The 1126660-nt window shown below is 43.1% G+C and overlaps 3 protein-coding genes and 2 non-coding genes across 7 annotated transcripts; 2 read left to right on the plus strand and 3 right to left on the minus strand.

Moving 5' to 3' along the window:
* Positions 1 to 55316: 55316 nt before the first annotated feature.
* On the minus strand, positions 55317 to 92676 carry LOC126176306 (COP9 signalosome complex subunit 5). Its single transcript, XM_049923460.1, has 4 exons — positions 92342 to 92676; positions 66826 to 67060; positions 66476 to 66670; positions 55317 to 56121 (listed from the first exon to the last, which is right to left on the minus strand). Exons 1-4 carry the CDS (start codon positions 92497 to 92499, stop codon positions 55678 to 55680), a joined length of 1032 nt encoding a protein of 343 aa, XP_049779417.1. The 5' UTR covers positions 92500 to 92676; the 3' UTR covers positions 55317 to 55677.
* A 48-nt stretch (positions 92677 to 92724) lies between these two features.
* LOC126176316 (transmembrane protein 65) lies at positions 92725 to 659332 on the plus strand. 3 transcript variants are annotated; one of them, XM_049923470.1, is made up of 6 exons: positions 92725 to 93248; positions 276355 to 276480; positions 518305 to 518346; positions 594110 to 594177; positions 631354 to 631557; positions 655605 to 659332. In XM_049923470.1, the coding sequence occupies exons 1-6, from the start codon at positions 92792 to 92794 to the stop codon at positions 655716 to 655718; spliced, it is 1011 nt and encodes a 336-aa protein (XP_049779427.1). In that variant the 5' UTR covers positions 92725 to 92791; the 3' UTR covers positions 655719 to 659332. The 3 variants fall into 3 exon arrangements, with proteins under 3 accessions (XP_049779427.1, XP_049779434.1, XP_049779442.1); XM_049923477.1 differs by lacking the exon at positions 276355 to 276480; XM_049923485.1 differs by lacking the exon at positions 276355 to 276480 and having other exon boundaries at positions 518314 to 518346.
* A 117318-nt stretch (positions 659333 to 776650) lies between these two features.
* Positions 776651 to 776725, minus strand: Trnas-cga (transfer RNA serine (anticodon CGA)). The gene has a single exon. It is a non-coding gene; the product is annotated as a tRNA-Ser (tRNA).
* A 521-nt stretch (positions 776726 to 777246) lies between these two features.
* Positions 777247 to 777321, minus strand: Trnas-cga (transfer RNA serine (anticodon CGA)). Its single transcript has one exon. It is a non-coding gene; the product is annotated as a tRNA-Ser (tRNA).
* A 308034-nt stretch (positions 777322 to 1085355) lies between these two features.
* Positions 1085356 to 1089493, plus strand: LOC126176389 (uncharacterized). Its single transcript, XM_049923549.1, has 2 exons — positions 1085356 to 1085686; positions 1089214 to 1089493. Exons 1-2 carry the CDS (start codon positions 1085356 to 1085358, stop codon positions 1089378 to 1089380), a joined length of 498 nt encoding a protein of 165 aa, XP_049779506.1. The 3' UTR covers positions 1089381 to 1089493.
* The last annotated feature ends 37167 nt before the right edge of the window (positions 1089494 to 1126660 follow it).

Below are 1126660 nucleotides of genomic sequence, written 5' to 3' on the forward strand. Positions count from 1 at the left end.
CACAAACAAACACAAACATACACACAAAATTCTAGCTTTCGCAACCAACGGTTGCCTCGTCAGGAAAGAGGGAAGGAGAAGGAAAGACAAAAGGATATGGGTTTTAAGGGAGAGGGTAAGGAGTCATTCCAATCCCGGGAGCGGAAAGACTTACCTTAGGGGGAAAAAAGGACAGGTATACACTTGCACACACACACACACACATATCCATCCACACATACACAGACACAAGCAGACATTTGTAAAGGCAAAGAGTTTGGGCAGAGATCTCTGCTACTGCAAACTCTTTGCTTTCCGTATTTTGGGGGATGGTATTCATTAAAACAAGAAAAAAAGTCCAGTAACCATGGGCTCAAAAAAATTTACTTTCTGCTTGCATATGACACATGAAAGCAGGTAAACATAGACCTGTTCAGTCCAAAGTGAGTAACATCGTAAGCATGCTCATGTCACAGATGCTTCTCATTTTATTAAAATAGACTTTCGTCATAATGTTATCACAGTAGAGTGAAACTGATTTGTATTAGTACAGTGCATAATTTAATAGTATTTTCAATTAGTGTATTGAACCCAAGAGCATACATCACAGAGAAATAATCCACAATACATGTTCTCTCATAAGCAATGCCAAACATTCGGAGATCTAACAGGAACGAACATATGAAGCAAAAAAGTCTAGTAATCATTGGCTCTAAAATGCATACCTCAGGAGCTATGAGCAATTCTGTATCTTCGATATTGCGATACAAGTCTCTTCTACTGCAAACTCTTTGCTTTCCGTATTTTGGGGGATGGTATTCATTAAAACAAGAAAAAAAGTCCAGTAACCATGGGCTCAAGTGCAGACCTTAAGAGCTATGAGCAGTTATTCAACTTCGCTAATGTGGAACACATCTCTACTACCGAACAGTGCTCTTAGCTCTTAAGATATGCAATATGCATTTTAGAGCCTATGTTTACTGGACTCTTTTGCTTGGGATGATCGTTCCTCTTATATCCCTGAACATTGAGCATTTCTTTCTGGGACACTCTGTATATTCTATATATATATATATATATATATATATATATATATATATATTGTGGAGACATGGCTTAGCCACAGCCTGGGGGATGTTTCCAGAATGAGATTTTCACTCTGCAGCGGAGTGTGCGCTGATATGAAACTTCCTGGCAGATTAAAACTGTGTGCCGGACTGAGACTCGAACTCGGGACCTTTGCTTTCATGGGCAGGTGCTCTACCAACTTTTTTTTTTTTTTTAAATCTCATTTTGTTCGCTTTTGTTCGTTGCATGTGTTCGAGGCGGACGTCGTAAGACATCCGTTTAAGTTCGTTGTTGATCGATGAACTCAGTTTTTTTATTACAGAGGACAGCTAACCCTCTGACTGAACGTGCCGAGCTACCGTGCCGGCTACCCAAGCACAACTCATGCCCCATCCTCACAGCTTTACTTCCGCCAGTACCTCGTCTCCTACCTTCCAAACTTTACAGAAGCTCTCCTGCAGAACTAGCACTCCTGAAGGAAAGGATATTGTGGAGACCTGGCTTAGCCACAGTCTAGCGGATGTTTCCAGAATGAGATTCGCAGGAGAGCTTCTGTAAAGTTTGGAAGGTAGGAGACGAGGTACTGGCAGAAGTAAAGCTGTGAGGACGGGGTGTGAGTCGCGCTTGGGTAGCTCAGTTGGTAGAGCACCTGCCCATAAAGGCAAAGGTCCCGAGTTCGAGTCTCGGTCCGGCACACAGTTTTAATCTGCCAGTAAGTTTCATATTCTGTGTTGTTGCCAAGATTCAGTTATTCTACTAGCAGGAAGAATACCAGCCAATGACTTCCTTTAGCGGGTTAGGAAATGATTACACCTTATCATACACAACAGATAGCTGTCAAGGGCCGGATACCCTAACTGTATGTCAATTAGTCCTACTTGCACCTCTGTAACTATGGTTGGGGACTAGACTATTGTTACTAGTAACACTCAGAAAGTCCAACTGCATAATAAACGTAATCAGTAACTGTCATAGTTATTTGTATTTTTCCATCTTACGTGTACTGAAAACTAGAAAGCTCATTCACCAGATGGGATTCACATTTTTGGAGCATTCCAGAGATTATAATGGAAACATTAGAAGTAGGCCACAAGTCCTTTGATCATTATAGACTTTGAAAATATTTTTCTTAAGTATTGTTGTCGTTGGCACTATTGGAACGCAATGAGTAGATAACAACACAGCACTGATTGCAAAACGTGAACATCCACAGGGAGATATCGTAAGCTACAGATAACAAAGTTCAATATCAAGAAAGTTTACTGTGTACGGAAACCCATACACCATGATCAAAAACGCAGGCTCAGAAAGGAGTGGAGGAAGTCAAACCAGCTACCATGATAGGAGAAGCAGCTATAACCTGAACTTGGCACGAGAAATACAGAATACCGACAGTATTGTCTAGAATAACTCATGTATAAGCAAAATTGTCCTTCTGTACATATAAACTGAAAGTATCACAAGAATCATCACTTGTACTGATTGCAGTAGTACCAGTTCTGATGCTTAGTCAGTAAAAGCGAAAAGCATCATGTTGAATAGCTTTTGAACTTGCAGTATGCATAAGATAGACAGAACCAAGCTGAGCATGGTGATAATTTTCTACACAGCATTTGACAGCTGGCTCAGATCGTTATTTCGTCCCTGATGTGTTCATATGAACGATGCCGCTAAGCTAACACAAAATTCGCAGGAGAATTATTGTGGTGTAGTGCGACGGTTTTGATAGTAGGTGGTTCACTCTCACGAACCAGTGGGAGTAGAATTATGCTAGGGTGTGGTGACCCTGTCCGCATATACACAGACACAAGCAGACGCGGATGGATATGTGTGTGTGTGCGAGTGTATACCTGTCCTTTTTTCCCCCTAAGGTAAGTCTTTCTGTTCCCAGGATTGGAATGACTCCTTACCCTCTCCCTTAAAACCCAAATCCTTTTGTCTTTCCCTCTCCTTCCCTCTTTCCTGACGAGGCAACCGTTGGTTGCGAAAGCTAGAATTTTGTTGTATGTTTGTGTTTGTTTGTGTGTCTATCGACCGGCCAGCGCTTTTGTTTGGTAAGTCTCATTATCTTTCTTTTTAGATATATTTTTCCCACGTGGAATGTTTCCCTCTATTATATTTATATATTTATTTAGTCCTATTTAACCATGAACCGTGGACCTTGCCATTGGTGGGGAGGCTTGCGTGCCTCAATGATACAGATGGCCGTACAGTAGGTGCAACCACAATGGAGGGGTATCTGTTGAGAGGCCAGACAAATGTGTGGTTCCTGAAGAGGGGCAGCAGCCTTTTCAGTAGTTGCAGGGGCAACAGTCTGGATGATTGACTGATCTGGCCACGTAACACAAACCAAAACAGCCTTGCTGTGCTGGTACTGCGAACGGCTGAAAGCAAGGGGAAACTACAGCTGTAATTTTTCCCAAGGGCATGCAGCTTTACTGTATGGTTAAATGATGATGGCGTCCTCTTGGGTAAAATATTCTGGAGGTAAAATAGTCCCCCATTCGGATCTCCAGGCGGGGACTACTCAGAAGGACGTTGTTATCAGGAGAAAGAAAACTGATGTTCTACGGATCGGAGCGTGGAATGTCAGATCCCTTAATCGGGCAGTTAGGTTAGAAAATTTAGAAAGAGAAATGGATAGGTTAAAGTTAGATATAGTGGGAATTAGTGAAGTTCGGTGGCAGGAGGAACAAGACTTTTGGTCAGGTGAATACAGGGTTATAAATAGAAAATCAAATAGGGGTAATGCAGGAATAGGTTTAATAATGAATAAAAAAATAGGAGTGCGGGTAAGCTACTACATATGGCATAGTGAACACATTATTGTGGCCAAGATAGACACGAAGCCCACGCCTACTACAGTAGTACAAGTTTATATGCCAACTAGCTCTGCAGATGATGGAGAAATTGATGAAATGTATGATGAGATAAAATAAATTATACAGGTAGTGAAGGGAGACGAAAATTTAATAGTCATGGGTGACTGGAATTCGAGAGTAGGAAAAGGGAGAGGAGGAAACATGGTAGGTGAATATGGATTGGGGCTAAGAAATGAAAGAGGAAGCCGCCTGGTAGAGTTTTGCACAGAGTATAACTTAATCATAGCTAACACTTAGTTCAAGAATCATGAAAGAAGGCTGTATACATGGAAGAATCCTGGAGATACTAGAAGGTATCAGATAGATTGTATAATGGTAAGAGCGAGATTTAGGAACCAGATTTTAAATTGTAAGACATTTCCAGGGGCAGATGTGGACTCTGACCACAATCTATTGGTTATGAGCTCTAGATTAAAACTGAAGAAACTGCAAAAAGGTGGGAATTTAAGGAGATGGGACCTGGATAAACTGACTAAACCAAAGGTTGTACAGAGTTTCAGGGAGAGCATAAGGGAACAACTGGCAGGAATGGGGGAAAGAGGCACAGTAGAAGAAGAATGGGTAGCTCTGAGGGATGAAGTAGTGAAGGCATCAGAGGATCAAGTAGGTAAAAAGACGAGGGCTAGTAGAAATCCTTGGGTAACAGAAGAAATATTGAATTTAATTGATGAAAGGAGACAATATAAAAATGCAGTAAATGAAGCAGGCAAAAAGGAATACAAACGTCTCAAAAATGATATCGACAGGAAGTGCAAAATGGCTAAGCAGGGATGGCTAGAGGACAAATGTAAGGATGTAGAGGCTTATCTCACTAGGGGTAAGATAGATACTGCCTTCAGGAAAATTAAAGAGACCTCTGGAGAAAAGAGAACCACTTGTATGAATATCAAGAGCTCAGATGGAAACCTAGTTCTAAGCAAAGAAGGGAAAGCAGAAAGGTGGAAGGAGTTTATAGAGGGTCTATACAAGGGTGATGTACTTGAGGACAATATTATGGAAATGTAGGGGGATGTAGATGAAGATGAAATGGGAGACACGATGCTGCGTGAAGAGTTTGACAGAGCACTGAAAGACCTGAGTCGAAAAGGGAGTAGACAACATTCCATTAGAACTACTGACAGCCTTGGGAGAGCCAGCCATGACAAAACTCTACCATCTGGTGAGCAAGATGTACGAGACAGGCGAAATACCCTCAGACTTCAAGAAGAATATAATAATTCCTATCCCAAAGAAAGCAGGTGTTGACAGATGTGAAAATTACCGAAGTATCAGTTTTAAGTCACAGCTGCAAAATACTTACACGAATTATTTACAGAAGAATGGAAAAACTGGTAGAAGCCGACCTCGGGGAAGATCAGTTTGGATTCCGTAGAAATGTTGGAACACGTGAGGCAATACTGACCCTACGACTTATCTTAGAAGAAAGATTAAGGAAAGGCAAACCTACGTTTCTAGCATTTGTAGACTTAGAGAAAGCTTTTGACAATGTTGACTGGAATACTCTCTTTCAAATTCTAAAGGTGGCAGGGGCAAAATACAGGGAGCGAAAGGCTATTTATAATTTGTACAGAAAGCAGATGGCAGTTATAAGAATCGAGGGGTATGAAAGGGAAGCAGTGGTTGGGAAGGGAGTGAGACAGGGTTGTAGCCTCTCCCCGATGTTATTCAATCTGTATATTGAGCAAGCAGTAAAGGAAGCAAAAGAAAAATTCGGAATAGGTATTAAAATCCATGGAGAAGATATAAAAACTTTGAGGTTCGCCGATGACATTGTAATTCTATCAGAGACAGCAAAGGACTTGGAGGAGCAGTTGAACGGAATGGACAGTGCCTTGAAAGGAGGATATAAGATGAACATCAACAAAAGCAAAACGAGTATAATGGAATGTAGTCAAACTACATCGGATGATGCTGCAGGAATTATATTAAAAAATGAGACGCTTAAAGTAGTAAAGGAGTTTAGCTATTTGGGGAGCAAAATAACTGATGATGGTCGAAGTAGAGAGGATATAAAATGTAGACTGGCAGTAGCAAGGAAAACGTTTCTGAAGAAGAGAAATTTGTTAACACCGAGTATAGATTTAAGTGTCAGGATGTCGTTTCTGAAAGTATTTGTATGGAGTGTAGCCATGTTATGGAAGTGAAACATGGACGATAAATAATTTGGACAAGAAGAGAATAGAAGCTTTCGAAATGTGGTGCTACAGAAGAATGCTAAAGATTAGATGGGTAGATCACATAACTAATGGTGAAGTACTGAACAGAATTGGGGAGAAGAGGAGTTTGTGGCACAACTTGACAAAAAGAAGGGACCGGTTAGTAGTACGTGCTCTGAGGCATCAAGGGATCACAAATTTAGCGTTGGAGGGCAGCGTGGAGGGTAACAATCGTAGAGGGAGACCAGGAGATGAATACACTAAGCAGATTCAGAAGGATGTAGGTTGCAGTAAGTACTGGGATATGAAGAAGCTTGCACAGGATAGAGTAGCACGGAGAGCTGCATCAAACCAGTCTCAGGACTGAAGACCAAAACAACAAACAATTCAAGAATTCATCTATGGTATAGAAGGAGTTGTCAAGGAGATATGATTTCACTTTATTTATGAAGCTATTACTGCTGTCTGTCAGACATTTTATTTCATCTGGTAATTTGTCAACAATTTTTATAGCAGCATATTTTACCCCTTTCTGTGCCAAAGATAGGTTGATTAAAAGATAATGTAAGTCTTTCTTTTTTCTGGTATTATAATCATGAATGTCACTTTGTTTTTAAACTGGTCCATGTAGTTGACAACAAATTTCATTAGTGACTAAATTTACTGTGAGGCTGTTGTAAGAATTCCCAATCTTTTAAAAAGATGGCTACAAGATGTGCGACTATGTACTCCACACATTATTCTGACCACATTCTTTTGAGCATTGAATACTTTTTGTCTAAATGTTAAGTTACCCCAAAATATTATTCCGTGTGACATCAGTGAGTGAAAGTATGCAAATTATGTTCGCTTACTAATTTCTGTATTCTCAAAATTGGCAATTATTCTGATTGCAAAAGTTGCTGTACATAGTTGCTTTAGAAGATCCAAAATATTAAATACTGAAAAACTCGTATTCAATTACACTGCTCTCCCACTGAGAACAGGAGCTTGAATATTATAGTGCGAAAGCGATCTTCAACCCAGCAATATATCATCACGTACTGTGTCGATGTAGTAAACATACAATTCGTATCCTGCACCATACAAAATCAGCCCTTTTACAACAGACAACACCGTATACACTCCTCGCAGTACTAGATATTTCCCTGCGAGGTCAGAGGCCACCACCCCTGACAGGTGACCAGAGCGCCCTCAGTGGACCGAAGTCACTCTCACAACTCTTCTAGAAATTCGGGCTCATTCCCCCTCGGCACAAACGTGTTACTGTTTCTGGTCTGAACCTTCTTCCTTGCTTGCTTTCCTGCACCCACCTCCAGACTCTGGGATTAAAAGAACACATGTATTTTCTCTCGGTGTGCCATAATATTATAACATTTTCGAAGTACTTTCTGATATCAAACACACAGCAGTATCGTACCAATCTCTCGCGCAACATAATTCCGAAGATATAGGCTAGAAATTATTTCTCTACAAACCCCAAACTTAAGCGAGGTGAAGCGTGCTCTGTACCACTGAGTAACTAGAAACTTATCCCGTCTGCAAAGACCTTTACGTGAAAAAAATTCGAAAAAAAAACAAACAGAGAAAACTGATATTTCCACTCACGAATACTGATGTCTGTTATGTAGCAGATTCCAAATCATCCCTATAACTTACAAGCTCAACTAAGGTGTTTCTCATATCTAGAGAACCAGCAAACGTGTCTTCCACATGCTAGATGCACACACTACAATCGATCTTCTCTCAACTAAATAAAGGCGCGAAATGTGCAGAAGCAGTCAACCGAACAATTTACACGGGAGGGAATAACAGTACAGAGCAAACACACTTCCATATTCAATTTTCTCTAATTTTCACGCGATCACGAAAGCTATCCAACACATACTAAGTATTAGTTCGCTATTCGGACGTTTAGAGGACAACATGGTTAATTCATCTACATTCCTACACTCTAACAGGCCTCTCCATTCGGACAGCCCCTACCGTTTACAGGAAACGTGAATCATCCCCACACAGCTCACCTGCGCTGCATACCAAGCATGCACAGGTAAATTCATCATCCTAAGAAATCGGTCACATATATATTTTATCCCTGTATTTACAACTGTGTGTTCCGCACTCCCTACTACTAAGTATAATACTTCGTCAATAACTGGTCGCTGGTGATACAAAATAATACTGACAGACAATCTACGATGGGTGGACATATCTCATAAGTTTTTCTTGCGAGTGCTACTACCATGTCTTAGAAAGAGAGGTTTAATCGTCTTACAAACCGCCAGATGTTAAAAAACCCGATCCCAACTACTACTGTATGTTACTGTAACAAGCGGTGTTGGTTCTACATGTGCACACAAGTATCCATGTTAAAAGCTATATCGGCTTTATAAATCCACGTATGGCATTACCTATGAATCACGTGGTTTTTCCAGATAAATAGCGAGACAGTGATCGCTGGAGTGTATATTATCAAACCAGCAGTCCAGTTACACATAGCCCACGATGCAACCTCGTCATAAAATCACTGAATTTTCAAAGTGATTTGGCTAAGGAATGTGGTATGAAACCGCTATTTGCAACCACCTCACGCTGCTGCCACTAGATATTTCTCCAGTATTTGTAACATATTCTGTCTTGATACCATGTCAGAGGTTCTGTGATATATCCACTGAGTTATAGGCGATGACTGACTGAGAAGGATCACAAACAGTAGCAGATGGTGTGTTGATTGAAGTCATCAGAAATGTACACTAGCTTTTCAGACCTCTAGTGTTACGCTATCTGCTAGAAATGATGTCTATGATTTGGAATCAAGTCTTTGCGTTCAACCACATACCTGAGTTGGATCCTATGGAGAAGTCCTCTAATGATTACAGTCCCTAGTGAATCATGTTTCTGGCACTCTCATATCTCGAAACGAGCCATCTTTCTCGAACCTATCCGCTACAGCAAAATTCCAACATGGTTTTAGGTAGCCTCTATGTATCTTGCAACTACCCCTCAGACTCTGCAGTACCGTCCCTGTAGCTTTGCGCATGTGATTGTTCCAATGTAACTCGGAACTGAGTACAAGTCAGAGAAAGCTATATCTACCACCTTCTGCAACCCATGTAGAAACAGGCGATGCTGAGTTACTGTGACAGAATGGTTAAACCATTCAACGGAAACGAAGCCTGCTGCTGCAACATGATTTAGTATAAAAGACAGTACAGGAACTGAGGAAGGACATGGATTTTGCTACTGCATTGTGGTGCTTCTCCAAACTACAAGTGGGTACTACAGATCCACATTCCTCAGGACCCATTCACGTCTATCACCCCAACATTGTATCATCATTGTTCTGTTCCATCCACCAGAGAAAAATTACGAACTCTAAAAGCTCCAATAACTTCATCTGAAAGAGAACTCGATAAGATTTTTACCACACCTCTCTCCTCCCATATATACAAAACAAATACTGCATGCATGTAGCACATGTGACGATAGTATTAAATATACAGGTGTTGATCCGCTGCAGAGACCAGTTTAAAGTTTCATCACCTATACTGTAGGAGGATGACCGTATCCCACAGACTATACTGTAAGTCGAAAGAGACACTCCCTGTGACACTGTGTCATTGTTTGAAACATTGTTTTTTTCTGCTGTAACACGCTTTATACACTGCCATACATTTCGTTTTTCCGCCACGACTCTGAGGTCTGTGTTAGGTTCTAAACTGACAACACGTTCAGATCCATTGCCTCTCACAAAAAACTAGATGTCACACGGTGTAAATCATGTTGTTACTGCGCCTACCAAATACACGCCGCACACTCTGGATGATTTTAAAGACATTTATAACATAAGGAAACTAAAAGAGTTTGGCGGCTTTATGGAGAGTTTTCAAACTGCTGTGCAAAAGTGATTAACGACTTCTACATTTAAACTCATCTGTCACAGTGATGGGATAGCTGATGGCTCTGCGTTCTGTTACGACTCCTTCCTCATATTGCAGTCATGTATGTGATCACTGTTTTGGTGCTATCCGCCCCCAGAAGGTGTTGTCCCTCCACCAAAACTCTTTCTCCAACTCAAATAAGCGATGTCAGTCAGTCACTATATGGTAACCATCAGCGTAACAGTGGACGGATGGGATGGGATAGACACCCCCATTATACTGAAATAATGGACATTACAGTTGATTGTGTGAACAATTTTACCAATATTACAGTAATTTCAACACTGACCAATGATGTGCCAACATGTTTCCCAATTTCGGTATCATAGCTAAACCACTCCCTCACCCGCTTTGCCAGGGAGGGGACTGCGTCCTGGGAGCCATTCGTGACACATGTATATACACAGATATACAGAAAATAGAGCAAACGCTCTCCAGTGTGGAGGTGACTGCACACAATCGAGTACAGTGCTATACTACACCTCCCAATCAGTGCAACTGGGCGAGGTGTTGGCAGCTGTGCTACATTTACAAGCAATTTTAGAATATAGAATGAAAGGTTATGTCATGATCACATGGCTAGATCTGACATAAAATCGATAGAATTGCGAAAAATGACAGGAGAGTAGGTATAAATTGACTGAATGTACACTGAAATGCAGGCAAATTGAGGAAGTACTTGCGTATCTTCTGGTTCATGTAGGACGATTTTTACATGGGAACAAGTATGCAGCAGAAGAGGAATCTGAGAAAATGTCGACATGGAAGTGAAGGGAATCAGGGAAGCAGTCAATTTTTCTCCGTCAAGGCAGCATTATACTGTATGTCTCTTGAGGTACTAGTGACACACGCGAGTATCTGACACTTTTCAGGAAGACAGAGAACCATCCACTCTAAACTTACATACATCTACATTAAAAGATGACAGAGAGTGGACGGGGTGGTCGATTGAGATGGAGCATTCTAGCGAGGGAGAAGTTTCTGCAGGTCAATTTTTCCACTGTTCTGTCAGGATGCATCAGTCACATGATGTACCCTGCATTCTACTCGTATACAGTCATGTATTCTGTATGTGGTTTAAAGCACTGTCTACTTGCGATCGTTAACAGTAAACGTGTCAGTCATCAGAGGACAGTAATGTGTTCTAGGTCCAGACCTTGTGGTGACCCCACCGTTTCCCACCATTTCCCCCCACCATCTTGGATTACGTCACAGAATGGAATGGACGACAGTGCACTCTGGTGGTGGTACTGTGCACTAGGTCAGTTGGATTCTGGACCTCGTGGTGAATTCACAAATTGCTTAAATAAGGACTGGTGCATGATTTCGAGAGTTGACAATTAGCAAGCATGTTTGCAGAGTGTTTTAGATGGATTATTGCCCGCATCTCGTGGTCGTGCGGTAGCGTTCTCGCTTCCCACGCCCGGGTTCCCGGGTTCGATTCCCGGCGGGGTCAGGGATTTTCTCTGCCTTGTGATGGCTGGGTGTTGTGTGCTGTCCTTAGGTTAGTTAGGTTTAAGTAGTTCTAAGTTCTAGGGGACTTATGACCACAGCACTTGAGTCCCATAGTGCTCCGAGCCATTTTAGATGGATTATTATTTTGAGGATTTATAAGCTGATTTTGTGTCAGCACATCAGTGTACTGCATTATTTAGAAGTAGTTTACAGGTCTGTATGCTGTGTATTACATTATTTTGAGGATTTACAGGTTATCTGTGTGTCTGTTGCTTTATTTAGGGGTAGTTTGCATGTCTGTAAACTGGGTATTGCGACTCCAAGCACGTCAGAGAATGTGTTTTGTATCAGTGTAATAAATATATTATCTCTCAAAATCCACCCCTAAATAAATTGTTCCAAAATAAATAAAGTACACTCCTTCCTCTCTCCAATAACCCAATGCAGGCTGAGTCATTTTCCCACCAATCCCTAGGAAGAGGTGGCGGTCGGATAACTTAGGTTTGTGGAGGTAGCGCAAGCGACTTATTTCCCACCATTTTCTTAAGTTAGTAGAGATGTGTTGCATTGTCCTGATGGAATTTTAATTTCTCGCTATTTTCTGGGGGAGGGGGATTAGGTTAAGGAAGTAGCCCAATTGATGTACATTCACGCCAAAATCCGCCATCTCGAATGACGTCACGACCGCCATCTTGGATGACATCATGTGTTGTTGCCAAGTCTTCACGGCGCCATCTTGGATGACATCATGTGTGTTGCCAAGTCTTCACGCTGCCATCTTGGATGACGTCATCGCCGTCATCTTGGATACATCTGGCAACAACGCAGAGTTGCACAGAACGAACGTACTCTCGTATAGAACAGAGTCGTCACTCTTTGAGAAGAAACTACTCACACTGTTTTGTGAAAGGTAGCCACCTACTATCACAATCTTCATGCTATACCTTGATAATTCTCATGTGAATATTGTGGTCATATAGAAGCGACCTTCCGCCTCTTATAAACCCATATTGGACCAGCATAAGACCATATGGTCCGAACTTTACCTGAACAAAATGTCAAACTTTATAACAAGGTATAAATATAATAGGGTATATGGTTTTTCGTACGCAGTAGACTTTCTTCATATGGAACTCTATGATTTTTGTAGCTTCTGATGCATCTCTGTTGACATTTTGCAATCAATGCTGTGGTGTTATCTATTCGTTTGTGATCCTATGTTTTGGAACAGTGTCAATAAAAGTGGTCTTAAGAAAAATGTTTTTGAAGTCTCTAATGGTCGAAAGACATGTGGCCTAATCGTAATATTAACAGTGTTAACACTGGTTGGCTCCAGAAAACGTAACTCCTGTCTGATGAATGAGCTTTTTAGTTTTTAGTATTCTGTAATGGCACTACCATTCGGGATAGGAAAAGTCACTTTTGGTGCAATATTTCTGAGTGCACAAGTTACAGCCAGGTGCGAGCCTGTTTACAGTGAGTTACGTTCACCACCATTTGCGAAGTAAAATAGAGACCACAGAGGTGTAGTACCGCTGGAAAATGTACATGCAGCGGTTTGCATGGTGCAAGTCACAGGCAGAAGGGGCCCACTGGCTGACCTAGGTGTTCTGAGTATGTGATGTGGAGCGGCGCATTTAGCTAAACAGAGGCGCACAGCCACATATAAATAGGTGCCGGTTCACTAACAAAGCATTCAAGTGTGGCAGCCCTCGTGGATTGTGGGGCGTGTCACACCACTGGCTACACACGGCACCAGAGGAGGCTCTCCGTGTTCCAGTCCACGGCAGGTCACTGGTTCGACCCTCTGAGGCCGACGTGGGGTCTGTAGCTAGCCAGCGGTGGGCCGCTCCATGGCTTGCTACTGCAGGCAGTCGCCATGGCTTCCAACACACACCGGAGACATCCTGAGGCGGGGGCCACACATTCAGCTGCTGGATCACTGGTGCTTGTTGTTGTGATGATCTTAACCACGCCGGTGAGGAAGCAAGCTGCAAGCACCTTGCCGCTCCCCAGCATGCAGCGCTAAGGCAAGCGAGGACAGAGGCCGCTGAGTTGGCTGCCGGTGCAACCTAACGTCGCTACAACCCCACGGCCGTACAAGGCCGACATGCAGCTGTGCATTTCATGGGTCTCTGAGGCAGCCATTCTGTGACAAGCTGTTTTGCAGACAGCAAAGTGGTGTCCTCAGCATTGCGGGACTGGGTGACGCAGACCGAGGGGAACGCGGCACCGTAGTTGGAAACAATAAATCACTTGGAAAGCTCAGACAAGTATTAATATGGTGCCTTTTACCTCTTCCCACTACATTTGGTGTTCCTGTTACATTCGGTGTCAGAAGTTGCGACTACATTTGGTGTCAGAATAGCGGACATCGTCTGTCCAGTATGACGTTCGAGCCCACCCCCTGCATTACAGTCACAAGATGTGGTGAGTTTTTACCAGTTTTCTTTTGAGTATTGGACGTTTTCTTTCTTTTTGTCTTTTTGGGTATGGCTTGTGGCAGGCCATTATAGATGTTTTGCATGGGCATAGTATCTTTTGTTGTCAGAGTAAGTGTTAGTGTATTTGGGGCTGTAAGGTTTTTTTTTTTTTTTGTGGCACTTTTGTATTGGTTTCAGTATGATGTTACCTAGTATGATGATACTGAGGTTTAGGAAGTTGGGTTATTTTTGTACTTAATTGTTTTGTTTCAGGATTAACAGGAAAGAAAGCAACAATGTCAGAGTCGGAATCAGAAGCGAATGCAAGGTGGGTTGGAACCAGAGGCGTATGGATTTTGTTGGAAAAGGTAGCACAGTTGACAGTGGACACTATGCAGTTGAGGAGTGAATTGACATCTAGAAGTGAGTGGGAAACCGTATCGGATCAATTGTTGTTGCCTAGGATACCGCAGCATGAGATTGATTCAGCTGCCGTAAGTTTGATTATTCCGTTTTCTGGCAAGGCATCTGAGGATGTGCGTTTGTTTCTGGAGGACTTGGAAACTTCTACTTTGATGTATGGTTGGTCGGATGAACAGTTGTTATATGTAGCCAAGATTAGATTAACGAGTGAAGCGAAGACACATGTAAGGTGTTCTGATGCCTTTAGGAAGGCAGGACAGTTTAAGCAGTTTTATTTATTTATTTCGAGTCAAAAACATTACAACAATATTTACAATATATACAATATAACAAATCAGGTCAAATCATAAAAGAACAAACTAAACGGTATTAGCCCAAAATTGTGCAACGGCAGCAGCATTGTCTGAAACATCAACAAGCTCTTGTGTGGAACATGATACAGGACATCTAGGACAGTTAATTAAATGTTTGGTTGTCTGTTCTTCTCCGCAGTCACACAAGGTGGAAGATTCCTTCATGAAGCCCCATTTAAACAGATTGTCCTTAGTTCGTCCGACGCCACTCCTGAGCCGATTTAGAGACTTCCACACTGTCCAGACTTGATTTCCACCAGGAGGAAGGGTCTCAGAAGGAGTCATCCAATCATTACTGTCAGATTTTGCTGTCCACTGAGATAGTCTGGCTGCTCCAGTCCGACCGGTGAGGGGTGTAGTAGTTCTCATGAAGCTCCTCCTAGATTTGAGTCTACTAATTGGTGGCTGGTATCCATGTAGCAGGTGATCGGTGTTATGATCTGCTTTATGTCTCTCAAGTTTGGCTGCGACTTCACGCCTTATGTCTGGAGGAGCAATACCTGCTAGTTTATGGAGTTTATCAATAGGTGTAGCTTTGAGGCATCCCGTTACTGTCCTGCAGGTTTCGTTCAGGGCCACATCAACCTGCTTTGCATGAGATGACTTGTACCATACAGGACATGCGTATTCAGCTGCGGAATAGCACAAGGCCAAGGCTGATGTTCTTAGTAGTTTGGGATCTGCACCCCAAACGCTGCCAGTGAGCTTCCGCAGGATGTTGTTACGAGCAGCAACTTTCTGCTTAGTGTTAGTGCAGTGTTTTCTGTAGGTCAACGTTCGATCTAAGGTGACACCCAGATATTTGGGGTAGAAACAATGTTCAAGCTCTTGATCTTCCCAAACCACTGTAAGTTTTCTATAGGCCTCTCGATTGCGTAGGTGGAAAGCACAAACTTGAGTTTTAGCAGGGTTCGGTCTTAAGTTATTGACTCTGTAGTACTCAGATAGGTCCTTGAGAGCAACAGTAAGCTGGTTTTCTACTGTGTCAAAATCTCTGGCTTGTGTGACTAAGGCAAGATCATCTGCATAGATGAAACTCTTTGTAAGAGAAGGTTGAGGCTGGTCATTTGTAAATATGTTGAACAATATGGGGGAAAGGACACTACCCTGGGGCAAGCCATTCCTTTGACTTCTCCATCTACTCTTTCTTCCTTGGAACTCCACATAGAATCGCCGGTTTTCCAAAAGTGTCTGCACAGTTCTGGTGAAATTAATGTCTCTAGTGATGTAGTAGACTTTGTGCAATAATTGTCGATGTTGAATGGTGTCATATGCTGCTGTGAGATCCACGAAGACAGCCCCGGAAATGTATCCTTTTTCATATCCCTCTTCAATATGTTCAGTCAGATTAAGGACTTGTGCTGTACAATTCTTTCCAGGTCGGAAACCTGCTTGTTGAGGTATGAGTTGTTTTTCAACAATGGGAGTGAGTCTATTTAGCAACATTCTTTCATAGATTTTATACAAATGGCAAAGGAGCGAAATCGGTCGGTAGTTCTTGGGATCAGCTGCACCCTTTCCAGGTTTTAGTAAGGGAATAACTTTAGTTTTCCTCCAGATGGCAGGGATCTGTTTCCGCTTCAGACAACCATTATAGAATTGCAGAAGCCATCTTTCCGTGATGGGACCAAAATGTTTAATTTGCTCAATCATTAGGTCGTCTAGACCAGGCGCTTTACCATTTTTGCATTTCTGAATTGCGGTTCTGAGTTCTTGTAAGATGAAGTCATTTGATAGATGGTTGTTTTCACGTTCAGGTTCTCTTTTGAGTTTTGTTCTATCTTTAGAACAATTGACCCTTCCATTCTGAACTAGATGATGAGCAATTTGATCTGGTGCAATGTTTGCATGGCCATGATTGTGGACAGGGTCGTTGTTCAGGCGTCGCAGCAACTGCCAGGCTTTCTGACTGCTTTTAGACATATCAAGGTTCTCGAGTAACTCTATCCATCGTTCTTTTTTGGATTTGGCTAAGGCTGAGGATAAATTTTGGCCAGCAGTTAAGGTTTCAATGCTGTAAGGATTATCATTGAAAAGTTGGATATAGTTATGTAGATGCTTCACGGATTCTTCTGTCAAGCCAGGTATGTAGTTAACTCGACAGCCTCTGGGAGTTGAGAGTCTTGAGCATCTTTTCACGGCTTCTACAAACTCATCATAGTTGGAAACTGAGGGTTCTATGCGTGGAACTTCTGAGTCAAGGAGGTCAGCAAACTTCTGCCAGTCTGCTTTCTTGAAATTGTATCGCCTTCGGAATGATGTGATTCTAGGAGTAATGGCTGCAAACACTTGGCAGCCTATGGGGCGGTGTTGAGTATTTGGTATCGGATTTAGAACAGTTTTTCTGCATTGGTGAGCTATGTTCTCGCTAACAAAAATTAAGTCGGGGTTATACCCACGTTTCCAACGCCCACTGTTAAAAGATGGTGGGAGTTTATTATCATGGACAAGATTAAGATGGTTGGTATCAGCCCAAGTCAAAACTGCTTCACCATTACTGTCGTCCTCAACATAACCCCAAACACTGCTATGACTATTGAAATCTCCAACAATAAAGTGAGCTTGTTGATTGGTGTAGTTGTCTGTAGGTGAAAATTGGAAATCTGCTCCTGGGGGTTTGTAAATTGACGACACAATACAACCATTCAGTTCTACAGACAGTATTTCAATATTGTTGAATTCTGTAAGTGAGGTAGAGAGAACAGCTATATCGTTCCTCACAAAGATAGCACTGCCATATTGTCTATGGGGTCGCTCAACTGCCAGTTTCATCCCAAGGATTTTTGGTCTTCTCATGGTGTCATCTCGATGGGTTTCTTGTTTAAGCAGTTGAAGGAAGGGTTTTACAGAGGTACAAGTAACTTCTTGGAGAGGTTGAGTACAATGACGAAAAGGCAGGGGGAGATGGTAAAGAAATTTGTGGACAGGATAAGAGAAATTAACGAGTATTCTTACGAGTTGGGTCAGAGCAATGAAGCGAATGGTGTTCTGTTGCAGGAGGCTGAGCAAAGGGCACCTGATGTACTTTTGAGGGGGTTACCGGCGCATATGTCGGGAAAGTGCATGAAAGGGCTCCAAAAGATTTGTATTCGGCCATTCAGCTGGCAATTGAATGTGAGGAAATACACATGGCAATGGGGGTACATGATAGACAAGCAGTGTTTACAGCAGGTATAAAATGTTATAAGTGTGGTCGTACGGGTCACGTGCAGAGGCAATGTACCCAGTCTCCAAGGAATAGAGGAAGGGGTGGAAATCAGTAGCATGAAGGATGGAGAAGTGGAGTTAGAGAGGTGAACAATCGTTAAATGGCAGAGGGGGCCCAAGACTCACCTAAAGGAGCTCCCGTTTAATTTCAATGCTACAAATACGTATTCATAGGTGGAATGTTCACTGGTAGGACCCACAGGAACTAAAACGTTTCAGATTTTGTTGGACACAGGGGCGAAAGTGTCAGTAATTAGGCATTGTATTTTCGACTATAGCCTGCTGCAGACAGCAGTTGTTTGGAAGAGGGAGGAAGGGTGATGGTGATCCCTGTCCTCAGGTCACTGAAGAGGGGAGTGTTGGCGGTACGCCGAGATGACAAGGGAGGAATTACGGAGCTACCATAGAGGGAAGGTAACGGTGTGTCCAGCCAGGGTGATAAGCACCAATCCGGACACATGCACGGTTCAACTATTTTTGCCAGGACAGAAGAAACAGACTGTCCAAGGGACATTGTGGAGCCAAAATTGAGCTTGGAACAGGTCGGGATGCATTGGATCTTCTCCACGTACGAGAATTTGGTAGTAGTAACAAGTTGTTTTGAGTGGGGGGTATTTGCAGAAGCGAAACATATAGAGCTCGAGGGGAGCGGAATTTTAATCAGTGGAACTGTTTGTAAGATAATAGGACCAACCTTACACCTGCGAGCATCAATTTCATGAGTCACACAATTGAATGTTACGTAGCCACAGATGTACTGGCCAGAAGCCACTTTAGAGATTTTGCCAAGGCAGAAGCTGACCTTGTTAAATCAAACTATAGAGTCAGGTCCGTTGAAATCTGTAAACCAATTATTTTAGAGCAAGAGGGGCGCATATAAGCCGAACAGCTTGTGCAGCAAGTCGCTCAGTTTAGGGAAAGGCGACGCAAATAACGATCATTTTGAGCACCTCTGTGCCAAGTGTCTTCGCAGCCTTAACTTTGTTATGTGTTTTTTCATTCTGATCGGGCGGAGAGCCAATTCCAAGAGGGAACCAAGGATAATCCAAGCCCCAGTGGATTTGATACCAAGGGTATGAGGCGAGTAGGTAAGCAGTTGATCGAGCAGTGGTCGTCCAGTCAGGAATTTTTACGTTTTGTTTCGTGTCATGTATTTTAAGAGGCACTAGACCACATTTAAGTTTTCTAAAAGTAAGGAAGTATGTCACAGGTGCTGACCCAAACAGGTTGAGAGTTAGTTAAAGGTCGACCCGGAGACCAGCTCTTTCTGAAGGGGGCAATAATGTAGCGGCACTACCGTTTGGGATAGGAAAAATCAGTTTTGGTGCATTATTTTTGAGTGTGCAAGTTACAGCCGGGTGCGGGCTTGTTTACAGTGAGTTACGCTCACCAGCAGTTGCGAAGTAAAATAGAGGCCACAGGGGCATAGAACTGCCGAAAAATGTACACACAGCAGTTTCCTTATTGCAAGTCACAGGCAGAATGGGCCCACTGGCCAACTTAAGTGTTATGAGTACGAGAGGCGGAGTGTTGTATTTAGCAAAACAGAGGCGCACAGCCGCATATAAATAGGTGCCAGTTCACTAACAAAGCATTCAAATGTAGCAGCTCTCCTGGACAGCGGGGCATGTCACACCACCGGCTACACACAGCAGCAGATGGGGCGCCAGCGTTCCAGTCCACGGCGGGTCACTGGTTTGACCCTCTGTGGCTGACGTGGGGTCCGTAGCCAGCCAGCAGCGGGCCACTCCACGGCTCACTACTGTGGGTAGTCGTCGTGGCTCCCAACACACACTGGAGACATCCTGAGGCGAGAGCCGCAGATTCAGCTGCCGGAACCCACGCACTTGTTGTCGCCGCGATCTTAGCCATGCTGGCGAGGAAGACAACGCGGGCGCCTCATGGCTCCCTGGTGCGTGGCACTGAGGCAAGTGGGGACGGAGGGCACTGAGTTGGCTGCTGGCACATACTAACGTCACCACGACTCCACAGCCATACAGGGCTGACACACAGCTGTGCGTTGCACTGGTCTCTGAGGCACCAATTCTGCGCCAAGCCGTTTCGCACACAGCGAAGTGGTAGCCTCAGCATTGTAGGACCCGGTGACGCAGACCTAGGGGAACGCGGCACTCTAATTGGAAACAATAAATCACTTGGAAAGCTTGGATGAGTATTAATATGGTGCCTTCTACCTCTTCCTGCTACATTTGGTGTTACTGTTACATTCAGTGTCAGAAGTTACCACTTGAACTCTTTATATACAAAACACAAATATTGTGACAGTTATTCATTTACAATGTTTTTTATGCAGTCATTTATGCGATTATTATTAGTAAAATGTTCTAGTTCCTAAATTAATTACAGAAATGTGAGTAAGACTAATTGATGTACACTTTGGTTAATTCGGGCTTCGACAGCTGCGTCTTTGAGACATAAGGTGTAGTCACTTCCTAGCCCACTCAAGGAAAACATCGGCTGGTATTCCTCCTGCTAAAGGTATAACTACCTTGGCAACAATGGAGAATATGTTTAGCAACTCTGTGACCAACGAGTTACTTCCCGTTAGCATAGAATTATCCTGCTAAATTCACTTGATTTTTCCATTACATTTCCATTGAATAGTCAGTGATTTGCATTTAAGATTTGACATTTATTACTAGGGAGTCCATAAAAGTGATTCCAAGCAGAAATTGCAGTTCATCTCGTCTTTTACATTGCCACAACTGTAACAATTCAGAGCCGGCCTTAGCTGGTGTGGGTTTGTTTGCAGAACTTTTCAGCGGGACACTTTCATAACTGTCATCTACTCCCTTCTGGACAACCCGCACCATGGATGGTACACTTTGGCCAGATTCATTTAAAAGAATTGTAAGTTTCATCATTAACTTACCACCAAGATATCAAAAACTGTTATTACTGTAGACGTACTGTTGTGATAGGAAAGTAATTCATCAGAGAAAGAATTTTAATAGGTAGGCTAATTAATAAAATTTTAATAATAAAAACTAATTTGCCTTTAGGAATCCTTCAAATTAAATGAAATTCAAATAACGTTCATCGATATTGTTTAGAATACACTCTTAAATGTATTCACCACCTCACTGTGCCCTGTATTTGCATGAAATTAAATGGTTTGTAAGCATGGACATGAAAGATTTTCTGCTTTTCACATGCCTTTTCCTTGCTTTTTGACCAGCATATTCATCAACATAATCAAAATTCAGTTCTGAAACTATTCGTGTTCTACAGACAACATGGCAAGAGAAGAAAGGCGTTCTTACGAGATGTGACCCCTGAAGTAATTCTTCATCAGCTTCAAAAGTGAAGAGCTCCTTTCACCAGATTCGATGGTCACTAGCATTGTTAACAAAATTCTGTAGGCATTAAAAATGTTGAGAAATGGATTTCCAATTTCATTTAAATACTTCAGTGACAGATACAGAAAAACCTCAAGGAGGGGACATTAAAGGTTTCTTGAGCTACCTTTACTTTTACTGTAATAAAAAATAATAAAGTTACATGCAAAGTTTAAGTAAGTTTTATTTAAACTGATTATACACATATAAAAGACAATGCCATCTTATGACATAAAGAAGTTACAATTGTGGTTCTCTTCCTTAAATGATGAATTCTATGTGCCTGGTGGCGCAGGGGGCAATGGGGGTGGCCCCGCAAGGAGCGGGTGGCATATGTATCCGCCACTGGTATTAGCACTGGAGTTTTCATATCCTTGGGCACCATTTCTCTGAACACTTCGATTTCTGTTAAAAGTTCTGATGCAATGCTAACTTCCGAAAAACCTTAAAATATCTTGAGAAAATAAAAAGCCATATATTTCAAAATACTTAGCTTGTTCCCCAAACATTTTTTCAAACATTTCAATACTGTGTCAATGACTAATTATATGCTAAGCTAAGTACCTTAGGGAGAGTGTCATTCTCTTTGGAAACTGACGCCAATGTTCCTTCTTTTTTTCTAGTTGTTCACTGTTAATTCGATCAATACCACTTTCTTGTTTCAACCATATCTCACATTCTATCCATTTTTAGTACCCTGTATGTGGTTAAATGAGTGTTAATGCACTTGAAGCCAATTTCCTGAATCAGGGTTGCCATAAGTTTCCCCAAGTGAAATTCCCTGATATTTCCATGATTTCCTGACAAGTTTTAGCATTTTTCCCTGATAAATTTTTTGATCTCAAGGGTACTGGTAAGTAAAGACATAAGCTGACAAAAAAATTTGAGAACTTATGTATTTCTCCCCCACGTGAGCAAAAATCTTAAGTACTAATATCAACATCCTTTAGATGGAGAAAGCAAGTCAAATGGTATGTGTGTTTCATTAAGACTACTGTTGTTATTTTATTTCAATAAAACAAAACACATTTGATGACAGAAATACGCATTTCTTTGGAGTCACAAGACAGATTTAAAATACCTTCACTGATTTCAGAAATAACCTCAGAAAAATGTAGATGTCTTGGAAGAAGTGTATAAGGTGGGGAAGAGTTATGTAAACTAACACCATAGGTGACCACCAAGAAAATGTTGGTTCTACTTTGTTCGTTATTGTCAGTTATTACCCACTGTGTTATGTTTATTATTTTACAGGTATTGTGTGATTTTTCTTTCAAGAAATATGAGTACATTGCATACAAACCTCCAGCGACTGCCACAATTTTCTTCTTCTTATCATCTGTACTTTCTAATATATTAACTTGCACATTAGTGGGAAATGATGGGCTTCAGATTGGAAGAAATGGCCTGCCATTTTGGCCCGATGTGGAAATCCACTCATGTGGCCAGCTATTCACATGTCACAGACACCATGCTGTTGAAATAAGACCACAGTGATTAATCCATGCAACAGATAACTTGCACAATTACTCTGAAAATCAATACTAATGAGGACAGGTAGCAACTCACTATAAAGATTATCACCGAGCCACTTATTTTGAGCAGTGTTGGTCAAAAGTCCAGCTAACATGGGTTCTAAAGTGCAAATCTTAAGACTTATTACCAGTCATTCATCTTCGCTACTGCGGAACACATATGAGCTCATAGCTCTTAAGATATGCGTCATTCACTGATTCCATGCATATAGAAACCTACTGGTGCTGAGTTAAAGATGTCATTAAGCCAAGTTTGAATGACATTTTCCCCCAGAAAGAAATATCCTTGGTAGTTGTTCAATGAGGAGCGGGAACAGTAAACATTTGAGGGCCATAGACAAGAAGAAAAGGTTGTGAGGCATTACTTGCTTCCCAATCAGCTCATGGATCAGCAGGGTGTGTTACAGTGTAGTAGCAACATGTGATGCAGCTTTGTTCGTCATTTTTCTTACACTGCAGTCCAAAGGTGTCTCAGTTGTAGGCAATATACACCAGCTGCAATGGACACACCCATGGGGAAGAGTTTGCAGAGAACAACACTCATTTTGAGCCACTGGTTGAAAAATATTATGCTGATACTGACCTTTGCTGGATTGTGTGTGTGTTTTGTTAGGGTTCAGTCATTAACTTCTTCTTATTAAGTTAACTTAAATGCATCAATAACAATACTTCAAAGGAATGCTCAATCAGTGAAGTGATTATGTTCAAGAAAATAACTAAATGGGTGCATATTACACCCATTTAGTTTTGTTACTTTGCATTAGAGCATGCTGTACTCCTAAACCCGACTTCTGAAGCTTATCTACTGAATGCAAATATTGCACAATGGTTAAATGGTTGCAGCCCATCACACATGTCAGTCAGTTACTGAGACTTCCTGAATGCTGAAAATCATTTGTGCCAGAATAATTTTTCTTAAAACAAGAATATCCTTTTATTGAAGTGTTTTGCCTGAAAACGCTTGCTGCACATACAATACAAAGGACTGGAGCTGGCCCGATTCCTTCCCAAACTGAACAATATGTCACAAATGTTACACTTTTTTGAACTGCAACTCTATTTTACAGTGCTTACATAATGTCCATGAATTTCATGTATGTGAAATCCAATATGTAACTGTTAGATAAGTACTAGAAACTCAAACAAGAAAATGACAGTTGATAGAATATGCACTGATAGATCTGCACCACAGTCACTTGGTTAATGGCATGTGGCCGATGAATCAGGGTGAGGGAACACTTGAGCATGTACTGTTCTGAACTGACGCAGCCATTAACTTTTTGCAGAATTGTTTCTGGTAGTTTTTGCTTTTGCTGGTGGATTAGAAAGTGAAGCAAATTGTCTTTGAGTTTCCATCAGACTGATAACTTTAGCAGACAGCTGAAAGGCAGTTTGAAAAATAAGGGTGTGTGTGGACTAGAACTCACAACTTCGTTTCTACATTTCATGACATTTACAGCTAGACCATAAGTTCGTACAGCACAGTAATAGCTTGAGAAGGCGACAACACTTCTGCAGTCTACAATATTGCCAAATAGCACAGAGAGGCAGACTTAGAGTTTTATTGGCTGCCTTAAGTGAATGACTCAGACTTAGTCTCTGAGGCAGCTATGATGAGTGTCAGAGGTGCAAGATACATACTTCTAAGAGGAACCATCAGACATGTATTGCATTGACAAGTTGCAGACTTAAGGTATTGGAACTTACCTGTTCCGGGAAGTTATTTGTGTTCAGTTATACTAGAGTTTTGTGGTCAGTTTCAGTTCTTATAAATGCAGTTATTATTTTTATTTATTTATTTATTTTTGTTTGGACGTCTCCAACACTACACTGGTGGAGTGGAGCTGAGGTGATAGGCACATTACAACAAGTAAAATGGCAAACAGATTTAGAGTGTTGTTTAAAGTAACAGCAGACGACATAAAAGCTGTTGATGGAAATGTTCTTGCCTGCACAGTTCTGCACAAATTTTTGAGAAAGAAAAGCCCTACTTAGATTCGTTGTGCTTTTGACTACAATAATCCAGAAACTAGAAACCTGACTGAAAATAAACCTTGCAGTCAGGTAGTCAGAAAATTACACAACTGAATGCACATGACAAACCATCAAAGTGGTAGCAAAGGAAAATAAAAACAATATTTAAATGATCTCATTGTATTAGAGTTGCAAGAAACTTACATTAATTAAATTTATTTCTACATAGTGCATACCATATTTAATAAGGTAGATGAGGTATACCAGATAAATAAAAACAGTAACATATTCACAACATCAGTATTAAAATCCTGGGTATTTGTGAGGATATCCAACATTGTGCTTCTTCTTCATTCAGTGCAAAGTTCAGAAGATCTTAGCATCAGATCATTGATTCTCGTTGCTGGTTTAGCATCCTGGATCCTCCTGAATTGACACTGAAATGAATTTTAACTGCAGAAAGTTATTTCTCTATTCGATTTCCTAAGAACTTGGTGTACTTTGTTCCTCACATTCCTGTTTGAATGGTATTTCAATTTTGCATCCCATAAACATGGTTGTTCTCTGTTCATGTATAAAAGATACCCACAATTCATTACTTGCTTGAACAACATTGTCAAAAAAGTGATGTTCAGAATTAGAGTGAGAGCAAAGAACAAAAGACCCAGCATATAAACTGCATGTATTCACAGGTAGAGATCTGGCTAAGCAGAAAGTGGTCTGTTGGTGGAACAACTGGACCCAGGTGGCAAACCTGCAATGAACCTGTCCACACACATGCATATGAATGAGACTGTGGACTGATCTGCCTGCAAACGGATAGTTTCTTGAATGACAGACAAAAGAAGTACAGCTGACCATATGGCCACATAAATATGGTAATTGTAAGTTCTTGATGGAATACAAATAATGTAAGTAGTAAAGGTTGCAACTCATGGGATAGTTGAGGCATTAAGCTGTCAACAAACACACAAACAGGACTGAGAATACTGCTAGCTTTGAGCTGAATCATTCTTCACAGCTAATAGAAAATGTATACATGTATATACCTGCAGAACTGTGTGTCCTAACTGACAACCTCTTGCTGGCAATGTAGGTTAACTGTGGTAAAGGGTTGTGTCAAGCGGAGGATGTGAAGGAAGAAAGTAGGAGGGGTGTGTGGCAAAGGGTTTGGGGAAGAGTGGTTGACTTCTAGGTGCAAATGGCAGAATGTGCTCTTTCTGGTGCACAATCACATAGATGAGTGGGTTTGAAGGTGAAATATAGATGGGAGAAGAGGAAGACTGCAGAGAGTAGGATGTGAGAGCAAGATGAGAGAATTTAGCACTGTGGGGCAGCAGTGAAGATTAGGGGAGGAGGGAGGGACATGTGGAATAATAGGGAATGAGGCCAGAATGGTTATAGGATTAAGGATCAAAGGATGCACTGCAAAGAAAATACCCATCTGTGTCTTTCAGAAAAGCTGGTATGAGGGGAAGTAACCAGACGGGATGTATTGTGAAGCAGCCACTGAAATCAAGCTGGTTGTTCTCACACTCAAACCTCCACATGTCAGATACTCACATTGGTACCAAACAATGTATGTCGAAAGAGCATCAACCAAAACACTGATTTAGTTCATTCTATGTGCTGTCAACCAGTAGAATATGGATTAACAGCAATTTAAAGTAATACCGGAACTACAGAGCACAGGAAAACTGAATATGTCAGTAATTGTTGTGTAGAGCTCACATGGGTGAGTTGGTGGAGCATGCGATGATCGCACTGAAAGCCCCAAATTGAAATCCCACAGGTGATATTTTTTTTAACTGTTTACATGTGAAACTGTTATATGGGAACACATTTTCCTGACATGCAGAAGAACTTTTCAGAGTTTGTAGCAATGTTATTTCGGCAGCCTGCTTTCATTTCATTAGTTGATTGTTATGTACTTATCACTGACCTTATCTTTTTTTTTTGGTTACTACTACTACTACTACTACTACTATTCTTCTTCTTCTTCTTCTTATTATTATTATTTTTATTACTTCCACATGTGTGATGCAACTGTTTCTTTATTTTTGTCTTCTGAATGTATATTCTGTGAACCTACAAATGGACTCTATAGATTTACTATTGCATATAACACTTCATCATTGAGGTTTGAACCCAGGACCTTCTGTGTGGGGATCCAATGCTCTACCAACTTCCCCACACAACACATACACATTAGTTACTTACAGTTATGCTTTTCTATGCCCAGTAAATCTGGTGTTACTTTTAATTTATGTTTACGCTCATTCTGCTGGATGACAGCACATAGTATGAACTAAATCAGAGTTTTGTTGATACTCTGTCGACATACAATGTTTGGTATTGATCTGAGTGTCTGACATCTGGAGATTTCGGTGTCAGCAGTGGGTTCTACCACTGGGAGGTCAATTCTTCTCTTCATCACATATTGACAGTGGGTAGACAGCTGATTAATGGACATGGCTCACATAAAATGCAGCACACCAGTACAGCAGTTCTGGTTTCTATTACTGCTTTTACAGGTGACTCGGTCCCTGATACCCTTGTCTTGACCCCCATCCCACTCCCCACCTCCTTTCTCCACTCATCCTCCCATTTATATGTGTGCCACCCCTCCTTACACAGTGATCTTGAAATCTTCAGATTCAGTCAGTTCCTCTTCCTTCAAAGCTTAATACTACTGAAACAAATTTCCATATCAGAGGACTCTGACACAGCTCAATTTCCTCTGTGAGATACTGTTATACACAGGGCTATTACAAATGATTGAAGCGATTTCATAAATTCACTGTAGCTCCATTCATTGACATATAGTCACGACACACTACAGATACATAGAAAAACTCATAAAGTTTTGTTTGGCTGAAGTCGCACTTCAGGTTTCTGCTGCCATAGCGCTCGAGAGCGCAGTGAGACAAAATGGCGACAGGAGCCGAGAAAGCGTATGTCGTGCTTGAAATGCACTCACATCAGTCAGTCATAACAGTGCAACGACACTTCAGGACGAAGTTCAACAAAGATTCACCAACTGCTAACTCCATTCGGCGATGGTATGTGCAGTTTAAAGCTTCTGGATGCCTCTGTAAGGGGAAATCAACGGGTCGGCCTGCAGTGAGCGAAGAAACGGTTGAACGCGTGCGGGCAAGTTTCACGCGTAGCCTACGGAAGTCGACGAATAAAGCAAGCAGGGAGCTAAACGTACCACAGCCGACGGTTTGGAAAATCTTACAGAAAAAGCTAAAGCAGAAGCCTTACCGTTTACAATTGCTACAAGTCCTGACACCCGATGACAAAGTCAAACGCTTTGAATTTTCGGCGCGGTTGCAACAGCTCATGGAAGAGGATGCGTTCAGTGCGAAACTTGTTTTCAGTGATGAAGCAACATTTTTTCTGAATGGTGAAGTGAACAGACACAATGTGCAAATCTGGGCGGTAGAGAATCCTCACGCATTCGTGCAGCAAATTTGCAATTCACTAAAAGTTAACATGTTTTGTGCAATCTCACGGTTTAAAGTTTACGGCCCCTTTTTCTTCTGCAAAAAAAACGTTACTGGACATGTGTATCTGGACATGCTGGAAAATTGGCTCACACCACACCTGGAGACTGACAGCGCCAACTTCATCTTTCAACAGGATGATGCTCCACCGCACTTCCATCATGATGTTCGGCATTTCTTAAACAGGAGATTGGAAAACCGATGGATCGGTCATGGTGGAGATCATGATCAGAAATTCATGTCATGGCCTCCACGCTCTCCCGACTTAACCCCATGCAATTTCTTTCTGTGGGGTTATGTGAAAGATTCAGTGTTTAAACCTCCTCTACCAAGAAACGTGCCAGAACTGCAAGCTCGCATCAACGATGCTTTCGAACTCATTGATGGGGACATGCTGCGCCGAGTGTGGGAGGAACTTGATTATCGGCTTGATGTCTGCCGAATCACTAAAGGGGCACATATCGAACATTTGTGAATACCTAAAAAATTTTTTTGAGTTTTTGTATGTGTGTACAAATCATTGTGAAAATATCTCAAATAATAAAGTTATTGTAGAGCTGTAAAATTGCTTCAATCATTTGTAATAACCCTGTACAACCCCAACTACCTACATCCTTTCTCCTAAATTGAAACCATTGTCCCGCAACATATAGGAGAGAACTCCAACACCACCGTCATCATAATGTATCAGTCTGATGATGGCCTACTCCCACCTTAAGAGTACCACTGCCCAACAATAACTATTCTAACCCCCTCCCCCCATCCCCTATCCCCTCCCCAATGAATCCAACCGTCAACACCACAGCTCCCGCATCCTCCTTTGCTGTGCTTATTCCCCTGACATGTCCCATGATGTTCTCTCCCAGTATCCCACAAACCCCAGAATCCAAACAAATCAAAAACTTAGTTTTCAACCTGTCTACCAAAAGCCTCAGTCCTACAGAAGTTTCAGTCCTATCCTATCCCAAGTTCAAGTATGCTGGCCTTGTCATAGATCTACTCTCCCCTTCTCCTGATCCCAACAGTGAAAACTCTATTTTGCCACCAACTCCTTCAACAAAAATCCAACAATGAACATAGCCTCTCCCAGTTTGTACCTTCGGCCAACCATGAACCTGCACTAATCCCATCTAGCTACTCCCTGTTACCTTACAGAAATTCTTTACTTCAAACTTGGCCACTTCCTCCCCTCTTATGGCCCTTTTTAATCAAAGAGACCTTTCAAAGGGGAAAAGAACAGCCATCCACAACCTCAAGCCAGGCCCTCAGTTAACCATTCTATCTGCATACAAAGGCTTCGCCAATGCAATGATAAATTATAGCGATCATCTTACTGAAGGAATCCTCTGCCTCTCAGACTCTTTAACCAACAAACCTTACACAAATTCTGACTCACACCCCAGCAGAACCAGCCCCTCTTCCCACCCCTGACCAAATCCATCTCCCTTGTCCCCACAGCTAGTCCATGCACACCGATTTTCTACAGTTTCCAAGATCCATAAACCTAGCCATCCTGCATACTTCATTGCAGCTGGTTGCAGTACTCCTGGCTACAGTACTCCCATGGATAAAATCTCGGCCCTTGTTGACCAACATCTCCAACTTATTGCCTGCAGCCTAGCTTTCTATATTAGAGACACAAAGCACTTCCTTCAACATCTTTAAACCACCTGCACCCCTTCTTTCACTGTTGACACCACTGTCCTATGTACCAACATCCCTATGTCAATTTCATTGACTCAATTGAATCTCACTTCTCGCAACATCCAAATGACTACCCACCACTCAATTCTTATACACCTGACAGACTACATTCTTATGCATAACTATTTCTCCTTTGAGGTGAAGATACACAAAAAAATCTGTAGCACAACCATGGACACTTGCCTGGCGTCCTTCTATGCCAACTTTATGGGCCATCAAGAGGAAACCTTCCTAACTAAGAAAATTCCAGATCCCTTGTCTATGAACAATACCTGCATTTAAATAGCTGCCAGACCTTACATACTAAAAAGTCTTTACTGTATTGTCCGGGCACCTGTCAGCCAAGGGCATCTGTAGTGACAAGCAAGCTGTTGTCCAGTATGTAGATGGTCTTACTAAGACGTTCACAAACAGACATTACCCGCAAAACATACACTCCTGGAAATTGAAATAAGAACACCGTGAATTCATTGTCCCAGGAAGGGGAAACTTTATTGACACATTCCTGGGGTCAGATACATCACATGATCACACTGACAGAACCACAGGCACATAGACACAGGCAACAGAGCATGCACAATGTCGGCACTAGTACAGTGTATATCCACCTTTCGCAGCAATGCAGGCTGCTATTCTCCCATGGAGACGATCGTAGAAATGCTGGATGTAGTCCTGTGGAACGGCTTGCCATGCCATTTCCACCTGGCGCCTCAGTTGGACCAGCGTTCGTGCTGGACGTGCAGACCGCGTGAGACGACGCTTCATCCAGTCCCAAACATGCTCAATGTGGGACAGATCCGGAGATCTTGCTGGCCAGGGTAGTTGACTTACACCTTCTAGAGCACGTTGGGTGGCACGGGATACATGCGGACGTGCATTGTCCTGTTGGAACAGCAAGTTCCCTTGCCGGTCTAGGAATGGTAGAACGATGGGATCGATGACGGTTTGGATGTACCGTGCACTATTCAGTGTCCCCTCGACGATCACCAGTGGTGTACGGCCAGTGTAGGAGATCGCTCCCCACACCATGATGCCAGGTGTTGGCCCTGTGTGCCTCGGTCATATGCAGTCCTGATTGTGGCGCTCACCTGCACGGCGCCAAACATGCATACGACCATCATTGGCACCAAGGCAGAAGCGACTCTCATCGCTGAAGACGACACGTCTCCATTCGTCCCTCCATTCACGCCTGTCGTTACACCACTGGAGGTGGGCTGCACGATGTTGGGGCGTGAGTGGAAGACGGCCTAACGGTGTGCGGGACCGTAGCCCAGCTTCATGGAGACGGTTGCGAATGGTCCTCGCTGATACCCCAGGAGCAACAGTGTCCCTAATTTGCTGGGAAGTGGCGGTGCGGTCCCCTACGGCACTGCGTAGGATCCTACGGTCTTGGCGTGCATCCGTGCATCGCTGCGGTCCGGTCCCAGGTCGACGGGCACGTGCACCTTCCGCCGACCACTGGCGACAACATCGATGTACTGTGGAGACCTCACGCCCCACGTGTTGAGCAATTCGGCGGTACGTCCACCCGGCCTCCTGCATGCCCACTATACGCCCTCGCTCAAAGTCCGTCAACTGCACATACGGTTCACGTCCACGCTGTCGCGGCATGCTACCAGTGTTAAAGACTGCGATGGAGCTCCGTATGCCACGGCAAACTGGCTGACACTGACGGCGGCGGTGCACAAATGCTGCGCAGCTAGTGCCATTCGACGGCCAACACCGCGGTTCCTGGTGTGTCCGCTGTGCCGTGCGTGTGATCATTGCTTGTACAGCCCTCTCGCAGTGTCCGGAGCAAGTATGGTGGGTCTGACACACCGGTGTCAATGTGTTCTTTTTTCCATTTCCAGGAGTGTAGTTTGCCAAAAGATTTCCTTTGCCATATCTACACATGACCCTAATCCTCCAAGCACTCCAAACCAGCACCTCCATCCACTTTGTCATGGCTTCGACTACTTATCATTATATCCACAAATGAGGATCATACTAACCACAATCCTTCCCAATGCTCCCAAAGTGATAATATGCTGCCTCTTCCAATGTACAAAAAAAGCTATTCCATCCTGATGGCACACCTACTCCCAACCCCTTGCCCCGTATTCCTGTGGAATACCTAGGTGCAAAACTTATTCAACACCACTACCTAGCACATCCTACTCTAGTCCTGTCACAGGCATATCCTATTCTACCAGAGGCCGGGTCACCTGGTCAAAGAAGTCATGTCAGGTACACCAGCTCTCCTGTAACTCCTACACAGACTGTTACGTGGTCTCAACCATGCCAAGTTTCTATCCAGTGTGCCTGTTCTCTCTCTCTCTTCTAGCCATCAGTTCCTCCACCCCCTACCCCAATTACTCTTCTCACCCATTCCACCCCACTTTTCAGTCAAATGTAGTCAGTCTCAGGACAATGTAGCCATATTGCTGTGTCTGTAGTCTAGCAAAGATTTGTCCTGAACCAAGTAAGTTTCTCAGTCTTTTTGCTTGGCTGTGTATGATTCAATGCCTCAGCTATACGGTGTATTGTTGACTTTAATTCATACATATAGTATTGGAGGTATGAAAACGGAAACACTAGGTAATTCTGTAAAATGTCTTAACTGCTACTGAATCACACTCTATTAGTACTGTACCTGCATCATTCGTCTCCCTCAATTGCTAATTCAGTTGATAACAGCAGCTTTGAAACTAGTATACCCAGTAGCTGAATACTGCGCCCCAGTATGGCAACTCAGTGCTCACGCAAAGAAATTAGATATCCATCTGCATGAATCAATGAGAATTACACCAATCCCTTAGCTGTACAACCCCTGAATTTTGACGCAAAGCAGCAACAAGTCCCCAAGACCTTCCAATTCTGCATCTATACTCTGCAAGCCACCATGAGGTGCAGGGCAGAGAGTATGTCCCACTGTACCAATTATTAAGGTTTCTTCCAGTTCCATTCACATACGGAGCACAGGAAGAACAATTGTCTGAATGCCTCTGTGCATGCAGTAATTATTCTAATCTTATCTTCACAATCCCCATGTAAGCGATACAAAAGGGGGTTATAGTATATCCCTAGAATAATTATTTAAAGCCAGTCCTTGAAACTTTGATAATAGACTTCCTCAGGATAGTTTACTTCTGTCTTCAGGAGTCTGCCGCCCTTCTCTGTATACATTCAATATACCTGGTTATTCCTATCTGGTATGGGTTCCACACACTTCAGCAGTGTTCTAGAACCAGTCAAACAAGTGATTTGCAAGCAATCTCTTTTACAGACCGATTGCACTTCGCCAGTATTCTACCTATAAACCAAAGTATACCACCTGATTTACTCACAACTGCACCTTTGTGATCATTCCATTTCAAATCCATACAAAGCATTACACCCAGGTATTTGTATGGGTTGGCTGATTCCAACAGTGACTCACTGATATTATGTTCATAGGATACTACTTTTCTTTCATTTTGTGGAGTGCAAAATTTTACATTTCTGAACATTTGGAACAAGTTGCCAATCTCAGCACCACATTGAAATCTTATAAAGATCTGACTGAATATTTATGCAGCTTCTCTCAGATAGTACTTCATTATAGATAACTGCATCATCTGCAAAAAGCACGATTTTACTGTTAATATTGTCTGCTGGGTCATTAATATATGGCATGAACAGCAAGGGTCCCAACACACTTCCCTGGGGCACACCCGAAGTTACTTTCATATCTGACGATGACTCTCCATACAAGATAACATGCTGTGTCCTCCCTATCAAAAAGTCCTCAATCCAGTCATAAATTTCACTTGATACCCCCATACGATTGTACTTTAGACAATAACAGTTGGTGTGATTCTGAGTCAAATGCTTCTTAGAAATCAAGAAACACTGCTTCTACCTGGTTGCCTTGATCCAAAGCATTCAGTATGTCACGTAAGAAAAGTGCGAGTTGGGTTTCACATGATCGACATTTTCAAAATCCAGGCTGGTTGGCACTGATGTCATCTACATCTACATTTACATCTACATCTACATCTACATCTACATTTATACTCCGCAAGCCACCCAACAGTGTGTGGCGGAGGGCACTTTACGTGCCACTGTCATTACCTCCCTTTTCTGTTCCAGTCGCGTATGGTTCGCTGGAAGAACGACTGTCTGAAAGCCTCCGTGCACGCTCGAATCTCTCTAATTTTACATTCGTGATCTCCTCGGGAGGTATAAGAGGGGAAAGCAATATATTCAATACCTCATCCAGAAACGCACCCTCTCGAAACCTGGACAGCAAGCTACACCGGGATGCAGAGCGCCTCTCCTGCAGAGTCTGCCACTTGAGTTTGCTAAACATCTCCGTAACGCTATCATGGTTACCAAATAACCCTGTGACGAAACACACCGCTCTTCTTTGGATCTTCTCTATCTCCTCCGTCAACCCGATCTGGTACGGATCCCACACTGATGAGCAATACTCAAGTATAGGTCGAACGAGTGTTTTGTAAGCCACCTCCTTTGTTGATGGACTACATTTTCTAAGGACTCTCCCAATGAATCTCAACCTGGTACCCGCCTTACCAACAATTAATTTTATATGATCATTCCACTTCAAATCGTTCCGCACGCATACTCCCAGATATTTTACAGAAGTAACTGCTACCAGTGTTTGTTCTGCTATCATATAATCATACAATAAAGGATCCTTCTTTCTATGTATTCGCAATACATTACATTTGTCTATGTTAAGGGTTAGTTGCCACTCCCTGCACCAAGTACCTATCCGCTGCAGATCTTCCTGCATTTCGCTACAATTTTCTAATGCTGCAACTTCTCTGTATACTACAGAATCATCCGCAAAAAGCCGCATGGAACTTCTGACACTATCTACTAGGTCATTTATATATATTGTGAAAAGCAATGGTCCCATAACACTCCCCTGTGGCATGCCAGAGGTAACTTCAACGTCTGTAGACGTCTCTCCATTGATAACAACATGCTGTGTTCTGTTTGCTAAAAACTCTTCAATCCAGCCACACAGCTGGTCTGATATTCCGTAGGCTCTTACTTTGTTTATCAGGCGACAGTGCAGAACTGTATCGAACGCCTTCCAGAAGTCAAGGAAAATAGCATCAACCTGGGAGCCTGTATCTAATATTCGCTGTTTCCGGAATCAATGTTGATTCCTACAGAGTAGATTCTGGGTTTCCAAAAACGACATGATACTCGAGCAAAAAACATGTTCTAAAATTCTGCAACAGATCGACGTCAGAGATATAGGTCTATAGTTTTGCGCATCTGCTCGACGACCCTTCTTGAAGACTGGGGCTACCTGTGCTCTTTTCCAATCATTTGGAACCTTCCATTCCTCTAGAGAATTGCGGTACACGGCTGTTAGAGGGGGGGCAAGTTCTTTCGCGTACTCTGTGTAGAATCGAATTGGTATCCCGTCAGGTCCAGTGGACTTTCCTCTGTTGAGTGATTACAGTTGCTTTTCTATTCCTTGGACACTTATTTCGATGTCAGCCATTTTTTCGTTTGTGCAAGGATTTAGAGAAGGAACTGCAGTGCGGTCTTCCTCTGTGAAACAGCTTTGGAAAAAGGTGTTTAGTATTTCAGCTTTACGCGTGTCATCCTCTGTTTCAATTCCATCATCATCCCGGAGTGTCTGGATAAGCTGTTTTGAGCCACTTACTGATTTAACATAAGACCAGAACTTCCTAGGATTTTCTGTCAAGTCGGTACATAAAATTTTACTTTCGAATTCACTGAACGCTTCACGCATAGCCCTCCTTACGCTAACTTTGACATCGTTTAGCTTCTGTTTGTCTAAGAGGTTTTGGCTACGTTTAAACTTGGAGTGAAGCTCTCTTTGCTTTCGCAGTAGTTTCCTAACTTAGTTGTTGAACCACGGTGGGTTTTTCCCATCCCTCACAGTTTTACTTGGCACGTACCTGTCTAAAACGCATTTTACGATTGCCTTGAACTTTTTCCACAAACACTCAACGTTGTCAGTGTCGGAACAGAAATTTTCGTTTTGATCTGTTAGGTAGTCTGAAATCTGCCTTCTTTTACTCTTGCTAAACAGATAAACCTTCCTCCCTGTTGTGAATTGGCAGGAGCCAATTCACGGAGTTTGGAGGAAGCCGAAAGGCACGCGTTTAAGCTCACACAGGCTGGCGTGAGGTCTGGAAAATGACAAGGAATTATAGTAGCCAAAATTAGTACATAGCTTATAGAATATTTAACTTTAATCCATAATTGGAGAACATCGCTCTTGATGATACATTAATAACAATCTCAACATAAACTGGTAATGGCGCCTTGCTAGGTGGTAGCAAATGACGTAGCTGAAGGCTATGCTAACTATCGTCTCGGCAAATGAGAGCGTATTTGTCAGTGTAGCTTCGCTAGCAAAGTCAGCTGTACAACTGGGGCGAGTGCTAGGACGTCTCTCTAGACCTGCCGTGTGGCGGCGCTCGGTCTGCAATCACTGACAGTGGCGACACGCGGGTGCGACGTATACTAACGGACCGCGGCCGATTTAAAGGCTACCACCTAGCAAGTGTGGTGTCTGGCGGTGACACCACACTCCCTTTTTTTATATTCCTATTAACTTCCATATTCAGGGATGCTGCAACGGCCTTATGATCACTGATTCCGTGTTCTGCACTTACAGAGTCGAAAAGTTCGGGTCTGTTTGTTATCAGTAGGTCCAAGATGTTATCTCCATGAGTCAGTTCTCTGTTTAATTGCTCGAGGTAATTTTCGGATAGTGCACTCAGTATAATGTCACTCGATGCTCTGTCCCTACCACCCGTCCTAAACATCTGAGTGTCCCAGTCTATATCTGGTAAATTGAAATCTCCACCTAAGACTATAACATGCTGAGAAAATTCGTTCAAGGCACCTCATTATGTTTCAGCTCAGAATATGTTCTAAGATTCTACAACAAATCGATGTTAAGGATATTGGACGGTAAATTTGTGGATCACTTCTACACAGGATGTGTAATGCACAAGGGAAAAAAATTCCAGGATTTTTCCCGGATCTCCCGGTTAAAAATACACTTTCTCCCAGGGGAAAATACACTTTTTCCGTGTTAAGTGACACTATACTTTTCCTAGGGATTGTAAAACTTATCTATCATCTGAATGGGTATGGTTTTATACAGTGGCTTAGAATTTCCCGGCACTTTAGAAAACGAAACTCGGGGAAAAAACACATTTTGGAAAGTTCTTTGATGTGCAGCAACAAGTACGCTTTATATTTTCGTATTACGAAAGTATAAATTCGAATTCCACTGAACACCGCATGGTGTGTACTAAACCGGGGACCTAGAAACGATGGAGAGGCTTCGTCCTGCCGTAGTCCTCTGTAGTTCACAACCCCACAACAGGCCTCAGCAGTCCACCCAGCTCACCGCCGCCCCACATCGAACCCAGGTTATTGTGTGGTTTGGCCTCCTGGTGTATTCGTGCCTTGGACCGGCACGCCTTCCTGCTCGGAAAGCTGCACGTAGACCGTGTGGCTAGCCAGGTGGACAACACCGCATGTTACTTTCCGAAGCACTGAAATCGAGATTGCGATGCGCTTTTGTGAGCCAGTCATAGGTCATGTCATGTGCTCTCGCCAACCGATGACAGCGGATGTTCAGAGCACAGGATACATGATGTAGTCAGCCAATAGCAACATCACTGTTAAGTAGCGCAAACCCACAAACAGGAAAAGTTAATGGTTTAAATTAATATACAGTATCGCTAAAAGAAAAGCAAGGCTTTCGTATGTAATATTTGTCTCGAATCTTAGTAAGCTACAACAGAAGCTAAGTTTTCACATATAATGTTGATCTTTTTTGTGCATTGTACATTTTAAGATACATCACACAAATGTGCCAGTAAAATGTTTAATATCGACATAAATCTCTGATCTTCTGGGCTCCAAATTCTTCTAAATGGCTTGTTATCAAAGAGTTGATTTGTAAATGAGAGTCAGACGCTCTAAACTTTAAGAAATTCATCGTACATTCTCATGCACAGTTCATCTTGCGTAAAAGGAAATTTACTTTGAAAATGACGCTTTTCAAACCACAATTAGAAATATTTTCCCACGATCTGTTAGAAATCTATTTGTTCCAGCAGTTGCCAGAGAGCGCCAGATAAGAGGCATCACCGCGCTTGCGCAGCTACGATGACATAGAAAGCCCCCATGTTCGTATGTGTAAAACATTGAAAGATCTTACATTACGTCATAAAAGAAACAAGACATCAGAGGATACTCCAAGAGCGTCGGAATTTCGTGAACCATATTGAAATGAATAATTCGACTTAAAGTGCACATTCGTATGTCCAGATTCCCAGCGAAGCAGGCCTCGACCTGATATTAAGCTTTTTGGGATGTAAATTGTCTTGGAGTACCAGTACTGTATTATTTCATGTTTGTTTCTTTATTATGGCATAATTCCATACGTGCTAGAACATTGCCGGCCGCTGTGGTCGAGCGGTTTCAAGGCACTTCACTCTGGAACCACGTGGCTGCTAAGGTCGCAGGTTCGAGTCTTGCTTCGGGCAAAGATGGGTGTGATGTCCTTAGGTTGGTTAGTTCTAAGTCTAGGGGACTGATGACCTCAGGTGTTGAGTCCCAAAGTGCTTAGAGCCTTTTTTTTTTACTTTGCTAGAAGATGAAATCGTGCACTTGAAATGCAGCGAACACTTGAAACTAGCCAATAGTGTGGAATTAAACACTTCGTTTCAAATAAATTGACTGCCTCGGCGGACAAAATAAATAAAATCCGAATTTCTCTAGCAAAGCGACAAAAATAATTTCATTGTTCTGCAAGGCGATTAATGCTTGACTGTCAGAAAGGTGGAAATGAAATAAAATAAAAACTGAAATTAATAACATTTTAGCCTTCCGTAATAATGTGAATGTATTTTAATTCACTCGATAGCTCCCAGCCAGCCACAGAAGTCACTTTTTTTTCATTTGACCTGAGAACAGTAAACGAATAGGAAAGCAGAATCATTAAATGTAAACATGGATCACGTGGAGACTACCCCTCCTCCCCCCCCCCCTATAACTCAGACTGCTCTGTACATCAGTCCCGGATCTACGATGCTTCAAAGCAGGGCAATACTAGATGGTGGCGCCCTCCTCCGCATCCCTCCTTCGAGCGTTTGAGATAGGATGTCAAAAATTAAAAAAAAAATACTTTTCAAAAATAAGTTCATTTTGTAGCACACATCTTTCTGAAGAGTCTGATGCATAAAACATATACCGTATTTACTCGAATCTAAGCCGCACTTTTTTTCCGGTTTTCGTAATCCAAAAAACCGCCTGCGGCTTAGAATCGAGTGCAAAGCAAGCGGAAGTTATGAAAAATGTTGGTACGTGCCGCCGCAACTAACTTCTGCCGTCGAATATATGCATTATGTAGCGCTACGCATGCATGCTTTGTAGGCACAAAGATAAATACTGGCGCCAAAACCTCTGCGTCAGTAAATAAATTTAAAAAAAAAGTGGAAGACGAGCTTTTTTTCTCCGCCGCGAGTTTCGATCACTGCATTTTCATACATTATCCAACGAAGTAAATACAAATTCCGTATTGTTCATCTTCGAATGTAGCACAATTTCAGTGTACTACGAAAATCTGACTGGCAAGACTGTTTGGGATGTTTGTCAATATGGCCAACTCTACGTTCTGAATTTTTTCCTATCTGTGAGAAGAGATGGTTGCTAATAGGAACCTGATGAAATTTGAATCACATACAGTATTATCTTCACCGTAAGAATAATACGAATATAAACATTTTGCCATGTATTCTTTCGTGTTTGCTGCTATCTCATTTAAATCCTGCCTGCCTAATAAACTACGAAACTAGAGTGAGACAACAGCAAACGCGGAAGAATGTATCGTGTCATGTTTATATTCGTATTATTTTATGCCTAATAGTGATACAGTCAGAAATGAAGCACGGCAAGTGACTAGATTTTTAAATCTAAGATGACACTAATTTCTGTGCGGAATTTGATGTAATAAAGAAGCAGCCGCAAAGATTTTCAAACGGAGAAAAATTTTCGCCTAACTCTCGTTCAGAACTTGCTCTATCATACGCAGTCTATTATTTTATTCTTGTTGATCATTATCAAAGAAAGCAGCAGTGTAAGTAACAACAAATAGCAGTCTCTTGCCATTGTTTCGCTAATGAGACGATTCCTCTCTCTTTTTTTTAATTGTACGCGGCGGTAGCGCGCACAAAAGCAAGCCATGCCGCGAGCCGCGACAGGCCGTAAACAAACACGCACTATCAGAATGCGACAAACAATGCATGACACAGTGCAGTAATGCATTTTCAGCTTAAGAGTGACGCAAACACCTATAACAAAGAAAACGGCACTTATCAGATCAAATCAAAATAAGCAATCGATTCAAACCAAACGAAGCACGTGAAATGGGAAGAGTACCCGTATAAATACGGACGGAGCGCCTGACGCTTAGCAGTGGCTACGTGGTAAAGCTTAACTGCTAAGCTTACGACTCGAACCAAACTACTGTAGCTGTATTGTCATTCATTCGACCTAAATTGTGTCTCATATTACAATGGACCAACTTTGTTTCGATTTAGAGGTGCGGCCTAAAACTTTTCTCTACCCTTGAATTTCGAGTCTCAAATTTCAGGTGCGGCTTAGATTCGGGAATTTTTTTTTTTCCTTATTTCGAGTCTCATTTTCCATGTGCGGCTTAGATTCGAGTGCGGCTTAGATTCGAGTAAATACGGTAACTTCGAGGAAATGTAAGACGTGTTATTTGGTCTTAAGTGTGCCAAAGTGCAGTGCCACGCCTATTCGTACAGCATTCTTCTACCGCACGTCACTGTATTTCGCACCGTGCAACTCAAATGTGTATTATTTTGTAATGGATGCCATCAAACTATATTCAGGAAAGCGGAAATTAAAATGTTATGTGGTGCCTCTCCTGCTCCCAGTCGGCCAGTTTGACATCCTGCCCCTCTTTTTAACCCTTCGTTGCTACTATGTTTGTTTGTACCACTGTTACTACGAGGGGTCTCACAGTCCCGACTTGTGTACCAGTCTGATTTGTTAAGGATACGGAGCACAAAAGGGCTTCACATTCAAGTATGTTGTCTAGATGAAGTAAACAAACACGTTTTGCTTTGGGTTTGAGGAAATTGTTGTCCTTTATTATTACGTAAGCAAATTAGACAGTGATTCTAACATTTAGAAGCATCACAGGACAAAAATAGTTACACAATGTGATGTGTCATAGCACACAAAGTAGAACAATGGAAGCTACGAAAACAAAACTCAGGTATGAACAGATGACTAGAAAACGTTGTAAGTAAATGGAGAGTCTCCACAACGTCTTTTGAACGTACTGTGTCCACATGTCGTTTTACCTCACCAGGTCACTACATGCAGTCTTTACAAATTAAACAGTGTTTTTTGAGACACACAAACTTAGAGTATTTGTAACAAATGTATTTCGTGTTGCTATCTTCACACTCATAGCACCATCCTCTCTTAGGCAGCGTACTCTGGTTCACACTCACATCGCCTTGCTTTTCGACCCCTGCCAGTCTGTTGACAGATCTTTTGTGAGGTCTGTTGTTATGCTTATTGCCAGCCCTGTGTAGTAATTGGCCTCTGACAAGAACCTTCCCAAGCGATTTCAGAAAGTCTCTCCTCGCGGTCTCTCCCTGGTTGTTAGCTATGAAGATGACGAGATTATTTATGTCTGCTACATTCAGTTCTGCTAGATCTTCTTACTACACCATAGATGTCACACAACTGATCTACTGAATCTACCCCACCCTTAGTAGCATTATACAGAGTTATCTCCAGCTTCATTTCTTCTGCAGTTGTTGCATCTATTTTGTTGTCATGGTGCAAAGTACTCATTAGAAATAGGCACCTGTTTTTCTTTGGTACATAACTCACTAATGTGCACGTCTTCTGAAAGCCAAAGATACTTGCAAAAGCATTTCTGCCTCTTGTGTTCACGAATTCTGGGGGATGTCCGTCTTGTTCTTCCTTACTGTTCCCAAAAGTGTTAATTTATGGTCTTTCAGAAGTGGCAGGGCCAGTTCATAGCTCGTAAACCAGTTATCCATCGTTATGTTCCTTAATGTTCTGGAAATACGATTACGCAACCTTTTGACATCAGCTGCAGGATTACTCAACTTATACGGTCCATCTGGCTGCTCACCTAAATAAACTTCCAAATTTGACGTGTACACCGTTCTTGAATTTGCTAGATTGAACATTTTTATTAAATTTTGCCAGGTTTGGAAAGAATGTACATTCGAAAACTACATCTTCCTCAAAATTTGATAAGCATTTCATCTACAGTGACATATTCTCCGAGAGAATAGTGTGCTACGCAATTTTTGGTGAACAAATAAAATATATTTCATATAGGAGCCAATTTATCCTCTTTTCGCCTGTCGGAGCTTATTGACTTATCGCCAAATCTCAGACACTGTACCAGAAATCTCAATCTCTGTAGGGTCATTGCAGAGTAGAATAATTTCAATCCTGTTCCATCTGTGTCCCAGAGTTCTTCTAAATTAACCCTACCAACCTTGTAGATTCCACCAAAATACAACAGACCAAGAAATGTTTCAATTTCACCTTTGTCTGTCTCATGAATGAAGGTCTCAGACGAAGAGGATCTCTACTTCGCGGATTCGATACATTGGTTAGTAAGTATCGCTACTTCATCCATTATTTCATCCGCGAAAAACAGCCGCTATATTTCTATATCTGTCTTATTATTCTTTGCCATTCCCCTCACACCAGGAATATGTGACACAATATTATGTGACCTCGTTCTGATACGAGGAGAAGGCATGTCTTTCATCCATTTAGTACGATTGTCCTTACCAACAAAATATTTCTTATTGTTCTGATACCTATCACTGTCATCTCCACTTTCGTCACTTTCCGTATCATGTTCACCATATAGTTCGACGTCTATGCCTCCACCTTCGTCGCCTGATTCATCAGTAACGATTTAGATCTTCTGTTACATCCATTATAGCCGTCGTATGAAGTAAATAGGCTGATTCAACTTTTTGAATGTGTGCTACAAACGTATTTGTGTTGGGACAAATGATATCATCATTACTACTCTGGGTCCTATAGCCCCAACAAATACATCTCAACTTCCCATGGTCGGTCTGGCAGACCTAGGCAAGCTATAAGCACTCCTAGGACAGTGGACTTCCACCATCACCTGACGAGCAAATGGCACAGCTGTGTAAGGTGGAAGCTACACGGAACGCAGCTCGTGTGCAGTGTTGTGAACCCAACGAAAAGGAATCGCTCACACAAGTCAGGGTCCGGGAGACCCACCAGTAGCAAAGCAGGGTTAAAAAAATTTAAAAAAACCTTCGCAAATAATACTGATGGGATTATTTGTAAACGGAATAACAAGAACTCTTCAGAAAATTTGGACTCTTCATTGCCTATTAGCTAATAATTTGCTGTTCTGGGTGACATAAAATTAAATATAGTTTACATAAAACCAGTACAGACAAGAGACAAGCAAGACAGTACACATTTCTTCAATCCTTAGGTCCTAGCGTTTTTTTCCTCTCTAATCTTGCTACAGCTTTACATGGCGTGCTTTCCTTTGTGCGAAAGAATCTATTACCTCGTCAAACGTTTTGCTACATAAAAAATCGAAATGTTGTCTATAGCCCGGTACACACGCAACGATCTGTCTGCGCAGACTTCTGTACATGCAAAAGATCGCTGCAAATGTGATGTGTTCACACGACACAAACCCCAATCTACTACTCGCCCGCCATCTGTCGGTGTAGAAAATAAATACCAGTGGCAAGCGACTATGGTGTTCCGCGGCCACTACGCTCCCAGTAAACGTCAAAAATTTAATTCAGTTATACTGAAATATAGAAATGGAGCAAGTTCAGTTGTGGTCTGTGTTCGCAACTTGTGTTGCAAAAAACATTCAGACCAACTGCAGGAAACAGAGAAAGCGGTAAAAATGGTGTAGACAGTGGCTGCTAAAGCGAAAGCAGTTTTCTCACGTAAATTTACTGCGAGAGGTGCAGAGCGAACCTAAGCCAAGCAGATCAAAATATCATAACGTTGGCTGGTATACTTGATCGAACTCCTACACCAGATCTTCTAGATTTCTGAACTTTGAGTAACTCTTTTCGGTAAACAGTTCGCAACGAATTTTTTTTTAAATTACTGTTTCTCTGTTTGCCGAGGCGTCAACTGCCCGCAGTTTTTCAATTAGAGCATTTTATGCTGCTGTCTTTTTGTCTCGGTCACTATATTCTTTTCTTTTAATCTTCCACAAACATGGGTGGTTTTTATATACTTCAATGAATTCACTTACAAACTCTTGAGAACACTGAGGAGTATCAGCCATTTTAATGCCCTGTGCGCACAAATACAAGCACTAGACTGAGCAAACAGCTGTTTCGCGCCAGATTTGCGGCGATCTCCTGTCCACACGCTCCAACTTGTCTGCGCAGATGTGGTTTGAACCCACAGATTTGAGAGGTTTCGCTCAACCCTCCAACTCCAACTTCCAGGTTTGCACACAAACCTCAGGTTGGTGCAAATCTGTCCACACGCAACGATCTGTCTGCGCAGATGTGTTGTGCGCAGACAGAGCGTTGCGTGTGGACGGGCCTTAATACTGAAGAAGCCGTTAATACAGGTAGTACCCGAGACTGGTGTGTTTTCTCGATCTGATTACGTCTATTTCGTCACTGTCTGCTACATAAAAGAAAATAGGCCTTTCTAATATTGCAACAACCGTAATACACACAAGATAAAGCGAGACTGTTTTGGTAATAATGGTCATTTTTATAATACGACAGAATATTATGAGATCGAAAAGCAGTAGTACGAAATTTTTGTATAAATTTGGAATCGCCATATTCTTCCATAATTAGTGTTATGTCTCCGTTTCTTCTCCTTCCTGGTTCTAACAAACGATCTTCTCATCACTAATTCTGTAACTGTTCCCACCATTGTCAAAACTTATTTTCCGGTTAGGTTCACTAATCCTCCCAGAATCACCGGTTTAGTTATCCCGCATTTATTCTCTGGTTAGGCACTATTACCTGTTCGTACAACGCGTTTTCCGCACTACTCTCAGAATAGAACTTAAGAGGCTGCTAGCCGGGGACTGTACAACTTGACCTTTCTAATGTAGTGATGTGGGCAAAAATTTTCTGTCAATATTTCATTTTCTTGGATACACCGTGAAGATAATACGTAATCTTTCTTACCTGTTATTCCTGTTAGCAGTTTGTTTCCACTTGGGTAGTCTGAATCTATGGATTTCGCTAGTAATTATAACAACGCCGATCATTCGCATACCAAATAAATCACATAAACAGACAGCAGTTGCCATCCACCCGTTCGGATTTATTCCGCTCAGATCGTATAGCCCCGTCCCCTTTTGCCTGCAAGAAAATTTATTTCTAGATGCGACGAGGATTCCCCTGGCAGACGCATCACGCAAAGACTAAGTTCAGCAACATATGCATTGCGCATTGTTTCTTCTTATAGAAATATGGAAACCATGAAGTCAGCGTATTATGGTTACTTTCATGCAATTATGGCATTTGGAATTATATTTTGGGGAAATCGGCCACTGGCTAAAAAAGTGCTGTGTGTACAAAAAAGAGCCATAAGGATCATGTGTGGAGTCCATCCTAGAGCCACATGCAGGAATCTTTTTAAGAAGCTTGAAATACTTACATCCACTGCGCAATATATATTCTCATTGATGTGCTTCATAAGGAAAGAAAAATCCATCTTTAAGCTGAATAGTGCATATCACAGTCACAATACTAGAAGGAAACATGATATCCACTATGAACACCCAAATCTAAGTATGGTGCAGAAATGAGTCCATTTCAGTGGCTGTAAGATTTTTAATGCCCTCCCTTCAAGAATTAAGTGTTTGGTAGATGATGATCTCCTGTTTAAAAAAACCTTAAGGCAGTTCCTATTGCAAGGATCATTTTATACATTAGAAGAGTTCCTGAACTACAGTGTTTAACATCTCTTGTATTGTAAATTGCAAATGTATGCCCAAATTTGTATTTGAAATACCGAATATTTTTATTGTAAACATATATTTTGCAATATTTATTTCTCTGTAACACTTGTTATTTTGTAATCTTTATCTCTCTCTAAAATGTATTTTTGTAGTGGGACCTAAGTTACTGTTTTTGTTTTGTTTTATGTATTACCATAATTCTGGCCAAAAGCTTGTAAAATTGACACGTTCCATATCCTGTGATACTGTCACAACATGGATCACTGGAACAAGAGATAAATATATAAATAAATAAAAATTTCGGGTAGCCCGTGGCTGCTTGCTGCTTACACAGCCAACAGCGACATTTCTGTAGCCTGAAGCAGGAGAAAACTACTCGTACGCGACTCAACAGCGCATGCGCGTGAACCCGCTCGTAAATGCTTAAATGTCCATCCCGTGAGCTGAGTGGTATGCCGGCACGGTAACTCAGTGTGTTCGGTCGGGGTCCTCTGTAATACAAAAAACTGAGTAAAGGAATCAACGATCAACTTGAACAGATGTCATCTGACGTCTGCCCAGACCACCCGCAACGAACAGCACCGAACGAATTGGGAAAAAAAAAGTAAAAAAAAAAAAAAGTCGGCGGGACGAACTGTCTTGCCAAGGGGCCCAGGTTTGATTCCCGGCTGGGTCCGCGGATTTTCTCCGCTCATCCGCTTAGGGTCTGGGTGTTGTGTTAACAATATCATCATCATCATCTCATTCCATTCCCACTGACACGTAAGTCGCGAAGTGGCGTCACCTAAAAAGACTTGCAGCAGGTGACCGGTCTACCCAACAGGAGATCCTAGCCACACGACAATTCATTTCACTGCTGAAACAAATCTAATGTAAACAGTTGTGATGTCATGCTTATCGGTGGTAATTTGTTGTTACGAAGCAATGCATACTCTTCCTAAGGCCTTTGACACATTTTGCTGTTGGCACACACTTGTATGAGCACTGCGTGTTTTTTTTTTTTTTTTAATGGTGCATTTCCTTTGCAATTTAAGTTTTATTCTTACGTTTGTGTTTTGTTGTTGCAGTATTGTTCTGTAGTAGCAGAATAGTTCTTACCAGTCAAAATTACAAAAAAATAACTAAAAACTAAAACAATGAAAAATTCCCAGAATTCTAAAAAAATTCCTTTGTTTTTCCAGATTTTCTCCCGGATGAAAAAATTCCCAGGTCGTATACATCCTGTACTACTCCTCTTGCAAATGGGTGTAGCCCCTGCCTGTCTTACATGACCCTCCTCCAGACTGCTTGATATCATGCATACCTCTATGGAATAATGTAAGAAACAAGTAGTTTGACATTAAAGAAGTGTGGTCCATGAGATGGAATGCTGAAACATTAAAACATCACTGAATGTTCAAGATCCATCTGCCAACCTAACACGATTTGATCTAAAGAGAACTGAGTGGATAATACTGAACAGGATAAGAACTAGTCACATCAGGTGCAATGTTATAATGTACAAGCAGGGACTCCGAAGCTTTCCAGCCTGCAATTGTGAAGCCCAAGACCAAACTGTTCAATGTTTTGTCAGAGATTGCCCTCTGAGAAAATATCCGGGACCATTCAGAGACTATATTAATGCTGCTCTCTCTGCTATGAATTGGCTTCATCCACTAGATGTTGAACTCTGAATAAGTGTATCTATTTTAATTAACAGTCCTAATTTTACAGTTTCAATGTTTTCATTTCAGAATTTAATATTTGCTGTAGTCATCAAATGATAAATAAACAGATGGAAAGTTCAGTAAACATTTATTCATCACATGCCAAACCTATACAGTCTCATGTTCTGGTTTGGGTCAAGCTGTCTGTTAGCTGCACTGCTGACTTGTTAGAGCTTATGGGTGCTCAATGGTGAGGTTATCAGTGAGCACCACATAACCACTGCTAAAGTAATGATTATTTTTCATGTGTTAATTGAAATTAATATCACACTAGACTAATTTAGGTTGGGCACATAAAATTCCACTTAAAAAAAATTTTGGCTTGTAATGACAAGCAAACCCGTTTTCTGCTGACTCTGGGAACTGCCTGAAACAAATGATGAGGATTATTTGTGCTGGTGGACTCCATTAACTTACTGCAAGAACTATCAAGGCAAATGTCATGGAGGAAAGATTTAGTCAAGAACATATTCAAGCAGGAGAGCTACAAAACTACTGAGAAGGAAAGTATTATGCTGATTACTGTAATGGGGTGCTATGAGATGTTCTAATCTATTTCTCCACAGTACTCAGATATTGTGAGGGAAAGAAAGTTTTGTTTACATCAGTAGGAGTTCATAACTGACAGAGCACAAACTTAGATAGGAAAGGATGGAGAATGAAATCTGCTGTGTTGTTCTTTTGCCTAAAGATATTTACATAAATCATGGAATAATCAAATCTGGATGGCCTCATTGGGGATTTGAACAGCCATCCTCCTGGATACAAGTCCAATGCGATAAAAACCACCTCACTTGGTCTGAAAACTACATTTCTGTGCTTACAGATATAAGTGGTAAGTGGAATTCAGCATGCATTAACTGAGATGACTAATCAAATACCAGTTCTTAGAATTTCATTACTGTGTTAAAAAAGCACAGTTCCAATATTTTAAGCTGTGAAGCTACGTGTTACCCAGAGCTGAATAGTTCTTCATTGATGTCCCTGAAAATTATTCTATTGTGTGCCAAGATTAAATTCCGTGTGTGTATGGTTACAAGGTCATTTGTTGCAAGATCAACTGAAACTGTCCACAGAAGTTGCTTGGGCATATGAGGGGCCATTATTCATCACTGTCATTTAGGACGAGCTGAACTGTGTACTTCCTTGATCACTATTTTGAAGAATATCCTCAGCTATTTGCATAAACTCAATAATATTTTCATAGTGCTGTGATAAATAAGTACATACTCACCAACATGACATACATTTCAGAAGAATTTTTCATTTCATCAGCAGATTGGAATTTCACTGCCACGTCACATGGCAAAAATGCTGTGGATAGTATTAATGCATAATGAAAAAGATCTGTTTGGAATTAACTCCCACATACACACAGCTGATAATGGCCAAAAGCTTGGAATGTGCTACAAAACTACAGATTTCTGACAGTTACAAATTAGATCCGTGAACGTGTTGCTTTGATTGAAAAGAAGGCTGCAGAGTTCACTCCATTCCCAAAACACAAAACTGACATAATTTTTCTTCTAAAGGAATGTTATTAATTCTTCACTTCCACTAAGGATAGCAATGTTACCAGTGAATCTTTTCATTGATGTCCTTTGCCCTCAGTTTTAATCCCAGACTTGAGCCTTTTCTTTATTTCCATCTTTAGTTCTTCAGTGTGTAGTTTAAGCAGTAGGGGGAAAAGACTGTATCACTGTCTTACACCGTTTTTAATCTGAGCACTTCTTGGTCTTCCATTCCTATTTTACCTCCTTGTTTCTTGTACATATCGTATATTACTTATTTTCCTTGTGGCTTACTCCTTCTTTTGTCAGAATTTAAAACACCTTACAACATTTTATATTACTGAGCACTGTTTCTAGGCTGACAAAGACCAGGAACAAATCATGAATTTTTAAGTCTAGCTTCCTGTATTAAGTGCTTTGTCAGAGCCACCTCTCTGGTACGTAACCTTTCCAAATTCAAAACTATCCTCATCTGACAGATCCTCATTTTCCCCCCATTCCTCTGTTCATTATTCTTGTCAGAAGCTGGGCTACATGAGCTGTTAAGCTGATTGTGCAGTAGTTCTTGCACTTACTTGTCCTTGCTATCTTTCGGACTGTGTGGTAGATATATTTGCAGAAGTCTGATGGTAAGCCTCCTGTCTCATATATTCTGAACACCAACTTGAATAGTCATTTGGTTACCACTTCCCCCAATGATTTAAGAAATTCTGAAGAGATATTATCTGTATGCTGAATAGATCCTTCCGATGGCCATTTCTTTTTTTATTTCTTCACATTTTCCTGTAGCCATTTTGCCTTGGCTTCCATGCTCATCCTTCCTCTCTTCTCCTGCATCCCTTTCCTCCCCCTCTTTCACCCTATTTCCTAACTGGCTTACAATCCTGTAGTACTCAATAAACTTACAGCAAATATTTATCAAAGAAAAGTATGTGTCATGGGTTGGATCACTACTATCAGGGAAAGTCCTAGATTTCATAGATTGTGACTGTGTGCTGCAGATCATACATTCTGTAATTTCAGGGCAGCTTCATTGACCGTAGTTAGATGTTTAATGTATAACATTATTTATTATGGTGTGCAGGAATCTAGGTGTAAGTAGATGAATAATAAATATTGCAGAAGAAGAAAACATGCGCCTGCCCACACAAATCTCAATTCATTGACAGGCAACTTGTGGAGGACGTGCCATGCTGAAATGTATCACAATTAACCAAACACATAAGACCTAATCTTGCATGTCTTTAGCCTTATTAGGAACTACCTACAAAGAGAGAGATGGCATCTAGTCCAACCAATGTTGATACTGCATTTTATGTCGTAAGTAAAGCAAATTGTGACTCTCAAAAACAAATTAACAGAAACATTGTGGATTTTGGTTTGGTTTATCATTCTGCGGAGCTTTTGTTAATAAATGGAAATTTGTCCAAAGTATTTATCATTTTCGGTATCAAACTTCCTTATGAGTGCCCTGTCTCCAATGAACTCATCTATGAATTTCGGCCATATCCAATTATTTTCACTTTTAGCCATTGGGAAAATGTGATTTTTTTTTTCCATATCCTCAATTTGTGCCACATGTGATCAGAAAAGTGTAGACCTTTTCCAAATTATATGCAGAAGAAAGTCTACAAAATCTCTCACTCCTACTGCTCTCCTCTCTTACTTACATGACTATGGTGTTTTGTGTTTGGAGATCTGCAGCTATCAAGAGTTTACAGTGGGTTGCAATTCTGAATGTGCTGTGGTACCAACAAAAGAAAGGCATAAGTAATAAGGAATAGCAGAAATGAGATTATCGACAAACTTGATCTCCACAAAGTAGATGAAGTTACAGAATTCTGTAACTCTGGATGTGAAATAATGCATGGCAGATGAAGCAAGTAGGGCATCACAAGCAGGCTTATATGGCCAAGGAGGACATTCCTGCCTAAATGACGTCTTCCAGCGTCATACACAGGCCTTAATTGATGGAAGAAATTTCTGAATATGTACAGCTGGAGCAGAGTATTGGATTGTGGTGAACCATTGACAGTGGGAAAACTAGAAAAGAAGAGAAATGAAGTGTACAAAATGTGGTGCTATAGAAGGATGTTAAAAATTAGGTGAACTAATAGAATAAGGTACGAAAAAAGTCCATCGCACATTCAGCAAAGAAAGGAACATGTTGAAAACAGTGACGAGAAGAAGGGAGAGAATGATAGGACACATACAACACCAGGAAATTACTTCCATAGTTTTAGGAGCAGCTGTAGAGGGTAAAAGCTTTTGGGAGAGAGAGATCCACGAAATTATTAAGGATGTAGGTTGTAAGTGATGCTCTGAGGTGGAAAGGTTGGCACAAGAGAGAAATTTGTGGCGGGCTGCATCAAACAGGTTGAAGAAAAAAAAAAAAAGTGTAACACATCCAAGAAGCTGCTCACTTACTCATTAGGAAGATTGTCAAGCATTTGTGGAAGGCTTTAAAAAGAAACATCTCAATTTTTACTGATGGCATAGCACAATACGTCACGCTAAATCATAACTGATACAGTTTCTGGAGGTAACTCATGAATTTTAGACATCAGTTTAGTTATGTATCACACCTAGACTAAACGAAATCCTGTAGTACATTATCATTTTCACTCTGATGTTTACATTATTTGACAACTGTGTGCTGTTCCATGGTAAGCTATAATTGCTATAAAGGGTGTGTGTGTGTGTGTGTACGAGCACACGCTTGAGGTGGGGAGTGTGTGTATAATTAATTCATTCGTACTAGTAGTTAAGTGTGAGTGAAACTAAACAAGAGTCCTATCACTATTCAACACAATCTGTCAATTTTTGTTTCCACCAGACAGTTCCTCAGCTTTTCACTTTGTATTTGGATTACCGTAATTGTTGATGTTCTGTGTTATTGTGCATAATGATCTTGCTTTGACATAACCCAGCCGGTTGTTCTACTGATCACCCACGGCCAGGATTGTAGTTAGACTGCTACACTACCTTTTATATGAGTCTCACTTTCAAGTGGTGATAGAAATACAGCATAAGTTCAATGAAGCTGATTTGAGTCTGGGATCTGTTTTAACAAATCAAGAAGTTTCATTACAGTGTACACATTGCTGCAGAGTGAAATATTTATTCTGAGATTAACATAACTGCTCCCATAAAGATCTCTAACAAGATAATAACTACTGTGAGATATAGTTTAAATTCTATGCACACTGTCCAATTAGTGATAACACTTTGGCAACCAAGCCCACAAACAACTTTGGCCACTACACTGCAGTCAAAAGAATGGAATGTTTCACTACACTTGAGCCATCTGTCACTCAATACTTGGTTTAATTTTGTACAAGCACAATGTAAGGATATCTCACTACCTGTTCCTTGACAGGTAGTCCCCTCTGTTGTCAATTTATAGATTTACTTCGATAGATGCAGTAGGGAAACGTTAGAGCTACTGTCAAGACTGATGGAGCCATTTTGTGCTTGCATTGTTATGAGATTTGTGCATTTAGTCATCAGATTTTGATGTTCTGCAACAAATAGTCACACTGGTTGAGCGAATAAGAAATTATGGAACTCTAGAGGAAGAACTAAATGATTCTGGACTGGAGAGAGAATTATCTGAGTGCAAATAGTCTGAAGAACCTGGAGAAAAACTCTTCCAGAAAGGCACAACAATGGCTCTTGAAACTGTTACTAGTGCAACTATCAGCATCAGGCTTATAGGACGACACTTTCCAGACAAAATTCCTGCAACTGAGGTGAAGCAGCATCCCCAAGAGGGGTTTGCAGGATTTTTTTTTTTTTTTGTAGTAGACTAAACAATCTACAGGCAAAGCAAACAGAAAATAAACAAGCACTTTTGTCATCATTAGTTTCAATATGACAGAACTCAAATAAAGATGAAAAATAGATCTTGCAGCTTGATATTTATAGTGTGTATTGCTCTTCAAGATATCTGGGACCAATATTTTTCTAATTGGCTAGACTTCAAAGTGTTACCAGAAACTTTACAAGTGAGATGTGGCAGGGAATAGTGGGTACCAAGACAAACAGTGACACTGACAAAGATAACTGAGTTATGATTAAAACTAATTAATTAATCTCCTCAATACTTCATCAAATGCCACAAAAATTTCACTGTATCAAAAAATACACTTCACAAAGATAATTTACCAATTACTGTTCACAGAAGATGAATATAAATTTTAAAAAATATACAAGAGTGCAGCACTGTATTTCACAATGAATGCAGTGTGCTGCATGGTGGGTTTACATTTACTCTCTGAGTTACACACATTACATCCAAGTTATGTGGGCATCTGGCTTCCTAGCAGATTATCTATAAAAGCTGCACTGCACCACACAGCCACCAGAGGGAGGGAGGGAGGTTACATTTAATGCCCCATCGACATCAAGGTCATTAGAGTCAGAGCACAAGCTTGGACGGTGTCAAGGATGGGGAAGGAAATCGGCCATGCTCCTTCAAAGGAACCATCCCGGTATTTGCCATGAACAACTTAGGGAAATTACAGTAAACAATGGCCAGAGGCAGGTTTGAACCGTCATTCTTCTGAATGCGAGCCCAGAGAGCTAACTATTGTGCCACTTCACTTGGTGCCACCAGACGGCAACCTAAGTGCTGGCCCCACAGACATTTTACTTATACTGGCCACACGACAGGAAGTAAGACAAGCTATATCCTAATGCTCGGTGCTGTATTTAGACCAGTGCTTGGGCCCTGAGCAGTTTGTTTATTCCTAGTGGGCTTTCTGGGCCAGATGCCATCACATTTTATCCATCAGAAACTCGCTCTAGAGCCAGTGCTACACTGCCACCACTGCCTGTGCCAGTCTTCACATCCCGTAACCTCCGGCATGGCGTTTCCTGAAGATGATGATGTTCCCATGTAGTGACGTGGCAGACATGCAATAATTCTGTGTTCATCCTTATAATTGGCTTCACCGAACTTAGTATCTTTATCATTGGGAACTCTGACTTTGACAGGCCCCTTCAGGACTTTCTTTGGCACCTAGGTTGCAAAGACTTCTGTTTAGAATACTTTATTTATTCACCATTAATTGGGCTTCTGCTTCCAGTACTGTCTGTGTTATAACAGGAACATTTATTTTCTTTGTGATCATTTTCAAACAGACATCAACAAAAGAAAATTTTGTTATCTTGACTAAAACAAAGTTGGAATTCATTGTATACCTGGGCTTCCTTTTCTTGACCACAGGGTGGATACTTCATGGTGCTTTTACCATCCAGAAGCCATGTTATGAATGTCTTCTCTTGTAACGAAGTTGAATAACTTACAAACTGAAATTGTATTTATAGTAATAAAGGTCCTGAAACAAGAGCTATGGCTTCTTCTTGTGAAGATAAAAAGAGAAAAAGAATAAAGCCCATAAAGCATTTCCATTTCTTTTGTAAGGTGTAATGTTGAACTGGTGCAAAAGATGAAGCACAGAGGCAGCCAAGGCTCATTAAGTGAAATGTGCCATCATTAATTTGGAACAGTTTATGGAAATCATATGAAGCCAACGCCAAAATGGTTACACCATGCTTTGGATACTGTTCCTTGGAATTGGAAGTGAAAATGAGGATGTTTCAAGCCACCTTATTTCACCATAATACTTATTCCTTTCTCTTCTCTTTTAGTTTCATCGGCAGGTAATTTTACTGCTTGCCTTTAATGGTTCTTTAGTGATTTTGTGCACTTTTTTTATTTTACATGTAGATTCACTTTTAGTAGGTGAGCACTTTTAAATTTATTGTTATGTTACACAACATGCAGTTGAATGCCTAATGTCTGAAACTGATACTTTTTAACTCAAATGTATTTCTCAAAAAGAAAATTATTTCTTGTAGTTTTAGTTTTACCACAAGGGAATGATTCTATTTCAAAAATTGAATAAATTCAATGAACCATCTAGCATGTAGTAAAAATAATAATGGCAACACTTGAGAAGTGTATGACAGATGTTTGAGCTTTGTTTCACATACCACATTTCACTGTGTTAAGCACTGTAAAGTCTACATAAAGACTTGTACATGAACTACATGAAAAGAAATAATGGTGCATTTACAGGAAGTGAATAAATAATATTTTATTTTTAAAAGCCTGAATAACATGATCATAATTTGGAAGAGTTTAGATGTTGAAAGTGGCTAACTTGTTGCAAAGTTACCTGCTCAGCTGTAATTAGTACTTGAAGTTTTAACCTCAATGAGACAAGGAACACAAAAACATTTCTCTGGCAAAATTAAACTGTGTAACATTATGTACTCTCCTGGATGCACAATCAGCATATAACTGTGCAAGTCTGAGATCACATACAAACATGAAATTAAACTAGTTCAATCAGTTCTCTGAGTCACAAGGTACAATCATTTCCAGTCACAAGGGCCCTTGAGAACCTATTCACAGAAAAATTTATATAAACTTAAGTCATTTTAAATGTCACATTTGGGTTTTATGTGATTGAACAAGCGGTCCTTTATCATCTGTGCCATCAAGCCATGAATTATCTCAATGGTAGTTTTGCAGCTGTCCTTTGTTGCTTTCATTAATTTGTCCTCTGTACGCTTTTCATGTGGATCAGCACCTGATAACATAAATCCTCCACGACCCAGAGCAGCTTCTGATTGTTCAAGTTTGTCAGATAAATCAAAAATCTGCCCAGTAGTATAGTCAGCATTGGTAAGGAGGCTCGAAGAGCTCAGGGTGTTGACCCAATACTTGTTCCACAGTGAATCAAGAAGACGTCTATCCAAAGTTGATTTAAAATATGTCACTTCTAATGAATAGTACTGCTTGCAGTGTACACCAAAGTCCTCTATTTTATTCAGAGGAATTGTCTGGTATTCTGATGGTTCTTCATTAGCTGGTTTGTACCCCTGTTAAGATAAAGACAAACATTTATTTATATATATACCTACTAAAAAATTGGTATCAAGTTGTGTTACTATTAAATTATTATTCATATTGGTACATAAGTGACAATGAACAAAGACAGCACAACAGCCCAAGTTTATATCCAACACCTGAGAAAACGATGTAACTAGAAAAAGTCTGCAGCCATACCAATATGATAATTACACATGTGTAGATATTTGACATGAAGAAACTACATGTGTAATTCCATGCAGGAATCAATATACTACAGAGTCATCAAGCACTAGAAAGAAAAAGGTTTTTAGAATTGAGCAGCAGCTCTATAAATAAAGTTGTTGTTGTTATTGTTATTGTTGAAATGCCACGTGAAATAATATAAATTTTGATCTCAAAAGTTTATGTCATGGAAAATGAAGTGATAAATAAAATTTTACAGACCTACTTCTATGTCACTATCTATTCATGAAGATACCTGAGGAAGAGACCACAGAAACTTTTATCTGAACAAATTCCATGAATAACAACACAACCCCATTATGTCACTATATCTTCTTACCACAGTGAATGCCATTAAAGGGCATAAGGTTCACTAACATGTTACCTATGATAAATGGATATGAAAGACATTTGTATAAGATATTTTGGTAAACAAGCACTACAAAAATGGTTCAAATGGCTCTGAGCACTATGGGACTCAACTGCTGTGGTCATAAGTCCCCTAGAACTTAGAACTACTTAAACCTAACTAACCTAAGGACAGCACACAACACCCAGCCATCACGAGGCAGAGAAAATCCCTGACCCCGCCGGGAATCGAACCCAGGCGTGGGAAGCGAGAACGCTACCGCACGACCACGAGATGCGGGCAAACAAGCACTATACTTGACTGCCTTTTGTACTAAATATTTAGATTGGTAGATGTATGACACTTTATTCATAATAAGACAGGACAGTAATTAGATACTAAGTATGAAGGAAGCATTTCAGTGTAAGCTCATCGGACAAAAAAGTAGTTACCCCAGTGAACATGCACAGATGAACTGTTAAGCCTATACATATGGTGCACCGATTGGGTCATGTGCTCAACCATGTGTGCTCTGGATCTATGTGAGCATGAGACAGTAGTGATCAGTGAGGCATTTATGTTTCGTGCAGACACTGTATGTGAACATGGGCAAATGTAACAACTGGAGTGACAAAAAGGGGCAATCATGTTTGACCGTGCCCATGGCCATATGGTGTGTGAAGTTGCAGGATTTGTTGGTGTTTTATAGCAGACTCTGTTCAATGTGTTACAAGCAGTGGTGTAACACACATGGCCATACAACATGATGTCACAATTGTGGTCACAAAAACAGACTAACAAAGTGGCCAGAGACGTGTTTCACAGCTTGTGGATCAAGATCACTTCCAAACTCAACAGAAACTGTTGCAGGTGGTGAATGAAGGTCCATCCTAACCCATTAATTAGAGAACATTGCAACAGGAACTGCATTCAACGAACACCTGGAGTCTGTCACCTCGCAACAGGTCACTAATACCCCTATTTTTCAAGATAACTATATTCACCAGGCTGGAAGAATACGTGACTGGTTTTCTGAACACTCCCACACCTAATTATCTTAACTGGCCTACAAAAACATCTGACTTGATCCCCCACAGAAAATCGTAGGACATGTTGAAACAGCGAGTAAAATGCAGGCATCAGCATCCCCGCAATTTGGTGGAATTGTGTGATCAAATCCCCAGCAGGTGGCCTTAACCTGGAAGCGATATAACTGCACAATCTTGTGGGCTCACCTCTTAACTGAATCCAGTGGTTACCCAGCCTGGGGGAGGGAAAAAGAGGGGGGGGGGGGAATTACACAGTATTACATGATGTCTGTAATGATTTCTCTATGAGTGCCTAATTTTTTGTCCAGTGAGCATAACATGTGATGCCAAATGATGAAATGACTATATGCAGCAATATAGTCTTCAACTACAGAGGTCGGACTATGATTTGGTGTACAAACCTGATGATGATGATGATAAGGAATGAAAACAATTTTGGAGTAAAGGTAACAACTTGCCGAATATTAGAGGCAAGCACATAAATGAGCACATAAATGAGACTGAAAACTTTGCTAGCTTCCCATTAATGAGATAAAAAAATGAAATTTATAAACAAACTCACCAGCATGGTTTTTAATCCTTCTATCCTCATAACAATGAACAAATAGCGAAACACTGCAGACAATATATACTAAAATATTCACAAGGGCTCTAATGCCATCACACGAAATGACATACATGGTACACTGAAAGAATGTGTCAAATGTGCAATGGTGAAAGTAGATGGTATTGTGGGGGTCCTATAAAAGTCTACAAATGGCAGAGATTAATAAGTGGGTTGTACAGTAAATGTTAATCCTGGATTTTTCCCAGATTTCCTGGTTAAAAACATGCTTTTTGCTGGGTGAAAATACACTTTTCCATGTTAAGTAACAGTATCCTTGCCCTCAGAACTGTAAAACTTATCAATCATTTGAACGGTTAAGCTTTTATACACTGGTGTAGAACTTCCCACCACTTTAGAAACTGAAACCCAGAAAAAAAAGAGTTTTGGAAAGACCATCGATGTGCAACAGCATCTATGGTGCACATTTTCTTATTATGACATGCTGCACATTTTCTTATTACAAAAGTATATATTTAAATTCCAGCAAACACAGCATGTTAGTTTCCAAATTGAAATTACGATGTACTCAAGTCAGGTTATCTCACCAGCCAATGATACCAGATATTTAGAGCATAGGACATGTGACATAGTCAGCCAGTAGCAACATCACTGTTAAGTAGCACGAATGCACAAACACGGAAAGTTAATGGTTTAAATTAATATACACAGTGTGGCTAGAAGAAAAGCTAAGCTTCCACTTATAATACTGGTCTTTTTTGTATGTGTAACACTTTAAGAAACATCAATCAAATATGCCAGTAAAATTTTAAATAACGACATAAATGTCTTGTCTTCTGGGTTTGACATTCTTGAAAGTCATTGGCTCTCAAAGTATTAACTTTAAACGGGAGTCAAACAATCTGTCATTTAAGAAATTTATAGCACATTCTCACACGTAACATAATTCATCATGCATAAAATGAAATTTATTTAGGAAATAATGCTTTTCAAACCACCATTCTCAATATTTTCTCACAACCCGTTAGAATTTGTTTAAGCAGTTGTTGGAGAGCACCAGAAAAGAGGCATTACTGTGCGTGCATAGCTACGATTACTTAGCAAGCCCATACATTCATACATATATAACATTAAGAGATCTTACATTATGTCATAAAAGAAACAGGACACTGGAGGATAATCCAAGAGCATCAGAATTTCATAAACCATACTGAAATGTATAATTTGGATTAAAGTGCACATTCATTTATCCTGATTCACAAGGAAGTAGGCCGATGTTAAACTTTTCAGTGTGGTTTTTGGGCTGCAAATTTTCTTGGAGTACCAGTACTGTATTATCTCATGTTCGACTCTTTATTACAGCATGATGCCATACATGCCAAAAGATGTATATGTGTACTTGAAGTTCAGCAAACAGTTGAAATTAGCTAATAATGTGGAATGAAAGACTTCATTTCAAATAAATTGACTGCCTCTGAGGAAAAGATTAATAAAAGCCTCATTTCTTTAGCAAATTAACAAAAATAACTTCATCCTTCAGTAAGACAATTAACATTTGACAGCCAAAAATGCAGAAATAAAATAAAATCAGAAAACTGAAACTAATAACATATTTTATATTTGAATTCATTGATACGTCCTGGCCAAAGAAATCCGTTTTCTTTCCATTTAACATGAGAGCTGTACATGAAGAGGAAACAGCAAAATCACTAAATGTAAAAACGGGTCTCATGAAGACTATCCCCTTTCCTCACTACAAATTTGACTGTTCTGTGCCTGCATGAATCCGGCAGCTTGTCAGAAAAATTTTTCTTGGTAGCACCTGGCTGCTTGTTGTTACTACTGATACAGCCTACAGCTACACTTCAAATAGTCAGATGGCACTGCTCATATGCGACTCAACAGTGCACTCACGTGAGCCTGCTGGTGACTGCTCAAATGAACCCAATCTAAACAGTTGTGACATCATGCTTGTTGGAAGCAGTTTGTTGTTATGAAGTATTGCATAATCTTCGTCCTAAAGCCTTTGACACATTTTGCTGTTGACAGACACTTGTGTGTGTGCTGTGTTTTGTTGTTGTAAATGGTGCATGTCCTTTGCAATTTAAGTTTTATTTTATTTTATTTCTTCATTGTTTATGTTTTACTGCTGCAGTACTGCTCTGCAGCAGCGGGATACAATAAAATTCTTTGTTAGTGTATCAATCCTTACCAGTCGAAATTACAAAAATTTAACTGAAAACTAAAACAATGAAAAATTCTTGGAATTCTAAAACATTCCCAGGTTTTTCCCCATTTTCTCTGGGATGAAAAAATTCCCAGTTGAACCAGGGCATATACACACTGGTTAAATGCATCTGCCGAAGTGATGTACCATTCCCAACAATTCTACTTTCATTGATCAAATAATGAACTTTTTCTCTTTTAAAATAATAACCAGTGTAGCATATAGCATCCAGTTAACTTTACATTCACAGCTTTCTTTCAAGCATACCTATTTCTCATTTCTCAGAAGTTTAGCCAGAAAAGAGGAGGCCCTTGTACAAATGTCAGAACAAGGTTCACATTAACTGGTGCCTATCGAGGTAAGTAAACAGACCAAACATCAATTTACTCTAACTAACATTCAAAATCAAAATTATATTACATAACCTTTCCAAAACAGTTTCAGCCAGTGCCAATCACTAAAGTTGACCAAGTATATTCTACCAACAGAAAGTAGTTTGTCATGTACGATGCCGTCTAAGTCTGGAGGACGTTACCAGCACATTATAAGTGACAATATACTCTGTATCAGTAGAAAGCACGAAGTTGAATCTGATATGATCATTGCCTGGAACTATTTATTTATAAAAGTTATGCAGTGTGACTATGATCTTGACTGTGAATTATAATAAAGTGCTACTAAAAATGGCAGGTTGAAGATACCCATTTAGTAAAACATCACGTCCTTCTGCGTGAAGAAGTCTTTAACAGTCTGCTACACATCCTCTTAAACAGGAATCGTCAACCCTTAAAGGACTTTTTTAAGAGACCAAAGGCATGATAATGACATGGGGAGAGATCAGGACTATAAAGCAGGTGCTCACGTGTCGCCCACTTGCACTGGTGTAGGTTCTGCATTACAACATTTGCGATATGGCGACATGCGTTAACATGAAGTTGCAGCACCCAGCACAGAACTTGGTGTACCATTCCACAATGGTGATTTTTGAGACATGCTGCCCCAGACACATTCTACATTCTCTGATGGACATCTACCAGTGTTTATCCTTAAGCAGCCAAGAAAAGAATAACATCTTGGTCCTCTTTGGACGCATTTGGTAATAATGTTGTCATAGTTCACACTTCCACATTTACCGCAAGCACATCTGAAAAGACACAAATGCCACATTAATCCCTTGGTTACCTGTTGGTGCTTATACACCTGTATCATCTTCGTGCCATGTGCACCTACACTACTGCTACACCCTGAAACGGAAACTTTTTGATCACCCTTCATACACAGAAAAGGAAGAGATTTTGAATGGAGAAGGTTAAAAAGGGAGGGCAGGTCATTTAGGTCCCAAGATGAGAGAGACCCACCCTTACTGAGGACGAGAGTAGGCCATGCTAATCACTTCTCCACCCTGAAGGTAAGTACTGGCCAGCAATTCTGCCTCATAGTGTGTTAATTTCCTCAACAGAATTTTCCTTTGATACTATTAAAGTCCATTAATAGGGTCACCATGGCCAAGGGGTAGCGACAAAATACTGATTGAAAGGTCTTTGGTTCAGAATTTGATCCCAGCCACTGATTTGAATAAAAATCACCAGCGTGGCAAGCAAAGACTTCTGGTGAGAAGGCAGAGGAGCAGATACAAATTCAAGGCAACTTCTTGCCCTAGGGGATGGAAACTACTGCTAAAGGGAAATCCATAATAATCAATGGCATGGTCCTGTAAAATGTTCTGGATCAGAACCCCACTTGGATATCTGAGAGGTGACTGCCAAGAGGGAAGTGACCAAGAAAAAAAAGAGATTGAAAAAGTGGCAAAAGAGTAACATTCAGCTAGTAATAAGCAAATACACTGTTCAAGAGTAACAAGATAATACATGAAAAAGGGCAACATACACTATCTGGATTATATAGTGAACAGACAAGATACTCCAAAATCACATACTGGATTGCAAGGCATACCCAGGAGCAGTGTGATAATGAATGCCACAGTTGGAATTTCAGTGGGGAGGAATGGACATCCCCAAAAAGGACAATCACAGATGATTGTAGACAAACACAGGTAGATTGTACACAAACACAGGTACAAGGAAGATAACTGTAAAGAAACCTCAAGTACTACAGCTGATTGACAAAAGGAAAAAAATATATATATATATATAAAAATGTCCAGAAAAAGAAAGGTGTACAACAATCAAATCAATAGGAATTGCAGGAAAGCTATCGTAAAATGACAGCATGAACATGAAATGAAATTGAATGGGGGAAAGGGTTATCTGAAGAGCAGAACAGCATACTGAAAATTCAAAATGAATTTTTAAGAAATTGAACACAAAGGTATCAACTGCATACAGAATTCCACTGTTTAATGTGCAAGAGATAGTAAATAGGTGGTCAGAGAACAATGAGAAAGATGTGATATGACATCACATAACATGACAGAAGAAGAAATAGATGTCAGGTTGGAAGACAGGAGATCCACTGTTACAGTCTGAGCCTGACAGAGTTCTGGAAGACTTGCAGCAAAAAGCAGATGTTACTATCATCCCTCTGGCCTTTCTAAAATCATTGATGGAAGTGGAAACAAAATGATTATTCAGGTTAGTGTCTAGAATCTACGAGAGTGGAGACATATTGTCTGGCTTTCACTCGGATATCATCCATATAATCACAAAGATCGGACAGATACATAAATGCAAGAACTATCAACACAATCAGCTTAACAACTCATGCAACCAAGTTATTAACAAGAATAATATACATAATAATGGAGAAGAAACTTGTGGCTCTATTAGATGAAGATTGGTTTGTCTTTAGAAAAAGTAAAGCCAACAGGTAGGTAGTTCTGATACTACACCTGTTAACGGAGGTAAGATAGGTCGGTTGGTTGAAAGTTCCTGGACCGAGTCTCGAACTCGGGACCTTTGCCTTTTGCAGGCAAGTGCTCTACCATTTGAGCTACCCAAACATGACTCACGGCCCATCCTCACAGCTTCAATTCCACCAGTACTTTGTCTCCTACATTCCAAACTCTGCCTATCACACACAGTTTTAATCTGCCAGGAATTTTCACATCAGCACACACTCCATTGCAGAGTGAAAATTTCATTCTGGGAACATTCCCCAGGCTGTGGCTAACCCATGTCTCCGCAATATCCTTTCTTCCAGGAGTGCTATTTGTGCAAGGTCTGCAGGAGAGCTTCTATGAAGTTTGGAAGGTAGAAGATGAGGTACTGGAGGAATTGAAGCGGTGAGGAGGGGTCGTGAGTCGTGCTTCGATAGCTGAGGTAGTAGAGCAGTTGCCTGCTAAAGTCGAAGGTCCTGAATTCGAGTCTTGGTCCGGCACACAGTTTTAATCTGCCAGTAAGTTTCATATCAGCGCTCACTCTGCTGAAGAGTGAAAATTTCATTCTGGGTGGTTGGCTAATTTGGTGGAGGGAACCAAACAGTGAGGTCATTGGTCCCATCAGATTAGGGAAGAATGGGAAAGAGGGACAGCCATGTCATTTCAAAAGAACCATCCCAGCATTTGCTGAAGCATCTAAATCAGGGTGGCTGGATGCGGGTTGAATCGTCATCCTGAATGCGAGTCCAGTGCTAACCACTGCGCCAGCTCATTTGCTAATGATAATAAGACTTCAGAAAAATACAGACATTTTTGTGGGATTTTTTGACCTAGAAAAAGAATTTTGCAATGTAAAATGGTGCAAGACGTTCAAAATTGTGATAAAAATAGGAGTACAAGCAAGTACTGACAGTGAAAAATATGGTAGGGATGCTGTCTTTCTCCTCTGCTGTTCAAGAAGCAATGAAGGAATTAAAAGATGGATTTAGAAGTGGGATTAAAATTCAGGGTTAAAAGATGTCAATAAAGGATTTGCTGACAAAACTGCTATACAATGAGAAAGAATTACAGCACCAACCGAAAGGAATGAAATGTCAGATGAACACAGAATAGGGACTGAGAGTAAACCAAAGAAAGTTCTGAGGACTAGCAGAAAAGAAATTAAGGGACCACACAGAACATTGGGAGAAGGAATTCTGCTACAAATGAAGTAAGATAACACACAAGAGCTGAGGAAATGAGGACATACAAAGCAGAACAGCACAGACAAAGAGAGCAACCCTTGCTGAAAGAAGTCTACTAATATCAAACATAGGCCTTAATTTGAGGAAAAAATTTCTGACAATGTACAGCTGGAGGACAATAGTGGCAGAAAAAAAAGAGTATCCAAGCCATTCTGATTTAGTACTCAGGAGGAGGTTGAAAATAAATGGACTGATAAGATGAGACACAAGGAGGTCCTCCGTAGAACTTTTGAGGAAAGAAATATTTGGAAAAACCCACTAGGAGGAGGAGCAGAATGACAGGCCATGTGTTAAGATGCTAGGGAATAACTTCCACAGTACTAGATGGAGCCAGAGAAGCGAAAACTGTATATGAAAAGATAAAGACAGGAATGTATTCAACCAATAATTGAGGAAATTGAATGTAAATGCTATTCTGAGATGAAGTTGGCACAGGAGAGGAAGTCGTTGCAGGTCGTATCAAAGCAACCGAAACAGTGATGATAAATTTTGGAGGATGTACTGAATTTTACCTGCTTTGTTGAGAAGATCATGGGTGGAAAATGTATTGGAGAAATTGTAACTTTTTGTGATATAGCTGTAATTTCTTTTATACTTTAACATCTTATACAAGTCGCTGAGCTTAATTCAGATATAGGGAACATTGAAGCAAAATGGTCATGGTAACCACTTCCCAATACGTCACATACTTGTTTCATTATACAGGGTGTTTATAAATGAATATCGGGGTTTTAACGCTTTGTAATATTTATTACATTAAACTTGCAGTTATAAATGATATGTCAAATGAAAGAGCAACTCAAACAGTTTTACCAAGAACCTTATAAATGATCAATGTGAGCACCATTTGTCACTCGGCACACATCAAGTCTATAGCCAAGTTCTTCCCAAACATTGATAAGTTTGCTTTGCATGGCCTCCACATTCACCCAATATAACGCCATGCAATTTTTTCCTTTGGGGCTTCATCAAGGATCGTGTGTACGTGCCTCCGCTACCAGCAGACCTCCCTGAATTAAGAAACTGGATTGAAGCAGCTGTTGTTACAATCACTGAAGACACACTTGTCAACATTTGGGAAGAACTCGGCTATAGACTTTATGTGTGCCATGTGACAAATGGTGCTTACATTGAACATTGAACATGTAAGTTTAATATAATAAATATTATAAAGCATGAAAACCCTGATGTTCATTTATAAACACCCTGTATATTGCCACCTAATAATAACGAAAGTACTAAAAATACACTGTGCAGGTCTCAAAGTGGTATGAATCTTTTTTCATGGGAATGGGTATACTGAAATTAAATACTACTTCTCACACCCATCCACATTCTTTGATTATCCTGACATTAATAAGTAGTAGTATCAGTGTGTTGATACTGTTGGGTGATCCAGGTCCACAGCAGAAACTGTACTTAAGCTTTTGATGGGGAATAAGCAGTGTGGCACAAAAAAATTACAGTGCTCCTAAAGTGCACACACTTATTGCAGAAGCATTCCATTGCTGGCTCCCAGTGTGTTATCCAGAGTATGATACACACCAACTCCAAATGATAGAACACTGTAACTGTATCATAATGGCAGTTAGTCCTTTGTGTATGGGAAAACAACCAGAGAAATAGGATATTATGTTTAATTATAACCCAGGAAATCATTCTGGTGGCTTACACAGGAGGCTGTTAAGCCACACTACATATTATGTCACTGGGAAATGTAGGCAAGAAGAATATCAGTACAATGTGGCACAGAAGCTGAGTTCATGTGTTACAAAGTTCTGAATGCTAGAGATGCAACTACATTTATTCCCACCATAGCCAGCTGCACTTAAAAGCAAGTTAGCACAGACCATAATAACAACAAACCAACCTTGGGATATGTTCTAAATGCCCCCAGGCATACTTTTCCAGCTGAAATTGTTCTAACAGGATCAATAACAATAGCAACAAATGGTTCTTGAAAATTTTGGTTCAGCATCTGAGTAGATACATCAATTCCAGACAACCAACATCCATATCCTGGGTGACTATGGTACCAGCCTATTGCATTTTCCATGCGTCCAACCTGAAAGATAATAACTGATTATATGTCACATGAGAATATGGAAATTTTATGCTATGCTAAAAACCAACATTATTATTACTAAATACATACAATTTCAAATCTTAAATAAACCCTGAAATATTCATCTCAAAATTAATACTAGAAAAAGTACCCACCTGTTTTGCAGCTTCTATGTAAGCTGTCATGTACTCATAAGCCTGTGCTTGAGCATTGACTCTTGTTTCCGTGCCCTCAACTGGAAGTGCAAATGAGTCCATCACTATCATTGTGTTAGCATCCACTTTCCCCAAAAGCAGTCCCATAACTTCAAGTGTTCCACCTGACCTTGCATGCATCACCATTTTTAAAAGTGCAAGGGCAGATATCTTGATGTCTTTGAAAAAGTGGGGACTGTTAAAATAATATTACTCATTATTTTTGTCCTAGAATGTTTCCATATCATACAGAGTTTTTTTTTAAACGTAAAAAAGCACATATTTGGTCTATAAAAAAATGTCATCTCAGTAGGATACAACTGTGGGCAACAAACAGAAATGGCACAACTTTGAAGAACAGAATTCATTCCTGCCCCCCCCCCCCCCCCTCTCTCTGCAAAGTTTTGGTTCCGTAAAGGTATGGTATGGATACAAATGAAATGTTACTTTTGTTTGTGCATACTGTGCTACAATTTAAATATCAACCTGATCTGCAGAATAGTTTTGCTTATAAGGCATTTTAATTAGCTGTGTTGTTTGTGTTTCATTTATACCAGTATGGCAAGACTGGTATACTATGTTATATGAAAATATTAGTTTTGAATAGTTTACCACCAATGGAAATATATTTGAAGTTGGTGAAAGTTTATAAACAGTATGTACATTCATTCTACGTGTTAAGAAATGGGATACTGAAGACGACTGTGACCATACTCTTTCCTAAAGATGAACCGCTTGAAATTTGTCCCAAAAAGCATTTGTTGGATACTGACCAAAAGAAAATTAATTTCTCAGCAATACAATGATGGCATTAAAAAGAATCTAATAAATTTCATGTATAGATTTTTTTTTACTGTGGATGAGATATTAGTTAAGCACTATACACCAGAAATGAAGCTGCAATGAAACTTGAGGCAGGAGCCAGTGACTAAGCATAAATCATTTTGGCATGGAAAATGAATTTTTCTGATTTACTATCTTGCAATAATTGTAAACTGTAATATTTTCAGTACCATGCACCTGTCCCCTGACATGCTTTACCAATAGAAAAACAGGGGGAACTGAGCTACAATTTGCAGAAGATCTAGTCTAGTTACCATTCTCTTGTAGACAACTCTTTAAAGAGTTGAGCATACAGGCAACAGCTTCGTAGCACATGAACTGTCTTATGAAGTTAGTTCACAACAGCTAATCACAGTTCAAAACAACAAAAAATGTTCATATAATAATACTACATAGGGGAAATAAATTACTCTAGCCATCACTCGGCTACAGTGTTGCACAGAAAGAAGTGACTAATTCAGTCATACGAATCTGTGATGTGAAGCATGTAATCGTTACTTTTATTAACTTAAAAAACAAACTGAAACTGCACCTATTTGCCGCTCTTCCTACTTCACAAAAGAATTTATGAACATCTTTCAGTATGTGTGTGTGTTTTTTTGTATAATTCAGAAGAAGCCCTTTTGGCTGAAAGTTTACTAGCCTAGCTATCTTTCTGTTGTGCCTGTCTGTGATTCAACATCTTCACAATATGGCAAGTAGCATCCAATCATTTTCATAATATTGTCATTATTCCATCTTGGATTTTCCATTGTTTGAAATACTACACAAAATAATCTGTAACTTCCACATAAATAAGAAATTTGTGGGTGTAAAATGTTTCAAGTCTACGTAAAAGGTTATGGTAGCCATTAATGGGCAATCTGCAAGCCTTCCAGACTAACACTTCAAAGATGGGATCTATTGACTGGAGAACCATTGGACAAAGTTCACTGAATTAAAAGGGAACTAACTGGAAAAATAAGTAACTTTTGCCCTAAAGCACACCACATCACTGTCATAGTGACAAATTTCCAACTTGTAAATTTGTGGTAAGGTTCTATGTGACCAGAATGCTGAGGTCATCGGTCTCTAGTCTTACACACTACTTAAATCTAACTTAGGCTAACGACAACACACACACCAATGCCTGAGGGAGGACTCTAATCTCTGACGGGGGGATTTTCAACTTGCCCCCAAGTCTATCTCACATGTATTATATAACAACAAAAATAATCAATTACTGACCATAAAATGTAAATGAAAACAATTAATAATTGATAAAATTATTTAACTGGATAGATAAAAATCTATTCACTACGCAGCGGCAGAACACGCACATAAAACTGTTGTGATAGGCAAGCTTTCGGAGCCAGTGGCTCCTTCTTCAGGCAGAAGGGTTGAAGGGGAAGGAAAAAGGGTGAAGGAGAAGGACTGGAGAGGTCTAGGAAAAGGGACAGATTTTGGGAAAGTCACCCAGAACTGTGGGGACTTACTGTAGGGGACCAGAAGGAAAGATCTCTCCAGTCCTTTACCTTCACCCTTCTTCCTTCCTCTTCAACCCTTCTGCCTGAAGGAGCAACCACTGGCTCTGAAAGCTTGCCTGTCACAATAGTCTTTTAATTGTGTGTTCTGCCGCCACTTGGTGAAAAGATTTTTTTATCTATCCAATTAAATAATAAAACTTAAATGGATAAATAAAAAAACCTACTCACCAAATGGTGGCAGAAAAACACACAAAAAGGTTTAACTTTTATAAGCTTTCAGAGCCAGTGGTTCTTTCTTCTGGAAGAAGAGTTGAAGGGGAAGGAAGAGGGGTGAAGGAAAAGAACTGGAGAGGTTTAGGAAAAGGGGTACGGTTCAGGAAAGGCACTCAGATCTCAGGGTCAGGGGAGACTTACTGGACAGGATGAGAAGGAAAGACTGATTGTTGGGAACTGCACTGAATAATATTTGATAACATGAGAGCTTAAAGGCGGAAGATGGGGTAAAATGCAAGGCAGAGACTGCTAATAAAACATTGTGCATGAGTTAATAAGAGTAACGGGGGCACGACAAAAAATAGACAAGTCAGAAAATGACAGATGTAGAAAACTAAAATGGAGTGAAAAAAGGATTACTTTCTGTGAAGAAATGCTGAGACAGAAGGAATTAACGTAAATTAAGACCAGATGGATGTCAAGAACCAAGGACATGTTGTAGCAGTAGTTTCCACCAGTGGAGTTCTGAGAAACTGGTGTCTGAGGGAAGAATCCAACTGCACATGAGGTGAAATAGGCACTGAGGTCATGACTGACCTGTTGCAGAGCATGCTGGTGTAAAAGGCTGAATAAAGTTTAAATAAAAGTTGGTATACAGCACGTGTCGTTTCACAGGTGGCTCTCTCTTTGATAGTATATGTTTTGTCAGATACATGACTGGAATAGGTGGTGGTAGAAGAGTGCTTAGGGCAAGTCTTGCAGCAGGGATAGTCACAGGGGTAGGAGTCATAGAGTAGGAAGTTGGGTGCAGAAGGAGCATCGGGTCAAGGATATTGTGGAGATCAGGAGGGTGAAAAAAGGCTATTCTAGGTGTGGTGGGCAAAATCTCGTACAGAATGGATCTCATTTCTGTGCATGATTTTATGAAGCCATGGACTTGTTGAAGCAGCTGATTAATATGTATTCAAGACCAGGAAAAAACTGAATGACAAGTGTTGCGCTCTGGAGTTGTTTTTTTGGAGGGATCAGCAGTATCAGGCTTGAATGTGATGCCCAGGAAATCCACTTTTGAACTAGGCTGTTGGGGTAGTTATGTCCAGTGAAGGCTGAGGTGGGCGTGGTGGTGTATTGTTATAAAGAGTCCGCATCCAAATAAATGTGTTTGCCTCGAATGCAAACACTGTATGGGAAGGACCGTTTGACATGGGAAAGATGGCAACTGTCAATATTTAAATGCTGTTATTTATTAGTGGGTTTAATGTGGACTGAACTGTGTAGTTTTGCCTTCTGTGAGGTTGAGATCAACATCAAGGAAAGTCGCATGGGATTCAGAATAGGACCATGTGAAATTCAATTGAGAGAAGGTATTTAGAGATTTTAATAGGTCAGCCTCACCAGGAGCCCAGAAGGCAAAGATGTCATCAACGTGTATCTTAACCAAACCATGGGATACTCTCCAAGCCACCCATGAAAAGGTTGGCACAGCAAGGAGCCACTCTGGTTCCCATGGCCATACGCCTGATTTGTTTGTATGTCTGTCCCTCAAAGGTGAAGTAATTGTAGGTAAGTATAAAGACGATTAAGGTGAGCAAGAAGGATGTCATAGGTTTGCAATCACATAGGTGTTGACTGAGGAAATGTTCAGCAGCAGACAGACCTTGTATCTGGGGGATGTTGGTACAGAGTGAGATGGTGTCAAGATGTAGAGGCAAAGTGTTGATTAATCTGAGTGGTACAGTTAAATAAATGATTGGACTACTAGCACAAAAGGTAGAAAACAGACAACAGCTTGAACAAGACAGACGACAACAAAGACTGACAAGAGGATTTCATAAGAAGGAATGATGGCCACATGGGCTAATATAACAACGGAAATATTCAATTATTGACAATATAATGTAAATAGATAGATAAAAAGTCTACTCACCAAGTGGTGGCAGGAGAACACACACAAAAAGTTTAAACTTTTACAAGCTTCCGAAGCCAGTGGCTCTTTATTCTTGCAGAAGAGTAGAAGGGGAAGTAAGAGGGGTGAAGGGAAAGGACTGGAGAGGTTTAGGAAAAGGGGTACAGTTCAGAAAAGTCACCCAGAACCCTGGGTCAGGTGAGACTTACCAGAGGGGATGAGAAGGATAGACTGATTGTTGGGGACTACACCAGATGAGCTTCGAAGACCTGAGAGCTTAAATACTGAAGACAGGGTTATATGCAAGACAGAGATTATTACTAAAGCATTGTGCATGAGTTACTAAAAGTCAAAAGCTAAGTGCATTGTATGTAACAGCTGTAGGAGGGAAGGGGATGAGGAGGGGGGGGGCGGCAAAAAATAGACATGCCAGAAATGAAAGATGTAGAAAACTAAAATGGAGTGGGAAAAGGAGTAATTACTGTAAAGAAATGCTGAGTTACTTCAACAAGGCCATTGTTGTTGTTGTGGTCTTCAGTCGTGAGACAGGTTTGATGCAGCTCTCCATGCTACTCTATCCTGTGCAAGCTTCTTCATCTCCCAGTACCTACTGCAACCTACATCCATCTGAATCTGCTTAGTGTATTCATCTCTTGGTCTCCCCCTACGATTTTTACCCTCCACGCTGCCCTCCAATACTAAATTGGTGATCCCTTGATGCCTCAGAACATGTCCAACCAACCGATCCCTTCTTCTGTTCAAGTTGTGCCACAAACTTCTCTTCTCCCCAATCCTATTAAATACTTCCTCATTAGTTATGTGATCTACCCATCTAATCCTCAGCATTCTTCTGTAGCACCACATTTCAAAAGCTTCTATTCTCTTCTTGTCCAAACTATTTACCGTCCATGTTTCACTTCCATACATGGCTACACTCCATACAAATACTTTCAGAAATGACTTCCTGACACTTAAATCTATACTCGATGTTAACAAATTTCTCTTCTTCAGAAACGCTTTCCTTGCCATTGCCAGTCTACATTTTATATCCTCTCTACTTCGACCGTCATCAGTTATTTTGCTCCCCAAATAGCAAAACTCCTTTACTACTTTAAGTGTCTCATTTCCTAATCTAATTCCCTCAGCATCACCCGACTTAATTCGACTACATTCCATTATCCTCGTTTTGCTTTTGTTGATGTTCATCTTATATCCTCCCTTCAAGACACCATCCATTCCGTTCAACTGCTCTTCCAAGTCCTTTGCTGTCTCTGACAGAATTACAATGTCATCGGCGAACCTCAAAGTTTTTATTTCTTCTCCATGGATTTTAATACCTACTCCGAATTTTTCTTTTGTTTCCTTTACTGCTTGCTCAATATACAGATTGAATAACGTCGGGGAGAGGCTACAACCCTGTCTTACTCCCTTCCCAACCACTGCTTCCCTTTCATGTCCCTCGACTCTTATAACTGCCATCTGGTTTCTGTACAAATTGTAAATAGCCTTTCGCTCCCTGTATTTTACCCCTGCCACCTTCAGAATTTGAAAGAGAGTATTCCAGTCAACATTGTCATAAGCTTTCTCTAAGTCTACAAATGCTAGAAACGTAGGTTTGCCTTTCCTTAATCTTTCTTCTAAGATAAGTCGTAAGGTCAGTATTGCCTCACGTGTTCCAGTATTTCTACGGATTCCAACCTGATCTTCCCCGAGGTCGGCTTCTACTAGTTTTTCCATTCGTCTGTAAAGAATTCGTGTTAGTATTTTGCAGCTGTGGCTTATTAAACTGATTGTTCGGTAATTTTCACATCTGTCAACACCTGCTTTCTTTGGGATTGGAATTATTATAGTCTTCTTGAAGTCTGAGGGTATTTCGCCCGTTTCATACATCTTGCTCACCAGATGGTAGAGTTTTGTCAGGACTGGCTCTCCCAAGGCCGTCAGTAGTTCCAATGGAATGTTGTCTACTCCAGGGGCCTTGTTTCGACTCAGGTCTTTCAGTGCTCTGTCAAACTCTTCACGCAGTATCGTATCTCCCGTTTCATCTTCATCTACATCCTCTTCCATTTCCATAATATTGTCCTCAAGTGCATCGCCCTTGTATAGACCCTCTGTATACTCCTTCCACCTTTCTGCTTTCCCTTCTTTGCTTAGAACTGGGTTTCCATCTGAGCTCTTGATGTTCATACAAGTGGTTCTCTTTTCTCCAAAGGTCTCTTTAATTTTCCTGTAGGCAGTATCTATCTTACCCCTAGTGAGATACGCCTCTACATCCTTACATTTGTCCTCTAGCCATCCCTGCTTAGCCATTTTGCACTTCCTGTCGATCTCATTTTTGAGACGTTTGTATTCCTTTTTGCCTGCTTCATTTACTGCATTTTTATATCTTCTCCTTTCATCAATTAAATTCAATATTTCTTCTGTTACCCAAGGATTTCTACTAGCCCTCGTCTTTTTACCAACTTGATCCTCTGCTGCCTTCACTACTTCATCCCTCAAAGCTACCCATTCTTCTTCTACTGTATTTCTTTCCCCCATTCCTGTCAATTGTTCCCTTATGCTCTCCCTGAAACTCCGTACAACCTCTGGTTCTTTCAGTTTATCCAGGTCCCATCTCCTTCAGTTCCCACCTTTTTGCAGTTTCTTCAGTTTTAATCTACAGGTCATAACCAATAGATTGTGGTCAGAGTCAACATCTGCCCCTGGAAATGTATTACAATTTAAAACCTGGTTCCTAAATCTCTGTCTTACCATTATAAAAGGCCATGACTTCCTAAAATCATACCCTGAAATGGTATCCAATCTGTCTGAGATTTTGCCCACCACACCTAGAATAGCTTTTCGTCACCCTCCCAATTTCCGCAATATCCTTGTCAGACAGACCCTATGCTCCTTCTGCACCCATCTCCCTACCTCATGGCTCCTACCCCTGTGATCATCCCTGCTGCGAGACTTGCCCATGCACCCTCCTACCACCACCTATTCCAGCCTTGTAACTGCCAAAATATATACTAGGCCTATCTCAATGGGAGAGCCACCTGTGAAACAACACATGTCATCGACCAGCTGTTATGTTAACACTGTTCGGCCTTTGATGTCAGCATGACTACCATCCAGTTATCAGTCAGGATGAATAGACATAGGCAGAGGGAGTGTAGCGGCAACATACAATATCGTGTTGCAGAGCATATCTACCACATGACATTCATGACCTCGCTGCCTGTTTCACCACACGCACCATCTGGATTCTTCCCTCAGACACCAGTTTCTCAGGATGGAAACTATCGCTATAACATGTCCTTGGTTTTTGCCATCCATCTGGCCTTAATTTACATTTATTCCTTCTGTCTCAGCATTTCTTCACAACTACTACTCCTTTTTTCACGCCATTTTAGTTTTCTACCTCTGTCATTTCCTGCCTGTCTATTTTTTGTCATCTCCCCTCCCACCTTTGTTGCATACAATGGACTTAGCTTTTTGCTCTTATAAACTCGTGCACAATGCTTTTGCAGTAATTTCTGTCTTGCACATTATCCTGTCTTCCACCTTTAAGCTCTCAGGTTTTCAAGTCTCATCCAGTGCAGTCCCCAACAATCAGTTTTTCCTTCTCATCCCGTCCAGTACGTCTCTGCTGACCCTGGGTTCTGGGTGACTTTTCTGAACTTTACCCCTTTTCTTAAACCTCTCCTTTCCTTTTCCTTCACCCTTCTTCCTTCCCCTTCAACTCTTCTGCTAGTAGAAGGAGCCACTGGCTCCGAAAGCTTGTAATAGTTGAACCTTTTGTATGTGTGTTCTCCTGCCATTGCTTGGTGAGTAGATTTTTTTATCTATCCTTTCACTTAACATGTATTTTAATTGTATAACCATATCAATTCAGGCAGGCTACGAAAAAATCTTACCTTCACAGTCTCGGATGTTATTGAATTTAGCACATGTTACAACAAAGGACTAAGTAAGGAACACATATATTTTTATTTTCTAAAAAATCTGCTCCGAGATACAGCCCTCCAAAGATAACACTGCACATACCATTCTGAAGATTTGAATTTTGGAAAAAAGTTTAAAATGCTGTATATCTGGAACAGTTATAGATATTTTGTTGCTTTTTTATTTTGAAAGATAATTGCTTTATGATTACCAAGAAATCGTCCATTTGGACTTATCTATCGAAGTTCTTTTACCATAGCACTCTGAACTTTTTTTAATAATTTATGGTAAAAATTTGATTTAAAAAATGTCAGTCCAAAAGAATTTTGATTTTTTTTTTTGTTGATTAGTACCATACAGTTTTACATTCCCTGAAAAAGAGAGCTTCCACTTTTAGGTTGAACAGGTTTTATAAATAATTGAAATTTTTGCCATACATAAAACCTGTTTTATTACCACATTATCACATAACAGGCTCATAAAAATCAAAACCTACTCTTACTTAACATAATTTTAGTTTTGAAAGAGGACTCATTTTTCAAGCATTTTAAATGGTTCAAAAATGTATGTGAAAGGTCCAAACACATTAAGGTTTCGATTTATACAACTTCAGTGTGCTCTGTTTTGTAATGAAATAAGCCAGTCAATGAACTAAAAATGTGTTCCACTGCTTCAGTAGCTTCCTTTGATATAGAGTGATGCCTTCCAGTTAAACCAATAGGAACTGGATCACTTACAATCTTCAAAACATTGTGAACAGGAACTGAGCACGATGGCATTGTTGCTGTCCTTCAGCTGGAAACCTATATCCAGCAGCTGGTATATGTGGTAGCATAAAGTTCACTACAATTTCGTTTAACTCATAACTGGTGTCTATAATCTCTGCAATCCACCAGTCACAGTCAAACACACACACACACACACACACACACACACACACACACACACACACACACCTCCTTCTCTGGTTGTGAATCTGAATATTATCCTGCTGTTTCTGAGATGTTGGCCAAATGAATGAAATTTCTTCTTTCTTGCTCTTTAAAGTGCACGCAATATGAGTTTTCCCATCATTCTGGGTCCAAAAATGTGTCTTCTGAATTCCTTTCACAGGAGTAGTTTGTTTGGACCATTCTTCTTTTTTCTGCTAATGGAATTCTTCGATTTCCGCTTTGGACAAAAGAATGAGGACTGTGGATGTGTAAGATTTCACAACTCTCATAGTATCCTCAACATTTAGAATCACAGCTGTATCTGATCTGGAAAGATATGTTTTGTAGCATGGTGCTTCAGCAGGCCTCCTACACCATCACAAGGCTCCTTCCCATGACCAGTAGCACCGTACACCAGGTCAGTTGGCACAAGCAACTTACTCAATTCAAAAAGCTGGTAATGATTTTTAAATTGACTAGGAGTACCATCAGAAATGATGATGATCTTCTCTGCTCCTGTTTGCAGTTGAAGAATTTTGTGCATTGCTAACAAAGCATATGCTGAGTCATGTCCAGTGTCATTACTTACAACTGCAACACATGTGGTCCTGTTCTGAAAATATGTCACTCCTGTAAAAATTGAAACCTGGCCATTACTCCAATGATACCCTTGTACTTCTTGTGGGAGAATTACAGACCAGTTCTCAGCAAAATCACAGTGAATCACTAAACATAGTTCTTCAGCCTGTACACACCCTTTCACTTCTGCAAAGTGTTGCTGTTGCAATTTCTTCAGATGCTCGTATGTTACTGCTTTCACTGACCATTTACCAAGTTCATCAACAAAACTGTCAAAGGCAACAGTTTTCTTAGCTAGTTTATTTTCCTCCCATGTCGCATATGTAATTTCTGCAGAGTTATCTGCTACGTCTTCCAGGCCAAGTGTGTGTAAAGAGAGTCCTCCCTTTCCATGGCAGTCTCCACATTCTTGAAACAAACAAGTCTCTCACTTTACGTCACAGACTACTAATTACTTCACACGCCCTGGCAAGGTGTCATATGTCACATGCTCCAGTAAGTTCTCCAAAGTTACCACACAAAGTTCAAAATTTGCACAGTACACAAATAAACAGACATATCTAGGTGGGTGTGGAGCTACCCACTTAGGTCGTAGTGCATAAAATTTTGATCTTCCAATATGTGAAATTGTGTAGTTGTTCTTATAAATTGAAAAAGTTTCATTAATACTGTGAGTCATGTACCTCTTCACTTTCACAACTTTTTGACCTTCAACTGTTACAGTTATAATGTTGTATTTTTTTTGTTGGCACTCTGGCGAGAACAGTCCCATTTATCTTCCAGATAAAACGACTGTAGTATTTGAACTTGAGCTGCTTCTACAGGATGACCATAACAGGGATCTGGTCTTCCAAAGACTCCTTCTACAGACTTCATATTTCTTGATTTGTCTGCCATGTACTTTGTTACTGATGGAACGTGGTTCAAAATTGTTTTCTTTGAAAATGTCTCTCCAATAATAGTTAAAACTTGCAACTTTTCACTGTAGGATGCACAATATTCAACAGCTGAATTGATATTGTGAAAAATTCCTGGCAAGAGTGCTTTGGTTCATTTGCTTCTGAAGATGGAATTTCTACTTTAAAGAGTGTGGTCAGTTTTTCTATAGTATATTCATCCATAGCTGTAGTAATTTCTCTGCACTTTCTTGATGCCTAGAGCTTATGACTCTGGACTTCACTGACCATGGTTTCTTAACAGGGTTAACACCTTCCTCTGTAGTTGACTGATTCAGGGTATTTAAATCTTCCTCTATTGATGCATGAATCCCATCTGCACGGTGGGAGGCTTCACCTTGTCCAGATACTACCATTGTTGTTATTCTGCCAAAACATTTGCCCTAAAAAGTTATCACTGGAAACATCTCCACTTTGAAGCAGAGTCTTAAACGAGAACACTTATTCCCAACCTGAGCAAAGTCTGTTTTTTGTTTGTCTTATATATCACTCTTTTAGGATATGCAAATAGTCAGCACACTTCACTCTCCTCTGGTCCCAGTCAGACGACATTTCAAACAGTTCTTTTCACAAAACACACTGTAACTGTGTCAACTGGCAAATTCCTCACAAAAACACAGGACTCTCTGGATGGTCTCAGATTTCTTAGAAGCCTCTTCAGTAAACAGATTAGCACTGAACAACTACAATACAGAAACCTGCAATGAACAACCATGACAAAGAAACTGACAAGAAACTACAACAAACTGTAAGAAACATCTGCAACAGTGAAATTGAAAGGAAATAACTGCAACAAAGAAAGTGATAAGAACTAACTGCAACAAAGACAAAAGAAATAAACATCATAACAAAGAAATAGTAAGAGACAACTTCAGTGAAGACATACATTGCTCTTGAAAGTTAAAAAAAAAATGATTTTTTAAAATAAAAACTGTCCAACTTAAAAGTGGAAGCTCTCCTTTACAGAGAATATAGTACTACATGGTACTAATAAACAGCAATAAATCTAACTTTTCCGGATTGGCATTTTTGAAATTTTTTTCTGTAAATTATAAAAAAATTCAAAAGGCGACAGTAAAAGAACTTCGACACATATGTCCAAACAGGGGATACCACTGTAACATAAAGCAATTATCTTTCAAATAAAAAAAAAAAAAACTCTAACAAAATATCTAGAACTGTTACAGAGATACAACATTTTAAAATTTTTTCCGAAATTTGCACCTTAGAAATAGAGTTCGCAGTGTCACCTCTGGAGGCCTGTATCGCAGGGCAGGAAATACTTTGGAGAAAATAGAAAAGATGTGTGTTTCTTACTCACTCCTGAATTTTAACATATGCTAAATTCAATAACATCCGAGACTATTAAGGTAACCCCCTCTGAAGTGATACAGATTATGCCTTCTTCAAGCGGTAAGCACATGCAGTCGCTTGGAATCATCAACAACGCAGTCTCTGTCCATGCCTCAATATGCGCGAACTGTCATTGTTCATGAATTGGACTTTAGAATGGACAGCATGTACGGTGAATATTGATGAAAGTTCAAAGGGAAGAATCATGCACTGATTCACCTACAGCTAATAATCAAATGAAACTATATGGGTCCGGAGACTTTATATGGTCAAGAGTGGCATAGCGGTTAGCGCATCTGTCCAGTGAACAGGAGACCCTGGTTTGAGTTGTAGCCTTAGTACAAATTTTCATTCGTCACTTCAGTCTGCATATATCACAGATGTCTGAAACTTCAAAAGGTCTCTGGAACCATACAGTTTCATTTGATTAATGATTATGAATATAATGTCAATGAGTCACAGCTGGAATTGGCCATCCCGTACAAATACCTGGGTGTAACACTTCATAGGGATATGAAATTGAATGTTTACATAGGCTCTGTTGTGAGTAAAGGAGGTGGCAGACTTCGGTTTATTGTTGGAATACTGTGGAAGTGTAATCAGTCTACAAAGGATATTGCCTACAAATAACTGATGTGACCCTTTCTAGAATACTGCTCAAGTGTGTTGGACAAGTACCAAATAGGACTAACAGGGGCTATTGTATGTATACAGAGACGAGCAGCACGAATGGTCATAGGTACGCTTGACCTTTGGGACAGGGTTACAGTGATGGTGAAGGAACTGAACTGGCAGACTCTTGATGATGGATGTAAACTATCCCAAGCAAGTCTACTAACTGGCTTTAAATGACGACTCTAGGAGTATACTACCACACTCTACGTATTGCTCACATAGGGATCATGAGGAAAAGATTAGAATACTTAACATATCACACAGAGGCATTCAAGTACTCATTCTTCCCAGTTCCATACATAAATGGAACTGGAAGAAACCTTAATGATTAATACAATAGGATGTACAATCTGCCATGCACTTCATGGTGGTTTGTGGAGTATGGATGGAAATGCAGATGCAGATTATAGCACCTATATCTGGGTTTGAGTTAGGACCCCATTTCAATCAACGGTTGGTTTAAAGGGGAGGATAAAACTGCTAGGTCATCGGTCCCTTGTTCTGATTAAAATGATTACACAAGGGAAAAAAAAGTGAGATTGACAACACAAAACTGGGAGAAAGGAAAAAAACCATAAGAATGACTGACGGGCAACAACAGGGTGTATACGTGCACAAGGAAAAAAAATTCCCGGATTTTTCCCAGATTTCCCAGCTAAAAATACACTTTCTCCCGGGTGAAAATACACTTTTTCCCTGTTAAGTGACAGTATACTCTTCCTCAGCCCTGTAAAACTAATCAATCCTTTGAATGTTTATGGTTTTATATACTGACGTAGAATTTCCTGGCACCCTAGAAAACGAAACTCAGGGGGGAAATACACGTTTTGAAAGACCTTTGATGTGCAGCAGCAACATGTACGCTGCATATTTCTGTATTACGAAGGTATAAATCTGAATTCCACCAAACACCGCAAGTCACTTTTCGAAGCACTGAAATCGAGATTGCGATGCGCTTTTGTAAGCCAGTCATAGCTCATGTCACGTGATCTCGCCAGCTGATGACAGCATAGGGCACATGATGTAGCCAGCCAATAGCAAGATCACTCTTAAGTAATGCGAACACACAAATAAGAAAGTTAATGGTTTAAATTAACATACATAACATTCACATATAATATTGGTCTTGAAGATTAATAAGCTGGAAGAGAAGGTAAGCTTTCACATATAATGTTGATCTTTTTTGCGCATGTTACACTTTAAGATACACCACACAAATGTGCCAGTAAAATTTTTAATAGTGACATGAATGTCTGATCTACTGGGCTCAAAATTCTTCGAAATGGTCATCCTCAAAGACTTGATTTTTAAACGAGAGTCAAACGCTTTGTGATTTAAGAAATTCATCGTACATTCTCGCACACAGTTCATCTTTCGTAAAAGGAAATTTGGTTTGAATGTAACGCTTTTAAAACCACCGTTTGCAATATTTTCCTGCGACTTGTTAGAAATAGGTTCGTTTCAGCAGTTGGAAGAGAGCGCCAGATAATAGGCGCTTACGCAGCTACGATGACACAGCAAGCCCATAATTACATGTAAAACATTAAAAGATCTTACATTATGTCATAAAAGAAACAAGACATCAGAGGATACTTCAAGAGCAGAGGAATCTCGTGAGCCAATCGCATAATTCAGCTTAAAATGCACATTTGTATGTCCAGATTCGTATGTAAATTTTCTTGGAGTGCATTCTGCATTATCTCATGTTTGGTTCTTTATTATGGAATAATGCCATACGTGCACTTGAAATGCAGCGAACAGTTGAAACTAGCCAATAGTGTGAAATTAAACATTTCAAATAAAGCAGAAAAGATTAATGAAAGCCAAATCTCTTTAGCGAACCGACAAAAATAACTTCATTGTTCTGCAAGGCGATTAATTCTTGACTGTCAGGAAGGTGGAAATAAAATCTAAAACTAATAACATGTTTTAGCCTTCTGTAATTATGCGAACATATTTTAATTCATTTGATAACTCCCGGGCCGCAAAAATCCGTTTGTTATCATTTAATGTGAGAGCAATAAACGAAGAGGAAGCAACAAAATCACTGAACGTAAACACAGGTCACGTGGAGACGACCTATCTCCCCACCACAACTCAGACTACTCTGGGCATCAGCGCCAGATTTACTACATTTCCGAACCGGGGCAATATCAAGTAGTGGCGCCCAGCCATATTTCTGTAACCAGAAGCGATAGGAGGTACTACCCATACGCGACTCAACTGCGCATGCGCAAGAGCCCGCCCGCAACTGCTTAAACGAGTCTAATTTAAACAGTTGTCACGTCACGCTCATCGGAAGCAATTTGTTGTTATAGAGCATTGCGTAGTCTTCCTAAAGCCATTGACACACTTTGCTGTTGGCAGACGCTTGTATGAGCACTGTGATTTGTTGTTGTATACGGCGCATTTCCTTTGCAACTTAAGTTTTACTTTCCTTTTTTTCTCTCGTTCATGTTTTGTTGCCACAGTATTACTCTGCAATACCGGGATACCAGTCAAAATCACAAAAATTTAACTGAAAACTAAAACAATGAAAAATTCCCGGAATTCTAAACAATTCCCGGGTTTTTCCCGGTTTTCTCCCGGATGAAAAAATTCCTGAGTTTTTTCTGGATCTCCCGGTTGTCCCGGGTCTATACACCATGAACAAACACTAAGACAAGAAAAACACAGAGAGACGCCAGAAACAGGTAGAAGGAATTAAAACAAGAGAGCAGATGACCATGGCTGGCTGATCATGAGAATAAAGAGGGTGAGCCAGCCACTCTGTAAGACATTAAAACCTCCTGCCCAAAAGCATGGGCATGGAGGACGCAGAGGGACAAAGGACATGCGCTAATACCTACATAGAATTATAAAACCCACTCTCACAGATAAAACGTAAAACCAAATCAGCCGATGAGGCATTGTCTGCTAAAATTAACAGTAACTAGACTGGTAACTGAAGATTACGACGCAGGGCAGCCAAAGAAGGGCAGCAGAACAGTATATGGGCCACTGTCAACCGTGCGCCACACCAGCAGTGAGGTGGGTCATCACAGCGCAGGAGGTAGTCATGTGTCACCCATGTGTGGCCAATGTAGAGCTAGCAGAGAACCACGGAGTACCAGCGAGAGGCCGGCATGGAGGACTTCCACACACTCTTAGTCTCCTTAATGGCATGCAGTTTGTTGTGCGTACTGAGACAATGACATTCGCTCTTCCAAAGCAAAAAAAACCTGGTGGCATAATAACGAACGCAGGTCAGTGACACAGGTCAGTGACAGGGATGCCAACCTGCAGAAGCGGTTTCCGTGTAGCCTGTTTGGCCAGCCTGTTGGCAAGTTCATTTCCTGGGATTCCGATGTGACCCGGGGCATAGACACCACTGAACGACTAGACCGTTCCAGGGCATAGATGGACTTCTGGACGGTCGCTACCAAAGGATGGTGAGGGTAGCACAGGTCTATAGCTTGTAAGCTGCTCAGGAAGTCAGTAAAGAGATGAAATGACTCACCAGAGCATGAACAGATGTACACAAGTGCATGAGATATGGCCACCAGCTCTGCAGTGAATACACTGCAGCCATCGGGCAAGGAATGCTGGCCTCTGTGGACGTAGGCGAAGCCAACATGACCATTAGCCATCGAGCCATCAGTGTGAACCACTTCGAAGCCCCGGAACATGGCAAGAATCGAGAGGAAGTGATGGTGGAGAGCCGCAGGGTTAACTGAGTCCACAGGGCCATGCGTAAAGTCCAGGTGAAGCTTTGGCCTAGTTTTACACCATGGAGGTGTACGTGAATGGACCTTGAGTACAGGTGGTAAAGGGAAGGACTCCAGTTCAGACAGAAGGGATCAGACGTGAACCGCAATCTTAAGCCCTAACCTGGGTCACCGCTGTGGGAAATGAACTGTCATGGTTGGGAAAACAAGACAGTAGTTCTGATGCTCAGGAGAACTACGAATGTGTGCAATGTAACTGGCAAGCAGTTGCGCACTCCTAACTTTCATTGGAGGGACACCGGACTCTACCAGCACACTGATCACTGGACTTGTCCTAAATGCTTTCTCTGCTAGTTGAACGTGACAGCGGTGCACTGGGTTGAGTAAACACAATGCTGAGGGTGCTGCCCCAACCATAAACCAGACCCCCATAGTCAGGGCGGGATCGAACAAGGGCTCCGTAGAGCTGCAGCAATGTAGAGCGATCTGCATCCCAGTTCATGTTGCTCAAGCCGTGGAGGGCGTTGAGGTGCTGCCAGCTCCTCCGCTTAAGCTGACGAAGGTGAGGAAGCCAATTCAATTGGGCACTGGAAACCAGTCCTAAGAATCAATATGTCTCCACAATAGTGAGTGGATCGTCATTAACCCGTTCGGGACATGAGGCTTGTATACGTGGCCCGATTGTCACACCAGAAGGCATCAATGATTTGCCACTACACGGCAAATATGGGAGCCGATCACTACTGTGCATCTTACCATTTTGCCAGAAAATCCCTAAGACGGTGGGGGAAAATGTTCTTCTGGTTATTCAAGGTACGATATTCACTTTTCTAATAGGCCTTGGCCTAATTAGTAAATTTTTATTTTGACAAAAGGGTAATTGTTCTGGCTAATTTCAGGTGGGGATTGTCAATGCTTACTTGCTATATGTCATCATAGCAAAGAAAAGAGGAGAGACACCAAAGAGTCATTTGCAGTTTTGGAAGAGTCTCGTCAAGGAGCTTGTGGGTAACGTCAGGGCTCGACCAACCCCACATAGGAAGAGGCCACACACTGAGCATGGTGACCTACACAGGATGGACGGCCTGTACCAAGCTATCGCAAGAATGGACACTGGAAAACAGGGTGACTGTGTCGTTTGTAGTGATTGCTCCAAGCCAGGAGGGTAAAAATTGTCCCCATTTTTTTTTGTGAAACTTGTCCGTCCAACCCTTCTCTTCATGTGCCTGAGTGCTTCAACAGGTATCACAAAGTAGCAAAGTACCGAAAGGGCTTGTAAAATATGGTTGTCATCTAAAAATTGATATGCCAAAGACGTAAAGTTTGTTTTAAGCAAACTCCATGAAATTTTGTAGTTTATTAACATACATCAAATTTTTCATCCCTCAAGATGGACTTTTTATTTTTCTTCCCACGGACGCCCCATAAGAGAGAAAATTGTATTTTATGTGTCGTTTTAAAGCTAAAATCTTAAAGAATAAGATACAACTAATTTTAATATGCCCAATTCAATGCATCGCCTCTCAACTAAAAAAAATCAAATTTTTCATTTTTTTCTATTTTAACACCACCGCCAAGTCAAAAAGTGTGCGATATGGAATAATGAAAATAGTATGCCAGTAAAGAGCATGTTTTAAGCTTCATTTACAAAAAAGTTACACCAATAAGTAAAAAACTGTAGATTTTATAAGAGACGAAAGAAACCTAAGGGATATGGAACCCACACAACGCTGCCGAATTGCTCTGCTTTGGGGAAACGTGTTCTGCCCTGAAAGGGTTAAGGTAAAGTTCTCATTCCGGATTAACGGTATGATGCTGACAGAAGTGCATGACACACGATTTCACGGCTGAAAACTGGAAACTGTGGGCTAGAGCCCAGGACTGCGCCTTGTGGATGACTCCCTGTAGGTGCTGGTCAGCAACACCAGTACTGGAGGAGCAGTACGAAATGCAGAAGTCATCTGCATACAGAGAACGCGACACAGACAGACGGCCCTACAGCTGCTGTTAGACCATAATAAAATAATAAAAATAGAGATACACTCAATACAGAGCATGGTGAGACCCCATTCTCCTGGATAGGGTGGGGGGGACTAAGGGAGGCACCAACTTGGACACAGAAAGTACGGAGCGACAGGAAATTTTGAATAAAAATCGAAAGCGGGCCATGGAGACCCCACTCATATAATGTGGCAAGGGTATAATGTCACCAGGTCGTGTCATAAGCTTTTCGAAATGAAAAAAGACGGCAAGCAGATGTTGGCGTCTGGAAAAGGCGGTTCAAATGGCAGACTCGAGGGACACAAGACTATCAGTAGTAGAGTGACTCTGGTGGAAACTGCCCTAGCATGGAGGTAGTAGACCATGTGACTCCAGGACCCAACACAACTGCCGACTCACCATATGTTCTAGCAGCTTACAAAGAACGCTGGTGAGGCTGATAGCTATCCACATCAAGGGGGGTTTTACCAGTTTTGAGCACAGGAATGATGGTGCTCTCCTGCCATTGCAATGGAAAGACGCCATTGCACCAGATCCGGTTGAATATGATGAGGAGATGTCACTTGTAGTCAGACGAGAGATCTTTAATCATCTGACTGTGGATCCGATCTGGCCCAGGAGCTGTGTCGGGGGAATGTGCAAGGGTGTTGAGGAGCTCCTACTCTGTAAATGGGGCGTTACAGGGTTTACTGTGATGTGTAGTGAACAAGAGGACTTTCCCTTCCATATGCCATTTGAGGATGCAAAAGGCTGGGGTGTATTTCTTTGACATAGAAGTTTGAGCATAGTGCTCAGCAAAGTGATCGACAATTGCGTTTGCGTTGGTAGATAACACGCCATGGACACCTGTTGGAGTCTGGTAAAAAAAAAAAACATGTCTGATCTTTGTCCAGACTTGGGATGGTGAGGTATGGCAACCAATGGTCGAGACGTACTTCTCCGAACACTCCTGTTTCCGTCGTTTTATAAGCTGACGGATACAGGCATGGAGCTGTTTAAAAGCAAATAGGTGCTCTAGGGAAGGGTGCTGCTTATGTCGCTGTAAAGCTCACCAACAGTCTTTAATTGCCTCAGTGATTTTTGGCGAATAACAAGGGACAGACTTTCACTGGGGGCACCCTAAAGAACAACGGATCGCATTTTCCGCCATAGAAACAATCGTTCTACTGACCCGCTCAACCACAATATCAATGGAACCATGTGGGGGAGACTCAATGCTGACAGCAGAGGTGAAAGCTTCCCAGTCCGCCTTGTTTAAAGCCCATCTGGGTAGACATCCGGGGGATTGGCACGGAGGGAGTGAAAGGAAGATGCGAAAGTGGTCACTATCACACAAGTCATTGTGGGCTCTCCAGTGGACAGATGGGAGAAGTCCTGGGGTGCAGAGGGATAACTCAATGGTTGAGTAATTCCCATAATCCACACTGAAATGTGTGGGGGCCCCAGTATTTAAGAGGCAGAGGTCGAGTTGAGACAGTAAAGTTTCGACATCTCTACCTCGGCCAGTAAGCACTGTGCCACCCCACAAGGGGTTATGGGCATTAAAATCTCCCTAAAGTAGGAAAGATCTAGGGAGTTCATGAAATAATGCAGCTAATACATACAGGGGTTCTGCTCCATCTGGAGGAAGATATACGTTGCAGACAGTAATGTGCTGTGTCGTCCTTATCCGGACAACCACAGCTTTAAGAAGGGTTTGAAGGGGCACAGTTTCACTACACACTGCGTTCAGGACATTGACACAAATTCCACTTGACACATGGTTATAGTTGCTATCATTCTTATAATATCCCCTATAGCATCGGGGGGCAGGGGTCTGCATTGCTGGGAACCAGGTTTCTTGCATGGCAATGCAGAGAGCAGGTGTAAAGCTTAACAGTTGCCATAGCTCAGCGAGGCGGTCGAAAAAAATGCCGCAATTCCACTGGAGGATGAGGTGATCATGAAGCTGGGAAGGCATGAGTGCTCAAGGAGGCAGTTTACCCCTCAGGGTCACCTGCTGCCACCTATTTAGTTCCTGAGGAGTCTATATACATTGTGTCTGAGAGTCTGGCAAGATCTAGGTCCTCAGCAGACACCAGAATGTCCACCTCATCCTCAGATGCAGAGCTTGTAGGTAGCAGTGGTGTGGGTGCCACTGCAATTTCCTTATTGTTGGGGGTTTTCTTTTTGGATTTCTCTCACTGCTCCTTGAGTTTCTCTGGCTGGGAGGGCTTCACTGATTCAGTCTCTGGGACTGAGGAGGATCGTGAAGCTCTAAGACAAGCTGCTTTTGAGCTCTTCAGCCCCTGGGTGCCATCTTTCCTAGTAGTAGAAACCTGGGAAGGGAGGGACCCAAGGGACCCCGTCCTAGTGAGAGGAGCCGAAGAAGGCTTACGCTTCTCCAGCCGAGAAGTGGGAACTCATGTCCCTGATGGTTGGGGGGATAGTGTTCCTGAGGTAGGTGGTGCGGGAGCAACAGGGAGGGAAGTGCCCCCCACAATCAATGGGGCAGGTGTAGTCTTACGGCTCTGGGAGCCGACTGGAATTGGCGGAACTGATGAGGCCATAACTGTTTTTGTAGTGGCGGTGTAGGATGTTATAGGCACAGGTTGTAGGTGTTTAAATTTCCTCTTATCTTCAGTGTAGGTCAGTCAGTCCAGGGTCTTGCATTCCATGATTTTTCCATTCTTTCTGGAGCATCCAGCAGTCTGGTGAGCAAGGGGAATGGTGCTCTCTGCAGTTGACACAGATGGGAGGTGGGGCACATGTAAGTACTGAGATGTGATGGACATCCACAGTCGTGACATATGATGCTGGACATACAGCAGGAAGACATATGCCCGAACTTCCAGCACTTAAAGCACTGCGTCAGGGAAGAGATATTTGGCTTGACATCACACTGGTATACCATCACCCTGACCTTCTCGGTAATGTATCACCCTTGAAGGCCAATATGAAGGCACCGGTGACTACCTGATGAAAATGAATACCTCATTGCTCTAAGTTGGTGTGCTGCTCATCATTAGACTGCAAAAGAAGATCCCTGTGAAATATAATACCTTGGATCATATTTAAGCTCTTATGGGGTGTGATGGAAACACAAACATCGCCCAGCTTGTCACAGGTGAGTAGTGCCCGTGACTGGGCAGAGGATGCTGCTTTTATGAAGACTGACCCCGTTCGCATTTTGGACAATCCCTCCATTTTCCCAAACTTTTCCTCTAAGTGCTCCACAAAAAACTGAGGCTTCATTGACATGAAGGATACCCCATCAGCTCTCATACATATGAGGTACCAGGGAGAATGAGATTCGCTGCCATCCTTAGCCTCATGTTCGTCCCATGGTGTGGCCAGGGAAAGGAATGATTTGGGGTCACATTTTTTCACACTGTAGTTAGACCTCGACCGCTTACAGACTGCTGGTGTTGCGCCACCAGCAAGAGAAGACGTAATACGCTTCATGGCGTGTCATCTGCCCTGATGTCACCTACTGCGACCGGGGGCCATCCCCACATGCGCCATCCAGCCGCAGCAAAGGCCACCTGGCAGGATGGCCATTGCTGGGACTCCCACTGCCACAGGGTGGTGGGCATCTACTCCTTGGCATACGTGAGGAGTTAACAACGCAGACATCAGTAGAGCAATCCCTGTGTAGTCAGGGGGGTTACAACCAGCAGGGTACATGGTGGTCCCACCACCATGGACTGGCAGCCATGCTGGATATGAGGTGCAAAGAAGTCTATGGTCATCATCGGTGCAGAAAACAACACTGCATAGTGGATGGAGGAAAATGCACACAGGAAGGTGCTCCCGCCCAAGAGACGAAGAATGAGCAGATTTCATTTGATGCTGAGGTGCTGTTCCAATACAGTTGGAGAGCCTGGCAATGCTGTTCAAGTTTAGAGGGAATACCAAGTGCCGAGGCATGAATGGGAAATTGGATTAAGGAGGGAGGCATGCTAGGGTAGTCCGTGCAGTTGTGCAAAGACACTGTACCAGGGTGATGTAAGGGTTAGTGCATCTGCCTAGTGAGCAGTTCAGATATTTTCTGCAAAGCAATAACTGCCAACTTTGGAGACACAGAAATCAGTAAATTACTATGTTTCGCATATATTAATTTGCACTAGTGGGATAATATTTTGAAAAAAATTCTCACTTCGGCAAAATATAATCATTTCACAAAAGAAAGAAATTAAAATTAAGTGTAGGATTAACTTGCATATGTCATTTAGCAATCTATTCTGACAGTTAGGAATATTAGCAATATTCATTCAGTATATTTGTCCACTGTTGTAATTTATTACCAATACAACTGAATTTGAGATTCATAATGCCATTTGTCAAACACAACACAGAAGTAATCACTCTGTAATGAGGGGGATGAATAAGCATCATTTGCAAAGTGTATCTTTTATTTATAATGACGAAAGAAACACAATCCTGGAGTCCAAAACTCAAAATCTTCGTTAAACTTCCTCAGTGTCTGCACTTTGTTCTGATATTAGTGGTACATACTGTTATTATTACTACTTTTCAAATTAATGTCCGAGTAACGAGAACTCTGTTAAATCATGTTAATGTGAATGTCATCAAATTCCAAAGAACACGTCAGTTCATATAGTAAAATAATTATTATGAAATATTGGTTGTGGAGACCGAAAATGATTGAATTCAGTTTACTGGGAGAATACTAGGAAAATGCAGCTCATCTATAAAGGAGATCATTAACAGCATAATTTTACAACTCATTTTCTAGTACTGCTCGAATGTTTGGGATCCCCACTAGGTCATGTTAAAGGAACACACAGTAGTATTTCAGAAATGTGCTGCTAGTTCTGTCACCTGTATGTTCAATCAACTTACAAGGGTTATAGAATTGCTCCGTGAACTCAAATAGGAATTGCTAGAGTTAAGGTGATGTTCTTTTCATGAGATACTATTGTGAATGTTTAGAGAACCAGTATTTGTGACAGACTGCAGAATAATTCTATTGCCAACAACAAATATCTTGGGTAAACGAGATGAGAAACACTCACACAGAAGCATACAGAAAGCCGTTTTTTCCCCTTGTTCTATTTGTGAGTGGGGAACGCATTAAAACAGAGCACAAATATACTACTGTAGTTGTAACTGGTGTAGGGCGAATGACTTGGGTTCCTTATTATTTCACATGCACCTGTGATCAAACAGCTCTAACAATAATGTGTGCAGGAGCAATGTGGGGACACTAGACATTTTCGAATGCAGTGCCCTATTTTATTAAACTGTGTTCTGATTCACTGTATTACAAAAATAGATGAAACAGTTCTGGTTCATTGCATATCCTACCTATGACACTTTCTTGGAATAGAAAGCTTACTGTCCACATTGGCACTGGTTACTTGGTATGAAGCATAAGTGCAATGGATGTTATATGGTGGGTAAGTATTTGACTAGAGCTTGCTTCCTCCAGCCTACTATTATGGACCCAGATGATGTTCACAAACAATAGCTGAATTCTGAGTAGAATCCGTGTGCAATTCTTGTTAACATATCAGAGAGAAAATCAACCCCATCAAGTACTATAGTTAAGTCGGCATAAGTTAATCCCTGGCAGCCGCAGTGGGCTACGCGTGGCAGCTTCGTGGGCCTACATTAACCAATGGCATAACACGATTTTGTAAATGTCTTCTGGAAGTGCCTCAGCTTTGCCACAGTTCTCTAAATGGCTTCTGTTACCAACTCCTGCCATCAGTGCTTCACAGTTAAAAGCTGGCAACAGCACTGCAAGCTGTGAGGGATCTTCTTATACCATCAAGACTACAGATAACAGTTATTAGAATAAGGGTGGAGTAGTGCAAATGTAAAATCTGTAACAACAAATCAATTAATAATTATCAATTGTGAGAATAGAATTGTCATAAAACTACAAATCAAAAATGGTAAAGAATGAAAGCTTGATGTGGTGTCAAGTGGTGATACATATCAGTAATTATTATTACAATACAGCATTTACCTTTTATTACATTATGTTAATGCATTTGTCTTAATAATGATTAGGTACTAGTTTCGTTCAAATTTTGGACATCTTCGGGTCCAATGTAGTTGCAGACCGACCTGTCAATTTTATGGTGCTGTGTGAAGTGACTTGCATAAGCTATGCACCACACAAAGAACTGATTGGTTGCTCTGCAACTACACCTGATCTGAAGATGTTCAAAATCTAAAATGAAACTGGTAATCATTATTAAGCCAAATGTGACAATAGGCTGCAATAAAACAAAAATATTAGAATAATAAAGAACAACTTACTTTCTGGCATTTGAAGGTAAGAAATTTTGGTGCAAACAAATGACTACAATGGGGAAAGATAAGCGAGAAGAATTAAGAAAATCTACTGTAGAACACTAATTGATAAAGAAGGTTTAAAACAATTCCACTGAAAATGTAAATATAGAAATAACAGATCAAATCTACGGAAGGGGAAAAATATAACTAAAAGAAGAAATAAGGGATACACAACTAGACACAGCAGATTAATGTTTTACAACAGTATTAATGATAAACCTTGTGATGTGGAATGTGTTAATTTAAAAAAAAAATATTCCAAAGCAATTTAAAAAATCTGTGTGGCAATATGCTAGCCAATAAGATGTTCATAATGGACTAAGAAGTTAGGTTCAATACGAAGAATGAAAATAAAGGCAACAAGTCTAACGATACACCACAATCATTAATGTGACTCCATTCATTCTGCATGTTTAAATACGAATTAACAAGCTTATATTACTTGCGTAAGAAACAAATTTTTCTGGTTTAGGGTATCTAAATGTTGTTCCTTGACATAAAAAAATAAACTGAGCGATAAAACAACTTCAGCGTTGAAACAGACCGCGTGAACGTTGTGGTGGAGTATACAATATATCATGAACAGCAAATAAAACTTATCTACACTTACTCTTTCTCCCATGGTTTCGCAGCAAGTATGTCTTGTTGTTGCTTACGATCATATCTGTATATTTCATCCACTGAGCTAATTGTTTCTATGTTATTCGACATTTCCCATGTCTTCTGAGCGATTGCCGACTGTGTTTCGGACGACGATCCACTTGCCATGATAAATTCTAAAAATTGAGATTAAACGGAACGTTCCACAACCTACCGTTTTCGATAGTAACGTATGTCTCGTTTCACCTGGAAATCACTGTTCCTTAACAAATAATATTTATTTCCAACATACCTAACCACAAAGCTACTCCTCACCAGTATCGCACCTCAACTGTTGACAATACAACAGCGCAATTCTAAGAATTCCCGCCAGGGTTGACAGTAGCACCATGGCTTCGGATCGGGAGTCAGTATAGCAGCGTTCATCCGAAGTTCAACATCACGCGAGTGGTTGTTGACAATGAAGTCCCCGTTTTCGTTCAGTATTCTTCAAAAATTTTCCAATTTATTGCAGAGAGCTGAGAGCTGCCGCATCAATTCTTATCCCGGCTACTCATTAAGTACTCGCAATTCAAACAATATTACTCTTCAGTATTGCGGACTTCGGTTGTTTCACTCCACAAGAAAAGCGCCAAATTTAAGAAATGAAACTCATATGGCCAGATCAGCTGCTCGCAATAACATCCCAGTTTCGATATTCTCGCGATATTTTAAAAACTTACAGACTGTTCCAGGAATAAACTCGAAATTATTTAGTAATTCGTCATGCTTGCTAATCGTGGACAAGTCGGTGTCAGCGCCTTTGACCAAACGCCAGGCTCAAGATTTAATACTTCGACTAACCGGAGAAGAAAGGAACGCACTTCTCTGCGCACTGCAGGAATTTCAGTCGGAGAAAATGAAAGCCGAATATGAAGGTACGTAAATGCAAAGGAACTGCATTTCGCTTGTTGCTGAACTTTATGGCAAATATTTCAATAATTAGTTTTCAGATAACGACAGTAGTTTGAATAATTTGACTTTTAGCGCTACTGCAACCATAGAGGCATTGTTTTACTTTCTTTGCTTCGTATAACATTCTAAAATACCTGTAATTCTCATATTAATTTTCAGGTCGTGCCCTGCAGATAACAGGATAATTTCAATGTTTTTCGCTTTTTTGAAACTTCCTTGTTCCTTCATTATTTTCCTGCTTCCAGAAACCTGTTTCTTTACGTATATTGTTCATTAATTTCAGATCCATAACAACTACTAACTTGTTCCAGTTCGCATAGAATGCTAGTGACGAGCAAGTGTTTGAATTATAAACAAAGTTATACGAGTCTTCTTTCGCAACTAGTTTCACGATGTGTACAGAGTACAGTACGTGATTACAGTTATTATTTACCGTCAGGTCGAAAACAATGCTAGAATAATATGCCAGCAGTGATTTATTAGACAGCTAACGAGATTCAAAATGTGTGTCCTATCGTGAGCGAACTTGGCACATTATGACTTATTTGTCACGGGTACTAAATCGGCCTAGTCTGCGCACGTATTACAGTTGTTTTGGGAACAATTGAGAAAAGATTTATTAGAGATGTGCATTTAAACGATACTTTTTCAAACCAGTGAATAATCAATTGTTATTTTACTTGGGATAAGAATATTTCCTTAACAATAATGTTTTAAGATGAAGTCTAGCTTTTGATATCGGTATCACAGTCGCCCATTGACGCAACTAGGCCAGTGATTGTCGGAAGATGCGGTCTGACGAGCGAAGCCGGTGCTAAGACTCAAATTGTGCGCGACCTGTGCCTGTTTGGTCTGAATATTCGTACGTTGTCGGAAGATGCGGTCTGACGAGCGAAGCCGGTGCTAAGAATCAAATTGTGCGCGACCTGTGCCTGTTTGATCTGAATATTCGTACGACGGTCATTGTGGCAACGGAAACTTGGTGTCCTTAGACAACTTCTCGCGATAACAAATTCGGTACCACTTTCAAGTCACGAATTCGAAATTCGACTTCAGCTTTGTATAATTAGTTTTGTGTGTATCAGATAGTACTGTGATTGCGAATATTCAGCTATCTGTTTGGTACTTTTCATTCGCTTGATATAGTTGGCTGTTCGAGTAACCCATAATTGGGATCCAGCCAATGACCAGGCGAAATGACAGTGGGACAGAGGGAGTCCCAGATCCCACAGTTGCCTTACAATCTTGGAACCGAAAGTCTTGGTCAGAACTAGGGGATGGGGAATATTTTTAATTTAATTCAGGGGCGATATGCCCCACACAAAAATATATGAAAGTCTAGTATATGTGCAGGTATAATTGTTTACATGTATGAAGTGTAGATGATATGCTCGACGTGTGAAGTGTATCTGATTGTTGAACATGCATGTCACTATGATCCATTCAGCCGGAATGCAGGCGGAAGATATCTGTAATAATCGGACACTGTAATAATGGGACACTCAGATGTTTAGGACGGGTGGTAGGGACAGAGCATCGAGTGACATTATACTGAGTGCACTATCCGAAAATTACCTCGAGCAATTAAACAGAGAACCGACTCGTGGAGATAACATCTTGGACCTACTGATAACAAACAGACCCGAACTTTTCGACTCTGTAAGTGCAGAACAGGGAATCAGTGATCATAAGGCCGTTGCAGCATCCCTGAATATGGAAGTTAATAGGAATATAAAAAAAGGGAGGAAGGTTTATCTGTTTAGCAAGAGTAATAGAAGGCAGATTTCAGACTACCTAACAGATCAAAACGAAAATTTCTGTTCCGACACTGACAATGTTGAGTGTTTATGGAAAAAGTTCAAGGCAACCGTTAAATGCGTTTTAGACAGGTACGTGCCGAGCAAAACTGTGAGGGACGGGAAAAACCCACCGTGGTACAACAACAAAGTTAGGAAACTACTGCGAAAGCAAAGAGAGCTTCACTCCAAGTTTAAACGCAGCCAAAACCTCTCAGACAAACAGAAGCTAAACGATGTCAAAGTTAGCGTAAGGAGGGCTATGCGTGAAGCGTTCAGTGAATTCGAAAGTAAAATACTAGGTACCGACTTGACAGAAAATCCTAGGAAGTTCTGGTCTTACGTTAAATCAGTAAGTGGCTCGAAACATCATGTCCAGACACTCTGGGATGATGATGGCATTGAAACAGAGGATGACAAGCGTAAAGCTGAAATACTAAACACCTTTTTCCAAAGCTGTTTCACAGAGGAAGACCGCACTGCAGTTCCTTCTCTAAATCCTCGCACCAACGAAAAAATGGCTGACATTGAAATAAGTGTCCAAGGAATAGAAAAGCAACTGGAATCACTCAACAGAGGAAAGTCCACTGGACCTGACGGGATACCAATTCGATTCTACACAGAGTACGCGAAAGAACTTGCCCCCCTTCTAACAGCCGTGTACCGCAAGTCTCTAGAGGAATGGAAGGTTCCAAATGATTGGAAAAGAGCACAGGTAGTCCCAGTCTTCAAGAAGGGTCGTCGAGCAGATGCGCAAAACTATAGACCTATCTCTCTGACGTCGATCTGTTGTAGAATTTTAGAACATGTCTTTTGCTCGAGTATCATGTCGTTTTTGGAAACTCAGAATCTACTATGTAGGAATCAACATGGATTCCGGAAACAGCGATCGTGTGAAACCCAACTCGCATTATTTGTTCATGAAACCCAGAAAATATTAGATACAGGCTCCCAGGTAGATGCCATTTTCCTTGACTTCCGGAAGGCGTTCGATACAGTTCCGCACTGTCGTCTGATAAACAAAGTAAGAGCCTACGGAATATCAGACCAGCTGTGTGGCTGGATTGAAGAGTTTTTAGCAAACAGAACACAGCATGTTGTTCTCAATGGAGAGACATCTACAGACGTTAAAGTAACCTCTGGCGTGCCACAGGGGAGTGTTATGGGACCATTGCTTTTCACAATATATATAAATGACCTAGTAGATAGTGTCGGAAGTTCCATGCGGCTTTTCGCGGATGATGCTGTAGTATACAGAGAAGTTGCAGCATTAGAAAATTGTAGCGAAATGCAGGAAGATCTGCAGCGGATAGGCACTTGGTGCAGGGAGTGGCAACTGACCCTTAACATAGACAAATGTAATGTATTGCGAATACATAGAAAGAAGGATCCTTTATTGTATGATTATATGATAGCGGAACAAACACTGGTAGCAGTTACTTCTGTAAAATATCTGGGAGTATGCGTGCGGAACGATTTGAAGTGGAATGATCATATAAAATTAATTGTTGGTAAGGCGGGTACCAGGTTGAGATTCATTGGGAGAGTCCTTAGAAAATGTAGTCCATCAACAAAGGAGGTGGCTTACAAAACACTCGTTCGACCTATACTTGAGTATTGCTCATCAGTGTGGGATCCGTACCAGATCTGGTTGACGGAGGAGATAGAGAAGATCCAAAGAAGAGCGGCGCGTTTCGTCACAGGGTTATTTGGTAACCGTGATAGCGTTACGGAGATGTTTAACAAACTCAAGTGGCAGACTCTGCAAGAGAGGCGCTCTGCATCGCGGTGTAGCTTGCTCGCCAGGTTTCGAGAGGGTGCGTTTCTGGATGAGGTATCGAATATATTGCTTCCCCCTACTTATACCTCCCGAGGAGATCACGAATGTAAAATTAGAGAGATTAGAGCGCGCACAGAGGCTTTCAGACAGTCGTTCTTCCCGCGAACCATACGCGACTGGAACAGGAAAGGGAGATAATGACAGTGGCACGTAAAGTGCCCTCCGCCACACACCGTTGGGTGGCTTGCGGAGTATAAATGTAGATGTAGTAGATGTAGATGAAAAAAGGTTTACGATATGTCGACAAACAATTAGTTATACTTGCATTTTTTCTGCAGCGTTGGGCTCATAACTTTCATATTTAGTTGCCTCGTCCAATGGCGGCTCTTAAGTCTTCATATTGAACAGTCATGCTTTTGTTTCTTCAGCGCTGATCGGTTACTCTCATTTCGGTTACTCTCATTCCAATTATCCAGGTCAGGGACTCGTATTGTTAGCCAAACAACAGATTGTAATAATACTTGGAAAGTGTATTTTTTGTGCAAACTACGCTTTTTAAACCGAATGACAGCTGTTGAAATTAACAAACTAAAAGTAGGCTAAATTAGAATGTCAATGGTGTATGTTGCAGGATTCTAGTGGGAGTCGTTTACGAGATATCGTATTTTGAAAAGTTCGCACACCGACAATTGTACAATACCTGTTGTTGCATACACTAAGGAACAACAGAAGTGCATACACTAGTTATGTGGATTCTTACCAGTAACGAGACAATTGACCGCCACAGGTTGTGTTCAAAATGACCACCGGCAGCGGCAATACACGCTTCCAGTCTGTTATGGAACGACTGCTGCACACTCGCTAGCATTTCAGCGAGGTTGTCCGAGCAGGCTACAATAATTTGTCGTTGCATATTATCGCGTGTAGTTGATATCTTCTTGTAGACGGCGTCTTTCAGCTTTCCCCGCAGAATAAAAAGCGAGCATTCATGTGTTCTGTCTATGAAAAAAGGGCCTGTGGGCTGCTGGTTCACTATCGCACTCCACGCGGTTGGACACCTTAGATGCTGACTTTCCACCTGACGAAGCTAACGGTGATTGTCAACAGATAGAGTAGTAGATGTTGTGTGACTAGGGCCTCCCGTCGGGTAGACCGTTCGCCGGGTCTTTCGATTTGACATCACTTCGGCGACTTGCATGTCGATGGGGATGAAATGATGATGATCAGGACAACACAACACCCGGTCTTTGAGCAGAGAAAATCTCCGACCCAGTCGGGAATCGAACACGGGCCCTTAGGATTGACATTATGTCGCGCTGACCACTCAGCTACAATGTCAACAGATCAGTAGAGCATGTTTGGGCTGCTTACCTGGCCGTGATTGGTAAATGTGGCCTCATCACTCAACAAGATACATGATACATCTGGAGTATCCTGTCTTAATGCCCATGTACAGAAGTTAACACAATTTTCATAATCGTTTCCATGTTCTCTTGAAGGAGAGATATGTGATAGGAATGAAACCTGTGTCGATGGAGAATGCATAGAACGGGTGCCTGTCTCACACCACATCCTCGGGTGATTGCGTGGGAGCTAACGCGCGGATCAGCTGCAAGAGCATTAATGTCGCCCTCTTCCTTCATCACTTGTTTCCTTCTGATACGTTGTCTAGGAGTTATACGACGACTTTCATGTATCTGGCTGAAGAGGTGGTTGATAAATATTGCAAGATGGTTGACGTCTGTTGCCGGTTACACCGTGCAGGAACGAACTGCATTCTTCCTACACTCTCGACACACCATGAGCATACTGGCTGTTTCTACATTGGTAAATCCCATCGTCCACTCTCGACCTACTGCTTGGACTGTTACATACTGGCTGACTAGCAAGTCGCAGTGCACTCAAGGAACACACAAGCAAACTGTAAGCAAACATAACAACATCATACCTATCAACTACGCGGGCTGAATGGTACAAACGAGTGTCGATGTGGGCACTGTGTACAATACGATGTCTCGTAAACGACTCGCACTAGACTCCTGCAACAGACACCACTGATATTCTATTTTACCATACTTTTAGTTTGTTAATTTCAATAGGAATTATTCCATTTTAAAAAGTATGTTTGCCACTTTCTAAATATTATGGCAATCTGTTTATTGCCTTAAAATATGAGCCCCTGACTATTAATCCATTTTGTAAAAACTGCACGTCTATAGCTCATTTCATATCTGCAATATCTGCGGTGCAAGTTTTACATGATTCACCCTGTACATTACGTCTTCTCTCCAGCATACAGATTAATCTTGAGAGAGGTTGTTTCATACGTCACCTTGAAATTAAGCCAAAAGCGATGCAGACTGCGTGCTGTACTGAAGTGGAATGATTTCTTGTCTCACGGTGTACATTTATTCACAATCAGGTTTTGAGTGGGAAGCGGAATTGCACACGTAAATTTCTTTCCGATATGTATCCACATTGACGTCTGCTTACTCAAACTGTAATCTCAGGTGACATATGCAGAATGTATGATAACTAATAGCGTAAACTGACACAGGTGAAAAAATATGATAATAGAAGCAAAACCGTTCCAATAAATATAAGTCCGCAGACGAATCGTTCATGAGATAATTTACAATGTGTGGTTACAAGCTACTGACTTCTCCCCGACTTAAATCCCACTGAGCATGTGTGGGATGCGGCGGGAAGATGTATTGCAGCACGTCCACTTGAGCCAACGAGCCTCCAGTAATTGTCGACCGTGCTGGTGGAGGAATGGAACGCTCTACTACAAGAACTCCTTACCAACCTGCCAACATAGGAGCACGTTGCAGACCCTCCAGCAGAGCATAAATTGTTGTCCATGGTGATTACACATCGTATTAAGAACCTTGTACCGCCGTTTGTGATGTCCAGGGGAACATCTTAAATGGCAGTGACTTCAGTACAATTATTGTCTTTGAATAAAAATTTCATTTCTGTTCTTCTCATTGCTTATGATGGGCGTTTGAAAAGTCTGGTTCAAATGGATCTGAGCACTATGGGACTTAACTTCTAAGGTCATCAGTCCCCTAGAACTTAGAACTACTTAAACCTAAGGACACTACACACATCCATGCCCGAGGCAGGATTCGAACCTGCGACCGTAGCGGTCCTGTGGTTCCAGACTGTAGCGCCTAGAATCGCATGGCCAACCCGGCCGGCTGAAAAGTCTGTGCAAAAATAAAAACTACTTACGTGTTTGGGGTAAACCCTTTTTATTTTTAGACATAGTTTTCTTTTAGACTTACGCAGTTCATCCAACGCTGTTCTAATTGGTTGATCCCTTCCGAATAATAGGAGCTGTCCAAGTTTGCAAAATAGCTATTAGTTGCTGCAACCACCTCCTCGTTTGAATAAAATCTTTGTCCCGCCAGCCATTTCTTCAAATTGGGGAACAAATAGTAGTCCGAGGGAGCCAAGCTGGAGAAATGGGGAGATGTGAAACGAGTTGGAATCCGATTTCCATTAATTTTGCGACCACGACTACTGAGGTGTGTGCTGGTGCATTGTCGTGATGGGAAAGGACTTTTTTGCGGTCCAATCGCCGGCGCTTTTCTTGCAGCTCAGTTTTCAAACGGTCCAATAACGATGAATAATATGCACCTGTAATAGTTTTACCCTTTTCCAGATAGTCGATGAGGATTATCCCTTGCGAATCCCAAAAGACAGTCGCCATAACTTTTCCGGCCGAAGGAATGGTCTTCGCCTTTTTAGGTGCAGATTCTCCCTTGGTAACCCATTGTTTAAATTGTTGCTTGGTGTCAGGAGTGCAGTAATGTATCCATGTTTCATCCATGGTGACGAAACGACGGTTATAGTCCTGCTGATTCTTCCTGAACAGCTACAAACAATCCTTGCAACACTTCACATGATTCCGTTTTTGGTCAAGCGTGAGCAATCGCGGAACCCATCTTGCGGATAGCTTTGTCTTGTCCAAATGTTTATACAAAATATTATTTACCCGTTCATTCGAGATGCTCACACCACTAGCAACCTCCCGCACCTTAACTCTTCTGTCATCCATCGCCATATCATGGATTTTATCAATGATTTCTGGAGTCGTAACCTCCACAGGGCGTTCAGAACGTTCAGCATCACTTATGCCCATATGGCCATTCCGGAAATTTTGAAACCATTTATCAACTATTCTAATCGAAGGTGCAGAGTCACCGCAATGTATATCAAGCTTCTCTTTAGTCTCCTGAGGCGTTTCGCCTTTCATAAAGTAATGTTTAACCACCACACGAAATTATTTTTCGTCCATTTTTTGAAAATCACTTTACTTCCTTGATTCACACGAATGCCAAACACAAAGAAATTGACCAATATGGCTGAAACTTGGTGTGCGTTCTTTCCAAAGATGCTACTAACTAAACATGAACTCAATACGCGCCGGTGGTGCCATCTCTCGGGCTTTGCACAGACTTTTCAAACGCCTCTCGTATTTCATTCACTTAACTTCTGTACTACACTGTACCAGTTCTTTCTATGTATGGCCAAAGTTTCATCGGGCTGTGTTACGTGGCAGTGACACGTAATGCGAATCTTACTTTCATCTTTAAGTTTTGCACACCAGTGAATTACAACCGAAAGACTAAGTAAGCACTGTAGTTAATGTGAGGGGAGGGTTTCAAAGTTGACACCACATTAGATCAATATACCAGGCGCTTATAATTAAATCGGCAGTGTACCCAGTGCTGCACTGCAGGCTATATAAATCGCAGGACGTTAAAACATCGTAAGTATGTTAATTAATCAATGAGCTCAAGGAGTATGCTTATAAAACTGATTGTTACACTTTCTGACTCCAGGTGGAACTGTATCACTGTAAGCAATCAGAATGTGGTGTGGGTCGAGGAAAAGGAGAGGAAAGATCAAACACAGGATAACGCTGGTTCTGGAACGTTTATTTGAATTCTGTCACAAGTTACAGCACGTGTTCTGTAAGCTCTTCCGGCTCAGCAACATATTGCATCCGTAACACGACCTGGTCGACATTACTCGCGGCTTATCCAGAGGGACCAGAGTGATATGTACTTCAGGTTAGGAAGAGTCTGGATACATACCTGATAAACACAGTCTTTCAGATATCCCCACAACTAGAAGTCACATGGAGTTAAGTTGGGGGTCTAGAAGGTTACATGTCCTGAAATTGCATAGAGATGATACGGTCGTTACCAAAGGTTTTCCGAAGCAAACCTTTCATCTGGCAAGCGACATGCGATGTCGCTCTTTCTTACTTGAAAATAGTGGTTTGGTCACAGTTACATTCTTGCAAAGCTGGAATCACGTGTTGCGAAAGATGGTCCTTATATCTTGCAGATGTCACTGTATACCTAACACGTCCGCGACCTGTCACCTCCTCGAAGAAAAGCGGACCGAGAATGAAGGAACATGTGAAACCACACCACACAGTCACATAAGCTGCACGCAGTGGATGTTCCTGCACAACATGTGGTGGAGTAGAACCAAAAATGCAACAGTTCTGTGCACTCATGGCACTACGTAAAATAAGACGTGTCTTGTACATCCAAAGAATATTCCCCGGCCACAAGTCGTCCACTTTCATGCGTTCCAAACATCGAAGGGCAAAGTCAATTCGTTGTAGCCTTAGACTTTATTTGGTGGTCATTCTGAATCTTGTGGGCATACTAGTGTAAAATGCGCCGCAAAATCGTTTGAAGTTTTGACCAAGGGTGGGAAAATTACTGTGACAGTTCTAGCACTGGCTGCAGAATTTGAGGCATTTACTGCACGGTCGGCTGTAGCTACAGCAACTTAAGTAGCATTTGCCATGGGAATGCACCGCCTCCCTCTTCCTGTTGAATCACCTGATTCCCCTGTTTCTTCAAATGTCTTCAGCACGTTCTTTAGCCAATTTATTGACATGAGACCTCTTCGCCGCTGCTTTGTCAGCGATACTCCTGCGGTGCAGCGTTGCTATTGCTGCCATTTTCATAAAACAACTTAGCGGCAGTGCACTGTCTTTTTTTCTCAACAGCCATTGAATTTCGTACGGAAAGCTTCAACCTTCGTAACCCTTTACACCAACAATGAGTCCACAAAGCAAATCAACACGCATCACAAAGTGACTAACAGTATACTGACGTCAAAACAGGAAAGATATTCCGAGTGCTTATAGCGCCAAATTTTCACCTGGTGGCGGAAAGTGGAACTATTATTTTTTCATCATACTCCGCTAGCGCACCAATTAATGAAGATACCTACGACGTTTCAGCGCCCTATAATGTATTCAGCCCGCAATGCAGCATTCGGAACACCATCAGTTTATTTACAACCAACCGGTATTAAAAGCAGACAACAGACAACGGTAGTTGTGGGGTTGTGGACCACTCTCCGTCGTTTCTAGGGCCCCGGTGTATAAAGAGAAGCTGTAGACTCACAGCATGCTATTTTGCGAGTCAAGGTGGTGAGCCAGATCCGAATCGAAGGAAAGAAGATCAGAGCTAAACGTCTCGTTATCAGCGAGGTCATTAGAGAGGGAGTATAAGGTCGAATTATGAAAGCACGGGGAAGGAAATCGGCCGTGCCAGTTGTCAAAGGAACCATCTTGGCAGTTGCGTGGAGCGACTTAGGGAAATCATGGAAGACCTAAATCAAGATGGCCGGATGTTGATTTGAACCACCGTCCTCCCGGAAGCGAGTCCACTGTGCTAACCGCTACGCCTCCTCACTCGGTGACCCGGTTGAATCCGCGCGGCGGGTTAACAACTGCCGTAGAGTGGTTTCTAGGCGATTTCTAACCCTCGTTTAGACAAATGCTGGACGGATCCCTGGACTCTGTCACAGAGAATACAACAAACAATCAGTTAAAATGTTATACCACCCAGCAGAAAGTTTGCACGATCCACAGACAGCATGCGCGATCTTCCTCCCTTAGGTTATCTTTACGGTGGTGGCGTCAGGAAGGACATCTGTCCATTAGCCAAATCCTGCAAAATCCAACTCCTTAATAGATGGGGTAAACGCTATGAAAAAGAAAAAAGAAAGCCAGATTAACAACCTACACTAATACAACTTAGTAACGAAGTTATTAACTACTGTTACAAGTTACAGTTGCTCTTAAACGGCATACTATTTAGAAATTTTAGATTTATGTATTCTTTTTATTTCGCACCGCAGGTCGATTCCTTTAACTGGCTTCAAAGTAGCAAGAAAATAGACATCACGCCTTGACAGAAACGATATTATTCCACATGCATCGTTGCTTACTCAGATTCAATTGTAAATAGCGACAGAAATCATTTGTTGCAAACTAGCGTATATTTCCTTTTCGTTTAAATGGTTAACAAGTTAATCACCCTGTTTGTTTTCGCAGTGTCCGGATCTTAGCTGCATGGAAGTATGCTAGGCGTTACAGTCTGGAACCGATAGACCGCAACGGTCGCAGGTTCGAATCCTGCCTCGGGCATGGATGTGTGTGATGTCCCTAGGTTAGTTAGGTTTAATTAGTTCTAAGTTCTAGGCGACTGATGACCTCAGAAGTTAAGTCGCACAGTGCTCAGAGCCATTTGAATCATGTTTGGAAGTACGAAAAGAGTTCCTGCAGACGTATACTGCGCTGACGGGCAGGTCTGTCTGTAGATGGTTTAAAGGACATAAAATGAAATAAAAAAAATCTGAACGTCAATATATTACCTTCTCTTAATGTCTATTACGAGCGGCTTTCAATAAGCTGAAAGCAGGTTATGTTTATTCAGGATCCCAATACTTCATATTATTCTCCACTCTTTTGGCTACAAACCCCGATTTTTCAACATAATCTCCGTTCAATGCGACGGCCTTACGCCACCTTAATGGGAGGGCCTGTTTGCCAACGTGGTACTACTATACTGGTGACATTGGAGCCAACGCCTTGCTGCAACAAAATCTCCCTATCATCCATGTACTGCTTCCCGTGTAGTGCATACTTCGTTGGGCCAAACAGATGGAAGTCGGAAGGCGCAAGATCCAGGCTATGGGGTGGATGAGGGAGAACAGTTCAGTGAAGTTTTGTGAGCTTCTCTCGGATGTTTAAACTTGTATGAGACCTGGCGTTGTCATGGGGAAGGAAAAGTTTGTGGCGGCGAACACGCTGAAGTCATGTCTTCTATTTCCTGAGGGTAGTACAATACACTGTTGATCATTGCACCATGAGGGAGGACATCAAAGAGGATAACCCCTTTGACCGTCGTCTTTATTTTCCCAGCTGAGAACGCGGCTTTGAATTTTGTCTTAAGAAGAGAGGTAGTGAAGCGCCACTGCATGGATTGCAGTTCTGTTTCCGGCTCGAAGTGATGAACCCATGTTTCATCGTCTGTAACGATGTTCGGTAAAATTGTCACGATCAGCTTGGTAACGAGCACGCAATTCCGCACAGATAGTCCTTCGTTGCTCTATACGATCGTCTGTTAGTCGGCGAGGGACCCAGCGGGCACAAAGGCTTTGAGTACCTCAACTGGTGGACGAGTGTTTCAGCCCTACCAACCCAGACGTCTATTTGTGCAGCGAGGTGTTTGATTGTGATCCGTCGATCATCTCGAATGAGAGTGACCGCCCACATTCCAACATTCTGGAGTCATAGCAGTGTGCGGCCGGCCGGCACGCGGGACATCGGAGAGGTTATTATGACATTGTTGCGATGATGACAGACGCCTCGCCCAACGACCACCGTGCTGTTGTTCAGTGCCAGGTCTCCGTAGACATTCTGCAATTGCTTATGAATATCTGCGAAGCTCTAGCCTTCCGCCAAAACTCAGTGACAGTTCTCTGCTTGGAAGGCACCTCCTGTACAGACGCCATTTTGAAGGCTAGGTATAGCACCGCCACCGATCTTAACTTCCTGAAACTACAGGGGCTGAAACGGGAATATTCCATGATGTTTCGCAACAAATTCCATATTTTTTAACCGAAATTGAAGAGGAAAAAAGTTTTACTTTACTTATTGAATGTCCCTCGTACTTGTAAAAGTAGTAATAGATGATGTATGATCAGAACTTCCTGCAAGGGCTGTTGCAAAATATTAGGAGGCTTCATCATTAAACGAGGAAGCCTACTGGACGTCAAGACTTGTTTTTGTTGCTGTGGCCTTTTAGTCCGAAGACTCGTGTGACTTGATGGAACTCTCCAGGCTATATATCCTTCATCTCTACAAAATTGCCACAACCTATATCCATTTGCATTTGATTGCTGTTTTCGAGCTTTCGTCTCCCTCTACAATTTTAGCCCTCCTCTCCTCCCACTTCTCTCCACTACCAAATGGACAGTTCCGTGATGCATCATGATAATTCTTATCAACTAATTTTTCTTGTAGTCAGGTTTTTGTATCTGTTCCCAAAAGAACAGATACCATTGATGACCGTGCAGCTTCTCTAAAATGAAATGATAATTAAATCGACACCCTAGTTGCAAAAAGGCGTTGACATACATCATTGGGGACACGTTGAAAATGTGTGCCCCGACCGGGACTCGAACTCGGAATCTCCTGCTTACATGGCAGACGCTCTATCCCATCCAATTTTTTTTTTCGTTGCGTTTGGTCTGGATGGACGTCACAAGATATCCGTTCAAGTTGATCGTTGATTCCTTTACTCAGTTCTTTTATTACAAATGGCGAGCAGCCTAAAATTGTACAGTCCAGGTGAGTTTTTGATTATCCATCTGAGCCACCGAGTAATGAGTACGATGGGCAAACATCTATTAGGCGCACTACCAATGTAGCGGTGTGGACATGTTGGGAATGTGGGTCTCACGGGGAGCATGGAAGGGATAAGTCCCTGCACGCGCACTACCCTCTGTGCCCTCGGTGGTTCAGATGGATAGAGCGTCTGCATTGTTCGGAACTGTTTAGCCGGTCACTTCACGATTACGGTGAATTCTGCCACACTTTGACACATGTAGGACAGTCAAAGCCCGTGTCCACTAAGATGGCTATCAAACAGGAAGATCGCTGCCCTTCTTCAGTTCAGAATGCTCGACGCTCGCTAGGTCAATAGCCACCCTGGCCGCCCGCCAAGGAAATCGGTAGCTCTGGGCGCTAGCGGGCATCGTCGCGGAACACGGTGTGCTCTTTAATGCTTTATCTCAAATGTCTACCGAATATGAGAGAAAGGTTTGAAAAGCTGCTTGATTCCAGCACCATATACAGGATGTAAAAACTCTACATGTACAAAATTTTAGTGTATTTAGAGGATTTAAAAATAAACTCTTGTATATCTGACAAAAATATCATAGGTGCACCGTTTCGCTTCGAGGGGTCCATAAAGTTTTGGACGCTAGTGATCTTCTGAGACGGTGTTCAAACGGCAGTGTCATGAACATCGTTTTACAGATGTTGCTGAAAATGTCCTTTCAGATTAATGCACAACTGGCATCTGTGTGCTGATGATTCTGACACGTCTATCGGTGTCTTGTACATCAAGCGTTTCATCTCCCCCCCCCCCCCCCCACACAAAAAATCCAGATTATTGGGTTGGGCGAACGTGTTGGCTACGGTACTGGCCCATCTCTCCTAACGCAGTTGGGGACAACATTGTCTAAATGTTCTGACATCAACAGCAGAGAGTGTGGGGCTCCGTCCTGCTGGAAACATAGTCGTTGCCTGACTGCTAGAGGGACATTCTCCAGCATTTCTGGTAATTACATACTATTTTGTACAAAGGGTAGCCACATATAGAAAAAATACATTGTTAATATTTAAGAGTTTTCAAAACAGCTTTTACTCAAAAGAGGTCTTGTGAATTAATGGATTTCACAATGAATGAAGACTGTACAAGCCGCTGTAGCTCTTTTGTAATCCTTTATTACTAATGCTACATGTTTTGCACCTTTACAGGTGCGTCCTCAGGTGATGCAATTGTTAGCCTCCAAATAATTCGGAAGCTACGATGTCCTATAGTTTAGTTGTAAATAAAAAAAATGCTAATCCATTATAGGCTGTTGTTAGTAATGAAATTGGCATTAAGCACCAGTAGGTTAATGTCAGGCTGGTCATACGGGCTGATGGACCATTAATCAAATGTGAAAACGGCGACAGTTTGCTATGTCAATGCTACGGACTGGTAATGGGTGGCTTCTAGTCCAACACCACCAGTTACCACTTCTTAGCGTTGGCTTAACAAACTGTCACCGTTTTCACTTTTTCTTAATGGTCCTGCCACTCTGAGAGTCTTAGCCGAGCGGTCTAAGGCGCTGCAGTCACGGACAGTGCGGCTGATCCCGGCGGAGGTTCGAGTCCTCCCTCGGGCATGGGTGTGTGTGTTTGTCCTTAGGATAATTTAGGTTAAGTAGTGTGTAAGCTTAGGGACTGATGACCTTAGCAGTTAAGTCCCATAAGATTTCACACACATTTGAACATTTTTTGAACTCTGAGAGTCCTGTTTGACATTCACCTACCGATGCTTAATGCCAGTTATACTATTGACGACAACCTATTATGTATTAACATCTTCGATTTACAACTGAACTACGAACATCGTAGCTTCCCGATTGTTCGAGGGCTAATAATTGCATCAGCTGAGGACTCATCTGTAATGGTACAAATGGTGCGTTCCTAATACAGAACAGCGAAAGCGGCTGTAAGAGTCTTCATTCACTGTGAATCTCATTAATTCATAAGACCCATTACTTTTTAGTAAAGAACGGTTTTGAAGATTCTTAAATATTAACAATTTCTGGTGATACTTGACGGAGAAAGATATGATAGGTTCTTCTACCGAGTGTGTTAGAGAGAAGATACGAGACGACCCAATCAACAATAGTCGTCTACAGTGTTTTGTACCCCGCCTGGAAGGCGGCGCGTGGGTCTGCTTCTGAAAACTGACAAAGAGGCCGAATGAAAGGAAGCGAGTAGGAGCAGGTGAGGTAAAGCACGTCGGTACTGCAAGTAAAGTAAAAGAGATTTTTCACTGGTGTATGAACATCTCAAAATGAATACGTATCTTTGGTACAGGGGAGCACGTAGGTGTGCAGCCAGAGTGCAGATAAGAAAGTCTCAATAGCAAGCTAAGCTAAAGCAATGGTTCTCGGCCGTCTGCTCTTCATGAACTGGGCGAAAGTGGAGCGGCGCTCGTAGAGCTGCACAGCGTCGGCTAGAGGGCGCTGTCGTCTGCGAAGATCTTCCGCTCTCATAATGCCAACCTACGCTGTGGCATCGGAACTATCGATATCACACAGTGTCAGTTCAAAGATTTGTAGTAAATCTCCATTGATGGTGCAACACACGAATTGCCTTAAGATTTCCAAACTCGCAGACGTGGCTATTGCGGCTGTTCAATATTACTTCCCTTCCAATGAACAAAGCACATGTTTAGAAGTCAGGGATGTTTACAATTTGGTGTAGATATCATTGGCAGAATTCCACGCGGTGGAGAAAATAAGCAGCTGATGGTCTTGTACCTTCCGATACTGGAATGGATGCATGCCCGCCCGTGCAGGACGTTCCACACATTGGGGTTTGGAGGTATTGGCTGTGGATAGTCTGCTGGTGCTGAGCATGTTCTCATTTCGTTGTAATAGAGCTTCCTCAAACCGAATAGTCCGAGGTCTACCAATTTTCAGGCGCTCTGATCTAAGGAATGCTGTTTCACGAAGAGAGTCATAAGTCTTTCAAAAGTGACGCGATGTGGTAACCTCCTCCCTGGAAACAGTTCTGTATAATGAGGTCTTACTTCTGGATTGTTGCATCGTGTGCCGGCCGGTGTGGCCGAGCGGTTCTAGGTGCTACAGTCTGGAACCGCGCGATCGCTACGGTCGCAGGTTCGAATCCTGCCTCGGGCATGGGTGTGTGTGATGTCTTTAGGTTAGTTAGGTTTAAGTAGTTCTAAGTTCTATGGGACTGATGACCTCAGAAGTTAAGTCCCATAGTGCTCAGAGCCATTTGAACCATTTTTTTGTTGCATCGTGCATCCCCATAAATGAGATGCATGTCAGTTAACTAGATTGCAGTGAAATCAGCCATAAAGAACCTGTAAACATCAGTAGAAATTTTCATGTAAACACAACGTAACATAAACCTTAATAATTTACGAGGGGGTGTTGAAAACTAATGTCTCCGAATTTTTATGTGAAAACTCTTAAGGCGTTTTGAAATCAAACAAACATTACAACGTTCTACATGTTTATTATTCATGTCTACATACGAGTATTTGCAGCCCTCTTGCGCTAGAGAGATCCGAATTGTAGCGTGTAACATGGCAGTGTGTGACGTAACTATCGGTGCGTGAGAAACAGCGTGCTTTAATCGAGTTTCTATTTCGAAGAGTTCGTCTACACATGGGCACCGTCTCCTTCAGCCTCACAATGCCAGACCATAGACGAGCGCTGCGACATCTGCAAGAATCTGACGCCTTGAGTTTACTGTCATGAATCATCCTCCATGCAGTCCTGATTTGGCAGTACCTGATTTTCATCTGCTTCCAAAACGTAAAGAACAACTTCGAGGACTTCACGTTGATAGTGATGGAGCGGTGCAAGCAGAGGTGACATTGTGGTTCCGTCAACAGTCAAACATTCTAGTCACAGTGTCAACAAACTGGTGTCTCGTTCGGAGAAATGTGTTTGTCGCTAGCGTGACGGTGTTGAGAAATAAATATGTAGATATGAGGAATACAGCTGTAGAATGTTAATGACGTCTGTTTTATTTCAAAAGCTGTAAGAGTTTTCATATAAAAAATCTGAGGCATTTTTTCTGCACGCCCTCGTAAACCAGGGACGTATACACATCTAGCAGTAACGAAAACTTAACTTTCCTAGCAGTAAGACGCAATTGTTTTGCAAATCAGTCACTGTTGTGGAAATGATGCATACGAAGTAGTCAAAACAGCGGTAAACATTGGCCTAAGGAAGTACAGCGTCAAAAGCTTCAATGACTCTTGGTGGGGAAACGGTACACCTGTGACATTTGTGTTCAATAACGCAAATATTTCTTTTTATCTCCTCCAGTAAGTCTACAAATTTGTATACGTAGCTTTTTACACATTGCTTTCTTCGCAACTCACTGAGCAGTGCCGAGTTCATTTCAAAATGGAGCAATGGAAAAACGATTACTAACTTATGTACGTACCCTGATCTCTTCCATACTACCGCCTTCGCTTTACGCATAACGCAAACACGTACACGCTTTATCTCAAATGTTTCTGGATTCTTCTAATATATCGAAACAATAACTTACTAGAACGCAGCTGGGTAACGTCATAGACAACCACCAATATTTAGAAAGGTAAGCTCTCCGTCATTTTCAAGGCACAAATGAAACGAGAGATCGCTATGCATGACAGCTTAAACCAGCGGCGGGCGGGGCTATGTCAACCAGGAACCAAAAGAGGGCATATACAGAAAGCTAACACCACAGTCTAACATAATAATCGCGACACTCCGTCGTACGAAACAACTGCACAACGATTGGAATTCACGATATCCAGTTTTATGGCGTGTTACTACAAGTTCTTTGATTTGAAAAAAGCGTATGGGGCCTGAAAATAGCAAAATTAGTTACCGAAACTGGTTGCTTTCAGAATAAAATAAAATATCTTAAAGTGTACGGCTGTTTGTAAAGTTTATTAATTTGAAAAATACGTACCAACCGATGTCCCCTGGCCGTAATGGACCAACAGAGATAACTAAAAAATGACACGACATTTGTTATTGTTTAGTTTCCTAAGGACCCTGGAAGATACGAAGCAGGGCATTATAGGAATAATGCCGTTTCCTTTAATAATAAAAAATTGCTATTGAACATCAAAAGACCTGATCTTTTCTAGAGAGACGTTGTGTATTTAGCCAACGAAAGCAGAGTTCGCTACACGTGTAGCCAAGTCAGAGAATGTGGAACGTAGGTAACACACAAAGAATGTAGTAGGCCTACTTGCATTATTTAACGTATCAAGAAGCCATAACAACTGTAGCTTAAGGGAAAGCAGCAGAGACGTGATAATAAATCGTTAAAAAAACAATAAAATTGCTGCCCAACCCGGAAGAAACCAGTTCCACTGTTATTCCTAAATCTAAGCCACAAAACGCAATATTATTGAACAAATTCGCTTTGGAAGCAAAAGTAATTAATTTTACAAAAATATTCGTTTATTAGAAAGTCGTGTATTAGATTCGATAAAAATTTTTAAGTGTCAGGGAAAGTGCCTATGCTAATAACAGACAATAATAGAAATGTATGCGTACCGTGCGTGAAATATGTGTGTATATTCTCTTGCTTTCAGCGGAATAAGCGGCAATATTACACATACTCGCAAGTATTTCTTCATAAATAAATTGTAGCTTATATCACTGAATCAGCCTGATTCAGTTGTTTTACACATATTTCACGATAATTTGTCTCTTGGTAATTTGCTAATGCGTGGAACGCATATATATAACAACTATTTCGGTAATTAAGTAGAAACTAATTAAAACGAAACATTATCCTTACGACGAGTGTGACTGCTTTCTCACCACTTGGAGTGCTGTGTGTCGCTCGAGCTGTCAAACGGTAACAACTTTCGCATCAGAGTGTTGTGACTGTATGTATTACAGTGTGGCTAACGCACACCGAGAACACCGGCCGCCACCGCATAATAACTGAAGTCAGGCTTCATCATTAGTAAAATATTAATTAACAACGGATGAGCAGGTAGTGCTAACGCTGCCCCTCTGTTGTTTAACCAGGGACAGAGAAGAACTCCAGGCAGAACTGAAGCAAAAACCCTGTCTCTATTCATAACTCCGTCTTAGTCGCTTGTGCGGGCATCTTCTACTCTAATACTGGGTTGCCCTGCCGTCATACCGACGCAGACAGATTTTAAAACTGGAGTCTATGACTATTTGAGCCACTCATCAGCAGTTTTTTACGAAATTAATGGATCACGTCTTTGTCACGCTTCATTCGCCAGCGTAATGTAGACAGTATTCACTGAACAACATCTTGACTCGGAGCTATGTGTACACCTAGGACCTTTTAACATTGTTGCACCTGATGATGCGCCCTTAGGCCTCTAAACCGGTTGTGCATAAATAAAACAACAATTTCACTACCTGTCATCTGTTTATAAGGTCACCAGATAGTCTAATACCGATAACTTCTTTAGTGACACTACTCCGGTGTTGTTATATATACCATCGCTTGTCGGCACCAAGGCAGTGTACTGCAATCGCAGACTTGCTTGGCTCTTCGTAAACGTGTATGGCGCTTATGAGTAACTGTTACCGTTGCACACGCTTCAAACAGCTGAACAATTTGCGATTGCAATTAACGCTGCCTGCTCACTGTCGATAACGTCTGACGTTAATTGTCTTTGGTTGTGTGTGGGGCTAGTTGTGGAGATAAAAAAAGAAGGGAGACGACACTGTAGACGTATGCATACTTACGTTGTTTTGAAGCCAGAATGGGCGGGGCCTGTCGCCATCTTAAATAGTCGAAAATATTAGTAGACTACTGTTTACGATTGCTTCTTGTTCATTATTTCTGTCGTGTGCACGCAACAACTATCTTAAATATTAAAATTTACAACACTTACATGAATAAAATGGGAAGGCAATTTCGAACGTTTTTCTGTTCTGGAATGCGTATTTCCTCGAATAATATGACGCGTTTGGCCTTGTTAATGTAACTTGTTTTTTTTTTTTTAATATATTTCGAATAAACTAGAAGAGAAGGAAGTGACGTCAAAAGCATGCTCTCGAAATCCATTTAATTCTGTTTTTACTGTATTTGAACTGATAGCAAATGAAGCTGGAACACCGAAAACAATGCTTGTTTGCTTATAGGTACTGCTTATTGTTCGTTATATTTTCAGAGTTCAACTCGTATGCTTAACATTGTTAATGATCACGTTTGCAGGAAACGTGTTCTATGCTAGCCTATAAACGTGTCAAATGAGGAAAGAAGCAAGGAGTGCTACTGTATCTTGTGCACGTGAACAAAGTGAACGATTATTGAAATATCAAACACGCAGAACAGCGTACAGGTATACCTCTATGCGGAATAGAGTTCTTGTTTTATTAGATTGTCACTGCATTATTTTCACTGTAGTTCACATATCTTCTCACTCTGGAACTTATGCGTCATTCAGTGTGAGACCAATAATAGCAATTTGCAATGTAAAAAAACTATTATTTTTAAACATTTTCCGGCAATGCACCACGCGATAAAAGTTATAAAGCGTATGGTCACAAACGCTGTGTAAAATGGATATTTTGTTTTAACATGTATGTAAGTCATTTTTTAGTAAAGACAGCCAACTTATTTAACATATAAGCCTACTTCTCCAACAGAGCCCATTTGCTTCTTTCCTATGAATATTTCTCGCCAATTTTTCAGAAATAACCAAACTTGGCACAATTAGAATTACGTCTACTTTGATCATACGTTTGATTTTACTTTTGAATTTTTCAAAATGTGTAAGCATATACCATACCTTGTGATATACCAATAGTTAGTTTGATATTCCATGTAACATATCCTCCATAAATTGTAACGATGTGGAACAAATAATTTTATATTAACAAGTATTTTTTTTTTGTAAAATGCCTCCATGTTTGTCACTCATTAGCTTTCTTGTTTTTTAATTAATTCCTACCCCATCACCATTTACACGTTATAATAATTGATAGGCTTCTGCGGAATAGGAGGCTTTGTCAAAGGGAATCGTTTTCAGTTTAGTTTCAAACTTTACTTCGCTGTGTGTCACGCAGCTTACATCACTGGTTACGGGATCAAAACATTTGATTGCAGCATTCTGAACCCCTGTTTATGCTACAGACAACCTTAGTGTGACGTAATGACTGTCATTTTTTATCTTCTGGTATTTTAATTATGTACACCATTGTTCCTGTTGAAGTGCTTATTTTAATTATGTACTTCATTGTTCCTATTGAAGCGCAGTGAAGTATTTGAAACTGCACGGGAGAATATCTATACTGGGAAGCGCATAGATTACTAGTCACACGCCGAGCAGCAGACAAACACAACGAAAAGAGTGTTCACATACGATCATACACACAAAACACACACACTCTCTCTCTCTCTCTCTCTCTCTCTCTCTCTCTCTCCCTCTCCCTCCACACACACACACACACACACACACACACACACACACACACGACTACTGTCTCCAGCTGTTCTAGCCAGTAGGGAGGAAATGTGAAAGATGAACAATTATCGGCGGGAGGAATTGAGGGCATGAGATGCTGCACCAAGTACCAGGGCGTTCACGTAGCCGTGTGTTGTGCGGGGACAAGACCGTTCGCACACTGTGGCTCAGATGTTGAAGCATTTGCGGTTCGGAAGGCAATGAAAAACACAGGGAAGAATAAAAGTAAACAGCGTAACTATAATTCATGTATACCATAGAAAATAATGCCTGAACGGCTCCACTTACGAATGAAATGTTATTCCTTTAAACTTTGGATTACGATCGGATCGATTAATACACCCGTAAACGACGCAAGCTGGCGTTTTTATTGAAACAGCTACGTCTCTACACAATCAAATCACCGGATACTATTTGGGATACGATCACAAAAGTGGATAGATACCCGCAACGGTCGAAACTGTGAATGGACACGCCAGAGTGACATGACGGGGAAATAACACAACGGTGAACCATGGAGGTATAAATGCAGTGATAATGTTATGGGTTATGTAAAATGACAGATGTCGGCTTCAAGTTTGTGACGTAATGACAACTCCCTTCTTTTTTTGCCTCCATGACGGCGCTTGTTGTCTTTCTGGATATGCTGTGCTTTGGTTCTTGGTTGACGTAGCTACACGTGGCCCGGCTCACCTAGTGTTTAACTTGCCATGTACAGCGGTCTCCAGTTTCGTTGGTGCCTTGAAAATGACAGGTTCAAAATGGTTCAAATGGCTCTGAGCACTACGGGACATAACATCTGAGGTCATCAGTCCCCTAGACTTTAGAACTACTTAAACCTAACCAACCCAAGGACATCACACACATCCATGCCCGAGGCAAGATTCGAACCTGCGACCGTAACAGCAGCGCGGTTCCGGACTGAAGCGCCTAGGACCGCTCGGTCACAGAGGTCGGAAAATGACAGGGTTTCATCTGTCGAAATATCGGTGGTTGTCGAGGACATTACCGTTTGCATTAAGTTCAAAAATGGTTCAAATGGCTCTGAGCACTATGGGACATAACATCTGTGGTCATCAGTCCCCTAGAACTTAGAACTACTTAAACCTAACTAACCTAAGAACATCACACACATCCATGCCCGAGGCAGGATTCGAACCTGCGACCGTAGCAGTCGCGCGGTTCCGGACTGCGCGCCTAGATGCATTAAGTTATCTGAACGTTCAGTACATAGGGAGAAGCTGTTGTTTCGTATCAGAACAAAGTTTTCAGGTAATAGTTCACAACTGGGTATTTTTCTACGTGATCAGTGCTCGAAAATTTTTTTAAAGCAGAGGTACCGAGGAAATTGTAATGGAACGAGCTGAAGATCTGTTGCGTTTCCGACTGCAAATAGCATAGTACGTTGATATACCTCACTTAGATTATACACTGATCAGCCGAATATTCTGACCATCGACCTACTATCGATATAAACCCGTCCAGGCGATAGCAGCGTCACCTGGCCAGGACTGACTACTAGTCAGTCACACGCACGGTGCATGAGGTATCAGTGAGTGAAATGTCTGTATGCAGAATGAGATCTATTTGCCTGCAGCTGTACACATTTTTCGCAACGTTGACGCCATGTTTCCGTGGCCGCTGCCAACGCTTCTTTAGGAGTCTGGTTTGACCACTGGTAAATTGGTGACGCAACAGCAGCACGGCTAGTGAACGTGCGACCACGGAGAGTTTATTTCATTGCTGGAAACAGACAAAAGTCGCTAGGAGCCTGATCAGGTTAGTAGAAAGCACGAGAAATTACTTCAAAGGTGTTGTCACGAAGAAACTACAAGCGTGGCGGTTCAGGTGTCCTAAATGTATCTGGCCTCGGAAGCTTTGTCGACCGAGATGTCATCGCATACAGAACCTATCATGTTACTGAAAATGCTAATAAAGACTTTGGCAAATCTACCTATATGTCACCCTCGCCCTTTACTTTATATACACGTAGTAGACGTAAGTTATCAACTAATGAAACTGTATTTATTTGGATCAAAGGCAAAGGTACTTGTGAATATGTAAAATTTGTTGGTGATTGTACATTGTATTTCCATACGCAGTTTTTTCTCCAGCTGTTTCTCAGTCAATGCAGGAAGAAGCTTGTGCTTCAAAACATCTTGGTAGGATGCACTTGTCTCCGTAGTGCCCTTTGGAACACAGTGAGTAAGGATTCACCATCGTTGTCCCGGCCATTAATTTTAGGCAGTGGCACTTACCGGAATTTTTTTTGATGGTTTTGAGTATGTGTGCTGTCATTGAGCCGACGGTTACTTCATTTCTGGATTGAAAAAACAGCATCCATGCCTCATCCATTGTCACAATCGTTGAAAAGGATTCCAGTCATGCCGTACGCGTGAATGTTGCCTGGCAACACGCGATGTGTGCAGCCTTTTGGTCGTCCTTCAGCATTCGTGGTACACACCTGGAACACAGTTCTCGCATTTTCGGGTCCTGTGTGCACAGGTCCCACGGAATCTCTGGAGGCGATGTGTTTCACATTCATTCGATGATCCTCCTGAACAGCTTGCTCGATCATACCGTCTGTGTTGTCTTAGTTTATTGTGACGCGACGTTCTACTATCACACTCACGAGCGCATATTAGACAAATCCATGACACCATCACCATGTGTCTCACTCAACAGTCGGTGTCACACCACGCAAATGGAGAAACGAATGATTATACGCTATTCTTGTAATGAAAGCGTCGCCACTTCAGGTAACAGAAACCGTCCTCAGTCTCGCCGTTTCCGCTACAGTTCTGTGTGCCATACAGTGCTGCCATCTATATCACGCATTCACAACGAATGTACGCGTGTTTTAAAACAAACTCCATATTTCTGTTTCCAGTTCTGAAAAAAAAAGTCGGAGGTGTTATAAGTCGACTGCACCTTGTAGTTATTGTGTAGTCACGCTGCTCTATTCCGAAACGATTGGTAACGGAACTGTGTACGATGTCAATCCTGTTGCGCATGTGAGCTCGAACGGGATTACTGAAGATACATCCCGTCGGCTTTGACCAACGACGTCAGAAGTAACCACAGATTATGTATTGCACACATTGAACAGCAAAGACGCATGGTGAGAAACAAAGGAATGCAGAACAGAGAAAACAGATGTTAGGCATTCAAATATCACGTACATTCATATTTCGAACATAATGTTAACTGCATCGCTTCTTTGAGTCCTAGTACCCTATTCTTCCACCCCATGAACCATGGACCTTGTCGTTGGTGGAACAGTCTGGATGATTGGCTGATCTGGCCTTGTAACACTAACCAAAACGGCCTTGCTGTGCTGGTACTGCGAACGGCTGAAAGCAAGGGGAAACTACAGCCGTAATTTTTCCCGAGGGCATGCAGCTTTACTGTATGGTTAAATGATGATGGCGTCCTCTTGGGTATAATATTCCGGAGGTAAAATAGTCCCCCATTCGGATCTCCGGGCGGGGACTACTGAAGAGGACGTCGTTATCAGGAGAAAGAAAACTGGCGTTCTAAGGATCGGAGCGTGGAATGTCAGTCAGATCCCTTAATCGGGCAAGTAGGTTAGAAAATTTAAAAAGAGAAATGGATAGGTTAAAGCTAGATATAGTGGGAATTAGTGAAGTTCGGTGGCAGGAGGAGCAAGACTTTTGGTCAGGTGAATACAGGGTTATAAATACAAAATCAAATAAGGGTAATGCAGGAGTAGGTTTAATAATGATTAGGAAAATAGGAATGCGGGTAAGCTACTACAAACAGCATAGTGAACGCATTATTGTGGCGAAGATAGATACGAAGCCCATGCCTACCACAGTAGTACAAGTTTATATGCCAACTAGCTCTGCAGATGATGAAGAAATTAATGAAATGTATGATGAGATAAAAGAAATTATTCAGGTAGTGAAGGGAGGTGAAAATTTAATAGTCATGGGTGACTGGAATTCGAGAGTAGGAAAAGGGAGAGAGGGAAACGTAGTGGGTGAATGTGGATTGGGGGAGAGAAATGAAAGAGGAAGCCGTCTGGTAGAATTTTGCACAGAGCATAACTTAATCATAGCTAACACTTGGTTCAAGAATCATAAAACAAGGTTGTATACATGGAAGAATCCTGGAGATACTAAAAGGTATCAGATAGATTATATAGTGGTAAGGCAGAGATTTAGGAACCAGGTTTTCAGTTGTAAGACATTTCCAGGGGCAGATGCGGACTCTGACCACAATCTATTGGTTATGACCTGCAGATTAAAACTGAAGAAACTGCAAAAAGGTGGGAATTTAAGGAGATGGGACCTGGATAAACTGACAAGACCAGAGGTTGTACAGAGTTTCAGGGAGAGCATAAGGGAACAATTGACAGGAATGGGGGAAAGAAATACAGTAGAAGAAGAATGGGTAGCTCTGAGAGATGAAGTAGTGAAGGCAGCAGAGGATCAAGTAGGTAAAAAGACAAGGGCTAGTAGAAATACTTGGGTAACAGAAGAAATATTGAATTTAATTGATGAAAGGAGAAAATATAAAAATGCAGTAAATGAAGCAGGCAAAAAGGAATACAAACGTCTCAAAAATGAGATCGACAGGAAGTGCAAAATGGCTAATCAGGGATGGATAGAGGACAAATGTAAGGATGTAGAGGCTTATCTCACTAAGGGTAAGATAGATACTGCCTACAGGAAAATTAAAGAGACCTTTGGAGAAAAGAGAGCCACTTGTATGAATATCAAGAGCTCAGATGGAAACCCAGTTCTTAGCAAAGAAGGGAAAGCAGAAAGGTGGAAGGAGTATATAGAGGGTCTATACAAGGGCGATGTACTTCAGGGTAATATTATGGAAATGGAAGAGGATGTAGATGAAGATGAAATGGGAGATACGATATTGCGTGAAGAGTTTGACAGAGGACTGAAAGACCTGCGTCGAAACAAGGCCCCGGGAGTAGACAACATTCCATTGGAACTACTGACGGCCTTTGGAGACCCAGTCCTGACAAAACTCTATCATCTGGTGAGCAAGATGTATGAGACAGGTGAAATACCCTCAGACTTCAAGAAGAATATAATAATTCCAATCCCAAAGAAAGCAGGTGTTGACAGATGTGAAAATTACCGAACTATCAGTTTAATTAGTCACAGCTGCAAAATACTAACGCGAATTCTTTACAGACGAATGGAAAAACTGGTAGAAGCCGACCTCGGGGAAGATCAGTTTGGGTTCCGTAGAAATATTGGAACACGTGAGGCAATACTGACCCTACGAGTTATCTTAGAAAATAGATTAAGGCAAACCTACGTTTCTAGCATTTGTGGACTTAGAGAAAGCTTTTGACAATCTTGACTGGAATACTCTCTTTCAAATTCTGAAGGTGACAGGGGTAAAATACAGGGAGCGAAAGGATATTTACAATTTGTACAGAAACCAGATGGCAGTTATAAGAGTCGAGGGGCATGAAACGGAAGCAGCGGTTGGGAAGGGAGTGAGACAGGGTTGTAGCCCGTCCCCGATGTCATTCGATCTGTATATTGAGCAAGCAGTAAAGGAAACAAAAGAAAAATTCGGAGTAGGTATTAAAATCCATGGAGAAGAAATAAAAACTTTGCGGTTCGCCGATGACATTGTAATTCTGTCAGAGACAGCAAAGGACTTGGAAGAGCAGTTGAACGGAATGGAAAGTGTCTTGAAGGGAGGATATAAGATGAACATCAACAAAAGCAAAACGAGGATAATGGAATGTGGTCAAATTAAGTAGGGTGATGCAGAGGGAATTACATTAGGAAATGAGACAATTAAGGTAGTAAAGGAGTTTTGCTATTTGGGGAGCAAAATAACTGATGATGGTCGAAGTAGAGAGGATATTAAATGTAGACTAGCAAAGGCAAGGAAAGCATTTCTGAAGAAGAGAAATTTGTTAACATTGTGTATAGATTTAAGTGTCAGGAAGTCGTTCTGAAAGTATTTGTATGGAGTGTAGCCATGTATGAAGTGAAACTTGGACGATAAATAGTTTGGACAAGAGGAGAATAGAAGCGTTTGAAATGTGGTGCTACAGAAGAATGCTGAAGATTAGATGGGTAGATCACATAACTAATGAGGAGGTATTGAATAGGATTGGGGAGAAGAGGAGTTTGTGGCACAACTTGACAAGAAGAAGGGACCGATTGGTAGGACATGTTCAAAGGCATCAAAGGATCACAAATTTAGCATTGGAGGGCAGCGTGGAGAGTAAAAATCGTAGAGGGCGACGAAGAGATGAATACACTAAACAGATTCAGAAGGATGTAGGCTGCAGTAAGTACCAGGAGATGAAAAAGCTTGCATAGGATAGAGTAGCATGGAGAGCTGCATCAAACCAGTCTCAGGACTGAAGACCACAACAAGCCTGTTCTTCAGTTGTCCTATACAGCTCAACTGAAGAATGGGATACTAGTGAAGAAAAGAAAGAAAGATAAGGGACAGAAGTAACGTTAGCATGGGAGACCAGTTGACCTATGTAGGTCAACTGAAGAATAGGATACTAATGCTCGTGAAGACGAAAAAATCGACTTATGTAACGTTATCATCCTGTACCTCAGTTGAATTACCCGAAGGAGAAGAAAAGCGTCAAACATAAAATTTTTATGCCATATTTCAGTTGACTCTTACAGGTCAACTGAAGTAGTAATAGTAGTAGTATGGTATTCTGTCCTACGGAAGCCTCTTCCACTTTTGTCTGTCCATAGCCAGTCTTTCTACATCTGAATGTTTGTCCTTTGGTATTGTCCAGCATTTGATATCTTATTTTTCTTCTTCCCCTTTTTCCCTCCACCATTCCTTCTATTCTTCCTCAAACAACGTCCAATCCAGTAACTTTTTCTCTTTCTGATGACTTTCAGCCTGTTTCTTTATTCTCCATCTCCTCTTAATACCTCTTCATTCCTTACTCGGTACTCCCATTTCACTTTCAGCGTGTTTCTTTCTTCTCCAACTCTTCTTAATACTTCTTCATTCCCTACTTGGTCTTCCCATTTCACTTTTTCCATTCTTCTCCATATCCACATCTCTAGTGCCTCCAAATATTGGAGGATCCAAATATTTTTTTCACCTTCAATACAAATAGTATGGACTGAAAATTATCATAGCAGTACTAGCGACGGCGAAAAACCAACAACAGTAAAATTTGTATTTCGTACTTCGGTTGACCTATATAGACCAACTGAGGTACGGGACGCCAATGTTACGTATGTCACTTTTTATATCTTTGCTAGCACTGGTGTTCTATTCTTCAGTTTACCTATATACATCGACCGAAATCAGGGATGCAAATTTTTCGTAGGTTGGTCTTACGGCCTTCGATAGTACCAGTATCGACTGAAAAATATCGAAGTAATGCTGGTGCTGGCGAAGGCGAAAAAAAGGCGACAACTGTAAAATTTGCATTCCGTACTGCAATTGACGAACCCTGCTTCAAGTTTTCTGTATTCATAGGAATATATAAATACACAAATGGTTCAAATGGCTCTAAGCACTATGGGACTTAACTTCTGACGTCATCAGTCCCCTAGAACTTAGAACTACTAAAACCTCACTAACCTAAGGACATCACACACATCCACGCCCGAGGCAGGATTCGAACCTGCGACCGTAGCGGTCGCGCGGTTCCAGACTGTAGCGTCTAGAACCGATCGGCCACTCCGGCCGGCTGTAAATCCATACCCACAAACTAAAATCAAAAAGTAAATATTGTCCTGAACGAAAAGCAATTCTTTCGAAATATTTCAAACTTACGAAGAATGAAAATAACTTCCGAATGATTTGGAACGAACAAATGATTTAAATTAATACAAGTGACAAGAATCACACACAATGTCTAGCTCTATCTTTTAAAAACACATTCATTTATTTCAATTTACAATGATGATTCCTTACCACAGAAGATAATCGCTTTATTATCTATGGCTCGAAAATAAAGACATTAATATCTGTGTGTAAACTACGACGTCATTGGGCAAAGCGACGGGTTGCATCCCATTCTTCAGTTGACCCGAAAAATTATTAACTGCGTTATGTACTGTCGTATTTACAAGTGCGTTATATCAATGTAAACGTTAATTTTAAATTTCTAATATGTCAGAATGTATTTTGTTTTGCTTCTATTTCAGTAAATTAATCAGTTTTTAAATTCATACTTTTTCTTCTTTTCGATAAGGACGCGCCCCCCTCCCCTCTGCCCCCTTTAGTATTATTACGCCCCACTAGGAGGGCACGCCCCCACAGCTTGAGAATCGATGGCCTACAAGATGGGTGGCAGCTTTCACGGAAGCTGTGGACTCTAAAACATCTCCAAGATCGGGAGTGGGAAGGTTGTGAATCGCAGAGCTTGAGAAGCGATAAACGGCATTCGCTGTAAATGACTCGTCTCTCACTCGCGGATCTAAGAGAGGCTGGCGACCGCTGTTGACTTTGGTTTTAATAGTGTAGCGGTACAGAAAATTAATCGGGGTCCGCTAATTAACGTTTCGTCGTAAATCTCGGGGGCAATGCGTCGCGCAATTTGTCTGGCGCGCCGCAAGTCGCTAAGGGCGCGGCGCGTGGTTTCCGGTAGCTGTCGACAGTGATACTTCAAACGAAGCCTTTCTGAGGGTGTGACGAAAGGAACGTTATGACGCTATCACTATTTTCTTACAGTTTTTTTCGCGCTAACATCTCACTCTCTTGCTATAGTTGCAGCATTAGTGAAGCGGAAGTCACCAAATTCCTGGCTAGTGAACTCTCGTGGAAGGCACATACTTACGAACTTCTTTGAAGCTGAATGGAGCTCTCTTTACGGTTGAAGTACGGGTGTCCATAAATTATCTTCACAATTCAACTTTTGTAGTCCTGTCTTCCTCAGTTGCGTGTAATATTACGGTATATTGATAATTTTTACTTATGGACCGTCTGACAGCAACTGAATAAAACACAATTTTAGTGCCATACGTGTTTCGCCTTTATTTTCTGCAAGGCATCATTAGTGGCAGGTTGCGTGGACAATATCTTACATATTACGCTCCTGTTGCATTTTTGGTGTTGTTCTTCTTCTTATGAATGCCAATTTGCGTTTTTTCCCCACATTCCTCAGCACTATGAACTGAACGCTTGTTTGAATGCAACGCCTTGCAGAAAATAAAGGCGAAACGGGTATGGCACTAAAATTATGTTTTATTCAGTTGCTGTCAGACGGTCCATAAGTAAAAATTATCAATATACCGTAATCTTTGAAGTTGTAATAGATATTAACAAATAGTCCTGAACGTGTGATAAGGTAACTCATAAAATTTTGTTTCTTCATTCATTCACGTCAATGTTTGCATCCCTGGCACAGATAATGTCTTGTCGGAATTCCATTTCTCTCCACGTACGATTCAACATCAACGCGGTGAAATGTTCAACTGCATTGCGAATGCGTGCCTTCAAGTCCTGTAGCTCTCTAACCTTCATTCGGTACGCCAGTCCTTTACAAAACACCAGGAAGAAGTATAGTGGTGCGAGGTCAGGGGATCGTGGCGGTCATCGAATTGGATCATCTCGTCCAACCCACCTAAAAAAATGGTTCAAATGGCTCTGAGCACTATGGGACTTAACTCCTGAGGTCATCAGTCCCCTAGAAGTTAGAACTATTTAAACCTAACCATACTGAAGCGCCTAGAACCGCTCGGCCACTTCGGCCGGCCAACCCACCTACCTGGGCACTTATCATCTAGAAATTGACGGACATTTTTGGACCAGTGGGGTGGTGCCCCATCCTGCTGGAATCTCACATCAGGTTGCAGGTGTTCTGATTGTGACTCAGCAAACTCTTGCAACATGTCCAGGTAAACACCACCGTTGACGGCAGACTTTATGAAAAAAAAAAAAGACCAATGATGCAATTATGCATCAGTCCGTACCAAACATTGACCTTGGGGCTATCTCTTTCCATTTCACATGTAACATGAGGATACTGTGAACCTCATATACAAACATTATAACAATTCAGTATGCTGGATACATGAAATATTGCCTCATCGGAGGAACAAATCTTTTCCAAAATGTCATTGTTTGCGTCAGTCAAGCCTAGCATTTCCACTGCAAACTGTTCGCGCCGAGGTTGTCCATAGGGTTTAATTCCTGAAGCAGTTGCACCTTGTAGGGATACAGCCATAACCTTTCATGCAAGTCATGGTGCACTGCTGATGGTCTCAGTTCCAAATCTCTGGCACCCGTACTCACCGATTCTGTCGGAATCCTTGCAAAAGCATGCCGTACCCTGTCCACGTTGGCGTCTGGAACAGACGGGCGACCTGCCCCCATTTTATGGAGAACACTATCTGTTTCCATAAATGACGTACGCCAAACCTGAATAGTTGGTCGGGACGTTAGTTGCCGTCTTTACCGCGTTCGAAAGTTTCTTTGTAGTTGGATATCGGACATCGTCAGTGTGAACGAGGCCACACACTGAGCTTCCTCCTGTGGCCTCCACATTTTATCAGGTTTTTAAGTTCAATTTTGCGTCAAAATTGCATCTCCTGGAAGGTAAAAAAAAAAAGCTTAATCAGTTATCACAGATTGAAAACCATTTGTTCCAGTACAGTTTCAAAGTCATTGACGTCTTCAGTTGTACAGATAATTTACGGACACCCTTTACTGTCCACCGTGATACAGTGATATTTATTGCATAAATTTTCATTCCTCGATTTCCTGTAGGATAGTATTTTGGGTATATGATTCACTTATATGTCTAAGGATTTGGAGTCCTTAGATTTACATTGTGCATTACTGTTGTCAGTAAACACAAGAGAAAGACACAACCTTTTGTCGGGAGCACATCGCTAACTACTGTCCAAAGAAATGGCGCAGCGCCCGGGTTCCCGGGTTCTATTCACGGCGGGGTCAGGGATTTTCTCTGCCTCGTGATGACTGGGTGTTGTGTGATGTCCTTAGGTTAGTTAGGTTTAAGTAGTTCTAAGTTCTAGGGGACTGATGACCATAGATGTTAAGTCCCATAGTGCTCAGAGCCATTTTTGAAATGGCGCAGCTATCTGCACTGTACAGGGTGTCTGACTATTATAGGTACAAACGAAATGAGTGAGTAGATGACAATAAAATAAGAAAAATAATAACGATGAATATAGGTCCGGATATCATTGGTTTCTCTTGTACGACATATGCAGAACTACAGTCCTGCCAACGTTACAACATTGTCATTGTCTAAGACTTTGTTTATATCGAAACACCGCAAGTGATGCGTAAATTACAAGGTGATAAATTGACCTCGTCTGATTTTATCATCATTCGGGATACCTAAGAATGGTAAATAGCGTTTCAGCGAGAAGTTTATCGGTTGTGGCACGCCAAAACCGTGGCCTTCTAGATCCCTCGACTTGAACCCATTGTTTTTTTTTGTGGGGATATTTGTAAACTTTGATGTAGTCCAGCCCTGTTGATAGCTTCAGTGAAGTTTGGGAATGCATTGTGGATGGTTGTCAATGCATGCGGAACACGCCCTTGGATGTAAATTCATAAACTTAAATTGGAAAGAACACTTAGAAAATGTTGTGGGGAAGGCTAACCAAAGGCTGCGTTTTATTGGCAGGACACTTAGAAAATGTAACAGACCAACTAAGGAGACTGCCTACACTACGCTTGTCCGTCCTCTTTTAGAATACTGGTGCGCGGTGTGGGATCCTTACCAGGTAGGACTGACGGAGTACATCGAAAAACTTACAACAAAGGCAACACGTTTTGTATTATCGCGAAATATGGGAGAGAGTATCTCAGAAATGATACAGGATTTGGGCAGGAAATCATTAAAAGAAAGGCATTTTTCGTTGCGACGGAATCTTCTCACGAAATTCCAATCATCAACTTTCTCCTCCGAATGCGAAAATATTTTGTTGACACCGACCTACACAGGGCGGAACGATCACCACAATAAAATAAGGGAAATTAGAGCTCGTACGGAAAGATTTAGGTGTTCATTCTTTCCGCGCTCTATACGAGATTGGAAAATAGAGATTTGTGAAGGTGGTTCGATGAACCCTCTGCCAGGCACTTAAATGTGATTTGCAGAGTATCCATGTAGATGTAGATGTAGAAAACTACAACCTGTTACTTTTTTGAATAGTTTGGGTTTTCGATTCTTTTCAGGTTCATCTTCGGATGATTTTCTGGAAGTTACATGTCAATTTTTAGCATAATCCTGGGTGACAAGAAGATGGAACACGCTTTAACGTATCGCCATGAGTATCGTTTATCTGTCTATATGGATGCAAATTTTTAGTTTTGTACTTACTGCGACAGTATGGACGGTTTTTTCTGTTAGTGTCCATCTGTCTACTTCCATTTTGATGTCAACGCTTAGATGATGCCGTAAATGCACTAAAGAGAATGTCTGCACTACGCTTGTCCATTGTCTCCTGGAATATTACGGCCTGGTATAGGATCCTTACGAGAAAGGATTGACGTTGGGCATCGCAAAATTTCAAAGAAGGGCAGCTCATTTATCATTTTTTATTCACTCAAAACAGGGGGAGGGGGGAAAGAGTGTGATGGATTTGATACGGAAGTTGGGGTGGCAATCATTGAACCAAAGGCGGTTTTTGTTGCGACGAGATCTTTTCACGAAATTACAATCTTCAACTTTCTCCCCAGAATGTCAAAATATTCTGTTAATTCCCACCTTCTTAGGGAAAATTACCAAGGCGACAAAACAAGAGAAATGAGAGATTACAAGAAAGATTTAGGTGTTCATTTTTCCCGTATGTTGTTAGAGAGTGGAACAGCGGTTAAGTATGTGCGGAGGCTTTCCCTGCATATGTGTTGTTTCCAGGGCTCTCGGGTGTCCAGCCCGATGCGATCGTTGAAGTCCCACGATATTTCGGCGAATAACCTTTCCGCCATCATCAGGTGGTTCCGATGGATTCCATCATCAGGTGATTCTGATGATGGCGGAAAGGTTATTCGCCGAAATATCGTGGGACTTCAACGATCACATACGGCTGGACACCCGAGAGCCCTGGAAACAGCATAGTAGTAGTCTGAAAGTGGTTCCTGAACCTTCTGCATAACGGTTACGTGTGAATTACAAAGTAATCTAGATATACGAGTGCGTGCTGAAAAGTAATGCCTTCGAATGTGAATTGTCTTAAATCTTTTTAAATAAAACAAACGTTCTTATCATTGAACATTTTTATTCTTCAATTCGAGAAGTTTATTTCTCCCGAGAGACCAGTTTGTTGATACGGTCATTGTAGAATTTTAGATTTTGTTGAAGGAGCCACAACCCCTCTGCTTGCACCGTTTCAAAAGTGAAGCCCTCGAAGGTATTCTTTAAGTTTTGGAAACAGACGAAAATCTTACGGTGCCAAGTTGGAGTGACAGTGACAGTTAATCCAAGGCGCCAGATTGCAGCAGATGTCGCAGTTCTCGTGTGAGGTCTGACATTGTCATGCTGAAGGAGACGGTGCTCCATATGTGTACGGACTCTCGAATTCGAAACTCGTTTACAGCACCGATATAGTTACGTTACACATCGCCATGTTACAGGCTATAATTGTGAGCTATTTAGCGGCAGCGGGTTGCAAATATGTAGACATTAAGAATAAAATGTACAATGTAGAAATGTTTGCTTTATTTAAAAATCTCTTAGGGTTCTCACATTAAAAATTCGCAGGCATTACTTTTTAACACGCCTTTGTAGTTAATTATCTCACGGTACTCAGTTCTGGAATTTCCACTATTTGTATGACTTTGACCGTAAAAGTCTGTGGCATCCTATATCAAGCTATGGCTATTCCCAACAGCAAAAGTTTTTGCCTAACAATGTAGAATGCTTCCTTGGCAATTGTTAGGCGTCTCATACCAAATTTTACAGATCGAATTACTTGAAGCGGTTTGGCGCTATGTTGTATGATGTAATACGCGCTCTTGCGAGTATTTTTAAGTATTAATCCTATGAGTCACACTGACAGAAGAAAACGACAATGGCACTTTGAAGGCACAAGAATCATTGCCATGGTTGCGCGGCTTGAGAAACTACAGCTAGGAGGAGAATTCGTTGTTAAATGACGTTGTTGTATCACAGTTCGTAATCGTTCAGGTCGTACTTTTGGGAGACTGCGGTGTGATGAGCCAGAAAAGTTCGTTACAGCGGGGAGATTACCTATTAACCGCTGAATAAAAAACGGTGTCGCCTGTCATAATTGCATCTGTTGCTTGAAGAGTAGCGGGAAATTGCGTTAGAACCGTTGATCGAATTTTTCTGCTTTGTACGGTCCTATTGAAGGGACGCTTGTGTCCACGAGAGGGTCCTTTTGAATTGTGGATGAGTTGCGGCAGTAATTGGTACGCTAATGCCGATATTATACAGCCTACAAAAAAAACGAAGCCAAAAATCTTTGGCTTCCCTCTGATAACCATGCCTCCATCCTTGCTACCATCCCTATTTTCCTTTCCCTGTTGCTTCATAGCCTGGGTTGTGAGTAACTGAATCTCCTTTCCCTTCTTCCCTTTCTTTCCCCTCTCTCCTCCCTGATGAAGGAACATCTGTTCCGAAAGCTAGGAATGTAATTTTCGGTTCTGTTTTATGTGTATCTATCGGCTGTACTGAGCTGAGGTAAGTACTGGCCAGCCCCTCTATCTCTTTGTTAGTATTTGTTTCACATCTTTATATGAGATTTTCATTAATTATTTAGATAACCTAAGGACATCACACACATCCATGCCCGAGGCAGGATTCGAACTTGCGACCATAGTGGTCGCGCGGTTCCAGACTGTAGCGCCTAGAACCGCTCGGCCACTCCGGCCGGCCTAGAAGGGGAGGGGGAAATGAAATAAAACTTAAGTAGTCGAGAGGATATGAGACGTTTATGCAGTGACAAAACTCAAATTTACAGAGAACATGGTAGTATGAGCGCACTTATCAGTATGACATCGCGCCTCCTCTGCCTTGGATGGTGGCCCTGATCCGGTTGGGAAGGGTATCATAACGCTGTTGTATCCTTGCCTGAGGCCAGCTGGCCAACTGTTGTAACTGTTCTTGATATCCTGGATACTGGCACCGGGGCGGAGTTGAGTCCAATTTGGTTCCATGCATGTTCTATCGGGGACAGATCTGTGGCTCTCGCTGGCCACAGGGGTATCTCAACACACTGCTGACAGTTCAGAAAGACACGTGCCGTGTGTGGACGAGCACTGTCGTGTCGGAAAGTGGCACCACGATACTGTCACCTGAGGTTGCCGGCTATCCTTGACGTAATGCTGTGTCGTCAGGATTCCTTCACTGACTTCAGCTCACGGCTGGTCACTACCAGCCGTGACCTGAAGTCATATGTAATGGCTCCCCCCACACCATAAAGCCAGCAGTAACACAGTTGTGGCTCTACAAAATATTGGAAGAATCGGACCTCTTCCCAGGTCGCCGACGATGGTCATCATGGGTAATGCAGAACAGCTATTATCGCTGAACACAATGCGACGCAATTCGTCAGCAGTCCATGCTTCTCGGTCACGTAGACGTTTGTGTTGTGGTGTCAACGGCAGCCACACGTGGGACGGTAATTCCATAGTCTGGCTGCTGCTAGTATCCGACCAATGGTGCGGGATGACACAGAACGCTGCAGGAAGTTCATTACTCGTTCTCGGATCTAGGCTATCCTCCCTTCTGGTCGAGTGTCCGCAGCTCGTGGTCTAGTGGCTAGCGTCGTTGCTTCTGGATCACGGGGTCCCAGGTTCAATTCCCGGCCGGGTTGGGTATTTACTCTGCACGGGGACTGGGTGTTTGTGTTGTCCTCATCATTTCATGATCTCCTCATCATTCGTGACAGTGACTACATTCGACTGTGAAAAAAATGGACTGTGAAAAAATTGGGACTTTGTACGGGTGTTAATGACGGCGCAGCTGAGCACCCCCCAAACCAATCATCATCATCTTCCTTGTGGTCGACCAGAACTTTAGTCTGCCCTCACGTTTCCATGCAGTCGAATATCGAATCACTGTCATTATTGAATGTCCCACAAATCTGGATATTGCATGATTTGGTAAACGGAGATCCGTAGTCAAGCCCCTTTCAAACTCATTCAGCTGCTGATAACACTGTTTCACACGAGTACACAGCATCTCTGGTTTTTTTTTTTTTTTTTTTTTACAGTGATCACTCAACATCTGACGCTGTTCACGCCCATTAAATAGCCTACCAGACCTGGTGACAATAGAACAAAGGGACTCTGTTAGCTGTTCTACCTGTTAGTCGGAATTGTAACTCTGCTTACCTTATCAGTCCACCTAATTTTTAACATTCTTCTGTCGCAATATATCTCAAATCCTTCAATTATCTTCTTTTTTGGTTTTCCCACACCCCATGTTTCACTGCCATAAAATGCTGTGCTCGAAAAGTACATTCTCAGAAATTTCTTCCTCAAATTAAGGCCTATGTTGATACCAGCAGATTTCTCTTAGCCAGGAGTGCCCTTTTTGCCACTGCTAGTCTGCTTTTGATGTCCTCCTTGCTATGTCCATCATGGTTTATTTAGGTGCCGAGGTGGAAGAATTCTTGTCTTCTTTCTGTTTCACTCTACTGACTGCTGCTGTATTTAGATAGAACCTTACCACTTCCCTTGTCAGATTTTTAGCTTCCCTACCACGTTAAAATTTCTGACATTCCACGCCGCGACCCGTAGAACGTTGTCCTTTCGTTGGTTATTCCATCGTCACTTCTCCCTTCGCAGTCTCCTCTGGATGATCCGAATGTAGGACTAGTGCGGAATCTCACGCGAACGGAGAGATCAGTTTTCAGTTGCAGGCCATATTACCTGTGGATACACATCATGTGCCTCTAATGCAGTTGTTTCCATTGTCTTCTGCATCCTCGAGCCGTTAATCATTGCCGATCCTTCCGCCTTTAGGGCAAGAGGGTGTCCTGAACTTGTCCATGCTTCTCCGCCCTCTTTGACAAGGCCATTGGCTTAATGAGGGTGTTTTCTTTTGCTGGAAGACGTCGGCCGCCAATGCTGATGATTTTTACTCAAAATTTAAGCGGTGGCGGGAATAGAACCCGCAACAGATGCCGTTTTGATTACTAATCAAAGGCGCTATCACTGGACCACGGATGCGTTGTGTATCTAAACCAGAAATACATGAAATGCATTCGCAGCTGCGAATATGGACAACCATCAACTATGTAATGGAACGACGACAATGAAAATTTGTGCCCGACAGGGGCTCGAAGCCGGATTTCCCGCTTATCGCGAACTGTCGCGTTACTATTAGGCTGTCAGACCACGACTCAGGGCCAGACATAAACTTCCATATGTCGTCAACCATCTGCACTCGTACATTCATTATGTCTATTGGCATACTGGGGGTACGTTTTAATTGAGAATTGCTTTGCCCAGAGTCGGCGGATAAATACGATATTGCAGTGCCTGTGCGACTACAGCTATTATGAAATGCATGAAATGTATTCGCAGTAGTGAATACGACAACCATCAGCTGTGCCTGTGGCTGTTTCTTCAGACATGCAGGCATGCATGTAGGGGCGGTTAATGATCTTTGGAATGATGCTGGAATTGTCGTCCGATCATATCCTGGAATGGTTCAAAATGGTTCAAATGGCTCTGAGCACTATGGGACTTAACAGCTGTGGTCATCAGTCCCCTAGAACTTAGACCTACTTAAACCTAACTAACCTAAGGACATCACACACATCCATGCCCGAGGCAGGATTCGAACCTGCGACCGTAGCAGTCGCACGGTTCCGGACTGCGCGCCTAGAACCGCGAGACCACCGCGGCCGGCTATCCTGGAATGATGCTGGAGTTGTCGTCCGGTCATATTCCATATGTGCTCGATTGAAGACAGATCGATGATCGAGCAGGCCGAGGCAACATGTCGACACTCCCTAGAGTATATTGGGTTACAACAGCGGCATGTGGGCGAGCGTTATGCTGTTGGAAAAAAAAAACCTTGGGATGCTGTTCATGGCCGGCCGGAGTGGCCGAGCGGTTCTAGGCGCTTCAGTCTGGAACCCCGCGACCGCTACGATCGCAGGTTCGAATCCTGCCTCGGGCATGGATGTGTGTGATGTCCTTAGGTTAGTTAGGTTTAAGTAGTTCTACGTTCCTAGGGGACTGATGATCTCAGCTGTTAAGTTCCATAGTGCTCAGAGACATTTTAACCATTTTTGATGCTGTTCATGAATGGCAGCACAACAGATCGAATCATCAGATTTACGTACAAATTTGCAGTCTGCGTGCGTGCGATGACTACGAGATTGCTCCTGCACTACAGAGTGCCTAGCACGCAGACCAGTGTATTGCAAGCCCTCAGTTAGTCTCCTTCTAACCAGCACACAGCTATCACTGGCACCCAGGCAGAACAGAACCAGCTTTCAACATAAAACGCAACAGACCTCCACCCTACTGTCCAACGAGTTCTCGCTTGACACCACTGAAGACGCGAATGGCGGTGGTTTGGGGTCAGTGGAATGCACGCTACAGGGCGTTCTTGAAATAATCGATTTGTAGCAATTTATTGTGTCACTACGGTGCAAACTGCTGCTCAAGTTGCTGCTGCAGATGAAGTATGGTGCGCCACAGTCATACGCCGAACACGATGGTCTTTTTCTTTCGTTAGTGCCACGTGGCCGTCCGGAGCCCGGTCTTCTTGCGACTGTGGATTTTCGTGACCACCGGTGCCAGCAATCTTGCACTGTGGCTACATTCGTATCAAATCTTTCTGCAGTTTCGTAGAAGGAAGAAGCAGCTTCTCATAGCCCTATTACCCGACCCCATTCGAACTCAGTGAGTTGTTGATAATGGCATCTTTTTCTCCCTAAAGGAGACTGACTCAACTCACCACATCGAATCTGGAAGGCAACTAACTCTCCTTACAGCGTGTATTTAAACCAGGGCCGGCGGGAGTGGCCGAGCGGTTCTAGGCGCTACAGTCCGGAATCGCGCGACCGCTACGGTCGCAGGTTCGAATCCTGTCTCGGGCATGGATGTGTGTGTTGTCCTTAGATTAGTTAGGTTTAAGTAGTTCTAAGTCCCAGGGGGCTGATGACCACAGAAGTTAAGCCCCATAGTGCTCAGAGCCATCTGAACCATTTTTTTAAAACCAGGTTTGCATCCTCATAGGGCGCTCCTAGCGGCATTATTATGCGCGTTTATGTCGCACAGCTCCTTCTTGATTTTGCGATTTTTTTCCCGTCAGTGTATCATCTGCTGCAGTGCTCTCGGAATTACGTTACGTTCGGCGTAAAATAATGTATTCATTGGCTGGGCGAAATATCCTCATGAGAAAATGACGTAACACTAAACTTTATCCTCTTGCTTTGTTGAATAACCCTTCACCATCCTATATATAGTAAAATTTAGGCCTTTTACGGGCTTTAAAATGTTGCTGTCATCGATCATTACTAAGTGAAGCGTTTGTTCGTGTGTCTGTGCTAATAATTGAGGACTTAGTATGCAGTGCTACGCTGAGAAGAAAAGGTGGACGCATCAAACCAGTCAGAAGACTGATGACTTAAAAAAAATGAAAAAAGAACGGTGAAATGTTTTGTGAAATGATTTGTACAAAAATAAGATATAAAATAGGTGAGAGGAACATTTGACGCGCCTTTGAATGAAGTTCGAAATCATGAATAGCAAATCATGTGGCGATAGCTGTCGTACTTTTAAAAATTCTAAGTTAAACATCGAACTCTAAATTCTGAGTCGGCACCTCATTTGCTGTTCATGATTTCGAGCATCATTAAAAAACACATAAAATATTTCTCAAATATATTTTATTTCTTACTTTCAGACAAATCATTTCACAAAACATTTGACCTTTTTTCAATATTTTTGTTATTTTCTAGTTTTGTTGATTCTTAATAACCACGATTAATTTCAAGCAATTAAATTTCTTTTGCAAAGCTAGACCTCACGCTGGTCACTTTCGTAGCCCATTTGTCGATTACCCGATCTTCGTTGTCTACGAAAATTAGGACAAAAATCCATTGTGTAATATAAAGTTGTCTTGTTTTCGTTCGGCTCAAGCATTTGACCAAAAAATAATTAGAAGTTAATACGTCTACAGAATAAGCAAGTTTCGGCCACATGTACCATTTTCGAGTGAATTAGTCAGGGTCTATATGACCCGGGACAACTGGGAGATCCGGGAAAAACCCGGGAATTTTTTCATCCGGGAGAAAACGGGGAAAAACCTGGGAATTTTTTAGAGTTCCGGGAATGTTTCATTGTTTTAGTTTTCAGTTAAATTTTTGTGATCTTGACTGGTAAGAACCAATACTCCAACAAAGAATATTACTGTATCCCGCGTCTGCAGGATAATACTGCAGCAACAAAACATTAACAAGAGGAAGAAAAAACGAAAATAAAACTTGGGTCGCAAGGGAAATCCGCCATACAACAACAAAACATAGTGCTCATACAAGCGTCTGCCAACAGGAAAGTGTGTCAAAGGCTTTAGAAAGACTATGCAATAATTTATAACGACAAATTGCCTTCGATGAGCGTGACGTGACAGCTGTTGACATTAGATTCGTTTGAGCAGTTGCGGGCGGGCTCTTGTGCATGCGCCGTTGAGTAGCGTATGGGTAGTACCTTCTCTCGCTTCTGGCTACGGATGTGTGGCTGGGCGCCACTATCTAGTATTGCCCCGGTTCGGAAATAGCGTAGATCCGGGGCTGATGCACAGAGCAGTCTGAGTTGTGGTGGGGAGGTTGTTAGTCTCCACGTGACCTGTGTTTACGTTTAGTGATTTTGCTGTGTCCTCTTCATTTATTACTCTCACATCAAATGAAAACAAAATGGATTTCTGTGGTTGGGAGGTATCAAATGAATTAAAATATGTTCGCATAATTAAGGAAGGCTAAAATATGTTACTATTTTCAGGTTTTATTTCCACTTTTCTGACAGTCACCTTGCAGAACAATGAAGTTATTTTTGTCGCTTTGCTAAAGAGATTTGGCTTTTATTAATCTTTTGCACTGAGGCAGTCAATTTCTTTGAAACGAATTGTTTAATTTCACACTGTTGGCTAGTTTCAACTGTTCGCTGCATTTCAAGTGCACGTTTTCCATCTTCTACCTCGCATGGCATTATGCCATAATAAAGAACCAAACATGAGATAATACAGTACTGGTACTCAAGAAAATTTACATCCGAATCTGGACATACGAATGTGCACTTTAAGCCCAATTAGACATTTTAGTATGGTTCACGAAATTCCGATGTACTTGAAGTGTCCTCTGATGTCTTGTTTCTTTTGTGACATAGTGCAAGATCTTCTAATGTTTTACACGTACGAACATATGGGCTGCCTGTGTCATCGTAGCTGCGCAAGTGCGATGGCCCCTGTTATCTGGCGCTCTCTGGCAACTGCTGAAACGAATAAGTTTCTAACAGTTCACGGGAAAACATTGCGGATGGTTGTTTGAAAAGCGTTACTTTCAAAGTAAATTTCCTTTTACACAAGATGAACTATATGCGAGAATGTACGACGAATTTTTTAAATACAAAGCGTTTGACTCTCAATTAAAAATCAACTCTTTGAGGACGATCATCTAGAAGAATTTCGAGCCCAGAAGATCAGACACTTACGTCGGTATTAAAAATATTACTGGCACATTTGTGTGATATATCTTAAAGTGTAACAAGCACAAAAAGATCAACATTATACGTGGAAGCTTAGCTTCTCTTGCAGCTTATTAATCTTCGAGACTACGATTATATGTGAAACCTCTGTTTTTATTGTAGCAACACTATGTATATCAATTTAAATCATCAACTTTTCTTATTTGTATGTTCGCGCTACTTAAGAGTGCTCTTGCTATTGGCTGACTACATCACGTGTCCTATGCTGTCATCAGCTGGCGATATCACATGACATGAGCTATGACTGGCTTACAAATGCGCGTCGCAATCTCGATTTCAATACCTTGGAAAGTAACATGCGGTGTTTGGTGGAATACGAATTTATATCTTCGTAACACGAAAATATGCAGCGTACATGTTGCTGCTGCACATCAAAGATCTTTCCAAAACGTGCTTTTCCCCTCCTGAGTTTCGTTTTCCTAAAGTGCCGGGAAATTCTACGTCGGCGTATAAAACCATAAACATTCAAAAGACTGATAAGTTTTACAGCGCCGAGGAAAAGTATACTCTCACATAACACGGGGAAAAATGTATTTTCACCCGGGAGAAAGTGTATTTTCAACCGAGAAATCCGGGAAAAATCCTAGAATTTTTTTTCCTTGTCCATGTATACACCCTGTTAGTGCACTTCCTTACTCCATTGCTCACAGACAAATTGTCGCAAGGTAGTATTGATTTGGGAATGGGGGGGAGGGGGGCACATTATCCTACTTGTAGACTATAGAAAAATATGGTAAAGTGGTCTGAGCATCTTAGGTTTAATATTCGAGGTGACCATTGTCGCCGAAATTAGTTGATTCTTTAGGATGTGTAGACTTCAGTCCAGTTTTGTACAGTATGTGGAGTGCAGCTCCAAGAAATTATTAAAATCATAGATCACTAATTGATATCTCCCCACGGCCACATTGACGCTCGGAGTACCTTAATGAAGACTCTGCAGAGAAAGCTGTAACAGACAGAGTGGGCAGAGGCTGCCATTACCAGCCCCACCGCGAAAGATGCGATTAGCGACGAGGTAGCTCGTTAATGCGGGGAGTGGTAGCGCGCCTCCAGCCCACCGTTAACAAACAAGCTGCCTTAAATATTTCAGTATGCGCCCTCGAGCGGCGAGAAGACAACGCGAGAGAGCGCGGATGGTGGAATTCGCTCGTTACACACTCCTCTGTGGCGGCCCAGCGGTGGCAGAAGGCCCGTACAAACGGAGCCGGAGGAACGGCACGTAGTGCGCCAACGGTTAACCTGAAAGCACCCCCTTGATACATTAAGGCCGTTAAATAATACAAATTACTCACCTTACGCTACTGTGAGCGCGTGCGTTTGTGTAATGAGTACCAGAAAAGCACTCGTACGTGCGAGGCCTCGGGCAAAAGAAGACGGCAGTGGCGAGACGTGGCATTTTTTGTAGGGTAGGCTGAGAATTACGACTTTCGAAAAAAGAAAAAAAAATCTTAGAACAAAAACTTGTTAAATAGAAACACTGCAAAATTAACTTAATTACATATTTCTACTGGGATTGAAACCACTACAGAAATTGTTGTAAATAAATACATACAAATATTACACAGCTACATATTAATAAAAATATAACACATAGTAACTCACCGCTACATCTTTATGTAATTTAGGCTGTCCTCCTGCCCTTTTTTCTGGGCGTAAAAATCGATAACATGAGATATGAAGTCCTGCCGTTTGGTTAAAGATTTCACAATTCCCTTCTCTATAGCCAAAATCGCCAAGTTTGACAGTCTGTTATTTGTCACTGTGTTGCGAAGGTAGGTTTAATGTACTCATGCTTCTTTCGCAAGACGCAGTGGTTGCTGGAGCTGTAAGAGCTAACGGCAGTAATTTCTTACATTCAGAGACGATGTTTTTTAATCCATTATTTCTAATGGATTTAAGGAGGTCCTGAGGCGGTAGACGTTTATCCTCGCTGCTGTAAATAAAGCTAACTTCTCCTTTCAGTTCTTCAATGTCAAAGAAATGAAATATTTTAACTAGTTTTCAAAATGGTTCAAATGGCTCTGAGCGCCATGGGATTTAACATCTGAGGTCATCAGTCCCCTAGAACTTAGAACTACTTAAACCTAACTAACCTAAGGACACCACACACATCCATGCCCGCGGCAGGATTCGAACTTGCGACCGTAGCGGTCGCGCGGTTCCAGACTGAAACGTGTAGAACCGCTCGGTCACACCGGCCGGTAACTAGTTTTTCAACTTCACGTATCGGAAAATTGTTTGGTCTACTATAGCCTGAGAACTTTTTCTCATTTACATGTCCTGTAAAACCTGTTTCGCGAATGTCCTGGAATCTCGTTTCCACGTTTACTACCACTGTGTCAATTATTTCGAATGCTAGCCTTCTCAATTTCTGAACACTTTGTTTTTTTCGTTAAAATTTCAGATACTCTTCTTGAACTTACAAGGCTCTTAGCTTCGCTATGTATTTCAGAATAATTTGCTCACATCTTAGTCTTTCAACAGTCTTAATTCAGTTTTCAATTTCGAGCTTACAGCGTCTTATGTCCACAGTTTTACATTGTAAGATGTCAAACAAGATACCTGCATGCTGGAAAATCGAATTTTACAGCTGCAGTCGAAACAGAAAGTTTGATTATCCATTATGTTATGTAGCCCAGTTGCTTGATGTAAAGAATTATCATCCCACCCTTATTGTTTATCACATCATAAAATGCTGCTCTCATGTCTGTATAGTGAAGAACAATGGTTTGTACAGCGCGTGAAGGAAAATACCGTCTTGTTCTATGAGCACTTGGTAATTTAAATCGCCTTTCCCTCACAAGTTCGTATCTTTTACTGGAATAGCTATAAAATGCGTGAAATCCTGATGGATTTTCCACAAAAATTTTTACGTGTGTAATTTTTTTACAAGCATGGCGCATAGTCAAGTTAAACTGATTTGAATAGCAGTGGATAAAAGAGCATGAGGATATGCTTGTTTCACAGTAGAATGGTCACCATAATTTTCCCCTGCCATTGCACTGCAGCCGTTGTATATTTTGCGATACTAATTTCCTTTTATCAGCATAGCCTTTGAAACAAAACAATGGCTATGCCTTGTACACTCTGGTCTTTGGAGACGTCATAAAACCACACGAATCTGTCTTGTATTTATGCTGATACGTTATTTGCGAAACAAAAAATTACACATTTGAATTCTAGTTGAGGCATCCGTTATTTCGTCGGCTTGTGCTGATATAAAAGAACTATTTTTAGTTTCACTTGAAATTTTTACTTTAATACCATCCGTAATATAAGCTATTAATTCATTCTGTGTGTCAGAGGAAGTGTCTTTAATACTACATCCAGTCATGGACCGTGCGGCTGGTCTCGGCGGAGGTTCGAGTCCTCCCTCGGGCATGGGTGTGTGTGTTTGTCCTTAGGATGATTTAGGTTAAGTAGTGTGTAAGCTTAGGGACTGATGACCTTAGCAGTTAAGTCCCATACGATTTCACACAAATTTGAACACATTTTTTAAAGTATTCCATCGAATGCCAAATGATATTTCATGTATGGTTCTTCTTCTGCTAAGAAATCCAAAAGTTCTAAATAATTTCCTTTGTTTACTGACACCTCAGGTTTGCCGTGACCCTGAAGGACTAACTCTTGCTGTGCTAAAAACCAGATAGTCGAAATAAGTCTCATCATAACACTTCTGTTTCGATCAACCTCATTATGTTTCAAAGCGTCCAGGCCTGTTGCTTCTGAAAGAGCACGGTCAATTCTTACTCTTCCTAGCTGATCGTATTTAACGCTTGTGTGACATATGAAATGGAACATTCATGCTTTTTAGCTTTCGAAAGGAAATTTTGAAGACTCTTTTCCCCTACTCCCCATTTATGCCATTTAAAACCGTCATTCCAAATAGTACACAGTAATAACAAAAATATTTGTTCGTCAGTACGCTGCCACTTACCCACGATTTTGATTGTACCATTATGTTTGGAAACGTCTTACAAATTTTCAATAAGATTTTTTAATAGACAGACTCGGCGTCGGCTTTCGTTCTTTAACCAGGAGTTTATCTTCCACAGAAAGACGAGAGAAAAATTCAGGATTTTCTATTAAAAAAATTAGTGGATCTTGTGATGAAATAAACCCGTCCATGGCAATTTGAGATAGTCAGCAATACCATGCGTTACAAGACAATGATTTCAATGTTAGACAACTTACAGTTTTTCTATCGATAAAACAACGACAAGACAAATTGTCGATGACACCTCACATGTGACAGGGTACACCGAAATATAGTTCACAATCAATCACTGCCACTAATTACTACATTTTAACTACAGAATTCATGTTCCAGGTTTCACCATACGCATGACTAGTATTGGGGATATGAAAACCTACAGACACGTTACGGAACTTCCAACGTTTGAAATAAGTAAGGTTACTAAATTTTAAGCTGAGGAACAATGAAAATACATATTAAATTTCCTATCATCTTGTAACGACATCCAGTGATGCATTCACATTTATTTTCTATGAATTCCTTCTTGTTCTTTTTGTTTTAAGTAAACATTTAATTAAGAGTTAATGGTTTCTCATTCTGCCCGTCTTGATGGTAGCGTGCTAGACCATGCGAAGTAGCGCTATCTGTTAGGAAACTGCTGAATGTCTTCTCATTCCAAGGCGTGTATCTACCTGCTGGCCAGAAGTAGAAACAAATCAAACGCCAGCTTTTAAAAACCGTATCCACCTTGTAGAAACCCCAATTAGTCACATGCTCGTAAGAAGCACGGAATTCCGAGACGCTATTGGTTGCAAAGCTAGAAGAATGATGCTTTATAATACTGGTGGGTGCATATACGAAGATCAAACGTAAAATATTTGAAAAGTATTTACGAGGGTACGTGATCAGATCCAGTTAAATTCAGTTTGGACGAATTATTTTGGAATTTTTTGCCTAGGCTCAGCCTTAGAGCCTCAATGGACGCACCGCCACTGGAAGACGGAGGGAGCGGGAGGCAGAACGCAAAAGAGTGTGTGTGTGTGTGTGTGTGTGTGTGTGTGTGTGTGTGTGTGTGTGTGTGAAAAAGAGAGAGGAAGAGGCAGGGAGAGGAGAGGAGAAAGAGGGGTGCGGAGCGCGTTTGCTTCTCCGATCGCGGTTTCTATCGCGAATGGTGGGATCATTCATCTCCTTCGCGTTACTAGTATCAACTGCTTGCGAGATTCACGTTACCTTCTCTCCTGTGGAACTCCGTTTTTATATTCGCCTCCGCTGACCTGTTTCATTTATACACTTTCCGATTGCCTTGAGCTCCAACGTAACCAGAATTTAAAATCGCTGTCTTTCGTCAAGTTCTAGATACTATTTGAGCTTTCTGCGGACATTCAAAAACTGATCTAGTGTCACACAAGGTAGTACTCTACAAACACATAATCGATAAGCGTGAAATTTGCTCAGATTCAGCAATTAGAGGCCTGAAGAGCGCTGCCAGGTGTCAGCGATTTCCGTAAGCTGACTCGACTGTAGGTACGTCTTAATAGTAAAGAATAAACATGTTAAAACTTCATTCATGATGCGCCATTTTTTCGCGTATATCGGTGTTTATGACTCCATATCTCTTGAACTGTGATAGGTAGGTGGTTCCTATACCTACAACAAATGTTGCCGGACAGTAAAGGATATGTGGACCAAGTTTGGTTGAAATCGGTTTTGTGATTTAGGAGGAGATGTGAAACATATATACATACACAAATACATCCATCCATTTTTATAATGTGTACGGATTTCAGCCTCTGGTCTCACAAAGCTCGCTTTCTTCACGCACACCATCTTGCAAATAGCTGAAACAGGCAAACAGATTGGTACTCTCTCTTTCCACGTGTCAGAAAGGTAGTCACAGTGTACCACACTATCGACTGATAACGAATGTATGATTATACAGGATAATCAGAGACTTCGTTACGAATAGCTTTTTAATCGACAGAACGGAAAATGTTGAAAGGTACGTAAAATGTGTTCCCTATAGTGGTAGCAGAACCAGTAATGTTCTCAACATTCACAAACAGTCTGCCAGCAACTAGAGTTAAAAGGGTAGTCAGATCACTCGCTGACGATGCTGTCGTCCACAAGCAAGCACCACCGCTGGATTATTGCGGTGGAAAGAAAAGGGATGTAGACAGTATGATCATTGGCTTTATTATGCGGTTATTCTCTTTAATTGAAAATGAATGGAAAAAGATCACATAATTTCTGAAAAAACTCAGCACCAGATTATGACATTGGAGACAGATCACTGGAGAACATGATAGCCTTACAATATTTGGGGTTCACATTACGAAGCAATAGGAAGCAGATGAATGTGAAATCAGTAATCAGGAAGACATAGATTGTTGGGAAGATTCTGAACGACCTATAAGGCTCTCCAGTTCCTGATGAAACAAGGAGAAAGATTATAGTCTAACCATCGGTGTCGACTAGGCCGTCAGAGACAGAGCACAAGCTCTGACACCCTGGGATACGGAAGTAAACGGCCGTGCCCTTTAGAAGAATCCATTGTGGCATGCAGCGGAATCACGGAAATCCTAAATATGGACCGTCGAATAGGCCCGAATACTGTGCCACCTCTTTCGGTAACTCCTGCGGGTCTCGTCAAATCTGCCTCCCGAAAGATGTCGAAAAAATTCAGAAACGCGCTGCTAAGATGATAAAAGGGATCAGTGTAGCCCATAAGAAAATGACAGACACTCAGGGAAATTCTTTGGGAATCATGAGAATATTGGCGCGTTTGCTTGTTCCCGACATGAATATCGGACAGTTCTGCTGTTTGCAGTACACTGTGTTAATCACACAGCCTGCTACACACAATGAACACACGGCGCATGCTCATCGCCATCTACCGTGGCAACGATGCTTTCCGGAGACATGTTCATAGGACCATTTTTCACCCATATGCAGTGAGGAATCCGTGCCAGCATTTTGTCCGTTTTGTTAATGTTCGTCCTGTATTTCGTAAAGAGATCGGGAAAGTAAGACATTAGAACGCGTCCGCAGGCATACAGGCAGCCAGTTTTACAACGCGGAAGGACCAGAATTGGATAACATTCATAAGAAGTACCTTCCGCCATATATTGGGCAGTGGTTTGCAGTATGTACACAGACGCAGATGTTGGCTAGAGACCGTACGCCACACGTCGATCTTCGACGTGTCTGCTGAACGTGCACGCCACAGATGGAACGGTATCTGTTAGCGGAGCAGGGGCGGTTTGGCTATTTCGGGAAACTTGTGTTTGGGTGTCGTACATGCCCGCGCAGCTTAACGCACGGTGGGCTAGTCTAGGAGGCAAGGAGGTAAGCTGCACATGAATCAAATCCTTGTGTTGCATTAAGTAGCGGTCTTTTGTTTACTATCCCAGGCAACCACAGAGCGGTTTTTACGCGGTTTCGAACTCTGGTCAGAGCAAATGCCGTGCTAGTTTCCCACATTTCCTCCAAAAAAAGAACGAGTAAACAATTAATTCATAAATATGAACTATTTAATTTTTATTTGTTTGTTTATTGATCTATTTAACCTTTCAAGATTAGGGTCAATTCAAGCAGAAATGACGGACTAAATTAATCTCTCTGCTGACGGTGCATAATGTCAGGAAAGAACAATATCCGGCAGCTGTGGCCTAGCGTTTCTAGGCGCTTCAGTCCGGAACCGCGCTGCTGCTACGGTCGCAGGTTCGAATCTTGCCTCGGGTATGGATGTGTGTGATGTCCTTAGGTTAGTTAGGTTTAAGTAGTTCTAAGTTCTAGGGGACTGATGACCTCAGATGTTAAGTCCCCTAGTGCTTAAAGGCATTTGAACCATTTTGACCTTGGCGTTGACTGATAGAGTTGTTGTGTGTCCTTCTGGGGGGTATTGTGCCAAATTCTGTCCAATTGGCGCATTAGATCGCCAAAAGTCCCTAAATGGCTGGAAGGCCGTGTCTATAATGCTCCGATTTTCTCAACTGGCGAGAGATCCAGTGGTAGAGCACTTGCCCGCGAAAGGCAAAGGTCCCGAGTTGGAGTCTCGGTCCGGCACACAGTTTTAATCTGACAGGAAGTTTCATATCAGCACACACTCCGCTGCAGAGTGAAAATCTCATTCTGGATCCAACGGCTTTGCTGGCCAAGGTAGTGTTTGGCACCAGGAAGACAAGCAATAGAAACTCTCGCCGTGTGCAGGTGGTCATTATCTTGGTGAAACGTAAGCCCAAGATGGTTTGCCATGAAGGGTAGCAAAAGCGGGCGTAAATTGTCGTCGACCTACCGCTATGCTGTGGGCTGCCGCATATGACAACCAAAGGCGTCCTTCTATGAAATTAAATGACACCCCAGACTATCACTCCTGGTTGTTGGGCCGTACGGCGATCAACAATCATGTTGGTACCCCACTGCTGTCCGGGGCGTCTCTAGACACGTCTTCGCTGGTTCCTTGTGGTCACTGAAGCACCATTTGCACGTCGGATCGATAATAATGACAAATTCGGGGCCCTTCCTCTCTGGCGACTGCTCGGTCTCCACGTTCTGTCGTCTCTCAAGGTCGACCGCTTGTTTCTTGACTCTGTGTTCGGCCATGGTTCACCCATCCTTGCCGACATCGTCGAATAGTGGCATCGCTCGTATTCAAATGTCGAGCGATTCGCCGATTATTCCAGCCGGCTTCTTTTAGCCAAAATACACGTCCTCTCACAAATGCTGACATCTGCGTACACTGTTCGCGCACCTGACTGCGAGGCGTAGTTACTGTCCAACTGAGTACACTGAGTGAAATTCAGAAAAACTTCATGCCCTGGTATCGACATGTCCCCCGCTTGCTAGCATTGCCATCTGCGCGGTGGAATAGATGATGCTGACGTTTTGGTTTTGGTTTTGTGGGGCGCTCAACTGCGCTGTTATCAGCGCCCGTACAAATTCCCAACCTTTGCTCAGTCCAAACTCTCCACTTTCACGAATGATGATGAAATGATGAGGACAACACAAACTCCAGTGATCTCGACGCAGGTGAAAATCCCTGACCCCGCGAGGAATCGAACCTGGGACCTCGTGTTCGGGAAGCGAGAACGCGACCGCGGGTGAAATAGAGCTGCAGCGCACGCTTTCACTCATCGGCCGCCAAAGTTTATAGTTTCTCATTTTCCGCCGATAGCTGTATAACAGCAGTTTGTGACCAGTTTGCATCACTCTTTCGTGCTATGTCGTTTTTGTTTTTGTTTTGTCTTAGAGTGTATGTCTATAATGATCAGTTTCGGTTTAGATATTAACAGACGTAGATCATGGCCATACGAGTGGTCGCCGTTGTTGAGCTCGTCATATGTGGATTACGGTTAGTGCCGGCCGAAGTGGCCGTGCGGTTAAAGGCGCTGCAGTTTGGAACTGCAAGACCGCTACGGTCGCAGGTTCGAATCCTGCCTCGGGCATGGATGTTTGTGATGTCCTTAGGTTAGTTAGGTTTAACTAGTGCTAAGTTCTAGGGGACTAATGACCTCAGCAGTTGAGTCCCATAGTGCTCAGAGCCATTTTGATTACGGTTAGTGCTTCTGTGTCTCCAAGCAAAAGATCTTGCGACTTGCCACAGTGGTTAAAATACTGGATTCGCTTTCGGAAGAAGCGAGGATTAAATTCCAGTCGGGCCGTGTCGATAGGAAATTTTCCGTGGTTTCTCCAAACCACTTGAGGTAAATGTCACTGTGATTTTCTGGAAATGGACACGGTCAATTTTCTTTTCTCGACCTGACCAGTGCGAGCTTATGGCCCGTCTCTGACTGGCCTTGTGTTAGACTGGACCTTAAAACGAAACAGTCTTTCTCTTCCACAGAAAAAGGCCATGATGCGCTTGAAATGTGTGCCCTTATTAATAAACTGAAGGAATTGCACGATGAAAGTAGTGATAGTCCTGGCGTACGAACTCACCAACGGGTGAGAAAGTGCTGCAAAGCGCCGCTTCACAAATATTCAGTGTGCTATGAAACTCACACACATATCACAGAAACATTATACTAATTGCTAATGAGAAACTGATATAGGGAACTACGTGTAAGCCGAGGTCGAAAACTGTTGAGAGACGCTAACGAAATAAGGCCAGTGACTGCTGAACAGTGTAATGTCCCCAGGTGGCGAATTCTTTTCAATTAATAAACGTTTATCCGGTAATACTAAGCAAACACATGAGTGGATCAGCCTTCAGCTGCTATATTAATAAAACAGGTTTAGAAATTTCTAATTTTCCTCCTTTTGTAAGCAAACGAAGATTCTTATAGACATAAATCGCCCTGTGGCATTCTGGTTGTTTAGTAAACGGACTTATTTGTTATCCTAGCACTAGGCGGCATATTAACGTTGTTCAAATGCAGTTATCGGCCTTCAAATGAACAAGGTGATTGTACAGAAAAGTTTTATTGACAAAAAATACGACAGACCACAAGCTAAATTAATTTCTGTATTCCTTAAGTTTTAGTACCAGCACAGGTACGAGTCTGATCGGATGATCCCTGCCAGGAAGGAAGCGACGACAACTAGAGAAGAGGTAAAACATTAGTTTCTTCCAATTGCCGTCATACAAAATAGGAATCCAGAATACCACAGCAACGCCGTTCTCGAGAAAGTGAGTTCCTGTATCAATGCTGGGTATATGAAGGGGATGTTGCTTTCCCGTATCTTATTAGTGATGGTAATTCTTATGTCTGTTTGAATTTTGAAAAGTAGTTCTTGCTGTCGAGTCATTCAAACATACCAAAGACCACAAATATTCAGATAAATACAGCCTACGACGAAAATCATACCAGTGTTTTGAGACTAAAAAAGTTTACTGTGGGTGGATTTATGGAGACAGGAACATCAGTAACATCCGAAATATAATGTGAAACACTCTCGAAATCGAGACTTACTATTCGGATCCGTCGACTGTGAAGGCCCTGACATTTGGAACAGGCTTCAGTTCATGATGGTGCTTGCCCTCATGTTACTGGCGGCATTGTTTCCTTGTTTAAGTATATCAGATGGAAAAAATCGGTAGTTTCCCTTTCTGTGAATATCATCTCTTCCCACGCTACAAAAATGGCACATTTTACAACGTACTGCACTGACTGAACTCCAAGACGACGGAGTTCTGTGTTGAGGGTTTGAAAAGAAGTGCTTTATGAAGTTACTATATTCACAGTGTTTAAAAAAATTTCCCGTATTCCTACAGAAGATAGTACTGATCAAAAGTGGAAAAATGTCCTACAAACGTATGTCCGGAAACAAGTACTCCAAGTGCTGAGCGTTAATGGTGCGTGATACGGCTCTGAAGACTTGAAAACGGCACAACATCTAAATTGGCCAACAGTGGAACAACGAATTATTCAGTCATTTTGACGACTGTGTTGTCATTTAGACAATTCTTTATGAGTGGCTTACCTAAAAATAAGGAAATAATAGTTGTGTGGTATTTTCATTTTATTTTTAGTTTACATATCAGGTTCCTTAGAACCATGCAAGCTAAAGATACTTGGTCAAGGAACTAGTAAGTACATAGTTTACAGAATACTGATTGAAAATTTATGGACAAAAGAATTAAAAAGAAAGAAAACACGAAAAATTGTGAGAGCGTCTCCAAATAAACAACACATTCCAGAGAAAAATTATAGTTTGCTGGGAGGATCCGTTTTACAGAATAGAAAGAGCGTTCCACAAGGAAACCTTTCAACAGGGATTTGAATGCTTGGGATTTATCATCCAATTTTTTTTAGTTCTGTTAGATCTATTGGAAACGAAACCTGTTGAATAGTGCACTCCTTTCTGTACAATGTTTAAGAAAGCGTTATCCAAGTGCATACCGCTTTTTCCGTGTAGCGTTCATTGAATGAATGTTGCGGTTTCTTCTGGGTCGGTATTCTCAACAACAAATACCACAGTGGGATGCCAGAGTTAGAATTTCGAGATATCTGAAGAACAGCCTACACGAAGTTGGCGATCTGACACCACAGATCAGTCTGACCGCCCTTGTTTGGGCTAAGAATGTTTTACTCTGTGGATAGACTGTAATTACATTCGGCATGTCACTTTTATATTGTCAGTATAGGAGGAGGAGGAGGAGATTAGTGTTTAACGTCCAGTCGACGTCGAGGTCATTAGAGACAGAGCACAAGCTCGGATTAGGAAAGGTTGGAGAAGGAAATCGCCTATACTCTTTCATAGGAGCCATACCGGCATTTGCCTAAAGCGATCTAGGGAAATCACGGAAAACGTAAATCAGGATGGCCGGACGGGAGTTTGAACCATCGTCCTCCTGAATGTGAGTCCAGTGTGCTAACCACTGCAGCACCTCGTTCGGTGTTATGGCTATATTTTGCTTCCCTTTATGAGAACCATGGCAAACGGCCTGCCACCTTATCCGACAATCAGTGCATTATAGTTAGTAAATGTTCGCATGCAGAAAACAAGACGTAAATAATTCTCTGCCGCGCGGGAATAGCCGAGCGGTCTTATGCGCTGCAGCCATGGACTGTGCGGCTGGTCCCGGAGGAGGTTCGAGTCCTCCCTCGGGCATGGGTGTGTGTGTTTGTCCTTAGGATAATTTAGGTTAAGTAGTGTGTAAGCTTAGGGACTAATGACCTTAGCAGTTAAGTCCCATAAGATTTCACACACATTTTGTAAATAATTCTCTCAAAAGAATAGAGAGAGAGGCTTTATCATTTGAAACCAAACTGAACACAAAACTCAAAATAGTATGGAAGATATCTGGGCCATTAAAGTGTGCTATGAAACTCACACACATATCACAGAAACATTATACTAATTGCTAATGAGAAACTGATATAGGGAACTACGTGTAAGCCGAGGTCGAAAACTGTTGAGAGACGCTAACGAAATAAGGCCAGTGACTGCTGAACAGTGTAATGTCCCCAGGTGGCGAATTCTTTTCAATTAATAAACGTTTATCCGGTAATACTAATATCTGTTAGATATGATGTTGCAATGCCTTTGTTGTTCAGAATTACGATGAAATGTTCCTTCGAACGTGCATGTCAGTGTATGTGATCAGATCCAAAGATTTCTCGTCTTCTTCGAGTCCCTGTGTGACACAATTCAGCATATGTAACCAACAGATAGATCAGTCGCAAACATCCTTTTTACTCTCGTTCCTTCACAAAATTGGGAAATAACATGTTATTTTGCTGGATTGCAGGCTAGGTGTGAAACATGTGAAATGAATTGCAAGATGCTGAGAGAAAGTAAGTGGAATTATTGTTCCTTTATCGATTACACTAATTAGAAAGATGTTCACACGTCTTACCCAGTCAGCAGATATCGGCCGCAAGGGCCTTTTCTAGTGATCCTAAATTTGAATTATAGAAAACAGTGCACCCGTCCAGCTGGTTCCTTGTGTTTTTGTGGACAAAATATCAGTTGTCGCGTTCGCTTTTAACTGTTACGCAATCATACACTACGCTCATTTGTATAATTTTAATTTCTCTTGTAAATGGACGCACATCATATCTAATCATATCTAATACTTACAAGCATGGCCACGACGGAGACCGAACCTGCGATCACTACCAAGTGAAGCGGTGGTGCTAGCTCGAGAACAAAGAGGCATGTCGTTGTTGCTTGAAATTATTTAAAATATCCGTGTTGTCACTCTGCTCTCGACTGAGTTGTGTGTTAGTAGAGGTCGCAATTAACAGGTTGCGGAATATCAAGCTCACATGGCTTACGCTGCTGCGTAACTAGAATCTGAAAAAGTCTCGTCCTTTGGCGCAGGGCTACCTCTTCTGATGAGCGAATCCCACCATCGTGCTGGCATGAGGTGTACAGCTATCAGTGATACACATTTTGGTAGAATGCATCTTGTATGTCAAGGAGATGGAAGCCCGTAGTCTGCATGTTGATTTGCCCTATATTATTGGTACCGATATAGAAAAAGTGTCAAGACCCTTCTCAAGTTCCATGTGAGCTCCAAAATCGCACTAAAATTATTGGCCGGAAAATATTTTGTTTGACCAACAGCCTGACTATTCAAGAGATTTCTGAAAAAATTTCTCTTCTTAATCTCTCTGCATGCAGTAAGCTTCCCTCATGAGGCTTTTTGGATATACTGGGTGATCAAAAAGTCAGTATAAATTTGAAAACTGAATAAATCACGGAATAATGTAGACAGAGAGGTACAAATTGACACTCATGCTTGGAATGACATGGGGTTTTATTAGAACAAAAAAAAGACGAAAGTTCAAAAAATGTCCGACAGATGGCGCTTCATCTGATCAGAGTAGCAATAATTAGCATAACAAAGTAAGACAAAGCAAAGATGATGTTCTTTACAGTAAATGCTCAATATGTCCACCATCATTCCTCAACAATAGCTGTAGTCGAGGAGTAATGTTGTGAACAGCACTGTAAAGCATGTCCGGAGTTATGGTGAGGCATTGACGTTGGAGCCGGCCGGAGTGGCCGAGCGGTTCTAGGCACTTCAGTCGCAGGTTCGAATCCTGCCTCGGGCATGGATGTGTGTGATGTCCTTAGGTTAGTTAGGTTTAAGTAGTTCTAAGTTCTGATGCTCAGAGCCATTTGAATTGGCGTTGGATGTCTTTCAGCATCCCTAGAGATGTCGGTCGATCACGATACACTTGCGACTTCAGGTAATCCCAAAGCCAATAATCGCACGGACTGAGGTCTGGGGTCATGGGAGGCCAAGCATGAAGAAAGTGGCGTCTGAGCACACGATCATCACCAAACGACGCGCGCAAGAGATCTTTCACGCGTCTAGCAATACTTTTTTTTTGTTCTAATAAAACCTCATGTCATTCCAAGCATGTGTGTAAATTTTTACCTCTCTATCTACATTATTTCGTGGTTTATTAAGTTTTCAAATTTATACTGACTTTTTGATCGTACGGTATATCAAATAAGAGGATTTTTATAATTTTTAATCATAATTCTGCAAGCGTAATTTAAAATTCACGCAAAATTCCAAGCATATCACAGCTTGCACTCAGAATTTCAAAATTTACTCTTGAGACAACTTTTATTGATCTAAGTGTACAAAATTTCATAATTTTAGCCTTCGTGGATACATAAAATTTAAGAAACAAAATTTTCGGGAAATGCAATTTAAAGTTCAACCTGACGTTTTTTTATGTCACCTCTTCAGAAGGCCTCAGGTTTGTTCACAGGGTCCTCTTTAGCTTCAAGGCTTCTCTTCTGGTTTCTTGTTTTCTGCCTTCTTTCCTTTATCAAGTCTTCAACTGATTTTACAGCTACAGAAAGGCTCTGTAAATCAATTTTTCTCAAGATGTCTTGAGTGAAATTTCCTATCTTAATCCCCATTCTGTCTAATACCTTCATCTTTCGGACGTTCTCATCATTAAGGGCATCGTTTCCATACAGCTGGTTAGTTACTGTTTCTAAGAAACAGAACACAGTCACAGATGAGCTGTTATACCAAAGCGTGTATATCACAGCCTTCTAGATGTAGCCCATGCACATTTCTTTAAAAGTAACCACGGAATCCGTGTTCACCGAGCTAGTATTGAAGTATTGCTTCAAAGAGTGAGTGTGACAGAGAGGTCGCGTCCCACATTTAATTATTTTTCAGGCACTTTGGATGGGATTTCAGTGTTCAGACTTTGGCCACTTATTGTCCATGAGTTCTACTAATACTACAAAATAAATTGAAAGTTGACATTTCCAGTAAATCTCATGAACGTCCGCACTTAAGCGATTTGGAAAACCTAAATTAGAACAGTCGGATGGAAATTTTAACCACAGCCAGCGCGACCCCAATGTACGAACTAATGCGTCACCTCGCTCGGCGGTCAAACACATAAGGACATAACAGGAAGTGTTACTTCCTTATCAGATAAAGGCTCCATAGAGCGAACAGGATGCGTGTGACTCTTTGGAAAGAGAATTCTGGTTGGCACTTGAAATTATTCGGACCCTGTAGCTAGGGATGCAATGAGAATTAGGCAATGTGATAACAATTTCAATAGAGACAGCGGCTATGTAGTTACAAATACATGGAAAGATGCACTTGATAAAAGAAACGTCACAGACGAAGACTTCACACAGTTTATCGCCTTTTACGAGTGGCGACACTGCAAACGGCGCTGGGCAGCGATTACAAACGTAATCTGTGTGCGCAGAGGGCACCACCTAAGCACGCGTCACCTCCATGACGTAATCTAGCCGATGAAATGCCGTCCTCCGAGCATGAAAGTAGGATCTCATCGTTTCGCGGCAGTTAGACTTAGCCCCTGACGATGATGATGGAGACAGTCATCTACAACTTGCTATTTCATCCGAAACTGACGCGGAAAAATAGCCGAGAATCTCTTGTCCAAGGACTAGGTCACGAAAGACTTCGCAGCCAAGTCAGTAATTCGTTTAAGTCAGTGACTGAGTGATATCACGAATTTCCAAAATTTTTATGCATTTTTAGTTTGAACCAAATGGCACGGAACTTGCCCAAACCGGTTGTAATTCCTTGTTCACGACCGAAAGTAGATTTCTATCTAGAATAAACGTCGACCTTTAAGGTAATTCTGCAAGAGAATAATTACGTGCTCTGGGTAGGGAACGGATGAGGCTATAGCCTGCAAGCGTATGCAAGTAAGAAGAGAAGACCTTCGCAACTGTTAGTTATGTGAGAGGTCGTTATCGTTAGTTTTGGTGTAAGGCACACGTATGTTTCAATTCGCACTGGCTGTGGGAGAAAACGAGAGCCATTGAGTATAGTTTGTCTTGCAGAGACACTATATGTGGGTAATATTTCCCTCCTGGAATTTCACCAAATTTAAGGGATCTTAGTTACCTTGTCGTATGATTTGCTGTAGTTGGAGACTCAAATTATACGACGGTGCGTATTCAGGATGTTCGCATCTCTTGCTTATACACCAATTTACCTCCTCAATGGAACTGTCGTGATCACGTGCAAAAGAACATTGGACGCTATGTCTTACGAAAAAAAACCTCGAATGCCGCGCATAGTCCAAACTGTCCAGAAAGAGTACTCCGGATACCAAGCGGCCAAGATAGGATCGTTTAAGTTGTCCGATTGTACCGCCCGCCGTTCTGATCATGGGGTGAGGTCATGTCTAATATTTCGAGGCGCGAAATTCTCCGTTTCGTTCTCCAGAATACAGGAGAACTAAGAGTAGATGAACTACGAGTAGACAAAGGGAGACAACATGTTGCTGCCCAGCATATTAGTGTCTACATTCGTCACGTCGCTGCTGGCAAACGTGTAGCTTTACGAATATCCGTCGTTGCACAATGAAAGACATTAAGACAGCTGTCTCTGCAGACCACTGTTAATATATACGAAGACTGAAAGTGGACAACGTGCAGTTCCAAATATCACGTTTTTCAGGAGAATCAAAAACAGGGTATTTCTTTTTGTACATAACTATTTTGTATCCAAAAAACTGAGAAGGTATTCTAATACCACAGAATTACCATGGCAACTGCAAGACATAATGGGACAAATTAGAAAATGAATGGTTTATTAAGTTGGTTGTAAGTGACATACTAGTAAACTGACTGGTTCTAACCGTCGATAAGAAAGTTTTGTTCCAGGTGCCATTAATACAGAAGCACTATGTTTTATACGTGATAATTCGAATGTAGAATTCAGCAGTAATATTTTAATCAGTAGAATTGTAGACAGCAAAAACAATTTGTCATTTCTTTTACATCTTTTTCACAAGAGAATAGCAACATTAAATTCATGAAAAGAAAATCACAGTATTGTCTGATTCTTACACAAATCCATTTCTGGCCATTCTTGGGAAATGGGTCGATAGATTCAGTTGACCCAACAATGTGTTGTAAATCTTGCGGAACAACGACTTTAACGCACCGCTCTTGGACCCTATGAGGGAAACACTGCTCGACACAAAGACAGTGCGCCTTCCATTAAAGAATGTTCGGCAGATTTTCTCCGTGGTTTGACACTTGAAACAAGTATAGGAACGTGCACCGAGAACACAACAGCAATGAAAACGCGTTTTGTGAAAAGATGACACTTAGAACATTTTCCATTCCCACTCTTCATAACTTTTGTTCAGTAGCAGAGGTCCTTTTGTGTACAAAAATAGTGTTCGCTGTTTGCGATGACGCTGGCGATCATGTACACTGTGTAAATATTTAACTTACCACGGATCAATTTTTAGGGACTAGCATCCTCGAGAGGATCCAGAGTTGGGCCCTTCGTAGTTTGCTTGAGTTGTTACCGCAAAATACTTGCGTAATCAATTACTGGACACTGGGACGTGTTAAAAATTCTTTCTCTTGGTCTATTTGTCGTCTAAGGAATTCCCTGTCCACAGAAAAATTTAAAAAAAGACCCTAATAGAAAACCTATGTAATCCTTGGGGTCGATTTGAAATTCATAACACCACATCCTTTTAGTTGGATTGACTTTTACATATAGGGGAAGTGCCTAATGTAGCCGCTTGTCCCATTTTCTCTTCGGTCAGTGTGACTGCTGTGTTCTGGAACTACCACATTGTAATCTTGATGAACGTACGAGCAGACGAAACAGAACTTCTACCTATACTTTCTTTACAGAAGGGTAGTTCCGAATACCTTGTGAATGTTTAAGGAGGAAGTAAAGTACATGCACTGTAATACACCTGTTCTTTTCCGCCTTGTATTCTTTCTAAACAATAGCGCCATCCACTGAGACACCGATCACAGGCCTCGCTAAACTAACAAATCATCCTGCAGCTGTTTGGCTCCCTCCATACCTCATAAACCTCATAAATTGTATATTAGGCTCACCAACCCCCTTGAAGCAAGGCTGTCAACTTATTAGACATTTTTAGCCCCCCCTCCCCCCTCCCCCCTCCCCCCCCCCCGACTAATTCAATATCAAAAATCTGCTGCTCGTTTATTGGATCGGAAAAAAGCAGCGAGTTTGTCAATTGGCCAAACTCGGCCGCATTAAAACAGTAAGTGAACAAAGAGGACATATTATCTACATCGAAGGAAATAAATAAACGGAAATAGTACGACGAAATAACCTTTATTTATTTTAATACATCTGGATTCCGTGTCCACTTAGCAAAATTTATGTAAGTTTCCGCTTATCCAAGTTTTTGAAGCATCTCTTCTACAGCCTTTTACTTATTTTTAAAAGAAACCTCTTTCGTAGTGAAGATATATATGAGTCATCAATCCTCTCCTGTGCCAACCTTTTCTTCTAATAGTAGGACCTGCAACCTGCGTTCTCAATTGTGTGCTGGATGTATTCCAATCTCTGTCTTGCTCTTCATTTCTGAGAATCTACGTTTGGAGCACTGCAAAACCGGAAGAGAAGAGAATCGAATCAGTTGAGATGTGTGCTACAGAAGAATGTTGACAATTAGGTGGAGCGATAAAGTAAGGAATTTGGAGGTTCTCTACAGAATCAGCGAGGAAAGGTACATGTGGAAAACACTGACAAGAAGAAGGGGCAAGATGGTAGGATATCTGTTAAAACATCACGGAATAACTTCCATGGAGTTAGAGGTAGCTGTGGAGAGTAAAAATTGTTGAGGAAGGCAGTGGCTGTAGGGATGATTACTCTTACTCTTCCACCCCACCTTTTCCAGATAAGCTACTGTTAAACCACCGCGTGATGTCTTACGAATAACTGCGCCCTGTGACAATAGTCCTTGTCCCTTTGTTCGAATAACTTAGCACAGCACATTATCGCATCGACAGTTCCTTCACAAAATAAATCGCGTAACAGAATTCGCTGTGCGTCCCGAAACGCTGTTAACACTTCTTCAAAATGGTTCAAATGGCTCTGAGCACTGTGGAACTTAACATCAGAGGTCATCAGTCCCCTAGAACTTAGAACTACTTAAAGCTAACTAACCTAACGACATCACACACATCCATGCCCGAGGCAGGATTCGAACCTGCGACCGTAAAAGTCGCGCGGTTCCGGACTGAAGCGCCTAGAACCGCTCGGCCACCGCTGTCGGCAACACTTCTTCACTCGGGGTGTTTGATGCTTATGCTGTGTAGAGGCAGACTTTTACCTCTGATATTTAGTTGTGCGCCAGACTTTGGCCTCCCATAGCAACACATAAAAAAAGACATTTTCTTTATTCTGTTGGTTACGAATTTGATGATGTCGGTGCTGTGCGGGATCCAGGCTGCTGTTCGTGTGCCACACTTCACGTTCATTCTAACTTCATCGCTTCACCTTCTGCTTTCGCATCATTAGAAACTGTACCCTTCGATGTTGGTAGTCGCATATCGACGCCTGTGGACAAGAAGTAATCCGAAACAAAAGAGACAAATTTTTGCAACTGCTTTCGAAGTAATTTGCTTCCAGGGACGAGGTCGTGGTTATGCCTCGGTTGTCGGTATGGGTTCGTCACTCCGGGGGATGGAAATAGCTTTCATCGTGTGTAACGAGGTGACACCGCATATTTGGCGACCCCAGGGTGCATACTAAGTTCCAGAGCGAAACCTTGAAGTTCTCCGCAGTGTCTTACGTCAAGAGAGCATAGACACTGATGGTGATTAATTACGCGTCGGAAGTGTCCCTTGGAGCTTTCGACCAAAATAGGCCATATGCGTGTCTCTGATGGGCAAACCACAAACATGAGACCAGTCTTCACATGCACACTTTAAAGTATGCACGCAAGATGATTTTTAAATGATAGTGAATATGTTCTTTGTGTATTCGTTTACACAAACAATTTCGTGATTAAGGACTACCAATTAAGTTAAACCGACTGCAGTGAAACGAGGGGATTCAGTAAAGGCACCGCTACTGTTTTCTATTTTCTGGTGACACCATCATGGTTGTGAAGATGTTGTGTGCAGTACTGACACATTATCAAATAATGCCGTTCAAGACATAAGTTCATGGCTTGTAGGAAATAGATGCTAAATCACATTTTTTGTACGGTTTCCAACATAAGTTCAACAAAAACTGACATTTTGATAACGAAGAGTGAGACTGAAAAGTTCAATTTCCTAAGCATTCAGATAGATAGTAAGCTGTTGTTGAAAGCCCACATTCAGGATCTCATTCAAAAATTAAATGTTGCTTTACTTACCATTAGAATAGTATCTGAAATACGTGCTAGTTCAAACACCAAACTGGTATACTTTGCTTATTTTCATTCGCTTATGAGGTGCAGTATTATTTTTCCGGGTAACTCTGCTGAATCAAAAAAGGGTTTCTGGCTAAGAAAAGGGCGATTTGAGCAATATACGGTGTAAGTTCGCGAACCCCTTATCGACCCCTTTTCAGAAGTCTGGAAATTCTGACATTGGCCTCCAGTACATGTTTTCTTTAACGTCGTTTGTTGTGAACAGTACGAGCTTATTCCCAAGAGTTATCAGTTTTCACTCTATTAATACCAGCCAGAAATCCAATTTGCATTTTGAAAGCACCTCCTTGACTCTTGTGCAGAAAGGCGTGCGGTATTCTGCTGCACCCATTTTCAATAAACTGCCACAAAAATTCAAAAATCTTAGCAGTAATTCACATACGTGCTTTCAAGTCTAAACTGAAGAGTTTCCTCATGGTTCAATATTCCTATTCTGTCGGCGAACTCTAAGAAAACATTAAAAAATTAAGCGAATTTCTGTGTTACATTGTTGATTTTGTTTATTTAAAGCTACGGCTTGTCTTCTGTATAGGATCCCTACACGTTTCATTTTATCTGTTATTACTCCTGCGTTATAATTTCATTATTATTATAAGGATTATAAAGTGCGTGATAATACAAAGCGATGTCTTAAGGACAATATTACTTTATATCGGCTTATCACTACACAGCTGTTCAATGCAGTTGTGTGTGTGTGTGTGTGTGTGTGTGTGTGTGTGTGTGTGTGTGTGTGTGTGTGTGTGTTCGTGCGTGCGTGCGCGCGCCTCTGTATGAGTGCGACAGAGAGAAACCGAGAGCGAAAAGTAGAGCTGGTGCAGGGAGTTGGAACGCTACTAAAAAAAAATATTCAGACTAACTTCTTTAAATAGTACTTTTTTATATAAATGGCCAGATTTTGGTCATTTAAAACTGCTTTGGGCAAATTCCCGGGCAAATGGCCGTTTGTAAATGTCCTGCCCACTGGCCTTTTGCCCAACTCACATCCCGAGGTACAAGTATTCCAAGATACCCAGGAACATCAGAGGCACCCGGCAAGAGGATTCAGTAGATGGTCGCAAGTCTCCTATCACGCAGCAATCTGGCCAATCATCTCTTCAGTGTCTCCAGAATTACTTCAGAGGAATGTCGCGGTTGGATCTTCCTTTAGGCTGCGGCCGGGTGGTATCTCCATTCTTGATTAATTCAATCAGTGTTCTTCTGAAACTTTGGTGCATTATTTTAGAAGAGCAGAACAGTCGCTGGAATTTCGTAGATTCTCCTTTGTACGTGACTTGAAGAGTCGTGACTAGAGAAAAGGCGTTTCGTATTCAGGATAATATTCGCTACGAGCGGTTTTGTTCACTTGTGTCCCCCTGTTAGCCGTGCTTGATATGTTAAGTTACCTGTACCAATGAATCATGATTTCACGTTTGGGTCGTACATATTGATAGTTGTAAGTCTTCGTTGTCTACTGCCGCCGCTAGCGCAATGCTAATGGCACTGTCAGAGGCTTACTTGTTGGTACCACCCCTTTGTGTAGTGTCGTAGGTTATCGATACTGCCAGAGCCGACGAAAGGGGACCGATAGGAGCGTATTATAAGGAGCGGGCACCTGGGCACCGGTCTTCTAGAAGAAGATTACTTCCGTGTCGCTGGTTGGCGCCGAACGTTACATCGAGTTGTTGATAGTTAGCTCCACTGGCAAACAACAATGCTCTTGGAAGCATGCCCGTGTCGGGTCCCAGCTTATAGCTAGCCGGGATGCCACAAGTTGAGTACAATATATGTACTTTAAGTGCACTTGTGTCAACTAATCTTTTATTTACTTTTGAATACATTGTGGGAGCAATCAGTGATCAGTGTTATTATTAATATTTACTATCAAAAACAGTCTTGATCACAAATTATTTATTCCGGTGATCGGTTTCGACCACAACTGTGGTCATCTTCAGAGCAATGAGCAAGAACATCCTATCACTACTAGTGATTTACCCCCAGAAGAAGGTTTCGACCACATCCTGTCACTACTAGTGATTTACCCCCAGAAGGAGGTTTCGACCACAACTGTGGTCATCTTCAGAGCAATGAGCAAGAACATCCTATCACTACTAGAAGGCTCTTGCTCATTGGTCTGAAGATGAGCACAGTTGTGGTCGAAACCGGTCACCGAAATAAATAATTTGTGATCAAGACTGTTTTTGATATTAAAAAAACTAATCTTTTGCTTGCCTATCCAGATACCTATGGTGAGAAATCCCTTTGGCCACCTTCCACGCATTTATCATTAGCAAAGAAGACGTAACGTTTGGCTCCTCGCAATATAGCGGCTGTCGACTCGTATTACAACACTTTATGCACTGTGAACTACAAGGCACTGCAGTACATCGCGGAAAATGGCAGGAGGAAACTTTTTCTTTCATCTCATTACAGTAGTTGGAAGCTACCACATATAGAAGTTCGTACACAGAAACATTGTGGACAAACCAGTATAGCGTAACAGACGGAGCCTTCGAAACTTGTGTGGGGGATAACTGTGAAAGTACTTGGGTAGCTAATTTATTGTGAAATGGTAGCTAACGCAATAGTCAGGTATAAACAATACTAGGAGATGAAAATTGGGCTCACTGAAGCAATAGCCCCACACGAATTCAGTTTTTATCCATGTTATATGGACTGAGCATCGTATGTGATCATAATTACAGCAGTTTCAGTGTCCTGTACTATAACACTGCTAAGAGACGATGGTAGTGCTGACAGATGTCTCTTTGAGGGGTGGCCTTCAATACATCTTTAATTACTTTGTTGCCGGCCTCTTTAGCCGAGCAGTTCTAGGCGCTTCAGTCCGGAATCGCGCTGCTGCTACGGTCGCAGGTTCGAATCCTGCCTCGGGCATGGATGTGTGTGATGTCCTTAGGTTAGTTAGGTATAAGTAGCTCTCAGTCTAGGGGATTGATGACCTCAGATGTCCCATAGTCCATAGTCCCATAGTGCTTAGAGCCATTTGAATTATTTTGTTACTACCGACGACGAGACGTCGCTGTACGCGAGCTTTAACTTACTGAAATGGGAAATCTCAAGGACAGAGTAGGAACAGCAACTGAGTGGGTAAATTACGTTCTGTGCCTGTCATACAGTGCACTGTGTTTCCTCAACAAGCACGAGAGGCGAGCGGTCATTCTAGGTTACAACTTTAACATCGTCATAAAAATGGTTCAAATGGCTCTGAGCACTATGGGACTTAACTTCTAAGGTCATCAGTCCCCTAGAACTTAGAACTGCTTAAACCTAACTAACCTAAGGACATCACACACATCCATGCCCCAGGCAGGATTCGAACCCGCGACCGCAGCGGTCGCGCGGTTCCAGACTGTAGCTCCTAGAACCGCTCGGCCACCTCGGCCGGCTAACATCGTCATACCCGGGTATGAACGCGTATATACGATAGGCGTTCAACACATATTTTTTTCTGAAAGCAGGGCGGTTTTATTGAAGAATCTAATACACCATATTATTCTCCACTCTTTTGGCTACAGACCCCCTATTTTTGAACATAATCTCCGTTAAGTGCGACGGTCTTATGTCACCTTACTGGGAGAATCTGTACGCCTGCATGGTACCAGTCTACTGGTCGGCGGCGGAGTCAACGTTTTGCTGCCTCAGTAACCTCCCCATCATCGACGTACTGCTTGCAGCACAGTGCATCTTTCATTGGGCCAAACAGATGGAAGTGGGGAGGCTAGGAACCCAGCGGACACAGGCCTTTGAGTACCCCAACTGCTGGACGAGTGTGTCAGCGCTACCAACAGAGACGTCCAGCTGTGCAGCAAGTACTTGATTGTAGTTCGTCGTTCACCTCCAATGAGAGTGTCCGCATGTTCCAACACTGCAGGAGTCAGAAGTGTGTGCCGCCGGCCAGCACGCGGGAGGCGGACAGGTTTGCGCGACCTTGTCGCGATGACACACGCCTCGTCCGACGACTTTTTGTTCACTGCCAGGTCTCCGTAGATATTCTGCAAGCGCCTTTCAATATCTGCATTGCTCTGGTTTTCTGCCAAAAGAAACTTAATGACAGCTCTCTGTTTGGAACGCACTTCCGTTGCAGAAGCCGTTTTCTAGGCTATGTATAGCGCCGACACCTATCGGAATTTCATGATCCTATAGGGGCTGAAACGGGAATATTCCACGATGCACCACAACAAATTCCGCATTTTTTCAACTGAAATTGGCCGAGAAAAGGAACTGTGTTCCATTACTCGTTGACGGCCGCTCAGAGTTACCTGAGACACTGGTGAGTGCGTCTTCCCTGGTCGTAGTCTCATTCGCTTAAGACCAATACTGTTTCCAGAATGAGATTTCCACTCTGCAGCGGAGTGTGCGCTCATATGAAACTTCCTGGCAGATTAAAACTGTGTGCCGGACCGAGACTCGAACTCGGGACCTTTGCCTTTCGCGGGCAAGTGCTCTACCAACTGAGCTACCCAAGCACGACTCACGCCCCGTCCTCACAGCTTTACTTCTGCCAGTACCTCATCTCCTACCTTCCAAACTTTACAGAAGCTCTCCTGCGAACCTTGCAGAACTAACACTCCTGAAAGAAAGGATTTTGGGGAGACATGGCTTAGCCACAGCCCGGGGGATGTTTCCAGAATGAGATTTCTGCAAGGTTCGCAGGAGAGGTTCTGTAAAGTTTGGAAGGTAGGAGACGAGGTACTGGCAGAAGTAGAGCTGTGAGGACGGGGCGTGAGTCGTGCGTGGGTAGCTCAGTTGGTAGAGCACTTGCCCGCGAAAGGCAAAGGTCCTGAGTTCGAGTCTCGGTCCGGCACACAGTTTTAATCTGCCAGGAAGTTTCACTAATACTGTTGTTAAAGTAAAATCTGTCATCATTCCACACATTTTTGTGTTATTCATCCAACCAATTGCGACTCGTCGATGACAGTGTCATTAGACATGGAGCACAAGCTCGAAACGAGCAAAGATGGGGAAGGAAATATGTTATGTCCCATTGAAAGGGACCACCCCAGCATTCTCATTAATCTATTTAGGGAAATCAAAACCTTCAATCCTACGGACCAAGGTCGCGCAATTGTAAGCGTCTGTCCTTGCATTCGGGAAGCAGGTGGTTCAAATCACAGTCCCACCATCCAGGTGCAGTGTGGTTTCCCTAAATCGCTTACGGATAGTGCCGGGTTGTTACTCAGGGAAGATAATTGCTGATTTACTTCCACACAGTCCCGTTAACTGGGCTCGTGCAGTGTCACTAATAACATAGTCGACTGTATGTTAAATCCTAATCTTCCTTTGTTTCCCCGTCCTCCCTAATACGAATCTAGGTGTGGGAGCCACTGTGCCAACATCGTAGGGGGCTGCACAGTGATTTACCAGGGGACCCTCGACGTGCAGCACGGTTACTCGTAGCGCGGCTTGCTTGATGGTGCTAGCCGACACTCTGAATGTTACTTTGGTCCTAATTTGTGCTGCGGTCTCTGTGTGATTAACAGTGGCTGCTCGCCTGACGCCGTGCTCCCTGTGTGAATTCGCGTCGCTACCGCCCGAAACTAGGACAGCTAAAGTGTGTAGTAGAGTGGATCTTATTTTTTTCAAATTTTTCTTTCTGCTACCCTCCGCTTCGATTGAACTACAAGAATGAATGAGTTATGTGTCATTTGGATTCCATATGAAGAAGGGGGGAGGGTGACCCTAGGCCACAAAGTTTGAAAAAAAAAAAAAAAATAGCGAAAACCCTATAAAGATAACATTTACTTTTATTCACGAAACCAGTTCACTGTAGTAGCTGATCAGCTAATTGTTTTCAACTTCATCATTAAACTTGTTGTGTTAACTGTAATGACTCAATGTCTAACACTGCCAAGTACAATATTTGTGAGGCAAACACGAGAAAATCAAAGTTTCTGTAACAGATGTTTATTCTTTGACAAACTTCCTTGTTTGTGCCCTAGAAACTTAAAGGGTACTTGGATTACTGCTTCTGTTTCTTGCCTTTTTTCCTTTTTTAGTAAATACCTTACTGGAGTTCTACGTGGGATTGACGTCTCATTCTGACGGGTCATTTACAGCTTTCAGTTTATTGACTTGGTGTAGAGCGTTGATAAAAATCTTCATTTTCGAGCCACTGCAAATGATCTGCCTTAAGAGACTCGTGTCTTAATTCTGGTAGAAAATAATATTGTGTTATTAGAAACAAACTGTTCAGTCATATTAGTGATGATATGTGGGACTTAACCGATTTAATATTTTCGTCTGGTGGTTCTGTCTCAAGGTCCAATTCATTGATCATTTTCATTTTTGAATCAGAATACAAAATAGGTTCGAAGGACGCGAAGGTGACAGATTCAAGAAACAGGTACCACATAGTGTTTTCCAGTTTTATTTAAAGCCACACGAGAAATATCAGAATCAACATGAAATTTATAAAGCTTTGAAAGAATACTGAAATTCATATACGGTGCTTTGGCTGCAGTAGGGGCAGAGAACCACGTTTCAACTTACGTACTGACAAGGAAAATACAAATATCACAAACTGCATCTTCCTGTGGTGATATCTCAAATTAATCACGGAATAGATTTTTTTAAAGCAATAAATGTCTTTTGCTATCCAACTTACATGATGGTTAGTCCTCGGAGGACGGAAACATTCTCCACGAAATTGTGCTTCCCCAATAAAGATCCCAGCGAATACTAAAAATTCCCAGTAATCCTTTCTTAGTTGTTATCATAGTGTCTCGAACAGAATAGAGTATTCGAAACGCATCGGCTTGATCCAAGTGTCCCTTAACTTTTCCGTACCGAATTCCAGTTTTGAATTTATTAACATCAATTGCAGACCAAATGTTTTGAAACTTTTTGAAAAGTCTGTTGCAGCCTGCCCTGCACTTGTACAGCCCACCTTTTCCTCAAAAACAATTCTGAAAATTATTTCATTTATGTGGGCCCTTCAAGTAATACAACAGATTTTTCCAAAAAGTTTTCAATAAAAACTTACGCACCTTGAAAACAGCCTTTATTTGATGGTCTTGTGCCGAAAACTGAAGTATTAACGTAAGACTGCCCGTACGTAGTTGTAAACTGCTCTTTTCCAGTCGTGGATCGCAATGCATGCACTCCAAGAAGTTGCTTAGCACCACAGTTTGAAAGAATCGTATGAGGTCTTTCTACTATGTCCTTATCTGTTATTGCTGGTGGTAATAATTTACCTTCCCAATCGACTTAGCACTTTGCAGTTTCTTATTCTTAAATTGGTTCTAGAATTCTGTAGTCTTTCTTTTATCGTGGAGTTTCTCTCGGGACTTGTGAACATAATTCGGCTTAGCACTTTGCAATTTCTTATTCTTAAATTGGTTCTCGAATTCTGTAGTCTTTCTTTTATAGTGGAGTTTCTCTCGGGACTTGTGAACAGAATTCTGTTGACTGCAAAATGTTCGATATTTTGACCTATCAGGATGTCAACTGTTTCCCTGTGATTGACCCTGCATTTTTCAAAAGGCAGCAGCAAGCGTTGCAACCATTACTGCTTGGTGACCTTTCATGCGGTGCTTAATCAAAAATTGTCTTCTTCAGTATTAATGATATGTAAAGCACTGGCATGGGCTATGGCAAAAATGACAAAGCTTTTGAACAAATCTGTTTCATTATGAACGTCCGACGATCTTCCACCAGGAGTTGCCTCCATTGTTAATACAGAGCTTCTAATTTTGTATACAGTTTATCAGCTCCTGTCTCAAAACTGTTGCAGTTCCTCAATCACCACCTACCAAACAACTAGGGTGGCACTCTGACGCACAGTTAATTTCCACACGCACTAATTGTAGAAGAAAACCTTTAACTTTTCTTCCAGTTATTTCATGAGGGTAAAAACCGAGTACATAAATTTTCTCCCGTTAACGAACGGAAGACGAAGACATCGTACATGTCAATCTTGTCACCTTCCGTGGAAGCTGAAATACTACTGGGAGGATCGTGTTTGGGTGGAAAGGGAACGGCTCAGCTCTCGCTGCCGTTTCGCTAACTGTCTTGGGGTCACTGAACTGTCATGCGACCTTATCGCCTGAATTATTAAAACGTTTCGTTAAATTCAGTTTCAGGTCCTTTAAGATACTTGTTAACTTACGGACGCTGTTTACAACATCTGAAACGGAATGGTTGCTGAGCAACTACTGTTGATCTGAAGATGTTTTGTAATCGAACGAAAACTTCTATCATTGTGGAAAAAGTGCGATAATAGATTTAATAAAAGACCGTTTGAGAACTATTTTAATTATTTTTCATTACTGAGCTTCTATCGTAATTTTCAGCTCATGTTCATTTCTCATAATTAGTCATTATTTACTTCAACATTAATTGGTAATTAAGTGTCATTGTCTTTGTTAGGGCCGATGCCAAAGGATGGCTGATTCACGTGACGGTCTCTAGTACCCTATTTCACTGGTTAAAACACAGTTGAAGGAATTGTCTGTTTCAGACTAAAAATCTTTCGCGAGCAATATCTACATTTCCATCTACATATACACACACAAAAAAAGTTATGCATCACCTCGGTTCGGAGAGTTCCGGAACCTGTACAGAAAATTGGAATAGAGATCAATATAAACATCATTTCCGCCCTTTTTATTGCTCATGAAAACCACATATTGCATGTTGTACCACCATATAGCGAGACCTTCAGTGGTGGTGGTGGTCCAGATTGCTGGACACACCAGTACCTCTAATACACAGTAGCACGTCCTCTTGCATTGATGCATGCCTGTATTCGTCGTGGCGTACTATCCACAAGTTCATCAAAGCAGTGTTGGTCCAGATTGTCCCACTCCTCAACGGCGATTCGGCTTAGATCCCTCAGAGTGGTTGGTGGGTCACGTCGTCCACAACCAGCCCTTGTCAACCTATCCCAGGCATGTTCGACAAGGTTCATGCCTGGAGGACATGCTGGCCACTCGAGTCGAGCGATGTTGTTATCCTGAAGGAAGTCATCCACGAGATGCGCACGATGAATACACGAATTGTCGTCCATGAAGACAAATGCCCCGCCAATATGCTGACGATATGGTTGCACTATCGGTCGGAGGATGGCCTTCACGTATCGTACAGCCGTTACGGCGCCTTCCATGACCCTCAGCGGCCTACGACGGCTCCACATAATGCCACCCCAAAACATCAGGGAACTACCATCTTGCTGCACTCGCTGGACAATGTGTCTAAGGCGTTCAGCCTGGCCGGGTTGCTCCAAACACGTCTCTGATGATTGTCTGGTTGAAGGCCTATGCGGCACTCATCGGTAAAGAGAACGTGATGCCAAACCTGAGCTGTCCACTCGGCATGTTGTTGGGCCCATCTGTTCCGCACTGCATGATGTCTTGGTTGCAAAGATGGACCTCGCCATGGACGTCGGGAGTGAAGTTGCGCATCATGCAGCCTATTGCACACATTTTGAGTCATAACACGACGTCCTGTGGCTGCACGGAAAGCATTATTCAACATGGTGGCGTTGCTGACAGGGTTCCTCCGAGCCATAATCCTTAGGTAGCGGTCATCCACTGCAGTAGTAGTCCTTGGGCGGCCTGAGCGAGGCATGTCATCGACAGTTCCTGTCTCTCTGTATCTCCTCCATGTCCGAACAACATCGCTTTCGTTCACTTCGAGATGCCTGGACACTTCCCTTGTTGAGAGCCCTTCCTGGCACAGAGTAACAATGCGGACACGATGTAACCGAGGTATTGACCGTCTAGGCATGGCTGAACTACAGGCAACATGAGCTGTGTACCTCCTTCCTGGTGGAATGACTGGAACTGATCCGCTGTCGGACCCTCTCCGTCTAATAGGCGCTGCTCATACATGGTTGTTTACATCTTTGGGCGGGTTTAGGGACATCTCTGAACAGTCAAAGGGACTGTGTCTGTGTTACACTGTCCACAGCCAACGTCTATCTTCAGAAGTTCTGGGAACCAGTTGATGCAAAAATTTTTTTTGATGTGTGTATATAGGGGAGTGCTGTAGAACAGTTAGTGTTATGATTTATCGGGTTACATCAGGAGCTCCATGAGGCTGTTTGTTGCTGATGCTATTGTGCGTAGCGGAGTTGCAATAGTATAAAATCATAGCAAAATGCAGGGTGACTGACATAAGATCAGCACTGTGCAGTTTAGCCTCAAAATATTGCTTATAAACAGGCGAAAATCTCCGTTATTTTATGATTACATGATTGTAGAACAAACACTGTAAGCAGGCGTATCCATTAAATATCTGTGAATATACGTGCGGGCCGATTTTTTGGTACCACAGATCGATAACACCCTCACCAAAGTCTCAGTAGGCAGCGAAAATGCATGTTCCGGCAGATGTCGATGGCGGTCGCGCGGGGCGCAGCGGATCCAGTGATGCGCGCCCGCTGCGCCGCGGCTGCAGCATTTGCAACTAGGAGCGCCCTCTGCCACCGTGATGTAGGATGGCCTGCGGCAGCTACATGGCCCAGTCTCAGTTGCAATCTTCCACAGTCTTCAGATCTAGATAGCCTTTGACAGTTTCCTTCACTTGTGCATTAGTAACTGAAGCCTCACACTTGTACGATGCTGAACTTCATTGCTGTTCTCTCTGCTGTAAAGTTTCTTCGCAACGCTTGGAGAAGGAACAAGTTAAGTAAAACTTCTGTTTACTGTATTTACATGTTCGGAAATTTTTTCTGCTCATGTCCAGTTTCCTTACGACAACAGTTGCTGCGCCGCCCTGTGTCCCACTTCTCCTTACCGTTGTATACAGAGTAGTACACAACAGATTTAAAATAGAACGAACACATAAAACTGATCTTACGAAAGACAGATGTCAGACCCGGATTCATTGGAAGAATCCTCAGGAAGTGCAGTACACCTACGAAAGAGATAGCTTATAAAACTATCGTTCTATCAATAGTTGAGTATTGATCGTCACCCTGACACCCTTACCACGGATGAAATAGAGAAGATTTAAAGAAGAGTTAACTGTTTCATAACAGGGGTGTTTAGTAACTGTGAACACGTAACAGAGATGTCAGAAGAGAGACAGTGTGCATCACGGTGTGGTTTACTGTTAAAATTTCGAGCATACATTGCTAGAAGTGTCAACCAAAATGCAACTTTTCGCGAAAAGACTGTGATGGCTAAACTAGAGAAATTAGTACTCACACAGAAGCTTACCAACAATTGTTCTTCCCACGTACCACTCGCAGTTGGGCAGGAAAGGGGAGGGGCGACAATGGTACACAAAGTACCCTCGGCCACATACCATAAGGTGGCTTGCAAATGTAGATGTAGCCACGTCGTGCATAAATGTGACCTCTAAACGGATCTTGGAGTATCTATAGTGAACAATCAGTGAAATTCAAACCCAGGATGACGCGTCAAGATGATGTCACTGGTTCCACAAAGACGGAAATAAATTTCGTGGGAGACTGAACACCGTGCTCTCACACGATCTGCGTTATTGTATCGTTTAATACATTACTTCTATGCTTTTCTTTAATATAAGGGCCGATCAAAAAGGCTCCATTTGAGGCCTTTACTCCAGAGTAAGTGCAACAACATGGGAGATTCTGATGCATGTGTACATTGAGGTGACGAAAGTCATAGGATGCCTCCGAATATCGTGTCGGACCTCTTTTTACCAGATTTAGTGCAGCAGCTTGACGTGGCATCGACTCAACAATTCGTTGGAAGTCCCGTCTAGAAATACTGACCCATGCTGCCTCTAGAGTCGTCCATAATTGCGAAAGTGTTACCGGTGCACGATTTTGTACACGAACTGACCTGTCGATTATGCCCCCTAAGTGTTCGATGGGATCCATGTTGGGCGACCTCGGTTGCCAAATCATTTTCCCGAATTACTCGGAATATTCTGACATGGCGCATTATCATCCATAAAAATTCCACCGTTATTTAGGAACATGAACTCCATGAATGACCGCAAATGGTCTCCAAGTACCCGAACATAACGACTTAACAGACAATTATCGGTACATTTGTGCTAGAGGACCAAGTCCATTCCATGTAAACCCAGTCTACAGCATTATGGCGCCACGACCAACTTGCACAGTGCCATGATGACAACTTGGGTCCACGACTACGTGGGGCTGCACCACGGTCTTACCAATGGAAATCGGTACCAGGTCACGGCTTCCCAGTCACCTAGGCGATGTCGTGCTTTTAACACAGGTCAGTCTTCTGCTGCCATACCCCATTAACGCTAAATTTCGCGGCACTGTCCAAACGGATTCTTTCGTCATATGTCCCACATTGATTTCTGCAGTTGTCTCACTGAATGTTGCATGTCTATTAGCACTGACAACTCTGCGCAAGTGAGCGCCGTCGGCCGTTGCGTTGACCGTGGTGAGAGGTAATGCCTGAAATTTGGTATTCGGGGCACACTCTTGACCCTGTGGATGTCGGAATATTGAATTCCCTAACGATTTTCCTAACGATATGTCCCATGCGTCTATCAACTACCATAGCGCGTTCAAAGTCTGTTCATTTCCGTCGTGCAGCCATGGTCACGTCGGAAACCATTCACATGAATCACCTGAATACAAATGACAGTTCCGCTAAAGCACAGCCTTTTTTACCTTGTTTTGGGACAATACCGCCATCTGTCCTTTCTCACTTTGAGTAAGCACCAATGTATAGGCAGGGATTATTGTGGCATTCGTGTTTTTCTGAGATGCGTGCGGTACACGCGGTAACGTGAACTACTCGGCTGTCGAAGGACAAGCATCAGTATTCACCCTTCGGAGAATAAAAAATGCATATGGGGCAGCGGGGCTATCTAAAACCACCGTTGCGGAGTGGCGCGCTAAGGGGTGCTGCTGCTTCGTGATAAAGCGCGACCCCATAGCGCATACGACAAAAGCAGACTTTACGCCAACTCAAATGGGAAACACTGGAGCACTTGCCCTATAGCAGTGATTTATCCCACTGCCAGACAAGCAGGTTAATGGCTTCACGGAAAAATGTTTGCTGTCGCCTATGGACCGTTGATTGCAACCAGGCAGGCACATTTTCGTTCGAAACAAATCAACCGCCGCGAGTATTTTTCTTCAAGACTCCAAAAATATGGAAATCGCTTCGGGAGAGATCGAGACTTTATGGAGGATTACGCTGCGTAAGTTTCGCTGGGAAGGCCGTACACATACCCGACATCTCCCCACGCGATGTCGACGGGTTTGGGGCGCTGAAAAAGACATTCGTGGCCGTTGATTTCTTTCGGACGAAGAGCTGCTCGCCTGAGTACAATCATGGATCCGTAGGCGACAGCAAACGTTTTTCCATGACGGCACTGACCGTCTTATCTCACAGTTATGGTGAATACTTCTGAAATAAACAGTTTACTTACTTTTTCTGTCCGTCTCGTTTTCATTTGACTGACCTTTATGTTATCAAATGTCGCAAACTATCAAGAACTAGCTTTTGTAGCCTTGTAATTGTCGTATTATCCACGTAAACAACATCCATATCCATGCTAATACTATAAAAGCGAAACTAACTTTGTTACGCTTTCGCGATTAATTCTCGTGGTCGTGCGGTAGCGTTCTCGCTTCCCACGCCCGGGTTCCCGGGTTCGATTCCCGGCGGGGTCAGGGATTTTCTCTGCCTCGTGATGGCTGGGTGTTGTGTGCTGTCCTTAGGTTAGTTAGGTTTAAGTAGTTCTAAGTTATAGGGGACTGATGACCATAGATGTTAAGTCCCATAGTGCTCAGCCCCAGCATTCGCGATTAAGCTGCTGAACCGATTTCTATAAAATCTGGTATGGAGATAGCTTGAACGCTGAGAAAGAACAATGGCTACCTTAGAAAGTGTGTAGCACAACATATTTATTGATTTGAAGAATGTAACTGGAAATATGGAACAATAAATACTCTTTGAAAAAGTTATTTACTCTTCGACTTTTGAACTTCATAATATTTGTGATTCAGCTTTTGATATATTATACATAATATAGTGTTTTTTATACAATCCTCTATGTGTTTAATCCGTGTTTCCATACTATTATGAGTCACAACAGTCACAAGGCCGTCATATTTTTAGCTGGTGAGCGTCACGCGTTTCTCATAACTTCTTAGTTACGTTCTAATTTCCGTCAACAGCACGTAGTCATGGGGGTAGCATTGCTGCTCCTTGATCATGGGTTCTCGGGTTTGATTCCCGCCCGTGTCGCTCTTTTTTCTGCTCGCGTCTGGGTGTGTGCGTTGTCCTCATTATTACTTCATTGTCACCGACGTGCAAGTCACCGAAGTGGAGTTAAATAAAAAGGCTTGCATCAAGCTCCCGAACATCCCAACCGGGGTCTCCTGGCCAACAAATCCAGACGCATATTTCTTTTTACTGATGCGCGAGCCCAGCCGTGGATAACTGGTAGAATACAATGCTCATATAATCCTCAACGTGCTTAATGTTTGCCAATCCATACTTTCATACTAATTTCATAAATGTGAAAGTAACTCCGTTTTACGTTTAGACGGCTAAACCATTGCACCTATGTCCATGAAATTTGCCGTCATATAGCGTGAACCTTGATCGAGAGGATACTCTGCTTAACAAACTACGTAGTACAAGTTATTTTTTAACTTTATCATGTTTGTGAAAATGCTTTTATTGGTTGATATTTTCTACGTAATATGATTCAACGTAATCAGTTTCACCGTGTTTAATCCATTCTAATACCAGTGTTATTAACTGCGAAAGTAACTCACTCTGTTAGATTGTCAAGACTCTGCTGCCGGAACGAATGTTCAAAATGTGTGTGAATTTCTAAGCGACCAAACTGCTGAGGTCATCGGTCCCTAGGCTAACACACTACTTACACTAACCTTTACTAAGTACAACACACACACACAACACACACACACACACACACACACACACACACACACACACACACACATGCCCGAGGGAGGACTCGAACCTCCGACGGGAGCGGCCGCACAGTCACTGACATGGCGCCTCTAACCACGCGGCCACTCCGCACGCCTGCCGAAACGATTCCGACGGCATTCAGTGCTGTGCTGAGATAGCTTGAAGCCTGAGAAAGATCATAGTCTACTTTAGAAAGTTTTATCTTTTTGAGTATTACTAACATTTTTAAATATAGTACACCTGAGTGACATGCAGACGACGCTGTCGCGATGGTCCGCTACTCTTAGTGTCTGTAGACCACTCCGCGACAGTGCAGATCCAATGTTATTGTGCGCGCGGTTTATGATATTCAGTTCCTACACCATCTGGCATAGACCTAAGTCTGATACACTGCACAGTTCCAAGAGAGATCAATCTGCGAAAGTTACTCGATTCTTGCAAATCTCAGTGGAGTCTCACGTCCGCCAGAACTTGGATGCAGAACGTCAGGCGTCAGCCCTTTTGGCCGAGCGGTTCTAGGCGCTTCAGTCTGGAACCGCGCGACCGCTACGGTCGCAGGTTCGAATCCTGCCTCGGGCATGGATGTGTGTGATGTCCTTAGGTTAGTTAGGCTTAAGTAGTTCTAAGTTCTAGGGGACTGATGACCTCAGGTGTTAAGTCCCATAGTGCTCAGAACCCAGAACGTCAGGTGGCGTTAAGAGCTACAGAGACATTAGAACAGTCACAAGCCCATCGCATTTTAGACGCTGAGCGTCAAACGCGTCTTACAGCTTCCAAGACGCCTTAAGATTCACAACGACGGTGTAATTTAAAGGCTTTACTACAGAGAGTCGTTCATTTAAGTGTGGAATGTGGGAGGCTTTTGGTTGCATTTGATTATGGTCTATTAACTGATTATGTTTATCAAGATGGTTCAAATGGCTCTAAGCAGTATGGGACTTAATATCTGAGGTCATCAGTCCCCTAGACTTAGAACTACCTAAAGCTGACTAACCTAAGGACAACACGCACATCCATGCCCGAGGCAGGATTCGATCCTGCGACCGTAACAGCAACACGGTTCCGGACTGAAACGCCTAGAACCGCTCTGCCACAGCGGCCGCCTTATGTTTATCATAAATTAGTCATCATAGGGGGATGGATACAAAATGCAGGAGCCGCAATGCATTAAAATGGAAGGGAGAAACGGTTGGTATGTGTTGCTCTGGTGGCAAAATCTCATATCCAGTACTAGTTGACCGAGCGAGGTGGCGCAGTGGTTAGACACTGGACTCGCATTCGGGAGGACGACGGTTCAATCCCGCGTCCGGCCATCCTGATTTAGGTTTTTCGTGATTTCCCTAAATCGCTCCAGGCAAATGCCGGGATGGTTCCTTTCAAAGGGCGCGGCCGATTTCCTTCCCCATCCTTCCCTAATCCGATGAGACCGATTGGCCTCGATGTCTGGTCTCCTTCCCCAAAACAACCAACCATCCAACCAACCAGTACTAGTTGAGCCAGAGAAATCGCTAAAACTCTACTTCTGCACGAACGCATTTCAAAAATATAATTTTAAAATATAATGTAGCCTTTCCGATTCGACATACAACAAAATATCAGAACACATTTGTTATATACCTACATACAGGCACCGTGTGCATTTTATATATTTCTACACTACTGTGTTCACAGACATCTCGTAAAATTCCTGGCTTATTTACCCAACACCAGACATCTTCACTGAATTACTGATGTGTGAGCGAAGCAGCGGGTGACAGCTAGTAATACAATAATTTAGAGTTTTTTTGGATGGGACAGGGGGATTGACTCAACGTAACGCGCGAGGGAACATCTAGTACGGCGAAATTCGTATAGCCGGACCTGCCTGACAGAAGAGTTAATTCGTTGCGGTACTTTGTGGCGGCCAGCACGCCGCGTCGGTTCTCTTCTGTCTTATCTACTCGGACGCGGAGTAATCACTGATAACAGATTGCCGCTACCGTAGCGGGAGTGCTGCTACGCTTCCACCAGGGTGTGACGGCTTGCAGATGCGGGTCATTCGTTCTCCCTAGCGACACCATGGCGGCGTACATTTATAGGCTGATTACAGCCACTAACGCTGGTGCTTAGTGCTGAATGTGACGATATTTGTCCGGTGGAAGACACGTTGCAGTACGTAGGACGGGTGCGCGCGTGGGAGAGAACAGGCCGCTGAATGAATACATCAACATAAAACACTTCATTAGTGGAGGGTATCAGTGGCGTAACCATCATCATTATTTACACGTTTATTACAGTCCAGACGTGTTGCCTCGACGGGAGACTAGACCGCGAACTCCGTTTACAGTATTACGGGTTGTTATTCTTTAAGTAAAATTTAGCACCAGTAGTATATTTTCTACTTTTTAGGACTGAAATATCCTGGGCAAGCATGGTTACTGTTAGTACTTATACCATCAAGCAGTTGTTTTGACATGTACGAAATTCATCTTCGGTTGAAAGGAGAAAATAAACTGTAGATATGGCCATGTCTGACACCGCCACATCTTTGTTCTTTCTGCAGAGCAGCAATTTTGCACTTTAATCGGATGTTGGTATGAAGAAGCTTTGGCTCCTGCTGTCCAGATAATGTGTGCCATTACTCCAGACTGAAATGTTGTGACCCATTTGCATGTGTGCGCGTGGGCCATACAACACTGATCTACTCTTACACTTTACCACTTTACTTAAGCGTGTATCTGTGTGTGCAGACGACAGATCGAAGTATGTTTAAAGTCCTTAGTGTTTTCTTTATACTGCTACGGATGATTATGAAAGGGAAGCAACGCAGAGGACGATAGCTAAAGCTGGTATCAACAAGAGTTTCGCCAAGATCCTCGTCACCGTGATAGATATGGTAGTTGGGAATTTCATACCGCCAATGTGCTATAAACTGAATATGCTCCCTGTTAGCCCACTCTGTTGCAAATAGGGTGTATGCATAGCAGCTGCCAGCTATTAAATTGATGGAAAACTGTATTTAAATAACATACTAGTGAAGTAAAACCGAATCCATAACAGACTTGGTTGTCTTTTGATGCGTTCTTGTAATGCAGCTCACTGCAGAAATTTGTGAATGACTGTCTGTTACTACATTGTTCTGACATGGCCTATATGTGCTCCTTCTACAGTTGGCGATAGATCTTTTGCATTGGATGTCAACACTTTAACCGACTTGTAAAATAAAACCATATAGTAACTGCAAAGTCGATGCTGTGAAGGCAAACAGTGAAAAAAAAAATGACTGCTAAAACCTGGAAATGAAAATTAAACAAATTCCTGTTCATAAGGTAAATACACTCCTGGAAATGGAAAAAAGAACACATTGACACCGGTGTGTCAGACCCACCATACTTGCTCCGGACACTGCGAGAGGGCTGTACAAGCAATGATCACTTGCACGGCACAGCGGACACACCAGGAACCGCGGTGTTGGCCGTCGAATGGCGCTAGCTGCGCAGCATTTGTGCACCGCCGCCGTCAGTGCCAGCCAGTTTGCCGTGGCATACGGAGCTCCATCGCAGTCTTTAACACTGGTAGCATGCCGCGACAGCGTGGACGTGAACCGTATGTGCAGTTGACGGACTTTGAGCGAGAGCGTATAGTGGGCATGCGGGAGGCCGGGTGGACGTACCGCCGAATTGCTCAACACGTGGGGCGTGAGGTCTCCACAGTACATCGATGTTGTCGCCAGTGGTCGGCGGAAGGTGCACGTGCCCGTCGACCTGGGACCGGACCGCAGCGACGCACGGATGCACGCCAAGACCGTAGGATCCTACGCAGTGCCGTAGGGGACCGCACCGCCACTTCCCAGCAAATTAGGGACACTGTTGCTCCTGGGGTATCGGCGAGGACCATTCGCAACCGTCTCCATGAAGCTGGGCTACGGTCCCGCACACCGTTAGGCCGTCTTCCGCTCACGCCCCAACATCGTGCAGCCCGCCTCCAGTGGTGTCGCGACAGGCGTGAATGGAGGGACGAATGGAGACGTGTCGTCTTCAGCGATGAGAGTCGCTTCTGCCTTGGTGCCAATGATGGTCGTATGCGTGTTTGGCGCCGTGCAGGTGAGCGCCACAATCAGGACTGCATACGACCGAGGCACACAGGGCCAACACCCGGCATCATGGTGTGGGGAGCGATCTCCTACACTGGCCGTACACCACTGGTGATCGTCGACGGGACACTGAATAGTGCACGGTACATCCAAACCGTCATCGAACCCATCGTTCTACCATTCCTAGACCGGCAAGGGAACTTGCTGTTCCAACAGGACAATGCACGTCCGCATGTATCCCGTGCCACCCAACGTGCTCTAGAAGGTGTAAGTCAACTACCCTCGCCAGCAAGATCTCCGGATCTGTCCCCCATTGAGCATGTTTGGGACTGGATGAAGCGTCGTCTCACGCGGTCTGCACGTCCAGCACGAACGCTGGTCCAACTGAGGCGCCAGGTGGAAATGGCATGGCAAGCCGTTCCACAGGACTACATCCAGCATCTCTACGATCGTCTCCATGGGAGAATAGCAGCCTGCATTGCTGCGAAAGGTGGATATACACTGTACTAGTGCCGACATTGTGCATGCTCTGTTGCCTGTGTCTATGTGCCTGTGGTTCTGTCAGTGTGATCATGTGATGTATCTGACCCCAGGAATGTGTCAATAAAGTTTGCCCTTCCTGAGACAATGAATTCACGGTGTTCTTATTTCAATTTCCAGGAGTGTAAATTAACAGTAAAAAAAAGAAAAATCTAGCACAGTTTTACTGAATTTACGCCATCCATATATATTCATTCTTGTGTATTTGCGAACAGCGATGAGATTTATCTAAGTGGTTTCAAATTTCTCGAATCTGAAATTGCTTTCTTCTTAGGGCACTCTTAAAAGAAAAAATAAAGTTTCATGGTGACGTGTTATAATGTGCTGCGCCCATCTGAACTTGAACTGTTTCTCTTCGAAGCTGAGATTGCTAATGACCAATAAAATTATTCAAATATTTCGCCATTATGTGGTTCGCTCAGTCGAAGATGATGATGATGAGGTCCCATACACCGAGGAGCGTAGGGAACGACGCGGGAAACCCGCACCGCCGACTAAACAAGGTCCTAGCGGAGGTAGTTTGCCATTGCCTTCCTCCGACCATAATGGGGATGGATGATGATGATGATGAAGACGACACAACTGCCAGTCATCTCGAGGCAGGGTAAATCCCTGACCCCGTGCGCGGGAAGCGAGAACGCTACCTCAAGAGCACGAGCTGCACTGAGCAGCGTAGTCGGTAGCGTAACGGAATGTTGCTCGGTTGCTTAGTGGGTAAATATCAGACAATAAATTCAGAGGTTCGAAGTTTAATTCTCATTCGCTACCAGGATTTTTTCCTCCTGTATCGCTTTTTTTTTCTCCAGAAGCCATTTGTATTTGAGAAAAATGGAGAGTCTTACAGTAGTTTATAGTCCACATTAAACAGTAGTTCCCATCTTACAATTGGCTGGGTAAGTCAGGTCAAACACCGGAGCAGTGCAAGGGCATACATGCTCCAAGGAGACCATGTCTAGTAAAGCACTGCGTTGGTCAAGCCATCCAACACAGATTTGTCTTAGATGATGTACAATTGATATAAATCTCGCAAGTTTCAACAGTATCGGGGTGTTGAATCTTTACAAGTATCTTACGAATAATCTCTTTCGTAGACGAATTGCAGTTTACCAATATCACAGTAATAAATCGAAACCTTACCTGTGCATTACCTACGGCTGAGACTGTATGATAATACCATTTCATGCCCCTCCTCATTGCTTTTTGACAGTGGATGTTTTAGTACGATCCTGAGACAAAGCGGTAAAGCTAGGAACGGCACAATAGACATCTCACTGTCCGAAAAAATCTCGAACCCACAAATCAAAGATCAAAGCAATGCTGATTTGCTGTTTTGACAGTAGAGGTGCCGTGTATAAAAATTTGTTTCTGTAGGACAAAGTATCAACCAAGTGTTTTACAAAGATGTCCTCGAGAGGTTCAGGAAAAAGGTGAATCGAGTGAGACCGGACATTGCTGCCAAGCGGATGCTGCATATCACACGGCCCCATGTCACACGGCCACATCCAGCATGGAAATTTTGTTCTCAGAAAGCATTCCTGTTGTTCCACAGCCCCCTATTCATCTGATCTGAGTCATTGTGATTTTTTATTCTCCAGAAATGGAAAAAAATATCTTAAAAAGGACGTCGTTCTGGGTCCCTGAAGAACGTTGAAAAGAATGTGACCGACGTGTTAAAGGCTCTACCAGTTGATGCCTTTCATCGCTGCTACGAAGACTGGGAACGACGACTCCGCCGGTGTATAGCTACCGAAGGGAACTACTTTGAAGAGGGAAATACTATTGTTTGAAAAAAATAAAAACTTTGATAGATAAAAAAATCAGTCTCATTACTTTTCTCACACACTTCATATACTTGCGGCTACTGTACTAATTGCCAGAGAATGAAGTTTAATTAATATATTGGTCATAGTTTTAGCATGTTTGCGTAAAGGTGCAAGCTGAGTATATAACAGTTTTATTGCTTTTGACCTGCGCACTAAATTCAGACTCATATTTTCACCTCAGAATTCCACACGTGGAATTAATCAGTCTCTATTTACTCTCTTAACGGGGGTAGGACGTCAAAGGGGCCGACTTGGAGCAAGAGAGGCATCACAGGACATTTTAATTTCGTGTCTATAGTTTTAGAAATAAATTTATAAAATTTTGTCAGCATCACCAGGAAGGAGTCAGGATTCACACTCATTGCAGTGGATGTTCGAAAACATAACAAAATATTTTTTTTTACGTGCGAATTTTCATCATTTTTTCACTTACTAATGGCTGCATTTGTTGCTGTATGTACACTTTTCTTCATAAGTTAGAGAGTTTCTTCGATGAATTTTGCACAGCATACATACCACACTTATAGTAGTATAAACTCTAGAATGTATTTAATTCATGAAAAAACGAATGAGCTGTTATATTTTCCTAGTTAATTACCTCAATTTTTACCACAGTTGTTAATAGATTTGGAAAATTGTAGAGTTTCATCTACCTTTAAGTGTGGTTTCTATGCTGTGCAAAATTCATCGAAGAATCTCTATTACTTATGAAGAAAAGTGTACCTATAGCAACAAATACTGTCATTAGTAAATGAAAAAAATGATGAAATTTCACATGTAAAAAAAATCATTTCGTTATGTTTTAGAATTTCCACTGCTATGAGTGTGAATCCTGAATACTTCCTGGTCATGCTGAGAAAGTTTTATGAATTTATTTGTAAAAGGAGGGACAGTGGAAATTAAAATGTCCTGTGGTGCCTCTCCTGCTCAAAGTCGGTTCGTTTGCCGTCCTACCCCCCTTAAGTTCATTCAGTCTAACATAACGAGATTCTCTCACCATATTGATTACATGGTAACTTACATTATTTAAATACATTTAGCTCGATCATTCCCCTTGTAGTATACGCGGCTTTGCCATACAGGTTCTGAAACAGCGGAAGATGGTACTGGCGATGAACTTAAGACGAATCTGGAAATGTTGTGTCCGTCTGTGACGTCTTCCCGAGCAACGGGATCTCGTGTAGCGAGGCGACACTCGTTGATGACGGCAGCGGCGGCTGGCGGCACACACAAACTTTTACGATTCGTTATCAGTGGCGCCACAAACAAGGGTCACGCGGAAGAAGTCGTATTGGAGCGAGCAGCTGTCGCCCCCACCATGCCCCGGCGCACGGGCGGTCTGTGACACACGCGCGCGGCCTGCGTTGTGTGCGATCGCTATAAATAGCCGGCAGAGTGTGCGAAGTTTGGGCGCAAACCTGGAGCGGCACAGCCCGCTGGAGGCTGTCTGCGGGCTATTTATAGCAGTGCCGTATCGACGGCGCGACCGGAGCCGCCCTGTCGGACGCGACGGCCCTCCGTGCCCACTGGTCAAATCGCGTGGCAATTCTTCCACATTTGGGCGTAGCATCGGAAGGAACAGACGGAGGACAAAAATAATGGAAGCGCTTGAACTTGACACATAAGGATACGAATGAAAAATAAAGAAAACAAAGGTTAGGATTGACGACTGGTAGAGATCGTGGTTTGTTAAATGGTTCAAATTGCTCTGAGCACTATGGGACTCAACATCTCAGATCATCAGTCCCCTAGAACTTAGAACTACTTAAACCTAACTAACCTAACGACATCACACACAACCATGCCCGAGGCAGGATTCGAATCTGCGACCGAGCAATCGCGCTGTTCCAGACTGAAGGGCCTAGAACCGCTCGGTCACAGCGGCCGGTATGGTATGTTAAAAGACATCTTGTTAACAGAATGAATGTCAAATATTTGGCAGACCGTTATCCGGTCTTAGACCCATAGTCAGCGGCATACGATACAGAGGACAAAAACAGTCGTGTACATATCAATATCTACAACATAACATTTCTATACATAACGGTATCTGAGTTTACTTCCATGTTAAGTACCTCTATATCAATGGCGAGAGAGTCAATTGTAAATTCTCTGTGATATCAAAATCAGTGTTGATCTACAAAATATAGAACCCTGATGATATTTTAAAATCTAATTACGACCGTACCTATGTGATTACTATAAGATATAACATCTGTCCTGCCTTGCGGTACACTGGTTCAAATGGTTCAAATGGCTCTGAGCACTATGGGACTTAACATCTATGGTCATCAGTCCCCTAGAACTTAGAACTACTTAAACCTAACAACCCCAAGGACATCACACACATCCATGCCCGAGGCAGGATTCGAACCTGCGACCGTAGCAGTCGCGCGGCTCCGGACTGAGCGCCTAGAACCGCTCGGCCACCGCGGCCGGCACGGAATTTAAACATAAAACTTATAGATAGGACAAAGAGTCCGTATTAGACATATCTTGTTATCCCTGAGATCATATGCATTAAATACCGTGGTTGGACATTTAGTGCATAAGGGCACAATATACATGGTGCTTCAGCTCCCCCTACTGATAAATTTTATGCAACCCACAACACCTTCAAAAACCACGCGCGATATTTTCATATTCTCACTCGCTATGTGCAAATTATGTCTTACAGATGAAAATGAATAGGATCTTTCTGTAGGAAATTTGATATAGTTAAATTTTTTACTGGCATATGTTTTCGCTGGACATCATAAAGAATTTATGACACACGCGCCACCGATTCAGATACTTATCTAAGTAAGCTTACGTACTGTTATGTATACAAATATTACTGTGTAATGTAGTACATATCGATATGCTTGCAATTGTTTGCCCTCTGTATCAGATGTCACTGATGATGGGCCACATGCCCGAATACCGGTCTGGCAATTAAATATTTTATTTACAACTCCTGAGTTAACAGCTGCAGAGCTCTAAGAATATAAGATTTTCAGACGCGTTGGTGTTAGAGGAGGTGCACTAAATCCATTACAAAAATTTCATAATTGACGGCGCATCTCAACAAACAGTGATTTCCGTTGGTGCAATGAATGAGAAACACCGTCTCGATTATTATTTTTTATTAATTATGATCGGCTCCGATCTGAATAGCAGATAATCTTCAAGTCCAAGACGAGGAAACGAAAAATTTGGTTCCACAATATAAATAATATCGGCTTGGTACTGCAGATTACATAAAAACTGCATAAACTTACTCATATCCAGTACTGTAAGGTACAGTTTGCAAATAGCGGTGAAAATGTAACAAAAAACTACGTAAAAAGGTATGGAAGCTGCACTGGAGAAAGTTACATAGTACGTTAGGTGGTATGTGCACGGCCAATGGCCACTACGTTGATACTGTGTAAAGAAAAATCTTCTGTCATAAAATAAAGAAAATTATAAAAATAAAAAATGTGCTAATCATATATATTTCAGTATGGATGAATTGCTATACACTGAGGTGACAGAAGACGTGGGATAGCGATATGCACGTATACAAACGGCGGTAGTATCGCGTACACAGGCTATAAAAGGACAGTGTGTTGGCGGAGCTGTGATTTGTATTCAGACGATTCATGTGAAAAGGTTTCCGATGTGATGAGACCAAACTCCTGAGGTCATCGGTCCCTAAGCTTACACACTACTTAACCTAACTGACGCTAATGACAACACACAGACCCATGCCCGAGGGAGGACTCGAACCTCCGAGGAGGGGAGCCGAGCGAACCGCGGCAAGGCGCCTAGACCACGCGCGGCAGAGTCATTATCCTGCTTTTCGTAACGTAGTGTCTCAAACATCATATTCTAAGTCACATAACTGGTTTTCTATTGTATCCAAGGTTCTCGGGCGTCCAGCCGGATCCGATCGTCGAAGTTGCACGATATTTCGGCGAATAACCGTTCCGCCATCATCAGCACCTCCTGATGATGGCCGAACGGTTATTCGCCGAAATATCATGGAACTTCGACGATTGGATCCGGCTGGACACCCGAGAATCTTTGATACAGCACATTCGCCGTGAAAGCCTCAGATCACATGGTTTTCTATTCTTTCTTAATCTCCAGTTTCTCTCGTGTTCAGTTTGCCATATCTACATTTACATTTGTATCTGCATGACAACTCTGCAGTTCACATTTAAGTAACTGGCAGATGGTTCATCGAACCACTTTCACTCTTTCTCTACTGTTCCGTTCCCGATGTTTTCCATGCGAGTTCTGATTTCTCTGATTTTATTACACTGATCATTTCTCTTTAGGAGGGTGTCAACAAAATATTCTTGCGTTCGGAGGAGATCGTTGGAGATTTAAATTTCGTGGAAAGTTCTCGCCACAATGAAAAGCGCCTTTGTTTTAATGATGGACGCACCAACTCGCGTATCATATCCGTGACACTCTCTCCCCTATTTCCGATAATACAAAATGAGCTGCTCTTCTCTGAACTTCCTAACTGGTAATGCTAACATATCACACTGCAGTACTTCAGCAGAGGACGGACAAGTGTAATGTAGGCAGTCGGTTCCTTCTTCTAAGTGTTCTGCCAATAAATCGCAGTCTTTGGTTTGCCATCCACACAACGTTATCTATGTGATAGTTTCAATTTAAGCTGTTCGTAATTGTAGTTGCTGGATATTAAGTTGCGTTGGTAGCCTTTAAATTTGTGTCATCTACCATGTACCCGAAATTTAACAAATTCCCTTTTGTACTCAAGTGGATGACCTCACACTTTTCATTATTTAAGGTCAGTTGCCACTTTTTGCACCATACAGATCTCTAGTCTAAATCATTTTCCAAATTGTTTCGATCTTCTGATGACCTTACTAGACGGTAAATGACAGCATCATCCGCAAATAGTCTAAGATGGCAGCTCAGATTGTCTCCTAAATCATTTACATAGATTAGAAACAGGACAGAGCGTATAACACTTCCTTGGCGAACCCGTCAATAAAAACAGCACATATATCCAACATATCTGAAACTTTTCAATCCAGTGTACCTTCTGAAAGAACACTTGTTCGAAGTTATCCATGAAAATTTCAGATAGTAGAGGATTAAGAAGGGAAGCCATAACTAGGCCATCGGACTGACTATACGTGTTCTGAACCTGGAAATAATATTTCGTGTCTCATATTGTTATCATATTTTGCCCAGTGAATGTTAATTACGTAACTGTATTTTCTCGTGGCCACAGTTAAAACCTTGTGACTACCCCTCGTATTCTTAAGCGATATTAGTAATTATTAACTTGTATTTTTTTTCTCCTGAACTGAAATGTCTTGTGGCCTTTTTGTTTGAGCAGTGTATGAAGTGTGTTGTGGGAACTCACGTGTCTGCCCAGATTACACAGCACAAATGCCTTTAAGCCTTTGTTACCGGTATGTACTGATACACTTTAAGACAAATAAAAAATAAGTAAATAATAGAAACAAAATAAAAAGTCACACCACGAAGGAATTATTCATATAGAATGGAAATCGTAGATGTGATGTACATGTACAGAGAGACAGATCGTTACGGTTTCAGAAAAAAAATGGATGGATTTATTCTAGAGTTATGGCTTCACGAACTGAGCAAGTCAGCGATGCGCTGGTCTACCTCTGGGCGTTATGAAAGCATTTATTCGGCTTGGCATTCATTACAGGAGATGTTGGATATCCTCTTGAGGAGTGTCGTGCCAAATTCTGTCGAATTGGCGCATTAGATCGCCAAAATCCCGAGATGTTTGGAGGGCCCTGCCCACAATGCTCCAAAATATTCTCAGTTGTCGAGAGACCCGATGACCTCGCTGGCCAACGTAGGGTTTGGAAAACACAAAGACAATCAGTAGAGAGTAGCACCCCAGATCTTCAATTCTGGCGGGCGACAGTCGGGTTGGTATCCCAGCACTGTCCAGGGCGTCTCCAGAAACGTCTTCGGCCTCGGATCTCATTGAGAGTAGAATTGTCTTTAGTGATGAATTCCGCATCCAAGTGAGCACCGACGGCTGATGAAGACCTGTCTGGAGAGGCCGCGGACAGCGATGGGACCAACCTGACTGTCACCTGCCAAATGGCCCGATGACCAGGAGTGGTGGCCTGCGGTCTCTTTTCGTAGCTTCTTTTCGTAACAGGATCCCTTTGGTTGTCATTTGCGGCACCATTACAGCACAGCGGTAGTTCGACGATATTTTACGCCAGATTTTGTTGGCCTTCATGGCAAGTTACTGCCTGTATTGGCGTTTGCCAAACCCTACTTTGGCCAGCAAGGTCGCCGGACCTCTCTCCAGTTGAGAACGTTTGGAGCATTAAGGGCAGGGCCAGCCAACCATCTCGGGGTTTTTACCATATAAAGCGCCAATTAGACAGACTTCGGCACGATATGCCTCAGGAGGATATCCAACAACTCTGTCAATCAATGCCATGCTGAATAAGTGCTTCCATAAGAACCAGAGGTGGACAGACGGATCTGCTCAATTTGTGAGGCTCTCTCTCTTGCATCAGTCTTCCAATTTTTCTGAAGTTATAATCATTTGTTTGCCTGTACATGTGCATTACATCTACAAATTTTCGTCCTATTCTGATAATTTCTTCGTGATAAATTGTTCTTTTTTTTCTTAGAGTGTATATTCAGACCAAGTACGACTGCGTGGTGGTCAACATATGCACATTTTAGTTTTCTGTGGTTTCACTAAACCAGTTAAGACGGGATATTACCGTTAAAAAGAACGCAACCGACATCCTTCTGCATTACTATTCGGATTGGTCTCTGCCTGTAATGGTCTCGTCGTTTACGAAATTCCAAACGCTAATCTCTCTTCCCTCACTTTTGATTACATTCAGCCCGATATTCATGTCGCTAACCCCAGATTCATTCCCCTGCGGTTATTTTTTCCAAAGGCCGAAATGGAGGCACTAAATACGCGGAAGTTTATTTTCTTTTTATAGCTCTCCATCTGTCTAGTTTTTTTTCAGTCAGAGCTTGATGGGAAGGCCTCCAGTTTGCGAGTGTAAGGTTTCTAAAGAGTGGCCAGTCAGTGGAACAGAATTGCTCTCTCGCTTCACGGCACCTGCTAAGTAAAGTTTGACTTTCTCTCGCTTGCTGACGAGGGAACGCTCGGATAACTGCAGTACATTCTATATTAAAGCTCGCAGCAATACTGGGCTGCCTAATGGATTCAGTATTGATCAGTGAAGTTTATATATCCCCATCCATCATTTTTGTCTTCGGTTTCCATGCTGGGGAAAGGGGAGGGAGGTGTTCTCTCTTACCGTCCGCTGACGCCGGTGTCCCGTGAAACACGAAACAGCCACCAGCTAAACATGTAATGTGGCTCTTTATATTTAACGACCAGCAGAGATTCAATACGAATTAACAATGATCGCAAATTAAGAGTGAGATCTTTTCATATGCTTGGCTAGACGTAATGTGTAATCTCAGTAATTCTACTTCTAAATGTGTGTGCTGTACAGTGGGTGGCGCAAAAAAAAAAAAAAAAAAAAAAAAAAAGAAAAAAAATGCACCAGCGCCATGTTTTACTCCTTCCTAATTTATTCACGAAATGTCCTGCTTGTGAATGAACCATATAGGCTTGTCATTTCCTTCTTTTACAATTATGATCACTGTGTGAAAATATGTTAGAGGAAATAAGTTCCTTGTCTCGTTTTGAAATAAATCTCTTCATTTTCCTGGCCTTTATCCCACACTTTCACGGGTCGGCAGGTAAATTCATCGATTTGGCAATGGCGGTGGTAGAGGCCGGGATGCCCTTTCTTTGGCCGCCCCTCCCCTTCTGAACGGAATTTGTGTATCTCATCGATGTGCGCCTAGTATTGTCACATGTGAAAGTCTGTGAATGTTTTCTAAATGTTGGATCATATAAGTGAGATGGAACGTGGATACCAGCCCGGTATTCAATCAGTCGGATGTGAGAAACCGCCTAAACAAACCACATCCAGGCTGGTCGGCACAACGGCCTTTAATCTGCCTGGCAGATTCGATCCGGGGCCGGTGCGTCTCTCCGAATCCCTGAAGCTGCATGCTAACGCGCGCGGCTAACCGGGAGAACTCTGTTTTGAAACATACAGTCTCTGAATTTTAAGAGTGTTTGTCACTTGTAGCGTTTCCCACGGGATGTTATGGAGTGTTTTGTGACGCTAACGCGATAACTAAAAAAATAAATAGCGAATCTCGCAAATTCGTCTCCGAATGTTCTCTGCGTCTTCAGAAGGGTGGAATTGGCAGCGGAGGACAATCTCCAGGCCATTACAAATGTAGCGCTATCTTTAGGAGAAAATCGTCCCAGACCTTGTTGTAGGGACCAAACTGACATTCTCATGAAGGGATGTGTCGAATAGGAGAAAAATACAAATTACCACAACTCTGTGGTGAGACGAAAGTTAGTGGGGAGGGGGAGGGGGGAGCAGTCCAATCCAACTCTTACCAAAATCGAATCCGTCTTCATTTCTCTCATTAATCCAATGTGATAAGAATTCTGTCTGACGAGCAAGAATCAGTGGGACAAGGATTTTACGAAGCGGTCTCCCTTCCTCGAAGAAATTACACTACCTTAACACGCAAACAAGTGTTTTCTTTTTTAATTTTAGGGAATATTCCACAAGTTAGAAGGTCTGCCTAATTTATAAATGGGGCTGCCACCTCCTCCGTGATATTTTTGAGAACAATTAATATTTTCATTGTATAATAATCTACATAATTTATTTGATTCGTTTTTAATTTAAAAGTAGCCATTTTGTATGTAAAACTTCTTTAATTGCTCTGCAGTTGGAAATTGCTACTTCATAATCAGCCGTTTAATTGCAAATATATCAGTAACATCATCATTATCAAATATTCGACATCCGCTGCTGGATAGAGGTCATCTTTTATTGTGTTCAAGCGGAAGAGATGGTTCTATTACACCGCAGTGATTATCCATTAAAGATAACAAATTGTAATTCTAATCATTGCTGCGAAGTACAAAACTAGAGGCAACCATCCTCGCTCCAGAGCGCGAACTAGCAGCCCTTCTGTTATGATTTACTGGCACTAGCTAGGACAGATGGGCGGGTCGGATATGAAAAATTGCTTGGCTAGATAAAATGGCTAATCTATTTGAAGTAGGCTATGAGCCGTTTTGGGCGAAGTATTTTTTCTGATATGAAATATTGGTCATGGCACTAGGCATTAACTTGGGAGGAATTAAGAAGCGAAGTGTCGGCCGCGGTCGGTTTACCGGCAGTAGGAATAATCTCTGTTTGCAAGTGATGGATTTGCTTTTAGTCTAAAGCTACTTCAGACGACATTTGACTGATGGTGCAACAGCTTTATTTCGTTAATGATCCGCGAATTAGCTGTGATTAATGGTTAACACTTCAGAGTATAATTTGTTTTCTTTTTCAAAAGTGAAGCACAGGTGCCCGTTGAGTAATTTGTTAGCCACAGTTCCCGTTGATATCGTAGCTGTGTATATGGTACTCAAGAGGCCGTGATGAATTTACACTTTTGCGACGTCTTTAATGATGCGGGTAAACTTTGGAGCTTAATCAATTTAAGAGGCCGTGCTAAATTTACACTTTTGCCACGTCTTTAATGATGCGAGTAAATTTGGAAGCTTATTCATACGCTCATCCAGTTCTCAGAACGTCGAGTGCCCTATGGTCCGTTGAAATGGTCTCATGACTTCTCTTAATGAAATAGGCACTCATTTACATAGGTGTGCATGGTGTTTCAGCAATGATTTCGCTAATTGTAGTAAAATCAGTTCAGAGTTATTACACTTCTCTGATTTTCAGTAGGCTTGGAAGTTGTAACTGTTTTAATTTTATGCGAAAGGAAATCTGACAACTTGTTGGACCAGCTATTCGGTAAAAAAGCTTAATGCACAACGATTTAAATTTTGAAGTCCCACTACCGGCTTTAAAAAACCACCCCTCTGTGCAAGGTCACGTATACATGTTCTGAGGATTTTATGCCGTACGTTTATAAGGACAGAACTGTTCACAATGCTAGTGGCTAATTCGTGGCTCGTGTATTCTTTTAGTCTGCAGGCTTCACTTTTCGTCGAAAGCTAATGTAGTCAGTGCAGGCAACCTTTGTGGCGGTTGATCATGTTGATCATACTTGAACTTAGTTCATCAATGAACAGGATGAATGGAGTGAATTGATGATTAGCAGTGTATGACTTGCAAAATGCCGATGATTTGTAAAGACGCGTTGGTGACGAAAAGGATACGAACCGTGTTAACGTTAATGTTCGCGGAACTGAAATATTAATGTATGTCGAAATTTTTCATGTGCTTCTAGGACTACGTTCTGTTGTTTGCAGACTAACTATGCACGCGAAACGAAATATGTGGACTGAGAACTGTACCCATGTCAAGAAGTTTGTTGAAAATACTTACGTATCCGCCACTCTGTAGTTAGGAAACCACCTTACGGTATTCCGAACCACCAGCAGTATTTCTGTTACGAAACACGGAAATAAATTCCTGTTGACAAGTTGAGGAAGTTCAAAATGGTTCAAATGGCTCTGAACACTATGCGACTTAACTTCTGAGGTCATCAGTCGCCTAGAACTTAGAACTAATTAAACCTAACTAACCTAAGGACATCACACACATCCATGCCCGAGGCAAAATTCGAACCTGCGACCGTAGCGGTCGCTCGGCTCCAGACTGTAGCGCCTAGAACCGCACGGCCACTTCGGCCGGCAGTTGAGGAAGTGTAAGGATTTAGGGCATTCTCTTATATACGTAAATTTCCATGGACACGATATGCTTTAATATGTAGTTTTGTTCGCTTCACCCGAGTACTTGTCTGTTCCAGATGTGAATTACAGGCGTCCATTTGAGGCAGCTGCACGTCCACAAGCACTGAAAAATAGTCCATTTTTATGTATTTTTTAAACTCGAAATTGTCTGTAACACCGCATCTTAAAGTATATACCATTCCAGCTGAAGCATCCTGCGCAAACTTCGCAAGCCGCTGTTTGACAGAGAGTCCTTCGTATCGTCATTAGTAATTCCTTAGTTTTGCAGTGCACATGCGGAATAAGGAAGAAATATTTTTCCGTATGGCACCGTTCTTGTTTTCTTTCTTTTTCTTTCATTGTCATCAGTCTTCAAACTGGTTTGACGCGGCCCACCACGAATTTCTGCCACGTGTCAACCTCGTCTCCTCAGATTAGCGCTTGCACCCAACGTCACGAATTATCTGCTGCATATATTGACACGTGGCAGAAATTCGTGGTGGGCCGCGTCAAACCAGTTTGAAGACTGATGACAATGAAAGAAAAAGAAAGAAAACAAGAACGGTGCCATACGGAAAAATATTTCTTCCTTTACAGTTTCCCGTAATATCACTTATTTATTCCTTGATGTCTTAACATATGTTCTATCGTCCTGTCCCTTCTTTTTGTCAATATTTCCCACTTGTACACGCCAAATCACTCTTACCTAATCGGTAGAACGTTTCGCGGAATAGATGATCAAGCAACACTATTGCTTCACAGTTTGCTTGAAGTATGGTTTATTACAATTGCCCCATTTAAATTTAGTGCGTCATGACGTGGGCGTTTCCTTTCTGTCAATGTCGCTTAAAGTGCTCTGTAAGACTTACATAAGCAATAAACTAGCTAATGAGAAGTATGATACCGATTCCTAGAAGCTTTTCATTCATATCGTCTTTATAAAGATCCAAAGACTGTAATAGTATTCAAGAATAATCGTACCAGTGTTCTGATGCAGTCCTTACCACACGTGTATTGTACTTTCGCAGAAACTCACTGCAGCATTTTGAAAATTTTATTTCGTGTCGGGGCAACGTAGAGAGTCTTGAGGTAAAAATTTCATGTAAACATGTGCGCAAATTTCAGGCAGTTTGGAGATACAGCTTTTTGAAGTCGGCTTGTAGAGACCAAACGTAGGCGTATAAATCTGATGATGATGATAATAGTTGGTTTGTAGGGCGCTCAATTGCGCGGTTATCAGCGGCCGTACAAATTCCCAATCTTTACGGCAGTCCAGGCTCGCGACTTTCACAAATGATGGTGAAATGTGCGGACAACACAAACACCCAGTCCCCGAGCGGAGAAAGACCCCAACCCGGCCAGGAATCGAATCCGGGGTCCCGTGATCCAGAGGCAGCAACGTTAGCCATTAGACCACGAGCTGCGGACATATAAATCTGAGCCAGATGACTAAACACCATTAACCGACTGTTTATATGAAACCTCTGAATAAAATTTGCGTGTACCGTCCTGAATTAATTACCACCTCTCCTGAAATCGGAAAATGTCATGCATATGTCATGGTGTTGGCTTTAAATTTTGAGTTTTACTGCGATATTCTGATATGTTCCTTTTTATAACTTACCTGAGTAGAGTGATCGAAGCATTCGTAGGTCTTGTGGTAACTGTGTCGGCCTGCACTCAGAGAAGCGACAGTGCTTAGACTGATCTGTGAAAGTTTTCGCACTCTTTCGCTTTCCTGCGATGTGCATGATCGACACAGCAAGCGCCGTATTGGACTGCAGTAAAAGCGTCGTATTTCACAATTTTATGTCAGAAACTCGCGGCTCGTAAATCTGGATACCTTCTGATGCGCCGTCACATGCAAGAGCTTCGAAAAAACCGCTTTGGGAGGACCAGCCGATTCGGATAGGATCACAACATCCACTTAAACAGCTATTCCATTTTTAAAAACTTTCTTCCGTTAGATTGTATTAATTTTGTAATATTTAATTCGGATTACACAGTATCGAAAAAAGAAAAGAAACTGGGAAACGAGAATAGACTAACAAAGATCGCTTTGCACTTTTTCAGAAACGACTGTTTTCCTATTCGATCCGTCAGCCGTCATACTTTCGGCCGTTATTGTTCTACGCATAAAAAAATAAATTCGCTTTCCTGCATTGTGCACGATCGACACAGCAAGCGCCATATTGGACTGCAGTAAAAGCGTCATATTTCACAATTTTATGTCAGAAACTCGCGGCTCGTAAATCTGGATACCCTCTGATGCGCCGTCACATGCAAGAGCTTCGAAAAAGACACTTTGGGAGGACCAGCTGATTGGGATAGGATCACGACGTCAACTTAAAACAGCTATTGCATTTTTAAAAACATTTCTTCCGTTTGATTGTATTAATTATGTAATATTTAATTTGAATTACACAGTCAGCCGCTATACTTTCAGCCGTTCTACGCATAAAAAAAAATTCGTAGCGTACATGACTCTGGCTAGAACCGTGACATTGCACATACTGGTTACGTTCAACAGCAGAGTTCGACGGTTGGCGAGGTAGATCAAACCACAAATAAAGCAATAAAATTTAAAAAAAATTTAGTATTTTCAAAAACAGATTATTACCACATTATTTACTGCGTAGAAAATATTTATTCTAAGCATTTAGATATCACTTAACGAGTTGTTTTAAATGTTCTGCACGAGATACTTGGAGTTTAGTCTAGTCTTTTAAATTCGATTGTATTTAGTTATCTCAAACAGGGGTGGCTAAACATAGTCTGAGATCGTTATTTTTTTAAGTTTGGTTGCAGATGCCTCGAAAGAGCTGATTATCATTGGGCACAATATCGAAACCATGAACTCTTGGTGATCTTCCACTTTTCGAATTTTTGATTGTGCAGGCAGATCAACTACACTCATGCTCATAAATTAAGGATAATTGGAGAATGTGGTGCCACACAACGTGGCACTACATAAAACTGGCGCTAATAGCATAGGCACATAGGGAACACACACGACACAGATATGTAAGTCCACGGTATTGGTGATAAGTTGAGAAAATCGTCCCTAAACACATGTGCTACAAAACACAACTGTTTCCTGCGGATGTACCCCGACATCAATATGGGATATGATCGCCATGCACACGTACACAGGCCGCACAACGGGTAGGCATACTCTGGATCAGGTGGTCGAGCAAATATTGGGGTATAGCGTCCCATTCTTGCAGCAGTGCCTGTCGGAGCTCCTGAAATGTTCTAGGGGTTTGAAGACGTGCAGCGATACGTCGACGGAGAGCATCCCAGACGTGCTAGATGGGGTTTAGATCTGGAGTACAGGCAGGCCACTCCATTCGCCTGATGTCTTCTGTTTCAAGGTACTCTTCCACGACGGCAGCTCGGTGGGGCCGTGCGTTATCATCCATCAGGAGGAAGGTGGGACCCACTGCACACCTGAAAAGGCGGACATACTGGTGCAAAATGACGTCCCGATACACCTGACCTGTTACAGTTCCTCTGTCAAAGATATGCAGGGGTGTACGTGCACCAATCATAATCCCACCCCACACCATCAGACCACGACCTCCATAGAGGTTCCTTTCAAGGATGTGAAATGGTTGGTATCTGGTTCCTGGTTAACGCCAGATGAAAACCTGGCGAGAATCACTGTTCAGGGTATACTCGTCCGTGAACATAACCTGTGACCACTTTTCCAGTTACCATGTATTGTGTTCTTGACACCAGGCTTTACGGGCTCTCCTGTGACCAGGGGTCAGTGGAATGCACCTTGCAGGTCTCCGGGCGAATAAACCGCGTCTGTCCAGTCGTCTGTAGACTGTGTGTTTGGATACAACTGTTGCAGTGGCTGCGGTAAGGTCCCGAGTAAGGCTACCTGCGGTACTCTGTGGCCGTCTGCGGGCACTGATGGTGAGATATCGGTCTTCTTGTGGTGTTGTACACATTGGACGTCCCGTATTGTAGCACCTGGGCACGTTTCCTGTCTGCTAGAATCGTTGCCATAATCTTGAGATCACACTTTGTGGCACACGGAGGGCCCGTGCTACGACCTGCTGTATTTCACTAAACTCCAGTCGCCCTAGTATTCTACCCCTCATAACGTCATCAATATGTGTTCTTTGAGCCATTTTCACACACAGTCACCATTAGCACGTTTGAAAACGTCTGCACACTTACTCGCTGCACCGTACTCTGACATGCACCAACACACCTCTGCGTATGTGGACTGCTGCCAGCGCCACCATGCGACGACCGCAGGTCAAATGCAAAGATTTAAACCCGCAAACCACACACCAGAGCGTCGTTTCACCATGTATCAGCATTATCCTTAATTTATGAGCATGAGTATATATGTAGGGGGGCGTTTTCATGAAAGAGGTCAGTCTATGATAATTAGAACTATTCGATAGCTTGACACACATTCCTCCACTCAGTACAGTAGATCTACACTTCACAAGTAACCACCTGGGTGTCATCCTATCGCATTAAGAAAGTTGCGCTTTACACCTTTCAGGAGCATTTATACGTATAATCATTGTTACACGAAGCAACAGGTGATGCTGATCTGATGGAATTGCATTTTCCTGGAGAATATTCGGTCTCAACCATATATTCGAGAAGGATAGGAGCTGAAGTAATGAATTAAGATTTGTGCCGAAGATTAAGCTTAAACTTACCATTTACTGTGATATTTTCTGTACGACCTTGGCACAAATTTTAATTCGTTACGTCAGCTTCTCTCCTTAACGAAGACAAAATTTCTGTGTGTCTCCAGGAAAATGTAATACCATCGGATCAATAGATCACGTATGCATGAGGTGCAGGTAGGATTTTCCCATTATGTAAAAACCAGGTTGCTATTCTAATATCGGAGAACCTCGGCGATATGTACGATTTAAGAACGGGAAAATCAAGATGGAGTGAGGTGTAAATTGAAGTTTGTGCTTGGGACGGGGGGGGGGGGGGGAGGGGGGGGGGACGACGACACTGGATTAGGGTAGTCTAGGCAATTGTGTTACCACAATGTTAGGGTGCTGTTGGTCCAGATTGTCCCAATCCTCAACGGCGATTCGGCATAGATCCCTCAGAGTGGTTGGTGGGTCATGTCATCCTTAAACAGCCCTTTTCAATATATCCCTGGCATGTTCGATAGGGTTCATGTCTGGAGAACATGCTGGCGACTCTAGTCTAGTGATGTCGTTATCCTGAACGAAGTCATCCATGAGATGTTCACGATGAATACACGACTTGTCGTCCATGAAGTCGAATGCCTCGCCAATATGCTGCCGATATGGTTGCACTATCGGTCGGAGGATGACATTCACGTATCCTGCAGCTGTTACGGCGCCTTCCATGACCACCAGCGGCGTGCGTCGGCCCCACATAATGCCTCCCTAAAACAGCAGGGAACCTCCACCTTGGTGCACTTGCTGGACAGTGTGTCTAAGGCGTTCTAACTGACCGGGTTGCCTCCAAACAAGTCTTGACGATTGTCTGGGTGAAGGCATATGCGACACTTACCGGTGAAGAGAACGTGACGCCAATCCTGAGCGGTCCATTCGCCATGTTTTGGGCCCATCTGTACCGCGCTGAATAGTGTCATGTTTGCAAAGATGGACCTGGTTCAAATGGCTCTGAGCACTATGTGACTTAACATCTGAGGTCATCAGTCCCCCAGAACTTAGAACTACTTAAACCTAACTAACCTAAGGACATCACACACATCCATACCCGAGGCAGGATTCGAACCTGCGACCGTAGCAGTCGCGGGTTTCCGAACTGAAGCGCCTAGAACCGCACGGCCACCGCGGCCGGCGATACAATATCCACAATATCCATAGTCAACGTCTATCTTCAGCAGTTCTTTTTTTTATGTGCGTTAAACTTTTTTTGATGTGTGTTGAGAAATACGTCCGATTACATCAGAGGCGTGCTTACGACTCTCTCACTCTGCGGAAATACCAATATCCAAAGGGTTAACAAATTTTCTTAACAAACGAATGTCTGCTACATTCTGTACATTATTAATTTCGGTAATTATTTCATAAATAAAGCCAGAAATAAACATAGGAAACAGTATCGGATTGCGTAGTTAATAACAGAAATTTTGCCGATAATTCATTATTTGAAATTAATGATTTTTACTGTACATTCAGAACTAGTACTTATCGATTAGAACATCGAAATTAAAATATTTTGTAAAGTAATTCCTTTTTTTATAAATTTTAGATTGATATCTAACATACTGTGTATAAAATTACATGAAAGTTTTCAGAAGAGCAAGCGAGTTAATACTGACCTGAACAAAACTCGAAGTCCGCAGCTCGTGGTCGTGCGGTAGCGTTCTCGCTTCCCACGCCCAGGTTCCCGGGTTCGATTCCCGGCGGGGTCAGAGATTTTCTCTGCCTCGTGACGGAGTGTTGTGTGATGTCCTTAGGTTAGTTAGGTTTAAGTAGTTCTAAGTTCTAGGGGACTGATGACCATAGATGTTAAGTCCCATAGTGCTCAGAGCCATTTGAATCAAAATTCGAAAAATAGTACTGGTATCACAACTATTGTTGAGGAAAAGTAATGTTAGAGGATGTTCCGTTACAAGCTTCTATTTTTATCAAGAAATAGTAGACGGGTAAAATTATAGAAATTACAGGCGCGGTAGAGTAGTTCGGTATACGAAATAATCGTTGTCGTGACAGTGTTGTAAGTCGTTGTTACTGTGAATAGATGTTTACTTTGCGAATAACTCTCATCAAGGGACAAAATACTTTATACTAAGGTCTCAGAAAGAATAGCATGAAATATGTTGGGTACATTATGCGACGGTACCTAATGATTACTCTAAGCAGTTGCTCTTCTAAATAGCGTCCCATACGAGCAAACCAGTTGTGTCTTTTCCTGTGGTTACTCGTTCTTTAGGTATTGGGGCTGTGCACGGCTCTGCTTAAAAAGAACAGTTCGATGTAGTCATAGGGAGGAGCCGCGCACGTCTGTTTTCATTCCTCGCAGCTGATTCGCTAGAAATAATAATTACCTATAGCTGTGATGGTACAGTCAAATAGTATATGCACTGGCTAGAATTAAGAGTTGATGAAACACAAAAAAATGCAAAATAAAGTTAAATGAATAATTTAATAAAAAGGATCGTATCCTAAAGTCTGTAATTGATGTAGACGACAGTAAATTGTGTTGAATGATGTTTATTTAAGAAAGGACATCTCAGATAAATGGGAAGTGGGCCTACGATATTCAAATAAAATACTGACAAAAAATACTCTTAACAAATGTGGTAATGTTGGAAGCGTTACAAGACTTGTAGCAAAATCCTCAAACTAAATAGCCATAGAAGACACCTGAAAAGTAAGTCTATTTCGTGCTCACAATACACGAAATATTCACCAGCTAAAAACAGATCAGAGTTCAACATGATGATTCACAAATTAACACCGCAATATAAAGAATAGTAACTCATACACTGTGTGTCCTTAGTTCCGTAATACAAGCGGAGTAAGTTAGTCTCACGCTGGACATCACCACAAGTGGACCTCTCGAAATATAAAGTCTCCTCAAACGTTAGAGTACTGTAACGGCTATTCACCACCTGGAATCATTCACTGGTACGACTGAAACACACACGTTACCGAAGGCAGGTCTGCCTTCTGCCGGCACTCGACACAGTGTGTCCAGAATCGCTCCCTTGAGCTCTTCACTCGAGACGTCCCAGTCTCCATTTGACTCCCACACTGTTCCGCTGCTATCTGCTTTTAAATTGGCTGAAGGCCATCCTCCCTCCCCCACCGCCCCACAAAATAAATAAATATAATCGTTAAGCTTTACTGACATGATCTGAATCAAGTTGACCTCTTCCCAGAGTAAACTAACATTTACACCAATATTTAAATAAAGAAATGTCATAAACATTCAGTTACACTTAGATAATTTGCAATAAATGTAAGTAATAGCTGGCTCATAAATAAATAACGCAGCATTCTTGCGCAAGTGTGTTCACAATAAATGACAACAGATTGTTCTTAAGTAAACAGTGATGTATGCCTTCTTGAGAGAAGCGTATTTTGTTTCATGACAAGTATGTGGTAGAAAAGTGGCTACACTTGGATTAATATATGGCGTGTGTTGTTCACGTTGGCTTCAACAACCTTCCTTTGGTTGTCAGCGCTGTAGTTCGAGGGTGATATCTTTGCATATGGTCAGAATTAGCAAATTCATGAATGTCCCGGGTTTCTACATTACTGCTTCATGTCCGCTGCGTGAAGTCCAGTTTAATTGTTTTTGTTTGCTCCGACGCCGCGCCCTTCAGCAGCGCCAACAGATCAGACCGGAAGACAGAACAAAGCTGACTTCTACGTACAGTGCGAGTTTACCCTTTCATTGCGGAGTTACTGTTTTGTTGTAATGCTCGGCGTTTTCTGTTGCTAACTGGGGCATTTGACGCTGCCAAAATCAACATCCGATGTGTCCTTTAATTAAATGCTTTGATGTATCTTTTGCCTTCCGGTCGACGAGAACTGGCGCTAACCACACAGTTTTAGCTTGGGTAATTACATAGGGCAAACATTGGCTTGCATTGGCCTTTCCAAATGCTTTCCCATTCCATTTCGCCTTGGTTATGTACCCTGCTATACTGGATCTCGGCATGTACTAATCTTACAGTTGTTAACATACAGATCTAGCTGGATTTTGAAGCTCCCGCTTATATATCGTCGCTCCATTTATCAAGTAACATCAGCTCTACATATGTTGCAGCAAATAGCTTTCTTAGATGACTGCACATTGCTAAACACCAGTAACAAACTCTGCGCTCGCTGAGACGTCTGCAGCACAATATGGAGAAGGAAATCACATCCAAGCAGTGCGGTATTTCTTCCATAAAATACAGCATGACATTCAATGTTTATGTATTCTGTTCTTGAGTAGAAGATAGTTCTTCCAAGCAGTGATCAAGATTTCATTAACAAAAAAGTGATACGAATTTATCACCTGTGGTCATGTATTGAGAACATGTCTGCAGTTCGACGTCAGCGATTAGAATTTTGAATGAAGTTTTGCCTGCGTAGATGCTGTCCGCATCAACGGTACTTTATTTTCATTGCATTGTCTTGCACTTACAGGAAAATCATTTGTACTCTTTGCATGTCGTACTCGTAGACATTGGGGTAGAAGGTACACGTCGCCTTCAGCTTCTGCTGGAACAGTGTTGCTGTTCATAACCAAGTTAATTAAGCTGTTTCATTTTGAGGCAGAATTTTGAGAATTAGTGTTTTACGGAATAAGTCGATCCTTTTTTCTGTCATATGTTTGCCGAATTTGCCCTTGGAAAACTTAAGTCTTGTTGTGCGCCACACCCGTCTCGACGCATATACACAGTATTTAGTGGACGGTCTTTGCTAGTGACATGAAAGATTATTTGTCATATGTCGTTCTTATGACTCGAAGCTGGACATATTACATCTTCGGGTTAAGTACTTATTAATAGTAAGTTCTCATTCGTCTTTGGAGCTTACCTTCTTCCTCAGGCACAATATTGCGAATGTCCGTATATGCTTTAATATGTTCCGTCTGTACTCTGCAGGAATGGCAGCAAAAAACTGGAGACACTACCAACAGGACCCCGTAGTAACACTGTATAATCACAGTTTACTGCGGCTAGCTCAGTCAAATTTCAGGGAAAAATAGGAATAGCGACCGACGGAAGTTAAGTTTACGTCTCTGCGAGGCTGCTTGTAAAGAGCTTTCTCGGTTTCCAATCAGCAGAGTACTTGGTTAACGATTTTTAACAGCTGTTGTCAACGAACTCTTTTGAACTGATTAAGTTTGTAATACACACGTTTGTTCTGAACCTGCAGTTACAAACAATACGGATGAAATAAAAGTCTGTCTTCAGTTTTGTAAACGTAATTATATAACACGCATGCGAAAAGTTTTGTCGAATGACGGTGTGTAAATTTTCTGCATTGGTTTCTATCTTACTCATCATCGATAAGCTGTGAAGTTCGATGATTCAAATCGTCTTATAAGTCGTCGGGGGAAGTTCGGCAGCCGAGTTGCAAGTCTCATTTCAGATGACGCCACATTGAGCGACTTGCGTGCAGGTGATAATGAAATGGTGATGAGGATGAGGACAACACAACACCCAGTCCACAAGTGGAGAAACTCTCCAACGCGGCCGGGAATCGAACCCGGGCCCGCTGCATGGTAGACAAACACGTTACCACTCAGCTAAGCATGCAGATTCAGTGAAGTGATGCTACTCGACCATAACACTCGCACTCTTTCCACTACACTGACAAAAAAAAAAAAAACTGTACAGGAGTTGGGTTGGGAAGTCATTCGGCACCCACCTTATTCGCCTGTTCTTGCGCCCTCAGATTTTCACCTTCTCCTCTCTCTGGCAAACAAACTTCAAGAAACTTCTTTTTCGCATGAAAATGCGCTTCGAACATGGCTCGACGAGCTCTTTGCCTCAAAACCGCATGATTTGTAGAGTCGCAGAATCGAAAAGTTGCCGCGGCATTGGCAGACTGAATCTCCGTTATGTGTTTGTGTCGTGTTTATTAAACTTGCGGAAAAACGCTACGAACTTATGCTGCAGCCCAAAAGCGGTGTCGTAATTATGAGTCCAGCGGCAGTAGCGTTTAGAAACCTGGCGCACCGCAGGTGCTTGAGGTGGCTGCGCGAAGAGAAACTGATTTCCATCCTTTCTGTGACCGGTATATGGCAATTCTCATAGTTCCTCAGGCGGCCAATATGCGTAGCCAGCTGTCACGTGGCGTGGTTGACTCCGCTTGTGTCGGAGTCGCTTGACCTACGAAGCCCATGGTTTCGTCTGTCGATGGCAAAGATGTAAGAAGCCCCTGTACATTTTACCACCGCATTTTACTTTTAACTTAATACACCATCGAAATGTGTATTGCGTGACTAATTGGCCAATCTAACTCTTGTTCATTGGCTATAAAGCCCTTTGGACCTTAATCCACTAGATTAGTGTGTGTTGTTATTGATGAAAATTGAAGTCTGGATAGGTAAAGTAAGCACACGATAAAAATGACTCGTCCACTTTACAAAAGAGTGGTAGTCTCATAAAAGAACACCAGGAGTTCCTCAGAAGTGCTCCTCGCAGTGTTTGAGGAGAGAGCTAAAAAGAGTATTGTCGCCTCTGGTCGGTGCGTGAAAATTTAATTTAAACTGTTCTAAATTATTCGTCAGTTTTGTGTAAATAAAATGCTTAATATTTTTGTGGTATTGCCCATTTTGTATGATATACATGTAGTAGTTAACAATCAGAAGTTCAAATGGCTCTGAGCACTATGGGACTTAACTGCTGAGGTCATCAGTCCACTAGAACTTAGAACTACTTAAACCTAACTAACCTAAGGACATCACACACATCCATGCCCGAGGCAGGATTCGAACCTGCGACCGTAGCGGTCGCGCAGTTCCAGACTGAAGCGCCTAGAACCGCTCGGCCACTTTGGCCGGCCATTCAGAAGTCTCACATTTGCAGCCTTTTGTACATCTACTTATGTAACCGTAAGCTGACTTGCTGTGTGTGGTGGAGGGTACTTTGTGTAACATTCTCACTTCCCCCCTTTCGTGTTCCAGTCGCGAGTGGCTCGCGGGATGAACGATTGGCGGTAACTATTCGTGTGCGCTCGAATCTCCCTAATTTTATGTTCATGGGCTTATCACGAGATATACGGAGCAGGAAGCAATACATTGGTTGAATCTACTAGCAACGTACGCTCTTGGAAATTCAATAATAGATCACAACGTGACGCGTAACGCCTCTCTTGCAGCGTCTGCGACTGGCGCTGATTGATCATCTACGTGACGCTTTCGTGCTTACTAAATGAATCTGTAATGAAACACTCTGCTCTTCTTTGCATTTTTATTTCCTCTGTCAATCATATCTGCACAGATTCAATCAAAACTTCCTGTCTTTGTTGGCTTGGCTTTAAGTCTGCTATGACGAGCAGCCCCAACATCTCATGGTTTAGGGGTAGCATATTCCACTGGTAATGAAAAGTCCTCGGTCCCGCGTTCGAACTCCGTCACCGCTTAAATTTTGAATAAAAATCGCCAGTAACGGCGGGCGAAGGTTTCTGGCGTAAGAACTGACCCTCGTTCTCCCAACGGCCTTGTCAAAGGGGGCGGAGAAGCGGACAGAGGCTCACGCCACTCTCCTCGTCTCCTTCGGGTGGGAAACTGGACCTAACAGGTGGAAGAATCAGCAATGATGAGCGGCATGAGATTGCAGAAGACAGCGGATACCGCCGGATTAAAGACACGTAATGTTTATCCACAGGACATATGGCTGTAATTGAAAAGGTATCATGATGCTCTCTCCTTTGGCAAAAGATTCTGGAATAGTCTTCCTTTCGCGTCACCCAGATGGGACTGCCAAGGATGAGGCGACCGTGACAAAAAGATTGAAGGAAAACGATAAATGTTCTACTTGTCGGAGCATGAAATGTCAGAAGTTTGAATGTGTAAGGAAAGCTAGAAAATCTGAAAAGGGAAATGCAATGGCTCATTCTACATATATTGGAGGTCGGTGAAGTGAAAAGGAAAGAAGACAAGGATTCCTGGTCAGATGAGTACAGGGTAATATCCTAACCTAACTATTACGGAAGTAGGATTCGTTGTGAATAGGAAGGTAGGGCAGAGTGTGAGATACTGTGAACAGATCAGTGACGGGATTCTTCTCATCAGAATCGATAGCAAGCCAACACGGACAACAATATGCCGACGTCTTAAGCAGAAGATGAAGAGATAGAGGAAGTCTGTGAGGATATTGAACGCGTAAATCAATGCGCAAAGGGAGAGGGAAATCTAATAGTCATGAGGGACAGGAATGCGGTTGTAGCGGATGAAGTTGAAGAAAGGGTTAGGAAGAATGAGAGCTTGGTAGTAGGAGTCAGAGAGGTTCTTAGAGTTGTGCAATAAATTTCAGCTAGTAATAGTGAATAATCTATTCAAGATTCACAGGAGGAGGAGGTATACTTGGAAAAGGCCAGGGAGGCCAGGAGATACAGAAATGTTTCAGTTAGATTACATCATGGCTAGGTAGAGATTCCGAAATCAGATATTGGATTATGAGGCAGATCTAGACTCAGATCACAATTTAATAACGATGAAGAGTAGGCTGAAGTTTAAGAGACTAGTCAGGAAGAATCATTGCGCAAAAAAATGGGTTACAGAAGCGCTAAGGAATGAAGAGCTACGCTTGAAGTTCTCTGAGGCTATACATACTGCGATGACTGAGAGGAAACCATGTTGTAATAGAAGAAATACTTCAGCTACTCGAAGAAAGAAGGAAGTACAAAAATGTTGAGGAACATTCAATAATAGGGACGTACAAGTCACTTAGGAATGAAGTAAATAGGAAGTGCAGGGAAGCTAAGGCGAAATGGCTACATGAAAAATGTAAAAAAATGGAAAAAGAAATGGTTGTCAGAAGGACTGACTCACCATATAGAAAAGTCAAAGCAATCTTTGGCGAAAATCAACACAAGGGCGGCAACATTAAGATTGGATTGGGAACTCACTGTTAAATGCAGAGGAGAGAGCGGATAGGTGGAAAGACTGCATTGAGGGCCTCTCTGGGGGGGGGGACTTAAACTGACATGATGGAGGAAATAGGGGATCCAGTACTAGAATCAGAATTTATGAGAGCTTTAGAAGACTTAAAATCAAATAAGGCAGAAGGGATAGATAACATTCCGTTGGAATTTCTAAAATCATTACGGGAAGTGGCAACAAAACGACTATTCAAGTTTGTGTTTGTAGAATGTATGAGTCTGGCAATATACGATCTGACTTTCGGAAAAAAATATCATCCATACAATTCCGAAGACTGCAAGAGGCGACAGGTGCACCAATTTCCGCGCAGTCAGCTTAAGAGCTCATGCATTCAAGTTGCTGACAAGAATAATATACAAACGAAAGGTAAAGAAAATCGAAGATGTGTTAGATGACATACAGTTTGACTTCAGGAAAGATAAAGGCACCAAAGAGGTAGTTTTGACGTTGCGCTTGATCATGGAAGCAAGATTGAAGAAAAATCAAGACACGTTCATAGGATTTGTCGCCGTGAAAAAAGGCTTCGACAGTGTAAAATGACGGAAGATGTTCGAAATCCTGAGAACTATAGAGGTAAGCTGTAAGGAAAGACGGGCCATATACAATATATACAAAAACCAATAGGGAACAATAAGGGTGCAAGGGCTCGTATTAAAAAGGGTGTAAGGCAGGGATGTAGTCTTTCATCCCTATTGTTTAATCTACACATCGAAAAAGAAATGACGAAAATAAAAGAAAGATTCAATAGTGGGATTAAAATTCAGGATGAAAGGATACCAATGATAAGATCCGCTGATGACATTGCTGTCCTTAGTGAAACTGAAGAAGAATTACAGGATGCGTTGAATGCAAAAACGGTCTAATGAACTCAGCAAATGCAATGAGAATAAACCGAAGAAAGTAATGAGGAGCAGCATAAATGAGAACAGCGAGGAACTTAAGTCCAGAATTAAGGGTCAAGAAGAAGTTATGGAATTCTGCTTCCTAGGCAGCAAATTAATCCATGATGGACGGGGCAAGGAGAACATAAAAAGCTGACTAGCACTGGCAAAAATGGCGTTCCCGGCCGAGAGAAGTCCACTAGTATGAAGCATAGGCCTTAATTTGAGGGATAAATTTCTTAGAATATACGCTTGGAGCACAGCATTGTATTTTAGTAAAACATGGACCGTGGGAAAACCGGAACAGAGGAGAATCGATGCATTTGAGATGTAGTACTGTAGAATAATGTTGAAGATTAGGTGGACTGATGAGGTAAGGCATGCTGCAGAATCGACGAGCAACCGAATGCATCGAAAGCACTGAAACAAGAAGGAACAAGCTGATAGGACATCTGTTAAAACGTAAGGGATGATATCCATGCTACGAGAGGGAGCTGGAGAGGGCAAAAACTGTAGAGGAAGATAGATATCGCAGTACATCCAGGAAATAATTGAGGACGTAGGTTGTAAATGCTACTCTGAGATGAAATGGGTGGCACAGGAGAGAGATTCGTGGCGGGCCGCATAAAAGCAGTCGGAAGACTGATGACTCAAAAAACAACCAGCCTCCTGAAATATGTGACTTTCTTCCTTTAGTACCTTTCCCTGTTTATTAACTGAACGACGCGACGAATATCTGAGAATCGCTGTTCGAATTCAGTCCCAGCCACGCAGATCTATGTTTTCAGTCGCTTCCGTGACTCACATGGCGTACTGAGAAGATGGCAGTCGTGGGTCCCTTTACTGCGACAAGCTCTTCCCCTCCAATAATAGAACTGTCGGTCGCACGTCAGAGCTGGGAATGTACTCTCCAAGGTCTGAGCTACCTACAAGACCGGATTCACTGCGCAGATAAGAAGGAAACCGGAACAGTTCTACCGACAACACAGAAACACTGGAATTCATATAACTTCGGGCAGACTGGTGCTACTTCTACTGTCAGTTTCTCGATGGAATGTTGGAAACACAGCGGTGTTGAAGATAACGGACATTGACTTTGCTCACATTCCTTGCTGTGACTGGTACTGTACTTCTGTTATTCAGACTACGACAGAAATCATAGCAGAACTTTTTACATTACCTGCAAGAGTGTTTCAATATTTTTTTTCGTTTCTGCTCTGTTTTTTTTTCCTTTACAGTGCCTTCAAACACTAACGGTAGCTGCAGGTTTATTTACTCTCAAAATAATCGCTTTCGGTACATTTTACTTTGATTCTGGTGGTCAGAAATCTGACACCGACGTGATGTTAGAACTATATCAGTACGAGGGTAATATTGGAATACTTCTTGAGAAAACAGTACTGATTCTTGATATCCTGAAAATAAATGTTTACAATAATCCTTACCGCGAAAGTCCTTTATCAAAAGGAAAATAACTGCTTCCTGCGACTCAAAACGGGAAAATAACACGAATTTCTTCCCCTTTTGGAAAGAGGAAGACATCACAGAAATCTCACTGGGAGAAATCTCGACTGTACAGGACAAAGAATTATCTGATTTCCAGGGCCATTAAGAAAAGCCTTAGCATACTGAATAAGAGAAAAATTCAGGCCTGCTTCTAGCCGTTTCTCTGTCTTGCGTTGAACTAATTGAAAGCAAACCAACACTCCACTCTGTAGATATTGTACTTCCTCCATACCTGATTACATTGATATGTAGCTCTATGTAGTGAAGAAAGTATTCGCCAATCTAGTCACCACACTACTTGACTTCTTCACTTTTGTTGGGTGATTGTGGTAGGTCCAGAGGCATAACTGCCACCTTTTCTTTGTGTCAAATCCGTTTGGCCACTTTTGACAAATAGTGATTTAACTTGTTAGAATTAAACCAGTTTCCAGAACTCCAATACGTTACTCTCTGGTTATACGGAGTGATAACTATCGATTCAAAACCTTCCTGACATGACGTCTCTTATTTTTAAGTCTTCAGCATTTCGGGTGCTGTGACCAGAACAACTGGACACCCCCATGCAATGCGGAACTTACCAATAGACGTCGAGAGAGGCGGACCCTCCAGTATGAAAGGAGGCGGGGTGTATTGTGTTACCACTAGAGGAGCAGTAACAGCAGAATGGGTCGGTGAGGATAGCTCAGTGGCTTCGGATGTGAACTAGTCGTTGGATATCACCTAAACAACAAACACATCAGGGATATTCAAAAAGATTTCGGGCTTGCAGCCGGTCGTCGTTAGCTTCCATCCACGATATTTCGACTGGACAACTGCCAGCCATCCTCAGGTGAGCCATGGAAGACTGACGAAGACGCCCTCCGTTCCGCAATATATAGCGTGCAGCGAGTATTCCGCACATGCGTCAAAATCATATTGACAGCGAACCATACCGCCCGCCAGCAGCGCCCTCGCTGGTGGAACTGCAGAACTCAGCTGTCTTCGGCGTTGTCAATTGCCGCGGCCATCGGAGTACTCTGACGTCTTCGTCTGGAGCAGATCTTAGAGATGACGGGTTTCCACGCATTATCTAGCTAGCTGGCAGCCATTGTCACGGTTCATAAGATTGTCTGTCATGCGAATTTCCACCGATTCTTTTGTGACAGAGTCCCAAAAGGATGTTGCTGTGGCCAAAATTGTTGTCTTGTCATACTCCATTGAGTGTCCAGTGGAAATGCAATGCTCAGCAATTACAGACTTGCTAGGTTGCAAAAGACGAGTACAGCGTTGATGTTCAGTGCAACGTTCTTCTACTGTTCGCAATGTTTGTCCTATATATGACATGCCACACTGACAAGGTATTTTATAAATTCCCGCCTTCCGCTATACCAGATCGTCACCATCGAAGATTTCCGACCTGCTGGGATCAGTGAAAGACGATCTGGTATTGCGGAAGGCGGGAATATATAAAATACCTTGTCAGTGTGGCATGTCATTTATAGGACAAACATTGCGAACAGTAGAAGAACGTTGCACTGAACATCAACGCTGTACTCGTCTTTTGCAACCTAGCAAGTCTGTAATTGCTGAGCATTGCATTTCCACTGGACACTCAATGGAGTATGACAAGACAACAATTTTGGCCACAGCAACATCCTTTTGGGACTCTGTCACAAAAGAATCGGTGGAAATTCGCATGACAGACAATCTTATGAACCGTGACAATGGCTGCCAGCTAGCTAAATAATGCGTGGAAGCCCGTCATCTCTAAGATCTGCTCCAGACGAAGACGTCAGAGTACTCCGATGGCCACGGCAATTGACAACGCCGAAGACAGCTGAGTTCTGCAGTTCCACCAGCGAGGGCGCTGCTGGCGGGCGGTATGGTTCGTCTGTCAATTTGATTTTGACGCATGCGCGGAATACTCGCTGCACGCTATATATTGCGGAACGGAAGGCGTCTTCGTCAGTCTTCCATGGCTCACCTGAGGATGGCTGGCAGTTGTCCAGTCGAAATATCGTGGATGGAAGCCCGAAATCTTTTTGAATATTTAGTTCGCCGGGAAAATTTTAAATTTCACACGTCAGGGATATTTAAACCCTTCTAAAGCTGCCCAAATCGAGAGTTGTTGGTGTGATTGTGAAATAGAAACGAGAAGAAACAAGTACAGCTAAACCAAGACCAGGCAGACCCATGTAGCTGCAGTCCAGCTGGCACAGTGACTGTACGTTAGGAGTTAAAAATAATGGGGTAGAGTGGTCGTCAGCTCCTCACAAGCCACAGATTTTGTAGACAATGGTAAGCAACGCTTGATGTGGTGTAGAGAACGACACCATTGGGCAGTGTGTGTCTAGAAACGAGTGATCTGGAAAGATGAAATCACACTGTATCCAGTGGCTAGATATTACGATCTCTTGTCTTACGTCAATGGACTAGAACATAATCATTGTCAAAGCCTTCAGAATGACCATTGCTTTATCACACTATGTCGGCTCAAGGCCACTGCAGTGATGAAACACCTTCGTTTTTTTTTAGTCCTATAGTGGCTCTATGATCATATCAGCCTTGTTTGACCTAATATTCAACGGCTTAAATGGTACAGAGATACATTTAATTTTGTTTACCGTCAACTGCTGTCCTTGCACCTTTCCACTGTTGTCTGTTAGTCTGTGTATCCCATTACTGCCATAAAAATAAAATTAGATATGAAAATGACGTTCGTAAATTCGTTTGCCCATTTCCTGTTCACTTAATTCGCCGCTCGTATTTTCTCAATAGGACTTACGTCCCAGTCGCTGCGTATTGACGGAATTCCCACAGAGGGGTCACTGACATAGCTCAGGTTAGGAGTGAATGTAGGAAGTGCTATTTAGTGCCTGTCACTATTTTTGGGGCTTGCCATGTCTTTTATGATTCCTTGTACTTCATTTCGAAGAAAATTAGTTTCTTTTGTATGTACACATTTCAAAGGAGTTATGTGGAAAAGGTTCTGTGGTCCGTCCCTAGCGAAATCTGTCTATAGGCCTAAATTTTATTCCGATTTTTTAGATTATTTAGCTTTTAATTTACAAGAAAACGAAGTGAAATGTACGACAACATGTAATTACAAATCTCTTTCTCTTTCGACACCTTTTATCTACCTTTGAACAAGGCGCGATAAAAACATGGCTCTATTTCTCAATCATTCACACACGGTATTTAGCAGAGCCTAGCTGTTTGTAAAGCGACGACTCTTGTTAGATTTCTCTAGCCACCTGGACAAATTGCTGTGTTCTGCATGTTGGGGGCCGCAAGAATTGCCGTCCAAGTTTATTGCTATAGGCTACTGTTTCCTTGTCTCGCTACTCTGTTTGGTCAACATTTGCGGTACCTAGCAACCTTTGAGTGACCAATATTAATGGTGAAAATGGAACGCTTGCGATAGACTGCGTCAGCTCTTACCTGGCCGTCGATATAAATGATGCCATCGACGCGCAGTGGTTACGACAGGGCTCGCAGTCGGAAGATTGTGGTTCAGATCCCCGTCCAGACCTCCAGATTTAGGTTGTCCGTGCTTTCTCAAAACTGCTTAAGCGAAGTGCCGTAATCTCCGTTAGAGAGGGAGAGCTTGTGCGACGTCCCTGAAGACTTCGTTGTCGACGGAGCGTTAAATTCTGTTATTTACCCCATTTCCACTCCACTTTTGAGCGGCTAACAATGTTTTCTCTGCAGCTTAAAGCGAGGAACTACCCCAGCCTCCAACTGTGCTGATGTCCGTTGTATCATACTCATAAACATTTTAAAATTTTTTATGAATGTGAATTGCGGCTTCACTTTTATCACCCATGAATTTTGCCGGCCGCGGTGGCCATGCGGTTCTAGGCGCTCAGTCCGGAACCGCGCGACTGCTACGGTCGCAGGTTCGAATCCTGCCTCGGGCATGGATGTGTGTGATGTCCTTAGGTTAGTTAGGTTTAAGTAGTTCTAAGTTCTTGGGGACTGATGACCACAGATGTTAAGTCCCATAGTGCTCAGAGCCATTTGAACCATTTTGAACCCATGAATTTTATCCTTTCTCGCCTTTCGGCTATTTCAACATTACACAGCGGTGACAAAAATCATGAGACAGCGATATGCGCATATACAGATGGCGTCAGTGTCACGTATGCAAGGTATGAAAGGGCAGTGCATTGGCAGAGCTGTTAGTTGTACTCAGGCGACCCATGTGAAAAGGTTTCCGACGTGAGTCTGGCCGCACTACGGGAATTAAACGCGGAATAGTAGTTGGAGCTACATGCATGGGACATTCCATTTCGGAAACCGTTAGGCAATTCAGTATTCCGGGATCGGTTGTGTGAAGAGTCTCCCAAGAATACCAAATATCAGTTATTACCTCTCACCACGCTTAACGACCTAGGGAAGCGGCGTTTGGTAGAGTTGTCAGTGCTAAGAGACAAGCAAGACTGCGTAAAATAACCGCAGAAATCAACGTAGGACGTACGACGAACGTATCCGTTAGGACTGTGCGGCGAAATTGGCGTTAACGGACTATGGCAGCAGATGACCCACACGAATGCCCTTGCTAACAGCACCACATCGCCTGCAGCGCCTATCCAGGGCTCTTGACCATCTCGGTTGGAACAGACGACTGGAAAATCGTGCACTGGTTTGATGAGCCCCACTTCAGTTAGCAAGAGTTGATAGTAGGTTTGAGTGTGGCGTAAACCCCACAAAGCCATGACCCAGTTGTCAACAAGGCACTGTGCAAGCTGGCGGTGGCTCCATGCTCGTGTGGGCTATGGTTCCATAGAATGGACTGGGAACTGCGGTCCAGGTGAATCATCACTGACTGGAGATGGTTGTATTGGGCTACTTGGAGACCATTTGCAGCCATTCATGGAGTTCGTGTTCCCAAACAACGAAGAAACTTTATGGATGCAATACGCCATGTCCCCGGCCACAGTTGTCCATGACTGGTGTGAAGAACATTGTGAACAGTTCGAGCGAATGATTTGGCCACCCAGATCGCCCGACATGAATCCCATCGATCATGTATGGGCATAATCGAGAGGCCAATTCGTGCACAAAATCCTGTACCGGTAACGTTTCGGCAGTTATGGACGGCTATAGAGGCAGCATGGCCCAGTATTTCTGCAGGGGACTTCCAACGACTTGTTCAGTCCATGGCACGTCGAGTTGTCGAGTTGCTGCACCAGGCCGGGAAAAGGTGGTCAGACACGATATTAAGAGGTATCCCATAATTTTTGGCACCTCAGTGTAGTGGATCAATGTAATGTATCAATCTGGAACTTCGGTTAACAATGATTTTTTGCTCTTCGTTTGTTTGCCTCAACTTTACATGTAGAGTAAATAAATTGAGAGTTACAATGATGCCCGTGTGCGTAAAAATGATATGGCTTGATCCTAATTTTTGAAATTTAATTTCGCCATAGGTGGGCAGGCGTAGTTTTCCGGTTCGAGTTCAGCCTCGTGCATGGATCTGTATTTTGTATGTGTCGTTACTATATGTGTCCTAAACTGCTGATGGATGTGAAATAATATTCAGAAAATTGACCAAAATAAGCTGAAGAAACATTTGTAAATAAATATGATGTGCAAAGCACTGTTTTCAGAGCTGAACGGATGGCAATTGTGGATTAATGCAAGTAGCTACTGGGCTAGACAGCTACAGTACAGTGTTACAGTGTTGATGTCAGTAGTGCAAGCATAGTAGCCGTGAGAATAATGTTATTCGGAACGACTGTCTGTAAGAGATTACCTTCCCCATGCTCAGAAAACTTCAGCAAACTCTTTAAAGTTAGAAACATCTGAAGAACTTTCCCGAGCGCGTCTGGGAGCAGTTTAATCAATGTTCGTTAGACGCGGCAACTGCTTAATTTGTCATGATATTCCGGCACACGTCCAGCCTGCCAACAATTTTTCGCTGGTTTAATTTGTTCTGCAGACGAAATGCTGTATGATGATGTTATTGTGCTCTAAGAACATCACAGCATAAAAAGAGATTTTTTTTTTAAAAATTGAGCAGACACGAGAAGCGAGATACATGTGTTATACTGAAGAGAGGAGTGCGGTTTTTTCCTTTTTGTTTTGTTTTCTTAGTTTGATTATTTTGCTGTCGATTTCTTTGTAATTATTGTTGCTTTCTTGTCGATAACCCGCTTTCAAAATCTGTTCTTCCTGCAAGACGTACGTCTAATGAAGTGTAGGCGTCTCAGGAAGGGAAATGCTTATCTCATGTTAACTTCTGGTTACAGTCATCACATTTCATAATTATCATGATCATCCTTCTTGTTTTATTTCTTTTTCTTACACTCCCAAAGATAAGTAGACTTATCACATAAACCACTAAGTAAAACGTCTTGTGAGTACTGAAGTTTTTGCTTGTTGATACTATCTTCCAAAAGGTCTCACAACATTTCTTTTCGACGGCTGTTGGAAATGGCGAATTTTTTTACCTGTAAGTAATCCTAATGTTTGAGTGTGTAAAAGTTTATTTTAAGGATAGGGTGCTCGGCATCTCCTGTATGGGTGAGTATCTGACACAAAAATACCGTCTTAAAAAAATTATTTCCTTCACCCTCTATTTCGCTTTCTTGATTCCCTCGTTCGCAACCATTTGGAACGTTCACTACGACGACTGTTGTAAAAAGTCATCGGTGCATTTATCCAAAATTTTCGTAGTGACCCTTTGATAATTTAACACATATTATTAAAAATGTTCCGTCTACGATCGACATCTGCTTCTACCACGAGTTATTTTGTACACAATTGCTCCTTTATCAGATTTTAGTAGGCCACGGAAGGCTGCGCATGTAATTACGATTCATTTCTTCCGTTGCAATGAGAATGAATAAGGGTAATCACTGAATTCTACCGCCGAATGAAGCATATTGTGGAATGAGGTTACATTAAAATAGAATTACAACTACATTGCGACATGAATAAATTTACACTTTGCAGCGGAGTGTTCACTCCAAAAACAGTTCCGCAGGCTGTGTGTAAGCCATACCTTCGCAATATCCTTCCTTCCAGGAGTGCTAGACCTGCTAGTTTCGTAGGAGTACTTCTGTGAAGTTTGGAAGTTAGGAGATGAGATACTGGGGGAAGTAAAGCCGTGAGGATAGGTCGTGAGTTGTACTTGAGTAGCTCAGCTGGTAGAGCATTTACCAGCGAAAGCCAAAGGTCCTGTGTGGAGACCCGGCTGTGCACACAGTTTTAATCTGCCAGGAAGTTCTATATGGTGACATTCTGTTATACAGTGCGCGTTGAGACATCTAGTTTAGATATAGAACCTGTTCTTTTTTAATAGTCAGAGGGGTGTTGTTGGCTGCATCAGGACGCCATAAACAAGCTACATTTGTGGGAAAAATCTACTTACTTAAAACATGGCCACTTTCGAACATTTCTGCTCTTCTCAGAGACATTGTTGTTCAGTTTCGATGCTTCGTGACGATAAATCAAAACTGAATGTAAACCATTTGCATATGAGCTTAAACTGCCCAAAATAGGTCTTAGTTTACACAAATAACGTTTTTCCCATTAATGTAACTTATTGCTGTAATTTTAAAACAGTCAGTAGTGTAGTACAATGACGAAATTCCTCCACCTTCTACGAGCATTCTATTTTTAATTTGTTTCAATCCTTTATTGCTGTTTAATTTATGAGCAAATATGAATTAATCTGAGTCACCAGCATACAATTAAGCTCATAATATCTTTGTTTCGAGTTTAAATTGCAATTGTGAACCTGCATTCATGCAGTGCACTCCTACGCATATATTTATTTGTTGCGGATGGTCGAGAGACAATATGCGGGTCTGTGTCATTAGCAGCTGCATTTTTAATTAACTTTCCGAAAAATAGTAGATTAATTTTAGTCGTGCTGGTAGTATGCATCAGTTCAAACTTTTGCAACAGTCGTAACGGTAGTAGTTGTGGGCTGCACTGAAATTACACGCACAGGAGGCAGTAATCCAAATAGCAACTGAATTCAGTGATTCAGAATACATAATACAAATACAGTATATTAACCAGAACATTAACTGTGAAGCACTGAGGTACAGATCTAACCTTTGTTTTGCCACTTCGTCATCCTTTTCTGCGTCCTCGTATACTGTGCCGTCGCCCTATTCCGTAACGCGACCGCAATGTATTCCTCATCACAAACTTCTCCTAATTCACAAAAAAAAACAATGTTTTAATTCTACTTTCTATCATAAATTAGTTTCTTTTCCGCGTCATCAATAATGGACGATCGGACGCTTAAGACATGGTTACAGGAAGATGTCGACATCTGGGTGCATGCACTATCCTCTGTTTTCACCACATTCCCATTTATGATTATCGAGGAACGTATATTTCCAGCCATTCTTTCACATAGGCACGTCAGTTATAACGTTTTGATACAATTTTCTTCCTTTACAATAAAGAGAAATTTTTAATAAATCTGCTTAAGCATTCCAGCTTCATGTACGAATTGACCAATCCAGTCGTTTCTGCGTTTGTTCTCAAGAGTATCCTAAAAATAAAATAAAAAAAAAAAGAGAAACGAGTGACGCGGTGAGTTGCTGAAGTCTCGAAATCGACGTATTGGAGTGTAAGACCATTGTGACTGGTGACAGACGTACTGAAGTAACAAGAAATGCGAGAAGGTCTCCGATCCGGTTCCGTGTCGTATTGTATTCTTCGGACCGAGACCAGCAAGCCCGATTGTTTTATTGCAGTACAGGAGACTTTACGGTCTCGCTGCGAGCTTTCGTCGCTGCTTGTCCCACATCGCTTTTGCACTATTTACCCACCTTGTTTCTTCAAAGTTTTATGATGTTATAGGAAATTTAAAAGGGGACCTCGGGGATGTGTCCTTTGCAAGCTTACTGTTTCAAGTGAAATGCACTTTGAAATTTCTTTTCTTGTAAGCAATGCTTGGTGTCGTTATCACTGCCTTTGGTTTCGTCTCACATGATGACATATCAGTACCTTTGTGAAGTGCTTGTCAGACGTACAAGTCATTAATTCATCAACATATGCAAGTACATCATTATCCTACGAATCGCTGCACAATTTGTGACAGGACGTTCTTTTGTCAGCATCGAGACATTCACGGCCACTTCGTAACAGTATTTCTCTTGCGGACTATTTCGGGTTCTGAGATCAGCGGCTGCTTGATTAATATTGTGATGTTTCATCAGTATGGGTGGGTGACATTCTCAAAGAATTAACATCAATTTCTCGTGGTGAACTCGTGTTACTCCACATGTTCCGATTGATCTACCCAAGAAGATTGGAAAGAATAATTGCTTGCGTATGTACGATCATGCTATTATTAATGTAATTTTATCTTCAGTATCTCTACGGATGTGATGAAAAATAGGCGGAAATAAACAGATTTCGCCTTAAAAAGGAGTTGTTGGAATTTTCTGAGCGTGTATTGCGTGTCCTGCTTCGTATGTTCCTGCTTCGAGTGTGTCTGCCAACTGAAAATTGTTCAAAATATTTGTCACACTCTACCACGATTCACAGAACCTGACCATTCACGCAGTCCTTTCCTTTGTACATTCCATGTTCTCCGTTAATCTGACGTTGTATGGGATCCCATTGACTTGAACTGTATTTGAGCATGGGGCGCGCAAGTGTTTTATAAACAATCCATTTCGTTGAAAACCTGCAGTTTCCTAAGTATTCTGCCACTACATCAAAACCTGTCAATCGTAAAAATGAATCTACGTAATCAGTTCACTTCACATCTGCACAGATTATTACTCACAGAAATTTGCCTGACATGACACTAGCTGTGTTACATTAATCGTGCTAGTGAAAAGACTAGTACATTTTTCCGCTTCGCGAAGTAACGTTTCTCTACATTCGGAGCTAAAAACCACTTTTCGCACCAGTGTCGTCTGGCGGAAGGAATTACAACTTTAACCGGCTAATACTTCGTACAGTAAATAGTTTTATCTTAGACTGTAACTAATATCGTCCGAGAAGTCATTAATGTGCAACGCGAACGGTAACGACGCTGTTAGATTTCCCTGGGGTGCACCAGATATTACTTGTGTGCCTGGATGAGTCTCCAGCGAGGAGGCAGTCTGTAGAGGAATGTAAATTTTACATTTATACTAACATCATAAGGAAAACAATTTCAAAATTCGGTAATATCAGCCTACTATAATGCCGGTATTATTATAGGGATGTGAAGGAAATATAAATATTTGAAACGAAAATGTCACTGAATATATTTCGTCCCCTGATCGATGAGCATACCAGGTAGTGGAAGCTTGAAAAACAAAGAAATAAAGGCAGTTGTATATACACAATAACGACGTCAAAATGCTAAACCCTAATAGGGTGAGCTGGACTTATCACACAATAAAAACATCAAAGCACACACTGCATGATAATATGTTCTCTAGAAAAATAGATGGAACGCGAGGAAGAAGTCGCAGAAATATATGGAGTGACAATGTCCGGAATGACGCAGCACGGATAAATAGCAAAACCTAATTAACAGCCAACGAGTGCATCGCACAGCAAGAATCGGATGAGGCTCATAGAGCAGGTAAATGACCGGTAAACATTTTGCCATACAAAAGAAGAAAAAATAACGGATGTCCTCACTTCTTTAAACTTCTCTTTCGTAACTGAACGAACTCTCCCCTTATCGGTCCAGCAACCGAAGCCTGCGATGTGCATATAATTAATTAAAGCAACGTGTTTGAAATATAGATACCTGCTAAAACCTTTACATTTCAATTAATATTTCGCCTGATTATAGTCGAAGATTGTTATAGCTAAAGGACGACGCACCAGTACTCCATATGTGACAAACAAAAGGAAGACTGGGTTTCAAGGCAATGCCATTTACGAAGTCATTGTGTACGGAGCACTAAGTCAGATTCAACATCAGTTTTTATCTCTCTCAGCTGATACAAATCATTCACTTTACTGTGACAACGGAATGTGAGATATTTCGTTCTCTTCGGTCGGTAATACGGTTTACAATATGGGTCTAAGTGTAATGAATTAGTAAGAAAAAGCTGATACACATAAATAATACTGACCGGTGTTCCGTGAATAGATCTAAAATCATTATTTCTTTAATTTAAAAAGCAGTCTTGCTCGGCTAAACACGTTTTTTAAAATATGGTGGCCGGTACCAATATGTTTTAGATCAAGTGCAGTTGACATCCATGTCTCGTACATACCGTTCCTGTTCCGTTTTACCGTCTACGCCTGCCACCTTTGAAGTATTGTCTGACGATGGTCTAAAACAGATTGAAACTGGTAAACGTGTTTATGCTAACGAGACTACTTTTTAATTTTTCTTAACTATTTTTTATTAAATATTATTTGTAGATCGCTGCTTTTTCAATTATAATTGCAAAAATAATTTCTTTTCCTCAATACAGGTCACGTTAACAGTAACCACATTAAGTGTTAAGCTAGTGTCAGAAGTTTTATATTCATACGAATTTTTTGTCTCTGAGGTGAGACGGCGGCACAGCTAACAAAACCAATCGCGCAAGTTAATTGATCTCAAGCAGAAAAACCAACACGGCGAAAAAAGAAGAAACTAATAATGTCAGTCTTGAAGGACTCAAATACGTCGAAACAAAGGGAGCGCGGTGAGGGGGACATACCTTCTTTAAAAAGGAACCATCCCGACATTCTCCTCGAGCGATGCTTGGAGACTACAGAGAACCTAAATTTGGGCAGCCGGTCGGGATTTAAATCCTGCTCCTCCCAATGTGAGTCACGTGCCCTATCCAGTGACTAGTTACGTAATACGAGTAGCCTACGTTGCACTTCCGCATGCTTGTACTTGTTTTTAATGATCGTAACTACTGAAGTACTGTCGATACAACTCTAATTAATGAAATGCTTTTCTTTGATAGCGTCCCGTCCTGAGTAAGATTTCATTTCGTGATGATAATGAGATAATGTTTGATGCTATCTCAGTTAATTAGTGTTACACGTCTGCTTGCTGATATCGTTACTGCCTGGTAAGAAATCAGTAGCCTGTTTTTTTTTTTTTTTCCTGGCCTGCTGCCTCTTGTTCGTACGTTGTTTTCTGTTACACCGTACCAGTCATGCTAAGAAGCAGGCGAGTAAGCAGCACCGTGGAAAAAGGTTCATATGATGTATGCATTCGGAAGCAGAAAGATGAGAGCTTAATGTCCCTTCGGCATAAAGGCCATTAGACACGGACTAAAAGTTAACACAGGAAAAGTAGGAGGGAGAGAGGACGAGTGCATTTCAGGGAAATCGTCTCGGCTTCCGGCTTAATCGATTTTGTGAAACTTAAACCTGCATAGTTCATTCTTCTTTAATGTGAGTGCAGCACTTCGTTAACGGTCGTTACATCAAAGCACAGTAGGCGGAAGGCTTGCCTAGTTAAAAAGACATTGAAGTGGAACATTTTGAAGTTCAATTTTTCACTTGGGCTGAAGAAACCATGAAGTGAAACTTCCTGGCAGCCGTCCTCACAGCTTTACTTACGCCAATACCTCACCCCCTACCTTCCAAACTACACAGAATCTATCCTCCGAAATTTGCAGGACTAACACTTCTGGAAGGAAGGATATATCGGAGATATCACTTACCCACAGCCTGGTGGATGATTCCAGATAAAATTTTCGCTCTTCAGCGGAGTGCGCTGTATGAAACTTCCTGGCATATTAAAACTGTGTGTCGGACCGAGACTCGAACTCGGAACCTTTGCCTTTCGCAAGCAAGTGCTCTACCTACTTTTTTTTTTTGTTCATAATTGTTCGCTGGATATGTTCGGGGCGGACGTCCCATGACGCTTGTCAAACAAGGTTCATCGTTGATCCGGTCACTCAGTTTTCTATTACAGAGGGCAGCTAACCCTCTGACCGACTCTGAGCTATCGTGCCGGCGCCTACTGAGCTAACCAAGCACGACTCACGAATCGCCCTCACAACTTTATTCCCACTAATTTCCTACCTTCCAAACTCTCCTTCCGCAGGAGAACTATTAACAGTTGTGACTCGTCCGGCACACAGTTGTAATGTGCCAGAAAGTTTCAGATCAGCAGTCAATCCGCTACAGAGTGATAAGTTCGTTCTGGAACTACGACGTGCTTCATATGAAACAACGACTTGTGTGATTTAGAGATCTGACTGCTTTCTTTTAAGATTATGAGTAAATTAAAGTCCCTGGTACGGAATGCCATCTCCTAACCGAGCTATACGTGTAATCTGACACCTTTGATCTCATGACTTGCCAATGATTTTGATCAAATTTACTTCCTCTATGCTTTGGTAAGCCAGTCCATAAGTACAAGGCGGCAGCTGCTTAATTTTTCTTTGGGATTATTTCCCCTAGGTTGGTTGTCTTCGCCATGTTTAACAGCCGTCCTTAAGGCCGCCAAATCCGAAGTTTTCAGGCTCGTTATTGGATACTCATCTTCTGGTCTTAACCCATTGACCTGACTGCCTGCCAAACATCGCACTTAGAAACAGCCTTCGATCATATTGATAGAAAAATCTTATGAAACATATTAGACAAGAACGGATATTGTCAGCAGTAAGAAAGGTGACAGAAAGCCTTTATAGGGATATAAATGCTGTATCAAAAGACATACCAGCAAATCAGTGGGTCCCACAAGGGTGTAGCTTATAACCCACTCTTTTTAATATATGCATTGACGATATGGCTGAGACATGGAACTAACAAACTGATCCAGGCTTCAGATTTTCACATAACATATTTTTTAATACAGTGCTTTTCGCAGGTAAACTTGCAGTTATATAGGATGACGAAACTTCAGCACAAAGATCCTTCTGTGGACTGAAGCAGACTTCTAAGTAATGTAGTGTGAAAATACCCATTCCAAAAACAAAAGCAGTGGATTTCAAAGGTACAAAACCTCTGTGGTCAAAGATAATGAAACGAAACAAAACAATCGAACAAATTAGTCACTTCATTTACCTGGGAAACATTTTAAGCTACCAGAAAGAACTCGACATTGAAAACAAACTACAGAAACATCAAATGATGCGAACAATAAATAGGTCATTGAGAAATGAAGTTAAGAAAGAAGCAAAAATCAAGTTTTACAAGGTGTTGGCCATATCCATATTACTATTTGGAAGTGAAACTTGGAAAAATACTAAAAAGTAGACTCTAAGCGGCAGAAATGAAACTTCTAAGCGGAGTGAACAGTTGTACAAGATCATATAGATTAAGAAACGGATCCATAAGAGCAGAGCTTGGGATATATATGCTTTAAATGAGAGGATCAAGTCCAACCATCAAAGCTGGCTAAAACATCTACACATAATGCCACATTCGAGACTACCAAAACAGGCTGATTTTCTTCCATTAGAAATGGTCTGTGAGAGCCTGCGACTGTGTCTGGTCTGTTTATAAATAACTTTTCTGCTAGCAGTTACAATTTTCTTTTATTTATATTTCACATTATGCGTTTCAGGAAATGATTCCTATTTTCAAGTGCGCTTTTCTCTGTGTTCTATGCCATTTTTTCGTAACGTTTTTGATATGTGAAGCTCTGCATTTTTCTGTTGTCTTTACTGCAGTATATAAAAAGACGCAATTTTTAGTTGATTATCGATCTTTGTATGTAGTTACTGGCTAAATTTGGGAGAACTTGTTCTTTCAGTTTTCTTGTGGTCCATTTGTGTGGAGTCTCACACATATTAAACATCACAAACAAGTTTCTGTGTGCATTACAATTTTCTGTACATCGAAAATAACACACTTACAGAGACAAACAGTTACCAAAAAGTCCTTAGCTGTAGCCGATAGAGATAATGCTATAGGTCTTTCGCAGAGTATGATATACTTTTGTACAGAGGGTACTGACCTTAATAACAATCTGGATCATAATTTGCTTATATCTGTTTACTATGGTGCTTATTTCTGTGTGTTACTATTTTTATTTAAGTATACTGTCGAGGAAATTCTCTGATTTAATTTCAGGTTTATTGTCTAATATTTTATCTTAGTACTTTTTGTAATTTGAAGACATATCCAATCCTTCTAACACATCAAAAACATTAAGAAAAAATGGCATAGCACAGGTACACGGAGAAAAGGCACTTGAAACGGGAATGATATCCGGAAACACGTCGTGTAAAACAGAAACAAAAGAAGTTCGTGTCTGGTAGCAGAAAAGTTATTTATAAACAGACCAAACAAGCCTTAAATTTCCGATCTTTAGAAACAAGATCCGCAGGAAGACGAAGATGGCGGGATAGAAGACGAACAGGCGTATGATCAAAGAAGAAGAACAAGAAGAAGAGACTGCTATGATACAAATTATATTTTTTAAAGAACTACGATATAAGCACTGAATTTTAGCAGTACTCAGGGGAATTGAAGTTGGTTTAAATGGCATACATTTCCCAAAATTGTTGGCGGTTATGTAAATGGAAGAGGCCTTTGGAGTTTATGTACAAAATACCTATTGACGTTTATTCTTTGTGTTGTGACACTTCATCTACGGGTAACTGATGACGTCTTTGTGCGTGTGTGACTGATCATAGCACTACAGGATCAAGTCTTACTATTTTTGTTTCTTTTCTTTCACTCTGCCGTTTCCTCACCTGGATCAGAATAAAAAGAATCACTTTGTTGTTGCGCAGGAAAATATCTTGACAGACTATAAAATTAGGGCAAGGAAACTCCAACTCCGCCGGCCGCGGTGGTCTAGCGGTTCTGGCGCTGCAGTCCGGAACCGCGGGACTGCTACGGTCGCAGGTTCGAATCCTGCCTCGGGCATTCACAGCACTGGCCACCTTAGAATTCTCTATTGTCTTCAGTCCATAATCAATTACTACCATTCTGCTTTCCATTGCAAATTTTGTAGCGAAGCGATTCCTTTTGCCTACATCTTCCGTATAGATATTACTGCTCTTACACCGAGGGGGTCAAAATTACCTTTATTTTGAAGGACCTTTGTCTTATTTATACTTGGAGCGCTTAAAACCGTGACATCGTGGCAGTACCTAAGCTGGCTGTTCTTAATGCGAGAAAGCAAAGTCATGTAAAAACCCTTGTTGATTTGTCCTGAGGAAAGTGATTTAGAGAGATCCACTTTATTCTCAGTGGAAACTTTGATAATTGCTGTAAAAGTGTGTGAAAATCATTTAAACACAAATCCTACAGAGAGAAATAAGGATATCGTATAAAATACATCTACTATCAGGTTTAATAGTCGTTCGTCGGTATAGGCTTTCTAGAATGAATCCTGCTATTGATGGCAGACAGGGTCGAAAAGAAATGGGGACTAAGAAACGGCTACAAAAGAATAACGCGATCAGGAAATATATTTTACTAAAGTTCGCTTAATCAGTACATCGACGACATAGTGGTAATAATGAATATTTCAGTTCAAACCAAACAGCCTTTACAAATACAACTGATGTTAAAAATATAAGTATTTACACGAGCATCTTGTTCTAATAAATACCTTCCTATCATTAAAAAATAAATAAGACTTTCTATATTAGGGAGAGGATAAGAAGGATTCTTTGTTATTAAAAGTTAGGCTTATTACGTTTATAACGATGTCTATTACTAAAAAACCGTTTTTTGAAATAATATCTGTATTAAACATACGCGTTAAATAAGCGAAGCAGCCGGCCGGAGTGGCCGAGCGATTCTAGGCGCTACAGTCTGGAACCGCGCAACCGCTACGGTCGCAGGTTCGAATCCTGCCTCGGGCATGGATGTGTGTGATGTCCAGGGGACTGATGACCTCAGAAGTTAAGTCCCATAGTGCTCAGGGTATTTGAACCATTTTAAGCGAAGCAAGTCGGTGGAGGAAGCTAGTAGAATGAACCCAAGACGCATCGACTGAAATATTTGTGCATCGCAATGTCTGTATCCGGCTCTCAGAAATTGTAAGTCCTCGTTTCACACGCCGTCTAGGTAGTTCCTAGCGTTTGGATGGCCCGTTGAAATAAGAGGGATATGCCCAATCTTGTTTCGCTTCGTCTCTGGAATTTTGGAGACTTTCTCACATTCTCTGCTGCTGCATGGACATACAGCCTGGATGATCTGAGCGAGTTTTACGGGAAAGGGGGGAGGGACGTGGGGTATTGGTAGAGGTTCGTGAGAGGGAAGATGGGGAGGGGGGTCGGTGCGGTAGATGATTGGCTTGTTGCCTCTTTACATGCAGCAAGAATACCCACCTATCAGGAAACAATGCACGCAACATGAGAAAAGACTGGGTTTCGGAAAGCTGTTCCTCTTCTACATGGCCTAGGTATGTCCATCCTCCGTGTCTTCAAAAAATGTAATTCGAGATTGTGTAAGTTTTTATATAGCTGACCAAACTAAGAAAAGTACTAGAGCACTGAGGCCGGTTGTTTAGCTGTCCTCTACTTCATTCATGTTAATGAAGTTCATCAGTTTGCTATCATGAACGTCTGTGATTTACATCTTAGGCGTTTTATAACAGTTTGTCCAAGCACCATGTTGGTTGTGTTTTGTTACGAGACTGACGACAGGACCAGTGACACTTGACACTCTTGTAGAATACAGAAGACAATATGAATGTTCTGAAAAGTACTAGCGAAAGATATTAAAATATGTATAATTCAGTAGCAATTTCCGAATTTGTATAAGTATCTTATTAAAGAAGTAATTACGCTTTCAAACTCACTTAATAAAAAGTTATTTACAGCAGTTTTGTTGGGGGAATAGCTAACGCTGTTATTCAGGGTGGTCAGGAACAGTGTGGAAAGCTTGTAAGGGTGTTCCCTCCCGCCGGACGTTCGAATCCTCCCTCGGGCATGGGTGTGAGTGTTGTCCTTAGCGTTAGATTAGTGTAAGTAGGGACCGAAGACATGAGTAGTTTGGTCCCTTATGAATTCACACACATTTGAACATTTTGTAAGGATGTTGCAGGATATTTTACGCTGAGAAATGACTAAGAAAAAAGTTCGATGCGTTGCGCCGTTTCCGACTTACTTAGCAACGAAGTTAGACAATCAGGTCGTTGCGCACGCAAATTCAAGCGGCCCGACAGATGTAATTAGTGTTAGGTTTTCTCGTAGCGTAGATGATAGCACACGTGACTGCTCATTCCTTAGCTCGGGTTCGATCCATACTACCGTTTAATGTCTAATTTTTGTATAGCTAGCTTGCTCGGGTTTGGGAAACCAAACTATGAACACGTTTGGCGACGTCGTCTGTGGCGGGGCGCTTGGATTTGCGCGGGCAACGTTCTGATTACCTAACTTCGATGCTAATTAACTCGGAAACGACGCAACGTATCAAAATTTTTTCTTAACAGTTATTTCTCAGCACAGCCTATCCTTACAAGCTTTTCAGAGTGTTTGTGAGACTCTTTCGTGTTTTGAACGTGCTGTTACGAAGTTCATAAACCTATATTGCAGACAATTTCGAGAATGCACCACTGACGAAAGAGTTAGCGTGCACCGAATTACCGTGACAATGGGTATGCAGAAACAGCAGTACTCAAGGAGTGCTGTCGGAAGTACCGTCTCGGATATTTCTTCCGCAGATGTCTTCCATATCTTTCTCGTTGACATCGTTAGCGGGCGTTTATTTATGCAGCACCCAGTTTCCGCTTCCTCTGTGGAGACGTCTGTATACTTCTAGCACCAAATGACGTAGGTCTCTAATGTAAAACGTCAGTTTATTTTCCTTAACTATGTCTTACGGCTGCGGCCAAGACGACATTTTCACACTAGATCCTAAGTTACGAATTTATGGGATTTTCTCGTCTCGGATTTGTAGAAAATAAATTTCCTTAAGTACAATCAAATTTGTGCACAATATTTCCACAACTTGTCTAACCGTTTTCGTCGGGGGCTTCGAGCTACGGTCTTGCAAATCACGCTACCTGGGTACCAACCAAACGGTGAGTCACTCAGTCACTTGCATTCCTTCTTCCGTATTCGTGGGGCTTATCTCTTACGATCTTCCTGAATCTGTGTCTTCTTTAGTTTCTTGACTTAGGTGCCTAGCTGTTTCTTGCTTTACATTGACCCGTGTTCCAAATTTCTGATACAATGTAATTAAAAAGGGAGATTAGGATTATACATCGCTTTAATCACGAGGCATTTAGAGACAGAGAACGGTATAGTGTTGCCGAAGGTTATCGGCTGTACCCTTTTGAACAGAACCATCCAAGCATTTTCCTTACACTATTTAGGTAAACACAAGCAAATCATAACGTATATGACCGCACGGGGATTTGAACCGCATTTCTCCCGTGCATTGCTTCACCACTGCGTCACCTCGTCTTGTTGTAATTAGAAGTCTATCGAAATTTGGATGTCAGATTACTTAACAAAAAGGAACAAAAAAGGGGGATAAATTAGGATTTAACTTAGCAGCCGGAAATATCCGCTATTAGAGAGTTTGCTGAGGGGAACTTGCATAGATGCTTCAAGGATCGTAGTATCTACATTTATTCAGACAGCCAGCACTGCAGCGAGGTCAAAGATCATTGCAAAATCCCTCCTCGGAGACTAGAGGAAAGCAGCTGGATAAACGTGTTGTGCATCCGTGGTCACTCAGGAATTCGTGGCAATGAGCAAGCCGATGCACTGACCAGGACGGCGCCACGACTCCATTCACTGGACCGGGACCCGTCCCAACCATCAATAAAGCGATGGTAAAATCAAAACTACTAGCCGGATCAGGAGGCAGCACGTAGAATATTGGACAATGATCCAAAAAGAAATATATGGCGTGCTAAAGATGCGGAAGCCATTTTTCAGCAGGAGTTCTGTAACTGTGAACTTGTGCAGGAGACAGATTAAACTCATGCTAGGACTCTTGACTGGCCATTGAAACTTCAAGAAACACCTACACAGAATCGGTATCGTGGAAGGAGCCCATAAGTGTAGACTAGACGGTGAGGAGGATGAAATCGCGCCGCGTCTTATCTTCGAATACGAAGCTGTGGAGGGCAAAAGACACAGAATATTCGGGTCATTAGAGCCTGAAGAAATCGTGTCTAATAAGCAATAAGTAAACAGTCTCCTACTACTTCTTAAGGCTACCTCTAGGATTTACTAGAATCAAAGGCAATGAACCTCACAATAAACTCAGTTTCGGTGTGAGCTAAGACCACTGTTTTTTTTTTTTTTTGTCTCCTGGCATTAATAAAATCAAAATCAAATCAGGATATAAATTCCCGTTGACGATAAAAGTCGTTAGGGACGGTGAAACAAGAAATGTTTCGGTCTGAGGAATACTCGAGAACATGCAGTCAGTTTATGTAGTTCTTGCTGATCGTTTCAGCTCTAATCGTTCTGAAATGCAGAGAGAACGTGTGGCTCACAGATCGATAGTGCGTGCACCAAAAACAAATGCACCTGTTACAACTGTAAACGAAATAAACCCCTAATGTGGCTGGGAAATTTGTTTATTTAAATTCGCATGCTCTTAATCTACGAGTATTATAGTTCAATTCACTATTTGTAGCTCAGACGTTCAGGCGGTAAATTTCAATAGCTCGGCCTCAGATCTGCAATTGCGCTCAGTGACATAAAGTAAGTGCCGCATAAATTATAATTAATCAATATATATTACAAATACTGTTCACGTGGATGCTAATGATCTTAACTGTCGCACACACTCACAACAAACTACCATCACCATAAAAACTATTGCAATTATTGTCTCACTACAGATATTTAAACTATATGTTGTACTTTTAGTTCATTGGTCACATGAACGTCGTGGTCCTTCTGGAAGAATGTTAGAAATTAAGTTGGCAAATAAAGTACGAAACGAAAGAGATTATGAAAATAGGTCAAGGAAAGAAATATACTTAAGCCCTTTAACGAGAGAAGAGATTGGTTAGTTGGGCATCTTCTAACGTGTTCAAGATTAGTTAACACGAATCTGAATGGCGCAAAAAAAAAGGGAAAAGTTGTGGGGACAGAAAAGATTAGAATAAAGATGAAGTACAGCTTATTGAGGTCTTTCAGGGTATCTTGTACGAAGCGATGAAAACATTAACGCGATATGGGAAATAATAGACGCCACCAAACCAGAGTGTTATCTTCTAGAATAACTCCGCGAGATCGTCTTATCAGAAACTATTGCCACCTACGTGTGTGATGATGCATTTAGTTCCATGTTGAACCAGGAATCAAGCGCTCGTTCTTGATCCAAGTTTAGGTACGAAAATACTGTGTGTTTTTCGTATAAATGTCTGTATGCAGTTTGGCCATACATTCAGAAAAACAAACGAAGCCTCTCTCAGAAAGAACAAATCTAAACAGGCTCGTTTCGTATTTCTATGAATTCTAAAGACAATGGTATTGAGCTGAATTGGTGTCGAGTGATTTGTATCGCAGGCGATGGACGCAGTTTGCAATTAACGAATAGTGGAAGACTTCCTCAACCATTACGGCATTGCGGTATTAAGGTTAGTTAAGACGTTACAGTAATGGAGACTGATAGCACGAGAAAGTTCCGTCTGGTGACTCGGAGCTTGTTTGTCTAACACCAGCTGTAGCGCCTCAGGCTTCTTTCTCTAATTATAGGAAGACGCCTCGAGGTACACCGGGTCCAAATCAGTACTGCACACGAGCAAAAGAAAGAGACAGAGAGCTATAGAGGAGGTGAGCGGAGATGGGATGGGAATAATGGAATGGGACCAAGCAGAGAGAAAGGAAGAATGGAGATAGGTTGGAGGTTGTGCAGCCGTTACTGGCGAAATCCAGTTACCGCCGGCGGCAGCGCCGTAGGTATAGCAGCACGGTTGCTCGTTAGCCACTACGGTAGTTTTTCCCTCGCCTGCGAATAAAAACGTCTCTGGGGCCATGCGCTCTTTTATAGCGAGTAAGTCGGGGAATTCCCTTCACCCCCCCCCCCCCCCCACCCTTCCGAAGGCTCTTAACTCCACATCTGTATTAATGCTATGTGGCCTGCGAAGAAACTATGGACACGTAACGCCGTTATTTTCTACGCCGGTCTGCAATATCATAATGGAAGACTGAAACCTGCAAACAGTACCGTAACTCCTACTAACAAGGACGGTCTCAGAGTACTCGTGCCCAAAAGGGACCATAAAACTGTTGTGTGGAAACAAAATTACGTTCAAATATAATACCTACTTTTATTCTAATTGTGGGGATGGAATGTAACCATAGAGTCTGCACATAATATATATAACAAATTACTGCTTTGGACATCCACTCGATTCTGCAGTCAGATGAGAAGAAAAAAATGAATAGCAACTGGTAAATTTTTTCTCGTTTCTTCATCATTCGATTAGTTTAACACAAGTTCCATCTCCCCCTATTTCATGCTAATCGTTTCTCTGCTACATTCATGCTGAACAAAGGGTCCTCAATAATCTGTTTCGCATATTCCAGTGTGTCTGGCTCCGTAATTTACACATTTACTCATTTACTGCTCCTTCCAGGGCCAAAATAACTCTACATGGGTATCGTACTAGGGTCGCGTCAATCTGTCCCTCGTACTACTAATGACGTTCCATAGACTTCACGCCTATAATTTAATACCTTATTTATCAATTAATTTTTTAATATTCTTCGTTAGCTCTGCATTGCAAATTCTCTCTTTCCTGAATTTCGTACGGCTCATGTTCCATTTCTACATAATATACTCCCCAAACGTAAGCTGCTTCCTCAATTTCGTGTAAATTTTTGATGCCAATAAAACTTTCCACTTAAGTGGTCGTCTAACGGATAGAACACCAACTGCGGGAGGTCCCGGACTCAGTCTCAGATGGGGTGGAGATTTTTCGTTGTTAAGTCCCTCCAGGATGGCCCCAGATTCACTCAGTCTGCTGTCTATGAATACCGTGGGTTTTTCCTGGTTGTAAAAGGCAACTAGGGCAATGGCCCACCGTCCTAGTGCCGCAACGAAGAGAGGCCACAATCTGTCTGCAGTCAGGTCAGTAGCCGGCTCAGCACCGCCGACTAAACATCTGCCTTTTTGTGCGTATTCGTGTTGTGTTCTATAGGTGTTGCCGACCGCAGCGCCGTGTTCTGCCTGTTTACATATCTCTGCAGCGTATAAGTATTTCTTTAGAAGAACTAGTCACCTAGCATTAAGATTTGCCTTTGCATTACCAATACGATTAAAATTTACAGTTGGATTGCTGTTGGGTTTCTTCAAGTAATAACCCTCTCTTGATTCCTACTACTCTTGTAGCATGCTTCTTATTGTTAGCATTTTTATCCTCAACAAATAATCTGTGCAAAGCAGTCTGCATACGTTCAACAGGCCTTCTAAGTCTTTGATTGCATAATCTGACAAGTTGAAGTTTCGTATCTTGACCTTGCAAAAAAAATGGCTCTGAGCACTATGGGACTTAACATCTGTGGTCATCAGTCCCCTAGAACTTAGAACTACTTAAACCTAACTAACCTAAGGACATCACACACATCCATGCCCGAGGCAGGATTCGAACCTGCGACCGTAGCGGTCACGCGGTTCCAGACTGAAGCACCTAGAACCGCACGGCCACATCGGCCGGCTCTTGACCTTGCACTTTTATTCCACTTTTGAAATCTACTTTCCGTCCCTTCATTCCTTCTTCGACATGCAAGTATAATTAGCACACACGGTTTTAATCTTCCAGGAATTTCAAAGCAGCGCACTTCCTGCTGCGTGGTGAATGGTTCATCATGGAGACTACCTTTGGCTGCGCTCTACGACATCCTTTCTTCCAGCAAGATATATAGAGGAGAGTATGTGTACAGCTTTGAAAGTAGGAGAGAGTTACCAGCAGAATGAAATCTATAAGGGTCGATTGTGTATTATGCCTGCATAGCTCATTTGGTGGAGCTGTGCTTGCGACAGAAAGGTTCTGAGTTCGAATCACTGTCCGGTGTACAGTTTAAATCTGCCAGGATGTTTCATATAGTTTCTGGTGTTTGCATATCCTGTTATTTCTGTCACCATAATTATTACGCAGGTGCGTAAGTTCGTAGAGTTTTTGTTTTGCATGTTGGTATTCGGTTGCTGTGGCTTTACTTATCGATAGTAATTTTTATTTGTAGTTCACTGCTGCTTTTTCAGTTCACGTTTCGCCATTTTGTTATTTGGAGCCAGTGAGTGGAGCTGTGGACGCTAGAAAATTGAGTGCCAAGTGCAGAACTCGGAACATTTCCGACATGTGCTTCCGTCTGAGTTCAGTAGAATGGTGACAACAGCGGAGGTCGCCAGAAACATTTGCGCCGTGAGTGCGGCTAACGCCATTGGACAGAGCACGGCAAGAAAATGATTTCTCGTTTGAAGGAGAATTCTTTTGACATTAGAAACTCTTCACATTCAGAGGGAGCTTCGGGGTTTAATCACGATCGTTTAAACACATTAATCCACAATGATCCACGTCAGTGTAATCGAGAACTGGCATAAGTGATGAACTGTGATCATTCCACCAACTTGAGACATTTGCATGCAAAGAGGAAGGTACGAAAATCGGGTGTATGGGTACTTCCTTTCCGGATGAAACACATCTTGACGAGTTCTTCGGATCAAAACCACATGATTTTTAAAGGTGCGGAACCGAAAAGTTAACCCATCGTTAGCAGACTGTTGTAAATAGTGAAGGAGAATATTTTTTTTTATGACTTAGTCTCTGTTATGTGTATCTGTTGCGTTTATTGAACTTATGGAAAAACCGCTACGAACTTATGCACCACCCATTACCTTGGTACCTGGTTCAACAGGCATAATAACTTAAAACAAACCAGAAACTAATCAAGGTATTTTCGATGGGTCTAAAACTTATTTCGTTCTGCAACATATAATTTCATTAAAAAATCTGTTACTTAAGACCAAACTTAAAGCCCATAATGCGCTAATAGTGGAAGTGGTGTTTTTTGGAACAGAGACCTCAAGTACTACAATAAAAGCTGAAGAGAGGCTGTTGACCTTTGAATAGAAATTCAAGAGAAAGACATTTGGACCACTCCGCATAGAGAACTTCTAGAGACGCATAAAGAACCAATAAATTCACAACCGAACATCGTGCAGAAAATGAAATCGCGAGGACTAAGCTAGCAAGGGATATTACCAGAAGGTCAGACACTTGCCGGGCTAACGCTGTGCTTGCGGGAAATCTGGGTGTTATATGCCCAACTGAAAGGTCAACGAAGTGATTGGAGGGTGAACTGCAAAAAGACCTTCAGCAGCTGGGTGTCCAAGAGAAATGGATCAAGAGTGCACAAGGTATGTGGAGGTACATTGAAAGGTCGATGCGGGATCTTTACGGTCCGTGATCGTTGATGTGTACGTATGTATGCATACTTAATGATGAGTAAGAAGCATAGCAGTTGTTGGAACCGGGTACATTTTTGTGGTGCCCAACTAATGTAGTTAATCTTCGAATACGTCAACTATAAACATGAGTGAATGTAACGCTGTGGAGGTTCCTTCGCCAAACTACAACATTTTTTTAAAATAATTCCACGGTTTGTGGCCATATTGTGGTAACAGCTTTGAGAATAACTTCAGTGGAGCATTTGTTCCTTTGCAAATCACAGAACGTGCCACAAAAATGTTTTGACGGCAGTAAGGGCTCGAAAAAGAAAGAGATATGTAAGAAGAAGGTACTTGACCTTTGCTTCCTCTTAATCTGCTCGAACTATAATGCCCATTTGATACGTTTTAGCGAAAGTGGGCGGTCATCCAGACGAAGATAATGTATACCACTTCTCTCTGTGCTTGTGTTATACTGTGCAAACGATATCAGCAGTTCTCAACGACTTCAGTTTATCAACGGCTGCGACGTATTATAATTTCTCTTGATATCTTAGTTTCTATGATTGTATCCTGTTTTGCAGTTTGTCTCATAATCTCAAATTCGTACTTGCGGCACAGCTGATGCTGGCGCAGCTATCTTTACTTGTTCTGACTGCGCGGATAAGCACAATGTGTGAGAAAAAGAGAAGGCAAATGAGTCATATCTACACTTTGCTCCGTGAGCACTTTCTTCGGTTTGTGTGATCAATTTGAATAAAATATTTTTAAGTGAGTGTCCGTATCCCATTGTCAATGTGTATAGATCTGGTCGGGAAGGACCTTCATTAAAGGCCGTAACGTTAAGATGCCTTACACAATAACACAGATCCACATTCAGAACTAGTTATTTTCCTTTATTCTCTGCTACTGTGTAACAAGCATTTATCTCGTGCGCTATACAAAAAATGAGGTCACGAAAGTCATGGGATACCTCCTAATATCGTATCGAACCTCCTTTTTCCCGGCGAAGTGCAGCAACGGGGCGTGGCACGGACTCAAGAAGTCGTTGGAAGTCCCCAGCAGAAATATTGACCCACGTTGCCTCTATATCTTTGCACCATTACGGAAGTGTTGCCGATGCAATATTTTGTGCACGAAATGGCGCCTAGATTATTTCCCATTAATGTTCGATGGGATTGAAGTCGGGCTATCTGGGAGGCCAAATAATTTTTTCGAAATGTCCAGAATGTTCTTAAAACGAATCGCGATTAATTGTGGCCTGGTGACAACGCATATTGTTATCCATAAGAATTCTATCGTTGAATGGCTGCAAATGGTCTCTAAGTAGCAGAGCATAAACATGTTCAGTCATGATCAGTTCATTTGGACCAGGGGACCCAGTCCATTCCATGTAAATACCGCCTATACCATTATGCAGCCGCCAACAGCTTCCACCGTGCTTTGTTGAGAACTTGGGTCCATGGCTTCGTGGGGTCTGCACTACACTCGAATCCTACCGTCAGCTCTTACCAACTGTAACCGGGACTCATTTGACCTGACCACGGTTTTCCAGTCGTCTAGGGTCCAACTGCTATGGTCAAGAGCCCAGGAGAGGCACTGCAGACGATGTCGTGCTGTAAGCAAAGGCACTCGCGTCGGTCGTCTGTTGCCGTAACCTATTAACAGCAAATTTCATCGCACTATCGTAACGGATACGTTAGTCGTACGTTCCACATTGATTTCTGCTGTTATTTCACTCACTCTTGCTTGTCTGTTAGCAATAGAACTCTATGCAAACGCCGCTGCTCTCGGTCGTTAAGTGAGGGCCGTCGGCCACTGTGTTGTCCGTGGTGAGAGGTAACGCCCGATACTATGTATCTCGAAGTATTGAGTTCCCTAACGTTTTCCGAAATGGAATGTCCCATGTATCTAGCTTCAACTACCATTCCGCCCTCAAAGTCTGTTTATTCCGGTCGTGCGGCCACAACCATGTCGGAAACCTTTTCATTTGTATCAACCGAGTACAAATTACAGCTTCGCGAATGTACTGACCTTTTATACCTTGTTTATGCGATATTACCACCTCCTGTATATGTATACAGGGTGAGTCACCTAACATTACCGCTGGATATATTTCGTAAACCACATCAAATACTGACGGATCGATTCCACAGACCGAACGTGAGGAGAGGGGCTAGTGTAATTGTTTAATACAAACCATAAAAAATGCACGGAAGCATGTTTTTAACACAAACCTACGTTTTTTTAAATGGAACCCCGTTAGTTTTGTTAGCACATCTGAACATATAAACAAATACGTAATCAGTGCCGTTTGTTGTATTGTAAAATGTTAATTACATCCGGAGATATTGTAACCTAAAGTTGACGGTTGAGTACCACTCCTCCGCTGTTCGATCGTGTGTATCGGAGAGCACCGAATTACGTAGGGATCCAAAGGGAACGGTGATGGACCTTAGGTACAGAAGAGACTGGAACAGCACATTACGTCCACATGCTAACACCTTTTTATTGGTCTTTTTCACTGACGCACGTGTACATTACCATGAGGGGTGAGGTACACGTACACACGTGGTTTCCGTTTTCATTTACGGAGTAGAATAGTGTGTGTCCCGACATGTCAGGCCAATAGATGTTCAATGTGGTGGCCATCATTTGCTGCACACAATTGCAATCTCTGGCGTAATGAATGTCGTACACGCCGCAGTACATCTGGTGTAATATCGCCGCAGGCTGCCACAATACGTTGTTTCATATCCTCTGGGGTTGTAGGCACATCACGGAACATATTCTCCTTTAAAGTACCCCACAGAAAGAAGTCCAGAGCTGTAAGATCAGGAGAACGGGCTGGCCAATTTATGCGTCCTCCACGTCCTATGAAACACCCGTCGAACATCCTGTCAAGGGTCAGCCTAGTGTTAATTGCGGAATGCGCAGGTGCACCATCATGCTGATAACACATACGTCGACGCGTTTCCAGTGGGACATTTTCGAGCAACGTTGGAAAAACATTCTGTAGAAACGCGATGTATGAAGCAGTGCTCTCCGATACACACGATCGAACAGCGGAGGAGTGGTACTCGACCGTCAACTTTAGGTTACAATATCTCCGGATGTAATTAACATTTTACAATGCAACAAACGGCGCTGATTACGTATTTGTTTATATGTTCAGATGTGCTAACAAAACTAACTTGGTTACATTTAAAAAAAACGTAGGTTTGTGTTAAAAAAACATACTTCCGTGTATTTTTGTATGGTTTGTATTAAACAATTACACTAGCCCCTCTCCTCACGTTCGGTCTGTGGAATCGGTTCGTCAGTATTTGATGTGGTTTACGAAATATATCCAACGGTAACGTTAGGTGACTCACCCTGTATATCGCTAGAACATGATTTTTGTCACCTCAGCGTATGAAACAACGTAGCTCTCACGCGATCGAATTGAAACGTTTCCTACTGTGAGATGCACCGAAGGAGCAGAACGTTTAGCGAATAAGGGAAGCAGTGACATAACATGACAAAATTCCACTGTGACGTAATGTCTCAAGGTTAAAGTATATTTGCTATCTCCAGATAACATCACAGGGCTCAGGCCTTGTACAATGCACATACGATTGCGATTGCTGCTGTAGAGCAAAAGAGGTTCTCGGCATTTAGTCTGCCTGATAAGATGTTTATGTGAAAACCGTCACGCAGAGGTGAAAATCGATATTACGCTATTCATACAGGGTGTTTCAAAAATGACCGGTATATTTGAAACGGCAATAAAAACTAAACGAGCAGCGATAGAAATACACCGTTTGTTGCAATATGCTTGGGACAACAGTACATTTTCAGGCAGACAAACTTTCGAAATTACAGTAGTTACAATTTTCAACAACAGATGGCGCTGCGGTCTGGGAAACTCTATAGTACGATATTTTCCACATATCCACCATGCGTAGCAATAATATGGCGTAGTCTCTGAATGAAATTACCCGAAACCTTTGACAACGTGTCTGGCGGAATGGCTTCACATGCAGATGAGATGTACTGCTTCAGCTGTTCAATTGTTTCTGGATTCTGGCGGTACACCTGGTCTTTCAAGTGTCCCCACAGAAAGAAGTCACAGGGGTTCATGTCTGGCGAACAGGGAGGCCAATCCACGCCGCCTCCTGTATGTTTCGGATAGCCCAAAGCAATCACACGATCATCAAAATATTCATTCAGGAAATTAAAGACGTCGGCCGTGCGATGTGGCCGGGCACCATCTTGCATAAACCACGAGGTGTTCGCAGTGTCGTCTAAGGCAGTTTGTACCGCCACAAATTCACGAAGAATGTCCAGATAGCGTGATGCAGTAATCGTTTCGGATCTGAAAAATGGGCCAATGATTCCTTTGGAAGAAATGGCGGCCCAGACCAGTACTTTTTGAGGATGCAGGGACGATGGGACTGCAACATGGGGCTTTTCGGTTCCCCATATGCGCCAGTTCTGTTTATTGACGAAGCCGTCCAGGTAAAAATAAGCTTCGTCAGTAAACCAAATGCTGCCCACATGCATATCGCCATCAATCCTGTGCACTATATCGTTAGCGAATGTCTCTCGTGCAGCAATGGTAGCGGCGCTGAGGGGTTGCCGCGTTTGAATTTTGTATGGATAGAGGTGTAAACTCTGGCGCATGAGACGATACGTGGACGCTGGCGTCATTTGGACCGCAGCTGCAACACGGCGAACGGAAACCCGAGGCCGCTGTTGGATCACCTGCTGCACTAGCTGCGCGTTGCCCTCTGTGGTTGCCGTACGCGGTCGCCCTACCTTTCCAGCACGTTCATCCGTCACGTTCCCAGTCTGTTGAAATTTTTCAAACAGATCCTTTATTGTATCACTTTTCGGTCCTTTGGTTACATTAAACCTCCGTTGAAAACTTCGTCTTGTTGCAACAACACTGTGTTCTAGGCGGTGGAATTCCAACACCAGAAAAATCCTCTGTTCTAAGGAATAAACCATGTTGTCTACAGCACACTTGCACGTTGTGAACAGCACACGCTTACAGCAGAAAGACGACGTACAGAATGGCGCACCCACAGACTGCGTTGTCTTCTATATCTATCACATCACTTGCAGCGCCATCTGTTGTTGAAAATTGTAACTACTGTAATTTCGAAAGTTTGTCCGCCTGAAAATGTACTGTTGTACCAAGCATATTGCAACAAACGGTGTATTTCTATCGCTGCTCGTTTAGTTTTGATTGCCATTTCAAATACACCGGTCATTTTTGAAACACCCTGTATTTTTATACTGCAGATAGGCGGAAGACGAGAATGCAGTCTGTCTCTACTGCTTGTAAGTGATGAGAATCACCGTTATGCTGTCCTCAAATTTGTTAGGAAAATAGGAAAGGAGATAAGGGTTTAACGTCCCACCGACAACCCGATCATTAGAGACGGAGTACAAGCTCGGATTAGGGAAGAAAGGAAAATCGGCAATATTATTTTCAAAGGACCATCCTGGAAATTACGGAAGATCTAAATCTGGATGGCCGCACGCGATTTGTGCCACCTTTCTCCTCAGTACGAGTCCAGTGTCCTACCACTGCGCCACTTCATCCAGTGTGACTTCATAGGAAGTGTCACGCGTGTATTTGTATGGCTCGGAAGACTGCGACGAGTCCGTGTGCTGTGAAGTGCTCATGTTGTTGTGGAAACGTAAAACTAGCCTGCTAATTGAACTAACAACATGATTAAGATCCCCATCCGTCAGATGAATCATTATCAACAGTTTACCGCGCTTTCGCAACATACTATCAGATTTTGTATTTGATCCAGGACATTGCCAGAAAGTCTGCTGCTGAGGAATTTCACGTCACCGTCTTTTCTTTTCTCACCTGCCAAATACTGTCGACGTATTTTTCTTTCACCTCCAAGATTTCAATCGATTCGAGTGTGTATACACTATGACGTCTGAATGGGAGGTACGACTGTAAATGGTTACACCAAGTTAATTAAGAGATATGCGTTGTAAACATCTCAACTAACGGGCACTACTTAAGTAATCTAATGTTCGCTTACAGTACTTATATACTGATTGTACAGTTTTAACTTTCCAAGTACCGTGATAAATTAGAAAATAGGTGTTGCTGATCAACAAAATCGAAGCCAGAAAAATGACATTTGGCTTCACTTTTCCGTCCGTTGCATCGGGAGTCGATTTTTAAGTGGAGTATCTGTCTATTTTGTGATAACAAGAAAATACAACAAAAAAACCAGCGAAAATTTGCAGAGATGCAATGATAAGAGAAAAGCAATCTCAGAGATGTTTTTATATGGTCTTTGAAATCTGACATTCCAATACATCGTAGGTATTAAAAATATTGTGTACTGAGTAGAGCAGCGTTATACTTATGCTAAGCAAAAACTGTATGTCTTTTATTCGCAAAATTTATCAGTCGTGTTTCCGTTATTTTATGCATATTTACTGAAGAAGTTATTAGGAAAGAAAGATAGGCAAAGGAAGATCGACAGCAAAAGATGGCGATGAAGCAAAAAGAAGGTACTAGCGATAGTTATATTGACGACAATGTAAGAGAAGTCACTGTTAGGAGATGAATAAAGTAATATCGCTGCTTGGTGGACGAAATATCTAATGTAGTGCCTATGAAGCTACTTACGTAGCCAGTTACCTCAACACAGAACAGATGCCGAAATCCGATGGACAATGGTAACGTTGTCTTACCCAATTTAGAATAATAATATTTAGGGGAAAAGACATGGAGCAACATATACAGCGCGGATATCGAACCATTGCGGACGATTTTCGCACATCATCTGTGTGGTCAACAATGAGGTTGCCTTACTGTTTCAGAATAAAGGAAACTTGGATTTTACTTCTGTCTGTATGGTCTAGATGATATGGGTGAGTTGGATAATGATTAATGTAGCTTAAATGTCTTTTAAAGGAAGATGGTTCAGATGGCTCTGAGCACTATGGGACTTAACTTCTAAGGTCATCAGTCCCCTAGAACGTAGAACTACTTAAACCTAACTAACCTAAGGACATCACATACATCCATGCCCGAGGCAGGATTCGAACCTGCGACCGTAGCGGTCACGCGGTTCCAAACTGAAGCGCTTAGAACCGCACGGCCACACCGGCGGGCTTTAAAGGAAGAATATTCTAACACTGATGGCCTGTCTCTGATGAGCAAAGATTCACCAGAAACACATACGATGTTCTGAATAGAGGCGAGAAGAACACCAACATCTTAGAACTTAATTATGCTCTATAAAACGTAGAGCGTTGCCCGCTGAAGATAAGGGTCCGTATTCGAGTCCCGAATTGACACACGATTTAAGTTAATCTGGAAGTTTCATTAAGCGTGTACATCGTTGCAAAATAAAAGAGTTATTTAGGCGTAGAAGAAATTACATAATAACATGGACTTTCGTCAGACGGTTATGTCATATGAAAACATCAACAGGCAATAACATTCCACACACAATATAACCATAAGTAGCTTTCTATCGACTGGCCGTTCAAAACGGAAGCATGTGTTTCTGCAGGTTCTGCAGTGCAGATAAGGGAGAGTTCTAGGTTGCCGGAAAGCGAGCTGCTGCGGCGGTCAGCAACCGGGTTTGGGAAACGGATCGCTGCCGTCCAGCTGACCAAACACGCAAAACAAATATTTGTCGGTCAGTACACTCTCTCCGACACTACCGCCCACGCCCACCCAGAGGGAACGCTTCGCCGATCTAATGGCTTTGAACCCGTGTCGGTCCAAAGGGTAGCCCAATGTTTTCGTTCAGTCACGTTCCTCTCGGCGTACACCAGTCTGTTGGATATGCGACTGAGCTGTAATTGAGCAGTCCCTTGACGCGATGGTCTACAGTTGAATACGTGTGATAAATTCTAGGAGTACAGTACGCGACGTTATTACTACAGACATATTTCACTGAAGTTAATTGGCTGCTGATTTATGGGGCATATTTTGTGTTGTTTCGTAGTCATAAATCGTGTGAAACTTAACTCGCTTTGTAAACCACGTCTGTGCAGATCAATGGAGAAGTCTGCCGCTATTTGGTTATTACTAGGAAAAGTTTATTCAACGACCTAAATGACAATTATAACATTAATTAAACGGTTCCGATAGTCACAGTACACATATTCAGATCAAGTCACCGCCTAGGTAGTATGTTAACAAATTACTCCCAGTTCAGTTACATACGACTTCAAAACTAGACACACAAAATTCGTTTGGTGTTTCGAAATTCCATGTTGAAGTTACGTAAGTAACTATGAAAGCATATCAGTTTCTAGCGAGAGCCATTAAATTGCTAAATGACGTAGCAGATAGTGTCGGAAGTTCCATGCGGCTTTTCGCGGATGATGCTGTAGTATACAGAGAAGTTGCAGCATTAGAAAGTTGCAGTGAAATGCAGGGAAGATCTGCAGCGGATGGGCACTTGGTGCAGGGAGTGGCAACTGACCCTTAACATAGACAAATGTAATGTATTGCGAATAAATAGAAAGAAGGATCCTTTATTGTATGATTATATGATAGCGGAACAAACACTGGTAGCAGTTACTTCTGTAAAATATCTGGGAGTATGCGTGCGGAACGATTTGAAGTGGAATGATCATATAAAATTAATTGTTGGTAAGGCGGGTACCAGGTTGAGATTTATTGGGAGAGTCCTTAGAAAATGTAGTCCATCAAGAAAGGAGGTGGCTTACAAAACACTCGTTCGACCTATACTTGAGTATTGCTCATCAGTGTAGGATCCGCACCAAGTAGGGTTGACGGAGGAGATAGAGAAGATCTAAAGAAAAGCGGTGCGTTTCGTCACAGGGTTATTTGGTAAGCGTGATAGTGTTACGGAGATGTTTAGCAAACTCAAGTGGCAGACTCTTCAAGAGAGGCGCTCTGCATCGCGGTGTAGCTTGCTGTCCAGGTTTCGAGAGGGTGCGTTTCTGGATGAGGTATCGAATATATTGCTTCCCCGTACTTGTACCTTCCGAGGAGATCACGAATGTAAGATTAGAGAGATTCGAGCGCGCACGGAGGCTTTCCGGCAGTCGTTCTTCCCGCGAACCATACGCGACTGGAACAGGAAACGGAGATAATGACAGTGGCACGTTAAGTGCCCTCCGCCACACACCGTTGGGTGGCTTGCGGAATATAAATGTAGATGTAGATGTAGATTGTGCCGATTTAACGTGCTGCCTACAGTGATGTCCTTATACATTTCTCGTGCATAGTTCTGATAGCAAATTAAGAGTTACAGTCTGTTAATTAAGAGCCTGGTCGCCTTACTTGAAAGATATCGCCTTACTTGTTTCGAACCCAATAAAGGGAACGTTTGTTCTGAATACAATGTCCAAAATCTTATTTTAGGGTTTTTCTCCAAATTGGGTTTCGGCTATCTGACAATTTAAGTGCGCAGAAGATGCTACATATTTATCAAAGAGGTTTGATGCCGACCACCAAACGTTGGTTCATCGACAACAATGAAGACTGGATACTGCAGGAAGCCAATGACCCGAAGCACTGCAGCAGGCTTTGCAGCGACTGGAGGAGAGTGTGCAGGTACTAGACTGACCCTCACAGTCGCCTGATGCCAATACTATAGAAAATGTAGGGTCTTACATAGAAAAGAAGTTGCAAGGAAAAAAGATCTTCACTTCCAAACACTTATCAACGCAAATTCGGCGCATTTAGAGGCCTCTTCCCAAATAATAAGCGGAAAACGTCGTTTCAAAATGATTCAAATGGCTCTGAGCACTATGGGACTTAACTTCTGAGGTCATCAGTCCCCTAGAACTTAGAACTACTTAAACCTAACTAACCTAAGGACATCACACACATCCATGCCCGAGGCAGGATTCGAACCTGCGACCGTAGTTGTCGCACGGTTCCAGACTGTAGTGCCTAGAACCGCTCGGCCACACCGGCCGGTAAACATCGTTTCAAGCACGCCTCAGAGATGACAAGCAGTTATCGACGCTGAGGTTGACTGGTTTTATTATTAATTGTAATCGCATTTTTCTTTTGTTCATATATGATGCATGTATATGTTTCAGTTTGTTGTCAGATACATTTTACTACTTAACAGACCACGGTCTGGAATCCTCAACTATATTAGCTTTCTGCTGGAGTATTTGGAGAAAGATATGAGAAATATCAGCCGTGGTTCCCAAAATCCATTGAACCGAAGATCATGGCGAAGAGTACCCCAGTAATTTTCGTAAAATTTTGATGTTAATTTTTGATGCTACAGCCCTTGGTTACGTAGTATATGCGTTCTGAGCCATTTATTAAAACCTATATTTAAAAAAATTGTTTATTTTTCTAATGTAAAACAGTAGTTGGAATTCATTTCTACTAATCTGTGACAGATTTATTTAGTAACATAGAAGAAAACATCAACAGTGTATGATTTTGTATTGTTACACATGTTTTAGCTGGGTGCCTAAGTGGGTAACTGTCAGAGAACAAATCTACAAATTCTGTATTCAGTTCTCATTCGAAGCTAAAATTGTTTCCAATTATTCATCGCTTCTTTCGCCTCTGACAATGATTTGAGAATGTGGGGAATGCCAAGTTGGATCATGGCTTGGAATACACGTTAAACTGTAGGTGATGCTGTTAGTGGCTGATGCAAATCGTTTCAAAGGTGGGAAGAAGGCCTGGCATACCACCTCTAGTATGATCATGCCTGGAAAAGCACTGTGGCATTCCAACCAAACTGTGGGTTAAGGAGAGCATTTTGTATGTAACATCATTGGGTTAATATTAGTAGCTATATGAAAGATTCAATGTTTTATGTAACAAAAACATCAAGCGTAAATTTTACATATCTTTAATATTCTTAGTTCGAATAATCAACCAACTACTCGTTCCTTTAAAAGTGCTTCCAGTGAAAAACATGTATGTTTAACAAATGTATAAGTAATCAGTGTAGTATATGAAATAAAAGTGTCATTTTTTATAATTGAGGATAACTGTGCGGTAGCTTTCTCGCTTCCCACGCCCGGCTTCCCGGTTTCGATTCCCGGCGGGGTCAGGGATTTTCTCTGCCTTCTGATGACTGGGTGTTGTGTGATGTCCTTCGGTTAGTTAGTTTTAAGTAGTTCTAAGTTCTAGGAGACTGATGACCGTAGATGTTAAGTCCCATAGTGCTCAGAGCCATTTGAACCATTTGAGGATAACTAGTTGAAGTTAGGAGAACCGTGTTGGGTGCAGAACTCCACCACTTTCAGAAACTACTAATCTAGGAGTTTTGTACAATCTCTTATGATATTAAAAAAACTATTTGCGAATATCTTTCTACAGTAATCACCTGTAGCTGGGTAATGTCATTTGACTAATGGCAATTACATTCCTCATGAAAGAAAATTAAACATTTAATTTCAACAAACTCGAAATGTAGTTACTTTACTGACCAGATATAGAGTAAAAGACGCTCTTGTTTTCGCCGAAATGTTGAATTCAAAACAGAAGTATAATGCACAGTGCAGTGAATGCATTGTTCAAGCGAATGGCAAATTCTGCATTCGGTTCAACAAACATTAGCCTCGTTTTATGCCAATTTACGAGTGAAAGGGGGAAAAGAGGTCGCAGAAGCTGTTTGCATATTCAAAGCGAAAAGGGCCCATTGTGCTTCGAAACTGGATGAAAATAGAATGTCTGTGTGGTGTTATCATAGGATACGAAAAAATTCGTGATTATCGTAGAAGTTGTAGACGTTAATAATGTGTTCGGACCACCATATTCATATTCTGCAGGCAATCTTTGTAAACTGCTATTTTTTAGTTTATTCAAACTTGTAATTACTGCCGTAAGGATAACATCAAAGTTCTGCTATTCATTGGTGCGAATATTTTTGTGTAAGAGACTAACAGGAAAGAAACGCTCACACGTTGCACTATTAAATAAATGAAACGTACAGTCCCAAATTTGCTGAGTAAATTGTAAGTGGGTTTCCATACGTTACCAGAATATCTTATTAAGCCGCTTGTTTTTCGAATTAAGGTTTTCCGCAAGAGAAGAGCCGGTGCATTGTCCGCGATATTACAATGAAGGGAGACTTGGCCTTCCCAGGAGCCGGCAAACACCTTACATCTACATCTACATAGATACTCTGCAAGTCACGCTTAAGTGCATGGCACAATGTTCATCGAACCACTTCACAATAGTTCTCTATTATTCCAATCTCGAACAAATACCTATATCTTTCCGTGCGAGCTCTGATTTACCTTATTTTTTTACGATGATCGTTTCTCCCGATGTAGATAGGCGTCAAAAATATATTTTGGGATTCGGGAGACAAAGTTGGTGATTGGAATTTCGCGAGGACCTCCCGCCGCAACGAAAAACTCCTTTCTTTTAATGATGCCCACCCCAAATTCCGTATGATGTCCGTGACACTCTCTCCTCTATTTCGGGATAATATAAAACGTGATGCTTTTCTTTAAACTTTCTGGATGTAGTTTTTCGTTAATCCTATCTGGTAAAGAACCCAGACCGTACAGCAGAACTCCAAAAGAAGACGGACAAGCGTAGTGTAGGCAGTCTCTTTAGTAATCTGTTGCGTGTTCTGACAATAAAATGTAGTCTTTGTTTCGGCTTCCCCACAACATTTTCTATGTGCTCTTTCGAATTTAAGATGTTTATAATTTAAAGCCTAGGTATTTAGTGGAAATTCCGGGCTTTAGATTTGACTTATTTATCATGTAACGGAAGTTTAGCTGATTCCTTTTAGCACTCATGTGGATGACCTCACACGTTTAATTAATTAGGGGCAATTGCCAATTTGCGCACCATACAGGTGTCCGTTCTGAATCGTTTTGCAATTTTGTTTTGATCGTCTGATGACTTTACTAGACGATAGATGACAGCATCATCTGCAAACAACCTAAGACGGCTGCTGAGATTGTCCCCTACATCTTTTATAATGATAAGGAACAACAGAAGGCCTGTAACACTACCTTGCGGGATGCCAGAAATCGATTCATTTACTCAATGAATTTCTGTCAGTTACCACGAACGGCGACCTCTATGACAGGAAATCACGGATCCAGTCACATCCAGTCACTAACTGAGACGACATTCCATCAGCATGCAATTTCACTACAAGCCGCTTGTATGATACATTGTCAAAAGCCTTTTGGAAATCTAGAAATACGGAATCAATTTCAAATTTCTTGTCAAAAGCACTCAACGCTTCATGTGACTGCGTTACACACGAACGATGCTTTCTAAATCCGTTAAACTTGGGTTATACGATAAATCTGTCGATAGACCATTCTCTTCGAGGTAATTCATTATGTTCGAACACAATATGTGTTCCAAAATCTTGCTGCATATCGAAGTTAATGATATGGGCCTGCAATCTAGTGGATTCCTCCCACTGCCTTTCTGAAATAATGATATGACCTGTGCAACTTTCCAGTCTTCGGCTACGGATCTTGCGTCGAGCGAGTGGTTGTATATGATAGTAAAGTATGGAGCTACTGTATCAGCATACTCTGAAAAGAATATAATTGGTATACATTCTGGACCGGAAGACTTGCTTTCATTGATTTAAGTTGCTTCACTACTCCGAGGATATCTACTCCTAAGTTACTGATGGTGGCAGCTGTTCTTGATTCGAATTCTGGAATATTTACTTCGTCTTCTTTGGTGAAAGAATTTCGGAAGGCTGTGTGTAGTAACTCTGCTTTAGCAGCACTCTCATCGATAGTGCAGCAGTATTTCCTTGTGCAACCCACACTCTTGTTGGTTACCCTTACTTGCCGGATATTTATGAGCAGAGGGAGGTTTCGCTCAGACCCCCAGCTGTTAGAATACTGTTCCTTTTGTTAGTTCACCGTTCTTGACAGGGTGCTACGAGACAACGTTTAAAGCTATTCCTAGCGCTGACCGCTGAGAGACAAATAATTTAGTTCAGTACTCCTATTGCCACAAAAGCAGGGAAACGCCGTGGATGAATGGTTCTTGCTAACTCTTTACTTCTATTGGCCAACGGAAATTTCACGAACTGCTTTTCAAACAATTAAGATGTTTTGGACATTATTATTACGAATTTAGACGCTACAGGCATCGATCCATGAGGTCTGAGAACTCCTTGGTAACATCAAGAAGCATCAGATGATGGATGTTGGTGACCTCGAGCCAATAGACGTTGTCATTTATTTCAGAGCTGTATCTTCAGTACACGTATGTGAAAGTACTCCAAGGACTGGTTTCGAAATACAGGACTTGACATATACCCTAAGAAATCTTCAACGTTTACCGATATCGAAATGCGATTTCCGCTAAATGGTACTACATAGAGGGAGGTGTGGAGGCGAATATTTTGCGAAACAATCAACACACGAAATGTATTTAAGTACCGGGGTAAATACCTGTAAGTATTTTTTAAAACGAACCATGTAGCTCGTAACATAGGTAGGTGCAATATCATAGCAAACTTTATGTTCACAGCGAAAACTTTCTCACAAAAGGAAGCTGAAAAATGTGCTTACGGTTAAGCTGAAGTCTGCCGACACTGCGCTTTTTTTCTGCCATATTGCGCTTTATTTACAACGGAATGGAGCCGAAGAAGCATTGCCGTAGCAGACTTCGGGCTGACATTTAGCGCAGCTTCTAGATGTTTCTTTTGTGAAACTTTTCACTGTGAACTTCAGCATATGCTACATATAGTACTGAACAAAATTCAGCAGTAGCCTGCTGGTATGGCATACGCGCAGCGCGCTAGCTAACAAGACAGGGAGGTGAGCTAGCGTCACCGAATCCGCGCCGCGAATCAACGACCGTTGGTATGCTACGTGGTTTCTATACGGTTTTACTTGCTCGTTTAGGGACATCCTGGTCTACTCCCCGATTTCCATCTTAGAGAATACGCTGCACAAACAGTTAAAATACGATAACACACACAAAAGAGTTTACACAATTCACAGACCGACGGCGCACTCTACCACTCTCCCTTACAATAACTGGCGGCTGTGGACAGTCTACAGAGAGAAAAAAAAAGAAATAAATTTGTCAGATCATGAAAACAACGAACCACCTACGACGGGATAAATACTAAGGGTGAGTGGGAAGTTAATTAACTTCTGCAGCTAAAAGCATTTTAACAAGCGAACAGCTATAATCTAGTCTAAAATACGTCACGATAAGCCTTTACTTGAAGTGCTTCCCTACAAATGTAACAGAAATGTTACTTCTTTGTCCGGTTTTGCAATGCATAAAGTATTATCCCGAAACAATATTTCAAGGACCACAGGCTATTGTGAAAAAAAAAAATACTGAAACGGGGCGTGAGTCGTGCTTGGGGGGTAGCTCAGTTGGTAGAGCACTTGCCCGCGAAAGGCAAACGTCCTGAGTTCGAGTCTCGGTCCGGCACTCAGTTTTAATCTGCCAGGAAGTTTCATATCAGCGCACACTCCGTTGCAGAGTGGAAATCTCACTCTGAGAGAAAAAAAAAAAAAAAACTGTTTCAGTGCAAACCCATGCCCTTTTTGATTTTAGTTCCTGTTGGAGTTTCAAAACAATTTTTTTGCAAATGATTGTTGCTGGTATTGGGTAGCGCAGGGAAAGCTAGAAGTCACATATATTGTGATTTGGCACATTAAACAATAAACCGAAGAACTCAACTAAAAAAGAGTCCACATGCAGACTTCAAAAATCCCGTACCAGTTTTACACTACGGATGTTAGTTTACTGTGAATAATAATTTGTGGTAAAAAAAAGGTAACAGTTTTACACAAAATTGTTGCATTTGCAGTTCTTTCCAAATCACGCAGCCTCACACCGGCTATCAATATTCCGGTCCAGATGGTATACCAATCAGGTTCCTTTCGGAGTATGCAGACACAATAGCACAATAGCAATCATATACAACCACTCACTTGACGAAAGATCTGTTCCTAAAGACTGGAAAGTAGCACAGGTCACACCAATATTCAAGAAAGGAAATAGGAGTAACCCATTGAATTAAATACCCATATCACTGACCTCAATTTGCAGTAGGATTTTGGAGCATATACTGTACTCGAACATTATGAATCACCTTCAAGAAAATGACTTATTGATACATAACCAACACGGATTCAGAAAATTATCGTTCTTGTGCAACACAGCTATCTCTTTTTTCCCATGAAATAATGAGTGCTGTCGACAAGGGATCTCAGATCTATTCCATATTCCTAGATTTCCAGAAAGCTTTTGATACTGTTCCTCACAAGCGACTATTAATCAAATTACGTGCATATGGAGTATCGTCTCAGTTGTGTGACTGGATTCGTGATTTCCTTTGAGAGAGGTCACAGTTCGTAGTAGTAATAGACGGTAAATCATCGAGTAGATCAGAAGCGGGAGGTTCTGGCTGTAGAAAACCGTTAAGCGCTGTACTGGGCTGGCCAGGTGGGGTCACTGACAAGGTAACCGTACGAACTTCCTCTCACCGATTTGATTCATACTGACAGGGTGTGTAGAGCACGACTAGGATTTCAACATATATGAATAGCAAGACGCCACTCTCAACCGTTGTCGAGAAAAAGGGGTTTGAAAATTTTAAACGTGCATTTCATACTTCGTATGGTCACTAGTGATCAGGGATTCTGGCAGGTGAGTAAGCGCTTAGATTGATATGCTCGAGGTCCGTGGATCGAATATCGCTTCTGGCACTCTATCAATAGATATCCGTGGTACGCCGCGAAATTGTCTGACGACAGAGAACTGCTTACCCAAGTTTGTTTTGCAATAGACACATTGAAAAAACTACGCACATGCAAAGATTCGGTGTGCGTTATAAGTGCTGTATGTCGCAATAATTATTGTTTTCCATGTTTCTGTGATCAGTATCATCTTGATTTTGATAGTGTTCCATAGGTTACACATTATACTCACCACACTTGTAGATGAAATAATGTAATTAAAATGACTATTGATTTCATTGAAAGTCCTTGTTTATCCACTTTTTCCAATCTCATTGCGAAAATTTTTTCTCTTTTCTTCAGGATAAAAGTTATGAAAATAATAAATGAATCATTCAGCAACGACAGTTTTCAGTCATAATAATTATGTGAGAAGAAGAGGAAAAAAGAAAAAAAAGTGCAGGCGGGGGTATTCCATCCACGGACTTCGAGCTCCTGCAACTAGCCGCTGAACACTCTCGGCTGCGGACTTCTTCAATACTAGCGGCCATACAAAATGTTAAATTTTTAAACTCGATTTCCTCGAAAACAGTTGAGACTTCCTTTTTACATATACCGTAATCGTAGTCGTGTCCTACAAACACTGTCAATATGAAACAAATCTGTCAGCGGAAGTTCGCACGGTCCCCTTGTCAGCGAAAGAAGTAAGCATCCTCTTTTGTATCCCACCTGGAAGACGGCGCGTGGGTCTGCTCCTGAAAACTGAAGGGTAGGCCGAATGTACGATGCTAGGAGGAGCAGGTGAGGTAGAACACTTGTTACTGCAATTAAAAGTGGTTTTACTTAGCTTTGGCTGAGATGAGCACGTAGGTGCGAAGCTGTACATCAATCAAATCTAACAGTTACCAGTAGTTGGACAAACTATCATTGAAGTAACATAGTCTGTAATGGCTAGCCCTCTGTGAAGTAGAAACATTGTTGGTTGGACGTCTACTCTGAATCAAATGGGCTGAATCCGGAGCGGCGCTCGTAGAGCTGCACAGCGCCGGCTAGAGGGCGCTGTCGTCGGTGTCGGTGTCGTAGTGCAAACCTAGCAGAGCGCACCTACGTTGTGGCATCGTAGCTATCGATACCACATCCTCCTTGACATCTGTCAGCTGCGACATAACGATTGTAAAATATCATAATCATTTCAAAAAAAGGCATTGAGTTTAAACTGTGAGTACACAACAAGATCGTGTAAGTGGATTTTCAGGGTGTATACGACCCGGGATAACCGGGAGATTCGGGAATTTTTTTAGAATTCCGGGATATTTTTGTTTTGTTTTAGTTTTCAGTTAATTTTTTTGTAATTTTGACTGGTAAGAAATAATACAAAGGATATTGCTGCATCCTGCTACTGCAGAATATTGCTGCAGCAATAAAACATGAACGAGAGAAAAAAAAACTAAAATAAACTTAAGTTGCATAGGAAATGTGCCATGTACACAACAAAACACAGTGCTCATACAAGCGTCTGCAAGTAGAAAAATGTGTCAAAGGCTTTAGGAAGATTGCAATGCTTCATAACAACGAACTGCCTCCGATGAGCATGACGTCAAAACTGTTTACATTAGATTCGTCTGAGCAGTTGCGAGCGTACCCATGCGCATGCGCAGTTGAGTCGCACATGTACCTTCTCCCGCTTCTGGCTACAAAAGTGTGGCTGTTAGCTCTACACGCAAGCAGCAAGATGCTACCCGGAAAAATTTTACTGTCGCGCGCAAGCTGCCATATTCACTGGGAGCAAACCGGGGTTTGGGAGGCAATTTCGGTCAAGCATTAATCGCCTTGCAGAACAATAAGTTATTTTTGTCGGTTTGCTAAAGAAATATGGCTTTATTAATCTTTTCCGTTGAGGCAGTCAATGTATTTGAAACGAAGTGTTTAATTCCACACTATTGGCTAGTTTCAACTTATTGCTGTATTTCAAAAGAGCATGTTTTCAACTTATAGCACGTATGGAATTATGCCATAATAAAAGAAACAAAAAATGAGACAATTCAGTACTGCCAAGAAAATTTACAACCTAATCTGGACATACGAATGTGCACTTTACGCTGAATTATGCATTTTAGTATGGTTCACGGAATTCCTCGGATGCCTTGATTCTTTTATGACATAATGTAAGATCTTTTAATGTTTTACACGTACGAACATACGGGCTTCCTGCGTCATCGTAGCTGCGCAAGCGCGGTGACGCCTGTTATCTGGCGCTCTCTGGCAACTGCTGAAACGAACTTCTTTCTAACAGGTCCCGGGAAAATATTGCGAATGATTGATTGAAAAGCGTTCCTCTGAAAGTAAATTTCCTTTTACGTAAGATGAACAAAGTGCGAGAATGTGTGATGAATTTCTTAAATCACAGAGCGTTTGACTCTCATTTAAAAATCAAGTATTTGAGGACGACCAGACAGTAAAAATTTCGAGCCCAGAAGATCTGACATTTATGTCGGTATTAAAACTTTTACTGGAACATTTGTGTGATGTATCTTAAAGTGTAACACTCGGAAAAAAGATCAACATTATACGTGAAAGTTTACCTTTTCTTGTAGCTTATTAATCGTAGAGACCAATATTATATGTGAAAGCTCTGCTTTTCTTGTAGCAACACTATGCATATTAATGTACACCATTAACTTTTCCTATTTGTGTGCACGCGCTACTTAACAGCGATAGTGCTATTGGCCGACTACATCACGTGTCCTAAGCTCTGAATATCCGCTGTATCGGTTGGCGAAATCACGTGACATTAGCTATGACTGGCTTACAAAAGCCCATCGCAATCTTGCTTTCAATGCTTCGGAAAGTAACATGCGGTGTTTGGTGGAATTCAAATTTATACTTTCGCAATAAGAAAATATGCAGCGTAAATGGTCTCTTTTTCTGAGTTTCGTTTTCTAAAGGGCTCAGAAATTCTTCGCCAGTGTATAAAACCATAACCATTCAAAGGATTGATAAGTTTTACAGTTCCGAGGAATAGTATACTGTCATTTAACACATAAAAAGTGTATTTTCATCCGGGAGAAAGTGTGTTTTTAACTGGGAAATCCAGGACAAACCCGGTTTTTTTTTCCTTGTCCGCGTACACACCCTGTGTTTGTTTGTAAACATCGGTCACTATCATATTGCGTAACCACAGTTCTTTGTTTCTCTTAGACTGTACGTTGTTTCTCTGACCTAGTTTTGTTTGTATGCAGCTTTTGCAGAATGTTAAAATAACCTTATGGTGTCCTTTACGGTTAACTGTCAACTCATCCCTCTAAAAATTTCTTTTTCTTATTCATGGCCTAATTAGTGCAGTAAATATCTTTTTATTTTACTTCTAAGCTGCGCTTCTATGTATATGTATTTATTAGATTACAACTCGCAGTTACAGTTATTAACTTTGTTAGAAGCGATTATGATGTTTTACAGTCGATATGTCGCACTCGATAGACACCAAACAGGATGTTTACATAATATTTCTTTGGCTGAGCGACCCTAGCGGTCCGGGCCAGTGTTGCACTGCAGGTTTTTGCATGCCTACCTTGAACGTACTGCAGGGTGTGCTAATACCAGCCCCTGTTGACAAAGTGAAGCATTGTACTTGTCGTATTCCGAAATGTACCTTTCAACGTTTTATTGGTAGATAAAGCATTTTAAATCGTGGCACCGGCTCATTTCTTATCACAATTAGTAACGAAACCTGATGCGGATGAAAATGTACGAGGGAAAAGAAGGGAGGGGGTGGGTGCCAAATGATAATTCGCTTGTGTGGAAAAATATTCTAGAAGCGACCCTGGCTTGGTAAATATTCGCTGTAATAGTTTCACATCACATCACGTGCATATCTTACAAGGGGAGGCCAGGACGTTCGGGTCACGGATTTACTTCATACATTGTATAGTTTAGTAGTCCATTAAGACAACATAATGTGCAAGCAGTAAGGCGTACTGCTTAAGCGATTTCGAGAAAATTGTAAGAGATTTACGCGTGAATGACATACCGGTGCGTTGCGACCCTGTGCGCGAGATGACGGCGGTCATGCAGTTGGCGTTCAAGCCGCGTAATCGGTGAATCGCGGGATCGAGTCCCGCTCATATTTTACTTTGATTTATATTTTTTTCAAGACTAGTCATATTATTTCATACATGTTACATTTGGAATGTAGTACCATGAAAAGACACGTGTATCTGCATGAACTGTTATTGAATTTCCAATGCTATTTGATTATTTGCTAATTTTTATTACCACAACATTATAATTGTCGACAAGTAAACGTGGTTCCAAACGCATAAATTTTTCTTGAAAATGTGTGCCCGTGGGGATTTCCGAAATCTCTTACACCTACAATGGGGTAAGGTACCGAGAATCGCTTTGCACCTGGACGCTTCGATCTGCAGACAGAGGTTGCAAGGGCGAGGGACAGGCTTTGGAATCCCACGTCAAAAATCGGTAAACAGAGGTGTATACAACTTTACTCTTTTATAGAATGAGTTACGGTATGCAAGAATATGAGGGTAATGTAAGATTAATCATCGGATGTGCTTTCCACATTACAAATTGCACGATGATATTTTCCATACAGACATGGGGAATATAAATTAAAACGGCATCTACTACATCGAATGAATGCAGTTTTACTGTATTCGCAAGGAATCTTCAGAGTTTCTAAGGAAAAACGAAGCTCGATGACATTTTGAAAAATTTTAATCCTGCCAGCTATTTAGATGCAAGCGCATAACGCAACATTTTCATAAATATCGGCGCTGAAAATTTAGGATGTACGATTTAATGTATTTTAGTAACATTTTCAAATAACAATGGAACTTCAAGAAAAGTTCGTGCAAATACACGTATCTTTTCATCATATTACCTTTCAAATGTAACATGTATGAACTAATATGACTAGTCTTGAAAAATATATAAATTAAAGAAAAACATGAGCGTGACTCGATCCAGCGATACACCGAATACGGAGGTTGAACGTTAAGCGGGTGACAGTCGCCATCTCGTGGTCTTCGTTGTTGTTGTTTTTGTTGTTGTTGAGGTCTTCAGTCCTGAGACTGGTTTGATGCAGCTCTCCATGCTACTCTATCCTGTGCAAGCTTCTCCATCTCCCAGTACTTACTGCAACCTACATTCTTCTGAATCTGATTAATGTATTCATCTCTTGGTCTCCCTCTACGATTTTTACACTCCACGCTGCCCTCCAATGCTAAATTTGTGATCCCTTGATGCCTCAGAATATGTCGTACCAACTGGTCCCTTCTTCTTGTCAAGTTGTGCCACGAACTCCTCTTCTGCCCAATTCTATTCACTACCTCCTCATTAGTTACGTGATCTACCCATCTAATCTTAAGCATTCTTCTGTAGCACCACATTTCGAAAGCTTCTATTCTCTTCTTATCCAAACTATTTATCGTCCATGTTTCACTTCCATACATGGCTACACTCCATACAAACACTTTCAAATACGACTTCCTGACACTTAAATCTATACTCGATGTTAACAAACTTCTCTTCTTCAGAAACGCTTTCCTTGCCATTGCCAGTTTACATTTTATATCCTCTCTACTTCGACCACCATCAGTTATTTTGCTCCCCAAATAGCAAAACTCCTTTACTACTTTAAGTGTCTCATTTCCTAATGTAATTCCCTCAGCATCACCCGATTTAATTCGACTACATTCCATTATCCTCGTTTGCTTTTGTTGATGTTCATCTTATATCCTCCTTTCAAGACACTTTCCAAGTCCTTTGCTGTCTCTGACAGAATTACAATGTCAACGGCGAACCTCAAAGTTTTTATTTCTTCTCCGTGGATTTTAATACCTACTCCGAATTTTTCTTTTGTTTCCTTTACTGCTTGCTCAATATACAGATTGAATAACATCGGGGAGAGGCTACAACCCTATCTCACTCCCTTCCCAACCACTGCTTCCCTTTCATGCCCCTCGACTCTTACAACTGTCATCTGGTTTCTGTACAAATTGTAAATAGCCTTTCGCTCCCTGTATTTTACACCCGCCACCTTTAGAATTTGAAAGAGAGTATTCCAGTCGACATTGTCAAAAGCTTTCTCCAAGTCTACAAATGCTAGAAACGTAGGTTTGTCTTTCCTTAATCTTTCTTCTTAGATTGTATCGGACCGATACATCATTGATGCGTAAAACTTCTCTTGTGATTTTCTCGAAGTCGCCTGAATAGTACGCCTAACTACTTGCACATTAGGTTTTCCTAATGGACAGCTAAAAGTGTACAAAGTTTGAAGTAAATCCGTGATCCAGACGCGGTGGCGCCCCCTTGTTACTAGCTGTCTCGTTGGACTGCATATCACCTGATGATGTCCGTAAAGAATGAAACCTGTCGTAACTTTATAAACGCACTTAAAGTAACAGCTGCAGGTGTGGTAGCTGCGTTAACATCCACGGATGCCAGACACTGTCTGCTCGATAACGGCCCGTATGACTCTTTTCACGGGGAGGCGTGCCTCGCACCTGTGGCCAGCGCGGGGGGCCTGCCCGCCTCCCGGGCACATTAGCCAAGGCGGTCAAGTGCCAAATCACCACGTCCCTGCGCGCTGGCGCTGCGCCAGTTGGACAAGGCCGCAGGCAGGAAGCCGGCACTTGGACGCCCCTCGCGGCCTCCATCCACTGCACGCTGACAGGTCAGTGACGACTCTGTGACGTCACCGCTGCTCCCTCCAGCTACGTCACCCAAATGTCGTCGTATGCGGCCAGCTGGAGGACCGGGACACAGGATGACATAAGTTCGACATTTGCATTTTGCTGTTACTACGATGAAATTTCACACTCAACGGATAAGATTGTTCTTTCCAAGGACAGCTAATGGAGAATTAAATACAGTAATAGCGATAGAGTTCAACATCATCTATTGGCATTTCTTCTTCTACTAAAGCTATTTTATTCTTAAGTTAGTTAGTCTGCTGTTTCTTCACGGGTAGCTACTTACGGCCTTGTGGTCGTATTCAAATGATAGGCCAACATGTGACACATGCTTGAGTCAGTTTTGTAGCAGACCAAACCATCTTGTGATACATATTCAAACTTATGTATGCTTGCATACCGTGTACGACGTTAGCGGTTGCGAATGTATATTGGAGAAGTGAAAGTTAAGTGAAATTTTTTCACGTTTATCTCAAAGATGCAAGCGTCTGCTCACATTTATCGGTGTAGTTCCGCTTGCCTGTACAATGGCCTCCACTCTTTATTTCAATTGAAGGTCTGCAACAGATATTGATAACATTTTTTGGTAAAACATTTTCCGCAGCTACAATATATTTTTAGATATTCATGTTAACATATAAGATGCTTTTAGTGAATGAAAGTCTATTGACGTCTGCCGGCCGGAGTGGCCGTGCGATTCTAGGCGCTACAGTCTGGAGCCGAGCGACCGCTGCGGTCGCAGGTTCGAATCCTGCCTTGGGCGTGGATGTGTGTGATGTCCTTAGGTTACTTAGGTTTAATTAGTTCTAAGTTCTAGGCGACTGATGACCTCAGAAGTTAAGTCGCATAGTGCTCAGAGCAATTTGAACCATTTTTTTATTGATGTCTAGTTTCAGTAGGAGTAGAACATTAAAGTCTACGTAAAAAAAAACCATTATAGTAAAAAATGTTTGTAGGATGTTTTTATTACAATGTATTCTCACGTCGACCTGAAAAAGGCACTTCCTGTCTAAACTATAGTATCTTGGTAGTATGTTTCTGTTGTAATGTATTTTCAGGTCGACTTGAAAATGGTACTACCTACTGAAATTAGGGCGTAATTCAGTAAAAGTAGCTTGCAATGTTAACACGAATTTCCTGAAGGACATTCATTATACGATCTGGTCTGCTACAAAAATGACGTATATATGTTACAGGTATCACTTGCATACGTCCACAAGGTCGAAACTTACCAGTCGTGACGAAATACTAAATTACTCAAAAATAAATCAACGTAGCTTTAAGCAGAAATGTTCTTAAGAGGCTGTGGAACCCTGCGGAAAGAAACTCATTTGAATTCAAACGTGTAGAAGGATATGGTATATGATAATCACAGGCTGCAAAACTCTCCAGATCCCATGCGCTTATTTCAATAGGATATTGTATCAATGTCTCAGTAAAAGATGTGGACGACATTCCGAACAATTTTTGAGCGATTTTTGGTCAATACGTGTTAAATATTGAGTGGCACTACATCGGAACACGTAGTTTTTAGACATGCAGTTAGAGAAGTTGGAAATCACATCTCCACAAACAGTGTCATTTACGTAATTACGTGCAGTAGGACTCAGAACGTCATTTGGTTCAGTGTCAAATTATCATTTAAGATTTTCTGGATTTCGGTCTCGCGTAACGTAGTGAGTCTTCCTGACACTTGACGAGACTGTCATTTCCGATAATCGCTTACGTATAAGAAAAGTTACGGCGTACCGAGATTTCCACGCTAGCTTGCATATATTTTGAATCTCCGTCCCTATTCCGCGTGTTGAATGACGCAGTCGTGCGTGTGGAGTATCGGTGAGACTAGCAAATCTCTTCTCGATCTGAAAACAGCTTATCAGCAGCAATAGGGGCATTGTCTCATGCCTCTGCAAACTCGATTTTTCTAATTTCAATGTCCATGTATATAGGTTACACTTGTAGATTTACTTTCGTTCCGAGTAATGTGGAGAAGCATCATTAGTGATTAATTCTATTGGGCTCGTAGTAAGGTGGAATGCGATTTCCATCTCCCCCTGGCTATGTTGATCTACCGTGGTTTTTCTATATGTTGATCTACCGTGGATCTATTTCGATCGAACGGCGGGATATTCATGTATCTATGCCGCGGCCATTTACCTCTTTTTTCCTTTTACACTTGATGTATGAACTTAGCTACCTCATTGTGAATGAGACGTTAAACATTTGTCATTTTTCGTCAGGTATTCTGAAAAATAGAGCATATCTCGTCCTGTAAGTTTTCTTTCATCATGGAGATATCATATCCCTTTTTCTAAAGCTGTTGTACGAACAAGTTATACGAAACCAAAACGCGATGCCCAGTAATATTATTACTTTATTTTATGAGGATAATACAAGTATGTTCAGGAACATCGTATCTTCACTCAAACGAATTTCAGTTCGCTGCTGCAACGAAGACACTGGTTCCGCAGTTAGCAGTAGTTTGTACATGGCCAGACGGAGTTCAAGAAAGCTGGACATCTGACGTTCTAAGAGGATATATTCTTGCAGAAGTGAAAAATTATTGAAGACAGCCGATGTGTGGAGTGTTTTTGGAGCGACATTGCTCAATGCGTGATGGAGTGGTTTACAAGACTCGATCCGGCATAACAGATTGAGATTTCCCTAAGGATATCAAGACAGCGTGGACCACCATCCACATCCCTGCACTGTCCAGCTTATTCACCGCATCCTCGGAAATCGTCGTTGGGGGGACGTGAAACCTTGATGTTCCTTGATGGTAAGAAATTGCTGCTGGAACGGTCCTTCCGTCCTCTTTATTTGAATAATAACACTGGTTACAAGTTTGGCACAAGTTAAGTCTGACGCACAACACAAACTTCTGGCTAGCTGCGGAAATTCAAAGAATGAACACTTTGAAATCGTGCAAGTCCGTGAATAAAGTCCGTCTACTGCTATGAGAAAGGCAGCATGGGTCGTCAACAAAAGGGTAGCTGGTGCGTACGTTGCAAGTATGTACACTGGGTACAACAATGGCTTGTTGTCACTGTGCAACAGCTTTATCCCGCTTCGGAAATAACGGAATCGTGGCACGTGGCGTGACAAGACGGAGGAGGGCGGTGTGCTCGCTGTCTGCTGGCGTACTGGCAGCGCCAGTTGAGGTAGCGAATAAAGTCGCTGGCTACAGCAGTTATCAAAGGAGTGCGTTGGTGGATAAAAACCAGTTCGTAATTGTCGGGATTCCGTAAAAACTAAGAGAGTTGTTGGAAAGAACCACAGAGAACACGTAACGTAAGTATAGTAAGAATACTATCAGTGCGGCGAGCAATCTAGAACTAAAATCACAGTCGAGTGCAAGTTGCCCAAACTGAACATTCGTGGACGCCTGGCAATTTGTAAACCGCCACCAGTAACAACCCAAATGGTGTAAGACCGTGCAACACCGTCCAACTGTTATTGGAAAAGAAGACGGGCCAACGATGTTCTGGAGAGGCACAGATGGCATCGTGAAGTAGGGAGCTATCGGGTATGACTTAGGGCAAAGCTGACATGGTTGAGGGAACTCTGACGGCACAACAATACGTGACAGACATCTTGCGTCCTCAGATGTTACCTCTCATGCGATAGTTTAGTGTACCATTTTTCAACAGGGCAATGCTCGCCCATACGCGAGACGTGTCTCTATGAATTGTGTGCATAACGTTGAGATACTCCCGTGGCCACCAGGCTCTCCAGATCTGCCACAGATAGAATATGGTGGGATATGAGCTCCGTCCTAATGCCAGTATCCTGGATATCAAGGACTAGTTGCAACAGTTACGGGGCAGCTTGCCTCAGGAGAGGATAAAACTTTACTACCCCTTTCCCAACCGAATCAGTGAATGTATCCAGGCCAGCAGGGATGAAACGTAATGCTGGTGAATGTGCTGATACTGCCAAGTCTTTTGTAAATTTGATTCGATATTGTAATCATTGACATAACATGACATATCCATCTACTCGTAAAGTTCCAGTTGTTTCCTCCTCCCCTTCAGGGGATGCAGTGTAATTAGCATTTCAGCACAAAGCTGGCGGGGGTGGCCGAGCGGCTCTAGGCGCTACAGTCTGGAACCGCGCGACCGCTATGGTCGCAGGTTCGAATCCTGCCTCGGGCATGGATGTGTGTGATGTCCTTAGGTTAGTTAGGTTTAAGTAGTTCTAAGTTCTAGGGGACTGATGACCTTAGACGTTAAGCCCCATAGTGCTCAGAGCCATTTTAACCATTTTTTCAGCACAAAGGAACTGAGTAGGTGAGGATAATGACATAAGATTACGAGTATGTAAGGAAAGAGCCCGGAACAAGTTTATCATTGAGAAATAGTGTTGGAATTATGTTTGTTTAGGGGAAGGTCGTGTTATGCCTCTAGTAAAAAGGTAAAACGTCCACCAGTATGTGTCGGAACTCGACAGGTACAGGACAATAGTCTATCGAAAGTGCGGTTCGCCTTTCAACAATAGTGCTGCTTGCGCTGGTGGTATTTCATGACTCTCTTTGAGTATGCAGTCTTTGGGTTCAGCGAGAGTCATAACGACATGCATAACTCAACGAGCCAAAACGACTAGCCCCCCGTGAAGACAGACGTATTGTTCACATGAAAGTGCAGGATCGTACAATCACGTCACGTTCTTTGAGTCAGGAAAATGGCTTGTTAACATTAAGACAAGGATCCACTTGGGCATTGAGGCGGTGTCAGAAGCACCACGCACGGACAGTCAGCAAAGCGACCAGTGTTCCTTCTTTCCTTGGTGCAACAGCAGAGGGAAGGTGAGCCGACGGTGGTCCCTCGAACAACACTGGACATTGTCACCACGTCGTATGTTTAGACGAATACCGGAGATACTAGTGCGTACACCATCATTATGGGCATATGTGTGTGTGGAAGCTCCGGGGAGAAGTAACGTTGCCACAAGTATTCGTCATCGTCATAAGGGCCCAGATGGCTTGAGTACCATTGGCTAAACAACACGATGACGCCTGATTCAAATAGCCGGTAATTGTAACTGCAGCCATTACTTTTCTGGCGTGTTAAGGCCAGCGGCTATGTCGTTTCTTTGAGGTCTCTGTGACGCTATCTATCAACGAGATGTTGCAAGACCATATGTTACCCAAGCTGTCCTGACCTGCCTCAACACACTGCGTGTTCGACTGTCGTCGTGGCCAGTACATTCTTTAATCTCTTATCCACTGAAAACATATGCTCATTTGTTGACGAGACACTGGTACGCCACCATTCATTGGCCACTAAGGCTGTTGAGCTCTAGCATAGAGTCGAAGCAACATGAAATTTCGTGCCCGTAACTGTCGTCCCAGCTTTCGACTCAGTGTCCACCTCGGTTGGCGCCATTGTCGCTAACAGAGGTGGCAACTCTGTGTACTCAACTGCCAATCCTGTACAGTCCCAAACCAGCTGCAAGTTTAATCATGTATTTTTGCTACTATGTTATTTATACATACAACAAGTAAAATAACGTTTCTAGCTACCCTTCCTGGTGTTACAAAATCAGTGGCCTGCATGTATACGTGCTGTGACATACGGAGAGCAGTTTTACTAGTGTGGAGTAGTGGATTTCATACCTCGCAACGTCGAAACGCTTTCGAACTGGTATGTAATTTGTTGAACTGATTGTGGTCTTTCTACCTGCTGTTTCACCCCGAACGATACGCAAACTCAAATGCGTACCTGACGTCAGAGTTGAAGTGTCTCATACGTCGGACACCTGCAGTCTGACTGACGTCAAATTCTTTGATGCCTGTCTTGCTCGTTCTGTTATCTCCTGTGTCACCAGTAGTGTTACCTGAGAATGATGCATAACGCCCGTGGCATCGAACGTTACGTTGGGTAGCGGTTGAGGGTAAGTCGAGCTCAGGATGCCATGGAGCATCACTCCAGGACTTGGGTGGAATAGAAGCCTGGCGACTGGGTGTCTGTGTGACGCCAGTTGAGCGTTAGTAAGTCTGCAGTAAAGAACCAAACATTTACTTTTTATAAAAATAAACAGATGATATAATGGCGTCGCAGGCTGCTCTTGGCAGCCGTGTAGGAGCAGTGTACGACGTGCCTGGAATACGCTAGCACCAGAGAGTGACCTACGTTGACGCTGCTGTGATGACGTGATGGCAGGGGAGGTACAAGGCTTGTGAGGTAGCGACAAGACACGTACGTCAGCTATGCTACCGGCGGCAGCTACCGGCAGTCGATTCACGCTGGGTTCTCTGGGCAGCAGAGCGGCCAGCAGTAGTGGAGTCTGCTCATAGGATTCGGAGACGGGCAGCCGATATCGCACAACTCCACGATGTCGGAAGAGTGGCTTGCACGAACCTGGACGGGCACACACATTTCCTAGGGTGGAATGTGGCAGCAGTTGTAGTAATGCCCCAAAGAGGCTCGTTGATCGAAGGTGTCTTAAGTCCTCCTCATCGGACTCAGAATGAATGGGGACGCTGTGGCTGACAGACTGGCCGGATGCAGACTAACGTATCTCCACTGAAAAGTGAGCAATATTTACATGAGACTGGCCCAAGCTTGTTATGCTACTGTACCGGTTTCTTCGCCCTGTCTCATAACAGTGCTGCGGCCTGTACGTGGTGAAAATAGGCCAAGTCGTAGCTGCTGCATCGTTTTGCTGCGTCCGTAGCTTGGCCCCTTGGACTGCATTGCTCAGCTTAGGGAAGGTGTCTGAATTTTTACTTGGCTGCATCGGATACAGTGCCAAAAAAAAAAAAAAAAAAACTACAACTGGAGAGACGATGTCGATTTTAACCCGATGGTGGTATAGGCCATCTGGGAGATAGTAGATGTACTGATAATGGTTTCAACATCGTCTGCCAACAGACAGAGCGTCATCTATGTCTACCTTTTAATAGGCAATGATCACATCCAGAAGGCTCAGTCTGTGCAAACGTGTGAAGGAAGCAGGCAACCATGGCATGGGGACGCACACATACAGGGTTATTACAAATGATTGAAGCGATTTCACAGCTCTACAATAACTTTATTATTTGAGATATTTTCACAATGCTTTGCACACACATACAAAAACTCAAAAAGTTTTTTTAGGCACTCACAAATGTTCGATATGTGCCCCTTTAGTGATTCGGCAGACATCAAGCCGATAATCAAGTTCCTCCCACACTCGGCGCAGCATGTCCCCATCAATGAGTTCGAAAGCATCGTTGATGCGAGCTCGCAGTTCTGGCACGTTTCTTGGTAGAGGAGGTTTAAACACTGAATCTTTCACATAACCCCACAGAAAGAAATGGAATGGGATTAAGTCGGGAGAGCGTGGAGGCCATGACATGTATTGCTGATCATGATCTCCACCACGACCGATCCATCGGTTTTCCAATCTCCTGTTTAAGAAATGCCGAACATCATGATGGAAGTGCGGTGGAGCACTATCCTGTTGAAAGATGAAGTCGGCGCTGTCGGTCTCCAGTTGTGGCATGAGCCAATTTTCCAGCATGTCCAGATACACGTGTCCTGTAACGTTTTTTTCGCACAAGAAAAAGGGGCCGTAAACTTTAAACCGTGAGATTGCACAAAACACGTTAACTTTTGGTGAATTGCGAATTTGCTGCACGAATGCGTGAGGATTCTCTACCGCCCAGATTCGCACATTGTGTCTGTTCATTTCACCATTAAGAAAAAATGTTGCTTCATCACTGAAAACAAGTTTCGCACTGAACGCATCCTCTTCCATGAGCTGTTGCAACCGCGCCGAAAATGCAAAGCGTTTGACTTTGTCAACGGGTGTCAGGGCTTGTAGCAATTGTAAACGGTAAGGCTTCTGCTTTAGCCTTTTCTGTAAGATTTTCCAAACCGTCGGCTGTGGTACGTTTAGCTCCCTGCTTGCTTTATTCGTCGACTTCCGCGGGCTACGCGTGAAACTTGCCCGCACGCGTTCAACCGTTTCTTCGCTCACTGCAGGCCGACCCCTTGATTTCCCCTTACAGAGGCATCCAGGAGCTTTAAACTGCGCATACCATCGCCGAACGGAGTTAGCAGTTGGTGGATCTTTGTTGAACTTCGTCCTGAAGTGTCGTTGCACTGTTATGACTGACTGATGTGAGTGCATTTCAAGCACGACATACGCTTTCTCGGCTCCTGTCGCCATTTTGTCTCACTGCGCTCTCGAGCGCTCTGGCGGCAGAAACCTGAAGTGCGGCTTCAGCCGAACAAAACTTTATGAGTTTTTCTACGTATCTGTAGTGTGTCGTGACCATATGTCAATGAATGGAGCTATAGTGAATTTATGAAATCGCTTCAATCATTTGTAATAGCCCTGTATATCCCACAGCCAGCTGAGCGAGTTTGAAATGGGATACACTGTGGCCTTTAGAATGATGGGATGATCCATTTGGAGAATTGGCACACAAGTTGGTCGTGCTGCGTCAGTTGTGCAATCAGTGGTTACGTGAACATTCCCACACCTGTAGACGAGGTTCTGTACTTCGACGTAACACAGACGCCCTCCAGGATCTTCGTGTTGTAAGGAAAGCACTGGCAGATTGTACAGCATCCACAGCCCAGATAAGAGGGCTTGTGAGCACATCCGTGTCAACGCAAACCGTTGGTTCAAATGGCTCTGAGCACTATGGGACTTAACTGCTGTGGTCATCAGTCCCCTAGAACTTAGAACTACTTAAACCTAACTAACCTAAGGACATCACACACGTCCATGCCCGACGCAGGATTCGAACCTGCGACTGTAGCGGTCACGCGGTTCCACACTGGAGCACCTAGAACTTCGGCCGGCCGCAAAAGGTTGCAAACCAGTTATTAGCAGTGGGACTACAGGCACACGCACACACTCTAGCCCGTCTTCCAGTCATGCCACAGCATCGACGTGCATGGATCGACTGGTGCCGTCAAAGAACCACTTGGAAGATGGAATGGCGCGACGCGGCCTTCATTGATGAAATCAGATTCTGCCTGAACGCGAGCGATAGTCATCTGCGTGTGCGACAAAGAGCTGATGACCGCTGTCTCGTGGAGAGCAATCGTCCACTACACACTGGTCCCAACCCATCTAATCATTTAATGGACTCCATGGGCACTGTTGCAATAATAAAACTTGAGTGAACTGGAAACCTCTGAAAGAACGTACTAATTTTTTCTTCTGGCAGTGTACATCATTTTGCAGCACAATAGATAGATGGAACGAGTAGTTCAGAAGCATGTGAATGAAGTTCCAAGACGTAGTGTATCTACCCATATAACCTATTAGTGTGTGTGTTTTATTATTTAATTTAATTTAATTTATATTTTATTTTTATTTTTTAATTTAATTTTGGGTTTCACTGCAAACATATGCGAAGGCACGGATCGTTCTTAGATTTTACTGACACAAAAAGGAAGCGTGGCATCCTGTATAATTATTGAAATTACTTGCCCGAATCCATTCTCAAAAACAATTAATCATTATAGGCTAGATACGCATACAAAAAAAGTATTTCACCATTTTCAATATGTAAGGACCTGCGTGTGATTTAATTGCGTCTTAGTGCAGGCCAACTCTCTGTCCTTTTGCACGTAGCATAAATCGTCTTGTTGTTGTTGTTGGTGTGGTCTTCAGTCCTGAGACTGGTTTGATGCAGCTCTCCATGCTACTCTATCCTGCGCAAGCTTCTTCATCTCCCAGTACCTACTGCAACCTACATCCTTCTGAATCTGCTTAGTGTATTCGTCTCTTGGTCTCCCTCTACGATTTTTACACTCCACACTGCCCTCCAATACTAAACTGGCGATCCCTTGATGTCTCAGAACATGTCCTACCAACCGCTCCCTTCTTCTAGTCAAGTTGTGCCACAAACTTCTCTTCTCCCCATCCTATTCAACACTTCCTCATTAGTTATGTGATCTACCCATCTAATCTTCAGCATTCTTCTGTAGCACCGCATATCGAAAGATTCTATTGTATTCTTGTCCAAAATATTTATCGTCCATGTTTCACTTCCATACATGGCTACACTCCATACAAATACTTTCAGAAACGACTTCCTGACACTTAAATCTATATCGATGTTAACAAATTTCTCTTCTTCAGAAACGCTTTCCTTGCCATTGCCAGTCTACATTTTATATCCTCTCTACTTCGCCCATCAAAAGTTATTTTGCTCCCCAAATAGCAAACCTCCTTTACTACTTTAAGTGTCTCATTTCCTAATCTAATTCCCTCAGCATCACACGACTTAATTCGACTAGATTCCATTATCCTCGTTTTGCTTTTGTTGATGTTCATCTTATATCCTCCTTTCAAGACATTTTCCAAGTCCTTTGCTGTCTCTGACAGAATTACAATGTCATCGGCGAACGTCAAAGTTTTTATTTCTTCTCCATGGATTTTAATACCTACTCCGAATTTTTCTTTTGTTTCCTTCACTGCTTGCTCAATATACAGATTGAATAACATCGGGGAGAGGCTACAACCGTGTCTCACTCCCTTCCCAACCACTGCTTCCCTTTGATGTCCCTCGACTCTTATAACTGCCATCTGGTTTCTGTACAAATTGTAAATAGCTTTTCGTTCCCTGTATTTTACCCCTGCCACCTTTAGAATTTGAAAGAGAGTATTCCAGTCAACATTGTCAAAAGCTTTCTTTAAGTCTACAAATGCTAGAAATGTAGGTTTGCGTTTCCTTAATCTAGCTTCTACGATAAGTCGTAGGGTCAGTATTGCCTCACGTGTTCCGATATTTCTACGGAATCCAAACTGATCTTCCCTGAGGTCGGCTTCTACTAGTTTTTCCATTCGTCTGTAAAGAATTCGCGTTAGTATTTTGCAGCCGTGACTTATTAAACTGATAGTTTAGTAATTTTCACATCTGTCAATACCTGCTTTCTTTGGGGTTGGAATTATTATATTCTTCTTGTAGTCTGAGGGTATTTCGCCTGTCTCATACATCTTGCTCACCAAATGGTACTTTGAAAATATCAATTTCGTATAGATCATGGATGAAAGAAATTATATCGTCCATCCCTACGCGGCGCCTGTAGAAAGAACGGAATAATAATTACGATAATTTGAAAGTGGCGGTTAATGGCGGTCAGTTGTCGCCGTCACGCGATGTTCAGCTTGCTGGCGGCGCGGCTTCTGAAATTCTTTTAAAAATGATGGGCGAGCAAACGGTATATGTGGTGCAGGTTGCAGTTAAATTTAACAACATCAATATTTTGTACATCTATTGGAGCTCACTGCTCAAATAATGAAACATGTACACACCTTATTATGTAGATTGCGCACAATGGCGTCCTATCAGAACAGGAACAAGCAAGAGTGTGTCTGGCCATTTTTGTTTCACGCCGATACCAAAAAGAACAAAGATGATGATGATGATGATGATTATGACAATAATAATAATAATAATAATAATAATAATAATAATAATAATACTTACGTTACAGATAATAGTTTTTCTTTGTAATCGCATTATTCCTTAACTTTCAGTGGAGTTTCTTTTACTTATGGCAAATATAATCGTGGAAAAATATTTAAGAATTTATAGTTTGCCTAATCTGGGCCATGGGACGTCATAAAGATTAGCTATATACCTAATTCAGTCGCATATGAGTGTGTTTCAGTGAAATGCCAATGGCCATTGCATTGAAAAATTTCTTTCATTTAAACTATGGCTAGTTCCTGGCAGTTTACTAGCCTTCAAGGGACAATATTTTCCCTTTTGCGTGCTTTTGATGATGTAACATTTCGATAAAACACAATTGCAAAACAAAACCCAATCTTTTTAAAACTCTTCCTTAGTTATTTTTGTTTTCTTCATTATAACTTCCCATTTTCTGACTTTGTTTAATTAAGAAAATCATGAAGCTATCCCATTCAAACGCTCTAGTAAACGTGAATGAGTAAGTAAGTCCAGATTGTATTAAATATGTACGATGCCTTGCAGGATGGATTCCAAAAAATAATTACAATAATAGAAACTATTCAGTAATAGAAACACAGCCTACGCGTTTGTCACAAAGAACGGACAGAGGTAGATGTAGAGTACATTGGCTATTGGGAATACATAAATAAATTTACTTTTTGTTTCTTCATTCAAAACAGACATTTTTCAATAGTATTTAAATGGCGCCAGTGCGAAATATGTTTATTTTCCGGTAATTTCAGGTAGACAACAAAATGTCTTTATCACAGTTATTCTTCTATAGGCTAATGATGTGACAAAGTCCGATGAAATAATCAGGTAGCAGAAAAGTGTAGACAAACAATCCGATGTGCCCCGAATCATAGTGAACTCGCATGGGATGGCTCTGTCGCATTCCACAATCGGTCAGGTCGAAAAAGGCATGTGACCGACACACATATGAATTTCCCTTTTAACGTTTTGCATCCAGTTCGCCACAATTGCCTTTCATAAACATGCATTTCAGTTCTATCCATTCGCGCTGTACATCATATCGCCGGAATAATCCCCCCCCCCCCCCTTGCATGTGTCGTTCATTTACGTTATATTCAACCGCTCTTGTGAAATATCAGCTTTGTACTTCCTAGTATGACAATGTTCGCTGCGCCCTTTCTTTACTGTACTATAAAATGCAGATTGCAGCTTTTCTTGGGGACTTAAATATCTAGCATAAAAGTAATGACCCTGCATTATGAGGAATCCTAAGAATGTTATGCAGTTTTGGTAATTGTCGACCATTCTAGGGGCTGTATTACAGCTAACGACACATTCATTACATTTTTTTAAAAGGAGGTGGAGATTGCGTGTGCCATTAAAACAGCGGCGAGAGTGTGTAGAAAATTTGCATGCGATTTTCAGGGCGTTGCAGAAACGTTTATCGTATGGACATTTTCACATCAGTAGAGGGTTTCATATTTGGGAACTTTTCCATTCTTCTATCTGTATCGATAACATTTTGCTGATTATGATTTAGATTCGCTCTTTTACACTGCCGCTGCCTTGTTATCAGTGACACGTAATATTTACAGTTCCTGTCAGCAATCTATTAATGATGTTCTAATTCATGCACAACTTTCATAAAAAGAAAACAGTTCCAATGTAACAAGAAAATGTTAGAAGAAACTAATTCCATAGTCTCTAATATCAGTTTAAGAATGCATCTGGAATAGATGCAGGATTTTTTACGACTTGTTGTATTCATAATCTGACATTAGGAAATGGTTGATGAGACGGCGTCTACCTTCTACAACTATGACCATCTTTAAAGTCGGAAAAAAGTGGACGTATGTGTTGTTCTCTATTGTCATCAAAATTTTACACACAATTTTTCATCTGCATGCATAAGATGTATTCTCTGACAACATTTTTGGTTATTTTACATTTCATTGTCTTCTCTGATCAAGCGAGGGTCTTTAAGTCCTTCCTTACAACGGCCCAGACAGTACACGCGCCAGATTGTTGGAACAGTTACATTTCACTGCTTTTTCTTTTGGCTAAACACATTTATCTCGTACAGGAACGTCAAATGATTGTAATAATAATGTAATTTGTCCAATTTACAGCTTATAACTGTTTTAATTATGTGACGTGTCTGAAATGACACGAAAAAAGAAAACTAGAGGCGTATATTTACCAATCCTTCACTATAGTGAACCGTTCTTATATGAAAGAAATTTAGACACTGGATTTCTTTAATATACATGATTTGCATTTTACCACAGAATTTCTAGGTAGACTGTCATGCACTTCTTACTTAAAAATTACTTTTTAAATAAATATATTGATTGTAGTTGCAGTGATAATAGTAGGATTAATAAAAAATTGAATCATTTTCATGCAATGTGAAAGTGATTAAAATGAGTGAAGATGGGTACAACTGGAATAATAATGATGTTTTTGTTAATGTGAATAACTTTCAGTGCACGAATATGAGCACACGAAAGAGGGATGGCAGACAGAATGGAGTGCGGACTGCAATAAGATTTATGGAGAGAAGTGTCGTCGTGATATGTGATACGTCGCCAATCTTCTTTTGAAGCTGAAAGTATGTAAAAATTCTTTGATATCGTTCGACAGTACTTTTCAGGATCATATTCATGTAGAGAAGGTAGATTTTGAGATGGGGTCTCTGTTACTATGTATGAATGCAGGAACATTTACCGGCTAGAGACATTCTTCAATAGCCTTCAAACGAAACTGTTAAAAGCTCAAAGGTAGGGCTCCAAAAATTGACCCAATGATAGTATCCTCACTAGCCCTCATCTTTCTAAAATATCTGCACGTGGGACCTATTTTTGTTACAACGTACATTTTCTTTCGTATTTTTGCAAGCGATGACAGACAACTAGCTTTTGGAGCCGACAAGAAAAATGAAAAATATTGATTGATGGAGCATGCGTTTCCGTGTAACCCTGCCAGGCATCCTGTTTCGGCAGGAAGTCTAATGAAGCAAGCCGTGTGCTCTTTGATTCATTTGCTATTTTATTTCTAACGTTTTCTCGGCGTGACTGATAAGTGGTATACAAGTAGTGAGAAGACGCAAGAGCTTAATAGACGAGACTGGGGAAGACATCTGGGTCAATCATCGAAATATCGCGGTTTTAAAGTAGGGTCGAGAGGCGGCCAACCACAGAAAAGGATGGGTCCTTTATTTGAATGCGTTTCCTCCTGTATTAATTCACGGAAAGACTTTGCTGGTGTGATGTCATTGATGCGAGTTACTTGTGGCAGGTACCCTCCTCGTTTGCTTTCGTTTTTATATTAATAGTAGGTGATACCAGGTTCGTTTAGTTACTTTTTTTTTAGTTTGTTTCCTGAATGGAAGGAAGTGCAATTAATTATCGGTTTTGTTTACATTGTTATCTAATTTATTCAAAATATATTCCTATAAACTACATTTGGTGTTTTCCTTTCAGTTGCAAAAGCAAAGAAATTTTGTGGTATCTAACGCCAACACGCTATACACAGTTGTCCGCTCGAGAAAGATGATTTAATAGAAATTAACTCCGCAACATTAGAATGTTTACATTCGTGCTTCATTGATAGTGACACTGTACGCTAATCTTACTGGAAATTGGAACCTTCTAAAGCTAAATGGTACGTTGCATGAAACGAGTGAAATTTTTGGTATCAGTACTGACTCACCTTTTTCTTTTCCGATTAATGTTTCGCTTCTGTCATTGTTTTTAGTAGCTTTTTTACGAGGGGATACTGAGCGAATTCACGAAATGTGTTAGTAAGAATGCATTTTCGCCTTGGTTCATCATTGGATCAATGGTTGAAACATTTTTTCTTCACTTTTCTTCGCTGAGTTCTTATTTTTCAATTACGTTATTTTTGCTGAAATTGTTCGCCCACACAACTATTATGAGTTTTTCCTGCACGACTCATACGTTAAGAAGATTTCGCCGAAGTGCGGATTAATGCGATATGTTGTGTTTTAGAACATTCGAGAATATTCTGCTTAACAAATGCATTCATGCGAGAGAGACCGAAGATGTCCTGGTAATCACCACTTGCACCTCCACAACCACGACAGCTCTCACCGTACAATCACTACAGTGCACAACGGGCGAACCAAGACTACCAAGCATCAGAGATAAAAACGTTTGACTGGAGGCCGTTGGATTTGGAGATATCGTCAGTTTCATCCATGAACACTTTTATTTATATGTTGAAATTGCGTTACATTCTCTTTTTCATGAAACATTCGATCAGGCGAGCATCCGCGGCTGAGGGACATGTTTATGGAATAAAGTCATTTCATAATTTATTGCACATAGGAGGGGATCCTTGGCAGTGTAGTGGTTAGTATCTCCGCCTGTGCGCAATAAATTAAGAAAGTACTGTCAAATGAAGCTGATTTTTTATTCTATAAATCTTTTTCATAAACATAACATGTGTCCAGTTCATTAGTAATCCTGTTAAGTCGTGCACTACGTGTAGAGTTGCCAAGATTTTTGTGTATACCTCCCTTTGTTCTGCTTGTCTTATAATATGGGACGAACTTGACTTGCTTCCAAGCGTTGGAATTATTTAGATGCGGCCAGAATTTTGGTTGCGAGACCCTCATTCTATCCGGCGAGTGACCCAGTTTTCCTTGCCTGCGCTTGCAATGCGTAGTTACGAAACGCAGAGCTCTGAATCTTCGGATGCTGTAAGTCTCCGCTACGTCGACAGAAACTGCTGAAAGTTATTTTTCGGTTTCCACTTGTACTTCTGTTTTCCTTCTTACTCCTCCACTTCGAAAAGTTACATTGTCGTCTTACACACTTGTTGCTGCACATTTCGTCTCCTCGTGAATAGTCCTGTTCCACTTTAGCATTGATACCGAGTACTTACGTCAAGGAGTACTTATGACAAGGAGTGGCCGAGCGGTTCTAGGCGCTTCAGTCTGGAACCGCGCGACCGCTACGGTCGCAGGTTCGAATCCTGCCTCGGGCATGGATGTGTGTGATGTCCTTAGGTTAGTTAGGTTTAACTAGTTCTAAGTTCTAGGGGACTAATGAACTCAGAAGTTGAGTCCCATAGTGCTCAGAGCCATTTGAACTATTTTTGCGATTCTGATTATGTACAAAACAAACAAACGAAAAACAAAGAAGTCGTCGGCTCCCAGTTTCTCTCTGACATATTCATTCATGTCTTTGTCTACCAATGATGCCAATACTACAGGTTGTACTATCATTTGCTGCGTAATTTATGTACGGGAAGCAGCGTGTTAGATCGCACGGCTAGCCGGACGGGCGAGCTAAACATACATTAAGATGCATTGGAGCACGCGCACTCAAGCGTGCATAAGTGCATCACCTTTTTACGGCGTACAGGCCACTTTTACAGTTTTAAGGTTTTGTGAAGCGTTTGTCAAACGCAGAAAATGGCAATTTTATTGAACAGTCGCTTCTCTGACATGTTATTCGTTTGAGTGTCATACTTCTGAAAGCAAGCATTTCGGGATTCGTATTGATATAGACTTTCCTTCTTATTCTGACGCAGGACATCGGATCCCTTTGTATATCCCGCTATTACTGATACACCTACGTACAGAGTTTTTCAAACACTTAGGATAAAACTTGTACAGACAATAGAGGAACTTACTTTGAAATTAGCAACTAGTGATGGGAAATAAAAGTTTACGATTTGTTGATGAAAAACAATTTACAGCTTAAAGCAACAAAAAAATGGTTCTAATGGCTCTGAGCACTATGGGACTTAACATCTAAGGTCATTAGTCCCCTAGAACTTAGAACTACTTAAACCTAACTAACCTAAGGACATCACACACATCCATGCCCGAGGCAGGATTCGAACCTGCGATCGTAGCAGTCGCGCGGTTCCGGACTGAAGCGCCTAGAACCGCTAGGCCACACCGGCCGGCTTAAAGCAACAACTTAAGCTCGTAGCAGTTGGTCATATGATGACAGTCAACCGGTCGTTGTGCCCGAGTGGTTCTAGGCGCTTTAACCGGAACCGCGCTGCTGTTACGGTCGCAGGTTCGAATCCTGCCTCGGGCATGGATGTGTGTGCTGTCCTTAGGTTAGTTAGGTTTAAGTAGTTCTAAGTCTAGGGGTCTGATGATCTCAGATGTTAAGTCTCATAGTGCTCAGAGCCATTTGAACCATTTTTGATGACAGTCTGCTACTGGGTATGCACTATGACGCTGCATAAATTTTCGCCGCACTCTCTCAAATGCCCCTGTTGTCTTTGGTAGAATGAGACAGGAAGCTACGACCTTGCCAACCATTTCCTCTTCAGTTGGTACTGTATTATTCTTACTTCCATTTCTCAGTTAATTTCGTTATTTCAGTCCCAGTAAATAATTACTTTGACCACATAGCATCTCTCCCTACTCGTATTTTGATTAATAAAACACACGTTATTGTGGACCCTTTTTTACCTCGCACCAGTTCACTGTTACGCGACCATGGAAGGTAATTTCTCCATCACATTTGTGTTAATACTATTTCAGCATATGTCGGTGTTTCCACTGACCTGCATGTATTGACGACTTAAAGCTTGTGTACATCTGAGTAAGACTGATGGTGGACAAGAAAGCGAAAGCCCCTGATCTATTTCAATGGCGTACTAGACCTGAACTCGGTGCGCTTCGTCTGCTTTTTCGGAAGAGGGAGGCAAAGGTGTGCTGGGCTCTGATCAAGACACTGCGGAGCCCCTTAAGAGGCATCGGCTTACCAATATCGATTTCGACAGTCCAAAACATAGTTGAGCTGCCGCCAAGTTCTTCGTACTTCGCAGCGAAGCTTTGCCAAACTCAACCGGCTTGTCGTTCACCGCTGAGCGCACTTGTGACGCCGGAAATTTCCCTCCCACATCGGACATGCAACGCAAGCCGAGTGAAAATAAAATACCATTAACGTAGAACGCCCGATAGGAGGTTTATTAGATCAATAGTGCACATCGTCACCGCCATGAAGGCCACATATTGTAGTGTCCGAACTATTGGTGTGTTTTGCAAGAGAACGTAGTCACAAGAACGGGGAAATATTATTTAAAATGACACCAGGTACGGATCCTTGCACATATTTACGTAATATGTTTAGAACACTTGTTATCAATCAGGAACAGGAACACTGCTGGCAACGATAAATGTTACCGATTTGGTGAGATAACAATAAAAACCAATGAAAGTAATTTCCATAGAGCGTTTTCGAAGAATTTAGGGTGCTTTTCAGGGAAAAGTTTATTACCCTGTACAACTACTCCATTATCCTGATTTCCTATTCCTAACCTACCGTTTCCTGTACACTAACTATTCTTAATTGTTTTCAGGAAAGGTGAACTTCGTTGCCTGTGGCAGGCGCGGGAGCTGCTATTGCCCTCACTCTTGAGCTTTGTGGCATAGTGATGTACAATATCTTACTACTTTATTTTATTTGCTACAGCTTATAGTTTCAGGTATTGCGAGCGACAATTTGCGTCCAGCAGCACAGTGGAAGCGACAAACGAGCCACTGCCCACACAGTGCCCGTGAAAGCGGCCTGTTTGAGACTGCTCTGTTGATCTACGGTATAACTTCTCCATTTTACAGGTTTCCGGCAGTCTGCTGTGACGCACTGTTGGCGCGCGTTGGAACTCCTCGTTGCGCAGCGCGAGCCGTGGCGCTTGGAAGCAGCGGCTTTACAGAGCAGAAGCCGCACCGGGAATCTGAACTGATAGCTGCAAGCCCGCTTCTTGCGCCATTCAAGGGTTTCCAGTACACGACTGAATAATGTTAGACGATCGTGGTTTTTTCAAAACAAAATTCTGCATACTGTTTCAAGTGTGCATTGCAGTGATCGATGCGTAGACACTAATTCATACCAGAATCTCGTGAACAATGTTCAATGGTTTTCTTAGGGCGTACTATAATTCCTGGGTACCTGCACTGTGTGCTAGTACGGGAGGACCAAAGCCAATTCTGTGTTATGTTGCACACGTGTATGTAACGTAGAGCGTGGGGAAAGAAAGGAAAGGGACGAGAGAGAATTCGTGACTTCTGTCCGCAAAGGGCATTGTGGTAATGCAATGGCGAAAGTTGAAAATTTGCGCCTGGCAGGGACCCGGACCCGGATTTACCGCTTTTCATGAGCGGTTGCCTTAACCGCATCGGCCATCCCGGCGCGCTCCCTGACCGACTCAGATTTCCAGCTTGAAGCGCGCTGCACAGCAGAATGCACCAGCCGCGTCATCAGGAGTGGTGCCTGTTATGTCGCACATGTCCGCCAGTATGTGCATTTCTGTACCAGCGCGACGGCTCCCTGACCTCTGTTCCAGTGCGGATGAACTAATAATCGAGCGAATTCCTACGGGAACCAATAACTTGCGAGCAGGGTGGTTAACAGACGAGGGACGCAGCATTGCAGCATGCGTTGAGTTCGAAATTTGAGTCCGGGTAGCCGAAGCGGTTGAGAAAACGGCTCATAAGGAGCGGTAAATGTGGGTTCGAGTGCTGTTCCGTTGCATTTCCACTATGCCCTGTCCGACTGGAAGTCATAAATTCCCACCACTCCTTTCCATTACTTTCCTCATTCTCGACCTCGTATAAATTTTTTATTTTGATTCTGGACTAAAAGTTAGTTCAGTTGGTGAAGATAAATAGGACACCCTGTATACACGGTGTTACAAAAAGGTACGGCCAAACTTTCAGGAAACATTCCTCACACACAAATAAAGAAAAGATGTTTTGTGGACATCTGTGTGGAAACGCTTAATTTCCATGTTAGAGCTCATTTTAGTTTCGTCAGTATCTACTGTACTTCCTCGATTCACCACCAGTTGGCCCAGTTGAAGGAAGGTAATGTAGACTTCGGTGCTTGTGTTGATATGCGACTCATTGCTCTGCAGTTCTAGCATCAAGCACATCAGTACGTAGCATCAACACGAACCACGAACGTCGTTTTGCAGTCAGTGCAATGTTTACAAATGCGGAGTTGGCAGATGCCCATTTGATGTATGGATTAGCACGTGGCAATAGCCGTGGCGCGGTACGTTTGTATCGAGACAGATTTCCAGAACGAAAGTGTCCCGACAGGAAGACGTTCGAAGCAATTGATCGGCGTCTTAGGGAGCACGGAACATTCCAGCCTATGACTCGCCACTGGGGAAGACCTAGAACGAGGAGGACACCTGCAATGGACGAGGCAATTCTTCGTGCAGTTGACGATAACCCTAATGTCAGTGTCAGAGAAGTTGCTGCTGTACAAGGTAACGTTGACCACGTCACTGTATGGAGAGTGCTACGGGAGAACCAGTTGTTTCCGTACCATGTACAGCGTGTGCAGGCACTATCAGCAGCTGATTGGCCTCCACGGGTACACTTCTGCGAATGGTTCATCCAACAATGTGTCAATCCTCATTTCAATGCAAATGTTCTCTTTACGGATGAGGTTTCATTCCAACGTGATCAAATTGTAAATTTTCACTATCAACATGTGTGGGCTGACGAGAATCTGCACGCAATTGTGCAATCCCCTCATCAACACAGATTTTCTGTGAACATTTGGGCAGGCATTGTTGGTGATGTATTGATTGGGCCCCATGTTCTTCCACCTACGCTCAATGGAGCACGTTATCATGATTTCATACGGGATACTCTACCTGTGCTGCTAGAACATGTGCCTTTACAAGTGCGACACAACCATGTGGTTCATGCACGGTGGAGCTCCTGCACATTTCAGTCAAAGTGTTCGTACGCTTCTCAACAACAGCTTCGGTGCCGATGGATTGATAGAGGCGGACCAATTCCATGGCCTCCACGCTCTCCTGACCTGAACCCTCTTGACTTTCATTTATGGGGGCATTTGAAAGCTCTTGTCTACTCAACCCCGGTACGAAATGTAGAGACTCTTCGTGCTCGTATTGTGGGCGGCTGTGATACAATACCCCATTTTCCAGGGCTGCATCAGCGATTCCATGCGACGGAGAGTGGATGTATGTATCCTCGCTAACGGAGGACATTTTGAACATTTCCTGTAACAAAGTGTTTGAAGTCACGCTGGTACGTTCTGTTGCTGTGTGTTTCCATTCCATGATTAATGTGATTTGAAGAGAAGCAATAAAATGAGCTCTAACATGGAAAGTAAGCGTTTCCGCACACATTTCCACATTTCATATTTTCTTTCTTTGTGTGTGAGGAATGTTTCCTGAAAGTTTGGCCGTAGCTTTTTGTAGCACCCCGTATAATAAATAATTGAAGTTGTTGAGTGGAAGTATTGTAAGATGAAGAGATTGTCTCAGAAGAGGAAGTTGTAGTAAGTAGCATCAAACTCGTCAGAAGTCTGACGAAGAGAAAAATAATAAGCATACGGAAACCACCTCGCTTCACGTTCATCTTTTTCTTCAAAGAACTCAGACTAATTTCATACGCGGTACTGCAGTCAGTAAATCGTTGCTTCCAAACGAGACGGTGTGCTTGTACTTTTTTGTTCTACCCACAGACTGCAAGAAGGCGGACGAGAGGGCGTCGCGTTTGGCGAGCGCATCGTGTTCGCTTGTGGCCGACGGGTGGTGACTAAGTTGTGCTGGTTGAGCAGGACAGCTGGCCGGCAAGCGGCTGCGCTCGACGTTCGGCCGCCCCAGCAAGGTGCCGCGCCTGGGAGACGTGGACCCCACGGGCGCCTACTGCGCCGTGCCCGAGGAGTGGCTGCTCCGCAAGACCGGTACGCCGCCAATCCAGGCTTGCCCGCATCGCCCGCACGCAGCCCCCCACCCACAGGCGCAAGCGCACAGTGGCAGCAGGGACAGCACGTGCCGGAAGTTCGCACGTCTTCCCCACCTGAATATTGATGTCACGTCAGCTGCAGCGTAGCTACTGCTAGGGTCTCCCAAACTGAGCAGGTTCCGACAAACCTCGAACTACGTGTTTCCGTGTCCACAACGACCTAACTTATCCCATTCCTACATACTACGATGGTCGTGATCGAACTAACGTGCCTAACACTGAAAATGACTCAGACTGGCAAGTCTGTCGGTTCAAATGACCCTGAAAGTTATCCCCTATGTAGCCTAACAACTAGGAGGACATCCGATATGGACTGGTCCTTTAAACTGAATTAGACAACTACCGTACAGCACTGCAACACTCTTATTCCTCTTCTCTTATCCTTCAGTTTGCTTGTTCATAAAGTAAGCTTTGCGGCTGCCAGTCACATTTTTGTGTTGTACACTGAGGTGCAGTCGTTGAAAGTCCCATGCACAAATACTGACCCATGTTGCCTTTACAAGTGTTCGTAATTGCGAAAGTCTTGCCGATACAGGATTTTGTGCAGGAACTGACCTCTTGATTACCTCCCACAAATGTTCGTTGGGATTTATGTCGGGCGGTTTCGGTGGCGAAACCATTCACTCGAATTGTCCAGAATATTCTTCAAACCAATCAGGAACAATTGTGGCCCAGTGACATGATGCATTGTCATTCATAAAAATTCCATCCTTGTTTGGGATCATGACGTCCATTAATGGCTGCAAATGGCGTCCAAGCAGCCGAAAATCCAGCAGTCCATTCCATGTAAACACAGCCGACAACATTACATCAGCTAGCTGACAACTTGGGTTTATGGTTTCGTGGGCTCTACGCCACGCTCGAACACTAGCAGACAACATTGCGAGACGTTCCTCCTACAACCCGTCAGACCACAAAGTCACGTTTACTGACAAAGGCGTGGCCTAGGGACAGGCGTCGGCGCCTATACATCGGCAGTCTGTAGCATCGTTGACCGAGATTTTGCTGGAGTTCCTATCCCAGATTTGTTCCTCAAGACCTCTCTACAACCTCTCGAAGTTTGTCGCAACATTGACACACTCTGTGTATTTCAGTATAGGCAACACAATAATACAGAACCTCAACATCCTAAACATCCAGGATAAATGACATAATGCACGAAAAACTCACTTGAAAACGAAAAAATTCACGAAACGTTTCGTGCAATAAATAAAAACACACTTTACAAAATTGTAACGCCTCGGTTCCGAGAGTTCCGGAACCTGTACGGAAAATTGGAATATAGATCAACATAAACATCATTTCTGCCCTTTTTATTCCTCATGAAAACCACACACTGCATGTTGCACCACCATACAAAGAGACCTTCAGAGGTGGTGGTCCAGATTACTGTACACACTGGTACCTCTAATACCCAGCAGTACCTTCTCTTGCGTTGATGCATGCCTGTATTCGTCGTGGCATAATATTCACAAGTTCAAGGCACTGTTGGCCCAGATTGTCCCACTACCAACGGCGATTCGGCGTAGATCCCTCAAAGTGGTTGGTGGGACACGTCGTCCATAAACAGCTCTTTCCAATCCATCACGGGATTGTTCGATAGGGTTCATGTCTCAAGAACATGCTGGCCACGCTAGTCGAGCGATGTCGTTATCCCGAAGGAAGTCATTAAAAAAGATGTGCACGATGGGGGTGCCAATTGACGTCCACGAAGACGAATGCCTCGGCAATATGCTGCCGGTATGGTTGCACTATCGGTCGGAGGATGGAATTCACGTATCGTGCAGCCGTTGCGGCACCTACCATGACCACTAGCGGCGTACGTCGGCCCCACATAATGCCACCCCAAAACAGCAGGTAACGTCCACCTTGGTGCAGTATGACTAAGGTGTTCAGCTTGACCGGGTTGCCTCCAAACATGTCTCCGGCGACGGTCTGATTGAAGGTATATGCGACACTCATCAGTGATGAGAACATGATGCCAGTCCTGAGCGGTCCATTCGGAATGTTGTTGGGCCCATCTGTACCACGCTGTATGGTGTCGTGGCTGCAAAGATGGATCTCGCCATGGACATCGAGAGTGAAGTTGCGCATCATGCAACCTAATGCGCAGTTTGAGTCGTAACACGACGTCTTGTGGCTGCACGAAAAGCATTATTCAACATGGTGGCGTTGCTGTCAGGGTTCCTCCGAGCCATAATCCGTAGGAAGCGGTCATCCACTGCAGTAGTAGCCCTTGGATGACCTGAGCGAGGCATGTCATCGACAGCTCCTAGTTCTTTGTATCTCCTCCGTGTCCGAACATCATCTCTTTGGTTCACTCCGAGACGCCTGGACACTTCCCTTTTTGGGAGCCCTTCCTGGCACAAAGTAACAATGCGGACACGACCGGACTGCGATATTCACCGTCTAGGCATGGTTGAACTGTAGACAACACGAGCCGTGTACTGGAGAGCTGCTCATGCATAATTGTTTACATCTTTGGGTGGGTTTAGTGGCATCTTTGAACAGTCAAAGGGACTATGTCTGTGATACAATATCCACAGTCAACGTCTATCTTCAGGTGTTCTGGGAACCGGGGTGACGTAAAACTTTTTTTTGATGTGTGTAAATAGACAAAAGAAAAGCGTGACTGGCAGAAGCAAAAGTTATTTTATAAACATTCTCATTGCTTTTGAAAAACAAGTCTGTTGGAAAATAACACAACAGAACACCAGGACTGGCGCTCTTAAATATGGGAATTTACCCTAACCTGAGCGTTATTTTAATGGTTGCTTGGCTACCAAAAGCCTCTAAGGTGGAGAGGTTCAGTCACTTTAACCTGATGTAGTATATCCTACAATGTCTGGCCATTCACTTGTCTCTTATTCCATCCTTTCATAGTACTGACAGAGTTATCGAATTGAAATATCGGGACACTCCGAAGACTCCACACCGATAAACTAGAGAGTTTTCGTGACATTGATTGTTGTGCTGCCGGTAGAATAGCGACTGTTTTTACTTTCAGACTGAACAGATCCCTGTAAGCTAGGCTTCCGCGACCTTTGTCACAATCAATAAATTTCTTCATCTACATCTACATCTACATTTATACTCCGCAAGCCCAACGGTGTGTGGCGGAGAGCACTTTACGTGCCACTGTCATTACCTCCCTTTCCTGTTCCAGTCGCGTATGGTTCGCGGGAAGAACGACTGTCTGAAAGCCTCCGTGCACGCTCTAATCTCTCTAATTTTACATTCGTGATCTCCTCGGGAGGTATAAGTAGGGGGAAGCAATATTTTCGATACCTCATCCAGAAACGCACCCTCTCGAAACCTGGACAGCAAGCTACACCGCGATGCAGAGTGCCTCTCTTGCAGAGTCTGCCACTTGAGTTTGCTAAACATCTCCGTAACGCTATCACGCTTACCAAATAACCCTGTGACGAAACGCGCCGCTCTTCTTTGGATCTTCTCTATCTCCTCCGTCAACCCGATCTGATATGGATCCCACACTGATGAGCAATACTCAAGTATAGGTCGAACGAGTGTTTTGTAAGCCACCTCCTTTGTTGATGGACTACATTTTCTAAGGACTCTCCCAATGAATCTCAACCTGGTACCCGCCTTACCAACAATTAATTTTATATGATCATTCCATTTCAAATCGTTCCGCACGCATACTCCCAGATATTTTACAGAAGTAACTGCTACCAGTGTTTGTTCCGCTATCATATAATCATACAATAAAGGATCCTTCTTTCTATGTATTCGCAATACATTACATTTGTCTATGTTAAGGGTCAGTTGCCACTCCCTGCACCAAAAGTGCCTATCCGCTGCAGATCTTCCTGCATTTCGCTACAATTTTCTAATGCTGCAACTTCTCTGTATACTACAGCATCATCCGCGAAAAGCCGCATGGAACTTCCGACACTATCTACTAGGTCATTTATATATATTGTGAAAAGCAATGGTCCAATAACACTCCCCTGTGGCACGCCAGAGGTTACTTTAACGTCTGTAGACGTCTCTCCGTTGATAACAACATGCTGCGTTCTGTTTGCTAAAAACTCTTCAATCCAGCCACACAGCTGGTCTGATATTCCGTAGACTCTTACTTTGTTTATCAGGCGACAGTGCGGAACTGTATCGAACGCCTTCCGGAAGTCAAGAAAAATAGCATCTACCTGGGAGCCTGTATCTAATATTCTCTGGGTCTCATGAACAAATAAAGCGAGTTGGGTCTCACACGATCGCTGTTTCCGTAATCCATGTTGATTCCTACATAGGAGATTCTGGGTTTCCAAAAACGACATGATACTCGAGCAAAAAAACATGTTCTAAAATTCTACAACAGATCGACGTCAGAGATATAGGTCTATAGTTTTGCGCATCTGCTCGACGACCCTTCTTGAAGACTAGGACTACCTGTGCTCTTTTCCAATCATTTGGAACCTTCCGTTCCTCTAGAGACTTGCGGTACACGGCTGTTAGAAGGGGGGCAAGTTCTTTCGCGTACTCTGTGTAGAATCGAATTGGTATCCCGTCAGGTCCAGTGGACTTTCCTCTGTTGAGTGATTCCAGTTGCTTTTCTATTCCTTGGACACTTATTTCGATGTCAGCCATTTTTTCGTTTGTGCGAGGATTTAGAGAAGGAACTGCAGTGCGGTCTTCCTCTGTGAAACAGCTTTGGAAAAAGGTGTTTAGTATTTCAGCTTTACGCGTGTCATTCTTCAGGGTATATGATCGCATTGTCAATATGCATACTTCTCTGACGTTTCGGCTGGTGTTGCAAATGGCGAAATTGTCGGCGAATTTTGCGTGTTGGCAGTTCCGCTACATACCCTGAAAAATTTTGTTGGTAATGGACAGGTCATACTACACGAAGCAGAAAACGTGTGCCCCGTAACGGTATTTCCATGGCTGATCCCTTGTGTTTCGCCTTGCGGCTGCTATGAGCGATATAATTGTTCGAAAGTGACTAACAAGTAAGAGTTCACACCATCAAGTAATACTGCTGGTGCAATTAATATACTGGAAGAGTGTCCCAAGCTGCACGGCTCCTGCCGAATTAGTCACCCAATGTTTCAGTTACTGTGACTGAATGGAAACAAAGGGGCACGACGAAGGATTCGTAGCTATGGACTGCGAACATTGATTGTTGTGCTGCTAAGAAATATACCTAAAAGACTACTGAAGGTTCATACTGATAAGTCTGTGAGTTAACACGCATTACGAAATTGTGAGCATTACCTTATGCAGATAGGTCGCATCAGATGAACCAGATAAAGTGAGATCCACAATGTCCCAATATTCTTACGCCCCATCCTTTGTTCCTTAGCATTATGTACACTATGATCGATATGAGATACACCTATATGATACTGATAGACCGACTAGGTTACATAAAATTGGAAGTTATACTTGCAATAACTTTGCTAGTGTTAGGGTTTTCTTGTTGGATAGGTTCCATGAACTGACCGAGACTAGGTATGTTTCGCAATGAAGCGGGATAGGTAAAAGAGTGAGTTATATTTCTTAGGAGTGAAACGAAAGCAATAGCAACCACCACTGTACAGATACCCAACTGGTGATTTTAACAGAGGTTTAAGGATATTAACGAACTGGTGAAATATATCTAAGAGAAGGTACACGTGTAGTTCTGTGACTTAATAATAGAGAAATGGATCGGAAAGAGAGAGAAGTGCTTCTGAACTTCTGTGACTTTTTAATTGGTTGTAGTGAATACCCTCGTCCAAAATTAAGAGAGAAAGTAAACTCGAAGAAGAGATGAAGATACGGAAATAAACTAGTTCGACGCCGTAAGTTCTATGTTTAAGAAGCAATTATCGGACAACAACACATATTTAAGTCAAAATTTGGATTCGAATAAGTAGTAAGTTAAATTCAGAAGATCATACGAAAGGACCATATAGCAAGGAGACGAATACTAATAAGGAAAAAGAAGATGAAGCAATTCTCTGAGGCACTGTACATTGTTACAATTAAAAATGTTGAGTTTATTCTAGCAGATGAGAAGTAAATATAATACCCATCATGGATATACCAAAGATATTAGTAACTGAATGAATACCGTAGCTTATCGATGAAACAGGAAACGAAAAAAATGAGAGAGAGAGAGACAGAGAGAGAGAGACAGACAGAGAGAGAGAGAGAGAGAGAGAGAGAGAGAGAGAGAGAGATGGGCAAGCAACAATACAGGTCTCATTAAATTAAATTAACAAGAAGCGGGGAGCACCATAATTGGATTGCTTGAGAGATCACATCTGAAGAAAATCACGAAGGCTCAACGTAATTTCTAGGAAATGATAAGAAATGACGTTAAGCTGCAAAGTGAAAACAGGAAACTTTCGTTGATCACAAATAGGCGTAAGCGGTGCACCCTAAGGTGACAGAAGACAAGGAGGTTAAATTTGAAGAAGGTGCAGAGCACATAATGACTGAGCTCATATGCAAATGCAGTAGTCGATGACGCGTCTAAGAAATGAAGAAATCATTGTGAGGTCGAGAAACTACTTGATTATTTAATATGGTTTGCGGAATCTATGAAACGTGAGACTTAGCATCAAGTCTTCAGATTTGCATAATGACCACACAATTACAGAACGCATGAACACACAAACGTGATTACATCGGACGGATGAAACTTGTAAATGATGACTACAATAATATGTAACAGGACAGAAACAGAAATTGGAATATAGTTTAAGAATAGGTGCATAAGCTGGAGAAGAAACGCTGTCCTTGCGGTTGATAAAGGAAAGAAGAGAAGAAAGCAATCCGTACAGTCTCATGGCATTAGTGAACGTCAAAAATTCCTTCAACAATGTAAGAGGGAATGAGACGTTCGAAATCCTGAGGCGAGCGGAAATAAACTATAGAAAGGGATAAGTCACATTTAGTATCAACAAAAATCAGACGGTAACTGTCTTCGATAAAATAAGTTTGGAGATATCATAAATTGACATGAAAGAGAGGCTGGACTGCAGCAGTATTTAGATCGTGGAAATGTGTTGCTACATACCGGCATTAAAAATTGAGTGCTCATATTAAGTATGGAATGACGGGGTACTGTAAAATTAAATCGAGGTAATGAATGGAAGATAATTATGAAGAGAACCGAGATGCGACCGAGACGTTTGCTGAGCAGTTCAGAAATAATGAATTTGAAACAAAGTGTCCTTCTGGATAAAAAGTGCGTATATGTGGGCTACATATTTGGTTGCTGTCTTTATTAACTAAAATTTTGACATTCTACAACCAGTAACTTGTATGAACACAGAATCTCGCCATCTGATGATAAAATTCGTTGAAATTGGTGATTACACGAATAAATCTAATTTATTAATGCTTGATCTGTGGTTCTTTCTTCATTTTGCCCATAGGAAAAGTGCCTGTAACATGTTGGTTGGTCTGCAAACCGTTATTTGTTACCTTTGTATCCTATTAGAGTAGTTTCATGAAGTCACTGTTTAGTTTATTACGTCTTCTAAGCATTTATTACATTTATTCACAGCTAATTTGCGCTTAGTTACTGATGTCTGAAACGTTCTATGATTTCACATGTCGTCTCTAACGTTGTTCATTCTTTTTGTGTGTTCTTTGGTTTCCCGTAGCCAGTTAATCTTAACCTTCTTTAAAGTGGATCTCTTAAATTGATTTTTGTGGCGTCTTTTGTTGTCTATTATACAAAAATATCAATGAAATTTCAAACACCTCCAACGCATGGTGTAAATGAAGCTATCTAATAAGGATGTAAAGTTCCCCTGTTCTCCAATTTCTACACATTCCGTTTGATTCTATTGCCTGAGAGTACTCCGGCCTTGATTTTCTGTTTCTACAATAGGGCGAATCTTCCAATGTACAGGGTGATTCAAAAAGAATACCACAACTTTAAAAATGTGTATTTAATGAAAGAAACATAATATAACCTTCTGTTATACATCATTACAAAGAGTATTTAAAAAGGTTTTTTCACTCAAAAACAAGTTCAGAGATGTTCAATATGGCCCCATCCCTTCGACCATAAATATAATAGACTGGCCCTGACGTCATTTTCGTGGCTCCAACATCTCTGGGCTGAAGTCACGTGAATGTTGGCAAAACATGGTTGTTTCGTGTTGCGCTTATGGCTGTACTCAGCGTTTTGTCGGGGAAATGGCATTACATTTCACGTGTAAGTGTTTCTATGATAGTGCAGATGCGTTTATTGAAATCTGCTGAAGTAACTTTTATATGTTTTTTAAACTTGAAATAGAGTATCATGCAAATTAAAGTGTTGAAAGTGATGCCTGTTAAGTCAGACTCATATTACATTTTGGAAAGTATCTGTGATAATTCGGTTACAGAAGCAAGTATAATCGTTTCTCGTTCCTACTCATAGGTTCCGTAAGGATGAAAACCGAAGGCAGCTTTGGATACAGGCCCTGAAACGGAAAAACTTTAAGCCGTTTGCACATACGCGCCTTTGCTCGAAGCACTTTACAATGTATATCTATAATTTGTATTTGCAGTGTCTGTCATTTTTAAACCTAGGCTCCAAAATTATTTTCTGAAGCTGCGAAGTCTCACCTTTCATCTAAAGTATCATTTTTTTTAAACTGATAGTTTAAACTTTTGTAAAAATAGTGGGAACTGAACCTTTGAAGTGCACCTAAAGTTGATACTCTAAAATGGACCTGCTCCTAAAGTAAATAATTTTGACACCTATAGTTGACATAATTCCCATAGCCCATTTTCTTTTATAAGTGACTAGAGCTCGAAACGAGGCGAATACAATGTTTAAGGTTTTGACACGAGCCCACTCTTACTGTTTAAAAGAATTTTAACGACATTTTACTATAATTGATAGTTTATAGTAATTTCGTCCCGCTGCCCACCAGAGTGGCGTTCGATGTATTTCTTAGATTTTGTAAATGGTACTTTGAACAAATCCAGGTCAGATCTAGTTCTGGCATAATTTTTCACAAATAAAAAAGTAGTTTTTGTTGGAAGCGTTTGGCAGTCAATTGAGAAATGTGGGGAAAATCCGATACAAACATAGGATGGCAGACCGCTGATTTGAAATCCAGCCACGTTTTGCCAACAGTCACGTGGTTTATGTTGGAGCCACACCAGCCCTATAGCTTCTGCACAGCAAGGCCAGTCTACTAGTATCTATGGTCGAAGCCCCATCCAGACACTCGAGCAATATCAACCCGATACTCCAACTCGTTCCACACTCTCTGTAGCATATCAGGCGTAACAGTTTGGATAGCTGCTGTTATATCTCGTTTCAAATCATCGATGGTGGCTGGGAGAGGTGACCGAAACACCATATCCTTAACATACCCCCATAAGAAAAAATCGCAGGGGTAAGATCAGGGCTTCTTGGAGGCCAGTGATGAAGTGCTCTGTCACGGACTGCCTGGCGGCCGATCCATCACCTCGGGTAGTTGACGTTCAGGTAGTTTCGGACGTTTAATACACCACCTATCAGGAGGTTTAACACCATACTTCGTTCGAAATGCACGCTGAACAACTGTCGTCGATTCACTTCTGCCGTACTCAATAACACGAAAAGCTTTCTGTTGAGCGGTCGCCATCTTAGCATCAACTGACGCTGACGCCTAGTCAACAGCGCCTCAAGCGAACAAATGTACAACTAAATGAAACTTTATAGCTCCCTTAATTCGCCGACAGATAGTGCTTAGCTCTGCCTTTTGTCGTTGCAGAGTTTTAAATTCCTAAAGTTATGGTATTCTTTTTGAATCACCCTGTATATGCGGTGCAGTGTTTTCAGCGATACAAATGTCTAGTAATTTCGCAATTGCGGTCTGCAGGATATTAGATGATGTAGTAATTTCAGTCAAGTCTTCATTTCTTTCGAACACTCCCTATTATACATAATTACTTCAAGGAATATGAACGAAAATACTTCTCAAACCGTTCCGTGTTGTCACATATGATATCTAGAGGTCTTCCTTCGACGCTGTCATGTGGAGCCTTTTATGTGGTTCATGCAGTCGTAGACTGCTAAGTCATCAGCAGAGCCTAACCATTTCACGTCTCATATTACAAGCAGAATTTACCATATTTAGCGTCTGCTATCACTTTACCATTGTCAGGTAACTTTAGTGTAGAACCAAGTTAGACAGAGTGGTGGAAAGTCCCTTTCTCATGAAAAGGCTCAGAGGTCGAAGGTTATTCACTTCAATTATTGTTTTCCCAAGAGCTTTGCAGGTTAATTACGTGTACAGTCTTTTGAAATTTGGCATTTATTTGCCTTTAAGGTCACATTCCTAAGTCAAAATCTGCCTACTGTTGCAGCTGATCTTTCACAACTTCATCCACCCATAGTTTCTTTGAAACTTCCGATCACACCGGTTGGTTCGAGTACGTACATACATTGAGTCACATATTCTGCCAGTGGAAGTCTCCGCACCTTTTTCGTAGACTCCTTTAGATCTACACTTAATTTCATAACGTTCTGTTTTCCTTGTAAAGCATTCTTATTAGGTAGCTTCATTTACATCTTGCGCTGGAGGTGTTTGAACTTCCATTGATATTTTTGTATAACAGATAAAAAAGACTCAACAAAAACCAATTTACGGTAATCGATTTAAAGATGGTTAAGAATACTGTCGTATTGACCAAAGAATTTTTTCAAATTTTTCTATAAAAAAATTAAATTCGAACCGTCGCATAACGCTCATGATGTAAGGTATCGGTTACACAAAGCACCGCTGGAACTAATACTCTGCATAAATTTTTGTTTTGTGGACATAGTTCTCGCAAAGTGTGAAAGATTTTTACCCTGCTCACAGCACCACATATCCTTTTAAAGATCCGAAGATGCTAATTGAGAATTTAGGTCGACGATAGTATCACCTTTCACACCGAAGAGCCAAAGACACTAGTGCACATCCCTAATATCGTGCAGGGCTCCCTCGAACACGCAGAAGTGCCGCAACACGACGTGGCATGGACTCGACTAATGTTTGAAGTAGTGCTGGAGGGAACTCACACCGTGAATCGTGCAGGGCTGTCCATAAATCCTTAAGAGTAGATTGCAAGGCATTCCAGATATACCTAATAATGTTCATGTCTGGGGAGTTTGGTGGCCAGTGGAAATGTGTAAACTCCGAAGAGAGTTCCTGGAGCCACTCTGTAGCAGTTAAGAACGTGTGGGGTGTCGCACTGTCCTGTTGGAAGTGCCCAAGTCCGTCGTAATGCACACTGGACATGAATGGATGCAGATGATCAGACTGGATGCATACGTACATGTCATCTGCCAGAATCGTATCTAGACGTAACAGGGGTCTCGTATGACTCCAACTGCACATGTCCCACACCATTACAGAGCTTCCACCAGCTAGAACAGTCCTTTGCTGACATGAAGGGTCCATGGATTCATGAGGTTGTCACTATACCCGTATACGTCCATCCGCTCGATGCAACATGTTTCCAGCCGTCGGCAGTCCACAGTCGGTGTTGAGGGCCCAGGCGCGGCGTAAAGCTTTGTGTCGTGCAGTCATCAAGGGTACACGGATGGACCTTTGGCTCCGCAAGCCCTTATCAATGATGTTTCGTCGAGTAGTTCGCACGCTGACATTTGTTGATGGCCCAGCACTGAAATATCCAACAATTTGCGGAAGGGTTGCACTTCTGTCACGTTGAACGATTCTCTTCAGTTGACGTTGGCCCCGTTCTTGCAGGATTTTTTTCCGGCAGCAACGATTTCGGAGATTTGATGGTTTACTGAATTCCTGGCATTCACGGTACACTAGTGAAGTAGTCGTACGGGAAAATCCCCACTTCATCGCTGCCTCGGAGATGCTGTGTCCCATCGCTCGTGTGGCGACTATAACACCACGTTCAAACTCTTAAATCTTGATAATCCGCCCATGTAGCAGCAGTAACCGCTCTGACTGCACCAGATACTTGTCTTATATAGGCGTTGCCGACCGCAGCGCCGCATTCTACCTGTTTACATACCTCTGTATTTGAATACGCACGCCTATGCCAGTTTCTTCGGCGCTTCAGTGTGGTTTCGTAATTGTTCTGCTGGTGTTAGCCTGACCTGTTTGTTGTTCTAATTGGCTTAGGAAGAAAGAAAATGTACGTGTTTGGGAAAAAGAATACGGCACTGTATTTGATCGTATCCGTGTTATCGCCTTTCTTGTTTGGTGGGTGAATAATTTCGTCTTGCGTGATCGATAACTATGTCGTTCTGTTAAAAATGTATAGGCACTTCCATTATGATTCATCACTTTGTACAAATACGGTGTTTAGTGGAAAGTGTAGCGTGGACAAATTCTCGACGGGATTGCGTCTCGCTCTCTACTTTTGAGCGGTGCGAGAACGGAGACGCGGTCTGTTTGCACGTAGCTTTGAGGGGCAGCTAAATGGCCTTGCGGCCGCTGGAGACTCGCCATCAAAGGGACCGCAGGCAGCGGCACGGCCGTGTGGCTGCTAACTGGCTGCCGAGCCCTATAGGGCGCCCAGTCGGCGTTTTCTGCACAGTGGACTGCGAGCACAGCCCGCTTTTGCCTCGGTGCTCCCATCCATTGCTTGTTTGAGAAGCATTTTATCTTCCTCACAATACACTGACGTTTGTGAAAACCAGCAACGCCTTGAATGAAACTGTACACAGAGTATGTGCGGAAAACTATACCAACTGTAGGGAGACGACCTGCGTGTAGGCTCAGTACTGCTCTCTGTCACTGAAGAGTCCTCAAACGAAGTGAAAACACACGAAAAATTAACACACAAGTTTAAACAGCGTCGTGATTAACCGCCGAGAGGTGCTGATAAAATTACTGTATTGAACAGTCTGTTTCGGTCCACGAACCAACAGGTTGATAAAAGCGTTAACAACATCATACTAGACGATATAAAAGCAATAATTGATTTATAATATCATGTACAACAACGAGGAATTCATGGATTTTATTATCTGATGCGATTGATTTTGTTGTTGTTCTTGTTGTGGTCTTCAGTCCTGACACTGGTTTGATGCAGCTCTCCATGGTACTCTATCCTGTGCAAGCTTCTTCATCTCCCAGTACCTACTGCAACCTACAGCCTTCTGAATCTGCTTAGTGTATTCATCTCTTGGTCTCCCTCTATGATTTTTACCCTCTACGGTGCCCTCCAATATTAAACTGGTGATCCCTTGATGCCTCAGAACATGTCCCACCAACCGATCCCTTCTTCTAGTCAAGTTGTGCCACAAACTTCTGTTCTCCCCAATCCTATTCAAACTTCCTCATTAGTTACGTGATCTACCCATCTAATCTTCAGCATTTCGAAAGCTTCTATTCTCTTCTTGTCCAAACTATTTACCGTCCATGTTTCACTTCCATACATGGCTACACTCCATACAAATACTTTCAGAAACGACTTCCTGACACTTAAATCTATACTCTATGTTAACAAATTTCTCTTCTTCAGAAACGCTTTCCTTGCCATCGCTAGTCTACATTTTATATCCTCTCTACTTCGACCATCATCAGTTATTTTGCTCCCCAAATAGCAAAACTCCTTTACTACTTTAAGTGTTTCATTTCGTAATCTAATTCCCTCAGCATCACCTGACTTAATTCGACTACATTCCATTATCCTCGTTCGCTTTTATTGATGTTCATCTTATATCCTCCCTTCAAGACACTGTCAATTCCGTTCAACTGCTCTTCCAAGTTATTTGCTGTCTCTGACAGAATTACAATGTCATCGGCGAACCTCAAAGTTTTTATTTCTTCTCCATGGATTTTAATTCCTACTCCGAATTTTTCTTTTATTTCCTTCACTGCTTGCTCAATATACAGATTGAATAACATCGGGGAGAGGCTACTCCCTTCCCAACCACTGGTTCCCTTTCATGCCCCTCGACTCTCATAACTGCCATCTGCTTTCTGTACAAATTGTAAATAGCCTTTCGCTCCCTGTATTTTACCCCTGCCACCTTCAGAATTTGAAAGAGAGTATTCCAGTCACATTGTCAAAAGCTTTCTTTAAGTCTACAAATGCTAGAAATGTAGGTTTGCCTTTCCTTAATCTAGCTTCTAAGGTAAGCCGTAGGGTCAGTATTGCCTCACGTGTTCCAATATTTCTACGGAATCCAAACTGATCTTTCCCGAGGGCGGTTTCTACTAGTTTTTCCATCCGTCTGTAAAGAATTCGCGTTAGTATTTTGCAGCCGTGACTTATTAAACTGATAGTTCGGTAATGTTATTGATTTTATATATACTATATTGATTTTATATAAACTATTTATGAAGTCAACATCTCTTCTTCTCAAGAAATAGTAATCGTACAACAATAAATGAGGTGTCGGTAGAATGGTTTTTTAATCGGCTTCTGACATTGCGTACCAATTTTGCGCTAAAACTATTTGTAGAAAATTTTAACATAAGAGAGACTTAACCATCGTAGGCAAAAGGAAAGGGCATCATGGATGTCCAAGTTCATATCTACACTCCTGGAAATGGAAAAAAGAACACATTGACACCGGTGTGTCAGACCCACCATACTTGCTCCGGACACTGCGAGAGGGCTGTACAATCAATGATCACACGCACGGCACAGCGGACACACCAGGAACCGCGGTGTTGGCCGTCGAATGGCGCTAGCTGCGCAGCATTTGTGCACCGCCGCCGTCAGTGTCAGCCAGTTTGCCGTGGCATACGGAGCTCCATCGCAGTCTTTAACACTGGTAGCATGCCGCGACAGCGTGGACGTGATTCGTATGTGCAGTTGACGGATTTTGAGCGAGGGCGTATAGTGGGCATGCGGGAGGCCGGGTGGACGTACCGCCGAATTGCTCAACACGTGGGGCGTGAGGTCTCCACAGTACATCGATGTTGTCGCCAGTGGTCGGCGGAAGGTGCACGTGCCCGTCGACCTGGGACCGCACCGCAGCGACGCACGGATGCACGCCAAGACCGTAGGATCCTACGCAGTGCCGTAGGGGACCGCACCGCCACTTCCCAGCAAATTAGGGACACTGTTGCTCCTGGGGTATCGGCGAGGACCATTCGCAACCGTCTCCATGAAGCTGGGCTACGGTCCCGCACACCGTTAGGAAGTCTTCCGCTCACGCCCCAACATCGTGCAGCCCGCCTCCAGTGGTGTCGCGACAGGCGTGAATGGAGGGACGAATGGAGACGTGTCGTCTTCAGCGATGAGAGTCGCTTCTGCCTTGGTGCCAATGATGGTCGTATGCGTGTTTGGCGCCGTGCAGGTGAGCGCCACAATCAGGACTGCATACGACCGAGGCACACAGGGCCAACACCCGGCATCATGGTGTGGGGAGCGATCTCCTACACTGGCCGTACACCACTGGTGATCGTCGAGGGGATACTGAATAGTGCACGGTACATCCAAACCGTCATCGAACCCATCGTTCTACCATTCCTAGACCGGCAAGGGAACTTGCTGTTCCAACAGGACAATGCACGTCTGCATGTATCCCGTGCCACCCAACGTGCTCTAGAAGGTGTAAGTCAACTACCCTGGCCAGCAAGATCTCCGGATCTGTCCCCCATTGAGCATGTTTGGGACTGGATGAAGCGTCGTCTCACGCGGTCTGCACGTCCAGCACGAACGCTGGTCCAACTGAGGCGCCAGGTGGAAATGGCATGGCAAGCCGTTCCACAGGACTACATCCAGCATCTCTACGATCGTCTCCATGGGAGAATAGCAGCCTGCATTGCTGCGAAAGGTGGATATACACTGTACTAGTGCCGACATTGTGCATGCTCTGTTGCCTGTGTCTATGTGCCTGTGGTTCTGTCAGTGTGATCATGTGATGTATCTGACCCCAGGAATGTGTCAATAAAGTTTCCCCTTCCTGGGACAATGAATTCACGGTGTTCTTATTTCAATTTCCAGGAGTGTATGACCAGGTTCCAGACCCGGTAGACTCTTAAGTTAACCGATTCTGGTCGCAGAAACCTACACAATTACATGCGAAAGATTGCCTTTTGAGCTGTATCAGCAAGTGAGTGAGTTTGAAAGGAGCAGAATGATCGGTCTTCTTACTACGTTTCTGTCACGGTCTTGAAATTGAAGGGTGGATGTGGCAAAGGTCTTGTAATCTGGAAGAATCCTGCTCACACCCCTATCCCACCATTTTGATTTAGGTTTTCACAGGTTCCCTCAATTGCTTCAGCTGGATGTCGTTATGGTCCCTCCAATGAAGTAACGCCCTTCCGTCTTCCCCTATCTTTATCCAACTGGGTTAGTCCTGAAGTGGCGTTCAGCTTCCTCCATTCCGCATATCATGAATCATAATATTCAATTCGTAATACTTAAATGATACATTTTTTGTTGTAGAACAGATCATGTAGTGAACTTAACTTTCGTTCGTGGGTAGGTATACTCAAGGATAAAAGCTCAGGCATTGCCATCTGCACCTTTAATCGCTCATAAATACGGGTGCTCTGTAGATGTCACTGGCAAATCTATCAGAAACATGTTGACTGTTGTCTGGTGGCATTACATCGTTTCTCCAGTAACTTCGGTGTTGACACTTATTCGCATTCATAGATGACGAGATATACGTCACTTCACGACGTTCTCTTCTGTTAGAGCAGCACCAGTAGGAAGAGAGGCAAGGTAAGTCAACATTGCACGCCCTGCTCGTGCGCGAAGACCCGTTACCTGCTGCCCTGTGCTCTGTGCTGCGCTGCTGCGTCCTTGCATGAGATTTGTGGGGGCTGCGTGCGGGCTGGGACAACAGGTGGAGGGGCTGCATGACGTCACACCCTACGAGACGCCGCTACGTACTTCAGCGGACAGCGCTCTATGTTTGTGTGTGTGGTTGTCCCTTACTAACAACGCATGAAGGCACTCTTGTTAACTGTGTCCAATACTAACAACGCTTTCCTTTGTCTAAATTAACAGCATGTTTCCGTTTTCAAGTGTACTCCAACTGATTGGCATATTAAATTTATCGACGAGCTACGTGGTTTGTGTGTCAGTGGAATTTGGAGAAATCATAGTTGTACACATTTAGGTTTATCTAATGAAGAGTTTGTGTAAACGTATTTCATACCTGCGGACGAAAGTACAGTTGATAGTTGGCGAAAATCACGGAAGTTGTTGTTCAGATGTCTCAGAATTCTTTAGCTGCCGTTTGCCATTTTAGTACATCGATGGTAGGCAATGAAAATATCGTAAGCCCATTTTGTTAAATTTTGTAGTTGAAGCAAAAACGGTTTCTTTCCAAATAATATAATGTGTCACAGAAAATTGCTGCATGTATAACAGTATAGTTGAAGCCTAGTTAATCACGGATTAGGGAAATCCGTGCACTTTCAAATGCCTTTAATTATGGAGTTACTAGTTACTGGAATTACGAGATCTACAGACAGTTGAAATTACGTGTTTTCATTGCCTACCATCGACACGTGCTTGGTAATGGTATTTGTAATAATAAAATGGACTCATTTAAAGAGTGTCCATTGTTCACGATTTGCGCTTGAATAACACTTCAGTTTCCATTTTCAATAGCTCTCCACCCGAAATGTGAACGAAATAACGTTAGAGTCTCAAACTCTAGGTTGAAAAGCTTTTATTTGTTACAGTTTCAATGTTCCACATCCCTAATGGATAACTTTGTCTTAGTTATTCATTCGTTGAATTCTAAAACTCATATTAATGTACTCTGGCATACCGCTTGACTATCGTGCTGCTCTAATCAGTGTCGTGTGAACTACATGCTTAGTGACTCGTTCTACAGCTAAGAAGCTTTTCCTCAAGAACCTGTGATAATAAATAAAATAAAAATTACTGTCTAGAAGACGTCACACATATTCGATATTGGTGCAGAATGATTTATTTTGAAATTAATCCAGTAATCCTCAGAATGAAAAAAATAATGTGTGTATTTCTATAAATATTTTATATTTAGGCATACAACTGTTCTGTCACCTTAACTACCTTTTGGCGTTTATCTTATTTATGTATATCACATCATATCATCTCACAATTAAAAACAGTTGCCAGACGTTTGTCACTGGAGTAATCACTTGCGGCAACAGAAGAAACAGCCAGTTTCGTGTGATCTTAAATATAAAATTTGGATGAACGCTTAGACAGCGCAAGGGCGCTGTTTGTTAACTCCAGCTATTCACAAAAGCGCCTTAATTATTCTACAGTTAACTCTTCACATTATGGACAATTCTACAATATTGATCATTAACTCCTAATGCTCAGTTCGGTTTCTAGCTAAGTCCTTCATCTCCCCCTTCCTCGCAATTTCTCTTCAGTGAAGCAATTACATTTGTTTGTTCGACGCCTTTTCTGCTCGGGACTCCTCCATAACGCCACTGTTTTTTCTTCGAGTGCGTTGACTATATGTATTTTTGCATCTATATTCTTAAATATACTGGTCTTTACTCAGTAGAATCTCATAAGCGCAAGAAACAAAAGAAATGCAATTTATAATTATTCGAATAACTGCAGTTTTGTCCAGTATTCTGCCCTGTTTTAATCACTAATGCTTTTAGATTCAGATTAGACGTTCGATGTGGTTGAGAGGGATGAGAACACACGCGGAGGCCCGTCGTTACGAGTGGTCGGTCGACACCCCCGGGATAGCAGCGCCGCCCAGCAGTGTCAGTGACGTCACACTAAGCGGCCCGTAGCCGACGCAGCAGTCCACGGACACCTCCGTACAGACGCGCCTGATGCTAACGATCTTCTGTCCGTCATACAGAAAGGAGCGAACTATAATTCGAACCAAAGACCAAATTATATATAGTCTTGTAAACAACATAAAGGTTCATAACGAAATACCGATTACATATATGGGTAGGAATAGGTTGTAGAACTCCTCTGAAAAGTGTTTATCTTCAGTACCAGAATGAACATGAAATTGTCAGGTTTTCTAAATAGAAAAGCACTTTGTTAGTAACAGACAGCAATAATGAAACTTGCAGTTGGTGATTTCTACGTGGAAAAGGAAATAAGCTGTAGAGAGATTGAAAATGGTAAATAAAGAGAGCCTCAGCCTTTTGCTCACATTCTTACATGTAATGCACTTGGTTGTTTTTCATTTCCTTACCTTTCATAACATTTTTAATATTGTTTCAAGAAGTGTATCTTCAATAGCAGAGTGAACTTCAAATTGTCAGGCTTTTCTTAAAGGAAAGAGCAGTCTCTTAGTATCACAGTGCAAGACAGAATCTTGTGTTCAGTGATGTCTATGTTAAAAGGAGAATATTTGATATCTATCTTTTGTTTCCATTCTTTATTACTGGGGATACACTTGTAAAAATTCTTGAAAAGAGATGTCACCATGAACATACACTCCTGGAAATGGAAAAAAGAACACATTGACACCGGTGTGTCAGACCCACCATACTTGCTCCGGACACTGCGAGAGGGCTGTACAAGCAATGATCACACGCACGGCACAGCGGACACACCAGGAACCGCGGTGTTGGCCGTCGAATGGCGCTAGCTGCGCAGCATTTGTGCACCGCCGCCGTCAGTGTCAGCCAGTTTGCCGTGGCATACGGAGCTCCATCGCAGTCTTTAACACTGGTAGCATGCCGCGACAGCGTGGACGTGAACCGTATGTGCAGTTGACGGACTTTGAGCGAGGGCGTATAGTGTGCAAGCGGGAGGCCGGGTGGACGTACCGCCGAATTGCTCAACACGTGGGGCGTGAGGTCTCCACAGTACATCGATGTTGTCGCCAGTGGTCGGCGGAAGATGCACGTGCCCGTCGACCTGGGACCGGACCGCAGCGACGCACGGATGCACGCCAAGACCGTAGGATCCTACGCAGTGCCGTAGGGGACCGCACCGCCACTTCCCAGCACACTGTTGCTCCTGGTGTATCGGCGAGGACCATTCGCAACCGTCTCCATGAAGCTGGGCTACGGTCCCGCACACCGTTAGGCCGTCTTCCGCTCACGCCCCAACATCGTGCAGCCCGCCTCCAGTGGTGTCGCGACAGGCGTGAATGGAGGGACGAATGGAGACGTGTCGTCATCAGCGATGAGAGTCGCTTCTGCCTTGGTGCCAATGATGGTCGTATGCGTGTTTGGCGCCGTGCAGGTGAGCGCCACAATCAGGACTGCATACGACCGAGGCACACAGGGCCAACACCCGGCATCATGGTGTGGGGAGCGATCTCCTACACTGGCCGTACACCACTGGTGATCGTCGAGGGGACACTGAATAGTGCACGGTACATCCAAACCGTCATCGAACCCATCGTTCTACCATTCCTAGACCGGCAAGGGAACTTGCTGTTCCAACAGGACAATGCACGTCCGCATGTATCCCGTGCCACCCAACGTGCTCTAGAAGGTGTAAGTCAACTACCCTGGCCAGCAAGATCTCCGGATCTGTCCCCCATTGAGCATGTTTGGGACTGGATGAAGCGTCGTCTCACGCGGTCTGCACGTCCAGCACGAACGCTGGTCCAACTGAGGCGCCAGGTGGAAATGGCATGGCAAGCCGTTCCACAGGACTACATCGAGCATCTCTACGATCGACTCCATAGGAGAATAGCAGCCTGCATTGCTGCGAAAGGTGGATATACACTGTACTAGTGCCGACATTGTGCATGCTCTGTTGCCTGTGTCTATGTGCCTGTGGTTCTGTCAGTGTGATCATGTGATGTATCTGACCCCAGGAATGTGTCAATAAAGTTTCCCCTTCCTGGGACAATGAATTCACGGTGTTCTTATTTCAATTTCCAGGAGTGTATGAGTAAATTCACAGTAGTCATGTGTTTTATGAGATAAAGCGAACTCTTGTTACCTTATTGTAAACGAAAGTTGTGAGGTTTTTGCTGTGTATGACAGTGTTTAAGATAATTTACTTTGAGTGTAATAGCTTGAAAATGTTAAGTCCTGCTGTCAGTTGGCATTTGTCACCACCTGTATGCGAGTTTTAAAGCTAAACAGTGTTCTGACAATTATAAAATAGTGGCAAAGTTTCTCAATCGATTAAACTTATTCCTGCCCGTATATGTAATCGGTATTTCGTTATGAACCTTTATGCTGTTTACAAGAATATATATAATTTGGTCTTTGGTTCGAATTATAGTTCGCTCCTTTCTGTATGACGGACAGAAGATCGTTAGCATCAGGCGCGTCTGTACGGAGGTGTCCGTGGACTGCTGCGTCGGCTACGGGCCGCTTAGTGTGACGTCACTAACACTGCTGGGCGGCCCTGTTATCCCGGGGGCGTCGGCTGGGTGCGCTGTGCGTTCAGACACGCTTATACTCTACCCAGCATTAAAGTGTGATGTTAGTTCCGCCACTGTTCGCCGCCTGCCCTGTTTTACCAGTGGGCACAGCCTACGTCTATAATGTGAGGCTGGTCGCTCAATCCCACGACTTCTGGAAGTGGTTTCACCTTCGTTTCGCTACGTGTTGAAGACGCCCACCGCAGCACTCCTCGACAACTCGTGCAGTTTTCGAGGTGCTCGTGCCGAGCCTCCGGCCGTCGTAATCTGCCGTCAATCAAGCTCAAACATACCGCGCGCCTTCCACATTCTACACGAGGACAGCACGCTCACTGGTACTGCGTGGACTGTGCGTGTGTCTGAGTATCTGTCATTCCTCGCCAGGTAACGATGCTGTCGCCTGAACGGGTCTATATCGATAGTGGGTAGGTGGTCATAATGTTCTCGCTGATCAGTGTATATTATACTTGCTAAGGTTCGACATTAGAGTGCTGCAACGCTCTGTGTTTGACCGGTCACGGCTCGCCTGTTGACGTGGGGACCGAGCAGCTCGTGTCCGGCCCCACACGACTCGGCTCGGTCACGTACTCGCCCCATGTCTGATGTCCGGATTCCGGACACGCGGATAACCGAGCATGGCCGGTCACCGCTGACGTCTCACCTCGCCTAGCCCCGGCTCGCTGCTCTGTACTGTACTGTACAAATCCAACGCCTCTCTCTCTCTCTCTCTCTCTCTCTCTCTCTCTCTCTTTTAATACAAAAGTAACGTTTCCAAGAACGCGTACGTTACACAGCTAAATTCATAGAGCACTTTCTTTTATAATATTTACTCCCGTCTTCTTAACGTCCAGGAATTTTGTTGTAAATAAAACATTGATCACAAGAGACCAATCTGTGTTAATGTAATGAAATGTAAGCGTCAAATAGTGCACCTGATTATGCGAATCAGTCCACATATCAACTGTCGCAGCATATGTGTTATTAATAACTTCCGCAATAACAGAAGGCATTATACTGTTTCGTATTGCATCTGCTTGTTCTTTGACATGTCTGCTTATAGTAGAGGGATGTGGCATGGCATCTCCCACGTTTACTTTTCCATAATGCTCACCTAGATGTATTAATTCTTGGCCTAGTTCTCTGAAACCTTCACCGCAAACAGCATTAAAAGGTCTCATATCTTTAGCACACATTGCAACACACTTTGCTGTAATACTATTTTTTATTACTGCCGGTATTCCTGAAGGAGCTGTATCTTTGTGAGGTTTCTTGCAACTGTGTTTCTTTAAAAGAGTGGTTCGCGATTGGAAACACAATAATGTGGAGCAGTTTATGCACGATACGTACCCAGTAGACGCATTCTTTTCGTCTACAACCACCAAAAATATGCTCCGTACTTGGCTTTTTAGACATTCCCGTCTCTTCAATGTGTAAACATTGATTTCAATCTTACGTCTTACTGCACTGGTTTCCTCGCACTGCATGATTGCAGAGAGAGAGAGAGAGAGAGAGAGAGAGAGAGACCACAAATGAGAAGCCCGTACTGGCTGCAGTCTCACACGGATAATGACACGTATAATGTGTTTGAAGTTGCGTGCTACGTATTCGGTCGCGGCTTCTATGCTCGGTCACTAGAACTAGTGCGGCAGCCTATGCAGTTAGGGTGTGCTCGCCCCATCTCGTATTTTGTGCTCGCTTACTCGGTCATGCAGGACTCTATTCGACATTGCCATATCGTCTGATTATGCGCCTGTATCCGTTGAATTGCAGGTTTCGTTGGAAAAACAAAATCCGAAATTTGATCTTCAAACGAGAAATTTCTATATTCGTAGATGTGTTGCATAGATCGAAAAGCTACCCCCCCTGGATGGCCGTGGAAGAGACTTGATCACAGACGATACAGCAAATTGCTGTCGTCGTGTTCGTCCTCATATTCTTGTAGGGAGCTGAAGCCAAAGAAGGAACGTGCCATTTTGTGACATCTACTTGGAGGCTGCCCTTGGAGGGTAAGCTCTCTCAATTAGCAATGGTTCTTTACTGTACAATGCACGTGTATGATTGTCGGTCAACCGCATTATAGTCTTCTTCTCTCGAATTCAAAAATGACATCGATGACAGGTTCACATTTGCAATGGTATTAGTGTTTTAGAGGCATGTCTCTTCGTGTGAGCTGTGGTATGACATTGGAATCTAGTAGACGATGATAAAAGGGCTGATGAAGCGGGGAGTCAGGCTCACGACGTTAAGCTGGGTGTCGATTAGATTTACGTGACAGCTATTTAACTATTCTACAACACGTCTCAGCTACCTAGAACGCCAGTTCTAAATCGGGACATCTCAAAGTAACTGCGGGAGCTCCCTGTATGATTTAGCAAAATTTCTGAAGTACGTTGTTGTGGCTCTGAAGTTCGGTAGCTGTGTTTGGAAGGTGCTGTTTGTATGAGAGTACAGGGGCCAAAGTTATTTTCAGCCTCTTCAGTAACTTAGTGCTCCTCGGAATTTATTTCTGGTAAGGTGCATAGATTGTGCTGCCAGCCAATACGTTGTTTAGGAGGTGGTACGATTGGCATATGGAACGGATCTATTAGTGCCGAAATGGACAGTTTGATAAGGAAGCCTTGGCAAAATCTAAGCACGCCTATCTTAAGACTGCAACCGGTCACTCGTAGACTTTCGGATAACATGCAGTAAAAAATTGTGAATCCGCATCTAGCAATAAAGTAACTCATTCGGACGAGTTTCAAAGAAACACAAGACTGAAGATAAACAATATACAGCTGAGATGGAGCAATAAACGAGAATTATCTTGTGATTCTTCAAGCTTATCTTAATTGTCTAACAAGTTGCTGAATCGCTCAAGACGTTTATATCGAATATAATAAAAACGCATACTTGTAAGTAGACAACTTTGTTTGTGTGGCCATACTCCGCAGTAAGCATATAAATACTTGTTTTGTAAATAAAACTGCCTTTTCCTGCTGCTAGGCACTTTATTTATCCCATACGCGCTGTAGTGCGACCTCCAGACCAGATTTGAGGAAACGCAGATCAGCAAATCGTAAGTAATTACTTTTTTACAAAATAAAAAAAGCGCGAAGTGAACTGTTTAATAAACTAAAACTAACAAAACTGTATCGTTATAAATCCCACTGATGTTGCCTTAGAACAGTAGAAGGCGAAACGCGTATGGGATAAATAAAGTAACTAGCAGCAGGAAAAGGCACTTTTATTTACAAAACAAGTTTTGTTAGAAGACGCGGGGACTCTCGTGAGAGGAAATTTATTAGTTTTGCGAGTTGCAGCGTGAACAGCGGTCAGGACGGAAGCCCATCAGCAGCTGGCAAGGGCACTTCAAGTGTTCGAGATTTCCCATTACCGCAGAGCAAATTGCCGCTGCCGCTGCCGCGCCGCGCCGCGCCGGACGGTCGAGTGTAAAATTGTTTGTGGTCAGCGCGGGACCACTCGGCTCTGTGACAGAGGCGGCGTTTCGCCCGCGCGGAATTCCTGTCTCCGATAACGGGATAAATCTGTTGAGCGCTTACATCAACATCGAATTTGTCTTTTTCTGTAGAGTACTTTCTGCAGTACGCTAAAATGTCCCAGAATAAAGTACGTATAAACGCTTCGATAAATGTATAAAATGCATTTGTACATGGATTTTAAATGGAATAGCATCTGATGGTCAAGCATTGCATTTTATACGTTACTTGACGGCTGTTAATAATCACCTTCCAAAAATGCTTCGAAAAAAAACTGATACTATCTGAATACTGATATAAGAGAAGTACTTTGTTTCTTTTTTAACTTTCAAAATAACTATTACGTATGTATCGTACCCGTGACTACCGGTTTTGACTTACAGTGAAGAAAAAGAAGTAGTGTAACCAGACATAACTGTTCCTTCTACCCTCATTCAATTTTGGTTGTTATGCAAGTCTGTTTTTAAGGTAAGCTCTTCCATATACCGCCAGATGGTGGTACACATTTAAGCAGTCTAACAACAAAGTTTTATATCGTCACATCATGATTGGGCATAGTTTACGAAACACAGTGTTATTGATTGTGTTCTGCCAGAAACTAATCACACAATTTCAGGATAGATAACAACAGCAAACGCCATAGCTATAAATATTCCAGAAGCTGAATCAAGAATCAGAAAATTGCCAACGTGAGTAATTTGAAAATAAATACCCTCGGTGTGGTGAAGCGACCTTAGGTCAATTAAGGCAAGTCCTCCGGTTTAGAGACTGGAAATTTCCACATATTACACCAATACACAAGAAAGGAAATAGCTCACTGAATTGTGGCCCCAAATCTTCAGTCGGTTCGTAGCAACGCAACTATGTTCGAACATTATGAAAATACTTTGACGAAAACGACCTGTTGACACAAACAGCACAGGTTTAGAAAATATTGTTCTTGTGGGACACAAATGCAGTTATTTTTACACGACGTAATGGGTGAAATCGCGAGAGAACCTCATGTTGATTCTGTAGACTATTTCTAGATTTCCAGAAGGCTTATGACCGTTCCTCACAAGCAGCGTCTGTTCAGATTGCTTGCCTTTGGACTATCGCCTCAGCTATGCGACTGGACTAATGATCTCGTCAGAAAGATCACGCTCATGGTAACTTACACCGGCAGTCATTCAGTAAAACTAGATATACCTGGGATTCCCTAAGAGAGTGTTATAGGTGCTCTGCTGTTGTTAATCTATTTAGACAGTTTAGGAGACAGTTTGAGCATCCTTCCTAAATTATTGTAGATGATGCTTTCGTTTACCGTCTAGCAGTCAACAGACTGCAAAAATATTTAGAGAAGATATGTGTATGGTGCGAAAAGCGATAAATTAACCTAAACAATAAATACTGAGGTCCTCCGCACGACAACTAAAAAAATTCCCTTAAATTACGGTTACGTGTTGAGGAACATAAGTTTAAATGTCGTAGATTCAACTAAATACATAGGGATTGCAACTACAAACAATTAAAAATTCTATCCATCATACACAAAGTTTCGTGAGGAAGGCGAACCAAACACTGCATTTTATTAGGAGGGAGACATTGTAACGCATCTACTAGATCACCTACTCTACGCTTTTCCATCCCGTCCTGGAGTACTGCTATGCGGTGTGGGATTCTTACTAGATAGGATTGACGGAGGACACTGAAAAACTTCATTGAAGGCTTGTTTTGTATTATCGCGAAATAAGGGAAAACTGTTAACGGATATGATAAGGGAGTTGAGGTAGTAATCATTAAAACAAGTTGGGGTAGTAATTGTTACAACAAAGGCGTTTTCGATGTGATGAGATCTTTTCGTGAATTTTCAACTACCAACTTCCTCCTGCGAATGCCAAAAAGTTCTGTTGACTCCCATCTGCATGGTGAGAAAGGCTGTTGTTATGAAATAAGAGAAACCGGGGTTCCCACAGATATATGTGGTTTATTTTTCCTCATGTACTGTTCGAGAGTGGAACAGACGAGGAATCGTCTGAAATTAGTTACATCACTCCTCTGCCAAACACACTGAATTGCAGAGTAACCATGTAGACATAGGTATCGTCCACTGAAAGTTAGAGAGGGAGGAGACATAGTACTAACCAACGATGTACAGAAACGAAGCCCTAGAATGACCGTGATGGCTTCGACGCTATGGACGAGCAGAACCGATGAACGGATGGAATGTGCTGTTAGATGGCTGCAAGAAGTTGTGACAGCAGCAGCTCGATTATAATTGAATTGATGCGGGCGGCCGCAGCCCTAAACATTCACCGAGGTGGAGATATTTCTTGACTTGAAAATAATTAATTTTCCGGCACTATCACAATTATCTTCAATAAGAAATTATCAGTTTCAGCTGTCATTGACAATGTGATGTCCTCAATGAGTGGAGTTAACTATGGCATCTGTCTTATCGAATTACATTACTTTCTTTGCTGTGTTACTGCATTTTAACTTTCGTATAAACTGCCGAAAAAAATAGTACAGCCTACTTAGAGGTTTACAGTTCACTCAAGATCTATTGTTGCAGCGGTGCATATGGAGTACATGAAATGAATACTTTTACAGATTAGTAGCACAATTGGTTCTGAGGTACCAGGTATCGGCTCATTCTGAAACACCCATGTTAGTACGTGGCACAGCCTCCACGGGCAGCACTGCAGGAGCTGACTCCGGTATCCAGTCGATCGTAAAGACGGCGAATGCTGCCCTGCGACACGTTATGCCACTCATGTTTGAATAGTTCACGTAGTTCTGATAGAGTTGTTGCTTGACGAGTCAGTTCTCGCCCCATCACATGCCCGATTGGAGACAAGACCGGAAATCGTGATGGCGTGGGAAGTTGCTGCACGTCTTGGAGAGCTCGTTGACTTTCACAGTCAGTATGTAGGCGAGATTATCCTGTCGGAACGACCCACCACTTTCCTGTTGCAAGAAAGGCAAGAGAACGGGTCTGACAACATTCAACACGTACCGAGCGGTGGGTAGTGTCCTCTCCAGAAACATCAAAGGTGAACGAGAGTTGTAGCTTATCACACTCCAGACCATATGGCCTGGGGTGGGGCCACTGTGGTTTGGACGAATGCACTCTACGAGACAGCGCTCACTAGGTGTAAGCCGTACGCGCAAAGGACCATCATTCGTGTGCAGGCAGAATCAGGTTCCATCGCTGAAGACCACGACCCGCCATTCCTCTGACGGCACTAGTCGAATCGTGCATTTCGATGCTATGGCATGAGTGGAAAATGGACTAGAGGTGTGCATACCCATAGTCCCACTACTAATAACCGGTTCGCAGCAGTTCGTGTTGACATGTCTGGGCTCACTAGCACCCTTGTCTGTGCTGCACGATCTAGCACTGCTGCCCTTACAATACGACGACCCTGGCGGGGGTCTGTCCTGCTTAGACGTCTAGAAACTCGTCTAAGTGTCTGAGAATGCTCACGTGATCACCGATACCAGCATCGTTGCACAACGGACACAGCACGTCCAACTTGTATGACAGTTCTCCGAACGGACCATCCCACCATTCCAAAGGCCACAATTTGACTCCTTACAAACTCGCTCAGCTGACTGTAAGAAGCACGAGTGCGTCTTCATTGCATAGTTGCCTACTTCCTTCACACGTTTGCACCGCAATGAGCCCTCTGGCTGTGACCATTCCCTACTAAAAGGTTGACACAAGCGTACGTAGGCTGTTTAGGTTTTTATGTTGGTAACACCACGTAGCGCTCTCTGTTAAAGTCGCTGACTGCGCCGTGTGCAGTCTGTGGCTGGTTGGACTCGTTTATGAAACTTCCCCTTCGTATGTAAAGAATGACAATACTGGAAAAACTCTTACGTTATTTGATTTTTAAACAGCTGAGCAAAACTCAACGTACTCAAACAGTTTTCTCTTTACATATTCTGATCATCACTAAACTGACACAATATTTTAGCGCAACTCAATCTGACTTCAAATAATCCCTACAAAAGAATGGCCCTGACTAACAATAACTTATACCTTTCATGAGGTTAGCACAGGACAGGAATTCGTGGCGGGACGCATCAAACCAGTCAGACCTAAAAAAAGAAATGACTCATTACAAATAATGCAACAATAGATAGAATGCTGCTAATAGAATGAACCAAAGCGCTATCAATGGTGTAAGAGCTGCGACTAGTTGACGTCTGCATAGTGCCATGTAGTGAACAGGCTTCAAGTGCGAGTGGGCTGTGTGGCCGCCACCAGCCGTCCTATACTGTGGCGGCAGAGGGTGCTGATAGTCCAGAGCCGCTGGAGGTGTCGTTCAGTGGGTGTGCTGTAGTGGGTCCGCCAGATCGCATACGACCACTGTCGGCGGCTGACGGAAACTTGCAGTTCCATAGCCAACTTTAAAACGCCAGTAGGGTGGTATCGATACGTGATACCACAGTGCTCAGCGAAATCTGTAACGTGTGTTTGTCATTTCATTTGCAAATCGTCATGTTGTTTTGTCATTTCATTGCTACCCTGTGAGATCTCACCAAGATGTCGCCACTTCTTGTTACAGCCACCATGATAGCACTGAAAATGTGTATTATAGACTGTAGCACAATATCCAAAGAGAGTTCAAAACCACTTCTTTCCCACCCTTTCATGCGAAAGTAAAATGACAATAATAATTCATCTAGAGCAGTATAGCTCTATGACTGAAACTTCAACTGTAACAACTGACTTAAACCCTGTCCCTCGTAATTACAACTCCCACAGGCTGACGACTCGACTCAAGCAATGTCAACGAAAAATATGAATTGGTTATAGGGCCTAGTCAGTTACATTAGAGTTTTGTATTTATTTAAGTAAAGAATTTCTTAATATAACAAGTGTTTAAAACGGGCTTAATCGTATAAAATAACTGCTCCTAGCTCCATACTGATTCCTAAATGCATAGATACAGTTCTGAAAATTTGTGATTTTTTAATAGCTATGAAAATACTTGTGAGACTAGTAACGAAAAACGTGGGACTCATGCAATAGAGAAGTTAGAACGTGAAATATGAGACAGTCTGCAGTCGATATCAGCGATAATTTTCTTACGCGCGAGGTTTGCCCCGCCGATTGGCGGCTGGGTGGGGCTGCCTTTCGGCTAAGCTGCAGAAAAGGTGCTACTCTGCAGAGATTACGGCACTGTGACTTCACCTCAGCTTCACGAAGGGTGGAGAGCGATATTCGTGGAGTCGTTTGAGTTGTACTTAACAACACGATTGATTGTGGTCTACTTACATACTGATGGTATGCAAGTATCAGGTTTGTTGGAGCCAGGAACGTTTTGGTGGTTGCTGTTTGAATAGTCATTTTTAATTTTTAAGTTCAGAGTGTTTAAACTTGGTGGGCCTTTGCAGTTATTCTCTGAATACTTGCCATCTAAATCTAGTCTCCAGTTTGTACTATTGCGTAAATTTGATTTCTGTTGGCCGGCCGGAGTGGCCGTGCGGTTCTAGGCGCTACAGTCTGGAGCCGAGCGACCGCTACGGTCGCAGGTTCGAATCCTGCCTCGGGCATGGATGTGTGTGATGTCCTTAGGTTAGTTAGGTTTAATTAGTTCTAAGTTCTAGGCGACTGATGACCTCAGAAGTTAAGTCGCATAGTCCTCAGAACCATTTGAACCATTTTTTGATTTCTGTTGTATGATTATAAATAAAAAAATGGCTCTGAGCACTATGGGACTTAACTTCTGAAGTCATCAGTCCCGTAGAACTTAGAACTATTTAAACCTAACTAACCTAGACATCACACACATCCATGCCCAAGGCAGGATTCGAACCTGCGACCGTAGCGGTCGAGCGGTTCCAGACTGTAGCGCCTAGAACCACTCGGCCACCCCGGCCGGCGATAATAAATATGAAACGTGAATTGATTTAACTGAGCTTCCAGTGTCTAAGCTTGGTGGGCAGTTCTCAAGTGTTACCTAAATCTAATCTGCAGTTTGTGGTACTGCGTAAATTTGATTCCTGTTGCATCATCAAACAAATAAAACATTAATTGATTTTAGTATGAAGGCTTTGGGGAAAACTCTACGGGGAGCAATTCTCAAAATGAGCTGAAAAGTTTCATGGACCACGACCTTACATCCCGGAAGGTTTACCAGAAGATATTAATTGATTTAACTGGTCTCCCAGCTGTCTTTATTAACGTTTTAAAGTTTCTTTCTTTTTTTAAAAGTAAGTGTTAAAGTTACCTCGCGCATGCAGTGGGTTTGGTGTAAGTGTTTCATAATTGTCTGGGTATTAAAGTTCTGTTTATTCTGTTTTAGATAGTCAACTGGTTAGTGTATTCAAGGTTATTTGCGTCAGGGCGGTCGCTATTGACGTCATCTTAGCACTAGGGTATGTTGCGCCCGTTTATAAGAAAAGAAATATATGAATTTGAAATTTATTTCTTAAATGCATGCGAATGTGGACTGACTGTTAATTGTATTATAACTTTGTAACAAGGAGTGTAATTTGTTAAACTTTCGCCTCTGGGTTGTGATCCTGGCACCTATTTATTTGAATCATTTGTCCTTCTGTTTTCTTTTTTTTTTTTTAATTATTTACTCAAGTGTCTTTAAAATATTGAGCCGTTGTTACTTAATTTTAACTGTATGATCTAAGTTTTAAGGTTATGTTATTTGATTTCTCGGGAAACACAGCGAGGGAGGGGATCTCAAAGTATCCTTGCAGCAGTTATGTATTCCAAGCGCCACACGGTTTTTATTATAAATGTTACAAGTATTTTCATCGCCATTAAAAATTCTCAATCACACTTTCAGGGGTTAGGAAGCTGCATGGAGCTAGGAGAAATTACATCTTTCAGTCAGTTTTAAAAAGTGTTAAATTGAAGTTCTTTATTTAATTAATTATTACTGGTTTATAGTCCTGTCCGTGTGAATTTTTTCAGTGGATTATAAACATTTTGTTGGCATTATATGGTAGACATTCGCTATATTTAATTTCTTTGACTCTTACGTGACTATGAAATAGAACAGCTATATTGAAAGTTTCAAGTTTCTAGCTCATCGGGAAGTCAGTTTAAATCAGTTGCAAAATCTGTACCGAATACACAAACAGATAAAAAAGCGTCCTAATAAAAACGTGTTAAAATATTCGCATTTCCGGTTTTCGTATCGCATCAGATTTAGGTAAGAACATTTGCTTACGTCATTATCTTCAGAAGCAACTACGCCTGTTGTCACCGCTTGCACGGATGATCCAGCAGTTACTGGCACCAGCTGTCCTATCGTTATGGAGAAGAAAAGTCCTGTGCTATCAGAGGGTATTTCCGTGTCTGGGATAGAGTGGCGGTGGTAGCGTCATCGCAAGTCAATCCCTCCTGACAATAGCGATGAACGAAGCTGCCGAAACGAAGATTTCTTAATTCCGTGAGGCAATAGGAAAGAAAATACTTTACTCAGCTCTCATTCGGCGCCACAATTCGTCGCATGTGATCTATAGAAGGACCTGCTCGCAGGTCACGTGCATCTGTTCGTCAACAACAGCGGTACTCTCAACACAAAGCGCCACTCGGTCACACCCTGATTGTGGCAGAGTGGTTCGATGAACACTCCATAGGCACTACAGCACTCGCCGCCGCACCGAGGCCACCCGACCCCAATCATGTACAGCACACGTTATTAACTGTCGTGTGGGATCTGCGTGCCTGGCTCCGGTATATCACTTGGGAGGTGTCTATAATTAGGTTGAATCTCAGTATTTACTTAAATGCACTTTAGAGAACTTAACTTGCATACTTCTATTAATATTCTAACAGCTTAGTTAACGAAGCACTATGTTTGGAAGAGTGTTTTGCTGTGAAACTTTCTGAGTGTTCAAAATTTTGTCCCGGACTGAGAATCTTATCCGGACGTTTTCTTTGGCCGGCATTGTCCATATCGACTGAGCTATCAAGGCGCAACTCACAACCTATCTCCACAGTTTCAGCCCTTCCAGGATAACTCCCTTATTTTGCAAACTCCAGTAAAACTCTCCTGCATATCTTGCTACACTAGCAGACCTGGAGGCAAGGGTACCTCACTGCCTACGGGTCGTTTTCAAAACGAAACTGTGCAGAAGAGGCTGGGCTGTGGTTAAGCCATTTTCCCGCGATATCCTTCCTTCCAGCCATGTTTGTCGAGCAGGATAAACATAGGCGCTTTTGTGAAGTCTGGAGAGTGGGGCGCAAGTACTGGCAGAACTGAATCTGTGACGTCATTTCGTGAGTCGTTCCTGGATAGTTCAGCAGGTAAGAGGATTGTCCGCGAAAGGTGAGGGTATGGGTGAGAGGCCCCTTAAGGCAAACAATTGTAATCTGTTGATAAAATCTTCTGGGGTTGACAGCCGAGTCAATGTGTTGTTCTCCAGCAACGTTTCAGCATGTTTCTTACTTGCCATCTTCGCCTGAAGATGGCAAGTAATAAACTTGCTGAAACGTTGCTGGAGAACAACACATTGACTCGGCTGTCAACCCGAGAAGATTTTATCATCGAGATTCGCCGAGAAAGCCTGCATTCTTATATAATTGTAATCTGCTTCACAATAGCGCACTCTCTGTTGAAGAATAAAAAACTGCTTCTGAAAGTGCGTCTTCCGTCAGGTGACGTGTAGAACAGTAAAGGCAGAATCCTTACAAGCACTACCTGATCAAAAGTATACTGACATCTCTTAGTGAACGTTACCTGGGGAGTTTCCAATCGTTATGATGGCTTAAACTGTGCTAGAGACACTTTCATTGACATTTCTGAATGTCTGTGGAGGAAAAGCAACGCATTCCGCCTCAACAACCGAAACCACAGAAAATAGTGATGATGTAGGTTGGCACGTCTGGAACGAAATTCTAGTTCATCCCAAAAGTGCCCCATTGAGCTCAGTTCGAAACTGAAAAGGCCAGGGCATTTCAGGGATGTTCTTGTCCACAAACCAATGTCTCACAGACGCTGCTTTGTGACAGTGTGCATCGTCTTGCTGAAATGTTTCCTAGCTGTTCCTCTACTGCTTTATTATAGGATGCATTGTCATGCTGAACTGTTTTCGAACTGCTCTTCACTGTAAGCAGTATACAACGCTTTAAAATGATTTCAAATGAATGCGTATTTAGCGTTTTCTCAAGTCAGTAAGGGGACCACACCCCAACCACGAAAAAAAAAAAAAAACCAAATACATAGCAACACCTCCTCTGTACTCCACTGTTGACACTACTCATGACGGAAGGTAGCGTTCTTCAAGCATTATTCAAACCCAAACCCTTCCAACGAACTGCCATAGATAGTCGTTTCCAGTCATCCGACGTCCATTGTCGTCGCTTTTTACACATCACTTAGCACTGCCTAAAGAAAAGTGTGGCTTATGAGGAGCTGCTCGACTATTGTATCCCATTCTTTTTAACTTCCAACGCTTGGGAATTGTGCTAGCTGAACTGCTGGCAGCATCTTGAAATTCAAGTGTGATTCCTTCCGCTGTTTTCGGGCGATTTTTGCCAACCACCCTCCGCAATGCTCAACAGTTCCCGTCCGTCAGCACATGAGATCTGCGTGGCCTTGGTTTAGCTGTGGTTGTTCCTTCGCTTTCCCATTTCACAATCACATCCCCAACAGTCGACCTGACAGTAGGGGCGAAAGGCTACATCCTTGTCTTACACCTTTTTTTTAATCTGAGTACCTCATTCTTTGTCGTCCACTCTTATTCATGCCTCTTGGCTGTTGTACATATTGTATATGACCCTTCCCTCCCTGTAGTTTACCCTTACTATTTTCAGAATTTCGAACATTTTGCACCATTTTACATTGTCGAACGCTTTTTCCAGGTCGACATATCGTATGAAAGTGTCTTGATTTTTCTTTAGGCTTGCTTTCATTATTAACCGTAAAGTCAGAATTGCCTCTCTCGTGCCTTTACCTTTCCTAAAGCCAAAATGATCGTCATCTAGCGCGTCCTCAATTTTTTTTCCCATTCTTCTGTAGATTATTCTTGTAAGCAACTTGGATGAATGAGCTGTTAAGCTGATTATGCGATAATTCTCTCACTTGTCAGCTCTTGCCGTCTTCGGAATTGTGTGGATGAAGGTTTTCCGAGAATCAGATGGTTTGTCGCCAGACTGATACATTCTACACGTCAACGTGAATAATCGTTTTGTTGCCGCTTCCCCCAATGATTTTAGAAATTCTGACGGAATGTTACATATCCCTTTTGCCGTATTTGATCGTAAGTCCTCCAAAGCTCTTTTCAGTTCTAATACTGGATCCCCCACCTCTTCCAAATCGACTCCTGTTTCTTCTTCTATCACATCAGACAAATCTTCCCCCTCATAGAGGCTTTCAATGTATTCTTTTCACCTTTCGTCTCTCTCCTCTACATTTAACTGTGGAATTCCTATTGCATTCTTAATGTTATCACCCTTGCTTTTAATGTCACCGAAGGTTGTTTTGACTTTCGTGTGTGCTGAGTCTGTCCTTCCGACAATCATTTCTTTTTCGATGTCTTCACGTTTTTCCTGCAGCCAATGCATCTTAGCTTCCCTGAACTTCCTATTTATTTCATTCCTCAGCGACTTTTATTTCTGTATTCCTGAGTTTCCAGGAACATTTTCGTAATTCTTCCTTTCATCGATCAATTGAAGTATTTCTACTGTTACCCATGGTTTCTTCGCAGTTACCTTCTTTGTACCCATGTTTTCCTTCCCAACTTCTGTGATGACCCTTTTTAGAGATGTCCATTCCTCTTCAACTGTACTGCCTACTGAGCTATTCCTTGTTGCTGTATCTATAGCCTTAGAGAACTTCAACCGTATCTCTTCATTCCTTAGTACTTCCGTAGTCCACTTCTTTGCGTATTGATCCTTCCTGACCAGTGTCTTAAACTTCAGCCTACTCTTCATCACTACTATATTGTGATCTTAGTCTATATCTGCTCCTGGGTACACCTTACAATCCAGTATCTGATTTCGGAACGTCTGACGATGTTTTAATCTAACTGAAATCTTCCCGTATCACCCGGCCTTTTCCAAGTATACCTCCTCGTATCTTCGTGGAGCCCTGCTCCTGTGGCGCTGCTGGAGCGGTTGCTGGGCAGGCACCCTTAGAACGGTCGTCTTCTTGGCGACGGCCTTCTGTGATGGTGCAGGAGCGGTCGCTGGGGTTGACACCCCTGCGGCTGGACGGAGGTCTTGTTCGGGCACCGCGTGCAATTGTCTCAAGGCCTCCTCCTTTTCAGCAAGCAGGACAGCTGGGAATGCGGCCCTGCCCGCCGCTATGACGGATTAAAGGGCTGCTGTTACTTCTACTACGACAGCACGAAGGCCATCGCTCATCATCTTAGGGACGGGAGGTGCTTCGCGACTGAACGGTTTTCCCCGCTGCCGGGGGGGGATTTGCTTCCATGCTGTGCGTCTGCTGCGCTGGGCTGGTCTTCGCCCGTCGACTTCGTCGTCTTCTCCGCGTCTGCGTCGTTGCGGCCGCAGCCGCCGCGCCGCTGTCGGTCCGGCTCTGGCTTGAGAAAACTGGGCAGCCACGCCAGCTGGCAACGTGTTGTCTGCCATTACGAGCGCAGGTCTGAGAAACTTCTCTGCCGCAGTCGCAGTTGCGGCTGTCGCGCTCACCGGACCACTTTACATACCGCGCTGCATAGCGGCAGTATTTGGCCACGTGGCCGTCGCCCTGGCACTTGTAGCGCAGGGTCTGAGGGACCACGCCGGTCACCGGGAAGCCCAGCATCTTCCTCAGAGAGAAGACTTCGCTTGCGCCGTCTGTTGTTTGCACCGCTACGACAAGTAGCGGCCGTCTCGTGTTAGTCCGGTTGTGCAGCTTACAGCTGCATTAACGAATCCAGTAGGCAACAGCCCCAAAGCAGTCCGGTCGTCTTCTCTCTTCTTTGCAAAGTCGTCTTCTCTCGCGCCGGTGGCGCATCGACGATGTGGGCGGCTATAGCGCTCTTGATTGCACTGCCATGCTCGCTGCTTGGACGCAGGTGAGTCAACAGACTCCACTTCATGCCTAGAGCAGCTCGAAATCGTGTCGAACAGCGCTATGCACCGGATACCTCTGCACTGAATGTACAAAGAGGGGACAGGCTGAAACTCTTGCTCGTTCTTCTTGGGTTGACCGGCAGTCTCGGTGAGCTGCACGACCGATGGTTGCCTTCGTGGTGACGGCTTTCTTCTGCCCGACTTTTTTGCCCCTGCTGTGGCGTGGAGAGACACGACAGTGTGCTTCGTTGTGCTGACAACGCGACAACTAGCTGTATTCGCCATTACCGCAGCAGGACACTTCTTCGCGAGCTCTCTCCTTCGGCATTAGTAACGGCGCGCGGCAGCAGCAGACCGCACGCCAAACTGGCTCGGACCGACATTCCTACGACGACAGTTGCCACAACACTGTGTAGCGCACCTCTCCTTACCGTTATGTATGAATCTGTATGATGTGGATTACCAACACAAGTACAAGGATAGCGTACCAATAGGAACAAGAAAGGAGGCATGAAGGGCGCCAAAAACAGAAATAACAACCATCCATTTATTGCACCATTACACACGCACATCACGGTATATGAGACATTACAATTGGCATACTTAAGTCTATTATAACAAACAATATGTATCACGAAGGGTACACACAATGAAGTTCAAGAAATTACAATGGCACATCAACAACGATATGACAAACAGTGTGCATAATGAAGGTCGCACAATTTTACCAATGTAAGAAATTAAAATAATACTAGCATAAAATTAATTAAAATGCCTTGAAGGAAATGTTGATGAGAAGAACACGACGGGGCCTCTAGGGAGGAGGCAATCCAATACTTAACTCAGGTGCACCAAAACAAACAACGGACACCAGGCCGCGCCAACAACGGACACGTAAGGCACGCAACTACTCTCTCCGTTGCGGTTCCGCGCGTCCCACCCAAGTAATAGCTACCTGAAACATTTTAATACTTGGAACAGTACACCAGTGATCAGCACATTAAAAAACAATAACATGGCATAAAAATACAATAATTTAAAAAATCACATCATATGACTATGAGCTTAAGGTCTTTCGGAAATTAACAGATTACAAATTACGAAACAGATAAAGGGGCATGTGCCACTATTAAATCTTCTGTAATTACACTACTAAATTTCTCAGTGCCCAAGTTGCAATTAACGCAACAAGAATTAAATCATTTAAGTGATAATGTTACTTTAAAATAATAATAAAATCATGGTACTCCACTGCTCCGAGCACACAGCCCCATACAAAATGCAACACAACCACAGCGACCCGGCGTACTACCAGAACCACCAGGTAGTAAACTAAAATCGTACTGAGCCAAAACAAGGACCGACTTCTAAAATAACGACATCTAGCCCGGCCCGGACAACAGACCAAATGCCGGGAAATCCATAAGAAACCTCAGCCAACTTAATACCAAAACAACAATTTATGAACAATATGCAAAACACAAGACCTCTCAGTCCAAAGGCTTCCGTTTAGTCGCGAAGGTGGCTCCGACCCGCCTGCTGAGGTGCCAAGCGTCGTACGGAGTGCCCAATCAAGCTTAACCTTCGTTAACGGAGAGCGGAAGCACAAGACAAAATAAACTCCAATCTAAGTGCGCAAGGCAAACTCTAAGGAGTACCACTCGAAGACTATGCACTTGAAGATCAAACATAAAGCACCCAGATTAACGTGCTGCTGAACGACGCACTTCTATCACCAGCGTCTAGTAGAGTACGGAGAGCAGCGTACCTCATCGATATACATCCATGGGACGGTAAACGAGGATAGCAATCCCAGCGGCGGAGAGACAGGACGACGGAATGACATCCCGCCGCACATAGAAGGTATTTCAAACACAGGCTCGACAAACTACAACAGGCGAGATTTTGCTCCCCTTGCGAGTCAAGTTAAACGGCACACTACGCCGCTCTCCACACTATTAACCGTAAAATCACGGTCCGGTCTTCCGATCGGGCCCCACTCGGCGTCCAGACGCAAACAACCCCAGCCGAGCCGAACTTCTCCACGCCAAGGCAGCCACCTCTTACCTCCTCACACGCCTCCAGCTAAGCTGCGGCCAGCGATCACACACGGGAACAACCGCCTAACCCCAAAGCGCCGTCTCAGTGAAAACTCAGCACTAAGATCGATACGGACTTGGAAATAAGCGAGCACCGTAACATTGTACACAACTAGAAGAAGAACACTTTATGATTTCTTGGTGAAATATAGATATGTCGCCAGTTGATTGTGTAAGGACAAAATTGTATGGACAGGTCTCAGCGCAGTTGTTTAGTGTATAAAACACGATTACCAAGTGCGCATTTTAACAATAACCGGCTTTCTCACAACTTTGCCTTACTACCAACCAAAGAAACATGCATACGATGTTCGCTACCAGTCAGAGAAACATGTAAGCAATGTTCGTATATTGACAAAGTCAGTTTTTCGTTATAGCATAATTTCCAAGCATTTACGAAGTTTGTCAGTAGAACCTCAATAGTCGTTCATTAAACTGGAGATTTGTCACTAGATAACAGCATAATAATGCATAAGAGCCACACGATGTTACAAGGTATAACTACACTGGTGTGCAAAACTAAAGATGTTGTGTCATTGCCAAGTAACACAGCTCGATGAGACTTTGAAAGAACATTGAAAGAACTGCTGTAGTATAGTAGCCCTACATAATGTAATAAAGAAATACGCGAACAGAAATGACACTTTTATCGAAAACCAATAATTGCACTGAAATCACCGCGGTTTATGATGGTCCCCTGGACTTTGTGAAAGGCGTTACATGTTTCTTAAAAGCGTGTGTGATCACGGACGGCAGTGCATGGTCTGCAGTGCGCTCCTCTGCCGCCGTAAGGCCGGAAAGGAGTTCTTGTGGTAGAACTTCCCATTCCTCCACCTGCGCATTTGACTACCGCTCAACGGTCGTCTGTGCGTGAAGACGTTCTAAAATATGTTTCCCCAACGCATCCCGTACAAACTCGATCGGAATTAAATCGGAGGAACGGGCATGCCGGTTTGCTAAATATCCCCGCGTTCCAAGAGCTGCTCTACCTATGCTGTTCGCTGCGGTCACACGTTGTCATCCTTAAAAATGAAGTTAGGACCGAATGCCCCCTTTGAAAAGACACACATGTGGAAGAAGTACAGCGTCACAATAATCTTGACTGGTGATTGTACCGTCTTCAAAGAATGTGATGGTCGGCTACGACCATTCGGCTACGACCATAACAGCGGGGTCGCCAAAACTATCATGCTTGACATTGCTGGAGGTATCCTCATATGACGAGAGGAGGGAACGTGTAATGTACCCAGGAACACTGCCTAACATAACCGTTTTGGTAGCCCAGGTGCTATGGTGTGCGGAGACGAAATGTTGCATGGAGATACTGATACCAAATCTTTGAACACTGTGCACTCACCATCAACGTTATTGTGACACAGTGCTTCTTCCACATGTGTCTCTTTTCGAGTGTGCATTCGACCCTGACGTCATTCTTATGAGTAACGGTGCGCGATCGCGTCGAACTGCGCAGATGGAGGAGTTCTTGGAACGAAAATATATGCAGCAAACGGACTGCCCTGCCGTTCCCTGCGATTTATATCCCATCGACCACGTGTGAGATGTGTTGGGAGGATGTATTGCAGCAAGTCCACATGCGCCATCGACCATGCAGCAGTTGCCAACCGCGCTGGTGAAGGAATCGGACGGCCCACCACGTGAACTGCTCTACCTATGCTGTTCGCTGCGGTCACACTTTGCGGCCGGCAACAAAGAGCTTGCATTGCCGTCCGTGGTGATCAAACACCCTTCACCTGTTCTAATGTCCAGGGCACCGTCACGAATCGCGGTGGCTTCAGTGTAATTATTGTCTTTGAATAACAGTGTCATTTCTCTTCATCTCATTGCGTATTTCTGCGTCGCCAGTTACTGTAGTGGTTTTTTTCATTGTATGTTCCAAGTTTCATCGAGCTATGTTAGTTGACAGTGACGCGTCACGCGGAAGTTACTTTCGTTCTTAAATTTTTCACGTCAATGTAATTACAATAGTAAAATAATACTTGTGAAATTGCAAAACAATTTTTGTGTATTGTGTGGTGCTGTTACGAAGTCGGTGCTAAACGTAACCTGTGATTCCAAATCAGCAACACACAGGCACAAGGTAGTTATTTAGTTTTCCCAATCTTTGACATGAAAAAAGAAGAAAAAGCTTTTCTTTCTTAAAGAGATTGGAAATCAAGATAAGATACATGAGAACTTTCAATCAAATCAGTGTAGTAATTGTATTTATATTATTGCATCTACGTTTGTGACAAGTATAATGTGTAACCTATGCAGCAATACACGAATCAGGCTGATATTGATCGTAGAAACATGGAAAACAAAAGTTGTCGCCACATACGGCAGATGCAATGAACACCGAATTCTCCTGTGTATCTTGCAAAACAAACTTGCTTTACAACCATAAGCGATTCACAGTCGTCACACACTATCGAAGCATATCACCGAATATTGGTGCAAGTAGTTCACAAAAAGTATTAGTACTGGTAGCACTTATGAATCTAAGTGCTTCCTCGCTCGGCTGCTGACTCCCTGAACACGAGCTGCCCTACAGGGATCATAAACACACCTATAATTTTCAAACTCTATTTTCTCCAAAACTGTTAAGAATTGCGTCTTCCTGCATACATATGTCAAAGACCTAGTCGGGCCCTACACACACTGTCAATACGGATCAAGTCGGCGAGACGAAATTGTACCAGTGCCCTTGTTAGATATGGCCAAAGACGCTTGCGCTTTCGATTACATTTGGAAAGCAGAAAGAGGTAGTGCCAGGAGCAAAGCTACGTGGATAGTTCTGTCGGTATGAGCATTTCCTGTGAACGTTAAGGTTCCGGGTTTGAGTCACCGATCGGCACCTACTTCTAACCTGCGAACAAGTTTAGAAACAGCACAGAGTTCGCTGCAGAGTGAAAAATTCATTCTACAATACAAAATTAGAAAGTAGAAAAGGACAAAAACTGCCATTTCTAGATGTGCTGGTCACAAGGGATGGCTAAAACTTGGGACACAGCGTGTATGGAAGACCGACACACACACGGACCGATACCTGCACAAACTATTAAACAACCACCCGAGCCAGAAAAGAGGCATGATTAATACGCTCGTAACGCTAGCAGGACGATTATGTGAGCCGCAGCACTTCACACGCGAAATGCAAAATGTGGAAAGTGTTCTAAGGAGCAATGGGTGCTCCACAAATTATATTAGAAATTTAACAGAGCCAAACACTCGGCGAAGTAAGGAATCAGAAAAAGAAATGTCGGGTACGGCCTTTCTGCCATACATTCCCAGAGTGACGGACATAATCGGGCGTATATTGCGCAAACATGGCGTAAAGACGATTTTCAAACCGAAAAGGAAGGTCGAAGAGTGTCTTAGATCGGCGAAGGAGAAAAGGGACCCACTTGCAATGTCGGGAATATATCGTATACCATGCACATGTGGAAGCGTTTATGTCGGAATTACTAAACGATCAGTTAACACCAGGATCAAAGAACATAAGCGACATTGCAGATTGGGGAAGGTGGAGAAATCGGCCGTGGCAGAGCACGCACTGAGACCGACAACGTAATAAAATTCGCCGACACGGAAGTTGTAGCTTTAGAGAGGCATTATCACACGTGCTTGTTCGGAGAAGCTGTAGAAATACAAAAGCACGCGAACAGCTTCAACAAGAAAGAAGAAAGCCTTAAGGTAAACGGATCCTGGCTTCCCGTACTGCAGCGAACGACTGTCGCTGGTAGCAAGAGGAGAACCGCACCGGAAATGACCGCGGAGAAGCCCTCGGACGTTGGCGCGCCAGGTACATATAGCCTGCGGCCGCGAGCTCGGCTCCAGTTCACCACCGGCAATGGAGGGTGAAGCTTTGACAATGCCAGCCACTCGTGCTGGCGAAACGTCAGTAAAATCATTAGATGAGCGTCGGCCGAAGAACCCGAGACAGGAGCCAACAGGCAGTTTGTCATTCTGTAATCATACCAATTTGTTTACATTAGTGGTTAGCACAGTGGTTTTGCTATTTTTGGAGAATTAGGGGTGAAGAGGGAGTAGTCATGACAGCCGCTGCCCCATCCCACGCTGCGGATCCGCGCCTGGTCGCTGCGGTATTGCAAATCTGCGGGTGTGGGCGCGACGGCGGCCACGTGCTATCACACAGGTGCAAGTGGCGACTGGCTTGCTGAGTGATGATCGATAGCCTCTCGCCGCCGCCGCTGCCCGGATGGTCAGTGGGACGCGGCGAAAGGCTGCGAGCGCGTCGAGCCAGGTCAGTGCTGCGCCGCCGGCCGCTGGGGTCGCACGCGCAGCCAGCGGTGAGCTCGACCGCCATGCATCTGTGTTCCGCAAGATACCTCGCGGTATATGGCGGAGGGTACTACTGGTATCACTATCATTTATCCGCTAGCCTTGACAGCGGGGCTAGGCAAGAGAATAACAATAAAATGTTCCGTCAACACAGTGAGACATAATTGAAATCAACATTGGCCCAGAACACACAATCAGGCAACAACAATAATAACTGCAGTTATGGTTCTTATCCACAGACAAGGAAAGACAATAAATATAGCTTTTGCAACCATAAGACACTAAGACGACTCCCACACTTAATTTAGTCCACCCACATAGCACGCAGATAAGCATTGGTCTTTGAGAACTCCCATCACCAATTCAATTACTATAAACAACTAGCAACTATCTACAGGTCTACCTGAGCAAATATCTCAATACAATCTTCTATGCAATAAAACATGTAAATGAATCGCCGTCACGTATCGAGTAACGAACTAACTCTCTTCGTACAAATGGCTTAAACGAAACCAATTTGCTGGGATGGTTCCTTTGAAGGCGCACGGTCGATTTCCTTCCCCATCCTTCCCTAACCGCATGTACTCTGCACATACTGAATGACTTAACAACCAGGACGCAGCAGTTAGCTAATAAAGCACTTAGGTAGTGCTTCCCTTACTCTTTGTGCAGAAACGCATCCAGGGGGTCACAGTATCTTTCTTTTTTAACCCACCTTCCACGCCCCAAATATAATCTGCTGTCACTTACACATTAATGTACAAAGTTGTTTATTATTTAATAATAATAAAATGTATAAAATCTTTGAATATAGTGATAATAATATTTCACAGTAAAATTCAGTCGTCAGTTGCAAAAGTATTTTTATTTCACTTTACCGGTTCCGACAGATTCATTTGTCATCTTCAGATGCTTAGTATTAGTTCGGCATATGCCAGTGTCTTCTTTGTAGAACGATACTGCCGTGATATGTCGAAAATGTACGAACTATGTGTTTATTGTAAACAGACATTGACAGATTCATAACTTAGAGTAACTGAATCACATGTATATTCATGCAAATCGCATGTGTCAGCAGCAAGAAACACGTGTGTTGCTGAAAAATAACAGCTATGAATAAAACATTCGTAATAATTTAATTATATTAATGCTTAGTATATCACTTTAGGATGAATTTGAAGACTCATTCAAAATGTTGAGAACGAAGAACTGAGGGTGGAATTTGTCAAGAAAATATTTATCCCAAAGAAACAAACGAACCAGTACTGCACCAAAACAATAAAATGTGCAAAAGTCCATTGCCGTCAGGCTTAACAATAAGTACAAGGAATTAATGCCGTGCTACGCCGACTCTTGAAGAATTTATAACAACGTTCGTTAATGCAGACAATTTACTATCAAGAACCGGCCTCTCTGACCACGACTAGACTTTTACTCAACCTGGAAAAAATGGTGTAACGCGACAATTTCGTGAAGTAAACTGGCCGTACATAGTACCAACATTTAGAAAAAAAAATTCTAAAAAATGATAAAACGTACACAATAATGAGGATTGGAAACAGACGCCACCAGATTGCGCATAGAGCACGTAAACCCGAAAATATTAGAGCTGAATAAATATTTGCAAAAATCTAGAAGTAATAAATAAAAGAACCATAATATTGAAAAACCATAAGAAAGACAGCAAATGATGCCGATACCAGAACATAATTAGAATAACAAGTAGCCTAGGCAGTGATTTGTAGCTTTAATAATTATAGTAGAAACACAGCTAGAGCCAGACCGCACTGCCACGACGATGCAGAAGCCAATGAATCTTGGCAAGCTAAATAAATTCAGTTTAAGGTTCGTTTTATGCAGATACACCGGTCACTCACTGTGGAACACAGAACCACTGAAAACGTATATTTTAAGAGACTTCTTACTAGTTTGTCTTCAGTGTCTGATGGTGATTTAGCGAATGCCGCCAGCAGTTAGTTCCTTAGTCGCAGCTGGGCTCAGTCTGCCACCAGCGCGACGCCTCAGACTATAGCAAGTACTACACCGTGCACCGATTGCGTCTCCTCCAACTGGCTAGTGGGAGCGGCGCACTGCAGCGACTCGGCGTGCGCTCGTATACACTGGTCAGCGGCAGCACGGAGACTGCAGGCGGCCACTCAACGAGGAACATCGTAGGAGCGAGAGTGCCGGCAGCGCTCCTATATCGGGCAGTCGATGTCTGGCGCGCCCACTTGCGGGACGCTATGATGCTTGTTGCTAAGTTACAACATCAAAGATACGGTAGAGGGAAGACATCTATCGATACTAGCAGGTACGCGGCTGGATAATAACCTATACTAATACAGGGTGGCTTACGGACAACCGGCAGACTGCTCGGCAATTGCGCACGAAGTGTTGCCCGCCACGAGCAGATGCAACAACAAATAGATAAATATGTAATAATGACATAAAAATAGCAAATTTGCTAATGCAAAGGCCGGTATGTACTGAACTGATCTTGTCTTTTACATTATATTACATTAGGTGATGAAAATGACCTCGTTGTAATGCAGTGCACTTCAGTGCACTTTGGTGCGCGCCCTAACATGTTTGTATACACTTTACGCAACTCTGCCACATCAGTTCTCAAAATTTCATTGCGAATATTGTTCTTCTTCTAACGTTAATGGATTCCCTTTAGACTACCCCACAGAGAAAAGTAATAAGTGGGTAAGTCCGGCGGAAACGGCGGCCACAATCCTTGGCTTGCAGTAATTTTCTTCTGTGAATCTTAGATGAATTCGTGAGACTGACTCGCGTGAAGTTTTGACAGGTCGCCCCACTCTGCTAAAAGACATTGTAGGTACGTTCATGGAGGGGGGGGGGGGGGGGGGGGGGGACAGATGTGCGTAAAATTCTTCATAGATTCAAACATATACAGCACTGAAATTACAATGAAATGAATACCCCTAGCTGCATGCAGGCGTTGATATAAGTCAACGGTGACAGTTGAAAATGTGTGCCCCGACCGAGACTCGAACCCGGGATCTCCTGTTTACAGGGCAAACGCTCTATCCATCTTTTTTTTAGATCTCATTTTGTACTATATTGCTCGTTGGATTTGTTCAGGGTGGACGTCCGATGACACCCGTTCAGGTTCTTGGTTGATCCGTTCACTCAGTTTTTTATTACAGAGGGTAGCTAACCCTCTGACCGAGCACGCTCAGCTACCGTGCCGGCTGTCCTTCTGAGCCACCGAGGACACAGAGGATAATGCAACTGCAGGGAATTATCTCTGGCACGCCTCCTGTGAGACCCACATTCCCAACTTATTTTCCCGCACTATATTCATAGTGCCCCTGCCCATTATACTCATTACTCGCGGCTTTTTACCGATTCCCGTAAGAGTTCAAAAAAATGGTTCAAATGGCTCTGAGCACTATGGGACTTAACTTCTAAGGTCATCAGTCCCCTATAACTTAGAACTACTTAAACCTAACTAACCTAAGGACATCACACACATCCATGCCCGAGGCAGGATTCGAACCTGCGACCGTAGCGGTCACGCGGTTCCAGACTGTAGCGCCTTTAACCGCTTGGCCACACTGGCCGGCCGTAAGAGTTCGTGCACTGTTTGTGCATCCGCACTGAAGAAGATGGTCAAATGGCCGGTGAGCCTTAATATAGACCATCTTCTTCAGTTCGGATGCACAAACAGTACCCGAACTCTTACGGGAATCGGCAAAAAGCCGCGAGTAATGAGTATAATGGGCAGGGGCACTACGAATGTAGTGCGGGACAATAAGTTGGGAATGACCTCGTTGTGCTTCAGCGCACTTTCGTGCACGCTCTAACATGTTTATATACACTTTGCGTAACTCTGCCATATCAGTTCTCGTTTAAAAAAAAGGGGGGCGCACAATGTGGCTCGCTGACACAGCATACCACAGTCCGACTTTTTTTCACCGTGAAGAGGTTCCTCATTAATCGTGTAGGGAGTGTTTGTTGACCAGTATCTGGTGATCTGGGAATTGACATGTCCTGGCCGAAGGATACAGGCTCAATCACTCATGAAACAGAGCAACGGATCCATCATTCCACTCTCAATTGTTTGACATAGCCACGTTCAATAATTCACACGCTTTGCTTTCTCTTCCACCTTTAGTTCTTGGCCACATGTCATTTTGAAGGGCCTCAACCTGTTCAGTGTAAGACGTTCACTTGTTGCGACAATTTATGTTTCGTCTTCTTTGGACTCTGGATCATTCATGCTCGAACACATGCGATCACAGCAGGTGTGCGAACGAACGGGGATCGATTCTTTTTTGCGTTTTCAAGTGACCGTGTAGTTCGCCACTTTGTCACCAAATCCTATATACTTCTTTGAACAGGATTCATCTGGCTGAGATATTTACTTCACATGTCTTAAACAAGTCACAATAGCCTTCGTGCTGACACTACAAAACGTAGTCGCAACAGCTTCGAAACGATAGATGACTGATGGCGACGGACAAAGAGCAGTGTAGTACTCGGGGCCGTTTTTTCCTGCGCCGCAAAAGGGGCACTGTCACGACTAAACCGCTGTACCGATTCCGACGAAATTTGGTATGGAGATAGCTTGAACCCTGAGGAAGAACATAGGCTACTTTAGAAAAAAAAAGGAAAAAGACCCTTAAAAGGATAAAGTAGGGAACGTAACATCTTTTTTGTACATCGGTGAACATAAACTATGTTAACGATTGCTAAATGCCGGCCGCGGTGGTCTCGCGGTTCTAGGCGCTCAGTCCGGAACCGCGTGACTGCTACGGTCGCAGGTTCGAATCCTGCCTCGGGCATGGATGTGTGTGATGTCCTTAGGTTAGTTAGGTTTAAGTAGTTCTAAGTTCTAGGGGACTGATGACCACAGATGTTAAGTCCCATAGTGCTCAAAGCCATTTGAACCATTTGATTACTAAATTTGTTGCTTAACGTACACGTTATATAATGTTTCGCTACTTCAGTGCAGGATCCATGGTGGCGCGCTCCTGCCCACACCCTTCCACACGCACCGCTTGGTAGTGACAATGCTCATGCCACATCCTCATGCGTTGGTGCAATTGGGCGGGGGAGGGGGGTGGCGGGGGTGCAGGCAGATATGTGAGGACAACTGAGGTTATTGCACATACAAATATTATAGTATTCGCACTGTACGAAACTACAAATTAGTTATTCACTTCCATCGCCAGTTTAACTCCATTTCACAATTTTAGGAAGTCCACATTTTATTTCAGTAAACAACCTGATTTACTGTAACTGGCATCCATTTAGTAATAGATATTTTGTAAATACAAGCATTATGTCCCTGTGTACTGGCACTACATACTTTTATAAGTACATACATACATACCTACATCACTATATACCAGAGTATTTATAAATTACTAGGTTGGCTTACTCGGCATCATTCATCATAACAAAGCGCATATGCGAGCGCATTCGCGATTAACAGCTAGTATAAATGTAGAATCAAAGTGTGAATTGGCCATTATCAGTATTTCATTCAGCCCTACGATTGTGTACACACATCTGAAGACTAATGCTATGCGAGCATGTAAGTGGCTGTGAAGATGTTTCTTTCAGTTGTTACTGCTTACTGTCAAGAAAGTGTTTCTCTTTTTTCTATACTGGAGTGCCTTTCCTTTTCTGTCTTTCCTTACTCATCTTCCTGTGGTTCGCTGGATCTGTCCTGTTGACTAACAAACCGTGACGGATGTGTTGGTAGCAGCAGGCACAGTCAGCCTCATACAGTACACCTTTACCTGGCAGGAAAACTCTCTGCGGCTGGCCACTCCGCAAGCACATCTACATCTACATCCATACTCCGCAAGCCACCTGACGGCGTGTGGCGGAGGTTACCTTGAGTACCTCAATCGGTTCTCCCTTCTATTCCAGTCTCGTATTATTCGTGGAAAGAAAGATTGTCGATATGCCTCTGTGTGGGCTCTAATGTCTCTGATTTTATCCTCATGGACTCTTCGCGAGATATACGTCGGAGGGAGCGATATACTGCTTGACTCCATCGAGGTATGTTCTGGAAACAAAATCCCGTACCGAGCTACTGAGCGTCTCTCATGCAGAGTCTTCCACTGGAGTTTATCTATCATCTCCGTAACGCTTTCGCGATTACTAAATGATCCTGTAACGAAGCGCGCTGCTCTCTGTTGGATCTTCTCTATCTCTTCTATCAACCCTATCTGATACGGATCCCACACCGGTGAGCAGTACTCAAGCAGTGGGCGAACAAGTGCAGTGTAACCTACTTCCTTTGTTTTCGGTCTGCATTTCCTTAGGATTCTTCCAATGAATCTCAGTCTGGCATCTGCTTTACCGACGATTAATTTTATGTGGTCATTCCATTTTAAATCACTCCTAACGCCTACTCCCGGATAATTTTTTGAATTAACTGCTTCCAGTTGCCGACCTGTTATACAGAAACTAAATGATAAAGGATCTTTCTTTCTATGCATTCGCAGCACATTACACTTGTCTACATTGAGATTCAATTGCCCCACATCCATGTGGGGTAGTCCTCAAGTGAACAACTGAGAAGAATAACCACCTAGACGTGCAGGAAGAGAGTCAGTGAGGTTCTAGAAGATACCAACAGGGGCGCGAAGCCATGCCAACTCTAGAGCTGCAGCTAACTGTTCTAGATTTCTCGGTTGAAGATCCATGCTGCGAACAGCCCGATCAAGCTGGTCCCATAGGTCATAGATTCTCGATTGGGTTTAGATCTGGAGCGCTTGGTGGCCAGCGGAGTAGGGTAAACTCGTCGTGGCTCTCTTCGAACCATGGTCTACACTTCTAACTGTGTGACACTTGGCATTATCCTGCTGGAAGACATGCCGAGGAAAAAGAAAACTGCAGGTAGGTAGTAATGGACCTCAAGGGTAGATGCAGCTTGTTATGATCCATTGTGCCTACCAGAACCTCGAGATCTCTCAGGGTATGTCACGAAAAATTTCACAGACCATAACTCTCCAACGATTGCTGCAGGGTGTTTTCTTTCAGACGTTTCACACTGCGCGCGCCACCTGTCGTCACGCAGTGGACGTCCACTCGCGGTATTGGGGTCCAAATTCCAGCCTTCGTCGCCGATGAACGGCAGTGTGGTGCTGGGTGCTGGATGTATGAACCAGGCGTCTGCTGCGGAGGTCCATGAGCAGCAATGTTCAATGAACGGTCGTTGAGGAGACGTGTTGGCAGCAACTTTATTTAAATGCGCGGTCAATTGCTCAGTAGCTGCACTTCTACAAGCCTGTATACATCTCCGCAGCCACTATTCGTACCGAGCGAGGTGGCGCAGTGGTTAGCACAGTGGACTCGCATTCGGGTGGACGACGGTTCAGTCCCACGTGCAGCCATCCTATTTAGGTTTTCCGTGATTTCCCCAAATCGCTCCAGGCAAGTGCGGGGATGGTTCCTTTGAAAGGGCACGGCCGACTTCCTTCCCTAATCCGATGAGACTGATGACCTCGCTATTTAGTCTCTTCCCCCAAAACAACCCAACCCAACTAACTATTCAACCCTGTCGTCTATGGCCCGTGGTGCACAATAGTTGCCTCGGTGCCCATTTTGGACAGCGCCATTCTGCCTTGTGTGGTGTACGTTTAACCACGGCGGCATGCGAATAGTTTACCAACTTAGCCGTTCCAAAAAAAATGGTTCAAATGGCTCTGAGCACTATGGGACTTAACTTCTGAGGTCATCAGTCCCCTAGAACTTAGAACTACTTATACCTAACTAACCTAAGGACATCACACACATCCATGCCCGAGGCAGGATTCGAACCTGCGACCGTAGCGGTCACGCGGTTCCAGACTGTAGCGCCTAGAACCGCTCGGCCAGCCCGTCCGGCCTAGCCGTTTCGCAAATGCTATTACCTTTGGCTCGAAAGCCATGACCGTGCCGTTTTGGACGTCAGATCAGTACCTCCGTTTCCGGATTACAACAACGATGCAACGTTTTCGGTGTCCACCCAGCACGCTTTATTCCACTTTCAGTGCTGCCACCTGTCCCCTGTGAGTGGTAGTTGAACGCTGACGTCGAACATAGGGGGTGGTCATATTAATGTGAGTTGACCGTGTATAACCACGTTTATTAAATTCCCGATTTTTTGAAAAACTGCCCACTCCTACCTCTCTTGGATCTGCCCTTGAATTACTGATCGGTGCGTGGGAAGAAAAACTGACGATAAACATCCGTGTGAACTCCGGTTTCTCTGTGTTTCTCATTGTGGTTAATTTGAGATACTTATTTCAGAAGAAGCAATATGTTGCCTGACTCTTCTTGAGACGCAGGCGCTCGGAATTTCAACATGTAGCGTAGCTTGAGTGGATTGGGGTTCGGACTGGGGCTTATGCAGGCGTGAGATTGATTTTACAAATAATCTAACATAAAACTTGACAACAGAACAACAGCAATCAGTCATAACTTAATTTGCAGCCCAGTTCAGTTTTTGACAGCAGGGCTCAAAACAAGAGAGTAGCAATTAAAAATGCCTTCAACACAATGAAATAGAATTCAGTGAGACACAATCGAAATCAACTTTGTTCCGGCACACATAATCGGGCAACAAACATAATAATGACAGTATATGGGCCTCGGCCATAGACTGCAAAAGTCAATAAATATAGACAATAAGACAACTCCCACATTCAATTCATATCACCCACATAACACCCAGCTAAACAGTGGTCTACTGGCTACTCCCAGCACCAACTAGTCACTACTAGAAGTTACTTGCAACTATGTACAGGTATAGCTAGGCGTATATCTGAATAAAATCGCCCCGTATAAATGAATCACTCTCGCAAAGCAAATAACAAGGCAACTTTCTTTGTAAAAATGGCACAAACCAAACCAGTCACACTCACAGGATAATACGACAAGATCATCTTCTTCACAGTAAAACGTACAAATCAGTCATGCGCACAGCATACATAATTAACAAAACCAAAAAGGCCCCCTCCTTTAGAGATCGCATTCGCACTATAACACGTTACAATATAACCAATGATGTTCCGTGGGTAATAGTTCTTGTTACTCTATACACTCGGTGCAATGTTTGTGATTTGCACTGCTCACAATACTGTATCAGTAAACCACCAATACATAACCGTTGGCTACCAAAGCAGGTAGGTAGTAATACTCTTGAAATGCAGAAGCACCTTTCTTTGTCTCCATTGGAATTGCCGTCCTCTGACCCAGGAAAAAGACACCAACTGCTCCATCGGTTTGTTTCTACATCTACATCCATACTCCGCAAGCCACCTGACGGTGTGTGCCGGAGGGTACCTTGAGTACCTCTATCGGTTCTCCCTTCTATTCCAGTCTCGTATTGTTCGTGGAAAGAAGGATTGTCGGTATACCTCTGTGTGGGCTCTAATGTCTCTGATTTTATCCTCATGGTCTCTTCGCGAGATATACGTAGGAGGGAGCAATATACTGCTTGACTCTTCGGTGAAGGTATGTTCTCGAAACTTTGACAAAAGCCCGTACCGAGCTACTGAGCGTCTCTCCTGCAGAGTGTTCCACTGGAGTTTATCTATCATCTCCGTAACGCTTTCGCGATTACTAAATGATCCTGTAACGAAGCGCGCTGCTCTCCGTTGGATCTTCTCTATATCTTTTATCAACCCTATCTGGTACGGATCCCACACTGCTGAGCAGTATTCAAGCAGTGGGCGAACAAGCGTACTGTAACCTACTTCCTTTGTTTTCGGATTGCATTTCATTAGGATTCTTCCAATGAATCTCAGTCTGGCATCTGCTTTACCGACGATCAACATTATATGATCATTCCATTTTAAATCACTCCTAATGCGTACTCCCAGATAATTTATGGCATTAACTGCTTCCAGTTGCTGACCTGCTATTTTGTAGCTAAATGATAAAGGATCTATCTTTCTGTGTACTCGCAGCACATTACACTTGTCTACATTGAGATTCAATTGCCATTCCCTGCACCATGCGTCAATTCGCTGCAGATCCTCCTGCATTTCAGTACAATTTTCCATTGTTACAACCTCTCGATACACCACAGCATCATCTGCAAAAAGCCTCGGTGAACTTCCGATGTCATCCACCAGGTCATTTATGTATATTGTGAATAGCAACGGTCCTGTGACACTCCCCTGCGGCACACCTGAAATCACTCTTACTTCGGAAGTCTTCTCTCCATTGAGAATGACATGCTGCGTCCTGTTATCTAGGAACTCCTCAATCCAATCACACAATTGGTCTGATAGTCCATATGCTCTTACTTTGTTCATTAAACGACTGTGGGGAACTGTATCGAACGCCTTGCGGAAGTCAAGTAACACGGCATCTACCTGTGAACCCGTGTCTATGGCCCTCTGAGTCTAGTGGACGAATAGCGCGAGCTGGGTTTCAGATGGCCGTCTTTTTCGAAACCCATGCTGATTCCTACAGAGTAGATTTCTAGTCTCCAGAAAAGTCATTATACTCGAACACAATACGTGTTCCAAAATTCTACAACTGATCGACGTTAGAGATATAGGTCTATAGTTCTGCACATCTGTTCGACGTCCCTTCTTGAAAACGGGGATGACCTGTGCCCACGCTGTTCACACAGCGGCGACCTCTTCGTGTGATCGTTAGTGATGGCCCGTAGACAAGTCCTTGGCATACCAGCTTGGAGAAGGCTTCTCGTTCTTTGCTTTGCAGCAACTGGCTTCCATTCGTCCGTCCTTAATCCTACAGCAGCATTTGCGGCCACTGCAATAGCTTCGCCTTGCTGCGCTAATGTGAGACGAGTTTGGCCAGTGCCCCGACAATGGCCAGAAGCCTCGCCACAACTCATTAGCCGTAGGAACCAGGGCTTTCGGAGGAGGAAAGAAAGGCCTGTCTTGTCGCCGACTCTCTCGCTCTGCTATCCACACCAATAAGCGCAGCCCATTTCAGCGACATCGAACTCTGCCTGAGGTTCGGTTGCGCCCCATGCTAACAGTACACGTTAACGGCAGAATACCTCTTTCGTCTAGAGCCAGAGCCTGTTGCACCGTACTGGTGTGCTATCTTTGACTCTATGCAGCTAACACTATTCATTTTGGCATAGTTATCTGCTTGTGCTATGCGATTTTTTATCTGAGGTCATCAGTCCCCTAGACTTAGAACTACTTAAACCTAACTAACCTAAGGACATCACACACATCCATCTCCCTTGTAGGATTCGAACCTGCGACAGTAGCAGCAGCACGGTTCCGGACTGAAGCGCCTAGAACCGCTCGGCCACAGCGGCTGGCGATTTCGTGGCATTGAAGATTTATCACAAACACATCACTCTTATCGTTAAATGTCAGGTAACGACGCATCGACGATATAAGCGTTCGAGAGAAACTACAATAACAGAGATCATAGCCACATATATCACAACACAAGCCGTTTTTTGAAAGAAGGGGCGTAGGATAACAACAGCAACAATTAAAAAGAAAGGAAAAGAAATACTACGTGACAAGTTCTGTGACATTTTTAAAATTCTAATATCTATATCTGAAAATAGTTCAAGCAACACAGTTAATCAGTCTTGCAAGAAGTAGTTCAGATCAGTTCACGATGTGGATATTGTATTGTTTGTACAATTAACTTAAAAAACAATTGTTTGATTAATGTAACAATCTGAAGCGTGGTTTGATAGTGATTCAGCTTATCAGCTTTTGTATAACATTGTAATTCAGTGTGTTTTAGTGTACTAAAAACGATTTCAGGGAAAAAAAGCGTTATGGATAAGTTCATAGATTGTGGAGATAGAGGGCATAGATTCGCTTCCCGATGTGCAAATACTTTTTGCTTCTTCTTCGTCTTAGCGTTGTTAACACATTCTGAGACTTTCTTACTAATCTACACAAGACGTGTGTTATTCTATGTTATTTATATTTTTGTCTGATTACAAAACGAAGGACGAAATAAATATCTGGCGATTTCAAAGCTTGTTCAAGTGGTTCAAACGGCTCTGAGCACTATGGGACTCAACATCTGAGGTCATCAGTCCCCTAGAACTACTTAAACCTACCTAAACTAAGGACATCACCCACATCCATGCCCGAGGCAGGATTCGAACCTGCGACCGTAGCGGTCGCGCGGTTCCAGACTGTAGGTCCTAGAACCGCTGTGCCACCCCGGCCGGCCAAAGCTTGTTGTTAGTCAGGAACCTAAGAGGACAGCTTTAATTTCTGCGACTGAAAGGAGTAGCAATAAAATTGGTATTCATCCTAGTCACAAATATTTCGCAGTTTATTTCCAAATATGCTCCGATTTTCGACTCTGTGGTTATTAGGAAGCTAAGAGGACGGCTTAAATTGCTGCGAGTGAAACACGAAGCAATGACATTCGTATTCTTCCTTCTTACAAATATTTGGCTGTTTACAAGGAGATGTACAATCTGTGTAGTTCGGTGGCTGTTTATTTTCTAGCGTATGTAGAGCTCATGAAGAGACATACTTATATTTCACATGTTACAGTCAGTGTCAGGAATGGGGGAAAGAAATACAGTAGTAGAAGAATGGGTAGCTTTGAGGGATGAAGTAGTGAAGGCAGCAGAGGATCAAGTAGGTAAAAAGACGAGGGCTACTAGAAATCCTTGGGTAACAGAAGAAATATTGAACTTAATTGATGAAAGGAGAAAATATAAAAATGCAGTAAACGAAGCAGGCAAAAAGGAATACAAACGTCTCAAAAATGAGATCGACAGGAGGTGCAAAATGGCTAAGCAGGGATGGCTAGAGGGCACATGTAAGGATGTAGAGGCTTATCTCACTAGGGGTAATATAGATACTGCCTACAGGAAAATTAAAGAGACGTTTGGAGAAAAGAGAACTACTTGTGTGAATATCAAAAGCTCAGATGGAAACCCAGTTCTAAGCAAAGAAGGGAAAGCAGTATACAGGGTGTTACAAAAAGGTACGGCCAAACTTTCAGGAAACATTCCTCACACACAAAGAAAGAAAAGATGTTATGTGGACATGTGCCGGAAACGCTAACTTTCCATGTTAGAGCTCATTTTATTGCTTCTCTTCAAATCACATTAATCATGGAATGGAAACACACAGCAACAGAACGTACCAGCGTGACTTCAAACACTTTGTTACAGGAAATGTTCAAAATGTCCTCCGTTAGCGAGGATACATGCATCCACTCTCCGTCGCATGGAATCGCTGATGCAGCCCTGGAGAATGGGGTATTGTATCACAGCCGTCCACAATACGAGCACGAAGAGTCTCTACATTTCGTACCGGGGTTGAGTAGACAAGAGCTTTCAAATGCCCCCATAAATGAAAGTCAAGAGGGTTGAGGTTAGGAGAGCGTGGAGGCAATGGAATTGGTCCGCCTCTATCAATCCATCGGCACCGAATCTGTTGTTGAGAAGCGTACGAACACTTTGACTGAAATGTGCAGGAGCTCCATCGTGTATGAACCACATGGTTGTGTCGTACTTGTAAAGGCACATGTTCTAGCAGCACAGGTAGAGTATCCCGTATGAAATCATGATAACGTGCTCCATTGAGCGTAGGTGGAAGAACATGGGGCCCAATCAATACATCACCAACAATGCCTGCCCAAACGTTCACAGAAAATCTGTGTTGATGAGGGGATTGCACAATTGCGTGCAGATTCTCGTCAGCCCACACATGTTGATTGTGAAAATTTACAATTTGATCACGTTGGAATGAAGCCTCATCCGTAAAGAGAACATTTGCACTGAAATGGGGATTGACACATTGTTGGATGAACCATTCGCAGAAGTGTACCCGTGGAGGCCAATCGCTGATAGTGCCTGCACACGCTGTACATGGTACGGAAACAACTGGTTTTCCCGTAGCACTCTCCATACAGTGACGTGGTCAACGTTACCTTGTACAGCAGCAACTTCTCTGACGCTGACATTAGGGTTATCGTCAACTGCACGAAGAATTGCGTCGTCCATTGCAGGTGTCCTCCTCGTTCTAGGTCTTCCCCAGTGGCGAGTCATAGGCTGAAATGTTCCGTGCTCCCTAAGACGCCGATCAATTACTTCGAACGTCTTCCTGTCGGGACACTTTCGTTCTGGAAATCTGTCTCGATACAAACATACCGCGCCACGGTTATTGCCACGTGCTAATCCATACATCAAATGGGCATCTGCCAACTCCGCATTTGTAAACATTGCAGTGACTGCAAAACGACGTTCGTGGTTCGTGTTGAGGCTACGTACTGATGTGCTTGATGCTAGTATTGTAGAGCAATGAGTCGCATGTCAACACAAGCACAGAAGTCAACATTACCTTCCTTCAATTGGGCCAACTGGATGTGAATCGAGGAAGTACAGTACATACTGATGAAACTAAAATGAGCTCTAACATGGAAATTAAGCGTTTCCGGATACATGTCCACATAACATCTTTTCTTTATTTGTGTGTGAGGAATGTTTCCTGAAAGTTTGGCCGTACCTTTTTGTAACACCCTGTATAGAGGGCCTATACAAGGGCGATGTACTTGAGGACAATATTATGGAAATGGAAGAGGATGTAGATGAAGATGAAATGGGAGATATGATACTGTGTGAAGAGTTTGACAGAGCACTGAAAGACCAAAGTCGAAACAAGGCCCCGGGAGTAGATAACATTCTATTAGAACTACTGACAGCCTTGGGAGAGCCAGTCCTGACAAAACTCTACCATCTGGTGAGCAAGATATATGAGACAGGCGAAATACCCTCAGATTTCAAGAAGAATATAATAATTCCAATCCTAAAGAAAGCAGGTGTTGGCAGATGTGAAAATTACCGAACTATCAGTTTAATAAGTCACGGCTGCAAAATACTAACGCGAATTCTTTACAGACGAATGGAAAAACTAGTAGAAACCGACCTCGGGAAAGATCAGTTTGGATTCCGTAGAAATATTGGAACACATGAGGCAATACTGATCTTACGGCTTATCTTAGAAGCTAGATTACCGAAAGGCAAACCTACGTTACTAGCATTTGTAGACTTAGAGAAAGCTTTTTACAACGTTGACTGGCACACTCTCTTTCAAATTCTGAAGGTGGCAGGGGTAAAATACAGGGAGCGAAAGCCTATTTACAATTTGTACAAAAAACCAGATGGCAGTTATAAGAGTCGATGGGTATGAAAGGGAGGCAGTGGTTGGGAAGAGAGTGAGACACGGTTGTAGCCTCTCCCCGATGTTATTCAATCTGTATATTGAGCAAGCAGTAAAGGAAACAAAAGAAAAATTTGGAATAGGTATTAAAATCCATGGAGAAGAAATAAAAACTTTGAGGTTCGCCGATGACATTGTAATTCCGTCTGAGACAGCAAAGGACTTGGAAGAGCAGTTGAACGGAATGGATAGCGTCTTGAAAGGAGGATATAAGATGAACATCAACAAAAGCAAAACTTGGATAATGGAATGTAGTCGAATTAAGTCGGGTGATGCTGAGGGAATTAGGTTAGGAAATGAGACACTTAAAGTAGTAAAGGAGTTTTGCTATTTGGGGGGCAAAATAACTGATGATGGTCGAAGTAGAGAGGATATAAAATGTAGACTAGCAATGGCAAGGAAAGCGTTTCTGAAGAAGAGAAATTTGTCAACACCGAGTATAGATTTAAGTGTCAGGAAGTCGTTTCTGGAAGTATTTGTATGGAGTGAAGCCATGTATGGAAGTGAAACATGGACGATAAATAGTTTAGTCAAGAACAGAATAGAAGCTTTTGAAATGTGGTGCTACAGAAGAATGCTGAAGATTAGATGGGTAGATCACGTAACCAATGAGGAGGTATTGAATAGGATTGGAGAGAAGAGGAGTTTGTGGCATAACTTGACTAGAAGAAGGTTTCGGTTGGTAAGACATGTTCTGAGGCGTCAAGGGAGGTGCATTCAAGTTCTAAGACCTCCGATTTTTTTTCTAATTAACTACTCACCCGAAATCGATGAAACTGGCGTTACTTCTCGACGTAGTCGCCCTGCAGACGTACACATTTTTCACAACGCTGACGCCATGATTCCATGGCAGCGGCGAAGGCTTCTTTAGGAGTCTGTTTTGACCACTGGAAAATCGCTGAGGCAGTAGCAGCACGGCTGGTGAATGTGCGGCCACGGAGAGTGTCTGTCATTGTTGGAAAAAGCCAAAAGTCACTAGGAGCCAGGTCAGGTGAGTAGGGAGCATGAGGAATCACTTCTAAGTTGTTATCACGAAGAAACTCTAGCGTAACGTTAGCTCGATGTGCGGGTGCGTTGTCTTGGTGAAACAGCACACGCGCAGCCCTTCTCGGATGTTTTTGTTGCAGTGCAGGAAGGAATTTGTTCTTGAAAACATTTTAGTAGGATGCACCTGTTACTGTAGTGCCATTTGGAACGCAATGGGTAAGGATTACGCCCTCGCTGTCCCAGAACATGGACACCATCATTTTTTCAGCACCGGCGGTTACCCGAAATTTTTTTGGTGGCGGTGAATCTGTGTGCTTCCATTGAGCTGACTGGCGCTTTGTTTCTGGATTGAAAAATGGCATCCACGTCTCATCCATTGTCACAACCGACGAAAAGAAAGTCCCATTCATGCTGTCGTTGCGCGTCAACATTGCTTGGCAACATGCTACACGGGCAGCCATGTGGTCGTCCGTCAGCATTCGTGGCACCCACCTGGATGAAACTTTTCGCATTTTCAGGTCGTCATGCAGGATTGTGAGCACAGAACCCACAGAAATGCCAACTCTGGAGGCGATCTGTTCAACAGTCATTCGGCGATCCCCCAAAACAATTCTCTCCACTTTCTCGATCATGTCGTCAGACCGGCTTGTGCGAGCCCGAGGTTGTTTCGGTTTGTTGTCACACGATGTTCTGCCTTCATTAAACTGTCGCACCCACGAACGCACTTTCGACACATCCATAACTCCATCACCACATGTCTCCTTCAACTGTCGATGAATTTCAATTGGTTTCACACCACGCAAGTTCAGAAAACGAATGACTGCACGCTGTTCAAGTAAGGAAAACGTCGCCATTTTAAATATTTAAAACAGTTCTTATTCTCGGCGCTGGCGGTAAAATTCCATCTGTCGTACGGTGGTGCCATCTCTGGGACGTATTGACAATGAACGCGGCCTCATTTTAAAACAATGCGCATGTTTCTATCTCTTTCCAGTCCGGAGAAAAAAAATCGGAGGCCTTAGAACTTGAATGCACCTCGTAGTATTGGAGGGCAGCGTGGAAGGTAAAATTCATAGAGGGAGACTAAGAGACGAATCCACATAGCAGATTCAGAAGGACGTGGGTTGCAGTAGGTACTGGGAGATGAAGAAGCTGGCACAGGATAGAGTAGCATGGAGAACTGCATCAGACCAGTCTCATGACTGAGAACCAAAACAAAAACAACAACAGTCAGTGCCGCTTCCGGTTGGCATATTTCTGGCGCTAACATCATGTCATGCTGACCGCCGGTGGCGCCGCCGCACACGTTTCCGGGAGGTGTGCCCACGAGGGGCACGTGACAGTCCGTCCGTCTCGCTCGCTCCGTCCCATCGAAGCTGCGGCACGGGCCCCGCCGGAGACGCCCAGAAGTACTGACATGGCCGGCTGGGTGGGACACGAAGAAAGACATTACAAATCCACTGCACAAACAGTTAAACCTCTCCGTAGTACACTTGCCTGTCTTGTAGCGTCTGCTACTAGAGTTTGTTGAACATCTCCGTAACGTCTCAGGCTTACTAATCATTCTGTGATGAAACGTGCCGCTCTTCGTTGGATCTTTTCTGTTGATTCAACCTGGTAAGACCCGCACTGACGAGCAAAATGTAATAAATTGTCTTACTCGTTTTTGGAAAAGAACGACATTTTGTTTGCGGAGACGGTGGTTGACTTATTGTAAGATACTTTTTATTTTGACAAAGCGTGATTACTTGTTCATCAGATGCCGGCTATAGCACATGAAGATAGCCTTTGAACGTCGGAACGGTTACGGTTGTATCATGCAAAAGGTCTTACGAGTGTTGGAGTTTTTTTTTGTGAATGTATTACATTTCCTTACAATTTGTCCAATGTATCTCATCCTGGCGTGTGCTTTTCCTACATCTACATCTACCCGATTACTCTGTAATTCTCACTTATTTACTAGGGGGAGGGTTTGCAAAACCACTCTAGTAGTATTTATTTACCTTTCTACTCTCGAATAAGACGTGGGAAAATGAACATTTTTCATTTTGTTTTATTTATTCATTTAATAGCTGACAAATGCAGCATTGCTCTGGATTCATTTTGTCAATTTTCTGTTAGGAACAAAAATAAATAATTAACTGTGTTTGTAGTTTATCACTGAAAAAATTCATTTCGATGTATTCATGAAAACACTTTTAAAATCATGAAACAATCGTACAAACAAATATGCAGAATGTACAAATGTATAAGTACAATAACAACTTAAAAAACATAGTATGCAAAATATAAATTCTCTGTAATGTTTATTTGACTTAACTTGATTATAAACAATATGTCAAGTTACGTGACCAGCAGCTATGATGATCAGATTTAATAGCAAAGAAGTATAACGTAGGTGAAGGATTATTGCTACCTTGGAAGCAAAATAATATATTAATTACTAAGGAGGATATAAAAAACAGACCGGTACTGGCAAAGAAGTTGTTTTTGACTAATAGAAGCCTGCTATCATCAAATGATGGCCTCAAATCAAGGGAGCGTTGGTGAACTGGAAAAGAAGAGAATCGACGTGTTCCGGCCGGGCTGGCCGAGCGGTTCTAGGTGCTACAGTCTGGAACCGCGCGACCGCTACGGTCGCAAGTTCGAATGCTGCCTCGGGTATGGATGTGTGTGATGTCCTTAGGTTAGTTAGGTTTAAGTAGTTCTAAGTTCTAGGTGACTGATGACCTCAGAAGTTAAGTCCCATAGTGCTCAGAGCCATTTGAACCATTTTTTGGGTAAAACATGTGTTAAGACAGTAAGGAATAACTTCCATCGTGCTTGAGGGAGCTGTGGACTGTGGAGGGTCAAAACTGTCGGGGAAAACAGAATACATCCAGCATATAGCTGAGGACATTGGATGCAAGTCTTGCTCTGTGATGAAGATGTTGAGACAGGAGAAGAATTTTTGGCGGGTCGCATCAGACTACTCAGAAGACTGACCAACCCATCCCACTCGTCCACAACCCACGGAAAAATGTTACCCATAATCTAAACAAACTTAGTTTTACTGTGTTTCTATGATGTGCCGTTAATGTCACACCGTTTTAAATTCCTTATAAACTGCAGTAACTTCGACCTATTACATCGTCTCTTTGATCCTGGTTGTTTCTGTACTGCTGTAATGTATGAATCTCCGTTTGACTGCTTTTCTCTTGTTATGTCTTTAATAAGCTAATGATTTGGCTCGTTTCCATTTATTATTTAAATCATATTAAAATGCGTGCACAGTATCAATACGGACGCTAGAAAACAATTCGGGCTTCAGGAAAAACAACAGTAAGATGTTATTTTTCCTTCAGTTTCTGGAACAGCTGTGTTCAAATATTTTTTTTTTTTTGTGTTGAGTAGTTTCGTACTACACTGTCCATTCTCAAACCATAGCCTACAAACAATACGTTGCTGTCAATGTAATCTTAAAAAAATTACATTCTAGAAAAATTAGACAACTCCCATTAGTGTAATTAACATTACATACCTTCCTTGTAAATGTTAATGAACATTTACACTAGATATACAAGAGCCATAACTGTTTTTTCAGTGCACACATTTACAATAGTCGTAACTGTTTCTTATACAGGGTGATTCACGAAGACATGCAAATATTTTAATTTATTATTCAACAAGAAAAACTAAAGAAAAAAGTTCATATAAGCATAGGTCCGCAAATGTTTGGTTACGGAGTAAAGGCTAATAAAAGATTTTGCCTGAAATTTATCAACTTAGCAACTTCGCTAATATGCAGCCATCGTAAAACAAAAAATGGTTCAAATGGCTCTGAGCACTATGGGACTCAACTTCTGAGGTCATCAGTCCCCTAGAACTTAGAACTACTTAAACCTAACTAACCTAAGGACATCACACACATCCATGCCCGAGGCAGGATTCGAACCTGCGACCGTAGCGGTCTCGCGGTTCCAGACTGTAGCGCCTAGAACCGCTCGGCCACCCCGGCCGGCATCGTAAAACAGTACGAGATTAAAGTAAAGCAGGATTTCCATTATTTTGTTGTTAAATCGAATAAAACATGTCTCAGACGTGTATCTGCAGTGGTTTTCCAGAACATCCAGAGAAGAGAAGACATAAGTTCTTAAAATTTTTAATTTTTTAACTACTTGGCCCAATTTGTTTTTAAAATCACAGACAATTGCACAAAGCTTTCAACAGAATTGTAGAGAGTTTAATTTTGGAAAAATGATGTCAGTAGCATCGACTGAAACCGTATGAAAGTGTCAGATAACCTGCTTTTATTAATACCGTACCACGCGTGAATTCATGTTAAACCGGAAAAAACAAAGCTCGGTGTTAAGGAAGTTGTGCAGTGTACACACAATTTCACAATACATTCACAATAAATATTTAAAAATGTCTCCACCGAGTTCAGTGCATTTAATTGCCCGTGAATGAATAGATTTTGTTTCTTGTTTCAGTTTCACAGGGTTGTTCTCAATTTCGTCTATTGAATTCATAATGCGAGCAAGTAATGCCTCACATGTATTGACTTTGTACGCACAAACTTTGTCTTTCGTGCATCCTCATGCACAAAAATCCCGGACGACCTTGGGAGCCACAAACGTGTAGCACCACGACTGATACACTTCTGGGGAAAATATTCATTTAAATGTGTAGTAACGGCGTTGGTGAAATGTGGAAGCTCGCCGTCGTGTTGAAAATACATTTGCAATCGCGTAGCAAGGGGAACATCTTCGAGCAAGCGGGGCATTTCTTCTTGAAGAAACTGTAAGTACGTCTCGCCAGTTAGACGTCATGGGAAAACGAATGGTCCGGTAAAGTGTGATGATGGTGTTTGGTTTTGTGGGGCGTTCAACTGCGCGGTTATCAGCACCCGTACAAGTTCCCAACCTTTGCTCAGTCCAGTCTCGCCACTTTCATGAATGATGATGAAATGATGAGGACAACACAAACACCCAGTCATCTCGAGGCAGGTGAAAATCCCTGTCCCCGCCGGGAATCGAACCCGGGACCCCGTGGTCCAATAAAGTGTGTGTTGATTATAACACACCACACATTTATGCTAAATCGCTGCTGGAAATTGCGTTACACTGTTGCATGTGGGTTTGCGTCAGACCATGCGTGCTCGTTATGTAAATTTTTTATACCATCTCGAGTAAAATGTGCCTCATCAGTAAATGTGTTCGTGTAACTGTCAATTAGTATTTAACCAGTTGCACAACTCCAAGCGAAGGGCAGGATCTCCCGGATGTAAATGATGCACTTCTCGTTTATGGGAAGGATGCAGATTATTGTACTTCAGTGTTCGCCGTACCTTAGATTGTGAAATGCCTAATCGTTGACAGATGCGTCTTGTACTGGTACCCTTGCTACGGTGAACAGCAGCCATAATATCCTCATTGTCCTCACGTATCGAGCGGTCGTAATGATTATGAACTCCAGGTGGAGAACCTTTTCGCGTAACATTCGAAATACTCCGCTAATGGTTCGAGCCTTCGGAATCCTCAGAGTTGGGTAACGTACGCGATATTCGTTAACTGCAGCCTCAGCATTGCCATCACATTTGCCATAAATAAACACCATATCCTCGTATTCCTCTGTTGTAAATATGAAAGGCATCACTATTTCATAAATAATATACAAACTACAACAGTTACTATATAGTTTCACTTAAATACACTGTTATTATGTTCTTTCACTGAACAATATAGACGACTAACTCGTTTTAAAGTTAGAAAACGACTGAAACAACTCACTAACGGTTGCCAACAATGACAGAAACGTTTCCACATTCTTGATGAAAAGTAAACAAATTTACTTGTATAATAATCTTTGCTTCTCTGGATGTTGGGGAAAACTAATGCAGATTCACGTCTGGGATATGTTTTACTAGATTCACCAGACCAATAACTACAAAATAAATGGAAATCGTGCTTTACTTTGACCTCGTACAGTTTTGCGATGACTTCACATTAGCGAAGTTGCTAAATCTCAGGCAAAAATCTTTTATTAGCCGTAACTCCATAACTAAACATTTGCGGACCTATGCTTAAATGAATTTTTTTCTTTCGTTTTCCTTGTAGAATAACATATTAAAATATTTGCATATTTTCGAGAATCATCCTGTATATGTACAGAATAATATTAATATTCTGCACACATATATAGAACTACCAGTTACGGCAATTGTATATGAGAGCACTCAGGGAGATGTATATTGCCAATTACAACGAAGATATCTCATGTTAATTACACTAATGGGAGATGTCTGACTTTTTTGTTTTGTAAAAAGTTTTGAAGACTACTTTAACAGTTACGTATTGTTTGTGTGCTGTGGTTTGAGGATGGACAATGTAGACCGAAACAAGTCAACACAAATAAAAATTTGTAAACGCAGCTGTGACAGAAATTGAAGAAAAAATAAAATTTAGTAATTTGAGGAAGAAATTTCTGAGGATGTACGTCTTTAGTACAGTGAAACATGAACTGTGGGAAAACTGGAACAGAAGAGAATCGAAGCATTTGAGATGTGGTGCTATAGACGAATGTTGAAAATTAGGTGGACTGATAAGGTAAGGAATGAGGAGGCTCTACGCAGAATCGGAGAGGAAAGGAATATGTGGAAAACACTGATAAGGAGAAGGGACAGGATGATAGGACATCTGCTAAGACATGTGGGAATGACTTCCATGGTACTAGAGGGAGCTGTAGAGGGCAAAAACTGTAGAGGAAGACAGAGATTGGAATACGTCAAGCAAATAATTGAGGACGTAGGTTGCAAGTGCTGCTCTGAGATGAAGAGGTTAGCACAGGAAAGGAATTCGTGGCGGGCCGCATCAAACCAGTCAGTAGACTGATGACCAAAAAAAAAAAAAAAATAAAATAAAATCCAAATTGCTGGTTCTCGCTCCTAGTTACATGGGAACTTCATAAGCAGTTAGATGTCGAAAACTGATACTTCTTTGCTTAATGAGTAAGAAGTTATTAGTGAAAGAGTGGGAGTTGATCCCATAAGGATGGACTCAAGGTAGAAGACAACATTTAGCAAAACATGCAAATAATTCCTTAGTTAGAGAGTCAGATTCTGCATTGTGTGTGATACTAATGGCAACAAATCAGAAAACCTTAAAGGTGTTGAAAATAAATTAGAATAAAATAAGAAACACGGTCATGAGAAATCTGGTAAGGTGAAGAAAAATGCTTCTGAGAGAGATTTGTTAGAAAGGAACTAGGTTTATCGAGAACAATGTACGAGTGAAAATATTCTATAAACAGATTATTGGTCCATTCATCAGGTCTGGGATCACTTTTACCAGGACCCTGTAAATTACTTATCAGTACATGCAGCGTGCAACTGTTAGGAAACGCACTACTGACAGGGTAACCGAGCACCATACTGACAGTGCACAACAGGCAGGAATAGCCCAACAAGAATTAAATATTCTTCTTGAAAGTCACACAGAGTAATGCAATATCTTTACCACGTACTGTCTCACTGCATTTTTTGAGGTTCATGTGAAATTCTATACAAAGAGTAAGGGGCAAGAAAAATGGGGTAAAGGGTACATTATATCTAAATATACATCTCTCCAAAATTTTCGCATCTCACACGCTTTACGTGATCTTAATCCTTAAGAACCGCATAAACAGCTCGGGCAGAAACAGCTGTCTTACATGTAAGTTGGAAATTCTTCCGCGAAACGCGTCACAAATGCAACAGGATGATGGAATGAATTGCGCCATGACCATGTACTTCCTTTTGCTTATTTTCGGGTAATAGTAACAACTTAAAAGACACGATTGCTGCAAGAAGCACCGCTGTATTGTAATCTCCGGAATGATTGATTACGAATTACGTCCTGAAATTACAATTTACGGAAACCCTATAACGAATTCGATACGCGTTGTAACAAACTGATTTGAGGACATTTAAGTCTTGAGCAGATGTGTCCTGTCGCATAGCAAGGGAACAGTTTTAAAACTGTGTGCACAGGGTATTACAAAATTCCTCGAAGCGACAACTACGTCGCCTTAATTTCGCTGCGCCGTTAAATTTTGTTTGTGGATAGGGAGCGGCTAGCAGCTGCATTTTCATGCACTGTGTGGGTCTGTTTGCTGGTGGCTACCGTCGGCCACACAGCAGCGTTGTTTCGTTTATTAAAAGCGGGTTCTGCGGCTGATTTCACGCGAGTTTTTTACGTTCGTGCAATCCAGATTTCGTGCACACGTCCCTCGCTTCTAGAAAGAGCCGAAAAATTGTTGGGACCGTTTCGGGAAGGGTTACATTTTATTCATACACCACAACTGCGCCGCAGTCCTACTACAGGAGGGACGAATGCAGTACGAACCTGAATTTTGTCCTGCGATACTGCCCTTGTAGCTGTCCATCACTTCACGGTTAATGATACCACTGTGTGACCACAGATACAGCTACGTAAACGAAATTAAAGAAGGTAGAGAAAGGTTTTGCCACTCTAAAAGCTTTTTATTGAAAAAAACACCGAGATAGATTAATTTTGAGCTTTTTTCTCATCGCTTTTGAACATTTCTGAGGTGGACGAAACACGGTATTACTTATTACGCATTAAAGTTTAACAGACTTCTAAAAATCAAGTTTCTCGTTCAGTATCAGAAGAAAATCCACTACTTAATTACTGTGTCTGGAAAACTACCATAGAAGCATCGATCGAAGGTCTCTGTGTTATGTAAGAGAGAGGAAATTTTACAATTGACTTCCCATAACGAATATCTCGAAGTGTTGCCTAACATCTGCAAGTTTCGATTGAAGAAAAGGTTGCAACAACGAAACAGTGCGAGTTTACGGTTGAATCTAAAAATCAAAAAAATGTTCAAATGTGTGTGAGAACTTATGGACCTAACCGCTAAGGTCATCAGTCCATAAACTTACACACTACTTAACCTAAATTATCCTAAGGACAAACACACACACACACACACACACACACACACACACACACACACACACACATCCATGCCCGAGAGAGGACCCGAACCTCCGCCGGGACCAGCCGCACAGTCCATGGCTGCAGCGCCATAGACCGCTCGGCTAATCCCGCGCGGCTCTAAAAATAAAATAAATTTTATTAACCACAAGATGATCTCCACATTTCAACCGAAATTGTGCCTACTGGGAAGACCAGAAAAAAATTACTTTCCCCACGGCAAAAATGCGGTACTGTACAAACGTAATCGTAATCAGGAAAACAGGAAATGCAAAGACAAAAATGAATCTTTCACTTTGCAGTGGAGTGTACGCTGTTTTGAAGCTTCATGCCAGATTAAAACTGCGCCCCGGACCGGGACTTGAACCCAGGCAACGCTTTTCCCGACTGAGCTATCCAGGCACGACACACGACCCATCATCACAGACTTCTCATGGAATCTCCTGCACGTCTTACGAAAACGCGAATCCGAAGATTTGTCGTGGAAACAATGTGTAAGCCGCAGCGAAGTCATTTCTCCGCGAGATCATTTCTTGCAGGAGTCCTAGTGCAGAAATGTATGAAAGAAAGCTTCCATGGAGTTTGGAAAGTAGGAGAGGTACTGACAAAATGGATGCTGTGGCGAGGGTCTTTATTAGTGCCTCGGGGACCTCAGTCGATTAGAGCTTTACCTGCGATCAAGCACAAATTTTTAACCTTCCAGGTAGTTTCTAAAGGTGAACAACTATAAGAGACTATTTCCACAGAATCCTCCTTATAGGAAGAGAGCGGGGGAGACCATTGTACCTTGGTACACTTCTCCGACCTTCGCGTCTAAATAGCCCTGCAATGCGAGTTTAATATATTTTCTTATTCCACTTTTAAATGAATACGTTCGCTTTTAACGTGCTACAGTCTTTTTTGGAAATTACAAAATTTACTCCGAAAAATTAAATTTTTTCAAAATGTGGAGCCATGTTCCAGCGTACAACATGATCATACACCTAGAAACCAAAATTCGACTGAAATTTTAAAGCTTTTCAGGCGATAAAATTTTGTCAGTACTGTATTTAATTATCTTCTGTTACGTTATTATTCTACTACGTAACAATAAAGTGTAATCAAATTAAAAGGTATTATCAAAAAACCAGTTACAAATGAAATACTTTTGAAAAAGAAGCTGTTAGAAATTAGCACAAATTTCCGTTCTCAAGGCAGGTAAAATTATTAAGACAGTTAAGAGCCTCAGTACATCTGCAGGGAACTCGTGTTACATGGTAAAAGTTCCATGGTACAAGTTGGTGCACGACCGACGAAGTATGGCTTAACTGTGCCACAAATTGTATAAATAGTTCTAAAAATATGTAGCATTTTACTCGCCATAAAATTCTCTACGTGAAGAATTAGCTATGTTACAGCTGCCTTGATAAACAATGCACGACATTTTCGAATTCTCTCGCTCGCCGGTCGCTAACTATTAGTTCTATAGAGAAAATTAGCAGGGCGTTTTTGTTGAAAATTGATTGTTTAATTCTGTACTGGTGTATTTTTTCGCTGGAGTCCATGGCTTTCGAATTATTCGAGAAAAACATACAAAAGTTACCTTCAAATGCACCCTCACTCCCCACTAAGCGGCCACCGGTCAGGATTTCTAGTATGTTGTTCATAGTACTCCCTCCTACCACTCTAAAAAAATTTCCGACTGTACAGACTACTCCCGATATTCGACCTTTTGTTTGGTCTTTGTTGGTTGGACTATTGCGCCACCAGCATAGTTTGCTATTTCGTTGACATTATGGATTTAAACTTGCTCATGAGTGTAATGAACGAAAAACAACTTTCGTAAACATTACACTAAAACTAATTTTGTTGACAGTTCGATCCAAACTAACCTCTAGAAGCACAATAGTTTCGTAGTCAGATGGCCAGACGAATTATTTTTGTTTTGTGCTACTAAAAATCACAAAATTATTACGTAAAATTTACGCAACCGTCAATTTTATGATATGTAAGTGCCCGACTGAGCAGGTGGTGTAATAAGGTCAGTCAGTGAAGGCCAAAATGGTCGAATGTGGGAAATAATTCGTGCAGTCGCAAATATTGGTACAGCGATAGGAGGGATTGGTATGAACAACATCCCAGAAATCCTGACCGGTGGCGGCTGAGTGTGGGAATGAGGGTGCATTTGAAGGCAACTTTTATACGTTTTTCTTGAATAACTCAAAAGGTACGGCCCCTAACGAAAAAGTATCTCAGTATAAAATTTAACTGCATTTCGTTTTCTACGAAAAAGTCCCGTTCATTTTTTCTGTGGGAATGATAGTTTGTGCGTGGCGGGGGAGAGAATATGAAAATCCCGTGCGTCATTTATGAAGGCCATCTATAACAAACCGGGTTGCATAAAACGACAGCGGTAGGGGCAACTGAATCACCGTGTGTATTCCAACTAGCTTCAATATGTTATAGAGCACTTAAATGTGTAACACGCGAAATATTAACAAATGCTGCACAAAACACGAGCTCATGTCTAACAACAACAAAGACGGTAGGAAATGATGGAAACTGCTTATGGGCGTCTCTAGTGTCAATTCCCTCATGTGATTCTAAAAGCAACCGCTAGACTAACCTGCTAATGAAATAATATCGTATTTTCCTTGGTGCACTAGCATCCAGGTACAGCACTCTTCCCAGCTCCTGCTATGACTTGGGACCTGATTCAAAGAAAAAGAAAGAAAAAAAAAAAAACCTTGTCGTTAGCTTCTTAACGTCGCAGTCGTATTAGCCCTTTCGCGGTGAGCAGCGAAAAGCCTCTTGGTAAAATTTACTGCAAAGTGAAACAATAGGCAGTATGGGCCCTAGTTAACATACCAGAACCCTCGGACTCTCCACAGTAGATAAGCGACAGACTAAAGTCTTAGCAGCATCGATTCTGTCACAAATTGTCGTCTCGAGTCCTTGGTGCCGATCACGAAACTCGTGAAAGATTCACTGGGGATCAGTACAAGGTCGTCTGACGGAAACCAGTTGAAAACAGGACAATTAACTGCAAGATGAAATCCAGTGGTATCTGCTTAATAATTGTCTGTAGAATTTATTGCCGATTCAAGAGTAAAATATCCCAAGAGATTTTTATCAGAGGCTCTGAGGAGTTGGACTGTGTTGTGATTTACAGCTGCGGTAAAGACGGGCTAGTTTATTGCTAATTAAGCGATACTGAGTTTGATCTATAAATGAATCGGTAAGTTGGAAAAGGGGTTGTATCATAGGAAGTAAATTTTTCAGGAGAGACACAATTTTTTTTACTACACAACGGGTTTAAGCATGCTGTCGTGGAGTTGCCACACAGCAATTGGCCCCAGGGTAAAACAGTATACGCCATTATAGCATACTTCAGCGTCGACTGTGGAGATGACCTCTCTTCGAACCTGATGATGCTGATGAGGCAACTAGCGTTGTCTTTGCAGCGGGAGGATTGTCTTATGGAAGTTTATATTATTCATATTCATTACAGCGATAAAAGAGTGTGTTATGAGCTCGAGGAAGTAAAGCAGAAAGCTGCAAGTTTCTAGAAGCAGTACACTACATTTGAGACACTGATGAAAGCGGATTTAATTACGAACGAACTTTGGTGCAACACTATCGAAAAAAGTGGAAAATCAAAAGTTGCTTTGGTCCAGTCTGCACACAATAAAACTCATAGTTACACAATGCAAGTTGGACTTTCAGTGAGTGGATACCTAACGGAAGAAGTGTACATTGTTTTTGTCTTTAGCAAAAAGATTTCGACTCGAAAGTTAAAAAGGCTGTTGAATATAATCGACCTCTAACATACATTTGGAAGCATGCACAAGTGGGAAAATGTCAGTCATTTCAAATCCTTTTTTGTGAATGTTGTTAATGACAATATCGCAAATAACCATAAGTGTATACTGCTTTGTGATTCTTGGAACGCACACGAGGACACAACAACAGTAAATTAGTAATTTACGAGTAAAGACATTGAATGCATGACCATTCTGGCAAAAACAACAAGTCTATTTCTTCCGGCAACCTAAAATATAAACAAGAAGGATAACAGACTCGATATGACTCTCGACAATGACTTTGACACTAAATTAGGAAACAGAATTTCCATAACGAAATTGTGCACGATTATTCACAATCAGCTGTCTGCTGTATTTATCAACCTGTGCTCAATATTCCTGTGGGGCGACTGGGTACAGTATTCCCGCAGCTGTTGCTGAATTCAAGAGTGTGAGTCAAGTGGCATTTGATTTTTCAGCTCAAGAATATGACTGTGAGGACTGGTCAAACATTTGTTTGGCATAAGTGCCTATTGTGATTCCGCATATTGGTCTTTGAATTTTGTTGGGGAATCTCATGTACATTTTTAAAGTCCGATGGTGGGCAAACTGAGAGTAACACGCTCGTATGCTTTCACCATCCTAATCACAGTGGTACGTAATACTTTTAACCACGACTGGAACACCGAACTCCTGTTAGAGCCTAGAGACTTCCCTTGTGTTGAATGATCGGATGGTACACACCATTAAGTGATAGCGAGGTAAAGCCAGTGAATTTAAAATAGTTTTACTTCTGAAACTGTTGAAAACCGACAGCACACGACAGTGTGCCCATTTCTTCCTGAATCTCCCTGTGCAAGTCGTCTAAGTTCCGTGAGCGTTTTTAAAGTAAACGCTTTTACCGGCTCGCTTTTGTAAGGGTTTAGGGTTCCCGAAAAAGGCGTCAAAGAGACTTTCTACGCAGGGTTTAATCGCCGGGCGGAGGTCGTGGCGTGCAGAAGTGCCGTAGATCCGAGTTCATGGAAATTCTCACCGTGACGGCACAAAGAAAACACGCCGTCGCTCGATGCCACTTATGCATAAAGAACACCAGGCCCGCGCCTCGAGTGCCCTCGGCACAAAGAGTAGAGCCCTGTGAGTTGGCTGGCAGCTGCCCGCGCTGTCCTACTCAAAGGCACCGCCCCCTGCCACCTGTTCGACGGGGCTCCACCCGCTATGCTCAGGCTAAGAGATACATGCATGTGAATCAGCAAGTAGAGTCAGTTTCAGTCCAAGATATTAAGGAAATGTAGGCTTTCCTATCGGTCGCCGTCATGAAATAGGAAATACTAAAGGTTGGTTTCAACATAAACGCTTCTACAGAGAATCTTAGAGCGCTCGAACGGACGAATTTACACTACTGGCCATTAAAATTGCTACACCAAGAAGAACTGCAGATGATAAACGGGTATTCATTGGACAAATATATTATACTATAACTGGCATGTGATTACATTTTCGCGCAATTTGGGTGCATAGATCCTGAGAAATCAATACCAAGAACAGCCACCTCTGGCCGTAATAACGGCCTTAATACGCCTGGCAATTGAGTCAAACAGAGCTTGGATGGCGTGTACAGGTACAGCTGCCCATGCAGCTTCAACACGATACCACAGTTCATCAAGAGTATTGTGACGAGCCAGTTGCTCGGCCACCATTGACCAGACGTTTTCAGTTGGTGAGAGATCTGGAGAATGTGCTGGCCAGGGAAGCAGTCGCACATTTTCTGTATCCAGAAAGGCCCGCACAGGACCTGCTATACGCGGTCGCGCATTATCCTGCTGAAATGTAGGGTTACGCATGGATCGAATGAAGGGTAGAGCCACGGGTCGTAACACATCTGGAATGTGACGTCCACTGTTCAAAGTGCCGCCAATGCGAACAAGAGGTGACCGAGACGTGTAACCAATGGCACCCCATGCCATCACGCCGGGTGATACGCCAATATGGCGATGACGAATACACGCTTGCAATGTGCGTTCACCGCGATGTCGCCAAACACGGATGCGACCATCATGATGCTGTAAACGGAACCTGGATTCATCCGAAAAAATGACGTTTTGCCATTCGTGCACCAAGGTTCTTCGTTGAGTACACCATCGCAGGCGCTCCTGTCTGTGATGCAGCGTCAAGGGTAACTGCAGCCATGGTCTCCGAGCTGATAGTCCATGCTGCTGCAAACGTCGTCGAAGTGTACGTGCAGATGGTTGTTGTCTTGCAAACGTCCCCATCTGTTGACTCAGGAGTCGAGACGTGGCTGCACGATCCGTTACAGCCATGCGGATAAAATGCCTGTCATCTTGACTGCTAGTGATACGAGGCCGTTGGGATCCAGCACGGCGTTCCGTATTACCCTCCTGAACCCATCGATTCCATATTCTGCTAACAATCATTGGATCTCGACCAACGTGAGCAGCAATGTCGCGATACGATAACCGCAATCGCGATAGGCTACAATCCGACCTTTATCAAAGTCGGAAACGTGATGGTACGAATTTAGCCTCCTTACACGAGGCATCACAACAACGTTTCACCAGGCAACGCCGGTCAACTGCTGTTTGTGTATGAGAAATCGGTTAGAAACTTTCCTCATGTCAGAATGTTGTAGGTGTCGCCACCGGCACCAAGCTTGTGTGAATTCTCTGGAAAGTTAATCATTTGTAATCACAGCATCTTCTTTCTGTCGGTTAAATTTCGTGTCTGTAGCACGTCATCTTCGTGGTTTAACAATTTTAGTAGCCAGTAGTGTAGAATAAGGTCTCTAAGAGTGCTAGAAACTGTCTCCATTTGAAGCCAGCTAGCAGATTAAAATAGTCCACCCGACCATCAGTTTCCTTTCTCGGGCAATGCTCTTATCGACCAAGTTATGTACAAGAACCAAGGGGGAACAGTAAGACTGGAAGACCGGAAACGAAGTGATCGTACAGGAAATAGTGCAAGGCAGGGGTGAGGTCTTTCGTCCGTACTGTTCAGTCCATACATTGAAGTAGCGGTAACATACGAAAGTTTCAAGAGTGGGAACAAAATCAAAGAGCAAGGATATAAATGACAAGATTCGTTGATGACATTGCTACCCTCAGAGAAAGTCAAGAAGAATTACTTGATTTGTTGAATGGAATGCGCAGTATAATGAGTACAGAATATGGACTAAGAATAAATCGAAGAAAGACGAAATTAATGAAAAGTAGCAGAAATGAGAACAGCGAGAAACGTAATATGAGAATTCGGGATCACGAAGTAATCGAAGTCAACGAATTCTGCCACATAGTCAACAAGATAACTCATGATGGACGGAGCAAGGAGGACATAAAAAGCAGACTAGCGCTGGCAAAAAGAGGATTCCTAGCCAATAAAAGTATCAAACATAAACCTTAATTCGAGGATGAAATTTCTGAGGACGTACATTTGTAGCACAGCATTCTAGGAAACCGGAACAGAAGAGAATCGAAGCATTTGAGATGTGGTGCTGCAGACGGATGTTGAAAATTAGGTCGACTGATAAGATAAAGTATGAGGAGATTCTTCGCAGAATCGGCGAGGAAAGGATTATATGGAAAATCCTGACTAGAAGAAGGGTTAAGATAATAGAACATCTGTTGAGACATCAGGGAATAACTTCCTTAGGACTAGAGGGTAAAAATTCTAGAGGAAGGTAGAGATTAGACTACACCGAGCAAAATATTGGGGTCGTAGTGTGCAAGTAGTACTCAGAGGTGAAAAGGTTGTCACAGGAGTGGCGTGGCGTGGCGTGTCACGCCCGACTCACCACCAGTCCTCACAACTTCAGTTTCGTCACTACTTTTCTCCTATTTTTCAAACTTCAGTAGGAGCATTGCCTGCTAAAGATAAGGTCCTGGTTCGAATCCTCACCGACACCCATGAAGTGTTACACAACTCCGCAAGTTCATCTGCAGAGTGGAAGATTCATTATTTACTGTAATATTTCCCTTAAATAACTTGCACGACTATCTCATTCGGCAGCTGAGTCCTGCGCAGGATGGATATGAGTCCAGCCATTATATTCTAGCGACAGTTCGGGGATACTTATTGAGTCGTTTTACACGAAGAACCTATGCTCGTCAATGGATCGTTATCGAACGTTCATGTTTTGGTAATTGAATGCTACTGGTACAACGAAGATGAATTCTAATGTAAAAAATTCCATCTACGACTTGTTACTTTATGCCGACTGAAATATTTTGTGTTCAGTAATTAATTACAAGAGTAGTGTAGGAAGTACATTTTTGATAATTTTGATAAGTGTCCAGAGCCTTGATTCGTCTTTCAAAAGAAAGCACAGTGCTTTATATACTGTAAACTTTCATTTAAGTGGTATTGGCCACTTTCGAACTTTTAGTCTTTATCAAGCAGCCCATAAGCATAATAAAGAATGAAACATTTAACGTACCTAAAACACCCGCCTGTACAAAAAGCACTGCAGATAACTTCTACGCAACACGTCGCCCAGACGTAACACGCAAGTGAATCCATCAGCCACATATGAAACTTCTTACAAACATTATCATGACCTATATTTAATATTGTAAACAATCTATTTCTGTTTCATTTAGATGATGTTAATGTGTATAGGGGTTCGACATATGAACTGGTGGATTGATTTGTATGTTACATATGTTGTGACGTGTTGCACAGAAGTCTGAAATGGCTCTGAGCACTATGCGACTTAACTTCTGAGGTCATCAGTCGCCTAGAACTTAGTTCTAATTAAATCTAACTAACCTAAGGACATCACACACATCCTTTCCCGAGGCAGGATTCGAAACTGCGACCGTAGCGGTCGCTCGGTTCCAGATTGTAGCGCCTGTAACCGCATGGCCACTCCGAGCGGCTGCACAGAAGTTGTCTGGACGTATGTACTTGGCTGTACCATATGTTAATTGACAACTCTGCCATTTTGTGCGTGTTTTATATACGTTACATGTTTTATGCTTTGTTTGATAAGTTTATAGGCTGTTTGATATTGACTAAAATGGCGATACACAATAAACCAAGAACTGTACAGCCGTTAGTTTTCCTTTAAAAAGTTCGATTTAGTCTCGATACTTTTTAAGGTCTGTTGGGTTACTGTTTGGAACTGTCTACTTAAAGCCGATGTCCGGCAAGATATAATTGCTGTAGATATGGGAATCGTCATGGAGTTTCGCTCATCCTCTAGAATCGAAGTAGATTCTCTCTCACCTTCTGCGACTGCGACGCCTAACCATCTGGTCGGTATATCTGCGGAAGGATCACAAACTAGATCTTCATATGGCCACTACAGAAAACCAGCAGTGTGAATAATTGGAACGAAAGTAACGGGAACGGTATGGGAAAGAGATAAGAAGAAAATAATTACTTCCAGCCGCAGAGGACATTGCGGCAATGGAGCCAGACCAGGAAACGAATGCGGACGCTCCACTTCTTTAGAACAGTCACCTTAAACGCCTCGACCATCTGGACAACTTTCCGTGATGCCCGAGTTTCCAACTTCCTGCTCGCCGCACTGCAACGACCACCGCCCGTTAACAGCCTACTCTCAGATGTCTGATTCCCGTAGAAGTTCTGATATTGGGTGTACATCTGCATTGAAACATTTTCAACAAACGGCTGAACATTATCAAGGGTACAACTCCAGCAAGTGACGAGAAGAGGGCGGGGGTTAAAATTGAAGGAAGGATTTATGACGTCTCTCTGGAGTTACCTGATACTGAATCATTGGAGACCATAGGTTCCTTACACTCTTGGCCAATCGACGTATGGGTACTTACTATACGTAGGAAGTTCTGATAGATACAGCATTGCATCTTGCCACGTTCTCCAAAATGGTTGGGAAGCCATTATGGTTGGGAAGCCATTCAGATCAGTGAGCGATAATCCGTTTTCCACATCTTATGGAAATTAGTGGGAGCTGAGACCGAGGTGCACACACTGCGTGATGTCCTCATGCTCGTACACTTGTGTGTTATCTCTGACCCTGCAGACGAACAAGGGAGACCTCTGGTTCCTAGTATCAGCAGGTAAGCTCATCAGGCAAAATATTAGACAACCGCTTATAATAGCAAATTGGTAGCTATGGAGCCCTGTAGTTGGTGCCCAACTGGTACCAGACAGTCACGTGACCACAGATGCCGTCAGCCATGGGAATGAAATGCTGTGTATGTGCCAGAAGGTTGTACGGAATCAGTGAAGTACAGTGGCCGACGTGGAGACGTGGCATAATGGCAGAAAGAACCTATAGTGATTGAAAGTTCTCAAGACTACACCGTGAATGAAGTCGGCCTAGCTGTAGATATGTCAACGCCAACAGTCCATCATGCCTACAAGTAATGGTTTACTATTCGCAACCATGTGACACGGGAGATCGTGCGAGGTGGCGCAGTGGTTATCACACTGGACTCGCATTCGGGAGGACGACGATTGAAACCCGCACCGGCTATCCAGGTTTAGGTTTTCCGTGATTTCCTAAATTGCTCCAGGCAAATGCCGGGATTGTTCTATTCCGAGCTTGTGCTCCCTCTCTAATGACCTGGATTTCGATAGGACGTTAAACCCAACCTTCCTTCCTTCCATGTAACACTGAGTAACTACAATGGCCATAAAAAGATTCTAGCCAACAGGGAGTGGAGATGAGTATCACATCTTATTAATGACAGTCACCTTCAAAGACAACCGTAATTGCCGCTGTCCATGCATGCAGGGCCATCTCAACAAGTTTCTGAGTGCAGTGGTCGTTTCGGTGGGGTACCTCATATAAGGCCATTGGTTACAGCGGCACATATAGTGCACGACTGCGTTAAACAAAACAGCACTGCATGTGATACATATTGTAACGCCATCTCTAGCCTTGATAATGAGCTGAAGTGGATTAATGAAAACAGTTCACACTCTCCTTCAGACATGCCATTTCTATCTCTTTGATAACTGAATCCCGTAGAGCTTGTACCTAAGGACGGGTGGTTTAGTGGATCTGTTGAGGTGCGATAGCATGCCAGAGTTTCTAAACCCAGGAACTTACGCATTCCAACAAGTGACCACACTGTTGTCACGAAAGGAATGTCGAAACCTTGCTCATGATGAAGGTTTAGAAGAATGGTCAACACCTGGTGACCGATAATAAACTTCGCCCTCTACACACTGCAGCTTAAAGGCTTCTTCGGCCGTGCGACCAATCGACTCCTTGCATCATTTGAAAAGGGGATAATCAGCGACTCCCCAGACCACACATCACCTCTCCAGTCATTTACTGTCCTCTTCCATAGTTGTTTGGACTAAAGAAGACGCGTAGCATTATGTGCCGCTCTGAGCAACGGTCTCATAATACACACATTAAAAAAGTTTTGCATCACTTGAGTCCCGGAACCTGTACAGAAAATGGGAATACAGGTCAACGGTAACATCATTTCAGCTCTTTTTTATTGCTCATGAGAACAACACATTGCATGTTGTACCACCATACAGTGAGACATTCAGAGGTGGTAGTCCAGATTGCTGTACACACCGGTACCTCTAATACCCAGCAGCACGTCCTCTTGCATTGATGCACGCCTGTATTCGTCGTGGCATACTATCCACAAGTTCATCAAGGCACTGTTGGTCCAGATTGTCCCACTTGTCAACGGCGATTCATCCGTTAGGACAATGGGGCGAAATTTGGCATTAATGAGGTTTGGCAGCAGAGAACCGACGCGAGTGCCTTGCTAGCAGCACATCACTTGAAGCGCCTCTCCTGGGTTCGTGACCATATCGGTTGGACCCTAGTCGATTGGAAAACCGTGACCTGGTCAGATGAGTACCGATTTCAGTTGGTAAAAGTTGATGGTTGAGTTCGAGTGTGGCGAAGACCCCACGAAGCGATTGATCCAAATAGTCAACAAGGCACAGTGCAAGCTGGTGGTGGCTGCAGATGGTGTGGGCTGTGTTTATATCGAATGGAATGGATCCTCTGGTCCACCAGACCTGATCATTGACTGGAAATTGATATTTTAGGCTGCTTGGAGACCGTTTTCAGCGATTCATGCATTTCATGTTTCGTAACAACTATGGAATTATTATGGATGACAGAACGCTATGTGAACGGGCCGCAATTGTTCGCGACTTATTTGAAGACCATCCTGGATAATCGGAGCGATGATTTGGCCATCCAGATCGCCCGACATGAATCCCGGCGGACATTTACCGGACATAATCGTGAGGTCAGTTCGTGCACAAAATCCTGCACCCTCAACTCTTTCGCAGTTACGGATGGCTATAGAGGCAGCATGACCCAGTATTTCTTCAGTGGACTTCCAAAGACTTGTTGAGTCCATGTCACGTCGAGCTGCTGTACTACGCCAGGCAGAGGGAGGTCCGGTGAGCAGAATGAGGCATTTGCGACTGCTAACTACACTCGTGCATCGCTGCAAAGCTTCCACTATCATCACGTGGTAGGAAACCGTTCTTCCACTTTGCGGGTTGCTGTGGTACGTTCAGAAGAAAAATGCTCGGCAGTGCCTTTTGATGCAGGCTAGGGCAGCGCTGTGAACGTCTCATAGAACATTAATGGGAGTCGCGCGGAGCACACAGTGTGCGCCGTGAGCCCCCCGCAGGCAGCGCGCGCCGCACAGTGGATGGCGCTAATTACGCTCCCCACATGGCCTGCGCTGGATGACGGCTCCTTGTGGACGGCCCGGCCCGCTTCTCCTCCCCTCGCCACGCAGGGAACTGCTGTGGGCTGGCTGACAGTAAAATTACACATTGCTCCCTTTGCTCATTGTGGAAGTCCTTTGCGAGATGCGTGGCCTTACGCTATATAGGGCGATTCAGCTGCCCGTACCGACGGTTTTTTTTTTTTTTTTTTTTTTTTTTTTGCATACCTCGCGCAAGATTTTCTTATTCTCTCGCTCAGTATGCACAAACTATTAGTCCTACAGAAAAAATGGAACTTAATGTAGTCAAGTGTTGTACTGGGATTCACTTTGGCTAGAGGACGTAGTTTACGTATTATTCACGAAAAATGTACAAAAATGAGTTTCAGACGAGAAAACCGTGGCACCCAGCATAAACGTATCCCACTACAGAATATAAATATGCTAAATTTGGTACAAAAAGGTGGTGTTCTTTTTTTCTGTAGGAGTAAGTGTTTACACGTTGTGAATGATAGAATATGAAAATCTTCCATGTGGTTTTTGAAGGCGCTGCAGGTTGCATTAAACCCAACAGTAGGGGCAGCTCAAACGCCCTTGTAGCAGTGGCGAGGGAATTGCCTGGTATCATGTGAAGTGCTGTGTGTTGTGTACTGTGAGATTCATTACCATTTTGTTGCCAGTCCTTAAACTCAGCATGTGGAACACCACTACAACTAAAATAAGAATCTTCCACTGTGTGAAGAGTTTACACCAATGGCAGTGTAACACGTAAATTCTCATTGTCGGAGATGCAGTACTAGCTCGGTTGGGAAAGGACTAAGGCTTTTTTTTGCGTCTTGTCGACGTCGGAGTCGTTGGAGACTCATAGACCAAGAACGCACTGCTCACATTAGAAAGGGCTTAAGGCGTGGATGCAGTCTTTTGCCCTTACTGCTTAACGTGTGCACCAGAGAAGCAGTAATGCAAATCAAACAAAGGGTCATGAGTAGCATTAAAATTAAAGGTGAAAAGATACCAGTGGTAAGGTTCACTGATATTGCTATCTTCAGTGAAAGCAAGGAAGAATCGGAGGACCTCCTGGAAGGAAAGTACAGTCTAACGTGTGAACTCCACGCATACAAAGTAAATCGCAGAAAGACGAAAGAAAAGAACAGTAGTAGAAATGACATTAGCAACAAACTTGTCATCGAAACTGGAGGCCACGTACTAGACGTGAAGGAATTCTGCTACTTCGGAGGCAAGATAAACATGACGGATGAAGCAAAGGAGGGCATTAAAAGCAGAAGAGCATAGGCAAAGAGGACACTTCTGTTCAAAAGGAGTCTACTGGTATTAAGCAGTGGACTTAATTTGGGGAAGAAATTTCTGAGAATGCTCCTTTGGAGAGCGGCATTGTGTGAAAATGAATCATGGACCGTCAGAGAAATGGAAAAGAAGAGAATCGAAACGTGAGAAGATGTTGAAAAGTAGGTGGACTGAAAACACAAAGAATGATACGGTTCTCCAAGAACCGACATGAAGAAATTTGTGGATAATTGATAAAAAACGGGCAGGATGATAAACATGTGTTAATGCATTGAGCGACAACTTCCATGGTACTAGAGGGAGCTGTAAAGCATAGGAACCGTAGTGGAAAACAGAGATTGGAATACAGCAGCAAATAACTGAGGACGATGGGTGTAGGTACTATTGTGAGGTGAAGTGGTTCGCACAGGATAGGAATTCGTTGTGCGTCACATCAATCCAGTTGGAAGACTTATGATAAAAAAGTTGCCGTATTTATTTGTTTCATCTGTTTATGCATTTATTTTGAGGTCCTCTTTTATATGTCAAGAAATGCGTTCAGTAAACGAGCATTAGATAATGTTGTTGTTGTGTCTTCAGTCCAGAGACTGGTTTGATACAGCTCTCCATGCTACTCTATCCTGTGCAAGCTTCTTCATCTCCCAATGCCTACTGCAACCTACATCCTTCTGAATCTGTTTAATGTATTCATCTCTTGGTCTCCCTCTACGATTTTTTCCCTCCATGCTACCCTGCAATACTAAATTGGTGATCCCTTGATGCCTCAGAATATGCCCTACCAACCGATCCCTCCTTCTAGTCAAGTTGTGCCACAGATTTCTCTTCTCTCCAATTCTATTCAATATCTCCTCATTAGTTATGTGATCTACCCATCTAATCTTCAGCATTCTTCTGTAGCATTAGATAATAATAATAATAGGTACAGTATTATCTGCATAATGCGAAGCGTGTTATCTTTAATAGAGGGAGGATAGATTCCGCACGTCGCATCAACGAACACTAGCCAGCCTGAGCATAGTTTAGGCAAATGCTGGGCTGATTTCCAAATTCTGTTTGCAGAATGTGGTGCACAGACAGTTGAAATACGAAAACACACTGAACATAGTTTACACGATTTGCAGACAGAGGGAGCACATGACTTCCCTCCCTTAGGATACCTCGACGTTGCGTCAGGAAGAACACCTGGTCGCAAAGTAAATAACATAAAATTTGCCAAATCCTGAAAAATCGGACTCCATACTACCATAATAATGAGATAAGCACTAGGAAAAAGAAAGAGAGACATACCAATGAATATTTGATATTTCTGAAATGCAGGAGTAATTAATACTGTGTTAAGTAATTCCCTCGTTACGTTTTTGTCGAATGTAAGGACGTCTGACAGAAGTGTGTGGCAGCAATTAATTTGGAACGAAGTCTGGAGCAGAGATTGAGTGGCCTGTAGAAGACGAGAAATGAAACAATAAGGATGGCAGATGAGACACAGGAAAGAAAACGGGAATAGTTTGGAACGACGAAAGAATGGATAGAAAACGGGAATAGATAGGGCTGGGGGAAGAATGGGCAGACAGTGTGACAGAAATACTGATTCGCTGGTGGACAGAAGGACGACGGCTGGGATATGTGGAGGAGGAGACTACGCTGGTGGTCACAGGTTCAAACTTAATCTCTTGAATGCAAAATATGATTATTTTTATAAGACGCAGGCTATCTTGGAATTTGTTCCAGAGTCACACGCCTGGCATGGACAAAGATTTAGAGTTTTGTATAGGTACAGTCAAGGTGCTGTACATATCATACTTTTTGTTGCAGCTGTGAAGTGCAAGGGGTGGGGGGGGGGGGGGAGGAGGCGATGTGGCCTTGTTGAAAGTTATTTCTGTTCATTTAGCCCCGACGACCAAAATTAGTGGTACGAGCTCAAACCAAGAGGAACTTCACGAGACTATCACAGAATTTCTTCCGAATTTCACCAGTGGCCACAACGCACTTCGCTGAGTACTCTTCCCAAGGATTCCCCAGTACACACACGTCCATTTGATTACCAAATTAAGTATACTGAATTATTAATCCATACAAACTTCTTCCTCTGTTGCACAAACCAATGTCATCGTCGTCTGTAGCAACCTGAGTGACATGGCGTTTACGTTCTTGTGATCGGGGTCTATTCGTTAGAAGCACGACTATGGAAACCAAATGCTATGGCCTCTCAGCGGGTCATTGTGTTTATCTGAGTTGGAGCTGCTTTCCTCTGCAATAACTGACAGGACTACCCGATAAGTAAAATATAAAGCAGTAGAGTTATGACGTTCTTTACTCAAACATGTCGGTGTCGTGTGCTTTCCAAGCGCATGTAACTCCTGTGAAATATTATTGGCAGATTGGGCTCCTAAAACTATGCGCAGTTCTAACTCAAGCCTTTTCGTTTATTCAGTTTGACAGAAAGAATTCTCTGATGTTGATGTCTTGTACTTTTGCTTATATCTCGTAGGATGGATACCCTGGGCTCAAGATTCACAGGTATGCCTGTAAACGTTTGATCACATAATGTATCTCATGAAGCTGAGGCAGTTAAATAGATAGTCATACGGCGACGATAGACGGCTTGAATGTGAGTAACATATCCTTTCGATAAGATCTAGCAAAACAGCTGACAACACATATACACTCCTGGAAATGGAAAAAAGAACACATTGACACCGGTGTGTCAGACCCACCATACTTGCTCCGGACACTGCGAGAGGGCTGTACAAGCAATGATCACACGCACGGCACAGCGGACACACCAGGAACCGCGGTGTTGTCCCTCGAATGGCGCTAGCTGCGCAGCATTTGTGCACCGCCGCCGTCAGTGTCAGCTAGTTTGCCGTGGCATACGGAGCTCCATCACTGGTAGCATGCCACGACAGCGTGGACGTGAACCGTATGTGCAGTTGACGGACTTTGAGCGAGGGCATATAGTGGGCATGCGGGAGGCCGGGTGGACGTACCGCCGAATTGCTCAACACGTGGGGCGTGAGGTCTCCACAGTACATCGATGTTGTCGCCAGTGGTCGGCGAAGGTGCACGTGCCCGTCGACCTGGGACCGGACCGCAGCGACGCACGGATGCACGCCAAGACCGTAGGATCCTACGCAGTGCCGTAGGGGACCGCACCGCCACTTCCCAGCAAATTAGGGACACTGTTGCTCCTGGGGTATCGGCGAGGACCATTCGCAACCGTCTCCATGAAGCTGGGCTACGGTCCCGCACACCGTTAGGCCGTCTTCCGCTCACGCCCCAACATCGTGCAGCCCGCCTCCAGTGGTGTCGCGACAAGCGTGAATGGAGGGACGAATGGAGACGTGTCGTCTTCAGCGATGAGAGTCGCTTCTGCCTTGGTGCCAATGATGGTCGTATGCGTGTTTGGCGCCGTGCAGGTGAGCGCCACAATCAGGACTGCATACGACCGAGGCACACAGGGCCAACACCCGGCATCATGGTGTGGGGAGCGATCTCCTACACTGGCCGTACACCACTGGTGATCGTCGAGGGGACACTGAATAGTGCACGGTACATCCAAACCGTCATCGAACCCATCGTTCTACCATTCCTAGACCGGCAAGGGAACTTGCTGCTCCAACAGGACAATGCACGTCCGCATGTATCCCGTGCCACCCAACGTGCTCTAGAAGGTGTAAGTCAACTACCCTGGCCAGCAAGATCTCCGGATCTATCCCCCATTGAGCATGTTTGGGACTGGATGAAGCGTCGTCTCACGCGGTCTGCACGTCCAGCACGAACGCTGGACCAACTGAGGCGCCAGGTGGAAATGGCATGGCAAGCCGTTCCACAGGACTACATCCAGCATCTCTACGATCGTCTCCATGGGAGAATAGCAGCCTGCATTGCTGCGAAAGGTGGATATACACTGTACTAGTGCCGACATTGTGCATGCTCTGTTGCCTGTGTCTATGTGCCTGTGGTTCTGTCAGTGTGATCATGTGATGTATCTGACCCCAGGAATGTGTCAATAAAGTTTCCCCTTCCTGGGACAATGAATTCACGGTGTTCTTATTTCAATTTCCAGGAGTGTAGTTACGGCTTCTGGTTGTAAAGTAACTGTTAGGGACAAGGTGGTAACTTTGGATGTACTCTAGTTTCTCAACAACCGTCATATGGGACGGCGAAGGTTTAGCACTTGAGGGTCACCTGACACTGTGTGCGTTTCCGTAATATAATGAGGCCGTTGTGTCAACTGCCGCATGCATACTCCGTAAAATTAACTGCTCGACGGTATTGTCTTTGTATTACTATCATACTGTTACACTGAAGAAGACGAACAGATCCACACAAAAATTAAGTAGACTTTCCGACAAAAACGAAGCTTTAATGAGTCAGCGAAACAATCAACGGGTGCTCGGGAAGAGTGTGATATCACTTTGCTTCTGTAAGAAAACAATAATTTCAAGGAGTCCAAGCCAGTAACGTTAACTCCGTCCATAGCCCCTGGCGTACCCAGCAGTACCGACCGGCCGCCGTGTCATCCTCACCCACAGGCGTCACCGGATGCGGATAAGGAGGGGCATGTGGTCAGCACACCGCTCTCCCAGCCGTATGTCAGTTAACGATACCAGAGCCGATACTTCTCAGTCAACTAGCTCCTCAGTTTGCCTCAGAAGGGCTGAGTGCACCCCGCTTGCCAACAGCGCTCGGCAGAGCGGATGGTCACCCATCTAAGTAAAACTATGAACATAGCTGCTAAGGTTCAGTGGCCGTGTCAGAATTATATTGTAACAAATAAGCCCTCGGTCACAAATATTAAGTCAAAATTGACCTGGTTGCAACCCTTGTCCACAGTACGAGCAGCCCTTAGCGGCTCGCCATCTGACAAGTGTTCATGACGTCGCCTTTCCGGCTGAGATCTTTTTTAATATGTGACTTGTAAGTACTGCATCTTTTCGAGTCAGTACAAACTTTAATTTTATTAATGTACTATATACCTAATGTTTTAGTACAGTTAGTCTAATTCTGAAGACGACGCTCATAGTAGCGTCGAAACCAGGTCAATTTTGACTTAATATTTGTGACCGAGGGCTTATTTGTTACAATATAACCCATCTAAGTGCTCGCCCAGCCCGACAGCGCTTAATTTCGGTGATCTGACGGGAACCGGTGTTACCACTGAAGCAAGGTCGTTGGCCCAAGCCAATACCGAGAAGATGATTATACAGGGTGATCCAGAACTTCACCGACAAACTTTCATAAGTAGTAGTGTGAACAAAAACAAGAAAAAAAGTCTAGTAAACATGGACTCCAGAATGAGTACCTTAAGAGCTGTGAGCACTTGTCCGCTAGAAGAGGTGTGTTTCATAGTAGCTCTGAAGTTATACGTTTTAGAAACCAAGTTTACATTTTTTTCTGTTTTGGTCCATATGGAAGTTTCTCTTTGAAGTTCTGGTTCACCATGTATAAAAGGGGACTTGCATACTATGCCGTGGAAACAGAAAGAAATAGTTTTGTAACTGTGATATGTTATTGCACTGTTCTCTGCCGTACAAAGTATAGACAGATGATTCAATACAATTTTTGGTACAGGACGTACTTTTCAGCGGGTAAACTTGGTAGACAGTGGTGTGTTGCGATGCTCATGAAAACAGCCGTTTTTAAAGGGTAAATAGCGCGATCAGAGATATCAGAGTTGCTTCGGAGGCTAAATGCATGGCCTGTGCGAATATTTATGATGGCCCTGGAAAATAAAAAGGATGCGGCACAGTGAGAAACCGGATGCTGTTTTAATTACCGCATTGTTTAAAGAGGCCCGAAAATATGGCTTTTTTGCGACTGCCACACGCAATAGCTGACATAGAAGAGCAGTCCGGAAAGAAAACAATAGGAACTGCCACACACTGATAGAACGCACCTCCCGGCAACAAAGACTTTTGTGCAGGCGGATTAATTTCGAGTTCGTTTGAGCTTGGATGTGGCTTGATAAATGAACATCAGGCGGACTTCATGACGTCCGTTCCTTCTATAGATTTAAAAAAGTGATTTAAATTACGACTTCATGTAAGCTACCAAAACCTGCTGTAATGTGTTTTTGTTGGCGGACAAAAAAGTTACAGGCGAGTGACCACCTCCAAAATGATTAATATTACAGAAGGTTAAAGGAAGGTTCCTTGTCATCAAATACATAATTACTGTCAGTTCTATTTGACACCAAGGAGCCGTCCTTTTATTTTGAGGTAATATTAATTCAGAAGTTGAAGGTAGTCTCTTGACCACACTGGTTGCCCGTGAGTCAGCACACATTACAGCAGTTTTTGGTAATTTACATGATGCCGTAATTTAAATATATTGAAGCTATTCAACCAGTATTAACAGAATAAATTTAAAAAAATCGGTTTTTTGTGCCTCTTATCCCTTAAAGATAACCACAAACAGATTTAAGTTCTAAAAGAAAGAGTTATAAATGAATTATCTATAAAGTGTAGGTTCTGAACCTAGTATAAGCTCCCTAATGGAACGAAGCAGGCTTTTAATGGTTCCTGACTGGTTTTTAAGAGACGGTGCGTTGCATCTAGTATGCTTAAAACTTATATCTTTTGAACTACACTAGATTATTTAGAACAAACTTCATGAGTGAGTGAAGTGAAATAGAATACCCAACTCCTTAAACTGATGTCTACAATACGATCGTGGATGAGCACCACATATTACTCTTACAGCACGTTTTCAGGTAGTGAACACATTCTTTGGTAAAGATTCATTATTGAATGAAAATATACAAAATACGCCAACTTACTGATTCGTCTCTCCCCAGGATTTCAACGGGGCCATCTTGCCATGCGTTACGCTTATCACTGATGTAGCAGCTGTCCATAGTCGTTGCACGACTGAATATGTTGTGTGTATTTAAAATTGTGGGTGAGACCATTCCTAGAAAGCCAGGTAATTAAACTTTTAAGAACCCTTTTTACCATTTCTTCAGCCGCTGTATATAATCTTGGTTTGCTTACTAGTGTCATCCGCAAAAAGACCTAATTGTGCTTGACGAAAGATCGTTTACATATATGTGGAGCATTGTAGGACCGGAGATTGAGCCATAGGGAACTCCATACGTGATTTCTCCCGAATCACTGCATTGGCTTAGTTACTAAGTATAACTTTCTGGATTTTTTCGCTTAGATTACATTATTCATTGGTCGGCTATACCTTCAATTCTATAAAATTCCAGTTCATCTAGGATAATATTGTGGTTCACACAATCAGATGCCTTAAATAGGTCACGGAAAATACCAGCCGGTGCTTTTTTTTATTTCATACTTGTAAAATTTGGTGATTGAACGTCTGAACGGCATTCTCAGCAGAGGAACTCTTCTGAAACCCAAACTGTGATTTGAGCACTACAGTGATTTATTGTTGCCTCTGGTATGTTCCTGTCTTCATCCGTCTTGAGAACAAACGTCCGGATTAATGAGGAGTTCGTGCCACGGACCAGCCTGATATTTTTGCATTAATAAATCTCGGCCAGACATGAAAGAAGCGATACTTGAGAAAAAAGAATTCTCAGACCTCTCACTCAGAACTCTGGCACTTTCTCGATGACCCTCACTGCTTGCCTTTATCTAACGTATTCCATGTTTAAATGGCTCTGAGCACCATGGGACATAACTTCTGAGGTCATCAGTGCCCCAGAACTTAGAACTATTTGAACCTAACTTACCTAAGGACATCACACACATCCATGCCCGAGGCAGGATTCGAACCTGCGACGTAGCAGTCGCGCGGTTCCAGACTGTAGCGCCTAGAACCGCTCGGCCACTCCGGCCGGCTATTCCATGCTTAAAAGTGCTGCTCTATGAGGTAAGTAAAATGTGCGAGAACGCACTGTATGGAGGTCCGTTCCTTCTTTATTGACAAATAGGCGCGACTTTATTTACTTTCATTTATTGATTTCCGTTCAAGATGATTATGATTATTAGTGTTTTAGGGCGCACAACAGCGAGGTTATCAGCGCCCGGATTTCCGTTCAAAGTGTAATACAAGAGCAACTTCTTTTTTAAAGGTTCTACCGGTCGCGTTATGGAAACCGCAGTGAAACTCAAAAACGTTTTATTTGCAACTTTTAGCTGCACTTTTCAGCTATTTCTCTACACAGACGCCACTCTTAGACATTTGTACAGTTGTTGTTGTTGTGGTCTTCAGTCCTGAGGCTGGTTTGATGCAGCTCTCCATGCTAATCTATCCTGTGCAAGCTCCTTCATCTACCAGTACCTACTGCAACCTACATCCTTCTGAATCTGTTTAGTGTATTCATCTCTTGGTCTCCCTCTACGATTTTTACCGTCCACGCTGCCCTCCAATGCTAAATTTGTAATCTCTTCATGCCTCAGGACATGTCCTACCAACCGATCCCTTCTTCTAGTCAAGTTAGTCAAGTTGTGCCACAAGCTCCTCTTCTCCCCAATCCTATTCAATACCTCCTCATTAGTTTCGTGATCTACCCACCTAATTTTCAACATTCTTCTGTAGCACCACATTTGGAAAGCTTCTATTCTCTTCTTGTCCAAACTACACTCCTGGAAATTGAAATAAGAACACCGTGAATTCATTGTCCCAGGAAGGGGAAACTTTATTGACACATTCCTGGGGTCAGATACATCACATGATCACACTGACAGAACCACAGGCACATAGATACAGGCAACAGAGCATGCACAATGTCGGCACTAGTACAGTGTATATCCACCTTTCGCAGCAATGCAGGCTGCTATTCTCCCATGGAGACGATCGTAGAGATGCTGGATGTAGTCCTGTGGAACGGCTTGCCATGCCATTTCCACCTGGCGCCTCAGTTGGACCAGCGTTCGTGCTGGACGTGCAGACCGCGTGAGACGACGCTTCATCCAGTCCCAAACATGCTCAATGGGGGACAGATCCGGAGATCTTGTTGGCCAGGGTAGTTGACTTACACCTTCTAGAGCACGTTGGGTGGCACGGGATACATGCGGACGTGCATTGTCCTGTTGGAACAGCAAGTTCCCTTGCCAGTCTAGGAATGGTAGAACGATGGGTTCGATGACGGTTTGGATGTACCGTGCACTATTCAGTGTCCCCTCGACGATCACCAGTGGTGTACGGCCAGTGTAGGAGATCGCTCCCCACACCATGATGCCGGGTGTTGGCCCTGTGTGCCTCGGTCGTATGCAGTCCTGATTGTGGCGCTCACCTGCACGGCGCCAAACACGCATACGACCATCACTGGCACCAAGGCAGAAGCGACTCTCATCGCTGAAGACGACACGTCTCCATTCGTCCCTCCATTCACGCCTGTCGCGACACCACTGGAGGCGGGCTGCACGATGTTGGGGCGTGAGCGGAAGACGGCCTAACGGTGTGCGGGACGGTAGCCCAGCTTCATGGAGACGGTTGCGAATGGTCCTCGCCGATACCCCAGGAGCAACAGTGTCCCTAATTTGCTAGGAAGTGGCGGTGCGGTCCCCTACGGCACTGCGTAGGATCCTACGGTCTTGGCGTGCATCCGTGCGTCGCTGCGGTCCGGTCCCAGGTCGACGGGCACGTGCACCTTCCGCCGACCACTGGCGACAACATCGATGTACTGTGGAGACCTCACGCCCCACGTGTTGAGCAATTCGGCGGTACGTCCACCCGGCCTCCCGCATGCCCACTATACGCCCTCGCTCAAAGTCCGTCAACTGCACATACGGTTCACGTCCACGCTGTCGCGGCATGCTACCAGTGTTAAAGACTGCGATGGAGCTCCGTATGCCACGGCAAACTGGCTGACACTGACGGCGGCGGTGCACAAATGCTGCGCAGCTAGCGCCATTCGACGGTCAACACCGCGGTTCCTGGTGTGTCCGCTGTGCCGTGCGTGTGATCATTGCTTGTACAGCCCTCTCGCAGTGTCCGGAGCAAGTATGGTGGGTCTGACACACCGGTGTCAATGTGTTCTTTTTTCCATTTCCAGGAGTGTATTTATTGTCCATGTTTCACTTCCATACATGGCTACACTTCATACAAAAACTTTCAGAAACGACTTCCTGTCACTTAAATCTATACTCGTTGCTAACAAATTTCTCATCTTCAGAAACGCTTTCCTTGCCATTGCCAGTCTACATTTTATATCCTCTCTACTTCGACCATCATCAGTTATTTTGCTCCGCAAATAGCAAAACTCCTTTACTACTTTAAGTGTCTCATTTCCTAATCTAATTCCCTCAGCATCACCCGACTTAATTCGACTACATTCCATTATCCTCGTTTTGCTTTTGTTGATGTTCATCTTATAGCCTCCTTTCAAGACACTGTCCATTCCGTTCAATTGCTCTTCTAGGTCCTTTGCTGTCTCCGACAGAATTACAATGTCATCGGCGAACCTCAAAGTTTTTATTTCTTCTCCAAGGGTTTTAATACCTACTCCAAATTTTTCTTTTGTTTCCTTTACTGCTTGTTCAGTATACAGATTGAATAACATCGGGGAGAGGCTACAACCCTGTCTCACTCCCTTCCCAACCACTGGTTTACTTTCATGCCCCTCGACTCTTATAACTGCCATCTGGTTTCTGTACAAATTGTAAATAGCCTTTCGCTCCCTGTATTTTACCCCTGCCACCTTCAGAATTTGAAAGAGAGTATTTCAGTCAACATTGTGAAAAGCTTTCTCTAAGTTTACAAATGCTAGAAACGTAGGTTTGCCTTTCCTTAATCTTTCTTCTAAGATAAGTTGTAAGGTCAGTATTGCCTCACGTGTTCCAACATTTCTACGGAATCCAAACTGATCTTCCCCGAGGTCGGCTTCTACCAATTTTTCCATTCGTCTGTAAATAATTCGCGTTAGTATTTTGCAGCTGTGACTTATTAAAGTGATAGTTCGGCAATTTTCACATCTGTCAACACCTGCTTTCTTTGGGATTAGAATTATTATATTCTTCGTGAAGTCTGAGGGTATTTCGCCTGTCTCGTACATCTTGCTCACCAGGTGGTAGAGTTTTGTCAGGACTGGCTCTCCCAAGGCCGTCAGTAGTTCTAATGGAATGTTGTCTACTCCCGGGGCCTTGTTTCGACTCAGGTCTTTCAGTGCTCTGTCAAACTCTTCACGCAATATCGTATCTCCCATTTCATCTTCATCTACATCCTCTTCCATTTCCATAATATTGTCCTCAAGTACATCGCCCTTGTATAGACCCTCTATATACTCCTTCCACCTTTCTGCTTTCTCCCTCTTTGCTTAGAACTGGGTTTCCATCTGAGCTCTTGATATTCATACAAGTGGTTCTGTTTTCTCCAAAGGTCTCCTTAATTTTCCTGTAGGCTGTATCTATCTTACCCCTAGTGAGATAAGGCTCTACATCCTTACATTTGTCCTCTAGCCATGCCTGCTTAGCCATTTTGCACTTCCTGTCAATCTCATTTTTGAGACGTTTGTATTCCTTTTTGCCTGCTTCATTTACTGCATTTTTATATTTTATCCTTTCATCAATTAAATTCAATATTTCTTCTGTTACCCAAATATTTCTACTAGCCCTTGTCTTTTTACCTACTTGATCCTCTGCTGCCTTCACTACTTCATCCCTCAGAGCTACCCATTCTTCTTCTACTGTATTTCTTTCCCCCATTCCTGTCAACTGTTCCCTTATGATCTCCCTGAAACTCTGTACAACATCTGGTTCTTTCAGTTTATACAGGTCCCATCTCCTTAAATTCCCACCTTTTTGCAGTTTCTTCAGTTTTAATCTACAGTTCATAACCAATAGATTGTGGTCAGAGTCCACATCTGCCCCTGGAAATGTCCTACAATTTAAAACCTGGTTCCTAAATCTGTGGCTTACCATTATATAATCTATCTGATATCTTTTAGTATCTCCAGGATTCTTCCATGTATACAACCTTCTTTTATGATTCTTGTTAGCTATGATTAAGTTATGCTCTGTGCAAAATTCTACCAGACGGCTTCCTCTTTCATTTCTTAGCCCCAATCCATATTCACCTACTATGTTTCCTTCTCTCCCTTTTCCTACTGTCGAATTCCAGTCACCCATGACTATTAAATTTTCGTCTGCCTTCACTATCTGAATAATTTCTTTTATCTCATCATACATTTCTTCAATTTCCCCGTCATCTACAGAGCTAGTTGGCATATAAACTTGTACTACTGTAGTAGGCATGGGCTTCGTGTCTATCTTGGCCACTATAACACGTTCACTTTGCTGTTTGTAGTAGCTTACCCGCACTCCTATTTTTTATTCATTATTAAACCTACTCCTGCATTACCCCTATTTGATTTTGTATTTATAACCCTGTATTCATCTGACCAGAAGTCTTGTTCCTCCTGCCACCGAACTTCACTAATTCCCACTATATCTAACTTTAACCTATCCATTTCCCTTTTTAAATTTTCTAACCTACCTGCGCGATTAAGGGATCTGACATTCCACGCTCCGATCCGTAGAATGCCAGTTTTCTTTCTCCTGATAACGACGTCCTCTTGAGTAGTCCCCGCCCGGAGATCCGAATGAGAGACTATTTTACCTCCGGAATATTTTACCCAAGAGGACGCCATCATCATTTAACCATACAGTAAAGCTGCATGCCCTCGGGAAAAATTACGGCTGTAGTTTCCCCTTGCTTTCAGCCGTTCGCAGTACCAGCACAGCAAGGCCGTTTTGGTTAGTGTTGCAAGGCCAGATCAATCAATCATCCAGACTGTTGCCCCTGCAACTACTGAAAAGGCTGCTGCCCCTCTTCTGGAACCACACGTTTGTCTGGCCTCTCAACAGATACTCCTCCGTTGTGGTTGCATCTACGGTACGGCCATCTGCTTCGCTGAGGCACGCAAGCCTCCCCACCAACGGCAAGGTCCATGCTTCATGAGGGGAGGATTTGTCCAGCTTGCTACTAATTTCCAAAAACGCTCGTCATAGAAAGCAGCCGCCTGTGCCTTCTGCCAGTTCTCTACGCCGGTCTCGCTGTGTTTGCGAAAATGTTGTCCACCTAGTCAGCGGTTCACGTGAGCAAAGAGATGAAAATCAGAGGGAGCCAAGTCCGGGCTGTAAGCTGGGCGATCAAACACTTCCCATCCAAAACGCAGCACCACTGTCTTTGATGCAGCTGCATTACGCTGCCGAGCATTATGCTGAAGAGGGACAATGCCTGGTGACAACATTCCTCTTCGCTTGTTCTAAATTGCCTTTCGTAGACGATTTCGTCGATTCACCTGATCCACTCGCTGAACGAGATCGTCGGCTGACACTTGCTTCCTTCCCAGACTTCCAGCACCATGAATTGCCGCATTTTGCTGCCACAAATGATAGTTACGTTATGTGGGTTGCGTGAAATCAGGTAAATGGAATGACAGCACGCACTTCACACTTGGCGGGAGACGCTATTGTTCCAGGCATCTCTAAGTGCTCACTGTGCGCTAACAACTGAAAAATGCGACGGGACGCGATCGACAGGCATATTAGAGACACTACGGACCTTGGAAAAAATAAAAACTAAAAATAGCCCTCGTAGTAACTCCTTGCCCGTTGGCCGATTCTGCTCGGGTGGAATGACTGTCAGATACGTCTGCTCGGTCCTTTCTTCAACTCGTTCATCGTACCTTATCATAGTACCGAAAGCAACTGAAGAGAGACGCAAGCCACTGTTACTAACATCATACTGCATCCTAAGCCCGTGTGGTATTGCTAGTGCCAATGTGAGGTGTATGACCACACGTATAAAACCGCTTTATACTTCTAATTACTTTACAAGTCAGTTAACGTGTTGTATTCGGCGTTTATCAGGTAAGCGAGAAAAGATTTCGAAAATGTTTGAACTTATGTTTAAAGTTCGCTGGAAGTCACTAAGTGCTCTCGTTATGAAATACTGGACAAGTCTGGTTTCACACAGCTGGAAGTTTATCACGTCATATCTCGTGTATTACGAGAGGAATTTAATAAGTAATGCAACACAGTTTTTTTTATTTAATTTAGAATTCTACGAGGGTAATCCCAAAAGTAAGGTCTCCCATTTTTTTATAAGTACAGAACTCTGTTTGTGTATCAGTTGGTCACACTGTTATGAAGAGTGTTTCACGCGCTGTGTGTAAACATGCGCACGCCGGCTGAGGCGCTCAGTCTTGGCTTGGCAGCCGTTGAGAATGGATCTCCCGTTGGATGTTACCGCCAAGTGATAATCGCGGTCAGTTATTCGGTTTTTGAACTGCTTCCCGTGGAGTGGATCCTTCATTACGCCAAACAGGTGGGAATCTGAGTGTGCGGGATCCGGACTGCAGCGTGGGTGAGGAAGAACAGTCCAGTGAAGTTTTGTGAGCTTCTCTGGGGTGCGCAGACTTGTATCAACTCTACTAACTGAGACATGCAGTTGTGCAGCGAGGTGTTTCACTGTGGTGCGCCATTCACGTCGAATGAGAGTGTCCGCACATTCCAACATTGCAGGAGTCGTAGCTGTGTGCATGCGGCCGGCATGCGGGAGGTCGGTCAGGTTCGCGCGACCTTGTTGCGATGGTGACAGACGCCACGTTCAAAGACCCACCGTGCATTTGTTCACTGCCAGGTCTCCTGCAAGAACCTATGAAGATCTGTGGTGCTCTGATTTTCCGCCAAAAGAAATTCAATGGCAGTCCTCTGTTTGGAACGCACCTCCCGTTACAGACACCATTTTGAAGGCTACGTATAGCGCCGCCACTAATCGGAAATTGAAGAAACTATAGGCGCTGAAGTGGAAATATTTCACGATGTACCGCAACGAAATCTGGTGTTTTTCAACAGAAATTGGCCGAGAGAAAAAAAAGTGTTCATTACTTACTGAACGACCCTCGTAGTAGCTTTATAAACTGTGAAAGCAAGAAGCGATGTGACAAAGTGCAAAAAAAATTGTGAAATAAAATTGTAACGCAGCGACACGCTAATATTTTATTCTTATACTGAACCCAAACCTGTGCTTTCATATAAATGGAAATGCTGTGTGGCTAGGGCCTCCAGTCGGGTAGACCGTTCGCCTGGTGCAAGTCTTTCGATGTGACGCCACTTCGGCGACTTGCGTGTCGATGGGGATGAAATAATGATGATAAGGACAACACAACACCCAGCCCCTGAGCGGAGAAAATCTCCGACCCAGCCGGGAATCGAACCCGGGCCGTCAGGTATGACATTCTGTCGCGCTGACCACTTTTTTTTTTCGTTTTGTTCTATATTGTTCGTTGAATTTGTTCGGGGCGGACGTCCGATGACACCCGTTCAGGTTCTTTGTTGATCCGTTCACTCAGTTTTTTATTACAGAGGGTAGCCGACCCTCTGAAAAAGCACGCTGAGCTACCGTGCCGGCTGCCCACTTATGTACCAGGGGTGGACTGTGCTTTTATGACGTTAACTGAAGAGCTCCTCTCATTGACAATAAGAGATCCGTAACTTCTCACTGGAGAGACTCTCGTCACAACAACGTGGCTTTATTACCGCTAGGAAGTCCGCACGAAGGGAACAGTGCTGTGAGATGTCACGTAAAAAAAAAGAAAAAAAAAGAAAAAGGAAGCGTAAGTGGGGATGTGTGTGCAGTGATGGAAACAGGAGGCAGACACACTGTTCATATTAGAAAACACATCGACGTTGGTTGAGGAGACAGGAACGCGTGCGAGTAGCATCTGCCATTTGACAACGATACAGATAGCTTATATACCTTTTCAAAATTACGGGAACAGAACTGTTGCATTTAGAAGCAATGAGTAAATACGACAGCACTGCCATGCAATTATGTTCTACAAGGAATCTGCCTGTAACTGTGCAAATTTCACTGTACAGCAAATGCGGGCAATGAGTGAAGTATTCGTATGTATTCATGTGTACGTTGGATCTAATGATGTACACTGTGTACCATTTGTACGCTTTATAGCTTTCACTGGTAAAGAAAACGTCTGCTCAAGAATACTCTTGTAAAATCTGTGTACATACTGACGCTGTTTTTCTGTACGCTTATTTTCTGCAGTAATGTATTTGTGACGACAGCCTTGAGACCAGATTAGATTCCACTACGATTTACGAGAAGCAGCGAGATGGCACAGTGGTTTCTACCCGGTCATATGGACTGGTTTTTGCAAGGTTTTTCTAAGTTCTGGAATGATTTAAGCGACATGGTCACCGTCGATTCACTGTCCAATCAAAATGTAATGATCTCATTGTCAATGGGGCATGGTATTCTATCGCTCTATTCATTCTAATGCCCGCGATGTCACCGAAAGCTTCCTACCTTTTCGCATTTTCGAAAATTTTGTGTAGCTATTTTCGTTACTGCTCCCAAACGAGGCAATTTAGGCATTTACCAATAATTTGCTAGGTACATGAACGTTAATAACGAGAATCCATTAATTTTGTGCGGCAACAGCAAACTGCAGTTATCGAAAAACCGTTCTCATAGCAGCTGCTACTTTAAATATTGTTTCGATCCCATTCAATAGATGATGACTTTACAGAGGTAGGAACACGACAGTAGAAATAACTCACTGGACAAAATACACTATAAGACAAGAAAAGTGACATACCACGAAACAATTATCCGAACTGCACGGAAATCGGTAGATGTGATGTACATGTACAGGCAAACAAATGATAACAGTTTCAGAAAAAATGGGTGATTTATTCAAGAGAGAGAACATAAATAGAGCAAGTCAATAACGCGTTTGTCCACCTCTGGCCCTTATGCAAGCGATTATTCGCCTTCTCGTTGATTAATGGAGTTATTGGCTGTCCTTCTGACGGATATCGTGCCAAATTTTATCCAATGGCGTGTGAGGTCGTCAAACTCCCGAGGTGGTTGAAGGCCCCTGCCCTTAATGATCCAATTGAGGAGAGATCCCGCGACCTTTCTGGCAAGCAGGGCGACAGGCAGTAGAAACTTTCGCCGTGTGCGGACAGGCATTATTTTGTTGAGGTGTAAGCCCAGGATGGCTTGTGCTGAAGGGACAAAACGCTGCGTAAAATATTGACGACGTACTGCTGTGCTATAAGAGTATCGCGGATGACGACCCAAGGGGTCGTGCTACCACAAGAGAGTGCACCCCAGAGCTTCACTACTGGTTGTCGGGCCGTGTGGCTGGTGACATGACGTTGATATCTCACCACTGTGCGGGGCGTCCCCAGGCACATCTTCGCTGGTGATTGGTGCTCAGTTCGAAGTGGGCCTCATCACTGAAGACGACTGCACTCCGCTCAGTGAGATTCCAGGCCCAAGGTATGGTTCAAATGGCTCTGAGCACTATGGGACTTAACTTCTGGCTCTGAGCACTATGGGACTTAACATCTATGGTCATCAGTCCCCTAGAACTTAGAACCACTTAAACCTAACTAACCTAAGGACATCACACAACACCCAGACGTAACTTCTGAGGTCATCAGTCCCCTAGAACTTAGAACTACTTAAACCTAACTAACCGAAGGACATCACACACATCCATGCCCGAGGCAGGATTCGAACCTGCGACCGTAGCGGTCGCGCGGTTCCAGACTGTAGCGCCTAGAACCGCTCGGCCACCTCGGCCGGCCCGAAGGTATGTCTGGAGGCCCCAGACACCAGTGAGATACTAGTCTGACAACCAGGAGTGATGGCTTGGTGTGCCATTCCTTTCAGAGCAGGTCCCCTTTAGTTTTCGTCCGTGGCATCTTTGAAATACAGCGATACAAGGACTCGTTTTGTTGCCCTTCATGGCAAGCCACCCTGGGCTTAGATTTCATCAAGATAATGGCTGTCTGCACACAGCAAGAGTTTCTACTTGTTATCTTCGTGCTTGCCAAACCCTACCTTGCCCAGCAAGGTCACCGGATCTCTCCCCAATTGGGAAAGTTTGGAGCATTATAGGCATGGCCCTCCAACCAGCTCGGGATTTTAACGATGTAGCGTGCCAGTTGCAAAGAGTTTGGCACAATATCTGCCAGGGGGACATCCAACAACTGTACAAATCGATGCCAAGCCTGACAGCTGGTTGCATAGCGGCCAGAGGTCGACCAATGGGTTATTGGTTTATCCAATTTGTGAAGCTCTTTCTCTTGAATAAAACATCAAATTCTTCTGAAACTGTAATATTTGTTTGTCTGTACATGCAGATCGCATCTATCGATTTACGTCCAATTCGGATAATTCGTTCGTCATGCGTCATTTTTTTTGTCTTAGAGTGTATTACTCACCACCTAAAAAGGACAGAGTGGTCGCATTTGAGACCTGAAGATGGTGTGAAACTGATAAACGGCGGTCATCGGATCCTAAACCGCTGCCAGAAGTCGAGGCAGTGAAACTGCGTGTATGTGCCAGTCTGTTGTGTGGCGTTTGGGCAGTAAGGTGGGTCGACATGGAGAGGTGACATAGTGGCAGAAAGAAAATATCAAGTAAGGGTGTACCCATGACAATATCGCGAATGAAATTGCCCGATGCCTTAGTTTATCAGTGGGGACTGATCAAGGTGTATACAAGGAGTGCTACTACGCTATCTACAGAAACTGGTGGTAGCTGAACGTGCATTGGAAATGAATATAAAATTACGTTAACGTCACTTCTGTTATCACGAAGGTTAACGGTTCCTGGGATAGCACACATTCTATCATCTGTTCGTTTACAATTATCCTCTGATTTCTAGCAGAAATACACTCCTGGAAATGGAAAAAAGAACACATTGACACCGGTGTGTCAGACCCACCATACTTGCTCCGGACACTGCGAGAGGGCTGTACAAGCAATGATCACACGCACGGCACAGCGGACACACCAGGAACCGCGGTGTTGGCCGTCGAATGGCGCTAGCTGTGCAGCATTTGTGCACCGCCGCCGTCAGTGTCAGCCAGTTTGCCTTGGCATACGGAGCTCCATCGCAGTCTTTAACACTGGTAGCATGCCGCGACAGCGTGGACGTGAACCGTATGTGCAGTTGACGGACTTTGAGCGAGGGCGTATAGTGGGCATGCGGAAGGCCGGGTGGACGTACCGCCGAATTGCTCAACACGCGGGGCGTGAGGTCTCCACAGTACATCGATGTTGTCGCCAGTGGTCGGCGGAAGGTGCACGTGCCCGTCGACCTGGGACCGGACCGCAGCGACGCACGGATGCACGCCAAGACCATAGGATCCTACGCAGTGCCGTAGGGGACCGCACCGCCACTTCCCAGCAAATTAGGGACACGGTTGCTCCTGGGGTATCGGCGAGGACCATTCGCAACCGTCTCCATGAAGCTGGGCTACGGTTCCGCACACCGTTAGGCCGTCTTCCGCTCACGCCCCAACATCGTGCAGCCCGCCTCCAGTGGTGTCGCGACAGGCGTGAATGGAGGGACGAATGGAGTCGTGTCGTCTTCAGCGATGAGAGTCGCTTCTGCCTTGGTGCCAATGATGGTCGTATGCGTGTTTGGCGCCGTGCAGGTGAGCGCCACAATCAGGACCGCATACGACCGAGGCACACAGGGCCAACACCCGGCAACATGGTGTGGGGAGCGATCTCCTACACTGGCCGTACACCACTGGTGATCGTCGAGGGGACACTGAATAGTGCACGGTACATCCAAACCGTCATCGAACCCATCGTTCTACCATTCCTAGACCGGCAAGGGAACTTGCTGTTCCAACAGGACAATGCACGTCCGCATATATCCCGTGCCACCCAACCTGCTCTAGAAGGTGTAAGTCAACTACCCTGGCCAACAAGATCTCCGGATCTGTCCCCCATTGAGCATGTTTGGGACTGGATGAAGCGTCGTCTCACGCGGTCTGCACGTCCAGCACGAACGCTGGTCCAACTGAGGCGCCAGGTGGAAATGGCATGGCAAGCCGTTCCACAGGACTACATCCAGCATCTCTACGATCGTCTCCATGGGAAAATAGCAGCCTGCATTGCTGCGAAAGGTGGATATACACTGTACTAGTACCGACATTGTGCATGCTCTGTTGCCTGTGTCTATGTGCCTGTGGTTCTGTCAGTGTGATCATGTGATGTATCTGACCCCAGGAATGTGTCAATAAAGTTTCCCCTTCCTGGGACAATGAATTCACGGTGTTCTTATTTCAATTTCCAGGAGTGTATTTCGTTGCTATCGTCACGGACATGTTCAAAGAAATTGGAAAATAGAGAAGCCAATGAGTTTTCCGCTTTATTCGTTGCTCTGTTAACAACTTAGCCGAGTTCAACTCTTTCAGCAGAATTTCTGAGTTTCGCAGCGTGATGAGAAAATTCGCTACAGAAGAAGTTTCGTGAGTAACTAACTCCCTTACAACTTAGGTAAGCTAGGGACTTCTCCTGTCAGCAATCAGATTATTCTCAACAACTTTTTGTTTATGTTGAACACTCCGTGCCGGCGCTAGAATAAAACAATTACAGATTACGTTACTTCATAATTTTCTTTATTTCTTTTGCATTGCATTGCAATATTGAACGAAATTATTTTTTTTTCAGTAAAAGAAGTGGTAGTTACTCGATTAACCAGTAGATGTCACTGTTCCTGAGAAGAATTAGTGGGAACAATAACTTCGCAAGAAAGTTATATCGATATCGTGGACCTGATTGTGGATGCTGATGTATTCCGCGGAAATATGTACCTCTTTAGACGCTTCCCACAATTAAGAGACTCTATATTCCTAATAATTTATATTGATCTACACTAAAACTGTTCAGTTTTTGAGAGAGTGGTGATTTACTATCAGAACTGACGTTTAGGCTATTGTTATAAGCTGCCTTAATGAACGACAACTCCTGTCGTCATTAAAGGCAATCTTAAAAGAGTCTGTGATCATGAGTCTTTACGAACGTTGCCTTCTAGATTGCTTCATGCATTTTCTTTTATTAGGACGTTTCGGCTACTGTTATCAGACAAAAACTAGAAATCGTAAAGCAAAGTTCAGTGTTGGTTGCCATAAAACCTATTCTTAAGTGGGACGTGACTGACGCCCGGCTTAGGAATAGTTTAGATTGCAAGTGACCCTGAATTTTGGTTTACTAGTTGCAAGTTATGATCTGTGGGGACCCTATAGCCAACAAAACGTGATGTTATACTTCTGTGGTGCCCAGATGAATATGGGTAAAATCAAACTCATGTACTTATCAGTTGGTTAGAGACTAATTACAAAATAATTTTACTATCATGCAGAAATGACAGATAGCCTATTCCTCATGTTTTTTACTTCTTGTTGTCCTGTGGAACTGTTTGCAGGGATAACGCAGCAAAAATCGTCATGAGCAGAGAAATAGAAAACGACTGTTATTCGAAAGTAAGTGCAAACGTATCTTACTAGTTAATACAAGTGCGAATTATCTGACTGGTATCTGGAACTACGTGCCTGTTAGCATCGTCTTGTGAGTCTATAGTAGTGTTAGTCACCTTGTTTAACTGACTGTTATTTTACTTGTCCTATTATCAGATGCACATGCTTACATGCGTGTGCAGTTTATATTAGTAGGCAAGTAATAGCAGAGTAGTATGACCGTCTTTTTCGAAGTAGTGTAGTTTCTGTACATAGAGTACGGTAGTAATTTGCTTCCTTTCTTATGTGTGTTCATAGGGAAGCAAAATGCTTTTAACTGGTGCTGCAAAAGTAGGCGTATCACAAGGACTAGCGTATGCAGTTTATAGAAATTTGTGATAATAGTGTTTCTTTGTCACTCTGGAACCCGTGAAGAATCCTATTATTTCTGGGCAGTAAGATGTAACGCGACCAACGCCTTCCATACCTCTTTATCAGTATTCCGCACCGTAGCATGGGCAGCTGTTTTAAGTTTGTGACACGTAATTTTTATGAAGCAGCTGTGGTCATAGTATGACCAAGATATTCGTTTCTTGTGTTTACTTTTACACGGTAGGTTTTTTCCACACAAAAATGTATTTGAGTAATTCACGACCCATCACGTCCACTAAACGTAAGCGCCGAGATCAAAACAGTTTGATGGAATTTGATATGACTTGCGGGTACGAGGAGTACAAAAACAAAACAACAACAAAAAATACCTCTTGAATTTCTGCCCCCGGGCGTCTGTAGCGCAACTCATTCCCAGTTCATTGCCGCCTGTGTTGTCGACTTGGATTGTTCTGTTCACCTACAGTGATTGCTTTGGCTAGCGCTGTTTTGTTCTTGTTTCGTTTTTTATGATCGAAAGTTTAAGTGAACAACGTGCAGCTGTGAAATTTTGTTTTCTACTCAGCAAAAATGCTGCTGAAACTATTTTAATGTTGAAAACAGATTAATGGGGTAGGTAGTATTACTGTTAAAGAGAATGAGACCATCTCAACCAACAGTACACAAGTAGCTAATGTTTTAACAACAAAATCGTAAGTGTAGATGAAAAAATTGGTGAGAATAGCTCAAAAGAAAAAGCCAAGCAGTTCACAGAAGAGTCAGTTTTGAGAAATCACTGACATATTAATTTTCTTCTAACAAACTCTTGTGAAATGAGGACAATCATTAAATCTTTGAAAAATAAATGTTCGGTTGGAGTAGATGATGTCTCTAACAAGATACTAAAACAATGTGTAGCAGTTACAGCTGATGTTCTGAGTCAAATCATCACTAACGCAAGGCATTTTCCCAGACAGGTTAAAATATGTGATTGTCAAGCCTCTCTATAAAAAAGAGTATACCACAGATGTCAATAATTACCGGCCAGTATCCTTGCTTACACATTTTCAAAAATCATCGAGAAAGTAATGTACTCAACAGTGGTTAGCCATCTCAACAGTAATGGGATTTCAAAAATGCTGTTCTACTGAAACAGCAATATACAATTTCACTGCCCACGTAATGGAGTCTTTAAATAGTAAAATGTCACCAATAAGAATTTTCTATGACTTATCCAAAGCATTTGACTCTGTGAACCATGACATTATGTTAAAGAAATTACAACTCTACGGTATAAATGGAACAGCATGTGAGTGGTTTAAGTCAAATCTACACAACAGGAAGCAAAAAGTTTCCCTTTATGGATTAAGTGATTTAAGGAAGTTTCCCAATTCATCAAACGAGGGTGAAATTACATTAGGTATTCCACAGGGTTTGATCATGGGTCTCCTTCTGTTCTTTATGTATGTGAATGACCTCCCTTCTTATCTGAAACAAGAAGCTAAACTGACACTGTTTGCTGATTATACAAGCATCATTATTAATACAGTAAAAGAAACACCAATAGAAAATGATACAAATAATGTTTTTGGAAAAGTTATTGATTGGTTTTCTGCGAATGGGCTTGCTCTGAACTTTGAAAAAATCACAATATATGCAATTTCCTACTGCGAGGAGTACAGTTCCTTCAATAAATGTAACACATCAACAGAAGTCAGTACCCAGGGTAGAACATACTAAGGTTTTGGGTGTACATATAGATGAGAGCCTTAATTGGAAGATTCATATTTTGTATCTCCTAAAGCGTCTAGGTTCAGCAACTTTTGTAAGCACAATAATTGCTAATTTTGAGGATATAGAAATTTGCATACTTTCACTCTCTAATGTCATACGGAATAATATTTTGGGATAACTCAACACTTAGGCTAAAAATATTCACTGCTCAAAAGAAAGTGGTTAGAATAATGTGTGGGGCTCATAGTCGCACATGTTGTAGGCATCTGTTTCAAAGGTTAGGAATTCTTACGACAACCTCACAGTACATTTACTCAATTATGAAATTTGTTCTCAACAACGTGGACCAGTTTAAAACCAACAGTGACGTTCATGATTATAATACCAGAAGAAAGAAAGACTTACACTATCCTCTATTTAACCTGTCTTTGGCACAGAAAGGGGTAAAACTTTTCGATAAATTACCAGATGAGATAAAATGTCTGGTAGCAGTAATGGTTTCAAAAATAAATTGAAATCATGTCTCCTTGAAAACTCCTTCTATGCCATAGATGAACTCTGGAATAGGAATAAATAAATCTATGGGTACAACATATGCATTTTGTTGCATTTAAGAAATGGGGTAGGTAATAAAAATTTTGATTTATGCATGCATTTCTTATGCAGTTGATACGTTCCACATAATAACGCTTTCCGTGAAATTGATCGCTGGGACACGTAACTAACTGGCTAGCTAAGTTAACTAACTAACTACCTACCAAATGGGAAAAACTCAGCTGTATGACTGGTTGGCTCGATTTAAAAAATGGCGACTTGTCGATAGACGACAAACCTCGTTCTGGACGTCCATGAACTGCGCGAATCGACGAAAATATCGAAAAAATTCGAGAGCTTGTGCTTACAGACCGTCGACAGACAATTGATCAACTGTCAGAGATTAGTGGGTTACCGTGGAACTCGGCTCAATCCGATTTGCGGCAGACAGGAGACATCTCTGTTAGACAGTTTTTGGCTAAAATGGCATGATTCCGCTGCCCCATGCACCTTACTCGCCTGACGTGACTCCATGCAACTTCCACGATAAAAAAGGCCCATGAAACGACACCGATTTGGCAACATTGAAGAACTCAAGAGAAAAACGAGGGAGGAGGTGTCAGCCATTTCTAAAGATGACTGCAAAAATGTTTCGAAAGGTGGAAGCACCGATCGGACAAATGTAATAGTTGTAATGGAGAGTATTTTGAAGGGCATAAGGATATTTTGTAAACGATTTTAAAAAATACAGCTTTTAAAAAATAATTCCTGTTTATGGCTACCTCTGCATATTACGAGGGTAAGTCAATTATTATCCGCAATTTAGTTATATTTTTGTTTATTTTGGTAGTACTATCGTTTCACGTTGATGACGCATGCTTTAATTATTTGTTGTTATATCTTTGCAATTTGCAAGCTGCTAGGTTAGTTTCGTTATCGCTGCCGTGCTGTTAATCATGCTGCTCCGCTGTCTATTTGCACCAAAGAAGAGCAACGTTCAGTGATCCGTTTTTTGTTGTCTGAAGGCGTATCAGGGGCCGAAAATCATCGAAGACTTTCGGTAGAGTACAGGAACAGTGTTTTGCCACAACGGAGTGTCTAAGAATGAATTGAAAAATTCCGAAATGGTCGCACAAGTGTTACGCACGATGAAGGAGCCTGACGACCATTTACTGCCACAGATGAAGAAACCATTGAGTGTTCACCTAAAATGATTCTCTTAGACAGACGATGTGGCACATTGTCTGCAAATTAGTCACGATTCTGCTTACGAAATCATCCACAATAGACTTGGGTTTCATAAAGTTTGTGCAAGATGGATCCCAAAACAACTCACACAGTTACATAAACAAACGCGCTTGGACATTTGCAAAAAACATTTGGATCCCTGTGGTAACGAAGGGGATAACTTCTTATACAGGATCATTAGTGGTGGCGAAACATGGATCCATCATTGCCAGCCGGAGAGTAAACGGCAGAGTATGGAATGGAAACATCCAAATTCGTCCTGCAAGAAAAAGTTCAAGACCCAACCGTCCGCAGGAAAACTGATGCCTACGGTTTTTTGGGTCACACAAGGTCCAGTACTGGAACATGATGGGGAAAGGGGCACAACAATAAACAGTGCACGTTACAGTGATATGCTTACTGCTAGGCTAAAGCCTGTAATTCGAAGAAAACGCCGAGGGTTGCTGTCAAAAGGTGTTGTGTTGTTGCACGACAAGGCCCGTCCGCATACTGCTGCCCACACTGCTGAAATGCCCCAGAAAGTTAAATTTGAAGTATTGGATCGTCCTCCATATAGTCCCGATCTTGCCCCTTCGGACTATCAGTTGTCTGGTCCACTCAAACAGGCATTAAGGGGCCGTCGATTTGCCTCGGACGGAGCAGTGAAAGAAGCGGTGCATTCCTGGCGCGCATGTCAACCGAGAACCCTCTTTTATGAGGGCATCAGGAAGCTTGTACAACGATGGACTAAGTGCTTTGAAACGCAAGGAGACTATGACGAAAAATGATGTTCTTCTAAGTTTTCTATTTTGTAACGGATACGTACATTCTACGTCCCACGTTGATTTCTGCTATTGTTTCACGCAGTGTTGCTTTTCTGTTAGCACTGTCAACACTTCCCAAACGCCATTGCTCTCGGTCGTTAAGCGAAGGCCGTTGGCCACTACGTTGTCCTATTACAAAATTGCAAATTCTAAGCAGTCAAAACCCCTTCAAATACTTGACTGGCTGTAGTATCTACACTCCTGGAAATGGAAAAAAGAACACATTGACACCGGTGTGTCAGACCCACAATACTTGCTCCGGACACTGCGAGAGGGCTGTACAAGCAATGATCACACGCACGCCACAGCGGACACACCAGGAACCGCGGTGTTGGCCGTCGAATGGCGCTAGCTGCGCAGCATTTGTGCACCGCCGCCGTCAGTGTCAGTTTGCCGTGGCATACGGAGCTCCATCGCAGTCTTTAACACTGGTAGCATGCCGCGACAGCGTGGACGTGAACCGTATGTGCAGTTGACGGACTTTGAGCGAGGGCGTATAGTGGGCATGCGGGAGGCCGGGTGGACGTACCGCCGAATTGCTCAACACGTGGGGCGTGAGGTCTCCACAGTACATCGATGTTGTCGCCAGTGGTCAGCGGAAGGTGCACGTGCCCGTCGACCTGGGACCGGACCGCAGCGACGCACGGATGCACGCCAAGACCGTAGGATCCTACGCAGTGCCGTAGGGGACCGCACCGCCACTTCCCAGCAAATTAGGGACACTGTTGCTCCTGGGGTATCGGCGAGGACCATTCGCAACCGTCTCCATGAAGCTGGGCTACGGTCCCGCACACCGTTAGGCCGTCTTCCGCTCACGCCCCAACATCGTGCAGCCCGCCTCCAGTGGTGTCGCGACAGGCGTGAATGGAGGGACGAATGGAGACGTGTCGTCTTCAGCGATGAGAGTCGCTTCTGCCTTGGTGCCAATGATGGTCGTATGCGTGTTTGGCGCCGTGCAGGTGAGCGCCACAATCAGGACTGCATACGACCGAGGCACACAGGGCCAACACCCAGCACCATGGTGTGGGGAGCGATCTCCTACACTGGCCGTACACCACTGGTGATCGTCGAGGGGACACTGAATAGTGCACGGTACATCCAAACCGTCATCGAACCCATCGTTCTACCATTCCTAGACCGGCAAGGGAACTTGCTGTTCCAACAGGACAATGCACGTCCGCATGTATCCCGTGCCACCCAACGTGCTCTAGAAGGTGTAAGTCAACTACCCTGGCCAGCAAGATCTCCGGATCTGTCCCTCATTGAGCATGTTTGGGACTGGATGAAGCGTCGTCTCACGCGGTCTGCACGTCCAGCACGAACGCTGGTCCAACTGAGGCGCCAGGTGGAAATGGCATGGCAAGCCGTTCCACAGGACTACATCCAGCATCTCTACGATCGTTTCCATGGGAGAATAGCAGCCTGCATTGCTGCGAAAGGTGGATATACACTGTACTAGTGCCGACATTGTGCATGCTCTGTTGCCTGTGTCTATGTGCCTGTGGTTCTGTCAGTGTGATCATGTGATGTATCTGACCCCAGGAATGTGTCAATAAAGTTTCCCCTTCCTGGGACAATGAATTCACGGTGTTCTTATTTCAATTTCCAGGAGTGTATATCGCACTGCGTCTTGTGAACTGTTTTTTTTTTCTTTTTTTCTGAATCATCAGTCTTCTGACAGGCCTGATGCGGCCCGCCACGAATTCTTCTCATGTGCCAACCTCTTCATATTAGTGTAGCACTTGTAACCTTCGTCCTCAGTTATTTGCTGGATGTATTCCAATCTCAGTCGCCCACTACAGTTTTTACTCTCTATAGTTCCCAGTTCCCTCTAGAAGCTTGGAAGTTATTCCTTTCCTCTTCGATTCTGCGGCGCGCCTCCTCATTTACGTTATCAGTCCACTTAATTTTCAACATTTTCGTCTGTAGCATCATATCGCAAATGTTTCGATTCCCTTCTGTTCCGGTTTACCTACAGTCCATGTTTCACTACCATAAAATACTATGCTCCATACGTACATTCCAGAAATTTCTTCTCAAACTAAGGCCGATATTTGTTACAAAGTAAACTTATCTCGGACAGGATCGGCCTTTTTGCCAGTGCTAGTCTGCTTTTATGTCGTCGTTGCTCCATTCGTCACGAGTTATTTTACTGCCTAAGTAGCAAAATTCCTTAACCTCATGTACTTCATGATCACCAGTCCTGATCCTGAGTTTCTCGCTGTTCTCATTTCTGCTACTTCTCATTGCTTTCGTCTTTCTTCGATTTACTCTCAATCCATATTCTGTACCCATTAGACTGTTCATTCCATACAGCAGATTCTGTAATTCTTATTTATTTTCACTGAGGATAGCTGCGTCATTAGCGACTCTTGACATTGATATCCGTTCACGTTGAATTTTAATTTCTCTCCTGAACCTTACTTTTTTTTCGCCGTTGCTTCTTCAGTGTACAGATTGAACAGTAGGGGCGAAAGACTTCACCCCTGTCTTACATCCTTTTTTATTGGAGCACTTCGTTCTTGGTCTTCCACTCTAACTGTTTCCTGTTGGCTCTTGTACACATTGTATATTACTCGTCTTTCCGTGTAGCTTACCCTTGTTTTCTCAGAATTTCGAACATCTTGCACCATTTGACACTGTGGAAAGATTTTTCCAAGCTGACAAATCCTATAAACATGTCTTGATTTCTCTTTAGTCTCGCTTTAACCGCAACGTAAGAACTGCCTCTCTGGCGCCTTTACCTTTCCTAAAGCCAAACTCATCGTCATCTAACAAATTTTCAGTTTTCTTTTTCATTCTCCTCTGTATTGTTCTTGTCAGCAACTTCGATGCATGAGCTGTTAAGCTGATTGTGCGATAATTCTGCCAGTTCTCGGTTCTTTTAATCTTCAGAATTATGTGGATGAGGTTTTTCCGAAAGCCTTATAGTATACCGCCAGACTCATACATTCTACACACCAACATGAATAGTCGTTTTGTTGCCACTTTCCCCAATGCTTTTAGAAATTCTGATGGAATGTTATCTATTCCTTCTGCCTTATTCGATCTTCTGTGGTTTAAAATTCTTATTCTAATACTGGATCCCCTATGTCTTCATTATAGACTCCTCTTTCTTCTATCACGTCATCAAAAAAGACTTCCCCCTCATAGAACTCTTCAATGTACGCTTTCCACATATTCCCTGTCTTCTCTGCTTTTAACAGTGGAATTCCAATTGCTCTCTTAATGTTACCACCCCTGTTTTTAATTTGACCGCAGGTAGTTTTGATTTTTCTGTATACTGAGTCAGTCCTTACAAGACTCATTTATTTTTCGATTTCTTCACATTTTGCATACAGCCATTTCGCCTTAGGTTCCCTGCATTTTCTGTTTATTTCATTCGTGAGTGGCGTACATTTCTGTATTTCTGAATTTCCCGAAAATTTTTTGTGCTTCCTTCTTTCATCAGTCTCTTAGAATTTCCTCTCTTACCCACGGTTTCTTCGCGGTTACCTTGCTTCTACCTAAGCTTCTGTTTCCAACTTCTGCGGATGCCTTTTTTAGAGATGTCCATTGCTGTTCGGTTTCATATTTATCGTTGAGTACCATATTTCAAATCAGCATCTTTTGGGGTCCCTGGCTCCCTTATGGTACATACGTTTCCCCGTACATTCGTCCTATGGGTTCTCGTCACGGCGAACGACCTGTACATCGAAATTTTGTCTGGTGTGGTTTGTAGGTTTTCGTAATTGCCTTCTTTCTAAGATTTACGAAGTCGAAAATATCCTCGCCACGTAATGGTTGTTTGATTGCGAAGGAAGATAAGGTTTTAAGGTAATTAGAGACGAAGCATCCGCTGTGTACTATTCAACTGAAGCATCTTGGTGTGTAGCTTAATAAATTTTGGGAAGCAAGGAAAGCATATGTCTGGGTGTTGCACTGTAACTTGAGGCTTCGTCTTCCAGTGTCTTAGCACCTCAATCGGTAAAAGACCTTTACTCCACACATTTTGAGAAGGAAGACACTTACGTACAAAAATTTCTCTTGTCGCACGTTTAAGAGTCCTGTATACAGATTTTCAGAAATTAGGAAAAAATGAAGAGTATCGCAATTACAGGAAGGCATAAAGAAACTGGCAAGAAAGATGAATGCTTTATTTCCGTAGCACTGCTGGGTACAAATACACGTACTACCACGTGCAAACTGCTCCGTGATAGTACTGCGTCCTTTGTATACAGCAAACAAAACCATGATTGAGAATAGGACAGCAGTTGGTGATGTGAATGAGAGGACAAGCTGTTCCGTCCAGCCACCATTTACGGGGATACCCGTTGGCAAATTGTGGGGCTGGTCAAAACCAGAGGTGGTCAGGTGATTAAACGTCCGTCATTATGTTGTCCATACACGATTTTGAAGCACAGGATGCAAGGCACAGAAGATTTAGCCAAGAATGACTAAGGTACAGAACGCTTGCCACAGGCCATTATTTACCGTTATGCACTCGAATAGAATCACTACCTCTTCCCAAAATACGGTCAGCCATTGCTACAGCCATCGGATATCCCTGGGTATGGCTCCCAGGGGTCTCCACGTAGGCAGTACGTTTGCCGCGCGAGACGACGTGTGTACCGTTGGCCGCTCGATACAGGAGGGAGCGTTTGCAGTGGACACGCCAACATGAAAGCCGGACTGCTGATCAATGTGCACCGGGCCGTCTGTTCCATAGTCGAGTCCCAGTCAGGCTGCAAATTGATGTGAAATGATAGTTAGCCTTCATATAGATGTGTCCTGATTTGACATGAAATCAGGAGCATGCAGTCTCTTGATATGCCATCAAATACAAATACCATTACAGAGATACCTGTTACCTTTCCCCACCCTGGTTCTTTAGAGAATACCTTCAAACCTCTGATAACAAAGTTTAAGAAATGTTTGAAATTACTGATAATTTGTGAGATCTCAGAACAGGAAGAGCGATCGTAAGCAGATAATGAAATGTAGAATCATAAAAATTTTAAAAAGGTCTGTAAAACTTTCTAAAATTTTCAAAAAAAGTCTGTGTATTGTCTCAATCGAGACAATTTTAAAAAAGCGATGACCATTATCAGTATCTTAACTACCAACTCCGCATCTCAGAACAGACAAACCAAAAGAAAAAGTGCTGTAAGTGACAAGTTACGTAAAGATTGTTACTGGCTAACTCTTTTTGTTAAAAAATACAAGGAATTAACATGCTACAAATAGTATTATAAATGCAACTAGTAGTGTACAACGTCACTGCATCGTCCATAACATTTTTATTTTAAATCTTCAGGTGAAAATAATTTATATTCAGCCTAAAACGAACCCAAAGGCATATATATACTGAAGAGGCAAAGAAACTGGTAAACCTGCCTGATATCGTATAGGGCCCCCGTGAACACGCAGAAGTGCCGCAACACGGCATGGTATGGGCTCGACTAATATCTGAACTAGTGCTGAAAGGAATTGAGACCACTAATACTGCAGGGCTGTCCATAAATCTGTAAGAGTACGAGGGGGCGGAGCCATCTTCTGAACAGCACGTTGCAAGGCATCTCAGATCAATAATATTCGTGCGGAAGTGTTTAACCTCAGAAGAGACTTCCCGGAGCCACTCTGTAGCAATTCTGGACGTGTAGGATGTCGCATTGTTCTTTTGGAATTACCCAAATCCATCGGAATGCATAATGGACGTGAATGGATAGACGTGATCAGACAGGATGCTTGCGTACGTGTCACCTGCCATAGTCGTATCAGGAGTCCCATATCGCTCCAACAACACACGCCCCACGTCATTACAGAGCCTCCACCAGCTTGAACAGTCCCTGCTGACATGCAGGGTCCATGGATTCATGAGTTTGTCTCCATACTCGATACAATTTGAAACGAGTTTTGTCCGACCAGGCAACATGTTTCCAGTAATGAACAGTCCAATGTCGGTGGTGACGGGCCCAGACGAGGCTTAAATCTTTGTATCGTGTAGTCATCAAGGGTATACGAGTGGACCTTCGTCTCCGAAAGCCCATATCGATGGTATTTCGTTGAATGGTTCACACACTGACACTTGTTGATGGCCCAGCATGAAATCTGCAGCAGTTTGCGGAAGGGTTGCACTTCTGTCACCTTGAACGATTCTCTTCAGTCGTCGTTGGTCTGGTTGTTGCAGGATCTTTTTCCGGCCGCAGCCATGTCGGAGATTTGATGTTTTATGGGATTCATGAAATTCACAGTACATTCGTGAAGTGGTCGTACGGGAAAATCCCCACTTTGTCGCTACCTCGGAGATTTTGTGTCCCATCGCTCGTGCGCCGACTATAACATCACGTTCAAAGTCACTTAAATCTTGGTAAGCTGCCATTGTAGCAGCAGTAACTGATCTAACAACTGCGCCAGACACTTGTCTTACATAGGCGTTGCCGACCGCAGCGCTGTATTCTGTTTACATATCTCTGTATTTGAATGAGCATGCCTATACTAGTTTCTTTAGCGCTTCAGTATATGTATTGTACGCAAATAATGTTGCCCATAGAGACCAGCCACAGAGCCCTGTGAATGCCGAATAACGAAAACAGATATAAATTGTGATTCGTTATTCGCGCATACCAAATATTTTTCGAAACATTATTCACTTATACAAATAAAAATACTTATTCGTCATTTGATAATAGATAAATCTGAAATCCAATACCATTTTTGCTCCAATTCTTTGCCATTTATCAAACGAATGTACTTTTTGTTCCTTTTAAATTAGTTTTCAGAATACCTCTTTTTTCAGATGTCTCCTCAGTAACTTTCAGTGATTTTCAGAGATACTGTGATACTAAAGAAAATATATAGTAGACGTGTTATGCACTCCTGAACTCGTGTTTAACAATGATAACAATAACCTTTTTCAGCTAAAATCGACAAATCATCCATTCTGCTGTAGGTTTTGGCAAATAATTCGTTGCAATTTCACTTTTAACTTCACTTGTCAAATCCAAATAAAGTCTTAATTTTACGCCATGATATCATTCTGTGGCAACGGCCTTGCCGCAGTGGATACACTGGTTCCCACCAGATCACCGAAGTTACGCGCTGTCGGGCGTGACCGGCACTTGGATGAGTGACCATCCGGGCCGTCATGTGCTGTTGCCATTTTTCGGTGTGCACTCAGCCTCGTGATGCCAATTGAGGAGCTACTCGACTCCCGATGGGCCACTTGTGGTCTGATGACGGAGTGCTTTTATGATATCATTCTAAACCTGTGACCCATTTTCTTTGACATCTCTGTGCCTATTATTTCTCTGTAGGTTGCTGTAAGCCCCCCTTGGTCATGGACAGAAATAAAGAACTACAATACTTGTTTATGAATCGTACCAAGCAATGTGTCATAGCGATTAGTATATTAAAGCTGAATTCGGGAGGCCGGCCTGAGTGGCCGTGCGGTTCTAGGCGCTACAGTCTGGAGCCGAGCGACCGCTACGGTCGCAGGTTCGAATCCTGCCTCGGGCATGGATGTGTGTGATGTCCTTAGGTTTGTTAGGTTTAATTAGTTCTAAGTTCAAGGCGACTGATGACCTCAGAAGTTAAGTCGCATAGTGCTCAGAGCCATCTGAATTCGGGAGGACAAAAGTTTAAACCCACATCCAGCCATCCAGATTTATATTTTCCGTGATTTCCCTAAATCGCTCCTGGCAAACCTAGGATGGTTCCTTCGGAGGGCATGGTAGATTTCCTTCCCCATGCTTGACACAGAGCTTGTGCTGCGTCTGTAATGACCTCGATGTCGACCGGACGTTAAACGCAATCTTCCTTCTGTCCTTGATTCCTTTTTTCATAAATCGTAGGTAAAACATTCCTGCAATAATTGCAGTTGGTGTACAAAGGTGAGAATCGTCTTTCAGTTTGAACCTAATGTGTCTTAAGAACTTTTTGAAACTCAGGCTCTATGTATTTGCATATACGCAAGTCGGATCGAACTCTGGGTGACTTCGGACGTCTAATAGCATTCTATAAAATCTGATGGTGTTAGTCATCTGGAACCAAGGATTCTTGCTTAGTTCACTCATTTTGCAGGACTACGAACACGAACGAATCGAGTAATTATGCACTATCTGATCAAAAGTATCCGGACGCCTGGCTGAAAATGACTTACTCCACCGGTAATGCTGGAATTCAGTATTGTGTTGGCCAACCCTTAGACAGCTTCCACTCTCGCAGGCGAACGTTCAGTCAGGTGCTGGAAGGTTTCTTGGGGAATGGCAGCCCATTATTCACGGAGTGCTGCACTGGGCAGAGGTATCGATGTCGGTCGGTGAGGCCTGGCCCGAAGTCGGCGTTCCAAAACGTCACAAATGTGTTCTATAGGATTCAGGTGAGGACTCTGTGCAGGCCAATCCATTACAGGGATGTTATTGTCGTGTAACCACTCCGCTACAGGCCGTAGATTATTAAAAAGTGTTCTATCGTGTTGAAAGATGCAATCGCCATCCCCGAATTGCTCTTCAATAGTGGGAAACAAGAAGGTGCTTAAAATGTCAATGTAGTCTTCTTCTGTGATAGTGCCACGCAAAACAACAAGGGGTGCAAGCCCCCTCCATGAAAAATACGACCACACCATAACACCACCGCCTCCGAATTTTAGTGTTGGCAGTACACACACTAGCAGATGACGTTCACCGGGCATTCGCCATACCCACACCCTGCCATCGGATCGCCTCATTGTATACCGTGTTTCGTCACTCCACACAACATTTTTCCACTGTTCAATCGTCCAACGTTTACGCTCCTTAGAACAAGCGAGGCCTCGTTTGGCATTTACCGGCGTGATGTGTGGTCTATGGGCAGCCGCTCGACCATGAAATCCAAGTTTTCTCACCACCCACCTAGCTGTCATAGTACTTACATTGGATCCAGATGCAGGTTGGAATTCCTTTGTGATGGTGTGGATAGATGTCTGCCTATTACACATTACGACCCTCTTCAACTGTCGGCAGTCTCTGTCAGTCAACAGACGAGGTCGGCCTGTACGCTTTTGTGCTGTACGTGTCCCTTCGCGTTTTCACTTTACTATCACATCGGAAACAGTGGACCCAGGGATGTTTAGGGGAGTGGAAATCTCGCGTACAGACGTATGACGTAAGTGACACCCAATCACCCGGCAACGTTCAAAGTCCGTGAGTTCCGCGAAGCTTCCCATTCTGCTCTCTCACGATGTCTGATAACTACTGATGTCGCTGATATGGAGTATCTGGCAGTAGGTGACAGCACAATGCACCTGATATGAAAAACGTATGTTTTTGGGGGTGTCCGGATACTTTTGATGACACAGTGTATCAAGGAGAAACGCATATCCGATAGTGTTAGTAATATGAGAAAGGTGTTGAAGATTAAAGAGTTTTGTGACTGCATTCTCATCGTTGGCTGCTTACGTAGAGTTCTTGCGCATGTTAAGAGTGGGAGGAGGAGATGTACTGGCAGATGCAGAGACAGTTGAACGGCGCCGAGATGGTAGTGTATTGGGTCTGTAATGCACTCGGCAGCCCCATTGCGAAAGCCAAGCCCCGGCAGCCATTGAAAGCCCACTCACTGGGCAGCTGTGACTCACAGGCTGCGGCAGCCGTTGGAACAGGTCGGACTGCACCACAGGCAGCCAGTTGTGAGTAGGCTATCCCGCGGAGAACGTGCGTGGCTGCCTCCAGTAGACATGGGCAAACTGAAACACGTAACTGTTTCGAAACAAATGAGACAGTACAAGATGATGTTTCGGAACGCTGTTTCGAAACAGTGAAACAGTTTGTGTTTCGTAATTGTATAGGCCTACACGTTATATCATATTGAGTGCCTACTGTATAAATATTGTCATATAAACACAAACGAGGTGCGAGAGTGCCAATCATATCGCAGAAAGTATGAAAATTTGACTTTGGTGTCTTGGCAGTTTCGTATTTCCTGCAGCAAATGCGCTGCTTTCATGTCATATGACTTTCATATTTTCCAACTGGCGAAGGTCAGAGTTTGTATGGTTGACATAACAGATTTTGCCAAACTCGTTTCCCTGTATTCTAGGGCCTAATTTTGATTGGTTTTATGAGTGATGATCTGTATGTGCTCTTGAAAGGCATATCATGGGATATAATTTATTGAGATAGACTTCTGGGAAGCAAGGCACTGAATTAACATTTATGAGTGTGCCACTCACACTTTTCTTTGTTACAATTAAATATTCCATTGTTTTCGGTGTGTATCCTTGAAGTATAAAATCCAGACTAAAATTTAAAGCAATTCATACAGTGTAATGCCTTTGTGATACCTACATCATGGCACATCTGGTTCTACGCTACTTACAATTCTTGTTAAGGAAGTTTGTTCGATGTACAGGTATATGGAGTTCCCTCAAGTAATCACAGCAAGCAGATATATTATCATTTTATTACAAACTTCCCCAAGAAATCACAGTTAAATTTAAGTTGCTGTTGAAATGCAGTTTTTATCATAGTGTCTGAAAGCCAAAAACAAAAATATCAAAGTACCATTATTGATTTGCCTGAGAATTATCTGCTGGCCGGAGTGGCCGAGCGGTTCTAGGCGTTTCAGTCTGGAACCGCGCGACCGCTACGGTCGCACGTTCGAATCCTGCCTCGGGCATGGATGTGTGTGATGTCCTTTGTTAGTTAGGTTTAAGTAGTTCTAAGTTATAGGGGACTGATGACCTCCGATGTTAAGTCCCATAGTGCTCAGAGTCATTTGAACCATTTGAGTATTATCTATGATACACAAGTATTAAGATGCCTATATTGCGTAATAACAAAACATAGCACATTTACAACATACAAAAATATACATACATAAATAAAATAATTATTCTCGAACACATAAATAAATAAACTTACTCAAAAAAATTAAACTCACTGAATGGTGAGCAAAAACGTAAGTGTTTTCTACGTGCAACAAATCTGAGGAAAATGTTCTTGTACGGTAGCTACATGTAAGATTTAGTGGACTAAACAAAATACAGTCAAATACAAATTCAGTGCACATTGGCCAGAGAAGAACAAAGTCATCTGAAATTTTACTGTTTCATTTCTGAATAGATCTACTGTACCTATTCAAGTTGTAGTTTAGAAATATCATTTTTGATACTTTTTAGGTTGAAAGACGGGATCGTCTGTCTCTTACTGTTTGCCCCTGCTTTGAAAATATGCGCTCACATGGAACAGAGGTGGCCATAACACAAAGACGTCATTTCATTATTTCAAACAGCGTAGGAAACAACACATGATTTTATTTCCACCATAACAATGGATCTTGTGATCTTTGTATCAGTGGAATAATCATATATTTATCAAGCTCGACTGTAGTTGCAGCACGTGTATGTTATAAGAGATGTGTAATTTGACTGAATGTTTTTCGCACTTTTATTATTTTGAATGCGAATAGTTTGCGTTATTTTATTGTTTGTTGGTGTTTTATAAAGTAGATATTACGCCGTTTCGGAATAGGGCAGTCAATTAGAAACGAAGCTTTATTTTCGGAAACCTTAACCTTCGTGCTGTTGTGTGTCAAAAAGATTTCGACACACTTGAAAGTGTTTCATAAAATGAATGTTAAATGTGTTTCAATATCTGTACCGTGCCCGAATCACGTCCGAGACAGAGAGGAATGAAAAGTCACTGTTTCGATACAATTAGTCCGTCCCAAGCATAAGTGGACTGGAGCAGCGTTATTTTGAAACAGCGATACAGTTTCTGCGTCTGGCAAGTGATGGAATCTGGTCCCCGTATCCGAAACACCACTGTTTCGAAACAGTGAAACATAGCCGTTTAGAAACACTGAAACAGTTCCACGTATCGATACACTGTATCAAAACATAGAAACAGTGGCCAAGTCTAGCCTCCAGTGTTCGGGCACTTGTCGAAGCAGCCAGGCCGTGCTTCCATTCACAAGGAAAGTAAATGTGAAGGAACTGTGGGTAACAGAAGAAATACTTCAGTTGATCGACGAAAGAAGGAAGTACAGAAAGTTCAGAGTGAAAATACAAATCTCTTAGGAATGAAATAAACAAGGAGTGGAGAGAAGTTAAGGCGATATGGATACATGAAGAATGTGAAATCTCGGAAGGACTGAGTCAGCATATAGGAAAGGGAAAACAACCTTCAGTGAAATTAAAAGCGGTAACGTTATGAGTGCAATGGGAAATTCACTGTTAAATGCAGCGGAGATAACGGACAGGTGGAAAGAGTACATCGAGAGCCTCTCTGAAGGGGAAGACTTGTCTGAGGACGTGATAATCAGCTTAACGGCTTATGCATACAAGTTGCTTAGAAGAGTAATGGAAAAGAAAATTGAGGAGGTGTTAGATGACGATCACTTCGGCTTTAGGAAAGGTAAAGACACCCGAGAGGTAGCTCTAGCGTTGCTGTTGGTAATGGAAGCAAGACTGAACAAAAATCAAGACACGTTTATAGGATGTGTCGATCTAGAGCCGGGGCACCTCCCGTTAATCCGCCGGGGTTATCCGGGTGTGTCAGGGCCTCTATGGGGTTGAGTATGCAATTACTGGTCCCCTAGGCTTCAGCTGGCTGAATCTTAAATATTTTCTCTATTCACTACCACTAGGCACTCATCTTTTAATGTTTGGTACAGGTGTCTTTGGTAAGTGATTGTTGAGTGTTGTGTCGTGCTTGTGCTGTTGGTGGTAGAAGATAGACGAAAGTCTGTGGTGCAAGCCTATGAGCAGGGGCATTGCTGCGGAACTAGGAGGTGGAGGGTGGCGAGTTCATCGCTCTGGCCGCCTTTTACCCCTCGGGAAAGAACTCTGGTACTCATATCGTAGCATGGAAAGTCAACCTGGGCCAGTATTACGGTATATTGATAATTTTTACTTATGGACCGTCTGACAGCAACTGAATAAAACACAATTTTTAGTGCCATTGGCACTATAATTGTGTTTTATTCAGCTGCTGTCAGACGGTCCATAAGTAAAAATTATCAATATACCGTAATATTACACGCAACTGAGGAAGACAGGACTACAAAAGTTGAAGATGTCTGGGCCAGTATGTCGACGATTGCTGTTCAAACACTGCCTCCAAGACGCGTACACCATAAATACTCTACCGCACCAACATTTGAGGTTACATTCGTCTGGCGTGAGACGTTCCCGATGGAGGGTGGGGGGGGGGGGGGGGTGGGGGGGGGGGCACTGGGGCCGAACCACACAACAATCCTGAGTTCGGTGTGGGGTGGCAGTGAGGTTGGTGAACTGTTGTGGCCTGTTGTGCGGTTTATGAACCACTGAGGGCTAGGGCGTGACGAAGCCTCCGCCACACACCGTCAGGTGGCTTGCGGAGTATAGATGTAGATGTAGAAGCCTCTCCGTCGTTTCTAGGTCCCCGGTTCAATACACAAACACAATGCACAATAACCTCGGCCTTGTCTGGAGCGAGAAGTAGTCCACACCCCATACCTGGGATTGAATCCAGCACCGGACATAGTGCTCGACTAGCAGGGCCGTCACGGCCACATAGAATACAGAATGGAGCACGAAAAACCGGCTCGAGTATTAGACTGTTCGTTGTCGCCCGTCAGTAAAGTATCATCTAATGTTTTGAAGCTGTTGCGTGGACGTTGAGTATTTTCAGTGCAAAAGCAGTTGTGACTGAGATAAGAAGTGTGAAGCAAATATCTCAGCGAGATGTCTCCTCTTCAAGAAAAAATTGGAATAGTGAAGGCGCACGTGTCTACCGGTTCTTTTACGGAAACGCGGGACATTTTTGCAAAGACGTTTCCCGATATTTCCATACCAGCAAAGAGCAAAGAGCAGCATACGGGATTTGGTGACAAAGTGTCGTAATACAGCATCAGTTGCAAAAGCAAAAAGGAATCGAGCTCCATCTGTTCGTACATCTGTCTTGTCAACGTGTTTTACAGCATGTAGTGATGAAGCCCTACAAAATGACATATGTCCAAGAACTGAAGGAGGATTCCAGAACGAGATTTTCACTCTGCAGAGGAGCGTGCGCTGACATGAAAATTCCTGGTAGATTAAAACTGCGTGCCAGACCGAGACTCAAACTAGGGACCTTTGCCGTTCGTGGGCAAAAGCTCTACCGTCTAAGCTACCCAAGCACGACTCACGCCCCGTCCTCACAACCTTACTTCTGCCAGTAGAAGGTTCTGAGTTTGAGTCTCGGTCCTGCACACAGTTTTAATCTGCCATGAAGTTTCTGAAGGAGGATGATAGGGCAAAACATGTGAATTAGTTTACATGGCTATATGGAACAACTGGAAAAATAATGCTGGATCCGCTTCTCTATTTCAACGCTGATGAAGCCTGGTTCCATCTGACAGGATATGTGAACTTCCAGAACAATTCCTATACGATTAATAAGGGACCTCTTCACAGTAAAGAAGTTGGAGTGTAGTGTGCCGTGACAGCAAATCGCTTTGTGGGTCCCATATTTTTTGAAGCATTAAACAGTGCTGTGCACAATTGAATCTGTGAAGAACTTTACGCACATCTGTCCCCCCTATGAATGTACGTACACTGTCTTTCAATAGGATGGAGCGATCTTCAAAACTTCACGCGAGTCAATGTCACGAATTCATGAAAGATCCACAGATGAGAGGACTTCAGCCAAGGATTGTGGCCGCCATGTTTGACGGACTTAATCACTTACTGCTTTTTCCGGCCGCGGTGGCCGAGCGGTTCTAGGCGGAACCGCGCGAATGCTACGGTCGCAGGTTCGAATCCTGCCCCGGGCATGGATGTGTATGATGTCCTTAGGTTAGTTAGGTTTAAGTAATTCTAAGTTCTAGGGGGCTTATGACCTCAGATGTTAAGTGCCATAGTGCTCAGAGCCATTTTTGAACTTACTACTTTTATCTGTGGGGCAGCCTAAAGGGAAAAGCGTACGCAGATAACCGATTAACGTTAGAAGAAGGACAATATTCGTAATGAAATTTTGAGAACTGATATGGCAGAGTTGCGCAAAGTGTATGTAAAAATGGTACGGCGCGCACAAAAGTACACTGAAGCACAACGAGGTCATTTTCATCACCTAATGTAATGTAATGTAAAAAACAAGATCAATTCATTAAATACAAATCTTTGCATTAGCTTATTCAGTATTTCTTTATTATCTGACTGTTAAACGTTTACCTATATGTCATTGTATCTGCTCGTGGCGGGCTCCAGTGTAATTCGCGAGCAGTACTTTCGTGCGCCACCCCGTATAAAGTAGTGTGTTACATCCATTGTCTGCAGTCCAGCATACCCTCTCGAGCAGGACAGAATGGAGAAAATGAAACCCGGTTGCAGGACAGCCTGCTTCTGTGGAATAGCTCGAAGGTGGTGCCGAATTTAGTCTCCTAATCCGGCGGATGACTCAACATTAATAGTGCCATATTCTCTCCATGAGACGCTGCAAACAGATTTGGAATGTAACCCAGGACACCGGCGCGAAGTATGATGATTAGGAACTTCGTGCGGCAAAATTTGTCTAACACTGTCAACGAAAATTTCATCTACCTCTAGGATACGATCCAGCGGCTACTTAGTTGAGTAAAATGCAAAAACGACGAACACGGATTACAGCTACAGTGCGGCGTTATACAGTTGTGGTCGCGTTCGCTGTTTGTTGTTTAAGCCACTTATACTGAATTTCAGACAGAGATTCTGCTCCTTTATGTTTCCTCGGCTTACCACTAATTGCCAATAGCGGGAGAGCGCCTTGTTGGCGGTGCGGCATTTGCTGCCGGCAGCCTGCGCCGCAGCTGACGTCACGGTGCCTACGTAATGAGCCGCCGATTGTTTCCGAAGTGCGTGAGTAATTGACCGCCGCGAGGGACCAGCCGGCCTCCATGCTTCCGAGCGGACGCTCTACGTGGCTGACGGACCAAATGAGCTACCGTCCTGCCTGACAATGGCAAGGACTCTGCCTTCTCACTTCTCACTACCAGCGCCGACTTCTTCCTGTGTGTGTGTGTGTGTGTGCGCGCGCGCGCCTTAAAGGAGCAGTACCGATTAATCTGGCGGGAGAGACACTGATGGAGGCCGCACGTTTACCTTTTGGTTGTGGTATCTCCCTCTCTGACCGCGTTTGCGCCACATTTATTTCTTCGCTCGTGCACTTAGTTTATGGCCGTAGTTTCTCCACTAACATCGTCTCCTTGGCAAACCTGTCAGGCGATGTAGATACTCCCATAATGAGATTTTCACTCTGCAGCGGAGTGTGCGCTGATATGAAACTTCCTGGCAGATTAAAACTGTGTGCCCGACCGAGACTCGAACTCGGGACCTTTGCCTTTCGCGGGCAAGTGCTCTACCAACTGAGCTACCGAAGCACGACTCACGCCCGGTACTCACAGCTTTACTTCTGCCAGTACCTCGTCTCCTACCTTCCAAACTTTACAGAAGCTCTCCTGCGAAACTTGCAGAACTAGCACTCCTGAAAGAAAGGATATTGTGGAGACATGGCTTAGCCACAGCCTGGTGGATGTTTCCAGAATGAGATTTTCACTCTGCAGCGGAGTGTGCGCTGATATGAAACTTCCTGGCAGATTAAAACTGTGTGCCCGACCGAGACTCGAACTCGGGACCTTTGCCTTTCGCGGGCAAGTGCTCTACCAACTGAGCTACCGAAGCACGACTCACGCCCGGTACTCACAGCTTTACTTCTGCCAGTACCTCGTCTCCTACGATACTCCCATGTTTTACGATCGTGCAGCAGTTCACTGTTTGCAGCTGTTTCTCCGTTGTAACATTATACGCGCGACTGAAATGAAATGCAGTCTGACTTGGTCATGAGATATCGATTGTAATTATACATCGAGATGACAAGGCATGGGATAGCGATATTTACGTATACAGATGGCGGTAGTATCGCGTACACAAGGTATAAAAGGGCAGAGCATTGGCGGAGCTGTCATTTGTATCGAACTGATTCGTGTGAAAAAGTTTCCGCCGTGATTGTGTTTAACAGACTTTGAATGCGGAACGATAGTTGGAGCTAGGCGTATGGACATTCCGTTTCCGAAATCGTTATGGAATGCAGTGTTCCGAGATCCAAATTGTCAAGAGTGTGCAGAGAACACCAAATTTCAGGCATTACCTGTCATCAGGCACTTAACGACCGAGAGCAGCGAAGTTTGCCTAAAGTGTATGAAGGTGTGTTCTGTTCTTTCGGACGTTAGTCATCTTGCAGCTCTCGAAGAATGAAATTACAATGAAATCTAGATCATTAGCTGCTTACAGGCATTGATAAATATCAACGGCGACAGTTGAAAATATGTTCCCCGACCGGGACTCGATCCCGGGATCTCCCACTAAGCCATGGAGGACTTACCTCTGGCACGCTCCCCGTGAGACCCACATCCCCAACTTACTGTCCACACACTACATTTGTAGTGCCCTGCCCACTATACTCATTACTCGTGGCAGTCAATTTACCGATTCCCGTAAGAGTTTGAGCAATGTGAGTGCATCCGCACTGAAGAAGATCATTGGCTGGTAAGCTTTATCTATATGAAGATGACACCTGTTGTTCCGGACATGTGGGCAGGGCACTACAATTGTAGTGTGTGGATAGAAAGCTATAAACGTGGGTTTCACGGGGAGCGTGCCAGAGATAAGTCTCTGCAGTCGCACTATCCTCCGTGTCATTGATAGCTGGGTCGGATAGAGCGTCTGCCATGTAAGCAGGAGATCCGAGGTTCGAGTCCCGGTCGGGTCACACATTTCGAACTGTCCCCATGTAAGCAGCTAATTATCTGGAATTCATTGTAATTTCATTTGTCTAGAGTTGTCAGTGCTAGCAGACAACCAAGACTGTGTGAAATAAACGCGAAACCAATATGTGACGTAAGACAAACTTACGCGTTAGGACAGTGTTGCGTAATTTGGCGTTGACGGGCTATGACAGCAGACGACCAAGATGAGTGCCTTTGCGATGGATCACGGTTTCAGTTGGTAAGAGGTGATGGTGGAGTTCGAGTTTGGCGCAGACCCCAGGAAGCCATGGACGCAAGTTGTCAACAAGGCGCTGTGCAAGCTGGTGGTGGCTCCACAATGGTGTGGCTGCATTTACGTGGAATGGACTGCGTCTTCTGATCCAACTGAAACGATCATTGACTGGAAATGATTATGTTCGGCCACCTGGGGACCATTTGCAGCCATTCATGGACTTCAAATTCCGAAACAACGACGGAGTTTTTATGGATGACAAAGCACCAAGTCGTCGACCCACAATTGTTCGCGATTGATGTGAAGAATATTCTGGACAACTGAAGCGAATAATTTGGCCACTCATATCGGCCGGCATGAATCCCATCGAACATTTATGAGACATAATTGAGGTTACGTGCACAAAATATTACATTGTGTCCCTTTCACAGGGACCGAACTCGTGTCCCATCTGTCTGCCTGTAGTCCCATGTGAAAGTGTGAAACCGTTTTAGAAATGTTTGCAAATCATGTAACTGAGGCGGGACGTTGATACCAGCCTGATATTCAAGTAGTCGCATGTGGGAAACCGCGTAAAAACCATACCCAGGCTGGCCTGCCCGCCGGTCGTCGTCGTTAATCCGCCGGGCGCGTTCTGTCTGAGAACGGCTCACCTCCCCGGATCACAGAAGCGGCGTGCTACATGCGCGGCTATTGGGGCGGCTTTTGTTTCTACGCTGATACGGAGAAATTCAGATGTTTAACAATTATAAGCAGAGATAACTAAATATGTTCAGTGGATTATGTATTGTATTGTATGTGAACCAGGGACCTAGAAACGACGGAGAGGCTCCGTCCCCGCCGCAGCCGCAGTGGTCTATAGCCCCACGGAGCCTACGGCAGTCCGCTTCACTCCTCGGCCGCCCCACACCGAACTCAGGGTTATTGTGCATTTCGGACACCGGTGGACCCCCCAGGGAACGTCTCACACCAGACGAGTGTAACCCCTATGTTTGCGTGATAGAGTAATGTTGGTGTACGCGTACTTGGAGAACTTGTTTGCGCAGCAATCGCCGACATAGTGTAGCTGAGACGGAATAAGAGAAACCAGCCCGCATTCGCCGAGGCAGATGGAAAACCGCCTAAAAACCATCCACAGACTGGCCGGCTCACCGGGCCTCGACATAAGTCCGCCGAGCGGATTCGTGCCGGGCACCAGGCGCTCTTTCCCACTCCGGAAAGCCGTGCGTTAGACCGCTCGGCTAACTGGGCGGGTTAGTGGATTACGTACTCACATGCAGTAATAGCATATTTTGGTTTTCTTCACCTCTCAGTATGATAATGTTTTTTCTGCATCGTTCAGTAAAAGTAACACGTTAAGCATAATTATTTATTGGCCATGAACAAAAACTAATAGTAATTTGAACAATGCAGTCTTCTGAAGAGTAGCCTAGGTGCAAAACTAACAACTACCCAATAAATTTTTAATTCGACGAACTGCCCTCCTCGGAATATTCCCCCCTCCGCCCCCCTCCAATAATAATCACTATACTGTAATACTTAAGAGATACAGAATTCACCTGGATTTATGGATAAACTGATTATTACCTTTTTCTGTCATTCTTCTTACTTTGTGTGTTATTTTGGCGAGGGGTGCGAACACGTAACGCGCCCAGGGATATTGTCGAAAATGATCGTTTTGGTGTCCAGGTGTTATAGTGTGATAGGCATATTGTTGCATGGGCGTACTGACCTCCAAATCTTTGAACACGGTACCCTCACCGCTCATTGTTATTGTGATAAAATACTCCTTCCCCATGTGTCTACTTTCATGGTTGCCCTCGGCCCTGAGTTAATTTTTATGAGCTACAGTGCGGGGCCACATCGAACTGCGCAGGCGGAGGAGCTATTGGAACGATAGGATATTCGTCGAATGGACTGACCTGCACGTTGCCCCGCTTAAAACTCACTGTGCACGTATGGCGCGCATTGAGGAACCGTATTGCAACACGTCCACTTGCACCAACAACCATCCAACAACTGTTAATCGCTCTAGTGGAGAAATGGAACTAATCACCAACCTTGTGGACAGCATGGCAGCTTGCACCAGAGCACGCATTGCCGTCTGTGCTGATCACGCACTGTATTAAGAACCATGTCCCGTCTTTAGTAACGTCCAGAAAACCATGATGAATTGCTGTGACGTCAGCGTAATTGTTGTGTTGAATAAAAGCGTCATCTCTGTTCATTTCATTGCATATTTCTTTCAGTTGCCTTCTGTAGTACACCGTAGAAGCTCTTTCTGTGTACGATACAAGTTTCATCGAGCTATGTTTCTTGCCTGTGACACATAATTTTACTTTCGTCTTTTAAGCTTCGCACACCAGTGTAGAACGGAGATGAAGTATTGAAGACAGCAGAGGTTCACATAGGTAAAAAGACAATGCCTAGTAGTAATTCTTGGATAACTCGGAATATATTGAATGTGGCTGATGAAAGGAGAAAAGATAAAAAAAGTAGTAAATGAATCGGGCGAAAAGGAATATATAGGCGTATAAAAATGAGATTGGCAGAAATTGCAAAAAGGCTAAGCAGAAGTGGCTAGAAGACAAATTCAAGGCTTTAGAAGCATGTATAACAAGGGGAAGATATATCGGCTTAACGCCTAGAGGAAGATTAAAGACTTTGGAGAAAAGAGAAGCAATAGCATGAATATCAAGAACCCAGTGGCAATCAAATAGTAAGCAAAGAAGGAAGAGCTGAAAGGTGGAAGGGCTCTACAAGGGAAGTAAGTTCAATATTATGGAAAAATGGAGATGTAGAGGAAGATGAGATGGGTGATATGGCACAGCGAGAAGATTTGGCAGAACACTGAATGATCTAAGTCGAAACAAGGCCCCTGGAGTGCTCGACATTCTCTCAGAATGGAGAGGGCTAGCCGTGACAGAGCTGTTCTTCATGGCATAAAACATGTTTGAGACAGGCGAAATACTCTCAAATTTCAAGAAGACAGATGATTCCAATTCCAAAGAATGCAGGTGCTGACGATGTGAATAATAACGAACTATTAGTCTAATAAGCCATGCTTACAAAATACTGGCACAAATTCTTTACAGAAGAATCGAGAAACTAGTAGAAACAGAACTCGGAAAAAATCCGTTTGGGTTCCGAAGAAATGCAGGAACACGCCTGCCAAATGTACGTTCGTAGCATTTGTAGACTTACAGAAATTCACCCGTGGTCTAGGGGTAGCCGGCGCGGTAGCTCAGCGTGTTCGGTCAGAGGGTCAGCTGCCCTCTGTAATAAAAAAACTGAGTTAATGGATCAACAACGAACAAAAATGGGTGCCTTTCGACGTCCGCCTAGAGCAGATACAACGAACGAAAACGAACAAAATGAGATTAAAAAAAAGGGGTAGCGTCTTTGATTCATAATCAAAAACGTCTTCGGTCCCGGGTTCGATCCCCGCCACTGCCTAAATTTTGATAAATAATCAGCATTGGCGGCCGAAGACTTCCGGCATAAGAAGTCAGCCTCATTCTGCCAACGGCCTTGTCAAAGAGGGCGGAGGAGCGGATAGAGGTTCAGGGCACTCTCTTGTCCTAGGGGTGGGAAATTGCCCCTAAAGGTGGAAGAATTAGCAATGATCAACGACATGAGGATGCAGAAGGCAATGGAAACCACTGCAATAAAGACACGTAACGTGTATCCACAGGACATGTGGCCTGTATTTGAAGAAGTGTCATGATGATCTCTCCATTGGCAAAAGATTCCGGAATAGTCCCCCATTCGGATCTCTGGGAGGGGACTGCCAAGGGGGAGGTTACCATGAGAAAAGGATTGAATAATCAACGAAAGGATAACGTTCTACGAGTCGGGGCGTGGATTGTCAGAAGCTTGAACGTGGCAGGGAAACTAGAAAATCTGAAAAGGGAAGGCTCAATCTAGATGTAGTAGGGGTCAGTGAAGTGAAGTGGAAGGAAGACAAGGATTTCTGGTTAGATGAGTATCGGGTAATATCAACAGCAGCAGAAAATGGTATAACAGGTGTAGGATTCGTTATGAATAGGAAGGTAGGGCAGAGGGTGTGTTACTGTGAACAGTTCAGTGACCGGGTTGTTCTAATCAGAATCGACAGCAGACCAACACCGACAACGATAGTTCAGGTATACATGCCGACGTCGCAAGCTGAAGATGAACAGATAGAGAAGGTGTATGAGGATATTGAAAGGGTAATGCAGTATGTAAAGGGGGACGATAATCTAATAGTCATGAGCGACTGGAATGCAGTTGTAGGGGAAGGAGTAGAAGAAAAGGTTACAGGAGAATATGGGCTTGGGACAAGGAATGAAAGAGGAGAAAGACTAATTGAGTTCTGTAACAAGTTTCAGCTAGTAAAAGCGAATACCCTGTTCAAGAATCACAAGAGGAGGAGGTATACTTGGAAAAGGCCGGGAGATACGGGAAGATTTCAATTAGATTACATCATGGTCAGACCGAGATTCCGAAATCAGATACTAGATTGTAAGGCGTACCCATGAGCAGATATAGTCTCAGATCACAATATAGTAGTGATGAAGAGTAGGCTGAAGTTCAAGACATTAGTCAGGAAGAATCAATACGCAAAGAAGTGGGATACGGAAGTACTAAGGAATGACGAGATACGTTTGAAGTTCTGTAACGCTATAGATACAGCAATAAGGAATAGCGCAGTAGGCAGTACAGTTGAAGAGGAATGGACATCTCTAAAAAGGGCCATCACAGAAGTTGGGAAGGAAAACATAGGTACAAAGAAGGTAGCTGCGAAGAAACCATGGGTAACAGAAGACATACTTCAGTTGATTGATGAAAGGAGGAAGTACAAACATGTTCCGGGAAAATCAGGAATACAGAAATACAAGTCGCTGAGGAATGAAATAAATAGGAAGTGCAGGGAAGCTAGGACGAAATGGCTGCAGGAAAAATGTGAAGACATCGAAGAAGATATGATTGTCGGAAGGACAGACTCAGCATACAGGAAGTCAAAACAACCTTTGGTGACATTAAAAGTAACGGTGGTAACATTAAGAGTGCAACGGGAATTCCACTGTTAAATGCAGAGGAGAGAGCAGATAGGTGGAAAGAAGACATTGAAAGCCTCTATGAGGGTGAAGATTTGTCTGATGTGATAGAAGAAGAAACAGGAGTCGATTTAGAAGAGATAGGGGATCCAGTATTAGAATCGGAATTTAAAAGAGCTTTGGAGGACTTACGGTCAAATAAGGCACAAGGGATAGATAACATTCCATCAGAATTTCTAAAATCATTGGGGGAAGTGGCAACAAAACGACTATTCACGTTGGTGCGTAGAATATATGAGTCTGGCGATATACCATCTAACTTTCGGAAAAGCATCATCCACACAATTCCGAAGACGGCAAGAGCTGACAAGTGCGAGAATTATCGCACAATCAGCTTAACAGCTCATGCATCGAAGCTGCTTACAAGAATAATATACAGAAGAATGGAGAAGAAAATTGAGAATGCGCTAGGTGACGATTAGTTTGGCTTTAGGAAAAGTAAAGGGACGAGAGAGGCAATTCTGACGTTACGGCTAATAATGGAAGCAAGGCTAAAGAAAAATCAAGACACTTTCATAGGATTTGTCGACCTGGAAAAAGCGTTCGACAATATAAAATGGTGCAAGCTGTTCGAGATTCTGAAAAAAGTAGGGGTAAGCTATAGGGAGAGACGGGTCATATACAATATGTACAACAACCAAGAGGGAATAATAAGAGTGGACGATCAAGAACGAAGTGCTCGTATTAAGAAGGGTGTAAGACAAGGCTGTACCCTTTCGCCTCTACTCTTCAATCTGTACATCGAGTAGTAGAAATGAGAACAGCGAGAAACTTAACATCAGGATTGATGGTCACGAAGTCAATGAAGTTAAGGAATTCTGCTACCTAGGCAGTAAAATAACCAATGACGGACGGAGCAACAAGGAGGACATCAAAAGCAGACTCGCTATTTTAAAAAAGGCATTTCTGGCCAAGAGAAGTCTACTAATATCAAATACCGGCCTTAATTTGAGGAAGAAATTTCTGAGGATGTACGTCTGGAGTACAGCATTGTATGGTAGTGAAAGATGGACTGTGGGAAAACCGGAACAGAAGAGAATCGAAGCATTTGAGATGTGGTGCTATAGACGAATGTTGAAAATTAGGTGGACTGATAAGGTAAGGAATGAGGAGGTTCTACGCAGAATCGGAGAGGAAAGGAATATGTGGGAAACACTGATAAGGAGAAGGGACAGGACGATAGGACATCTGCTAAGACATGAGGGAATGACTTCCATGGTACTAGAGGGAGCTGTAGAGGGCAAAAACTGTAGAGGAAGACAGAGATTGGAATACGTCAAGCAAATAATTGAGGACGTAGGTTGCAAGTGCTACTCTGAGATGAAGACGTTAGCACAGGAAAGGAATTCGTGGCGGGCCGCATCAAACCAGTCAGTAGACTGATGACCAAAAAAAAAAAAAAAAAAGAAACCTTTCGACAACGTTGACTCAAATATACTCTTCGGAATTCTGAAGGTAACAAGGATAAAGTACATGGAGCGTGTACAGAAACTGGACAGCAGTTATGAGTCAAATGGCATAAAAATGAAGCAGTGGTTGAGAAGGGAGTGAGACACTGTTGTAGCCTATCCCCGATATTATTCAGTCTGTACATTGAACAGGCTGTGAAATAAATCAATGCGAAATTTGCAATAGGAATGGTATTGTAATTCTGTCAGAGACGGCAAAGGATTTAGAAGAGCAGTTGAAAACAACGGGTAGTGTCTTGAAAAGGGGTTGTGAGATGGACATAAACAAAATTAACAAAGGTAATGGAACTTAGTCGATATAATAAGGCGATGTTGAGGGAATTGTATAAAGACTTGGGACATGAAAAGTAGTCGATGATTTTTGCCATTTTGGGTAGTAGAATGATTGATGATGGCCGAAGTAGAGAGATATAATTATAAACTGCGGAATGGCTATTGCTACGAAAATAGTTCTGAAAAGGAAAAATTTTAACATTTAATATAAATTTAAGTGTTAGGAATTCTTAAATGTGAATTGCAGAGTAATCATGTAGATGTAGATTTGTCTGGAATGCAACCTTGTACGGAAGTGAAACGTGGACTATAAGTAATTCAGAGAAGAAGAGAATAGAAGCTATCGAAATATAGTGTTGTAGAAGAAAGCTGAGGATTAGATGGGTAGATCACTTAACTAATGAGGAGGTACAGAATCAAACTGCGAAGGAAAGAAACTTGAATGAAAGAAGGGATCGGTTGATAGGGCATTTTCTGAGATATCAAAGAACACTCAGTTTAGTATTGGAGGAAAGTGTGGTGAGTAAAAGTTGCAGAGGGAGACTAAGGGATGAGTACAGTAAGTAGGTACAGAATGACGTGTATTGCAGTAGTTATTCGGAAACGGAGAGCGTTATACAGGATAAACTTACGAAGAGAAGGACTGCAAACCTGTCTTGCGCCCTTTTTATTCCGGGCAATTGTTTCTTGGTCTTCCTTTCCTCCCTAGAACATACGGAATTTTAAACGCCTGAGCTACAGATCGAAGTTTCAAACTTCTTCCATCATATATATTCTCGAACGCTTTTTCGAGATCGACAAATGCTATGCTTGTGCCTTGAGATTTCTTATGTATTGATAACAGATTCTCAGTTTTCTTTTTCATTCTTGTGTAATTATTATCGTCTGCACTTTGAATTTATGAGCTGATAAGCTGATCGTGCTAAATTTCTTGAACTTATGTTCCCTTGTGCATTATATTCTTCCGAATATGTGATAACATGTCTGTGGGCTCATAGACTATACAAAACCAACTTCAAAAATCTTTAGATGCTCATTTCTCTCAGAGCTTTTAGAAATGCCGTAGGAATGTTATCTATTGATCTTACAAAACTCTGTTTAAAGTCTTCCAAAATGAATCCATTATCACGCCAACAGGCATTGCCTCCCCCTCGTAAACACATTCAGTATACTCCTTTTTTTTTCTTTCTACTTTTTTCTCAGCGTTTGACGTAGTAAATTCGTTTGAACTCTTAATATTAAAGCCTTTGCTTTTAAGGCTTTAATTCCACCGAAAGTTGACTCTTCTATACACTGAACCTGTCCATTGGACGATTATTTCCTTATCGTTTAAATGCATGGCTGTAGCTCTGTCATAAATTGCAATGAGATGTATCTTTTTTTATTATTATTATTTCCTGATGGTGACTAGTTTCGGAGACCTGTGTCCATTTTCGAACCATCCTACAAAGAAAATTACAGTTGACGTGACAGTTTTATACAAACGAGGCACATATTTCCAATGCAATTATAATACACTAATATACATGTAAGGTATACAAATTTGTCACGATTTAGTTTTACAGGTTGCCTTACTAGTTATGTACTGTTCCGTAAGTGTGACAAATACAGACCATAGCCTATGCAGAAAAACTGCCCCTGCAGCAATCAAAGCGGCACTATGGCAGACTCAATAGCAGTAAAATACACTACGTAGGACGGGCATTAGAGAACTGGTGTGCAGAGGTACTAGTCGTTACCAGGTAAAACTCTAGAGGCCGTCGACAGCGTCTCGCGTCGAAGATAAAATGTTTCCTGACTAAACACTTCATGAACTTAATATACATTTAAATATCCTACAGTGCCAAAAATTCTTTGGTTAAGACCACTCATTAGTCTCCAGTGGGTCGAATTACTCCAAACTGATACACGTTACTTCATGACATGACGTCACCTGTAGAAGTACCCTCAGTTGCATGAGCTACGCTTGGTAGTTATACCGTTACGCATCACACATCTTTGTGTTCAGACCGTAAAAGTTACATCTCTATACTACAACTCAAAACAAAAAAGTGCGGCAGCTCTGCTCCAAACACAAATTAAGCTGCCAATTTACAAGAAGACTGTTCCCTAAGCAGATCATCTCCACAGCAATCCATAAGTTTATAATCAGAACCCTAGCGGAGAAGAGAAGTTAACCTAAAGCCACAACGTGGAGCATTATGGTCAAAGATAAAAGCATAGAAGCAAACGATAAGCATACAGTACGTAAATCATCTGCACTATAATGAGCAAAAGTTACATTTCTTTTTGTTACACATTAAATCCATAGCAAAACTAGTGCGGCAACAAATCTAATATTGAAACGATAAGTCATTTGTAACAGATTTGCATAGTATTACATACTGTCCTCTAATGAGCACCATTTACATTTCTATTTCACAAATTGAATCCATAGCGCAACTTGTGCGACAGCACATCCAATACTGAAGCGTTAAGCACACAAATTACGTATTATGCATAGCAGTATAGCTACTGAGCGCAGTTCATGCAACTGCAGCGTCCTCTGCAAGTGACGTTATGTCATGAGGTAAGGCATAGCAGTTTGGCGTAATTCGACCCACTGGAGAAGAATGAGTGGTCTTAGCAAAAGAATTTCTGGTATTGTAGGATTTTTAAATGTATTTTAAGTTTATGAAAGAAAAAGAATGCATTGTTTAGTGAGTAAACATTTTACCTTTGACGCGCGCCGCCGTCAACGGTCTCTAGAGTTTTACCTGGTAACGACTGGTGCCTCTGCACACCAGTTCTCTAATGCCCGTCCTATGGAGTGTATTTTACTGCTGTTGAGTCTGCCAAAGTGCCGCTTTGATCACTGGAGGGGCAGTTTTTCTTCATAGGCTATCGTCTGTATCTGTCACACTTACGAAACAGTACGTAACTAATAAGGCAACCTGTAAAACTAAATCATGACAAATTTGTATACCTTACAAGTATATTAGTGTATTATAATTGCATTGGAAATATGTGCCTCGTTTGTATAAAACTGTCATGTCAACTATAATTTTCTTTGTAGGATGGTTCGAAAATGGACACAAATGTCCGAAACAAGTAACCATCAGGAAATAATAATAATAAAAAAAGATACTTCTCATTGCAACTTATGAAAAAACGATAACTATTTATTTCAGTTATAAGACAAGTTGCGGATCTACTCTTCACCTGCAGTATGCTGCAAGTTCGTATTTACTTCCTTTTCGATACTTCACATTCTTCCTTTATATATTTCGCCATTGTTTCCCCGCACTTCCTATTGGTTTCAGTCGTAGGGGACTTGTTTTCAGCTCCTGAGTTTTTGATTTTCTTTTTTCAACGATCATTTGAATTATTTCTTTTGTTACTCAAGGTTTCTTCGCTGTTGTCTTTCTTGTTCCTCTGTTTGTCTGTCCAACTTCTACGATTTCTGTGGGTATCTATTCCTCTTTTATTGTAGTATTATCCTGAAATACACATTATCATTGTTCATTATTTTACTATCCCACTTCTGTACGCACTGATTCTTTCTGACGTTTCTCTTAAACTTAAACCTACTAATCGTTGTTAAACTGTGATCGGAGTGTATGTATTGCACGTAGGTACGCCACACAATACAAAGTCAGACATCAGTAGAAATAGGCTGCTGAATATTTGTGGATTTACTTGTACAGGTCAGCAGTCCAGGTGTAGGAGGCTACGAACCGTGCAGTGCTGAAACAGTGGACACAGGGACCACACTTTCGCAAGCATAATGGAACTGTGCAGCGGTTTTTCCGTGAATTTATATTTTTGTGCTAAGCATAGTTTGGTGGTTCTGTGTACTTTGGCACTGCTGGGTTACATGTTGGGGCTATATTTTTCCCCCACTTGATCGAGTAGCCAGGTGGACATTTTTAGAGATAAATTCTTTAGAATTTTCCTAGTTAGGACATGCTTTGAGGTGTTGGGGGGTGGCGGCTTTTGGATATTAATTCTGTGTTTCCATAAAGCGCGGTGGTCCTTTCTGTTGTGTGTAAACTGTAGAAGCTCCGAGTAATTAACTACTCCATTTGTAAGAGGTAACTTAAAGCAAGTGTAAATTAATTACTCTGCCTGGCCATTGTGCAGTAGCAAGCCTGGTTTCGCGTCCTAAAAGATGAAAGCGAAAGGAAAGTCGATTTTCCGTGCATCATTGTTTTCTGCATGGCAGAGCGCCATAAATTACCCTTGTGCGCTTCCTAATGTTTGTTTCGTCTTGCTTCCTCCACCCGTCCCTCTCCCTTCGCACATCACTCTTTTACCACAGCACTTCACCCACACCTAGCTGCGTACTGAAACACAGTCTCACACTGCATTCGTACGCGATTGAAATATTGTAGGCCATTCTCAAAACAGGTATGTCATTCCTTTTTCTTTAGCCACAAATGTTTGCAGCTTTGAAAAATATGTAACGAGCTAAAACTAGGTTTCTGCGCGGGACTGAAGCCTAAGTACATACCTGCTCTTCACTGGTAGTGCACTACTAACTGAGCTGCCTAATCACACTCCCACATCTACAATCCATAACCTGCGTACCAACGTGAAGGGCGTACTCGCACTAGTGTTTTCTTCCCGTTCCATCCACTTATGAAGCGCCGTCTGCTTAAAAGCGTGTGTGTCTCCTGTAATTAATCTCATTGTCTTCCCGATCCCCACGGCAATGACACATAGTGGGTTTTACTTTATTCCTAGATTCATCACTTAATACTGCTTCCTGAAAGTATGTAAGTACACTTTCGCGAGATAACTGCTGTCTGTCTTCAGGTGCCAGCCAGTTCAGATTTTTCAGTACCTCCGTGACGCTCTCAAATGGGTCGAACAAATCTCTGACCATTCGTTCTGACCTTCGTTGTATACGTTCATTCCCTGTTAGTAGTATTTCGCATGGGTCCCAAACTCTTGAAAAATACTCTAGAGTGGTTCAGACAAGTTTCGTCAGCAATCTGTTTTGTGGACAGATTTCACTGTCCCATAATCCTTCCACTGCACAGAAGTCCGCCACTAGCTTTACCTGCGACTGAGCCTAGGTGATCGTTCCCTTTCTTATCCCTACAAACTGACGCATCAGGGTATTTGTGTGAGCTCACTTATTCCAGTTCTCATGTATAACCAACGCAGAATATTCTACGCTGAAAGTAAAACAAACGTCGAATTTTCCACTGCGTTCATCAACAAGAGGTGCTTATTCCACACCGTCGCGTAGTGGGCGAGCGTCTTTGACGATGACAGAAGGAATTAACCATTTCCAGGTTCAGAATAGGTGTAGCACTCTCGGTCCGTATCTTGGTTGGCGCTGAAAACTGGCACACAGTTTCAACGATGCTAGTCCTGGAGCAGTGGGGTTAGCTAAGAAGAGCAAGGGATATTCCTTCCCAAATTCATGTCAGAGAGTTTTTTGGGAATATCGATAGTGACAGTGTCTACACCTATGTCTACATAGAATACCACTATTCACTCTGCAACAGCGCGGTTTAATTGTTCGTCCTACAGGAAAAAGTTCCACTGCGATGACTGCTTCTTCTGCAGTCCGGTCTATGCGCCTGACCTATTAGAAAACAAGTAATGTTTGTCGGCTAGAAAGCGGAAACTAACCGCACTACACACCTATACAAATTGCATCAAATGTTTCGTGGTATCAGATTAGAGGACTATTAAAGGATAGGTAGTGAAAGCTTCAATATATTGTTGCCTGTTTGCTACAAAAACACCGCCAAGCCCCAGCTAATCTTAAGTTACCATTTAGACGTTCACACTCAATCACAGCCACTCATGCCGGCAATTGTGGCCGAGCGGTTCTAGGCGCTTCAGTCCGGAACCGCGCTGCTGCTACGGTCGCAGGTTCGAATCCTGCCTCGGGCATGGATGTGTGTGATGGTCTTAAGTTAGTTAGGTTTAAATAGTTCTAAGTCTAGGGGACTGATGACCTCAGAAGTTAAGTCCAATAGTGCTCAGAGCCATTTGAACCATTTGAACAGCCACTCAAAATAGCCAGCTTATGGTATCTGTCCAAACCAGTTACCAGAAAGATTACAAACAGATTATTTGTGACAAAATGCTCGCTCTAATATTATCCAAATCGATCTCTTTGGACGTTCAGTTCTCGGTCCCGGCTTGCCACGCGGATTTTAGTTAGTCAAAAGCCACAGTTTACAAATAAAAACTAGAAATTGGCACATTCGTCTTTAACAATCGTTCATGTTTACTTTTCGGCAGTCCAAGGTCAAGTTTAACACATAATTCCCCAAAATTATCTAATCTATTCAGAACTACTAATACACTTGTCCGATCTGCCTGTAGACTTTGCAAACCACTTCTTCAGCTCACTAAATACGCGCGAACGTACTGTCCTCTAATTGGCTGAGAAACATTGTAGCCAATCCGATCTTAGCATTAACCCACGTAATCCCGCGTCTCTTACATTTAACCAATCACAACTTAATGGTCTTTACAAACAGTTTATTAACACAACAAATTTAAAATACGCACAAATATCAAAATAACTCCCTCTGTAAATAACTGAATTATGGTAATGTGTTTCTTGTCTCCTAGTACCATTAACTGGCTAGTTGCACTTTATAAATTTCCCTGAGAGTATAATTCAGTATCTGTAAATCCGCAGTTCTCACGCTGACGTATACATAGTTAGTAGACGTGATAATATTCATTTATTACATTGTCCGCCCCCGGTAGCTATCCTATGGGCCCGGGTCCGATTCCCGGCTGGGTCGGAGATTTTCTCCGCTCAGGGACTGGGTGTTGTGTTGTCCTAATCATCATCATTTCATCCCCATCGACGCGCAAGTCGCCGAAGTGGCGTCATATCGAAAGACTTGCACCCGGCGAACGGTCTACCCAACGGGAGGCCCTTGTCACACCACAATTATTTTTATTACATTGCTTCGCTTTCACACCTTCATTGACACTAATAGTTAAGTGTATTAAATCAATAATAATTAATAAAGGTTAATATTCGCAGCAGGTAAAGTTTAATTTCCAAAATACGTCTTTTGACTTCATAGTTTCATAGTCCGCAAGATTCTGACACCATTCGGCTACGCCCATAATTACTTAAAACTTCTGCTTGCTCAGAGCACACGTATGTCATGCTAGAACCATGGCTGTCTATCTGCCCGCTGCAGTCCGACTTGCATAGGCGCGATGCGAGGCGCTGCTCCTCACCTCTGGGATATATGGAGGAGAGTACTTCATAGCATATTAGCAAAGTTGTATCATACTACTCGCATTTGAATCACGTAAAAAAAGAAGGCTGCTGTGTTCTTCGCCACGCGCTTCATTCAGTCCTTTGTTTCTAACATGATCCCATCCAAGACTGATGCAATTTCCAAAATTGTCACACAATCTCCTTTGAATATTGGGTGTCCAAAATGTAGCCACCGTCGTTTTGTAACAACTACCTGTCTCTTTCTTCTGAAGATTTTCATTTAGGTTCCCTGAGCGTTTGAGTTATACAATGAGAAGCCGATGAAGCAGATACGCCGTGTAATAGAAACGGAGACGGCAAATGGCCTGCACTTTGATGTTGTAGACACAGCACACACAAGCAGTTTTAATTCTGTAGAACGAGTGAATACATAAGTTTCAGTTTCTTGTCCAGAATGTGGGGAGTATGGTGACGCAGGACCCGCAACTGTGGTACTGATTTCGAATTAAATGACAGTACCAGTTATATGACTATTTTAATTTTGAAAACTACAACCGATTTCAGACCCCAAGGCCTTTATATAATGGTTATATCTCAGATATTCTGAGAGAACCGATTTTGGTTTTTAAAATAAGAATCTGACGCTCGCATTGTATTCCAACGTAAGTATCAGTTGAAAATACGTTGTAAAATTTTCTGAGAGAGTAGATCCGAGAGAAAGTCTTCCTGAAAGTGGCAACAGTGTTTTGTGCCTCAATGAGGTGCTTAATCAAAGATAAACCTAGATTTATTTTACATATTGTTGGAGTACCGTTAGGAACAGGAATCGAGTGTCTTGCGGATTCAAGACATACCAACTTCAGATGAGTATATAAGACTATGTAACTTCCTCAACCAAGCTCTGCAGCCATCGGAAGAATGAACCCAACTGTCATTAAGTGGATTCTGGTAGTGTTCATATTTTCAGACCTGGCGTGTAAGTAACGTCACATAAAATTATGTGACAAGGCTACCCCGCGCGGCTCACAATAGGTGTGGGATTATATTACTGTGTACGTATTGTTTTATCGTTACCTGCAGCTTTCTGTGTTCCCCTTAGAATTCGAAACTGATCCTTCTGTGAGTAGCAACATAATCGCCAATCATTTGACGTTCCTCAGTTCTTAGCCATGGAGTCGGAACTCTTTCCATTCGGACTGTGTGTTAGCGGAGTATTTGTCACATAGAGTATCGGAAAGATAATGATTTTTACCGGTTATTAAGAGCTCTACTGTTTTTTTGTATTAATTTTCTAGACAGTCCATTGTTTATGCCCCACTATGTTTACGTTTAATGTTCCTACATCTTATATGAACTTTATGGAAGAGCTGACAATATATATTACTTCGTGTGCTCAGAAGTGAGTAGCCAACGGGTATTAATTTACAGTTTTATATGCGATTTTATTGAGTCGAAAATTCAGTACTTTCGTAAATTTTCTTATCACTCATTAGAGAAGGTGGTCTTTTCATTGTTGTACAATGGGAGAGCTGTTTCCGTGGCACCGTCGACACTTTGGAGCTGTACTTCGCCGTCTTTTGTTCTCTTGTCTGGAGCCACCGGCTTTCTTAGGGACGATGGGCTGTTACTCTCGTAACCTCATTGTATAATTACGTGCCCTTGTTATTGTATTAACTGCTTTAATTGCTGCGTTAGCTTTCCGTTACTGCGAAATTTCGTTCTCTTGTGGAGTGCTACGTTCCTTGGAAGTAGTATGACAAAATAAGCGAAGGAAAAAGTTAGCCATTCAACTAATTAAAACGAATATGGCTGACTTTCGCAGTAAAAAAAGCGATGATATGAAATGGAGTAAACTCTCCAGCAAAGTGACATTTAGAGAACAGTTAACAAACTTTTTGTGGAGTCCAGAAACATGAAAGTGCAATAAAGACCGGTCCATAAAAAGAAATCGGTTCCCCGGTTGAAAATCGTGTATTGAAATGAGATTTGAAATTATTTACCAAAGGTAATTAGAAGTTCAATGCCACCGTTGGTGGATCGATTGGCTGCGGATTTAAAAGAGATACAGGGTGAACTGGAGCTTGTAGTACGCCAGAGAACGTCTCCAATGCGGGGAATTTGTGAATTTTATTTTGTCGCGTCTTTCAGAATTCTACTGAACTAAATAAGGGCATGCAGATAAATGGGTTTGCAACCGTTTTTGTAACTACCAGAACATGAGAAAAAATTGGAATTGTGACATCTTATTACAGGGACGGATGTACGGGCATTACATTGTTTCAACGTGTAATAACGATTTCTGTGAACTAAATCGGTCGCGATGCCATTCTTCGATAAAATATTTTCGGTATTACTACCGCGTCAAATTAGAATAAAAATTTGAGCTTTCGGTAGGAGCTCTCATTTTCGTCAGAAACAAGTGTCTCTCGTTATATGACCAGATATTACATTGACGTCAGCGATGTTAGTAGGGGGCGTAAATACATTGGCAACGTAAATACATTAGCTAATTTCTTTCGGAGACCGGCAGAGAGGGAGAGGGAAGAGAGAGAGAGAGAGAGAGAGAGAGAGAGAGAGAGAGAGAGAGAGAGGGAGAGGGAGAGAAGAAATGGAGGCCAAAAGTATCGTCATCGACGTCATTGTAGACAGCGCACGATCTCGGATTGAAAATGGGCGGGGAAGGAAATTGTCCTTCTCCTTATCGAAGAGATCATCGCGGGATTTACCTTATCCCTTTCATATCTAAATTTTTTCTCGAGGAAGCAAAATTTTTATTCACGTGATAGTGGCTTTAAGTCACTTTTTAACGGTCTAGATGCAATATTTATACAAAAATATGTACCGTACCGGTTTTCAAAACATACTGGTTATTAAATATTCTCTGATGAAATAAACAGTAAAATGATCATTCCATAATTAAAAATGACAATAGCAATATGTAATTATACAGTGGAGTATAGCGAACCAATCACGTCCGTGTATTCTAGTGTTCACGAGCTGTTGCGCATTTCTACACTGATGTAATAATATTTTCATAGTGATGCCCAACAGCTGGCAGCTCTTGCGCTTGGTGAACAGGTTGAACTTTCTCAAATGTGACCTCAGGTTTCCATTGGGAAAAAATACTTCTTTTGCAGCTAAGACACAGTAAAATTTAATGTACACAATCGTATCCAGAGGGTTTCAAAGGGTTAAGGTATTTAGGGAAAACTCGAATAGTCTAAATTTGAGTGAGCTTTCAATTTGTCTGCCTTGATCGAAATATACAGCAGCAGTCACATAAATCTTTTCAGTCGTTGAACTACATTCTCAGATCCGTGAAAAGTGGAAACGGTTACCAGTTAAACGTTTGTCTCTGCTTTACGTATATCTGAAGATGGTTTTTGTCTCTACTTTACGTATATCTGAAGATAGTTGTTCAATAACCGAAACCAGTCATCTGTTTCTTGATACGGCGATCTAAACCAATTTGTAGTGAAATATTTATGGATCGCGTGTTTCCCTCGCTGATAACATCATGTCTTATAAATGTGGATGGTTGGACGAGGATACTAACCCTTTTCATACCAAATAGGTGTCCTGTCTTGACTCCTGCACCACCTATTTCGGTAACACCGTCTTCAGTAAATCGTAGCATTCCCTGCATCAGTAAGGTTAATTGGTCAGCAGAGCATCCGGTACTTCCTCCTTTTGTATTTGTGTCTAGCTATAAAGCACGAAATGCACTGAGAAAAAACCGAGAATCAAATTATTGACTTTCAATGTGGGCGATGCTACCCTGCGAAGGGAGCAGACAAATGTATTGCAATGTATAGTCGTAAGTTCTCTTTGATATTGCTTCAGTAATTCATATGCGCAGTCGACGTTACAGCGCTTATAACAATTTTATATATACTGGAAAATTAGTAATAAATACACTCCTGGAAATGGAAAAAAGAACACATTGACACCGGTGTGTCAGACCCACCATACTTGCTCCGGACACTGCGAGAGGGCTATACAAGCAATGATCACACGCACGGCACAGCGGACACACCAGGAACCGCGGTGTTGGCCGTCGAATGGCGCTAGCTGCGCAGCATTTGTGCACCGCCGCCGTCAGTGTCAGCCAGTTTGCCGTGGCATACGGAGCTCCATCGCAGTCTTTAACACTGGTAGCATGCCGCGACAGCGTGGACGTGAACCGTATTTGCAGTTGACGGACTTTGAGCGAGGGCGTATAGTGGGCATGTGGGAGGCCGGGTGGACGTACCGCTGAATTGCTCAACACGTGGGGCGTGAGGTCTCCACAGTACATCGATGTTGTCGCCAGTGGTCGGCGGAAGGTGCACGTGCCCGTCGACCTGGGACCGGACCGCAGCGACGCACGGATGCACGCCAAGACCGTAGGATCCTACGCAGTGCCGTAGGGGACCGCACCGCCACTTCCCAGCAAATTAGGGACACTGTTGCTCCTGGGGTATCGGCGAGGACCATTCGCAACCGTCTCCATGAAGCTGGGCTACGGTCCCGCACACCGTTAGGCCGTCTTCCGCTCACGCCCCAACATCGTGCAGCCCGCCTCCAGTGGTGTCGCGACAGGCGTGAATGGAGGGACGAATGGAGACGTGTCGTCTTCAGCGATGAGAGTCGCTTCTGCCTTGGTGGCAATGATGGTCGTATGCGTGTTTGGCGCCGTGCAGGTGAGCGCCACAATCAGGACTGCATACGACCGAGGCACACAGGGCCAACACCCGGCATCATGGTGTGGGGAGCGATCTCCTACACTCGCCGTACACCACTGGTGATCGTCGAGGGGACACTGAATAGTGCACGGTACATCCAAACCGTCATCGAACCCATCGTTCTACCATTCCTAGACCGGCAAGGGAACTTGCTGTTCCAACAGGACAATGCACGTCCGCATGTATCCCGTGCCACCCAACGTGCTCTAGAAGGTGTAAGTCAACTACCCTGGCCAGCAAGATCTCCGTATCTGTCCCCCATTGAGCATGTTTGGGACTGGATGAAGCGTCGTCTCACGCGGTCTGCACGTCCAGCACGAACGCTGGTCCAACTGAGGCGCCAGGTGGAAATGGCATGGCAAGCCGTTCCACAGGACTACATCCAGCATCTCTACGATCGTCTCCATGGGAGAATAGCAGCCTGCATTGCTGCGAAAGGTGGATATACACTGTACTAGTGCCGACATTGTGCATGCTCTGTTGCCTGTGTCTATGTGCCTGTGGTTCTGTCAGTGTGATCATGTGATGTATCTGACCCCAGGAATGTGTCAATAAAGTTTCCCCTTCCTGGGACAATGAATTCTCGGTGTTCTTATTTCAATTTCCAGGAGTGTATTTGTTAGAATTTTTAATCTCATAATAAAAAATTTATCTATCGAAATGTTTCACATTTTTTTCTGAAATATACTGTGTTGCGTACGTTATTAATGAAATGCAGCGTATCTGAAATTTAATTATGTTTTCTGTCGTAGTTTACATAAACGAGGCAGTAGCGTGTGGCTGACGAACGATGAGCTAACGATACGACTGTAACAATATGAATTCAAATCAATACCGATGAACAAAACTGGAATCGCCTCAAGCAGAAACACACACAATTATAGCTCCAAAATGATAGTCAAGTTCCAGAAAAGCGTGGTAACAGTCGTTTTCGGTTATAGATGTAGCGAGGACTTCAATGGCGAGATACCAATTAACGGTACAGCTTCTTCTTCTTTATTGTTATTTCAATTGCCCACGAAGGGATGGGCTGGTGGCAGATAAAACCGCTCTTCAGCCATAGATTAGATATATTTAAGGGCTGTTTTAATATACGTAAAGAGCAGATGACAAGAGACTTTAAAAAGCACATTGGCGGACAATATTTATGATTTTTAAATTTTCTAGATGATTTTATTGTAGTTAAAATACACTGAAGCTTCAAAGACATTGGTATAGGCATGCGTATTCAAATACAGAGATATGGTGCAAACAGGCAGAATACGTAGCTGCGGTCGGCAATGCCTATATAAGACAACTGTCTGGCGCAGTCGTTGGATCGGTTACTGCTGCGGCAAAGGCAGGTTATAGGGATTTAAATGAACTGCGATGAAGTGGGGATTTTCCCGTAGGACCATTTTACGAGTGTACCGTGAGTATCAGGAATCCGGTAAAACAATTCCATTCACTTCCATTCACTAATGAGTTACGGAATCATCTTTTGGGGAAACTCCTCTCACAAAGAGAGCATGTTCAAAATTCAGAAACGAATCCTTAGAATTATATATGGAGTCAGTCCTAGATCATCATGCAGAGACTTATATAAGAAACTTGGTATTCTAACTAGTACTTCTCAGTAAATATACTCATAGATGTCTCTCGTCATTTCCAACATGTCTCTTTTTACATAAAAAAGTGCAAACATGATTATAATACCACCAACCAAAAGCAATCTGTATAAGGACTATAAAAGCTTAACATTAGTACGAAAAGGAGTCAAATGCATGGGTACTCATACATTCAGTAACTCACCAGTGCATATCAAAGGTCTTGTAAGTGATAAAGATCGGTTTCAGAGTGAATTAAAGAACTTCCGGTTGACCAGCTATTTCTACTCCATCGATGAATATTTTCACAAGGATTATAGTTCAAAACTGTCTGCAGTAGAATAGTACAATATCCATCTATCTGAGTAAAGAAAAAAAAGAAACAACCTTTGACTCTTTCCGCATCCCATAGACTCCTCTCCAAGAGATCCATGGAAAACGATAAATGTAATGTAACAACAAATCTGCGACATCCTGCGGCCAGAAAAAGATCCTGCAAGAACGGGACCAACGACGACTGAAGAGAATCGTTCAGCGTGACAGAAGTGCAACCCTTCCACAAATTGCTTCAGTTTTCAATGATGGGCCATCTACGAGTGTCAGCGTGCGAACTATTCGACGAAACATCATCGATATGGGCTTTCGGAGCCGAAGGCCCGCTCGTGTACCCTTGATGACTGCACGACACAAAGCTTTACGCCTCGCCTGGGCCCGTCAACACCGACAATGGACTGTGGATGACTGAAAACATGTTGCCTTGTCGGGCGCGTCTCGTTTCAGATTGTGTTGAGCGGATGGGCGTGTACGGATATGGAGACAATTTTTTGAATCCATGGACCCTGCAAATCAGCAGGGGAATGTTCAGGCTGGTGGAGCCTCTGTAATGGCGTGGGGCATGTGCAGTTGGAGTAATATGGGAACCCTGATACGTCTAGATACGACTCTGACAGATGACACATACGTAAACATCCTTTCTGATCACCTGCATCCATTCATGTTCATTGTGCATTTCGACGGACTTGACAAATCCGGCAGGGTAATACGACACCCTACACGTCCAGAAATGCTACAGAGTTTCTCCAGGAACACGCTTCTGAGTTTAAACACTTCCGATGACCACCAGACTCCACAGACATGAAAATTATTAGAATGAAATTTTTCACTCTACAGCGGAGTGTGCGCTGATATGAAACTTCCGGGCAGATTAAAACTGTGTGCCGGACCGAGACTCGAACTCGGGACCTTTGCCTTTCGCGGGCAAGTGCTCTACCAACTGAGCTACCAAAGCACGACTCACGCACCGTCCTCACAGCTTTAATCAAGCCAGTACCTCGTCTCCTACCTTACAAACTTCACAGAAGCTCTCCTGCGAACCTTGCAGAACTAGCACTCCTGGAAGAAAGGATATATCGGAGACATGGCTTAGCCACAGCCTGGGGGATGTTCCTGGAATGAATTTTTTCACTCTACAGCGGAGTGTGCGCTGATATGAAACTTCCTGGCAGATTAAAACTGTGTGCCGGACCGAGCATCGAACTCGGGACCTTTGCCTTTCGCGGGCAAGTGCTCTACCAAGTGAGCTACCAAAGCACGACTCACGAACCGTCCTCACAGCTTTAATTCCGCCAGTACCTCGTCTCCTACCTTCCAAACTTCGGGCGCGTCTCGTTTCAGATTGTGTTGAGCGGATGGGCGTGTACGGATACGGAGACAATTTTTTGAATCCATGGACCCTGCAAATCAGCAGGGGAATGTTCAGGCTGGTGGAGCCTCTGTAATGGCGTGGGGCATGTGCAGTTGGAGTAATATGGGAACCCTGATACGTCTAGATACGACTCTGACAGATGACACATACGTAAATATCCTTTCTGATCACCTGCATCCATTCATGTTCATTGTGCATTTCGACGGACTTGACAAATCCGGCAGGGTAATACGACACCCCACACGTCCAGAAATGCTACAGAGTTTCTCCAGGAACACGCTTCTGAGTTTAAACACTTCCGATGACCACCAGACTCCACAGACATGAAAATTATTAGAATGAAATTTTTCACTCTACAGCGGAGTGTGCGCTGATATGAAACTTCCTGGCAGATTAAAACTGTGTGCCGGACCGAGACTCGAACTCGGGACCTTTGCCTTTCGCGGGCAAGTGCTCTACCAACTGAGCTACCAAAGCACGACTCACGCACCGTCCTCACAGCTTTAATTCCGCCAGTACCTTGTCTCCTACCTTACAAACTTCACAGAAGCTCTCCTGCGAACCTTGCAGAACTAGCACTCCTGGAAGAAAGGATATAGCGGAGACATGGCTTAGCCACAGCCTGGGGGATGTTCCTGGAATGAAATTTTTCACTCTACAGCGGAGTGTGCGCTGATATGAAACTTCCTGGCAGATTAAAACTGTGTGCCGGACCGAGCATCGAACTCGGGACCTTTGCCTTTCGCGGGCAAGTGCTCTACCAAGTGAGCTACCAAAGCACGACTCACGCACCGTCCTCACAGCTTTAATTCCGCCAGTACCTCGTCTCCTACCTTCCAAACTTCGGGCGCGTCTCGTTTCAGATTGTGTTGAGCGGATGGGCGTGTACGGATACGGAGACAATTTTTTGAATCCATGGACCCTGCAAATCAGCAGGGGAATGTTCAGGCTGGTGGAGCCTCTGTAATGGCGTGGGGCATGTGCAGTTGGAGTAATATGGGAACCCTGATACGTCTAGATACGACTCTGACAGATGACACATACGTAAACATCCTTTCTGATCACCTGCATCCATTCATGTTCATTGTGCATTTCGACGGACTTGACAAATCCGGCAGGGTAATACGACACCCCACACGTCCAGAAATGCTACAGAGTTTCTCCAGGAACACGCTTCTGAGTTTAAACACTTCCGATGACCACCAGACTCCACAGACATGAAAATTATTAGAATGAAATTTTTCACTCTACAGCGGAGTGTGCGCTGATATGAAACTTCCGGGCAGATTAAAACTGTGTGCCGGACCGAGACTCGAACTCGGGACCTTTGCCTTTCGCGGGCAAGTGCTCTACCAACTGAGCTACCAAAGCACGACTCACGCACCGTCCTCACAGCTTTAATCAAGCCAGTACCTCGTCTCCTACCTTACAAACTTCACAGAAGCTCTCCTGCGAACCTTGCAGAACTAGCACTCCTGGAAGAAAGGATATATCGGAGACATGGCTTAGCCACAGCCTGGGGGATGTTCCTGGAATGAATTTTTTCACTCTACAGCGGAGTGTGCGCTGATATGAAACTTCCTGGCAGATTAAAACTGTGTGCCGGACCGAGACTCGAACTCGGGACCTTTGCCTTTCGCGGGCAAGTGCTCTGCCAAGTGAGCTACCAAAGCACGACTCACGCACCGTCCTCACAGCTTTAATTCCGCCAGTACCTCGTCTCCTACCTTCCAAACTTCACAGAAGCTCTCCTGCGAACCTTGCAGAACTAGCACTCCTGGAAGAAAGGATATATCGGAGACATGGCTTAGCCACAGCCTGGGGGATGTTCCTGGAATGAATTTTTTCACTCTACAGCGGAGTGTGCGCTGATATGAAACTTTCTGGCAGATTAAAACTGTGTGCTGTACCGAGACTCGAACTCGGGACCTTTGCCTTTCGCGGGCAAGTGCTCTTGCCCGCGGAAGGCAAAGGTCCCGAGTTCGAGTCTGGGTCCGGCACACAGTTTTAATCTGCCAGGAAGTTTCATGAAAATTATTGATCGTACCTGTTATGCCTTGCAACGTGCTGTTCGGAAGAGATCTCCACCCCTTCGCACTCTTACAGATTTATGGAGAGTCCTGCAAGATTCATGGTGTCAGTTCCCTCCAGCACTGCTTCAGAGATTAGTCGACTCCATGCCTCGTCGTGTTGCGGCACTTCTGCGTGCTCGCGGGGCCCTACACGATATTAGGCAGGTGTACCAGTTTGGCTCTTCCGTGTATATTCAGTGCCCTATATATATATAGGGTGGTCCATTGCTAGTGACCGGATCAAATATCTCACGAAATAAGCATCAAACGAAAAAACTACAAAGAACGAAACTCGCCTAGCTTGAAGGGGGAAACCAGATGGCGCTATGGTTGCCCCGCTAGATGGCGCTGCCACAGGTCAAACGGATATCAACTATGTTTTTTTTATATACGAACCCCCATTTTTATTACATATTCGTGTAGTACGTAAAGAAATATGAATGTTTTAGTTGGACCACTTTTTTCGCTTTGTGACAGCTGGCGCTGTAATAGTCACAAACGTATAAGTACGTGGTACCACGTAACATTCCGCCAATGTGGACGGTATTTGCTTCGGTATTTACCCGTGTTAAAATGGACCGTTTACCAATTGCGGAAAAGGTCGATTTCGTTTTGATGTATGGCTATTGTGATAAAAATGCCCAACGGGCGTGTGTTATGTATGCTGCTCGGTATCCTGGACGACATGATCCAAGTGTCCGGACCGTTCGCCGGATAGTTACGTTATTTAAGGAAACAGGAAGTGTTCAGCCACATGTGAAACGTCAACCACGACCTGCAACAAATGATGATACCCAAGTAGGTGCTTTAGCTGCTGTCGCGCCTAATCCGCACATCAATAGTAGACAAATTACGCGAGAATCGGGAATCTCAAAAACGTCGGTGTTGAGAATGCTATTTCAACATCGATTGCACCCGTACCATATTTCTATGCACCAGGAACTGCATGGCGACGACTGTGAACGTCGTGTACAGTTCTGCCACTGGGCACATTAGAAATTACGGGATGATGACAGATTTTTTGCACGCGTTCTATTTAGCGACGAAGCGTCATTCACCAACAGCGGTAACGTAAACCGGCAAATATGCACTATTGGGCAACGGAAAATCCACGATGGCTGCGACAAGTGGAACATCAGCGACCTTGGCCGGTTAATGTATGGTGAAGCATTATGGGAGGAAGGATAATTGGCTCCCATTTTATCGATGGCAATCTAAATGGTGCAATGTATGCTGATTTCCTACGTAATGTTCTACCGAAGTTACCACAAGATGTTTCATGGCATGACAGAATGGCGATGTACTTCCAGCACGATAGATGTCCGGCACATAGCGGTATTGAATAGCATATTTCATGACAGATGGATTGGTCGTCGAAGCACCATACCGTGGCCCGCACGTTCTCCGGATCTGACGTCCCCGGATTTCTTTCTGTGGGGAAAGTTGAAGGATGTTTGCTATCGTGATCCACCGACAACGCCTGACAATATGCGTCAGCGCATTGTTAAAGGTTAACGGACATCATTTGAGCATTTATTGCATTAATGTGGTATTTACAGGTAATCACGCTGTAACAGCATGCGTTCTCAGAAATTATTATTATTATTATTATTATTATTATTATTATTAGTGTTTTAGGGCGCACAACAGCGAGGTTATCAGCGCCCGTTCCCAAAAGTTCAATTCAGAGCCGAATTGTGAGAGAATTGGCATTGTTCAAATTGCAAGATGGGACACAGCACATCAAAACAGGGAGATAAAACTAAAAATAAAATAGCAGTACAAATAGGTAAAAATAATTAACGGTGGCTGAGTGACCACTTACAAATAATGGGTGACCAAACCACTGGACAGCACATTAAGACTTCAAGCCCAATATTTTGGGAACAAGGCCAGACATCACACAAAAACGTAAAACTAATGATAAGTTCACAAAGGTACACATATCACATTGTAACAACCGAAATAAAATGTTCAAACGTACTTACGTTCAGTATTTTAATTTAAATAACCTACCTGTTACTAACTGTTGGTCTAAAATTGTGAGCCATATGTTTGTGACTATTACAGCGCCATCTATCACAAAGCGAAAAACGTGGTCCAGCTAAAACATGATCGTTCAGGAGGCCAAGCATGGAAGCACATTGCAGAGCATCAGTTGTCGTCTGCGGTGATCACACCAATGTAAGAACCATGTCCCCCCACCTTTGTAATGTTCAGGATGCTATTGGTTTTGTATAAAAGTTTCATTTCTGTTCGTCTCATTACGTATTTCTTTCAGTTAGTTTCTGTGCTATTCTGTAGCAGTTCGTCGTATGTATTGGCCAGGTTTCGTAGCGTTATGTTACTTAGGAGCGAAAAATCACGCGAAAGTTACTTTGCCACTTAAGTCAAGCACACCATTGTAATATTTCAATATTCTCGTTAACCATGCTTGATCTCCGATCAGTTTTAGTTGCTTGTTTCTGTGGAGTCAAGTTTTCTTTTCTTTCTTTTTCTCTCTCTTTTTTTTCCAGGGGCTTCGAATTTCACCAAAGCCATCTTATTTGCAATTCCCCATGTAATCCGCAGTCCAATTCCAACAGAATCGACGGGCCCGAAGTTATGAACGAGGGCAGTGGCGCAGTGGTGAGGCGCATGGTTCGTATTTGCGAGGGCGGCGGTCCTAATACCACTTCGATCATCGATATTTAGTTTTCCCGTGGTTTGTGCAAATCACTAAAGGCAAATGCCGAGATGGTCTCTTTAAAAAAGATGCGGACAAATTTTCTCCCTAGTCCTTCCCAACGAGCTAGTGCTCCGTGTCTGATGAACTCGTTGTCGACGGGCCGTTAATTATCTTCTTTACTGTTTGGATGTCCGCCTCCGCAACTCAGCGGTCAGCGTAGCTGAATGCCATGCGAGAGGCCTGGGTTTGATTTCGGACCGAGTCATAGATGTTCTCCGTTCAGGGACTTGGTGTCGTTTTGTCTTCACGATCGTCGACACGCAGTCGCTGTAGTGTCGTCAAATAAAATGACTTGCATGCACCAGGCGGTTGAACTTCCATAAACGGGACACCCAGCCAAAATATGCCATACGCACTTTTACCGTTCAGAGCGATGCTGTGTTGATACCCCGCGAGTGAAGCTAGCTGTCCTCACCACCTCCGCCTGTCTTCGCCAAACGTTGGAATAGTTTCGAATCCCAGGCAGATGTCATTGATGCCACCTTCTGCAATTGGCCGGAGTAGGAAGAAAACCGATGAAGCGAGCACGACGGGTGTAACATGGTTCGCATTTGTGACTGGAGAAAGGGACGATTATATCCAATGGGTCTCACTAGGGGAATCAGTGTGGACAGGTGGCCGTATTAACTTACAAGGAGACGTCACGACCGTGGGGTGGGGGAGTTGTCCGAAATTTTGTGTGGTGAAAGAGAACCCCTAACACCTCACCTGGTTAAAATATTAGGACGCACTACCCGGAAAATCCCGGGAAAAATCGATCCAAAGTTTCTTAGGTGCCTTATAAATGTAAAACGTTAGTCTACTGCCTGGCCGCCGTCTGGCCTAGGTGTGTCCGCAGTTCGTGGTCTTGCGGTAGCGTTCTCGCTTCACGCGCACGGGGTCCCGGGTTCGATTCCCGGCGGCGTCGGGGATTTTCTGTGCCTCGTAATGACTGGGTGTTGTGTGTCTTTCATCATCAATTCATCATCATCGCCGGCACGGTAGCTCAGCGTGTTCGATCAGAGTGTCAGCTGCCCTCTGTAATAAAAAAACTGAGTTAATCGATCAACAACGAACTTAAACGGATGTATTACGACGTCCGCCCCGAGCAGATGCAACGAACAAAAGCGAACAAAATGAAAAAAATAAAAAAAAGGTGTTTAGGGCTCGGCCTATTAAGCCAGAGGTCTCGGGTTCGATTCCTGCTCCTGCACTTTTTTTTCTTCTGTTTCATTTTTTTTTTTTTGGTTAGTCCAACAATTATTCAGAAAGTTTCCCAAACCTACATTATCGTTAACAAATTAGTTACAGTATTGAATAAAAATTATTTTCTTTTTGCCCAACAACACAATTCATGGCCGTGGGTTTTCCATTTTTCATTTTAAAGTATTTGAGGAGAAACATTGCCTTTTTAATCAGAATAACAAAGTCGATTGGGAAACATTCAATTTTTATACATATAATAATTACAAACAAGAACCGCAGTGGTAACTATCGTAAAAACAAACGAAGCAATAATTTTTGCGACTACTTGCGCAACATATAAAAGCGGATTTTTTACAATCACAGGGCGTTTGTAATAAATCTGTACAAAAACATGCCCCATTTACATTTACGAAAATGTTTCGAGTTTCTGATAATTTTGAGGCAAACCAGGCATATTGAATCATGACTCGGAATATTGATGGTGAATTACAGAATGAATTTTTATAAAATCTTCCCGGGAATTAATTTCACGATTCTCCTGTAACAATGCGCTGCAATTTTGCAAGCAACAGAAGGAAAAAAAAGTGCCGGAGGAGGAATCGAACCCGAGACCTCTGGCGCAAAGGTGCGCTAACCATGTGGGCCAGACGGCGGTTCGGCAGTGGACTAACATTTTATACTCATAAGGCACCTAAGAAACTTTGGATCGATTTTTCTCGGGATTTTCCGAGTAGTGCGTCCTAATATTTCAACCACGTGAGGTAGTAGGGGTCCTCTTTCACCACACAAAATTGCGGACAGATACCCGACTCCACGGTCGTGCCGTCTCCTTGTTAGTCTATGGTGACAGAGGATGTTCCTCAGAATTATTCTACGGAATGCGCCTTTGGTTTCTGCCGTAGAAACAACTGAACTGCGAATGCCAAGTGTCGACCTCTGGGGAGGATGTGCAGGTGCCTGCCGCGGCAGAAGCAGGCATCGGCGCGACGCCCTTTGCATTACGCCCCGTCGCCCACCGCCGCCTATCGCCGCCCACAGTTTGCCAATTAGCGGCCAACCCGCAGCTCGCCAGCTGCACCCGGCTGTAATTTCCTGAGCCCGTCCAGGCGCTCGTACGTCCGGCAGCGTCGGTTTTTCATCTTCCACTGTGCCACCGGTTTTTTAATTATTGGTGCGCAATGCCGGTCTTCAGAATGAGTGGCACCCGAGTAGCAGTCCAGTACTGAAAAGTGTAGGGTTGTCTCTTCAACAGTACAGAAATTTTTACCGTTAACACTGGCAACGTCTTGCAAGAAGGTTGTCACTGATATGGAGAAACAGGAATGATTGATCGAATGCCTAGGGCACTTACAGTATTGTTTCAAATTTAAAATTAGTCCGTTTGAGTGACAAATAAACGGAAATAAGGCACATATTTTCCTTATTTATCAAACAATGTCCCTGACAGAGAGAAAGGCTAAATCTGAAACAAGCTGAGAAAGTTTCACTTTGTCATAGACCTCGATCCCACAGAAGAATTTTTATTTCGCAGTTTCTAACTTATGTAGTAAAAGATAATACTGTAGTCACATCTGTTAAAGCAAAATTAACTCGCGATGAGGCCTCGAGGACTATGTACTTCTGAGTGTCCACCATGCCATGATCTGTACTATACTCATCTCCCAGGCGTATTAACTTTCTGCCTTACAACTGCACGGTAGCTCCTGCCAAGCCAGAAGAATGAGTGACGTTCACTACGTCCTGTTCCATTTCTCCAACCTTAGTATATTTTTGGCGTTTCGGGAATCGAATCCAGGTCCTCAGTGTGGTAAACCATCTGACCGCCAGAAACGGAAACGTACTTTAGTGTTTCTGTTATCGAACTATTATTTACTGTTACACAAAATCATTTATAAATAGTAGGCATGCAGCCATATACAACTACGAACTGTTGACGCACTCATTGGCATATACCGAGCGCGGTGGCGCAGTGGTTAGCACACTGGACTCGCATTCGGGAGGACGATGGTTCAATCCCGCGTCCGGCCATCCTGATTTAGGTTTTCCGTGATTTCCATAAATCGCTTGAGGCAAATGCCGGGATGGTTCCTTTGAAAGGGCACGGCCGACTTCCTTCCCCATCCTTCCCTAGTCCGATGAGACTGATGACCTCGCAGTTTGGTCTCCTCCTCCCAAGCCAACCAACCAACTCATTGGCATAAGGCACAAGTGATAGTGTGCTTCCTGCGAAAGGAAGGAGTCCGAGCTAGTGTCTCAGTGTGGTATACCGAGTTAATTAGTCCACTGTAGCGTACGTTCTGCTGAAAAGTAGAAATTTAGCATCTCACTGACTCTTCATACGCCATTACGAATGAAGCTCACTGGAAATAATTAGTCACTACCGTTGTAATACAGTCTCGCGGGCCTAGATAACTCATTTCATTTCTGTGTCAATGCCCAGGAAGTTTCTGTTTGTAGGAGGCAAGCACCAGTGTCCAATCATTTCGCCTACGACTACGTCTGTCGGCCAGATTTCGTTGGAGTCATCTGCGACGTCAGGTCCTTGATTCCAGGTGCTCCAGTAAATATGATCCTTTGCTCTGATATGCCAACACACGTACGTTATTGATCCTGAAAACTCCATTCCAACAATGGGGTAAGTAATTTTGCACTTCTCAGCACGCTGACGGCCTAAATGGAAAAGCCTTGGTTGTCCAGCAATTATTGGTATTTCAGTTAAAGTTACTCGTCATCTTCAATTCCGCGAAAATGCAACATCCTCAGATCATCGCAGATGTTTCTGCAGTTTCCGCTATGGCTTGTCCTCTCATAACGCGGTGATGACCTTCTGAGATATCAAACAAAACGAAGGTTCTTATATCTCTGCTAGGTATGGATATCACTAATATCGCTATCGTGATTTCTGCGCAATAAAGGTGAATTAGCCCCACCAACCGGCCACCAACCAATCTTCGGAAGGACGCTATAATTGGCTGCCAAATGGAGCTAAGGAAGTTAACGTAGGGCAGCCAGCTGCCACTGGAATCCGATGTCGCCGAGTATTTAACTTGACTTCACCACAGCCACCTCGCCCTTGTGATCCTCGGTGGTCTTTGATTCCGTCCTCAGTGTTCGTCGGGGAGTGATTTATCAGGTGCACATTGCCGAATAGACTTATTTCCTCATCGATTACTAATGACTGAGGATAGACTTCAGAAGTCACAGGAACCTCGCATCCGAAACTACAACTCTTCAATTATTTTATTGTTTTTCCCCTGCTCACACAGAAACATTTTTTGGACTACATGCATAAACAAACTAACTGTATCGGGACTGGGCTGATTATATACTGTTATCACAACAATTTGGTAAAAAGGTGTTCAAGATCACAAAATAACATATTACTTTCAAAACATATTATAAACTTTTTATACAAATATAATCTTACCATGTAAAGTTCAAGATCACAGAGAGGACAGTCTGTTTGTCAGGGCTGAAAACACAAATTTTATAAGGAAAATTAACGTTATTATTTGACATTGTCAAACAGAGTGACAGGCGATCAGTTGTGTCAAAATGTTTGGATAAAAATCTCAACTATGGCGAAAATTTCTTTATTGATAACTGCTTTCAGCTCATTGACGAGCAATATTGAGACCAATAAAAATTATTACTTAACACAGTATGTATAAGCCACCAGGCCATTACACTTCGTCAGCAAGAGTGATTCAGCTGATACACATTGTTACAAGTAATAATTTTTATTGTTATGATTGGCTTATAAATAAGCTGAACCAGTTACCAATAAAGGAACTTTACGTCTGTGACTTAGGATTTTTATCTACACATTTCAAAAAACTTTAAACTAAAAAATACGGTAAGTCTACATTACAGATCCTGCAGTAGTAGAGATTTTGAAACAGCTGGCGGATCAGCAGCCAAAGCAGATGAAACAACAAGAACTACATGATACAGTGGACCAGGACCATATTCAGCTCTTGGGGCACCTGTTGACCCGCCTGGGAATGGACCAATCGCAGAGTAAGCCGCACTTGTGGGCCAGCAACCGCAGTGACTTTATACGTGCACCATCATACTGTGGCAGGACATATCACAGAAGCTCTGGGATATCTTCCTTGCATGGTGTAGTCTAGAGATTTACCGGTTGATACCGAAGCTTCCCCCCCTCCCCTTTCCTCCCACCTCCAACTCTCGCCCGTAACTGGCAGGCGCCTTTATCTGGGACGAGCTCGTGGACAATTTACCCACTACTATGACCACTGCGTGCATGTACTATCCAAAAGACTGCAATCCTTCACTGTTACAGACATCAAGGAGAGTCGTACTAGAGTCTACAGATCCACATATTTCATGTACAACTGTGACTAACAGTAAGCAGGCATCTTTACGCAGAACAAGGTGGTATAGAATGCGGCCGATCAGCATTTCAGAGATGATGCCCTAAAATTACCAGATTTCAGTCTGGAGAAAGCTCTAGTCATTCTGCGAGCTTTCAGAATGGCACATATACTTCGAATGTCATCGCTGCTTTTCGAACTCAGCCTCCCCCCCTCCCCCCCCCCCTCCAGGCATTCACGTCAGACGCACAGGTCAGACCGTCAAGCAGTCGTCGCCAGAAGCTTCCTTCTCCATTCCAATTCGGAGTGCTTTAGTTACGACAACGTTGAGGCTTTTCCCCAGCCTCTTCACCGCCCTGTGTCTGAGGGCCACCTGGAGTTCAAAAATGGTTCAAATGGCTCTGAGCACTATGGGACTCAACTGCTGTGATCATAAGTCCCCTAGAACTTAGAACTACTTAAACCTAACTAACCTAAGGACATCACACACATCCATGCCCGAGGCAGGATTCGAACCTGCGACCGTAGCGGTCGTGCGGTTCCAGACTGTAGCGCCTTTAACCGCTCGGCCACTTCGGCCGGCACCACCTGGAGTCTCCTAGGCTCTCAATACCAATGCAAGTCGACGTTATACACGTGATACAAAGCGCATATGGGTACACGCTAACATTGCCAGCTACCAGGTTCATTTCCAAATGAATGCGGAAGCCACAAGTATATTGTTATTGTTATAAACGGCGGGTCAGGTCCGAATGGGTTTTACAACGCCGTTGGTAGTATGGGGGCAGACACCAATCTCAGTTTCAGGTGTGGAGGTCTACATGCAAATCTGAGACTTGTCGTCTGCATTTTTTGGTAGTCGATGCAATATTCCTAAAACGTTCGGCATTTTTTTTAGGGATTCCACTTATCTGTTGTGGATTCTGTACATTTGACGTCCCAGTCCAAGAAATCAGTGACATCTGTACTGCTTTACCTGGTTCCAAGAAGAATTAGGTTTCGAATAAGAATTATACCTCATGTCGATGCTGTTCTTCGGTTTGCGCGCTCTTGGCCCGTACCTTACACTGTCCGAGGCCTCGTTCACCGTGATCTTGACAGGTTTGTAGATCAAGCTTTATCTGGTCTCTGAATCTCCTTCATTACGATGGTGTACAAACAGGATGGATAATCCTGTATCCATGGAGACTTCGTCACTGCCCACATTCTGTGTGATAGACACTTACCATTAACTAGACCAGTGGAATTGTTTTCTCTAGTCGCTCTGGAAGATTCAGCTCTCGGTAGAATAATTTTAGATTGCCTTTGACGCAAGCAGTTATCGTCAGTAACACCCGGTTTGGGCTGTAGCATTACCGAAAGCTGCTAATCTGTGTCCAGCATTCCTGAAACTAATTTCGTGCAATATTTCGAACCATTAAAATTATTTGCATAATATAATCGTCACGGGAACAGCCCAGCACGAGGGTTCACTCCGAACACCGAGCAGACGAGACACCAGGTTTATTTCACGATATTCGCATTTTTTCACAAGTTGAATACGTGGGACACGTCATAGGCAAGGAAGGTGTGCGAGTGACAGAGGCAAACCTCTAACTTGGACGCATCCTTCCTACGCCTTAGAAGCTTTAAAATGTGCTACTGGTACTGGACAAAAGTCATTACAAGCGTGTCAGTGTCAATGCCACTACAATCACCACACATTGAACAAACTTCGTAAAACTGTTGTCACTTTTGAGTGGACATCCGAAAAAATGTTGTCGCTTTTGAATGTACATCGGAATATCAACATAACTTTTCTACCCGTTTCTTTCCTGGTCGCCCCCTCATCCTCGCAACTAACGAATCCTAATATGGACTTAACATGGAGCTATCTCATTGCCATATTGTGAATTTTCTAACGTAATGATTTCACCTGCTCCGCAACAGATCCTTTGTCATGACCTTTGACTTCGAAGGTTACTTTCGACTGACTAGAATGCTTGATGGGTCGAAGGACCTGGCCTCTCCTTGTAAGTCATACCTCTGCGATATAATTTCTCCCACGCATGCTAGCCCAGCAAGTAATGCAGAATAGCTTTTGTGTGGTGATTAGTAGGAGAAACGTACTGTGACCGTTGGACTGTGAAGGCAGGTCGTGAGCCAGTGAGAGCAGTGGCCACGAAAGGAAAGAGCCGTTTCGAGTATCAGTTTGTTACAGTTTTAATCTTTTATGAAGTTTCAGCTGAGTGAGGTAAAAGAGCGGGTAAGGTTCAGCGCTAGCATTCAGGAGCAGTGAACTAAAATTGCTGTTCGGTACACAGATTTAGGACATATGCGATTACCGATAACATATGCCGGGTAAAGTCATTTGGAAAGAGCACCGGCGATACCCTGATAATTTTTATTACATCCGAAATATATTTTATTTGTAATCGTTGACGGGACGTTAAACCATAGTCTAGATTTTTCTAAAGTTACAGATTGTTGTTCTCTTGGTGTTCTCTTTTTGTCGATGCTGTTTTCTAACCTACCAATGTTCGTTCCTAATGACGTGATTACTAGTTTTGTCTAATCTACAATCTGAAATTTTAGTACACATCTTATTAAAAATAAATTTACTGCCCAGAAACATGACTTAAAACACTATCTCGCATCTCTATAACTGCCTTGTCTGTAGCGTAAATGAACAATTGTGCACGTAATCTCGGGCAGGTGGGAGGAACTACAAAAAATTACTGGAGTGTAGGCACGTAATTTAGCGATCTGTAGACCTCATTAGAATAACCTACGCGAATGAAAATTTTTGCTATAGTTTATTTTGGCAATTCAACTTACTTGAGAAGGGAATACTGGTTTCTGTATTTGCCTTATTCGGTGCCAGTAGTGCAAATTGACTGAAAAAACTGTGTACGTTTGAAGTCAATAGTCTTTCTATAAGCAGCGTCGATATCGCTGCCGATTCAGTCTGTTTCACATGCCACAGCTGTACATTCGTGTAAGTAACTGCCCTGCAATTGAACATAGGAGCTAGAAATGCACAGCTTCAAAGGGTAAACATATATTTTGTACCAATAAATACCGAGTACACATAGTTCTAATTTAGATGACGCGACGCATTTTTTCCACGTGTTTCGATACGGATGTCTTCGCATCGAAAGCTATCTTATTGCATTATTCTGTTAAAGTCTCTGAAAACGGCACAGAATTGTTTTCCACGAACAAAGGAGCGCGTAGATAGAGGCTTCTTACTCAGTGTCAACGAAATATTATATCTCCTGGAAGACCGGAGAACGCTTTTAATAGTGGATTCTATAAGATTAAGAGAGGCTCATCTGAATAATCTCCATCCTTCGCAGCAGCAACAGCCGATGAATTTATGCACAGCCCTTCATTTTTTATAGTACTTCGCCGGAGCACTTTGCAATAATGAAATTCAACATTTATAATCCCTTAAAGTGCTTCTTTATCCAGCTACCAGTTTTTTTTAACTTTTATGCACTTGATGACTTCACTTCCACATTTTGAACATTACTTTTTTTCACGTTGGAGATGTTAAATTTTGATAGCATTGCCGCTTATGGAAATTACTGTTTCAGTTGGCCGCAGATGTTTGTTGAACGTTAAAGTAAATACGAGAGTGAAATTGCTAATTGTCCGTTTGGATAATCGTTAATAAACAATAGTAAACAGATAATTGATTTTGTGAAAATTTAACGCTTCATTGTCTGACCTGGAAATAGATGACTGGTGAATCAAACACGAAACAGAAGCCACAATTAAAACTCGCATTCTGCTGTTTTCGCATGAGTTGTATTTTGATAATTCTGCCGGAAAAAGCCGTGCCATCTGTCGTTCGTATCACCAGACCATTGCGCATGCGGCCGTTGCAACACTTTGCCACGGCCTGCTTAAGTCTTAGCGTATGAACCGATCTCCCTTAATCACAACACGTAAGAAATAATAGCTGCCTGATGTAATGTAGAGCATATCAATGTACCGTTCAACAAAACTTAAACTATGCAGTTATTGGTAAAGTATATTTGGATAGCAACTATGCAAAGACGCATTGTCATATAATACAGCAACTGAACTTTTACTGCATTTACTTTCAAATCGCGGTTTCAGAGTAATGTATACCTAAGACATCAGGTTTTAAATTAAAAAGTATTGAACTAGGTAACTTAATGTTTCGTGAAAAACACTCTTTATCATTTTGAATGCTATAATAATTTTGAAGAACTTTTTTTTTCTTTTTTTTTTTGGCATCAGTCTTCTGACTGGTTTGATGCGGCCCGCCACGAATTCCTCTCCTGTGCTAACCTCTTCATCTCAGAGTAGCACTTGCAAGCTACGTCCTCAATTATTTGCTGGATGTATTCCAATCTCTGTCTTCCTCTACGGTTTTTGCCCTCTACAACTTCATCTAGTACCATGGAAGTCATTCCCTCGTATCTTAGCAGATGTCCTATCATTCTGTCCCTTCTCCTTATCAGTTTTTTCCACATATTCCTTTCCTCTCCGATTCTGCGCAGAACCTCTCCATTCCTTACCCAATCAGTCCACCTCATTTTCAACATTCGTCTGTAGCACCACATCTCAAATGCTTCGATTCTCTACTGTTCCGGTTCCCCCACAGTCCATGTTTCACTACCATACGATGCTGTGCTCCAGCTGTACATTCTCAGAAATTTGTTCCTCAAATTAACGCCGATATTTGATATTAGTAGACCTCTCATGGTCAGGAATGCCCTTTTTGCCGTTGCTAGTCTGCTTTTGATGCCTTTGCTCCATCCATCATTGGTTATTTTACTGCCCAGGTAGCAGAATTCCTTAACTTCATCTACTTCGTGACCATCAATATTGATGTTAAGTTTCTCGCTGTTCTCATTTCTACCACTTCTCATTACGGTCGCCTTGTCGACCCCAATAACTGAACGGTCAGTGCGTTGGATTGCCACTCACGGGGGCCCAGGTTCGATTCCCGGCTGGAGTGGGAGATTTTCTCTCCTCGGGGCCTGGGTGTTGTGCTGTCCTCTCATCATTTCATCCCCAATGTCGGCGCGCAAGTCGCCCAATGTGGCGTTGCACTCAATGAGACTTGCTCTTGGCGGCCGAACTTCCCGCCTGGGAACTCCCCGCCACTGACGCCATACGCCCATATCCATTTTACCTTCGCCTTTCTTCGATTTACTCTCAGTCCATACTCTGCACTAATTAGACTGTTCATTCCGTTCAGCAGAAGAACCTAATGAACATTTAAGTGGGCGTTTCTGAAGCATTTTAACTCTACTATTTTCACTGTTTACCTGTATGATGTTTCAGTAGACCGCTTTCTTCTGAAACGGTAATGCCATACTAGTACAACTCACTTTTAGAAATCCACATGTAAATCTGCTTTGTTTGAAATGGGACGCAAGTTCCAGTATGAGAGTTATTTATTGTGTGCTTTAACGAATTTGTTATCGGTACTTTTGTTTAGTGCAGATCTTCTACTTTATTAAAGACCAAGACGATGAAATAAGCATTAGCTCCATATCTTGATATTAATATAACAGTTTTTTCATTAAAAAAGGGATCAGTAGCTACAAATAGTGAATTTAAATCCAACATTATTGACAACATTCTCAGTTAAAAGCTGAGTCAGCAAGCCAGTACCCTACTGCACCCAGTGAACAACATAGGTAGACCAAAAAGGAAAAGGTGCAACTTAGCTTTCATATGTAAAATTTCTAATAGGATAAGGCAAAAAGTTTCTTATTGGTTTTCTATGTGCCACAAACATTATGTAGATGTTTCTGCAGTTCCGAGCATCTATCGTTAATGAAAGAGGAGTTTATAAGATCACTTCCCAAGAGTGTCAGTTCTCCTATATTGATCAAACTGGGCGGTCAGTCTGTAATAGGCTCAAACACTACAGATGCTGGAGATTAAAACGGTCACAAATATCCTTTGCCGAACATTACTTAAGGCAGAACTATGAATACGTAATAAATGTAGGAGTCCTACACATACTATGTATAGGGAAAGGGTGCAAAGATGACTCTGTTAGCAATTTAAAACAAAGTATGTGTCATCAAGTGTATTGTTGAATGAACAGATTCAAAAATGGGTGTGAAATCTTATGGGACTTAACTGCTAAGTTCATCAGTGCCTAAGCTTACACACTACTTAACCTAAATTATCCTAAGGACAAACACACACACCCATGACCGAGGGAGAACTCGAACCTCCACCGGGAGAATGAACAATTCAATTCATTTATTCACCCCTTTGCATCTTGTACATAGGAGGGTAACCTTGGTACATTCATTCACACAAATACCCATTCCGGTGCGCATAGCTCTACTTCAGTGTATGTTTACTCATAGCCAGCATAAATATTGTTGTCCTAATGAATGTCATAAGGTTGTACAACACAAATGTAATTGTTAGAATCAGTCGAAAGTGTGTTTTAACATTAAAAACGTATGAAATAAATGATAATACAGGGTTTCTGTGACATAGAACATAAACTATAGAACATAAACCAAGATACTGCAAATCTCAGATTTTTTTTTTAAACAGCTCACTCAGTAACATCGGACGTGACAAAAGGATAGGATTATATGCTCGATATAGAACTCATTAACTACAAATACACTGATCAGATTATAATAAAAATATATTGTTCTTTGAAATAATTAATAAGAAAGAAAGAAAGCTGATCTCCCTTCACAAAATTAAAAACGAAAGGCTAATAACTCTGCGTTATTACAATTGAAAAACACAATGCAGCTTGAGACGGCAGATTACAGCATCTTTAAATAGTGCGAAGCTAACCTTTTCCCAGCTCAGCACGACTAGACAGTGGTTTCCAACTCTAACATTTCCACCGCATCATATTTGACCATTCAAGGCCTGATCATGTAACGGAATTCGATATGACCTGCTTGCCTCTATATTCTCACATTCGTGATAATTTAACGTTTGCAGTTAGGTTTTTATCTCCTCGTACCACGGAAACCATTTAAAGCTCACTAACCTCGACGGAGGCTAAAGGGGATCTATGTTCTTACTGCGCGCCCCAAAGCGCTGGTAGTTTCCCTATTTATGGTACAGTGGAAGGTCAAAATTAATGGTATTTTTTCCTCAGGTAAATATCGGCTTGTACACTAATGGGGCAACTACATAGTTAAGATATTATTTCATAAGAACATTTACAATTTTATTTCATATTATAAAAACAATAAATTCAGATGTAATTAACACAGGTAATAACTCGCGTAAGTTGAAGTATAAAGTTTCATAAATAAATAAATTTACGTAGAGGATAATTAATGGGAACACATGTGGCATATATATTCGTCTGTATATTGTTGTTACTAGTTGTGCGTGCGGTCCTCTGCATCACAAAGTGTGTACAAGTTGTACTTATAAACTTTTAGCAGTTAATTACCAATTGATTTTTCGTTATATAATGTTTTTTTGTGGCATAACGGAACGGATTCATTCTTGCAGCCCTATGTAGTCAAAATAAAGGCCAATGTTAGAGACATGTCACCGCGCAGAAGAGAATGTGTCTAATGAATCCGAAATTGCAGAATGAATTACAATAGCGTACCAGCAATACGTAACGTGTAGTGGTAAGTTATATACACAGGCCCAAATGCACCTTGGCTAGTATTGTCGGGATAATAAGTGTAGAAGATAAGTCGAGGCAGGCCTGTCAAAGTGGAAATATGGAAGTGCCAGTATGCCTTGTCGACATCAAAAGGCGCAATATAAGCACGTGAATGTTACGATTATTTTGAGATGACATATTATGTACATACACTTCTGGAAATTGAAATAAGAACACCGTGAATTCATTGTCCCAGGAAGGGGAAACTTTATTGACACATTCCTGGGGTCAGATACATCACATGATCACACTGACAGAACCACAGGCACATAGACACAGGCAACAGAGCATGCACAATGTCGGCACTAGTACAGTGTATATCCACCTTTCGCAGCAATGCAGGCTGCTATTCTCCCATGGAGACGATCGTAGAGATGCTGGATGTAGTCCTGTGGAACGGCTTGCCATGCCATTTCCACCTGGCGCCTCAGTTGGACCAGCGTTCGTGCTGGACGTGCAGACCGCGTGAGACGACGCTTCATCCAGTCCCAAACATGCTCAATGGGGGACAGATCCGGAGATCTTGCTGGCCAGGGTAGTTACACCTTCTAGAGCACGTTGGGTGGCACGGGATACATGCGGACGTGCATTGTCCTGTTGGAACAGCAAGTTCCCTTGCCGGTCTAGGAATGGTAGAACGATGGGTTCGATGACAGTTTGGATGTACCGTGCACTATTCAGTGTCCCCTCGACGATCACCAGTGGTGTACGGCCAGTGTAGGAGATCGCTCCCCACACCATGATGCCGGGTGTTGGCCCTGTGATGCCTCGGTCGTATGCAGTCCTGATTGTGGCGCTCTCCTGCACGGCGCCAAACACGCATACGACCATCATTGACACCAAGGCAGAAGCGACTCTCATCGCTGAAGACGACACGTCTCCATTCGTCCCTCCATTCACGTTTGTCGCGACACCACTGGAGGCGGGCTGCACGATGTTGGGGCGTGAGCGGAAGACGGCCTAACGGTGTGCGGGACCGTAGCCCAGCTTCATTGAGACGGTTGCGAATGGTCCTCGCCGATACCCCAGGAGCAACAGTGTCCCTAATTTGCTGGGAAGTGGCGGTGCGGTCCCCTACGGCACTGCGTAGGATCCTACGGTCTTGGTGTGCATCCGTGCGTCGCTGCGGTCCGGTCCCAGGTCGACGGGCACGTGGACCTTCCGCCGACCACTGGCGACAACATCGATGTACTGTGGAGACCTCACGCCCCACGTGTTGAGCAATTCGGCGGTACGTCCACCCGGCCTCCCGCATGCCCACTATACGCCCTCGCTCAAAGTCCGTCAACTGCACATACGGTTCACGTCCACGCTGTCGCGGCATGCTACCAGTGTTAAAGACTGCGATGGAGCTCCGTATGCCACTGACGGCGGCGGTGCACAAATGCTGCGCAGCTAGCGCCATTCGACGGCCAACACCGCGGTTCCTGGTGTGTCCGCTGTGCCGTGCGTGTGATCATTGCTTGTACAGCCCTCTCGCAGTGTCCGGAGCAAGTATGGTGGGTCTGACACACCGGTGTCAATGTGTTCTTTTTTCCATTTCCAGGAGTGTAGATCCAACAGCACCCTGTGTAGTGCGGTCGGGAAGATAAACTGTTATGCCGAGACCTGTCGGCAAAGAGCCGCAGAATAATGTAGAAAGTGCTGTTATGCCTGTCGACGTCAAAGATTGCAATGTAAGTGCGTCAGTGTTACGAATAGAGCAGACCGAATTACCTCCGGTAAAGAAAAATTGTTACATCGTAATATTTTGGCTCATGTAGGGCATACCTCTACGAGAGCGATGCATTTGTAGAACTAATTGACAGAAGAGGGTCGTACAGAGCGACGAGACTACTAGGGGTGAAGGAAAATGTGAAAAGACTAAAAACAAATCACGTTACCATGCCTAATACACCGTTGGCATTCAAAACAGTTTCCAGCCCTCTCGGAATGGGAAGATATATAGTTCCTGCGTGCATTTTCGAGGGAACATTGCACCATTATTCCTCCAAAATTGTGGCAAGTTAAGGTACGGTGACGGAGGTGGATAGCGATCACGTACCCTCTCTCCAAAGTAGACCACAAAAGCTCAATCATATTGAGATCTTCTGTCTGTTGTGACCACGGAAGACGTGACATTCCAGTCTCGCAATGCCAAAACCAGTCCTGGAGACGCTAGCTGTGTGAACAGGGCTCCTGTCCTCTTGGAACACAGCCGCACTATTGGGGAACAAACACTGTACTATGGAATGGACCTGATCAGCCAGTGGTAACATAGTCCGTGGCTGTGACGCTACCTTGCACATTGATCAAGGGGCCCAAGGCTGCCAAAATAGTCACCGAACCCTCACCATGTTTCACTCTTGGGACGTTAACTACAGCAGTCCCATTAGTCCTTAGCCCAGTTTTTAAGGCCTTGGCCGCGCGGAAAAGCCGCCTGGTCTCAGCGCATTGTCACAGTCCGCGCGGCTCCGCCCGTCGGAGGTTCGAGTCCTCTCTCGGGCATGGGTGTCTGTGTTGTCCTTAGCGTAAGTTGGTTTAAGTTAGGTTAAGTAGTGCGTAAGCTTAGGGACCGATGACCTCAGCAGTTTGTCCCATAAGACCTTACCACAAATTTCGAAATTTTTTAAGGCCTTGGATCCACGTTTTCCATCACCAGTTGGAATTTCATCCCGTTTAGCAATTCCCTGATTACGGAGCTCCCTTCGAGCTGTGGTGTTGGCAGGGTTCGCGAGTGCGACGTTCTGTTCTGCAATGACATTTTATGATGACGTCCTCTTTTTTTTCGTCACAATCTTAGGGAATGACTGACTGTCATGACCACTCAACACACGCTTCGAACACGTAGTGACTTAGCGGATGATGTTTCCCTCTTTCTCTGTATGCGGTAAAATCTTCTATACGGTGCCTCTTGTAACATCAAACACTTCGCCTGCGTTGGCTACGGAAGCATCCAACATACGAGCATCAAAAGTATGCCCACGTTCAAATTGACTTAGCTACGACACAATGCATTCACAACTACGCAGGACACTGTTCTTACTGCCGGCCGGGGTGGCCGAACGGTTCTAGGCGCTACAGTATGGAGCCGCCCGACCGCTTCGGTCACAGATTCGAATCCTGCCTCGGGCATGGATGTGTGTGATGTCCTCAGTTAGGTTTAAGTAGTTCTAAGTTCTTGGGGACTGATGGCCTCAGCAGTTAAGTCCCATAGTGCTCAGAGCCATTTGAACCATTTGAACTGTTCTTACTGAGACTGACAATCGCATCGCACTGAGGACAGACACTACGCACGTGCCGTTTGTGGTCAAATACCACACCGCAACCTGCAGGCTTTACCAGTATCTGCATTTATGTTGAAGCATGCATTTCTAGCGGGGTTTCCGCTTTTGTGTCCTACCTCTGTACATCGGTCAAAGAAACTGCAATATGTACGTAGATGCAACGACATAAAAATAGATATTGCTATAACATATATATCCTGAAAATTTTGTGTTGCAGCTTCTTTGCACGTAGAGCTATTGTAAATTCTCTGACACACGTAGTCTTCGGCACAATTTTGTCGTTGTTAATCGTTTAATTTGCTTATCGTCACACACACACACACACACACACACACACACACATATATATATATATATATATATATATATATATATATATATATATATAAGTGTGGCTATAATAAGACTTCGGTGTGTGTGTGTTTATGTTCAAAGTTCAGGAAATTGTTAAGTCTCGTCTGGTATTCGGCGAAATGTGGATTTCTTTGGAAACGATCTCCAGTGCAATAAAAAGACGAAGGAGTAATTGGATGTCTCTATAGGCTCCCTTGCTCAGCAGCTGTTGTGGCAGAGCACCTAAAGGAAAATTTGGAAAATATTTCGAGTAGATATCCCGACCATGTTATAGTTCTGGGTGGAGATTTTAATTTGCCGGGTATAGACTGGGAGACTCAAACGTTTATAACGAGTGGCAGGGACAAAGAATCAAGTGAAATTTTTTTAAGTGCATTATCTGAAAACTACCTTGAGCAGTTAAACAGAGAACCGACTCGTGGCAATAACATATTAGACCTTCTGGTGACAAACAGACCCGAACTATTTGAAACAGTTAACGCAGAACAGGGAATCAGCGATCATAAAGCGGTTACTGCATCGATGATTTCAGCCGTAAATACAAATATTAAAAAAGGTAGGAAGATTTTTCTGTTTAGCAAAAGTGACAAGAAGCAGATTTCAGAGTACTAGACGGCTCAGCACAAAAGTTTTGTCTCAAGTACAGATAGTGTTGAGGATCAGTGGACAAAGTTCAAAACCATCGTAGAGTATGCATTACATGAGTATGTGCCAAGCAAGATCGTAAGAGGTAGAAAAGAGCCACCGTGGTACAACAATCGAGTTAGAAAACTGCTGCGGAAGCAAAGGGAACTTCACAGCAAACATAAACATAGCCAAAGCCTTGCAGACAAACAAAAATTACGCGAAGCGAAATGTAGTGTGAGGAGGGCTATGCGAGAGGCGTTCAATGAATTCGAAAGTAAAGTTCTGTGTACTGAATTGGCAGAAAATCGTAAGAAATTTTGGTCTTACGTCAAAGCGGTAGGTGGATCAAAGCAAAATGTCCAGACACTCTGTGACCAAAATGGTACAGAAACAGAGGATGACAGACTAAAGGCCGAAATACTAAATGTCTTTTTCCAAAGCTGTTTCACAGAGGAAGACTGCACTGTAGTTCCCTCTCTTAGATTGTCGCACAGATGACAAAATGGTAGATATCGAAATAGACGACAGAGGGATAGTGAAACAGTTAAAATCGCTCAAAAGAGGAAAGGCCGCTGGACCTGATGGGATACCAGTTCGATTTTACACAGAGTACGCGAATGAACTTGCCCCCCTTCTTGCAGCGGTGTACCGTAGGTCTCTAGGAAAGCGTAGCATTCCAAAGGATTGGAAAAGGGCACAGGTCATCCTCGTTTTCAAGAAGGGACGTCGAATAGATGTGCAGAACTATAGACCTATATCTCTAACATCGATCAGTTGTAGAATTTTGGAACACGTATTATGTTGGAGTATAATGACTTTCCTTGAGACTAGACATCTACTCTGTAGGAATCAGCATGGGTTTCGAAAAAGACGATCGTGTGAAACCCAGCTCACGCTATTCGTCCACGAGACTCAGAGGGCCATAGACACGGGTTCCCAGGTAGATGCCGTGTTTCTTGACTTCCGCAAGGCGTTCGATACAGTTCCCCACATCGTTTAATGAACAAAGTAAGAGTATATGGACTATCAGACCAATTGTGTGATTGGATTGAAGAGTTCTCAGATAACAGAACGCAGCATGTCATTCTCAATGGAGAGAAGTCTTCCGAAGTAAGAGTGATTACAGGTGTTTCGCAGGAGAGTGTCATAGGACCGTTGCTATTCACAATATACATAAATGACCTTGTGGATAACATCGGAAGTTCACTGAGGCTTTTTGCGGATGATGCTATAGTATATCGAGAGGTTGTAACAATGGAAAGTTGTACTGAAATGCAGGAGGATCTGCAACGAATTGACGCATGGTGCAGGGAATGGCAATTGAATCTCAATGTAGACAAGTGTAATGTGCTGCGATTACATAGAAAGAAAGATCCTTTATCTTTTAGCTTCAATATAGCAGGTCAGCAATTGGAAGCAGTTAATTCCATAAATTATCTGGGAGTAGGCATTAGCACTGATTTAAAATGGAATGATCATATAAAGTTGATCGTCGGTAAAGCAGATGCCAGACTGAGATTCATTGGAAGAATCCTAAGGAAATGCAATCCGAAAACAAAGGAAGTAGGTTGCAGTACGCTTGTTCGCCCACTGCTTGAATACTGCTCAGCAGTGTGGGATCCGTACCAGATAGGGTTGATAGAAGAGATGGAGAAGATCCAACGGAGAGCAGCGCGCTTCGTTACAGGACCATTTAGTAATCGCGAAAGCGTTACGGAGATGACAGATAAACTCCAGTGGAAGACTCTGCAAGAGAGACGCTCAGTAGCTCGGTACGGGCTTTTGTTGAAGTTTCGAGAACATACCTTCACCGAGGAGTCAAGCGGTATATTGCTCCCTCCTACGTATATCTCGCGAAGAGACCATAAGGATAAAATCAGAGAGATTAGAGCCCACACTAGGCATTCCGATAACCCTTCTTTCCACGAACAATACGATACTGGAATAGAAAGGAGAACCGATAGAGGTACTCAAAGTACCCTTGGCCACGCACCGTCGGGTGGCTTGCGGAGTATGGATGTAGATGTAGATGTAGAGTTACGATACAGGTAACACAAAAGATAACACAAAGACTAATTCAGTTCTACATCAGGAATATGCTTAGGTTAATATAATTCACGGCAAAATAGCCTTTCATACATAGATTTTTTTCTTTTTGCTTTAGGGCTTGACAACCCCAAGAAACCTTCGCCACCACCAGCATGTACGGCATAAAATAATCTTAAATTTGAACCACCAACTAAAGATGTACATGTCGGTTTAAAACCGATAGTGGCGATATTTGTTCCTAATAATTGCATTATTAACAGTGTCGGGTTACTGTTTTTACTGCACGGTAAATATTGACTTGATTTTCACAAAACCACGGTCTTAGCATGACACTTTTCGACAAAACTGCAGTTACTAACGAGAAACACATGTGTGTTGGAACTGCAGGTCAGGAACTTGTGAACAAAACAAGACGCTGAACCACGTGCTCATGGGGACCACTTTAAACGGCTTTCCAGCTCTGTCACGGCCAAAGTGCGAGAGGTTGGCCAGCGTGAAGGCCGCTGGCTCACCAGGGCGCCCCCTACCTGGAGGGTGCGCGAGGAGCTGGTACGAGTGTCTGCCCCTAATTGCAGGGCCCCTCCACCACAACACGACGCGACGCTGCACTGTCGCATAGCACGCTCTGTAGCGCCAAGAAAGACCCTGCGTCCATGTTATCCGTGTTACCGACATTTACACGGGATAGGTGAAAAGCGCCGTCAGAAAATCTTATTTCATAATACCAAAACTTGCGCGAATTATCGAAAGTACGGCCGTATGGGACATCAAGCGAAATTTGTGACCGGATTGAGGATTTCTTGGCAGGCAGGGAGCGGCATGTTATCCTGGATAGACTCTCATCGACAGTGATGTAGAACTACTCCCTGTAACTTCAGGTGTTCTCCAGGACAGCGCTGGGATCTTTTCTGCCCCTGTTTTGTATTAATGACCTTACAGAGAATATTAATAGTAAGCCAAGACTTCTCGCAGGTGATGTGGTCAGCTATAATGAAGTACTGTCTGAAAAAAGCTGCGCAAATATTCAATTGCATTTTATAAGGTTTCGAGTGGTGCAAAGACTGGGAACTTTCTTTAAATGTCCAGAAATGTAGAACTGTGCGCTTTTTCTTTCTTTTCATTTTTTTTATTAAAGAATTAAATGAAGTCCGTAATCAGTCGCGATTCGATATGACACTTTATTGTAGATCTAAATTTCGGTACAGTATAGTTGTCATCAGTTCGTATGATAGCTATACTTCAGCTGAAATCTACCTCTATAATAAAGTATCGTATCGAATCGCACCTGATTTCTGACTTCCTTCTTGTTTAAATTACATCACGGTCGCTGTGCACAACGCTTCCAATGGAGTCCAACATGTGGAAAACCAAAAAGACTACAACTACAATGTGTCGCAGCTGGAATCAGTCAACTCAGACAGTTACCTGGACGTAACAGTTTATAGGGAAATCAAATGGAACGATCACATAGATTTAGTCGTAGGTAGAGCGGGCGACATACTGCGGTTCAGTGGTAAGATACTTGTGAAATGTAATCAGCCTACAAAGAAGACTGCTCACAAAATACCCGTGTAAACGTTGCTCAAGTACGTGCGACGCGTACCAAATACGACTTCTAGGAGATATTTACTAAACTTATACAAAGGAAGGGTTACACGAATGATCACACGTTTCCTCGATCCATTGGAGCTGAAAAAGCTGAACTGGGAGGCGGTTGAAGACTTTCGCGTCAGCCCCCTACCTCTCGCTCATCAGGGATCTTGAGGAGAAGATTACACTAACGCACAGAGGCGTTATTCCGTTATTCTTCCCTCGCTCCATACATGAATGGAACGAGGAGAAGCCTTAATAACTGGCACAAGGGGAGTACCTAATGACAATGCACTCCACACTGCTTCGTAGAATATGGGTGTAGATGAATACCTGTACCTACAGCGCACTAACAAAAGATACCTATTCATTTTTAAATCAATAGAACAGACAGTTACGATAAAGTTAGTCGAACCAAAATAAAACAAGAACTAAAAGAGGCAGACAAAAAAAGTGATCCTGTATTCATGTTTCTGTATCCATCTTCCTGTATCCCTCTTCTGTTTTCCAATCATCTCGATTTAATACTGCCGTCTGTATACGGCCAGGAAACTAATTCAGAGTATCCCTGTAGACAAAGAAGAAAGCCAATGTAACCATAGCTAAAAAGAAACAAATTGAACAAATAATGATTATTTACGAAATCAGAGACACGTTTATTTTACAAAGAAGTGACTCAAAAACTACGACAAACATGCCGTGGGCGCAAAGCAGTAACTTTCAATTGAAGACGAGTACAGTCGCGGAAGCCTATGTTCGCCCAAATGACATTTCCATCAACATGAAAATATATTTGTTATGTTACCTGAGTTCATTGCCTGCTTTACATGCAACGTCTGACTTACGCAAATTTTTTTACACTACGGCAATCAACTGTCTTTTTTTGTTTTTCATATAGAGTAAACTCAAATTTTGATTTATAAATTGATTTTGCCCTTACAACACATGAAACAAAACAGTGTGACGAATATTATTTGAACTTGGTTCTACAAGTCGTTACTCATCATAAACGTTTTAGATACGGTACAGTTAGGTGTTCGTCTTTCTTCTCTTAACGCTAATTCCGTGTTGCAACTTTTCCCCTTTTTAATTATAAGTTTATTATTGCACTTATTACTATAAAATTGTAGTTCATCTTAAACTGAATAAAATGAGACAATTCAAAATTATCCGGATTCATGAAATTTCAGTAGCAGTCAAACACTCAGTCAGCGTCTGCTCTTTGCAGAGTTATTGGTGTATCTCTCCTAAGAATTCGACGTGAAATAACTCGTTTCTTATACGCTGTACCCATTTACATAACTTCTTCATGCAAAGCCTCCTGGTCTATCTCTGCACCCGACCCTCAAGTGACGTCATATATCTCTGCTTCCACATCGCACTCTGCTGCTTCTGCCTTAATAATGCGCCAGTACTTTGTATGACAGTCTTCATGAGCGACATGGAGACGAGATAATAGTGTTTCGTGTTCTAATCGTACTGATTTGACAGAAACATGACCAAACTGAAAGGTGAAGGTACTTCATAAAAATGCAGTCACAGAAGAAAACATGGAAACAATGAGCAATATGGTACTGGATACTTAGATTTTAAAGACGCATGAAAAATTATACGCCATATGGGAATCATAAGAAAAACTACGTTCCATTTTTCATGAATAACAATCTTTGAGAAAGATTCGTGCAAGATAGGTGCCGCGTTTGTTGAATGCTGACGAAAAGAAACTATGAACCGTTTTTATCAGCAGTGTTTGGACGGTTTGCCGATAAACCAGACTGATTTTGTTTTTTTTTCTTTTTTTGTTGCTTTGGATGGACTGCGTCCACCACCTCACATCAAAATGAAAACAGCGATCAAAGCATCGGGCGGAAGACGGTGTCGGTACGTGAAAAGAGGCGGGAACGTTATAGCCTGTGTTGTGTGGAATAAAGTAGCGTTTCTTCTCATTCATTTCCTTGAAAAAAGGGTAGAAACCATTATATTACGCAAACCACCCAGACTGTAGGCTTTTCCATATTGTGTTGGGATGTGCTCGGTCCGCATGTGTATTCTTTGTCTAAGGAAACTTATTTTTCATCAGGCGTCTACAAAAATTTAGTTCCATTTTCCGTGCATCTGAAAATTGGCACTAGTAAACCCAAACAAGTACAAGAATGGCAATAAAAAGAAAAACTAATCTGCTCCAGGTCGAGTACTGCTGTATAAGGGGCGTTGAAAAAGAAACGAGCCGGAGGCATAATTACATAAACCAGTACCTGTATGTTAGAAGTACTGACCCTGGCTGGTGAGACGCTTGTCCCACTGTGACACAAGGCGGTGAATGGCTGTCTCATAAAATTCCTGGGGCTGCGATGTTAACCAGTTCCGCACGTACAGCTGGACATCGTCGTCCGAGGTGAACCGTTTGCCCCCTCACAGCCTTTTTAAGGGGGCCAAAAATGGCGTAATCACAGGGACAACAGTGAATGCCCAGCGTTACTCGCAAACCTTGACCACCCTTCACCAAGCGATCAAATCAAAACGACCACGCAATCTCACTCGTGGGGTCCTTCTGCTCCACGACAAGCAAAGCCTCATACGTCCAAAACAGTCGCGGCACTCTTGCAGAAATTCAAATGGGAGCTCCTCGGCCACCCTCCATACAGACCGGACCTCTCTTCCTGCGATTACGCCATTTTTGGTCCCATTAAAAAGGCTCTGAGGAGCAAACGATTCACCTCGGACGACGACGTCCAGCTGTACGTGCGGAACTGGTTAACATCGCAGCCCAGGGAATTTTGTGAGGCAGCCAATCACCGCCTTGTGTCACAGTGGGAAAAGCGTTTCAACAGCCACGGTCAATAGTTCTAACATACAGGTACTGGTTTCTGTAATTATGCCTCCGGCTCGTTTCTTTTTGAACGCCCCTTACATGAGAAGCTACGCACAAGTATTCTGTTTACCATCATAAGAAAAGTCTTTCTATATTGCGATACATTTGTGGTACATATGTACTTCACTGTTGATGAAACAATTTTTGAACTGGCATAGCATAGCTGTTGCTCAAGTTTACCCCAAGTCTTGTTTCTATAAATTGTGTCGCCTTTATTACAGCTTTACTTTTCTGTAGTTTGCTTCATATTTTTGGTATGACTGTGCCCACCCGTATGGTTCTTGGCAGCTCGAGTTGAAATTCCTTCGAAAGGAAGATTGGATGCCGGCCGGAGTGGCCGAGCGGTTCTAGGCGCTACAGTCTGGAACCACGCAACCGCAACGGTCGCAGGTTCGAATCCTGCCTCGGGCATGGATGTGTGTGATGTCCTTAGGTTAGTTAGGTTTAAGTAGTTCTAAGTTCTAGGGGACTGATTATCTCAGAATTTAAGTCCCATAGTGCTCAGAGCCATTTGAACCATTTGAAGATTGGATAATTAAGGTATCGACGTCGGCGCCAGGCGGGTAACTATTTCGTCCATGAAGGATCTCATTTCTAGGTCTGCGACTGATAATTTGATATAAATAATTTTCTGCGTCACCCTCTTCTTTTATTTGCACTACTATGCATATCGATGGTTCATACCAACATCTTCAAAAACTGTCATTTTGAAAGTGGGGCATACCGTGTACATATGACACAGGCGAGGGAAATGCCTTCTGACAGATTGTCTGTCACATTACGTAGCTAGTTTGCTGGTGCAGGTCACGACATATACATCATGAGGTACGTGGTGTAGCCACTCAATCTTCGAGTTGATGATAACGTTACTCAAAAAAATGGTTCAAATGGCTCTGAGCACCACGGGACTTCTGAGGTAATCAGTCCCATAGAACTACTTAAACCTAACTAACCTAAGGACATCACACACACCAATGCCCGAAGCAGGATTCGAACCATCGACCGTAGCGGTCGCACGGTTCCAGACTGTAGCGCCTAGAACCGCTCGGCCACCCCGGCCAGCTAACGTTACTCCATAAAGAATGTATTATTATTCTGGTATACTTACACACTTCTCGATCAGCTACAATTAACTATTTTAAAACGAACACTTTCAACATGTATCTGTAAAGTAACGATTGAATCGTTCTACATTTAAAAAAAAGATTCAAATTTCGTCTCTGCTTTTACGGGTTTTAGGTGGAGCGGTTTTAGATGCTTGTCATAGGACTGCTTTTGCTAGGTGCTTCTGTATATGCGGCGGGGGGGGGGGGGGGTAGTATACTGTTGACAACCGAGTGTCCACATCTCATTTCTGCAAGGTTAATGCAATAAAAAGAGCAGCCTCAACCACTGACAGTTCCACATGTCGCAATTCCAGCGACCAGCAGCGAGAAATATGAGTTGCTCTGCAACCTCAATTTTCACTATATCATGCTAATATATGCGCAGTTTTATGTACGATGAAACGTTATACGCTGGAAAGAGAGAAAGAGAGAGAGAGAGAGAGAGAGAGAGAGAGAGAGAGAGAGAAAGCTAATCGTAGGCCTACAGTTGCAGTGTACGCGGAGGGTTGGAAGGGTGTCTCTATTTTCCATCACTGGCAGGAACGAACAAGAATCCTGACAACACCAGGGAACACTGACTGAATGAAGTTTGCTTGCGGAAGGGATGTTCTATATTTCTACATAGCAATCTCAACCCTTGCCGCCTACAGCGAAGGCCCCGTACGATCGATAATCAATCACGCTCTTCATTCCTCGCTGCAGCACAGCGCATTCGTCCTCCTGCAACAAAATTTTGCATGTTTACGGCAAAGAGTAACCGAATTTCAGTTCCATATATGCGTATAAAGTAAAGACTGTGCTCAAAAATACTGTCCCTGAAAATTGTAGCTCGATGAGTCTCTTTAAAACAGTTTCTTTACATTCAGAATCGCATTTAGGTTCCTCAGACTTTGCTCAGCGGACAGCCGTTTTTAGGTGTAGAAGTATCTAGTGTCCAGATTTAGAAATATTGGTTATCTTCAGCATCGTTTTGCGCAAGAGGGGTGAGATATGTAAACGGTGTATGACTTCTGCACGGCGGTGGAAACAGTGAGGTCCATACTTCACCATATTAAGGAGAGTTGGAACGCCCTAGCCCGGCAATGTTAAATTTAGTGACTTGGCTTCTCTGTATTTCAGGAACCACTATAGCCATTGAAATGAAACTTTTACAGGACATTAAGCTGTATGTTCTCAGTCTACTGAAATACAGTAATTGCATTTCAGCCAGTGCTTTCGGAAATACAATTTCTTAATTACACAGTTAAAATTTAGTGTACTTTTTTGTACATTATCCTAAATAATTTTATTTATACATAACATTATGTTCTTCTTTTAGTTCAGTAGACTCAGGATACGTTTGTTACACTACTGGCCATTAAAATTGCTACACCAAGAAAAAATACAGATGATAAACGGGTATTCAGTGGACAAATATATTGTACTAGAACTGACATGTGATTACATTTTCACGCGATATGGGTGCATAGATCCTGAGAAATCGGTACCCGGAACAACCACCTCTGGCCGTAATAACGGCCTTGATACGCCTGGGCATTGAATCAAAGAGAGCTTGAATGGCGTGTACAGGTAGCTTCAAAACGATACCACAGTTCATCAAAAGTAGTGACTGGCGTATTGTGACGAGCCAGTTGCTCGGCCACTGTTGACCAGACGTTTTCAATTGGTGAGAGATCTGGAGAATGTGCTGGCCAGGGCAGCAGTCGAACATTTTCTGTAACCAGAAACGCCCGTACAGGACCTGTAACACGCGGTCGTGCATTATTCTGTTGAAATGTTGGGTTTCGCTGGGATCGAATGAACGTTAGAACCACGGGTCGTAACTCATCTGAAATGTAACGTCCACTGTTCAAAGTGCCGTCAGTGCGAACAAGAGGTGACCGAGACCTGTAACCAATGGCACCCCATACCATCACGCCGGGTGATACGCCAGTATGGCGATGACGAGTACGCGCTTCTAATGTGCGTTCACCGCGATGTCGCCAAACACGGATGCGACCATCATGATGCTGTAAACAGAACCTGGATTCATCCGAGGAAATGACGTTTTGCCATTCGTGCACCGAGGTTCGTCGCTGAGTGCACCATCGCAGGCTCTCCTGTCTGTGATGCAGCGTCAAGGGTAACCGCAGCCATGGTCTCCGAGCTGATAGTCCATGCTGCTGCGAACGTCATCGAACTGTTCGTGCAGATGGTTGTTTTGCAAACGTCCCCATCTGTTGACTCAGGGATCGAGACGTGGCTGCACGATCCGTTACAGCCATGCGGATAAGATGCCTGTCATCTCGACTGCTAGTGATACGAGGCCGTTGGGATCCAGCACGGCGTTCCGTATTACCCTCCGGAACCCACCGATTCCATATTCTGCTAACAGTCACTGGATCTCGACCAACGCGAGCAGCAATGTCGCGATACGATAAACCGCTATAGCGATAGGCTACAATCCGACCTTTATCAAAGTCGGAAACGTGATGGTATGCATTTCTCCTCCTTACTCAAAGTTTCACAACAACGTTTCACCAGGCAACGTCGGTCAACTGCTGTTTGTGTATGAGAAATTGGTTGGAAACTTTACTCATGTCAGCACGTTGTAGGTGTCGCCACCGGCGCCAACATTGTGTGAATGCTATGAAAAGCTAATCATTTGCATATCACAGCATCTTCTTCCTGTTTGTTAAATTTTGCGTCTGTAGCACGTCATCTTCGTGGTGTAGCAATTTTAATGGCCAGTAGTGTATATTCCTTGTTGGGAATAACGAATTTATGAAGCGCGACTGCTCTTTAAATTTTTGTTTCGTTTTGTTTACGAATAAAAATGACTAGAAAACAGGCGAAAGGCTACGTGGTCTCAAGAATCCAGTGAAGATCGCGAGGCAAGATTTTCTGCGGCTCGAGAGCATCAGGCTTTAACTCGGTCTTTGGAAACTTCTTCTGAAAGCGAGGCACGACGTAACTCTGTTCGAGAGTGTTATGCATTATCCGTCTCCTCAGAACCCTTCGCTCACAGAGGGTTAAAGCTACTGCTCTCCAACGTATCATCATAGAAGCTGAAATTTTGGCGGGAAGTGGCATATATGATTTTTCGTGCCCTGAATCTCGCTTGTTCCTAACAGTTCGCCGTTTTATTTTGGAGTGTAAGATTCCCCGTGAGCTTATGTTATGGCATGATGGTAAACAATGCACAAGGCCATACGCTATACGTTGAGGGCGTGAACCTTAATGTCAATTGCTGTTAGAACGGCCAGCTCTTTGTGGCTCTCTTCCGTGATACTGCTACTACTTCAAACGTTGTCCGCAAAGAAGCTTTATAAGTCGAAATAAATTCCACGCGCACTAAGTACGGGCACAACAACAAAAATAAATAAACAGGTAACGCTGGGTTTCTCAGTTGGTCCTAGAGAATTACTCAAGTGCGGGACCCACACCGTGTAGGACTAAGAGGGGATGCTGAAAGTTTACTAAGGAGGATAGTACAAATGTGACTGGTGCTTTCGACCCAGAATGGCAACACGAAATGTGACTTATCTACCTGGCCCGTGCAAGAGCATCATGGAAATGGTGAAAAATCGGAACAGGCAGATGCTTGAAGAAAGACGCCAACTATATCGCCAAAAATGAACTTACAAAGTTACAAGTGCTGCAACTAAGTGTTGTATCTAGGAGTATAACACAGACCTAAATGTATAGCTCCTATAGGAACTACGAAGACAAGATTAGAATTTCTATCGAACAGGGGCATTTAACAGTTATTCCTCCCGCGTTCCGTAAGCGAATGGAATAACAAGAAACCTTAATACTTCGTGCTACGGCAGGTGCCTTCTGCCATGGGCATTTATTGGTTTGCAGAGTATGGATATAGATCTAGATTTTTGGTTTTACAGCTAATATCTGTTCCCATACTTATACCCAGTTGACCAGAAAGTAGAACCGGTTAAATTTTTGTGTGTTTCTGGTTCAGAGGTTTAGCTTGTAAAATAGTAGTGAATACCTCATAAAATGTTAGTTTTATTTTAGCTCTACACATTCAGAGATGTGTCTCCGTACAATGCTATGCAATTCTTTGAGGCCTTTTTGATAATTTGGATCTTCATCTGATATTATAGTCCGCTCATTTACTAAAATACACTTGGAAAACGCTTATTTGCAACAATATCCATGTGAAAATTTCAGAACTTGAGAGTGGTCTTTAGTGAATTTTCATTTTCTCACGTGATATCCTGGAGCCATGGATGAAGGCCAACAGGCAGATTCCATATTCCTAGATTTGTGGAAAGCGTTTGACGCGTGAGGCCCACAGCAGACTTAACGATCATAGAAGCATACGGAATAGGTTCCCTGATACGTAAGTGCTCGTTTTCAAGTAATATAACCCAATTTTTGACGTCGAGTGTTCATCACACACAAGAGTATCGTCAGGAGTGCCCCAGGAAAGTGTGATAAGATCGTTCTTCTTCCCTATACGCGTAAATTAACTGACGGACTGCTTGAGAGCAATCTACGGTTGTTTACTGGTGACGCTGTGATGTATGGGAAGGCGTCATTATTTAGCGACTATGGGGATACAAAATGACTCAGACAAAGTTCTACCTGGTGTGTCGATTGATAGCTTTCTCTCAATCTAGAAAAATACAAGTTAATGCAGATGAACAGGAAAAACAATCCTGGAATATTTGAATACAGCATAAGTAGTGTGCTGCTTAATGTGTGCTGCATGATACAGTCACGTCGATTAAATATCTAGGCATATAGTTGCAAAGCGATATGAAATGGGATGACCACTTAAGGACGGTAGTCATGAAAACGAATGGTCGACTTCGGCTTATTGGAAAAATATTAGGAATGTGTGGTCCATCCGTAAACGAAACAACGTACGGATCACTAGTAGGACCCATTCTTGAGTACTGCTGAAGTATTTTATATCCCAGCCAAATGGGATTAAAGGGAGACATCGAAGCAATTTAGAAGTGAGCTGCTATACTCGTTGATGGTCGGTTCGATACTTGTTGACGGTAGGTTAGATAAACATGCGAGTATTACCGACATGCTTCGTAAACCCAAATGGGATTCCTTGAAACACTACTGGTCAAAAAACGAGGCAGTGAAACAAGATGCCGTAGAATCGCAAAGACAGCAAGGTTCCAGCTTCCTAAGACGACCGCTTAAGGCGGCTTCATAATTGCGTAACTTTTTAAAGGTACATCACAGGTCGCCGGATTCTACGTTAAACATTAATTGGCCACTTTGTACAAAATTGCCATCATGTAATATCACAGCAGTGTTGGAGAGGGTATAAGTATGAATTATCTTATCTTTCCACTCTTACGTCTTCTTCAGCCTTGAGTAAACAAAGTGGTGCTTCTCCTAGGAATGTGATGCAATGCACAGCGTCTGTGTAGCCCAGGCGTAAATACGTGCCTGAGTACATTAGTAACTAACCTGTGCAGGAAGAGGTGTGAAAAGGTTTTGTTTTTTTTCAAGTGACAGGTCAATGTCAGTGTCGTTGACACATACAGCAATGGATGAAATGACGACTGTGTGGCACGTACACCTTTCGTAATAAATTGTTAAGCAATGGTGACAATTTTAAAAAAATTACATTATAATATGTTTTTATTATACTACTCACTACGAGTTTCGTCTCTTCATCATCATCATCATCATCATCATCATCACCACCAAGCACTAGCAGTTTCTTGAAGGCTATGTTTCGTCCATGTGTGTGAAGCAGTGAATATACGTTGCCTTCTCTTATAGGAAATAGCATATACTTCTCACGGTACGTTAATCGACATACTAAAAATTAAGGAATAAATTAAAATCATGGCATCTCAATCGAAAACAACAAATTCACTTGCATACGTCTTCTTTAAAACCAAATTAACGTACTAGACAGTAGACACATTGTAACATGAGACTACTAAAAACGGAGCAGGAAAACTTGCAGCCAGGATCTAATAACATGTGTATTCACGCCGAACAGTGGTATGAGCCTGACAACGATTGTGTACAAAAGGTTATGAAGGGACTGGCTTGGTATCTCTCTCTCTCTGTTACTTTTTGGAAACATTTTGCAACGTCTGAAAGTTCGCGGAGGGGAAAAGGACTTGATAAAAATATGTGGCGACTAATTTTTTCTGGTTATTTGATGCGTGAGGTACAGACTTTATTTCGAAGTAAACAGCACTTTTCCCCAAGGATCTGAGACCATTATCTGTTCTTTCCGACCACTGGTGGAAGTAGTGAAGACCGCTAGTACCATTCCTGGTTTACAGCACAGTTGACGAGCTGCAGTATCGATTCGGAGACTGACCGGTGTCATCTGTTCTGGAGCCGACTGGAAAGTCGCTCGTCGGTTTTTTGACGAAATTTGTTGTTGACTCCTCAAACTGTGCTACGTAGTGTTATGAAGCCGATCTGGATTGGACTGGTACACACTATGCACGGTCGAGTGGAAGAGTACTTGTCGAACGCCCATGCCAGTTTTTAGGTTAATAGAATGACAAACGGAATGGATAGCAAATTCTGAGAGTGAAATTTTTTGACGTATTAGTTGGTAACTGCGGAAGCATTCGCAGCAGTCTCTGAACTTGCAGTCACCCAAAAATTATGTTAGGAACCGAGAGATGACTGAAAATTGAAGTTGAGAATAGAGAAATCAACACGTCGATAGATCAGGGTCCTCAAGTTGTGGAGTGTTCATAGTACCAAGGAGAAACACCAGGCCTATAGAAATGCAAAATGAATCAAACTGCGAACTCCTATGGACGATAGCTACCGAATGTTTTGACCACCAGATTCAGACTCATCAGATCTAGAATTATTCAAAAATATCTTGCACTCGAAACTACGGAAATACTCCGAGCATATAGTGACTTTAATTTGTCCAGTGTCGACAAGGAAAACGGTGAGTACGTTATCGGCGATGAGCACAAACGATATTGCGAAGTAGTACCGAACAACTGCTCCTAAGAAATAAACACACTGGTCTCAAATCCTCCTCCCCTCCTCTCTCCCTGCAAATACTAAGAAAAGCTTTGGCTACTCATTTTGAGTTAATCTAAAAAAAAGCTACAGAAGACCTGGATGCTTCATAAATAGAAGATCATTTGTCAAAGGTACGTGCCGCACTATAACCAAAAGGAAGAATAGGCATGGTACGATTTTGTGATGGGAATTGTGATGTACTGAAATGCAGGAGGATCTGCATCGAATTGACGCATGGTGCAGGGAATGGCAATTGAATCTCAATGTAGACAAGTGTAATGTGCTGCGAATACACAGAAAGATAGATCCTTTATCATTTAGCTACAAAATAGCAGGTCAGCAACTGGAAGCAGTTAATACCATAAATTATCTGGGAGTACGCATTAGGAGTGATTTAAAATGGAATGATCATATAATGTTGATCGTCGGTAAAGCAGATGCCAGACTGAGATTCATTGGAAGAATCCTAAGGAAATGCAATCCGAAAACAAAGGAAGTAGGTTACAGTACGCTTGTTCGCCCACTGCTTGAATACTGCTCAGCAGTGTGGGATCCGTACCAGATAGGGTTGATAGAAGAGATAGAGAAGAACCAACGGAGAGCAGCGCGCTTCGTTACTGGATCATTTAGTAATCGCGAAAGCGTTACGGAGATGATAGATAAACTCCAGTGGAAGACTCTGCAGGAGAGACGCTCAGTAGCTCGGTACGGGCTTTTGTCAAAGTTTCGAGAACATACCTTCACCGAAGAGTCAAGCAGTATATTGCTCTCTCCTACGTATATCTCGCGAAGAGACCATGAGGATAAAATCAGAGAGATTAGAGCCCACACAGAGGCATTCCGACAATCCTTCTTTCCACGAACAATACGAGACTGGAATAGAAGGGAGAACCGATAGAGGTACTCAAGGTACCCTCCGCCACACACCGTCAGGCGGCTTGCGGAGTATGGATGTAGATGTAGATGTAGATGTAGATGTAGATGTAGATTACGATGATAATCTCATGGCCATCGAAAGTAGTGCATGTCTGTCCGGCAATTGCATTTCCTCACTTATCATGAATAAATATTAACCTTAGTTGTCTAATGAGGGGTTCGGTGACCATCTCAACATTTCCAGGAATTGGATACTGTCAGACTCGGTAGACCAAATTAGGTGTCCATTCAGAAGGCACGAAACCTGTTATTACCACTCCTCATGTGATAACAAGCCGACCGTTGTGGCCAAGCAGTTCTAGGCGCTTCAGTCCGGAACCGCGCTGCTACTGCGGTCGAAGGTTCGAATCCTGCCTCGAGTATGGATGTGTGTGTTGTCCTTAGGTTAGTTAGGTTTAAGTAGTTCTAAGTCTAGGGGACTGATGACCTCAAATGTTATGTCCCATAGTGCTTAGAGCCATTTGAACCATTTTGTGATGACAAATCGAAGAGTTGACAACCGACTAGTAACACGATTACCCAGTGACTATGATAAGCAATTTAGCGACATCTATAAGATGTTATTAGATACAAGAGAGGACAAGAACGATTGTTTTTTATTTATTTGATTTTACACCTGTATGTTTTCAGCGCCTCTCAACTTCTTTAAAATTCAAATCTCGTTTTGGAACGTGTTAATGGCAGTGCATCAGCCACACATTCTGAATTAGATCCTGCTTACCGAGTTTTCAGCCTAAACTTCTGGAAGTGGTTTAGTTTATTTTTTTACTGTTGGTCGGTTTAGGGGCCCTGTAGGTAAGGCAAATGATCGACTTCGATTTATTGGGAGTAATGTGAGAAAGTGTGCTTCATCTGTAATGGAGGCCGCATATGGGACGCTAGTGCGATCCATTCTTCAGAACTGCTCGAGAGTCTGGTATCTCCGCCAGGTCGGATTGAAGGAAGATACCGAAGCAGTTAAGAGGCGGGCTGCTAGATTTGTTAGCGGTAGGTTCGAAGAACGCGCAAGCATTACGGAGATGCTTCGGGAACTCAAATGGGTCTTTTTGAGAAACAGTATTGAGATAATTTAGAAAACCGGTATCTGAAATGGACTGCAGAATTATTTTACTGCCGCAAACGTACATTTCACGTAAGGACCACGAAGATAAGATTAGAGGGATTAGGGTTCGTGCGGTGGCATATAGATGGTCGTTTTTCCCTCGCTCTATTCGAGACTGGAGCAGGAAAGAGAAGACTACTAGTGGTACTAGGTACTCTCCGCCATGCACCACACTGCGGGTTGCGGAGTATAGATGTAGATGTAGCGGTTAAGGTTGGTAAGGAAAAGAAGTAGGAACAAGTTGTAAAGCAAATCACTAGAATTCGTTTAAAGAAGCACCAGAAATCGTAAATCAGTCAGAATTTTTTAATGGGTATTCAGATCCGCCTCAGCACTTTTGTGGCGTCATCACAGGCTATTTTTATTCAGCTCTTATTTCATGCGTTCCTGTGATCTATATAACCCTCTTTACTGTATATTGGTAACTTGTCACCTGCAAAGTTATTTCGAAGTACCCGTCCTTATCTGCGTCCCTCCTCTGTTGTGGAAATAGACTTACGATGCATATTCCTGAGGAGCTTCACTCACACGTTACATATTTTCACAATTTTTGTGCTGCTGCTGTGTGTGTAGTCCACGTTGATGTTCACAACCACTACCCAACTAAAACAGTCACGGATTTAAAAATAGCCAACAAGGGCTAGACACGCAGCAGTAACATAAACGTCATGTTTTGTGAAGTGAAAGAGTGTAAGATATGAGTTGAGTTTCTCAAAAACCTGTACTGTGGTGTTTTCGTGTGTATTTTTACAATAGAGGAGCATCCAAATAAGGACGGATACTTCGAAAATACACTCCTGGAAATTGAAATAAGAACACCGTGAATTCATTGTCCCAGGAAGGGGAAACTTTATTGACACATTCCTGGGGTCAGATACATCACATGATCACACTGACAGAACCACAGGCACATAGACACAGGCAACAGAGCATGCACAATGTCGGCACTAGTACAGTGTATATCCACCTTTCGCAGCAATGCAGGCTGCTATTCTCCCAAGGAGACGATCGTAGAGATGCTGGATGTAGTCCTGTGGAACGGCTTGCCATGCCATTTCCACCTGGCGCCTCAGTTGGACCAGCGTTCGTGCTGGACGTGCAGACCGCGTGAGACGACGCTTCATCCAGTCCCAAACGTGCTCAATGGGGGACAGATCCGGAGATCTTGCTGGCCAGGGTAGTTGACTTACACCTTCTAGAGCACGTTGGGTGGCACGGGATACATGCGGACGTGCATTGTCCTGTTGGAACAGCAAGTTCCCTTGCCGGTCTAGGAATGGTAGAACGATGGGTTCGATGACGGTTTGGATGTACCGTGCACTATTCAGTGTCCCCTCGACGATCACCAGTGGTGTACGGCCAGTGTAGGAGATCGCTCCCCACACCATGATGCCGGGTGTTGGCCCTGTGTGCCTCGGTCGTATGCAGTCCTGATTGTGGCGCTCACCTTCACGGCGCCAAACACGCATACGACCATCATTGGCACCAAGGCAGAAGCGACTCTCATCGCTGAAGACGACACGTCTCCATTCGTCCCTCCATTCACGCCTGTCGCGACACCACTGGAGGCGGGCTGCACGATGTTGGGGCGTGAGCGGAAGACGGCCTAACGGTGTGCGGGACCGTAGCCCAGCTTCATGGAGACGGTTGCGATTGGTCCTCGCCGATACCCCAGGAGCAACAGTGTCCCTAATTTGCTGGGAAGTGGCGGTGCGGTCCCCTACGGCACTGCGTAGGATCCTACGGTCTTGGCGTGCATCCGTGCGTCGCTGCGGTCCGGTCCCAGGTCGACGGGCACGTGCACTTTCCGCCGACCACTGGCGACAACATCGATGTACTGTGGAGACCTCACGCCCCACGTGTTGAGCAATTCGGCGGTACGTCCACCCGGCCTCCCGCATGGCCTCTATACGCCCTCGCTCAAAGTCCGTGAACTGCACAAACGGTTCACGTCCACGCTGTCGCGGCATGCTACCAGTGTTAAAGACTGCGATGGAGCTCCGTATGCCACGGCAAACTGGCTGACACTGACGGCGGCGGTGCACAAATGCTGCGCAGCTAGCGCCATTCGATGGCCAACACCGCGGTTCCTGGTGTGTCCGCTGTGCCGTGCGTGTGATCATTGCTTGTACAGCCCTCTCGCAGTGTCCGGAGCAAGTATGGTGGGTCTGACACACCGGTGTCAATGTGTTCTTTTTTCCTTTTTTTCCAGGAGTGTAACTTTGTAGATGACAAGCTACCGATATACAGTATTATAGAGAGGCTCCTATGTGGCCCTGCAGTGTAAAAAATAAGATCTGAATGAAAATACCCATTGATGGGGGCACAAAGTTTCTGAAACATGTGCGGACGTTTATAAACAGCTGTTGTTTCTATGATAAGTGGACCTGAATTCCTGTAATTCAATCCGAAAACACGGCTGCTGCTAGCGATTCTAAACTGCTCAAACGAGTATTTAGAACTGAGTCCTCATAAATACTTTTTTAATGTCTCAAGCACTGGACCACTTCATTCACTAAAAATTCATTTAACTAAACGAAGCTTGGAAAATTAATTCTGCGAAAATAACTAATTGATGAAATGATAATAAAGTGTTTTCAAAGCTTCTGGTGATGTCAGTAGCTTGAAAGAACCCAGTGAAACGGTGCTGTTCGACTATACGAGCACTGGGTGAGAGCGAGCAGTCAGCTCATTGTAGTGGCAAGAGGCACTGATGCGGCTCATACGGATAATGTAGCTAAAACGTGGACGTTTAGTGTGCAGAGAGGAAGGGCATTGGGGCGTGGCAGTTAATGGAATGCCGCATAGAAGAAAATCGGCCTCTGGCTGTTCCCTCGAGACAACGAGCGCATTCCTCACGCCGTGCCGGCCGCCGGCAGAGTTGGCGGACTGAGGCATTCTTTGTGCAGCGCCAAAGTGCCGCGAGCGAGCTCCGCAGTCTGCGCCAGGCAGTAATTAGCTGCCGGCGGCACTTTGCGTCTTCGCTGAGTTATACACAGCGCACTTTTTCTGGATGTGCGAGACATGTGGGCTTTATAGAAGAACGGCCTAAGGGCGAGTTGTTTAAAGCTCGCAAGTTCGAAAAGCAAAATGAAGGAAGGAAGGATGATCGGAACTTAATGTGTCATGAACGGCGAGGTCAATAGAGACAGAGCACAACCTATGATTAGACAAGACTGGGGAAGGAAAAAGGCCGTGCCATTTTCAAAGTGACCGTGTCTGATTATCGAATACATGTGTGTCGAGTGGACAGCATAGAACAAGTTAATTGTTCGTTTCATAGATGCGTAGTGACTAGAAGCTCCTACAGGAGCGGATCCGAAGGGGAGAAGATTTTTTTTTTTGGGGGGGGGAGGTCGTCATGATTCTTCCCCCCTCCCTCCCCCCCAAAAAAAAGCAAAATCACAGTACCAGCCACTGATATAAACAATTATTATGACTTTATTTTTATTATTATTTAAATCGTAGGCATCGGCAGCATATTTAAAGAGTGTGATGCTGTAAGTTACCCTATTCCCACAGACCACCTCTCCTATCCTCATAAAGCGTGTTACTTATTGCGTATGTAAGGCCACAACGAAGGAAGGCCATCCACTATATGGCCGCACATCCTAGGCTGAAATCAAGAAAGAGCTTCTTGACAGCTACTGAGGCTCTCATCGAGAATCCACATGCGGCAAGGATCTCGCGATGGCGTGAAAAATGTCGGTATTTGGGGGAATGGATGGCTCCAAAGGAAGAACTTCCGCCTGGACATTCGGAGAAGTGGTCAATATGGAGGTCTCTCAATAGATTACGATCACCGAGCGAGGTGGCGCAGTGGTTAGCACACTGGACTCACATTCGGGAGGACGACGGCTCAATCCCGCGTCAGGCCATCCTGATTTAGGTTTCCCGTGATTTCCCTAAATCGCTCCAGGCAAATGCCGGGATGGTTCCTTTGAAAGGGCACGGTCGACTTCCTTCCCCGTCCTTCCCTAATCCGATGAGACCGATGACCTCGCTGTTTGGTCTCTTCCCCCAAACAACCCCAACCCAAACAAAGATTACGATCAAAACACAACGAGATGCAGGACCAATCTGCGGACATGGGGTTTCTCTGTGGACTCAGTTCTTTGCCAGTGTGGCGTTGAGCAGACTAACAGCCATTTCCTTCATCATCAACCACCTGCACCATGCAATACCTTATGAGAGCTACACCAAATGCGCTTGAAGTATGCAATTTTTGGTCTTCGTTTGTGTAAAATTATGCCAACTTTTTATATGTACTTTTGACACGATAAATAAACATTCCGTATGTAGTATATTTTGTGCTATTGATTCGGACTGTATTACCTTGAAAATACCTACATCATTGTGAGATTATCCATGGAAGAATGAAGATGAATAAATAAATAAATCGAGCCTTCGATCTGCTCCTGAGCTTGTGGATGTGGTAACGGCAGAAAACAAAAATTCATAACATAAATTTTGTATGAAACTTGACTGCGTTTACATTCAATAAAATTTTTCTGGTTTGTGACCGCATTGTCAATATGTATAAAACTACCGACGTTTCGGTCCCTGTTGCAAGTGACCTTCTTCAGGGTGTTTTTGTTTACTGTCTGTAGGTTTATATATGTTGACAATGCAGTCACTGAATGTGACAATGGCCGCGAAAGCCTACGTTTATACTGACTGCGTTACATTTAGCATTCATTTTATAGATCCTAAGTAAAGTGGACCTCAAGAACGTCTTCCCAAAGAAACAAATAAGAACCGGCAGAACAGACCCTCCCCTCTCTATAATAATATACTCTAAGACAAAAAAATAAGTGGCACAACGAAGGAATTATCCAACTGGGATGGAAAGCTATAGACGTGATGTACATGTACAGACAAAGAGCTTCACAAATTAGGCAAGTCAATAACGTGTTGTTCCGCCTTTGGTTCTTATGCAAACAGTTATTCGGCTTGACATTGATTGATAGAGTTGCTGGATGTAGTTGCTGGATGTCATCCTAAGGGACATCGTGTCAGTCTGTCCAACTGGCGTGTTAGATCGTCAAAATTACGAGATGGTTGGAGGTCTCTGCCCATAGGTCTCGAAACGTTCTTAACTGGGGAGAGATCCAACGACCTTGCTGGCCATGGTAAGATTTGACCGAAGACGAGCGGTAGAAACTCTCGCTTTGTGCGGGCAGCCACTACCTTGCTGAACTGTAAGCCCAGAATGGCTTGGGATGAAGGATAACAAAAAGGGACGTAGAACATCGTCGACGTGGTGCTGTGCTGTTGACGCCCAGACGGGTCCCGCTATGAAATGAAGTTGCACCCCAGACCATTACTCATGGTTGTCAGACCGTATGGCGAGTGACAGTCAGGTTGGTATACCGCTGTTGTCTGAGGCGACTCCAGACACTTCCTCAGTGGACATCGGGGCTCAGCCCGAAGCGGGACTCATCACGGAAGACAGTTCTATTCCAGTCAGTGAGATTACAGGCCGAAGACGTGTCTGGAGACGCCCTGGCCAGCAGTGGGAAACCGACCTGTCTCCCCCCATACACAGCCTGACAACCAGGAGTGATTAGCACAGCAGTATGTCAAGGATATTCTACGCTCCGTGTAGTTGCCCTCGTGGAAAGCCATCCTGCACTTACATTTGAGCAAGACAGTTGCCTCCCACCAAGTCGACAGTTTGTACTGCTTATCTTCTTGCTTGTCAAATCCTACCCTGACCTTCTCAATTGAGAACGTTTAGAGCATTACGGGCAGGGTCTTCGAACGAGCTCGGGAGTTTATCGATTTAATGCGCCAATTGGACAGGCTTTGGTACGATATGCCTCAGGAGGACATTTAAGAACTCTATAAGTCAATGTCAAGCTGAACAACTGTTTGCATAAGGACCAGAGGTAGACCAAGGCGTCATTGAACTGTTCGATTTGTGAAGCTCTTTCTCTTGAATAAATCATCCAAATGTTTCTGAAATTGTAATCATTTGTTTCTCTGTACATGTATATCACATATACTGATTTCCATCCCACTTGGATAGTTCCTTCTTGGTGCTTTATTGCCTTGTCTTAGAATGTATTAAAACATTATGTATTTTATTTTATTATTTTTAAAATCCTAGGCAGCAGAGTCATGTGAAAAATGGTCGTGACGTTGTGTTATGTTTAGGGGAAGGGGAGATAGAAAGTAAAAAACTGTGATCCCCCGCGACCCATCCTCAGAGACCATCTCTCCTATCTTTAAAAAGCACGTTATGTATTCCGTGTGTTGTATATTCTGAGCAGGATTCCTATGTAGTGGATTTGTCGGCTTCTCCGAATGTTGAGAAAAAAGATTCCGAGCTTTTTCGCTCTGATGTTTTAGCACTATGTTCACCTGAACATATGACCTCTAGTGCCAATAAGCCGATAGTGATTCAATAATAAAGGACTACATACAGCTTAAGCGGTTTATTAATACCCAAGATAACTTCTCATAGCTGTGGTTGCCCTGCCTACAAGTTACCTGCTTTTACAAATTAATTCATTTGTTAAACATTTATTTCCGCTTTTTGTGGTCTTCTCTCCAATGACCATTACTTGAATCTCCGAATGACTACTGCAGCCGGCCGGGGTGGCCGTGCGGTTCTAGGCGCTACAGTCTGGAACCGCGTGACCGCTACGGTCGCAGGTTCGAATCCTGCCTCGGGCATGGATGTTTGTGTGTCCTTAGGTTAGTTAGGTTTAAGTAGTTCTAAGTTCTAGGGGACTGATCACCTCAGAAGTTAAGTCCCATAGTGCTCAGAGCCATTTGAACCAGCCAGCCTACTGCAATTTACATCCATTTCAACATATTTGCGCATTCATACCTTGGACACACTCTATTTTTACAATGCTCTTCCCGTCCACACACTTACCTCCAGTATAAAACCGACGAAACCTTGACGTCTCGGGATGCGTAATATCATCCTTTTCCTTCTTTTAGTCAAATTGAGCTAAAATTACTTCTTGCCACAGTTGAAAAGTTTCTATTCTCTTCCTGTCTGAACTACTTATCGGACACGTTTCACTTCCGTGCAAGGAGACACAGAAGGCAAATACTTCTAGAAAAGCGTTTCTAACACTTCAGTTTATATTAGATTTTAAGAGATTCGTGTTTATATTTTTTATTCCAGTTACGGATCACAATTTATTTTAAATATTATCTGAATAGTTTCGGTCCATGATGATCATCTTCAGACGTACAAAACACAAACTTATCGTATAAAGTACACCGAAATTACAAAATAAGGCATCAGAAATCATTTCAAGCATTCACGGAGCATACTTGAGTGCACACAGTTGTTCTCTAATCACTATTGACTCGGCATATGTGAAAATGATGCAGTCACTATAATGAGCGAGACAAGTTTTGTCGTATATGTATAAATAGACGAGAGACATACACACTCTATGAAGAGACTCCAGGACTGCCGTGCAGCGACGACTGACCTGCCTGCGGTGTGGCACGCTACGTGTCGCTGCCGCACAGCAGGAGGGCTACTCATGGCTTGTGCATTAGCCATTTATGTAATTAACGTATGCACAAAAGCATTTCTGTGGGTGTTAATGAAGTGCGCTACCAGAGCACTAGCATATACGCTATATTTATAAAGAGGAGGCTGTACTTCCTATCTTTAATAAATATATTACAAAACAGGTCTGACAATAACATTGCGCAGTTTAAACTATAATTGAACTAAAACCAGTGTGGAGCATAAACCCTAAAACACAGTAGGCACATGCACATTCACAAAACAAACATCCTACCACTACAAGCCTGTGACATGAGAGCTTTCTTTGCATTCTGGGACAGGCATAAACAATATTTCACGTCATTACGAAAAAGTGTCAATACGAATTAAAATGCAATATCTAATCATGAATCAAGGATTCAACCAGGACGAGTGCAACACGATAGAACATCCTAGTTCAAATGGTTCAAATGGCTCTGAGCACTATGCGACTTAATACATCCTAGTTCATGAACAGCAATAGACACCCAGTTTTACAATTGCGTGATGGAATGGAGAGGCTACTGTCAAACAGAATACACTACTGGCCATTAAAATTGCTACACCAAGAAGAAATGCAGATGATAAACGAGTATTCATTGGACAAATACATTATACTAGTAAAATATGGAGTTTCAGTCTTCGATCGCTATTCTTTATTTTCAATTACCGGTTTCGGGCTAGCTGCCCATCTTCAGATCATATGTTGTAGTTACAGAGTAACTTGTCCGTACAGAACACACAGTGTGTTCTGTACGGACAAGTTACTACAACATATGATCTGAAGATGGGCAGCTAGCCCGAAACCGGTAATTGAAAATAAAGAATAGCGATCGAAGACTGAAACTCCATATTTTACTTAATGAACGATCGCGGAATGCCCAGTGAGACAACTATGTCTAGTTTTGATAAACATTATACTAGAACTGACATATGATTACATTTTCACGCAATTTGCGTGCATAGATCCTGAGAAAATAGTACCCAGAACAACCACCTCTGGCCTTAATAACGGCCTTGATACGCCTGGGCATTGAGTCAAACAGAGCTTAGATGGCGTGTACAGGTACAGCTGCCCATTCATGCGGATACCACAGTTCATCAAGAGTAGTGACTGGCGTATTGTGACGAGCCAGTTGCTCGGCCACCATAGACCAGACGTTTTCAGTTGGTGAGACATCTGGAAAATGTGCTGGCCAGTGCAGCAGTCGAGAATTTTTTTGTATCCAGACAGGCCCGTACAGCACCTGCAAAATGCGGTCGTGCATTATCCTGCTGAAATGTAGGGTTTCGCAGGGATCGAATGAAGGGTAGAGCCACGGGTCGTAACACATCTGAAATGTAACGTCCACTGTTCAAAGTGCCGTCAATGCGAACAAGAGGTGACCGAGAAGTGTAACCAATGGCACCCCGTGCTATCACGCCGGGTGATAAGCCAGTATGGCGATGACGAATACACGCTTCCAATGTTCGTTCACCGCGATGCCGCCAAACACGGATGCGACCATCTTGATACTGTAAACAGAACCTGGATTCGTCCGAAAAGATGACGTTTTGACATTCGTGCACTCAGGTTCGTCGTTGAGTACACCATCGCAGGCGCTCCTGTCTGTGATGCAGCGTCAAGGGTAACCGCAGCCATGGTTTCTCAGCGGACAGCCCATGCTGCTGCAAACGTCGTCGAACTGTTCGTGCAGATAGTTGTTGTCTTGCAAACGTCCCCATCTGTTGACTCAGGGATTGAGACGTGGCTGCACGATCCGTTTCAGCCATGCGGATAAGATGCCTGTCATCTCGACTGCTAGTGATACGAGGCCGTTGGTATCCAGCACGGCGTTCCGTATTACCCTCCTGAACCCACCGATTCCACATTCTGCTAACAGTCATTGGATCTCGATCAACACGAGCAGAAATGTCGCGATACGATAAACCGCAATCGCGATAGATATGCGACCTTTATCAAAGTCGGAAATGTGATGGTACGCATTTCTCCTCCTTACGCGAGGCATCACAACAACGTTTCACCAAGCAACGCCGGTCAACTACTGTTTGTGTATGAGAAATCGGTCGGAAACTTTCCTCATGTCAGCACGTTGTAGGTGTCGCCATCGGCGCCAACCTTGTGTGAATGCTCTGAAAAGCTAATCATTTGCATCCTGTCAGTTAAATTTCGCGCCTGTAGCACGTCATCTTCGTAGTGTAGCAATTTTAATGGCCAGTAGTGTATATTCAGCGTAGTTGTCTTAGGCACCAATTGTTTATATGACCTACAGATAAAGTTCATCGTAAGTAAATAGAAGCGTCGACAAAATAATTAAAACAGCCATCACATAGGAGCGCGTGAACTGTGTCCGTGCAAGATTCTGTTGGAACTTCGCTACGGATACAATCTGCTCATCAGAGCTGTAACATAAAACAAAAGTCCAGTTAAAATATATTACAAAGAGCCATCGTACAGCAGCGTCTGAAACTTGCTACAAGTAACAGCCAATTAAACATTATTCTGCACTAAGACATAGACAAGATAATATTTGGGAAGAAACCTTCCATATGCATCGAGTGCTGTATGTATTAATTTATCTTGATGCAAAACAATTATAGATTTAGGTAACATAGGTAGCTTGAGGCTCGAATAAAATAAAATATGAACGCCTGAACCACATCCATGCAAAGTACTGTTGGAGCTTCAGTATGCTTGCACACTGCTCATCAAAGCTGTAGCATAAAAGAAAATGTAGGTAAAATTACGTTACAATGAATAGTTAATTCCTTATAACCTATTTGTGGTTGCCAGAAATGTACTGAAAATCTTTTCTGTCTCGTGTGTATGTTTGTGGAGCCGTATATCCAACCTTTTCAAAGTTATGTATTAAGTGATTGGCTCCAAACTACTTATTAATGTCAATTAAAATTTCATTAGGAACTATTTTTTAAACTTTCTTCAATTAGCTATTTATAACACTATTCTGCATCATACAGTAATTTTAATGACGATAGGTCATTAGTAGAGACAAGAGAAAATTAGAGTTGTAAGATGGCGCTTTGGCATAATGGTATCCTAACCAGATGACGACTAACACCTTCACACACGAGTTTTTCCTACTGGTGTCCTTTATTACATACTTGAGAGCTATGAAAATAAACAGTTTGTAGTATCTCTTGTTACACCATAATATAGCAATTTAAGTAAAGAAACTTGTTATTCAGAAAGTCAAAAGTTATTGACGTCTAATAGATACAAAAAGCGATTCGCAATTAAATTGTAAAATGTAATTTATTTTCCTCTTCTAAAACTCTGCGTTGTATTGATCATTTGGTACAACTTAGAACAGGCTGTAGAATTTGGAGTCGGATCAGGACATCTACATTTTCCGAGAAATTCTCTTACAGAGTCAGATTTAAAGCTTCAGATACATGACGCAGATCCACTACGAACGTAATAAAGCAGGGGCTCAGAAAGAAAGGAATATTGCGTGCGAAACGATAGTGCCCAGGTTCTACTCGGAACGGTACATACAATTAATGTATCTGCACATTTCATGCAATGTGTAATTAAATAGTTCGAAAAAATACACTCGATTCCGGAAAGAAGTGTTCCGCCGTTTATAATGCGCTACACTAATGCATTGGAATTGAGGACCATTACAACCGTTTCGAAATATCTGACATTCCATGTCAACAAATAGAGAAAGTGTAAAAGTATTGCGACACAGGAACCTTCACACGGAATTCAAAGGTGTTCGATATTTTGCGTAATTTATCAATATTCAGTATATGACTAAAGCGAATAGTAAAGTAAAGTAGAGATGCTAGTAAGCGTTCTAGCAGCAGAGAATGGCTACGGGAGCGATGCCAGCTGGATCACTATGCCGCAAGGAAATGCGAAAGGTCGAGGTCAGTATCTCTGTGCATCTTACTTCATATTGCCTTCATTAACTAAAAATATTTGTTTTGCAGACTGCAAATACAAGAGTGCCTTCATATATATGTATGTGTGTGTGTGTGTGTGCGTAGTTTCCACTAACATGGTCTCTCTTCTCTTTCTCTTTTTATAGGACTGTGTTTCTTTTAGCATGTAGCCTGCGTTTCATTACGGATTTGCGTGTGTTAGCGGTAACAGTGTGTCTGCTGATTTGCGACGGCAGTGCCTTTGGATTCCTCGTAGCTAGTTGCAGTTACAGCCAGGCGGTATACTGCTAAGGTTTAAGGACTCACTAATACCAGAACATTCACATCTGACGATGATTGTCCTTCAGATAATCAGTGAACGACGTCTCCGCGTGTCCGGAACTCGTAAAGCCGTCGCAATTTTTCATGCCATATTCGTGTTTGCATATAGTAAGTTCCTCCTCTAGCACTGTAGGTATCACACGGCGCTAATTCGAAGCACCGAAAGTATATGGAGTACGAGCTTTACCAGTCAGTCAGAAAGCGTAGTTACTAATTCAGGATCAACACAACTACACAGTAGGCCTTATTGGATCACAACCTGCTACATTGTCTTTTGGAGAGGATAGTCTCTGGAAATGATCTGTGGTGTAAAGGACACGAAAGTAAAGTAGGAAGCTATTCCGTCCGCAGGAGCACAAATCGGTTGTACTTGTTGCTTAGGTCACCAAGTCTGTTGCTTTCACTTCGAACGCTTAGTCCTGAATTCTCCCGGACCGTCCACGGGTGTAGCTATTTCTGTACCCGGGTCCTCGTACCAGTCTTTATGTTTTGAAATAGTCAGTGCTTCATCTCTTGCCGATTTATTCGCTTTGTGCCTACATTAAAGAGTCGCAGATAGGGCATAGTCTCGTAATTTTCTGAATTAAAAAAAATCACGTGATTTTAGTCATATACATTAGACTTCTTTGCGGCCCTCCATTTCATTTCTTCTATTCCAGTAAGGTACATGTATCTTGTAGGCTTCATCTCCTATGTTACTAATCATCTGGCGCTCCTTTGATGCTCGTAGTAGCTGATGCTGAAGGTCCTAACACATGTTTCCACCAATTATTGTCCCCTCCAGAACAGTTTTTTGTATATTCCTTCGTACGTACCGTGAAAAACATTTTATTTCCTTCTTAACCATCCAGTCTAACATTCACTAGCACCATATTCAACTTCTTTATCTTCTTTACCCACTTTCCGAATGTCAGCAGCTCACTTCCTTAATGTCTGACTGGTGTTTATTATACTTCTAACGCCAAGTAAATGGCTGGTCCCATTGTGTCTGAAACATACCTCTTCAACTTGTGGGGTACCAGAAGGACAATGTACAGATGAAACGCCCCAGAGCACTTCAGAAAGTCAATGATGTCTTTGAAATTTCTCCAGTGTCTACAACAGCTCCAGTTTCATGTCTGTAGCAAGAGGTTTGCTGTCGATACTGTTTCCTAAACTGTTGTTGTTGTTGTTGTGGTCTTCAGTCCTGAGACTGGTTTGATGCAGCTCTCCATGCTACTCTATCCTGTGCAAGCTTCTTCATCTACCAGTACCTACTGCAACCTACATCCTTCTGAATATGCTTTGTCTATTCATCTCTTGGTCTCCCTCTACGATGTTTACCCTCCACGCTGCCCTCCAATACTAAATTGGTGATCCCTTGATGCCTCAGAACATGTCCTACCAACCGATCCCTTCTTCTAGTCAAGTTGTGCCACAAACTCCTCTTCTCCCCAATTCTATTCAATACCTCCTCATTAGTTATGTGATCTAACCCATCTAACAACTACAACATCATATTGTTTTACTAAGTAGCAATTTTTACGACATGTGTCAGTGGATTTCTATTTGGGTACAGTTTTAGCAAGAGAGGAAGTTAAGGAATGCACACGTCTTATAACCACGGCTTTTGGGGTAGAGTGGACGGGGTAGGGGGAAATCATTCTGATTTACTCACTATGAAAGGCGTCTTCGAAGAGTGGCAGTCGCGCCGACCTAATTAGTGATGCTACGCGGAACAGGTGACCTCTACTGGTCTGTTCGTGTGCAGTGTTCCACGCTTGGCTTTTCGGTGATGCCGTGAGCCGTAAACATGAGCAAATCTTTGCCGCCTGGCTGTGTCCTTCATTATCTCTAATTACGCTGACGCGCCGCGCCCGCGCCTCTGTGTTCACGGATGTCCTCTTGTTTCGCACGCTGCGCGCGGCCGCCGGGCCGCCCTGACCTGCCGCTGGTTCCTCTACTCTCTACGGCAAGTAAGCAGCGCCTCCTGCCACGGATGCTTGCAGCTGACGCACAACACCAAAGCTCTGCAGCGCACAGCCACACGGGCAGCCACAGCGCGCAGACAGCTTCTGCATGACGAAATTTATTTGTTTATCAACGAAGGCTATCACGACCTGTTTATTTTGGTTGCTTATCAATCTTCCAGGTCGTATGGTCAAGGTCCATGAAACTCTTTTGTCCGCGACGTTTCATTCAGAGCTGCGTTGGACAAGGGTGCTTTTGGTTCCGCTAAGTTTTGCTGACTGATATGTCTGACGTTGGAGAGCGACATATGTATCGCCCATCTGCAAGACTCAGCGGAAATAGGAGCACCTCTCATGAGGTCCAACTCTGCTCTGCAGGAAACGTCAAGTACTAAAGAGTTTCATGGATAAACCAGCAACTAATTTATCTGTTTGCTGTTCGTCAAGCCAATGTTCACCAATATCTATTCACCAACGTCTACATATACATATATACTCCACAGGACATCTAACGGTGTATGGCGGTGGGTGTTTCTGGTACCGCTTTCTTTTACCCCTTTCCCAGTTACTTTCGTGAAAGATTGACGATAAATTCCATATGAACATTATTTCTCTTTTATAATATATATTATTTTACAGTCTTAGTAGCACTCATTCAATCTTGATTCGCTACGGTCGCAGGTTCGAATCCTGCCTCAGGCGTGGATGTTTGTGATGTCCTTAGGTTAGTTAGGTTTAACTAGTTCTAAGTTCAAGGGGACTAATGACCTCAGCAGTTGAGTCCCATAGTGCTCAGAGCCATTTGAACCACCATCAATCTTGATTACTAGTTTCAATGATAAACAGTGATCATTTACATATCCAAAAATAAAACGAAACGAAACATTAATAAATATTCATTTCTACAGATGATATAGATAGAAAAATATTTAAAGGTATAGACTTCAATATTGTACCTGCATATTCAAATTACATAGACTGATATTGTTTAAAATATAAAATACGTAAAAGAGTGCCTGATGCATTAATACATATTACATATTGTTGAAATTTATAAAAGTTTAAATACTGAACTAAAGCACATACAAGGCGTGTTATGCCGGCACCCCCTATAGAGGGGTACTGGTTGTGCTCGTGCACGTTGGGCTAGATCTGTTTGTGACCTCGCTGCCACTTGGCCACGCTGCCAGCGAATGCGGTGCGAGCTGCTAAGGCCTTGTTTTGCCGAGTGCGGCTGTAGTAGAGTCATAAAACTATCCTAGGCTACCGCAGATAAATAAACTTAGACGATGGCAGTTTTCTCAGTAGTTTTGGTCAGTTATGGTCGTAATCGCGTTACCTTTACGTTGGATGTGTTGCATATTTATCGGGCGTTACCTCATTTCGATTGCCTTGGTTGCGTATGAGATCAGTGTTTTACTATATTCCACTAGAAACAGGACTAGAAACTGACTGAAGATATATAAAGGGCCTCGTAACCTACTGAACGTTTGTGTTCTACACAGGTTTCCTCCTGTCTGTTACTTACAAATAAACACTACTGATAGCAAAATTGAAACTACCAATATATGATTCAGGATTTATTCGAAAATTGTTGATTTGTAACGTGAAACAGTGGGGCTCTGTAGTACCGATAAAGAAACAATAGATTTATCATATACCTCTATGAAACGCAATACCCTCAAAAAATAAAAAAGAACGCAAAACGAAAACAATAGAGACATCTTTTCAATACTTCGTCGAACGTATATGAAACATGTTTAAGTCCAAAATGGTTCAAATGGCTCTGAGCACTATGGGACTTAACATCTTTGGTCATCAGTCCCCTAGAACATAGAACTACTTAAACCTAACTAACCTAAGGACATCACACACATCTATGCCCGAGGCAGGATTCGAACCTGCGACCGTAGCGGTCACGCGGTTCCAGACTGAAGCGCCTAGAACCGCACGGCCACTCCGGCCGGCAAACATGTTTAAGTCATTCATAAGCAACTTTCGCAGTTGTATAATAATAACGTGGAACTAGTGCCTTTGATCGTAATGAAGAACTTTCTTTTGAGTACAAAAACAACAGAGCTCTAAGGCGTGATAGTCAGGTTGCTATTCCACCACTCAAGGGAGTCTCTAGACACGTCTGCGGCCTGGAATCTCATTTCCTGGAAGATAGTTGTCTTTAGTGATTAGTCCCGCTAGTCGTCCTGAGCTTACATTTCAGCAAGATAAAGCCCGCCCACACGCGACGAGATTATCTACTGCTTGTCTTCGTGCCTGCTAAACCCTACCACAGCCAGCCATTGGTATGATGGAGCCCGCCACGAATTCCTCTCCTGTGACAGCTTTATCATCTCAGAGTAGCATTTGCAGCCTATATCCTCAGTTATTTGCTGGATATATTCCAATCCGTATGTTTCTCTGCAGTTTTTACCCTCTACAGCCCCCTCTAGTACCATCGAAGTTACTCAGTGTTGTCTTAGTAGATATCCTATCATCCTGTCCCTTCTTCCTGTCATGTTTTCCATATGTTCCTTTCCTCACCGTTTCTGAGCAGATCCTCCTCATTCCTCAATTTATCGGTACATATAGTTTTCAACGTTTTTCTGCAGCGACACAACTCCAATACTTCGACTCTCTTCTGTTCCAATTTTCCCACAGTCGTTTTTCACTACCTTACAATGGTGTGCTCCAGACGTACATTCTCAGGAAATTCTTCCTCAAATTAAGCCGCGCAGTGTAGCCGAGCGGTCTCAGGCGCCTTGTCGCGGCCAGCACGGCTCCCCTCGCCTTAGGTTCGAGTCCTCCCTCGGGCATGGGTGTGTGTTGTCCGTAGTGTAAGTTAGATTAAGTAATGTGTAAGCTTAGGGGCCGATGACCTCGGCAATTTGGTTCCATAAGACCTTACCACAAATTTCCAAAATTTTCCTCAATTTAAGACCTATGTTTAATATAGTAGACTTCCCTTAGCGAGGAATGCCCTTTCTGCCTGTGCTAGTCTGCATTTTATGTCCTCCTAGCTCCATCCGACATAGATTATTTTGTTATCAAGAGAAAAGAAATCCTTAACTTCATCTACTTCGTGATCACCACTTCTGATTTTAAGTAACTCACTATTCTCATTTCTGCTACCTCTCAGTACTTTCCTTCTCTATCCGTATTCTGTGCTCGTTAGACTTCTCTTTCCATTCAACAGATCCTGTAATTCCTCTTCACTTTCACTGAGGATAGCAATGTCATCAGCGAATCTTGCCGCGGTTATCCTTTCTTCTTGGATTTTAATTCCACTCCTGAACCTTTCTTTTATTTCGGTCATTGCTTCTTCGACGTATACATTGTACGTACTGTATATTACTCATCTTTCCCTATACCTTACCCTTGTTTTCCTCAGAATTTCGAACATCTTGCACAATTTTACATCGTTGAACGCTTTTTCCAGGCTGACAAATCCTATGAACTATCTTGATTTTTCTTCAGTCTTGCTTCCATTATCAACCGCAACGCCAGAACTGCCTCTCTGGTGCCTTTACCACATTTAAAGCGAAATTGATCGTCACCTAAAGTACCTTCTGTTTTCTTTTTCCATTCTTTTGTATATTATTCTTGTAAACAACTTCGATGCATAACGTGGTAAGCTAATCGTGCGATGATTTTCCCACTTGTCAGCTATTGCAGTCTTCAGAATTGTGTGGATGAGGTTTTTTCGAAAGTTAGGTGGTATATCGCCAGACTTATATATTCTACACAGCAACGTGAATAGGCGTTTTGTTGCCATTTCCCCCAATTATTTAGAAATTCTGTTGGAAAGTTAGCTATCGTTTCTGCTTTATTTGGTCTTAATTCTTCCAAAGCTCTTTTAAATGCGTGATCCCCTATCTCTTCCCTATCGATGTCACTTCTTCAGTCACAGGGCACATGTCCTGTGGATATACATTATTCGTCTTTAATGCAGTGGTTTCCATTGCTTTCTGCATCCTCATGCCGTTGAGCAATGTCTATACTACGCCTTTTAGGGGAAGTTTCCCACCCTCGGACAAGAGAATGCCCTGAACGTCTGTCCGCCCTCTTTGAGAAGGCCGTTGGCAGAATGATCGTGACTTATTACGCTGGAAGTCTTCGGCCGCCACTGCTAATGGTTATTATTCAGTGGTGAGGTTCGAATTATGGATCGAGAACGTTTTGATTACTATTCAGACGCTGCTCTTTGACCACGGCTGTATCTGATGATTTAATGCTCCACTTGGACACAATGTGACACGATTTCCGTCAGGAGGACATTCAAGAACGCTGTCAAACAATGCCAAGCTCAATAACAACTTTCATAAGGGCGAAAGGTGGACCAATGCGTTACTGACTTACTCAGTTTGTGAAACATTTTCTCTAGAATAAATCATCTAGTTTCTGTGAAATTGTAGTCATTTGTCTGCAAATGTATATCACATCTACCCATTTCCGTCCCATTCCGATGATACCTCGTGGTGCGTCGCTTTTTTTTTCTTTCATCTTAGAGTATAATTAGAAGTAACAACATAGAACAGATGGCTAGTAATGAAACTTGAAGACAGCACAACATACGTAGCAAATTCCGACTGGTTCTCTGATAACCTATCATGTGGCGCATACGTCCCAAAGATGGTGAAAAAGTTGAGGACAAATTTATATATTCACGTCTGCTAACTAATTGCCTTTTCATTTTCCACACTGTGTTTTCAAAACCATTGGTGAAATTCCGTGAAACAGAAGAGTCGTTTTCTTTTCTGGGTAATTGTCTAGATTGTTAAGATAAGCTTTAAGTGCAGTTCGAGCTGCTGCAATTTCCTCGTCATTTTTGTACAACTTCTGTAGTGCGGGCTGCTAGGCTGCAGTATAGATAGCCTGCCCATAAATGCTGCCCTGGGAAGGAGAACAACTAACTGATTAACATTAGAATGGGGAATGGGGCAGTGTTGGAGGAAGTGGAAGAATTATCCTAATGTAGGAAGCAAAGTTACTTAACATGACGGGGCAAGAAGTATCAGAAGCAGATTGCCGTAGGTAATGAAAACTTTTCCTCAATAAAAATGTTCTACTGGGCTGGATACTGATACGGAAATTAAGAAGAAGTTCCTGAATGTGAACGATTCGAGCACAGCCTTGCACGGAAGTGAAACGTGCACGGTCGGAAAAGAGGAGAACAACTTGGAAGCATTTAAAATGCGGTACTTATGAAGGAGTTTAAAAACTAAGTGGACAGGTAAAATAGGAAACGAAGAGGTAGTAAAAAATAATGGGAGAGGAAAGTAATCTAGTGGAATCGAGTCGCTGTCCGTCATTGATTTCCAGTCTGCCACGAAGTTTCACAATAGCGTACACTCCGCTGCAGAGTGGATGATTCGTAGTGGAAACTATCTCTAGGTAAGGCAAGGCCCTTTCTTTAAAATATACTTTCGTTCAAGTATACTAGTCCAGTCAGGTATGTAGCAGACGTGAAGTGAAGCAGAAGAGGTACTGGCAAAATTCAAGCTGTCGATACAGCCACGACGGCAAGAACTAGTAACAAACAGATGGTTGGCAATGCCTTTGTTTGAGACTGAAATTACAAATGAACTAACTGTCTTACAACAGTGGCCAAGAATAATTATAATGAATCCGACAGTGACCATTTATTTATAAAACTGAAATAGGAAAGAGTAAAATTAGAATGGTGCAAGATGTTCAGGAGACTAGATTCATCACGATGACATGCAATGACTTCGGTTTCGGAAATTTCATGCAAAAATTGCATGTAGAACGAAAACCACGCTGAAATCAAGACTACGATACAAATTAGCTAATACTAATAGGAAAACGAAGTACATGTACCCAAATGTTGACACAATTATATGAGAAGACTGCAGTAAAGTCAGAGAGACGTGAGACTTTTTAAATTTGGGTATTTTAAAATTCCTCCTTATACAAACACAAGTAGTCCTTCTTCTATTCACTCAGACGTGTTTCGACACCTGTCATTTTCTGTGCGTCTCGATTTACTTCTGTGAAATTTTATACGGAGGTCATGGTTGTTCTTCTATTTCACGCCTTGAAACAATAGCATGTGCATTTTTCAGTTTGTTGCGGTTGGTGATCTGAAATTACATTACTTGAGACAATCTTTTTTACGGTTTTGACAACTATCATGTGCAGAGTGGTCGTAACAAATATGCTTATTTATGAAACAATTTTTCTTGAGTTGTGGTTTTTTATGTCATTATGCTTACTTTTTCGTCCATTTGTGCGTCTCTAGTAGGTTTACTTTTCTACTGCGATTCTATACATCGTTTTCCACACCTTTTTTTATATATATTTCATTATATCCTGCTTTCACACGTTTGCAGCAGAAAACGGGATATGATCAAACACTTACCTCGTTATACTCAGAGGCGCTATCTTATTCGTTCAGATTTGCAAACAGAATTTTGTTGACAGTGTTGCATATTCGTTCAACAGAGAGTGAAACCCGGTGCCGGCACATAGCCTATTCTTCTCAAATAGCACCAAGAGGGCCGCCGAACTTAACATCCCCATCCGACCGGTGGATCATCATCATTAGCGTCACGTGCCCTCATTTCATCATGGATTGTGGAGAGCTTTGAAACTTGATGCAGGACGTGCGAGAAAAGACTAGTGATCAGGAACTTTACGCCACCACTTCTCCTCCTCTGGCCAGCCAAATACTGGCAATGAAAATGTTCCACCACAAGGATCCGAACCGGCCCATCTCCGAGCCGAGAGACACCGCACATGCGTGCGTTAGCGACCTCGGCAACAGTGGCGGGTGCGCAGCTGTCCGCACGTTATCAATTCGGCCTGTAAGTGTGCATTACGAACAATACAGCAAACGCCCCAGCAGTGAGCTACCCATAGAAGCTGAATAAGGGAACATCCGAAATTGATTTGTGGCTTCGAGTTCTCTTCACCGACTAGGGAATAATGTCGGAAACCTGACGATCGTCTTATAAATATGATGAGGCTGCCGCGTAGCGGTGTACGTCTCAGGCAGATCAGAAGTTCATCTGGCTGTCGAGGGTAATATGAGGGCTGCACAGTATCGGCACAGTATTCACCAACGTATTACCTAGCCATACATTCAACATTCCAGTAATAAGTTCGTTTTTAAGGAGAAAAAATGTGTGAACACACGGCGCATCGCGCGTGAACAACTCCTCCGTACAAGAGGCAAGAATATCGGAATGGAATGCCCTGCGCTATATACTGAGGTGAGCCTGATTCATCACGCTTGAGCCCTGTTGAAACTTGGAGTTCATCTTCGCAGGTACTCTTCTCAGACACTGGATGCCGTTAGATGTTCCATTATCGAAGAGTGGGTTATGCATGAGCAGCAGTGTCTCTACCTCCTTGTGGAGAGCATGCCAAGGAAAAGCCAAACATGTTCCACTGTATTGACTGCTAAACAGCAGCAGATTTTGGTTTCTTATGGACACGCTGCCTTTATTTTGGTTATCCTTTTGTATTTATGTCATTGTTACATTATTATTCTTTAGTTTTATAACGCCTTTTGGTCCCACCTGTGGTCTAGGGGTAGCGTCTTTCATTAGTAATCAAAATGTCCTCGGTCCCGGGTGCGAAACCCGCCACCACTTAAATTTTGATTAATAATCAGAATCGGCTGCCGAAGATTTCCGGCATAAGAAGTAATCTTCATTCTGCCAACAGTCGGAGGAGCGGAAAGAGGTTCAGGGCGCTCTCTTGCCGTAAGGGTGGAAAACTGCCCCTAAAGGTGGACGAATCAGCAGTGATCAACGGCATAAGGATGCAGAAGCCAATGGAAACCACTGCATTAAAGACACGTAACGTGTGTCCACAGGACGTGTGGCCTGTAATTGAAAACTGTCATGGAGATCTCTCCATTGGCAAAAGATTCCGGAATAGTCCCCCATTCGGATCTCCGGGAGGGGACTGCCAAGGAGGTGGCTGTGAGAAAAAGATAGAATAATCAATGATACCATAATGTTCTACGAATCGGGGCGTGGAATGTCAGAAGCTTGAACGTGGTAGGAAAACTAGAAAATCTGAAAAGGGCTCAATCTAGATATAGTAGGGGTCAGTAAAGTGAAGGGAAAGAAGACAAGGATTTCTGGTCAGATGAGTATAGGTAAATATAAACAGCAGAAGGAAATGCTACAATGGGAGTAGGATTCGTTGTGAGTAGGAAGACGGAGCAGACAGTATGTTACTGCGAACAGTTCAGTGACAGCTTTGTGCTTCTCAGAATCGACAACAAACCAATACCGACAACGATAGTTCAGGTATGTATGCCGGCGTCGCAAGCTGAAGATGAAGAGACAGAGAAAGTATATGAGAATACTGAAAAGATAATACAGTACTTAAAGAGAGACGAAACCCTAATAGTCATGGGAGACTGGAATGCAGTGGTAGGGGAGGGAGTAGAAGAAAAGATTACAGGAGAATATGGGCCTGGGACAAGGAATGAGAGAAGAGAAAAACAACTTGAGTTCTGTAGCAAGTTTCAGCTGGCAGCAGCGAATACTCTATTCAAGAATCACAAGAGGTGGAGTTATACTTGGAAAAGATTTCAGTTAGAGTACATCATGGTCAGACAGAAATTCCGAAATCAGATACTCGGTTGTAAGGTGTACCCAGGCGCAGATACAGATTCAGATCACAATATAGTAGTGATGAAGAGTAGGCTGAAGTTTAAGACATTAGTCAGGAAGAATCAGTAGGCAAATAAGTGGGATACAGATGTAGTAAGGAATGAAGAGATACACTTGAAGTTCTCTAAGGCTATAGACACAGCAATACAGAATAGCTTAGTAGGCAGTATAGTTGAAGAGGAATGGATATCTCTAAAAAGGGCCCTCACAGAAGTTGGAGAGAGAGTCGTAGATACAGAGAAGGTAACAGCGAAGAAACCATGGGTAACAGAAGAAATACTTCATTTGATTTATGAAAGTAGGAAGTACAAAATTGTTCTGGGTAACTCAGTTATACAGAAATACAAGTCGCTGAGGAATGAAATAAATAGAAAGTGCAGGGAAGCTAAGATGAAATGGCTGCATAAATGTCGGAAGGACAGAATCAGCATACAGGAAAGTCAAAACAACCTTCGGTGACATTGAAAGCAAGTATGGTAACCTTAAGAAAAATGGTTCAAATGGCTCTGAGCACAATGGGACTTAACATCTATGGTCATCAGTCCCCTAGAACGTAGAACTACTTAAACCTAACTGACCTAAGGACATCACACAACACCCAGTCATCACGAGGCAGAGAAAATCTCTGACCCCGCCAGGAATCGAACCCGGGAACCCGGGCGCGGGAAGCGAGAGGTAACCTTAAGAGTGCAACGGGAATTCCACTGCCAAAAACAGAGGAGAGAGCGGATAGGTGGAAATAATACATTGAAAGCCATTTACAAGAGATAGGGGATCCAGTATTAGAATCAGAATTTAAAGGAACTTTGGAGGACTTAAGATCAAATAATGCAGAAGGTATAGATAACATTCCCTCAGAATTTCGGAAATAATTGGAGGAAGTGGCAACAAAATGACTGCTCACGTTGGTGTGTAGATTGTATAAGTCTGGGGACGTACCATCTGACTTTCGAAAAAATATCATCCACACAATTCCGAAGAGTGCAAGAGCTGACAAGTGCGAGAACTATCGCACAATCAACTTAACAGCTCATACATCCAAGTTGCTGACAACAATAGTATACAGAAGAATGAAAAAGAAAATTGAGGATGTGTTAGGTGACGATCAGTTTGGCTTTAGAAAAGGTAAAGGCAGCAGAGAGGCAGTTCTGACGATGCGTTTGGTAACAGAAGCAAGACTAAAGAAACAACACACGTTCATAGGATTGTCGACGTGGAAAATGTCTTCGACAATGTAAAATTGTGCAAGATGTTCGAAATTCAGAGAAAAATAGGGGTATGCAATAGAAAGATACAAGTAATATACAATATGTACAAGAGCCAAGAGACATGAATAAGAGTGGACGACCAAGAATGGAGTTCTCGGATTAAAAAGAGTGTCAGACAGGGATGTAGTCTTTCGCCCCTACTATTCAATTTGCGTATCGAAGAAGCAATGATGGAAATAAAAGAAAAGTTCAGGAGTGAAATTAATACTTAAGGTGAAAGGATATCAATGATACGATTCGCTGATGACATTGCTATCCTGAGTGAAAGTGAAGATGAATTACATGATCTGCTGAACAGAATGAACAATCTAATGAGTGCAGAATATGGACTGAGAGTAAATCGAAGAAAGACGAAAGTAATGAGAAGTAGCAGAAACGAGAACAGCGAGAAACTTAACATCAGGACTGATGGTCACGAAGTAGATGAAGTTGCTGAATTATACTACCAACGCAGGAAAATAGTCAAGGACGCACGGAGCAAAGAGGACATCAAAAGTAGACTTCTATTTTCTTGCTCATCAGTCTACTGACTGGTTTGATGCGGCCCGCCACGAATTCCTTTCCTGTGCTAACCTCTTCATCTCAGAGTAGCACTTGCAACCTACGTCCTCAATTATTTAGTTGCCGTACTCCAATCTTCGTCTTTCTCTAAAGTTTTTGCCCTCTGCAGCTCCCTCTAGTACAATGGAAGTCATTCCCTCATGTCTTAGCAGATGTCCTATCATCCTGTCCTTTCTCCTTATCAGTGTTTTCCACATATTCCTTTCCTCTCCGATTCTGCGTAGAACCTCCTCATTCCTTACCTTATCAGTCCAAGTAGACTAACAATGGCAAAAAGGGCTTTCCTGGTCAAGAGAAGTCTGCTAGTATCAAATATAGGCCTTAATTTGAGGAAGAAATTTCTAAGAACGTACGTCTGGAGTACAGCATTGTATGGTAGTAAAACGTGGACTGTGGGAAAACCGGGACAGAAGAGAATCGAAGCGTTTGAGATGTGGTGCTACAGACGAATGTTGAAAATGAGATGGACTGATAAGGTAAGGAATGAGGAGGTTCTGCGCAGAATCGGAGAAGAAAGGAATATGTGGAGAACACTGATAAAGAGAAGAGACTCCATTTAACGTTTGACAGCTGTGACGCACGACGACCTGCATACTGTGAGATCCCCATCGTATTTAATGTCATAGAGATTTCACAGTTGGCACACATGACATTTGATACGGACATGCATAATAATATATGCCATTGACGGTGAGCTCGATGCCGGAAAATCCGCCTGGCAATTAAATATTTTACAAACAACTCAAGGTGTGCTGCAAGATGTCTTTTACCAGGTGCTAACAATAGCCAGGAAGGACACGTTGTTCGGATTCCATGTTAAACTGTAGGCCCCCTTTCTCCAGTTGGATAACTTTGATAGGGCAGGGGCACGTAAATCGCCCAAGTGACGTCCAAGTAAAAGACTTGCACTCGGGCTTTGAGCCACATTAAATTATTATGTTTTTCAACCTCCAATCGGTCGCGGACTGGAAACCACAGTGAAAATCAAAAATGTTTTATCTGTAACGGTTAGCTACATCTTTCAGCTACTTCTCCACATAGTCGCCGTTCAGACTTCGACATTTGCCGTAGTGTGTTTCGGATTTTCTAACACGCTTGTTACAGGAGGCAGGTGACGCTGCTTTGGTCAATTCCCTTCGCTGGTCTGCAGCTCGTTGTCTGTGCCAAAATGCTGCGCTGAAACCCAGCGGCTTATGTAAGCGAAGAGATGAAAATCAGAGGTTGCCAAATATGGGCTGTATGGTGGGTTAATGATTTTTGGTAACATTCTTGGAATAACAGCGATCTCAATGCAAAATTTTAAAAGTTAAAAATTAAAACAGACTTGCTCGCATAAAAAACATTACAGAGGTGATCGTTTTCAGTCTATTTGCAGACCAGCTGCAGACAATTCCCCAGTTGTGACAGGCGGAGGTGGTAAACGGACCAGGTACAAAATGTTGAGTAGTTGACGTTTGTCTTTCAACGGACGTTAACTGGTCCCAGAATGCGATTTTCACTTTGCATCGGAGTGTGCGCTGATATGAAACTTCCAGGCAGATTAAAACTGTGTGCCGGACCGAGACTCGAACTCCGGACCTTTGCCTTTCGCGGGCAAGTGCTCTACCATCTGAGCTACCCAAGCACGACTCACGACCCGCCCTCACAGCTTTTAATTCCAAGAGTACCTCGTCTCCTACCTTCCAAACTTCACAGAAGCTCTCCTGTAAGTAGACTGGAACCGGTCACCGTTATGATACATGTTTTTTTTGCGATCGAGAATGTTTTAATTTTTAACTTTAAAATGCATAGGGGCATCTTCGTTGTCACTTCACTGTGCGGCCGCGAATTGTTATGAAGAAGGAAATATATGACAGGTTCGTAATGTATTGTTGCATAAAATCAGGCGAAACCTCGCAGCGGGCACCCACATTTGGTGGGAGGCACTATTATTGTAGGCATCTTGACGTGTTCACTGTGCGCTGAAAACTGTAAAGTCGAGGCCCACAGGAAAGACAGGTTGTAGGCCGTGGCGTGTACGTCATATCACGTGTCACTGCAAGTCTTTCGAGCACCAGCAAACCGCCTCCAGCGCAGAGTGGGTAAGTATTTCAGAAGAGTTTAATAATTCTTGACTGAGTGTTTAAATGCATGCAAGTTCTCGATAGCACACGACAAAATCAGGACCTTTAGTGACCTATAAATGAAATATTGATTTCTCTGGGTCCTGCACGGAGCAGAGCATTCGCTGAAGTGTGACGGACAAGCCGACTAGTGTGACGTTGCAAGTTCGTCGCAGGCCCGTATATCTCGTTGGCACAGTGGAAACTGCATACGGCCATACTAGGGACAGTGCGCAACACATCTGTGCAAAGCTTCATCGGATTTTCACTATGGTTTTCATTTTGTGACCCATCGGTGCTTGAAAAAACAGCTCTCGTATTAATTATTGTGTAAGATGCCGCAACAGTGCAGCCAGAAGGATTTTGATGAGATTAACATCGGCTGCTGAAGCCTACGGTATTATCATTTATATCTTTTGTTGTGCAGCGTATTTGAGTTCCCTGGACTAGTATGTGCAATAATTTGAATCTGAAGACTATTCAGATATTTCTATTACACTTCTGACAGTGATTCCGTTTCAAACCAGTACTACTTCCGAGAACCGCCTGCGCCCGGCTGTTTCACCATTGTCGGGTATTATTCCCTCGTTGTACAATAACTTACCTGCCAGCTAATAGGCTCACTCCTCAGGACCGGGTGGAGATAAGCGCGACTGGTTTTCCCATGCGACTGATTGCAGATGGTGCTCATACGGCTATCTGCGCAGAGGCACATATCGTCAGGCATCCCCAAAGCACCTGCGCTGATGCGCTCGGCCCTCACGGGATGCGTCGTACACGTCGCACGGGAATTCCAATATCCTCTCACACGGAGGAGGTGACGCCTGGCGTTTCTGCAGAGCTGGGGACGCAGGGCATCCTGTTGAGTGGGTCCCTCGGAAGGGCAGGGGCAGATAGGAGGCACCGGGCGGGAGCGTCAGAACCGGTGGCGAAGGTCGATGTGACGTCAGGCGCGACTGCTCACCTAGCAAGGCCTGAAGAGAGTTCCGGCGGGCCGTGTGTTCGCTCGCGATAACGGGGTCGAGTTGCGCCAGCGGTCGGAGTTCATTTTGCTGCTGGAAGAAGATAATTTCATCACTAATGATAAAAGTTAATATTCGCTTTGTAAATAAAAACCACCCTTTTCTTGCTGCAGTGCATTTTATTTGTTCCAGACACGTTTCGCCTTTCACTTTAAGGTATCTTCTGTGGAATCTAGGATGACACAGTTATGTTTTGGTATGCGATATTTATAGATCGTAAAACTGTTCACTCTATGTCTCTTTCTATTTGGTTTGTTGCAGTACAACTTGCTGTCCTAAAGAAGAGTATGCTGAAAACTGTCTTTTTTTGTTCTCTCTCTCTCTCTCTCTCTCTCTCTCTCTCTCTCTCTCTCTCTCCCCTCCCTCTCTCCGTCTGTCTCTGTGTGTGGGGGGGGGGGAGGGGGGGGGGAGGGGGGGGGGACGGTGGGGGAAGAGAAAGTAAAAGAGAAAGAGAGACATTGTTTTCAGTAAAATATCTACAACTACTGACGGAAGATTAATAGTGCTTCTCAGCAATTAGCACAAAGAACATGGAAATTGAGAAGAATAAAGTTCGTAACGTGAAAATGTACTTATGTTTCGTAAGTGAAGTTGTAGTGCGACCTCCAGCATGTGACCAGTTGAGAGCTAAAAAATCGAATAACTGCAGATAATCACTTATTTATGTAAAAAAAAGACTTGAACTCTTTTTACACTCTATGAATACCGGGTATCCGAACAAAACTGTATCATTCTAGATTCCACTGAATATGCCTTAAAGTACAATGCGAAACGCGTGTGAAACAAATAAAATACAGTGCAGCAAGAAAAAAGTGGTTTTTATTTACAAAATGAACATTTCATTGCTTGGTACGTATGATAGCTACGCAAATAAACGTTCTATAAGTTAATACCCGTCTCGACTCACAAGTGTATCGTCTTACGTTAGTTGTGCGGCGGATTCATGGTTCCTGCCAGGAAGCTCATGGTTCGAAGTAATTGACAAAAGCCGTCTAGTGAAACTGTAGTGACATCTGTCGTTCCTCGTGGGAATATTATAGTCCCCTGCTGTTGTTAATCTATGTAAACGATTTAGTCTGGGTATTTTTTTCGGAAGATCTGGGTTTTCATACGTGTCAATGTTTATAATGTCATGTATCCTAAACAATGTGCCGTATAATGATATAATTTTCGGGCGAATTCAGTACTATATATGAATAATGTGTGTAAGACGTGTTCCTTTCTTTATTTTGTGAAGCGTGTCAGCGAGAAGAAGTTTCGAAATGATTTGAAAGTGTCTAAAGTTTGTTGCAAGTCGCTACTTGCTCTTATTCTCAAATTCTGGACGAAAACAGTCTGAGTAATTTGCGCGCTTGAAGAGCTATACAAAGTTCGTAATTTTAGTGCTTAACTTTTTATGTTAATCATTTAACACAGGATTATAGCTATTAATTAGTGGATAATCACAGCATTTTAAATTTTTAAATCCGGTCAAGTTATATGAAGTTATTGTTGTTGCCTTTGCAATCCGTTACATACGGTAGGCAACCTGCAGCTGGGCCTGTGTGATAGGGTTAACATTTTGGCCTTTTAGTGACGTACCTATCAAAATAGTGGGAGATGTGGCCATTGACGCTAACCAATAAAAGGTGTGAGAATTTAAACATAATCACTAAAAAAATCAGTTACACTGCAGTTACACGATAAATTACACAAAGTTACAGGTAGTCGTTTCAGCTAAATACCTGGGGATTGCAACTACGAACAACGTGAAGTGGAACTACCAGACAGAAAATATGAGGAAGACGAACCAAAGCCTGCGTCTTATTGGCAGACAGAAGATCAAACAAATCTCCGAAAGAGACTGCCTATGCCATAATTGTGTATCCTCTTCTAGAAAATTGCTGTTAGTGCGGGGTTCTTACCACATATGCTTGACGGAGGACATCGAAACAGTTCAAAGAAGAGTAGCTCGTTTTACATGAGCACGAAAAATTGGAGAGAGTGTCACGCATATGATACGCGAGTTGGAGGAGGAGGAGATTAGTATTTAACGTCCCGTCGACAAAGAGGTCATTAGAGACGGAGCACAAGCTCGGATTAAGGAAGGATAGGGTAGGGTAGGAAATCGGCCATGCCCTTTCAAAGGAACCATCCCGGCATTTGCCTGAAGCGATTTAGGGAAATTACGGAAAACCTAAATCAGGATGGCCGGACGCGGGTTTGAACCGTCGTCATCCCGAATGCGAGTCCAGCGTGCTAGCCACTGCGCCCCCTCGCTCGGTAATACGCGAGTTGGGTGGCAGTCACGAAAACGAAGTTGCGGCGAGATGTTTTCACGAAATGTCAGTCATTGGTTTTCTCCTTCGAATGCGAAAATATTTGACTTCCACGCACATTGCAAAAAATGTCCATCTTAATAAAGTAAGCGAAATCAGAGCTCACACTGAAAGATTTAGGATTTCATTTTTCCCACGTGCTATTCGAGTTCGAAAAGATTGAGCAATTGCCTGAAAGTACTTGCGTGAACCCTCTGCCAGGCGTTCCAGAGTGAATTGTAGAGTAGAATTAGAGGTCCGTTTTCGTTACGGTACTACCATCTGCAGATATCCGCATGAGAAAGAACAAAGCACATACGTTATAACAAAGGTAGTTCATGTTTGCAGTAGAAAGATATCCGTAAAAATATACAGCAACGTGACATACCTACGGATGGATGCTACAAAGAGCCCACAACTACACTCCTGGGAATTGAAATAAGAACACCGTGAATTCATTGTCCCAGGAAGGGGAAACTTTATTGACACATTCCTGGGGTCAGATACATCACATGATCACACTGACAGAACCACAGGCACATAGACACAGGCAACAGAGCATGCACAATGTCGGCACTAGTACAGTGTATATCCACCTTTCGCAGCAATGCAGGCTGCTATTCTCCCATGGAGACGATCGTAGAGATGCTGGATGTAGTCCTGTGGAACGGCTTGCCATGCCATTTCCACCTGGCGCCTCAGTTGGACCAGCGTTCGTGCTGGACGTGCAGACCGCGTGAGACGACGCTTCATCCAGTCCCAAACATGCTCAATGGGGGACAGATCCGGAGATCTTGCTGGCCAGGGTAGTTGACTTACACCTTCTAGAGCACGTTGGGTGGCACGGGATACATGCGGACGTGCATTGTCTTGTTGGAACAGCAAGTTCCCTTGCCGGTCTAGGAATGGTAGAACGATGGGTTCGATGACGGTTGGGATGTACCGTGCACTATTCAGTGTCCCCTCGACGATCACCAGTGGTGTACGGCCAGTGTAGGAGATCGCTCCCCACACCATGATGCCGGGTGTTGGCCCTGTGTGCCTCGGTCGTATGCAGTCCTGATTGTGGCGCTCACCTGCACGGCACCAAACACGCACACGACCATCATTGGCACCAAGGCAGAAGCGACTCTCATCGCTGAAGACGACACGTCTCCATTCGTCCCTCCATTCACGCCTGTCGCGACACCACTGGAGGCGGGCTGCACGATGTTGGGGCGTGAGCGGAAGACGGCCTAACGGTGTGTGGGACCGTAGCCCAGCTTCATGGAGACGGTTGCGAATGGTCCTCGCCGATACCCCAGGAGCAACAGTGTCCCTAATTTGCTGGGAAGTGGCGGTGCGGTCCCCTACGGCACTGCGTAGGATCCTACGGTCTTGGCGTGCATCCGTGCGTCGCTGCGGTCCGGTCCCAGGTCGACGGGTACGTGCACCTTCCGCCGACCACTGGCGACAACATCGATGTACTGTGGAGACCTCACGCCCCACGTGTTGAGCAATTCGGCGGTACGTCCACCCGGCCTTCCGCATGCCCACTATATGCCCTCGCTCAAAGTCCGTCAACTGCACATACGGTTCACGTCCACGCTGTCGCGGCATGCTACCAGTGTTAAAGACTGCGATGGAGCTCCGTATGCCACGGCAAACTGGCTGACACTGACGGCGGCGGTGCACAAATGCTGCGCAGCTAGCGCCATTCGACGGCCAACACCGCGGTTCCTGGTGTGTCCGCTGTGCCGTGCGTGTGATCATTGCTTGTACAGCCCTCTCGCAGTGTCCGGAGCAAGTATGGTGGGTCTGACACACCGGTGTCAATGTGTTCTTTTTTCCATTTCCAGGAGTGTATATGCTCATGCAGCACAGCACGGCAAGAAAGAATATACTGTGGAGGCTAGTGCGGCAGCAGAAGATGGTAGCACAGAGAAGCTGCAAGAGCGCTCCGAGTTACAAATTGCGAACATAAAATATTAATTTCGTGAAAACTTAGTAAACTCAAGAGAATTAAAGTACAATAAAAAATTTGGCTACAAGAAAATCTACATGGATAATCGAATAAATGTAAAATGTTACATTATGAGTGAAAGAAACTGTATCAACAAAATTATAGCTGTTTTCAGTAATACAGATGCAGGCACAAAAAGAGTTAGATAGGGTCCTGGTATACAAGGTGATCAGAAGCAATCTGAAAAGCTTGTAAGTGTGTGGCACGGTAGGTCTGCTGAGAAGTAACTGTTATGAAAAAAAATTCGATACGTTGCACCGTTTCCGAGCTAACTGAAATTAACCAGTCAGGCCGTTGCGCGCGCAATTCAAGCGGCCCGCAACAGGCGATGTGGCCAAACGTGTTCTTCATTTGGTTTCCTAAAACAGAACAAGAGGGCGATACCGAAATCGGCCTGGGACGGTAGTAACGATTTGACCGGAGCCAAAGGCTGAGTAGTCTCGTGCGCTATCACCTACGCTATGAGAACAACTGACACAAATTGTATCTGGCGGATAGCTCGAATTTCCACACACGATGGCCTGATTGACTAACTCAGAAACAGCACAACGTATCGAATTTTCTCTTACAGTTATTTCCGAGCACAACCTACCTTGCAACACCTTCACAAGTTTTTCAGACTGTTTGCGACATTGTTCTTACATAGTAGACGCTAGCGTCTGTCGAGGCTACTTTCCACCCTGCCCTGTGATGTGTAGTGAGCAGTTATACATGACATACCTGTTCAAATGGTTCTGATCACTATGGGACTTAACTTCTGAGGTCGTCAGTCCCCTAGAACGTAGAACTAAACCATGCCGAGGCAGAATTCGAACCTGCGACCGTAGCGGTCGCGCGGGTCCAGACTGTCGCGCCTAGAACCGCTCGGCCACACCGGCCGGCGACATAGGTGGTGGTGTGTTGGGGCTTATGGGCGCTTAACATCGAGGTCATCAGCGCCCTGACACACGTTAAAAGAAACGAATGTGGACAGACCTAAGAAAACTAAAGCGCACACTCAAAGAAAGCAGGAAAAGAAGGAAAATGCTACATATCCGTACTGTTTGTTGAATAGAAGAAACTCATATTTCGAATTAAAAAAGGAAAAGATTTCTTCCCTTCACATGTACGCCTAAGTGACGGCAGCTGTAGCGACTGCTGCGTTTTTCACTTATTTGCGTCGCATTTAGTTCCATGTTTAATATTTTGATCGTTTCTCGTTGTGGGTAACTGCCGCATATTGGCTTACAATTACTGGCGGTTTCACTGTTTTCATAGCCAGGATCCTTTCTCTTAAGAGAATTGTACTCAAGCCTGTGGCCTCTCCATTAACGGAACGCCTGTGTCTCCGGCAGCCTTATTCGAAGGAAGGTCTGAGACTTGTTAATAAGATATGAGACGGCAGTGACAAGGAGGTGAGTTAACACTGGCAGGGAAGAGGCGCCTCAGCGCTGCGTTTGCGTTTCTTACGGACTAACAGTCTCCTCGTCAAAATAGACGACAGAAGTTGCTCGTCCCGCGCCATGAGGATTCGCTAGCCTTGACGGCGCCTAGCTCACGTACTCGTTTCTTACGTCAGCGCTCAGACTGGTTTCCTCTGCACGCCCTGCTTACGGCCGTGGTGGCATCGTGTAACTAAGTACCTACGTTACTGATGGCGCAGCTCTTGACCATCTTCTCGGCTAGCAATACTTTTTTTAAAATTCAGCCCATACCTTCATATGTGTACGTGACTAAGAAAAAGAACATTACGAGTGTGTAGTACTAGCGAAAGTTATCCACCTGTGTAAATTAAAACTGATCACATTTGTCTCACGCTTACTCCATTCCGGTTTTATGGGGTTTCATTACCCAATTTCTGAAGATTTTTCACATTTCAATAAATCTTGTCTCTACGTTGCTCTCCTCCAGAACCACGCTACAACGTGCTTCACACAGTGTTTCGAGTGCTACCAAATACAGTGAACAGACGAATATAGTGTGCTGTGGTCCAGCATACCTTGCTTACTGGAAGTGTATTAAATTCTGAAGTAGGAGTTCTCTTCGTCAAGACTCAACTGAAATGGTATCGTTGCTTCAGGATCTTCCCCATTTTTACATTGGAACTACTAGATAATACATATACATCTATATGGATACTCTGCAAATCTCATTTAAATGCCTGGCAGAGGGTTCATCGAACCGCCTTCACAATTCTCTACTATTCCAGTCTCATATAGCCCGCAGAGAGAACGAACGCCGGCCAGGGTGGCCGATGCGGTTCTAGGCGCTACAGTCTGGAGCCGTGTGACCGCTATGGTCGCAGGTTCGAATCCTGCCTCGGGCATGGATGTGTGTGATGTCCTTAGGTTTGTTAGGTTTAAATAGTTCTAAGTTCTATGGGACTGATGACCTCAGAAGTTAAGTCCCATAGTGCTCACAGCCATTTGAACCATTTAGAGAACGAACACTTGCATCTTTTCGTGCGAGCTCTTATTTCCCTTATTTTATCATGGTGATCGTTTCTCCCTATGTAGGCCGGTGTCAACAAAATATTTACGCATTCGGAGGAGAAAGTTGTTATTTGGAGTTTCATGAGAAGATTCCGCCGCAACGAAAAACGCCTTTGTTTTAATTATGTCCACCCCCAATTCTGTACCATTTCAGTGACATTCTCTCCCCTATTTCCCGGTAATACAAAACGTGCTGCCCTTCTTTGAACTTTTTCCAAGTAATCCGTCAATCCCATCTTGTAAGGATCCCACACCGCGCAGCAGTATTGTAAAAGAAGATGGACAAGCGTAGTGTAGGCAGTCTCTTTAGTAGATCCGTTACATTTTCAAAGTGTCATGCCAATAAAACGATAGAACCCAATATGAGTTTATACGTTTAGATAGTCGATCGACACTAATTTCCATTTATCAGATTTTTTATCCCTGAACTGCTGAAGCTTAGCTTCGTTGGGACTTGCTTTGCACCCACAAGACTCGTGATCTCAACACTGGAATACATGATGTACACTGATTATTTAGCCGCCCACTGGTTCAATCAATCTCCTCGGATATCTTGAAAGAATAGTCTCAAATTACTGGCAAAAAATACATCTACATCTACTTTCATACTCCGCAAGCAACACTATAGTGCATGGCAAATGGTACCTAGTACACTGTTGGTCATTTCCTTACCTCAACCACTCGCAAATAGAGCAAGGGTAAAGCAATTGTCTGTATGCCTCTGTACAAGCCTTAATTTTTTTAATCTTACGAGAGGCGACCGTCTCACAAAAGCAGACCGTTAGATTTCCGTGGAAACAAAATAATTTTATAGATGCTTTGTAAACCTTAAAAATCTTTTCTTTATCATTGGCCTTCTTCAATTTGCTCTTAAAATGAAGGGCGTATCACCCCCAATGGGACTATTTATCTTCTTAGTAAAGCCATCATCACCTCCTTTTAAGGGATGACTAACATCATATCCGGTGAGCTTGTATCAAAAATTTCTATGTGGTTTTCTAACGACAGCAACAACGTGATAAAAAAGGTACACACTTTTTAAACGGAATGGTCTTCAAAATATTAGTGTTGTATCATATATATTGTTGGTCCTCCTTTTTTCCATAAAGATAATAATTTAAGAGCGATTGTTCTGTCAGTGACACATTTCATGTTTTCGGTTATATGCTTGACTTAATCATAAAACCACTACCGATTATGCACGTATAGCAATCTTAGCCACAAGAATATTGATGACCGTCAGATGAATCTTTTTAAAATACGAACTTCTGGTCACACGTACTAGAGGGAGCTTGTCATTGTGAAAAAAGGACGCATAGTGCGGTGGCAAATCGGTGGCAGCTGTTATCTATCATCTGATAAACGACGTGACGTCAGACAGCGCGCTTTGAGCTGTGTGAATGGGCTCGTGCGACCATATAGCGTATGCTATATAGGCTGCAGCGCTGATGGTAGCTCATGACGGACGAAATGATTCGAAAATATTTAAAGTATTTTCGTCCTCCAGAAGTTATTATGAGAGAAAGGAATTCTCTGCCAGCACTTCCAGCGATATTTTATTGCAGCACCGCCTCCGATATTAGATTTTTTAAAATTTCCGTTCGCCGAATAAAATACTGCTGAAATTAACGACCACCTTTACAGCTCGATATAAATGCCGATATCCGACCGGCCGTAGAATTTTTTTTCGTAGTTAGCTCGACTTTTGTCTGTGTTCATCCCTTGCTTGTGTGAAATATGCTACGTAACAATAGTATGCAGATTTATTTGTTGCTGGCGTTATTGCCGTTGTCACTGTTCGCATATCGTCGGCCTTCCTGTGCGTAGCTTTGTTATTATTGACACTATTATTACTGTTATATTTATGTGATAGGATCTTGTTTCTGTTGCCACATATAGGGAGAGAGGACTTTTAGAATTAGACCCTCTTCGTCAACCAAGTCATTACAAACGAAACACAAGTTCGGGTTGGACAAGAATGGAAAAGGAAAGGGTCCTTGTCATTTTAAAAAGAATTATCTCGGTTTAGGAAAACTCTGGCAAATCTAGACCTGGATGAGTGGAAGAAAATCTGAATCCTGTTTGATCCGAAAGACAGGCCAATGCCATGGCCACTGTGCCACCTGGCTCTTTACTTCAAAAGGGAGGGGAAGCTTTACTAAGGGTGCGAGTCATGTACGAGAGCGTGCTGAGAAGTAATGCCTCTAATTTTTTTATTTGAGAGCTTTTTAAATAAAAAAACATTAAAAGTGTGCATCTTTATTCTTCATGTCGTCGTATTTGCGGGCATCTGCCTCTAGAGGGTTCCGAATTGTAGCGTGTAAGATGGCGGTGTGTAAAGTGACTATGTCGGTGCGTGAGAAACAGCGTGCTATATTCGAGACTTGCATTCGATGAGTTCGTCCACAGATGCAGCAACGTCTCTTTCAGCGTAACAATTCCAGACCACACAAGACCGCTGCGACAACTGCAGCAATCCGACTCCTTTGGCTCACCGTCATTGATCATCCTCCGTACCGTCCCGACTTGGCCCCATCTCATTTTCATCTTTCTCGAAAACTTAATGAATACCTTCGAGAACATCCCTTTGATAGTGATGAAGCGATGCAAGCAGAGGGGGGTTTGTGGCTCCGTCCACAAACATTCTACAGTGACAGTATCAACGAAGTGGTCTCTCCTTGGGAGGAATGCGTTTGTCGCAACGGTGACTATGTTGAGAAATGAATATGTAGACATTAAGAATTAGGACACAGAATGTAAATAATGTTTATTTTATTTAAAAGGCTCGAAGAGTTTTCACATGAAAAATAGGAAACTTTACTTATGGGCATGACCACGTAGATTTTGCTGTAGGTGCTTTTTAGCTTTAGACATTAGTTTACCCATATTCATACCTCGGGTCGCTAAGACACATTTGAACAGTGGCACTACAGTCGGAGGTAAAGGGCTCCAGGCTACTTGAAATAATAAAAAATATCCATTGCTGCTATTTGGTCAGTAGGGTGGTGGCATATAGTCTTAGGTCCGCCGCTCGTGGTCTCGCGGTAGCGTTCTCGCTTCCCGAGCACGGGCTCCCGGGTTCGATTCCCGGCGGGGTCAGGGATTTTCACCTGCCCCGAGACGACTGGGTGTTGTTGCGTCGTCTTCATCATCATCTTTCATCCCCTTTACGGTCGGAGAAAGGCAACGGCAAACCACCTCCATTAGGACCTTCCCTAGTACGGCGGTGCGGGTCTCCCGCATCGTTCCCCTACGCTCTGTCAAGAAACATGGGACTTCATTTCCATTCCATACAGTTTTTGATCACCAGTATTTGTGCCAACGTCTTGAGTTGTACTGTAAATCCGTGCAGTGTATCATCAAGAGAGTGTATGTGCCGCCTGCGATGCTACTGCTTCTTTTCTCTTATATCATCCGTTCGTTATTAGGAATAACCTTGAGATGACCGTGAGGCATACGACTAACAATCGCTTGCAGTAGCTGCTTGGACTTTAATTTAGCGATATGTGCCCTCGACAAAACAGTGCACTCAAGCTTCTACATTTATAAAATTCGTATCAAAACAATAGGGGAGGAATATCCAACACTCCAACGACACGATGGCTGACGGTGTGATGAATACTGCAAAGGGGACACGTTAATCTGAATAACACTGACTAGTGCCATACAGACTTTCGCATAATATTAGTATACACAACATGCAATAGTAAACAACAGTGAAACAACTACACTCCTGGAAATTGAAATAAGAACACCGTGAATTCATTGTCCCAGGAAGGGGAAACTTTATTGACACATTCCTGGGGTCAGATACGTCACATGATCACACTGACAGAACCACAGGCACATAGACACAGGCAACAGAGCATGCACAATGTCGGCACTAGTACAGTGTATATCCACCTTTTGCAGCAATGCAGGCTGCTATTCTCCCATGGAGACAATCGTAGAGATGCTGGATGTAGTCCTGTGGAACGGCTTGCCATGCCATTTCCACCTGGCGCCTCAGTTGGACCAGCGTTCGTGCTGGACGTGCAGACCGCGTGAGACGACGCTTCATCCAGTCCCAAACATGCTCAATGGGGGACAGATCCGGAGATCTTGCTGGCCAGGGTAGTTGACTTACACCTTCTAGAGCACGTTGGGTGGCACGGGATACATGCGGACGTGCATTGTCCTGTTGGAACAGCAAGTTCCCTTGCCGGTCTAGGAATGGTAGAACGATGGGTTCGATGACGGTTTGGATGTACCGTGCACTATTCAGTGTCCCCTCGACGATCACCAGTGGTGTACGGCCAGTGTAGGAGATCGCTCCCCACACCATGATGCCGGGTGTTGGCCCTGTGTGCCTCGGTCGTATGCAGTCCTGATTGTGGCGCTCACCTGCACGGCGCCAAACACGCATACGACCATCATTGGCACCAAGGCAGAAGCGACTCTCATCGCTGAAGACGACACGTCTCCATTCGTCCCTCCATTCACGCCTGTCGCGACACCACTGGAGGCGGGCTGCACGATGTTGGGGCGTGAGCGGAAGACGGCCTAACGGTGTGCGGGACCGTAGCCCAGCTTCATGGAGACGGTTGCGAATGGTCCTCGCCGATACCCCAGGAGCAACAGTGTCCCTAATTTGCTGGGAAGTGGCGGTGCGGTCCCCTACGGCACTGCGTAGGATCCTACGGTCTTGGCGTGCATCCGTGCGTCGCTGCGGTCTGGTCCCAGGTCGACGGGCACGTGCACCTTCCGCCGACCACTGGCGACAACATCGATGTACTGTGGAGACCTCACGCCCCACGTGTTGAGCAATTCGGCGGTACGTTCACCCGGCCTCCCGCATGCCCACTATACGCCCTCGCTCAAAGTCCGTCAGCTGCACATACGGTTCACGTCCACGCTGTCGCGGCATGCTACCAGTGTTAAAGACTGCGATGGAGCTCCGTATGCCACGGCAAACTGGCTGACACTGACGGCGGCGGTGCACAAATGCTGCGCACTAGCGCCATTCGACGGCCAACACCGCGGTTCCTGGTGTGTCCGCTGTGCCGTGCGTGTGATCATTGCTTGTACAGCCCTCTCGCAGTGTCCGGAGCAAGTATGGTGGGTCTGACACACCGGTGTCAATGTGTTCTTTTTTCCATTTCCAGGAGTGTAGATAAAAATTTTTTAATGTATAAAGAACTTTTATTGTACTGAAGGTACAGTGCACATTGTAGTGGTTGGTTGTCTGTGTAATTGTGTAAGTAACGTTCAGAATTAGTAAGAATGTGTTTGAGTTAGCCACTTTTCTAAAAGTGCCTGATGCCTGTAACAGGCATAAATTAACTAATATGTGTCACTGAAGTGTAATCTTTGAACATTAAATGATTTGACTTGAACATGCACAGATAGTTTGTTTCTTCGCTGCAGTTATCTTCGACACAGTGCATACTATTAGAAGGAACTAATGTAAATATTTATCCGTGCTAGAGTCGTTGTGTTACTTATTGCTTACCTTACACCTTTTTCAGAAAGCTGGTTTTGTACTTATTTCGTTGAACGCATTTGTTTCTCTATGAATATATTATTTTACCTTGCTCCCACATTAACGTATAGAACTGTGAAATATGAATGAACTGTAGAGACAGACAGACAGGTGTTTGGGATCAGATATTCATTCACTACTTAGGAAATGGATATACCTAACAACAGAATCATTTTCCATGCAAGTAATTGTTAAGATCATTATGAGCCATCCGAGAGAGAGTTTGGGCTTGCAAAACTACAGAACTTCACGTGGCACAATCCTGTGAAAACTTTCATTGTTTAGCTGCAAACTTGCTATAAAATATGCTTGATTACAGTCATCTCATTAACTAGCTGCCTCATGTCTCTACAGCCACTGCTCCTCATTCCACCAACTGCAGCAGGTTCGGCGTTTAGCTCCGTCCAGTAAAGATGCTCCCGTGTTAGATACTGCTTCCTTTGTCCAGTTAGCCATTAACCAGAGCAAGATACATCTTGATGTCCATATCATCACTGCAAAAGCTGCCTATTAAATAACTCTATAATGCTTGGCCAACGTTTACCTAAAGACGGCATAATTTTACAACTTAGTTGGCGGCTGCAAAGTGATATTTTATACAACCTTATATTAGAGGCTTTCTTCACGCACCTTATCTGTGATTTTCATTTCGAACTCTCACAATGAATTTTCAGAAAAAGGTGGACTAGCAAGCTGCTTCCTTTCTTTTGTGATTTCCTCTGACTGTGTACCTCTCTTGTGAATATGTGAGGACTGCTCTCTCTCTCTAATTACATTTAAGCATTTTGAAAATAATTTTTTATTGTTTATTCTACTGTTTAACTTCTACATACATGCGAAATTACCAAATACAGTTTCAAATTTAATGATCTGCTAGATGGCGTCCGCTTTGATAACCTCGTACACTGCAAGTGATTCCTATTCGATTAGTATAACTACTGCTACAAGGCGCAAGCATACTCAAATCTGATATCTATAACGGCATCACTCTCTGGTTATGAAAGCAGAAAAATGAAAATTAACGTTGATACACTGTATAATAGAAGTGGTAGTATGTGAGTCGTTACATACTTTTCAAAAGGAATGAAGGAATATTAGCATTTAATGTTAAGTCGACAACGAGGTTGTTACGCATTATTAAGCAACCGTCCCGGAAAATTTAACTATGGGTAGTCTCATGAGGATCCGAACGTCTCTTCTCTGGAAAGCGAGTCCATCTTATTCGAGCGGAGTAAGATCAGGTTTTGTAATTTCTTCCTCTCGTTTTCTACTCTTCCCTACAGTGCAACCATAACAGTAACCTACTCGAAGATTGGCCACCAGACCAAGGGACTGCAAGACAGCGGATTTACAAGTGAAAGCTGCGATAGATATGATTCCACATACGTACGCCATTGGTCTGGGGAACGGGAGTTGGGGAATTACTTTGAAGTGTTACTAATGCTCTTCCTGCCTTTTGTGGGTACTTCTAATCTTATGGCTAATCGCGATTTTGCTAGAAGAGCTCGTACTCCCCAGAGAAAATAATAAGCATATGCAAGTGAGTATTATCCCTCTGAGGGAAAGGAAGTGCTACTCCATGAAACACAAGTCCAACATTTATCAAACTTTGTGAAGGTATTCATAACAATCCGAATGTTAAATAATTGAAATTTCATCGTATTGGGAAACAATGTCCATCATCATCAATAAAATGCGTGACCCCCATGGGCATGAAAACGTTTTTATATTAGTTGCAGCGTGGAGGGGGGTCAGCCTCAGAATTTCATATGTTGTGTCAGTTCCTGAAGATTCCTGGCTGGAAGGTGATACAGAGTGTCCAGCCATATTAATGTGACCACCACCTATATTCTCCAACTTGCAATAACAGCTCACAGACGGCAGATGGCAGCGCTAGTAGCGGAGGATACGTAAATCGTGTCGGGACGCGGTGTACAGTACAGACTTTGTCTTCATGCGGACATCCAGAAGGGCTTGATCATTGGATTTCGGGGCATGGATGGAAGCATTTCCGAAACGGCTAAGTTCGTAAACTGTTCACGTGCCGCTGTGCTTTTCAAAGTGGCGCTATCCAAAACCGGTGCCAAGACAATTGTGATGCATCACAGGCCATAGATGACAGGGATGAGCTACGGCTGCAGAGAAATCTACGAGCGAATAGACGTGCAAACCAAGGGTAGACGTGCAAACTAAAAGTATACCAACAGGATCTCCTCAAGAACTATTCAGCGGACGTTGCTGCGTGTGGGCTTTGCAGCTGGTAGGTGGTTCGTGCACCCATGCTGACTGCTGTTCATCTTCGACGAAGGCTGGAATTTGCGCGCCCGTATCGCAAGTGGACATTAACTGAGTGGCGATAGGCGGTCTTTTCGGATGAATTACGTTTTACGCACTGACGGACAGATGGCCGATACTCTTCTGCAGTTGTCGAAAGGTTCATGCCGGATGTCTGGGGAATATTTTCGTGGCATTCCCTGTGCGACCTAGTCATTCTGGAAGGCACAATTATGCATCTATCACTGGAGACCATGTTCACCTCTACAAGCATAGAGGCACGATGAGATGTACGAGCAGGACACTGTAACGTGTCACACAGCTCGCTGCGTACGTGCGAGATTCGAAGAGCATTAGGATGAGTTTACCGTTCTCTCCTGGCCACCAAACTCACCGGATTTAAGCCCAATCGAGGATCTGTGGGACCACCTCGATTGTGCTGCTCGTGCCACTGATGTTCAAACGAGAAATCTAGCACAGCTGGCCGCGACACTAGAGACGGCTTGCCTTCCACATACCTGTCGTTACCTTCGAGAACCGCACTGACTCTCTTACTGCACGCCTCGCAGCGTTCCGCTCCACAAAAGGTGATTCTTCAGGCTTTTGACACACTAATGAGACTGGACACTGTAAAAGTGTATGTGTACCGATCCGTACCAGATAAAGCCCATGGGTGATAAATCAAGGGCCCGGAGAGGCTGATTACATGAGCAGTTAATCGAAATACATTTCAGTTACATTTATATTTACTAGGACAATACTCCATACCAATTCAGTGTGATTTACGACTACACAATCACAGTTATCTCGCAAACGGCTCGTTTGTGGACCTTATTTACTGGGAAGTTTTTGATTTTGATATCGTACACTTTCATACGTGTCAGTTGTCGTTATTGCGATATAGCCTGTATAAAATCATGTTCTGGTTCACACTCAGACACCACTACCGTGCCTCGGTCGAAGTAAGAAAGAAATGTAGGGCAAAACACAGTGCTCTATTTCCAGTGTGACAGTTTCCTCGCACAGTGTGACAGCTGAGAGTATGTCTCACTGCTGTGTGTGCCCTGTCGCGGCTGTTTTAGTACCGGCCGCTCGACGTCCCAGTTGGGCCATTTCGCCATCTGTGGCTCGCTGCAAATCTCAGATCCGGACAGCGGAACGCAGTTTCCGTTCCCTCCGGTCCCGAGCCCCGCGATAGGAGGCTGTCATATTGTCTCCCGGGCCTGGCCGACGAGGCGCGACAGCACGTCGCGCGGCCTGCATTATTCATGCACCAACCTGGCGCCTGTCTCGTCTCGTCTCGTCATAGTGCGCCGGTGCCGTCATCCTTGACGTCACAGCTGCGGGGGGCCGGCTGGATGGGATGTGGTGGGGGCTCGCGTGACCTTGGCGGGCCTAGTTCCACGCCTCCGCGGCGACGTAGTGGCGCGGTGACCTCACGGCCCTATCCGGCCGCTGAATCAGCTGGCCCCATTCCGGCCGAGCGCTCACCGCACAACACCAGCTCCCAGTGACGATCCCTGCTGGCACGATTTTCACTTTACCTCTTGTTGCGATGTTGTTTCTTTCGTAGCTTCGGCCTAGATCGGCGTATTCTTGCCTGCTCTCCCGTCAGTGACTGGTATCATCAGCATCCACAGGTGGAAACAACGAGAGAGTGTATGAGAGAGTTGGCATGCGAAGACTGATGGTGTGCATCTGGAGGAGAAATATTTGGGTAAATTCCAAGATGCGAAAAGAAAAGCGACCAACATATAACTCCTGTAGTTGGTAAGGCAATCTTAGTTACTCACCACTCAGTCCAGAAAATAACTTTTTCTCTATCTGAAAAGAAAAGCACTGAGACAATTCTGGAGTGCCATTTAGACGGGACTGAACACACAACTGCAGTCTGTAAAAAGGTCTCGGCTTAACTTCACTTACTACGCAGATATAAAAAAAAAAAATGTGTCCTTCCAACCTTGCCTCAGTGGCAACACCGGTTTCCCGTCGGATCACTGAAATTAAGGACTGTCGGGATTGGCTAGCACTTACATGGGTGACCATATGAGTCTGCCGAGCGCTGTTGGCAAGCGGGGTGCACAAATTGAGGAGCTGCTTGATTGAGAAGTAACGGCTCCCGTCACGAAAACTGACCCTTTCGAGCTGAAAAAGAAAAGTCATTGAATCACTAACACTCTCCATACGTGATTACAGTAATCCTATTCTCCAAGGCATATCGTGTGAGAACTCAACACCTACTGGAACTGGCACTGATTGTTTGTGTGCCATACATTTGTGACGTTCACTATTTCGCCCATATCACTCCTGCCAACTAATAGTTTATCATGGCTACTATCCGATATGTTTTCTCTATCATCTTCTCAATCACTGCACTCCTTGAAACCTATCTTCACCCCTTACATTATTATCTGCACAGCACAGCAGAAATACTCGTTCTCAACAAAGTAAAATCCTCTCCCTACCACTTCTCAAACTCACTTTCTGTATCAGGAGCCCTACAATGCAAGATCTTCCTGAGAAGAAATCCAATTCCTCACAAATAAGACAACTTATGATCCATCTATCATTATAGATATCTTTTTCATGAAGATGCCTGCAGCTCACTTTTTTCTACTTCCCCCCATCCCCTAACAACTTCTCCCTCGACCTTGTCCATAGGCCTTATCAAGCAGGCATGATAGCAGATATCGAACGAATACAGAGACCTATTGTCAGGTCGAACCCAGATTAATCACTCGCCGCGAGTGGTCAACGTAACAATTTCGGCTATCCGTGGACGTCACACGGCCAGACCCAGACTTCCGTAAGTCGTCGTCCATATGCCAGTAACCTGCACTCGTGCACATTCCGTAATCCCCGTACGGAGGAGACATTTGATCGAAAGTCGCTAGCTTGGTATCGTCGGATTAATACGACATCCCAGTGCCAGTGTTTGTAAGGAATACGATGCAACATTCCTACGGACATGCATGTAGGCATTTTTGGGTCTAGCTGTGAAGCGTGTATGGATGGCAGAATTGGTTATGGCCACCGCTCGCGACAAGCAAGAAATCTGGTTTCGATTCACGGTCCGGCACAAATTTTCGATGACGCCATTCTATTCTTCAGTTGGATTTTGCCAGTATTCGCAACTGCGAATACATTCCCCGCATTTCAAAACGGCTGTAGCCGCCGCAGTGCCCGCTTCATTGCACATGCATGTATGTCCGAATGAACATTGCGTCATATTTCAGATAAACACAGTCAGTGCAGTATCGTAATCTTCCCATTTGAAAAAGACACCAGACTGTGGAGCAGTATTGTAGGCTTGGTCGCAACAGCATCTTGTATACAGACATGTGGAATAATCGGGGCCGGCCGCGGTGGTCTAGCGGTTCTGGCGCTGCAGTCCGGAACCGAGGGACTGCTACGGTCGCAGGTTCGAATCCTGCCTCGGGCATGGGTGTGTGTGATGTCCTTAGGTTAGTTAGGTTTAAGTAGTTCTAAGTTCTAGGGGACTTATGACCTAAGATGTTGAGTCCCATAGTGCTCAGAGCCATTTGAACCATTTTTGAATAATCGGGGCTACTGCCAGATGTTTGTGGCACAATATCCTCCAATACGGCAGTCTCAGGTAGCACCTGAAGAAGGCAACGAGTTACGTGGCCGAAATATTATGCCAGAGCGACACAAACGTCCGGCAGTAGACCCGATTATTCCACATGTCAAGATCTCGCCAGGAAAGCCTGAAGAGTTACATCTTGTATACAGTTTGATTAACTGACGCACTGCACATTTCCAGAATCCTAAGTCATTCTTTAGCCTACCACACTGATTCTTTCAGTTGTTCGTTCCCTTTGTATCGCATCACACTACTATTTCTACGCATTTAAACGATTTGAGAGGCTCCAGAATTTGAGTACTAATCTTGAAATCACCTACTAAGGATTCTGTCTCTTTTGTGTATTTCCTTGCACGTCATCCATTTGTCGTTCGATAGTGCCTCCTCTTCAGTATGTTATTCGCCGTTGCTTTTCCATCTCACAGGAGTCCTCTCTCTTTTCCTGACGCGATCGAGAATTTTCTTGGACATCTCTAGTACATTCTACATTCTTTCACCCTCAGTGCGTAGCCTGTACAAATAAATCTGCACATTTCATGTTACCACAGTACTAGAATGTGAGTACTGATTCCGTTATTTGTTTGTAGACTGAGGTGACAAAAATCACGGGATACCTCATAATGTCGTGTCGGACCTCCTTTTACCCAGCACAGTGCAGAAACTCGACGTGGCTTGGACTCAGCAAGTCGTTGGAAACTCCTGCAGAAATATTGAGCCATGATGCCTCTACAGCCGTCCACAATTGCGGACATGTTGCCGGTGCAGGGTTTTGCGCACGAACTGATCTCTTAGTTACTCTAATGTCTGATAAATGTTCGATGGATTTGATGTCAGGCGATCTGTGTGGCCAAGTCTCGCGCTCAAATTGTCCAGAATGTTCTTCAATCGCGAAACATTGTGGCTCGGCGACATGGCGCAGTCTCATCCATAAAAATTCCATCTTTCTTTCGGAACATGCAGTCCATGAATGACTGCAAATGGTCTCCAAGTAGCCGATCATAACCATTTCGAGTCAGTGAGCGGCTCAGCTGGACCAGAGAACCCAGTCCATTCCACGTAAACACAGCCCACCACCAGCTTGCACAAAGCCTTGTTGACAACTTGGGTCCATGGCCTCGTGAAGGCTGCGTCACTCTCCAACTCTGTCATCAGCTCTTTCCAACACTCGCTTCGATCGTCCGCTGCCGTAGCCCATTAATGCCTTCAGCCGCACTGTTCTAACGGATACTTTCGTCGTACGTCCCACATTGATTTCTGCGGTTATTTCACCGAGTGTTGCTTGTCTATTAGCACTGACAAGTCTTCGCAAATGCCGCTGCTCTCAGTTGTCAACTGAAGGCCTTCGACACTGCGTTGTCCGTGGTGAGAGGTAATGCCTGGAATTCCGAAATGAAATGACTGATGCGTCTACCGCCATCTACCATTCCGCGTTCGAGGCTTGTTAATTCCCGTAGTGTGGTCTTAATCACGCCGGAAACCTTTACACGCGAATCACCTGACTACAAGTGACAGCTCCGCCAGTCACTGCCCTTTTATACCTTGTATACGCGATACTACTGTCATCTACATTTGTTCATCGCTCTCTCACAACTTTTGTCACCTCATTCTATATACTAGTATAATCGTAGAGCCGGCCGAAGTGGCCGAGCGGTTAAAGGCGCTACAGTCTGGAACCGCCCGACCGCTACGGTCGCAGGTTCGAATCCTGCCTCGGGCATGGCTGTGTGTGATGTCCTTAGGTTAGTTAGGTTTAAGTAGTTCTGAGTTCTAGGGGACTTATGACCACAGCAGTTGAGTCCCATAGTGCTCAGAGCCATTTGAACCATAATTGTAGAACTTAAGTGCCAGAGTTAGTTTCCATAAAAAATTTCATGGAGTAGATCGTGCCAGATTGTGGAACGATCCTTTTTCAATTGTTTCTTAATACCACATAGGATTTTAGACCGCGTCATGTAGGAAAAAGAACTTTTGTTACTTGTTTATTAATATTCAGCTCTTCGAGGACACTGTTACAGCTATGAAAGTGAGATTTTCAGCTGGCGTATTACGATGAAGTAGTACGATGATGGACACAAAGGGAGATAACCGATGTAGTACACATCGTTATACGTACATCCATATGCATATTGTATGAAAAAGTGCAGGCAGAAGTTGACAGTATTAAACTCCTGGGGTTACATCTTGATTATAATTTGAGTTGGGAAGTGCATATCACAGAGCAACTGAAACTCCTAAACAAATACGTATTTGCAGTGCGTATGTTATCAGACATAAATGACATGACAATAAAAAAAGCCGGACAAATGTGAGCAGGTCTTGCGCTCTTCGAGTTAAACAAAGGTTTTCTGAGTCCAAAACCGTGACTATACATTGTTTGTGATATGAATCCACAAAAATCCTTTAGAAGTCTTGCCAAGGAACTGGGTATACTAATTACTATGAAAATTTGTTGTAAATAATATAGCACTTTTTCTAACAAGCAACTCATTTCGCAGAATCGAAATAGGAACAAGAAAAATCTACATAAAGACTTAAAGGTACTTACTTTACTCCAAAACAGTGTACACTATTCAGGGACACACATTCTCAATAATTTGGCAGCAAAGATAGAAAGTTTAGCTACGAATAAATTCACATTAATAGGAGTCTGAAGACAAACTTGTGGCCAACTTCTTGAACCGAGTTGTCGAGTTTCTGAACAATTTTTTGGAAATCTGTAGTAAGTTCAAACGGGATCAAACTGCTGAGGCCAACGGTCCCTAGGCACATACACTTAAACTTAAACTAACTTACGCTAAGGCCAACACACACACCCATGGCCGAGCGAGGACTCGAACCTCCGATTGGGGGAGCAGCGCGAACCGTGGCAAGGCGCCCTAGACCGCTCGGCTACCCGCGTGGCAGTTTTTTGAACAAGACCAGTTGATGTAGCATATGTATTAATACTGCATTATTTATTAATATCACATAGTATAAGTAAAAAATAAAAATCGGGCGTGTTCTAAATCCACGAGGATCTCCTCAATATGAATACCTGGGACGAAGAGTTCATCTAATGTAATCGCACGAAGTGTATCCAGTGTGCACTGGTTGATGTGTAGTATTCCGATTACAACGCTATGTGCTGGAAGATAAATACTTTTTGTGCTTTTAATTGATCGCAGTTAGGGAAAAACGGTAAATGCATGTTTCTACAACATTTTAGTCGGTATTCATACGGCGTCCAATCTGTGTTAAAACTTGAGCTTTCGAAGGTAATCACCATTTTCTTCCCCCAGGTGGACAGCTTGCCTCTTTTATAGTAGTGTTCAAGCTTGTCACTGGTCGGGTGACGTGGCTTGGAATTCTATCGGCGGAGGACAGAGCACGAGATTCACATACGCAAATTAGAGGAAGCGTACCCACCCTTCTTTTTCCTTCCCCAACCGAGCCGCGATTAGGCGGAAGGGAAACGAAGACCAGCTCCAAATTGTTTTATTTCTTTGAAGACGCTCGGTTTCAAGTGTCGTCTCTAGGCCCACCTGTTGAGACTATTGCTGCACACACAAATTTCTACCGCTTATTTTATTGCGAATCCCATTGTTCAGGTGATGTCACTCCGCTAATAGAACACCATGAATCTCAAGTTTGGTCACTACTATAAAGGACGCGCACTTGGCTATCTGCGGGTAGCCATCTCCTGACGAAGAAGATGTTTATTATCTTCGGAAGCTCGAGTTTTAACTCAGATCTGATGCGGTCTGTACACCGAAATAATTTTATGCAAAGATGCCGCCGCGAAAAGGTTAGATTTAGTAAACAGAGGTGGGTAGCGTAACACATAATAAAATGATATTTCTTAAAAGATATCATAGTCGCCGTTGACTGTATAAAATATTTATTGTTACTATTGCAATTTCGGCCTTATGATCATTTTCAAGTAAACTGCAAAAGTTACATTCTGTCAGAATATAAAACTATCTGACATGAGTACATGTAGTCGTCAAAATGCAGCCTTTTGAATGTGAGAGTCCCACAAGATCCGATGAGTACGGTGTGGTGTCACCGCCAGACACCACACTTGCTAGGTGGTAGCCTTTAAATCGGCCGCGGTCCGTTAGTATGCGTCGGATTCGCGTGTCGCCACTACCATTGCAGACCGAGCGCCGCCACACGGCAGGTCTAGTCTAGAGAGACTCCCTAGCACTCGCCCCAGTTGTACAGCCGACTTTGCTAGCGATGGTTCACTGTCTACATACGCTCTCATTTGCAGAGAAAAAAGTTTAGCATAGCCTTCAGCTACGCCATTTGCTACGACCTAGCAAGGCGCCATATTCAGTTACTATAATACCGTCAAGAGCGACGTTCATCATTAATGGATTAAAGTTAAGTATCAAACTAATTACGTCAGCTTTCTGAATTGTAATTCCTTGTCATGTTCCAGACCTCACGTCAGTATAGTTCTTCCCTCCTCACGCAAGCCTGCGTGAGCTAAAACGCGTGCATTTCTTCCTCCACTAGTAACACGGTGTTGGCTCTTTTAAGAAATATTATATGACTGTGAATCCCAACCATGAGAAGTTAATCAAGTAAGATGATAAATAGTTAAAAATCTCCGTAGTAAGATGTCCGTCCTTTGGTTCATAGACAATGGCAAGAATTTTCGTCTTGATGTTGGCTCCCAGAAAGTCTAGCCAAGATGGTCTAAAGCTATGGAGCGTGATATGTGCAGTTATGCCCTCGAAAGAGCAGGACGCTAACTACAATCCGCGAACCGTGATGTAATCGACAACTGCGCGTCCAAGATATTATGCATGCGAGACCATTAGCCACGTATGGTTGTATATATCCACACTGTTAGTTTCGAGTGTCGATACGTAGACAAAGTTTACAAGTGTGAATATAGAGATATAAAGAGATGCTCATGTATGTTCTTTTTCCTGTGCAACTAGTGGTTCTATCCTACAACTGGATAACGCTGTCAGACAGATCTCGAGTCCTGGATGAATATCGGGAACACCAAAAAATTCAGTGCATCAAGTGGTTTGCTCTATCTCCCGAGTTGAGCTTACGTTGGTACGCTCTCAGGTTACTCGTAGCCGCTCGCCATCTCCTTCCACAGATCTTTGCTGCGCTGAGAGTACCTTTGCAAGTGAGGCCGAATTCACTTCCTGTAGAGTCCATACAGAGTGTCGTTAACAGTATCACATATCATTAGGCCTATCTACTGAGTTGGTGCACGAGGTAGTCACATTCGTGTTGGCATCACTTGTTCCATACGAATATGTCCACTGCATAGAAGTAGCGCATTGTGTACATGAGGACATCAGTTAATTGTCTGGAATTGTATTTTCAGGTTTTGTTTATTCCGTGTCATGTTTTCTTCACTTTCCCATTGTTTCATCACATTTTGCGTTCCATTTTTATAGTTATCGTTATCTGAGTGTTTTCCCTTTATTTACTTAACCGGAGTACAAATTTTTCCCGCTTTTAACGCATAGATTGTTTAATAATAACTCCAAAAGTATGGCACAAATTATTGTTCGAGTGATCTCCTCTGCCCTGGAAATATTTATCGCGTACCTGCTGGCTGCACCTCGCCGAACGGACGTGTAATTAAAAATGTAAAGTGCGAGGGCTTTATTTTTGCAGCCTCGAATACGGCCAGAATTTAAAACAGTTATTAATATTAGAGCTTACGCACTAACACTACATATATAAGTGAATATTGTTCAGTAACCTATGATAGAGTGGAAAAGTTTTAGAAAAGGGTTTCAACTAACTGGTGTCCAAAATTAAAGCAATAAACTGATATTTCTCCGCCATGTGTCTAATTGACGATATAATCATACAAATTGTCAACAGATGTCGCTACGATCGTGTTTTGCGCGGAAGATGGCATGCCGATCAACGGACAACCACGACAACAGTGGCACTTACCAAGCGGGATAGTGTTTGCAGGGTAGTCTTACATCCACAATCGTTGTGTACACTGTTGTGACTTGGCAAGACAGCCAAGCCACTATGATTTGTAGCCGAAAGACACGCGTTTAAGCTCACGCAGGCAGGCGTGAGTTCTGGAACAGTTATAGGAGTTGAGTCTAGTAAATAAAGTACGTAGCTGATGGAATACTTAACTTTAATCCATAATTGGTGAACATCGGTCTGACGGTACATGCATCACAAGATAAATAGCAAATGATAATGGCGCCTTGCTAGGTCGTAGCAAATGACGTAGCTGAAAGCTATGCTAACTATCGTCTCGGCAAATGAGAGCGTAATTTGTCAGTGAACCATCTCTAGCTAAGTCGGCTGTACAACTGGGACGAGTGCTAGGAAGTGTCTCTAGACCTGCCGTGTGGCGGTGCTCGGTCTGCAATCACTGACAGTGGCGACACGCGGGTCCGTCGTATACTAACGGACCGCGGCCGATTTAAAGGCTACCACCTAGCAAGTGTGGTGTCTGGCGGTGACACCACATACACAGTCACACACATTGTAGCATGACACAGAGAAGACCCCTACAGACTCTCAGATGTGGAGGGCCATAGGAAGAATCGAAGCAGGAGAGTCGAAAAACTGATACGACCCTATGGCTTAATGTGAATCTTTCTGTTGCCTCTCGGATGAAACTGTATCCTAGGGACCAGGACAGGGCCGACCACGTTTACATCGGAAAGAGTGGCCCATTATTTGGCTGTAAGGAGACGGCGGTATCGCCTTAGTACTGCACTGCAACTGGCATCTGACCTCGCAGCGTCCCGTTAACGTGTTGTATCGAGGCAAACGGTATACAGAAGACTTCAGCAGAGTGGCCTTTATTGTTGGAGGCGTGCTCTCTGTTTATTATCTCTGGAGTGTCTTCACAGAAGGGAACGTCTAGAGTGGACCCGTCAACAAGTCACCTCGACGGTCGAGCAGGGGGCCAGACGAGTCCCAATTTGATCTGGAGAGTGATTCCCGAGGATTCGCTTCTGGAGAGTACGTGGAAAAGGATTTTGGGACCAAAAGGTTGTGTAAAGAGACCGATATCGAGCAGGATCTCTAATGGTTAGGGCAGGGTTATCTTGACCACTCGAACACACTTTCATGAAATTGTGCGGGTGAACAAGTAAAACTTAACTGTTGTCAGGTACCGTGAGGAGATCTTGGGATCTCACCCGCGATTGTTGCGAGGCGCTGTGGGCCCACATTTCGCATTGCTGGACGATAATGCTCGATCTCATAGAGCACGCGGGATTGATGTTTTTCTGGAAACGGAAGATACTGCACGCTTGGCGTGGCCTGTTCACTCTCCCGATCTGAATCCCATAGAGCATGTCTGGCATGCACTAGGGAGATGGGTTGCATCACATCAGCATCCATCAACCACTCTCGAAGACTTGTGAGCAGCTCTGCAGTAAGAATGGGCGTTATTGCCTCTACGTGAGATCGATGACACCATTCACAGCATGACCCGTCGTTGCTGGGCCTTTATTGGCGCCAGAGGTGGTCACACCCCATACTGAGCACATTAACCAGCTGTCAGAATATGTGTGAAATCCGTTAAATTGGCAAACGTGAAGAACATTTTTGTCTGCCGTTATGCATGTTGAAGTTGATTCTGTTCTGTATTCTTTACATTCTTTCTACATTACTACCACCTGTTTATACAGTTTTGTGGCATAATGAACGCAACCTTGCAAAATTTTGTTGTTGTTTTAATTTTGGACACCAGTGTAGTTATGAAGTGTGATGAATGGTCAGTTATATTTAAAAGTACATTTAAGATTCTTCTAGTAAATTTCCTTAAACTAGTCCAGTATTTTATTTATAGTTTTACGTGGTTTTTTCTCAGAAAAGCCTCGTAGACTAAAGTCTATGAAAAAGTAATATATTTACCGTTTTCATACAATTCTTAAAAAGAGTATATTTTGTATGACGAGATGTTCTTCACTCTCCCAATGACGTGAATGAGGTTAGATAGTTCCATTGCTTGCAACAGAATATGTTAGTTGAGAAAAAGGGAGAAAACGTTAGTTACTAGGCACAACGACAGTAATACGCCATTAGACTCTTTCAGTCGTTTGCATATTCAGACGTTATGTTGGGATGTGTTGTCTATTGTGACCAGAACACAAATTCAGAGAGGGTAATTGGGTGTCTGGATTTCATCCATTGGGCAGATTCTTGGCAAGTTGGTACTGTAGCATAGTAGTCTCTCGTATGTTATGTCCTGTTGCTTGGGACCTGGCCAATCTTGTACGTTGACACTTCAGATAATGCTAGAGCTTTTTTTTGCAGGTACTCAGGAAAGGCCATTTCAATGGAAGCCGCCCAAGATATTAACAAGCTGTTTCATATAATGATCGTAAACAGTTACCATTTAGAAATAAATACGCCTTGCGATCTAGACTGTTTTATAAAGTAATTTGTAGGCCTGAAGATGGCCTATTCTTGCTGAAAACGGTGATGAAAAACGCAGTAGAATTTTGATGTAAATTGTATTATACAATCAGTCATAAATGAATATACGAAGTATACTCCCTTGTGTACTATACAGGGCATTCGGACTACTTATGTAGATGCAGATGTGCAACAGAGATGTCGTCAAGTAGACGGTTCTTGTTAGCAGTTTTCAGTTTGGTATGACCGACACCGTACAGGATTTCCAGTACCTCCGCAATGCTAGCAACCGGTTTGAAGATGGCGCATTTTCCTTTTTCACAGAAAAAAATTGTTTTCACTCGAATTTGTGAAGTAGATAGGTGTTAATGAATAGACTTTTATCCAACGGTAATTTATAATAGCTTCTGTAGCCATTTCATATCTATGGGTTAGTGTGGCGAGAATTAATAATCAATACAAGAATTAAGGCAACTGTTTGTCGCATTAAACAAACAGTGGAGTTGATAAACTGTTATTACTATTGGAAGAAAATACCTTTTTCTTTTTTTTTTTTTTAAAAAAGAGGAAAAGGCTATTGACAGTTGGTTAGGCCATAATCGTTCGAAAAATTTTCTGTTCAATTACATGAAATATTGCTAACAAATAAAACATAAATCAGTTACATTATGAGCACAGCACAATTTAAAAACAAGAGAGCGCGTGTTTCATTGGCACACAGATACACAACACAATTTATGTCAGGCTCTTTGTCGCCAAGGCGAGGAAAATGCCTTTCTCTTATCCCATAATCCTTGGCCTGATGACTCAGTTATAGCGGTGATAAAAGGAATTTTCTGCTCTAACGTTAGACCAATTTCTCACTTAACACCCTTTAGTCGCGTGCTCTGTCGCTGCTTTAATTCGATAAATCACTGCACCACGCCAGCAGTTCGCATGCCTGCGGCTAGCACTGCGCTCGCCAGCCAACACATTTAAACGTTCCACCTGCACGTTAATTAAAGCCTCGCCGTCATGCTGCATGTGTATTTGTCTGACAGTTAAAATAATCGTTAGGCAAAAATAGACAAAACAACTATTTTAGCCAAACAAAATAATTGGCAGCGCCTTTGCAGCTTCGCAGCAATAACTCGCCACGCTGGAGCATTACATTAAATGATGCTTATACCGGCTTTGGCGGGCGTGAGATACGTTGTTTCTAACCGTATGTTGTGCGATCTCTTTTCCAGCCGAAGCAGTTCCTCCACCGTCCTCGACCGAGCTATGGCAAGGTGAGTGTCTCTAGCTCATTTAATCTTAACATTAATTTAGTCGTGTGTCCCATGCTGATACCAACACCATTAATGCAGTATGCCTAGGTGAATAAGTGTAGTAGTGTCAGACAACGATTAAAAGTTCTAAGGCTTTTTCTGTCACTTATCGTTTCTTTTACCAGTACTCGGATGTGTGCTGCAGTTGTTGTGGTCTTCGGTCGGAGTACTGGTTTGACGCAGCTCTTCATGCTAGTCTAGCCTGTGTATCAATTTTCGTCTAGGCATGGTACATAGGTACCGCCATTGACCATTAATCAAATTCTCTAGGTTCCGGATTGGAGCATACTCTGTGCTTAAATTTTTGAATAAAAATCATCAGAAATGGGGGCCGAAGACTTCCGGTATGAGAGGTCACGCTCACTCAGTCAACGGTCTTGTCGAAGAAGGGTGGGAAACTGCCCGTAAAAGATGGAATAATCAGCAATGACCAATGGAAATTTGAGGCAGAAGGAAATATAAACCAATGAATTAAAGGCAGGTAAGGTGTATCCACAGGACTCGTGGCTTATAACTGAGAAAGTGTCACTATGATCTTTCCATTGGCAAAAGATTCCGGATTAGTTCCCCACTCGGATCTCTAGAAGGGGACTGCCAAAAGAAAGGTGACCATGACAAAAAGATGGAATAACCGACGAAGGGATAATATTCTAACAATCGGGGCGTTTAATGACAGAAGATTGAGCCTGCTAGGAAAGATAGAAAATCTGAAAAGAGAAATGCAAAGTGTCGTTCTAGATATAGTGGAGGCCAGTGAAGTGAAATGAATAGACGTACATAGTGTAATATAAACAGCAGCAGAAAATGTTATAAAAGCAGTAGGTTTCGTTATGAATAGGAAGATAAGGCAGAGAGTGAGTTACTGTGAACAGTTCAGTAATAGGGTAATTCTCATCATATTCGGCAGCAAACCTACGCCGACAATGATAGTTCTGGTATACATGCTGACGTCGCTAGCAGAAGGTGAAGAGATTAAGTATGTGAGGACGATGAATGGGTAAGCAAAGAGGGATGAAAATCTAATAATTCCTGGGGTATTGGAATGCAGTTTTATGGGAAGGAATAGAAGAAAGGCTTGTGGGAGCATATGGTCTTGGTCGTAGGAATGAGAGACGAGAAAGAGCAATTGAGTTCTGCAAAATATTTCAGCTAGCGATACTGAATATTCTGTTCAAGAATCACAAGGGGGTATCCTTGGAAAAGATTCGGATACACGAGAAGATTCCAGATGGATGTGATCGTGGTCAGACAGATATTCCGAAATCAGGTATCTGATTGTAAGAAGTAACCAGAGGTGGATATACAAGAACGGATATTCAAGGTGTTTATCCGGAAACGTCATCAAATGGCTCTAAGCACTATGGGACTTAACATCTGAGGTCATCAGTCCCCTAGACTTAGAACTACTTAAATCTAACTAACCTAAAGACATCACACACATCCATGCCCGAGGCAGGATTCGAACCTGCGACCGTAGGAAAGGTCATCCTACGTCGCTGCATAGCGTCGAAGTTACATACGCCGGCACCTGCCTATAGTTCACCCCTTCTGCAACAAACTTGACTTTGTACGCTGATGGACCATAGGTGGAACGACTCGCTATGTTGTTTGTTTTTCAGTGAACTGGAAGCCACGATCCCCAATGGAGAAGATGGAACAAGCTCCTCCATAGACAGACCTGGTCTCCTGTGAATACGATACTCTGTTTCCCTGGTGGATGACAGTTTCTGACACATGTTTCCATATGCAGTTCATTTTTCTCGTGGAACCCTCTAAAATCTCCAGAGTTTTTCGGTATACAGAAGAAAAATAAACTTTGGATGGAAATCCGTATCCGTAACCATCACCCACCAAGGTAACAGAGCATCGCATTCATGGGGGACAAAGTCTCTCTATGCAGCACTAGCTCCGTCTTCTCCACTGGCGACTGCGACAATCAGTCGAGGTCACTTGGTAACAAACAACGCAGGTCTATAGCGAGACGTTCCGCCTGCGGTACGTCAGCGTACAAGGTCACGTTTCCTGTCGAACGGGTCTAGAGGCAGGCGCTGTGTGGCGTCGTTCGATGACGTTCGTGTTCCTCACGACATCCTCTGCAACCCCTGGAAGTTTGTCGGTATCGTTTTGTAACACACTGTAGGTTCAGGTCACAATTTAGTAATTATTAAGAGTAGACTGAAATTTGTGTTGCACAGAAGGATCAGTGTGGAAGGAAGTGGGATATTGAAGTACTGAGGAATGATGAGATTCACTTGAAGTTCTCTAAAGATGTAGATATTGGACTAATGAATCCAGTGTAGGCAGTTCAGCTGAAGAAGAGGTGACATCTCTTAAAAGTGCAGTCGCAAATATTGGGCAGACAAACATTGGCACAGGGAGAGTTAACGGCGAATGAATATTATTTATCGAAACGAAGTATCGGCTTCTGAATATGATCTTTGTGAAAAGAAACGGTTTTTTACTGTTAATCTACGTAAATTTTCTGTTGTTTACACATAGAGTTTATTACTCTGCAAGGCAAACTGATTCCCTATCCATGGTGGCAGCACCTCCATGCTTAAACACGAGAGGAAGAGAAATGAGGTAGTAACAGCGTCCGGTGTTGCTGTCAAGACCATTAACAGGATGTTGCTACATAACGGAATGAAATTAACTACCGCTTGCATGTGTGTCGTGTGTCAGAAGGGACACTCTTAGAACATTTGTAGAGTGAAAACATGGTGAGTTTACGGTTTAATTCATGCGTCAATCATATTTTTACACGTAATACTTTGGAAAACATGGAGCTCTGAAAACTAATGAAACATTTATAGCAGCCCTATACACTTCAGTATTTTTGCAAGTGGAGGATTCTCACGTGTTACGTTATCTGTACGCGCCATTGAATAAGTCTCCATTTATAACAAGGATAGGGAGTAAGGCTACGATACGTCTCCCCTTGATTGCTCGAGACGCCTCGCTGGCACTACCTGTAAAACCTCTCGCCGCTAAGCGTTGTTATACCCAAGAAACAACTACTATCCCTAAGACAACCTGCCTCTTAGTTTGGTTTAAGTAGTTCTAAGTTCTAGGGGACTGATGACCACAGCAGTTAAGTCCCATAGTGCTCAGAGCCATTTGAACCAACCTACCTCAGTGATGCCGCTGCATTACACAGCTTTATCTGCTGTTTCAGTCGCGCATGATAATGTCGCATCTACGCTGACTGAATTGCTGCATTTCCTCGTCCGTCATGATATCTCTCCTCCTGCACTAGTCATCACATATTATCTGGGAATGAAATTACAATGAAATCTAGACCTTTAGTTGCATACAGACACCATTTTCATATAGATAAGGCTGCATACAGATACCATTTTCATATAGATAAGGCTTACGGGTCAATGATCTTCTTCAGTGCGGATGCACTCACATTGCCCGAACTCTTACGGGAATCGGTAGATTGACTGCCGCGAGTAACGAGTGTAGTGGGCAGGTCCACTACAATGTAATGTGCGGACAGTAGCCGGAATAGTGGGTCTCACGGGGAGCGTGCCAAAGATAAGTCCCTGCAGTCGCACTATGCTCTGTGTCCTCGGTGGCTCAGTAGGATAGAGCGTCTGCCATGTAAGCAGAAGATCTCGGGTTCGAGTCCCAGTTGGGGTACACATTTTCAACTGTCTTCGTTGATATTTATCAACGCCTGTATGCAGCTAAAGGTCTGGATTCCACTGTAATTTCATTCTTCGAGAGCTGCAAGATCACCAGTGGTATCTTTTCTTTCGGATACCATCTTCATATATTATCTGGGATGTTGCACATTCTTTATAGTCTTCTAATGTCACAACAGTAAAAGCTAACATTACGGCAGTATAAGTAAACTGATCGGGTAGAGCAGTAGTTAGCGTTTTTGGGTAGTAACACTGCGGTTCCAGGTTTGATTCCCGGTGACCACCACTTATTTTTCTCTTGTGGAAAGGTCTGGAAGGAAGTCCAGTTAGCCTTGTGGAGCTAACTGACAGATCAGTTAATCCACCAACAAAATTGGATCCCTAAGTGAAACTATATATGTAAAAAAATTAACACCGATTTTTTCCATAGTGACGAATGATAAATAAAACGTAGTTAATGTTGTAAGAAATAAGTCATTTTCGTAGTTTTTTAAACAAAATGATAATGTGTCAATGACAGTTGCTATCGCTTATTTCTAACTATAGTCATTATTCTGGACAATGGTACATAGCAGGTCACACTTAATTTTCAGTAGGCTCCTCACAGTTACTTTTATTTCTACCATACCCGTGGCCTATTTTCACACCTGTAAGTAGTCGTAAATAAAAATGGTAGTAGTAAATTCTGACCACCGGCATTCGCCAAAAGTGTAATCTGTTTTATAAAAATCTGTTTGTAGTATGTTGTCTTCACAGACTCGAAGATACTGCACTTTGATTGGTATTTAACAATCTCAAAATCCTCCTTTCATCAATGTAATTGTCTTAGACCCTAAAATTTATTAGTCGGTTCATAAAAATCAGGAAAATAGCTGCTAATAGGAACTAGTGCTGATGAGAAATGTTGAAAATACAACTAGATTTACAACAAAAGAAATAAAAATAAGCATGAAGGTGTCCTGAACTGATTTTGGTAAACTGAATTGGTTTTCAGAGCGAAATTTTCCAATTTGTTTGAAAATTTGTGTGTATTAATAATTTTTTATAATAGCAGTGAGACTTGGGGTCCAATGGAGATTAATCAGAATCTGAGAGTTGTTCAGGGATCAAGTTGGGAGTTACTAGGGGAGACAGTGTTACAAACATATTGATCTGGGAACAAAGTGGACTAGAGGACGTTGTTATGAACACAATGAAAATGACATGGAGACGGGTAAGACAAGCAGATGGGTGAATTGACGGAAGATGAACCGAGGAAACTCTTTGCTAACTTCCAGGAGATAAGAGACAACTGACATGAAGGTCTAATGGGAGCTAGATAGGCTATTTATAAATGCACTACTGCACAATAGAATGGCCTACCAGGAATTATAGCAAGTACCTAAATTTTAGTTGTTGTGAGTACACAGCAGAGCAAGAAGAAATATGTAGGTGCGGGCTTTGGTGTACAGACCTGCCACCTCCGGTACCCGGCTGGTTATTGAACTGAGCTAGGTTGACCATAAGGGAATGTCATTCATATGCTGCTCCACTGTGTGCAAGAGTCTACCAATTGTAGTCGCTGGCGAGAGGTGCCGTGCCAGTCTGCCGGCAACCGATGCGCAAGTGTTTTCAGTGGGTGAGAGATATGGAGGATGAGCTGTACAGGACAATCATCTGTCACATTTGATTCCATAGAGAACTCAACCTCTGACGTGAATAGTACAAGTGTTTTTAATGTTTTGATTTATATGTACTGCACTGAAGATGGCAACAAAGTGACCGAAATCTAGATATGCAATAAACATCACTGCGAAGATTGCTGTATCCGTTAATACTTGAAAACTCGTATATAACAAAACAGGTCAAATCACCACTGGCAACATGCGGTTTTCTGTTACCTAGGTAAAAGGTAACGTGACGGACACCTTGAAACCAGAGCATGGCCACTACCCTTAACATGTCTGAACTGTGACGGTTACCGACCAAATTATCGACTGTGCGAACCGTGGGTGATCATAGTACTGTATATACCCAGCGGCATTCCACATCACACCCGATGCAGAGCCGGCATCTCGATGACAAATCCAATCCGACACCGTTCATGCTCCTCGAAGGCACCACACATGGTTAGGTCTATCGTGATGCAGTGCACAGAAGCTGGACTCTTCTGGAAGACGACGCAGTTGGTTGGTTGTTTTGGGGAAGGAGACCAGACAGCGAGGTCATCGATCTCATCGGATTAGGGAAGGATGGGGAAGGAAGTCGGCCGTGCCCTTTGAAAGGAACCATCCCGGCATTTGCCTGGAGCGATTTAGGGAAATCACGGAAAACCTAAATCAGGATGGCCGGACGCGGGATTGAACCGTCGTCCTCCCGAATGCGCGAATGCGAGTCCAGTGTCTAACCACTGCGCCACCTCGCTCGGTGACGACGCAGTGTTACGCCAGTGATCAGTACTGTTGTTGGGCGCCCAGCTGTCGGCGCCTCATTTTTGTCTCTGGGTCAAAGGAAGCGGCAACAAAGATCGCCATGCTGACAGCCCATGCTGCCCCACACGTTGTCCTTGTGAATGCAAACAAGTTCATCCCCCAAATCGAGGTACGTGACGTGGCGTCAACGAACAACATGTATGTCCTCTCATGCGTTCTCCTCGCCAAGCTGCTGCTTGCAACGCTATGAGTATGGCCTTCCGGGGGATCCCGGTGAATGCTATCAGCGATATCATGTTACGAGGAACGGCAGCCTGGAGTCCACGATCCTGCCGCTGTCGTCGACTTCCCACACGTACTCGTAGATGCTTTTCCTTCTAACACGAAGCGTAACACCATCTTTTCACAAACAACATGCAATTTTGTGGATGAGATTTTTGTTTGAACGATTAATCTTCTGACTGGATTGATGCGGTCCGCTACGAATTCCTCTTCTGTGCCAACCTCTTCGTTTCAAAGTACCTCTTGTAACCTTCGTCTTCAGTTATTTGCTGGATGTATTCCAATCTCTGTTTTTCTCTACAGTTTTCGCCCTCTACAGTTCCAAATAGTATTCTTGACAGTGTTTCTGACATATTCCTCTCCTCGCCGATTCCTCTGAGAACCTCCTCATTCCTTACTTTCTCAGTCAACCTAATTTTCGACATTCTTCTGTAATACCGTTTCTCATATGCTTCGAATCTCTTCAGTTCCTGTTTTTCCACACTGCACGTGTCACTACCATACAGTGCTGTGCTCCAAACGTATATTCCCAGAAATTTTTTCCTCAAATTAAGGCCTATGTTTGACACTGGTAGACTTCTCTTGGCGAGGAATGGCCTGTTTGTCAGTGTATATCTACTTTTTTGTGTCCTCCTTACTCCGTCCGCCATGGGTTGTTTTGCCGCCTAGATAGCAGAATTCATTAACGTCTAGTACTTCTTGACTACAAAACCTGATGTTAAGTTTCTTAAACTTTTCTTTAGTTTCATCTTTCTTCGATTTACTCTCAATTCATATTCTGTATTTATTAGATTATTCAGTCCATTCAGCGGGTCCTGTGATTCTTTTTCACTTTCACTGAGGATAGCAATGTCATCAGCGAATCTTATCATTCATATTCCTTCAGATTGAATTTTAATCTCTCCCTTTAACCTTTCTTTTATTTCTCTCATTGCTTCTTCGATGTGTAGATTGAACAGTTGGGGCGAAAGACCACATGGTTATCTTACTCTTCTTAATCCGTGCACTTCGTTCTTAGTCTTCCACTTTTAGCGTTCCCCTTTGATTCTTGCACATTACCTTTCTTTCCATATACCTTACCCCTATTTTTCTCAGGATTTCGAATATCTTGCAGCATTTGATATCGTCAAACGCGTTTTCCAGTTCGTCAAATCCTATGGAATTGTCTTGTTTTTACTTTAGTCTTGCTTCGATTATCAACCGCAACACGGATCAGATATTGGCTTCGTAATCTTTCCTTATTTACAGAACTAGCTTAGCTGCTTCGCTCGCGAAGACTGTAAGTTTTGCACAGATTTTGTTTGTCTGTTTTTCTTTAATCGAATTTGTCTGTTGTTATGCCCATTTCTCATATGTTAATCAACAAAGCCGATTTGTCATGGTGACTGACTGTTAAATAGCTTTCTTTGATTTAGTTTACAAACTGCAACACCTTCTAAACTTCTCACGCTAGTTTAGGTCATAGAAGCATAGTCTTTGCCGAATGTACTTGCGACTAAAGAGCAATTCTGGTAGCTTCGGTCGGAGATTTTTGTTAATCCTGTCTTTCGAGTTCTTGTTGTGATATTTCCATAGAAACTTCCATCCCATAACATATTTCTTTATTTCTAACCGTGAAGTCAGATACCAATTTTCGTAGATGTAGCTTCAGAAACGCTTTAGTAGTTCTTTAGCAATGATTTATTTCCCAGAAATACTTTCGCCCGCTGAAGGGTTGGATTTCCAAAAATGCTGACATACGCATTTTTATATTTTCAAGCGACAAGTCAAATACAAATTTTCACAGATTTACCTTCAAAAATGCTTTCATAATTAGATACTTCTATAAAAACTTTCATCCCCTATTTCACCTCTTTAGGGGTTGAATTTCCGAAAACACTGGAACATGTATTTATTGTATTTCTAACCGAGAAACCAAATACAAATTATCGTATTTCCAGCATCAAAACTGCCTTAATTGCGACATATTTTCAAAAAACCTTTCATCCCCTAAGGGATGGAGTTTCGAAAAATCCTTTCTTCAACGATGCCTACATTGTGTGGTCAACATCCTCTCCAAATTTCAAGTTTCTGTCCTTAGGGGTTTTGGCTGGACGGTGATGAGTCAGTCAGTCAGTCAGGACATTTTCTTTTATACTTAGAGATGTGGTATGTGACGTTACATCCACCTGCTTTATAAGATTGCACTGAAATTATAATCATTCAGATATCCAAGCATGTAGTACACTTCATACCAATGTGACGTTTGTTTTTTACTGGCTTTAAGGCGTATGCGTTGTAATGGCCAGCAGAGTATTAAATTCTAACGAAATGATAGCAACAGAGATTAATTTTTACAGACTACTTCAGAGTCGTTGCTAAATCTCAATCGAAGACTTTTTTTTACCCCCAGAAAAATGCATTTCACACAGCGGAAGGTAAGTACCCCAAATTTGGGAACCACTGTGCTACAGCAATAGAAGAGAACTGAACACGAAACCAAAATCTGCATTCACAGCGCTGAAAAGTTGCCTGAGTGTATTGTTTGACAATACTCTTCACACACTCATTTTCTCACAGTGTAAGATGTAAGAATCCACAGTTCATCCAAATAAACCACTGCCCGCTTTAATCCTGATTGCTTTAGATGTCGTAAATCTAATCTCTTTGCAAGTATATTCTGTCTTTCGCACCTGATGACGTGTTAAATGTGGCACCTTCTAAAATCAACTCCCACTAATGGATGAATTTTTATCGCGTTCTGTACGACAACAGCTGTGCAGTTTTCGCAAATATGGTGTTCCCTTGTATTTTAATAATATCCCAAAAACCTGTATGATTATCCAACAATAATCGATATCATCAATGAAATATTTTTTGTCAATACTTAATTCTTATGCTATGTAGGGGACGTTAACAGCAAGTTGTCGCAGTCTCTCGCGAAGTTATTTTTCACGATCACTTTTCGCGCTCGCACTTGGTTGGAAACAACTTGCGGTACATTGGATTGGGACGTGACTGTACCTTGTGGCGAGACCAAGTTCGTTCCCGCTACGTCTGGGTAACCAGTTTGCCTTGCCGAGTAATGTCTGTGGTTTGTACATAGCCTCGTAGAGAACGTTCGATCAGTGAATTAGATTGTTGGGGTTGGCCGTTGGGCTGGTCTATTGAAGTCGAGTTTTCGGTAACACTTTTGGACCATTTCGTTTTACCCATCTGCGACGGCTGAGGTCGCTAACACGCACCTGTGCGGTGCCACTCGGCTCTGAGATAGCTGGTTCGTATTCAGATGCTGGAAGAATTTTCCAATGCCTATGTTTGGCCCGAAAGAGAAGGAGGGGGGATGGTGTAAGGCTCCTCATCACCAGACTTCGTGCCAATGTCCTGGATTCACTTCCACACCTCTCCGAAGTGTCTCATGGACTCGTAGCATGTTAGAGTGTCGTTCTCCCGTTTGATGTATACATTACGCCCAGCGGCGCCATTGGTTTTATTCGAGAGTAGCAGGCTATGTGCCGGTACCATGTCTCACCCCTTCCCATTATCTCATCACCACGCAACAAAAACTTGGAACCAAATTACACCAACATCTCTAATACTCACACAAACTCAACACGCACATACTTTCACACACCCTGAGGAAAGAGGCTACTGCGCACCAAGGAAGAAAACGCTTTCGAATCAGGCGAATGAACCTTAACCTCGGGATGTCCGAGTTGCAAAATCAAACGTTCTTTCATTTCATTTCTCACTTTAAAACCAACACACTTAGGTGACACAAGTCATGAGATACCTCCTAATATCGCATCGGACACATTTTGCCTGGCGTGTGGCAGCAACTCGATGTCGCATGGACTCAATAAGTCGTTGGTAGTTCCCTGCAGAAATACTTTGCCGTACTGCCTCTACAGTCATCCGTAACTCCGAAAGTGTTTTCCGGTGCAGGGTTTCGTGCACGAACTGACCTCTCGATTGTGTCCCATACAAGTTCGATGGGCTGAATGTCGGGCGACCTGGGGGGCCAAATCTTTCGCTCGAATTGTCCAGAATGTTCTTCAAATCAGTCGCGAGCCATTGTAACCCGCTGATATGGCGCATCCATAAAAATTCCATCGTTGTGAGGGAACATGACGTCCATGAATGGTTTCAGATGGTCTCCAAGTGCCGAACATAACGTGGACCCAATCCATTCCACGTAAATATAGACCACGCCATTATCGAGCCATCTGCGTTGTTGGAAAACCTGTGTCCATGGCTTCATGGTATATGCGCCACACCATCAGAAGTTAACAACTGGAAACGGGACTCATCTGATCAGGCTACGGTTTTCCAGTCGTCAAGGGTCCAACCGATATGGTCACGAGCCCAGGAAAGGCGCTGCAGGTGATGTCGTGCTGTTATTCAAGGCACTCGCGTCGGTCGTCTGCAGCCATAGCTAATTAACGCCGAATTTCGCCGCGCTAACCTAAAGGATAGATACGTCTTACGTCCCACAATGATTTCTCAGGTTATTTCAGGCAGTGTTGATTGTCTGTTAGCAGTACGACTCTAAGCGAACGCCGCTGCTCTCTGTCATTAAGTAAAGGCCGTCGACCACTGTGTTGTCCGTGGTGAGAGATAATGCCTGAAATTTAGTATTCTCGACGCACTGACCCTGTGGACCTCGGAATATTAAATTCCCTAACGATATCGGTAATGGAATGTCCCACCTAGCTGCAACTACTATCCTGTGTTCAAAGTCTGTTGCTTCCCGTCGTACGGCCATAATCACGAAAAATGTGTGTGAAATCTTATGGGACTTAACTGCTAAGGTCATCAGTCTCTAAGCTTACACACTACCTAACCTAAATTATCCTAAGGACAAACACACACACACCCACGCCCGAGGGAGGACTCGAACCTCCACCGGGACCAGCCGCACAGTCCGTGACTGCAGCGCGAAAGACCGCTCGGCTAATCCCCATAATCACGTCGCAAACCTTTACACATGAATCACGTGAGCACAAATGACGGGTCCGCCAATGCTCTGCCCTTTTATACATTGTGTAGGCGATACTACAGAGGTCTGTGTATGTGCGTATCGCTTTTACATGAGTTATGTCACCTCAGAGTATTTGATGTCCATCTATTTATGAAATTAGAATTAATTTAATTACCTTCAGCTGTTGACGGGCGTTGCTATATGTCAACGGGGACAGGCGAAAATGTATGCCCCGACCGGGACTCGAACCCGTGATCTCCTGCTTACATGGCAGACGCTCTATCCATCTGAGTCACCGAGGGCACAGAGGATAGTACTACTGCAGGGACTATCTCACGCACGCCTCCCGCGAGACCCACATTCTCACTTTTATATCCACACACTACATTCGTAGTGTCCCCAACACAACTCATTACTCGTGGAAGACATTCTTACCAAGTCCCGTAAGAGTTCGGGGAATGTGTGTGCATCCGCACAGAAGAAGGAGGTCAAGGCCGGTATTGTCAGAACTATATACTTAAATGGATATGGTATCTGTTCTTTCGGACATGTCCGACAGATCAGGCACCATATCCATATAAGTATCTATTTATGATGTGCAACATTTCGAGGACAGTCTCCGTTTTTGTTTTCGCGTGCTTTTGCCTTAAAATCTCTGTTTCACTGTCTTGTAAATTATCATGTGGGTTTTCCACTGGGATATGGAAACGTCGAACGCTTTATTTCTAAAGTCACGATATTTCACGCTCTTATAATAAATGTGATCTGTGTAACACTGAAGCAATTTACAATATTTCACAACAATATACACCAGAGTAATCACATTCTACATACAGTTTTTCTTTTCGATACCTGCCGGCCGGGGTAACCGTCCGGTTCTAGGCGCTTCAGTCTGGAACCGCGTGACCGCTACGGTCGCAGGTTCGAATCCTGCCTCGGGCATGGATGTGTGTGATGTCCTTAGGTTAGTTAGGTTTAACTAGTTCTAAGTTATAGGGGACTGATGACCACAGATGTTAAGTCCCATAGTGCTCAGAGCCATTTGAACCATTTTTTTTCGATACCTTACATTTTGAGCTCTTGATCGTAAAGTTTGGTAAGGTGCTAGTGTTCCGCGAGGCGTAAAGCGACGCTGTGTGTACCCACAAATTTGTTTAGTAGCTTGTTTCATGCCTCTGCTTCAAACTCTCTGAGCCAGCGATTATCTACGAAAACTGCAAACTAAATTCGTGCCACCTATTGGGGCACCAGTAAAAAAGGCACCGGGAAGATAAAACGAATTAGAGCCGCCACGGCTCAGGACAGTGGTCTCTTTCGGTGCTAACGTGTCGCGCACATAAAATTGCCACGCCTCCTCTGCTATCTGTATTTATGGAACGCAGCGACTTGGGAAGTTCAACTTGTTGTTGTCTTTTACCCACGCTTCCGCAAGTGCCGCAGTGTGTATATTTTCCTTGTGTAGCTTATGCATTAGCAGTGGTTGTTTATTTCTGATTTGTTAGACGTTGGCAAAGAGAAGATGAATGTGGTGCTGATGTTCCTCGTTAGCCGTTGCTAGAGGTCCTCAGGGAGAGGGGAAGGGGGAGGGGGAGGGGGGGGGCTGGCCTACTGTAGTTGTGTGTCCTGAGTGTGTGTGGTTCTTGGTGCGTGTGGTGAGGTGTTGATTGGGTGTGCGTTTCTTGGTGAGTGTGCAGTGTGTTTCACGGTCCTATGCTTGTGTTAATGGTACACGTTTCTTACTTGTGTCGTTATCACGATCCTCTCAAGGATTTGTGTTGTTGCTCTGTTAATCGAACTTTTTACGTCTCCACGTCGGTGTATAGGGATGGTAATCAACAGTCCTTGTAGGCTACCTCACTGGCGAGGTTCTCTTTTGGTGGAAGGGATTCTGATTCGTACATGGTCTCGATTGATGCCCTCGTTTCGATGCTGTTGGCCTCTTTGGTGTGTTGTGCGCATTTTTAGGATAGTGTTGTATTGCTTGTGTTTTTGTTTGCACCGAGACAGGCTGTGGGTTCCCACCGCACCTTGCGCTATTCACCTGTTCCGTGCAAATTACGGTCGCGTGTGCAAAGTGGAGGCACCTACCGCACTGCGCCGGCTGAGAAGCAGGGGTGATGGAGGGGGGGGGGGGGGGGGAGGGAAGCGGGAAGGTCGTGTTATGGTTCATCTGTGTTTCGTTTACAATGTATTACAACACCGCCACCTAAGAATTTGTCTACAGTTTGTTGGCCGTACGCAATTACACGAAAATTTTCTATAGGGGCGTTATTCTGCAGATAGTGCTCCAGTTTACTAACGTCAAGTCCTTGATCACGTAACTGTTATAGTAACGATTCGTCTGTCGCACGTCGCGGTACCTTCTCGATGATGGCAAAGAGGGAGGGAGTTGGTCGTCACAGAAACTGGTAGCAAGTCAATGTTTCCACGTTAGCTGATCGTGTAGCCACATAAACTCTATCTTGTCACCGAGGTTTCTCAGCAGCTAGTGATTGCCCTTCTGTCTCATATTTTTCGTTATTACTCTGCCAAAAGCTCTGGCGTAGTCTATAAAAACAACGCAGCTGCTGTGGTTCAGCTCTCTTCTTTCCTGAATTATCAGTAGAAAAACGGCAATTTTTAGTTTATGTCACTGAAAGAGTGTATGGCGCTGCCAACTACGTGTGAAATGCCCCAACGTGCTCGAAAAACGCCACATCTCTATCTCGCAATCTGCCCACTTCAGGGCGTTGTGTCAGTTTTTTGTTGTAGGCTGCTCCATGATTCCCCACGGCAAGAACGGTGACGCTTCAGCGTTATTAGTGGTGAGTGAGGCATGGGTCATCCAACAAAAGCGGCACATCCTGAATTATCACACTTTAGATGTATAATGTAAGTTGAATTTAATTTTTAATACCGCTGATCATTATAAAATGTGTATTTATACAGTGCCTGTGTCTTATATTTCAATGTACTAGACATCATCAAAACAGTATCTGTTCCTTCAGACGTACATACATGTCTGAAGGACTCTGTAATGTAAGATAAAGACACTGTATAAACACAAGACTTTCTAATGATCAGTCATATAGATGCCTCGATGGGCTAAAACGACAATAATAAAAAATGTTTGTTTCTAGAAATGTGGGAATCAAAAGTACGAGCCTAAGTGACCCAGGCATTCTCTTTGTTGAAGACCACGTACGAGCAAAAAGAGTATGCGCAGATCATCGTCAACAGTATCAAGAGAAAGCAACTGAACATCTGTGCAATGCAGTGCGTTGCTGCATACAGGAAGAAGAACGAAAAAATGAAATTTCTGCTATAAAGAAAGCTCATATTGAAACCTTTTTCGCGGCGCCAATGTATTCCTGCGTTATATAAGCGTATGATCCTAAGTTTCCGTAATTTTTGTTTCTTAAATTGTACCTAATTGATGTTCCTTAATAAACTGTATTAGTTTTCATAAATGGTAATTTTGCATTTCGTATTTTTCCAGTGAAGCGATTTCAACCTGTTTTTCATTTTTTTCTAACTTAACTACTAATTTTGCCTGATGGAGGTTTGAGTGTCATACAACATTACAGTATTTTGTGTGAAATCCTTACATGAAGGATCATAACAAGAGCAAAAAAGTTTTTAAAAAAGCAAGAAAAGTGACACAACTCAGCTAACTAATTAATAACAGCTAACATTCTACGAGGACAGAACTACATTTCCATAGTACTGCTGCACTAAAATACTTGCATTCAATTTAAACAAAGCATATGCTGTTTCAACATAAGTTTTATAGAAATTTTAAATCGATTTTTCTTAAGTATTGCATTTATGAGTTGTGTCGCTGTTCTTGTCGAGGTGCGATATGTGGAGCACTGATGCTACCCAAGCGAAATCCGCTTTGTTCTTCTAGCAAGACCGTCTGTGTAGTTGGGCGAATGCGGCACATGAGTATTCTGTTGTACCCTGAGTTCAAAAGGCTGGTACCTTTTTTAGTTATTAACGTAGCTGCTGTTTCCTTTCATGAATATGGAAACTAAAACACATTTCATTGGTTTGTGATTTTCTTTTGCTCCAGCTTTCGTTGAGATATCTGTGAGTTTATCTTTCGTTTCTTAATACACTCCTGGAAATTGAAATAAGAACACCGCGAATTCATTGTCCCAGGAAGGGGAAACTTTATTGACACATTCCTGGGGTCAGATACATCACATGATCACACTGACAGAACCACAGGCACATAGACACAGGCAACAGAGCATGCACAATGTCGGCACTAGTACAGTGTATATCCACCTTTCGCAGCAATGCAGGCTGCTATTCTCCCATGGAGACGATCGTAGAGATGCTGGATGTAGTCCTGTGGAACGGCTTGCCATGCCATTTCCACCTGGCGCCTCAGTTGGACCAGCGTTCGTACTGGACGTGCAGACCGCGTGAGACGACGCTTCATCCAGTCCCAAACATGCTCAATGGGGGACAGATCCGGAGATCTTGCTGGCCAGGGTAGTTGACTTACACCTTCTAGAGCACGTTGGGTGGCACGGGATACATGCGGACGTGCATTGTCCTGTTGGAACAGCAAGTTCCCTTGCCGGTCTAGGAATGGTAGAACGATGGGTTCGATGACGGTTTGGATGTACCGTGCACTATTCAGTGTCCCCTCGACGATCACCAGTGGTGTACGGCCAGTGTAGGAGATCGCTCCCCACACCATGATGCCGGGTGTCGGCCCTGTGTGCCTCGGTCGTATGCAGTCCTGATTGTGGCGCTCACCTCCATGGCGCCAAACACGCATACGACCATCATTGGCACCAAGGCAGAAGCGACTCTCATCGCTGAAGACGACACGTCTCCATTCGTCCCTCCATTCACGCCTGTCGCGACACCACTGGAGGCGGGCTGCACGATGTTGGGGCGTGAGCGGAAGACGGCCTAACGGTGTGCGGGACCATAGCCCAGCTTCATGGAGACGGTTGCGAATGGTCCTCGCCGATACCCCAGGAGCAACAGTGTCCCTAATTTGCTGGGAAGTGGCGGTGCGGTCCCCTACGGCACTGCGTAGGATCCTACGGTCTTGGCGTGCATCCGTGCGTCGCTGCGGTTCGGTCCCAGGTCGACGGGCACGTGCACCTTCCGCCGACCACTGGCGGCAACATCGATGTATTGTGGAGACCTCACGCCCCACGTGTTGAGCAATTCGGTGGTACGTCCACCCGGCCTCCCGCATGCCCACTATACGCCCTCGCTCAAAGTCCGTCAACTGCACATACGGTTCACGTCCACGCTGTCGCGGCATGCTACCAGTGCTAAAGACTGCGATGGAGCTCCGTATGCCACGGCAAACTGGCTGACACTGACGGCGGCGGTGCACAAATGCTGCGCAGCTAGCGCCATTCGACGGCCAACACCGCGGTTCCTGGTGTGTCCGCTGTGCCGTGCGTGTGATCATTGCTTGTACAGCCCTCTCGCAGTGTCCGGAGCAAGTATGGTGGGTCTGACACACCGGTGTCAATGTGTTCTTTTTTCCATTTCCAGGAGTGTATGTGTATCGAAAGATTTCAATGTTGAAACTGTCTGCTCCATCAGTTTTCCTTTTCGACGTTTATTTAATGCAGTCCGTATTTCTTTCTAATCGATACTATTGATATTGCTGGTTCCACATGCCAGAACTCCTACTGTCTTATCAGCGTAATCCTCTTCTCCACATCAGGGTGTTTTGCAGTTCTGCAGCCAACGAGTTGGATTGAAATAAAGGTGATTTGCAGCGTCCTTTTCTCCCTTGTTGAGATATTTCATTATCTTGTACCCATGTGCTCCCTGAATCTCTATGTGCTTCCGTGCCCAATAATCCGTAAACTTCTGGGGTGGTTCCGCGTCGGGGGTATCACATTTTGTTATTACCCTTCTACTCCCCCCCCTCTCCCCGCCGCTCTTCGCTCTTCCAAATATTATTTGGCGTCATTTACAATTTTTTCGTGCCACAGATGCCTTCGATTTAATAACAATAACAACGGATAAGAACTCCATCGCCAATATGCAATAGCCAAAACGTAATGCAACAAGCTCATATGCAAAACTAGGTCCGCGCAGGATAGGATGGCCGACGCACAGTGATCAGTTTCCGTCCAGACCGCTGGGCAAGTTCATTCGATTGTTCGGAAAGGATGGCCAACATTGTTTTCCGGCTTTCGCCCGGTCGGCGACGACAGAATCGAGGCGTACGCCCTGCAGTCTTTCTCAAACGATTTTACAGAAACTACTCCGTAAAGAAAAATCATTTTTGCGTCACTTATAGCTTTATATGTCAGATTCTTGACGACATGCCCATCATTTCGTTAATGGTCATAGCTATTGCCATATTTGCATTTAAGTGAGACACTTCCAGAAATTCGGAAAAGTTTGCAATGAAAGATAAATAAATAAATGTCGTGTGACTAGGGCCTCCCGTCGGGTAGACCGTTCGCCGGGTGCAAGTCTTTCGATTTGACGCCACTTCGGCGACTTGCGCGTCGATGGGGATGAAATGGTGATTAGGACAACGCAACACCCAGTCCCTGAGCGGATAAAATCTCTGCGTTTACTGCATATACATAATGTGTTGCACCGTATGACGTATAACTAATATACTGAATTTATCTTTTGACTTGGATGGAGCACTCTATCTGTCCCCAATCTCGCGAAATTGACCTGAAATAGCCCGATGATCTGCGATTGCGTGCCTAGCTATGAAGTCAGAATGAAATATCCACAAGATTCCTCGTATTTCATAAACTATTTGAGATCTCGAAATGAGATTTTGGCAAATGATAGCGCGCAAAGAGGAGAGTATTTTGCCACATGGTTATTATGCTGAATTTCATTATCTACTGAGTTATTCCACTAACTACAGACTTTTCCTGTGAGAGATGTGATTTTTAAGAACCATATATGGTCGGTGAAAAGAGAAATGCTGTGCGTTTTCGAAAAAAAAGCGGAAGGCATCACTCTTTTATTTTTGTATCGGGAATGTGCCTTTTCATAAGTAAGTGATCTTACTTTCCCTCAGTCCCTCATTTAATGAACCTAATAAACCACTATATCAGAATTGTCTCACAGTTGCGTCTGCACTTGTTGATGTTGTGACATTCTGTAAAGTCTGCTATGTTTTGCAGAAGAAGCAAATTTTAGCTTGGCATCAAGAGAAATGTAGGTTTCACTCAAACTTTGGCAATCATGACGCTGGCTGACAAGTCAGGAGAAAATAAGTGTCGGCTGCTGTTGCATTTTGACGAAATGCTTTTTATATACTAACGAAACCAGAGGTGACAATACCGGTAGATGTTTTTAAATGGTCGCCATCAAGTGTGGGCATGGAGAGGCTCCACTTAATGTTTACAAAAAATATGAGTGTAGGCTTCAGTTTAGAACGCCCTGCGCGACTACACATCTACCGACCACGTTATTCTGCGCTCACTTTACTGTGGTGTTGTTGCCATCAGTGCGAGAACAGCAGAGCGCAGCTTCGTTGTGCTGCTCTTCTATTGCATACACGAAGTGCATTTTTTACAACTCTTTATCAGTAAACCTATCCACAGTACTGCTGTCTATAGTACTGCTATGTCTCACCATTAATACACATCTTATGTTGCCAGAAAACAAACCCCAGACAGAACTGAGCAGTACTGAATGCTTTTTGAAAGACATCATGTTTACACCAGTGACTGTTGAACTTTTTATTTCCACTATTGCAATTTGGGCCTTAGGCCATTATCAAGTATATAACAGCAAATGATAACGACATATAAATGTGTCAGCCTGTATAAAGTTGACATGGCTGAAAGCCAAAACATCTGCACTTGATAATGGCCTAAGGCCGAAATTGCAATAGTGGAAATAAAAAGTTCAACAGTCACTGGCGTAAACATGATGTCTTTCAAAAAATTCACATGACTATAAATCCCAGTTATGAAAAGTTAGGTACTGAATGTAACATTGAGGATGAAGAGTTAAGTGAACTTACCTGTTATCAACTGTAAGTACAACGAGTGAATGGAACATGTTTCTTCACAAACAATATACCCACACATACTGTCGGCATCTGAGCTGTTGTGCACCACTTTCAATGCAATACAGATACAAAACTAACTGGGGCAAGAAATAAAAAATAACTCCGTAACGAGCTGCTGGAGACCGTGGGTGACTTATACCAAAATACTCAGAATGTGTAATTGAACAACCTCTGAAAGTTTGTCGGTGGAGTTCTGGTTCATGTTTTAATATAACAATGATATGTACGTAGTGCATCGCTTTAGTATAACATCCAAGAATTCAAAAAAATATAGTGTTTGAAAAGCGCTTGTGAGAAAATTCAAGAAGAACGTTCGTCAAGCTAATAATTTAAGGACTGTGACACCAAAAGACTGTCAAAATCTAACAGCGTTATAACTTACACAATATAGCATCAAACTGAGCGCTCAGGATTAGCAGTCTTTGATGACTCACCGGAAGATAACTGGCAGATGCCCAGTCGAAATATCACGCTATGAATTGCACGACGACCAGCTGCAAGTCCGAAATTGTTTAAACAATCGGTACGTCACTTAGAAATCCCATTGTGAGCACAGGTGTGAAGATATGGCTATGTGATGATGCAAAGGAGGGTAAAGCTGCTCCTTTCATTCGTTCCCATATATGTTTGGGAAGTCAGTCTTCCTGTTATTTAGGTTTTACTAGTGGGGCATCTTTTCCATTCTGTTTCCCATTACTCAGCTTCCTGTGGTTTCCCGGTTCTAACTGTGGACTTACGAACTAGATAGGCTCCGTAGCTGACAGCAGTTGCGGTCGGCTTGGAAATTTGCGCCTTTACCTTACTGACATTAAGTCCTTCGCGTGGGCAGGCTCTCACGAAAGTAAAGTTTCCTGGGTTAAATGTAGCTTGTAACTTACGGAATTTCTTGCCATTTTCAAGACTCTGTAAGTCTTCATGGTACCAACGCTCCGAAAATCAGCTGTGGTATTTTAAGACGTATGTAAGCGAAATTATAAGTGTTTATAGTAATTTCTGTTTTGTGGAAGGGAGAAAGGCGAGTATCATTACCATCATGACGGATCCGCGCTTGATTTGGTGTCGGGTGTGGGGGCGGGGGAGGGGAGGGGGGAAATAGGGTAACTGAGATTCTTTGCGGATTGTAATTTATTGGCCGACATAGGCAGGCAAGGAGGAAGCTGCTTCCGTGTTTAACACACCGTGCTTCGAACACTCGCAAGAACGCCACGAGCAAATGACGGTCGCTCTGGCGGCCACGCAAGGCCGAAAACATAGGATGAGTCGAGAAGCAATCAAAGAGTGTGAAATCAGGTGACGGATTCGGGACCTTTCGATGACGAACAAACCGCTGCTCTATCCGTAATTTGCACATCAATTTCGTTTCGAAGTGGCTAAAAATTCAACGGCGAATGGAAGCACCTAAATAACTGCAGAAACGAAAGAAACCTTGGCATAATAATTCCTTACATACAGAGGAACCGAAATCTGTAAACAGAATTCAGCTGCCGTCATTTTCAGAAGAATTAATAAACTGTGCAATGTGGCGGCGGTCGTTAAAACAAAATCATGTTTTAAGGGAGCGTCTGCTTGATCTCGAGGCTCGCACGAACACAGAAAAGCCCGCGGTCCCATCGGCCGAGGCTGCGCCAGGTTAGGAAACCTCTCGGACAAAAAGGAAGCGGCGAGTTCTATGGCCCAGCAGGCATCAACTAACTATTTGACAACCCAGCAAGTAGGCACAAGAACTATTTTTTCAGCCGTAGGCACACTAGTGTGATGTGCCGACCAGCTAACAAAACCCCTGAGCATCGCCGCTCAGGTCTATTCTGCAAAGTGTGCTTCGGAGGTCCACTAGCTGCCGTCTCATCCGCGACCGCCTCTTGCCGGTAATTACGCTCCTCCAAGCTACAGTAAAGTTTAACGGCGCGTTACTTCGGGTACAGTCTAGTAACAATGTCCGGATTCAGTCTGCGTTTCGTGATACTACGGGAGAGCAACAGCGCCAGCCATGCGATAATGTCACCGTAGTCTGCCACCCGCTTTTTCGTTGCCGTAACCTGGTTCTCATGGTGCTCTTCGTTATACTTGTGTAGTTATTGATTAATGTTATTTGTATATGTAGTGCTGCGAATGTGCCTGTCAGTGAAAGCTGCTCTAGGTTAAGAGTACGTTGTTCTGTGCTAACTTCAGAATGTATCTCTTTTTGTTAGCTTCTAAAGCGTTAATATCAGAAATTGAGTCCGCCTTTATGCAAAACACCTTGTTATTCGTTTATTTCTTTATTATCCCAAACTAGTTTTGGCGACAAATATCACCATCATCAGCGGGTTTTTTAAATCTAAAACATACAGAAAATGGCATGGCTGTACAAACACAGTAAAACATTATTACAATACAGATTATGTCAGCCACATGTCGGTACCACTAGATTATTTTTTACCCATTACATAGGACAAACAAGCAGAAATTTCCGAACGAAGTACACAGAGCACATGAGAGCTCTAAAAAGTGACAGCACACATTCAACTTTTGCAGAACATGAATTGAACAAAAACCATAACCCCACTAATATCTAAACCGATCTACGCATTTTGAGAAACAGCAACAGTCTATACCGACAACTAACAATAGAAGAAAATTACTACATACAAAAGGCTATAGTCGAAGGGAAAAATGTAATAAATGAAAACACAACACTCTGCAACAACACACTCTTTACCGCTCTGAGAGAACTGACCAAGGACACACAACATAAAGCGCACACACGCAAATGAACCACTTCCCCATCACACACACATAAATAATGAACAGAAGTCGTCGTAATTCGCGCTAGTTTCCCATAGCCTTTCTCGCCACATGCGAGACGCCTCTCGCGACACACACGAACAGCAGGATGGCGCAATATTCCTGATCAGAAACAAAGTGCAAAAGTTTTGTTTTTCTGTGTATAAAAGCAGCCACATACCATCCAGCGAACGTGAGTACACGAATAGCTAAGCAACAGCTCAGTACACACCAAATAACTGGTTTCCACAACACTACCACAACCCCAAGTATATACTGCTGACATAAAAAGTTCACCTTTTAGTATTTGTTTACTAACAGCTGCTCATATGGTTGCAGATGACATGATGTCCGCTAAGTAAAAAGACGGCAACATATAAAAAGAACACAGAAAATATGTCGCAAACAGCGCCAATAATTGCTTAAAACGTGCTGTAACATGCAACAAATAAGTTATTATGAAAGTACCAATAGAAAAGTATATTTCAAAAGACGAATTGTAAAAATGTAGTAATGTTTTACTGTGTTTGTACAACCATGCCATTTTCTGCATGTTTTCTATGCAAACACGGACCAAATGGAAGAGTTCCAAGATAATATTATTGTTCTAAACCGTTATTTGTATTGCGATTTCTACTAGCTTCACCCACTATTCATTCAAATCAGTGGCTCCCTGTAAGTAGGTTCGTAGTCCATGCCTTCCGATGGTCTGATACTGGGCAGGATAATAACATGAGATCACAATGCCCTACCAATATTTATCTCGCCCGCTAACTGGGGCAACCTCTTTTCATTCAGGACGGCTGGGGACACGAAAACTGCGGCAGTCAGTTTAGGTGTGGGAGCGCACGTCGTGTCATGTGCCCAGTGGCGGCCAGGCCGGCTCACTGCGCTGTGTTTCCGCCCGCGTGACATGGGTAGGTACCGCAGTCGGTGCTCAGTGCCTGCTGCTGAGATGATAGCTTGCAGACATCATCGCGGTTGATGTTGGCGCACATTTGCTTCCCTCGATCGCCTCTTCTACCATGCTTCTGAAGTTAAGCGGCTGCCGACCTGGCACGCGAGCTCCCTCATAAGCCATTCTCACACCGGACGAGGCAGGTAACGTCGGCGTGGGCGCGTGCGGAAAATCCAACCTCATGAGGCACGCCGCCTGCGTCACATGGAGCGTGCTGATTAACGTGATCTGCGACTGTAACGCTACCCAGCAGCAGCTGTCGGCTATATGTGGCTCGTAAATACCACAGTTTGTTTACGAAAATGGACGCACATATAATTCTTACGTTAGCTCTATATGCGTTATCCATATGCTAGTCATGTTGTTCTGTCTATAGTACGCATTAATAAAAACTTCAATATCCGTGAACACGCTATAAGGTAAAAAAAGGAAGTTCCAAGTCCAGTCAGTGAGGACATAAGCGTATAAAAGTTCGCAAAACCGGACAAACTCGCCACCTCTGCCTTCTACACTACGCTCAACTTCTACAACATACGACTTTATATTTTACGCTGCAACAATCTGAAGGCTTTAATCGCCGATATGTTATCAACTGACATGTAAATATAACAAATAGTATCACGAACGACGCATTTTTTATGAATCTTGACTGTGCCGTTGCCTTAGATGACGTATTTTCGTTGTATGCTACTTATAACACCAAAATAGTTCTGTGGCTCAGTGTAGCCACCTTTCAAATGTAAGCTATAATATAAAAGCCATCAAATATGGGCTTCTCTGGAAACGACAGTTCCAATATGGCGCCACGCAATTTCTACTTGCAGCGTTGACAGTGGTCCTGTGTCTTATTGGTTGAGCCTTTCATTGCACGTTGTCGAAATCTGGCAGAACTTATTTTGTGTAAATATGGCAGAGCGTATTTTGTGTTTCGCGCAAGGCTATGCTTCCTCAACGTCAAATAGCACGAAGTGACGTCACAAATCTCGTACAGCTCCAAGTTAACGTTAGCTAACTCGTCCCGTGTGAAGACAACTTTACCATCTCTTTCTTTGTGCTCACTTAGCCGTGTGTGTTGCCAGTTTCCCTAGTCTCTCCGCAGTCACGGCTGACCCCACAACTCACGGCTTGTGCAGTGTATCCAGTCTTTGGTGAAACCCACAATTTTTGGAACTAACTCTGGCCGCGAGAATTTACAAACAAGAAAAATGTATACAGAATGTGATCTTCACTCTGCAGCGGAGTGTGCGCTGATATGAAACTTCCTGGCAGATTAAAATTGTGTGCCAGACCGAGACTTTTTTTTTTTTTTTTTTTTTTTTTTTTAATCTCATTTTTGTTCGCTTTTGTTCGTTGCATCTGCTCGTGGCGGACGTCGTAAGACACCCGTTTTAAGTTCGTTGTTGGTCGATTAGCTCAGTTTTTTTATTACAGAGGGCTGCTAACCCTCTGACCGAACACGCTGAGCTACCGTGCCGGCTAAGACTCGAACTAGGGACCTTTGCCTTTTGCAAGCAAGTGCTCTACCAACTGAGCTACCCAAGCACGACGCACGCCCCGTTCTCACAGCTTTACTTCTGCCAGTACATCGTCTCCTATCTTCCAAACTTCACAGAAGCTCTCCTGCGAACCTGCGAAGGCAAAGGTCCGGAGTTCGAGTCTCGGTCCGGTACACATTTTTATTCTGCCGGGAAGTTTCAAGAAAAATGTATACAAGTTAGTAAAAAAGGAAAGGCGAACTGGCTACAGAATTAAATACTAGTCACATTTGTCGTCCACAATGGCCACCAACATTGTTTACGCATTTATGAATATAGAAAATAGCTGCAACGTTCGTCAAAGTGTTTGTTGTAGATGGCAATTCTTCACAAAACTCCACGAGTGTGCGCGGTCCTCTACTCACTTTCGTTGGAGATAGTTCGGATCTAATGTAGCGCTGCGCCATAACGCTAGAAACCAAACTGGTCATCCCTTAGAGTGTACGATTGCGAGCAAGATCCTTGACTATTCAAGTACCCTCTACCACCTTGTCTTTTGTCATCCGTTTTTCAGCCTGGTTTAACGCTATCTTCCAATCTGTCCACATCAGAGAAGTACTTACACCACACGTGTCCAATTATTTCTTGTATATTTTCCAATTTCTGCCTCCCCCTAATTTTTTGCGCTCTACGGCTCACTGTAGTGCTACGGAAGTTATTCTCTGTTAATCTTTCGTGTGTACGGGCCCATACTCAATGTAAATTTCCCGGAGGAAGTCATTTTCGTGCGTAGACTGTTAATCTGAAGTAAATATTTTATTTCATGGTCTGTTTATGCAGACTGAAGCGACGAATAAAAGTTTGTACCAAGGCCACGTCTCCTGCTCACTAGTCAGATGCTCTAACCACTACACCACCATGGCACAGTGGCTCTGGACGACTGCATGGACTATTATAGTGGGCCCTCCTCAATCCAAATTCACATTCACGCCTCTGCCCACGTGGTATTCCCATTTAAGACTTGAAACAGTCTCTGGAACCATATATACGAGGGTTGTTTTTTAAGTAATGGCCGTTCGCGCGTATAGTCCCGTAGCTCGCGCGGACGCCGCAACAAGCCACCGCGCCACTTGCCGGCATCCTTCCCTTTCACACTGATGTAAGTTGCAGCTCTGTAGCTGACGTGTACTCATCGCTGTGCTACTTTATAATGGTTACGATTATTGAATCGCCCGCCGCGTGTGAGATACGGTCAGTGATATGTTTTTTGACCGCGAGAAGCCTATCAGCTGCAGAAATTCATCGTCAGTTAACAGAAGTTTATGGCTTGAATGCAATGAGTGAAGGTAAAGTGAGTCAAGGGGTTAGAGAGTTTAAAAATGGCCGTCAAAACGTTCATGACGAAGAACGCTCAGGCAGGCCCTCTGTGATCTCTGATGATTTGGTGGCTGCAGTCGAAACAAAGATTCGTGAGGACAGAAGATTCACAATTTCCACTCTTTCTTTGGAATTTCCACAAGTTTCAAGATCGGTTTTGTACAAAATTGTGTCCGAAAACCTAAATTTTAAGAAACTGTGTTCTCGGTGGGTACACAGACTCCTCACAGAGGACCAAAAAGGGAAGAGATTTGCCACTTCATTCGACGTTTTGATTCGTTACGAGGAAGAAGGGGATGACATGTTGAGTCAAATTGTCACTGGAGATGAAACATGGGTATCCCATATCACTCCCGAAAGCAAGCGACAATCGATGGAATGGCGACACACAACCTCAACCGTCAAGGTCAAAGCCAAACAGACGCTGTCAAAGCGCAAGATTATGGCAACTGTGTTCTGGGACCGGCGCGGTGTTTTGCTAGTGGACTTTATGCCACGAGGAACGACAATCACCTCAGATGCCTTCTGTGCAACTCTAAAAAAAGCTCCGCAGAGCAATTCAAAACAAAAGGCGCGGCATGCTGACAAAAGGAGTTTTGCTCCTGCACGATAACGCTAGGCCTCACACCTCTCAAAAGACTCGGGATTTGATTGATTATTTTGGCTGGGAAGTTTTGGACCATGCACCATACAGCCCCGACCTTGCTCCTAGCGATTTTCACCTTTTCCGGTACCTGAAACACCATCTTGGCAGGCAGCGCTTCAATGACGACGATGAAGTGAAAGCGGCCGTGAACTCTTGGCTGTTGGAGCAGGCGGCCGAATTCTTTGAAGAGGGAATTAAAAACTTAGTTGTACGGTATGACAAGTGCTTAAATAAACAAGGCAACTATGTAGAAAAATGGGTAAAAGTGTGTAGAATCAGAAAATAAAAGTTTTTTTTACAAAAGTATTTGTATCTTTTTTTTTAAATAAAAACGGCCCTTACTTAAAAAACAACCCTCGTATTTTCTTTTGACTTTATTTCACAAAATAACAATCAGCTAATTTCGCCCTCTTCTGCATTATCCAGCTACCTGGTGGTCAAAATAAAATCAAAAGTTATAACACCTTCAAGAAGCAACAAGAAATAAGAATCAAATTACAGACATTAGCAACTTACATAAGACTAAAAATTGTTATGTATACAGCATACAGTGATATATTTCACACATCCGTGTGGGAAAGCAACGTGTGATGGAATCTCTAATAAGAGTTTCGCACAACCGTAGTAGGAATGGACACAACTTATGTGCCTCAGTATTCGATATCACCCCCACTAAAAACATGAAAATATAAAATTCATATGATGTTTGTGTCGAATGACACATCTTAGTATTCCAGGTGTGAAGTCCATATGTTAAATGGAAACAGCACTACCATTACGCATGTTTCATCACTGCGCCAGAATACAACACACCAAAATACGTTGATGTAGCTGTTAAGTGTCGATACTCACGGCACACGTACATAAACTATTTGTCATACACTTGTTTTGTAGAGCGACGCCGGCCGGAGTGACCGAGTCCGAGTGGTTGCAAGCGCTACTGTCTGGAACCGCGCGACCGCTACGGTCGCAGGTTCGAATCTAGCCTCGGGCATGGATGTGTGTGACGTCCTTAGGTTAGTTAGGTTTAAGTAGTTCTAAGTTCTAGGGGACTGATGACCTCAGAAGTTAAGTCACATAGTGCTCAGAGCCATTTGAACCATTTTGTAGAGCAGCCACTGCTGGTGGGTTCGACAAGAAAGTCCGTATCTTCCACTTTCAGGGGCCGAGAGTGGCTCTCCGAATTATCTCACATATGAAACAGATAAATATCTTACAGTTGCTTACAAAACTAATTTTATGTACATGTGGGATGGGATATAGAAATGATCGTATCCTTTGACTTCTTATCGTGTACCTATTTTCGTTTTCTTCGCGGGCCTTCTTATCCATTTTTGCCTGCTTTTCACGTTCCCTTCTTTGTGTTTCTTTCTGTCTTCGACTTTCGAACTTGCTTTCCATTATTTTTCAATCATTGCAGCCAGGTCACTTTTTTCAAAAACGGGAATTGTTTGCACCCTAGGACCGGCTTCTAAAACTTCAGTCGCGGCTGCTTCTGCTTCCGCACGTGTACCTATCGCGCATGATCGTAACGGATAGGGAGGTCCATTCGAATCACCGCCGCCATCTGCTTTTGTCTGTGTCTGCTGTTTACCGTCAGCCATGTTCGCTAATTATTTGTCAAACGTCAAGATGCTATAGATATTATTTGTCACTGTCGTCAGTCGTTTGACTGTGACTTAGTGCTATGGCTTGCTGGGACCTGGGGTGAAATTTTAACTGCGGGTAACAATTGACGTTCACGTACGTCAAGAAGACAAGATGGTTCCTATTTATTAGAAACAAATGAAATGACACAGGTTTTACCACTTTTGAGCGTAACTATCCGCCATATTGTAAAATTTTTGCATTGCACTGATAACAATAATACACTTTCACTAAATTTAACTACCGAAGACTTGACTATGGAAAAAATGAAAATAATGCAGTTTCAAGGCGGGAAAAGACAGGGTTGAGTTTTGATCGCTCGAAAGATGCTACGTCACTACGAAAGCTTGGCTACTGCGTATGAAAATTTCACTTACTTTTTGCTGTCTTGATAGCTGTACGGCTGGCTACTCGCGTTTTTTGATATTTCCTGCGTTCGTTCCTCCGGATCGATTAAATGGTTTTTCCCACTTCTATTTCTCGGATGAATTGTATCCACACGAAAAAATGAAACAGTTGTTAGAAAAAGCACAGAAATTTTTTAAACATATTCATGAAATGATATTTGATCAAGTCCCTGTTCGGGCGCTAAGTGTAGTGATATAAAACATATAGTGTTGAAGATATAATGAAGTTTTGTGTGTAACTTGGCAACAGAATCAGAGATTGATTGCACTGTCTTATCGTAGCAAGTCACTGTAATGATTATTTCGCCTGATAAATAATTTTTAAATACCTGACATTCTTTGGACATAGAGCAGCAGATTAATTTGTCTGAGATTGGTAGGAAGCAACATTATCATTTACGCGCGTTTTCATGACCGCGATGCAGTCATACACGGATCGACACTAAGAGACCAAAAGATTTACTGACTTTAAAAGAAAAACAACACTACATAATTAAAAAGGATTGATTCAGAAATGATAGGAAAATGATAATGTTTCTCCTGCCTCAATGCTGCGTTCGGTCCATCAGCGTGATCGTAAGTTCTGGAGATAAACTGATGCAAAATGATTAACATTCAAGTAATGAGGAGATGGAGATACTTAAGGATAGTTTATCTAAATAAGCACACTTCATATATAACACGTTTTTTAACGCTACGTACCTTTTTATGTTCGCAGCTCGTGGTCGTGCGGTAGCGTTCTCGCTTCCCGCGTCCGCGTTCCCGGGTTCGATTCCCGGCGGGGTCAGGGATTTTCTCTGCCTCGTGATGACTGGGTGTTGTGTGATGTCCTTAGGTTAGTTAGGTTTTTCTAAGTTCTAGGGGACTGATGACCATAGATGTTAAGTCCCATAGTGCTCAGAGCCATTTGAACCATTTACCTTTTTATATTACAGTTACAATACGTGGTGTGTATTAACAAAAGCTTTGCACATAACAGGCGTTATCCTCTTGATGGTGCCTGCTCGTAATTAATTGCATAAACATACATGTTCTCTGATTGAGAAATAATAAAACACAGTTTGCGGAACGCAGCAAGTTCGCGTCCGACTTTCATGGAATAGAAACAGTATAAGGTGAAGCGCTCAAGGCCTCATTTGTCTCGAAACAACAGAATCCTTTTTGTATCATTAATCGATACGTGTACATAGAGATTTATAGCCGCCGCAAAGGAGCGGCAAAGATAAAGAATAATAGATTCTGTCGCTGCTTTGCGACAGTTCATTTCTTCTACATTACAATTGTTTGATAACTTCAGGCCATCAGGCTTTTACTATTGAGCGTATATTAATGTTTGTGAGGCGAAAATTACCAATATTACCCCTGGATGACTGAATGCTCTCGCAAGACAGTCCTGTTTTCCGGCACTTGTTCACGGATGTTAGGTTATTGGGTAAAAATAATAATAATGTTGTTCACTCGATTACAAATATGGCGATTCTCAGGTTGATCCCCAGACGGCCACCGCTCTCATTATCAAAATTGTCTTACAGGACTCTGCTGACTGAAATATAAAAAGGAAGGACCATCTAAAGGCGCATAATCATCTAATATCGTGCTGACTGTCGATTCACGCCTCTACCTGATGCCTGCTTCGAATAAAACAACTCCTAGTTTCTATGGAAGATAGTGTGTGTGTGTGTGTGGCGCTATTTCTTCTTATCTGAGTGTTTTATTCTCACTTTGGGTAATTTCCAAGAATGATTGCCTATCGAAGTCGCAGGACCCAAACGATCAATATCGAACGTGCGATTGTAAATCGATCACGCGACTCTGGTGGCGGGCGTTATGACCAATTATTTGTGATTGTCATTTTTATCTGTTTTCCGTCGTTCCCTTAGTTGCTCTAAGTTACATATCTCCTCGAATTAATGGCAAAAAAGAGTCGTTCCTGTAGCGTACACACCACATGGACTTTCACAAGACGACAACACTGTCGACGAGTAAGGTACGTCATCTCCTTTGTACGAGGGTAATCAAAAAAGTAATGTCTCATATTTTTTTATAAGTACATAGACCTGTTTATTTCTACAATGGTTTACATCAGTTTACAGCTTGAACATTTAGCTATTTTTCGACATAATCACCATTTCTGTCGATGAATTTTTGCTGTGGCAGTTTTTATATGCCCATGTCATACCAGCTCGCCGCCATGCTGTTCAGAAAGTTATGAAGCTCTTCTTTCACATCGTCATCGGTGCTGAATCGTTTTCCGGCCAAATGTTCTTTTAACCTAGGGAACAGGTGATAGTCAGTGGGCGCCAAGTCAGGACTATTGGGTGGGTGGGTGATTATGTTCGACTGAAATTTTTGCGGGAGAGCAACGGTTTGCCGAGCGACGTGTGGGCGAGCGTTGTCATGGAGAATGTGTACGTCCTTGTTCAACGTTCCTCTTCTCCGGTTCTGAATTGCCCGTTTGAGTTTTTTCAGAGTCTCACAGTACCTGTCAGCGTTAATTATGGTCCCAGCAATTCAGCTCCGACGACGATGTGACAGAAGAGGTTCATAACTTTCTGAAAAACATTGCGGAAGCTGGTATGGCATACAAAAACTGCCACAGCGTCTACAAAAATTCATCGACAGAAATGGTGATTATGTCGAAAAATAGCTAAATGTTCAAGCTGTAAACTGAAGTAAACCATTGTAGAAATAAACAGGACTATGTACTAATAAAAAAATCGGAGACATTACTTTTGGGATTACCCTCGTAATTACAGGTATTTTGTAACGGTCTTCTTTTGTCAATGTTGTAGTGACCACTTTAAACATACGCATAACGCCCGCCACCAGAGGCGCGTGATCGATTTAATACCGCACGTTCGAAATTTATCGTTTGGACCCCGTGACTTCGAGAGGCAATCATTCTTGGAAATTAACTCACTTTGTAGGAGCGAGTGACGTGGCGCAGTGGTTACACATTGGACTCGCATTCGAGAGAATGACGGTTCATATGCGCTACTGACATGAATTCTCTAAATCACTCCACGCAAATAAAGGGGTGGTTCTTTTGAAAGGCGCGGCCGTGTCTTTCCCCATCCTTGACACGATCTGAGACTGTTTTGCTTCCTCTCTAATGACATCCATGTCGAGCGGGACGTTAAATCCTAATCTTCGTACCATTCTCCCTTCCGTTGTGTAGGCTTCTGTGAATCCCCTATCACAGTTACAACTATCTGGTAAACAGGCCACTACAGAAACTGTATAACAGGATCTCAAGGTCGTTTCAAGTAACACTGGAACTTGGTACTGCAAAACTGTCGCCTCTAGTCTCCCCCCCCCCCCCCTCTTTCCCTCCTCCTGCCTGAGAACACTTTAAGTACCTTATGTCACGATGCATCTTTTACTTTGACGTACTAGAAGCATTAAACGAAGAAGAAAGTCCGATACCTGAAAGACGCGGGCAGGAGCGTGCGCAGCCTGACACCGCTCATTATGCACGCAGTGTTTTAAGCGAGTGCGCACGCAGGCGGTCGTGTAGTGGACCACTTCTGTCGTCGACACAGTCACGCCAGCTACCAACAAGGCAACGCTGTGTGGCTCGTTACTAGGAGGCACTTGTCACCCACCACATCTCTGTGTGTATACATAAAGTAGTGTAGAATACTCTGTATATTTACACAGCGAGATTCAAAGCAAAAACGCGACTCAACTGCAAATAGCCCAGGAAAGAGCAGCACTTTAGACAGGAAGCTGCACTTCTCCTGCGCCCTACATGAGAAATCACAGTGTTCATGTGCGTACGTATGAGTTTGGGCAGCTTACCGACAACAATTCCTATTCTTTGGTTTCAAGATCATGTATTACTTATTTGTCCCCCAATCTCGAAAAAATGTGTGTGAAATCTTATGGGACTTAACTGCTAAGGTCATCAGTCCCTAAGCTTACACACTACTTAACCTAAATTATCCTAAGGACAGACACACACACCCATGCCCGAGGGAGGACTGGAACCGCCGCCGGGACCAGCCTCACAGTCCATGACTTCAGCGCCAATTAGACCGCTCGGCTAATCCCGCGCGGCCCCCGATCTCGAATCATTTTTGTGTTCATACATTGTGTGTTTCAATAATGTGACAACAGTTTGCAGCCAGAATTAATGGAGCGTTGTTGCACGTTAGAACGCCTATGTAAGAAATTTAGACCTAAATACACACAGCATCAGTCGTATATCTTCACTAGTGTGGTCCAACCTCATCCATGTACTGCAGTTAATTCCCACATAAAACACAGGAGTCTTTCACTGTGTTAAAGACGATCTATGCGTCGAGAAAACACACTGATGCCATAAAATCTCAAAACCAAGGAGATGTGCGACATAAACGAATGTTGGTAGGCGTGTTCCTAAATCTGAAAGATGATGTCTATTAAAATTCCGCGCCAGTAGCATAAAAGTGGAGCATCTAGAGCCGTTGTGGGGATGCAAGTCAGGTTTTCTTTAAATACACGATGTACCGGTCGTGTGCATTCATTACCTTTGAGACTGAACGTGGTGAGTTGATGTTAGTGACTAATGCCTTTAAGGCGACAGAGACGCCATTATCAACACCTCACTGAGTTCAGTGAGACCGTATGATGTGGCTACGGGGAGCTGGATGTTCCTTCTGCGATACTGCAGAAAAGCTTGAGAGGAATATAGTCACTGTACATGATTGCTGGCAGCAGCGGGCACGGGAAGGTACGTCCGCAAGAAGACCGGACTCCGGATGGCTACGTGGCTCTACCAAGACGGAAGACCATCGTGTTCAGCGTGTTGCTTTGGCGCGTCGCACCGCATCTACAGCAGAAATTTCAGTGGCAGCTGGCACCACAGAGACACAACGAACTGTTGGAGATCGGTTACTTGAAGGAAACCTCCGAGCCAGACGCCCTGTAGCGTACATTTCACTGAGCAAAACTACCACCGTTTGTTCAAATGGCTCTGAGCACTATGGGACTTAACATCTGTGGTCATCAATCCCCTAGAACTTAGAACTAATTAAACCTAACTAACCTAAGGACATCACACACATCCATGCCCGAGGCAGGATTCGAACCTGCGACCGTAGCAGTCGCGCGATTCCTGACTGAGCGCCTAGAACCGCTAGACCACCGCGGCCGGCACCACCGTTTGTGGTTTCAGTTGTGCCGAGCAAGAGCTTACTGGAGGACAGTATTTCCTGATGAAAGTTAGTTTTGCTTTGGAGCCAACGCTAGACATATTCGATCTACACCTGGAGTTATAGTCTGGGATACGATTTCGTATGACACCAGGAGCACTCTCACGGTAATCCCGCGACACACTGACTGCAAATTCGTACGTCAATCGTGTGATTCGATCTGTTATGCTGTCATTTATGAGCAGCATTCCGTGGGTTGTTTTCCAAGAGGATAACGCTCGTCCACTGTTGTAACCCAACATGCTCTACAGACTGTCGACATGTTGCGTTGACCTGCTCGATGACCAGATCTGTCTCCGATCTAGCGCATATGGGATGTCATCGGACGACAACTACAGCGTCATCCACAAACATCATTAACCGTCCCGGTATTGACCGATCAAGTGTAACAGGCAGGGAACTCCATCCCATAAACAGACATCCGGCTTGTGTACAACACAATGCATGCACGTTTGCATGCTTGTATTCAACATTCTGACTGTTACACCGGTTATTAATGTATCAGCATTACTTATCTCGCGCTTACATTAACCTGTGATCTTGCAATGTTAACCAATTAAATATGTTACCTAGACAAATGTATTCCGAAAGTGTCTTTACTCTGTCTTAATTATTTTTCATTTTACGATTTTGTTCCGTCAGAATAAGTTTACACCGCATGTGATGTGTTCCTTTATGGCGGTGGTGGAGCTTGGTGGGGGTGGGGGGGGGGGGACTGAATAATTAAGGTGATATGAACATAGCCTGCCCTGCTAGCCGCGCGCGTTAGCATGCCCCTTCCAGGATTCGGGGAGGTGCCCTGGCCCCGACGAAGAGCCTTGTGCCGGACAGCCTGGATGCGATTTTAGGCGATTTTCCACATCAGACTGTGTGAATACTGAGCCGACACTCACGGTCAGCCTCAGTTACATGATACGTAAATATTTAGAAAACATTCGCACACTTTCACATTGAATAACACTAGACGCAGACAGTTAGAGTACACAAATTCCGTCCCTGTGCGGAAAGGGGCGGCGACAGGAATGGCATCCGTACACATTCTACCATTTAGATAGTGACATCGAAAAATTAACAATATATGAGATAAAAACCAGGAAAAGGAAGAAGAAAGAGGTATGGCTGTGACAGACTCGACAAAAGCAGCCAGTATAATCAGCTGTCAGCCTTGAGTATAATCGTGGCCAGACTAGTGTCGTTGTGTAGTCATAAAGTTCCTACCGGCTCTAAGGAGTATGCACGTCGGAAATTGTAATAGATAGCGAAGACATTAGATTCAACACAGTAAATTAAGACACTCTTGTCCGTTTGGCTCGTAAAACTCTACATAGTTTAGGGAACAGACATTTCAAGGAAATAGCGTCACAAAACCTGTTAAACGAGAATTAAATCGAGCGTAGGTGACTCTGGGACTGGAATGGGAGTATAAATACCAGCGCAGTTTATAAATAAAAGTTGTTAATGGCGAATTTGAAGCCGTTAGCAACAGGGCAATCACTTTGTGTAAAGAGAAATGGAAGTACGATTAGACAGAGGGTCATACAGTATGCGTGTACCATATAACTAGAAAGAAAAGCAAATTTAAGATCTATTAGATGACTATCAGTTCGGCTGTAGGACAAGTACAGGTTCCAGAGAGGTTTTTAAGACGCTGCGGTTGATAATAGAAACAAGACTGAAGAAAAATCAAGACACGTTCATAGCATTTGTCAACCTGGAGAAAGCGTTCGACAATGTAAAATGATGTAAGATGTTCGAAATCCTGAGAAAAATGGGGGTGAGCTTTAGGGAAAGACCGGTTATATACAATATGTGCAGGAGGGAATAATAAGAGTGGAAGACCAAAAACGAAGTGGAGAGATTAAAAAGGGTGTAATACAGGGATTCGACTGTGGGCCTTACTATTCAGTCTATACAAAGAAGGAATGATGGAAACAAAAGGAAGTTCCAAGAGCGGAATTATTATTCAAGGTGAAAGGATATGAACGATAAGATTCGCTGACCACTTTGCTATCCTCAGAGAAAGTGAAAAAGAATTACAGGACCTACTGAGTGGAATGAACGGTCTAATGAGTAAAGAATATAGATTGAGATTAAACTTAAGAAAGGAAGTAATGAGAAATAGCGGAAATTAGAACAGCGAGAATCTTAACATCAGGATTGGTGATCACGAAGTAGATGAAGTTAAGGAGTTCTGGTACCTAGGCAGCAAAATAACGCATGACGGAACGAGGAGGACATAAAAAGCAGACTAGCACTGCCAAAAAGGGCATTCCTGTCCAAGAGACAGTGACGGCTGCTGTGTAGGAGCACAAGAGCACGTGAACACATTAACTTTCGACAACTTGCGGATTTGTTCGTTATTTTTCTTTGAATGGTGTTGAACGCAACATAGATGCTGCAATCTGAAAGACATGGCACTTAAATATGCCACGCTACTGCTCCGTGAAACTTGGCATCGGAGTCGCGAGCACACCTTCAGTTGTGAACGTTTTTTAAGGAGCTCCTGCGCGTAAACAAGTGCACGGTTCACGATGTGCAGAGCTAGCTAGCCCTTGCCACTTAACTAGAAGTTTACGCCAGTGCCACCGGGCGGTAGCATACTGCGGGGCAGACTTTTATCCCCGTTCGCTCGACATGAATCCTGCTAGACGATAGCGCCCCCCCCCCCCCCCCCCCCCCAGATACGAATTTTTCTTTGCAGTAATCCGTTTGAGGCCCTGAGTATCATAATGGCCTAAAGCACGTCACCGTCGGCTGTGAGTTTGAACCATTGATTCATGCTTCAGAAATCTCTTGATCTTATGTTGAATCAGGTTTATCTGTGCAGTAGGCCCGCATTCTATACATGAAAATTCACGGAAAACTATGTCACTGGTTTCTCTGATATTCACTTAAATGTGGGATCGACGGCTGTTCGCTTTGTCTTAGGATCACAGCGCCTCACTTGTAATCTAGTGAAGCGACCATACTGGTAGACATTACTACTTGAGTTTAATCATTTCCACAAACGGCACTTTTTGTTTGGAGTTGGTTGTTTACTGTGCGGGAATTGGCTGCAATGTAAACATGAACTAGGTTGCATCTAGTTTAAATGATAACAGAAAAGTAAAGCTGCAAGTTCGTTTCTCGGTCCGGTACACAGCTTTAAGCTGCCAGGAAATTTCATATCAGCGCACACTACGCTGCATAGTGAAACCTCGTTCTAGGAACAGGAAAGTAAATTACCAGGGAAAGTTAGTCGCAAAGGAACTAGGTCCTCCGAGAATAGATACTTCGACTGAGGGAGTGTCGAAATCAAATAATCATGTCTACAAAAGAACTTTTAACAAGGAAGTGTTGTGGGGTTACAGCGTAAGAATATTTGATTTTCAACCAGGGAGTAAATTCGTGAACTAATACATCTGTTAGGCAACTGCACATTTGTGCGAAAAAATGGAAAAGCTCGAAAACTCCCACTTAAACAAATACGAAATGGAGAGTTGCGAAAGCTTCGACATTATTTCGTTATTGCCCTAAACTGGACTTGGTTATGTACAAAACAAAACAATTCCACAAAAACAATTCTTTCTTTTGTCAGATTACTTATGCATCTTATTATTGTTGTTGTTTGTGTGTGTGTGTGTGTGTGTGTTGTTCGGGGGAAGAGACCAAACTGTGAGGTCGTCGGTCTCATCGGATTAGGGAAGGATGGGGAAGGAAGTCGGCCGTGCCCTTTCAAAGGAACCATCCCGGCATCTGCCTGTAGCGATTTAGGGAAATCACGGAAAACCTAAATCAGGATGGCCGGACGCGGGATTGAACCGTCGTCCTCCCGAATGCGAGTCCAGTCTTCTTCTTCTTATTATTATTATTGTTACCGTTGTTGTTATTATTGGCAGTGGCTGTAGTTGTATAAACTTGTTGATAAGCATAACTGTTGTGTAGCAGGTGCTTTACATATCACAGGTTTAAATATCAGGTTTATCTGAATCTAAAAGTTTGTGAACATCCAGAATGTATACTCACGAGCCGTTACTGCGCAGAGAAGTCTACTTGTATCAAATATAGGGCTTAATCACTGGAAGAAATTTCTGAGAATATGTGTTTGGAACATACCACTGTATGGCAGTGAAACATGGATTGTGGGAAAACCGGAAAAGAAGAGAATCGAAGCATGTGGGTTGCGGTGGCACAGAAGAACGTTGAAAATTAGGTGGACTGATAAGGTAAGGAATGAGGAAGTTCTCCGCAGAATCGGCGAGGAAAGGAATAGATGGAAACCACTGACAAGAAGAAGGGAAAGGATGGCAGGACAGCCGGCTGCGGTGGTCTCGCGGTTCTAGGCGCTCAGTCCGGAACCGCGCGACTGCTACGGTCGCAGGTTCGAATCCTGCCTCGGGCATGGATGTGTGTGTTGTCCTTAGGTTAGTTAGGTTTAACTAGTTCTAAGTTCTAGGGGACTGATGACCACAGGTGTTAAGTCCCATAGTGCTCAGAGCCATTTTTTTGATGGTAGGACACCTGTTAAGACATCACAGAATAACTTCCATGTTGCTAAAGGGAGCTGTAGATGTTAAAAAATGTAGAAGAAGACAGACATTGGAATACATCCAGAAAATAATTTAGGACGTAGGTTGCAAGTGGTACTCTGAGATGAAGAGGTTGAGGCAGGAGAGAAATTCGTGGCGGACCGCGTCAAACCAGTCAGAAGACTGATGACTACAAAAGAAAAAAGGAAGAAAACACGATACATTTTGAGGGTTTATCGGCAGTGTCTTGAGGAGGAAATGAGAAACGGAACCTTAATCCGAAAACATATTCCAGTGACGCTACAAAGCGTCCATTGTTTGCGGTTCACCAACATACAAACTCGTGCTTTCTGCCGATTGATTTATTGAGCAGCGCGGCAGGTGTTAGTATCCATAACCTGGAAATTCTGTAGCGTCTTTCAATGACGTGAGTTGTTGTCCTCAGTTTGTTCAAGACTCTCGGAATAACCCGTCGAAATTTCTCGATATTGTGTTCTTACAACATATATAAAGAGTGTCTTATAATTAATAGCGAAAGCTAATAAAGGGTAAAGATGGACGATTAGGGAATGAAAGAACCGTCATTTGAAAATCGGACCTCCAACGACCCGTTTGCGAGATAGTTATGAAGCTGTGGTTACGATCCGCCACTGTCTTCGATAGAAAGAACTCTCCTGATGAGTACACTTATGTCTGAAATGTAAACTTCTCGATCAAGTCCCTGTCTAACTGGTCTCAAATTTCACCCCAGACCCTTGGTTGGAAATTGTAGATTTTGGTGCAGACGTAAGACGACATCTAACGTGTTAGTACGGTCTAAGATTGATAGGTCGAACCGGGCCCGCATCATGGACTCTGCGATCAGCTGACCTCAGTCGTATGTACTTTCCTATTTGGCGATAAGACTGAAGAGTTGGAGCAGAGAATTGTAGAGATTTATCGAGGCTAATTGAATCTGTCTGAAATAATTTTTAACTCATTGAAATAACGAGTGTAGTTTTGGATCTAAATGCGAGGAAGAATCGTGAAACGCCTGTTTTAACAAGCACAAGCGTACAGTAAATTGCTACACGTAATGTGGTGGAAGCTGACGTTGGCTATGGGTGAAATTAGATCTCAATTATATAATTTAATCAAAATGTTTCGATTTCAGAAACATATGTACTAGGAGAATATTCATTATTTCCTACCGAAGTCAACGGCGGCCTATAACTGAACCTCCACAATTATGTCAAACATGGTTCGTTTTTGAGCTGATTTCTACTAGAATGTATTCGCTGCTGTTATCGCATTCTTTTCGTTTTCGCTTTCGCTTTTAATTATGATACATCCTGTATTTGCCATCAGTCACACTATGACGCTTTCAGAATCGCAAAGATAAGAGTTGTTTGTACATACCATGTTATTTGAGCAGCTTTAAAGTGATACAAGAATATACATCGTTGAAAAAAGAAATAAAAATAGAAAAACCACTTCGTTTTCACGTAGATGAGTGGAATACATTTTCCTGTTATGGAAATTAACACATCGATGGATAGGTACACATAATAGAAACGGAAGCAGAGGCAGAAATAAATACAGTTAGAGATCTGCACCCGCATCGACAAGGAGACAGCTGCCTCGTTCCAGCAAAAGGAGTTAGTGTGAGTAAACCAGTGGATGAGTTCTCGCATGCAGATGTCCTACCGGACGCGGTGTTAGGCATTTAGATTCCCCAAAGCAGGGTCCCATACCATGCAGCAGTACTCAGGTAAAGGACGAATAAGCTTAGTATAGGTAGTCTACTTAGTACAATTGTTGTATCTTTTAAGTGTTCTGCGAATAAAACGGTCGTTCGCCTTCCCCACAACACCTTCTATTTTTTACTTCTTAAGCAGTGTTCCAGATTTTAGATTTTCAATTCATTATATTAACAGAGGAGCTCGAACGAATTTGGAGACACCGAGTTAGCCATGTAACAGGCCAGTATCAAAGAAATTCTGACGGAAATCACGTGGGAGACTTTGTAAGAGGTACGATTTTCTTTCCGCTAAGCACTATAAGGAAAATTGAAAGCACGGATATTCTCAGGCAAAACTCGCACTAGAACCCCAAGAACAAGGAAAGAGGGATGTCCCAAGAACACACATTTTTTTCCAATCCTCACGCAACAAATGGAATGAGAAAGGACGCAAGGGTGCGAAGTAGACCTAGCCTTCGTTATATACTAGGTCAGCTAGCCGAGTATAGATTAGCAGAATGTAATTTCGTCTATTAAGACTTGACCGACAATATGACAAAAGTCTTCCATCAGTTTTCTCTTGCATTCTTTTCCCTATTCTATAAACCGGTAACCGTTTACTTCGTTGCGGCTTTGATTCAGAATACGTTTACCCCTGCATTTTAAGCAGCACGCAACCTGCAATGCAGAGCCGTTTTGCTTGCAGCATACCGCATGCTTGGCACGGCGCTCACAGCCGAACAAATTGTAACAAGGGAGTCGACATACTAGCGCATTCAAGGTTTGCGGCGACAGCATTTCAGAGGCAGAAAAACTTATCACGACCGACTAGGTGTTTGTCTGAGTTTCAGAAGACTTTTTCTATGGTGGCTTGTTCCTTATATCTAAGGAGGTATCACTTTTACTTCATTTGATGTACTAAGAAAAACTCTTCATAATGATATAGCTGTGAAACGTACTGTGTTAACTAACATGTAACTTAGAAGCCTAAAAAACACGAGGCAAAGTCATTCTATTGGCATTGGAATACCCACTATTGCGCTGACGCTTAAGGCAACTGCGCCAGAATCGCGCTCACCTATGAAGGGAAATGGCCGGCAAGAACAAGTGTGATTACATTTTACAATCTATCACGGCTGGAAATGTCACTCTTATTAATTCATTACACTCTGCTATGCCCTGTTCGAACGAAGTTCTTGCTGGAACCCATCATTTTGTCCCAATCTGCGGAAGACTTTTCCAAAGCGGTTTGTTTAGAATTTTCGGAGATCCGATGCACACCTTTGCTCGTTACTGACTGCAGTGAAACTCTGTTTTGGGCGCGCTCCCGCGCTGAAATGTAACGTCACGTATTTCGAAAAATTAAGTGCAATTGGCCGTTGTCGGATGCATCTGTCCGCTATTGCTATCACCCCATGGTGAAAGACTGCTACACATCTTCTTCAGCACTGGAATCCAGATACCATTCAGTTTCACTCATTGCTCCTTCCGACTAAATTTACTGGGGGTGTTTACTCTCTGTATTATCTTTCAACTTGTCCGTTTATGGCTATCAGTATCTAAGCAAAGCATGATCTGTCTGTCTCACGCCTTTTGCAGGTACCGTTGTGTTGCTGCAGACCTTGTGAGTGATGAGAAAGACACGCCATGGTTCGAAAGCCGCGTTGGTAAACTGCTGCGAAAGCAAAGCCCTGTAGACAAGGAAAAACTGAAGAAAGCCGAATATAGTGCAACAAGAGACATGCATGAAACGTTCAACGAATTAAAAAGTAAAGCTCTACCTAACGATCGGACAGAAAATCCTGAAAATCGTCCTGCATTTGCACGCAGAGAAGTTGCAGCATTAGAAGACTGCCGTGGAATGAAGGAAGACCTCCAAAGGTTCGACAACATAAATCCGTGTAATATATTGCGCGTAAATAGGCAGAAAGTTCCGTTGTTGTATGATTACACTATTACCAACCAACCACTGAAAGCAACCATATACGTTAAATATTAAGGAGCTGTTTAAGGTGGCTCGATCACATAAGACTATTCGGAGGTAAGGCAGATACCTGACAGATACTCATTGGAAGAATCATCACTAAGTGAAATCCCCAACGAAGGAGGTAGCTTACAGAACCCTTTTTCGATCAATACTTGAACATGGATCGTGAGACTGGGACCGCTTACCATGTGGGATTCATAGAGGAAACACAGAAGATCCTGGGCTGAGCAGCTTGGTGATACATATTGCCCGTCAGTTGGGGATCCGTACCAGATAGGGCTGGAAACTATGTTTCCATGAGATATGTAAAACAGAAGTCACAAGATAAAACAATTTGGTACATGACCGCTGCTCGACTGATAGGGTCGGGATCACACTCTGATGCCGACCGCTGTCAGTCGAGCAGCGGTCATGTACCAAATAGTTTTATCTCGTGACGTTGTATCGTTATATCCAAATGGTTTATAAATGTTAATCTACATTCATATCCGATGGTGGCACCTTTAGTGTGTTGAAACAGGTTATCCAGTAAACAGTATTTAATCGATCTTGGCTTCTGAATTATTTCTATAACAGAGTGATCGACCCACTACACACTATGTGTTCACTGCTTCACAATGGATGTTTGGCATCCGAAAACTTTAGTTAACAGATAGAAATGAGCAAGCGAGACTTAAGACTAGTGATTATAACCACTATCCATACAGGAAACACTGACTTTTTCAACAAATATCTCAATCTGGAGTAGCTACGTTACCGCGGTCACTGGCGTGTCGAAAGAAAGGGATTGTGCCACCACTGGATACGACGTGTATGTACGCCATAACAAACTGTGTCGGACAGTATCTGGATTGTTTGTCGCAGTAGGTATCGCATATTACATTCTGCATCCAGATATTGCATTATTTTTCGGTCAAAGCTGATAGCAAGTTCATTCGAAATTCTACAGTACACACAGAGGGGAAAAAACCTATGAAGGAAAATATGTTCCTTATATTGCTGTAATCGTTAGTGGTCTTCTCAACCATTAAGTTTGCTCTTGTGGTTTAATGCCTTCGCATTTTCTTTTTGTTTGGTTTCTTACCATAAATTGTGTGGCAACTGGGAAAACTTTATGGGATAGCGTTATTTCTGATGCAACAGCCCATATACTTGGAGTTTCACAACAAATCCTATCTCATGCGTCTGTATTTGTACACGGTCAACTACCTGGAAAAGGATGAGTGATCTAGTGATATAAGTAGCCTTAAAGAAAGAATGTTGTAACAGAGGTAAAACATAGTTTACCTCTGTGATATAAGTAGCCTTTATGAAAGGATATTGTAACAGAGGTAAACTCTATTTACTGTCTCATAATTTCTCAAATTGACATGTTTTTGTCAATGTTATGAGCACAGCACTAGGCATTTCAGGCTGCCGACCACTGTCTGGTGGTTTATTGCGCTAAAATTTGATACGAAACACATTCACGCACCGTAAAATAAAATGAAACCTGTCATAACTTTAGTGTAACAATCTGTTTACTGATGTTGTTGTCTTACGACATACGACCTCTTATTGTGACACTCTTTCGTGCAATGGGCGTTAGGGCAGCCTGCTTTCTGTTTTAGGATCGACACACATCCACTTAATATTTCATCCATAGACCTGAGGTCTTAGTATTTAAAACATTCTTTGGCTGGAATAAACTTCTTTGATGCAAGTGATATGCTGTAAATTACTTTGAGTGGCAAATTTTTATATATTTTAACAATTTTGTTTTTGTCTGATATACTTTAAATGTAATGTAGTGCCAAGAATCGATCAGTACTCAAAAACTCGAGAACATCTCGAATCCATCTCTTACCTCGATTGCTTTGTAATCGGTTGCCTGAAGCGTTCCCCCACCACTTCACGTGTTAATGGAAGCATGTCAGTTCACAAATCATTATGCAATTAATTAACGTTGGAGCAGGATCATTGCATCGACAGATTCGTACTGCCACGCCGATTGAATTGGTTTACAGTTTTGCGTGTGATGCTACTACCTAAAATCCTTAATTATAAATTTATAAAATCACGTCAAATAATCAGATCACAGAAAATGTGTCAATAAAAATATGAGAACACATTAATCTAGACTCTTTTCTTTGCTGCTTTGAACGTTACAGCCAATTCTTGCGTATTGCACGCCGTTTATGAAGTATAGTAATAGTTAACACAAAGATAGTGCGATGGCGCGAAATGCATTCAGACCACTAGGAAAACATGAATGGACGCGTGTGAACGTGCTTCAATTTCAGTTGAAGTTTCATATGTTGTAACTTATTTTGTAGATTGTTCGTAAGTTACAGATATTGTAAATTTAGTAAACTTTACCTGTAGTTGTCCAAAGTACATGCGAAACAAATGTGTTTATTCCAAAAGACTCATCTGCTCTTTAAAACAGCTGCTTGCTGAATGTGTCGGTTCCTTCTCGCAAAGACATATCTGTCCATATCTGTAATACACGCCATTTCCGCGACCTTGGACGCAGCCTCCATTATTACCTGGACGGCCGACACAATGAGCACTGGGATTTACGACTCTCACGCTTACGTAGTTTCACTCTCGATGCACGCTTGTCAAACTCTACGGAGCCGCTTAGTGCTTACTCTCCTCTGACGCACGCAAACTATCTACGATAGCGACCAACGGACATATATTGTTAGCCAGCCTTTTGTTTGTCATCGGCAGTACATGGAACTTTTCCGACTTACACTTTTTGGGCCCTGTAGAAACGGTATACTAGATGTGTTATGCACTCTTTACCCCTTCCGATAATCTGTTCAGTAAATGGGTGCCGTTTCTTTAAAACGTTTTGTGAGGGTCGCCGTGGAGGTCTAGCCGCTAGAGTGCTCGACTCCAGGCTTGAAGGTCCCAGGTTCAGTCCCACGGAGGAGCTGCAATTTTTCCTCTTTCCAGTCTCTCTAGAATGGTCTCAGGTCCATTCAGCCTGCCATAAAATTGAGTACTAAGGATCCTTCCCTGGGGGAGGGAAAGGGCGGGGAGGATTAAAAAGCTTCTGGAGCGATGGGCTCCCTTCCGCTCCTATTGCCGTTGCAAACGACAGGTTGCAGTCTGTCTGCAGTCAGGCAAGATGCTCATTCATGGGTTGAGTGCCACAACTCTACTTTTTCTATTGTAGAAGAACTCACTCCCATTAGAAATTGGTGTAATCATCTCTGCTCCAACTTCGTCCCCCTAATTGGACTTTGTTTGAGTCATGTGTTGCAGTTTATGGCGGTTAATTTCTATGGCCAATGGTTTAGCCCATGTAGCTTTAGCGGTTGTTATGATAAATCTGGGGATGTTCGTAATTTCGTCTCCCTTGCAAACTCCAATTTTGTCCCGGGAACGAAATTTGGAATTATACGACACGTACGATATTGCAGTGCCTGTGTTACTCCGAATTACGATGCAAAGTTCCTTCGGACATGCATACACGTCCGAAGGAACAGGCTTGCGAATATGAACAACCATAAGCTGTATAATGAGACGACGACAATGAAAACTTGTGCCAGGCCGACATTCGAATACGGATTTCCCGTTTTACCATTTGGCATGCATGACCGAAGGAGCTTTTCATCTGTATTCGGAATAACACACGCACTGCAATATCGCAGTAATCCCCCGACACGGGCAAGCGACTTTCAAGTAAAATGTGTCCCCTGTACGGGATTATACATAATGGATGTACGAGGACTGGTTATAGACACATGGTTGACGACATATGGAAGTTAGGGTATGACCGTGAGACGTGGTCGGGTAGCCAAATGGTTAGGTGACCGCTCGCGATTTTGGCAATTGTTTCTTAAGGCTGAAAATTACTTGGAAGTATTATTCATTCATAGCCATCGTGGGGTTTTATAACAGTGGAAGTGTTTGGAATGTTAGAACGGAAAATACATTTAAAATAATTGTACTTTTTAGGATTTTTGTGACCGACGAAATTACCAGCACTTCCTTAGTGCTTCTGTTTCTACAGTATTAACATTTAAGTGAAACACTGGATTCCGTAGAAATGTTGGAACACGTGAGGCAATACTGACCTTACGACTTATCTTAGAAGAAAGATTAAGGAAGGGCAAACCTACGTTTCTAGCATTTGTAGAGTTAGAGAAAGCTTTTGACAATGTTGACTGGAATGCTCTCTTTCAAATTCTAAAGGGGGCAGAGGTAAAATACAAGGAGCGAAAGCCTATTTACAGTTTGTACAGAAACCAGATGGCAGTTATAAGAGTCGAGGGGCACGAAAGGGAAGCAGTGATTGGGAAGGGACAGGTTTGTAGCCTCTCCCCGATGTTATTCAATCTGTATATTGAGCAAGCAGTAAAGGAAACAAAAGAAAAATTCGGAGTAGGTATTAAAATCCATGGAGAAGAAATAAAAACTTTAAGGATCGCCGATGACGTTGTAATTCTGTCAGAGACAGCAAAGGACTTGGAAGAGCAGTTGAACGAAATGGATAGTGTCTTGAAGGGAGGATATAAGATGAACATCAACAAAAGCAAAACGAGGATAATGGAATGTAGTCGAATTATGTCGGGTGATGCTGAGGGAATTAGATTAGGAAATGAGACACTTAAAGTAGTAAAGGAGTTCTGCTATTTGGGGAGCAAAATAACTGATGATGGTCGAAGTAGAGAGGATATAAAATGTGGACTGGCAATGGCAAGGAAAGCGTTTCTGAAGAAGAAAAATTTGTTAACATGGAGTATAGATTTAAGTGTCAGGAAGTCGTTTCTGAAAGTATTTGTATGGAGTGTAGCCATTTATGGAAGTGAAACGTGGACGATAAATAGCTTAGACAAGAAGAGAATAGAAGCTTTCGAAATGTGGTGCTACAGAAGAATGCTGAAGATTAGGTGGGTAGATCACGTAACTAATGAGGAGGTATTGAATAGAATTGGGGAGAAGAGGAGCTTGTGGCACAACTTGACTAGAAGAAGGGATCGGTTGGTAGGACATGTTCTGAGACATCGAGGGATCACCAATTTAGTATTGGAGGGCAGCGTGGAGGGTAAAAATCGTAGAGGGAGACCAAGAGATGAATACACTAAACAGATTCATAAGGATGTAGGCTGCAGTAGGTACTGGGAGATGAAGAAGCTTGCACAGTAACTTGCCTGCAAGCGGAGAATAAATTTAGGAATGCACATACGTATTTTTCTCTATTTCCACGACCTTTTAGGACTGATACAGTCCTTAACCTATTATATGGCGAAATTTGGGTTCCGTATCTAACCGCTGCTGTTCCGGTGCTCTATTCCATGCACTGTGAGCTGCCACAGACAATAGACGGCAGTCGGCTGAAGCAGCAGTGAACGTCCCTCTAAAGCGACACGAGCACTGCATCTGCGTCGCCTCCCTGCCGCCAGCCGGGCCGTCACGCTGCGGTGACGAATGCGACCACTTGTCCCTGGCGGCCAGGCTCAAAAGGACGTCTCGTTCTGCGTGCTGCCTTCACTGTTTTCTCGACGATCCCGGTTCTGCTCTCGCACAAAGGCGGCTGTGGGTGACTTTGTTCGGTACAGCCAAAAGCCCACAACGCAGTAGAGAGAGAAGCGCAGGATGTGTATATGCACCGTAGCCAGTCACGTGTTTAGGATTATTAATCTTGTGACAGTAATGAATTAACGACCCGCTTCACTACCAGGCATCAAAGCATAAAAATCACTTAAACATTATTTACGATATTTATACTATTAAACAGATTGCCGATAATTTCTTGGGTTGCTAGGGGCTTCACTAGGTTCAGAACGGAGGCCTCCCTAGAATAAAAGAGAAGAGTGATGCATTTCTTGATGAAGGATTTTTTAAAAAAATTTCTTTTTAAAACTAGTCTTGATCGCACCACGTATGCTACAAGAACAAAGGTGGACCGGTTTCGGTCATATCACATGACCATCATCAGACCTGCAATTTAATTGAGAAAGTGATAAAAACCTTACTAGATTGACAATAAAATATGACAAAATGCTTATAAGGATAAAATACAATAAGACTTGTTATACCCATGGAATCCTTCGAAGATGGTACGTGGAGCACTCTTCTCAGCTGCTGTGATGTCAACTTGTGCCAGCAAGTGACGGGCATACGCTTAAATACGAAGATGCTCCGCCTACCTCTTCTACCTCTACCTCACGTCAACCAATCAGTGTAAAACGGGTTTACACTATCGTCAAAACGAAAAAAAAAACAAAGTACAATAATAACATAAAAATAGTTATGTATAAAATATCTCTTTACAACCATCGAACTACTTAAATATTGTATAAAATATCAATTAAAAGCTTTATATAACTGTACAGACGATGTATACTCAGTGTGTACATCGTCTGTATTTTATCCTTATAAGCATTTAGTCATAGTTTATTGTCAATCTAGTAAGGTTTTTATTACTACCTAGCGGCGCTGGATTAGCCGAGCGGTCTGAGGCGCTGCATTCATGGACTGTGCGGCTGGTACCGGCGGAGGTTCGATTCCTCCCTCGGGCATGGGTGTGTGTGTTTGTCCTTAGGATAATTTAGGCTAAGTAGTGTGTAAGCTTAGGGACTGATGACCTTAGCAGTTAAGTCCCATAAGATTTCACACACATTTTTTATTACTTTCTAAATTAAATTACAGCTCTGATGATGGTCATGTGATATGACCGAAACTGGTCACCTATGTTCTTGTAGCACACGTGGTGCGATCAAGACTGACTTTTAAAAAGAAATTTTTTAAAACATTTTTTGATCGCTATTCCAAAAATGTTAATAAGGATTTTTTTCCCTCGTGCTAATGTGTGTGGTGGTACTATACTCGTGACTTCCTGCATATATGTCCATTGGCTGGTAAGGTGTTCGAGCATCTGCTCTCATTTCTGTAGCATTTTTTTAATAGTGTTTTGTGTCACTCTTTACTTTCCTCGACATTTTTAAAGTGAGAACAACACAGCACATTAAACTAATACATAACACACTGAAGTTGGTTCACCTGGAAAGACGGCGTGTATTTTGATCCGATGCTGGCATACGCCTCTTGGATGATAGTGGATATTCTGACAATGGTTTCGGCGTCGTCCGCCAAAGGTTGCGTAGTGGCATAGCTACCAGAGAGCCATCTGTGTCTACCCTTTAATAGAGAAAGCTCACAGCCAGCGGGCCCTGTGTGGTGAAGACGCGTGAAGCAAGCAGGCAACCACGCCACGGAGATGCACTCGTGCTTTCTGCAGCCAACTGACCGAGTTTGAAGGGGTCAAATTGTGGCCTTCCGAGTGGCGGGGTGGCCCTGTAGGAAAACTGCCACACAAGTTGTGTAATTATGCTGGGTTTAGTGGTCACGTGAACATTCTCACACCCCTAGAGGAGGTTCCGGACGTCCACGCGGCACAGACGGCCGCCCGGATCGTCGTATTGTAAGGGCAGCATCACTTGTGAGCCCAGACGTGTCAGTATGAACTATGGCGAACCGTGTATTAGCAAGGGATCTACTGGCACACACACCTCCAGCCAGGCTTCCACCCACGCAAGATCAGCTACGTGCATGGCTCGACTCGTGCCATCAGATGTGTGTGAATTCTTAAGGGACCTTCCCCGCGGGGTCAGGGATTTTCTCTGCCTCGTGACGACTGGGTGTTGTGTGATGTCCTTAGGTTAGTTAGGTTTAAGTAGTTCAAAGTTCTAGGGGACTGATGACCGTAGATGTTAAGTCCCATAGTGCTCAGAGCCATTTGAACCATCTTAAGGGACCAACCTGTTGAGGTTATCAGTCCCTAGACTTACACACTACTTAAACTAACTTATGCTAAGAACAAGACACACACCCATGCCCGAGGGAGGACTCGAACCTCCGGCGGGAGGGGCCGCACAATCCGTGACATGCCGCCTCAAACTGCGCGGCTACTCATGCCATCAGCAGAGGATCACTTATGAAGGTGACATGGCGCGCTGTGGCCTTCAACGAAGAAAGCAGGTTGTGGCTGCATGCAAGTGATGGTCGTTTGCGCGTACGTCAAGACCTGGTGAGCGCTGTCTCGCAGATTGAATTCGTCCAAGATGCACTTATGGTCTGCAGTGCGACAGGCTGCAAATCTCGTTCACGTTTGCTTTATCCGGAAGGGACGCTAACCAATGCTTGGTAAGTGCAGAATGTTGTTAGACCTGTTCTTTTGCTGTACTTGGTACAGGAAGGTGATGTGTTATTCCAACTGGATAATGCTCGCCCACACACTGCCCGTGAATTCAACGCCTCTGCAAGACTTGCAGCAACTTACCCGGCCAGCACGATCTCCGGACTTCAGTCGAGCGCGTGTGGGATTTGAATGACTGATGCGACTCGTCGACCAACAACTCTTACAGAACTAAAAAAATGTTCAAATGTATGTGAAATCTTATGGGACTTAACTGCTACGGTCATCAGTCCCTAAGCTTACACACTACTTAACCTAAATTATCCTAAGGACAATCACACACACCCATGCCCGAGGGAGGACTCGAACCTCTTATACAACTACATGGACCGCTTAAGCAGGGTTGCAATAACGTGTCCCAGGACAGTATTCGCCCTCTGTACGATCGACTAGATGCCAGATTCAGCTGTACATAGCCGACCGTGGAGGCTACACCGCGCACTAGCATGACAGTTTCAGTAAGGGTAGATACGTGGTATCTCAGAACCGTGTGTGCTATTGATTTGTAAATGTAGTCACTTCATATACTGTTTCAACAATAAATCATGAGTGATTTGGAAAGCTCTAAAGGGGTGTACTAATTTACAGTGTTCATTTTACTTGAAGACATTGAAATATTTCGAAAACTACACATCGGACCAAAAAAAGCTATGATTCCACTTTGTTTGTTTCGGAGGGGGACAACCAACGACACCACACTCGATCCGTCACCCCACCCCGTACGTGGGTGGCGGGGGAAACTTTGAAATCTTCAATGGTTACCTCCGGTTTTTGTTGCAGATTACGATTCTACGTTAAAATTTACATACTTGTTTTGTCTGAAGCATTTTCTTCGTTTCGTCACACATGGCGCTGTAATTACAGGAATAGAAATGGGTACACATTCATAATTTACCGTGTTTACATTAGTCAGTGGACCGGCAGACGTGGTCCCCATCCGAGACAACAAATGGGAAGTATCATCTTTTTTTATCCGTCCGATGTTTAGTTTTCGAGATATTGTAATATATATATATATATATATATATATATATATATATATATATATATAGGGTGGTCCATTGATAGTGACCGGGCCAAACATCTCACGAAATAAAGATCAAACGAAAAAACTACAAAGAACGAAACTCGTCTAGCTTGAAGGGGGAAACCAGATGGCACTATGGTTTGCCCGCTAGATGGCGCTGCCATAGGTCAAACGGATATCAGCTGCGTTTTTTGAATAGGAATCCCCATTTTTATTACATATTCGTGTAGTACGTAAACGAATATGAATGTTTTAGTTGGACCACTTTTTTCGCTTTGTGACAGATGGCGCTGTAATAGTCACGAATGTATAAGTACGTGGTATCACGTAACATTCCGCCAGTGTGGAAGGTATTTGCTTCACACCGGTAAATGGCAAACAACGGCTCGCTTGGTGTAAGGAACGTAAACATTGGACAGTGGAAAAATGTTGTGTGGAGTGCCGATGAAACACGGTACAGAATGTTGCGATCCGATAGTAGGGTGTGGGTATGGCGAATATCCGGTGAACGTCATCTGTCAGCGTGTGTAGTGCCAACAGTGAAATTCGGAAGCCGGCCAGGGTGGCCGAGCGGTTCTAGGCGCTACAGTCTGGAACCGCGCGACCGCTACGGTCACAGGTTGGAATCCTGCCTCGGGCATGGATGTGTGTGATGTCCTTAGGTTGGATTGGTTTAAGTAGATCTAAGTTCTAGGGGACTGATGACCTCAGATGTTAAGTCCCATAGTGCTCAGAGCCATTTGAACCATTTGAAATTCGGAGGCGGTGGTGTTATGGTGTGGTCGTTTTTTCATGGAGTAGGCTTGCACCCCTTGTTTTGCCTGGCAGTATTACAGTACAGGCTTAAATCGATGTTTTAAACACCTTCTTGCTTCCCACTGTTTAAGAGCAATTCGGGGATGGCGATTGCATCTTTCAGCACGATAGAGCACCTGTTCATAATGTACTGCCTCTGGCGGAGTGGTTGCACGACAATAACATCCCTGTAATGGACTGGTCTGCACAGAGTCCTGACCTGAATCCTACAGAACAGCTTTGTGACGTTTTGGAGCGCCGACTTCGTGCCAGGCCTCACCGATCGACATCGATACCTCTCCCAGTGCAGCACTCCGTGAAGAATGGGTCGCCATTCCCCAAGAAATCTTCCAGCACCTGATTGAACGATGGAGCGTGCCACGAACTTGTAAGTCATTTTCAGCCAGGTGTCCGAATACTTTTGATCACATAGTGTACATTTTATCCACTAATATGAGAACTTGGCATGAGGTACTAACTGACAATGAACACGTTATGGAACAATAAATTTTGAAGACCTGGAGATGAGAACAAATTCCGTCGAAACCGGTTATCGAAAATAGATAGCTATTTGAGCCATCTTGGCTATAGAGAGTTTTTTTTACCAAGTAAAACAGATTGCTCCAGATCATTTCTCAGCATGAGAAACTTCTATCTAGAAACTGGACGGTATCTGACTGGAGGCGCGCAGTGCAGTCCATCGAGTAGCTCTTTTGTCTCTTTTCAAATGATGCGAGGCGTCTAGTGTACCGACGGCCTAATGAGGCATTTCATCCACAGTGTGTTGAGGTGGTATAGCGTGCACTAGGTGGTTCTGTGACGTTTTGGAGGTGTTATTCGTCCCATGACTTGTGCGCACTCACTCAAGTTACCATGAACAGGAACCGAGGTATTTATTTCTACATCCTCGGTGGCCAAGTGTTGCCCTTTCTTCTACAGCTCATGATGAGTATGGTGTGGACACTCCCGTCTTCAAAGAAACAATAACCGAGTTCACGGGGCTTCATGCATACGTTCTTGGCTTGTTGAAGATGTAGGCGCCTTGTTGTAACATGATTGGCTCGCTAAATAGAAAATGATGCGACCTTTTGAACGTAGCAATCAGCATCCACGCACTTTGATAGTTGTGTGGGATCTAAGCACCAGTGATGGGATTCATATTGATGTGGCATAAATGAAGGGACATGTAGGCTTTCTTCCTCGCCGCATTGAGGTCATTATGACACCTGGAATCATCGCTACACTATACTAGCGTCATATCTGCTAGGAGTGCATTGCATTTTCGTAATGCATGTTCCACAGGAACAGATCAGAGAACATAAAATGAAAAAAATTGCGTCAAAGAAAATAAATGTAAAAGATCCAATCGTAAAAACGCTTTTAATATCGTATTGCTCATAATACTGAACGCTGGTCTAACGAATGAATAACCCCATTCATAATTACGATAAAACTGGGCTTTAAACTATAAATTCAATATTTACTAAGTGGGAGCTATCGCCTGCGGATTTATCTCAGTGTAGCAGCAGGTCCGCAGCTTCTTATATCTGGTCTGATGGCTGGCAGTTTGCGGGTTTACGACGACGGAAGGCCGCCTGCAGCCGTCGTAAATCAGGACTACGACCGGCGCTGCGATGAGGACACGTGTGTGTTGCTGCTATACAGATAGTCCGCCCCGCTTTACTGTACACCATGAAACTACATTGTTGGCCGATAAATGACTATCGTCCTCAGTCGTAGCTGAGCTCACGCTAAAGAACAAGAGAGTCGTTTCTTTTTATGATGACACTGTGGGTCATGTGATCGCCTAAGGTCCAGTTCCCTTCCGTACTAAATGGTGGTTTGTCGTCTATTAACTAGGTAAAAGTCCGCCCCCGGTAGCTGAGTGGTCAGCGCGACCCGAATGTCAATCCAAAGGGCCTGCGTTCGATTCCCGGCTGGGTCGGAGATTTTCTCCGCTCAGGGATTGGGTGTTGTGTTGTCCTAATCATCATCATTTCATCGCCATTGACGCGCAAGTCGCCGAAGTGGTTTCAAATCGAAAGACTTGCACCGGCGAACGGTCTACCCGACGGGAGGCCCTAGTCGCACGACATTTATTTACTTACTAGGTAAAAATGTCCTGGAGGAGATATTATATATTATTCCTAATAACAAGACGCCGTCGTTTTCTTCCTGTCGTCTGCTTAATTTTTCGTCTTTGCATACGTCGACTAGCCGTCAATATTCTGCCGGAGTGGCCGTGCGGTTCTAGGCGCTACAGTCTGGAACCACGAGACCGCTACAACCGCAGGTTCGAATCCTGCCTCGGGCATGGATGTATGTGATGTCCTTAGGTTAGTTAGGTTTAAGTAGTTCTAAGTTCTAGGGGACTGATGACCTCAGCAGTTAAGTCCCATAGTGCTCAGAGCCAAAAAATGGTTCAAATGGCTCTGAGCGCTATGGGACTTAACAGCTGAGGTCATGGCTCCTAGAACTTAGAACTACTTAAACCTAACTAACCGAAGGACATCACATACATCCATGCCCGAGGCAGGATTCGAACCTGCGACTGTACCAGACGCGCGGTTATGGACTGAAGCTCCTAGAACCGCTCGGCCACCGCGGCCGGCACTCAGAGCCATTTGAACCATTTACCCATCAATAGTATTGACACATTTGTGTGATCCAACCGCTTCCCCTTTGCTTCTCCTCCCAACAAATTAACCAGCCCAACACGCCGTACCAGATGCCATGCTAATTTATGTGTTCTTCTGACAAAGGTTTTCTGTGAATCCCTTTTCACGACCTGGAATCGCATCTAATAGAGTAGACTTGTCTTAAGCAATGAGTCCCTCTTCGAATACAGCTCCGATGTAGACGCCCCAGACAGCAGTAGGAGACCAATCTAATTAACGCCTCACACGTTCCGAGAACCAGGTCTGGGGTGCCACTTCTTTTCGTAGCAGCACTTCTTTGCTTATCAGCCGCCGCACCCTTACAGCGCAGCGTTATGTCGACGATATTCTACGCCATCTTCTATTGCCACTCACGGGAAGCCGTCCAGGCCTATATATCAGCAAGATAATGCCCGCCTGTATACATCGAGAGCTACCTTCGTGCTTACCAAACCCTATCTTGGCCAACAAGGTCGCGGATCTCTCCCTAATTGACAACATTTGTAGCATTATGGGCAGGGCCCTCTAGCCAGCTCGGGATTTTGACCATCTAACCCGCCAATATGACAGGAAGACATCCAACAACTCTATCAATGAATGCCAATCCGAATAACTGCTTGATAAATGTGACGGGTGGAGAACTGTTTAATTCGTGAACTGTATAATTCTCTTGAATAAATCATCCAGTGTTCCTGAAATCGTTTGTTTGCCTGCACATGCACATCGCGTCTACCGATTTCCGGACCTAGGCTCTCTACTGGGTCCTTAGCAGTGGCGGGAGCAAAGCATACGTGTTATCAGCTTCTATGCAATTCGGTAGTCGTACAGAAAGGAGCTGATCCAGAAATCGAAGACGAGCTTAGAATCGGCACGGACATTATTTTCAGACCAATGAGTGAAGATGACTCATTCAGCACATCTACACACTTGTGAACATCCTGAAAGGTAGAAGTGTGCGCTGCCGTGTTCATCACTCGTCGGTGCTCTGTTCACACTGAATATACTTTACCGTTACGGTTAACAGTCGCTGTCCGAACATTAACTTAGAATTCAAAAGGCTTTACAGTTTTGTTTGGATGATTTAAATATTTTCCTTTTCACATAGAAATTTATAGGTAATGTATTTCTCATAGCTCGTATTAGATTCTTGTTTTTATGTTTACACCGAGCGAGGTGGCGCAGTGGTTAGCACACTGGACACGCATTCGGGAGGACGACGGTTCAATCCCGCGTCCGGCCATCCTGATTTAGGTTTTCCGTGATTTCCCTAAATCATTCCAGGCAAATGCCGGGATGGTTCCTCTGAAAGGGCACGGCCGACTCCCTTCCCTAATCCGATGAGACCGATGATCACGCTGCCTGGTCTCCTTCCCCAAACAACCACTTTATGTTTACAATATTTTTTTCCCTCAGACGTCATTATCAGTCAGGGCAGCGTGGTTGATACATGTGAAATTACGTGGACGCGAGCATTGCAGAGATACTCCAGGTAATAAAAATTGTAGTATGTATGTATATAACACTAACTTGTCTTCCTTAATTTTCCTGTATATTACTGTAGGTTAGTCGGTTTCTTCTGTCGTTCATACACAGTCTGTCGAAATGTCTAACATCGTATTCACATACCGCGTGAATGCGAACACCATCGACAGAATTTCGGATGTTGTTCAGCGCTATGTCCTGAGTACTTTGATATAAGGGGCCCGTGGTCTCCGGCTTGTTGTTACAGAGTAATGATGTAATTATCATTTGTTTGGTTTATTGCCTGAAACATCTTCAAAACAGTGAGAAGTCTGTAACATATTCCATTTTAATACGGAAAGATCCGGTTTACCGTAGGCGCCTATATGCAGACTCTGAGGTCACCATTGCTGCATGTCGATCGATACGAGAACAAATGCAACCTCTGTAAGACGTGACAACGCGCGGTTAAGCTTCTCTGGGCTCAACTATGAGTTTTGCGGTTTCTTACTTTCCAACGCGCGCCAGCACAGCAGTCGTTAAAGTACAGTCTGCTGATGTGGTCGATCGCGTGCAACCTATCGCAGACAGTAGTCGAATGGTAGCCGAGTAGTGTAGTGATGGTACTGTCGTGTGCCAGAAGAATATTGAATAGTAAACAATACTGCAAAGTAAACAATATCGTCCACGACTGAAGCATCCATGAATTTTATTCGAATATCGTAGCATCATTTTGTTACTACACGGTCCTGTCACAGTAATGTGACCACTGCTTGTGCTCGACTTCAACGTGCAGTAATCACTCACAGAAAGCATGTGCCACCACAAATGGCGGAGAGCATATAAAGTGTGTCGGGTGGACGCGGAAAACAGTGCCGTCGTTGCAGTAAACCAGAAACGAAGCGATTTACCTGACATTCAAATCCTGATGTAGGGATATGATTTCTGAACGAATCATAAGCTGATTTTTGAGTGGGTGCATAGTGTACGCCTCTGCCAGGGAAATTCCCGTCACGTCTAGAAATAATAAACTTTCCCGGAGACAAAAAGGGACGGGAATATACGAACTGATCCGAATAAATCCGAACGGGTGTATGCCAAGGGCTATTTGTTTATGTGGTTGATTGGGTGCACGAATGATAAGCGTTATTATAATTATTACCGAAATCCATTGATTCAGGCTACCAGAGTGAAAATTAACGACTATCAGGATCAACAGGTAAGAAAGATTACATATTATCTGAAATTTTGACAGAAAATTTTTGCCAGATCGCTACACTATAAAGACCAGTTGTAAAGTCCCTGGTTACCAGCCGCTTAAGTTGTATTCTCGGTATAGCGCGGAAACGCGTTGTACGAAAACGAAATAATGACTAACAGGAGAATAAATGGGGGATAACTAAACTGGTGATTTTGGGAGTGTTAGTGAACATAAACGGAGAGTAAGTTTTGACAGTGGCAGCAATAGTTACAGAAATAGGATTGTTTGTTAGAACGAGGAAGGAGAAGAAATGGGGACATCACACAAATTATATGGAAGAATATGATGATTCCAAATTTATATAAAAATTTCGGACTACTATTACTTTTCGATCCTATGCTTGAGAAACTGGAGGTTTTGAATGAAATGTGAAACTATTTTCTAACAAAACTTTTTGCTTGTAATAGACCTGATACCCATTTGATATTGGTACTTCGTGAATTATATTCTGTCGCGTTATTTATGTAAACGAGTTACATAAAAATGATCATTTGTGCCGAAACACTCTCGCTTTTTTGACGAGTGTTGCAATTGCTACAACATTAAAATGGTCTAATTCGTTTTATCTAGCAAGCTGTGACAAAATAGAGGTATTCAAATCGAGAAACCACACCGATCTTTGGTACTATTCGTATTAATAGCTTTTTTCAGTATTAGACAACGCCATTTTAATTTTTCATGTAGCGATACGTTTGACGAACCTTGATGAGGTAACAGATTTTTTCGCAGAAAGGGAAACGCGCAGTGGAAAGCTGTAGCGAGATTTGAGAGAAAAACAATGCTTGGACCTAAGGTTTGAAAATATGTTTACTGTCTTGTTTGTCTCGTGTCTTTACTGGCTTTATGTTTCCTTTATTTAACTTTGTCCGCAGCTCGTGATCTCGCGGTAGCGTTCTCACTTCCCGAGCCCGGGGTCCCAGGGTTCGATTCCCGGCGGGGTCAGCAATTTTCACCTGCCCTGAGATGACTGGGTGTTGTAGCGTCGTCTTCATCATCATTTATCCCCATTACGGTCGGAGAAAGGGAACGACAAATCACCTCCACTAGGACCTTGCCTAGTACGGCGGTGCGGGTCTCCCGCATCGTTCCCCTACGCTCTGTCAAGAAGCATGGGACTTCTTTTCCATTTCCATATTTAACTTTATGTCACACAAGAGAGAAAGTTATTAGCTAATAGGCAATGAAGAATGCAAATTTTTTGGAGAGTTCTTATTCTTCCGGTCATAAATAATCCCACCCGGTTTTAACTGTGAGTTTTTTTTCTTTCTCTTCTTTTTTAAGAGAGGGAGGATGTCGAACCGGCTGACTGGGAGCAGGAGAGGCAGCACAGGACATTTTACTATCCACTGTCCTGAATGTAGGTTTGATGGCTTCCATTACAAAATATACACGTTTGAATTCCACAGAGTGAAATACAGTGACGTGCGATAGAAGAATGATGTGTGAAGAGGCGTGGCACTGCACTTTGGCTTACTTAAAACCAAATAACATGTCTTATATTTCCTCTTAGAAGCTAGATTAAGGAAAGGCAAACCTACGTTTCTAGCATTTGTAGGCTTAGAGAAAGCTCTTGACAACGTTGACTGGAATACTCTCTTTCAAATTTTAAAGGTGGCAGGGGTAAAATACAGGGAACGAAAGGCTATTTACAATTTGTACAGAAACCAGATGGCAGTTATAACAGTCGAGGGGGTATGAAAGGGAAGCAGTGGTTGGGAAGGGAGTGAGACAGGGTTGTAGCCTCTCCCCGATGCTATTCAATCTGTATATTGAGCAAGCAGTAAAGGAAACAAAAGAAAAATTCGGAGTAGGTATTAAAATCCATGGAGAAGAAATAAAAAATTTGAGGTTCGCCGATGACATTGTAATTCTGTCAGAGACAGCAAAAGACTTGGAAGAGCTGTTGAACGGAATGGACAGTGTCATGAAAGGAGGGTATAAGATGAACATCAATAAAAGCAAAACGAGGATAGTGGAATGTAGTCTAATTAATTCAAGTGATGCTGAGGGAATTAGATTAGGAAATGAGACACTTAAAGTAGTAAAGGAGTTTTGCTATTTGGGGAGCAAAATAACTGATGATGGTCGAAGTAGAGAGGATATAAAATGTAGACTGGCAATGGCAAGGAAAGCGTTTCTGAAGAAGAGAAATTTGTTAACATCGAGTATAGATTTAAGTGTCAGGAAGTCGTTTCTGAAAGTATTTGTATGGAGCGTAGCCATGTATGGAAGTGAAACATGGACGATAACTAGTTTGGACAAGAAGAGAATAGAAGCTTTCGAAATGTGGTGCTACAGAAGAATGCTGAAGATTAGATGGGTAGATCATATAACTAATGAGGAGGTATTCAATAGGATTGGGGAGAAGAGAAGTTTGTGGTACAACTTGACAGAAGAAGGGATCGGTTGGTACGACATGTTCTGAGTCATCAAGGGATCACCAATTTAGTATTGGAGGCAGCGTGGAGGGTAAAAATCGTAGAGGGAGACCAAGAGATGAATACACTAAACAGATTCTGAAGGATGTAGGTTGCAGTAGGTACTGGGAGATGAAGAAGCTTGCACAGGATAGAGTAGCATGGAGAGCTGCATCAAACCAGTCTAAGGACTGAAGACCACAACAACAACAACATATTTCCTCTAATATATATGTTTTATACATAAAACTCTTCAGAAAGATGTGCGCTACAAAATAAACATATTTCTGAAAAATCTTTTTTTAAATTTTTGACGTCCTATCTCAAATGCTCGAGTGGGTGGTGGGGGACGCCACTACCATGTTTTTGCCCCGGTTCGGAAATATCGTAGATCCGGGGCTGTCATTGGCTTTCGAGCCAAGAGTGGAAGCATTTACGAATTGGATATGTTCGTAAACTGTTCGCGTGTGGCCTGGTAAGGATACCGTGCGTGGCAAAGACGAGCTTTCCAAAAAGGGCACCGAGGCAACCGTGGTGCGTCATGCACCGTAGATGACAGGGGTGAACGACGGCTGCGGAGATGTGTACGGGCCACCGCTGAACAACGGATCGTCCAGACGAACCAAGGTGTTACCAGCAGAGTCCCACCAAAGAGCGTTCAGCGAATGTTGCCTCCGCGGCAGGTGCATGGTTCTCGCAGCTATGCCGACTGCGGTTCACATCCACTGAGTGTCGACAGGTGTCCTTTTTCGGTGAAACACTTTTTAAGCTCCGTCAGATAAATGGCTGTTGCCATGTACGTTGTGAAACGTCTGAAAGTAAACCCCCTGCAACAATTGTCGGAAGCACCCAGTCCGGGGGAGGGAGCGTTATGGTTTAGGGAATGTTTTCGTGGAATTTTCTGGGTGCTCTCGTCATTCTGGAAGGTACACTGGAGCAACACAAGTACCCATCTATCCTTGGGAATCAAGCCCACCCACACATGCAGTTTTTTATCCCTTGGCATCTACCAGAAGGACAATGTGACGACCGCGCGGAGTGGCCGCGCGGTCTTAGGCGCCATGTTACGGATTGCGGAGTCCTCCCTCGGGCATGTGTGTGTGTTTGTTGTTCTTAGCATAAGGTAGTTTACGTAGTGTGTAAGTTTAGGGACCGATGACCTCAGCAGTTTGGTCCCTTAGGAATTCACACACATTTGAACATTTGACAATGTAACGTTTCACACAGCTCGCAGTGTACGTGCGTGATTCGAAGAATACCAGGATGAGTTTACCCTAATGTCCTGGCCACCAGACACCCCGGATTTAAACTCAGTCGAGAATCTGTGGGACCACCTCGATCGGGCTTTTCGCGCCAGGTATGCTCAACCGAGGAACCTGGCGCGACTGACCACGGCGCTGCAGTGGGAATGAGTCCACATCCCTGTCGGTACCTTCCAGAATCTGACTGAGTCTCTTCCTGTTCTGTACTACAAAAGATACTTACGCAGGCTTTTGACAAATGGCCACATTAATGTCACTTGGTGGCATATAATTCGGTAATAGGTTTCGACAAGGGACGTGATAAAAATTATTTTGGTGACATCTCAAGCCATTTTGTTAAATTAACGTCATTCAACCGGTCATCAAATGATGGTAATTAAAAAACAATGAATAGCTGATAGGGAGAGGAATAGTTATCAACGAAGTGAGCAAGCTAGGGAGCTCACAAGATGCATAACTTCTGTGATATGTTTGTGGTCGCTGCGGGAACAGCTCACCGTACCGCCGTTATGACCCTCTACCATGGAATTCAGAGAACCCATGCATGAGAAGCATCTTGGCCAACTCTTAATGAGTAAACCTATCCATACTGTTGTTTATCAGTGTTAGCGTACAGCTAACAGTGCCTGAAAAACAGTTGCGAGAGAGAACCGAGCTGTGCGGAACGCAAGCTTGAGGGCGAAGAGTGAAACAGGGATTACTGTTGTCAGCAGGACGTACCGTGAGTGAATAAACCAAGTTTGTTTCTAAACAAGATACACAGCCCAATACCCGACATTTACACCGTTGTTCAGGTGTTTTAAGTGCGACACAGGTACAAAAATAACTGGGGACAATAAATCAAGCGAAATGCAATTATTTTTAATGAGCCGCTGGAGACTATGGGTACCTTGTATCAAAATACTCGGAAAATATCTCTGCTTATCATCCAAAAATATGACAGTGGTGTTCGGGTTCACCCTGTGTAGATAAAACGTAGGTACTATATTATCTGCACATCAGTATACTAGAAAAATTTCAGGGACATTAAGCGAGTGTCGTGTACTATCTATATCTTTTGAAATTAGATTTTATTAGTCCTCTGTAGTAAGGGACTGATGACCCTGTAGTTTGGTCCCTTTTTACTCCAAACCAACCAACGAATCTACTGTAGTCTTTTGCATGTTAATTTCTTCGAAGCAGATTCGATTTTCTCCAATACATAATCATGTTTTGTTGTGTATAACATAAAACAATATATAAGGCGAACTTAAAATTACAGAACAAACAGATCCTAGTTTTGGCCCAGAAACACCCCCGCATTGTCAGTACCTTTTTTACACTGAAACCTTCCTTGCAGGATACACGTCAGTGGGTTCCGTGGACAGTACAAGAGCTGTTCCCTTAATCGGGCTTTGCCGCATTCGAAGAGTTCAATACAGCTGACGTACCTCCGTTGTAGATTTGTTTTGGAAAATTTCCGAATGCTGTTTTTCTTTGTGTTTTCTCCAGTGTCGATTGCTATCATGATCGCCACAGATTGTCTAGTACGGTTGTCACTTCTCTAACGCTACCGCGAGAATAGCGTAAATTTTAAGCAAGCGCCTAGTTATTCTTTCCACGTGAGTAGCCGGCCGCTGTGGCCGAGTGGTTCTAGGCGCTTCAGTTTGGAACCACGTGGCTGCTACGGTCGCAGGCTCGAATCCTGCCTCGGGTATGGGTGTGTGTGATGTCCTTAGTTTAGTTAGGTTTAAGAAGTTCTAAGTATAGGGGACTGATGACCTCAGATGTTAAGTCCTATAGTGCTCAGAGCCATTTGAACCGTTTTCACGTGAGTATCGACCAGAGTGTCGCCAACTAAGTTGTTGTTCTGAAGGAGAGTTCATTCACAACATGTCGGGCGATGAGATGGCCAGGGAACGTATTGAACAGTCCTCCTTTGACCAAACTCTGCGTTAAAGTGTTCCCTGAAGACCTGAATACCTTACGACCGATCAAGCGAGGTGGCTCAGTGGTAGAGTCGGTCCTTGGCGGCCGTAGCGTGCGGAAGTGAGCCGCGTTTACGTGTCCGCTGCTGGTGGCGGCCGTGCGCTGTTGTTGTCGGTGAGTGTAATGCCGTAGAGCGTTCGTAACTTATCCGCGCAGAGCAGATTCGTTTTCTAGTGGCAGAACCTGTGTGGAAAGATACATTGCATCTTATGTTTGACAATAATTATGCACGACCTAAATCGTTTGAAGTAGAGGACTTCCTGGAAGAAGTAGTTAACAGCTGAGGATATTATTGGAATTCATCTGTCGATCAGTAGTAGTAGCGTCTATCTTAAGTTAAAGAATCCCGAAAAATGTGACCAAATTGTAGAATTATATGGGAACAACTTAAACTTCAAACATTCTGACGGCAATGTTGGTAACGTTAAATTTACTCACGCTGGACTTGGAATCAGAAGTATTAGAGATTCCGAACTACCATTTGAAATAACCTCAGAGCAGATTAATGCAATGTCGAAGCCGTATGCCACCATTCTAAGTAACATTGCTGAGAAGTGGTCCGGTGCACATAAATTCCCGGTCTCAAATTCTGTGCGGCAGGTTAAAGTTGACTTGATAAAGCACATTCCCTCCCATGTTAACGTCTGTGGATACAAGGCCATTGTTATTTATGAGGGGCAGCCTAGAACATGCGCTGGATGTGGCTCCACAGGACACGTACACGCTCAGTGTCTGCAGCGCCGAGTGACACAACTGCCTAGGCGCCTGTTCCACCCACTATGTCACAGCTACCGATAACGTACGTCGCAGCAACTCTTGGAACCCCAGCTACGACATCAGAGACAGTTATTGATAACACTATGGTCCAAGTCGGATTGGACACTCGAATGAGAACGACCACTGCAGAAGAAACTCTAGAAGATACAGTTACAGCTCATCCCAGGCGAGGCAGACAATGGCACGACCGTAGCTCCGAACAACGAGAAGCAGACTTCCCACGAAATTGAAGCACAGATGACAAAAGACTAAACACCAGCGAGCTCCACCAACGAAAATGAAAAGAAAAAAATGCACGATTGCCCATCAAGAAGCTGACAAAATTGCGCCCACCTTGAGAGGAAAAATGCAGGAGGTACGGCAGAAACTACATGAAATGCGATCGGACAGCCAGGAAGAACATCAACAAATGTGGAAGAAACCAAGAAGGGCAGTACTGTCAGATCGAGGTACAGGAAATTTTAGAGGAATCCACAAACACCATAATGATTGAAAAACGCGCAGTAAACAAGAATAACCAACCTACAGATGCACCGAAGGAGAAAAAAGAAGCACGAAGAGCCAACTATTTAGGGGCATGGGAGGAGGATAAGGAAGTCGGTATTCAAAACCAAGCAATGGCAGCAAAACCTGAAGGCAAGACACGAAGAAGAGGAGGAGAGGGGCTCCGTCCAACACGAGACCCCCCCCCCCCCCCAATCGTAAGCAGGAGACTTTGAATCTACCGTCTCTGGAGAAACGTTTCGTAACAAATCGCAAAGCAGTGAATCCGCGAATTTTGGCACAGAACATAGTGATCGCCGTACTGAAAATCTCGCTCCTAACAGTGTGGGCGTGTCTGCAACATCACAGGACAACTCACCTTGGCATGAGGATATGGAGGAGTGTAATCCGCTGGCAACACACGGTGACGGACGCAAGCCGTTGAAGCTCTCGGTGGAACTGATGCAGACATGGAAGACAACTTCCATTAAGACGCAGCTGTGAATCGAAGTCTGACAGAAACGTGTAGTAGCACTGATTTACAATCGTACAGTATAGCTACAGTTAACATTAACAGAATCACTAGTGTGACAAAAATTGAATGCCTACGTGATTTTACATATACTTTCGATAAAGACGTAGTCATGTTGCAAGAAGTGTGTACGGACAGAGTGGAACATATCGCAGGATACAATGCTATCCTCAATAGAGGACCTGAAAGCGGCACTGCCACGTTATTCAAGGACTGCATTATAGCTAGAGGTGTTAAAAAGTTAGCAAGTGGAAGAGGAATTTCTGTCGCCACGACACAGCTCAGCTTATTAATATTTACGCTCCGTCCGGTTCGCAAGCCAGACTGGATCGATCTACCTTCTTTCAGGAAAGTACAGTAAGTAAAGTTGAGTTAATCACTCCCGCGAACGAGAACATCATACTGTGTTCTTTGCGCCGTCGACCAAACGCCCGATCCAAATCTATGCCGGGAACTGGGAGACTGTGAAAGGACTGCACCTGACAAAGCCAGCCAAGAGCGAACGCAGGGTTCACTTATATTGCTAGCCATTCCCTGAGTATAATAGACCGCATCTACACCTCTCGTCGCCTCAAAATAGTGTTCTCAGCGTTGAAACTTCTCCAGTGAGTTTTTCTGACCATTTGTCGCTTGTGGCTACAACTAACATGCCCAGGCAAAGGACATTGGGGGCAGGTGTGTCTGGAAATTCAATCTCTCACACCTGATGGACACTGGACTTGAGCACGACTTAACGCGAGGTTGAGAAATTTGCTTAAGGAATATGCGGCGCTACAGAAATAAAATGGAATGGTTGGTAACACATGCAAAACCTAAAATACGAACTTTACTCAAACGCTAAGCTTTTGAAAAGAAACAGTGGGAAAGACACACAGTGAAATTCTACTTCCAGTGCCTAAGGGAACTATATGCAGATACCGCCAATGTATCACGCCACACCATGAGAAGAAAACGAATCAAGACCAAAATAACTGCTGTGAAACGCCAGCAAATAGAGGGAGTTACAATAAGTTCGAGAGACAACATTGGCATTGAGAATGAAAAACTGCGTTTTTCCACCTTCTGGCCGAATTTAAAAAGAGGGCGCCGGCTGCACTTAAGTTCTCTCCAAAATAATGATAGAATCCAACTTATCCATCAGCAATTTGCCCGTAATTATTTCACGAGACTGTATGCTGAAGGGGAAATTGGAAATTTATGGTAAGGTCTTATAGGGCCAAACTATTTAGGTCATCGGTCCCTAAGCCCACACACTACTTAATCTTAAACTAACTTACGCTATGGAAAGCACACACACCCATGCCCGAGGGAGGACTCGAACCTCCGAAGGGGGGAGCCGCACGGACCGTGAAAAGGCGCCTCAGACCGCGCAGCATGCTGAAGGGGACACTGGCGACAACGACAATTGTGAGGCCTGTGTTGACCCGACTCTGACGGATGCAGAAAACACAGAACTGGAGGCTCCTATCATTGTAGAAGAACTGCACGAAGCGTTGAAAGGAAGCCCAAGGAACAAATTCCCTGGACCCGATGGGTTAGTTACCTGTAGTGTTTTACCTAAAGTACTGTAATTTAATCGTTAGTCCGCTGACTGCAGCGCTCGACGAAATACGTACGTCTGCCACTAATCCCTGTTAGTTTTTAGAAGGGCTCATTGCATTGGTTCCTAAATGTGGATTTACTAATGGTTTGCAAATCATGCATCCTGTATCGCTCTTAAACGTTGACTACAAGCTAGTTGCTAGGGTATTGCTTTGACGATTGAACACCATTGCTGGTCAATATCAGTCGTGTGCCGTACCAAGGAGGACAATACAGCAAGCAGTGGAAGAATACCGGGATGTAACGGCTGTCGCCTCGGCGTCCACCTGCAGAGTGGCCATCTTGTCGTTAGAAATGGACAAAGCGTTTGACAGGATCCGTCACAACTACCTGCTACGTGTCATGTCGAAAATGGGGTTAAACCTACTTTCGTCGATATCGTCAGGAGATTATACCCTCATGCAACTTCAAGAATTCTTGTCAATGGACAATGCACGGCGAGAATTCTCATCCTAACGTCGATATGACAGGGTGCACCCTCTCGATGCTGCTGTTCTCGTTTTGAATCGAGCCTCTTCTACGATCATTACTTGTCAAGGTGGAATTGTAATTGGAGGCAACAAATGTGTCTGCAGATGTTACGCTGATGACCTGGCCGTGTATCCGACTGACCCGACCGATGCTATGAATGTCCAGGACGTGATTCAGGCATATAGTTCTTGTTCTGGAGCTAAGATTAATGTAAGTAAATCTAGCATTTTACAGGTAGGCAGAGGGATATGATTCGTTGAAAATGGACCATTTGAACAAGCTGATACCATCAAACTTCTGAGGATAAGTTTTAACAAATGTCCTGTCAAGACAGCCGCCTGGAATTGAACAATGGAGCTCAACCGTATCCGGGCGGTATTACTAGAGAATTCCACCCGTTCTCTAGATATGATACAAAAAATCACGCTGACATACCTCGCTATACTTCTTAAGATGTGCCACCTTGCAAGTATTTTCCCTTTGCTTTCAACAATCGGGAAACGAATTGAATCTGTTCTAGCGTGGTTCACATGGAGAGGGCGAATCCTTAGGGTAGATTATCAAACCATAACTCTACCCGAAACGAGAGGTGCTTTAGGTCTGACCAACGTTAGAGACAAATGCAGAGCTCTGTTGATATCTCGGAAGGCAAAGGCCCTAGCAGCAGGTGATGGAAACCTCATAGCTTACGTTGTGAACGCAGTGTCTCCTACAGACAACAGGGTGCCACTTATTGTCGGCCATGTAAGTTATAGGTTATTGCATATTAAAACATACATTATTGAGAACAGCTAGATCCGACAAAGGGTAAGGAACTACACAAACAAGGAAGATTATGAAGTACGGATAAGTGTATAAGCAAATTAGCGAAGAAATTCCCCACAATCACTTGGAGTCGAGTTTGGCAAAACATTCATGTCACATGTAAGAGCTACGTGGTATTGCGCTTTATACAACATCATAAGCACAAATGACCTTCTCTTTAAGATGGGCTTGTCAAATACCGACCAATGCTTGGACTGTCAGACGACTGATACTCTGCTTCACCGTTTTACTTGTGGCGCCGCTAACGAGGTATGGCTATGGACACAACATAAACTGGCTATGATGAACCGCACACCTGATGACAATGTAGCTCTGGATGAACTGCTTGCTCTAACAAGATGGCCGTATCCAAATCAGAAACGACTTTCAACCTATTGGCTCATGGCTAAGTTCGTAGGGTTCTGCTTAGCAAGGAAGAGCAAATCTCTAGTCGAATTTCAATACGACCTCATGCAAGAGTACGCGAAAATATCCCAGCAACGAAACTGGAAGGCCCAGACGGGTGGCTAGTTGCCGGCAGAAATGAACACAGTGTGACAAAGCAAAGAGCGCCGTCTATGCATGTAGTCGTGTCTTACTGCCTTCTCGCCCTACAGAAGGAATTTGATTTAACGCAAGTATCCTTATCCTAAATGGAAGAGGTGTATCGTCAAAGTTCTTTATATTCACTTAACGTCTATGATTCAATTTTTAGAAATTTTGTTTATTTATGAGTGCACTGCGCACGGTTAGTGCTTTTAGAATAACGTTTTGTGTTTTGGAGAAATGTAAAGGCACATTTAGCTCTTAGGCAACAGGCATTCCCGAAACCACCATTTCTGTTTCAGTTAAATTATTACAAAAAAATACCAGGACAGTACCTTCGTCGTTATCTGCAGCTTCTTTTTTTTTTTTTTTTTTGTTTAAACAGGACAGTATCTTCGTCATTATCTGGTGCAACGACGATGCAACTGTAAGTGTGCACCGTCGGGCGAATGGCGCGCTCCAAGTTACGAGAAGCCGAAATAGTAAACGTAATCTGGTAAACGACGCACAGGATAATCCGGACATCATTATGGGCTCATATGGACTCACTGGCATCCCATCCTTCGAGAAGACAAACTTGAAGCCGTCATTAGGCTGCAATTGTTTCCATGTAGCGAAGATCATCTTATGTTCTGGACTCGCATTCGGAAGGACGACGGTTCAAATCCGGCCATCTCGATTTAGGTTTTCCGTGATTTCCCTAAATCACTTCAGGCAAATGCAGGGATGGTTCCTTTGAAAGGGCACGGACAACTTCCTTCCCCATACCTCCTTATCCCTATGCGGCTGATCAGCCCGCTGTTTGGTCCCCTCCACCAAATTAACCAACCAACTACGGACGAACACATGAATGGGGTGTTCAAACCTCGATAGTGCTCCTGCGTGATGATAGTGCTCCTGCTTAGTTTTATTGTATTTGTTCTTGTAAGGACAGGTTGCAAGTTCGTGTGGGACACACTCTTGCAAGGACAGGAAGAAGCGGAATGATTCAGTAATGATTTACCGGAAAGCAAACGTGCAAGGCGTTGTACGACCTGACAACAAACCTGAACGATCTATTTAAGTTCGTCATAAGAGCTACCTTGCACTTTGCATGAGATCTCTTCGCAGTGAAAGAACGTACTCAAGAAGGTAAAACCAGACGCGCAAATATCGCCATCTTTTAATCAAGACGGAGTGCAAATAAAAGCAGACGTACTACCTTTTCCCTCCTTTGCTGTAATATCACGAAATGTTGTTAGCTGCAAGTTCTTAAGTTAGAGTGAATGGGAATTTAAGTTGCCCTTCTAATCTTATTTCGCTGTCGTTACATTTCACGATGGATGAAAGCTTTTCTGGTCGACGCAGGTACGGGAATCCGACTGACAGCATAAGTCTACACCGAATAAAAACTTTAAAGACAAAACCTCGCTACTAATTTTTCGAATTTTTGCATTTGAAGTTTAAAGCTCCTCTAGTAATTTGCTTGCAATGCCACACGTAGGGTAGCCATGCATTGGTACCAATGGATTCAGACTTCCGAGTAAATTTAATGTGTACATGTCTGTGGTTTATTGACTTTGAGGTTGAAGCGATCACTGTTGTGTGGTACTATCAACCGTGCACATGGAGTGTACGACATCTTTCACTGTTAATGAAGATTTCTTATCTGGAAATGATTATAGAATTTGGTTGGATGTGGACGCAAAAGCTGTGGCATTTTAGTACTAAATAGTGAGAGACACACTTAAGTGGAAATTGTTAAGTTCTTTATACAATACAATATTATTTAGAACACCCGAACACGTTTCACACCAAACTGCAGACACGATTCAGTCAAAATGAGAACTAAAAGTGCGTATAATAAGCAGTTCAGTTATCAGCTTAATAAAATGGCGAAAAATATTTTGCGATTTAGGCTTCCGTGGGGACGAGTGACAGGTACATAAAATGGCAATGCAATATGCATCGGTTTATGAGGTGACAAAAGTCTCATGGGAGGTATTATAATATATGTATTGCGGTGCCTGTGTTATTCTGAATTACGATGCGGAGTTCCTTTGGACTGGAATGCATGTTCAGAGAAACAGACACTGCTGCGACTACAGCTGTTATGAAACACATTAAATGTATTCGCAGTTGCGAATATCGACAACCATCAGCTGTAGAATGGAATGATGAAAATGAAAATTTTGGCGAACCGGGACTCGAAACCGGATTTTCCGCTTATCGCGAAAGCTCAACTTAACGTTAGGTTATCCACGCACGACTCATAACGGCTTTAGTCGTCCAGTACCTGTTCGACATGCATGCAGAATAAAACAGGCACTGCAGCATCGTATACAGGGTGAAAAGTATTTAAACCGACAAACTCTGGGAGGTTGTAGGGGACATCAAAACAAATATTTTTCCCTAACGTCAACTTTTCCTATGAGGATTACTTAAACCGATGGAGGTTGTATTACGCTCTTCAGTTGTTAGAGGCCGTCTTACCATCTTCAGTTGTTAGAGGGCGTATTACGCTCTTCAGTTGTAGGCAACTGCTGTCCACCAGTGTAGTAGTGCATTGTCTGTGTTTACTAATGGAGCGATACACCTGGAGTGAGTACACTGATATGGTTGGTGCGTACTACGTAGCGCACCACAACGGACGAGCTTCACAGCTGGTTTATCAGCAACATTATCCTAATCGCCGTATCCCGCATCATACGACCTTTGCTGCTGTGTACCAACGTCTGCGTGAGACCGGGTCATTTAGCAGATTACCTTGACAGGGACGCCGTCACACGGTAAGAACGCTGCAATTTGAGGAAGCTGTCTTGCAGCATGTGGAGCGAGAGCCTTCAATCAGCACTCGTGCAATTGCACGTAACATGGGGACGAATCAGACGAATGTAAGAACAGTCCTTCGAGAGCAATTGTTACATCCATTTCACATACAGCGTGTCGACAATCTGGAACCAGTTGATATTCCACCCAGAGCACAGTTTTCGCAGTGGTACCTGGAACAGTGTGAAATGCATCCTAAATTTCCATCCTCTGTGTTGTTTACCGATGAAGCAACGTTCGGGCGTGATGGAGTCTTCAACATGCACAATTCGCATGTTTGGATTGAGGATAACCCACATGCCACGGTTACTAGCGTTCATCAAGTGCGGTTCTTCGTTAATGTGTGGGTCGGTGTTGTTGGGGACTGTTTAATTGGGCCGTATCTGCTACCTAGGCCATTAAATGGCAGGCACTATTACAATTTTCTCCACAGAGCATTGTCAGAATTGCAGGAAGACGTCCCGCTCCCTACAAGACAATGCACGTGGTTCCAACATGACGCGGCGCCGGCACATTTCAGTCGTCGTGTGCGTCGATTCCTGGGCCGACGGTTCCCAGAAACGTGGGTTGGCAGACGTGGTCCTGTACAATGGCCTGCTCGATCCCCAGATATGTGCCCTCTGGACTTTTTTGTGTGGGGAGAGATGTGCAACCTTGTTTACGCAACCCCTGTTGCATCAGGAGAGGATCTGGTTGCCCGGATAGTAGCAGCAGCAGGAACAATTCAGGATACTTCTAGGGTTTTTGCCCTTGTCAGGCAGAACATGATCCGACGGTTTAAACTTTGTTTACGTGTCAATGGAGGAATTTCTGAAAATCTACTGTAATTGTAGTCATAAAAAATTCTCCTCGTAGGAAAAAATGACATTAGAGAAAAATATTTGTTTTCATGTCCCCTACAACCTCCCAGAGTTTGTCGGTTTAAATGCTTTTCACCCTGTATATCCGCCGACACCGGACAAGCGGCAGTCAAGTAAAATGTTTCAACTGTACGCTTATATATGTAATGGATGCACGAGTACATGTTGTACATACATCGTTGACGACATATGGAAGTTTGGGTCTGGGCGTTGAGTCCTGCGTGGATAGCCAAATGGTAAGGCATCGTTCACGATAAGCGGGAAATCCTGGTTCAAGTCTGAATCCGGCACAAGTTTTCATTGTCGTCATTCCATTCTACAGCTGATGGTTGTCCATATTTGCAACTGCGAATACATTTAATGTAATCCTAATGTCATGCAGTACCTCCTTTCGCCCGTCGTAGTGCAGCAACTCGACGTGGCATAGAATCAACATGTCGTTGGAACTCCCCTGCAAAAATGAACCAAGCTGCTTCTATAGTCGTCCATAATTGCGGAAGTTGGCAGCGCAGGATTTTGTGCACGAACTTACGTCTTCATCATGTCCCATAAATGTCCGATGGGATTCATACCGGCGACCTATGTGGGCAAATCATTCGCTCGAATTGCCCAGAATGTTCTTCAAACCAATCGAGAACAGTTGTGAGCCTATGATATGGCACATTGTCATCCACAAATATTCCAATGTTGTTTGGGAACATGAAGTCCAAGAAAGGCTGCAAATGGTCTCCAAGTAGCCGAACATGCCAGTCAGTAATCTATGGTCGGTTCAGTCGGACCCAGTCCATCCCATGTAAACACAGCCCGCAGAATAATGCAGCCCTGCACGGTGCCTTGTTGACGACTTGGGGTCCACTGCTTTGTGGGGTCTGCACCACACTCGAACCGTACTATCAGTTCGTACCAACTGAAATGGGGATTCATTTGGCCAGGCCACGGTTTCCTAGTCGTCTAGGATCCAACCAATATGGTCACGTGGCCAGTACAGACGCTGCAAGCGATTTTGTGCTGTTAGCAAAGGCACTCCTGTCGGTAGTCTACTGCCATAACCCATTAACGCCGATTTTGCCGCACGGTCCTAACGGATACGTTCGTCGTACTTTAGACATTGATTTCTGTGGTTATTTCACGTAGTGTTGCTCATCTGTTAGCATTGACTATGCAAACGTCCCTGCTCTCAGTCGTTAAGTGAAGGCCGTCGTCCATTGCGTCGTCCGTGGTGAGAGATAATCCCTGAAATCTCGTAGTCTCGACACACTCTTGACACTGTGTATCTCGGGATACTGAATTCCCTAACAATTTCCGAAATGGAATGTCCCATACGTCTGGTTCCTATCACTATTCTGCGTTTAAAGTCTGCTGATAATTCCCGTCGTGGGGCGATAACCACGCCGGAAACCTTTTCCCATGAATCAGGTGAGTACAAATGACAGCTCCACCAATGGAATGCCCTTTTATATCTTGTGCACATGATCTTGCTGCCATCTGTGTTTGTACAGTCGTGGACAAAAAGCGCGAGACCCCTCGCCTTTTCGTTATGCTGTTCCGCACAGCTTTAAAGTCTGCTACACAGGATAACAGGCAAGGCGACGAAGTGCTACCAGCATACTATGCACAGATGTGAAATTGAAAAACCATCCGAAATTCGTCAGACTGTTTTCAGTCATGCGTAAGACTATATTAATGCTGATTAGTGTGTTAACCGCAACACCTAAATGTAAGATATAAATGAAAGAAGAAACGCTAATTAGTATGAACTGTACTAATAAAAATGAATTTCAGCTTATCGGGATAACATAACTGTTTTAGTAAGGCAAGGTACCCCAGATCGTTACGAATTAGCAAAATATTATGCGCATTCGGCCGCGAAATGGTCTGTGTCAACGTTCAGACCAGTCATACTGGATTACCGTTGCTGACCTAAAATGAAAGTGTGCAAATTTAGCAATGCGTGAAGATTCATAACGAAATTCAGTTAAAAATCATTCAGTGCCACACTTAAGTCAATTCAATTATTGACAGAAGCGGAAAGAGCAGGCAGTAACAAGTATGAAATTCTACAAGATTTTCATATCGACATCCACAGAGCGCCGGTACAGAATAAAGGCAGCAATAAAACGTATTGGGGGTGCGAGAATTTCTTAAAATTCCTTTACTGATAGTCTATCTGCTTCCATCGAGATTAAACCGAAAACAAACCAGACCTCCCTTACAGTTGCAAACACCTTTCACTACACGAGCAGACAACCCAGGTAAACAGCCCTCTGTTATTACCCCAGACATGAATATGCCGGCAATTTCGCAATGAAAAAGGCAAAATGATCTGCATTTTCGGTTGCATAGAGCTTTCTGGACTCAAAAACATCAATTGTCTACCTTTATGTCACCGCTTATGTGACAATTATTCGGGATGTTTATGGAAATAACAAAAAACTGTTATTAGCGAGTATATTTAATAGGATAATTCTGCACCACTCCAGGAAATAAATGGCGACGTAGCTGTCAAACGTATTCTACAATGTTTCGAATTCTCCATTAGACGTGCCACAGCCTGAAAACGTTCATTAGCCGAAGTGTTCCTTAAGCTAGCTAGCAATGGGAACGCTCGCAAGTCTAAAACGAGGTGGCATTAACAATGGGATCTGAATTACCACGTGGAATGGATTTTATTTGCATTCCTGTAAACGTGATTTGGATCGAAAGCGTAGTTACGATTAATATGCTGATGTATCGACCGCAACTGGAACATTTCTAATAAACAGTAGGGGAAATTATTATGCGGTCCTATATGAAAACAACACATTGGCTAATACTTGAGGTATTTCGTTTCCCACGAAATGATAGCAGACGATGCTGTGGCGTCTTCGAAGCGCAAGTTTCTCCAGTGCTAGCTATCTCAGCACATCAGCTGAGCGAACTTGCATAGTATGCTGGTAGCACTTCGTCGCCTTGCCTGTAATGCTGTGTAGCAGACTTCGAAGCCGTGCGGATCTGCATAACGAAAAGGCGAGGGGTCTCGCTCGTTTTGTCCACGACTGTACATATCACTATAGCACGACTTTCGTCACCTTAATGTAGTGATTACGTACACACAAACGAGCAAAAATTAAATTTGGATTCCGATTGTGTTTAAAAGGAAGTCACACTAGGAACTGTCATAAGGGTGTTTTAGGACCTTGAAGGAAACTTCATCGCAGCTAATAGTGAATATGGTGTACTACTATCTTCATTAGGACTGTTGTTATAATGTGATTCACTTTAGTGAAGAAACCTGAGTGTTTTGAAGCTTTGAAGCATTTTCTAGCGTCTTAGTGTTATCATCATACTATGTAGCTGGACAATTTGATCGTCCTTTCATCGTCTCTTCTTTAGTACCTTCGTTTTGAAGCTGTTTCTTTGTTGGGTGTGCATTCTCATGCCATTACAAAGTAATTTCACCACGTACCTTACATAAGATTAGTTTTTATTTTAGCTGTGTGTTCTTTCTTGTCTCACTTGGTCATTATATACTCGTGTTAGGTGTCAACTGTCGGGGGCGGCTACCTCTCGGCAGTAAATAATGGGTCCGAGCACCGGATTCTGATGTGCTAAGTGCAAAATTTTGTCAGATAATGCTTGTTATAAGCCGTGGTCACAATGGAAAGAAAAGAAACTGCGATTTAGACTTAATATTTGTTCTTATATAAAGTTAAAATCACTGAAGTTACATGTTACAAAAATTTCTTATTGTCACTGATACAGTATCTGTTTGCGATTACTAACTGAGTGTCGACTTTTTCTTTTTCAGTTGCTATCCACAACGCCCTTCCCTTCGTTGGATTCGGATTTCTCGACAATTTCTTCATGATTCTCGCTGTAAGTATGGCTGCTGATTTATACGCTTGTACAACATACAAAAGTAATCGAAGATAGGAGTATGTGTAAAAACGTACGGGCAATAAGAGATTATGATGAAGTGTGGCATGATGACATTGAGATGTACAGTGACCCAGGATTCGAAACTTGTGGACGTGGCCCGCATCTCGTGGTCGTGCGGTAGCGTTCTCGCTTCTCACGCCCGGGTTCCCGGGTTCGATTCCCGGCGGGGTCAGGGATTTTCTCTGCCTCGTGATGGCTGGGTGTTGTGTGCTGTCCTTAGGTTAGTTAGGTTTAAGTAGTTCTAAGTTCTAGGGAATTATGACCACAGCAGTTGAGTCCCATAGTGCTCAGAGCCATTTGAACCCATTTGTGGACGTGAAAATATTTTAACAAAATGATGCTCAACGGCTGTCGTATGTTTCGTAAAAGATATGTTTGTGTAGCTACCCTGTCAAGTGCCATCAAAACCTTCCCCTAGTTAGTATTGATTTCAGTTATATACATAGACCTCCTTCGGGAACTGTTCAAAAAATTCGTTATATCGTTTTGTTTTCTGATGCAACTGCTAACTGATACCGTAGTATTAACTTAAAAAGATAACCATTAGTGAAATAATTAAATGTCATTTTATACACTTATGGTATCTGGACACATCTGCACTGTCGCTGCACAAGGTGGCACACAAGTCTCTTGTAAGACGTGCCTAACTTACTCTTAATCTGCTCACATAGCAGGGTTGATAAAACATACCTGTAGTATAGTGTTATCGTCACCATTAAGTATCCACAAATTTCATTCCGACATAAAACCTGGCTGCAGAGTCCAAGCCCGCGCCGATCGCAACATGGAACAAGTAACATCAGATGAATTCGCAGTTGCGAATAATGAGTACGATCAGCTGTAGAATGGAATGATGAAAATGAAAACTTCTGCCACACTGGGACTCGAACCCGGATTTCCCGCTTATCGCGAGCAGTCGCCTTGCCATTCGGGTATCCGTACACGACTCACGGCCAAACACCAACTTCCAGATGTCGTCACCAACAACGTGGCCACTCTGATAATATTCTAAGTCCAGTTGTCTGCACAGCCTGGTAGAATGTAGGCTGCCGCAGTTTCTGGAGAAAGTTTTGTCTCCTGTTCGAGATGTTCAGCTACGTCTACACCCGTGGTCTGCCGGTAAACATTATGTCGTCTGAATGCAATATCTCGCTGTCGAAACCGTTCATAGCCTAAATTTTTATAGCTCCTGTAGTCCGAATGCTGAAGCCCTGAGTTTAATTGCAGCACAGCTCCCGTGTATTTCAATACCTGACAGCCAGGTAATAACAGTTCCGTTCAATGCCGTTTTTGCGACGGATTTCTTGGCCGACTGCCTTTGAACGCAGCATGAGCCACACCTGTCCAGGACCCACTTGCCGACACCCGGCAGCTGCGCTCCCTCGCCCTGAGTCTAAAATGTCAGCTGCCACTCAGCTCATCTCTTTGGAGAGTATAAAATGCTTCACTGTTGGTGAGTGATGCTTTACGATAAAAATATGATTTGAATTTCTCGCTTGATAGCAACGAGACAGACCACCCGTTATTATATGATGAGTATTGTATTAAACTAATATTCAAGACATAAATGTAGATCAAAATTTATTTTATAGGCAATGATCCAATCAGAATTCTTCAGTACGTTGTTTAATGTTATTATTAATACTTTATATCTACATGCAACTTTTTCTTCAGGAATTCGTATGCTTTCGTCAAGCGATATTGACTGGCTGTGGATAATGAGTTTTACTGCCGTCGTTCGATTTCTAACGATGAAGGTATGCAATAAACCGTGTCAATTCCCTACAGTGCATGCTCTATAGCATCGCAGGCAAGCTGCACACTCTGAAGATCTCCTCTGGATTCAAGAAGAATTTATCGCTGACCGAAAGTGACATTTAAGGTACTGAATTGTATTTGAAACAACAAAACTGCCCAGTTTTGAAGTTACCCAGAGTGGAAGAAAGTTGCTGAAAGCGGTGTCAGCGAACGTCTGTAGTGGTGCCTAATTATTGTTACACAGTTTTAGTACAGAAAAACTATACTCAGTTAATAGGTATTCCTCTGACACATGGATCGTACGTTGCGAACAAAATCCAAATTAGCCTAGATGTAGGTCGAGTCAAAGTTCTTCAGAGACGTTTGTGTAGTGAAGCAGACATATGTGACCATTAACACAGTTTACTGAGTCGAACTTGTGAGAAGACTCAGTGTGTAAAGGTTCTCTTCGCATTTCGTCAAAGAATTTCTTCTAGCAATCTGCAATAAAACTGAAAATACGAACCTAGAATGCACTGGTCTGCACCGTGATTAGAATTGAGAACTCACGTCGCCCTTGTATGACACGAAATGTGTGGAACCACAGGGCTAACTAGACGCTGCCGGGATCTCGTCTCTCTCGTCGCAGTATTGGTCGATGACTGCTATAACGCAACGTTAATGAACAGTTTTATGTGAAGTACGGCATTCCTGGAATCCAAAAATTAAATTTTCTGTCTTATCGTCTCATCTGAATTGAGGATTCTGTAGAGTCAGTCATCGAAGTGAAAAGAGAATACCAACTGAATTTAGCGGAACAGTTGAGGATCACATGCGGAAGTAAATGCTCTGTCACAGGGTTGCAAAATATTTGCAACCATGTTGCCAATTCTTAGTTTTGCTGGGAACAGCCGTGTAGCGAAATGCTTGTCGAGCTCGTTTTATTTGGGTTCTCAGAGGGGAGACGCGAGCGCATGTGGTTTTTATGTAGCGTTATGCCTGATGCTCTGTAACGTTGACTTTCACGCTGTCTACACTCCTGGAAATTGAAATAAGAACACCGTGAATTCATTGTCCCAGGAAGGGGAAACTTTATTGACACATTCCTGGGGTCAGATACATCACATGATCACACTGACAGAACCACAGGCACATAGACACAGGCAACAGAGCATGCACAGTGTCGGCACTAGTACAGTGTATATCCACCTTTCGCAGCAATGCAGGCTGCTATTCTCCCATGGAGACGATCGTAGAGATGCTGGATGTAGTCCTGTGGAACGGCTTGCCATGCCATTTCCACCTGGCGCCTCAGTTGGACCAGCATTCGTGCTGGACGTGCAGACCGCGTGAGACGACGCTTCATCCAGTCCCAAACATGCTCAATGGGGCACAGATCCGGAGATCTTGCTGGCCAGGGTAGTTGACTTACACCTTCTAGAGCACGTTGGGTGGCACGGGATACATGCGGACGTGCATTGTCCTGTTGGAACAGCAAGTTCCCTTGCCGATCTAGGAATGGTAGAACGATGGGTTCGATGACGGTTTGGATGTACCGTGCACTATTCAGTGTCCCCTCGACGATCACAAGTGGTGTACGGCCAGTGTAGGAGATCGCTCCCAACACCATGATGCCGGGTGTTGGCCCTGTGTGCCTCGGTCGTATGCAGTCCTGATTGTGGCGCTCACCTGCACGGCGTCAAACACGCATACGACCATCATTGGCACCAAGGCAGAAGCGACTCTCATCGCTGAAGACGACACGTCTCCATTCGTCCCTCCATTCACGCCTGTCGCGACACCACTGGAGACGGGCTGTACGATGTTGGGGCGTGAGCGGAAGACGGCCTAACGGTGTGCGGGACCGTAGCCCAGCTTCGTGGAGACGGTTGCGAATGGTCCTCGCCGATACCCCAGGAGCAACAGTGTCCCTAATTTGCTGGGAAGTGGCGGTGCGGTCCCCTACGGCACTGCGTAGGATCCTACGGTCTTGGCGTGCTTCCGTGCGTCGCTGCGGTCCGGTCCCAGGTCGACGGGCACGTACACCTTCCGCCGACCACTGGCGACAACATCGATGTACTGTGGAGACCTCACGCCCCACGTGTTGAGCAATTCGGCGGTACGTCCACCCGGCCTACCGCATGCCCACTATACGCCCTCGCTCAAAGTCCGTCAACTGCACATACGGTTCACGTCCACGCTGTCGCGGCATGCTACCAGTGTTAAAGACTGCGATGGAGCTCCGTTTGCCACGGCAAACTGGCTGACACTGACGGCGGCGGTGCACAAATGCTGCGCAGCTAGCGCCATTCGACGGCCAACACCGCGGTTCCTGGTGTGTCCGCTGTGCCGTGCGTGTGATCATTGTTTGTACAGCCCTCTCGCAGTGTCCGGAGCAAGTATGGTGGGTCTGACACACCGGTGTCAATGTGTTCTTTTTTCCATTTCCAGGAGTGTATATTTGAGGCGTTCAATGAGATCTTATAACAAAATTTTCCGGGAGGCATTTAAGTCTCATCTTTATCAATGATAATGATGGAAGCTCAAGAAATGAAATCTATAAGACCACGTCTAACGCTTGGGTGCTATTCCAATGCAGAAGAGCCCTAACTATAATAACAATGTTAATGGAGGGGGAGGGGAATTCGACTTGTGTAGTTAGTACAGCACTGTTGACCATAGTGCTGCGGTCGTTTAATGTTTAGCGTATCTACCAAGTAAGCGAGAGGACCCGGGTTCGAGTCCCGGCCGTAGCACAAATTTTAATTCATTTCTTCAGCTTCCATCGTCGTATTCAATTAGATTTAATACATAATTCATCATTTTAAACTTTACTGTGTTCACGAACAATTTCAGCTCAGGGATAGCAAAGCTATGATATTAGTTTCCGCTCATGAAGCATACGGCATGTGAAATATTGAGTTACATAATTTGCCATCACAATTACAATTTCCGCGGAATACGAACGAATAAAACATGAGCAATCCCCTTTTGGTTCAATTCCCTATCTTCCAATATTAATTGTGGTCAGGCCACATTTTTAAGATCTATTCTTTAAATTCAAATTGTGCACAAAGTTATGTGATAACGCGAAATTACAGCCCTCTGCATAGATACTAAAGTGGGGATTTGGTTAAAACTGAACCTGACTGTACAGAAATGTTCCTCCCGCATCTAGGTCCACTTGAGAGTTTCCACTCTAAGAAGTACAACGATAACTGAAATAATTCTGCAAATTCCAGACGGGAGTAGTGACTGGAAGTTGGTGACTATTCCCAGTAGTTCACACATTCAGTACAAGTGAGACAGGTGATCGTCCTGATCTCAAAAGCGTGAAATCGAATTAAGCTACTCTGTCGACGCTGTGAATTACGCTCACCGTAAATATGACTGTGATTCGCTGAGCTGTACGCTGCAGATGTGCTGGCCCCTTTGTGAAAACGATGTCGTCAGTCCTCTTTCGCAACTCGAGGATAATGCGGGCTCAGCCGCGATGCCACGGCAAGTCTTTCCTCTATTGCTGCCGTACTTGGCGTTCTAAACCGAAGTCGGTGCGGACACCTCTGTGTCCTAACCCCAATTTTACCCTTCTTGGCGCTCAGTGACACCCTGCTAATTCGTTCCAGCCAACCAGTGGCAGTTAACAATTTGCAAAATTAAGAAGCGATGCGGCCCAGTTGCGAGGTTCCTCTCCAACTAGAGAATCCCGCCAAAATAACGCCTCTCCTTCAGATGCCAGTCATAACACGAAAATCTCCCCTACTACCAAAAAAAGATTGACTTCACTGCTGCACTCTTGAAGCATTGCGCCATTACGCCAATCTTGTGTTTTTTCGCCTATGCCGTTGGCCTCGCAGTTGTGAGGTTGAGAAATAGACCCTCTATGACGGTATACTTAGTTTCCAGTAACCCAAGCTTTCTCCACGCAGGCTATGGCTAGCTACATACACTCCTGGAAATTGAAATAAGAACACCGTGAATTCATTGTCCCAGGAAGGGGAAACTTTATTGACACATTCCTGGGGTCAGATACATCACATGATCACACTGACAGAACCACAGGCACATAGACACAGGCAACAGAGCATGCACAATGTCTGCACTAGTACAGTGTATATCCACCTTTCGCAGCAATGCAGGCTGCTATTCTCCCATGGAGACGATCGTAGAGATGCTGGATGTAGTCCTGTGGAACGGCTTGCCATGCCATTTCCACCTGGCGCCTCAGTTGGACCAGCGTTCGTGCTGGACGTGCAGACCGCGTGAGACGACGCTTCATCCAGTCCCAAACATGCTCAATGGGGGACAGATCCGGAGATCTTGCTGGCCAGGGTAGTTGACTTACACCTTCTAGAGCACGTTGGGTGGCACGGGATACATGCGGACGTGCATTGTCCTGTTGGAACAGCAAGTTCTCTTGCCGGTCTAGGAATGGTAGAACGATGGGTTCGATGACGGTTTGGATGTACCGTGCACTATTCAGTGTCCCCTCGACGATCACCAGTGGTGTACGGCAACAGTGTCCCTAATTTGCTGGGAAGTGGCGGTGCGGTCCCCTACGGCACTGCGTAGGATCCTACGGTCTTGGCGTGCATCCGTGCGTCGCTGCGGTCCGGTCCCAGGTCGACGGGCATGTGCACCTTCCGCCGACCACTGGCGACAACATCGATGTACTGTGGAGACCTCACGCCCCACGTGTTGAGCAATTCGGCGGTACGTCCACCCGGCCTCCCGCATGCCCACCATACGCCCTCGCTCAAAGTCCGTCAACTGCACATACGGTTCACGTCCACGCTGTCGCGGCACGCTACCAGTGTTAAAGACTGCGATGGAGCTCCGTATGCCACGGCAAACTGGCTGACACTGACGGCGGCGGTGCACAAATGCTGCGCAGCTAGCGCCATTCGACGGCCAACACCGCGGTTCCTGGTGTGTCCGCTGTGCCGTGCGTGTGATCATTGCTTGTACAGCCCTCTCGCAGTGTCCGGAGCAAGTATGGTGGGTCTGACACACCGGTGTCAATGTGTTCTTTTTTCCATTTCCAGGAGTGTAGATGGTCCGCAAAACACGGAAAGGCGCCGCACTGCACTCTGAGCCACACTGCCCTCCAGCCGAACGTTAGGTTGTGCAGACGTACAGGGGGACAAATGGTTGCTACCCCCTGGGCCGACCGGGTTGGCCCCAGTTCTCAGAATCCTTCACTCAGTCCCCTTTGGCCATAGCGTCCCCTGCTTGCCCATCTCATACCCAGTGTGGTGTATATTTACGTTCGCACCATAAACATTGACAAACCGGCCAGTCCGTCACCGTGTTAATAACTGAAAGTTCATCTGTGTTCCTATTTAACGTTCAATAACACAGTTGATGTTACAGCGTTTATGCAACATAGCTCCCCCCTCCCCATACATTAAAAAAAAAGTTTCGATCCTATGCTGGATATACAGAGAGTTTCGCAATTCCTATTACAGGCTTCTATGAATTGCAGAGGTGAGCTGTTAGACACAGTTATGGTTTAAAAAAATCTACGTGAATCTACACTTGGTCTAAAATAATAGCGGACTTCAAAAAGTAGGTTACCTATTATTGAGGTGGGGAGGTAACTGCTATCGAATAGTGCATTATGCTTCAAAGTTACACAGATACACGACACTGTCTTTCTGTATAGCTACGAAGATTCTGTAAACAACGATCGGAACGTACCAATCGTCGAGTTCTTCGACGATAGAAATCCGCTCCTTGGTCACGGGGCCTTTCGAGAACCGCAGTGTGAACGTCCTCATCGTCGGAATATCTGCGATTGATGCGAATTAGTTCCTCGACTGTCTCAACATTATCTGTGATCGATGTCCCTCCTCGGTCAAGGCTGGACGCGACATTGCATTTCGTCCACATACAGTCAGAATTTTACGATGAAACTGTACGATACACGAATTTCGCCGACTTCAGCATTGGTGCGTGTTTCCAGTTGCCGCGCCTTTTCGCTCCCACACTGCTATGCTGTCCTTAGTCATACCGCAGCACTCGGCAGGAAACCGAGAACACGTAGTCTCTTCTGACAACGGGCCACTCCTGTTGCTCCACGGTCTTAGCGTGGGACGACATGTGTGACTTAGTTTCTGCAGTCCCTTCTTAAGTTTGAAGATAGGATCTCTTCCAAATATCCCACTTCACGATGCGCATACGAACTGATAAACGGTCCCCGTCGCCCCTGTCCCTGTTGTACGTGTTTATGATATCAGATGATATTTTCGTATTCAAACTGTTTTACATCCGAACAGTACTTTGCGCTACAAGGGTTCGTTATCAGAACTTCAAGTCCCCTCTACAGCCTTTACAAGCCTGCAATAGAAACTGTGAAACACACTGCGTTTCCGTATTGAAACACTGCAAGGAATGTTTTTACCGTGGATTAACATACTACAGTGAAACGCCCTGTGAACACTCTCCGCCGGCCGGGGTGGCCGAGCGGTTCTAGGTGCTACAGTCTGGAACCGCGCGACCGCTACGGTCGCATGTTCGAATGCTGCCTCGGACATGGATGTGTGTGGTGTCCTTAGGTTAGTTCGGTTTAAGTAGTTCTAAGTTCTAGGGGACTGATGATCTCAGAAGTTAAGTCCAATAGTGCTCAGAGCCATTTTGAACACTCTGCAGTTGCACATTTGACACGTAGGGGATGTAAGCCTGCAGCAGGTAATGAGTCACACAATACGTGGATCAGGCTTTTACTCTGAAGCACCAAAGAAACTGATATACGCATGCGTATTCAAATACAGAGATATGTAAACAGGCAGAAGACGGAGCTGAGACGTAGGTCTTAGGGTTTGGCAGATTTCGGTGTGGACGGGGCCTTACTCAGTTACTGTTGGTTGCTCTTTTTTTTTAAGAAATCATGTACACTTTATTTGGACACAATTGCATAAAAGGTTGACAATGAGGAACAATTATCAAATTTGACTTTTAAGACAATATCTAATTAAAAATTCCTTAAACAAATTGTATTCACGGCTGAAGGCCTTATTGACCAGAAATTCAAATTATTTGTCGGCTGAAGGCCTCGATAGTAATAACCCTAAAAACAATTTGACGGCTGAAGGCCTAGATACAAAATTCTTACCAAAACATTATCAAAAAAAGGGACAATCATCTTAAAAAGACAATATCTAATTAAAAATTCTTAAGACAAACTGCATTCACGGCTGAAGGCCGTATTGAAAATCATCACCATCTGATCAAATCAAGAGAGAAGTAGGCATCAGACAGTGCTCCAAAAATCGACCTGGGAGAGTCGCTCGACTTCGTAAACGATGAGACAGGCAGCCAAGAGTAGTATTCAGTTAACCGGACGGCAACTCAAACTAGGACAGTTTAAGCACCGGCCAACACTCTTGCAACATCTACCTAACGTCTGATAACCAACACAAAGATGGAACAACCCAGGCAAGGCGGAACCGGCGGACAGCACTTCGTTTTCTGAATCCGGTGTTTATAACATACAGAAGCAGAAGGAACCACTACGACCCAAGTAGTCGTATGTGGAAAGAACTAATACGTTGTTCGACTCTTCAATACATGTACGCACTCGAATTTTAAGCAGTGAATGTTCCCGTGATGCACACTGCAACTGGAGTTTTTTGAGAATCCACATAATGCTCTCGTGATAACTAAATGATACCGTATCGAAACGGGACGCTCTTCGTTGGATATTTTAAATTTTTGTATTAATGTTCGCGCACCATTGCTGTGCTTGGCAGATTGCGCCACAGCTCAACAGGAGCAATGTGCGTAAATTACCTGCCACAGAAAGTGTCTGCAACTCATTGAATTTATAGGTGCACCTCTCTTGCAATCTGTAATAAATTACTTTGAATATAAGAGTACCTACCCCTCCAATCATCCCAACGATTACGGCGGGGGGTGGAAAGAGGTGATATAAAAGCATTACTTAGGGTCATCTAGAGTAATTTCAACCAAATTTGTTGTATTATACTACCTTTTATTAATAGCTCTCTTGTCTCTCAGTTTGTCTGTTCAGCACCAGTTTTGCAAAGTGATTTTAAACCAACTTCCGGTGAACTAGAAAATTGGAATTTTCAACGTAACTTAGAGCCGGACGGCAAAGCAATGTTAACTCGCTTTCTTGTCTGGTGTTTGATGGAGGATAATCTGTGTACCGCTGCCATTTCCTCCTTTTCTTGTTCCAGTCGCGAGTGGTTTGCAGAAAGAAAAGTTGTTGGTAAGTCTCCGTGTGAGTTTGAATCTCTGTAATTTTTACCTTCACGATCTCTTCGCGAGATATATGTAGGAGGAAGCAATATATTCGTTCAACCAAGTGAAGAGGAACTGAAATAAACCTGATATTAACCATATGTCTCTCTTACAATCTCATGGAGATGTTTGAAATCGACTGAAAGTTTTCACACAAAAAAGCAGAAAATAATTATTTAAGTAAAAATAAACTTCAGTATAACACATTTTTATATCGGAATAAAACTATGAACCATGGACCTTGCCGTTGGTGGGGAGGCTTGCGTGCCTCAGCGATACAGATGGCCGTACCGTAGGTGCAACCACAACGGAGGGGTATCTGTTGAGAGGCCAGACAAAGATGTGGTTCCTGAAGAGGGGCAGCAGCCTTTTCAGTAGTTGCAGGGGCAACAGTCTGGATGATTGACTGATCTGGCCTTGTAACATTAACCAAAACGGCCTTGCTGTGCTGGTACTGCGAACGGCTGAAAGCAAGGGGAAACTACAGCCGTAATTTTTCCCGAGGACATGCAGCTCTACTGTATGATTAAATGATGATGGCATCCTCTTGGGTAAAATATTCTGGGGGTAAAATAGTCCCCCATTCGGATCTCCGGGCGGGGACTACTCAGGATGACGTCGTTATCAGGAGAAAGAAAACTGGCGTTCTACGGATCGGAGCGTGGAATGTCAGATCCCTTAATAGGGCAGGTAGGTTAGAAAATTTAAAAAGGGAAATGGATAGGTTAAAGTTAGATATAGTGGGAATTAGTGAAGTTCGGTGGCAGGAGGAACAAGACTTTTGGTCAGGTGATTACAGGGTTATAAATACAAAATCAAATAGGGGTAATGCAGGAGTAGGTTTAATAATGAATAAAAAAATAGGAGTGCGGGTTAGCTACTACAAACAGCATAGTGAACGCATTATTGTGGCCAAGATAGACACAAAGCCCATGCCTACTACAGTAGTACAAGTTTATATGCCAACTACCTCTGCAGATGATGAAGAAATAGATGAAATGTATGACGAGATAAAAGAAATTATTCAGGTAGTGAAGGGAGACGAAAATTTAATAGTTATGGGTGACTGGAATTCGTCAGTAGGAAAAGGGAGAGAAGGAAACATAGTAGTTGAATATGGATTGGGGGGAAGGAATGAAAGAGGAAGCCGCCTTGCAGAATTTTGCACAGAGCATAACTTAATCATAGCCACTTGGTTCAAGAATCATAAAAGAAGGTTGTATACCTGGAAGAATCCTGGAAATACTAAAAGGTATCAGATAGATTATATAATGGTAAGACAGAGATTTAGGAACCAGGGTTTAAATTGTAAGACATTTCCTGGGGCAGATGTGGATTCTGACCACAATCTATTGGTTATGAACTGCAGATTGAAACTGAAGAAACTGCAAAAAGGTGGGAATTTAAGGAGATGGGACCTGGATAAACTGAAAGAACCAGAGGTTGTAGAGAGTTTCAGGGAGAGCATAAGGGAACAATTGACAGGAATGGGGGAAAGAAATACAGTAGAAGAAGAATGGGTAGCTCTGAGGGATGAAGTAGTGAAGGCAGCAGAGGATCAAGTAGGTAAAAAGACGAGGGCTAATAGAAATCCTTGGGTAACAGAAGAAATATTGAATTTAATTGATGAAAGGAGAAAATATAAAAATGCAGTAAATGAAGCAGGCAAAAAGGAATACAAACGTCTCAAAAATGATATCGACAGGAAGTGCAAAATGGCTAAGCAGGGATGGCTAGAGGACAAATGTAAGGATGTAGAGGCTTGTCTCACTAGGAGTAAGATAGATACTGCCTACAGGAAAATTAGAGAGACCTTTGGAGAGAAGAGAACCACTTCTATGAATATCAAGATCTCAGATGGCAACCCAGTTCTAAGCAAAGAAGGGAAGGCAGAAAGGTGGAAGGAGTATATAGAGGGTTTATACAAGGGCGATGTACTTGAGGACAATATTATGGAAATGGAAGAGGATGTAGATGAAGACGAAATGGGAGATAAGATACTGCGTGAAGAGTTTGACAGAGCACTGAAAGCCCTGAGTCGAAACAAGGCCCCGGGAGTAGACAACATTCCATTTGAACTACTGATGGCCTCGGGAGAGCCAGTCATGACAAAATTCTACCATCTGGTGAGCAAGATGTATGAGACAGGCGAATTACCTTCAGACTTCAAGAAGAATATAATAATTCCAATCCCAAAGAAAGCAGGTGTTGACAGATGTGAAAATTACCGAACTATCAGTTTAATAAGTCACAGCTGCAAAATACTAACGCGAATTCTTTACAGACGAATGGAAAAACTGGTAGAAGCCGACCTCGGGGAAGATCAGTGTGGTTTCCGTAGAAATGTTGGAACACGTGAGGCAATACTGACCTTACGACTTATCTTAGAAGAAAGATTAAGAAAAGGCAAACCTACGTTTCTAGCATTTGTAGACTTAGAGAAAGCTTTTGACAATGTTAACTGGAATACTCTCTTTCAAATTCTGAAGGTGGCAGGGGTAAAATACAGGGAGCGAAAGGACTTGGAAGAGCAGTTGAACGGAATAGACAGTGTCTTGAAAGGAGGATATAAGATGAACATCAACAAAAGTAAAACGAGGATAATGGAATGTAGTCAAATTAAGTCGGGTGATGCTGAGGGAATTAGGTTAGGAAATGAGAAACTTAAAGTAGTAAAGGAGTTTTGCTATTTAGGGAGTAAAATAACCGATGATGGTCGAAGTAGAGAGGATATAAAATGTAGACTGGCAATGGCAAGGAAAGCGTTTCTCAAGAAGAGGAATTTGTTAACATCGAGTATAGATTTAAGTGTCAGGAAGTCGTTTCTGAAAGTATTTGTATGGAGTGTAGCCGTGTATGGAAGTGAAACATGGACGATAACTAGTTTGGACAAGAAGAGAATAGAAGCTTTCGAAATGTGGTGCTACAGAAGAATGCTGAAGATAAGGTGGGTAGATCACGTAACTAATGAGGAGGTATTGAATAGGATTGGGGAGAAGAGAAGTTTGTGGCACAACTTGACTAGAAGAAGGGATCGGTTGGTAGGACATGTTTTGAGGCATCAAGGGATCACAAATTTAGCATTGGAGGGCAGTGTGGAGGGTAAAAATCGCAGAGGGAGACCAAGAGATGAATACACTAAGCAGATTCAGAAGGATGTAGGTTGCAGTAGATACTGGGAGATGAAGAAGCTTGCACAGGATAGAGTAGCATGGAGAGCTGCATCAAACCAGTCTCAGGACTGAAGACCACAACAACAACAACAGAACTGTATAAATTACTAACCCACACAGGTGGATCTGAAAAATAGTTATTGTGAATTTTTAATGGGTATGAAATACCAGCAACATTTATAACAGGAAATGTGGGGCGTATACAATACTTAATTGATGCTTGATTGGTTCAGTTGCAGAATTGTATCTACTGCAAGTGCCCCACGTTTATCGTTTTAAATCATAAAAGTGTTTTCATAGCTAAGACAAATTCACTATCACAAATTTTCAGGACTATCTGTACGGTATTGGGGATCAGTACGGGCCTACATTTATTCCGATGTTATATTGAAATTTATTTTTATTTTGTTCCACTTTAGGTCAAATTTCCTGGCATATTTTTATTTTGTTCCACTTTAGGTCAAATTTCCTGGCATATTGGTGGTATACTCTTCACTATCAGACAATACATTTTCTATTTTCTTAAAATACTTTTAGAGTTGTTTTGGGGAAGGAGACCAGACAGCGAGGTCATCGGTCTCATTGGATTAGGGAAGGATGGGGAAGGAAGTCGGCCGTGCCCTTTGAAAGGAACCATCCCGGCAGTTGCCTGGAGCGATTTAGGGAAATCACGGAAAACCTAAATCAGGATGGCCGGACGCGGGATTGAACCGTCGTCCTCCCGAATGCGAGTCCAGTGTTTAACCACTGCGCCACCTCGCTCGGTAAAATACTTTTAGAGACTCATTCCTAAACATAATATATTTGTACCATCTTTTGTGTGGATTGTGACATTTGGACTTTCAGCCATGTTTCCAAGCATTCCACCCACTGAGCACTTCGCTGCCAGAAACTTGGGAACTCTTCGGGCTCTGGAAGCTTATCCACGGAGTGATGTTACTGCCGCCGTACTATCCAACTGGGACTCGAAACCCCCAGAGCAAGAAGACCAGCAGTAAAAGTTCCCTGATTTCCTGCCACGAGTGCTTTTTTCCGGTTTTCCAAACCACGGGTAACGGCGGAGTTAGATAAACTGGGTGTGCTGCCGTCGGCGGATTCTGCACAAAGGAGAAGCGTATTGTCAAGACTTCTCTAACTCCAGGGAAAGCAATGTATTTTTACACATAATTTATCACACCATTTGCGCTTTATTTCACGTTGAACATATATTTATTTTGGATTTATTACTTAATATTTCTTTCCCTTGTTAGTACAGAAAATTTGTCTGAAGAAAGATGAAGCCTAGCTCTATCTTTGTTTGTCTTTGCCTTGGGTTCGCAGTATCCCTGAAATTTTTTGAAAGACAAGATTTTCGCCATAAACTGCGGTATTTACGCGAATTATAAATGTCACAATTACAATTTCTGTTTTTAAGTCATCTTCAAGTGTTTAACCCGCTGATGTGTGCTTATACGGATCATGTAAGTAATCGTCATATACGCTATCTGTATGTAGCAGGTAGAAATAAATCTTGTCATAATGGATTCGTGGTTTCTACAGATGCCACTACAATGAGCGATCGCTACTTTTCTGTGGCACAAAAGCAATTCTCAGCGAGGGGAAGGCGATTTTCTGTTCGGGAAAGAATGGAGGAAGGTAAGGACAAGAATGGGAGAACGAAATGGACCATGTCTTTTCAAAGGAAACAATCCGGCATTTCCCTTAGTATATTTAGGAGAACTACGGGAACCCTGAATCTGTATGGTCGGATTGGAATTTGAACCTCGCTCCTCTGATTGCAATAGCAGTGCGTTAACGACTGCGCCACTTGGATCGATCGCTCTTACGTAACACATCTGCGTAAGAGCAGTATTTTTTTTGAGTCATCAGTCTGCTTGTTTTTTTTTTGTATCTGCAGATGATACAATAAAAAAGTAATGCATTAATATGTGCAAAGATTTGTAAGCACTTTTATATATAGGCGTTCGAATTTCAATTTATAATGACATCCAACCGTCTGAAACCTCGAAAATCCATCACTAGTGCCAGCTTTGTTAGCCATGGTTCACGGAGTGAGAGGTTATTCTCGTAATTTGCCTTTATCCAACTGATTTAAATCAGCTGATTTTTCGTATAGTTTCATATTGATACGGACCGGCCAGTGTAAGCATCGTATATCTCAACTGATGATAACTGAATCTCTGTTGTTCTAATTAATAAAAATGCAAAACATTTCTCGCACGCTGCCGAGATTCTGAAATATAACTGCCCCTTGCTAATTACTGAAGGACAAAAAGGAAAAAAAAAAACAAGAGCGGTGTGGCTCTCGTGTGATACGTCAGCCGTATAAGCTTACGGAATTGCTGTAATTGGTTCTTAACTTGGGTGATGAATTGCGTAATATATTGATTTTGATTTTTCAGATGCACAGCGGAGAGGAAAACAGTTGAATAACCAGAGTGGCCGCAGACAGTTTGCCTATGTCATATTTTTTTTTCTAAATGTCTATTCCTTTACACAAATCTCAGCAAAGAGCAACACAACGGAAATAAATGTAAAAACTTATTCACCCAGTGTGATCTAGGGCCTTGTTTGGAAATTTTTGGAGGAAATGGACATAAATTCTTAACGACTGTGGGATTTTGTGTGTATCCACCCAAACGATCTGTATCAATCACTTCAAAATTTCTCTAAGAGGGTAACATACGATCAATTACAGATTGAGTCGGGCCATGATTACTCAATTGGTAAAAAAAAATATTGTCTACAAAGGCAAAATTCTTGTTGTCTGCTGAGCGCTCAGTTTTGATCTATCACGACATTTCACACCATGATTTTTTTTTCCAATACAGGTCGTAATCGCTGTAAAATATTAAAATCAGGTGACTATAGAGGCTATGGAACACACATTTCATTCACATGCACACCGAAGAAATCGCGAATTTTTTTTTTTTTTTTGTAGGTGCACTATCATTTTGGAAGATGCAAATTTTTGACTGAAACAGTTCCTATTTCACTCAGTGATAATGGTCCCCTACAGTGATTTCGTGGACTTTACCTGTGTACTTTATAGGACTCCCCCAAACCATTACCGAACAACCACCACACTGTCCCGGTTGTATGTGTGCAGTGTAAAATAAAATGGTTTGACTAAATATCACAATCGAAACGGCCGATACATCAGGCTTTGTATTCAGTCCACAAGAGAAAACCTTTTGTTACATCCTCCTGGGTGGCAAGTGGCTTGCAAATAACAACTCTATCATTAATTTTTTATACAGTTCGTGCAGTACGTCACGTCCTTCGTTTGGCATTGTTTTCTCTAGACTTACATTCATTAAAATTGCAGCATCACGAAGAGGACATGCGACAAATGCCAAATTAGCATGAAGGTCGGGAGGAGTAAAGCCAGCCACGGCGCGAGCCATATAAATCTGAACTACTTTAATGAGACAGAACATCTAAATCAACAGTGGGACACATTTACAATTTTGGAGGTGATAATGCACAATTGAGAGATGACTTACATAAATACGAAGTCCTCATAGCAAATGTTGTAAGTGGTCTGCACCAGAATCGAAGCACAACTGTACTCGTTTCACCATATTCCATGACGTTCTGTGAAGTGTGTTCGCGCCAATGTTGCTTATTTCGTGTGTAATGGCCTCACGGATTTCCACGTTTGTCCGTGGTCTATTCTTGTACACTCTGCCATTAAAATAACCCCACAAGAGGAATCCGGATTATTCGGTCACAAAAGAAACTGGCTGCATATAGCATGGAAGGTGTGTGACGCGTTGCTCCATCTTGTAGGAAATAACGTTCTGTAAATTCGACATCATCCAGTTGCTCCACAAATGTATTAAAGATACCCGTATAAACTGTAGTGTCTAGATCGTATCAAAGGAAATGGGGCCTACAATCCTGGAAACTGACATCCTGCACCACACTCCAGCCTTTGTATGGTGCAGTGTGTTTCGTGGATGTACGGGGGTTTTCATCAAATGGTTGAAATGGCTCTGAGCACTATGGGACTTAACAACTAAGGTCATCAGTCCCCTAAACTTAGAACTACTTAAACCTAACTAACCTAAGGACATCACACACATCCACGCCCGAGGCAGGATTCGAACCTGCAACCGTAGCAGCAGCGCGGCTCCGGACTGGAGCGCCTAGGTTTTCATCAGCCCGGTATCTGTTGCTATGTTTTTTTTTTATGTAACCTGACAGATGGAACAATAACTCAGAGAATGTCTGGAAGTTGAATAAGAAACACCCCTGAAACCATCGACAGTAATGCATTCTTTTCTCACGATTCTGTATCGTCGCAATGCCGACTTCTTTTTAAGTCTCTGATATGCGCCATATGAAATACTTGTCTCCTGGCTCAGTTGATGGAATGATTTCCTTGGAGAGTTCTGCAAGCGTCATGGAGCCTTATCAACAATCTTGGCGCCCATTGATGGCCAATTTTTACTGCTGTCGCTGTTTAGTACACCAGTTGTGTCCAGATTCCTTACAATCGATAAAATTGTTACCTTTGTGGTAACATCGCGCACGTATAATTCTATCCATAATGCCCGTTGTATTGTAATCAAATTTCATCCAATATATTTTTCCAATATAAATCCGCTCTCGAAGTGAGTACTGCATGTTTCTACGAGATAAAAACTGCGAATGAACCACTGATTTGCTCGCAATTGTCACGAGAGCCGGACTATACACTTACAGACTTCACAAATCACGATCGACGAGGCTAAGAATGAACTAACGTGAGCCCAGCAAGCGCGGTGTTATACGGGATAAAGGACCTCACGAGCATAAACAATAATTAATCAGCTTGCCAACGACGGGAGGTACGTCTGATTCTCCTAGAGCTACTGAGATCATTAAAACAGGTTTTCCGTTTCTAGAAGCTTTCGGAGAGAAATTCTGACCTATTGAAGTCGTTCAGATTTATATGGATGGCCCTGTATATTTAGTACGTACGAGGGTAATCCCAAAAGTAAGGTCCTCGTTTTTTTATAACTACATAGACCTGTTTATTTCTACAATGGTTTACATCAATTTACAGATTGAACATTTAGCTATTTTTCGACATAATCACCATTTCCGTCGATGCATTTTTGTAGACGCTGTAGCAGTTTTTGTACGCCCATGTCATACCAGCTGGCCGCCATGCTGTTCAGAAAGTTATGAACCTCTTCTTTCACCTCGTCGTCGGAGCTGAATCGCTTTCCGGCCAAATGTTCTTTTAACCTAGGGAACAGGTGATAGTCACTGGGCGTCAAGTCAGGACTATAGGGTGGGTGGGTGATTATGTTACACTGAAACTTGCAGGAGAGCAGCAGTTTGCCGAGCGATGTGTGGGCGAGCATTGTCATGGAGAATGTGTATGCCCTTGCTCAACATTCCTCTTCTCTGGTTCTGAATTGCCCGTCTGAGTTTTTTCAGAGTCTGAGTACATGCCAGCGTTAATTGTGGCCCCAGCGATTCAGCTCCGAACAGAGGTCCTGACTTGACGCCCAGTGACTATCACCTGTTCCCTAGGTTAAAAGAACATTTGGCCGGAAAGCGATTCAGCTCCGACGACGAGGTGAAAGAAGAGGTTCATAACTTTCTGAACAGCATGGCGGCCAGCTGGTATAACATGGGCGTACAAAAACTGCCACAGCGTCTACAAAAATGCATCGACAGAAGTGGTGATTATGTCGAAAAATAGCTAAATGTTCAATCTGTAAACTGATGTAAACCATTGTAGAAATAAACAGGTCTATGTACTTATAAAAAAAAATAGGAGACCTTACTTTTCGGATTACCCTCGTATACAAAGAAAGATCATGGGACGATTTATCGTTCGGAAACCACAGTTGAATGTTGACTGTTTGTGATAAGATCGTTTTACGCTTCATGCAAGGAGGACAAACGCGTACGAGCACATGCTGGAATTCGACAGCGACGTAATGGTGATCTGTCTAGACTGGGGTTTATCATTCTGCGATATTGCCGTACGCGTTGGTCGGAATTCCACGACTGTCGTACGAATATTGAATAGATGGCTTCAGGAGGCCATGAATGCCACAGAGGATCGTAACGGTCTCACACAGTTAGTACCTGAGATGATAGACACATTGATCGCTTGGCCATGCGGGATCGTACATTCACGTCACATACCTTGAGTGACGAAATGGGCTTCTTTGTAGCAAGACAGGCAGCCTCATGGACAGTGTGACGATGACCGAAGCACCGCAGACTGTCAGTAAGGTGTCCATCGTTGCGGCTGCTCGTGACACGCCAGCAGGGAGTGTAGCACTGACAGTGGAGTTCGCAAAGACAACTTTGACCGCCCCTCAGTGGCACCATGACGTCTTTTCAGGCGAGTACCTTTGTACATACAGTATTACGTACCCGTGAATGGGCATTCCCAGGCGAATGAACATTGCAAGATTATATTTGTCTTTGCCATGCGGCCGCAACACGTGGCAGCATGATATTGGGCTTCACGAGGCACACGATTTCGTCTTTTGTACTTGTTACGCCGGTAACTGTGCCCTCTCTCCGAGGTGTTCCACCTGTTGTCCGTGCTGCCCTAACCTGCCTCGGTAGAGAGGTTGTTGCCCTGGCCAGCACGTTCTCCAGACCTCTCACCACTGGAAACATCTGCTCGTGCGTTGCAGAGACACTGTCATGCTACCAGCCGTCAGCCACTATGACTGATGAACTCCGACTGAATCGAAGCAGCATAGAATGGCGTATTCGTAGCTGTCATCCAAGCTCAGTTCACTTTAGGGCCATTGTTGTTACTAGAGGTGTCAGCTGTGTATACCATATTCACACTCTGGGTAGGCCAAACCAGCTACAAATTTAATCATTTTGCGTTCCTACAACAAGTAAAATTTCGTTTTTTGTTATTCTACTGGTAGTTTGCTGGCTAGCAGTATATCAAGCTCGTCAGTCACTTTCAGGATACTAATCTTATTAGGAGCAACAATTCTTTGTAATACACCTCTGGTACCGTAAATATAAGGTGTAGTCAAATGCAAACGAGACAAATGGAAGAAGAGCAAGTGAATGTTTATTAATCCACTGTGAGACAAGACGATTAGTGCCTTTATGGAAAAATGTTTGCCGTTGAAAATTGAAAACTTCGATAAATGATATAATAATAACAGGGGAAAGTATGTGGCCTAAGACTGTGACCAGGCTATTGGCCTGTTTGTAGATAGGTAACCATTTCTTCACCGCGACACTAGAAGGAGGTAGGTGAGAGCCTCCTGGGGTTGAACCCGGGACCTCCACGGTCGTAGCCGAATGCCTTAGCTGCCGGAACATCACGTCCATAGATAAAAAAAGTGAGACAAGTGTCAGCATGATACAGACTGTCATGGGACAGTCTCCAAAACTGGTGTTGCATAACAGGATATTCAATTTGTTTATGCTATACGTGTACTTGTACTGGTTGTCGAAGCCATGCTACCAACAGTGCATTACACACGAGGTGGTTGGAACGAAGAAGATACATAGAAAGAACATCAAGAATGTGATTAATTCCCATTCTGGGAAAAGGGAATATATAGGATGCCCTAAAGTACCGGCTAGTCGTAATACGTCCGGAACCAAGGAGCCTGCAATGTACCCCACTAACTTTCAAGCATGCCTGACAGATGAAAAGAGTGAACATCTTGACGGAAATGGAGAAATACGCGTTCACCTAGTTTAAAGAGGAAGGAGTTAAGAAACCAGAGAGTAGTTCTATAGTGTCAGTGTTATCAGCAGTATGATAAATCACATTTTTCTGCAGAGAAGTCCCATTCTCCTCAGAGGGAGATTTACCTTGTAGAGAAATACTTGATCTTCAAGGATAAGTTAGTATTTATCTTTTATTTACTCCATAAGTTACACGTATACATGTGCTATAAAATTCATTCTTGATGCTATGGCACAGCTTTTATTACAATATTTTTACTAACGAAGCGTGTGGTTGTTGTTGTTCTTGTGGTCTTGCTACTTGATCCTGTGCAAGTCTCTTCACCTTCGAATAAGTACTACATCTTACATCCATTTTGAATCTGCGTATTGTGTTCATCTCTTGGTCTCCCTCTACATTTTTTACCCCAAACACTTACCTCCGTACTAAATAGGTGACCCCATTATGTCACAAAAGGTTTCTATCAACCGTCCCTTCTTCTAGTCAGGTTGAGCCACAAATTTCTTTCCTCCCCATTTCTGATCAGTTCCTCCTCATAAGTTACTGGATCCGCCCACCTAATCTTCAGTATTCTTCTGTAGCGGCAAATTTCAAAAGCTTCTATTCTTTTCTTGTCCAAACTGATTATCATCCATGCTTCACTTCCATACATGGCTACACGCCATACAAATACTTCCAGAAAAGACTTTCTAACACTTAAATCTATATTCGATGTCAGCAAATCCCTTTTGTTCAGAAACGCATTTCTTGCAATTGCCAGTCTTCATTTTATATCCTCTCGACTTCGGCCATCATCAGTTATTCTGCTGCCCAAATAGCAAAACTCATCTACTACTTTCAGAGCCTCAGTTCCTATTCTAATTCCTTCAGTGTCATCTGGTTTAATTGGACTACATTCCGTTATCCTTGTTTTGCTTTTGTTGATGTTCGTCTTATATCCTCCTTTCAAGACACTGTCAGTTCCGTTCAACTGTTCTTTCAAGTCCTTTGCTGTTTCTGACAGAATTACAATGTCGTCGGCAAACCTCAAAGTTTTTATTTCTTCTCCCTGAACTTTAATTACTACTACAATTTTTTACTTAAGGTTTCGCTTACATCTTGCCCAATGCAAGCCGCTGCTTCCTTTTCATTCCCTTCGACTCTTATTTCTGCCGTCTGGTTGTGCACGAGTTGTTAATACCTTTCACTCCCGGTATTTTACCCCTGCTACCTTCAGAATTTCAAAGGGACTCTTTCAGTCAACATTGTCAAAAGCTTTCCCTAAGTCTACAAATGCTATAGTGGTAGGTGAGCTCTTGATACTCATACAGCTTCCGTTAGTGAAATATATTCTCGAGCTATTCCTGCTTAGGCATTTTGCACTTCATGTCCGTCTAATTTTCCTACGTTTTTATTCTCTTTCTACTACTTCATTTGCTGTATTTTTATATTTTCTCCTTTCCTCAATTAAATTCTATGTCTCCCGTGTTATCCAAGGATTTCTACTGGGCTTTGTGTTTTTACTTATTTGATCATTTTCTGCCTTCATTACTTCATCCCTCAAAGCTTGCTATTCGTCTTCTACTGTATTTCTTCCCTTGTTCTAGTCAATGGTTGGTTAACGTTCTCTCTGAGACCCTCAACAACATCTACTTCTTTCAACCTATGCAAGTCTCATCTCCTCAATAGCTTACGTTTTTTTCAGTTTCTTTTGTTTTAACTTACAGTTCATAACCAATAAACTTTGAGTCCACATCTGCCCGTGGAATTGTCTTACAGTTTAAAGTCTGGTTCCTAAATCAGTGCCTTACCAGTATATAATCCATCTGAAACCTTCCGGTGTCTCCAGGTCGCTTCAACGTAGACAACCTTCTTTCATGATGCTTAAACCAAGAGTTAGCGATGATTAAATTACGTTCTGTGCAAAAGTCTACCAGGCAAACTTCTACCAGCCGATTTCCTCTTTTATTCCTTTCCCCCTAGTTCTTATTCACCTACAGTTTTTCCTTTTCTTCCTTTTCCTACTATCGAATTCCAATCCCCATCAGAATTAAATTTTCGTATCCCTTATCTATCTGAATAATTTCTTTTATCTCATCATATAATTCTTCAATCTCTTCATCTTCAGCGGGGATTGTTGGCTGTAAACTTGTGCTGTGTGTGTGGGTGTCGTATCTACCTTGCCATGCTGTTCATAGCAGCTTACGCACATTCCTATTTGCTTGTTCGTTATTAAATCTACGCCTGCATTACCACTATTTCATTTTGTATTTAAAACCCTGTATTCATCTGGCCAGAGTCCTGTTCTTCCTGCTACCAAAATTCACTACTTCGTACTATATCTAACTTCAGCCTATCCAGTTCCCTTTTTAAATTTTCTAATCGAGCTGCCCGATTAAGTATCTAGCATTCCACGCTCCGATCCGTAGAACGCCACTTTTGTTTTTCCTGATGACGACATCCTCGTGAGCAGTCCCGAACCGGAGATCCTTATGGAAAATTTTACCCAAGAGGATTCTATCATCATTAACCATGCATTAGAGCTGCATACCCTCGGGAAAAATTAGGGTTGTCGATTCCCCTTGCTTTCAGCGGTTCGCAATGCCAGCGCAGCAAGACCGTTTTGCCTGATGTTACAAGGCCAGCTCAGTCAATCATCCAGACCGTTGTCCCTGCAACTACTGAAAAGGCTGCTATCCCTCTTCAGAAATCGAACTTCCGTCTGATCTCTCAACAGCTACCCCTCCGTCGTGGTTACACCTACGGTACGGCTATCTGTATCGCTGAGGCTCGCATGCCTCTCCACCAACGGCAAGGTCCATGGTTCATGGGATTCCTTAACCCTATGCGATTGATAAACTCGCTGTTTTTTCATGCAAGTGTACCTCTGGTACTTGGAAATCCTTTGACCGCTGTTAGTTGCTGTCGGAGTGCATCGCTCAGTTTACATCTTTCGTTCGTCTACGAAGCGATTAGAATCCTCGATACATATTATTTCCTTCGTAGTGGCATATATTTCTGCAGTTTGTAAGTTGCTTAAACGGTACAGGCTCGGCTTATTTTATTTCTATAAGTGTTCAGCTCGTAGTAAGCGTGATTCCTTCCTATTTGCGGTCTCTTAGGTCATTCCTTGATAAATTTCACTTCTCTTGATCGTTTCTAAATATTTGCCTAAAGGGTTTGTTCATCTGTATGTATCCAAGTCTTTAGTGATTTTCGTGCTTCTGACAGCTGATCACTGTATGATACCCTTTATGTGTGTGTGTGTGTGTGTGTGTGTGTGTGTGTGTGTGTGTGTGCGTGTTTGGGGAACGGGGGGGGGGGGGGGCAGGAAATGTATGTGGTTGTTAGAAGTGTTTTGCTAATGACCACCATTTCTGTGCCGCATTCTGAAGCATCTCACAGTTTACATAAAGCGTGATTCCAGGTTTTAGGTATATTTTGCAATTTCCTACTTACTGCACAATATCTGGTTTTCAGTTTTGTGCAAATTAAAATACTGCTGAAAACGAGGCATAGAAAGAATTTCTGATCATTATAAGGGATCTTCGATTTGAGAGGACATTGAATAAGAAGTGGTAAATATGGACAGTGGTGCTATAAAGCCATCAACCGTCGGAGAGTCACAGCACACCTGTAGGTGCCCGGCCTAGCTCTTGGAGATGCGCCAGCAAAGATGTAGAACTGCTGCACTAGGTCCTATGATGACGTAAACAGTGCTACATTGCGTGTTTTTGCACGGTACAGAACTTGAAATTTCATCTTACTAACGAATCTGCGGCGTTAATAGGGAGTTTGTGATATCCGTTTGTTGATGTGACTATGTTTCTCGCCATCGCTACCGTCCCTCATGTTTTACCATTCCGCCCTTCCATTTCAAACATTTACGGAGCATAATGCGTTTCGTGATGTGAAATTTGCACAGCTGCACTGAGCAGGTTTCAATCGGGGAGCTCTGTTATCGACTGACGATTTCTTGCGTCTGCTCGCTCATGGTGGCGTGTGTGTGGGCGGCACTGCATTTAGATGCGTGATTTGCGCTCGCTGTGTGGTGCCGGCTGATGGCACGATAGCATTTCCGGTCCGACCGGCGCCCACCACACCCCTTTTTACGCGACCCTGGGAGAGGCCAGTTGCTGGATCGATGGAGAGTAACCCTGTTCAGGCCGCTTCGTGACCTGTGCACTCGTCTGTCTACAGACACCGAAGCGGATTCATTTTTGTTAGGGTCTTTGCTTAAAGTGCATAAACAGCTGATGAGTGGCCTAATTTTAACGGTTGATAAAACAGTTTAGAACGCCCATGACTAAAAAGTTAAAAAAAATTATTTCTAAAATAGAAACACTAATTGCTGCCATCACTATTTTGTGTAAATATTGCACATTTCTGTTACACCTTTCAAATTTATTCTTTTCTGTTGTAATATTCTCATGTGAATTCTTTCATTCTGAGTTGCTGAATCCAAATTCCGTTCTATTAATCTATTCTGTTATTCTCACTTCCCAGCTTAAAGTTCCTAGGCCATACAATCTACGTCTACGACGGCCATCCAGAAAGTAAAGAACGTTTCGCCATGTCAAGATATTCTTTAATAATAATACAAGGACCGAACATCTGCGTTTTGGCACATACTTTATCTACTTTTCCACATACCTTTGACATTAAGGCACCTGTCGTACGTCTTCTCATCACTTGGCCTCCTGGCTATTCATCCAGTCACGACAACATACTTCAGGTCATCACCACTTGGGATGCGTTTACCAGCAAGGACTATAGGAAGCATGCTCGAAGATGTTCAACTGGATTTTCTCAAGCAGAGAGGCTTGTATCAACCAGGCAGTATGGAGCAACATTTGAACCTATCGGGCAGCAGAACAATTCCATGCGACAGCTTGCCTCTTCAGCGGTTCTGGTTAGCCGATGTAGATGTTCGAGGACAGCAGAGTGTGCTTCATTATTGACTGATATGTTGCGGGGCATGACGTCGACGGGTAGCACCCCTTCAATGTCCCTGAATACAGAGGCCATCACTTTTTGAGTTAATGCTGTTTGTTTGAACTTAGCCGCGCGGGATTAGCCGAGCGGCCTAAGGCGCTGCAGGCACGGACTCTGCGGCTAGTTCCGGCGGAGGTTCGAGTCCTCCCTCGGGCATGGGTGTGTTTGTTTGTCCTCAGGATAATTTAGGTTAAGTAGCGTGTAAGCTTCGGGACTGATGACGTTAGCAGTTAAGTCCCATAAGATTTCACACACATCTGAACATTTGTTTGAAATTACGTGGCTTCTGTGGCGACTAGGGATGATCTCACTCCTTAAACTGTCGCTTCATTGTGGAGGTTTTATGAGCAAACCTACGTTGCATAGTCAGTAACAGTCTGGCCAGCGATTATGTTGCCATCCCTTTCGTAACGACCAAAGAACGCTTATGCAGCACATACTCTCGCAGCTTTCTGGTTATCCATGAGTATGCGTGACACCCGCCGTGCACAGATTTTGTGGTTCCCTGAGTGAAAAGTTCCGTGCACAACTGAACGAGTCACTTGTTGACATGGTTCATGCTCGTCGCTAACCGTGCGTCGTCGTTTCTCTCGAACGATGCGATCCACCTTTTGTTTCAGCTCACCTGTGATGACGGATGGTCGCCCTGATTCTTCTCGGTCATGAAAATCTGTTCTTCTATTCTCATGCACCACTTTCGGACACTGCCTACATACATTGCACTTTCGCCATAAATGGTAGCAAGTCTGCGGTGAGTGTCACAGGGCCTAACATTTTCCGCTTGCAGAAAACACACCTCACAATCGACGTGATTCGCTGTCGCCACAGCCATGGTCACAGTTATCTCTGCACTAATCACGTGATGAGATCCAACGTACAGTTGCATGCGGCAATTGTCCGCATCACACTTAACGCCAGAAACCAATAAATGGCTGCCACAAACCAGGTGCGCGGACTGCATAGGCAAATGTTCTTTCCTCTCAGAAAGGCCCTTGGACGATACTCCGTAAGCAAATTTTCTTTTACTTCTTGTCCCACTCGTGAATGGTGCGTGGGAAAAACGACAGTTAGTAAACCTCTGCATGAGTTCCGATTTCTCTTATTTTGTCGTTGTTTGAATTTCTTGGGAGGAAGCAATATGTTGGTTGACTGTTGCTTGAAACGTAACTCTCGCATTTTTAACAGTGTTATTCTACGTGGAGCACAGTGCCTCTCTGGTACGATCTGCCGTGGCAGTACTATGAAGGAAGGAAGGAGCAAGGAAAATTAGAATTGAACTTCCCGCCGACAGCGCGGTCATTAGAGATGGATCTCAAGCCCGGACGGCTTTCCCGGATGGGGAAGGAAATCGGCCGTTTCCATCCGTGAAAGCCTTTCCATTTCAAATGAACTATCCCGGTATTTGCTTGGAGCGATTTAGTGAAACAATGGAAAACCTAAATCTGCTTGGCCGGACAAGGATCTGAACCTTCGTTCTCCCGAATGCGAGTCCAGTGTGCTAAACACAGCGCCACCTCGATTACGATGCGCATCTACGTTACGTTCTCGCGTTTACTATGCGAACCCTTGGATAATCTACTGTATTAATCCAATGGCCGATATACCGTCACTTAAACCCGTCTGGTAAGAGACTGAAGAGCAATGCTCAACAATTGGTCGAGCGAGGTTTTTGTGAATAGCCTCTTTGATGGATTGACTCAGTATTATGTGGTCGTTTCACTTTATACACTCTTGACAAATACTCCCAGTTATTTTACGAGTTTTGCTAATGAGCATGGATTGAGAGTAAACTGACAAAGGAAAAAGTAACGCGGATGAGGACAAGTGAAATTAGCGATAGAAATTATCAAAATTGGTGACCAAAAAGTAGACGAAGTGACAGAGTTCTATGACGTTGGAAGCACAATAATACTTTACGAACGAAGCTATGAGAACGTAAAAAAAGCAGATTAACATAGACTAAGAGGGCATTCCTGGCGAAAAGAAGTCTATTTGTATGAAATATCGGCCTTACTTTAACAATGAAATTTCTGAGAATGTTGGTTTGGAGCACAGTATTGTATGGTAGTGAACGATGGACTGTGATAAAGACGGGGAAAAAGAATATCGAAGCGTTTGGGACGTGGAGCTCCTAAAGGACATTGAAAATTAAGTGGACTGGTTAAATAAAAAGTGAGGGGCTTCTCCACAGAATTGGCGAGAAGAGAAATATTTGGAAGACATTGACAATAAGAAGTGAACGATGATAGGACGTGTGTTAAGACATCACGTAATAACTTCCATCACACATGGGGGAGGTATATGGGGCAAAAAACGTAAGAGAAAGGCAGAGGCTGGAATATGTGCATCAAATAACTGAGGAAAATTCGTGCGAGTGCTTCTATGAGATAGAGAGATTGGCTCAGGGGTGGAATATGCGGAGAGCCGCATCACGCCAGTCTGAAGATTGATGAAAAAACTGATTCCTGTGATGTATTGCCGATAATCGAATTATAATAATTTTTCGACTATTGATGCACAATATGTTACATTTTTTATTTTGGGGATCAACAGCAGCACCAGCCATGAACAGCATGACTTTCCTTTCACCTTCATTCGCAAGATAATTTATACGTGTTATGAACAGTAACGGTTCTACAACATTGCATTTGAGTGCCCATGAACTACTTTTACGTTTGCCAATTTTGTCCGTTTGAAAACGACGTGTTCGGTGTTATCGGAGCAACTCTCAATCCAGTCATAAATCTGCAGATATCACCATTGTCTGGTAAACTCAGCATTATTCTATTTCTTGTTCGTTAACGTTTTATTTGATGCGCCTCACTTTCTGTTACTTTTTTCAATTTTCGTGCCGACGTCGCGTTCAGTTCAAACAGAGCGCGCTGTAGTATGTCTTCAGAGTTTGAAACTATTGACTGATCCAACATAATTTTGAAATGTCTGTATTTTACAATGTCTGTATAGTACTATGCAATGTCCTTCAGACATGCAAATACGATTTACAGCCGTTCAAACATGGAAAATTTCTGCCAGATCGGGATTCGAACCCGGATTTCCCACTTAGCGCGAACGTGCGTCTTAACAACTTCGGTTATCAGTGCATGCTTCCTGGACCGATCCAAATCTGCAGATATCGCCATGTCCACTCCCCTTAATGCTCGCAAACTTTATGTGATTCCCGCACAGGGAGAAACATTGTTGCTATCGTCGTTTTGGCCTGCCTTGACAAGCAATCCAAATTTGCAATGTCTGTATATTACAGTGTCTGTATAGTGTTATGCAATGTCCTTCTGACATGCATACAGGTTTGAAGGAGAAGACACAGCTGACGAACTATAACCGAATGCAATAGAAGAAATGTTAAGTTTTGGAAACAAATGAAAATCGTGTACGGGCAAATCGGAACTGTATGAAGGATGATCGATGAAAGTGAACGCAAGAGGTCGGATTTTTCTAGACGTCGCAACGCTAAAAACTGTATTACACTGGAAAGTAACTCTCCGAATTGTTTGAGTGCGAATTGTTCATCCTTTTTAAATAAAACAAACGTTATTAGCATTCTACATATTTATTCTTCGTGTCTACATATTTGCAGCCCTCTTCCGCTAGAGGGCACCGAATTGTAGTGTGTAACATGACGGTGTATGACGTAATTACGTCGGTGAGTGAGAAGCAGCTTGCTGTTTTCGAGTTTCGAATTCAGAGTTCGTTCACACACGGAGCGGTCTCTCCTTCAGCACGACATTGGGACATCACGCACGAGCGCTGCCACATCTGCGACTTGCCCCCAAACGTTTCTCATCTGCTTCCAAAACTTAAGAAACATAACCGAGGACGTTAAGGTGAGGTCTTGGCTCCGTTAACAGATTCAAACATTCCACAACGACGGTATGAAATGGCTCTGAGCACTATGGGACTTAACTTCTAAGGCCATCAGTCCCCTAGAACTTAGAACTACGTAAACCTAACTAACCTAAGGACATCACACACATCCATTCCCGAGGCAGGATTCGAACCTGCGACCGTAGCCATCGTGCGGTTCCAGACTGTAGCGCCTAGAAACGCTCGGCCACCCCGGCCGGCACGACGGTATCAAGAAACTGGTCTGGTGTTTGTCGCTAAGTATGGTATTAGAAATAAATATGTAGACATGAAGACTAAAGATGTAGAATGTTAATAAAGTTCGTTTCATTAAAAAAAAAAGAACTTCAAGATTTTTCACATAAAGTGTTTGGAGGCATTAGTTTTCAGCACCCCCTCGTACATGATAATACAGGCCAAAACGACTATAATAATAATGTCTCTTTCTGTTCTGGAATCACGGAAGCTGTGCGAGCACTAATGGACGTGGACAAGGCGATAGATGGAGATTTGGATTGACCTGGGATGCGTGCAAAAAGCCAAAGTTATCCAGGCGACCGCTCGCGTTAAGAGGGAAATCCGGGCTAGAGTCCCGGTCAGGCAGAAATTTACGTGTCACTTATAAATTGTACAGCTGATGTCTCATCAGATTCGCAATTTGACAATACATATTTTCTATAACCTGATCGTTGGCAGACGAGAGCGTCAATAATAAGTTGTCGATATTAATGTCATTACCAGAATCTAAATACAGAAGTTCTTTTCTACTCCCAAAGGGCGTCAGTGTATAACATTGGCAACAGAGAACAACATGCATGTTTTAATATACTCTGAATGAATTGTTAACACATATCTGTCAATTGCCTACACGTTTAACACATGCTTTGAGATTCCCCTTTTGTCCATGATGTCACATAACTTGTTCCTTAGTGTTCTGTCCTGAAGCGGATAACTGAGTAGATAACTGTGCACCTGCATTGTATCTTATGATAATCACTCGGGACAAAAAATTAGTTACTCCTGCGAGAAATAACGCCAGTACCGTGTAATGCAATAATGGCATCAATTCGGCGAGCAATGTTATATCCCGGTTCTAGGCGCTGTAGTCCGGAACCGCGCTACTGCCACGGTCCCAGGTTCGAATCCTGCCTCGGGCATGGATGTGTGTGTGATGTCCTTAGGTTAGTTAGGTTTAATTAGTTCTAAGTTCTAGGGGACTGATGACCTCAGATGTTAAGTCCCATAGTGCTCAGAGCCATTTGAACCAATGTTATATCCAGTTAAAAGTCGCTCAATGATGATTGGATGCCGCACTGCGGGGATTTGATTGATACGTTTCAGACGATATTCCAAATAATCCCAGATACTGTCTATGGCATTACGATCAACTGATAAATCGGTAGAACTGAGGTGCACAGTAGCTTGCCTGCGTGTCCGTCAAAGCAGGAACGTGTGAGCGTGCAGCATTGTGAACATGGGCATTCTCATTTCGGATGACGTAAGTGTCGACTGCACACTCATCATGACGATGTATAATAAAGAGCAAACCGAGAATAGTGAGATGAACATCTTTATTCATGTTTATGCTAACTGGAATGAGTGGTCCCAAGTAACAGTTCGAGAAATACCCTGAAAATGTTACACAACCACCTGTGGTCATAACTGGACCCTCCACATGCTGCGGGTTAAACACCGCATTGAACTCAACGATCTTGACAGCGACTTGTCGGACCACTCTATACTCCTCCAGTCAGCTTATGCCCAGTTTCTGAGTTTCTTGGTCCGCTGAAGATGTGCAGATTTATGCGTAGCTGTGAGCAGTGGCCTTTTGCAAGATACCCGATTCAAAATACCTACTGCATGCAATTCCCTTCGAAATGTTCGCAGGGAAACTGGTTGAGATGTTTCTTCTGACAGGAGGAATTCCTGTCGTGTCAGTAACTGAATGTTACTGACAAAGTGTGACACTCGCTCTCCGTTTCTGTCGATCAGGAGGTGTCACATGGCTGCGAAGCGTGCGCTGCTCACTGTAGACACGTTGATCAGTCTGAGACCTGATGCTCAAGGGAAGGCAGGTTTCGGTTGCTATTATGGACGGGGCCGTAATCAGTTACTATTTGTTGCCTTTTATTGTTACACACTTTTATTTTTAAAACAGTAATTCCAGACTTAACAATAAACAAAAAGTACCACACGTTATTAATGAAGGAATAAACAACTGTACAAATAATAGTGTTTTCAGTGCGTTACAATTTAGCAAATCACCGGCTGAAGGCCTTACACGCCAAGAATGGCAATAAATTAAGAATGTTTAAGAACTCGCTCCAATTACAACTTACATGTATTGAAATATTAAAAAGTTAGGGGCCACAAACACAGCAGAAGGTATCAGATGCCAGGAATGGCAGTAAATAAGGTTTTAGGGCTTACTGCTGAAATACAAATATCGAATTATTTTTTAAAAGCAAATAACCACAATCGTGGCTGAAGGCCTTACACGCCAGAAACGGCAATTATATAAAAAAAAAACTTAGAAACCTGCTGTAAAACAGCAAATACAAGCAAAGGTTAATTAAAAGAAACAAGCAACTGTCCACCAAATGGGTGAAATAAGATGATGGTAACCTTGTAACACAACTCTTACACTGCTGGATTTATTCCAGAAGGCGACTGGAACTATTAACTAGGCATACATAACCTTTAATGTAGGCATTACAAGGTATGGTAATAAATAATACAATAATAAAACACAAGACCCAGTCACAGACGGTGCTCCAGGAATCGACCTCTGAGAAGGTTCGTCAACAAACACATTCGCGAGCGATGAGATAGGCAGCCAAGAGTTGCATTCACTTCACAAGATGGAAACACAAACTAGTGGCACTCTAACGAATGACTAATGATAATCTTGCTGAAGTTACCTGACGTCCGATAAGCCAAATGCAACGATGGAACAATACCCAAAGCCGGACCCGGCAGTCTACAACACGTCCCCAGAATACTGTGTTTAGAGCGGCCGGAACGAGAAAGAAACCACTACTACCAGAGTAGAAAGCACTCCACTCGCTGCTCTTCGCCTCGGCGACGTACGAGTAGCAACACGAACCCAAGTCACTGGAGAATCGCGAGAGATCACAACGGTGGAGGTTTCTGTACTTGGATTGAAATGCACTCATCTTAAAGCTTGCTGGATCCGGTTTACGACGAGGTCGTGCACGCTCGTGACCACAGGCCTTCCATCCGGCAGTCCATGCGCGCCGCTAGCGGTCCCGGCGTGTCCTGGCACTGCGCGGACCTGGCTACTCCTGAGTCCCCAACCGAACTGCCCCCCCCCCCCCCCCCCCCACACACACACACACAACCCGCTTCATTTCCGTAACTGTCGGCGGCGGTGTAGGCTCGCAGTAACACCCATACCAATTCTACATTGAGGTGACGAAAGTCATAGGATGGCTATATGCACATATATAGATGGCGGCAGTATCGCATACACAAGGTATAAAAGTGAAGTGCTTTGGCAGAGCTGTCGTTTGTATTCACATGATTCATGTGAAAAAGTTTCCTGCGCTATTGTGGCCGCACGACGGGAGTTAAGTGACTATGAACGCGGAATGGTAGTTTGAGCTATACGCATGGGACGTTCCATTTCGGAAATCGTTAGGGAATTCAGTTCCGAGATCCACTGTGTCAACAGTGTGCTAGAATACATGATTTCAGGCATTATTTATTACCATGGACAACGATCGAGAGCAGCGGCCTGTACGTAGAGTTGACAATCTAACAGACAAGCAACACTGCGTGAAATAACCGCCAAAATCAAAAATGGCTCTGAGCACTATGGGACTTAACATCTATGGTCATCAGTCCCCTAGAACTTAGAACTACTTAAACCGAACTAACCTATGCCATCACACAACATCCAGTCATCACGAGGCAGAGAAAATCCCTGACCCCGCCGGGAATCGAACCCGGGAACCCGGGCGCGGGAAGCGAGATCGCTACCGCACGACCACGAGCTGCGGACCCGCCAAAATCGATGTGGGATATACGACGAACGTGTCCCTTGGGATAATGCTTCGGTATCTGACGTTAATGGGCTGTGTCAGCAGGCGACCGACGCGAGTCCCTTTACTGACAGCACGACATAACCTGCAGCCCCTCCGCTTGGCTCGTGAGCACATCGTTTGGAATGCAAAGTCGTGGCCTGGTCAGATGAGTACCGGTTTCATTTGGTAAGAGCTGATGGTAGGGTTCGAGTGTAGCGCAGACGCCACGAAGCCATGGACATAAGTTGTCGATAAAGCACTGTGCAAGTGATGGCTCTACAATGGTGTAGGCTGGAACGGAATGGACTGGGTCCAACTGAACTGATCATTGACGGGAAATGGTTACGTTGGGCTACATAGGGACCATTTGTAAGCATTCAACGATTAAATTTTTATGGATGACAATGCACCATGTCAATGGCCCACAATTGTTCACGACTGGATTGAAGAACATTCAGGACAGTTCGAACGAATGATTTCAAATTCAAATGACTCTAAGCATTATGGCACTTAACATCTGAAGTCATCAGTCCCCTAGGCTTAGAACTATTTAAACCTAACTGACCTAAGGACATCACACACATCCATCCCCGAGGCAGGATTCGATCCTGCGACCTTAGCAACAGCGCGGTTCCAGACTGAAGCGCCTAGAACCGCTCGGCCATAGCAGCCGGCGGAGCGAATGATTTGGGCACCCAGATCGGTCGTCATGAATCTCTTTGAACATTTATTGGACATACGAATAACTAAGAGCTCAGTTCCTGCGCAAAATCCTGTACCGGCAACACTTCCGGGATTACGGACGGCTGTAGGCTGTAGAGGCAGCACGGCTCAATGTTTCTGCAGGTGGCCTCCAACGACTTGTTGAGTGCATACCACGTCGACTTGCTACACTACACCGGTCAAAAGGAGGTCCACAGGATATCTGGAGGTATCCCACGACTTTTGTCACCTCATCGTATAATAAGGGGCAAATTTTGGTTACATTGGCGAAATGAACATCTTTATTCATGTTCACGCCGACCTGAGTGGGTGGGCCCAAATGACAGTGTGAAAAACATGTTGAAAATACAACAGAATCACCTGTTGCCAGAAATACACCATCCACGTGCAGCGGATTAAACGCCACGTTGGGCGGCGGTGAACTCTACGCCCTTGGCCTCGACTTGTCGGATCACTCCGCACCCCTGCAGTCAGCTAAAGTCCAGTTTTCCGTGTTTCCGGCGCACTGAAGAAGTGCAGATTTATGTGTCGCTGTGAGAAATGGCTTTTTGCTAGGTGTCCTACTGCATGCAATGCCTTTCGCTATGTTCGCTCGAAAACTGGTTGAGATGCTACTGCATCCACTGACAGCAGCAACTCCTGTCGAGTTGGTAACCGATTGTTACTGACAAGGTGTGACATTCGCTTTCGGTCCTTTTTACGACCTCTGTTCTCACACCGTGACACACAGCTGCGAGTGGGGCATCGTTCATTGTACACTACTGGCCATTAAAATTGCTACACCACGAAGATGACGTGCTACAGACGCGAAATTTAACCGACAGGATGAAGATGCTGTGATATGCAAATGATTAGCTTTTTAGAGCATTCATACAAGGTTGGGGCCGGTGGTGACACCTACAACGTGCTGACACGAGGAAAGTTTCCAACCGACTTCTCATGCACAAACAGCAGTTGACCGCCGTTGCCTGGTGAAACGTTGTTGTGATGCCTCGTGTAAGGAGGAGGAATGCGTACCATCACGTTTCCTACTTTGGTAAAGGTCGGATTACAGCCTATCGCGATTGCGGTTTATCGTATCGCGACATTGCTGCTCGCGCTGGTTGAGATCCAATGACTGTTAGCAGAATATGGAATCTGTGGGTTCAGGAGGCTAATACGGAACGCCGTGCTGGATCCCAACGGCCTCGTATCACTAGCAGTCGAGATGATAGGCATGGCTGTAATGGATCGTGCAGCCACGTCTCGATCCCTGAGTCAACAGATGGGGATGTTTGCAAGACATCAGCCATCTGCACGAACAGTTCGACGACGTTTGCAGCAGCATGGACTGTCAGCTCGGAGACCATGGCTGCGGTTACCCTTGACGCTGTATCACAGACAAGAGCGCCTGCGATGGTGTACTCAACGACAAACCTGGGTGCACGAAGGGCAAAACGCCATTTTTTCGGATGAATCCAGGTTCTCTTTACAGCATCATGATGGTCGCATCTGTGTTTGGCGACATCGCGGTGAACGCACATTGGAAGCGTGTATTCGTCATCCGGCGTGATGGTATGAGGTGCCATTGGTTACACGTCTCGGTCACTTCTTGTTCGCATTGAACAGTGGTCGTTACATTTCAGATGTGTTACGACCCGTGGCTCTACCCTTCCTTCGATCTCTGCGAAACCCTACATTGGAAGCGTGTATTCGTCATCCGGCGTGATGGTATGGGGTGCCATTGGTTACACGTCTCGGTCATCTCTTGTTCGCATTGACGGCACTTTGAACAGTGGACGTTACATTTCAGATGTGTTACGACCCGTGGCTCTACCCTTCATTCGATCTCTGCGAACCCCTACATTTCAGCAGGATAATGCACGACCGCATGTTGCAGGTCCTGTACGGGCCTTTCTGGATACAGAAAATGTTCGACTGCTGCCCTGGCTAGCACATTCGCCAGATCTCTCATAAATTAAAAAGGTCTGGCCGAGCAACTAGCTCGTCACAATACGCCAGTCACTACTCTTGATTAACTGTGGTATCGTGTTGAAGCTGCATGGGCAGCAGTACCTGTACACGCCATCCAAGCTCTGTTTGACTCAATGCCCAGGCGTATCAAGGCCAGGGGTGGTTGTTCTGGGTACTGATTTCTCAGGATCTATGAACCCAAATTGTGTGAAAATGTAATCACATGTCAGTTCTAGTGTAATATATTTGTCCAATGAATATCCGTTTATTATCTGCATTTTTTCTTGGTGTAGCAATTTTAATGGCCAGTAGTGTAGATACGTTGATCAGTCCACATTGATATCCATATTGATACACCAGCAAATCTACCAACGTTATTGACGATGTGGTGACTGGCACGCCGAAACAGGATAGCTCATATTTTTCTGCCCCCCCCCTCCTCCCCCCTCCTCCCCCCCCTCCTCCCCCCCCCCCCACCGCCACCACGCACACACTCAGGCTCACAGTACCAATGTTACACCTCTACAGCTCTTCTATGCGATTACTGTGCTCATAAGTGGTGAGGGGGAGGTTGTTGTTCAGTAAGCTTGTAATTATGAATTGAAAACGTGAAGTCTGAAGCGTTTTTGCGCTTGCCTAGCTTTTACTATCCTGGGGTGGACTTACAGAGCAGGTGTGGCGATTCTGTGCACAGGGAGATTACATCGAGGTGACGATGGGCACGATGATGGTGCTGTCGACGATGGCGGCGGCGGCGCTCGGCAACACCATCTCCGACATCCTGGGCATCGGCTCCGCGTGGTACGTGGAGCGGGTCGCCGCCAGGGTGGGCGTGCGCACGCCGAAGCTCACCCCCGTTCAGCTGGACATGGCCTCCTCGCGGTGGGCAGCCAATATTGTGAGTACCACTCGTTCCTACGGCACCGCGCCCGGTGCCTTCATGTTTGCTGCACTCAATTGCAAGCCTCATACCCCTATTTTGAACTATACTCCACGGTCATCATCTGCCGCAAATTAACGGTAATCAGTGTTTAGCTGAGAGGTAAACCAAGCAAGGTTACGAACTGTGACCATGAGCCTAGTTACCATCCTATATCCCTGTTTCGATTTAAATATACAGAGTGTTCCAATACGGTTCATCCAGTTTAAAAGTTTCTTTAAAAATTGCTAGTTTTACTGATAGTTTCTATTTATTGATTTTACATTGGCAACTGCTTTTCTTGGATCGATGAAGTATTTTTTGTGAAGTTGCCTCCATTCCAAACGATAAATCGAAATAGAAATTAATCTGACCGCATGATTTCCAAGTAAGTGTACTGAGTCGCTAATAAAGAAAAGCAGATTCTACATAAGTTTGCTTCAGAAATCGTAACATTCTGATTTAGTCACGGAGAAGTTTTGTGTTAATTTATGTAGACAACATTTTCTTTCCTGTGTAGTTTTTGTTTCTCTGTTTTGCCGCACTGTTATGCGTAATTTGTCCATATATAGTACATTTTCAATTCTTAAGATTGTGTTTGCTTTATTGTGAATAACTTTCCACACGTTGTAATACTATTTGAAGCCTGCTTTCAATAATTTGAGATTTGACGCTTGGACACCAGCACGGTGACAGCTATGAGACACACTGTAATCAAGTAACACACTATTATCCAAGAAACTGTAATGTTTGTAGCAATACGCTACGACAATTTTTGTAGTCCTGTCTTTCTTTGTTACGTGTAGTATTACGGTATATTGATAATTTTTACTTTTTGGAGCGTCTGACTACAACTGAATGAAACACAATTTTCGTGCCATACACGTTTCACCTATATTCTCTGCAAGGCACCTTCCGTGGCCTGGAAGATGTGCATATTTTTACTATTTAGTTTACATTTTGGGCAATGTACCTATAGGTTATAAACAGTTCTGGTGGTTGGTTTTTCCTATTATGTAGTAATATTTGGAACTAGGAGGATATAAGGTGAACATCAACGAAAGCAAAACGAGGATAATGGAATGTAGTCAAAGTCAAGTGATGCTGAGGGAATTAGATTAGGAAATGAGACACAAAGTAGTAAAGGAGTTTTGCTATTTGGGGAGCAAAATAACTGATGATGGTCGATGTAGAGAGGATATAAAATGTAGACTGGCAATGGCAAGGAAATCATTTCTGAAGAAGAGAAATTTGTTAACATCGAGTATAGATTTAAATGTCAGGAAGTCGTTTCTGAAAGTATTTGTATGGAGTGTAGCCATGTATGGAAGTGAAACATGGACGATAAATAGTTTGGACAAGAAGAGAATAGAAGCTTTTGAAATGTGATGCTACAGAAGAATGCTGAAGATTAGATGGGTAGATCACATAACTAATGAGGAAGTATTGAATAGGATTGGGAAGAAGAGAAGTTTGTGGCACAACTTGACTAGAAGAAGGGATCGGTTGGTAGGACATGTTCTGAGGCATCAAGGGATCACCAATTTAGTATTGGAGAGCAGCGTGGAGGGTAAAAATCGTAGAGAGAGACCAAGAGATGAATACATTAAGCAGATTCAGAAGGATGTAGGTTGCGGTAGGTACTGGGAGATGAAGAAGCTTGCACAGGATAGAGTAGCATGGAGAGCTGCACCAAACCAGTCTCAGGACTGAAGACCACAACAACAACAACACTTACAGGTTGCGTAGGCGATTTTCTACATATTACTTTTCTGTTTCATTTCTGGTGTCGTTCCTCTTCTTATAAATGCCACTTGCGGTTTTTTCCCCACATTTCACAGCACTAGAAACTGAACACTTGTTTGTTATTGCCAATTTTCGAGTGTAATTTTTTGAAGTATCTGTGATCACACACACACACATACACACACATATACACACACACACACACACACACACACACACACACACACACACACACACACACACACACACACTCAACCACAGAAACATAAACAAAAATGCATACGCAAACAGATCACAGATACCTCAAAAATTACACTCGAAAGTTGGAAATAGCATTCGATTTTTGGCAATAACAAACAAGTATTCAGTTTTAAGTGCTGTGAAATGTAGAAAAAAAGGACCGCAAGTGGCATTTATAAGAAGAGGAACGGCACCAAAAATGAAACAGAAAAGTAATATGTAGAAAATCGCCTACGCAACCTGTAAGTACAGTTCAAAATATTACTACACAATAGCAAAAACCAAAACTCAGATCTGTTTGTAACCTATAGGTACATTGCCCAAAATGTAAACTAAATAGTAAAAATATGTTCAAATTCCAGGCCACTGAAGATTCCTTGCAGAGAATAAAGGCGAAACGCCTATGGCACGAAAATTGTGTTTCATTCAGTTGTAGTCAGACGGTCCAAAAAGTAAAAATTATCAATTTACCGCAATGCTCAAGTTTAACAATTGCACACAAACATTTAGCATACTGTCAGATGGTCTATTTCTCACTGTTTGTTGATGTGCTTCGAATACATCGACGAAGAAGCGTATGTAAACTTGGTCCATAGATGAGTAGGCGAAGAGAAGGCTCAGCGGATGTAAGAAACATTCAGTCCATATGTGCATGCCTCTGACAACTCAGAGCCCAAATGATTGTCCCTTACACCGTGGAGTGGTACCAAGTGGGTAGAACATCGTAGATCCAGCCCATCAAGCGTTTTGTAATAATATGTTATATAACATCGCTAAGAGCAGACTCAGAGGATGAGGTACCTGTTTCCAAGTTTCACTAGATTACAGGGTTGGACAAAATATGGAAACATTGCGCGATATGCATGGTTGAACATGAATGTAAATGCTAGCCAAGCCTACAGGTGGTGCTGTTGTATTTAACCGTAAACGGCATCTGTGCAATGTCCTCAATAAGTTGCAAGTGTCAGCCGTGGTCAGAAAACCGTTCTGTGTACTTGTGAGTATATTATGTCCGAGCTGTGTGAAATAGAACGTGGGAAAATTATTGGTGCTCGTTGGTGGGTGCTTCTCACGCAACACACACGTCTGCTTCTGTAACCACTCAACCAGCATAGTGGCTACTTTGCTATTCCCAGAGGGTGCGCCAAGCACCGCCGCCGAGGCTTTTCACCGCAGCTGTGGGCAAGAGCCGACAGCTACAGGTCGCGCGAGGCTAAGTCACAGCTTCTGGTTGGACGAAGACTGTGCTTATTCCGCCGCTGGCCACAGTACATTGCAAGACAAGCAGGTGCAGCTTGGATGTATGGGTCTAACTGCTATTCCAACCCCTTCACAAACCCTCCAGTTTAACAAATCCATTTCACCCAATCTGAAACAGGGACGTTGTCGATACACCTCGAATTTCTCAGGTGAATCGTAGATTTCTCCCTTTTATACGAGCTATTTTCGTATGCAGATGAAACTGGAGCAAACACTCGTTTTCACATCCCTTAAGTATCGTTACTTATTGTGAAAACCCTGTACAACAGCACGGCATAGGCTATACGTCCTCTGTGTATTGTCTAGGCAGGTTAAAAGAAAGAAAGAACTGTTCTAACCAGTTTAATATCTGATACGACATGCATCACAAGACAAGAATAATAAACTCAACTTTGGCTCATGACAGAGTACTAAGAGCATGTTCTACCTCTGTCACAGGATGCTGCCTCACCTTAAAACGCTCTTAAAGTAGCCACGTGCCTCATCACTTAAGAAAGCAGCACAAGAGGAGTTGTAAACACTAGGTTAATACTACATATCACTATATAAATTCGGTAATATGATTATTTTTGTTACGATGGTCTTCTCTCCCTGTGTAGGTGGGAGATTGAAATTTCGTTAAAAGATCACGCTGCGACGAAAAAACGCATGATTACCGCTCCAACTCGCAAATCATATGCGTGGTACCCTCGCCATCATTTCCACCCATCCGATGGCATGTCATTCATATCAAATTAATTAAGTAATTAATTAAATTGATCATAAGAGTCACTTTGCACGGTGATTAACGTTATCCTGCAGACGAATTACACTCGCCAGGTAACAATTACTGTCGCCTCTGTGACGTCACTGGGAGCATCCCACAGGCTAGGTAGACACTCTCTCCTGTACCCAGAAGAGCGGTAACCGATGTCAAATAGTTGACGATGTTCGCCCTCGGCACTTAGAAGAAGCAGTATATAGCTCTCTTCACAACTCCCCTTTTGTCAGTGTGTCCCGTACCTGACATATTCTCACGAATCTTCCAGTCTTCGATATGTAGCATCTGGTTCCACCTCATTATGACGAGTAAGAAATGTGCCCGTCAAGTCAGAGCCCTTGCAAATTCTCTCGTATTCCCATCATGTTCCGACAGCACTATACCATTAGTTAGAAAATTGTCTAGTGGTTCAAATGGCTCTGAGCACTATGGGACTCAACATCTTAGGTCATAAGTCCCCTAGAACTTAGAACTACTTAAACCTAACTAACCTAAGGACATCACACACACCCATGCCCGTGGCAGGATTCGAACCTGCGACCGTAGCAGTCCCGCGGTTCCGGACTGCAGCGCCAGAACCGCGAGACCACCGCGGCCGGCAATTGTCTAGTATTTCACCCATCACTGACTAGGCAGAAAGCTACCACAACGAGAAAAATAGCACCCATCACTGACTAGGCAGAGAGCTACCACAACGAGAAAAACAGCACAACACCCACAATTCATCAATATGGAATGATTGTCTACAATGTCCCTCTGTTCGTGTCCTTATCTCCTATATCGTATTCGTATCGTTACTATGCTGGAAATACGACAGTGTAATGGTGTCAGCCGGCCGAAGTGGCCGTGCGGTTAAAGGCGCTGCAGTCTGGAACCGCAGGACCGCTACGGTCGCAGGTTCGAATCCTGCCTCGGGCATGGATGTTTGTGATGTCCTTAGGTTAGTTAGGTTTAACTAGTTCTAAGTTCTAGGGGACTAATGACCTCAGTAGTTGAGTCCCATAGTGCTCAGAGCCATTTGAACCATTTTTTGAATGGTGTCAGAGTCTTCGTTGGTAGCAAAGTGTTTCATGAACAATATATCACTTTTTTTCAAATCGAACATAGCTCCATAATAAGAATCTAACAGTGTCACAGAGCTTCCAGTACACTATCTATTGAATCATTGAAATCGATGCAACAGCCTCACACCTCCATACATAACACAGAGTTATTGCAACACTAGGGGGAGATTCAGGACTTAATCACAGCATTGTACACTGTTTTACCCCACGTGCTGTTCGATAGTGGACTGACTGTCGCACGTATTCCGTCTAGAGCAGAGTATATCCCTATGGGTAGCACGCATATGCATAGTGCTAGTTATTTATTTAGAAGCAAACCCGGTTCTCACGCGCTTATCCAACTATCGTACATCGATAGACAGTTAACCAACAAGTACAAGCCAGACCAAATCATATCAATGTTTCCTCTATGAACAGCAGTCACCTTAGTGTCCCTTCCACATCAATCCGAATTGTAACGCAAGAACCTCTGGGTGACATACCGACGGGATTTACGGTCACTCGCCTCCTACATCGTCACATCTTAGTGGGCAGATCACACCATGGAGGTGATTTTAAGCCTGACACATTCTTCTGCTTTAGCTCACCAACTTGTCGGTTCATAGTATTTGGATCGCTTCCTTTAAGACTGCAGCAAATGAATCCGAACCAGACGTATGCATTTTACTTCAGCTCACTCCACATGCTTACTGCTAGGCATTTTACGGCAGTTGATGTTTCCAATGAAAGTGTATGGGATTTCTAGTCCTGTCGATGTACAATAGATTTAGATGCGTTCAGGTTAACTATCATTTCCATCACAGCTGCTTGCAGACAATTCCATCATCTACGAACATTCCACCTCTAAAACAAATACACTGCAATTTGCTGTACAGTGCATGGTGTAGCATACATCACACTAGTATTATCGATTACCCATCTATATCAATCTCGTACGCAGATCAAGTACAGATATTTCCTGAATGAAATTTTCACTCTGCAGCGGAGTGTGCGCTGCATCATATCAGCACACACTCCGCTGCAGAGTGAAAATTTCATTCTGGAAACATCCCCCAGGCTGTGTCAAAGACATGTCTCCGCAATATCCTTTCTTTCAGGAGTGCTAGTTCTGCAACATTCGAAGGAGAGCTTCTGTGAAGTTTGGAAGGTAGGAGACGAGGTACTGGCGGAAGTAAAGCTATGAGGACGGGCCGTTAGTCGTGCTTGGGTAGCTCAGATGGTAAATCACTTGCCCGCGAAAGGCAGAGGTCCCGAGTTCGAGTCTCGGTCCGGGACATAGTTTTAATCTGCCAGGAAGTTTCAAATATTTCCTGTTTACTTCCACACGTAACATAATCCAACATATGTTTGTGGAAGAAATATGTCGTCTTTCCCAAAGATATTTTTCCCACCACATATTCGAATCAAGTATCACAACGAATACATCCTAGCTATCGACATGAGGCTTTCTGTTCACAGGTCGGTCAATTAACATGAAGAGATGTGGCCTCGCACCATACCTAGACAGTGATTATGCAGTGTCAGGCTGTCGAATCGATGGTGCCGTTCACCAATACAAATCATTTAACAATAAATGGGGCTATGCATATTAATGATGGGAGAGCAGCTGACACTCACATCAGAGTACTAGTGGACATTGAAAATGTAGAGGGAAGTAGGAAGATGGGGCTCGTTCAAATAGTGGGGGAAGCTGTGCAGCAGACTGATGTACATGGTGATTATAATTAAAGTTAAACTTTCAAACCGCTGTAAAAATAACACCACTGGTCAAAACGAGGTCAAAGTGCAACGGAATATTATCGGAGAAGGGGTAAAACGTAAGGCAGAAGAAAAATTGTTTCAAAATGTAGCAATAGATGGCGTTGTAAGAATCATAAATTAATAGTGACCGACTACAAATGACAAATGACTGAAGTAGACTGAAGATCCCGAACGCCAATTTTTTTAATCATGAACTTTCAGGAACTGACTTTCAACTAGAGTTAAGCGGCTTCTGTGTGGTAGGTGTTAGGTGGTGGTTTCATCGACGCTGCTTTACACTCTCTAGCACGTATCTGCTACCACAGACTGAAGGGACATAGGCAAGGATCCTATCGAGGTAGGTGAACTGAACGATAGCGTTAACAAAAACGCAGACGACCAACCCCGCCCCGCCGCAGGCAAGGTCATATCACATCGCATGGGAAAAGTCGGTTTTTAATTGTCCTGAGGCCAAAAACCGCATAAAAAGCATCATGCACATCGGTTTTCAATCGTCCTGAGGCCAAAAACCCGATAAAAGGCATCATAAAAATAAAATGGGATCAGATATTTCCTTGTGACTGGTGCAAAACCTATTCAATATGCTGTCCACGATTTTCTGCAACAAGGTGAAATCTAGAAGCAGTATGTTCCACAACTGATAAAAGTGTTTCCGGGGCCACGTTCAGAATGTGTTGCGCAATGCATGCCTTCAATGCAGCTAAGTTTGCAATCGGAACACTGAATGCAAAATCTTTCAGGTAGCCCCACAGCCAGAAGTCACACGATCAGGTGATCGGGACGGCCAGGCTGTAGGGAAATGGCGGCTGATAATTGTAGCGTTTCCGAAATGGCGCTTTAGCAGCTGCTTAACCGGATTTACAATGTGCGGAGGTGCGGCATCTTGCATAAAAATGATCCCATCCACACATCCACGCTGTTGGAGAGCTGGAATGACGCTCATAGCGCTTACCAGTGACGGTCCAGGTAACAGGATCGGAAGCACCTGTCTCTTCGAAAAAATATGGCTCTATGATAAATGATGCAGTAAACACGCACCACACAATGACATTTTCAGGATGAAGTGGTATTGATTTGCGTGTAGATTTTCCCTTGTCCATATTCGACAATTTTGTGTATTGACATATCCTGTCAGATGGAAGTGGGCTTCGCCTGTCCACAAAATCTTCCACGGCCAATCATTGTCCACTTACATGCGAGCAAGAAATCCTAAAGCAAACGTCTCTCATGCTGGCAGGTCAATAAAAAGCAACTCGTGTCCATGGGTAATTTTGAATGGATAGCAAAGAAGGATGTTTCGTAGGATTTTACGCAGCGTGCTCACGGGTATGTCCAATGTTCGGTCAATTCTCCGTGCACTACACGATTGCACACCACCACTCGTCTCCTCCTGTATTGCTGTGGCCACTGCTTCCACTGACGTCGAATCAATTCGTTTCCTCCCTCTACCAGGTTGCACACCAAAAGAACCCGTCTTTTCGAATTTCCGAATCATTTTCTCCAGACCCAAGGCAGTCATCGGACCAACGCCTTTTTTCAAACCCTTCAGTTTCCGGAACTTGCAGAGCAGAGCAACGTGTGCACAGCCATCATTCTTGTAATACAGCTTTACAAGCAGAGCGCGATCCTGCATTGAGACAGTCATGGCGAACCTCGCAGACGCGAAAGAAGGTAAAGCTGTGTACCCGGCGTGTTTATAACAACTTCAACGGGTCGTGCGCATGGCAGGTGTTTTCATTTACGTATTCTGACACATGGAGCGCCATCTATTGATTAATTTTCACACTATTTTTTTCTTCACACTATTTTTTTTCTTCAGCCATACGTTTTCCCCCTTATCCGATAATATTCCGTTGCAATTTGACGTCATTCTGACCAGTTGTGTTATTTCTACAGCGTTTTGAAAGTTTATAATTAATCACCTCGTATATATCGAGGGGCAGTTAACTGCTAAGTACGACACGTTCTGCCTGAGCTTTCCAAACTTCTACAACAGCGGCGGTAGTGCACCAAAACTCATTGTGCTTGTTGTTGCTACGTTAAAATTAATAACTCCGGTGTCATCACACGACCTATTTCTAAAGCAACAAAGTGTTATGAATACACGTGGTTTGCAGGAAGTGATATGTGCCGCAGTGTGGTGCTGTTTTGCTTAGGATAGTGAGTACATTGCGATGGTGATGTGCTATTCATGATTTTGGTCACTCAATCATTCTAAGATCAACAGAAGTTCATTGAAAGATAGTATACCTACTTCAAGAAGCTGTGCGTGCAATAAATGCAATAAAATTCAAAGCATACAAAAACAATTATTTGCAAAATACTGTCACATAGTTTCCAAAAATCAGTCAGTAGTATTTACGGACTACTCCCTCCCACCATTAACAAATGTTCCATTAAATTAGAGTCTTCCATGCCAATACCTGCATAAAGACTCCATTCTAATTTCGAAATGTGTTTTGTTTAAGAAGAAAAAAATACCCAGTAATCCAGTGATGCAATGGAATTAGGTGAATGTAACTTAATCTCCAAACGCCTTCAAGGCTATTTAAATACAGTGCTGCCCAAGTCTTTATGCTTTTAGCTGTTTGTACCTAGTATTCTTACAGCCGTCACATTGTCATCCTCATGTAGGAAACATGGTTTCTCAGCCCTGACAGAGATGGAAATTTACCGTGTAGCTATCTGCTAAAGCCACCATACATATTTGAAAGTTTCGTCAATTGGACTCCTCCTTCTACGATGCTGAAAGCTGCTAGGCACTTTAGAGCAGAACAAGCAGACATGATGAATCACAAGAGACGTATATGTACTGAACAAGTGAACCACACACACACACACACACACACACACACACACACACACACACACACACACACATCGTGTCACCCTTTCGTACAGATGATACAGCGCATAAAGTGGACAGTGTACCTAGCGCTGTATCTGAACATGGTTTCGCACATGGTGGTGCAGCACACTAGCAGGCCAGTAAACTGTAGTGCTGTACCTGAACGTGGGCTGGTAAAGCATACTAGCCAGCAAGTCACATCCTTAGTTGCGGTATTTGCTGCATTTATTCCAATCTCCGTCTCCCTCTAGTACCATGGAAATTATTCCCTGATGTCTTAACAGGTGTCCTGTCGTCCTGTCCCTTCACGTTGTCAGTGTTTCTCACATATTACCTTCTCTCCCATTATACGCAGAACTTCTTCATTCCTTACCTCAACAGTCCACCTAATTTTTGACATTCGTCTGTAGCACCACACCTCAACTGCTTCTGTGAGTGCCCTTTTTAAAGATGCCCACTCCTCTTCAACCAAAATGCCTACCGACCTATTCCTTAACGCAGTATCGCTAGCTGTGGAGAACTTCCGTGCCCTACTTCTTTGCACACTGATTCTTTCAGAATACTCTCTTAAACTTCATCCTAGTCTTCATCACTAGAAAATTGTGATCTAAGTCTACATCTGCTCCTCTGTACACCTTGTAATTCAGTATCTGATTTCGGAATCTCTGCTGCTCGTGATGTTATCTAACTGAAATCTTTCCGTATCTCTCGGCGTGACGTCGGCATGCATACCTGAATTATCTTTGTCGGTTTTGGTTTGCTGTCTTTTCACATGAGAACAACCCTGTCGCAGAACTGTTCACAGTAACACACTCTCTGCCCTAACTCCTTATTCATTACGAATCCTACGTCCGTTATACAGTTTCCTGCTGCTGTCGATGTTACCCTGTACTCTTCTGACCAGAAAATCTTGCCTTCTTTCCGTTTCACTTTACTGACCCCCACTACATCTAGACTGAGCCTTAATATTTCCCTTTTCAGATTTTCTAGCTTCCTACCAAGTTCCAGCTTCTGACATTTCACGCCCTGACGTGCAGAACGTTATCCTTTCGTTGATAAGTTAATCTTTTCTCATGATCACCTTCCCTGTGGCAGTCGCCTTCCACAGATGCGAATGGGGACTATTCCGGAATCTTTTGCCAATAGAGAGATCATCATGACGCTTTTTCAGTTACAGGCCACATGTAGTGTGGATACACACTATGCCTGTTTAATGCAGTGGTTTCCATTGCCATCTGAATCCTTATGCCGCTGATCAGTGCTGATTCTTCCGCTTTTAGAGGCCGTTTGCCATCCCGAGGGCAAGGGAGTTCCCTGAAGCTCTGTCCTCTCCTACGCCCTCTTTGACAAGGCGGTTGGTAGAATGAGGGAGACTTCTTACGCCCGAAGTCTTTCGGCCGCCAGTGCTGATTATTATTCAAAATTTAAGCGGTGGCGGGTATCGAACCTAAGACCGAGGACATTTTGATTACTAATCAAAGACGCTGTCCTTAGACGGCGGGCGATGAAATATTTTATATGCCTGTTATTTATTCCTATCGTTCACGCACAATTCTTAACTTTGACTTCGTGAGCTACTCTTACTCAATATACTACTTATTCATTCAATACACTATCACAGTTTTTTAACCATTGTACTAATTAACACTCTATTGATTGGCGACTCCATGTTGTCTTGTGCACCACGACCAGATAACAGGTATACTTGAAAAAAGAGACAGCATTGGTTGTATATTTTTTACTATCGCAAAATCGATTTTCTGTCACTGAGTGACCATCTTCAGTGCTATGTTGTATAACTTAAATTAGGATGCATTGTCTATGTGATTGCCGTAAGCTTAGTGACAACAGTGCATCCTAATTTAAGTTATACAACATAGCACTGAAGATGGTCACTCAGTGACAGAAAATCGATTTTGCGATAGTAAAAAATATACGACCAATGCTGTCTCTATTTTCAAATTAACACTCTGCCTCTCACATTTACCTCTAATTACTTATTACACTCACATTTCATATTCCATACGATTTCACATAATGCTACTCTTAAAAATTCTGACTGTTTGCACTCCAACGTTTCACTACCTTCCCGAAAACGTACTAGCGCTCCAATCAAAAACCTCGCATTATCAACACTACAGTTCTCAACACAGAACTTAGCCTCAGTAGGTATGGTACGTTTACAAGCTGCAACCACCTACAAGCTTTTATAAGACTCGTGACGGCCTAATCGTCATCAACTGTTGTGTGCAACTCAACGTAATCGCCGTCTGCAGGCCAATGTGAGAGCGATTGCCTGCTCACGCTTTATGGCAGAGACGACTAGGCCAGCCTTCTCAACTATAAAAAGAATTCTTCGACGCTGCTGGACAGACATAAATGTGTCTTTTATCAGTCACACTGGGAAGATACATGTACTAATTAAACTAGAATAGACGCTTCTATACGTTACTGCTGCTTGCTTATTTTCGATTCGCGAAAGTTAAATGACTTCGAAGTAGCAAATTTGAACCGAAAGCTGGAAACGTCAAAGGACAGCGAGAATGGGTGCGAATGGGTGGATTACAATTACTCTCTACAGACTATGCCCTAATGGAAGAACACTTCCGTACATGGAGGAAAGTATTTAGGTGTACCTTGCTCTAATTGTTTGTAACCCGAGGATTCATAGAATCACGCAATGGGAATCCTTTACTTCACTAGGTTTCTCATAAAGAGTCTTCGAAGATGCTAATGCTATTCATTAAGAGAGGATTGCATGTACTAGTTGTTAGCATGTCGGGATCAAGATTAGTTGGTTCAGTGTTCCAATGTCAGTCGAACGACCTTTCCCTATTTTGTCACTTCTTTGGTGTCAAGCTGTTAACTAACATTGCGAAGCATCTGATAATGAATTGGTTCACATTTGGTAGGCGTTCTACCTACGGTTCATTAGGGCATTGATTATATAGGCCCTTAGTACCTGGCCCGACATAAGAGCGCCAAGGCGACAAACAGCTACGACGATTACCGTAGATTGTAAAAAAGAGCTTCCTGATCTCACACCTCCCTTTACTACATCCTAAATGTATTCAATATATTAATACCTGGCAAATCTGAAGATCAAGAACTCAACTGAAAATCATTTAAACTAGTGTCTAATATTGCGACATGGAAAATATTTTTTGCTGCAAAAAAATTTCTCGTACCATGGGAAGGACATCAGCCGTGAAAACATGTAACTACTTAACTACTGGCATAAAAGACGGAATCACGAAATTTTTCTCTCGTGTGAATGTGGTCCATTACAGTAAACTGCGACTGCTTTCCTTCGTACATCCCTGTGTTAACTTGTCAAGTAATTCTTGTATAAAGTGGACTCTCCAGTCTCTATAATAGGGTGGAGTAACAGGGAGGGTTATTCGTTTCCATTGTTCCATGATTCAGTCACGGTGTTGACGTGCGCACTGGGAGTATAAATGGGAATGTCATTCGATCAACTATGTCACACGCACCGGTCGTTTGCAGCGGAGCTCTGTTTGTAACAGCTTGCAGTTTTTGGAAACACTTCTGCCTTCGCGAGTCCTCCGCTGCCTGCTGAACCCCAAGTCGCAGCCAATTGTGCGTTAAGGAACGGGCAAGTCTCCAACGTCCAAGTTATTGAGCGATGAGTGGAAATCTCGTGCCTCGTCGTCCGCAAGCAGCTTCACTGCAGTTGATGCTCTTTCGATACACCCAGCGAAGGTGGAAAAGAGCTTCGCTGATTTCATGATACTTATTCTCTTTTGCCGAACGGTGACAATCCTCTCTACGTCACACTTCTTCGTGTGCGAAAGAACAGACACATTTTGATCTTGCAGCCATTATGAATCAAACACAAAGGAATTAGTGACATTAGCTGCTTGTGGGCATTGATTTAAATCAATGAGGAAAGTTGAAATTTCTTTAGGATTGGGATAAGCAGGAGATGCGAGTTCGAATCCCGGTCCGGAACAAATTTTAAACTTTCCTCGTTGATTTAAATTAGTCCCTATTAGCAGTTAATGTCCCGGACACCGAATCGATATTACAATTTTTCTGTACATACAGCACCTGTTTCATAGGATGACACGTGACTCCACCCACAAACTGTGAAGACCACACATACATTTTCTTTAGGAATAAATCCTCCTTAACCGGTTCTTTATAGGTTAAGCATATGAGTGAGACATTGGTTATGACTCGCAATGCAACGTGACCAACTCGTATCCAGTCGTTGCACTGCTTCTAAGCATTCGGTGTATCGTAATTGTTGTTTACATGTGAGGTTTCGGATCCAGCACGGCCTACGACCTGTTCGAGATTCCTGATATGATTGTGGTGAGACGAGGGACATCGTCTCACCTACGAGCATTATTTTGGTGACATCCACACCACGGTATCTATGCCGTTATGTACGCTTTCGGAAAATAGTTATACCTTGGTTCTCAGTGCCAACGGCCTTGGCGCGGTGGTAACACCGGTTCCCGTCAGATCACTGAAGTTATGCGCTGTCGGGCTGGGCTAGCACGAGGATGGGTGACCTTCCGGTCTGCCTAGCGCTGTTGGCAAGCGGGGTGCACTCAGCCCCTGTGAGGCAAACTGAGGAGTTACTTGACTAAAACGTGCACATTCACCAGCTTCAGAAGGTGCTGGCGGTAGTACCATCCGATGTCACAGCTAGTATGGAATTTGTGCGGTGTTGTATATTTAATACAAGGCTATTACAACGGTCTGAATAGCACAACCTCAATGAGAACGGACATGCTGCTGCTTAGGGACCTCACTATCAAATTTTGTCGGTAAGCAGTAAGCTTGTAAGGTTTTGTGTCAATTGCACATAACCTGAAAGTCTTCCAACAACATCAGTTGCATCAGCTGCACACCGATATCTGGGTACCTCACGTACTGCTTATGTGCAGCAACCTGTGGTGACAGCATCGCGGAGCTGCGGCACGTATTGCCGACGTCAGAGATGAGTTTATTAGATTTTTGTTAATCTAAATTCTCTTTCATTATGCTTTCGACAGTTTTGATGACAAAGAATAGTAGTATCATCATTGTGATCTATCTTATCTGACTGCACAGTGTATTTGAAAAGAGCTTACTCCCTGTCTAAATATACAGATTACGATGAAGTCTATGGCTTGTATATGTGACGTCCATCATCACAAAGAAGTATCTTCTTTCTTTATATATAAAAAAAAAGTGATTCGGTTATGACAGTAGCATACCTTGCATATGACTTCAAAATGTAAGTGATGCTGCTTCCCAGATATCGCTAAATATACACTAAGAATAAAGTTCAAGTCTATATTTATGGTCACTTTAGTGCGTGAAGTCTTATTCGTAGCCAAGCACGCTGACGCACATCTATGAGATGACGCTCAACTCGGAGGTAAGCCGGTTCGAATCCTGGTGGTAATAGAAATTTTCACCGCCAGTATTCGGCCAGAAAGGAGTGGAGAGAAAGGGGCGTTAAGTTTCTGATCACCAGATTTTGCGCCAATATCCTAGATTAAATTCCAAACCTCTCCGTAGTGCCTCATAAAGTGAGGGCTTGTGACAGTGTTCATAATGATCCGTCCTTCGGATGGGACCTTTAACACCGACGGCCCAAACATGAAGCATACTATAAACACGTCTACTACACTCATCTACGCTGAACAACTCTCACACATCGGACAAAAAGGGACCATGATGCGGGGAGAAACAAAACCCTTTCTGACTAGGCAACTGAATCTGCCGTTTGTTCTCCTACCCAAAAATGTCATAAGACGCTTTCTTTCCTTAGTGTTTGGTGTTATTAGTTTAAAATAATATCGTTTTTCAGAAATATCTGCCCATTTTCATGTTACAGTACATGTTCTGTACTGATGATTGTAAGAACAGCGTTCAGCAAGGCCATAATTTCGGAAGATCAAATAACCCGGTTGTGTCACCCCGGTGATTTGTGCATCGAAATTATTGCCTAGCCTCAGGGTCATGACATTTGTATGAGAGGCAATTAAAAAGTTTCCATTCGAAGGCGGTACAGTCCAGAATCGGGATGTCAGTAAGGCGAAATAACCGTGAAATCATCCCACCGGTGCACCAGGTTGAAGATACCCGTTTGGAAAAACGTAGTGTGTTGCTGCTTGGAAAAGTTCGTAATTGCCTGCTGCAGATCCTCGTCCGAAGGGGATATCCGACCGTTCAAGGCCTTCTTTAAAGGACCGAAGGGATGATAGTCGGACGGGGAGATATCAGGACGCTAGGGCAGGTGCTCGAGTGTCTCCTAATTGTCCATAATGGATGAGGCGGGTCTCTCAGATCGACCAGCGTCTTCTGTCGAATCGCGACCAGCGCGGAACTTGGCGTACCATTCTACAATGATGGTTTTGGGAAGATATGCTGCACAATATACACACATCAAAAAAAGTTTTGCATCATCCCAGTTCCCAGAACTCCTGAAAATAGACGTTGACTGCGGATACAGTACCTTTGACTGTTCAGAGATGTCACTAAACCCGCCCAAAGATATAAACAACCATGCATGAGCAGCGCCTATTTGACAGAGGGGGACCGACAGCCGATCAGTTCCAGTCATCAACCAGGAAGGAGGTACACGGCTCGTGTCGTCTGTAGTTCAACCATGCCTAGACGCTCAATACCGCGATTCGATCGCGTCCGCATTGTTACTTTGCGCCAAGAAGGGCTCTCAACAAGGGAAGTATCCAGGCGACTCGGAGTGTACCAAAGCGATGTTGTTCGTACATGGAGGAGATACAGAGAGACAGGAACTGTCATGCCTCGCTCAGGCGGCCCAAGGGCTACTACTGCAGTGGATGACCGCTACCTATGGATTATGGCTCGGAGGAACGCCACCATGTTGAATAATGCTTTTCGTGCAGCCACAGGACGTCGTGTTACTACTCAAACTGGGCGCAATAGGCTGCATGATATGCAACTTCATTCCCGAAGTCCATGACGAGGTCCATCTTTGCAACCAAGACACCATGCAGCGCGGTACAGATGGGCCCAACAACATGCCGAATGGACTTCTCAGGATTGGCATCACGTTTTTTTCACCGAAGAGTCTCGCATATGCCTTCAACCAGACAATCGTCAGAGACGTGTTTGGAGGCAATCCGATCAGGCTGAACTCCTTAGACACACTGTCCAGCGAGTGCAGCAAGGTGGTGGTTCCCTGATGTTTTGGGGTGCCATTATGCGGGGCAGACGTACGCCGCTAGTGGTCATGGAAGGCGCCGCAACGGCTGTACGATATGTGAATGCCATCCTCCGACCGATACTGCTACCATTTCGGCAGCGTATTGGCAAGGCATTCGTCTCCATTGACGACAATTATCGCCCGCCCCGTGCATATCTTGTGGATGACTTCCTTCAGGATAATGACATCGCTCGAATAGAGTGGCCAGCATGTTCTCCAGACATGAACCCTATCGAACATGCCTGGAATAGATTGAAAAGGGCTGTTTATGGACGACGTGAACCACCGGCCACTCTGAAGGCCGCTTGAAATAGGACAGTATGGACCAACAGTGCATTGATAAATTTGTGGATAGTATGCCACGACGAATACAGGCATGCATCAATGCAAGAGGAGGTGCTACTGGGTATTAGAGGTACCGGTGAGTACAGCAATCTGGACCACCATCTCTTAATGTCTCACTGTATGGTGGTACAACATGCAATATGTGGTTTTCATGAGCAATAAAAAGGGCGGAAATGATGTTTATGTTTATTCCAATTTTCTATACCGGTTCCGGAACTCTAGGAACCGAGGTGATGCAAAACGTTTTATAATGTGTGTGTATTCTTCACTCTCCCGTGAATGTCTACCGGTGTTTGTCCTTCGGTAGCCAACAAAGCAGTAACAGCACGTTGGCAATTACGTGCCATAGTTGACGTCTCCACATTTACGACATGCATGGTCGAAAACACACGAATGCTGCACCAGCCCCTTTCCTATGTGTGCAACGCCCTCAAACGGAAACATTTTGATCGCCCCTTATGTAATTTCCACTTTTAGAGTCAAGCTGTACAAGGTAGTATTAGAGTGGCTTATGGCATCCTTGCTCACGTCTAGAAAGCGTATGGGAAGATGAAAGAGCACGCCAAGCCAGCCTCGTCATTCAAAACAACCTACGCCGTGAGATCAAAAGTACCTATTAGTGGGCATTAATGTTGGGTGCGTCCACCTTTCGCCTTTGACAGGTTGAACTCTTGTGGGGACACTTCCAAAAAGGTATATGCATGCCTCTGGAGGACTGAAGCCTATTCTTCCTCAAGGAACAAAACTAGAGAATTTAGTGACGTTGGACGCGGAACCTGGGGCAAGGTCGACGTTCTGCGTCATCCCAAAGATATTCCTTTAGGTTCAGGTCGGTCCGTTTCAGGCAAGTAAATGTCCAAAAACTGCAGTCTCATAGAGGGTGCTTTGTGGCAGGGCATACTGCCATGTCATACAATCATCGTCTACGAACTGCTCGTTTACTGTATCCAGTATACAATGCTCTAAGATGTATTCATATTCTTCCACATTTAATGTATTCTTACACGCAATAAAGTGAGGACACCTTAACAACGAAAAGCACCCCAAGCCGTAACACCACCTCCTCCCGTTGGCACCACATACAATGGCAGGTAAAGTTGTTCTGGCATTTGTCAAACCCAATATTCCTCCATCGGATCGCTACAGAGTATAACGTGATTCATCGTCCCAAACGAGCCATTCATTGTCCAGTAGCGGCGCTCTTTACACTATATTACGCGTCTCTTGTCATTGGTTACAGAAATACCTTGCTTATGAGCAACTGCACGACCAGTATAGCTTATTCCTCTTAAGTCCATGCCTACAGTTACTGTGCTGCTTGCACTGCTAGTAACACTCTGGAACTCACGAGTGGTTCCTTTCGCGATATTTTTTTGCCACCCTCTTCAATGCTTGACGGTCCTTGTTGGTAAGTACCTGAGGTCTTCCTGCTCTTGGTTTAACTGTGATCGTTCCTTCGCTTTTTACACTCACATCACCTACAGTCTATTTGGCCAAGGGACTGATGACCATAGAAGTTAAGTCCCATAGTGCTCTGAGCCAATTTAGGCAGCCTTAGATGCTTTGAAATGTTCGTGATGGAATTGTTACTCAGTTGACATCCAATAACTACTTTTTTTAAAGTCAGTGCCGCCATTAGACTGTTGTTTATTTGCAGTGTTACATTTACACTTACACATTCATGATTTCAGCTTCAAAGTGCCATTATCAAGTGTTTTAAGTGTTATACAGTACCTAAGATGGCATACTCTCGTATTTTAAATACGAGAGTATGCCATCTTCGGTACTGTATAGCACTTACAACACTTGATAATGGCACTCTGAAGCCGAACTCATGATTTTGTAAGTGTAAATGTAACATTGCAAATAAACAACAGTATAGTGGCGGTACTGACTTTAAAGAAATATACACTCCTGGAAATTGAAATAAGAACACCGTGAATTCATTGTCCCAGGAAGGGGAAACTTTATTGACACATTCCTGGGGTCAGATACATCACATGATCACACTGACAGAACCACAGGCACATAGACACAGGCAACAGAGCATGCACAATGTCGGCACTAGTACAGTGTATCTCCACCTTTCGCAGCAATGCAGGCTGCTATTCTCCCATGGAGACGATCGTAGAGATGCTGGATGTAGTCCTGTGGAACGGCTTGCCATGCCATTTCCACCTGGCGCCTCAGTTGGACCAGCGTTCGTGCTGGACGTGCAGACCGCGTGAGACGACGCTTCATCCAGTCCCAAACATGCTCAATGGGGGACAGATCCGGAGATCTTGCTGGCCAGGGTAGTTGACTTACACCTTCTAGAGCACGTTGGGTGGCACGGGATACATGCGGACGTGCATTGTCCTGTTGGAACAGCAAGTTCCCTTGCCGGTCTAGGAATGGTAGAACGATGGGTTCGATGACGGTTTGGATGTACCGTGCACTATTCAGTGTCCCCTCGACGATCACCAGTGGTGTACGGCCAGTGTAGGAGATCGCTCCCCACACCATGATGCCGGGTGTTGGCCCTGTGTGCCTCGGTCGTATGCAGTCCTGATTGTGGCGCTCACCTGCACGGCGCCAAACACGCATACGACCATCATTGGCACCAAGGCAGAAGCGACTCTCATCGCTGAAGACGACACGTCTCCATTCGTCCCTCCATTCACTCCTGTCGCGACACCACTGGAGGCGGGCTGCACGATGTTGGGGCGTGAGCGGAAGACGGCCTAACGGTGTGCGGGACCGTAGCCCAGCTTCATGGAGACGGTTGCGAATGGTCCTCGCCGATACCCCAGGAGCAACAGTGTCCCTAATTAGATGGGAAGTGGCGGTGCGGTCCCCTACGGCACTGCGTAGGATCCTACGGTCTTGGGGTGCATCCGTGCATCGCTGCGGTCCGGTCTCAGGTCGACGGGCACGTGCACCTTCCACCGACCACTGGCGACAACATCGATGTACTGTGGAGACCTCACGCTCCACGTGTTGAGCAATTCGGCGATACGTCCACCCGGCCTCCCGCATGCCCACTATACGCCCTCGCTCAAAGTCCGTCAACTGCACATACGGTTCACGTCCACGCTGTCGCGGCATGCTACCAGTGTTAAAGACTGCGATGGAGCTCCGTATGCCACGGCAAACTGGCTGACACTGACGGCGGCGGTGCACAAATGCTGCGCAGCTAGCGCCATTCGACGGCCAACACCGCGGTTCCTGGTGTGTCCGCTGTGCCGTGCGTGTGATCATTGCTTGTACAGCCCTCTCGCAGTGTCCGGAGCAAGTATGGTGGGTCTGACACACCGGTGTCAATGTGTTCTTTTTTCCATTTCCAGGAGTGTATTATGACTGTGGCCCCGCATTATGAAAAAAATATGCAACAACTAGTCCACGTTCGAACTCACTAAGCTATTAATTCTCTGCTGACACCACGCTACTCCCTCCTCCTCTTATACTGGTGGGTCCGCCTCTCTCGCCGGCCGCTGTGGCCGAGCGGCTCTAGGCGCATCAGTCCGGAACCGCGCTGCTGCTACGGTCGCAGGTTCGAATCCTGCCTCGGGCATGGATGTGTGTGATGTCCATAGGTTAGTTGGGTTCAAGTAGTTCTAAGTCTAGGGGACTGATGAGCTCAGATGTTAAGTCCCGTAGTACTCTGAGCCATTTGAATTGCCTCTCGCGACATCTAGTGATCAGTGCTGTAGGGTTATCCACATGCTTTTGGTCAAATAGTTCTCAAAGCGTAAGCCTACAATCTGTACGTCAACCAGACTTACACAACTGCGGAACTGGTTACAAAGGATTTCGAGAGAGAGAGCACGGACCTGAAATAGAAAGAGATCATCAGGCTCGTGTGAAATACTGATTGTTGCTGGAAAAGCTGTGATTTTCAGTTTACCTCGAAAATTGTGTAAATCCGCGAACAATGAAATAGGAAAGCATGATGTGTTTGCGAGCGCCCAGTACATAATGAAAAAAAAAACTATAGAGGAAGTACACAAGTTGCCCACAACATCAGCTTTGCGAGCTACCTTCCTATCAGGACGTTGGGATACATTATTTTCGTGCTCCGTGCTCCGTTAACAATTACATTTTCGTGCTTTCTCCGTCAACAATTACATACGTTAGAGACAAGCACTCAAAATTTTGTTCTTTTGTGGTTATGTTGTTAGACAGTAAAGTGTGCTGTTATGCATTAAATTACATTAGCTGTACATATATGCGCGATTGTGGAGCAGTTTTCCGTACAGGTAAATATGTAATTCGAGAGCAATTTCTCAATGCATTCAATTACGAGGGTTGCCCAGGAAGTAATGCACCTCATTTTTTTCTTCAATAATTCTTTGTTGAACCTAATGAGAATTAAACACACGAAAGGATGGTGTTTTATCTACACACCCTATTTTTCTACGTAATTTCCATCCTGTTCTATGGCCTTCCTCCTGTGCGAAACAAGGCTTTGTATGGCCTGTCGATACCAATCCATGTGCTGGCGGAGGTGCCAGTCCTTCAGTGCGTGAATCACCTCCTCATCGTCCTCAAAATGTCTTCCACGAAAGGCATCCTTTAATGGTCCAAACAAATGGAAGTCTTGGGGGGGGGGGGGGGGGGGGGGAAGGTCGTGGAGCTCCGTCGAACCGCCATATGATGACCTCACCCTCCGTGTCCAGCAACAACCTACTTTTGTCGACAGCAGATGCTCCATAGACTTTGCACAAGCGTTTCTGAATATTCCCCACAGTTTGTTTCTCTGAAGTGAGTCATCCAGTGACGGCACGTTGCTTGTAACGTACATCAGATACAGACGCCATTTTGAAACTGCCCTGCAGCTACGCTATCTGTCGGAAGTGATGGATACTTGGCACGTTCATTCAGGAGACTTCAAGTAATACATAAGTAACATTTCGCATTCGTAGCATTGTTTTCGGCTGAGAAAAAAAAAAGAATGCGGTGCATTACTTTCGGGGCAATCCTCGTACTAACGCAACAGATGAGAAACACACTAGGAACTCGAATAGAGAGGGCGTCCCTGCTGCCAGACAGACCGTGTGCGATCATAGGGCAGCGGGCTTACCGGAGACCACCGCGACTGTCTGAACAAACAGCGCGCACACAACTATTGTCGCTCCTCCATGACTGAGAGGAGGAAAGCCAACCACGCTTCTGATCCAGCTCTCGACTCGTAAGCAAGCCGGTTCGAATTCTGTGGTGGAAAATCTTTGCCACAAGTACGTAGTCAGCGGGGTGGGAGATGTGCTAGCGTAAAGTTCTTGACTTTGCGCCCATGCCCCAGATTAATTCCAAACCTTTCTGCAGTGTCTCACACATAACAACACAAGCACAACACCACACTCATCACAGTCACACACACGATATAGATGCGTGCTTGACACTTCATAACAGGTCAGAGGAGGGCAAAAGCAAAGACCTGCACTAGGCACTTATACACTCATTTTCCGATATGGAACTCGTAGTTCTGTTAAGAGATGGAAAATATGGCCGTCCACAAGCTCACCGCCGTTTATCAGTGTGTTACAAATTACAGGCCAGCTGTGAAACCCTCTCTTCAATCGTCGACCAGTTGAACTTTAAGGCCAATAAAATTCTAAGAATTATATCGTTGGTGGTCTTATAACACCGTTTGAAATTTAGTATATTGAAACATCTACTCCACAGATTATTATTGTGTGCCCTGATGAAGGCCACTGCAGCACGGCCAAAACGTTGCTTGTTTTAGTGTTTTAACATTTTAATTCTCTATATGTGGAAAGAAATTACCTGACTGACTTACTCATCATCATCATCACCCAGCCGAGAGCTCTGATGATAGAAACTTGAAATTTGGAGAGGATGCTTTTTTTTTTTACTGAAACATCGTTTTGTGAGGGATTGTTCGCATTTCTACGCCTAAGGGAATGAAGTAGAGGATGAAAGGTTTTTTTTAAAAATATGTCGCAATTAAGCAATTTTGAAACTAGAACTACGGAAATTGGTATTTGGTTTCTCGGTCAGAAAAACAATACATGCTTCAGAATTTTTGGGTATTCAACCGCTGTGGGAGTGAAATAGCGGGTGAAAGTTTCTTTTGGAAATAAATCATTATTAAAATAGCACTAAAGCATTTTTAAAGCGACATCCATGGAAATTGATGTTTGAATTCTCGGGTAGAAATAAACAGAATAAGTGATTCAGTGTTTCTGGAAATTCGCCTCGAAGTGGATGATAATGTGTATAAAAATATTTCGTTACATTAAGATATTTTTAAATCTAAATCGGCTGTGTAAATTGGAATTTAATTTCTGAAGAAATATTTGGTGTGGGATAAAGTTTCTATGGAAACATAACCACAAGAATTGGAAAGATAGGATGTAGAAAGACCTCCGAATCCAGCATCCAGAATCGCTGTTTGGTCAGAACGACATTCCGAAAAGACCATTTGTGCAAGCTTAGAAGATGCACGATTAGTGAACATCGTAAAGGTACAATTTAAGAAAACAAAACAAAAAGAAAAAAAAATCTATGCGGACCACACAATCTACACAAGCGAAACAGCGGGCGCTAAGCTAGTATTTTACAAGATGGCTTGGCAGTACACGCAGAGAGATTGTAGTGCAATTGACGCAGGCCGTGCAAGGCTACGTATTTATTATAATGATCCCTCCAGTTTATTTTGTACTTCTTTACAAAATAGTGTCCTGCACTTTTTATAGGCAGAGCTAGCTGCTTACTAGCGCTCCAGTACGGTGCTAGAGGATAGGGCATGGGAAGCACAGCAAGTGGAGGTAATTTTTGGCGTGTTCGCAGGGCCGCGTGTTCGGCGTGACGCTGGGCTGCCTGCTCGGCATGATCCCGCTGCTCTTCCTCAACAAGCAGCCTTCCAGCCCGTCCCAGCAGCAGCAGGACGCAGAGCCGACATGAGTCACCGCCACCGCTGGGACATCGCGCAACTGTAGTTCTAGTACACCCGTATGCCATCCTACGTGGACAGAAAATTTTCCTTTGTGTTCATTGGTATCTGGATTGTGCTGCACATTAGTCAGCATGGATTGTTTTGGATATGAAATCTTTTCTCTCCTTCTGTGAACTTTCCTGTGAATGCTAACATGTATATGTGACGAAAATGAAACACCAACACAATTAGATTTTATATAAAAAACTAAATAAAAAGAAATGCACCTACGGTTCATGACACCTTGTTTCCACTGCTTTTCAACAGATAGCATGCATAATAGCAATAAATTTTAATTTTATTTTACCACTTATCAAACGTTATTGATAAGTCAAGAAAAGAAGCTGTTGAGGAGGTTTGGTTTGTTATTCATTTTGTATTAATCTCACACAGACCAGAACATTTAACCGTATTTTAGATTGTAATTCACTTTTTCACAATTTTTGTTCCATTATTTTTTCTTTTTATCTTTAACCAGTGTTGCATCGCTTCAATGTATTTAAAGGTCGACACGACGAAGCCACTAAAAGATGGTGTGATGTGTATTTATTTACTGATAACCAGTTTTGGTCGAGTCCCAGATTAACATTACCTCAGATTAAAGGAGGTTTTCTTCACATCAAACACATAACTGGAAGCAACCATATTAAACCTTATGAAATGGTAATCCGAGACTTGAAGACGATTACTTGACATACGGGTTGTCGATAAATAAATCCACATTACAGCAGCTTTCAATGGTTTTGTGAAGTCACTTTTTAAAACTATTTCTTTTCTATTATTTTATGGCTGACGATTATGTCTTCTGCTATTTTCAGTATCGTTATTTTAATTAATTTTTTTCGTCTTGGTTGAATTTTGAATTCTGGGTAATGTTCAGTCTTTGAACAAAAATTTTTGTGAAATAAATATAAGAAAAGAACTTAATAAGAGTAACCATAGTTCTTTCATATATGGAACAGAGTCTGGGCATCTCCCTACTGTGTAGAAGTACGTTTTGTTTCTGCTGACGATGATGATAACCACATATCTCTTGTGATCTAAGACTTTATAACATACTTGTTGATTAAACAATTCTAACATGTGCTGACATCTGCTTATCAGAGCTTCAGACGACAGAAAAATATTTCTTGACAAGATCCTGTAGCTGGGTCATATCAGTGTTTTAGTCCTAGCCATCTTACAGAAACCAAAATTTGCTAAGGAGCCCCTGAATTGCTTTACTGTCCTTGCAAATCCCTTCTTCTCCTTCTTAATTTCAAAGCAGTGGCTATAATCAGTGGACACCTTACCCTTGTATCAAGTATGCTAATGATTCTCAGACACAATTTAACTCAGAGTACACATGGAAAAATGTTGGCTACATTATTTGTATTACAATAGCAAAGCTAAAATATCGTACATGTTGTCAACAGATAAAATTGTTGATCAGCTAACACAACTCTTTAACAAAATACTGTTATTGTTATTTTTGAGATGGCTTCTAATGTTACATGGTTTGCTTGTTAAGCAAAGAAAATAATATGGTCTGTTAAATGGTTTGCACAGCAAATTTGTAGTGTTACAGTACATCATTATTTCATTATTTTTGTGAGTTCTCTTGCACCTCATCATCAGTTTACGATTTTTTGAAGACTGAAGATAATCTGTGAATGTATAAACCCCTTTCATGCAGTCACTATTCCAAAAATGAACATCAATCCTCTCTATTACAATAAAAGATGATCCCAATGTTTTTGGATACATAGCTATATTTACTGCTGTGAATTGTTATTTCCATCTTAACATACATTAATTTGTAGATAAACTGTTTGACAATATAATATTTTAATGTTTCAGCTTCAAGAATGTATAATGTTGGTCTCATTGTTAATATGAACTTATTTTTTATTTTTGTTAACAGAATAATATATGTATATATCTATGTTGTAAAAATATTTATTTTTAGCAAATTTATGATATTGCTTGATTGTTCTGACAAAAAGTATAATATATTTTATAAATTAAATTTTAATTAATTTTTTATTAAATTAAATGAATTACAGCCTAACTACCCATAGCTATACATTGTAACAGATTGCTGTCATTCAGCAAGTTCTCTAAAGAGATTTTTTTTGTATCTCAGATGTATAGTTTGGAATTGGAGCCTATTATAATTCATAGCATCAAAAATTATTTCTGTTAAATGAAATCTACATGTGCTTCATATACACAAATGATAAGAAATAACAATGCTGTAACTGCACTTACGAAAATGTTAGATATATGAAAAGGAGAAATACAATGTAATATTATTCCTTTGCTTAAGGAAGACACTTAATAGCTGTCTGTCCCTGCTCAAGGTATAAGGGAAGGTAGAAGCTTTGTAGCAGCAGATATCACATGCATCTCTGTATTATGTAACACTCTCACATCTGATAGGACCAAACCACATAACGATTCACACAACTCACTCAATGAGCTTCAGTAGGATGCTTTTCCTCTTCTATTTTGTAAGAAACTAGATAGCATCAAACATATATATATTGCTGTTGTAACTAATAGCTTAGATACTGAAAATTCTGGTGCTACATGAATGTTATGTAGTAGTACACATGACTCTGAAGAAAACTGGCATGTACTTACAAGAACTGAATTCAAAAAATAAAAGTATTGTGATGAGGTCCACAAAATTTATCACTGAGAAGATCTGAATATCTAACGAATCATTATATTATTATGAAGTTTGATTGTGCCCATGTATCTTCCATAGTTGTTATCAGATGGAGCAGGTGCAGATTACCAATTTACATTTGACATTTATCTTTTTTTCCTTGAATTCTTATGAAGTTTAAAAAACTATTAAAATTAAGTTGATACCTAATTCTGTGTAATTGGTTCAGTTTTTATTTAATGAGCTTTTCTCTTAGGAATAACTAGAAACCACAGTTGTCTAGTTTTTAAATTATCCTTACTGGATTTATCTGATTTTGATATATATTATGTACATAATTTCTATTTTGGTATCTGTGTTCTTCCTATTCTATTTGCGCTGTGCACTGAAAGATGTGAATATTAAAGGATCTGGCACCTTATGAGGGTAGTCTAAGTCATGTTCATAAAGTGCTCAATTTATGGTATGTAAGTAAATGAATTTAATTACTAGTCAGTGTTACAGTTCTGCTACAGACATACAGCAATTTCCATTTTGAAATCTGTCAGAATGACTCAGTGTTGTGTTAAGTGTGACATGATTCTGACATGGATTGCAGTGCTACAATTATTTGCATCCCAGTATAAGAATTGTGGTGCTTTAACTGTCTTGAAAGTCTGACATTTTTCTATTAATTCCAGCTGAAACTACCCACAGATGTGCACATAATAATTATAAACAACAGAAACAGTGTTGGAACAGAAATATATTTTTAACGGCCTCAGAATGTTAAAAAATAGCTGCTGTATATTTCATATGAAACAGATCTATTTCATGTTATGAGTGACTGCCAGTACTTCACAAGAAACTTCTTGTAATAACTATTTTCGCAGAAAGCAACTTCCTTCTTGTATTGTTTGAGAAAATAATTAAAATATCCAAGCAATAACACACCGTATCTTTGATTTCAAACAGTATTTTGTCAATTTTCTATCAATTATTTTCAAATCCCTCATAAAATGAAGTTATGCTCACCACATTGCTTCACTGGATATTATCCTTACCTTCTCCCATCCTTATGACTAACCTGGTTATTAGGAGACCTACAGCTTGATGGGGACACAAAATCACCACGTAACTTACCATTTTTGCAAAATAAAAATCATTGATGAAGATAAATGAAGCGATAGGCGAGGGAAAAATAATGTAACAGACTGAGGATTGTAATGTGAAGTCGCTGATATTTCAAATCTGTTTTGACATGAGGTTTTCGCACAAATGGGTTTTAACGAAATTTGACACAGGCTGACCTCCATTTTTGGAAATCATAATGTCAACCTGTAGAAAGTATAATGATGTTTTAATGACTGTAGATAGTCGTAAACACCAAAACGAGATATATGAAGATAGTACCTGTTCTCGGAAGAACAGATACCACTGATGTCCGTGCAGCTTCTCTAGATTAAATGATAATCAATTAAAACCCTGAGCTGCCGACAGGTGTTTTTGATGTACCTCGATGGGAACAGCTGAAAATGTGTGCCCCGACCGGTACTCGAACCTGGGATCTCCTGCTTACATGGCAGACGCTCTATCCATCTGAGCCACCGAGGACACAGATGAATAGCGCGACTGCAGCGACTTATCTAAAATCCATTTACTGCGTGTGGATTGTCGAACAAACTGTTCAAGACATGTCAGAAATTGGTTTGAGGGACATTAGGCTGTGGACCGGAAATAGCTGGAAGTTGCGGGGGTTCAAATGTATTTTCCAATTTAGAAAACTTTATTACGACTCGAAGCTACACTATAACAAAAATATGTTTACATCAATAAATGTGAATGGTATTACGAGATTACAACAACAAAACAAAATATGATCAAAGGCTAAAATTCACACTGATGTGTCCTGCACGGTAGAACATATTCAATAACTGACTGTCTCAGATCGTGGTCAATTAAGATTTTTTTTTTCATTCCACACAAAAGTGCAAAAATACCAACTTAAACAGCAGTGACTTAGTGTTTCAACTGGACTTAACTATAAATTCATGATTAATAAAAAATAAGTTATTTAGTCTGTCCATGAAATGAGATTATGTTGTGGTACTACAGGCTGAGGGACCCCATATGTGGTTACTCGGCCACCTAGTTAGTGCAAGTCTCTGACGCCACTTCGGCGACTTTCGTGTCACTGGTGAAACGATGATAAGAACATCACAACACAGACCACCCAGTCCCATAGCTGATAAAATCTCTCACCCGGCTGAGACTCGAACCTAGGCTCCCTGAAAGTCATTCAGCCATGCTGGCTACTCAGCGATGGATGCGGACGTCTACCCATGAGACCACTTGAAAAATTACGATGACAGGAGTCACTGGGCTGGTTTTTCGAAAAGGATAATAGATCTTATGTCCATTTAGTACTGGCCCCCGTTTTGGCAAAATTAAGGCCTTTTCGGTAGTGTGGTGACAGCAACTACTGAGCACAGCTGACAGTCTAAGTTCCACGCAAGAATACCAGTCGAGGGCCACGGGAGGCCAAGTTGGAGGAGGCGAAGTTTCCTGGGTGACGGCTGGGTGTTGGTAGTGGCTGCAATGCAGTATCCTCCAGATTGGGTCGCTGCTGGGACCGTGTGATGCAGATACTAGTAGCCGCTCTACTTAGGAATTTCTTGCTGTGGCTCAGGGACTGAACTGCTGATGACTGGCCAGACGCCGCCTAAATACACGCCCAGTGGAGTGATAGCTGCTCGATGCTTGGGTGGCACAAGATTCGCAGAGACAAAGTAGTGCCTCGGACTGAGGCGCTGTTGTCTGGGATGAGCGTGCCGCCGGCGACGAGGCTGCCAACTCTCGTGATGAAACTAGAGCAGCATACGTCCGTGGTACCTGCTGGAGTTCCACTTCAAACGAGACCGCCGTGTTTCGGACACAGTTCAGCTGGTTATGGTTGATACACGGTTCCTCCTGTACTGCTGCTGTTTGGGTCTGCCAAGGGAGTGTCCCCTGCAGAGCCAGAGACTAGGCAACTAGCAGACCATGCCTGTAATGGAGGTAGCTGTGGTCGGAGGTAAAGGCGTTGGGTACATATCAAGCAGCGGAATAATCTTAAAAATAAATACAAAAAATGGGTTCTGTTACTAAGTTCAACAGGAAAATCGACCCGAATAAATTGCAAAATGCACCTATCATTCCACATTTAAATCTTCTTGGTTGATGGGATACATACGACCCACTAAAGTAATGTTTAGTTTTGAGCGTCTGTGCGTCTAAATCGCATATCTCTCTATTGCTAGCATGTAGTGACATGCTTTCTTGACTCGGAGAAAGATTGCATCGGACCATGGAGTGGACATACAGAACGCTGCGAGCCGTCAAATGGAGTGGCGTGTGTTCATAGGTGGCAATATACGGTTGTTTCACGAAAATCAGATCGAATCACCGTCTTCTCCATTCGAAGAATGTCTGGAATGACTAATTGTGTTTGCTTATACATCATGGATACTGTTTTGAAACATTACTCCACACCCCAGAAATTCTGCTGGTTAGTAGGGTACGAAATTTTTATGTTGTGGGACGTATATGCCCCAGAAAATTTCATAGAATGTAGAAAACGTTGGTGCGTGGTATGTCAAACCCACCTTAAAATATATCGGGTTGATTGTCAGGAGAATAAATGTGTTTTGATAACTGGTTTCTTATACGAGGGTTGCCCAAAAAATAATGCACCGAATTTTTTTTCTTTAACAAATATTTATTGAGAATGTGATTTTCACTCTGCAGCGGAGCGTGTGCTGATATGAAACTTCCTTGCAGATTAGAACTGTGTGCCGGACCGAGACTCGAAATCGGGACCTTTGCCTTTCGCGGGCTAGTGATCTACCAACTTAGCTACCCAAAAACGACTCACGCCCCGGCCTCATAGCTCTACTTCTGCCAGTATCTCGTCTCCTACCTTCCAAACTTCACAGAAGCTCTCCTGCAAGGTTCGCACCACTCGTCATTTGCCAAATAACATTAAAAGTCGGCCGGGCGCGGTGGTCTGGCGGTTCTGGCGCTGCAGTCCGGAACCGTGGGACTGCTACGGTCGCAGGTTCGAATCCTGCCTCGGGCATGGGTGTGTGTGATGTCCTTAGGTTAGTTAGGTTTAAGTAGTTCTAAGTTCTAGGGGACTTATGACCTAAGATGTTGAGTCCCATAGTGCTCAGAGCCATTTGAACCATTTGAACCATTAAAAGTCTGACAGATTGGCAACTAGCATTTAAACACAAATTAAAAGAATTTCTGACTGACAACTTCTTCTATTCAATAGAGGATTTTGTTGATATGAAGTAGTAATTGAAAAAAAAATTAATTATATCGCTTAAAGTAACCATATGTTAAACTGACACATTCCACATCATTACAAAACGTTGGAATTATAACCTGTGGAACCAATGTTAATGCATTGTAACAGTAGGGGACGAAAGACGACTTCCCTGTCTTACACCCTTTTTAATCCGTACGGTTCATTATTTGTCTTTCCCTGTTATTTCTCCCTCTTGGTTCTGGTACATATTGTATATTACCATTCTCTCCCTATACCTTATCCCATATCTCCCAGGATTTCGAGCGTTTTACAACATTTTAAGCTGTCAAACGCTTTGTCCAAGTCGACAAATTCTATGAACATGTCTTTATTTTTCATCAGCCTTGCTTTCATTAACAACCAGAACTTTAGATCTGGCCCCTTTACATTTCGTAAATCCAAACTGATTGTCATCTAAAAGATCCTCAATTTTCTTTTCGATTCTTCTGTATATTATTCTTGTCAGCAACTTGGATGCACGAACTGTTAAGCTGATTGTACGATAATTCTCATTCTTTTCGGCTGTTCCAAACCTGGGAATTGTGTGGTTCGTGTTCTTTCCGAAAGCTTGATGGAATACCGCCAGTCTCATACATTTTGCACACCAACGTGAATAATCGTTTTGTTGTGACTTCCCCCAGATGAAATAATGTTATCTATCCTTTCTGCCTCATTTGATTTTAAGTCTTCCAAAGCTCTTCTAAATTCTGATTCTAATACTGGAACATCTATCTCTTCTCTATCGACTCCTATTTCATCTACCATGTCATCAGATAAATACACCCCCTCATAGAGGCCTTCAGTGTTCTCTGTCCACCTATCCTATTTCTCCTCTGTATTTAACAGTGGAATTCCCTTTGCGCTCTTGAATGTTAGCGCCCTTGCTTTTAATTTCAACGAAAGTTGTTTTGCCCTTTCTGTATGCTGAGTCAGTCCTTCTGTCAACCATTTCCTTTTTCCTAAGTAACTTGTATTTCTGTATCCCTGAATTTTTCTGGACATTTTTGTTCTAATTTGTTCTCTAACTAACTTGTATTTCTGTAGCCCTGTATTTGCTGAACGTTTTTGTACTTTCTTCTTTCGTCGACGAATTGAAATATTTCTTCTGTTACCCATGGTTTCTTCGCAGTTACTTAACTGCGTTTTTCTCTTCATCCTCTCTGTCTGCCCTTTTCACATACGTCCATTTCTCTTCAACAGTAGTGCCTACTGAGTCATTCATTATCGCAGTACCTATAGCCCCAGAGAACTTCAAGCTTATGTCTTCATCCCTTAGTACTTCCTATCTCACTTCTTTGCGAAGTAATTATTCCTGACTAGTTTCTTAAACTTTAGCCTACTCTTTATTATCATCAAATTGTGATCTGAATCTATATACGCCCCTGGGTACGCCTTACAATCCAATATCTGATTTCGGAATCTCTGTCTTACAATAATGTAATCTAACTGAAATATTCCCTTATCTCCCGGCCTTTTCGAAGTATACTTCTTCCTCTTGTATTTCTTTAACCGAGTATTCGCTATTACAGGCTAAAATTATTGCAAAATTCAATTAGTTTTTCTACTCTCTCATTCCTACTAACGAGCCCATATTCTTCCGTAAACATCTCTTCCTTCCCCTATGACCGCATTACAATCCCCCACGACTATTAGCTTTTCATTTCCCTTTCCGTTCTGAATTGCCCATTAAGAATCACTTTATTTCTCGATCTTTTGCTTCCGACGTCGGCATGTATACCTGAACTATTGTTTTCAGTGTTGGCTTGCTGTCGACTCTGATTTAGAACTATGCTAACAATGAACTGCTCACAGTGACTCACTCTCTGTCCTACTTTCTTATTCATAACGAATCCTACTTCCGTTATACCATTTTCTGCTGCTGTTGATATGATGCTATACTCGTCTGACCGAAAATCTTTGTTTTCTTTCTATTTCACTTCACTTACGCCCACTATATCTCTACTGAGCCTTAGCATTTCTCTTTTCAGGTTTCAGGCTTCCCCACTGCGTTTAAGCATATGACATTCGACATCCCGACTCGTAGAATGTTATTCTTGCGTTGGTTGTTCAATCTTCTTCTAATGTTCACCTCCCCTGGAATCCCCTCCTGGTTATACGAATGGCGGGCCTAGTCTGGAATCTTTTACCAATGGAATCATGACACTTGTTGAATTAGAGGCTACATGTCCTGTGGGTACACGTTATGTGTCTTTAATGCAGTGTTTTCCATTGCCTTCTGCATCCTCATGCCACTGATCATTGCTGATTCTTCCGCCTTTTAGGGGCAGTTTCCCACCCCAAGGGCAAGAGAATGCCCTTAACCTCTGTCCGCTCCTCCGCCCTCTTTGACAAGGGCATTGATAGAGTGAGGGTGACGTCTTATATCGGAAGTCTTCGGCCGCCATTGCTGTTGATTTTTATTCAAAATTTAAGCAGTGGTTGGTCTCGAATCACGGACTGACAACTTTTTGATTGTTAATCAATGATACTATCCATATACAAGGGGTACACTATCCAGAGGTCTATAAAACAGTAACGGCGCTGCACAATGTTAGAGCCTTGTTTCAGTTGTTGTGCACGTTGTTGCAGGAAACTTTAGCTGCATCACATTTAATAATGAATGTAATAAAATTATGTTTCTAATGTGTGTTTCGCAGCATTGAAAGACCACAGGGTGCAAACGTGAAATGTTGGTAAATAAATAACCGTAATAACCAGAATGTTGAATGCAAGCATACAAAGGTGCCAGATGTCAATTTGTGGCGCGGATTACCATACCTGTTGCATGTGGTCGGTCAGTGCAGAGATGTTTAATGCTGTTTGTGGACGACGCTGATGACGACTGATGACGTCTGATGACGTCTGATGATCGACTGGGAACAGATTTGGTGATCGAGCAGGCCATGTCTACACCCTCTAGAGCATGTTGGGTTACAACAGCAGTATGTGGGAGAGAAGTATTCTGTTGGAAAACATCTCTTGGAATACTATTCATGAAAGGCTGCACGACAGGTCGAATCAGCAGATTCATGTACAGATTTGCAGTCAGGGTGCGTGGTATAACCACAAGAGTGCTCCTGCTGTCATACGAAATTCCACCGCAGACCAAACTCGAGGCGTAGGACCAGTGTGTCTAAGACTCAGACAGGCTGGTTGCACGCTCTGATCTGGCCTCCTCCTAACCAACACATGGCTATCACTGACACCGAGGCAGAACCAACTTTTATCAGAAAACACTACAGACCTACACCCTGACCTCTAAAGAGCTCTCGCTTGACACCACTGAAGGTTCAAACGACGGTGGTTTGTGGTCAGTGGAATGCACGCTACAGGGCTTCTGCCCTGAGTTGTCCTTGAAGAAACCAATTTCTAACAGTTCACTGTCTCACTATGGCGCCAACTGCTGCTGATATTGCTGCCACAGATGCAGTACACGATGGTCTTCCCTCTCGCAGTGCCACGTGGCCGTCCGTAGCCTGTGCTTCTTGCGACCGTTCATATTCCCCTGACCACCACTGCCAATAATCATCTAAGTAGTAGGACAACATCGGCGTCATCCCACATTGTGGGTTGCCTACATCAGGGGCAAGTATTCATTCAGGGACAAACCTACTGTTCTCTTTTGATTGACAGGTCCTTAACCTATTGTTTGTTTAAGTGGTTTTCCATGTCACCCCTATCCCTCCCACCCTCTCAGAAAGCCAGCATCACTTCTGATATCAAATTAATTGACTAAATAATGAAACTGATTGAAAAAATTGGTGGTAAATAACTCAAGAGTGACACTTTCGGTATTAATAAGCTGCTTCAGGTTATTCAAGTAGCTCCCTACCATTTTATCAGTTTGATTAATTAATTAATTAAAACGATATGCCTGTTTTCCTTGCCCCCTCCCCCTTCTGGATGTACTGATTGATCGATCACTGAGCATGGAATGTTGTTTAAAGAATACAGACAATGTGTGGAATATTTTGTATCTAAAAAAATTAATCGGATATAATGTGGTGTATGGAATGTAGTTTATTTAAGGAATTGCTGAGGAAAACGATCGCTGTTTGTGGAAAATTTAAACAGTGCCGCTCATTTGTCATTCCAATCGCGTAAGGAAACACGTCATTACATTGTCATAGACCGCTTCTTCGCACATACCAGAACATAGGCGACAGTAAATTTGCACTGCAACATGTACACATTTCAGACAAGCAGTGCACTTATCGTTTATATGTGTGCAGCACCAGAAAAAATTACGGTATGTGCACACTCACACCAGCTTCATGTTTCGATTCTCCTCAGTTCTAGGAAATTATCTGACGGTTAAATCTTCCAGTAAGCGCTTCTGGAGGTGCTGCATCCTGCAAAGTCTCTCTCAAACAAGTATTGTGAAGCACAGGCATCCGGCACTATCTGATAATCAACAATGCTCCCACGGACGAAAGGGTTGGAAAGACATCACTGATACAGAATGTTGTACTGTAGCCAAAGTGGCAGTCGATAGTGCAACAAAGAAAACAAGGATGAGGACATGTTTTGTGTATCCATTTTGTTACTGCCATATTGCCCATCCTGTTTGTGCACTATAGCAGATCCAGTTGAACCCTCACATTGCTATAATGTGCAGCTCTATACGAAATGAGTCTATCACCCTTTACGTTCGGATATTCTCCTCAGTGCACTAAATTACAATTCACCAAATCAAATCCACCTTCCATTAAGACTAGAGTTTTTTTCTGTATTAGTAGTCTACTTTTCAAAAATTTCTGGTTCTATATCGAAACATAAACCACAGTACCTTTACATTCAAGCAACAGTACAACACTTCTGACTATCATTTATAGATGTATAACAAAAAAAATTATGATACGTCCACTTTCGCACCAACTGGGTGTTGTTTTCGCACTACCAAGTAGCAGAAAGGCCTCCTGCCACCACATGCTTGTCGATGACTAAAGGGTGTAACTGCAATTTAAAAAATCCGTAGCATCTTTTTATATTTATCCATCTCACCACTTCCACAAAACCTTTTCGTACTTTTGATACTTGTAAATCCAGCCATCTCACAGAGGCGTCTTATATATATTCAGACTGCCCAGTTGGGGTTTGTGTCAGTGCGTTCCATGCATAGCTACCGTAGACCTGCTTACCACCCAGATCATACAAATTTCCCCTGACTAAGAAATCATTGCGAACGCAGCATAAACTAGAGCACGTCCATTCGGAGTTAATTTTCAGAGGCCAAGCTATTCTAGTCTAAGCACATTTTTTAAGTACCTGTTGCTAAGCACTATACCTGTCTAACACTTTGGAGCAGGAGAGGGATCACTGCGAGACGGATGTGTTGTTGCAGCTGGCAAAACTGAGTTTGATATGAAAAAAGAAAAGAGTCTGTTAGAGCGTTGTGCAAAGATTGGTTGGTTGTTACAAGTGCGAGTAACGGCGACTTGTTGATACAGACCTCTTTAGATCCTATAATGTGTGTGAGTGTGCAGGAGCAATATTTTCAAAAAGGAATACTATGTTATATAGACACCTACTATAAGCTTGAATGCAAAAAAATCCTTGTTAGGTATTTGCTTTTGGTGGAAGGCATCTCTCGCTTGCACTGGTATCTGACAGGTTGGGTAATGCATACAGACCAGGGGGAAGGCGAAAGGAATTTCTGAGGCGTTAATATCTATGGGTTGACGCCACCTGATGCTTTTGTTCAGGTATTAGCGCGGTACATCCCGAAGTCGTTGAATGCCGACAGCCGTAGCGGGCCCTGGGGTACGCCGCCGGGGCAGCATGCGTGAGTAGTGAGACTGAGAATCTTTTTCACATATGTTTAAGCGGTCTGTGATAATGTAATTACGCCTTTCCTTACACCATCTGAATGAAAAAGCGCCCAATCGTTCAAATATTCCACAAACAGCGATCGATTTCCTGACCAATTCTTTAAATAAACCATATTCCACACACCATCTTGTATCCTGTTAATTTAAAGAAAAAACGGTATTCCACACGTTGTCTAAATTGTTTAAGCAATATTCCATAAACTGTGATCAATCAATCAGTACTTCGAGAAGGGGGAGGAGGGCAAGGAAATGTAAGGGGTATCGATTTATTTAATTAATTAATTAGTCAATCAAACTGATACATTTGTAGGGAAGTGATTATTTGAATAACTTGAAGCAGCTTGTGAATACCTAAAGTGGTGCAACTGAGATATTTTTCAAAAAATGTTGTTCAAATGTGTGTGAAATCTTATGGGACTTCACTGCTAAGGTCATCAGTCCCTAAACTTACACTCTACTTAACCTAAATTATCCTAAGGACAAACACACACACACACACACACACACACACACACACACACACACACATACACACATACACACGCACACACACATGCCCGAGGGAGGACTCGAACCTCCGCCAGGACCACCCACACAGTCCATGACTGCAGCACCTCAGACGGCTAATCCCGCGTGACAATATTTTTCAAACAATTTCATTAATTTGTGAATTAATTTGATATCAAAATTCGTGCCGGCTTTCTGAGAGGGTGCGAGGGGTAGGGGTGACACGGAAAACCACTTACCAGAACAGTGGGTTAAGGACCTGTCAATCGGTTTGGCGGATTATCCCCAGGGAATCATAATCCTCTAAGCAGAACAATAGGTTAAGGATCTGCCAATCAAAAGTGAACAACAGGCATGTCCCTGAATGTATACTTGCCCCTGATAATGCTGGTCCTGGCGGAAGTTTGAGTCCTCCCTCAGGCGTGGGTGTGTGTGTTTTTCCTTAGGATAATTTAGGTTAAGTAGTGTGTAAGCTTAGGGACTGATGACCTTAGCAGTGAATCCCATAAGATTTCACACACATTTGAACATTTTTTGCCCTGATGTAGGCAACCCGCAAACGAGGGGTGACTGCCTACGACTCATGGTGACTACATTCCTCCCAAGTGTTCCCGTATGACTGCAGAATAAACATACAGCTTCTCATAGCCCTATTACACGAACTCGTTCAAACATTGATAATGGTGTCTTCATCGCCTTAAAAGCATTCTTCACTAACATCAATCTCACGGGTAAGTAACGTGCACGACGGTTACAGCGTGTATTTAAAGCATACCTGATTTGCATTCTCCTAACGGCACTACAAGCGCCACTCTCATGCGGCTAGTGCGAAATTTGAATAGATGTGTTTCAGATGTAGGAACTGTCGTTTATGTCACAGATCTTTTTGGTGCTGCGATTGCTGGCAGCTGTGGCCGAGCGGTTCTAGGCTTTTCAGTCCGGAACCGCGCTGCTGCTACGGTCGCAGGTTCGAATCCTGCCTCGGGCATCTATGTGTGTGATGTCCTTGAATTAGTTAGGTTTAAGTAGTTCTAAAGTTCTAGGGGACTGATGACTTCAGATGTTAAGTCCCATATGGCTTAGAGCCATTTGAACCATTTGGTGCTGAGATCATTCTTCCATTTTACACACACACACACACACACACACACACACACACACACACACACGTGTATGGAGATTATAATTAAAGTTAAACTTCCAAACCGCTGTAGAAATAACACCACTGGTCAGAATGAGGTCAAATTGCAACGGAATATTATTGGAGAAAGAGGAAAACGTAAGGCAGAATACATGGCGCTGTAAGCATCATAATTTAATAGTGGTCGGCTACAAATGACAAACGCAATATGCAGCGTGGTCCATTGATAGTGACCGGGCCAAATATCTCACGAAATTAGCATCAAACGAAAAAACTACAAAGAACTAAACTCGTTTAGCTTGATGGGGGAAACCAGATGGCGCTATGGTTGGCCCGCTAGATGGTTCTGCCATAGGTCAAACGGATACCAACTGCGTTTTTTTAGCCCACATTTTTATTACATATTCGTGTAGTACGTAAAGAAATATGAGTGTTTTAGTTGGACCACATTTTTCGCTTTGTGATAGGTGGCGCTGTAATAGTCACAGCCGGCCGGAGTGGCCAGCGGTTCTAGGCGCTACAGTCTGGAACCGTCGGACCGCTACGGTCGCAGGTTCGAATCTTGCTTCTGGCATGGATGTGTGTGATGTCCTTAGGTTGGTTAACTTTAAGTAGTTCTAAGTTCTAGGGGGCTGATGACCACAGCAGTTAAGTCTCATAGTGCTCAGAGCCATTTGAACCATAATAGTCACAAACGTATAAGTACCTGGTATCACGTAACATTCCGCCAGTGCGGACGGTATTTGCTTCGTGATACATTGTATTGTATGTTAACCGGGAACCTAGAAACGACTTAGAGGCTCCGTCCCCGCCGTAACCGCAGTGGTCCACAACCCCACGACGACTATCGCAGTCCACGTCACCCCTCTGCCGCCCAACACCGAACCCAGGGTTATTGTGCCGTTCGGCCCCCGGTGCACTCCCCAGGGAACGACTCACTCCAGACGAGTGTAACCCTATGTTTGCGTGGTAGAGTAATGGTGGTGTACGCGAACGTGAAAAACTTGCGCTGCAATCGCCGACATAATGTTCCTGAGGCGGAATAAGGGGAACCAGCCCGCATTCGACGATGCAGGTGGAAAACCGCCTAAAAACCATCTACAGACTGGCCGGTTCACCGGACCTCGACACAGATCCGCCGGGCGGATTCGTGCCGGGAACCAGGCGCTCCTTCCCGCCCGAAAGCCGTGCGTTAGACCGCACGGCCAACCAGGCGGGCTCGTGATACACTAACCGTGTTTACCAATTGCGGAAAAGGTCGATATCGTGTTAATGTATGACTATTGTGATCAAAATGCGCAACGGATGTGTGCTATGTACGCTGCTCGGTATCCTGGACGACATCATCCAAGTGTCCGGACCATCCACCGGATAGTTACGTTATTTAAGGAAACAGGAAGTGTTCAGCCACATGTGAAACGTCAACCACGACCTGCAACAAATGATGATGCTGTCGCGGCTAATCCGCACGTCAATAGCAGACACATTGCGCGAGAATCGGGAATCTCAAAAACTTCGGTGTTGAGAATGCTACATCAACATCGATTCCACCCGTACCATATTTCTATGCACCAGGAATTGCATGGCGACGACTTTGAACGTCGTGTACAGTTCTGCGACTGGGCACAAGAGAAATTACGGGACGATGACAGATTTTTTGTACGCGTTCTATTTAGCGACGAAGGGTCATTCACCAACAGCGGTAACGTAAACCGGCATAATATGCACTATTGGGCAACTGAAAATCCACGATGGCTGCGACAAGTGAAACATCAACGACCTTGGCGGGTTAATGTATGGTGCGGCATTATGGGGTAAGGATAATTGGCCCCCACTTTATCGATGGCAATCTAAATGGTGCAATGTATGCTGATTTCCTACGTAATGTTCTACCGATGTTACTACAAGATGTTTCACCGCATGACAGATTGGCGATGTAATTCCAACATGATGGATGTCCGGCACACAGCTCGCGAGCTGTTGAAACGGTATTGAATAGCATATTTCATGACAGGTGGATTGGTCGTCGAAGCACCATACCATCGCCCGCACGTTCACCGGATCTGACGTCCCCGGGTTTCTTTCTGTGGGGAAAGTTGAAGGATATTTGCCATCGTGATCCTCCGACAACGCCTGACAACATGCGTCAGCGCATTGTCAACGCATGTGCGAACATTACGGAAGGCGAACTACTCGCTGTTGAGAGGAATGTCGTTACACGTATTGCCAAATGCATTGAGGTTGACGGACATCATTTTGAGCATTTATTGCATTGATGTGGTGTTCACAGGTAATCACGCTGTAACGGCAGGCGTTCTCATAACATAACTATCCGGCGAACGGTCCAGACACTTTGATGATGTCGTCCAGGATACCGAGCAGCATACACAGCACACGCCCGTTGGGCATTTTGATCACAATAGCCATACATCAACACGATATCAACCATTTCCGCAATTGGTAAACGGTCCAATTTAACACGGGTAATGTATCACCAAGCAAATACCGTCCGCACTGGCGGAATGTTACGTGATACCAAGTACTTCTACGTTTGTGACTATTACGACGCCATCTATCACAAAGCGAAAAATGTGGTCCAACTAAAACATTCACATTTCTTTACGTACTGCACGAATATGTAATAAAAATGGGGATTCCTATTTTAAAAAAACGCAGTTGGTATCAGTTTGATCTATGGCAGAGCTATCTAGCGGGCCAACCATAGCGCCATCTGGTTTCCCCCTTCAAGCTAGACGAGTTTCGTTGTTTGTAGTTTTTTCGTTTGATGCTAATTTCGTGAGATATTTGGCCCGGTCACGATCAATGGACGGCCCTGTGTAGATATAATAGGACTTCCGTTTTTAGCTGCTTTCAGTTATGCAGTTTAAAGCCTGATTGGTAGGTTGTGAGCACTTTCAAATGTACTGTTAGAAGTTTTATAGCCCCTGTGCCTCATATGTTTCTATATCCAGTTGCAGTCGCTGCTATGCGAACGTTCAGTCAGGTCCATAATCTGTGTCTGTGTCGTCAGGTGTTCTGAAGCAGCCCCTTTCAGTCATGCAAGTAAGCAGTCCTTACAAACTGCGCATAGGCAGTTGCAGAGCGAGCGCCATATACCTCACACTTCATATATCACTGGGTCACTTCCATTGTCTGACGTCATGCCATGGACCGGTTTTTCTCCTGCTATTTCAATATGGTCCTATGTCTATAGTGACCCAAAAGTTTTGCTTTTGAGTGTACACGGGTGGTAGTACATGTCTGATGTCAATAGAAAAAGTAGCTAAATGAATATCAAAAGAATAGGGAGCGTATTTGCGCACCAATTCTTTAAGAGCGTAATGTTCAAGTTCAAAATTTGCCCAAAGATCCCGCAACAATCCCGTGGCTACTGCTCAGTGAAACAGCGGTTCAGTGAAATGTGTTTTTATGGAGTAATGAACCGTCATTTGGGGACGGCGTCGTCTTGACGGATGAATAATGAATGGTTGTAGCTACACTTCTTTAGTTTTGAAATGTGTAGGGGCACTATCTTTTTAATGCTATACTCGCCACGTCATGAATTCATGGGCAGCTGAATAATACATAGCTGCTATGTTGAAGAGAGAACTCTCCTGTAGTCAGGCGAATGAAAAGAGTTATTCGTGTCAGACAGCAGCGATGTCTACAGACCTTGTAATAGTCTGCAGCGTGACACACAAGCGCAGGACGGCAAGAAATCGCGGTAACGTCCCTCGGTAGCAAACCTAATTTAAATAATTATAACTACTTATTCGATAAAAGGAACGTCATGTAGCTTGCAAAACTTGAGTTTCTACCAACACATAAAACGTTCAAAGAGCTGAAGGGAATGCTGGCAGTTGACGTCCCCGACAACCGCCAATATTTCGAAGGTTAACACGTCATCTCGAAGCCACAAATACGAGACGAAACTGCGCAAGGAAATTCAAACCCTCCGTTGGCGTGGCTATAGCGATCAAGAACCATAACGCGGCGTATGCAGAAAGACAAGACATACGTCGTTAACAAATAGCACCACCTCACAATTGAAGTAAAATGACGAATGACAAATTATTGATATTGAATGTCAATTACCAGTAGGTAAACAAGTAGTATTAACTCTGTCCCTTTGTCTGACCAAGGACAGAGCAGGATTCCACAACGGCCCTCCATGGTCATGATCGTATGATCAATGACGTGCCACAACTGCTTGGATACGATAAACATCCGCCTAACGCAAACGAAGATCATCCTTTACAGACCTAAAAAAACACTAATCTTAGACGGTGATCTAAAAGCACATGTTTCCACAGAATACGACGAATTTAATTGAAAGCACTTCTTGTGTAATGCAAGAAGGCTATAGACTTAGGTATCACCTCGACATTTTAATCACTCACCCGATTTGCGGAGGGTCGATGGCGACGCACACTTTTCATCTGTCTTTCACAATAACCATTCTAGTGAAATTTGGCTGCAAAGTGGGTTGACTCAGTTGAAACTTTCAAGGTCTGACATGGCGTGAGCCCTATGAATCACCATGAAGCCTCTTCACATTTAGAGCAGGTAAACGAAGTTCAGACTTGGCACCAAACTGATAGTAAAGCAAGTGAACATCTTCAAGATCTGGATACGCAGCAGCAACATTAAACTGTGTTTTGTGAAGTGGAAATGGGTAATGGAGTTCCGCAAAAACATGCATTGTCTTTGTGTGTGCACTTTCACAACGACGAGAATGCAAATGAAAACGGATATTTCGAAACTGACTGTAAGTAACTGTAAAATATAGTCACGAAATATTTTCGCGCAACACATTTCGTTCATAGACAAAGTGATTTTTCTTTAACTCCGTAACCAAACTCATAGTACTATCATTTAATTGCAGATGACAAGCTACCGTATACAGTAATGTTGAGAGGGTGCGACAGAGCCTAATCATGTAGAAAAATTAAGGTGGTAACAACTGACAAATACTACTTTTAAGCCTACTTTCGTTAGAATACTTGTTACTTAAAACATGTTTATGTTTTACAGAACTGAATAAAAGTACCCACTGATGATGGCACAAAGGTGCTGAAGCATGTTTCTGCATTTATAAGGAACAGTTGTTTGTATAGTAGGCACGTCTGAAATCCAGTAATTTTTATTTGCTGACATGGCTAATGCCACACCTTCAAAACCAAGTGATGAATAATATGTAACTGAAATTACGTAGTCCATTTATTTTCGTATTTTACAGCGAAATAGAGCATTGCGCTAAACCCAAAAACTTCACCTTTATAAATCGTCCTGTGCGAATTCGATATATGTGAATAATTTGTGACAACCTACAAGCTATTTTCGTTTTTCCTGTAGTGGGTTAAATGCATGCATATGTAACTAAGTACAGGACTTGCATTTCAATCTCTCTCTCTCTCTCTCATTCCATATATATTATTTACTGCATGATGGCATTAGCTGCCACATAGATCAAACGACGCCACTGTTGTTATCAAAGGTTTCTTAAAGATAATTGGCAAATACACCGGATCCTTTTTTTGAGAAATTATTCGTATGCATTACACTAGTTAAAAAAGGTAGTTCTGAAATGGGAAAATGAGTAATTTTAAGTACGAAAGCACCTAGTCCACCAGATATCCTCTGCTTTCCACCTATTCCATCATCGAAATAATTTTATGTCACATAGGTGTTTAACATCGAAGGAGAAATTATATCATGCATCCGACTTAAGAAGCGGAGTCTGTTCACTGCATTTTTATCCCCCCTCCCCCTCCCGCCCAAAAAAATAGTGTTTCACAGCTAAGCAGAGAAACTGATACTTCTCCCTTTTATTCACAGCCTGCCATGTGTTTCAAACGATCATAATCATCATAACCATCACAGTCACCATCTGAAAGTCCGGGTCTTTGCTTGTTACGTCTGCTCATGCAGATTCCATCTGATTGTGGGTCTGGCATGACGTCAGACAGTGGAAGTGACCCAGTGATATAGGAAGTGTGAGGTATCCGGCGCTCACTCTGCAACTGCCTATGCACAGTTTATTCGTTCTGGCGGTTTGAACTTGGGTTACAGCACTTTTGCTAGTCCTCCATCCTATTGGTGTACCGTTTACATTTCTGTCTGTATTGTTCTATTTTTTCATTTAGAGGCATTAATCCAAATCCTGTTCTTATTTCTGTATTTCTCTTTCGATCTGAATTTTCTGATCTTGCTGAGTGTCGGAGAAATCTCATTCCCACACTTTGGATTTTCACAAGTAAACCTACCGAAAGGAAATGATACTCTTCGACTTTGATCGGCCGTCAATATGTTTTAGTGCAGAGCAAAACAACAGAGATTTTTTTATACTTGCTCATACGGCCGTTAATGGATGAAACACCCCACTGAAAAAAGTGAGTTTAATATTGCTGAAGAAATGTCCTAGAAACGGTTACATAAAAGCTTCAAATGAAAGTTCTATGGTTTTTAATGTACACAACAACGGTGCATACAGATTTGTCGAAAATGTCCTTTTTCTCTAAATCCCTTCCCCCTAATGTTTTGTTTTTCATTTCGACGTTTGACTAATAGCAAAACGTATAGCATCGTTAATACCAAATACAATCGTATATGATGAAGTGGTATTTCAAAGAAGAATTAGCCAGAAATATCTCTATATCGCGCTATGCGCGCCCGATATGTGTCCGCTTCAATGCCAGTCGTCGGGTTGGGTTCTTTAATAATGCTTTCCCAGATAAATATATTCTAAATGTATTTTCTACATATGTTAACATTTTTTTCTTTTAATTTAATGAAATATGAAATATCTTGTTTTGTATTTGTGTTTTCTTTTTAGATTTGCTGAATTTTTTGTTTCGCAAGTTGCAAAAAATGGTTCAAATGGCTCTGAGCACTATGGGACTTAACATCTATGGTCATCAGTCCCCTAGAACTTATAACTACTTAAACCTAACTAACCTAAGGACAGTATACAACACCCAGTCATCACGAGGCAGAGAAAATCCCTGACCCCGCCGGGAATGGAACCCGGGAACCCGGGCGTGGGAAGCGAGAACGCTACCGCACGACCACGAGCTGCGGACTGCAAGTTGCAACCTTTTCACATTCACTCATGTTATATTTGAAATTATTTGTACATTATTGTTGTATTATTAGTGTATATATGTACAATAATAAGAAAGGCGCAGAACTGTTCGGATCAAAAATGCTAAATGCATTTTGATATAGAGAATTTCTAGCTTGTTTCTGACGAATGCGTATTTGGAATAACACTTCATTATAAACGACTGAAATTTGCGTTAGCGATTCTATACGTTTTGCTCTTAGTCCAATTTCGAAGTGGAAAACAAAGGAATGGGGAAGAGGGGTTATCGAAAAAAAGACTTTTTCGAAAAATCTGGATGCACCATTGTAAAGTATATTAAAAACCATTGAAAATTTATCTGACGTTTTTTTCGTATGTGCTACCGTTTCAAAGGCATTCATTGAGTAATAATAAACTTCCTTTTTCTAGGGGATGTTTCACCCCCTTAACGGCCGTACGGGCACGTGTAAAAAATTTGTGTCTCTTATTTTGCTCTACATTATAAAACTTTCAAAGCCGATCAAAATCGAAGCGTATCCCTTGGATAGATTTGCATGTTAGTGTATAGTTTTTCGTTGTTATCCAGATTTCGCTTCCTTGTTTTACAGTTGTTGGCGACAGCTTTTGTAAAATTCCTGGGGTGTTTGTTTTCTTAATTTACTCTGGAAAGATTTCTGATAGTACCGTTCTTTACATTAAATTCTCTGTTTTAGGTTGAAAGCTAATTTTTTCTTGATTATATTTATTTAAATCCATTTGCAAGAAGAACAGTTGTTGGCATACTACAAAGATCTGTTTCGAAGGATATTTCTTTAAAATTATCTCTGATTGTGAAGGGCTTTGATAGTCGTAGTATTCTACTTGTATCTAAAGAGCCAAATAAGAAAGTGACGAGATAATTCAAAACAAGGATGTGAAAGTCAACAAAGCAGAGTAGCTACGTTAAAGGTGCCACCTGGTACATCTTTTTTCACAGAAGAAGGACTCAGAATTAAACTGAAACACTGTAGGAGGTTCAACTGAAGGGTAAACGAAGGAAAGCCAGCAGTAAAGAGCAGCGACAGAAACAGAGTTAACAAACTACTATGGATGGGTGTTTAAAGTTTATGAATTCTATCGATAATCAAGCAACGTTACCTGAGCCACAGTGCCCTCAGCTAAGGTAGGTGAACGGAAGCTTTTATTATAAAACGACATCTAATTGCCAGAAGGTCTGGGCTGGAGTTTTGAGTTAGGTTTTTGAACTCTTTCGTTTGGGAAACTGCATAAGATTTTAAAATATGTAGGCGAGCGATAAAGCTTCTACAAGAATATGAAATAAAGCAGAACAATGTACGAGTACTGAGAAATCGTTCTTAACTGAAGCCACTCTGCGATGGAACAGGAAGGGCAACTATGCCATTACACTGTGTACCTTCAGAGAGCACCGCATGGTAGACGTCAGAGTACAGACATGGCTGTATATTTCTGTTTATCGCAGTGGCTTTCCTACAGCGGAACTTCGGCCATAACTAATAAGATGCCCTTGTTACAGAAGGCAGTATTTCATATTCTTTTCTCGTAATTTGATTCTTTCTTCCTTATGTCGCTATCAGTTTTGATATGTAAGGTAAAAAAAAGCACACATCTTATAACTGCTCTACTAGACTTTATTTAATATTGAAATTCGGTTCCGCCTGTTATGCTCACGACTAACAGTTTTACTGCCCATATTTATTTCGACACATTTGTGCTGTGATTAACGGTCGTGTTTTATTTAGGTCTGGAAAATACAACATGTTTTATGTAATAATTATTGAAATGAAAATTAGCTCTAAGAATATTGTACATTTATTGTGATTACTACTTTATTCTCTAGGCTGTAATGTCGTGTGAAAGTCTTGAGAATGAGGTCATGACACCCTGACGATGGCACAAATGTGCCTAAACGCGTTTTGGCAGTTAAAAATGTTAGTTGTTTGCATAAAAGGCGGAACCAAATTGCAAAATTTAGTCTGCAAACGCGGCTGCTTTTAGTAATGTAAACTAAAGTATGAGAATTTATTTAGTTTTCAAACGACTTCTGGGCTTACTCAGATAACCTCTGCTGAGAACTAATTAGCACCTACAAATATGTTACCATTAAAATGTAAGAACAGCTTAAAACTAAAGGTATTGCATATCATACAGAGTCCTTGGTCACAACAGTTGGCAGCAAAAAATGGTTCAAATGGCTCTGAGCAGTATGGGACTCAACTGCTGTGGTCATAAGTCCCCTAGAACTTAGAACTACTTAAACCTAACTAACCTAAGGACATCACACACAGCCATGCCCGAGGCAGGATTCGAACCGTCGCGCGGTTCCAGACTGTAGCGCCTGTAACCGCTCGGCCACTCCGGCCGGCTAAACAGTTGGCAGCAAGCTATAACATATTAAGAGAGCTTCGTACGCGATATGGAGTTTGCAATACAAGGAGAGATAACTATTGCATCTATAAATAAGTGACCTAGCAACATCATAGGAGCATCCACACTGACACATACTGACAATGTAAAACATTTGGATCTCAGTTTACAATATATAAAATGAATTATAATCAATTTAAAATAACAGAATGAATAAGAAATAACATTCCAGTGTAAGTCATATCATGACACTAGGATGCGTACAGCCACAGAGAGATACAAACTGCATTACAAAAAAAGAACAAGTATGAAAAATTAATGAAAATTAATGAATATCAAATACAGTATACACGTTGATCGAACAAAATATGCAGTGTCATTTATTTGCATATACAGAGCGAACATTAATAAAACAGACAAACTGCAGGGACGGATTCCTGACTAAAAATGGAGGAAGAAAGGTGCTATGAACATGTGCATGGAAATGAACGGTGTGCGTGCAACGACAAAAAATCGTCCCTGAACACAGTACAGAGCTGCGTCGCATCCACGTCACAACAGATATTCAAAATGGCCTCCATGAGATGCAGTGCACGCGTTCACACGTCGCGTCGTAGACTGCCGCACTCTTTCGGATGTTCCGGCCTCTCTCTCTGAATATCGTCACGAACATTTTATTGAAATATCTGCCCGTCAGGAACTGGTTCAGCTTACATAACGCTTTTCAGACGACCCCAGAGGTAAAAATTGAGGGGGTTTAAGGTCTAGTGATCTAGCATGCCGTGCTACAGGGCCTCCGCATCCTATTCAGCTCCAGGGAAGATTACGTTAAGGTGTCGACGAACTCTAATGGGGAAGTGGGATGGTGCTTCTGAAACCTGGTTCCGCAGGATAGAGTGGATCAGGTTGTGGTTGTGGAGGGGGCCGTAGTCAGTTACTGTCACTTGCACAAAACACACAAACTTTTATTTTGCTAAGAACCACTTAATTACACATTGCCTTAAAAGGATAAAAATAAAACAATATGGCTGAAGACCTAGTTAAGAAAACTTGAGATACTTCCTGGGCTGAAGGCCCAAAACCACACCAAAAACAAGAACGGCTGAAAGCCTGAACACAAGTTATAAAAAAATTGCTTTAAATAATACATGTGGTTGAAGACATTGCTTAAAAAAATGTTTCACGTAAATACTCGGCTGAAGGCCACACACAAGACATTGAACAACTCAGGGCTTAGGGCTTAGATACAAGAATTTCAGATAGAGCAAATTTAAAAAAAATCGTTTTAAAGAAACGAATCTTCAAATTTTAATTTAAGACGGCTGAAGGTCTTATCTTATAAATATTTCATGTAAGAGCTCGGCTGAAGGCCACACACTGGACATTGAAGAACTCAGGGCTTAAGGCCTGGATGACAAGAATTTCAGATACAACAAACTTTCAAAATTTAGTTTTAAACAAATCAATCTTCAAATTTTAATTTAGGTCGGCTGAAGGCCTTATCTTAAAAATACACTCCTGGAAATGGAAAAAAAACACATTGACACCTGTGTGTCAGACCCACCATACTTGCTCCGGACACTGCGAGAGGGCTGTACAAGCAATGATCACGCGCACGGCACAGCGGACACACCAGGAACCGCGGTGTTGGCCGTCGAATGGCGCTAGCTGCGCAGCATTTGTGCACCGCCGCCGTCAGTGTCAGCCAGTTTGCCGTGGCATACGGAGCTCCATCGCAGTCTTTAACACTGGTAGCATGCCGCGACAGCGTGGACGTGAACCGTATGTGCAGTTGACGGACTTTGAGCGAGGGCATATAGTGGGCATGCGGGAGGCCGGGTGGACGTACCGCCGAATTGCTCAACACGTGGGACGTGAAGTCTCCTCAGTACATCGATGTTGTCGCCAGTGGTCGGCGGAAGGTGCACGTGCCCGTCGACCTGGGACCGGACCGCAGCGACGCACGGATGCACGCCAAGACCGTAGGATCCTACGCAGTGCCGTAGGGGACCGCACCGCCACTTCCCAGCAAATTAGGGACACTGTTGCTCCTGGGGTATCGGCGAGGACCATTCGCAACCGTCTCCATGAAGCTGGGCTACGGTCCCGCACACCGTTAGGCCGTCTTCCGCTCACGCCCCAACATCGTGCAGCCCGCCTCCAGTGGTGTCGCGACAGGCGTGAATGGAGGGACGAATGGAGACGTGTCGTCTTCAGCGATGAGAGTCGCTTCTGCCTTGGTGCCAATGATGGTCGTATGCGTGTTTGGCGCCGTGCAGGTGAGCGCCACAATCAGGACTGCATACGACCGAGGCACACAGGGCCAACACCCGGCATCATGATGTGGGGAGCGATCTCCTACACTGGCCGTACACCACTGGTGATCGTCGAGGGGACACTGAATAGTGCACGGTACATCCAAACCGTCATCGAACCCATCGTTCTACCATTCCTAGACCGGCAAGGGAACTTGCTGTTCCAACAGGACAATGCACGTCCGCATGTATCCCGTGCCACCCAACGTGCTCTAGAAGGTGTAAGTCAACTACCCTGGCCAGCAAGATCTCCGGATCTGTCCCCCATTGAGCATGTTTGGGACTGGATGAAGCGTCGTCTCACGCGGTCTGCACGTCCAGCACGAACGCTGGTCCAACTGAGGCGCCAGGTGGAAATGGCATGGCAAGCCGTTCCACAGGACTACAGCCAGCATCTCTACGATCGTCTCCATGGGAGAATAGCAGCCTGCATTGCTGCGAAAGGTGGATATACACTGTACTAGTGCCGACATTGTGCATGCTCTGTTGCCTGAGCCTATGTGCCTGTGGTTCTGTTAGTGTGATCATGTGATGTATCTGACCCCAGGAATGTGTCAATAAAGTTTCCCCTTCCTGGAACAATGAATTCACGGTGTTCTTATTTCAATTTCCAGGAGTGTATTTCATGTAAAAGCGTGCACGCTGCCAGCGGTCCTGGCCTGACCCCGTGCCGCGGAGACGTCCTCGCTGCTCTGGCCCAACCGACCGACTGCCACACACACCACCACACGGAAATTTAGCGGTCACACCAAAGATGGTACAGCAGTATTAGTATCCATAGCTGCCACTGACGGAGGCAAGTCAGCAACTCGTTATGGTAGTAACTGAAGGAGAAACAGGACGCCAATCGATTGTGACAAAATGTCAAAGAAGAAATGGCATCTACGCGAGCCAGCCACGGCTCATCTGCGTCATGCAGAAACCACATAACCTGTCGTATTGCCATGGTCACATTCCCAAGCAGCCCAGGCAGAGTACTCCGTAGGAAGCCCAGGTATGTTCCTCCGTCGAGTTGTTGTGGAATAATAATCGGTCCAAATATGTGGTGGCCAGGAATCCCTGTCCACACGCTGAAGCTGAACCGATGCTGATGAGACATCTCAACCATTCTCCCAAGTGTTACCTGTAGCCCACAGGTGACGATTATGCAGATTGATGATGCCAGTTCTGGTAAAGGTTGCTTCGTCAGAACGGAGGACTGATGACGGGGATCCTATAACTATGATGGTTTGTGTAAAAGCATCGACAAAATTCTTTCAGGAGAGGGAAACACGCCGGTAATCCTTCTACTTGTTGCAGGCAATAGTGGCTGTCATGCAGGATATACATTATCGACTTTGGCTTGCACCATGTTGGCGGGACACCTGCCTGGAGCTCGCACTCGGTTCGTCTCAATATCCTGTAGAAACCGCTCCTCCATATCTGGTGTACGCACAGTCCGCAACATGCCTGCACGTTTTGTGTGCAAGGACTCATGAGCACACAAACGCCCAAAAAGGTTTGAAATGCTGGGTGATGTGGTTGGTGGCTGTGAGGGTACTTGTTTTGCTGCCTCTCGACAGTATCCATCTGCTTGCCCATACACGTAACACAATTTCGGTTCGTCCCCAACATGAACACCGGACCATTCTGCTGCTTAAAGTACGCTGTATCAGTCACACAGCCTGCAACACAGAAGGAACACACGGCAGAAGGTCACAGGGACTTTCATTCGTCAGCGCCCTCTACCGTGGCAACGATGCATTTCCATAGGACTTTTTTGCCTCTATTTCTAGCAAGGAATCTGTCCCTGCAGCTTTTCGGTTTTATTAATGTTCACCCTGTACACTCCGTTATTGTGCTTAGATTGTCGGGACATGAACTATGAATAACTTTCTGGCAAATCACACTGAAAAATTAAAGTAATGATGCGGACACAGGAACGCTACATTTGCTTCAAACTTCACGTTATTTGTAATTTCACAAAATTGTGACAGACAGCAGTTTTTAGTGAGAGAGACTCGTGAGAAACGTATGTATTGGTGCAAGTTCACAGTACAGAGATATATGGGCATTTACATGCATGCAAAAACCGAATGATTCGAAAGCAGTACGAAAAATGAATGGAAACTATTATAGAATACAGTGTGTGCGAATGCTTGATAGCAGTACGGGAAATATCTATAACCAGCTTACTGTGTAATGACGCTGTTGATTCCCACAAGTTTCTGTCTTCTGTAATCCGCGTTTTTTCGTTCGTTGCTACCTCCCTGGGACGTTACTGTTGAAAAAGGAGGTCTCGACAAGTGCGTGTGTGACGAACGTGCTGGCCTGGGAGAGACAGCAACCACTCACCACGAAATACAGCCGAGCTGTCGAGCCCCGGCTGGGTACTTCTGCTATTGACCTGTGTTGGGGGAAGCTCACCTAAAGAGCAGGATTCACCATTTGGATCACCCACAGAATGGCAAAGCTGTATCATACTCGTCCAGCTTCAAATTGGAGCCACGGACTTTACAGCAATATAACATTTGGAAAAAAAATAGAAAAAATTAAACGCTGATACAGCAAATGAATGTTATGGAACATGCAACAAATTAGAGATTCGTTAAATTTCAGCGACAGTACCAAGTTGCGTACCGTTTTGTAGCGGAACGGGGCTCTTTGATTGTCTATGATGGAATACGAATATGTTTGCCGAATGTGACTTCCGTTCGTAATTAAATAAGTCCATGTGTTTACTGTGCAAAACTGCATTAATGTGGCATATTCAAGGTGTATACACTTCCCATACTAAACATATATATAGTTGATATTCGTGAGACATATTGAGTCTCGCCTTTATGATAATGATGCTGGTCGAAGCAATGAATTAAATTTTGTTCGGTGCCAGCATTCGAAGCTGGACCACCTGCTTAGTAGGGGGTTGAGCTATCCCTACGCCACACTAGCACCTCACCACCTACGCTGAACGCAGCCCCTGAAGCAGCCTCCCGCCAATCTGGTTGCGGAGTCTTCAGTACATCACATCCAAAATGGGGCACGTGGCTGGATGCGTCATTCGGAGTTGTTCACTAGCGCAAAAGGCCCTAACGCCGGCTGCCTACTGAACAAAACGAGATAAATGAGGCTAAAATGTAGCCACGCTCCGATTGGCCACAGCTCTGTCAGACGATCTCACACCCCCCAACACACACACACAAAATGGCTCTGAGCACTATGGGACTTAACATCTATGGTCATCAGTCCCCTAGAACGTAGAACTACTTAAACCTAACTAACCTAAGGACACCACACAACACCCAGTCATCACGAGGCAGAGAAAACACACACACACACACACACACACACACACACTCGACCATCCCCACACTAAATCTACATCTACATCCATACTCCGCAAGCCACCTGACGGTGTGTGGCGGAGGGTACCCTGAGTACCTCTATCGGTTCTCCCTTCTATTCCAGTCTCGTATTGTTCGTGGAAAGAAGGGTTGTCGGTATGCTTCTGTGTGGGCTCTGATCTCCCTGATTTTATCCTCATGGTCTCTTCGCGAGATATACGTAGGAGGGAGCAATATGCTGCTTGACTCTTCGGTGAAGGTATGCTCTCGAAACTTTAACAAAGGCCCGTACCGAGCTACTGAGCGCCTCTCCTGCAGAGTCTTCCACTGGAGTTTATCTATCATCTCCGTAACGCTTTCGCGATTACTAAATGATCCTGTAACGAAGCGCACTGCTCTTCGTTGGATCTTCTCTATCTCTTCTATCAACCCTATCTGGTACGGATCCCACACTGCTGAGCAGTATTCAAACAGTGGGCGAACAAGCGTACTGTAACCTACTTCCTTTGTTTTCGGATTGCATTTCCTTAGGATTCTTCCAATGAATCTCAGTCTGGCATCTGCTTTACCGACGATCAACTTTATATGATCATTCCATTTTAAATCACTCCTAATGCGTACTCCCAGATAATTTATGGAATTAACTGCTTCCAGTTGCTGACCTGCTATTTTGTAGCTAAATGATAAGGGATCTATCTTTCTATGTATTCGCAGCACATTACACTTGTCTTCATTGAGATTCAATTGCCATTCCATGCACCATGCGTCAATTCGCTGCAGATCCTCCTGCAGTTCAGTACAATTTTCCATTGTTACAACCTCTCGATACACCACAGCATCATCCGCAAAAAGTGTCAGTGAACTTCCGATGTCATCCACAAGGTCATTTATGTATATTGTGAATAGCAACGGTCCTATGACACTCCCCTGCGGCACACCTGAAATCACTCTTACTTCGGAAGACTTCTCTCCATTGAGAATGACATGCTGCGTTCTGTTATCTAGGAACTCTTCAATCCAATCACACAATTGGTCTGAGAGTCCATATGCTCTTACTTTGTTCATTAAACGACTGTGGGGAACTGTATTGAACGCCTTGCGGAAGTCAAGAAACACGGCGTCTACCTGTGAACCCGTGTCTATGGCCCTCTGAGTCTCGTGGACGATTAGTGCGAGCTGGGTTTCACACGATCGTCTTTTTCAAAACCCATGCTGATTCCTACAGAGTAGATTTCTAGTCTTCAGAAAAATCATTATACTCCAACATAATACGTGTTCCAAAATTCTACAACTGATCGACGTTAGAGATATAGGTCTATAGTTCTGCACATCTGTTCGACGTCCCTTCTTGAAAACGGGGATGACCTGTGCCCTTTTCCAATCCTTTGGAACGCTTCGCTCTTCTAGAGACCTACGGTATATCGCTGCAAGAAGGGGGGCAAGTTCCTTCGCGTACTCTGTGTAAAATCGAACTGTTATCCCATTAGGTCAAGCGGCCTCTCCCCTTTTGAGCGATTTTAATTGTTTCTCTATCCCTCTGGCGTCTATTTCGATATCTACCATTTTGTCATCTGTACGACAATCTAGAGATGGAGCTACAGTGCAGTCTTCCTCTTTTTTTTTTGTTTTGTTTTTTTTGTTTGTGGTTTTAGGGCGCAAAACTTCTATGGTCATTGGCGCCCAGCCCGTGACTTAAGACAGTAAGAAACCGAAATTGAAAACCAGCAGCAATGGGAACAAAGTCATAAAATTGAAGAAACTAAAAATAAAAGGAATGCTTAAAAATCCACTACAGAAAGGGGGTGGTTGTCCCCAAAAAAGCTTCAAAAGACTGACGTCATTTCACTGTCACTAATAAACTGGAGAACGCGGTCGGCTGAGCGCGTGTCATCTGCTAAAAACGACGATAGATCAGGCGAGAGCTGTAGACGGGAGCGTAACGGATTAAAATAGGGGCTCTCAATTAAAAGGTGTCTAACCGTCCACAGCTGAGAGCAGTGGGGACAGAGTGGGGGAGGATCGCCGCTTAAAAGATGTCGATGGCTAAAAAGACAGTGCCCTATCCGGAGTCTAGCTAAAATTACCTCCTCCCGACGACGCGTTCGGGAGGAAGAGGTCCAAGCGCAAGGAAGGGCTTTCACTTCCCGCAATTTATTACGGGGAAGTGCCGACCAATGCGCATGCCATAAATGAGCAACTTTGCGACATAAACCGCTCCGTAGATCGGTGAAGGGAAGCGACTGAATAACTGGCCGAGGAAGAGAGACTGCAGACTTGGCCGCTATATCGGCCGCCTCATTCCCACAGATACCAGCGTGTCCCGGGAGGCAGAGGAACGCCACCGAGACGCCCCCCAGGTGGAGCAAGCGCAGACAGTCCTGAATCCGGTGGACCAGAGGGTGCACAGGGTAAAGAGCTTGGAGACTGAGGAGAGAGCTGAGAGAATCTGAGCAGATAACGTACTGTATCCGCTGATGGCGGCGGATGTAGTGGACAGCCTGGAGAACAGCGTAAAGCTCCGCAGTATAAACTGAACACTGGTCGGGAAGCCGAAAGCGATTTGGGGTGTCGCCAACAATATAGGCACTCCCTACACCTAACGATGTTTTCGAGCCGTCGGTGTAAATAAATGTGGCGTCCGTCATTTGTGCACATAGAGCAGCAAATGCCCGACGATAAACAAGTGTAGGGGTACCATCCTTGGGAAATTGACAAAGGTCACGGAGCAGGCAGATCCGGGGACGGAGCCAAGGCGGTGCTGTACCCCAAGTTGTCAAAAAGGTTTTAGGAAAGCGGAAGGAAAGAGAATGGAGCAGTTGACGGAAGCGGACTCCCGGGGGTAGTAGGGAGGAGGAGCGGCCTGCATACCCTACATCAAAGGAGGCGTCGAAAAATATGTCATGGGCTGGATTAGCAGGCATGGAAGACAGATGGCTAGCATAACGACTCAGGAGGACTGCTCGCCGATTGGACAGCGGAGGTTCAGCAGTCTCAGCATAAAGGCTTTCCACAGGGCTAGTGTAAAAAGCTCCAGACACTAAACGTAATCCACGGTGGTGGATAGAGTCGAGACGCCGAAGAATAGACGGCCGAGAAGAGGAGTAGACTATACTTCCATAATCCAATTTCGAGCGCACTAAGGCGCGATAGAGGCGGAGAAGGACCACTCGGTCCGCTCCCCAGGAGGTACCATTCAGGACACGGAGGGTGTTAAGCGATCGCAGACAGCGAGCCGAAAGATAGGAAACGTGGGAGGACCAGCACAGTTTTCTGTCAAACATAAGACCTAAGAATTTAGCGACGTCTGAAAACGGAAGGTTGACAGGACCTAGATGTAAGGGGGGTGGAAGAAACTCCTTACGTCGCCAAAAATTAACACAAACTGTCTTACTGGGTGAGAAACGGAAGCCGGTTTCGATGCTCCACGAGTGGAGGCGATCGAGACATCCTTGAAGACGCCGTTCAAGAAGGCTGGTCCGTTGAGAGCTGTAGTAGATCGCAAAATCGTCCACAAAGAGGTAGCCCGAGACATCAGGAAGGAGACAATCCATAATTGGATTGATGGCGATGGCGAACAGTACAACACTCAGCACGGATCCCTGGGGTACCCCGTTTTCTTGGGAGAAAGTACGGGAGAGAGTAGTGTTCACCCGCACCCTAAAAGTGCGCTCTGCCATAAATTCGCGAAGAAAAAGGGGCAGCCGGCCGCGAAAGCCCCAAGAGAACAGTGTGCGGAGGATGCCTGTCCTCCAACAGGTATCGTATGCTCTCTCCAGATCGAAAAATATTGCTACCGTTTGGTGTTTCCGGAGAAAATTGTTCATGATATAAGTGGAGAGAGCAACAAGATGGTCAACTGCAGAACGATGCTTCCGAAATCCGCATTGGGCTGGTGTTAAAAGACTGCGGGATTCCAGCCACCAAGCTAAACGGTAATTCTCCATACGCTCCAAAACCTTACAGACACTACTCGTGAGAGAAATGGGGCGATAGCTAGAGGGGAGATGTTTGTCGTTTCCAGGTTTCGGAACGGGAACGACAACAGCTTCCCGCCACCGTCTGGGAAAGGTACTGTCGGTCCAAATTCGATTATAAAGGCGAAGGAGGTAACGCAGACTATGGGTTGATAAATGCAGCAACATTTGGACATGGATACCATCCGGTCCTGGGGCGGAGGAGCGATAAGAAGAGAGGGCATGTTGGAGTTCCCGCATGGAGAAAACAGTATTGTAGCTTTCGTGATTTTGAGAGGAGAAAGCAAGATGTCGCTCTTCCGCTGCACGTTTCTTCGGGAGAAACGCTGGCGGGTAATTTGAAGAGCTCGAAATCTCAGCAAAGTGCTGACCCAACGAGTTAGAAATTGCGACGGGGTCCACTAAGGTATCATACGCGACAGTAAGCCCAGAGACCGGGGAGAAACTTGGCGCGCCTGAGATCCGTCGAAGCCGACTCCAAACTTCCGAGGAGGGAGTGAAGGTGTTAAATGAGCTAATAAAGAATTTCCAGCTTGCCTTCTTGCTATCGCGGATGACGCGACGGCATCGCGCACGGAGCTGCTTATAGCGGATACAGTTGGCCAAAGTAGGACGGTGACGGAAAATGCGAAGAGCACGTCGCCGCTCACGTATTGCGTCACGGCATGCCTCGTTCCACCAAGGAACTGGGGTGCGCCGGGGCAATTCGGAGGTGCGTGGTATTGAACGTTCCGCAGCTGTAAAAATAACGTCGGTAATATGTGTAACCTCAGCGTCGACGCTGGGAAAGCGACGGTCATCGAATGTCGCTAGAGACGAAAAAAGTGTCCAATCGGCTTGGGCAAATTTCCAGCGTCGCGAGCGCATATATGGCAGTGGAGGCTGCAGTCTAAGGATACATGGAAAGTGGTCACTCGAGTGTGTATCATCAAGGGCGAACCATTCGAAGCGCCGAGCTAGCGGAACAGTACCGACCGCAAGGTCCAAATGAGATAAATGTGTCGTGGAGGCAGACAAAAATGTGGGGACCCCAGTGTTGAGGCAAACTAGATCCGCTTGGTGGAAGACGTCTAGCAATAGAGAGCCACGTGGACAAGAATGTGGTGATCCCCAAAGCGGGTGGTGGGCATTGAAGTCCCCAACCAGCAAACAGGGGGGTGGAAGCTGACCAAGAAGATGAAGGAGATCAGCTCGTGCCATTGGTGTGGACGATGGAATGTATACAGTACAAAGAGAGAACGTGTAACCGGAAAGGGAAAGACGGACGGCGACAGCTTGGAAAGAAGTGGGTAAGGTGATTGGGTGATAATGGAGAGTATCATGGAGAAGAATCATGAGTCCTCCATGGGCTGGAGAGCCTTCAACAGAGGGGAGATCATATCAGACGGACTGAAAATGAGGGAGAACAAAGCGGTCATGGGGACGCAGCTTTGTTTCCTGAAGACAGAAGATGACTGGCGAGTAGGATCGTAAGAGGATCGACAACTCATCCCTATTGGCTCGAATGCCGCGGATATTCCAGTGGATTATGGACATGGGGTGAACAGAAAATGGAGGAATGTGACCAAAGTTGCTGTCAACTCAAAGATTGCTCGGAGCTAGCGACCGACAGTGTGGAATGGCATTCAGCCGAAGGCAGAAGATCCTGATCCATAGGTTGGTCAGGAGCAGCTCCTGCCACCAGCGATCGGCCGGTTGACCGGCCACCAGCAGTGCGCCTCGGCGACACAGAAGACGGCCGAGGGCGATTTCCGCCAGGTGGTGCTGTAGATGGGACACGCCTTGGTGGAGAAGGAGAGGAACTGGGTTTCTTTGTAGCCTTCTTGGAAGTATGATGTTTAGATGAAGGAGGAACCGATGGTTGTGAAGTTACAGTACGTAAAAACTCTTCACGAGTATGCTCTTTTTTCGAAGACTTGGCGTCTGACTTTTGGGCTCGAGATTTAGCAGAACCCGACGAAGGGTGAGCCATAGAGTGGGCAGGCGAAAGTGGTGAGGTTGAACGGGCGATCTTGGCGCTGGCCGATCGGACGACCGTGGTACTAAAGGTGAGGTCGCAAGTCTGCGTGGCCGCCTCCTTTGTTGGCCGAGGAGAAGCCAGGACAGTGCTGTATTTTCCTGTCTGAGGCACGGTGGGCTGTCGACTGGCGAATAATTTTCCAGCAGCAAAGGTCGACACCTTTTCCTTCACTCTTATTTCCTGGATGAGCTTTTCGTCCTTAAAAACGGGGCAATCTCGAGAGGAAGCAGGGTGGTCACCCATACAGTTGATGCAGCGAGGGGATGGAGGTGGACAAGCACCCTCATGGGCATCCTTGCCACACGTAACACATTTGGCCGGATTAGAACAGGACTGGCTGGTGTGATTGAACCGCTGACATCGATAGCAATGCGTAGGGTTGGGGACGTAAGGGCGAACGGAAATTATCTCATAGCCTGCTTTGATTTTCGATGGGAGTTGAACTTTGTCAAATGTCAAGAAGAGAGTGCGGGTTGGAATGGTGTTCGTGTCAACCCGTTTCATAACTCTATGAACAGCCGTTACGCCCTGGTCAGACAGGTAGTGCTGAATATCTTCGTCAGACAATTCACCGAGGGAGCGTGTATAAACGACTCGAAGCGAGGAATTTAAGGTACGGTGCGGTTCCAACCGGACAGGGAAGGTGTGGAGCAGAGAAGTACGCAGCAATTTTTGTGCCTGGAGGGCACTGTGTGTTTCTAACAACAGGGTGCCATTCCGTAATCTGGAACAAGACTTTATAGGACCTGCAATTGCGTCGACACCTTTCTGAATAATGAAAGGGTTGACCGTGGAGAAGTCTTGACCTTCATCAGACCGAGAAACAACAAGGAACTGTGGCAACGATGGAAGAACCGTCTGTGGCTGAGACTCAGTATACTTACGTTTGTGAGCAGACATAGTGGAAGGTGAGGAAACCATTGTGGAAGAATCCCCCATGATTACCGGCGTCTCCGATGGCGCGCTCCTCCCTTGTGGGGGCCCTCACTGAGGGCACTCCCACCTTAGGTGATTGTTCACACCTCAGGTCACACCTCCCGACAAACGGACGGAGGGACCAATCGGCACTTTCGGAAGGTATCAGCTCGGGTAATCACCCCTCCCTGGGCCTGGCCGTTACCAGGGGGTACGTACGTGTCCTACCTGTCTACCCGGGGCGGGGAATTACGCGTTACCCCGTCACCGGCTATGCACAAAGGGCGTGGGTCGGCCTTCAGACACGCACAGGGAGGAAGAAAGAGAAAGGGAAAGGAAATAAGAGAGGTCTCAAACGCCACAGCGGAGAAAAGGGTAAAGAGAAGAGGTAAGGAAAGGAGAAGGACAAAGCAAGGAAGAAGACAGAAAAGCAAGGAAGGCGAAGAATGCAGTACATTTACGAGCGTCCGTCTCCGGACGTAGGCACAAACCATACTCCCAGATGGGGAGAAAGGGATGGAAAGAGCCAGAGGTGAGGGGAGGAGGGGCGAAGAGAGGGATGGGGAAGGATGCGGAAAGGGAAGGTATGCAGCCTGGAAAGGAAGGAAGGCCACATTAGCTCGGGGTCCCGTGCTCGCTACGCACGTATCCACAAAAGAGTTGTGGACCCCCTGGGGGGCACAGCAGTCTTCCTCTGTGAAACAGCTTTGGAAAAAGGCATTTAGTCATTATGTCATCCTCTGTTTCAGTACCATTTTGGTCACTGAGTGACTGGAGATTTTGTTTTGCTCCACCTACTGTTTTGACGTAAGACCAAAATTTCTTATGATTTTCTGCCAAGTCAGTACATAGAACTTTACTTTCGAATTCATTGAACGCCTCTCGCATAGCCCTCCTCACACTACATTTCGCTTCGCGTAATTTTGTTTGTCTGCAAGGCTTTGGCTATGTTTATGTTTGCTATGAAGGTCCCTTTGCTTCCGCAGCAGTTTTCTAACTCGGTTGTTGTACCACGGTGGCTCTTTTCCATCTCTTACGATCTTGCTTGGCACATACTCATCTAACGCATATTGTTCGATGGTTTTGAACTTTGTCCACTGATCCTCAACACTATCTCTTTTAAATCGACTCCTGTTTCTTCTTCTATCACATCAGACAAATCTTCACCCTCATAAAGGCTTTCAATGTATTCTTTCCACCTATCTGCTCTCTCCTCTGCATTTAACAGTGGAATTCCCGTTGCACTCTTAATGTTACCACCGTTGCTTTTAATGTCACCAAAGATTGTTTTGACTTTCCTGTATGCTGAGTCTGTCCTTCCGACAATCATATCTTTTTCGATGTCTTCACATTTATCCTGCAGCCATTTCGTCTTAGCTTTCCTGCACTTCCTATTTATTTCATTCCTCAGCGACTTGTATTTCTGTGTTCCCGATTTTCCCGGAACATGTTTGTACTTCCTCCTTTCATCAATCAACTGAAGTATTTCTTCTGTTACCCATGGTTTCTTCGCAGCTACCTTCTTTGTACCTATGTTTTCCTTCCCAACTTCTGTGTTGGCCCTTTTTAGAGATGTCCATTCCTCTTCAACTATACTTCCTACTGCGCTATTCCTTATTGCTGTATCTATAGCGTTAGAGAACTTCAAACGTATCTCGTCATTCCTTAGTACTTCCGTATCCCATTTCTTTGCGTATTGATTCTTTCTGACTAATGTCTTGAACTTCAGCCTACTCTTCATCACTACTATATTGTGATCTGAGTCTATATCTGCTCCTGGGTACACCTTACAATCCAGTATCTGATTTCGGAATCTCTGTCTGCCCATGATGTAATCTAATTGAAATCTTCCCGTATTTCCCGGCCTTCTCCAAGTATACCTCCTCCTCTTGTGATTCGCTATTACTAGCTGAAACTTGTTACAGAACTCAATTAGTCTTTCTCCTCTTTCATTCCTTGTCCCAAGCCCATATTCGCCTGTAACCTTTTCTTCTACTCCTTCCCTTACAACTGCATTCCAGTCGCCCATGACTATTAGATTTTCGTCCTCCTTTACATACTGCATTACCCTTTCAATATCCTCATACACTTTCTCTATCTGTTCATCTTTAGCTTGCGACGTCGGCATGTATACCTGAACTATCGTTGTCGGTGTTGGTCTGCTGTCGATTCTGATTAGAACAACCCGGTCACTAAACTGTTCACAGTAACACACCCTCTGCCCTACCTTCCTATTCATAACGATTCCTACACCTGTTATACCATTTTCTGCTGCTGTTGATATTACCCGATACTCATCTGACCAGAAATCCTTGTCTTCCTTCCAGTTCACTTCACTGACCCCTACTATATCTAGATTGAGCCTTTGCATTTCCCTTTTCAGATTTTCTAGTTTCCCTACCACGTTGAAGCTTCTGACATTCCACGCCCCGACTCGTAGAACGTTATCCTTTCGTTGATTATTCAATCTTTTTCTCATGGTAACCTCCCTCTTGGCAGTCCCCTCCCGGAGATCTCGAATCTTTTGCCAATGGAGAGATCATCATGACACTTCTTCAATTACAGGCCACATGTCCTGTGGATACACGTTATGTGTCTGTATTGCAGTGGTTTCCATTGCCTTCTGCATCCTCATGTCGTTGATCATTGCTGATTCTTCCGCCTTTAGGGGCAATTTCCCACCCCTAGGACAAGAGAGTGCCCTGAACCTCTATCCGCTCCTCCGCCCTCTTTGACAAGGCCGTTGGCAGAATGAGGCTGACTTCTTATGCCGGAAGTCTTCGGCCGCCAATGCTGATTATTTATTAAAATTTAGGCAGTGGCGGGGATTGAACCCGGGACCGAAGACGTTTTGCTGATGAATCAAAGACGTTACCCCTAGACCACGGGTGCTTTTTTAGATAAAGCACTTAAAAAATTTCACTGGATTCTTTCTCCCTGCCATCCGTTATGAACGTTTGAGTCTTCCAGTTTATATCCGGCAAATTAAAATCTCCACCCAGAACTATAACATAGTGGGGAAATCTACTCGAAATATTTTCCAAATTATCCTTCAGGTGCTCAGCCACAACAGGTGCTGAGCCAGGGGGCCTTTAGAGACATCCAATTACCATGTCTGAGCCTGCTTTAACCGTGACCTTCACCCAAATCATTTCACGTTTCGGATCTCCTTCAATTTCCTTCGATACTTTTGCACTTCTTATCGCTATAAACACGCCTCCCCCTTCACTGTCCAGCCTGTCTCTGCGGTATACATTCCAATCTGAGTTTAGGATTTCACTACCCCACAAGTGCCCTCCATTGTGAATGTGAAAACACTTCACTGTAATGATTATATTTAATGTCAACAAACGAGCATCTTTTAAAAAGGAAAACACAGTCATGACGATAATAAACGTCATATCTGCACGAAAATAGGCGCAGTCCAGTTTCTTTTAGTTTTATGAGCAACGTCAGTGCAGGTTTTCCATTCGACTGCAGGATGAAATTTTCAGCTCATTCTTTTGCTATATCTGACAAAGTGCATTGCCACCAAATACAGACGACGAAAATTCAGAGGTTGGGTTAAACATCCCCTATACATCTCCACACTGCATAAAATTGGGAAAAACACTTCCACTATTTTTCTGCGAAAACTACCGATTCTCGAGTAATAACAACAAACCAAAGTCATACTGCTGCGTCTATCACATCTCCTTTTTTACTCTTCAAGATCCATGATAACGGCACATAATCATCCCAGTTCCGTTGTTTTATGTGCTAGGTGTCCGTTGGAAGAAGGGAGACAGTCCTCTGTGAGTATTATTCTTATGTACAAGATATAACATTACGTTAGTCAGACGGTAGAGTGTAGCACTGCACGCAGTCACTCAAAACCAAATTTTCTGAAGAGGCAATGCATTTCCTCTATTTTTTGGATGTCTGTGTCCAAGTGTGTGTTGCGGATAGCTCCAATAAACCTGGCCCAGACCTCCCGCTGGTGGATCTATCGCGCATTGTGTCGAGAATGCTGTCTAGAGGATGATCCGCAATGCAGTACGTCTGGAATAGCGCTCGAAGGTGGACCCACCAGTGAGAGGACTAGGTGAGGTTAATGGCAGCCATCCATGACACTCGCATAGACATAGACATAAAAAAAATACAGAAAATGCTCTCGTCTGTAGAATATATGATTGCAAGTGACTGGGAGCATTGGAGTACAGTAGTATACTATACCGTCCGCCTAATGTGCTGTTATATCTTGTACGTAAGAATAATATTCATGAAACACTGTCTCCCTTCGTCCAATTGACAGCTAGCACACAAAATAGCAGAATTGGGATGATTATGCGCCGTCAAGGTGGAGCTTTAAGAGTATAAAAGGAAGTGTGATAGGCGCAACAGGATTCCTTGGTTTGTTGTTGTTGTTGTTACTCGAGAATCTAGACAACATTGTAACGAAATATCGGTAATATAACTTGCGTCGAAGATGTTATGCTCTTTACTAGGATGAATTTGAATGTGCTTACATCCCCTACAGAATCGTTTTGCGAAGAGTCTTTTGCTATTTGCGGGCTGTAGCACTGTCGAAACTACCGTACAAGCGGTTGAAATGGAGAAATTGTGACGATGCATAGTCTCTGTATGTATGTGTGTAGAGCTATCAGTGGCGGACGGTTGCGGTTCGAATGCATAACTTGCTAACTGCACTCTGTAGGTACGAGGAAGGGAAATTCTCACTTTCCAGGATGCTAAGTGCACACGACAAACTCTCAACTAACGAATAACTTATTACTAGGATATAAAAATACCTGAAACGTATAGTTTGTAGATGTCCTGACATGGTTGTGGGAGCGCATCGGAGTTGGATGGCGTAATCGATGGTACCGACGCTCATCTGGTAAGCAATAACATGATATACGCATGGGAAAAAATATCAGAGCAGCAGCAGAAATCAACTCTGTACACATGTGAATTCCCTGTTGCAGATCCCTACACAGTAGAGCGGAAGTCAGACGATCGTGTAGAACTGTGCCAGGCTTTGAGATTCCATCGTGCATCACTACATGAGTCTGCAGATAAGCTCTCTGACGTGACGTAGCAGTACACGGATTTGTTTACAGACTGCCAGTTTCCAATCTGCGCCACTCGCGGAGTCTTATCTAGGTGCGAGGCGTGTGTTACAACACTTTTCCTGACCTCCCTACCTAAAATGCAAGCATTTAGATCATCAGGAAGAGCGAAATTCTTAGGTTTTTTTTAGTAGGTTCGTCTATAGGACACAAATATCCTCGTATAAAATCAAACAGCGCAAGTGTATGCCGGAAATATGACAATATACATACGGAAAAAATATCGAAAAAATATGAGAATGATATAAAATTAGCAAAAATCGAGGAAAATCTGGTACAATTACGAAAAATTGATGGTAAATACGTAAAAATGAGGGAAATACTACTAAATACGTAAAACTGTGAAAAAAACTTGCAAAATGAATACACAACATCAGAGAAAAAGTACCTTGAAATGCGGGGGACTGAGGTAGGTTGGGGGTAGCCGGAGACTCAAGAACAAAAAAAGTATAGAAATTATATTGTGTCTCACTGTTTAGAGGCACAAAACGCGTGAGTGTTTTCGGCTCGTTACTAAATTGCAAATAATGAGGAGTCCGAGTTGATAGGAGCTGAAGGAGTCCAGATTGCAATGATATGCGGTACGGCACACTGTTAGAGAATGAGTATTATTCAAGAAACACATAGTACAATAGAATTACTTATCTTCAGTAGTTTGTAGGACTGCAGCTGCGGCTATGAACTGACAATCTCGTAACATGGAATACCATGAACTAATACAACATATTCTCAGGGACTAAGCCTGATGGGCCCTCCTCAGAGAATCACTGCAAACATTACAGAACTGGCTGAGGGACGATTATGAAAGTGCGTCTGCCTAGGTTGAAATCTAGCTAAGAAGTGCACGAGGCACACTCCAGTTCCGTCCAGCTGCACAGCCCGCTAGAGTGCGCTGTGCTCGGCAGACGACGGGCTGCCAGCCTTGTGTTGGCGCGGCGTTGTAGTAGTATCTGTGGAAAATGATACCCTCCCCCTGTAAACTACGTGGGTTTTCGTAACACATACTTCAAAAAAAGTTGAAATAAGTATTATACTGAGGCGCTATATTAAAGGAGGCAAAATACAGGGTGTTTCTAAATGAATATCGGAGTTTTAACGCTTTTTATATATTAAACTTATAGTTATAAATGATATGTCAAACTCAAACAGTTTTACCAAGACCCTTATAAATGTCCAATGTGAGCACCATTTGTCACACGTCACACATCAAGTCCATGGCCGAGTTCTTCCCAAACGTTGACAAGTGAGTCTTCAGTGATTGTAGCAACAGCGGATCCAATCCGGTTTCTTAATTCAGGGAGGTCTGCTGGTAGCAGAGGCACGTGCACACGATCCTTGATGAAGCCCCGAAGGAAAAACACCTCATGGCGTTAGGTCGGGTGAACGTGGAGGCCAGGCAAAGCAAGCCCTGTCATTGGGCCGCATGCGGCTTATCCAGCGCTTGGGTACAGTGAAGTTCAACTAATCGCATACTTCGCTATGCCGGTGAGGTGGCGCACCATCTTTCTGAAGTTCTCTGGATCATCTTCTTCCAGCTGAGGGAAGAGCCATTGCTCTAGTTTATCAAGGTAAGAAGTGCCAGTTACAGTAGGTTCACCAAAAAACTCGGCCTACAGACTTGACGTGTGCCGTGTGACAAATGGTGCTCACATTGAACATTTATAAGGTTCTTGGTAAAACTGTTTGAGTTGCCCTTTCATTTGACATATCATCTATAAATGTATGTTTAATGTAATAAGTATTATAAACATTTAAAACCCCGATATTCATTTATAAACACCCTGTATATGTGTCCCAATCCATAACTGTGTTCTCACACATGGAGTCGTATATAGATATTACCGAATTACAGTTAATTCTCACAGGAAATGCTATTCCTTAAGTATTAAGGAGAAGAATCAATGCTTTTATCAGATTGAAGCCATTCCCTAGATAGTCCTGTAGGAGAGTGGACCGATGCCACATAGATCACCTTTAATAGCGTGAGGGGGTGTACTCGGGAGACATGATGTTGGTAAGAAATTGCTATATTTTCCTACACATGAGCACAACTATCTAGCATGAGACCAGGACTTCTTTATGCAACAGGAATGCTACCAGAGCTATGGTGATGATACTGTAATCAGGCATAAGACTATTACATCTCCTTTGGCTACTGATCGTGGCGCTTAATCCCTCGTAAGAAATTGCTGCTTCTTGTTGTGCATTTTCGTACATCAGGGCTTGCATAGTACCTCAATGTATCAACTGTTGAACATATTCACGTCGTTTTTTCCTCACTCTACTTCCTAATGACACGTAGGTGCATCCGTCAAAACCGATACTACTACTAACGACATGCACAACTACCGGCCGCGGTGGTCTAGCGGTTCAGGCCCTCAGTCCGGAACCGCACGACTACTACGGTCTCAGGTTCGAATCCTGCCTCGGGCATGGATGTGTGTGATGTCTTTAGGTTAGTTAGGTTTAAGTAGTTCTAAGTTCTAGGGGACTGATGACCACAGATGTTAAGTCCCATAGTGCTCAGAGCCATTTGAACCATTTTTGAACAAGCACAACTGACACGGGAAGTGTGGTTGAGCGTACGACATGAAAACATGTATAAAATCGATTATTTTCGTAAGAGACAGAACAACAGTCTCCTGACTCCATTCCAGTTGGTTTACAAGCAGCTCAAGCGGCGGCTATACACTGACGATGCCTTCCTATGATACCACAATAGTGTAGAAGGAAGTAGTCTCATTGATTTAAAGTATGTCATTGTAGTGAATGGGGTAGGAAACTTGCGGGGTGGTTGTATGTCTGATTTTTGACAAATATATCCTGCATTAGAGTATTAAGAGCGTTGCATTTCAAACGACTAATACTTTGGAAACCATATGGCTTTAACAATACAGCATTTTCAGGTGCAGAACTGTGCAACCATAGAAGTGTGTATTTAAGCTCTACGGTCATTTTTCCATGCTGGTACCTTCCTGGTACTGACTCCAGACAGCGCAATAACGTTTCAGAATTGATAGCACAGTAGATTTACGTGAAATGTTTCAAACTCCATCTGTTTGGAGCTCCATCATATATAAGCACATGTTTTTTTCTTAACTGTCTATAACCGCAACACTCTCACGTCTACTATACACCGATAAGAAGTGCTACACTCCTTGACATGCACGCATCTAGAGCGATCTTTTGCATTTGGATGGGTGCCGTGGGTAAGAGTGGTTTGGAACAGTCTTCGCTGGACAGCAGTTAAGGATGCAGCTCACCCTGTTCCTTCATGAAATGTCTAATGTAGTGGGTGTAGGATCCTCATACTTCTGGTCAGTTGCAGATGAAATTCTTGACTGTGTTGCATGGAGCATTGGTCAAGGGCAATGTGGCAGGGATCTGTCAGAGAATGCTCTGTGACGCCCATGCACACATGGAAAGATGGCCAGTCGTAATCGTAATTTCTGCACTATGATTGATATACTGGGAATATGTAGATAACCAAATTGCATCGGTATAGGACGCTATCTTATATACTTTGGTATATATGGCTGAGTGGACCTATTACACAGTCACCTGTCTACATTCACAGTTTAGTATGTTACCTGCGAAGTAGTGGACAGGTAATTTAGCGATTATACAGACATTGGGAAGCATTCTGACGTATCATTGGACGGTGTTGAAATTATGAAAAACTGGATGCTAAAATTGATTGCTCTATTAACTGTGGTGTGTATTACATCATCCCATACCAACCGTGTCTTTCCCATCCCATTCTTCCAGTGGTGCTCTGTTGATTACCACATAATGATTGAGTGACAACACTTGGTTTAGATGGAGAGAACATTGTCACTGTGGAGCATGGGATTAAATGTAGAGGTCATCGCTTGCAGACAGTTCTTTGGAAGCGTTCGTCAATGCTGTAGACACATCCTACTTCCATATACTGCAATGTCCTCTACATTTTTTTTCACCAGTAAGATAAAAGTACCTCTTTTTATTTCTGCTACCTCACACGTATTGTAAGCAGCATCTTCCAGCAATGGTAACACTGGAACAGTAATCATGAACATGACTGCAAAAATTAGGAAAAAATGCTCTTCAAAACGGAACACTAAGACATCTGCTATCCTGTCACTGTATGTGTCATCAGCTGTTGTAAATGCTCTCCAATGCCGCAAACTCTTCCAGTTTCCAAATGTTACTACGTCTTCCACATTTTTGTTAATGACAAATACTGCCTCAGTGTGTTGTGTGAGCTGAGTAGTTTTCACCATGTGATTTACAGCTTTCTATGAGAACCATGGATCGAAACATGTTAATGTCAGTTTAGCACCTGACACATACCTCAAAGTCATGATAGAAAGATAAAGTGTATGGTGGTGTACAAAGTTGTAATGATATACTGCTTAGATGTGTTATAGCTGAAAAACGATGTATTAAACTGCTTATGAATGAACAATACAGGAACCCTCTCTTGTGATGACAGTCTTTTGGATATGATCTTCCTCCAGTACAGTTGACAAAACTTAACACAGGTTTGTGCAATCTACTTTGACCGCTGGCCATCTGCCCCAGTGGAGAAATACACTTCTATTTAATATGTTCGATGTCAACAAACAGACAATGTTTATTTTTCGATATATCAGAAGAGGGATATAAGGCAAAATCTTATAGGAGGTAATATTGCAAGGAATGGAATAACTGGTTAAAGCTTAGATGCAGATAGTTCTCTCAAAACTACACCCATTTTGCTCATAAAATTAACAGAAATCGGCTGTACCTCTTTTCATGGAATTATGGCTGTTTTTATTATTATCATCACGACTGCGTGTTTGAAACTAGGTGTTGCAGCAAGTCCTGTGTTATGTCATACTTCATACTCTCTAATTATGAAGTAGATACTATTTCAATTATACCTTATTGTGTAACCTAGAAATGACAGTGCTTTTTTCCGACATAGGAGTATATTATGTGAAACAGATTGTAATATTAAATTGCTTACAATACTAGAATGCAAGAATCTGCTACTATTGCAAAAGATTGGCTCCTGGATGAAAGACATTTTACACGCAGTTCGGTAGAGGGTATTTATGGAGAAACAATGTCAAATGTAAGCACGCAGATGGTATTTGGCTTCGATTAACTGAAGTGTGAGAGAGAGAGGGAGACGCACTGAAAACTATGGAGGTTCTATTACAAGACAGGCTCTCATGATTTGTTTCGTAAACAATTGGTAAAATGGGACTTGCCATAGTCTACAAAACAGCAGTGCCCTCTTGAATTATAGCCTGTTGTTGTCAAACGTAAAATCATAGTGTTTTTTTTCCGACATGTGAGCAAATGGCGTGAAATACTGTGTTCTCTAATGTTATTTCACGTGTCTGAAATGTTTGTACCACACACATGCATGACAGTTTATTTACAAACATTGATTTGAACGCGAGAAATGCTTGCGGGCCATGTAATTTGTCCATCAAGCTGAAACAAATTGCTGAACATAGAGGTTTTTTCTTCGGAGTTTAAATTCTCGCTTTTTCTTTACTTTGATGATGGTTTCGAAATAACGAGGACATTCTGTGGGGATTGGTAATTTTCGCTGCAAAATAATAGAAGTTTTTCTTCGATTTTATGCAATGTGGACATGTCTAGGCGGTGTATAGCCCAACCTCTGATTTTTGGTCATCTGTAATCGGCGGCGGTGCACTTCGCTGGATGTCACAAAATAATGAGATGTGAATTTTATCCTGCAGTCGAATGGAAAAACTGTATTGACTTTTCTCGTAAAACTAAAGGAAAATGGACTGCACCTGTTTTCGTGAAAAGAGGACATTTATTACCATTGCGATTGTGTTTTCGTTTCTAATAGATGCTCGGTTATAGGAGGTGCATTGATGTTAAATACAGTTGTTACAGTGAAGTGTTTCCACATTCAGAATGAAGGGCACTTGTGGGGCAGTGTGGGGATAGTCGAGTGTGTGTGTGTGTGGGGGGGGGGGGGGGGTGAGATCGCCTGACACAGCTGTGACCAATCGGGGCGTGGCTACATTTTAGCCTCATTTATCTCGTTTTATTCTGCAGGCAGCCGGTGTTATAGCTTTTCTGTTAGCGAAGAACTGCCTAATGGAGCATCCAGCCACATGCCCCCCTGGGGCTGCAGTACTGAAGTCTCTCCAACTAGATCGGCGGCAGGCTGCTCCAGGGGCTGTGGTTGGCATAGATGTGAGCTGCCTGTTTTCCAAGCAGCCGACATTTGAAAGACCAATCTGAAGAGTTCACTGGAATTTCGTTGTTGTGCCAGGGGGGTTCAGTCTTTTGCCTATCTGTGACTGATTTCTACAGACTGGAGACAGTACATTAGTACTACCAGACGAATCTCTTTGTGCACCACTAGCGGCAAGATAGAACAGGCCTCTATCCCTTCATACGGTGAGGAGAGGGAGGGATGAGTGGTTGTAGGGGGGAGGATAAAACTGACTCTGAAATGGTTAGTTCGTGAGCACCCATTGAGGAGGTCACAGCTGCAGCTGCCACCACCTATGCAATCTTTCGGGACGACGATATTGCCCAGCACCTGTGTTGCATTATGATTCATTGATTACAAGTGCTGTTTTTCCCCACAACTTCGATGTGTGATTAAAATATTGAACCATTTTCCACCAGTTGTGTGTATTGGCTTCGATTACCTGGATTTGCAGGGTGATTGCCGATCAATGTAGGGAACTCTGATATAAAACAGCGATTTTAGGCACTCCTTGTGTAGCGCTATGTATTTAGTTGTGTAACTGGGAGTGGTCTTTATAAGTAATTAAGTGATTAGGACCGATATCTATCTCAATTTACAAACCAAAGAAAATAAAGTACACTAACCTGAACTTCGTCTCCCGCATCTGGAAAGTTTCTATGTGTTAGGGGTTGCACTAGGTCTCTGTTCTGAAGGACCAGAGTTCCAGAAACGGCATCGCCATTTTTAATTTCCCTCCAATTCCCGGGTGGGGATTGAGGTGAGACGTCACCCCAGCACTGAGACAGCGAAACTCGTGACAAAATGCGAAACTCGCACCAAAATGCGAAACTCGAGCCAAAATGCGAATTTACCGCCAAATTCGAATTTCCCACCGAAATTCGAAATTGGGTGAGGGGAACGGTATGGAGTGGGGGGAGGGGGCGGTGAACCCACGTGCACAAGCTGTGCGGGCGGTGGTGATCAAATTAATTAATTTTCCTTTCAATTTGATATCAATATTGCGTTAGTTCCCCCTCATTCTGAAATGGTTATAAATTAATTCAAATTTTGTAAGAAAATATTATATTGAACCAGAGATGGTCAAATGCGGTATTGATTGTGTAGTGCCGGCCGCGGTGGCCGTGCGGTTCTAGGCGCTCCAGTCCGGAGCCGTGCTGCTGCTACGGTCGCAGGTTCGATTCCTGCCTCGGGCATGGGTGTGTGTGATGTCCTTAGGTTAGTTAGGTTTAAGTAGTTCTAAGTTCTAGGGGCTGATGACCACAGCAGTTGAGTCCCATAGTGCTCAGAGCCATTTGAACCATTTTGGTTGTGTAGTAGCGTCGCTGCTCAACAGCGATCGCTGATTCAAGATGTTATGGATAATGTATTAGTGTAACTTGAGATCGAGAGATGTATGGAGGATTCTCAAGTGTAAAGAAGTATTGTATCCGATGTGTACTGATATATACTTACTCGCTATGGGCAGTAATGATTCTTTTTATTTGCAAGACACTGATGTTTGCTAACTGTGAAAGGAATCTCAACAGAATCTGGAAATACTTAAGGAAAAGAAAGTTGGTTTCTTGCTAATGCAATGCATGTACCCGTAAGTGATGATTGAGACAATGTATGCCACTCAGATCCAATGATTTTATAAAGCTGATTGTTAATATATAATCAGTTTATTGCGTGGGTTAATTGTGAACATTATTATTTTTCAAAGAGTCAAAATATGAGTTTCAAAGTTAGTGCTATATTGTTACTTACCCCAAGTCAATACTAGTTTCCAGATCCATGTCGTTTTTGATTAACTACTTTTCTCAAGAAGTTTTTGTCTAATCATATTCGATTTAATTAAAATGTTTACTAATCAACAGCCTTGAACAATAGCTGTTTGCTGACAATATAATTTAAAGTACTAACAGAGAGCAGTGCCAAGAGCGTTCCCATTGCGCACATAAACGTAAGAAATTTCATTAATTCAGGGATAACATTCATTAAGCACAGAGACCATTATTTTCAAATTCATCAAGGTTTGTCTTATAACCAGGGCCAATTGCAAATGAAAAGGGTTGCATCAAATTCAGTTTTTGCGTTACGAAAATTCATGCAGTTTTGGTTTGGTTTAGAGTTATCGACGGTTTACAGTCTCGCAGCTAAATTAAATTTACATTCTCGCAGTCAAAAAAGTTTAGTACACAGCAAAGCGCATGAGGGACGAGATAAAATACACGTTCACATGCTATTCCCACTCCAAAAGTTGTGTTTCAGGCTACTGTCAGTGACATAATTTCAATCAAATTTCAAACGTACATATTATCGCTATTAAAAGCTCAAGAACATTTTTCCGGTGTTCAGTTTCAATATTCAGTAGCTTTTGAGTCAAAATATGAGTTTCAAAGTTAGTGCTATATTGTTACTTACCCCAAGTCAATACTAGTTTCCAGATCCATGTCGTTTTTGATTAACTACTTTTCTCAAGAAGTTTTTGTCTCAATCATATTCGATTTAATTAAAATGTTTACTAATGAACAGCCTTGAACAATAGCTGTTTGCTGACAATATAATTTAAAGTACTAACAGAGAGCAGTGCCAAGAGCGTTCCCATTGCGCACATAAACGTAAGAAATTTCATTAATTCAGGGATAACATTCATTAAGCACAGGGACCATTATTTTCAAATTCATCAAGGTTTGTCTTATAACCAGGGCCAATTGCAAATGAAAAGGGTTGCATCAAATTCAGTTTTTGCGTTACGAAAATTCATGCAGTTTTGGTTTGGTTTAGAGTTATCGACGGTTTACAGTCTCGCAGCTAAATTAAATTTACATTCTCGCAGTCAAAAAAGTTTAGTACACAGCAAAGCGCATGAGGGACGAGATAAATTACACGTTCACATGCTATTCCCACTCCAAAAGTTGTGTTTCAGGCTACTGTCAGTGACATAATTTCAATCAAATTTCAAACGTACATATTATCGCTATTAAAAGCTCAAGAACATTTTTCCGGTGTTCAGTTTCAATATTCAGTAGCTTTTGAGTCAAAATATGAGTTTCAAAGTTAGTGCTATATTGTTACTTACCCCAAGTCAATACTAGTTTCCAGATCCATGTCGTTTTTGATTAACTACTTTTCTCAAGAAGTTTTTGTCTCAATCATATTCGATTTAATTAAAATGTTTACTAATCAACAGCCTTGCACAATAGCTGTTTGCTGACAATATAATTTAAAGTACTAACAGAGAGCAGTGCCAAGAGCGTTCCCATTGCGCACATAAACATAAGAAGTTTTATTAATTCAGGGATAACATTCATTAAGCACAGGGACCATTATTTTCAAATTCATCAAGGTTTGTTTTATAACCAGGGCCAATTGCAAATGAATAGGGTTGCATCAAATTCAGTTTTTGCGTTACGAAAATTCATGCAGTTTTGGTTTGGTTTAGAGTTATCGACAGTTTACATTCTCGCAGCTAAATTAAATTTACATTCTCGCAGTCAACAAAGTTTAGTACACAGCAAAGCGCATGAGGGACGAGATAAAATACACGTTCACATGCTATTCCCACGCCAAAAGTTGTGTTTCAGGCTACTGTCAGTGACGTAATTTCAATCAAATTTCAAACGTACATATCGCTATTAAAAGCTCAAGAACATTTTTCCGGTGTTCAGTTTCAACATTCAGTAGCTTTTGATGACCGACGTCGACAGTTCGTGCATTTTTCAGTCTTTCGGAAAACACGATCCACTTTTTCTATGTATTCAAATGCTCGGTAGTCTTCACATGACTTTCGAGATGAGAAGCAACGTGCCGCCAGTCGCCTGTAACGTTCTTTGCAGGTTTTACAGTGCATGACGAAAAACTGTTATAACAAGATCAGAGGACAGCATCCTTGCTCTTAGAGTCCATCAACTCATGTCTATCTGATTTTGCTAGATTGTTCAAAGGATAGCTACAATGCAAGGGTTGAAGTGCTGGTAGGTCCGCGTTTTTATGACATTCTTCAGCTTCTTTAAAGCGTTGGGAAAGAACTCGCATGACCAAAGTGGTTCGATCGCCATCGTTAGTAATTTCCAGCCATCTTCCGTGATCTGAGGCAGTTGTGTCTTCAAGCTGATCTGCAGTAGTGACTACAGCAACTGATGTCCCTTCGATATTTTCCGTGTCGGGTCGCCTAATTTCAATTCTGCTTGATGCGTCGTTCTCGGAGCTTCCCTCATAAAGCAAATCTTCAGTCGAGTGGAGGCTTCTTGAACTTCTTGTGGGTGGTCCACTGTCAGCATTGTTGCTGTCTTCGCTGGTCACAGAGATGTTCTCGTCAGCTTTGTGGCGAAGTCCTGAAGATGAAGACGTAGCTTCAGTAATTCCAGTAGTTTCTTTGGTCTGTAGCTCAGTATCCGTCTTTACACCCTCGACGCTGCTTGGATTAAATATCATTGTAGAACATCCTTTTGCTTTTTATAGTCTTCTCCCTTAAGCGCCCGTCTTTTCCTATATTCACTGCCAGACAGACATTTTCTCACGTCGGACATATCTCGATCCGGCCTATAGAGAGCGATTATGTGAAACTAACTGTTGAAATCGGCATTTTTTAACATTTATCTTCATCTGGCTTTCGTCGTCTCTGCTTTTCTCATATCTTATGCTAAAAAATTAAAGAAAAGTGGGAAGGAAGTGGCCCTGGTCGAAATAAAAGAATGATTCCGGCGTTAGTCTCGTCGAGCTGAGGAATCCTTTTCTTTTCCTGCAATTCATTGAGATTATTTCTCATTTCATCGAACCCATAGAATATTCTTTCTGAATTACTAATTAGGCCTTCGAAATTTTATGTGGATTTGGTTTCTGGCACTTGTCAGATATCATTTTTTCTGGGTTAAAATTCCTGAAACTGATACGTTAATAATTCACACCAGGGCATTATAGAACTTCATATCGTGCATTATTAAAGACGTAACAAGTCAATATTTATACAAGGAGCGAGTGCAAGTGCAATGAACAAAATAAACATTTTGTTGATACAAAAATTTAAATTTAAAATTCTGCTTAAACAATTAGGTGGTTAAGACTAGGTTGTTCAGCCTGCTTTTAGAATTGTTGAGAAAAATACTCGCACACAGGCAAGAATCCATATTTTCCAAACAAACACCTTCAAAGAATTTTTAACGCTCTAACAGGTTATTTTCTTGGATGACTGGAAATAACCGAACCTAAGAAATAATTTACTGTTTGGAGGGCTTTAATAGTAATTCCACAGAAACAGCTGGATCATTCAGCATCGTTCGTAACACACTTATTTATCATAACCTACCTATATAAATAAAAATCAGTTGTCGCATGTATGGAAGATCATCACCTTAGAATGACTTGACCGATTTGATTCATTTTTGTTGTTGTGTCCGGTATTTCCAGGACAAGTTTTGTATGAAAAAAATTTTGGAAAATCCTGCGTAAAAATCGAAAATTAAAATCATTGTGAGTGACCCTCACCTGAGAACGACTCAACCGATTTGGTTGACTTTTTTCTGCAATAGTATTTTTGGTAAAAAAAAAGAAAAGAAAATAATTCTGCGTTCAGTTTGACAGTTCTGCTGTCACATGTTTTCATAATGAAAAAAATCAGCTTGACATTTAGTATGTAATATATAAAGGGGAAAGGTTGTTACCGAAAATCCTGAAAAGTTCTTGACCTATTTGCTAGAAATTTTTACACGACACTAATGAATGTTCGGACCCACGTAGGCTCTATATTTTTGTAATATATATATTATGTACATGTGTGTTTAACATATAAAGGGAAAGCAAGGTGGCGCAGTGGTTAGCACACTGGACTCGCCTTCGGAAGGACGACGGGTCAAACCCACGTTCAGCCATTCTGATTTAAGTTTTCGGTCATTTCCTTAAATCGCCTCAGGCAGATGCCAGGATGGTTCCTTTGAATGGGCACGGCCGACTTCCGTTCCCATCCTTCCCTAATCCGAGCTTGTGCTCCGTCGCTAATGACCTCGTTGTCGACGGGACGTTAAACACTTATCTCCTCCTCCTCTTCCTCCTCCTCCTCTTCGGGAAGCGTAGTTACCACAAATCTCAAAAAGTTTTTGGCCAATTTACTTCAGATTTTTACACGATACTCTAACATTCGGACGGACATTGGCAGATAGACTATATATTTTTGTAATATGTAAAGGGTGAGGGTTTATTGCCTCAAATTTCGAAAAGTTCTTGACAGATTTACTTCCAATTTTTACGAAATGCTTTCCTGATCATTCAGGTGGAAATGGGCGTACAGAGGGAGGCGGGGGGTGGAAGGGGGGGCAGATAAACGGAGAGAGAGGGGAGAACGAGGTTATGGTCAGAGAGAATGAGTGAGGAGGAAATGTACGGAGAGAGAGGCAGGGATGAGATGATGTGCAGAGTGGCGGAGGGACAACGAATTTAGTATGTATATGCAATTCCTAGACATATTTCGGAATTGCAAAGCGTTGCCAGGTTCGCTAGTAATTTCTGTAAATATACAAAGTTACGCGTTTCTCAATCGATTACTTTAGGAGGAATAACCACTTGAAGTTGTCACACCAACATGCTGTGGTCTTGATCGACTGTACATGAAATAAAATCTGATTTCAGCAAAACAAAATATCTAATATTATTATGTTAAAATCAGTTTAAATGCCTCTGTGTAGCTGCGCTTTTGTCCGACCTGTGAAACGTGGTCTTACCCTACCCGTGCCTGCAACTTTTTTTAAAAACTTCTCAGACAACAGCCAAGTAAGCGTTACCGGAAAGTGCAGCCCCCTGAGAGAGTCTGGCTTTACGCGTCAATAAGGCCCAGTTCCGTAAGTTTTTTTCTGTTTCTTCTGAACTCACTGTTTCATAACCTATGCAGCGCGTAGCAGAGACTGTGCATCTACAGAGATAAGGAGAAGATCTCTCGTGACGGCAAAAGGATGACGTTCTTTTTATTTTTCATAACATTTTGCTTTATGATTCTTAAATTAAGAACGTAATAGAAGGTAAACAGAAAAATATGAACGCGCAGCTCCGCGGTCGCTGATTAGAAAGAACCGCCACTGGACGAATGTCATCCTTACCACGCATCATCTTTTTCGTGTCTACCTATTCAACAAAGGACAACAAACCATTTTTCATCGTCATATGACATCGCTTTCCTTCCTTTACATTCTAGCTTTTGGGAGAATGCGAGCTTATTTGCCGTCCTGTCAATTTTTCAAGTAACCGAACATAAAAAGCTAAATTTTCCTTTCTGCAACGTTAAGCCGGCCGCAGTGGCCGTGCGGTTCTGGGCGCTACAGTCTGGAGCCGAGCGACCGCTACGGTCGTAGGTTCGAATCCTGCCTCGGGCATAGATGCGTGTGATGTCCTTAGGTTAGTTAGGTTTAATTAGTTCTAAGTTCTAGGCGACTGATGACCTCAGAAGTTAAGTCGCATAGCGCTCAGAGCCATTTGAACCATTTTTTTTTTGCAACGTTAAAGAAGAGAAAGTCTGACCTATGAGCAACGTACATGCACAGTAGTAGTTGTAGTGTACATGAGAAAGAGTTACCTATTACATCAGTGTAAACTGATGTGAGCGCCTCTTTTTACAGGCTTAGGGAAAGCAATAAAAGTGCGTCTGATCATTCCTGACGACCTCGGCCAACTGCCAAAACGAATTCTGTATTTTTCAGATGTAAAGAAAGCAACAGTAGCTACAATGGTTCTTTTCAAAATAAACGCAATTAAAAAAATTGCTTTCATACTCAGCGGCCACGTAAACACAACAATAGCTACTCTCAAAACAATACAAGGAAGAAATGAGTTCTCACAAAATTCCTCTCCCCTTGCCTCCCTCGCTTTGTCCAACAGGGGCGGCGAACCTGACACTGTATTGCCGCCCCTCAGATGTGCCACCCCCTGAGGGCGCACGTTTCGCCTGGCGCCGGCCCTGTCGCTCCTCATGTAACGCGATTTATCTTACGATACGGCGGTGTCTGCAGAAGCAGCTGAGAAGAGTGCCAGCGAGGTGTGAGGCGGGGAGCGCCGCGGGGATACAGCCTTTTGTTCGCTTCCTTCCGCCTCCTCACACGTCATGGACTGTTTTACTGCCACTCCAAACTATATTGATATAATGGTGCACCAATAGGCTTGATTGACATCCTCGGGTGTCATTATTCGCCGGTTATGGTCTTACTGTTCCTTCTTCCATTTTTAGTTACAGTGCCATTGCCAAAGGTGAAAATCCAAGTGAAACTGGAATGTACACTACTGGCCATTAAAATTGCTACACCACGAAGATGACGTGCTACAGACGCGAAATGAAGAGTATGCTGTGATATGCAAATGATTAGCTTCTCAGAGCAATCACACAAGGTTGGCGCCGATGCGGACACCTACAACGTGCTGACATGAGGAAAGTTTCCAACCGATTTCTCATACACAAACAGCAGTTGACCGGCGTTGCCTGGTGAAACGTTGTTGTGATTCCTCGTGTAAGGAGGAGAAATGCGTACCATCACATTTCCGACTTTGATAAATGTCGGATTGTAGCCTATCGCGATTGCGGTTTATCGTATCGCGACATTGCTGCTCGCGTTGGTCGAGATCCAATGACTGTTAGCAGATTATGGAATCTGTGGGTTCAGGAGGGTAATACGGAACGCCGTGTTGGATCCCAACGGCCTCGTATCACTAGCAGTCGAGATGACAGGCATCTTATCCGCATGGCTATAACGGATCGTGCAGCCACGTCTCGATCCCTGAGGCAACAGATGGGGACATTTGCAAGACAACAACCATCTACACGAACAGTTCGACGACGTTTGCAGCAGCATGGACTATCAGCTCGGAGACTATGGCTGCGGTTACCCTTGACGCTGCATCACAGACAGGAACGCCTGCGATGGTCTACTCAACGACGAACCTGGGTGCACGAATGGCAATCCGTCATTTTTTCGGTTGAATCCAAGTTCTGTTTACAGCATCATGATGGTCGTATTCGTGTTAGGCGACATCGTAGTGAACGCACATTGGAAGCGTGTATTCGTCATCGCCATACTGGCGTATCACCCGGCGTGATGGTATGGGGTGCCATGGTTACACGTCTCGGTCACCTCTTGTTCGCATTGACGTCACTTTGAACAGTGGACGTTACATTTCAGATGTGTTACGACCCGTGGCTCTACCCTTCATTCGATCCCTGCGAAACCCTACATTTCAGCAGGATAATGCACGACCGCATGTTGCAGGTCCTGTACGGGCCTTTGTGGATACAGAAAATGTTCGACTGCTGCCTTGGCCAGCACATTCTCCACATCTCTCACTGATTGAAAACGTCTGGTCAATGGTGGCCGAGCAACTGTCTTGCCACAATACGCCAGTCACTACTCTTGATGAACTGTGGTATCGTGTTGAAGCTGCATGGGCCATCCAAGCTCTGTTTGACTCAATGCCCAGGCGTATCACGGCCGTTATTATGGTGGTTGTTCTGGGTACTGATTTCTCAGGATCTATGCATCCAGATTGCGTTAAAATGTAATCACATGTCAGTTCTAGTATAATATATTTGTCCAATGAATACCCGTTTATCATCGGCATTTCTTCTTGGTGTAGCTATTTTAATGGCCAGCAGTGTAGATACCACATCCGCATTAAAAGAAAGATACATACGAGAAAATCCAACTACTTGCGAAATTTTAACTGAATAAAACGAAACTATTACCGTAACAAACAAAAGAGAACATTTTGGTAGCATTATTAAATTACTGATACTGTTTCCACTCACACAAATGAACCAACATTATCTCGGAAGTAACAGTGCACTGCAGGCGTGAGGTGACTTAACAGATTCACGTCGCCTGAACTTCAAGTCAATCACAGTTACAATTTTCACTTAGCTGCATTCGAAACAACGTTTTTAGAACAATGCATACTATCCTATCTAGAACAATCCACCCCCCTCTCAGCCACCATCGTCTCTCGCATGATCTTCTCTGCTGTACACAGTAGCTGCTCACGAGGCTTCCGACACGCCCTGAATGCCTCATGTCCGCGCTGGTGACGACGACCGGCTCCAGCAACAACGCCTCAAACCAAATTACGAGCGCCGGCGCACTACCTAAGTGCTCAAATATTGCCCTAGATGGGATGACAGTACGCTCACAAGCACATTACTACGTTGATCACATGGCTCTAGTAAGAGTTTTATAGAACCTCTAAATCTACATCTACTCCGCAAGTCACGTTACGGTGTGTGGTGGTGCGTAATGTAAGTAGGCTGTTTAGGCTTTTATATTGGTAACACCACGTAGCGGTCTGTATGAAAATCACTGGCTGTGCTGTGTGCAGTCTGTGGCTGGTTGGCATTGTTGTAATATTCTCTATTGCAGTGTTGGGCAGTTGGATGTGAGCAGCGCGTAGCGTTGTGCAGTTGGAAGTGAGCCGCCAGCAGGAGAGAGATGGCAGAGTTCTGTGAGAGCGGATGATCTGGACGTGTGTCCATCAGAGACAGTAAATTTGTAAGACTGGATGTTATATAGGGTGTTACAAAAAGGTACGGCCAATCTTTCAGGAAACATTCCTGACACACAAATAAAGAAAAGATGTTATGTGGACATGTGTCCGGAAATGCTTAATTTCCATGTTAGAGCTCATTTTAGTTTCGTCAGTATGTACTGTACTTCCTCGATTCACCGCCAGTTGGCCCAATTGAAGGAAGGTAATGTTGACTTCGGTGCTTGTGTTGACATGCGACTCATTGCTCTACAGTACTAGCATCAAGCACATCAGTACGTAGCATCAACAAGTTAGTGTTCATCACGAACGTGGTTTTGCAGTCAGTGCAATGTTTACAAATGCAGAGTTGGAAGATGCCCATTTGATGTATGGATTAGCACGGGGTAATAGCCGTGGCGCGATACGTTTGTATCGAGACAGATTTCCAGAACGAAGGTGTCCCGACAGGAAGACGTTCGAAGCAATTGATCGGCGTCTTAGGGAGCACGGAACATTTCAGCCTATGACTCGCGACTGGGGAAGACCTAGAACGACGAGGACACCTGCAATGGACGAGGCAATTCTTCGTGCAGTTGACGATAACCCTAATGTCAGCGTCAGAGAAGTTGCTGCCGTACAAGGTAACGTTGACCACGTCACTGTATGGAGAGTGCTACGTGAGAACCAGTTGTTTCCGTACCATTTACAGCGTGTGCAGGCACTATCAGCAGCTGATTGGCCTCCACGGGTACACTTCTGCGAATGGTTCATCTAACAATGTGTCAATCCTCATTTCATTGCAAATGTTCTCTTTACGGACGGGGCTTCATTCCAACGTCATCAAATTGTAAATTTCCACAATCAACATGTGTGGGCTGACGATAATCCGCACGCAATTGTGCAATCACGTCAACACAGATTTTCTGTGAACGTTTGGGCAGGCATTGTTGGTGATGTCTTGATTGGGCCCAATGTTCTTCCACCTACGCTCAATGGAGCACGTTATCATGATTTCATACGGGATACTCTACCTGTGCTGCTAGAGCATGTGCATTTACAAGTACGACACAACATGTGGTTCATGCACGATGGAGCTCCTGCACATTTCAGTCGAAGTGTTCGTACGCTTCTCAACAACAGATTCGGTAACCGATGGATTGGTAGAGGCGGACCAATTCCATGGCCTCCATGCTCTCCTGACCTCAACCCTCTTGACTTTCATTTATGGGGTCATTTGAAAGCTCTTGTCTACGCAGCCCCGGTACCAAATGTAGAGACTCTTCGTGCTCGTATTGTGGACGGCTGTGATACAATACGCCATTCTCCAGGGCTGCATCAGCGCATCAGGGATTCCATGCGACGGAGGGTGGATGCATGTATCCTCGCTAACGGAGGACATTTTGAACATTTCCTGTAACAAAGTGTTTCAAGTCACGCTGGTACGTTCTGTTGCTGTGTGTTTCCATTCCATTCCATTTGAAGAGAAGTAATAAAATGAGCTCTAACATGGAAAGTAAGCGTTTCCGGACACATGTCCACATAACATATTTTCTTTCTTTGTGTGTGAGGAATGTTTCCTCAAAGTTTGGCCGTACCTTTTTGTAACACCCTATATATATATAATGACTTTTGAACACTATTAAGGCAAATACATTGTTTGTTCTCTATCAAAATCTTTCATTTGCTAACTATGCCTATCAGTAGTTACTGACTGCAGTAGTTAGAATATTTTATTTAGCTGCCAGTATTGGCTCTCACTGTATTGTAGTAGTTCGAGTAACGAAGGTTTTTGTGACGTAAGTGATTCATGAAAGGTATAGGTTATTCTTAGTCAGGGCCAGTCTTTTGAAGAGATTATTGGATGTCAAATTGCGTTGCGCTAAAAATATTGTGTGTCAGTGTAGTGATGATCAGAATTAGTAAAGGGAGAAATGTCTGAGTACTTCAGTTTTGCTCAGCTGTTTGAAAATCAAATAACGTAAGAGGTTTATCAGCACAATCATTCATAAATTTTCTAAGGGGACGTTTCAGTGTGGTGGTGGGTAGTTCTTGTACCAGGACCATTTTTCAGTTTCCCCGTTCCATCCGCGAATAGCCCACAGGAAAAGCTTTTCTTGATCTCTAATATATTTTATTTTCTCGTCGTGGTCGCGTGCTCATTGCGCGGGATATGTATGGGAAGACCTAGTATTGTTTGGCCACCGTAACCTGACGACTTCATTAGTGCTGCCAGAAACGGAGAAAATCGGAACTATTTGAGAGATATTTATTTGTCTCCGAGCGCTGCAAACGTCTGGCTGACCCTAGATGCAACGTATTACGGAAAGCTTGTGTGCACTAGCAAGCAACTTCTGTCAGCACTTGTTGAGATTTTTACATTAGCTCAAAAACTCAGGGTTACTCCTCTAAGTCACTAGGGCAAGTTTATTTCTGGAACTTGCTGCAAGTACGGTACATGTTGCAGAAGTGCAGCTATTGTTCAAAACCAGAGCAGTCGCTACTGTTGTTGCGTTATTAACGAATAAAAATTGTGACGAAACAAAAATTAAAAAAATTGAAAAAGATGTTAGAGGAGTACATGTTGCTGTTACCAAGAAACACTATTCAGTTAAATAAAACCGAAGGACTTCACTTCGATTAAAAATTTCGAACGTCTCTTCTCTATTGTATAATCAAATATTCGATAACAGGAAACAAAAATATGGCGCGTTACTTCACCAAGAGACTGCATTTTAATTACTATTCAATTTTTGCAAGCAATATTTATTACTTTTATCGCAAATGTAGTGCATTTACGTTTATAGTAACATTTAAAAGTCAGCTACAATTTAAAGACGTCTGTACTGCCATTCTACTATCTATATCTGACGAATTGATTGGTAAACCCTTCCTTGACGGGTGGTGCCAAATATATGCGTTTAGGGGCTACAATGACATATTTGCTTCAGCCATCTGCCTTCAAGCTGTTCTCCTTTTCGACAGTGATATTTTCGCACCGTTGCTGAAAACAAATAATATTTGTAAAGTTGAGAATAATTTCCATGCCATGGCAACTTCGACAGGTACTTGGAGTAAGATGCAAGAAATTAAAAACGAATTTTCACTCTCTAGTGGACTGTACGCTGAGTTGAAATTTCCTGACAAATTAAAACTGTGTGATGGGCCGAGACTCGAACAAGGGAACCCGGTCTGGCACACAGTTTTAATTTTTCAAGAAGTTTAATGAAAAATGCTGTTTCCACTAACTTGTGAATCTCTTGAAGATGTCAAAACCAGCGGACGTCGGTTTCAGATGTGATGGTTCCTAACACCACAACCATTTCTGTAATTGTACGGATAATTCGTCGTACCACAGCAGCAAGTGCCACAGAATGCCTGATAAATAAGATTTCAGGATTACGATATTAGAATGGTTGCGAAACACGCAAAAAACTGCAACGACCGAATGAGGAAGGCTAAAGTATTATCTAAAATGAAGGAAAACAAAACAGCCGTGAAAGTATACGTCATGGATAAAATGGATAAAATCGCTGAGAGCAGAGGCCAAAGCGGTCTGTTTACCGCCCTACAATTGCGATCTAAATCCGATAGAATTGGCATGGTCCAAAATAAAACACAATTTTGCGGAGAATAATGTCACTGGTGACACGTCGAAGGAAAAACTGCGGAATCTTGTTCATGCTGCTTTCCTTTTAGCTAATGCACAGGACTGACAAGGTCACTGCAGGGAAGTGCAGGAGCTGGAGTAAGACTATTAGACAGTAGATGGAATAATGGAAATAGCCATCGGTGAAGTTATCATCAATACCACGCCCTCAAGAGATGATGATGATGATAATGATGATTATGATGATGATGATCTTAAATCAAACACAAATGACAATGGACCTTCGTAAACATCATTTTGATGATTCTTTCAGGCATAGCTAATAACACATTGTAAACTTGACAGCTGCGCTGTGTTTAATAAATGTAATGTGCAGACAGATTCCAAAAATCAGCTTTTGACTTTCGATCGATAGTGTGGTAAGTTGTATATACATCTACTTTTACTTTTCATTATTTTCGATAAATAAATAATATGTAAGTTGTAGGTAAAACTCTCGAGCATGAATATGTTAACATATTAGGTGATTTCCGATCCTATGGAAGCCTCACTTCAAAAAATGGTTCAAATGGCTCTGAGTACTATGGGACTTAACATCCGAGGTCATCAGTCCCCTAGAACTTAGAACTACTTAAACCTAACTAACCTAAGGACATCACACACATCCATGCCGGAGGCAGGATTCGAACCTGCGACCGTAGCGGTCGCGCGGTTCCAGACTGTAGTGCCTAGAACCGCCCGGCCATCCCGGCCGGCGAAGTCTTACTTGGCAGGAAATATTTCCCAAGTGCCACCTCGATTTTGTATTAGGCGCTGAACGCGAGTAGTGGCACCAACACTGCTACAATCAGCCGACGCTGCCTACCTCTCTCCCCCCCTCCCCACTCCGGCAGTCATAATGCGGGGGCACGGCCGTGCCCAACAGCCACTGGGCTAGTTGTCAACTTTCCGTGGACAAACAGTATGCAACCCGACTCTGCATGGAGGGTACGCTGTCAGAATTTCAGCACTAAATCTCATTGTGATGCACAACACCTGCCTTCTATATTCTGTCACTGCAGTTTGTTGAGAAACTTGTGACACATTCGTGCTTGCCAAACGATCGCGTGACAAAACACGTTACCCTTCGTTTGATTTTTCTCTATCTCACTACGAACCAAATTTGACAAACATCCAAGATTGCTGAACATTATTTAAGAACCAGTCTGACGTGGCGCAAAATGGTCACTGGGCCACCGTTGGCGGACCAATACTTTCCATAGCGCAGAGCGAGCTGGAATTCCATCCCACTCATTAGCGAGGGAATTCGTAAATGCCCCTAACAGGAAAACGAGGTGCTGAAGCTGTAAAACGTGGCCTGTGGAGCCACTGAAAGAAAGTAATTTCATCGGATGAGTCTTGTTAAGCGCGGTTTCCAACTTGCGGCTGAGTTTTTGTTCCAAAAGTGAGACATGGTGGGGGTTCAGTGATGATATATCGTGGTATTTCACAGGCCACACTGTTACTACGCATGGTCACATTACTGCCGAGGATTATGTGATAATTTGGCCTGACCGAGATCATCCCAAGATACAATGTTTGTTGCCCAGCGGTGATGATGTGTTCCAAGACGACCTGACCCCTACTCACACAACTCGCATCGTCTAGGACTGGTTTCGTGAGCACGACGAGGAATTGTTGCATCTCATGCAGCCATCTCAGTCACCAGATCTCAATACTAGTGATCCTTCGTGGTCTTCTTTGGAGGAAATGGTGCGTGGTGGTTATTCACCTACGTCATCAGTACCTGAACTTGCCACTACTTTGCAGAAAAAATGGTAAAAGACCCCCTTAAAAACCATACAGGACGCGGTCAAGAAAATTCTTCTCGGTTTGTGGCCGCATTATCAGCTATAAAACTCCTACGTTTCGGCGGATGTTGCAAGACGTCTTCCTCAGGGCGTTTTGCAATAGTCGCCGAAATATCGGAATTTTATAGCTGACAATGCGGCCTCGAACCGAGAATAATTTTATTGACTGTGACAACGGCCGCGGAAGCCTACTTTTACATATGGGACCTGTATTTACCCATTCCAAGTTGACTGGAAGCGTTTTTAAATGTCAGCCGCTTCCTTCCTACACTGTATTAGGCATGGTAATGCATTCCTTGTGTTTCCATATTTTTGTCTGCGCCCTGTATATTCGGAAGTAAATTTTCTTTTCAGTGTGCTGGATCTATCGTTGGGTAGAGTATATAGCTATACCTACAGAGAGCGCCACATGTAGGCAGTCTCCAGCGTGGTGCCACATACACTCCTGGAAATGGAAAAAAGAACACATTGACACCGGTGTGTCAGACCCACCATACTTGCTCCGGACACTGCGAGAGGGCTGTACAAGCAATGATCACACGCACGGCACAGCGGACACACCAGGAACCGCGGTGTTGGCCGTCGAATGGCGCTAGCTGCGCAGCATTTGTGCACCGCCGCCGTCAGTGTCAGCCAGTTTGCCGTGGCATACGGAGCTCCATCGCAGTCTTTAACACTGGTAGCATGCCGCGACAGCGTGGACGTGAACTGTATGTGCAGTTGACGGACTTTGAGCGAGGGCGTATAGTGGGCATGTGGGAGGCCGGGTGGACGTACCGCCGAATTGCTCAACACGTGGGGCGTGAGGTCTCCACAGTACATCGATGTTGCCGCCAGTGGTCGGCGGAAGGTGCACGTGCCCGTCGACCTGGGACCGGACCGCAGCGACGCACGGATGCACGCCAAGACCGTAGGATCCTACGCAGTGCCGTAGGGGACCGCACCGCCACTTCCCAGCAAATTTGGGACACTGTTGCTCCTGGGGTATCGGCGAGGACCATTAGCAACCGTCTCCATGAAGCTGGGCTACGGTCCCGCACACCGTTAGGCCGTCTTCCGCTCACGCCCCAACATCGTGCAGCTCGCCTCCAGTGGTGTCGCGACAGGCGTGAATGGAGGGACGAATGGAGACGTGTCGTCTTCAGCGATGAGAGTCGCTTCTGCCTTGGTGCCAATGATGGTCGTATGCGTGTTTGGCACCGTGCAGGTGAGCTCCACAATCAGGACTGCATACGACCGAGGCACACAGGGCCAACACACGGCATCTTGGTGTGGGGAGCGATCTCCTACACTGGCCGTACACCACTGGTGATCGTCGAGGGGACACTGAATAGTGCACGGTACATCCAAACCGTCATCGAACCCATCGTTCTACCATTCCTAGACCGGCAAGGAAACTTGCTGTTCCAACAGGACAATGCACGTCCGCATGTATCCCGTGCCACCCAACGTGCTCTAGAAGGTGTAAGTCAACTACCCTGGCCAGCAAGATCTCCGGATCTGTCCCCCATTGAGCATGTTTGGGACTGGATGAAGCGTCGTCTCACGCGGTCTGCACGTCCAGCACGAACGCTGGTCCAACTGAGGCGCCAGGTGGAAATGGCATGGCAAGCCGTTCCACAGGACTACATCCAGCATCTCTACGATCGTCTCCATGGGAGAATAGCAGCCTGCATTGCTGCGAAAGGTGGATATACGCTGTACTAGTGCCGACATTGTGCATGCTCTGTTGCCTGTGTCTATGTACCTGTGGTTCTGTCAGTGTGATCATGTGATGTATCTGACCCCAGGAATGTGTCAATAAAGTTTCCCCTTCCTGGGACAATGAATTCACGGTGTTCTTATTTCAATTTCCAGGAGTGTAGATATGATCAGTCGCCACACACGGGGTGCGGCGCCGGAATTTCCTTATTTAAAACGCTCGCCTCACACTGGCCCATTACTCATTGTTGTAAGATATTTCTATGTGCACGGAATGTTTATTGACCCGTGTAAATAATAAACGTAATTTATACTGGGTTAATGCTGGTTAGGGAAACGTTTTGGATATGTGTCGAAGAATAAAAGACACACTCAGGGCCAGGGTTAGATATCGCGCGATCATGTCCAAACTCCCGCTCCGGGCTCTCCCGCATCCCCCCCCCCCCCCCCGGGCACTTCTGTAACACAGGTTATACATCTTCGTCACATTCAAAAGAATTCTAAGTTTCGTTGGTGACATACTGCCAATACATCAAAAGACTGGTACTACAGCAGACCTACTGTTGTGATAGGAAAATCATTAATCAGAGAAGAAATCTTCATAGGTATGGTAATTACTAAAATGTTAATAATAAAAACAAACTTATTTATGGGATCCTTCCAATTTAATGAAATTCAGAATCTAATAACTTTTGCAAGTGTTGTTCAGGATATGCATTTAAATGTTGTCATCACTTGACTGTGTTCTATATTTGCAATAAATTAAATGAGTTGTAGGTTATAAAATTTACAGTTTTCTGCTTTACACACTTTACAGAAAGCATCTTTTCCTTCCTTTTTGACGAGAAAATTCATCAGTAATATCTACAAAATTCAATTTTGAAACCACATTGTGTTCCACTGACAGCATGGCAAGAGAATACGGGTATTCTTGCACGATGCTGCTTCTGAAATAATTCTTGTAGAGCTTTAAACGTGAAAAGCTCCTTTCAGCGGAGGCAACAGTCACTGGCACGGTTAGCAAAATTCAGTAGGCAGTATAAATGCTGGGAAAAGGGGTTTCAATGTCGTTTATGTCTTTCAATATTGACATAAGAGTTTTGACATCCTCGGGCACCATTTCTCTAACCGCGCGACTGCTACGGTCGCAGGTTCGAATCCTGCCTCGGGCATGGATGTGTGTGATGTCCTTAGGTTAGTTAGGTTTAAGTAGTTCTCAGTTCTAGGGGACTGATGACCACAGATGTTAAGTCCCATAGTGCTCAGAGCCAATTGTACCATTTCTCTGAACACTTTAATTTCTGCCAAAAGCTCTAATGCAACAATATCTTTCGAACATTCACCCTTTATGTTTACACTTAACTCTTTCTCAAGGTTTTTATACAGCATTTCCAGTTCTTCGTCCTGAAAGTATTTTAAACTTTCTAGAGAGAACAAAATAGAATACTTGCCCAGGTGGCCAAACCTTTCTTTCAAACTTTTTAGCACTGTGTCAACGATACGTTAGAAGAAATCGATTTTGTATTTCTCCGCTGAAGGTTGAGGTGTGCAAACCATTTCGTTAGCTTCATAACCAAATTGCTTTCACTTATTGCCAATTTTCTTTCCTCCAAATTTTGGATCAATCGGTAAACTCTCAGCTATCTCTTTCACTGTTATCTAGGCATTAACAGAACCTCCTTCGAGGAAATCCTTAAGAAACTTGACTAGTGTTTTGAGCGATTTAGTTGCTACTTTAATATTCATTTATTTTGTTTGAAGTGCCTTACTTGCTCCGTTAATGGCAAAGAGGTCATACCATATGACAACGCCTGCAATAAACTCGAGGCTTTTCAATTCGTTCACAGCAAGTGAGTGTGCTTCGCTCTTTGTTTTCGATTTAACAGTGCTGTTGCTCACCTCTGGAAGGTCATCTCTGGCTTCTCTTGTCTGGTGCCTTATAGCTCTGACACTGTCCACCTTACTTTGCCATAGACTGACTGAAAGCTTCTTCACTGTTAAAGTTGGTACCCTGCTCAATAAGATTTCCCCTCTGTGAGTGGATGCACTGAAAACAATGTATATTCTTTGAATCACACCAGAAAATGTGGGTGCTTTTACTGTAGATTTCGCCGCATCTAATAACACCTGATTAAGACTGCGGCTGACACGTGGCATACGAGTATAAAACGCTCTTGCATTGCACTTTTAGATCCTGGCTTGATCATCACTTCGATAACCTTTCATATTTGTTCCAACATCGTAACTTCGGCCTCTGCAATCATGAATGTCGAGTTCTAGTTGATCTAGTGTCGACAATAGGATTTCAGTCAAACTTTCTCCAGTTAATGAAGTGACGTTCAGAAAGTCGAGGAAGTGTTCTTCTACAGTCACAGTGTCTCCTGATAGATCTGCAAACTTAACAGCAAATGTCATTGTGCATTGTGGCTCGTGTCAGGAGTAGAAACAAGTATGAGAATGAAATATTTTCTTTCTTTTACAAAATTAACAATGCTGTATTTTACTTTGCTGGCAAGCAAATTTATGAGTTCATTGTGAATGTTTTTCTCAAGATAATGTTCACGAATTTCTTGAGTTTTTATCCGCCTTAAATGTTCCTACAAAACAAAGTCAAATTATGCTGTCATTTCGATCAAACCAAGAAAATTGTCATTGTTTTCTTGATAGAGCTTATCTCTCGTTCTCCTTTGGGCCATATTATGTTGAGATAAGTACCTAATAGTGAGTATAATTCTTTTTAGAGTCTGACGCCAATGTTCACTCTCTTTTTCCAGTAGCTCGAGGTCTGTTTGATCTATACCTCTTTCTTGTTTCAGACGTATCTCCCATTCTATTCATCTTTTTGTACAGTGTATATGGTTAAATGGTTGTTCATTGTCTTGTGCCCGGTTTCCTAAATGAACCCAATCACAGAGTCCTTTACTTGACAGCTTGATTGATGGAGATCCAAAAACTGTACAACAGAAATGAAAAAATTGTCGGTAGATTTGGATACACAAGCAATTTGCGACCCCTTTTTTCTGCATTTGGTAAAATTCTTATCTAAAAATTAGTTGAAAATTTTCTTCTTTTCTCATTTAAGGGATACTCAAAATTTACAATTCTAGTAGCGCCTTTTTGTGCAATTTCATTTATCATGGAGGGTGTTAAACGTGTTTGGCCAAGTGTAGGGGTCCGAATTTGTGATTACTTCACTATTACTAGGCCTACCTGGAGAAGAGGAGATCTGCATTTAAATGTTTCAAGTTCACTCGTATCTAAAGCACCACATGATGAGACGCTGCTACACTACTGGCCATTAAAATTGCTACACCACGAAGATGACGTGCTACAGACGTGAAATTTAAACGACAGGAAGAAGATGCTGTGATATGCAAATGATTAGCTTTTCAGATAATTCACACAAGGTTGGCGCCGGTGGCGACTCCTACAACGTGCTGACATGAGGAAAGTTTCCAACCGATGTCTCATACACAAACAGTAGTAGACCGGCGTTGCCTGGTGAAACGTTGTTGTGATGCCTCGTGTAAGGAGGAGAAATGTGTACCATGACGTTTCCGACTTTGATAAAGGTAGGATTGTAGCCCATCGCGATTGTGATTTATCGTATCGCGACATTGCTGCTCGCGTTGGTCGAGAATTTTAATGGCCAGTAGTGTATTAATGCTGTTGTCCTTTAAGGACACTTTAGCATCATTGTCTGAAGTTGTTGGCTGACAAATTTTTCGGAAACGCCTTTTTGTGAGTTCAGAATCTCTTCATGTTGTAGCTTTTTCTTGATCTTCTGAGCAGCTGAATCGTATTTCATAAATCTTCCCTTTCATGAGACATATCCCTGTTGCCACTTTGAACTTCACAGAACACGCAAAAACACTGTATCTCCACACAGAGTGCACACAAAATACGTGAAACGGCGTGAATTGGAAAAAGTACCGTACGTTTAACTGCGACAATGAAGTAATCATGATAGTAAATACTTTCTGACTGATGAATATGATGCTTGACTGTTAGCCTCAACGATGAGTAGAAAGGGCGCTGAGAGGCGCTGAGAAACAATGTATCGTGTACCTCTTACTTTAGGCATGAGCAATAATGTGTTGGAAACAGATACTGCTACAGCACGTAAGTGTCATCGTCCCGGCTTCCCTCGACTCCGATTCAGATATAATTTTCTGAGACCTTCTTCAGTGACCATAGTCATGTCGCAGTGGGTACATAATAATTACATCACATTAAAAGTAGTTTCACACCTTACTTTATTTTTCAGTTTATCTATAATACCCAAACTACGGTTAACAGTTTTCAAATTACGTTCTAATATTTTGCGCGTAGCTTCTAAAAGAGGAACCGTTTGCAGAATCCTAAAGTCAGCCCTGAACGCCCTGTTCTCTGAACGCGAGTCACGCTCGACTAAAAATACTTGCTTGGGCGCGCTTTGAGGACATCAGCTATGTCGTGCAACGGCCGAAACACAGCCGTCTAGTGCCCGAGCTTCGAAAAATTACAAATGATTATACTGTTCAGTGACTATTATTTACTCTCATAGTAAAAGACTACTACTCTCAGTAATTCTGTCAAATTCTATTATCTTTAAATTACTTCAAACCTTTGGCATCAAAAGAGTTTGATTAATACAATTTAAGAACACATTGTACTGTCTCGACTTTTTATAAGAAAAGGCACAACACTCACTCACGATGATACTTATAAATAATTATTTTATACTGTAATACTGCATTTTATTTGTCAAATAGTGTCGTTCAGTCTCGCCATTAAACTTCTTGAACATCCAGATATTCGCAAACACAACATTTGTAATTTACTATAGAATGTTTTAAGTCAATCGTTGTACTTCAAATTCAGTCTCTCTCTCTCTCTCTTTCCCTCCCCTCCCCCCTCGCCCTCTCTCTCTCTCTCTCTCTCTCTCTCTCTCTCTCTCTCTCTGTGTGTGTGTGTGTGTGTGTGTGTGTGTGTGTATGTGTGAAGGAGATGTGAATATATGTTCATACATAGTTCTTTTAAATATCAGTACAAAAGAATTTTAGTGTATTATGTACTTCAAATTCGGTTAAAGTGCAGTTTAGGTGTCACCAGGATTTACATAATGTGTTGGTAATGTTGCAACAAGATGATGGGAAATGAAGGTGGTCAATCATATTTGCAGTCTTCCATGCCACAAATGCTTTATTTTTTCCTAAGAATAAATGACGATTTTCGAGATTGCAATTAGGCAGACACCTAACAGGACAGCTTAAATTATTACGAGTGAAATGAACAGCAATCATATTTATTAAAAAAGTAGAACCTCAGTCTCTATATGGATCTTGCTTCTGAATGATCGTTTTCATTGGCCATCATTAATTGTGATGTTACCAACATCAACATGTCTTGTAAAAACGGCACTTTAATATTGACTTCTGTTTAGTTGCAGATACTCAGGACAATGGAGAGAGAGGCAGGGAGAGAGAGAGAGAGAGAGAGAGAGAGAGAGAGAGAGAGAGAGAGAGAGAGATGGGTGTGGGAGGTTAGATAACAGGATAGTGGTCCATAAATTGTGTCTTATATATGTTCATAAATGTTTTTGTTTATGTCTCATTACAGCGTATTTAAGTGGAACATTATAGCTCACGTTCTGTCTCACCACTAAATTTTACTCTTACATTGAGGAAATGGAGCATGCAGCTCCAGATTTTAAATGACGTACCGTGAAAAACTGCACAAGTCTAACGTACAACCCTTTAAGTGGATCTTCTGTATTTTTATTGCACCCACTTCACCAAAATTTGAGTTGAAAACTAATTGTAAAGGCAAACTGAAAAATGAATTATTTTTTAAAGAAATGTTTTTAGTGTTCACAAGTAATTTATTGAAAATTTACATATTCCATGATTTTTTAAAGTAGTGTAATAGTTTATTTACATCTTCCATTGCCATTTTTGCCAATTTGTGAGTTCAGAATTGCCTTGTTATCTGTAAAATTCATTTTGTGGTGGAAAGTATAGAGACTATGTTAGAAAATTTTCTTTACTTTGCCAGATATTACTTGACTCTTCTCCACTGTTACAGTGAGTTATCAAATTTAAAAACTGTACACAAAAATATTCTATGTTGTCCTCAGTTTCATTAACTGCCTGCTACATATATTACTGTTTACAGTATTTGTGTTGTGTCCAAAGTTCTCTGACATTTGCAAACATAACTTAAGCCAGACTTAGTAAGATCACAGTTCTCCAGCTTTAAGCAACATATCTTGTGCACGACAGAAAGTTGTTCTGAATCAACAATGAAATTATGTGAATATAAAGCTAACATTGCTTTCAGCATAAACCAAACAAGGCCAGTCACTGTAACAGCAGTTTCAGTAGGAACTATCAACTTTCCACAGTCACATTCAGTTATGAAATACTTTGTGATGGATATTTCAACTTACTTATCAGATAGCGCCCAAGGGGAGCAAATCTCACAATTTTTTTTTAGAAAACGTTCCTTCTTTACAGAAATGTACAAATTTTCTGGTAATTGTGACACTTCAAAATTCTTCCATAATGCTGCAGAATATTTTTCAACATCCACACATTTCTTGAACATTCCACAGTAAGAAAGTAATGTATGTAGAGAAATATTTTTATTCAAAGAATTTAGTAGTACCACATCTTTGAATCTTGATTTCTTTTCACTCTCAATTATCTGACTGTAACTTACATAATAATTTGTCCCACTCATTTGACTGTAATTGCTAAATCTAATTTCCAGACTGTCATTTTGAAACTAACTCACTAATATATAATCTGGTTTATAATGTTCAAATACATATGGAATCAAGAATAAAAACCTATTAAGAACATTGATTAATGCCTGAAAATTCTCATAGCTCAAAGTATGCAAGTTACAAACACTCTGCCTCCAATTTTTTAACTATATAGTGATTTTGCTTAAAAAAAACCTAATTGTAAGAAGCTGTTTACCATAGTAGGCTGCCTACATTGATCGTTAAACCTTTCACCTTCATATGCAATTTTCACATTAAGAATGTGCCACCAGTTACAAATTATTTGTATGAAATATGAAATATATTTTGAGCCTGCAAAATCTCCCTCCTTGCAGCTAAGATCTGTAAAACAGCAACATTTCTACCATCAGAAATCCTGAGTGCAACGTTAACATTTTGCTTCTGACAACTGGAGGGAAATAAGGCCTTTTAGGACAATAAATTATTGTATTTCACCAACGAAACTTTTTCATTCTTGCTCATAATTTCTAAATACTGGAAGTCTGCAGTAACTACAAATTCAAAATTGTCAAAATCTGGAATCTTCAAGAGTGTCAAGTTTATTAGACCAGTCATCACAGAAATATTTTAGTAAATATACTCTGTCAAAAATTAGGAACAACTTTCTAGTACTGTCATTAGCATGTTAAATACGAGGCTGCAAAATACCACTAGGGGTAAATAACTCATAAGCTTTTCAGTTTACTGCATTATTATCTGAAATTGAAGCCAACACAGTAAACTCAACTTTTTCTACTTAAATAATTATATTAATAACATATTCTTAGGTGTTGAGCAGTTAAATTATTAAATAGTATGATAGTCAGAACATATTTAAATATTTTTAAAATACATTGGATATCATGGAAACCTGAGCTGATATGACAAGACCATTGCTATCAGTGTTACTGGCACCAGAAATTGTACCTCCCTTAAATATCAAAACAAGACTCGATGTAGGTTTCATTGAGGAACAAATTTATCACAAGTTCATCATCTTTCAAAAAGGTTTTCTTAACTTTCGAATACTCTACACTGCCATCTACATTTATACTATTTACTCTGAACTTACTTATCAGCTTCCTGATAATGCATAGATGTGGCAAATATAGGTAACAACTAATGTGCCGAGCTGTGTATGTTGACGGTGAAGGAACACATGGGGAGACTTCTGAAATTTTCCCGGCGTATTTCTTCTTCTAATAGAAATTATTAGAAGAACACATGGGGAAATTGCCAATTCCTACAATTGTTATTTTTTGTTAGGAACTGGATTTGCTCAATTACCAGCTGCAGCTGTGAAAAAGAGTAACTTGAAAATTTATCTTCTAGCAGTTTCACTCTATTTTCTACCACCAAACGCTTGTTTGAATTGTCTTTCAGACGTTATTGATTCACTACATTTAGATACTCTGTCAAATAACTTTACTGACTTATATTCAGTGGGCCCTTTGAGCTGGGGAATTTTTTATCTGTTCACAGATAATAGGACAATTAAATCAGTATTAATAGTTACAGAACGTAAAACAGCTGGTAATTCCTTATTGACATCGATAACACAGCACTATGTTCTGTTCATACTCGATATAGCATCAGCCTGTTGATATGGGTTGCACTTGAAAAGTAACTGCGTATGTCTCCCAAATTTTTAAAAGCGATTTGTTCTTCATATTGCCTGTAACCTTCCAAATTTCTTGCCACTGATTTCCCAAGATTATCATGTTCCACATCACATAATCTTCTACATGAGAGTCCATCTGTTGTCAAGTAATCTAGTAAATTTGGAAAATTCAAGGCACCGCATTTGGTTTCAATTCGGGATATCTTCTTCCAAATGTCTTTATTTCTCCATCAACTTCAAACTTCTCTGTCTTGATTATGCACTCTTCAGTAAAACGTTTTACTCGCATTACTGGTTTCTTTAACTTTGAGAAATCGGTGAGTCTTTTCGTTAGCCACTATTTCTTCAGTTGCTCATCGTTTGGAAAAGACAGCGTGCTGACACTTCACTTTGAGATCCGTAATTAGTTTTACAGCCAACCACACTACAGCCCCCTGGCATTTGTAGTACCGGTATCTGAAGAAAGAATTCAGTGCAACTTTTGCGATGTAGATATACACGTTTCAAAACGTATTTGTACAAATTTAATTAGTTTATAATGCAGCCTTCGGCATAACCTCTCAATCAAACACAAGTGTTCTCTGCCTATCAAGTAGTCGCATTAGCATTCATGAAGCAATTACTGTTCTAACAATTGCAAATTCATAAACTTTTCTTTGGTGACAATGCTGTAGCAGCTAATACTTAATTCACAAGTCAATAGAAAGTTCCACACGCTGAGCAGCAGATGACGAGGCGCGCGGCTTAAGAATACTGTATCTACTCTGCCTACGTCGGAGACAAGGTGGCTTCCAGTGCCCCAGGCCAGTATCTCTAGTCGGCCGTGGCGCAGCCTGCACAAGCACTGGGCTGCGGATTCTGATGTGATCGGATGCGCGGGTTGCGCGCTTTGTCAGTGTGAGGAGAAGTTTTAATTAGCGACACGATAGCAATGCACGCGCGTGGGTGGATGGAACGGCAGTTCCATTCGCATCAACATCCTGCTCCACCAATGGCCATTATTAAGTAAAACTGTGCTCGCAAATTTTGTCTGGAGCTGCTGCAGCATTGTCGACGACGGTTTCGGCTTCATCTCTTGAACGACAAACGACTGTAAGAGTGTTCCAGTTAGTTAATGTTTTTAGAACTGTTACAGCATTACACAGTGATTTAGTGAATTTTAGTTTTAATAGTAATTACCGCAAAAATTTAGAAATTTTAACGCAATAATTGTCCCATGTCACTAACACCAAGCAGGTACCATGCCCATTCCTGTTACTGAAATAATCTGAGTGTCGTTTATTTGAAAATAAAGAAATATATCAAAATTAATCGCAGTGCCAGTTCGTTTCTATGTTTTTCAATAATTTAGAAGTAAAAGTATCTTTATGCACCTCGGTAACTTCAGTGTTGAGACTAAATATTACGTAGAGGAAAATTTATTCTTGCAGATCAAAAAATCAAATGGTTCAAATGGCTCTGAGCACTATAGGACTTAACATCTGAGGTCATCAGTCCCCTAGAACTTAGAACTACTTAAACCTAACTAACCTAAGGACATCACACACACCCACGCCCGACGCAGGATTCGAACCTGCGACCGTAGCGATGGCGTGGTTCCAGACTGAAGCGCCTAGAACCGAACGGTCACACCGGCCGGCGCAGATCAAAAGTAAATTCCATTAGCTGAAAGAAAATTCTTGGCACTTCAAACTGAAGATTTTATTTAATAGAAAACAATTATTCATACTTGCTAATTTTAAGTAAACTTGTGTTGCTGTTTTGTGTGTTGGCCTGGTTCGTATTTAGGTGTTGCAATTGTGTTGATATTCAGTGGTGTTTATTTTATCTAAATAATTCTAAAGTCAATTGAAGCTTTCTTTCGTGTTTCATTGCCAACTGCCAAGTTAACAAAAGTGAGTAAATGCTACTGTGACGTTACTCAACTATTTAGCGTAACAGTAGCAGGCTCCAGTTAGTGTGAGATTTATTTATTCCAAAGTTATTTCATTGCTTTTAGTAAAGAGTGTAATAATAACAAATTCTTTCTCATTATTTCGTGATGTGTTTTGTTAGCGCAAACGTGTGTGTAGCCTGCTGTTGCCCCACGCATTCAAATTATAGTCATTGCTATTGGTAAGTTAAATTACATAGTGAAAAGACAGAGCCCATTTGGGGGCAATTGATTTTTCATTTATTCCAAAAGTATTAGTAAAGTTTATAGTTTACTATCCCTAGCCCCACGGTACCCCTTTCCGTTGGATGACTACGTGAACGATTGCACAGTTTTGATAATTGAACTAAATGTAACTGAAAGTAGAGTAGGCGGAATAAGCTGTCCTCAGAGATAACTTCTAGTAAACCTTTCCCTTACTAACCGGTGTTACATTTTCTTTCGGAAACGATAGCAATGCCGTTTCGAACACGGTCAGACATATTTTCGCAAAAGCCAGTTATGTACAGGGGGATGTTACAGTGTACAACGCGTATATACCGTCGATTCCCCACCTGTATTGATACTGATTAACTATTTTTGGATGCCTTAGCGTACATCCCGATTAGCTGTCCCTTCAACTGATAAGCTTTCTTTATCTGTTCGTTTCAGTACTTTATTTCGTATTTTACCCTCCCACTTAATTTCTAGCATTCTCCTATAACACCACATTTCAGATACTTCCACTTTTTCCCCAGATTTCTGATGGCCAATGTTTCATTCCCATAAAATACTGTGCTCCAAAAGCATGCCAGGTGATCAAAAAGTCAGTATAAATATGAAAACTGAGTAAATCACGGAATAATATAAATAGAGAGGTACAAATTGACGCACAGGCTTGGAATGACATAGGGTTTTATTAGAACCAAAAAACTACAAAGGTTCAAAAATTGTCCGACAGATGGTGCTTCATCTGATCAGAATATCAGTAATTAGCATAACAAAGTAAGACAAAGCAAAGATGATGTTCTTTACAGGAAATGCTCAATATGTCCACCATCATTCCTCAACAATAGCTGTAGTCGAGGAATAATGTGAACAGCACTGTAAAGCATGTCCGGAGTTATGGTGAGGCATTGGCGTCGGATGTTGTCTTTCAGCATCCCTAGAGATGTCGGTCGATCACGATACACTTGCGACTTCAGGTAACCCCAAAGCCAATAATCGTACGGACTGCGGTCTGGGGACCTGGGAGGTCAAGCATGACGAAAGTGGCGGCTGAGCACACGATCATCACCAAACGACGCGCGTAAGAGATCTTTCACGCGGCTAGCAATGTGGGGTGGAGCGCCATCCTGCATAAACGTCGTACGTTCCAGCAGGTGGTTATCAGCCAGGCTGGGGATGATGCGATTCTTTAACATATCGGCGTAACTCTCACCCGTCACGTCTCTCTCATTACAGCTCCTTTCATACTCGATTGTCATTCGCCATCTGTCGGACATTTTGTGAACTTGGTTTTTTGTTTTTTTTTGTTCTAATAAAACCCCATGTCATTCCAAGCATGTGTGTCAATTTTTACCTCTCTATCTACATTATTCCGTGGTTTATTAAGTTTTCAAATTTATACTGACTTTTTGATCACCCGGTACTTTCAACAGTTACCTCCTCAGATCCGCATCATCAGCTGATATCAGCAGGGCTCTTTTACTGAAGGGAGGGTTCCTTCTTCCCTGCACCAAGTTAAGTGTCTGAATTTAATTAGTGGTCGTGTTCACAAACTAGGTAGGCCGTGACTGCAGCAGCAGCACACTGCCGACGTGTTACCGTTTGTAGGCACGACGCGACTGCTGCCTTCGCTTCCAGTCCCGCTAATGGGCTGGTCCACGCTCAGTTAAATCACCGGGGTGAGCTTTTGCACTGGTTCCGACATCCTTCACACATCACTGAGCCTGTTTGGTAGGCTCATTACCCCTTCAGGCCAGTACCAATGCACAGTTCCGCCTCTATCGAAAGCTAGCGCGGGATAGCCTCTGTCTCTCTCATTTTGCATGCACTAAGCACCACGGCCACCAGTAATAGAAAATTGAAAACAACGAAAATTCCCCCTTGACCGCTCGCAATAGCAATCACGTCTTACAAATTATGGAACAAATAGTACGTATTTTGATACATATCATATTAAATCATTTACGCAATTTCAGCTCTCAAACGAGAAAAAGTTGCGACATACACTGCCTGAAAACAAAGTGAAGCACTCAGAAGGGAAGAAGGAAACGAAACATCAAAGGTTAAGAAGGAATTTGATATTATTTCTATGATTACAAAATCGAGTCAAATTTACAAAGAACATGGCGATACGAGCCCACTTACCAGTATGACGTTGCACCCCCTGTGTCTTGGATTCATGCGCTGACTCGTTTGAGAAGGATGCCCTACAAATCTAGATATTGCACGATTAGATCCAACGGCCAAATGGAGACCGACAATGAAGCCCCTTTCGAGGACTCTCAGGTACTGGCTACCCTGCCACAAACAAGTGTCCACATGGATCACTCAGCATCTGACACTGTTCACGCCGCTTGTTAACAACACTAAACACGAACTCCTCTCCTGTTGGTAAATGATCGTTGGTGTCCTGGGTACTGGCATAGATACGGAGGTCCAAGCTGGTCCCACATAAGTTTATGGGCGACAGATATGGGTAAATTGGTGGCCACGGAAGCCTTCGACATCACGGAGAAACTTCACCTGCACAGGTGCCATGTGCGTACCAGCGCCATCCTGCTTTTTCCCGTTTGTGTTGATGTGTGCGTTGTTTCGCATGGAATGGTGATTCCGTAGTCCGACTGCTGAGTCTCCGCCAGTGGTGTGGGATGACGTATAATTTTTCAGGGAATTCATTACTAGTTCCCGGATGGCAGTACAGATATTAAGGTGTTACGATGTTGTGTGTGACGTACAATACAGCGATCTTCCCTTGTGGCCAGACGTGTTCGACTGGAGTATGCCTGCTGTCACGTTCCCTTTCAGTCCAATATCGGGCCACTGTCACATCTGAATGCCCTTCAAATCTAGATATTGCACGATTAGATCCAACGGCCAAATGGAGACCGACAATGAAGCCTCTTTCAAGGACTCTCAGGTACTGGCTACCCTGCTACAAACAAGTGTCCACATGGATCACTCAGCATCTGACACTGTTCACGCCGCTTGTTAACAACACTAAACACGAACAACTCTAATGGACTCTGGTGGCAGTTCGGCCAGTCACAAAATTGTAGCTCTAATCATTTGTGTATTATCCGATTGTGTGTACGTGTGCGAAGTTACACTGACATACGAACAAGTCCTCTTGGTGCTTTACTTTTCTTTTTTTGTAAGGCAGTGAAATATTATGATTTAACAGTTAACAGAGACAGCAAAAAAATGTTACTGAAGACTAAGCAGTAATAATTTGCACATTGAATTATAGTTTTCAAAGTACAGGTGAATAACTGCGTGTAACAGCTTGTCTGTAATCTGATAGAAATAAAAAAAAATCAGAACCAATTTTCACTATTGTGCGGTTATCTGGCTGTAAGCATTTAACTGTAACAAGGATTTTCTCGCTTGTGTAGACTGACAAGCGAATAAAATTAATAACTTTCAACCAACATATCATCTATGTCATGTGGTACACTTTTCTGGATTACTGATAAATTGCTAATCGAAGACTTCATGTGACAGCAGGGAGCTGGGTTTGGGGCGATAAGGTGCTGGTACCGAAGAAAATTCAGTCTAAGGTTACCAATATAATTATTAACCATTTCAGAAAAAAGGGGAATTCTTTCCAGACGTCCACAAACTTTGAAAGTTATCTGCTCTGACTCAATTGTTCGTTCGTTCTATCGTTCGTTCAAGAGCATTAAAGTAATTGCGTGCTTTTTACTCAATATTGAATGTACTGTCCTCTGTTACAAAAAAGTTGAACAGAAATTGCTACTGCATACAGTGTTCGAAGAGCACACTTTTACATAAAGACAAAACTAATTGGCGTTCGCTGTGCAGGATATTAAATCAAAACCATTACTCAAAAACCGCTACAAGTAATCAAACTGCTCAGTGACCAAAAAAATTGGAACACTGAAATTATGTAACAACACTATGAAAGACACACTGCCTCTTAATTACAAAGAAAATGCTTAGAGTTTGCGCAATGGAAACGTGAGATGAGAAACGAAAGGCGCAATAAAATATGAAAAGAATCTTATCTGAAAAATTACAGCACAATCAGCAGCAACAGCACAGCATGAGGAAACTACGCCAGCTAAAATATGCTAAAGTAAAACTATACTAATGGGAGAAAAATTTTATCATAAATGGGAAAGCTGCATTTTGAACTCTTATTTTACAAGGAAAGAAACTCACAGAAAACCAACTTTACTTTCTTTACAAAAGTCTTACAAGGCAATGCTTTTATGATTATGCAAATTGAAACGAATTAAACTGAAATGACCTAAACTGAGGAGGGGAGGAGGCCTGTTCTGTTGTAAGAATCGCTAACATTATCAGTACGCACCAGTAAAAGTTATCACCTTAGAAACATATCCGTAATGCAAATCCATTCTCTGTCTTCCATAAAAGCTGCGTCTGTAAGTCCTTCCATCAGATTAATAATGCCTAACAATTTTCTTCAGTAAAATCCTTGTCGAATATCCACTAGGTTACGGTTCTGCAAGCTTACTCTACTACTCTCCGCTATACAACTGAGCCAAAGCTACACAAGTTCAAAGGTACTTGTCACTGCCACAAATCGACTAGTCGACAGATGTGACTGCGACTGCCTGGCTCACGTAACATGTAATTTCCACTCATTCTGAAACTATCCACAAATAAATATCCAGTCCACCTATATCTGTCCAACTTTCAACTTGAGACCACAAATTTTGTATACAATAAAAAAAGGAATCGGAGCCCAAATTAATCTCAGTTTAACTTTATCGTGCATCCGCATTTCACCAAACTTTTTACTAAGTTGTCTGAAACAGCAAAATTTAAATAATGGACCCACACTACAATAAATAAAGTCTGTCCAAATATAGAAACAATGATCAAATATAAACCCAAACAACAATAATTACCATAGATAGTACAGAAAATATAGGGAGCGAAAGGCTATTTACAATTTGTACAGAAACCATATGGCAGTTATAAGAGTCAAGGGGCATGAAAGGGAAGCAGTGGCGGGGAAGAGAGTGAGGCAGGGTTGTAGCCTATCCCTGATGTTATTCAATCTGTATATTGAACAAACAGTAAAGGAAACAAAAGAAAAATTCAGTGTAGGAACTAAAATCCATGGAGAAGAAATAAAAACTTTGAGGTTCACCGATGACATTGTAATTCTGTCAGAGACAGCAAAGGACCTGGAAGAGCAGCTGAATGAAATGGACAGTGTCTTGAAAGGAGGATATAACACGAACATCAACAAAAGCAAAACGAGGATAATGGAATGTAGTCGAATTAATTCGGGTGATGCTGAGGGTATTAGATTAGGAAATGAGACGCTTAAAGTAGTAAACGAGTTTTGCTATTTGGGGAGCAAAATAACCGATGATGGTTGAAGTAGAGAGGATATAAAATGTAGAGTGGCAACGGCAAGTAAAGCGTTTCTGAAGAAGAGAAATTTGTTAACATCGAGTATAGATTTAAGTGTCAGGAAGTCGTTTCTGCAAACATTTGTATGGAGTGTGCCATGTATGGAAGATAAACGTGGACGATAAATAGTTTGGACAGGAAAAGAATAGAAGTTTTCGAAATGTGGTGCTGCAGAAGAATGCTGAAGATTAGATGGGTAGTTCACAAAACTAATGAGGAGGCATTGAATAGAATTGGGAGAAGAGAAACTTGTGGCACACCTTGACTAGAAGAAGGGATCGGTTGGTAGGACATGTTCTGAGGCATCAAGGGATCACCAATTTAGTACTGGAGGGCAGAGTGGAGGGTAAAAATCGTAGAGGGGGACCAAGAGATGAATACACTAAGCAGATTCAGAAGGATGTAGGTTGCAGTAGGTATTGGGAGATGAAGAAGCTTGTGCAGGATAGAGTAGCATGGGGAGGTGCATCAAACCAGTTTCTGGACTGAAGACCACAACAACAACAACAACAGTACAGAAAAAGACAATGACCCCTTTGGCTGGAGGGCAGTTAAGAGATGTCCGAAAATTCCTAAATTGAAACACAAAGTAACAAGTCTCATTATAACCAACACAAAATATATGACAAATGCGTCAGGCTGATGACAGTTTAATTAGTACCCACTAGGAGTATATGTATATATATATTATATTTCATGCTGACGCTGGAGCGCAAAAGAAGAATACAGTAAGACAACCTTTAAGGTACTATCTGGCCAGCATAGGCCTCGAGCTAAGAAAATTCATGGTCGAGTTTCTATTCTATGATTACGGAAATGTACATTACTAGAAACCAGCAAAGACGACTGTCACTCGTGATAAACGAAACCTATTGTACGAGGGATATATTAAAGTGGATTGCTTGATGCAACAACACTGAAAATTAGATCAGATGTGGTTGGCAGCTTTTTTTTTCTCGCTGTGTACTCTAAAACAAAATTTGCCAGAGGTAGAAACGGATCATGAAAGGATGTGGGGTACTATGTCTGTTGAACGCCACAGGTCGTACATCAAGATGGAAGCTTTACGCGGCAAAAACCCAACAAAAATCCACAGTGTATTAAGTGAATCGTAGTGGACCGTAGTACAGTTTCATATTGGATTAATCGTTTTCGTGTTGGTCGTATGAGCATAGACGATAATACAAGACTCGGAAGGCAACGTCAACAGACGAACGAAGTGTGAAACTCGTGACAGATGCTCTTGAAGAAGATCGCAGTGCGACTTTTGAGGAACTCTCTGGAGCCACGGGAATTCCTCCAACATGAGTATTCTGTATTCTGACCAACAATTTGAAGAAGAGCAAAATTTCTGCGAGATGATCCCCGCGCTGTTTGCCTGCTGAAGAAAACCACAAACTACTAGGCATTGCAGCCTTGCCCAAACAACAGTTCGACTGTGAAGGTCAAGGATTCTTGTGTCGAATTGTCCATATTGATGAAACGTGGATTGGAGACTTTGCACCGAAGTTGAAGTCACTGTCCAGTGAGTGGAGAGCTTCCGGTTCTGCACGTCTAAAATGTTTACGACATGCTCAGTTAGAGCTCAGGCAAATGATAATTTTTGCTTATTATCAGCAAGGAACAATCATGACAGAGTCCCATGTGGAACAAATGTCACTGCAGCGTATCATCGCAACGTCATGCAAACCTTGTGCGGAAAAATTCGCATAACCGGACCTCAGTCGCTCGAGGCTGGGCCACTCCCTTTTCCACGACAATGCTCTTCCGCATATCGGCGATGTTGTCGCCCAAAAAACAGGGATAATACGGATTGGAAGTGTTGCTGCATCCTCCCTACAGCACGGACATGTGGCCACCAGTCCTTGCTTTTCGTTTCACCGAAGATTGTTTTGACTTTTCTATTTGCTTGGTCAGTACTTCCGACAATCGTTTCTTTTTCGGGTTCTTCCCATTTTGCTGTAGCCATTTTGCCTTAGCTTCCCTGCGCTTCCACTTTATTTCATTTCTAAGTGGATTGTATTTCTGAACTCCTCAATTTCCCTGAACATTTTTGTACTTCCGTCGATCGACTGAGTATTTCTCCTGTTATCCACGGTCTCTTCGTATTCACCTTCCTTGTACCTATGTTTTCCTTCTCAACTTGTCTGACTGCCGTTTTTAGAGATGTCCTCTTCAGCTTAACTGCCTACTGTGCTATTGATTATTGCAGTATCTATTACCTGAGAGAACTCCAAGTGTATCTTTTCACTCCTTACTACTTCCGTATCCCACTTCTATATGCACTGATTCTTCCTACTAGGCTCTTATTCTTCAGCCTCTATCCACCACCATTACTGAATTGTGAGTCTGTTATCTGCCGCTGGGTACGCCTCACAATCACTGTGCTATTGATTATTGCAGTATCTATTACCTGAGAGAACTCCAAGTGTATCTTTTCACTCCTTACTACTTCCGTATCCCACTTCTATATGCACTGATTCTTCCTACTAGGCTCTTATTCTTCAGCCTCTATCCACCATTACTGAATTGTGAGTCTGTTATCTGCCGCTGGGTACGCCTCACAATCCGGCATCTGGATTCAAAATCTCTGCCCGATAATGATGTGATTGTAACTGGAACTTGCCGTATCTGTCCCGGACGTTTCCAAGTATGCGTCCTTCTTTTGTGATTTCTTGAATAGAGTATTCGCTGCTGCAAGCTGAAATTGATTCCAGAACTCAGGCATTCTCCTCTCACACCTAGTGCCAACGTCACGCTGTCCCGTAACCTTTTCTTCTATTTCTTCCTCAACAGCCACATTCCAATCCCCCATCACTATTAGATTTTCATCTCTCTTTTTCATACTAAATTACTATTCAGTACCTTCATAAACTTTCCCTACCTCTTCATATTCTGCTTGTGACGCCAACATGTATGACTGAACAATTGTTGTTTCTGGTAAGAACAACCCTGTCACTCATCTGTTCATATTTACCGCTCTCTCACCTACCTTCCTATTCGTAAGCAATGCTACTTCCGGGATACAATATTTTTCTGCTGTTGATATTAGAGTGTACTCATCTGGCCAGAAATCTTTGTCTTCTTTCTATTTCACTTCATTGACCCCACTATATCTAGATTGAGCCTTAGCATTTCCCTTTTCAGATTTTCGAGGAGCTCCCCCACCACGTCCAAACTTCTGACATTCCACTCCCCCACTCGTCGAACGTTATCCTTCAGCTGGTTATTCAATCTTTTTCTCGCGGTTACTTGCCCCTTGGTAGCCCTCTCCCGGGGATTCGAGCCAGGTAGTTCACTGTAAACTGTGAATGGTTACTAATAATGGCGAATCGAAGTCTAGATATGTACCGGCCTCAAGCCGCCAACCAATCAGTGCAGCAAGATGTGTTATTAGAAGCGTTCGCGCAGTCTCGGCTTGTTTCACCGACCATATAAATGCGTATCATCTCGTTAGCAATGGTAAGCGTTTCTGCCACTGCGTGGAGTAGGGCCGTGACGCTAGCTACCTTAGGCAGAGTGGGAGGAGCAGGGCGAGGTGTCTGATGCTTCAAAGGTTCCAGTGCCGGGCGAGGGTGGTGCCGCATTGGCAGGTGTGTTGCTGCTGGGGCACCGCATGAGCTGCCGCCGGCAAATACAGAGCACGGTAAACCCACGTCGTCGTGTCTGCATGCGTTGGTCCTCAGGGTGTCACGAAGGAGGAGCAGTAGGTACTTGCGAAGAGCATTCCGGACGACGAAGAGTCGTCGCTGAGCATCTGGAGGGCGCAGGTTTGTTGGAAAGGGGCGGGAGGCCTCGCCTACGGTGGCTTGCATTTTTTTCTGATGAACACAGCCTCTGTAGCTTTCGAGGAGAATTTGCCCATTTTGAGCATACGCAGCAGGTTTGCTCCGCTGATGCTCACATCGTCTGCTTTTGTGATTGCCCCCAAATCTGACAAACCGTGAAGGCTTAGTAAAGTGCCTGGCGACATGTCACTGTTCTTGAGAATTAAAGGCCGGCCGGTGTGGCCGAGCGGTTCTAGGCGCTTCATCCTGGAACCGCGTGACCGCTATAGTCGCAGGTTCGAATCCTGTCTCGGGCATGGATGTGTGTGATGTCCTTAGGTTAGGTTTAAGTAGTTCTAAGTTCTAGGGGACTGATGACCTCAGATGTTAAGTCCCATAGTGCTCAGACCCATTTCAACCATTTTTCTGAGAATTAAAATTTGGAGGTGGACTGCACTTGGCGCGGAGTTTCTCAACAGTAACGGTGAGCGAGTAAAATCTGTCCACCTAGAAGAATGTACGATGCTCTGCCCTGTTACTATTTCATTCGGCACTGAGTACTTGGATACTTCACTCGGACAACTGCAAAGTGAATAGATTTGAGTTCTTCCTTAAGCTCGTCTTCCATCATCTTCGGCGGAATTCCACGGCTTTGATCGCCTTCGGCTTGACAGTGGGGAAAGTGTATTAGGGAATATTCTGCTCCCCCACCATGTTCATGACTGTAATGTGGTCATATTTACAAAAAGCGTCCCCACAGCAGCGCTTCACCGTAAAAGACATCTTGCAATCGTTCTTGTAAATTTCTGGTAAAATCTTATGGGACCAAACTGCTGTGGTCATCAGTCCCTAAGCTTACACACTACTTAACCTAACTTAAACGAACTTATGCTAAGGGTAACACACACACCCATGCCAGAGGGGGGAGCCGCGCCAACCGTGACAAGACGTCCCTAGACCGCGCAGGTACTCCGCGAGGCTCAATCGTTCTTCAGCCATTCGTGAAACATCTAATACGTGTCAGGATACCTGGGGATGATAGGTGGCAGCGTCCGCTTCAGTTCCTGTTGTGATGATGCTGCTACTCCAGCAGGCGTATCTTGCGCAGGAGCAGTTGTACTGCTAGTTTTTCTACGTCTCTACGGGCGGAAGCGGTGGAACTGACTGTCCTTTGCAAACCTTTTCCGCGGTGGTTTGATGAAGTCACCCTTACTTGCAGCTAAAGAAAGCTGTGTGTTCGTCTGCGGGGCGCAAAGCCGGCTTGCAGCTGCTTTGGACTGCACCCTGGTCCACAGACTCTTTCGCGCAACAGTCCGTCAGTTGATCCGAACGAGGAGGTCTCGCGCAATCCATTTCTGAGTCCAGGTTCGTCGTCTACGGAGCGACCGATGGAGGAGCAAACCCTGCCTGCCAGCGTTTGGCCGCCTCAAGAGCGATTGAGGTGGTGGTGGTAGTTAGTGTTTAACGTCCCGTCGACAACGAGGTCATTAGAGACGGAGCGCAAGCTCGGGTTAGGGAAGGATTGGGAAGGAAATCGGCCGTGCCCTTTCAAAGGAACCATCCCGGCATTTGCCTGAAACGATTTAGGGAAATCACGGAAAACCTAAATCAGGATGGCCGGAGACGGGATTGAACCGTCGTCCTCCCGAATGCGAGTCCAGTGTGCTAACCACTGCGCCACCTCGCTCGGTGGCGATTGAGGTAGCTGCCTCGGCCGCGCACATAAACACATCATGCTGTTAACGCATTATGCGCTCAACTCGCCTCGCTGGCGTTTTTTCTTTTATTTTCCTTTATTGTATTTCAATCCCCGATCGGGGCGCGCTGGCAGCTGCATATGCACTGCTCTTCAGCCGAAAGACATTGAACAAACAATAGAAGAAATTTAAAAACAACAAAGGAGAAAACATGGTGAACATAGATATAAAAAAGGGGGAACAACATGGAAGACAATAGACAAAAAAGGGGCGACTGTAAAATGGGGATTTATTTATTTTTTTTTTTTTTTTGGTCACCAGTCTACTGACTGGTTTGATGCGGCCCGCCATGAATTCCTTTCCTGTGCTAACCTCTTCATCTCAGAGTAACACTTGCAACCTACGTCCTCAATTATTTGCTTGACGTATTCCAATCTCGTCTTCCTCTACAGTTTTTGCCCTCTACAGCTCCCTCTAGTACCATGGAAGTGATTCCCTCATGTCTTAGCAGATGTCCTATCATCCTGTCCCTTCTCCTTATCAGTGTTTTCCACATATTCCTTTCCTCTCCGATTCTGCGTAGAACCTCCTCATTCCTTACCTTATCAGTCCACCTAATTTTCAACATTCGTCTATAGCACCACATCTCAAATGCTTCGATTCTCTTCTGTTCCGGTTTTCCCACAGTCCATGTTTCACTACCATACAATGCTGTACTCCAGACGTACATCCTCAGAAATTTCTTCCTCAAATTAAGGCCGGTATTTGATATTAGTAGACTTCTCTTGGCCCGAAATGCCTTTTTTGCCATAGCGAGTCTGCTTTTGATGTCCTCCTTGCTCCGTCCGTCATTGGTTATTTTACTGCCTAGGTAGCAGAATTCCTTAACTTCCTTGACTTCGTGATCATCAATCCTGATGTTAAGTTTCTTGCTGTTCTCATTTCTACTACTTCTCATTTCCTTCGTCTTTCTCCGATTTACTCTCAAACCATACTGTGTACTCATTAGACCATTCCGTTCAGCAGATCATTTAATTCTTCTTCACTTTCACTCAGCAATGTCATCAGCGAATCGTATCCAATCACCTTGCATTTTAATTCCACTCCTGAACCTCTCTTTTATATCCATCATTGCTTCCTCGAGGTACAGATTGAAGAGTAGGGGCGAAAGGCTACAGCCTTGTCTTACAGCCTTCTTAATACGAGCACTTTGTTCTTGATCGTCCACTCTTATTATTCCCTCTTGGTTGTTGTACATATTGTATATGACCCGTCTCTCCCTATAGCTTACCCCTACTTTTTTCAGAATCTCGAACAGCTTGCACCATTTTATATTGTCGAACGCTTTTTCCAGGTCGACAAATCCTATGAAAGTGTCTTGATTTTTCTTTAGCCTTGCTTCCATTATTAGCTGTAACGTCAGAATTGCCTGTCTTGCCCTTTTACTTTTCCTAAAGCCAAACTGATCGTCACCTAGCGCACTCTCAATTTTCTTTTCCATTCTTCCGTATATTATTCTCGAAAGCAGCTTCGATGCATGAGCTGTTAAGCTGATTGTGCGATAATTCTCGCACTTGTCAGCTCTTGCCGTCTTCGGAATTGTGTGGATTATGCTTTTCCGAAAGTCAGATGGTATATCGCCAGACTCATATATTCTACACACCAACGTGAATAGACGTTTTGTTGCCACTTCCCCCAATGATTTTAGAAATTCTGAAGGAATGTTATCTATCCCTTCTGCCTTATTTTACCGTAAGTCCTCCAAAGCTCTTTTAAATTCCGATTCAAATACTGGATCCCCTATCTCTTTATCACATCAGACAAATGTTCACCCTCATAGAGGCTTTCAATGTATTCTTTCCACCTGTCTGCTCTCTCCTCTGCATTTAACAGTGGAATTCCCGTGGCACTCTTAATGTTACCACCGTTGCTTTTAATGTCACCAAAGGTTGTTTTGACTTTCCTGTATGCTGAGTCTGTCCTTCCGACAATCATATCTTTTTCGATGTCTTCACATTTTTCCTGCAGCCATTTCGTCTTAGCTTCCCTGCACTTCCTATCTATTTCATTCCTCAGCGACTTGTATTTCTGTATTCCTGATTTTCCCGGAACATGTTTGTACTTCCTCCTTTCATCAATCAACTGAAGTATTTCTTCTGTTACCCATGGTTTCTTCGCAGCTACCTTCTTTCTAGCTATGTTTTCCTTCCCAACTTCTGTGACGGCCCTTTTTAGAGATGTCCATTCCTCTTCAACTGTACTGCCTACTGCGCTATTCCTTATTGCTGTATCTATAGCGTTAGAGAACTTCAAACTTATCTCGTCATTCCTTAGTACTTCCGTATCCCACTTCTTTGCGTATTCATTCTTCCTGACTAATGTCTTGAACTTTAGCCTACTCTTCACCACTACTATATTGTGATCTGAGTCTACATCTGCTCCTGGGTACGCCTTACAATCCGTTATTTGATTTCGGAATCTCTGTCTGACCATGATGTAATCTAATTGAAATCTTCCCGTATCTCCCGGCCTTTTCCAAGTATACCTCCTCTTCTTGTGATTCTTGAATAGGGTATTCGCTATTACTAGGTGAAACTTGTTACAGAACTCAATTTGTCTTTCTCCTCTTTCATTCCTTGTCCCAAGCCCATATTCTCCTGTAACCCTTTCTTCTACTCCTTCCCCTACACTGCATTCCAGTCGCCCGTGACTATTAGATTTTCGTCCCCCTTTACATACTGCATTACCCTTCCAATATCCTCATACACTTTCTCTATCTGTTCATCTTCAGCTTGCGACGTCGGCATGTATACCTGAACTATCGTTGTCGGTGTTGGTCTGCTGTCGATTCTGATTAGAACAACCCAGTCACTGAACTGTTCACAGTAACACACCCTCTGCCCTACCTTCCTATTCATAACGAATCCTGCACCTGTTATACCGTTTTCTGCTGCTGTTGATATTACCCGATACTCATCTGACCAGAAATCCTTGTCTTCCTTCAACTTCACTTCACTGACCCCTACTATATCTAGATTGAGCCTTTGAATTTCCCTTTTCAGATTTTCTAGTTTCCCTACCACGTTGAAGCTTCTGACATTCCACGCCCCGACTCGTAGAACGTTATCCTTTCGTTGATTATTCAATCTTTTTCTCATGGTAACCTCCCCCTTGGCAGTCCCCTCCCGGAGATCCGAATGGGGGACTATTCCGGAATCTTTTGTCAATGGAGAGATCATCATGACACTTCTTCAATTACAGGCCACATGTCCTGTGGATACACGTTACGTGTCTTTAATGCAGTGGTTTCCATTCCCTTCTGCATCCTCATGTCGTTGATAATTGCTGATTTTTCCGCCTTTAGGGCCAATTTCCCACCCCTAGGACAAGAGAGTGCCCTGAACCTCTATTCGCTCCTCCGCCCTCTTTGACAAGACCGTTGGCAGAATGAGGCTGAATTCTTATGCCGGAAGTCTTCGGCCGCCAATGCTGATTATTTATCAAAATTTAGGCAGTTGCGGGGATCGAACCCGGTACCGAAGACGTTTTGATTATGAATCAAAGACGCTACCCCTAAATGGAGATAAAAACTGTAAAAAAGTAGCACACACAAAAAAACCACACACTGGGACAATTGAAAGAACACAAGGAGTAGTATGACCGGGGCATAAAAGTATCGACAGATGGCATAGCATATAACAAACACTGACAGTAACACTAATTACAAGGCCAGCACACAATTAAAATCACACCTCTCGATCCACAGGAGAAACAGCACTAAACACAACACTGACATGGCACACTGACGATGATCAAAATGGAGGATCTGCCAGGCGCAAGGAGATGAGGGAGAAGGGAAGAAGGGAGGGAGGGGAAGAGAGGGCGGGGAGATGGGCAGAGGGCGCGCCAAAGAGGGTCAGGTAGTGAGGGATGTGGGAGGGAAAGAGGCAAGGATGGTGAGTAGGGTCTCAGGGGGGGGGGGGAGAGAAAAATCCGCTCTGGGAGAAGGAGGGGAGAGGAAAAAGGGGGCCCTGGGGAGGGGGGAACAAGGCCAGGTTATAGTTGGAAGGAAGGGTATATGTCAAGGCGAAGTTGATCATCTGGGAGGGGGATGTGCTGGAAAATGCCCTGATGAAGTACACTCCTGGAAATTGAAATAAGAACACCGTGAATTCATTGTCCCAGGAAGGGGAAACTTTATTGACACATTCCTGGGGTCAGATACATCACATGATCACACTGACAGAACCACAGGCACATAGACACAGGCAACAGAGCATGCACAATGTCGGCACTAGTACAGTGTATATCCACCTTTCGCAGCAATGCAGGCTGCTATTCTCCCATGGAGACGATCGTAGAGATGCTGGATGTAGTCCTGTGGAAAGGCTTGCCATGCCATTTCCACCTGGCGCCTCAGTTGGACCAGCGTTCGTGCTGGACGTGCAGACCGCGTGAGACGACGCTTCATCCAGTCCCAAACATGTTCAATGGGGGACCGATCCGGAGATCTTGCTGGCCAGGGTAGTTGACTTACACCTTCTAGAGCACGTTGGGTGGCACGGGATACATGCGGACGTGCATTGTTCTGTTGGAACAGCAAGTTCCCTTGCCGGTCTAGGAATGGTAGAACGATGGGTTCGATGACGGTTTGGATGTACCGTGCACTATTCAGTGTCCCCTCGACCATCACCAGTGGTATACGGCCAGTGTAGGAGATCGCTCCCCACACCGTGATGCCGGGTGTTGGCCCTGTGTGCCTCGGTCGTATGCAGTCCTGATTGTGGCGCTCACCTGCACGGCGCCAAACACGCATACGACCATCATTGGCACCAAGGCAGAAGCGACTCTCATCGCTGAAGACGACACGTCTCCATTCGTCCCTCCATTCACGCCTGTCGCGACACCACTGGAGGCGGGCTGCACGATGTTGGGGCGTGAGAGGAAGACGGCCTAACGGTGTGCGGGACCGTAGCCCAGTTTCATGGAGACGGTTGCGAATGGTCCTCGCCGATACCACAGGAGCAACAGTGTCCCTAATTTGCTGGGAAGTGGCGGTGCGGTCCCCTACGGCACTGCGTAGGATCCTACGGTCTTGGCGTGCATCCGTGCGTCGCTGCGGTCCGGTCCCAGGTCGACGGGCACGTGCACGTTCCGCCGACCACTGGCGACAACATCGATGTACTGTGGAGACCTCACGCCCCACGTGTTGAGCAATTCGGCGGTACGTCCACCCGGCCTCCCGCATGTTGGAGGAACAGGAGGAAGTGGGGGAAGAGGACGAGTTCATACAGGAGCCGTGTGGGGGAAAGAAGGTGGATACGGAAGGAGCACATGGCATTCAAGGATTTGGAGGGCCTTGTAAAAGCTGGTTGGTGTGGAGATCCAGACAACGCTGGCATAACAGAGGATAGGACAGATGAGGGATTTGTAGGTGTGGGGGATGGTGGAAGGATGAAATCCCCATGTCCGGCCAGACAGGAGTTTCAGGAGGCGGAGGCAGTAATGGGCTTTCTGCTGGATGGTCTGGAGGTCACGGGTCCAGGTGAGGTGACGGTCAAGGGTGAGGCCAAGGTATCTCAGGGTATGGTTGAGCTGGATGGGACAACCATAAAGGGTGAGGTAGAAATCATGGAGACGGCAGGAACGTGTGGTGCAGCCTATTATGATTGCCTGCGTTTTGGAGGGGTTGAGACGGAGGAACCACTGGTTACACCAAGTGGTGAACAGGTTAAGGTGGGTTTGGAGGGTGCGTTGGGACCATTTAAGGGTAGGATAGAGAGCCAGAAATGCGGTGCCATCAGCATACTGGAGAAGGTGGACAGGTGGGGGTGGCTTGGGCATATCAGTCGTATACAAGAGATAAAGGAGAGGGGAGGGAACAGAGCCCTGGGGGACGCCAGCACAGTGGGATGAAAGATATGGGAGTTGGTGTTGTGAAGGTTCTCGCTGGCGGCTTTGCGGCGCTTTAAGTATTCCAGCAGACGGATGTTTGTGCCTGTCACGTGAGATGCGGCGCGTGTGACATGGCGAGCGGACGAAATTTAGTGCCGCAATTTGTAGCATCGCGGTCGGCTGCGCGCGTTGCTGCCGTGCGATGGTGGTGCTTCTCGTGGAGCCCGTTGGAATCTCGCAGGTACACAGAGAATGTTTATGTTGCTGTTGTCCTCTCGCGTGTACACATCAGGAAAAGCTGCTGTTGTAGTCCGCCGTGTACACAGTGTGGTGTGTACGACAAGTGTTGGGATTGTCGCGTGTCTCTCGTTTGGATTCTGCAGAGGACGCCTAGCGGTAAGAACACACGCCAGCTGTGCATTTCCGTGATGATATTTGGCCGTTGTAGTGGCCGGATACTGCAGTTATAGCATTCATCTTTTTGTCTTCTATCAGGTTCCACTATTTATTGTAATTATTTAAAAAAATCATTCCCAATGCATCAGACTTCCAGTACTTCCATTACTTTTTCTTTTCTTTTTCTTTTTCTTTTTGATATTTTGACCCTAAACTCAGTTATACAGATTTTTTCGGACAAAAATACCTCAAATTCAGATATAACACAAGCAGTAGAAAAAGTCACAGAAAGGGCGAGAAAGATATTAAGTATACATCTAGGTATTTCAGGAGACTTATCGTTAGAATATTCATCAATGGTGCAGGAGCAGAATAGTGACTAAACCACTCTTCATGTGTTGCAAATCATATCTAAAATTTATGCATTTTTGCTGTTAGTGTCATAGGAAGGTAGTAGGGTTTAACGTTCCGTCTATGCAGAAAGCATTAGAGATGACACACAACCTCGGGGCCGCGGGGTAGCCGTCTGGTCTCAGTTGCCTTGCTACGGTTTGCGAGGCTCACCCTGTCGGAGGCTCGGGCTCTCCCTCGGACAAGAGTGTTTGTGTTGTCCTTAGCTTAAGTTAGTTTAAGTTAGATTAAGTAGTATGTAAGCCTAGGGATCGATGGCCTCAGCAGTCTGGTTCCATAGGAACTTACCAAACTTACCACCACCACAACCTCGGGTTAAGCAAGGACTGGGAATGAAATCGACCAAGTACTTTTTAAAGAATCTTCCCAGAATTTGTCTTAGGTCATCTGAAGGAATGACTGATCAGCTTTATCTGCAAGATAGTACAGGTTTTTATACTCGGCTACCAAATGGGAATCAAGTGTGTTCAAACACAGAGCTACCTCAATCACTCAATTTTCTGTTCACACCATACCTAAGGATATTACTCTGTTCCGTTCTATCTATTATTGCTGATATCATTATCGATTCGTTTTGAGACGTCAGTCTTCTGTCTGGTTTTATGCAGCCCGTCACGAATTCCTCTCCAATGCCAATCTTTACATCTTATAGTAGCACTTACAACCTACGTCCTCAATTATTTGCTGGATATAAATACCAATCTCTATCTTCCTCCACCGCTTTTACCCTCTACAGCTCGCTCTCTAGTACCATCGAAGTTATTTCCCGATATCTTAATAGAAGTCCTGTCATCCTTCTTATCAGTGTTTCACATACATTCCTTTCCTCGCCGGTTGTGCAGAGAAAATCTTCAATCCTGTGCTACAGAAGAACGTTCAAACTTAGGTGAACCGGTAAGCACCTAATTACAACGTTCTTCTATAGCACCACATCTCAAATGCTTTGAGTCTTTTCCATTCCAGTTTTCCCACAGTCCAGGTTTCACTACCATACAATGCTATGCTGCAAACGTACTGTCTCTCAAATTTCCTCCTTAAATTAAGGCCTATAGTTGATATAAACAGGCTTACCTGTCTATGATCCGCGTATCACGAGTTCTTTTGAGGCCTAAGTAGCACAATACCTTAACTTCGTCTGCTTCGTGATCCACAATTTTGTTGTTATGTCTCTCGCTGTTCGAATTTCTGCGACTTCTCATTACTTTCGTCTTTCTTCGATTTATTCTCGAACCATATTATGTATTCATTGGACTGTTAACTCAATTCAACAGAGCTGCTTAACCTTAGTTGAGGATAGCAATGTCATCACCGAATCTTATCATTGATATTCTTTCACCTTGAATTTTAATCCCACTCTCGGATCTTCTTTTTTATTTCCTACATTGCTTTTGCTAGAATGTATAGTAAGGGTGAAATAATACATGTCTTGTTGTTGTTGTTGTCCTGAGACTGGTTTGATGCAGCTCTCCATGCTACTCTATCCTGTGCAAGCTTCTTCATCTCCTAGTACTTACTGCAACCTACATCCTTCTGAATCTGCTTAGTGTATTCATCTCTTGGTCTCCCTCTACGATTTTTACCCTCCACTCTGCCCTCCAATGCTAAATTTGTGATCCCTTGATGCCTCAGAACATGTCCTACCAACCGGTCCCTCCTTCTTGTCAAGTTGTGCCACAAACTCCTATTCTCCCCAATTCTATTCAATACCTCCTCATTAGTTATGTGATCTACCCATCTAATCTTCAGCATTCTTCTGTAGCACCACATTTCGAAATCTTCCATTCTCTTCTTGTCCAAACTAGTTATCGTCCATGTTTCACTTCCATTCATGGCTACGCTCCATACAAATACTTTCACAAACGACTTCCTGACACTTAAATCTACACTCGATGTTAACAAATTTCTCTTCTTCAGAAACGCTTTCCTTGCCATTGCCAGTCTACATTTTATATCCTCTCTACGTCGACCATCATCAGTTATTTTGCTCCCCAAATAGCAAAACTCCTTTACTACTTTAAGTGTCTCATTTCCTAATCTAATTCCCTCAGCATCACCCGACTTAATTCGACTACATTCCATTATCCTCGTTTTGCTTTTGTTGATGTTCATCTTATACCCTCCGTTTATGACACTGTCCATTCCGTTTAGTTGCTCTTCCAAGTCCTTTGCTGTCTCTGACAGAATTACAATGTCATCGGCGAACCTCAAAGATTTTATTTCTTCTCCATGGATTTTAATACCTACTACGAATTTTTCTTTTATTTCCTTCACTGCTTCCTCAATATACAGATTGAATAACATCGGGGACAGGCTACAACCCTGTCTCACTCCCTTCCCAACCGCTGCTTCCCTTTCATGCCCCTCGACCCTTATAACTGCCATCTGGTTTCTGTGCAAATTGTAACTAGCCTTTCGCTCCCTGTATTTTACCCCTGCCACCTTCAGAATTTGAAAGAGAGTATTCCAGTCAACATTGTTAAAAGCTTTCTCTAAGTCTACAAATGCTAGAAATGTAGGTTTGCCTTTCCTTAATCTATTTTGTAAGAAAAGTCGTAGAGTCAGTATTGCCTCACGTGTTCCAACATTTCTGCGGAACCCAAACTGATCTTCGCCGAGGTCGACTTCTACCAGTTTTTCCATTCGTCTGTAAGGAATACGTGTCAGTATTTTGCAGCCGTGACTTATTAAACTGATAGTTCGGTAATTTTCACACCTGTCAACACCTGCTTTCTTTGGGATTGGAATTATTATATTCTTCTTGAAGTCTGAGGGTATTTCACCTGTCTCATACACCTTGCTCGCCAGATGGTAGAGTTTTGTCAGGACTGGCTCTCCCAAGGCCGTCAGTAGTTCCAATGTAACGTTGTCTACTCCCGGGGCCTTGTTTCGACTCAGGTCTGTCAGTGCTCTGTCAAATTCTTCACGCAGTATCGTATCTCCCATTTCATCTTCTTCTACATCCTCTTCCATTTCCATAATATTGTCCTCAAGTACCTCGCCCTTGTATAGATCCTCTAAATACTCCTTCCACCTTTCTGCTTTCCCTTCTTTGCTTAGAACTGGGTTTCCATCTGAGCTCTTGATATTCATACAAGTGGCTCTCTTTTCTCCAAAGGTCTCTTTAATTTTCCTGTAAACAATATCTATCCCACCCCTAGTGAGATAAGCCTCTACATCCTTACATTTGTCCTCTAGCCATCCCTGCTTAGCCATTTTGCACTTCCAGTCGATCTCATTTTTGAGACGTTTGTATTCCCTTTTGCCTGCTTCATTTACTGCGTTTTTATATTTTCTCCTTTCATCAATTAAATTCAATATTTCTTCTGTTACCCAAGGATTTCTATTAGCCCTCGTCTTTTTACCTACTTGATCCTCTGCTGCCTTCACTACTTCATCCCTCAAAGCTACCCATTCTTCTTCTACTGTATTTCTTTCCCCCATTCCTGTCAATTGTTCCCTTATGCTCTCCCTGAAACTCTGTACAACCTCTGGTTTAGTCAGTTTATCCAGGTCCGATCTCCTTAAATTCCCACCTTTTTGCAGTTTCTTCAGTTTTAATCTACAGTTCATAAACGATAGATTGTGGTCAGAGTCCACATCTGCCCCTGGAAATGTCTTACAATTTAAAACCTAGTTCCTAAATCTCTGTCTTACCATTATATAATCTATCTGATACCTTCTAGTATCTCCAGGATTCTTCCACGTATACAACCTTCTTTTATGATTCTTGAACCAAGTGTTAGCTATAATTAAGTTATGCTCTGTGCAAAATTGTACCAGACGGCTTTCTCTTTCATTTCTCTCCCCCAATACATATTCATCCACTACGTTTCCTTCTCTCCCTTTTCCTACTCTCGAATTCCAGTCACCCATGACTATTAAATTTTCGTCTCCCTTGACCACCTGAATAATTTCTTTTATCTTATCATACATTTCATCAATTTCTTCATCATCTGCAAAGCTAGTTGGCATATAAACTTGCACTACTGTAGTAGGCATGGGCTTCGTGTCTATCTTGGCCACAATAATGCTAAGACATGAGGGAATGACTTCCATAAAAAAAACCGCAGTTTCAAGGTCGACGAATCCTATGAATGTGTCTTGATTTTTCTTCAGTCTTGCTTGCATTATCATACACAACGTCAGTATTGCCTCTATGGTGTCTTGACCTTCCGTAAAGCCAAACTGTTGGTCATCTATCACGTCATCATCAGTGTTCTTTTCCACCCTTCTGTATATTATTGTTGTCAGCAACTTGGATGCATGAGCTGTTAAGCTGATTGTACAATAATTCTTACCCTTATCGGTTCTTGCAATCGTTGGAGTTGTGTGAATGACGTTTCTCCGAATGTTTGAGGGTATGTCACCGGTTTCAAACCTTTATCACACCAGTGTGAATAGCCGTTGTGCTGCCAGTTATCTTAGAAATTCCGATGGAATGTTATCTGTCCTTTCTGCCATATTTTATATTAAGTTTTCCAAGGCTCTTTTAAATCCTGATGCTAATACTGGGTGCCTTATCTCTTCTAAATGTACTACTTTGTCTTCTATCATACCAGCGAAATCATCTTAAATTAGCGCAGTTTGAGCTGTAGATTGGGTTGTAAGTATACAGTTTGGTCGTGGCTTGGAGAAGCTGTATCGAACATTTCAACAAAACCCAGAATTTTATACATGTTGTCCCAGAAATGTTGCATAAAATTAAAATTAGGTCATTTAAAGGAGTACGGATCAACTGCATCTGCATGGTGAGACGGGGATTTGTACTTCGTTGCCAGACTGCAGAAGTACGTCGATCGCAAAATGTTTGTCGTTTTGTTCACACCATACACATATGAGGTTCATTCAAATGAAACCTGGGCAGTGGGTCTACCTTTGCCTTACACGTAATGTGGCACATCGTAGGTGCGGGTACGGTGGCGCCATCTACCGGTAGAGAGACTGACGCGTGCGCACCGTTTGATGTTGCATAGCGCCGAAGAGAAGGTGGTCACACAAGTTATCGTCCACTACCGAACATTCAGGCTTCCTGTCGCGTATTGTCACGGGTGACGAAACATGGTGTCACCATTTTGAACCGGAAAGCAAGTGTCAGAGCGAGCAGTGGAAACATACTACTTCACCGCCTCCAAAGAAATCAAAGGCTGTGTACACCAGTTCTGGTAAGGTCATGATGTCCTTCTTTTTTAACTACAAAGACCGACTGATGGTCGAGTTCCTGTAATGGGGAACCACCATCAATGCCCAGCCTTCTCAAGCCACTTTACAGAACCTTAGGCGAGCCATCAAGTCGAAAGGCCGAGGCACGTTGTCCAATGATGTTATCCTCCTGCATGATAATGCCCGCCCAAACACGGCCAATGCGGTGAAGACGACATAGCAGCAGTTTCGGTGGGAAACGCGGAACATCCACCGATCTTTCACCGTGTGACTTTCATGTGTTTGGACCTCTTAAACAGGCTGCTCGCGGACATCGGTCCGCAACGGGCGACGAAGCGTGACTGGGTCCAGGCCTGAATCCAACACCAGCCTACTACCTTCTTCAAGGATGGAATCGACCGGATAGTGTCGCAATGGGGTAAATGTGCCAACAGTTTTGGCGACTATTTTTTAATGTGTGTACTGTGTGTAACTACATTTTTGAGTTAAAGGAATCTTTACCGTTACTTTATTCTAGTGACCGGGTTTCATTTGAATGCCCCTCATAGATTGGAGTGCCTGTTCCACTGAGTCTATTATTGCTGCCATCATCATTGTCAGTGCCGATAACCCTTAAGGTATCAGCTAAACTTGTGTCAACGAATGATCACAAAGTAACGCAGTGCTTCACGTAAATAAAAAACTATATCGGTTGTAATTTTTTTGTGCAGTTGCAATTAAAGGATCTGTAATTAAAATTAAGTGTGCAGGATTTGGGTCAACTGAAGTTACTGATACAGGATGTTGTTGCCTTTGCCCCGTCACATAATAGTGTGGCGTGTGACGTCATACGTGAGGAAACCGAAAAGATCACTGACAATATTTTTTTTCGGCTGTGTTAGTTTATGAAATGCAGGCTATGGTGACACTTATCTGTAGCGTTGCCCGAACTCTAGGGTAGGTTGTAAGGATGTATGTTGGGTTGTGACTTTGCGAAGGATTATCGATCGCATCAGTAAATTTCAGAATTTTGTATGGGCTGTCACAGAAACGTTGCGAAAATCTTCGAGAGATTGTAGAGGGTGGCTTGAGGAACAAATCGAGGACACGAACCGGTGTCCAGAAACGTCATCCAACGACGCTGTAGGGCGTCAGAGTTACAGGCGCCGCCGGCTGCCACAAGGCGACGCCTTCAGCCGTAAACGTGACTGTGTCCGCTGACGGACCGTAAGCGGAAAGTCTCGCAATGTTGCTTGTTATTCAGTGATTGCGACTAATTGCCACGATCGCCATTGTAGAAGATGGAGCTAGCTGCCAGAAAGTGCTTGTCTCCTATCAATGCAATGCTCTGTTGCCATGGTGAAGAATTATGGTTTTGGATACGCTTTTCCATCGACAGTTCCCTCCTGGAAACCTCTAAACTTTCCACTGTTTTTCTGTGCACAAGAGAAAAAAAATTGCAGATGGAAACTCATGTCCGAAACTATAATCCACCAAGGCAACAGAACATTGCACTCGTAGGTGACTAGGCCTCTCTACACAGCTCCATCTTCTTAACTGGCAATCTTGGCAATCGCTCGCGATCACTCAATAACAAACGACATTGCGAGACGTTCTGCCTACAGTCCATTTGCTGCCGAAGATGTGGCCTAGTGCAGGCAGGCGCCTGTAACTTCGCTCCCCTGTAGCGTCGTTATAAGACGTTGCCAGGCATTGGTTCGTATTCTTGACTTGTTCCTCAAGACACCTTCTACAGCCTCCCAGTTTGTCGCAACATTTCTGGGTCACTCTGCAGATTTCTTTTTAAGTTGTTGTATTTTTTTATGTGATCAGACCCGTGGTCAGAAAGAATCAATACGCAAAGAAATGGGATACGGAAGTACTAAGGAATCACGAGATACGTTTGAAGTTCTCTAACGCTATAGATACAGCAATGAGGAATAGCGCAGTAGGCAGTACAGTTGAAGAGGAATGGACATCTCTAAAAAGGGCCGTCACAGAAGTTGGGAAGGAAAACATAGCTAGAAAGAAGGTAGCTGCGAAGAAACCATGGGTAACAGAAGAAATACTTCAGTTGATTGATGAAAGGAGGAAGTACAAACATGTTCCGGGAAAATCAGGAATACAGAAATACAAGTCGCTGAGGAATGAAATAAATAGGAACTGCGGGGAAGCTAAGACGAAATGGCTGCAGGAAAAATGTGAAGACATCGAAAAAGATATGATTGTCGGAAGGACAGACTCAGCATACAGGAAAGTCAAAACAACCTTTGGTGACATTAAAAGCAACGGTGGTAACATTAAGAGTGCAACGGGAATTCCACTGTTAAATGCAGAGGAGAGAGCAGATAGGTGGAAAGAATACATTGAAAGCCTCTATGAGGGTGAAGATTTGTCTGATGTGATAGAAGAAGAAACAGGAGTCGATTTATAAGAGATAGGGCATCCAGTATTAGAATCGGAATTTAAAAGAGCTTTGGAGGACTTACGGTCAAATAAGGCAGAAGGGATAGATAACATTCCATCAGAATTTCTAAAATCATTGGGGGAAGTGGCAACAAAACGACTATTCACGTTGGCGTGTAGAATATATGAGTCTGGCAATATACCATCTGACTTTCGGAAAAGCATCATCCACACAATTCTGAAGACGGCAAGAGATGACAAATGCGAGAATTATCGCACACTCAGCTTAACAGCTCATGCATCGAAGCTGCTTCCAAGAATAATATACAGAAGAACGGAAAAGAAATTGAGAATGCGTAAAGTGACGATCAGTTTGGCTTTAGGAAAAGTAAAGGGACGAGACAGGCAATTCTGACGTTACGGCTAATAATGGAAGCAAGGCTAAAGAAAAATCAAGACACTTTCATAGGATTTGTCGACCTGGAAAAAGCGTTCGACAACGAAAATGGTGCAAGCTCTTCGAGATTCTGACAAAAGTAGAGGTAAGCTATAGGGAGAGACGGGTCATATACAATATGTACCACAACCAAGAGGGAATAATAAGAGTGGACGATCAAGAACGAAGTGCTCGTATTAAGAAGAGTGTAAGACAAGGCTGTAGCCTTTCGCCCCTACTCTTCAATCTGTACATCGAGGAAGCAATGATGGAAATAAAAGAAAGGTTAAGGAGTGGAATTAAAATACAAGGTGAAAGGATATCAATGATACGATTTGCTGATGACATTGAAATCCTGAGTGAAAGTGAAGAAGAATTAAATGATCTGCTGAACGGAATGAACAGTCTAATGAGTACACAGTATGGTTTGAGAGTAAATCGGAGAAAGACGAAGGTAATGAGAAGTAGTAGAAATGAGAACAGCGAGAAACTTAACATCAGGATTGATGGTCACGAAGTCAATGAAGTTAAGGAATTCTGCTACCTAGGTAGTAAAATAACCAATGACGGACGGAGGACATCAAAAGCAGACTCACTATGGCAAAAAAGGCATTTCTGGCCAAGAGAAGTCTACTAATATCAAATACCGGCCTTAATTTGAGGAAGAAACTTCTGAGGATGTACGTCTGGAGTACAGCATTGTATGGTAGTGAAACATGGACTGTGAGAAAACCGGAACAGAAGAGAATCGGAGCATTTGAGATATGGTGCTATAGACGAATGTTGAAAATTAGGTGGACTGATAAGGTAAGGAATGAGGAGGTTCTACGCAGAATCAGAGAGGAAAGGAATATGTGGAAAACCCTGATAAGGAGAAGGGACAGGATGATAGGACATCTGGTAAGACATGAGGGAATGACTTCCATGGTACTAGAGGGAGCTGTAGAGGGCAAAAACTGTAGAGGAAGACAGAGATTGGAATACGTCAAGCAAATAATTGAGGACGTAGGTTGCAAGTGCTACTCTGAGATGAAGAGGTTAGCACAGGAAAGGAATTCGTGGCGGGCCACATCAAACCAGTCAGTAGACTGATGACAAAAAAAAAAAAAAAACCAATTTTTTTTATGTCTGTACTTCTTTCTGTATCCGCTGCAGGTGACATTACGAAGAACTTGAGATGACCTTATCCTCATTCCATTAGATTAGAGCAATATTGTTGAAAGTTTTGCGCCACTTTGTCAATTCATTCAATGCGAATACCGTCGTGACTGATTCCTCCTTCACTTTTCTCCGATTCAGTGGCTTCTCTCTCTCTCTCTCTCTCTCTCTGCTCTCTCTCTCTCTCTCTCTCTCTCTCTAACGTCGCTATCGAGGAACGTTACTTTTTAAGGAAGGGGACTCTAAACCCTTAGTAATTTTGTAGCATTCACCTCTATCGGTTGTAAGAAACAAGTTTCTGCCGAGGGAAACGCACCTTACGGGTTTTGCAAATAGTGTAGCGCTGTTCGAGTTTTTTCCGACTAGAGGCCAGTTTTCCAGACTGACGGTAAGGCTTTCGCATCGCTGCATCTGTCGCTCGCCGTAACAGAGTTGGGAAGCTGCTCACCGGGGCGTCAAAATGTAGTCAACGAGTGGCTGCGTGGGAGCCTGGCCGCGTGGAATACAAATAACGCGCCACTTTGTTCAGGTCCCATGTCAGGGGACGACGCAAATTAAATCGTGACATGAAAGCGCTACTCATTCCTTTGATCTGACAAGTAAATAAAGGACAACAAAAATGTCACTAACCGTGTCGCCTCTTTTGATGTCTGCCAACCGTTATTAGAAGATTAAAGTGCGCCATATGAAAATATCAGAGCAATGTTTGGCTGAAATCATGTTTTGTACTCTGTGATCGGAAGCGACTAATTGACAGAAGCTTCTTTTTCACCATAAAGGTCACGCGATTGCATTACGGTCTGCGATCCACAAATAGGCGCTAATGATATTGGTGCATAGGTTCTTTTATTCTTCTTTTTTTGTACCTGAGGGGTTTCCTAGTTAGACTGTGAGATCTTCCATAAATTTGACCTCTCGGATAATTACGCGTCATATCCAATGACAAACATAATAGAAATTCCATACGGGCCGGTACCTTGTTCCCTTTGAGTGGTATTAAGTGTCCTGATAATTACGCATCATGTACAATGAAAAATATAACAGAAATTCCGTATGGGCTGGTACCTTGTTCGCTTTGAGTTGTATTAAGTGTCCTCCTGTTCTGGATGCTCTTGTTTCAGTTTCACTTACCAGTGCGTACCCCAGCCAAACATGCGGAAGGCAGTATCGTCATGCAGAGACTCAGACTGTTTCCCTACCCGCAAACTGTTTCAAATGATTTTGTTTGAAAAGAACAGCACCGTTGCACTGTAAGTAGGCTGTTTATGTTTTCTTATTAGCAACGCTACGTAGCGCTCTGTATGCAGTCTGTGGCTAGTTTGCATTGTTGTCTGCCATTGTAGTGTTGGGCAGCGGCAGCTGGATGTGAACAGCGCGTAGCGTTGCGCAGTTGGAGGTGAGCCGCCAGCAGTGGTGGATGTGGGGAGAGAAATGGCGCAGATTTGAAATTTGCAAGATTGGATGGCATGAACTGCTATGTATATTATGATTTTTCAACACTATTAAGGTAAATACATTGTTTGTTCTCTATCAAAATCTTTCATTTGCTAACTATGCCTATCAGTAGTTAGTGCCTTCCGTAGTTTGAATCTTTTATTTAGCTGGCATTAGTGGCGCTCGCTGTATTGCAGTAGTTCGAGTAACGAAGATTTTTGTGAGGTAAGTGATTTGTGAAAGGTATAGGTTAATGTTAGTCAGGGCCATTATTTTGTAGGAATTTTTGAAAGTCAGATTGCGTTGCGTTAAAAAATATTGTGTGTCAGTTTAAGCACAGTCGTATATAAATTGTTCTAAGGGGACTTTTCATATGTCGACCCTTAGCCGAGGATACCTCACTGGAATCTTCTGATTTTTTCTTGTAGTTTGTGTAATTAGTGTAGATTTTGTTTATTGCTAGCGCGTAATTGTAGAGAAAATCTCCTTTGTAGTTGCAGTCTTCCACTGTTGTACAGTAAAATAGTTGTGGCACGCATGCAGATTTGCACCAAGTATTTCGCAGCTGCGCTTGCAATTAACTAGATATTATTTTCAGTGCTATGCTAATGTGTTTTCTTATTTTGCTCTTCAAATTGTGCTTTTCTGTGTTATCGTGTGAAATATTGTGACAATAATGGCGTGTGAAAAACGTAATACTAGGCTCCAAAGTAAACTAAGAAATGACAGTGAAGACGAAAGCAGTGTGTTAGCGCCACCGTGTAATGAATTAACTAATGTTCAATGTAGTAATTTGGTAATTCTGCATAGGGAAATGGAACGGACGGCAAATAATGGCGTAGACAGTGAAACAATTAGTGAACAGTGAAGCATTATCGATCGATCGGTCGGCAACAGCTCGCCTCAGGAATCCGAAATGACAGGACACAATACTGTAGACTCTGGTTTTGGGTCCTCACCGTTTTCTCAAATAAGTCAAGACACATTTTCTGCTTGTCAAAATGCGAATATTACCAGTTCAAATGCACTGCCGAATAGCACTGAGGAACATGTTTCAGACACCAGTGCACTGTTATTAAAGTTAATGCAACAAATGGGACAAAGGCTACAAAAGTTAGACACAACGCTTGAACAAAGTCAGAAACAAATGGAACAAAATCTCCAGAAGTTAGACACGATGGAACAGAAACAGAGACAAACACATCAAAAGCTTCAAAAGTTAGACACAGTGGAGCAAAATCATAAAAAGTTAGACACAGTGGAACAAAATCTTAAAAAGTTAGACACAATGGAACAAAATCTTCAAAAGTTAGACACCACGCTCGAACAAACACGTGAAGATTTAACTACTGAGTTACATAACATCGAATCGAAATGTCAAAAAGTCTGTAATGACGTAAAAATACAAATTTGTGAGCATTTTCAACCTATTTTTTCGCGTCATGAAAATGCATTACAGAATCACGAAGCAGCCATAAAAGAACTGCAAACTATTGTTCATGAAAATCACGACACCTTGCAAACTAAAATTGACTCAGTTTCATCTACCGATTCGGTTATGCAACTTGCAAAAACTCAGGAAAACTTAAAGGACACAGTAGAAAGACACATGGAGGAAATTAGTTCATTATCAGAGAAAGTAGTTGAACTTTCGGATCAGCTAAATAATTTATCTACGAAGGTAGGTGATAATCTGAATGACACAAAACCGGTAGTCTTTAATGACACAGAGGAGTCCGAACAAATTAGGAAATTCAAACAAAATCAGAATCAAATTAATACGCAACACCAAAGAGAAATCCGGGAAGTAGAAGATCAGCTGACACAGGTAATACAAGAATTACGTATTTCAGAGGCCACTCGCGCTCCAATACGGGAAGAGGGACATAGAAATACGGAACAGCCACAAAATAATAACTCAGGGCACTTCGAAAATTATGAAAGAAATTGGCAAGCTACACCGAATTTTGAGATGGAACCACCGAAACGACGTAACAATGACCGACATGCGACTCGCCGACAGGATGATTTTGACTATAAGATGTTCATTACTACACGTAAATTTTAAACATTTAAGAACTCTAGCAACGACATTCATCCACAAGCATGGCTCCATCAATTCTCTCATTGTTTTCCTCCCAACTGGTCATTAGAGCACAGATTAGAATTTATGTGTGGCTACTTAGAGAATGAACCAGCTGAAAGAATGTGATCGGTCTTTCACGATTGTCACAGTGAAGGAGAATTTTATCATGCCTTCCTCTCAGCATATTGGTCTCAAGCCACACAAGACCGAGTAAAACATGGCATCATAATGATGAAACATTTCGAACAATCTGAATTTTCCAGTCTTGTGAAATATTTTGAAGACATGTTGCACAAGAATCAGTACCTTTCAAACCCATACAGCCCCTCAGATCTCATCCGTATTTGCTTAATCAAATTGCCTGAACATTTACGACATATTATTTTAGCAGGACGTTGCAAAGACGACATTGAAGCTTTTCAGGGACTGTTACAAGAACTGGAAATTGACACTGACAATCGCGGAAATCGCGGAACGTGAAAGCAGGAACACAACAATTACAGGTAACATCCGTCACAATTCCACGACGAAAGAAATTATATCTGGACACGACAAGGCTATTCTCACAACACAAATCGTGACCAAAACAGACACCATCCGTATGACAACTGCTGGCAGAGTAGTAATAATTACAGGGAAAGATCACCTCTCCGCGGTAATGACTATCACAGGGACAATCAGAGAAACAGACAATATGGGAACCAAAATAATTATTATCAAGGGAGACAGAATAACTTCAGATGCAACGGTCCAGCACGCAGTTACGATTCAGGGAGAAATTCTCCACCACGTGACCGACAAGAAAGAAACTATGGAATCTACCGACATGACGACAGACGATATGATCGTAATGACAGACCTGAATTGCATCAGAACTGGCGAGCTTCAAACAGGGCAGGGCCTTCTCGTCAAGGTGAATTTGTAGAAGTTAGGTCTCCTAATCCTAATAACGATGCGCGCCAACAAAGAGACAGACAATGACTCGCACCGCAGGCAGCTGCGTGCGCCGGCTGGCTCAGAGAAAAATAACATAGACACTAACCTTGAGAAAAATTCCAGTATTCTTTACCGACGTATACCGCACGATAATTGCGTTGAAGTTGAAACTCCGCGTACTAGGAAGAGTAAAGGTTTCCACCACATTTCACATGTAAAACTGTTTATTGAAAGATAATCTGTTTTTTAACTTAGTCTTTGCCATAAAACTTTTCACTTCGTGCTACTAGTAGAATTTGTCACACTGAGAAACTGTTGACATGCAACAATGTTTGAAGTTAAAATTCCAATCAAGAACCAAGAGTACTTATTTAAACAGAAATTACGAATGCATTGTTATAGTGAACAGACGTCACAGTGTTATTGTGTGTGTACATTCTTGCTTGTTAGTTGCACGATTACGTAACGATTATAAGGCTCACATACTTAGAACATTTGCCAGTACTGCTAATGAGATTTCAATGCAACATTTTGGTTTACTTGAAAATAAATTCTGGATTTAAAGTACTTTCTGTGAGATACCAGATGACACAGTGGTTAGTTTATGTGACAGCTACACGATTTTATCACGATGCTACTAATGAATGACAATTTACAGTGTTGCTTTAGTGGTGTTTCTGTTTTATATCTGCACAGTTTTTCCGAATTATTCTGGAAAGTAAAACATGTTTTAGTAGTAACTTTTGTGGTGTAGCTACAATGAGACAGCCTTTTCTGTAGCACAACATTACCTTACAGCACAGTACTTTCTTCATCACGGCAATAAGCGTAGTAACTAAGATATCTATACGCAAAGCATTTCACTTTTGTTTATCATGAGGTAAGCACATTGACTTCTGCAGAACTTAGCTTTTAGAGGACAATAACTAAGACGCTTCCACAGAGATTATCTTACAACAAGACGCACAGTTTAACGCTACAGTACACGTATTTGAGTGATTAATTTTGTACTTAAATCATTTGTTTTTAAAGATATTTGAAGTACAATGATACAAAGGTTTTCCGTGATACATTTCATTCTATTGCTGTAATCTGTAACACCTGAGGGTATAATTACATTAATCCTCAGGGGGTACATGCCTACTTTGTGTACCATGTGTTTGGCAAGCACAAGGAGCCCTAGCTAATATGGTATTTGCTTATACAACTTTACACATCGGTACCATATTTCTCTAACACATGAATTACACAGCTATCTGATCATTTAACTGAGAGAGACAAACTTTTTACTACGGCAGTGACATATGTTTACGCAATTACACAGTTGGGTAACTTCACACTTATGAGACTGTATTTTGTCTGTACTGTGTGAACTCTTCATATTTTTTCGGAACCATTGTGATACTATAAGAGCTTTGAATGATGTATTTGGTAAGGGAGCATGATTTTAAAGTACGTTTGAGGTAGATGACACTCTTGAAATGAGCGGAGAATTTTCCTTAGGTTTTGAAATTATTGCAGAAAGCTACGACGTTTTTGAGATTTGACTGAGGTGTTATGATGTTATTTTTACGACGACGATGTGTATTATGCTGTTGAGGTATGTTTATGACAATAAGATGATGCTACCATATATGAGGAATGTGATTACGTGTTTATATGTATATGAATAATGAATAGAAGTTAGGGACTCTTGACTTGTGAAACAGGATGTTGGAAACCAAGAATCGTACTTTAAGAGTTATGAAATGTGTGTGTAAATGCGTGAACGTATCACAATGCCGGCGAAGAATTTTTTGGACACTGTTATATTCATAGGATTTTGTTTCTACACATTTGCAACGTAAATTCTCGACCTGTGAAATTTTGTATATGAGACTGTCACTGTAGCGGAAGCTGATGTCGTAAATATTTTGGTAAGAAAGTTAAGTGACCACCTTCACGTAATGCGTCGTGGGCACCCAGCTGCGCGTAAGACGCCTGGAGAAAAAGCCATTAGTGTGTGCCTTTTCAGAGGCACAGGTAGAAAAAAAAAGAGGGAGCCCATTATCCTCGCTATTGACATTCCTTTGTAGAAAGCATCGCAAGTACGACACGCTCAAACTTGAAAACATATGATTATACTGTGGAGCTCTTAATTTATGATATTTACTAAAATGCCTAATGAAACGATGAGGAATATTTCATGGCTATTGTCTTGCTAGTTGAGAGAAATGCCATATGGCTTGCTTTATGTATTTATTTACTCATTTTGTTTAATATCAAGTTTCTAGCTGCCCTGCAGCATTGGTTAAAATAAAATTTTATAGATGTACTAATATAAATATTTTATGCCTACAGACCCAGTAAAGAATAACTTTGATGTACTTAAAAAAAAGACTAAGGAATGCAAAAACACATTTCCCTTCACAGGAATTGCATACAGAATTTCCTTTTCAAGTACTTGGTAATTTCTTTTGTAGAATAAATTATGATGCATCACTCTAGTGTTAAGATGTGACATAGGTATTAAACATGGCCATTTTTACTGTAATATTTTTTCTGCTTGAGCTATGTGATGTTTAGATATAAGTTATTTCATTTGCTGCTGCTGTTTGCCAGGCATAGTGCTACTAAATTTCACTTTGTATTACTCTGCTAAGCTAGTTTTACTACTGATTTATTTTTCTTGTTTGCTGCACAGTGCCTTATATTAGTTGTAGTATTGCAATTGCTTTGCCTATTTAAATTTTTTGTCATTGATGTTTGTGTTAATTGTTTTGTGCTGCTGCATTGCCTCGTCCCTTAGTTTAGCATCTGAGCTCAGTAGATTTAAGTTAGCTTAAGAGGGGGTAGCCTATAAGAGAATGAGTTGCGATGAATTTGAAGAAATGCACTGAGAGGTTATACGAGAAAAGTAAAGAAAGCAGGTATAGATATGACTTTTTGGAAATAATGAAGAACGAAGGGAGATCTCCGAGAAGCAAAGAAAGTTTTGTTTGCAAAATACTGCAGTAAAACAAACCCTGTCCTTTCCTTGTGTTATCCCATTATGTTTTTGTGTACCCTAGTGTATTTGTGTTTTTCCTGTCTTTATGTGTTTAGGTAATAAGATTTATGTTGTAGAATTTTTCTGATAATATTTTATTTTCTTTGTAAAGATGTTTAGACATTATTTATTCTGTTTTGTTTTAATGCTCATGTGTGAAGTTGATGTTTCGAAAGTTATTCTGATCTTTTATGTATGTACTCGTGTCATAATTCCTGTAACACTGATGTATATGTTATTTCTATTCTTTTGTAAAGCCTGTATTACTACAAATATTATCTGTATTGTTATGTTTTTAATGATGTATTTTGTACCTTTGTAATTGTATTCTCATGTTATAATATTGTAATTGACACCAGTTCATCAAATTAAGTAACTTGTAAGCATTCATTTCACTGCACACATTTCTGTTGGTCATAGTAATACACAATATGTGAGAAGTTGGGACTGTTTGTGTTTGCACGTGTGTTACTAATTCAGCAAGGGACTGGATAACAGCATTGCTGGTTCTAAGGACAATTCCAAAAACTTTGTGAGTACACAAGTGGTGGTTATGGACTTGCTATATTATCTGCAAGACACTTCAATGGTGATTGTGCACCCGCACAGTCACAACAGATGGCTGCTGGCCATCTCTACAAGGACTACAGTGGGTCTGCATCTCTGATGGCCCACCAATATCATTATTTCTACAAGGACTGCAGTGGGTTTGCATCTCTGGTGGCCCACCAATACCATAATCTCTACCAGGACTACCTTGTTCTGCTCTGTGATGACCTACCTACCAATATTCTTCAAAACTTCGACTGACTCTGCTGTGGGTTTGCTCTGTTGTGGCCCATTACCTGTCTGCATGTCAAGAGTCAGCCTTGTCTTTCCGTTGGACAGACAACACTACTTCTTCAAGACTGCGTGGAAATCCACTACTTCCGTGTGCATTTTCTTTTACTGCTCAGACTTTGAGAAAAACACTGCTATTTTACTGTGATAAATGATCAGAACTGTCTTTATGGACTGTGAGAAAATTTTAGCTTTCGACCAACATTTTATCAATAAGTGTGTGCATTTGATATCTTTGTTATTGTAATTATGAAAAATTTTATCAAATCATTATTGGCCACTGCCCAAAACAATTTGTAAAATTTTTTGTGAGGAGCATGGGGGCTATGTAAGTAGACTGTTTATGTTTTCTTATTAGCAACGTTACGTAGCGCTCTGTACGCAGTCTGTGGCTAGTTTGCATTGTTGTCTGCCATTGTAGCGTTGGGCAGCGGCAGCTGGATGTGAACAGCGCGTAGCGTTGCGCAGTTGGAGGTGAGCCGCCAGCAGTGGTGGATGTGGGGATAGAAATGGCGCAGATTTGAAATTTGTAAGATTGGATGGCATGAACTGCTATGTATATTATGATTTTTCAACACTATTAAGGTAAATACATTGTTTGTTCTCTATCAAAATCTTTCATTTGCTAACTATGCCTATCAGTAGTTAGTGCCTTCCGTAGTTTGAATCTTTTATTTAGCTGGCATTAGTGGCGCTCGCTGTATTGCAGTATTTCGAGTAACGAAGATTTTTGTGAGGTAAGTGATTTGTGAAAGGTATAGGTTAATGTTAGTCAGGGCCATTATTTTGTAGGAATTTTTGAAAGTCAGATTGCGTTGCGCTAAAAAATTTTGCGTGTCAGTTTAAGGACAGTCGTATATAAATTGTTCTAAGGGTACGTTTCAGCACCTCACTGGGAAACAGTTCTAGTGGGGAGGCAGCCGCCTACATAGAATTAACACATAATGTAGAACACTATGTGTATTCTGGGGAATCCTCCATTTACATTTACAGTGATCAAGTCATTTAAGGAAGCTGTGTGTGCAGTAATAAGTGGTAATTCTCCCTCACTGTTCGACCTCAGAACCGCACTCGCTTTTGGTTTATGATCTGACAGAAGTTAAATTGCAGTTCTGCCGACAAAATTAAATGGTCGGCTCTGAACACTATGGGACCTAACATCTGAGGTCATCAGTCCCCTAGAACGTAGAACTACTTAAACCTAACTAATCTACGGACATCACACGCATCCATACCCGAGGCAGGATTCGAACCTGCGACCGTAGCAGTCGCGCGGTTCCGGACTGAAGCGCCTAGAACCGCTCGGCCACCGCGGGCGACGACAAAATTAATTTTCGCAGTTCCGCCCTTAAGTGGATCTTTTTTTTATGAAAATGAGTTCCTGAACACAGAAGGTTATTCAATCGCTATGTAGTAATGCACGCGATATTACAGGAGAAATTATTATTAATATTGAAAGTGCTGGAGGTAATGGATAAAAATTTGAGTCCGAACTTGAGTAGGTTCCTCAAAGAGTCCATCCATCATGCTGGAGAAATTTCTGAGTTCTTTGTTTCCGAAGCAGATCTTCGTGACGCCGTCCTTGTACCACAACGACTTTCCTCTGGCAGGTGAGGGGTGCAGCTTTCGTCTGCCGCAGCAGACGGCGAACGGGACGCTCGTCCTTCAAACTGCCAGAGGGATGCTTTCACGCGAAACGGATGTGATCCATCTGGCCACCTAACTCACACTTGCTTCTTATTTGGATCTCTGTTTTTGGCATTGGCTTATTTGTCATTCGCAGATAATTTCCTGAGCAAAACAAGGGCACAAAGCAAAGGTACAGAATTTATTTTAAGGATCCACATGTTTACCTGGGGCACTCCGAATGAACTCTCAAAGGCATCACTTCTGCTAGAGTACTAATTTGACACAATCCGAAAACCACCCATTCCGACTAATTTCTATATTGTAGGCCATACAACATTAAAATATCTAAACTGAGGGCCTAAAACGAAGGGCAGTTAATATAAAGAGGTGATTTCTAAATAGCTTCTTCAACTGAAAAATAGTTTTAATGGGGATGGGGAATGCTTACTGTATATGAAATATTCATAAGTCCTAAATTACAGCTCTCTAACGCTATTCCCTACCAGCCTTAAATACATCGAAAAACCGCAGTACCTTCCAAAATATGTTTAATTCAAAGGGAGCACCGCATAACATGCTTTCTGAGTATGATCAATGCAACGGTAACATATTGTTATCTTATTAACGGCTTTAAAAAGTACCGTCACATGTGTGTCTAAACAATTGTTGGCCGCTAGTATACAGTCAGACAGTCTTACTGGCTTCTCCACAGAGAGTGGGGTAGACATAATCAAATCGTCGTGGACAGCTCGATAAGCGACACATTTTTTCTCTGTATCTTATCACAAACGGGGCCTTGATGGTGCCTACAACTATGAACTCAAACACTGTAACACGCAAAACACAAGAGCACATTCAAGAACGAATAGAATAAAAGTCCACATTTGGAAGGATTACACAAAAATTACCCGTAATGTTCAAGAACCAAATCAGCATCAAGAAAAGAATGATTTAAACAAAAATTATTCAATGGGAATTTTGAATAGGATGTATGTGACCAAATTTTATCTACAAGTATAAAAATCGGTAAACTTTACAACGAGAAAAATTGGATTGTGTTCCGAAAAATATGACTAGCAAAGATTCGTACTCACACTTATTTGAAAAGGACTATATAAGAAACTTATCATCGCAGTTCGGAATAGATCAAATAAGCTCACCCATGTGCACAACATACTCAATTCAAATTACAGCCATACACAAAATTTCAAAGCATGCGCGTACAGCTCCACCAAACTGTATAACTGAAAACTACCACCCTTCTTTTTCGACGTGAACGACTAGAAAACTCAGCGTTAATAATAGCATCCTACACGTTAAGACGTGGTTGTCTCTTACCAGAAACTGCGACCTGCTTCACTGGAATTGTCGTAATGAGACTCTTTTTGCCACAAGTCGCATATTCGAATAAACCAGGCAACTACCGGCATTGCAAGGACTTGACCACACCGGGAAGACGAAACTATCACTCGCCTACTTGGTCATTCAAAGGTAATAATTCCACCGTATCTGGTGAGTTAGATACTCAATGCCCTGTTTGTCGCCACATGCCGAATTCCACGTGTGGGGCTAATATCCTTGGAGCTATGAAATTAGAACTTCTAAAACAAGAGCTACGTTTAAATACAACTTATAAATAAGTATACAAAACGGTTCAGCTAAGTTGCTCACCTCAGATATTTCCTGAACAGTTTAAGATATCGTAATTATGCTTCCATCCTGATGAACACTAAATTACGTACAGTCTCATTTCATAACATTAATTACAGAGATATCGGGATCAATTGCACTTTTTCAAATGGTACTGTACATAAATTCAACTTCTAGTATTAGAGTCCAAAATAAGCCGAATTCAACGGCTTCTAACTCTTTCAAAATACCGTTAGAAGCTTCGGAGAAATTAAAAGATTTAGAACGTAGAATGTATGTTTTGAACTTGAAACTAACTGCTGCCTAGTGAGGAAGTGAGCGTTGTTGGAGCTACCACCTCAGTCTTACGGGACACTCCAGATTGCCGCAGCTAAGGATGTTTATTTATAGAAGCAGAATAGTGAAGAAACATTTAATTTAAAAGTGATATTCGTTACACGCAGCTACATATGACTGGGCTGACACACCAACTGAAACGGAAAGGAAGCGGCATCTAATGATGCTGTTAGCTACGGTAACAGTTCTGCTCGTATTTCTCCCAGAGGCTTGAAAGAAAGACGCACTTCAGAAATTGAATGGATCAGTTAAATGAGGAGTCGAGGTATAAAGGTTGTTAAAATAATAATAACTTCACGTCAGGTTAGTTAGTCACATCTTCCACAGACCATTTGAACGATTCTTTTATCGAAATGTGGAACGATCAGTTTACAGGATATGTGTACATGATTACTGCTAAGATTAATGAACACATTACTCATGAAACTACACTCATTTTTTTACTGGCTGCGTTTATAAGAAGAAATTCGTCAGTGGAATAAAATGAGTTATCCAGGAGAAGTGATTTTGGATTAGATTTCAAACTTTCTTCGCATTTTGTCATATCGGGCAAACGATCAAAAAATTTTATTGCTGTATGCTGAACTCCTTTCTGCGCCACTGACATCTTAACAATGGGTAATAACGATGGGTAATAACGATCATTTTTCACTCTAGTGTTATAGGTATGCACCGTTCTTCTGAAACTGTGATGGAATATTTATGACGAATTTCATTAGTGAAAATACGTTTTGTGACGGCACAGTCAAAATGCCTAACTCCTTGAAGAGGTGCCTACATTACATTCGTGGGTGGACACCATCTATTATTCTTACTGCTCACTTTTGTGCATTCAGTACTTTCTTTCTAAGTGATGAGTTACACCAGAAAATTATTCCGTAAGACCTTATTGAGTAGACATATGCAAGATATATCAGGAGACTGATACGTCTGTTTCCAGCATCGCAATTATAGGAAGAGCAAAAGTAGCTGAACCTAATCGTCTGAGAAGCTCAGTAACATGCTTTTTCTAGTTCCAGTTTTCGTCAATACGTACAACCAAAAATTGGAGCATTGTACACTGTTTACTGATCTCTGCTCATGTGCTACATCAGCTGTTGGTATGACTGTTGTACAGAACTGAATGTACAGTATTTTTTGAAAATTTAGAAGGAGTCCATCTCCAGAGACTCAATAATTATTCGGAGAATATCATTTAGCAACCGTCTTGTTGCTTTCCCTCTAATGGGATTTATTTAATGTTGGCATCATCTGCAGAAAGTACCGATTTTGCCGGCTCGTCATGACTTTAGTGTCACAATACACACTTACATTGCAAGCAAACATCAGCAACAGCAACAAAAAGGAAAGAACAAAAGAATATCATCACAAAAAGGTCCTTCAAATTACATTCAGTTAATCAGATGTTTGAAATTAGTGCCGTTTATAGCAATACACATTTTGAGTCGCCGGTGCAAGGACTCCTGCACGAACTGAAGATATCATTATCATTGAAAATGTTGCATCAATATCATGTTTTAAATCCTTCGCGCCGTCGGAACTTTTGCATAAATTTCATCTTTTACTTACTCCAGAGAAAAGGGTCTAGTGGCGGCAAATGAGGCTAACGAGTGGATTAGCTGATAACGCTTTCACGTCCTGGCCAGTAATCAGGAAACAGCTTGTGTGGGCGCTTCATGATTATGTACACCCAAATATATGGAGCATTCTAGCCTATATACTTGCTCCTACTCGTGTGCTACATCAATGGTTGGTATGGCCCTGTTGTGTGTTTTCCCAAAATTTAGGGTGAGTCCGTTTTCAGAGCATTACTTTAGAATTGTTTGCAACATACCACTGTTGTAGTAGCTATAGGCGAGAAGTGAGTCGAACACCCGTAGGGCTTGTGTAAAATAGTCTACGAGTGGAACTTCTGTAAGAAATTGTGCACACCGTTTACCCTTTCTTAGATGAAATAAGGTATAATCAAGCAGATTCCAATTACCTTGCACCAAACGTTCACACTCTATTGCGTACGATGTCCAATCGGCCTCACCCAGTGTGAAGAAAGAACCTGTTGTCCTGAGGTCGCATGTGAACGGAGCGACCGAATTCCCTGTCTCTCCTGCAATCCTAATGGTTAATCTCTTGGTGAAGTGATATGTGATAATGATGGAAGTTGTTTGCGCGCGAAATGCGATCAACGCTGGGCTGAAATATTTCGGAAGGACTCGCAATTCCTAATGGAGTTAACATGTCGATTATGAGCCACAGCTGCAAGAACCACATTTCGTTTCGACATGCTCGTTGCATGCTTCCATCCACTGCTTTTCCAGTAAAACTTTTTTTGCACATTCGCCGAACTGTCATTCTCGTTGGACATTATCTCTCAGAATGCCGTTGTGCGTACAACTAAACTTTTCTCTTCACATTTCTCAAGCTAACCAGCACTGTACACGCGTGAACTACACAGACAGAATGAAAGCTACAAGTCGTCTGTACATCTTTACATCAGTACCGCCGCGGTGGAACACCCTGTTACTCCTTATTCGACATGATCTAGTCCCTTATTTGGGTATAAAATCACGAAATTCCGCGTAAGACAGCAATCATTTTCATGTTCTAAACAGACAAATCTTAAGTTCTAGAAGTTGAATTAATTTGAAATTAATAATTGGGTTTTGAACAGTGAAATACCGTTAAATTCTACTCTTTTGAAACTATGATTCTCGTAGCAGAAATTACTATAATTCTAATTGAAAAGAAAACATGTTGATACCGAGACCTTAGTAATTAATACAGCAATGAAAAAGACTATGCGTTGTTAGAAGGAACTTTCTCGCCCTTCATATGGGTGAAAACAAAACGTATCTTCAGTATCTCCGAAAATATTTGAGGTGAACAGCTTAAGTGAAGCACCCTGTATTTAAAAATGGCAATAGCAAGATAACCGACGATGGAAGGAGACCGGTAGTTGCGAATGAATTGCTTATGAAAAAGAGAGATTTACTAACACCTAGTAAAAATGCGTTAGTCTGAAATTATTTGTCTGAGGTATTGGTTTGTATGGGAGTGAAACGTGGGCGATGAAAGGCTCAGAGAAGAAGAGAACAGAAGCTTTTGAAATATCGTGTTGTAGAAGAGTGCTGAAGATTGGGTGCCTAGATTTGGAAACTAATTGATTTATTTATTTACACGTCAAGTTCCGTAGGACCAAATTGAGGAGCAGATCTTCAAGGTCATGAAACGGGTCAGCACATGAAATTACATCATAAAAGTAATAACAGATAAAAATAAAATGTTTATGAACCCGAAAAAAGTCAATCCATAAGTTTAAATAAACGCAATCAACGATAAATCAAGAATCAGCTTACTTATTCAAGGAACTCCTCGACAGAATAGAAGGAGAGACCCATCAGGAAACTCTTCAGTTTCGATTTGAAAGCCCGTGGATTACTGTTAATATTTTTGCATTCGAGTGGTAGCTTATTGAAAATGGATGCAGCAGTATACTGCATACCTTTCTGCACCAGAGTTAAGGAAGTCCGATCCAAATGCAGGTTTTATTTCTGCTGAATATTAACTGAGTAAAAGTTGCTTATTATTGGGAATAAGCTAATATTGTTAACAAGAAATGACAGTAAGGAATATATATACTGAGAGGCCAATGGCAAAATACCCAGACTCGTGAACAGCGGTCGACAAGAGTTTCGTGAACTTACTCCATCTATTGCCCGAACCACACGTTTATGAGCCAAAAATATCCTTTTAGAATAGGAAGAGTTACCCAAAAATATAATACCATACGACATAAGTGAATGAAAATAAGCAAAATAGACTAATTTCCGTGTCGAACGATCGCTCACTTCAGATACCGTTCGAATAGTAAAAATGGCAGCATTAAGTCTTTGAACAAGATCCTGAACGTGAGCTTTCCATGACAGTTTTCGATCTATCTGAACACCTAGAAATTTGAAATGTTCAGTTTCACTAATCATAAGCCCATTCTGTGAAATTAAGACGTCAGGTTTTGTTGAATTGTGTGTTAGAAACTGTAAAAACTGAGCCTTACTGTGATTCAGCGTTAGTTCGTTTTCTACAAGCCATGAACTTAGGTCATGAACTATACTATTTGAACCCGAGCCTATGTTGCACACAACATCCTTCACTGCCAAGCTAGTGCCATCAGGAGACAGAAATATTTTAGAGTTACTCGTAATACTAAAGGGCATATCATTTATATAAATAAGGAACAGGAATGGCCCCAGCACTGATCCCTGGGACACCCCCCATTTGACCATACCCCACTCAGACCTCACATCACAGCCATTCTCAACACTGTGAATAATGACATTTTGCTGTCTGTTGCTAAAGTAAGAGGTGAACCAATTGTGAGCTACTCGCCGTATTCTGTAATGGTCCAACTTCTGGAGCAATATTTTATGATCAACACAATAAAACGCCTTTGTTAAATCAAAAAATGTGCCAAGCTTTCGAAACACTTTGTTTAACGCATCCAGTACGTTACAAAGAAAAGAGAATATAGCATTTTCAGTTGTTAAGCGACTTCTAAAACCAAACAGTATATTTGATGGTAAGTTGTGTGATGTAAAATGATCAATTATTCTTACATACACAGCCTTTTCAATAACTTTAGCAAACACTGAGGCATAGAAATACGTCTAAAATTGTCTACATTATCACTTTCTCCCTTTTTATAAAGCGGTTTTACTACTGAGTACTTTAATCGTTCAGAAAACTGATCACTCCTGAAGGAAAAATTACAAATATGGCTAAATACAGGGCTAACATGTGAAGCACAGTACTTTAATATTCTGATAGACACTCCACCATAACCATGAGAGTCCTTAGTCCTCAGTGATTTAATTATTGACTCAATCTCTCCCTTGTCTGTATCAAAGAGGAATATTTCTGACATCAATCTCTGAAAGGCATCCGCGAAGAAAGTTATATGATCCCTGTAGAAACTATATTTTTGTGTAATTCACCATCATTGCTCAGAACATGATTGTTAAATACTGTGCATATATCTGACTTATCAGTAACAGAAATATTTTTACTACGAAGTGACTTTACATCGCCGACGTAGTGCTGCTGACTAGACACTTCCTTCACAACTGACTATATGGTTGCAATTTTATCCTGTGACTTAGCCAATATACTGTACGTAAAAAAAAGAAAAAAAAGTTATGACAAAACTGAAGAAGGGCTCAGCCCTGAGGTATAAAAAATAGGTAATTTAATAACACACTAGAGAAGTGATGGTAAATACTGTAGAAAAAAGACCATCATATGACTGTAGCGAGCAAGATGAACTGTATGTAAATTACAGTAGCTAGATTATATTAGATCAAATATACTTTTCATTCCAATTGATCCACATTGAGGAGATGCTCCAAGATGCAGAACTGAATAGAGTTGCGCAGTATAGGTGAGCGCACAGAACTACAACAAACCATTTTCGGCGTTTAGATAGCAACAACAAAAACCTAAAAAAATATCAAAAGTAAGATGCCAGTACGATCATAAATGTCGTAACCACATTCTTCTGCACTACCTCGTATGCAGCAGTCCAACTGTAAACGAAAGTGAACCTCTTGTGCATGGGACAGCACCGTGTGTTGCTCTACCGCTCATTAATTTTTTAGATGAAACTTCCTGGCAGATTAAAACTGTGTGCTGGACCGAGACTCGAACTCGGGACCTTTGCCTTTCGCGGTCAAGTGCTCTACCAACTGAGCTACCAAAGCACGACTCATGCCCCGTCCTCACAGCTTTACTTCTGCCAGTACCTCGTCTCCCACCTTCCAAACTTTACAGAAGCTCTCCTGCGAACCTTGCAGAACTAGCACTCCTGAAAGAAAGGATATTGCGGAGACTTGGCTTAGCCACAACCTGGGGGATGTTTCTAGAATGAAATTTCCACTCTACAGCGCAGTGTGCGCTGATATGAAACTTCCTGGCAGATTAAAACTGTGTGCCGGACCGAGACTCGAACTCGTGACCTTTGCCTTTCGCGGGCAAGTGCTCTACCAACTGAGCTACCCAAGCACGACTCACGCCCCGTCCTCACAGCTTTACTTCTGCCAGTACCTCGTCTCCTGCCTTCCAAACTTAACAGAAGCTTTCCTGCGAACCTTGCAGAACTAGCACTCCTGGAAGAAAGGATATTGCGGGGACATGGCTTAGCCACAGCCTGGGGGATGTTTCTATAATGAAATTTCCACTCTACAGCGGAGTGTGCGCTGAACTTCCTGGCACATTAAAACTGTATGCTGGACCGAGACTCGAACTCGGGACCTTTGCCTTTCGCGGGCAAGTGCTCTACCAACTGAGCTACCCAAGCACGACTCACGCCCCGTCCTCACAGCTTTACTTCTGCCAGTACCTCGTCTCCTACCTTCCAAACTTTACAGAAGCTCTCCTGCGAACCTTGCAGAACTAGCACTCCTGAAAGAAAGGATATTGCGGAGACTTGGCTTAGCCACAACCTGGGGGATGTTTCTAGAATGAAATTTCCACTCTACAGCGCAGTGTGCGCTGATATGAAACTTCCTGGCAGATTAAAACTGTGTGCCGGACCGAGACTCGAACTCGTGACCTTTGCCTTTCGCGGGCAAGTGCTCTACCAACTGAGCTACCCAAGCACGACTCACGCCCCGTCCTCACAGTTTTACTTCTGCCAGTACCTCGTCTCCTACCTTCCAAACTTTACAGAAGCTCTCCTGCGAACCTTGCAGAACTAGCACTCCTGAAAGAAAGGATATTGCGGGGACATGGCTTAGCCACAGCCTGGGGGATGTTTCTATAATGAAATTTCCACTCTACAGCGGAGTGTGCGCTGAACTTCCTGGCAGATTAAAACTGTATGCTGGACCGAGACTCGAACTCGGGACCTTTGCCTTTCGCGGGCAAGTGCTCTACCAACTGAGCTACCCAAGCACGACCCACGCCCCGTCCTCACAGCTTTTCTTCTGCCAGTACCTCGTCTCCTACCTTCCAAACCTTACAGAAGCTCTCCTGCGAACCTTGCAGAACTAGCACTCCTGAAAGAAAGGATATTGCGGAGACATGGCTTAGCCGCAATATCCTTTCTTTCAGGAGAGCTAGTTCGTGCTTGGGTAGCTCAGTTGGTAGATCACTTGCCCGCGAAAGGCAAAGGTCCCGAGTTCGAGTCTCGGTCGGGCACACAGTTTTAATCTGCCAGGAAGTTTCATATCAGCGCATACTCCGCTGTAGAGTGGAAATTTCATTCTAGAATTTTTTAGATATTTCAGAGTGTGCAGGTAGAACTAGGAGTGCAGGAAGCTACCACACAAGTCAGGTCGATGTCTGTAAACAGCTGCGGCTGACCGCTACTGAATTACGAGCGGTCCTCCGTTGCAGAACTCATTGATCTGCGGTGATACGAACCTCGGCTTAGCGGATTCAGTTCGATTAGAGAAAGCTCGAGAGGCGAAAGCTGTTTCTGGTATATTTTATCGATGGAGGCGAGGAAGAGTACGCTTATGTATCTTTCAATAGTGATAACAGGATCTCTTAGTTAGCGTGGCGCGTACGTACATCACTTTTTCTCATAATTTGATTTTAATTTTAGCTAATATGAATCCTTTCTTTTCCCAAAATTTCTTCGTCTTCTCCCTTTCTTCCTTGTTCTGCTGTATAAGTCTTATTACTTGTAGCTCTAATACTTTTTATTATGAACATACATCAAGAGGCGAATTCTTTCAACATGTCTGGAGCCGTTCACTCTGATAAGGTGACCGTATATTTTCAAATGTCGCATTCTGCATCAGAGATTATGTTCAGGTACACTTGCATATCTTATCTAATGTAAGGTATTGGGACCTCTCTAGTAAAACAGATGGTTTCTGGGATCCTCTCAGTAGAGTATACTATCTAGCTAAAGAAACAAGTAAATAATGCGACTCACTGGTCGTGACCGATTTGCTCTTAAATTCTATTACTTCATTCAACAGACTATTTCGTCCTGTATCCTATTTTTCACAAGAATTCTTTACGTTTATTTCATTCATTTATAATAATGTACACAAGGCCATTTGCAATCAGTATCAGGCAAAATACTTTGGCCGGTCGGAGTGGCCGAGTGGTTCTAGGCGCTACAGTCTGGAACCGCGCGACCGCTACGGTCGCAGGTTCGCATCCTGCCTCGGGCATGGATGTGTGTGATGTCCTTAGGTTAGTTAGATTTAAGTAGTTCTAAGTTATAGAGGATTGACGACCTCATCAATTAAGTCCCGTAGTGCTCAGAGCCATTTTTGCCAAAATACTTTGGCCAAACAGGAAGGAAACAGAAAACCCGTTTCCAAGCATACTTTGATTGCATCAGAATAGACAAAGCTGATAAATCTCCTATAGCAACCCGTATCCTAGGAACAGGCCATCCAAGTGTGCTGACATTGGAAACATTAGAACATGAATATCATGGAAGAATTAGAAAGACACTGACGTAAAGAACTGCAACACCCAAAAATGTTAATGGAGAGAATGAAAATCCGGGAATATATTTCTCTAGGTAACATATTTAAGTGATCAACATTATAAGATCACAGGTTAATGTAAGCACGAGATAAGCCATTGCAAATGTGAAATACTAGTACCTTAATAACGGGTGTAACCGCCACAATGTTCAATGTAAGCACGCAGACGTGCGTGCATTGTGTTGTACAGGCGCCATATGTCAGTTTGTGGGATAGAGTTCCATGCCTGTTGCACTTAGTCGGCCAATACAGGAAGGGTTATTGCTGGTTGTGAGTGACTGCGGAGATATCGTCCGATGACGTACCATATGTGCTCTATTGCAGACAGAACCAGTGATGGAGCAGGCCAAGCCAACATGTCATCAATCTATAGAGCATGTTGGGTTACAACAGCGACATGTGGGCGGGCGTTATACTGTTGGAAAACACTCTCTGAAATGCTGCTCATGAATGGCTGCACAACAGGCCGAATCACCCGACTGACGTACAAATTTGCAGTCAGGGTGTGGGATAACCACAAGAGTACTCTTATCATACGAAACCGCAACCTGGACCATAGCCCAGATGTAAGTCCAGTGTGTTGCACGCAGACAGGTCTGTTGCAGGCCCACAACTGTCATCCTTTTAACCAACACACGACCATGACTGGCAACTTTCTTCACGAGAAAACAAGCCACCTCCACCAAGCACTCCGGTGAGCTCTCTCTTGATATCACTGAAGTCTCAGGTGGCAGTGATCTGGGTTCAGTGGAATGCACGCTCCAGGGTGTTTGGCGGCGAGCTGAACTTGAAGCTACCGATTTATAACAGTTCGTTCTGTCACTGTGGTGCCAATTGCTGCTGCGGATGCAGTACGATGCGCCAGAGCTATACGCCGAATACGATGGTATTCCCTCTCGGTAGTGCCATGTGACCGTCCGCAGCCAGGTCGTCTTGCGACCGTACATTCTCCTGACCATCGCAGACAACAATCATGTAGAGTGACTACGTTCCTGGCAAGTCTTTCCACAGTCTCGTGGAACATCCAGCTTCTCGTAGGTCTATTGCACGACCTCGTTCAAACTCAGTGAGGTGTCGATAATGGCGTCTTTGTCACCTTACAGTCATTCTCGACTAACATCAACTCACCACGCCACATCTCAAATGTAACTGACGTTCACAACTGTTAATGTTGATGTCTGGGAAGTTTGGTGTCCAGCAGAAGTGTTTAAGAAGAGTTTTCCAGGAGCCACTCTGTAGCAATTCTGGAGGTGTGGGGTGTCGCTTTGTCCTGCTGGAATTGGCTACGTCCGTCGGAATGCACAATGGACATGAATGGATGCAGGTGATAAGATAGAATGCTTACGAACGTGTCACCTGTCAGAGTCGTATCTAGACGTATCAGGAGTCCCGTATCTTTCCAACTGCACACAACCCACACCATTTCAGAGCATCCACCAGCTTGAACAGTCCCCTGCTTACGTGCAGGATCCATGGATTCATGAGGTTGTATTCATACCTGCACACGTCCATCCGCTCTATACAATTTGAAACAAGGCTCGTCCGACTAGGCAACATGTTTCCATCAATCAACAGTCCAACGTCGGTGTTGGAGGGCCCAGAGAGGCGAAAATATTTGTGTCGTGCATTCATCAAGAGTACACGAGTGTGCCTTCGGTCCCGAAAGCCCATATCGATGATGTTTTATTGAATGGTTCGCACTCTGATACTTGTTGATGATCCAACGTTGAAACCTACAGCAATCTGCAGCATGGTTGTACTTCTGTCACGTTGAACGATTCTCTTCAGTCGTCGTTGGTCCCGCTCTCGGAGGATCTTTTTCCGGCCACAGCGATGGCGGAGATTTGATGTTTAATCGTATTCCTGATATTCACGGTACACTCGTGAAATGGTCGTACGGGAAAATCCCCACTTCAGTGCTACCTCGGAGATGCTATGTCCCAACGCTCGTCCGCCGATTATAACACCAAGTTCAAACTGACTTCAATCTTGATAACCTGCCATTGTAACAGCAGTAAGCGAGCTAACAACTGCGCCTAACACTTGTCTTATATCGGCATTGCCAATCGCAGCGCCGTATGCTGCCTATATATCTCTGGATTTCAATACACATGCCTGTACCAGTTTCTTTGGCGCTTCAGTGTATAATCATCTACTACTATTATATTGGAAGTGATGTATACCGCTGTATACAGGTTGAAGCAAATAAGACAGGTCACCTCAAATATGTCCAGAGTGAAAAAGATATCGACGTGTGGCTTTTGCGAAGATATAGCGCGCAATATGTTGAATTTGCTGACGTTAACAATTAGTGTTTATCTTTTATACTCGCATCGATTACAGTCCCCGAATTAGAATATATCTAATTTCCTAAATTAGCTATATACTTTTTTCTGTAGCGTTTGAAAGGAACTTCTAGGAGAACTTCAACAATACAACTTTAATGGGACCTGATCGATTAATATCAAAACAAAATCGTCCCAAAGCACTGTCCCGCCGTGAGAAGAAGAGGTTCCACGAACATCTGCCCTGTGTACCAAATGTCAATAAACACGTAGCTCGGTGTGGTTCTTGTGTTTTCCTGTGCGCCTTAAGGCCACCAGTCCGGCTTCTGCGATTGTAGCAATTAGATAACTTGCTCGTAACGCTACTGAGATATTCATAATGTATACGACATTAGAAAATGTGAATATCGTTCATGGCAAATATCGCCAAATTATTAGAACAGTGGTGCAGATGTGTGCTGAAGAGTACTATACTCCTGGAAATGGAAAAAAGAACACATTGACACCGGTGTGTCAGACCCACCATACTTGCTCCGGACACTGCGAGAGGGCTGTACAAGCAATGATCACACGCACGGCACAGCGGACACACCAGGAACCGCGGTGTTGGCCGTCGAATGGCGCTAGCTGCGCAGCATTTGTGCACCGCCGCCGTCAGTGTCAGCCAGTTTGCCGTGGCATACGGAGCTCCATCGCAGTCTTTAACACTGGTAGCGTGCCGCGACAGCGTGGACGTGAACCGTATGTGCAGTTGACGGACTTTGAGCGAGGGCGTATAGTGGGCATGCGGGAGGCCGGGTGGACGTACCGCCGAATTGCTCAACACGTGGGGCGTGAGGTCTCCACAGTACATCGATGTTGTCGCCAGTGGTCGGCGGAAGGTGCACGTGCCCGTCGACCTGGGACCGGACCGCAGCGACGCACGGATGCACGCCAAGACCGTAGGATCCTACGCAGTGCCGTAGGGGACCGCACCGCCACTTCCCAGCAAATTAGGGACACTGTTGCTCCTGGGGTATCGGCGAGGACCATTCGCAACCGTCTCCATGAAGCTGGGCTACGGTCCCGCACACCGTTAGGCCGTCTTCCGCTCACGCCCCAACATCGTGCAGCCCGCCTCCAGTGGTGTCGCGACAGGCGTGAATGGAGGGACGAATGGAGACGTGTCGTCTTCAGCGATGAGAGTCGCTTCTGCCTTGGTGCCAATGATGGTCGTATGCGTGTATGGCGCCGTGCAGGTGAGCGCCACAATCAGGACTGCATACGACCGAGGCACACAGGGCCAACACCCGGCATCATGGTGTGGGGAGCGATCTCCTACACTGGCCGTACACCACTGGTGATCATCGAGGGGACACTGAATAGTGCACGGTACATCGAAACCGTCATCGAACCCATCGTTCTACCATTCCTAGACCGGCAAGGGAACTTGCTGTTCCAACAGGACAATGCACGTCCGCATGTATCCCGTGCCACCCAACGTGCTCTAGAAGGTGTAAGTCAACTACCCTGGCCAGCAAGATCTCCGGATCTGTCCCCCATTGAGCATGTTTGGGACTGGATGAAGCGTCGTCTCACGCGGTCTGCACGTCCAGCACGAACGCTGGTCCAACTGAGGCGCCAGGTGGAAATGGCATGGCAAGCCGTTCCACAGGACTACATCCAGCATCTCTACGATCGTCTCCATGGGAGAATAGCAGCCTGCATTGCTGCGAAAGGTGGATATACACTGTACTAGTGCTGACATTGTGCATGCTCTGTTGCCTGTGTCTATGTGCCTGTGGTTCTGTCAGTGTGATCATGTGATGTATCTGACCCCAGGAATGTGTCAATAAAGTTTCCCCTTCCTGGGACAATGAATTCACGGTGTTCTTATTTCAATTTCCAGGAGTGTATATCTTGCAAAGCATACAAGATAAATCTCTGCAAACATTATAAACAAAGTTCTAGGAGCTGCGAGTTTGGAGGTTAAAATACGCCATAGGAAAAAGAAGAGCAACTGATGAAAGATATGAAACTAACATTCTAGGAGCAGTAACAGACAATGCAAACGTCAATAACAGATATATCGGAAGTTCGAGAGGCAGCAACCAAACAAGCGTTCTACGAACACTACGTTCCATCACATTTCATCCTCTTCACATTTCGCTGCATCTACAGCTTCATGACAATGACTTCCAAATTTGGTTATAGTTTCCAAATGTTATGTACGAAACGTGCAAAGTGATGCGGCGTATCCATGAATATGAATATTTTTGTAAAGGAAGGAGCATAGTTTACAAACCATTGGCCAGTCAATCTTTGCTATATGCACTAATCGTCAGCTGAAAATCCACGCCGACTCAAAGAAGTAGATGAAAACAACGCTCTTGGTCTATCAATGTTTAGTGCGTATTTTCGAAGACCCGCATCATTGGTCCATGTTTTATTGTTGGAAATCTACTATAGATACAGTGAAGTACCTCGAGTTCCTACGATATGCTGCTGCCGCAGTTATTGGAAGAAATCCCAGTCAGTGTGGTACCATGGCGACGAATTTTCCTCCCATTCTTCACATGTATGACAGACCAGCTTAAGGCAACATTTGGAGAGCGTTGGAGAGATCGTTCAGGAAATGCCTAATGGTCGGCACACTCATCAAACTTAACACTTCTGAAATCTGGTTTCGCAGGACAGAGCGGATCAGGTTGTGGAAAGGGGTCAAGGTCAGTTACTGTTAGTTATACCAGAACACAAAAATTTATTCCTCAAACCAATACACAGTTTTCTCTTTAAAACAACAAGGATCAATTCACGGCTGAGGGCTCAAGTAATGTCTCAGTAATAAAGTTTAAATAATTCCTTTTAAAACACCAGGATTTAGAGAAACGGCTGAAGGCCTTACTTAAGTAAAATTACAGTACCTTCTCGGTTAAAGGCCAAAATAATATTTCAGATCAGCAAAAGAAATTCTTAAAAGGCAAGCACTGACAATGTACAACAGAAAACCACCTTAGGAAAACTTGAAATATCTTGACGGCTGAAGGTCCAAACAATTATTCAAAATAATTAAAGACAAACCTTAAGATAAGCATTTACACAGTACGGCTGAAGACCATTTTAATATTTCAAGGTACATAACCTTACAGATTGACAATGTACAACAGAAAACCACCTTAGGAAAACTTGAAATATCTTGACGGCTGAAGGTCCAAACAATTATTCAAAATAATTAAAGACAAACCTTAAGATAAGCATTTACACAGTACAGCTGAAGACCATTTTAATATTTCAAGCTAATTAACCTTACAGACAGGAATTTTCACATTACGGGCTGAAAGCCACAGATTTTAAAACAAAAGCGGCTGAAAGCCTAAATACAGAGCAACAAGAATTTTAAATAAAACAAGGCTGAAGGTCTAATCTTAAAATAGTTGTCATGACGTTCGGCTGACGGCTGTATATTAAAAACATAAAACAGACAATGTTAATACACGGCTGAAGGCCTGGCACAGTACCTGCGAGCAAATAAAATGACACTCACAAACAATAAACGGTGGTGTTCAGGAGTTTTCCAAGGGTCGGCCTGGGGAGGAAACTCTAAGCACAGTTTAGCTGAGACAGGCAGCCAAGCGTAACACTAAACAATCGGGTGGCAACACGACCTAAGGACGGCCGAAGAACCAACCAACAGCCGAATCAATTCCCTTCCACCCGACACACTCGCTGCTCTTTTTCAACCAACCAACTGACTACTCCGGTACGCGGACAGCATTGATCTGCTCAGTGGAAATCCCAGAAGCTACACACGGTTCCACCTAAACACACATGCACAAGAACTCGAACAATTGTAAAAGCAATCACGGAGGAACAACAAAGACGAATCAATCGACACACAGAGAGTTTGCACAAGCGGTCGGCGACCAAACACACGTCGTTCGATGAGACGACCGACCGAACGACCAACCCACGTCGTTCCCACTGAAGTTACGCGTGTCGGCATGGGTTAGGCGAGTCTTGGTTGTCCGAATCTGACTGCAGCTCCAACCTGACTCAACTCGATGTCCGTTCGGAATCCGGAGACAAGGCGACACGGACACACTGGCTCGGACGCAACCATGCAGAGGTGCCCATTGGCCACGACATCTCCGCACAGGGTAGGTTCAAATGGTTCAAATGGCTCTGAGCACTATGGGACTTAACATCTCAGGTCACCAGTCCCCTAGAACTTAGAATTACTTAAACCTAACTAACCTAAGGACATCACACACATCCATGCCCGAGGCAGGATTCGAACCTGCGACCGTAGCGGTCGTGCGGTTCCAGACTGAAGCGCCTAGAACCGATCGGCCACCAGCGGCTGGCTGCACAGGGTAGGAACCGACCCACGTCTGGCAAGGTGACCAACTGACGAGGCCCAGAAACGGTCAAAAGACCAAATACACGTCGCCCGATGAGACGACCAACCGAACAACCAACCAACGGTCGTCCCGCTCCAATCTCCTTTCGTCGACAGTTCATGTGTGTCGCCAGCGGTCGGCGAGCACTGGCTGTCCGCGCCTCACCGGCGCTCCGTCCCCGACTTCACTGCTGCTGCGTCCCGACTGCACTCCCAACTGGTCCTCCAGACACACGACGATCCGGAAATACTAGCGGTCGCTCCAGAGGTAGTACGACGGTGCACTTATCGATAAGCGCTGCTGCTGCTGCCACTCACGGGCAAGCAAACCAGCAACCCAGAGATACCAGTAAATCGAATTACAAGAAAAACGAGGCGACAGAACCATAAAAACAAGTTGACGAGCAATAAACGGCAAGAGCGCGAGCCGCGAACGGCTCAACTTCTGTACTTTTATGTGTGGTAGGAAACACCGACTCCCGAAGGCTGAAATGTCTTATAACACAGGCACGTGCTGCCGTTAACTTCAGATGAAATTCAGAGTGGCGTGTTGCTTTTCCAGAATCACTTCACAGCGTGTAGCAATGCTCAAGATCAACATTCTGAGCACTTGGTACGACAACCGTGATAATAGACACACGAACCATACCTGAGTTACGTGTTTGCTTACATTTGATACAATAGGACGGACGTTTGTGGAACCTCCTTTTCCTGACGGCGAGACAGTGGTTTGTGGCGCTGTTATCTTGATACTATTTTATCAAGTCCCGATAAAGTTATGCCGTTTAAATCTTCTGAGAAGCTTCTTTCAGATGCCACGGAGAAAAGTATATAGTCGGAATCGATGTCGTAATTCGGCGACTATAAACGATAAAAATTACTTGGAACATCAGGTAATTCGTGATGTTGTTTTCTGTAACTTGGTGACAACGACACCTAAATATGTCATGCATGATGTATTTGGGGTAGCCTGTCTTAGCTGCTTTTTCCTGTATATTAGCACTTTAATAAGAACAACAAGCAAACTACAGAGCGTGTTATTTCATTACTGTATGGTACGTCACCAAAGTGGAAAATAACTGAAAGAATCTCCTACAGTTTTAACAAACGACATCGTTTCTATAAAGGTGTTATTTTAAGTGAGTAATTTATTATGGACTACTAACTAGTCAAGACTCATACTCAATAGCATCTACAGACACAATAACAAACCAAAATTAAATGGAAGCCAAAAGTATGTAGCGTTTTCTCAAAAACAAAAAAGTGTGAAAGGTTTCAGGAACTACTGGAATCAATCGACGTTATTTCTTCAATTTTTATTTATTCGTAACCGGTTTCGAGTCGCCTGGCAATTCACCCTCAGATGATACAACTTAGTTTTGGAGTATTGGGGGGTCGTGCATGTTTTTATTCTTGTTGCAAGCACTGCTCTGGAAAACATAATGTATGCTTTCCAGTATCGTTAAATATCAATACCCCCCCCCTCAATACTCCAAATTAAATTGTATCATCTGATGATGAATCGCCAGGTTATTCGAAACCGGTTATGAATAAATAAAAATTGAAGAAAAAACGGCGTTTGGTTGCAGTAATTCCTGAAACCTTTAACAAGACAGTCGCAGTGTTCCAAATCCAGAATGGTTAAAATTAAAAAAAAAAAAAGTGTGAATCCGGCATCCTCCTAAGCAGAACAAAATAGAAGTAACGTTCCATACAAAGTCGTAAATAATAACATTGTCTATGTAAGCGACATAAAACATATAATACAGATGGAGCAATAGTACGTCGATAGAAGCAGTCATAATATACAGTTTAAAAAAGTACCTATAACCACAAGCAACTGGAAGACCTGAAAATTAATAGCCACAAATCAAATGGTTTAAATGGCTTTGAGCACTATGGGACTTTTAACATTAGTAATTTTCGCCTCACAAACATTAATATACGCTCAATAGTACACTCCTGATGGCCTACATTTATCGAATAATTGTAAAGTAAAAGAAATGAACCATCGCACAGCAGCGACAGAATCTATTATTCTTTATCTTTGCCTTTTTGCGCAGTGCCTGTAAATCTCTATGTACGTGTATCGATCAGTAATATAAAAAAAGAATTCTGTTGTTTCGAGACAAATGAGGTATTGGGCACCTCACCTTTTACTGTTTGTATTACATGAAAGGCGGACGCGGACTTGTTGCGTTCCGCATCGGTATTTTATATTTTATGTGAAAATATTGAGTGAATATGCTAACTGTTATTTTTCCAATCAGAAAACATGTAGTTTCTTGTAATTGATTACGAACAGACAGCATCAAGAGGACATTTTGACTGTTATGTATAAAGTATTTAACCACAATGGTCATCTATTGTAATTTAATATGAAAAGGTACGTAGCATTAAAAAAACATGTGTTAAAGATAAGTGTGCTTATTTTAGTAAATTAAACTTGATGATTTCCATCTCTTCATTTACTTGAATGATAATTATTTTGTGTTAGTTCATCACCAGAAATTACGATCACGCTGATGGGCCGAACGCAGGAGGAACATTATCGTTTTCCTATTATTTCTGAACCAACTCTTTTTTTTTAATTGTGTATTGTTGCTTTTCTTTTAAAGTCTATAAATCTTCTGGTCCCTTAGTGTTGTTCCGGGTATGACTACATCGCGACTATAAAAATGCACAGAAATGATCATGTTTCTTCCGAACGATCTCAAATACATCAATATGCTGCTCTTATTCAGATATTTAATGCTCAACGTATGTTATTATAATAGTGCATTCAATCCCTGATTCTGTTGCCAAGTGGCCCACCAAAATATACAATTTTTCGACATTTTTCAAAAAAATAAATAAATAAAAAATTAAATACAAAATAACAATTCTTTTTCTTTTCGCCCCCCAAGAGCAACGCTACAGACTTAACATCTGAGGTCACCAGTCCCCTAGAACTTGTAACTACTTAAACCTAACTAACCTCAGGACATGACACACATCCATGCCCGAGGCAGGATTCGAACCTGCGACCGTAGCGGTCACGCCGTTCCAGACTGAAGCGCCTAGAACCGCTCGGTTTAGCCACCTACAACACATACACAATTGCATGCAGTTCCGTCACATGTGTAGTAGTGAGCAAGGGTAAATTTGGAACTTTATCAAATGGTGTAAATTTAGATCTGAGGGTATTATCGATACACAGTTCCAAAGCACATCTTTAATGTAAACTTATAGTTACACTTAAGGTGGGGTGAGCGTACCACATAAACTAAAATAAAAAAAGCGGGATCACACATAAGCGATAAGCACTGTTACAAATTGTTTTAGATATGTTAAGACATAAACCGTAATCAGTACAAGGAATGAAACTAATAATAATTTTAATGTATTGATTGCTTGTAGAATAGTAGCGTAGTACATAGTGTCACGTCTCGAAACTACTAACATGGTAATTAATAGTGCAATACAGCATGCCCGCATCTCGTGGTCGTGCGGTAGCGTTCTCGCTTCCCACGCCCGGGTTCCCGGGTTCGCTTCCCGGCGGGGTCAGGGATTTTCTCTGCCTCGTGATGGCTGGGTGTTGTGTGCTGTCCTTAGGTTAGTTAGGTTTAAGTAGTTCTAAGCTCTAGGGGACTTATGACCGCAGCAGTTGAGTCCCATAGTGCTCAGAGCCATTAGAACCATTAGAATACAGCAAATTGGAGGCTCCGTTGATTCTGCGACGATTTTAGGTAGAGATATTTTGACCTGCGTTATCGGATGGAAAAATCAAATTAAGCCATGTAGTTCCAGAGACCTTCTCAAGTCTCAAACATCTATGATGTATATACACGCAAACTAAAGCGACAAATGAGAATTTCTACCAACACCGTGTCAAACTCCTGACCTTCATGGCTTCCGTCTGATTATATACATAGTGGATGGAAAATGCAGTATCTCCGTTAATACACACATCAAAAAAAGGTTTTGCGTCACCTCGGTTCCAAGAGTTCCGGAACCTCTACAGAAAATTGGAATAGAGATTAACGTAAACGTCATTTCTGCCCTTTTTTATTGCTCATTAACACCACACATTTCATGTTGTACCATCATACAGCGAGACCTACAGAGAAGGTGGTCCAGATTTCTGTACACGCCGTAACCTCTGATACCCAGTAGCACGTCCTCTTGCATTGATGCATACCTGTATTCATCGTGGTATACTATCCACAAGTTCATCAAGGTACTGTTGGTCCAATTGTCCCACTCCTCAACGACGATTCAGCGTAGATCCCTTGGAGTGGTTAGTGGGTCACGTCGTCCATAAACTGCTCTTTTCAATCCGTCCCAGGCATGTCTGGAGAACATGCTGGCCACTCTAGTCGAGCGATGTCGTTATCCTGAAGGAAGTCATTCACAAGATGTGCAGGATGGAGGCGCGAATTGTCGTCCATGAAGACGAATGTCTCGCCAAATGCTGCCAATATGGTTGCACTATAAGTCGGAGGATGACATTCACGTGTGGTATAGCCATTATGGTGCCTTCCATGCCCACCAGCGGCTACGTCGGTCACATATAATGCCACCCCAAAACAGCAGAGACCCTCCAAAAAACGTTAAAATGTGTGTGAAATGTTACGGGACTTAACTGCTAGGTCATCAGTCCCTAAGCTTATACACTACTTAACCTAAATTATCCTAAGGACAAACACACACACCAATGCCCGAGGGAGGACTCGAACCTCCGCCGGGACCAGCCAGGGACCCTCCACCTTGCTACACTCGCTGGACAGTGTGTCTAATGCGTTCAGCCTGACCGTGTTGCTTCCAAACACGTCTCCGACGATTATCTGGTTGAAGGCATATGCGACACTCATTGGTGATGCCAATCCTTAGCGTCCATTCAGCATGTTGTTGGATCCGTCTGTACCGCACTGCATGGTGTCGTGGTTACAAAGGTGGACCTCGCCATGGACATCGGGAGTAAAGTTGCGCCTCATTCAGCCTATAGGGCACAGTTTGAGTTGTAACACGACGTCCTGTGGCTGCACGAAAAGCATTATTCAACATGGTGGCGTTGCTGTCAGGGTTCCTCCGAGCCATAATTCGTAGGTAGCGGTCATCCACTGCAGTAGTACACCTTGGGCGGCCTTAGTGAGGTATGCCATCGACAGTTCCTGTCTCTCTGTATCTCCTCCATGTCCGAACAACATCGCTTTGGTTCACTCCTAGACGTCTGGACACTTCCTTTGTTGAGAGCCTTTTCTGGCACAAAGTAACAATACGAACGCGATGGAACCGCGGTATTGACCGTCTAGGCATGGTTTGAATTACGGGCAACACGAGCCGTGTACCTCCTTACCGATGGAATGACTGTAACTGATCGGCTGTCGGCCCCCTCCGTCTAATGGGCACTGCTCATGCATGGTTGTTTAAATCTTTGGGAGGGTTTAGTTCAAATGGCTCTGAGCACTATGGGACTTCACATCTGAGGTCATCAGTCCCCTAGAATTTAGAACTACTTAAACCTAACAACCTTAGGACATCACACACATCCATGCCCGAGGCAGTATTCGAACCTGCGACCGTAGCGGTGATGCAAAACTTTTTTTGATGTGTGTATTAATTTCAGACGTACAGTACGTTCTGGAAGCAAGTACATGGCTAAAAGAGTGCATATGTCATGTAAGTGTAGTTATGAAGGGGAAAATGCAACATTGTAGTCTCAGTCATAGAAAGAAATTTGCTAGCGGAATAGTAATTAACTGCAGAATCATTCAAGAGAAGTTACTGTCAATCATTAACGGTAACAATACGTATGTAATATATGAAATAGAAAGGTTTTTTAAATCAGAGACGAATAACAAAAAGAAGAAAGGAAGGAAGATTAGTGTTTAACGTCCCGTCAAGTACGAGGACATTAGAGACGGAGCACAAGCTCGAATTAGGTAAGGATGTCGAAGGAGATAAGTCGTGTCCTTTCAAGGGAACCATCCCAGGATTTGCCTTAATCGATTTAGGGATATCACCGAAAACCTAAGTCTGGCTGGCCGTAGCAGATTTGAACCGTCGTCCTCTCCAATATGAGTCCAGTGTGCTAACGACTGCGCTGCCTTGGTCAGTCGGGTATTTAAATAAATAAGGCGTTTATAAACGGTTTATAGAAACTAATTTCGCTTACAGTAATTCATTCTAAACTTCAGCCTTAGAAGCGCAGTAGTTTGGTTGTAAGAAGGCCAGAAAAACATAACTGTTTAATTGTCAATTTCATTTTGTTAAAATTTGCGAAGTTATAAGGTAAATTTTACACCAAAGTCAGTTTTACAGTATGTTAAGTGCACGAGAAAGCTGTTGTCGTAATAAATAGCTCAGTCAATGAAGACCAAAAAGAGTCGAATATGGGAAATAATTCGTGTAGCTGCAAATTTTTGTACTTTGATGGGAGCTAGAGTGATGAGTAAGACACTAAAAATCGTGACCGGTGCAGCGGGCTTTGCATTTGAAGGTCCACTTTCGTACGTTTTCGTCTACGTTTTCTAAAATTGCTGCATCTGGCAAAAATCTATCCCGGCACAAAATTAAACTACACTGAATATCCTACGAAAATATATTCATTTTTGCTATAAGACGAACAGTTTGCATGTAGAAAGCCAGAGAATACTGAAACACTCGCGCAACGAACATGCGCTATAGCTTACGTTGGTATTGCAGGCCAATAAGAAGATTTTTCCCGATTTCATGGACAACAAGTGTCTGTATGAAATTGTTCGTCTCGACTTCCTCAACACCGGTTTGGTACGTGGTAAACAATTATTGTTTACACCGTGTCGAATAGAATATACAGCGAAAGGATTGCCTGGATACCAACAGTGACGGCGTATTTTTTGTCCTAAAGAATTGCGATTCATATTTTCACTGCATTGTAATGTTCTAATATGTCTCAGTATTTGGAAATACATCCACAGCTTCACACGTACTGAGCAAGCCACACTACGGTGCATGGCAGAGGATACCTTGTACCACTGCTTGTCTTTCCTCCTGTTCTACTCTCAAATGGAGCGAGGTAAAAAGGACTGCCAATATGCCTCTTTATGAACCATAGTTTATCTTATTTTGTCTTCGCGAGCGTAACGTGAAATGTACATTGGTGGCAGTCAGCAATAACTGCCGGTTCTCAAAATTTTCTGAGTAGTGTTTCGCGAAAAGAACGTCTGTCCTTCACGAATTCTCATTTCACTTCACGAAGCGCCTCCGCAATACTAACACTTAATTGTTGATCAAAGTTACCACTAACGTATCCGTCAGCACGCCTCTGAACTGCTTCGATGTCTTCTTTTATTCCAACCTGATGGGGATGCCCACCCTCTACCCCCCAAAAAAAGCAGTATTCAGCGGTGGGTCGCTCTAGTATTCTGTTTGCGAACTCCTTCAGATGAATCACTCTCCCAAAATTCTTCCAACAAACCAAGTTCAACCATTCGCCTTCCGTAGTACCATTCTTACGTGCTCGTTTCATTTCATATCTTTGTAACGTTACGTTTGGATATTTAATCGATGTTACTGTGTTTACCCGCCCATCACTAATACTGTATTCGAACACTGAGTATGTTTCTTATTCACCTACACTATCTTATAGTTTTTACATTTGGAGCAAACTAACTTTCATCACAGCTAATTAAAGCATACGCTTAGCAAGAAGGAGAAACGAAGGGCTGTTTATTGATACGAATCAATACATTTCACTATAATTCTCGGAAATTAGGCATCCACGTCATAGCACGTTTCTATGGTATACGAAAAAAGTACGAAAGAAGAAAAACACGATCTTTTGTATGTTCCAACACAAGGTTCCTCCGATACTGTAGCACTGTGTGGTCAGCGTGCAAGTTAATTTGCTGATTACTACGTTCTGCTTTACGTGTATGGGAGCAGTTTCACGTATGATGATACCTCTCTACGCTTCTAAGGCGGAACCGTTATCGTAAATGAGAACCCGTTGCGGTCGTTTGTGACGCTGCAACGGCCAGAATAGCGTTCGTGCCGTAATAGCATTATGAGCGGAGAGCAGCCTTGTGATGTGACACTAACGCGATTCCAGCCGAGTACCGCCAGAGAGACAACATACCGGTTATAGCTCCACGTCATGAAGTCGTACCTAAGAGGAACATTGCTAGTCAATAATCGCAGAATCAATACCGAAGTGCCGTTTACATCTCCTACAAGTTACCGAAGAGGATGGATGTTGTATTCTGAAAATACCGTTTACAGTTAGACGCTGTGAGTTGATCGCTGTCACGTGTGGGAGTGACTTCTTTTGGATGTCTCCATCAGTACAGGGTGTTTCACGTACAACTAAACCGAGGACACTCTGACCGCCATGGTGAATGACCATTCGTGTACCAAAAGTCCTACACCTCTCTGCTTTGCTCTGACGTGGGTGTTTATCATATACTGTTTGGTGGAAGTTCCATCAGTATACGCTAAACGACAGCATGTAGTGGTGATTTTCTTGCCCAACAGTTAGCGAACCTGTTGCGATTTGTAACTGTATACGAAAAAGTGCGTTAAAATCAGGTTGCGCAAAATCCGTCGATATCGTTTAACTGGAAAGCGATCGGTGTTTTCAAATGTATCATGTATGTTACTCGATTAATTCTCAAAACAGATCACTGGTTAGTGTTTTGTTCATATCTATATATCTGCCACTATATTAAGATTTTTGAGGTCATGTGCAGGATTTATCTGTTTCATGGTTACTTTGACCACGGCTCGCTTTTTATTCCTGGATTACAGATGCACAATTTATTAAACAGCGTTGATGAAAATGAGGGTGTGGAACCAAGGAATACACACATTAACCATCGGTGTAAAGACGAAGGCTCATTTGCAATGGTTAAAGCGCCTACAGTTAAGATAAACAAATTTCAGTCGTATATTGCTCAAATTGCAAGCTGTTGTGATTCAGGAGTATTTGTTATTTTGATGATGAATCACACTCATTTATGTTCCTTACTAGGTTTTCTAGGCCTAATAAAGCACGTAAGTCAACTTTAAATCAAGATATTTATTTCTGGATGGTCTAAGTTTCATCGTGGTTTTGGAATACTGACCACAAACGGAACGGTAGCTGACAGCTGAGGTGTATCCGTAGATCCATGCTAATTTTGACCACCTACATTTTTTTCCGATAGCTCCTCGGCATTTTAGAGAATGTGTTGTACTAATTAGTATGTATGTCTTCAAACAAGCCCCAATGTTCACTAACATAAATATCACAAAACTTTAAAAAACAGTCATAATAATCACATTAGAATCTGAAAGTCCTCAGCGTGTACCCGGTGTAAGATGCTACTGAAGCGCTGTGTACTGTGTACTGTGTACAGCGAAGATCATTAGTCATGTATTCACTCCCCAGGACGGAAGCAGTGTACCCCAATCTCTCTGCATCTAGAGTAAATTTTGTGAGCAAGTGTGAGAAAGTGTTCTAAATGTTTGCGGAACATGGGCACCAACACGGTATTTACATAGTGGGATGTGGGAAACCTCCAGAAACCACAGCCATGTTGGCCAGCAGAATGACTCCTCGTTAATCCGCTGGATGGTTTCAAGCCGAGGCGTCGACGAGCGCGGACGAATATTGGGAACGTAATTGGCTGCCGGTTCCTCGGACTTCAGCAAGTCGTGTGACGAGTTTGGAGCGGCCTTGGAAAGAAGTCCGAGAAAATTATTACGCCATTTAGTCTTTCAGATTGGGGCATCAGTACCCACATAGCTGTGCACCAACTAGATGTGTTTTTGATGATAGAAACTATCTTCGCAGTGCTCAAATGGAGACATTGGCAAAGTGGGATCTTCCCTTTTCCTGTAATAATTTATCATATATCTTTCTTTAAAAAAAAAAGGTTACAAATATTGTCCTCATACTTATTAGACGTTATTGTGGGAAAATATTAGAAGTTATTGTGAGAAAAGACCGGTCTAGTAATTGTTGTTGCACTAATTGTACGCCTCACTCCTGTTTTAATATCTTGCAGATCTTCTTGGTTTAACCGATGTAGATTTTCATAACTCCAGCATCGACTGTTATGTGATTTCACGTATTCCGATAAATACTGTAATGCTTGAACAGAAAAATGAACGTTTCAGGATCAGCCTTTCCATTGCGCACAGACTGCAATAACTAAATCAAGCAACGCTATCTGAATCGGTTAGCCTTTGTGAAGTCGTTACTTTGTAAGCCTAGTGTTTGTGCACAGCTCTGAGAGCAGAGGCTGCTGATAGACCAATATGAAGTGCTGAATGGCTTCTCGCTTCCAAGTCGCCTAATTCGGTTAAAACCGATACGCCACCTGCCAAAGTCAGAGGAAAGTGGGGCAGTGTATGCGATGCTCGCGACCTGCCTCTGTTACTGCTAGCCGCGTAACACCAGACACAGCACTTGCTTCGCATTGAGCCATATTGCTAGGTAAGACTCTGCTATAATTGTGTGTCTCTCTTTCCCAAACCTCTCACGAGCTTCCCTGCATATCTTGTTGCACAAACACTCCTGCTGTAAAGGACATTGTGGATAAATGGCGCAGTCACAATCATTCTGCAGTGGAGTGCGTTCATATGAAACTGTGAAATCTGGGAAGTATTGGCAGAACTGTTGCTGTGACGGAGGGTAGTGAATCGAGCTTGGCTATCTGAGACGATAAGTGTAAAGCAAGACGCACAATATTAATCTGCCTCGAAATTATAAAGCAAAGCACACTCTGCTGCAGAGTGAAAGAATCATTCTGGAAATTACAAAATTGGTTATAAATGTCATCGTTGCGATAATTCACAAATCCAAGCTTTCGACAGTAACCACCACTTTTGTATATCCATCCTTTTAGCAGGACGTCTCTGGGACGACGGCCGTTTACTATCTTGACAAAAAGTAAAAAACACCTACAGCCGTCCATCTGATTTTATTTTATTTTGTCGCTACCAGTTTCGACGCTTCATTGCGTCATCTTCAGGCTGTTTTGATGCGGTACAGGTTGATACGATCCCCATGCATAACCCATCAGTCGCCAGCATTACTGGATTCGCAGATAATCTGAAACTCAAGTGTCAGCACTCCAACCATCAACTGTCAGTGCTGACGCCTGTAGGTGTTTTTATTTTTCGTCAAGAAAGTAACCATCACTGTCGTCATCAGGAAAGTAACTGACTGTCGAAGAAGTAAGGAAATCACAGAGATGTAACACATCCCACTGTGATCAGAGATTGCATTAGCATCAATGATTAAATGTCATTCGGACCCTCTTTGTTTCCATCACAACGTACCAGGGTACATTCTTTACGCCAGTCATCTCTCGCGTCAGATACACATATCGAGATAGTCATCTACTTTTTCTCAGTATGCACGTGAATGAATATATATGCACTAGGCTTCACTCATTTTGGCTGGGACAATTCGTCGCAGAATTCAAAATATTTCCCAACACCCTTGATCCTGATCAAAGTTTTCGGGAATCCTTCTCGGTTGTAAGGCAAATAACGGAACGGGGAATCTCCTCCCAAACGGCTCCCTTTGCCCCACTACCTGCTCGCGTGTACTTACTCTCACTCTGCTGGCCCCACAACCGCAGTCGCTTTTGGCCTCGTCAAGTAGCCTCTTCCACAGTATTCTGTCTTCGGCATCTTCTTTCCTTGCTCCCAGTACCTGGAGATCCTTGACAACCTGGCCTCTCTATTTCATTTTCGGTCTGCCTAGAGAACTTTGTCCTTCGGTTTATTCTCTGAGGTTTCTCTCAGTAAAGATCCCTGCTCTCTCCTATATACATGGTTGGCCCATCTTAGTCTTCTTTTTATTGTTTAGCTCCCTGAGTTCCCTGTTCTTTTTTCTTCGGCGTTCTGCCTCATAGATTGGTCCAAATATCTTTCGCAGGATTTTATTTTCAAGAACTGTTATCTTTCTATCCTTGTATATATCTAGCCTTCATATTTCAGCTTCCTTATAGTGATGTGCAAAGGTCAGCACATTTATTTTTGTTCCTACTTTAATACCCTCTTCTGCTTCACTTGCTGCGTCAGGTCTTCCTGTATTACAATGTTGCTCGCGTGATACTTGGCTTAAAAGACCCTGAATTTTCAGTGGGTCATTACTCGTAAAGCTGTTTTCACTTTTAAGGTTGAGAACAGGAGGTTCCCTTGGTCATCAGGTGCAGCTGAAAGCCAGAATTGGAGATTCAGTTCAAAAAACTCTCCTACTTGAAAAAAAAAAAAAGAAAAAAAGAAAGCAGAGGCGCTCCTCTTGACGCAAGACTCAGCTACGAAATTCGTCGAGCCAGGCAGCTCGAAGAGAGAGAGCTAAGACCCATGTCTGCTCAAATAAGATTTTGTGCTTATTCATAATTATATCTGCGTGATTCCGTTACTTCTTCGACAGCCAGCTGCTTTCCTGACGAGGAGTTGCCTCTACCTTTCGTGCTGTATTTACTTTCCTAAAACCATATTTATCACGAATGTAGGTGCTAGATGTACTGATAAAACAAAACAAGACAAAAAAAGTGAAAGAAAATCCTTTCTTTCCAACTAACCGACGCTCATAAAACACCCAGAAAATAAATGTCTGCTGTTTCAGTACACGTTTGAGCTTTTCAGACTGTAGATCGTGAAATGTATAGATTGTGAAATGATGTATGATAGTAGTATTGATGGGATGGTGGAGACACGACACCTACGTCTTTTGCACGTATTGTCAAATATTTTTGCGGTTAGACACTACTGGAAAACAATTAGTACACATGGAAAGAAGACGTCGATTTTGAGCTGATGGCGGAATACGCCACCTGGAGGATAGTAGTGAGACGCCCTGCTAAACCCGCAGGACAGGACAAGTAGTAGGAATTGTGGAAGGGGGCCAGAAAGAGCGGCTGTCAGTTACACCCCAAACATAACACTTTATTTAGTTGTCCAAACATTACAGTGCAACTTCTAAGCTTGACTATCGACAGGAAACGTCTTTAATTCTAAAACGGCTGAAGGTCCATGGATTAAATACAACTGCTCTAGGGCTTAACCTTAAATAGTATTTAAGGCCAAGCGATGCAAGACTTGACTAGTCAGATAGGTTAAACTTTTTTAAATCGGCTGAAGGCCGATAAACTTAAAACAACATAACTACAATAACCTTTCAATAGGCAGAAAGCCCAAGCTTTGTGACCAATAAGAAACCTTACTCTAAAACGGCTGAAGGCCTTTGTTAAAAAAATGAAAAAAACTTCAACCAATTTTCCAAGGCAGAAGGCCCAAGGCCTTTAACCTCAAATAGTATTTACGCCCAAGTGATGTAAGACTTGATAAGTAAGAATCCAAAATTTTAAAGCGGCTGAAGACGCATCATTTTAAGAACAATACAACTATTATAAATTTTCAGCAGGCAGAACGCCCACAGCATTATCTTGAAAGAATGTAATACTTGATAAGAAAGAACCTTAAAACGTAAAGCGGATGAGGGCCCATGCTTTTAAAAAAGCATTAAAACTACAATAAGTTTTCAACAGGCAGAAAGCCCACAGCCTTCTCTTCCAAAAGGTAATACTTAATAAGTAAGATCCTTAAAACTTAAAGCGGCTAAAGACCAATGGTTTAAAACAATACAATAAATTTTCAACAGGCAGAAGGCCCAAGATTTATTTTTAGACAATGTAAGACTTGCGCAATTTAGAAAAACTTACTTTTAAAATGGCTGAAGGCCTTTGCTTTTAAAAACACAATTACAAGCATACAAATTCCAACCATCGGTTATGAGCCATTCAAAATACAAAATTAAACACCAACAAGAAGGTAGTATAGGCAAAGGCGCTCAGAAGTTTCCAGGGGCTCGGTCTGCCCTTGAAATCTTACCGTTCACTTAGGTGAGACAAGAAGTCGGCCCAACTATACTCGATCCGCCAGCAACACTACCAAGAGACCGTCAGGGACCCACCGACAAGACGACTTGCTAACCACCGACCAGTATATATTAGAATTCCAAAGCCAAAACGTTACAGACATAGCTACCCACAACCAAAAATACATTATTCTAATAATTTCTGGGTATGCAGCCGGATCCCGTCGACATTCTGCCACGATATTTCGGCCCAGAGACGTCCGGCCATCATCAGGTGAGTACACAACTACTGAAGAGCCCAGGTGCAGTCGCGGTATTTATGCCGAATCTCGCGCATGTGAAATGTACTGGCATCCTACAGCGCATGCGTCAGGTGTTGACATGCGCAGCATAGCCGAGTTGTACGTGCTGCCCTCGGTGGTGGAAATAAAGGTTCATCTAGTCATTGAGTATCGAATGACACTGTCGATTCCGCTGTGATTGTATAATTTTAATAACAGGATTCCAATTTTTATCCAGCTGAAAGCCGTTGTCACGATTTATAAGATTATTGGCAAGACGTATTTCCACTGATTCCTTGATTACGGAATCCCAAAAACCGGAAACCGGGGATAAAATTTTTGTTACATTGTATTCCATTGAATGTCCCAAGGAAATACAGTGCTCTGCTACTGCCGATTTTGACGGTTGCCGCAGACGGGTGTATCTTTCATGTTCTATACATCGTTCATGGACAGTTCTTGTCGTCTGGCCAATATATGCAGCGCCACATTCACAGGGAATTTTGTAGACGCCTGCCTTCTTCAGTTGTAAATCGTCTTTAACGGATCCAACCAGGGCCCGGTTCTTTGCTGGTGGACGAAAGATAACCTTGATTTTATTTTTCTTCAGTAATCGGCCTATTTTCGACGACACATTCCCGGCGTATGGAAGGAACGCAGTTGATTTAAAGTCATCATCTGCGTCCTCAGTGCGTTGCTTCTTGTTATGATAGTTGCGCATGGCCTTCCTTATTTGGCGAGAAGTGTAGCCATTCTCTTTGAAAACCTTCTCCAAGTGTTCTAATTCTGCGTGGAGGTTTTCATCATCCGATATTATATGCGCTCGATGTATTAAGGTACTGAGAACACCGGCTGTTTGTGCTGGGTGATGGCAGCTTGACGCCTGGAGATACAGATCTGTGTGAGTCGCTTTCCTGTACACAGAATGTCCTAATGACCCATCATTTTTACGGCGTACTAGCACGTCTAGAAATGGTAAAGTGCCCTCTTTTTCAATCTCCATCGTAAATTTGATGTTCTCATGTAATGAGTTTAAGTGATGAAGGAATTTCTCCAGTTCCTGTCTGCCATGAGGCCATACAGCAAAAGTATCATCTACGTACCGCCAGAAGACCGTAGGCTTTAAAACAGCAGACTCAAGTGCTTTCTCCTCAAAGTCCTCCATAAAGAGATTAGCTATCACAGGCGACAAAGGGCTCCCCATGGCGACGCCGTCTGTTTGTTCAAAGAATTCGTCATTGAATAAAAAGTACGTTGAGGAGAGTATATGTTCAAACAAGGCCGTCATTTCTGCACTGAATAAGTTACCAATAAGATGTAATGATTCCATTAAAGGCACTTTGGTAAAAAGTGAGACCACATCAAAGCTGACTAATAAATCCGAGCTGCTAAGCTTAACTTCCTTCAAGCGACTGACAAAATCCTCGGAATTACGTATATGGTGGCAACACTTACCCACATACGGCTTTAGTAACGAGGCCAGATATTTTGCTGTAGAATAGGTCGCAGCACCAATATTACTCACTATTAATCGTAGTGGGGCACCATCCTTGTGTATCTTCGGAAGACCGTAGAGTCTTGGTGGTACTGCATTGTGTGGTCTCAATCTCTTGATAACTTCTTCAGGTAGAGAACAGTCGTTCAAAAGGGTAGTAGTTTTCCTTGATATTCGGCTTGTTGGGTCCTTTTCAATTCTACGGTACGTAGAATCATTTAGCTGACAATATATCTTCTCGTTGTAGGCTTCTCTTGTCAGAAGAACTGTGGCGTTACCCTTATCCGCAGGCAGTACGACTGTGCTAGTATCTTCTCTCAGGCTGCGGAGAGCAGCTCTTTCAGCTGGCGAGATGTTACTCCGTTGTGGCGCACATTTCAACAACGTTCGGCAAGATTCACGTCGAATTTCGTCTGCAGAATCCACAGGGAGACGTCTAATGGCTTCCTCAATGGAACTGATGAAATCCGTTAAAGGCAGTGAGGCAGGTGTAGGAGCGAAGTTTAAACCTTTCGCAAGCACTGACATCGTCGCATCGTCAAAAGATTTCTCCGTGAGGTTCACCACGGATCGTCCAGAGATAGCTTCTTGCGGTTTTCGTGTTACGAGTTGGCTAAACTTCGCACTTTGTCTGTTCGTACTGTCCCTGTGAGCCCAGTCTGCCTTGGCCCAGGATACGCCGTCAATCCAGTCCCAACTAAGGGAAGAACATCTTGCTGAAATCTTCAGATGTAAATAATATAAATTCCTGGCGACAGCGTCTAACTCACGTCGCGTAAAACGGATTCGTTCTCTTACTAAAGCCAGACTCGCCTTGCGTTTTATATTGTTGGCAGCCACACTATTGATAAAATGAACAACTCTGGCGAAAGTTGGAATCAAGTTATTGTCTCTACATTTCAGTAAAAAATTTAGTGAACACAGCAACCTGGCTCTTTTCTCACGTAATTTATCCAACAGTACGAACAGACAAAGTGCGAAGTTTAGCCAACTCGTAACACGAAAACCGCAAGAAGCTATCTCTGGACGATCCGTGGTGAACCTCACGGAGAAATCTTTTGACGATGCGACGATGTCAGTGCTTGCGAAAGGTTTAAACTTCGCTCCTACACCTGCCTCACTGCCTTTAACGGATTTCATCAGTTCCATTGAGGAAGCCATTAGACGTCTCCCTGTGGATTCTGCAGACGAAATTCGACGTGAATCTTGCCGAACGTTGTTGAAATGTGCGCCACAACGGAGTAACATCTCGCCAGCTGAAAGAGCTGCTCTCCGCAGCCTGAGAGAAGATACTAGCACAGTCGTACTGCCTGCGGATAAGGGTAACGCCACAGTTCTTCTGACAAGAGAAGCCTACAACGAGAAGATATATTGTCAGCTAAATGATTCTACGTACCGTAGAATTGAAAAGGACCCAACAAGCCGAATATCAAGGAAAACTACTACCCTTTTGAACGACTGTTCTCTACCTGAAGAAGTTATCAAGAGATTGAGACCACACAATGCAGTACCACCAAGACTCTACGGTCTTCCGAAGATACACAAGGATGGTGCCCCACTACGATTAATAGTGAGTAATATTGGTGCTGCGACCTATTCTACAGCAAAATATCTGGCCTCGTTACTAAAGCCGTATGTGGGTAAGTGTTGCCACCATATACGTAATTCCGAGGATTTTGTCAGTCGCTTGAAGGAAGTTAAGCTTAGCAGCTCGGATTTATTAGTCAGCTTTGATGTGGTCTCACTTTTTACCAAAGTGCCTTTAATGGAATCATTACATCTTATTGGTAACTTATTCAGTGCAGAAATGACGGCCTTGTTTGAACATATACTCTCCTCAACGTACTTTTTATTCAATGACGAATTCTTTGAACAAACAGACGGCGTCGCCATGGGGAGCCCTTTGTCGCCTGTGATAGCTAATCTCTTTATGGAGGACTTTGAGGAGAAAGCACTTGAGTCTGCTGTTTTAAAGCCTACGGTCTTCTGGCGGTACGTAGATGATACTTTTGCTGTATGGCCTCATGGCAGACAGGAACTGGAGAAATTCCTTCATCACTTAAACTCATTACATGAGAACATCAAATTTACGATGGAGATTGAAAAAGAGGGCACTTTACCATTTCTAGACGTGCTAGTACGCCGTAAAAATGATGGGTCATTAGGACATTCTGTGTACAGGAAAGCGACTCACACAGATCTGTATCTCCAGGCGTCAAGCTGCCATCACCCAGCACAAACAGCCGGTGTTCTCAGTACCTTAATACATCGAGCGCATATAATATCGGATGATGAAAACCTCCACGCAGAATTAGAACACTTGGAGAAGGTTTTCAAAGAGAATGGCTACACTTCTCGCCAAATAAGGAAGGCCATGCGCAACTATCATAACAAGAAGCAACGCACTGAGGACGCAGATGATGACTTTAAATCAACTGCGTTCCTTCCATACGCCGGGAATGTGTCGTCGAAAATAGGCCGATTACTGAAGAAAAATAAAATCAAGGTTATCTTTCGTCCACCAGCAAAGAACCGGGCCCTGGTTGGATCCGTTAAAGACGATTTACAACTGAAGAAGGCAGGCGTCTACAAAATTCCCTGTGAATGTGGCGCTGCATATATTGGCCAGACGACAAGAACTGTCCATGAACGATGTATAGAACATGAAAGATACACCCGTCTGCGGCAACCGTCAAAATCGGCAGTAGCAGAGCACTGTATTTCCTTGGGACATTCAATGGAATACAATGTAACAAAAATTTTATCCCCGGTTTCCGGTTTTTGGGATTCCGTAATCAAGGAATCAGTGGAAATACGTCTTGCCAATAATCTTATAAATCGTGACAACGGCTTTCAGCTGGATAAAAATTGGAATCCTGTTATTAAAATTATACAATCACAGCGGAATCGACAGTGTCATTCGATACTCAATGACTAGATGAACCTTTATTTCCACCACCGAGGGCAGCACGTACAACTCGGCTATGCTGCGCATGTCAACACCTGACGCATGCGCTGTAGGATGCCAGTACATTTCACATGCGCGAGATTCGGCATAAATACCGCGACTGCACCTGGGCTCTTCAGTAGTTGTGTACTCACCTGATGATGGCCGGACGTCTCTGGGCCGAAATATCGTGGCAGAATGTCGACGGGATCCGGCTGCATACCCGGAAATTATTAGAAGAAGAAATACGCCGGGAAAATTTCAGAAGTCACATCAAAAATACATTAAGCTGTCTAAAACTACACACTTTGCTGGACAGCGACAACAGGTGAGGAAAGGGCACTGCCTGAATTTACGTCAGCGACCAGAGCAGGTAACCGGAACACTAACAGCCACAAAGCAGAAAATTCCGCTGGTGCACTTGAATTTCAAATCGACAAATATAGTTACTTCCACCACACGGCGGCTAAATCTTCATCAACTCGAACACTCGCTGTTGCTCCCAGGAATACCGCCAACAACGAACCACCAACCAAGGGGACAACGTGAACAGACGTGGCTTCGGTAATTAAAACACCACTCAACTTTCATGTCCTGGGTCGGTGAGCCGCGAACCTCGTAGCACTCAGAACAGCCCCCACGTGCTCCAACACTGCATAGAGACCGCCAGCGGGCCCGGCCGACTGTGCCACGAGAAGACTTGCTTGCTGATCCGCTCCAACTGGCCGACTGGCTGCACACCGCCAAGCCAGAACTATAAGCACCAGACCAAAGATGGTACACGGTGCAAATATCGATACACACCGCTGCTGCCACACGTAGAAAGAGGAAGAACCATGACATAAACGCAGTAACCGCGGGGAACCAAATGCAGAGTAACAGCCAAGTTTTAAAGCAACCCATAAGCCGGGGTCAGCACAGTTGAAGTAGATGTGCTGATAACGGTTTCAACCCTTGCCCGTCAAGAGGCAGCGCAGTGCCATAGCTATCAGAGCGTCATGCTCACAGCCAAGTCTCAGAGTGGTGGAAACGTGTGAAGCAAGCAGGCAACCACGCCACAGAGACGCACTCATGCTTCCAACAGCCGACTGAACGAGTTTTAAAGACATCAATTTGTGGTCATCCGTCTGGCGGGGTTGTTCTTTCGGAGAACTGGCACAAAAGCTGGATGTGCTGCGTCAGTTGGTCACATGAGCATCGTCACACCCGTAGACGAGGTTCTGGACATTCATGCAGCACAGAAGACCGCCAGGATCTTCGTATTGTAGGGGCAGCAGTGGCGGGTCGTACAGCTACCACAGCACAGACAAGTGGGCTGGTGATGAGCCCAGACAGGTCAACATAAACTGTTGCGAACCGACTATTAACAGTGAGACTACAGACACGCACATCTCTAGCCCATCCTCCAATCACACCACAGCACTGACCTGTACGGTTTGACTGGTGCCGTCAGAGGATCACTTGGAATGGCGCGGCGTGGTCTTCAGCGATGAAATATCGCAAAGGATGTTCGTTTGCGTCTGTGACGTACACCTGGTGAGCGCTGTCTCGTAGAGTGCTTTCGTCCAAGACACACTGGCCACACACAGGCCTTATTACCTGGGGTGCGATAAGCTACAACTCTCGTTCACCTTTGGTGTTTCTGGAGGGGAGGCTAACCAGCGCTTGGTGCGTGCAAAATGTTGTTAGACCCAATCTTTCCCTTTCTGGTAACAGGAAGGTGATGTGTTGTTCACATGCTACCCGTGAAACAATGTGCTCTGCAAGATGTGCAGCAACTTCTCTGGCCAGCACTATCTTTGATTTGTGTCCAGTCGAGAACGCGTGGGATATGATAGGACGAGAAACGAGTCGTGCGACTCTTCAGCCGACAACTCTTACACAAATATGTGAACAGGTCGAACAGACGTGGCATAACGTATCCTAAGACTGATTTCTCAATCTGTACGATCGACTGGAGTCAGCAGCTCGTGGTCGTGCGGTAGAGTTCTCGCTTCCCACGCCCGGGTTCCCGGGTTCGATTCCCGGCGGGGTCAGGGATTTTCTCTGCCTCGTGATGACTGGGTGTTGTGTGATGTCCTTAGGTTAGTTACGTTTAAGTAGTTCTAAGTTCTAGGGACTGATGACCATAGCTGTTAAGTCCCATAGTGCTCAGAGCCATTTGAACCATTTTTGATCGACTGGATGCGAGAGTCAGCTGCTGAATTGCCGCCCATGGAGGCTACACCAAATACTAATATGGGTGTTTCAGCATGGCAACTCAGAACCGCTTGTGAAATTGATATGTAAATGTAATCATTTCATGTACTCCATATGCACTGTTGCAACAATAAATCTTGAGTGATTTGCGAACTTGTAAAAGAGTGTACTATTTTTTTTTCACTACAGTGTATTTCTTGACAGTCGGAAGGCATAAATAGTACAAATATAAACTACAGAGATACGGTTTCATTTACGTCAGCGGGCTCAATAAGTGTTTCTCATAAGGCCGGGGCCTTTAAGACCATCCACTGCTGCAATTTCCTTCTCTGCCTTCAGCCTTCCTCCCGCACGGATACAGAAATTCATAACAGAAAACTCATTTCCGCCCTGCAGAGAAACAGCCGCCGATTCCATCCGCAGACGAGAGGGACAGAATGGGAAAGGAAGGTCATAGCTGGAAAAGGGCACTCTTATTTTTTTGCTGCCTTTCGTTTCTTTACCATGTGTTACATTTCTGAATCTTGGATGTGATCCAATGGACAGCATATAAAAGTCTATGTCTACAGCAAGCCTCCGAATGGCCGACAGGAGACGAGAACCTTCCAGTTTGTATGAACAGTAATAAAGGATGTTCTTGAGATTAAATGTATAAATCTCCGCGAAAACATGCTACGTGACGTAAACAGCATATATCGCAAGGATGATGGTCTGTACCATTTCATTGCAGAACTATGCGTTTTCATAGGTAGCTGACAACACACAAATACAGGTTGGCGTGAAACAGGTGCTAGAAAGCTTTTGTCTACAACAACAGAACATAGCGTGATATTCTTGCTACCATATTTATGCTATAGCAGACCACCTGATATTTAATGCAGTAGGTTTTAAAAGTGCTTCCCTTCTAGCAGCAGTGCCAAATTCCGTGACGACTTTCTAGATAACATACGTTTAACTGCACGAATATCTCTAGAAACTGCAGTATCAACTTTGTGGTGCTGCTTTGAAGACTTAGTCCTTAAGATTTCTGTCTATAAGAAATAATTACACGGGTTGAGATCAGGATTGTAAGGGGGCTCTTTTCATACCATGTCCAGTGAATACTAAGGTGTCCACGGCAACGATATGACCTCTAAACGTCTCCTGAAAGAAATCGAAAATGTCCACAGTACTGGGTGGACGAGCTTCATCCTGTATGTACCAGTAGTTTCGGAATATTATACCGTGTCGTGCAGCCGGTAGAAGTTCACATTCCAGTACCTGTCGGTATTTGTCTGCTGAGGTCGGTCCCTCAATGAAAACTGATCCAACAATGCATCGTGCACTGACTACGCACCAAACAGTGACTTTTTGTTGATGAGGTGGGGAAGCAGCTTGAACGTGAAGATCCTCGGCAGACTAGTTATGCCAGGACATTGTTCTCAATGGCGTGTATTCATCAGAGACAAAAGTATCGTAAGCGGTGCCCCAGAGAAGTGTAACAGGACAGCTGCTATTTTCTGTACACATAAATGATCGGAAGGACAGGATAAGGAGCAGTCTGCGGCTGTTTGCTGATGATGCTGTGGTGTAAGGGAACGTGTCGTCGTTGAGCGACTGTAGAAGTACACAAGATGACTTAGACAACATTTCTGAATGGCACCTAACTCTAAATGTAGAAAAGTTAATACAGATGCGTAGGAGAAACAAACCCATGATTTTCGAATACAGTGTTAGTAGTGTGTTGCTTGACACAGTCACGTCAGTTAAGTACTATGTGCAACGTTGCAAAGCAATATGAAACGGAATGACCATGTAAGGACTGTACTAGGGAAGGCGAATGGTCAGCTTCGGTTCATTGGGAGAATTTTAGGAAAGCGTGTTTGACACGTAAAGAAGATTGCGTATAAGACACATACAGGGCCCATCGTTGAATACCGTTCGAGTGTTTGGTGTCCGCGTCAGGTCGGATTAAAGGAAGACATCGAAGCAGTTCAAAGGTCGATAATTGTCGATAGTTCCACAGGAGTACATCCTGCCATTTTCAAAGAAACTGTGGAGCGATAACACTCATACACTAAAGACACTAGCATCATCACAAACCAAAGATGACCGACATCAGAAGTTATTGATAGTGAAATTAATAATCAACGGGCGTAAACTTTTGTCCTCCTGTCTTTCGACAAGGGAGAGAGAGGATTCCATTCAGAATTTGAACAAAAGCCACGATTTCTATTTATGAACACCTTCCTTAACAACACTGTCCCAATAGTGGAAAGTGCGTGCCAGAATCTCCGCACCATATTCCATGGGATGACCGGTGCCAAGATAGTGTTCTGTAGTGGTGGATTTGTTCGGGTGTTGTAAGCGTGTGTGCCGCTTACGGTCAGTACGCCGGTCCTCCACAGCCCTGATAGTCTGATCAATATATGACATGCCTCAACTGTAAGGAATATGGTGGCACCTGCCTTACTTAAACTAACGTCATCCTATACGGAATCTAAAAGGATCCTGATCTTAGATGTTCGTCCAAAAACACACTTCACATTTCCGCAAAATGCGACCAATACTGTTGGAAGTGCTTCTTGTGAGGAAAAAAGTTCGTAGACTTTGGTGTCACCTCTGAATTATCATAACTCACAGGGTGCACAGTTGGTCGATATCGCAACGCATATCTGATCTGCCTTCCGCTATAACCATTCTGACTTCGCGATGGCCTAACTCTGGGTCGGAGATGAAATGGGCCCTGTGAATCAAGGTACGAAGTTCCCCTTCACGTTGAGTCGCATGGAGACAGCTGTCAGCCTGCAGATACAACTCAGTGTGAGTAGGCTTCCTATAGATAGCATCTCCCAACGTATCAACCACCTCACCTGACCAACACAGCAAGGAAAGGAAGACAGCCATCCTTTTCCACCTATATCGTGAAACAAAGGGCTGAGCATAAGCGGCACACACGCATGCAACAGCCTAGCAAATCCACCAGCTCAGAACACTGTCTTGGCACTGGTCATCCCATGGAATATAACACGAAGATTTTGGCATGCACTTCCCGCTATTGGGATAGTGTTAGTAAGGAAGCTGTCGATAAATAAAGATGGTTGCTTTTGTTCAAATTCTGCGTGGACCGCTACTCTCTCCCTCGTCAAAAAAGGAGGGACAGAAGTTTATGCTACCTCGCACGTTGATTATTAATTTCACTGTCAGTAACTTCTGACGTCGGTATCTTTGGTTTGTGATGGTGCTAGTATGTACAGTGTGTGCGAGCATTACCTTTCCGGAGTTTCTCTGAGAACTACGGTTCTAAATTTCCTTGCACAGGGCTTACTTGGTCCAATTTTGCCTTGAAAATGGCAGGATGTGCTCCTGTCGACATTTTGGCGATTGTTGACGTCATGCGCTTGCATTCCCATTATTATTATTTGAACACTGTATACGCCAGGAGAAAATCAGGTCTCACAGAGGGGTGGCTACTAGATTTGTCACCGATGGGTCCGAACAACAAGCAAATTTTACGGAGATGCTTCGGGAACCCAAATGGGAATCAATGGACGGAACGCGACGTTCTTTTCGAGGGGCACTATTGAGAAAATTGAGAAAACCGGCGTTCGAGGCTGACTGGTGAACGATTATACTGCCGTCAACATACATTGCGTGGAAGGACCATGAAGACAAGATCAGAGAGATTAGGGTTTGTACGGAGACACGTGGACAGTATTTCTTCCTCCCTTCTACTTGCGAGTGGAACAGAAAAGAAAATAACTAGTAGAGATACAGGGTAGCCTCCGCCACCCACTGTACGGTGGCTTGCGAAGCATGTACATGTATTTAGATGTAAAACCCTGTTTGGTGACTCGGAGATGGAAGAGTGCCTCGTCACTAAAGCAGATTTGAAGGGCTTCTTTTTGTTCTTTCTGAGATACAGAGTCCTAAAGTTAAATGAGCGCTGAAAAATCTGCAGAATGAACAAAAATGGACTTGTACCACTATTGAAATAAGCCCTTCATTTCATCCTTATCGACTATTCCATTTTCAAAGGCCTTAGTCATCGCACTTCTAAAAGAATGTCGCCGATTCCGAGTGCTATCCATCAAAGGTTGTCTCGCTTCCCACGCCCGGGTTCCCGGGTTCGATTCCCGGCGGGGTCAGGGATTTTCTCTGCCTCGTGATGGCTGGGTGTTGTGTGCTGTCCTTAGGTTAGTTAGGTTTAAGTAGTTCTAAGTTCTAGGGGACTGATGACCATAGATGTTAAGTCCCATAGTGCTCAGAGCCATTTGAACCATTTGAACCATCAAAGGTTGGCACCGCTGAATTTCGTGAGGGAAAAGATTAAGTTTCTCTTTCACTATCCTCTGGAGCGGCCATCATGCTGGCTGTTTTGTTGATGTAGCGGATTCATCATCGGATAAGGTTCGCACTCGTTCCACTTTCTCCTGGGTTACAATCAAGGTTGATCGTCATGACTGGCCCTTCCTGGAATTCGATCTTTTCAAAACAATTCATCTTCCTTTTACGAAACCGGGAAATTGTTACACAAATAGTCTACCAAGGATGCTAAAATTGTACCACTTCATTTTTACTTCAGTTCTGTACTGTAATATCACCGAGAAATTGTAATTAAGGACAGCGCTGTACCAACAGTGCTGTTGAATGCGCGTCTCATCACAAAGGTACGTCTACAATGTGCGTCAAATTTGTCTCTGAAATGTGAGCTGAGACATCGATGAGTGAGCTATAGAATTTTCAGAGCAACAATACAACAGTATCACAAGGGGAATCATTTACGGCATACAGTTAAACCGCAGTAGCCAATTGTTTTGTAACACGTTTTTCTTGCGACCCTGTACGAAAAAACATCGATGTAACAAAACAGAAATCACTCATCCAATTTTTTGTGATTATATTACTAAATGTACTGCTTTAATCATGAACAGTGCTAATAAAGAACTGATGATACACTGAGGTGACAATAGTCACGGGATACCTCCTGATATAGTGTCGGACCTTTTGCTCGGCGTACTGCAACATCTCGACGTGGAATGAACTCAGCAGGTCGTTGGAAGTCCCCTGCAGAAATAATGAGCCATGCTGCCTCAATAGCGGTCCATAATTGCGGAAGTGCTGCCGGTGCAAGATTTTGTGCACGAACTGACCTCTCGATTATGTCGTATAAATGTTCGGTGGATTCATGTCAGGCGATCTGGGTGGCCAAATCATTCACTCGAACTGTTCAGCATGTTCTTTAAACCAATCGCAACCAACTGTGGTCCAGCGATATGGCGCATTGTCATCCATAAAAATTCTGTCGTTGTTCGGCAACATGAAGTCCGTGAATGGCTGCAAATGGTTTCTAGGTAGCCGAAAATAACCATTCCCAGTCAATGATCGATTTAGCTGGACCAGAGGGCCCGTTCCATTCCACGTAAACACAACCCACATCGTTATGTGATCACCACAGGCTTGCAAAGTGATGTGCAATCTGGGTTCATGGCTTCGTGGGGTCTGCGCTGCACTCGAACGCTACCACCAGTTTTTACCAACTGAAATAGGTAGTTATCTGACCAGGCCTCAGTGTTCCAGTCGTATAGGGTCCAACCGATGCAGCCACCAGCCTAGGAGAGGCGCTGCAGGCGATGTCGTGCTGCTAGCAAAGGCAATCGCGTCGGCTGTCTGCTACCATAGACCGTTAACGCCAAATTGGGCCGCATTGTCCTAACGGATGCGTTTGTCCTTCGTCCCGAATTGATTTCCGCAGTTTCACACAGTGTTGCTTTTCTCTTAGCACTGACAATTCTACACAAGCGCCGCTGCTCTCGGTCGTTATGTGAAGGCTCTCGGCCACAGCGTTGTCCTTGGTGAGAGGTAAAGTCTTAAATTTGGTATTCTCGGCACACTCTTGACACTGGGCATCTCGGGATATTGAATATCCTAACGATTTTCGAATTGGAATGTCCGATTCGACTAGTTCCAACTACCTTTCCGCGTTCAAAGTTTGTTAATTCCCTTCGTGCGGCCATAATAACGTCGGAAATCTTTTCGTATGGATCACCTGTGGACAATGACAGTTCCGCCAGTGCACTGCCCTTTTATACCTTGTGAACGCGATACTGCCGCTATAGATATATGTGGATATCTCTATCTCCTGGGTACTGTTCAAACCAAGGATCCTAATTTGATTAGGAAATGAAACACTAAAAGTGGCAGATGAGTTCTACTATTTAGGGAGCAAAATAAATATCGATGGCTTAAGTAGAGGGAGCACTTGAAATAGAGACTGGCAATAGAAAGAAAAGCGTTTCTTAAAAGGAGAAATCTGTTAATATCGAATATAAACGTAAGTTCTTGAAAATCTTTTCCGAAGGTAGCTCTGAACGGAAGTGGAAAGTAGACGATAAACAGATAAGACAAGAAGTGAATAAAAGATTCTGAAATATGGTGCTATAGAAGAAGGATTGGGGTTGGATGGGTAGATCGAGTAACAAATGAGGCACAGAATCGAATTTCAGAAAAATTAACTGTGTCAGTATTTAACTAAAAGAGGGAATCGGCTGGTAGGACACATCCTGAGCCAACAAGGAATCGTCGATTTGATAGTGGAATGAAGAGTGGTGGGTAAAAATGATAGACGAAGATAGAGGATTGAATACAGTAAGAAGGTTCAAACGGATATATTTTACAGTACTTATACAAAGATAATGACCCCTTCACGTGACAGAGGGCCAGCTGCAGTAAAGCAGACTTTGCATTGCAGACCACAGAAACAAGAATATCCTTCGAAGCAAAAGAGGCAATCAAATTTCATTTGTATATTCAAAGTGCATAATTTTGTTTTATTACTGTGATTAATGTTGCCATATTTTTCAAACCAATAATTTGAAATTACTTCTTCGGGCCTTCAGAAAGTAAGGTCCAATCGGTTGCGAGATGGAAACTACAGTTAAAATAAAACATGTTTTATTTGCAACAGTTAGCTACACCTTCCAGCAACTTCGCTACACTGTCGCCCTCCGAATGAGACATTTGTCGTAGCATTGGACGAACTTTCCAATATCCAAGTCATGGAAGGCAGCCGCCTCTGCTTTCTGCCAATGCTCTAAGCTGATCTGCAATTTGTTGTCTGTGCCAAAATGTTGTCTTCATTGCTAGCAATTCATGTGAGCAGAGGCAAAAACCAGAGGGAGCCAAATCTGGGCTGTATGGTGGGCGATAAAACACTTCCCATCGAAAACGCTGCAGGAGCGCCATCGTTGACCCTGCAGTGTACGACCGAGAATTGAAGAAGGAAATATGTGATTTTTACGTTGTGTAGGCTGCGATAAATCAGGCGAAATTTCGCACAGGCACTCGTAATGGGTAGGGGGACACTATTTTTTAGGCATCTTTACGTGTTCACTGTGCGCTCTGGACTGAAAACACCATTGTGACGCGATCGACGAGCATACTAGAGACACTATCCAACACATGTATGCAAAGCTTCATGGGATTTTCATTGTGGTTGCCATTTCGCAGTCGAGCAGACCTTACTTTCCGAACAACTCTCGTATGATTAAATCAAGAGTATCAGCAAAGCTTTTTACAGGTTCATGTATCAATAATTTTCAGCTGCATCTGAAAATTATTAATTTACAATTTAAATGAAATCGGAATGGTTGAGAAAATCTCCTCAGATATCAACAAAAATAAATAAGAAACCCACTGATTCTTCTCTTCGTCGTGGAGGAACAGGAAACAAATTTTCAATGTCGGTTATCGAATTTTGATGCCATTTGAGAGCTTCACATCTTATTATGTTAGTGTATGTACCGTAGTCCCATTTTTTCATGTTAACTGGCCTGTTGAACAACGTGATTTTCAAACTACATTTTTGGGTTGTTTGTGTAAGACGACATTGAATAGCAGTGCCTTGGGAACTGGAGACTTCCTCCGTGTAACAGAGTACTGGAACGGTTCTTCTTCTACAGCTCGATAACGGGCTGTACTAGGAAGCGACAGAGGAAAGTTCAGGGACTCAATTCCGGTAATGTGCTGCACAGGTTTGCTTCCGCCCTGGCTGCAGGATATCGTTGAAATTGCTTTCGTGGGCCAGGAGAGACGACATAGTTTCCTGCTAATTTCCAACCAAACAAACATGAGTTATGTAGCCACCGCTACACAGTATTCCCGTCGCAACAGTCATCAGTCTGAAGTCTAGTACAATAGCAGACAGTCTATTTTAGAAGAGTCTATCGAATTAGAAGTCTGCACACTAGATTCCAGGAGGGGCATGCGCCCGTTTAGAGGGCAGCATACTCTAAGTCTTATTTTATACCAATGAACCATTTTAACAGTATAATTTATATTCATTGACGAATAATGATCAATAATTGACATTACGGTGTATTCCAACTGTAACTGTTCCTTCGTAGCTATACATTAGGTTATGTAATCATGAACGTGTTTTCTGATTGGCTACTTACGATGTCATACTCAGAACGGTGGGTGTGACCAGCCCTACTAATACCTGTCCCCTCCATGCACAGTCAGCAGTTACACGAGCGTCGAGGGCCGACGGAACTCGTCTGGCAGTGTCCATCCACCACTAGGGGGTACAATTTATTACTATTTATCTTATTTTTATATATTTTGTACATGCTTATTATTACGTCTACACTACTTTGGCAATATATCTTTACACAATCTGAAGATAACTCTATGAAAGAGTCGAAACCGGTCACTCACTCCAACAAAAAAAAAAAAAAAAGACAAAAAATTTGCGATCAAGACTGTTTTAAGATAGCTGACTATGTTTTCAAAAATTTCAAAAATTTTATGACGTCTTCTAGTGTCTTGAAGCTACCTCTGCGGGGAGTTAACACGGGACAGCGATATCCACTTTGTAACCTCCCAACAGAAAAACTCCGTAACTTCCCAACAGTAAAAAATATAATTATAACATTGCCGGCCGAAGTGGCCGTGCGGTTAAAGGCGCTGCAGTCTGGAACCGCAAGACCGCTACGGTCGCAGGTTCGAATCCTGCCTCGGGCATGGATGTTCGTGATGTCCTTAGGGCATGGATGTTCGTGATGTCCTTAGGTTAGTTAGGTTTAACTAGTTCTAAGTTCTAGGGGACTAATGACCTCAGCAGTTGAGTCCCATAGTGCTCAGAGCCAATTATAACATTGACATTTAGCATAACCTCCCAATAAATAAATTCCGTAACCTACCAATAATAAAATGTCTCAATAAAAAATTGTCGCTCACTTATAACCTTTCAATAATGACTGAATTCATTCTGAATAAATTGAAAATTCTTACCTCAATAAGGGCGCCGAATAACGCGTATATATCTGCTCCTATAAGAAATCTTTTTTGGCACATCCCAGTGCAATACTGGCCGATAGATTTGTCATGTATAGAAGGAAAAAACTGAATTTTCATTACAACAATCGGAATGACCGTCGATTGGAGAAATTAGTAAATTCTTTAAATTGAGATGAATAATTGTCAAACTTAATTTTTCATAAGAAAGATTATTATTAAGAGATTTTTTAATAACATTTACATGGGGCTTGACATAACAATAGTACATATGCGCGAGGCTGATTTTACCTTATATCATATCAATCAGGCTGCGCCATCGCTCCCCACGACCGGCCCAGCCAACACGATACACCAGACTCCTGGCGACTACTTACTCCTACTACTACACAGTTCCTACTACATACAACACTGCTCTCTGGTCTGAGATTCTCTTACAGCTTACATATCGCAGGCAGCGCGTGAGCAATCCATCGAAATTACATCTGCTCAAGTGCGCTAGCAACAAATTTCTTAATCATGGACCTCTTACAACTTACACCGATGGCGACAGTATCACGTTCGTGAAGTATAAAATGGCGGTGTATTGGCGGAGCTGCAATTTGTAATCAGGAGATTCATGTGAAAAAGTTTGCGAAGTGATAATGGAATTAACGAATTATGAGTGCGGAATGGTAACTGGAGCTTGAAGCATAAGACAATCCATTTAGAAATCGTTAGGCAGTTCAACTTTCCGCGATCCACATTGTCAAGAACGTGCCGAGAATACCAAATTTCAGGCATTATCTCTTACTACGGACAACTCAGTGGCCGTGTGGGGCGTACGACGAACGTAGCCTTAGGACAGTGCGGCGAAATTTGGCATTAATGGGAAACGCAGCACGCGAGCGTTAAATCACCTGCATCGCCTCTCCTGTGCTTTTGACCATATCGGATGGACCGTAGACGACTGGAAACCCGTGGCATGGGCCGATGAGTTCCGATTTCTGTTGGTAACAACTGGTGGTAGCGTCCGAGTATGGCGCAGAGCCCACGAACCCGCGGCCACAAAAGTTATTAATTAGCCTCTGTACAACCTAGTGGTGGCTCCATAATGGTGTGCACTGTGTTTACGTGGAATGGACTCGGTCCTCTGGTCGACTGAACCGATCATTGACTAGAAACTGTCATGTTCGGGTACTTGGAGAACATTTTCAGACATTCATGGACTTCATGATCCCAACCAACGATGCGCCAGCGCCATGTCACAAGGCCATAGCCGTTCGCAATTGATTTGAAGAACATTCCAGACAGTTTGAGCAAGTGATTTGGCCACACAGGTCGCCGGACATGAATCCCATCGAACATTTTCGGCACATACACTACTGGCCATTAAAATTGCTACACCAAGAAGATGATGTGCTACAGACGCGAAATTTAACCGACAGGAAGAAGATGCTGTAATATGCAAATGATTAGCTTTTCAGAGCATTCACACAAGGTTGGCGCTGGTGACGACACGTACAACGTGCTGACATGAGGATAGTTTGCAACCCATTTCTCATACACAAACAGCAGTTGATCGGCGTTGCCTGGTGAAACGTTGTTGTGATGCCTCGTGTAAGGAGGAGAAATGCGTACCATCACGTTTCCGACTTTGTTAAAGGTCGGATTGTAGCCTATCGCGATTTGCTGCTCGAGTTGGTCGAGATCCAATGACTGTTAGCAGAATATGGAAGCTGTGGGTTCAGGAGGGTAATACGGAACGCCGTGGTGGATCCCAACGGCCTCGTATCACTAGCAGTCGAGATTACTGCTGCTCTGGCCAGCACATTCTCCAGATCTCTCACCAATTGAAAACGTCAGGTCAATGGTGGCCGAGCAACTGGCTCGTCACAATACGCCAGTCACTACTCTTGATGAACTGTGGTATTGTGTTGAAGCTGCATGGGCAGCTGTATCTGTACACGCCATCCAAGCTCTGTTTGACTCTATGCCCAGGCGTATCAAGGCCGTTATTACGGCCAGAGGTGGTTGTTCTGGGTACTGATTTATCAGGATCTATGCACCCAAATTGCGTGAAAATCTGCATTTCTTCTTGGTGTAGCAATTTTAATGGCCAGTAGTGCAATTGACAGGTAATTTTGTGCACAAAATCCTGGATTGGCAATACATTGGCAATTATGGACGGGTGTAGGGGCAGCGTGGCTCAACCTTTCTACTTCCGTCTTACAACGGCATGTTGAGTCCATGTCACATCGAGCTGCTGCACTAATCCGGGCAAAAGGAGGTCCAACATGATATTAGGAGGTATCTCAGGATTTTTGTCGCCTACAATAATAACAGCAAAAGACCTTTGTTGCTTTTTTTATTCTTATTAGTTAGTAAACAGTATTACTAAAACGAAAAGAGCTTTATTACTGCGTATTAATAAGTAGTACGACTACTTCTTTTTTAGTAAAGGTGTTACTCGCACACAAAGGACTCTAATATGAATCAACAAAAGTTTTTGATCATTTGTGAAATACCATGAACTGTCTGACAAGTGCAAAACAAGTATTACATTCAACTTTAAATCATTTCTTCTGAACAAATTTTCTATTCCATTAACACATTTCTATCTAAAGACTGGTAGCCTGTAAAAGAAACTAATTAGTATTGTAAAAAGAAACTAATTTGTTGTGTAGTACTGTGTGATGTAGTTGCATGAGTAGGACTGAGAAATAATTTTTTCATTTATGTCATGACTAATCATGTATACACATACGTTTCACGCCATTTGGATGAAAAATATCGTTGAAGTGATGTATAGAATATGTGTTTAAGTAACTAAGTAAATAAGCTCTGAAAGTGTGGATATTAGGTTTCAGTGAATAGAACAGAAGCTGCAAGCATAACCGGAGATACTCAGAAGAAATAGCCAAGAAGTCGCTACTGCGTGGGTATACTTATTTAGAAGTGATGGTTTAAAGCAGAATGGTACAGATATGAAAACACACCCTGGGTCACATGTTTCAGTCGACAAAGTACATTTAAATAATTTTTGACAAAACGAGATTTCTATACAAATTTGGAACAGTAAGGAGCCAAAAACAAAACCGCCGCGCGGGATTAGCCGAGCGGTCTTAGGCGCTGCAGTCTGGACTGTACGGCTGGTCCCGGCGGAGGTTCGAGTCCTCCCTCGGGCATGGGTGTGTGTGTGTGTTTGTCTTTAGGATAATTTAGGTTAAGTAGTGTGTAAGCTTAGGGACTGATGACCTTAGCAGTTAAGTCCCATAAGATTTCACACACATTTGAACATTTTGAACAAAAACAAAACCAACAAAAAACATATTGTGTCATTGCATTTGTCGAAGATTTTCAAAATTTATATCATTAATTCAGTGATGCTTACGTATTAACACACTGTAAATCTCAGTATCATGAAATGTTCTCAAAAGTAAAAACGTTTATGTACTGCATCGATTTTTGCTGATTTTAGAGAGGGGAATTCCGTTTGCAGTTATCATCTACGTTTGGTTGTGGGCTAAGGACAAACGTCTTTAGCATTCAAAGCTGTTTGATGCTGCGGAATTTGGGGGTTACCGATACAGATTCAGATGGGGGCGTTTACAAGAGAGGATCTATTGAAAGGCGATAGAGGTGCCGCAGAGCGAATAGCGAACATAGAGAGAGAGAGGGAGGGGTGGCGGCTTTGAGAAGGAGCCGCTGTGGCAGAGGGGATGAAGGGAGGCAGGTCCAAAAGCGAACACTGCGGTATTTACATTTCAAAGGAGCCCCGCGGGTCGCCTTTGTTGACTTACGGGGCGAGCTAGGTCGATTGCTACAAAATCCGAAATAATGGAATACACACAGAGACTGGCTGCCGGATTTGTTCTGGCGGAAAGAACAGCAAACGGTCTTTGTCAAATGGCTACACAAAATGTATAGTAACGTTAAGCTGTCGATACCTTGAGTAAGCCGTCTCGAAACGAAGCTGTCACCGTAGTTTCTTAGATTAACTGCTTTGCTCTGCTTCTGCATCTGCATATAAGCGCATACTTTGTAAGCCACTGTACAGTGCATGGCGGAGGGTGCTTCGTACCAACCTTATCGTTTCTCTAGCTGAGTCCATTCGCATATTGAGAGAGGCAAAAATGACTCTCTATATACCTTTTTACGTGCCCTAATCTCTCCTGTTATAGTTCCTTCGCGAAATGTAGTATGGTAGAAGCATAATGGTCGAACAGTCGACTTAGAATTCAGTGTCATTGACGTTACCCAGCGCGGTAACGTAACGTTACATGAGCTAATCTGCCGCCCAGAATTTCTACGAAGTAAGGGGTATTTGATGTAAGGCTGAACGCCAGCAGGCAGCATTCTCTGAAAGCGACTGTACAGTGAATGGTGGAGGGTGCTTCGTACCAACCTTATAGATTTTCTATCTGAGTCCATTAGCATACTGAGTGAGGCAAAATCCCAGTAGGAGCGACAATGGTCGCGCTTAGCAGAATGCAGAATAATCAGCAGTGGAGGACTTTGAGACAAGCTCAAAGATGGCGTCTTACAGCCCTTTGAGAGTTTATAATAATTTGTAGTTAAAACTGAATGCAAATCTGAATACATCGGCGATTGCAGAAGTGACAAGACAGTATCAATATCTTTAAAACAACAAAAGTTATTACAGTGGCTAAATATTTTTACAATGGCCCCATGATTAACAACTTTTAATCCCTTCATGAGATTTCAACATACGTAGATCATACCACTGCATTATAGCTATCATCGCCGAAGGCTACCTACCTGTATCTCTTTTATTTATTGACTTATTAAGTTTTTATATATTTTCCTTATGCTAATGTTTGTCACAAATTCATATCCTCTAAAATTACAGAGCTAATGAATAAAGCATAAATCCTCATATTTTATCATATTTGTGTTTTTATTTAATGAATAGTCTACTATTGTGCCAATAACTTTATTTAAATGTTAGTTGCGAGTGCAATATTATGCTAATTTAAATGTAATCAATCACATGACTGTAAGCGAATGTTAGAAAACATCTCTTTTATTTAAATATTGTTATAGTATATTAGCTTAGTGCGGGAGATGTCATGTCCATAGAAAGTTGGAAGAGACGGCCTTCAGCCAGTAGGGAAGCAGAGAGTAGCGGAACTGTATGGGAGTCAAGTGAAGATGGGGACCCTTTTACATTTGTTCTTGAAAGAGTCATACTTGTCTGCGATGCAGTGCTTCATTTGGTCTTCTGGCTCATAGATCCTGAGCGGTGAACGGCCTTTTACGTTACATCTCGAAGAGGGTGGACACTTTCTGTTGAGTGCTGTAAGAAGGCAGACCTGCCTATGGTAATGTGCATGATTCTGTCGTTTAGGTGATGGATACTGGGCAGAGACCGCCCACTACCATAGTTTAATTCCTGAACTGACTTTGTTTCCAGCGGTCTGAATGTGCTTGAGTCTGGGACTCTAATTTTTGCCGCTTGGCTTACGGAACTGAGAAATAGAGTATGAGTTACCATTCTTTGCATCGCATGTGTTAATTTGTGAATCATATTGTTGAACTGTTAACTGTTCTGAGCTGTGTGGATTACGAAATGGACTTGTTTCCTCGTGCCTTCAATGACCTTTTAATGTAGGTATTTTTCTACCATCCTCGAAACGCTCTCTTTGTAACTTTACTCCCTTTGTGAAGGGTATTTTCTGTCAGTATTTTAAGTAAATATCGTAGGAATACTTTCCGTTTATTTGAAGTGTCCTTTGCCGGTCGGGGTGGCCGAGCGGTTCTAGGCGCTGCAGTCTGGAACCGCGCGACCGCTACGGTCGCTGGTTCGAATCCTGCCTCGGGCATGGATGTGTGTGGTGTCCTTAGGTCAGTTAGGTTTAAGTAGTTTCACGTTTTAGGGGACTGATGACCTCAGAAGTTAAGTCACGTAGTGCTCAGAGCCGTTTGAACCATTTGAGATGTCCTTTCATACAGTTCTCTGTCGTCTGTATAAATTATAAACGTTAGAGTAGAACCCCTTTCATTAAATTATTCGTTTATCATTTGTTTTATGTTTCTGTGTATTTTATTAACTCGCAGTGCTAGCCCAATGCATGGACTATATGACTGCAGGGTCACGGCTACAGCTTATTATTTGCAGCGAATTACCTGCAGGACATGAAAGCAGACGTGCACGGCTCGACACCATGATTTAATCGAGCTAATCTTTTAATATAGAACTGTGCGTATGTCTAGTATCTAAAGTATGAGTAACAGCAAGTAAAGGCGCAACTGGTTTGCTCGTGTGGGATGCTGTTTGGAAAAGCAACTATGAGCAGCAGTAATCGCGACCTCCTGCTGAAATTTGGGTTTATTCGTGCGGGACATGAGCGTAATACCTTTAGAATTGCAACTGTAATTCTAACTCATTACAATATTATATGATACAGCTTCCAAATCTGTTGCATGATAGGCAGTTTGCGTGTAGGCTCTGAGCGTAAGATTGTGTAGCAGTTGCATGAGTGAGAATCGGTAGCAGAGATTAGGCGTGGGCAAGTTAGCCGCGAAATTTCATGAAAGAAGCAGAAGGCTTCGCAAAGGCGTGCTGAGCTCGAGTCTGCAGCAGCCAGTAGCAGGAAGACCTCGACGGCAGTGGTGACCACTGCAACGCGGGCCGCTGGCGGTGACTTCAAGTTCATCATCGGCACCTACACTTTCGGTAGCAACAGTACTGCAGAAGCAGCCAACATGACCCACAAGTGAAGTACTTGCGCCGACAGCGTTAAATTGTTTGAAACCACAGGGTCGTCGTCAATGATGGAGTTTCCAACGATTAAGCAGTGGCTCAGTCTGTGTGTTAATGTACAGTCAGTCCAACATCTGAAAGGGTTAGTGTTGACAGGGGCGATATTAGTGAGGCAGATAGTCTGAAATCAGAGAAAAGATATATAACTGCGATTGTTTCACTGCCATGGATAAAGGGACTTATGACAAACTTGAACTCTAAAATTAGGGTACTGGGTACGGTAATAGTTTCAATAAAAGCAGAGATAGGTTCAGTAGAGACAAGTGTAGGTAGTAGAATAGCTGAGATGAAGAAAATTAAATCCCGTATAGAAGTATTGATAGATTCGAAATTAGAAGCTATAACGGCAGAGGTTGGCAAAATTTCTGAAGAGGTTGGCCTGGTTAACACCATAGTTGTCAGAATAGAAAGATTTCTGGAAGAAGTTGGAAAAGATACATTACGAGCTGGGCGACGAGGTAAAGACTTGGGTGCTGAGGCAAAATACGCTTGAGGAAGTGACCACTAAGCCTAGTAACAGTTTGACAGAATGTGAAAGAGAGGTGCTGAGAAAGAGACAACAGTTGGAAGCGGAGATTAACAACGAAGTTTTGCGGCAGGAAGAGCAGATTAAAGATATTCAGACAGAATCAAATTCTTTAGCAACGAATCAGGCTACTACTGTGATAGATGTTCCGTGGGCTAGTTCAGGAACAACAAAATCTTTAGCGAATGATGGAAAATATCTGCTTGTAGAGATAGTTTTGTGAGAGGAATGTCTGAAGAGGCAAAAACAAAGTTCGCTAAAAGACATGTTTAGGGCAATGCATAGCCATGGTCAAATTTAATGAGTGCTTCGTTTACTACCTATGAATTGTTTGAGAGTTGTTTCTTGAACAAACTCTGGAGTGAAGCGAAACAAATGCGACTACAAAATGAGTTTCTGGATGGAACAAATTTAAAACACGGGAGAGAGTCGATGTGGAAAATTTTGCGTGCGTGAGCTCGCCAAGTTGACGCGTATAAATCGTCCGCTAAGAGTACTGACAAATGACTCTCAAGAGGCACTGTAGTGTAACCACGCGTATAACTAAATGATTTTTGTTTGAAATATGACCATGTGCAGACTTCCTCACCTACGTCGTTTACAAAAACACTTAATAAATTATTTAAATTCTTTTAAAGTTCTCTATAAAAGATTCTTGAACGAAACTGTCATTAAAACACCTTCAGTTGAGTGGTTTGTGCAAAATAACGTCACTCAGGCCAACTGGTTTGCGGAAACTTTTTGAAATTTAGATGGCGTTTGTTTCTTATTGGAAATTATATTCTTGCAAGTTATCTTATTTTTCCCATATTAAAATCAGACTGTAAAACCTTTAAGATTCAAAAATCGAAATCAAACTCATCTGAAAATTAATATCTTGGAAAAATTCAGTAATAATTATTCCTCAATATCATTCTTCATAAATAATTCTCGAACACGTATTTAAGCTTTAGAGAATACACTGTTTTATTGTGTTCGTTATACGCTACATACAGATGTGAACGTCAGACTCGACAAAACAGAACTGAACAAAATACAACATGAACTAAACATTCTGTGACGTCATTACAATGGAAAATTAAATTTTTTTTATTTATTTGAATGTTGGAGGTTCGACGCAACAACCCGGTCACAGGATCCTCTGCTGCTCTTTGGCCGTTGACCCGCGACGTCTAGTGGCCAGCAGTTTTCTTTCTGGTTCCGGCAGTAAAGATGCTGTTTCCACGAGTTGTGCTGCTCTCTCCAAACATGAAACATACATAACAAAAAATACAAAACTTTAAATATTTTACAAACATAACAAAATATTACGAATACATAAACAAAACACTAAATTAAACTTATATTTACATGCAAACTGAGCTGATCCTTGTGGATGGGAGACGCTTTAATTTTGCGTCCCATTACAACGCTTACCAGAATATTTACAATGGGATCTTGAATTTTTAGATTTTATTGAGAAGCTTGAACAGGCTTTGAAATTCAAGCCACATAGTTGGAACAGTAGACAGAGAAACGGGTATCAGAATGGGAACAATAATAATATCTACAAGAATTGCAATGATTGTAACAAAAATAATTAACACCGTAATGATAAGTTTCAAAGGGGCTTGGAAAGGGGAATTCTCACAAAGGTTATCAAAGCCTGCAACGAAAATCTGAGGGGCAGGAGCGTCACGAAAAGCTGTACCCGAATACAACGAGGGGAAACTAGAGAACGCCACATCTCAGGTCCGGAGGCGAGAAATAAACGTTTGTTGCAAAGAACACGTTACTTTAAAAATTCTGTGGATCTCGTGAATTCGGCAAAGAAGCCACAAATTTTGGAGATGGTGGTTATAAGAAACAAAAATAAAATAATAAGTAATTTTTAGAAGTGCTACAATAAAGACGACGCGAGAAAGGTTGTAAAATTTGCAGAGAAAGTTGATAACGGTATGGGGCTGAAAAATGTATTCTGTGAAAGGAAAGTGAATGATGTTTAGTGGAAAATTCTGTGATCAGAAGAGAAGCTGAGGTGAATCTGAATTTGGTGGCAATGGAATTTATACGAATTCTAAGGAGGCCCCAGTCAGTAGCAACAATTATAATAAAGTAGTGGAAGTAATGTAGATGATTTTGGATCGGAGAAAGTAGGTGAAGTTATCTGTGAAGACGACGAAGCCTTACTCTTACTAGCTGGCGATGAATTTTGTGGTGTATCGATGAAAGTATGTGCAGGTATTTGTGAAGGCTGCGTAGCAATAGTCTCATCAGCTGGTGATGAATTTTGTTATGTATCGGCAAAGATGGGTGATTAAGTGTTAAAGGGAGGAAAAGGTGATATCTTAGGTTCTGAGGTTGTGAAGAAGCTACTGATTTAGATATAGGAAGAAATTTGTGCATTTATTTCTACTGGTGTAAGTGAACCGATGGCTTTTGATGAAATCATGAATTATGAGTGTATTTGGAAGAATGAATGTGAACATAATGTATTGGTCAGTGGATCAGAATCCAAAGTGTCGAAGAAATCTGAGAGTAGAGAAAATGTAAAGAAGAAAGGGTTAGATTCGAGTTTTACAGAATTCATGTGTACTTTGAGTTAGAATGTGGAAAGATTTAGTAGCGGCAATTAATATAGGTACTGACGGATGTTGATGATGTTGTTGGTGATGATTTCCATAATGTATCGACGGATGTAATGGATGTTTTAAGTAAAGAAGCTTATGAGTTATAGGTGGATTTTAATGCAGGTAATGGTAATAAAGTTTTTAGTGATTCGGAGGAAATAAGGGAGCTTTTGTTTAGGTGAAAGGAAGTTTTTAGTTGTGTGGTTAATTGGGAGATTGCTGCGGCTACTGATATCGTTACTTCACAGGAAGGGAAGAATTACAAGGGAACTATATTTGATGCTTAACGAGGATGATAAGATGAAGGATTTTGTGTGTCATTTCAAGCCTACAGATGATTCAGAGAGGGACTGGGAGTATATAGAAGTGGATAATGAGGAAAAACTTGCTTAGTAGATGATGTTGGTACTGAATGGTATGGCAAGGAAGAAAGTGACCAATCTGTAAATGATTGAGACGGTATGGAAAAAATGTTGAAGTCACTAATACCTGACTGGTGGGCACTGGAGAAGTATAAAGTAGCAAGAGGTCTTGAAGGGAGGAAAGACGAACCTGGGGCGAAGGAAGTGTTCAACGAATTGTTTGACGGTGGTAGTGAAACTGAAGGTTGGTATGAGTTGTAATGTGTACCACAGATATGGAAGAGAAAGGAAAGTATATTGGATTTTTTTGTGGTAAGGACTATTGGACCAAACTGTTAAGGACAACACACACACACATACACATGGCCGAGGGGGCACTCGAACCTCCGACAGAGGGGACCCTGACAAGACGCCTGAGACCGCGCTGCTACCCCGCGTGGCGATATTGGAAGTAATCTTTTGAAGGAGCAATGTTTAGAGATGAGTGAAATTTTAAAAAAAGGGGGGAGCCTGTACGTGAAATAAATGATGTTGGTGAAGAAAGAAAGTGTGAGTTTCTCGAATCTGATGTTCCAGCTATGGTAACAAATTTAATCGTTAAACGTAAGAGTCCGTTGGTGTGCGAGGAAAGAGGGCTCGACTTTGAGCAGGTGAAAAAACATAAAAAGAGTGAGAGTCAAAAGATATAGTGGCGGTATAAACGTAAACGGCAACGGTGGCAGAGTTGCATCTTGTAAAAGAAGACCTGGAATGTGCATTAATACAAGTGTGTATATAACTGTAATTTCATATGTAATATGTAAGAATTTTGAGGACTCTTTCTGTTTGGTGTAAAGGATAAACTTAGTGAATTTAAGATGTATGTACGATGCATGGAGGCATAACTCACCGCAAAGAAAGTGTCGACTCTTGGTGCGGGGAGGTCGGCAGAACGTAATTTATTTCGTTATTTGCGAAAGAGTGGAGTAAATTGTACTGTACGTAACATTTGGGGGTGAAATTTAAAAGGTTATTTATATATGATACTTGCAGCACTTTGGATGGCTTTTTCGTATAATGTGCGTAATTATTGGCTCTGAGCACTATGGGACTTAACATCTGAGGTCATCAGTTCCCTAGAACTTAGAACTACTTAAACCTAACTAACCTAAGGACATCACACACATCCATGCCCGAGGCAGGATTCGAACCGTAGGGGTCGCGCGGTTCCAGACTGTAGCGCCTAGAACCGCTCGGCCACTCCGGCCGGCATGCTTAATTATTGTTCGCATAAAGTTTGTGCACGGAGGTCATGAGACATCATTAAAAATTTAATTGTTTGTGGGAATAAAACATGTAGGTAAGTGCAATGTATGAGGGGCACATTACATATGTTTATTACATAATGCATGTTACTTCGGAAGGGTTTTGAATAGATTTATGTGCTTAAAATTTTGAGGATAATGGGATTTTAGTGCGAAAGTAAGGGAACATTTGCTGAATTTATGGTAGTTTTGAGCTAAGCTATAACGATTGTTAAAGGGACGATTTCTGCTCTGGGTAACACTAGCTTTCAAGTTTCTAACTACATGCGGTAAATTTGCAGAAAAAAGATGAAGTGTTAGTTGATTTGTGGTGTCAAATTTTATAGCATGAAAGCTATGTTTTCTAGAGCGTACATGGACAGAGTGTTTTAAATGTGGAGCTAAATCAAATGTGTAAGGCCTATGCTATAAAGCTTTTGCTCGATGTCCTGTTTGTGAATGTATCGATTCCACTGGGGACGGCTTCAGTGCCCGATTTATGGGGAATGGGGAAGTCGAATGATCATTGTTAACTACACCATAGTCGTTTTTCGACAGATATCGTTCTTCAACACTGACGGTGACTGCGAACTGAAGCATATTTGGCGCAGTACCTGGCCAACGGCGTCCCGAATTTCTGCAGTGGCGGCTGGACTGCGAATGACCTAAACCTCGACGCCAGAAGACGGATCGTGTGTTGTAATGGTGATGGTGGTATGCTGAAGTGTGGTGCAATCAAATGAGCGCAAAAACGCCAAAAACGTTTGAAAAGAACGAGCTGACTCGAGAATTAATATTTTATGTGTTTATTTTGGCAGTTAATTATATGTCGTATGTTTTAAATTTATGTTACATTTAGAAAATGCTGTTTCATAAATACCACAAAGGTAATTATTGCCCTGACATGCAAGTAGGGTATTTCATTTATTATGTTATGTATGTATTTACTATTTTACATCGGCGATTTCAGAAAAAAATGAGGTGCATCCAATGACAACACTAATATCAGTATCTTTAAAGCAACAAAAGTTAATAATTTACAGGTACTCAACATATTCACAATGACCCCCTGATTAAAAACTTTTAATCGGTTCGTGAGATTTCAACATACGATCTCAGATAAAACCACTGCACTATAGTTATTATCAATGAAAGCCGTACATCTGAATATTTTATTTCTTAATTTATTACGTTTTTTATGTCTTTTGATTATGCTGGTCAGCCACATCGTATCCTCCAAAATTACACAGCTAATGAATATAGCATCAATACCTCATGTTTTGTCATACTTTTGTTTTCATTTAATGAATAGTTTACTGTTGTAGCAGTAGTTTTATTTAAATGTTGGTTGAAAGTGCTATTAACAAACTGTTGGTTGCAAGTGCTATTAAAAAAAGGTACTAAGTTAAAAGTGGTCAGCCACATGTATTAGCGAACACCACAATTGAAAAGAGAACCAAAAGACGCTCCAGTCAAGAAGGCATAAGTAACTGTTTAAATAATATTAACAACAATTTTTTGTCTTTTTAAATGAGCACACCTGTGCAAGAACACTGGCTTATTTATTTATGAATCCACCATCGCTTAATGTAAATTATCTAAATGTAATCGAATGTGTATAACATTCTCTTTCAGCCAACAGAGAAGCAGACAGTAGCGGAACACTATGGGAGTTAAGAGCAGATGGGGACTTTTCGAGGAAGAGCTCAAGGTGGCGATTCAGGACACTTTTACATTTGGTCTTGAAGAAGGCAGACCTGCCTGTGATACAGCGCTTCATTCCGTCGTTTGGCTGATAGATTCTGGACGGCGAACGGCCGCTAAGAGATTAACTTTTACGTTACATCTCGAAGAAGATGGATACTTTGTGTCGACTGCTGGAAGAAGGCAGTCGTTCCTGTGGTAATGTGCTTGATTCAGTAATAGGTGATTATGATGATGTTTGGTTTTTGGGGGGTGGGGTCATCAGCGCCCGTACAAATTCCCAATTGTTACACAGTCCAGTTATTTTTTTTTTTCGCTATCCAGTCTCGCCACTGTCAGGAATTATGATGCTGATGCAATGATGAGGACAACACAAACACCCAGTCCCCGAGGAGAGAAAATCCCCATCCCGACCGGGAATCGAATCCGGGACCCCGTGATCCAGAGCCAGCAACGCTAGCCACTAGACCACGAGCTGCGGACTCAGATATAGGTGATGGCTTATAGACAGTAAACGGCCACTACCATAGTTTACTTTCTCAAGGGACTTTATATTTCGAGAGGACTGGATGTTCTCCAGTGTAGGACTAATTTTTGCAGCCTGATTTACGAAGCTGGTTTAATTTGTGAATAACCATGTTTTGAGTTGCTCAATATTGCACATATTTTTATTACGAAATGGATTTAGTATTTGCATGTCTTCGATGACCGTTTAGTTGGGGGATTTTGTTACCATTTTCGTCATGCTCTCAACGTAACTTCGCTGGATTTGATAAGAGTATTTTCTATCTGTATTTCAACTGAATATAGGACCACTTCACGTTTACTAGTATGTCCTTTCTTGAATAAATATTATTCAGTATAATTTTCTGTCGTTAGAACAGAACCCCCTTTCATTATATTATTCGTTTATCTTTTATTTTATATATATTAAATGCATGGACTATTTGACTGGAGGATCATGGCTACATATTATTTGCAGCGGATTAGCTGCAGGGTATGAAAGCAGACGTGCACGGCTCGACTATGAATTTATGAATTCATCGAGCTATACTTTTTAAACAGAATCGTGCTCCCCCCCCTCAGTACGCAGTACGAGTAAGCACAGTCGAAGACGCAGTTGGTTTAGTTGGTTTGTTTGTAACCGTTAGGTACCGTCACAAGTCCCATTTAAGTTCCCCGAGCACTTCTGCTACACGTTCGTATGTGTTTGGCGAAAGCAGTCATTTTCTTTTACGTGATTAAGAAAAAGACCTATTTCTCCGTCCTAGCCGTTCTAGTGAACACTACACCGAGTGAGACAGAGCACTGATAAAACACTGGAGCTGTATACACGAGGACGGCGGCTCATAGCCCGAGCGGCCATCCAGATATAGATTCCTGTCGTTTCCATAAGTAGCTTAAAACAAATACTGGGTGGACCGCTATCCTTCCCCACTCTTTCTCCATCCGAGCTTGTGTTCCGTCTCTAATGATCTCGTCGTAGAAGGCCTATTAAACCACTAATCTTCCTTATTTATTGAATACTACGTGAATGAAATATAGTAAGAATGGATTTTGATTACCAGATCAACAAAGATTTTTCATATAAAAATTAATTAGGTATTGTGGTGAAATATTTAACTCTGTATACGGTCATTGTCGCTTTCAGCATTGTTGCAGACCACTCGCACTAGTATTCGGCTGTCATCTTGTATCCTTATATCTATGTAGGATCATTGTTAATTCATATTTTAACGACACTTACAAATGATATACTGTGGCGTTTTATTTGTGTCGGCTCGATGATGATGGTTGTCCCAGTCTGGTTGACTTGGAACAGTGTCCGTCAATCGCGACGACTCCGATCTGTAATTGTTAAAAACAAACTCCTCGCTTGGTTGATTAGTTTCAAATACTATCTCCCTTAGACTGACATCAGCGTATCGATGTAGCAGCACGCCGGAATGCGTAAGCAGCCCTTGTTTAAAATTGAGGCACTGGTGTTCGAAATCTGTCGGTCTTCTTTACTTCGAATCAACAGCGACTGCACCACTCGGTACCGCAACAATTCCCTTGATCTGAAACAATTAACCAAATATGCTTCGCGTGTTAGCGACAGGCTGATAAGCTTACGCGAAATTGATAACGGTAGTTCTTATGCCCGGTTTGCGAATGAGTGTTCAAACGCAGATAATAGGATATCTTGAATTATAAAGTCCATCACTCAAGCCGAAGCCACATCATAATTTTTCGAGGATGTTGATTTATTAATTAATATAGAGCCGTCAAGGCGTCGCTACGGTGTTAATTCAACAACTAATACAACGTGATTCCAGAGACAAAATAATCTTCTGACAACGTACAGATAGCGTCGTATTTCGGTGTAAACTTGCTGTTCACTGTTAATAAAATCACTAAATCACCTTTAACTTCTGCGTTCTCTCAAGAAATGGTTAATTTCACCATTACACAGTAAAGTTCGATGAAATTACGTATCCGACACGAAGCATTAAGGTTATATTGGAATTTATTGAACTTCGTAATTATTTAAAGCTGCACTGAAAACACACCGATCTGTCAATCAGGGTCTTGAATCTATTTGCATAAGCGATTATGACACTGACTACAGCTTCCAACAACACGGCGTAACTTAAGTTCTTCGTGATCGAGTGTAGCTGTTTCCTACTCAAGGCTAATACTAGAGTTTATCTCGGCGGTTGGTATATTGCTGTGTCCTTGGATGTTTGTGACAATCACAGACCACGAAGGCTAAGTCCCAGCGTTGTCTGGCTAAACCGTAAACGTTATTTTACTTTAGTTCGAAATTCTGACTAGTACGTCAAGTCGATATCGGAAAACATTTAGAACTTCAGATCGGTCTGAAACAATCTAGCAGCGTTCAATAGGCTTACTACTATTGCGACGTCTACAAGAGAGACTGAATGAACATATCCATCGCAGTGTTACATTGTAGTCGCAGCGAAATTACAGCTCGATGCGGCTACAACTCTCGTCTTGGATAAATGTTATCTCTGATCTATTTATGGTCTGGGCTGTAACCTTCGTAAAGAATATGTTTTGAATTATTTATTGAAAGTTTCAGGCTTCGTATCATCTGATAGTCTTTATTTAGTCCTTTCTTTATAATAAACGTTATTAGTTATGTAATATTCCTGTTAGTCAAACTTGCAATAGTGTTAATTTTGTTGTCAGTAGCTCCAGTCAATGTCAGGATAACTAATTTTGTTATTTCTTTTGCTACCAAAGGGCTTTTCATTAAGGAGTCTCTTGATAGTATATTTGGCTGTTCGAAGAACACAAGTCATAAGTTGAGTTCTGTAACACGTTTCAGCTAGTAATAGCGAATACTCTGTTCAAGAATCGCAAGAGGTGGAGGTATACTTGGAAAAGGCCGGGTGATACGGCAAGATTTCAGTTAGATTACATCATGGTCAGACAGATTCCGAAATCGGATACTGGATTGTAAGGCGTTCTGAGCAGATACACTCCTGGAAATGGAAAAAAGAACACATACACCGGTGTGTCAGGCCCACCATACTTGCTCCGGACACTGCGAGAGGGCTGTACAAGCAATGATCACACGCACGGCACAGCGGACACACCAGGAACCGCGGTGTTGGCCGTCGAATGGAGCTAGCTGCGCAGCATTTGTGCACCGCCGCCGTCAGTGTCAGCCAGTTTGCCGTGGCATACGGAGCTCCATCGCAGTCTTTAACACTGGTGGCATGCCGCGACAGCGTGGACGTGAACCGTATGTGCAGTTGACGGACTTTGAGCGAGGGCGTATAGTGGGCATGCGGGAGGCCGGGTGGACGTACCGCCAAATTGCTCAACACGTGGGGCGTGAGGTCTCCACAGTACATCGATGTTATCGCCAGTGGTCGGCGGAAGGTGCACGTGCCCGTCGACCTGGGACCGGACCGCAGCGACGCACGGATGCACTCCAAGACCGTAGGATCCTACGCAGTGCCGTAGGGGACCGCACCGCCACTTCCCAGCAAATTAGGGACACTGTTGCTCCTGGGGTATCGGCGAGGACCATTCGCAACCGTCTCCATGAAGGTGGGCTACGGTCCCGCACACCGTTAGGCCGTCTTCCGCTCACGCCCCAACATCGTGCAGCCCGCCTCCAGTGGTGTCGCGACAGGCGTGAATGGAGGGACGAATGGAGACGTGTCGTCTTCAGCGATGAGAGTCGCTTCTGCCTTGGTGCCAATGATGGTCGTATGCGTGTTTGGCGCCGTGCAGGTGAGCGCCACAATCAGGACTGCATACGACCGAGGCACACAGGGCCAACACCCGGCATCATGGTGTGGGGAGCGATCTCCTACACTGGCCGTACACCACTGGTGATCGTCGAGGGGACACTGAATAGTGCACGGTACATCCAAACCGTCATCGAACCCATCGTTCTACCATTCCTAGACCGGCAAGGGAACTTGCTGTTCCAACAGGACAATGCATGTCCGCATGTATCCCGTGCCACCCAACGTGCTCTAGAAGGTGTAAGTCAACTACCCTGGCCAGCAAGATCTCCGGATCTGTCCCCCATTGAGCATGTTTGGGACTGGATGAAGCGTCGTCTCACGCGGTCTGCACGTCCACCATGAACGCTGGTCCAACTGAGGCGCCAGGTGGAAATGGCATGACAAGCCGTTCCACAGGACTACATCCAGCATCTCTACGATCGTCTCCATGGGCGAATAGCAGCCTGCATTGCTGCGAAAGGTGGATATACACTGTACTAGTGCCGACATTGTGCATGCTCTGTTGCCTGTGTCTATGTGCCTGTGGTTCTGTCAGTGTGATGATGTGATGTATCTGACCCCAGCAATGTGTCAATAAAGTTTCCCCTTCCTGGGACAATGAATTCATGGTGTTCTTATTTCAATTTCCAGGAGTGTATATACTCACATCACAATATAGTAGTGATGAAGAGTAGGCCGAAGTTTAAGACATTAGTGAGGAAGAATCAATACGCAAGGAAGTGGGATACGGAAGTACTAAGGAATGATGAGATACGGTTGAAGTTCTCTACGGCTGTAGAAACAGCAATAACGAATAGCTCAGTAGGCAGTACAGTTGAAGAGGAATGGACATCTCTGAAAACGGCCATCACTGAAGTTGGGAAGGAAAACGTACACACAAAGTAGGTAACTGCGAAGGACCATGGGTAAGAGAAGAAATACTTCAACTGATCGATGAAAGGAGGAGGTACAACAATGTTCCGGGATACTCAAGATATTTGGAAATTTGTGGTAAGGTCTTATGGGACCAAACTGCTGAGGTCATCGGTCCCTAAACTTACACACTATTTAACTTAACTTAAAAATTAATTTACGCTAAGGACGACACACACACCCATGCCCGAGGGAGGACTCGAACCTCCGACACGGGGAGCCGCTCGGACCGTGACAAGACGCCTGAAACCACGCGGCTACCCCGCGCGGCGAAACGGAGGAATACAGAGATATAAGTCGCTGAGGAATGAAATAAATAGGAAGTGCAGGGAAGCCAAGACGAATTGGCTGCAGGAAAAATGTGAAGACATCGAAAAAGAAATAATTGTCGGAAGGACAGACTCACCATAGAGGAAAATCAAAACAACCTTCGGTGACATTAAAAGGAAGGGTGATAACGTTAAGAGTGCAACGGGAATTCCACTGTTAAATGCAGAGGAGAGAGCGGATAGGCGGAAAGAATACTTTGAAAGCCTCTATGAGGAGAAATATTTGTCTGATGTGGTAGAAGAAGAAACAGGGTTCGATTTAGAAGAGATAAGGGATCCAGTATTAGAATCAGAATTTAAAAGAGGTTTGGAGGACTTAGATCAAATAAGGCAAAAGAGATAGATAACACTCCATCAGAATTTCTAAAATCATTGGCGGAAGCGGCAACAAAACGACTATTCACGTTGGTGCGTAGAGTGTATGAATCTGGCGGCATACCATCTGACTTTCGGAAAAGCATCATCCACACAATTCCGAAGACGGAAAGAGCTGACAAGTGCGAGAATTACCGCACAATCAGCTTAACAGCTCATGCATTCGAGTTGCGTACAAGAATAATACACGGAAGAATCGAAAATAAATTTGAGGATGCGCTAGATGACGATTAGTTTAGCTTTAGGAAAGGTAAAGGAGTAAAGAAAAATCAACACACGTTCATAGGATTAGTCGACCTGGAAAAATGCGCTCGACAGTGTAAAATGGTGCAAGACGTTCGGAATTCTGAAAAAAGTATGGGTAAGCTATAGGGAGAGACGGGTCATCTACAATACATACAACAGCCAAGAGGGAATAATAAGAGTGGACGAACAAAAACTAAGTGCTGGTATTAAAAAGAGTGTAAGACAAGGATGTGGCCTTTCGCCCCTACTGTTCAATCTGTACATCGAGGAAGCAATGATGGAAATAAAAGAAAGGTTCAGAAGTGGAGCTAAAATTCAAGGTGAAAGGATATCAATGATACGATTCGCTGATGACATTGCTATCCTGAGTGAAAGTGAACAAGAATTACATGATATGCTGAACGGAATGAACAGTTTCATGAATACAGAGTATGGATTAAGAGTAAATCGATGAAAGATGAAGGTAATGAAAAGTAGTAGAAACGAGAACAGCGAGAAGCTTACCGTCAGGATTGATGGTCAAGAAGTAGATGAAGTTAAGGTATTCTGCTACTTAGGCAGTAAAATAATCAATGACGCACGGAGAAAGAAGGACATCAAAAGCAGACTATAAACGGCAAAAAAGCCATTCTTGGTCAAGAGAAGTCTACTAATATCAAATATCCACCTTAATTTGAGCAAGAAATTTGTGAGAATGTACGTCTGAAGTACAGCATTGTATGGTAGTGAAGCATGGACTGTAGGAAAACCGGAACAGAAGAGAATCGGAGAATTTGAGATGTGGTGCTACAGACGAATGTTGAAAATCAGGTGGACGGATAAGGCAAGTAATGAGGTTGTGCGCAGAATCGGAGAGGAAAGGAATATGTGGAAAACACTGATAAGGAGAAGACATCAGGGAATGACATCCATGGTAGTAGAGGGCAAAAAAGTGTTGAGGAAGACAGAGTTTGGAATACATCCAGCAAATAATTGAGGACGTAGGTGCCAGGTGCTACTCTGAGGTGATAAAGTTGGCACAGGAGAGGAATTGGTGGCGGGCTGCATCAAACCAATCAGAAGACTGATGCCAAAAAAAAAAAAAAAGAAAAAATGCCCTTTCGCAGGAACCATCCCGAAATTTACCTGAAGCGATTTAGGAAAATCACGGAAAACCTAAATCAAGATGGCCGGACGCGGGTTTCAATGGTCGTCCTCCCGAATGCTTGTCCAGTGTGTTAACCACTACGCTAGCTCACTCGGTTTTAGTTTAAGCTGTACCTAATTGGACCATACAATTTCGTACACAGTTTTTCTCATTCACTTCCACAGACTGAGGTAGCGCAGAGGACGATGCATTGGGCTTGCATTCGGGAAGAGTCAGTCTCTAATTTCTGTGCAACTGTACTGATTTAGATTTTCTGTGGTTTCACTAAACAGCGTATACTTTATTCCGGAATGACCTTTTTCAAAAGCACACGACCCATTTAGTTCCTTATTCTGAGAGTTTACTGTCTTTCTAGCGATCTTCTCAAGAACGTTGGACGCCCTTCGTCCCTCTTTCACCCATCTGTGATATGCTCGGAAAGCGTAAGTTTTGGTTTATGTACATAATACTGCTGTTTCTAGAATGCGACATTCGTCTAGCACCAAATATGTTATGAATGCACGAAATTATTACCTGTTGATTCAGTTACATACTTGTGTCTTCATTGTCGATGAACTTTCGCCTCAACCTCAGTTTTACAAATTAACATTTGAGACTGCATTACTCTGCAGCTCGAATGTCTATCGTGGCTCTGTTTTATGTACAGATGTATCAAGCACTCTTTTACAAAACTAACATTCTATTTCCGTCCAGCTTCCCGAAGTTGTTACGTAGATATAACTTTGTGAAGTGGATGGGATTTGCGCGTCAGTACGCACGTAATGTCATCATGGTTACTGAGGCAGTGGACAGAGGCCATTAGCGCTAACGGACGGGTGAAAACCGATACTCGATAACTGGTATAGCTAGCGATATCCCGGGGGACAGCTCGCAATCTACGAGCGCTGTCGTCCAATTGAACAACTGACAGCATGTCGCAACGGTCTGTTGATAACACTTCTACTTTATTCAACGTTGTGGCTCACTCGCGGAGAGAGTTATGCCCTGTTTATTCCGTAACGGTGGATGACTTCAGAACTGGACGGACACATTCAATATCTGAGCCATTGATTAGGTTTTAACGAATAATCGCAAGAGTATTGAAAGCTGCACCTGTTTTTGTTACTTTAACCAGGGAATTCATAAGAGATTATGAAGCTTGTTTTATCCCCTGAAACGTTACCATTTTATAACAAATCTGACCAGTATGTAAATAAACTCAATTTGACTGAAATTATTTATGTTTCGGAGTGTTAACGACTTTCGTGAAGCTCAGCAGAATAAAATAAGGGAGGATTAACTGGAGTTAACTAAGATAAAATTGGTATTTGAATTCTCATTGTAGACCACATACATCTACCAACTACGTACGTACGTAAATAAAATGCATCGTACAGATACAATATGTCCAGTGCAAATATTTTTTCAGTGTGTGCCCTACCTGACATAGTAATCAGGTACCCCTGAGTTCTCTGGTAGCAGAAATTGCCTCGATATCTTCATCACCGCTGGTTCTTACCTCCAGTTCAACAGCGACACACACTTACCTGCACGGCTCAAATTTCTATCAGTAAATCTGCAATATCTGCTTAAGGCTGGCAGATTCAGCTCAGCTTTGAAGACAATTAAAATTAAAGGGTACTTTTCGAGAACATGAATCTTCAAAAACTCAAAGAAAGGCATGGAACACTTGTAAGAACTAAACAAAACTGGAGGTGAGAATATACTAAGTTCTTAAAAATCCTAGCTATATTCAGACATTATATGATGATCAGTATCTTAATGCAAGGCAACATACTTACGTGAATACAACAGATCATGCGTCTTTGTATTACCTTAAAATACGTACAACAGATCGGAGAACATTATTATTAATTCCTGAAGTGAAGTGAAAAGCATTGAGGTAACTCTCCGTAAATCTCGATTTTGTTGTTGCCGTTACGGTCTTCAGTACCTCCACATTAGTTACGTGATCCACCCATCTAATCTTCAGCATTCTTCTGTAGCACCACATTTCAAAAGCTTATATTCTTTTTTTTTGTCTAAACTGTGTATCGTCCATGTTTCACTTCCATACATGGCTACACTCCACACAAATACCTTCAGAAAAGACATCCTGACACTTAAACCTATACTCGATGTTAACGAATTTCTCTTCTTCAGAAATGCTTTCCTTTCCATTGATAATCAACATTTTATATCCTCTCTTCTTCGACCATGATCAGTTATTAGAATTATATTTATACCTTCAGCTGCTGACGGGCGTTGATATATATCAACGGGGACAGGTGAAAATGTGTGCCCCGACCGGGACTCGAACCTGGGATTTCCTGCTTACATGACAGACTCTCTATCCATCTGAGCCACCGAGGGCATCAAGGATAGTGCGACTGCAGGGACTATCTCGTGCGCGCCTCCCGCGAGACCCACATTCTCACCGAGTATGTCCACACACTACATTTGTAGTGTTCCACGCCAGCACACTCATTACTTGTGGAAGACATTCTTACCAAGTCCCGTAAGAGTTACGGGAATATGTGTGCATCCACACCGAAGAAGAAGATCATGGACGGTGTTGCCAGAACAATATACTTAAATGGATATGATGTCTGTTCTTTCGGACATGTTCGAAAGAATAGACACCATTGATGACCTGCAGCCGTCTAGAACAAAATTAGAATTATATTAATACCCTCAGCTGCTGACGGGGATTGATATACATGAACGGGGACAGGTGAAAATGTGTGCCCTAACCGGTACTCGAACCCGGGATCTCCTGCTTACATGGCAGATGCACTATCCATCTCTTTTTTTTAAAATTCGGCGAACTACCGTTCTAACACCTTATTTTATTTTATTTTTTATAATTTTGTTCGGGATTGTTCGTTTCGTTTGCTCTGGGCGGACGTCACATGATATTCCTTCACTCAGTTTCCTTATTACAAAAGACAATCGGCCCTCTGATCGAACACGCTGATCTACCGTGCAGGCATACATCTGAGCCATCGAGGGCACAGACGATTGCGCGACTGCAGGGATATCTCGCGCAAGCCTCCAGCGAGACCCACATTCTTACCTTGTATGTCTACAGACTACAATTGTAGTGTCCCACCCCAACACACTCATTACTCGTGGAAGACATTCTTACCAGTTATGTTGCTGCCAAAATAGTAAAATTCATCTCCTACTTTAAGTTTCCCTCAGTATCACTTGATTTAATTCAACTATATTCCATTATCATTGTTTTGTTTTTGTTGGTGTTCATCTTATATCCTCCTTTCAAGACACTGTCCATTCCGTTCAGCTGCCCTTCCAAGTCCCTTACTGCCTCTGACAGAACTAAAATTACTTCTTTTCCCTGACTGTAATTTCTGTAGCGAATTTTTCTTCGTTTTCCTTTACTGTTTTCTCAATTTACAGACTGAAAAATTTCAGGGATAGGCTACAGACCTGTCTCACTCCCTTTTCATCCACTGCTTCCTCTCGCCTGCCCTGCCGTCTGGTTTCTGTGTAAGTTGCAGACAGCCTTTCGGTCCCTGCATTTTCCCCTGTTACCTACAGAATTTCAAAGAGAATATTCCAGTCAACGTTGTCAAAAGCTTTCTTTAAGTCTACAAGTGCTAGAAACGTATGTTTGCCTTTCCTTAATCTACCTTCAAAGGTAAGTCGTAAGATCAGTGTTGCCTTGCATGCTCCTGATCTTCCTCCAGGTCAGCTTCTACTAGTTTTTCCATTTTTCTGTAAATAATTCGTATTAGTATTTTGCAGCCGTGATTATTAAACTCTTGGTTCGGTTATATTGACACCTGTCAGCACCTGCTTTCTTTGAAGCTGGAATTATTACTTTCTTCTTGGAGTCTGGGGGAGGGGGGAGGAGCGTATTTCGCCTGTGTCTTATATATTGCACACCAGATGGAACAGTTTTGTCGTGGCTGGGTCTCCCACTACGCAATAAATCAGCACTTCCAACGACCATGGCAGCAGGAAGAAGTGGGAGTGTTTTGTGTGCGTGCCACGAGGCCTGCTAAAACAAATTCTGCTGCCTCGCATTCCTATTGCCAGGATCCATTCAGCACTCGCACTGTCCGTTAAGACAAACCCTACTGTTTCCGTTGACAGATGCACTTCTACTCTTTCCAGGTTCTGACAATGTTAGATATCTCCTTTATACAGGTATCGTTCCAAAGAGTCGTCAGTCGCATTTTCTCTGGTGTTTCGACAGATATTTGCAATTTCTTTTTTGCAGTGCGTAGCTGGAGTCAGACCAAACCAATACTGCTCGTTGTAACACCTCGGTTCAGTTTACAGTGATAAAAGCTATAGAAAGAATAATTCAAAATTAAGAATAGAATTTTTAGAGAGGAAAATAGTGTTGAATAAGAGCTCGGTAATGGCAGATCAAAATTATAGTATATCAGCAAGTAGTTTAACGTCTAAGTACAGCAAAAGCCACGGAAGCTCCGTCATGGAGAAGGCAGTGACGTTAAACTCTTGTGATGAAAAACCTATAAAAATGACTGATCGTCATTATTGTCGCCTTTTTTCCTTGATTGTTTCATTAAATAGCGGGGAACCCGTGTCAGTCAGTGAGACAATAATTAGATTGGACTCTATCGTGTTAAGATTCACGATAAACTGTTAGAATATTACGGAGATTAAAAGTGATGTATTGTACGATCTCTGACTGTTGGTAGCAACGGAGTGTTAAGGGGATTTTAGGACTTTAGTGCTAGATTGGAACTTTACGGACATATAAACGACAGAAACTCAAATTATCTGCTGATACGAGTGAATTCAGAGGTACCGGTATTCAGATATTAACGTGTGGGCTTTTGAAAGTGTCGCTGGCCGCGGTGGCCGTGCGGTTCTCGGCGCTGCAGTCCGGAACCGCGGAACTGCTACGGTCGCAGGTTCGAATCCTGCCTCGGGCATGGATGTGTGTGATGTCCTTAGGTTAGTTAGGTTTAAGTAGTTCTAAGTTCTAGGGGACTGATGACCTAAGATGTTAAGTCCCATAGTGCTCAGAGCCATTTGAACTATTTTTTGAAAGTGTCGTGCGCCGTTAGTTGCGAATCTAGACGTATAGCGCGTGCATATCGGCATTTGCAGACTATTTAGATTCCTCCAGGCTAGGAACCTTTTAAATAGACCATCATCCATCACCATCTTAATCCTTGAATATAGAGTGAAAGTGAAATACAAGAGTGTTGTACTTATTTCATTTACCTAGTACTCATCAGTGAAGGTTTTACGGAACCAAAGCTATTCAGCAGTATGTCAGCACCATCTAGCGGAAAGCGTAGACATTAACTAACACGCTAACTGAAGTGAACGTTTATTTGTTTTACGGACTACTTAATATGAACTTTTGTGACTCTTTGACGTCCCCACTCCCTCCGAAAGGTGGCGCAGGCTGTCCTAATCATAAAAGGGGAGAGTTTTAGCCGGGCAAATTACTAAATAAAAGCGATATTTACAAGACTCGCAGTAATAGCAAAACACAAGGCTCGTACCTCATCGGAGAGTCGTCGCTGTCACGTCGGGAAGTAAAACCGCAAAACCTACCGACGATACGTATCTACGAGCAGACGTCGACTTGGAGTACCTAAAAAGAGAACCACAAGAGAGTTGCGGATGTTTCATCGTCAACTCTTCCCTGCGACACCCAGTGTCCGCGGAAACCGTCAGTTTATGGTTCAGATGGCTCTGAGCAGTATGGGACTTAACATTTGAGGTCATCAATCCCCTAGGACTACTTAAAACTAACTAACCTAAGGACATCACACACATCTTTGCCCGAGGCAGGATTCGAACCTGCGACCGTAGCAGGTGCGCGGTTCCGGACTGAAGCGCCTAGAACCGCTCGGTGACAAGGGCAGGCGCCAGTTTATTTTCCGTTACAAAGAAAATAATTTTTAAAACGGAATTTTACTTGCCTATTCGGTAGTACGGTCTCAAATTAGTCCAGTGCGATGCTTATTTTACCGATGTGTATTGACAGGGACAGTAGAACGCGAAGTATTCCCAATACTATAGCAGCGACAACACGACCTTGGTCCGCGCTTTAAGTCAAATAAAAAAAAAATCTCACGAGCGGTCTGGCGCGACCAATAACCACCTCTACCAATAAATTAACTGATAAGAATATCGATAAAGACATCGATTTAATGAAGGACATCCGCACGCCAAGGCGGCTGCGGAGCGTCTGGCGCCCAGACCGTTGTTTTTTTAGCTCTCTGGGGCACTCTGGGATGCTCTCTGGGGCACTCTGGGATTCCCTCTGCCTCCATGCAGCAGCGCTGCTCAGTCACTGCTGGAGTATTAATTATTCTTCGTGTTTTGCTGTCCCTGTCAATACATATCGATAAATCGATAAAAAAGGAACGTCGGGCTAGACTAATCTAGGACCGCTGTCTCAAATGGGTACGTAAAATTCCGTTTTAAAAATCATTTTGTTTGTAACAGGAAACTCTCCATTAACACAATGAGTCGCATGAAAGACGTTATGAGCTATATTTGTTTCGGCTGACTCCAGCTACACAAAGCAAAACCGAAATTGCAAATACCTGCTGTAACATCAGAGAGTTTGCGACTGACGTTTCTTAGAAGACATACAATAATTTGCTCAAAAATATTGTGCATTGTCGTTGACGTTGTCTCTAGACTGCTCAATAACGTTGTCAATAATATTGTGCAATAATAGTGTGGTTCGGAATGTCGGTCGATAAAGAAGATGATACTGTGACAATTGCTCTGATTTTTTGCAAGCAAAAGAAACAAATGGCTGAAAAACTGATTGAAGGAGCATAAATTAATGATCATAACTTTTTCTGTGTTGATGGTCCACGATTTGATTCATTACTGGAAACGACCCACCGCATCCGCTCTCGGGATAGATTTCCGTGGATGGCCATATTACCATCATAAAAAATGAAAAAAAACAACAAATTTAACAAAGAGAGACGTTGTTCTATCAAGTCAGCGCGCATTTACTACGTTACGGTAACTTGCTACTGGCAAGTCTTTCGAAGACTTGGAATTTGCAACTGCAGTTTCACCTTACAGTGTTTGAGACATAATTGTGGAAAAGTCTCATGTAATAATACGTACACCAATTGATTATATTCGGGTAAGTAATGTATACACAGAGATAAATATCTATATATATACCTTTAGTCATAAATTTGAACTAATTAAATTTTTTAAAAACATCTTCCTTTCTAACAGTTCCTTATACTTTCTGAGAAACAAATAATACAATCCACTATTCTTAACACTTACGTTGCTGCACTCATCTGTCCTATCATCTAACAATGCAGACATTGATTTATAAACTTCAATGCGCTCTTTCGTTTGTTTTGAACTCATTTTCCACACAGCAACAAGAAGCTTAACCGGATATAACCTCCATAGTCTTTTTGTCGCACACGACAGACCGTCAAGATTATTGTCAATACTGCCCACAGGCGGCATAATATTTCCAGGCAGCGCAATATATTTGCAAAGCTTTTGTTGTTCTCAATATTAATACGGAACCTCTCAATCTCGTTCCTAGTCGGTCAATATTCTTGCACATTTGAAAAGTATTGTCAATTTTATCTGCTGTCTAGAGGTAACTTAAGAGATAGCTGATTCCCATTGCACCGCTTCAGCTGACGGAGTCGGCTAGCGTCAGATCGTTTTTGAGGTGACAAGTGACCTGCGCTCCTACTGCACAGATGCTGCGTTATGAGAGACGCTCGCGCTGAAGTGGCCGTCTTTCGAGGTATATCGATTCGGTAGACACTAGAGGATATGTAAAAAGTTCAGCAGCGACTTACGTGCAATCCTGTCTAACTCAGTACCAGTTTGCTTGCTGTTTGGCTGAACAGTCCCTTTCTTACCAGAGTTAGAGACAGGACTCTATCCATACTTTATCAACGGCAGAGCTGTATTGGTGCAGAAACCTTTCCATGTCGCCCTTACTTTCCTTATCCTGTAATCAGCTTTCTAAGGAAGAGAATTGTTTCTCTTCCTCTTCCGAGCGAGTGTGCGTTGTCATTAAGATACGTTTCCCTTATCTGAGAGTACCGGTGTTTTATTCCCGTTTTGTCATCCTGGTTTAGGTCTTACATAGTTCACACACTGGAACAATGGCAGGACATTCTTTCAAAAGTGTTACAGGTGATTGCTCATCATTCTTATACTACTCGGTTGGTGCTCTTCCCATAATAAATTTCTTACGAGTTGAAATGAGACTCGAAACCATGAGCAGGAAAGTTGAAATCACAAAATTTTTTCCCTAAAATCTTTTAAGGGGAGGCATCTTGCCTTGGAATGTGCCTACCGATTTCCAAACTGATCTGAGCTTGTGTTTCCCTACAATAACCTTGCCACTGACAAGAAGTTAAATCATAATGATTTATCATTTTTACCGCTTTTTTTTTAGCTTTATTGATCCTTGAGTAAGGTATTGGGTCCTGTCGGATTTTAATTATTTGAAGTGTGTCGTCTGCAACCCTGGATGCTGGCATATGTTTCTCTTGAATATTTCTAACTTTAACCATTACTTCTCCGGCAGATATAGTTTTTAATCAACGACTACTTTTGCTGTACACATTACTAAAAGGTACTGTAGTACTACAATACTGTACTACATGTACCCATACTGTAAATAAGAATGCATTTTTGCAATTGTTGTTCTGCTAACTTACAGTCTCTTTAGATGAGCAGCATGTTTACACACAAGTAGTTACTACGGACATATGCGGGGCATGATTGTTTTTATTTCTTCAAAGTAAAATTTCACATAGTACAGATGAAGTGATCATATATTGCTTCACAGTCAGTTATGTCACAGAACGGTTACTATAGTCACAAACATTGTTGCAATAAATCAAAACACACATTTTTATGTCTGTTACTCACAAAACATGTCCTCTCAGCCAGAATTAAACAATCAGAGATGCAACACAAATGATTCCCGAGGCTGGACTAAAAAACAGACTAGCTAGGCTGATGCTATGCAAGTTGAAGATTAATAGCAGAATAAACAGAATTACACCGAACAGAGTGAATGAGAAGCTCAGAGAAAGAATGACAGAAAATGACGCGAGATTTTGACTTTTGAAGACTCGCTGCAGGATATTACTAAACTTATTAAAGTACTTTACAAATACTGTAGATTACAAAGTTCATCTTTTATCGGTTGTTGATTTTGTCATTGTGTTTTGTTTCTGTATTATTCCTCATGATTATCATTATTATTCAATGTTATTTTATGCCTATTGAATGGGAACATTCAAATTTAGGTATTGAAAATTTAGAAGTTTTTATTAAGGACTCTTGTTCATTTATATGGCTGCCAATAGATTCAGAAAAATCAGGTGATCAAAAGCGTATCAATAGATCCCAAAAATTTACAGTAGTTAGGTTATAATTGGCGCTGAAAGTTTGGGACAGGTAAAATGTTTGATTAACGGTATCTTTCAAAATAATTTTGTGTTAATATAAACACTTTCCTGAAAAGAGGAAGAAAGTGGTCTTTCCTTCCGAATTTGCCTACTAGCACATAAGATTTTTCTCTGTTTAAAATATACAAAATTTTATAGCTGCGATATTTTTTTATGTCATCATTCCTAACTAAACTAATTAGCTCATTGCGACCAGGACAAAAAGCTGAATTATCTGAGTAATAAAGTTTTGTGTGTGTGTGTGTGTGTGTGTGTGTGTGAGGGGGAGGGCGGAAGGGGGACATTTTTTCTACTATTTTGAGAACATACGTGCTGTGTGCTTAATCTAGGAAATTTAACATCAGATTTTGAAAAGAAAGCGAAAATTTTGTATGAGCTTATTACATGAATTAGGAGTGCATATAAAGTATGGTGGCGCATGTCAACCTGCTTTTTCACAAGCAGCCGTTACATTTCTGAGAAGGCGAGGACTATAGCTATGCCATGTCTTCGAGATCTCCCCATCGGTATTTTTAACATGTTAACGCAAGAACGCATGTTGCCGTTGCTGTCCTGGCATTGCCTCCATACGAACGTGATTTGACTACTGTTCTGGGCAGCATATTCTCGATATCTCTCACCCACTGAAAACATACGGTCATGGGTTGCCGAGATAGTGACATAGCATTCATTCTTTCCAGCCACTACGATTGATGACCTCTGGCATGGAGTTAAAGCTGCATGGAATGACGTACCCACATCTGTCATCGAAGCTCGGTTCCACTCGATGCCCGTCCGGGTTAGAGCTGCTCTTCACGCGAAGCATGACTCCTGTGTGTGCTGATTTTCGCATCCTGTACCCCCGTTCTCCCCAATTACTAATAATTTAAGCTCGTGTTGTTCCTGCTATGCTATATACGCACCGTAAGTAACGTTTGGTTATGATTACAGTACAACTACTCACGGATGTCAGTGTGGGCTGTAAGTATCGTATGGCAACGAAACTTGGTAGATATGCTAATGCGTTAATGCGGTCGATTTACATTGGAAAACAAATTAGCTCCAATTCTGTCCACCAGGTGCGACTCTGACACTTTGCACTGCATATGATTCTATGACATCAACGTCGTCTTATGACAAGCTGTAACTAACAATACGGCTGTTAGTGAAGCTGTGTTATATGTCGGTAACAATTACAGTGCTGCCTTGAGAGAGCATCGCCGACTGAAAGACGCTCGATCTCATTAAATGATTTAAAGAAGACGATAATGAAATTCTAAAACAAGGATGAGCTTGTGTGGGACCCGGAAGACAAAGGTATCCTATGCCGGTGGAAGTTACTGACGAGACAGATAGCTGTTGCTGTACACTGACCACGCACCACGTGCCCCGGGTTCTGCCAGTGCTAGTGCTTGTGCAGTATCGCGTGAATTGTCCATCCCTTGGTCAACAGTAGGGAAAGCTTTGCGGTCTGTTTTGCACTGGTACCCGTACAAGCGTTCGACAATATAAAATGGTGCAAGCTGTTCGAGATTCAGAAAAAAGTAGGGGTAAGATATAGGGAGAGACGGGTCATATACAATATGTACAACAACCAAGAGGGAATAATAAGAGTGGACGATCAAGAACGAAGTGATCGTATTAAGAAGGGTGTAAGACAAGGCTATAGCCTTTCGCCCCTACTCTTCAATCTGTACATCGAGGAAGCAATCATGGTAATAAAAGAAAGTTTCAGGAGTGGAATTAAAATACAAGGTGAAAGGATATCAATGATACGATTCGCTGATGACATTGAAATCCTAAGTGAAAGTGAAGAAGAATTAAATGATCTGCTGAACGGAATGAACAGTCTAATGAGTACACAGTATGGTTTGAGAGTAAATCGGAGAAAGACGAAGGTAATGAGAAGTAGCAGAAATGAGAACAGCGAGAAACTTAACATCAGGATTGATGGTCACGAAGTCAATGAAGTTAAGGAATTCTGCTACCTAGGCAGTAAAATAACCAATGACGGACGGAGCAAGGAGGACATCAAAAGCAGACTCGCTATGTCAAAAAAGGCATTTCTGGCCAAGAGAAGTCTACTAATATCAAATACCGGCCTTAATTTGAGGAAGAAATTTCTGAGGATGTACGTCTGGAGTACAGCATTGTATGGTAGTAAAACATGTGAAACGTCCCCTTAGAACAATTATACACGACTGTGCTTAAACTGACACACAATATTTTTAGCGCAACGCAATCTGACTTTCAAAAATCCCTACAAAAGAATGGCCCTGACTACCATTAATCTATACCTTTCACAAATCACTTACCTCACCAAAAATCTCCGTTACTCGAACTACTGCAAAACAGCGAGCGCCACTACTGCCAGCTATATAAAAGATTCAAACTACGGAAGGCACTAACTACTGATAGGCATAGTTAGCAAATGTTGTTTCTGATTTTGTTCAAGCGTTGTGTCTAACTTTTGTAGCCTTTGTCCCATTTGTTGCGTTAACTGTAATAACAATGCACTGGTGTCTGAAACATGTTCCTCAGTGCTTTTCGGCAGTGAATTTGCACCGGCAGCATTCACATTTTGACAAGCGGAAAATGTGTCTTGACTCATTTGAGAAAACGATGAGAACCCAAAACCTGAGTCTACAGTATTTGCAATATTGTGTTCTGTCATTCCCAATTCCTGAGGCGAGCTGTTGCCGACCGATCGATCGATAGTGCTTCCCTGTTTACTACCTGTTTCACTGTCTACACCATTATTTGACGCCCGCTCCATTTCCCTATGCACAATTACCAAATTACTATGTTGAACATTAGTTAATTCATTACATGGTGGCGCTAACACACTACTTTCGTCTTCACTGTCGTTTCTCAGTTTACTTTGGAGCCTAGTATTACGTTTTTCACACGCCATTATTATCACAATATTTCACATGACAACACAGAAAAACACAATTTGAAGAGCAAAAATAGGGGAACACATTAACATAGCACTGAAAATAATATCTAGTTAATTGCAAGCGCAGCTGCGAAATACTTGGTGCAAATCTACATGCATGCCACAACTGTTTTACTGTACAACAATCAAAGGCTGCAACTACAAAGGAGATTCTCTCTACAATTATGTGCTAGCAATAAACAAAATCTACACTAATTACACAAACTACAAGAAAAAATCAGAAGATTCCAGTGAGGTATCCTGGCAGGGTCGCCATATGAAACGTCCCCTTAGAACAATTATACACGACTGTGCTTAAACTGACACACAATATTTTTAGCGCAACGCAATCTGACTTTCAAAAATCCCTACAAAAGAATGGCCCTGACTAACATTAATCTATACCTTTCACAAATCACTTACCTCACCAAAAATCTCCGTTACTCGAACTACTGCAAAACAGCGAGCGCCACTACTGCCAGCTAAATAAAAGATTCAAACTACGGAAGGCACTAACTACTGATAGGCATAGTTAGCAAATGAAAGATTTTTGTAGAGAACAAACAATGTATTTACTTTAATAGTCATAATATATATAGCAGTTCATGACATCCAGTCAAACAAATTTCAAAACTCCGCCATCTCTCTCCCCACATCCACCACTGCTGGTGGCTCACTTCCAACTGCACAACGCTACGCGCTGTTCACATCCAGCTGCCGCTGCCCAACACTACAATGGCAGACAACAATGCAAACTAGCCAAAGACTGCACACCATACAGAGCGCTACGTGGCGTTACCAATATAAGAACCTAAACAGCCTACTTACATAGCCTACTTACACATGGACTGTGGGAAAACCGGAACAGAAGAGAATCGAAGCATTTGAGATGTGGTGCTATCGACGAATGTTGAAAATTAGGTGGACTGATAAGGTAAGGAATGAGGAGGTTCTACGCAGAATCGGAGAGGAAAGGAATATGTGGAAAACACTGATAAGGAGAAGGGACAGGATGATAGGACATCTGCTAAGGCATGAGGGAATGACTTCCATGGTACTAGAGGGAGCTGTAGAGGGCAAAAACTGTAGGGGAAGACAGAGATTGGAATACGTCAAGCAAATAATTGAGGACGTAGGTTACAAGTGCTACTCTGAGATGAAGAGGTTAGCACAGGAAAGGAATTCGTGGCGGGCCGCATCAAACCAGTCAGTAGACTGATGAAAAAAAAACCGTACAAGATTCAGACGATGCAGCAACTGCTACCTCGTTATCCGCAGCAAACCTCTGAATTTGCTCTTCGGTTTGTGGGACTGATGGAAGTTGATGATATGTGGTCAGGCAATATTCTACAGAGTAGCGAGGCAGATTTTACACCACAGCGTCCCGTGAATACACACAACTTCCGAATCTGCTTACCGTTAAACAGCATGTTGGGCAAGAAGAGGCATTGCATCGCCGTACGTGGCTGTGAGGTGTGGATTCACAAGGACCTTTATTCTCTGTCCTCTCGTCTTTCAAGAGAATACAGCTAGAGGGCCTGTAAGGTGTGCCTTGACGCCTGTACGTTACCGAGACCTACTTCAACAGCATGTGACTTCTGCTTTGGAAGAGCGCAATTCTGCGCTGCTTCCATCGAAGATGGGCAACACCTCTTGTCGCTCGTCCAGTGAAACATCTCTTTAGCGCAGCCTTCCACAAACGTATTAACTCCAGAGATTTTAGAAATGCATGGTCTGTAAGTTCACCTGACCTGATGCGGCGTGTCGTTGACGTCTCCGGTGCTCATACTGCAAAAGTGGCGGTTGGCAATAAAATCAGCATTATGCCCTTCTCACTTTTTTGATCTTTTCTGCCTACGTCCTCTTCCTAATCCATTCCATAAGGAAACATTTCTGTACGTCTTTCTTGCACTCAGAGCACTAGATTTGCAGGTGGTGGCCAAACTTGAAACTAACTTTTTTCCAGCGTAAATTAATTCCGCATTGACGCATTATAATATCTACCACGTTTCGCTGTTATAACTAGCCCACGTTGGACCTCTGCGAGTAGCTACACTTTAATTACAACCACGCAGTACGTGTATTACCATTGATATCTGTTAACTGTATACCCTTAATTTCATTGAGAAAATACCATCTATTTTGCAAAATTTAAACCAATTATTTTCTATGAACTACTTTAAGCACCATTCAGCTACAGTCTTGCCTTTAACACAATTGTTTAATTTTGAATTCTTGCTTAATACCCTACTGTTATTAGGAAAGGCTGCAACTTTTTAAGAGTCCTGTGATCAGATTGTGGAGCGGTGGCTTGATGATAAAGTGGTATACTCCATATCTAAAGGTCCCGGGTTCCATCTCCGATCAGTCCTAAGATTCTCCTATTACTCATCACTTCTTTCACTTCTCGCACGTTTTTGTTGATGTGAAAAATGCCGAGTTACACATTAAACTGCAAGTCCTTCTGTAACTGGCTGGGTAAGTCACTGTAGATAGGAGGAAGGAAACAGCGTACCACCTAGTAAAGCACTGTGGTGCGCAAAACAGCCTTCGGGTTGGCGAAAGCTTTACTTCAATCAATTTGTACAAAGTGATGCAGATAACGGGAGCAGACTCGTCACCGAAATGTCTGTTTCTGATACTAACTGATTTGCTTCCTTGCTTTCTGTTATGGACATAAGATTGTTCGCATTTCACTGTCACATTTAATTTCAATGTATATATACATATATTACGCAACATGGTTCGTAGAAATACAACAGTTACCCATGAATACAACAAGCTGTGAAACAGAATTAGATTGTACACAAATGTATAGTTTCGCGGCGATGTATATGCATAAAATTCTCTCGGACTTCTATGCGTGTCGAGTGGGTTTTAAACCACTAGACGCGGCTGGAAGCCCGAGAAAATTTTATCAGTGTTAGACTCTGTCCTCTTACACACAACTATGATGCAGAAGGATGAGCAATTTTATACACTTTTTGCCGAACAACAGGTGTGGCTTTTGACCTACAACTTGTGCCTGTGGGAAGAAAGGGATTCTCTCTAGCGAGCGTCATCATTGCAGCTAGTGCGGTCATATACTGATCACGTGAGAGGGAGATAATGATGTACTACTAGTCCTTTTCGGTGAAACAGGCGGCTAAAAGTAGCCGACCGCCTTCTGGATGGATACAATGGCGCCGACCTTAAAAATGATTCCTATGTTTCACAGACAGGTACCGGCTTTCCTCTAAAAGAGAGTAAGGAGATTGTACGATATTGCAGTGCCTGTGTTATTGAGATTTACAATGCAGAGTTCCTTCTTACATACATGCATGTCAGAAGGAACTTTGAATTGTAAATCGGAATAACACAGGCACTCCAATATCCTATTTGTCCGCCGACACCGGGCAAGCGACATTCAAGTAAAATATCTCCCCTGTTTGGGAATATACTCAATGAATATCGAGTACAAGCAGTAGACACATTGTTGACGACATATGGAAGTTTGGATCTGGCTTTGATTCGTGCTCGGATAGCCAAATGGTAAGGCGGCCGCCCGCGATAAGCGGGAAATCCGGATTCGAGACCCTGTCCGGCACAAATTATCGTCGTCGACATTCCATTACACAGTTGATGGTTGTCCATATTCGCATCTGCGAATATATGTAATGTATAAGATGATTTTGGTTTTTTATTGTCTAAAATTACTTTTGCTTTCTAATGCTTATAGTTCAGATAGTATGATTGTTGAAAAGGAAGACCCAACAAAACTCGAGCCCGCCCGGTTAGCCGAGCGGTCTAACGAACGGCTTTCCCCGAAGTGGGAAGGGGTGCCTGGTCCACGGTACGAATCCGCCCGGCGGCCTTGTATCGAGATCCGGTGAGCCGGCCAGTCTGTGGATGGTTTTTAGGCGGTTCTCCATCTTCGGGATGGTTCCCCTTATTCCGCCTCAGCTACACTATGTCGGCGATTGATGCGCAAACAAGTTCTCCAAGCACGCGTACACGACCATTACTCTACCACGCCAACATCGGGGTTACACTCGTCTGGTGTGAGACGTTCCTTGGGGAGGGGGGGGGGGGGGTCCACCGGCGGCCGAACAGCACAATAACCCTGGGTTCGGTGTGGGGTGGCGGAGGAGTGAAGTGGACTGCGGTAGCCGTCGTGGGGTTGTGGACCACTGCGGCTGCGGCGGGGACGGAGCCTTTCCGACACCCATGAAGTTTATACCAGTCATGGTAACATTACAGTGTCTATTCCAGTTATAACCTTAAGTATTTCGGGAAACCAAAATTAAATATTACGAAACAGAACTGTAACCACTATATGTAAATTTGATTTAACAATCTGGGAACACAAACGTTATTCAGATACACTGACGGAAAAAAAATCGCAACAGCTAGAAGGAATGATGTGACATAAATGGATGCAGGTAGGCGTATTTCGACATCTGAAAGATGCGTCAGCCGCATGACAGCAGGAGTACTCGAGATGTTATTCCACGCACCCGAACTGCAAATTGTTAGTCTGGTTATTTGACCTGTTGTGCTCCCATTCATTAGTGGCATTCCACAGGATAATGTTCGGTCACACACTACTGTTGTAACACAACATGCTACAAAGAGCGTCGACTAGTTGTCTTGACCTGCTGGGCATCAGATCTGTCTCCAGTCGAGCACATATGGGACATCGGACGACAATTCCAGTGTCATCCACAAACAGCATTAAGCTTCTCTGTATTAACTGACTAAGAGCAACAAGCACGAAACTCCATCCCACGAACTGACATTTGGCACCTGTACGACACAGTGCATGCACTTTTGCATGCTTGCTTTCAACATTCTGGCGGATACACCGCTTATTAATGTAGCAGCATTTCCTTTTCAATTGGCTTATCTTGCGCTTACGTGAACCTATGTTCTTGCAAAGTTAATCACTTAAATACCGGGTGGTCAAAAAGGCAGTATAAATTTGAAAACTGAATAAATCATGGAATAATGTAGATAGAGAGGTACAAATTGACACACGTGCTTGGGATGACATGGGGTTTTATGAGAACCAAAAAAATACAAAAGTTCAAAAAATGTCCGACAGATGGCGCTTCATCTGATCAGAATAGCAATAATTAGCATAACAAAGTAAGACGAAGCAAAGATGATGTTCTTTAAAGGGAATGCTCAATATGTCCACCATCATTCCTCAACAATAGCTGTAGTCGAGGAATAATGTTGTGAACAGCACTGTAAAGCATGTCCGGAGTTATGATGAGGCTTGGCGTCGGATGTTGTCTTTCAGCATCCCTAGAGATGTCGGTCGATCACGATACACTTGCGACTTTAGGTAACCCCAAAGCCAATAATCGCACGGACTGAGGTCTGGGGACCTGTGAGGCCAAGCATGCCGAAAGTGGCGGCTGAGCACACGATCATCACCAAACGACGCGCGCAAGAGATCTTTCACGCGTCTAGCAATATGGGGTGGAGCGTCATCCTGCATAAACATCGTACGTTCCAGCAGGTGTTTATCAGCCAGGCTGGGGATGATGCGATTCTGTAACATATCGGCGTACCTCTCACCCATCACGGTAGCAGTTACAAAACCAGAATCACGCATTTCCCCGAAGAAAAAAGGCCCGATAACGGTAGATGTGGTAAATCTAACCCATACCGTGAGGTTCTCGTCATGCAATGGAGTTTCCACGACAGTTCTAGGATTATCGGTAGCCCAAATTCTGCAGTTGTGGGCGTTGACAGACCCTCGAAGCGTGAAATGAGCTTCGTCGGTCCACAACACGGTACTCAACCAATCGTCATCTTCCGACATCTTTTGAAACGCCCACACCGCAAATGCCCCCCGCTTCACTAAAGCGCCAGGTAACAGTTCATGATGCCGATGGATTTTGTACGGATAGCATCTGAGGGTAGGCCTAAGTGCCAACCAAACAGTAGTGTATGGAATGCCGGTGCGACGTGCAACTATACACGATTGTCATGCGCAGTCACTGACGTTTTGCTGTCCAGCGCCATCTGTCGGATATTTTGTGAATATTGATTTTTTTTGTTCTAATAAAACCCATGTAATTCCAAGCATGTGTGTCAATTTTTACCTCTGTATCTACATTATACCGTGGTTTATTAAGTTTCAAATTTATACTGACTTTTTGAACACCCGGTATATTACCTGAAGAATCACACCGTGATCAGGATGAATCTTTAGATGGATATATGCGAATCTGAAACCCAAGTTTTGTACAGAATTTGCTATCTCAGTTCCATACAACTATTTAAAGTACCTCGGAAAGTTTTCTTCTCTGGTTTCGGACTATGGCTTATGCCACGCTTCATCTGCAATACGAATCATGCCAAAGATTGTCAGATCATTCAACTCCACAATTAGAGAGGTACTTATATTGATGCATACTACGTACGTAGAGAAATTTTTAGAAAACGTTGCATTCGTACAAATAAGTCTTCATGCCTTTATGCACTGTGTGTACCAGTGGAGCCGACAAGTAGAAATTTAAGATAGAATTATGACGACACATAACCAGTGAAATGTGATGCTGTCGAGGTTAATACTACGTCTTCTTGTGGATGTTTGGCTGTGTGATTAGAAAGAATGTATCACCCAAGAATCTGTGTTTATTTATCTCAGTAAACAACTTACAACATTGTATATGAATTTAGAGATCACACGAAGATCAGCTCTTACAGACTGTATTAAGAACATTTAGAATTTATTACCCAAGTTTGAAATTGATGGGTAATAAGGGCTGGAAAATGATAACGACTGTTTTCTGACAATCACAGCGAACTGTTTTGATTGCGTGTATCGAAAATGGTAAAACGATGACCAGCACTTACTATACCAACCGCCGTAAAATATGTTCTTGTACCAGGATTAGTCACCTGTTCAGAGTTTGGCCTTCGTGGCGTCATAAGTGAATGACCTTGAATTTGAAGCTGTCCCACGTAATTCCTTCCACAGCAAAAATAAAAAATAAAAAAATAAATAAACTCTTAGAAGGAAGGTTTATCGTCGAGGTTATACATAGTGGAACCAGAACTTTGTAGAGACGGCAGCATATTTATTCCCTGAGGTTGTGTAAACTTGTCTCGCGGTATATATGGTTCAAATGGGTCTGAGCACTATGGGACTTAACATCTGAGGTCATCAGTTCCCTAGAACTTAGAGCTACTTAAACCTAACTAACCTAAGGACATCACACACATCCATGCCCGAGAAAGGATTCGAACCTACGACCGCATTGGTAGCGCGGTTCCGGACTGAAGAGCCTAGAACCGCTCGGCGACACAGGCCGTCCCGCTGTATATAGCCGCAACGAAGATTATATCGTGAAACATTTTCGTTTCAAATTATTGTTAATTACAATGTTTTTGTACAACGGGGTGAGACGAGGCAGCATCTGTTACGACGAGATTTCGTAGCCATCGTCGTATTTCTTGGTGACAGCATATTTTTCATTTTCGTGGTAAACAGTGGACCTAAACACACAATACGCCACACGTAAACATTCTAATAAACAAAGTAGTCGCAAGAGCATTCCTTTTTTTTTATCGTAAAGTGTGGTGTTATTATTCTGTCGGATGGAAAGGTCTGTACAGGTTTTGGGGGTCAGTATGTAGAGTTGCATATGACTACGTAAAGCAGAATTTATGTGTTGGAATTACACTGGTGTGCAAAACTTCCGCATGATGTGTCGCTGCCGAGCAAAGTGGTTCGATGAAGCTTGGACAAGCATAGAAAGAACTTATACATTACAGCACAGAAGGTAACTGAAAGAAATACATAAAGGCAATAACTACAGCGAAGTTGCCGTTTTTCTTGATTGTTCACTGGATATAAGAAACGACGGGACTTGGTTCTTAATAGGGTGTGTGATGACCACGGAAGGCAATGCGTCCTCTGTAACGTGCGCCCATGCTGGCCGCAAGGTTAGGAAGGAGATCTTGTGTCACGGCGTTCCATCCATCCATCAGCGTGGTTGACAGTCGCTGGTGCATGTGGACGTGCTGCAATATGCGTCCCCACCGCTCCTTGCACGTGTTCGACGCCAGGTTGAAGTCGGGGAAACGGACAGGCCAGGCGACGCTCAGTCGACCGAAACCGGAAGATTAAATATAAATATTGTCAGTGTGTGGGTGTTATGTTGACGAGTTGCGCAACGGATTGATCTGACAAGTACCCTTTGGCTCTTGCAAGAAGCAATTTCCACCCTACACTACTACAGAAGTCTGACAGACGCTCCTAACGTACCAAAAAGAAATGCCTGAAAAACTTTCAGCAATAAATATCTTCTGGAGTCGTCCGCTGTAAGGAGAAGACACAAAAATATTCTATTTTCTTACGTAAATAGTGAGATAATTGGCTACTGGAGTATTGCTAGTTAGTGTAAGAAAAACATTAAACGAACGAAAAATATTATTTATCGCAAAATTTAAGAAACTCAAGTGAAACTTTTATTTATAAACTGATACACAAATTTCCGGGTTCTTTTCAGAATAGGAGGTTTCCTCTTATGGATAGGAATCCTGTTAATGACGTTTATATACAAAGTATTAGAAAGCTCTTTTATCCTCTTTCTTTAAGAATGTAATGTATTCGGTAGAAAGTCTGAGAGCCGCCCCTACTCAACTTGAATAATTATCCGATTGTATTTTTCTAAGTACAGTGGAGGCTGTCGCGTGAGAAATGTAATGGAGTGACGTGAATGAAGTATGTTATTTCTAATGGAGGAAAGATGGGGATCGCCTACGCTGTAGCGCACAATACCGTGAGTTGCGACGATTGCTGCCTGAGTCGTTCGCCGCTGAAAAATAACAAAACTGTCTTTTTCTATCTGGGTTGACCTTCGCTAATCGAACTCTCACTACGCCTTGAGTCAAGGACTCCTATCTGCCCCTAGTCTAACTATTGGCGTGGTACACCGGTCAGATAACCTGTCCACCGTGATGCAACTCAATGATCGTTCGCAGGCGCTAACTAATACTCTGTCTGTGTTCACACTGCACATTAACTGTCACGGCCAACATATTGGACAAATGCTTAATCGAGAGCGACTCAATATAGAGTACCACTCCGATTCACTAGAGACAGAGGTGCTCTCTCAGTGCAGTACTGAGTAGAGACTTTGTTCCTCGCTCTCTGCGTACACGCACGAGTGCACTCGCTCCCGCTACATGTTCCCACTACAAGAGCGTCACCGGAACGACTTCCCTCCATGCAAAAAGCGAAAGGGTATGTCTTCCACTGTCTTTCCCTCAATCCTCCGGCTCATTGCGTCAAAAATAGTCCACCAATCAGCGTTACTCTTACAAACGGGAGAATGGCAAAGCCGACCAATCCAGAAATATATAGCATCTGCATTAGGGGTTTACTGTCCACTTGTGAGAACTCTGAAACTGCGCACTAGGTCCGTCAAAAAAATGCGTTTGCTGGGGCTCTGCCAAACAATACAGCGCGTTTTGCTTTTAAGGTGAACACGCAAGCCATTATCCCTTTTCTCTGGCAAAAACTGTTTTGGTCCGTGGGCAGTCGGACGGCTGGCGCAGCAGCTCAAGGTGGCAATCATGATACTCTTAAGATTTTCTTGTAGTTAGAAATGACTGATTTCAAAAGAAAACTTAATGTAATATCGAGTGGCGTTGCCGTGGAGAAGTGCTCCTGTTTACCTCGCGTAAGACTTCTTCTTTGAGGTGATGAGTCTGCCTGAAAGACGAAAGATGTAAGAAATGTTTGGTCTAAAAGATTCCAAGATGAGACTGAAAGCGTTTGTATACTGCTGAATAAAGGCTGTAGTTTAATTGGTAACTAGATCAGTCCACAAACAACTCCCATAGTATATTCTTGATAGTAGGCTGTTCATAATTTCTACCTTTTGTCACAGGTTTTTCTAGAACTGCTTGGCCCCTTCTCGTATAGTGTGCAGTACTATCATCATAGAGGACAGGCATCAAACTGCTTGCGGGGTACATATTGTTCTACGAATTAATTCCCTGAGTGTAAATGTACCTCTCATAGTAACCGCGCTGCGAGTTTTTTGTTTTTTGTTTACCTAAGATCAAGCTGCACGTTGAGACACGTCCGCTTTCACGGGAACGCCACTCAAATCGCGTACTAATGCGCCGTTCCTGAGTCACTCTTTATTTCATAGAAGAGCCGACGCTAGCCGACCCATGACGACCAGTCAGTGCGCAGGGCACGTATATTTCGGTTTCGACGCTTCGTGGAGCTGCGTATAAAGCACTATAGATCATGACAGCACATCAAACGGACGTGATTTCGACAGATGAGTTTTCGAGATGTATGCATCCAACCGAGAACCTTAAGATGCACAGTGGGATTGCAACAAGCGATAGATATTCTGGTTCCACTTAGATGGTTGGGCGGTTCTAGGCGCTTCTGTCTGGAACCGCGCGACAGCTACGGTCGCAGGTTCGAATCCTGCCTCGGGCATGGATGTGTGTGATGTCCTTAGGTTAGTTAGGTTTAAGTATTTCTGAGTTCTAGGGGACTGATGACCTCAGATGTTAAGTCCCATAGTGCTCAGAGCCATTTGAACCATTTTTAGGTCGTTGGAATTTACGTGTGGTTTAAGATTGTTCAGAACTGTGTTCCATTTTGGATTAGAACTGGTCGTGGGGAACGTTAAGCCATTGGTCTATCTTTCGATCTGATCACAACACGTGGTGTTCGTTGTCCGTTTCTATCCATAAATTCAAGTGATTTATCAGCAGCTTCTCTCACTCGAAAGATCATGTTTCAGAAGGCTGTAAGCATTTTTTGAATTTTGTTTATGCTATAAGGTCTGGCGGAAATGTTAAACGGTTTGATCTAACCTTGTATTATCCCATGACGGATAATATTATGTATCTTGTCTTTTTCATACGTTGAATGTTTTCCCTCGTTCACAAGTTGCACTACATGTCCGAAGTCTCTGTATGTGAACCTGTTTGATAAAGCGTGCTCTATTCATTTTTTTTACTGTTAATGCCAGGATAAGGAGGTATGAAGCTCAGCACTCGCATTTTCCTTCACAGTCCGCAGGTAGGAGTAATACAGCAGTTCGAGACGCGCTGCGGCGGAGACGGTGTTCCCTCATTCCTTCCATCAGATCGGCAAGTAGATTTACAGGCTCGTGAGTAGTATAGGTCACAAATGACAAAGATATTTGTCCTGCATAAGCTGAACCTATAAGGATTAGCTTATTACACTTGAAGCAGTGTAGTACGACGTTTCGAGTCAATGTTTTAATTTAAATTTCAGTTTTGTTACTTTCGAGTAAAGTTTGCTAAAGTTTTCTATCTCCGAATGTCATTATAGGCAAATGGCTTTATTTATGGGTCATGTTCAGTCTCTGAGAATGTGTTTCAGGGCTTGAAGTAGGTTAATAATTTTATATGAACTTTCAGATTCAATTACAACAGAATGGCAGGCTTTCAATATTACTAGCCCTAGTCCTTCCCCTCCCCTCCCCTCCTCCCCCCTCACGAGGAGGATCAGACACTGCAAGTAGACTTCCTCAAGAGAAGGAAGGAAACCTACCAAATCAAAATTGATTCATCAGGCTGTGCAGGTTGCAATTCCAGTCCCCTCACCACGAAAAGCAACGAGATCTACGCTGTTCCGTTCGAGCTTGGAAACTCGCAGTCTGCACATAGAGGTCCTGGCGTCATTAGACGATCACAACGGAGACGCTTCTCCTGCAAATTAGCACGCATAAAAAGTCAGTTTCAATGCTGATGAAGTACGTGGCACAGATTCTATCGAGAATTTTTGTACTTGAATCGTAGATAATAGCATTCAACCACTTTAAGTAGTGACAGAACAAAAGTCTCATGGTTGAGTAGAGTGGCTGAGGCAGGTCGAAGTGCTTGTGCGTATTACACTTCATAATTAACACAAGCAAGCTGCGTTTTTGTAACTGTGGTATCCTGCATTAATGATACATAAATTACGAGAAACCATTGTACGATTTATAATTTTCACTTTATTAACAGACAACTTGCTTTTGAATTGAAAGAAATAAAACCCCTTTGTGTTTATAAATTAAGGACTGCACTTGCTGGTTTAACGCAAAAACTACAAATATAATACAACGGAACACTATAAAACGTCAGTTAAACATCAATCGCAGATCCCACTTGCCACCAGTCCGAGCCGAGGTGGAACTAACAACCAGCACAGTCAATAGCAAGAGACAATGTGTGTACAGAATGGCTGCACCTGTCCTTCCACATCGATGAAATATTCCGTTGCATTCTCACGCAGGCAACCGCAGCTAATCGAAGTTCGGCTTATACAGTTTGTGAACGCTAACTGTTTGAACGTACCACAGTGGTGAATGGGAAATCGAGATGAACAGTTTGGTACAGGGCACTTCTGATCTATCTGGCCGAGAAACAAACTTAAATTTTCATACAAAAGCAACTTACAGATTGCAAAGTTTGCGTTTACGTAAATGTTATGTCACAAACTTATGAATTTTAACAGCATAAATTTAACAGCTACATCGTTTTGTTTCTCTTTCTTCTTACTACGAGACAACTGTGCCTGTAAGGAATAAGTTTAGATCGAATTCTAAACGTGATTATTTCTTTATAACAAGTTAAAAACCTTTACCTTTCAATACCCTCACAGGAAAGGTTAACTTACTAATGTTAGCGAAAGGCAATGGCATAAGAGGGCGAAACGACATTAAAAATCTCGAGCCACGTGCATGCGCTTTTGCTTAGGTAGGTTTTGTAGGCCAACTTGAGGTCGTTTCCCTGCTTCATAGACCAAAAGGTCCTGTATCAAGTTTTTCGTCTCGACTTCCCCTCTATCACTGTGGTACGTTACAAACAGTTTGTGTTTAACAAGCTGTGACGTGGTCGCGAATAAAACAGTGACCCGAATATAGAATAAATTTCCTTTACTTTACGTCTGTGATCATAAATTTTTTGTCATCAGACTACCGGTTTCGGTCTACAATCACCAATTTCAGATCTGTGTTTTTATAGAACAGATCTCAAGATGGTCGTTAAAGACCAAAACCGGTAGTCTGATGACAAAAAAAAAAAAAAAAAAAAAATGGCCACAGACGTAAAGGAAATAGCTTCCACAGAACTGACGCGGCAGGCCACAAGTGTCGCTCGGCCCCTGAAGTCACACAACGACAGCAACAGCACGGCTTCGCAGGTAGTCGCCACCGTAGGTAGTCGTCCACGCTCTCACACCACTCCTGTTACGTCTACGCCGTGCCTACACACATGTGGCGCTAGTTGTCAACATCTTCAGTTCCGTGACCCCACTCACGGGTTCTTGGAGATGAAGGTTGTGCCACAAACTGTAGTTCACACAATACAGCAAAGCATTTCGAAAGGCTACGCTCTCATCTAGGGCTGCACTCTACCGAAACTACGGTGCTACAGTTTTGGTACAGTACGTAAATGGCGCAAAAAGTTGCAGGATTACCAGTGGCATTGGTAGGGAGAGAAACAAAAATGTATTTATGCAGACTGAAGCGACAAATGAAAATTTGTACCGAGGCCAGGATTCGAGACTGGGTTCGAATCCCAGCTTTGATAGAAATTTTTATTCGTCGCTTGAGTCTCCATAAATACATCATAAACATTTGAGACGATAAGATCTCTGGAACCATATAGTTTCAGCTGATAAATAAATGTGTGAGAGACAAATTAGGAGATGACGACTCCCCTTCGTTTATTGTTTATTTTATTGATCGTTTTATGCATAATTAGGATCGCACTGACTTATGTATTTTTTATATTTACAAAATGTAAATTGCATTTATAAGTAATAAAAATTAGCTGTGCGCTTAACTTCTGCGCTTTTATGTAACCAAAGCAATTACTTTTGATGCATGAACAAACACAAGAAAATAAGTATAATTATTGTCGTTATTTTGTACTCAGTAGAATGTTACTCATCATGATCAAAGGTAAGAGTTTTCTTTTATTACTGATAAGTATGAAAATTGTTTAGCAATAACAGAAACATGTTTTATGTACTCTCGATGAATTATTGCAGCGACGTTTGATATATTTTTTCGTATTTTTTTAGTTTTTCCCTCTTTTTAGAAAACTGTGTTCAATCCGCATTTTCTGAATTTTTTCTACAAGATCCCGCTGTTTCACGTTAAAAAAGAAAGAAACAATTTCCAAATAAATCTGAGTTAAACATCGACAATTTCAATTTTGCTCTATATACTGTTTATTTTTTAAGTAACAGACAGGAGTATAACTACGTAGAACAAAAATATTCCGTTTGCTACGAGGCGCTTTATATATCCTCACTCATAGTCTAGGTGGTTCGCTGCTTCCCGTTTTTGCGGGAATCTGGATGGACTCTTATCGTATACATAAGCAAGGCTATCGAAATGAGCTAACGCCCGCCACGTATGCAACACACATAACGTAGAGGTAACGTTGGTACGGTCTTAACTGACCAAAGCTACTAAGAAACCACAGCCAGCGCCCAGTTACGAAACTCTAAGGTAGCCTACGTTGTTTTACACGCTGTTTTATACGGTGATCATTAGGTTCTTGACACTCAACATTGGACTATTTAGCCTTGTCTTCAATTAAAATCGTCCACTTCTGTCCTTGTCACATCACATACCACAACCACCCAACAGGTCTTGTTTTCTTGATTAGATGTGTACACCAACAGTGTCCAGTTGAAGCGTCTGCTCGATGTGCTGCCGTAGTTGTGAACTGCTAAGCACGAGGTACTATTGCATACAAGCAACTGCTGAGTGAATCATAATGTCATTTCGTTAGCTACCTATTCTGCCATCGTTTCCAAAGATACTACTTGCAGCTTTCGTCTACGTCGCCAACATCTTGCTATAATTCAACGAAATATTAAATACTTAAACCTATGAATCTGCCTCTAAATAAGTCCAAAAACTCTTAAAAAGTCTAGATTTGTTGCTTTTTAATTGCACATTAAGAACATTGTCGTCTTTATTTCCGTGGACGGCTGCTTAGAACGCTAGGTCGTCTTCTGTTCTCTTTAAGGGGTGGCCTGTTTGATATTTAAGCTGTATAAGATCTCTTAAATTTATGCTGAAACAGTGGGTACCCTGCTTCGCCCAATACAACTTTTTCGTATCTGTGCCAGTCTCTTATTCCCCTTTGTATAAGATTCAGTGTATTCGTTGTGCCAATGCCAATGGCTTTCCGCTTCAACATTGCAGTGTCCTCGTTGTCCTGCTTGACTTTCAATAAAATCCGTCTGAACAGACCTCGGACCTTATGGTATCGACCTACTGCCGCGTCATCCTCAGCCGATATTCGTCACGGGTTGCGGATATGGAGGCGCAGCAAACCGCTCTCCCGGGCGTTGTCAGTGTTCGCGACTAGAGCCGCTACTTGTCAGTCAAGGAGCTCCTCAATTGGCCTTACATGCGCTGAGCGCACCCTGCTTGCCAACAGCGCTCGATAGACCTAGACCGTCACCCATCCAAAAGCTAGCCAAACCCGACACCGCTTAACTTCGGTGATCTCGCGGGAGCCAGAGTTGCTACAGTTGCAAGGACGTTGACATTACTTCAGTGGCACCTCAGAATGTACTAAGATAAGCAGCATTGGATTCATGGCGAGAGGATGTGATTTTTCAACGAGAAATTATTCAATTAGTTAGCGCTCAAAGAATGTGTCTTCAACTGCGCTGCTTCACATCCGAAGATTTTCTTGTAGTAGTTGCAAATAGCGGATCTCACGTGTGACATTTAATTAAGGAATGTACAGTAGGTGGTCATTCTGTATAAAGTCCGGAACGTCGGCTGAATTCGCGCTTTACGCACGCCTGGTTTCAGTACATCCGCACAGTCAACCGATCTGGAACAGTCAGTTCTCACGGCTGAGCGTCTGCGATAGACGCTGAATAACGCTTGTGCACTCGCAGCTTACTGATCAGGTTGCCCCGCACCCTGTGGCGCAGTTTAAAACAGAAAAGGCGTGCCACATCATGCAAATGTTATCCTAGGAATGCACACTCTTTAATACTCATTCACCCATAAGCTGGAATTCGCAAACACTCAGAAAATCTACAAGAGGACTTACTTCGGACTATAAAAGAAACTGAAGAAGTAATCAAAAAACTATAAACCTAGTCGAGAAGGCTCTATAGCAGCTGAACTTTGAAAATGGTCTCTACCAATAATAAAAGATGAGCTAAGATTTAAGTTTGAGGTAATCTGGAAAATAGAAAAAAATCTCAGGAGAAAGCAAAGTAGCTTGACACAACCACGACGTAAGAAAGGCAAGAAACAGAATGTTAACAACTGCAGAGGAATTTCTTTGCTACCAGTTGCATACAAAGTAATTTCCAAGATTGTGATAAACAGAGCAGGAAGGACTCTGGACAGTTATTTCGGTAAGTATGGGTGGTTTTAGGAAAGGTATATCACGTTCTGAACAAATATTTAATCTGGAGTCAATCATTCTCAACAGATTACTGAATATGTGCGTATGAAGTGATTTTATGATGCTACCTTGACTCATACCTGAAAGCATCTTTCGTCCAAAATTACATGATGTTGGCCACAGTTGTTTTGTAGCGAACCTTGGCTGGTGGTATGCTCTAGAACTGACCAGTCATGAGCACACGCTTCAACTCCAGACAATTCCCGACTGATTTGTAATCTGCCTAGAATTTGATCTAAGCTTACATAAAAGAAATCGCGAGCACATACAAAACATAAGCACACCCTTTCGTAATAACTTTGGTATTCATTGTTGTAGGACTCTACAGCGTCACGTATCGGGATCTCCAATCATTCGACAGATAGTAGTACAATATTCTTGGGCAGCCCTTTCCCCCTGTCTTCTACGTACTGACCAAACATGATCTTAGAAATATTTTGTGCCATGGAAAGAACACCAAACACATATTAGTGATCGATCATTGGTGAATGCCAAAGAGCCGAGCAATTCACGGCTAGCGGAAGTTTCTGCCGGAGTGGCGCTTCAGTAGGCGTGCTGAATATGTCATCGCTAATGAATACCTGTGACGGACCAGGGTTGGAGCCCCGATTTCCTGCAGTTAGGAAGAAATCGCTTTAATTATTGGCATATATGAGCACGTCTCAAAGCATACAATCTGTCACTGTCACTGGTGTTTCCACCTATTACTTCCCAGCAGACACAGGCTGTCCTCTATTCAGAAACTGGAACGAATATTATGGAGGATCACGACTTCACTTACCACGAGGGACACGTACGAGAAATATACCAACTGAATTCATTTCACTGCCATGAGGTGGATGGAATCGATAAGGATGAATAGAACGAAATACAATACCACCTAAATTTTGAGAGCAACTGAATGTTTTTGTGCACCTTCACTTTCTGTTGAGCGAGTTCCAGGTATTTTCTTTTCAATACCTGCATTTTGTTCACTGAGTCATATTTTCTTAGTTTCCTGTGCTTCAGAATTATTTCGTTGCCGTGCGAGCTGGACTGGGTGTTTTATCAAAATTATGAGCATATCTGAATTCACTTATACCTACATATTAATTTACAGCTCTGTTTCCAACTTTATTTCTCCCTGAAACATATGTCTCCACCAGAAACGCAGTATTTTTTTCTTATCCTGATGCTTAAAAGCATTACGTATTGCTAATATACATTATCCCTTCTTAAGGTTTTTAATTTCCACTTTATGTTGCATCTTTTATATATGGTCTTGTATTTGGCTCTGCAATTCCTCAGATCATTTTAGATGCGCAAATACCAGCAATGTGATGTTTCCATCAGCGTTTGTTTTCTATAATCTTTACACAATTGTAACGTTGCTGGTGGAATATATCTGCTTCATCTCGATTGCAAGCGCTCCTGTCTGCAATTGTAAAGCGATATCCTCTGATCATAGACTGAAGTAGCACAGCAAGTCCGCGTTCAGTATTCGGAAACACGCCCCTTACTTCACTGTAATGCTGACGTCCTGTTTTGCCCGTCTAGAGGAGGACCGACCACGGTGCGCCAAACTTCACTCGTGCCTCGTGTGCGGGCCAAGGCTTGGCCTACCTCGACTTTGCTCGGTCCGTCTCAGGAGTACCCGCTGCAGCGCGACATTTCATTTAATACTGCGGTACGCCATTTTTCGGTCGGCACGACTCTCTTCAGTTCGGCAGAATCGTGGTGTCGGCGCTGTTTATCCAATGCTATTTGCTTATGGTATGAAGGACGTTCACACGTCCAGTGGCTATTTGCAAAGAAAGAAGCTATCTAGCTATCTATCGTCACAGGTCCTTAAAAATAAATGGAATGACAGAAGAAAGGGTCTATACAGGGTGAAAAGTATTTAAACCGACAAACTCTGGGAGGTTGTAGGGGACATCAAAATAAATATTATTCCCTAAAGTCGTTTTTTCCTATGAGGATTATTTAAGCCGATGGGGACCATATTACGCTCTTCAGTAGTAGGCAACTGCTGTCCACCAGTGTAGTAGTGCATTGTCTCTGGTTACTAATGGAGCGATAAACCTGGAGTGAATACAATGATATGGTTGGTGCTAACTACGTAGCGCACCGCAACAGACGAGCTGCACAGCGGGATTATCGACAACAATATCCTAATCGCCGTATCCCGCATCATATGACCTTTGCTGCTGTGTACCAACGTCTCCGCGAGATCGGGTCATTTAGCAGATTACCTGGACAGGGACGCCGTCGCACGGTAAGAGTGCTGCAATTTGATGAAGCTGTCTTGCATCATGTGGAGGGGGATCCTTCAATCAGCACTCTCGCAATTGCACGAAACATGGGGACGAATCAGGCGAATTTAAGAACAGTCCTTCGAGAGCATTTGTTACGTCCATTTCACTTACAGCGTGTCCACAACCTGGAACCAGTTGATTATCCACCCAGAGCACAGTTTTCGCAGTGGTACCTGGAACAGTGTGAAATTCATTCTACATTTCCATCCTGTGCGTTGTTTACCGATGAAGCAACGTTCGGGCGTGATGGAGTCTTCAACATGCACAATTCTCATGTTTGGAATGAGGATAACCCACATGCCACAGTTACTAGCACTCATCAAGTGCGGTTCTTCGTTAGCGTGTGGGTTGGTGTTGTTGGGGACTGTTTAACTGGGACGTATCTGCTACATAGGCCATTAAATGGCAGACACTCTTACAATTTTCTCGCCAGAGCATTGCCAGAACTGCTGGAAGACGTCCCGCTCCCTACAAGACAACGCATGTGGTTCCAACATGACGGACGCTGGCACATTTCAGTCGTCGTGTGCCTCGATTCCTGGATCGACGGTTGCCAGAAACGTGGATTGGCAGAGGTGGTCATGTACCATGCCCTGATCGATCCCCAGATATGTCCGCTCTGGACTTTTTTATGTGGGGAGAGGTGGGCAATCTTGTTTACGCAACCCCTGAACGATTCAGGATACTCCTGGGGTTTTTGCCCGTGTCAGACATAACATGATCCGATAGTGTAACCTTTGTTTACGCTCAATGGAGGCATTTTTAAAAATCTATTGTAATTGAAATTCGGTTGTGTTAATGTGTTGTCTCTTGGTCATAATAAAATGGAAAAGTGTTTGTTGGTTTAATTAACTTGCAGCCAGAGAAATCTTCCTCTACCGGTTTAAATACTCCTCATAGGAAAAAAATATATTATGGAAAAATATTTGTTTTATGTCCCCGACAACCTCCCAGAGTTTGTCGGTTTAAATACTTTTCACCCTGTATGTTATGCAGTCAAACCACATTGCAAAACCATGCAGAAAAAATTTAGAGATTTAGTTGATAGTGAAAAAGCAAAAAATTACAGCGATCATCAGATGGGAGTCATTGCTCTGTACATCACGAAGCACTTTGTGCTAAATTTGTAGGCATGTAACGCGTAATAAAATTGGTGGTACGAAAACCACCACTTCTGAAGTCGCATACGTTAGTCCGATATCAGTTGCAACAGTTTTGGATGGAACAGAATGAAGAAATGGTTCAAATGGCTCTAGAACTATGGGACTTAACATCTGAGATTATCAGTCACCTAGACTTAGAACTAAGTAAACCTAACTAGCCTAAGGAAATCACACACATCCATGCCCGAGGCAGGATTCGAACTTGCGAGCGTAGCAGCCGCGTGGTTCCGGACTGAAGTGCCTAGAACCACTCGGCCACAGCGGCCGGCGCCTGAATGAAGAGAACGCAGACTTTATATCTTGCTGTGAAGTATATTGGTTAGCTCATGGTACACGCCTGGAACGATTTTTCGATTTAAAGCTCGATAATGTTGAGTCTATGAAGGAAAAAGGAACGAAAACTAGAACATCCGAAATGGATTGCAGACTCCACACTTTAAATGGACTTAACTAGACACATGAGAAACAACTTATTTATGATTTGATGAGAATGCATTTAAAAAGAAAATCGAACTGTAGAAGGAACATATTCTGACAAACTTAGACGGCTTGTTACGGTGTACGGTCTGACTACAACTGAATGAAACACAGTTTTCGTGCCATAAGCGTTCCGCCTTTTTTCTCTGCAAGATATCTTCGTTTCCCCAAAATGTAAACTAAACAGTAAAAAATATGTACATATTCTAGGACACTGAAGATGCCTTGCAGATAATAAAGGCGAAACGCGTGTGGCACGAAACTTGTGTTTCATTCAGTTGTAGTCAGACGGTCCAAAAAGTAAAAATTATCAATATACCATAATATTACACGCAACTGAGGAAGACAAGACTAGAAAAGTTGAAGATGTTAGTCCACTTGCCTAAGCTGACTGGCGTTAAACAAAACGAGAGCTTTGAATGATTCATTGCAATCTTGAAAGAATTACAAGGATAGTTTTTCTGAATGTTTTGAGGACATTGCCAGTCTTACATATGTTTTCGAGCTGTTTTCGATGCCGTTTGCTTTTTAGTTGAAAGTGCCACTATGCATTTGCAGAAATAACTGATTGAGCTGCAAGGTAATTCTCATTTCAGAAGCAGATGCTTTTACCTTAAAACTGACCAGGACATCTACATTACTTTCCTCAGGTGGTTTCGACGTCTCCATAAGGTGACTGTAAAAGTGCTACGATATTAATATCAACATATGTATGTGAAAGACTTCTTTTCGATTATGAAACTAAATAAGTTACAATTATGTGGCAAACTGAGTGCGAAAATCAGTGAGATAGTCTGCATCTGTTTGTATGCTCACAGTTTGTTCCAGACAAAAATTATTTGTTCTGTGCGCCAAATATATATAAACAATATTGAAAACTTGTTTAGCTTCTGGTCTATGTTGTCCAGAAATGTGAACTATAAAGGTTCACAGCTTTCCCCTCTTCCCTCTCCCAACAGCCTGGTGTGGGGCTGAGGGAAATGTGCAACAAGGCTGAGTACTAAGGTACTCGTGCAGAGGCATAGCCTGCGGACCGAATTAGAGTTTACAGCTTGTGTAGTGTCCAGGGGGTGAGGGGCCACCATGGCGGAGTGGTTGAGGTGCGGTGTGAAGTGATGCTAGCCAATGGCGACCGGGAAAAAATAGTTGGAAGGTAAAACACTTTTATTCAACTTGTGCTACAAAATTGTTAGTGTTGAGATATCATGGACGTGCTCTCTGAGACTTGGAAGCCCCACTGACAGTTGTGGAAGCCATTTGTTGGTGGCAAGGCTGGTCGTGGCGTCCGAGCGCAACAATGCTGACACTTGTTTACCCACTCAGCAACGCGCATCTCAGCTTGTATACAGGGTGGTCTATGGATAGTGACCGGGCCACATGTCTCACGAAATAAGCATTAAACGAAAAAACTACAAAGAACGAAATTCGTCTAGCTTGAAGGGGGAAACCAGATGGCGCCATGGTTGGCCCACTAGATGGCGCTGCCATAGGTCAAACAGATATCAACTGCGTTTTTTTTAAATAGGAACCCCCATTTTTTATTACATATTCGTGTAGTACGTAAAGAAATATGAATGTTTTAGCTGGACCACTTTTTTCGCTTTGTGATAGATGGCGCTGTAATAGACACAAACGTATAAGTACGTGGTATCACGTAACATTCCGCCAGTGTGGACGGTATTTGCTTCGTGATGCATTACCCGTGTTGAAATGGACCGTTTACCAATTGCGGAAAAGGTCGATATCGTTTTGATGTATGGCTATTGTGCAGCTCGGTATCCTGGACAAGTGTCTGGACCGATCGCCGGATAGTTACGTTATTTAAGGAAACAGGAAGTGTTTAGCCACATGTGAAACGTCAGCCACGACCTGCAACAAATGATGATGCCCAAGTAGGTGTTTTAGATACTGTCGCGGGTAATCCGCACATCAGTAGCAGACAAATTGCGCGAGAATCGGGAATCTCAAAGACGTCGATGTTGAGAATGCTACATCAACATCGATTGCACACGTACCATATTTCTATGCACCAGGAATTGCATGGCGACGACTTTGAACGTCGTGTACAGTTCTGCCACTGGGCACAAGAGAAATCACGGGACGATGACAGTTTTTTTTTGCACTCGTTCTGTTTAGCGATGAAGCTTCATTCACCAACAGCGGTAACGTAAACCGGCGTAATATGCACAATTGGGCAACGGAAAATCCACGATGGCTGCAGCAAGTGGAACATCAGCGACCTTGACGGGTTAATGTATGGTGTTTATTATGGGAGGAAGGATAATCGACCCCCATTTTATCGATGGCAATCTAAATGGTGCAATGTATGCTGATTTCCTACGTAATGTTCTACCGATGTTAGTACAAGATGTTTCACTGCGTGATAGAATGGCGATGTACTTCCAACATTATGGATGTCCGGCACGTAGCTCGCGTGCGGTTGAAGCGGTATTGAATAGCATATTTCATGACAGGTAGATTGGTCGTCCAAGCACCATACCATGGCCCGCACGTTCACCGGATCTGACGTCTCCGGATTTCTTTCTGTGGGGAAAGTTGTGAAGGATAATTGCTATTGTGATCCACCGACAACGCCTGACAACATGCGTCAGCGCATTGTCAATGCATGTGCCAACATTACGGAAGACGAACTACTCGCTGATGAGAGGAATGTCGTTACACGTATCGCCAAATTGTGAACCATATGTTTGTGACTATTACAGCGCTATCTATCACAAAGCGAAAAAAGTGGTCCAACTAAAACATTCATATTTCATTACGTACTACCCGAATATGTAAATAAAATTGGGGGTTCCTATAAAAATAACGCAGTTGATATCCGTTTGACCTATGGCAGCGCCATCTAGCGGGCCAACCATAGCGCCATCTAGTTTCCCCCTTCAAGCTAGACAAGTTTCGCTCTTTGAAGTTTTTGCGTTTGACGCTTAGTTCGTGAGATATCTGGCCCGGCCACGATCAATGGACCACCCTGCAGTGACGCGTCATGCGGGAAGTGCTTGTGTCGTTACTCCTGCCAGAAGTTCCGTGGCGACTGTCAGCAACTGGAACAAGAGCTCGCCACGGCAGCCGACGGTGGTTGGCGTTGGAGCCGTTTCCCTGTTGGCGTGTGCGGTGCCGCACCACCACGGACACGAACTGCTGCCCTCCAAGGGTGCTACTGAAGAGAGCCTGGAAGTGGCTCTTCCGTCACACAGCACAGGTGGTGGACTTATTACTGGGAGCTGGTCTGGCAGAGCTGGTGGTCCACATCAGTGTCAGCTGCTTGTTGAACCATAACCTGGTGGTGACTGCTGTGGTCCTAGCGTCGTGGTGGGTGCTGTCAGACAGTTCATCTCTCTGCTAAAAATCAACGAGTATTTATACTGATTAATGACACCAAATGCCTCCATGGATCAGAGATGTAGTAATCCCCTGGACCATCTCGCAGCTGAGCTGCGTTTCTGCTACGTTTCCAGGATTGCGAAGCGCGGCCTGGTCCGCCTCGTGTTGGGGAAATAGTCCGCTGATGAAATAGTTATACGAGAGCCTCAGCGCCCATCGGCTGCCCATGGCTTTCAACACAGCCGGAGCAGAGCTGCTATTTCCACAGTAGCGACCAAAAAATAGTGACATCTACATTGAGATGAATATTCCGCAATTCACAGCTGACTGGCAGGCAGAGGGTTCATCGAACCACCTTCAAGCTATTTGCCTACCGTTCCACTCTCTAAGTGCGTGCGGGAAAAACGAACATCTAAGCCTTTCTGTGCGAGCTCTGATTTCTCTTATTTTATTACAATGATCGTTTCTCGTTGTGTAATCGGGTGTCAACGAAATACACTCCTGGAAACGGAAAAAAGAACACATTGACACCGGTGTGTCAGACCCACCATACTTGCTCCGGACACTGCGAGAGGGCTGTACAAGCAATGATCACACGCACGGCACAGCGGACACACCAGGAACCGCGGTGTTGGCCGTCGAATGGCGCTAGCTGCGCAGCATTTGTGCACCGCCGCCGTCAGTGTCAGCCAGTTTGCCGTGGCATACGGAGCTCCATCGCAGTCTTTAACACTGGTAGCATGCCGCGACAGCGTGGACGTGAACCGTATGTGCAGTTGACGGACTTTGAGCGAGGGCGTATAGTGGGCATGCGGGAGGCCGGGTGGACGTACCGCCGAATTGCTCAACACGTGGGGCGTGAGGTCTCCACAGTACATCGATGTTGTCGCCAGTGGTCGGCGGAAGGTGCACGTGCCCGTCGACCTGGGACCGGACCGCAGCGACGCACGGATGCACGCCAAGACCGTAGGATCCTACGCAGTGCCGTAGGGGACCGCACCGCCACTTCCCAGCAAATTAGGGACACTGTTGCTCCTGGGGTATCGGCGAGGACCATTCGCAACCGTCTCCATGAAGCTGGGCTACGGTCCCGCACACCGTTAGGCCGTCTTCCGCTCACGCCCCAACATCGTGCAGCCCGCCTCCAGTGGTGTCGCGACAGGCGTGAATGGAGGGACGAATGGAGACGTGTCGTCTTCAGCGATGAGAGTCGCTTCTGCCTTGGTGCCAATGATGGTCGTATGCGTGTTTGGCGCCGTGCAGGTAAGCGCCACAATCAGGACTGCATACGACCGAGGCACACAGGGCCAACACCCGGCATCATGGTGTGGGGAGCGATCTCCTACACTGGCCGTACACCACTGGTGATCGTCGAGGGGACACTGAACAGTGCACGGTACATCCAAACCGTCATCGAACCCATCGTTCTACCATTCCTAGACCGGCAAGGGAACTTGCTGTTCCAACAGGACAATGCACGTCCGCATGTATCCCGTGCCACCCAACGTGCTCTAGAAGGTGTAAGTCAACTACCCTGGCCAACAAGATCTCCGGATCTGTCCCCCATTGAGCATGTTTGGGACTGGATGAAGCGTCGTCTCACGCGGTCTGCACGTCCAGCACGAACGCTGGTCCAACTGAGGCGCCAGGTGGAAATGGCATGGCAAGCCGTTCCACAGGACTACATCCAGCATCTCTACGATCGTCTCCATGGGAGAATAGCAGCCTGCATTGCTGCGAAAGGTGGATATACACTGTACTAGTGCCGACATTGTGCATGCTCTGTTGCCTGTGTCTATGTGCCTGTGGTTCTGTCAGTGTGATCATGTGATGTATCTGACTCCAGGAATGTGTCAATAAAGTTTCCCCTTCCTGGGACAGTGAATTCACGGTGTTCTTATTTCAATTTCCAGGAGTGTATTTTCGCTTTTGTAGGAGGGCGTTGTAGATCGAAATTTCGTGAAAATATCTCGCCGCAACGAAAATATTTTGCTTTAACTCGCGTGTTGTACCCATGACATTAACTGCGCTATTTCCCGATGATGAAGAAACGAGCTGCCCTTCTCTGCACATTTTCATTGTGTGGAAAGAATCCCTTGCTTCACAGCAATAATCTAGCAGAGGACGACAAGCGTAGTGTAGGCAGTCTCTTGAGTAGATATGTTGCATCTCCTAAGTTCAAAAATGGTTCAAATGGCTCTGAGCACTATGGGACTTAACATCTGAGGTCATCAGTCCCCTAGAACTTAGAACTACTTAAACCTAACCTAAGGACATCACACACACTCATGTCCAAGGCAGGATTCGAACCTACGACTGTAGCGATCGCACGGTTCAAAACTGAAGCACCTAGAACCACTCGGTCACACCGGCCGGCCATCTCCTTAAGTGTTGTGCCAATAAAACGCAGTATTTTATTTGCTTCCATAATTACCTATGAGATCGTTCAAGTTTAAGTTGCACGTAGCTATAATTCCTAGGTATTTAGTTGAACTGACAGCCTCTATAGTTGTGTGATTTATGGTGAAACCGAAATTTAACGGATCCCTTTCAGTACTCATCTGAATGACCTCACTTTTTCATTATTTAGGATCATTTATCACTTTTCACATCATACAGGTATCTTACCTAAGTCATTTTGCAATTGGTTTTTGTCTTCTGATGACACTGATAGACGGAAGATCATACGCAAAAAATCTAAGAGGTCTGCTCAGACTGTCTGCTAAATCGCTTAAGTAGAATAGGCACACTAGAGAGTCTGTAACACTTCTTTGGGGAACGCGAAATACTAGTTCTTTTTTACTCGATGACATTTCGTCAATTACTACGAACTGTGTCTTCTCTGGAAATAAATCAAGAATCCAGTTGCACTACTGAGAAGATATTCCATAAGCATGCAATTTGAATAGAAGCCGCTTTTGATGAACGGTATCAAACGCCTTCTGGAAATACGGAAATATGGCATCAATTTGAGATCCGCTATCAATAACACTCATTAATTCGTGAGAATAACAAGTCAGTGTTGTTTCACAAGAACAGTATTTTATGAGTCCAGGCTAACTGTACGTCAACAGATCTTTTCCTCGAGGTCATTCATAATGTTCTGACATAGTACATGCCCCAAAATCCTACTGGGTCTGTAATTCATCAGGTAACTTCTACTTCCCTTCTTGAGTATCGACATAACCTGTGGAATTTTCCAGTCCTTGGGTACGGATCTTTCGTCGAGCGAGCGTTTGATATGCTTAGTTAAGTACGGAGCCATTACTGTATATTTTGAAATTAATCTAATTAGTATACAGCGTGGCCTGGACGACTTCTCTTTCTTAAGTGACTTAAGCTGATTTTTTAGATCGAGGACATTTACTATGTAAGTCATGTTGGCATCTGTTCTTGATTCAAATTATGGTGGATTTGGTTCTTCTTTAGTGAAGGAAGACCTTATATCGCAGTTTTTAAGAGTAACCTGATTGGTGACAGCATCCAAAAATTCAATTCACGCTAGAAATGGAAAACAATTGGGTGATTAACTATTTAGATTTGACCGTCAGAAAGGAGGGAGGCAGGCACGTTTTCGGCGTCTATAGAAAAGACACTTGCTCCGACAACATCATAGTAGCGACGTCGCACCACCCGGCAGAGCATAAAAGAGCGTACTTTCATGCAATGTGCAGCAGAGCCCTGAGATTGCCACTAAATGAGGATGAGTTGCAGAAAGAACTAGGTATTATTAAGCAAGTAGCAGCAGCTAATGGATACAGGACACAAGATGTTACACGTATGTTTAACAAGATCAAAAACAAATCCGCGGGTATCAGTAACGATTCTAGGAAAATTAAAGTTAAGAAGAAGTTTGTCACCCTGACATACAAAGGGTGTGTGTCGGAAAGAATTGCTAAATGCTTTCCAAAAAAAACATCGCAGTGGCATTTCAGAATGAAGGGCAAATGACATATAGACTAAGACATAAACCAGCAACGACAAAAAAAATGAAATACAAAAATTCCGGAGTATATAAGATCAAATGTGCTGAATGTGACAGTTATTATATAGGACAAACAGGGCGGAATTTTGAAATTCGATACAGGGAACATTGCAGTCATAGCAATCGAACAGCATTTGGAACACATGTAAAAGAGAGTAAACATGAAGTGAGTAATATAAATGAACAAATGGAGGTGCTACATAAAGCTCCAAAAAGTATCTATCTCAACGTGCTCGAAGAGATTGAAATATACGCTCATCAAAGAAAAACCCCAGGCCTACTACTTAATGAGCAAAGCGATTTTATGCACAGGCGTTATTATGAGATTTTTAGAGACCTGTTTTAGGCTTACTCTTGAATGCAACAGCACGCCCCAGTAAGTACCAGCTACAGCGGAACGGCCCTCGTGTACTGGCGGCGAGGTGAATTGGGCGCGGCGGAAGAGCACTCGGCGTGGCGTTGTAACGTTCTGACGTAGGGAAATCCGCTCCACCACCTATCAAAACAAAGAAGAAGAAACGCACATTTTCGAAAGAATATCTACATGTTAATTATATTTTGTGTTTCTTTATAAAGCAATTTCAAATTAGTGTAATTTTTTTCGTTTCATGGACCACTCAAAAAAAGATTATTCATATGTTATTACTTTAAAAATTGTTTTATTAAAAAGAATATTCGCCATTAATATATACGGTGAAATAATGACAGATGCACAATTGTTAAAGGTAAAGGGCGCTTTTTACTCTTACCAATCAGGTTACTCTTAAAAACTGCGATATAAGGTTTTATCAAAAAAAAAAAAAAAAAAGAATTACTTTACTTGTGACAGCGAACCGATTGTTCTGTACGGACAAGTTACTCTGTAACTGCAATATGTGGTATGTTGGCCGTTAAAATTTCTTTTTGTGAACTAAGATATTTCTATCACTAACTGTATCTGTCTTATTAATTATATTTTTAACTTTGTCTAACAGATCTGAAGATGGGCAGCTAGCCCGAAACCAGTAATTGAAAATAAAGAATAGCGATCGACGACTGAAACGCCATATTTTATTTAATGAACGATCGCGGAATTCCCATTACGACAATCATGTCTAGTTTTCAAAATATCCACGGGTATGCTGCCGGTCTATAGTGTCCAACGGGCACAATATTTCGGCGATCAAACATGTCGCCATCATCAGGTGAACTGACGGACTGAGCTCCTGTGAACGTACCGGCACGGAGATCCGTACGCTATGGCTGCTCAGAGGGAACTGCCATAGCGTACGGATCTCCGTGCCGGTACGTTCACAGGAGCTCAGTCCGTCAGTTCACCTGATGATGGCGACATGTTTGATCGCCGAAATATTGTGCCCGTTGGACACTATAGACCGGCAGCATACCCGTGGATATTTTGATTATCAAATACGCCGGGAGAAACTCAAGAATCACATGTCTAGTTTTGATAAAAAGTGTATATTTGCACAAAAAATACTTTTTCTAAATATTATTATAATCTTTGAATTGGGTAAAACTACGAACCTCTGACTGCTGAACCACCATGTATTCGTCAAGCATCAAATTGACGTGAAATGGACTTCGTAATAGCATATGTAAATGACTAATATTTCAGAACAAGTCTACGTAGCAGCTAGGATGAACCCTATCCCCATTATGTACATAAGGGAAGATTGCGCAGCATGTTTGCTGTGTTGCTTTTTATGAGGAAATAGATATATGCCTTGTGTAATAAGATTAATCCACCGGCACGTGCCAGAATTCGACAGCTGCTGGATCGTGGTCTGAATGGGCTGCACATTATCGTTCCAGGATATTACTGCTAGGACAATGTAGAATATGAAATGGGGGGGGGGGGGTTTAGAAGGGCTGTACTCAACGGCACGCAATATCTCAGCGGGCGACTAGCGTCCGAGAGGACAGATATTGTTCACTAAGCTGTGTAGGGTCGTACATCCCCATCACATATATTGAGTCAGGGCATGGATTTCGTAATAAATATCCACACGGACATTGTGACAATATACCACACACTGTCAGCACGGCGCCTTGTGTTGCAGTTCCATTCGCACGGCAGCAGAGAGAAGCGGCCTGATAATGGCGCGCCCAGCAACATCGTTGCACTCTTTTAAGACGAGTCTGGATTTTGCGTGCGGCATCAAGATGAACATACCCGAGTGTAGAGGCGGCGAGGGGAATGTACGCTGCATATTGCATTAGTGATCGTCATACCCATATAGCACCAAGTGTGGTGGTATGGGACGCCACTGACGCCCAACTCTTTCGCCTATTGTTCGCGTAGCCGTTAATTTGGGTAGCAACCGTTTCGATTCTGATTCGTTAAGACCCTATCTTCAAGATAACGAATACTGTATGTTGTCTGTGCTGTCCTGACCTATCGTGATGCAGAAGGTGTTCGACTGTTGCCCTAGCCGGAGCGTTTTTCAGAGCAGGAAACATCTCGTCGTGGACTGCCGAACGACCGGTATGTCACTACTCGCCAGCCGCTTCAACTGTTGAAGTCTGGCACGGAGATGAAGCGGCATTGAATGACACCCTGGCAGGCAGGCTCAGTTCAAGTCTTGCCCAGCCAGGTTAGATCCACCATAGCTCCCAGAGACCGCAGTTCTGTGCGCTGAATTTCTCATCCTGTACACCCCGAAATCACCTACAAAATGAACCGTGAACGAGTAGCTTACAACAGGTAATGCAATATTTTTTTCGGAAAGCAGTTTGGTTTTATTCAGGATTTCAGGACATCACATTATTCCCCACTCTTTTGGCTACGAATTTCTATAGTCTCCGTCAATGCGGGACATGACGACACCTTACTGGGAGGGCCTGTATCCCACCATGCTGCCACTCTACTGGTCGACTTCGGAGCCAGCGTCTTGCTACATCAATAACCTCTCCATCATCCAGTTAATGCTTCCCGCGGAGTGCATCCTTCATCGTGCCAAACAGATAGAAGTCGAAAGGTGTGAGACTCGGGCTGTAGGGAGGATGGGGGAGAATAGACCAGTGAAGTTTTATGAGCAGCTCTCGGTTGTGCAGACTTATGTGAGGTCTTGCTTTGACATGGAGAAAGAGAAATTCGTTTGCATTTCTGTGGCTACGAACACGCTGAAGTCGTTTCTTCAGTTTGCCGAAGGTAGCAGAGTGTTGCGCCGCGAGGGAGGACATCAAAAAGAATAACTCCTTCAGAGTACCAGAAGTCCGTCGTCATTGATTACCGCCTGAGAATGAACTTATTATTCGGAGGAAAGACCGTATAGCGTCACACCATGGACTGCCGTTTGTTTTCGGTCAGCCTCGTAACGCGCAAGCATTTCCTCAGAGATGGTTCTTATTTGCCCTTTATAGTTTTCTGTTAGGCGGCGGGGGGAACCCAGCGGACAGACACTTTTGAGTAACACAACTGGTGGACGAATGTGTCAGCACTAGCACTTGTTGAAAGGCATCCCACCCAACGACTCACCGTGCTTTTGTTCACTGCCGGATCTCCGTAAACATTATGCAAGCGCCTTTGAATATCTGCGATGCTCTAGTTTTCTGCCGAAAGAAACTCAACGACAGCTCCCTTCTCTGCTTGGAACGCACCTCTGTTACAGGTGCCATTATGAAGGACAAGTATATCGCCGCCAACCATCGGAACTTTATGAAGATATAGGGGCTGATACGGGAATACTCCACAACAAATTCTGCATTTTTAAAACCGTAATTGGCCAATAAAAAATTTTGAATTACTTACTGAACGCTGCTCGTATTATTCCTACTATAATTTACAAGTATAATAAGTAAGATTTCTTTCTTTCCTATCCTTCCTGGTATTGCAATTTTAATCCATATCGTTGAATTTACACTACAAAAATTTCGAAGAACAAATAGTGGTGGAGGACTGAACTATAGCCCACGGTAGGATATGTATGACTGTCACTCCCAAGTCTGAGTGCTACATGCACCCCATTGAGTGCACCACAGGAATCAAGGATCGGTTTAGATTGAGGCTTCTTTCTTGTTGAAACTGTTCTAACGTTTGTGTATGTGGCTTCCTTTAACAAGCAGGCGTGGTATCTCTTCTCCACAGCGAGAACCTCCGTATCGGCGAATTTTATCACGTGGTCGTCCTCTCACAGCTCATGCTCCCCACGGCTCATTTTTCTACCTGTTGCAATTTGATTGTGATGGTTGAAGTGGTCACTGCAACAGATATGTACTAATACCAGTATTGTAGCACCTATTTGGATCATAAGCGAGACAGATTATTCCTACACATTGGTCATGGGCCTGAAGATGGCGTAGTAAAACGCTGAAAGTTGTTGCCCAATAAAATAAGGTTGAAAATTGGGGGCTAAAGGCGCTTAATTTGACATCCTCTATCGAACAGCCGAGTCCCGCAACCATCGCTAAAAAGATGGATATACAGAGACTAGGAACGTATGGCTGAAAGGCCGTACCCAACATTTCTTCTTCCGACGACTCACTTCGCCGAGTATTAGGTTTGCTGGAACTTCTTACACAATTGGTTGAATGTCTACAGCTCCACAGGAGGCATTCGAGGTGTAGCATCTCGCGTCTGAGATTCTGCGACTCACGTATTAATCTCGCACGCATTGCGAGTATATTAATTAGTCCTCTTTTTTGATGATTTGACAGTTTACGATTCAGTTTTCGATACCCGTTGTTGTCCAGGTTGTCATCATCCCAGGTAACCAGTACATCTGGAAAATGTTAGTTGTTTGTGCTTTCTACCTGCACAGGAAATTTTATATTGGCTTGAAGACTGTTCAGAATCTTTACGTGGTGTGAAGACAATTTGCCAACCTAGCAAGAGATTCATATCGGCAAAGGAAAAAAAGGACAATCGCACGGTGTCAGGAATATGCCACATACTCTGAGCATGTTGAGAAGCCTATGTTGAAATCACTGCACGATCCACCAGACACATGGAACGTAAACTGTATTGCGGGTTGGGACAGATGAAGAAACGGGCTGTAGCAAAACATGTGGGGTGTGATACTTACCAAGTAATGAAATTTGCTGACACACAGGTTGTGGCTGTGGAGAAGAGCTACCACGACCGTTCGTCCAGAGAGGCTTTACAAAATTCACGAATATGACAACTTTAGCAAGAATCAAAACTTCTCAAGAGAAACAGCACCTGGATTCTCGTACTGCGGATAACAAGGGAAATATCATAGCGGTTACGAGCAGGGAAAAACCCTCAGGCATTGGCGTCTGCAGGTACAGTGTTTCAAATTGGTCGTTGCCATTTCATCTGGACAGTTATAAAAATCACAGCCATTCTATTAATATTGGGGGTTTCGGAGAAATTAAGTTAACTGCACTACGACTACGTGTATAATACAGATGACTTAAGTCGTCCAATTGATGAAATAAATGCTTGATTTTTTTTATAAACTGTAAATGTCGGTTCCACTTCGCATAAGTTCGTAATGGCAAAAACTCTGCTTCCTACCTAGCATCACATGACTTAGATGTTGGTTTCAAACATTAACACGGTAGAGATAGTCGCAAGGGCGCTCTGTATATAGGTATGATCTAGCAAGTAAGATGGGCGATGAACCTTTGATGTGCTGGTAAAAGTCAGGATCCGCAGGCAGAAGTCAACAAATGGCCACGAAAGGCTCAGCAGTTTTGTAATTTTATTTCTCTTGGGACACTCTGTTTTTGCGTGCGAAATCGTTTCTTTGAAATTTCTGTATGGACTTTCACCAATGTAGTATCAAAATTTTGCGCTAAATCGATGGAAAAATTAGGACATCGGAGAGATAGTGTTTTGTGTTCAGTCATTCTGAAACGTGGCTGTGTATAGCGACGTACGATCCGCTCGGTGGATTACAACTTGCTGGTCTCTCCTCTCCCTAGAGCAGCCTATGTGATATGCAGAGCTAGCTTCCTTCCTTCACTTCTTGCACGTCTTTGAGATGACGATTGTGACACAGATGACCAAGAAGGCTGAAAGTTGTTTTCTCATATTTGCTTTGACCGTGCCAGTTTACACTTTTCCACGATTAAGCGTTCATTTGGGTTGAGATGGTTACCACAACTTAAGTCTGTATTACAAACTGTTCCTGTTTAAAATAAGGCGTTTATGGCCTAGAAGGCACGAAACCATTAATTTATATTCTGTGGCAACTGTTTAATTTACCGTAGAACATGAATTCATTTTGTCTGGCCAGTACCAAGTTGGAATTAGTTGATTCAAAAACAGCTATGCTAAGTTAATATACTCGTAAAACACATTAATTAATTTAGTAAGTAGATGAAACAAAACAAATTCGGTTTTAGAATAAGTCTTTCAAATCTCTTATTTAGGCTGTGCCAGAAGTTTTGATTTTGAAGCTGGTATTGAAAATAAAATACACAAATTCCAAGCTGTCTGTAGGTACCATTAGCAGAACATTGGGCCATAAATCACAAAAGGAGACCGTAATGAAATTCTATAAAGCGATGGCGATTCATGTGTTGTCCTATGTAAGCGAAATCTTGGTTACCACAGAAAAAGAAAAAGTGTAATAGCAGAGATGAGATTCCTAAGCAAGATGGAGGGCTGTGCAAGAAGAGACATGATAAGAAATAGAGATATTAGAAGAGAATATTTTCAACAGGAATGAAAAAAATTAAAGAATATTGTGAAGATTAGAGCCAAACCTCATGTGAATTCCTCAGAAGATCCTTAGCTACAAGCCGAATGGGAAAAGAGATACTGGGAAACTTCGAAAAGGATGGGAATGAATTGGTTTGTGAGCTAGAAATTGGCAACAGCCAAATCGTTGAAAGGATTATGATGATGATGAAAATAGGTGTAACATAGCATACTCATACGAATTAAGTAGTTTCCAGCACTGATATACCGGAATAAACGATGCGGAATACATCTGAATTGTTATACGAATTGATTTCAGTAAGCTTCCCGATGATCAACAATTCTACTAGAGTCACTCCATCACAGTTTCCTGTTCTCTTATCTGTAAATTTTGTGTGCTGTCAAGTCGTCGTTTATGGTATATTTACTTTTACTCTAAGTTGAGGTAGATAACCTCTACTGAAGTTGATGTTTGTGTTCTGGCGTAACAACAAGCCCCGAAACGAAGATGAAGAACGCAAGAGGAGAGAAGCCAGTGAGACGACGTCGGCCAATGGTCGGCTGATTAGAACCACACCACTACAGGAGCATCCTCTAGTTGAAGAGGATATAAGCACCGCTCCTGCCAGCCTTGGCCGACAGTATGCGGACAGTACTAGCGGAGAGCACTACGACAGCAGGGACGTGTGAGCCATACCAATTGCTTACGTGGACCTTGTATACACCAAATGACTGATTGTTTGTGTGACACCCATCGCTTGTGACGCCATTGTAAATTCAAAGTTAAATATTGTCTATCTTCTTTATTGTAATAAAAACTACTAATGTGGTTTGCTTGAATTGTTGTATACTCCCCTTCAGTGTCTCTGAACTCCCTCCTGCCTTGTCTTACCACTTCATCTCCCACCCCACCTGTCTCCTGCCTCTTGGTACGCCCCCTGACCCCCTATTTCTTTCATCCCGCCCCCTCCCCCACTGCACCTTGCTCTCCCTCTTTCTCCATCCTCTCAGGCCTCTCCCTCGGCAGGTCCCGCCTGGCAGTTTTTATTCTTTGTTGTGTGTGCTTCTTCTTTAAAGTGGTTTTAAGGTGTCTTTGTTCTGGAGTGTTTTAGCACTGTGGCCAACTTTTAACCTGTACATGTGACTTCAGTCTCTTTTTTTTGCGCTCTACGAATCGCCAACAGTGTTTTTTTAACTTTATGTAGACTTTTTTAATTGTCCCCCCATGAACGTCTCCGTATCAGTGTATATATTCCCTCCATTGTCTCCCTTTTTTATGTCCCCCTTTTTATCGCCTTTATATGTCTAATTTTCTCCTTTTCTTAGCTGTCATGTCACGGTGGATTGTGCGACTGCCAGCCCTCCCCTGTCCATATGGGGCAGGGGAATGAAATCACAATAAAGGAAAAAAAAAGAAATTGTTGTATAGCATTCAGAGAACGCACCATCCTTTAGGCAATCCTGTAAGCGATGAGTGGGCAGGACCCCACAGTTTGAATGGTGAATAATACCCTTCTACTGCACGACTTTTATCCATGTACTACATCAGATTACGAAAACCCTAATTATTACCCTGTTTGACTGAGAGAGCAAGCAGTAAATTTTAATGAGGCATTTACTGGTCAATCAAATATCGCTTACGACTGCAAATTGTGCTTGACATCGAATATAGAGGGGAAGCGGTTAATGGATTAACATATTCAACAGCAGACAGTTTAGGGTGTGGAGAGGTCCACTTTATCTCACAACCTCAATCCCGTGCAGCAAATTTGGGATTATTTCGAGAGGCATATTGCTGCTCATAGACTCTACTATTTACTAACTCTACTACATGGAGAGATCCCAAGAAGAGACAGGCAATGTATTACTTTGAGATAATGAGAAATAATCGTATAAATTGTGATGGAACAATTTCAGCAAAGATAGACGACACAGTTTAAAACATTCTCGTCAAGTTTGACAACAAAGTCCTAAATAAAATTGGAAGTTGGTAACTTACTCTTTGGCACATGTTTGTCACCACCCGGTGGCCATTACTTAAGGACTTTAGGGTAGTGGTATACATTTTTATTACTATAACTTATAATGGCCATGAACAATTCATTAACACATTACCTTTCTACGTTGTTTTCCCCTCTAGTCTATGGCTCAGTTTGGCACATAAACGTTGTCATTATTTCTGCTTTTCCCTGTTTTTATGCTAATAAGTGTACTTTTTTTCTAGAAAAGTGTTTCCTGCGCCCGTGAGACTTTGGAAACACACTATGAGGCAGCAAAAGCATCGAAAATCCTATATATATATTTTTCTCGTCATAATGGCACCTAGAGTTCTGTTATCATAGATCTGAATCCGAAAACAGCATAGCGTATATACGCTCGTCTAAGCTAGCCACATTTCTTTTCACAAAATAATCCGAGGAAAAAGGGAGCGAGACGAGCTAAGCCTAGCTCAGGAAGAACCGGTGAAAACCCCTGGGATTCTGGTTTCCCGTTAAGTCTCGTCTCCGACGAAGAGCGCTACGCTTCTTGTCAGGCGAATCAATTCCAGGACATGGAGGCTGAGGAGCTTCGTGATCCGTTCTCCGGCTTAAAGTTGTCGTTCCTCCGCTGATTTAGAGTTCGAGTTTCGCGTCCTGTTATTCAGCACGCGGAGGAGAACCGTAAAACTCTGCAGGCAGATGCGCAGCTTGACGCCCTTGACTCGTCTGCGAGGAGAACCTTGCTAAATTTAGTTGCATACAGACGGCTCTAGGAAAACAGGGAATTCCATGGCCACGGGCATAGGGCCATGGTTGTATAGTCAGCGAAGCTGCACTTGTTGTAATCGAAGTCATCAAGGACATTATGAAATTCTGGGTGTTTCATGAATATTCATCTAATTTCACAGGACTATATCTTTTCCAAGAACGAGAATAGAAATGTGGGGTCAATTTCAACTTACGCATCGGCACTAAAATTTTAACTTGGCGCCAGTTGCATGTTTCTAGTCTTGTCTGCCGTGTTTTCGGTAAAGTTTCTGTTTCAAACCATACACGATACCACTGCTAGGCGCCCTTCAGGACGCTCATAAATAAAGTGTAGATTTTACTGAAATCTTTCTGTAGTGGAGATAATTTTCTTTCACGTTTAGCATTCGCTGAAGAGGCTATGAACCATTGTACACTACTGGTCATTACAATTGCTACACCAAGAATAAATTCAGATAATAAACGGGTATTCATTGGACAAATATACGTATTATACTAGAACTGACATGTTATTATATTTTCACGCAATTTAGGTTCATGGATCCTGAGAAATCAGTACCCAGAACAACCACCTCTGGCCGTAATAACAGCCTAATTGCGCCTGGGCATTGAGTCAAACAGAGTCAATTGGTGATAGATCTGGAGAATGTGCTGGCCAGGGCAGCAGTCGAACATTTTCTGTATCCAGAAAGGCCCGTACAGGACCTGCAACATGCGGTCGTGCATCATCCTGCTGAAATGTAGGGTTTCGCAGGGATCGAATGAAGGGTAGAGCCACGGGTCGTAAGATACCTGAAATGTAACGTCCACTGTTCAAAGTGCCGTCAATGCGAACAAGAGGTGACCGAGACGTGTAACCAATGGCATCCCATGCCATCACGCCGGATGATACGCCAGTATGGCGACGACGAATACACGCTTCCAATGTGCGTTCACCGCGATGTCGCCAAACACCGATGCGACCATCATAATGCTGTAAACAGAACCTGGATTCATCCGAAAAAATGACGTTTTGCCATTCGTGCATCCAGGTTCGTCGTTGAGTACAACATTGCAGGCGCTTCTGTCTGTGATGCAGCGTCAAGGGTAATCGCAGCCATGGTCTCCGAGCTGATAGTCCATGCTGTTGCTAACGTCGTCGAACTGTTCGTGCAGATGGTTGTTGTCTTGCAAACGTCCCCATCTGTTGACTCAGGGATCGAGACGTGGCTGCACGATCCGTTACATCCGTGCGGATAAGATGCCTGTCATCTCGACTGCTAGTGATACGATGCCGTTGGGATCCATCACGGCGTTCCGTATTACCCTACTGAACCCACCGATTTCATATTCTGCTAACAGTCATTTGATATCGACCAACGCGAGCAGCAATGTCACGATACGATAAACCGCAATCGCAGATAGGCTACAATCCGACAAAGTCGGAAACGTGATGGTACGCATTTCTCCTCCTTACACGAGGCATAACAACAACGTTTCACCAGGCAACGCCGTTCAACTGCTGTTTGTGTATGAGAAATCGGTTGGAAACTTTCGTCATATCAGCACGTTGTAGGTGTCGCTACCGGCGCCAACCTTGTGTGAATGCTCTGAAAATCTAATCATTTTCCTGTTGGTTAAATTTCGCGGCTGTAGTACTTCATCCTCAAATGACTCTGAGCACTATGGGACTTAACATCTATGGTCATCAGTCCCCTAGAACTTAGAACTACTTAAACCTAACTAACCTAAGTACAGCACACAACACCCAGCCATCACGAGGCAGAGAAAATCCCTGACCCCGCCGGGAATAGAACCCGGGAACCCGGACGTGGGAAGCGAGAACGCTACCGCACGACCACGAGATGCGGGCTACTTCATCCTCGTGGTGTAGCGATTTTAATGGCCAGTAGTGTAAAAAGCAAAATCATGTCGCATTCAAGCACGTGAGAGACTCTTAAAAGCATCATGTGTATGTCACACTATCCAGAGAACAGATATACACCTCGATTTTTTTAAATGGAAAGACAGTTACAGGAATGTTGGAGATCTTACAACACGGTTTTTAAATACGAAGACGTGGCCTGGTATCTGATGATAACAGAGTATCCGAACACGTGAGAGTTGTCGCTGGAAATATGGACATCCGTTACATACGGCGACTATTCTCCGTAAATCACGTGCTGCATTGGAAGCGCTCGGTCATAATCTCTTATAGAAGAGGCACTGTAATTGTGAAAATCGGAGGAAATCCTCAACTACTTTGCAGTAAAGAGCATACTGCAGTGCTTTTTGAAGAATTGCCCTTTATTAATTCCTGTGGTTTTGGACCACACCACAGTCAATACCAGAGCTATTGTGTTGCGCATATTCTGTAATCAATGGTTCAAATGGCTCTGACCGCTATGGGACTTAACTTCGGAAGTCATCAGTCCCCTAGAACTTAGAACTACTTAAACGTGAGTAAACTAAGGGCATCACACACATCCATGTTCGAGGCAGGATTTGAACCTGGGACCGTAGCGGTCGCGCGGTTCCAGACTGTAGCGCCTAGAACCGCTCGGCCACCCCGGCTGGCATTATGTAATCGCTCTTACCTTAAATATTTAATTAGTTCTGGCTAACGTACGCGACCACATTAATCATCGCCCAGCGACTAAGTCTTTTTAATGAAATACTATTAATATTACACAACAAATCATTCCTTGGTGCGAGTCCATACTCTGTTGTTTCCTCCATCCAAACCCCTCAACCGACAAAAGTTAAGGAATTCTGCTACCTAGCCAGCAAAATAAGTCATTTTGCTCGCTAGGTAGCAGAATTCCTTAACTTTCGTCGGTTGAGAGGTTTAAGCTGGCGGAAACAAAAGGGCAAAACATCAGCCTTATACAGGCAAAAAGGACATTCCTAGTCGAGAGATACCTTCTAGTATCAAACATAGGTCTTAATTTGCGGGAGAAATTTCTGAGTTTGTACGCCTGGATCACAGCGTTGTACGGCAGTGGGACATGGACTGTTGGAAAACCGAAATTGAAGAGAATCGAAGCATTTGGATTGTGGTGCTACAGAAGAATGCTGAAAATCAGGATGAATGAAGAGGTAAGAAATGACGAGGTTGTCCGCAGAAGGGGCAAGGAAAGGAATATATGTAAAACACTGACAAGAGATGGGACAAGAGGATGGGACATCTGTTGAGAGATCAGGGAATAATTTCTATACTTGTAGATGGAGATGTGTAGGGTAAAAACTGTACAGGAAGACAGATATTACAATACATCCATGAAATTAATAAGGACGTAGGCTGCAAGTGCTACTCTGAGATGAAGAGTTTGGCACAAGAGAGAAACTCGTGGCAGCACGCAAAACAAGTATGACGAGTCAATTAGTCTATGTAATAAGCTCGGAACTCGACCTGCAAAATAAGCTTTTTCCAGGGCAAAGACATTATCTACTGCCTTAATTGTTTTAACGAATTACAGCAATTATATTTTCGTGATACTAATATAGTGGAACATATCTTGGCCAATAGTAAGTGAGGACTTTGTTTCCAGGTTAGTGATGCTTTGCCACGTTAGCAAATGCTATGCTGGAACCACCACGTATCCTTCTGGCCAGACTGTACGTTCAAAAATGGTTCAAATGGCTCTGAGCACTAAGGGACTTTCTAGCGCCTAGAAAGTAGAACTACTTAAACCCACCTAACCTAAGGACATCACACACATCCATGCCCGAGGGAGGATTCGAACTTGCGACCGTAGCGCCTAGAGCCGCTCGGCCACAGACTGTAGGTCTTCTCGCATATTGCACCGTATTAGAAATATGCGATACCCATTTTAATGTTAGTGTTGTAACCTGGATTCGTCTCAATTGTGAAAACATGCTGAAAATTCCTTTACTCACCAATACGCTGCACCACATGCAAGAAAATTTCTTAGCAGTTAGCTGCCTCAGCGACCGATAGGCCGTAAGGGGTGGATGGATATCGCGTTGCATCGTTGGCTTCCAGGGCTGCCTAATCCCATAGTATGGGACTTTTTTATGGGTGCTTGCGAAAGACGTTTATGTGACTCCCCTCGTAAAAACTCTGGGTTAACTGTCATGTCGCACGGCAACAGCTGTGAATGCAGTTAGCTACGAACATTCTTCTAAAAGAGTGAGACTTTGCCTCGTTGATTATTTTTTTTTTTTTTTGCGTCCGGTGGACAGTACAATTAGAATTTATGAAAGATAACTTTGATTCTAAACACTGTAAAAAGTACCCTAAGGTTGTATGTCCTCACATGTACAAGACATACCCTTTTGAAACTAAAACCTTTGTAGCTCTACGTGTATGTACAAATTCATCTCTAGTTTTTATTTTAATTCATGTAGAAGATATAGTCTTGTGAAACCGAATTAATATTTTTGAATCATACTGTATTTCTTCCACACACAAAATCTGTCAGCCTCAGTGTCTGTGTGGAAGAGGAAGGTCTAAATTGAGGACACCACATCTTCAATATACCAACTGAGCAACGAAGTATGTTTCCACAGTTGCGTAAGTTGGTAGTCCAAAACGCTAAAGACATACGCCCAGAAGAAAAGGGAAAGAAAAGGACTTCAAATTCGTGTTAATTGGGGTAGATAATGCCTTTGCACTCGAAAAAGCTTAAAAGAAATGGTTCAAATGGCTCTGAACACTATGGGACTTAACTCCTAAGGTCATCAGTCCCTTAGAACTTAGAACAACTTAAACCTAACTAACCTAAGGACATCACACACATCCATGCCCGAGGCAGGATTCGAACCTGCGACCGTAGCGGTCGCGCGGTTCCAGACAGTAGCGCCTTTAACCGCTTGGCGAAAAAGGTTATTTTGCTACCATAGTTCCGAGTTTACTGGACAGATTAATCGACTCGTCATACCTGTTTGATAAATCACTCAACTGTTTTTTTTTTTTTTTTTTTGAGTCGTCAGTCTTCTGACTGGTTAGATGCTGTCTGCCACGGATTCCTCTCCTGTGCCAACCTCTTCATCTCAGAGTAGCACTTGCAATCTACGTACTCAATTATTTGCTGGGTGTATTCTAATCTGTCTTCCTGTACAGTTTTTACCCTCTACATCTCCATCTACAAGTATCGAAACTATTCCGTTTCTTAACATATGCTCCATCATCTTGTCCCTTCGTCTTGTCGATGTTTTACGTATATTCTTTTCCTTGCCCTTTCTACGGACAAGCTCGTCATTTCTTACTTCTGCATTCCTTCTGAACATTCTTCTATAGCACCACATTCCAAATGCTTCGATTTTCTTCAAATCCAGTGTTCCCACAGACCACGTCTCGCTGCCATACAATGCTGTGCTCCAGGTGTACATTCTCAGCAATTTCTTCTTCACATTAAGTCCTATGTTTGATGCTAGAAGATTCCTCTTGGCCAGGAATGCTCTTTTTCCCAGTGTTGGTCTGCTGTTTTGTGGTTGCTCCGTCAGTCTTGAGTTATTTTGCTGGCCAGGTAGCAAAATTCATTAACTACATCTACTTCGTTATCACCTATTCTCATGTTAAGTTCCTCACTGTTAATATCTCTGCTACTCCTCATTACTTCGGTCTTAGTTCGACTTAGTCTCAATCCATATTCTGTACTCAGCATCCTTCATTCCATGCAGCAGATCCTGTAATTCTTCTTCACTTTCATTGAGGATAGTAATGTCATAACCGAATCGTATCATTGATATCCTTTCATCTTGAATTTTGGTTTCACTCTTAAACCACTCTTTTAGTTCCAGTATTGCATCTTAGATGTATGGATTGAACATTAGGGGCAAAAGACTACACCCGTGTCTTACATCCTTTTTAAGCCGAGCACTTTGTTTTGGTCTTCCACTCTTACTATTCCCTCTTGGCTCTTGTACATGTTGCATATTAGCCGTCTGTCCCTATAGGTTACTCTATTTTTCTCTCGGACCATTCTTCACTGTAGAATGCTTTTTCCAGGTCGACAAAACCTGTGAACGTGTCTTGATTCTAATTTAATCTTGCTCTCATTATCAATTGCAACGTCAGAATTGCCTCTGTAGTGCCTTTATGTTTCCTATGGCCAAAATGATCGTCAACTATCAGATCCTCAATTTTCTTTTCCATTCTTCTGTATATTATTCTTGTCAGTTACTCCGACGCATGAGCTGTGTTGCTCATTGTGCGATAATTCTCGCACTTGTCAGCTTTGGCAGTCTTCGCAGTTGTGTGGATGATATTTTTCGAAAGTCAGATGGTATGTCGCCAGACCCATACATTCTACACAACAACGTTGTTGCCATTTCCCCAAATGATCTTACAAATACTGATGGAATGTTATCTATACCGTCTGCCTTATTTTAAAATTCTAGTTCTAATACTGCATTCCCCATTTCTTCTAAATCGACTCCTATTTCTTCTGTCACGTCAGACATATCTTCCCTCTCACAGAGACCTTCAATGTACTCTTTACTCCTAACTGCTCTCTCTTCTCCATTTAACATTAAAATTTCTGTTGCACTCTTCAAGCTACTATCTTTGCTTTTTATTTCACCGAAGGTTGTTTTGACTTTCCTATGTGCAGAGTCACTACTTCCGACAGTCATTTATTTTGCCAATTTCTTCACATTTTCCATGCAGCCGTTTCGTCTTAGCTTCTCTGCAGTGCGTATTTAATTCATTCCTCAGCGACTTGTATTCCTGTATTCCTGAATTTTCCTGAACATTTGTGTTCGTCCTTCTTTTATCGATCAGCTGAAGTATTTCTTTTGTTACCTATGGTTTCTTCACAGTTACCGTCTTTGTACCTACAGGGTGTTTCAAAAATGACCGGTATATTTGAAACGGCAATAAAAACTAAACGAGCAGCGATAGAAATACACCGTTTGTTGCAATATGCTTGGGACAACAGTACATTTTCAGGCGGACAAACTTTCGAAATTACAGTAGTTACAATTTTCAACAACAGATGGCGCTGCAAGTGATGTGAACGATATAGAAGACAACGCAGTCTGTGGGTGCGCCATTCTGTACGTCGTCTTTCTGCTGTAAGCGTGTGCTGTTCACAACGTGCAAGTGTGCTGTAGACAACATGGTTTATTCCTTAGAACAGAGGATTTTCCTGGTGTTGGAATTCCACCGCCTAGAACACAGTGTTGTTGCAACAAGACGAAGTTTTCAACGGAGGTTTAATGTAACCAAAGGACCGAAAAGCGATACAATAAAGGATCTGTTTGAAAAATTTCAACGGACTGGGAACGTGACGGATGAACGTGCTGGAAAGGTTGGGCGACCGCGTACGGCAACCACAGAGGGCAACGCGCAGCTAGTGCAGCAGGTGATCCAACAGCGGCCTCGGGTTTCCGTTCGCCGTGTTGCAGCTGCGGTCCAAATGACGCCAACGTTCACGTATCGTCTCATGCGCCAGAGTTTACACCTCTATCCATACAAAATTCAAACACGGCAACCCCTCAGCGCCGCTACCATTGCTGCACGAGAGACATTCGCTAACGATATAGTGCACAGGATTGATGACGGCGATATGCATGTGGGCAGCATTTGGTTTACTGACGAAGCTTATTTTTACCTGGACGGCTTCGTCAATAAACAGAACTGGCGCATATGGGGAACCGAAAAGCCCCATGTTGCGGTCACATCGTCCCTGCATCCTCAAAAAGTACTGGTCTGGGCCGCCATTTCTTCCAAAGGAATCATTGGCCCATTTTTCAGATCCGAAACGATTACTGCATCACGCTATCTGGACATTCTTCGTGAATTTGTGGCGGTACAAACTGCCTTAGACGACACTGCGAACACATGCAAGATGGTGCCCGGCCACATCGCACGGCCGACGTGTTTAATTTCCTGAATGAATATTTCGATGATCGTGTGATTGCTTTGGGCTATCCGAAACATACAGGAGGCGGCGTGGATTGGCCTCCCTATTCGCCAGACATGAACCCCTGTGACTTCTTTCTGTGGGGACACTTGAAAGACCAGGTGTACCGCCAGAATCCAGAAACAATTGAACAGCTGAAGCAGTACATCTCATCTGCATGTGAAGCAATTCCGCCAGACACGTTGTCAAAGGTTTCGGGTAATTTCATTCAGAGACTACGCCATATTATTGCTACGCATGGTGGATAAGTGGAAAATATCGTACTATAGAGTTTCCCAGACCGCAGTGCCATCTGTTGTTGAAAATTGTAACTACTGTAATTTCGAAAGTTTGTCTGCCTGAAAATGTACTGTTGTCTCAAGCATATTGCAACAAACCGTGTATTTCTATCGCTGCTCGTTTAGTTTTTATTGCCGTTTCAAATATACCGGTCATTTTTGAAACACCCTGTATGTTTTTCTTTGCAACTTCTGTGATTACCCTTTTAGAGATGTACATTCCTCTTTAACTCTGTTGGGGTATCTACAGAGTTAGAGGACTGCAAGCGTATCTCTTCATTCGTTAGTACTTCCGTATCCCACTTCTTTGCGTTAAAATTCTTCCTGACTAATCTCTTGAACTTCAGTCTACTGTTGTCTACTACTGCATTGTGATCTGAGTCTATATCAGCTAGTGGGTACGCCTGACAATCCAGTATTTGATTTCGTAATCTCTGTCTGATCACGATGCAACCTAATATCTCCCGGCCTTTTCCAAGTATACCTCCTCCTCTTGTGTTTCTGGAGGAGAATTCGCTATTACTAACTGAAATCTGTTACTGAACTCAATTAGTCGTTATTCTCTCTTATTCCTAGTATAACCCCCATGTCCTCCGGTAACCCTTTCTCCTAGTCCTTCCCTTACAACCGCTTTCCAGTCCCCCAAGACGATAAGATTTTCATCTCTCTTTAAGAACTGCATTACCAGTTCAGTATCCTCATACACATTGTCTGTCTCTTCATCTTCAGCTTGCGATGTCGGCATGTATACTTGAACTATCGTTGTCGGTGTTGGTTTGTTGTAGATTCCGAACTGTTCACATAACATACTCTTTGCCCTAACTTCCTATTCATTACGAATCCTACTCCCGTTATACTATTTTCTGCTGCTGTTGATATTATCCTATACTCAACTGACCAGAAATTCTTGTCTTCTTTCCGTTTCACTTCACTGACCCCACTATATCCAGATCGAGCCTTAGCATTACGCTATTCATATTTTCTAGCTTTCCTATCACGCTCAAACTTCTGACTTTCCACGCTCCGATTCGCAGAACGTTATCCTTTCGTTGGTCAATCTTTCTGTCATGGTCGACTCCCCATTGGCAAAATCCCCTCCCGGATATCTCGATGAGGGAATGTTCAAGAATCTTTTGCCAGTTGAGAGATCATTAGAATATTTTTTCAATTACAGACCACATGTACTGTGGATAAACATTATGTGCCTTTGATGCCGTGGTTTCTATCGTCTTCTGCATCCACATGCCGTTGATCATTGCTGATTCTTCCACTTTTTGGGGCACTTTACCACTACAGGGGTAAGAGAGTGACCTCAATCTCCGTCCTCAACTCCGCTCTCGTTGACAAGATCGTTAGCAGAATGAGGTGACTTCTTATGGCGAAAGTCTTACGCCACCAGTGCCGATTATTACTCAAAATTGAAGCGGGGTTCAAACCCGGGACCAAGGACGGTTTCATTGCTAATCAAAGACGCTACCCCTAAACCAGAGGTGATTTTAATAATGGAGAAAGCTTAGCATCGGCAGCTGACTGAGATGCATTGCGCAGCACTCTACGGCGACGGTGCACGCTAGTTGAAGACCGGTGAGTTTAGGTGTCTGACTAGTTTCAGACACACGTAGCGCGACTTCAATAATTTTTCCATCGCGGCGAGCGACACTGAGGATGTCCTTTAAAGAAGCCGCTGTGCCATTCAACGGCTACTGCCACGCTCCTTCGGCATGCCCGGTGGCTACGTAATAGAATTTCTATCGACAGAACCTTGACGTACATTATATTTATTACAGTTGGCAGATACGTCACCTCATAATATTACTAACTATGTAATAAGGAAATTTTGGTTCTGCCTTGAGAAAATACAAATTTTCATGTTTTATTATCCATACATGTTTCGGATAACTTTCTGCACCTTTATCGGGTTTTGTTTATTATCTGTTGTCCAATATACAAAGAATTTATGCATTATGATATTTACCAGTTTTTGGGACTGTATTATTTACATTACTATAAGTGTGGACAGGAATATTAATATAAAAAATAAGTATTTACCTTATTATTACATACTGATGTCCACAAGTCTGTTTGGGATTTGCGGAACAGATATAATTATTGCCTTGCAGTATGTCAACTGTAATTACTAACTCAAAAACTGGTAAATATCAGAGCGCACAGATATTGTTCAACAGATAGTAAATAAAACCCGCTGAAGATGGAGAAGCTTCTTGATAACATGTATGGGTAGTAAAACAATGAAAATTGTGTTTGCTCGACGCAGAACCAAAATTTCCTTAACACATGGTAGGAAGGAACCGCAGATAAGGAAAGTCCTTCGACTGCAAAATAATCTATGCTGATAATAATAATAATAATAATAATAATAATAATAATCGGAAGACGCACATAAATATAACCTGAGATCCGCACAGCTTTCGTTACTACAAGAAAAACTTTTGTATTTAATTAATGAAATGGATCAATAGCGGTGGTTGCAAAGTACGTCAGTGGTTCAAAACGGTTTATCTTTCAGTCAGCTGTTATAATAAGAGTTGAAAATTTAATTATCTGTTAACTCTACCTTAAGATACAAGTAATTAATGCATACGTATTTCTGCGATCTGCCACAGATGTTCACGTCGACGTAAACAACACCTTTACTATAAATTAAAATAGAATATACATCTTTTCATACTATCTGTGTGGAATATAATCTACGTCAACATGTATTCAGTTTACGTTTAGACAAATCTTTCCAAATTCCCTTATTTTGCACATTTACGTTGTAACGTCCGCTAAAATTTTAAATCTACTTTCATTTGCCAAGCTTGATAAATATTTGCTGCCCCAGCAATGTTCGTTCTTATCCCGTTTTGCGTAAAGAAGATTAACTGTTATTTATGTCCGAATGAATATGTTTTAATAAAAGTTATTCATCTGAAAACAACTAAACTTTTGAAGAAAAATGCTTACTTTGTCAATGCCCAAACTTTTAAAGATGTGTTTCGAATTACCTCATGATTATTTCGTATAAGTTAGAAACGTTTACTTAAAACATTACTTTTCTCTTCTTTTTAAATGACTTTTTTGTCCTAGACTTTTCTCTCCTTGGAGTTTCTGAGTGTACATCAAAAAAGAAGTGCTCTAACAAGGTTTTTTGCGATTTAAAAGAACAATTTCTTTATTGCAACATCTTTTTGCAGTTACTTTCTTTAAGTAACACAATGCACTCACTTTTTGTAAATATATTTTCACTAAGCACAGAATACACACTTGAATTATTCGCTGCATACGAGAACAAATAGAACAAAAGCTAGCGCTTTACAATAGCAAGCGTACCTTAATACAGCAGAAGAAATGATCTGACTCGAAGTGATTTTAAGTATCTTTTTTCTCTTATATCTAATGACGAAGATAATAACGTTAGTTTTGGGAACGTTATGCACTACGATCCCATCTAATATAAATAATGTCTTTTTATTACATTGCAATCCACATAGTCTTTCTTTGAGGCTAATTTAGTACACTTTCTTAATTAATTTGTCGTTTATGTCCATATAATATTATTCAGTGTTCTTTTATTATTTACTTTAAACATACCGGCTTGAATATTTCAAAAGGGACACTATACAGGTCAGTTTCCTCCATCCCATTTCTTTCTCTCCAAGGACAGCGATGCATTTTCTTTGATACACCTCTGCACATTTGATGAAAATATGCCGTGGCTCCCCTTACGCCTCAGCAATTAATATCGTGGACACATAATAATAAAACATAACATGTAAAACTAATTACATATTTCACACTTCTCAAGTATAGATCCAAGAAGGTTGATGGAAAGTAATGCCTCCGAATTTTTTGTGAAAACTCGTAAAGCTTTTTAAATAAAACAAACATTATTAACATTCTATACCTTTATGCTTCACGTCTACTTATTTGCAGTCCTCTTCTGCTAAAGGACTCCAAATTGTAGCGTGTAATATAGATGTGCATAACGTAACTAGGTCGCTACCTGAGAAACAGTGAGATGTAATTTTTCGATTTCGGAGATTTCGTTCCCATAGGGACACACTCCACTTCACCATGATAAAGTCAGATCACACACAAGCACTGCGACCTCTGCAACAATCCGACACCTTTTGTTCTTAGTTACTGATAAATCTTGAAACAGTCTCCACTTACCAGATTCGATCTTCATCTGTTTCGAAAACTCAAAGAACACCTTCGAGCACTTTGACAGTGATGAACCGTGGCAAGCAGAGGTGAGGTTGTGGCGCCGTCATTAGAGTCCATCATTCCACCGTGACTTATCAACAAAATGGTCACTGTTAGGAGGGGTGTGTTCGTGGCTCGGGTGACTATGTTGAGAGATAAATATATATACATGAAAAATAAAGATTTAGAATGTTAATATTGTTTGTTTTATTTAAAAAGATATAAGAGTTTTCACATTAAAAATTAAAAAAAAAAGGTTCAAATGGCTCTGAGCACCATGGGACTTAACTTCTAAGGTCATCAGTCCCCTAGAACTTAGAACTACTTACACCTAACTAACCTAAGGACATCACACAGATCCATGCCCGAGGCAGGATTCGAACCTGCGACCGTAGCGGTCGCGCGGTTCCAGACTGTATCGCCTAGAACCGCTAGGCCACCCCGACCGGCATTAAAAATTCAGATGCATTACTTTTCAGCACGACCTCGTAATTAGCCTCCATCTGATACGTACAGAGAGTAGTGTGAGACTTCGCTACGTGACGAGTCCGCAGTCATTAAGGAGCGTCACGTCACACCAGAGTACCAGGCAGCTGCCTAAGTAAGAGCAGCTTAATGTCACGTTGATAAAACCACGGCTCAGCTCCTAATGCACAGATTGCATGCAGATCATTCATGTTCCGCCAGCTCATACAACGATATAAAGTTAGTAATGTTCGGGCTTTATTTGTGCTATGCACCATATTTCATATTAATAAATGGTCTTGCTGCGTATACCGCGTTGACATCCGACGTTAATAAATAATTTAACACGAACAATACACTTGCTGTTGTCAGTAGTTTATTAGTCGCTATTGAAGCTTCGACGGACTGTCGTTATCAAGCACATGGGAGCGTGAAATATATCTTAGATACAGGAAGATTTATTCTGGAGGCAACGCGGATTCAAAGCATGTAGGGTAAGTTGTAGTTACACATATTGATGGCGTGCAGTAGAAATGTTGCAAACGAACATAATCTGCTGGCGTCCATTTATCTTTTGTCTTATGATGCTGACACCACTTGTGCTTGATTACCTTTTGTGAAGGCAGTTGTTCTTTCATTCACATTGCTACAGGCATCTAGCAAATACAGAGCCTTGATCGGCTCAATTCTCTGCTATGCCAATGAAGCTTGTACATCTGATGCCACCAAAGTTGTATCATTCGCTTCGGATTCTTCTTGAACGCCACGTACTTCATGACTACACGTCTCCCCCGCCCCCTCCACCTTACACGAACCTTCGCCAGGGCACCACTTTCTCTTCCCGCCCCCCTCACTCACACATATTGAATACAGCTGAATATCTTATAAGAGGTGTGATCTAAAATCAACGTGAGTTTTTTTAATTTCATGTGTTTTATACAGCCGATTTTCGATATGTTTTTTTAAATCTTGTCACCAGCCATGTTCCCGATGTACGTTTGCAATTGTAGTTGTTTTGAATAGTTATTTTATTCTTGACAGTCCAAAAGGTTACATGAATTTTGACTTACTTGAAAGATGGGTCAAAGAATTTGCATTAAATTTTACTTGAGAAATGGAATAAAAGACATGACCGCATTTTAAATGCTGACTGAGGCTTTTAGAGAATCTACTCTGATTAAGACAAGAGTTTACTAGTGGTATAGCCGTTTCAAAGGGTGCTGAGAAGACGCTGAAGACGACGACCACCCCGGACACCCTAACTCATCAGTTACTGTTTACAGTGTGTAAGAAGTAAAGAAAACGGTTCTGGAAAATCGCCGATCACCATCAGAGAGGTCGCTGATGACGTCGGCATATCCTCTGGCACACACCAAGCAATTTTTAGAATGTTCTGGACATGAAGCATGTAGCAGCGGCATTTGTTCCGAAACTGTTGTTGGAGCAAAAACGACATTGTGCAGATGTTTGCTCAAGAACCGCTGAACGAAGTTGACAACTATCCATAAAAATGGTTCAAATGGCTCTGAGCACTATGGGACTTAACTTCTGAGGTCATCAGTCCCCTAGAACTTAGAACTACTTAAACCTAACTAAGGAATCACACACATCCATGCCCGAGGCACGATTCGAACCTGCGACCGTAGCGGTCGCGCGGTTCAAGACTGTAGCGCCTAGAACCGCTCGGCCACCACTATCCATAACTTTCGAAGAAGATTATAATAGGTGATGAAACGTAGGTATACGGGTACGACATGGAAATTAAGGTCCTGTCGTCCCAATGGAAACTGAAGAGCCAAGGGCGAAGAAAATTCAAGTTCGAACACACGTGAAAGTTCTTGTCATTGTTTTCCTCGATTATAATGGAATGGTGCATCATGAGTTCCTACCTTATGGCCGTACGGTCAATAAGGAATAGTACCTGGACGTTATGTGTTGTTTGCGTGAAACAATCCGAAGAAAACCACCAGAATTGTGGCAAAAACCACTCATGGAAATCACACCACGATAATGCTCCGCTCACACCCCAACGCTTGTTCGTTATTTCTTGGCAAAAAACAAAACCGCTAACCTCCTTAGCCGCCGTATTCATCGGACATGGCTCCCGGCGATTCTTTTTATTTCCTAGGCTGAAGAGAACCATGAAAGGACGTAGTTTTACCACCATTGATGAGATAAAAACAGAAACGCTGAAGGAGCTGAAAACCACAACGAAAAGTGAGTTCCAAAATTAATTGGTTCCAATGTTTGAAAACGGGTGTCACGGGTGTTTTTGAGCTTATCTGAGAGGGATTATTTTGAAGTGGACGGAGTTGATATTGATGAATAAATAAAGACACTTTAAGAAAAGTAAAGCTTCCCATTATTTTGTGATCACATTTCATACATCCAGCCATGGCCTGGACTCCACCCTAATTACGTATAATTATCTCATGTTCCATGTATCCGTGGGACCCACCTTCCCACATTACAGCAATTCCCAAATACCGATCCTCCATACACCATCAGAACCATCCAGTCTCCTGCTTTGTAGACGTATATTTTTGAGTAACTGGCGAGTAGCTAAAAAAATTAATATTGAGGACTGATATTCTTATTCTCATTCTATTTAAGCCAAATTGTATTCTTTTGACACGGAACATTTGGTTCCATGACAGTATTGGGCGGAGGTTGACCTCGGATGGTTAAGTGATTTTAGTGTTTTTCACGAGATGGAGGAACTTTAAGTGTCTGAGACATGTCGTGGACTCAATAAAAAGATTGTGGATTAAGAAATTGTTGTACGGTTTCTTCATTTTATCAAAGTGATGCATTTCATAACTTGTTAATGTCATCATATAGCACAAACAAGTCGCGTACTGTAATGGTAGCCTGTAACTGGTCTCGTTCTACATTTTGTCGATAAAATCTGTTCAAATGATCTATGGAACTTGTAATTAACTAACCAATTTACTGAATTAGAACGAATTATAGGATTCAAAATGACATAGTATAGTCCGTATGATGCCTGTGCAGCTTTTGTTCAGTTGGCACTTTCCGCATGACAATATTCTCGACTGTGATCTACGGGACGCACAACTATTATTTCTTTTCACAAGACCAGTTTTTGGTAAGATAATACGACTGTAAGCCGTATCTGCCTTAACAAAAGATAATTCATACTTTTGTTCACGGTTAAACATAAAAGTAGTTAAGTGGAAACTAGCTGCTACTGCACAAAGTTTCCTTCCCTACCTCGCCGACTTTCTGGGCGGTGTTTATCTGTTGCGGTGGCGGCAGCTGAAAATACCTTTGCCGACAGGTCAGTCTCCTACCCAGCTGTAATGAAGATAATAAAGTAGCCTGCCAGATAAATCGATCCAAAGGGCTACTCCAAACAAAACCAACAAAACAATTCATTACGAAGATTCAGTTAACATTAGGGACAGAAATAAAATTACCACTGGGCTGGCGAATTTACCTTCGCGCAGGACGTCACCATCACCAAGCTATAAATCACGTAGCCGGTCGCTTCCGGCAACAGAAATGAAGGAAAATTGAAGATATAGCTGCTGCTTCAATTTCTAGAGTTTCATCATAAGCGCAGAGGACGTTTTGTTATGTTTTATTAATTACTGCAGACATGCTATTTCGTTTGTCTCATTGTAAATATAATGGTATATCCTCCGACGAGAACACTATCCGCTTGTAACTTGAAGAATTTAAACACTGAATCCTTACGGAACAATAATACGCAAACAGTGAATAAGTACTTTTTAGGACTGTATTAAAAAACAAAATTATCTCACTACTGACAGTACACTAACCCACCATTACTGCATGTATCGACAGATTACAAAGGCTCCCATTTGTGCGACCATTGTCTCCGAAGTTTCTGCATAGTTAATTGAGTTATTTCAAATCCGTCTGTGCAACTACTGGAAATACGTACTTATTTTACTACACTCCTGGAAATGGAAAAAAGAACACATTGACACCGGTGTGTCAGACCCACCATACTTGCTCCGGACACTGCGAGAGGGCTGTACAAGCAATGATCACACGCACGGCACAGCGGACACACACCAGGAACCGCGGTGTTGGCCATCGAATGGCTCTAGCTGCGCAGCATTTGTGCACCGCCGCCGTCAGTGTCAGCCAGTTTGCCGTGGCATACGGAGCTCCATCGCAGTCTTTAACACTGGTAGCATGCCGCGACAGTGTGGACGTGAACCGTATGTGCAGTTGACGGACTTTGAGCGAGGGCGTATAGTGGGCATGCGGGAGGCCGGGTGGACGTACCGCCGAATTGCTCAACACGTGGGGCGTGAGGTCTCCACAGTACATCGATGTTGTCGCCAGTGGTCGGCGGAAGGTGCACATGCCCGTCGACCTGGGACCGGACCGCAGCGACGCACGGATGCACGCCAAGACCGTAGGATCTTACGCAGTGCCGTAGGGGACCGCACCGCCACTTCCCAGCAAATTAGGGACACTGTTGCTCCTGGGGTATGGGCGAGGACCATTCGCAACCGTCTCCATGAAGTTGGGCTACGGTCCCGCACACCGTTAGGCCGTCTTCCGCTCACGCCCCAACATCGTGCAGCTCGCCTCCAGTGGTGTCGCGACAGGCGTGAATGGAGGGACGAATGGAGACGTGTCGTCTTCAGCGATGAGAGTCGCTTCTTCCTTGGTGCCAATGATGGTCGTATGCGTGTTTGGCGCCGTGCAGGTGAGCGCCACAATCAGGACTGCATACGACCGAGGCACACAGGGCCAACACCCGGCATCATGGTGTGGGGAGCGATCTCCTACACTGGCCGTACACCACTGGTGATCGTCGAGGGGACACTGAATAGTGCACGGTACATCCAAACCGTCATCGAACCCATCGTTCTACCATTGCTAGACCGGCAAGGGAACTAGCTGTTCCAACAGGATAATGCACGTCCGCATGTATCCCGTGCCACCCAACGTGCTCTAGAAGGTGTAAGTCAACTACCCTGGCCAGCAAGATCTCCGGATCTGTCCCCCATTGAGCATGTTTGGGACTGGATGAAGCGTCGTCTCACGCGGTCTGCACGTCCAGCACGAACGCTGGTCCAACTGAGGCGCCAGGTGGAAATGGCATGGCAAGCCGTTCCACAGGACTACATCCAGCATCTCTACGATCGTCTCCATGGGAGAATAGCAGCCTGCATTGCTGCGAAAGGTGGATATACACTGTACTAGTGCCGACATTGTGCATGCTCTGTTGCCTGTGTCTATGTGCCTGTGGTTCTGTCAGTGTGATCATTTGATGTATCTGACCCCAGGAATGTGTCAATAAAGTTTCCCCTTCCTGGGACAATGAATTAACGGTGTTCTTATTATAGTTTCCAGGAGTGTATTACGTTTCGTTCTATTCGTTCAAAACATTGTCAGTGGTCTACAATCATATATATATTACCTCTTTTTTGACTCCCATAGGTAAGTACAGATGAATACAAACAAAGTCACATAGTAACTATAATGCAAAGCTCAGATAAAAATATTTTTAGATAAAGCCAAAACCGAAACCAGCAGATACGTTGACACCCCTACAGACCCTTGTGTAGTCAACCCTTGATTTCACGAGCTACCCAGATGACCAGACTTTGTTGTGCTTTCTCCCTTGGCGCAGTGGATACACCGGTTCCCGTCAGATCACCGAATTTAAGCGCTGTCGGGTGTGGCCGGCACTTGGATGGGTGACCATCCGAGCCGCCGTAAGCTGTTGCCATTTTTCAGGGTGCACTCAGCCTCGTGATGCCAATTGACACTCGACCGACTAGTAGCGGCTCCGGTCAGAAAAAAAAAATATCATAACGACGGGGAAAGCGGTGTGCTGACCACACGCCCCTCCTGTTCACTTCCTCAGCTGAGGTTGACACGGCGGTCGGATGGTCCTGATGGGCCACTTGTGGCCTGCAGACGGGGTGCTTTATAAGTACTTTCTTACATTACTACATAAACTCCAGTTTCGTTCACTAATCCTTAAACTCCAGTTTCGTTGACTAAACCTTCACGGATTTGTAAAAAGCTTAATGGCTATTATTCCAATACGGTGCTGTCACTGGCAAAGTGCGTTCCTTGGCTGATTTTTTAGTCAGGTTAGCTACATCGCCTGGGATGATCCTTTCCTCATGAAACAAGAAAGGGCTTTTACGTGAAATATCCAACCAGCTTCGGCTCGTCTTTGCAATCCAAAATAGCCGGAAATACGAAGAACTTCATACGCGTTTGCCAATAGGTTACTTTTTTACTTGAACGTAATTTAACCATTACTTTTGCACTGGTGTAATGAAATAACGTTGTGTAAATGAATTTACGGTACTACGTCACCTAGGCGCAGTCAACGTTACTACACAATTTAAATGGCAGTAATACACTGTCGTTATTTTTTATTCAACCGACGTTTACCTAATGACTGAGGGAAATCCTTCCCATGGACTGGCTGGCAGGTTCTCAATCACTTGTTTGAGTAGAAACTGTCATTCCTGTATGAATCGTGACATTATCTGTATAAACCGACAAAATAGTTTTACATCTTGTACAAATATCTTATTTATAAAATTATTTTCCGTTTACGTATAGTATTTACAGCGCCATTTGCTTTTTTAAATTATGTAATTTTCCACACACATTATTTATCCGCTGAGAACTAGCTTCTTCGTTTGAACTTCAGCTTTCTTAGTCCACCTACGTCATCGTATGTGGGTGCGCCATTCTGTCTGTATTTTCCATCACTCGAATGAGAGAGACAGAGTTAGCTATGGCTCTGAGCACTATGCGACTTAACTTCTGAGGTCATCAGTCGCCTAGAACTTAGAACTAATTAAACCTAACTAACCTACGGACATCAAACACATCCATGCCCGAGGCAGGATTCGAACCTGCGACCGTAGCAGTCCCGCGGCTCCGGACTGCGCGCCTAGAACCACTAGACCACCGCGGCCGGCAGAGTTAGCCATTGCACCATCCAAACTTTCCAGGTATCTGGATGCCAAAGAATCAAAATCCAATACAGTCCGTTACTCCCGTCACTAACACTGCATTTATTATTCTGTAGTCGCTGAACAAGTATTTTTCATCTTTTATTTTTGTAATGATAGCAACAAGGTAGCCGCCGAAATCCCAATTATTGGCACCGGAATCAATTTTCAACAGAGTTTTACACACGAATGGGCAAAATCTGCTACAACGTGAGCCGTCATGCGAAAAACAATGCCGGAAAAATACACACTCGTGAGAAACGAATATGAGGCAGCTTCTAAAGCTGATGTATCGCAGCCTAGGTAGTTTATTCAAGTGCAACCGAATGTTGGGAACCTGACGGGGCTAAAATAGGTCACCGAGAAGAAGAAAAATGGTTCAAATGGCTCTGAGCACTATGGGACTTAACATCTCAGGTCATTAGTCCCCTAGAACTTAGAACTACTTAAACCTAACTAACCTAAGGACATCACACACATACATGTCCGAGGCAGGATTCGAACCTGCGACCGTAGCGGTCGCGCGGTTCCAGACTGAAGCGCCTAGAACCGCTCGGCCACCAGGGGCCGGCCGAGAAGAAGAAAACTATAAACTTCGAGTAACGCTGTTACACAACTAATAGTACTAGAACGAAGAAGCAGCTGAGGTATTTTGGGAGAGGAGAACACGGAGGATTAAATATTTTGAACACTCAAAGAAAGTCTTACTTTCTGATTTATTAAGAGGTCTTAATTGTTTGCTGGAGGTCTTTCTCGCTTGAGTACTACGAGACTTATCAGCCAAAGAAAGTTGTTGGAGTTGACCTTTCGTACTAGAACCAGCGAATTCATATGGATGGACATACAACACACGGAGACACTGAACTGTGCTACTGCTTATAAATTTTTAGCGTACATATGGCCGCAAGCCCCACTACATCAGCTTAGTCATTCCAGACCTGAAGGTTGCTGCCAGTGAATTCAGTGGCCAGTTCTACTACGCTGTTGGATCCGTCTTTCTGACACTGTTGTCTAATTGGCTGTAATTAAAATGTACAATAATTAATGTTAATATGTTGACGCAACGACGTCGTCGATCTCGACAGCAATGGGCACAGCAACAGTGGCCCGTGGATCAATGGAATTATCCCTTAGTCGTGTGAATCCAACTTGTTACCCCTGGTTGATGGTCGTATCCGGATACGCCGTCATCCACGCAGCTGCTGTTCGAAACATACACCGCGCTACGGACGCAGGCAAGTGACGGCTAGTTATGGGGAACATTCATCTGGGCTTCCATGAGACCTACGGGTAGCAACCGAAAGCCAGCACGACGGCCGTGAGCTACGTGGAGATTACGGACCACCTGCATCCCTTCAAGAGTGACATGTTCCGCGACGGCGATGGCGTCTTCCGGCCGGGAAACGTTCCTCTCGTAAGTCCAGAATCGGACTGCATTGGTCTGAGGACCATGGTAGTGAATTCACTTTGATGTCTTGGTCACCAAATTCTCCTGATATGAGTCCGATGGAACGCGTCTCCGATTCGGTCGGGCACCAGCTCTGCGGCCACTGATCACTGGCTGGTACTTTATTAGAACTGCGTGACCTGTGCGTAGACGTTAGCTGTCAAATAATCCTCGAAATCTACCAAGGGCTTGACGAATTCTTGAAGGGCAAAACCGCTACTGTAGTTAATTCTAAAGGCGGACCAATATATTGTTAAGCAAGCGGCCATAATGTTTTGTCTCATTACAGTAGATTTGACTGTCAGAAATTACGTAATTGCAGCCATCTATAATCTTAAAAACAAATTAAGTGGTAATTGGGGAGGAGTTACTATGCTAGACACAGAAAGATAGCGGAATCAGATATAACAGCGTAAATTGCCGTTTTCATGCGGCATGAGGGAGGTGCAGATTAGTTGCACTCATATTTGATCCTAAAAAACATAATCAAGTGAAGCGCACCTACAATAACCAATCAGGTGTGCATTGAGACTGTAACGAGGATTAATATTTTGAATCAATATACAGATTAAAAATTTTCCTCTTATACGTAACGAAACAGATTATTTTAGTAGTATTGTTACATGGAAAGTTAATTGAACAGTTGTATTTACTAAGTGATTCCCTGCAAGTGTGATTGTGTGCACAAGTTACAATCCATATTCTGCATAAATGCCTGTATCCTTGCAGCTGCCGGTAGGTCGATAATAAAATCTTTGTAGCCAGCGATTAACTTAACTATCACGCATAGCCTGCAATAATTAAAGTAGCAGAAGGTATATGACAGTTTTACAGGTGTCGTTGCTAGGTACTTGAATGTTTATACGTGTATTCTGAATTCGGTTATATCGTGCATGGTAAATTTGTCAAACATAAACTTAAGTTAGGTAAGAATATACAATGTAAATTGAACGATTGGTATATGGGATTCTCTTTCTTAGATAAATAATTTTGAACAGTAACTAAGGACTACATCGAACTGTGAAGACTAATTTTAGTGTATTATAGCTATTATTAAGTTACTATTGTTGGAAAAACATTATTTTATCTACAAACGTTCTTTTGGTCGTATCATATAATTTTTTAATTCGTTACATTTGGTCGCGGAAAGTTACAGCAAAAAAGAATGAAAGATTTTGGGAACACATAGAGGGCATTCATTTTTACTTGCGAAAACTCAAGTAGAACCAAGAGTCTTTCCGTTTGTGCTCGATCGACTACTGGGATTAAGGTCTTTCCTAAATCGCATTTCCAATGCAAAGACGTCTGTACTGAGAGTTTAGGATATCATCCGACTGGGAAGATAACTTGAAATTTCATCAGTCTTCCTCTACATCATGTTTTGAAAATAAAATATTCTTTTATTTATGAGGAAGAGGAGGTCAGATATAAGAGGTAGGAAGCGGAAATCAGTAGCTGTGACTTGTGAGGATAACTCTACAGAATGACATTTTCTTTTTCATTTTTTCGTATTTTTTCCTATAATATGAAGTTGTAATTTTGTATTAAACAGTAAATCGATGTAATCAGAATACTGGGAAGTTTTGCGTCAAGTGAGATGTATGAACGGTGTAGAACCACATCGACAGGTCGACAGGGAAAAGCAAGACCAACAAAAAGCCTCGAGCGATAAGAACAGAATCTGATTGTCATGGCCGCGTGAGTGCTACTGATGTGTGTATTATGTCCGTGGCCGATGTAAATGTACTGTCAAATGTGCTGAACCGCGATCGAAGTGAAAAAAACCGTAAATTTGAAACTGTGACCGAAGACGACTAACAAACATTATGCCATCGGGATACATTAACTGAAGGAAGCCTGTGTTACTTTCTTCTTTGCACGTAGATGCGCTAATTACGATGATTATATAATCACTGCGCATTCCCGCTATGTTAACAACGGGCAGCTACAATCAGGTAGACGCCAATAATTAGTGGACTACGTACTCAAGGATTACGGCCCAACAACGGGGACGTCTATGACCCTCCGGCAGCATCAGTTAAGTTAAGATTGACTTTACACCTGAAAACCTCAACCCTTGGAAATAATTACTGAAAAGAAATTTATATTAATCGCCATATATTAAAACTATGTTAATATTTTTGGTCACTGTCTTTGAAATAATTGAAAATATCACTTAAAATTGAACACCTTATTTTCAGTAAGTCTCAGAAACAAAAATTAAAATCACTTTTGTTCAAGAAATCAATTGGTTTTACAGATGTCATTTCTTTGCAAGCACAGGTTTCCTGTCTTTAGACATGGTCCTCGTTGTTGCAAATTGCTGCTATCGTAATCTGTGACACTAAAGTTAGTCAATCTGCATTTTTCATTTGTATTTAATTGCATATTTGTGTTGTTTTCTGGTGTCATTTTTTATTTGCAGGTTTTGTTGTCTTACATTTAATCTCTTGTGAATTATTGCGCTGTGCTGGTGAAGTACGCATGCTATGCATTATCCACCATTACATTAACAGGTAGTAGTACCCCAAGAATTGTTCAGTTTATTTAGGGGAATATCTTATCAATGATAAACTGATTTGGACTAACGGGTAATCACTGTAATTTTATAGGTTTTGGGGGAATTACTTGCGTGCGTGAGTGTAATGCTCAGATAAACTGTGGGAAAAGTGAGTAGTCTTCGTTTCAGTTACCTTAAAACTTCCGTGCACGATAAATTAGAGGAGACAGAAAAGTGTTTCGTCAGTCTTAGTAGTTCATCCCGGTCGGTTCTAGTTCGGTCAGTACCGTTTCGGATGATGTAGCTAAATTTTGTGACAGCACTGATCCATTATCTTCACATTATCTTCGACTGTGTTGTGACAGAACAGTGTTCTTTTAACGCTGTCTTGGCGGGGTCTGTTAATTTTCGTGTCGAAGTTCGAAATTTAGTGGGTGGTGTTAATTGTTTTAGTTTGTTTTGTTTGCATTAGGTTTACGAAATGACGATTAAAGAGGATGAACAGAGATGAAGTGAATTGGGGGGGGGGGGGGGAGAAAGATACACAACCTCTTATGGAAAATGTAAAGAAACGATCAGTCATTAAATATAACGGGGTATCAAAAGCGAAACAGATGATAGAGAAGGGACAGAAAATTTGTGGCTAATGCTGTTAATGAAAGTGAAGGAAATGGGGAATAAAGTAGAAAAATTACGGAAAGAAATGAGGGAAGAACTGAGTGGAAATAGAAACTGTTAGCAAGGAAGTAGGAGGTGTTGCAGAAAAGGTAGATGAATCACAGAAAGAAGTGTGTGGAATGTTGAATAATCTGGGTGAAAAGTTAGAAGTACAATATTTACGAAACAAGATAGGTCAGAGAGTGCCACAAATGAAAATACTGTCAGTAAACTTGGATAACAACTCCGAAGCCCAAGCTGTTGAGTGTGAACAAAAGAATGGCTAAGCAGAAACTGACTGTGATCAGTTGTTCCAGGAATGTAGGAGAGAGAATGAGACAGAAGCAGACGAAGTTAAAGAGACCACTCCTGAAAATGAGAATAAGGTCGATGATTTTGAATATAATGTTGAGGATTAAAATTATATTTGGGTCACATCTGGTAATGCAGGTGCAGAGTATCAACAACACAGCTGTTGATCTCAGTGTTGACGTAAATTCAATTTCTGTTGCAAATAATGTTAGAAACCCAGTCACAGTTGACTGCTCACAGAAGAGGTAGTGCTAGCTTAAAAAGAAACAGATTACAATGGGGACATATACAACAGAGAGATATAAATATTTTAAGCAACTCACCACACCATTTTCTGATATGTACTGGTTAGGGACTAGAGTAAAGTAATGAAAGTTTTACAGGCACATCCAAATTGTAATAAGTTTGAAAGGATATAGTGGGGAAGTGATTAGTAAATTAAAACATGCAGACATTATACAGGAAAGAAGCAAGTTAGTTAAACTGTTAGTAGGGAATTTGCATTATGAGAATAGGTATAGGTTGGTAGGTCAAAACTATAGACTAAAGAATTTCTTGAACAGAGTGAGAAGTGTTAGTAGATGGCACACTAGATATTGGCTGGAGGGAAAAGAAAACCGTTATGAAGACCATGAATTGTGGGATCCTGGAGAAACAGTTGAGAAGTGATCAGGTGTGATGAAGAAAATCCCAGGGGGTTCACTACTCTTTAGTGTATATGTCTGGTAGCGTGCATTGGACTGTTGTAGTGCTGTCTCTTCCTTTAGTTTTCCACACTGCTTCTTTCTCTTCTACTATCCTTTGTATCTGTCAAGACAAATCTTCAAAAAAAAAAAAAAAAAAAAAAAAAGGTTCAAATGACTCTGAGCACTATGGGACTTAACATCTATGGTCATCAGTCCCCTAGAACTTAGAAATACTTAAACCTAACTAACCTAAGGACTTTACACAACACCCAGTCATCACGAGGCAGAGAAAATCCCTGACCCCGCCGGGAATCGAACCCGGGAACCCGGGCGCGGGAAGCGAGAACGCTGCCGCACGACCACGAGCTGCGGACACAAATCTTCAACTATCAAACTATCAAAAGTGAAAATTATGTAGCTATAACCTCATTTGACTATATTTCCAAATTTGACGTAATTCTTGATGATGACAAAGTTATAAATTAGTGATGGATGAATGTTTTGGAAATCAACAAGAATGAGATAATTGTTTGTAGAAAGATTAGTGTGGGAAATTTGGGAGTACTGATAAAAAGCAATAATAGTATGGTAGTGTGGCAAAATAGTTATTGTCACGCTATATCCCTCCTGAACTCTTTGTAGAAGGCTACTACTGTGGTTCATGGAACACCTACGTCTCTTGGTCCTCCATTGGGTTAGGGGCTCTTTGGGATCAGTCAGTTGCTGCTGTGACAGTGCTACGATGGGTCAAGCAAACGTACTTGGAAAAGTTTGTCAGTGTATGGCTGTCACGTGCCTGGCAGTAGCCTCTGTGTGTCTCAGAGGCAAAGTAGCGAACAGCAAGCTCACCTCGCGAGACATGTATTTTTACCATTCCGTTGCATTGCCGTTATTTGCTGAACTATATTCCTCCTGCCTATAATAATATGCTCCTCAGTTATCATGTTTTCCCATTCTTGATGCAGAAAGCTGTGAGAACATTTCTCCGACATGTGCGTACTAGAAATAGATTTGTTAAAGTCTTCTTTGCTAAATGCAAGCATCTCTTCAGTTCAACATATGAGACCTGGACGTACATACACTTGCAGAGAAACGAAGGCGCTGGCGCCATCCAACTACAAATATTAAAACTGCTGAAAAGATGCCTTGGATCGTCACTTCGTTTTTAAATAAATGTGTAACGCCTTTGACATCAGAGGAAGGAAGAGGAGAAAGGGTAGTGAATTCCAGGAATAATGTCATTGCTCGAGGGCTAGATGCTGCCGTCGGCGATTCTGGGAAAAGCTGACGTTGATGTCGTCAGTTCCAGAAATGTTGGTGCTGACGTCAGCAAAATTCTTGCCCGAACGTGCAGTGGCCATTTATAGGGGCAACCTATAAACAGGAATGGCCGTTTTGCTCACGGCACTCCACAACCATCAAGGGACCACTTCACTCAGTTTCGTACTAAGTCGTCCAATGCACTCATCCACTTTGAACGACCCAGAAAAGCAGTCAGGCTGACATACAAATGTGCCACGCGTCACATTAGCTTATTAACACGAAGTTACACTTGTCTGACGGCAGTAGGTGATGATCGATTGTGTTCTCTTTGGCGGAACTCGAAGAACCCGTGTCCTCTGCAGACCGCGTCCGCAGCTCCGGGGCCACAGCCTCCTGGGGCACCAAAGCAGTCAGCAGCGCTGCTCACGATTAGCGACGATAGTTCAGATTCCTGCTGACAACGGCCCTTGGCTCAAGGGAAACAGTAGCCTCACAGGACTTAGTTGTTGAAGTTCTGGCGGACGAACGAAATATCCATTTCAGTTCCTTTGAATTATCGCATTAAGTGTTCTGGTTACGTTAGAAGAGGCCAGGAGGACAGGCCATATCCCAGGATCATTGTCACCGATAGGGGTAGGGAAAACATCAACGAACGTCGTTTCAGAATCCGAAAGCGTGGGTGATTCTAGCAGCTCCAGGGTCACCAGAGTAGGCTTCTCCCGAGATTTCTTCTTTTTCTTCACAACTTTTGGCGACCGAGACTCTTGTGAGGGCTTATCCACTTGGGGCGTAGCAACCGAAGAACAGCTGGCAGCCCTGGGCCAATTACTGGCTCGTGTTGGATTGCTGGACTGTATGTTTCCACGGACACGGTTCCCGAAACGGAACCTTGTCCTAAATAGGCACTGGAAGACAGTGCTGCTTCTCCAGCCGGGTGCAGTTAGTCGAGCTTCTCAAAGATGGTACTGTAGGAAACACTGGAGGAGTAGACGTATCGTCCGCATGATTCAGTTTACTGAAGGTAGGTGTTGAGGTACTGCCGAAGGCCTGGCCACAATAGTTTCTAAGATGGATACTTTTGAGACAGGATATTTAATTGTGGAAGTACACTTGGAGGATCGGGGTGGGTGGTTATTTCCGCACCAGGCACTGACAGGCAATAGCGCACATGACGCGTCTTTGTGAAGTGGCCGCCCAAAGACTCCTCAAATGAGTTCGTATGGGCACCAGAAAGACAAATGCCTGAAGTGTTGACATTTAATGCGCCGAATCGGGGGTAGGTAATACAGCTTTACGCAACTGCCACAAGCACAATTGTGATCTCTATAGCGAATCATCTCCAAAAGCAACGATAAGTGCTCCAATAGTAACTTGTTGTTTTGTGGACCTCGACGTACACGACGGTTGAAATGGATTCCACCTTTCTCAGAGTGTTCGTATAATTATTCTTCGTCCGTCTGCGGTGTAAAGTGCCGGTGAAAAATTATAGCCTGCACCATGTTGAGGTTCTTACGCGGTGTTACAGTACCAGGTACGAAAGAGAAACGCCAAGGACTATTTCTCCAAGTATGTTTTCAATATTCTCCACAGAGAACAAGGGCTTAGTGGCTTCTCCCAGACCACTGCAATCTTCCGTCCTACAACTGTAACCTATGCTGTCTGTCCCAGCGCAAATGAAGGCTTCAGCCTACTCTTTCGCTAGGCAACTGAAACCCTACCGTCTCTGATTCCTGCTAGATGACTTTAAAAAAGTATGTTACTCATCTATCCGAGTGCATAGCAGAAACTAAGGGAGGTAAGTTTCTGTAAGCCGCTTTCCTCCCATGGCGCGGCCAAGTAAGGAAAATTTCTTGGGGACGTAACGTTAGACACTGAAACATTACTGTTGGGAGAAGTAGCCGTAGCCTCGTGGGTTCCTGGTGCGATGGCCGTTGTCCGGAGTACCTGCACCCCTACACCGACAGACAACTACTCCTCGGCATGCGCGGGGAGGTAACAAATCGGGTTCCAATAGCGCGTTCCACACGTAGTAACGGGATACCACCAATCAGATATCTGACGACGTCCATTTGGATTGCCTATAATGCTGGCATTGATCGACCTTCCTTGCACGGCTGGCACTTCAATAAAAAAATTGAAACGTTGTTGGAGAAACACAGACGCGGGGACCAAACATAAGTTGTGTGGTATAAAATAATGAAAAAAGTGAGGGAAACTCTGATTTACTTCCTACTAGCAAGCTACGCTGTTAGCAGGAATCTGTCCTAGAGCCAAAGCCTAAAAAAGAAAAAAAGAAAAGTAGAGTGAGACTGCAGGGAAGGAAAGAATTAAATTTATGTTCCACGAAATGCGGCAAAATCGCAGAAAGATTTTCCAGCGATTCAAGATTTTTTTTTAAATTTCATTCCGCACTGAAGTGTCAACAAAACAGGTATAGGCATGCGTATTCAAATACAGAGATATGTAAACAGGCAGTTACGGTGCGGCAGTCGGCAACTTCTATGTAAGACAACAAGAGTCTCGCGCAGTTGTCAGATCGGTTACTGTTGCTACAATGGTAGGTTACCAAGATTTAAGTGAGTACGAACGCCATGTTATAGTTGGTATACAAGCGACGGGACACAGCATCTCCGAGGTATCTATGAAGTGAGGATTTTCCCGCACGACCATTCCATTTCACGAGTGTACTGTGAATATCAAGAATCCGGTAAAACATCAAATCTCTACATCACTGCGGCCGCAAAATGATACTGCAAGAATGGGATCAATGAAGATTGTTCAACGTTACAGAAGGGCAACCCTTCCGAAAATTACTGCAGGCTTCAATACTGGACCGTCAACAAGTGTGAGCGTGCGAACCATTCAATGGAACACCATCGATATGGACTTTCGGAGCTGATGGAACACTCGTTTACCCTTGATGACTGCACGACACAAAGCTTTACTCCTCGCCTGGGCGTTTCAAACTGTATCGAGCGGATTGACGTTCACCGCTATGAAGACAACCTCATGAATCCATGTGTGGTGTCACCGCCAGACACCACACTTGCTAGGTGGTAGCCTTTAAATCGGCCGCGGTCCGTTAGTATACGTCGGACCCGCGTGTCGCCACTATCAGTGATTGCAGACCGAGCGCCGCCACACGGCAGGTCTAGAGACACTTCCTAGCACACGCCCCAGTTGTAAGCCGACTTTGCTAGCGATGGTTCACTGACAAATTACGTTCTCATTTGCCGAGACGATAGTTAGCATAGCCTTCAGCTACGTCATTTGCTACGACCTAGCAAGGCGCCATTACCAGTTACTATTGATGCTGTAAAACATGTACCGTCAAGAGCGATGTTCACCAATTATGGATTAAAGTTAAGTATTCCAGAAGATACGTACCTTTTTTGCTAGTCTCAATTCCTTGTCCTGTTCCAGACCTCACGCCAGCCTGCGTGAACTAAAACGCGTGCCTTTCGGCTTCCTCATAGTAGGTTGGCGGTCTTGTCAATCCACAACACCATGGACCCCGCATATCAACAGGGAACTGTTCAAATTGGCGGAAGCTCTCTGTTGGTATCGGGCGTGTGCAGTTGGAGTAATATGGGATCCCTGATACTAGATAAGACTCTGACGTGTGACATGTACGTAAGCATCCTGTCTGATCAATTGTATCCATTCATGTCCATCGTGCATTCCGACGGACTTGGGCAATTCCAGCAGGACAATCGATACCCTGCACGTCCAGAATTGCTACAGAGTGGCTCCAGGAACACTATTATGAGCTTAAACACTTCCGCTGGCCACCAGACTCCCCAGACATAAACATTATTGAGCATGTCTCGGATGTCTTACGACGTGCTGTTCAGAATAGACCAGTTCAGTCCATGCTACGTCATGCTGCGTCACTCCTGCGTGCTTGCGATGGCCCTACACGATATTAGGCTGGTGTACCAGTTTCTATGCCTCTTCAGTGTAAATCCAGTCATGGGCCACAAATATTAATTAGTTATTACTTTCGGTCAAGGGTGGCTGTCTTCAGACTTGAGTAAATGTATTGTAGCATACTACACTGACTCAGGTGCCTAGTAGGTTAGCGTTGACCGAAAGTAATAACTTGATTGACTTATTTGATGACAAAATAAATTTCTATTCACATCGAGGCGATTCAGTACGTCCTCATTAGCTATTCGGTATATCCATACGATCTTCAACACTCTTCTGTAGCACCAAACATAAAAAACTACTTGCTTCTTGTCTGAACTGTTTATCGTTCAAATTTCATTTCCGACAAGGCTACACTCCCTAACACTAAAATTTACATTCGATGTCAATGAACTGCTTCTTTTAATAACCTCTTCTCTTGTAATTGGTGCTCTTTAGTTTTTATCCTCTCTGATTTTGCCATTGTCTTATTTTGCTGCCAAAATAGCATAATTCTTCTACTACATTTCCTTATCCAACTCCACTACTTTCTGTTATACTCTTCTCATGATGCAAATATTATAGTTCTCATGTGTGTCCGGTTGTGGCATGTCTCAAGTGTTTCAAACAAAGCACCTTAAGCAGCTGCAATGCAGTTTTATATGTAGCGTCTAACGTTTCCCGCTTAACAGGAACTGTCTTCATTTTTTAGAGAAGTGCGCGGCATTGGATGTGGGCAAACACGAGAGCGCTCTTCCATTCTTCACTGGCGAGGAGACGCCCCCAGCCCCAGAAAAAGAAGTAATGAGAGCTGCCTCAACAACAACACGACCGCGCAATATTGTCTTTGTTCCACACGCCAGTGTACGCCCCACAGGCGGCTAGAGTACACCCATTGTTCACGCTTCGACAACAGTCAAAGCACGGCTCCCAACACCACGAGGTCTTTTCAGAGCGCTTTTAGCAAACGAGGCGTCACTACTTGGCTGCTGTTTCAGTTTTTAACAGCCTGAAATTCATGACGATTTAATGTCTAATTTTGTATTCTTTCAGTTAAAGACCAGTACACAGCTTCACACTGCCCATTCAGACGTTGTATAGACACCCGCTATTCCCAAGGTTTAACATGTACTACAAATCCTTGAAGGACGCACACTTCACCTGACTTTCTGCGTACGACTCACTTCTTCCATCCGAGTCATGTACCGTTTTTAAAGTTCTTCCACCTCCTAAGAAACTCAAAACAGCCTAACTCGAGCCCCGACACCCCATTCTGCCGCTAAGTAGAAAACCGTGATCTCCTACCATGCTTATACGAGCACATTCCAAATTCTTCTCGCCTGTAAACACTCCACGCCGTTTTCCAGGGTATTTTCAACGTATTCTTCTTCCGGATTATAAGAGTCTACCCATCCTACTAACAGTAACTCGTCGCACACGGCTCGACGCAACTGAAGTCTCCAATCTGTCCTTTTTCAGGCCAACTGAATTCCTATCTCCTCCTCATTTCTGAGAGAGGACTTCTAAAAGTAAGTTACATGTTACTACAGTAGGCTATGTAACTTTTATTCAGTGCTACACTACATTTCAACGTTTGAGGTTTGGCCATTTTATAGATATGGAGATAGGAACTACTGCTTTCATCTGTTTTTCTCACCCACCCCTATCCTTTGCCTCAGATTTAGGTTTTTAATGTAATTCGCTTGTTTTTGATCTATTTCAACGCTATATTTTATGGTCTTTGCTGTATAACGACCTGTATGTATTTCACTTTTTATGTAAAACGACAAATTGTGGTGTCACCGCCAGACACCACACTTGCTAGGTGGTAGCCTTTAAGTCGGCCGCGGTCCGTTAGTATACGTCGGACCCGCGTGTCGCCACTATCAGTGATTGCGGACCGAGCGCCGCCACACGGCAGGTCTAGAGACATTTCCTAGCACTCACCCCAGTGGTACAACCGACTTTGCTAGCGAAGCTACACTGACAAAATACGCTCTCATTTGCCGAGACGATAGTTAGCATAGCCTTCAGCTACGTCATTTGCTACGACCTAGCAGGGCGCCATTATCATCATTATCAGTAGCTATTGATCTTGTTATTCATATACCGTCAGACCGACGTTCACAATTAATGGATTAAAGTTAAGTATTCCACCAGCTATGTCCGTTTTTCTACATTCTAATTTCCCTGTCCTGTTCCAGACCTCACGCCAGCCTGCGTGAGCTAAAACGCGTGCCTTTCGGCTTCCTCTAATATTCCTGGGTTGGTTCTCCTGCCAATCCACAACACAAGTGATTACTGGCCATCTAGTTTCCATCTCTTTTCTCCTCCGCCTCCACCCTTAACCTTAGATTGCATTTTTGTTCTTATTGTAATTCTCTTCTTTTTCATATACCTACTGTAAGTATATATTTTACGGTCTTTGCTGTATAAAAATGGTTCAAATGGCTCTGAGCACTATGGGACTTAACATCTGTGATCATCAGTCCCCTAGAACTTAGAACTACTTAAACCTAACTAGCCTAAGGACATCACAAACATCCATGCCCGAGGCAGGATTCGAACCTGCGACCGTAGTGGTCACGCGGTTCCAGACTGAAGCGCCTAGAACCGCTCGGCCTTTGCTGTATAGCTGCCTATTTTATACACTTCGTTTTCAAAAAATTTGGCATCTTTGTTTGGCTTAATGAACGCCTTCAGCGCTACCTTGTGCTACTATACACGCCACCTGGTGACCGTATATTTTGCTTTGTACGTTACATCGTGTTTCATAACTCAGTTGTACTCTGATTTTAGTACTGGTACATGACGGCGTATCTTTTGTATGAAGCTCCGTACCTCCACTGCTATGTTCATATTAATTTATAGCCTTCAAAATCTTTGTAAATTTTATCTTTTGCTTATTAATTAGAAGAAAGCTGTGTTCTTTATCAATTAATAATGCTTCTGCAGATATTCTACAGATGAAATTACTCGAAACGCATCAATAAATTTGAGTTGCTGAACATCAGGTGACTAACGACCATAACAACAGTTCAGTTAGAATCTCGTTAATCCGACCTCGGATGGTCCGACTCCCCTGTTAATCCGGCCGTCCCATTTCCGATGTTTGTTTACCTAAATTGTTCGCTGCTACATTGAGGTCTGGCTTCTCGATGGCTCACCGCTTGCGATATGAATCCGTAGGCCGTAGACCGTTGCTAGGTGCGATAGTTCGATCAATTTTAGTATGAACAATTTGTTTTTAACTCGATCAATAAAGTGCTATTGTGCACGCATTTGTTTTACAAATCAGTGTTCTTCTTACACATTAAAATGCATAAAACTAAATTATGGCACCAATAAACGCTGCCTTTATAGCCGGACTTTGAGCCCAGTGACGTAACTGAATGGGTCAATACAGCTGGCACTGACTGCACAGCGAAGCAGGGTTAACTGACGACCGAATCATTGACTCTGCATCTCGAACAACCGATGAAAACGAGCAAGAAGACGAAACAACGAAGATAATGAACCTAAGGCTGGCGCATTACATACAGATAATAAAAATGCATTTGGTATATCCCTTCAGTACATCGGACGAAGCTCTAGGTCTATCGCAACAGACATCGGGTAAAATGAAGCTTATCGTCCGCTCAGCAAAAGTACATTACAGACTTTTTTCGTCCTGCTTATGACGTGTGATTTTTCATGTTTCAAAAGTGAAGTACAAATCAGTTGTGTGTCAATGCAGTACTGAGTAAGATGTATGTATACAGATGTTCAACTTACTCTGACAGTAACAATATCTTATCCTACGACACAAACATATTTTACAATACAGGCACTACTGCACATTACAATTTCGTGTGTGAATTTTTAGTATGTCTACGTTTTAGTTTTGTTATTTTTTTTAACACGGTGCTGTATTTCAATCAGTTTTTTGCTTTTGATAATTTAGGTTATGCTGTACTGTTTTGTTATGTTATGGGTCAATAAAGTTGTTCCTCTGATAATCCGACAGTTACTGCTTTCCGACCACGCTCCCTGTCCCATAGCGGACGGATTAGCGAAGTTGTACTGCAGTCACTAAGTCTGTGTAAATAACGTTCGAAATGTTCTACCAATCGTTCACTTTCTCGGAAACAGCAATCCGATCCTTGGTCACGGAGACATTCGAGAATATCTGCGTGAACGTCCTCGTCGTTGGAAAACCTGTTTCCTCTGAGGTGTTGTTTTAGCTTACCAAAAAGGTGGAAATCGTAAGGTACTAGACCTGGCCCACGTCTGTGCGTCTTGAGTCAAACTGATGGCACAACTCCACTACAGCTGGACGCTGTACTGTATCTCTCGGGGTAGTCATGAATTTGAAATTTACAAATGCCATGTAGCGATAATTATTGTATGAATAGCTGGCGATGACATCAAAGAACAATCAAACGCATTGTGTTGAAATATATTCCATGGACATTGAGATTCTGTGACTGAAATCTCTTTTATTTGTCTTCTTCTGTTCTTGGACTCTAAGAGGAAAGAACGATTCTCTGAGGTTCATCTTGCTGCAACAATCTATGTAAGTTGTAAACGAAACTAATATACAGGTGTTCATGACTTAAAATTTGTGTAGGGTGCGCAATTATTTGTAATCATAAACCTTGCTTGTCCTGAGTAGACGTGGCCTTAACGGTACATTGACCATTGTTAGGCGCCATACTAGAAAATATTTAGTAATTTTCTTTCAGCTTATCTTTGAGACGTGCCACCTGTTAGGTCACTAAACTTTCTTTCAGATTCCACGAGATATGCGGTCGCTACGAATTATTTAATATATTTCACTTTCAGGTTTCCTCAAGGTTGCGAGATAACATCCCAGGCAGAAAGGCCTGGTCACAGGATTCTAGTTCTAGTATAAGATTTCATCTACAAAAGACAATGCTTGTTACCTTATATTGGTGCTAGAGACGAAACCACGATCTGGAGTTATGGGTTTTATTACTTCACATTGAACTGACATACGAAATATTATCTGGTGCTTTGAGCACATGAGTTTTAACTAAACTTTTGATATATATTGAGGAATATCTGTCATGATTCAAGAGAGAGACAATTAATTATTTATAATCCCGTAACCGCCCTGAGTACTGAGCTAATTTTTTGATTGCTGATCCGCATCGTGCTAAATTAAATTACATTACACTGTTAATAGTATTATTAGAGTTATTTCTCTTTTCTTTGACGTCATTTTATTAAAAGCTATCAAAGCTTACATAAATTGAAATAAATTACATTACAAAGCTATTTCGCAGTTGGTCCAAATACCGCCAGAATTTCACGGTGAATCTGTTTGCAGTTTACATATATTGTCCATACGAATTGCCACACACTGCCACACACGCGTCAGCTTTGGAATATGTTTCCAGCTACCACGCCCACCTCACTCGCACACTTGATCCATCTGCCGCCATACCGCAGCAGAACTGTGTCTCCAAGGAAACCGGAACATGTACTCTCTTTTGACAATAAGTCACTCTCGCCGAACAATAATCTTTGCGTGTTGAGCTGTGGTAGATTTACTTTAAGCTTAGAATCACGCTATGTTGTGCTTTGATTGCATTCCTCTATTCAAATTGTTTGCCTACTTCAATTAATCACAAGTACAACAAAATTATTTAACACAAAGAGCAAGCACATAAACAGAAGCACAGAATTAATCATAAAATAAACGGTCAGGCCCGGTAGTGTATGATGCTTAAACAAACCACTCACAGGAAGCGAACTTTGAATTCAAAACTTCTTTTATATGTAGAGCATTTACGAAATTAATTAGGACTGGAAACTCATGAAATTACAACACTTCATCCAACAAATTACTCCAGTTGCAAGAGCCTCACTGAAGTCCGCCCCTGGTAGCTGAGTGACGGACTGTCATACCTAACGGCCCGGGTTCGATTCCCGGCTGGGTCGGAGATTTTCTCCACTCAGGGACTGGGTTTTGTGTTGACCTTATGATCATCATTTCATCCCCATCGACATGCAGGTAGCCGAAGTGGCGTCAACTCGAAAGACTTGCACCAGGCGAACGGTCTACCCGACGGGAGGCCCTAGCCACAAGGCATTTCGATTGCCCTCACTGAACGCCAACACCGGCCGCCTTTGATCAGATTTCCATAACAATTGACGACAGCAGGGACAGGAATTTCTAAAAGACACATAAAATATAACAATTATCACCCACGAAACATTTCAATAAACCACTCAGTTAACATAAAACGCCCTTTAAAAGAAAACCCACCCGTGGTCGAGGCAATATGTAACTTTTTTTACCAGCAAATGCATAAATAATTAACATCACTTAAACCTGATAAAACACATAGATTGACCAAACGTGTAGAGATCAGCACGAGCTTAAAACAGTTATCTCCAAAACAAATGAAACTTTAAACCAAGCCGGCTTGTACAGCAATTACAATTAACGGCTCAGATCTAAAAACCTGTTAGCTGCTCCGTTCACAAACAAACTGGAAGTGCATGCAGTTGTGGACTGCGTGAGCGAGAACGTGCTTTTGATTAATAATAGAGAAATAAAACTGCACGCAGCTTTCCACGGCTAATTTACAATTTCAGAGGAACCATAAAACTTTGCAAAACTAACAACGCTGCAAAGCAGCACAACAGGGGGTTGTAACTTTACACGGAAGTTCGTTCCTAGCAGCTCATTACAATCTAAGCGCAATAGTGACGACGTTAAGGGAGAAGCCACTTTGAACCAGTTTCCTCACGATGAAAGCAAGTAATCATTTACATTGAAACCGGCTGATGCTCACTGTTTTCAAAATGCAGCGCTGCAGAGCCTCCACAAATAGCCCGTTATTTATCCAATGTGACTGCTCGACAACCGTGAAGGCAGGATTTGGCAAACGCTTCCATTCATCCAAATTCAATCCACCAACTCCGTTTATCTTTGACCCTGAATGCCACCACGTACCGCGGCTATACCGGCCGGCTCCATCTGGAGTTCAGTGTGGCAATGGGTACACAGCACACCGTGCCCCAGTACAGGACCTACACCACAACGGGCCTGGTACAACTTTATAGATTCAAAACGAAGATATTCAAACTGGTGGATAGCACTTTAACCAAGGCAAGGGGCAGAACACACCGACAGACATTTCCCGTGCCGGTCCGCGTACCAACTTTAGCTACTCGATGGCACGACTCGCTCGTCTCCTAGCGGGCAACGATACCATGCATCAACGAGGTGGAAGCAAATATTTGAGATCGACAGCATACCGGATCAATTGGGACGACACGTGTTACATACTTTCTGCCCGCATCTCGTGGTCGTGCGGTAGCGTTCTCGTTTCCCACGCCCGGGTTCCCGGGTTCGATTCCCGGCGGGGTCGGGGATTTTCTCTGCCTCGTGATGACTGGGTGTTGTGTGCTGTCCTTAGGTTAGTTAGGTTTAAGTAGTTCTAAGTTCTAGGGGACTTATGACCACAGCAGTTGAGTCCCATAGTGCTCAGAGCCATTTGAACCATTTTTGAACATACTTTCTGACGTCCCAAATCTCAGGTTGCAGAGTGTCCAAACAAACTGAACTGCGTTCTGCTGATTTGTATGCAAGCCACATACCATAACTTTCTTACAGGTCCTCTATATTTTGCGGCCGTCGTTCGGATATCCAGCGGGGAAGTTGGGCACAGAACAGGAGCGGCTGTCAAGACGAGAAGTAAAGGCAAAGATTTCGAATCGAACTTTGAAGGCTGTAAGGAGACTGAGCAACATGTATGTAGATGTAGTGGCAAAGTGGAGTGATAAAATTATACAGATTTTTGGTACGATGTTTTTTTAATACTAACAACCCCGTCACTAATCAGTGTAGCGAACTAATGAGGCACTGATAACATCTCGACCAAAACTCATTTTCTACGGTCGAGGAAGATTTCGTGACAGAAGTCAGATTCGTCTCCTGAAACGATGTCCGAAAAGCGGACAGAGTTTCAGGAAACTGGGACAACGAGTATCTCTGCCTGCATTCGGTACGCCAACGAAAGGCTTGTGACGGAGAATACATAATGCACCAGATTCATTTACTCCGTTTGATCATTCGCGTGTAGCGCGGGAAGACAGATCGATCGTAAACAGCTGTAAAGGCGTGCCTTAAAATTCTACCCCCTTGATCACTACACGAGGGATACGCCACAGTAAATAAAATGTTTCTCAATTCATAGTGTAACGCGGGCTGTAGGAAGTTAGAGAGTACCGTTTTCCGCAACGTACATCATCGTTTCTGTGACTAATCCCACTGGAGTATGTCGAGAATTTCTGTGTCGTTCTCACACCGACAAACCAGACACACGTTTCTCCAAAAAAATGTTCAAATGTGTGTGAGTTCTTAAGTGACCAAAGGTCATCGGTCCCTAGACTTACACACTACTTAAACTAACCTATGCTAAGAACAACGCACACGCCCATGCCCGAGGGAGGACTCGAACCTCCGGTGGGAAGGGCTGCACGTTTTTGCGACTCTTCTCTAAATATTCTCTTTCTGTTCCGTTACACCATCTCACTTTCTGTCCCGTTAATCGAACTCAGTACGGTTGCCAGAAGAAATCAGCTAACTTAAAACTTATTCGAAAGCAGATTCTGCAGGTGAACTATACGCTGGGCCGTCATTAAGATGAATATGTCAGCATTATAGTTTTTCACTTCTACATTTAGCTTAGATCAGCCCGGACAACTGCGCTCAGGTATTTGATTCCTGTGACTGTTCGCCGCTCGCGTAGTCAAAACATATCGTGTCATTTGTCCAATGATACGGATTTATATAAACCAACGGAAAATGTCGCAACACCAAAAAATAGTTAACGTAGAGTAACGAACTTTCGGGAATATATTCGTGTAGGTGACGTATTTAAATGATTAACACTGCGTGATCAGAGATTAATGTATGCTCGATATTAACCATTGCAAATGTGAAATGTTGATTCATTAATAACCGTGTAACGGCCGAATGTTGAATGCAAGTGTACAAACGCGCATGCATTGTGTTGTACAGGTGCCGGATGTCAGTTTGTGGGACGGAGTTGCGTGCCTGTTGCACTTGCTCGGTCAACGCAGGGATGTTGATGCTGTTTGTGGATGAAGCTGGAATTGTAGTCCGTTGATGTCCCATTTGTGCCCGACTGGAGACAGATTTGATGATCGAGCAAGCCATGTCGATCCTCCGCAGATCATGTTATGACGAATGTGGGCGAGAGTTAACCAGTTTCAAAATACCCCCTGGAACACTGTTCATGAATGGCAGCACAACAGTCGAATCACCAGACTGATGTACAAACTTGCAGTCAGGGTGCGTGGACTAACCACGAGAGTGCTCCTGCTGTCGTACGAAATCACGATCCACACCATAACTCCAGGTGTAGGTCCAATGTGTCTAGCACACAGAATGCCTGGTTGCAGACCCTCAACTGGTTTCCTTCTAATCAACACACGATCATCACTGGCACCGACGCAGAACCAGCTTTCATCGAGAAACATAACAGACCTCCACTTTGTCCTCCAAATGAGCTCTCCCTTGACACCACTGAAGTCGCAAATGGCGCTGGTTTGGGATCAGTGGAATGCTCGCTAAAGTGCTTCTAGTTTTGAGCTGTATTTGAAGTAGCCGATTTGTAAATGTTTTTTGTGTCACTGTGGTGTCGAGTGCTGCTCAGGTTGCTGCTGCAGATGCCGTAGAATGCACTAGAGCCATACGTCGAACACGGTGGTCTTACCCTCGGTAGTACCACGTGGCCATCCGGAGACCGGTCGTCTTGCGACCAAGCAATCGTGTAACCGCTGCTGTTAGCAATCGTGTACAGTGGCAACATTTCTGCAATATCGCTGAAGGAACATCCAGCTTGTCGCGGACTTAATACACGACTTCGCTAAAATTCATAAAGGTGTCGATGATGGTGTCTTTGTCGCCTTAAAGACATTCTGTACCGACAACAACTCACCATCTCAATTCTCAAAGGTAACTAACGCTAACGACCGTTACAGCGTGTATTTAAAGCAAACCTGATTTTCTTCCTCACTCTTAAGCGACTCGTGCGAAACTTGAGTATCCATCATCTGTCAGATGTAGAATCACGACTACCAGCTTTCGCTTACGTCGCACCGCTCCTTCTTGGCGTTGTGATTCTTTACCGTCAGTATATGTTGACAGTCAATTACCAGTATTTGCGGTGAAGAACTGGCCGTCTTCAGTTCTGCCTGTATTACGTAACTACTTACTGTTGCCTCAAACCTGCTGAACTGCGACGTTTACGAAAAGATTGAAGGAACGAAAAAGGTGTTCTACGATGTGTTCGGTACGTCAGCTTCTTTCCTTTGATTCTGTAGTCTCGCAAACGAAATACGCGATTCCGAACAGCTAAAACCGAACTGAAATGATTTTAGAATATGAAGCTGTCTCTCTTCCAAAATACATCTGTGTAGTTTATCTGTAAAGTTCTACATCTGTGTACAATCGGTGTTTGACGGTTAACCAATCCGCAGATTACAGAAGCACACGGAACAGTACCGTGCAACAGGCAATTACGGTTGGCATATTCGCAATTCCGTAAATGAAGTATTATTTGGCAAAACGCTAAACGTTTGCTTATAACAGTGTACATAAAGAACATTGTACTGAACATCGTTACATTAGTATTTACTTCATTTGCAGACTAATAGTTATAGCTAATAGTGTAGAATGGTTTTAGGTTGGTTTGCACCTCCAAGTACGCCTGGCAAAATGAAGCCAGTAACACGAAATTGCAGTGCTTGTTGTCAAGACGTACGATGCAATCTTCCTTCGGACATGCATGCATTTGTTGTCAAAAATGTTGCACGTGTTTTGGTAGTATTAGTGATTATTTAAGAAGTACAACAATCGATCACAGGATACATATTAAAGTCGCTACAAAGCGAAATAAAGTGCTGCAAAGTATTTGAAATGTTAAATGTTACTTAAGGTGACTCTGTTGCGAGTAAAACAATGGTTTAGGAGTCGTATAAGAATTTCGGAGAAGACCGTGGAAATAATGAGAACGACGCGAGCTCTGGACGCTCCAGCACATCATCAAACGCGACAGAAATGATCAACAATGGCCAAATCACAATCAGAGAAGTCGCTGATGACGTTCGCATACCAGTTGGCAAGTGGCATAAAATTATGTTATGGGCATGAAACGTATGACTGCAAACTGTGTCCAAAAATTGATGAATTTCGAATAACAACGGCGAATGCAAGCACCACTGGAGCCACTATATGAAGTCCAGAACGATGCAGAAATACTGAAACGTTTCGTAATAGGTCACGAAGCACCGGTTTACCAATATGACTTCGAAAATGAGGTAGAAACGTACAAGTCGAAGCGTTCTGGATCTCCAAAGCCGAAAGTGGGTCGAAAACTGCGGGGTCGATGATGCGAATATACGGAATCTCCCATCCAACTGCTAACGGTGTACCCTGCCAAGCAGACGAGGCTTTCGCGACCGAGTATTGGCGGTATAGCCATAACATCGAGTAAGGAGGAAATGCTGTATCATACTCACTTATGGAAAGCTCAGAAATGGCAGACCTGCCTGCAATGGGCTAGCAGCACACTCTTGCAGTACTCTTTCTAGCCTCGGAAACGGGACGAATTACCGAGATACGGTATGAGTAAGAAATAGGAACAAGAGAAAAGTCGTTCAGTGGAGCTTGGAAAGTTGCCACCTGGAGCGTTAGGGAAAATGCTCTTAAGGAAGACAAATTAGCAAACATTTGAAAGAAGAGGAAATAGATTTTCCAGTTTTGCAGCAGTTACAGAAATAAAGAAAAAAAACGTCAGGAATTAAATATGTAGACGATTATACTATGATCTACAACGGAGTAAAGCAGGAACAAGGAGCAAGCAAAGGTGTTGCCATCTAAATTCATAAAAAACAGGAAGAATAAATACTGGACTATGAATATGTAAATGAATGCATTACAGTAGCATGAATTAAAGGTCGAAGAGGAATGTAAGAGTAAAAGCAAAAAACGCCCCAGAAAAAGGAAAAATTGACGAGTCCAAGGTCTTTTAGAAACAGGTACTAGTAATCTCAAAAAATAAGTTTATTTATGGGAGATCTCAGCGCTACAGCTGGAAATATACCAATTCGAAAAACAGTAGGCAGATTTAGAGAAAAGTATGTAATGAAAATGAAAAAAAATACTTAGACTTCGCAACCTTTAATCGTTTAAAAATTACCAATTGTTTCTTTAGGAAGAAAGACATACACAAATTTACCAGGTCAGCAAGAGGATATGGATCTACTGTATATTATATAATAAAAATGTATTATTTCCCGGCCACGTCAGAGATAGAAGAGTTTATCGAGGAGTCGATATCGGATCAGATCACTTCTTGTTGCTGTCAGTAATTGACATCTATGCAAAATGGAGAAGCCCGAAGAAACCAGTTCAAGATCAAAAGGAAGAACAACTTCCTAAGTTATTTTTTAAAAGATAATAGCATTAGAGATCTTCACCAAAAGCGGATGACAAAAAATTAGCAATTTACAGACGGTAGAAGACTTGGCAGAAGAATGGAAAAGTTTAAAAATAGCCGTATCGAACGTAGCTAATGAGATTCTGCGGAAGAAAAGGAATTACAGGAAACGCAGAAGACTAACGATTTGGACGCCAGAGATGAAAAATCAATTATAGAAAAGAAAGAAGCTCACAAGCCTTCCATAAATAATTACACAAACGAAAAGAGTAATGAATATAAGGAGAAACGAAGTAACACGTAACTCGGAAAGCGCTCGCAGAATCTTGGGAACGTTTTATTAGCAGTATTGATTACGATTTACATGGAGGGCAAATAATTGCATATAAAGTGATGAAATCATTCAACAGACAAGAAAAAAGAACGTGTTCAGACGCTACCTGTGTTAAATGACACAAAAGGTCTGGACGATATCGATATGAGAGAACTGGCAGAATCTTTAAAACTACAGAAAGTAGGAAAGCTACTGGTTTAGACGGTATTAATATGGAATTGTGGAAATATGGAGGGTTATTCCTACACCTAAGACTTCTTCATATATTTGATCAATGTTGGAGAAATAAAAAGGGAACAAAGAACTGGCTGAGAAAAAGCAATATTTATCTATAAAAACCCGATAAAAATCAATGTAATAACTATCGAGGTACTGTATAAGCCTCCTGGATTTAGCCTATAAATTAGGTACCAAAATCGTCAATGCAAGACTTGAAAATGCTATGGAAAAGCTAATATCTGAAGAACAATCAGGTTTTAGAAAAGGGTGATCAATTGTTGTCTATTTTTTTACACTGCAACAAATTACAGAACACAGACGAGAGTTCAATGGGGAAATCCATCTTGATTAAGTAATCAGCAAACGGAAAATGTTAAAAATAACATAAAGGGAATTTTCTTAGGTAGTGACAGTAAACTAAATGTACACAGGATAGACAAAATAATGTGAACAGTGGTAGTAATGGGATGGTTGTGTTTGATGGTCAACAACGCAGGTAAGGCACGTGTTACGGTGGATTTTTGCGTGTTCAATACGAACTAGGCATCAGAGCAGGTTGTTTACGAGTAGTGCACTTCTTATTTGCATTCAGAGACCGAGATCGACGTCCAATGAAAGACGTAACAGAGTTCCAAAGAGGGCAGATTGTAGGGGCCCCATTAGCTGGAGCATCAGTAACCAAGACAGCCAACTTATTGCAAATTTCCAGAGCAACTGTTTCAATTATCATGACAACCTAGACAAAACATGGAAAAACGTCACTGTGTAAACTTAATAGTGGGTGCAAATCAAACCTAAATGACAGAGATCGTCTTATGTTAACAGGAATTGTGTCAAAACAACACAAAATTAAGACGGCTAAAGTGACTGCAGAGCTCAATAGCCATCCTCGAGATCTCATATCTATTGACACTGTCCGACGAGTACTCCATAAAGCGAATATTCATAGGCGATTGCTGTACAGAAACCATTACTGACGAAAACCAACGAAAAGCAGCGAAAGACGTTGTCAGGAACATAAATCCAGAACGGCTGATCAGTGGAAATACGTCATATGGTCCGACGAGTCAACGTTTTCGTTATTTGCAAAATCGGGCCGGGCTTACATCTGAAGAACGCCAAAAGAAGCCTACAATCTTTATTGCTCGATTCCAACGGTTAAGCATTGAGGTGGAAGTGTGATGTTGTGGGCAGTCATATAATGGTGATCTGCTGGTCCCATCATTACTCTCAAAGGCTGTGTTACACCCAACGATTATGTGAACATTTTAGGTGATCAGGTGCACCCCATAATTTGCACCCCATAATTCAAATGTTGTTCCCCAACAATGATGTCATATTTCAAGAGGATAATGCACCCATTCACACAGCCAGGACAGTACAATCGTGGTAAGAGGAGCATGCAACTGAACTGCAGCGTTTTCCTGGCCAGCTCAGTCCCCGGACGTTATCGAACCCTTGTGTGCGGTATTGGAGTGCAGACTCCGGAGCAGTTTTCTACCTCCATCGTCACTACAGAAGTTAGAAGAGATTCTGATTGAAGAGTGGCATAACATTCCACTGGACACCATACAATCATTATATGCCAATATTCCAAGAAGAATCGTGCCAAATGGCGGTCCAACCCCATATTAATAAACCATTCCCAAGTAAGTACAGGTGTCCAGATTATTTTGCCTATCCCCTGAAATTCTGTATGCAGGTGGCCTAACTCTGATTACAGAGAAAGAAGATGATCTCCAGATGAGAACTTGTAAGTTGTGATAGATAGCCTCAAATTACAATCTGACATTGTCAGTAGATAAAGCAGTTGTGATGGCATTCCAAAGTAGACAACTAATAAGATCTAAAATAGTCTTAAATAATAAAATCTTGGATGTTGTAAGACATTTTAAATATCTCGGTTACTAGATATACACTGAAGAGCCAAAGAAACTGGTACACCAGTGTAATATCGTGTAGGGACCTCACGAGCGCGCAGAAGTGCCGCAACACGATGTGGCATTGACTCAATTAATATCTGAATTAGTGCTGGAGAGAACTAACACCATGAATCCTGCAAGGCTGCCCATAAATCCTTGAGATCTACATCTACATCTACATTTATACTCCGCAAGCCACCCAACGGTGTGTGGCGGAGGGCACTTTACGTGCCACTGTCATTACCTCCCTTTCCTGTTCCAGTCGCGTATGGTTCGCGGGAAGAACGACTGTCTGAAAGCCTCTGTGCGCGCTCTAATCTCTCTAATTTTACATTCGTGATCTCCTCGGGAGGTATAAGTAGGGGGAAGCAATATATTCGATACCTCATCCAGAAACGCACCCTCTCGAAACCTGGCGAGCAAGCTACACCGCGATGCAGAGCGCCTCTCTTGCAGAGTCTGCCACTTGAGTTTGTTAAACATCTCCGTAACGCTATCACGGTTACCAAATAACCCTGTGACGAAACGCGCCGCTCTTCTTTGGATCTTCTCTATCTCCTCCGTCAACCCGATCTGGTGCGGAGATCTACGAGGGGTGGAGATCTATTCTGAACAGAACGCTGCAAGGCATCCGAGACATGCTCAGTAATGTTGATGTCTGGGGAGTTCGGTGGCCAGCGGAAGTGTTTAATCTCTGGAGCCACTCTGTAACAATTCTGGACGTGTGGGGTGCCGCATTGTCCTGCTCGAATTACCCAAACCCGTCGGAATGCACAATGGACATGAACGGCTGCAGGTGATCAGACAGGATCCTTATGTACGTGTCACCTGTCAGATTCGTACATAAACGTACCAGGGGTCCCATATCACTCCAACTGCACACGCCCCACGCCATTACACATCCTCCACCAGCGCGAAATGCCCCCTGCTGACATGCAGGGTCCATGGATTAATGATAAACCGTATACATCCATGCGCTCGATACAATTTGAAACGAGACTCGTCCGACTGGGCAACGTTTTTCCAGTCATGAACAGTACAATGTCGGTGTTGACGGGCCCATGCGAGGCGTAAAGCTTTGCGTCGTGCCGTCATCAAGGGTACACGAGCAGACCTTCGGCTCCGAAAACCCATATCGACGATGTTTCATTGAATGGTTCGCACGCTGACACTTTCTGATGGCCCGGCATTGAAATGCACAGCAGTTTGTGGAAGGGTTGCGCTTGTGTCACGTTGAAAGATTCTCTTCAGCAGTCGTTGACCCCGTTCTTGTAGGATCTTTTTTCGGCCGCAGAGATGTCGGAGATTTGCTGTTTCATCGGATTCCAGACATTCACGGTACACTGGCCGTACAGGAAAACCCCCACTTCACTGCTACCTCAGAGATGCCTCGCCCCATCGCTCATGCACCGACTACAAAACCACGTTCAAGGTCACTTAAATCTTCATAATCTGCCATTGTAGTAGCAGTAACCGAGCTCACAACTGCACCAGGCACTTGTTGTCATATTTAGGCACTGCCGACCGCAGCGCCGCATTTTGCCTGCTTGCATATCTCTGTATGTGAATATGCACGCCTATACCAGTTTCTTTGGCGCTTCAGTGTAACCAAGACGTGGAGCAAAAATTAAATAAAATTTATTTTCGTATGTGGAACCATCGTTAAACGTTTGTGGAATAAAGGCAAAAAAGAAACCCAGATAAAGTTTTACAAATCATTGCAGTGCCAACCGTTACTTATGGAAGTAAGGCATGAGCAACAAGAAGACGCTAAGAACATAGAATACAGGCCCAAGATATTACATTTGTAAGAATAGTGGAAGGATGTACGAGGGACGAGCGAAAAGAAATGAAGATACCTTAGGAATACATAACATAAACGAAAGAAAGGAAAAAATACAAGGAACACGTAGATTCCCAATACAGGGTCTCAATTACAAATGCACTGGAAGGAGAAATGTAGGAAGACCGTAAAGGATATGGAGTACCGTATCAGCAATTTGCCTAGTACGTGAGATCAAGAAGAAATAGAAGAAGCAGTGCTGTGAAATGTGAATGATCAACAAGAAGTATTAGCTACGAATTAAATACCGTTTGTATGAAGTATTCGGAAACAAACTCCCGGATTTGTGGCGAAACAATTCGTGGCTTTTGCACCATGGTAATGCACCTGTTTTCATTTCGTTGCTTGTTCGTGAATTTGTATCTTAAAACAATATTGTAATGATGCCCCAACCTTCCATTGGCCAGATATGGCCCCATGTCACTTTTTTCTGTTCCCAAAAATAAAGAAAAAAGTCGTTCTTTTACATGCACAGATAACATCAAAAACGCATCACAGAGAGCGAAAAGCTCCCCCGAAGATCAAGTTGCAGATAGATTCCGGAGAGTGGGAAAAATACTGCCTTAAGTGTATACTATCTTTTGTGGATAATTTTGAAGGGGATGACATCTGCAGACTAATAAATAAAATTGTTTCTAAAAAAGAATTCTTTTATTTTTCTAACAATCTCCGCATACAATTATATATTTATTAGTGCGTTCGCATTCCTCGTTAAGAGGTCATATGCTTTTCAATTTAATTCTATTTTGTGCCTGCTTCCTCTCGCTGCGTGTCGGCCATTGCTTAGAGTGATCAACACAGCTACAAGCGTATGTCAGGCTTTTCTCAACACTGTCACGGCAGTTTATAACAGTTCCGCTGGTTCCTGCAGAAGCAATAGGATGTCAGTTCAGGAGGAAAGCGTGTTTCACGGCGCCTGTAGGCGGCCTACCTGCGTCACTCGTCTCCCGCCTGGCCGGAGGTTAACGGCGGCAGCTTTGGAGGGGGGGGGGGGGGGGGAGCTGTCACGTCACGTGTTGGGGGTGGGCTGGGCTCGGCGTCTTTATTGCACATTCCGCGCGGGCGTGCCACGGGTAGCTGATTGACGCCACACATGGCACCAGGCTGGCTAGGGTAGCAGGGCCCACCTGTTAAGTAATGAAAGTGTCACACAAAAAGAAACAGCGACGAGTTAACTTTCCACGGCACCGTTTTAAAAGAACTTACAAAATGGAAAGGTAGCAAAACGAGGATAATGGAATGTAGTCGAATTAAGTCGGGTGATGCTGAGGGAATTAGATTAGGAAATGAGACACTTAAAGTAGTAAAGGAGTTTTGCTATTTAGGAAGCAAAATAACTGATGATAGTCGAAGTAGAGAGGGCTTTCGAAATGTGGTGCTACAGAAGAATGCTGAAGATTAGATGGGTAGATCACGTAACTAATGAGGAGGTAGTGAATAGAATAGGGGAGAAGAGGAGTTTGTGGCACAACTTGACAAGAAGAAGGGAGCGGTTGGTAGGACATGTTCTGAGGCATCAAGCTATCACAAATTTACCATTGGAGGGCAGCGTGGAGGGTAAAAATCGTAGAGGGAGACCAAGAGATGAATACACTAAGCAGATTCAGAAGGCTGTAGGTTGCAGTAAGTACTGGGAGATGAAGAAGCTTGCACAGGATAGAGTAGCACGGAGAGCTGCATCAAACCAGTCTCACGACTGAAGACCACAACAAGAACAACAACAACAACAGGTACGCGAGTTATTAAACAAAACAAAACTCTGCGCAATTAGATTTATCAAACAACATTAATCTAAAACTGCACATGGATTTACACTGTTTCTGTAAAACAGGAGACGTACATCTCGCACTTGGCGATCGTCGGGTGGAGAGAGTGTCAACTGAAAGCGATCAGTAAAGTATCAAATGCCTTCCCACTGCAAGCAGAAGAAATCAAGAACCATCATACACTCAAAAATGAAGCCTCTATCTCACCACGTAACAGTAGCTCTCTTCTTACAGAATGTCATCTACACTTTTTAATACACTGGAAAACAAACTTTCTGCCATCTGAAAATCTTTAGTACTTTTCTTAGTTTCACTTCTTGCCATTAAATGTCCTGTAAAATGCGAGTACTTTACACCAAATACTCTGTTCTGTGCTTCTCATTTCTCTTTCAGGTCTCGACAACTAGTCCATGTTATCAAGCCATTGATTTCTTAGGCTTTGAATGAACTGTAGGTCTAACGAGCGGAGACACTTGTAGTACATTGTCAGGATGGTGTTGTGGAACCTGTGGAGCGTCTTTAGGCGCTAATAAAACTTGATTACCAAGTTAATATTTATCCGTTCGGGTTTAGAATGCAGTGTCTTCTCGTTGGCTGATGCCGCGTGCCAGTGGCACGGAGGAATTCCACTGGCTCTTGTGGTTGTCTCGACAGACAAGGCTGCTGCTGCAGCTATCCGGTTGAAGTCTTGCGGGCTGCCGTCCGGCAGGCGAAGCCGTAGCGTGAGATTGTCCCCCCATACTGCGTTAGAGCGTCCTCTGTACCGCCCCTGAAGACAACCCGCGTCTCCATTAGGGAAAATCAAGAGGTAGTTTCTCCTACCAACGAGCTGACCATCCAACTGGCTCAGCTCACGTCGTCCTATGCTCTGTCCCACAAAACCATCACTGAGGAAACCTTGGACTTCGTCAGAATACGGGGCATGTTTTGGGAGTGTGTACACCATTATTTCAAATATGCCAGAGTTATTTTTTTGTTAAATTTATTTTCAAAACTACTTCTTTCACAACGGATATTAATTAACACAACAATGTTAAACTTTCAGCAATTAACCTTTGAGCTTGTGCATAACAGGCCGTTCTTCTGGAAGGATGTCATGGTTATCGCTAACCTCAAAAACGCTAAGTTTTACTTGATGTGAAATATTGCAACACAAGAAAAATGAAGAGGCAAATCACATTTTATGCCCATTGTTGCAGCTTTTCTGCAACTCATTCTGCAATGCAGTTGTCTCTTAGTTTTCCGTCCACTATCAAATCAGTAATATAGTCTTCTGTACCATCTCACCGGGAAACTTTGTTGGCTTAGGTCTCCGTTTGCAACTGGCAACTCTTTTGTTAGTCTCAAGAACAGCTATTGTTAATCTGCAATGAAACACAAAGTGATCTATATTACATTCATTGAGTCCATACAGAAGCTAGGCATTTTGAACAGCTACACCAAGTAGATTAGCAACTACGGAAAATACCATTTTTTGACTCTTACAGATGTGCGATAAAGGTATATGTTATGTCTTGATCGGCACGGTGAACCTACGTGTACATCACATGATCACTCTGCAATTCACAATGTAGACCCTGGCAGGGGGATCATCGAACCACTTTCAAGATATTTCTCTACTGTTCCACTTTCTCATTTTATTATGAAGATAATTTCTCCCTATGAATGTGGGCGCTAACAGAATATTTTCGCACTCGCAGGAGAAAGTTGGGCACTGAAATCTCATGTCAAGATCCTGCCGTAACGAAAAACGCCTTTGTTTTAATGATTGGCACCCAAATTCGCCATATCACATCCATGGCACTCTGTCTCCCCTATTAAGGATAATACAAAACGAGCTGCCCTTATTTGAATTTTTCCGATGTCTTCCGCCAATCCCATCTGATGCGGATCCCACACCGCGCAACAATACTCCAGAAGAGGGCGGACAAGCGTAGTGTAGGCAGTCTCCAGGCCCGGCTCCAAGGGTTTTGCGCCCCATACGAAAATGTCAGGTGCCGCTCGTCCCCCCCCCCCTCTACTCTCCCATCTTTAGTTTTCAGACAGTCAATCGTTTACAGATTGTCATTCATCAGTTATATCCTCACAGGTCACTCATGAATCTTTTTGATATGAACATGCCTTTGAGACCAGAGGCAAGTATGGGGCGCCTTTCAGTGATAAAGAAGTGAGTTGTTTATTTTGAGTTATGCTACAAAATTAATCATGTCAACTAAAATTAAATGATGTCACGCACAGGATACATAACTAAATCCATCCACATTTTCTCCCTCCCAGAGGAGAAGGAAGCATACTGTGGGAGACCTGTAGCATCCAGAGCAGCTGAGTGCTGCATCGTCGGAGCTTGAGCTATACAAAAGGGAACATAATAAGACAACGAGTGAATTAAAAATTAGTGCCTAGTTTATAAATCGTCAGTGCCTAGTTAGCGTGTACGTAGTACATAAAGAAAAAACGGTTGTAGTCGGATGTCGAGAAGATGTGCTTTTCGACATGCCACAATTTGTAATTCAAAATAAGCAGTTTTAAAATAACTTTCATTTACTGTCGCGAAAAGTAACAGTTAAATCCTAAATAAAGGTCTGAAACGAAAACAGTGTCATATAAGTCGAAACAGTATAAGAAGCTCGTGCAATGCTTTTTAGTTGCTTCAGCTCCAAAATAAGGTTTCATACGTTTTCTTATTTTTTGCTTTTTTATGTTTTGATTCACCAGTCTTCTGACAGGTTTGTTGCTGCCCGCCATGAATTCCTCTCCAGCGCTAACCTCTTCATCTCAGAGTAGCAACTGCAACCTACCTTCTCAATTATTTGCTGGATGTATTCCAATCTCTGTCTTCCTTTATAGTTTTTGTGCTCTACAGCTCCACCTAGTTGTTCGCTGATGTCTTAACAGATGTCGTATCATCCTGTCTCTTATCTTTGTCAGTGTTTTCCTCATATTCTTTTCCTCTTCGATTCCTCGCAGAAACTACTCATTCCTTACAATATCAGCCCACCTAATTTTCGAAGTTCGTCTTTAGCACCCTATCTCAAATGCTTCAATTCTCTTTTGCTCTGGTTTTCCCACAGCCCATGGTTCACTACGACACAATGCTGTACTCCAGACGTACGTTCTCAGAAATTTCTTCGTCAAATTAAGGCCTATGTTTGATACTAGTAGACTTCTGTTGGCCAGGGAAGCCCTTTTTGCCAGTGCTAGTCTACTTTTGATGTCCTCCTTACTCCGTCCCTCCTTGATTATTTTGCTATGTTGGTAGTAGAATTAATAACTTCGTCTACTTCGTGACCATCAATCCTGATTTAAGTTTCTCGCTGTTCTCATTTCTGCTACTTCTCGTTACTTTCGTCTTTCTTCGATTTACCCTCAATTCATATTCTGTACTCATTAGACTATTCATTACATTCAGCAGATCATGTAATTCTCCTTCACTTTCACTCGGGATAGCAATGTCATCAGCGAATCGTGTCGTTGATATCCATCCACCTTCAATTTTAATCCCACTCCTGAACCTTTCTTTTATTTCCGTCATTGCTTCTTCGATGTACAGGTTGAACAGTAGGGAGCTCTTTGATCTTGGTCGTCTACTCTTATTATTACTTCCTGGCTCTCGTACATATTATATATTTCCGCGTCTCCCTCTATCTTAACCCTATTTTTCTCAGACTTTCGAACGTCTTCCACAGTTTTACATTGTCAAAAGCTTTTGCCAGGTCGACAGATCCTATGAACGTATCATGATTTTTCTTTAGTCTTGCTTCTATTATGAACCGCACGGTCAGAACTGCCTCTCCGATGCCTTTACCTTTCCTGAAGCCAAACTGATCGTTATCCAACACACCTTTAATTTTCTTTTCCATTCTTCTGTATATTGTTCTTGTCCGAAACTTGATTGCATTAGCTGTTAAGCTGATTGTGCGACCTCTCACTTTCAGCTCTTGTAGTATTCGGAATTGTGTGGATGACATTTTTCCGAAAGTCAGATGGTATGTCGCCAGACTCATACATTCTATACACTAACGTCAATAGTCGTTTCGTTGCCACTTCCCCCCAATGATTTTAGAAACTCTTATCGGTACTTCCAGCCCTCCAAAGATCTTTTAAATTCTGATCTTAATACTGGATCCCCTTTCTCTTTAAATCGACTCCTGTTTCTTCTTCTGTCACATCAAACTTCTCTCAAAAAGGCCTTCAGTGTATTCTTTCCACCTAACCGCTATCTCCCCTGCATTTAACGGTGGAATTCCTGTTGCACTCTTGATGTTACCAACCTTGCTTTTAATTTCAGCGAAGATTGTTTTGATTTTCGTATAATCTGAATCAGACTTTCCGAGAATCATTTCTTTTTCGATTTCTTCAGATTTTTCGCACAGTCGTCTCGTCTTAGCCTTCCTATTTATTTCATTCCTCAGTGACTTGTACTTCTATGTTTCTGAATTTCCATAAACATTTTTGTACTTCCTTCTTTCATCGATCAACTGAAGTATTTCTTCTGTTACACATGTATTCTTCTTTGTACCTATGTTTTTCTTTCCAACATTTGTGACTGCCCAGCTTCGAGATTCCATTTCTCTTCATCTGTACTGCCTAGTAAGCTATTTCTTATTGCTGTATCTATAGCCTTAGAGAACTTCAAGAGTATCTCGTCATTCCTTAGTACTCCTGTCACCCACTTCTTTGCGTATTGATTCATCCTGACTAAACTCCTGAAGGTCAGCCTATTCTTCATCACTGCTACATGGTGATCTGAAACTATAACTGTTCCTGAGTACGCTTTGTAACCCAGTAAATAATTTCTGAATCTCCGTCTGACGATGGTGTAATCTAACTTAAATCCTGCCTTATCACCTGGCCTTTTTCAAATATACCTCCTCGTCTTGTGATTCCTGACCAGAGTATTCGCTGTTACTAGCTGAAATTTGTTGCAGAACTCAATTAGTCTTTCTACTCTCGCATTCCGTTTCCCAAACCTGTTTTCTCCTATAACCTTTTTTTCCTTTCCTTCCCCTACAACTGTATTCCAGTCCGCCACAACTATTACATCTTTAGATCCCCTTACGTACTGTATTACCCTTTCAGTATCCTCATATGTATTTTCTCTCTCTCTTCGTCTTCAGATTGCGACGTCGGCATGTGTACGCTAACTATCGTTGTCGGCGTTGGTTTACAGTCGGTTCTGAGAACAACAACACTATCACTAAAATGTTCACAGTAGCACACTCTCTGCCCCACTTTTCTTTTCATCACGAATCCTACTCCCATTATACCATTTTCTGCTCCTGCTGATATTACCCTATACTCATCTGACCATTTCGCTTCACTGACCCCTACTGTATCTAGATTGAGCCTTTGCATTCCCCTCTTTAGATTTTCTAACATCACTACCACGTTGAAGCTTCTAGCATTGCACACCCCGACTCGCAGAACGTTATACTTCCGTTGATTAATCTTTTACTCATGGTAACCTTCCCCTTTGCCAGTCCACTCCCGGAGATCCGAATGCGACTATTCCGGAATCTTTTGCCAATGGGGAGGTCATGACGATACTTTCTCAATTATAGACCAAATGTGATGAGGACACGCGTTATGTGTCTTTAATGCATTGGTTTCGTTCTGCATCCTCATGCTGTCGATCATTGCTGATTCTTCTGCCTTTAGGGACAGTTTGCCACACCAAGGAAAAGAGAGTGCCTTGAACCGCCGCTCGCTCCTCCGCCCTCTTTGACAAGGCCGTTGGCAGAATGTGCCGGGAGTATTCGGCCGCAAATGCTGATTATTAATCAAAATTTATGCGGTGGCGTTTTTCGAACCCGGGACGCAGGATTTTTTATTACAAAACAAAGACGCAACTACCTTTTTTTCTTCCTTTTTTAAATTACCGAACGCCTACTACATGTGTAAAATGTTGTAGGTAATGACAAAGCAAATTAAAAAGCTCTGTTGTTCGAAAATAAATGACGCTCTTCTTCACAAAATAAAAAGCTATTCCTTGAAAACTTAAATGAGTATGCTTTTCAACATCAGCTTTTTTTCAGATCATGTATCATACCAATTTTTTGTTTTGTTTTTTTTATGTTTAGATGACATAGATCGTCCTCTATGGGAAAAATAATGATTTGTCATTACCATCAATAACAAACAAAATATAAATGGAATTAAAAGGCACTTTCCTGACAGAAGAAACAACTTGTGGGCAGACGTACTCAGAATCCCAAGGCAGTCAGCTATGTTCCAGGTTCTTCTAAGCGAAGAATATTCCCTTTTGGTAGTACATTGGACCGAGTCCTGGTATTACACAATCTTACTGAAATCACCTTCTCATACCCGGGACACCCCAGCTACAGGGGGGATCGAAGAAGGCACTACCAAGCTGGCATAGTACTGGCGGTATCGCGGATGATGCGTTAGAAAAGTAAAGTGTTCTTGCAGAAATGTCCAAAAATCAAGAACACTCTTAACGCCTTCGTGGAACAAATAAGAGATCGAGAGGCATTTTATCCACTTCACTGCGTTGGTCTTCGTACGGGGGAAACAAATCTCATTTGGAAACAAAATTTTTCGGTGTAATGACATGTGGAGCCGCACGTGGAAGAAAGACAAGCATTTTCTGAATCAGCTCCCACACCTCTGCTGAAGATCCACACATCAGTCTATGTTCGACCATATCAAGCGTTTGCCAACGACGGCAAGCGGCGAATCTGTCATGTTTATGAAATGTACACGAAGTTGTGTCGTGTCTTTTCCGTTAACGACCAGATATCATGTCACACGGGCGTTCGAGTCGAGGAGGACATGGTGCACAGAATGCCAAACCACGGGCCATACGATCTTAACAATCGACTTTCCACAACATTCCAACTATGATTTCTCACCATTAGGCGGTAAATATGACGTGCCATAGGGTTCCTGGGAATAGGTAAGTCGGCATGGATATAACTGTATTCGATGGAAAAGGTCCTGACATGTGAGAGAGAGGAGGAAACATGTGCTACTGCAACGGGTGCCACTCGGGAGGGAGGGACCAATTCGTCAGTCAGACTCCCCGATAATCCGGTTGGGCCGCGGGTCCACGATTTAACCATCGTACTTACATAAAGGGCAGCTGCTCCTCTCGCTCGGATGATGACAAGGCAGAGGCCGCCATCTCGAGGAGCAGGCTTAGCGCGTCGTAGCGGACTTTGAAGATAAGACCAGACCCGCGCTTACAAAGTAGTCGAACGCCGCCTGCGGTCTGCGTGATATTGCCTTGGCATCGGTAAAATCTGTGCTGAATGGGGTAGCGGCGAGGCCAGATGTGTGTTAACAAAATCGACCCTTTGTAACATGTTAATTGCTCTCAGGAGGTTGTAACGAATGTTCGTTCGCATAGCTTGAAGCAAGCGTTTATAGTTAAATGAGATCGGACGCTGTGTATCACCCGTGAAGGTGATCCTCAATCATTTGAGACTGTCTACAAATGGTAACGGAGCCACACTCCCTGCTGGAAGACCTCTACCTACGAACATAGCACTAGATTTCATCACGTTCTCACAGCTGCCCGCAGCAGTCCCGTACTGGTTGATACAATCCATTGCCCCTTGCACGTCATCCTCAGATAAAACAAAGAACACCACGTCATCTGCATACGCACGGCAGATGTCCCCTCATTGTTATCCCTGTGAACCGGCTCCTCAAACGGTGCAACAGTGGCTCAAGGGCGATGGCGAAAAGGAGCATCGACAGCGGACATCCCTGGCGGACCGACCGCATGATAGCAATAGGACCCGTCACTCGCGACGTGGCACCCCGGAGGAGTCGAAGACGGTGTGTACAAATCTGTGGGGAAGGCCATCTAGAAAGTCATGACTCACTTTATCAAAGACTAAGGCACCGCGACTGTGGCAGCTCGTAGCAGGGCTATGATGTCACGGTAATCGCTGGATGCCGTCTGAATGTTACTGTCACCACCGAAGCACGTTTGATCCGGAGAGGTGGCTTGAGGGATGACGCACCGAAGGTGAGCGGCAAGAATCCGAGTAAAAATCTTGAATTCACAATTTAACATGGTCACCGGCCGATGATGTCCAACTCTCCGGCCTCCCGACGGCTTGGGGACCGGGATAAGCAAGCCTTCTACGAATTTCGGTGGGAGGGGAAGGTCAGGGTTCATCAGTTCTTTATACATCGCAGTCCAGCGTGAAGCCACGACGTCGTGGAAGGTGCTGTAGAACTCCAGCGGAACCCGTCGGGACCTGGGGCTTCGTTCGCCGCACCCTTATGAAGAGCATCACAGACATCTTGAGAATCTCAGCAGCCCTGTCAAGGGTTCCTGTCAACGGACGGAGGACATCAGTCATTACCGCGATGTTCTGGTCCTCTGCTGCATAGAACTGTTTCTAGTGATCTAGAAAGGCGTCCGTGATATCGGTGTCCATCTGGCATGTCGAGGGCGTTGGGCGTTGACCAGGTTTCTCCGACACCGCTCGGATAATATGATGCATGGACGGGGGTTCTCCTAGTAAGTCGTGCGACCTCTGTGGTCGTTTCCACGGAATGCGGTACAGATGCATACAATCCGGCGAAATGATTGTGATGGCTGATGGTTTGTTGGGTCTCATGTTGGTGGCCTTCCGCGTCAGTGAGAACGTAGATCAGATCACTGCATCTTCGTTGTCTTTCCTGGAGGAGATGGTACTTCGATGGATGTTCTTGACGTGTACGATCAGAGGTCCGAGATCGGACTACAGTGCCTTCCAGGTGACGGCACATGATCAAGGAGATCTGCGCCTTTGTTCGGTGTACCACCGTCTGTGTGGCTGGCGAAAAAGTCATTGTTGCACAGTCATGAAGAACTTAACAATAAAAGTGTAAGATATTAGCACGCCATGCATTGGCTTCCTTCCTACAGCTAATCAATGACTTACGAAGAGTCAGTTTTGTACAGGAGAACCACCTACCAGCAGTTCGGCCTGACCCAGCGAGGGGTGCGCACCTCTGCCGCTGCGCGCTACGCTTTCTCGGCCGAGGAGAGCTCCAGAAGAGCTTCAGTACTGTGGGCGCAGCAGAAGGCATAATGTCGTGTGTTGTTTTCACAACGCCAGCAAATTGTCGTGTTCTGCGCCCCATAGCATGGGAAAGAAGAAGGCGCAGAAGAAACCTGTTGCCACGAGGGGGCCTTTGGTTGTGCGACCCACTGAGTCTGCCGACCAATCAAGGAAAACCCGAGAAGACGAGTCGCAGCCTGTTCCCCCTTTGCCGAAGGCGGCGCGGCGAGGCGGCCGCTGCCGCACCGGTGCAGCGGAAGAGACTACGACGTCGGCGACGAAGACGGGTGCAGACCAGCCCGGCCCAGCTGAGGGACAGCGCAGAAGCAGCTCCCCCGCCAAGAGCGGTGATGGCCGCCCGGTGGTCGCTCGGGATGCAGCTCGCGCCCGTGAGAAGAGCAACGGCGTCCACATCAGCACCGCCGTGGAAGAAGCCACAGCAGCCGTCAGAGCCGTCATTGCGGCAGAGAGGGCTGCCTTCGCAGCCGCTGTGGCTGCAGAGGACGAAGAGGCTTTGAGGCAGCTGCGTGCAGTCCTTGCCCGAGGCCAGCGTCCAGCAGAAGGGTTTCGAACCCCCGCGAACGCTCCTATAGGAGTGCAATATCAGCATCCGCAGAGTAGAAGGTGTCTCGGAATATGGCTACTTTGTGAGGTGCAAGATTCATTGTATGGACACGATATTGCTGTGTACAGTCCCTTGCAGTGGATGCAGGAAGTGTGATGGAAGCATCCTGCAGGTGAGACCTGAAAATATTACCTGGCCGAATACCCGTAAGTTGCTTGATCCTGCAGTTGTACACCCACCGGGTCTGCTGCAGTGGTCACGATTACTGGCAGGTCGCCGGTTCAGGCGCCTCCGTGGGATGCTCTCTCTGGGCACGTTGGTGGTCTGATCCTCTCCTTCCTCAACATCATCGGCGCCAGGATGCTGATGCCAATGACATGCGACAGTCGTTTACTGTCGTAGCGGGAGAAGCAGGCGCTGTGATAATAGCTGCGGTGGATCTGCCGTCCTCATGTACTGGCAACATTGAGTTCGTGTTCTGGATTGAGAGAGGATTCTCACAGGAGGGTTGCTAGTAGTGGTCGTACCACGTGGCTGGGAGCAGTGTGGAAGATCACCAGCAAACATCCGGTCATCATCTCGCGAGGTCATCTGTAGGGGAGCGTGATCGGAAGATGTTCGTCGCCGTTTCTTGCGCTTCCTCAACGACCACTGTTTCCTACTGTATTGTTAAGAATCAGAAGGTGGTCGCCCATCGTCCTACGCTATACCTATCTCGATAAAGGCAGCAGTCGGCACGACGTCTAGTTCGACATCCATGGTTCGAGCAGGGTCGCCCGTCACGGTCCTGAGATTGAATGTTGCCGGTGCGACCACTGGCGGTGATGCCATGCTGGTCTTGTCGGCGTGTTGTGGTGCGGTGGGTGGCGTTGACAAGGCTTCAGGCGTATCCTGAAGTGGCGTGGCAGGGTTCCGTGCTACCGTCGCGTAGGTGACAGGTACGGACGTGAACTTCGACGCCGGGATCGCTTCACTCAAACGCAGATCCCCTCGTATGAACTGTTGGCCGTGGATGTTCAGTCTGAAACGTTACTTTGACCGTTGCACGGCGGTATGAGTGCGAAATGAGGTACGGTAATAGTGGACTCTATAAACTCGAGTACCGCGGCGCGCAAATAAACAACGCTAAGAGTGGAGCGCTGGAAGGCGCGCGGGGCAGTTCCGCAGGCTACCACGACTGAAAGCCGACTGTCTACCAGCCCATACGTGTGATATTAATATCAGTGTTTTCTGATTATGGTTTAACCACTGAAGAAGAAAGGGATGAGGGAAAACTTGAAAGAAGTTACAGCCAAAGCAGTAAAAATTAATTTATAGGAGAGTGGCAAGAAAAACAGCAATCTAAATTGTATTAATGGCAGATCCAAAGGAGAGGATGTGATGGGGTAAGGATGGCATGCATCTTGTCATGTGTAAACGCCACTTCATCTCAATGTCTGGATGCAAAAGACTGAAGTATGACAGGCAGTGCATGTTTTACTTATTCAAATGGATCTGAGCACTATGGGACTTAACTTCTAAGGTCATCAGTTCCCTAGAACTACTGAAACCTAACTAACCTAAGGACATCACACACATCCATGCCCGAGGCAGGATTCGAACCTGCGACCGTAGCGGTCACGCGGTTCCAGACTGTAGCGCCTTTAACCGCTTGGCCACACCGGCCGGCTTTTACTTATTCTTTATTTATTTATTACAAAGTGATTTTCTCAGGGACGATCCTGTAGGTGATCAACGGTCCTATACAGGGTGTAACAAATATAAAAGGCAAAAATTGTAGAACACGTTTTTTACACGTAGACGAAGAAATTACGTTGTATGAACATGAGTCTGGAATCGCTTTGTTTCCATGCTACAGTTTATTTTCTCCACTCATTAACCGTGGGAATCCCACACGACCAGAACATACCACACGCAATTCTTTGTCAGAGGAGATATTTAATATGCCTTCCGTTTGAATTGACAGAGGCATCAACCCTCAAAATCTCCTCATTTTAGTGTTAATGTCCGTTCGATGTCAAATGGATGGACCAACTGCCTGGCCTCCACGCTCTCCGGACCTAAACACAGCGGACTTTTATTTGTGGGAGCATTTGAAAGCTCATGAATATGGAACCTGAGTACAAAATGTTCAGTCTCCGTGTCCACAAGCGGTACTCCAGCGCATTGGAAATTCACTACAACGGAGAGTTAATGCACGTATCAGTGCCCACTGAGGGTATATTGAACGTGGCATGTGAGAAAGAGTTGGTATGCTAGTGTGTTCTGTTCGTGTGTGTTTCCGATGATTAATGAGTTGGAGAAAATGAGCTGTAATATGGAAACAAAGCGTTTCCAGGCCCATGTCCATATGACGTAATTTCTTCGACTATGTGTGAGGAATGTGTCTTGCAGTATGTGCCGTACTTTTTTGTTACACTCTTTGTTTACATTTATATTTATTTCTTTGTAGTAAAATTTTTCGCTTTTGCAGGAGCTTTCACGCGGGCGTAGGTAGTTTTCAGTTGTTGCTTTTTTGAAAGACGCACCCAAGGTGACTAACTCCAGTCTTTCATCCGTTATCTGTTTCGTGATACCCTACAATTTTCTGTAAGACCGTAGATTTAATGGATGAGATATACTTCCATCTTATTCTCACACTTCTTCATTTATGCCAAACTTTCTTGGTCTTGCTTAATTTACACTTTTGGAAAGGTATAAAAAGACTGTGTCGCCTCAAAAGAATCTGCCGTGCTTGGCAGTGGCATAGTTCTCGGCCCCCCCCCCCCGCCCCCCCTCCTCTTGAGCTGGCCCCTTGCAGTCTTCTTAATAAACCTGCTGCATCTTCCGAAGTGTTCTGCCAATAATACGCAGTCTTCGATTTGCTTTCCGCACAACAATACCTATGCAATCATTGTAACTGTCTTAATCGTAACTGTAATCCCTAAGTATCTATCTGAATTTACGGCCTTCAGTTTTGTGTGATTTATCGCGTAACCGAAACTTAACGGATTTCTTTTAGTACTCATCTCAGTACCTCACATATGGCTGCTCTATGCTTGAAAAACTTTCGATTGAGACACTGACGCCATCTGTTTCTCCTTCCTGGAAAACGTCCAACTTGTCTGAGCGTCAAAACTTGATTATAGTTTGTGCCACTGGTAACAATGTTATCATCGTTCCATCGGGCGATCGATACACCTGGAACAATGAAAAAAAAAACTTTCTTGAGTATGGTAGGTATATACCGGTATTTCTTGTAAAACAACTAATTTTCTGAGTGAAATTAATATTTACCCGACTCTCTATCTGAGCATGGTTCTCGTGTCCTCCTTTCCGAGTTCTTCAAATTCGGTCAGTATGCAGATCTTGGGAATTGCCGCATCAATGCCTGATTTCTTCGATCTTGTAAAATTTCAATACTGGTAAACAGATTATCAAAGAAGAATCGATGTGGTACATCACAAATGAGTTGGTTGGCATATTTCGTTACGGCTCCGTATTCTAAGTACTTTCTGAACACATTTTTCTTTGCGAGTTTCAGCTTCTTGATAAGGTTCCAACTACACAAAGTAACCATCACTAGTCACTCCACCCCAGAATTTGCACCCTTAACGAATCAGCTTTCCTTTGATAAATTGTTTGCAGCCATGGACCCACCTATGGAATGATATAGTTGGCGTGGTGCAAAATGTTTGAAATTGTCATCCAGTATACTTATTAGCTGACATATTTTAGCAAAATGATCAAATTTATCTTTGTTACAGACATGCATATTTGTTATAGTGAAATCAAATATGTCTTTAGTGTATCATTTGTCACAAGCTCATTGTGACTACCATTTCCCGCATGTCAGTACATTTTCCTCCTTGAAACTACTATGCCACCAGTCAAAACAGGAATTCTTATTAACAAAGGCATTTTATTTTCACTGCAGTCACCTAGCTTGTTTCTTTTGGTGGAATATTGACTGGTATGTATAATCATCATCCTAATCATTTATCATCAAAAAAATGGTTGAAATAGTCTAATGGGCTTTTCCCAGGTTTTGTATGAGGAGCCATACAGTATGAGATGGTGCTAAATCATCCTATGTCCATTTATACTGAAGCTCTTTTTCGGTCTTTCCCCTTAGTCTACGACCAAGAGGAAGTGGAATTGCAATGTGTGGTGCCAGGTTTTTGTTTGACGATTCAGATAGTCCGGGAACGATAGTACTTGAAGATGATGATGTTGGATTATTATCAGTGTTGTCAGTGATGGCTCTAATACTCATATCAGAGTTTGTTAAGAAAACACTGTAACTGAATTGGTTCGCTGATATATTATCAAGATTACTCAGGGCCAGAATCTTTGTCTGTCAGGTCATTAGTTGCATTACTGGGTGGGAAAAGTGTCACACCTAGTTCATTTCCAGCCAGATCAAAAGTACTGTCCAGAATTTCGCAAAGATCATGCAACTTAATTCGTTTCCTGTAAACAAATAAATTATTTTTCATTCTTATAAGGTCCTTCAGGAAGCATGACAAGAAAAATGTCACTCCTATTTCCGTCACGCACATGCATGTCTGAAATATAGTCATGAAAATCACTGATCTAACGTTCCTACTATTAAATATGCTGTGAACTTTAAATGATTATTAAAATCATACAAAATGAAATTACCCATCCAGAATTAAGTCTGTCAAATCATTCATTTCAAATACACGTTGACTTCACACTATTCAAACGCAACCGACAATAATGAAACGGCAGCAGAAACTAAACAGATATCAAGAATATACATTTAAATTATACTTATTGTTGCAACAAATTGGGGAGAGAAGTAATTTATAGAAATAAATATTAAGTGCAGGGAATCTAAGGCAGAGAATCGAAAAAGAAATGATTGACGGAAGGACTGAATTAGCAAAAAGAAAAGTCAAAACAACTTACGGTGAAATTAAAAGCAAGGGGGTAACATTAACACTGCAATGGGAGTACGTAAGTGGAAAGAGTACATTGCTGGCCTGTATGACGTGATTAAAGAAGAAACAGGAGTCGACAGGAAAGAGACAGGGTTCAAAAATGGTTCAAATGGCTCTGAGCACTATGGAACTCAACTTCTGAGGTTATTAGCCCCCAGAACTTAGATCTAGTTAAACCTAACTAACCTAAGGACATCACACACATCCATGCCCGAGGCAGGATTCGAACCTGCGACCGTAGCGGTCTCGCGGTTCCAGACTGCAGGGCATAGAACCGCCTAGAACCGGAAAGAGACAGGGGATCCATTATTAGAATCAGAGTTAATAAGGCAGGAGGGATAGATAACATTCCATCAGAATTTCTAAAATTGTTGTGAGAAGTGCCAACAAAACGACTATTCACGCTGGTGTGCAGATTGTATGAGACTGGCGATATAGAATAAGACCTTCGGAGAAACGTCATTCACACAATTCCGAAGATAGAAAAGGCGACAAGTGCGAGAATTATCGCACAATCAGCTGGGTTTATCGAAGCTTCTGACAAGAATAATATAGAAAGAAATGGAAAAGAGAACTAAGGATCTGTTAGCTGGCGATCAGTTTGGCTTTAGGAAAGCTAATGCCACCAGAGAGGCAGTTCTGACGCTGAAGTTAATAATGGAAGCAAGACTAAAGAAGAATCAAGATACGTTCATAGGATCTGTCGATCTGGAACAAGCGTTCGACAATATAAAATGGTGCAAGATGTTCGAAATTCTGAGGAAAATAGGAGTAAGCTATAGGCAGAGACGGATAATATGCAATGTGTACGAGAGGCATGAACGAACAGTAAGAGTAGACGAACAACAACGAAGTGCTCGTACTAAAAGGGTGTCAGACAGGGATGTATTCTTTCACCCCTACTGTTCAGTCTGTAAATCGAAGAAGCAATGGAGGAAATAAAACAAAGGTTCAGGAGTGGGATTAAAATTCAAGGCAAAAGGATGTCAATGATACGATTCGCTGATGACATTGCTATTGAGTGGAATTGAAGAAGATGGAGCATGGTATGCTGAATGGAGTGAAAAGTCTAATGAGTACAGAATATGAATTGAGAGTAAATCGAAGAAAGACGAAAGTAATGATTGGTAGCAGAAATGAGAACATCGAGTGTGATGACTGGGTGTTGTGTGACGTCCTTAGGTTAGTTAGGTTTAAGTAGTTCTAAGTTCTAGGGGACTGATGACCATAGATGTTAAGTTCCATAGTGCTCAGAGCCATTTGAACCATTAGAACATCGAGAAAACATCAAAATTGGTGTTCACGAAGCAGATGAAGGAATTCTCCTGCCTAGACAGAAAAATAACCCATGAAGGACAGAGTAATGACATATGAAGCAGACTACCTCTGGCGGAAAGGGCATTTCTGGCCAAGGAAGTCCACTAGTATAAAATACAGCTCTTAATTTGAGGAAGAAATTTCTGAGAATGTACGTTTGGAGCACAGCATTGTACGGTAGTGAAACATGGACTGTGGGAAGACCGGAAAAGAGAATCGAAGCATTTGAGGTATGGTGCTACAGACGAATGCTAAAAATTAGGTCGACTGATAAGTTCAGGAATGAGCAGGTTCCTCCGAGAATCGGAGAGGAGAGGAATATATATAATACTCTGACAACAAGAAGATGCGGTATCATAGGACATCCATCAAGACATCAGGAAAGAACTTGTATGATGCTAGAGGGAGCTGTAGAGGGTAGAACTGTAGAGGAAACAGAGATAGTAATATATTCAACAAACAGTTGAGAGGAATTCATGGCGAGGCGCATAAAAACATTCAAAATACTAATTGAAAAAAGATCCTTTTATTTTAAGAGCGTACTTGATAACTTGGAAGCATGTCAAGTTCGTTAGATTATGACCATCATTCTGTGGAACTAAGGGAATGTCCACCGTATCAGCATGTATAGTAATCTGTTGACTACACTGTTTTGACAAAAGCTGCTAAGTTTATTGCTAATTTCACTTCTATTATTAACCATTAGTTTCGTATGTCCCGATCCTTATTCTGTGTTCGTTAGATTGTTACTTATTCTTCCCCACATTTACTGAGGATAGCACTGTTGCAATGAAATCTTATCATTGATGTCCTTTCACCGTCAATTTTATTCATACTGCTGAAAGTTTCTTTTATTTCTGTCATTACTTCTTCGATGTAACGAATGAACACGGGATGATAAAGACTGCACCCGGCATTAAACCATTACAAATACTATCGATTCTCTTTTGGTATTTCATTCTTATTGTTCTATTATAGTTCTTGTGCACATTTTATTTTACACGTCTTCTCATACAGTCTATTTTGAACATGTTATTTAATTATGTCGCTAAATCTCATTTATATTTCATAAGTCTTGCCTTCATTATCAGTTCGTAAGGTGCGCTGCTACCGGCAGTGGTATGACATAGTGCATCATCCTCTTATGATGTTCTCTGGAACATTCGGAGTTTAGTGTGCCTTTTCCGGTAGGAGGCGTTGTCTAGCTGTTCAGTTCATCAAAGGCCAGGCGCTGCCGTTCGTGCACCTTTATGCGAGGCGATGGCAAACTTTCAAGTCTCACAAGATATGGTCATATGCAGTCGCGTAAGAGCAAATAATATAAAGATTTTGTAGATTTTGGTAAAATATGAGCTTCGCTTTCTGGCGAATGGTAGACTAACAATGAGTGATTAATCGGTGTATTTGCGGAAGGTGCCCAAATTTGCGCATAAACAATGACCAAATCACTGTTGTCATTCTTGCCAGGAGCAGTCTTTTATTGGTTTTCGTGAACTTCTGTAACGTGATAGTTTAAACTGGAAAAGCAATACAGTACTGGTAAACTTCTGTGTGAAAGTCTAAGTAAATTTACCTGGTAGTATGAGCACGTTGGGCCTAACCGTTGCTATTGTAAGTAGGCTGTTTAGGTTTTTATATTGGTAACGCCACGTAGCGCTCTGTATGAAAATCACTGGCTGTGCTGTGTGCAGTCTGTGGCTAGTTTGCATTATTGTCTGCCATTGTAGTGTTGGGCAGCTGGATGTGAACAGCGCGTAGCGTTGAGCAGTTGGAGGTGAGCCGCCAGCAGTGGTGGATGTGGGGAGAGAGATGGCGGAGTTTTGAAATTTGTAAGACTGGATGTCATGAACTGCTATATATATTATGACTATTAAGGTAAATACATTGTTTGTTCTCTATCAAAATCTTTCATTTGCTAACTATGCCTGTCAGTAGTTAGTGCCTTCAGTAGTTTGAATCTTTTATTTAACTGGCAGTAGTGGCGCTCGCTGTTTTGCAGTAGTGCGAATAACGAAGATTTTTGGTGAGGTAAGTGATTTGTGAAAGGTATAGGTTAATGTTAGTCAGGGCCATTCTTTTGTAGAGATTTTTGAGAGTCAGATTGCGTTGCGCTAAAAAATATTGTGTGTCAGTTTAAGCACAGTCATGTATAATTGTTCAAATGGGACGTTTCACTATGAAGTCGGTTACGAGCTCAGTAAACGAAGTAGATAGTGTGAACTGTTATCCTTTCTAATCAGCTTTTTCACTTCATTCGATTCACTGCTGACCTAAAAACTCGTAAAATAAACAAACACGTTTTCGTTTTAGGTAAAACGGTTAGGTTCTGTTCGCAACATGTTCATCCTGTTAGCCGCCCCTTATTTGTTACCGATGATCGCAAAGAAAACGCTTCAATTTTAAAAAAATGATGAGCAAAATGTAGCGTGAGGGAGATTACAAAAGTAACTTCAGAACCTCGTCTCTAATTTCCTAACCTGGGCTTGTCCAACAGAGCCTCGAATGATCTCGACGTAGATAAGTTGAAATATTCCTTCCCTTCCCTATCCGACAGACATCCGAGTTCGTGCGTCTGGCTGGTGGCTAGGATGCAGACGTGGGTCGTTAATCCCCTGCGGGCGCTCTGAAGTGAAGTCCAATTACGGCGGCGGACCGCGTGTGTCAGGTGGGCGGCAGCAGCCGCAGCCAATGAGCGCTGCCGGCAGTCAGCTGTCTGCGCTGACGACCCGATACGTGCGGGGCACAGCGCTGCACCTGCCCTCGGCCCGCACTGCAGCCTCACCTGTGCGGCCACGTTGTTCGCACCGACAGATAAGCGAAATTTGCTTACTTGTACTCGCACCGACAAAAGTTTTGCGTCACACCATTATTTCGAAATTCATGGCGGAGGGAACAAAAACTGGCGCTGGGGTATGTGTATACGTGCAATATGTCGAGATCAACATAAGAAAAAGAGTTGTGTGACGGCTAAAGGAGTCTTTCACACTCTTAGCCCGCCTCTTTATATGTCTCTTCTGTTCTGCTCTGTGCACTCATGTATGTGTAACTGAAGGCGGCACAGGTTTTTTTGACTAAAAATTTGCTCTTGGCGTCGATTATTAGTCGCAAGTATTACACAACTTTACTTTCCCTTTCTTCTCTCGCCGGCATTCTCATTATGTCATTTGGCACATTCCGCACAAAAAAAAGAAAATACCAGTGTTAAATTTTATGTTAATCTAGAACAGCATGCGGAAACTAGGGGAGCTGCCATGTTATATATGCTGCTCGACAGATTTCCATTATATTCTTTAACTCTCTGCAATAATTTTAGTGACGCATAAAAAATTTCAGGAAGAGTATTGCAGATCCAGCTAAAATACTAGTAACTTATTTAATCTGAGTACTACAAGCAATGCATCTTCCGGAAGGAATTCTATTACTTTATAAGTAATGTGTAGTGTAATTATAGTATCACAAATTGTAACTATTTGTCAGATCGACGTTGTTACAGTAAATATCATAAACCAATATTTAGAGCAGTTTCCTGTTGCCGCGACTGTTTGAAATTTGAGCAGCGCCGAGTCGTATTACGTACTACTAGTCGACCGCAATGTTATTGCACCTGAGAGTGAGTGCGCTTCGGTCGATTTACTGTGAGTTTCTATCGTGATATTTCACGGGGGCAATGTAAAGCACTCGAGACTCATGTGCACAACTGCCTCGAAATCATTCACAGTTCGGTGAGTTCTACTTAGTCATAACTGTACTTGTTTACTGTAACGTCACCGCGTGTTTCCGGTATCGGAAACGCGAGCCAAAGTGCAGTAATATCGAGTATCCGCCGCGGCAGATGGACGTTCAGCGTTGTGGACTGATAATCAATGGGCCCGGGTTCGATTCCCAGCCGGGACGGAGATTTTCTCCGCTTTGCGTATTATGTTGTTCTCAAGTTCGTATCGTCAAATTTACATTTTGCTACTCACAAGGGAACCTCCCCATCGCAACCCCCTCAGATTTAGTTATAAGTTGGCACAGTGGATAGGCCTTGAAAAACTGAACACAGATCAATCGAGAAAACAGGAAGAAGTTGTGTGGAACTATGAAAAAAATTAGTAAAATATACAAACTGGGTAGTCCATGCATAAGATAGGCAACATGAAGGATAAGGGGAGCTCAGGAGCGCCGTGGTCCCGTGGTTAGCGTGGGTAGTTGCGGAACGAGAGGTCCTTGGTTCAAGTCTTCCCTTGGCTGAAAATTTTACTCTCTTTATTTTCGCAAAGTTATGATCTGTCCCTTCGTTCATTGACGTCTCTGTTCACTGTAATAAGTTTAGTGTCTGTGTTTTGCGAACGCACCGCAAAACCGTGCGATTAGTAGACGAAAGGACGTGCCTCTCCAATGGGAACCGAAAACGTTTGATCGCAAGGTCATAGGTCAACCGATTCCTCCACAGGAAAACACATCTGATATATTCTATACGACACTGGTGACAGCATGTGCGTCACATGACAGGAATATGTTGTCGACCCACCTAACTTGTACACTTAGCGAATTGGTAAAAAGATTCTTCTACCTTGCCCGATTTAGGTTTTCTTGTGGACGTGATAATCACTCCCAAAAAAGTGATGTAAACATAAGAGTTTGTCATATAAACTGAAAATAAAAAATTAAACTTTTCACTCGAGGGAAGACTTGAACCTAGGACCTCTCGTTCCGTAGTTGCTCTCGCTAACCACGGGACCACGGCGCTCCTACACTCCCAGCCTCCTTGATGTTGCCTATCTTCGCACGGACTACTCAGTTTGTCTATTTTACTAATTTTTTTCATAGTTCTACACAACTTCTTCCTGTTTTCTCGACTGATTTGTGTTCAGTTTTTCTAGGGCTATCCACTGTGCTAACTTATAACTAAATCTGAGGGGGGTGCGACGGGGAGGTTCCCTTGTCAGGTGACAGTATGGGTACGTCCATGAAGCCAGTGAATTAAAAAGAAAATATCCTGGTCGGGTAACACAGTGGTGTAGACCAAATTACTGGGTTTGCTTATGGATTTCTGATTAGCATAATTGTAGCGTTGCCTAGATGTCAGTGGCCAGTGCGACTTTAAAGGCCGCACTGTTACCATCGGGTGGAGCCGTCTGCGCTTCCCGTGCACTTAGTTAACAAAAAAGATTGTCATTCGTCTTCAGAATCATCCCGAGTGCATTTTCGATCGCTCTCTTGGTATCTACGTCAAACACGTGTACTTAGTGAGGTGATGGTTCTGACCTCTCCAGGCCGAGATGAGAGCTGCAAGGGTGAGTGGCACAGATGAGGTACATGAGTTGTTTGTCATCTTCTTTTACGGTACTGCCGCCTCGTTTTCTTATTCCATTTACTGGCGCCACTAACTTTCTGCCTTCCTTGCCCGTGAGTGGCAGCAGCAGCGCTTATCGATAAGTGCACTGTCGTACCATCTCTGGAGCGACCGATAGTATTTCCGAGTCGGCATGTGTCTGGAAGTCAGTTGGAGACGGACCAGCACTGCAGTCGGGGACGGAGCAGCGGTCGGCGACGAAGGAGCGTCCAGGACAGAGAACCAGTGAGGTACGGACAGCCAGTACTTGCCGAACGCTGGCGACACACATGCACTGTCCGACTGAAGGAGACTGGAGCAGGAACGACCGCTGGTTGGTCGTTCGGTCAGTCATCCCATCAGCCGACGTATATTTGGTCCTCTGACCGTTTCCGGGTTGAGGCAGTCGGTCGGTTAGCGCAGAGCAGCGAGGAGGTCCCCATCGCGCGAGGACGAGCCGCAGCCGCTGGCGGCGCGCACGCGCGGTTGGAGTTCTGAGGCACTCCTTGCGAGGGCTACGAAGGTCGTCGCCCACCGACCTTGGACACTAAAGTTGAGTGCTCACTTAACCTACTATCAAGCCTCAACTGCTATCACTTCTCCTCGTTTTATCCTGGTTGTCGCTTTATTCGGGATTCCCGCAAGCAACAACGTATGAGCATTGAAGTCAGAATTGCAGCCGTTTTCTTGGATGGGCTTTAACTTCACTCCTTCACTAATGAAGTGCACCGGCGGTATCTTCTGTCTTGTGGCCGTTAACGTTCCGCTTACCTGCCCTGGCCGTTGACGTCGTTTTTGGCAGTGTATTTTCCTGTCGTGTTGTTGCTGTCCAGCACAGCGTGTAGTTCGACAGCTGAGGTGTGTTGGTAGTTTTGGGCGTTTATTCTGACTTGGCTGGATTGGGCACCAGTATCCAGAAGTTTTGCTATTGACGTCTTGTTGTCGTTTGCTCGTCTGGTGGAGCAGATCTGATTTTGTTAGTTGGTTTGTCGGCTGACCTTTGGTTGGGTGGCCTTTCGATTGAGAGGTTGTCGGTCTGGCTGCCTCTCTCACTTAAACGTACGTTAGTGTTACTTCCCAGGCCGACCCTTGGAACCTTCTGAGCTCCGCTCCTTGTGTTGTACATAGTGATTTCGTTTTAGTCTTAAGTACTCTGTGTGGCCTTCAGCCAAGTTTTAGCTTATTAAAATTGTAAGCTTTTTTCTCTTTAGGCCTTAAGCTGTGAAATTGTTTTCTCCATGGTGTTTGGCCTTCAGCCCAGTTTTAATCTTTCTTAAACTAAAAATTCAAAACCTTGGTCTTGCCTTAAGTCATAACGTTGTTATTCATACTAAAGTATGAGGCCTTCAACCGAGTTTGCATGAAATGTTTTAAGCTAAGGCCCTCAGCCTGTTAAATTGAAAGCTCTTCTTCCTAGGCCTTAACCCGTAAAATTGTTTTGACATGGTATGTGGCTATTACCCGTGTTTTAATCTCTGTTAAATTAAAATTTCAAAATTTTTGTTTTGCCCTTAGGTCATAAGATTGGTATTCTTTAGTACGTGGCCTTCACCCGGGTTTCAGCCTATTTAGAATTAACATTGAAAATCTTTGTTTTGGCCTTAAGCCTTAACACTGTTCTTTCTTAATGTGTGGTCTTCAGCCTATTTTATTGATGTAAATTTTTTTTTTTTTTTTAAGGAAGTGAAACTTCCAGGAGAATTGTACCTCAGTTCCTTGCTTAGGTCTTGGGCCCTGGATTTTCGTATGCGGCTTTCAGCCGATTTAAATGAAGTCAAAGGAGCACTTTCGTTAAAGCCTTGAGATTTTTTAATTTTTGCTTATGTTATTGTGTGTTTTAACTAATGAAAGTTATATGTTGGGTGTAACTGACAGCAACTTATTTTGGCCCCTTTCCACTAATATAACCTCACCCGCTCTGTCCTGCTAGTCCAGGGATTTCAGTACCTTCTGTTGGTAAACACGAATCTAATGGTAATTCAAAAAAATGGAAATGAGCGTATGGCATCGTTGGTCGGGAGGCCCCGATTCGGGGAAGTTCGGCCGCCAAGTACAAGTCTTATTTCGTTCGACGCCACATTGGGCGACTTACGCCCCAGTGATGAGGACAACACAACACCGAGACCCCGAGCGGAGAAAATCTCCAACCTGGCCGAGAATCGAACCTGGGCCCGCTTGCGTGGGAGGCGAGCACGTTACCACCCAGCTAAGCAGCTAATTAAAAAAAGATATGAAGCTTTGAAAAACGTAACGTACAATAACTGTTACCTGGGTAATTGAGCAGCTCTTGAATTCGCCGATGAGATGGCGAAGCTAATAAGCACGGTGAAGAAACAAGCAGAAAAAATTAGTCTCCAAATGTCTTTTGATAAAACAACGTATATAACCAACATCTGAACATCACCTCATCACCCAACAACAGAGTACCGTACAATAGAAAAAGTGAACAAATGCCTTCGTGAATCAGAAGAAACGAAGACTGGCGAAAAACACCCCAATGATAGCACAAGAGAGAAGATGGCCGCTTCTTTTCTTAGGACGCAAAGGTATCTCAAGAAATTTTAAAGTCGAATACAATAACTTAGTTATCAAATCCGAATGTATATAAACGAGCAAATGCCTCAAAATAACAGAAAATTCTGGACTGGGAAAAACCGAGAAGTTGGACTGCAAGATCTTTAAGAAAGTAATGGGTCTTATGCTTACAGACGTACGTTATAGACTGCTAGGAAGAGTGATGAAGTCAGTAAGGAAACGACGAGTAACGTTCTACGGGAATATTACCAGGATGGCTGCAACTCGAGTAGCGAAACAGATTTTTAATGTACTGGACAACAGACAAACTCTCCGATAAACTGTTGAGGGAAATAACGAAGGACTTCACGAGGATTGGACTGAACTAGTAACACATTTCTAACACATCGGAGTACAGATCACGGATCACCAGCTTTCAGAGCCTCCATGAGAAGCAGAAGCAGAATGGCACATGACTGGACAGAGGGGTAAAGGCAGGTGGACAGAGAGAGAGTGCAACGATTACGAGCTAGAAAAGAAAGTTTTGAGAAATACTTTATAGTTACTTGATGTGGTCTCTAATGGTCCTAAACTAGAGAAGGAAAAAAGGGATATCCGGATACTATCTACTGCGTTTTTAAAATGTTATGCCCTAAGTGGAACAGATTTGTGAGTGGCTCAAGCAGGAAGTCTCTGACTACGTATGATATGTAATGGAAGAGGACCTTTCCCATTGCGACCTGTGGATGGGTAACTCAGTAACTGAAAGTGTAGTAGTAGTAGCTTTTTGGGAGAGTAACTAGTGTGACTATGCCTGAGCTGGAGTTATTAACAACTTGATGATAACTCAACTTTTTTAGTTCGTCTTCTGTGATTAGGCATGATTTTTTTTCTGATATGAGAAGGCTAAGTTTATGCTTTAGTGTGTAGGTGGATTCAACAAAACTGGTTAGTCATTAGCCAGAGCTGAATTAATTGGTTGTCTTGTCATTTTGCAGACAGAACTCTTAGTGTTGGTGGAGTAGCTGTAATATTAAGAGAATTAAAAAGAGATTGATACAATGTAATTAAAGAACAATATAGACATACCTTAAGAGTAAATAGCCGAAGGCTTCTTCCTGAGTAGATCCAAATAATAGTACCATTACTACACATTTAGAAAATGTTAAGAATTCATGATTATCTGGTAGTATTGAAATTACGCAATAAAAAGAAAAGCCAACTCAGTCAAATGAGTTGTTCGTTGGAAAGTTCCAATGGTGTTGCACATTAAATATATTAGTCTTTATATTCTGGAGAAAATATGAGCAGTGATAGATAGATTGTTATTAATGTTAGTAAGACTAATGAGTTATTTCTTCATACTTAAAAAAACCAGCCAAGTAGCTTCGCAAAAATGTCACAAAAACACCTTACAGTCAAATATCTCGCGAAGGGTGCCGCATATATTTAATGACCCATTTTTATGACCAAATGCGAGATGTATATGCTGACACAGACGTCATAAATTACGATGACGTAAATGACAAGCACATGCATGTTATTTCAGGAACTTTTAAGCGACAGTTGTGTATAGGGCCTCCAGTATTCGTGGCCGTGTGAGGGGGAGAGAGAGGGATTCATACCTAGAGATCAGTTTTGCGGCAAAGTGGTATCGTGCGTGCGGTTGCAACAACGAAAACAGCTTCGTTTGTTGGCTTAATGGGTTTAATTGGTATGAGGTATGTTTTGCCATGCTAACGCAATGATCATTCTTACCTACATGTACAATCATGGGGAAGTTAACCAATTATTTGGTTTTCTTTTGATCCATTCTGCTGAGATAACTAATCACTCCTTCACTTAGCAAATAACTTTTTAAACGCTAAAACATCGTGAGTTCACACATATGATGTCAAAAGGATTCAATTTTGGTTATATAATGTTGAGAGGAAGGCGTGGCAGTATGCATCAGAACAGTCAGACTATCGAAAATAGTGGAAAGTCTTTTTATCGGAAAGGTGGTTTTTCAGATGTCCCTATTTATTTTTAACCAAGTAAATTTTACTGCAAGTAATGGTGGCTTGAAGTAATTCACTGAGGGACTGCATCATCCGCATGAAAATAAATTATAATGAGGATACCACATAATTCGAGCATGAACCCATTACTACCCTCCTTCTATCTTTGTCACGTAACATTTTAACTAGGGAGAAGTACAGTTAGTCTATTTTGCAGGTTATTGTTATTCTGAGAAAAGGAGTATCAACGGAATAAATCACATACGATGCTTTTGAATAAGTTATTGACTTGATTTACACAAATGTGCTTGCTTTGAAGAAACAGCCCATCCAGTTGTGTACGGTTATACAGGGTGAACATTAATAAAACTGACAAACTGTAGGGACGGATTTCTAACTGGAAATGGAGGAAAGAAGTTCCTATGAAGATATGTCCGGAAATGTATCGTTGCCACTGTAGCTAAGCAGATGAATGAAAGTTCCTCAGGTCACGTGCCGTGTCTGTAGACCACAGACGACGATTACGCAGATTCATGTCAGTCCTGGTAATGACTGTTTCGCCGGTAAAGCAGAAAAATGACAGAAATCCCATAATTGTGATGGTTTGGTGCAAAAGGCATCGACATATTCGTCGCCGTAGAGGGAAATCCGCTGCCGATTACCCTTGCACACGTTGCAGGTGACAGGGATAGTAGCGATTGTCATGCAGGATACACTTCATCGCACTTTGTCTTACACCATGTTGGCGGTCCACTTGCCTGGCAGAAACCTGTCCTCCAAATCTAGTATACGCAGTCCGCCACCTCCCTGTCTGAAAGTACCCAAGATGTGGTTGGTGTCTGTGAGGTTACTTGTTTTGGCATAGGCGCGCTACCTCCCCACCGTTTCGATGTGCTTGACCCTACACAAACACAATCCTTGCTTGCTCCCGAAATGAATACCAGGCCATTCCGCTGCTTAAGTACGCTGGAGAACTTACGGTGCGTGGTCAGAGGAACTTTATTCGTCAGCGCCATTTACCGTGGCAACAATGGATTGCCGAATACATGTTCAAAAGACCTTTCTTCCTCTATTTCTAGTCAGGAACCCCTCCCTGGTTTTATTAATGTTCACCGTGTATAGTGAACTATCACCGAAGAGTGTTCAGCCGGCCGAAGTGGCCGTGCGGTTAAAGGCGCTGCAGTCTGGAACCGCAAGACCGCTACGGTCGCAGGTTCGAATCCTGCCTCGGGCATGGATGTTTGTGATGTCCTTAGGTTAGTTAGGTTTAACTAGTTCTAAGTTCTAGGGGACTAATGACCTCAGCAGTTGAGTCCCATAGTGCTCAGAGCCATTTGAACCATTTTTTTGAAGAGTGTTCAGCGTAGAAAGTTGTATATTTTCGGTCCTAAAATTGATGAAAACTTTGAGATGGAAAAGATATACAGCAGTATTTGCCCTTTTCTCAGCTGTCTCTACACACAAACATCTAGAGGTAGCCGTAGCACCTTCTTGGTGGACTCGAATTACGAGGCACTGTATGTAGCTGACACATGTAACACGGGGCAGATCTCATTGTCTCCTTTTTCACTGCCCCTGCAGCTGGACGCGTAAGCTGAAAATCGTGACAGCGCGTCTCAGTGACTAACGGAATTAGAAGTCTGGAATGCAATTTAGAAAATTTAATTAGAGTTACGATCTTGCTAAAATCAACGATTTTCATCAATTTGAAATTACAATGGAAGAACTTTTTCAGAAGTATTGCCCTTATTACATCACATTATGGCACAATCGATTAAAAGCAGCAGAGCGGCTCTTTTAATAGACGAAATTGATGAAACAAGAATTATTGCAAGCCATGGCTTTACACAGAGCCCGATTACAAATATCGTACTTCAGAATGACTACTCACTAACAAATGCTCACAGGTACAGGCTCATGTCGACATATAAATGTAATAGGCGTCACAGGATAAAATATTTCTGTAACTTACATGTACCTTATACTATAATCTGGCTCCATGTAAAGCCATGGCTTGCCATAACTCTTGTTTCATCAATTTCGTTTGTGATAAGAGCCGCTCAGCTGCATTTAATTGATTATGCCACCATGTAATGTAATAAGGCCACTATTTCTGAAGGAGATATTTTTACAAATATCGAAACCATGGTCAAGGGATAATAAACCTTTATTTCCAACTGGTTGGCTGATTTTTCAATTCCTCTTGTATTTTACATAACAATTGGTACTGAAAATGACCTTCTTGTGCTACAATGCAGTTTTGCGATCCCTAAAACTTTAATTTATACTTTGCGCAACTCTGCCGCATCGGTTCCCAAAATGTCATTGCAAATATTCCCCTTCAAGTCTTCCAACGTTATTCGATTGTTTGCAGTCACATTTCCCATTAGACAGCCCCGCAGATAAAAATCACAAATGGTTAGGTCCGTGGAACTCAGCTGCTACAATACTGTGTACTTTGCTGACACTCATTTCTTCTGTGAATCTTTCATGAATTCGTGAGACTGACTCTGGTAAAGTGTCGCAGCTCGCCCCATCCTGTTGAAAGACAGCACGCGTTGGTTCATGGTGGTCAACTGTGCGTAGAATCCCTCAAAGATTCGTATACACACAGCATCGTTTACTGTTATTTCAAAAAATATGTCACCCACAGTCCGACTTACAGAGGCGGCGCACCACACTCCAATTTTTTCACCGTGAAGAGACTCCGCAGTAATAGTACAGGGATTGGTTGTTGAGTAGTATCAGTTGTCTTGGGAGTTCACATGTCCTGTCAGATGGAACCAGGTTTCATCACTCATCAAGTACAGCTCCAGACCAAAATTCTACCGTTAGTTGTATGACATAGCCACGTACAGTAATTTACATGTTTCGCCACACATTCCTCCTTCAGTTATTGGCGAAACGTTTACTTGTTGCAACAGTTTATGTGTCGACTTCTTTGGACTCTGCATCATTCGTGTTCGAATAGCCGCGATCACAGCAGGTGTACGAACGGACAGGGCTCGATTCTTCTTTGCGTTTGCAGCTGTCCCTGTAGTACGCCACGTTGTCTCCCAGGCCTGTATACCGCTCTTTGCTTGTATGGAAACGCCAGAAAACTTCTTTGCAAAAATGACTCGCGTTTCCTTAAATGAACCAGTAGACTCGTACGCCTCCACTATTTGCGATTCTGTTTTGAAGAGGATACATCTCGCTAAGATATTTAGTTCACACATCGTAACCAAGTCGCAACGGCTTTCGTGCTGGCAATACAAAAAGTACTTGTAGCAGCTTCAGAACAACAGATGAAAATTCTCCGGCTTCTGTGAGCAGTCTAACCAGTACCCGGGCCGGCCGTTCGTGCGCCACTCTCTATAGAACTGTAGAGAGAGAAGTATCTACACGCTGTGCCTTTCTCTTTCTTATTCTCCACTTATATCTACTTCACGTGTAGCATCTAGCTCAGGTACAGTACAAAACAGTAATGGAAGCACTCTAGAAAGATACTATAGGGTAATTTACTCAATCAAGATAAACTATGCATTGAAACTGAGAGAATTTGTTGTGAAATACGACGTGCATTAATCTCTAGACTGCAGGATACGAAAGTAAATAAAATACTGAAATAAACGAAGTTCAGGTAAAGTGCTTCAAATAGCAGTGCCCGTCCGTTGCCAGTTTTCAACAGTCTGAGTTGAATCTGTGTCGCACCAAGCACCTGGTACACAATATCGAGGTAGCATCGCTCTTGGAGTTTGCCAGTGGCTTGTCACACGAGAGGCTAAGCATTTCCATTACATCTGGAGGCGCTCCTGCACAGCGGAAAGGGAAACGCCTAATCCAGCAGGCGCAAAGACGGAGAGGAGACCCAAGATTCGCATGCCAGCCGGCGCGGAGAAGGTACTTCCTCGGAAATTACTCGGCGCGATGTTAATTTAACTGCTGAGGCGAGCGACGCTAAGCTCTACGCAAGCGGCAAGCGTAGAGCGGTGATTGCTTTTAAAGCAGGTCTTAATAGACTACTCCTGGGTAAACCACGCAGATAATTATTTAACAGGTTTCCGACACTGTTACGGGAATATTCGTTTTCGAGGCTAAATTTAAATGCCATGTCACGGATATTCGATGCCACGTACAAGAAACAACTGCTAAACGAAATTCTGCGGTCAGCAGGAGTTTGTAGTCACCGTTACCATCATCGTCATCTTCCGAGAATGTTTCCCACCTGTTCCAGATTCAAAAGCCACTCCCTCGCTCGCATGGCCCAGCCATTTCTCTTACTTACCCGTGGTCTAGGGGTAGCGTCTTTGATTCATAATCAAAACGTCTTCGGTCCCGGGTTCGATCCCCGCCACTGCCTTAATTTTGATAAATAATCAGCATTGGCGGCCGAAGACTTCCGGCAAGAGAAGTCAGCCTCATTCTGCGAACGGCCTTGTCAAAGAGGGCGGAGGAGCAGATAGAGGTTCAGGACACTCCCTTGTCCTAGGGGTGGGAAATTGCCCCTAAAGGCGGAAGAATCAGCAATGATCAACGACATGAGGATGCAGAAGGCAATGGAAACCACTGCATTAAAGACACGTAACGTGTATCCACAGGACATGTGGCCTGTATTTGAAGAAGTGTCATGATGATCTCTCCATTGGCAAAAGATTCCGGAATAGTCACCCATTCGGATCTCCGGGAGGGGACTGCCAAGGGGGAGGTTACCATGAGAAAAAGATTGAATAATCAACGAAAGGATAACGTTCTACGAGTCGGGGCGTGGACTGTCAGAAGTTTGAACGTGGCAGGGAAACTAGAAAATCTGGAAAGGGAAATGCAAAGGCTAAATCTAGATATAGTAGGGGTCAGTGAAGTGAAGTGGAAGGAAGACAAGGATTTCTGGTCAGATGAGTATCGGGTAATATCAACAGCAGCAGAAAATGGTATAACAGGTGTAGGATTCGTTATGAATATGAAGGTAGGGCAGAGGGTGTGTTACTGTGAACAGTTCAGTGACCGGGTTGTTCTAATCAGAATCGACAGCAGACCAACAGCGACAACGATAGTTCAGGTATACATGCCGACGTCGCAAACTGAAGATGGACAGATAGATAAAGTGTATGAGGATATTGAAAGGGTAATGCAGTATGTAAAGGGGGACGAAAATCTAATAGTCATGGGCGACTGGAATGCAGTTGTAGGGGAAGGAGTAGAAGAAAAGGTTACAGGAGAATATGGGCTTGCGACAAGAAATGAAAGAGGAGAAAGACTAATTGAGTTCTGTAACAAGTTTCAGTTAGTAATAGCGAATACCCTGTTCAAGAATCACAAGAGGAGGAGGTATACTTGGAAAAGGCCGGGAGATACGGGAAGATTTCAATTAAATTACGTCATGGTCAGACAGAGACTCCGAAATCAGATACTGGATTGTAAGGCGTACCCAGGAGCAGATATAGACTCAGATCACAATATAGTAGTGATGAAGAGTAGGGTGAAGTTCAAGACATTAGTCAGGAAGAATCAATACGCAAAGAAGTGGGATACGGAAGTACTAAGGAATGACGAGATACGTTTGAAGTTCTCTAACGCTATAGATACAGCAATAAGGAATAGCGCAGTAGGCAGTACAGTTGAAGAGGAATGGACATCTCTAAAAAGGACCACCACAGAAGTTGGGAAGGAAAACATAGGTACAAAGGAGGTAGCTGCGAAGAAACCATGGGTAACAGAAGAAATACTGCAGTTGATTGATGAAAGGAGGAAGTACAAACATGTTCCGGGAAAATTAGGAATACAGAAATACAAGTCACTGAGGAATGAAATAAATAGGAAGTGCAGGGAAGCTAAGACGAAATGGCTGCAGGAAAAATGTGAAGACATCGAAAAAGATATGATTGTCGGAAGGACAGACTCAGCATACAGGGAAGTCAAAACAACCTTTGGTGACATTAAAAGCAACGGTGGTAACATTAAGAGTGCAACGGGAATTCCACTGTTAAATGCAGAGGAGAGAGCAGATAGGTGGAAAGAATACATTGAAAGCCTCTATGAGAGTGAAGATTTGTCTGATGTGATAGAAGAAGAAACAGGAGTCGATTTAGAAGAGATAGGGGATCCAGTATTAGAATCGGAATTTAAAAGAGCTTTGGAGGACTTACGGTCAAATAAGGCAGGCGGGATAGATAACATTCCATCAGAATTTCTAAAATCATTGGGGGAAGTGGCAACAAAACGACTATTCACGTTGGTGTGTAGAATATATGAGTCTGGCGATATACCATCTGACTTTCGGAAAAGCATCATCCACACAATTCCGAAGACGGAAAGAGCTGACAAGTGCGAGAATTATCGCACAATCAGCTTAACAGCTCATGCATCGAAGCTGCTTACAAGAATAATATACAGAAGAATGGAAAAGAAAAGTGAGAATGCGCTAGGTGACGATCAGTTTGGCTTTAGGAAAAGTAAAGGGACGAGAGAGGCAATTCTGACGTTACGGCTAATAATGGAAGCAAGGCTAAAGAAAAATCAAGACACTTTCATAGGATTTGTCGACCTGGGAAAAGCGTTCGACAATATAAAATGGTGCAAGCTGTTCGAGATTCTGAAAAAAGTAGGGGTAAGCTATAGGGAGAGACGGGTCATATACAATACGTACAACAACCAAGAGGGAATCATAAGAGTGGACGATCAAGAACGAAGTGTTCGTATTAAGAAGGGTGTAAGACAAGGCTGTAGCCTTTCGCCCCTACTCTTCAATCTGTGCATCGAGGAAGCAATGATGGAAATAAAAGAAAGGTTCAGGAGTGGAATTAAAATACAAGGTGAAAGGATATCAATGGTTCAAATGGCTCTGAGCACTATGGGACTCAACATCTTAGGTCATAAGTCCCCTAGAACTTAGAACTACTTAAACCTAACTAACCTAAGGACATCACACACACCCATGCCCGAGGCAGGATTCGAACCTGCGACCGTAGCAGTCCCGCGGTTCCGGACTGCAGCGCCAGAACCGCTAGACCAGCGCGGCCGGCCCGGATATCAATGATACGATTCGCTGATGACATTGCTATCCTGAGTGAAAGTGAAGAATAATTAAATGATCCGCTGAACGGAATGAACAGTCTAATGAGAACACAGTATGGTTTGAGAGTAAATCGGAGAAAGACGAAGGTAATGAGAAGCAGTAGAAATGAGAACAGCGAGAAACTTAACATCAGGATTGATGGTCACGAAGTCAATGAAGTTAAGGAATTCTGCTGCCTAGGCAGTGAAATAACCAATGACGGACGGAGCAAGGAGGACATCAAAAGCAGACTCGCTATGGCAAATAAGGCATTTCTGGCCAAGAGATGTCTACTAACAACAAATACCGGCCTTAATTTGAGGAAGAAATTTCTGAGGATGTACGTCTGGAGTACAGCATTGTATGCTAGTGAAACATGGACTGTGGGAAAACCGGAACAGAAGAGAATCGAAGCATTTGAGATGTGGTGCTATAGACGAATGTTGAAAATTAGGTGGACTGATAAGGTAAGGAATGAGGAGGTTCTACGCAGAATCGGAGAGGAAAGGAATATGTGGAAAACACTGATAAGGAGAAGGGACAGGATGATAGGTCATCTGCTAAGACATGAGGGAATGACTTCCATGGTACTAGAGGGAGCTGTAGAGGGCAAAAACTGTAGAGGAAGACAGAGACTGGAATACGTCAAGCAAATAATTGAGGACGTAGGTTGCAAGTGCTACTCTGAGATGAAGAGGTTAGCACAGGAATGGAATTCGTGGCGGGCCGCATCAAACCAGTCAGTACAGTGATGACCAAAAAAATATCTGGATCCATAGTACAAGTTTTAACCTTTTTTTTCAGTCATCAGTCTCCTGACTCGTTTGATGCGGCCCGCCACGAATTCCTATGTTGTGATAACCTCTTCATCTCTGAGCAGCACTTGCAACCCACGTCCTCAATTATTTGCTGGATGTATTCCAATCTCTGTCTTCCTCTACAGTTTTTGCCCTCTGCAGCTCCATCTAGTACCATGGAAGTTATTCCCTCATGTCTTAACAGATGTCCTATCATCGTCTCTTCTCCTTATCAGTGTTTTCCACACGTTCCTTTCCTCTCCGATTCTGCGCAGAACCTCCTCATTCTCATTCCTTACCTTATCAGTCCACCTAATTTTCAACATTCGTCTATAGCACCACATCTCAAATGCTTCGATTCTCTTCTATTCCATTTTTCCCACAGTCCTTGTTTCACTACCATACAATGCTGCACTTCAGACGTACATTCTCAGAAATATTTTCCTCAAATTAACGTCGATATTTGATATTAGTAGACTTCTCTTGTCCAGGATGCCCTTTTGGCCAATGCTGGTGTGGTTTTGATGTCCTCCTTGCTCCATCCGTCATTGGTTATTTAACTGTCTAGGTAGCAGAATTCCCTAACTTCATCTACTTCGTGACCATCAATTCTGATGTTAAGTTTCTCGCTGTTCTCATTTCTACTACTTCTCATTACTTTCGCCTTTCTTCGAATTACTCTCAATCCATACTGTGTACTCATTAGACTGTTCATTCCGTTCAGTAGACCCGTGTAATTCTTCTTCACTTTCACTCAAGATAGCACTGTCATTAGCGAATCGTATCATTGATATCCTTTCACCTTGAATTTTAATTCCACTCCTGAAACTCTCTTTTATTTCCTTCATTGCTTCTTCGATGTACAGATCGAGCCGTCCGCTCTTATTATTCCTTCTTGTCTATTGACCCGACTTTCACTATGGCTTATCCTTATTTTTCTCATAATTTCGAACATCTTGCACCATTTTACATTGTCGAACGCTTTTTCCAGGTCGACAAATCCTATGAACGTGTCTTGATTTTTGTTTAGTCTTGCTTCCTTTATTAACCACAACTTCAGAATTGCCTCTCTCGTGCCTTTACCTTTCCTAAGGCCAAACAGATCTAGCGCATCCTCAATTTTCTTTTCCATTATTCTGTAGGTCCGCAACTCATGGTCTCGCGGTAACATTCTCGCTTCCCGAGCATGGGGTCCAGGGTTCCATTCCCGGCGGGATCAAGGATTTTCACCTGCATCGAGGTGACTGGGTGTTGTTATGCCGTGTTCATCTTCATCATTCATCCCCATTACGAGCGGAGAAAGGGAACGACAAATCACCTCCATTAGGACCTTGGCTAGTACGGCGGTGCGGGTCTCCCGCATTGTTCCCCTACGCTCTGTCAAGATGCATGGGACTTCATTTCCATTCTTCCTTATATTATTCTTGTAAGCACTTTGGATGCATGAGCTGTTAAGCTGATTGTACGATAATTCTTGCACTTGTCAGCTCTTGCCGTCTTGCCGCATTTGCTGAGATATCGTTTATCACCGGTTGTACATTGTTTTATCTTACATGTTGTTATTTGGGATGAAAGTAGAAGAAAATATTTCCCTAAGGACTGTCATTCCTACGTCTGAACTTTGTTTTCCTAAACCTTGCGAACTATCTATATTTCAGAACTGTTGGAAACACCCAAATCTTAAGAAATTATGAACCTTTCGATTTTTTTCCATTTAATGTTTACGATATTGTTCCGTGACTTTTTTGCAAGTCTGAGTCTCTTCAGTACCTTCCATCAAGTTGTAAAGATATTTTTTTCAAATTTATCTAATACTTTTTGTAACACTCGCAGTCATCGAAGCTGAAACAGTTCTGAAATTTGGGTCTGTTAGCCAATAAACTTAAGACACCGCCTTCATGAGTAGATTCTGCTACTGTTCAAAGTACTTGTAAATTCTAGAAATGATATTGAGAACAATTTCTCACGAATTCCTGATCTTGGCACCTGTTTTAATCACGTGAATTATGCCGTCTATAACAACAAATTTCCATAATATCAGAGTGATCAAGAAATATATTCCCTCTATTCTTCAAAATTTCTCTGAAGCATTGTGTCAGCTTAGCGCTTGAGGTAATTTGCCTCTAAAATAATACGACTGCTAATTTGAGTCAACTTCGACTCTTACCTTAACCCAGATCGCATTGGGAATAGTTCTAGCCTGAATAGATATTACTGACTTTATTATTCTTTTACTTTTTTGTGAATCGTCATTCTTATAATTAATCTGATGTAGCCCGCCACACAGTCTTCACATGCGACAACCTCTTCAACTCAGAAGAGCACTTGCCCCCTACGCTCTTGGATAGTTTCTTGTTTGGTAGGAGGCTGGAAAGAATTGGGGGGGGGGGAGGGGGTCGAGGGACTAAACAGCGAAGTCATCAGTTCTTTCAAGAGATGGGTGATAGAGAGCTAGTGACTTTTCCAGAAATTTGATCAAATTACGAAAATTTATATGAACGATAAAATCGAAGTATTGACAGCAATATTGATGCCAGAGCTGAGAAATATTTCAAGAGGGATAAAATTGAGGTGTCGATGCATGTGAGCCAGCAGACGAAGGCTTCCCCCATAGCTCATCTATGGCAAGAGAAACTTCATCCACATCTCGCCTCTCTGAACTCAAATAAGGTCTAAGGCAGTTGTGAAGGAAAGAAGTCCTTCTTGCCGGGAGATTCGTAACATTGAAAGTGAGAAGGCTACAAATGTAATGGACATCAACTGGACCAACAATGATAAAATTATCTCTGAAGCATGGCCCGGGGTCATTGGCTGGATAAGTAATTGTCAATGTCAATAAAACTCACCAACAGCCGTGTACTGTAAGATATTATTTTATTTTATTGTGAAGGCTATCAGTTCCAGCATTTCATTATGCCATCTTCAGGCCCCATGCTCATCAATCCAAATAAATCAACTTATCGTATAGCGCCATAAGTCACTGGTTATTGTGAGTTCAATCAGTATACAATTGCTAGATTCGAAGACGTGATAGCAACTGAGCACCCCTGCAAGAGGGATCTGAAACAGGTAGCCTTCATAATAAAATAAAATAATATCTTAAAGCACACGACTGTTGGTGAATTTTATTGACATTGACAATAACAATATAAGGTGGGAGAAATTATTAAGTCAATTGTGGCGGGGATGGGATAGTGTTCTACAGGGCTCTGCAGGCGAAGGGGCCGACTCTCCAGTAGCTGTCACACCCGTGACTTCATGAATTTTTAAAGATAGGAAAAACATACATTATCTCGGAGGACGCGTTAAAATCTCGTCACCTTTTCTTTCGTCATATGCAAGAATCAGTCGTAAGCAATACTAAAAGTCTTACTTCCATCGGAGCTCTCTCTCTAAAATGCAAAATAAGGTGTGAGAGCAAAGTAATAAAAACAGAGTAACAGGAAGATGACAGAGGTAGCCGGCAAAGTACGTGTGGTGGAGAGTCCACCACACCTGGCGGCGGGAGGTGCCCCAACCCTACTCACCATGTCCCTACCCCGGTAATAGTTTAAAATTTTTCACCTGAAAGAAGAAACATTTGAGCAGTCTGTATGTCGCCAACAAATATTAGGTGCAAAAAATCTGGAAGATCGTGCTTAGCACGGTGAGCCAAAAGGAAGGGATATATCACCAGGATGTGATCTACAGACTGTAGGCTCTACAACCACGCACATAAAGTAAAAGTATGAGACTCTGGTGTGACCACCTGTGCAGATGATTTCCTTTTCAGTCATCAATCTTGTGACTGGTTCAATGTCGCCCGCCACGAATTCCTCTCTTGAGCCAATCTCTTCATCTCAGAGTAGCACCTACGTCCTGTTACCAGCTGGATGTATTCCAATATCTGTGTCCCTCTACAGTTTTTACCCTCTACAGCTCCCATTGATATCATGGAAATTATACCGCCACGTCTTGACAGATGTCGTATCATACTGTCCCTTCTCATTTCCAGTGTTTTACATATATTCATTTCCTCGCCGATTCTGCGGAGAACCTCCTGATTCCTTACCCTATCCGTCCACATAATTTTCGACGTTCTTCTGTAGCACCACATCTCAAACGCTTCGATGTTGTTATTTTCTGGTTTTCCCACATTCCTTGTCCCACTACCATACAATTTTAATCTCCAGATGTACATTCTCAGAACTTTCTTCCTCAACTTCAGGCCTATGTTTGACACTAGTAGACTTCTCTTGCCCAGGAATGAAGTTATTGCCATACTATACTTTTTATGTCCTCCTTGCTCCGTCCGTCATGGTTTTTTTACTGCCTGATTCGTGATCACAAACCCTGTCGTTAAGTTTGTTGCTGCTCTTTTTGCTACCTCTGAATACTTCCGTTGTTCATCGATTTACTCTCAATCCATATTCTGTACTCATTAGACTGTTCATTCCATTCAACAGATCCTGTAATTCTTCTTCACTTTCATTGCGGATGACAATGTCATCAGCGAATCTCATAATTGATATCCTTTCATTTTGAATTTTAATTCCACATGGGACGACGGAACTCTTCAGGGAGTTTGTTTGGTTGGTTGGCTAGTTGGGTTGGGGTATAAAGCGACCAAATGCAGGGCCATCAGTCCCTTTTTCCTGACGTGAGCATGGCTCAAGATACAAAAACACCCAAAGTACGTTTGAGAAAGTAAAAGAGAGAAAAGGAATGGGGGAACCACACCTAAAAAGAAAACGAATGGAACGAACAAAAAACGGGAAAACGTACACCACAAGGTAAAGTAGAAGAAGGTATTAAAACCATAGAGCAGATGGTCTAGGCTGACTGATCACAATAATAAAAGAGGATGGGCCAGCCACTCTGCAATACATTGAAATGTCCACCCCAAAAAGACAAGGCGAGATGAACACATGTAGGGAAAAGACAACCACCAAGACAAAGAAATGCATCAAAATGCGGAACGCTGGCGGCCTCGGACAGAAGGCTAAATGCCCACGTCCGATAAAAAACCGCCTCGAGAATAAAACGTAAAACTAAATCTGCTGTTGAGGCATTGTCACCCAACACCGAAGGCAGGGTGCTGGGAAGGTTTAAAGCCCCTGCAAAGGGGCTAAAAGTGGGCAGTCCAGAAAGATGTGGACAACAGTCATATGTGAGCCACAGTGATACCAAGGTGGGTCCTCACGGCGGAGGAGGTAGCCGTGTGTTAGCCACATATGGCCAATGCGGAGTCGGCAGGGAACCACAGAGTCCCTGCGAGAGGTCCTCATGGAGGACTTCCACACATTCATAGTCTCCTTAAAGGCACGCAGTTTGTTTTGAGTATTGAGATTATGCCATTCCGTCTCCCAAAGCTGAAAAACCTTGCGGCGTAATAATGATCGCAAATCAGTTACAGGGACGCCGATCTCCAGAAACCGTTTCTGTGTAGCCTGTTTGTCCAGCCTGTCGGCAAGTTCATTCCCTGGGCTTCCGACGTGGCCTGGGGTCCACACAAACCCCACGGAACGAATGGACCGTTCCAGGGCTTAGATGGACTCCTGGATGGTCGTTGCCAAAGGATGGCGAGGGTTGCATTGGCAGATAGCTTGTAGGCTGCTCAAGGCGTCAGTACAGAGAAGCAACGACCTTCCAAAGCATGAGCGGATGTGCTCAGGAGCATGAGAAATGGCCACCAGCACTGCAGTGAAAACACTGCAGCCATCTGGTAAAGAGTGCTGTTCAATATGTCCTCCATGAACATACGTGAAACCATCAGCTATCGAACCGTTGATGTAAGCCGCTTCATGGTACCAGTACATGTCAAGAATCGAGAGGAAGTGACAGCGGAGAGCTGCAGTGGTTAACTGAGTCCTTAGGATCATGTTAAAGGGCCAGGTGAAGCTTCAGCCTGGGTGTACATCATGGAGGTGTACGTGAATGGAATTCGAGTATAGGTGGTAAAGGTAAGGACTCCACTTCAGACAGAAGAGATTGGACACGAACCGCAATCGTAAGCCCTGACCTGGGCCTCCAGTGTGGGAGATGAACCAATGTGGGTGGGAAAGAGACAGTAATTCGGATGCTGAGGAGAACTACGAATGAGTGCAATGTAACTGGCGAGCAACTGTGCACGCCTAACCTTCAACGGAGGGACTCCAGCCTCCACCAGAACGCTGGTCACCGCACTCGTCCTAAAGGCTCCCGCCGCCAGTCTAATGCCGTAGTTGTGCACTGGGTCGAATAAACGCAACGAACCATAAACCAGACACCCATAGTCAAGGTGGGATAGAACAAGGGCACTGTAGAGCTGCAGCAGCGTAGAGCGATCTGCACCCCAGTTGGTGTTGCTCAGGCAGCGGAGGGCACTGAGATGCTGCCAGCATTTCCACTTCAGCTGACGAATATGAGGAAGACACGTCAAGCGGGCGTCGAAAACTAGTCATAGAATCGATATGTATCCACTACAGTGAGTGGATAGTCATTAAGGTAAAGTTCTGGTTCCGGATGAACGGTACGACTCTGACAGAATTGCATGACACACGACTTCGCAGCTGAAAACTGGAAGCCGTGGGCTAGAGCCCATGACTGCGCCTTGTGGATGGCTCCCTCTAGGCGCCACTCAGCAACGCCAGTACTGGAGGACCAGTACGAAGCCGGCCCTGTGGTCAAGCGGCTCTAAGCGCTTCAGTCCGGAAACGCGCGACTGCTACAGTAGGTTCGAATCCTGCCTCGCGCATGGATGTTTGTGATGTCCTTAGGTTAGTTAGGTTTAAGTAGTTCTAAGTCTATGGGACTGATGACCTCAGATGTTGAGTCCCATAGCGCTTGGAGCCATTTGAACCAGTACGAAATGCAGATGTTTTCTGCATAAAGAGAAGGTGAGACAGACGGCCCAACAGTTGCTGCTAACTGTTAATGGCCACTAAAAATAGAGATACACAGCCCTGCAGGGCCAAATTATCCTGGATACGGGAGGAACTATGGGAGGCACGAACTTGGACACGGAAAGTACGGAGCGATAGGAAATTTTGAATAAAAATCGGGAGTGGGCCCCAGAGACCCCAATCATATAATGTGGCAAGGGTGTGATATTGCCATGTCGTGTTGTAAGTGTTTCGTAAATAAAAAAAAGACGTCAACCAGGTGTTGGCATCTTGAAAAGGCTGTTTGGATTGCAGACTCGTGATAAACTAGATTATCAGAGCGTCCCTGGAGGAAACCGCCGTGGTATGGAGTCAGTAGGCGACGTGACTCCAGAATCCAACACAACCGCCGTGTTACCATACGTTCTAACAGCTTACAAAGAACGTTGGTGACGCTGATGGGCCGATAGCTATCGACATCAAGCGGTTTTGAGCACTGGAATGATGGTTCTTCCTCGTCATTGCAATGAAAGACGCCATTGTACCAGATCTGGTTGAAGATGACGAGTAGATGTCGCTTGTAGTCGGAGGAGAGATGTTTGATCATCTGTGGATACGATCTGGCCCAGGAGATGTGTCGGGGCAATGTGTAAGGACGCTTAGGAGCTCCCACTCTGTAAATGGTGCATTATAGGGTTCACTGTGACGTTCATTGAACTAGAGGGCTTTCCTTTCCATCCGCCATTTGAGGGTGTAAAATGCTGGGCGATAATTTTCCAATGCGGAAGCTCGAGTATCGTGCTCAGCAAAGTGCTCGGCAATTGCGTTTGCGACGGTGGGTCTGATCGTCGTCCAAACTTGGGAAGGTGATGTGTGGCACCGAATGGTCGAGACGTACCTCTCCCAACATTTCATAAGCTGGCGAACGCGGACACGGAGCCATTTAAAAGCGATTAGGTGCTCTAAGGAGGGGTGCCGCTTATGTTGCTGTAGAGCTCACCGACGCTCTTCAATGGTCTCAGAAATTTTGATTACCAAGGTACTGACTTTCGCCGGAGGCACCCTAAAGTACAAGCCGCAGAAACGATCATCTTAGTGACTCACTCAACTACCACTCGATGGTACCATGTGGGGGAGATTCAGCGGTGACAGCAGAGGTGAAAGCTTCCCAGTCTGCCTTGTTTAAAGCCCATCTTGGTAGACATCCGGGGGAATCGCGCTCTGGGAGTGACAGGAAGATGGAAAAGTGGTCACTATCGCACAAGTCATCTTGGGCTCTCCTGTGGGAAGATGGGACAAGTCCTGGGCTGCACAGGGATAAATTATTGGCCGAGTAAGTGCCATGAGCCACACTGAAATGTGTGGGTCCCCAGTATTTAAGAGGCAGAGGTCAAATTGAGACAGGAAAGTTTCTACATCTCCACCTCGGCCAGTAAGCACGGTGTCGCCCACAAGGGGTACCCACAAGGGGCACTGCACCATCTGGAGGAAGATATATGTTGCAGACAGTTATTTCCTGTGTCGTCTTTATCCTAACAGCCACAGCTTCAAGAGGGGTTTGAAGGGGCACAGATTAACTGCATACTGAGTTAAGGACATAGACACAAAGTCCGCAGGTCGTGGTCTCGCGGTCGCGTTCTCGCTTCCTGAGCACAGGGTCCTGGGTTCGATTCCCAGAGGGGTCAGGGATTTTCACCTGACTCGAGATGGCTGGGTGTTTGTGGTGTCCTCATCATTTTATTATCATTAATGAAAGTGGCGAGATTGGACTGAGAAAAAGTTGAGAATTTGTACAGGCGCTGATAACTGTGCAGTTGAGCGCCCCAAAAACCAAACACCATCTTCATCATCATCATCATCATCATCATCATCATAGTAGACACAGACTCCACATGACACTCTATTATAGTCGCTACTGTTCTTGTGATATCTCCTATAGCTGTGGAGGGCAGGGGTCTGCATTGATGGGAAGCATGTTTCCTGGAGGGCAATGCAGAATGCAGGTATAAAGTTTAACAGTTGCCATAGCTCAGCCAGGTCGTGGAAAAAACCGCAGCAATTGCACTGGAGGATGACATTATCGTGAGGCTGATAAGGCATGAAGCATCCAAGGAGGTAGGTTATGCCTCAGGTTTATCTGCTGCCACCGATTGAGTATTTGTATCCATTCCTATTGTGGATGAGGCATCAGTGAGATCCAGGTCCCCAGGGGATGCTAAGATCTCCACCTCATCCTCAGGTGCAGAATCGGTAGGGAGTGGTGGTGTCGGGGCCACTGAAGGGTCCTTTTTCTTAGCAGCCTTCTTTATTTGCTTGCCCTCTCGCTTTTCTTTAGGGGATTGCTGGGAAGGATTCTCCAAAGTATCTTCAGGCATGGAGGAAGACTGTGAAGCTCTTCATCCAGCAGATTTGGGCTCCTTTAGCTACTGGCGAGTGTCCATTGTGGCTTTAGTGGAGACCTTGGGAGAGAGGGTCCCAAGGGACCCCTTCCACACCAAGAGGAGCCGGAGTAGGCTGTTGGTTCTCCAGCTTGGGGAGGGGGGAGGGGATTGATGACCCCTGCATTTGGTGGGGGCCTTGCTCCCCAAGAAGGTACTTAGGGAGCAGCACAAGGAGTTTTTCCCCCTACCACCCTATATTCTGGAGGCCCAGAGGGCCCACTGATCATGGCACAGAGCTGTGGTACGACTGGTACTTGTGATGGCGATGGTAATATAGCTGCAGCATATGTGGATGTCAACAAAGCAGGTGTAATAGTTCAAATTTACGTTTAGCCTCTTGGTAAGTTAACTAGTCCAGCGTCTTTTACTCTATGATTTTCTGCTCCTCTTGGTGTACTGTGCAGTCTGGTGAGCAGGGGGTGTGCTGCCCTCCACGGTTGATACAAGTGGGAGGAGGGACACATGGAGTACCTGGATACAGTGAACGTCAGCAGTCTCGACATATGGCGCTGAAAGTGCAGCGGGAAGACATGTGCCCAAATTTCCAGTAATTAAAGCACTGCATAGGGGGAGGGACGGCTGGTTTAACGTCACAGCGGTAAACCATCACCTTGACATCCTCAGTCAATGAATCAGCCTCAAAGGCCAAGATGAAGGCACCGGTAGTAATCCTGTTGTCTTTTGGTCCCATGTATGTGCTCTGGATGAAATGAACACGCTGCCATTCTAGACTGGCGCGGAGCTCGTCCTCTGGACCATGTTGAGGCTTTTATGGGGAGTGACAGGAACAGGAATATCACCCAGGTCACAAGCGAGTAACGCCCAGGATTGGGCTGGGGATGCTGTCTGAACCAAGATTGCAATGCTTCTCATCTTGGACAGCGCTGTCACTTCCCCAAACTTATCCTCAAGACGTTCAACAAAAAACTGAGGCGTCATAGGTAGAAAGGAGTCCCTGTCTATTCTGCTACAGACTACATACCAAAGCAAATATGGCTCTCGTCTTTCTGTAGCCCTACGTTCTTCCCATGGTGTAGCGAGAGAGGGAAACGATTTAGGGTCATACCTGTCAGCATTGAACTCGATCTTGCCCTTCTTAGAGACTGCTGGCGCAAGATGACTTAGTCCGCTTCATTGGAGGTCATCTGCCCTGATGCCATCCACTCAGATTAGGGACTCTCCCCACAGGCGCCACCCAGCCACAGCAAAGGACACCTGACATGATGGCCATTGCTGGGAGTCCTGATGTCCCAGGAAGACAAGCATCTACTCCTTTGCATACATGTGAAGTTTACAGCTAAGGCCTCAGCAGTGCAATTCCTGTGTTCTCAGGTGGTTACCAACAATGGGTCATGACGGTCCCACCACAATGGACTGGCTACCGTGCTGGACATTGGGCACAGAGAAATCCATTATTGTCATGTGGGCAAAAGAGGACAGGAGACAACGGAAGAAGATGACGTACCCCAGAAAGTGTCCTCGTCCAAATAGTTGAATTGCAGGTGGAGATGCAAAACCATGACAACGAATCTAAGGGCGCTATGGATAACTCTTGCACCATGTAAGACGTCCTTCACCATATGGCCCGCACTTCTGCTGAATTTGGAATGTGGCAGGTCAAAACATAAAATGGGATCTGAACTTATAGGGCCGAAAAGTGTGAGACTGCTTTTCGTCGCCTCTTGCGGCAGGCAGGGATACCTTGGGCCTATTCTAACCCCCAGACGCCCGGGGGTCCTTCATTGAGAAATGGAAGGATGAGCACCATATACTAGAGGTCATGTTGGTAGTGCAGAGTTTATTATAGAGGGCAGTAGGCTACCAGATTCTGTATCATCCCCGATAGCAGAGAACTCTTACTTGCATCCACAATTCCTCACCTGTGATCGTCAAAAAGAATGTTGGGCGAGTAATCGGTTCTGTAGCCAAACTGTCAGCCACTTCACTCCGTGGGATACCCACATGACTTGCAACTCAAAGAAAGACAACTGAGCAGGCAGTACAGCTAAGGTCAGAGAGAAGGTCATGAAAATCAGATATCACAGGGTGAGAAGGGTAACATCGGTCAATGGCCTGGAGACTGCTCTTTGAGTTACTAAAAATGGAAAACGTAATCGTTGGAGGTCTGTTTAATAAGATGGCAGTCATTACGCCGTAAAAACTACATGTTTCCGGCAATATGTTTTTCCTGAATAGCGGGAGAGGTAAGTACATATCCCGTGCTATCCGTGGTTTTAGAGCTGTCAGTGTAAATGATGACAGCGCCATGATGTTCCTGAAGAACAGAGCGAAAGAGATGTCAAGAAGATCATGGTGTCTACTGCAACTTTACGACCTTGAACATAAGACTTTCCAGCTGGTAACACCACACAAGGGGGGGGGGGGGGGGCTGTAAGGAGTGTCTTATTAAAAAAGAATTTGATCAGTTGGGTGGCTGGGAAACTGTCGTCTTCTGATTGCACAAGGAGGAAAAATTTGTCACAATCGGAATAAGAGGGAAGACCCCTACTTCGACAAGGAAATGATCTATGGAACTAGTCTGGAAGGCACCAGCGGCCAGTCTTACTCCACAATGATGGACTGGGTTCAAGAATTTCAAGGTCGAAGGTTTCGCTGATCCATAAAAGTGGCAACCATAGTCGAATCTGGACGAGAGCAGTGCCTGGTAAATATGGAGGAGAGTAGCGCAACCTGCACCGCAAGGTGTATGAACAGTCAAGTGGAGAGCGATTGCAGCTGCTCTGTGGTTGTGAAATATCGGTGGCCATCTCAGTTTAGTATCAAAGGAGAATCCCAATAATGGGGATTAGTCAACAAAATCCAAGCGATGGGTAAGCAAGTAGGTTCTGGATCTGGATAGACGATAATATGATGACAGGAATGCGTGAGCCACGTTTACATGGTAGTGGGAGAAAACGGGAAAACATCGGAAAGGCCTGCTGGATGACCCTTTGGAACTGACGTGCTAGGACTACAAACTGGGAAAGTCGTCGACGAACAGTGGAGGTATGTAACAATTTGTTCTGAAGACATGAGTACTGTGGCCGTTGCTCAGGTATCGCCAACCGCCAGCAGACCCGGACATCAAATGCATATAGGATAACTCTTCTGTCGGCTGCCTGAATTATTCTTACATCTGTTATCAATTTCTGACGTCATCCTGTTTGCGCTTTTCTATGTAAGTAGCCGCAACGTGGCGCGTTGTTCATTCGCTGAGATGACTCACTTGCCGTCGTGTTCATCATGGGATGGGTGCCGTCTTCCCCTCTATAAAACTGTTACTCATATTGGAAATGAGTATTATATATACACTTCTGGCATCGTCAGCGTGAACACCGAATAAATTTTCAACTGCCAAGATCTCTAAAATCATTTATTAATATAAATGACCGGTTTCGGCAATTCTTTGTTGCCAGAGGATCCGAAGATGGCAACGAAGAATTATCGAAACCCTTCATCTCAGAATAAATGAGTTTAGCGATCTTGGCAGTTGAAAATTTATTCAGTGTTCGCTTGACTATACTGTCAAAGTCGATACGTCTAACTCAATTAGTGTGCTTCATGGTCCAACTGTTTTTCGTGGTAGTCATTTCGATTTTGCATTGACTGATGCAGAAGTTACTGCCTGTGAAGCATGGTTTACTACTGCTAATGTTCATGTAGATTCTGTATTGCGTTCTTTTGCTACTGTTTTGGAGAACTTTCCACTCAGTGATGTACTGACGCAAGGAATGTTTGTAGTTACACGAATTGACATTTCTAGAGATTTTTTCGCTGGTAAACATGTATGTACCCATACTCGTTGCATGTGTAAATATTCTAAAGATGATAGAATGGTTCTGAGCACCATGGGACTTAACTTCTGAGGTCGTCAGTCCCCTAAAACGTAGAACTACTTAAATCTAACTAACCTAAGGACATCACCTACATCCATGCCCGGGGCAGGATTCGAACCTGCAGCGCGGTTCCAGACTGTAGCGCCTAGAACCGCTCGGCCACTCCGGCCGGCTAAAGATGATAATGTTTCTGTCTTTTATTAGACGACGTGGTATCAACGACACGTGGTATCAACATGATGTTTTAATTTGCAGGCGATATGACTTTATGCAACAGTATACAACTAATTGTTAATTGTCTAAAGATGATACTATGTAATCAAAATATCCACGGGTGTACTGTCGGTCTACAGTGTCCAACGGGCACAATATTTCGGGGATCATACATGTCGCCATCATCAGGTGAACTGACGGACTGAGCTCCTGTGAACATGCTGGGACGGTGATCCGTACGCTATGGCTGCTCAGAGGGAACTGAGTTCGGTCGCGGCGGCGGCCGATTTAAATACCCTCCGCCCGCGGAGCGCTCCTTCCGCCGTCCGTGCCCCGCGCCACGGTCACGCTGTGGAACAGATTGCGACGGCGTCTGAGATGACGTCGGCGTGATGGCTCTGTCCGCCGTGGTCGTCACAACTATACGTTTGCTCGATTTACTCTTGATTAACCCAATCGCTGGTTCCCAAGCCATGCTAAGATTATAGCCACAGTCACGGTTTATGATGTCGTCATTGGTGCGAATTTCGATGGCCTCTCTAACAACGCTGTCCCAGTATCTCGACGTCTGTACCAGAATCCTCGTGCGTTCATACTCCATAGCGTGATTTTCCAACAAACAATGTTCAGCGACCGCCGACTTGCTCGGATACATCAGTCAAGTGTGCCTCTAGTGTTCACGGCATCGATCCTCGACGGTACGCATCGTCTGACCAATATACGACTTGCCACATTGACACGGGATCTGGTACACGCCGGCCTTCCTCAAACCGAGGTCATCTTTGACGCTCCCCACTAGTGTATGAGTTTTATTAGGAGGACAAAACACAGTTCCGACCCGGTGTTTCTTCAAAATGTGGGCGATTTTCCCCGAGAGTGCGCCTGTATATGGAATAAACGCAGTGCCTCCCTCCTCCCTCGTGATTTCATCCATCTCCACAGGTTGTGCTGTAGTGGTTGGGCGGAGAGCACGTTGAATCTGCCTCTCTGAGTACCTGAGTACCTGAGTACCTGATATTCCGGTAGGAATCGTCATTTAGCAGGCTCTGCATCTTATCAGTGTAGTCATCTGGCCACATGATATGGATCAACTCCTTGACTTCCTTACACATCTAAACTCCATACACCCCAACATCAAATTCACTATGGAGGCTGAAACGGAGGGAAAAATTACCTTTCCTTAACCTCCTGGTCAAGAGAAGGGCTGACGGCACCATAGGTCATGGGGTGTATCGGAAGACAACGCACACTGATCTGTATTTGCACGCAGACAGCTGCCACCACCCTTCACAGAGGAATGGGATGCTTAAAACTCTGGTACATAGGGCGCGCACTATCTCTGACGCAGAGAGTCTACCACAGGAATTGGAACATCTGAGAACTGTATTTCGAAAAAATGGGTACTCAGAGTGGCAGATTCAACGTGCTCTCCGCCCAACCACTACAGCACAACCTGTGGAGATGGATGAAATCACGAGGGAGGAGGTAGGCACTGCGTTTATTCCATATACAGGCGCACTCTCGGGGAAAATCGCCCACATTTTGAAGAAACACCGGGTCGGAACTGTGTTTTGTCCTCCGAATAAAATTCGTGCACTAGTGGGGAGCGTCAAAGATGACCTCGGTTTGAGGAAGGCCGGCGTGTACCAGATCCCGTGTCAATGTGGCAAGTCGTATATTGGTCAGACGATGCGTACCGTCGAGGATCGATGCCGTGAACACTAGAGGCACACTCGACTGATGTATACGAGCAAGTCGGTGGTCGCTGAACAATGTTTGTCGGAAAATCACGCTATGGAGTATGAACGCACGAGGATTCTGGTCCAGACGTCGAGATACTGGGACAGCGTTGTTAGAGAGGCCATCGAAATTAGCACCAATGACGACATCATAAACCGTGACTGTGGCTATAATCTTAGCAAGGCTTGGGAACCAGCGATTGAGTTAATCAAGAGTAAATCGGCAAACGTATAGTTGTGACGACCACGGCGGACAGAGCCATCACACCGACGTCATCTCAGACGCTGTCGCAATCTGTTCCACCACGCGACCGTGGCGCGGGGCGCGGACCGCGGAAGGAGCGCGCCGCGGGCGGAGGGTATTTAAATCGGCCGCCGCCGCGGCCGAACCCAGTTCCCTCTGAGCAGCCATAGCGTACGGATCTCCGTGCCGGCACGTTCACAGGAGCTCAGTCCGTCAGTTCACCTAATGATGACGACATGTATGATCGCCGAAATATTGTGCCCGTTGGACACTGTAGACCAGCAGTACACCCGTGGATATTTTGATTATCAAATACGCCGGGAGAAACTCAAGAATCATACGATACTATGTGTTCTCGGAGTCTTTCGCGACGGCATACATGAATAAAACTTTCTCGGTTCTCCAGCAGCATCAATTCGATTAAAATCCTCAAGCTTTCGATGGCCATCTCCGCCATCGCTGTCAGGAGTTAACTGACTGCCGGGGCTGTTACGGTCTCTCGCTTGAATAGGCATGATGACATCATCAGCAGCCAATCAGATCTAGCCAATGTGGCGAGCGCGCCTTAGTCGACCCGCGCAGCTAGCGGAGCTATTGCCCGTGGCAGCAGCAGTGACGTCAGGTGGCGCCAGGGGTGGGCGCCACGTTTGAAACTGCAGCTCCCGCGTCGCGCATCTGTCTCTGCTGATACTGTTTCTGGTCCGTCGATCTAGCCAATTGAAGGTGATGAAGATTGTAACTGCATGGGGCCCTGTGATATGTCATGATCTTGGACCTGTAGGAGATTAATAACTCTAAACAACCAGTGGGATGAAAACTGACAAATTAAAATCAGTAGGTTGCTTCGAAGCCCCCGGTCATGAAGGGTAAGTAATATGTGGTAGTGCCATGTGGTGTCGTATTCCTATACACGATGTAAATTTTAAGTTGACAAACCAGAATAACTCGAAAAGTAAGCTTCACACGAAAAAATGTGTACAATCCAGAGTTGATTATTTTCCAGGGAGTCATCTGTTGGTGCTAAAATTAGCCCGCTTCCCCAGCCCCCTGGGCGTGGGGCGGGAGTCAACTTTAAAATTTCAAATGGGAACCCCCATATTTTATTGCAGGATCAGATTCTACATAAAAAATACGCACATTTTGTCTTAAACATTTGATTTGATTCTTGGTAGTTGTCGCTGTAATTCAAGAAAATCCATGCTGTTGAATTGGAACCATCATCCTATGGAATGGAGGCTGTTCATAGACTCCTCCAATTAAGTCTGAAAGCTGTATTACTTCACAACCGCTACAATCTTCCTTCTTTTACTCTTGGTCTTGTAGTTCGCATGAACGGGACTTAAACAAGGATGAAAGTGCTCCTATACTCACTCAAATACGCTGAACACAAATGGAAAATAAGTAGTGATCTTTAAGTTATCCCTGTTCTCTCAGGAATGTGACTAGGCTACACTAACAAGGGAAGCTCCCGATCGCACCCCGCTCAGATTTAGTGGTAATATGGCACAGTGGGTAGCCCGTAAAAACTGAACGCAGATCAAGTATGAAAACAGGAAGAAGGTGTGCTCAATTGTGAAAAAGAAGCAAAATAGACAGTGAACGGTCCAAGCTCAAGATGTACAACAGGGAGTTCACCCGAAGAGTCACGGCGTCATGGTTATGTGACCACGGTAATGGAATACAAAACCGGAGATCCGTGTTCAAATCTCCCTCGTGCCCCCCCCCCCTCCCATTTTTTTCTAAAAATTATGGATTGTCCGTACTGTTATTGACGTGACTGTTCTCTTCCTGTAGACTTGGCAATCGTCAAGCGGCGTATTGGTCATAGAGTATGAGTCATCTGGTAAGAATATATTACCGCCGTGTAGGGAAGCAGCCTACTCACGCCGTATAAAATTCACATCAGTCTTTCCATTGTGTGCCAGCCTAGTCCGCTGTAACTAGCTCTGACGTCATAAATGTTGCGCAATACCTTAAAAATCAAGTAAATAACCTGAAACGTTTCTAGCATGTCAGGAGTAATATTAAATCAATATGTGTTGAATATCAGTTCAATAACTTTAACCATTTTCGAAATTTGGACGTTTTTCTGTAAAAATCATTGGCGCAACAGGAAAGAGCTAGAAACTTAAAAATTTATATTTGGATTCCTTTTTCATAATAATTTAGTAGAAACCGTATTCTGGATCTCACAAATTAAAATTTTTGTTGAAATTCATGATTTTCTGGTTTTTGTCTTAAAAATTAAGGAAGCAAGATAGATAAGTAGGCGAATAAATAAGGCTAGGATATTTAAAAGTAAGTAGAAGGGAGATCCGCTATAATCATAAAGATGTGAGAAATTTCAATTGAATAGCTATAAAACTATAGCAATAGCGTATCTCCAAAGGGCAAGTTCAGAGCTCGTCTACTGCGTGTAGTGTAATTAAATTAATTCTCTCGCCCAAAATATTTTACTTAGCCACGTCAGACTTTTATTATGATTACTTACTTGTGTGCTGAAGGCACATTTAAATTGAGAGCTTCATCGGCCATCAGCAAAGGAAGCGATGATTTATTCAATAACTTAAAGTGGTGCATTACTAGCCCAGCGGCTAGTCGGGAGAGCAATTTTGATCAGGCGTTCCCTTAGCCGTCCGCACCGCGGCTTTATATATAAGAACGCTGGGCGAGAGTAAAAGGCCCCACTTCTCTGCAGACGCTGAATAGCACACCACCTGTGCCGGGAGTCGCGTCACGTTGGTATCATTGCTATAAACAGCCTCGGATGCCGTAATAAGTTACTCGGGATACGCGTAACCATGAAATCATTTCCGAGTGAAGTGTTTATTGTGGGATGACTTTAATGATCTATCTTCAGTTTGCGTATGTCGTATTTTCACGTGCCGCCGCGGGACAGACATTCTACCATTATTTAGCGTGGCGTTTGATGAACATTATCATCAAATTATGGCGAGCATTCGCTTAAACATTGAATTTGAACAGTTATAGTTGCATCAGCGCATTAGACTCTGAACTGCTCTGGTAGTTGGATTGTGTGAATTCTTTTTGGTCTGTGGCTTTCAGAATATAGTGAACATTTTAGAGAGAATCGTTTTTGATTATGAATCCCAGACAATCTCCTAATTCGTCAGAGCTATAAGCTGTAGCTGTAAGTGTTTTTCTCAGATGAAGTGGTCACTAGGAATTCTAATTACAGGCTTCACGTTTTGCTAATCACTTACTGGTTGCCAATATTGTAGTTAGAGAGCCAGTGTTGAGAACGGCAAACAACAGCATAAATAATAGGAACATTTAACAACAATTAATTCCACCCGCCGCCCCACATATGGTTAATCGGCCGGGAAATGCATCTTTCCTACATCACACCCTACATATATTAACAATTAAATTCCACCCGCCGCACCACATATGGTGCATTGGCTGGGAAAGAAACTGAGTAAAAGTGAAAGTGATTTTTAAATATTCGGATTCGGGAGTGAAATGCGACATGCAACTGAGTAATAGAACAGTGATAGTGTTACGTGTGCACATGGACGACGCAATTGGATTAACAACGCATCTGGATTGACGGAGCTGGCACTGAGTCTAGCGGCGCTGCCGGCATAGCGAGAAGCCAGTTTCGCCCCACCGCAGTCGTCCGCCGGAGCAACCGGAGACGCGCTTGCAGTTGCGGGCCACACAGCAGCCGTCGAAGTGCCGTCTGCAGTTCAGCGCACCGCGCCACATCAGTAATCCTGGTACGCCGCGCCGGCAACGCCATAAGTCGTGCAGAAGGAACTAAGTTAAGTGAAAAGCTGTTAAAAATTTTACTCACCTGCACTAAAAGACTGTCGGCGATGGAACCGCAAAAAGAAACAGAAGTTAAACTTAAATCAGAACCTATGTCTGTGGAGGGAACTGTAAATCCAGACAACGTTTCAAGTGTAAATATGCATGAAAATAGTAATGTTAAAGTGAAATATGAAGTATTCTCTCCTGACAGTAGTGTGACAAGGGGAAATGATTCAATAATAGAAACCCCTGTAGTAAAGCAGAAATCAGAAATTGTTAATTTATTGGATGATAGTTTATCTGATGAGTTAAAAACGAAACAGCCATCAGAGGTGGTAGAGTTTAAAAAGGATAAGTTAGACATGACTGATCGATCAGACATTTCAGTTAGTTTTGATGATTCTGGTGTTGGAGCTAGTTTTTTGTCACCTGAGTGTGATAAAAAACCAGCTAGTGAGCAACCCAAAGATACTGGGACTATTGATTTAAGTGTTATATTACAAGCAATAGCTACCAGTAATGCTAAAATGACAGCTGAATTAAAGTCTGAAATAACTGAGGTCAAAAGCAGTAATGCTGAATTAAAGTATGAGATTGTGGCCAGCCAAACCAATTTTAATAAACGGTTTGAGGTAATGAATAATAAATTAGAATCCAATAAAGCTGAATTAGAAACTTCCTTCAAGGCTGGTTGCAATAAATTGAAAGAGGATCTGGAGAGTTTGAATTATAAAATTGATTACAATCATGAGGATATTAAGAAAAAGGTTGCTCAACAATTTTCTGAAATGTATAAAACAGTAAAATCCAAAGTTTCTGAGGTTCGCAAAGACTTCCAAATGGAAGATGCGAAGCTGGGGCACAAGTTAACAGAAAAGATCGAGGCGGGATCTGAACTGTGCTCAGATAGGTTTAAAGATGTTAATATAAAGTAAACATATGTCAAGCAGAAGTAGACGCAATGAAAACTGATACTACTCATATTGTGCAAAGAGTAGATAATGTTGAAATGAGAGTAGAAAATATTAGTACTAACATTGCTAACATTGAGAGTAAAGTAGCTTCAGAAACTTCTGGTTATGGTAGTATGCAACAGATTGTAGCTGCAAACGCCGCTTTTATTGGGTGTCGGCAGTTCTTGCGGTTCGATCCATATAAAAATATCCACCCACTAGATTTCTGGAACAATTTTGAAGATGTAATTCCACCAACTTGGTCTGAACGAGAGAAAATCTCATTTATTAGAAGCCATTTAGCAGGTGACGCCATGCGTTGGTCAGCTGATGTTACGTTGAAGTGTAAAACACTAGCGGAATTTAAAACAGCTTTCATTAATGAGTATTGGTCTAGTAATAAGCAAAATGAAGTGTTGAGAGAATTTTGGAGTGGAAAACGCTTCAATGCAGGCAAGGAATCTATTAAAGAGTTTGCTAGGTCATGGATCTCACGTTCGTCACATTTGGACGAAAAGCTAAAACCTGAAATGATAATACTAGGTCTTGAAGCCAAACTGCCATGGTATTGGCAAACTAGAATTATGTCTGCCCCTAGAGACAATCTGGATCGTTTCATTGAATATTTGGAACGTGTAGAGCGTGTGGCTGCCAATGAAGAGCAAGCACGTAATAACAGAAATGCTAATAACACTAGTAGTAATTTTAAGAACGAGCAGAATGGCAATGTAAACATCAGAACAGTAGGTGTTCGCCATCCTAAGAGAGGTAGGAATTGGAGAAATAATTAGCAGAACCAACAATGGCATCCAAATGATAGTAATTTTGTTCCGAACAAGATTATGCAGGTAAACAACAGTGCGGAAAGCAATGCTGTGCCAGTTAACTATGATGGAAATAAAGGAAACAGTAGTAGGCCGAGGCAGGAAAACTAGTTCCCGTCTATGAGGACACTGGCGCTCACCAGACGGTTACTTTTCCTAAGCCAGTAGTTACAGTAATTGGTAGGACAGATCAGAATACTCAAACTGAACATGTGGATGAAGGCTCGGTAGCATCTAAGGATACAGCAGAAATATTAGATCACTCACAGTATTTGATAGATACCGTGTTAGAGACTCTTTCTAAGTGGGAAGAGAAAGAGAAGGCGCAGCAGTGTAACGATAGGGAAGAGCTACAAAAAACTGAATTGTTAGGTGAAGAAGTAGAAGAAATTCAAGCTTATATTTACGATGAGGATGATGTGGTCTTATCTAAAGTGCCTGTGCAGGATAGGACAGGAGGTAAGTGAGAATGTAGAGGATATCCTGTTGGGGGTCGATGAGACCAGTAGCTGTGACCAGTTCTCACTGGAGAAGGAATAATAGTGAGAGTGGTTTAGCTGTAACTAGTGTTATGCCCGGTCTGGAGGCGAAGAATCTCTCAGACTACAGTAATTTGGGTCATGTTCAGCAAACTAAATGTAATGAAGTCGTGCGGTGTTTCGATTTGAAATTAATAGACCGCCTGGAAAAGGCAGCTGAAAATGTAATTCAGGAAACCCCTACACACTTTGACCTAAATGTAATGAAGACAGATGTCCATCACTTTAGTTGGAGATAAATCCAAAAGGAACTATTGGATGAGTTTGAGGAACCACCTGTACAAACTAGAATAAGCCACCCTATAATAATAGTGAATATGTTGGGTATCAATGTACGTTGTCTCTTAGACAGTGGAAGTGAGGTGAGTGCGATATCTCAGTCCTTCTTTGATGCATTACCTAGTAAAGACAAGTTTACAGTAATGAGGGTATCAGGACTAAGAATAATTGGTGCTACTGGCAAGGCGTCAAAAACGGTAAAACAAGAAGCTTTGCTGCCCTTTAACATTAATGGTAATTTAATTGATCATCCATGCTTAATTGTTAACAATCTTAGTATTGAGGTTTTAATTGGCATAGATTTCTTGTCGAAATATCAGAGTGTTGTTGACTTTGAAAGAAGCCAGTTAAAAATGGTCTTGCCCATAACCGGAGTAATTACGGTACCTTTTATTGATAAACATGTAGTAACTATTGATGAAACTTGGGAACTGCCTATACGAGTTCTGAAAAATAGGTGATATTGGGACGAAGGTGTTAATCTTAGTAAAAGTAAGCTAAACACAGAAGAAGAAGAAGCAATTATTTTGGACAAAATAGAAGCTAAATTGCAGGAAATCGATAAAATTTCAGCTAATCAGAAGGAAGAACTGAGACAGGTTTTAAAAAGGCACCATAAGGTATTTTCAAATCGACCTGGCGTGGCCAAAGGTTATGAATGTCAATTAAAGGTGAAACCTGGCCAAGTGTTTTTCAGGAAGCCATACCAAATACATGTAGCTAGGAAGGAGGCGGTTCGAAAGGAGATACAGACAATGCTAGAGTGGGGTGTGATTGAAAAAGCGGTCAGTGAGTACAATAATCCTCTTGTTGTTGTACCAAAAAGAGACGGGAGTGTCAGATTGGTCTTGGACGCTCGTTGGTTGAATGAAATAGTGGTTACGGAAAGTGATAGACCGCAGAACATGGATGAGTTATTGCAAAAATTCCGGGGAGTAAAATTCTTAACCTCTATGGACATCACGTGTGGATACTGGAATTTGCCACTGGCGGAAAGTTCAAGGAAGTACACAGCTTTCTTGTACGAAGGAGTTTGTTACCAATACCGTGTGGCACCCTTCGGACTTAATATCTCTGTTTGTGCCTTCGTACGTGTGATGTGCCATGTTTTAGGACCAGCCTTAATTAATAAAATCACAGTCTACGTAGATGATCTGTTAATAGCAACTCCTACCTGGGAAGAACACATAGTTTTATTAGAGGAAGTGTTAGAGGCTATAGAGAGAGGTGACATGAAACTAAAGATTGAAAAGACAGAGTGCGTTAAAGAGGAAATAGGTTTCTTGGGATATATAATGAGTGGAAAAGGTATTCTGACCGACCCAGGCAAGCTAGCAGTCATTGAAAAATTTGAGGCTCCCAGAAAAAAGAAGCAGTTGAGATCGATGTTCGGTCTTTTCGGCTTCTATAGGCGTTTTGTTAGTGATCAGGCTTTTAATGCGCCCTGTCTTCACCTCCTGCTGAAAAAGAATACCCCTTGGGTTTGGACAGCAGAATGTCAACAGGCGTTCGAGGTGCTTAAACAATCTTTAATTAATAGTCCTATTTTACATCATCCTGATTTTGAAAAACCATTCTGTATGTCTGTTGATGCTAGTGGCTATGGTACAGCGGTGGAGGTATTCCAAGTAGAAATAGAGAACGAACAAGAGGTGCACAAGACTATAGCTTTCGCAAGTCGATCTTTACAGGCAACAGAGAGAAATTATGGCATCTCAGAACTGGAAGCATTGGCAATTGTGTTTGGGGTACAGAAATTTGAGCAGTATCTATTAGGTCACAAGATAATTGTTTACAGTGACCATAAGGCGTTGACCTTTTTAAAGACCTGTAAGTTGAGGAATGCTCGTTTGGTAAGATGGTCATTGTATCTCCAGCAGTCTGACCTTGAGGTTAGATATATTCAAGGGAAAGATAGTTTGGTAGCTGATGGGTTATCTAGAAGTGCAGAACTCTGTGACGACGCGGGAATTACAGCAACAGACCTAAGTGAAGTACGAATGTTTGCGTTGCACGAAGTAAAGGAAAAAAGTGCATTGAAGAGGGTGATTAAGAACTAGAGACGTGAACAGAATGCAGATGACCAGCTGAAATTAGTAAAGAGCTATTTGGGAGATGCGAACTATCATAAAGTTTCGCAATACTACTGTCTGCATAAAGGTATTCTGTTTAGGAGGAAAAAGGTAGGTGTTTCTGAATGGAAGCTGTGCTTTCCCTCACTTACTAATCGACTATGTACACCTCAGGTATGGGCACTATGGTGCAAAGAAGTGCATTGCAAAATTAAAAGAGAAAGTTGTGTTTGACAACATGTACCGCCGTGTTGCCAAGCGGCTAGCATCTTGTGTAGTGTGCCAGAAAGTCCGTGCTGCTAACACAAGAATACAAGGGGATATGCATTCAGTAGAGCCAACTGAAACCCTATAATTACTGGCTTGTGATTTGTTTGGCCCTCTTCCTGCTTCGAGAGGTGGGTGTACCCATGTTTTTGTTGTTGTGGATGGATTTAGTAAATATGTTAAGCTATACCCAATTAAAAGAGCAAATGCAAAAACGTTGGTAGAAAAGTTGGAAAAAGATTTCTTCGTGAACATTGGCGTTCCGAAGAATTTGCTGTCAGACAATGGGCCTCAATTTACTTCTGATAGATTTAAAGAATGTCTGGATAAGGCCGGAGTGAAACATCTGAAAATATCTGCGTATTTCCCCCAAGGAAACATGAGTGAACGTATTATGAGAGAATTGAATAGGCTTTGCAGGACTTATTGTGCTCGGAAACACTCAAGTTGGGCAGAGCACATGAAGTATTTTGAGAATGTAATTAACAACTTAAGGCATGATGCAACTGGTTTTGCGCCTTGCGAATTGATGTTTGGCCAAGAACCGCACAATGTGATTGCAGATATGGTAGAATTCCCTATTCTAACGCAAATATCCACAGACGAGAAGAAGTTAAAGGCTAGGGCAAATATAAGAAAAAGAGCTTTGGAAAGGAAGAAGCGTCATGACACAAAAGCTGTACCCACCAGTTTTGAAATAGGTCAGTTAGTCCTTGTCAAAACCAAGGAAAAATCAAAGAAAATAAATGCAGAAACAAAGAAATTCATGTTAGTATACCAAGGACCTTTCAGGATCATAGGAAAACCACATGCCAATGCATATATCTAGAGTACCCTAAGAGTAAAAAACTATTAGGTCTCAGGAACGTGATCGACCTAAAGAAGTTCATAGGTAGTGAATGTTTTCTGTAGGGAGGAGGTTGTTCTGTAACCTCTACACAGTGTGGCAGCTGTGCAGTCCCAGCTGTGTGAGATCTTCTTTCCCTTTCAGGTCTCACTCATTCTTCACCTTTCCTATCCACCAAAATTTCGGCTCTTACTCTCAAATATTAAATTTTCCGTTACGGTTATCAAGCCAATAATAAACTAATGAATTCTGTCGGGAGGAGGTTGTTCTGTAACCTCTACACAGTGTGGCAGCTGTGCAGTCCCAGCTGTGTGAGATCCTCTTTCCTTTTCAGGTCTCACTCATTCTTCATCTTTCCTATCTACCATAGTTTCGACTCCTACTTTGCAATACAAAAATTTTCCGTCATGGCTATCAAGCCATGAGTTCTGTAACCATTCTATCCACCGATTAGTGAAGAAAATACTTAATGTGGCAAACTTAACAGTGACATAAACAATAGAGAAGTATGACGTAATTAAGATACAAATGTATTTGAGAACCATGGTAATATTGTAAGTACAAAGTGTTGTTTTAGTGGAAATGGTCCCACAATAATATTTAAAAAAAAAAGATATACAAATTCGTGTACAAGCAGGATCTGAAGTGGCAATGAGACCTAGTGTATGCATTAGAGCTAACTAATTAACAGTAAAAGAGATTGCTTAGTGTTATGAAAAATATGCAGATAAGTTGTAAGAATAAACTCAGCATGTGTAGCAAGGAATGGATGTGTAATAGAATTGAACAGTGTTTGTGGTTGAGACGTGAAGGACACGTCTTTGAAATATTTATAAAGTTGGAGCTAGCCGTTATTTGGTGTAGTGTGTGACAGGACACACCTACACGTATTGAGGTTATGTGTTGGAGGCGTGAATGAGACCATAGGTACCCTTATGTTATATGAGACAGAGCAGCTCATGGTGTCCTATAGGTTTAAGGAATTTAGCATTACGCTCGTCCATAATTACTGAATGCACTTTAGTGGTAGGTCGAGAGAGACTACCTGTGGTTTCAGCGTCCGATCGAGTGGAAATGGATTGCCACGTGAGCAAACTGATCAGCTGCAATACACTGTAGATATGAAATAAATGTGCTATCCTATGCTTTAAATGTTAATAGAGTGAGTGTTAAATAAGTACATACACTAGTAACATAATTGACTAACATAGTGGCAGACGTGAAACATTATTTGTAGCTCAGCATAAATACACTTCGCTAAAGTAAGTACGTAATTGCAGATGTGGAACTGACACAGCAGCAGAGGACCAATAAGTGGATCAACTAAGCGTAGTGTGTTTTGAACACTCAGAACTGTACTATTACCACAAGTTACTCACATGTACAAAGAAGCTGAGAAGACAACTACTAATCAAATATACTCATACTATCTCTAAGAATAAGGTAATCGAAGATGAGTCAGTTAAGTAAATAAAATACAGATTTGTCAGGAATGTACCGAGCATTGGTTCAGTGTTCCGGCCCAGAAATAATAAATTGAGATTAAATAGGATTCATGATTGTATGCCTTGAGCATAAATTTTCTCTAGTACGTGACTAACGGCGTTTTGAGCCATTTGTTTACCGATTTTATGACAGTTAAGTAACCGCGAGAGTAATATTGAAAACGTTCTGTTAACTTTGTTCCAGCAACATATTGAAAGATAAAGTGTGTATATCCCCATTTCATTGTGACCCACCCTTAGATATTAAGTGAACAGAGTCTGAGGCACTCTTTTTGTTTGTTCTACAGGACAAACCAGATAATGGCAGCCTGGTAGCTGCGTGAAAGCGTGGAGTGCCTTGGACACAACTCACAGTGACCCCTCCCCTTTCCCCATGTAATTTAGAGTGAACATGAAGGACGCACACCATAGCAACTTCCACTCCTCTACCCTTGTGAATGGAAGTGTAGAACGCCAGCCAAAGCGGCTACAACCACGTGTGTAAAAATGAAATTGTCATGATTTGTGAAATTTTCTTTCAGGTTTAGAAAAGACTGCTAAGATATAATTATCTGTTTATGTATCATGAATAACTGTGTTATTTTCTTGGAATTTGTGTATGTAAATATGTATTTAATGGATTTAAGATTTTCGAAATTTTACGTATTTTATGTGTTTGTCTAAGGCAATATGTATGCCAAAGTGTTTCATTGATTTTGCTTAAATTGTGAGTGATAATGTTGATTAAGAGGCATAATCAGTTTTCTTTTAATATTTCTATATGTTTACATTTAAATTTTAATTTTTCATAGGGAGTTAAGCTGTACTCTTGCTTCCCTTTTGTAATTAATTTTTTTTCTTTCCCATTTACATTAAAAAAAAATTAAGTAGGTAGAGGCTGATGTAGGGAAGCAGCCTACTCACGCCGTATAAAATTCACATCAGTCTTTCCATTGTGTGCCAGCCTAGTCCGCTGTAACTAGCTCTGACGTCATAAATGTTGCGCAATACCTATAAATCAAGTAAATAACCTGAAACGTTTCTAGCATGTCAGGAATAATACTAAATCAATATGTGTTGAATATCAGTTCAGTAACTTTAACCATTTTCGAAATTTGGACGTTTTTCTGTAAAAATCATTGGCGCAACAGAAAAGAGCTAGAAACTTAAAAATTTATATTTGGATTCCTTTTTCATAATACACTCCTGGAAATGGAAAAAAGAACACATTGACACCGGTGTGTCAGACCCACCATACTTGCTCCGGACACTGCGAGAGGGCTGTACAAGCAATGATCACACGCACGGCACAGCGGACACACCAGGAACCGCGGTGTTGGCCGTCGAATGGCGCTAGCTGCGCAGCATTTGTGCACCGCCGCCGTCAGTGTCAGCCAGTTTGCCGTGGCAGTCTTTAACACTGGTAGCATGTCGCGACAGCGTGGACGTGAACCGTATGTGCAGTTGACGGACTTTGAGCGAGGGCGTATAGTGGGCATGCGAGAGGCCGGGTGGACGTACCGCCGAATTGCTCAACACGTGGGGCGTGAGGTCTCCACAGTACATCGATGTTGTCGCCAGTGGTCGGCGGAAGGTGCACGTGCCCGACGACCTGGGACCGGACCGCAGCGACGCACGGATGCACGCCAAGACCGTAGGATCCTACGCAGTGCCGTAGGGGACCGCACCGCCACTTCCCAGCAAATTAGGGACACTGTTGCTCCTGGGGTATCGGCGAGGACCATTCGCAACCGTCTCCATGAAGCTGGGCTACGGTCCCGCACACCGTTAGGCCGTCTTCCGCTCACGCCCCAACATCGTGCAGCCCGCCTCCAGTGGTGTCGCGACAGGCGTGAATGGAGGGACGAATGGAGACGTGTCGTCTTCAGCGATGAGAGTCGCTTCTGCCTTGGTGCCAATGATGGTCGTATGCGTGTTTGGCGCCGTGCAGGTGAGCGCCACAATCAGGACTGCATACGACCGAGGCACACAGGGCCAACACCCGGCATCATGGTGTGGGGAGCGATCTCCTACACTGGCCGTACACCACTGGTGATCGTCGAGGGGACACTGAATAGTGCACGGTACATCCAAACCGTCATCGAACCCATCGTTCTACCATTCCTAGACCGGCAAGGGAACTTGCTGTTCCAACAGGACAATGCACGTCCGCATGTATCCCGTGCCACCCAACGTGCTCTAGAAGGTGTAAGTCAACTACCCTGGCCAGCAAGATCTCCGGATCTGTCCCCCATTGAGCATGTTTGGGACTGGATGAAGCGTCGTCTCACGCGGTCTGCACGTCCAGCACGAACGCTGGTCCAACTGAGGCGCCAGGTGGAAATGGCATGGCAAGCCGTTCCACAGGACTACATCCAGCATCTCTACGATCGTCTCCATGGGAGAATAGCAGCCTGCATTGCTGCGAAAGGTGGATATACACTGTACTAGTGCCGACATTGTGCATGCTCTGTTGCCTGTGCCTATGTGCCTGTGGTTCTGTCAGTGTGATCATGTGATGTATCTGACCCCAGGAATGTGTCAATAAAGTTTCCCCTTCCTGGGACAATGAATTCACGGTGTTCTTATTTCAATTTCCAGGAGTGTAATTTAGTAGAAACAGTATTCTGGATCTCACAAATTAAAAATTTTGTTGACATTCATGATTTTCTGGTTTTTGTCTTAAAAATTAAGGAAGCAAGATAGATAAGTAGGCGAACAAATAAGGTTAGGATGTTTAAAATTTAGTAGAGAGGAGATCCGCTATAATCATAAAGATGTGAGAAATTTCAATTGAATAACTATAAAACTATAGCAATAGCGTATCTCCAGAAGGCAAGTTCAGAGCTCGTCTACTGCGTGTAGTGTAATTAAATTAATTCTCTCGCCCAAAACATTTTACTTAGCCACGTCAGACTTTTATTATGATTACTTACCTGTGTGCTGAAGGCACATTTAAATTGAGAGCTTCATCGGCCATCAGCAAAGGAAGCGATGATTTATTCAATAACTTAAAGTGGTGCATTACTAGCCCAGCGGCTAGACGGGAGAGCAATTTTGATCAGGCGTTCCCTTAGCCGTCCGCACCGCGGCTTTATATATAAGAACGCTGGGCGAGAGAAAAAGGCCCCAGTTCTCTCCAGACGCTGAATAGCACACCACCTGTGCCGGGAGTCGCATCGCGTCGGTATCATTGCTATAAACAGCCTCGGATGCCGTAATAAGTTATCGGTGGAAACACCGCGCAAGGAAGGAAGCTGCACCTTGTACAAGTCAAAATCACTGATTGCGCTGCTCACGACGCCGTTTGCTCCTACCATCTGCATGCCCACCGAGTATACAGTTGACTCATATAGCCGTTATTCGTTGCGCATCAGAAATAGATCCGTTAATAATCACCTTATTGGGCCGACTATGCCATGTATTACGTAATTCTTCCGACTGGAATACAAGGTGACAAGAAGATTAGGCTCCTGAACGAGTCCTGAGTACAGGAGACAGTCGTAGGGGGTCGAAAGCAAATCAAAGAGCACGCGGTCAGCTTCCAGCAAAATCAAGTTTATTTCGTCGACCTCGCGTTAGTAAATCAACCTGGTTCGGCTGGCGATCTGGTCTCAGTAGTGGCAAAGGACACTGGGCTGGACGCAAAAGACCATTTTCTATTTTTTCTTTTTTTTTAGCTTCAAATTATGAGAGTTGATCTGTGACATTCAGTCCCTGGATTTTTGCGTTTCTTAAGTACGTTAGCTCGTTTTATGGATCAATAAGGGTGGTCGTTAAGACAGTTGACACAGATTGTGACGTAGAAGGTGAATTTTCACAAGACATAGTATCCGCAAATCGGATCGGATCTAGTAAGCAGGAAATAGAGTGATGAATAACTGTAGCTAGTATTCGTACACTCCTGGCCATTAAAACTGCTACACCACGTAGATGTCGTACTACAGACGCGAAATTTAACCGACAGGAAGAAGATGCTGTGATATGCAAATGATTAGCTTTTCAAAGCATTCATACAAGTTTGGCGCCGGTGGCGATACCTACAACGTGCTGACATGAGGAAAGTTTCCAACCAATTTCTCATACACAAACAGCAGTTGACCGGCGTTGCCTGGTGAAACGTTGTTGTGATGCCTCGTGTAACGAGAAGATATGCGTACCATCACGTTTCCGACTTTGTTAAAGGTCGGATTGTAGCGTATTGCGATTGCGGTTTTTCTTATCGCGACATTGCTGCTCGCGTTGGTCGAGATCCAATGACTGTTAGCAGAATATGGAATCGGTAGGTTCAGGAGGGTAATACGGAACGCCGTGTTGGATCCCAAAGACCTCGTATCACTAGCAGTCGAGATGACAGGCATCTTATCCGCATGGCTGTAACGGATCATCGTCCAGCCACGTCTCGATCTCTGAGTCGACAGATGGGGACGTTTGCAAGACAACAACTATCTGCACGAACAGTTCAACGGCGTTTGCAGCAGCATGAACTATCAGCTCGGAGAGCATGGCTGAGGTTACCCTTGACGCTGCGTCATAGACAGGAGCGCCTGCGATGGTATACTCAACGACGAACCTGGGTGCACGAATGGCAAAACGTCATTTTTTCGGATGAAACCAGGTTATGTTTACAGCATCGTGATGGCCGCATCCGTGTTTGGCAACATCGCGGTGAAGGCAGATTGGAAGCGCGTATTTGTCATCGCCATACTGGTGTATCACCCGGAGTGATGGTATGGGGTGCTATTGGTTACACGTCTAGGTCACCTGTTGTTCGCATTGACGGCACTTTGAACAGTGGACGTTACATTTCAGATGTGTTACGACCAGTGGCTCTACCCTTCATTCGATCCCTGCGAAACCCTACATTTCAGCAGGATAATGCACGACCGCATGTTGCATGTCCTGTACGGGCCTTTCTGGATACAGAAAATGTTCGACCTGCTGCCCTGTCCAGCACATCCTCCAGATTTCTCAACAACTGAAAACGTCTGGTCAATGGTGGCCGTGCAACTGGCTCGTCACAATACGCCAGTCACTACTGTTGATGAACTGTGGTATCGTGTTACAGCTGCATGGGCAGCTGTACATGTACACGCCATCCAAGCTCTGTTTGATTCAATGCCCAGGCGTATCAAGGCCGTTATTAGGGCCAGATGTGGTTGTTCTGGGTACTGATTTCTCAGGATCTATGCACCCAAATTGCGTGAAAATGTAATCACATGTCAGTTCTAGTATAATATATTTGTCCAATGAATACCCGTATATCATCTTCATTTCTTCTTGGTGTAGCAATTTTAATGGCCAGTAGTGTATTAGTAGTGGTGCTGAGATAACTGCGAACCGCATTTTGTCGATGGAAGAGCACCGTAAACCAGGTAATACAACAGCAGTTTCCGAGCATGGCGAGCCGTGTTTCAATTTTTTTTTCAACTTGTTTTAATCGAGCCTTAATGACTTACCATGTGGGACTTGCAGTTTCCGATTCACGTGTCCCAGTCTCGTGCTTCATATCCGGTATATTGATTCGTAACCGAAAGAGTAGAGATCGTCGTTTTCATAAAAGAATTTCCTACTTTTTGACGGTTTCATGTATAACTTGTAAATGAAATTTTTGTCTGATGCTGGCGTAACCACCATGTGGTGCACATAATGCTAATTCTAATGTCTCATTTAAACCGACGGTATTCTTGGGACTTTAATAATCAGAGATTAATATCAAGGCTTATTTACGCTTCATTCCCTCATCAAACTAAATGAAATTATACACGCGTTGATGCCTCATGTAGCAATGATAAAGAAGTACAACCTTGTGCCTTCAGAATAGTACTTACTTCGATGAGGACCATTTTCATGTTGTATAAAAAAGTAACGAAAGAACGAAATCATTTATATTATACAGATTATTTTCAGTTTCCAGGAAGTAAGTTTTCCGCAAGAACTTCAGACCAGCAAATTTTTTGCGACGTATTCATACAATGTTCGATGGAAATTTATTAACAATTCTTTATAACAAAGTATTCTGAATCATAGTGGAGAGCCTAATAATAGTACATATGTTGCCAGAAAATTTTAATGGAACCATATATTAGGTTCAGTGATAAGGAGTTTGATCATTAAACAGTAGAAAATTATTTCAAATGCCAGACAATGCCCCATGCGGTTAATATGTGTCTGTGTATTTATTTCTGAAGAACAGTCAGATGGTGTCATGATAATTTTTGAGCCACTACTCTCATAGTAAATTGGGCGTCTTTTATCGGGGAAATCACTTTTATGTTCGCTAGTTTAAACTTTTTACATTTTACATAGAGGCACCATACAAGCTTACCTGGTCCGAACAATGTGAGGACATAAGAAATTACAATTTTAGATAATATTCCTTGTTGCTAGTAACAACGATTTCGTAGGATACTGAACTGAAAAGCCTTGCTGCCTATTATGTAAGCTACCTGTCAGATCGTAGATTCCGAATAAACACACTACATCTCGATATTCTATCGCCTTTGTGCGCAGTATAGTGATTATCATTATTCGTGTGGTTTACATGGTCATTTTGCGTTATTAGATAAATGATTAAATATACATAAAAACATACTATAAAATGAAACATAATACAGAAAACACACACGAAAATTTTATGACTGAGTATTTAGGTCTCTCAATCAGTACACAAATCTTGGTGTCAACAAATGCAGTTCACTGAGTACGCCAGGATTTTTTTCTTTTTTTTTTTTGTTTTAAAGAAAAACTCTGTTCGATCAGGTGCTGTGCAGTTTGCCTAGCGGCCCCACAGTCACACTTCGGGGCATCTTCGAACCCGTGCCAAGAAGTAGTGTTGATTTAGTAGCGCCACGTCCGCATGTATCCCGTGCCACCCGTTGTCGTACTAACAGGCACCACACCTTCCATGCCCCGCACGGAATCTATTCAGAGCCGTCCATAGTTTCCTAGGAAAATCAAATCCATTTACACGTTTTGTAGGATCAACAATGAGGCGAGAATTTGCTGACGGGAGCTTCTGGCAAACCTCATTCTATTATTGGCATATATCGTATACAAGAGCCACATCTTGTGATGTTCAGATTGGTGTTTTGGATTTAAGTCTGCTGGCAGTTACATTCTGTAGCTGGTTACACAGAAGTGAGCTCTGATGAGAAAAAACTTTCGGAACCCTCTCACAGCTGCTGCTTCTCGTTTAATTAATTGATTCTGGTGCATGATACAGACAACCATAGAAGTACTTCATCTGTCCTGAATACCTCAGTCTACCCTGGCGGGTTCAAATACAGAGATATGTAAACAGGCAGAATAGGCGCAGCGGTCAACAACGCCTATATAAAACAACAAGTGTCTGCCACAGTTGTTAGATCGGTTACTGCTGCTACAGTGGCAGGTTATCTAGATTTAAGTGAGTTTGAACGCGGTGCTATAGTCGGCGCACGAGCTATGGGACACAGCATTTCCGATGTAGCGATGAAGAGAATCGTTTAACGTGACAGAACTGCTACCATTCCGCAGAATGCTGCAGATTTCAATGCTGGGCCACAAACAAGTTTCCGCGCGTGAAAAACATTCAAGGAAATATCATCGATATGGGCTTTCGGAGCCGATGGCCCAGACATGTATCCTTGATGACTGCACGACACAAATCTTTACGCCTCGGATTTCATTGTCATCTGCATCTGTCTGTCCAACATACTCTCTATCACTGTCTCTGACATAGAGGACAAACAATACGAATTCAGAGCCACCCCAAATATTTTATTTATTTCTGCTCCACCCGTATCTCTAAGGCATTCTCATATACGACCGCTGCGAAGTCGCCAGATGAGAGGGCTGACCATCCCATCCGGCCAAGTGTGCATTCAATAACAATCTTTTGTTGAGTTTTTCGCATTCGTTTGATTCTTAATAATCATTGTGTGAATTATTTACGAGGCAGTGACGTTCTATGGCCAAGTAAACTGGACTCAGACGGTCACAATGAGCTCTAGAACTCCTCAATATTCGCCTCCTAAATTAACTACAAACCATTCTTAAGACTCTGGAGCTGGCCACCCAACACATGTAGCTACAAAAAAATAAGGTCAAAACATCAGGGTACTCTCCATTTACAACGAAGGTACCGAAAATACATTTTTCTTTCGGTTTTTCGGAATTTGTGAAATTAACAAGTGATTCAGTCTCTAATGAATCGGACACTAAATGCGCAGTGTCGAAATGCACTGTACAACATCGACACTGGGCTGTTGATGACTGGAAACATGTTGCCTGGTCGGAGGAGTCTCGTTTCAAATTGTATCGAGCGGATGGAAGTGTACGGGCTTGAAGACAACCTCATGGATCGATGGACCCCATCATTTCAGCATGTAGTGCTACAACGATGAAAATCAATATTACGACGATGTCAAACCTTATTTTCATTATTTAAAGAAGTATTCATTATATTAAAAATGTAATTATAATTTTATTATTTTCATTTTTGTGCTCAGTGTATCAAAGACTTTCTAATGCTCGGAATATATTAGCATTGTTTGTACTACGAAACTATAGATGATTGTTAAGGGTTAAGCATGTAATAATTCGATGTAAGACATTTTGTTTAATCTGAATTTTGTTCTCGTACTGGTCGGCAGAGAAGGAAAAGTTCCTTAATCGATGTGAAGTTATAAAGGCTGTACATAGGAGAGAGAGAGAAGGTAAATACAAGTTATTCAAAACAAATATCTCTAAAGTGTAACGTCTTGTGATTTCCTATAACTAAAAATTGCAAGGTCTAATCTGAACCTGTCCTGAATAACAACGAAGAACATTTATGTTATCATATATTTTCTTCATTTGATCACGGTTGTGATTCGCATGTTTCTTTTTGTTACGCGACGTGTTATGAATACTTCCATTATACGCACAAAAGTGCACATAGCTTTAATCTAACCTGCGTCTTTCGGAAACGATAACTTTTAATCAGTACAATTACGCGGATACCGTCTAAATCGCAACCGTGATCGCAAAAGTGTTTCCTGGACCAAATAATTATTATAAAATGTGTATTCTCCAAAGCGAGCAGCATTGCACTATCGCCGACTCGCAACAATCGAAAGAGTAAAAACAGTGCTTAAATAAAATTGCCACCTTTTAATAATTATTATTATCCCATTAAATAAATAAATAGCAATTCAGTGGCTATCCAATCAATAAACAGAGAGGGCAATTCAGTGGCAACCTATTGACAGGACTAGCTTACATGTGTGTGCTAATGTGTGTTTTTTCTATTTGTTTCATGCTGTATTGAGCGGAAATATACGACGACCCTAAGCACGATATTTTGCTGTACCATTCCATCCCAGCGGCAGCAGAACGAAGCCTCGTATAAGGTAGGCACAACATCTTCTTCAACCTGGTGCTGTATCTCACAAAAAAAACCTACATTTTCTGAGTGTGTCCTCTTAGGAAGCTATAAGAGTCAATTATATTTAAATAACTGCTTGCGAGAAGGATCAGTAAAATACAGCATCAAGTGTTTTCAGTAGAGGTTAACTGAACGAGATTGTAACTGAATTTAATCAAACGAAAGTGAACATTTATAGTACTGATTCCAATCTGGTGCAGTGTAATTATTATTTTATGTTTCGTGTGACGGAATAATTGATGTGTTGCGTGTGACGTTTTCCCGATTAGACTTGCACCCAAAACTTTGCAAACATGGTGAAAACAGTGCGACGTGTAAGAAAAGCTACACAGCAGGAAGTAACTGCAGAACATTCAGAGGAGGAAGGAATAACTAGTGATGTAGAAATTGACAATATTTTTTCAGATCAGACAGAGGATATAGAACAGGACACTAACATTAAAGTCAGTGATCCATCTACTGTAGAACCCTCAGGCAGAACACAGATGGTAGTTCAAGTGCATACTGAAGCAGAACCACAAGAAACACCAGTTACAATCGATTTACCACCGGTAGAGCCAACACAAACAGTAATGGATCTGTTTTCTCTCTTAATGATGAAAATGGAACAAATGTTTAAAATACAGGAACAATCACAGATACAGCGTGAACAAGAAACTGCTAAACAGCTTGCAACTGAGATTAATAATAATTTAGATAAACGTATTAGCAGAGTAGATGAACGGATTAAGACCTTGGCTGAACGCATCAGTCAATTAGACGAGCGTACGCAGTTAAGCTTTTCTCAGTTCTGAAAAGAGATACATCAAAAGCTTGAAAACCGGTTAAAAGAACACGATCGCCAGCTGCGACAGCAAATAGATGCCCAGTTGTCTGCTATACAGAACAACATATCAAGTATGCAACAAACATACCATGACTTACCACAGAATGTTAAGCAAGTAACCCAGGATGTGGACAAATTACAACAAACACACATATCTTTGGAAGCAGAAATACGCAAAATAAGTACACGTATAGAAAACCTTACGGTTGATAATCAAAACGTAATAGAACAAAAATGTAAAGAACAAGAAGAACGCGTTGTGACCACATTCAACACATGGCTAAATGACAAAGACAAACAAATTAGTACTGTTATACAGAAGGAACTACCTATGATGTTACAACGAGCAGGAACACAACTGCCGGCCACGGTGGTCTAGCGGTTCTAGGCGCTCAGTCCGGAACCGCGCGACTGCTACGGTCGCAGGTTCGAATCCTGCCTCGGGCATGGATGTGTGTGATGTCCTTAGGTTAGTTAGGTTTAAGTAGTTCTAAGTTCTAGGGGACTGATGACCACAGATGTTAAGTTCCATAGTGCTCAGAGCCTTTTGAACCATTTTTGAACACAACTGATACATGAAAACAACACAAAGATTCATGAACTACAGACTAAATTACAAAACGTGCAGAAATTGCTTAATGAAACACGTATGCAAACATCTCATAACAATTCACCGGAGTGTGTTAGTATCACAGAAATACACCCTGATCATTATGAAACGCTTTTAACTGAAAGTAGGGGGCAGACGGGCAATAATTTAAATCCATCAGTTTATCAGGACCATACACAATCATTGGTGACTCGGGATGCTTCACTGAAGAATTCACAGTTTCAGAAGTTTGCCAATGATAAGAACGGACCCAATCCAATTGTGTTTATCAAAGGGATCCGCGGAATAATGCCAAAACGTTGGAACGAAAGGGAGAAAATTGTCTTTACCTTTACCCATATTCAAGGTGAGCCAGCGTTGTTCGCGACACAGAAAGCTGAACAATGCAGCTCCTTCGATGAATTTGAACAAGCTTTTCTAAACAAGTATTGGTAGCGTGGGGTACAAGAACGATTAAGAAAAGAAGTTTATAGTCCTGAGCCATTTAATAGAAAAGGCAGTACTTTGCGGAAATATTTCGAAAAGTATCTGGACAAAGTGAAATATTTATCCACACCAATTCTTGAGTGTGATGTTTTAAAGATATTAAAGGAGACGTTACCGCGTGATCTAAAGGAGAAATTGTTTCACATTCCTGAAGACAACGTGGAACTTTTTCTATATGTACTGGACTCTTTAGATTTGGTTATCGAAGAGGACAGACACCATTATGGGAATAATTCGTCGAATAATGGTAATGGTAATGGCAACGGGCGAAACCACAAGAACAATAGTAATAGAAACACCTACTATGGGAATCAAAATCATTGGAATAGTCCGAATTATTCAGGATGGCAGAACCACAATATGAACACAAATGGACAGTACGGTAATGCACCGAATCACAATTATCATCCACAGAACGATAGTGGACAAAACAATAACGGAAACTTTTCAAAGAAACGGAAGCGAGATTTTAGAGCTAACGCCAATTACAATAACAGTAATTTTTCAAATAATCAGCAAAACATGCAACCACCACATAACTGGTCAACACAGAATTATGCACAACAGCAATGGCAGCAGCCTAGGCCACCGCAATATCACAACAACAATCATGTACAACCCCCGTACAATACAAATATGTCAAATAACATGCAGCAGCATATGAATGCGCAGCCATGGCAACCACCGAATCAAAATATCAAGATCATTGAGGTAAGTGAACCGCAACCATCAACCAGTACCAGTCAGTCAAACTAGATGCGAAGTCATTCTGCTCCCGTGTGTCAGTCGCAGGGTGTCTAGGGGGCACTTGCATGAATGATGTTAGAAATAACGAGCAACCAAGCGCGCAGACAGACAGCTGTAGCAACAATGAGAATGTGTGTCGCATAGAATCAACAGCGACCTGGTCGAACGACGCAAAAGATGCAGTGTGTAGGAATAATTCTGTTGATGTTGCTCAGCAACGTAGTTCAACTATGCAGATGTTAAGATATAATGACGGAGTCGCTATACGAGAGGAATTATGTCAAGATTTTCGGAAGAAGTGTAATTTGTTTGAACGGGAAGTTGTACAAGCAGCTATAGTTTGTGATATTTATGGTATTCAAACTACGGTGGTTTTAGATACTGGAGCATCTGTTTCTGTGCTGAATGAATCGGTCTTTCTTCACTCAAAGAAGATTAGAAAGATTCCGGTTTTTCCAGTCACTAATTGTCGAGTTACAGGAGCCATTAGTCAGAAAGCCCAACTAGTTCGGGAACAGACACGGATTTGTATTAATTTTGGAATGGGAGCCAAAGAGTGCACCTTCCTTATTGTAAAGAATTTAGACGTGAACTGTCCCCTCGGATTAGATATTTTGCGAGAGACGGAAACTATAATCGATCTCGCAAAGAGTGAATGTAGCATGTGTTTCGGTGACACGAGAGTCAGGTTAGACTTGGTAAAGACCAAAGAATTGCATGGCAAACATTGTCAAATTTTAAAGATAGAACTGATTCGCGCACATTTATGGCGGCTTCAAGATAGTTTCAATTGCAGTACATTCCCGGTCATGGAAGATGTGAAGGACGAGGAGAATATCCATCTCCCTGAAATAGTAGAAAAAGTACAAAAATCCTCTGGTCTTGACAGTCTGCAACAAAAACAATTATTAGACACACTTACTAATTATCGTAAAGTATTTTTGAAAAAACCTGGACTAATTAAAGGTTACGTGTACAACATGCAAGTGTTTCCCCATGAAATTTAATGTCATCAAACGTAATCAATACCCAGCTCGAAAAGGGAAGCAGTAACAAAAGAAATTAGACGAATGCTGGAATGGGGAATTATTGAGACCTCGTTATCACCATATAGTAACCCACTTTTACCGGTAATGAAATCCGATGGAAGCGTAAGGTTGGTTCTCGACGCTCGCCGGATTAATCAAATTATTATGCCTGTCAGGACGCGGCCTGAGAATCTAGAAGAACTACATCTACATCTACATCTACATCCATACTCCGCAAGCCACCTGACGGTGTGTGGCGGAGGGTACCTTCAGTACCTCTATCGGTTCTCCCTTCTATTCCAGTCTCGTATTGTTCGTGGAAAGAAGGATTGTCGGTATGCCTCTGTGTGGGCTCTAATCTCTCTGATTTTATCCTCATGGTCTCTTCGCGAGATATACGTAGGAGGGAGCAATATACTGCTTGACTCTTCGGTGAAGGTATGTTCTCGAAACTTTGACAAAAGCCCGTACCGAGCTACTGAGCGTCTCTCCTGCAGAGTCTTCCACTGGAGTTTATCTATCATCTCCGTAACGCTTTCGCGATTACTAAATGATCCTGTAACGAAGCGCGCTGCTCTCCGTTGGATCTTCTCTATGTCTTGTATCAACCCTATCTGGTACGGATCCCACACTGCTGAGCAGTATTCAAGCAGTGGGCGAACAAGCGTACTGTAACCTACTTCCTTTGTTTACGGATTGCATTTCCTTAGGATTCTTCCAATGAATCTCAGTCTGGCATCTGCTTTACCGACAATCAACATTATATGATCATTCCATTTTAAATCACTCCTAATGCGTACTCCCAGATAATTTATGGTATTAACTGCTTCCAGTTGCTGACCTGCTATTTTGTAGCTAAATGATAAAGGATCTATCTTTCTGTGTATCCGCAGCACATTACACTTGTCTACTATTACAGAAGTTCCATGGGATAAAATATCTATCAAGCCTCGACCTCCGCGCGTCATACTGGCAGGTGGTCTTAACACCAAGATCTAGGAAATATGCAGCATTTATTTATAGAGGAAGAAGCTATCAATTCAGAGTATTGCCATTCGGATTGTATGTCAGTGCCGGAGTCTTTATTAATGCGCTTGACACTGTCCTAGGCCCGGACTTGTTAGAGCAAGTTATTGTCTATGTGGACGATTTATTGATTGCTTCAGCAACGTGGGACGAGCATATCAAACTAATTAACTTCATGTTACACAAATTAGAACTTGCAGGTGTTACGGTTAACCTTAAGAAGTCCAAGTTTGGAAAGACGGAGATAAAGTTTCTAGGACATACAGTATCATCAGAAGGAATTTTCTCGGATAGTACGAAACTCGAGGCTATCATAAATTGTCCATATCCGGCCAACAGAAGATAATTAAAGGCATATATGGGTCTTGTATCCTTTTTCTGAAAGTTCGTGCCTAATCAATGGTTTAACAGCGAACATCTATTGGGGCTTCTGAAAAAGAATGCGCCGTGGGTGTGGACTGACCAGTGTGCACATGATTTCGACACGATCGAGCATTGCTTGTTAAATGCTGAAATCTTGCACTATCCAGATCTCAGTAAGGATTTTTGAATAACCTCAGATGCTTCATGTACTGGGTTAGGTGCGTGTTTATTTCAAACAGAAACAGTAGACGGACATGAGCAAATAAAAATAATATCTTTCGCAAGTCGTGTATTATCGGAATGCGAACGCGCATATTCCACTACAGAGCATTGGCAGTGGTATGGGCGTTTCGCAAATTTCATTATTATGTTTATGGTAGACACGTTCGCGTATACTTTGATCATCAGGCTTTGAGTTTCCTGCTCACCTGTAAACTTCTTCATGCACGTGTGGCAAGATGGACATTAGTGTTGCAGGAGTATGATTTCCAGATTATTTACATCAAAGGAAGTAATAATATTGTGGCAGATGCTTTGTCTAGGCTACCCCAAGGTATACCTCAATTTAGTGAACTCACAGAGCAAGCATCGGAATTTAAAGTGTTGATAATGGCGGACAATGTTAATCGTAAATATTTTCTAGACATGTGTAAAAATATGGCACAAAAACAGGATATAGATAATATTTGGCACGAGATCAAGGATCAACTGAGGACGGATCCTACTTCGCAATTGCATAAATATTACATGTTACATCAGGATGTGTTATTCTTTAGAAGACATGAGGATTCACGAAACTGGCTAGTATGTATTCCGCAGCAATGTGAGCAAAAGTTAATAATATATACACATAATGTTTGGGGTCATTTCGGTTCAAGGAAGTGCCTGGCGAAACTAGGAATGTATTGTCATTTTAATAACATGTATAGAAAGATCCTACGGATGACGCGAGCATGTGACATTTGCCAGCACGTAAAGCTGTGTGCTTTATCATCGCAGACATTAATGCAGTCAATTTTTCCAACTGCTTCGCGCCAACTTTTAAGTATTGACATCGCTTGACCTGTGCCAACTGCCAGAGGAGGGGTCAAATACCTCGTAGCAGTGCTAGATAACTTTACTAAGTTTGTAAAGCTATTTGCTACAAAAACAACAGCCACGAGAATGATAATAAACCGATTGGAAAATGATTACATACCTCATTTCGGAACGCCAGAAACATTACTCTCTGACAATGCCTCAAATTTTACGAGTGTTACCTGGAAGAAATTCTTAGAGAAACATAATATAAAGCCAATTTTCATTTCGAAGTTCCACCCCCAAGGTAATCCCACGGAACGTGTGTTCCGCGAGTTTAATCGCTTTGTGAGAACGTACTGCTCAGCTAAACAAACTAAGTGGGTAGAATACATAGAGCCGTTTGAAAGTGTTGTAAACTACATACCACATTTATCGACAGGTTTTATTCCAGCAGAACTCACATTAAAAACAAAAGAGAACAATAGTTGGGTCTACCCACTTCCAAAACTAAATACCGAACCAGAAGACTGGGAGGACAAAGTTAGACAAGCATTGGTCACACTATTCGAGAATGCACAGAAACGGCAAGAATCACACAACCGGAGACTACAGAATACTCAACAATTTAATGTAGGAGATATGGTGTTAGTAAGGAATTGTCTGAAGTCGTCATTATTAAAGAGAAAAATAAAGAAGTGATTTCCGTTATATTCAGGACCATTTGTGATCTTAGGTACACCACATAAAAATAGTTATTTCTTGGTCTATCCCAACTCAAATAGACAGAACGGACTATACAATCACAAAGGCTTGAAAAGATATGTATCGTAAGTACAGTAGATGACCTTTTAAGTGTGTCGTAATGAGGTGAAGTCAAACATCAAAGACTCAAGTACTGTGCGAGTAGGCTAAGTGACAATTATTAATTAATGGACTAGTGTATAAGTATTTCATGGACACACTGCGATGTGGCGTGTGGGAGAATAGGAACATACAACATTGGAAGCATCAGTACTACTTGGAGGAAGAGACTCTTAGAATACCAATTAGTTGTAAGAAAATTTCAGCTCCAGTTCGACGGAGAAAAGGACGCCGAGCTGCAGCAAGGAGAAGAAGAATTGCTTCAAGATGATTCCACCCTAAGACACTTAATCAAAAATAATACAAACTTGTTGAGATTTAGTAGGAACTTATGCGTGTGAAACTACGAACAGTGAACAGAACTGTATATTTCACACAACAGTAGGATATAGTGACTTTAGAAAATAAACGTTTCATTTTGTTGATTGTTAACTATTTTGAACTCACTAGGGTGAGCAGGTTATGCTCTTTTTTTTCTTTCAGACTGTGTACAGGATACACTTACAACACGTAAAGTTTACGCGAGTTACGTATAGGTTTAACAAATTTTCCACCGTAAGTTAGTGTTCGGATTTGCATGAACTATAAACCAGGTCAAACAAGATGTTGTCCATGAGTGAACAGATCATTACACAGACAAACATATACAGACTTGTGTTTATCACTGCACAATTCCTTGTAAGTCCAGGAGCACTTTTTCGAGAAAATATATGACTTAGGATTTGCTTTTATATTGTAAATGACTACAATTATGTACTTCATTTGATATGTACAATCACTCAGTTATTTATCATTCTTATGGGTAGCACAAGGACTTTACCTTGTCAGACTTGATAACTGTGATCAAGTGACTATGTGGTGGAGTGAACATGTCACAGATGACCTATGAACAAAGACTTCCTGTGGACATTATCCTCTGCGCGTACGAACTTTATTTCACTGGCGAAAGAGTGGAATTTAACACAAAAGTGGACGCTCAATGAGTGCGTTGTGTTACCATGATTTCGTTTTCAAATTTTGTGCTACGAGTGTTTAGTAGTGCCAAGTATTCAGAGTGTTATTGGGACCACATGCGTGGACGTAACATTCCAGGCAAACTAAAACTCAAGAGCAAGTGTTTTATCGATCAGTCAGCAACAGTGGTGAGTCGTAAAAGCGTTGGGAACTGCTACTGACTATATCATTAAACCCGTTGCCGAACTGTATCAATGTTGGAACGTAATTACATGAACCTTTAATTGCAGATAGTCAGTTACGCCGGAACGACGAATGGACTTACATCATGATAAAGAAACTCACAAACAGTCGTACACCTCACAAAAAAAAAAAAAAAAAAAAAAAAAAACATTCTTCTTGTTGAGTGAAAGAGTGCGTGACATATGATGTAATTTAGATGTTAATTTAAGGAACTGATACTGTTGGTTGAATTTCATGTGACTGTATGCTGGAATGCTGAGCACACGTGTCGGTGAGGGCAGCATACTGCAGCGACATCATCCGTCATCCCTTGCCGCACGCTGCCACATCGCAGTCCATCGCAGACCTACCTGATGGGGCGAGACATCGGTGTTGCAGTACACCAAGTCGCCAGCCGTCGTCACCAGCAGCACTATCACGTAATTGTACCATTATGAAATGTCATACGAAGTGAATATTCAAATGTTGAAAATTAGAAAAGAGGGTATGGAAGATGTGCTCGCTCCACCGTGTTTTTTTTTTCCGGGGTTTTTCCCATTGGCCTTTGCCCGAATGGGGGAGCGTAACTCAAAATCCCTGAGACTTAAAAATAAACAAAGCACATGCTTCCAAGTGAATGAACACATGGAACTTTAAACAGAACAGACAAGGAAAATAAGCCTGCTTGGATGTCCAGTCAAACAAGTGTGACTGTACATCCAAAGGGGGCAATGTAGTGCTACAACGACGAAAATTAATATTACGACGATGTCAAACCTTATTTTCATGATTTAAAGAAGTATTCATGATATTAAAAATGTAATTATAATTTTATTATTTTCATTTTTGTGCACAGTGTATCAAAGACTTTCTAGTGCTCGGAATAAATTAGCATTGTTTGTACTACGAAACTATATATTATTGTTAAGGGTTAAGCATGTAATAATTCGATGTAGGACATTTTGTTGAATCTGAATTTTGTTCTCGTACTGGTCGGTAGAGAAGGAAAAGTTCCTTAATCGATGTGAAGGTATAAAGGCTGTACATAGGAGAGAGAGAGAAGGTAAATACAAGTTATTCAAAACAAATATCTCTAAAGTGTAACGTCTTGTGATTTCCTATAACTAAAAATTGCAAGGTCTAATCTGAGCCTGTCCTGAATAACAGCGAAGAACATTTATGTTATCATATATTTTCTTTGTTTGATCACGGTTGTGATTCGCATGTTTCTTTTTGTTACGCGACGTGTTATGAATATTTTCATTATACGCGCAAAAGTGCACACAGTTTTAATCGAACCTGCGTCTTTCGGAAACGATAACTTTTAATCAGTACAATCACGCGAATACCGTCAAAATAGCAACCGTGGCCGCAAAAGTGTTTCCTGGACCAAATAATTCTTATAAAATGTGTATTCTCCAAAGCGAGCAGCATTGCACTATCGCCGACTCGCAACAATCGAAAGAGTAAAAACAGTGCTTGAATAAAATTGCCACCTTTTAATAATTATTATTATCCCATTAAATAAATAAATAGCAATTCAGTGGCTATCCAATCAATAAACAGAGAGGGCAATTCAAGCAGGGGACTGTTCAAGATGGAGGAGGCTCTGTAATGGTGTGGGGAGTGTCCAGTTGGAGAGATATGGGACCACTGATACGTCTAGATGCGATTCTGGCAGGTGACACGTACATAAGCATCCTGTCTGATCACCTGCATTCATTCATGTCCATAGTGCATTGCGACGGACTTGGGCAATCCCAGCTGAACAATACGACACCCCGCGTCCAGAATTGCTACAGAGTGACTCCAGAAACACTCTTCTGAGCTTAAACACTTCCGCTGGCCACCAGGCTCTCCAGACATGAACATTATTGAGCATGTCTCTGATGCCTTGCGACGTGCTGTTCAGAATAGACCCCTCATAATGTTATGGATTTATGGACAGCCCTGCAGGATTAATGGAGTCAGTTACCTCCAGCACTATTTCAGACATTAGTCGAGTCCGTGCCACGACATGTTGCGGCACTTCGGCGTGCGCGGGTTGGGCCCTACACGATATTAGCCAGGTGTACCAGTTTATTTGGCTACTCGGTGTAGAATATGATACAACTTTCTATTTGCAACAGAAAAACTTGTTCACTTTTTTGATTGTAAATGATTGTCGCGCAGGACTGACGGTTTTTTAATTCGTTGTGTTTATGTGTGTAATTTTGTAGAGTATACGCGAGCAATAATATATCCTGTCGAAAGTCAAAATCATTTTTTGTGATGAGCTTGTTCAGTAGTTTTAAAGGATATTTGTTTGTGAGTGGCGTACGATTTGAAATGTTTTTTCAACGCAAGTAAAGATAAACAATATCTGTATATGGACGGGGGTGGAGGCTTCCCTTGTAGCATAAAGCATCGGTCCACACACTTGAAATACCGACGCTAACATGTACTGATCTAGGTACTGCCTACGTATGTGGCTCAGTTTTTCAAAAGCAAGAACACAGAAATGTGTAATTTGGTGGCGATTTATATTCGACTTACACAGCTCTTTTCAGAACGTTTCCAAAGCAAAAGAAAGAAGGAGGATCGAAGTAAGGTGTTCACCCCGTATCGCTGATTCAAGACGCAGAACCACTGCATCACTGGAAAAATGATGGAGGAAAATTTCGCAAGTGTTATCTGGGAAGGAATAGCATCCGGATTCGCCTGAAAGCGAGGAAAAGTAAATGAAAATAACTTGACCAGGTTCTGAATTTCACTTCCGGAACGCAGTTTTTACCCGCCTCAATTCCCTAAACTGTAATAATAATATACGGGCATATGACTATTCGAACGCTCGTGTCCCCTTCTCCAAACTGTTTTCGTCCCAGTTCTTTTCGTTATTGTCTTCGTGTTTCGCACTCGTTGTCCGCGTGACGTAGAACTCTTTGGCATTTTTTTTTTTTAAATTCCGAGACAGACCGACGTCAGCGTTGTGCGTCGTCTCTTTCGCAGTCTCTGTTGCGCCACAGAGCTTGGCCTTCCAGCTAGACAGAGTTTCCTGCGGCATGTTGCACCTAGAAGATAAACGAGTTATCTCTGACTTGACTGCTAGAGTACTTTCGAGTCGTATCGTTCATTTCTTATCTCGGGACGATGTTTGGAACTAATGCAGCCCGATCATTAAGGGTAATTTGTCAGTAACGCATAACATTTGTTATCACACTAATTGCACTCAGTATTTCTTTACGCAGTAATCACCGTCGTATGCCATACACGAGTCACTTGCCAGGCATGCAAATAACCACTCACAGCTACATTACGTCTGCCACTCTACCGTTAAAAGTAACAGATGACATTGTCCACAGTGCCTTGTCCCGTGGGAATAAAAAATGTACAAGTGTATGACAGTTCCTAAGGGACCATACTGCTGAGGTCATCGGTCCCTAGACTTACACGCTACTTAAACTAACTTAAACTTATGCTTAGAACAGAACACAAACACCCATGCCCCGGGGGTCTCAACTGTCGCTAGAAAACTGTAGCAAAATGCAGGACGGCGTGGTTAGAGGCGCCATGTCACTGACTGCGCGGCCCCTCCCGCAGGAAGTTCGAGTCCTCCCTGGGGCATGGGTTGTGTGGTGTTGTTCTTAGCATACGTTAGTTTAAGTAATGTCTAAGTCTAGGGACCGATGACCTCAGCAGTTTGGTCCCTTAGAAACACACATTTGAACATTTTGAAAATGCAGGACGACGTACTGAGGACTAACGCTTGGTGCAGGGAAAGGCGGCTGAGCTCCAACATAAACAAATGCAACGTACTGAACATAAATATGCAGAAAGACCCAATATTGGAAGTATACACGATTCATTCAATAATGTCATACGGACTAATGTTCTGGGGTAACTCATTTAAAAAAAAAAAGTTAAGGTTGTCTTTAGCTCATAAAGGTCTGCACAGTGCTGCAACAAAAACTTTTGATAGCTTACCCATGGATATAAAATGTCTACCAGATAGCAAAATAAAATTTGAAAACAGACTAAAAAAAATTTCTCCTTGACAACTCCTTCTGTTCTGTAGAAAAATAACTGTAATATTTAGATATTTTTTCTAAAAATTTCAGCTTGTAACCGTACTTAAAAATGAAGTTGTGATGTATGAAAAGTGACTCGTTCGACCTCCTTAGAATTTATTGTACAAATGTCCATGGAACATGAGAGTAACTCACTAACTACCTAACCAACTAACTAACTAACTAAGCATTACGAAGATGTCATCTCCAGTGGCAGACACAACAGGAGTTGTGCACCGCGGTGGGGTTTACTGTTAAAATTCCGAAAGGGCATATTTTATTTCTTTCTATCCATGTGTCACGAAAAGACCATGAATGTAAAATCAGTGAACTCCCATTTCACAAGGAAGTTACCAACAATCATTCTTTCCGCGAATCAATCGCGACTGTTATGGGGAAAGGGGTGGAGTGAACATGGTGCATAAAGTACCCTCGCTGCACAGCACAAGGTGACTTGCGAAGCACAAATGTAGATGTAGATCATGGCATATTGTTTTCTTTCTGGTCTCCGTACGTGTTCCCATCACTTAGAGTTTAGTGATAACTGTCTTTGGGAGTATCAAATGATACATTCGTGAGGTAGTTGGGAACACGAAATTTAACTCTAGACATCCCAGCGACCCACTAAAACTTACAGGTTGGCCAAATATACTGGACTACATGTCGAGGCAATTATTGAGTATACTCTGTTCCAAACAGTGGTATCAAGTAACAAAACTTATACAATTAAACAAATAACGTTTCTCTTTTACATTTATACTTTACTCACGCTTACTAAAAAAAATAAGAGAAGAATGTTATTATTTATTCTTCAGTGCGTGATAAACATAATTATATTAATGACTAAGGAAGAATGGCTGCAAACATTTACAACTTTAAGGCACATATACACAAAATTAGGCTTTAATATTTTTCGTGTGCAAGATATTGTGATCTTCAGTACTCTCGCACATCACGTTCAACAGCAATTTTAACACTGATTACGTTTAGTCAGCAGAGAAAATCAATACAGTCGATTCTGAGCTTATCCCACTGCTAGTGGATGAAGCTATGAAAAAAACCAATCTTTGAATAGCAAAGATGAATTGTGAGTTGACAGTATTAAACCACAGAACACCAAAATATAAGTAGCACACTACCCGTGTTACGATTCGGAAGCCGAGAATGACAGCTGCGTTCCTAGTGGCATGACAATGAACTTCTAATACTGGAAAATATGGACGGAAAATCCTTATTATTGCATTTAGAAACATATTAGATGACAACATTTTCATTTACACTCTACAGCTGGCCTCGTACTCTAATGGTAATGAGTGTACCTGAAAATATTTCTGTGACCTTCCAAAGCAAAGTATTTGAGAATTCTCAGTCAATCTCGTAACTAGGATTTAAAGTTACGTAAAATTTTGTAAATGACATAGTGGTCACCTTTTTACTGTGAATTTATTTGTTTGTAATGCCCAATTTTGCAATTACGATCACGTGGCTGCCATAAAGTGGAAATAATTGCTGTTTAGAACATTTCTAAACCTAAAAATAATCTGATTTGTTATGCATCTACGGTAGATGACTTTTAAATTTTGAAATTTGCTTAAGCGCAATTATCTGCACTTCATTATGGCCACGCAACCAAAATTGCAATAGTGGTTGTAGAAATAAATAATTTTACAATCAAAAGGCGACTACGATGTTTCATTTTGATACCATACGGTGCAAACTACTTCGTATACAATGTTATTAAGCTCACTTATGATGTAAACAATGCTTTCAAACCGTCGTAGCGAAAAATGGTTACAGTAAACCAATATATAAGAACTTGATTCCAAGTCCAGTGAATGGCTTTCAGCACAAAATGTAATGCGTGATTAGCAGCTACGTGTGATCGTTCTAAATGACCGAAGTCTTGACAGTCATAGATTAGCTGTTTGGGCACCTCTTGGTACATACCTTCATCCAGAGATATTTCGTCAAAATGTAGAACTCAGTTCTTGTCATTTTCATGCACGTTACTTACTTCGATTGTTAAGATGTGAAAAAAAGCTGGATTAAGTTTTGTATGAAGCGATATATGGGAAAGCACTGCTTTTGAGTCGGACAGATGGAAGTGAGGAGTATGCAGCCCAGCATGTAGAATTCAGGACTACGCTTATAAATAGATAAAGCAAATGCAATATTTTGTACAGACAATCGCATTGCTGTGGATGGTTTCTTGGCCTTCCTTAAGCGGATGTTAATAAATGTTATAGCCATATGATTTAACTAATCTTCAAATAATTGAAAATTCATTTCATCATACAGCTTTTTTCGAATTTTTAGCTGGCTTCCCGCAATCCATAGCCGTTTTTACAATTTACGTACTCTAGAAAGTGTAATTCAATCAATTTTTACGTTTGTTCTTTTCTTGCACTTAAATCACATTTTAAAACTCCAGGTCCCATCACACATTTAGTACTTTCACCAGTTTCGACATACATAAAAAGCTGTTCTCATCATCATCTGTGCACTGCAAAAGGGTCTGGGTTGTTCTTCCAATATTTCAAAGTTTGCCCTGTAACCTATGTCAAGCACACTTATATTTGCATCTGACACTGTGGTGAAAACATTGTCACTACTATTACTACTACTACTAATACTATTTCTTATATTTGCAACTGACACTGTGGTGAAAACATTGTCACTACTATTACTACTAATAATAATACTATTACAATTACTACTAGAACCAACACCACCAACACCTACTTAAGATAAATGGAGGAAGGCTGGTATAACGTCAGTTCCGTGTACTTTGGAATAATGCAAGAATTTAGCCTACGCCTAGAGACTTTTACAAAATCCGCTTGGCAAAAATGTGTTTCATATACATAATAGTAACTGCAGTTTATGTCTTCAGCCACATTACAAATTAAATTCAACTTTTTTAAATTCCTTCCTTTGTTACAGATGGGAATTTGTAGAAATGCTTATTTTTGGGTTGTGTTTGGTTTTAGAGAAAACGACTTTTGAATCCAAGAAACTTAGCTGAGTGTTTTAGTCCCAAACTGGAATTTTCTCTTGCTGTATGATTCATCTTCAAGTCTCTAAAACGACATTTAAACAAAAAAATTCTGAAAGGAGGTACATCAGATTCAATACACATGGACAGTAAATTAGCTTCACATTCCATTTGCTTTATTAAACTTTTGCAGACCAATATATTTTTTATTTAAGTATTGTTACTGTTCTGTTTTGGTTATTATTAGGAAAGGTAATATTTCTTTCAAATACGTTTACAATACGTTAATTTTAACAAAGATTTTTTTGTAAGAAAATAAAAAGTATTTCAGCGTAAATGTACAGTGCTCATTGGGATGGAGAAACTGGAATGCTGATTATTTGCACATTTATTTAATTTTACTACACCTTATAACAGAAGGAGTATGCAATTCTTCTCTGCTGACAGATATTGGCTATTGTTACAAAGTATGGCATGCAATCTTATGTGCTACTGGTATATAGTAGAGCAGAACAACGAAAAGATCTCATTTGTATCACAGATCTGGACGTGATGCTACGCATTACAGTGTGAACATGCTTCCATTGCATTTAACATTATTGTGTTTTAGAACAGATCTGTAATGTAACTGCACCGAATAGGACTACTGAGATAGGGAGGATTGTGACACAGCTACCAGTACCATTTTAGCATATATCACTACATATCATGATAAAGAACAAATCCATCTATGTTAAAAAAAATACCTCAAGGCGTTACTGTTACAGATCAATTGAAAGGCAACTTGCAACAACTTTCAGTAGAGTCCATTTCAGCTGCTAGAGTATAGTGTAATGTCAAATATAGCGTTCTTCCTTACAAATGCTAAAAAATCTTCAAGTGTTATTAATAGCTACAGTAAATTTTACCATAAGTCAGCACATGGGAATAATTCTTCCACTCCAGTGAAAATTTCAAAGTAAATAAGACATCTGTCTCGTGCTTTCATCATTGAAAGTACTAGTTAACTGTTTATAACTAGAATTTGCTAAATACAGGAGCAGTCAGTACTTTGTAAGTACGTTCACGCTATACCATACAACTCTGTTCGTAAACGTGCATTTCTACGTAGAATATTTTTGCTGTTTAATGTAAATGGCGCAATAACTACATATTCCTTCACTAATATTACAAAGCATACTCAGTGGCAAGAAGCTACACCATTCAAATCAGAATTACATACTCACTCAGTGATAATATTAATACACTTGAATACCAATTATGGTAAAAACTGCTAACATGAAATGTTCTTGTGGAAAACGAACGTGAACAAAAATAAAGTATAATGTGAGTAAAATACTTATAACGCAATTAAATCAAGCAGTACACATACGTATTCGTAGGCAGGAATAAATATAGACGAGACCACAGAATGCCTTGCAATGAAACCAGTTATTTCTTATGTGAAACAAAAAAAAGTATATATGGAATCTTTTACATCATCCATTATTGTGGATGCCAGTTCGTACGGAAAGATACAGGTGTTCATTCTTTCCGCACGCTATACGAGATTGGAAAAATAGAGAATTGTGAAGATGGTTCGATGAACCCTCTGCCAGGCACTTAAATGTGATTTGCAGAGTATCCATGTAGATGTAGATGTAGATGTAGATATAGATGTAGATGTCATTAGTTCTTTGAGGTTTGTAGATGGAAAGTTCAAGCATGTGTATGTTCATTCCCACTGTCCCAATGAAATATGCAATAATAACATATATATTCTTTGGCAATGTACGATGGTATTAAGAAAGCAATTGGACCAACTGTCAGAAAAACAGCTCCTCTGAAGTTCAAGACGGGTGAAGTCATTACTGATGAAGGCAAACAAATGGAACGCTGGGTTGAACACTACCTCGAGTTGTATGCAGCCGAGAATGAAGTTAGCAAGGATGCATGTGACGCCATGAAACAAATGCCAGTTATGGAACAACTAGATGCAATGCCTACTATGGAAGAACTTAGTAGAGAAATAGATTCTCTTGCTAACGGAAAGGCCCCAGGTGAAGATGTGATCCCTGCAGAGGTTATTAAGTATAACAAGTCTGTTCTTCTCAAACATTTATATTCACTTATCATAACCAGTTGGGAAGAAGGTTATATCCCGATGAGTATGCGGAATTCGAGGATAGTTACTCTATATAAACAGAAAGGGAACAGAAGTGACTGCAACAATTACCGAGGCATTTCATTACTAAGTGTAGCCGGGAAAGCTTATGCAAGAGTCATCCTAATGCGATTACAGATCTTAACTTCCAGAATCTACCCAGAATCTCAGTGTGGCTTCAGGCCCGGCCGATCAACCGTAGATATGATCTTCTCCTTAAGACAGTTACAAGAGAAATGTCGTGAGCAGCAGAGGCCACTCTATATTGCGTTCATTGACCTTGTTAAAGCGTTTGATTTAGTGAGCAGAAATGGGCTTTTCAAACTGTTGCAGAAGATTGGATGCTCACCTAAACTACTACAGATAATTGTCTCTTTCCATGAGAAAACACAAGCAAAAACTTGCTTCAACGGTAAAACATCAGAAGCATTCCCTGTTAATAGCGGTTTGAAACAGGGGTGTGTGTTAGCTCCTACATTATTTGGGATTTTCTTTTCCCTTCTGCTCAGATTTGCCTTTGAAGACTGTGAGGAGGGAGTGTATCTACATACGATGTCTGATGGAAATCTTTTCAACATTGCTCGCCTCAAGGCCAAGACCAAAGTAAATACAGTTGTTATCCGTGAGTTGTTGCATGCGGACGATGCAGCTCTAGTATCGAACACAGAAGATGAGCTGCAGTATATAATCAACAAATTATCAAATGCCTGTGAAAAGTTTGTTCTACTCATCAGCCTTCAAAAGACTAAGACCATCGCGCAGAGCAGTACCAACTTTCCATCCATTAGCATTGATGGCAATCCTCTCCAGATAGTTGATGACTTTACCTACTTGGGATCCACAATATGTAGCAACTTGTCCATGGACACTGAACTTACTAACAGAATCGCAAAGGCTTCATCTGTCATGGCTAGATTGAAAAACAGAGTATGGACCAACGGACTGCTTACCACAAAAACTAAATTAAAAGTCTACAACGCTTGTGTTATAAGCACCCTTATCTATAGCTGTGAGACATGGACAACTCTTTCTAGACATGAATCTCGACTCAACAGCTTCCATCTCCGCTGTCTCCGGAAGATCCTTCAGATCTCTTGGAGAGATAGAGTACCCAACACCCAAGTCTTTCATCGTGCAAGCACAACCAGCATCTTTGCACTCCTGAGTCATCGACGTCTAAGATGGTTGGGACATGTCAGGCGCATGGATCCTGAACGGATACCGAAACAGCTGCTGTACGGCGAACTTCAGGGAGGTGTGAGGCCAGTGGGACTACCGCATCTTCGTTTCAAGGATGTCTGCAAGAGAGACCTGACCAAGACCAGAATCAATCCAAGTCGCTGGGAAAGCATTGCAGATGACCGTGTCAAGTGGCGAGTAACTGTGCGCAACGGCGTCAAGCTCTCAGAGGACGAACGCACATAGGAACAAATCAGGAAGAGGACAAAACGAAGAGACAGAGCGGCTTCTGTTCGAAGTCCCTCAAATTTCACATGTCCAAACTCCAGTAGGGACTGCCACTCTCGAGTGGGACTTTTTAGCCATAGCAGACGCTGCAGACTCTGAACCCAGCATGCTACACCATCATCTCTCAAGGATGGACGGATGCCATTAAAAAAATAATTCTTTGGTACACTAACGCAAGTTAAGAAATGCCTTGTTAGTATAGGTGCCATTGAAGTTGAGTGAAAAAGTTATTTAATATCTTTAGTGCTATGCAAAGTGGTAATTAATACCCATTGGTCCGTTCTAAAACAACAATCACAACTTACATTATGCTATATCGACCTGTATGGACACCTCGTTAATTTCCTTGTTTAAAATTTAATGTTTGTTTCCATTTGTTTATTGAAAGCTCATAGAGTATTTTTTATTCATTGTCCTGCCTGTCGACTTCCTTGTGGAGTAGAACGATTACAGCTTCGCGTCACTTTGCAGAGAATTTGTAAATAACAAAGTTGCTTTTGCATACCTTATACCTCCTGCGCTCAGAACGCCAGACTAAATTTAGTTCCGTAAATAATATTTGCAGCAGATTCTAACTACAGTGCGTAAATGCTGTAGTGTCGAATATCAAGTGCGTATTAAAAGTTCCAACTAATGAACGAATATATTGTATAGTCAAAAGTTCCATAGAACATTAAAATGTAGAAACTTCCTGGCAGATTAAAACTGTGTGTCGGATCGAGACTCGAACTCCGGACCTTTGCCTTTCGCGGGCAAGTGCTCTACCAAATTTTTTTTTGTTTTTTTGTTTTTTGTTTTTGCGTCTTGTTCGTTATTGATCGTTGTGTTTGGTCGCTGCGGACGTCGCAAGACATCCTGTTCAAGTTCGGTGGTTGATCCTTCCGCTCAGTTTTTTTATTACAGAGGTCAACTGGCTCTCTGACCGAACACGCTGAGCTACCGTGCCGGCAAAATCTCGTTTTGTTCGAATTTGTTCGTTGGATTATCTCGGGGCGGACGTCGTAAGACATCCGTTTAAATTCGTTGTTGATCGATTAACTCAGTTTTTTTATTACAGAAAATGTTGTGGGGAAGGCTAACCAAAGACTGCGTTTTATTGTCAGGGCACTTAGAAAATGTAACAGACCTTCTAAGGAGACTGCCTACACTACGCTTGTCCGTCCTCTTTTAGAATACTGCTGCGCGATGTGGGACCCTTACGAGATTGGACTGACGGCGTACATCGAAAAGTTCAAAGAAAGGCAGCACGTTTAGTATTATCGCGAAATATGGGAGAGAGTGTCACAGAAATGATACAGGATTTGGGCTGGACATCATTAAAAGAAAGGCGTTTTTCGCTACGACGGAATCTTCTCACGAAATTCCAATCACCAACTTTCTTCTCCGAATGCGAAAATATTTTGTTGACACCGACCTACATAGGAAGGAAGAATCACCAAGATAAAATATGGGAAATCAAAGCTCGTACGGAAAGATACAGGTGTTCATTCTTTCCGCGCGCTATACGAGATTGGAATAATAGAGAATTATGAAAGTGTTTCGATGAACCCTCTACCAGGCACTTAAATGAGATTTGCAGAGTATCCATGTAGATGTAGACTGGTTACAATTCCCGACTCCTCGGAGATGTACCTATAAAACGGCTGCTAGTGAATTCCATATTCTTATTCCTCGCTTCTGTGCAATCAGCACTTTTTTTCAAAGTGACAAGTTACCCAAAAAATCATCCTGTCAGACATATAAATGTGCGTCAGTTATTCCAGTATTAAAATATATACTTTGAAAGATCTTTTGCCATTTAGAACATAAACGGCGCCCTAAACAATGCCGAGGTTTATTTAACGCTATTTTGATCAAATACGACCAACAGGATAACGTCTGTAAGGTGGCGATGGTGTCCGTAGTCTCAGCAGGAGGCAGACCACAGCCGTGCATTACGCGGACCGCAGGCACAAACGTCGAGTAGCACTCCTGTGTCCCAGCGCAGCAAAGCATGCAGACAGCCAGTGCGGTCCCGCAGGGACCAGACGGAGCGTTGACTTTGGCAGCTGTTTACCCGGTAGCTGCCAGACGCAATTTGAGCGTGCGGTCCGTTTGAAGCTATAGCAACGGCTCGCTCCCCTCCTGCACCTCCCCATCCCCTTACCACTGTCGATTCTAGTCACATTCAGAAATCCCGTGCCTATTGAACCATTGTCGTTGGACTGTTTTCGCCTCAAGCGCAGAAACCAGCGTGAGTGTGGGGGGGGGGGGGGGGGCTGCTTGCAGCGTAATGTGCTCCTCTACAGCCTACAGAAAAGTTAAAAAAAAACATAATGAGAAGATATACAAGAAAAACAGGCGATATAATGGTGACATTGTAAAAAAACTGGAAAATGGCGGAAAGTTGTGGAATTTAAAATATAAAAACACTGCGGTGACGATGTGGATGAAGATACACAAGAAGTAGACAGGCACAATTAAAAAACACGGCGACAGTCTGGTTTCTGTTCGCCTGGGATAAAAAACTCAACTAGCGACCGTATGGTGGTTGTTCGCAACACTGACAGGGGACGCACCACACTGAACACTCATTTATAACAGCACTATAAAGGTGACACAGCTGCAGATGGGGGGGGGGGGGGGGGTGTTTTTATACAAACACGATATTAAATTGTACCTAGTGCCACGCCTTACTTTGAGCTCTTCCCTGTAAAAGAAAGCAGCTTTCAGGTTATTAGCTATATGCTAACCCTAATCCTACGTTAAATTAATGTAACATAATTTAATAGTACTAGAGGAATAGTGCATTTACGAAAGCAATGTTCAACAGCATTAACCGGCAGAGCGAACTGGTCATCCGGCCACGGTGGCAGCACTGTCACGATTACGCCCTGTAAGCAGACTGGTAGGCAGCACTAGCGTACACTTCAGTAATGTAACGAGAGGGGCGCCATCACACGCTACGCGTCATTAAGCGTCGCAGACATAGAACGAACAGTATTTCTCACATTAGGTGGTCAAGACGCTTCGCAGCCAGTACCTGTAAAATTACGTTCACAGCGGTACCTGCTGATTTGTCGTCTGCTGTTTCAGTTACAGGTGATAATGTTGACACTTTTTCACTCTTAGTATCTATTTCGACTGCTTTTCTTATATTTTCAGTTTTCTCGTTGGTCAAAGTATCTTTCCTCCAGCAGTCATCAAACACTTTTTTTTAACGTGATACACGTTATTTTATGCCTTCTAATGTCACATCTGTGAAACCTAATAAATAAGCTTCGCTGAAAGTTGAGAGCATGGTTTACGGAGTAACGGTTTTTGCTTAATAATACCATGGCTCGATTCCTCCGTAGTACTTAAATTTATTTCTGTGGAAAAATTTGTAAGCCCAACCGAAAACCTTCCTGAATATAAAAGCATATGTAAGGACGCACAAGTCACCGAAGTAACGTAGCGTTGCAATACTTGCACTAGGCAGCGTGCCGAACAATGTTTACGTATTAGAAGCAAAAGCCGTTATTTGTTCGGCTTAGAGAGCGAGATGCTTGACGTATTACAACCACAAATCCTGTTCTTGGCAAAATTCCGGGCCAGTTGTGTATGATTTCGTTTTATACTGTGTGACGGCAGTAGATAGGAAGCCATTTTCTTGCAAAACTTTGTCAGTGAAATAAACAGTAGAAGGCTGGTGATTCTTGATTAATCCAAAACTTCGGCTTCCCTTGGTAACGTCCTTTTTTTGTCCATTTCTACGGAAGTTTTCCTATTATAGTCATAGAGGAAAAATGACTACGACATGAAATTCTGCATTCACAACAATGAAACACTGTCTGGCACTGTTGTTCGAGTGTCAGACACCGTCACTTTCCAAAATTTATTCACACTGCTGCCAGTATGAAAAACAATATTACTAATTCGTTTATGCAGACACCTTTTAAAATCAAATCCCATAGATGGAACTGATTTTTCTCAAAGTTTCTTTGATAGGCTCTAAGTCCATTTCTGTGCGACGTATGCTGTGAAGGTCTTGCAAAGGCGGTTTTCTTTTTCTTGTTCACACTATAGCAGAAATCTCTGTCAAACAATGCATCAACCAGTATCATCAATGAAATATTTATTCTGTGCAGTGTACTTGTCCCGCTTTGGCGTAGATACTTGAATCCAGCTTCACGTCGCTTATTCTTTTGCTGCTAACAAATCAACGCCGCGTATCACCTTGTATTGTGTAACGTTATGTGAGTGCCAAACGCGCCAACTTCACTGCTTTTATATTTAAGTGGCATTTCTGTTAAACTCACATGGCTTAAATGACATCCTTGCAGACCTTCTTATTAGAAAATTTTTTGAAGTGATCGCTGGGAATTGAACCCGGTACGTCGCTATTACAGCCAAAAACGTTTACCAACAAACTTTTACCATTTCATCAAAAAACCAATACTGATAAATCTAAATTTCCACTAAGTCTGATACTAGATTTGTGAAAATCCCATTTGTAAGCACTTTATCGTATGACCTCCCAAAGCTATTTAGGAAACACGGTTTGGACAACGCCTTTTCGTCGTCAAGTCCAGAATCGGTGATTCCATAATGAACCATCCACCAAAAACAAATACGGTGACTCCGGGGTTTATAGAATTGAGTGCGCCGACTGTGAAGCTTCATATGAGGGCCAGACCGGTAGGAAATTTCGAACGAGATTTAGTGAACATTTACTTTGCAAGAAAGGGCAGATTAAATGGGATTCGGCTTTCGCTGAACACCTAAAATCTAGCAGCCGCAGTCCACCAGCGTTGAAGAATTTACATGTACTCCACACCGCCTGCAGAGGGGAAAAAGCTAAATATTTTACAGGAAATGGAAGTTCTTAAGCACTCCTCTGCAGAGAAAGGCAGATAGATTACTGAGTGGTCAATTGATTACCAGAAACCAGTTTTATTATGATACCCACTATACTAACCCATCAATAGTTCTTCATCGCGTATGTAACGCTGGCTTATTCGCTCCTTTACCTTTTCACTCGTTTCACATGTTCTGACTTATTATGTTGCCACATGAGGTAGCCGCGTGAACTAGGACGCCTTGCCATGGTTCGCGCGACTCTCCCCAGTCGGAGGTTCGAGTCCTCCCTCAGGCATGTGTGTATGTGTGTGAGTGCGTGTGTGTGTGTTTTGTACTTAGCGTAAGTTACCTTCAGTTAGATTAAGTAGTGTGTAAATCTAGGGACTGATAACCTCAGCAGTCCGGTCCCATAGGAACTTATCACCACCACTATCACCACCACCAATTGTTATGTTTTACTCTCATTTCAAGTTTTATTGTTAAGCAGGTTTAACAGTTTCATACTTTAGAGAAGTCATTTTACCCCAACACAAATTGTGTCTTTGTACTTATTCTATCACTGTACCTGTACTAATTTAAATTTAATAATTTAACCTTTTATGTTATTCGTTGTTTTCCGCATATGAAATTTAGCTGTGCAATTGCTTTTCTTAAGTACTTTGGTTACACAACGCCATCTACCCTTAGTGTCTGTTTCTGCGGTTGTACAGTCTTGTCTTTATGACTATTTCTGTGTGGCCGTCTGCGAGGTCTGACGTATGTTGTACTCTCAACGGTATTTTATTCACACTTCGTCCGCTGTACACAACGCTCTAAGCTCTTTTAAATATTTTTCTTGCTTTGACACAGTTCCACTTTCCAGCAGATTCTGTCTCTAGACTTCGGGATGTTATTCCCTGTTCCATGTCCCTTACGTTTTTATTTTCTTAATGCCGATAGGACGATTTTTCCTTATAATTTTTACTTTTTTGTCATATGCTGGCATTAAAGGACGTACGTTGGCTCACCACGTTACTTCCTACGTAAATTCACAGTTACTTTTAGTTGCAGATATGGCTAGACACCCAGGAACTTCGCCTCATGCTATATCCATTCCCCCATTTTTAATGTACCTCTACCTCACAATGTTATTTTATGCACCTAGATTGATCTACATATACAATATGTACAACATATGCAATATGTACAGCAACCAAGAGGGAATAATAAGAGTGGACGATCAAGAACGAAATGCTCGTATTAAGAAGTGTGTAAGGCAAGGCTGTAGCCTTTCGCCCCTACTCTTCAATCTGTACATCGAGGAAGCAATGATGGAAATATAACAAAGGTTCAGGAGTGGAATTAAAATACAAGGTGAAAGGATATGAATGATACGATTCGCTGATGACATTGCTATCCTGAGTGAAAGTGAAGAAGAATTAAATGATCTGCTGAACGGAATGAACAGTCTAATGAGTACACAGTATGGTTTGAGAGTAAATCGGAGAAAGACGAAGGTAATGAGAAGTAGTAGAAATGAGAACAGCGAGAAACTTAACATCAGGATTGATGGTCACGAAGTCAATGAAGTTAAGGAATTCTGCTACCTACGCGGTAAAATAACCAATGACGGACGGAGCAAGGAGGACATCAAAAGCAGACTCGCTATGGCAAAAAAGGCATTTCTGGCCAAGAGAAGTCTACTAATATCAAATACCGGCCTTAATTTGAGGAAGAAATTTCTGAGGATATACATCTGGAGTACAGCATTGTATGGTAGTGAAACATGGACTGTGGGAAAACCGGAACAGAAGAGAATCGAAGCATTTGAGATGTGGTGCTATAGACGAATGTTGAAAATTAGGTGGACTGATAAGGTAAGGAATGAGGAGGTTCTACGCAGAATCGGAAAGGAAAGGAATTTGTGAAAAACACTGATAAGGAGAAGGGACAGGATGATAGGACATCTGCTAAGACATGAGGGAATGACCTCCATGGTACTAGAGGGAGCTGTATGGTACTAGAGGGAGCTGTAGAGGGCAAAAACTGTAGAGGAAGACAGAGATTGGAATACGTCAAGCAAATAATGGAGGATGTAGGTTGCAAGTGCTACTCTGAGATGAAGAGGTTAGCACAGGAAAGGAATTCGTGCGGGTCGCATCAAACCAGTCAGCAGACTGATGACCAAAAAAAAAAAAAAAAAAAAAAAAAGATTGATCTGAAGATGTATCACAAGGGCGAAAAGCGTCACTGACAATATATGGAGAAAACAGTTTGCAACTGTTACAAACGATCTTGTAAACCGCAGAACCATCAAATTTATTAGATTTATTACTGAAATTACGTTTTATACGGAGTTTCAGAGTGTTGTTAACTTGAAAACAACGTCTAATCTTAGATTTCCTGAAACATTTTTCTATTTGTTGGGACATTTTTCCGTACCATTACATTGGAATAGTTTTCAGGTTTTCTTTATTACTTCTATTTTCCGGGTGATTGTGGGTCTGCCTATCATTTACTTTCTGTTTTTTATACTATTGTACGGGCGCATGTCATCATTTGCAGAAAAACCATTGGCTACTGCAATTTGCTTTAATATACTAAGTTCTTGGCGTATTTCTCTGTCGGCCAATGGTAATCGAAAGAGTCGGTGGATCATAGAGGTGAAAAAAGCTCTTTTATATCGTGGCTGATGGCATGAAATGGCACCGATAATAGTATCTGTACATGTAGGCTTTCTGAAAATCGAAAATTTGTCTGTTATCCACCTTCTTAATAGTAAGATCTAAATACACTCCTGGAAATTGAAATAAGAACACCGTGAATTAATTGTCCCAGGAAGGGGAAACTTTATTGACACATTCATGGGGTCAGATACATCACATAATCACACTGACAGAACCACAGGCACATAGACACAGGCAACAGAGCATGCACAATGTCGGCACTAGTACAGTGTATATCCACCTTTCGCAGCAATGCAGGCTGCTATTCTCCCATGGAGACGATCGTAGAGATGCTGGATGTAGTCCTGTGGAACGGCTTGCCATGCCATTTCCACCTGGCGCCTCAGTTGGACCAGCGTTCGTGCTGGACGTGCAGACCGCGTGAGACGACGCTTCATCCAGTCCCAAACATGCTCAATGGGGGACAGATCCGGAGATCTTGCTGGCCAGGGTAGTTGACTTACACCTTCTAGAGCACGTTGGGTGGCACGGGATACATGCGGACGTGCATTGTCCTGTTGGAACAGCAAGTTCCCTTGCCGGTCTAGGAATGGTAGAACGATGGGTTCGATGACGGTTTGGATGTACCGTGCACTATTCAGTGTCCCCTCGACGATCACCAGTGGTGTACGGCCAGTGTAGGAGATTGCTCCCCACACCATGATGCCGGGTGTTGGCCCTGTGTGCCTCGGTCGTATGCAGTACTGATTGTGGCGCTCACCTGCACGGCGCCAAACACGCATACGACCATCATTGGCACCAAGGCAGAAGCGACTTTCATAGCTGAAGACGTCTCCATTCGTCCCTCCATTCACGCCTGTCGCGACACCACTGGAGGCGGGCTGCACGATGTTGGGGCGTGAGCGGAAGACGGCCTAACGGTGTGCGGGACCGTAGCCCAGCTTCATGGAGACGGTTGCGAATGGTCCTCGCCGATACCCCAGGAGCAACAGTGTCCCTAATTTGCTGGGAAGTGGCGGTGCGGTCCCCTACGGCACTGCGTAGGATCCTACGGTCTTGGCGTGCATCCGTGCGTCGCTGCGGTCCGGTCCCAGGTCGACGGGCACGTGCACCTTCCGCCGACCACTGGCGATAACATCGATGTACTGTGGAGACCTCACGCCCCACGTGTTGAGCAATTCGGCGGTATGTCCACCCGGCCTCCCGCATGGCCACTATACGCCCTCGCTCAAAGTCCGTCAACTGCGCATACGGTTCACGTCCACGCTGTCGCGGCATGCTACCAGTGTTAAAGACTGCGATGGAGCTCCGTATGCCACGGCAAACTGGCTGACACTGACGGCGGCGGTGCACAAATGCTGCGCAGCTAGCGCCATTCGACGGCCAACACCGCGGTTCCTGGTGTGTCCGCTGTGCCGTGCGTGTGATCATTGCTTGTACAGCCCTCTCGCAGTGACCGGAGCAAGTATGGTGGGTCTGACACACCGGTGTCAATGTGTTCTTTTTTCCATTTCCAGGAGTGTAGTTAATGGAGTCCGCTTCTTCTATTTCTGTAATGAAAGCTATTTTTTGGTACATGCTGCCTACGGCTTGAGCAAATGCGCTAACCTCATTTTCGTCACCCTTTAACAGTAGCATGATGTCATCAACATAATGTTTATGGTTTAATGGTGAAGATAATAGAAAATATAGTAAAACCCTCCTTCCGAAATTTGCACAGCAGCTACTTAACTTTTGAATGCCAACATTTGCGTCCATATTCCATTGTCTATCACACCTTTCCCGTTCTCATAGTCAGTAAAATTAATGACGTTAACAGCAAGTAGTCGCGGCTTCCCGTGAAGCTATTTTGCGCGATCGTTTTTCGCGATCACGTTTCACGTCCATTGCAAGTTAACAATGTGCGCTACTTTGAATTAGAACATGACAGTACCTTGTTACGTGGCCACGTTACTTTCAGCTGATTTAGAGGTTGCAATAATCAGTGAGGGAAAAAGCGGAACAAACAAATGGTGTGATATAATTGTTTTCTCTTTCAGCCTGATGTAACATTCCCTTGGATACCGACGAAGACGGGAAGTAGATGGAAGACGTGTTGCCTGCAGAGCCGGCCTTTCACTTTGCCTGACTTCTGTCGAAGTAAGTTCGGCAGTTTCTTTATCAACGTGTGACAGATTCTCTGCTGGAACTTCATCGACTGCGCAAGACATTCCAATCTCGTATACAATTACGCTAAATTTTTGCTTACTGGTTGCTAGCTCTCTACTAATAAATTAATACGATAATTTAATTATTTTTCGGCAATCGGACTGTTTAATTACTATTAGAGCTCACGTATTTTGGTCGTATTCGCTTCTGACAATGTTTAGACTCAACCAATTCGACCACGGCTAAAGTAACTATTATGGGTGTTTCCTGTTAATAACTAGGAAACTACTGAACGACAATGTTCAATTTTCAGTACTCTTTTGGAATTTGCTATAAAATATTAGCCACTATGTGTCCTATCTTTTACACAGGCACTACTGAAATCACAATTCCACCTTTCACATACGTAATTGCATTTACCAGCGATGATTCTTTCAACTGCATGAAACGATCAATGGAAGATATATTCTGCGTAAATCACTCACGACATCGTTCGTCCCTCCACTCTTAACTGTGTTTTACCCACTGCAATATCCTTAACACGTCGACGCACCTCGCTTCCATGTTCCAATCCATTGCAAGACTCTACAGACTCCACAGTGTTAACTCCCAAGGCTTCTACATTGGTTAACTCCGACAACGTCTGCGGCCGCCCTTATCGTGCTACAGGTCAAGGAAAAATTATAACAATAGGAAGAGTAAACTATCCACAGCTATGTTGAGCAGTTATCAAGGGACACGAAGCATGGGCATAGCTCTAATATCAAGCAACAATAAACGCTCAACGCACACTGCACACACTACATTTTCCAGTTACGCCTCCTTCCGCCACTCGGAAGTTACAACATTTTCTCATACTACCAGACACTAGCGACTCATTATCGGTATTACTAGAATTTTCGATGACACTCGTGATTTTCGTTCGCTCGTTCAGTCAGTGATTTAACTCGATACATCATTTATTCAGAACATCATTTCCCCTAACTTATATCACTGAGTCTTCGAATAGAGTGCTACTGCAGTAAAATAAATGGCTCTGAGCACTATGGCACTTAACATCTGAGGTCATCTGTCCCCTAGAACTTAGAACTACTTAAACCTAACTAACCTAACAACATCACACACATCCATGCCCAAGGCAGGATTCGAACCTGTGACCGTAGCGGCCGCGCCGTTCCAGACTGAAGAGCCTAGAACCGCTCGGCCACACCGGCCGGCTAGTGCATTCATCTTCCCCTTGATGTTTCACTAACGTCAGGCTTGAATCTGCTAGAGTTCACTCCACGTCTACTGTCTCCTAGTGTCTTACGTCAAAGATCAATTCCATCAGTATTAAAGCATTGCCACAGTACTTACAGAAAAAAGGAAGTTGTTCCTCCAGTGAGAACAGATTTATCCCTGCTGCGTCTTAGAAATTAGTTTCATATTATTGTAAAGGAATTATATAAAGATATCGAATAAAAATTTGCTCTTCCAAGATACAATCCAAATACCTGGTAGCTGGAGATGCATTATATAACGGCATGTGAGTACGAAACGGTAATTAAGCGAATGAAGTGAGTTTTCTAATTAGAAATTTTAATTTCATTGGCATGATTTAATCAACCAGTTTCTGATAATATTATTATGAGCAAAGTAACAGACACTAAAAATCCAGAGAGCAGCGAAGCGTGACCAGAATCTATACATATTATAAATTAAAGTTCCCTGCTGCGTTTTTCTTTCTGTATTTGAAGGCTAATCTCAGAAACTACTGACGGTGTTCATTAATACACTAATTCACGAGGATCGTGTGGTATATCACTACTTATTATGAAAAATTCGTCCGAGCGTAGTCACTTAATATGAAGCAAGCCTACGAGATGCGTTTAATAATTAATGCAACACTTTTCTTTTTCGCCAGATTCGGTTGAAAAAAAAAATGTGGAACTTGTTGTAGAACTCTGTGGAATATTTCCGCTTCAGCCGCTGTAGTTTCGTGGAGTTCATTTAGATAGCGGCACTATACGTAGCCTTCAAAATGGCGTGTGAAACGGAGTTGTGTTCCAAGCAGAGTTCTGTCATTGAGGTTTTCTTGGTTGAAAACCAGAGTATTGCAGGTATTCATAAGCGCTTGCACAATGTTTACGAGACCTGGCAGTGAACAAAAAATACGAGTCGTTGGGCGAGGCGTCTGTCATATCATCGTAGCAAGGTCGAGAAAACCTGCCCGATCTCGCGCGTGCTTGCTCGTCACACACAGCTACGACTCCCGCAATGTATTAACGTGCGGACACTCTCATTCGAGGTGATCGACGGATCAGAATCGAACATCTCAATGCGTAATTGCAGGTTTCTGTTGGTAGTGCTGATACACCCGTCCACCAGTTGGGGTACTCAAAGGTGCATCCCCGCTGGGTTCCTCGGCGCCTAACAGAAGACTGTAAAGAGTAACGAAGGACCATCAGTGCGGAACTGCTCGCTCGTTGCAAGGGAGATCATGGCAGTTTTTGTGGAACACCGTCAGAGGCGACGAAACATGAGCTCTTCACTTCGAACAGAAAACAAAACGGCGATCCATGGAGTGGCGCCACCCCACCCCCCCCCAACCCCACCCCAACCCCCCGAAGAATAAGATCAAGGCCCTTCCCTCAGCTGGTAAAATCATAGCGACGGTCTTCTGGGACTCAAAAGGGATTATTCTATCCAATGTTCTCCATCATGATGCAACGATGAACCCTGAAATGTTTTGTCCTACACTCAGGAAACAAGTCCAGAGTGTACGTCGCCACAAAAATGCAAACTAACCTCTCGTTCTCCATGATAATACATGACCTCACACCACTCTGCGCACCCGAGAAGAGATCACAGAACTGCATTGGACTGTTCTTCTTCATCCACCCCACATTCCGGATCTCGCACCTTCAGACTTCCACATATTTGGCCGAATGTAGGATGCACTCCGCGGGAACCAGTACGTGAATGATGCGGCGGTTATTGATGCAGCAAGATGTTGGCTCCGACTATTAGAGTGGTACCATGCGGGCATATAGGTCCTCCAATAAGGTGGAAGACCGTCACACTGAACGCAGTTTATGTTGAAAATTAGCCAGGTGTGAGTAGGTATAATTATAAATTGAAATTTTTCTGTTTTTTTTTTTTTTTTTAATTTACCTCTACTATGTAACCTTTATTGTTGCCAATTTTCATAATTTTACGTCTAGGGAATAGTACCTTAAGAGTCTTAATGAGTAAGTTTGCGAATATCAAACTATGTGGCATAAATGGCCATATCTTTTTTATTATATTGACTTGGACGCTTAACATTTTTACACCACCAAAGGACTATAAAGCTCAGTACATAACAAATTTCACCTTGGTACGTCCACCATTGTATGGTAGTGAAACATGGACTGTGGGAAAACCGGAACAGAAGAGAATGGAAGTATTTGAAATGTGGTGCTACAGACGAATGTTGAAAATTAGATGGACCGATAAGGTAAGGAATGAGGTGGCTCTGCTCAAAATCGGAGAGGAAAAGGGAAGACATGAGGCAATGACTTCCATGGTACTAGAGGAAGCTGTAGAGGGCAAAAACTGTAGAGGAAGACGTGAGATTGGAATACATCCAGCATATAATTGAGTACGTAGGTTGCAAGTGCTACTCTGAGATGAAGAGGTTAGCACAGGAGAGGAATTCGTGGCGGGCCGCATCAAACCAGTCAGAAGACTGATGACCAAAAAAAAAAAAAAAGAAGTCCACCTGTTCCTGAGAAATTGCATTGACTTAGAACAATAGCTTTCTTGATAATCTACAAGTCTTTGAGAAAATGTTTTTAACAGCCGAACAGACAGTAACACCAAGAAGTGATCCTATAAGGGTTCCCTCTTTTACTGTTTCAGGTGTGGAACACTAACAATAGTGTTTTGCAGTCAGAAAAGGGGGGGAATAATATGGTGTATTGGAATCCCGAATAAAACAGCCTGCTTTCAGAAAGAAAAGTGTTGCATTACTTACTGAACGCCTCTGGTATGTTCCTGATAACGATAGAATACTAAATGACGAAGAATACAAATGTGTTTCAAACATATCACCGACAAACACAGTTTTTGTGGAATATGCAGAGAAATCCAATCAGACCACAGTCGCGTAACTAGAGGAGAAGTAGAATCCTGTTCATATGACAATTTCAGTCTTACTTCACTGTACGTTCGTTCGTATGTAGACACTAAACAAAATGAAATAGTAGCATCGTCATTGGGATGTAGCGATCGCAGTACTGTTGATAATACAAAAAATTTTCTAGCCCATCGCGAATTATTTTTGTTATCATATAACCGGTTTCAGTGCCAGATGCACAACATAAATTATGCACACATCAAAAAAAGTTTTGCATAAAAAAATGGTTCAAATAGCTCTGAGCACTATGGGACTTAAATTCGGAGGTCATCAGTCCCCTATAACTTAGAACTACTTAAACCTAACTAACCTAAGGACATCACACACATCCATGCCCGAAGCAGGATTCTAACCTGCGACCGCAGTGGTCGCGCGGTTCCAGACTGTAGCGCCTAGAACCGCTCGGCCACCCCCGCCGGCAGTTTTGCATCAGCCTGAATCCCAAAACTACTGAAGATAGACGTTGACTGTGGGTATTGTATCACAGACACAGTCCCATTGACTGTTCAGAGACGTTACTAAACACGCCCAAAGATGTAAACAACCATGCATGAGCAGCGCCTGTTAGACGGAGGGGGTCCGACAGCAGATTAGTTCCAGTCGTTCCACGACGAAGGAGGTACACGGCTCCTGTTGTCTGTAGTTCAACCATGCCTAGAGGGCCAATATCGCGGTCCGATCGCGTCCGCATTGTGACTTTGTGCCGGGAAGGGCTCTCGTCAAGCGAAGTGTCCAGGCGTCTCGGAGTGAACCAGAACGGTGCTGTTCGGACATGGAGGAGATACAGAGAGACAGAACCTGTCCATTGCATGCCTCGTTCAGGCTACTACTGCAGTGGATGACCTCTACTTACGGATTATGGCTCGGAGGAAACCTGACAGCAACGCCACCATGTTGAGTAATGCTTTTCGTGCAACCACAGGACCTCGTATTACGACTCAAACTCTGCGTAATATGCTGCATGCTGCGCAACTTCAGTCACGACGTCCACGGCGAGGTCCATCTTTGCCACCACGACACCATGCAGCGCGCCCAACAACATGCCGAATGGACCGCTGAGGATTGGCATCAAGTTCTCTACAGCGATGAGTGTCGCCTATGCCTTCAACAAGACAATCGCCGGAGACGTGTCCGGAGGTAACCTGGTCAGGCTGAACGCCTTAGACACACTGTCCAGCGAGTGCAGCAAGGTGGAGGTTCCCTGCTTTTTTGGGGTGGCATTATGTGGGGCCGATGTACGCCGCTGGTGGTCATGGAAGGCGCCGTAACGTCTGTACGATACGTGAACGCCATCCTTAGACCGATAGTGCAACCATATCACCAGCATATTGGCGAGACATTCGTCTTCATGATCAACAATTCGCGCCCCCATCGTGCACATCTTATGAATGATTTCCTTCAGGATAACGACATCGCTCGACTAGAGTAGCCAGCATATTCTCCAGACATGAAGCCTATCGAACATGCCTGGGATAGATAGAAAAGGGCTGTGACCCACTAAACACTCAGAGATCTTCACCGAATCGCCGTTGATGAGTGCCTTGGTGAACTTGTGGATAGTATGCCACGACGAATACAGGCATTCATCAGTGCAAGAGGTCGTGCTACTGGGTATTAGAGGTACCGGTGTGTACAGCAGTCTGGACCACCACCTCTGAAGGTCTCGCTTATGGTGATACAACATGCAATGTGTGTGTGTGTTTTTCTTTATGTGTGTAGAATGCTTGGCTACGAGTATCACGTCAGTTTAAACTGTAGTACCATAGGTAGAAAACTCAAAGCATAATATGATAATGGTGAATACAGCATTGAATCCGGTGATGTGTTAATAAAAATTAAAGAAGAAATACTAACTGATCAGAATATTCCTGGCTAGCGAACCAACGAAAATGTTTTTGAAGGGAGAATAATAGGCCGAAACGAGGAAGCTCACTTCATCAATAAAATAAGTACTAAACAGTAGACAGCAGAAGCGAAGGGTACTGCTATAAACTTTTACTATTCCTGTAAAGACTGAAACAGATTTCCTAAGCTATCTGGTCACAGTTTTACAGTCTCCAGAGTTTTACCTCCTTTCTGTAGCTTTATCACTTCATGAACTTCCACAGGTTTTATTTCGTAAGGCATCAGCAATTTCTATTTAGGGCACTAGAGGAAACAGAGGTCCTTCATGAATCACTGGCGGTGGTCTCGTTTGCATAGAAATGGGCCCAGCCATGCTGATAAAGTGTTTAAAATGACGAACTGCAGTTACAGCTCATAAATTTTGACAGGTATTTTACTCGTAATGGATACCTCCCGGTTAAAATTAGCGTGATGCCTACACAGGGTGATTCAAGTGCCCCCTGCCGCGCTCAGTGGCCGCGTGGTTTGAGGCGCCATGTCACGATTGCGCGGCGCCTCCCGCCGGAGGTTCGAGTCCTCACTCGGGAATGAGTTTGTGTGTGTTGTTCTTAGCATAAGTTAGTTTACGTTACTTTAAGTAGTGTGTAAGTCTAGGGATCGATGAACTCAGCAGTTTGGTCCCTTAGGAATCCACACACATTTGAACATTTTTTAAGCTGCCCCTATGATTGGGTTTTATGCAATTTAGGCCAATTTCAAAATATCCAGACTCTTGTACAGGGGTCGACAACAGGTTCGTGAAATTACACCACGTATTACCCGAACCACCCGTTTCTGAGCGAAAAATATCCTTTTAGAATAGGAATAGATGCTCCAAAATATAATGCAACACATTGAAATTGAATGTGCATGAGGTTCATATCCTCTTGTCCGTTACATGCAAATTATTAGTCCTAAAGAAAAAATGAACAGAACACTTTTGTAAAAAATTAACGTTTTACACCGGAAAATGGCATTCATATGAAATTATGTAAATTAAATTCTCTGCCAAATGAAATTGCCCCTTTAATAAGTACATTTTGCACAACTGCCTTACATAAGAACAAAATTGGTAATATTGCGGTGACAATACCAACACTAATTTTTGAGTAGCTGATGCTGAGTTGAGTTTACGAAACTGGAAAATGAAATAAAAGAAAATATTGTAGGAACTGGATCCCCCAAACACATATTACATAATGCTGCAAAGACAGCCTCAGAGGTGACCAATATTGATGTAGAAACATTTGTAATTAAACTTTTCAATTACTTCTCCATATACACACAATTAAGGGAGTGTGTAAGAGAATTTTGTGTTTTTTGACAGAGAGCATCAGGCACCGTTGTCACATAAAACAGTGAAATTAAATGATGCTCTCAAATCAGAAGAAAAAGTACCTAAATTTCTGACAACTTTGTTTCAGAAGCATTGACTGAGCTATATTTATAGTTTTCGTACTGTCGGACGGCGAGCTGAAATCGGACGACGCCGAGGCCTGTTGGTGAGAGTGTGTTCTTCCCCACCTAACTCACCGGTTTGTTCTCGGCAGATTGTGGCGCTTTCCTATCCGCCGTCTGTGCCGTCTGTTGAGAAGCCGTCTCTGGTGATCACCGACATGTGGTGGCGTCCTTATGATTCTGCCCCTGGAAAAAGCACTGGTGTTGTTTCTGTTTCTTGAATGGACGATGTAGAGGAGGAATTTGAACAGCTTTTGAATACCACAGATGGGCGCGTTCCACAGATTACGCCCACCGTTACCTCATCACAGTGAACACAACGGTTTCGACTGTCTAGTGGGGTCTGGCCCGAGTGGATGCCACTAGTTGACCCTATGTGTCGACAGTACAAGTGACAGAACAGAGATATTGCCTAGCTACGATCAGTGCCCAGCATAAACTGGCGATGCTCCTCATCCTCTTACAAGGACGTATATCGATGGTTTTCTTAACCTATTTGTCCTTCCCTCCCTAAGCCGTTGGATGCCTGTAGTGGTGTGAAGGGTTATCCGTCGACGACGTCAAATATGTTCCGAATGCAAGGAGCACGGCTCTCACCTTCTTCGGTGTCCGAATTATTAACATCAACTTTCCTTCATGATCGGGGAGGCAAAGGGAATGCTCTGCCTTATTTATTTATTTATTTACACGTCAAGTTCCGTAGGACCAATTTGAGGAACAAATCTCCAAGATCATGGAACGTGTCAGTGCATGAAATTTGAACATAAAATTAATAACAGATAAAAATAAAATGTTTATGAAAGTCAAGCCATAAGTTTAAGTAAATACAATCAATAATGTAACAAGAATCAGCTTAATTTTTCAAGGGACTCCTAGACGGAATAGAAGGCGTGACCTATGAGGAAATTCCTCAGTTTCGATTTGACAGCGCTTGGATTACTGCTACGATTGTTTTAATTCTTGTGGTAGCTTATTGAAAATGGACGCTGCAGCACACTGCACATTTTTCTGCACAAGAGTTAAGGAAGTCCGATCCAAATGAAGGTTTGATTTCTGCCGAGTGTTAACTGAGTGAAAGCCACTTATTCCTGGGAATAAGCTACTATAGATAACAAAAAATGACAGTAAGGAATATATATTTTGAGAGGCCAATTTCAAAATATCCAGACTCTTGTACAGGGGTCGACAACAGGTTCGTGAAATTACACCACGTATTACCTGAACCACCCGTTTCTGAGCGAAAAATATCCTTTTAGAATAGGAATAGATGCTCCAAAATATAATGCCATACGACGTAAGTGAATGAAAATAAGCAAAGTAAACTAATTTTCGTGTTGAACGATCACTTACTTCACATACCGTTCAAACAGTTAAAATGGCAGCATTAAGTCTTTGAACAAGATCCTGAACGTGGGCTTCCCATGACAGTTTACTATCTACCTGAACACCTAGAAATTTGAACTGTTCAGTTCCATTAATCATATGCACATTCTGTGAAATTAAAACGTCGGGTTTAGTTGAACTGTGTCTTAGGAACTGTAAAAACTGTGTCTTACTGTGATTTAGCGTTATTTTATTTTCCAGAAGCCATGAACCTAGGTCATGAACTGCACTACTTGAAACTGAGCCAATGTTGCACACAACATCCTTTACTACCAAGCTAGTGTCATCAGCAAACAGAATTATTTTACTTACTCACTATACTAGAGGGCATATCATTTATGTAAATAAGGAACAAGAGTGGACCGAACACTGATCCCTGGGGTACCTCCCATTTCACCATATCCCACTCAGACTCCACATCACAGACATTCTCAGCTCTGTAAATAATGACATTTTACTGTCTCTTGCTAAAGTAAGAGGCGAACCAGTTGTGAGCTACTGCCCGTATTCTGTAATGGTTCAGCTCCTGGAGCAATATTTTGTGATCAACACAATCAAATGCCCTAGTTCAATCAAAAAATATGCATATGGTTCGAAATCTTTTGTTAAACCCATCCAGTACCTCACAGAGAACAGAGAATATAGGCTTTTCAGTTGTTAAACGACTTCTAAAGCTGAACTGTACATTTGATAGCAAATCATGTGACATAAAATGATCAATTATCCTTATATACACAGCCTTTTCAATAACTTTAGCAAACACTGATGGTATAGAAATAGGTCTAAAATTGTCTACATTATCCCTTTCCTCCTTTTATAAAGTGGCTTCACTATTGAGTACTTTAATCGTTCAGAAAACTGACCATTCCTAAAGGAAAAATTACAGATGTGGCTAAATACAGGGCTAACATGTGCAGCACAGTACTTTAATATTCTGCTAGGCACTTCATCATATCCAGGAGAGTCCTTAGTCTTCACTGATTTAGTTATTGACTCAATTTCCCCTTTGTCTGTATCACAGAGGAGTATTTCAGACATCAATCTTGGAAAGGCATTTGCCAAGAGAGTTATATGATCCCCTGTAGAAACTAAATTTTTATTTGATTCACCAGCAATGCTCAGAAAATGATTGTTAAACATTCTACATCTATCTGATTTAACAGTAACATAAATACTTTTACTACGAACTGACTTTAAGTCGTCGACCTTGTGCTGCAGACCAGACACTTCCTTCACACCTGACCAGAAGGTTTTAATTTTATCCTGTGAATTAGTTATTCAGTTTAAGTACCACATACTCTTTCCCTTCCTAATAACATTTTTAAGCACCTTACAGTACTGCCTGTAATGGGCTACTGTAGCTTGATTGTGACTACTTCTAACATTTTGATATAATTCCTGCCTTGTTCCCCATTATATCCTTATCCAAATAGTCACCCCCCCCCCTGGCTGCCTTTTACTGCTATTACCATGTTTAGAACGTTCTAATGGAAAGCAACTCTCAAAGAGCAGGAGAAATATGTTAAGGAAAGCATTATAATTGTCATCTATGTTATCGGCGCTACAAACATCTTGCTACTCTTGTTCCTTGTCGAGGTTTAAAAAACTGTCTACAGCTGTTGGATTAACTTTCCTACAAAGTTTGTAATTATATGTGACTTTGTTTGAGTACGAAAGTCTTTTAGTGTTAAAATTTGTGCCTCATGGTCAGAAAGGCCACTCAACCTTTTACTAACAGAATGCCCATCTACTAATGAAGAATGAATAAAAAAATATTGTCTATGGCTGTGCTTCTGTTCCCCTGCACCCTAGTTCCCCTGCAACTAGTTCCCTGCACCCCTAGAAAAACACAGTCTGCAGCAGATCTTATGAATTTAGGAGATCTACAAACATTCTTTTTCTTGCACCATCATATACAAAATTAATAGTGAAGTCACCACATATAACTAATTTCTGGTACTTCCTATAAAGTGAATCAAGAACCCTCTCTAGCTTGATCAGAAATGCCCTGAAGTCAGAGTTAGGGGACCTATAAACAACAACAATTAGAAGTTTAATTTCACTAAATTAAACTGCCCCTGCACAACATTAAAATATCATTTGAGTGCAGTGTCGTGATACGTTATGGACTCAGATGGAATACTATTTTTTACGTACATAGCCACTCCCCCACCCCTCAAGGAACTTCTTGAAAAACAGCCACCTAACCTGTATCCTGGTAAAGGAAACTTCTGAATTGTCAAATTATTTAAATGGTGCTCCGATATACCAATAATTTCAGTCAACATCTATAAGCAGTTCACTAATTTTATCTCTAATATCTCTTATATTTTGATGAGATATGCTAATTCCTTCTCTACTTGGAAACATTACATCCTCTGAAGGTGAGCCCTTAGAGGGTCTTACTTTAAGCAGGTATAGCTATCAGCTGACTTCAGTCTAAAAAAGGTGCAGCTCTAACACCAACTACTACAGGAATTTTTCTATAAATGATCCCACCACCACCCACTACACTGTCACCTATATATAGGCTTTGCCAGCCTCCCCTTCCCATACCTACGGAAGTGCAGTCCATGCCTAGTGAAATCCGGTCTACTGATAGACTAACTGGCACCACTGCAATGTGACCCATGCCCTGTGCCGTCAGTGCCTTATCCAGCCCCATGTAAATGGGCCTAATAGCCACATTAAGATGAGGCCGATCATGACGCTGAAACAGTTGCATGAAATGTACATTAGTGCCACCAGTTTGAGTAGCGATCCTTACCATGTGACCCGCCCCTACCCGTCTTTACCAGGTCTCCGTCCCTATCGACTCCACCCACTATCACTGCCTGATCTTCCTTCGTGAAATTCCTACATAATTCCCCTATGCTGTCAGTTACCTGAACAAACCCTGCACTAGGCATCACAATGCTGGTGACCTGGTACTCACTCCCCAACACTTCCTGCAACTGTTAGCCCACACCTCTACCGTGCGAACTACCTAGCAGCAGAACCTCCTCCTTTCTGTTAGACTTTGCAACTGACCTAGGCCTCCTAACTGCTGAGGACTTCTGCATGTTCCCTACACCTACAACTACAAGAGGCTCCTCTCCACTGAACTCTGACAGTTGGTCAAATCTAATGCATATCCGCAAAGTCTAACTGTCTGAATACCTCCTCCTTCTAGCTGACTTCTTGCCAACTGCCAGTTCCCATTCCCCAGCACCCTTCTCCCTCCTCAACGTATCTACGTAGTTCCTTCTTTGCGTGTTGTAACTGCACCTGAAGCGCACAGATCTTACGCTCCTGCTCCTCTATCAACTTATTTCTACTACGGATTCTGCATTCCCAGCAGAGAATCTCGCTAGAATGCTTACTGGCTTACCTACTGCATACCACCCCCCCCCCCCCAATGAAAATACACTCCTGGAAATTGAAATAAGAACACCGTCAATTCATGGTAACCCAGGAAGGGGAAACTTTATTGACACATTCATGGGGTCAGATACATCACATGATCACACTGACAGAACCACAGGCACATAGACACAGGCAACAGAGCATGCACAATATCGGCACTAGTACAGTGTATATCCACCTTTCGCAGCAATGCAGGCTGCTATTCTCCCATGGAGACGATCGTAGAGATGCTGGATGTAGTCCTGTGGAACGGCTTGCCATGCCATTTCCACCTGGCGCCTCAGTTGGACCAGCGTTCGTGCTGGACGTGCAGACCGCGTGAGACGACGCTTCATCCAGTCCCAAACATGCTCAATGGGGGACAGATCCGGAGATCTTGCTGGCCAGGGTAGTTGACTTACACCTTCTAGAGCACGTTGGGTGGCACGGGATACATGCGGACGTGCATTGTCCTGTTGGAACAGCAAGTTCCCTTGCTGGTCTAGGAATGGTAGAACGATGGGGTCGATGACGGTTTGGATGTACCGTGCACTATTCAGTGTCCCCTCGACGATCACCAGTGGTGTACGGCCAGTGTAGGAGATCGCTCCCCACACCATGATGCCGGGTGTTGGCCCTGTGTGCTTCGGTCGTATGCAGTCCTGATTGTGGCGCTCTCCTGCACGGCGCCAAACACGCATACGACCATCATTGGCACCAAGGCAGAAGCGACTCTCATCGCTGAAGACGACACGTCTCCATTCGTCCCTCCATTCACGCCTGTCGCGACACCACTGGAGGCGGCCTGCACGATGTTGGGGCGTGAGCGGAAGACGGCCTAACGGTGTGCGAGACCGTAGCCCAGCTTCATGGAGACGGTTGCGAATGGTCCTCGCCGATACCCCAGGAGCAACAGTGTCCCTAATTTGCTGGGAAGTGGCGGTGCGGTCCCCTACGGCACTGCGTAGGATCCTACGGTCTTGGCGTGCATCCGTGCGTCGCTGCGGTCCGGTCCCAGGTCGACGGGCACGTGCACCTTCCGCCGACCACTGGCGACAACATCGATGTACTGTGGAGACCTCACGCCCCACGTGTTGAGCAATTCGGCGGTACGTCCACCCGGCCTCCCGCATGCCCACTATACGCCCTCGCTCAAAGTCCGTCAACTGCATATACGGTTCACGTCCACGCTGTCGCGGCATGCTACCAGTGTTAAAGACTGCGATGGAGCTCCGTATGCCACGGCAAACTGGCTGACACTGACGGCGGCGGTGCACAAATGCTGCGCAGCTAGCGCCATTCGACGGCCAACACCGCGGTTCCTGGTGTGTCCGCTGTGCCGTGCGTGTGATCATTGCTTGTACAGCCCTCTCGCAGTGTCCGGAGCAAGTATGGTGGGTCTGACACACCGGTGTCAATGTGTTCTTTTTTCCATTTCCAGGAGTGTACTTTGATTACATGCCATACCGTAACCCGCTACTCACAAACCTACGACAGTGCCCACATTTCTCACTCATGGTAAAATTTTACTGTTGCTGAAAAAAAACTATATGTCTACGTTACCTAAGTTCAGTTACATCACGAGAACTATTTATTGAACTAACAACAGCGGTCTCGGAATTCTATCCCTGCTAAGAAAGCAACTACTTTTATAAGAACTACTAAACCACAACTAATACCAATACCAACAAAACTTCACAAAATTATTAGCTAAAACTAAAAATTCAAGCGGCCGATGGAACACTCAACGACTTTAAGACAGTGAATGAAAATGTTACTGAAATATTTCACTAGAAACAATAAGAAACGTTAGCTGAAAACTAAAGCACGAAATTTATTATACAACTTCACCGCATACAAAACTCTAAAAAAACACAGAGAGCGATCGTTTCCAAAAGCTTCTTTAAACCGTTATTTTGCCACAAACAGCACGAAGCACCACTGAAAGCTATTAAATTTAATAACTGTATAACAGTGCACAAATGACTTTGTCAGTATTTAGCTTTATGCCGCTACAGCGTCCGCCCCCGGTAGCTGAGTGGTCAGCGCGACAGAATGTCAATCGTGAGGGCCCGGGTTCTATTCCCGGCCGGGTCGGAGATTTTCTCCGCTCAGGGACTGGGTGTTGTGTTGTCCTAATCATCATCATTTCATCTCCATCGACTGTCACACTTACCCGTCTACAATGTCATGGTGTCTATTCTGCGCAGAACCTGCCTTCCCCCCAGGACATTATGGCATATGACAGAGACTCAACAGCCCAGAGGAGGCAATCACTGCACTTTTATTACCAAGCGATACTGTTTTCGCCTGAATAGTGTGCGATACTGAATCGTGCCAAAGCACAGATCACAGTCTTCATGCGCCGCCACTTTGCGACCATAAGGATTTGGAAGGTCCATCAACCTTCTAGCAGGCAGACGACAATGGGGCCGGGGCCTGATTCGAATCAACACTGGTAATAAGGACAGGCCACATGACACGCAATGCAGCACTGGACGTGCCCTTCACGCCTATTGTGCTTGGTTGTACGCTAACCACACTTATCCACCTGCTTTCGCTGAAGAAGTCTCTCAGCTCATGTTCAGCACGATACCAGAGGACGCAACATTGTAATTGGAGACTCGATGCTATACGAGCGGAAGATGCTGACAAGTCTCCTGGCGTTGACGGCATCCCACTCTATCACGCCTTCCGATATCTCTTAGAGCCCACGTTTAATCTGTGGAGAACTGATGTCCTCAACAGTGGCGGTCCACGATGTCTTTCTAGAACGTCTCATTTTCTATTAGGTTTCACCCTGCTAAGTGGCGTCATGAAGGACTTTACAAGTCTTTCAGCAGCGTGACTTAAGACGATCCGTCATGTCGTGTCCTGTGATCAGGCGTCCTTGGGCAGGGCATACAACATTCGGACAGCCCTCTGTCTCTACAGGGATATGATATCCCTCGCTCGAACTTAATATTTGCCCACAGCTTTGCTGTCCTTAGACTTCATCCAGGCCTTTGATCAGGTCGATCGTTGTTGTTGTTGTTGTTGTTGTTGTTGTTTGGAGGAAGAGACCAAACATCGAGGTATCGGTCTTATCGGATTAGGGAAGGAAGTCGGCCGTGCCCTTTCAGAGGAACCATCCCGGCATTTGCCTGGATCGATTTAGGGAAATCACGGAAAACCTAAATCAGGATGGCCGGACGCGGGATTGAACCGTCGTCCTCCCGAATGCGAGTCCAGTGTCGATCATTGTTCACTTATGGCTGTCCTCCATCATGTGGGATATCTAGAAACTACTGTTGAGATAGTCATACGCCTCCTGTGCGGCTCGACATTAAAAGTGCTGTATAATGGTAGACTCACACAACTGATGCTGAACACACGCTCAGTGTGATTGACGTGCCTCCCGTCGGCGCTGCTGTAAACCTTCGTCCGAGAACCATTGTTACGTGGCCTATGACAACTACTGACGGGGATGTCGCTCGATAGACACAGGTTTTGCTGTAACGCGTATGCGGACGTCTTCCTCCTTCGAAGTGCCGAAGATACCCGGGAAGCCTCTGCGTATGTGGCGATCTACGGCGGGGCCTCAGGCCTCTCGCTGTTGTTCCTCGTGTTCGTAACGCGATTATCGTTTTTACTTTTACTTTTTTTATTTATGTGCCCACGTTCTTATAATGTTATTACACGAATGTTTCTTATGGAGTTAGGGGGTCGAACGTACATTAGTCGCGAGCTACTTATATCAGTACGGGCCTGCCTGATGAGGCAGTTGTCTGCTCAGCGTGACCAACGTCTTAAGCTACCTTTGCGTCGATTTTACGGCTGACTAGCGACGCTCTGTGGCCCTCGACTGCAGGCGACTGCATCAACGAATGAGGTTTGGACTCTCTCAACATCTCCTCCGTTCCCTTAACTCGTGCAACACACGCGCTATGTCGCGGATCCCTCACTTGGTGCAAACTCTTCCGGTCCCGCACACCCTGGCTTGCTACATCACATGTTACCTGCGATGGTTTCCTTTGTTAGCCAGGGGATGATTTTGAAAGTCTGCTGTGAGTTCCTCACCTTATCCAAGCTCGAGGGGTGTGGGTCTTTATCATGTTCCGAACAGAGCTCTGGGTTTTTTTGTTAGTTTACAGTCGACAATTTAGTGTGGCGGCGTCCGCCAGCTTAGCTTGGGTGGTAACGTGCTGCTTCCCGTGCAAGCGGGCTCGGGTTCGATTCTCGGCCGAGTTGGAGATTTTCTCCTCCGCTTGTGGACTGGGTGTTGTGCTGTCCTCATCATCATTTCATCCTCGTCACCAGTTCGGAAGTCGCCCAATGTGGCGTCGACTGAAATGACTTGCACTCGGCGGCAGAACTTCCCCGAATGGGACCTCCCGGCCAACAATGCCACACTCTCATTTCATTTCAATGTGGCAACGTTTCCCGATGTGCCTTACCAGCTTACTGCCTGATCCATATCTCCCGTTCTCTTTGTTCCCTCCAGTATCGTTGTCGGACATCCCTGTGCCCCTCTATCACATCGGCCTCTTTTTTATTTTTGTTTATTTTTTTTTCAAAGTGCGCTTGTTGTTTTGTTGTTAACGATAGCGGTCTACACTGAGGTGCAACTGTCCCGCGCTCCCATTGTGATAGAATAGAGGTACCCCGTACTATTGACGACGCAATACATGACGGGCTGTGAGAGCCTCTTTTCTTGACACTGCTGCACGCTCCGCGTGGTACGCCACCATCAACAGGAAATGCAGTCGAATCGCTCTCAACTCCAACAAGTTCACCTCGCCGACTTCGCGCTTTTCGTTACGTTTGGGGTAAGAGACGCGGACGATTATCGCTTCGTATGTGGCCCAGCAGTACAAATCTAGCGCTTTGTCCATTGAATTCTGGCCTTCCTCACATGTGCCACCGCAGACCGAATAACAACGTACACGATGTTGTTCACAGAGACGTATACTGCCTGTAAACGAAGACGCACTTTATGAAATGGTTCGCAGCCTTGCAGTTCGATATTTTCTTGCCGCCGTCCAGAGTATTCTCGATATTTGACTTACGCGAACGAACGACAATGCGCCATTGTTCGTAATCCGAAATACAGGCAATACTTATCCAACTTCCTTTGCAGTGCTTTCTTCGACCTACCGCGTAATTGGAAAGTCCCTTCAGTGAGCAGTTGATCTGATGCACTGTTTTTGACACTAATCCGCAACGGTGTTCCTCTTTACTTCGAGAGGTCGTGTTTGGATTTCTCCACCGCTACGGACAGGATGCGACTTTTATAAACGGCCGCACAGGAAAAATAAATGTAATTGGTGGATCGAGTCCTGCTCATGTTTTTTTTAATTTATTCTTTTTTCAGTACTACTTCCTATAATTCGCACATATTATATTTAAGGGCAATATGATTAGAATACGCAAGTATTTAGGTGAACTTTTAGTTAACAGAACGGTGGCACAGTTGCTAGCGCGAAAGCCTCTCGCTGTTGTTCGTGTTCGAAACGAGATTATCGTTTTCACTTTTATCTTTTTTATTTTAGTGCCCACGTTCTTATGAGGTTATTACACGAATGTTTCTTATGGAGTTAGGGGATCGAAGGGCATTATGTTAACTGTAAAATTACAACTAGGTTTCACAATGTCATAAGTTACTTATATACACATCAAAAAAAGTTCTGCATCACCTCGGTTCGGGGAGTTGCGGAACCTTTACAGCAAATTGGAATAGAGATCAACATAAACATCATTTCTGCCCTTTTTATTGCACATGAAAACCACACGATGCATGTTATTCCACCATACAGTGAGACCTTCAGAGGTGGTGGTCCAGATTGCTGTGCAAACCGGTACCTCTAATACCCAGTAGAACGTCCTCTCGCATTGATGCATGCTTGCATTCGTCGTGGCGTACTATCGACAAGTTCATCAAGGCACTGTGGGTCCAGGTTGTTCCACTCATCAACGGCGATACGGCGTAGATTCCTCAGAGTGGTTGATGGATCATGTCGTCCATAAACAGCCCTTTTGAATCTGTCCCAGGCTTGTTCGGTAGGAATCATGTCTGGAGAACATGTTGGGCACTCTATTCATGCGATGTTATTCTGAAGGAAGTCATTCACAAGATGTGCACGATGAGAGCTTGAATTCTCGTCCATGAAGACGAATGCCTTGCCAGTATACTGCCGATATAGTTGCATTGTCGGTCGGTGGATGGCATTCACGTATCGCGCAGCTCTTGCGGCTCCTTCTATGACGACCAGCGTCGTACGTCGGCCCCACATAGTGCCACCCCAAAACAGCAGGGAACCTCCACCTTGCTGCACCCGCTGGACGTTCAGCCTGATCTGGTTGCCTCTAAACACGTCTCCGACGATGGTCTGGTTGAAAGCATATGCGACACTCACCTTTGAAGAGAACGGGATGCCAATCCTGAACGGTCCATTCGGTATGTTGTTGGGCCCATCTGTACCGCGCTGCGTGGTGTCGTGGTGGCAAAGATGGACCTCGCCATCGACGTCGGGAGTGAAGATGCGCATCATGCAACCGATTGCACACAATTTGAGTCGTAACACGACGTGTTGTGGCTGCACGAAGAGCATTATTCAACATGGTGACGTTGAAGCCAGGGTTCCTTCGAGCCATAATCCGTAGGTAGCACTCATCCACTGCAATAGTAGCCCTTGGGCGGCCTGATCGAGGAATGTCATCGACAGTTCCTGTCGCTCTGTATCTCCTCCACGTCCGAACAACATCGCTTTGGTTCAATCCGAGACGCCTGGACACTTCCCTTGTTGAGATCCCTTCCTGACTCAAAGTAACAATGCGGACGCGAGCGGACCGTGGTATTGACCATCTAGGCTTGGTTGAACTACAGAGACAACACGAGCCGTGTACCTCCTTCCTGGTGGAATGACTGGAACTTATCGGCTGTCGGAACCCCTCCGTCTAATAGGCGCTGCTCATGGATTGTTGTTTACATCCTTGGACGGATTTAGTAACATCTCTGAACAGTCAAAGGGACTGTGTCTGTGATACAATACCTACAGTCAACGTTTATGCTCAGGAGTTCTGGGAACCGGGCTGATGCAAAACTTTTTTTGATCTGTGTGGTATTTTCAGTGTTTAGAAATTTTTCAAATTTTCTTATTATTATATATTCTTATATTTTATCCTTGCATTGGAAATGATCGTTTGGCGTCATTAGCCGGGAGGCCCCTTACGGGGCAGGTCCGACCGCCTTGCCGCAGGTTTTACATTCGACGCCAGATTGGGCGACCTGCTCTCCGGATGGGGATGAAAAGATGACGAAGACAACAAAGCGCCTAGTCCCTGAGCGGAGAAAATTCCCGATCCAGCCGGGAATCGAACCCGAGCCCTTGACGACGGCACTTCGTCACTCCGACCATTCAGCTACCGGGGCGGACATCCTTGCATTTATTCTTTAGGAAGATTTGGTACGTTCCCTTTGACGATACTGATCGTAGAAACCTTCGAAACATAGATAGTCCGAACACCACGAGCATCGCGAGAAGTCATGTTTGCCTCAGTGAAACAAATGTCGTTAACTGATTATGAACCAAGACACCCTACAGGAAATTCACCGAAAACAATTGCAGGAATTTTCTCATTCATTTATTATTTTTTAAATCTTTCACCAGACATACAGTTGATAGATGAATAAGGACAACATTGTTTCAATACAGGGTGAGTCAAAAGTCCTTGGACACCTTTACAAGTTGAAAGATTAAAGGTAAAATTGAAATTTGGTGATGGGAACATAGGTCTGATGTGAGGGCGCAACTTTTGCAGCGAATGTCATTCATGGTCGCCATCTTGAAACCCGCCATTTTGGATTCAAGTCATATTTTTTTTTTAATGGGAAAGGGGTGTATGACACATCAAATAACACTCGCTTGAGCTCTGGAATTTAGTGGTGTAAGTTGTTTCTGTCTATATTGTATAGTTTAGAGGTTATTAATGTTCAAAGTTGCGAAATTACCTTCATACCATTTTAGATCAGCTGGAACGAAGAGAGGCATGTCAGTATCAAGGTAACTTTGAACATTAATAAGTTCTAAATTGTACAAGGTAGACAAAAACAAATTACACCACTCAATTCCAGAGCTCAAGCGGGTGTTATTTGATGTGCCATACAACCCCCTTCCCATTTAAAAAAAAATGACTTGAAGCCAAAATGGCGGATCTCAAGATGGCGGCCATGAATGACATTCAATCCAAAAGTTGCGGCCCCTTCATCACATTTCAATTTTCCCTTTACTCTTCCAACTGGTGAAGGTGTCCAAGGACTTTTGATTCGCCCTAAATACATCGGAAAACATTCGTGTGTAAATCTTCTGCGGACATGGATAGATAAATGAACAACAAAAATAGAAATAATGATCGGATTCCTAACACGAGTCGCAGACGGTTGCAGCGGCAGTGCTATCCGGTGTGCCATCGCTATCGCTGGACTATTTGCTCGCTAAAATGCACGTACAGTACCTCGAAAATTTCTATAATCATTTTCTCAGAAACAGTCGAGTATCTACTGATAAGCCGAGACACGTGTTCGCTTATTTTGACCCTTCTTTCACTGAGCGAAGTGTCTGGGATATCGGATTATGAAAGCTGCCGTGTTCTCCACGTGGGTCAGGTGAGAGAGCGTTCATACGGGAGCACGTCGGACAGCGCTTCGGCTCTGTAATTGCCTTGCCAGCTATAAAGTGAATCGCCTGTTACTCGCATTACACACGGCGGCTCACAAGTTGCAATGTTGAACGTCTACCGTGTGAGCAGGCCCACTAACATGTACACGTCAGTGTGGAAGCGCGATAACTCTAACAATAAAGGAACAGTGCCAGTCCTAAATTCCGAACTACTGCGATACCAGATAACTGTCTACGTTGCTTCTAGACAGCCGAATTGTAATCTGTAAAGTTATCTCTCTCTGATTTGTTAGGTTGTAACCTCCCTTCCGTTCCAGAAAGAAAATAATACCGGTTAGTAGAAGTAAAGCGTCAAACAGACCCTTCTGAAGGAAGTATTGTTGTGAACCTATTGTACAAACTGATGACAATTTTGAAATGGGTTAAACTTTAGTGCAATCGCTCACGACCCACTGTAGTGCTACAACGATGAAAATTAATATTACGACGATGTCAAACCTTATTTTCATGATTTCAAGAAGTATTCATGATATTAAAAATGTAATTATAATTTTGTTATTTTCATTTTTGTGCTCAGTGTATCAAAGACTTTCTAGTGCACGGAATAAATTAGCATTGTTTGTACTACGAAACTATATATGATTGTTAAGGGTTAAGCATGTAATAATTCGATGTAAGACATTTTGTTGAGTCTGAGTTTTGTTCTCGTACTGGTCGGCAGAGAAGGAAAAGTTCCTTAATCGATGTGAAGGTATAAAGGCTGTAAAAAGGAGAGAGAGAGAAGGTAAATACAAGTTATTCAAAACAAATATCTCTAAAGTGTAACGTCTTGTGATTTCCTATAACTAAAAATTGCAAGGTCTAATCTGAGCCTGTCCTGAATAAGAGCGAAGAACATTTAATATTTTTTGTGGGATCTAAAATTTAAAAACCTCTCTCACACCGGCCTGATTTAGCTTCACTGATCAGGATAGTAAAAACATGCGTATGTTAAGGGAATTTTCATTCACAAAGCAGGCTTATCACATTCACACAGTTCAGTACTGTTCTATCCTGATTAAACTGAGCTTAACTTAAATTCCATAAGGCAGTGAAGCCATTTCGAAATCTCGGTGTGACGAAAATTGTCAGTCGATCACCTGAAAACATTTGTAATAATTATTAACTTTCGGTGATCACATGGTGAAGACCGGAGATCTGCTGGTAAGACCGTGTTAGCCTATTTATTTGAAGTAACTGGATATCTTGAGCATACAAAACGGCAGGTTCGTCCAGTGTAAATCAGACGTTCCCCACTGATCCCGTGAACACAGCGTAGTAAGCAGACACTGTCAATAATAATCAGTTAAATAATACGCGAACACACTTACTTTAGTTTAGTTCATGTATTAAATTCCTTCTCATACAAAATCTCATCAAGATGGCGACTAGCTCAACAATACATGTACATATACATCCGCCTTCTTTCACGACTAATCGGCAAGCAGTCCTTCATTCTTTTTCCAAGAGAAAACATAGATAGCAGAGAAGCTATTTCATGGAGAAAATGGACGCTCCAAGGAATAATTGGGCTTGAAACTACTTTGCATTGATAATCGGTAAGATAAGAAGAGATATTTCGAGATATGTACTGAGTTGTATAATTTATAAAATTTCTGAAAATATCGCGGAGAGACCGCTGCAAGAGACATTACAAACATTTATGTTATCATATATTTTCTTCATTTGATCATGGTTGTGATTCACATGTTTCTTTTTGTTATGCGACGTGTTATGAATATTTTCATTATACGCGCAAAAGTGCACACAGCTTTAATCGAACCTGTGTCTTTCGGAAACGATAACTTTTAATCAGTACAATTACGCGAATACCGTCTAAATCGCAACCATGATCGCAAAAGTGTTTCCTGGACCAAATAATTCTTATAAAATGTGTATTCTCCAAAGCGAGCAGCATTGCACTATCGCTGACTCGCAACAATCGAAAGAGTAAAAACAGTGCTTAAATAAAATTGCCACCTTTTAATAATAATTATTATCCCATTAAATAAATAAATAGCAATTCAGTGACTATCCAATCAATAAACAGAGGAGGCAATTCAGTGGCAACCTATTGACAGGACTAGCTTATATGTGTGTGCTAATGTGTGTTTTTTCTATTTGTTTCATGCTGTAATGAGCGGAAATCTACGACGACCCTAAGCATGATATTTTTGCTGTACCATTCCATCCCAGCGGCAGCAAAACGAAGCACTACACCACTCAGGGGGGAAAATGGTACCACGTAATGTTTAATACCCAGGAAATTATGATTACACCAAAAATAATGATTAGAAAAAAAGGGATAATTAAACGGTCGCCATCCCACTAGGTCAATGAATATCCAATCTCTTAGGAAAGGTAATGGCAAAGAAAATTGAGTGAATAATCACTGGCATGGCAACGGAAGGTTATCATGCTTTTCCACAACACAACAGTTCACGAGAAAATAAATGAATCAGCAAGCACTGAGTTTGCAGTTAATGTGAAAAACTAAATTTCGAAAGCAATGTTTAAATGAAGTCGCTGGTTAAATAAATGGCTGCTTGTAGCTGAAACTTGATTGCGTAAAACAAATGACTTTTAGTACCCTCAGCATTTATGTCAAGCAAATGAGCAACTGAAATTACTTTTAACATAAGAATAATAAGGTACTTTTGAAGCCAGCAGAAGTCACTCACTAAGCTAAATAAAAATAAATGCAATTGCACAGTCTTAATTTGTAGTGTATCTTTAGTTATTAGTTCTGCCAGCGAAATTTTAGGTTCCTTGAAGAGATTGAAGTTAATGCTCAAAATTGTGAATTAGTTAAGCCTCTGTTATGAAAAGCAAAAATGAACAATTACTGAGGCAGCATGATTCGGACTGAAACTGGTCATTAGGAAACAAACAAAACTGACTGTAAGTAGTCAATCAATTTTCATACTTTTATGACACTCGGTGATTGCGTGGAAAGGAAAAGGACGCTGCTTAATAATAATGTCTGAGGAAAACACAGGTGCCCTGCATGTTTTAACTATTGAAGGTTATTATTCATGAAAGTTAGTCGAAAATTGTCAAAGGGATGCCACTGGGTATACTTTGTCGCTTAACAGCCTTAGGATGTTATATCTGTGCAGACGAAGAATGTAGCCAACGACAATGCTGAAGGTGCTACTGTTGCTGGTGGTGGTTGAGAACTACGAGTCGTCTCCAGAACCACCGATGGGACGGGCAGTAGCCAGAATTGAAAGTTTCCTCCGCCTGCTCACTCCTACTGTGCTCCCAAGACTCGCGGGTTAACTAAGCACGTGCGGCTACACTGGCCAGGTGATAGCTGCACACCGCGTCTGCGGGGCGTCCAACAAACACTCACGCACTCTTTCAGGACTCAGGCTGCTCTGTTTTCTCTCTGCTCTGAGCGCAGCAGACTCTCTATGAGCAATGATAAACAACGGAACAGCTACTACCATTTCGTCGTTGCTATCGATACATTTCAATAAAGTTCCCTCGGCTATTACCCATCAATTTACAATATTAACATCATAACTGCAACCAGTTGTATATATTCAGAAAGAAATCCACTGTTACATCCATTTTGCGTTAACTACAGTTTCTGTAATAAAGGTTACAGATTCAGAATTAGTGGTACAGTACAAGTTATCAACAGATATTAAACGGCGAGAACTTCATACACTCCTGGAAATTGAAATAAGAACACCGTGAATTCATTGTCCCAGGAAGGGGAAACTTTATTGACACATTCCTGGGGTCAGATACATCACATGATCACACTGACAGAACCACAGGCACATAGACACAGGCAACAGAGCATGCACAATGTCGGCACTAGTACAGTGTATATCCACCTTTCGCAGCAATGCAGGCTGCTATTCTCCCATGGAGACGATCGTAGAGATGCTGGATGTAGTCCTGTGGAACGGCTTGCCATGCTATTTCCACCTGGCGCCTCAGTTGGACCAGCGTTCGTGCTGGACGTGCAGACCGCGTGAGACGACGCTTCATCCAGTCCCAAACACGCTCAATGGGGGACAGATCCGGAGATCTTGCTGGCCAGGGTAGTTGACTTACACCTTCTAGAGCACGTTGGGTGGCACGGGATACATGCGGACGTGCATTGTCCTGTTGGAACAGCAAGTTCCCTTGCCGGTCTAGGAATGGTAGAACGATGGGTTCGATGACGGTTTGGATGTACCGTGCACTATTCAGTGTCCCCTCGACGATCACCAGTGGTGTACGGCCAGTGTAGGAGATCGCTCCCCACACCATGATGCCGGGTGTTGGCCCTGTGTGCCTCGGTCGTATGCAGTCCTGATTGTGGCGCTCACCTGCACGGCGCCAAACACGCATACGACCATCATTGGCACCAAGGCAGAAGCGACTCTCATCGCTGAAGACGACACGTCTCCATTCGTCCCTCCATTCACGCCTGTCGCGACACCACTGGAGGCGGGCTGCACGACGTTGGGGCGTGAGCGGAAGACGGCCTAACGGTGTGCGGGACCGTAGCCCAGCTTCATGGAGACGGTTGCGAATGGTCCTCGCCGATACCCCAGGAGCAACAGTGTCCCTAATTTGCTGGGAAGTGGCGGTGCGGTCCCCTACGGCACTGCGTAGGATCCTACGGTCTTGGCGTGCATCCGTGCGTCGCTGCGGTCCGGTCCCAGGTCGACGGGCACGTGCACCTTCCGCCGACCACTGGCGACAACATCGATGTACTGTGGAGACCTCACGCCCCACGTGTTGAGCAATTCGGCGGTACGTCCACCCGGCCTCCCGCATGCCCACTATACGCCCTCGCTCAAAGTCCGTCAACTGCACATACGGTTCACGTCCACACTGTCGCGGCATGCTACCAGTGTTAAAGACTGCGATGGAGCTCCGTATGCCACGGCAAACTGGCTGACACTGACGGCGGCGGTGCACAAATGCTGCGCAGCTAGCGCCATTCGACGACCAACACCGCGGTTCCTGGTGTGTCCGCTGTGCCGTGCGTGTGATCATTGCTTGTACAGCCCTCTCGCAGTGTCCGGAGCAAGTATGGTGGGTCTGACACACCGGTGTCAATGTGTTCTTTTTTCCATTTCCAGGAGTGTATTTCCCTATAAACTGTTTAAGCATTAATGATTTGATTTATTCGTTTTAGGCTAAGCTTAACACTGGTCACTGACTCAAACTAACAGCAAATTGAGCAAAATAAATGACAGCTGATGGTTCGTCATAAATTTTGACACACCCAGGGACATTGTCGACCTTGATCGTTTTGATGATCCATGTTTTATGATGTGAGCGTACTGACCTCCAAATCTTTGAACACGATACGATTACCGGTCAACGTTACTGTGGTACTGCACTCCTTCCCCATGTCGGTCTTTTCAGGGGTGCATTCCGCTCTTACTTCATTTTTATGGCTGACATCTCGCGGCCACATCGAACAAGGCAGGAGGAACGAGAGGATATTCGGCCAATAGACTGGCCAGCTCGTTCCCCCTCCCCCCCCCCCCCACCCACTCCTCCGCGATTTAAATCCCATCGAGCAAGTGTGGAATGTGTCTGGGACACGTACTGCAACACGTTCGTATGCACCAAGGACCAGCCAGCAGTTGTCAACCGCACTGGCGAAGGAATGAGAGACCCTACCACAAGAACTCCTCACCAAAATTGTGGCGAGCACAGGAACGTCTTGCGCAGCACGCAACGCCGTCCGTGGTGGTCATATACATTATTATGGACTATGTCCCACCGTTTGTAATGTCCACCATAAATCGTGGTGACTTCAGTGTAATTACTGTCTTTGAATAAAAGCGGCTCCCCGCATCGGAGGTTTGAGTCCTCCCTCAGGCATGGGTGTGATTCTTTTGCAGTATATTCATACTCAATGGCTTCAATCTGCTAAGCAGTTTCGTGATCCACTAATTCGCCGTTATTTTGCGCAACGTCACAACTTGTCTGTACACCATGGTTTCACTTCTTAGGAACTGACAATGATTAGTCTCGTGTGGTTCTACCTCGTTCGTTGCAGTCGGAAATCCTTCATTTACTGGACGCTGGTCATTGGGGTATAGTGCGGACGAAGCAATTAGCGCGTCGTCACTGCACTTGGGTCGGCATTGACAAACAAATTGAGACTTTGCTTGCTAACTGTCGCTCTTGCGCAGAGCATCAATCTGCTCCCCACCAGCGCTTCTTTGCGTGGCCGACTCCTACTGTGCCTCGGCAGCGCGTCCATATTGATTTTGCGGGTCCTTTCTGAGACAGCCGCTGGTTGATAGTCAGTGATGCGTACAGCAGCTTTCCTTTTGTTGTACCTATGTCTTCTACTACATCTGCCAGTACTATTCGGGACTTGACGTCTACTTTGTTTATTGAGGGCCATCCTGAAGTTATTGTCTCCGACAATGACCCCCAATTTGTGTCCTCCCAGTTTGAAACGTTTTGTGTTGCTAATGGCATTCGCCATCTGACCTCAGCCCCATTCCACCCCCATTCGAACGGTGAGGCTGAACACTTTGTGCGTACGTTTAAGTCGCAGATGAGCAAGTTGCGAGCCACGCACTCTCGCCAGCGCACGCTATGGACTTTCCTTGATTCATATCGCTCCCAGCTGCGTGGCACAAGTTCCCCAGTGGAATTGCTACATGGCCACGCCCATCGGTCGCTCCTGCAGCTACTGCACCTGCCGTCGCTCGCTCCCACTGCTTCGCCTTATTCTGGCTTGGCGCCGCATGATTTGGTGTTCTATCGCGTTTTCTCTGGCAGGCAGCACTAGGAGCAGGGGTGCATTCTTCGCCAGCTTGGCTGCGCCTTATTTGTCTTTTCTGGTCCCTCTGGCACTGTCAAGTGACACCGGAACCAGATCCATTTGTGCCGTCCTCGGATTTCTGCCGCTGGTTGTTTTCCGGCAGAATTGGAGGTTTCGCGGCTTCTGCCGCCTCAGCCCACGACTCCACCGACGGCGCCTCCGCCGCTCGCGCCTCCACCGCGGTCGCGCCTGCGCGTCGTCGCCGCTGCTGGGATGGTCACCTGCACCGGATGGGCGCCTCTCGCCCCCGCCACCGCCCCACCCCGTCGCCGCCGCCACCGTGTTCCTCCATGCTGCCGGAACTTATGGAAGCTGAGGCTGCCGTCACGCTGCTGTCGCTGTCGCCCATGGAGGTCGTTGCTTCGCCTCCTCATCCGAGCATATCCATTGGCGGTGCGCAGCCTAGACAGGTTTTCCACGGGGCGTTTTCCTCGCCCCCTCACGAGCAATTCGGGGTCACAGGTGGACAGCGCACCCCAGCAGTTCCGCTGTCTGCCCCCTCAGCTGCGCCGCCCCTGAGTCCCTTCACCTGCCATCAGAAGCCATACTCAATGACGGTGCGTCGCTTCAGGGGGGAGGGATGTGGTATCGATAGCTATGATGCCACAGCGTAGGTTCAAGTTCTTAGGTTGGCACTATGACACCGACACCGACGACAGCGCCCTCTAGCTGGCGCTGTGGAGATATCCGAGCTCCGCTCCAGATTCAGCCCATATGATTCCGAGGAGACGACCTAGCAACATTGTTTCTATTTCACAGTGGGCTAACCACTACTTGTAACTTAGGAGCTTGATGTACGGCTTCACACCTATGTGTTCATCTGTATGCAAAGTTAAGTAAAGGTGATTTTAGTTCACACTGCAGTGCCGAGGGTTCTACCTCACCTGCTCCTCCTGTCTTCCTACATTCGGCCTACCCTTCAGTTTTCAGGAGCAGACCCACGCACCGCCTACCAGGCGGGATACAAACAATGGTATGTTCGTCAGTACCAGTAAGAGAGTAACATAAAATGCACAAGAGAGCAATAATGAAAATTTAATGTAAAAATAGAGTGAAATGTAAGTGGGCGCCCCAAGATAAGGTAAAGGTTCAGGTCATTTATCAGAAGTCATTCGTTCCTTCACAGGAGTTCAACAATCCTTTATTGCACAAATACCCAAACACTAATAAAATACAAACGATGCAGGCAGTTACTCCAAAGTTTCTTCAGATAAACCAACTGATGGGATAAGTTAATTTAAACGAATAAAATGCACCAATTTAGGAAAGACTAACAAGCAAATACTACAACCAAATATAGCTCAAACGAGCGCTGGGGAAACAATGGCAATGATACTGCAGATTACAATTCCACCATTTGGCTGGTCAAAGGGGGTGCTTGACAATAAGGAATATAATTTACAAAAGTGTAGTAACATGAAATTACACAAGTCTGATATCTGACTGACTGAGGCCCGTTAAGTACTAATACACTCCTGGAAATGGAAAAAAGAACACATTGACACCGGTGTGTCAGACCCACCATACTTGCTCCGGACACTGCGAGAGGGCTGTACAAGCAATGATCACACGCACGGCACAGCGGACACACCAGGAACCGCGGTGTTGGCAGTCGAATGGCGCTAGCTGCGCAGCATTTGTGCACCGCCGCCGTCAGTGTCAGCCAGTTTGCCGTGGCATACGGAGCTCCATCGCAGTCTTTAACACTGGTAGCATGCCGCGACAGCGTGGACGTGAACCGTATGTGCAGTTGACGGACTTTGAGCGAGGGCGTATAGTGGGCATGCGGGAGGCCGGGTGGACGTACCGCCGAATTGCTCAACACGTGGGGCGTGAGGTCTCCACAGTACATCGCTGTTGTCGCCAGTGGTCGGCGGAAGGTGCACGTGCCCGTCGACCTGGGACCGGACCGCAGCGACGCACGGATGCACGCCAAGACCGTAGGATCCTACGCAGTGCCGTAGGGGACCGCACCGCCACTTCCCAGCAAATTAGGGACACTGTTGCTCCTGGGGTATCGGCGAGGACCATTCGCAACCGTCTCCATGAAGCTGGGCTACGGTCCCGCACACCGTTAGGCCGTCTTCCGCTCACGCCCCAACATCGTGCAGCCCGCCTCCAGTGGTGTCGCGACAGGCGTGAATGGAGGGACGAATGGAGACGTGTCGTCTTCAGCGATGAGAGTCGCTTCTGCCTTGGTGCCAATGATGGTCGTATGCGTGTTTGGCGCCGTGCAGGTGAGCGCCACAATTAGGACTGCATACGACCGAGGCACACAGGGCCAACACCCGGCATCATGTTGTGGGGAGCGATCTCCTACACTGGCCGTACACCACTGGTGATCGTCGAGGGGACACTGAATAGTGCACGGTACATCCAAACCGTCATCGAACCCATCGTTCTACCATTCCTAGACCGGCAAGGGAACTTGCTGTTCCAACAGGACAATGCACGTCCGCATGTATCCCGTGCCACCCAACGTGCTCTAGAAGGTGTAAGTCAACTACCCTGGCCAGCAAGATCTCCGGATCTGTCCCCCATTGAGCATGTTTGGGACTGGATGAAGCGTCGTCTCACGCGGTCTGCACGTCCAGCACGAACGCTGGTCCAACTGAGGCGCCAGGTGGAAATGGCATGGAAAGCCGTTCCACAGGACTACATCCAGCATCTCTACGATGGTCTCCATGGGAGAATAGCAGCCTGCATTGCTGCGAAAGGTGGATATACACTGTACTAGTGCCGACATTGTGCATGCTCTGTTGCCTGTGTCTATGTGCCTGTGGTTCTGTCAGTGTGATCATGTGATGTATCTGACCCCAGGAATGTGTCAATAAAGTTTCCCCTTCCTGGGACAATGAATTCACGGTGTTCTTATTTCAATTTCCAGGAGTGTATTTTATACGATGAGCTCAGGAACAATTCTTAACACAAATGTCCAATGTTCACTCAGAGAAGCCCCTTGGACATAATCAAGATACTATCGTGGAAAATTAATAAAACACCATTTGCGAACTGAGCATTACACCAATATTGAAACTATTACTTTAAAACCAAATTTCAAACCTGGAAAACATGTAAGGGGCTTATGCGGCCAGCCCTGTCTGATTAAGGTGGTTTAGAATAGCGGCCACTTCTGGTTAAATTATCGCCCGACTGCTGCGAGATAGAAACTCAGCTGATGAGGCATGCCGTAGCAAGCCAGGAGGCCGCAACGTGTCAGAGGCTACGGTGAGACGGGCAGCAGCGCGCCGCCCTTGCGCATGTACACAGCCGACGCGGACAGGCTACGCCCGATGGACCCGGGGCAGCGCATCCATACACTACGAAAAGCTAGGAAAGCCGAGAGCGAAGAAGCAGACATAATTCATGCATAATAATCGTAGAAAATGCTCAAACGAAGACAAGAAACTCAATGTAAGCGTGACCCCACGCCACAAGCAATCCTTACGTATTACAACAAGAATATTAAATAAGCATTACTAAGAGGATTAACTGTTTGATCTTACAATAAAATATAACAACAAGATAATGTAACAATCTAGAAATTACTGGGCGTCTCTAACACATTAACTTAAGTGGCTTAAAAGATAACAGGCAAATCTTGAGGGCTAACACATAAAACAACTACAATAGTGATTGTATTTAGAACAATAATTTATTTATTTATTTTTTGAAAGGGACAAAATCTCATCAGAGTTATGGAACTTAATTACCCAAATGTGCCAAGATTAACTGGGCCACTGGCGTTTGCTTACCAAGGCTGTAGGCAATTTTATAGTCGTTACATCAGTCAGGGAGCAGCAACTTCCAATACTAATAAGACTCGATTTCGACCTCAGTGTTCAGTAATAAACGTGGAGGCCTAGAGCATATGACAATTAATTACAGTCCAGAATGGCAAGATAAGCAGACATCGAACAACTTGCAATTAAAAGAAATTTTAAAATACATCAGATATGGCACTAAAATAATTTCAAACAAAGGCACAAGAAAGTATATTTAAAGCCAGAGACACAGAGACCGAGAACCACAGGCAATTCAGCAAAAGCAACTTCAACAAGGGAGCACATATGTCAATCTAGTAAAGAGTACCTTACGCACAAAGGACAGACCAGACGGTACCAGAAATTTAACAGCACTCCAACATCTCCAACAGCTACCAGGCCTACTTAATCCAGATAAGCCGGCTGTCTCGATATTAAAGTATTGTCGACCACCGGCCAATTAGTCAATCGTGCGCCCGTAAACTCTGTGAACCGCTCACTGTACGTCACATGCGACTCTTGTCTCCCTCTGTCTCACTGACTACGACCGACTGTGGTCAACAACCCTCTCCAAGGAACCACAACCAAACGCTCAACTCGCAGGCGACTGGACAGAGACGGATCGCGCCAGTAGGCAAAGTGCTAAAAGCATGGAACGAGCCGACACTGCTCATAGAGGTCTGTACGAAAATTAAAACCCAAATTACACACCCAATTACGAAACAGGCTGATGCCATGTGAAAATAAAATCCTACTCATAAGTTAAATTTGGATGCCGGAGGCTTTCAAATACTCTCTGAGAAAGTTATGTTTATCAAAACGGTGGAGTAAAACAGGAACACAGCTGGGGAGGAGGTAACCTCTCACATCCAATTTCTGTTATAAGACTGATTGTGCAGTCGTGTACTTGGAACATGCCAATATGATGTGGTTAAGATCCGCTACTGCCGTTGAGTTCTTTCCGCATTTCCTAGAGCTGATAATCTTCAACCGATATACACACATCAAAAAATGTTTTGCATCACCTCGGTACCGAGAGTTCCGGAACCAGTACAGAAAATTGGAATAGAGATCAACATTAACATCATTTTCGCACCTTTTATTGCTTATGAAAATCACACATTACGTATTGTACCACCATACAGCGAGATCTTCACAGGTGGTGGTCCAGATTGCTGTACACACCGGTACATCTAATACCCACTAGCATGTCCTCTTGCACTGATGCATGCCTGTATTCGTCGTGGCATAGTTTCCACAAGTTCATCAAGGCACTGCTGGTCCAGATTGGCCCACTCCTCAAGTCGATTCGGCGTAGATCCCTCAGAGTGGTTGGTGGGTCACGTCGTCCATAAACAGGCCTTTTCAATCTATCCCAGGCATGTTCGATAGGGTTCGTGTCTGGAGAACGTGCTGGCCACTCTAGTCGAGCGATGTCGTTATCCTAAAGGAAGTAAATAAAAATTACCTTCATCAAACAAATTACGTAAGATAGAATTAAACTACTTCCTTTAGTATCAAAAACTAACGTGCGAATTGTCGTCCACGAAGACGAATGCCTCGCCAATATGCTGCCGATTTCGTTGCACTATCGGTCAGAGTAAGGCATTTACCTATCGTACAGCCGTTACGGCGCCTTCCGTGACCACCAGCGGCGTACGTCGGCCCCACATGACGCCACCCCAAAACAGCAGGGAACCTCCACCTTGCTGCATTCGCTGGACAGTATGTCTAAGGCGTTTAGCCTGACCGGGTTGCTTCCAAACACGTCTCCGACGATTGTCTGGTTGAACGCATATGCGACACTCATCGTTGAAGAGAACGTGATGCCAAACCTGAGCGGTCCATTCGGCATGTTGTTGGGCCCACCTGTACCACGCTGCGTGGTGTGGTGGTTGCAAAGATGGGCCTCGCCATGGGCGTCGGAAGTGAAGTTGCGTATCATGCAGCCCATTGCGCACAGTTTGAGTCGTAACATGAGATCCTGTGGCTGCACGAAAATCATTATTCAACATGGTGGCGTTGCTGTCAGGGTTCTTCCGAGCCATAATCCGTAGGTGGCAGTCATCCCCTACAATAGTAGCACTTGGGCAGCCTGAGGGATGCATGTCGTCGATGGTTCCTATCTCTCTGTAACTTCTCCCTGTCCGAACAACATCGCTTTGGTTCAGTCCGAGACGCCTAGATGCTTCCCTTGTTGAGAGCCCTTCCTGGCAAAAAGTAACATGCGGACGCGATCGGACCGCGGTATTGACCGTCTAGGCATGTTTGAAATACAGGCAACACGAGCCGTGCACCTCCTTCCTGGTGGAATGACTGGAACTGATCGGCTGTCGCACCCCTTCCGCCTAATAGGCGCTGCTCATGTGTAATTGTTTACATTTTTAGTGACATCTCTGAACAGTCTAAGAGACTGTGTCTGTGATAAAATATGCACAATCAACATCTATCTTCAGGAGTTTTGGGAACCGGAGTGATGCAAAACTTTTTGATGTGTTCAGATGCGCGGAGTGACACCCGTGTCTCTGCCTGATGCGAATGATGGAAATCACATGACGTCTACGAAGCTGCACCATGGCGAAGCATGGTCGAGAACCGATGTGGATTATATGGTCCCGAGGTGGCCGCCCTTAGAACGCTGGAGACATGCCATACGCAGTTCCAAGTGTGATATGCAGTCTTCCGTATCGTCGATGTGAGATCTGTATAAGGGACCGTCATTGGGCATAACTGTCCTTCTGTAATACTCCTCGTGGCAAGGCGGTCCGAAGTTTCACTATGGAGAATGACATGATGTCCTTTAATCTTCAATCCAAAGTAGTTGAACGGAAATGTCAAAGGTCCGAGGGTCTCTTACGCGTCCAGAACATATATGTTGGTCTGTCTATCAAACGTGGAGTGTTGCAATTTCTGGAACACATTTTAGAGTCCGTATGTACCAGGACGAACTTCAGTGTCTAGGTACAAAAATGTATGACTTTTCTGACGGCCAGTAACTCCGCCATGCAAGGAGAAGATTCAGGTGGAAGCGCAAACATATGGTAGGCACGACTGGAAGGGCTAAAGAAGGCGCATGCCACACTCGCCTCAGGTTTAGACGTGAGCGTACTGCGGCCATTGTACAGTAAATCAAGGAAATGCTCCAGGTCGCGAGTTATTGTCTTTGGAAATCGGAGAGCAGGTATGACACTGGGGCAGGAGTGACGAACAGACTAAATAGAAAACGAAAACAGGGGAGTTTTGTGTCCTGCACGGCGAGTGGAAAGCGATGACCCCATTTCAGTTCATTCGTCGTCTATGAGGTGCCTGTGTCAGTCCCCAGAATTGAACCGCCACCTTAAGAGATGCCTGATCAGATATTGAAGATCAACTGAGGAGAAAAATATCAGACAACATATGGCGTGTTATAGACAAAGGAATTACGGATGCTTCGAGATGCAGAGCATTGGTGGGCTTGATTTCATAGCTCCGAGGGCAAGACGAATCACTCTATAATGGATGACATCGAGCTTGTGCAAAGTCGATTGCGTTGCAGTGCTGTAGACAATGCTACAATCGTCTAAGACAGAACGGAGTGAAACCTTATACAGAGAAAAGCCTTATACAGAGTCAAGAGTACAATCGGTTTTACACCCCACCATACTCGGGGAAGCATACATCAAATATTCACACTCTTATCCACCTTGTCGATGAGGTGCGCTACAAGTAGCATCCACGTGAGTCACCAAGGAGCTTAGCATGTGACCGAACAGGAAATCTGTACGGGCCAAGCTGAAGTTCGGATGACGAGCTATTGAGCCTTTCCCCCTCGTGAATATCAAAACAATTGATTTGTCAAGTGACAAAGTGAGGCAACTTTTGAACTCCCCTGCGGACACCTTTGCATATGCGTTGGTAAGCCATAGGTGTGTCATCCAAAAGCGCAACGAGTGAGCATATAGACAGACGTCGTCCGCATGCTGAAGAACTTTCGTGATGGGGCTGGACAAAGTCTCTAGATCGGCAACATACAGGACGTATAGTAAGGAACTCAGTATCATACCCTGCGGGAAACCACGAGGCATTGTGCGGGGTACATAGAAGACATTGTCCTGGTCGCTCATATACACGGTACGGCAACCAAGCAAACTATATAATCCGTAAAATCATTATCGGGAGATGTAGCAGTTGCAATTTGTTGATAAGTTCTTGCATCCTCGAAAAGCCAAGAAATAAGGCCATTAAATAACCTATAGTGTTTTCAAAGTCCGTCGCAAGTGAGACGTTCGAATGTCTTACACACGCAGGACGATGTCACCAAAAATGTTTACAAGAACACATTTTGCATCGTCAGAAAAATTTAGTAGCATGGAGTAGTGGACCTGGTCACAGCCGGGCGTCTGATGAGGACGTCAGCGACCTGCCGAGTTCGACGAGAGAGAACGGCGTGATTAAACCGGCAGCGGCACCTGTCTCCCGGAGATCGATGGATTCTGACATGGCAGTTGGAGGCGTGACAATGTCAGCAACTCATCTCTCCATGTCTGCAACCGCTTGGGAGGTACCGGTTTCCGTTTGAGCGAGTTTACTATCGACCAAACACGTCCAACAGAAATGTTGACAGATAGCTGTTCGCAGAACTGCATCCAGTGTTCTTTCTTGCGGGTCTTAAGAAAGAGCTTAGAGGACGCATCCGTCCTTTTGTAGGCAACATAGTTCTCCCACACTGTAGGCCGTTTAGGACGACTGCAAACCCACCTCTGTTGCGCCACCTGAGGTGAACAAAAAAAATGGTTCAAATGGCTCTGAGCACTATGGGACTTAACATCTATGGTCATCAGTCCCCTAGAACTTAGAACGACTTAAACCTAAATAACCTAAGGACAGCACACAAACACCCAGTCATCACGAGGCAGAGAAAATCCCTGACCCCGCCGGGAATCGAACCCGGGAACCCGGGCGTGGGAAGCGAGAACGCTACCGCACGACCACGAGCTGCGGACTGAGGTGAGCATTTTGGGCCCCACCAGGATCGCCTGGTGCCAATCATCATCATTTTCTGTGTAACAGAACGCTACATTGATGTAGTTCCTCAACATAATGTACCTTGTTGGCGGGGACGCCACGGTGGGGAATGACCATAGATGGACATCCGTTAGTGCACCATACCGTGACCAATCTGCCTACAGGCCGCGATAGGCGTTGCAGTGAAAACCGATATTAGAAAAACGTACTGATGAGACCCCAAACGACAGGAAAGAGTAGTCCTTGTAAAAAACGACGACTGAGGGTCTCCTCCCAAGTAATGGAAGTAACGTAGGGGATTCATTATTGATCTCGTCGAGATCTCAAGGATCTCGTCACCCAACCTATCATTACACACACAGCTCCATAGTCTGTTGTGCCCGTTAGAATCTCCACAAAATAAGAATAGAAGTTCTAACTGCTGAATCAGTGCGCACCACTGTAGCGTGTATGCAACAAATATGTAACGTAGCTACAGACAATGTTACCTATGTTCGTCTGTGAAACTGGGCTCGATAAATACCTTGAGCTATCAGTAAACGGAATCTAACATGCATAACATTGTGTGCGTGTTGTGTGAGTGTCAGTTTCACTATCATTTAAGCCCTAGACAGATTGTTACATGAAAAACTTAAAACTAACATTTGGATACTCTATCTGACTGCGTATTTGAATATGAAAAACTACGGGAACAAATAACCTGTAACAATTTGACTGCGTTTTTGGACAAAAATTTTACAAGTGATACAGAATCTGGTTTGTGCAACGGAATTTACTGGACTAGAGCACATGACATGTTGTGCTGTGTCAATGTCTCTGTTTTGGCCCTAAGTTTCACACTCACCTCTTTAGACAACTTTCTTTCTCCATGTGATTTACAGCAATGGCAGCAGCAGCGGCTAAAGCTTATTGTTACTAAGAATGAATTTAATAAAAAGGTGTTTGCTTGGGTCCTGTTAACTACTAAATAACTTTTGAGAAGGGATTTCATTAATTAAGTCTATTTAAAACTTCACAATCATCATGAACAAATATTAATAATGACAAGACAAATGACATATGTTTCATTAATGACTGAGTGCCACATTAACAAATTATTTCCATTTCAATGTTACATTAACATTTAGTAACCACAGCACATTATTATAATAAGTATTATTATTTGGAGGATAAGGAGGCTTCCTTCACTGACCAGGAAAACATGGCATTATTGCAAACTCGGACTAACACTCACGAGCCTAACACTGCAATTTCTTTTGCGCTATGCTTGCGAAATTTACCTTGAATTCCATCTTCAAGCGTAGTTAAGCCATCTAAATATCTCCTGGCTATATAAACGAAATCAGGCCTTGAGTGTGGTAAGATCTGCCATCGCCGACTTGAGGGCAGCGTGACACGTCTTCTGTCTCCGAGCTCTCGACCGACACTTTCGTAGACAGACCTCGTCTCACAACAATGCTTAGAATCGCGCTCCCATGTTTCGCACTCAGATTGTTACTTTAGATATCTGAGTGCTTTCACAATGCAAAGAAAGGTGTTAAGTTCAAAAAAAAATGGTTCAAATGGCTCTGAGCACTATGGGACTCAACTGCTGTGGTCATAAGTCCCCTAGAACTTAGAACTACTTAAACCTAACTAACCTAAGGACATCACACACATCCATGCCCGAGGCAGGATTCGAAACTGCGACCGTAGCGGTCGTGCGGTTCCAGACTGTAGCGCCTTTAACCGCTCGGCCACTCCGGCCGGCTGTTAAGTTCAATATATTGTTTTATATAATGGAGAGTTCCGACACGTTCCTTACACCACTCTTCAAGGGGAATAACTGACCCTGGCAGGCTGTGAACAGCAACAATGGTTAGGCGACCGGTTGGAGCAGAGAGCCTGGCCGCTATCGCTTGAATGTTGTCGATAGTCTCATGGGACATTATTAATAAAGAAGAGGGCGATACCTCCTCGTCCATCTTCTCTACCTTGACGATAAACCTGGTATTCTCGAAAGCAGGTAACAGAACGTGGTTGAAACCACGTCTCTGAAATGACAGCCCCTGCTATCTTCCGCGTCCAAAGTTCATGTTGAAGGACTGCTTTAGTGGCAGTCGCAGATCGTGGATTCCATTTGAGAATCCTAAAACCCGCACAGCTGCTAGGGTGGGTTAATAATTGTCGTAGACGCTGTATCTGTAAGGTTCCTGGGGGCTATGTCTCCGAATTTTTCCAAGAGCTGCATGATAAACGAGATGATCTTTTCGATGACATATTCGTTGTCATTACAGAGTGGCGGCGGCTGTCCACTCTACTGAGGAGGACATTGGTTGAGTGGTAATGGGACTTGGGGGAGATGATGAGAGATAGAATATTCGTGACGAATATCTGAGAATCCCTGTCGCCAGACTGGCCTAGGAGCACGCCCTCTCGATGGCTCTCTCGAGCCAGAGATGGCACCGGATCCGTCTGCCGATTGGAAGACATGTTGACAATACCCTACATCATGATGGACACAGTCCAACTGGGGAGACACCGGCGGTGGCGTTAGTCGAGCAGAATTGTCTTGTAGAGCGACTATTGGTTGCGGGGAATGCCTTGGAGGTGGAGGTGGGAAATCCAGGGGATTTTGGAGACTAGGACGCTGTCGGAGAGCAGCGGAGTTTAAGAGTTGCCGGCTATCAATCACCCTCCCCGACGCGGTGTAGGCTTTTGCACGTCGGTGCTCTTTCTGATAGAGAAAGGCCGCGCATGGACGGTCCTTCACTGGGTGCAGACCAGAACAATTTAAACACGTCGGAAACGACGCCGTACAGGAGTCCGCTCGGTGTGAACCACCACACTTGCTGCCCAGCGTGGCAATTTCACGTCTCTCAAGCAGCGCTTAGGCTTTACACTACTTGACAGTGTGTTAGCCACGGGCCACACAGCAGAAACAAGATGCGTCCTTCGCCAGTGTCGGAAGCGAATGACAAGCGCTGCACCGAGCATTGTCTCAGCTTGCCCTATGATGAAAACGCCAGCACTTTCTACATTGGGTAATTGGAGCGACGTACAGTTCCACTGGACAACGCGTCCGCTGAATAGCAACCTGTGAGGGCAGAATTTGGGAGCGAAACACCACCAGACAGACTGGAATCGGCACCTTTTGTTTTGGATGTGAATGATGTTCCTTAGTGTATCATTTGGTACTTGCGGCAGGATATATGCTCTCCGTTACGTCAACGATCTCCTTGTCTGTCAGGCTGATGTCAGCATCATGAATAATGCCATACGTGTGGAGCAGGAAGTTGGGAATATAAACTTTAAACATACGGTTTTTGAAAATAGGGTTTCTATCAAAGCATTGGCAGCCGCAACAGTATTCTGTTCTATTTTAATTCTGTTTCTGCTTGACGGACTAATATCAACAGTATTATATTTGCGGTGAGTGTTATAGAAAAAAAATAATTTACCGACTGACAAAGGGTGGAGTCTGCCAGCGTTTTTATCTAAGCTCTCCACAAGGACAATATAAGGACTTGCATCTGCTCGACTGTGCCGAGTGTTGACACTTGACCGTACGACCGCTGCAGCGGAACTCAACGGTTAACTCGGAGAACGTTCTGAGTTCGTCTGCACCGTGTCATTACTAATAGCGGGATCTGAAACCGATAACTGATACATATCCCAGTCTGGGACAGGATCTGAGTCAACACATTCCTTTACTAGAGGCATCATTTTCCTGTTGCTGACTTGCAGGTGCAATGGCTTCAAGCTCTGGGATGCTAACTTGCTGACTATCGTGATGCAACTGTTGTTGTTAGTGGTGATATTGCTGGAATTGCTGTTGTATCTGAAATAGTTGAAACTGCTGCTGTTGAGCCAGTTGCGGCTGCTGAAAATGCAGTTGTTGATGATAGTAGGAAGCTGCTGTTCGGTTTGACGTTTTAGCTCCTGTTGTCGTTGGTGATGGTGGAGAAGTTGTGTATCCGGGAGTGATAATTCACCCTGGTGAATCTCACCATGGTTGGAGAACATCGGTGGTAACGGAAATAGCCGAGCGATTCTAGGCGCTTTAGTCTGGAACCGTGAGACCGCTACGGTCGTAGGTTCGAGTCCTGCCTCGGGCATGGATGTGTGTGATGCCCTTAGTTAGGTTTAAGTAGTTCTAAGTTCTAGGGGACTGATGACCTCAGACGTTAAGTCCCATAGTGCTTTCTTTAGCACCACACTCCTTGGCGAAGCGTAAACAAGTCACGGCTGTGTGGAGCGCAGTAGCGAGAACGTGAACTCAAACGGCAACTTTCACGTCAGTGTCGCGACTGCATGTATTACACTGTCTTATGCCATCTCACTTGGGAATATGTCCGAAAGGTACTCGACCGAAATGTCAGCTGAAGCAATTGAAGTTATTTGGGTGTAAAAGATGATTCGATATGTCACAAAAAAATAAAGATGCATATCGTTATACTGTCCATAATGGTGACACGAGTGCCTCCTCTTCTAAATCGGCTAAATGATGTACGCGATCGTTTTCTAAAACTAGTTTGTGTGTAGTTGTGTAGCACCGTCACTCTGTCCGCCGTGTCATCCTCAACCACCGACCACATCGAAATGGAGGGACGTGGGGTCGGCACACACCTCCCAATCGTTGTCGGATTAACAAACTTAGTGCTTCTACTCCTCATGCAAGTACCTGCTCAGCTGCCTAGCATCACGAGGCTGAGTGCACCCCGTTCCAGTCCGCCCACTAAGGAAAAATCCCTGGAGAATCGAACCTGGGTCCCCAGCAAAGTAGTCAGCCATGCCGACCGGTCAGCTACGGGGGCGGGCTCTAACTTTCGAAGCTATTACATATTCATAGCTCTGGTAGCAATCTCCACAAATCATTTACTCATCCGAGCCCGGTAAAATGCTTGTTCAACCCACAAAGAGCCTTTCTACTAGTTTCATTCTATTTTCCTGTATTGTTCAAGTATTTTCACCTCTACGTAACAGCATTGCCCGACAATAAAAACTGAAGCACCCAGAAGAGGAGGAAGAAACGAAGTGAAACTTCACGAGTTGAGAGGCTGTGTGATTACAGTGATTGCATGCTTACAAAATGGAGTCAAATTTGCAAAGAACTTGGCAGCGTGTGCCCAGTAATTGATACGACTTTCCACTCTCTCTTACGTGAACGCATCCACTCATTCCGATGTGAAGAGTGTCATGAAACGGTTGTATACTCTCCTGTAGCAAAATGGTCCACAGCTGTTGTAACACGTCTTTGGCATCCCTTATACTGGCTGTGAGAAAGAGTCAACGTCCTATCTGGTCCCACACATGTTCTATCGGAAAGAGAGCGTATCTTACTGGCCATGGGAGTACCTCTGCATCATGAATACGGTACCTAGAGACACTTGCTATGTGTGCAGTGCTATTTACCAGTTGAAAGACGGCACTACGACACCGTCGCCTGAGACGTGCGTGACGTACCGTTGCGACATCAGAGTTTCCTAAACCATTACCACCAGTGATTTGAAGTCAAATCAGATGGTTCTCCACACCATGACACATGCAGTAACACTGCTGTGTCTCTCCAAAACATTGGAACAATGCCAGCTATCCCCAGGACGCCGCTATGGTAGCCTACAATGGTCAGCACAACCGTGATGCATCGTTTAACACAATGTTACGCCATTCGTCAGCAGTTTATGATTCCCGATCGTGGAACCACTCCGGACGCAGCCCTTTGTTTTGTGGTGTCAGCGGCGTCCTATTCACGGCGTGGTAATTCAATAGACTGGCTACTGCCCCCACGTATTTGGTGCACATAAAGACGACCTTAAAAAAATGTTCAAATGTGTGTGAAATCTTATGGGACTTAACTGCTAAGGTCATCAGTCCCTAAGCTTGCAGCCGGCCGAAGTGGCCGAGTGGTTCTAGGCGCTACACTCTGGAGCCGCGCGACCGCTACGGTCGCAGGTACGAATCCTGCCTCTGGCATGGATGTGTGTGATGTCCTTAAGTTAGTTAGGTTTAAGTAGTTGTAAGTTCTAGGGGACTGATGACCTCAGAAGTTAAGTCCCATAGTCCTCAGAGCCATTTGAACCATTTGAACCCTAAGCTTACACACTACTTAACAAACACACACACCCATGCCCAAGGGAGGACTCGAACCTCCGCCGGGACCAGCCGCACAGTCCATGACTGCAGCGCCTGAGACCGCTCGGCTAATCCCGCGTGGCAAAGACGACCTTCGCTCGTGATAGTCAGACGTCGTCAGTCACAATGTTGACGACGGGTAACACTGCCATTCATGTATCCATTGAGTTTAACATCGGCCACAGTCACATCTGGAAGGCCCACAAATCGACCAACCGGCTAAATGGAGACCTGTAACGGGAACACTTTCAAACTCCGTCATGTGCTGCTAACGCTGTCTCAGAAGAGTTAGTGTCCTTAATAGTGTTACTCATCATATGACGCTGTTCGCACCCCACATACATTCTTCCAGCCCTGGTAACACCACTGTACACGAACAACACTAAGACAATGTGATGGCCGTTTTTATTCATACACCCAAACGCAGACGGTATGTACTGACAGAAAGTTGTGATGACACCGACAATGCCTTCTGAGTGCTTTACTATTTTTGTCAATGTTTTACTCTCAACATCTCTTATAATATGTATTGCATATATGAGAATGCAGGCTTTCTCCGCGAATTTCGATGATAAAAGCTTCTCGTGTTGACAGCTGAGTCAATGTGTTGTTCTCCAGCAACGTTTAAGCAAGTTACTTACTTGCCAGCTTCGCCTGAAGATGGCAAGTAAGAAACTTGCTGAAACGTTGCTGGAGAACAACACATGAACTCGGCTGCCAACCCGAGAAGATTTTATCATCATGTATTGCATAATCTAGTGTGGATCTGCCAGTTCCACTGTCCCTATCTACGGCTCCTTCAGCGTCAGGTTAACTGCCGCAAAAAGCGTTACAGATCACACTTAATCGCTACTGTCTTCTGGTGAGGCTCGTCTGTAGACTTATTCTCTCATCTATTCGTTTCCTTACTTCTTCATTTTGTACTCGATCTGCCGACTAAATATGTAACATTCTTCGTTAACACCACATTTCAAGTATTCGCGGTTTCTCTTCCTCCGTATTCCTAAAGTAGTATGCGAATGGAGTACCGGATAGTATTGCTGGCGTGGCGCTGCGACTGCAGTCGTCTGCCCTCTTTCAGCAGAAGAGTCAGCTGGTGCACCCTCGCTTTCGCTGACTCATTCAATCATTGCCCAGGACGTGCCTTGCTTAGGGCTGCGCGAAATTTCTTTGAAAGTCAGGGCGGTATATATATGTCTCTGCTGACGTCTTTCACAAGTCTACATGCCCAAGTCTCTTACACTTCTCGGTTAACTCACGCGTAAAAAGCGTCACTCGACGGTACTGCAACCGAATCGTTGACGCGCTGCCAAATCAGGTGCACATTGAATTTCCTTTTGAGACTCAATAACATGGTAAAAAACTTTACTTTGCGATAGATATTAACAGTAAGCAGCAACACGAAGAAAAAATTATAAAACTTACTCAAATTTATGAAAAGCCTCACTGCAGAACAAGAAATGTTTTGGTGGTTATTCTTAAGTGGACTGAGGGATCTGCGACGGCAGACTGCTACCTAGTGCGCTGCGTTTATTATATCCAGCTACAGAATTTTCGATCCAAAAGTGACTGCGTATAACGGGTATAAAAAAAATCTTACAGCTTTCTCGTAATAAAAGACGAAATTAATTGGTGACGTTCTTGAAAATATCATCACCAGCAGCAGTATCTGCTGGCGTATGAAATTCACTGTTGAATAAATGCCTTCTTTGGATTTCACCTTGCATTATGTTTCTTGGCCCACCTTCTATTTTTTCGTTTAGCTGTATGTGCTTCCAAATGCAGTTTCGTTTTCGTTATAGGCATAATACAAATAATGCACCAATTTGCATATGTTAGCCAAAATTTGCCTTCCTCAGTCATTTCTTAACAACGTCGTTGCCGATTATTTTATTTTCTAACCTGCACAAACTATTAGCAGACCGTAACGATTATAACGTGTGCTTTTCTACAGGTGTGACGGCTGTTAATTCTGGTGCGTTTTCGTGTATGAGACAAGTCTATTTGTCATACAAGTGACTGTTGATGTAAATTGTTTATGCCGATTTCAACATTTTAACGAATTAAAATCCAAACTGTCCAGTTGCGTTTAATAAACATAAAAAAATCCTTGCCGCAAAATGATAGTTTTCAAAAATGGTGAGAGTGGTTGCAAGTCCAGTATTGGACAAATCTCGAAAGAAAAGTAACATGAAATGTCATTTCTCTCTCTATCTCTTCCTCTCCGAACAGTTTTCTGCTGGCCGCTACTGTCATGTTTCGAACCATAGGCCGCTACTCCTAGTAGGTATCCGTAAGCCATTGGTTCTCAATTTTCTCCTTGCAGTGTCTAATTATTTCTTTACGGTACATTTCGGTGATCTCGCGTTGAATTTTACTCCTCTTCATCCACCTCGCTTCTTTCGCTACTTTGGTGACACATTTATAATCTGGCCACACGAGATCAAAGCTCTGCATCTCTTTATTGTTCAAATGGGTAGTATGTGCCCTAATATCAAGTTCACCGATGAGACGGAGAGGGAAGGAAAATTACCATTGCTAGGTGACTCTGTTTGAGAGGAAAGAGTACAGGCCGATAATCCGAGGGTCGCTGGGTCGAGTCCCTTACGCGAAAACTTTATTGTTTTTGTATTATCAAAGTTTATTTTACTTATGCTACATATGAAGTGAATGGTAAAAATAGCCAACCGGCTCCACAAAAATCATTGCATTGATCTGGTTTCGATGCTAACTAAGGGTATCTTCATCAAAATAAGTTGCTGTTACATAGATTTTTTTAATCAACATAGGAGAATAAAAACCAAATAATAGACTAAGTATCACTAGAAGCACTAAGAACAGAAATTGCATTACTTTCATAGATACATATCGCTTGGAAAGTCAGTAAAAACGTATGATATGATGCGCTCAAGTCAAATAAATCAAAGTTATATTGTAAACCAATACTGAAGCCACAAGCACAGTGATTAGCTAGGTCTGACATCAGACTGAAAGGTTTGTCAAATGATTACTCCGCTACGGGGAAACAGCGCAGTGTGCGCTAACTATGGAGCGCGAATGACGTAGAGCGCCAGAAAATAAATGATAATAATTATAACAAGAAACCAAGCTTAATAACAGAAGTATATGGATAGGTAATAAATGAAATATGCAGGAGAATGCTGTAAAATGAAAGAGCAGTGTTAAACGATACCTAACCAAGTGCAGATAGCAGTGAAGTGCTCAAAATGAACAGGGTTAACATACTCAGAATGACAGCCATGGAAAACGACAAAAACAGTTAAAGGAGGAGGAAAGTGATGTTTGAGAAGTGTGTGGAGATCTTCACCCAAAGAAAAAGAGTATATCAGAAAGCTGTGAATAGTAGTTTGAAGCCGCTAAAGAAATTCTTATTTCGCAACTGTAACTGTTCATTGAGAATAACACCACCATTTACAGAAATATGCTTAAAAATTTCCAGTTCTTCAAGCCCATAACCTTCCTCTTCTTTATGGAGGATAATATTTTCATTGAAACCGTTCGGTTTGTGACTTGTGATTAGCAAATTTTCTACAAAGTAAGAATTATGTACATTAGTACTCTTCCTTCCTAATAAATGTTCTTTATAGCAGGTACTGATGGCTCTTCTGGTCTTCCTTTTACTGCAGAATTCGTCGTTTGCTAGGAATAAAGATATGGATTCAAGTTGCCTTTTCTATTAAACCATTTTTCGGGGAAAAATCTAATTCACAATTTAAAATCTGCGATCACTCGTTCGCGTAATTGAAGGGTTTAGATAATCACCTGTTATACGTGTCCGATTTATTACATAGGTCGTACTAAGAAGAGCGACTAGCTATGCTCGTGGTTTTAATGTTTGATTTACATGATAACTTTCACTTATTTATCTTGAGCACTTCTCTTCATGCAATGCGAACCTATGTAAGTAATTCTTTTTCTGTTTTTAGTACTTTTAATACTACTTAAACATCTTATTTCTTTTCTATTCTCCTATCTTTATTAAAATAATCTTATAGGTAACAGTCACTTATTCTGATGACGATACCCTTAGTTAGTATCGAAACCAAGACAACACAATAATATCTGTGCTACGGGTTGGCTGTTTTCATCCTTCATTAACAAAATAAATAACTTCAATATATTGAGTCTTATTGTGTAGTGTAAGTAACGTAAAAGCTATAAATATATAAAAAGAGTTCCCGCATAAGAACTCAACCCCACGACCCTTCGATTACCGCTGTGCACTCTTTTCTCTCAAACAGAACCAACTGCCAACAGCAATTATTAATTCTCACATTAGGGTGCATACTATTCATCTGATCATTGAACAAGTGAAGAGCTTTGATCTCACGTGACCAGATCATAAAGTGTCTTCAAAATAGCGGAAAAAGCGAGATGGACGAAGAGGAGTTGAGTATAACATGTGTTCGTCAAAATGCTCCATAAAGAAATTATCCACTGCAAAGAGGCAGTTGAAAACCGTGATTCGTTTCATAAATTTACCACTAAACAGGAAGTAAGCCCTCATCAAAATGAAGGAAACAATTTTAAAGGCTCGGGAGGGAACTAGTTCTCTAATAACTTTATTGTATCTTCCTCTGCGACTTATTTGAACAAAGCGACCACATAAAAACTGGCCATAATGTCCACGAACATTTGAGTTTCTCATACTGATACGATATTGACAACGAACAGCTATTGGCTTAAGTAACTTGATTAGATATTTCGCTAGCCTGAAGACTGTAGAATATATTGCATTAATACTAGCTCGCAGTGGAACGCCTTCTTTGTGGATTTTTAGCCCCCGTACAGCCTTTCTACATCTACATGTACATGGCTACTCTGCAAATCATACGTAAGTGCGTGGCAGAAGGGTTCCTAGAACCACATTTACACTTGTTCTCTATATTCCACTCTCGAACAGCGCGCGAAGAAAAATACGCCTGTATCTATCCGTGTGAACTCTGATTTCTCTTATTTTATTATGATGATCGTTTCTCCCTGTGTAGATCGGCATCAACAAAATATTTTCTCTTTCATAGGAGAAAGTTGGTGACTGAAATTTCATGAGAGGATCACACTTGCAAAGAAATACACCTATGTGTTAATGATTTCCACTCCTGTTTCATTTCCGTGACACTCTCTCCCCAATTTCTTTATAATATAAAGCGTGTTGCCCTTCTTGATACTTTCTCAGTGTGCTCCGTTAATCCTATCTGGGAAGCGACCCACACCACGCTGAGCTACTTCAAAAGAGCACCGACAAGGGTAGTGTAGGCTGTTCATAGCAGATCAGTTGCATCTTCCAAGCGATCTGCCACTAAAAATCTGTCTTTGGTTCATCTTCCCCGCAATATTTCTCATGTTCTTACCAATTTAAGTTGTTCGTAATTGTAGTACCTGGGTATTTCGTAGGATTTAGAGCCTTTGGATTTGATTTATTTATCGTGTAACCGAAGTTTAATGGATTCCTTTTAGCACTCACGCGGATGACTTCACACTTAAGGTCAAACGCCATTTTTAGCGTGATGCAGATATCTTATATAAATTGGTTTTGATCTTCTAATGACTGGACGATAAACGGCAGCATCGACAGCAAACAACGTAAGAAGGATGCTCATATTGTCTCGTACATAGTTTATATAGGCAAGGAACAGCGGTGAGTCTATAATCCTGCCTTTGCAACCGCCAGAAATCACTTCTGTTTTACTCGATGAATTTCCGTCAGTTCCTGCGAACTGTGACCTCTCTGACAGCAAATGACTAATCCAGTCATATAACTGAGACGATATTCTATAAACACGCAATTTCATTACAAGACCTGTTGATAGTGCTCAACACTTCCTGTTAGGCCTAGTAAAGAGCCTGCTGCGTTTCACAAGAATGATGTTTTCTAAATCCGTGTTGACTATACGTCAATAGACCGTTCTCTTCCAGGTAATTCATAATGTTAGGACGTAATATAAGCTCCAAAATCCTGCTACACATCGACGTTAGGGATACGGGCCTGTAATTTAGCGGATTACTCCTACTGCCTTTCCTGAATATTTATATGATCTCTGTAACTTTCCAGTCTTTGGGTAAGTATCCATCATCGAGTGAGCCGTTCTATATATTTGTTAATTACGGGGCTATTGTATCAGCGTACACTGTATACAATTTGGAACGGAAGACATGCTTTTATTAGTGATTAAGATGTTTCACTACTCCGAGGATATCTGCTTCCAAATTAATAGTGTTGGCCACTGTTCTAGATTCTTATTCTGGATTATTTACTTAAACTTCTTTGGTAAAGGAATTTCGGAAACCTACGTTTAGCAACTCTGCAAGAGCAGCGCTGTCATTTATAGTATTTCCATTGCTGTCGAGCAGAGGACGCATTGATTGTGTCTTGCCGCTAGCTTATTTTACATACGACCGGAGTCTCTTTATATATTTTGTCAGGTTTCGAGACAATGTTTCGTTGTAGATACTATTATAAGCTTCTCGCATTGAAGTCCGCGCTAAACTTCGAACTTCTGTAAAGATTGCCAGCTGTGGGTATCTCGAGTTCGTTTAAATTTTTCATGCTTTTTTCGTTGTTTCTGCAACAGTGTTCCGACCTGTTTCGTGTACCGCTGACTTTTGTTAGTTTATTTGATATGAATCTCACAATTGCTTTCGATACTATTTCTCTGAATTCAATTCACATCTGGTCTACACTTACAATTGTTAACTTCAAAGGAGCTGAAATGGTCTCTCAGGAACGCTCAATGGAATTATTATCTGGGTTTTTGGATATATACGTTTTTCGTTTATTTTTGCTGAGTTGGGGAGTTACGGTACTCAGTCTCGCTTCTACAATCCTTTCACTAATCCCTGAGCCGATTTTATGCTCGTTATTAGTTGCTAAGAGGACAAGTGTATTTTCACAACCGTTTACTGCGCGAGTGGGATCGTCAACTACTTACTCGAAATAATTTTCAGAGAATACGTTTTGCACAATTTCGGATGATGTTTCAAGCGTACCTCCGGATTTAAAGATGTATTTATGCCAACATATCGAGTGTAAATTGAAGTCACCACCAACTACAATTATAACTGAAAAAGAAACAGCCCTCGGTCACTATATTTTTAACAAATTAACCTGGTTTCAACTCTGCTAGGAGTGTCTTCTTCAGAATTTAAAACAAAGTATTATCTATATTCTATAACATGGTCACAGAATAATGACTAAAAACGTATTATAGGGTATAAGTACGGAGTCATCGTAAAATATTGACAGCACTTATATGTCATTTATAAAATAATAAATATGCCAAAACGGTATTAGTCACAAAGCTATTTAAGATAAAGAACACTGTGATGGCGAGCCACTAAGGGCTGCTCGTTGCTTGAGTGGTGCGGGTTGCAAAACGGACTGAGGTGCCCGCGTTTACAAATGCGGCCAGGTGAACATGGCACTGCAACGAGCGCGCCATGTAGAAGCCGTAGATACAATTAGGCAACTTCACATTGAAATATAGGTAGAAATGATTATAAATAAACAGTAATTGGTATAAGAAGAAGAATTACATGATACGCTGAATGGAATAAACTATTTAACAATACAAAACTTGGACTGAGAGTAAATCGAAGACAGACGAGTCTAACGAGAAGCTGGAGAAATGATAACAGCGAGAAACATAATATCAAATTGGGGATCACGAAGTAGACGAAGTTAAGACATTCTGGTACCTAGGCAGCAAAATAACTCATGACGGGCGGAACAAGGAGGGCACAAAAAGCAGACTAACACTGGCAAAAAGGGCCTTCTAGTATGAAACATAGGTCTTCATTTGAGGAAGAAAATTCTCAGCATGTACGTCTGGAGCACAGCATTGTATGGGAATACCGGAACTGAAGAGAATCGAAGCGTTTGAGATGTGGTGTTACAGAATAATGTTGAAAAGCATGTGGATTGACGAGGCAATGAATGAGGAGGTACTGCGCAGAATCTGCGAGAAAAAGGATATAGGGAAAACACTGGGAAGGGAAAGGGATAGGATGGTATGACGTCTGTTAAGACGTCAGGGACTAACTTTCGTGGTACTAGAGAGAGCTGTAGAGAGCAAAAATTCTAGAGAAAGACAGATATTGGTATATATCCAGCAAATAATTGAGGGGACGTAGGGTGCAAATGCAACACTGAGATGAAAAGGTCGGCTGAGGAGTGGATTCGAGGGGGGGGGGGGGCAGGGGATCATCAAACCAGTCAGAAAACGGACGACTGAGACGAGAGACAGACAGACGGACAGACAGACAGACACAGACAGACAGACGTACCGCACGGGGAGAGAGGGATGGAATTTCTTGTTATATTGCTTGCTAGATTAGTCTGATATTGTGGTGGCAACACTCTTACAGCCATTTGCTGTTCCTTATATATAACGACTCAGGAGACTGAGCAGCCGTCTTGCTTTGTTTCCATTTAGATGATGCTGTCGTTTATCGACTACAAAAGTCATCACATGATCAAAACAAATAGAAAAACGATTTAGAAAAGATGGCTGTGTGTTGTAAAATGTTCAAATGTGAATGAATTCTTAAGGGGCCATGCTGAGGTCATCGGTCACTAGACGTACACACTACTTAAACTAACTTATGCTAAGAACAACACAGACACCCATGCCGAGGGAGGACTCGAACCTCGAACCTCCGGTGGGAGGGGCCGCGCAGTCCGTGACACGGCGCCTCTAACCGCGCGGCCACTAATTGTCAATGGACGCTAACGAAAAGTGTGAGGTCGTCCACATGACTCTCAAAAGGAATCAACTACACTTCGATTATACGATGACCCAGTCAAATCTAAAAGCCGATATTCAATTAAATAGATAGGAATTACAATTAGGAGCAACTTAAATTGGAAGGAACACACAGAAAATGTAGTGGGGAAGGCCAACAAAGAATGCTTCTTCGTTTTATTGGCAGGGTACTGCGCTTGTTGGGCCTCTTTTACAAAACGGCAGCGCAGTGCGGGATTCTTACCAGATAGGATTGACGGAGTACATCAGGAAAGTTCTAAGAAGGGCAGCACGTTTTGTATTATCTCAAAATAGGGGAGAGAGTATCACTGAAATGATATCGCATACATCGTTAAAACAAAGGCGTTTTTCGTTGCGGCGGAATCTTCTCCCGAAATTTAAATGACCAGTTTTCTCCTCCGAATGCGAAAATATTTTGTTGACGCCCACGTACATAGGAAGAAACGATCGTCATAATAAAATAAGGGAAATCAGAACCCGCACGGAAAGATATAGGTTCGTTTTTCCTCGGGCAGTCTGGATTGGAATAATAGAGAAATATTGTGAAGGTGGGTGGATGAACCGTTTGCCAGGACTTAAATATGATTTGCAGAATATCCATGTAGGTGTAAGTGTACAATTTTTTGAGTACTATCATTTTCCAGCAGAGTTATATATGTTTACGATTACTTTCTGCGACTGGGCAATTTCGATTTTAATTCATTCAAATGTGGACATAGGCATAGAAACCTACATCAACAATCAATTGTACCACAAATAGTCTTTAAAAAAGCACACCATGCAAACATTCCAGTCTGATTTTATTTAGTGCATGTTAGCAAATAAAATAATCGAAATCGACGTTGTTCAAAAATGAATAAGGAAGCCAAGTTTTGGCTAGGTGCAAAATGATATGGATTTAAACAACTTTCTATGATCGATGCATTCACTCGAAGAAACTCTTAATCTAATCAGGTTACCTTCCATTAGGAAAGTGGGTGCACTCAGCGACTGTTACGTGATTTATAAATTACAGAGCACAGCAATTAGTAGTCCTTTTTTGTAGGTTTTATTAGAACCTACAAAAACTCACAAAAAACGACGAGTGACTGCTGCGCTCTATAATTTATAAATCTTAATGTTACTTGCACCAAAATGGATGATTATACCATTTTGTACTCTTTATCTCATTTTGTTGTGTGTCTTGTCTCATATCGTTTTGAACTGATCATCACGCTTTGTAACAGAGGAGTTACATGCAAATATTGTACGGAACAGTGCAAATTTCCTTAATTCGTAATTAACTCGTTATTTAGAATAAGCTATGTTACAAGTATTAGTAAGAGTCGCTAGCCTCGGCTGTAATAGCAGCAGATAAACGACAATCGCAGTTGCTCCGATTTTTCTTTTCCTCAACGAGTGTACTGCTAATTAGTGTGACCTTCAGCTTGGTGGGATATCTTTTATTAGGAAACTTTACTTACTATATAAGTTAGTGTGCAACTCGTCGCCTTTCACAGTTGTCTTCACCATATACGTATACGGAGACTGGCCAGTGACAGCAATGAGCAGCAACTTGATAATGGTTCTGTTTGGAGCGTGCTTGCTCGTGGTACATGTACCTTACGCTGCTGCTCAAGATATAGGTATTCCCGGATTCTCTTCTGGGCCATTGGGTGGTGACGATGGTGGTCAAGAGATAGGAATCCCCGAATTCCTTCCAGTGGATGGCGACGATGGTGCTCAAGAGATAGGTATTCCCGACGATGGTGACTTGGGAGGCGACCTGCCTATTGGAATCGGGCCAGTCGTCGAAACGAGCAGTGAGAGCAGCAATTCAGAACAGCCGACAACCGAAACCGAGGCCGAGACGGAGGCCTCTACCACCGAACAAGGTACGTCGACTCAGATACAGCTGTATGTTGGATAGCACTGGCAAACAAGGCGGACGTAGGGCAAGAAGGCGCGTACATGAATGTCTGAATCATCACTGCCCAATCTGGCAAATTCCGGCATCTTCCTTTCCTGTGGTGGCTTGTGGGGGAGGTTTGGCATTGATTTGCTTCCACCTGTGGTAAATTTGTTACATGTGTGTGTGCAAGTTATGGGGATGACGTTGTTGAATGCTTGTTCATAGTGATGCTGGTTTCTTCCGTCGTGGATGGATATCTGAATGAAGCGACAGGGGAAACGCCGAAACATATATTGGTATTATGGAATGGTAATGAATGGGGTGCCAAGTTAAATAGTTCAAGCCCACGGACGGATCAACATCAACTGTATCTCATGATTTCATCCGATGAAGCGAGAACGAGAGGACTAGTTAAGACTCGGAAGACCCATAAGTAGGAACATCGAGACTCTGCTATGTTTTCTCTCCTAACCCTAAATCCCTAAAGAAAAATTCTGGAAAGGTTCCTCCAAGAAGCCCGCTATTGATTTCCGTTATCATTCCTGCACGCAACGTGCTTCTTGATTCAAATATTTGAGTGCCGTAAACCGGTTACACTTTTGCCAATTTGCAGATTCAAATGATTGTTTTTTAACTTCTGTGATATTTATATTACTGAACATAGGGGCCCTTCTATGAGAGGGTTACATGCCGATTAATATAATATTTTCTGAAGTGCAGAAGAAGTAATAGTGAAAGTTAGAGTGACCAAAGTTAGCGTGGGTCTGGGGATACATTGACCGCCCTCTACTTTCACTACTGTTTACTACAATTTCACTGATGGTCCTCACTTCAAAAATACAATGCAACTTTGACAACCCACAAATAAAAACATTTATGTAAAGTTGTTTAAGTTCTTTATTAAGCCGCGAAGAGGAACAAACCTAGCACAGTACATAAATCAAACAGCGTGATCCATAATCAAAATTATAAATATAACGAAAGGTGTTAGGGTGGAGGATCACACACATAGCTTCAAATTTAGTTGAGTATGATACCTTCAGTTTTATCTCTCTTAAACGTAAATCCTTATTCCAAAATTGCAATTAGAACTAAGTTTACCGGTTCTTCATTTATCGAGTTATTATCTGACACTTGTGGCAAAACAAATTTTCTGCTTGTTTCTGGGGATTTTCGACATTACATGCTGTACTTGAATCACAGCCTGAACCACAGTAGATTGTAATTTGGGCAGTATATGACTGACTTGTATTTCTCTTAGTTGTCGGCACATTAACAATTACAGATGAGCCTTCGTCTTAATACTAGTGGTTAATGTTTGTATTCCTTAGTCTCATACTGTAACTGGCGGCAATACTGTTTAATGAATTGTATGTATGTAATACAGTGGCAACAATGACCAGTGGCCAAAGTAACCCATAAACAGGGAAATGATGCACATGACCACAGAAGTCGTAATATGCTGGCAGTTATATACAAATGAACAAAAAGAAAATCAGTGCTCTACTTTCAGAATTAATCCAGTAACCTACATAATGTAGTTGAAAACACAGACAGCTTTGCAGTTAAATGATATGGGTGGATTCTCCACAACCATATTTTAACACCCTTTTTCCTATACAATTGAAAGTCGCAATAGGTTCGCCAACTATTGCTCAAGAAAATCGGCACTACGCGGTGCCGTCTAGCGTATAGTGATGGGACGTCAACAACAAACACTATATACTAAACACTCATCGGACAGCCAGCAGATTGTAATACTTTTGGTGTATGAGTGGTCGAAGTAACCACAGCGATCAAAGTATAGACGGTTTACGGGCTTGTAATATCGCATTAGAACTGCTTTGCACAGAAAATTCGTGATACCTTTTGTATACTGTTTATTCTCAGACCCCACATATGATCTCGGTGCAGATCACGTTTACTCATACTTGGTGCAACACTCAACAACTTCTGTCTACACAAATGAAAATGAATTCGTCCACGCTGCGGAACAGTGCCAACTGAAATGAGCGTCTATGTGAAATGTGTGCTTCTCAAACACTGAATAAAACGCTGAGATCTTTCTTCATTATTAAGATGTCTAGCTTGAGACACTGAAGTCTTTCTGGTTATACCTAAGTGTATATTGCCATCTGATGTCCCCTTACAGAAAAGACAGTAGTTTCGAAAAAATTCTCCTGTAACGGGATTCGATCCGACTACCTCCATGTCTAGCGCTTCCGTACTAAAGCGATCTCGGTTATGGAGGTGACAGTGAATCCTAAACAACCACAGAGCACAAGAATACTTTCTAGTGTGCGTCGCGAACACCAAAAGTGCAACACAAGAACTATCACTATAAAATCTGTAAGGGAACGTATGAGGAAATATTAGATTCTGCACACATCCACAAATATAATAAACCAAATTATTATGATTATGAAGAAATGGATTTACACGTACATGACGGCAGTCATATCGCAAGCATCACGAACAGAAATAAAACCCGCAGAGTGCAATAACATTACGAGAATGTCTTTTGTTTACTTTTTGAAAACTTGTAATCATGTTTTATTCTAAATGATAATTTTAAAACATCTTCAGTCTTAAATTACGCTTCCCTCGAGTTAACTCATTACTGTTAGTTCTTATTATCTTTTGAGCAGAGACATAAGAGTATGGATTTTTATCCTGTCGTTATTGCACAGTAACCTGCAGAACAGCATCCGCTATGCGGACCAGATTGCTGTGGTGAGTAAGTCCTTCGTATATTGGTTCATGTATTAACCATGGATATTAGCCACTACAAAGAGTGATGAGAACCAACGGGGTTTTTAAGCTATGAACTGAGGCTAATGATTAAAACTTGTGTTCCTATATCACACTGCGTCATTGCCAGAAATGTTTTCCGATGTCGAAAATATTGAAAAGGACTAGGAAAACCTACTATGAATCAGAGACTGAGCACTTTTTCAGACTGTCAAGGAAGGAGTAAAGAGCTGCCCATAGTCTTTTCAAGGAATCATCACAACATTTCTCTGTAAAGTTTGAGTGAAACCAAAAGAGACCTAATCTGGATCCCATAACACAGTCTGAATGCATCACATGTAGAATATGAATGCAGTTCCCTGACCACTGCACCTCCTATTTCGGTTCATGAATTGAGAGTCTGGTACCCTGCTGAAGGTGGTCTGTCTGTAAGAACTTTGACACTAGGTACTACAGCCTCAAAACCGAGACTCTACTTGCTGCGTTTCACCTACTAACAAAAGATAAGTGCTCCTAGAACTCTAAAAATCTACTTGTTACGTTTGTTACGTCTAAAATTGAGTCACAGTCCAACATGACACAGACATTATAGGCTATAAAAGGAGGCAGTACCTCACTAAGACAGTAAGAATCACAGATCGCATTGTTGCAACATGTAGACGAATGTATCTTGTTCATACCTTAGTATCCTCTAAGTGCTGCACTCTAAAGAGTATAAATATTGCAAAAGAAATTTAAAGTTTTGGACCTCATTTTCAGAATCCCGTGTGGGCAAAGGCAACTCGAGGCACATCGCAAACTCAAGGACGGCATCTCACGCCAAAGCCAGGACAGCTGCTAAAGCCAGGACAATAGCCAAAGCCAGGACTGCTGCCAAAGCCAGGAAAGCTGTCAAGAAGGCAGGCAGAGCAGTGCACAAGGCGTGATCACAACTTCAACCTGGATTCTGCGACTCCATCAAAGCAACTAATAAATGATTAACTTGTGTTGTGTATTCTGATTTGGCTTTTGAAGTAAAAATCTTGTTCAACGGAAGAAACAGTGTCGCTACATTTCTTATAAATTTGTACCCCTGAAAGAGATCTCAACCAAGATACATATCCGTAACTTGTAAATGAGTTACCCAAAAGGAGAGCTGGACGGGAACATTAACACTTCGATTTCAGTAACGGAGGAAGACGAAGACAGGTTGAGGCACTTTTTAGTTTTATTCGGATTCCAGGTTTCGACTTTTGTTACAGGCCACTTTCAAATCCAGTACCTAATTACTGCGAGTCTAATTTCGTCAGCAGTGCACAGATTCAGAGTATGTCTAGCTTCCTCCGTTATATTAAAAGCGTTCTCAGTGTCGTCAGACGTCATATCTTCAACTGCGGCCTTCTTTTATCATGAGAACAAGCGCCTATATGTTCTCTATAGCATACAGGATGTCCTAGGTGGATGCGTCAATATCCAGGAATATGCGGGGAACGATCATTCGAAGGGAAAATCTAGGAAACACGGGCTCTACAACAATATCTTAAGATCTAGGAGTACTCTTTCGTCTTCGTTAATATGAAACTCATCTCTTCTTCTGAACGAGAACCCACAGCTCTTAATGTAAGCGTGTCAGGCAACATGTTTACTAAACAGTTGTGGCTAGTTTTGTTCTATACCACCTCCAATGGAAATAAGGAAATAGAAGCGCATGAGCAGAAGAGATTTGTTTCACAGTACCGACAATGAATAAGTGCTCGTAACTCTTACGGTATGCATTTTAGAGCCCACGTTTCCTAGACGTCTTTTGCTTAGAATGATCATTCCTGTCATATGACTCCTAGCACATCCTATCTATAACAAGGATTATGACATCACTACCAATTACACGTGCAGCGAATTTCAAAAATCTCCCCAGTTGAGCTATCGTCGGCACATACTACGAGTGAGTATCAAGGAAATAAACTGAACAAGAGGTGCCTTATTGACTGAATGCATTAGTATTAATTAAGGAGTGCATTATTGACTGTTCATTACATCCCAAAATTAGCAACTATTGAAAGCAGATGTTACCTACTATTTGGTACAGGAACAGTTGCTGGGTGTTTATTCTTTATCTACAAGTATGCAAGTATATATGAGATTTCTCTACTCTGTCAAGCAACTTAAGCAGTAATCCGAGGTCCAAATAAAATCCAGTAGAGATGTTCATGCTGGCGAAAGTGTTCTACATCACATCATTCATCACACATTGCTGGAGTAGATGACCCATACATTTTTCCCTTTTAATTCAATTCATTGTCAGTGAAAGACACAGTGAAAACTGGAATTTGATTATTGCATCCTGAAACAATTAACTGGGCTGCCTATGAGGGTGAACGATATTTGCCTTTATACTATGTTCCTTGGTTGGGTCAATAATGGCAGGAAAATAAGTAATATCAAGATTAGGCAGCCTGGTGTTGTTCTGGAAAGAATCCAGAACTTTGGAGGGAATATGAAAATGTGATCGATATTGTTAATTGAGCATAGAAAGCGACACTAAGGCGGTAAGTGTTTCGAAAACGCACTCGGTAGCCGTGAATGATATGCAGACGTTGTTTATTGAGCATGCAGTGAAAATTTGTTCTGCGAAGGATTTAATTAATACAGTTGACGATTTCACTATAAACAAAGCATGGAATCCGGCGGATTCTTTGATCAGCTCCAAAGACATCGCTGAAGAGCAGCTGCCAATGATGCATCTGTATGTGAACACAGATAGAGCATCTACGCTCTGATGCACTATATACAAATTTCCTTGCCTCAGAGCAACATTTCTGTAGTTGTGTATTCTGTGGTCAATACAAAGAGATTCTGCTCTCTTGTTTACAGAAACAGAATCTGTCTTCTTCAGAAGGTATATATTAAGAACAATGAGGGGCCCAAGACTGAACCCTATGGGACACAAATCTTGATACCTCCCCAGTTAGAGGACTCTGCTGATTTTTGCAGACTATCTGTACTGTTAATTTCAACCTTCTGCATTCCTCCAGTTAAGTATGAATTAAACCATTTGTGCACTGTCCCACTCATACCACAATACTTAAGTATTTTAAACATAGCTGCACAACAGCAACGGTTTCATGTAATATAATTATAAACAGCCGACCAGTTGCAATGGATAAAGAAACTCTTTACCTAGGTTTCGACAAATTTAAATTTGTCTTCTTCAGAAGGTAGCAATTTTACATTAGTAAGGACTAACGTACCATCGCCGTTTTTACAATTGTCAGCATAGATCCATGTGTCAAAAATAAAATATGCTAAGGCAGAATACTCAAAATTTCTGGGTGTGTGCATTGATGAGAAATTGAATTGGAAGAAACATATCGATGATCTGCTGAAATAGTTAGTTTCAGCTACTTATGCATTAGGGTTATTGCAAATTTTGGAGATAATCATATCTATAAATTAGCATACTATGCCTATTTTCATTCACTGCTTAAATTAGGCACCATATTTTGGGACAAACTGTCATTAACAGAGAAAGTATTCATTGCACATAAGTGCGTAATCAGAATAATAGCTGGAGCGCACCCAAGATCACATTGTAGATATTTATTTAAGGAACTCGGTATATTCACAGTACCTTCTCAATACATACGTTCACTTACGCAATTTGTCATTAATAACCCATCCCAATTCAAAAATAGCAACGAAGTGCATAGCTGCAACACTAGAAGAAAGGATGATCTTCACTATTCTGGATTAAATCTCACTTTGGCACAGAAAGGGATGAATTACGCTGCCACAAAAATCTTTGGTCATTTGTCAAATAGAATTAAAAGTCTGACAGATAGCCAATCCACATTAAAAAGAAAATTAAAAGAATTTCTGAATGACAACTCCTTCTACTCAATAGATCAATTCTTGCATATGACGTAGTAACCGTAAAAAAATTCATTAACTATTTTATGTAAAGAAAACTTACGTTAAAGTGACACTTTCCACATCATTACGAAATGTCGTATTCATGTGCTACTGAACAAGGATTAATGTATGTATGTGTGTATGTATGCTACATTGACGGTCTTCTGCGGGCTTTGCTTTTTCAGTCAGGCAGTGTATTACACCGAACATCAACCATACGATGCTTTAAACAATCAAGTCTTGATCTGCCATTTGCATTTTTCGCACCAACTGTTCCTTCTAGCCTCAGGTTTACTACCTCAGATACCGTAAAAGATCATATTAACAACTCTCACCTCCTGTCGAAACTCTTCTACAGATGTGTTTCGTCACCAATTCCTTTTCATACTATATCTGTCCTCTTAATTCTTAGAATTCTTTGTTAAACACCACACTTCAGCTGCTCACAGGTGCTCTTCTTCTGGATTTAAAAAGGTGTGCATGTGTGGAATATTTGATGGTACTGCAATTGCGACGCTGCCATAGCAGTCATCGACCCTCACACCAGGAACTGTCTACCTAGAGCTCCCGCGCTTTCGCCTCACTCACTCAACCATCACCCACTGTGTCTCTTCTCTGATGTACGGGACGCTATTTTAGTATTCAGCCTAGTGTATATGACTGATGACCTTGCAAAATCCAGTTACACACTCAATCCCCGTACTCTGCTCGTTTAACTAGGGTGTTAACAGCGTCACTTGACCCTACTGCAACGGAATCGCTTTCGACGCCCTTTCAAGCGTGGAAATTGAATATGGCTGACTAGCGCGCTAACACACCCACCCGAACTCGCTGAATTACTTACAGCACTGCAGCACTGTCTGAACATTTCATTGCCTGTTGAGACTCAATAGGCTACACAATTATCTAGTGGGCAACCAAACGAAAAAAGAAGCTATAATGAGACTGAAATTAATGAAAATCCTTCCGGACATTGGAAATATGCTGGTAGTTTTTCTGAAACGGACTGAGGGAAGCGCGTTAGCAAACTACAAGCTAGTGTGTACAATTATTACCTCCAGCTACAAAATTTCGGACCCAACATTCAATGCATGGTAAAGGTATCATATAGCAGGTGTATCAAAAATCCCTCTTCTGCCTACACACTAGTAAAAGACAAAATTAATTCGTGACGTTTTACGGGGTGGCAGCTTAGACGAATTGTAGCTCAATACCATACATCATCCGCCCAATTTTTGTTGAGAACAGAGATACATTTTCGTTCCGTTTCCTGGTACTCCTGTTGCTATGGGTTACTATGGGCGTATTTATGAATGTCAGCAGTAGAGTGTTAATGTTCACGTTGCGAAGTTGTGCTTTAATTTACGTTGTAGTTTTCGTTATGATTTTTGGCAAAGTCCAGTGTACTGTAGAGCGTAAATATGCCGCACGTATTTACATGTCCTGATCGTGCTGGTATGGTATTTGTGTATGGCTTTTGTGATGGAAACGCTGTTACTGCTTGTAGAGAATACGATATACGATTTCTTAACCGCAGATTACCAGATTCAAGCGTGTATACCCGTGAGTTCAATACACTGCGTGACACTGGTACAGTCCCAGCCGTCGTAATGCATCTGGACGTGTAAATTAACAGGCTGTGGCTGAAGTAGAGGACATTCAGTCGGTAGAACGTAGTCCTTCAACAAGCACAGGTAGAATTTCTGCAAGTATCGCTGTTCCACATACAAAGAAAATGGAGCACCTTACGTAAGGACGCGTTTCATCCATATCATTTGCAGCTCATTCAGTACCTTCAAGCAGAAAATGAAATGGACGATTGAATACTTGAAAATCGGCAGGAAAACCCATTTTTACTCTTCACTGACGATGCCACTTTCATTCGTGACGGCATCAATAACTCTCGTAATTCACATCAGTGGTCTGAAGAAAGCCCACATACCGTTGTGGAGATACATTTTCAAGGAAGCTTCTCTGTAAATGTGGGGGTCTGATTTGACAGATAATCAGTTGATTGGGTTTGTTGAGCCACCGCATGATCTTACAGGACCCCGTTATCTACACTTTCTTGAAAATGAGCATTATTGGAATAGATTCCTTTGGCTACTAGAATGAGTATGTTCATCCAGGATGGCGGGGCTCCTGTGCGTTGCAGCCCTCAGGTGACACACAGTCTAAGCCTAACATTCGCCAGTGGATGGAGCGGTAGCCATGAGCACATTTGCTGGTCACCAAAGTCCCCCAACTTAAACCCTTTGGATTTTCACCTCTGGGGATAGTTGATAGGCGAAATCTGCAAAGATAAAGTAGCCACAAGAGCCGATTTGATCGTTCTGCTTAAGAGTAGTGCAGTCCTCATTAAAGAACGCAAATACGACCTCAGAAGAGCTACACGCGGTGTTATCAAGAGAAGTCAAAACTTTATTGAAGTTGGAATCTTTTTTAAGTAACTGGAAACGACTTCATTTGCCTTTGCTTTAGGTTTGTTTGGGTTACATACTAGCAGCTGTATCTCTGTATTCAATAAAAATTGGTCAAAGGCATTTTTATTGCAATTCGTCTATACTACTACCTCCTAAAATATTTACTGTTCCTCCTGAAACACCCTGTAGAGAAAACTTAAGACGGCGATTGTAATGCTGAAGCTGTTCTACATAGTCTCGTTCCCTCAACCCTCCCATCCGTTCTACATAGTCCCTTCAAGGTCATTTGTCCCATCGAGTTAGCGAAGGTTCGGGAAGGAAGTCGGCCATGACCTTTCAAAGGAACCATCCCAGAAATTGCCTGAAACGATTTGAGGAAATCACGGAAAACCTAAATCAGGATGACAGGATGCGCTCCGCCTCGCTCGGTGAAAATGCCTGAAAAGGCGTTTTTTGAGATGTTGTTCAGTTCAAGCGTCACATTGTCCTTATATCATCAAAGCGTTGACCCTTCACATGAATTTATAGACCTTGCCATTTTGTTGTACGTTCGTATTGAGAACAGCTATTCGCGTCACCCGACATGATTTTATCTAGAAAAGAATTGTTTGCAGTTTTTGCAAATCAGTCAAGTCGTGGCAGACGTTCACGCAACGTGTTGCTTTAGTTTATAAATCAGCGTGTGCAGGACACACTTTACACACGTTTTTTCTCTTCCTTAAAGTAATCTGGACTACGTCTTCAACAATATATTTAGAGATAGAGCACAATTGCGATCTGTGACAAAACAACGCTGACACACTACGTTCGTACGTCCACTACTTACCACTGTCTGCTCACATCATGCTGGGCGAATGCACATTTGTTGCTTAGAGCTGTCACGGCAGTTATTTTGCTGGTGTCGCTTATACGCCAGGAATAAAAGCGGTGCCGGCCTGGGTGGCCGAGCGTTTCTAGGCGCTACAGTCTGGAACCGCGCGAACGCTACGGTCGCAGTTTCGAATCCTGCCTTGGGCATGGATGTGTGTGATGGCCTTAGGTTAGTTAGGTTTAAGTAGTTCTAAGTTCTAGGGGACTGATGACCTTAGAAGTTAAGTCCCATAGTGCTTAGAGCCATTCGAATCAATAAAATCGGAATTTTTTGAACTGATAATGTATCGTGACCACCACCAGCAGCTGCTGCGATCTCACATCCACTGTGAATAAATGCTTTCTCTGGATTCTGCCGTACATTACCTTTCTTTCTTGGTCCATGTACGATTTTGTCATTTATCTGTATGCCCTTCGCACTTCCATTTCATTGCAGTCGTAGTACAAACAGCAAATACACTGCGATGATGAAAGTCATGGGACAGCGATGTGCAGATATACACATGGGGGCAGTATCTCGTACACAAGATATAAAGGGACAGTGTATCGGCGAAGCTGTCATTTGTACTGAGGTGATTCACGTGAAAAGTTTTCCGAAGTGACTGGCCGCACAACCTCAGCCCCCCCCCCTCCTCCCCTTCCCCCGCATTCTTTTTTTTTTTTTTTTTTTTTTTTTGAGTCATCAGTCTTCTGACTGATTTGACACTGCCCGCTACGACTTCTTCTCCTGCGCCAACCTCTTCATCTTAGAGTAGCACTTGCAACCTACGTCCTCAATTATTTGCTGGATGTATTCGAATCTCTGTCATCCTCTACAGTTTTTTCCCTCTACAGCTCCCTCTAGTACTATGAAAATCATTCCTTTAAGTCTTAACAAATGTCCTACCATCCTGTTCCTTCTCTTAACCAGTGTTTTCCACATATTGTTTTTCCCTCCGATTCTGTGCAGGACCTCATTCCTTACCTTATCAGCCCATCTAATTTTCAACATTTGTCTGTAGCACCACATCTCAAACGCATCGATTCTCTTCTGTTCCCGTTTTCTCACAGGCCATGTTTCACTACCATACAATTCTGTATTCAAGGCATACATTCACAGAAATTTCTTTCTCAAAGTAAGGCCGATAGTAGATACTAGTACACTTCTCTTGGCCAGGAATGCTTCTTTTGCCATTGCTAGTCTGCTTTTGATCTCCTTCTTACTCCGTTCGTCATTGGTTACTTTACTGCCTGGGTAGCAGAATTCCTTAACTTCATCCACTTCGTGACCATCAATTCTGATGTTAAGTCTCTCGCTGTTCTCATTTCTGCTGCTTCTCATTACTTTCGTCTTTCTTCGATTTTCTCTTAATTAGTATTTTGGACTCATAAGAGTGTTAATTCCATTCAGCAGATCATGTAATTCTTCTTCACTTCCACTCGGGAGAGCAATGTCATTAGCGAATCTTATCATTGATATCCTATCACATCGAATTTTAATTCCACTCTTGAACCTTTCTTTTATTTCTACCACTGCTTTTTCCCTGTACAGATTGAACATTAGGGGCGAAAGACTACATCCCTGTCTTATATCCTTTTTAATCCCAGCATTTCGTTCTTGGTTGCCACTCTTATTATTCCCTCTTGGCTCTTGTACTTATTGTATATTACCCGTCTGTCGCCATAATTTACCCCTATTTTTCTCAGTATTTCCAACGTTTTGCACCGTTTTACATTTTCGAACGCTTTTTCTAGGTCGGTAAATCCTATGAACGTGTCCTGTTTTTCTTTAGCTTAGCTTCCATTATCAACCGCAACGTCAGAATTTTCTCTCTCTTGCCTTATCTTTTCTGAAGATAATACTGATCGACATCTAGCGTATCCTCAGATTTCTTTTCTATTCCGTATATTATTCTTGTCAGCAATTTGGATGCATGAGCTGTTAAGCTGATTGTGCAATAATTCTCGCACTTATTAGCTTTACAGTCTTTGGAATTGTGTGGATGATATTTTTGGGAAGTCAGGTAGTGTGTCCCCAGACTCATACATTCTACATACCAACGTGAATAGTCGTTTTGTTGCCATTTGCCCCAATGATTTTAGAAATTCTGATGGAATTTTATCTGTCCCTTCAGCCTTATTTGATCTTAAGTCCTCCAATGCTCTTTTAAAATTCTAATTCTAATGCTGGATCCCCTATCTCTTCTAAATCGACTCCTGTTTCTTGTTCTATAACTTCAGACAAATCTCCCTCCTCATGGAGGCTTTCAATGTACTCCTTCTACCTATCCGCTCTCTCCTCTGCAATTAATAGTGGAATTAATATTACCGCCCTTGCTTTTATTTTCACCTAAGGTTGTTTGACTTTCTTATATGCTGAGTATATCCTTCCGACAATCATTTCATTTTCGATTTCTTCACATTTTTCATGTAGCCATTTCGTCTTGGCTATCCTGCACTTCCTATTTATTTCATTCTCAGCGACTTGTATTTCTGTATTCCTGAGTTTCCCGGAACATTTTTGTACTTCCTCCTTCCATCGATCAATTGAAGTATTTCTTCTGTTACCCATGGTTCTTTCGCAGTTACCTTCTTGGTACCTATGTTTTCCTTCCCAACATCGGTGACCGCCCTTTTAGAAACTTCCATTCCTCGACAACTGTACAGTTTACTGAGCAATTCCTTACTGCTGTATCTATAGCCTCATCGAACTTCAAGCGTATTCCGTCATTCCTTAGTACTTCTGTATCCAACTTCCTTCCTTGTTGATTCTTCCTGACTAATGTCTTAAACATCAGCCTACTCTTCATCATTATTGTGATATGAGTCTGTATCTGCTCCTGGGTACTGATTTCGGAGTCGCTGTCTAACCTTGATCTAATGTAATTGAAATCTTCTCGTATCACCCGGGTGTACCTCCTGCACTTATGATTCTCTTATCCCTTGTCCCAAGCTCCTATTTTCCTGCTACCTCTTCTTCTACTCCTTCCCCAACAACTGCATTACAGTCCCACATGACTATAAAATTTTCTTCTTCCTTCACGCATGGTATTACCCTTTCAATATCCTCATATACTTTCTCTATCTCTTCATTTCCAGTTGCCACTTCGGCATGTATACCTGAACTATCGTTGTCGGTGTTGGTTTGCTGTAGATTCCGATAAGAAAAACCTTACCACTGAACTGTTCGCAGTTACGCACTCTCTGCCCTTCCTTCCTATTATTAACGAATCCTACCCATTGTACCATTTTCTGCTGACGTTGATGTTATCCTATACTACCCAGAAACCCTTGTCTTATTTCCATTTCACTTCACTGACCGCTACTACTAGACTGGGCCTTTGAATTTCCCATTACAGGTTTTATAGCTACCCTACCAGGTTTAAGCTTCTGACATTCCACGCACTGACTTGTGGAACGTTATCCTTTCGTTGAACATTCAATATTTATGTCATGGTCACTTTAACCTTGGCAGTCCCTTTCCAGAGATCCGAATGGGGGACTATTCCGGAATTTTTTGCCAATGGAGAGATCATCATGACACTTTTTCAATTACAGATCATATGTCCTGAGGATACAGGTTACGTATTTTTAATGCAGTGGATTCCATTGCCTTCTGCATCCTCATGCAGTTGATCATTGCAGTCTCTTCCTCCTTTTGGGGAAATTTCCCACCCCTAGGACAAGATTGTGCCCCGAACCTCAGTCCGCTCCTCCGCCTTTGACAAAATGAGGGTGACTTCTTATGCCATAAGTCTCCAGCCACCAATACAGATCAAAATTTAAGCAGTGGCGGGATTCGAACTGGGACCGATAACGTTTCGATAACTAATCAAAGACGTTACCTCCTGACTACGGGTCCACTTACCATGTCCCTACATGAGCCCTAATTTCTCATATCTCATCTTCGTGGTCCTTAATCGCAATGTGTGTTGGCGGCAGTAGTATCATCGGAAGTCAGCTTCAGACACCAGTTCTCTAAATTTTCTCAATAGTGCTTCTCGAAAGGAATGTCACCTTCCCTCCAGGGATTCCCATTTGAGTTCCTGAAGTATCTCCGTAACACTTATGTGTGGTTCGAACCTACCGGTAACAAATCTTACCTGTGCTATCTATTTGGGGCTACATAGTGGTATAGACTGCGCTCACATAGAATGGACTGAGTCTACTGGATGTTTGAGTACCTGGAGAGCATTTACAGCCATTCATGGACTTCCCAAACGATGATGGAATTTTTATGGGTTACAATGCGACATGTCAATGGGCCACAATTGTTCGCGATTGGTTTGAAGAACTTTCTGAGAAGTTCGAGGGAATGATTTGGCAGCCCAGATCGCCCGAAGTGTGACATAATCGAGAGGTCAGTTCGTGCACAAAATCCTGCGATAGAAAATAACGGAAAACATAATTAAAAATACCCACATGCGGCAACAGAAATTAACGGAAAACATAATTAACAATACCCACATGCGGGTCTCAATGCAGATTCACCCGAGTACGAGTCCATTATTTTCTGCTACCCGAAAGGGGCAGGTTATGTGTTGACCTTCAGTAATGTCTCTTCTTACATACCTACACAAACCAATACCATGCTGTACATCACAGTATAATTAAGATTGACCTAGACATCTTACATAAGTTGCATTGGTGGGAGGAAAGGGTGGTAAACCTCCTTCATTGCGTAACACAATAACGCGAGGCCTCAGACACTGCTGATATGCACAGCGAGGGTTAAGACTGAGAATAATTGGAATAGTTAGCAGTACGTGTTTGAGGAAAACACATATCTGCCTAGCTGCAATTGTCGTTTATCTACTGCTATTACAGCCTAGACTAACGACTCGGCTCTTTTCCTAATGATGGTAATGCAACTTATTGCCGGCCGGAGTGACCGAGCGGTTCAAGGCGCTACAGTCTGGAACCGCGCGACCACAAAGGTCGCAGGTTCGAATCCTGCCTTGGGCATGGATGTGTGTGATGTCTTTAGGTTAGTTATGTTTAAGTAGTTTTAAGTTCTAGGAAACTGAGACCTCAGAAGCTAAGTCCCATAGTGCTCAGAGCCATTTGAACTTATTTGGTAGAACAACTTCATTACAGACGACGGAAACTGGGGCTGTACTTGAGAGGTTTACAAGCAAAATATTTGTGCGGAACTCCACTGTTATGAAATGGAATGAGCGTGATAAAATGATGTGAAATAATATACAGAATACAAAATGTTACAAGCATTTCAAAATGTTACAACATTTAATTTTGCTGCAGCTATGTTAATGGGTTCTTCGTGTAGGTACCATAATATGAAGTTTATTTAAATTAACAACAATTTTTCATGAAGCAGTATATGTTAGCCAAAAGGTACGATTATCATTCATTTTTGGACAACGTCGTCTTTGAATATTGCCGCGCGGTGTAGCTGAACGGTCAGGGGCGTCTTGTCATCGACCGCGCGGATTCCCCCGTCGGAGGTTCGAGTCCTACCTCGGGCATGGGTGTGTGTTTCGTCCTTATCGTAAGTTATTTTAAGTTAGATTACGTAGTGTGTAAGCGTAGGGACCGATAACCTCTGCAGTTTTTTTCCCATAAGACCTTACAACAAATTTCCAAAACAAATTCTTTGATTATTCGAATTGTACAAAATATTTTTGCACAAAATATTGTCGGATCATAATGATAATATAGTATGGTTTCTGGAGCATCTGCGTGCACGGGACAAGACTATTAGTCGTACGAATGACTGCTGATGTTTTTTGTTTATGTTGATGTCCGTATTTATATGAATTAAAATCGAAATCGGCCATACGCGGTAAATAATCATAGTCAAAAACAGCCTTGGAAAAAAAATATTTTCAAAAAATTATAAGAGTATTCCAGCTCCAATCTTTGCTAATCTTGCAAGAAATTTAACGAGAAATGTCATTTTCTTCTCTCTCTCTTTTTCCTCGTTGTTATTGTTTTATTTTAATCCTTTTGAAACACCACTGTTTCATCTTCTGCATAAAGCACCACTAGGGATGCGGCGTATGGTCAGAATGGTATTCCAGTGGCCGCTAATGTCAATGTCTTGAAACATTCTAGAAATAATTAATAGTGTAAATATATCTTAAACTGGTAATTCAGCAATTTGCCTGGTATTGCAATATAAAAACATAAAAGGAACACATTGTACTTAGCATGCACTAACAACACTTGGAACACAAGACATGAACGAGTATCCATAAGAAGACACGAAAAGAGTGGGGAATTCAAAACTGCAAGAAAGCTGTTGCACCAGGAGTCCACAGTACAGAGTACATCAAATGTATTCTCTGTTGCGAATATGGAAACTTTCAATTATATAATGGAATGAAGACAATGAAAATTTGTTCCAGAGCGGGTTTCGGACCTAGATATCCCACTTATCGTGAGCGGTCGTCCTACCATTAGGTTATCCGAGCACGCTTCAAGGCCAGGCGGAAAATTCCATACGTCGTCGTTTCTGCGTCGCAATCGGTGCTCACGCGCACACATTGTGCAATTCCCGTACAGGGGAGAACATCTTTAATTGAAAGTCGCTGCCTGGTTTCGGCGGATACATAGGATACTGCAGTGCCTGTGTTGCTAAGACGAACGATGGAACGTCCCTTCGGAGGTTTATACATCCGAAAGAACACTGAATCGTATTTCTGAACAATACAAGCACTACATTATCGTACAGTGGAGGTTAATTGTAATTACTATTAATTACACTCAAGAGTTCCCTCATGAGAAACGAGTGATCGTAGGACAATGAAACTTTGTGGCAACATTTAAAAGGTTATGTGGAAGAGAAAAAAATGAATGAACCACAGAAAGAAACAAATGTTGTGTTCCACATTATGAGGGTAACGTTTTATTTTAATTGCGTACATTTACGTTCCGTGTTACAAAACTAGCTCAGTATGATAACCCCGTACAACCAGACAGCCCCAAACGCACTAGAATACCATTCACAATTATTGTTCGCTGCACTTTTCGAACGGTGGACCACGGAATGTACTGCTTTCGTGAGACAGCTCGTGCACTGCGTAAAATTGCACAATGCGTCCAGTATTCTCAGCCATGATAACAGCAACTTCTTCAATAGTTCGTGGCGCAGTTTGACGTCGGCCTCTCCCAGGTGCAATTCGAATACCGCCAGTTGATTCGAACTTCCTAATCACTTTTTTCAACACCGGTGCGGAAAGAGGACCTCACCGTACTCCTTTAATGATACGATACTCGGGGAGGGCAACAGTACTGTTGCTGTTGTTTTGATAAAACAGCTTTACGAGTAGAGCCTTGCTCCCCTCGTCCAGACCCTTACTGACTTTCCGCAACTGTAATGCACACTCATGCTTGTGTTTCAACCATGCGTCTCAGTACCGTTACCCCCGGCAAATCGTGACACTAACACTATGCAAATCCTACAGTTTCCAGTGTGAATAGCATTCCTATAAAACCGGGTACTCGTATGATAAACAGTTTTCATCTACACTGGCTCAAGCAGCGAAACTGTAATTATACTGAGGTGACTAAATTCTTCGGATTCCACCTAAAAACTTGTAGGATCTCCTTTTTCCCTACGTAGTCCAGCAGTTAGACGTGGAATGAACTCAACAACGTGTTGGAACTCCAGTGCAGAAATACTGAGCCACGTTGCCTGCACCTGTCTATTACCTTACATCGCTCCTCAACTATTTTTCTCAGTGCTGCCATGGTAATCTTAAGCAGCCCCCTTATCGTCACGCTCTATGTGGGACCCATTTACCATTACAGCTAAGCTATCCGCCGTCAGTTAGATGCACATGTCTCACTAAAGTAGTACGGTACGCAGATTTGAGCGTTGGAACATCTACAGCACATATCTGATTTGTGTTAGCACGTAACGAATGCTTTCGGAACTTGGAGAAAAATACTGTGAGCCGTGTGGTGCATAGACACGGTGATCATTAATAAAAAATAAAAAACTGCAGGGTGGGGTTTCTGACTGGAAACAGTGGCAAAGAGATCCTGTAAAAATGTGTCCACATACGGCCGGTGCGCGTGCAAGGACAGTAAATCGTCCCAGAACACAGTACAAAGTTGCATCGCATCCACGTCACAACAGTGGCCGTCACTGGATGCAATGCACGCGTGCACGCGTCACACAATCTATTGCAGCACTCCTCATATTCCGGCCTCCCCCCCGAACAGCGTCACAGGCGTGATGAACACGCTGTTGAAGATTCTGCACATGAGGATCCGGTTCAGCACACACGGCGCTTTTCAGATGCACCAGAGGTAAAAGGCTATGGGCTTAAGCTCGGTAATCTAGCAGGCCAAGCTACAGGGCCTCCGCGTCCTATCCGTCTGGGGAAGATTATGTTTAGATGTCGATGAACTGCAATGCGGAAGTGGGGTGGCGCTCCATCAAGAAGAAACCACATAATCCGTCCTATTGCCAAAGGTACATTCTCAGGCAGCTCAGGCAGGATATTCCGCAGGACGTCCAGGTACGTTCCTGAGTCTAGTCGTTGTGGAATAAATGCTCAATCGTGTGTAAATTCCTAAGGGACAAAACTGCTGATGCCGTCGGTCAATAGACTTACACACTACATGAACTAACTTAATCTAACTTACGCTAAGAACAAAACACACACACCCATGCCCGAGGAAGGACCCGAACCTCCGGCGGGATGGGCCGCGCAATCCGTGACATGGCGCCTCAAACCGCGCGGCTAATCCGCGCGGATTGTGGATTAATAACCGGTCCAAGTGTGCGGTCTCCCAGAATCCCTGCTCACACGTTGATGCTGAACCGACGATGATGAGACATCTTTATCATTCCTCGAGGATTGTCTGTAGCCCATAGATGACGATTATGCAGATTTATCATGTCAGTTCTGCTTCGTCTGTCTGAAAGGACTCATGATCACACAAACGCCCAAAAAGGGATTGGAATGTTGTGTGATGTGGTTGGTGTCTGTGAGGGTACTAGTTTTGGTTTAGTCGTGTTGTCTCTCGACCGTTTCCATCTGCTTGCTCATACACAAACACCGTCTCGGCTTGTTCCCAACATGGAAACCAGACCATTCTCCAGCTTACAGTGCGCTGCATAAATTACACAGCCCGGAACACACAAGGTTCAAATGGCTCTGAGCACTATGGGACTTAACATCTGAGGTCATCAGTCGCCTAGAACTTAGAACTACTTAAACCTAACTAACCTAAGGACATCACACACATCCATGCCCGAGGCAGGATTCTAACCTGCGACCGTAGCGGTCACGTGGTTCCAGACTGTAGCGCCTAGAACCGCTCGGCCACAACGGCCGGCAACACACAAGGAGCACACGGCACAAGGTCAGGAGAACTGTCATCCGTCAGCGCCATCTATCGTGGCAACTATGCTTTTGCGGACACATGTTCATAGGACTTTTGTTCCTCCATTTCCAGGCAGGGATACGTCCCTGCAGTTTGGCGCCATTATTAACGTTCACACTGCATACAAGAGTGAGCGATAAAATCGGGCGCCACATGTTTATAGTGGCCTATTTCACGAAAAACAGGTCAAATCCCCATCTTCTCCATTCCAAGTACGTCTGAAGTAACTAATTGTGTTTTCTTTTACATCACAGACATTGCTTTCAAACATTAGTACACACTTCAATAATTCTGCTGAATAGAATGTAGGGAACATAGGTGTGTATTTGTGTAAGCCATCTTCCAATGTAATGTTCAAAATTTGTGTGTGGTATTTCCCGTTTTTCATTGCCAGGAGAATAAATTTATTCGGTACTGAATTGTTATTCTTTACCAAAAATTGCAACCCAAAAATTAAACTCCGAAAATCCTAGGTTTACATGAAAACCCTCATCTGGTTACGTTTGTGGGACGCATCCGTTGCACTTCACCGATTCTCACAATTGGCCAGCTTATAATTTTTCTGATTGTGAAAGTGTATTATTTATCATACAGGAAGACACTGTTTGGCCTCTATTTTTCAAATATGTGCTGAATAAACTTCAACTATGAAAGAGTTAATTATAACGTTCACTAACCTTGGTCCACTGAAGTTCAAATGAATTTGAGCACAAGGCAGACCACCGACCGTCGATGTGAATTTCTCAATCTGTGCTTCTCAAGCAGAGAATAAAACGATAAATTCTTGGTTCCGTTAATTTTATGATGTAGGCACAGGAACTGTAAGTCAACATATTCTCTCCCCTTATGAGAATATACTGGTTATAATAATTTGCTGTTGTATACATTGAAGAAGCCTGGAGATACTGACAGGTTTCAGACAGATTATATAATGATAAGACAGAGATTTAGGAACCAGGTTTTAAATTGTAGGACATTTCCAGGGGCAGATGTGGACTATGACCACAATCTATTGGTTATGAACTGTAGATTAAAACTGAAGAAACTGCAAAAAGGTGGGAATTTAAGGAGATGGGGCCTGAATAAACTGAAAGAACCAGAGGCTGCACAGAGTTTCAGGGAGAGCATAAGGGAACTATTGACAAGAATGGGGGAAAGAAATACAGTAGAAGAAGAATGGGTAGCTTTGAGGGATGAAGTAGTGAAGGCAGCGGAGGATCAAATAGGTAAAAAGACGAGGGCTAGTAGAAATCCTTGAGTGACAGAAGAAATACTGAATTTAATTGATGAAAGGAGAAAATATAAAAATGCAGTAAATGAAGCATATACATCTACATCTACATCTATACTCCGCAAGCCACCTGACGGTGTGTGGCGGAGGGTACCTTCAGTACCTCTATCGGTTCTCCCTATTCCAGTCTCGTATTGTTCGTAGAAAGAAGGATTGTCGGTATGCCTCTGTGTGGGCTCTAATCTCTCTGATTTTATCCTCATGGTCTCTTCGCGAGATATACGTAGGAGGGAGCAATATACTGCTTGACTCTTCGGTGAAGGTATGTTCTCGAAACTTTGACAAAAGCCCGTACCGAGCTACTGAGCGTCTCTCCTGCAGGGTCTTCCACTGGAGTTTATCTATCATCTCCGTAACGCTTTCGCGATTACTAAATGATCCTGTAACGAAGCGCGCTGCTCTCCGTGGGATCTTCTCTATGTCTTGTATCAACCCTATCTGGTACGGATCCCACACTGCTGAGAAGTATTCAAGCAGTGGGCGAACAAGCGTACTGTAACCTACTTTCTTTGTTTTCGGATTGCATTTCCTTAGGATTCTTCCAACGAATCTCAGTCTGGCATCTGCTTTACCGACGATCAACATTATATGATCATTCCATTTTAAATCACTCCTAATGCGTACTCCCAGATAATCTATGATATTAACTGCTTCCAGTTGCTGATCTGCTATTTTGTAGCTAAATGATAAAGGATCTATCTTTCTGTGTATTCTCAGCACATTACACTTTCAGTTGCCATTCCCTGAACCATGCGTCAATTCGCTGCAGATCCTCCTGCATTTCAGTACAATTTTCCATTGTTACAACCTCTCGATACACCACAGCATCGTCTGCTGCAAAAAGCCTCAGTGAACTTCCGATGTCATCCACCAGGTCATTTATGTATATTGTGAATAGCAACGGTCCTATGACACTCCCCTGCGGCACACCTGAAATCACTCTTACTTCGGAAGACTTCTCTCCATTGAGAATAACATGCTGCGTCCTGTTATCTAGGAACTCCTCAATCCAATCACACAATTGGTCTGATAGTCCATATGCTCTTACTTTGTTCATTAAACGATTGTGGGGAACTGTATCGAACGCCTTGCGGAAGTCAAGAAACACGGCATCTACCTGTGAACCCGTGTCTATGGCCCTCTGAGTCTCGTGGACGAATAGCGCGAGCTGGGTTTCACATGACCGTCTTTTTCGAAACCCATGCTGATTCCTACAGAGTAGATTTCTAGTCTCCAGAAAAGTCATTATACTCGAACATAATACGTGTTCCAAAATTCTACAACTGATCGACGTTAGAGATATAGGTCTATAGTTCTGCACATCTGTTCGACGAACCATCTTGAAAACGGGAATGACCTGTGCCCTTTTCCAATCCTTTGGAACGCTACGCTCTTCTAGAGACCTACGGTACACCGCTGCAAGAAGGGGGGCAAGTTCCTTCGCGTACTCTGTGTAAAATTGAACTGGTATCCCATCAGGTCCAGAGGCCTTTCCTCTTTTAAGCGATTTTAATTGTTTCTCTATCCCTCTGTCGTCTATTTCGATATCTACCATTTTGTCATCTGTGCGACAATCTAGAGAAGGAACTACAGTGCAATCTTCCTCTGTGAAACAACTTTGGAAAAAGACATTTAGTATTTCGGCCTTTAGTCTGTCATCCTCTGTTTCAGTACCATTTTGGTCACAGAGTGTCTGGACATTTTGTTTTGATCCACCTACCGCTTTGACATAAGACCAAAATTTCTTAGGATTTTCTGCCAAGTCAGTACATAGAACTTTACTTTCGAATTCATTGAACGCCTCTCGCATAGCCCTCCTCACACTACATTTCGCTTCGCGTAATTTTTGTTTGTCTGCAAGGCTTTGGCTATGTTTATGTTTGCTGTGAAGTTCCCTTTGCTTCCGCAGCAGTTTTCTAACTCGGTTGTTGTACCACGGTGGCTCTTTTCCATCTCTTACGATCTTGCTTGGCACATACTCATCTAACGCATAATGTACGACGGTTTTGAACTTTGTCCACTGATCCTCAACACTATCTGTACTTGAGGCAAAACTTTTGTGTTGAGCCAACAGGTACTCTGAAATCTGCTTTTTGTCACTTTTTCTAAACAGAAAAATCTTCTTACCCTTTTTAATATTCCTATTTACGGCTGAAATCATCGATGCCGTAACCGCTTTATGATCGCTGATTCCCTGTTCTGCGTTAACTTTTTCAAATAGTTCGGGTCTGTTTGTCACCAGAAGGTCTAATATGTTATCGCCACGAGTCGGTTCTCTGTTTAACTGCTCAAGGTAGTTTTCAGATAAAGCAATTAAAAAAATTTCACTGGATTCTTTGTCCCTGCCACCCGTTATGAACGTCTGAGTCTCCCAGTCTATATCCGGCAAATTAAAATCTCCACCCAGAACTATAACATGGTGGGGAAATCTGCTCGAAATATTTTCCAAATTATCCTTCAGGTGCTCAGCCACAACAGCTGCTGAGCCAGGGGGCCTATAGAGACATCCACTTATCATGTCTGAGCCTACTTTAACCGTGACCTTCACCCAAATTATTTAACATTTCGGATCTCCGTCAATTTCCTTCGATACTATTACACTTCTTGTCGCTATAAACACGCCTCCCCCTTCACTGTCCAGCCTGTCTCTGCGGTATACATTCCAGTCTGAGTTTAGGATTTCATTACTGTTTACGCCTGGTTTCAGCCAACTTTCTGTCCCTAGTACTATATTGGCGTTGTGACCGTTTATTAATGAGAGCAGTTCTGGGACCTTTCTATAGACGCTCCTGCAGTTTACTACTAGCACATTAATATTGTTATTCCCTGTTGCATTTTGCCTATTCCTACCTTGCCGCGTCTCAGGAGGCGTCTTGTCGGGCCTAGGGAGGGGATTCTCTAACCTAAAAACCTCCATGTGCACTCCACACGTACTCCGCTACCCTTGTAGCCGCTTCCGGCGTGTAGTGCACGCCTGACCTATTCAGGGGGACCCTACATTTCTCCACCCGATAGCGGAGGTCGAGAAATTTGCACCCCAGATCTCCGCAGAATCGTCTGAGCCTCTGGTTTAAGCCTTCCACTCGGCTCCAAACCAGAGGACCGCGATCGGTTCTGGGAACGATACTACAAATAGTTAGCTCTGATTCCACCCCGCGAGCGAGGCTTTCCGCCTTCACCAATTCCGCCAACCACCTATACGAACTGAGGATGACCCCTGAACCCAGACGGCAGGAGTCATTGGTGCCGACATGAGCAACAATTTGCAGTCGGGTGCACCCAGTGCTCTCTCTCGCCGCCGGTAGGGCCTCCTCCACATCTCTGATGGGCCCCCCCCGGCAAGCAGACAGAGTGAACACTGGCCTTCTTCCCCGACCTTCCCGCTATTTCCCTAAGGGGCTCCATCACCCGCCTAACGTTGGAGCTCCCAATAACTAATAAACCCCTCCCCCCGTGTGCCTGCTCGGACCTTGCTGAAGGAGCAACCACATGTCCACTCACAGGCAGAGCGGGCGATGCCACACGGCCAGTCTTCACATTGACCCTCCGCCTCGTGCGCTGCGAACGCCGCTGAACCCGCCACTCCCCTTGGGGAGAGGGTGGCCCAACCGCGCCCGGTACCCGCGAAGATATCTCGACAGCAGGGACAGTGGGTGAAGCATGTAACACCTGGGGTGTACCATGCGACGCACCAGACTCCCCACTGCCGCTACACTCCGAGGCAGCAGCCTGAAGACGGCTGACCGCGGCCATCAACACGCTCAGCTGTTCGCGAACAGTGGCCAGCTCCTCCTGCGTCCGTACACAGCAGTCACACATCCTATCCATCCTAAGGAATCAATTTACTGAAGAGAGTTAATCAACCTTTAAGTAGACTGCTAATTCACTAAAGGCGGCTGTTTATTCACTAAACTGTGGTTGCTAGCCATTTCTTGTAGAAAACAATGAAAATAGCACTACCTGTCTCTGGACTGTATTGAAAACAAACACTAGCACTACTGGCACTATGGTTGACTACAGGGACTCTCTCTGACTGTATTCAAAACAAACACGAAATCTATGGAACATTATTAATAGCACCCGACAATTAAAGCTTCCTAAAAGCAAATACACACGGAAGAAGAAGTGACAAGTAAGAAAAATACAGTTAATACTTAAATTAAGGTAGCTCGCTGCACAGCAGACGTGAAGCAGACGGCAGTTACGACGACAAACTGTACTACGGTCGCAGGTTAGAATCCTGCCTCGGGCATGGGTGTGTGTGATGTCCTTAGGTTAGTTAGGTTTAAGTAGTTCTAAGTTCTAGGGGACTTATGACCTAAGATGTTGAGTCCCATAGTGCTCAGAGCCATTTGACGACAAACTGTTGGCAAAAAGGAATACAAACGTCTCAAAAAAGAGATCGACAGGAAGTGCAAAATGGCTAAGCAGGCATGGCTAGAGAACAAATGTAAGGATGTAGAGTTTTATCTCACGAGGGGTAAGATAGATACTGCCTACAGGAAAATTAAAGAGACCTTTGGAGAAAAGAGAACCACTTGTATGAATATCAAGAGCTCAGATAGAAACCCAGTTCTAAGCAAAGAAGGGAAAGCAGAAAGGTGGAAGGAGTACATAGAGGGTCTATACAAGGGCGATGTTCTTGAGGACAGGGCCCCCGGAGTAGACAACATTCCATTAGAACTACTGACAGCCTTGGGAGAGCCAGTCCTGACTACAATCTACTATCTGGTGAGCAAAATGTACGAGACAGGCAAAATACCCTCAGACTTCAAGAAGAATGTAATAATTCCATTGCCAAAGAAAGCAGGCGTTGACAGATGTGAAAATTACCGAACTATCAGTATAATACACTCCTGGAAATTGAAATAAGAACACCGTGAATTCATTGTCCCAGGAAGGGGAAACTTTATTGACACATTCCTGGCGTCAGATACATCACATGATCACACTGACAGAACCACAGACACATAGACACAGGCAACAGAGCATGCACAATGTCGGCACTAGTACAGTGTATATCCACCTTTCGCAGCAATGCAGGCTGCTATTCTCCCATGGAGACGATCGTAGAGATGCTGGATGTAGTCCTGTGGAACGGCTTGCCATGCCATTTCCACCTGGCGCCTCAGTTGGACCAGCGTTCGTGCTGGACGTGCAGACCGCTTCATCCAGTCCCAAACATGCTTAATGGGGGACAGATCCGGAGATCTTGCTGGCCAGGGTAGTTGACTTACACCTTCTAGAGCACGTTGGGTGGCACGGGATACATGCGGACGTGCATTGTCCTGTTGGAACAGCAAGTTCCCTTGCCGGTCTAGGAATGGTAGAACGATGGGTTCGATGACGGTTTGGATGTACCGTGCACTATTCAGTGTCCCCTCGACGATCACCAGTGGTGTACGGCCAGTGTAGGAGATCGCTCCCCACACCATGATGCCGGGTGTTGGCCCTGTGTGCCTCGGTCGTATGCAGTCCTGATTGTGGCGCTCACCTGCACGGCGCGAAACACGCATACGACCATCATTGGCACCAAGGCAGAAGCGACTCTCATCGCTGAAGACGACACGTCTCCATTCGTCCCTCCATTCACGCCTGTCGCGACACCACTGGAGGCGGGCTGCACGATGATGGGGCGTGAGCGGAAGACGGCCTAACGGTGTGCGGGACCGTAGCCCAGCTTCATGGAGACGGTTGCGAATGGTCCTCGCCGATACCCCAGGAGCAACAGTGTCCCTAATTTGCTGGGAAGTGGCGGTGCGGTCCCCTACGGCACTGCGTAGGATCCTACGGTCTTGGCGTGCATCCGTGCGTCGCTGCGGTCCGGTCCCAGGTCGACGGGCACGTGCACCTTCCGCCGACCACTGGCGACAACATCGATGTACTGTGGAGACCTCACGCCCCACGTGTTGAGCAATTCGGCGGTACGTCCACCCGGCCTCCCGCATGCCCACTATACGCCCTCGCTCAAAGTCCGTCAACTGCACATACGGTTTACGTCCACGCTGTCGCGGCATGCTACCAGTGTTAAAGACTGCGATGGAGCTCCGTATGCCACGGCAAACTGGCTGACACTGACGGCGGCGGTGCACAAATGCTGCGCAGCTAGCGCCATTCGACGGCCAACACCGCGGTTCCTGGAGTGTCCGCTGTGCCGTGCGTGTGATCATTGCTTGTACAGCCCTCTCGCAGTGTCCGGAGCAAGTATGGTGGGTCTGACACACCGGTGTCAATGTGTTCTTTTTTCCATTTCCAGGAGTGTAAGACACAGCTGCAAAATACTAACCCGAATTCTTACAGACGAATGGAAAAACTGGTAGAAGCCGACCTCGGGGAAGATCAGTTTGGATTCCGTAGAAATACGGGAGCACGTGAAGCAAAACTGACCCTGCTACTTATCTTAGAAGCTAGACTAAGAAAGGGCAAACCTACGTTTCTAGCATTTGTAGACTTGGAATACTCTCTTTCAAATTCTGAAGGTGGCCGGGGTAAAATACAGGGAGCAAAGGCTATTTACAATTTGTACAGAAACCAGATGGCAGTTATAAGAGTCGAGGGACATGAGAGGGAAGCAGTGGTTGGGAAGGGAGTGAGACAGGGTTGTAGCCTCTCCTCGATGTTTTTCAATCTGTATATTGAGCAGGCAGTAAAGGAAACAAAAGAAAAATTCGGAGTAGGTATTAAAATAAAATAAAAACATTGAGGTTCGCCGATGACATTGTAATTCTGTCAGAGACAGCAAAGGACTTGGGAGAACAGTTGAACGGAATGGACAGTGTCTTGAAAGGAGAGTATAAGATGAACATCAACAAAAGCAAAACGAGGATAATGGAATGTAGCCGAATTAAGTCGGGTGATGCTGAGGGTATTAGATTAGGAAATGAGACACTTAAAGCAGTAAAGGAGTTTTGCTATTTGGGGAGCAAAATAACTGATGATGATCGAAGTAGAGAGGATATAAAATGTAGACTGGCAATGGCAAGGAAAGCGTTTCTGAAGAAGAGAAATTTGTTAACATCGAGTATAGATTTAAGTGTCAGGAAGTCGTTTCTGAAAGTAAATGTATGGAGTGTAGCCATGTATGGAAGTGAAACATGGACGATAAATAGTTTAGACAAGAAGAGAATAGAAGCTTTCGAAATTTGGTGCTACAGAAGAATGCTGAAGATTGGATGGGTATATCACATAACTAATGAGGAGTTATTGAATAGGAGTTTGTGGCACAACTTGACTAGAAGAAGGGATCGGTTGGTAGGAAACGTTCTGAGGCATCAAGGGATCACTAATTTAGTATTGGAGGGCAGCGTGGAGGGTAAAAATCGTAGAGGGAGATCAAGAGATGAATACACTAAGCAGATTCAGCAGTATGTAGGCTGCAGTAGGTACTGGGAGATGAAGAAGCTTGCACAGGATAGAGTAGCATGGACAGCTGCATCAAACCAGTCTCAGGACTGAAGACCACAACAACAATAACAATAATTTCCTCGATAGCTTTTATTCCAACCGTCTACCGCCGAGTTCAGTTCCCAGCTAGATACGTCACCTTCGGTTAGAAAGGCGTTCATACAATAGTAAGACGCCACAAAGCATTAGACTACGTTATAGTTTAAATGGGAAACAGCAACAATACAACACCTGCAATCATCACGTATATAAAATGATAAACAAACACACAGTGGAATTTTAGACTTTATAGGCACCCACAGATATGAGAAATCACGTACCGCTAATTATTAACAAACACACAGTGAAATTTCAGACTTTATAGCCACTCACTGATATGAGAAACCAAATTCACGTGGTACATGATGCTAGTTGTGAGTTAACGAGCATTGCGCTCTCCTTTAAATATATTGCCGAATGAGTCAGCCTACAAGAAATATGAAACTAATTGTCGTCGAGGACCGTGTGCCACGAAGGGCGCAGATTTACTATGAGATGGGGAAATTCACAGGCGTCTGTTGTCTATTGAGGCCGAAGCACTGTAGTGTGCGAGTGAGACAGACGAGAACCTACGTAATAGGGAAAACCAGTGGAAGCATTTTGTGGCCAAGGAGCTGTAGCAGAGTTAAATATGGCGGACCTAAGATCGGCCATAAAAGGAAACATTCATGAAAACTATTTAATTCTGTAGTAATGCAGGGAATGAAGCCACAGTAATTTTAATCTGCCATCTCTCCATAAATTTACATGGTGATCCCAACAGAGCTTGAATATTGATCATATCTATAATAGTTTAGGATTTACTGTTAAGCCGGCCGCTGTGGCCGAGCGGTTCTAGGCGCTTCAGTCTAGGGGACTGATGACCTCAGATGTTAAGTCCCATAGTGCTTAGCGCCATTTGAACTATTTACTCTTAAAGTGAAATTAACAAGTTTTTTAACAAAGACCTGAATGCTAAAATCTGAACGCTTTGGTCGATCATAACGATCGACATTTCATATAGAAGAGCATCATTAAAATGGCTAACGTTGTGAATATCAACTCTGTAACTTTATTTATTTAAAAGATACAGTAAATTTAAATTATCAGTATTTTCAGTTAAGCAACAGATCATCATTTCCTCCACACTAAACACATTGAACGACGACAGCATGACACCTTATTGAATCATTAGGTAATAAAATATTTGTTGGTAAGTTTGGTGCATAATAGTTACTTTTGTTCTTTATTTATTTATCAGAAAGCACATCGGTGGGAGGCTACTGGCCGTGACATTCAAAGTTAAGAAGGAAATCGTATTGGTTTTATGTGAAATAAATTAACGTTTATTATGTAATGGATATTATTGTTACTTTATTTAGAACGTGAAAGTGATCTAACATTTCGCATGGGTAACGAAGTGGAGTATCGAACTTGTAATTCGCGATGAAATTGTGAATGATCGAAGTGTGTCAAATGGATACGCGCTCGAGTGTAACAGTAACTCTAAATACGACCACTTTCGCTATTAGTTTGCTTTCTGAATAAACATTATTCTAACAAAATCGCAACTATGTGGCCTATATCATTTATGTGTCGTTAATTTAGTTCCCGATATTATTATTACTGTTATTATATGTTATGTTAACTTCGTATTTCGCAAACTTGCCATCAGCCAGTCAATTTAACCAAAGGGTCACAAGTGTATTATTTAGGGCGTGTAATGAGACACGTGCGGTTAAACCCCCAAACGAGTTTGAGCCAAGACATTTCGACGATGAGGAACCGCAAGTGAGCTCGAACATCTTTGGGATGTTAGCTCGCATAGTCGAAAGTCTAGTGTCACGGTGAAAAGTAGGAAACGCAAACTACGGCTACAATAGACAAACATCCTTTGTTGACTTCTAAAATTTGAAATTTTGTTTTATTTGCTATGCTTCCGTGTTGTCTTTTTGTTTTTGAGGCCTCTCACGCTCTTTCGCAGTTTTACAAGTAAAGTGTGAGCTATTCCGTATTTTGCGAATGTAATGAAGTCTTATTTGTGCCAGAATCTTTTCGCTTTATATAAAGTATTTTCAGAGATCAATGTAAGAAATGCAGCTTTCCTTACAGTTCGGGTTAGCTAGATCACTGACAGTTCTAAAGTTTGAAACCGCCGTTACTACTTACGTTGTTTGGCACTGCTTTATCTCCATGCGTTCTTCTACAAACACCTCTTCGATTTTCAACACGCTGCACTACACTGACACACAATATTTGCTCGTACGTATGTTTTATACAGTCTGTTTCATAGTTCCTGTTACAAGTTTATAAGGTCTGTCAATAAAAATTTCGATACGGAACCCCTATTCGAAAATGTACTGCTCGGGTATAAAATACGTTTGAAGATCGGATCGCTCTCTAACCTCCCTCATAATGGTAGGCACACAAACTGAGAAAAGGGCGCCACCATCAGTCCCTGTTGCATCATGACATCACACACCATTATCGTCCGACTACTGCGAGTAACTGGTACGTTCGCAACTAAGGTGGTTGGCTGTAGTGATCCACGGACGCGCCGCACTCTCCGATGGCGAGTACTCTAAACATTGTCCAAGCCACGGGCTCTAGCAGACAACACTAGTCAAAACTTATTGTTTCCGCTGCGTGCGTATCGTGGAGCGAGAGATGTGAAAGCGATCCGATCTGCAAACTTATCTCTCATAGAAACGGTACATTTTCAGACGTGGGTTCCCTATCAAAACATTATCGGCCAATGTCCGCTCTACAACTAGACGCCTGTAACAGGAACTGTGAAACTCCGTATATTTCCATAGTCATCTCGTGTACCTTGCATTCATCGCGTATAACGCGATATCCTTTTGTTGTTCCTCTGTTTGTGTTTTTAAGGAAAATCAGAATTATTACAATGACCAGAGAAGGTTCTTCAAAGGGGACAAACCTCTGATACAAATAAGACATCGTTACAGTCGCAAAACGCGACACAACTACCATATAATTCGCAATATGTGTAGCTTTGTCTCTTAAATTATGCACTGGAGGCAGCCAGTACCATACTAACAAGCACTAACTCGTATAATTGCTACATTTAAATTATACTGCTCGTTCCTTTCTTTGTATCTTCTACCGCAGTCTGCAAAATATAATTTTTGCAAACTAATTCATTTTCAGAGTCCGATGCAGGCAAAGGTAATTGATGGCACAGGGGAAGTTCTAGGACTTATTCTCACTCCAAAGTAAGGATAGCTGCTAAAGCCAGGACAGCTCTGAAGAAGGCAGGTAGAAAAGCAAGGTGGGCACACTAGGAGTGACCGCACTCTTCAGTACAAGCGATTTCTGACCTGGAAAACTTGACTCATGGCTCGGCCTACACATATTTTCTCTATAAGCACAATAAACAACATTAAACTTGTTAACTGTGTGTAGACATTTTGTGTTTGAATGTTATCCTTTTTTGGGCTACTTCCTTCGACAAGTGTTTTTAATTTTTCATTAAAGTGTTGTACAACAGAAAAATCTGTTCAGCTGAAGGAGTTACAACTGAAGTGCAGAGAAAAAGAAGACGTACACATACCCTCAACTAATGTTCCAGAATTCAATAAAACCGTATATTTGAAGCTGAATACAGCAATAATTATTTGAGATGTATAAAACATTGGTGGACTTCTTGCCACGTCAGTTCAAGGTAAAACCTCAAGCTTTCGACGATTGCCTCCTTCGTCTTCGTCAGGAGCCACTGACTGACAAAACAGCTGCTGTGGTGGCCTTATATAGCCCATAGACGCCTTCTGATTGGCCAGTAATTACGTAATGCTGTCGCAGATGGTGTCAATGTCTACGCTGGTGCCACCACTGCTCCCGTAGTAGTGTAAACATTGCGTCGAATATCTCTGCCCCTTCTCTGTATCGCGAGTTCGCTTTTGTGCACCGCTAGGATTATATCCGCTGTCTTAAAGTTCCTGTCGCACACTCTTATTTCTGCAGCCCCTTTAAGCACAGAATCCCAGTATGTAGGAGCTTTGGACAAAACTTTTGCTTCATCAAAAAGTATTTTATGTTTGTTTGTGAGGCTGTGCTCGGCCACTGCATGTACCTCCATTTATCGACTGTTAATATACCGCTGATGTTCTGCACAACCGTCGGAAACGGTGCAAATGAAATGAACGAAGTAACTGCTACCGCGCCCATAACGAATGTTATAAATCCCAGACTGGGACTTTCCTTAACAGGTCGTACCATCTGCTTCATCTTCTTAGGAGGTCGTCTTCCTAAGACTCTGTCTATTCTCGACACCGTTCCTCATAAGAGTCTTCTAACGAAACTGCGTGCCTATGGAATATCACCACTGGATTCGTGATTTCCTGTCAGAAGGTTCACAGGTCGTAGTAATAGACGCAAAATCAAAGAGCAAAACAGAAGTAATATCAGGTGTTCCCCAAGGAAGTGTTGTAGGCCTTCTATTAACGACACAGGAGACAATCTGAGTAGCAAGTCTTAGATTGTCTGCAGATGACGCTGTCATTTACTGTCTTGTAATGTTATCAGCCAGCTTTGGGTATCTCGAGTTCGTTTAAATTTGGCATGGTTTTTTAGTTGTTTCTGCAACTGTGATTTGACCTGTTTTGTGCATCATTGGTGTCAGCTCCGTTTTTTGTTAATTTATTTGGTATATATCTCTGAATTGCTGTCGTTACTTTTACTCTAAATCCCAGCTACATCTGGTCTACATTTGCGTTGTTAATTTCGTAGGAGCGGAGATTGCCTCTCAGGACTCCCAAAGCAATGGTCATCTGGATATTTTAATATACATGTTTTTCTCTTATTTTTGCTGAGTTTGGGAGTTACGGTATTCAGTCTCGCTTCTACAGCCCTTTCACTAACCCCTGTATCCGATTTGATGCTCGTTATTAGCTCAGAATTATTTTTGCTAAGCGGACAAGTGTGTTTTCACAACCGTTTTCTATTCGAGTGGGTTCATCAACTACTTACTCGAAATAATTTATATTGAGGATAAATTGAAGACACCACCAACTACACGTATAATTGTATGAGTCTGCTACGGGATTGAAATTAAACTCGTTTGCTTTGAACCATTCGGAAATTCAGTCACCTAAGGTGAGAGGTCAGTAAAAAGTTCCAATTATTCTGGTTGTCGAGAATGACATCTAGCCATACTAACTTACAAGAACTGTGTGCTTCATTTTCACTACAAGGTAAAGCACTTTTAGCCGGCCGGGGTGGCCAAGCGGTTAAAGGCGCTACAGTCTGGAGCCGCGCGACCGCTACGGTCGCAGGTTCGAATCCTGCCTCGGGCATGGATGTGTGTGATGTCCTTAGGTTAGTTAGGTTTAAGTAGTTCTAAGTTCTAGGGGACTGATGACCTTAGAAGTTAAGTCCCATAGTGCTCAGAGTCATATGAATAGCGAAACTACTTTTAACAGCAACAAACACGACACCGGCAGCTGTATTTAGCCTATCCTTTCCGGACACCGTTAGGTTCATCGCAAAAATTCCGGCTGAACTTATCTCCTGCTTTAGCCATCTTTCGGTGTCTGTAACGATTTGAGCATCAGTGCTTTCTATCAGCGCTTGGAGCTCTGGTTCTTTCTCAACACGACTACGACAATTTACATCTGTTATCGTGATGATTCATCGTCCTTCCTGTGTTCGACATGCACCCTTTTACACAGTATCCCTTTTTGTGTTTCCTCCAGCCACTCTAAACTAAAACATCACATATAGTCCTCGCTACCTTCAGACTATAATGGACTTCTGACCCATTCAGCGGAACCCGAAGCCCCACCACCATATGGCGCAAGTCGAGGAATTTACAGCTTACGTGGTCACAGAACCGTATCAGCATCTGATTCAGCGCCTCCACTCATCTGCGTACCAGAGGTTCCCAATCGGGCCTGCCGAGTGTGCTGCAAATGGTGAGCTCTGCTTTCATCTCATAAGCAAGACTGCCAACCTTTACCACTTAAGATAGCCGCTCGAAACCAGAGAAAATCTATTTCAGTTGGTTGCACCATTCGAGCAGCGATCAGTAATCCTATCCTCTGTGACTGCCGGGATCTAGCAGACTCAGAAGCTTCTTCTGATGCAGGACCAGTGACTGTATTTGGTTGAGGGAATTGTCAGCCACAGACAGCACCTGGAAAACGTTTTTAAGATTACTCAGGGAGGCATTACTTTCGGCCCTCCTGAACGTGTTTCGCAGCCTGCCACAACCACCCTGACCCCCTCCCCCCCACCCCTCCCAACTCGAACATGGCCATTAACAAATGGCTCAAATGGCTCTGAGCACTATGGGACTTAACATCTGAGGTCATCAGTCCCCTAGAACTTAGAACTATTTAAACCTAACTAACCTAAGATCATCACACACATCCATGCCCGACGCAGGATTCGAACCTGTGACTGTAGCAGTCGCGCCGTTCCAGATTGAAGCGCCTAGAACCACTCAGCCACTGCGGCCGTCAGCCGTTAACAGAATGAACGTCACTTCTTATGCCGGAAGTCGTCAGCGCCATTGGTACTCATTAACAGAATGAACGTGGGCTGACCACTGGTGTAGAATCGCTATCAATTCTAGGACTTATAAAAGATTTGAAATGCTATGATCCACTGACGGATACCTACTAGGAGCAGAGGCCTACATTTCAAAATAAAACTGTTCTGAGTTCCAACACAGCCGCTATGCGCAGAGGTATTCGTGTAACACATGGTCTAGTGATAGCGTCTTTGTTTAGTAATCTATACGTCATTGGTCCCAGGTTTGAACCTCGCCAAGGTATAAATAAAAAAAAAAAGAAAAAGAGTACCAATGGCACTGACGACTTCCAGCATAAGAAGTCACGTTTATTCTGTTAATGAGTACCAATGGCGCTGACGACTTCCGGCATAAGAAGTGACGTTCATTCTGTTAACGGCTAACGGCCGCAGTGGCCGAGTGGTTAAAGGCGTTTCAATCTGGAACCGCGCGACCGCTACAGTCGCAGGTTCGAATCCTGCCTCGGGCATGGATGTGTGTGATGTCCTTAGGTTAGTTAGGTTTAAATAGTTCTAAGTTCTAGGGGACTGATGACCTCAGATGTTAAAGCCCTATAGTGCTCAGAGCCATTTGAAACATTTGTTAATGGACTTTGCAAAGAGACCGGAGGAGCGGACGTTGTTTCAGGGCACCCTCTTTCCCATGGGATGGGAAACTGCCCTTAACGCCGAAAGAATCAGCAATGATAAAAGGCATGCGGTTGCATTAAAGACAAATAATTTGTATCCACAGGAAATGTAGTTCGTAATTGAAAAAGAGTCATTAGAACCTCATCATTACCAAAAGATTCCGGACTAGCCCGCCATTCAGGTCTCTGGAAAAGGACTGCCAAGAGGAGGTGCTCATGAGAAAAGGACTGAGTAACTAACGAAGTGTAGCTCTTTACGAGTTGTGGTGGTGGTGGTGGTGGGGGGGGGTGATGTCAGAAGTATTAACGTGGTGGGGAGGATACAAACTCTGAAGAGGAAATTCTTAGACTCAGTCTACATGGAGTTGGGGGTTAGTGAACCGAAATGGAGAGAAGACAAGAAAATCGGAGCCAAAGAGTACAGGATAATGTCAACAGCATCGGAGAATGGCATAGCGGGAAAAGGATTCGTTACGAATAGGAAAGTAAGACACAGTGAGTTATAGTGAACAGTTCGGTGATATGATTGTTCTCTTCAGAATCGATAGCAAATCAACACCTACAACATGCCGAGATCACAAGGCGAGGATGAAGAGACATAGAAAGTATACGAGGATATTCAATGGGTAATTCAGTGCTTAAAGGGAGGTGAAAATCTAATGGTGATTGTGGGCTGGAACGTGGTTGTGAGGGAAGGAAAAGAAGAAAGGGTTGCGGAAGAATATAGGCTTGGTAGTAGGAATAAGAGAGCAGAAAGACTAATTGAGTTGTGCAACAAATTTCAGCTAATAATGGAGAATACTCTGTTCAAGAACAACTAGAGAAGAAGCCATACTTGGAAGATTTCAGATTACATCATGTTCAGGCAGAGATTCCGAAATTGAATAGTGGATTGTAATGCTTACGCAGGGGATATAGACGCAGATAACAATTTAGTAATGATGAAGAGTAGACTGGAGTTCAAGAGACTAGTCAGGAAAAATCAGAGAGAAAGGAAGTGGAATATTGAAGTACTAAGGAATGAAGAAGAACGCATGAAGTTCTCTAAGGCTATAGATACTGCGATAATGAATAGCTCAGTGGGCAGTTCAGTTGGAAAGAAAATTGTAGGTACAAAGAAGGTAACTATGATGAAACAATGGATAACAGAAGATATTCTTCATTTGACTGATGAAAGAATGAAGTACAAAAATATCCAGAGAAATTCAAGTACACAAAAATTCAAGTCACTTGTGAACCAAATAAATAGGGAGTGCATGGAAGCTAAGGCAAAACAGCTGCACGAACAAATATGAAGGAATCGAAAAACAAATAATTATCGAAAGAACGGACTCACCGTATAAAGAAGTCAAGACAACTTTCCGTGAAATCAAAAGCAAATTCGGTAACATTTGGAGCTCAACGCAAATTCCGCTGTTAAACGCAGAAGAGAGAGAGGATTGGTGGACAGAGTACAATGAAGGCTTGTACGAGGAAGAAAACCTATCTGATAACATAACAGAAGAAGAATTGTTCGACGGGGAAAAAAAAGGGAATCCAGTATTAGAATCAGAATTTAAAAGAAATTGGAACGATTTAAGATCAAACATGACAGAATCGATTTGTGAAACCATTGGGGCATATGGCAACAAAACTACTATTGACACTGGTGTGTGAGACTGGTGACATACCATCAGACTTTCGAAAAAAACTTCAGATACACTATTCCGAAGGGTGCAAGAGCCAACAGGTGCGAGAATTATCGCACAATCAATATAACAGCTCATGAATCCAAGTCAAATATATTACACAGAAGAATGGAAAAGAAAACTGATAATCTGTTAGATGACCACCAGTTTGGCTTTAGGAAAGTGAAAGGCACCAGAGAGGCAGTTGTGAGATGCGGCTGATAATGAAAGCAAGACTAAACAAAAATCAGATCACATTCACTGGATTTGTCGTCCTGGGAAAGCCGTTCGTAAACGTAAAATGGTGCATGTTGTTCACAATTCTGAGGATAGTATTGGTAAATTGTAACGAAAGAGAGATAATGTACAATATGTACAACAATCAAGAGGGAATAATAAGAATGGAAGGGGAATATCGAAGTGCTAGGATTAAAAAGGCTGTAGAGAAGGGGTGTAGTCTTTCGTCCCTACTGTTCAGTTCGTACATCGAAGAACCAAAGACGAAAACAAAACGAAGGTTCAAGAACGGGACTAAAATACGGGGTGAAGGTATATGAATGATGCGGTTCGCTGACGACATTGCTACACTCAGTGAAAGTGAAGGAGAATTATATGAGCTACAGAATGGAATGAACAATCTAACGAGTACACAACATGGACTGAGAGTAAATTGGAGACATGCGAGAGTAATGAGCAGCAGCAGAAATGATTACAGTGAGAAACGCAACATCAGAAGTGGGGATCACGAAGTAGACGAAATTAAAGAATTCTGCTACCTAGGCAGCAAAATAACTCATGGTGGGGGTAGCAAGGAGGATACAAAAAGCAGACCAACACTTGCGGAAAGCGCATTCTAATATGAAACATAAGAAAGTTCCTGGCAGATTTAAACTGTGTGCCGGACCGAGACTCGAACTCGGCACCTCTTACTTTCGCAGGCAAGTGCTCTACCAACTGAGTTACACAAGCACGACTCACGACCCGTCCTCACAACTTCACTTTAGACAGTACCTTGTCTCCTACCTTCCAAACTTCACAGAAACTTCCGGCATACAGTTTTAATCTGCCAGGAAGTTTCCTATCAGCGCACACTCCGCTCCAGAGTGTAAATCTCATTCATAAAACATAAGTATTAATTTGAGGAAGAAAGTTCTGAGAATGTTTGATGGTACTAGAGTGAGCTCTAGAGAGTAAAAATTGTAGAAAAAGACTGAGACTGGAATATATCAAGCAAATAATTGAGGGGACATAGGGTCGGCTTAGGAGACGAATTCGCGGGGCGCCACATCAAACCAGTCAGAAGACCGACGACTGAAACGAGAGTGAGAGAGAGAGGCAATACCAGCACAGAGGAAGAGAGAGAGAGAGAGAAACAGAATTTATCATTAGATTTCATGTAAGATTAGTGTCATATTGGAGCTGCAACACTCTTACATCTCTTTGCTGTTCTTTATCCATGTAAACGATTTAGGTGACAGACTTAGCAGCCGTCTTACGTTGTTTGTGTTTAGATGATGCTGTCGTTTACCGACTAGTAAAGTCATCTGAAGATCAAGACAAATTTCAGAACGATCTAGAAAAGATATCTGTATGGTGCAAAAATTGGCAATTGACCCTAAATAATGAAAAGTGTGAGGTCTCCACATAGTGCTAAAAGGAATTAGTTAAACTTCGATTACACGATAATTCAGTCAACCCTAAAAGCCGAAATTCAACTAAATACGTAGGAATTACAATTACAAGCAACTTAAATTGGTAGGAACACATAGAAAATGTTGAGAAGAAGGCTAACCAAAGACTGAGTCCGCGTTCTGTTGGCAAGACACTTAGAAAATGTAACGAATCTACTAAAGGTGACCGCCTATAATACGCTTATCGGTCCTCTTTTACAAAACTACTGCGCGGTGTGGGATTCTTACCAGACGGGATTGACGGAGTACATCGCTAAAGTTCAAAGAAGGGTATCACGTTTTGTATTATGATATCGAATATATCATTAAAACAAAGGCGGTTTTCATTGCGGAGGAACCTTCTCCCGAAATTTCAACCATCAATTTCCTCCTCCGAATGCAAAAATATTTTGTTGACACTGTCCTACATAGGGAGAAACGATCATCATAGTAAAACAAGGGAAATCAGAGCTCGCACGGAAAGGTATAGGTGTTCGTTTTTCCACACGCTGTACAACATCGGAGTAATAGAGAATCGTTGTGACGGTGGTTCGATGAACGCTCTGCCAGGCACTTAAATGTGATTTGCAGAGTATTCATGTAGATGTAGATGCAGATTTAGATGTACGGTTTTCGAATACTATCATTTCCAGGCAGGGCTTTGTATGTTTATGATTACATACCGCGATTGGGCAATTTCGATTTTAATTCATTTAATTGTGGTCATAGGCATAGAATACCTACATCAACAATCACATGTTCCGCAAATAGTCTTTAAAAAAGCACACTATATAAACATTGTAGTCTACTAATATTTTGTGCATGTCAGCAAATAAAATAATCGTAATCAACGTTGTTAAAAAATGAAAAAGGGAGGCAAGTTTTGGCTAATATACAAGGTGCGTCAAAAAATGTATACACACTTTGAAGCGTCATAGAAAATTTATTACTCATTCTACAATGTTAAATTTCTGAAAATGGAAAGTTTAAAGTACGATTGGAAAAAGAAATGTACTTTTCAAATGTGATAAATATTCAAACTGGTGGCCTTCAGCATCACTACATTTCTGCGTACCAGTCACCACTGATTCCATACATCGTACCAAAGTGTCCAATGAGATTTCTGCGCACACCACCTGAATCTCATTCCAAAGTATGTCCAGGTTACGTGGTTTACGTTTGTACATCTCATCTTTTACTGTGCCCCATAAGAAGAAATCCAGCGGCGTGAGGTCTGGAGAGCGTGCAGGAAACTCGATTGGTCCCCTGCGTCCTATCCACTGTCCTGGGACATTGTGATCCAGGTATGCTCGTACGTCCCTGTGATAGTGCGGCGGGGCGCCATCTTGTTGGCAATGAAACTCATCATTACCGTATAATGCACGAATGGCAGGGAATATGGAGTCAGCAAGCATTGTTAGGTACGGTTCTCCAGTAACAGTACCTTCAAAGCGGAAAGGCCCAATGAGTCCCCTTGCAGACAAACCACACCACACATTTAGACCAGGCAAATTCACAGCCTTTTGAATTGTAATGTGAGGATTATATTCAGCCCAGTATACACAATTGTGCCTATTGACAGCTCCATTGAGTTTGAATTGGGCTTCATCCGACCAAATTATGCTACCCATAAATCCCGGTTCACGTCTCACCATCTCCCATCTCCTGAACCCATTCACAAAATTCTAATCTTCGATCTGGATCGTCGTCACTTAGCTGTTGCACCAGCCTTGGAGTGTACACACGAAACTTGCCTTTCTTCAGAATGCGTAGCACATTACCAGCACTTACATTACTCTCACGTGCCGCTTGCCTTGAAGATTTTTGAGGCGAACGCTGAAACAGTTCCAAGACCGCAGTTGTGGAATCATCACTTGTAGCTGTATGAGGTCGCCCTGATCGACCTTTATACACGTCACACACTGTTCCATGAATTTTGAATTTGTCTCGTAGACGTGTAATTGTTAACCTTGAAGGTGGTTCTGTACCATACTCATTCTCCACTGTTTTCGAACCGCAGCTACATTCTCAAACTTCCATTACCACTTAATTATCTGCTTCCGCGCTTCAAAGCTCAAACGCACGTCCGCCATGTTGCAGTTACTTCCTTGGCACTGCTGCGACGTGTTGAAGAAACATAACATTACTTTCTCACAGATATTTAACCTTTTAGAACGGGAAATAAATTGTCTGTGACAGTTCAGAGTGTGAATACATTTTTTTGACGCACCCTGTATAGAGCTTGGTGGAAAATGAACGTGAATTTAAACAACTTACTGAGATTGGTGCATTCACGAAGAAACTCTTACTTGCACCAAAATGGAAGATTATAGCATTTTGTACTCTTTATCTAATTTTGTTGTGTGTCCTGTTTCAGATCGTTTTGAACTGATCAACACGGTTTGTAACAGTGGAGTTTTGTGCAAATCTTGTACAGAACAGTGGAAATTTTCGT

The sequence above is a fragment of the Schistocerca cancellata genome, chromosome 1, assembly GCF_023864275.1.
Source record: "Schistocerca cancellata isolate TAMUIC-IGC-003103 chromosome 1, iqSchCanc2.1, whole genome shotgun sequence".
Taxonomy (NCBI): Eukaryota; Metazoa; Arthropoda; class Insecta; order Orthoptera; family Acrididae; genus Schistocerca; species Schistocerca cancellata.

What these genes read in the sequence shown, in the direction of transcription:
- LOC126176306 (XM_049923460.1), bottom strand. Translation starts at nt 92,499, where the DNA reads ATGGCAAGTGGATCGTCGTCCGAAACACAGTCGGCAATCGCTCAGAAG. An exon ending in GCGAAACCATGGGAGAAAGA is followed by an intron (nt 67,061 to 92,341) that starts GTAAGTGTAGAT and finishes TTATTTTAACAG; the next exon opens with TCCCCACTTTTTCAAAGACA. An exon ending in ACATAGAAGCTGCAAAACAG is followed by an intron (nt 66,671 to 66,825) that starts GTGGGTACTTTT and finishes ATTATCTTTCAG; the next exon opens with GTTGGACGCATGGAAAATGC.
- LOC126176316 (XM_049923470.1), top strand. Translation starts at nt 92,792, where the DNA reads ATGAAGTCCCCGTTTTCGTTCAGTATTCTTCAAAAATTTTCCAATTTA. An exon ending in AATGAAAGCCGAATATGAAG is followed by an intron (nt 93,249 to 276,354) that starts GTACGTAAATGC and finishes CTGGTTGAGCAG; the next exon opens with GACAGCTGGCCGGCAAGCGG. An exon ending in CTCGACCGAGCTATGGCAAG is followed by an intron (nt 518,347 to 594,109) that starts GTGAGTGTCTCT and finishes TTTCTTTTTCAG; the next exon opens with TTGCTATCCACAACGCCCTT.
- LOC126176389 (XM_049923549.1), top strand. Translation starts at nt 1,085,356, where the DNA reads ATGAGCAGCAACTTGATAATGGTTCTGTTTGGAGCGTGCTTGCTCGTG. An exon ending in GGCCTCTACCACCGAACAAG is followed by an intron (nt 1,085,687 to 1,089,213) that starts GTACGTCGACTC and finishes CCTCATTTTCAG; the next exon opens with AATCCCGTGTGGGCAAAGGC.